This window comes from Camelus bactrianus, chromosome 17, assembly GCF_048773025.1.
Source record: "Camelus bactrianus isolate YW-2024 breed Bactrian camel chromosome 17, ASM4877302v1, whole genome shotgun sequence".
Taxonomy (NCBI): Eukaryota; Metazoa; Chordata; class Mammalia; order Artiodactyla; family Camelidae; genus Camelus; species Camelus bactrianus.
The window spans coordinates 45,322,582-46,357,391 of record NC_133555.1 but is presented as its reverse complement, the minus strand read 5'-3'; the positions used below and the strand labels follow the sequence as shown (position 1 = coordinate 46,357,391).

At 43.6% G+C, this 1,034,810-nt stretch overlaps 6 protein-coding genes, 2 long non-coding RNA genes, 3 other non-coding genes and 2 pseudogenes across 27 annotated transcripts in view; 6 read left to right on the top strand and 7 right to left on the bottom strand.

Moving 5' to 3' along the window:
• Positions 1-49,637: 49,637 nt before the first annotated feature.
• LOC123618251 (U6 spliceosomal RNA) lies at positions 49,638-49,743 on the bottom strand. The gene has a single exon (XR_006726670.1). It is a non-coding gene; the product is annotated as a U6 spliceosomal RNA (small nuclear RNA).
• A 41,561-nt stretch (positions 49,744-91,304) lies between these two features.
• On the top strand, positions 91,305-329,260 carry LOC141573715 (uncharacterized). The gene is made up of 3 exons (XR_012499731.1): positions 91,305-91,566; positions 301,074-301,135; positions 328,711-329,260. It is a non-coding gene; the product is annotated as an uncharacterized LOC141573715 (long non-coding RNA).
• A 7,507-nt stretch (positions 329,261-336,767) lies between these two features.
• Positions 336,768-419,559, top strand: STT3B (STT3 oligosaccharyltransferase complex catalytic subunit B). Its single transcript, XM_074345357.1, has 16 exons — positions 336,768-337,886; positions 375,364-375,472; positions 378,683-378,970; positions 391,037-391,102; positions 392,704-392,803; positions 400,575-400,673; positions 402,104-402,250; positions 402,923-402,971; positions 404,376-404,530; positions 406,523-406,734; positions 408,183-408,370; positions 409,068-409,239; positions 410,117-410,290; positions 412,630-412,743; positions 414,735-414,947; positions 417,933-419,559. The coding sequence occupies exons 1-16, from the start codon at positions 337,573-337,575 to the stop codon at positions 418,011-418,013; spliced, it is 2,481 nt and encodes an 826-aa protein (XP_074201458.1). The 5' UTR covers positions 336,768-337,572; the 3' UTR covers positions 418,014-419,559.
• Positions 344,059-344,173, bottom strand: LOC123618257 (U2 spliceosomal RNA; annotated as a pseudogene).
• Positions 419,560-431,793: 12,234 nt separating the features above from the next.
• On the bottom strand, positions 431,794-781,882 carry OSBPL10 (oxysterol binding protein like 10). 5 transcript variants are annotated; one of them, XM_074345352.1, is made up of 14 exons: positions 780,515-781,882; positions 729,937-730,050; positions 703,036-703,259; positions 609,348-609,523; positions 606,574-606,653; positions 563,409-563,600; positions 499,982-500,192; positions 489,438-489,592; positions 458,752-458,901; positions 450,476-450,953; positions 439,402-439,588; positions 437,658-437,840; positions 435,272-435,425; positions 431,794-433,030 (listed from the first exon to the last, which is right to left on the bottom strand). In XM_074345352.1, exons 4-14 carry the CDS (start codon positions 609,361-609,363, stop codon positions 432,986-432,988), a joined length of 1,851 nt encoding a protein of 616 aa, XP_074201453.1. In that variant the 5' UTR covers positions 609,364-609,523; positions 703,036-703,259; positions 729,937-730,050; positions 780,515-781,882; the 3' UTR covers positions 431,794-432,985. The 5 variants fall into 5 exon arrangements, with proteins under 5 accessions (XP_074201453.1, XP_074201454.1, XP_074201450.1 ...); XM_074345353.1 differs by lacking the exon at positions 729,937-730,050; XM_074345349.1 differs by lacking the exons at positions 703,036-703,259; positions 729,937-730,050; positions 780,515-781,882 and adding an exon at positions 699,354-700,192.
• Positions 489,786-489,925, bottom strand: LOC123618258 (U4 spliceosomal RNA). The gene has a single exon (XR_006726675.1). It is a non-coding gene; the product is annotated as a U4 spliceosomal RNA (small nuclear RNA).
• A 144-nt stretch (positions 781,883-782,026) lies between the features above and the next one.
• Positions 782,027-829,707, top strand: GPD1L (glycerol-3-phosphate dehydrogenase 1 like). 2 transcript variants are annotated; one of them, XM_074345355.1, is made up of 8 exons: positions 782,027-782,229; positions 794,102-794,279; positions 805,441-805,581; positions 807,223-807,361; positions 815,182-815,294; positions 820,800-821,033; positions 821,288-821,394; positions 826,895-829,707. In XM_074345355.1, exons 1-8 carry the CDS (start codon positions 782,183-782,185, stop codon positions 826,989-826,991), a joined length of 1,056 nt encoding a protein of 351 aa, XP_074201456.1. In that variant the 5' UTR covers positions 782,027-782,182; the 3' UTR covers positions 826,992-829,707. The 2 variants fall into 2 exon arrangements, with proteins under 2 accessions (XP_074201456.1, XP_074201455.1); XM_074345354.1 differs by having other exon boundaries at positions 782,145-782,289.
• Positions 794,299-805,434, top strand: LOC123618238 (cytochrome c oxidase subunit 6C-like; annotated as a pseudogene).
• Positions 829,708-843,961: 14,254 nt separating the features above from the next.
• On the bottom strand, positions 843,962-844,034 carry TRNAI-AAU (transfer RNA isoleucine (anticodon AAU)). The gene has a single exon. It is a non-coding gene; the product is annotated as a tRNA-Ile (tRNA).
• Positions 844,035-889,510: 45,476 nt separating this feature from the next.
• Positions 889,511-957,325, top strand: CMTM8 (CKLF like MARVEL transmembrane domain containing 8). 2 transcript variants are annotated; one of them, XM_010959653.3, is made up of 4 exons: positions 889,511-889,657; positions 950,149-950,322; positions 954,596-954,712; positions 956,903-957,325. In XM_010959653.3, exons 1-4 carry the CDS (start codon positions 889,511-889,513, stop codon positions 956,984-956,986), a joined length of 522 nt encoding a protein of 173 aa, XP_010957955.1. In that variant the 3' UTR covers positions 956,987-957,325. The 2 variants fall into 2 exon arrangements, with proteins under 2 accessions (XP_010957955.1, XP_074201457.1); XM_074345356.1 differs by lacking the exon at positions 889,511-889,657 and adding an exon at positions 917,808-921,246.
• A 12,450-nt stretch (positions 957,326-969,775) lies between these two features.
• On the top strand, positions 969,776-1,014,531 carry CMTM7 (CKLF like MARVEL transmembrane domain containing 7). 2 transcript variants are annotated; one of them, XM_074345348.1, is made up of 5 exons: positions 969,776-970,108; positions 1,007,015-1,007,188; positions 1,009,781-1,009,879; positions 1,012,220-1,012,301; positions 1,013,984-1,014,531. In XM_074345348.1, exons 1-5 carry the CDS (start codon positions 969,950-969,952, stop codon positions 1,013,995-1,013,997), a joined length of 528 nt encoding a protein of 175 aa, XP_074201449.1. In that variant the 5' UTR covers positions 969,776-969,949; the 3' UTR covers positions 1,013,998-1,014,531. The 2 variants fall into 2 exon arrangements, with proteins under 2 accessions (XP_074201449.1, XP_074201448.1); XM_074345347.1 differs by lacking the exon at positions 1,009,781-1,009,879 and having other exon boundaries at positions 969,817-970,108.
• On the bottom strand, positions 1,004,017-1,021,065 carry LOC105072639 (uncharacterized). Of its 9 annotated transcripts, none has more exons than XR_012500121.1 (5): positions 1,020,197-1,021,065; positions 1,013,324-1,019,705; positions 1,006,677-1,012,499; positions 1,006,324-1,006,487; positions 1,004,017-1,005,352 (listed from the first exon to the last, which is right to left on the bottom strand). It is a non-coding gene; the product is annotated as an uncharacterized LOC105072639 (long non-coding RNA). The 9 variants fall into 9 exon arrangements; XR_012500125.1 differs by lacking the exon at positions 1,020,197-1,021,065 and having other exon boundaries at positions 1,013,324-1,013,565; positions 1,014,868-1,018,168; XR_012500127.1 differs by lacking the exon at positions 1,020,197-1,021,065 and having other exon boundaries at positions 1,013,324-1,013,445; positions 1,014,868-1,018,168.
• A 6,697-nt stretch (positions 1,021,066-1,027,762) lies between these two features.
• Positions 1,027,763-1,034,810, bottom strand: part of CMTM6 (CKLF like MARVEL transmembrane domain containing 6) — a 19,906-nt gene continuing 12,858 nt past the window's right edge. Inside the window, exons 3-4 of one of the 2 annotated variants that reach the window (XM_010959655.3) lie at positions 1,033,146-1,033,244; positions 1,027,763-1,030,570 (exon numbers count right to left, since the gene is read on the bottom strand). In XM_010959655.3, coding sequence (XP_010957957.2) covers positions 1,030,433-1,030,570; positions 1,033,146-1,033,244 — 237 coding nt within the window. In that variant the 3' untranslated portion in view covers positions 1,027,763-1,030,432. The remainder of the gene's footprint in view (positions 1,030,571-1,033,145; positions 1,033,245-1,034,810) is intronic. The other variant, XM_045520136.2, reaches the window with a different exon arrangement.

Genomic DNA, 1,034,810 nt, shown 5'->3' with positions numbered 1-1,034,810 from the left:
TAGAATGAGTTTGGGAGTATTCCCTCCTCTTCAGTCTTTTGGAATGGTTTGAGAAGGATCAGTATGAGTTCTTCTTTGTGTGTTTGATGGAACTCCCCAGTGAAGCCATCTGGTCCAGGACTTTTGTTTGCAGGGAGGTTTTTTATTGCTGATTCTGTTTCACTTCTAGTGATTGGTCTGTTCAAATGATCTATTTCTTCTTGATTCAGTTTTGGTGGACTGTAGGTTTCTAGAAACTTGTTCATTTCTTCTAGGTTGTCCAATTTATTGCCATTTAGTTGTTCATAGTATTCTCTTATGATTTTTTTATATTTCAGTCATGTTGGTTGGAATGCCTCCATTTTCATTTCCTACTTTGTTTATTTGTGTCCTCTCTCTTTTCTTCTTGGTGAGCCTGGCCAAAGGTTTGTCAATGTTGTTTACCCTTTCAAAAAGCCAGTTCTTGGTTCAATTGACTTTTCTATTTTTCTTAAACCTTGTTTTATTTATTTCCTCCCTGATCTCTATTATTTCTTTCCTTCTGCTGACTTTAGGTTTTGTTTGTTCTTCTTTTATAATTCTTTTAGGTGGTAGGTTAGGTTGTTTATTTGAGATTGTTCTTGCTTTTTGAGGAAGGCCTGTATCACTATGAACATCCCCTTGGGACTGCTTTTGCTGCATCCCATAGATTTTGTGTGGTTCTATCTTCAGTGTTATTTGTCTCAAAGTAGTACTTTATTTCTTCTTTGATTTCATTGTTGTCCCATTGTTTATTTTAGTATCATGGCGTTCAGTCTCCATGCAGTCATTTTTTTCTCATTTTTCTGTGGTTGATTTCTAGTTTCATACTGTTGTGGTCAGAAAAGATGCTTGAAATAATTTCTATCCTCTTAAATTTGTTGAAGCTTCTTTTGTGCCTGAGTATGTGGTCTATCCTAGAGAATGTTCCATGAGCACTTGAAAAGAATGTATATTCTGTTTTGGGAGGGTGTAATGTCCTAAAAATATGAACCAAGTCCAACTGTTCTATTTTATCATTTAGTATCTCTGTTGACTTATTTATTTTCTGTCTGGAAGACCTGTCCAATGATGTTAGTGGAATGTTAATGTCTCCTATTAGTGTGTTCCCATCAATTTCCCCCTTTATGCCTGTTAGCATTTGTTTTATATATTTAGGTGCCCCTATATTGGGTGCATACATGTTAAAGAGTATAATACCCTCATCTTATATTGCTCCTTTAATCACTATACTGTCCTGTATCTTTCTTTATGGCCTTTGTTTTAAAGTCTATTGTGTCTGATGTGAGTATTGCTACTCCTGCTTTCTTGTCATTTCCATCTGCATGAAATATATTTTTCCATCCTCTCACTTATAATCTATGTGTGTCCTTCTCCCTACAGTGGGTCTCTTGTAGGCATCATATTGTAGGCTCTTGTTTATTAGCCAATCTGCCACTCTATGTCTTTTGATTTGAGCATTTAGTCCATTGACATTTTCAGTAATTATTGATAGATATGTGTTTATTGCCATTTTGAACTTTGTTTTCCAGTTGTTTTGGTATGTCTTCTTTGTTCCTTTCTTTTCCTTTTTGTTTTTCTTCTTGTGATTTGATAATTTTCTTTTGTATTAGCTTGATTTCCTTTTGGTTTTTGTGACTCTATTGTATGATTTTATTTCAAACATTTTTAAGTTTCACTATCATATTCATAATTATACACATTTCCAAATAGCATTTTTAAATTTTTTTAATCTGTAGGGGTAGGGATTGGCTTTATTTATTTATTTATTTATTTATTTAATGGAGGTACTGGGGATTGAACCCAGGACCTCATGCATGCTAGGCATGCACTCTACCACTGAGCTATACTCTCCCTCTCCAAATAGTTGTGATTCTCTTTTCTATAAAGATTCATAAATATCTCAAATGTTCTTACTGTTTCATTAATCATTTTCACATGGACAGTATCACACTTGGGATAATGCAGCATTCAAGGTTTCCCTATGAAAACATCCAAGCACTGTCATTCTTCCTGCTCTTTGATCTTCCCAAACAAAATCTCTCAGTTTAAAATATCCTCAAAATATCCTATTTCCTCCCTTTTTCTGGTTTTCCCTTCCACACACAGAGAGGTTGTCTCCAGGAAAGGGAAATGGGGGCCAGGGAACAAGGGTAGGAGTGAAACTGACTTTTCACTTGTGGTTTTCTATTGATTATGAAACCTTTCACAGCTTAAAGCAAGACAAACCTATTATCTCTCATCAGAAGTCTGGGTTGGATTGACTGGTTTCTCCACTCTGTGCTCTACGAGGCTGAAATCAAGATGTCAGCAGGGTTCATTCCTTACTGGAGGTTCTGGCCTTTTGCTTTTTGGCTCCTTCTGGGTGTTGGCTGAAGTCAGTTGCTTGTAGTTGTAGGACTGAAGTCCCATTGTCCTTGCTGACTGTCAGCAGGGGCTGGTCTTGGAGTCTCCAGGCTGCCTGCTTTGCACATTGTGCCTGGAGCAACAGCGAGTGAGTCTCACTCACACTTGGAAACTCCTCTGCCTTCCTCTTCTGCTGCGCATTTCTGTCACCAGCTGAGAAACTTCTCTGTGTTTAAGGGCTCGTCTGATTAGATTGGGCCCACCTAGAGAATCCAGGATGCTCTCCCTGTCTTAAAGTTCATAAACTGAATTCTATCTGAAAGTCACTTTTTGCTGTAGAAATATTCACTGGACCCAAGGACTGGAGCTGGACATCTTTGGGAGGGGGCGTTATCTGAGCTACCACATCACTCTACGTTATCCTTTACATTTTGAATTTATAATCTCTATGATGTTTATGTATCATCTTTTCCAAAAAAATGAATTAAAATAATAGAAAAGCACATACAGAATAACCACACGGCAACATTTGTGGAAGTTGTAGTGTATTTGTAGAGTGCTTACAAAGTGCGAGGCTCTGTTAAAAGTGCTGTAGTTGTATGACCTAAGTTAATCATTACAACATTGTCATCTAGATTTTACAAATGAGGAAACTAAGGCCCAGAGGGGTTAAGTGTTTGCTTCATGCTGCACAGCAAGTGTGTGGCAGAGTGTAGCACACACAGAGGTAGCTGGCACATGAGACCCTGCTTCTAGCCACCGCACGGCACTGCCTATCATGTCCCTGTTCTCTTCCCCCTCTTACACGGATTTCCGTAGGGGAATAAATGGCCGATGGAAGTGACTTAAAGTGCAGTATGTCTTATTAGAGCTTGGGGAAACTTCCTGGTTCTAACAGATTAGCACCGCTGACAGTCACTTCCCTCCTGCTCATCCAGGTAGGAGAGAGCTGGAGGCCACCCCTGGAGCCAGTGTGCTGGGGTGGACGAAGGCTAGTGAGAGAGAGGCACTGGGTGAAATTTTTAGATATGCAGGCTACACCCCGTCCCCTGCTCCAGGCCTGCTTCAGACGTGTGTCTTACCCAAGAGGCCACTGAGATGCTGCCTGACGCTCCTCTGAGGCCTTCTGCTCCAGACCACTGCTGAGCAGACGGGAGGCGCCACTGTACCTAAGACAAGAAGGGAATCCCAAACCTACATCTGCATTCAGTTAGCAGATGGGGGCCGGGGCCGGGAACAGGGCCATCTACACTCCTGCCTCACATGCGCACTTCAGGCATCCTGTCTTTCTTCACTCGGATCTTTCCTTTGGTAATCACATAGTTTTCTCCTTGTAAATGTACGTGCTATATAGGAGGTGACGCTCTATTTTGCCAAGTATACAAGGATTTCAGGCTCATTGAAAAAATTATGCAGGTGAGCAAAGACAAGAAATCGTTACATATCTCTCCACCAGCCGAGAACCCCTGCAATAAGTTGGTGTGTGTGCTTCCAGATGTGTGTGTGCATACGTGTGTCTGTTGTGAGAGAGAAAAAGAGGAAAGGGGCAAAGAGAGAGAATAAATCAATTCCCTTTTTTTAAAAAAGTAGACTCATTGCATGTAGTTTTAACGCCCTTTTATTTACAACTGTTATTTCTGTGAACATTTTTATCTTGTTCTCTTGATAGACAAACTTCTACAATGAAACTCTTTTGCAATTCAAAAATTTTTTTCAATATTTTAAAATACTTAAAAAATAATTTTAATACATATTCATTGAAGAAAAATTAGAAAATATAGACACACAAAATAAAATTGTAATTTCACCACGTGCAGACAACTAACGTTAACATTTCTACTTTGGTTGTTACTGAATACACGCCATTCTAGTCCTCCTCCAAAGTTAAACACTACTGCCAAGACTTTGCTGGACAAGATTTTGCTAGACGGGCAACTGCAAACATAATGGAAGCCAAGCTTTGCTCACATCCCTGATTACTTCCTAAAGACTAAGTTCTAGAAGATGTCCTTTGTCAAAGGACATGTACGTTTTCAAGGCCATTGATCAATATCATCTAATTGACTTCTGGGAGAAGCAGCAGGGTGTGCTAGCTTTTCCCAGGTCCCCTGACCAATCTTGGGTGGAATAATTTTCTTAAGTCTTTGAGGAGCATCATTTAAAGCATTTTCAATTCTGAGGCAGCACAGAGCTGTGTGGGGTCTTGGTCTGGGAGCCCAAGTTCTACCAGCTTCTCTGGCATACTGTTTTAATCACATCCCAGCCAACCACGAGGGTCAGATGTGGTTTCATGCAGGAAAAATCATGGAAAATACACACTTTCCCAAGGAGAAAATTATGCAATTACCAAAGAAAAGACCTGGGTGAAGAATGAACTAGGATGCCCTGTGAGTGATTTCTAGAGGGAAATAGAGTCGTCTTTGCTTTGATTTCATTTTCTAAAGAAAACGAACCCAATGCCAAGAAATCCACTTACAGCTTTAAGACTGTGGTGTCAAATACCAACTTACGAAACCCGAATCAGCTTGGACACTCCTTTGGTGAACACATGGAGCAGAGAAATAGAAACACAGGAACCCCATCCTCTCCTCCCTTACTTTGCTCATCAAAAGACAAAGCACCTGCTCAGGTGGTGTGTCTTTTAAGAAGTTCTTCTGTCTCTTTTGGATCTTGTTTCAGCCAAACGGCATATGATCTGCCACATGGAACTCAGTCCAGCGAAGGGACTGGCCCCTTTCTAGCAATTGTCTGAGAATTTCTACTTCAGCCACTAAATCTCCAGTTTTAACCGACTTGCAAATCCCTGCAGCCTTCAGCAATGAGCAATCAGTGGGGTCTAATGGAAGCAGCGATTGTGTCTGTGACCCCAGAAGCCCTCCCTCCACCAGCTAGTGCTTGGAAACCCCGGGGTCTCATTGTCTCCCGTTAAAACATCACCACTGCCAGATAAGATACCTGAACCAAGAAGGAACCGGCGCCCAGGCGCTGGGAGGACTGCTAACTCAGGGCTAGCGGATGCTGTCTGTGTCCCTCAGATGGAGCTTTTGGAAGAGAAATAATTACCCGGGAAACACGTGTATTCTGTTCCTCAGCATCATCAGACGCCTGGCTTCACCAGAGACTTTTCTCCTGGCCGCTCGGTAATGACAGTCCTAGCCATCCGATAGTGCCCGCATCTGAGGGTAATTGATTCCTTGGCTAACTTGGTGCCAGGAGCTATTCTGAGGTGACATTTACCCAGAGCTGTTAGTTTAACCCCAGCACTTCAACTTTTTTGGCACTGCCAAAAGCTGCCACCTCACCCAGCAAAAACCCCAGTGGCCTTACTTGGGGTGCCCAGCAGAGGTCAGGGTTGGACGTTACAGCAAGTGAACTAGATCAACTCTTTTTTTTTTTTTTTTTAAAGGTTTGGTGGGGGGGGTGGTAATTAGGTTTATGTATGTATGTATTTTTAATGGAGGTGCTGGGGGCTGAACCCAGGACTCATGCATGCTAAGCACACACTCTACCTCTGAGCTATACCCTCTCCCTACATCAACTCTTAACCGTGGCCCGTAAAACTCACTTACTCTGAACATCTGCATGTTAAAAACCACATACCATGTAAAGAATTGTTTTCTTTTGTAAGATAAATCTAGGAAAGAATATCACAAAAGTTACTGCTTTATATTGTGGATTTAAGAAAAAAAACCAATTTCTGCGTTTTAAAGTGTTGAGGTACAAGGGAGAGGACAGGGGAGGCAGAATTTGCCTTTAGAAAATGAGATCTTCCTCCCTAGACTGCTAGCACAGGGTTTCTAAGACACTTTGTTGAAAATAAATTCTCTCTATGGAAATAGGAATCAAATTCTAACCAATTTCCACTTTTTAAAAAGTCATATTTATGCTGTAATTAAACCCAACAGAAAAGACCACAGGCAATTCTTCTGTAGGGTCAAACACAGCATACCTGCCAACACTTTAGCATCTCCCATGCGGGCTTCTCCGAACAGCGGGAAATGTTCCGTTCTGTCACAGTGCTGCCCTCCTGTGCTTTGCCACGCAAGCATCTTTCACCCGCATCGTTTTTCAGGGCTTATTTTTTCTCTCTTGCAAAAAAGAAACTGTATCTACCTGTGCCTCCATCTACAAAGATTCCTCCCACAGTGTGTTATTGTTAAAGAAAGTCCTTAATCAAGCAAACAAGCTAGAGCCTGGGATTCCTGCATGGCTTTTTAGTGTGGGTGTGTAGTCTGTTAAACACACGCTGAGGGGCACTGACCTGTCTCTGCTCCAAAGAAAGGCAGGAGGGCCGGGAATTTATGTCATAAGTGGTCCTTATGCAATAACTAGGAACATGAAAACCTAAGGTTAAGGTAACATGGACAATAATTCAGACTTCCTCATTGGGATCAGGCTGGAGATGCCCTCCATAGGGTTTGGCTTGAAATCTTACGCCTGCTGGGTTTTAACCTGTTTCCATGATCTATTGCTGCAGAACAAACTACCCCAAATTCAGTCATTTATTGTTGTGGGAAAAAGTACCCCCAACTTCAGTTATCTATGACACAACAAACTCTCCCAAAGACCAGTGTCCTGTGAAGAGTAAAAAAAAAAAAACAAACAAAAAAAACAAAAACACCTTAAACAAATCAGCTCTCATCCTGGGGACAAAATTTTGTCATTGCCATCAAACAACGTGGGTTGCAAATCTGGTTTCGAAATCTGGTTGCTGTATTTTCTTTGTTTAAGGTTTTTGTATTTTGGGGGGAGTAATTCGATTTATTTATTTGTTTTAATGGAGGTACTGTGGATTGAACCCAGGACCTCGTGCACGCTAAGCACATGCTCTACTTCTGAGGTACACCCTCCCCCCAACCCCACCCCGGTTGCTGTATTTTTAAGTCTAGGGATGGAGCGGCTCCCTGCACATGTCTTGGCTGAATAAGAGTCACAAATATGTACTCTCCCCAGTTAGAAAAGGCAACTCCAGTTGCCACGTATGCTTCGCCTTGTAGCACACAGCACAGAGAATGTGGCTCCTGAATCCCACTAGGGTTTTAGAGCCACAGTAATACCTAGCTTTCTCTTCCTGAGGGACAAAAAACAATCTTGGTGACATCACTGAGTTGGAAAAAACATGTCTTCCAGTACCATTTTTTAAATGTCTAGGGTGAAATCTGCCTATTAAATTCCACAGTCTAGAAGGTTATTTCAGAGTATGAAATATCAGCAGACACTTTTCCTGGCTAATTCCGCAATAAATAGGACTCTGTATTTTCCCTTTTTTCTTCTTGCTGAGTCTGTTCATCTTTACATGATACAGAGGAGAGTTATAACTTTATTATATTTCCTTGTTAAACTTTATCCTTATTTCTCATTCTCAATTTCATTCCTATAATCACTGACTTTTATTCTGTAAAAATTTGTTTTTTAATTAGCAAGATAGAGATCACTGTAATATAAAATACGTGCCAACATAGAACTAGGTTTGGCCTCCTCGCGGGTGGATGCCAAGCGTGGAGAAGACAATTTGCTCCTAGTTCAAGGGATCTCATCCCAGAAACAGGAGCCTCCTTTTTCACGGGAAGCAGCAGTCCTGAAATACTGAATTCTGGCAATGCATTTCCCCTTCCCCCCAGGAATTTTAACATCCATGAAATGAAGGTATGTCATAATTATCACAGTTTCATTGGCTTTTTTCTTTCATAGCAGTACATAAAATAATGGGACACCTTAAAACTGTCTTGGTTCAGGTGAAATGTGTCACTCCACACCAGACTTCACAGTAAATGCAAGCATGTGAACGCAAAGAGAAAACCTGAATTTCCACTCTGTTGTAGCCCCTTTTGGACACTTCCAGAAGCAAACAGCTACACCCAAAACTTGGCGTGCTGTTTTGCAGCTCATTGTCTGCAGATACGACCTCTCACCTGCTGCAGTTTCAGGCATGCTGACCATCCTTAGAATGAGCCCTGAAAGAGATGCGTGCTAGGTATGAAGGTGGTCCTTTATGGTGATAAATACTGCAGTTCCCCAGCTGGCATTTGGTTGGGTTCCTCCGACACATTTCCATTTCACAGAAACTGCTGTTGGGTTTTTAATGCTTATCTAAGGGCTCCAAGACAGAAGTGTAAGAATTCTCAGACTTCAGTGAAAATGATCTTCAGCATTTGTTAAATGTGTTAATCCAGAGCCCCACCCCACTGGCTCTCTTCTTCCCATGATCTGTCTCCTGCCCTCCATGTGAACACCTTGCATCCCAAGACCTGGGGCATATGGTCTGGCTTCCAAACATGCTCCTTCAGTAAAAAGGAACTGAGGCCTATAATCATTTACCTAAAGTAGTGAAGGGTCAAGGACATTTGGGTCGATCAACACTGATTTATCTGCCGAATAATTTTCATTTCAACAGCCACGTGGAATCCGCCTCTTACAGGAAACGTGGGACGCCCGCCCAGGTCAACACTGTGCCTGTCCTCTGCCCCCCACCTCCTCTCCGTTTAACAGATGGTACAGACAGTGGGCGTCCCAGACTGAATAGTGGCTCCCAAGATGCCCACATCCTAGTCCCTAGATGGTGACTTTGTTACCAACCAAGATCAAAGGTGTGATTAGGATCTTGAAAAGGGGAGAGTAGCCTGGGTTATCCAGGTGAGCCCAATGTAAGCTGAGGGGCCTTATGAGAGGGAGGGAGGGAGATGGCTCAGAGTCAGAGGGAGAAGGGGTGGGCACTGTGCCCCAGGGTTTGAAGATGGAAGGAGGAATACTAGAAGCTAGAAAAGGCAAGAAAATGAATTTTCCCCCCGAACCTCTGTAAGGAACCAAGGTTGCTGACATCTTGGTTTTAGACCATCCAAGCCTGCAAGATAACACACATGTGCTGTTTAAACCACTGAGGTTGTGATACTTTTAGCAGCCATGGACAATGAATGCAGTGGGGTTTTAAATGATCCTTCTCACTACAGAGCTTAGAATTCTCTGAACAAACAGAGGCAGGAGGCCTTACAGGGAGCCTGAGAACCAGGACACTGATTGTTCCTGTTTCTCAAAAGCAGATGGGATTAATCAACTGTGACTTTGATTCTTAACAAATGCCAAGGCCTCTGGGCTCCACCGGGGAGATCAGCTGCGTTGTGCACCCAAACAGAAGCGACCCCACGGGCCTGCCAGACTCCTCTTAAAACTCATTTGTGTGTGAAAGCATGCTTGCTTGATCCTGGGAAAGGTGTACGTTTCTGGTAGCATTGAGAGGAAAGCTTATCCACCAGTGTCTCTGAGAAGAGAAAAGAAGGTGTGCCCCGATACTCACTACTGTATATAAATTAGATAAACAGCAAGGTCCTCCTGTAGAGCATGGGGAACCATGTTCAATATCTTGTAATGGCCTATAGTGGAAAAGAATGTGAAAAGGAATATAGGTATGTATATCTGAATCACTCTGCTGTACACCAGAAATTAACACATTGTAAATCGACTATACTCCAAAAAAAAAAAAAAAAAAGAGGTGTGCCCCTTAATCTCTGCCCTACAAGAATGAGAGATACTGATCAGTCTCCCAGGGGCTCTGAAAGGGATGCTTTCTGGACTGCAGGCCCTGCCCTTTGTGATCCATGCATTGTCCTCTCTCTTGCCCTTTTCCCCTTTCCTTGACTCATCCACCCTGTAAGGTCATCCTCCACCAATTCTGAAGCTTTGGACTCCTTTGGATGACTTTACCACCAGGAAGAGGATGGAGACGTTGGGGCGAGGTGCCAGCCAGCGTCTGCTGTCTCTCAGCCCCACCACCCCCTCTCCAGCTGCTTCTGTACTGCCAGGGCTCAGGGCCTGCATCTACACCTCCCAGACCCACGTTCCACTTGGCTTTCTGTCTGACACTACCAATGGGAGACACGGACAGAAGTTCAGGAGAAGCCGTTTTCCTGTAAATTCGGTTGTGCTTCTGCAGAGGCTGTGGGAGAAGTGAGCAAGGGCACGCGCCTGGGTTTCTGCCAGCGTGGCCCCGACAGTAACACGTGGTGAGCTCTGAGCAGCATTTTTCCCCTCTTCACTCTTTCCAGTCTGGAGGTGGCAGCCACGTCCTTCCTTCAGGAAATCTTCCCTCCCACTTCTCCCCCAGCTCTCCCAACCCCTGACAACCAACTCCCTCCTTCAAAATCTAGATCGTTTATATTCCCAATTAGGTGTGAAAAACCCGCATCTTTCACTTTCATTAGCAAGGGACAGAGTCAGTGAAACCCTGTACCTTCCTTCAATATCTTGGGTTTTTCAGATTCCATTTTGTTGGGATCAAAAGAATCAAAGTAGAGACTTGCCCAGAAAAAGGAGGCGGCTTAAACTGGGCATGTGTGACAAACAAACCAGGTTAGAAGCCAATGTTTTTTCTTCAATACTGTTTTTTTTTTAAATATATTTTTATTGAAGTACAGTCAGTTTACAATGTTGTGTCAGTTTCTGGTGTACAGCATAAAACTTCTGTCATACAGGAAAATACATACATTCATTCTCATATTCTTCACCATAAGTTACTACAAGATATTGAATATGGTTCCCTGTGCTATACAGAAGAAACTTCTTGTTTATATATTTTATATACAGTAGTTAATATCTGAAAATCTCAAACTCCCAATTTATTCCTTCCCACCCCCTTTCCCGCTCTGGTAACCATAAGTTTGTTTTTTATGTCTGTGAGTCTGTTTCTGTTTTGTAAATTAGTTCATTTGTCTTATTTTTTTTCCCAGATTCCACATACAAGTGATATCATATGGTTTTTTTTTTCTTTTTCTGGCTTACTGCACTTAGAATGACAATCTCCAGGTCCATCCATGTTGCTGAAAATGGCATGATTTTATTAGTTTTTATGGCTGAGTAGTATTCCATTATATAAATATACCACAGCTTCTTTATCCAGTCATCTGTCGATGGACATTTAGATTGTTTCCATGTCTTGACTATTGTAAATACTGCTGCTATGAACATTGGGGTGCATGTATCTTTTTGAATTAAAGTTCCTTCTGGATGTATGCCCACGAGTAGATTGCTAGATCATATGGTAAGTCTATTTTTTAGTTTTTTGAGGAATCTCCATCCTGTTTTCCATAGTGGCTACACCAAACTGCATTCCCACCAGCAGTGTAGGAGGGTTCCCTTTTCTCCACACCCTCTCCAGCATTTATCGTTTGTGGACTTTTGAATGATGGCGATTCCGACTGGTGTGAGGTGATACCTCATTGTATTCTTTGATACTCTTAGTTTTCGTTTGGTTTGGTTTAACTGCACAGACCCTCCGGGGGTCACTCCAGCCCGGCCCCCAGGGGACTATCTGGAGTGTGAGCTGCCTCACCTGCAGGGAAGATTAAACCCATCAGTTCTCTTCAAGGGTTATAAACTCCCAGGCAACTTTAACTGACTCTCCAACAGGCTTCTGAAGAAGAGTTGCAGGTGCGAGCCTTTAGAACAAAAATGCCCTGAAGTTGAGGGAAGGCAGAGAGAAAAGTTTTGGAACCTGGTTCTCTGATTACAATTCTTACTGGATCCGACTGTGACATGACCTTCAGAAAGGGATGGCCAGTACTTCACTTCTGCCTCCTGTATTTTATGCAATCTCTCTTTGGCGAGCTCTAACCAATGAAGCAGAGAGGGAAAGGATTCTAGGAAATTTACCCAGCTAAACCGCACTGATAGTAGAACAATCCAGACATGGAGGCCTAGCTTTTTGTTTTTGATTTTTGTAATTATCACCGGAATTATACATGATTTTACTTTTGTCTTTTTGCTTGGTTGTGTTTTTTCAATTTCTTTGCACTGAACACTTTGTAATAAGAAAAACCTTAATTTAAAAAAATTTTTTTAATTTCTTTACTTTGTTTTGGGGGGGTTATTTATTTATTTTTAATGGAGGTACTGAGGATTGAACCCAGGACCTCATGCATGCCAAGCACACACTCTACCACTGAGTTATACCCTCCCCATTGTTTAATTTTTAAATTTTTAATTAAAAAATTTTTTTACTATTTCATAAATTTATATTGGTTTTTCTTTGGTGTTTTAGAAAATTTATTTAATTTGAATGTTCTCTTTTTACTGAAGTATAGTCAGTTACAGTGCATCAATTTCTGGAGTACAGCATAATGTCCCAGTCATACGTATCTATATTCGTTTTTCATACACTTTTTCATTAAAGATTATTCCAAGATATTGAATATAGTTCCCTGTGCTACACAGAAGAAATTTGTTTTTTATCTATTTTTATATATAGTAGTTAATATTTGCAAATCTCAAACTCCCAAATTTATCCCTTCCCACCCCATTTCCCCTGATAACCATAGGACGATTGACTATGTCTAAAATCTAACTGCACATCAGCTTAGTTAAGTTGTGGGATCATGCACTGGAGTAATAAGAATAGCCCTCCTTTAAGGCCTAACCATTGGGAAACTCCAAAGAAGGTATTGTTATCCCACAGATAAGGAAATGGGGGCTTTGGTTACACACCTGACATCTGATGGTTGTAGGATTCAAATAGAAGTTCTGGCTTTTTCCATGATGCTATAGGTAGTAGCCAAAGCTGTAATCACAGGGGATTGTGCCAAAGACCAGGGTCAGTGAGGGCAGCTCTGGGTCCAAAGGCTGTGGTAAACTGAGGGGTAGTGTCAGCAGATGCGGGCCCCAGGGATGTTCTAAACCAGGAGCTGAGGCAAAGAAACCTGCAGGGGAGAATTAAAATCAAGGTGGTGTTCCTGCATCGCAAGACTCAACATAGCAAAGATGTCAGTTTCCCCTGAATTGATTTATAGGTTTAATGTAAATCTTATTAACATCCCAGTGTGGTTTTTAATAGACATAGACAAGCTTATTCAAAAATTCACGTGGGAACACACAGGATTTAAAATAACTAAAATATTTTGGAAATAAAAGAGAATAAAGTGGGAGTAACCACGTTGCCTGATGTTAAGACTTATTACATAGCTGCCATCATCAGACAGCATGGCGAATGGAGCAGAATAGGGAGAACCTAGTTATAGACCCACACGTATGTGCCTTGCTGATTTTTCCTTTTTTAAAATTGTTTTATAATTCTTATTTTTTTACTGAAGTGTTGCTGATTTACCATGTTAGTTTCACGTGTACAGCAAAGTGATTCAATTACCTATACATACATATAGACATTTTTTTTCAGATTCTTTTCCATTACAGTTCATTACAAGAAACTCAATATAGTTCCCTGTGCTGTATAGTAGGTCCTTGTTGCCTAATTGACTTTTGACAAAGTTGCAAAAGCAATCCAACTGGGCAAAAAAAGCCTCTTCAACAAATGGTACCACCACAACTGGGCAAAACCAAGCAACCAACCAACCCCCAACCTAAACCTCCTTTGTTGCAGAAAAGTGTGTTACAGCTCAGTTGTGACAGCAACCTGGATCCGGGCGAGAGACAAAGCAGCACTCATAGACTTGGAGAACTCAGGTTTATTACGCCAGCAGGCCCAGAACAGTTAACACTTCAAGCTCTGGACCCTGTCTGTAGGTTTACACAGGCCTTTTATAGGCTGCCAGTTTTACACTTTGCAACATCATCTGCAAATAAAGTACAATGGAAGTTGACCAACCAGGAACAAGGTTTGTAGAAATAGACCAATCAGGAGTGAGCTCCATGCAAATGAAGTACTACAAATGGGCCAATCAGAAGTTAGAGAGGTAGACCAATCAGAAGTGAGAGTAATAACCAATCAGGGGTGAGAGTAATAACCAATCAGGAATAAAGGAAATAACCAATCAGAAGTGAGCTCAGGGAACCAATAGAATTCTAGGTGTAAGTTAGCCACTTTAGAGGCAAAACGTGAGATAAAGTCTCTGGGCCAGGGAACCGGCTGGTGCTAGGAGGAGAGCAGCAGCCCTGCCTAGGGGTCCTGCCGGTCCTTCTATGGGGCTTCCCGCCTCACTATCTTATACAAAAATTAGCTCAAAGTGTGTCACAGACTCAAATGTAAAACTAACATTTCTAGAAAAAAAAAGCATAGGAGGAAACGTTTAGGACTGGGGCTCATGAAGAGTTCTTTGGGTGCCAAGGAGGGACTGGTCACCAAAACACAATCCACAAAAGAAAAAATGGATAAATTGGACACCATTAAAATGAAAGACTTTTGCTCCATTAAGAGGCTATGTGAAGACAAGTATTTACAAGCCACGTATCTGGCAAAGAATTTGTATGTAAAATACAGAAAGAACTCTTAAAACTCAACAGTAAAAATTAAACAAACAATCCAATTAGAGAATGAGCAGCAGATGTGAACAGACATTTTGCTGGAGACTCTACAGATGGCAAGTGAGCGTATGAAAAGATATTAAATATCATTAGCTATAAGGGAAATGCAAATCCACCGTGAAATATAACAACTACACACCTATCAGAGTGATAAAAATAAAAACAATAGTAATAGCAGCAAATGCTGGCAAGGGTGTGGAGAAACTGGATCACTTATGTATCTGGGGAAGTATAAAAACGGGTACAGCCACTCTAGAAAAAAACTTCGCAATTTTTTATAAAACTACACCTACGCTGACTCTGCAACCCAGAAGTGCATTCCTGGGCATTCATCCCAGAGAAGTGAAAACTGATATTCACAAAAAAACCTATGCGTGAATGTTCACAGCAGCTTTATTTTCTATAGCCCCAAACTGAAAACAATCCAAAAGTGCATCCGCGGGTGAATGGGTAAATGCACCATGGCACTTCTGCACCTTGGATGCTACTCAGCAATGAAAGGGAACCAACTGTGGTTACACACATCTCAGATGGCTCGCAAGTGAATTCTGCTGGGTGAAAAGAGTCAGTCTCAAGGCTGCACTACAAGATTTCCTTTACAAGACATTCTTTTTTAAAAACGTTTTTGAAGTATAGTCAGTTTACAACGTTGTGTCAGTTGCTGGTGTACAGCATAATGCTTCAGTCATACATATGCATACATGTATTCCTTTTAATACTCTTTTTCATTATATGTTACTACAAGATATTGAATATAGTTCCCTGTGCTCTACAGTATAAACTTGTTGTCTATCTACTTTATATATATTAGTATCTGCAAATCTTGAACTCCCAATTTATCCCTTCCCACCTCCTTCCCCCATAACCTTTTGGTAACCGTAAGTTTGTTTTCTATGTCTGTGAGTCTGTTTCTGTTTTGTAAATAAGTTCATTTGTTTTTTTGTTTGTTTGTTTAGATTCCACATATAAGTGATACCATTTGGTATTTTTCTTTCTCTTTCTGGCTTACTTCACTTAGAATGACAATCTCCAGGTCCATCCATGTTTCTGCAAATGGCATTATTTTATTCTTTTCTATGGCTGAGTAGTATTCCATTGTATAAATATACCACATCTTCTTTATCCAGTCGTCTGTCGATGGACATTTAGGTTGCTTGCATGTCTTGGCCATTGTACATAGTGTTGCTGTGAACGTTGGGGTGTAGGTATCTTTTCGAATTAAAGTTCCCTCTGGATATATGCCCAGGAGTGGGATTGCTCGATCACAGAGTAAGTCTATTTTTAGTTTTCTGAGGAATCTCCATACTGTTTTCCATAACAGCTGCACCGAACTACATTCCCACCAGCAGTGTAGGAGGGTTCCCTTTTCTCCACACCCTCTCCAGCATTTATCATTTGTGGGCTTTTGAATGATGGCCATTCTGACTGGTGTGAGGTGATGCCTCACTGTAGTTTTGATTTGCATTTCTCTGATAATTAGCGATGTTGAGCATTTTTTTCATGTGCCTATTAGCCATTTGTATGTCTTTAGTGGCGAATTGCTTGTTTAGGTCTTCTGCTCATTTTGGATTGGGTTGTTTACTTTTTTATTTATTATTTATTTTTATATTATTAAGATGTATGAGCTGTTTATTCTGGAAATTAAGCCCTTGTCAGTCTCATCTTTTGCAAATATTTTCTCCCATTTCACAGGTTGTCTTTTTGTTTTACTTATGGTTTCCTTTGCTGTGCAAAATCTTATTAGCTTAATTAGGTCCCTTGTGTTTATTTTTACTTTTATTTCTATTGCCTGGGTAGACATTGGTGTGATTTATGTCAGAGAATGTTTTGCCTATATTTTCTTCTAGGAGGTTTATAGTGTCTTGTCTTATGTTTAAGTCTTTAAGCCATTTTGAGTTTATTTTTGTGTGTGGAGTGAGGGAGTGTTCTAGCTTCATTGATTTACATGCTGCTGTCCAGTTTTCCCAACACCATTTGCTGAAAAGCCTGTCTTTTCTCCATTGTATATTCTTGCCTCCTTTGTTGAAGATTAACTGACCAGTCTGTAGGTTTATTTCTGGGCTCTCTATTCTGTTCCATTGATCCATATGTCTGTTTTTGTACCAGTACCATGCTGTTTTTACAAAATACTCTTGAAATGAAAAAAATCCTAGAGCTAGAGACCAGGTTAGTGGTTGCCAGAGGGCAGGAGGGAGAGCGTTGGCTGTGGCTATAAAAGGGTAGCATGAGAAATCATATGGTGGAACTTCTGTATCTTGACTATGTTTCTGGCTGCACAAGTCTACATATATGAAAATTGCACAGAATCAAATACATGTACTTGTACACCCACACTGAGAATGTGTAAAACTGGTGAAGTCTGCGTGGGTTTGGTAGAGTATATCAATGTCAGATTCCTGGTTGTGATATGTACTATAGTTATGCAACCTGTTACCACTGTGGGGAGTGAGTTAAGGCTATACGGGGTATCTCTTTAATATAATTTCTTACATGTGAACCTATAATTACCTCAAATCATAGCATTGAAAATTCAAGTGAGCAACCTCTGCAATCCAGAGAGGACCCTAGCCAGGAGCTGGTGTAAAGCCAGCTGTCACCTATTCCCCAGCATAGGAAAGGCCAGCTCCACTGGCCTTAAGTCCCATGTTCTCTCCATGTGACGCTGTCTCTAAGTGACCTCCAGCTCCTGCATCCTAAGGACTGGACCACAGTATCTGACACAATGGGTCCGTGAAGGCTTCCTGGATGAATGGGCTTTTTTTCCGATGTCCATTTTCTTTGAGGTCCCTCCAATGGCTTTACTCTGTTACAAGTATTTTTCACTACTATTGCCTTATTATCACTATTATTTTAACATGAATAAACTATAAAGCCAGATCTCAAAGGGAGGGAAAAGGGGAGTGCAACTTGCCAATGAATTAACAGCTGAATTCCCAACATTCCTAGCTAATAGTTCAAAGACCAGACCCAAAGTTGGCAGTATAAACAGAGGAGAATAATGATGAAGAAAGCAGTGACCATAACATGGGTAGAGCATGTCCTAGAACAGAATTTGGGGCACCTCTTCGTTGGAGCAGAACAAAAAGTTTTATTTTCGTTTATTTACTTTCCAAAACAGAATGAAGACTTCTGAGGTCAGGACGATATAATTTCTCTGAGTCACTATGGTAAAACAAAACTTGGCAATTGTTTGGCATAAAAGTTCAAGGACTTCTTTTCCCATTTGTCATTCAGAATAGAAGTTAATCATAAAAATAGCTATTTGAGAATAGCCCAAACACACAAACAAGGATTCTCCGGCGTCCTTCCAAGGTCTTAGAGCGGTTCCTAGGTAGCGGGCCAGATTTTCTTCTTCGGTCTCCAAAGGAGCAAATCAGTTGATTTTGACACAAATCTTTCCTCCTCCTCTCTCTCGAGAGTGCCATTTGGAAGGATTCAACATTTAATGGCGTTCACTCATGGTGTTAATCTACTTTCTTATATGGCTACGCAGATAACCAACCAAGACCAAAAAAAAAAAACGAATGAAGAAAAAGAATGAAATCAAAGATTGGGCTCATACTGGGTATCTCATTTGAGGCTAGAGTTGAGTGCCACGTCTGTAAAATAGCAAAGATTTTACATCCTGAGGAAGTTACATCCTGAGGAGATAAGAAAGATCACCGGGAAGATTATGCCAAGCCATGAGTAACTTCCTAAATGATCCACCCTAATTTACGGGGCTGTGTTAAGTATTTCAGCACAGACTCCGGCACAGAGAGGGTGCTTACTGACTGTGAACTGTGGTTGCCATCATCATCATGATTATTATTCTGACCATCCCTGTTTGGGAGTGAGGAGTGCACCCTTGGCTAGCCTCATTGCCTCCTTGCTAATTCTAATTCCAGGATATCAGGGCTGGAATGAGATCTCACAATGGTGGAGTTTTATCATCAACCCCTGACCTCCTCTCTTGCTATTGGAGGAACAAACGAAGCTTTCATGGTCCCCAACCAAGGGCTGATAAGACATTATCACTTCCCCTTGCAGAGTCCCATGTATTTGGCAGGTTGGGGCAACAGCCTCAGGACCCCCATGTCTAGGTCTGTCAGCCAAGCACATTAGCCTGCACTCATGCCCTTGGTGCATTCTGTCATAGTGAAGTGGCTAATGGTATATCCTGACCTTTGGCATCTCTAGAAATTATTTCCTTACATGGCTAATATGGCGGCTGCCTGACTTACAACAACATGCCTTGTTTTGCTTAATGGGGAAGTGTCATCATTTCTGACTCTCAAATCCGCAGGGAGCAGTGCTGACTTTGGCCCAGTAGCCAGAGAAACTGCTCAAAACAGTTTATACCCAGTCAGAGCAGATGCTATGATCCATTATTTTGGACCACTATCAGCTCTACCCAGAGCCCAGTGTAGCCACCATCCCTTGCCAGATACGTCTCTATCACACAGTGTCAAATTGGAGGCCAGGCACAGCTTTTATTGACACTGCCTTCTGGAATGTTCCCACTTACCAATATGTTTGATTCTTAGAAACATGATTTAGTTTATCCCAACAAAATCCTACAACATCAAATGTGAGCAGAGGGCTTGAGATTAGGGTTTAAATGGCTCATTTCTCGTTCACTTGGCTACTGCTGAATGGATAATTCTGAAAAATTTATTATAGAAATCCGTATTTTTTTGACAGTTGGGTTGTCATACCTACCACACTCCCTGCTCTATCTTATCCAAGATCATTATTTCAATGACTACCCCTAGGCTATTAATTCCCAAGACTGGATCAAGCTCAGATTTCAAACTGAATCTAAACCAGAATATGCAGCAAATATGCTAGGTATGAACTGGTCAGGGAAAGAAGAAATGGAAATGTTGATAGACATGAAGGTACTCAGTACCAGTGGTCAGAAAAACACACATCAAAATGAGATGTGATTTTAAAAAATTAATCAAGTGATAAAAATTTGTGAAAGGGTCAAGGTCCAAGCCCCATGTTCCTTAATTGTTCCTGAAGCTATTAAGCCATGAATTACACTCTAGAGATTTAGTAGAAGGTCCTAGAAGAGATGGAAATAACGTGCAATGTCTCTCCATGGAGTATGTCCACAGGGCAAGCATATGCTGGGGAGAGGGTCAGGCAAGGGATATTTAGGACACAATCTTTGACTTTAAGGACCTTGGAACTGGGACAACCGGACAAACAGACCAAACAACTAGCAAACATTGAAGGTGGAGATTTGTGATCTGCACTAACTTGTAAAAGGGAAGGTTCATGGAACAGACGTGGCATTAGATGAAAAAATCAAAGACGTCTTCTTGAAGGATGGGCTACTTGAATTGAATCTTAAGTAAAGTTCATGTAAAACTTTGGAGAACGGAGGTGAGGTGCTGAAGGATGGGCTCCTAGGTTGTCACGAGGAGAGAGGTGGGCTGAGTAAAGCACACGTGGGAAGCAGCAAGAACAAAAGCTGGGTAAGCATGGAGGCCCTTGAGAGGAAATGGAGAATAAGGGTTTTCAGCTGGTTGTGAACCCTCACAAAAGCCCAGAAATCTGGACGCCAGGGAAAAAGCATTGAGCAAACATTTGATCTCAGTGAAGATCTGTTGGCCATCTACGTGTTTTCTGGGTTCCAGGGAGACAGAGATGACTGGGAGGACTTGGCCCCACCCTGAAGGCATTTGCAGGTTATAAGTGGAGTCTTTGGTGAGGTGGGCAGGACTACACAGAGGCCACGGAGAAGTAAGAAACTTCCAGCACAAAGGCAGAGGCAGAATCAAACCCAAGATAAGGGTATGCTTAGCAGCTCTTTGGGGGGACACTGGGGTGTTTGCAACCCAACCGTTTCAGCTTTGGAGCTTCGACTGAATTTTTGAGACAAGAGAAATTAAGGTTGCCAGATGTAGCAAGTAATTTATTTTCAGCAGAAATATGTCCTGTGCAAAATTCATTGTTACCAGAGATTCGGTTTAACTGAGCATCCTGTACTTTGGCAACCCTAGGAAAAGACCTATTTAACATCCTGTTACATTTTTAATAGCTCATTTCCTATGGAAAAGTCAGTCCAAGTTGGGAAGTCCAGCTGGGTGATCTGCACAGGGCAGGGCCAGCTTTGGTTTGAGTGTATGCGTGTGATAAGTACTTGAAAAAGGCCCTCCACTCCACAACCATTGAATATCACACGGAAAATATCCCATTTCAGCAAATTCCCTTACAGAGGAGGACACTATATACTGAAGCTTTCTAACTCCTATTAAGGGTTCTTAGCTATAGGATTATTTTCTGACCCAAACATCGAGAACTGAGCATTATAAAGAATAATCTCTGCCACCTTTGCTTATTCTGGACATTGCTCATAAGTGTCATTTATTCTTGATGATTGATGTAGTTGGTTGTGTCCTGTTTTTGTTTCCAGAGGAAAGCAGATAAGGGAAGTGAATTTTTCCCCCATTTTACTGTTTTGGCGTCAGAGATCCCAGCTGATCGACATGTCCTGTCTCCAACGTCCCTACTAAGCAACACCTACTTAGCCCCGCAGTAGCTTGCCAAAGCAAAGCAAAATAAAACAAAATCAACAAAAATTCCAGAAGATTGAGGAAGATGTGGAGGAGAAGGACCAGAGGGTGTTTGCGAGGGGCCTTTGACGCCAATTCCATTCTCCCAGTGGATTCAAGAAATTCTGCTGCTGCTGCTGCTTTTACTACAGAGAGATTTGACTTCAGCTCTGTTTTGTTACTAACTCGTGAAAAATGGGGATGTAATTTCTAGCCTCGTAACTTGTGTCATAAAATTCCATAGTCACAAAGCCATTTGGATCCTGGGACGTTTGTAAGAATTTTTGCATGTGTGTGGCTGAAATACATAATAAATGCCCAAAGGTATGGTTTAACTCAGGAAAATGCAAATCATAATAAAAGAATACACAGAGGACACATGGCACGGAAAGGCATCTCTTGGTGACAAGCAACAGATATCCTTTAAGAAAGCTCAGTGAAAAGGGGACTTTACAGGTGATTTGCAGGAGGTATCACTTTTGCAGAAGGAAAGCTTTGAGAAGCTCCTCTCTCCTTCCCTCTCTCCCTCCACCTCCCTCCCTCTCCTCCCTTTCTCCCTCCTCTCTTCCCTCTTACTAGCAAGTGGGCGCGTGCACACAAACACACACACACACACACACACACACACACACACAAACTACTCTGTACCACTGCACCCATTCCAGAATGAAGTCAGCACCGTAGTTTGTTTACAGGACCTTCTGAGTCTGCACTTGTGGCCGAACAACTAGAATGTTGGTATGTTGAGTTCAACCTTCCGTGAAGGAGACTTCACTTTAATGAAGTGTCCATCAGCGGGATGTGGGCAGGGCCCCAGGGCTCCCTGTCTCCTCGCCAGGGCTCTGGGCATAGGCACGGGCAGAGATTTGGACAGAACAGCCAAATCGAGTGACATGATGATTCAGGTATTTTCTCTTGCTGCTTTTCCTTGAATTGCTCTTGACCTGAATAAGGGGCTGTTGTGGTGGCCTGATTTTTATGAACTTCTGTATTTTTTTTATCAAGTTCTAAATTCACTGAGAAAATCCTTCAGAACAGTTGGCTTTGTACAATGGTTTGTTTCGTTCTGCTTTGTATGATGGGTTTTGTAGTTTAGATTCCCGCTGACATGAATTTGTACCTTAGACAATACTGGGATGATGGAGGTACTATCTCTAAGGTCATTTAAACAATGTCTAAGTCAGTCTTGAATTTTCAAGACCATCATTTTATCTAAACTGTAGACCCAAATTTTCTTCAGCTGACCACTTTCTGAAGGCATGGAGGGAGGGAAATGTGTATTTTCTGATTATTCTTGCACTTGTCCCAGCCAGAAGGCACAATGTCACTGATATCAGGATGATGAGGGGTCCTTCAGGGAGTACCTTAGACTAGCCATGAGACAATCATTCTGGTTGCCACCAATATCTTTTTTTTAATGTTGTTTTTTTTTTTTTTTTAATTCTTATTTTTTTCATTGAAGTGTAGTTGATTTAGAATTTTAGTTTCAGGTTTACAGTAAAGCGATTCAGTTATACATATTTTTTTTCAGTTTCTTTTTCACTACAGCTTATTACAAGATATTGAATATAGCTCCCTGTGCTGTACGCCAGGTCCTGGTTATGTGTTATATACACAGGAAAGCAGGTCTGACTTAACGGCGATTCCGTTACACACCTGAGACCCCTATCAGCCTTTAAAGGCTCCTTCTCACCATGATAAGCTAAGACAGCACTTGATGCAACTTGGCCTTCAGTGGGAAAAGGGGGGACTCCCTTCAGATTAAACTTGCTCATCAAGGGCTTGAGGCTTAACAAAGGGCACTTCACTGGGTAATTGGTTACAGCGATTGAGTTTTCTAGAGAGAATTTGGGGGCCTTCCCCCCAGTTGTATTGTGCACTGTTTGAGGATGAGGGTAGACAAAGAGGAAGTGGGAGATGGCCCTTTTGGGCTCCCAGTTAGCTGTTCATTTACACTGGTTATCTCTGCCTCTGGATGCTCCTACATCATTATCAGTGAGATAGTAGAGAGAACAAAAATAGCTTTCTATTTTCTGCACCCCATTCTCCTTGAGATCTTGCATCTTCATTTAAAAGCAATCAGGTAGGCAGGGGAAGGGATTGGAAAAAAGGATGGCTTTTAATAGCTTTTGAGATCAAGATCCCAGCTTCCTCCTTAAAGGCTGGCCCACATTTCTGTGACATCCAATGTGGTATTTTCAGTTCCACCTTGTGTGTTTTAAGATGTTTGCAACTTTTCAGATTAAAAATGCCTGAAAGAAAGACAGCAGGGTATATGAAGTTGGCATAAATGAGAGAGAATGTTCTTGAAGATCCACCAGAGTCAGAGGGTGTGGAGAAAAGGGAACCCTTCTATACTGTTGGTGGGAATGTAAATTGGTGCAGCCACTATGGAGAACAGTACAGAGATTCTTTAAAAAATAAAATGAGTTGCCATATGATCCAGCAATCTGACTCCTGGTCATATATCTGGAGGGAACTCTAATTTGAAAAGATACATGCACCCCAGTATTCAGAGTAGCACTATATACAATAGCTAAGACATGGAAGCAACCTAAATGGCCATCAACAGATGACTGGATAAAGAAATTGTGATATATATATAGTGGAATATTACTCAGCCATAAAAAGGATGAAATAATGCCATTTGGTGTGAAATGGATGGACCTAGAGATTATCATACTAAGTGAAGTAAGTCAAAGACAAATATATGATATCACTTACACGTGGAATCTAAAAAAAAGACAGAAATAGACTCACAGACATAGAAAACAAACTTATGGTTACCAAAGAGGGGAAGGTGGGGAGAGGAATAAGTTGGAGATTTGGATTAACAGATACACACTACTGTGCATAAAATAAATAAACAACAAGGACCTACTGTAGAGCACATGGAACTGTATTCAATATCTTGTAATAACTTACAATGGAAAAGAATCTGAAAAAGAATATATACATATATGTATAACTGAATCACTTTTCTGTACACCTAAATCATTGTAAATCAACTATACTTCAATAATAATAATAATAATAATAATAATAATAATAATAATAATAATAATAATAATAATAATAATAGATCCATCCAGGTCATTCTGTCAGTGGCAATGTGGCTGGCCACCAACACTGGTCTTGGGTCTCAGGCTACAAAATCTAGGGTAGAGTATCCTCTATAAACAGCGTCTACAGGAAGCAGGCTGCCCACTTGGAAGTGCTGGGTGGTTATTTGTTTGATTCTAACCCCTTCCCCTTCCCCTTCCAAGAAGCCTTAGGTTGGGTGGATGCCATGGTGCTGAGATCTCAATCTGGAGGGAAGCCAGTCAGGCTCATCTAGGGCAGTCAGGTGTTACACCCCCGGAAGTCTGTGCAGACACCAAATCCAGAGGCGCAGAGGGCATTGCCTAGAGAGCTGGGACGGCAGGGATCTCGGAGAGCTAGCGTTAGGGCTCAGCATTTAAGTGCCATGTGAGAGCATTCTAGGCCAAGGGTGCTCAGTGGCCGGGTCCCAGTAATGTCAGCCAGTCCCTCCTGGCAGCAAATAGGCTGTTGGGGGGCAGGGGGAGGGCTGTGGTGCCTGCCCTGAAGAGTACCTAAGAAGCTTCCAGAGTTCCCTCTGCAGGGACGGCCTGGCCCTCCTCCACACTGCCCCCTCGTTGAGTGGGAACCGGTGCTCCCAGGACCAAGCAGAGGCTCACTGGCAGTTAACAGAGTAATTTTTCTCCCTGATACGGATGAGGCTCTGTATTGGGAAGATAGGAATTTGAGCTGGAATATGCCCCAGGGAGAAACTTCAAGTTAAAATCTAAATGTCACAAGATTTAGCATCTGAATGCAAAGAGCCGAAAACAAAAGAAAACAAAACCAAACCAAAAAACCCCAAGATCTACATCACTCTGTGTTCAAAAGAGTCATTTGCACCCATTTGCACCCATGGTTCTTGTTTTACGAGTTCCTTGACATGCTTCTTTAACAGAGCAATTGCTTTGTGCTGTGTTTCAGGGAAATTCCTGCAGGGCATGCCCCAAAAAGGATGCACTTCAAAAGATATGCCATCTCCCTGGACTTGCAAAACCCTGTGCCTCTGACTTTCTCCTTCCCAGGTCAGTATCCCACTGTTTGCAGGATGCTGCCTGACGCCTGCCTGTCTTAAGCCCCAGAAGAGAACCATCTGTTGAGCTGTGGGATGTTCTCATCCACGAGCTGGGCCTGGTTATGCTGGCTGGGGCGTGCTGTTGCGTGTGGAATTTTTAATTGGTGGGAGCTCAGCTTATGTTCTGAGTTAAAGACGCTCGTCTGCCTGTGGCCAGTTGCAGCCTGTGCTTCTGGGGCTTCCCTCCTGGGTGAGACTTGAAATATTTGGGATGTTATTTGTTCAGACAACCTCGCATCCCTTTAAAGGGCTCGTTCTCTTTTATCATTCAGTCTTCAGAGGCAGAAATGGGTGTGTGTGTGTATTCGGTTTTTGTTTTTAAGATTTTGTTTGTTTGTTTGCATGGGTGGAGGTAATTAGGTTTTTTTCTTTATTTTTAATGGAGGCACTGGGGATTGAACCCAGGTCCTCGTGCATGCTAGGCACGTGCTCTACCACTGAGCTACACCCTCCCCACTGTGTATGTATTTGTTCTCTGTTTTGGAATGTCTCATACCAAAAGCATTTTCCACTTTCTCAATAGGAATTTTCTCTTTGTCCAGAAGGAGAAGGAACTTGTAGAGAACACACTTTGTATTTGAGTTTGTTGGGGTTTTTTTAATGGCCTGCTTAATTATGCTTTGAAAGTTGTGTTTGGCGTAACATATTTGTCATTTAAAACTTGTGAGGAGAGAATCATTTTGAATTTAACCCAGCATCAGTGATACTGTGAAGGAAAAACCGGGCTGGTCTAACAAGATAACTCACAGGTCTAGGAATGTGAAGGAGAGGCTGGGCTGGGCTAACAAGATAACTCACAAGTCTAAGTATTGGAATACTGATCTGAGTTCTGCTGGACTAACTTGTAAATCTAAGTTAATTAGTGTTGGTTTGCTGTTTATGTTTTTTTGCTAGCCAGCTGGATTTTCAAAGATACATATCTGGCTTTGGAATGTTGGTTTACTGCCTCCCCACCTCCACTTTTGTGATGATAATGCTGCTAAAGCTGTTCCATGCCTATTGGCCGAATCCCCCAAGCTTGTACTTTACCCTATAAAACCTCATGCACACGTCTTGGAGGTGCTCAGAGCTTCGGAGCAGAAGCCCCTCTGAGCCCACCCGCGTAATACATCTGAGTACTCCAACCCTCCGAGTGGTGCTTGTTTCTTGACTGGCCTGTCGTTTCCGTAACAATACCTCCTCTGGAATATTTCAATTTAATGGATTTGAGTTGCATAAAAGCTCTGGCTTCTAGGGAAAATGGCTAAAAGGATGATGGAGGTGGTTCAGGGGAGAAACCCATTGTCGGAGGCGGATGAGTCGTGTGGGTTCACGCCACAGCTGCTGAGAAATTCTCATTTCCTTCTAGTTCTGCGTGGAGCACAGGGACTTTATTGCAGGAGCTGGGAGACAGGGAATATTGTCAAAATGAACCAGCATGGAAGGCTGAGCAAGCCAACTGGATGGGACAGTCCTAGACATTAGCAGTTTCTTTTTCTAAGGTAATTAAAGTCTGCTGCAGAAGAAAAATGCTAAGAATCTTAACATGGGATGAGGCTGAAAGTTCTGGAGGTTTTAGCTGCAAGAGATTGGGATGGAGTCATACTCCATACTGGTGACATGAACTCGCGTGCTCTGACTTCCTGACTGTGCTTCTGAAACATTCCTCTGTGTGCATGCGTGTGTGCACGTTTCTATTTGGATGTGTGTAATGCTCACGGACATGCTCTCACTGCATGCTCTACATATTGTGGAAGCTGAATTTCCCAAAAACTTTTCCCTCGTAATTTGCATTTTCATCAACTTTCCATTGACCTTACTGTGTAGGTCAAAGCATCACTTAGGTGTTCCTGACATCTTTTCAGAACCCTGCTTGGAGGATTAACAATTTTGAGGGTGTGTGCATAATGATACAGAGTTCTAAATAATAAATTGAAAGATAGTTTAGAGCTCTTCTTACAGGCATCTGTGTTAACTTCCCATTACAAATTAAAATATCCATCTTGATGCCAGTTTAATTTTTCCAAAGCACCTGTTCCAAAAAGCAGTGTCCCTTTTACATAATCAAAGTGGCAGCCCTTTGAAAATATTTCACTTTACTGGAAAGTCAGTTATGTTCCAGAATAAACTTCCTCCGTGGAGCAGGGAAGTAGGTTTCTCCTGCGTAATCGGGGAAAATTAATACCCAGACAAAACCCCCGGGTGACATATACGGAGCTCACACACAGATCTCTTTTCCTTTCTCTTTTGTTATTACTTTTTTTTTTTTTAAATTCACAGTGAGTCCCTTTGGTTTTCTTCTCACATTTTACAAAAGTCTTGGTAGAAGCAGAGGTGTGATCAGTTAAGAACTATTGAATTCTGAAAAAAACGACTGCAAAGCTTCTGTCTTAAATCACCCACAGAATCAGAGCGGGTTCCATCACAGCCCCCAGGACGCGGCAGCTTGTTCACGCCATCTGTTTTCTTCCACACGGGCTGCCTGTTTCGTAAATAATTCCGGTAGGGTGGTTGCATGGCGTCTTAGAGGTTCACTAACTTTTCTACCAGGCCAACTACCATCAGGCGTTTAATGATGTGGATGTCTCTGAAGACGGACTTCAGCACAGACTAAAACAAGAGAATTTCAGTTTACAATGACTGTGCCATTTTCTAGGCAGGAAAAACCGGTGTTTCTTTAAAATAAGAATATTTGTGAGGCCTGTCAGAAGAAGTGGAAAGATTTCTCTTCCTTCTTGGTTTCCTTTTAACTACCTCCATAAAACAAAGGAATTGCCAGAAACCTTTGGATGAAAAGAACTGCTAAATTGAAGTTACTGACCTTCTTTCCTTTTCCATTCAAAGATCACCTCTACCGCCTTGGACGGATGTCAGGAGAGAGATTTTTGCCTTCCAGGAGCCTTAGAGAATTATAATTATCTGTCTCCATGTATATACTCTCCTTTGAGTACATTAAAATGCTGTAAGATGCAAAACAAAGTATATGTACTTGACTACTTTTCAAACATAGGCTCGTTGGAGACATGATGGGTAAGTTCAGGGCTGTGTGGCAGGGGAGGTGTGATTTAACTAAATTTCCAAGCAGTTCTCAGATTCAGTGGTGCTGTCACTTGCACCATCTAAGACACAGCTATGAACATCATTTCTACGGGCTGACTGCCAAATATCTTCCACTGTCTATTTCTGCTTCTGTCCTGCACTCAGGCAGTTTGTCATCCTTTAACGCCCTCCTCCTCAAAGGCAGAAGGGCCTGGAGGGCAGAGGGAGCTTGGCATTTTGGAGCAAACAAAAATGGTTTTGCTGTGGTCTGTGTTTCGGATTGGGAAGTGGGGAGGTGTGGGTGGGAACAAGCAGGAAATCATGGAGAGTCACTTCAACCATGCACCTGAGTTTGGATTTGATCCTAAGGACAAGCAGGAGCCAGTGAGCATTCATCTTGTATCCTGCATCTTTACAGAATTCATTGATGAGCTCTGGGAGTTTTCTGGTGGCACCGTTAGGATTTTCTATGTATAGTACGTTATCTGCAAACAGATACACACTACTGTGTATAAAATAGATAAACAAGATGGACCTGCTGTAGAGCACAGGGAACTATATTCAGTATCTTGTAATAAGCTATAATGGAAAAGAATCTGACAAAGAATATATATATATATAAAACTGAATCACGTTGCTGTATACCTGATTGAACTTATAAAAAGTTGAACTATACTTGAACTTAAAAAAAGGAAAAAAGATGTTGAAATTAAGTAGCAATAGCTACACTATCTGTGGTTTGTAATACAAGTTTTAAAAACTCATCTTAATACATGATTTACTCAAGATTCCAAGAAATGGTTCAATTTAAAAAAAAAAAAATCAGGCTTTAAAAAAAAAAAAAAAGAATTCCAGAGTTCCTTGAGCTCACTGGTGTTTCTTCAATCTGGATTTTCATTTTGTGGAAATCCTGCTGGGTCCTGGCCATTTCACATGGTGACTTTGCAGTTCACGGCAGTGACTGACAGCTTCGCAAACCAGGGCTGATGTCTGACAGACAGTTCCCTGTCTCTGCTAAGTGCTGGATCTGTAGTTGTGCACAACTTTGCAAACCCCAGCATGGGGACTGCGCTCAGGCCCCTCAGTCTTTGCCCGACTCTCTTCCTGCTCTTATCTAAGTTCTGAATGGCCCTTCCTGCAGCATTTTCTGGACAGAGCATTGGAGTGCAGGTGAAACTCCAGGCTCAGTGAGCAGCCTTGATTTGAATGAGCTGTGCTTTGGAATCAGGGCTGGGTTGCTTTGAGGGTGGCCACCCTGAACCTTCCTTCCACAGAGATCTGTCTGCTCCTCTCCCAGGGAAAACAGAGTCATTTTGGTGTCCATGACGATGTTCCTTCTGATGCTTTCCGTCTAATTCCTAATGGGCCATGTCATCACTCACAACTGGCCTTCAATTATGAGCTCTTCAAGCCAGAGAAGAACTAAAAGACAGGCAAGATTTTTAGATTAACCTGCCCTAGTTCTTGGTGAATTCTTGTGAATTAGGGCTAATGTCATAAATTGAAATTCTATTTTTTTAAATTTTATGTTATTGAGTTATAGTCATTTACAATGTTGTGTCAGTTTCCAGTGTAGAGCACAATTTTTCAGTTATACAGGAACATAAATATATTCATTGTCGCATACTTTTTCACCATGAGCTACCGCAAGATCTTGTATATATTTCCCTGTGCTGTACAGTATAATCTTGTTTATCTATTCTGCATATGCCTGTCAGTATCTACAAATTTCGAACTCCCAGTCTGTCCCTTCCCACCCTCCTCCCCGCTGGCAACCACAAGTTTGTGTTCTATGTCTATGAGTCTGTTTCTGTTTTGTATTTATGTTCATTTGTCTTTTTCTTTTTTCTTAGATCCCACATATGAGTGATCTCATACCATATTTTTCTTTCTCTTTCTGGCTTACTTCACTTAGAATGACATTCTCCAGGGACATCAATCCAGGGTTAAGGATACAAACCTGTTTCCTCATTGACAAATGCCTGTATTATTCATTCATCAGATGGTTACTAACTGCCTGCTCTGTTCTGGGCACTCTTGTAAGGGGACTCTCATCTTTCATGTTCTGATGGGTAGGATCTTCTGCCTGTGATTAGGACCAAGTGTTTTGGGGAAGGAATTAAAGTCCTGTTTACTGAGCACCTCCCATAGTCTGCACTAGATCATCTCTCGGCTGGCCAAGAACCCACTGAGGTGATAGTATGATGCCATTTTGACAGAGCTGGAAACTGAGGCTTAGACATATGACATAACTTGCCAGCAAATGGCAGGACTGGATTTGAACCCTTGTTTGTCTTCAAAGTTCATCATCTTTCCACTAGTTGAGCTGCTGGAGGAGAAAAGCAGAAATAGAGACATCAGTTTTCAAAGCCTAAGATTATTTTCTTGTGCAATTGTATTTAACATGGGAAGCCATTTCCTCCTTTATCCCACATAAAGGTCACTCTTGGGGTTATTTTCTTAGCAGGGAGGCTGCATGTGAGGTGACAAACTAGCTAAAAATTGCTTAGTTAAGAGGGTAAACCTGAGGACCTCCCGCACAGGCTAGAGCCAACTGGAGGGCCCTGAGCTACCTTGAAAAGCTGCTGGAATGTGAATCTTCATTCAGTCCATACTCACGCTCCCATCCACTTTAAACCGGTAATAAGGAGTTGATGTTCAACACGATGTCAACAGAAGAAGGGAGGCACCGTCTTGGGTTGAAGGCTTCCAGGGTCACCTTGGCCGGGTCATCCGCTGAATCCTCACGCACACCCTGCAAAGCCAAGGTGAAGAGCCTGATGGGGAGGGGGACGTAGGAACTTGCCCCAGGAGGAGAAAATTCCAGATTTGAACGCAGGTGTGCCTGGCTCCAAAATCTTTGCTTTTACCACTCTGTTTCAGTAATCAAGAGGAGATTTAAAGAATTGTTTGGGTTAGATGTTGCTAGAAGCAGACCTCCTACTCCACCTCCTGGGCTTTGCTGTTTTGTCTTTAATATCCAAGGGATGCCAGTTTGAACTTCAGAAGCTGACAATAGCTATACACAGCCTACATGAATTTCCTTACTGGATGTTGCAACGTCCTGTAGGTCTTTCCCCAGTAACTTCAACACTGACAACGTCAGAAGGTGGAAGGAGCTGCATGTGTATGCAAGAGGCTCGCTTGGAGCCAGGGGTCTCCGGTGCATCCTTGGGCAAGACCCTCAACTTCTTTTGGGCAAAGTCCTGTTTGTTTGTTTGTTTGTTTTAACATTTTTTATTGAGTTATACTCATTTTACAATGTTGTGTCAAATTCCAGTGTAGAGCACAGTTTTTCAGTTATACACGAACGTACATACATTCATTGTCACATTCTATTTCGCTTTGAGCAACCACAGGATCCTATATATATTTCCCTGTGCTACACAATACAATCTTGTTTATCTATTCTACATTTTGAAATCCCAGTCCCTTTCCATCCCCCATCCCCCTGGCAACCACAAGTTTGTATTCTATGTCTATGAGTCTGTTTCTGTTATGTATTTGGGGGGGGGGGGGTTGTTGTTGTTTTTTTTAGATTCCACATATGAGCAATTTCATATGGTATTTTTCTTTCTCTTTCTGGCTTACTTCACTTAGAATGACATTCTCCAGTAACGTCCATGTTGCTGCAAATGGCGTTATGTTGTTGGTTTTTATGGCTGAATAGTATTCCATTGTATAAATATACCACATCTTCTTTATCCAGTCATCTGCTGATGGACATTTAGGCTGTTTCCATGTCTTGGCTATTGTAAATAGTGCTGCTATGAACATTGGGGTGCAAGTATCATCCTGAAGTAGGGTTCCTTCTGGATATATGACCAGGAGTGGGATTCCTGGGTCATAGGGTAAGTCTATTCCTAGTCTTTTGAGGAATCTCCATACTGTTTTCCACAGTGGCTGCACCAAACTGCATTCCCACCAGCAGTGTAGGACGGTTCCCTTTTCTCCATAGCCTCTCCAGCATTTGTCATTTGTGGACTTTTGAATGATGGACATTCTGACTGGTGTGAGGTGATACCTCATCGTAGTTTTGATTTGCATTTCTCTGATAATTAGTAATATTGAGCATTTTTTCACGTGCCTATTGATCATTTGTATTTCTTCTTGGAGAATTGCTTGTTTAGGTCTTCTGCCCATTTTTGGATTGGGTTGTTTGTTTTTTTCTTATTAAATAATGTGAGCTGTTTATATATTCTGGAGATCAAGCCTTTGTCAGTTTCATTTGCAAAAATTTTCTCCCATTCCATAGGTTGTCTTTTTGTTTCACTTGTGGTTTCCTTTGCTGTGCAGAAGCTTGTAATTTTCATTAGATCCCATTTCTTTTTCCTTGCTTTTATTTCTATTGCTTGGTTCCTAACTCTTAACTCTTTGGGCAGAGTCTTAACTCTTAGAGTCTTTGCATTTTAAGTGGAGACAAGACTACATACTGTATTCATTCACTTGTTCAATCACCCACTCACTCAGTTGTTCCTACGCCGGGCACTGTTCTAGCTTTGGGGGTTCTGAGGGTAAACAAGACAGTATGCTGTGCTCAAGGAGTACACCTTCTAGTGCAGAGACTGACCGCGAACAACACACCAATACGTGGCTAAGGTAGTTTGAAGTTCCATAGAAGAAAAGCAAAAACAGGGTCATAGTACAGAGAGGGATGGTGTGGGGTGGAAAAGGAGAACGTTCTAGATTGGGTGTCCAGAGAAGGTTCCCTGCAGAGATCACGTGTGAACTGTGACCATAATTGGAGAGGGAACCACTGGAGGGAAGGGCACCTGGGGAAGAAGAGAACAAGGGAAGAGTGCTGGGAGCAAAAGGAAGACCTTGGATACTGAGGTCAGGGTCCAGGGACATGGTGTGTGTGAACTTACTTTGTGTATTTCAAATAATTATGCAAAGACTGCCTATTAGATTTAATTCTCTTATCCCCACTCACCTTTCCCTGCTTCCTTCCTTCTTTCTTTCCTTCCATTTCTCTTATACCAGTGCTATAAATATACCACAGCTTCTTTATCCAGTCATCTGTCAATGGACATTTGGGTTGTTTCCATGTCTTGGCTATTATAAATAGTGCTGCTTTGAACATTGGGGTGCAGATGTCTTTTTGAATTAGAGTTCTCTCCAGAATATGCCCAGGAGTAGAATGCTGGATCATAAGGTAAGTCTATTTTTAGTTTTTTAAGTAAGTCTATTTTTAGTTTTTTGAGGAATCTGCATACTGTTTTCCACAGTGTCTACACTAAACCACATTCCCATCAGCAGTGTAGGAGGGTTGCCTTTTCTCCACAGCCTCTCCAGCATTTGTTGTTTGTGGACTTTTGAATGATGGCCATTCTGACTGGTGTGAGGTGATACCTCATTGTACTTTTGATTTGCATTTCTCTGCTAATTAGTAACATTTAGGCTTTTATCAGGTGCCTATTGGCCATTTGTATGTCTTCATTGGAGGATTGCTTGTTTAGGTCTTCTGTGCATTTTTGGATTGGGTTTTTTTTTTTTTCTTATTCAGCTGTATGAGCTGTTTATATATTCTGAAAATTAAACCTTTGTCAGCCACATCATTTACAAATATTTTCCCCCATTCTGTAAGTTGTCATTTTGTTTTACTTATGGTTTCCTTTGCTGTGCAAAAGCTTATAAGTTTAATTAGGCCCAATTTGTTTATTTTTGCTTTTATTTCTATCACCTGTGTAGACTGCCCTAGGAGAACTTTGCTAAGATTAATGTGTCAAAATGTTTTGCCTATATTTTCTTCTAGGAGGTTTATTGTATCTTGTCTTATGTTTAAGTCTTTAAGCTATTTTGAGTTTATTTTTGTGTGTGGAGTGAGGGAGTGTTCTAGCTTCATTGATCTACATGCTGCTGTCCAGTTTTCCCAACACCATCTGCTGAAGAGACTGTCTTTCCTCCATTGTACATTCTTGCCTCCTTTGTCAAAAATTAGTTGAGCAATTAAGTCTGTGGGTTTATTTCTGGGCTCTCTATTCTGTTCCATTGATCCATGTTCTGCTTTTGTGCCGATACCATGCTGTTTTGATTCCTGTAGCTCTGTAGTTTGTCTGGAGTCTGGGAGGGTTATTCCTCCAGCTTTGTTCTTTTTCTTCAGTAATGCTTTAGCGATTCTGGGTCTTTCATGATTCCATAGATTTAAGGATTATTGGTTCTAGTTCTCTGAAAAATGTCCTGGGCAATTTGATAGGAATCGCATTAAATCTGTAGATCCTGCATCTGTTTTATCTAGCTATCCATCAAGGTATCGTACAAGTAAGCAGCACTTTATTTCAATGGGGCCTGGGGTTCAAGAGGACACCCTAGGTACCCTTGTGAGCGAATAATATTCTGAGCCTCAGTGTGTTCTCTGATTTCCACAGATCCTCCAAACTCTGAGAGACAGAGGCCTGGAGGCCGAGGTGAAGAGTCAGTCACCCTTAGTTTTTGCTGATACTGTTGCAGAAGGAAACAGCCCAGTTAGCCGAGAGCCAGGGCAGCCCTGGGGGGGATTTCCTACAGACCCTAGACAGGCAGGCATTTTCTACGTGGTCTCAGTTCCTTTTACTGAGTTTGAAATGCCAGGGGGATGTGTCCAACAAAGACATAATCCTTGCCGAGGTGAATTTCAAGCTGACTCAAAAAGGCTTGAACAATAATGGCAGACTCTTAAATGGGGAAGGGACAAGCTTATTCAAGCGATCAGCGTGAGCTTGGACTCCCTCTCCTGCACCATAACACTTACACACTGGACAGTAGGGGCCCTGCACCATCTGGATGTGGAACCAGTAAATCCGAATGTCCTGTTCCCAAGGGCAATCACGTTTGCCAAGGGTGACCCCGCCGTTTTTCTGATACCCCGAGCTGTGCAGAGAGTGTTTAGCCATTTGGGAGGTCTCGGTTTCTGCTAAAAAACAAAACCGAAAATCAGAGACTCTTCCTTCTCAGGCCAGAAGACAACAGTCTTCTCATTTTGTCTTCATTTTCCAAACAGCTGAAAATGAAGCAGAAATTGTTTGGAAGACTTAACTGGTGGAGTGTTCCTCCAGGCAGGGAAATGGCATTGCTGGGGCTCTTTTGGACAGCCACTTCAGTTTGGCAGACATAAGCTCATGATCCTTTTCTTGGAGACTTTTCTTGCCCTGTGACTTAAAAAATAACAACAACAACACTTGGAAATGTAAAGATTTGAAAAGAGCCCAGCGGTCGATGAAGGGGATTGTATCTTACCATTCAGTTTCAGGCTCCACGGGAACTGCAAGTTCCCCCAGCCAGAACTGTTTCCAGCAGAGGGTCCCCACATTCACGGCAGTTTGAAGCAGAGTGGCTAACAGCTGTGTACTGCAGAGTCACACAGGCCCAGGGCTCAATTTTAACCCTGCCACTTCCTAGCTGGCCTAAGTCACTTCGCCTCGAAATCTCTATTCCTCGTGTTTACAATCGGGTGTCAATGGCTCTTATGAAAGCTCCTTGTTAAGCTTCAGAGGAGATGCTACACCCGGTGTGTGTGTGGGGGGGGTGCAGTCAGCACAGTGCCTGGGATGCAGGATACTTTCAGTTAAAGCCAGATGCCACCATCACAGCTAGTTATCGTTTCACATCCAGGGACCTGTTACTAAGTCCGTCCTCTGCTGACACCGTTGCTGCTTGCGATTATTGGGTTGCTTCTCTGCTGTTGATTGCTCCATTTCCCTCCATCCATCAGACAACCAGTATGTGGATTTGTTTGTTTGTTTGTTTGATTTGATGCAGTAAGAAGCTCATAGCCCTGTTGCACCGGCTGCTACGGTAGACACAGAAAATAGACTAAAAATAGCAGAAGAGAATTTATACTTATTGAAGATTCACAAAGGGCTTTACCTCCTTCACCTGACTGAATTGTTAGATGGGAGAGAATGCACATGAGGCAAATACGGCAGGTTCTAGACTAAAAGATGCTACAACATCTGAGCTGGAAGGGCTGTAGCTGAACATGCCAGGCAAGTTTGGCTGCCTTGTCTGTGTCCTCTTGCTTAAGGTCGTGGATCCACAACCACTACTGAACGAGCAATGGGAAATGTGCCCCCAGGAGCCACAGCAGGCTCGGCCAGTGGTAGATCCTTGACCCAACTAGGAACGAGTTAACTCTCTTTATTATTTTAGAAGTTAGGACTCTAGTTGATTGGAGCTGGATGTTTGACTTAGGAGGCAGTGAAGAGCCAGGGCTGTATGCTAGTATCCTAGGATTGTGTAATAAATTATATTGCAAGTTTATCAGAAGGAAACAGTACCCACTTATGAGCCTGTGATGCTGGAGGTCAGACGTTCAGGCCCCCCAGGGCTGGATTCTTCCAAGGCTCTCAGTCCTACAGGGCTGGAGTTGTGTTGCTTGACTGCGTTCCTCTTGGAGGCTCAGAAGGAGAATTGACATCCAAGCTCTTCTGGGCTGTCAACCAAATTTAGTGTTTTCAACAGCTGTAGAATTCTTGTTTCCCTGCTGGCTGTGGACAGGATGCTGGCTGCAAGTCTTGCCCCACAGCCCCTCCATCTCCAGGGCCAGCCCTGGAAGAGGCCTCTTGTGCGTAATCCTTCTCACGCCTCTGCACTTTTTCTCAGAAAGAGCCCCGGCATGTTGAAGTTTCACCTGATTATGTCAGGCCCACCTGCATGTCCCTTTTCTTCTTAGAGTCAACTGTGCTGTGTAACATCACCTAATCATGGGGGTGACATCCAGGGTTGGTCCAGGAATCATGGCTGATTTTCAGGAGCCCTCTGGTCTCAGCAGAGCACATAAGACAGGAAGTACCGTCAGATGTTAAGAGAAATCCCACGCAAAGCCTACATCCACTCATTTACCAACTTTATGTACCCCCAAAGTCTTCATGCAGTGTTGGCCCAGCCCTGACCGGCGGTTTCTGAGAGCGGATGCCAAACAAGTGCACCCCTGAAGCCCAGTCTCTACTGACCCGACTCCACCTTCTGTCCATGGTTGGCTGAACAGCTGGACCTACCAATCCCTAGTCCAGAATTGGAATTTGGGATATGTAGCAACTAGTGAGTGATGTAGAGAGAAGTCCAATGGGAGAAAGACAGGGAGAGAAGGGACGGTGCCTCAGTCCTGACGGCTCACCAGTTCCTGTGTCCGGCCACCTGCCCCTGGCCGCCAACCATGGGTCTTGAATATTTTTGAGTCCTAATAAGTGCCATCCCTGCCCCCCCCCCTTTTTTTTTTGGCTAATGCTGGCTTGAGACATCTTCTGTCATTTACTTTAAAAAGTGTGCAGAGAACACCCAGTTTTCCCTTTATCCCTCTTTATAGTCTCTATTTTAAAAAATTAAATTTATGAATTTAAATAAATGTAATTAAGGATGCCAGATACAAAGTTAACAGACACCTCTCCTATTGAGAGAAAATATTTGCCATGTCTAAACTGACAAGCGACAAGTTCTAGAATATATAAAACGTTTCAAAAAATCAGCAGGGAAAAACCCAACATGCCAATAGAAAAGGAGGCAGGAGGAGCAGGCGATTTATTAAAGAGGGGAACCCAAATGGCTAAGAAGCCTGTGAAGAATACACAAGCACGTTCCTAATCAAGACAATAATAGTGAAATAGTAATGACTTATCATTTGACAGACTAATTTTTGTCACATCAATTTCCTTTTTTCCCACAAATACGCTGGCTAAAAAACACCCCGACTCAGTGGCTGAAACCAGAGTCAGGTCTTCTCGCTGGCGCATCTGTGTGTTGATGAGGGGTTGGGTGGTCTAAGCCTTGCTCAGGTGAGCTTGGCTTGAAGCTGCGGGCTGGGTCCAGGTGTTCTCCACGTGTCTTTCGTCCTCCTTGGACCAGTGAGCTACCTGACCCATGTTCTTCTCATGGCTGCAGAGTATGAAGAGGGTCAGAAGACGTGACGCCTCCTAAGATCTGTGCTTGGAACTGTTGCGACGCACCCGACTCCCCAGGGGCCAGAGGAGGTCACGTGACTGAGTCCAACGCCAGTGGGCGGAAAATGGACTCTGCCTTTCTTGGAGAAACTGCAGGATTGGCTACCGTTTCTCTAATGGAGAATTGGAAATAATAATAGTGCAACATGCTTATTTGTATATGCTGTGGCTGATAAGGCCAGGTTGGAATGACGGACCATCACAAGTGTGTAAGAGCACGTGTGGAGGAGGCGTCCATGCTGTGTGCCCTGTGACTTCCCGTTGGACGACTTGTGACTCCCAGTCGTGAAAATCGCTACCCTTCCCTTTCAGCCAGATTGGCTGGCCGGTCCCCTCCTCAGGCACAGGTGGTCAAGAACACAGGGTCAAGGGGCAGTCCCACTAGTGGGAGGCCATCACAGAGCTTTCTGTGGCTTAGGAGGGCGGGCTTGAATGAGAGCCCCTACATTTGGAGCATCATTTCAGTTTCAGAAACCTTGCCTTCACCTGCTGAGGACACTGTAACCGAAAAAGGACCCGCGAGAGGGAGACGAAAACCGTCCCCAGTGCCCGCGGAAGCCACTTAGTCAAATGGGCTTGAACGAGATGTGTCATCTCACGGTGCGGAGGTCCACGGGCAGGATGGGGCCGGGGGTGGGGGTGGGGGCAGTTCTCGGGGTCCACACGTCCCTCTGGGCTCTGCTGCTCTGTCAAGGTGACTCTAGTTCTGTTACAAGACAGCTGTCAGTGGCAACTGCGATAATGGCGTCTCTATGGAGGGGGAAGGGAGAGGTACCCGGAGCTGAGGCAGGGAGCAGAGGAGACCATGGAGGAGAGGCAAGAGGGGAGACACAGTAAAGACCAGGGGGACCTTAGACTGAGTTGGAGACTTTTCTGGACTTAGAAGGAAGAGGACAAACACTTCAGAACATCAGCCTTGCACGTGTAGGACACTGCCAGCAAGAGAAATGGGAAACAACCTCTGAAAGGAGTTTAGCTTTGCGTTGTAAATACCCCCTCCTTCAGTGTTTTCCTGAAAGACTCTAAGTTACGATTTGCATTGATTTTTCAGTTATTTCAGTTGCCGGAGGAGGACAGGTACTCAAGGTTGGTTTGCTCAGCACTTCTTCTGCCATTCTCTGTTAAAGAAAGCTTAACTGTATAATTTATCACCAACAAGCAGGACACTTGAGGCTGGAAGGGGACCCTCTTAGTGACCATGCTAGGACTGCCATGTAAACCATCCCAGACGAGCTAGGACATGATTTATTCCAACACGAGGCATACAGTTGTAGTTCGGAATGCCGCTATAATAGTGAACAGCGAGATGCTCCAGCTCCCAGCCTCCCGGGCACTTGCTTGGCCAGGTTTCACACTTCTGGTCCACGAGATGGAGGCAGAAATCCCTGAAGAGGACTTGCCTCCCTAAGCAAATCAGCACTAGGGGCAGACTACAGCTTCTGTCCCGTTTCTCCTGCTTGGACTCTGTACGTGTTGCCTGGAGAGGCATGAGCCATTGCACGAACATCAGGATGAAAACCAAGTGCCAAGAGGGTGACGAGAAAGATGGGAGGACACAGGGTACTGGTGATTTCATGGACGTGACGCACAGGCCTGGCCGGCTTACCTCCAGACCTCCCATCACAGGGAGAAATGAACGCTAACTGGTTCAAGCCAATCTAGTAAGGTTTCTGTCCCTCATACCAATTCAATTCTGCTGATACATGGACTGGGGTTGTTTTTTGTTTGTTTGTTAGTTTGTTTTTAACATCAGCTTACATTAAGATGGAGCTGTAAGGTAAGGAGATTCATGTGGCAAACACATTAGTGCCTTCTCTGTTGTAAAGTGCAATGTAAATGTATCGGATGGGAAGACAGTCTAAATCTTTCTTTGCAATTGTGTTTTATGAAATTATGGACATTTTCAAACAGACACAAAAGTAGACAGAACAGTAGACTGAGCCCCCAGATACCTGTAACTGAAATTCAACCGTTATTGTTTTATTATTATTGTGGGTTTGTTTTTTTTAAGCAAGTTATAAATGGACTCATCCTCTATTTTATCCACTCCTGGAGAAGCAAAAGGGGGAATTTTAAGTCATTTGCCAAGGTAACGAGGAACTCTCATCAGAAATGAGAGTTTGATTCACAGACTTTTGACTCTGGGTAATGCCGGGCAGTGTAGAATCTCTGCTAAAAGCGTGCACGCAAGTGAACACTTTGACATGATCTGCCCTGGAAATCCTCGCAGTCATTGCTAGGCATGTGATCTTAGACACCCAACTCAACCTCTCTGAGGTCTCAGTTTACTCATTTGTGGAGTGGAGAGAAAGTCACCTCACAGGGAATTTGTGAGAGTTAAACAAGATAGCAATTATAACGTTCTTTGTACCGTAATTGATGTACATAATTGCTCTGTAGCTGGTCTCAGTTGCTGTCATCATTAACTCAGTGTTAACTTGCATGGGTCTCTTCTGGTATCTCCTAGGCCAGGAGGTGAGCAGGGAGGGCTCTAGAATGGCTAGAAGTGGGGAGGCATCTGATTCCCTAAGCCTCCAAGAAACGATACGTCATTCAGCGCCACGGGCTGACCGTCCTGACTCCACTTTCCGTATAAGGAGACTAAGTTGCTTCTGCCGAATACAGAGAGGTGGTCCCTAGCAGTGAAGTTGGAGAGCTGCCTGCAGGTGCGTCTGTTCCAGGGTCCAGAGGCTGCTCGGTTTGCTGTAGTGATGAGTGCCTGGGAGGGGGGGGGGTGCTGATTTCTCAGATCAGAAAGAAAGTTTCTGGATCCCAAAAAGAAATCCTTTGGTTTTGGAGATTTAGACGTATTTAATCGAAGCCATTTTGTGGTTTTGAGATTCTCACACAGACTAGAAGTCAGAAATGCTCAAATTCAATCTGCCAGAGCTCTTTGGTTATCAAATCTCACTTGGAGTTATTTTCACTGGGTTCTGGGGACTGAGATCGCGTCTCCCGTTCATGGTAAGGGGGAGAGAAGGAAGGGCCACAGAGACCCCATGTGTGTCGGAACAGCAGCCCTGCCTTAACGCCAAGGCAGTTTTCCATGGATGGGAGAGTATCATGGGTGTGGCCCCCTGGAAACAGACTGGGACGGGAGTTTGGCTGCATGTTAGAGATGTGCTCTTGGGAGAGGGAGCGAGGGAAGCGGGCTGAAGAAGGAAAAGGTGTGGAGACTTTGCCCGGGTCTCATCTGGCGTCTGCCTGCTGCCTGGCCCCATGGGCAGCTCTGGACTGTGACGTGCGCCTCCGAGTAGAGCCCATTTTGAGGCAAGAGGACTGGCCTTTCGTACCCCCCAGTTCAGCCAGCTCATGACTTTGGGGTGTCCCCAGTTGGGAGGGGAAGGTATGCTCTCTCCTGGGGGCTCCCTTCTGTCTGAGGGCACTTCTCCAGAGAAGGGGGCGGCTGGGAGCCATTGACAGCTGTCTTCCCCAGCAGCTGGGGGACAGGTGCACCAGCCTAATACTCAGAGGCCCCCACGGACGATGTCTCATTTGAAGTCAGCTTTGTGCCTCTTCACGCTGCTTGAATTGAGAATTTATTTGGAACAGAGGGGTTAACACCTCTAAAGAGGATGTTCATTCTCAAACTTGACTATAGAGTCATGCTCTCTTAACAGGGGCAAGTTTTGGGGGGGGACAGTATAGCTCAGTGGTAGAGCGCATGCTTAGCATGCAGGAGGTCCTGGGTTCAATCCCCAGTACGTCCTCTAAAAATAAATAAGTGAACCTAATTATTTCCCCTCAAAAAAAAAAAAAAAAAAAAAGAGGAGCAAGTTTTCTTAGCTTCCAACATTGGTTTTAGTTGTTTTTATTATAACTTTACTGAAATATACATAAATCGAATCATTTCAATAAACTTCTCAGGCTTACATTTCTTAAAAATGCATGAAATCAAAAGAAATTACAAATTAATTTTTTAAAGTTTAAGACCATTAAAAATCAAATTGACACTATAAATCCAGTGGGATGGATGAGGCTGTCTTGCTGAAACTAAATCGCTGTTTCCAGATAAACTTGTGGCTGTGCAGTCACATGGTCCTGTGTTTCATGAGGCCTGTGTCACGGGACACGGGGCAAAGGACCAGCCTCCCTCTGTTACAGAACGTCTGCAGAGCCCTATGTTGTGGAGATCATGAAGTTCCAACCTTTACTTGGCCAGAGGGAATTATTTAGCATTTAAATCCACGCAGTTGGTCTCCACTCTTGTCATTAGCCCGCAGTAATCAAAGACATACATCTTGGCGCCACTGTGATCATGAACGAAAATGCAAGCACAGGCATCTAAATGCCTCGGCCGCCCTCAGCAAGTAAAGCGTCCATAACATACTGACACAGCTTTACCCAGATGAAGGTATAATGTTCTCAGTTCATTTAAAGAACGCTTTTGGAGCACTTAGGCCCCCCAGAGACCATCTGCACATCATTTGGTATGGAACAGTAGCTCTTCCCCACCTATGAAAGCACCACTCTGACTCCTGCTGGTCGGGACAAGAAGTTGGACATGAGGAAGGACAGCAAGTTGGAGACCCATTGACAATCTGCAAGGCCCCCAGGTGTGCCCTGTGTCCCAGGTCTCACTCCAGCGTTGAGGATTTAACTTAATGATGGTGTCCCTGACCACCTGGTGGTTCAGCCCCTCTCGGACACGAACCGCTGACTGAACACAGTGAAAACCGCAGGGAGCCATGAGCCCCTGCTTAGCACAGGAAGCGGGTTGGGACCCCAGGGTTACTGGTGTGTCCTGGGAGGTTGTGAGCATCACCAGGGTGCCTGCAGGCTGTTCCAGCTGGGGGAGCTCAGGGGCCAGAGGGCTCACACCGCTGCCAAGGAAAGTTCCCGGCTTCCCTGCCTCCTTGTGCTTCCTTACCACACACCCCATTCCCTGTGGCCGTCTGAGCACCCCCTGAGCTGAGGGCTTCATGAAGACAGATAGGAAAGGTAGAAGTTACTCTGCTGTCATGGCTTGGGTGAAGTCTGCTCCCAAATTCAGGAACGAGAGCCGTGTTGAATCAGAGACCAGCGTGAGCCACGGTGGGATAAGACCCTTGGGGGAGAGGGCAGCCATTAAAATGCACTCTTTCAACACAGAGGTCAAAGCACAAAGGAAACCAGGTGGGCAGCTGCAGGTTCCCCCTCTTCCAGATCACCCCCCAATTTAACATTGGGGAAAAAAGCATTCAGAGAGGGTGACTTGCTCAAAGTCTCACTCATTTACTGAATAAATGTTTAGCGATCAGGGTCCACTAAAGGCTGGACACTCTTCCATGTACCGGATATGCAGGGGACAGTCGTGGACCCCCTGGGAGATGGAGGTGAGTGGACGGAAGCTGCTGATGCAGTGAGATCGGTGCCCGGTGAGGAAGGCCACACAGGAGGGTCACCTAACCTAGCCGGGCAGCCAGAGGGACCTCCCTGGAGGATGCGCTAGCAAATCCCCCAGTGAATGCAGGCATCCTGTTCTGTTTCTGTGCTGGCCGCACTACCCAAAGCTCGGGAGGGATTTTGGGGCCAGGGGCTCCGTGCTTCCCAGGAGTAAATGAGCAGCGAGAGATCCCAGGAGAAAACTCGACGTTCTTTCCAGGTCACTGACTGAAAGAAGGAAGCTACTGGAAACTCTCAGCCAGTTTCTCCTACATCAATTCATTGCACTGCACACCATCACCCAACGCTTCCTAGGCTTCTCTCGATAAGACTCTGTAACTCTCAGTTTTCCTCCATATAAATCCAACCCTCTGCTGACTTTTATGGCTGAGATCAGCCCACATCTCTCACCTCACAGCTCCCAGCAGGCCCCTTCCATTCATCCCAATCAGAGGTGTTAAAACAGTCCTACCTGATCTCTAACATCTGTTTGGAAATGACTGAATCTACGTGGTGAGATGTAAAGTATGTGAGAAAAGCCTTGCTACTCAAAGTGTGGTCCTTGGGCCAGTAGCATCAATATCACCGGGGAGTTTGTTAAAAATTGCAAAATCCTAGACCTCAGCTCAGACGTCCTGAGTAAGACTTGAAGTCCAACAAGAATCTCTGGTGATTCTTGTGCACATTGAAATAATGTTTAATGTTCTAAAGAGCTAGTGTAAGTTGAATTCAGTTCTCAATGACATGCAGGCAGTCTATAGTAGATTTATTTGTAAGATAGCATCTCATTGATCACTTTTCTTGTCTAAAATTTTTTAAAAATCCAAATTTCAAAAAATCCTAAACTTATATTTATAAAGTTTTTGATTGTTGCTGATTGACAGTTACACCATTTTGGTAATCAATTTGAGTAATACTGGCATTATTATCACCTTCTTAAAGCCTGCTCAAGATTCATAAAATAAATTTTAAAATCAGCAGCTGAACAGAAATATGTTCCCAATGCAAAAACATAAATGCGTTATAAAATGTGTAGAAAATTATAAATGTATTAAAAAATAAATTCTCAATACACATTAACAGATTAAAATGAATAAACAGTATTATTCCAAAACACATTACATGAGAAAGAATAAGTGATAACCATGAAAAAATCTTAACATGTAATTTACTCTTTGTAAAAAAAAAAAATGGAAAAGCTAAATCTGCAAATGAAATAAAGACACTATGTGTTAATACCATAGTTGGGGAATTGTGAGCACATCTTTGCACAAGTTTTTTTAGCTCCTAAAAAGACTCTTATGTGTTCTTATCAGGAAATATGAAAAAGAAGACTCTTTATCATCAAGTAAATAACTTTATAATTGTATCTCTTGTTTGAGGGAAACTCTTTGAACAACTTTCAAGAACTAAAGTCACATAAACATATATGTCTGTGTCTGTGTATTTAAATAAATATGTACATGCACATGTATACATAGAGAGAGAGAGAGAGCTATAGAGCTGTGGTTTTTGGCTCAAAGAAAGCATTTCAGGTTTATCTATGTCTTCTTTGATTTTATCTTGTACTCCTGATACTCCAAGCAGGGTTACCTGTTCCAGTTTCAGAACTGTCAGATTTATACACCACTTGTTTGGAAAGCCTTTTAACTAGGTTAAGAATTATTCTTGCAGATGAATGACTTTATCAACCGTCATTTTCTTCCTCTTCTTGAGCATTCTGGAGTTTCGAAAAATGCTTTTAAATAAGAAAGCTTTGTTCAACACAAAATTTGAATGCAGCAGAGAACTCTCTAAGAATGCAATCAATATTCAAATAATTGTCCTATTTATTAAAATTTTAAATGAATGGTGTTACATTAGTAAAAATGCCTGGATTTTTAGTAGCATCTATCAGAGCACCAAATTACTAAAACCAGTCATGACTGTCATGATTAGCAATATTAACACATTAGGAAGAGGTCATTGTCAACAAACCTATTGAAATAGGAAGGCAAGAGATCGCTGAAAAAAATGACATCATGGGAACTCCTTTCCCCAGCTTTTCCTGTGCCAAAATTTTCCATTCATTCACATTGAATTAGAATAAATTTTTGAGACAAATCACTCTAATTTTGAATTCAAGGCTAAGATGCCCAGAGCAATGACATATGCTTGTGCTCACTGCAGGGAAATCTGCTAGGAAAAATCATTTATCTTCCATCCAAACTTCATTGATTTATATTTTAACCCGCTTCAACAAGACACTAGTACCTGCAGAAACCAAACATATGTTAAATGTTTTTTAACACAAGAAATGTTTACAAAAGCTTACATTTGTGTTCCTTTCCTGTACTCTTGTGATTATCTTGGTATTTTTATGGAGTCTAATGGTTTTCCGGAAATGAAACCTCATCACATTTACCTGTAGGAAATAGAAGCTTGAATTATAATGATACGACTTGCCACCTGCCTTCTTCCAAGATCAAATTCAACTGCAGATTGGAGGTCTTGTGAGTCACCAGTGTAACGGGGTCCTGATACACACCTCGACTGTCCTTGTCATAAAGTTACCGTGAAACCCTTGGAGTGACTAGGAAAAGTCTGTCCGCCCTGGGAACCTTTCTTCCAGGCTCTGCTGGTCCCTCTGTGTCCCACGCGGGGATGATTGGAGGCAGAGAGCTAAAGGCCTCACTCTGGACACCACACTGCCTGGTTCTGAAACCCGTCTCTGCTGCTCTGTCTCTGCGTGGCTTTGGGCAAGTTCATGCGCCCTCTGGGTCTCTGCTCACCTGTCAAATGAGGAGGACCACTGCTGCACCTCCCTCCCAGGATCAGGGTGCAGATTAAAGGGGTGCACACACGCACTCACAGCAGTGCAGAGCACATGCCATGAGCTTTGCCCAGGAAACAGGGTGCAGAATCTCATTTTCTTGGGACCTTACAGCCCTCATTTCCTCTTCTTAACTCTCCCAAGATGATTAACTCTCCCGCTTTGGTATTTGCCCTTAGACTCTTTCTCTGATATACAACCAACATTTTTGATTGGTTTTGGATTTTGTAAGCCAAAATCTGAAAACCATTTTAACCCTTTAAGGGAATTTCCACCCTAAAGACATTAGATCCCTTCCTTGAGGCAATTCTAAAAGACCCCTTCCCCTAGGACAAGGGCAGTGAGGAAAAGAAGGAACAATACTGATGGAAAAAAAGATCAATTAGTATCTCCCCCTCCCCCCAAAAAACAAAACACCATCCAAAATAAAATAAACAGTAGAATAAGAATCCTTATTTCCTATTTTGGGAAAGCCGTTGACCAAAAAAGGAGTAGCAAAGGCATTGGAAACCCAACGCCTATTGTAAAACAATTGTAGTAAATGATAAATGTAAATATTAATTAATCTTGTAAGTAATTGTAGATGTTAATTAATATTGTCACCTTGGACTTTAAGAACTTGTATGTCTGTATGAGAGAGGGTAAGTTTTTTGTTCTTGCTTTTTTTTTAATCACAGTCTTTTTTTTTAATATATTTCAGTCGTGTATCTTGCCATTTTTCTAATGGTATCTCATCAGTGGGCTCATAGGATTGGGAGAAAAATGAGATAATGTCATTAGAGTGAATCAGGGACTTGACTAAGGTTAAGTAAGAGATGTCAAGTGATGCTGCATTTTCCTCAAAAGAAATGAAGATGCTAATGTTTCACGATAGGAAAATTGAGACATTTCTGGCAACTAATGAGATGTGTCACCAAATGTGTACTTACTGTTCAGGCGTCTGTTTTATGTTTTCACTCAACATTTATATTTTGCCAGTTCAGGCCTCTGGTGAGTGTTAACCTCATTTCTACTTTCTTTTGACCCAAACACCAGTAGAGCCACCATTTTATTCCATCTTACAAACGCTTTGGGCAATTATAATTCCAAGACAGTTTAGTGTTTTCTAACTGGAGCACTGACACCTGGAGAATATGTGTCTTCTGGTCTAATAAGATGGTGAGAAGCTGCGAGCCAGCTCACATGAGGGTGTATTCACTCTGAGTGTCATCATGGGGTCACCCTGGAAGCCATCGGTGTTCGTCCCTGAATGGTAGAAAGTTACAGAGTGGATCCAAGAGACCCAGGTTGTGGCTTCACATCCACCTCAAATTCCCTCACTTCTCTGGCTTCAGTTCCTTCATTTATCCAGTGATGAGGTTGGCTCAGGTCAGGGGTCAGAGATACAAACACCCACCCAGGCAGGACAGGTGACATAAACGTAAACATGTCCATTACTGGGTGTCACAGCATCACACACACACACACACACACACACCCCGTTCTCTTCCCACGCATAAAAACGACTGTGTTGGAATTTCAGTCTCTCACGGATCATTCATCTTTTCATTGGCGTTCTTTCCACACATCAGTCATGGTTCTTCTCGTGGTTTGTTTTCCTAATGGCAGATAAAGTTGTATTCTTTTCCTGCAGACACACTTTGTTGGCATATTAAACCCAGAAATCTTTATGTTCTAGAAAAGTGTCTCTGGCTTACAATTTTTTTTTTTTTTTTGAAACATGTAGCTCTTTGTTTCTTTTTACTGTTTTTGAAAAAGACGTGGATGTGATGAGACATTTTTGTTTCTCGTTTGATCCACAACAGTAAAAGCAACAGTTGTGGGATCGTCCCTGTTAGTTGACCCTCAGCCTCAGGATGGGGAGTAATGGACAGCATGTGCCCTGGGAAGGGACACCTTCCTTCCTTCTCTGCTGCAGGCAGCCGCCCCTTAGCACCATTTGACTGTTGGCCTCTGAGAACATGAGTCCAGGAAGGATGTGTCTTCCGAAGTTTTTCATTCCCTGATTATTTTACACAAAATTTGCCTGAACTTTAGATGTTGGCAACTCAATTTGAATTTAAAAAAGTATCAGTAATAGCAACACTTAATAGTCAATGGCTCAGGCCAAGCATGAGAAAATTATAAATCAGATGCCCACAGAGGTTTGAGATTTTGCGGCCAAATCATCTTAACATTCCTTTTCGCCCAGAACTTTTTTAGTAAGCAAATATTTATATACCCATTACTACGCTCTGGGCACACTTGAAATCACTTTATGTGTCCTAGTTCATTTAGTCAGCGACCTTATGAAGTAACAGCTATTGTTATCTTCATCCTGCAGATGAAGAACTGAGGCACAGAGCAGTTGAGTGACTTGCTCAATGTCACAGAGCAACTAAGTGAGAGAGCCAGAATTCCAACAAGGGCCTGCAGGCCCCAGAGCGCAGAATTCTCTTCCTTCATTCACGTAAATTTATATTTCCTATTAAAAAAAAAAAAAACTGTCTCCTTAACAAACATTTCGTTTATAAAATGCTGTTGACAATGAGCATATTTATTTGGACTTGTGGGGCGCTGGAAGTTTTGAATATTTTTATGTTGTATGTGGGGGAAAACATGGAGTTCTTAGGCGGCTGAAGATCTGCACGGGTCAGATCAATACCCTGCCTACAGTAGGAGGACCGACAGACTGAGATGCTGGTTGAGCCAATCAGATCTTGTATGTAAATAAGTCGCTGCCCTTTGATTGGCTACTGAGGATCCTCAGAGGAAGTGATTAATGCTTTGCTTTGCTGGCTGCCTCCCTACCCGGAGAATGATCATGCAGATGGAAATCCCACCATATATTTAAGCAATCTGTCACAGCAAAGAGCTTTCCATAGCTTTTTGGTTAAGGAGGGTTTTGAATGTCTGTAGGAGCCATAGATGGGCTGACTTTTTATTTCAGCAAATATAAAGATGTATTATCCCTTGAGGTTTCTTATTAACCTCAGTTTCACCTCCGTTAATATTTACTCTGCGGGTCAATAAATCTTGATACTCACTTCAACAGAAGCCAATATCTTCAGATTATGAGTTATTAATCTTGGCCAAACTGAAAAATTGTGTGACTGTTTTTCTTTGGCTACGGAAAACGAGGACTTGTGGGGTTTCCTTTTTCTCCAGGCTCTCTTCAAAGGGAAAGTTGATTTTTAACTGAATCTTCAAACACCTTTTCAGATTTCGTGTTTGGAGTTGAGGGTATGAGTCTTTTTTTTTTTTTTTTAAACATGGAACGCTTCACAAATTTGCATGTCATCCTTGTGCAGGAGCCACATTAATCTTCTCTGTCTTGTTCTGATTTTAGTATGGGTGCTAAGAAGCAAGCATGAGAGTATGTCTTAACACGAGTTTTGGAAAGGTCTCCATCCCACTGAAAGCACTGCGGAGAGGCAGGGGTTGAACAAATCTTATTTAAACCCTCCTGTGAAATACCATGATTTTATGGTGTAACTAAGAGAGGGCTGTCGCCAAATTACTGCTGCCCATCTTTGTGTTACTTACTGACGTTGCCTGATTTGAGTCACAACAGCATCACGCACTTCTAGATCCTGGCAGCAAGATGCTGTGTAGGACAGTTGCATCTGGCCCATCTCAGGATAAAAAACAGCAAGTGTGAAAAGACATAGGTGAGCGATTTGCTTTCCAACAGCATGAACGCAGGGCATGAAGTATGCAACAGAAGCAATTAGTGTGCTATTTCAAAGGAGTCGCTCCAGTCCTGTAATCTGTAATGACAGAGAAAGTCAAGACAAAAGCAGATGAACAAATCTCAGGAGAAGTTAGAGGTCATCTTACCTGATGGCTGGTGGTTGCCGCTCAGGGGGATGGGAAAATGTGGCACTCAGAAATAGCTGTGTAGAGGGGGAAGGGTCTTTGCAAAAGCTGATTTAAGGGAAACATTGTCTTGGAGGGTAGGGAAACCAGGAAGTAAGAGTGCAATTTGCTAACTGTGATGAGGGGAGTGGTAGACAAAACCCCAAGAACCCTGTTTCTCAAAGTGTGGTCCCCGGAACAGCAGCGTCAGCATCACCCAGAAACTGGTTAGAAACGAAAGTTACCCTCCCCAATCCCAGAGCTATTGAATCAGAAACTCTGGGGATGGGGCTCAGCAAAACTTGGTGGAAGGAGCTTTCCAGCTGATTGTAAAACACACACAAGTTTGAGAACCCTGCGCTCGGACCCAGACTTTTCAACCTGATCTGTGCACTGCAATTCCTTGGGGACTTTCCAAAATAATGATGCTGGGATTTTAGCCCCAGAGGTTCTGGTTTAATTGGTCTGAGGTGTGGCCTGGACGTCAGGATATTTTATAGCTTCCTAGATGATTTTACCATTAACATACAGCCAGAGGAGTTACTCCAGGGCAAGTTCCAATCCTAAATTACTTTTTCAGATCGAATTCTCTCTGTTTGTGTCAAATATTTTATAATGCTTCCTTCACAATCCTGAAATGAAATTTATATGAATATTATTACTTATGCACATATTTTTAAACTGAAGTATCAAGGAGAAATAACAGAAAAGTGATTTATTATAATATGCATTTAGGGCATTTTAATTCGTGAGTCTGACGACACTTACAGGAAAGCGAGCAGATGCTCCCGTTGCATTATTATAAGTGTGACAGTTGCAGATGCAGACTGACCCTGGTGTGTTGAATTGGCAACTCAAAAACCAAACCATGGGGGGGTGACATTATTGCAGGCGCCATGATTTTCTGAAAAGAAGAACAGATCTTGGTAAAGTTTCTAACAAAATAACTGTCAGTTTTCTATGTCTCTGAGCCCTTGTTCAAAGCGTGGAAGGACTTGGAAGGAGCAGTGATTTACTGTAGAGAATGTCATGGTTCCTGGTTAAGTTCCTCCCCCAGGACTGAAGAACATATTTCCCCAGCTGCTGGGAGTGCTGATGGCTGATGGCCTTTGTCGGATAGACCTCTTTGGGACTTGCCCTCGGTTGAAGGAGCTGCCTTGCCCAAGATCTCTCCAAGATCATTCCCCTCTATTTAGGCACAGACTTCATTCAATGGCTGGTCAATTCTGGGTTCTAAGTGGGGCAGCTTTCCTGCCTTAATGCAGGACTGCTCTGAAGGACCACCAAGGCTGTAGACCTCCCTGTCGGATTGGCTGGGACCTTTGGGTCAAATGCATTGCAGCCCAACTTCTCTCCAGCCTAAGCCTGCTCCCCTCGGTGCCCCAGGGGTGTTGATTCTGAGAACCCTCGGCAATAAACTTCCTGCTGCAGAGCCAACACAGAGCCTGCTTCCATGGGAACCGACAGTAATATTGTTGTTAGGGAGGGAAAACCTGAGTCCTTTACTGTCAACTGGGTTACACTTAGTTAAAAGATTCTCGTTCCATAATTTATCCCATGAGATTAGCTTCATTGAGACAGACAGGGACGAAACTGGAATTGCATTTGGCAGAGTGACTTTTGGGAGGACAAAAGCAGGCAGGTAGAGGAGATAAGGCTGTGGTCCTGAAGGAACAGACTTGGCACTGGAGTTGTCTGTGCTCAGAACAAATCCCCTTGTAGAGATGCCACTAAATTCAGAGGCAGGGTAGCCTCAAGCAAAGATGTAAATTAGGCAACATTCCTTTTATTTTTCCCCAGTGCTTTTTTTTCTCTCCCTGGAGTCTGTAATTATGAGAACCTACTCCCTGGAAAAGATCTGATAAGCCATTTACCCCTTCGTGTGAATCTAAGTCAACAGTTTTGTTTTGGCTCTTCCAGAGATGTTTGCATCTTAAGTATTTTTATGGAATGAAGAGTGTGATCCTTTGTTAAAAGGAGTTTCTAAAAACTGTCCCTACATAGAAGAATTGGGGATGGGGAGAGAGAAACTTTCTGCTTCCTATTCACTCAAAATCAGTTCTCACTGGGGAGTTTTTTAGGTCACAAAAGAGTGAGAATGGGGAACCCTAGCAGGAAAGTCTATGAGCTCTTTGTGGACGAATCACTCATGAATTTTATTTCCCCATTGCCTTGGAATTTGATGTGTAGAATTACAAAGAAAGCCCCATAGTTTTGGTTTTAAAGTACATTTGAAAATCCTCAGTAGTCTGGACACATTGTTAGAATCATGGGTTTGTTTTTTGAAAAGATATTACAAAGATGTGAAAAACATCCATAAATTTTATTTATTTGTAAAGCCTTTACCAAAAGATGTACAGTCTTGGCCCAGTAATTTTGTATCTCTAGCCCATAATTCCTTTTCCATGAAACAGATCATTATTCAGATTCCTCTTGTGAGATTATTTCTCATCGTGATCTTCAGTCGTCTTAAAGAAACAGAAGGAGACATGAAAAAGTGGAAGCAATGAGAACACCTTTAGGAAGTCTCCGTAAAGGACGCCATCCTCTGACAGCCCCGTCGCTCACTCATGCATTCATTCATTCATTCATCCCACAGACACTGTTCATGCTGTGCTAGGTCTGGGCCTCCGTCCAGGAGCAGGACAGATAAAGAGGCACTAGTTTGTGACCTTAAGTAATTGCAGTGGAGCAACATCTTTCTTGATCTGCTGACCCTCGGGGCAAGACTTTATTCACTGCTCACGTTAGTTGTGTCCTTGGCCATGAATCAGCTATGACTGTGTCTTGTGCGGCCTGTGTGAAAGTCCCCTGCATGCTGCTGGCCAGGGTGTTGTCTGCAGAAGGTATTGACTGTGCACATTTAAACAACACCTCGACGGATCATTAATACCAGGTACAGTTACCAAAAGGACACCCTCGAGAACTTCTTCCCTTAGTAATATGAGGCAAGACCTTTCCTGCCTTTCCTGAAAGCAAATGGCTGGTTTTCTTTTCACCTCTCTTTTTTTTTTTTTTATGACTTTTTTTTAAACTGAAGTAGAGTTGATTTACAATGTTGTGTTAATTTCTGATTACAGCATAGTGAGTCATTTATATATATATATGTATATATTCCTTTTCATATTCTTTTTCATGACAGGTTATTACAAGCTACTGAATATAATTCCCTGTGTTATACAGTAGGACCTTGTTGTTTATCCATTTTATATATAGTAGTGTGTATCTTCAAATCTCAAACTCCCAATTTATCCCTCCCCACTCCCTTTCCCCTCTGATAACTACAAGTTTGTTTTCTTTTCTTTTCTTTTTTAATATTTTTTATTGAGTTACAGTCATTTTACAATGCTGTGTCAAATTCCAGTGTAGAGCACAATTCTTCAGTTATACATGAACATACATATATTCATTGTCACATTTTTTTTTCACTGTGACTACAAGTTTGTTTTCTATTTTAACTCTCTTTTTAAATTCTTTCAATTTGGTTAACCTTTCTGAACCATAAACTCAGTATTTTCTAATGAAATGATGTGAAATCCCAACATTAAGACATCATGATTTGCTGAGAATGTTCTTTATCAATAAAGTGATTTAATACAGCTGTTATTAAATGTAGTAGTTCTGTGATCTGGATAAGGCCATATGGTTAGTAGATGTAACTTGTAGTCCCACACAGCAAAGTTCCCTTGCTGGCCTCCTAGGTGGTATCACCTCTCTGGGCCTTAGTTTCCTTATCTGTAAAATGGGTCGGTTTGTGGTTTGAAAAAACAGCAAGTGGGACTCTAGTCTCTGGCTGCTCCTTATGGAGCAACTAGCACCTCCTGGGAAAGTGAATCTGGAGTCACAGTTTTCCCCAGAGTCCAGAGCAGAGATCAGAAACCATGGCCCTAGGGCTGAAACTGGCTCACCACCTGTTTTCAAAAAGTTTTTCCAAAACACAGCCACACCCATTTTGAAAATGTTGCCTCTGTCTGCTTTCACTCCACACAGGCAGAGTCCAGTAGCAGCAACAGAGACTGAACATTGGAAGTATTTACTACCTGGACTTTTCCAGAAAAAGTTCTCAGCCCCAGATCTAGAGCAAGGGTCTCCAAAGTGGGAGACCATGCCTCCTAAGAAGACAGGAAGAATGTGTTTAACTAGAACTTCCATGAATGTGCATTTTTTAATCTCAACCTTTCTAATTTCTATATGTGCCTTATAATGTACCTAATATTTTAGTTCAGGAAATATATACATTATTTATGTCAATTAATATACAGATATGAGAACATATTATCAAAAGCTTTTATTAGTACAGAAGGCATGATCACAAAGTCTTGGAGGCCACTAGTAAAGAGAGACATGAATATTCTAGCAGTGGGGTATAGCTCAGTGTTAGAGCACATGTTTAGTATGCACGAGGTCCTGGGTTCAATCCCCAGTACCTCCATTTTAAAAAAAGAGAGAGAGATGCATGTTACAAACAAAATACATGAATGTACCTCCTAAAATGATAGCAAGTACACATTGTGACCACAGGCGACACTTTCTGTCAGCAACAATGATCAGAGAACTTTAGGAAGAAATCTGTATTTTTGATAGTTTGAAAATGCACATCTTCCATTCATATCTTAGAACAGGACTTCTCAAGCTACCTTTGTGAAAAAACAGGGGTTTTTATTGTTGTTGTTAATTTCCGAACCATCGCAAACCCATATTTTTGTAAACACGATAAAAATGAATTACCAGAAAAATAAAATAAAAGATGAAAAAGACAGTCCCCATTTTTTAATTATTAGATTTAACGAGTGTACAATTACTGTGTCATATGGCTACAAAAGTCTGTAAATAGTTACCTTCAATGATCTCTTTGCAGAGTAGTAACAAAAATGTTTGGTTCACACTTAGAGTAGCTGTGGTGTTAGAGGAACTGAGGGCTTCCAGTAATAGTCAGGGATCTGGAATTGCTCCCAAATCATCATTTCTGGGGCAGCAGCTTTCTTGAAATGGGTGGTTCTGGCAGCTGAATATTGATACATAAATATTTTGAATTGAAAGCAAAATTTCTGAAGTCCACAGGGTTGATTTAATTTAAATCACATTTCTTGACCTACTTACAAAGGCAGAAAGATGAGGAAGGCTTTTCCTTGCCCTCCTGGAGCCTAAATTCAAATAGGAGAGTGTTTTCAAACTTTTTTTTGGGCAGAAATCCTAATGTTAGAAATACATTTTAAAGAATAGGAAAGCAAACATATGTATGTCTATGCGTGACTGGGACATGATGCTGTACACCAGAAATTGACACCAATAACTGACTATACTCGAATTAAAAAGAAAAAAAGAAAAAAAAGATTTGTGGAACGACTGAGTTTTTAAAGGATAGAGTTGATTTTTTAAAAGTTATTCTCTTGATTTATCTTAAATAATAGTGCCACTTTAAGTCAAAAAAAAAAAAAACACAAGAAACACATTTTATATCATGATCCACTACATGGCTGTATATATGAAATGAAAGTCTCATTAAAATAAACATTTGCCTCTATTTTACATAATTCACTTCATGTTTTCTATTGTATTCACATTTATATTTTTTTTCTATCCTGTTCTATTTCCAGTCTATTCTTTTTCATATTTTTAGGATTATGATTGTGAAACACTGATGATTTCATGCCCCATTCATGAAGAGCTACCCTCAGTCTGAAAACTCTGACATGGGGGCAACTGGCAAGTGCAGCGATGCTTCTAGTTTAAGGAAGAACGTGCCCGCGACAGAAATTTTAACTAAAATCCCACCAAATGCCAAAGGAAGTTGAGAACGCACTTGGTTGCAGAATTTGGATAACAAAAGGTCAAGAAAGTCCTGGTGGCAGAGAAGCATTTAAAATGGGCCTCGAAGGGAAAGGAAAGCTTGCGGGCAGGGACCTCCTCTCCCCAGAGGATTACTTGTGACGCTGGGAAAAGAAAACCAGCAGTTTGATTTGCCGAGTAACAGCTATTTGACAAGAGTTGCTCTGTTGTAAAAGAGCTGTCTTGTTGAATCATGGAAAGGGAAATGAGAATCACCGAGTGGCCGCAGTTTCTGGGACAGATGCATTATTAGAAGCATCTGATAATTAAAAACTCAGGTCTCGTAAGACATCCTGGTCCAGGATGGCAGGCATTTTGATTTACCAGCTGAAGGGATGGCTCCATATGGCGGTATTGTAAACACAGTTTATGGCCCATACTGTCCCCATCTGTGCGGAAGGAACCCTCCTGTGTCTCCCCCTGACTCACACACCCTACCTCACTCCACAGCACTTCCACACCGGCCATGTGGGTTTTCCCCGCACCATGCAACCCTCTGCGACCCCAGGTGGGTGTCCTACCAGTCAGTTCAATTCTGACACTAGCTGGAGTTAGTATAGAGCCCACAGGTTAGGGGCTCAGTCCCCCAAGACCCCCTCTCCCGCCTCAGATGCCAGTTGCAGGTCCCATGTTGTCACCTGTGCTTCTGATCGACCGGCTGCCAATCACAGGTTCCCACGACTTCTTCCTCAGGGTCTGTCATTTGCTAGAACAGCTCACAGAATTCAGGGCAATGCGTACTTACATTGACTGGTTTATTATATAATAAAGGATGTGATGAAGGGTATAGGTGATCAGCCAGACAAAGAGATGTGTGGGGTGAATCTGGTGGGGCCCTGAGCACAGGAGCTTCTGTCCCCAGGGACTTGGGGTGCACCAGCCTCCTGGCACAGGTGTGTATTCAGCCCACCCGGAGGCACTCCAAAGCTCATACTTTTGGAATTTTTATGGAGGCTTCCTCAGGGAGGCCTCTTCAACCAGTGATTCAATCTCCAGTCCCTGTCTTCTTCCCGGAGGATGGGGGATGGGGCTGAAAGCTCCGAGCTTCTAATCATGGCTTCGTCTTTCTGGCCATCAGCCCCTATGCTGAAGCCATCCAGGAGCCCTCCAGGAGTCACCTCACTGGGACAAAAGACTCTCCTACCCAGAAAATGCCAAGGATTTTAGGAGCTCTGTGTTAGGAACAAGGAGCATAGACCAATATATGTATGTGTATATATATATACACATTCTTTATTATCTCATACCATCCTTTGAAACACTGTTTCCTTGCATTTTATATGAAGGAACTAGCATTTAAAAAATTCACACACACATTGAGATTTTAATAATGTTTTAAAATTCAAGCCTACAGAAAGGAAACTTGTTTCATAAGCATTCACCTGAAGACATTAAAAAGAGCTTTAGTCTGACTTTTGTGTGTGTGTGTGTATATATATATATACATATACAATAAAATATATATATTTTATTGAAGTATAGTCAGTTTACAATGTTGTGCCCATTTCTGGTGCACAGCACAATGCTTCAGTCATAAATGAACATACATATATTCATTTTCATATTCTTTTTCACCATAAGTTACTACAGGATATTGAATATAGTTTCCTGTGCTATATAGTATGAACTTGTTGTTTCTACATTTTATACATAGTAGTTAGTTTCTGCAAATCTTGAACTCCCAATTTATCCCTTCCGACTCCCTTCCCCCCTGGTAACCATAAGTTTGTTTTCTATGTCTGTGAGTCTATTTCTGTTTTGTAAATAAGTTCATTTGTCTTTTTTATTTTCAGATTCCCCATATGAGTGATATCATATGGTACTTTTCTTTCTCTTTCTGGCTCACTTCACTTAGAATGATGATTTCTAGGTCCATTCATGTTGCTGCAAATGGCATTACTTTATTCTTTTTTATGGCTGTGTAGTATTCCATTGTATAACTATACCACAACTCCTTTATCTAGTCCTCTGTCAATGGACATTTGGTTGTTTCCATGCTTTCCGAGCAGATCACACTTGGTCTCCTCTGATCCCTATTCTCCCCTTTTCTCTCGAAGTAGTAGAAGCCCTGATATTTTAGCTTGACATTTTGTTGCTGAAAATAAAGGCAGTATTTCCCAGCCTGCCTTGCAGCTAGAGGTGGCCATAAGACCCAGTTTTGGCCAGTGGGATGTGAGTAGTAATGGTATGTGCAGTTTTCAGGTTGGGTCCATCTTTCTCCCTTCCTCCATCTTGTTGTTTGGCTCATGGCCAGGGAAGTGGGCTATTTTGATTCATTCAGGAAAAGGAAATATCATGGGAATGTTGGAGCAGGAAGAAGGAAGCAGCCTGGGTACCACAATGACACCCTGTATCAGAGCAGTAGCGCCTCCCTCAGTCTGTCACATGGAAGAGAAACAGCTTCAATGGTTTTGATTAAACCACTGCTATCTGGGGTCACTAGAACATGCACCCTATATTCTCCTCAATGAAACACTCACTTCTTCAAAGGGCAAAAAAAAAAAAAAAAAAAAAAAAATACCAAGGGCACGTGCCAGGGGCAGCATGACTCAGAGAAAAAAAAAAAAGGGCACAGACTTTGGTTTGGCATCAAAACCTGAATTTGAATTCCAGCCTCTCCATCTTCCAGCTGTATGACTCTGGCAAAGTGATTTAAATGCTCTCATACTCAATATTTACATATAAACAGCATAAAACAAAGCAGAGGTGAAATCTCTAGCACACAGGCTTCTGTGACATGAAATGAGGTCATGAGTAGGACGTCCTGCCACCAAGTAGGCACCTAGTAACTATCAGGTCTTTCCTCTCTGTCTTCGTATACTCAACTACTCGGAAGGCTGGTGGTGATTTCAAACTCAATGTGTCCAAACTGAGCTTCTGTCTCCCCACAAATTTGTTCCAGACCCGGGTTTCAGACATTCACTACGACCCACTGTGGTCTGAGTCACCTCGACAGCCTAACTGCTAAGAATCTCATAAATAAAGTCATAGTCACATGGGCTATTTAGATGTTTACCAATTAGATGTGAAAGAATTTTTTACATTAAGAATGGTTTTTAGTTCAATTGTTTCTCTATAAATCTGGGTATCTGAGAATTGTGCACCACAGTTTTGCCTTAGAATTTAATTTATAACAGTTTGCAAATGCTCTGTTCTGCTGAAACACAAGTGGACGCTAAAGTGAAATGGATTTTTATCGCGTTCTTGGCACACCCTACACTTTGTAAATTAAGGAGTCTGCTTTTCAGTTTTGTTTTACAGAAAGGAATTGTTTGCAGCTGTCTTCTACAGCACTTATCTGCCTTCTGGAAGCTCCACTGTGATGCTTTTAAAAATGAAACTGGCGGGAGGAAAGGGGCAGATTCTGCCTTCTGCCATTTATCCAACCTGAAGAGATTTCTAAGAGGCATTCCTTTGTGACCAGAATGGAACTTTAGTTATCTCTCTCTCCTTTTATTCATGTCTTTTTACTCCAGAAAGTGGAGCAATGCTGGCTAGGTCATATCACCTCAGGAGCCTCCACCATGGAGCAAGTGAATTTAAACCACCTCTTAAATAAATCGCCAACGTCTACTTACTTTCTTTGGCAAGAGTCAGCTCCTAATGCCACTCATTGGGGCTACCCTACATAATTCATCTAAGGCACCCAGAAGTTTAAATCATCACTTTCCAGTTTTGGTAATTTTCTCCTCATCATAAATCAGTTGTTTTCTCATTTACCTTCCCATCGCGAAAGACACATGTTTCTGTGGTCATTGATGAAGTTAATTTCTAGGATGGAACTTGAAGCATCAGGGCACCTAATTATCTGGAAGAGGTGGAAGATGGTGGAATAAAGAGCAATGCTAGAGTCGATTCCGAGGGGCCCTCCCAGGAGGCTACAACAGTTTGGCAGCAAAAAGACACCACCACCATCTCCTCTACATGTCTGAGAGCTTCGGCTGCCTTTCCTGATCACGTTCTGCACACAACTCCACATAACCTTTTGCTTCCTCTTAGAAATACCTCTTAACATAAAAGAACAGAATTACCCACAATCAGATGCGGGCAAAAGAGCAGGGACCCTGGACTCAAGCAGATCTGCACGCATGTCTAGGTCTTGGGCGAGATCAGCTCTCCCTTCTGAGTCTCAATTTTCTAACCTTCAGTTTAGAACGATGGTAACCAATTCAGCGCTACTCTCAGGATAAAGATTATGATACCTATCAAGTTGCTAGGGCACAGTAGGTTTGCAGCAGACATTAATGACCTCCGTAGATATGAGTATTTTTAGGTAGAAGTGTTCTATTCCAGAAACATTGCAAGAGTAAACCTCAGAATGGTTCAAATTAGGGACTGTGTCATCCTATAAGAGTATGTGAATGACATATGTACAGTTTGAAGAACAATGACAAAATCAACAAGGACAGTGTGTATTCGTGTGTCTGGCTTCTTTCACTCAACAGAATGTTTAATGATATCGATCCATATTGTTGAGTGTATCACTCAAGTCACCTGTTGAGTGTTCCTTGAGGAAGTATTTCAGATACTTACATTGATTTAGCTTTATCATTGATAGAGGTGACTGAATGCATTTTTACTGACTTAACTGTCTCAGTTAATACTTGTCATACTTGCGAAATGAAGAACAGACATAGGGACACACTTGTCCTCTGTTCCTTTCTCTACCCCTTTGACACCACGTTTATTCCTCTTGGCAAAACTTTCATAACGTTAAACGTTGATAATGTACCCCTCCACCTTCACCTTCCAAGACAGGAGATCTTACGACTAGTCTTGCTGTAGCATAATGGGAGAACCAGTGTCTTGACAGAAGGCAGTCACTTTATGGTGAAGCAGCTTTCCTGCTGGAAGAATATGAATTTGCCCTCTTTGGGGTATCTTCCTGCTTTGGCAAAGCTTTTCTGAGCAGGGACAATAGAAATGCATGTGGGGTCTGAGTGCAAGAAGGCAAGAGCTGTGCGCAAAAAGGTTGGCATTTCATTGTTTTCTTCCTTTTTTCCAAATCTTTTCAAGCGCTGCCCAGACGTTGTCACTATAGAACCAGGTGGTTTTGTTTGCTTCTGAATGGATGATTAATTTCTTTACCATAACAATAGGTATCATGGTTCTAAAAGTCAAACGGTGCTACCGCAATGTTTATCATGAAAAACAGCAGTCACCTACGTTACCACTCTCTGCCCAGAGGCCCCACTCCCCGAAGGCAACTGGTCTTAATTCCTTTTTTGCTCTTTCTTCTCATATTTACCTCCATTTTTCTAAATCTTATGCTTAAACGGCTATTTTTAACATCATTCATTTTATATTTCACATACACTTCCTATCCTTCCCTCCCCCATCCTTCTAATATATCACAATTTCTGGTTGTACATTAATGTTTTGCATTATTATAGCTTTGTAAATATTGTTCATACACTAGCTGGAATTGTCCTGTATTATATATCCTCTTTCATACAAATTTTTAGCTTTTTTTTTTTAAAAAGGAGATAATAGCTCCTTTATGAATTTGTGACTTGTAACATATTATGGATATGAACTAATTTTCTCTGCCAGAAACAAGAGCTCTCTCAGGATGCGCATATTCATCAGTTATAATGTCTTTGCTTAATTCCACGTATCCTGGGACCCTTCACTCTCCTGCAGTCTTGACTGGTCGCTCCCCACGCCTGTTGCAAAGCTGATGCTCAGAGACAGCCCCTTTTTATTAGCCTGAGAATTTCCTTTACTAACCTACCACATTGGATCCAGCTCACGTCTTCCCCTTTCTTTGTTGACTGCGTCCTACTGGAATGATACAGATCTTAATAGAGAATGTCTTCTACTGATTTTCTGGGGAAGAATGAATGGGAAGTGAACATTTTGAGTCACTTCATGTTAAAATGGCTATTCTAGCCTCACCTTTGATTGATCGTTTTGCTGGGTCCAGAATTCTAGGTTGAATATAATTTTCCCTCAGATTATGTAAGACATTTTTTCTTTGAATTTATCTTCCATCTTTTACTGTTGCTTTGGGAAGCTTTGCTTTTTATTTTCTTCCTGGAAATTTCATCTTGTCTTTCTGATGTTCTGGTATTTCATAATAATGTACCTTGTGTACATTTTTCTTCTTTATTTTATGGAACATTCAGTGAGCACTTTCAAATGGAAATATATATCCTTCAGAAGGAAAAAAACTTCTAATTATTTTTTAACCCATCTCAATTTTCTCTAGTATCTCTTTCTCAAACATTATTAGGATATTAAGCTTTCTGGACTAATTTTCTATTTTCCTGATCTTTTCTACTCTTCTATCTCTTCATCTTTTTTGCTTTTATTTTATGTGAGATTTCTTCAACTGTATCTTTCAGTTCACTCCCCCTTTGGCGGGGGGGCTACCATATTTTAAATTTCAAACAGTTCTTATTTTTTGTTCATTTCTTTTGTTCTTTCTCTATTGATAGGTGAAACATCTTCTAACTTTCTGAAAATACTGTTTTTTTGAGGCCTTCTTCTTTTACTAGCCTATCAACCCTATTTCTTTCCAACTGCTTTATTCAGTGGGCATGTGTATGTGTGTTTATGCATCTGTCTGAGACTGCTGTCTGCCAGAAATCCGTTCTCTCCTTTATTCATAAAACAGGTTTACTCAGGACAGGTATGTACCTTGCTGAAACACTGCACTTATCACTCTCCCTGGTAATTAGATATAGGAGGATGTTCTGGCCAATGAAACACAAGTAGAAATGTTTGGAGGGCTACTGGGAAGCTGCCTAGAGAGAGCTGACTCAACTGGGAGGTTTGCTTTTTCTGTCCTTCTGCTCTTTTCCTCCTACTGCTTGGAATTGGACATGATGGCTGGAGCTCTAGTAACCATCTTGGAACATGAGGTTAGTTGAGGTCAGAAGCTAGATGCTAGCTTGGTGAAGACACAGAAGGAGCCTGTGTCTCTGATGACTCTGTACCACCACATCCATCGTGGAATGCCTACTTTCAGACTTCTTTCACCCAAAAGTGACATTAATTCCTCTCATATGTAAAATACTATTTTTGGCCAGCTGTTAACACGCAGCCAATCCAGTTTCAGTCTTTGATGTTGGGAGCTTTTCACACATATCAGGTGATCTTCAGAGATCTAGTCATATTTTAAATGAAGTACTAAATAGCTGATTGAAAGCTCTGCATATGTGAATAAGTCTTGTCAAATATCTGTGTTTCACTAATGCCAAATCAGGAAGTAAACTGGCCTTTTCAATGAGGAACTGTTTCCCTTAGGCTAGTCTATTTTTGCCGGAAGTATTTCCAGGCACCTGCCTAGTGTTGATAAGCCTGCATACTAGGATATAGTAAGCAAGGGAAGGAAAAAGAATGGGGATCTGCCTGTTACTTATGTAGAGATTTCCTTAATCCTGCTTCCAATATAGTGCCTCACTATACAGGAACTGGGGCCACCCTTGTTCAATTTCTTCAAAACTTCCATCTCTTTGTTGGGTAAGAGAATCCTTGTCATTTAGCAGCTGAAGGTACAGAGAGGGGATCCGGGAGTCCAGCTGTTCCTTATGTAGACTGTAGCTCAACCTTCTGCTTTCTGCCCTGCTCTTCTGCTGGTAGCTTCGATTTCTGAGTGTTTCTGGCTTCCACAATCTGAATCTCTTTGTGTGTTACTGGCACCTTTCTCTGTAGACCTTCAGCATTCTTGCTTCTCTGTTCTGCTGAGTCACTTTCCACCTGTCTATCATTCTCCATCTTCTTCTGACACTGTCTTTCCTATTTTCTTTGTCTGTGTGCAGATCTCCCTCTTTTTAATCATCGATAGTGATCTGGCCATACAGACACTGTCGATGTTGTTTTGTGGAAGAATGCTGTCTTCTTGAAACATTTTATCAGACATTTGTCAACACGGAATCTGACCTGCTACCTTCTAGCTGTCAGTCTTGTGGGATCTTTCTTCAGCTGTGGTACACTTGTTACTTATTATTCAAAAGCCCTCAGCGCCAGGTTTCCCTGTGCCATACTCCTTCGCTGGACAATGTCAAATAAGATAGGGACCAGGGACTTAATGGCTAACACTCTTCAATCCAGAAAAGATCCCATTTTCTTTGCTTAAGCTGTAGTCTCATTGCTCAGCCTGAGCATCTGGTCCTGAGGTCCATGTGTCTGTGGACACCTTTTCCACTCCCCTGGCCCCTTCTGTTCTTCCAGCTCCTCAGTTCTTGCTTGTGTTGAAGTGCAAGGATGTCCCAAGGGTTCCCTGGGACGGGGTGTGGGGCCACTTCCTGCTTTACCCCCCATCCCTGATGTGGGTGTGTTTAATGAAGTTCGTCAACCTTGATGACTCCTTAGCCACCATGAATCCACCAGTAAAGGCATCACACTGGATGCTTGGATTCCCTGTGAGACTTGCAGACTGGTTTAAACAGAGGGAAAGAAACCACAAAAATTAATCTTATTTAGACTTTCTCCTCTTCTTTCTTTTTTGGATTCAGCTGGGCCCTTCAGGGTGTCGTGTGTCTGCCTCTCAGTCTTCTCCCCTCATATCCTTCCTCCTTCCATCTACTACCTTATTTTCTAATGGCTTATCCCATTTTAGCAACACTATTCCCTAGGAGATGTTTCGTAGTACAAAGGCTATGTTCTTCCAGGCAGCTGCTCCTTAGGAACCACAAATTCTTTCCTGTCTCTACAAACTTGACTCTTGCAGACAGGAAGAATTTTTCTGCCACTGGAGGATCCTATCCATTCAACACATCGACTGCTGGCTTTCTTCATGTTGGTATCTTTCTTCAACTTTGAAGGGCAGTGCTGGGAGAGAACCATCCCCCTTCACAGTGGGAGAAGGTGGTGGGTAACTGTGTCCGTTACTGTGACACAAACCCCAAGTGATGGCCATACAGCAGCCACGACTTCCGCAGCGCACAGGTCCACCTGCGGGCTGAGGGCCAGCTGTCTCGGTTGGGCTTGGCTGGGGGTGGCTCTCCTCCAGGAGTTTCTCCTCCTTCTCCTGGGACATAAGCATGTCCTTCTTTCTCACGGCTATGACAGAAAAACATTACGGCAAGCCCAACAATGCAAATACTTTTCGTGTTATTCGGTGCATCGTGTCTGCTAATGTCCCCCTGACCAAGGCGTGTCATGTGGTCACATGCAGAAACAAGATACGTGGATGTACAACCTACCTACCAAAATGCAGAGGGAGAAGCAGAGCTGGTATTCAAGTCTGACTTAACTACTGCCAGAAGCCGTGTTCTTGCCACCACACCACTGACGGCAATTCATTTTGAGTTTTTACAAGCAAGATAAGGTGGAAGAAAAGACAGCTTAATAGACCTCAGCAAAAATTTAACAGCCTTGTCTGAAACCCCTAAACTCATTACTAGTGGCTTAAGTGCTAAGAAAGTTAAAAAGTGACAGGAGAAAAAAGCCAAAGTTCCCACTCTTCCTTCCGTCTCCCACCCCAATCTACAAAGACGGCACTTGCTAAAATTTTGTTTAATTATCCAGGAGTTTGATGGGAGAGAATGTTTCATAATTTATAAGTCAATTCTTGTTTAGCCAAATTAGGTCTTTAATTCTTGCATATTATAGCAACTATAAAATACAATTACATGTTACATAGGAAACAAACCCATAAAACAAAATGAACCGATCGATATAGCTCATTCCCCATAGAATTCTGTCTGGTATTTTAATGAGCCAAACTCCAAAACTAAGAATCAATATCCATTAAGATTCTTTTAGAAAGGAATGGTGGCCCCCTCTTGTCACTACAAGTATTATCAACAGAAAGTTTCCTTTAGCTTGCATCTCTAAGGCTGCAGCAGCAGCCCCCGGCAGTCGTGCTGGGTTTGTCTCATTACAGCGACATTTGCTACTACAAATAATTTAGTAGGTGCACATTTATCTATGTCAGAACCTTTCACTTTGATAGAGAGAAACGAGGGAGTTGGTGGAAAGGCAGGCTCAGGTCTCTGACTCACAAAATCGGGGCCTCCCAGGGGTGCCGTGAGAGCCGTGTGAGCCCGTAGGCACAGATCCAGCAGTAAGTCCGGGAAATCGGGTATATGGCCACTCTGCCCTGGGGTGAGTTAGATTTTTATGCCAAGTGGACTCGGAGAGCAGGGTGTTTTAGTTGGAAAACAACAGCAAAGCTTCAGGTATCAAATTATGGTACGGGACTGGTTCTGATCATAAAGAAGTTAATTTTTGCATCCTGACTTTGCAGACACCCTAGAGGTTAATGGCTTTTCTGAGTCTCTCCAGGCCTTGCTGTAATCATGTTCTCTGCTTACCAGTTTTCCGGTTCTCCTTTCTCCTTGATGTGGGGCGACAGTCTCATAGCTACCTTAATTTGATCATTTAAACCATCAAGGAGCACCTGCTGGGGTTTTGCTCAGTGCCTGGTCCCATGTCCCACACTGGCATCCAGACAAGGGCCAGACCTCTCCAGCCCTGGCAACCCAGTGGGGACATAGCCAACGTAGTCATGGAGACAGGGCCTCAGGGACGGCTACCCCAGTGGCACAGAGAAGGTGACATGCAAACGAGGAAATGCTTTCCGTAGAGCTTAGATCAAAACTGCTCAAAGGTTTCTGACAGGTCCCCAGGGAATGCCAGCGTGGGCATCCCTGTGCGCATGTCTTAGGTCATCTGGAATCCCGTCTGCCACGGCTGGCCTGGAGCTGCAGGCCTGGGAGGCCGAGGCTGGAGGAGGGGGAGTGAGGCTCGGGGCACTGGACATCCCGGGGTGGACGCAGACGTGCTCAGCTCACTGGGAGGCTCAGGAGAGAAGCCCAGTGCGGGTAGAACCTCCGGTGCTCTTGGGGAGAAACCCAGCCCAGTTTTCTCCTTAACAGAAGGGGCCAGATACTATCTTTTAAATTAATTAATTTATTTATTTGTTTGCTTATGTATTGTCTGGTGTACAGCACAATGTTTCAGTCATACATATACATACATATATTCATTTTCGTATTATTTTTCATTATAAGTTCCTACAAGATATTGAATACAATTCCCTGTGCTGTACAGTCGGACCTTGTTGTTTATCTATTTTATGTCTAGTAGTATCTGCTGTAGAACTCCAAACTTACCCCTTCCCACCCCCTTTACGCCTTGGTAACCGTAAATGTGTTCTCTATGTCTGTTAAGTCTATTTCTGTTTTGTAAATAAGTTCATTTGTGTCTATTTTTTTTTAGATTCCGCATATAAGTGATATCATATGGTATTTTTCTTTCTCTTTCTGGCTTACTTCACTTAGAATGATAATCTCTAGGTCCATCCATGTTGCTGTAAGAGGAATTATTTCGTTCCTTTTTATGGCTGAGTAGTATTCCATTGTGTATATATGTATATATACCACATCTTCTTTAACCAATCATCCGTCGATGGACGTTTAGGTTGCGTCCATGTCTTGGCTGTTGTAAATAGTGCTGCTGTGAACATTGGGGTGCAGGTGTCTTTTTAAATTAGAGTTCCCTCTGGATATATGCCCAGGAGTGGGATTGCTGGATCATATGGTAAATTTATTTTTAGTCTTTTGAGGAATCTCCATACTGTTTTCCATAATAGCCACACCAGACTATATTCCCACCAGCAGTGTAGGAGGGCTCCCTTTTCTCCACACCCTCTCCAGCATGTATCATTTGTGGACTTTTGAATGGTGGCCATCCTGACTGGTGTAAGGTGACACCTCATTATGGTTTTGATCTGCATCTCTCTGATAACTAGCCATACTGAGCATCTTTTCATGTGCCTGTCAGTCATCTGTGCATGGAGACCGTATAATTTATCACCCAAATCAAACACTCTTGAGAATCAAAGAAGGAGCTCTTAGTGATTGAACTGTGAACATGTACCACAAACAATGTTCATTAACCATGACTGTCCTGAGGAAACTGGGTATATGGTCACTCTGCCCTGGGGTGAGTTAGATTTTTATGCCAGTGGCCTTTCATCACTTACTTGGAAAGGAAGCAGTGTATAAAAATAGTGAGATTCAATTTGTTCTCAAATAAAACATGCCCAATTCCCAGGAAAGCTAATAAAATGCAGAGTCTTAGTCCTCAACACCAGAGGTCCAGATGCAACATGTCTGAGATGGTACCAAGAAGTATGCATGTTAACAAACTTCCCACATGATGGTCTGAGGTTCACATCTTGAGAACACTGTGCGTGTCAGGGTTGGGTGTGGACAGGAGCCTTTTCATTCCTGGCTGTTTGTCACCTTGGGAACATCACCTTTCTGGTCCTTAACTTCCTCCACTATCACATGGACTTAGTATTAACCTCACAGAGGATTCTGTGGCTTTAGAATAACCAGAAAGTAATTAACACAAAGCTTAGTACATGACAAGCACTCACTCAATGGTAGCTATTATAGTATGTTGAAATACTTGAGATGGCCGTTTTTGTAGTTCAAAAATGTTGAGTAGCAGTGATTTCATAGGGTTCAATCTAATAATCGAGAAGAAACTACTCTGAAGGCTTCCGGAAGCTTGCGTCACTGGGGATTTACCCTTGTGTGTTTAAGTAGGTGGTGCACACAGCAAGTTCTTTGATGGAGGCAAAGGGAGCTACAAACTGTAAAGTGTTCTCCTAACATAGCCCGCTGGACTGATGTAGGGCCCCATTTCTCTAACTGTTGTGTGCACACAAACGACCTGGAGCTCTCGTTAGAGTGCAGATTCAAACTCCAGGGTCGGGCCTGAACGTCTGCAATTCTAACACACGCCCAAGTAATGCTGATGCAGATGTCACTGGTCCAGGGAACTGACTTTGAGGGGCAAGGATACAGGAAGCTTAAAGTACATCAGTTTTTAAAGCTGTCCCCAAGGGTCCTGACTCTCCAGGGAATAAAAATGAAGTGCTTCTCTTCCTGAACGGAATGATATGAATGAGCATCTCCGGGGCCTCATGGTGCCCTTAAGTTAATGCCTTTTTGGAAAGTATTTTTAGTAAAATTACTGTGGATTTATCTTAACACAAATCCAGGAATCTGAATATATCCATATTCTGATAGATGAAGCCTTCCTTTTTCAAGAGGATTTATTTTTTTTTCTTATTACTATGCAGAGAAGCATGGAAGTTTAGAGCTTAAGTGCATTTATTCATTCATCAAACTTTTTTTAGCATCAACTGTGTGCTCTGAATTCTGACAGGTTTGAGGCTAAAGAGAGAAAATCAGAAAGGGACCTCAGAGAAGGTTCCAGAGCTAGTTAAGACGCTGCTAGGACCAGATCACAGAATTCCTGGCCCACAGTGTTTCTTCTTTCCCACCAGGCCATGCTGCAACAGTGACAACGATACGGCAATTACTCTATGGCAGGGTTTTATATATATATACACATATATGTGTATATATACACACATTTCTATTGAAGTATAGTCAGTTTACAATGTTGTGCCCATTTCTGGTGCACAGCACAATGCTTCAGTCATCTAGGAACATACATATATTCGTTTTCATGTTCTTTTTCACCATAAGTTACTACAAGACGTTGAATATAAGCGTTTTGAAAATAAAATTCTGCAAGCGCAAATTATATTTTTCCCATCCTTTTTCACTGTGTGCATTGGATAAATGCTCTATCATAGAAAGAAATGGCCCGGAGATATGTAATTTTTCCTTTGTGGAATCAGTTTTCCCAACTATAAGAAGAGAAATTGGTTTAGACCATTTCTAAGGCCATTTCCCACTACAACATTCTATAATTCAAAGCAGGGATGAGGGTTTTAGTCTTAATCTATATCCCTTTGAACCTCTGGGCCACTTTTTCACTCGGGATTTCATTCTGTTTTCCCCACTCACCCATAACAGCACCATTCTCTCTCTAGGAAAGTGAAAATCAAGAGGTGAAGGATAAGAGATGCCACAGGCTAGTTGTGTGGGTCCAGAGAGGTTTTGAGCTGAAGCCATGAATCATACTCCCCTCCAACTGAACTGTATCTAAATGTTGATTTAAATTCATGTATCTGCTCCTCGATCAATGTGCTCTGCAACTGAGGGGTCTGGCACACCGGCCCCACCATCAACAGTGGAGAAGGACCAGCTCCTCATGGCAGCTCATGGTGGACTCCCAGGCATGGTGACTTGGGGTGGCCCATGTCTATGAGTACAGTATGGGACTGCTGGCTTATTAGCTGAATGGTGTCATTCCTGGTCTCTGAAAGATCACTACCATTCTATCTGTTCTACCCATTTTTCCACCCCGACATGAGATGAAGTATGCCCTTGGCTCACTGACTTGCCACAAGAGTCAGCCAACGCCCTTGTCCAGGAAGGCCCAGGATGACGTTGCCTTTATTGATTCAGACCTGCATTTGCCCATCACCAGCTTAATCTCAACTGCTTGTCCCTGTCATTTTATCTAAAGGTACCTGACTTTCCCGGTAGCCTACATGGACAGAGAGATGCATACATAGACACACAGATAACACAGACAGATAAACGTAGTATGCTGTGGTTTCTCTTCTTGGCGCCAAGCCCAATCTGACAAAGACCCTCACCGGGACTGCAGGAGACATGCTGTGGCTCCTTGGTGCTGGGTGGCTCATTAGACATGGATTTTATTTTATTTTATTTTTCAGACATGGGTTTTAATTATGAAATGAATCTTCTCAAGACCATGCAGTGGAGGAGGGGGAGGGTATAGCTCAGTGGCAGAGCACATGCTTAGCATGCACAAGGTCCTGGGTTCAATCCCTAGTACCTTGGTTAAAAAATAAACAAACAAACAAACAAACCTAATTACCTCCCTCCCCCCACCCTCAAAAGAGACAAAACAAACAATCAAAACCATGTAGTGAGCTGACCTGGAAGGCCAGGGAGCTGTGATTCCCTGTCCGGGTGTCATCCCAGCCTGAAGCTGTTAGGCAGGGACTTTCGTTCATTAGAACTTAACAGAGCGCAGAAAAATACTTACTCTGTCAAGACTCGTGTAGCACCCAGCAGTGCATGGGTAGCACTTTTGGTCTATAAACGCCATCAGTTACCACGGAACTCCTGGTCCCGCAAGAATGAATAGTCTTGGCTTTAGAAAGCGCTTCAGTCTCACACTAATCCAAATCCTCCAGAGTGGAGGGTGTAGCTCAGTGGTAGAGCGCATGCTTAGCATGCACGAGGTCCTGGGTTCAATCCCTAGTGCCTCCATTAAAAAAAAAAATTAAATAAATAAACCTAATTACCTCCCTCCACCTAAAAAAAAAAAAATCCAAATGCTCTGGACGATGCTTAAGTATTCCTGTCTACATCATGTTCAAAGCCAGGCTGACCTCTTTCCAGCCGTCCCTCTGCCCCCTCCGGCACCCCCAGTACCCCAGCTGGCACAGGAAACACACTCATCACTCCAGGGTGTGTTTTTACTGCTCAGATCACTTCTGCCTCCCTTCACCCACTTCCCAAACCTTTACCATCTTTTGTTTGTTTGAGAGGGCAGGTAATTATATTTGTTTACCTATTTACCTTAATGGAGGCACTGGGGATTAAACCCAGGAACTTGTGCGTGCTAAGCACCCTGCCCCCATCTCTGAACCTTTAGATCCAGGTCTCCTTTGCTTATATTGATTCGTTCTTTTCTGGCTCAAAATCCTGTTCCCAGCCCCCAACTTGCATGTCCATTTCCAGCCTCTGCTCAATTTGGTAAACCTACTAATCTTACTATGGGCAGCCAGGCCTCATGCTCTCTACATTTTTTTAAAAGTTTTACCTTTTAGCTTTGCCCAGTACTCTGGCCTTTCTGGTTCTTATGACGACTTCCTGTTCTAGTCACTGGCCGCTAACTTGGTACCCATAGTAGGTTTCTGGATACACTCAGCCAGAGGGATCGGACACCTTACCGTGTCAGTCCCTGAAAAGGTTCTGACCACCTGTGCTTAATACAGTCACAGAAGATTCACTCTACCTTAAGAAAATCCATCACCTTTAAAAAACATCTTCCTTTATTGAAGGAAAATCTGTCTCCATTTTACTTTCTTTACCCACAATCTGACCTAGGTTCACCCTCTGTCCACCTAGAGACATTCTGGCCCCTCACCCCGACCCCAAACATTCTGGGGTGGATGCGGCAGGTTGGATTTTTACAAAAACGGCTGCAACAGCATGTCTGGTCCAAGAAGCTCTTCCAGTCCTTCCCCTTTCTTTTCAGGAGTGGAGCCTAGGTCACGTCCCCTTGAAAGTGGGCAGGCCTTTGTGGCGGACTTGACAGTCCGGGTGCAGCGGAAGTCACACCGCGTGGCCTGCGCACAGCTACAGGCCTCCCCCTCAATTGGACTTGAACCTCTGGAGCCCTGAGCCACCACATAGCAGAGTCGCACTGCTCAGAAGCCGCCACGCCGAGGAGACCATGTGAAGATACCACCTAGAGTGAGAGGAAGGTGCCGAGGGGCCCGGCTCGCTCTCTTCCCAACTCAGGCGCCGGACAAGGGAGCAGAGGTGCTTCAGAGATGACTGCGGGCCCTGCCGCCACATGACTGCAACCACTTTATTGACCCAGACTAAGACTCCCCCAGGTAAGCCCAGCCAGGTCCCAGAACTACTGTTCCAAGCCAGTGCCTTGGGGTGGTTTGTTACCCGGCGACAGATAACCAGGCAGCAGACAGCATGAAACTTCTTTCCAGCCGAGGTCAGTCTTTCAGCAGACAGTTCCTAAGCACCTACTGGGATGGGCGAAATCACCTGCTGCTCTAACTGGGCCTCATAGGATGTGCTTGTCTGCTCTCCAGCCTGACCAGAGACACCGTGTTTTGGACACAGGCTCATTTTGGCTGATGCGCCCCTAAAGCAGGGCGACCAGAGCTCGACCCCAGACCCAGCACTTTGTTGACGACCAGCCCAGACAGTTTGGGTTCCTAAGCTACACTCGCACAGCGGGGGCTCCACTTCCATCCCAGCTCTGATGCGCGCTGGCTGTGTGACTCCAGGCAAGTCACTGGACCACTCTGGATCCCATCTAGGAAGTGAGGCTGTTAGCGCTCACATAGAAAGGGCAGTGTGACTATTAAACATGAGATACTGTCTGTACAGTTCCTGGCAAGATGCCTCACCATAGTAAACGCTTACTCAGTGGTAGACCCGGTCACTGTTTTCATCCTCTCTTCTGGAAAATAATGGTTTCAGTGTACCCTAAAATCAGGTTAGCAGATCAGACTGAATTTGGCACCTACTTAGATTTTTGAATCCTATGGAATTTATTTTATTTATTTATTTTAATTATTTTTTTAAATTGAGATACAGTCCGTTACAATGTGTCAGTTTCTAGTGTAAGCACAATGTCCCAGTCATGCATATACTTACATATATTCATTTTCATATTTTTTCATTAAAGGTTATTATAAGCTATTGAACATAGTTCCCTGTGCTATACAGAAGAAACTTGTTTTTTTAATCTATTTTTATATATAGTAGCTAACATTTGCAAATCTCAAACTGCCAAATTTATCCCTTCCCACCCCCTTTACCTGGTAACTATAAGATTGTTTACTATGTCTAGGAGTCTGTTTCTGTCTTGTAGATGAGTTCATACTGTCCTTTTTTTTCTTCTTCTTCTTCTTCTTTTTTTTAGATTCCACATATGATAGATATCATATGGTATTATTTTTCTTTTTCTGGCTTATTTCACTTAGAATGATGATCTCTAGGTCCATCCATGTTGCTGCAAATGGCATTATTTTATTCTTTTTTATGGCTGAGTAGTATTCCATTATGTAAATATACCTCAGTTTCTTTATCCAGTCATCTGTCGATGGACATTTAGGTTGCTTCCCTATGGAATTTATAGTAAGAGAAAATCTTTAGGTCAGTGCTTCTCAAACCAGGAGAGGACATTGACAACATTGGGAGGGAAGGGTCCCATTCACCTGTATCTGACAAGTGCCCTTAAGGGAACTGGGTCTGTGGTAAGTCTTTCCCTCACATGTTGTTGTATCGCCACAGGCTCTGGCCTTTTCCTCATCTTGACTTTGCTGGTTAGTTGTCTGATAATAAGCACCCTTAAATTTCAGCCTGCCAATGCTGGTTTTTGTTACAGCATGTCAAGATGTCTTTAGATAATGATTCTGTCATCAAACATATTCAGAGATAGTCCTTTGGGCTTTATGTTGCCTGTCAGTTTGACCATCATGCCTTGTCTGTCTTCATCTGTCACCAACAAGGAGCAGGGTTTCCCCTAGACTCTACTGAAGAGCTGCCCCAGCCCGACGTGGGCTCCTCCTGGGGACAGACGTTGAACCAGTCCTAAACCCACCTCGCTGTGCTTTTTCCTGAGCCCTAATGCCCGCCTTCTTTACAAAGATCACAAGGGACTTTGACAGATGCTCTGTTGGATGCAGGGGGCTTATATCTGCAGGATCTCCAACAGGCCTGGCAAGAAGTCATCATATGACATCACTTATACATGGAATCTGAAAAATCCCACACACACAGATGAACTCATCTACAAAACAGAAACAGACTCATAGACATAGAAAACAAACTTATGGTCACCAGCGGGCCAAGGCGGTGGGAAGGGATAAATTGGGAGTTTGGGGTTTGCTGATGCTAACTACTATATATAAAATGGATACACAACAAGTTTATACTGTACAGCACAGGGAACTGTATTCAATACCTTGTAGTAGTGTATAATGAAAAAGAACATATATGGACAACTGAATCATGATGCTGTACACCAGAAATTAACACAGCATTTGATATCAGCTATACTTCAATTAAAAAATGGATGTGATGGTAAAATTTATGTTATATGTATTTTACCACAATAAAAAAAATGGGGAAAAAAAAGCTATGATATAAAGGGAAAGGTCTCCAGCAGCCCACCCTTAGTGGGGTTTGATGATCTCAGCTTTCTTTTTCTTTTTGTTCTTTTTTGTTTTTAATTGAACTTTCACCACTTTAATAATATGTCCTAGAATCTTACCTGGTATCGACGTTGGAATCACCAGGACACGGAACCTCCTCATTTTGAGGAGTCACTGGATGAGAAGCTTCCCCCCCCGAACATCTCTCCCCGCTTCCTTCCGTCCGCCTTTCTTCTCTCTTCCTCCCTCCCTCTCTCTTCTCGCTCACTTCTTCTCCCTCTCTCTTTCTTTCCTGGCTTATCTATTTATTTACAACCTTGAATTTGGAAATTTTTATTTTTCTGTTTGTTTTATTTTTTAGTATATATATATATTTTTATTGAAGTACAGTCAGTTTATAATGTTGTGTCAATTTCTGGTGCACAGCACAATGCTTCAGTCATACAGGATCATACATATATTCGTTTTCATATTCTTTTTCACCATAAGTTACTACAAGATGTTGAATATAGTTCCCTGTGCTGTACAGAAGAAACTTGTTGTTTATCTATTTTATATATATTAGTTAGTATCTGCAAATCTCGAACTTCCAATTTATCCCTTCCCACCCCCTTCTGCCCAGGTAACCATAAGTTTGTTTTTTATGTCTGTGAGTCTGTTTCTGTTTTGTAATTAAGTTCATTTATCTTTGTTTTGTTTTTTTTTTTAAGATTCCACATATAAGTGATCTCATGTGTTATTTTTCTTTCTCTTTCTGGCTTACTTCACTTAGAATGATGATCTCCAGGTCCACCCGTGTTGCTGCAAATGGCATTATTTTATTATTTTTTAAGGCTGTAGAAAATTTTAAACAAATAGAAAAACAGAGAAACTAGTGGAATAAACCCCAACCTTCCCATCACCAGTTTCAAGGCTTATTTCCCTGCCCCCCTGGCTTTCGCTCCCCTCTACGCCCTCCCCCAACCATCACGGGATTGCTTTGAACAATCTCAGATTGTTTCCTTGTAGATATTTCAGTATGTATGTCTAAAAACAGGGTTTTTTTTTAAAAAAAAAAATCATTTGCAGTTGAAAAATAATTCCTTAACATCATCAAATATCCAGTTAGTAGTAAAACTTTCTAGATTGTCTCATAACTGTTTTTTTTTTACACTGTGTTTGAATCAGTGTCCTAACAAGGTCCTTACATCGCATTGGGCCAATGTATCTCTTAACTCTCTCAATAGACTTCGAAGTCTCCATTCTTGTTTTTCTTCTGCATCAATTTTGTTGAAGAAATCAGGTCATTTGTTCTGTAGAATTTCTCAGACTCTGGGTTTTGTGTACCTCATGGGTGTCTAATGTGTTCCTCTGTTCCCCCATACTTCCTCAAACTGGTAGTTAGATTTAAAGGTCTGCTCTGATTCAAGTATGATTTTTGGTGAGGCTATTCCATAGACAGTGTTGGGCACTTATTTTTTTACACCCAAGGCACATAACACCCGGTTGTCTTTCTTTACATAATGTTAGTGATCTCTAAGGGTGTTTTCTCCATTTTGAAAACCTGAACTGTATTTTCTGTGTGCATATTTATATTAAAATTTATATTGATATAGCGCATGCCCCTAGATCTCTGAATGCCCTCTGACCACAACTTAGGGTTTTACTTTCAGGTTGTCTCAGATCCCTGAATAGAATTTGACTGTATCAGGACCTTAGATCATATTGGAGGAACCCAGCTAAGGGCTCTATTTCCTTGCTACTCAAAGTGTGGTCCGCAGACAAGCCACATTGGTATCACCTAGGAGTTTGTTAGAACTGCAGAATCTCCAGCCCCACTCAGCACTTCTTTTTTTTTAAAATTTTTAAGTTGAAGTACAGTCAGTTATAATGTATCAATTTCTAGTGTACTGCATTATGTCCCAGTCATGCATATACATACATCTATTCTTTTTCATTAAAGGTTATTACAAAATATTGAACATAGTTCCCTGTGCTGTACAGAAGAATCTTTCTTCAATCTATTTTTATACATAGTGGCTAATATTTGCAAATTCCAAACTCCCAAATTTATCCCTTCCCATCCCCTTTCCCTCCTTAACCATAAAATTGTTAACTATGTCTGCGAGTCTGTTTCTGTTTTGTAGGTGAGTTCATAGTGTCCTTTTATCTTTTTTCTTTTTCTTTAGATTCCACATATGAGTGCTATCATATGGTATTTTTCTTTCTCTCTCTGGCTTACTTCACTTGGAATGACGATCTCTAGGTCCATCCATGTTGCTGCAAATGGCATTATTTTATTATTTTTATATGGCTGCAACTCAGCACTTCTTAATCAGAATCTGCCTTTTAATAAGATTGTAGGTGATTTGTAGACACACTAACAGTTAAGACACTATACACTAGTCCACCAGACCCCTCCCCACACATGCTAGACAAAAATCTGAGTTCTTGAGGCTTCTGGAATCCCTGGTAGATTCCAGTGTGTGAGTGGGACCCACATTCTATTTCAGCATAACCTGACTACCTACAGACTGGAAAGTCTATCAGTTGTCTCATTCATGTTCCCCTTTTCCTCCTTAAAACTCCTCCTGTTAGTTGCCACTTCTTCTTGGGTAGGACAATCAGAGCCCAAGAAGTCTCAAAATTCTGAACGCTTTCAGAAATAAAGATGCCCGTGAAATAGCTTTTCACATCATCAGTTTGGTCCAGAGGAGAAACTATCAAACTGTGTCAGATGTGTATTCCGGTCCAGCCTTTGCCCTTCACGGTGTGATTTTTAAGATCGTCATGTAAGTCTTGGGTCCAAATGTTTATACACATCTATAGAAGGAGGGGTTGATCTAAGCACCTTTTAAAGCCTCTGTGTTATGTGTGATGACTTTCAGACAGGCGGCAGCAGCAGGAGATGCCAGCAGGCAGACTGGAGAGCCAGGTTGCTGGTCCGGCCACTTGCCGGCTGCATGTCTTTGGGCAAACTGTGTAATACTGCGTGCCTGCTCTCGGTGGGGGAGATGCGGATAAAGTTCACGCCTACCTCACGTGGCTGTTAAGAGAATTAAGTGGACTGTTACTTATTAAGTAGTTAGAACCCTACCAACCCACAGGAGGTGCTAGATGAATATTTCTTAATTTGTTTTCCAGTAGTGGATTCTTCGATCATTTATTTGGGCATCTTTTCTCTGGTTCCTGTCTACTCAGGAGCCAGTGCAGAGGGGCGAGTCATAAGTATGAGCTATCAAGACACATCTTCACCTACAAGCACTGAATGAGGCGCTAGAGGGCGTGAGGTCCTGGGGAGCAAGCCCGGCCTGGCGTCTGTGCTCGGGGAGCCCACCCAGCACACGAGGCAGCTGCCAGGGGAACACCGCACCTTGTCTCCACCTGGTCCCTGTTTCCCGATCTCATGACCCCCACGTGCCCTCGGGAATATTCACTGACGTCTGGTGTTTAGATCCTCTGTTTATGACATGTTTTGCACCTGGATCTGGTCTGGTTTCTAGTGCATTCTGAGCTCTGTCTTGTAGAAGCTCCAGCGTTAACTCCAGAGCCGCAGACTTGGAGCCCACGGTCACTCAGCTGGCACACAGCCTGGACTCCCCAGCCCTCGGTGTGGGGGAGGGACAGTTTTCAGGCTTCCTACCAAGAACAAGATGAATTCTGAGATGGTATGTCAGTTACCTATTTGCATTAAAAAAAAAAAAAAAAACACCAAATTTAGGCTTAAGACAACAATCATTTGTTTAACTCATGATTCTATGAGTCAACAATTTAGCTGAGACTGAGCTGGGGAGTTGTGGTCTTGGCAGGGCTCCTTCCTGCCCCATGACGAACTGCGGCCAGGTGGCTGCTTTGCCAATGTTGGCTGGGAGAACCCAGTTCGTGTGCCTCGGGTCCACATGGTCTCTCATGCTCCAGGAGGTCAGCTTGGGCATGTTTACATGGTAAAGTCAGGGGCCAAAGAAGTGAGTGGAGGAGTGTGAGGTCCTTACAGCCCAGGCTCAGAACCAGCAGTGTCACTTCCACCACGTTTTATTGGTCAAAGCCAGATGCATAACGCAAGGGAGGCGAAATAAACTTTATTTCTTGGCAGGAGGAGCTGCAAAGCCACAAACCAAGGGAGAAGGAAAGGGTGGCACCATTCTGGCAAACGACATCCCATAAATGGTTCATGTGGATTCCTACCTGAGGACCAGTGTCTGGGAGTAAATTCTCCTTGTGGCGTCCTACTGCCTCTGTCTGCATCTAAGTAAATAACCTGTCAGCCGACAAGTGACCAATCACTCTGAGAATGAATCACTTGAGAGGGGAAAGTGTTCTGAAATTTAGTATCTGCAGAACCGAGCCGAAAAGTTTCTGAAGCCGAGGTTTTAAAGCTGAAATTTCTTATCCTTGCCTTTCAAGGAGACCAGAGAAGGCTTAGAGGAGAGATGCAAGCCACGTCTCTCTGCATTGATCTTTGAATAATTTTAAGTCAGTCACAGGGACTCCATATGATAGGTCCCCAGGCAGCCCACCTTCCTTTGTGTGTTATTTCCTTCTAACATAACACGCTTGTCAAAGAAGCACAGTATTACAGAGAAATGGCTGTGGGAATGCATGCAAAAGAGCGTTTCCTATTTTGATGCACCAGGAGTCAAAGTGAACATCAGACAAGCCATTTAATTTTGAAACCAACTCTAGTGAAGCTTGTTTCATCACTGTTAAAAATTCAGTTGCCCTCCTTCTGAAAGTGACTTCTCCATCTAATGTTTTCCCCCTACTGACTGTATGGGGTATCTGAGTGGAGCACATGCACTGTGACCTGGGACACGCTCTTATCAGGGTGTTGGGGGACTGATTCCGCCCAAGAGCCTTGCTACTGCTGTATTTTCTTTACGATGGTCCATTCGATGCCTCCGTTCCTGATTGAGTGCAATGATCATTTTATTCCTTTTTATTTCAACGCGGTGGGAAATTGTGCAAATTATGCATCTTCCTTCTTTCCTGTTCCACTCCCACCCCCACTGTAACAAGCAGGCAGAGGTCATTCTGGGGGTAACTTTTACTTTACTTCTACAAGAAAAGGTCATCACAGGTTGACTCATTTTCGCAGATCTTTAAAGCCATGTATTGATCTAAGTTGATAGGTGTCTCTCTTGAGGACCCAGACTGCTATCCTGTGTGTCTTGTGGACGTGAAGATGTACAGAACCTCCTTAGGGCTGAAGCACAGGGTGACGGTTAGCAGTCTAGCTTGGGCGGCTGAAGGCCTGATTTCGAATCCCAGTGCTGCTGTGTACAAGCCGTGTGAGCTTGGCGAGGCCCTTTGCATCTCTACCTTATAAGGCCACAGGGATCCTATCTACTCACTGGCTGACTGTGGTGATGGCTGAGAAGACGCCCCCATGCAGTCATTTCTTTCGTGGTGGTGCCAATAGTGGTGTAGTCGTTCGTTCTGTTTTAGAGTGAGCTCACTGGCTGCAACAGAGGCTCAGCCAGAGGCTGGCCAACGTCTGGTCTACTCAATGCACATTTATTAAGCACCTACAAAATACTGTCTTCTGCATCCAGGAATCTCATTGTGAGGAAAGCAGGCTCTAAAAAGGCTCAAGACATGGAAGGGAGGGAGGGAGGGAGGAGAAAGTTGATTTCAGGAGTAATTCATCATTTCCCATGATTCTTCACTTTCTAAATTGATTTTCTCCAGAGGTCCCTGAAGCTGATCTCTTATACAGCTGAAATTTTTAAAAAAATTTATTAAAATGTAAAAAGAAGAAAATCAGAACTGTCACTCTTGGGGCCAGTGACTTCTTTTGCCTCAAATTGAAAACTATTTACAGACTTTAAGAACAACTTTAGAAAAAGAGATTGAAAGGACACAACCTATTTAAATATCTTTACAAAAAAATCTTCAAAGAACTCACACATTTAGAGAACTTTCCATTTTTGAGGTTTAGGTATTTTGCATTCCATAGTCACTTTATTAGCTAGGAGTCTATCGGAAGCCAGACAAGGAAAGTTTAATGTGAAAAATTATTAACAGGGAATTGGCTAAGAGGAGGGGGAATAAAGAACTCTTAAGGATACCCTAGGGCTGGGGGGAGTGGGTGATACCAAGGAGGCAACAAACTTGAGAAGGGTGTGTTCTTCCCAAGGCTGGGATTCAGAGCTTGTTGGCAAAGGTGTGGTTGAAGCCCACTGGATGATGGAGAATTTGCTGTGTTGTGTCCAAAGTCAGTGGGCTGAGGCTGAGGCTGGCAGGCAGAGAACCACCTGGGATGCCAATGAAAGTCACCAGGAAGCTTCCCAGAGGGGTGAGGGGTGGATGCCGTTGCCTTTCTGGAAAGCACAGCTGGGACATCCGATGGAGTCGCTAGAAGGGTTTTGAGAAGCTCCCTAAAACCATGGTGGGATACTGTTTATTCCTTGGGAAGAATCTGGCATCGGAAAACGACCAGGAAATGAGCTGGGTACCCCTGAGAACTCATTAGCTGCCCTTAGAAGTGCGGCTGTACACCCCACGATCAGGTGACTCTTGCTGCCAGCTCTGGGGACATGGCCACAAAAAGCCACCCACTTGGCAGAAGCACCACCAGGGCGAGAGGGGGCACACCAGAGCTGGGACGAGAACACCCCTTCCTTCTCCAGTGTTCCCTCAGCGCCCTCGACTGACAAGACTTAACATCATCCTGGCTGTCAAAGGAAAGTAGCTGTAAGGTCCACCTCCCGACCATGAAGCAGGCAAAAAGGGTGATCCTGGAACTGAGGGCAACACGCTATTGGTAATCGGCGCAGCCATGTGAGCGGGAGAAGAAATAATTGGAAAATTCAGCACCATTTGTTTTCTTTTCCAAAAAAGAAAGGATAGGTTTATACAAAGATACTATATCTTTATCTTCCTATATTTCCAAAAAGATTTCTCGGAAACTGCTTATAACAGTTCTATAACTTTAATAAAGAATTCTCATGAAATGATAAAACTGTGAATGCTAGTGCAGAGTGCCATTCAAACCATGTGGGCATTAATGTATTAGAGTTATTTCTATGATTTTACCTATGATTTACTTGTATATATTAGGTAAGCTGTGCATTTAAGCAAATGATGGCAATTGGGTTTTTTAGACTTTCTGAACTGCAGCAAAATATTACTTTCAGAAACACAGTTCTAATTTTTAGAAAGGGGATGTGAAGAGCTCAAAAGTTACCTCAGTGCAGCAACAGGTCCTGAAAGGCTTGTTCCGTTTCATTCAGTTCAACAGATATTTATTACCCAGTTGTCCTGACGCTAATTCCCCAGACGTGAGCCAGGGATTGACGGAGGAAGTGCTCCCAGTGAGGACCTGGGAGGGAGTGAGAAAGCAGGACAGGAAAAAGGAGGAGTTCACACAGAGGTGTGATCTCAGGGGAGCACCCAGAGGGCAGCTCTTGCTCTGGACCACTAGTCACACCTTGAAGTTGTTACTTTGTCGTGGAAGCTCCTGTCCCTCTGCTCATGTGCTCACACTCAGGTATAAATTAGACCCATTGAAGTCCATGGTTTGGCCCTACCTGACCATTCCCATGTCAACCTGATCCCTCGCTATTTTATTTTTCCAAGAAGAAAATGAAATGTTAATTACTCTCGTCTCTCCGTCCAGAACTCACAAATAGGCGGAACTTCTCTCCTGTACACCGTGAAAGGATTCAAACACCGTGCTGACTTTTTCCCCTGTGGTCAAAACAGAAACTCGTTTGCTTTGCTCTCAAATTTATTTGGAAAGGATGTTGTTACAGCGATGCTCTGTGAATTATTACAGCTAACTTTTCCGAGCGCCTGTGTCCAGAGGCATAATTGAAATCCCAAAATGAACTCCATTGATTAGAAAAAAGAGGTTTCAGCTTGTTCTTAAAATTAATGCTGCTTTCTGCTTTTATTCTCTCTCTCTCTGCCTTTAGTAAGTAAGCAGGGCTTAACGAATGGCATTTTTTTTTTTTTTAGTTATTTATAAAACATAATAACTAAAAGAGTAAAGATGTGGTCACCAAATTGCCCCTGGTACCTGTTTCCCTCCTCCCTTCCTCTTATCACAGCGCCTGTACTTGGATGATGTGTTTCATCAGGCAGGAGAGTCCCCATATGTTCCATGGCACCAGCAATCGCTTGTGACCTCCCAGGGAAAATTTAGTGGCATCAGGCTCTAGTAGCCACTTCTGCTCCTGGAGTATCATTATTTTTACAAATTGTGCATCATTATGCTTTTACGAGAGGGCTATTATATGTTGTAAATAGCACAGGCCCAGAAGCGGTTGCCCCGTGGGTCCCAGCGAGGGCACCGCCAGCTGCACCCACAGGAGATTGGAGAGAAAACTAGCTCTTCATCTGAAACACACACACTCGGCTGGTAAAGGGCAGGTGCGGGTCACGCTGGGAGGCTGAGGTCAGGGTGGACAAAGCACCTGTTTGGAAGCCAGGCAGGAGTTATTTAGCTCCCAGCATATTCCTGAACTTCTCTGTACTTCAATTTCTTAAGATTTAAAAGGGAGATGCTATTCCTGCCTCATGGGGATACGAAGTGTTGGAGCTGCTTTGGAAACCAGTCTGGAAGCATCTATTGAAATTAAAAAAAAAAAAAAAAAAAAAGCACACGTATCCTTCAAACCAGAAACCGCACTTCCGGAATCTATGCTGTAGAAATAAAAGGACATGTGTGTACTTGGGTGTTTGGACAGCATTATTTCCAGCACCCACAAAATGCTCTGGGGAACAGATGAATGAAATGGAACACCCACACCCTGGAATATGGTGCGCCCTCAGGATGAACGAGTGAGAGTTTGTCATGCAGATATTTTCATAAGGTTTGCTTGAAGAAGAAAAATAAAATACAGAAAGGGGTGACTAGTGCAGGTCATTCTATACATTTTAAGAGCCTTCCATATGTGTGTTATGTATGTGTAGGAATGTGCATGTGTTTTTATAATTGACATGAGTATAGAAACAAAAGGTGGAAATGGAAATTGAGGACACACGATCATAAAATAATGAAGTAAGGAATTAAGAAAAAGGGAGAAAGAAAAGACCACACTAAAAAGTGCTGTGATCTGTTATGGGCTGAATTCTGCACCCCACCACCGCCATTTCATATGTTGAAGCCTCAACCTCCAGTACCTAAAATGTGACTGTCTTTGGAGATAGGGCCTCTCAAGAGGTCCCTGAGGTTAAATGAGGAAATGGGGGTGGGCCCCCATCGAGTGTTACTGGTGTGCTTATGAGAAGAGAAAGTCAGAACGCAGACATGCCCAGAAGGAAGACCATTTCACACTGGGTGGACACGACCACCTATAAGCCTAGGAGAGTGGTCTCAGAAGGAACCAACCCTGCCGACACCTTGGTTTCACAGACACAGAGAAAACTAAGCAAAATGAGGAGACAGAGGAATTTGTTTCAGTGGAAAGAATGAGAGAAAAACCCTGAAAAAACAACTAATGAAACAGAAATAATTTGGCTAGGTAAAGAGTTCAAGGCATTGTTAATAAGAATGCTAACAGAATTAGGAAAAAGCATAGATGAACACGGTAAGAATTTTAGCAAGAAACTAGAAAAAGTGAAAAAGAGCCCGTCAGGACTGAAGAATACAATAGCTGACATGAAGAGCACACTAGAAGGAGTGAACAGCAGTCTAGGGGATACAGAAGGACGCACACGTGATCTGGAAGACAGAGCTGTGGAAATCATGCAATCAGGAAAGCAAAAAGAAAAACACATTGAAAAAATGAAAATGGTTTAAGGGACCTCAGGGACAACACCAAACATACCAACGTTCACATTACAGGGGTCCCAGAAAGAGGAGAGAGAGAGAAACAGGTCAAAAATGTACTTAATGAAAGTATGGCTAAAGACTTCCCAAACCTAAAAAAGGAAACAAATATCCACATACAGAAAGCACAGAGAGTTCCAAACAAGATGAACCCAAACAAACCCACACCCAGACATATAATTAAAATGGCAGAAGTTAAAGAGTGAATTCTAAAGCCAGCAAGAGAAAAACAATGAGTCATATACGAAGGAACCCCCACGAGGCACTTAGCTGACTTCTCTGTGGAAGCTTTGCAGGCCAGACGGAGTGACACGGTATATTTAAAAAACTAAAAGGGAAAAAATCTGCAACCTAGGATAGTCTACCCAGCAAGGTTATCACTTAGATAGGAGAGAGAACAAACTTCTCAGACAAGCAAAGACTGAAAGTTCATCGATACTGAACCCACCCTAAAAGAAATGCTAAAGGGTCTTCTCTAAGGGGACAAGAAGTAAGGATCTATGGCAAAGGGGAAATCCCACTAGGAGAAGCTACGTGTCAGCCACTTAAGTAAGCCTGTATGAAGATTAAAAGACAAATGCAAAGTCAACTATAACTTCCATAAACAGTAAAGGCATAAACATAAAAATACTTAATATGACGTCGAGACACAAAATGTGGGGGAGGGATTCAGAATGGGTACGAGCTTAAATGACGGCCAGTTTTAAACAAGTAGGTATAGCGATAGGTCAACATATGTGAACCCCGTGGCAGCTACCGATCAAAAACCTACAACAGGTATGCAAACACAGGAGAGAAAGGAACCCAGCCTCCCACTACAGAAAATCAGCAGACAAGGGAAAAAACTAAAAGAAGAAGAACACAGTGGAGAACTGTACAAGCAACCAGAAAACAAGTAACAGACTGGCAATAAATACATACCTGTCCATAATCACTTCAAGTGTCAATGTACTAAACACTCCAATCAAAAGACAGAGGGTGACTGATTGGACTTTTTTGTTTTTTTTAAAGAAATTCCTAGTCTTGATTTGTCTTGTTAAGAGTTCTTTAGAGAGATTTTCCATCTTCAGGTTGAAGTATCTGCTTTGTTTTATTTTCTATTTTTGCTTATTCCTAGTTTTATGACAATATGATCAGAGGATGCTGTTCAGAGCAGCATTTATTTATAAGCAAAATTTATAAAATTTTCTATTTTATAAAATTCATCATGGCTTATTTATAAAATAACATGTCCATTTTTCTGCATGTACATGACCAGGTGTGGTTTCAATGATCAGGGTAGGAAGCCTGATAAATCTCCGTTAATATTAGGCGTTTTAAGATCACCCTGACTTACGTCTGTCCAGTTGATGCTGTGTATTTTGTTAGGTGTACTTGTGGGGGTTTTCCCCTAGGTGGCTTATTTTTGCTTTTAAAAAATTTCTTTCTTGGTATTTAGAAAGGGTTTGTATTTTTGTCCTCGTATTTACCTAAGTATTAATACCTTTTCTACATTCTTATTTTCCCTTTTCCTTACTCAGCCTTCTACTGTTTGATTTGTCATCTTTAAGTGATATCCTCACTTATTGCCTACGTGATCATTAGCGTGCTCATTCTGCTTTCCTTTTTCCCCTCCCTTCTTGTCTTATGTTTCACTTGTGCTGTTTCAACTTTATCAACACAAAACATTTACAAACTGCCTCCCACCCTTACCATTCATGTGTTTTTGTCTCAGATCTATGGATATATATGTCTAAGTGTGCTGATGAAGACATAACATATATACACATATAGTCAACATTTTGACATTTTCCCAAACTTGTCCATCCTCTTGAGCACCTTGAGATTTCTCAAGAACTTGTGAATATGGTATTCCTTAAGTCCCTGCATGTTTACATTTGTTTTTAATTTGACTTGATTCTAAAAGTCTACCTGAATTAGGAAAAAAAAATCTTTGATTCACAATTTCTTTCTTGAAGTTTCAAGAAAATGTTGCTCCAGTTTCTTTCACTTCACACGTTGCTGTTGAGAAGCATGATACAATCCTGACTGAGACTTTATCCTCAACTGGTGATGCAGTCGTTTTACTGAGAGGCTCAGGTTATTTTTTCTTGATCTCTTAAAGTCTAAAACTTATTCTAAGTTGTGGTTTGGAGTTGACAGTCCTGAGCACATGGTGGACCTTTTCAGTATGTGAGTTCCAGAATGTTTTGTTCTCCTTGAGTGTTTTCTTGGATTAGACTCTTAAACATCAGTTAGAGCCATTGTTCTGTTTCCCTCCTTCGTGAATTCCACTTAGTCTTAGTCCAAGAATACTTACACTTGTTCTCAGATCCTTTGTTTCACTTTCTTTATATTAACTTTTTATTTTCTCAAAGTTTCTTAATTTATTTTTAAAATTTTATTATTATTTTTACTTATCTAGGGGAAAAGGTAATTAGGCTTATTGATTGATTTATTTTATTAGAGGTACTGGGAATCGAACCCAGGACCTCGTGCATGCTAGGCACGTGCTCTACCACTGAGTTATTCCCTCCCTCCTTTTAAGCTATACTCTCCACACGCCCCCCCACCTTAACTTATTTTTAGTCAAGTTTGATTTTCCCCTGGGGCTGCAATTTAATCTCTGATACAGTTTTTATTTTTATTTAAATTATTTCCTAAGTCTGATTGTCTGTTTCACATATTCCTATTTTCTGCCCATTCTCCTTTAGATTTCTTATTTGAGGTGCCCTTGTGTATCTGTAAATAGTTGTTAATAGCACACGATATGTTATGTATAGTTTTATTCCGCTATTCCTCTACTAATTTACATCAATTGTTTCCCATTTTCATTGTTCGTGTATAATAACTATATGGAGGTTGCCTGTGTTCTGTTTTTAAATGTCTTAGATTTAACAGGATGATCATTTTAAAATGTAGCAGACAGGGGTTTGAATGACTCAATTGTTTTCTTAGTTTAAGGGCGCCCTCTTCTGTCGGGGCAGTGAAGTGCATGTTCTTTAATATGTGGCATCTTCAGGGGAGGACGATGTGATGCAGGCCCTGAGTCTGTTAACACTCATTTTTTCCAGTAGGGTGCTTTGTCACCTCCAGCACCATGTGCTTTAAGACTTCACCTTCAGATTCTCCCATAGGTTGGTATTGGGAGACAGTTAATTTGTTATCTGCAAGGGATCTGCACTGGAACCCTGAAACATTCTCCAGATTAGGGAGCATTGTACCTCTATAATACTGGGGCCAGCAGTTTTTGGCAGGAAAATGCTAACTCTCCCCAGCTTCCTTCGTTTTCCAGAAATTTCTGTGCCAACCGTCTTTTGCATGGCTTACAGCAACAGTCACAAAGGCAAATGCATATAAAGACCTGATGGAAATTTAAATAAACTGAGCTGGGGGGAGACTGTGACACTTATCACGTGCAAGGCACTGCTTTATGTATATCAGCTCCTTGCTAGCCGCAGTTTTACAAGACAGGCGTAATTAGTGTCCCGATTTCTCAGATGAGGAAATTGAGACATAGAGACGTTCGTGCAGAGACAACTTTCCTGTATAAAGGAAGCAGCGGCCACTCACTGTAACAGGCAGGAATCTGGGTCATGATCATGTATTTTTTAAGAACGTGAAATCTGAATTTAATGTGAACTCTCTCAATTAAGGGACAGAAAAAAAAAAAAACAACCTGGCAAGTATTTAGAAATCATAGCTAAAAACACCATGCAGGCCAAAGAAAGCACCTCTGTAGGCCAGCTATGACTTCAGACAGCCCGTTGGCAACCTCAGGTCAATGGCTCTGGAAGCCTGATAAGCAGCAAAGCTCAAATGGTTTTAATCAAAAATACAGAGAATGCTGGTAAGTTAACGTGAATCCCCTCTGATTGGAGAAGAACCGAAGGTGGCCCACTAGGACACTGCGTTTCCTCCTCAGGAGGCCCTGGGACAGTTCTGGGGAAAGTCAGGTAAAAGTTGCCCAGGAAATCTCCCCAGAACGCAAGCTTCTTTTGCATTTTGCACACAGGAGCCCAGCCACTTGGCCCCTCCTTTTCAATTACCCTGCTTTGCACTGAGTTGCCAGGAGGATCTCATTTCACCTCCAATCATTTTTTCCGACACTTTTATTTAGGAAAACAAATAACCATCCCTTGAGCGGAGGACCAGGCTGAAATTGTGGAACCATGACCCAATCGGAAGAAAATGTTTGGTTTACTGTGCCCATTTCTTACAGTTCTTGGTTTTTTAAAAAGATTTTTATTTATTTGTTAATTTTTTATTAAAGTATAGTCAGTTTACAATGTTGTGTCAATTTCTGGTGTATAGCAGAATGTTTCAGTCATACATACACATACATATAGTTGTTTTCATATTCCTTTTCATTGTAGGTTACTACAAGATATTGAGTATAGTTCCCTGTGCTCTACAGAAGAAACTTACTGTTTATCTATTTTACATATGGTAGTCAGTATCTGCAAATCTCAGACTCCCAATTTATCCCTTCCCATCCCCTTGGCCCCTGATAACCATAAGTTTGTTTTCTGTGTCTGTGAGTCTGTTTCTGTTTTGTAGATAAGTAGATAAGTTCACTTGTGTCTTTCTTCTCTTTTCGGTTTTTGGGTTTTTTCACTTCTTGTTTTTTATAATGTCGGGTTAGAAACCAACATACACGGCGATGGCTGGCTATAAATACACCCCCGAATGACTTCATGTCCCAGAAAGTTAGTTCCTGCATATCCACACCGTGTCTCTTTTCAAAGGGCTTTCCTCCAAAGAAAACACCAGTAGCAATTAAGGCAGACAAATAACTAATTTGGGTGAAAACAGCGTGAGAGTCAAAGGTTTTTTATAAGCAAAAGTTGTTTTTAAAATCATCACAATTAGCTCTAATTGGCAGCCCTTTCTCTTCTGTCTGTGGACTCCTGTGAGGGCCTCTTGAGACCTCATGGCCACCGTGACCCTCCCATGAGTGAGCAGAGCTGGGAACAAAGCCAAGCCAGCCCGTAGACGGTCCCACAGCACAGCAGTTCTGGGATTGTGGTCCTTGTGCCTCCTGACACCACAGTTCCTTGGGAAGAGGAGGGTCTTGCTTGAGACGCCGAGTTTGGGGCCCCCACCTCAGACCAACCACGTTCTAATCTCTGCAGTCTCAGCCGTGAAATTTGGCATTTTAACAAGCTACCCCAGGTGATTTGTGGGCAGACTATAACCAGAACCCTATGACAGAAGGCATGGAATAGAAACAATAAATGTTCGCATTCTTGTGCATGTGGGCTAAGCATGCCTCCAGCCATATCTATCAGTCAACAAAAGATGTTGCAACCATCAAGCCTGCAGCCACTGCAGCTGCCCCCAACTGTGCACCCTGAGGGGACGCGGGATGGAGAAAACAGGGCACTGGTCCTAGAGAGCTAAGGTGCACATCAAAGGAATTTCAATAAGCCCAGACTCTTGCATCTTCCTATACAAAGAAGCGCAAAATTCATTAACTTCAGATGTCTGGTTTTCTTTAATTTACAGGAATCTTTCAATGTTCCAACTATCTGGTTTTTACTGCAAAACCCCATATATCCTGGCTCCTCCCTTACCTCTTTGGAGCAGTCCCTCAGCGCTCTCTGAGAGGCTGCCTCCTGGGCTTAAGTCCTCAGTTAGTCCCCGAACAAAACATACTTCTCAGCTTTAAGGTTGTGCTTTTTTTTTTTTTCCAGTCTGTATGCATTTCTTATGTGTTAGGCACTGGAAGTGCCTTCTGGAGGCCAACTCGCTACTCCCCACCAGCCACTTGTGAGTAGGTCCAATGATCCTTACTTTCCAGAAGAGGACACAGAGACCCAGAGACACCGCATACATTTCCCCAGATCACACAGCGGGTTAGAGGCAGAGATGAGAGCCGGACGCAGGCACTTTGGTTTCAGAAGCCACTCTTCCCACTGTCATTCCACGGCCCTGCTCACACAGTGGCCCTGAGGTGCTGGTTTAAGACGCAGGTTCTGGACCCTGTCACCCAGAGATTCTGATTCGGGGGATCTTGGGGAAGCGCCGCCCGCCTGCTGGGTCTGAACAAGTCTCGGGGGAGCACTCCTGCTTCCCATGCGCCCCTTCCAATGCGAGGTTTTCCTGAGACGGTCCTTGAAGTCGGCTTCCTCCCGCGATCCCTCAGAAACTAACAGGCGTGTGGTCCCTCCCTCCGTCCCAGACGCTGGTCTCACTGGAGCACCCCAGAGCCCCTTCTCCCTTGTATGGTCAGCCTGGCTTTTTTCACCAGGCCCTTCCCTCTCCCTGAAAATATGCTTAAGTCCTACAACTGAGCAGGACCCTGTGGGGCCTTCCAGGGTCAGACCCCTCCCCACCCCATCATCTGCTGTAGCTCCTCTCTGAAGGACCCAGATAAAAGTATCTCATGCATATGTCCTGAGTTTTTCCGATGCTAAAAAAAACCACCTCCAAAGGGAAGAAATGAACTACCGGATGTCCGTGAGCACATGGCCCCAGGCTTTCTGGCGCCCAGGGATTATAGTGTTCATCGGCCTGTTACGTCATCACCAACCAATCAGACAACTGTGCAGAGCTGACCACGCCCCCTGTGACCCCCTCCCTCACCTGCATTTAATTAGGCTTTGCTGATACCCTTCAGGGAACTCGAGTTTTTTTTTGGCGGGAGCTCCACCCACCCCCCGCCCCCAACCCTCCCCCAACCCCCCTACCCCAGCTCTTCGCTCCACCCTGTGGTAAACCTCACTCTGCCCCAAACTTCGAGGTTTCGGTGTGTTTGGCCTCACAGTGCGTCGGGCACGGACTTGCCTCCGCTAACAGTTTTGGTCAAGCGGGTCCCAGAGTCTGTGCCCGGGGCGGGTCGACCTCGGCCCGGGCCCCTCCCCCGGGTGGCAGCAGCGGCCGGGGCTCACTTCGCTCAGGGCGTCTCGGAGGGCCCTCCCCGAAAGGCGCAGGCCGTCCCGGCGCGAGGCTGTTTGGAGCCAGAACCTTCCAGAGCTGCGTCCACACGCCAGGTCGCCTGAGGGTGAGTGACCCCAGCCCCCGCGGGCTGGGAATTCTCTCCGCTGTCGGGGCCTGCCCGCACGGGGAGGGGGCCGCTCTGGGCTCAGGGCCGGCCGCTCCGCGTCCTGTTTGGAGCTCTCCAGGCCCAGCTGTTTGGGGGCCCCGGTCTAGGAGTACCGGCGGAATTTTTAGACGACGTCTCTTCAGGTTTGCCGTCTGTGCGACCGGAGCTGCTTTGCGGCTTGTGCTTCTGTGGGCCTGGTTTTGGGGTGAGCCACGCGGCTTGCGCAGGAGGGAAAATCCCGCCCGCTCCTTCCCGGCGGCTTCCCCGGCGGGGCCGGCGCCACGCTGGGTCCGGCCTCCTTCCGGAGCTGGGCTCTGCGTTTGGAGGCCTCCGTCTGGGCGTGGGAGTGGAATTTGGGGGCTACACCTAGTTAAAGCTTTGTTTGTGGGACCGTGTTTGTTGTTTGTACGTGTGTCAGAACTGGCACTGACCGGTTGAGATGTCTCTGAGTAACAGGGTCACGTGTGAGGACACCAGGGTGTCCTTCCTTGTTGGTTGGCCTCGCCCGGGGCAGAGCCTTGGTCGGGACTTTCCCTCGTCCAGCCTCCTCTCTGATGGGCGCTGGTTGGGGTTCTCCCCTTTTGGGCTGGCGGGGCTTTGGTTGGGAATCTCGCTGTGGGGGCTAGGGAACTGTGACCCTGAGAGACGGCTTTCAGTTGTTTGCTTGGTATTTGGTAACATCAGCTGTGAATAATTGTGTGGATGATCAGAGCTCTGTTCCATCTTATATACAGTCCTCCCAGAGTGTATTTTGCAAAACCGGGAGATCTTCAGCTATGCTGCCTTAAATGAAAGAAAATGGTATTTTTTACTGTAACAAGATGTGAGCTCAGGGCTCCCTGAAATCTGGAGAACAGTGGCCCTAATGGCTCTGCTATTGTATCAAAGTGGGCCTTTTGCAATTTGGCTTTTATCTTAGGGGGGTGTGTGTGTGTGTGTGTCTTGGTACCTGAGTCCAAATCCTGTTCTCTCTTCCTACTTTTGCTGAAAGTGAGGCATGTGAATGTGAGCAAATTATATATATATATAATTGTCTGTTACTGTTATTTCTTTAAACTGAAGTGCACATTTAGGAACTGGGGGAAAAAATCCCTGAAAATAGCCAAGATGCTTGGGTTTTGTATAAACCCTTAAAGGAGGGATTTACACTTCTCTCCCTGAGTCTTTGGGATGTAAGTGACCTGCCTGGGCTCTCGAGGAAAAAGTTTTTTGTTTTTTAAACTCAGGCAGAAAAACTGTGAGATCTCTGGTTCAGTCTTTCTTTATGTAAAAACAAAATGTAAAAGAGCTCTATTTAATTGACTCTAAAAGTAAGCACTTTACAAATTACATACTTCTAAGTATAAAAGAAGCTAGACTACACATTTCAGGCTGATGTGCGCTAGGAAATATTCAACATTAAATTAGTATCTGATATGAAAGGTAGTTTAAGTTTGTTGGCATAATCAACCCAGACATATCTTTTACTGTGCTTAGGTTTACTGAAGGTCAATAGGTTCTTGTTGTTTCTGTTGTAGAGTTTGTTAGAAAGAAAAAAAATTCAGTGAGTTTGGTATGATAAAATTCTTATAAGTAAATTAAATGCAAATAACATAAGAGCTTTTGATTGAATGCTTTGAAAATACTTGTTTCAGGAATGTCTGCTTAAAATTGATCTCTCCATACTTAGTAACCTGAAATTTTAGAGTTGTGTTAGCTTAAATTAAATGATGGAAGTTTGTTGACTAGCTAGGTCATTTCTGAACAAAATGAGATATTGGAACATTATTTACTGAACATTGGCTTCCCTTTACAGAGCAACTAAAGGTGTTTAGGACTATTATTAAGTATGTTTGGTATCACACTGAGATATTTTCTACAAAAAGCACATTTTTAGAAATTATTGGTATTTATGTTTACCAGTCTGCAGAATGCTAATGTAAAAGACAGTTCATCATTGCTTACTTCTTGGTTTTCACTAGAAATTAAAGTCTTTAAGAACTGAGGATTCTAATTTAAGTATGTCATTAAAGCTACTAAAAATAATAAAGGAAACCTTTAAGTATACAGTAAGAAAGAAGGTTATACGTTTTGAGTTTAAAAATATATGTATTTTTGTCCTAAAGCTGGTTATTTCTAAATGAAAAAAATGAGGGACAAACGAATACGAATACAGAAAATTGCGGAAAGATTGTAGAAGGGCAGCCCTGAGAAAAGGGGCTTTGTGCGTAGTGGGGCTGGGATCAGATGACACTTAAGTAGGTAGGTGGATTTTGTTATTGTAAGTAGGCTGGTGCAGGACTAGACTTGGTTCCGCTCTGTTATGAGAACAAGTTCACTTCCTTGTGATAACAGATGCTTCTGATAACAGACTGTGTGAAACTTTCTGATGTTGTTCACAAACTTCCTATAAAATTCTAAAGTTCTTTTGGCTTCAGCTAACTTTGGGGTGCTTCCGAGGACCCCTGAGACATCTCAGAGAAAAATATTAAACTCCGATTGGTTGGCATGTTAAATTACACAGCATTGTCAAAAGAGTGATATGCTTCCTCAGATTATTTGTTACAGATAAATGTTATTAGTAGAGATATTCTGGAAACTATAAGGTTTCTGAAATTTAGATCCGTCCTGGTATACTGCTGTCAGTCATAATTCTAGTTGTTCTGGTCATAATTCTAGTTCCAGTCTAGTTAGCTTACATGTTGTATGCCACAGCGACTTGATTAAGCTTCTTTGTCAAAAATATTGTAACCAGATCTTTAATCTTGCATTTTTAAGTCTTCTGTTATTTATGGATAGTTAAACTGATGCTTTGCAAAACTGCTCCATCTTCAATAAGATTTATGAAAAGACTTTTTGAGAAGTACAGATTTCTTGTAAGTCATACTGCTGACCTGGGTAAGATATTTAAAAAGTGTAATGAAAAGCCTGATTTTGTAAAACTATTAGTAAAAAGGATTAATTACATAGAATTGAGTAAACTGGTGAATATGGTTGTAATTTTTTGGTTTTGTCTGAAATATTACTGAGCCTTAATCTGTGTTTTTTAAATTGAACTGTTTACCAGATGTCTCCCTATCAATATTGAAAGTTATTCTTTCGCTTCAAACGACACTGTTGCCCACACCGTTTGGGATATAAAGAGAATTCTCTAATGAAGTTGTCACAGAGTAAAACCATCATGACGGATAACAGTGCTGGCTCTATAACAAGTCTGTTGCTAAAAACACTTGTACAGTGCTTGTGTCACAATTGGGTATAAGTGATAAGATGTATGGCTTATGAATTGTTTCCCCATTGACATACCTCTGAGCCTGTTCACGATATCTGGTTAGTTTTTCCCCCACCCGGATAACTAGGCAAATATAAAGGAGGCCCAGCACCGAGGGACATGATCTGACCCTGGGGCAGGAGCCATCACCCAGCATGGAGGGACGGATATTCTGATCATCAATGCTTTCTACTGAAAGATTTGCAGTGCAGTCAAAAGGGGAAATGATGGAGAAATCTGCACATATTGAGGTAAAGGGAAGTCATTCTGGCTTATACATAACTTTATGACCAAAGTAACCTATTTTATGTTCCTTTGGACATGCATCTGCTTTGGTCTTGAGGAAGGGAAGGCATATGAAAGTCAAAATGGAGTAGCTGTGGTTCAGACATTCAAGGTAAAACTAGGTGGCCCAGCAGGGCGGGGCATGATTTCAGACACGTTTCTGTATTGTTGGGAACTCAGATTTTCTGAGCTGTGTCCTACTCAGGAGACCACCAACCATTCTCAAAGCAGTGTCTGCTGGCAGCTGCAACCTTATGACTTCAAGGTCCCTCTTGTAAATACTAAATTTTTAGACAATAAAATTGCTTTAGATTGGATGTTAGCGGGGAAAAAAGGAGATGTGAAATAGCCAATAGCTCCTATTATATTTATTTATATGTTTGTTTGTTTGTTTGTTTATGTAAATACCACATCAGAAGTTCAGACCTACTTAAATAAAGGTAGACAACTGGCTACCTGGCTATAATACTCCCCCGAAGTGCCAGGTCCAGGCTGGTGTTTAGGCTTATTCTCCTGAATTCCTCAGGGAATGAGAATGAGGTCTATTTTGCCTAAGATGTTCTGGTTGTCACTCCTCCAACTACTTCTGCTTGGGTCTGTTGGCACCAAAAGGGTGGACTAGAGGACTGGGATCTTGATCATACAAGACTCAGATCTAGGAGTTGAAACTCAGGAATATTTTCAATTTGGTGTCCATCCCCTGAACTGAAGTAGAACTAAAGTATACCCCATTTCAGCAGGAAGTAGCCAGAGCGGCCATTGCCCCATTCCCTGAAAGATTTGGGGAAAGATGAAACAGGATTGGAGGTTGAAACCAAGTGTCTCTAAAACCAGGTTCCTCTGCCAAGTTTGTGATTAATCTCTTTGTCCAAAACATTATTCCCTTTCTTGTTCGACACCTGTTCTTAAGATTGAGGACAATCAAAGAAAAGGCGGGGGGATTGTAACTGAGCAGGACCCTCTGAGGCCTTCCCGGGACAAACCCTCCCCCCATACCCTCTGTTATAGCTTAAGCCAAATTATTAATTCTCGTGCTGTTGTCCTGCTTGAGATCAGTTTGCTGAGTTTTCCACACCCAGCCATGTCAGTTGGATTAAACTGCATGCATCTGTTTGCCAACTGGATTATTGCTGGTGAAACTGGGTAGTTGCTCATTTATGAGAAATACAGGATCCAATACTCTGGTTCTGACTACAGCATGACATTTTAGAAAAGTGATATTGTCTAAGAGTGATATTGACCATTGACGACACCCAGTGTGACTTTTCTTTCTGCACTAATCTTGAAGGAAAGTTTTCAAATGCATTTATCAAACAATTGACAAGAAGTTCCTTCTTGTTCCATTTGTAAAGCTTCAGTTTTGTACTTCATTGTATATATTTTTTTGTTGTTAACTTTTAGAGGGAAATGTCTCACCTCCTCCCCCCTTTTTAAAAATTGAAGTATTGTTGGTTTATAATATTGTGTTAGTTTCAGGTGTACAGCAAAGTGATTCATAAAAATACACACATACCCCACACACATATATATTCTTTTTTAGATTCTTTTCCATTACGGTTTCCTACAAGATATTGAATATAGTTCCCTGTGCTATACAGTAGGACCTTGTTGTTTATCTATTTTATATATAGTGGTTTGTGTCTGCTAATCGCAAACTCCCAGTTTATCCCTCCTTCCCTGCCCCTTTCAAACCCTTTGGTAGCCATAAAGTTTATTTTCTATGTCTGAGTCTGTTTCTATTTTGTAAATAAGTTAATTTGTATCATTTTTTAGATTCCACATATAAATGGTATTATATTATATTTGTCTTTCTCTGTCTGATTAGTTCACTTAGTATGATCATCCCTAGGTCCATCTGTGTTGCTGCAAGTGGTCATTTTATTCTTTTTTATGGCTGAGTAGTATTCCATGGTATAAATATACCACAACTTCTTTATCCAGTCATCTGCTGATGGACGTTTAGGATGTTTCCATGTCTTGGCTACTGTATATAGTGCTGCTGTGAACTTTGGGGTGCGTGTATCTTTTTGACTTAGGGTTTTCATCTTTTCCAAGCATATGCCCAGGAGTGTGATTGCTGGTTCATACCGTAGCTCCGTTTTCAGTTTTTTAAGGAACCTCCATTCTGCTCTCGTACCTCATTATCTTTTAAAGTCTGTATTGGAGGGGGCAGGGTAGAGTGGGTACTTAGCATGCAGGAGGTCCTGGGCTCATTCCCTAGTGCCCCCACTAAGAAAGAAAGAAGGAAAGAAGGGAAGAAAAGTCTGTATCAAAGAAAGTGGGGCACTATTCTTGCCTGAGGGAAGGTGTAGTTTCCATGATTTGGGCAGGTGTTTATGACTATATATTTTACAGAATCCAAATTAACTCACTTCTATGACGACTCACCCAGTAAACTGGATTTTTCTATTTAAAGTTTTTTGGGCTGAAAACAGCACTCGACTTATTTCTCCATTGATTTGGCTTACTCTCTGCCTGGTGGGACAAGGTGGATGGTTGCTGCTGGGGGGCCCAGTGCGACGTGTCGGGCCTGGAGGGAGCTTCTTGGATGGGGAGGCAGGGAGCTGACAGCAGTGAGAGTCTCCCTGGGCAGCAGTTGGAGCTGCGGTGTGTTCTAATGAATAGTCTCCACGTCTCTGAGGTCTCAGCTTCCAAGCCACTTCCTCAAAGAAGCCTTTTCTGACGCCCCCAGACTGCGTGTCTCTGTTCTGTGTTTCACAGTTCCCTGTACCCCTCCTTAGACAGTTCTGATCACATTTCCAGGTGTTCATCCCCTTGCTCCGTAGACTGGGAGCTCTGCGTCGAGTGGGACTGGCGTCTGACGAATTCACGTCTAGTTCACAGCACTCACCTCTCAGTGGTGTGTGGGCTGGAGGGGGAGCCCACCACTCAGCCCTCGCATCCTCCAAGGTGTTCATTTTTGCATTGCACGAGGCCGCCTGTGTGGCGTGGCTTTAAGGAAATGCTACACGTTACCCATAGGCTTTTCTCTCAGGGCTCTTCCAGGTTTCCTTGTAAACACGCTTAAGCTGATAAAACTGCAAGTCTTCTCCTGTCTCATGGGAGGGATTTACTGAAGATTCCATGGGAGCTCGTTTGTTTGAGCAGGTTATCCTCTGTGTACACCTGCTCAGGCCTGGGTGGGAGGCACTTCATTGCCTGGCAGGTAAGTACATTCCACCTTTAGTCAGTCTACAGCCCAGGAGGGTTGGTAAATTCTGGCTGAGTTTAGAAATCAGTGGTAAAGGAAGTGGTAATGTAGGGCAAGCAGCTCAAATCTGGGAAATCACATTTTCCCTCCCACATTCAACTCTTGACAAAAGGGGCTCAGATCTGGAATAACAGGATTTCTGTTTTTAATCGTGTTTTCCCGTGGAATTAGCATGGTCTGCAGCAGAATAATTTGGGGAACTTCCATTTCTGTCTCTTTGGGGCTGAAATGAGACTAATGAAAATAAATTGTGACTCACAGAAAGTCTGTAGATACAGATAATTGCTTTAAAAACCTCAGGATTCCTTCACCCTCCTCGCCCCTGTTAAGTGCCTTCCTCTCTGGGGACCAGAGGATCCCTTTCGTGCCTGCAAGGGCACTGATGTATTACAGCCACTCTGGTTCCCACCCCCGGTCTTTACACATCACACAGCTGCCTTCTCCCATCTGTATTTTACGATTTCTACTGGTGAATTTTTGGAGAGAAAAGGTCGTAGTATGGTGTGGGGAGTAATTATAGTTTCCAGTTCCCCATCTCCATCTCCTTCTAAGGGGCTGAAGAAAGAGCTAAGAGCTTTCTGATGGCTGAGATGGGGAACTCGTGGGTGCTCTTGGAAGCTGTGGGACAAAGACCAGCTGTGCAAATGGAAATGAGCCCAACCACCACATGGAACCCCTGGAAGACACATGGAGAGGAAGACCATCCCAGGAGCTTAGAGGGTGTCTGCTCGTCATTGGCGTTTCCCAGGATTTCATGTCAGACACTGTGGAATGAAATGCAGAGCTAATTTTAGAAGTTACTATTCTTCAATCAGTTAAGTCAGGAAGTTATTTAATCCCCTACCTAAAACAATTTTCTAGGCTTCCTGTTTCAGTCACTTAGCCGTGATGAGCAGGCAGGGAAACTGCATCCTGGACGCGGGGGGTGATACCTGCTGTGAGCATCCGTCTGCTTCGTGGGGAAATCTGGCCGGGGCTGTGGCTGCGAGGAGCAGGACACACAGCTGCCCTGGCTGTCCGCTTGCTTCTTTGGTGTACTCTTTAATTTCATATTTCATATACTAATTAATTAATAATGAATTAATTGGAGCCTGTTAATTTCTTTCTTTTTATTGAAGCATAGTCAGTTTACAAGGTTGTGTTAATTTCTGGTGCACAGCATAGTGATTCAGTTTTATACACATATATTCCTTTTCATGTTCTATTTCGTTATGGGTTATTACAAGATATTGAATATAGTTCCCTGTGCTACACAGGAGGACTTTGTTGTTTATCTGTTTTATATATAGTAGTGTGTATGTGCAAATTCTGAACTCCTGATTTATCCCTTCTTACCCTCCTTCCTGCCTGTTAACCATACATTTGTTTTCTATGTCAGTGAGTCTGTTCCTGTTTTATAATTAAGTTCATTTGTGTCATTTTTTTTTAGATTCCACCTATAAGTGATATAAGATATTTGTCTTTCTCTGTCTGACTCACTTTGCTTAGTATGATCACCTCTAGGTCCATCCATGTTGCTGCAAATGGCATTATTTTATTCTTATTTTCATGGCTGAGTAGTATTGCATTGTATAAATACACCACAACTTCTTTACTTAGTCATCTTTCGATGGATCTTGGCTACTGTAAATAGTGCTGCTATGAACACTGGGGTGCATGTATCTTTTCAAACTAGAGTTTCCTCCAGATATATGCCCAAGAATGGGACTGCTGCGTCATAGGGTAAATCTATTTTTTGTTTTTAAGGAATCTCCGTACTGTCCTCCACAGTGGCTGCACCAAACTGCATTCCCACCAGCAAGCAGTGCAAGAGGGTTCCCTTTTCAGACTATCAATTTCTTGTGGAGATGATTTTTATGCCAAACTCTTTATTTTGGTCTCTAGAGACCAGATGACTTTGATGGTATTGCTGTTTGTTGTAGATTGTGTTATTGTTGAAAATATCAATTGTCCCTCCCTGTGGTGTCTTTCCTGCCGTACAGAGGATTGCATCTCCCTGCCCTGATGTGCACAAGGGTGGCCGTGAGTCTTGCTTTGTCCCAAGAAACCTGAGTGAGTGTAATGTGAGACTCCAAGCAGAAGATCTCAGGGCTCCCAGGGCACTTCCCTCCAGCCACAAACCAACCGGGTCAAAGCCTGAGTCTCAGGGCGAAGCTGGCTGGGCAGAGCACCGTGGCAGGTCTGAGATAGCCATGCAGCAGGAGCAAGAAAGAGGATGCTGAAACTGGGGGTCACACTGGCACGACAGCCTCTCCTGATTGACACAGCAGTGAAACTATTTGGGGCCTAATCCATGAAAATCATTTTTGCCCACCCTTCCTTCTTTGATTTCTTCTTTTGGAAAGCAAGTCTCATTATCTTGGGAAGGACACTTGCAGCTCAACAGACAGGCTTGGGAGGAAGCCATGACGTTGCTGGCTGAAAATTGAGGCTTCCCGTAGGGATATACTCCAGGTAGTTTCTGGAAGAGCTGGACAGCAGGAGGTTGCTCCATGCGGGCTGAGACCATGCCAGTCTTCCTCATCGCCAGGTCTCTGGTCCTTACCAGTGTGCCTTGCCTGGACTCACGGGCTCAAAGATTGAAAGACTATTTATTGAATGGCTGCTGAGTGATTGAATAAACAGGAAATCAGTCATCTCTATACTAATAGGAGGTGCAGAACAGTTTGGATTTAAAAAATTACAGGCACACCTCGGAAATATTGTGGGCTTGGTTCCAGACATCACAATATCACATAATGTGAGTCACGGGAAGTTTTTGGTTTCCCAGTGTGTATAAAAGTTATGTTTACACAGTACTGTAGTCTGTTAAGTGTGCAACAGCATTATGTCTTTAAAAATAAAGTACATACCTTGATTTAAAAATTCTTTTTGCTAAAAAAAATGCTAACCAAGATTTGAGCCTTCAGTGAGTCGTAATCTTTTTGCAGTAGTAACATCAGAGATCACTAATCACAGATCATCGTAACAAATCCAGTCATAATAATAATGAAAAGTTTGAAATACTGCAAGAATTACCAAATGTGACACAGAGACAGGTGGTGAGCCAAAAAAGCTGTTGGAAAAATAGTGTGATAGACGTTTGGCGCAGGGTGGCCACAAACCTTCAGCTTGTTAAAAAAAAAATGCAATCTCTGGGAAGCATAATAAATCACAGATTGAACCCAAGACCTCATGCATGCTAGGCATACATTCTACCACTGAACTATAACCTCCCCCTTCCCTGCATTTTGATAGAGAAATATTTTTCTCTCTAGCTTGATTATAAGATTATGATGAGTGTCAGTAACTCATGGTCAGCCTCAGTTTCCAGGGGCCAAAAGAAGTGGCCAACACTAGAAGGGTGTTAACCAGGGGGAAGAGTGCACGTCCCAGCAAAGGAGGCAGGTGTCTCCCAACTCCTTCTGAGGGCTGCCATGTTGGAATATGGGCCCACTTTTCCAAGAGCATCCGAAGTTTTAGGAGAAGCTGGCGATCTGGATTTTGACTTTGGATTTCCCACTTTAAAAATGTTGGCACCTAAAAAAACAACACAAAGCTCAGGGCAGGCCCAGCAGTGCAACTTGGCAGGGCAGCCTTGACCCTACACCGCGCCGCAACCTTGAACTTGGTCTGTTTTTACAAGTACGCATCTGGGATGCGAGCTCTGGACATTGAGATTGTATTTGAATAGCTGTGTGTGATTTCTAGAAAACACCTGGAGGAAGGACGGATGACAGTGTCCACTGGCCCTAACCGCAGGTCAGTGGCTCGTCACCCAAGCCTCCTCGAGCGTAGCAGGAGGCTGCTGGACGACCCTTTGGGGTCTCTCCTCCATTCTGGGTGATGTCCTTTAACTCTGAGTATTTCTAGATTAAATTGGAGACTTGGGTACTAAATTACATGTTCAAAGGGTCCTTGCTGAAATGGAAAGTTTTGCTTTTGTGCAAGCAAGTTTGTTTCTTGTTTCTTTCTTTCAATCACGTTAAAAATGTCCGGTCTCCTCCAGGGGAAAAGATGAAGGCCCAGACAAAGACACAGAGGGTTTGGAGTCCTAGGACGAGGAAGTTCTGGAAGAGGAGAGAAAGAAAGTCCTGTGTTCCAGGGTGGCAGAGGTGTGTGTGTGCCACAGCCGTGGCTGCTGCTAGAAGACGTCTCTGATCTTTGAGATGTACCCAAATGATGGAGTTTAAAGAGGAGGACAGTTTACTGGAACAATTTTCTTCTATTTTGGAAATTTCCCTTACTTAAAAATCTACCTCCTGAAGATAGGAGGCAGGCATCACCTTCCTGGTCTTAACAGCTGGTCTCTAGACCAGTGACCTAGGCTCTGGGCGATGGACTTCTTCTGTTTGTCCCCCCAGATCTGCTTTCCACCCCTCCCTATGTGCTCTGTCCGCCAGGAGGCTTATCTGCCTGGATTATATCACCAAGCTTTCCTTGCCTCTGGCTTCCAGTTGGGTTTAGCCTGTGGGAGGAAGGAGCAGGGGATTAGACAGTGGAAGCAGAGAGCAGTGGGACATTGATTCCCCCAGCTCCATCTGTACAGAAACTGTTCTGACTGCTGCTACTGTCCCAGGAAGAGAGAGTAGACATAGCAGAGTGTCATACAGTTAACTAATGACCTCGCCGACCTGGCAGAGAACACACATGAGAAACTGCATGGAAACCAGGTGTGTGGATACAGCGGACAGATAGTCAACATCTTGTGGGATGACTGGTGATTTTTAGGGCTGCTCATAGCTGTTGTGGTCACTGCAGTCTGGCCTTCCAACTAGTGCTACTGAAAGCACCACTAGCTGTGACAACTTCCAGGGATGGAGAAAAGCTTAGCATCCTTTTGGTACATGAAGGCTGCTCTCGGTAAATTCCGCCAAAGCGCTGGGGGGAGAGGGGACAAACAACAACAAAACGAAACAAAAACTATTCACTCTCTCTACTGCCCTCCAGGAAGGGCTCCTTCCCCAGCCTTTCAGTTCTAGACACAGTAATGGTTTCCCATGTTGTTGGCCCTTAGGTGTGTCACCATCCCTTCCCACCTCGTTTGAGCAGTCCTCTTAGTAAACACTCTGCAATATCCTTCTGAATGTGCCATCTCTTTCCTGCCTGGACCCCCATGGATCTAGGGCAGATCAATCAAACGTGTCTTTGCCAAACTTTGATCCAGAAGCTGGTAACAGAAGAAGGCTGGGATGGTGTGATGGTTAATTTTTTGTGTCAGCTTAGCTGGGCCAAGGCACCCAGATATTTCGTCAAAGATCATCTGGGAGTTTCTGTGAGGGTGTTTTTGGATGAGATTAAGACTTAAATCAGTGGACTTTGAATAAAGTAGATTTCCCTCCCCAGTGTGGGTGAGCCTCATCTAATCAGCTGAAGGCTGTTCAAATAAACCTCCCTCAGGCAAGAGGGAATTCTACCAGGAGTCTGACTTGAACTGCAACTCTTCCCTGCCAGCTTATCCAGTCAGATTTTGGCTGCACCAAGCCACCATAACCCCATGAGCCAAGTTCTTAAAATAAATCTCTCTTTCATATATACAGCTGACCCTGAAAAATATGGAGGTTAGGGGCACTGACCCCCACCATGCAGTCAAAAATTCATGTATAACTTTACAATCAGCCCTCCTGTATCTGTGGTTCTGCATCCACAGATTCAACCAACCACGCATCATGTAGTACCATAGTGAGTATTTGCTGGGAGAAAAATCTTCATATAACTGAACCCATGCAGTTCCAACCTGTGGTGTTCAAGGGTCAGCTCTCTCCATCACCTGTGGGTTCTGTTTCTCTGGACACCCCGTGAAATAATGCAGTAGGTGAACTTGCTCTCTTTCTTTGGCAATGAAGGATGTGAAGTTGAATTCCTGGCATGGATGTGGCAATGGTTCAAGCTGCGTAATTACTGCCTGGTGGCAGCGGTAATGGTAACCGTTTTCTAATCAGACTAGTTCTGCAGTGTGGATTTGGGAACTCTTCCCGGGAGCTCATCTTAAGCCTGGGTCTCCAGCTGCTTGTGATCTGTGACATCCTTTGAATATTCTCCTTTTGCTTATTCAATTGGAGTCCAGCTTCTGGTGCTTACAACCATTCACCATGGCAGAAGCAAGGACTAAGTACAGTTGGAGAAAGGTCAGTTCATAAAAAAAGAAAAAGTTTTGTTTTTGTTTGTTGACATAAGGAATACTTATCAAATATAGTTTCATGGTGTTCAAATAATTCATTTTTCTTACAATAAACAATAAACATACTGTCATTCAGTGGTACTGTTATTTCTTCTTTTGGAGCGTGATATGCTTTTCCAAACTGGCACAGATAATAAACCCCTCAAGCATATTGTATCATTCCCTCATTTAATTTCGTGTCTGAATGGCCCTGTGATCTTGATTCAGCATGAAGAAGCAAATTTGACTGTGTTTGCAAGCAAGCATTCTAAGACGCTGTGTGCGTGTTGGTCCGTCTTCCTTTTTCTCCTCTTTATATAAACATGAAGTTGAGCTTACAGTTTCTGTGATATTTGTGGAAGGATTAATTTCTCCAAAACAGAAGATTTAAAAATCTGCCTAAGGAATAGTTCTACTTGCTTTATAATGCAACCAATTTTTTTTCTGATGTAATAACATTTTGACTTTTTGGTTTTCATAGGAATGCAGGGAAGGAGAAAATTTGTGAGAAAACACTGGTTTTCCTTTTGTTATTTGGATTAATAAACCGATGGCTCTATCCCTAAATTGAGTATCTTTTGTACAATATCCATCTAAGTGTAACAATTTTTTGGTATATATATATGTTTTTTTTTCCAAGAGCAGTTTTAGGTTCACAGCAAAATTGAGTGGAAAGCACAGAGTTCCCATACACCCCCTGCCCCCACCAGAGGCACAACCTCCCCCACTGTCAACACCCTCTGCAAGAGCAATACCTCTGTTACAGCTGATGAACCGGCACTGACACACCCTCCTCACCTAGGACTGGAGTCTACTTTAGGGTTTGCTCTTTGTGTTGGAATGTTCTATGGGTTTTGAGAAATGTATAATGGCGTGTGTCCACTATTATAGTATTATACCAAATAGTTTCACTGTCCTAAAAATCCTATATTCTGTGCCTGTTCATCCCCCACCCTTCCAAGCCCCTGGCAACCACTGAGCTATATATACCATCTCCAGGGTTTTGCCTTTTCCAGAATGTCATACAGTTGGAATCATAGAGTATATTGCCTTTTCAGATTGGCTTCTTTCACTTAGTGACATGCCTCTGTGTTTCCTCCTCTTTTCATGGTATGATAGCTCATTTCTTTTTAGTGCTGAATAATATTACACTGTACAGATGTACCCCAGTTTATTCATTCATCTGTTGAAAAACATCAATTTAGAACAGTTTCTAAAAGATGGCACAAGATCCACATTCGATTTAATAGCTGTGTATATCATGTTAAGGCAAACAGCAGTTAAGAGCAAGACTGGAGCAGAAATTAAACACACTGATCCAAAACCAAACCTATAGGATGCAGCAAAAGCATTTCTAAGTGGGAAGTCTACAGTAATACAAACTTAACCTCGGGTAACAAGAAAAATGTCAAAGAAAGAATCTAAACTTACCCCTAAAGGAGCTAAAAAAAAAAAAAGAACACACAAAACCCAAAGTTAGTGGAAGGAAAGGAATCATAAAGATCAGAGCAGAAATAAATGAAATAGAGACTAAAAAAACAATTGAAAAGTTCAAAGAAACTAAGAGCTGGTTCTTTGTAAAGATAAACAAAATTGATAACGCTTTAGCCAGAATCTTGAAGAAAAAAAGAAAAAGAAAATAAAAACCATATGATCATCTCAATAGATGCAGAAAGAGGGCCCAATCAGAAATGAAGTGAAATCAGAAATGAAAAAAGAGAAGTTACACCTGACACCACAGAGATACACAAAGGATCATAAGAGATTACTGTGAACAACTATATGCCAATGAAGTGGAAAACCTAGAAGAAATGGACAAATTCCTAGAAATGTGTAATTTCCCAAGACTGAACCAGTAATAAAGAGAAAATATTAACTGACCAATTACCAGTAATGAAATTGATCAGTAATAATAATTTTAAAAAGAAACTTCCAACAGAACAGCCCAGGGCCAGATGGCTTCACAGGTGAATTCTACCAAACATTTAGAGACGACTTGACGCATATCTTTCTCAAACAGTTCCAAAAACTTGCAGAGGAAGGAACATTCCTGAACTCATTCTATGAGGCCAGCATCTCCCTGATACCAAAACCAGACAAAGATACTGCTAAAAAAGAAAACTATAGACCAATATCACTGATGAACATAGATGTAAAAAAAACTCAACAAAATATTAGCAAACCAAATCCAACAATGCATTAGGAGGATCATACCCCATGATCAAGTGGGATTTATCCCAGGGATGCAAGGATATTTCAATATCTGCAAATTGATCAATGTGACACACCACATTAACTGAAGAATAAAAACCATATGATCATCTCAATAGATGCAGAAAAAGCTTTTGACAATAGATGAAGACAAAAATTCATCATCTGTTTATTACAAAAACTCTCCAGAGAGTGGGCATAGAGGGAACATACCTGAACATAATAAAGGCCATATATGACAAATCCATAGCTAATATCATACCCAAGGTGAAAAGCTTAAAGCATTTCCTCTCAGATCAGGAGCGAGACAAGGATGCCCACTATCACCACTTGTATTCAACATACTATTGGAGGTCCTAGCCACATAATCAGATGAGAAAAAGAAATAAAAGGAATCCAAATTAGAAAAGAAGAAGTAAAACTGTCACTGTTTGCAGATGACATGATACTGTACATAGGAAATGCTAAAGATGCTACCAAAACATTACTAGCGCTCATCAATGAATTCGGTAAAGTTGCTGAATATGAAATTAATATACAGAAAGCAGTTGCATTTCTATACAGTAACAAAGAACTATAAGAAAGAAATTAGGGAAATGATCACATTTACAGTTGCATCAAAAAAGAATGAAATACATTGGAATTAACCTACCTGAGGAAAAAGACCTATACTTGGAAAACTATAAGACACCGATGAAGGAAATTGAAGATGACACAAAAAGGTGGAAAGGTATCCTGTGTTCATGAACTGGAAGAATTAATATTGTTAAAGTGACCACACCACCTAAGGCAGTCTACAGATTCAATGCAATCCCTATCAAAACACCAACGGCATTTTTCACAGAACTAGAAAGATAATTTTAAAATTTGTATGGAAACACAAGAGATCCTGAATAGCCAAAACAATCTTGAGAAAGAACTGAGTTGGAGGAATCACACTTGCTGACTTCAGACAATACTGCAGAGCTGCAGTATCAAAACTCTATGGTACTGGCACAAAAACAGATACACAGATCAATGGAACAGAATAGAAAGCCCAGAAATAAACCCATACCCTTGTGGTCAATTAATCTATGACAAAGTAGGTAATAATATACAGTAGGGAAAAGAGTCTCTTCAGTATATGGTGCAGGAAAAACTGGACAGCTACCTGTAAAAAAATGAAGTTAGAACATTTTCTAATACCATATACAAAAATAAACTCAATATGGATTAAAGACCTAAATGTAAGGCCAGAAACTATAAAACTCCTAGAAGAGAATGTAGATAGAACAATCTTTGACATAAATCATAGCAATAATTTTTTGGATCTCTCTCCTAAAACAAAAGAAATCAAAGCAAAATTGAACAAGTGGGACCTAATTAAACTTAAAAGCTTTTGCACAACAAAGGAAACCATTGACAAAACAAAAATACAACCTACTGAATGGGAGGAAATATTTGGAAATGATATAACTGGTAAGAGGACAATATCCAAAATATATAAATAGCTCAGACAACTCAATGTCAAAAAAAAAGTCAACCTGATTAAAAAAATAGGCAGAAGACCTGAATAGACATTTTTCCAAAGAAGACATATAAATAGCAAACAGGCACATGAGAAAATGCTCAACATGGTTAATCATCAGAGAAATGCGAATTAAAACCACAATGAGGTATCACCTCACACCTGTCAGAATGGCCATTATCAAAAAGTTCACAAATAACAAATGTTGATGAGAATGTAGAGAAAAGAGAACCCTTGTACACCGTTGATGGGAGTGCAAATTGGTGCAGCCACTTTGGAAGTTTCTCAAATACTAAAAATATAACTACCATATGATCCAGCAATTCTACTCCTGTGTATATATCCAAAAAAACCCCCAAAATATGAATTTACAAAGATGCCTGCACTTCAGTGCTTATAGCAGCACTATACACAATAGCCAAGATTTGGAAGCAACCTAAGTGTACATCAACAGATGACTGGATAAAGAAGATGTGGTATCGATATACAATGGAATACAACTCAGCCATAAAAAAGAATGAAATTTTGCCATTTGCAGCAACACAGATGGACTTGGAGGGAATTATGCTAAGTGAAACACGTCAGACCGAAAAAGACAAATACTGTATGATATCACTTGTATGTGGGATCTAAAAATTACAACAAACTAGTGAGTATAACCAAAAAGAAACAGACTCACAGATGTAGAGAATGAACTTGTAGTTACCATTGGAGAGGGGGAAGGGGAGCCAGATTCCAGACCCAGATGTGGTAGTGGCCCACCATCACTTGCATTGCTCTGTACTGTCAGAGGAGGTGGCGGTGCCAGCTCAGATGAAAAATGTGTGGACACAGATAGACAGCAGTTCCCCCCATCCACAGTTTCACTTCCGTGGTTTCATTTACCTGTGATTAACCATGGTCCAAAAATATTAAATGAAAAATTCCAAAAACAAACAATTCATAAATTTTAAATGGTGTGCTGTTCGGAGTCATGTGATGAAACCTCGCACCGTCCAGCCTGGGGCGTGAATCATCACTCTGTCCAGCACGTCCCACCTGTTGGTCGCTTAGCAGCCCCTGTTACCAGACCGGCTGTATTGATATCTCAGTGCTTGTGTTCGAGTAACCCTTGTTTTACTTAATATGACCCCAGAGTGCGAGAGTAGTGAAGCCGGCAGTCTGAATAGTCTCTTACTGCACCTCATTTATAAAGTAAATTTGTCATAGGTCTGTATGATAAGGAAAACATAGTCAAAAAAAAGAGAAAGGTTTGGTTTTATCTGTGACTTTGGCCTCCATCAGGGGCTTTGCAACGTATGCCCCATGGATAAAGGGGAACTACTGCACTCTGATTGAAAGACCAATAAAATCACATTGCAGCAGGGCATGGATACAGGGGAAGATGCAGAATTTGGCCTGTTTTTGGCAATCTGTCTATGCACAGATATCCCCTTAGGTATTTTCAAGAAAAGGAGGTTTGCTATAAAATGCACATTTCTAGATATTGTAGCATAGAACTTGACCTAGATGCTCCGTTTCCGTCTCTCTGTCTTGCTAACGTTATGTCTTTTTCTGTCACATCTGCCTAGACCTCCGGTACTAATTTTGGAGTGAGAATCTGTTGGGTCAGTTCTGTCACAGATCACCCACCAAACTGTAGCTTGACTACCGAGTTCCCACCGTATCCCCTCGGCACTCACTGGTCCAGTAACTGCCAACACTGGGCTGCTCTCCGTATCTGCAGTTCTCTGCCTGAGGACTTTCTCTTGACACAAGCTGGTGGGGCATTCTGGTGGTGCTAAGGAATTGTCCTCAATCAGTGGCAGATGAGAATTGATGGAATTGGCAGATTGTTTGCCTCAATGGTACCAGTCCTTTGACCCTCTCATAATCCACACCCCTTGCCCTGTGACTCTGCGGTTTCTCTCCCTAAAGAGATGGTGCCTATTTCCCCAGCACTTGAACCTGGGCTTTGTGTGTTGTCATTGGTCCATAAGATGTTAGCAGGCTTGCTACAAGCAGAGGCTTGAGAAAGCTTTTGTGCCTTTCTGCTTTCTCCCCTACTCTCATGTGATTGCCAGGAGAATGTGGCCGGGCTAGCCTGTCAGAGGATGAGCTGCAGGGCAGCCAAGGCCTCTGTAGAACAGCTGAGAGTCAGATGACCCTGGGCATGTGAGAGGGAGCCCAGCTAAGATCGGCAGAGCCAGCCAGCCAGCCCACAGCTGGGCTTCAGATGCCTGAGTGGGCTTAGCTGAGATCAGAAGCACCTGCCCAGCTGACCTGCAGATGCGTGAGCAGAATAAATGGTTGTTATTTTAAGCTACTAAACTCTCCTTGAACCACCAGCCTGGAGGCTGCAGGATTCAGGCAGGAAAGGTTAGGTCCTTGACTTCTTCGGCAAGAGATAGGCTTGGGCATTAGGCATTGTTGAGAAAGGGGATTTTCCTAAATTCCTTTAGTTATTTTTGTAGTGTAGCAAATGGCAGCCTTCCTAGAGTTTCTCTTATTTAATAAAGAAAAAATATTGTATCCCCATTAAGCCTTGGCCATGAGGCTGGAGTTGGGAAGATGAATATGACACAGAAGAAAGCTTGTCCCTTCTGCTGAGATGGTTCAAAGGCAAAGAGGAGGCAGACAGAGGCAGACAAGGGAGCTCCTAGGACATGTGGGTCTTGATATTCTTGCTCATGAAGGTGAGGCTCATCATTAGAGGAGACCGTGTAGGTCTGAGGACACCGCTGTCATTGCCATGGAGACACTTGAGTCCCCTACTCTGTACACCCAAATGCCATTTTGAAAAGAAATGTTCAAACATGTGTGTTGGGGATGTGTGTATGTGGGGCTGGGGAAAGCTGTAAATAAGAGAGGCTGAGCAGGATATTGGTGACTTCCGGGAAAGGGAGGGTTGTGAGCAGGCAAGGACATGTGAGGGATTTCCAGGGAGGCAACACTTTTCTATTTGTTGACTGGGTGCTTTTCATAAGAGGCATTCATGCCCGTCTTTAACATGCTGTCATGGTTGCAAAGTAGCTGCTGCAGCTCATGGGACATGTCCACACCCCACACAGGATAAAGCTGAATCTTCTGAAGGGCTTTCCTGGAGGTGATAGCCATTAAATCCCGTTTATATCTCATTGACCAGGACTGAGCCACGTGGCCATAACTAGTTGCAAGAGAAGATAGAGAGGTTAGAATTACTGGGGATGGAACCCAGGACCTCATGCCTGCTAAGCACACCTTCTACCGCTGACCTATACCCTCCCACTGAGAGGTTAGTATTTTTAAGCAGACACACCATCAACCTAAAAACCCAGGATTCTATTAGTCAGAAAGAAGGTGTGAACAGATTTTGGGTCGGTATGTAAGTTACAGTAATGCTGGATGCTTTCATAAGGAAACTCCCAAAGTTCAGTGACTTAACACAATAGAATTTTATTTTTTAGGTCACTGAAAGTCCAGTGTGAATATTCCTGGTCAGTGGGCAGCTTTCCATCTTGTTGATCTGCTGTGCTCTAGGGTGCTGGAATCCCCTTCATTTATTAAGCAGATGGGAAGACAGAATAGTGAAAGTACACAGCATCTTAGCCAAGAAATGACACATCACTTCTGCCCACATTCTGTTGGTGAGGATGAGCCACGTGGCTCCATCTAGAAGCAGGTGGTTCTGGGGAGATGTAGTCGCTGCCTGGGCCACTGCTTCTACTGACAACTCTATACCTGGAAAAGAACACAACACTTTTTCTCAGTGTATTCTTTTTATTTGCCTAGATTGTGTTGACTGGATAATTTTTTTTGAAGAAACTTTTTATTGTAGTACACAATCAGAGAAATGCATCATAAATGTATAACCCAAGGCAATTGTTTTTTTTCCCTTTTTCTTCCAGTTTTATTGAGACATCATTGGCATGCAACACTGTAAGTTTAAGGTGTGCAGCTAATGATTTAACTTACCTGCATCATGAGATGATTATCACTAAGTTTAGTGAACATCCATCATCTCATACAGATACAAAACTGAAAAATAGAAAAAAATTGTTCCTTGTGATGAAAACTCTTAGGATTTCCTCTTTTAACAACTTTCATGTATAAGATACAGCCGGGTTCACTGCACTTATCATGTTGTACATGACATCCCTGGTACTTATTTATTTTATGACTGGAAATCTGTGCCTTTGACCACTCTCATCCAGTTCTCCCTCTCTCACCCCTCCACCTCTGGTAACCACAAATCTGATCTCTCTTTCTATGAGTTTGCTTGTTTGTTTGTTTGTTTGCTTGTTTGTGAAGTGTAAGTGACCTATGGCACTATGTTAGTTCCTGGTACACAACAGAGTGATTCAAAATTTCTATACATTTCAAAATGATCGCCATGGTAAGTCAAGTTGCCATCAGTGCAGTGCATTTTCACAAACTTAATACACCTCTGTGACCAGCTCCAGGTCCCGAAACAGAAGATAACCAGAACTGCAGAAGCCCCTTCGGAGAGGATACATTTTTGATGCACAGTTAGCTGTTGCCATAGTAGACAGTCAGCGGTCTCTGGCACAGTCACAAACAGCAGGAAATTTATATTTTCAATTTAACTATGTTGCTTATTAAGTACGGTTATCCATCACCAGCGCGGTCTGGTTGCTGAGTTCTGATAGGAGTTTACGCGAACAGCTCCCTGTGCAACTGGCCACGGGTCAGGGCACTGCTGGGTCCTGATTGGCTGAATTTCTCGTGGTCTGTTGATATTCACAAGGGTGCAGGAAATGGAAACCACCCCTGAGGATCAGCAGTGCTGTGAGTCTTTTCAGCTTTGCCTGGTACATGAGTGTTCTAAGTAACTACTGATGGGATTCACCGTAATGGCTCCTAAAAAGGAAATGCCCCAAACAAAACATTTCTCCTTAAAATACAGCTGAAATCGTGGGGAACTTTGTATTGTAGAGTGTATAGAAATGCAAATGAGGTAGGCAAATATACAGGAGCTGGTCGTGTGTTTCACATGCTTGTGTTAGTCTGCTCGGGTGTTTATCATGCTTGTGTTTTAAGGCATAGTTTTAACAAGATCCTCCTGCTTGCAGTGCTGGGTGGGTGCCATTTGTTGCTTTGGCTGGAGTCGCCTTGGAGCACACACGCAGACACCATTCCCAGCGCTGCCACGTCGTGACGGGGTAGCCACAGAGCAGTGACCGCAGCCTTCTTCCTTTTCCTCACAGAGGTGACCTGTGGTACTTAATTCCCCCTTCAAACCTGAATCACAGTTTTAAAGGCTTTGTGTCCCCATGGACTCGTCCCACAGGCACCAGAGTGAGAAGCAGCCCCTCCCTCCCTCACGCCTGCCTCACCAACCTCCTTTGTCGTTTGCCCAGTTACGAGCCCTGGCCTTGGCATCAGAAAGATCTAGGCTGACTAACTGGCCTTGCCACTTTTAAGCTCCTTTCACTTGAGCAAATGACCTAATCACTCCTAGTTTCCTTTCCTCCCCTAGGTTTGCTCACCTGAGATAGTGGATCCTATATTTAGTTCAGACCTTGGCTGGGGTCACACTAGACATTGCTCTCTTCTTTTAAAAAAAAAATCTTTTAAATGAAATATAGTTGATTTACAATATTGTGTTAGTTTCTGGCGTACAGCAAAGTGATTCAGTTATACATATACATATATTCTTTCTCATTATGGTTTATTACAGGATATTGAGTATAGTTCCCTGTGCTACACAGTAAGACCTTGTTGTTTATTTATTTTATATGTAGTAGTGTGTATTGGCTAATCCCAAACTCCTAGTATATCCCTTTCCCCTTTGGTAAGCATTAGTTTGTTTTCAATGTCTGTGAGTCTGTTTCTTTGGTAAATAAGCTCATTTGTTTGACACTTCTCTTTGATAGTTGGATGAAATTATCCTGAACCCTGCTTAATAGTTTGTGGAAAGTTCAATACCCCATCTTAGGATCTCTGGCCCTTGCGCCACCCTGTGCGCACACGCCACCCCGGTGCCCTTCACCCTGGAGCTTTTGTGTGGTAGGCTGTGCTAAAGGTTTGGGAGGCAGAGACAGTCTCATTTCATTCCTAGAGACACGAAACGTTGAATATTCGACATCCCTGTACTTAGAAAAAGCTTTGCCCATTTCGCAACCTCAGGTTCCAGCTGCTATCAAAATTACTTGGCAAGACCCTTTGTATGGTTGTGTACTTTGTGCACTGCACGAGAGAATCTGGCCAAGGGAGGTGAGTGAGGGTAAAACCCAGCCTGTGGTCTGCTTGTCAAGCTGTGAGCCTTACTGAAGGGCTGTGTCTCCTCAGAGGTGGTCCTTTTCTCTAATTACCCACCCGGATGGGACACTGATGGAAACGTCACACAGGCACCAGGTTGTTTGGTCCTTTTACTCTCTCCTCTCCCCTTCTTCTCCTTCCTGCTCTTCATATCCAAGGAGAAATAAAACAAATTCTATGAGTTCATCTTCCTTTAGTCTAAACCCTTGGGGCTACATGTTTGTTTTTTGAATTTGGACGTTTTCAGAGTGAGAAAGGTACGCGTAGCCTGTATTAGGTAACAGCTCCAGCAGGGTCTGGGAAAAAGCACTCTCTAATTAAACACATTAATATTTCCTGGCAAAAGGCATGTATATTCACACCAAGTGGGAGGGATAAAGACTATAAATAGTTGAGTCTTGCCACCAAGTGAGTTCAGGTCAGGTCAGATTTTTGCTGCCATTGAATTTTGAAAAAACTTTCAGCTTTCAGAGTCTTTGGGTTTCAGAATAAGGAGTTATGGACATGAATTGTCTTATGCAGAGCCACTGGGGTCTCCCTAGTTCCTGTGCACAAACTCAGCTCAGGGCCATCTCCTGCCCTGTCCAAAACTGTGCTGTAGATGTAAAATGAACTCTTGGTGTAGGTTTTGAGACGTGTGGGTCCCAAACTTTGCTGCCTGTAGGAGTCATCTGAGGAGCTTTTAAAAATTCTGGTGTCCAGGGTGTACTGCAGACCAATTAAATCAGAATGTTTGGGGGATGGGAGCCACTTTGTAAAGCTCTCTAGGTGATCCCAACGTGAAGCAAAGTCTGGGAACCTCTGGCTTTGGTGCAAAGGTGAGATCGTCGGGAAGAATGCGGGGGTCTGTCTCCAAATCACAGGGAGGCCAAAGCTGAGGCAGAGACAAGGGACCGCAAAGCCGCTTCCTGCCTCTGCTCTGCAGTCTTGAGGGGCGTGAGGAGTTGGAGGAGCCACCACCAGCCTGCTGCCCTAGGGCTGGGTGCCTGGGCCCTGGGGTGGGGCAGGAAGCCACAGTAACACATTTGGCCTCAGTAAGACTGACGGTTGAGTGGGAACCATCTAGGAGAACCTGCTGAGTCTCCTTGCCACTCTGGCTTCCATCTGATTTCAGGGTCCATTCAGCATCTGATCCTTGAGATTCGTCTGTTATTATCGTCTTTATTATCTTACTTTTAAATTTATTATAATTTTTTTAATGGCGGTCCTGGGGACTGAACCCGGGACCTCATGCTTGCTAAGCACACGCTCCACCCCTGAGCTCCACCCTTCCCTCTGGTTGTTAGTCTCTGCACTAGGACACTCGGCCTGGAGGGTGGACTTGGGCTTCCCCCTGTTACTCGAGCCAACTTAATAGCAGGATTTCTACTCATCCTTGTCCCACTTTGGATTCCTCACACTCCTCACCCTACTTGGTCTGATTTTGGCCCCACGGTCTCCATTTGCCTGGCATCCTGGAAGCCCCCCTGAAAGTTAGAAAGCAGGTAGCTATGAGTGGTCAAAATCATCCAGTTGCTGAAAGCCAGACCAGCAGTTAGGGGTGAGGACAAAGCTCAAGATACATAGTGCAGGAAGAAGCAGTGGAAGAGATGCCTGATGGAGTCTGAACTGTTCAGTGGACAGTCCCTTCCTCTGCACCCCTCTTTCCCACCTGCCGATGCTGGGCTTGGCTGCATGACTTTCTTTGGCCAGTAGAACGAGACTGGTATGATATGAACAGAGACCTTAAATGGACTGTATTACTGGGCAATCTGCTGTGAGGCAAGCACACCTGGACTCCACTGCTGGCGAGCCTAGGGCCTGGGATGGAGGGGCATGTGGAGCAGACCCCAGCCCAACCCACAGCTCGGGCCCAGCCAGCCAACCAGGAGCCGAGGGTGAACCATCCCAGAGAACTGGGAGTGACAAAAGTGCATGTTTGTTGTTGTAGCTACTGAGAATGGGGTACTTTTGTTATGTGGCACCATCATGGCAATAGCTGATTGATACTGAGAGAGATCAGGGGAGCATTCGAAGGTCATTCCTGTCTCAGCAAGGACGAAGGGCCAGTCCTAGAGCATCACGAGCCTGGAGCTGGCAGGAAGAAGCAGGTGAGCCGCACTGAGATGGTGATCCATCAGCCCTGGGTGGGGGTGGGAGGAGGGCAGAGGACAGATGCTGACAGTTTCACATTCAGAATTTGTTTTAAGTGATAATGAGTCTGGGTAGGCCACAACTCACCAGCTCCTTTTTATAAAAGAGTTAAATATCTTGTCCCAAACCACAGCAAGCAGACACGCTAGACCAAAAACCAATCAAGGTCAGTCACTTCTCCAAAAATGTGAATCCCTGTATTGTACACCTGTCACTTATACAATATTGTGCACCAACTATACTTCTAAAAAAAAAAAAAACCCAACCAAACACAAAACAAAAAATATCACTATACCACGGTAATACAGTGTACCATACGATGCAATCAGTGTCACAAAAGACTTGCTGTAAATGGTGCTAACTTCACTGGGCTGTTTTTCAAATTTTTCAGGTCTCATTTCTACAGAAGTCAATAAAGGATTTGATGACAAAAAAAAAAAACAAAACAAAACAGTCAGTCACTTTTCAGAAATACTCCCCCCATGGACTGTCCTCAGTCTTTCTAGTGCTGTTTTAGAGAGTCAGAGGATGACCTGAAGGGTGGTTGTGACTCTTATGTTTGTCTTTATGGAAAGCCTTGGCCTCAGGCACAAGAACAAAGAGTAAAAAGATATTTAAATCAAACAGAACCTCACAGGCCCTCCAATCCTGTTCCTTTTTTTTTTTTTCTTCTTAAAAAAAAAAGTGGTCTTGGTTCAGACTCTTGGAAAAGAGATGCAGTATTGTTTAATTCAACATTAAAATACTGAATAAGCAAATGAAACTTTTTCTAATCAAATTCTACTCCATCACATAGTGCAGTGAAGGGTAATTTGGACTGTACAAGATGTAGGCATCAGTGAATAAGAGGATTTTCATGACCAAAGAAGTCAGGGACATGTTAGGTTAAACAACAATGAACAGCTTTCTTTACTGCGGGACTTTTCAGAGCCTTTGCTGAGCCAATGGACGTTTTAAGTCTCTAGAAGAAAACATCTCCCAAGTTTAGTTGAAAATGAACCCCCCCCACTCCACCTCCCACCATCTCTCGAAAGTACTTTAGGAGATGTTGTGTTAGATAAATGTCTGGGCTTGTCATCATCTCTTCTGTGATTTTCAAGATTACTCTTGGAGAAATGACAATGGTGGGTATCCTCCTGGAAGGGAGACCCTGGTCAGCCTCTGCAGGGTGTCCTAAATCTGCAGCCATCGAGGCCCATGTAACTCTCTCTTCTCTTTCCTGGGACTACTCTTTAGAATGCATGCAACGCAGCTGGCAAGCTTGTTACTGTCTAGCTATTTATAAGTATGTAAATATTTCATCACTGCTGCCTTCCTCTGCACAGTGCAGGCTGCCTTATGAAGGTGTTTGTACTGACAGAGCTCAGATCCACCAGCACCCCCCCCCCAAATCTGTCACTGTCTTTCTCCTGGAATTTAATTGGCAAGAGTGATGCGTCGGGCTGTATTTGTTAGCCTTTAGGGAGGAACCCTTTCTCCAAGGGTTTGGGGTCCCAGTGTCTGATTTTTTCCTGTGGTTGATGAGAGGGGCTCCTGAGCTGAAGCCCTCTGAGCAGGGCCACGTCCCCAGATCTCAGCCCAGAGGAGCTTTAGGATTCGGGTTGGTTCTCGTACACGGCACATCAGAGGCTGGTCCCTCACACCAGTTCTTCTTTCATCACTAAGGCGGTGTTCTTTCTTCTGTTTCAAAGACAGGAAGGCTTGCTGGGTCTTATTGGAAGGTGAGGTAAAGAGAAAAATGGCAGGAAAAGAATTTTTCCCAGCAAAAACTGGATATTTTCCAAGATAAAAGCGACACCAATTTTTTTTTTTTTTTTTTTTTTTGGTCTGTGCATCTTTCATTCATAGCTGTGTGGAGTCAGGCTTGATAATTCCAGGTACTTAGCACTTGGTGGCACATGTCAGGACCCAGGAGCTTAGACACAAGAATTCCAAGTTGATTTGCTAGAAAATAATGAAGAAAAAAAGATGGCTTGCCTAAAAAAGAGAGAGAGTTCTGAAGAATATGCTGATATCAGATCTTTACTGTGCTCTAGAACTTTCCATGACTTGGGACTGTAACATCATTTGTGTTGATACAAATCCAATCTGTAGACCACATTTTGCATTTAGTTTGCTTTGCTTTAAAGTTGCAGGTAGTTGTGTGGAATTTGGCATTTTGAGCTTTGGTTTAATACCAAAAATTCCCATTGAACCCCTGTAATAATAGATTTTTGGAAGGGGAATTACCCTGCGCCTTGGAATCATATGAAACTACCACACATGCCCACAGACAAGCCCACTTCCTCTGCTAATATTCCTTGATATCTCAAGGAATCCTCACAGCAGCTTTGGCTCTTTTAATCTGTGCAAGAGACCCATTTTCTGCTTGTCACCATGTTTAATTGTGGCAGGTAGCTTCCCTGCCAATGTCCTGAATAACCGTTGAACTTAACTTTGATTTGCATTGTCCTCACTTTTCCATTTATTAGCAAGCATATTGGCTCTGCCAGAGTCGTGTAATTATCTTAGTGTCTGCCAGATTAGGGCATATGGTGTATTATTTTGGGAAAGCAAACAATGCTCCCATTTGGAGCAGTATCCGGGCAGTCTGAACATGCCTTAGAAAAGGTTTCCGTATAAATTAATTTTCCCTCTCAACTGTGTAACGACAGTGTATTAATTTTTTGCTCTTTGAGGCATGCAGACTTAACTTGGAAAGGATTTTATAATGGTCTCCCATGATACTATTGGTTCGGCAATTTGAATATCTTAGCCCGAAGTTTTTTGGTGGTTGTCATTTTTTTAAAAGAAAGCAAGCTGACAATCTGGTGTGCCTCTTAGAAAAAAGCAACAACATTGGGCTCAAAGAGAAACCAGAGGGTTGTCAGATGCTTTCCACCACTTTTAGAACATCGACTGCTGTGCCTGAGAAGGGGAGACCGTGCATCAGAGGTAAAGACTTCAAAGCATCCACTGGTGGCTCCAGCTGGATCTCTCCTGTGGAATCTGACTGGAGTCCTGCCGCTAGATCCCTGGTCAGCACTTTGGAAACTCAGGGATAAGTCCTGAAGATACCTCAACCTGGAAAAAATGGCCATGGACAATATTCTTCGTTGACTGCAGTGCTATGGTACAAGAAGACTGCGTCCCTAAAGGTAACCAGCCCTCAAAGTAGACCTGCTTCTGCAGGTTTTCTTGTTAGGGCATAAGGAACCCTTAGTTCATGCAGAGTAGATAACTCTGAGGACGCCCAGCCTCACACTCTGTGCTTCCCAGCTCCCACCATCACACCTCCTAAGAGTCACAGAGCAGTGATGCTCAAACTCTGGCTTGTGTCAGAGTCACCCAGAGGGCTTTCAGAGACATCCCTTGGCCCCAGTCCTGGAGCTTCTGATTCTGTGGTCTGGACGGGGGTCAAGAATTGGCGCTTCTGCCAAACTCACAGGTGGCTTCTGGTCTGGGGGCCACCCAAAGGGAACCATTGGTGTAAGTGTGCAGACTCTGAAGATGAATTGCTTGAGTTCAAGTATAGGAAGTCATCAGTTTTTCCATGTACCATGTTAACAGAAATGCAGACACCCCAGGCCTGTGTTCTTGGTATTGTGCGCGATGAGGACTCCCTGGGGCCTTCAGCTTCTCTGTGCTTCAGTTTCCTCACCGAGAATGAAAATAGTAACAGCTGCCTAATACAGCTGTCGGAGGGGTTAAATGAGACAATACTTGAAAAGTACATGAAACAGCATCTGACACACAGTAAATACAACAAATGAGTAGCCATTATTACAATATTATTATTATGCATAATTCACTTAGAATTACACGATTTTAGACTCTGAAGGGACCTTAGAGATAATGTAGTCGAACTCTTCATTTCACCCCCTTTCTTTAGGAAAGGGAACAGTCACAGAGGAGTGGAATGACCCGCTGAACGTTCTGTGAAGAGCTAAAAGATACGGCTGGTGCCAGAATGCTCCTGCCTTAATTCTTAATTCAGTACTTTTCCTGAAGCATCGTGTTGATTACCCTACTTCTGGAGATTTGTTCACAAATGCTCATTCAGTTTACATTAAGGATGTTTTGATCTCGTTCAGCTCATTTTAAGATCAGAGAGACCTGGGAAGTACAGGCACAATGTCATCATAAGAACTTAATCTGGTGTCTGGCTTGAGAACAAGCTCTCTGCACTCCATCCATCACTTCATGTCGCAGGGACCCCAGGATACATGTTTGGTAGAAAGCTTCTGCAGTTCACTCTTGCACGCTATCCTTCCGAAGGCTGTTCCCTCCGTCTGCTCAGAAATGGTGATTTTATTTTTGTTTTACAACTGATTGGGCTTGCATGGGGCAAAAGTCACTGGCCCTAAAGAAAGATAGGAAAGGATAACTCATTCCTCCTTTGACTCATAGGAAGTAGATTCTTCAGAATAGTTCCTCACTTTACTGTCGGACCCTGACCTCCTCCTCTGGGTATTCGCATTGGCATCCAGGGAAAGCCTTGACCTGTCTGCTCATTCCCTCAACAGACAGTGATGGAGCACCTACCATGTGCCAGCTCCTGTTGGACAGTGGAAAGACCTTTGGAATTTTGCCTGCAGGCAGTTCTGGGCTTGATTTATCTCATTCTTGGCTCCACTTACTTCTCCTCTTCCTGGTCATCCCAGGACCACCTGCCATTAGGCACTAGGCCAGCATTACCAGGTCCTGGTAGTAGGTACTCAGTAAATAACTGTTGAAAGAATGAGCGAAAGATGGAAAATCCCTGCAAGGGAAAGCCTGGATTCCCACTCTGGGTCAGGCCCCTGGTCCCATCTTCCCGACTTTGAAGGCTTCGGGAGGAATTTGATATTATTCATAAACTCCACTCCCACCTCCTCACTACAACACCAAAAAAAAATATCGGCTTTAGTTTATTTTGAATGACTGACCCCAAGGACTGCTCTGACCGTTTAGGAATGACTGGGTTGTTTGCCAGTGGACCTTTTCCACCTATGGTTTATAACACGTACTGATTCATTTTAAAGACTGAGCAAATCACTGGGGCCGGCCAGGAGGCTGAACTCACGAACGTCAGGCTTCTTGAAAATGAGTTTGTGTCAGATATTTGAACCACTAGAGTAATAGCCAACAACTGTACACCTGCGTCTGGGGGCCTGGGTGACAGCTTCACGGAAGCATTATCAGGCTCTGGGTATTTGGGGATAGGGGCTGGGAGAGCGGCTGGGTCCAGCTCTGCAAGTTGTCATCACTCAGAGCCTTGGGCTGTGGATGACATCAGCTGGGCATGAGTGACTCCTTAAAAAGAAGGAAGAGCCTCTCTCCAGATAACCATCGGTGGCCTGTTGTTAGTTGCTGCCAGTTGGTTCAGCTGACTGGTTGCCTGTTTCCCTGTAGAGAGACTTCTGAAGTGACTCTGGTTGCGACTTATGTCTGTTTTTTGAAAATGACATGTTTTGTTTTCGAACAGCAGAGATTTACAGGAAAGTTACAAAGATAGAGAAAGTTCCATACACCCCACACCCAGCTTCCCCCACTTCATCTTACATGACATGGGGCACCTGTCGCAGCTGAGGAGCCAACGGCAGTCACCACTGCCCACAAGGCTCCATACTTTATTCAGATCTCCTTCGTTTTCCCATGTCCTTCTTCTGTCCCAGGACCCCATCCAGGACACCACACTACATTTGGTTGTCACGTCTCCTTAAGCTCCTCTAGGCTGTGACAGTTCTCAGACATTGGCCGTTCCTTGATCGGAGGAGGACTGGTCAGGTTCTTTGTAGGATGTGCCTCAATTTGGGTTTATCTGATGTCTTTCTCATGGTTAGACTAGGGGTGTGGCTTTTAGGGGAGGAAAACCACAGGGGTAAACTGCTCTTCTCGTGGTATTTAAAGGGGCACATCTTCAAGATGTCTTATCACTGATGATCTTAACCTTGGTCACTTGGCCAAGGCAGTGCTGACCAGTTTCTCCTCCATGGAGTCACTTTTTTCTCCCTTGACACACTCTACTCCTTGGCATCAAGTCGCTGAATGCAGCCCACGCTCAGTGGGTGGGGAGTTAAGTTTTGTTTCCTTAAAATAGGAGTAACTACACAAAATTTTGGAATTTTCTGTACGGAAGATCGCCTTTTCTGCCCCATTTGTTTACTTATTCAGTACTTTGTATCAGAATGGTCTCATGGATGTTTATTTTACACTTTGAATTTTAATTCAATGCTACATTATTTATTCTGTTTCTCAAATTCTCCCAACTTTTGCCCCTGGGAGTCCTTCCAGGTCGGCTCATAGGTCCCTCTAACATAGTTAGAATTTTTTTTTAGCACTTTCTTACTTTCCCATGCTGTAAGATGCTCCAGGGTCATCTTGTCTATTTCCTGCCCTAGTCCTAGAATCAACTGTGTCTCCAAGGAGCTCTGGTTTCTTTTATTGGAAAATGATATTAGAAACCAAGATTTTTGTACCGGGTGACTTGATGATACTTTTACTAGAGAGTCAGCTGGGGAAGAACAAGTTGATCACCTGTGCAGTTAATTAACAGTCCTACAGGGCTATTCCAAGATTGGACAAAGTCAACAAAAATTACTTTAGCGCACACAAGGAATGGCTTCTCTTTAAGAGTAAGCTTTTGGGATATTAGGGTGGAGGTTAGTTACTTGTTTGGTGTCATAGGAAAAGTCCTTGTTTTTGAATTTATTAAAAATCCTTGAATTGTAAATTTAATGGGTGAATCTTATTACATCTCAGAAAACATGTTTACAAAAAAAAAAAAAAAAGAAGAAGAAGAAGAAGAAAGAAAGATAAGGAAGAGGGAAAAGTCTATGGCTCCCAGAACCTCTGGGGCTGTGGGCTGAGCTCTCAGAAGTACTTGGTGGAAAAGTTTTAAGAGCACAGCTGTAAAATAACTTGGGGGTGCCTAGTCCCTGCAACTTGGAAGAACCTAACTAAGCAAGAAGTATTTTGTTTACTGCAAGAAGAGCATAATTTATTTAAAGTAATTATGCATTCTATTCAACAGATTCTGAGATCCATTTTCAGTACATTCTCATGAAGGAACTGGTGATAAATCTAGACTAAGAGAGTGATCTGTCTTCTGAAAGGGGCTGGAGCAGTGCTTTTCAAACTTCCATGTGCATGGAATCACCTGGGTGGGGGGTGCTTGCTAACAGGCAGATTCAGATTAAGCAGGTCCAGGGCTGCCACCTGAGATCCTGCATTTTAACACGCTCCAGAGTGATGCTCGTGCTGTTAGTCTGTGGAACACGCTTTGAGTAGCAAAGGGCTAGAGCACAGTTTTCAAGGGTTACAGGATTTGCACACAGATGGAGATGGATTCAAATCTGGATTCTGCTACTCCCTTGCAGTGAGATTTTGTACAAGTTGCTTGAGGTTCTGGTGCCTCGGTTTCATCGTGTGCAAAGTGAGACTAATAATAGTGCTAGCTACAAGGCTGTTATGAGGATTAAATGCACATAAAGCACTAAAAACAGTCCTGGGCACACCGAGTGCTCAACATAGTTGTCACCATTATTCTTACTATTCCAAGCCTGACCATCATCCTCTTCTCTTTGTTTCTTTTGACCTTCTGCTTCATGGGGGACACTTTGCTTTGTCTTAGTTTGATATTAGATGATTTTATTTCTCCTTTCTTTTCTCTTTCTAATATCAAAGCCTGTATTTATTAAAGTTCATGGAAAGTTGTCCATGTTTGTTTACTTGCTTTTGAAATGTTCACTTAAGTACCCACTGTTGGCTTCAGAGGCTTGCTTTCCTCCCATATTATCGGCAAAACATCTGGCCCTAAACTATTCCTTACCCAGAAACGGCTTTTATCTGGTGGGATCTCAAGCTCTTCCAGGCTCTGGGCTGTGCAGTAGTGAAGAGTTTCTCAGCTGTTCTCCCCTTTTTTGAGAAGAATCATTTCCTGATTAAAGTTTGAGCTGAAAATGGACTTTTCCCTTTGTTGAGCAAAAAAAAAAAAAAAAAAAAAAATCCTGGAAGTCAAGACAATTCCTGTAAAACAACATTAAACATCTTCCCAACTCTACCGCCTGCCCCACCTCTGTCAGTTCAGAGAATATCCTTGCTTAATAATTTCATTTTCAATGATGCCTTGCACGTAAGTGCATTTGTGTAGAGAGACCAACACTTCTCTTTTGTTTTGTTTTGAGGGGGAAGGTAATTAGGTCTGTTTATTTATTTTTTGATGGCAGTACTGGACATTGAACCCAGGATCTCATGCATGCTAAGCACGTGCTCTACCACTGAGCTGTACCCTCCCCACCACCCCCAGCACATTTGTTTTGATGGAATTGTTTCACCAAGCGCCATCTTGCATATGTTTCCAGGTCACTTAAAGAGTTGATTTTTAAATAGTTTTGCTTTCTATAAGATATTTAGTTGGACTATATTGTACCATCTCTAAGGTGTTGGGGTGGGGTATGTTTTATTTAGAAGTACCCACAAGAGGCTAGGCCACCACAAGAAACAAAAGGAGGTGTATCTCCACTTCACACTGGTGCCAGAACTTGAGGAAATCCAAACTCGGAATTCAAAATCCTGGGCTGTGCTGCAGAAATCCCTGTCGTGTTATTTTAGATTACAGAATGATTAACTCACGCGTTAGTAAAAGTACTGCTAGGGGATATTTTTCAAAAATTCATTTCATTGAGGTGTCATTAATGTATCTTAAATGCACGCATTTGAAGTATACAAGTCATGAAGTCTTGACAAATGTGTGCACCGTGTAATCCACTACAGTCAAGATGTAAAACGTTTCTACCAAGACTGGGGGATTCTTCATCCTGATAAATTCCTCTGGTAGGGGAAGGTGAATCGGGCTCTCCTAAAAGGAGAAGGGAAGTCATCTTTGGAAGGACCAACGGAGATGGTGTCATCACCCAGAAGAGGCTGTGCTGGTAGAGGGCCGCGGGAGCGGGAAGTGAGCTGGGAGCTGGAGTTTTCCCTGAGAAGGTCCCCAGTGGAGACTTCTTTTTTTTCTATTTGACTCTAAGTCATGTTTAGTATTCCGTGTTGTGTCACCAAGTCTTTTACAAAGGCACGGACTCAGTAGTGTTGGCAGGTGTCAAGGGGCAGGTAGCAGACATGTTGGCTGAGGCCAGCAAAGCAGAGGCTACACCCCATCTAAGATGAGCCAGGGCCTCGGAGGTCCTGGAATGACTGGGCACAAAGAAATGAAGGCTGGGAGACGGAGAAGATGGCGGAGTAGAAGGACGCTCGCAGGTCACCCTCTCCCACAAATACACCAAGACCCACATCTACAGACCCACTCAGCCAACCAGAGCACCTGTGGAACTCCGACAGAACATCGCCCTCTTCAAAAGATAAAGACGCCAAAAATCTGGTAGGAGAAAAGGAAAAAAGAAAGAACAAAAGGCAAAGCAGCGCGGGACGGGTCCCGCGGGGAGGGAGCGGCAAAGGAGGACTGGCGCTCGCTCGCTGGGTCTCCCCTCTCCAACTGAGAGGCCAGCGGGACGGAGGGGGAGCCTCCGAGGCTCGGATCTGTACAGAGCAGCCCTTGACTAACAGAACTAAGTTAAACGGGCACAGAGCGTCCCCCCGACACCCAGCCTGAGACGCGGGCCGGCAGCCGCGGACAGGGCCAGGCTGCACAAGCCGGGCGGAGGACGGAAGTGGCTGCACGGAGGCAGCCCCGGGGGAACGCAAGGGGCTGCACGCGTGGCTGTGGGTGCACAGGGCAGAACAACCTGAGCCCTCCATAAAACAGCAAGGTTGATGTGCTCTCGGGGGAAGGGTGCACACCCCCATCTCTGAAAACGCGCTGAAAGTTCTCGGGGGAAGAGAGGCGGGGCTCAGGCACAGCCGCCATATCCTCCGCGCTTAGCACCCAGGCGGGGGCGGGGGCGAAAACTGCATCCGCACCGAAGGGCTTAGCAGCCTCAAAGGCCAGACTGAGACTGGCCTGCAGCCCGGGGCAGATAGGATCCTTCCATACTGGTCCCTCAGAGAACTTGCTCCACAAAGAAACAAGGAGCTGGGTTTTGGCTCGGAGCAGGGACAGGGCTGTCCCTCGCTCTTGCCCGAGCCCACCCGCGGAGCGCCGACCAGGGCGGAGCGCGCAGCCGCACAGAGAGCGGAGCTACCGGCCGCCTTTCCGGCAGGAACACAGCCCCTGACCGAGGTGCTGGGAGGGGACACGACCCGCCCTCTTACCCGGCCAGTCTGCAACATCTGACTGCGGCATCCGGAGGGGCAGCGACCCGCCCGCCCACAGCAGAGAGCTGCACCTGACCCAGTGTTAGGAGGAGGCGCGATCTGCTTGTCGACAGGTGCTGGGAGCAGCACAGAAGAGGACGCCAACGGAGGGCCTCTGAAAACAGCAAGCTGAGCTTCCAAAACAGGACGAAGACAGAAAGACTTCACATTAAAAGCACACAGACTCCAGGAGAACACCGACAAACCTCCCCCCCCCTTTTTTTTTAAATCTGTTTTTACCTGTTCTATTTTGTATTACTCTCTTAATCTTTACTTCTTAATTCATTTCTATTTCTCTTGGGTTTTGATGTCCTGCTATTGATTAGACACAGGTTTCAAATACATCTATTCATCTCCCCCCCCCCTTTTTTTGTAAAGGTTTTAAAAGGACGTCTCAACCCGATTAATACTCTGCTTCAACTCGCTCTTCTATTATTCATTATACAGTTTTCAAACCCTCTTTCTCCCTTCTTTTAAAATTCTTTCTCTCTCTCTCTTATTTTTTTTTCTTTTTTTCCTAAGTTCTATTCCTAAATAGGCATCAGATAGATAAAATCCTTAAGGACCAAAATAAACAACTGATACTCCATAAACCACAGTGCCAAAGAGATATGAGCAAGATGAAGAAGCAGAAAAACCTTTCCCAATTAAAAGAACAAGAGAAATCCCCTGAAAGAAAGATCAACGAAATAGACATCAATAGCCTACTAGATCAAGATTTCAAAAAAGGAGTGATTGAATTGCTGAAGGAATTAAAAGAGATAGTGTTTAGAGATATAAAATATGTCAAAAATGAAATTGAGGCTATAAAGAAGAGCCAAGTAGAATGGGTAAACTCATTGACAGAGATGAGGAATGATCTAATAGCTGTGCAAACCGACTAGATAATGCAGAGGAACAAATTAGTGATCTAGAAGACAGGGCAATAGAAAGCACCCATTCAGAAGAACTACAAGAGAAGCAAATAAAAAATAATGAAAATAGCATAAGGGACCTATGGGATAATATAAAGCGTCCCAATCTTCGCATAATAGGGGTCCCAGAAGGAGAATAAAGATCAAAGGGGATTGAAAAGGTTTTTGAAGAAATCATGACTGAAAACTTCCCAAACTTAAAGAAGGAATCAGATATCCAAGTACAGGAAGCTCAGAGGGTCCCAAACAGGAAGAACCCAAATAGACCCACACCAAGACATATCATAATCAAGATGGCCAGAGTCAAGGATAAAGAAATGATTCTAAAGGCAGCAAGAGAAAAGCAAAGAGTAAGTTACAAGGGAACCCCCATAAGGCTCTCAGCTGATTTCTCTACACAAACACTACAGGCCAGAAGGGAGTGGCAAGATATATCAAAGCCCTGAATGAAAAAAAGATGCAGCCTAGGATCCTTTATCCAGCAAGGCTATCCTTGAGGATAGAAGGAGAAATAAAGAGTTTCACAGACAAAAAAAAAGCTGCAGGAGTTTAGCAACACTAAATCCATGCTAAAAGAAATATTGAAAGGGCTATTCTAAATAGAAAAGCAGCAGGATGGTACAGAAATGAGAAACGCACAACTGGAAAGGTGATAACTCATGAATTACAAATAAAGTAAACATGAAATTATAAAAGAAGACATACAAATCACTGAGAGTGGGAGAGGGAGGCAGGGAAATATAGAATATTTTTTTTCTTTCTTTTTAAAATTTTTTTGACAGTAGGATGGGTTTGAGATCATGTTACTATCAGTTTAATAAAAACACTTATAGTAATGGGTTGACAGATTTACAAAAAAGGGTAACCACAAGCCAAAAATTCACAAAGGAGTCACAAAAATTAAATAAAATCCATGATAATACAAAGGAAAATTACCAAACCACAAAAGGAAGAAGAAAGGAACAAAGAGAATATACCAATTCAACTGCAAAGATAAGTTCAAAATGGCAATAAACACACATCTATCATTAATTACTGTAAATGTTAATGGACTAAATGCTCCAGTCAAAAGACACAGAGTGGCAGACTGGATAATAAAGCAAGAACCTTCAATATGCTGCATACAAGAGACCCACTTTAGGGAGAAGGACACATATAGATTGAGAGTGAAAGGATGGAAAAGGATATTCCATGCAAATGGAAAAGCCAAAAAAGCAGGTGTTGCAGTACTGATTTCAGACAAAATAGACTTTAAAACAAAGGCCATAAAGAAAGATAAAGAAGGACATTTTATAATGATTAAAGGAGTGATACAAGATGAAGATATTACACTCGTTAACATATATGCACCCAATATAGGAGCACCTAAGTACATACAAGAATTACTAACAGAGATAAAGGGGGATATTGATGGGAATACAATCATAGTTGGAGATTTTAACACTGCATTAACATCACTAGACAGATCTTCCAGACAGAAAATAAACAAGGCAACAGAGAAATTAAATACTACAATAGAAAAACTAGATTTGGTGGATATTTTCAGAGCATTACACCCCCAAAAAATAGGATATACATTCTTTTCAAGTGCACATGGAACATTTTCCAGGATCGATCATGTACTTGGGCACAAAAGAAACCTCAACAATTTTAAGAAGATAGAAATTATCTCAAGCATCTTTACTGACCACAATGCCATGAAACTGGAAATCAACAACAGAGAAACAAAGGAGAAAAAAAGGAAAGCATGGAGATTAAACAATATGTTATTGAAAAAACAATGGATCAATGAGGAAATCAAAGCTGAAATTAAAAAATACCTTGAGACAAATGATAATGAAAGCACAACCACTCAAAACCTATGGGACACAGCAAAGGCAGTGCTAAGAGGGAAGTTTACAGCGATACAGGCCTTCCTCAAAAAAGAAGAACAATCTCAAATAAACAATTTAACCCACCACCTGAATGAATTAGAAAAAGAAGAACAAAAAGCCCCAAAAAGCAGCAGAAGGAAGGAAATAATAAAGATCAGAGAGGAATTAAATACAATAGAGATTAACAAGACCATAGAAAAAATCAACCAAACCAAAAGCTGGTTTTTTGAACAAGTAAATAAAATCGACAAACCTCTGGCCAAACTCACAAAGAAGAAAAAAGAGAGAGCACAAATTAGCAAAATAAGAAAGGAAAATGGAGAAATTACAACAAACAGAAATACAGAATATCATACGAGAATATTATGAAAAACTATATGGAACCAAACTGGATAACCTAGAGGAGATGGACAAGTTTCTGGAAACATACTGCCCACCAAAACTGAATCAAGAAGAATCTGAACACTTGAACAATCCGATCACTAGAAAGGAAATAGAAATAGCAATTAAAAACCTCCCTACAAATAAAAGTCCAGGACCGGACGGCTTCACCGGGGAATTCTACCAAACATACAAAGAAGAACTCATACCAGTCCTTCTCAAACTCTTCCAGACGATTGAAAAGGAGGGAATACTCCCAAACTCATTCTATGAAGCCACCTTCACCCTGATACCAAAACCAGGCAAAGACACTACAAAAAAAGAGAATTATAGGCCAATATCACTGATGAACATAGACGCCAAAATCCTCACCAAAATTTTAGCAAATAGAATCCAACAACACATAAAAAAGATTATACATCATGACCAAGTGGGATTTATCCCAGGGACACAAGTCTGGTTCAACATACGCAAATCAATCAGTGTAATACATCACATCAACAAGAGAAAGGACAAAAACCACATGATCATCTCAATCGATGCAGAAAAAGCATTTGATAAAATTCAACACCCATTTATGATAAAAACTCTCGCCAAAGTGGGTATAGAGGGAACATATCTCAACATAATAAAAGCTATATATGACAGACCTACAGCCAGCATAGTACTCAACGGTGAAAAACTCAAAAGCTTCCCACTAAAATCTGGGACAAGACAAGGATGCCCACTATCACCACTCCTATTCAACATAGTCCTGGAAGTCCTAGCCACAGCAGTCAGGCAAGAGAAAGAAATAAAAGGGATCCAAATTGGAAAAGAAGAGGTAAAAGTGTCATTATATGCTGATGACATGTTACTATATATAGAAAACCCTAAAAGGTCCACACAAAAGCTACTAGAGCTGATTGAAGAATTCAGCAAGGTAGCAGGTTACAAAATTAACGTTCAAAAATCAGTTGCATTTCTTTACACTAATGATAAATCAACAGAAGAAGAAAGTAAAGAAACAATCCCCTTTAAAATAGCACCCAAAGTAATAAAATATCTGGGAATAAATCTAACCAAGGAGGTGAAAGTATTATACACAGAAAACTATAAACCATTGATGAAGGAAATTAAAGAAGACTTAAAAAATGGAAAGATATTCCATGCTCTTGAATTGGAAGAATCAATATTGTTAAAATGGTCACACTGCCCAAGGCAATCTACAGATTTAATGCAATCCCTATCCAATTACCCAGGACATATTTCACAGAACTAGAAAAAATCATAATAAAATTCATATGGAACCATCAAAGACCTAGAATTGCCAAAGCATTACTGAAGAGAAAGAAAGAGGCTGGAGGAATAACTCTCCCAGACTTCAGACAATACTATAGAGCTACAGTCATCAAGACAGCATGGTATTGGTACCAAAACAGACATATAGACCAATGGAACAGAATAGAGAGCCCAGAAATGAACCCACAAACTTTTGGTCAACTAATCTTCGACAAAGGAGGCAAGAATATACAATGGAATAAAGATAATCTCTTCAGCAAATGGTGTTGGGAAAACTGGACAGCAGCATGTAAAACAATGAAGCTAGAACACTCCCTTACACCATATACAAAAATCAACTCAAAATGGATTAAAGACTTAAACATAAGACAAGATACAATAAACCTCCTAGAGGAAAACATAGGCAAAACATTATCTGACATACATTTAAAAAATTTTCTCCTAGAAGAAATAAAAGCAAGAATAAACAAATGGGATCTAATGAAACTTACAAGCTTCTGCACAGCAAAGGAAACCAGAAATAAAACAAGAAGAAAACCTACGGAATGGGAGAAAATTTTTGCAAGTGAAACCGACAAAGGCTTGATCTCCAGAATACATAAGCAGCTCATACGACTCAATAAGAAAAAAATAAACAACCCAATCCAAAAATGGGCAGAAGACCTAAACAAGCAATTTTCCAAGGAAGACATACAAATGATCAAAAGGCACATGAAAAAATGCTCCATATCACTAATTATCAGAGAAATGCAAATCAAAACTACAATGAGGTATCACCTCACACCAGTCAGAATGGCCATCATTCAAAAATCCACAAATGACAAATGCTGGAGAGGCTGTGGAGAAAGGGGAACCCTCCTACACTGCTGGTGGGAATGCAGTTTGGCACAGCTATTGTGGAAAACAGTGTGGAGATTCCTCAAAAGACTAGGAATAGACTTACCGTATGACCCAGGAATCCCACTCCTGGGCTTGTATCCAGAAGGAACCCTACTTCAGGATGACACCTGCACCCCAATGTTCATAGCAGCACTATTTACAATAGCCAAAACATGGAAACAGCCTAAATGTCCATCAACAGGTGACTGGATAAAGAAGAAGTGGTATATTTATACAATGGAATACTACTCAGCCATAAAAACCGACAACATAATGCCATTTGCAGCAACATGGATGCTCCTGGAGAATGTCATTCTAAGTGAAGTAAGCCAGAAAGAGAAAGAAAAATACCATATGAGATCGCTCATATGTCGAATCTAAAAAACAAAAACAAAAACAAACAAACAAAAACAAAGCATAAATAAAGGACAGAAATAGACTCACAGACAGAGAATACAGACTTGTGGTTACCAGGGGGGTGGAGGGTGGGGAGGGATAGACTGGGATTTCAAAATTGTAGAATAGACTACACTGTATAGCACAGGGAAATATACACAAAATGTTATGATAATTCACAGAGAAAAAAATGTGACAATGAGTGTGTATATGTCCATGAATAACTGAAAAATTGTGCTGAACACTGGAATTTGACACAACATTGTAAAATGATTATAAATCAATAAAAAATGTTAAAGAAAAAAAAAAAAAGAAATGAAGGCTGAAGATGGTGGAAGGGGAGCGTGTGATGAAAACAGCAGCTGCAGCTTAGACTGACTCAGAAGCAGATGTGAGATCCATGGAGGAAACCCTTAAAATAGGGTTGTCAGATTTAGCGAATACAAATACAGGATGCCCAGTTAAATCTGAATTTCAGATAAACACTGAATGATTTCAGGATAAGTAAGTCCCATGCAATATTTGGGACGTATTCATCCTAAAAAAAAAAAAAAAGTTGTTCTTTATCTGAAATTCAAGTTTAATTGGTCACCTTGTATTTTATCTCAAAATCTTACCTTAAAAGAAAGACCAACAACTGGGTTGCAGTGTTAACCATTTAATCGAAATGATTAAAAGTGAAATATGAAAAATAAGAACCCACATCGTGGGGAGGTTTGAATAAAGAGTGATGTGTGTTTGTATTTATACACACACTAAAATGAGCAAAGAGAATTAAAACTGAGAGACCACCATGTATTTTTGGACTTGAACTTGAAGTGAACTTGATGTTTTATTTACTTGATTTGAATCTGTTTTCTAGGGAATTAAGTATGTTTTTGATTTTTAGTCCCAAACTGATTTAGTCTTTAAGAGTCTGAGTGGGTTATGGTTTCCTTAGAGACTCTTTTGAATTGGGCACCATTTCAACAAGAACAATTTTGGATCTGTGACATTTGTTGTTAGAGAGTGGGTTACAGAAGCCAATCACCTTTCTTTCTTTCTTTCTTTCTTTCTTCCTTGTATTGGTTTATTTGTTTGTCAGCTGGTTTGTTTATTTTAGTATTGCACCTTATTTTATTTTATTATTATTGAAGTATATTTGCTTTACAGTGTTGTATTAGTTTCAGGTGTGCAGCATAGTGATTCAGAATTTTAACAGATTATACTGTTAAAAGTTATTACATTATAATGGTTATAATTCCTTGTGCTGTACCACATAATCTTGTTCGTCTATTTTATACATAATAGTTTGTATCTCTTAAATCTTCTACCCTGATCTTGCCCCTCCCCCTTTCCTCTATATCTGTGAGTCTGTTTCAATTTTGCTGTATACATTTGTTTGTTTTATTTTTTAGATTCCACATTTAAGTGATACCATAAAATATTTGTCTTTCTCTGATATATTTCACTAAGCATAATACTCTCTAGGTCCATCTACATTGCTGAAAACACCAGAATTTCATTCTTTTTTACGGCTGAGTAATAGTCCATTGTATATCCATTCATCTGTGGACACTTAGGTTGCTTCCATATCTTGACTATTGTAAATAGTGCTGCTATGAATATTAGGGTATATATATCTTTTTGAATTAGTATTTTCATTTTTTTGTACATATATACTTAGGAGTAGACTTGCTGGATCAAATGGTAGTGCTATTTTAAGTTTTTTGAGGAACGAACCTTCATGCTGTTTTCCAGTGTCTGCACCAATTTACATCCCCACCAACAGCGTACAAGGGTTCCTTTTTTCCACATCCTCTTCAGCATTTGATAGTTGTAGACATGTTGATAGCCATTCTGAGAGGTGTGAAGTGATATCTCTTTGTTGTTTTGACCGTATTTCTCTAATAATTAATGATGTTGAGCATCTTTTCATGTGCCATTAGGATTCTCTATATAAAGTGTCATGTCATCCACAAATAGTGACAGTTTTACTTCTTACTTCTTCCCTTCCAATCTGTATGCTTTTAATTTTTTTTTTTCTTGTCTGATGGTTAAAGTGGGCATCCTTGTCTTGTTCCTGAATTTAAACGAAAGGCCTTCAGTTTTTCACTGTTGGGTAAGATGTTAGCCATGGGTTTGTCACAAACGGCATTTATTATGTTGTGATATGTCACCTCTTTACCCACTTTCAGAGGTTTTTTTAATCATGAATGGATTTTGAATTTTGTCAAATGCTTTTTGTGCATTTATTGAGATGATTATGGGTTTTTATCCTTCCTTTTGTTAATGTGTATCACATTGATTGATTTGCATATATTGAACCATCCTTGTATCTCTGGAATAAATCCACCTTGATCACAGTGTATGATCTTTTTATACATTGTTGGGTTTGGTTTGCCAATGATCTTTCTTACTTCTTCCTCACAGTTAAAAAGTTATTTACAGCAACGTTTAAATGCATATAGTAAAAACACTTATAAAACAAGTGACTCTCTGCTCAACCCGTTTTCATTCCCTACCTCCAATCCCCAGAAATAACCACTTCCAATCCTTTTCAGAAATTATTTCTGATATGTAATTCCACATGTCAAATAATAGTCTTATGTTTTTATCTTTTCACATTATTTTTTGATTTCCTGCTGGGCAGTTGAGAGTTTTACTGTCTTATACCCCTCTCCACAGTCCTCTTTCCACTTTTCTTTGGCATATACCCAATCTTTCCCAATTTTTGGTTCAAGCAAGAGAAGGTGTTTACATCATTTCAATGTATAAACATCATTCACCACTGAGAAATACAGTTTATTAGTATGGTTGCATTTTTATACAATTTTTGTTTTTCTTGGAGTTAATAGTTGCCTCTGCTTTTCATTTTTTATTTTTTAAATTGAGGTCTAACTGACAGAACATTATATTAATTTCAGATAGTTAACATAATGATTTGATGTTTGCATATACTGGGAAATGATCACCACAGTAAGTCCAGTTAACATCATCCTCATACATAGTTACAAAATATTATTGTGTGTGATGAGGACGTTTAACATGTACTCTCTTAGCAACTTTCGAATATGCAACACAGTATTATTAACTATATTAACCACGCTGTACATGACATCCTGGGACTTATTTACTTTATAACTGGAAGTGTCGACCTTTTGACTCTGTTCACCCACCTCACTCACCTCCTACCCCTCTGCCTCTGGCCACCACAGTTGCCTGTTTTTAGTTCTGATTGGCTTTCTATAGACTTCTGTTTTTCCCCAAATGCTCTCATTGATCTGTTAAAAGTAGCTATATATATATTCCAAATGACCAAACACATCAAATAATCTATCTGTTCCATTTGTTTTCCACTCATATCTCCCACAGCCATCTACATTCCTGTTCCATCTGACATGGTTGATCTCCGCAGGCCCCTGCACTGCTGTCAGTTCAAGTCTTCCCTTCACAGTCTGCTTGTGAACTCCCTTCACTGTTTCCTTCTCTTGAAGAAGAAAAAAATGTGTTCTAAATCTCACATCTTCCTCGTTCTTTTAGTAGCTTAGCTCCCCATGAAAAGGGTGCATGAGAATTTGAACATTTCATGCTTGCAAATGTCTGTATTTTCTCCTTGTGATTGACTGGTGGTTGGACTTAGGATAGGATTTTGGATTAAGAATAATGACCCTCAGAAATGTGGAGGCATTTAGTGTTGCCATTCTTGTTTCCAATATTTGTATGTGACGTATTTTCTCACTCTGAAAGCGTTCAGAGTCTTCACTTGTCCCAGATGTTCTGATTTTTCATGAGGACTTTGGTTGAGTCTCTAATAACATAGAGGTAATAATTCTTTGTATTTGTCACTGAGAGACCTAGAGACTCACAGCATCGGTCACAGGCTATCTTCTTGTCCTAGGACTTTGGTCATTTTACCCATCCCCTTCCTCTGTCATTTCTTTCTGGATTCATATTGATCAGATATTAGACTTCCTGGACTGATTATTTAATTTTGTTTTATTTTTCCTCCTATTTACAATTTTCCTTGGAAAATTGTTCAACTTTCTGGATAAGTTCTTTTCTTCCAGGGTAGGTTCCTCAAATTTATTATTTAACCTTTCTGTCAAGCATTTAATTTTTATTGGATTTTAAATGATAGCCCTTTATTGTGCTTTGATTGACACTTTTTACTAGCATCTTATGTTTCACAATGGAAATATCCTCTCTTGGGCTTCAAAAGATACACACTATAGAGTTTTCAAACTTTTCTTCTCCATTTATTGTCTCTGTTTCCTTTGGATCCTCCTTTTTTGTTTGTTTGTTTTTGTGTCTTTCACGCCAGAAAGCTGCTGACTGGTGATCTCTGACTTCCCTATATAATTGAGAGTAAAGCACCTGAAATCTGTATGTTGTGGGGAAGGGGTCTTTCCACTGGTGGGCTTCATCTGAAGATGGTGAGGCAATAAGGGGTATTTTTATTGCCTGACGAGTTCTCGTGAGTGTTGTTCAGCTACCCTGTAGAAGACCCTCCAGCTTTCAGATGGACTGGGTGAAGGGACAGTTAGTTGCTTGGCTACTGTCATTTTGGGGAGATGGAAGAAGACAGAGGAGGTTCCTTTAGTTCAGTAAGTGAGTTTTAATTGCTCTGTTTTCAGTCCATCTCTATTCCTCTACTGTCTCCCCTCCCCCTCTATCTGTTCTTTGGGTCAATGTAATCTTTTACTCTTCTACTGGCATTGCAGTGGGACCTAGCAAGAGAAGAGAGAAGACCATGGAGGATCATCTGTCTTCATTTAGAAATCTAAGACAGCTACATCTCACCAACAATCTTTATCAATCACGTCCCCTTGATTTCCATCTAAACAGACTGTGTTGACTTTAAGGAGTGGAAAGTGTTACTCTCCTTTCCAACCAGACTCTGAGCTGAGCAGCATCTTGCTCTGTACAGGACCCTGTGCTTTTGAATTCCCACACCTTAGGTCATCCTTTGCTTGCTGTGGGCTTATTTTAATGGATAGAAAGAAATAGGTGTACCTGGAAACAGCTCAAAATGGAGGTGCTGGGAGGTGGGCTGATGAAAGACATGCGAACACGATTAAATGTTCGAAGTCCCACTGAGTGCTAAATAGAGATTCTTTGACATTGTGTCCTTTAATCAAGTTAAAAACATTCTGTCGAAGTGAGTCTGTGCCTTCGTCTTTAGGAAGTAGGGTAGCATTTGAAGTGTGGTTGTGGAAGAGTGGAATGCATCCAGGAATCCATGAAGCAGCCACCAGTCCATTATCACCCGTAATGGACCCGAATACAAAGAATTTGATTGAAGTCCTTTGGACATCTGTGATTTGTAAATCTATTTGTGATAGTTAATGACAGTCCCTGGTTATCAGACTATTCCTAGTCCTCCCCAGGGAGAAGAGAGATTTCTTAAGGATGCCTTGATGTATAATTAGGTGGGAATGCAGTTATATTTCTCTTTGAAGGTTCTGAGGATAATCCTCTAGCTTGCCAGCTGACCTTATTATAAAGCTATTATGCTTATGGAAACTGGTGGAGCTTTTATGATCTCCTATGAGTGTGGAGAGAGCAATGAATGGGAAAATATTCCATCAGATCAGTGCAGCAGTTTTGGAATGCCTGATTAGGCAGGAGAAAAAATTATTGTCTACTGTATGCTAGGCATTGTGCTAGAATTTAAATGCATTCTCATTATTTCAGTCTTTGGAAGAATTCCATAAAGTGGGTGCTGTGATTATAGACATTCTACAGAGGAGAATACTGAGATCCCATGAGGAGTAAGTGGTGGAAACAGGCATTTCAGCGAGGCTGTGTAGTGGATGAAACAGGTACCCTTCCAGTCTTCTAGAATCTGGTTTTGCTGTGTGTGTGTGTGTGTGTGTGTGTGTGTCTGTGTGTGTGTGTGTGTGTGTGTGTCTGTGTCTGTGTGTGTGTGCGTGTGTGCTTTTGCTTTCATTAGTTACTACCTGCAGCTCTTTATCAGAGGTCTGCACTCAGGATAGTGGAGCCTACTTTTCCCAGGCGGCCTTCAGCCAACACCTGTCAGGTGTGAGACTCTGAAAGCTCAGCTTCTGATCTCAACTTGGGACAGCCGTGATGTATTGTTACACAATCTTCCCCCAGAGTGGCCTCCAGGGACTACTAGGCTGAAGCTCCCAACTTTAGAACTCTGCCCAACCTTCTCTTGTCTTGCCTCCCCACCCTTTCTTACTGGTTTCTTCTGGGTGCACTTCCTTCTTAAGTCCCTTGTACCATGAGTCCTTGTCTTGGGTTCTACTTCTAGAAAACTTGACCTATGACAGAATAACTCTGTGCATGTGGGGCTGGGTGGACAGAAAATACACTCATGGTTACCGGGGGGAGGGATAAAGTAGGAGTTTGGGATTAGTAGATACAAACTACTATGTATAAAACAGATAACAGGTCCCACTGTAGAGCACAGGGAACTATATTCAATAGCTTGTAATAGCCTATAATGAAAAAAGAATATATGTATGTATAACTGAATAACGATGCTGTACTCCAGAAACCAACACAACATTGTAAATCAACTACACTTCAATTAAAAAAAGAAGAAGAAAGAGATTTAAAAAAGAGAGAGCGACAACCTCACGCCAACTGTCCTCACACTGACTTATAGCAGCCTCATCACACATGCACCAGAAATTCACACATTTACCCTGGTCTTTAGACTCCACATGATCCAGATTCAACTTGCTGCTCCAGCTGCCTCTCCTGCCATAACCCCCTCACTTTTGCAGGCACATGGCCTTTCTGCTCCTTGGATGCACCAAGCTCTTTACCACCCCAGGGTCTTCACACTTATTCTTTCTCATCATTTTGGTCTCAGTTCAAAGGACACGACCTTAGAAAAATCTCCCCAGACCCCTCTCTCTAACATAACAGCCAAGTCCCGTATCATTAAAAAATCCCCTTCTTCCACTTGATTTTCTTTCCAGCATTTATTATCTCATGATATTGCCATGTTCATTTGTTCCTTTACTTGCTCAGTGTGTCTTCTTCATGAACATGTTCCTTCTGTGAGACCGGGGACCATGTCGTGTTGTGCACGACTCGTCCCTCATGCCCGGGTCAGTGCCTGGCTCGTGCTGTGCTCCGTCAAGGTGTGTGGTGAGCTGAGCAGGCTGCCTGCAGGGAAGGGCAACGTAGCATCCTCTTCTACGCCTTGTGCACTCTCTCCTCTCCGTGATGTTGCGTGTCGAGAACGTCAGATTCCTGAAGGTGCAAACAGAAATGTCCGATCTCTCTCTCTGCACATGCAGCAAGGGGCAGCACATTACAGGGTATGGACAACCCGGATGGCCAACTGGTGTGCTCATGGCATTTGGTTTGTGTTTGTGCAAGTCTGTGTTGCCCTTTCAGAGACTTGATTCTAGAATTTCTGACTCAAAGCTTCTCTGCGGGTCTGGGACCCTCTCCTTCTTCTCCCTGCCCGCAGGGTGTTTTTAATTCACTCTGTCCCTCTGGCACACGGAAAGGCTACCTCCCTTCCCCCATCCGCACCCCAGCCCCTGCCTCCCAAGACCGGCTCCAATAACCTTTCCACATTGCCAGGTATATATTTTGGTTTGAAAGTGACAAGCCTCCCCTTGGACGCTTGAACGGCCTAAATATAGACCAGCTTGCCTGATGTGCTCTTGTTCATAGCTCATAGTTCATACTGCTTGTAGAGCAGTAGCCTGATCACACGACTGCGTGCGCAAAGATGATCACATTCGCCGCTCTATGCCTGCTTCACCAGTTTATTGTACTGTATTGTATTGCATTGTATTGTATTTTTGGTGGCTTAAAATAACAGAACCAACAGAACTGTATTCTCTCACTGCAGAGAATAAGTTAGAAGCCTAGAGACCAGAAGTCTGATATCATGATGTCAGCAGGGCCATGCAGACAAGGGGAGGCTCCTCCCTCGCCTCCGCCTTGCTGCTGGTGCCAGCAACGCTTGCTGTTCTTTGGCATGTTGAGGGACGCTCCAACCTCTGCCGGCATCACCACCTTCGGGTGTGTCTTGGTGTTGCTGTGGCTTCCTGTGGCCTTCCTTTTTCTATTTCTTTTTTTTTTTTTTCCATTTTTCATTTTTTATACAATTTTAAGGGGTAAACTCCATTTACAATTATTACAAAATATAGGGCCTATTCCCCATGTTGTACAATACATCCTTGAGCCCATCTTACACCCAGTGGTTTGCACCTACCCCCCCACCCCAAGTCGCCTCACCACCCCCTACTGGTGACCACTAGCTTGTTCTCTGTATCTCTGAGGCGCTGCTGTTTTAGTTTTTGTATTCACTAGTTTGTTGTAGTTTTGGATTCCACCTATACGTGATATCCTACAGTATTAGTCTTTCTCTGTCTGACTTATTTCACTCAGCATAATGACCTCCAATAAAGTGAGAGACCGCAAACCCATAAAACAATTCTTGGCTGACCCCGCGCAACTCTTGTGTGCACGTGTTTCTGACATTCTGCAGGAGTTTCCAGTTACTTTCTTTCTGTTTATCAATGTCATTGTTTCACAGTTGGTGTGTTTATGCCATCAGGTCCTTTTCTTTCCCTTCTGGAGAATTTATGGGGGGATTTACATGAGACCTGGGTAGTCACGGGTCAAACAGGATGCAGGACAGTCTAGAGGAGAAGGGGCCAAGTTCCAGGGCCTCGCCTGCACACAGCGAGGAAGGAAGGAGGACGTGGAGCCGTAAACACAGGTACTGCAGGCCCAGCTGTCAAGCCAACGGTGGGACCACGAGGAAACAGAGCTTGCTGTGAAGCTAAGACTGGAACAGGGCGCTGTCCACATCAGGAAAAGGAAAACAGGCAGAAAGGGGGAAATGTATCCCTGAGGACTCTGGGAAACGGGCAGCACGTCATGCCTGGCATTCACTGAGGTAGCCGACCACGCGTCCACGGGGCTCCCCGGTGTGTACTGGGCACTTACCTCGTCCCACCTGGCTGGTGCCCGTTGCTTGTGAGTTAGGCTTTGTATCTGGCTCACTGGCTCCCCCCAGAGGTGCTGGCAGCTGAACCATTTTTGCAGCTGAAAGAGTTTCTCTAACAGACAGCCTTCTCAGCCTTCTAAGTCCCTTCCGCTGGTCTCAGATCCCGAGTCAGCGGGCTGGGGCAGAAGTGAGAGGAGGGGGTGTGATGTTGTGGCCCCCAACCCCGTCAGGTAGGAGTGGACTGGTCACCGGATGGCAGGGTGCGCAGGGGCCCTGTCTATGTTGGTAAATTCTGGCAAGAGCTCAGGTAAGTCTTGGGCAGGAAAGTTTACATCCTGAGGTCCCTTGAGCCTTTCCATACATAGATAGCAACAGGTACTCTTTGATAGCAGGGCTGTCCACAGGAAGGCTGTTATGAGAGCTTTTGGTGGCTTTTTCCTACTATTTCCTCTTGCTTTTCATCTTCTCGGCATACAGAGGAGTTAAACCTCCTGGTCCCCTTGTGGCTGCGGGAACCATGTGGCTTCTTTCTGGCCAGTGACCCGAGATGGGAGGTCATGCGTGTGTCTTCTGAGCTGCAGGCGTGAGACCTTCCCAAACGCTCTTTTCAGCTCCACCACCAGCATCCAGCAACCCTGGGATCAGTGGTTGCTTTCTCAGCCTGGATCCTGGGGGGAAGAGAGTTGGGGAGCAGCTCCTCACCTCTCCTCCCATCTGACCTGTGATGTGCAGGGAATATGAATGGGAAACAACTTTGTTGTTAAGCAGCTGCTAAGATTTTGGATTGTTACCCAAGCAGCATCTAACCTGTACTTTGTTAACAGGGACAGTATCACTTCCAAGGGGGTGGAAATTGGGATGGGAGGAAATATATAGTCTACACATCCTGTAAATAAACAAATATATAAAGTATCTGTGGCACTGAACTTTCATTGAGGGGATTAAAGAAAAAATGTCTAAAAAAGACTCCTTGGGGAAGTGATAATAAAGAATAGTTTGAGAAAACCGATCTGGCTTATCCTGGATGCTATAGTGATGAATAACATAGTCTTGTGCTCGCTACGGCAGCACATATACTATGAATAACATGGTCTTTTTTGAATTGAAGTATAGTTTATTTATAATATTGTGTTAGTTTCAGGTGTGCAGCAGAGTGATTCAGTTACACTTTTTTTTCAGATTCTTTTTTATTATAGGTTGTTACAAGATAATTGAATATAGTTCTCGGGCTATACAGTAAATCCTTGTTGCTATCCTACTTTATATATAGCAGTGTGTATCTGTTAATCCCATACTCCTAACTTATCCCTCTTCCCCCTCCCTTTCCCTTTGGTAGCCATAAATTTGTTTTCTATGTCTATGAGTCTGTTTCTGTTTTGTATATAGATTCATTTGTATTATTTTTAGATTCCACGTATATGTGATATCATGTGGTATTTGTCTTTCTCTGACTTACTTCACTTAGTATGATCATCTCTAGGTCCACCCATGTTGCTGCAAATGTCATTCTTTCATTCTTTTTTATGGCTGAGTAGTATTCCACTGTGTGTGTGTATGTGTATATATATACCACATCTCACTAAGCCAGTCATCTGTTGATGGGTACTTGGGTTGTTGCCAGGTCTTGGCTGTTGTAAACAGATGAAGCATGGAGTCTTTGTCTTTCCCTGCCCCTCTCTTTATCCCTTTTCTCCCTTCTGTCTTAGCTCAAGAACACTTTTGGCTTACAAGTGCCAAGATGAATATATGTTTAAAAATTCTTAGGACAAGCCTATTCTTAAATTTTCTGTTTCTTTATCCCCATAAGTATTTCTGAATGTTCCAGGCATACTCTTGATTTTTGGTTTGGAGAAATACGTTCCATTTACCCCAGGGCCTTTGTGGTCCCTTGACTTGCCTTGAATTGAAGGGTTCTTAAAGTTTTCTTAATGTTCTTTTGTGGAGGATGAGGAAAGGACAGTCAGGGTCAGCTTGTGTCTGGGGAGTTGCCTTGAGGAATAGTGAAGGAAAAAGCACATTTAACTTTTTGGTTAAGAGATTGAGAGTGTTGGCGCTTAGAGTATAAAGTAAATCAGCTAACTTTTTCTGTCATTAAGACCTGGCTAACGAATGATTTTGAGTTGAGGGAGGAAATCCAACACAACTCTGTCAGTGAACAGGGGAGGCAGGTGTCCATGGGGCACTACTGAGCAAAATATCTCCCAACTGGAGGACATTGTCTCCTGCAGGATAAACCAAGTAGGCCAAGTATAAACGAGCCCCTGTGACTTGAAGCTATTAAATGATGCAGTGAAAAGTAAGACTCACTTCTGGGAAAATGTTCTGGAGGTGAGCCAGGGCCCAGATGGACAGAGGAGTGGTGGGGACCTAGCCAGAGTGTGGTGGTGAGCGTCTGCTTGTTCAATTGATGCTTTCAGACTTGAGGTGACCCCTTTGGCTTATAATCATAGTTTAGTAAATTTTTATTAAGTGAATGTACGCATGAGGGACTACCTGTCATCAACCACAGTGACTCCCAGGGAAATCAGCTGGGCAGTGAGGATGTCCATCCTGGAAGAAAGGGTGAAGCAACACTTGGGGGAATGGTACCCTGTGCCCCTTTCTTTTCCCCTCTCTTTGTCCACTGTCCCAGTAAGTAGGCATCTTTTCTTTCATAACCTGCCTGGTGTTGAACAGTCTCCATGGCTGGCAACCTCTTTAGCCAAATTTGGGAACCCCTCTATTCTTCATCCTGCTATTCAACCAATCTTGGCTACTCCAAGTGTGATCTGTGGGTCAGCAAATCAGCCTCACCTGAGAGCTGGTTAGAAATGCCAGTCTCAGGCCCGGCCCAGGCCCACTGAATCAGAATCTGCCTTTTATCAAGGTCCCCAGGCCACTGATGTGCAGATCAGTATTTGAGAGGCTCTGCTGTACATGGTTATAAAGATAACGTATCGCCTCTTGTAAGGAATAAAACCATAAGAGAAAAGAAAGACTGTGTAAAGAAGTAATTACTCACATCTATGATCTAGAAAGGAAAGCATTGTGTGGGGGGATGCCCCAGAGACCCCTACACCCCCCACCTAGTGAACCAGTCACTGGCACCCCTTCCTTTGGGGAACAGACTGTCCCTGTTGGGTGTGGTGTTCATAATGCTGTCTGAGTTGGGAAGAGAGCTGGCTTGTGTCCTTGTGACAACAAGACAGTTACGAAGAGGATTTGCCCTTTTCTCGATTTTAAATCCACTGCTGCACAACTGTTGTGCTTGAAAAGCTTGAAGACAAATATAATAGAATCTTTCTTAAGAATATGGAACCATCAAAGACCTAGAATTGCCAAAGCATTACTGAAGAGAAAGAAAGAGGCTGGAGGAATAACTCTCCCAGACTTCAGACAATACTACAGAGCTACAGTTATCAAGACAGCATGGTATTGGTACAAAAAAACAGACATATAGACCAAAGGAGCAGAATAGAGAGCCCAGAAATGAGCCCACAAACTTTTGGTCAACTAATCTTCGACAAAGGAGGCAAGAATATACAATGGAATAAAGATAATCTCTTCAGCAAATGGTGTTGGGAAAACTGGACAGCAGCATGTAAAACAATGAAGCTAGAACACTCCCTTACACCATATACAAAAATCAACTCAAAATGGATCAAAGACTTAAACATAAGACAAGATACGGTAAACCTCCTAGAGGAAAACATAGGCAGAACATTATCTGACATACATTTCAAAAATTTTCTCCTAGAAGAAATAAAAGCAAGAATAAACAAATGGGATCTAATGAAACTTACAAGCTTCTGCACAGCAAAGGAAACCATAAGTAAAACAAGAAGAAAACCTACGGAATGGGAGAAAATTTTTGCAAATGAAACCGACAAAGGCTTGCTATCCAGAATATATAAGCAGCTCATACAACTCAATAAGAAAAAAAAAAAAACCCAATCCAAAAATGGGCAGAAGACCTAAACAAGCAATTCTCCAAGGAAGACATACTAATGATCAAAAGGCACGTGAAAAAATGCTCAATATCACTAATTATCAGAGAAATGCAAATCAAAACTACAATGAGGTATCACCTCACACCAGTCAGAATGGCCGTCATTCAAAAATCCACAAATGACAAATGCTGGAGAGGCTGTGGAGAAAGGGGAACCCTCCTACACTGCTGGTGGGAATGCAGTTTGGCTCAGCCATTGTGGAAAACAGTGTGGAGATTCCTCAAAAGACTAGGAATAGACTTACCGTATGACCCAGGAATCCCACTCCTGGGCTTGTATCCAGAAGGAAATCTACTTCAGGATGACACCTGCACCCCAATGTTCATAGCAGCACTATTTACAATAGCCAAAACATGGAAACAGCCTAAATGTCCATCAACAGGTGACTGGATAAAGAAGAAGTGGTATATTTATACAATGGAATACTACTCAGCCATAAAAACCGACTACATAATGCCATTTGCAGCAACATGGATGCTCCTGGAGAATGTCATTCTAAGTGAAGTAAGCCAGAAAGAGAAAGAAAAATACCATATGAGATCGCTCATATGTGGAATCTAAACAAACAAAAACAAAAACAAAGAAACAAACAAGAACAAAGTGTAAATACAGGACAGAAATAGACTCATAGACAGAGAATACAGACTTGTGGTTGCCAGGGGGGCGGAGGGTGGGAAGGGATAGACTGGGATTTCAAAATTGTAGAATAGATAAACAAGATTATACTGTATAGCACAGGGAAATGTACACAAAATGTTATGGTAGCTCACAGAGAAAAAAATATGACAATGAGTGTGTATATGTCCATGTATGACTGAAAAATTGTGCTGAACACTGGAGTTTGACACAACATTGTAAAATGATTATAAATCAATAAAAAATGTTAAAAAAAAAAAAGAATTAAAGGCTCCTTAGTATAAAGACATAAAGATATCTATTTTATTTGGAATCCAGTTATGTTCAGAACATTTCCTTAACGGAACAGTTTATTGCTCACCTGAGCACAAGGACTGTTCAGGTACCAGGTGTCTCCTTGCAGGAATTTATAAATGCTCAGTGTGAACATGTGAAATGTGATGCTTTACAGTGTGATCGTTCTCAAACTTGACCGTGTATCAGAATCTTCCGCAGAGCTCGCTGAACACAGGCTACTGGCTCCATCCCCAGAGTTTCTGATTCAGTAAGTCAAAGCGGGGCCCAAGATTTTGCATTTCTAGCAGTTCCCGTGATGCTGGTGTTGCTGGTCTCAGTCATACTTTGGGAACCACTATCATAGAGAAACTTCTTCAAAAATACTGGGCCCGTCTCATTGAAGTGGGTGATTTATGTTTAGCCTTTGGTTTGATTTCATGTACATTGTGACATTACTGTTTGTTATTGCATCTTCAGCCCAGGAATTCAGATTTCTCTTGGGAAGAATCTGAGAGAGGCTGTAAGTTGTCCCTCAAAATCTCTCTGATATTTCGCTGGGCACCTGCATGTCCCAGCCTTCTTACACCTGGGTGTGGCCATGTGACTAAGCTGCAGTGAGCTGTATGTGGGCAGGGGGGATTTGTGCCACGTCTAGGTTGTGCTCTCCGAGGGAAAGGACATCTTCCATTCTTTCTCCTTCTTGCTGCCCTGAACGTGGACACAGTGGGGACCATTTTGGACCAAGAGGAAGAGCCAACCAGATCTGCTAGACTAAGAACGCAGAAGGAGCCTGGGTGCCTGGCACAGTGGAGCTCCCACACTACCCAGTATGCTAGTGGCTGAATGGTTAGGCTCAAAGTAATCACCTTTCTAACTGAGGCCACTGCTATTTTGAGTCTATGATACAGAAACCCACCTGACATTCTGACCGATGCCAGAGGATAGAGTGACTAATCTACTAACCAGAAAGAGCCTCTGAAGACTTTTTCAGAATACAGAACCATGAGAGAGTTTGCTGCAAGAGCAGCAGGGAGAACTTACTCTTTGTTTTGCGGGGTTTTTCATTTTTATGTGATCAGAAGGAAAAATACCTGCCCACTTGACAAAAAAATAATTGTGAAAAAGGTTGGATGAAGCTGATAGAGGTAAAAGATCTTAAGAGGCTTAATGTTAATCCAGATCAGATCTCACAGAAATAGGATCTATGCACAACGTGTCTATTATTTACATTCTTTTCAGGCCAAGAGCGATGCTTAGAGGATGAACCTATAGGACTTTCAAAGGAGGGAAATACAGTCTTAGTGTACCTTGACTTGAGGGAAAAATTGAAATAAAGTCTTTCATGATAGCTTTGTGGATAAAATAGAAAAAATGAGGGTTGGAGTTCACTGTGGATAGGCAGAATTGTGTCTGATCAGCCATACTTTAAAAGTTGACCCATGCTGCTGTTCTAACTAAATATATGATTCATGTTTGACTTTAAAGCACAGAAAAACCAACTGGCAGTGGCTTAAGCCATAAAGATGGTTATTTCTCATTACAAGAACTCTAGCAGTAAGCATAACAGGCTGATTCAGAAGTTCCTTTGTCTTAATATTGCCTCTGCTTGCATGCTTGGTCACCTCATAGTCACAAGATGGCTGCTGTGGCTCCAGGCATAACACATTCAAAGGTAGAAGTAATGGAGTAATCAGTGTTAAGAGAGCACATCTTAGATTGACCTTGCTTTTTTTTTTTAGTGGTAGCGAAATATTTCCCCATGTTCCTTCCTCCTTGTACATGTCCCTTTATGTCTCACTAGCCACCACTAGCTACAGGGAAACTGGCATATTGGGTTTCTGGCTTTTCTTGGCTGATATAATGGAAAGTGAGCAAGGAATAAGAAAGTTGAGAGAAGTGGCTATTGGATAAGTTGACCGATTATGGCTGCCACACCAGGAAGGAGGACCTGGGGGTACTTGTAGGGTTTTGCGGTGCTAGCACAAATGGAGCATTTATTAACAACTTGAAGAAGTCATAATTACAGCCTTTTTAAACGATGCCTGGTGAGAACAGAATTAGTATCTCGGATGACAGAATTCAATTTCAAAATTTATATTTTTCCCCAAAGATAAAATCTTTACATATAGATGAAACATACAGTACCTCAGCACCGAGGCACATGTGGCTTGACATCAGTCAATGTGGAAAAAGCCTTTGGGGTTTAAGTTGGTCGCTGATTTCAATATGAGTAATTGAGAAAAAGCAGCTGACAAAATTCACACAAATGAAAATACACAAATTGTAACTTAGTTAACAGAAAATCTTTGTCCTTTTTTTGTGATTTTATCTTTACTTCTGTAACTCATTTATTCATTCATTCAGGATAGCTTCACTGAATGTATTCTGCAGGCAGGGCACAGCGCCAGGTGCGGGACAAACAGCAATGTGAAAAAGTAGAAAACACCTAAATATATAGAGTCGGTTAATTAGAAAGAGTGATAAATCCCACAAAAATAAGAAGTCGAAGAGACTAAACTGAGCAAACGGAGGTTCAGACTCGACCCTGGGGACGCAGGCGCTTGCTGTGAGGAAGTGGTAATTCTGCTGACACAGAGAGGATGAGAAAAGTGGGTCAAGCAGGTTCACAGGGAGAAAGCAGGTACCGGCAGAGAGAACGCGCTTCTGAAGGTGCTGACGCGGCGAAGAGCGGGGAGCTGGAGGAAATGCTAGTCCTGTGTGGTTTTGAGTGGAACCGGGAGGGGGCGTGGGAGGCGGACGGCGTCCAGAGAGGAGGCTGCAGAATCGTGCAAAGACTGGCTGCGTGGGCCACACTAGGACATCAGTCTTTATTCCAACAGCATCAGAATGCATTACTCTGCCCCGTGGAGATCCCCCTGGCTGGTGTGCACAGGATGAGCAGGAGGGCGCAGAAAGGATGCAGAGAAACTGCTTCATAATGTATTGCCCTTTCAGACACAGGAATGCTGGCAGCTTGGACTTGGGAGAGGAGGGGAGGGGAGAGCAGATATTTAGGATTTGGAGATGGAGCAGTTGTGAGGTGAGGGAGAGGGAGGTTTCCAGACTGACTCCTTCTTGTTCTGACTTTTGAGATTGAGCGGAGGGATCTCCAGGCACTGAGAAAGGACAGTGGAGGGAGAAGGGTGGGAGGGAGGGTTCAGGTCAGTTTGGGACACACTGAGGGGTAGGATCCTGTGAGCCAGAGGGGCTCTCTCAGCCTACGACAGCTGGATTTACAGGCCTGGAGCTCTGAAGAAAGAAAGTCTGGCCAGGAATCAAATGTGTGGCCATCTGCTTAGAGACAGTGAGGAACCAGGGCGTGGATGAGGCTGTCCAGGTAGGGCGCACATGGAGGGAATCAAAGCAGACCTCTGGCCAAGCCTTGAGGAGCCAACATTCAAGTCTGCGATGAGGAGGAAGACCTGCAAGTTATTACCCAACCAAACTTGGGTCCTCTCGCCCACGCACAGTCAAGCCAATTACTGACACCAGGTTGTAGTAAAGGAAAGTGCAGAGTTTACTGCAGGTGCAGACAAGGAGAAGGGGGAGGGGGCTGGCTCGAGCTCTAAAATCCCAAACTCTCCAAAGGGTTTCTGCAAAGCCTGTTTAAAAGCCAGCTGAGGGAGAGGGGTTGCAGGGTGTGTGATCAGCTCATGCACGATTCTCTGATTGGTTGGCTGATGTCAAGGTCTCAGGGCAGTGTCACAGGGGTTAACCCTATCAATCGTTAGGCGCCAGTAGGTCTGGGGGCTCATGATTATCAAGCAGTTAATTTCTTCCATTTGGTGGTGTTTCAGGAAGTGGGCATCAGATCCTCTTATCTGGATGCTTCAGGAGCTACAGCACAGGACATGGGAAGGCCCCATCGGGTCCTGCTCAGTGACAAAATTACGCAGAAGCTTGGGGTGTCAGGAGGCAGGAGGAGGCCAGCAGCATTTGGCATCTCTGAAGAGGAGCGCGCTGCCTGGAAGGCAGGGGCAGCACTATTGATGCATTTATTGGACCTGCGTGAAGTTTGGTGGATGTATAGACTTGAAAGCCTCCCCATTCCCTGCTCTCCATCTGAAATTGAAATGTAGTCTTCCACTTTGGGTTTACTTAATAATGTTTAAAATCCCCTCTTCTCAACATTTAAATTATGTGGGTTTGCCCTTTGAGCTGTCTCACTTTGTAAACCACTCAGCCTAAATTACTTCTGGGTGATGATTTTTTCCCCCCTTGGTGAGCCGGTGGCCCAGAATAGTTGAGGAAGTTCCCAACCCTCAATGCTGGAGGTTTGCATTTCAAAAGACCCTTCAGCAGCCGGCCAGACGCACTGCAGGTTTGCAGTCAGCCTGTCTTTTCACTTCCTCTGGCAGAGGAGCAGCCAGGCAGCTTGAGAAAGGAGCAGGAGGACGGGGTGTTGACCTCGAGTTGGCCCCGCTCCACTCTGCATTTCAAAGCAGATTAGGAGACACTTTGAACAAGCCCTCACTGCTGTCAGGTGTCTCTCCCAGCGCCTCAGGTGGAACGGGAGATGAGCGCCATGAATTGTTAATGCTGATCCAAACGGGGCTCTCAGTAATTCCTGCTCCGTCTCTTCTCTGGGTGAACATCACCTTCTGCACAAGGGCAAAAGGCAGTCCTTAAAGGGAAGCCCAGAAGTGATCACTGACAAATTAGAGAGAAGAGAAATTCAAGTTTGTTCTTTTTTTAGGTCACGACTTTTTCATACTTAATAGGTATATGTAAATCTTGCCTGATACTTTCCCTGCCTTCCAGCAGCTGGAGATGATTTCTTATGAAGCAGTTGATGTGGGATCATTAATCATTTTAGTTGCTGTGCTCAAGTAACAGCATTTGGGAAGTGTAGAATTGTGTGTCCTAAAGCACTATTTTTTTTAAGTTGAAAGTATCTTAGAAGTTGCAGAAGCACCTATCTGTCTTTTTTAATTTTTATTTTTTATTGAAATACGGTTGTGTAGTAGGGAAGAACAAAGCTGGCTCCATGTTAGACCTATTCCTTTGGCTCTAACCCTGTGCTCTGTTGCCTGTGCTGAGTCATGCTTGTTCTGGACCTTTTGTAAAAGAATGTCACCTAGAGCCTGAAATACACAAGACAGTCCATTCTCAAGGTTCTGACCTTTAAGGGTAGAACACATTTCCATTCATATAGACTTAAATGTTGAAGAGAGAATAACATCTTTCTCATTGGAGGTTTACAGGAACATCATGACCTGACCTAGGTAGACAGCAGCAAGAACAAAGGATTCCTACACCAAGCAGTTTGCCACAACCAACCACACCTCTTCCCCTTTTTAGTATAAAAGGAGCCTGCATTCTGACTTGGGGAGGTTGGTTCTCCATGATGTTAGTCTCCCATCTTCTCAACCTGCTGGCTTTCCGAATAAAGTCATTATTCCTTGCCCCAACACCTCATCTCCTGATTTATTGGCCTGTCATGCAGTGAGCAGAACGAGTTTGGATTCAGTAACAGTTGGTTTTATAATATTGTGTTAGTTTATGGCGATTCAGTTACACACACACACACATATTCTTTATCAAATTATTTTCCATTATAGGCTATTACAAGATACTGAATATAATTCCCTGTGCTATACAGTAGGACCTTGTTGTTTATCTATTTTATATATACTAGCATATATGTGTTAATCCCAAACTCCTAATTTATCCCTCCCTGCCTTCTGCCTTTGGTAACCGTAAGTTTGTTCTCTATGTCTGTAAGTCTGTTTCTGTTTTGTAAGTGAGTTCATTTGTGTCCCTTTTTTAGATTCCACATATAAGTGATATCATGTGATATTTGTCTTTCTCTCTCTGACTTACTTCACTCAGTATGATCATCTCTCGGTCCAACCATGTTGCTGCAAATGGCACTGTTTTATCCTAAAGCACTTTAAACACATATGCACACACGTGGAGAGAGAACTATGGCTTACTACACTTCTTTTTTTTCAAGTACTTACTTTGTGTCATTGACGTTCTATAAATTCTGCCCCTCTTCCTGCCAGGCCCACTGCCAGCTTTTTGGACATGTGCTGTTTCTTCCCTCTGCAGACCCCTGCCTTCGCCCCTTCCTTGCTAAGTGCATTCTCTCCAAGTCCAGTGACACCTGGCAGTGAAAGAAGGAATAATCAACTGCAGCTGAGAAATATTCCCCAGCGATCTTTGTAATACTGAAATTTCAGCCTCGTGTCAGGGAGAGAAATGAACAGATTGCTCACAGGAAGAAGTTCCCATTTTCCAATCCAAAAAAATGTAAACAGAGTATACAGGAAAGGATTAGGAAAAAAGAGAGGTAATAAGGCTTTTTTAATTTTATCAGCGCAGGAATCCAAAGTCATGGGGCTTATAAGGACCTTCAGGGGTCATTTAGTTCAGTGGGGACCTGAATTATTTTAGACAGGTGGTTGTCTATTTCTGACTTTAAATGGCCTCCAGGGGAAAATTCCATCACTTCCCTCAGTAACCAGTTCCAGGCCATAATAATGGTGATGGAAATGAGGGTGGTTTACCCTGAGAGGGCTCCGGCGTGACTGCCAGTTAATGAAGAGCCGATGGGCAGGACCGCGCTGTTCACATCTGGGGTTTTCTAAGTTTATCCCTCTTTTCTAACCCTCTCATGTTAACCTTCGTTTTACAACCTGGACAGTCCAAAGGCTCCCTCTTCCTGGCTCCGAACCCAGTCCTCTTGCTGTATTTTAAACTAGTTTCTTTCTGTTTGGGCCTTAGGGGAGAGGAGGTGAGCTGGCCCCCTCCTGCTCTGGGCTACCTTTCATGGACTAAGAAATTGGAATTGCTGTTTCAGATCTGTCTGCAGTTCGTTCTTCACTGCTTACTCAGTAGGACTGGCATTGGTAACGGAAATCAGGACAAAGAATTAAGGCAGAGCTGCTCATGATCTTGCCACATCGATGGCTCAGACATTCCATTTTTTTAGGGGGATAGATAATTAGGTTTATCTGTTTGTTTTTAGAGGAGGTGCTGGGGATGGAACCCAGGCCCTTGTGCATGCTAAGCACGTACTCTACCACTGAGCTGTACCCACCCCTAAGTATTTCTTTTTTTAGGGGCTTCCTTCTAGTACTGGTCCATACATCTACATAGTTTTTCTCAGATATACCTTAATGTTCTGTTTTTAAAAATTTAACATCGTATGTTCAGCCTTTGCCTTTTACTCAGAACCATTTTACAAATCAGCGCACACAAGTCCAGCATTGGTTTTCCATAACATACATCACCATTCTCTTCGTCTTGGGCATTTAAATAATTCCCAAGTTTTAAAAACAAAATAAAGAAGCTGGTGTCTGAGCAAGTAGAAGTCTCCAGCCATCCCCAAAGCTGGCAGCTGGGCAGAAAGGGGCGAATCACAGTAGGGTCTCTGGGGTCTACCTGAGGTTCAGACTCCAAGCTCTGCAGGAGGCAAAGCCCTGATCTTTCCCCAAAACAGTTAAACCAAATCTCACTCCCAAACTCAGCTCGACTGTAGGTTAGACGGACTCACCATTGTGCCTTCTACCCTGGCCCCACCAGCCAACCCTCAAATTTCAGCAAAATAAAAGGAAAATGTTAAAAGGAACCAAGTGGAAATGCTACAACTGAAAATATGTATCAGAATTGATTTTTGTAATTGAGTTGATAGACCTAACAGCAGGCAAGGATCAGGGAACATGGAAACAGGTGAATGGAGGTTATACAAGCAGAAAAGAATGAGGATATAAGAATGAAAGCTCAGAAAGAACATCTGAGACCTGTGAGCTAATGTAAGTACAGTAGGAGTCCTGAGAAGAGATGAGAGAGGGAAGGGGGCAGAAAAAATAACTGAAGAGATAATGGATGCAAGTTCCTCCAGCTGATGATACGTAAGTACCCACAGGTCCAAGAACCTCAGTGAACCCCAAGCAGAATAAATTCAAAATAAACCCTAGGCAAACAGAGTCAACTTCCAAAAAACAAGGATAAAGAGGAAACTGTAAAATTAGCCTGAAGAAGACGTATTACTTACAGAATAATGGCAGAATTCTCACCAGAGATAATATATGTAATGTGTAACTTACTTACATGTATTCTTTAAAACACACATACTTGTACTCTTTAAAAGGCTATTGGCCATTTAAAATAGCAATAGAGATGTATTAGGGGTTATAACATATGCAGAAGTCATTCTGTGACTACAAGAGCACAAAGGCTAGGAGAGGGGCTAAATACAATCAGGCTGTCATACGTTTCCTAAGTTATTTGTAAGATAGTTTCACGTTATTTTACTGTGAGAGCTAAAGATTCATATTTTAATCTCTAGATCAATCACAAAAAATAACACAAAGTATATTTTAAATTTAAAAATTAAAATTAAATCTAAATTAAAAAAATTTTTTTAATCTAAATTTTATCCAAAGTATATTTTAAATATAAATTGGAATACCAAAACAATAAAAGCAAAACAAAGCTTGATTATCCCAAAAGAAAGCAGGAAATTAGGAAGAGGAAAAAAGGAGAAATAAAGGAAATAGGCAAAAAAATACCAAGATGGTACCTTAAATCCTGCCGTATCAATAGTGACATTGAATGCAAATGGACTAAATGTTCCATACAAAAGGGAAAGAATTTCAGATTATATAAAAAAGCAAGATCCAATTATATGCTGTTTATGTGAGGCAAACTATAAAAAAAGATAGGTTGAATTTATGACAAAGGAGTCAAGAATACACAGTGGGGAAAGGACAGTCTCTTCAGTAAATGTTTTTGGGAGAACCAGACAGCTGCATACAAAAGAATGAAACTGGATGACTGTCTTACACTATACACAAAAACTAACTCGAAACGGATGGAAGACAATTGTAAAACCTGAAAGCGTAAAACTTCTAGAAGAAAACATAGGCGGTAAACTCCTTGACATTGGCCTTGGCTATGATTTTTTGGATTTGACACCAAAAGCAAAGGCAACAAAAGCAAAAACCAGCAAGTAGGACTTTATCAAACTACAAAGAGTCTCGGCAGTAAAGAAAACCATCAACAAAAGCTGCTGAATGGGAATAACTATTTACAAATCATATACCTGATAAAGAGTTAATACCCAAAATACAGAGAACTCATACAACTCAATAGCAAAAGAGCAAGACAATATGATTTTAAAAGGGCAGAGGATCTGAATAGACATTTTTCCAAAGAAGACATACAGGTGGCCAACAGACACATGAAAAGATGCTCAACATCACTAATTATCAGGGAAATGCAAATCAAAGCCACAATGAGATATCACCTCACACCTGTTAGAATGGCTACCATCAAAAGACAAGAAGTAACAAGTGTTGGTGAGGATGTGGAGGAAAGAGAACCCTTGTGCACTGTCGGTGGGAATGTAAGTTAGTGCAGTCACTATGGAAACAGTATGGTGGTTTCTCAAAAAAAATTAAAAATAGACTACCACATGTTCCAGCAACTCCACTTCTGGGTATTTTACCTGAAGAAAATGAAAACACTAACTAGAAAAAAATTTAGGCACCCCCACGTTCACTGCAGCATCATTTGCAATAGGCAAGATATGAAAACAGCCTAAGTGCCCATGCATAGATGAATGGATAAAGGTGTCATATATACGCACACAATGGAATATTACTGAGCCATAAGGAAGAATGAAATTTTGTTACTTTGCCATTTGCAGCAACATGGATGAAACTTGAGGGCATTATGCTAAATGAAATAAGTCAAACAGAGACAAATACTGTATGATACCACTTTTATGTGGAATCTAAACAAAAAACCAAAAAAAACAAAAAACCAAGTTTGCAGATTCAGAGAATAGATTAGTTGTTGCCAGAGGTTGAGGGCAAGGCCTGGATGGTGGATAAAGTGGATGAAGAGACTCAGAAGGTACAAACTTCTAGCTATAAAATAAATAAGTCATGGGGATGTAATTAAAAAATAAAAAGACCAACTGATGGTGGGCAAAGTAAGCTGGTTTGGTTTTATTAATATCGGAAAAATAGACCTCAGGATAAGGAATACTACCAGAGACAAAGAGGGAAAGCTCGTAATGGTGATGAAAGGGTCAAGTCCTCAGTGAGAATGATGACCATAAGTGTGTGCGCATCTAGTGACATAGACGAATCTGCCATCATGTAGGGTATTGGAAATTGGTTGTTTTTTTTTTAACTTTTGGGGAGGAGTAATTAGGTTTTTTAATTTATCTATTTTTTTTAAAGGAGGTGCTGGGGATTGAACCCAGGACCTCATGCATGCTAAGCATACGCCCTGCCACTGAGCTACACCCTCCCCCCTTGAAAATTCTTGTAAGGTCTTTATACTCCCAACTCACACACAACTTTGCACTCCCTTGACGTCCTTCCTTCCACGTATGGACGTTCCAGTACTGACCAAAGCCTCTGGGCCTTTTGCAGGCAGGGTCACGCCTCTGGAGCTACGAGAGAGGTCGGAGTTTGTCCCATGACCTGAGCAGGTGAGCCCTTTACTGCAGGGCTTCTTGCTGGGCGTCCACCCTGGCAGGGGTCCCACGTGTGGAAAGATGTGGACACTCAGACCTCCCAGCCACCAGGTGGGGCCTGTTCCTCAGCCGTGACGAGCCTACTATTTCCCCCAGTGACCATGACTTCTTGGTGTGACGTGATGTGGAACATATGGGAAAGCTCTGTTTTGTCATTTTGTCCCCCCCCACCCCATGCCTTTCCACTGCTGGTCTGTTCCTGTTGCCGTGCACTGGCTTGTGTTCTGCGCAGAGCATTCTATGGGGCCCCCTGTCGTCTGTGGGGCCAGTGGGGCCCTGACAACCTGAGGCTGTTCTGTATCATAGAGGGGCTGGTGACGGCTGCAAACGTCACCCCGGGCCATCCTGGAAATGCCGTGTAGGGCTGAGGGCACCCTGTGAGTCCCAGTCCGGGACTTGGTGGTGCTACCCATTACCTGGGAGACGGTGGTATGGGCTTTCCTGTAGACAAAACCAACTGTTAAATGCAGGTAGAAAGAGCTGGGCCTAACTTTTTCTGCCCTAGATAAAGAACAGATAACATTTCTGAGCTCAGGACTGTTAAAGAGATTATGAAGCTCTGGAGTCCTTTTGGAAAGAAGTCAGCCTTGAGACCAAGTTATCAGAAGTGCTGAGCCCCGAGGCAAATAATAAAAAAACTGAAAAGGTTCCTTCCTGGGGTTAAAACAGAAACTTGTCAGTAAAAGAACAGAGGGGAGAGAGACCTGCAAGTCCAGGACGAGAGCTGGTGAGGGGCATCTCGGGGATGCTCAGTCACTGGAAGGTGCGTCAGGAGCCGGTCAGGCCCAGGTGGCCTGTGGTGATGTCAGGGGATTGAAGGACAGCTGAGGAAAGGGTGGGTGTGCATGCTGTCTCCAGGAATGCAGAACACTGCTTTCACAAGAGGCAGAAATGCAGAAAGAGGGAAAAACTCAATGAACACAATGAACAGGAAAGAAAAAAAAAAGGTTGCCAACGTTGGTGTCTGATCCCTTGACTTCCTTCAAAATTATTGAGGATCCCAAAAGGGTTTTGTTTATGTGGGTTATGGCCGTTGGTATTTACTGTCTCAGAAATTAAGATGGAGAAATTTTAAGAATAGTATTTATTCATTATTGTATTCATCATAATTAATGATACAATAATATGTTATTTATTTAATATTTTAAACTCCTAACATTTAAAAATAAGTAACACATTTTAATGAAAAATTGCCAAATTTTTTTCCCCCAAAATAACAAAAAATTAGTGAGAAAAGACTGGTGTTGTTATACAGATTTGTAAATATTTTTTAAAGTCTGACTTAGCAGGGGATAGCTGGGTCCTTCTATCTGCTTCTGCATTCAACACGTTGCTGTGTATCGGTATAATTCAGACATGTGAAGGAAACTCTGTCTTACACAAATATGTAGTTGGGAAAGGGAGGAGTACGTTACTAGCCTCTGTAAGTAATTGTGGATATTCTTCGTTACTATACGAAAACGTGATGATTGTTTATTAAAGAGTAGTTATAACGTGGACTCTGAAATCACATCAGTGAAATTTCCATACCCTGCTACATTAGAATTCATTTTTCTAACTTGTCTTTTAAACAGATCTTTTCCCTGTGTATGATTTTGTAATATCACGTGTTGACCACTTGAAAAAATACTGGTTTACTGAGTCATTAAAATCTTCCAAATGTTGACATATTTCATTATAAAATATAAAAATATTATGTTGATTAATAACACCACTAATGAAATCAGAAAGGTTTTAAATAAGTATTGGGAAGTCATCAAGCTCGTGATGACTACTACAACATTTTCCAAAATTCTAACATTCACTTGAAAACTTGAATTTTGTCTTTGGCCAAAAATACCATCAGTTGTTTACCTTCAAGTGACAGCCTTGCTTTGCTTACGTTCAAGAAAACGTCTGCCTAAATCCCTAAATGTGTATAGTTTGTCAGCTTTCCTTTCAAATGAATGGAGTGTCCTAGGAAAAAGTGGCTCCTTCAGCTGGCAACTCAGTCAACTGCACACATGCTTCCCCTCCAGATAATCATCACACTCAGTATGAAGCAGACGTGTTCCCGTTTTGTTGTTCAAGATACTAGGACAACACACATTGAGGAGTCAAGTTTTAATAAAATGAGTAGGGTGTTTTCCTGCTTCACCAAGAATATTCTGAAGTGGAGATGCTTTTGTTTTCTTTTGTTTTTTTGGGTTTTTTTGTCTTTTTTTTCTTTTTTAGCTGAGATTACAAGGTGATGAAGAATGCTTTGGCTACTAGCACAGTTTGATGCCTCTCTGCTGTGATTCATATTAAAATGTCCCCAGGTTTGCTCATCATTGTAGTTTGTTTTTGTTTTTGTTCTTGCTTTTGTTTTTGCACTGTCCATACAAATGTCAACTATGAAAAAGGGAATAATGTCTTGGTATTATTATGAAAATAGTTTTGACCTCACAGATCCCCTAAAAGAGTCTTGGAGCCCCCCCTTCCACAGACCACATTTTGAGAACCACTGCTCTAAAGTACAGATGGAAAAAGTTCTACATGAGGAGGAATGTCAGATCAAAACTCTGACTAAATGTCCATTAAAGATGGCAGATTTGGCTGGTGTCCTTGGAAAAGGTAGTATCAATGAAGTTCACCAGGAAAAGGATATGAGAGAATGGACAATTGGATGCCACTTAGATGATCAGTCAACATGACCTTCGAGGAAACTGATTGATGCTGTCAAGCTAAATGCTTCCTTATATACCTTTCAAGTGGGAAGTTAACCAAATATATATTTAATTAGATGGAGAGGATAAAACAATCACTTACATGTTATATTGCCACTGTCCAGGCAAGCAAGCAAAACTGCATCGCTGGAATCAGAAAATGCAAAGATTAAGTGAGGTTCAAGAGCTTCAATGTAAAATTAAAGACTGAGCTGTGTCAAGACAAGGATAAGCAATCTCCCAGGAAATTATCCTGTAGAGGGACAAGCAAGATTTAAACACTGAGGAGAAAAGTTTTAAAACAGATAAAAACATGAGCCATGCCATGAAGATCTGGATTCCAAAACAAAACAACCAGACCAAACCAAGAAACAAGCCCACACTCTAGAAGAAGAAATGGAAGGACTTACTTGTCTTTTAAAAATCTAGCTCATTGCGCTTGGTTACAGAAAATGCACATGGAAGACCCAAATCACTGCATAAGATACAAATTTTGAGATTTCAGAAAAAGATCCACAAGACCTTGATAAGTAGAGAAGTACAGAGAGTTTGGACTTTCAGAAGGAGACACTCTGGAAGGCTAACTCAGCCCTAGGAAACTCATGCCTTGGCAGTGGGTTTCGGGCCAGGATCATGAGGAAATGCCCTCAGTGGGTAGACGTTCTTCAAGTAGAGAATTTGGCAGAAGTCCAGGAGAACTAGGGAATCCTGTGGGTCATTAGATCATCAAGACAGACTGGGATGGGTTAGGAATTCTGGGTTCAACGTTGCGCTGCTTCACCAGATGTCACCAGGTATCATGGCCATGAGACCTAGAACCCAGGATGATAGATCGTCCACCAGGCCATCTATACCTTGGTCCACCTCTTCCTTCCTGTGTACAGGAAGGTTTCCCTTTCTGCTTCAGACACTGGTCAGCTTTCTGCACCAGCAAGATTTATGAGTTTTCATGGGCCTTCTTTTGAGAGAGCAATTGGTCCACACCTTACAAAATGACTTCTAAAAGGACTCATCCTGAAGATGCTTTTGATCCATTTCCACCACTAGAAGGCGGGGCTGGTGCGGGCCCTTTTCTTCAAAGCCAGCATCCAGTTGAAGATTCCATGCTGGGAAGGGCCCCACGTAGTATTCATGGGAGGGCACCCCATCTAGCTCCTTGTCCTCCAATAAACCTGTGCAAAGCCCCGAGATTACTTCCCACAGGGGCTTCTCCTGGCCCTTCACCCTCCAGTCGTGTTGAGGAACATCTACCCACCGAGGGCACTTCCTTGTGATCCTGACCCAAGACCCACTGCCAAGACATGAGTTTCCGAGGGCTGAGTCAGCCTTCCAGAGTGTCTGCTTCTGAAAGTCCAAATCAGGGCAATTATCTTAACAATGTTTCTGTCACTCTTCTAAAGACATTTTGAATTCTTTTTTCCATTTATCAGCTGTTGTTTAAGTGATTGTACATTTGTTCAAATTGAAGCTTGATGGAATTACAATTCTTAGGGTAGTATTTTGTAAGTAGTGGAGCTGTTTTATAAATTAGAATCCCATGAATGAATTACTTCCATTTTATTGTACTCTCTAGGTGGTAGAAGATTTGATTTTGATTTGATTAACCAGTCCACCATAATATAAGGTATAATAGGCATTTTCCATGAGCAGCTACACACATTCAAAACTTCAAAGGCTGTTTTTCTCTGCCAAGAACTAGGTTTTCTATTACAGCATTGAGGGAAATTTGAGGGTCGCTTGAGGTTTCCTGTAATTTCCGTTGGTGTTAAGAAGTAGTAAATAAATGGAGTGGTGTCAGAGAATGCCTTTCTGTTTCAGAGCTGCAGCTTGGGTGAAGGATGCATGGAGGCTCTGGGGGCTCTTACTAGGAAGGCCCTCTTTGGAGAGAGCTGAAGTTTTCTCAGAAGGTTTCTACTGTTTCTCCCCATTCACACCCCCCCACATTAGGTCAAGGGAGGGGCTTCTCAGTAGAACTGGAGGCATGTCCTGTGTCTGAGAACACAGAGGCTGGTGTCTGGTTCGCACCTAGACAGATCTAGACAAGTGAGAGACTGGTTACAGCTTCCCCTGAGGTGAGACAGTAACTGGAGCAAGGGGCACTGTCCGCTGTCTTCAGAACAACAGTGGTCCTTGAAAGGTAACTGGGCTTGGGTGGAATTTAAAGCATCCTGCCAGAGAGGTCTGCCCTTGCCAAGTGGTAACCCAAAAGCAAGAGTCTGTGCTTTACTGGAACAACAGAGTGAGAAGACCCCATGTGAGGAGTTCCCCTACAAAAAGGACTAAAGAGAAAGGGCCACTAGTATTTAGGTGTCTGCCCCCCACAGGGCCCTGACCCCACATTTACATCAGTCAGGCAGGACTTTTCACCACCCACCTTACCTTTCCTCTCTTCTCCTGCCCCCATCTTGAGCAGGGAAAAGGGATAGGAAGTGAAACAGAAAATTTAAAAATGCTCCCCCCACCTCTCCTGCCTCCCCACCTACAATTGCAGGTTTCTAAGCTCAGATCAGACCAAGAGTTTTAAATTAAATGAGACTAAAGTTTTAATTCAGATTTTATTAAGCATTTTAATACCCTCCAAGGAGACTGTTATTTATTTTTAATACATTAAAGTGATTGAAAGGGCTGTAGAATCAGCCCCAAATATCTAGTAGAGACACAGAAATGCTAAGAAAGGGAAGATATTTCAGTATTTTACTCCCACCTGGCTTGGATGGTTAGACAAACTTATTATGACAGTAAAGCGCATCTTTGGGCATGGACCTTTCTTCTTCTTTGGAGTAGTTTCCTGACAACAAATGCCCAGATGTAGAATAATTGGTCAGAGTTTACGAACATCATTACAGCTTCAGATAAGCAGTACTAAACTGACAACCGATAAATTTACCAACATAAACTGCTGCTGGCAACGTAGGAGAAAATCAATTTCATGCCAAATTTCATTGTACCATTGTCACCCTTGAGAAGAGATGTCCCAAGTCAGGGTAACAATAATACACTGTAGAAAGTAGGACAAGTGCTTAGAACTCCTAGTTTTCTCTCTGCACCTATGACTGTATATTTAGGGAAAAACTACAAATATTTATACAGATTTTGTTTTGCAAAAACAAAAATATGTTTATACAGTACATATTATATCCACTTTGTGGTTAGTATTTCCCCATATCAGTATACAAAGTTCTGTCTTACTCTGTTGATCGATGTCTCCATTTCTTTTGACAAAACAACGATGTATGTTAAAAATTAAATGTTAGGGGAAAAGTCACATTAAATTTCTCATAACTAATTAATTGATTTTTACAAACACTGTAGTCTTTTTCCCCTTCTTGCCTCTTTCCTTTCTTCCTTTCTAATTGCATTCTATATTATTTCTTAATTTTCAGGGTCCTGTGTTGTGCTGGGCCACACTCACTCATTTAATATATAGATGCTGTATGTACAGGTGTGAGTGAAACAAACACAGCATCTGGCTTCTGGAGGAGTTTCTACCCTAATGGAGTTCTCTTTCACTTTCTACTTTGCCTTCCCCAAATGCACATTATATCCTAGATAGTTTGCCAGAACTTTGGCTACTAATGTGCCTGGTAGCCAACAAAAAATGAGAACTTTAAGCAGATGCATAAGTTACAATTGCTGAGGAGATGCACTGCTATTCACAGTTTGGGGGATAGAATTTTTCCTGTGGGTCTTCCTGGAAGAGATCCTTTATGATGCAGAGAACCACATCCTCGACATTATCTCATTAGTCAGCACAAACTGAATTTCACAGTACTGTTTTCTATTATGCTTTTCTAATGCCAAACACAATTCAGGAAAATAAGTTCTCTAAGGAGTACAGAGCCTGTGGAATGGGCATACGGCCTTCTGACTTAGTCCATTGTTGTAATTTAGAGGTCTAGAGTCTAGAATTCAGACACGAGAAGAATCTATAGACCACATATGTTTCATGAAATGTTGTATCAGTAATATCTTGTGCAACAGAACTTTCTATAAGAACAGAATAACGGGGAGTTTACTTCATGCTGAGTGTGCTAATTTACAGCACAAGAGGGTACTTTAATAGGTTCTGCACTGTGTCAAACATTGTGCTCAGAATGGGGTGTAGAGAGAGGAATCAGACACATCCCTACCTCACAATGCTCACGGTCTCCAAGGGAACCAGGATTTGCACACAGACAGCTGTTAGAAGAGATGTCCAATGTCAGGGGTCATGAAAAGAGTTCAGATAAAGGGCAGTTCATTCATTCAACAAATATTTATATAACTTCTAGTATTTGCCAGACACTGTACTAAGTGTTGATGATACAAGTTGCCTAACACAAGATATCTTACCAGCAAAATTTTCGAAAATGAAAAAAAAAAAAAAGCCATTTATAAAAGTATCAAATACCCATTAGTAAAACTAACAAAAGATGGGGAAGATTGTACAAACATTGCAGAGAGAAATTTTAAAGAGATATAAATAAGTGGAAGGATATACAATGTTCATGGATTGTGTCACATGACCCTTTCCTTTTGTGGCCACAACTGACTGGGCTGGGATGGAGCCCTGGTCTGGAATCTGAGCTGATTTAATTATCTGGAGAATTTGAACTAAATACCACAGAGACAGGAGTGGAAGTCGGTTACTTAATGGTCTCCAATATCTCACCTCTTAAATAAGTGAAATAAGTATCCACAACCTTGTGTCATTCCCACCCTTTGAATCTTGGCTCTAACCAAAATCATGAAGCAGAAATGATGCCGTGGTAGTTTTACTGCAATGACCATGTGTTCATGTCTATAATTAGAAAAGACATTAAAAAGTAAAGTGGAGCTAATGGCATCATGGGGTTGATATGAAAATTAAATGAGCTTCTGTTCATGAAGGGCCTTGCCTGGTACTTGCTACCTGCCTGAACTTACTAGGGGCATAATACATGTGATTGTATTCCCAGGTAAATACTTTGAGACTGATGACTTTCTGAAATTTTCTTCAGGTGGTGATGGTTATTGAATGCCCAAATCCCTGAGCCTAAATGTGGTTATGTGCACAATGGCTGATCAGGAACTGGATGGCATCTGTGGTCCCAGAGGTGAAATGCAAAAAAAGAAAGGAAGAGGGAGGGAGAGGGAGAGGGAGAGGGAACGAGAGAGGGAGAGGAAGATAAGAAAGAAAGAAAGAGAGAAAGGAAGAAAGAACAGCTCATAAGAAAATCAGGTCAGAGCCTGAGTGTATAAACATGATGAACAAACTGAGCTGACTGGCTTATAGCACACGAGTCAACTCACAATCAACATCCAAGGCTGCTCTTTGCCTCCCTGGCCACCATGTGAGGGAACAAGGTCTTGCCTTTCTTAAGAGCCACCTGTGGAACCAGAGCTCAGCGATTTCATCCCGGTGTGTACCTTCTCCCCCTTGGCAGAGTTGTGTCCTTTGTGATAGTAGGATAGTAGGATGTCACGTACACATGTTATGTGATATGTGGTATATCGCTGAGCTCGCTGAGTCAGACAGTGTTCTAACTACCTTGTGTGTGCCAGCCTGTTTCACCCTCCCAATCTCCCTCTCGAGATGGGTACTATTAACATTCTCATTTATAGGTGAGGAAACTGAGTGAGGAAAGATTAAATCATTTTACTTCAAACAACTAGTTAGTAGCAAGAGTTTGGATTTGACTCAGGCACCAAGAACTGTGTTTTTAACCACAATGCTAACGGGGTTAACTATAGGATGAGAAATCTCAGGGTACAAACCCTTTTGGTTTCACACATCACAGGTACCCAGAAAACAGTCACAGCACCCAGCTTCGTTAAGCTCAGACCACTGAAAAGAACTGTGTCTGAGAACCTCTCCTCCCCTTCACCTTGCGGCGTTTCTCTGATTTCTAGCAGGTGAGGATCACAGATGTCTTGGGCCATTTTCCCGGCCTATCTTCGGGCCCAAATTTGCTCTTTTAGGCAGTTTCCTGGGCCCTAAGATGGGCTCTATCCTTTCAAGTTCCTTCACTTGAACGCTTCCCTCCCCTAATTTCTCTTCCTGGGGGTCCAACGAGGGTAACTTCCACAGACTTCTCTCTGTAGTCGAACGTTAGTGTTTACACTATCCATGTTCAGTTTATATAAAATGACTCTTGTCATCTACTCTTGAAGAAATGGGCTATTTGTCACACACCATGTACCACAGTTTTATTTTTCTTACTGCCTGCTCTTGATGGGACATTTATTTATAACAGAAAGTGGACTTTTATTTTTAATCTAGGAGTGTTAATTATTTTTATTTATTTGTTTGCTTAATTTTTAATGGAGGTACTAGGAATTGAATCCAGGACCTCGTGCATGCTAAGTACGTACTCTACCACTGAGCTATACCCACTATCACCCCCATGGACCTCTTTTAAAACACTGACATCTGAAGACTTGCACTAAATTTTCTCCAAACTCAGGCTTCTTGGTGTGATCTGGAGTTTTCCGTATGCCTTGATAAGTTCAGTTCCATGCAGGCAGAGTTTGGGCACGAAAAAAAGAGACGCTCTTCCTCATACATTAGGCAAATAAGTATTTTCCTAACACGTTTGTTCACATAATCGAACCTAATCTCAAAATCCCTGAGCTGTATTCTGAGATCCCTGATGACTTAAACTTTGATGGAGTGAGAAATTAATCAATTTCTGCCTTGAAGGTTTCTGTTAGTGCTACCAGATTAAGGGGCCTCAGTGAAGCTTCTGATTGATAAATAGCAGCAGCAAGCAGCAAGCAGCAAGCCACAGCCACCTGCAGTGGGACTGTGAGCCTTCGGAGAGCGCGAGGGCTGGTGGGGTCGGTATTGGCACGTCTGCTCCTAATTTCAGGAAAGGAGGTGATTTGTAGGCAGGCGTCTTAGGTTAGGTATATGTGACTGATGGGGGTGGAAACTTTTCAGGAATAACATGTCAGGAAGTGGAGGAAGGGGATGGTTAAGGGGATGAATGGAGCCAGGCAGGGGTCTCAGGAAAAAGTCTTACTTGGCTTTGGTCCAGGGGCCTCTGGACCATAAACAGTGCCACAGGGTTGCCTCACCTTGAAGATATGGCCTTGGCTTTTTTTTTTTTTTTTAAATTCCTTATTAGTTACCTGCCACTGTCCCCCTCCTTTGTGGGTGCTATCCATCCCTAGGCATCTCCTGTCCAGCTGACTATCTTCAGCCAAGGACACTTCCCGACAAAGGTTGCTCAGGTAACTGGGGCCTGTGCAGCAGCTGGGGGATGGGCACACTGGCCAGTGAAGGGTGTGGGCTGGTTTAGCCCAGGTCAGGGCCCACTTCCTTCTCACTGTCCTCACACAGTGGAGAGAGAGGGAGGCTCTCTGGTGTCTCTCCTCTAAGGGCAGTAATCCCAGCGCCAGGGTCCCACCCTCACGACCTCATTTAACCTAATTACCTCCCAAGGTCTTGCCACTAATGACATGGCATTGAGGTTTATGCTTCAACATAGGAATTGGGTGAGGGACACATTCCATCCACAGTGGCAGGAATAAATGAGAAAGGAAAGAGTTGTCACCAGTGAGTGTGTGCTCCTGCCCCCAGGGTGTCACTGTGTCGCACAGCCACATTAAGCTGCAAAAGTGGCTGAGAAAACGAGTGTTTGGCATTTCTAGCCTCAACAGTAGAGGCAGGCAAGGAGCCAGGAGGTTGAAATCAGAACCTGGGCCAGATACCCTTCTGCTACTGAGCCTTTGTGAGCACTACTTCCTGAGGAGTTGTTTGTGGATGGCTAAGTGCAGGCAGTGTGCTAGTTTCCCTCAGAAGGAGCGAGATGAGTGAATGCGCTCTGGCAAGCTTGCAGGGGGGAAACAGATCAGTAGGTCAACATCGATTCAACGTGACAAAGGCTGTGCGAGAGGCAGGGCTTGGCCACACTGTCCTGTACAGCAGGAGACACAGAGGATGGACTCGGCCAGCTGGCCTGAGAGAGGCAATTGGTTTAACACCTGTTGGGACTGCAGGTGAGAAATAGTCAGGAACTGAAGATGATCCCTCACTGTGCAGATGTGGAGACTGGCTGATGGTTGGACAAGTTAAACTGGGCACGCGGGGTCTAAGGAGCTCTTCTGGGCATTGACAGGGGCTGTCCAGAATGCAGCTGGAAAACGGATGCTTGACATCAGTTCGTCTCTCACTCTGGGTCAAGGCTACGAGCCAAGCTCCCTTAACTCCAGCAACAAGCCTGGCCACAATTACATCATCCCCATTTTACAGGGGAGGAAACTGAGGCTTAGAAAGCTTAACCAACTCATCTAAGGTTACACAGCCGATAAGTGATGGCACCCAGATGGGAGTCCAGATAGTCTGATTCTGGTCTCTGCTCTCAACGCTGGATTAATTCAGCAAATATCTCCTGAGCATCTTTGTTGTGTCAGGCAGGGACCCAGGGTATAAGACAGACAAGATTTCTGTCTCCATGGGGCTTATATTTTAGTGTAAATAAAAATATAATATTGCATAATAAGTAAATCTCATAACAAACATAATAAAATAAGGGCTTGTTACATACATAAGCATTTTATGAGTCACAGGCAGTAATAATGTCACTATGAAATAACAAGGCTTTAATTTTAGTGGTGTTGCCACTGTCACTGTCCCACACCGCGTCATGGTGGGAGGGGGACCTGGTGCCAGGTTGAGGTCATAAATGACCCGTCCTGGGGCCGACTGCTGTGATGCGACACCTGGGGGAGCTGTATTTCCAGAAGGAAAAGCCTGGCTGGATGGGGCTGGTTTTGATCAGAGCTTTGTCTTGAGAAGTTCAGAGACACGTGTACATGTTCAACCAAGTCATGGGGGGACACCAGGGCAGGACAGGCAAAGCCTGACCTCCAAGGTCAGACACCATAAAATGGCAGATCTGGAACAAACTCAGGTGTTTTCTCTGAAATCTAGCAGGCAGCTGAAGACACGCAGTGTGGTTCCGAGTTAGTCTGAAACCGTCTACATCTTTCTGTTTTCTTTCCAACCTCAGGGTCGCGGTCAGAGTCAGGGCTTCATGTGGGAGACTCTGTTTTGTTAATCGCATAAGGTTGGATCTCATTTTAGACTTTCGAAAGCGAGGCTGTAGCCTCATATCATACATTTCATTAAACAGGGGTGGGACGTCTTTTGGTTGAAGAAAAGGAATGACTAAACTACTGTATATCCAAAGAAAAAGGACACAATTACAGAGGCCTATGCCTGTAACACATTGTTTTTAGGGATCAGGTTTATTCGGGAGATTAAGGATATGATTTAAATCATGTGTAGATCTTCCTATCGAAACAGGACCAAGCAGAAGAAGAAAGGAGACAAGAGGGAAAACAGCTGATGAAGGTGGAAAAGGGGGAGATTTCTTTAGCAGAATGACTGAGATTTCAGCGCCCAGTCTAGGCAGATGTGAGATGGGAAATGAGATCAGACTCCCTGAGGAACGGACGGGAAAGGACGTGCGTCTCACCACCTCTTCCTAGTGGACGGACGCTGTACAGCTGCTCTGCGATCAGTCAGTCCCTGATCCCAGGGAGGAGACGGGACCAATTTCCCCGGGCGTCCTTGCCTTAAGGAAACAATTGAGGGGTGTCTTTATAAGGCTGCAGACAGGTCTTCTCTCATAAGAATAATTGTGGGGGAGGGTATGGCTCAAGTGGTAGAGCACGTGCTTAGCATACACAAGGTGCTGGGTTCAATCCCCAGTGCCTCCACTAAAGTAACTAAATAGACCTAATTACCTTCCCCCACCCCCACCCCCCCAAAAAAGAGAAAAAAATAATGGGGTGAGCTCCCCTTGAGGACTGAGACAGCTGTGCACAGTATTGAGAGAGATGTGATTGAGGAGGCCTGAGAAGCCAAGATAAAACACCCAAGGCATCGAGTCGTGAACTGGAAACCGGTACCATTATGATAGATGGGGAGGTAGGACTTGCCTGGAGCCAGAGGGAACCTGCCAGGGAAATTTATGGAATTAGCATCCCCCCAAGCAAAGGCAAAGGGCAAATAAGACCTACTCCCGGGAGCCAGGAGAGATAATAATAAATGAGGCCCATCTTGAGTTGGCTACTGATCGAAGATCATGCCCCCAGAGTAAGACTGAACACCTCAGGAAAGTGAAGATAGGTAAGGTTTGTTTGAAAATTGTACGCCTGGAAATCTCTTTACTCCCTGACTTGGTATCAGATACTCTGGGGAACCCTGAAAGACAAACTCTAGAGGAGTGAATTAGAAAGACGAATGTCTGGGCCAGCGAAGCAAGACGAAAGCAAACAGAAAGAAAGCGTCAGGCCAGCAGGCAGGTGTCGTCCAGTTCTCCAGGCGGGAGCCTGGGGTCCTTTAAGAAGCAGGTTAAACTGAGGACATCTCCGCTGTGGCTTCTGATGGGAATAGAGGGCTCGGAACACCAGAGGCACCACACTCAAGCAGAAAGCAGATGCAGCAGAAGGAAATGTGAAAGGCCCAGAACTTTGAAAAGCAGAAGAAAGGCAGGGTCTCAAGGAACGTACAACAGAGGATGTACTTACCAGGCCCCTGGGCACAGCCTGCAGAGCCGTCCCCGAGGAACATTCTGGAGATGCTGAGAGTGAAGCTGGCAGAACTCACTGAGGTTGTGGGAATAAACAGAGACCACCCAAATGAGGAAGAACAGAGGCTATTTCCAGAGTGTGCTATAGCAGGGGGTCCACCGTCATCCCTTGTGTTTGCCAGAAGTTGACAGGCAAGCAGGGGCTGGGGGAGTTTTATAGTGAAGCATAGGGAAGGCTTCAAGTGTGCCCTGATTGGAGGTTATTGGCTTCAAGCATGCAGCCTGCAGGTTGACGGCACAGGCAATCTGGAAGTAGGCTAACCAGAAGTGGGGCGTCTTACATGCCTGATGTGGGGGTCATAGTGGGCTTTCTCTGGTTGGCCCTGAGGTAGAACTGGGAGGAAAAATGTAAGAAGCTGGCAGGTGTGGACCACGCCGTGACTGTCTGAGCTGACTGCTGCGGAGGCTGTGGTTTGGCTTCCTGGACTCGTTGTTTGCATAAGTTATGGGTCAGGGTTCTATTTTCATCTATTGTCTGGCCGTTGTCTGTTTGTATATTTGGTCCCTCAAGAGTGAAACTGCTGCAGAGAGCAGGGTTCATGGAGCTGCACGTCTCCACAGCAGGAAACCCGTGGCTTGGGCTGTAACTGGCCGGCCACAAAAAAATGTAGAAGTGGTGTGCTCACCAGGAACTCCTCCGTGCATCACCGCCGTACCAGGGACAAAAGATTCAGAGGGGAAAGGAAAAGATGAGGTCTGGAATATGCAAGAAGGGAAAAATAAGACCTGGTGATTGGCAGTGTCACCAGGGCAAATTTCTGGTTTGCCACTTTCCAAGAAGACAGTGAGAATAGCTGGATTCCATCCCCTCCAGAAAAAGACAGGGTCCTAATTCACCTCTTGATGTGTGCTAGTGCCCACTTGATCGTAGGGCCACAGGTCATGAGGTCTGGACAACTGGTGTAGCGTGACTGGCATTCAAGCAAGGCTGAGACCAAGAGGATTTTTTTTCAAGCTACTTGATCCTCAGATGACCCTGGGGCTGTCCTATGTACTTTTATTAAAATAGTAAAGATTAGACTAACTCTTGGTTTCTGAGCATGTCAGTATGGAGGGGGTAACTTATTCAGGGTAGAGGGTTTGCTTGTATTTCCTAAATCTTGGGATGTGCCACTGATACTGTGATATGATTAACCCTCGAGATTCTTGACGTAGGGAATGTGTAGAGGAGGAGGGTTCCATTAATGCAGCTTTGGGGTCTGGAAGGAGCTGCTCCCATCGCTGTGGACAACAACCCCGGCTGAGTCTGCTGACCGAGCTCTGACTTGAGTGGAGCAGAGTCCTCTGACTGAGACTCAGCAGAGAAATAAGCTCAGGGAATTTTGATTTGGGGACTTCAATCCCTTTGAACTCTTACCAGAGAACTTTGTGTTTAAGTCTTTTGGCCTTTAACGTTATTTTGAGAATTTAATAGTAGGAGGGTGGTCGTGTCCAAATTTGGAGCAGCATTATATTGTTGATCTCCTAGTAGAGTTATTATACTGTCATTCAATCTTATATTTTCTGGCGATTTCTACTGGGCAGCATGGCTGAGCATAAAATAAATGGGAAGGTTTTTGTTCTTTGTTTTTTTGGAGGGAACTTTCAGCCTAGAACATCAGGAATTTGGAATGGTTATTTTATTTAACTTACTGTCATTTTCTGTTGCAAAGCTTTTTCAGGGTAAAAGCTAAACTGTGTCCCAGTGGTTCTAGAATATTATACAAGGGAGAGGTGTCTGGGCAGAGGAGTATTTTCATGCAGGTGACAAGAGAACGCACCTGAGGTCTCCTGACATCACTGCAGGAGAGACTGCCCGAGGGATTGAACTAAGTGTGCTGCGTCTGGAAATGTTAGCTTGGAACAAATAAGAAGCAAGAAGGCTTTCTTGGCAGTTTTGTTTTGGGAATACTCAGGGTTGACCAGGTTGTCAGTCCTCCCCCAGTTAATCAGTCAGTGGTCTTAGGTTGGGATCCTCCAAAAGCAGGCCTTGAGACATGGGTTTGGGTGCATGTGGTTTTTTGGGGGAATCACATAAGGGAGTGGGGCAGTGAGATGGGAAAGCAGAAAATCTAACAAAGGGAGCGTTCAGAGTCGGGGCTACTGTGGGCAGGAGGGGCTCGGTCTGCAGGCGAGGCTCTGAAATAGAGACAGAGTGCACCTCCTGACTGTCCCACTGACAGGTGAGGACCCAGGGACCCACCCACCAACCTCTCTTCCTCAGTTGTGGGGAGTTGCTCCTGGTCGTCATCTTCTTGGCATACTGGCCAACTATGCTTCTGTGGCCAGAGAAACACAGGGGTCTGAGACGGAAAGCCATCACTGTGAATGGGAACTCTCCTCTTGAGTTGGTGGGGTCTCCAGGGTGGGCCAAAGGGATAGGGGAGGACGCCCACGGAATCCATGCAAGTCCAACCCTTCCCCCCAAATCTAATAGTCTTTTCTATAATTCAACAGGCTGATTCAGACATTCGTTTGGAAGGAAAAAAATGCAGTAGAAAAGACAAGAAACTTTCAAAACACAAAACAATGAAGGTGGCCTGTCCACCAAATATAAAACCATATTATGAAGCTGTACCAGGTAGAGCAGTGGAATTTTGGTAGGAAATAGAAAACTGCTCAATGGAACACAGTAAAGGAAACCTAGAAACAGATTAGTCTATGTAACAGCATTTACTATATGATCATTTCGAATCTACGGGGGAAATGGCCTATTTAATACGTGATATTGGCACAACTTACCGTCCACCTGGGGAAAAAGTAAGCTACATTCATAGTTCACACCATAACCAAAATAGTTCCAGGTGAATTAAAAAGCCAAATATAAGTAAGTAACCAACCAAACATCCAATATAAACCTGAAAGTGTCAAAGGGAAAGATTGGTAAATTGGACAAAATTAAACACAAAAACTTCTTTACATAAAAAGACACAGTGAAGTTTTAAAAAGTGAGTCATATATAGGGAAGAAATACTTGAAATGGAAAATAGAAAAAGAAGAATTAATATCTGGGATAGATAAAGAATTTTACCTTGGTAAGAAAAAAAGACAAGCAACTCAAAAGAACAGGCAACTCACAAGGTTAAGAAATACAAGTGCCCAATAAGCATGCTCCACTGTGCTAGGAGTCAGGAAAATGCAGGGAAAGAAAGGGAGAGAGAGGGAGCCCTTCCTTCATTTCTCTTATTTAATTGGTTGTTATCAATCCGTTTAATTATTGCAAGTGTTGTGAAGCTGAGAGAAAAGATATTTTCTTTGCACGTTGGTGCACATATAATTAGGGAAAACTTTTTTTTTGTAAAGCAATAAGGCAGTATCTGCTACTTCAATAATTTCACATACCATTTGACTAGCAATTCCATTTCTGGACATTTATCCTGGTGAAAAATCTGACTTCTGCGCACAAAGGGACATAATGCATGAGATTGCTTATTGGAGCATTGCTAATAACAATGAAAACTGGAAACAATCTAGAAACACCCATTCCTGTAGAATGGCTTATAAATAGCAACATCTCTGTGTGTACATATGTATACATATGTATTCATTTTAACTGCATGCTACTTAGAAGTTAAAATGAATGTGGTAAATCTGTAAGAACTGACTAAAGCTTAGTGAAAGAGCAAGTGGTAGAATAATACGTTTAATATTCACTCCCAGGGCATATATTTTCTATATATTCATAATATGTACATCAACACATGGAAAATATTCAGTTATAGTCACCAAAACGTGGGTAGCGAGGGAAAAGAGATTACTCTAAATGGGATGAATTTTTTACAGTGAAAGTTGACACGTGTACTACTTGAGTAATTAAATTAATCATTTCAAATATTTTGTTTTAGAGTTAAAAATATTGCCATATTTATTTTGAAGGTATTTATACTTGATATGTGGAGAGTCACATAGACCTGGATTCAGATTCCATTTTTGCCATTTAATTATTTCTGTGCTTTTCAATGACTACCGAAGCTCTCTGGGGCTGCTTTCTTATTTGCATGATAGGGAAGTATCACCTACCTCACTCACAGGGTTGTTGAGAATTAAATGAGAAAAATCACGTAAAGCACCCCAAACTTTTGGCACATTATAGCTGCTCAATAAACATTAGTTCTCTTTCCCTCTTAGGTCACTGCTCCGCCAAAGACAAAAACGAAGCATTTCATACTCTTCCAACAGTGAGGTCCTTGTTTGGAGAACTTTGCTGTAATGATTTCAAATATGTCCATTCATTCAATATTGTCTTACATGTAACCAGGTACCACTTATCATCAATTTGGGCATTGCCCTGAGTGCTTGATAACAGTTTTGACAAAAGGGAAGTTGATAATGATCAATATAATTTATCACATTTCTACGTGATAGGAGCAGAAGTCCTGTGTGTGGTATTGTGGGGAGAGGAAAAGGGTGGAAATAAATACTAGAAACACTCCTTGTCCAGTTGCAGCTTACAGTTTAATCAGGAAACCAAGATGTGCACTAAAAAGAACTACCAAGTAAGATGCAGACAGATGGTGGCACAAAGCCTGCAAGCCAGATAAGGTAGGAGATAATGATCTATTTATGCTGACAGTCAAGATAAATGCACAGATTTGAAAAGCTTATTGCTGTATTTATAGTAAGAATGTGGCTGAAGATGTTGATTACATTAGCTTCCCTTTTATAAGAACTTGAGGGAGAAATTTTGTCTTTAATATTTTTTCAGGAATAGTTGTGCTTCTCCTAAGCCACTAAGAAATTACAGGCTCAGGAAATCTGGTAACTCAATGACTCCTAATGCTGGTCTTCAGTCTGTTGTAAGCCTAGAAAAAATTGACAACAAAAAAGACATGTTTGTGTGTGTGTGCATTTAGAGTTTTTTTCTGGGATACAGTCATCATACATTGCATCGTGTGTTTATTGATGGATAAGGTATTCTTTGTAAGGCCATGGATGTTGTTGCTGGCACAAGTTTTGAGAGCATGGAAGGTGAGTCCATTTTGATGATAAATGTCTGTGACAGTGGACACGTTGGTCTTCCCTCCATGATGGAGACAGTCCAATGAAACTAGCCTACTGTCAGGTTCCTGGCTGGTTCCTCTAGGGACTGGTGCCACTGGATGTAACGGAATGTTTTCCCTCTTGCTGCAGTCTTTCTCTTTTCATAGATCATAATGTATCTAGGTGTGGATCTCTCTGAATTTATCCAACCAGGACTTCATTAGTCTTCTTGAATGTGTAGATAGATGTATGCTTTTCATCAAATTTGGGAAGTTTTTAGCCGTCATTTCTTCAATTTTTTTCTGCCCCTTGTCTTTCTTTTCTCCTTATGGAATGGGATCCCATTATGCATCTCTTGGTATGTTTAATGATGTCTCACAGATCTCTGAGGCTCTGTTCACTTTTCTTCATTTTTTTTCTTTCTCTTTCTCAAACTGGATCATATCAATGGACTTATCCTCACGTTCACTTAGTATTTTTTCAGCTAGCTCAAATTTGCCTTTGAGATCCTCTAGTGACATGTTTATTTCAGTTGTTGAACTTTTTTTCCTTCCAGTTTTATTGAGGCATAATTGACATACAGCACTGTATAATTTCAAGGTGTAAAGCATAATGATATGACTTACATGCATCATGAAATGATCACCACAATAAGTTTAGCGAACATCCATCATCTCATACAGATGCAAAATAAAGAACTAGAAAATTTTTTTCCTTGTGATGAGAACTCTTAGATGAGAACTCTTGTGATGAGAACTCTTAGGATTTATTTTGTTAATAATTTTCATATATAACATGCAGCAGGGTTAATTATATTTATCATGTTATACATTACATGCTAGTACTTATTTATCTTATAACTAAAAGTTTGTACCTGTTGACTGCCTTCATCCTATTCCCCCTTCTCCCACCCCCACCCCCAATTGATAACCACAAATCTGATCTTTTTTATATGAGTTTGTTTGTTTTTGAAGTATAATTGTCCTGCAACACCATGTTAGTTCCTGGTCCACGATATAGTGATTCAATCTTTCTATACATTTCCAAACAATACAATAAGTCTAGTTACTACCTGTCATCATACAAAGATGTTACATAATTATTGACTATATTCCCCACATTGTACATTTTATACCCATGACCTTATTTTGCCACTGGAAGTTTGTACCTCTTAATCTCCCCCACCTATTTCCCTCCTCCCCCTGCCCCCCTCTCCTCTGGCAACCACCTGTTCTCTGTGTCTCTGACTCTGTTTCTGTTTTGCTATGTTTGTAATTTGTTTTGTTTTTTAGATTTCACATATAAGTGAAATCAAACAATATTTATCTCTCTCTATCTGACTTATTTCACTTAGCATAATACCCTCTAGGTCCAACCACATTGTCACAAATGGCTAGATTTCATTCTTTTATATGGCTGAGTAACATTCCATTGTATGTACATTTGCATGTGTGTGTGTGTATGTATATATATATATATATATAGACACCTCCCCTTTATGCATTCATCTATTCATGGGCACTTATGTTGCTTCCATATCTTGGCTATTGTAAATAATGCCTCAATAAACATAGAGGTGCATGTATCTTTTTGAATTAGTGTTTTTGTTTTCAATTATTGAACTTAATTTTAGATTTCTATTTTTTTTTTAATAATTTTTATTTGTTTATTAGTACTCTCTGTTTGGAGATGTTCTTCTCATGCTTTCCTTTAGGTCTTTACACAAAATTTCCTTTCATTCTTTGAACATACTTTTAAAAGCTGAGCTAAAGTCTTGTTTAGTAAGCCCAACGCCAGGGTCCCACAAGGGCCATTTTTAGGGACTGGGTTTTTCCCCTCCTTTGTAGGGCCATTACTTGTCTCTTTGCATGTCTTGTAATTTTGATCTGTTGTTGAAACTAGACATTTAAAATAGTCTGTGGCAACTCTGGACACCCAAGTTTCCTCTCCCCCAGGGTTTATGCTTGTTGCTGTTTGTCCTTGTTGCCATTGTTGCAGATGCTATTTGTTTGTTTAGTGACTTTCCTGAACTAATTTGGTAAAATCTGTATTCTCTGCCACATGTGGCCTCTGAAAGCTCTTCTTTGTTGGCTTAGAGGTCAGTTCATGATTGCTCAGAGACTTCCCTCACAGCTTTGAACCAACAAGCCTCCAGCCTCTGCAGAGGAACTCTGTGTGCATGGTGGAGCACCCCATCAGTGTGCAGCTTTGCTTTAACCTTCTTTTCCTGCTTGGGCAGAGCCCCAAGGTGAGCCAGAGCTGGGAGCTTAGGGCCTCCTCCGCATTTCTCTGGCCTTGTGCACATCCCTGGGCATGCACAGAGCCCTGTGCATATGTGTGGCCTTCCAGACTCCCAGGGATGTGTCAGAGATCTTCAAAGATCTTCATGGACTTTGCTTTTCCTTTTAAGTTTCTTTTCAGCTTTTTGTTTGTCCCAACTGTTACTGCCATGTCAGGCAAGTGCAATATTAAACAATTGCTGCTGATTGTTTATGATAAATACCCTGGAAGAAAAGGCTGTCCACTCTGAGTAAGCGCTAAGGCAAGTCACATAAAGACCTGCTCGTGAGAGTGTCCAGGGAACTGCCAGAGAGGTCGAATAATAACAATTCTCTGGAGTGGTTTGGGGAAGGTTAAGCCTGTCTGTTTCCTCCAGTGGCTGCTAGGCTGCTGGTTTTCACTTTGACTGTGGAACTGTGGTTTTCAAGGCTACTATGAAGCTGGGGAGAGGAGAGGATCAGAATAGAGCAAGTTAAAAAGACACAAACCTGGCTGTTCTTACCAGGATTCAGTTCTCTTCCTCTAGTTAACACTCCTTGGATTGTTGCAAGCCTTTTGTTAATTTCCAGAGTTTTAGAAAAGTTGATTTTTACAATTTTGCTGATATTCTCATTGCTTTCCTGGAGTCGCAGATCTTCAGGGGTCCTTCACCCACGGTTCCTGCTGACATCCCTCTTATGTGCGGTATCTTTGATTCTGCTTCTGGAACAGTTGCTGGAATGTAATGCTAGTAACTCTTCCTCAAACTTTTTGTCACCAGTGTCCCAGGCACTTTTTTTCTGATTTCCGATCTATGTGGGTAAACCATTTGTCATTGCCCACGAATCAGGGTAGATCCATCCCTCTCACCATCTCTTTATCCAGACAAAGTGTGTAATCAGAGGTACTACTCGAAGTTTTGCCCAGGAAACGATTCCTCAGTATTTTTTTCACAGGTACTTCAGAGTGAATAGTAATATTTCCTTTTGGCTTATGCCAAAGTTATTGTATAGGCAATCAATAAACCAGATCCAAGTTTCATCTTCCTCAGTCAGATGGTCGCAGGAAAGTTCTATGAGGCTGCAGGCACAGTCTGAGGGATAAATGACAGTGCAGCAAGACTGACTGCTTTGGGAGCCCAAGCCAGTGCAACGTGCTTGTGCTTTCATGACCTGGTTAAGCCCGATCATGGATAAACCACTTCCATTTGATGATGGATTTCTGCTGTGCATACGCACCTTCATGGTTGGTGGGTCAGATAATGATGGGAAAGTCAGACAACCTGGTCACTTGATTTCCCCCGGTTAGATGTTCAGCCTCTACTAGGGCACAGTAGTGGGCCAAAAAAATACTCCAAATTAGAATAATTATCAACAGAAGAAGACATGGCGTTACTCTAAATTCTATAGGTCTGCCCTCTAATTCACCTGTTGGGGTTTACCAGAAGGTCCATTAAGCATCTCTGCCACAGCATCCTGGGTACTGTTGTCACTGCTGGACTGTGAGCTCCAAGCGGACATACGGTTTGCATTGCAGCCTGGATTTGTTGTACAGCCTTCTCTTACTCTGAGCCCCAGTCATTACTGGCAACTTAGTTTGTGATTTGATAAATGGTGTAGATTGCCTCCAAAATCCAAACATTTACTGTGCCTTCTCTTAGTGGTGGGTTATACAAAGTACCGCAGTTTGTCTCTCACTTTAAAGGGAACGCGTCACCCTGCTCCAGGCCACTGCACCCCTAGGAACGTCACTTAAGAGGCAGGCCCCTGGCTCAGTGGGGTTTATCTTTCACCCTCTGGCATGCTTGTGTCTTACTAAGGCTCTTCCTGAATCAAATTTAGTGTTACGTTCTAGATTCAACTGGTGAGACAGCACCGTGTAGGAGACCAGCATGTTAGCCTGGGATGTCTGGGTGGTCAAGTTCCCTCAAACTACACAATGAGCAGAGAGTTAATATAAACCAGAAAACATACACTGCCATACACATGTACCAGCTCCTGCGCTTTTCTCACCCACGTGTAAATTTTATATGGATGGATAAATTTTTTTGAGTAAGTCACATAGGTGAATAGCACAGAATTTAAAATGTACAATAGTATTTACAGGCAAAAGTGCATTTCCTTCTTACGCCATGCCCTCATCACTTAATTCTCCTCTCTAGGGACAACCACTATTTCCAATTCTTGTCTGCCTATTAACAATGTCTTAAGGAATAAAAATACACACACATATGTAAGTATATGTTTATATGTCATTATATGTTTGCATAGTTTCTATATATATACATACACCAGTATACATACATATGTATCTTTGTAATACAAATAATAGCATTTTAACGTTCTGCACTTTGTTTTTCATTTAACACCACATCCTGCAGCACTATATACGATAGCTCAGACATGGAAGCAACCTAAATGTCCATCGATAGATGACTGGATAAAGAAGCTGTGGTGTATACACAGTGGGATACTACTCAGCTATAAAAAGAATAAAATAATGCCATTTGCAGCAACATGGATGGACCTAGAGAAATCATACTGAGATTATCATACTGAGTGAAGTAAGCCAGAAAGAGAAAGAAAAATACCATATGATACCACTTATATGTGATATCTTTAAAAAAAGGACACAAATAATCTTATTTACAAAACAGAAACAGTCTCACAGACATTTAAAAAAAAAAAAAAACTATGGTTACCAGGGAGGAATGAGGGTAGGGAGGAATAAATTGAGAGTTTCAGATTTGCAGATACTAACTACCATGTTTAAAATAGTTAAACAACAAGGACCTACTGTACAGCACAGGGAACTATAGTCAGTATCTTGTAATAGCCTATATTGAAAAAGAATATGACAAGGAATATATATGTATGTGTAACTGAATCACTGTGCTGAACACCAGAAACTAACACAACATTGTAAATCAACTATACTTCAATTAAACAAAAAAACACATTTTGGAGATCATTCTACATCAGATCTTGTAGAGTTTTTTAAAATAATGGATGAAAAGTATCTATTCTGTGGATATGCTTTACTTTACTTAACCATCTCCTGATTGATTTAGATTACTTATTTCTTTGCTATTAAGAGCAATGCTGAAATGAATATCCTTTGTATATGGGTTTGTACATATATATGCTTATATCTACAGGGTAAATTCCTGCAAGTTCATTTATTTTTAGTTTAGTTTGACTCTTACTGAATATGTAAAATCCTGTGCACATAAAGGATTATATCTACAGGGTGAATTCCTGCAAGTTCACTGATTTATTCCAAATGTAATTTCAGCTCACATTGCATATTCAAACCTCATTAAAATCTTTTTTGTAACATTAAGAGGTACGAATAAATAAGTAAAATAAATGAAAAGAATAAGATCAGTGACGTTCCTAATTACATATGTATATATGCTTAGATATTACTTCTGTAATATCTGCTGAACTATATTTGTGCCTGTTTCCAATAAAGTTACCTTACCACAAGGTTCACAAAGAAAAGTAACCTGGTAACATGTTTGCAGCACGTTAAACAATTGAAGAAGTAGCTAGAGGTGTCTTTCATTCACCCTGTAGCTCTGTCCTCCACCTGTTCTGCCTTACCCTGTGGTCTGGGAGGCCGACCCACATGGTCTACACCAGGGTTGGCAAACAATGGCCTGTGGGCCAAATCTGGTCAGGTCCATTTGTTTACGTCTTGTCTCTGGCTATTTTTATGCTACACCTGTAGGTCTGAGTGTTTGTGACAGAGACCATCTGGCTCTTTACAGGAAATGTTTGCCACCCCCAGGGGTCTGCACCACTGTTTCCTTTGCCTTCTTGGTTCCAGCTGGGCTCCATCCTAGAGAGCAGGGCAGGAGGCCGAAGGGGAGGAGGACAGGTGAGGGGAAGGGACTTCGATCCTTTAGTCACCTCCTTCGTTGCCTCTGTTTTGGGGCTGAAAGTCTCAGGTCCTCGCAGGGCCCCTCTCTAATCAGCCGCCCCTGCCTCTGGGTTCTGGTTGTCACCCCATCCTACACCTTCAGGACCCAGGATGACACCCCCCCTGCGGTCACTAGCCCCGGGGCCCTGCCCTGTCCCTCGTGGTTCCCTGACCCTTGTCCTATATTTATGTCAATAGCCCTTTATTGAACTCTCCTTCATTTCTCTGAATTCAAGGATAACTTCTGCTCCTGCTGGAACTCTGGCACAGATTCCAATACCCTGTGTACAGATAGACAGACAGATTCTGTGATCCTAATTTTACCAAAAAAAAAAAAAAAAACCTGAAAATATTTAAAAAATGGTAACAGTGGCTGTCTGTGCATAGTGTGATTATCAGAGACTTGTGTTACATTCTTCGTGCTTTTCATGAATCTGTATGGTGAAGATATGTTACTTTCATGCTAAGGAAAAAGTTAAATAAATAATATAATCAAGAACAAAAGCCCAGAATCTTTGGCTTATATTTAGTTAACTGGGCCAAACCCAGCTATGTCCTAAAACTCAGTAACCAGTGTGGCCTTTTCCTGGAGAACAGCGCAGAGAATGGAGAGGAAACTGCCTGTAGAGTCAGCAAGCTCGTCCTGTCACTCATGCTTTGGTTCTGAAAACAGACAGGAGACCCACACAGACACAGTTACGTACATGTGCCTGTTCACACACACACACACACATCACCTACATACACCACACACCCACCATACACATATACGCACACACCACACACACACTGTACACATGTATAGACACACCACACACACCACACACATATATATACACACATACACTACACATACATACCACATACAGACACATCATAGACTTATATACACATACCACTCACACACACACCACACTTATATATACACACACACCACACACATATTTATACATACTACACACACACCACACACACACACACCACATACACACACACCACACACATACACACCGAGAGTGGAAAACTGAATACACACATACATGAATATTGAGTCAGAAAAGAGTCTTCAAGGCCCAGCAGGGGTGCCTGATAAAGCCCTCGGTCAAGAGCCCCTCGGTCAGGAGGTCTCCGTGGAGGCACCTGAACAGGGATGCTCCCCTGTGTCAGCACAGGGCCAGCTGGAGTCCTCACCAGCAGCGCATACATACGCTACATCTTCTTTATCCAGCCGTCTGTCAATGGACACAGGTTTCTTCCTTCCACGTTTTGGCTGTTGTAAATAGTGCTGCTATGAACATTGGGGTCCATGTGTCTTTTCAAATTAGAATTTGCTCCGGATATATGCCCAGGAGTGGGATGGCTGGACCATGGGGTAACTTCTATTTTTAGTTTTTTAAAGAATCTCCATACTGTCCTCCATAGTGGCTGCACCATTTTACGTTCTCACCAGCAGTGTAGGAAGGTTCCCTTTACTCCACACCCTCTCCAGCAGTTAATCATTTGTGGACTTTTGAACGATGGCCATGTAGAGTCTTTTCTGGTGGCAGAGGTCATTCTGTAACTACTGCACTTACTAAGTTCTGCACCGAATAGAAAATAAGCAAGAATATGCAAATAAGAAAACTCTGTTGCCCTTATTTTGGTTTTTTTCCTAATCTAATGCTTTGGTTGGAATTTGATTCTCATTTTATTTTTTAAGAACAAATGCATTTATCCTTTCCACAGTGGCTCCGGGATGCTCATAACTGCAGAGAATGAGCTTCTGGGACATGTAACCTCCCTAGGAGAATGCATTTTGCTAAAAGCTTGTACAGTGCAGAGAAAGAATGGTGACAAGAACTTGGGCAGAGAAAATGCTGATGACAGACAGAGGACCAGAGGCCAAAGGAAATTGAAGGAAAGCGAGAGAAGGAAATGAGAGAGAGAAATTAGGGCACTGAGAATATCCATGTGTGTCCCCACGGAAAGCAAAATGCCGCAAGTTTCTAGGACGGAATCTAACCACAAAAAGTGCTGAGTCATAGCCTTCTTTCTAGGGATGAGCATCCATGTGGACAGAAGGCGAGGGTGGCCCCGAAGAGAGGGTGACCGAGGAGACTGTGATACATCACGTGCTGGCCATATGCTCCTTGGAGGACGTGGAGAAAAGCTTAAATTTGGGTGGGGTGTTAGGTTAAATATCACTGAAGGTCTGTTTCAACTTTAATTCCAGCTATGATTCCTGACAACTTGACATTTTCAAGAATTTGCTTAAGAGTTCCTTTAATCTCCACCACCGCCCCTTCCCCAGTTGTGTTTCAATGACCCCTCCCCCCAACCCTTTTTTCTAGCTCCCTCTCCAAACCAAAAGTATACACTTTTTGAGGGTATGGACTGCTGATTTCATTTTGTTTATATTTCCCATTGTTTCAGGTTCTGAATTAGACACATATTTAGCTTTTAATAATTTTCTCTTACGCGATTGTGACTGCTCAGAGCCATTCTTTTTTCTACTATTTGTAGAGCTTTCCTGCTAACACAGAACATGCATTTCTAGAAAGTGTCAAGAGGAGGGTTTAATTTAGCAAATATTGTGCAAGCTAAGACGAGGCTTCAAGGAACCCTGAATCTAGTAGAGGGGATAAAACGCAGCACCCAATACTCATTCAACTTAGGAAGGTAGCAAAGCCAAGCTAGAGAACAAAATGAAGAGGCAAAGAAAAAAACAGAATTTGATTTTTCCGAAAGATAAAGCAGTGAAATAGTGATCCTCCAACTTCATTCACACTTAAACTTATGTGATGCTTAACTCATATATTTTTATCGGTTTTTTGTTTACACTTGGGGAACATCACTCCTTTTCCAAGTTTAGGACATTTAAAAGTCCTTTTCTGGCCATAGTTGTAAGGCACTGGGTTTTGTGTCATCGTCATCTGAATTGCAAAGCCCCTTACAGTTTGCATAGTGTTTCCATATACATCCCTCATTTCAGTACAGTTTTGTGAGAAACGCAGGTGGCATCTCTATGTCGCAGATAATAGAGCTGAGTCTTAGATGAGATGAATTCCTAGTAACTGGTGAAGACTATGCAGCTTTTTAAGATCAGACACTCAGGCAAGGACCAAGTGTGGTCCAAGGGAAGATCCAGAGATACCCGAAAGATGCCACAGAGAGAGAGGTGTGTTGGAGGCAAACTTTAAGGAACAGCCAAGGTTTCAAAAGGGGAAGGTGGGAAGAAGGTCTTGTCGTGTCAGGATAATCACATTGGCGTGAAGTTAAAGGGCTTGTTCGGGGCACAGCGTGTCGCCCGGTTGGCTCACAGTTCAGTGAAAATGTGGGAAAAAATTAACGACAGGAACTAGCAATGACTATCATCACACCTTTCAAAGTTACAGTCCAGTAGCTCTGGCTGAGCTATCTTTGGGCAGGTGGCAAGCCTCTCGCCTTGGGCCAGGGATGTAGGTTAAGAAAGAAGGGCAGGCAGAAGTGGTTGGTGGGGAAAGATCTAGCTCTGTTTTGTAATGAACATGAAGAGCCATACCCCATCCTGGCTCTCCAATTCTCTTTTCCTTTCTGTTTTCACTCTAGCATCCCCTGCCCCTGACCAGGATTTCTTTTGGTTCGGCATCTTCCTCGTGGTTTTAGAATTCTCTCTGCTTCTTTTGTTGTAAAGCTCTGTTAGTGATTCTCAATACATTAGAAGAAAATCACACCACACTGTGATAAGAGTGGTAGAAGCATCTGAATCCATGGCAAGGCTGGCTTTCTTTGATGGGATCATACTGAATGGAGCAATAAGACTAGACTCTGAATCAGATCAGTTCCCTTGGCCTTTCCCCATAAGTCAAAATCAAGTAGGCTGATGATTCTGTACACAGGTTTAGAGATAAATCAATCAAGGAAATATACCAGTAGCTTCTGCTCTTCCATCTGGTTGCTTAAAATGAAGGCATTTACCCACCATCACTCATCCATCCATTCATCCATCCATCCATCCATTCATGCAAGCGTTCTTTGGTTCAATGGAAAGTCATTGGGAAACTTCAGTATCTCAGAAGCACTCTTAAGGACCATACAGTCTAGTTCTCAGACTCGGCTGCCTTTGAGATGCATTGTCAACAACCAGATCTAGGATCTGAGCCCCTTACGGATGAGACAGGGATGACATGTTGCCTTAAGACCCAGTTTTCCCATCCAGTTTCTGTGTTAACTAGTACATAAGACAGAGTGTCTACCCGGGCGCCCACTGCCTCCAGCTTCCCTCCCCAGACTCACCATCTCCGTCCAAGACTGGAGCTTGTCCTGAGCTCAGGGCACTTTCCCCAGTACCTGCCTTGCCCTGGTTTGGAGTTCAAGAGCCAGGTCCTTCCCTCACTGGCTCTGTGCTCCCCGGATGTTCTCACTGTGCCTTGCTCCTAAGTTGTGACAACCACTTTCCTGTCCACAATCTATCACCAAGCTCTGTTAAGCAAAACGGCCCTCATAAAGTGAGAACCATGAAATAAAAATGTGTAATGTAGTAAATGGATAAACTTGCACTCCATTTCTCAAAGTGGGCTGTCAAGCCAAAGAAAATTCAAGTCCTTGAAAGGCATCATTAAGGAATATCATTCTCAGCCTTGTTATAGGTACCCATTCTCTGAATCAAAATTGATGACGTCTTTCGTGGTTTGGCTCCTTCCTTATTTTAGAAACCTCAAACCTTTGAATTACCTCAAGGAGACTGCCTGGAAGGGACTATAATTCCTTTCTTGGGGTGACCTGTCAGGATCAGACATTCATGAACAGAGCCTGACGCTGTTGAAAAAGATTCACGAAAAAGGAAGCAATGATAGCTGGGAGGACTTCCAAGCTTTTGCTTCTTAAAGAGCCACCGGTATAGATCGCTCCAGTCAGCAAGGCTAACAAATCATCCCCAGGGATGGTTAGGGGAGACTTTAGAATCTGACCGCTGACTCTGACTACGAGATTAAACTCTTCCCTAAAGTCCCAGCGTCAAGCACCTCTATCCTCCCTTGTGGAAAAGAAACTTCCAGGTGGTCCAACGCAGCCCGGATGAAACAAACAGGAAGCTTTTCAATTTAATTTTTTTGCAAGCCTTTTTACTGATCTTTGCTTACCAAGAAGAAGAAAAACTATGTTGTTTCCTTACTTGTCCATCTGAACCATCTAAGAGTGAGCTGGACAAATACAAATACAGGTGGTGGAGGAGTTAGTGTTTTCCTGCTAACATGAAAGGACCTTTTCCTCTGGTGTCTGCATTCGCTTTCATCCCCACGTGGTGTTTTCCACACAGCGGCCAGAGTGCACCGTTTAAAACTGGAGTCCGATCAGGCTCCACCTCTGCTCAGAACCCTCTGGAGGTTCTCTGTCTCCCTTGGAGTAAAATCCACAGTCCTGACAACCTCCTCAGCTCCCGACCTCACCTTGTCTCTGGTTGCTTTTTGCCTCTCCTGTCCACAGTTACCAGCTTCCCTGACGGTCTATCCTCAACGCTTAGCCAAGGTTGTCCCAAGAAGACATGTTGTTGAAACATGTCCCTTCTCTATTTAACATCCTCCACTGGCTGGAATCTTTATCAGACAAACATCTATGAGATCTCACTCTTCCACCCATCTAAGAATTTTCTCTTCCGTACCCTGCTTTGTTGGTTTTTTTGTGTGCGTGTGGAATTTATCACCAACAAATACACTGTATACTTAATTGTTTATATGCTTTTTTTTGCTATCTTCTCATACTTACATGGAAGCTCCATGAGCTCAGAGATATTGTGTCTAGTTTGTTGTATCTCTAAGTGCCTAGAACAATGGCAGGGACCTAATATTTGACTCAAAAAAAAAAAAATACCAGAAACATGTGAGTAATATACATTCAGGTTTTCCTGGCAGGCAACTAATTCTTCAGTGGGAAGACAAAGAGCAAAGTAGCGTTCTCTTTTCATGCTATCCTTTTTTTCCAGTTGATTCTGTTTTATTTTTAAATGTGCAGTTGTGTCTTCTGATCTACTGATACTTTGCCTCCTCCTTGACATCAATCGTATATCTTACTCATATTTTGATCTCGTACTTTGTCCTGAGAATGAGCATGACATTGGTGATGGAGAACATCCTGCTTCGGTCCCAACTTCCAGGAAGGTGCCTCTCGTGCAGGATTTCTCCACCGTGACACTGTTGACATTTGGGGATGGATAATCCTTACTTCTGAGGATGCCTGGTGCATTGTGGGATGGGTAGCAGTGTCCCTGCCCTCTACCTACCAGATATTAGTAACATCCTACCAGCTGTGACAACCAAAAATGTCTCTAGGCGTCGCCAAGGGTCCCCTGGAGACAAAATCGCCCAGACTGAAGAAGCACTGCTCTAATGTGTCAGTGTTAAATTCATTGTTTTTAGGCCAGATTTTCTTGTGTCAGAGAGTGATAGTCTTACCCCTTGTGGGAGGAAAAATTAATATTTCTGGAAAGCATTTTGGCACTAAGTACCAAAGGCTTAAAAAATGTTTCTTCCCTTTGACCCAATTATTTATTCTCTTGTGATTTATCCTAAGAAAATAATCAAAGGCTTGGACAAAGATTTATGTTCAGAGATGTCTGTTGCTGCATTATTTATGAGTGTGAAAGAACTGAAAACAAGCTAACTGTCCAATAATAGCTATGGCTCAAGAAATTATAATATATAATAGGATGGGAGAATGATCCAATTTTTTTCTATCAAAAATTTTGCTTCTGAAGAATATTTAATGGCATAGAATAAGTCATATATTTATTACATATGTAATATATAGAAAAGGTAATACCTTAGGATGAATAGATACATGACATCTTATGTATAATGATCTTAAACTCCCAATACAGGCATATTCATACATACACACATACACACACACATGCAGAACATATAATCCCAAATTGGTCAAAAGGAGCAAGGAAAGAGAAGCACCAATGGTAGCTTTGCTAAGATTACATTCTCATCTTTACATGGCCCAGAGAGGTGAGGACTTGGGGCATCTGTAGTGAAGATCATATGGCTTTCATTAAGCATAAGATCATGAAGCAATGTGGCCCTGAATTTATGACCTGTCACAGGCTGGATCTACTTAAACACCAAACCTTATCTCTTCAAGTAAGTGTTCTCAACTTTGGAGAAGCAACTAGGAATTATTGGCCTTGTTGGTGTTCCTGTTGACTCCGCAAATCCAACTTGTCAGAATTGAACCATCTGTTAAAAATGATATGGTAAAATCAACCTCTCTAGGAAACACATAGACACAATTTTTAATTTTTCTGTACAACTTTCTGCAACAATAAGATGGAATAAAAATCTTGTTATAACTATATGCCATAAGTACACCCCTTTGGCTACGTGGCCTTTTCCTAAGAGACCTATGGTAACAGCACTAGTATTCAGCTAGTGAATTTTTTTTTCTTCATGTGTGTAGAAGCTACTACATGCAGTAAGACCTTTTCTTTTCTTTTTCAAATGTGCTCTTTAGTTACAGAGAAGGTATTTCAGGATGGACAAGGATGCAGTACCTTTATCCAGGATAAGTTTGTTTTGTAATAAAAGCCTTTGCCCATGGTCTCTTTATTTGCCTTATTATTATGGGGAATTTACCAGGACACCATTTTCCTTTCCTCCCCATCCATCTCCTGTCAGTCATATGACATGGCCACACCCTTTGGGGATTTGACATGTACCAGATTAAGTTAACAGAAGGGGATTTTTACAGTGCAACTCAAAGCCAGGAGGATATAGATATTCTCATACTATAGTGGCCCTCATCTCTCATAGACATCGTGGTAAGAAGTGATCACTCTTTTTTTTCCTTCTAGTTTTATTGAGGTATAATTGACATACAGCACTGTATCAGTGTTTAAGGTGTCCAGCATCATGATTGGACTTACATACATCATGAAATGATCGCCACAGTAAGTTTAGTGAACATCCGTCATGTCATAGATACACAATTAAATAGGAAAAAATAATTTTTCTTTGTGATGAGAATGCTTAGGGTTTACTCTCTTTAACAATGTGTATATGTAACACACGGCAGTGTTATATGTATACATATATATATAGCAACCCAGATGCTTTATATATACATACAAAGCTTTATATATACCTATTTATACATTATATATAGCATATATATAGCCTTTATATATTATACATATATATATATGGCATGAATAAGAAATAAACTTCTGCTGGGTTAAGATTGTGGGATTGTTTGTTACCCAGTGTAACCAGTCACACCCTGACTCGCATAAACATTGTCCATACATTATTAAATACTATTATAATTTCATACTTCCTACCATCTATGAGTCATCATTAGTAGCCTTGTTACGGTAGATGAGAAGACTGTGGCACAGAGGGGTTAGGTGACTTTTCCAAGGTCACATCATTGGTAAGTGGAGGAGCTGAGTCAAGCATTCCCATCCAGGGAGCAGTCTCCAAATCTAACTGTTCAACAGTCCATGTCAACAAGAATGGGGCAGTGGGATGAAGGCACCTAGGACTTGGCGGTGATGGTGGGTGGAACCTTGAGGACCAGCTCAGTGTGGGGTGGCTTTTTACACTCTGCTGCCGTGTTTGGTTTTATTTCATTGCTTTGTCCTTTCCGTTACAAGCTTAGAAGAGGAGAGAGTCTGGAAGTGTCCCTAAATCTGCTTTTGACATTTTGTATTTTATGCCCGTGAAATTGTGGAGATTTCGAATTGTTGGTTGCTTTTTCAGAATAAATAAAGAAGTTATACTCCAAGGGATTTCTGCAAGCCACATGGAAAGTCTTTGATGATGTCCTGGCATTGGAGGAAATAAGCTTCCAAATGAATAAATAGCTATTGCATGTGACAGAGCAGAATTTAAATGGCAACAAGGAGGCACCAGGAATAGTGTATTCAGGTCTCTCCTGGCCCTTGTAATCCTTTGAATATTTAATTGGATTTTCCTTTAAGCATCTTTTATTGTCTCCTGCAGCTTGAATGGGAGGCAAACTCATCAAGTATATTCATGAATTGTGGCTTCAGTAGAGGGTTTGGAGTCTGGCTGAGGAAAAGCATCTGGGGAGGCTCTGAGGAGGAAGGCAGTGTGAGCAGTTGGTTCCAGCAGCTTGTGCATCTCCCAGGCGTCAGGATACCCCTTCCCTGAGCCCTCCTGGCACTGAGGTCTGTCCAAGTCATCCTGTATCAAAGGACGTAGTGACTGCTCACACCCGCTCCCCTCTCGGTCCTTTATCTGCCTCCAAGTTACTCATAGCTCCACATGGACACATTCTATATTTGACACTTTGATACGCTCTCTGGGGTAGAGCCCCGTATGTAGAAAATGATGACAGTTTATTAATTATGGCTGATCAGGAAGTGGGGCTTTGTTGCAAAGGAGGATTGGAAATGCTGTATCCACCTCTGTGATGTCCTCTGAGAGCATTTTCTGTAGCAAAGAATTGTCAGCCATCACCACCCTAGAAAGCAACTAGAAAAGCCCATTGCTCAAAGAAAGCTAAGTGTATTCAACGAACTGCAGTTAAGGAGAACACTGCCTTGACAGAGTCATAGTCATAGTCATATCTCAGAAGGGGAAGTCAGGGAGGGCCTTTATTGGGCTTAGGACCAGGGCTGGATGATTTTAAGGAGAGTCTTACAAGGCAGAGAACTAATTGGTATTGGAGGTTATGACATATTATTTTATGTATTATAGAGGTAAAGGTTTTGAGGTGTGCATATTGGTTTAAAATAGAATTAATCTCTTCCACTGTTTCACAGTCTTATCTCTTAGGTGAAAGTATTTCCTAGATCAAGAAGCTAAATTTTTTTGCCTGGTTCCAGAATTATTAAGCACTGAGGGAAAAAATTATGTTTGTGTATAAATATTCCTCAGTGAAGTTGATAAGGGAAAAGATGGAACACTCAGTCCCGGAACTATTTAGCACAAAGCCGGGACGGTTTATTGGTTTCAGTTGTCAGGATAGACAGAGAACCTGGCAGGTCTTTGGGAGCGTCTGTAATCCCAGCCATTAGCATATGGCTAATGTCTTTTCACTAAACCGTCTCACAGTGAGGATTTGCACCATCCACATGGTGCTGATCATGAGAGTCTGACCTGAATTATGTAAATCCACTGGGGTTGAGCGAAGGTAATGATAGAATCCTCTGGCAGAGAAGACTTAGTTTTCTGCTTTTCACAATTACTGGAGTTTTCACGGTGTAAATGAAGCCAGCATCTTTCAATGGACAAGGTAGTCTTTTTTGTTTCTGGTCAATCAGAAATAATTTGACACTTGCATTTGTGGTAGTTCCTTTTTAAAATGGGTCGACCCTACATTGTTATCTAAATGGTTCTTACCAGAATGGTGGTGTGTCCCATTCTGGTTTGGATTGCTCCCCAGTGTGGAGTAAAGAATTCCTGCTCGTGGGACTAGCCAAGACGGTGGGGCTGTAGGACGCCTAGCTCACCCTCTGCCACGAATGCAGCAAAAGCTACACCTGCATACGGAACAAATCACACAGGATACCTACTGAACTTTAGCTAAATATCTCTTATGTCGGAAATACAAGGAAATCCTCGCAAAACTGGTAAACAGCACGTTTACATCGTATAGCATAGGCAACTACGTTCAATATCTTATAGTAACCTGTAATGAAAAAGAATATGAAAAGGAATATATGTATGTATATGTATGACTGAAGCATGATTGCTGTACACCATAAATTGACACAACATTGTAAACTGACTAAAACACACACACACACACACACACACGATTTCCTGCTCCTCACATGTAAAGGAGCAAAAGACCTTTATCCTAGAGAGCACAGTGACTATAGTGGAGTATTTTGCTTATTTGACCCATTAGCCATTGCATCCTAGCCCAAAGATGGCATAAAAACGAAGCTTGAAATTATTTGTTTAAAGGTTAATAATTTTATGCACTAGTGATTTGTGAAATGCCGGGAGAATTGAACTGAACAATAAGAAAACATTCCTGTGCCTGTAGTAAGATAAATTATACAGTCAGCATCTGGAATTTAAATGATATGCTTTCCTCTTTGGATGCAAATAACAGTTAATGGTGACAAGGGCATAGCAATCCTAATGTAATTTCCCCTCTGGAAAGATGCCTTGAAAATGATGAAGCTATTTTCAGTTCCAAAGATGACTTAAAAGAATTAAGTTAAAGGGCTACCAAAAACAAAGCAAAACAAACTCAAAGAGAATTAATATGTTTTCTTTGAAAAAGCAACTCCTTGTTCCGTCTCTGTCGGCTCCTATGTTTCCTTAGGAATATCAGCTTTTTCTCTGCACAATAAATAAAATCATCATCCTCACCATTTTGTCATTTGTTGAGTTAACTGCTGTGGGATGGGCACTGTGCTAGACTCTTTAATTGCATACCCGCCCTGATCCTATCCACAACCCAAGAAACAAGTATTATTACTCCATCTTACAGATAATAAATCTGAAGATCAGAGAGATTGTTACTTTCATAGCATATTATATCTCTCAAAGACTCATGAGTCTTTGAACGTTAGAAACAAAATGCAACTCAGAAACCAGCCTGGTTTACCGGTGAGGAAACTGAAGCATGGACAGGGGGAAGGTCTTGAAGCAGAATCTTATTGTGGGTTGCACATTGTGGTGGCCGTTGCGATGGGGTGGTCACCATCCACTCCAGGTCAGTGTTGGTAATGCCTTCCTCCTCACCCATTATTGATTCAAGGAAGGATGATTATGGCCAGTGAAGTGTGAGGGTTTAAGTGTGCCACAGGGATTTGAGGAACAATTCCACCCATCCTTCAAGAACAGGGAGAGAACATAGCTGTCTCCTCATTAGCCCAAGAAGGATGCCAACCCAAGGAGGATGGAATGAAGCAGTGGGAAGTACCTGTATTCTCAATGACCTGGTCGGACCTCTGATTCAACTACATGTGAAGCTCATCTTTCCTCTAGACTCTCTAGTTGTATCAAAGCTCTATATAGTTGTATAGTTTTAATAAGTACATACTTATAATAAATTTCCTCACTACTTATTTCAGTTTAAGTCCACATTTCTACTTGCTGCTGGAAGGATGTAAACATTTAACTTGGAGTTACCTATCTCCCTCTCTGACTCTGCTCTCTAAATCTCTGTGTGTAATACACATCTCAAACTCAATGAACTCGAGGAGGAGAAAAGAAAAGTATTTTATATAAGCTTATAACAAAGAATTTGATAAATTAAGAACACAGTGTATAGATACAGAATAAGATATGTATAAACTCAGAGGGCAGTGGGCACAGTAGATGAAGTTCCAGAGCGGAAGGTTGTTGGTGATGGTTCTTAGATATTAATTTTGAACACAGTCTTGAGAGTGGGAGTGAATCAGTATTAACAGACTAGAGTTTCACATTAAAAAGGTAAGCTTCTAGGGTCATAGTCATTTTTATAATTTGACTTGAGTAAGTGAATTACCAGAGGGTGGAGCTTTGTGCATCTGCAGGCAAGACAGTTTTGAGAGATTTAGACTTGGCCCACTGGTTTATATGTAGAAGTCTGAGAAATGTAGAGACATGATACACTAATTGGCTTCTTCCTCCTTCCCCAAATATGGCCTTTTTAAACCAAAATGAAGTCTTTGTTTCAGTTCTGCGTAGAATATTGAATTCTTCTCACATATTGTGCCCCCTCTCACTTCCTTCCCAAAAGGTTAGGAGTTTCCCACTGGAACAAGCATCCCTGCTCACTTCCACCGGATTAGGAATCCAGGCGCACGTGAGCTCAGGACGCTGGGCTGACTCTTTGGTGGGCCACTTAGCCATGTGCTCGCCCATAGCTCAGTCTGGCTTTTCACGTTCTTGAAATCATGGCCTGAGGAACAAAGAGGACGGTGTAGACCATATTCGAGTTCAGAACCATCAGCGCCCCTCCCTCGGGGAGGAGCAACGTTCCTAGTCTGCGGGCCTCCGGCATGCCCAGGTGATTTGCTTTGGTCAGGAGAATGTGAGTGGAATGATGTGGTCACTTCCAGACGGAAGCTTTGAGGGCCGACATGGGAGTTCCCACGTTTATGTTCCCTTGCCTCCAAGATCATGGAAATGGAAATTGAGATGGGGTCTCAACGCTTGGGTTCCTGAGTGAAGGCTGTGGGCCAGCCCACATTTAACAGGCTGTCTGAGTAGAAAAGGTCTTCATTGTTTTAAGCCATGGGGATTCTGACATTACCTGTTAACTGCAGCAAACCTAGCAAATCCTGACTGATACCGGGACAGGCAGAAGGTGTGCAGTTATGCAACGTGGCTATCACCACTCTCTGGAAATGACTTACAGGAGGCACATACTGTAAATATGGCCAGTGTTTTAGAGATTGTCTACAGTTTTGAAAGGAAAGATAAAAGAAAAGATGTGAAACAGATGTTAGCCCCGAGGGAAAAACCTGAAAGACTGACTGAGTGGGAACATAGTTCAGTCATAGGAGAAGTTAAGTTACAGCTGGTGTACATCTTGGTCCATGGGTTTTGAAGTTGCACCTACAGCATCTGCAGGTGAAAATTTCTAATTAGACTCAGGCAGGTGCTCTGAGTCCTCTGTGGCCACAGCAAACCGACATGTGAAGACAAGATCTTGGCACCTGTTCCCTTTAATTTCTCTTAGAAGATTCCTATTTTTATTTCTGGCATTTCTTTTCCCTCATGGGAAACTTTAATGCTAAATATACGTACTTCACATACACAAATACTAGGTTAATGTCACCCAATGCTCACTCTTATATAAAAGGGCTGATTTAGTCTTAAATATTTGGGGTCAACAATTTTCGAAACCTAGCCTCCTTTGCAGAGCACCTTCTAGACACTGTAGACTTCTGTAGACGCTGTGATTTTTCTCCTTAGTAAGTCGCTTAACTTTTAAGGCTCCAGTTCGCAGGTAAGCGAAATGAGAATCATACTACCTGTCCCACCACATTACAATTTTGGTGATAGTCATTATAAATGGTAAATTCTACACGCACGATTATTATTTTCTGTGAACTGGGTGGTAAGTTACCTCCACTATTACCATTTCTATAGCACTTGCTCTTTCAAAGCTAATTAACAGCCATTATTTGTTAAATTGTCACAGCAAAATGCTCTTTGCCGTGGTTAACGGTAGAGGTCTGGTGGAGAATATCTGCAATTCTGCTTTTTCTCTTCCTTCTCCCTCTTTCCTACTCCTTTATTTCCTCCTTGCTGTCTTCTAAGAATCCTGGTTCTGTGCCTTCTATTATGAGCAGGATTAGTGCTGGAAAAGAGGCATGGAATTTGAAAGCAGGTCAAATTCCTTTAAGTGGAAAAGGGTAAGACTGGCAGGGGCAGCCTGAGAAGATGAGGGAACCAGCAGGAGCTGGAGGAGTGGAGAGAGGAAGAGAGAGAGGGGGAAAAGGAAACAGGGAAGGGAAATAGGGGCCGTGATGGAGGGAAATGAATAACATTTTTTGGAAGTTCTTCTGTGTTGTGCTGTGTAAATCCCTAGTCTCCAGCTTCTCAAGAGATGTTTCAAAATTCAGTGTGTCTAGTTCTAAAAAAAAAAAAAAAATGTGCTGTTGGTATTTTTATTCTTATCCCATTCCATTACATATATAGATTAGTTTTAGGAGAATTGACAGTCTTCCCATACAAAAACAGAGTGTGCATATTCATGCCTTCAACTTTTCTTCTTACTTACCTAAGTTTAAGCTTCCTTCGGCACAGTTTGCCTATTTTTTTGTTGATTTGAATCAATTCCGTCCGTATTTATTTCTAGATATTTTTGTTGTTGTTGTTGCTCTTGTAAAGGGTGTTTATTTTCTTCTATGATATTTTCTAACAGCTTGCTGTCTTTATACAGGAATGCTGTCTATGTTTTATGTTAGACACTCAACCACCATTATTGAAATCATTATTTGGTTGATTCTCTTAGGCTTTTTAGGTATCCAATCATATTATCTGCAGATAATGGTAATTTTATTTCCTCCTTTCTAATTTCTTTTACTTTTAATTTTGTTCTCTTGGGGAATTGCTTTGGCTAGTCCCTCTGTAATGATGTTAAATAATGTGGTGTCAGTGGATGTCATCAACCTGTTCCCAACTTTATTGACAATATTTGTAGTGTTTCTCTCATGCTGCCTGTTGGATTGAGATGTACATCTGTCAGTAGCTATGTTTATCTCTATCTCCACTGCTAAGGAAATAGTCCTCTGTTTCTGTGGAAATTAGCATAATCAACTTGTCCCTCTTGCCTGGGTTTTTCCTTGGTTTTAGCACTGAAAGTGGAGCATCCTCGAAAACTCCTTGTTTCCAGACAAATCACAGTGATTGGTCACTTGAGCTAAAATCAAGAATGGATGTGAATCTTATCATTTGTCAGCATCTATGTGGACATCTCACAATTTTTTGAGTTGAGTGATTGACATGATTAATTGTTTATATGTTTTATAATATAAAGCTGTCTTTTCCCCATTGGCATGAACTCCAATTAATCATATTATATTAGTTCTCCAGCTGATGGCTGCATTCTATTTGCTGGTATTTTTGCTAATAACTTAAGTTAGGTATTTTTGTCAAGTCATAAGTGAGATCAGTCTGCGGTTATCTTTCTTAGATTATCTTTGCTGGATTTAGGTATCAATGTTGTGGTGACTTCACAAAGAGAATCTGGAATCTTTATTTCTTTTTCTGTATTCTGCAACAATGTCCATAACATTGGCTTTCCTATCCCTTAAAGGTTTTGTAAGTTTTCCCTGTAAAACCATCTGGACTTGGTGTTTTTGTGATGAGTAGTTATTTGACCAGTTTTCCCTAGTTCCACCCCACCCCAACAAGAACCCAGCAGAGATGGGGAAAGAGAACACCGCCCAGTCTGCCCCTCCCAGGGCTGCCACGACATCCCTTGTGAGAAGTTTGGATGTGGAGATACCCCTTCCCAGGGTGAAATCCCTTGGAGGCTCTTCCTGGCTCTCAGGTTTCAGCTCACACACTGTCAGGTTTCCCGGGTTGCCCTGATCTGGCCCTGGCTCAGCCGTGAGCTTAGTCTCCAGCTCCCGCTCACCAGAAGGCTTGAACTGGGACCCCTTGCACACTCTGCTCCTCCTGCCTGGAATATCCTCCCCTACTTCTTCGTACAGCTTATTCCCATTTGTATCAGTTATTTCTACTGCTGTGTAACAATTTAAACATAAATGATAAACATAAAATAATAAAAACATAAAATAATAAACATTTATTATGAATAGTTTCTGAGGGTCTGGGATCTGGAAGCAGCCCAGCTGAGGAACTCCAGCTCAGGTTCTCCAAGGTTGCAGTCAAGTTGTCGGCTAAGTGTTCTCAAGGCTCAACTGAAACCAGAAGATTGCTTCTGAGCTCACTCACGTGGTGGCCACAAGGGCTCCATCCCTTGCTGGCTGTTGACCTGAGGCCTGAATTCCTTCCACCTGGGCTGCTTCACTGTCCTCAGGACATGGCATCTGGCTCCCCCAGAGTGAGAGAGCCCAGAAGATGAGAGAGTGGCTGAGTGAGAGCCTGGGGGTGGGAGCCAGAGGTGGAAGCTATATTGTTGGTCAACAAGCCAACTCTGAGGAGCCTAAACAAGCTCGTAAATACAAGGTGGGGTCATCTGCGAGGCTGTGACCATGCTAATTGTCTTTTAAGTTCAGCCCAAGACCCCCTTGTGGGGGAACTTTCCTGATGTTCTCAGTCTGACGTCTCTCCACCCCGGCACCACCTGAGCACCGTCCCCACTTTGGGATGTGGCACACAGGACCACCCCTGGTGAGTTACCTGCCTGCCACTGCAGCTGGGCACCACAAAGAACTGTGCCTTCCAGGGGTGACTTTCCCCTCTCTCTGCAGGTCCATGTACATTATATTAATACCCAAAATTTGATGTAAAACAATGACACTGTATTCATTTAGCAGGAGTCACACGAAAGTGATGGCAAGCTAACATTTATGGAGAATTCATTATAAGTCAGTTACTATATTAAGGGTGAAACACATCATCTCATTCAATACTCGAAATACCCCTACTAGGAGGCTGGAACTGCTTTATCTTTATTTGAGGAAACTAAGGTATTTATCCACGACCCTGCTCTCAGGCAGTATTCTGTACTGTCCCGTGGACTTTAGTCCATCCTATTCAAATTAGAATTTAAGAAGAATTTTTGAATGGATTGTTTTTCCCCGAAACACAGTCCTAAGAAGATTCAGATAGAGACGTAGATGGCAAAGTCAGAAAATGGGACAAAGGATCTTTCTAGGGGCTAAATCTCTATATGGAACCGATCTTGACCCTTTGCATCTCTTAATAGTATTTAATTAAGTATTTTCTGAACTGGTCCCAGATTCCCAGCCTTGTCTGTGTTTTTGCCAAATACAAAACCTTGAAAGGACCCCCACCCTTCTCTCCTTGGGTCTCCACTGATTCTCTCCTCCTTCACCGACTGCTAATTCCTTCTTTCCCGACCACGTTCCTGTCTCTCCTGCAGATTCTCACTGCAGACAGAAGGCAAAGACAAAAGCAAGTGGAAGTTCCCAGCCGCAGAAGGGAAAACACTGCTAGTGTCTGCCGTGGGAATGACGTTAAATACCCGTCCTAGAAGCACAGGGGCTGAGACGGCGCCTCCCCGCCAGGATCCCTGAGGCGCCTACAGCTCCATCACTGGGGCTTTTAGGAGTGAGGCCCAGTGTAGGAGCCAGTGGATCGCCTGCGTTCACCGCACATTCACAGGGATGGGCGCTGCTTGTCCTCAGCTTGTATCCAGTTCCTCCAGCACCTCAGGCTACTGTGCCTTTGTTCATGTGGTACCCTCTACCTGGAACGTGCCTCCCACCCCGTCTTTCTTAGAACCTGCATTTATTAGCCTTCTTGGTGCCGAGCGCCTTGCAGCCACTATCTATGATCAGTGGAAGAGCTCTTTGACAATGACGATATCACACTTGGGTTTTGGAATGTTCCCAGCTGCTAAATGGGGAACATTGCAAATCTGTCACCTTCTTGCCGCCTCTGCCGCTGCGACCCAATTCTAAGCCACCGTCATGAACCACCACAGTCACCTTCCAATCAGTCTCCCCACCTGTACTGTGCTCATGGTGCAAAGAATGACCTTCTCAAAACCTAACTGGATTATATCACATCAAAGGCCCCTCAACATACTTGGGACTAAATCCAAACACTTCCTCGGCTTACAAGGCTCCGTGCTTTCTAGCTCCTGCTGATTTGCCAATTTCACTATTTCTTTGGTAACTAAGGCTATGGAACAAATTACCCTTAAACGTAGAAGCTTAAGGCAATGACAGTAATTATTTTGCTCACAAATATGCAATTTGAGCAGGGCTTGGTGGACATAGCCCATTTCTGCTTTTCTTGGCATTAGCTTGGCATTAAGTTGCAGGCCGGGGGCTGGAATCACCTCAAGTCCTGTCCAGTCTCATGCCTGGCAGTCGATGACAACTGACAGCTGACACCTTAGCTGGTGCAGTTGGCCTCCGCATGTTGCCTGAGCTCTCTGACTACGTGGCAGCTGGATCCAAGAGCCAATGTCCGGAGAGAGAGAGTCAAGTAGATGTCATACTGCCTTTTCCAACTCAGCTTTGGAAATAAGACACACTCACATCCACTACACTGTGTTAGGTAGTCACAGGGGCTTGCCCAGGTCCCAGGTGGCGTAGCCCCATATCTTGATGGTGTGTGACAAGGTTCCAAAAAAGAAAGCATATGGGATTGAAAATATTACTGTGGTCATTTTTGAAAAATAGACTGCTTCACTCATCTTCAACAGTGTCCCACCAGCTCAATAGATTCCATGTGTGACGTTCTTTGTATGATGTTAAATGGTTTTTGAAGGGACAGGCGAGGTGGTCTGAGTGTTTGTGTCCCCTCTCCACCCTCCCCCCCAGTTCACGTGCTGAAAACCTAACACCCAATGTGATGGTCTGGCAGTGGGGCCTCTGGGAGGCAGAGCCCTCATGAGTGGGATTTGTGGCCTTATAAAAGAGACCCCAGAGAAATCCCTCACCCTTCGAATGAGGATCCAAGGAGAAGTTTGTGACTCAGAAGAGGGCCCTCACTCACACAAGCTGGCACCTGGCTCTCAGACTTCCCAGCATCTAGAGCTGTGAGAAAGAAAATCCCATGACTTTGAATCTACTCAGGCTGTGGGGTTGGGTTTATGCCAGTCGGAATGGACTGAGGCAGCGCGCGAAGCCGTTGTAACAACCCTGCGCATTCAGCGTCGTCATCCCCATTTAGAGAGTTAGGAAGTGGCAGAACAGGGGTTTTAAAGAGTTTTACTTGTCTCCAATCATTGCTCCCAATATTCTAGTTCAAATCTCGCTGCTCCCTTTCCCACTAACATCTTGAACAGATTCCAGAACTTTACAGCCAGCAATGGTTAGTGAAACCGTCTGTTTCAGCAATGACCACCCGGTCTTCTTTGTGTTTGAAACCCCAACCTCATATCCACTGTTAAGACGTCCCCTTGTCTGCCTTCACCCCCAGCCCAGCTAAAGCAGTAGACCGGGGCATGGGGCGCTCCGTCCCCCCTCCTCTCTCCCCTTTCAGTTCTGGGAGCCTCTGTGTTTGCCCCTAGGCAGAGGGGCCGGGGAAGTGGCCGCGGGTGCTTTATTCGCTGGCTGCCACGATGGTGGGAGGTGCCCCCCATCGTCCTCTGGTCCCAGGTGATGTAGGTAGACAGTGAGCAGATTCTCCTGGGACGCTGGTCACCTCTGTCCCGGCTCCTGACAAGGAGTCCTCAGAGAGAGCGGCTGTGTCTTCTTTTTTCAATACCTCCAGAAGTTTGTACCCTAATCCTCTCCAGAGGGGTTGTGGTCTTGGCTGGCTGCAAGCTGCCACACAGCCTCCTGGCTTCTGTCTCCTTTTCTCACCTCTGTCACGTGTGTGTGAAGTCACAGAAACTCCCGCAGCCCCTTCCATGCCCTCCCATGGTCTTGAGGAACTGGGATGGGATGGACATCGCTCCCACGTTGTTTCCAGACCCACCACACCAACTCCCTACTTTTTACACTGGTTGCCAACCTAAGAACACTCCGGGCAAGAAGGCTCCGGTCACTGTGCTCATCTCCGGGGCAGACTGCCCGTGTCACCCAGGAGCCGCTCCCTCCCCGTACCCTGGCCAGGAGGGCCCCCAGGCTTGGCGTGTGGGTTTCTGCAGCACAGTGGGCGTCCAGCCATGGAGTGAGGGGTGCACCTGCTGCCCCACTTCCCACTGCGGGGTCCTCAGGGGTCCTCACTTGACTTGGGTGGAAGGGGAGTCAGTTCAGTGGCCTTGTAGTGAATCCCAACAACTTCCCTGCTCTCTTTAGAATTTTCCCATGGAGTTCTTATTCCCTCTCTCTCTAGCCTTCTCCTGGATCTCAACTCTGGGACAGTAGGAAGCTTCCCACTCAGCACCCGGTCATGGTCACAAGACAGCTGTGGTTGCCTTATTCAAAGTCCACATTGTTCATTGTAGGGCACCTCTTTCACCAACCACTGAAGAAAAGCAGGCTTCACTCTGTGTAGACACACTCAGGTCATGTACCCACGGGATCCAATCACTGTGGGGGCTGCAGAAATGTCACAGGCTGATTGGCTCACCCCCCATCTGGGGGTGGGATCATTCCCACCTGAACGGCTGGGCTATGAGTTCCTAGAGGCAGCATGAACTGAATGTGGAAGAGGGGTTTGCAGGTCCTCCTTGGTGTTTCTGGAGCATCCAAACCACAGTACTTAAGACATTTACTGAAAAACCTTTCTGGTCCATCTTTCCTATAAGACTAGAAGCTCATTGAGGGCAGAGGCCAAGGCTGTTTGACCCATCACTGTATGTGTCCCCATGCTTAACCTCATGCCCAGCACGTAGCAGACATTTCATTAAATGCTCAGTAAGCTGAATTCAAGTAACAAGAAGCAAACTGGCAGCACCCAGGATTTCTGCTCTGCCTTTTCTCCAAGATTAATGGGCTCCCTTTACATGCAGAGGCAACGCCTGCTTTTCAACCTGACACATTTTTCTTCTCTCTTTCTTTGCTATTTCCTAATGGACCCCTCGGCGTTACTTCTTGCCTTCTTGGTCCCTTTGTTCTGCAGTCTTTGGTCTGTGTGATGGTTTGTACCCACAGTTGGCGGAGCCTTGCCGGGATCTGTGTAAGGAGGCCCAGCTCTGTAACATCTGTTTCTGGGAATGTTCTGCATTTTAATTGCATCGTAAAAGCGGAGGCGTCCTGTACTGAGTTACCTTTGGGGGATCTGGTGTGGAGTACTATTGATTTATTTATAATTCATAGCCTACTCACTTCTGAAAAGAAAAAAGAAAAAAAAAACTTAAAGCTGCTGCTGAACAATGAGACATACTCGCCAGGAAAACAGTTCTGGTCCTGGATTTTAATTCCAGGTGCTTCTAACTCACTGTGTGACCTTGAGCAACTCATTTGACCTTCTCGGGCTTCGGTTTTTCTCCCCTGAGGGATGGAGTGCTCAGTGTGCTGGGGTGGAGGGAGGTTTCTGTCTAGAACCACAGTCTACGATTCTGTGAGTCCAGTTGGGTCAGAAACCTTGTTTGAGCTGCATAATTACCAGAGAGTAAACGACAGAAAAGGACTGTGAAAACACAGTAGGAGAGCTTGCTTATGTATGAAAAGGAAACTTTTTAGCTATTCTGCATTGTGGCGTGTTTGTACTGATTGACAGAATCTTCAGGAACCCACTAAATGCTGGCATTAAGAGTATTGCTAGCAGGGAGGAGGGTATAGCTCAGTGGTATAGCATGTGCTTAGCATGTACAAGGTCCTGGGTTCAATCCCCAGTACCTCCTCTGAAAAAAATAAATAAATAAACCTAATTACCTACCCCCTGCCAAAATAAAATAATTAAATAATGTAATAAATAAGTATTTTGGAAAAAATAAAAAATAAATTAAAAAATAGTATTGCTAGCACATGTCAGGCCTGGAACCCCGTGAATATGATTCAACTCTATTATTTTCCTCTCCGCTTTTGTTTTTAATCATGATAACACACCCCAGGTAGATTAAAGACACTGTAATAACTCCCTCTAGCACAGACGCATGCTGGCACCCGCGTCATCACGGATAGCTGAGAGCATCCGGGCCGTGTCAGTGATCACGCAGCGAGAAGGCCGACTTAGCTTCTAAAGCAAAGTTATGACAATAATTTCCCTCAATTGCAGTCTAGTCTCCTGTGATTTGTGCTCAAGGGTACTTCAGTTGGATTGATTTCCACCAGTTGGAACATCTTACTACAGCTGAGGGCCCAAAATGAAACTCACTCTAGTTTGCTATTAGAAACCAAAATGTATTTGGTATCCAGAGTGACCAAGGGCTTTGTCTCCAGGTTTGAGGAGAGCCGGGGGCAGGGTGGGTGAAGAGTGACCTGACATTGCACGGCCCGTTACCTGGCACAAGAAATCTCCTGGGGTGTTCGTAACTTTTCTCTGTGACTTGCAGCCTTCCCATGCATAATTTTTTAATTTCTTCCAACGGGAAATCAGCAATGACCATTATGACGAGAAAAAAGCTGACAGGAACATTTGTCTGTAAGAAATCCCTATAAGTAGGTAGGTTAGTCAGGATTCAGCCGTGTTCCTGTTTTTAGTTGAAGATCAGCATCCTTCCAAACATCTCTTCCACAAATTTCCGTGTGCTCTTTCTTGCCCAACGTTTGCAAAATCTATTTTAATCCACGACTAAATCAAAAGGGATCTCCCACACTGTTCCCAGGCTCCCCGCATCCCTGGCAGGCAAAGGTCATGCACCAAATGCAGACGGTCCCTTGGCACCAGGCTTCTGGCATCGCTCAGCGGGATCGTGGGTGACCAACTGAGCTGCTCTAAGCCAGCATCTGCTGGCTGTTTCCTTTCCCCCCTTTTTATTTTATAGCAGAGAAAACAGATGCCAAAGTGGATTTGTATTTATGAATCTTTTGTCAGTTGTCAGGATTCTGTTCCTGTTCATCTGAAGTTGTATAAATTCATCCGGAAAGTTAAGCTCTTAGAGGTAGTTTTATTCCCTTGAATCCACTGTAAAGGATTTGCAAAAGAGGGGAAAAAGAATTATGGCACGTAACGGGAAACAACACACTGATGGAGACATGGAGCTAGGCAGGACGTATATTTTAAGAAGAATTTTCTGAAGAGGAGTCTATCATGGCGGTGTGGTAAAGCGGATACTCCGTCATAGAAGTTCTAGGCTGTAAAATCAAGATGCCTATTTTTTCCTCCTTTAAAAAATACTCTATTCAGGATATAAAATCATAAGCATTTGTCTTAATAGCGCTAGCTGATGAGAAAACTTAACAAACAATCTTTTTAAAGTCTAACTTACTGCCTGTGGCAGTGAGAGTGAGGAGGAAGGCAGGTGGAGAAAACAAATATTTTCTCAAGTCCTGTGTCGGATGCTCTGGCTTTTTTATATTGATGGAGAAGAGGACAAGGAGAGATGGCAGAAGCTGTGTATGGGGCAGTCCGGGCTGGGTTACGCTAGGGTAACAAAGGACCCGTCATCTCAGTGGCTGAACAACTGAGCTGTCTCTCTTGTCTGTACTGCAGGACCGTGGGGTGACCATGGCTCTGTGCCATACCATCCTCATCTCAGGACTCAGGTTGATGAGGTCACTTCTCTCTGGGACGTTGCTGGTTGTGGAGGAAGAAGAGAAAAAGGATATGGTGAACTTCATACTGGGGCTTAAAACTTTTGTCCAGAAGTGACACCTTTCACTTCTGTTCACATTCCATTGGTCAAAGCAAATCATTTGGCCATCCCCAAGATAACAGGACGCACACTCTTCAGCAGAGAGTGTCTGGAAAGGGGGAACAATTCGATAGTCCATGAGTGACCTTGAGAGTGACCTCCCAGGACCTGAAGAGTGGGGAGTATCCTCGACTCTGGCTGTTGCACTTTGAAGCCTGGTCTGTGTTTGTGCCAAGATTGTGCTCGAATGGGCTGCTCCCCACCAAGGACTTGTCTGGCAGGGATACTAAGGCTGACCTACCCCGGGAGGCAGAGGACTCCTCTGTTGGCAGATGAGGCTCAAGGATTCCCAGGCAGCCTTGCCAAGCCCAGTGGCCTCGGATGCTTCCATTCAAACTCCTCTCCCGCTCCCTTACACGGGGTCACACTGGCTCCATGATCTGATCCTCTCCCTGCCGTCTCTGGCTCACTCCTGATTTCCTTTCACACACACGTTTGCCTGTCAAGTCCTTGTATGTTCACTGCCTTCTGGGCAGAGTCCGTCACAGAATATTCCCCCGGAGGAAGAAGAAACAAAGTCGAGGGGCTGATGAGTCTCTGGAGTTGTGTGAATCACTTGCACTTACAAATACCGGTGGGCGCCTGGAATCACGTCTCTCTTGTGAGGGGCAACAGGCTGTATGCACTGTCAGGACACGTCTAATTGTAGACACAGATGCTCGGATTCCATGCTGAATCGGTAGGCCAGAGTGCCTGTCCTGCTTGGAGTCCTTCTCAGGGACATGCCCCCCCACCCCACCCCCAACTAGGGAGGCAGCTCTCACAGCCGCGTGCTGCAGCTCGTCCTCCCATCTCTGCCTGAAGACGCCGAGGCCCGAGGCCCAGACTCCAGAGCGGGCAGCAGCGGGCGGTCAGCAGTCTGTGTGGGGGTGTGGGAGAGCTCTGCCAATGCAGGCAATGGTGACTGAGGGGTCAATCAGTTCTCCTGGGATGTGAACTGGGACCTGTTTTAGACTCTGAGAGGGGAACATAGGTGTCGGAGGTTTATTCAGGAGGTGCGACGGTTAATCTGAGGTGTCAACTTGGCTGGCCTGACAGATGCCCGGGTAGCTGGTAAAACGTTATTGCTGAGCATGTCTGTGAGAGTATTTCTGGATCAAACATCCTGATCAAATTAGCATCTGATTCCGGAGACTCAGTCCAGAGAGCCACCCTCACTTGTGGGAGTGGGCCTCGTCCAGCGGCCTGCAGGAACAGAAAGGCAGAGGAAGGGCCAACTCTCTCTCTCTCTGCTTGAGTTAGGATGTCCATTTTCTCCTGCCGTTAGACATCAGCGTGCCTAGTTCTCAGGTTTTTGGACTCTGGGACTTAAACCTGCAGTCCCCTGGTTCTCAAGCCTTTGTCATTATACCACAGGCTTTCTTGGTTGTCCAGTTTACAGATGGCAGATTGTGGAATTTCTCAGCCTCCATAGCTGAGTGAACCAATTCCTGTAATAAATCTCCTATCTGTCTTTCTGTCTGTCTGTCTGTCTATATATCTATCTATCCTATAGGTTCTGACTCTCTAGAGAACCCCAGCTAATACCAGAGGTGATTCCAGGAATCACACGTCAAGACCATGATGGGAAAACGGGACATGTAGGAGGAAAAAATGACTAGACTTAGAGTGGTTACCACCGTGGGCAGCTGGACGTCACCCCTACTGGGGATCCTTTGAGAAACCATGGAGGACTCATGGATGTTTTCCCCCTGGAGGCCATGAAAGCAGGACACCTACTCATTCAGGGAGCGCCTGTCACAATAAGTCATCAGCCCATCACAATGAGTCACAATAACTCCATCCGTTGAGAGTTATTACTGTTATTACTTCCAGGACATTAACTCCTTTACGCTTCTGGGTTGAACCTGCCACAGCTGAGCAGGCGCTCACGGTTCAAGTTCAAGTCAGAAGATGCTTGAACCGGGCAGCTCTCCGCCTGCTGGAAACCCCTCCAGAAACAGGAGCAGAATTGAAAAGACGCAGAAGAACATGAAGCAGAAAATGCCAAGAAGCTGACAGCACGAGCAAGAAGGAGCTGTGAGGTGGAAGAAGACACAAGGAGAGGAAGCATCCACACCGGGTGGCTGGTCAGGTCCCTGGTTGATTGCAGGAAGCCAGCTGCACGGCAGCGAGGGAGGAGTGGCCTCTGCTGGGGACACTGACCCTGATTTTCTTCTACATCTCCTACCTTGCAAGGCAAGGTCAGTGCTTTTTAGTAGATAAAGTCTCCCTGTGGCCCTTGCATTACACTGACTAGAGATTAAAGTCCCTGGTTCCAGGGGTGAGATAGAATTAGCAGTGGGTCTCTCCTCTAAATGAATGGATTTTCATGGAGAGTCTCAGGTCAAACAGGTGAAACACAAGGAAGCATTAAGGCTACCTTCTGGGCTTCTGAGACAGGATGGGGAAGGAAGAAGAAGGCCCCTTGCTCAAAAAGGGGGTTCAAGGTTATGGTTTCCCCACAGGCCTGCTCTGGTGCCGCAGCGTGAGGCTCACTGGTACACAGGCTGGGGGTCCTCCACGGCCTGGGGTCCTCCCTTTGTGAAGAGGGGGAAGCGGCCCTTCCTCAGTGCGTCTCAGCAGGTGCAGAGGCAGCACTGTGTCCCTGGGTGTCCTACTTCTTTGGCTGCCCTGAGAGTTGGCTGTCGGGTCCTTGCTATCTCTGGGACCAGGTGCGGGTAGGTCTCACTCTTATCAAGGATGGCTGGCACTCAGGACCCAAACATCCTGTGCCCATGTAAGCCACTGATCCTTTTAAAATGCTGAGCTAAAATCCAGCCATGTTCCTATATTTTAAATGTAAAATCAGTCCCTAAATGTGAATAGTTACATTATTGTCAACACGCGATAGTCAGCTTTATATTTAAGGTCTTTAAACCTCAGTGACTTTAAGGGAAATTTAGGGGACTAAAGAAAGTCTTGTTCCAAAGTGGTATTTGTTTGGCAGGGGTAGGAGTTGCTCAGGACCCCCTGAAGATGAATACAATGATAACATCTTACAAGCTTTATCTCCCATCCCATCCTTTCTTGGCTACTAGTGCACCATGACACCATGAAAACATTCCAGCCTTCTCCTGTCTCTTCTCTTCCTACGTCAGAATGCACCTGTGCAGTGTTCTACTCCCATGTGATCTAAGGTGCGCGAGGCTGGGTGGGGCTTACGATGCTGAGAGACTGGCCTTTGCATGCAGAACCTTTGAGGCTACTGCCTATTGCAGGTTGCGTTCTTGGGGAAGCAGATGCTGAGATGAATTTTGGAAGCAAAAAAAATGTATGCAGGAGTAACAGCTGTGAAAACAAAAGAGTACGAAGCAGGATTGCACAGCGGGAGCTGTCAGACCATGGTGTAGACTGGTAAAGCCTCTGCCAGCTCCGTGGAGAACTCCAGAGCAAATATGGCCCTGTCAACTGAAATAAATTGCACAGCCTGTAAGTTGAGAGTTATGTTTTACTCGGCGGGCATTCTGAGGACTCGAGCCCAGGAGGCAGCCTCTCAGATCCCTCTAAGAGACTGTTCGGCCAAGGCAAGGGAGGGGCCAGGATATACAGGAGTTTTTGCAACGAAGACCAGGTAGTGGGAACATCAAAAGATGACTGTTAATTAAAGAAAACCAGGGGGGAGGGTATAGCTCAAGTGGTAGAGCGCATGCTTAGTTAGCATGCATGAGGTCCTGGGCTCAATCTCCAGTACTTCCACTAAAAATAAACCTAATTACCTCCTCCTCCCCTCCAAAAAATAATAATAATTAAAATAATAAATAAGATTTTTTTTTTAAATAAAATAAGGAAAACCAGATATCTCAAGTTAAGGAATTTAGCACTTTTCTATGTGTGGGAAGGTGCAAAGGTCTGAGCTCATTGACATCATTCCTTTGGTGTGCACCTGGCTGTCTAGGGCCAGTGTCCTGTTCTTCCACATCCTGAGTTCCCTCTGCTCACCTCGGAGATGGCAGTATCAGCTGATAACACAATGGCCACAGCACCCTTTGATTACTGATATGGCTGGCAATACTTTTCATTCACACCCTTTATAGGGTCCCATGCTGGGCCGAAGTGGATCCTATTCCACTGTCCTGCTCGGTCTTTGGCTGGGACCACCCTAAGAAGAGCGTGACCTTGGCTTGAAAGTGGAGGCAGACTTTAAAAACCTTAAGACCTGAGGCTGTCAGTGGCCCACACTCTTTCCTAGAGAGGGATCTGAGTGGTGCATCTCTGTGTCTGCTAAACTGACGTGACCAAAGGAAAGACTGTGTAATACCGAAATTTTAAGGCCTGTGGTGAGGGGAACTCTTCAGTGTTTATAAATGTTTATTTGGGACTGACTTTGTGCTGGGTGTATTCACAAAGCACCCGTCTTCTAACACATTGGACAAAAGAGGAAAAAAGACGAAAAAGGCAAAAGAGATGATTTTTTTGTTGCTCTCTTCCCCACTTCTGGTTGTCTTTTGTTTGGTTGTCCTGCTTGGCAGAATATTTAAGTCCTACGTATCTTTCAAGGCGCCAGATCAGGATTATCATGGTGACAAAATATTTGAATTGGGACTCTCCCAGAAAATCAGGGATTTATTTGAAAGCCTGTACCTTCAAGTCACCAATGCTGGCCAGCCTTGTGGCTTTTCTCTAGCTAGAAGAACCGGTTTGGATTGACATTCATCTGGTTTATGTTCCTGGACACAATGACTGCAATAACCTCCATCAGGTCCTAGTTTCATGCTCCCATGAACCCTCTGTGATTTTCCTGGGTCAGGGCTCCACATGTTTAAAAAGAAATTCCCTATTTGATCTTGACATGTACTGACATCTCTTTCCTTCCCCTGTAGTAAAGGAAGATTCAGAGTGGAGTTTCTTTTTAACAAGTTTCATCTTTAAAAAAAAAAAATTATTTCTTCTCTGCATCTTTTCTTCTGTGGCATTTTTTCCAAAGACAGCTACAGCAATCTCTCCCATTCTCCACACTCTTCAAGAATCTCACCCCTCTCCCCCCAAGAACAGAGCTTAATTCCCATCCCTTTGAATCTGGGGGGCTTGTAGCTTCTTTCCTCCATGGAAGGCCGCAGAAAGGAAGCTCGGTGACTTCTGAGGCTATGAGGTAAGCCTGTGTGGCTTCGTGGTGCTGTTGGGGTGCTCATACCTGGAAGCCAGCCCCCTTGCTGTGGGGGAGCCCAGCGTCCTCTAGAGAGGCTCCCATGGGGAGGCACTGGGGTCTTGGCCCACAGCCCGCAGTTCCGCCCCAGCCTGCCAGTCCGAGCAGTGAGCTATCTCCCACAGAACCCTTCTGGCCGCAGTCAGACTGCTCAGGCTGCGGCCACAGGAGACAGATACGCTCTCCTCAGTGCACGCTGCACAGATCGGAGATGTGAGCAAAATAAGTGATTGTTGCTGTTTGGAGCCATGTTTAAGGATGGTTTGCTACCGAGTCATAACCAGAACAGCTTCACTTTATGGCCTCCTCGAAGATAGCTTATTTCTGCCTCTGTCGTGACCGATGGGCTGGTAGTCCTACTCTGTTATACTGGGCAGTGAGCTCAGAGAAAGATGACTCGCAAATCAATTTCTAAAGGATTGTGATGTAGACTCTCCAAAAACACTGCTTTTTCATAGTGGTGGTGGCTGCGGATTCTTCCATGGATGGTTCTGGAGTTTGTAATGTTCCTCTGGTCATTGTCACTGACGGGTGAATCTTCACAGCAAGACATGGGAGAGCTACACATTTACAGTGAGGACCAGTGGCCTCTTTCACGACGCTTCTTTTCTAAGGACCTCTGAAAGTGAGGACTCCTCACTTTTATCTTCCCTAGATTTCTGTGTAGCACTGACTTCTAGGAACTCTCCTCTCATCTTTCCTTACTCCAGGATTTCCCAAACCATGCTCTGCAGAACCCTGTTCCCTAGAGCTTTAACAGGTTTTCCAAAGAGAGGCAAATTAGTTTGAGAAACACAACATCCATTATCATTCTCTTAGAAATGGGTGACGTTCATTCACATCTAAGCATCTTGCCATGAAGAAACTGGATTCAATCATTTGTTCATTCAAACAGTATTAATTGAGCACCTATTCGGATCCAGGCTTTGTTGTGCAGGCGCTGGATGTATAGGGTCACCCTCCCCTGAAAAAGCTGGTAGGCAGCTAATGTATAATTATACATTGTAATGACTGCTAGGAGGAGAAGGAATTTTTGGCCACAAAAGAGAATAGGGGGGAGTCTCCATTAGCGTGAGCGACAGGAAAAGCGTCTTCGAGAAAAGGACATTTCAGCTGAGACTTAATGAAAGAGTTGGGACTGGCCAGTTGAAGAGTGTTAGGCAGGGGGAAGAAAAGCACATGTAAAGGGCCAAGAAGCAGGAAAGATGTTGGCAACGTGAACAACGCAGACAACAGAGGTACTGTGGAAAGGCTGATGGGAGTGGAGGAGAACAGAGGGTTGAGGGGTTAACCAGGCTTTTCCAAATTGTAGTGGATGAAAGCAGAGAGGGCTGCCTGAAAGAAGGGGGAGCCAAGATGCTGTTGACCATATGTTTGCAATTGCACAGAATGGCAGACAGGCTGGCGAGGCCACGTCAAAATTCATGGTGTGTACACATGAGATTCTGATGCTGTTGGTCTGGGGTTGAACTTGGGACTGAAATTGTGCTAAACTCCCTGGCAATGCCAGTGCTGCTGATCCCAGGACTAAAAAGTGAGACGTAAGGGCATGAATGACCTCCCTCAGGACCACGCCTTCAGTTCTCTCTTCTCTTCCAACGCCTGGGTGCCCAGTGCACGCCCCAGGTCGTCCAGGAGAGAAACCATTTAGCTATCCCACCCTTCTGAGAAATGACTGAATCTTTTCATGTTCAAATATCATCTTATTTATCCTAATCTTACTCGTCTCCAGCTCCAAGTCCAATTGGTGACCAAAGTTCTAAAATTTCTTTTGTAACACTTTAGCTAATTTTAGCTGTGGTAATTAAACTGCACACTCTACAGCGCAGATAGCAGAGCTTTGTAGAGGTGGTGATGGTACAAAGACCCCGGGGACGTTGCCTGGAATTTTTCCTGCTTTTTCATAGTGGTGGTGGCTGGCGATTCTTCCATGGATGGTTCCTTGTAGTGTTCCTCTGGCAGTCCTCACTGACGGGTGGATCTTCACAGCCAGACTTGGGAGGGTTGCACAGCTGTGATGAGAACCAGTAGGCTCTCCCTGTGCTGCTTTCCTAAGGACCTCTGTAAGTGGGGACTCCTGTGTTTTGTCTTGCCCTACCTCGAGTAAATATTAGGATGCGAGGTCATCTTAGAGCAATGGACAGTCTGGTTCACAGCGTGCCCAGGATGAACGTTCCCTAAATGAAGGGAGGAGGGGGGCCTGTGTCCCTCCACATTCAGCCTTTAGCAGGCCTGGCCCCTGAACTACGGAAATGGCTGAGTTTCCTTTCCCTATCTGTTAGTCTTTCTTGCTTCAGTTTCCAGCTCACCTCCTGCAGGAAACATGTTCAGACAAGGCGGGTGGTGTGGGCTTGTGTTCTAATGTGTCTCTCATGACACTCATCTTCCTTTGCTTTGGTTTACTTTGAATTGTCTGGGGTCCTGGGTTTTGGGGTGCAGAGGCCCTCCTTTGCTCAATGAGGTGGAATGTATAACATGTCTTTTGTGCCCAAAAACTGGGCTGAAAGAAACCCATTGTCAGACATCACAGAGCAAGTTAAGCTCAGAACAGAGAGCTTTCCCTGGTCTTGTTCATGGATTTATCACTGTTCTGATATTTATCCAAACGCCATATGCGTTCTTGGGCATCTGTTGACTGGCTGTCAATTTCCCGAGGCAGCTTTGCAAAGTGAGGTGGGGATACTCATAGACATGTATTTGATTATTTGGGAAGGTATATAGATGAATAGATTTGATTTTAGGGGTTCCATGTTTATTTTCATGAATTCAGGCAAAACCACAACTAACCTGTGAAACCTATGATTTCAGAGATTCTTTGTCTCAGCATATGGCCAGGTTACGAAAATGATTGCTATAAAGTCATCTTAAAGACTCATAATAAGCAAATAATAGTACAGACTGTGAAGGAGGAATTATGAAGGTGACGTGCAAATTATGAAAGCGCTAAGGAATTCAACACTTAACACTTAAAAGTGAAACCCTTCTCAAGAGAACCACTCTTTGATGGAGCGGGTTTATTTATTTAACACACATTTATTAAGAAGAATATGGCATGGCTTTTGCCCTTGAGGGGCTAACAACAAAAACAGATTCATAAACATATAATCACAAAACAAAAATACCAGCTAACATTTACTGGGAACTAGTCATCCCTGAGCACGTTGCATGTAAATTGTTCATTTTCACGAGAATGTTCAAAGGTAGATCTGACTTTTTATATCCATTTTACAGATGGGGAAAGAGTAAAAGAAAGATCAGGTAACTTGTCTGTGGGTAGTTGCCCAGTGGACAGTGGCAGAGCCAGGATCTGAACCCAGGCCGTGTGGCTTCAGAGCCCTGGTAGCGCTGTGTACACAGGAACTTGAGAGGACAGCAGACGGAGTGACAGCCTGGGAGAGTCACAGAAGGTCTGTTTGGGGAGGGGAGCGCTCAGAGGATGCTATGAAGCAAGGACAATAGATGTGGAGGCAGGGAGATGGGATAATGTGGATTGAGTTTGGGAAATGGTACAAGCAGTTCAGTGTGTAGCTGGAGTTTAGGACAAGTACTAGAATGAGTGGAAAATGAGTTTAAACTTTGAAGGCCCGTGTGGTAAAAGGACTCGGGTTGCTAAGTGTCTTGGTCAGGTTTTTTAGAAGCAGACCCTGAGCTGTGGGTCTGGATGCCCAATGGTGTTTTGAGCAAATGTGCCAAGGAGGCACCAGCGAGGAGGGGAGGATGGAGGGCGGGGAGGGATAAGAGGCCAGGCAACTGTGTGATCTCAGGCAGAGCGGAGCTCAGGCCGGCCCTGCAGCAAGCTCCAGGGGCGAGGGCGCTCTGCCCCCAGCTGTCCTGAGCACGGCCCCACACCCAGCAGTCCTGGGTTAAAGGCCAACGGTAGGGGCACACAGATTCTCGGGCACTTTCAACTTTCTGTGCATGTGAGCAAAGTGGACCCCAGTAGACTGAGGGCAGTCTGTTAAAACAGACCTTCTGGTGCTACCTTCTGGGGGGGGAGATTGCTGAAGGCAGGAGCATAAAGTGGTCCAAATGGATCTGATCTGAAGGGACGTGGTGGGTAGGAGGACACTGGAGTTTTCTGCTAGAATGAGGGAGTTTGAAATGAAAAGGTGTGTTTCTGGAAAAGCCACGTCAAGGGCAAGGGGACTTTGACACGATTTTATCCATCTGCTAGAGCTCACCCACCTGCCACCTGTAACCCTTTTTTGGAGTAGAACCTATACTTTTGCACCAATGGCCTTCGATTGTGTCCTCCCTCTCACTAAAATATTCTCTACTTTGTATTTAAGAGGCTGAAAACTTTTTATGAATTTAAATGAATTCCTGCAAGACAGTTGATAGACCAAAAAAAGAAAAAATCTGTTATTGTGTCACTTACCAAAAACTCGATGAAAAGTGTGAAGAACAGGACAATCATAGAGGTGGTTCCACAACGCAGGGTTAAGGTTGTCTTCCCAACTGCTTGTTTCATCTATTTAATTTTTTTTTCAATTTATTATTTGTTTCCAGGGGATAAACTTGGTTCACATTATCAGCCAGGAGCCCTTTCTTTGCTTGTTGAAAAGTAGAATCATAAAGATGCAAAGTGCTTTCTTTAGGGGAGAGGACTCAGCCCTCATCTCGAATGACACAGTCCATCTGTTGGAGCCTAGTGTCTAAGTCTTTCCTCTTCTTATTGTCCATAAGCTAGTTGTGTGTTTCTGATTTTTTAAATAATAAAATGTTGGAACAAAAGTAATTTCTACATAGGTGAATAAAATATGTGACATCTAGCAAAACAAAAAAAGGAATTAAAATGTTAAAAATTAGATGTAGTTCTATTGAATCAGAGTTTAGACTTGAACATCAAGAAAAGATGATGTGATGCATAAATACTCTAGGTTTACAGGTGCTGCTGGGACTTGACCCAGTTCTGCTAAGACAAAACTGATTGGAGGTGGGGAGGATGTAGCTCAAGTGGTAGAGCGTGTGCTTAGCATGGACAAGGTCCTGGGTTCAACCCCCAGGACTCCCTCTAAACATAATCAAATAAATAAACCTAATTACTTCCCCCACCAAAAAAAAGTTAATTGATTAATTAACTGATTTAATTTTAAAAACTGATTTAAAATTCTGGATTATCATCTTAAATATAGACAGTTTGAGCCAAACTTAAATCTGGACGGATCGCTAAAGGGAAATATTTCAAATAATTTTATCAAGTTTAATATGTGTTAGCAATTCAAAGTTTCAGTCTAGGATAACTCCAAACTAAATCTAGGCCCTTTGTCAAGGCCAATGCTATCCCACAGGAATATAAAAGGAGCCACATGTAATTTAAAATTTTCTAGTGGTCATGTTTAAACAAAGTAAGAAGAAACAGGGGAAATTAATTTTAGTAAGATTTACTTTAAACCAGTATACCTCAAATATTGTAATTTCAAAAAGGTCAACAATAAAATAAGTTGTTGATGAGGTATTTTACAATTTGTACATGAAGTCTTTGAAATCCAGTGTGTATTTTATACCCACAGCATATCCAAATTTCTAGTGGCTACTGTATTGAACAGTACAGGGCCAAGCAAATTAAAAAGCATGTCTCCATGGCATCATACGCCAATTTAACTCCTGCAAATTCAAATGCATGAACTTCTCCCCCATCCCCCAAGAAAAGGGGAAAAGTCCTGTATGTAGTGTGAACTATTCAGTCTGCACTCTGTTCTGTGAATTTCTATCTTGGACTCAGTGTACCATCACAGAGGCCAACCTGCTCTCTCCTACCTGGCCTGAGTCCCCACCTGCGTCTTATAACATGCACCTCTCGCTACACTGAGTGTGTTTCTGGTGTTGGAAGGTACACATTGTTTCTTACAGTAGAACCTCTAACACAAGCCAGCTGCTTCATTGGCGCTTATGTGAAGAAATAGTCATGGGTCCCATTGCTGGAGGAAAACCTGCCTGTGATGGGCTCAGGGAGAGGTACCAGTGTGTTGGTTTCCAATATGGAGCATATCAATATGGCTGCAGCAAATCTAGCCATCAAGATGCAAGGGAGAAGGGGGAGGGTATAGCTCAGGGGTACAGTGCATGCTTAACATGCACGAGGTCCTAGGTTCAGTCCCCAGTACCTCTATTAAAAATAAGTTTGTTTGTTTATTTATTTATTTAATTTATTTTTACAGATGCAAGAGAGAAAGAATCCCATACTTTACAGGCAATTTGATAGATTTTCAGGGTAATAATGACTTTGTGAGTTTCACCTTAGGGACAGGATAAACTGCAGCAAAGCTGTTAGTCCAATGTAGTAAAATGGGCCATTCATTGCACAGCCATTTATTGAACCCCTGTGATGTGCTGGACGCAGTCTCCTACCTCCGCCAACTCCCACTTCGCAGACGCGCAGGACTTTCCTGCTGCCTGCGGGCACATCACCAGCTGGTGGATGGTACTGCACTCGGGCCTGCCTTGGCTGCTCAGTTATCCCTGTGCTCATCATCTTCTTCCTCAGGCCTTTTCCTTAACTCAGACTTAGCCTCTCCTGCCTCTTTCCGTCTGAACCCTGCTACCTTCCTGCTGCACCGCCACTGGCTCTTTTGATGAAGAATTGGTCCCCCAGTTGCTAATCCATGTGTCTCTGGGGTGGGGCTAGTGGTGACAGCACACGTGTGGACGAACAGGACTCCCTCTTCAAAGAAAAGACTCTGAGAGCAAGAATGAAGCTGGACAGCTCTTGAAATGGTTTCAGAATTGCCCTGCAATGAGATGACAGGGGTCACACAGCCGGGTCTTACTGCGGGCAGCTGGTTGGTGCACGTATGCAATGAAGCTTAGGTCCTCTTGGCAACTCAGCTTGGTTTTAATAGCAGCTCTTCCAGTAGATTTGGCTTTCTCCCATTTTCCTTCAGCTTCCTGCTGATTCTCCCTCAACATGTGGCATCTCAGACAGGGTTCACCTGGAAAAAGATCCTTTACCTTTTCAGACTATTTCCTTTCAAAGGCACTAAGATAATAATTTGTGATGTCTTTAACAGAGTTTAAATGAATGAATAAACAAATTTAGCTTTTCTGTTCTTAGGAAGTTTATATTTTGGGCTGTAAAGTAGGATTTTTATAGTTTTGTGGACTTAGGTAAAAGAAGATGTGTATCAAAGCTAATACAGATTTCAGTTTTATGTATTAAAAATAGAAAATTTGTAATCTATTCATCAAGGCAGGAAATTAAAATGGTGTCTTTTTCCTTATAAAAATGGACAGTCGTTTTACTTTTTAGTAGAGACAAAATGAATAAAATCACCTTTTAACATAACAGAAATTTTCATTATTTGCCCCCAAATGTGGTGCTTGTGATCGCTCACTTGGCGCTACAGTGAAGTTACTTTTGGTTAGTGACTGAATGTGGTTGTGAGAACTCTCCTTTCCCACTTAGATTCTAAGTTCTCAAGGTCTAAGTTCTCTAAGTTTCTGTAATTCTTGACAACTAGTACATAGTAGGTCTATAGTATATATGTTACACCAACACATAACTTTGGGTTTGTCAGGCCCCAAGAAGTGTAATTTGCCAAAATAAGAAGGCTTGGTGATCTGATTCCTTAAATCCATGTAAGAGGGGAAGGGAGGGGCCGATGTCTAGTGAGCACCTACTATGTGCTGGACGTTCTGATAGTTGTTGTCACATCACACTGTATCTGTGGTATTAGCTTAGACTCTATGGTGTTATCTGTGTAGACTAAACTCCCTTTTCCCTTTAAGAATAGAGGCCAGGGATGGGGAGGGCACAGCTCAGTGGTAGAACACATGCTTAGCATGCACAAGGTCCTGGGTTCAATCCCCAGTATTTCCACTAAAAAAAAAATAAATAAATAAATAAAATAATAATAATAATAATAATAATTTAAAAAAATAAAATTTAGAAAAAAAAAATAGAGGACAGACCAGATCCTGTCACCACTAAGCCTGTTACAAGGGGAAACCACAAAGTATTTCCAGGTCCGTGTTAGTGGTTGCTTTATTTCAAGAACTTTCCAGGACAGAGAATGACCTTGCATTGTTCTAATGGGATTAGCCTTGGAATAGTTTCTTGGTTTCGGTCCAAGTCCTCCTGGCTAACTTCAGAGTCACTTTTGGCCCCGGCACAGTGAGGAAAAGCTCCGTCCCAGAAGTTCAGGTCAGGGTCATGAACCCACTTCTTTCTAATTATGTTCCAGGGTAAAATTATCCAGAGATTGCCTTCTGTTGTTAAAAAAAACTACTGTCAAATCCAGCCCAAGTAACCTTAGACAGCTTACCTGATCTCTATGCAAATGTAAATTCTCATATCTGACTCATAGGCTGAGAATGAAAGGAGCTTCTGTACAAGCAAATGGCTGGCAGACTGTATCAGTTATCCGTTGCCCTGGTAATGCTTTGGGACAAATGACACGAACCCTCAGGGCCACGTAACAATACGTGTTTATTGCTCTTGGGTTTGGTTCTGCTAGATGGTTCTGCTGATCTAGGCTGGGCTTGCTCATGTGTCCGTGGCTGGTCTAGCTGCCAGCCGGCTGATCTAGGCTGAGACAGACCATGCACCTCCCGAGTTCTCTGTCAGGCCCGCCGGGCACATTCCCACGGTGGTGGCAGAGGTACGAGAGAACAAGCCCCCTGAGCATGCCCACTGCACGTCTCGGTGTGTGATGCATCTGCTAACATCCCACAGGCTGACAAAGGGGGCACACGACTGAGTCTGGCCTCAAAGAGTAAGACGGGTCACCTGCCAGTGTGGGGAGGGCACAGCCAGATGGGGAAAGGCTTGGATACGAGGAGGAGGGGAGACCTGGGATGTTTTGTGATACACCCCTAGTAGGCACTGAGTGGTGTAAGGAGCAACTCAGATTTTGGGCTGTCCAGCATCTTAACGTCTTTCCCACGGTTGGGATATCCCCCACCTTGGTCTTGGTGAGAGGCAGGCCCCATCTCCTCCCAAGGAGGCAGAAAAAAATACCTGAGCTGCTTGCTTTCCCAGTACTTCAGTGCTTTCAGTGTACAAACCCACCATCTAGTCCCAACTCTCCTGATAGACTTGCCTGGACCCTGAATCTGGAGCCAGGACGCAAAGACACCTGGAGATTCCACTCAGGGGGCAGTGGGAGGGACGGAGACCTTGCACAGCTTTAGGGCACAAGCGGCAGAGGTGCTAGTGGTAGTTTCCTGTGAGTGGCACTGCAATTGCATCAGTGTGTCCCCCCCTGGTCTCAGGCCCTTGGTCATGTGGTCTCGCAGTGCCCTCACTAACGAGGCAGCGTCTCTGTCCCTACTCCATACAGCGAGGCTTGTCTTGTGACTTGCTTGACCCATCCGGCGATATGTGGCCAGCTCTGAGCCTAGGACCTCAAGAGACATCACGTGCCTTTGCAATTCCCTGCTCCTCTGCTGTCACCAGGAGAAGATGCCCGGTCTGGACACGTGGAGCAAGCAGAGTCCTCCCAGTCACCCCGGGCGAGGCCAGCCTAGAAAAACTACTATCTATCCATTTGGAGTTGGAGTCTCAGGAGTGGTCCAGTCAGGATCCCAGAGCTGCCCACCAGCCTGAGTGACCCCAGACACGCGAGGGACGCACACTTGTCATTATCCCTCACCGTGTGTCTCTGATTGCTGGTTGGACAGCATTATTGTAGAAACAGCTAAGGACACACGTGCCCACTGCTAGACGGCGTAGTGGGACTTCGAGGGGGCCAGGCTGCCCAGCATCAATTTGTTGCTGCCCGTTCTCAGAGCTGGGTCCTCCAGAAGTCTTGGCAATTATGCAAGTTACCCAGTGTCTTGCCAGCAAATGCCCTTTGCACTTACTTCAAGCCAGGGCCAGTGTCTGTTTCCCACAATTAGGAACTCTGTCTGGTACCGTGTGCTGGGATAGCGCTAGCTCTTACTCCTATTCTCCTTCTTTTTTTTTTTTTTTTTTAGTAGAGGTACTGGGGATTGAACCCAGGACCTCGTGCATGCTGAGCATGCGTTCTACCCCTGAGCTACACCTCCTCCCACTATCCTCCCATTTCTGCCTCCCTTTGAACAGGCCCTTCTCTTCCTGAACGCGTTTCATTCCTGAATTAAACAGCGTCTGACGCTCTGTCTTCCTGACTAATTGGGAAGTGGAGTTCCTCCTTGTATCCTCTCTTCTTCCTGTGCCAGCATCCTCCCGGCCTCCCTCGTCCCTGTCTTCCACCCTGCTCAGGGCAATGGCGAAGCTCCAGCCACTGCTCTCCCCCAGCTGACTCAGCTGTTGGGTATTTGCAGAATGAGCAGTGTTTGTTCACGTCTGTTACAGAGAGTGCATGTGCGGTAGACACATGGTGTTGATCTAACTGATTTTTTTTGTATCACGTAGACGTGCACTTGGTTCAGGTGAATAGATCCACGTTTGATGACAAGGTGTAATTCAGATACTGGACAGAGACAGGCAGTTGGTGGCCAATCGAATTTGCTTCCGAGGAGACTGCCTGAACTGAGCCGTGTCATTCGAATCTGAGAAATGTTTCAGAACCACTGACATATTGAAAAGTGTGAGGACCTTGGCGCCGAAGGGCTGCGTTTGCATCCCGGCTCTGTGCCCTGGGAAGATTATGTAGCCTCTCCAAGTTCTAGTTCCTTGAGCTCCAAAATGGGGACACACACCAATACTGTCCTTGTTCATTGGTCAGAGTTGTTGGGACAATCAGAAGAAACACTGCTCACAAGCATGCTGTGTAAACTGTACACACCTGTGAGAGAGCAAGGGACAATGATGGATGCGGCCTGTCGGGCTCTCTTGACCCTAGGTTCAGTTTTTTAGGGCGAGTGAATGTCTGCGTGGGCCCTTTCTCCGTGTGGCCAGTTGATTCTTCCGCTTTGGGTGTGATACTTACAACTGCAGCTGTGACTGGGACCTGATCTCCAGACCTGACTTCTTAGTGCTTTTCCACCGCTTCCGATGACTAATCTCCCTGCTGGCCAGTTGTGCAGGGGAAGCAGAGAGAGTGTTCCCCCCGGAGCCTAGAGGGTGGGAGAAGGGGGTGTGCAGCCCTGCCACTTCAGGGTTGACATTGTAAAGTCATGGTCTGTCCCTAATAGAAAAGGTTTGGGGTTAGCATCCGGCAGAGTCTGGGGAGAAAACCAGCCTGTCATTTCTGGCAAGACCCCTTAGATGACCAGGCTCCTCCTGCAGAAATGAAGGGTTTAGTCCTGCAGCAGCAGGGGGTGCAGTTGGCAGGCAGCCTCCTCTGACATTGCCTCTGTGGAAGAGGGCCACCTTGCCAAGGGCATTCTCGGGGTAGCCCGCATCTAACGACTGATCAACACGAGGTCTGAAAGCCTGGCCCCTTCTTCTCTATCTGCCGTGGCTCTGCAGGGCCAGCCCAGCCCTGGAACTCTCCGTGGAGGTGGGCGAGACTTTCGTTTAAAGTTTCATTTTCATTGCAGCCCCACCTCTCCCCCTGCACACTTCTGTTTCATTCCTTTCCCTTCCTTGGGTGCCACCGCGTGCGCACCTTGGTGAACATCCCACGGGCTCTCCACGGCAGAGGCTGCTCCCTGGAGACCCACCATAGCCTCACTAAGTTATGGGGCACCCACATGATGCAGTGCCATGGAGCTGTCTCAAAGAATGGAGCCTGACACAGAAAGATCTCCAAAATATTTGAAAGTGCACATGCAGACCCGTGTCAAAGCTTCTGTGTAAAAAGGAGGAAAGAAAAGAACACGCTTGGGTACATACACAGAGACTGCCCCAGGAAGGAACCTTATGAAATTGCTGTGAGTCGCCTGCAGGGGGCGGAGAACTAGGTGTCTACAGGATAGGGTTATATATTCCTTTACCTGACACATTACCAATTGTGTGAGCATATTGCTTTTCAAGAAATAAAGAAAAATTTAAACTTTTTAAAAAGTTTTAAGTACCAATGGAGATATGTGGAACATACTATCAGGATGCCAGGTAGATCTGCACATTATAAGACATCTGATGGGGACAACTGGTGTCAGACTAGTAACTTCTAATTCCTTAGAATCCCGTGCTTCTCTGACAATGACAGGTGACATGAGAGGATGCTTGAATGCCTTTCAAATTGAGTTCTGTGATTCAATGGTTTTTAAGAAATTGAAGGAGCAGAGGTTTGTGTATATTTGCATGAAGAGGGAAACCTTTAAAAATTAAGTGCAAGGAGTGTGCCCAGTAACTGTCTGGTCCACAGTGAAAGATGGTTAATTTCTGCATGTCTTCATGGTGCCAAGGGAGGCAGGCCTGCTTCCCTTTGCCAGTGGGTGTGGTGCAGCCTGCTAGCTGCTCAGGTACCGCCCTGCCTCTTTAAGTCACACGGAGGCAAGTAAATTTAGCACCACAAGTGGGAGGCTTCTGAATAATTAAAGATTTTCCCTTTGTTTTCTTGATCTATACCTTTCTGTGAGCACACCAGCTATTTTGTTAGCCTCCTGCTGTGGAAAACAGGCAACTTTGTGACTCTGGCAACTGTCAAAGAGCTCAGAATGAAAAAAAAAAAAAAACTTAGCAAAGATTTATTAGGTGATTTATCTCGGTTTTTAATAACCCAGGGAAGAAATGTGATGAGCCAAGGAGCGGCACTGGGAAAAACAAACCAAGTCCAGAGACAAAAATAACCCACAGAAAAGATGCTTGCCTGCGGCAAACAGGATGCCAGGGTGAGGCGCCAGCCCAGGCTCCTGTGGGAGACTGGGCCTCCCCCAGCGGAGGTTCCCAAGCTAAGTCTGGGGAGACGCCCCTCTTGAGCAGGACCAGACCTGGGAGAGGCCCAGTCGACCCGCAGAGCACACCCCAGCCAGATGCACCAGAATGCAGCTGCAGCTGGACTTCTGGGTACCACAGTCACTTCCACTCTCTTGCACACAGTTTTGGTGACTTCTGTGCAGTGGGTTTGCTGGGGTTCTCCCTCCCAATCTGAAAGGCTGAGTTTATGCACAAGTCGACCTTAACACTTTCCCATTTTAGCTCCTCAGCTTTCCGGGAAAGGCCGTGGTGGGGCCGCTCCTCCAGGGAAGGGTGGCCCCCTTTGTTTCCAGGTCCCTAGGCCACCTCCAGGGTCAGCAGGAGTCAGGAGTATCTGCTGTACACTTGGGATGGTTCCCAATGAGGGACTCGTCCTTGCCTCAGTCAGATGTAAAGATTCCAGCTTCCCAAGTTCCGATGCCATCGAGAAGGGCATTTCCTAGAGAGGCCTGGTGGTCCAGCTGCACCCAAGCCCTGCCTCTGGCCCTGTCCCTGAATTTCAGGGTGACAGTGAATCTGCTTCTTGCCGGACTACGTCTTCCACAGGACTAAGTACATTGACCTCCACCCCACACCCTAAACATTTTTTAAATTGTGGTAAGATGTATACAACATGAAAGTAACCTTTTAACCATTTTTAAGTGTGCAGTCCATCACCTACACGCATGTTACTGTGCAGCCACCACCACCATCCAGAACTCTTCACCTTCCCAAACTGAGATTCCGTGTCCTTTAAACACTAACTCCCTGCCCCTCCCCTCAGCCCCGGCAACCACCTTTCTACTTTCTTCTGTGAATTGGACGACTCTGGGTGCCTTACATGAGTGGGATAATACGATATTATCCTTTTGTAACTGGCTCACTTCACTTAGCACGATGTTTGCAAGGTTCATCCTTGCGGTCACCTGTCCCACCTCCACCCGCTCTGTCGTTTTTGTTCCCGCACATCCCCCGCAGGCTCTGTGCTCTCCCCTCCCCTCCCCCAGTTTCCCTACTCCCTCACCCCTCCACCCCTTGGCCCCTGTACTCGCTGGGACTCTCATTCGGATCCTTAAACTAGTCACAGAATGTGGCCTCCATCTTCTGCCAGACACTTCAGCCTGAGTGGGGCCCCCAGATCAGTCTTTAAAAATGGTACCTTTGCTCTGGAGAAAAGGGAACCCTCCTCCACTGCTGGTGGGAATGCAGTTTGGTGCAGCCACTATAGAGAACAGTATGGAGATTTCTTAAGAAACTAAAAATAGACTTACCATATGATCCAGCAGTCCTACTCCTGGGCATATATCTGGAGGGCACCTTAATTGGAAAAGATACATGCACCCCGGTGTTCATAGCAGCACTGTTTACAATAGCCAAGTCATGGAAACAACCTAAATGTCCATTGACAGACAACTGAAGAAGATGTATATTTATACAATGGAATACTACTCAGCCATTAAAAAGAATAAAATAATGCTATTTGCAGCAACATGGATGGACCTAGAGATGATCACACTAAGTGAAGTCAGTCAGGCAGAGAAAGACAAATACCATGTGATATCACTTATATGTGGAATCTAAAAAAAATGACACAAATGGATTTATTTGTATAAACAAAACAAAAAGAGACTCACAGTCATAGAAAACAAACTATGGTTACCAAAGTGGGGAGGGATAAATTAGGAGTTTGGGATTAACGATACACACTACTATATATAAAATAGATAAACAACAAAGACCTACTATATAGCACAGGGAACTGTATTCACTATCTTGTAATAACCTATAGTGGAAAAGAATCTGAAAAAGAATATATGTATATATAATATAACTGAATCACTGTGCTGTACACCTGAAACTAACACAACATTGTAAATCAACAATACTTCAAAAAAAAATATAAGTAAAATAGAAATGGTACCTGTGCAAGCATTGATTTTAAGGTTGCATCCTGATAGGAGCTCTGATAAGATTATCAAGAAAGAAGAGAAGAAGCAGTAAGACCAAGAGTCTAGGCGAAGAGAGAGGAAGGGACTCAATGGGCCGCCTCCTGACTTAACAGAAACCTGGTGCCCTTGGAAGCCCCCATGCCGCACAGCCTTTCCGGGGGTGGGGGTGGGGTGCTCCCCTCCCCCAGGCGGTTCCCGTCCCTCCTTTGGGGACTGTCCAGGGTTCCTGCATATGGAACAGCAGAGCCGGAGCGGTGGGGCGGCAGGGCCTCGCAAACACAAGTGCTTCCTGAATCTATCTGTGAAAACAGCAAGAGGGATTGGGAGCCGCAGAAGCCGGCCTCGTTCCCCCAGAAGGGGGCGCACTAAAAAACCCTATTAAAATGAGTAGCTCTTTAATCTCTTCATTTTCTTCCTGACATGTCTGGAAACCCGTGGGTGGAAGCTAAACGGAATTTTCGCCAGTCCCCACCGGTGTTAATCAGCTGCGCGGACTGGGAGATACTGTGATCCAGAGCCGGCTCCGGTTAGCAATGACCCAGTTTTCATGGGAGAGTCAGACTCTGACTTCGCTGCTATTGTACTTAGCGTGATTGGCCATTATTTCTAAGCAAAGGGAGCTGCGGGCGGCCTCCGTGTGGGATTACTCTGGCTGGTCTGTCTGCCGCTAACATTCCGTCCTTCCTTTCACCAGGTCACTCACCAGCTCACTTGTGATGGGTTAATCGGACACGTACAGACACCTAGGTTCCTTCCTCCGTGATTCACCCCACAGTCTCTTGCAGGCAGTTGGTTTTTTTATTTGCATTCTCAGTCTTAGCTACCAGGTAATGAAATACTGTGATTGTAGTCGAAGTAGCTGAGTTTGATGCCAGTGTTTATAGGGCGTCCCTGTTCTCCTTGTGTTTTAGGGTGTGTGTGTGTCCGCGGTGGGCAGTGGATGGGAGGCCGGTTTTTCCATACCTTTCCTCCCAGATAAAGGCTGCACCAGAACAGAACTTCCAATAAACAAACAAACAAACAAACCAAATTACCTCCTGTTGGGCCAACTGACATCCTTCAAAGTCTAACGACCCCCACTCCTGGGCTCTCAGATGTCTGCCTGTGATCCCTCAACAGATAGAATACATTCTTTACCGGTCATGTTTCTCCTGACAAACTAATAGCCCTAGGTAATGCCTAATCTCACAATAGCTCAGGCTGGCTTATTTCAGCTCAACAGACAGCAGAGTCATAAACCCCACTGCCCTTCATGGACCCTAAACCTCTTACCTCACCTACAGCCTATAGATTCGTGCACAAGCCGATCAGGCACCTTGTGACCCGACCTTATTAGACACCCCAACAACTGGCCCTCGGGGCTCACACAGGCATCCCCTGTCTATGTGGCTTGCTGTGGTCTATGACAGTGCACCCTAATATACTCCTTTGTAGTCCCATACTTGATCTCTGATAAATTCTTTTACCAACCCACACATCACCATGTCATCAATGAGCCACAGAGTTGTGTCCCCCCGCAAAAAAGAAAAATAAATAAATAAAATAGTCAAAGAACTTGACAGAATAGTTGCTGACTTCTAGGGTGTCCTGCAAGGCCATCTCGACCATCTGCACCATGCTCCCTGCTCAACCCGCTTCCCCACTTCCCCTCTGGGAAAGGAATGCTTCGGTCTCCCTTCCCCTTGGTTGTCTCTCTCCATAAAGAAGCCCTCATTACCCGGAAACATTCCCTTTTGCCTCACTTAGCTCCTCGATGCAGTGGTCCAGCCCTTATTCTTCCTGTCTCCATCCGAGGTGGAGAAAAGCCAGCCATCACCCTCAGTGGATTTACTCAGCCCCCATCCCCTTAGACAATGAACACTGTTGTGTTTCCCTTTCTTCGTGTCTTCTCCAAGCTTACCAAAAGGCCAGTTTCTTTACTGCAGATTGGCACCCTTTGCCCACACCTGCCTGTGAGATCTAATCAGTTAAATACTCCGGCTTGTGTTTGCCAAGCCTCCCCGAGGAGGAGCAAGTTGTGTTAGTAATCCTTTAATTCAGGGGTCGGGAGCAGATCTGCTCTGAAGGAATGGGGATGGCACAGGTTAGGGGATACAAGTGAATGAGAGGGGAGGGAGGGTTTGAGAGCGCAGGGTCTGAAGGTGGGCTGCCTGGTGGGAATTCCAGCTCCGCCACGTGCTAGCTGGGGGACCTTGAGTAAGGCCTTTTCTATAAAGCAGGATTGTAACAGAACCTCCTTCTTCGAGTTTTGTAATCGGGCTATAGATTACACCACGTGCATGACTTAACACAGCGCCTGGGATATGGGACACTTAATTAATGTTGGCTATTATTGTCATTATCCTCATCAGCATTATGTCTCACTCTCTGGGCGGTGAGCTGCCCGAGGACAGGGACCAGGGTTGCCTGAGCATCAGAGGACTCAGCAAGTGTTTGCTGAATGAGCAAACAGAGGTTACTTGGTGTCGGCCTTTCCTTTCAGCCTCTTCTTTTAGGACTAGTTCTTGAGGTTTCCTTTCATTTTTATTTTCTTCCAGTCTTAAAGATAATAAAGTAATAAGTGTAATTTTGGAAAGAAAGTAAGATAAAATACGCACAATCTCGCCAAACTAATCATCTTTCTCAAGTTTTTTCTATTTCTATCTGGCCTTTCTTATAGTAGATTATCCTTCAAAAATATTTACTCTCTAGCCTCCACTTCCGTGGGGAGACGTGTACTTTCCTGTTCAAGTGATGTTGGACTTGGCCCTGTGACTTGCTTTGGTACCGTGGGGTGTGAAGTGTGCTTTCTTAGCCCTTTATTTTGCTGAGCCATATGATTTACTTTGACAGTAGGATGTTTAATGTGAGCAGAGGCTTCAAATGTATGTGTGCAACTGGTACTTGCCCTCCTGTACCACTGTCATTGTCACAAGAAGAGCTTTGCTCAGCTGACATTGCCCTTCAGCCTGGGCCCCAGGATGAGTATGTGTGGAGCAGATCCACATCCATTCTGCATCAGGGATGCAAGCCCAGTTGTTGTTTGTTACGCAGCACTAACTGACTGATACACTTAGAAAACATGACCATAACTTATACCCAGGAACACCTGGAACATAATACATTTTGTATTTTACTTTATTCATTATGTAGCATACAATATCTGGGTTTCTCTCAGTTGCCATACAGTTTTTTCTAATTTATTTATGTATTTATTTTACAGTGTATTTTTTAAATTGAAGTACAGTTGATGTACAATATTATATGTTACAGATATACAATATAGTGATTCACAAATTTTTTAAGGTTATACTCCATTAATAGTTATTATAAAATACTGGCTGTATTCCCCATGTTGTACAGCACATCCTTGTAGCTCATTTTATACCTGATAGTTTGTACCTCTTAATCCTCCACCTCCGTCTTGCCCCCCTCCATCTTCCCTCTCTCCACTGGTAACCACTAGTTCCTTCTCTATATCTGTGAGTCTGTTTCTTTTCCATTATATTCACTAGTTTGTTCTATTTTTTTAGATTCCACATGTAAGTGATGTCTTACAGAATTTGTCTTTCTGTGACTTCTTTCACTTAGCATAATGCCCTCCAAGTCCATCCACACTGTACACCAGAAACTAATACAACGTTTTAAATCAACTGTACTTCAAGTAAAAAGCAAACAAACAACCAATCCATTTAAAATATGGGCAAAAGAACTGAACAGACATTTCTCCAAAAGAGGAAACGCAGATGGCCCACAGGAACATGAAAAATTGCTCAGCATCACTAATATCAGGGAAATGCAAATCAGAATCACAATGAGACATCATCTCACAGCTGTCAGAATGGCCATCATCAAAAAAAACACAAATAATAAATGCTGACAAGGATGTGGAGAAAAGGGAACCTTTGTACACTATTGGTGGAAATGCAAATTGGTACAGTCACTATGGAAAACAGTATAGATGTTTCTCAAAAACCTAAAACTAAAACCACCATATGACCCAGCAGCTCCACTCCTGGGCATACGTCAGAGGAAAAAAAAAAGTTAATTCAAAAAGATACACATACCCAATATTAACAGCAACACTATTTATAATCGCTAAGATGTGGAAACATCCTACATGCACATCAATAGATGAATGGAAGAAGAAGATGCAGCATATGTATGTAATGGAATACAACTCACCCATAAGAAAGAAGATATTTTGTCATTTGCGGCCTTCATTCACTTTTTTTTTTCACTTCAAAAACCAGAATTTTATAACTGGCATAAACATTTCCACTGCATCAAAAACAACAAAATACCTCAAAATAAACTTAACTATGGAGATTACCTATTCTCTGAAAACTGTAATACACTGATGAAGGAAATTGAAGATGATACAAAGAAATGGAAAGATATCGTGTGCTCTTGGATTGGAAGAATCAACATTACCAAAATGGCCACACTACCCAAAGCAATCTACAGATCCAACACAACCCCTGCCAAAATATTCATGACATTTTTCACAGAACTAGAACAAGCAATTCCAAAATTTATATGGAACCATAGAAGACCCTGAATTGCCAAAGCAATCTTCTGTAGGTCTATTTTTTTTCTCTCTCTCTCTCTTTCTTCTTTTTGTTCTCTTTTCTTGTGGTTTGACGACTAGAGAAGTTCCTTTAACATTTGTTGTAAAGCTGGTTTGGTGGTGCTTCTTTTAGCTTTTGTTTATCTGTGAAGCTTTTGATTTCTCCATCAAATCTGAATGAGAGCCTTGCTGGAGAGAGTATTCTTGGTGGTAAGTTTTCCCCTTTCATCACTTTAAATATATCAGGCCACTCCCTTCTGGCCTGTAGAGTTTCTGCCAAAAAATCAGCTGATAACCTTATGGGAGTTCCTTTGTATGTTATTTGTTGCTTTTCTCTTGATAATTTTAATATTTTCTCCTTATCCTTAATTGTTGTCAATTTGATTACTATCTGCCTTGGTGTGTTCCTCTTTGGGTTGATCCTGTGTGGAACTCTCTGAGCTTCCTGGACTTGGGTGACTGTTTCCTTTCCCAAGATGGGGAAATTTCCAATTATTATCTCTACAAAAATTTCCTCAGATCCTTTCTCTATGCTCTTTCTGGGACCCCTATAATGTGAATATTAGAGCGCTCCACGTTGTCCCAGAGTTCTCTTAAACTATCCCTGTTTCTTTTCATTCTTTTTCCTGTTCTGCAGTAGTGATTTCCACTAATCTGCCTTCTAGCTCATTGATCCGTTCTTCTGCCTCATTTAGTCTATTCTTGGTTCCTTCTAGTATGTTATTTATTTCAGTGATTTTATTCTTCAGCTCTGGGTATTCTTTATATTTTCCAACTCTTTGCTAAAGACTTCGCTCTGTGCATCTATGTTCCTCTTGAGTTCTCTGAACATCTTTGCCATCGTTACTCTTAACTTTTTCTCTGATAAATTGCCTGCCTCCTCATCACTTATTTCTTCTGGGATTTTATCTTGTGCCTTGTCCTGGAATATATTCCTCTGCCGCCTCATCTTGTCTGTCTTTCTCTTTGTATTTTTAGGTAGGTTAGTTATGTTTCTCGACCTTGGAGAGGTGGCCTTCAGTGGGAGACATCCTGTGTGTCCCAGCAGTACACTCCTCTCTCGTCACCCAAGGGCCAGGGTAGGGCTGGTCCCAGGGTAGAGTCTGGCCTGTGTTTGTGGATTCTTTCCACAGGCTTCGGGATTGCTTTTTTCTTATTTCTGGTATCTGCCCCCTGGTGGATGGGGCTGGACTAGAGGCTTATGCAGGTTTCCTGGCAGGAGGAGCTGATGCCTGCCCACTGCTGGGTGAAGCTTGGTCCTGGACCTCTGGTGGGTAGGGCTGTGTCTAGAGGCATTTGTGGCTCAGGAAGTCTGCTGATGGGTGGGGCTGTGCTCCCACCCAGTATGTTGTTTGGCCTGAGGCTTCCCTGCAGGCTGTTGGGTGGGGCTAGTTCTTAGTGCTAATGATCCAGTAAAGATGTCAGCTTCCAGGAAAGCTCATGTAGATTAACACTCCCAGAATGCCTGCCACCAGCTTTTATGTCCCCTGGGTGAGCTGCAGCTGTCCCCTACATCCCCAGGAGACCTTCCAAAACCAGCAGGCAGTCCTGGCCCACGTTCCTATGAATTCACTGCCTCTGCCCTTAGACCTGGTGCACATGAGATTCTGTGTACGCTTCCCAAGAGAATGGAATCTCTGTTCTCCCCAGTCCCTTGGGGCTGCTGGAGCCAAGCCCCCCTGGCCTTCAAAACCAGATGTCCTGGGGTCTCCTCCTCCTCCCAATGCTGGGACCCCGGGCTGGGGAGCCTGACGTGGGGCTTAGCGCTCTCACTCCTGTGGGAGGGCCTCTGTGACTTAATTATCCTTCAGTTTGAGGGTCGCCCACCCGGGGGGTATGGGGCCCCATTATATTGTGAGCACGCCCCTCCTACTGTCCCACTGTGGTTCCCTCTTTATGTTTCCAGTTGCAGAAGATCTTCTTTGCTATGTTCCAGCAATTTTTTTTTTTTTTGATGGTTGTTTCGCAGTCAGTGGTATTTTAGCTGTAGTTGCAAGGAGAGGCGAGCTCATGGTCCCAGCACTGCGTGATCTTGACCGGAAATCTCTCAGGACTTTCTCCTCATGATCTGTCTTAAGTTACCATAGAGTTTCAATAATTTTCAACCAGCAGCATAACACTTTATCAAATTTGTCTAGGAAAGAAATAAAATAGTAATGTTGGAGAATTCACATGTGTCAGGGATGGTGTCTTGTGTACATTTAACCCTTTCAACCATTCTAAGGAGGTGAGCCCATCCAGCATCTCAAAGCTAGACATGGTGTGATATATGTTGAAGAACAGGGACTCTGGAGCCAGACTGCCTGGGTTTGAATCCTAGCTCTGCCACTTCTTAGCTGTGTGACCTTGGGAAAATCACTCAACTTCTCAGTTTCCTCACCGGTAAGGATGATCTTAGTAATAGGACCTACCTCACAGAGTTGCAGTTGTGAAATGTTAATGAGTTAAAATATACCTACACGTTTAGACTAATGCTCAGCCTACAGAATTTGTGTCTGGTATTATAGTTGAAGAAACTGAATTTCGGAGAGGCTAAGAGCTTGCTTAGGGTCATACAGTTAGTAAATTATAGTCAGTCAACTGTGTTACCTAGCTGGGGTACTAAAGAGTCCTACATATTGAGCAAGTGTTTGGATTTTCAGGTTTGTTTGTTTGTTTTCCCTGAAAATTAGAAAATGAAGTTGCACAGAAAAATGAGCTGCTGCCTTGGCAGATGTTGATGATGAGCCGTTAAGCGCTGTCCTGTCCAGGGAGGAATAGGCTCTTGGCTAATGGACGTGGGGTCTTAAGGGTCCACTGTCAAGTCCAGAGAGAGAGAAACTAGGCTTCAGGGAGTTGAATACTTGGCTCAGAGGCACATGGTGGCAAGAGGCAGCGAAAGAGCAACCTGGGTTTTCTGACTCCAGCCCCAGGGATTCTGCACGGCACCAGGCTGTTTCTCTAAAACCAGTCATTGTTCATTGAAAGGCAGAGGGAGTGAGCCACTGAAGATTAATTTGCTGTGTAGCAGGGTGACCCACTTAAACGTGAGCGGGGATTTTGTTTTTCACGGCTCTAGCAAGAAACACTAAAAGGTTCCCTTGCTTGTGTTTGGGTTAGAGATTGAAGCATGCGGAAAGGAAGTTAGTCCTTCCCCCATCGTGAATAAAGAGGCGTCTGTCTCCCCTGGACTCTCAAAGGAGGTCTGGTCCCTCCTCATATGGTAGGTTCCCTATTGTTTTGAAAACAGAAAGCCAGCCATGCTCACATTCCAAGGTCAAAGAGGTGAAGCTGCCCACGGGGTTCTTTGCTTGGAGGGTCTGACTCCTTCAATCACCAGCCCCATGTCCTACCAAACAGAAGGGGAGTGGACTCAGCCTTTCACAGGTGCAGTTTTGGAAAGGGAGGCAAGGATGCCAGGTGTGTGGCAAAGGATCCTTAAGGGAAGAAAATGGAATAAACAGTGCTTCTGATTAGCAAGCCTTGGGCTCCTGAACCCATTTCTGACTTGGTTCTCCTGGCAGGAGCCATGGTAGGAATGGCCCGGACAGGGGGGAAAGGGTCAAAGACCTGAGCACTACGTGAAAGGAGCTGGACCTGCGGTAGAGAGAGTGGCGGCATCTTCCCTCACGAGACCCTGGCTGCTGGGCTCGGAGCTGGACTGAGCCTGGGGTTGGCACCATCACCAGTGGTCCGGAAGCACCTGTTGGCCCTGGAGCATCAAGAGGCCATGGTGAGAAGCAAAGACAGCAGGACCAGTAGATGGCCAGGCAGACCCCTGTGCTCTCCCAGTCAGTGGGGAAGCTGGGCTGACCCTTTTCTTGCAAGGTTTGTGATTTCAAGGTTTGAGTTTCATTGAATAGTTCCGGAGGAGGCAAGTTTCCCCGAGGCAAGACAATCAGCATCACTTCCAAGATGGCCGTGGGGACGGGGCAGGGCAGCAAAAGCTGGGGCCTCTTTTAATTCGACTGGAAGACATAAGAAAGATGGGAACGTCTTTGTCCTTGAGTGTTGTGACACTCCCCAAACCAGTTATTCATAGCTCCTAGGAGTCACTTAAGAGAGACGTTGGCAACATCCTTGGTTTTCAAAAGGAGAAAATCAAGCGTGCATTCTTCTGATTGACCCATAGTGTTTCCGCAACACCCCCAGGAGAGCAATGGCCGCGGCAAAGGATATGAAATTTTAAGTGTGAATCACTTTTATATTCAGACAAAAACTACCAAACATTGTTCATACTGGAAAAAAAAAACCACATTTGCAGAATATTTAATGACATGGAAAAAATGTTCCCAATGTGTACCCAACAGAAAAGTAAATTCATTACCAGGACGCTCAGCGTGATTCCTTTTGCAACACTATGTAGGTAGATCTCTGCAGAGAAAAAAGGTCTGAAAAGATGTATTCCAACACGCTCGCTGTGCTTGTTTTTCGTTTGATGCAATAACGGGTGGTTTTTATTTCTCCATTCTGCGTGTCTGCACTGTTGGAATATTTGTATGATAAACGGGTATTGCTTTTGTCATGAGAAAAAAGTGCCACCTAGGTTTTTATTTTTTAAAACCGAGAGTAAATCTAAACAACAACAACAAAAAACCCGGCCGCCTTGGTGTTCAGGATGGCGGAGGTAGGAGACACCTTTCATCTGATGAGGGCGTCGACGTCAGGGCTGGAGGATCGTGACTCAGAGCCAGTGGAAATGTGGCCTGCGGAACAAGTTTCAAACAGGAAAGTGCTTGTGGGTGACCTCCGAGGTCAGCTGCGGAGATTACTGGATTCCACAAAGACAGAAAGAGGAGGCCAAAGGGCGTGGGATAGGGTTGTTGGTGGGGCGGGCGTGTCCCAGTTTAAACAAAGTGACTTTGATGTGCTTCCCGGTGGGCTGGGACAGACCGCACAGCCCTGCTTTCTCCTGCAGGCCCTTGGGAGTTAGAAACATCCATCCCCAAAGGGACCGTCCATCAGCTTTGCATCAACTGCAGAGGAAAGATTTACGGGTAATTTTCCCCTCCCAGTACAGAGGTGTGATTTTGCTTTTTTTTCCCTCTTTCCCACACTGTGAATAGAAATGCTTTGTTTTTCTCTCATTCCCCAGTGATGTTCATAATGACTTTTATAGACACATACTGATGTTCGGTGCTTACACTGTGCTTCCCTCACATCTATCAGGAGAGCAGGGCGGGTGGACCTGCCGTTCCCCACTCTGAGATGGTGTGGGGTCCCTAAGGCGCAGAGTTCTGGGCTGCACTGGAGATATGCTGGTCCTGAGCCCCTGCAGAGCACACAGCCCCTCCTCCCAGCCTCAGCCCAGACGGCCCCAGGGGGGGTGGACTGTGTGGGGAGGGAGGGAATCCATCCCGGCGCCCCTACTTCGGATCAGTTAGCTAAGGGAGCACCTTGGGAGGGGTTGGGTGCTCATATTAAGGCCACCCCTCTTGAAAGCCCTTTTATTAAGACAGCAGGGCTGTGGGGCCAAGAGCTTGAGCTGGAGTCGAACGTGTGTTGGTTCAGATCCACACTCTGCCTTAGACTGCTTGTGTGATCTTAGAAAATTTAGTGAGTTTCCCAAGACTTAACTTTTTTATTTAACTCACTTATATGTTTATTGTGTGTCTCCCTGACCACGAGAAGGTGAGCACCTCAAAGGCAGAAATTGTATCTGTTTTGTTCTTGGATGAATTCTAAATATCTGCAACTCTTCTTGGCACATAGTAGGTGTTCAGTAAATATTTGTCGAAACAATGAATGCTATCAACATAGCATCAGGCCATACTCTTTTGCCTTCAGGGTTTTCCAGACATGGGTGGTACCGGCCTAAGTGCCTCCCCATGTCAGAAGACCCAGATGAGGCTCTCCAGGGGCATCTCCGTAAAGCCCTTTTCACTCTTTTTTTATTTTTTTTTTCATTGAACTGTAGTTGATTTACAATGTTAGTTTACAGTGTACAGCAAAATGATTCAATTATACATATAAATATATATATATATTTTTTTTTTCTTTTCAGATTCTTTTCCATTATATAAGAAATTGAATGGAGTTCCCTGTGCTGTACAGCAGGTCCTGGTTGTACATCTATTTTATATATAGTAGTGTGTGACACTTAATTTTGACACCCGTAAACCAGAGATGACCTTCTTGCGATGGAAACTGTATATAGAAAGCTGAAAGGAGAGGCTTGTCTGTGTTTGGGCTGAGGTCAGTGCCACCTACTCCGGCATCCCAGAGTGACGTGGCAGCCAGGCCACCTAAGCAGGACGGGTGAGGTGGTGCAAGCCGTACCCGAGTACCTGCCGGGAGGGAGCGCTTAGGTGTGTGGAGCATGGTGGAGAAGGCTGGCCAACAGCTCTGAGCAGATGGCTGATGTCTGCCTCCTGTGGGCGATTCAGGCCACATGGGAAGAAGGAGCAGACTGAAGGCCACCTGGGGAGGGGCAGTGGGGAGAGAAAGAGAGGGTCTGTGTGGAGTGGCTGCTGAAAGCCTTGGGGGACGTGCAGGAGCCAGTGGGAGGAGGCACAGCTCAGGTAAGGGAAAAACAGGTGAAGAATCTGCTGATGGGCTGGGGTGGGACGGAGGGCAAGTGGCATCTCTGAGGAACCCAGGAACTTTCCCCCAGGAGAGAAACAGTCTTTTATTTATTTAATGGAGGTGCTGGGGATTGAACCCATGACCTCATGCATGCTGAGCACACACTACCACTGAGCTGTACCCTACCCATCGATGAAAACAGTCTTAAACATCTTCCATGGTGTGGAAACTGACGCACCATCGGGTCGCTGCCTGCCAGGTTAAGATTTTTCCTGGACCTGACCTCTCCTTCCTCTCCCTCCCACACCAACTGCAGAGCAGCAGGAGGCCACCCGGAGTGAGAAGGCTGGAAGAGCAGGGCTGGGAGAACCGGGAGAAAGGCGGCCGCAGCCCCTGACCGCAGCCCCTGCATGGAGAGCCTTGGGCCTGCAGCAGCCTGGCGGGACAGGGAGAGGGATTTGGCTCTGAGATGACCTTGAAACTTTTATCATTATTACCTGAGAGGCCACACAGGATGGAAGTTAGTCTGTTTTGTGGCCGAAAGTGATGAAGGACTTTTTACTATGTGAAAATGGCCACAAATATCATGGAGTAAGTTTCCTTCAAGGGACAGGATGGGTCAGCCCCAAAGAGTGGCTCGAAGGTGAAAGACTTGGAAGAGTCAGGGTTGCTAGAAAAACAGAACTGATAGGATGTATGTATGTATGTATCTATCTATCTATCTCTGTATCTCTATCTATCTATCTAGAAAGAGAGATTTTAGAATAAATTGGCTTACATGCTTATGATTGTGGAGGCTGCCAAGTCCAAAATATCCAGAGTGGGCAGGCAGGCTGGAGACCCAGGGAAGAGCTAATGTCACAGTTCAAGTCTGAAGGAAGTCTGCTGGCAGAATTGCCTCTTGCTCTGGAGAGGCCCGTCTTTTGTTCTAGGCAAACCTTCAACTGATTAGATGCGGCCCACCCACATTATGAAGGGAAATTTGCTTTACTCAAATTCCACCAATTTAAAGGTTAATCTCATCCTAAAACACCCTTAGGGAACACATCCAGAATATTGTTTTACCAAATCGCTGGGTGCCGTGGCCCTGTAAAATTAACCATCACACCCACTCTGAGTCTTGTATGTCCATACTATTTCCTTAGGCTACATTTATGGACATGAAATCCCATAAGATACATACTAGAATATGTTTGCATGAAATGATATGATTTTAAAATAAATTGCCATAAAATAAAAATAACAGCTAAAAAAATAATTAAATAAATAAATAAAAATTAAAAATAAAATAAATTGCCAAATGACCTTCCAGAAGTTGTTTCCAAACAATTTTTAATTTTACTGTACTGCTTGAGAATGCATGCTTTTATAATTCTCCATACTCTAGTGACCTTTTAGATATTATCTTTTTAAAAAATCATTTTATTGTTGTTGTTCTTCTAGTGCAACATTAGCAGAATATAAACTCCAAGAGAAAAGTGACTTTTTTCGCCTTTAACAAAGGCACTGGGGATCGAACCCAGGTCCTCGTGCATGCCACGTACTTGTTCTATCTACCACTGAGCTATCCCTCGCCCCCGATATTATCTTTATGAACATTAGGTATTATATTTTTAAGAATAGAGTTTGCTGATGTGATGGGTAAAAAATGAAATCGCATTGTTTGAATTGGCATGAGCAGTTTTGATTCTTGTGCAATTTAACATTTACTAGCATGTTTACGGACCATTTGTATTTCTCCCTTGGCTCTTGACCTCTTCATGGTTTTCAATTTTTCTCTTAGCCTCCTCCCTCAGATCAGTTAAATTTAACTCTGTGTTTTAACCTGCACCAGTCTTCAACAGGAGAGGCAACATTCCAAATCGCACAGATTTCCAGCTCAGGGAAAGGACAGCCTGGGGAAGTCTGCACTTACTTTTCCCACAGGGGAATCAGCATCTCTGCACATTCCTCTCCCACTGGACCCTTTTCAGGTTGAACAAAACAATGGTAGGTCTAAGAAATAAATAGTCAAGGACAGAAGTCTCTCAAGAAAAAAAGCAGAACCCGTAAGGGAAAAATGCCACTTTTACCCACAGGTCTTCTAAAAAGAAAACTGAGCTGCGTGCAGGATGGGCTTGCCTTATTGCAAGGTGGTCCCAGGAGCAAAAAGAGGGCAGGTGGTCATTCTGCAGCCAGGGCAGGACCCCAGGGACAGTGGCTCCTGCCTTTTAGGAGTGAGTTATTTTTATCACCCCGAGGCACCAAGAAACAATTCTAGCATTGTCAACAGCATTTTCAGGTCCTGGCCCAACATTTTTAGAGAAAGGTCTTAAATTATTTTGTCATCAAATCAAGCCCAGTTCTGTCTCTCAGCAGAGGATTAAAAAATCTATGTGGCCACAGAGCTTTTCAGAAGAGACCCAGGGTTTACAGAATCTTGTAAAACAAAATGTCGGTTCCTCTCACCATTTCTTACCTTCAGAGTATTTCTGAGGCTTATGTAATGGAAGGTCAGGAAGATAAAAAGTACCTCACTGTCTTCCCTTGGTACAGTCCACACAGTATGAGGGGGTGGGTTGGGTGAAGCCACAATTTGCTTCTTGTTTTACCTTTGTCCCCTCAAAGTCTTGAGCAGCTCTTTGAGTTATTGAAGGTGCCAAATCTCTCAAAATTCTCCCAGCCCAACATAGATGACAACTTCGGTGTCACCAGTACTCTCTAATAAGCTAAGACTGCAAGAAAGAAAGAAACCAGAATCCTTGGTGTTTTGTGCCTTGGCTATTTTAAAAGCTTTTTGGAGCCTGTTTCTGCAAGCTCTGTTTCCAGAAAATAATTAGCAGCAAATGGAAACGCTGCAAGAAAGCCTGGGGGACACTGGACCATTTCCACAGACCATTCACTGGAGCCAGCATCTTGTACCAGTTCCATGTTCCTGGTTGGCTCCTGGTTGGGTGCTTGGAAGGGATAAAATGGGAATTTGGCTCTCCTGCAGGTAGGAAAAGGAGAGTCCTGTCCAGTATATGATGGAGGGGGCAGTAGGAGAGTTCTGTGATCTCACCACAGCCATGCACTCTCAGATGCCCCCAGGGCCACACTCTAGCAGGTCAGACAGTCTGGTGAATGTCTTTGGTGGATCAGGCTTTCATAACACATGTCCTAGACTAGGGGGCTTAAACAACAGAAATGCATTTTCTCACTGTTTTGGAAGCTGGAAGTCCGAGATCCGGGTGCCGGCGTGGCTGGGTTCCTGCAAGAGCCCTCTTCTTGGTTGGTAGATGTCTGTCTTCTCACTGTGTCCTCATTGGCAGAGAGAGAGAGAGAGAGAGAGAGAGAGAGAGAGAGAGAGAGATCGAGATCTATCGCGAGTGTCTCCCCTTATAAGGTCTCTAATCCCATCCTGGGGCCCCACCCTCATGACCTCATCAAAACCTGATTACCCTCCTAAGATCCCATCTCCAAACACCAATACACTGGGGGTTAGGGCTTCATTATGAATTCAGCATGAACTTTGGGGGGAGAGGCGGATACAGTTCAGTCCACAGCAGTGAAGCTGATGGAAACAGCATGGAGGTCCTGGCGTAGGTCTCCTCTGAGGGCCTCCTCCTCCTCCTGTCTTTTCCCTGTTTCCCGCCATCCTCTGGTGCCTCTGTGTGTGGTGCAGGACGTCTCTCAGGGCAGACACTCCCTGGCACCTTGCCAGCTGAGATGAGGCGCTGCAGCTGTTTTTACGGGACTTCCGAACTTTCCTCGTTGTGACAGTGATGCTGGCTGTGTCTCTGTGACTTGTTAGTATTTCTTTAGGGTTCCTTGCGGCCTTGAACCAAGTGGAGCACTCTGGTGAGCAAGAAGGAAAAATCCCCCAGCCTGCCTGGGAACCACTGGACCAGGAGTGGACAAACTTTTTTTTTTTCTGGCAAGTGGTCAAGTGATACATAGTCACGGTTTTGTGGGCCACATGGTCTCTGTCATAACCAAACAGCAACTCTGCCATCACACCAGGAAAGCAGCCACAGACAACACACAAATGAGTGAGTTGTGGCTGTTTTCCAACAAAACATTATTTACGAAAAACAGGCCATCGGCCAGTCTGGCCCCTGAATCCCTCTCACTCTCTTTCCTGCTTACTCTTTTCCCCCTTCTCTTTTCCAGCACTGACCCATGACATATCTTTCTGATCGCCTTCATTGCCTTTGTCCTCATGACTAGTTTCCTTGTCACTGTCTTTAGAACCTCCACCTCTTCCGCTGATGGTTAGTTTGGACGGTCACCGATCTGAGGAGTGCTGGGCTGTGAGCTGGCCCCTGGTCTGGGGGAGACACAGGCCAATCAGACAGGAGAGGATGACTTGGATAGCCTTCTGTCTGCTTTGGACGATGGCAGGAACTTGGATGCCCTTTTCAGTGCATCCCACCCCAGGGGAGCATCTGGGGACCCCAGATCAATGGCCATCAGTCTAATCCTGGTTGCCAGGCACCTGTAACTATGGTAATCCACCAGGCGTCTCAATTCAGATCTTGATTGTATGAATCTCTTGGAGAGGAAGAAGCAGGCAGGTTGCTAACAAGCTGATTTACTCGCTGAACAAGATGAACCGTGGCTGCTGGACATCTCAAGCCTAGAAAGACAGATAGCCTTCCTCCACACGTCAGCTGTGCTCCCGGTGGGCATGCTGAATGCTGAGCCTCCCGACAGGCGCTCCTTCTTCCACGGTGAATTTCCTCCCTTCCATCGCTAGGCTAGCTCGAGGGACCTAGCCACTAGGTCCTGTGTACCTGGACGGCTCCCCCTACTCCCACCTCTGCCTGCCATGGGCATGATATTTAATCTCAGTCCATCAGAGAGGGCAATCCTTCTAAAACAAAATAGATCTTGATCTCTGCCCAGGATCCTGCGGTGGCTTCCCAGAGCAGAAGCCAAGGTTTTGACAAATGCCTGCAAGGCTCCAGATGGTCGGAGCCCCGCTCCCTCCCCTTCCTCGTCCAGCCTCGTCTTCTGCTGTTCCCCTTGCCCCAGCTCCACCATCGCCTCTTCCCCATGGTACACGGACTCTTCAGTCAAGTCCCTTCCACCCTCTGCACTGCTTGTCCTTGGCTACTGTCAGGTCTCTGCTCCAGTATCACCTTATCAGGGAAGCTTCCTAACTCCTGTATCTGTCCCTCCCTCCACCTGCCACTCTGGTTTATCTTTCTCCAGAGCACTTAGACTAACATACTATATACTATACATTTTTCCTTATATATCTGTGTATTATCTCTCTTCCCCACTAGAATGCAAAACGCCATGAGGGCAGGGATGCAGTCTCCTTGATTCAATATTTTGTCCCCAGGGCCTTGAACGATATTTGGTACATAACAGATCCATATGTGTTTGTATTTCAGTGGATGAATGAACGGGTGACTGAATGACTAACTTGTGGATTTTCCCTGTGTTTCCAAAGTTCATGTCTTCATAAATGATCCACATGCACAGATATACCCATTTTGGGGTCGATGTAAAGCAGTTAGGACCATGGAAAACTATTAGAACCATCACTTCTGGTGAGGGAGACAGAATAAATGAAGTCCTGTCCAAAAAGGATCTACTTTTGTTTGACGACTGTAAATCTCAGGAGTAAGTTTCTTTCTCACGTTGTGCTTTTCTGCATTGCACTATATTTTGCCTTAATTCTTTGCTCACAGAAATGAGTAAGATACTTGTTAAATATTCGTAGGGAGTGAGCTGGGTTAGCCTTTCCCAAAGTGTGTTTCATGGAACATTAAATCCAGAGAGTTGTTCTGTGGTTGAAGGGTACTCTTAACATGTCAGTTTAGAAAGCCTCAAATCACAGTAGCTAATAATTACAAAAGCTAACACTGATCCGTTGTTACTGTATCAGCCTCTGTGCCACACATATGACAAGTGTCGCTCTTTCATTCTGTTCACCCCCACCAAGTTGTAACACACGTTACGGTACTAAAGGCTCTGAGAAATCCTGTACCAAAGAAACCGGTTCACGTGTCTTTAACCCAGCCTTTCCCAAACTTATGTGCTTATAGAATCACTTATCTTTCACCACTCTGGGGATGTTTATTAACACCTCCTGGATCTGTTGTTCTGCAAAACACAAATTGGAAAATGCCATTCTAGATAAGGGAATTAAAGAGAAAAGCAAAATTATGGCAAAACAGATTATTGCAAGAAACTCTAAGCATTGGCCTTTAGGGTTTTTTAAATTATGATAGCTATCTGCTGGATGCCAGGAGATAAGAAGGGGTACCATGTTCTTTGGCCCAGTGGCATTATCTCCCTTTAATTGTCCAAGAAAATAAAATTGTGTTTCTAAGGCTCAATTTGTATCTAAGGAGAACTTTTCCATGGGACGGATTCTCTGGTTTTACTAATCTAAACTCTATCCATTTAAAAAACTTTGGTTTGGGTAATCAGGAAGGGATCCTTAACACGTTCAGGTTGGATAAAAACTCTTGTCACTTTAGAATGGAAATTACATCATTTGAAAGTAAGTTGAAGAAGTGTTTGTGTGAAAACGTGTGTGTGCATGTGTGCGGCTGTGCATGTGCATGTGTGCTGTTAGAGCTTTTTCTGGTCACGGAGTGTGGTCTGGCTCAGGATGACACTGATCGGGGACCAGAAGGACTCCTGGCCCAGTTCTGTAACCGCTGGGCATTAGCAGTGGGGACGCTGGCTCCGATGGAGACTGGCGTTGGGCAGACCACCCTCCTCTGTCTTCATCAAAGAAATAAACGTCTTTTCTTGGGAGTCAAATGTTGAGCATGGGCAGGGGGCTGAGAATGGAGATTAAAAGAAGAAATTGTTTCTTAAAGGACAAAAACAAAAACAAAAACAAAACCCTGAGATTCGGTCTTACCTTCTTGTCTATTAGAAAAGGCGGTCTCATGTCTGGCAAAATCTGCATTTCTGTGTAAGTCTATTCTTCCCAAACTAAGTTTCCCTTAATAGAGTTTTATGCTCAGACTTAATGATTCTTGCAATGATAATCTGTCACGCTGATCCTATGGTGGTAATATGTTATTCGAGTTTCCTTGAGAAAGCACCTGCTTTCTTGCTCTGACTGGGACATGAAGCATTCAGAGGCAGATAAAAAAGTAAAATAAAAAAGATGAGGTACAAATTAGAAACCTAACACCATTTAACTCTTTCAAAAAGCCAGTGGAGTGGGGAAATGCTTCTGCGCTCCTATTTCCTCAGATACTTTCATCTTTCCTTTAAAAAGAAAAGGAAGTGACTTACAGGTCATGGGGGGAGAAGTCTGAGCAGGAGTATCAAGTCTGAAACCACAGGGACCTCATCATCACTGTACGTGACGTGGCGTGGAGCACAGAGAGCCTCGTGCCGCATGGGGACTCGGGAGGTGTTGAGAGAGGGAATAGAGGAATGAGTGAATGGCCAGTTATTCAGGATGTGTGCTTCTACTTCAGAGAACCTGGTGCACTGCACAAAGGAGTTCAGGATGGGAGCGAGGGAAAGGGCATAAGATCGGAAACACATACACAGACCCTACTGTGTGCCAGGCAGCCTCCTAAATGTTTTGTGTGTTTGGACTCATTCAATCTTCACAACAGCCATAGGAGGCAGCGTTTATTATTATCCTCGTTTACAGATGAGGACGTGGAAGCGTAGATAATTGGTGACTTGCCCAGGAAGACCCAGCCGGGGCTGGAGCCAGGCTGATCCCCCGTGGGCAGGCTCCTGAGTCTGCACGCCTAACCCCTGAGCCGCGCTTCCTCAGAAATAAGGCAAGGTCAATGGCAAGGGCAAGGCTCAGAGGCCAGACCAGCTCTCCCATCCACTTAACCTCGCTGAGCCTTGATTTTCCCATTTACAGGACAAGGACATGATCTGTTCCTGTGTCATGGGGCCATTGTGATTATTTAATGAAATAAACGCTAATGCTAAATGCTTAGTAGCATGGGCATCTGGAAAGCCTCCAATGGCTGTAAGCGTCTAAAATAATGTGAGCCTGGGAAGAAATCTGGACCACTTTTGTGCAGCACTGTAGAAGGGAAAAGGAAAATCTATTTAGAGCATCGCTGTTTAACGGTGCACTGTGATAACGGGGAAGTTCTGTATCTGCACCGTACAATACGGTGACTGCGCACGGAGACTGAATGCCTGACACGTGACTAGCGCTCCAGAAGCACTGATTTTTAATTTTATTTAATTGTAATTCATTTAAATTTCAATAGCCAGCGCCAGTTCCCTGGGCTGGGGGTGGGGGTGGAGGAGCAGATGGGACAGGAGAGGGTCACGAGGGATGAGGAGAGCTTGGGTGTGAGGGGTGCGCTCCGTCCCCAGACGTGCTGCTGGCTCCGTTGGGGTGTGCGTTTCCAGTTGTCCACTTCCTGTGCAGTTTGCTGTGTGTCAATCGTATTTCAGTCAGGCTGTTAAACAACAAAACAGACCAGTCCAGGATAAACCCAGTTTAGTCATGGCTTCCAACACTGGTTTTCAAACGGGGTTTTGAGGGGAGCCCTGGAGTTCCCAGGGCTTCTGGAGCTGAAGGCTGAGGGGAGGGGAAGGGGGTGCAGTTTGGTGGAACTCTGCCTCCAACTCCGGTTCCACCAGATGAGGTATCGGCTGACCTCGATGTCCGGGGCAATTCCCCTGGAGCAGTGGGCTCCAGAGGCCGGGCCCAGGCTGTGGGAAGGGCAGCTGCAGGGAGTAGGGGAGGGCACAGGAGGGGCATGGCTGGGGGTGCTCTCCAACCTGCCCGGGAACCACCTGTCAGCATCACGTCCTACCACAGACGAACTCCTCTAGGGAGTGGAAGAGGGAGACCCTGAACACCACGGTCCACACTCTCCTTGACAGCAAACCTTATAACAACAGGGACACAGACAGAGCCGCAGTAGGAGTCACATGATGTAACCAAGAGTTTCTTCTATTGCAATGCATCCGGGGATGTGGGAAAATGCAGACTCCCAGCCCCCTCCCTGGGACTCTGATTCTGGGGCTCTCCAGGCCCCTGGCTGAGCCCAGGGGCGATGTCAGGAGAAAGCTGGTGGAGTGAGCAGGCTGTGAATTCAAAGTCCCCAGCTTCCAGTGCCAGCTCCCTGGCTGGGTGACCTCAGGCAAGTTACTTATTCGGAGCCCTGAGAACCTCATCTACAGTAGATCGCTCTGGGTTGGATGGTGTTATGGGCTGAATTGTGAGCCCCCATCATTCATATTTTGAAGCCCTAACCCCTAGTCCGTCAGAAGGTAACCATTTTCGGAGATAAAATCTTTAAAGAGGTAATTAAGTTAAAATCAGGTCAAATGAAGGGGAGGTCCTAATCCAATATGAGTGGTGTCCTTATAGGAAGAGGAGACTAGGATAGACTTGTGCACGCCCAGAGGAAGGGCCGCCGGGGGCCACAGCGAGCAGGTGGCCATTTCCAAACCAAGGAGAGAGGCCTCAGAAGACACCAACCGTGCCGGCGTCTTGATCTTAGATGTCTCCCCTCCAGAATTGAGAAAAGCGAATTTTTTTGGTTTAAGCCACAGTCTGTGGATTCCATTACAGCAGCCCTGGCAAATTAATGCAAACAGGGAGAAGCACTGTGTGTGGTACGCAGCACACGCTCAAGCCCAGCGAACAGGAGCTGTCACTGCTGTCAGTGCCGATCGTCTGGCAAAAATATCCAGGACTCCACAAACACTTGGCACTGGGGCGACAGGTCGTCCTGGCTGGCGCAGGGCTGCTTTCCTGCAGAAAGCCTTTTCCGACTGCGCCCTGCAGGCTGGAGCGGCTGTGTGGCTGGCAGGGCGTGTGGTGCTGGCTTTGGCACCTGTCCCCTGGGTTGCACAGGTGAGGCTGCTCAGTTTGTCCTGGCAGGTGTCACATGGTGCATGAACCTGTCATGTGGTTGTGGCACCGTGGAAGGCTAGCGTCCAGGGGAGCGGTGACTGTATGGGAAGAGCTTTCACAAAATAGAAGCACGCCAATCAGGAGCCTGGGTGTTGAGCTTCTAAAAGGCACACACAGCTTCTGGGGGAACTGAGGTGGCAAACCAGCAGAAGCAGCAGGGGGAGGAATGGGACGTGTTTGTGACCTCAGATCGCTCTGGGGAGGGGTCCATGGGTGTTTCGCGAAGCTTTCTTTTCCCCTTCCCATCTGTCCACTGGGCTCCTACGGTGTCCACCACGGAGACTCAGCTCACTGTGTTCAGTTGCTGGTTCACCGTCTCGCTTACTGAACCTGTAAGAACAGGGATTTTCTGATATCCATCTCTGTCTCTTTGGTGAGTGCTGAGTGGATTCTGGGCGAGTTGAGGCTCTGAACATGGCACTCGTTCGCTCTGCTTGGCCAGCACTTGTAAGGCATCCATTCCAAGCCAGGCATATTCTTGCACCTTCAAAACAGTAACTCACCTCACTTAATTCTTTAACCGTCCCCTTTGAATTACACGGAGAGGGTAAGCACTTGCCCAGGGCCTTACACCTCGTAAGAAGGAAGATTCAGACCCAGGCTGCCTGGCTCAGAATCCAGCCAAAGAACATGCTCTCACCACTATAGGAGTAGTGACCCCTTTTGGTAGACCCTTCCTTCCAAATCAAGGATTGTTAAACTTCTGTGTACCTCCTGCATCCTCGTGATGCCTATGAACTTTTTCTCTGAAGAATACTTTTAAATGCATAAAAAATAAAATGCATAGGATTACAAAATAAACAGATTATAATGAAATGCAGCTATTAAAATATTAAAACTATCCTAATGTGTTAATTGTGTCATGATAAAGTATATGCCTCCTTATTGACACATGAAATGATGAGAGCTAGCAGTGGGCCTGACACCTGTTGTAATTCCCAGTCATCAGTGATACTTGGAGAGATCATAAAGTGAAATTCAAAGATATGCAATAGCAATAAAGTGTTGTTAAAGAGATCTGAGATTTCTACTGGGGACAAAAATTTAGATACTGCCCCTACTGCCGTGGTTTGTTGTTTGCATTCATGATAGGAGGGAATGAAACTTTTCGGTTAGAAGTAGGTGAAAACAAAGATGTATATTGTTTTCATCATCCCAGCCCATGGGCCCCCTGAATTCAAGAATTCCATGTGGACCCAGGTCAAGGATCCCTGTTCTAAAAGCTCTAAGTGTGGACCACCAGCTTTGGCATCTTCTGGAAGCTTCCTGAAGTGCAGAATCTCAACGCCTACCCCAGGCCCATGTGTCAGAATCTGCATTTCAGTGAAATCTTTGAGGAATCTACGTGCACGCAGAAATTTGAGAAGCAGCGCAAAATATATGTGTGCTGAGGTCAGAGCAGCAAAGAGCTGTGCCCTGAGACAGGACTGAAAAAGTCTGAATGCAGATTGGTTTTCATCCTCCTCTCTACCTTTTATAGCCACTTTCCTAGGACAGAGGATGATTTAACTGATTGGTGACATTGGGACAATGGCCACTGCTGGCGAATGGAGCTTCTATGGGCTCCCTTCTGACCAGCCCTTGGGGAAGGCGGTTCTTATCCTCTATACATGCCCCCTCCGGGTCATGGGAGGACTGAAAGCTCCTCCCCCTTGGAGAGGGGAAGTCAGCAGTTGTCCCCAGTTCTACCTGTGGGTCACAGCAGTACCCTCAAGGGAAAGAATATCTTGAACCACAGACCCAGGTCCGGTTCTCCCATCTGGCTTTCCCGGAACAGAAACAGGATTTTAATTTTCTTCTCAGTGCTATTTCTTAATCAGTTCAGAACCTTCAAAAGAAGGATCTGATTGATTAGTCCCCTCAAACTCCAGCAAAACTGGCTGTTAGAAAACTCAGAGGCAAATGTGCAAAACCGTAAGAAGGCGTTTTTGTAATCATTTCGTTCCTGAATCATTTCTCTGGCTCTCCTCTTGTTTTTCCCTTTTATTTTCCTCTTCCTTTGAATTTACGTTCTCTTTTTGTTCTGTTACCTTGTTCCATTTTCTCTATCCTTGTAAGCCTCTTTAAATCACTTCTAGAATAAGATAGGGCACAGATGTATAAATAAAGATGCAAATATGGAGAGAAGTGAAGATCCAAGTCTTCGAGACAGAGGCTGAGCCCACGCAGGGCCATCTCACCCCTCAACCGCAGGGGATCCCAGTCTCGTTGTTTGTGCACATTGTGATTTGTGGGCACAAAAATAGACCACAAAGCAAGAATGGAGTCAGGCAACAGGGGGTTGTAATCCAGGACTCTCAGCAAATTTAGTCTCTCTGGACTACTTGGTAATGTGTTACTGAAAAAGATGAAGTTTCCGGTAACCAAGGGCATCTGGGGTAGGCTGTTCATTTGTAAAACTCCTTAAAATGTTCTAAAAATGTTCTATACTCTTCGGATATGTGGATGAATGGAGGTGGCCTCCCTGTTCACTTAGCTGGAGCGCCCCGTGATTTGAAAGCCAGGGACTGAAGCATTGCATGCGCCTGGGGCTGGGCCCTTCTGCTGAATGGGTCCAGATGCTTCCTGCCACACCAGGGATCTCTCTCTGGCCCTCAGGCCCCGTAAGAGCCAGCTTTACCTGCCTTCCACCCAATGCTCCCCACTGTCCCTAGGCTCCAGCCACACGGGCTGGTCTTTGATTCCTCGAATAGTCCAAACGCCTTCCATCCTCAGGGTCTCTGCGTATCCTTTCCCCTTTGCCTGGAACACCCTTCCCAGCGGTGTTCCTTTACCAGGCCAGGGCCCACATTATCCTTCAGAACTTGACTCAGTTGTCATCCTCTCTGAGAAGCCTGTGCTGACTCTCATCCCATCCGGTCAAGGCCCCTGGAACACCCTTCACAGCCCTTACTGTGGTTTTAGTGAATAACTCATCATTTCTTTAGTGTTGTTTTCCCTACGGACTACCAGCTCCTGAGGACACGGGCTGCCCTTGTCTTGTTTACCACAACTTTGTGGCCTGCCAGGCCAGCCACGCCTGGCCCAGAGCAGAGGTCATTGAATAATTCGCTGGATGAGTCAGTGGACAAATGAGAAACAGATCCACAGAGATGACCGAAGCATTGGAAAGTATACTGAATGGGGAAAATGTAAATGTGAAAGGGAGTATATTTACAGCATTTTAAAAAGCGAAGGGACAGCTCACATAACTCAATAACAAAAAAACAAACAACTCAATCCGAAAATGGGCAGAATACCTAAACAGACATTTCTTCAATGAAGACACACAGATGGCCAACAGGCACGTGAAAAAAATGCTAACTATCACTAATTATCAGAGAAATGCAAATCAAAACTACAATGAGATATCACCTCACACCAGTCAGAATGGCCATCATTAAAAAGTCAACAAATAATAAATGCTGGAGAGGGTGTGGAGAAAAGGGAACCCTCCTACACTGCTGGTGGGAATGCAAATTGGTGCAGTCACTATGGAAAACAGTACCTTTAAAAATGAAAAACAGACTTACCATATGATCCAGCAATCCCACTCCTGGGCGTATACCTGGAGGAAACTTCAATTTGAAAAGATTTATGCACCTCAATGTTCATAGCAGCACCGTTCACGATAGTCAAGACATGGAAGCAACCTAAATGTCCATTGACAGATGAATGGATAAAGAAGTTATGGTGTATATATACAATGGAATACTACTCAGCTGTAACAAAGAATAAAATAAGGCCATTTGCAGCAACATGGTTGGACCTAGAGATTATCATATTAAGTGAAGTCAGATAGAGAAACACAAATAACATATAATATCACTTACGTGTGGAATCTAAAAAAAAAGTATACAAGTGAACTTATTCACAGCACAGAAATAGACTCACAGAGGTAGAAAACAAACTTACGGTTACCAGGGGGAAAGAGGGTGGGAAGGGATAAATTGGGAGTTTTATATTAACAGATACTCACAGCTGTATATAAAACAGATAAACAACAGGGTCCTACTGTAGAGCACAGGGAACTATATTCAATAGCTTGCAGTGACCTATAATGGAAAAGAATATGAAAAAGAACAGATATATGTGTATGTGTAATTGACTCACTATGCTGTACACCAGAAACTAACAGAACACTTTAGATCAACTAGACTTCAATTAAAAGAAAAGAGAGAGAAGGGAGAAGATGAGTTCTACTCATTTCCTGAACACGTGGAGAGGCCGTTGTACGTGAGCCAGACCAGTCGTGGGGCTCACCGTGGGAAATAGCAGCTCTCTTATTTTCAGGGAAAGCCCAGTGACAGAAAATACGTTAAAATGGCAGAAGATGAAGAAAATTTAGACATAAAGAAATTTCTGAATCTCAGGGATAATGAAATTTGAACAAAAAGGGCAAGAGATCCTCGTGGTGAGGGGCCAGACCTGGGTTCAAATTCTGGCTTTACTACTTACTAGCTCTGTGTCCTTGGGCAAATTACCTAACTTCTCTGTGTGTTGCTGAAAAAAAAAAAAAAGATGGAAATAATGTTGGCCCACCTCATAGGCAGGGTGAATAGGTAATTTATTCCTTAAACCCAGGCACTTTTGAGAGTCAAGAGGGGAAGTTCTGTTAGTAATTTCGCTGGGATAACAGAAATAAACTGGGACTCCACCCATCACCTACAGAGATGTGGTCATTCTACCCATAAAGTGTTTAAAGGATTAAATAAATTAATACATGTAACTCAGTGAGAGGCGTGTCCGCACACAGTTAGAGCTCAATAACATCTAGCTATTACTGTTAAGGAGCAATACAGTCTTCTGGAGACTGGGAACAGGTGGACAGTTGGTTCTCTGGGACCAAATTTGTACCTTGGGGTGCACCAGGATTTAATTGCTTGAGGTTTTTTATACTTCCTTTCTTTCTAATCTTGAAAAAAAATTGAAGGGTCCTTAGAAAAGTGTACACACAACCAGTGCATAGCTCACTGAATTACTGCAAAGTGAACACGCCCAGTGCCCACCCAGGAATCACCACCCAGATCGAGAAACCAAATCTCGCAGAATTTCCGAGCCCCTGGCACACCCCCTTCCCACTCACCAATCCACTGTGTCTGCCCCAGGGGTGACTGCGTTCCTGACTCCTAGCTCGCAGATGAGTTTTTTCTGGTTTTGAAATAGGCACAAATGGACGTTATGAGATGTGTGCCTTTGTGTCTGGATTCTTTAGCTCAACTCCTGGTTAAGGTGGTTCATGCATGTTGCCGAATCAGGTCAGAATCTATTTAATCTGCTGCTGTCTACTGTTCCATTGTGTGAATACACCACCATTTATTTATCTGTTCTGCTACTGATGGATATTTGGGTAACTTCCAATTCCTGGCTTTTATGAAAAACACTGCTGTGTCCATCTAACCTTTTGGGATGTGTGGCATGTGTTGTGTTGGTGCGTGCATACCCGAAGGCGGACCTGCCGAGTTCTAGGGGTGCCAATGTCCACCTTCAGTAGGTCCTGCGAGCAGCTTCCCAAGGTGTCTGGACCACTTGCCCTCCCGCCAGGACGTCTGGGGATTCTGGTTCCTCCCCATCCTCGCCACCGTTAGGCGTTGCTGATCTTTTTGATTGGAGCTATTCTGAAGGTTACCTCGTTCCGGGTTTTTAAAAAATTGCTTATGGAGTCTACCTAACTATAAAAACAACAAGCACAGACTGTCTAGTAAGTTCCAGACCCCGAGCCAGGGGCTTCGTAGAGACGACTTTGTTTTCCATCCATGCATGAACCCTGCACATGTGAGGACCAGAGAAACTAAGGAACTTAATGGAGGCTGCAGAGATTCTAAGGGGTGATGCCCTGGACTCCTTGGGTCCACCTGGGATGCAAGTGTGCTCTTTTGATTTCTTTGCTGACACCACGGAGGTCAAGATGAAGGAGGAAAATGTAAGCCTCAGCAGGGCGGGAAGGACCCTCTGGACCCAGCTGTGCCCTTGCAGCTGCTTGTGTGGTCCATTCCCAGGACAAGTGGGGTTGGGGGAATTCGAATGTTCTCTTCGTCTCACCACAGGGTGCTGTGTGTACTTCCCTCCCCCAAGCCATTAGAGACCATCCTTTGCTCCCCAGGGACAAGCACTTCAAGGGTTCTGAGCCAGAGAGCTGGAACGGACACCCTGTTCTGGCCACAAGGAAGATCAGAAAAGGGTGCTCGGTTCTCCTGCTTCTTTTGTGAAAGAGGATCAGTCCTTGGTTGAGGGGCTGTCATTGCGTCACTCCCCACTGGAGGGGGGACAACTTGTGTTCTCCTTTAGCCCAGAAAGGTGTGCCCTCATTCCCTGTCCTCCCAGCAGAGGGTCCTGTCATTGTCACCCAAGCCTCGGAGGGCTGTGATACTGACTCCAGGGTGCGACCACTCCCAGAGGTTTTCTGAGATGCCCCACTCGCCTCCCTCCCTCCTCTGTCTCCAGTCGGGACCTCTTTACCACCACCTACCCCCTGTCCACCACGGTGACCTTCTGACTGTTCCCCGAGTACACTGTGCTCAGGGCTGGCGGGGCTGCAGCTCAGTCCTTGGTGGCTTGTCCCCAACCCCCTCACTGCCACCGCCCCTCCGGAAGCCTTGAGAATGAGATGCATCATTAATCCAGACCTGAGTCAAAACAAACATACAGGTACTGAAACTACCAAAACAAACAAACACCTTAATGAGTTAGTTACACGGCTAACACTTTTGTAGCCACTGCCGCGGTTAAGAAATAAAGCCCATCTGATCACCCCAGAGGCTCCCACATGCCCTGGCCCATCACCACCCCGACCTCGTGCCCCCAGAACTGTCTCATTTCCCCGTTGTACGGTGATCAGATGACTTTATGTAATTGTATCACAAAAGGGGTCACCCCTGGACCGCTGGCAGGTTTTCCTTTTGGAGGGAGGTACAGCTGTGCACCAGGTGTTAATCCAGAGCCCGGAGGGTGAAACGAGGGTCCTCCAGCCCCTCTCTCCTTCCTTCTCGCCCCTCACCTTTGGCGTCCCCCTTTCCTAATTCTGCTTGCATCCCACGTGCTGTCTGTCAGCTCCTCTCCTCCCACAGCCGCCTGCCTGGGGTTCTCTGGTTTCCCCTTTTGGCTGCCTTGTTCCTTCTTGGGAGCAGCCCTTGAAAATCCTGGTGAGAGTAGCTCTCCGTCCCATTCTTCATGCCTCCTGCCTCTGCACTCATTTAGAGTAACTTGTTTCCTCTTTGACTCTGGAAAACGCCTTCCAGCCTTCAAGACCTAGATTGAAGGTCACTTCAGTGAACGCTTCCCGAACTCCCTCCACAGACTCATTTAACTTTCTTCTGTGTCCTCAGAGCATATCTTAGATGGCTTCGTTACGAAGGCCCCTGACGACGTGGCAGCGCTTTGCTCCAGGGTGGGACTTCTTGGTTGGCAGGCTCACACGGTGCTGGGCATACAAGGGGTGATCAGTTAATGGCTCTCGAATGAACAGAGACTATAAAGCCCTGTGCAAATTGTCCGTAATAAAGAGACTGTATGGAGCGAGAGCTCACAAAAATAATAAATTGGGAGTGGGCAGAAGCAAGCATATTTTTAGCTGCAGTTGTCATGTAACAAACCCCAGGATGTGTGAAAACTACAATCAGAGAAAATGGGCTGAGGGGACTCTGTGTAGACACCAAAGGAGATAAAATAATGCTCTAAGAGCACAAGTCTTAAGTAGAGAGAATCATTTCGTGCTTTATTTAAATGACATTTTATAGTTCAGGATAATCTTTAAAATATGTCAACCACTTTTTTTTAAAAACAATTACTGTAATATGTGCATAATGGTTAACAAGTGTTCAAGCAGTAGAAAGGGTGTGCAAGGAAAAGAAAAAGGGTTTCTTTCCCACTTCACCCTTCAACCACTTGTCTAGTTTTCTAGAATCTTTTAAAGGAAATTCCCAGGTCCTTTCTTAGAGAATTATAAAGCACTTCAAACAGCTACCCCGCAGTAAGGAGGGTGTTTCAGAGAGCGCTTTGGCATCAGGCAGATCTGGGTTCTAATCCACTACTTCTTCCCTGTTTGACCCACCAGAGGCAAAGTTCCTCCAGACTCGTGAGCTAAACTTCGATTTCTCTGCCTTGGAGCCTTGGGAGTGATGATAGTTGACCTTCCCTTCCCCAGGCCCTTTTTTCTTGGTCTTGCTGTTGTTTAATCTCTTGAATCATTGGATCGAAAGTCAGAAAACTTGGGTCTTGTCCTTTTCAGTCACTAAGTCTTTTTATGTGATCTTGGGTGGGACCCCCCCCCCCCATGGGACTCCCCCAACCCCCAACCCCCTCTCTGTGTGACCTCGAGCAGCCCCCCAGCCCCCTGGGTCTGAGCTTCTTAATCTGAAAATAGTGGCTTGTACTAGATGGCTCCTTCCTGCTCCAGAGTCCTCTGGCTCTGCGGGTGGGTGATGTCATGGGCTTCACGAAGCCACTCCCAGTCCGGTTTTTGTTTTTCTTAGAGCTGGAACTTAACATTCACCCCAGGCTCTAAAATCCGTCTCAGAAACTGGGATGGTTAACTCTTCCTTGCCTCCAAAGTCTGCATGGAATGAATGAATGAACGCCGGAAGCTCTTTGAACTCTCCATTGTGGGAGAAGGGTGATACCAAGAGAAACCGTTGCTTATTATTATTTTTAGAAGTAGCTTAAAGGGAGATCAGATTGCACTGTCAGCCGAAGGCCTGCAGCGATCTGCTGAAACCGGAGCTTTCTTCTCTCAGCTAGCCTGCCTGTTGGTTTCACATCTTGAGAGCTCCCAGGAAGGAATGGCTCTGTGGCTCAGGATGACAGCAGAAAAGAAAACGAGTGGCCCTTCCAGAATATTTATGGGTCACCTTAGTTCCCCAGAACGCACAAGGAGGAAGGGGGGTCATGTTGCAAAAAGACACGTTTAAATCAATACTTGGGGTATTTTTTTGCAGGGCTCAGAGTGATTTAGGTTTTTTAAATATATGTAGTGCCGTATTTCTAGCGCACTGGGAGATACAGAATCCACTCGGTTCTTTGATGCCAGAATGCTAAATCACAGAGCAGTAACAGAGATGCGAAGCGGGCATTAAGCAAAAAAAACAAGCAGGCAGAGAGGAACCCTTCTGAAGTGTCATAACCTATTTCAGTCTTCTAAATGAAACTGCGTTTTCCCGTTGAGCCTGAGATGCAGTTTCCCGTCTCTAGCTGATAGGAGCCCTTCTGGTGGGTGGGGAGGGGGAACAGGCGTGGGGAGGTGGGGGGAGAGGCGGGGGAGGAATGAGCGTCGGGAGGATTGGGGAGAATGGTGCGTTTTAGTAAATCTTGTGCAGCGTGAAGTTGGAAATAAAGCTGGCTCATCTTAAGCCACATCAAACTTGTTTCAAGGGACTTCTGCAAGCACTCCACAAAAAAGGAACTCCAAAAAGCCCATAAGCTTACGAAACGGCGCATAACATAATTAGACCCCTGGGATAGGGAAACTTAAACCACAAAAGCTGCTCCTGCACACGCATCAGAGTGGCTCAGATTAAAAGGACTGACCACACCAAGTGTCGGGGAGGACGTGGAGCTCCTGGAACTCTCATCCATGCGGTAGGAGTGCACACTGGTAAAGCGACTTTGTACAGACAGTCTTGGAACAGCGCCCGGAGGTATAGTAAAGCTGAGCGTAGGCTTTTCCTATAACCTAAGCAATTCCACTAAAAGGCGTATAAAACTGTTCATATCATCTTTATTCTTAACAGCCCAGACGGGAAGCAGCCCAAACGCCCATTCACAGCATAACAGAGAAATAAATCGTGGTGCATTTACACACTACGCAGACATGGGAAAGGACAAACTACTGCTGTGTGCAGCAGCCAGTAGAATGTTGAGAAAATTAAGCCAGATTCAGAAGAGCATTTATTGTGTGATTCCAGTATCTGAAGTTCAAAAATAAACAAAGTTAACCTATGGCGATTAGGAATAAGACCAGTGGTTACTTTTGGGAATGGTGCTGGTCGGCAGGGGCACGAGGGACCTTCTGGAGTGTTGGAAATGACCTGTGTCTCCATGCAAGTGGTGGTTACTCAGGTGTACGCCTACGTAAAGGTTTATCAGGTTTTACACCTGACGTTTGTGCTCTTTACTATGTCAATCAAAAGTGGGGGCGGGAGTCAAACCCATTTGGCTTTAAATTGCTGCAGCTTAGACCCTACTGATGTTTTCTGGGAAAAGGAGCCTTGCCCGTATGGTCCCTTTATACCGTGAGCATTGGACGCTGGGGAACTATTTAGTTTCACCTCCAAATCCACGGTGTCTTGGCATGTGACATGCTCACTGAATAACCTTCCTAAGTATTTCGGCCCTGGAGTCTGCTTTTAATGGTCACCCAGGCTGAGGTGAAATTAATGACTTTCATTTTATTTTATTTTTTATTGAAGTGTGGTTGATTTACAGTGTTGGTTTCAGGTGTACAACAAAGCAATTCAGTTATGCATGTACATACACATATGTATTTTCTTTTCAGATTCTTTTCCATTCTGTTATTACAAGATATTGAATATAGTTCCCTGTGCCCTACAGGAGGTCCTTGTTGTTTATCTACTTTATGTATAGTAGTGTGTATCTGTTAATCCCAAAGTCCTAATTTATCCCTCGACCGCCCTTTCCCCTTTGGTAACCATAGATTGTTTTCTACGTCTATTTTGACATGTGCCTTCCTTTAAGAAAATAAGTCGCTTTATTTCTCAAGGTGTGTTCCTTCTAAGGGCCTCCAGAGAAGGGTAGAGCAACTCAATGAGTTCTTGGTCTTATAAATAATATATAAAATAAGATCAAGGGTTACGACCACCCTTCCACTGAAGGCGATGTTTTATATTAGAAACGTAGACTTTAGAATCAAACAAATTAGGGGCAGACTCCTCCTAGCTCTGCCCCTCCCAGCTTTGTAGCTCAGGTCAGTATCTTGCTTTTCGGTCTAGAATGAGGTCAATGATATTTACTTTGTAGGCTCGTGACATGGATGAAAATTCTAATTTTAGGAAGGCAGTTGGCCAAGCGCCTAGTACCTGTAGGTGCCCAACCAATGTGAATTCTCTCTCCTGTTGTCTTCTTGTCCGTAGTCAGCACCCGTGTGCTAGACGGCATGACTGAATTTCCGGGAAGTGGTGCTTCTTTGCTGTCTCACTGTTCACCTCCCAATTGTCTCCCCAAAGTTCAGACTCTCCCACTGTGAACTTGGACTCATTATCTTGCCTGTGTAACAGAGAAAACAGCTCCCAAATGCTGTCTGAGAATTAGCAAAACCCATAACGGAGGAGAAAGAACCCCTTCAAGGTTATGATGAGGGTAAGGAGATCTGAAGGTAAACCTGCCTCTCCCTAACTCTACACACATGCCCTCAGGACTTTTCTGTCTGTCCACTTTGTAAGTTACCCCAAATCATTTATTGGACACTTTGGGGAGCAGTCTGTGGACTAAAATCAAAGACACAGAATGTGCCCCAAATCCATCATGATGAAAAGATTTAAATCTACACTTATGCCAACTGAACTTCAAAATTCTTTCCCCATGACTTCCTCCGACCTCCCCAAATATCCATAGGAGGTTGTTCAAATGAAATCAGGTAGAAGAAATGGTCTATTCCTTTAATTCGAGGGGAAAAGGAAACATTGAGCCGTAGGTGATAATGAGGTCAATCGTCCTGAGTTTGGACGCTTTCCTTCTAACGAAGGTCAAAGAAGTTGAGTTACGGAGACAGAAGAAAATGAGAATCTCATGTTCATGGCTGTGGAGGATAACCCAGGTCCTCCTGGGCCCAAAGGTGAAAGGAAAAAAGAAAACATGACAGCTTGTGAAGGTGGTTGAGCAATGTGACATTCTTCTCAGCTTTTATATTCGTAACTCCTGCCAAACTTTTTTCTTAGCCAATAATTGCATATACACAAACATTCCCCAAATTCCTCCCTACAGAAGATGTGATCTGCTATGTGCTCTATAAAACAAGCCAGCATCCCATGGGCAAGGGCGTTTGGGCATCCTTCTTAGAGGCCGACATGTACACCCATGCAATAAAGAAATTCTCTGTGTTGCTCAACTGGTCTTTCTCCAAATGATTTGAATCCTGGAGTCCTATTTTGTTTCAAGAGTAATGGGCCAGGGAGTACAATGTGGAAAGTGTTGGCATAGACACATGCTGTCAGTGACTTAAATTTAACACGAAGAAGACTTTTTTCCCCACAAACGTCACTATTGTACTTGGATTTCTAGAGCTTTTATGAAACCCATTCAATTAAAATTATGAACTAGTCCAATTTAGATCCAATTATATTGTCTCTACAACTTAAAGTCTAGCATCAATTCCATATGAAACCTATTATTTTACCCCCTCTATTCATTTCGATTAAATCTAATATTCAAAATTCAATTATGTAAATAAAGTGAGGTGGTATTTTCCAATCTCGTTTCCATTTAGAAGTATTCTCTTATTAGCACAAGCTCTTAATGCCTGTTTCACATGTTTAAATCCATGTCAGTGGACACACACTTGTTCCGGAACATATATTTCCCCTCATCCTGATTTCTCAATTGAGAGTTCCACTGTGGAACCCGTGACAGAGAAAGAGGACCAGGGCTTTAGAGTCAGAGTGATAGGTTTGAAGTTAAGCTCTGAGCCAAGTTATTCTAACTCTCTTAGTCTCAATTTTTCCCATCTTTAAAATCTGGATACTAGAACTTACCTTAAACAGTTGTAGTAGGGATCCAGTGAGATTCTCTCTCTCTCTCTCTCTCCATCAAATAGTTTGACACGGTCCTCCAGGGCACCTGTGTAATTACTTTATAAATGGTTTCACTCCCCTCTCAAGCTGGAGTTGATGACCTTCAGAAATTCATTCCTCTCACCCTAATTAGCTAACACCTAACTCACACTTTGAATTGAGGTTTGTTTGCTGTACGAACAGCCATTACTGAGTACAGACCGGCATGATATGTAACTGACAAAGAGTCGCTTCGATTTGTGTCCTGCCCTTAATTTTTTTTTTTTTTTAACAATTCTGTGGCTATAATTTTTAAGAGTCATCCTGGTCCTGGAGTTGGAGGTTAACACTGAATGTCGTGTTTCTCTACTGCAGGCAGGTTGCCTGATCATGTTCATCTAGGGCTGTTGTTTTCTCTCCATCTCTGGTGTGAGGATGCAGCTGAAACCTGATTCGTTTCAGTTTTCTGATGAGAAAATGAAAATCGGAGGGAAGTGAAAAAACACAGACTTCACACTTCAACTGGTAACGTGCTGCCTAGAAGAACACCGCTGTTCATCGGGAACCTGCTCTGTCTGCTCCTCTTTTCAGGGGGAGCTTCAGACTGCACCAGTGGCTTGGGTACCAAGGAACTGGCTTGCACTAAGCTTTCAGTAGTGAATCAGAGTCCAGCTGGGTTCTTTGCTTCCCCCTATAAATTGGGGAGGACTAAACACACGCATGTTCTGTAGAGCATTTGACTCAAAACCTTTAAAGGGAAAGGGAGAGTAAGTGAAGTGTGTGTGTGTGTGTGTGTGTGTCTGTATGTCTGTGCATCTGTAAGTGTGGTTGAGACGGGGAGGATGTATGCACCTGTAAATGCATGTATTAATGAGACCCTAGGAAGCAGTGGAATTTGGAATCCCTGAAAAGGATAAGCATTTGGTTAAAAAAAAAAAAAAAAAAGACTAAATCCATGATTTTAGCCCTTTTAGAGCTTTTTTTTTTTTTTTGGTGAAATAGTTTTAATTAGTTTTGAAATCATTGTTCTTCTGTTTGTTTTGTCTGGTCTTTAAGGCATTGAAAGCTTTCAGAAGAATCAGCCACATTCCATTGGTAATTGCAGTATAACTCTTCTGTGGGAATTGAATTAATCAAACTTGTAATCAATGACTAAATGCTTCAGAATGAAAGGCTTTCAAAACGTCCTCTATGTAGTCTGTGAGTCATAGGAACTGAGCAGTAAACAGAGCGCAAACACTGGTGCGTGCTCCTTCCCACACACAAAAGCCCCATGGCCGTGAAAGAGAGAGCCTGATACACTTTCAATTCCTGGAGTTATTACGCTTTGTCTCCCTGAATAAGATAAGGCGGTTGAGCCAATAATAATTAGGCATCTACGTGTAAGGAGTGGGTCTTAGGGGCTGACGAGTCCTTGAGAAACAAGTCTCGCTTGGGCATAGGAGCCGTGGGGGCAGTGCACAGGAGTGCTGCCTGTGTGAGTGATGGGTTGCCAGAATAACCTCCTTAGCAGGACAGCACCCGGCCACATGCCAAGAAGCGTCATTAAGTTTGTCTCCAAGGTCCACTCCCTCCAACCCAAACTGTGAGACTCCCTCCCTTGTGTCTGGGGGTGGAAATTACAGATGGAGAGCGGGGAGCACCTTTAGTTCTTCCTTACTTGGTCTCTACATCCAGTGAGTAGGACTCATTTCCCTTCCTAAAGGGCTGGCGTCCAGAAGGTGACCATTGCGTCCCCCATGGCAGGGCTCAGGGGAACCAGGGATGCTGTTTCCCGGGCCCTGAGCGTCTCTGGCCAACTCTGAGGTGACCTGAATCACACATCCCCGCATGCCAGGAGAAGGGACTCTACGAAATCCATAAGGAACATCTAAACATCTCAGAGGAGTCCACCAGCTCTGAAAGTAATTTAAGACACTGCTCGTCAAACTTTTTGCTGAGAAGATGCAGAAACATTCCAACTGAACCAAGGCGACAGTTGACAGCCCGTCTGTAGGAAGCATGACTAGGGAGGGACTGTAACTAGAAAAGCTTAAACATCATCGTTTCTACTGTCCTTCTTGAGAAGCAGGCATGCTCTCGGGGTTGGTGTGAGCTCCACAGCTCCTCCTGTTTTCTTGTGGAGTAGAACCCTCCAGTCTTATAGACAGAGCAGGATGGCGTTTTTGCAATGGGTGTATTTGCACTTCAGGAATCCCCAGGTGCTTCTCGTTAGCCTCCCCCAATACACCCAAATCAATAGCATCCTTTGCTGCCAGAGGAAGCTGGATACAGCGTAGAACAAAGATATCATAGTTATCTTGGACTTTGAGGGTTTCGAGAGTCTGTGGCTGTAAAAATAGTCTGAAAGCCAAGTTGATTTTTGATTTGTGGGAACTAGGCACTTGAGATGAAGGGACTTTCATGCTGAGTCTCCAAGGAGGCACAGCTTGAAATAAGTTTGGTTTGAGCTGGAGGACTCAGATCTGAGAATTTACACTGGAGTATGAAAGGATACGGGGTAGGGGATTCAGAGAATCTTTCCCTCCTGAAAAGAGGTCCAGATGCTAGGATGTGGTAGGGAGGAGGAAGGTGAGGAAGAGGTAGGTTGAAGACAGTGTTTCTGGCGGGGGGTGGGAGCCCTGAGAGCGAGGTGGGTGTGATATACACCCACTGCTGCCGATCTCTGGGTACCACAAGCCTGCTCACACCTCTGTAAGCAGCTCCTTCATTAAAATTTATTCACCCAGGTGTTGAACAGTGTTTCCTGCTATGGCCCAGATGGCTCCAAGGTGTCACCTGGAGCTCTGGGAAGAATTCAATCCAGGGGAGCAAAAGGAAGGCCTATGCCTGTGACGTGGGATGGACACTGCCCAAGTCTAGGTCTCCGTGAATGTCTCTGAGAGTTGTGTCTCCCCACCCATCTCTGAAATGGTGCAGTGCCCAACTTGCACAACCGTCCATAACAACCTTGGGCAAACAGAAGTAGTAGCTGAGGAGGGCTTCTGAGATCAATACTGGAAAAGATTAGGAACAGATGTTTTTTGTCCACCATGCCAATCTGATTGGGTCACCTCTGCCCCTTACATCTCCCAGTGCTCCCCAGTATTACTGAGATGAAGAAAACCCCTTCAAATGCCCCAAGAGACTGTGCTGGCTCTGTCCCTACCTGACTCCCTGCTCTCATTTTGCATCACGTTGTCTCTGTGTTAGCCCCACGTGCCTTCTTGGAGTCCTTTGAACGCATCGTGTACTGTCCCACCTCAGGACTTTCGCATTGTCTGTTTCCTTGGTCTAGATGCCTCACCTCTCCTCTCCTCACCCACCACTTTCTACTCTTCCTTCAGATCTTAGCTCAAGGCTCACTTCCTCGAGACAGTCCTCTCAGAGCTCCCTGAGCAGGCTGCACCCCCGGCAGGCACCCTCCTGGCACCGCGTACCTCCCCTTCATAGAACCGCTCAGGATTGTACATTTGCCTCTGTGGTTCTTGGAAAAATGTGCTAACGTGTTAGATGCTTCCTTTGTGCTGGGCCCTCTTTTAAGGCCAAATTAACTCGTTTGATCTTCACAGTGCCGGGGAGAGCTTGACACTGCTGTCACCTACCCCTGTTTCATAGAGGAGGAAACAGGCACAGAGAGAGGTCATGGGGGCCACACCTCTTCTGTTTGCCCTTGAAGACCCACGAGTCTAGCCCATAACAGAGCAAATGATCACTATTTCTCTGTTACTTGAATAAAAGATGTTTGAGGTGAATCAGAGCACTAGGCATTTGTGCCAGACAGGGAGGAGGTGTGGGAGCAGGGGGAGGGTGAGAGACAGATTGGGAAGAACAGGACGAAAGAGCCGTGAATAACACAAGAAAAGGCACATACCTTTCATTAGCTTTGAGCGTGGTGATGGGCTTGTGAATTTTGGGGGGGGGGGAGGAGGTAATTAGGCTTATTTATTTATGCATTTGTTTAATGGAGGTGCTGGGTATGGAACCCAGGACCTCGTGCAGGCTAAGCACACATTCTACCACCACGCTGTACCCTTCCGCTCTGTGAGTTTCAGGGTCTCCACTGAATGCATGACAGATGTTAGAGGAGAGGGTCACTGGTGGTGACTGGTAAGATTCCAGGAAAGTAAGCCCCAGGTGGCTGCCAGCAACCCCACCCTCATGGAACAGGGCACCTGGGGAAAAATGTTCTGGGGTCACAATCAGCCCTCATTTCTTCCAGTTCATTTTAATCTTTGTCTACGAAATAACACTTCCCCAAAGCATAGAATTGGAATCTTGCAGCCCAAGGGCACATGTCACAAGGAAAGACATGTCACCAATGCTTTCTTTCCAGAGGGAGAGGACCAGGTAAGCTTCCATGAATTCTTGAGAACCTTGGTTCATTTCCGACCCATTGAGGATAACAAAAAGAGAAAAAGAACAAAGATGTGAATGGACCAGAACCACTCAACAGCCGAAGCCACAAACTGCACTTGGCTTTTCCACTGTATGACCTGGATCAAGATGACCAGCTCTCCGGGGATGAGCTGTGCCTGGGGCTGTGCGTGACGGCGGCAGTGACGGTCTCAGGCGAGCAGCTGAGCAGCATCACAGACAGACCACCCAGGAGGCTGATCGGGGTGGGGACAGCCTCCGTCTTTCACAGAATTTGTTAAGGTTTGGGAGAAGATGGATGGAGACCAGAAAACCAGCATCCAATTTCTTCACTAAGGGACTGAGACCAAACTGTTCCTTGCTGTCTAGTATTTAAGGACCGGCACGTGAAAGCCCCCCGTCCGCCCCTCCCACCTCCACCCCGTCATTTCCCTCTTCCCAAAGCACCACTGCTGTTGCACAGCAACCCCAAACGTCTGTCCGTTCTGTCAGCACAGACCTGCCTTTGGTGTATAAACAGGGCATTACAGACTGGTACGTACACACACCCCCCCAGAAGTGAATGTATACAGAAGATCTATACCTTCACCTTGACTCCAGGGGAAAATGAGGCTTCAGAGAACCCAGTTTTGATGAGGTTTGCTAGGCAACAGGAAGCCAGGACTACATAATCAGTCACTAAAGGGCAGCCTTTCTCTGGGAATCACCCGCTGCCTTTGAAGGCGTGGTCTTCCGTGGAGCTGAGTTTCCTGAGCTGCCTCAGGTTGTGAGCATAAAGGGGGTGGAATGGGCGCCCAGACTCAGTAACACGGGTGATTTTTCTGTTGGTGTCCCAGGGAGAGCACTGGCTGAGGGATCCTAGGACCAACTGCTGTCCTTGCCTTTAACCTGCCCCGTGAGATTGACAGAGGACCCCAGTGTCCACATTTGGGAGATGAAGGGGCGAGAATGATGGCTCCACTGTTAAGTGTCCGTGACCCTTGATCTGACAGCATGTGTTGGGGGGTGACCCCGTGGGCAGAGGGGGCGGGGAGGAGACGGGGGTGCTGCGGCGGAGGGTCCTGCAGACCGGAGACCGTCTGACCATTCACCTGCTCTGAGGGTCTGTAAATGGATCCGGTGACGGCAGTAAGCCTAACAGTTTAATACGCCAACTACGCAGTGCATTTTAGCTCCTTGGCAAATTCAGCAACTCTCCTGGGAAGCTTGGCTGTCACTTCTGGCTGTTGTTCCTGCCTGGGAAATTATGAACAGTAGCAGGCAGGCAGTCTCTCTTCATAAACCTATTGGCTGATCAGCGCCTGATACCAGGAGGGAGAAATGACCTGAAAGCCCCGGCTCTGTGATCATCTACAGCTGGCAGCACTGCAAAGGGAGCATTTCCCATTGTGGAGAAGACTTGCTTCTCTATCGGTGCAGATGACCCACCCTTGTGAGAACGCTTTCCTCGCAGGGAGCTCTCAGGCCTCACAACGTCCCATCCTGGGTCTGCTCCCATTCCTCGTGGGAGGAGAAGGAAAAACAGGGTGCATCTCTTATTTCGTGGACGGGAGGACGAAAACAGTGGGGACCACGACTTTGCCCAAGGTCATACTGCTAACCAGCACTGAGACTGGGTCTGCGAACCTAGTCCTTTTTGTCATCACTTCTAAAATACTGTGTTTAGCGTGAGCCTTGCTTGGTCTCCATTTTGCTCCTTTTTAACAGCTCTGCCGGTGGACTGGCTGCTTGTTGGTTGTGCTAGAGCGTCTTTATTGAGGTCAAGGTCAGCCCGCCAAACTGCAAGGTGATCCCTCTGATGGAACACCAGCTCCAGAATGTGTCTTAGCTCAGCAGCACTGATGATAACTAAGGACCGCACAGCCTTTCCCATGGGCCAGTAATCCTCACAGACACCCTACGAGGCAGGTGCTAGCATTACTACTGTCGTGCAGATGAGGAAACCGAGAACCGAGAGGTCGAGTAACCTACCCAAGGTCACATCCACAGTGGTCCAAGTATGGTATAGGCTAAACAGGAGCCGTGTTCCCCGATCCCCGTTCTTTCCACGACCCTGGTCTAGAGTTGACCCAAAGAGAAATTTGCTTGGGATTTGCAAGACGGAAGTGACACAGCAGCCTTGATTCTTTGAAGGCGGCGGGGAGAGGTAGATGCAGAGATGCCGCCAGCAGACGTAAGCTCTTCCTCTCACCTCCCTTCTCCGTGTCCAGTTCCTTCCTGTGGCCCCAGCTGACCAACAGCGGCCCAAATACCATGCCCAGATGCAGGAAGAGCCTTCACTGACCTTCCCACTCCACTAGAGGGAACTGCCGGGCTTCTGATTCCCCGCAGGCTCTGGCGGCTCCAGGCCAGTGCTTCAGGGCGGCTGCTTCGTGACTTTTCTCTGCTCCCCGACTCCCCTTCATCGACCTTACAGCTCTCCGGCTCTTCCCGCAGTTGTACAAGTTCCTGGTGCTCACCAGTCCTTCCATTCGCAATGCCCGTGATGCCCAGAGTGGTTCTAGCTCCTAGACGGAACCCTGGCTGGTGCACTTGGCTGATAAAAGACGGAGGTGGGACTTGAACCCACCAACTCCAACGCCCAGCTGATAACATCCTGTACAGTAATTGGGAATGAGAAAATGCAAATTCTGCCATCCGACCTTTCCAATTATATACAGTGAATTATAGCAATTTATGTAACAATCACAGCTTTAATCTCTCAGTGAAACTTTTCTTTTTCCTTTTCCTTTTCATGATTTCTGTCCCACTCACCATGTGGATAAAATGATTCCCAGAAGCCTTCAAAAATCAACAAGGGGGGAGGGGGTAGCTCAGTGGTAGAGAGCATGCTTAGCATATGCAAGGTCCTGGGTTCAATCCCCAGCACCTCCTCTAAAAATATAAATAAATAAATAAACCTAATTATCTCTCCCTGCAAAAACAACAACAACAACAACAACAAGCTTGCCTTATTTTGGTGAACATTATCATACAGCAGGGTTCCTCAGCTGCACCTCTACTGACAGCTGGGGCCAAGTGATGCGTTGTTTGGGGACTACCCTGTGCATTGTAGGCTGTGTAGCAGCAGCCCAGGATTCCACCTGAGAGATGCCAGTCTCATCCCCACTTATGACCATCAAAAATGTCTCCAGGCATTGCCTCGTGACTCCAGGGGAGGTAAAATCACCCCCAGGTGAGAACCACTAGGAACGGCAGCAAGTCCCACGGGCGCACAGGACAAGCACCTAGAATCGGGAGTCTCTGAAGACCTCTCCTCCTCCGTGTCGATGATAACCTCCCCGGACACCCCTTCCTAGGGGCAGACGGCTCATTTCATTCTGAGCCCGCTCCTCCTCCCTTCTCCACGCTCCCCCCGGGGGCCTGTGCCCACTGCCCGGCGCCACGGCCATCACCTCCCCAGACACCGCGCTCACCTCCCATCCAGTCTCCCTCTTCTCCCCGCCCGCCTTCTCCCATCCACTCTCTGCACAGAGGAACGCAGACACAGTTAATTCATGAAAACATGCACAGAAGCTACATTCACCAACTTCAGGGCAGAGATTGTTGTCTCAGGGATGAGAAGCAAGGCAGGAGTGGGCTTAGCTGGGTTAAGACCTATCTGCTTAAAAGGAAGAAAGAGAAGTGAATTGTAACAAATGTCAACATCTGTTCAATCTGAGTGGTGTGTGAGGGTGGCCTTTCCCATTATTTTCTGAGCTGTTTATATTTTAAAGAAAAGGGAAGGATGTGTTGAAGAACTATGACTAGCAATGTATTAAAGCTGTAGCTTTATCTTTCAGAGAATAGACAGATAGTCATTTCAAATCCTGCAGACACTTTGCATCCAAAGATTACAATGCCCCTCCTCGTGAAATAAACAAATCCCAACTTGGCTTGGCAGTCTATCTCTTTTTCCTCCCTACGATCAAGCTGCTTCAGGATAGAAGCCTGCGGGTTGGGGGGGGGTAGGTGCTCCCAGCTTGCTTCTCTCTGCCTGTTCGCCCTCCCCGCCCCCCTTCGGTCCCAGTGACGTGGGTGTGGGGAGAAGACGCAGAGCAGTGAGCTAGTTCTCATTCCATCATGACAGATTCATGAAGTTTGCTTTCTCTCATGGGGACCTCTTTTTGTGGGCTCTGTAGGGTTTGGGGGGGAGGTAATTGTCTTCTGGGGGTCCCTTGAGTCTGATTAGTTGCACTTCTATACCAGGTGGTCCCGAGATTTCTCCTTCAGTTGAAGGGCATCAAGGGGTAAACTCCAGCTTCTTCCTGCAGTGTCCCTGTGCCTCCCAGGTAGCCGCAGGGGGTGGGATCTAAGACACCCTGGTCACTCTCTCTCTGGTGACATCAGACATCTACTCACCCCAGGGTTCTTCCAGGGGGCACATGTGACTCCCCCCGGTGAAACTGAACGCTGAACCAAGGGCAGCAGCTTGTCCTGGCTTTCTGTGTCTCCTCCCACAGCAATTCCAGTGCCCATCCTTGGAGGTCTCCACTGGGTAGGGGTTCTTCCTACTTTTCCTGTCAACTTTCTCCACTCCTCCAGCCCCTCTGATTTTTATCTTCCTGAATTTAATTACTTACCTCCAAATCTCAAAGAATGAGTGAAGCAGGAAAAGGAGAGTGGTGGCCAGAGTTATATTGTACTTCCATCTGCTACTTGTGGCTGCCCATCTCTGTCTCTACCTCTTGGTCTATCAATTCCTTAATTTTACTTATCCCAACATTGACTGAGCACTTTCAACATAGAGTGCCGTGTGTCTGGTTCTGAGCGAAGCTTATTACATGCGTTATCTAATTTCATAGACAAAGACACTGACGCTCAGAAAGGTTAAGCAACTTGGCCAAAGTTACGCAGTTGGGGGAGTGGCAAGCTTGGTCAAGTTCATGGTCCATGCTCTTAACTCCTACACGTCCCTACCTTCCAAGATTGGTGATGTAGCTAAATATTTGGTGGTGTCTCGGGTGAGTGAGGGGTACAGTGGGCTAGAAGAGAAAGTATCCTGCAGCCTGATGTCTCAAACCATAAACCCTGCTTCAAACAGGTACCCATTTTCAAGTTCACATTTTGCAGCCCTATCTTGCCCATGTCACACATTTGGGGGGATACATCTAGAAAAGTCAGGGCTGACAAAGTAAGCACACACACGCTTGTGATCACACAGTCCCATCAGCTCCTGTGACTGGTTCCAGTCTGTTTGGTGTGTGCTAGAATCGTGATTTTAGGAATGCATTAATTTCCCAGGGCTGCTACAGCAAATTACTGTAAACTTGATAGCTTAAAATAAAAGAATTTATTCTCTCACAGTTTTGGAAGCCAGAATCAAGTTGTCAGTGGCAGGGAGGGGGACTGCTCCATCCAGGGGCTCTAAGGGAGACTCCTTCCTGGCCTCAACCAGCTATTGGTGTCTCCTGTATTCCTTGGCTTACAGCAGCAAATCTCCAGTCTCTGCTTCTATCTTCACATGGCCTTCTTCCTTGTATGTTTCAGCATCAGTTCCCCTTTTCTTCTCTTATAAGGACTTCTCATTGGATTTAGTGCCCCCTGTAGCCCCTGGACAATCTCGTCTTGAAATTCTTACCTTTATTATGTCTGCAAAGATCCTTATTCCAAATAAGGACACAGCTTAGGTTCCGGGGGGTGTACATTTTGGAGGCCCCTATTCAACTCATTATGGCAGGCTAATGGCACGAGGCAAGTGTCACAGCTCACCTCCTCGGTTTCTACAACTGTGTGATGTCACACCTGCTCTTCGCTCTTCCACACACAATTTATAAGGATGGATGAGAGACTCGGGGAGGCTGTGTGCTTCTGGAAGCCCAAACATTCAGATGGCGTTAAGCTGCTCTGATTCCTTCAGCAGTAGCCGTCTGTCAGTAAATAAAAGTCGAGATGCTTTACAGAACTCATGTGTCTTTTGAAGCACTCACATCCTTGGCGAGAAACTCGCAAAATGGGAAGACTGGGCTCAGTAAGTGTGAAGGAGCTGCGTCTCTTCAAGGGAGAGCCAGCGTGCACCTTTCAGAGAGTAGTAGTAGTATAGAAAGATAAGAATCCATAGCAACTAAGTGAAAATTCTTCACTGCTAATGTGCCCATCCTGGGCACTTGCTCCATTTCCCAGACAGTTTCATGAGAAACTCTCCCTCTGGATTGCCTGAAAAGAATCAATATCACCGGATAAATCACCACCACTGCGCCTGCTCCGACGGGGCTGGGAGGGCTGCCCAGTGACGTGGCCGTCCAGCCTAATGAGGACCTCTCATGGGTTTGTTCACCTTTCCCTTGGCCAAGTTCATCTCTCACTTCTTTGGACAGGTGAGCCCTGAAGTCTCAGCTCCATCAGCTGGCCACAACTTAGTCAATAGGATCAATTTAATTTTCCATTTCCCAGAAAGTGGCATAGATGTCTGTCGAGCATTTGTCTTTTGACATTTCAGTGCACTCAGTTTAGCTCTGTGAACGTGTTCTCCCTAACAGCTCAGCGTGGAGCCCTGTGTCTGCACTGAGCAGTCGGGGGGTCCTTCCTCCCGGGACCACGGTCCAAGCAGGATCCCACCCAGCAGGTACTCAGAGGTGAGCAGGGCGTCCACCCACAGAGACGCACAGCTCCACGGCAATGCACCAGGACAGCAATTAATCATTCCTTATTGAAAAAATTATGAATGTTTCTGGTAAAAAAAAATACATATATATAGGTAGGAAAAAGAAAAATAAAGATGGTGTATAATCCCACAGCACAGAAGTAACCTCTTTTCTTTTAATTGAAGTATATATTCATTTACAATGTATCAGTTTCTGGTGTACAGCTCAATGTCCCAGTCTTGCATATACATACATATATTCATTTTCATATTCTTTTTCATTAGTTTATTACAAAATATTGAATATAGTTCCCTGTGCTATACAGAAAAAAATGTTTTTTATCTATTTTTATACATAGTGGTTAACTTCTACAAATCTCAAACTCCCAAATTTATTTCTTCCCACTCCCTTTCCCCTAGTAACCATAAGATTATTTACTATGTCTGCAAGTCTATTTCTGTTTTGTAGATGAATTCATTAGTGTCCTCTTTTTTTAGAGTTCACATATGAGTGATATCATATAGTATTTTTCTTTCTCCTTCTGGCTTACTTTACTTAGAATGACAATCTCCAGGTCCATCCATGTTGCTGCAAATGGTATTATTTTATTCTTTTTTTTAATCACTGAGTAGTATTCCACTGCATAAACATACCACAACCAGAAGTAACCTTTTTTAACGTTTGGTCTTTGTCCACATCTCTGTGTATCTTTGTACCTCTGACTTCGCCTGTTTCTGCACCTTTATCTGAACCTGGATTCACGTCATGCTTTTATCCATCCATATTTTCACAACAAGACCATCCCCTAACGTGCACATGCATCTTGTTTTATGATCTATGTGTTCATCTGACAGTGTGTTGTAAACCTATTTCAATGTCGTTTAGTATAATTCATAATTTTTAATAGCTATATATTATTCTATTGTATGGATGGAGTTCAGTATTTAACAGGTCTCTCATTACTCTGAACTTCATAATTTTATAGATAAACCTGTGCCTGAAGCCATAATTTTATTCTTAGGGAAAAAAAAAACAAAATTGCAGTATCAGGGTCAAAATGAGGGGGCGTGTCTAGAGGTTTTGCCTCCCAGGAGCCTTGGGGAGAATGGAGGGAAGAGGAGAGGCATGACGTTGGACTTGGGGCTTCAGGGAGGAGCGGGCAGGGTAAGGCAGGGCAGTGGGTGCAGAGGGAGTGGGGTGGGGAAGGGCAGGTTCAGGGAGCAGCGCCGCAGTGCTGGACCTCAGGGATGCTCGGGGCTGGTGGAGAGGTCCGAGGCGAGGGGTGCAGGCGAGGCAGCACATCACCCTTCCGGGAAGGGGCATGCGTACTCCGGGCATATCTGAGGGTCCAGGGCTTTTGTTTCCAAGTGCACACCCCCTGTTCCTCCCTCGCAGGCTGAGGTTCAACCCCTTCCCTCTCCCTTGGGTAGACAGGACTTTCCCTGCATCCCCCAACTCCTTTGAGAATCCCTGTGTAACTAGAGGCGTGACTAATTGGCCCTGCTGCCCAGTAGTCCTTGTCAGAGGTGGGAGGCAGCCACTGAATGTTCGCAGGCGGACAAGGGACAGACGCTGACTGGGTGCCCCCAGCGCTCATTCCAGTGTCATCTACACAGGGCTTCTCCAACCAGCTGGGGTGAGGGAACACCTTTTTTTTTTTTTTTTCCTAGTGTATTACAGACCAATATTTTAGAAAATATAATTAAAATGAGTTACTCAAAAAAGCAAATGAAAACTGAATAAAATTCAAACACAAGTTTTTAAATAGAAGTTTCAACAGAGATGAAATAGCTCTGCCAGTTGCTAAAAGTTTCAAATGCCTCTCTCGATTTCTGGTCTTACCTCGTCACTGACCTGTAAACAACACTGCACGGATGCTGGTCTCCAGGAGGGACAGGTCCACAGCGAACCCATCAGAGGGGCCAAGACCAAGGAGCAGGCTGCTGGCGGTACAGCAGATACTGCTGGAGACAGAACTTGAGGGCGCCCTGCAGGCAGGGGCAGGGCTGTGAAAAGGAGGGGTGTTCGGTCTTGCTTCAGTTTTGTTTTATGATTAGAAAACACTATTGGGGTCGGGGAGGGGATAGTCAATGGCAGAGCACGTACTTAGCATGCAGGAGGTCCTGGGTTCAATCCCCAGTACCTCTATTAAAAAAAAAGAAAAGAAAAGAAAAAAGTGCTATTCAGTTATTTTTTGTTTGTTTTCTATTATGTGCTACAGTTTTTCTTCTGCTTTTATTTTCCCCAACCATTTGGAAGGTAAATATTCTGTTTTTTTAGCACTGCACGTGGTTTTCATTAAGTGTATCAACAATATTGGGCACATATATTTCTCCAAACATCAAAGGAAAAAAAAAAATGAACCACTGTGTTTTGACTTCTTCTTCTTTAAAATGAGAACGTTTAGACATTTTAACTTCCTCCCACCCTCTATTTTTCACTTTTTGACTTTGGCTACTATGAGGTTTATACCGAGATTTTTATTATTTATAGACTCTTATTTTGTGGCTTATACATTTCACTTGATGATTACTTTTGATAGTTTGTAACCGTATCTAGAACACTTACTTGGACAGAGCTCTGTGGGTTACTGAGATCGGTGTTTACTATTGGTGCTTTTCTGTCAAAGCTTTTTTCCTTTATCAAGTTTTTTATTTTGAATCACCTCTTGGGATGACTGATGAAAGCATTAAGTAAAATTTCAGCAATAACTCATAGTGTGTGTGATATACAAAGAAAAGCAGCCCCTGACCTCCTGGAGCCAGCTGGCACCACAGCAGGACTTCACTGCTCTCCTGGTGGATGTAAACGGTTTCACAGAGCATCAGTATCAGACCCAGCTACTCTGTGACTGTGGCAGATCAAGACAAAGACAAGACCACTTCACGATCTCGTCTGAACACAGACCAGACATGACCATCGTCCAAGCCACAAAATGACCAAATATCTCCACAGACTGGCTAATACAACTGACTGCTGCTTCCTAGCCAATTACAGCATTAGCCTTGGTCTAGTCTTGTCTCCTTCTAGATAAGACTTACTAAGATGCCCAACTGCCGCTCCTGAGAGCTTCGATCCAGAGCAAAGCCCAGCATCCCCAAATCACTTAACACAAGCCAAACCCTATCACAAGTCCTTTCCGATACCCCCTTACTGAGACACCTCAGGGTTTTCAATGCTGGGTTCACTTTCACTGAAATGGGTAATAAATCCAGCTTGCTCAGATGTATTCCTGGTGGTCTTTGGTGGGAAGGCATTGAGTATAGAGTGACTGCATTGATGGCCCCACTAACTGGCCTCCTTGCGTCCGCCTCCTTTGTACCTCCTTCAGTCCAGTCATTTTGCAGTTCTCTCCTATCTGGCTCAGTCACGTGACTTGCTTTGACTCATACCACGGTAGCAAACTTGATGCCAGCAGAGGCTGGGAAGCACACGTGTATCTGCTCTCTCTTTCAACCCCACTACCCCCATGAGATGGAGGATGAGAAATGTGGAGATCAGTCAGGTGTACCCAGCTGTCTGGCCAACGCTGCAGACATGGGAGGGAGCCTAGTTCAGATCAGCAGAACTCCCCAGCCAATCCATAATCTTGTGAACAAAAATAAATGTTTGTTGTTATATTTCATTGAGGTTTTGTGCTTGTCTGTTTCACAGCATCATTGTAGCAACAGATAACAGGTACAGTTGACCATCTAAGACTGTATTTCTGCTGACAGTCTGGTTGGTAAAGAATTATTGGGTCATATATTTTGCTTCAAAACTTTATAGATTGTCTTCATTGGCTTTTATTGTTAAGGTTTGATTTTTCTTTGTGGTTATGTTGTTGTGATATTTTTTCTTGTTATCACCAATTATTGGTAAGCTGGATTGTGCATCTCCATTCTGTTTATCAATTTCTTCTTCATCTTTTTAATCTTTCATTGCATTTTTCATTTTCTTGAACTCTTTCCTTTTTTCCATCAGCTCCGCGTTTTCATTTGAGGACAAAATTCAACATCTTTTACATCTTCTTTCAACTCTTGTTTTATAGGTTCTGTGACATCTTACATTATATTATGTGTAATAACTCTTTTTCAAACATATGCTATTTTCAGGGAAACACGTTCCTTTTCCAGTGATGCAGAACTTTTAAATTGTGAGTGTGTATATTATTCCTGGAATTTTCAAGCAAATGGGCACATGAGTTCTTCCTCATCCATTATCTTCCACATATGATGAACAAAGGATACAGAGTTGTCCTGTCTGATACAGTAACCACCAGCTTCCTGTGGTTATTGAACACGTGAAATATATCTAGCTCAAGTTTAAATGTGCTATAAGTATAAAATATACACGATTTCAAAGCCATAGTACCAAAAAAGGAATGCAAAAGTATCTCATTAATATTTAAAAACATTAATTACATGTTGAAATGATAATATTTTGGATATATTAAAATATTCTAATATAATTAATTCCAATGGTTTCCTTTGCATTTTAAGTGTGACTACTAGAAAGTTTTAAATTATTTACATGGTAGGCATCATATTTCTAATAGACAATGGCGTAAAAATCCATGGTTATTTCAGAAAGCCGTTTTCTGATAAGCACTCACTCTGTGTCTCTGGCAGGAGAATGCACAGGGGAGGTTTGTAGAAACCTCTGCTCACCTTTTTCCTGTCTACTGTTGCCACTTTGCATTATAGATGATGCCACAGAAATGCCAAGGATCATAAGAAACTACTGTGAACAATTATACACCAACAAATTGGACAACCTACAAAAAAATGGATAGATTCCTAGAAATAGACAACCTATCAAGACTGAATCATGAAGAAATGGAAAATCTGAACAAATTGATAGTAGGAAGGAGATTGAACTAGTCATCAAAAACCTCCCAACGAACAAAAAGTCCAAGACCAGACAGCTCCACTGGCGAATTCTACCAAACATTTAAGGAAGAATTAATATGAATCCTTCACAAACTATTCCAAAAAACAGAAAAGGAGGGAACACATCAAAACTCATTTCACGGGGCCAACATCACCCTGATGCCAAATCCAGACAAAGACACTACAAGAAAATAAAATTACAGGCCAATATCCCTGATGAATATAGATGCAAAAACCCTCAATAAAGTATTAGCAGGCAGACTTCAACAATACATTAAAAGGATCCCACACTATGATCAAGTGGGATCTATCTCAGGGGTAGAAGGATGGTATCTTTTCCATTTTTTCCCAAAGATCAAAGCAAGTGAAGGCTACCAATAGACTTTTACCTAAACCTGTTGTATCTTTTAAATGTTGCTGTGTAGCAAACTCCTGGGAAACTTAGTAACTAACGTCTGACCACAAGCGTTTATTTCTCATACGACAGAAGATTAGCTTGCGGCTCTGGTCTAGGCTGGATGTGGATGGGGCACCTTAGCTGGGGCCTCAGTTCCGCATCTCACGTCCTCTAGCTGGCCAGCCTGGATGTGATCTCATGGCAGTGGTAGAGGAGCACGAAGTGAGAGCAGGCCCCTTCTTACAGGCACTGTCCAAGGTTCTGCTTATATCACACGTGCTGACATCCCATTGGCCAAAGCAAGTCACACAGCAAGCCCTGACTCCGAGGGCAGGGACTCTACGAAATTATAAGGCAAAGAGACTGGATTCAGAAAGAGATGAGGAACAGGGGCTAATTTCCCATTGTGGTTAGAGGGAATTCCTCCACAAGTTTGGAGAAGTACTGATTTGGCTAGTTTCCAGTGACCTTTCAGTCTGGCCTCAGTGGGAAGGCAGGGGGGGTGCTGTCGTGACTTAAAAGTCCATCGCTGGGTTTATACAGAAGTACATTTTTAGGTCCCCCTTAAACTGATTTTGGAGCAAGCTATATCTTTACATAATTAATAGACAGTAATAATAATAATTACTGTAGTTATTACATAATTAATAATTAATAATATTCCATTCTCATTTTAGATAAATGTTGCAAGAAATTTCCTTGTGATTGTTAAGCTAGTAAAGATTTTTTTACTATTATTTTATCATCATTATTATCATTAAATTTTATTATTATTATTCATCTTGTAGAAAAGCAGCATTTCATGTGTCACTGTGGCCAAAAAGGAAACTGGAATTGTTCAGGTAGCATCTATTTGCCCATGCAGGGATGAGCTGGTGCCTTTGGAACAAGGGTAAGAGTTTCTTATTGGAGCAGCCAGCTGGCTAGAAGGAAATGTTCAGGCCAAATGTTTGCTTTCAGCCAGTCTGTTTGACCATATTGAGGAGGGGTTACCAGCTAAAACATTTGCTGTCGATTGTGGAGGATGATGTGAACCGTGGAATAGTTTTCCTTGGAACCAGGCAGAAAGGATTTGTATCCCAGCTTTGCAACTCAGTAGCTGGGTAATACTGAGCAAGTTCTTTCTCCTCAGAGAGCCTCCTTTCCTTACTAAAAGGGAGGCCAATGAACTTCCACCCAACCAGGTAGCTGGAAGGACGATGCAAGAGAACAAGGCAGCTGGCCGGAGATGCGCTCAGGAGCGGGCACTAGGTTCCCCTGTGTCCAGGTGGGGCTGTTTATGGGAGACCTCCACTGCTCCAATTCTGTCTTTAGTTGACAGAGAGAGTCATTCAGAGCAGCTGAAATACTTTCTAGTTGCACCTTTTACTTGTTTGTTTGAACATTATTCATACATTCTTTTTTCCACTCATTCATTCATTCAACAAACATGCATTCATTGTTGGTCAGGTTTCCCTGGAGCAGACACCGAGTTGGAGTCCAAGGAGCCAAGTATTTGCTAGGGACCCACATCGGTGGAGGAAGCAGGGCTGGGCAGGGAAAGAGGATCCACCATGATGTGGACAAACAGGAAGCTGCTGCGGGAAGCCAGAGCAGATGTCACCTCTGGAGTTTTCCCACAGGTATGTGTGGCCCAAATGGCTGCGCCTTGCTACCCCTGCCTGCTCATTCATGGGACAAAGGCTGCTGGGGAAGAGCATGTCCTTAGGTGACGGAAGGTACAGTTGAAGCAGCTTCTAAGGATCCTGGTGGCTGAAGGCTGTGCCGCTGACAGTCCCTGCTGAGGGAAGCAGGTCCCTCCTTGAAGGGCATCTGGGTGGCTTGTCTTCACGTCCACCGTCAGTGGCTGCTGTGGGCGGATCCATCCCCAGATGTGGGGTCGCTGTGCCGAACATAGAGGACAAGTTCCCTTGTCCCATGCAGCTTCCAGCCGGGGCTGCTTTTGAGAATTTTCAGTTGTCTCTACATTTCAAAAAAAAAAAATCATCTTTAGATAGATTGCCTTACCACAAAGGTGGGAGAAGAGACTGAAGTTCTTAGTTATTATTCAGGAGAGGAAGAAGGCAGCCAGTGTCCCTGTTTATAGTAACACAGATTCTGGGCTGCATCGAAGCCTCTCCCATTAGCTCCCTGCTGGTTTCAGCAGCTGAACGAAGACTGAGCGTCTGTCTTGTGCCAGGCACGGTGTTAGGTGGGAGGAGTGCAGTGATGAACAGTACGCAGCCCTGCAGGGGGTGTAGACATGGACGAGAACCTCGGCGTGAGACAAGAAGCTGTGAGGGAGTGATGTCAAGAGCACACTGAAGACACTCAGAGGGAGCCCAGCATCCCCTGGCCAGCGGGGTCAGAAGAAGCATCTTGAGCTGAGACTGGAAGAAAGAAGTCAGCCAGATGAACAAGTTCTCTGCCCTTAAATAATTTCCCTCTGTTTCATGGAAAAAGAGGCCAAGTCAGAAATCATAAGCATTTATAGAAAGTCATCACACCAAGAGAACCCAGGGTATTTAATGGGACAAATGGACTTTTATGGCCCCTCTCAAGGAGATGTTTGCCTTCATTTTAAGCCTTGAAAGCTTAAAAGGTTTTCCTGTGGGACCAGAAAGCCATAGCCTGGATGGTGTTGGTTCTTTGTAATGATTTCACTCTGCGTGTGGAACAGCAGTCATACCTCTATGAGGCCATCTACAAAGAAGGAAATCCGCACACTGCAGAATCTTCTGGGGTGCAGTCACTTGATTTAATTTCACTTCTCCGATGTTTCTCCTGACCAACAGCACAGTGGAGTCCTGAAAGGGGCTGGAGGCAGGCACGGGAGGGTAAATGTGTGAGCCTCGAATGCCGCCCCCCCACCCCGCAAAGCTTCCCCTCAGCCTGCATCCCTCAGTTCCCTTGACTCTTGGGTCACAAATATTAGGATTTGGAAAATTGGGGGTCTTAATAGCAGCATGTTAGAGAGAGGCCACGTTTCTCCCTCTACATTTTAGAAATGGTCCTCAAGACCCATGTGCTGAGGCTTATTTGCTAATAGAAAAGCTGGAAAACTTCAAAGGCAAAAGGCCTGTTTGCAGACCTGACACGTATCAGACTGCCACCCGGCTTCTCTGAAATTTCTCCATCGGTTAGTAGGGTTTCTGTACCAATGGCTCCAATGTCGGGGGAGAGGGAGCAAGTGTGTGGAGGGAGGTGAGATGCCCACATGTCAGGCCTAATTATACCTCCACCACGTACTGAGAATCTGCCTGGGGTGTGCCGTGTCATGTGTGCCCTGAAATCTGCTGAGTTCATCTTTCCCCCAAGGCTCCAGAGAAACTGGACCCCCATCTTTATTTCTCATGGTTTAGGAAGTCCATGCTCTCCCCCAGGTTCTACCCCTTCCTATGGCTTCACGTCTCTCCTGGTCATCTCTGATTCCTATTTCTGGCTTTGGCTGACTCCTTATTTTCTGCTTATATTCTTCATCAGTGTCCACCCAAGTGAAAGTCAATGGCTGTTTCTCCTTGAGTATCTTTCTCTCCATATTTCCCCAGATCCCCACCTATTAACTGTGTGGTTTGCTTTAAGTGGAGAGTTGTCATGGGAGAGCCAGTATCAATAATATTGGATTTCTCTGTTCTTGAATGAGAGCCTTAGCCATTTCTGCTGCTGGAGTTCCAGACACCCCACCACAGCATAAGGTGCACCTTTCTCTTTCATTGGTCTCCAGACCCCTTTTCTTTCTCTTCTGCTCACCTGCTTTTGCCACCCAAGATTATATATATGCAATAATCTATTGCTTATTATGAGCCAGGCATGCTGAAATACACAGAGGCTCTGTAACTTGGCTAAGGTCATGCAGTTAGTAAGAGCCGAGCCACCATGAGAATCTAGGTGTAGGATGCAGACTCAAATGTGTACCAGAATCACCTGGGCATCTTATTACAATGCAGATTCAGATTCTAAGGCTCGAGGGGTGGGGCCTGAAAGCCTGCATCTCTAACAAGCTCCCGGGTGGTGCCCACACTGCTCCGTAGTCCTACTCTCAGTAACAGGACCTAGAGAGCACCGCCAACTTTTCTGTTTCTCCTGTTTAAACCAGCTGGGGCTTTGCAACGCGGCTCAATTTCTCATGTGATCTCTGAACTTTTTCTTCCTGAGCAAAATGGGCTTGGGAGGGGGCACTCTCGCCCAAAGGGCCAGGACTCCTACAAGGTCAGAGATACCATCTAACGTTAATGCAATTAACCAACGAAAAAGCAATCATGACTCAGATCTAAAAAACACGGTTCCCTTCAGAAGGGGTAGAAGAGATGGATGTGGGTGGTTTAATGCTGAAAGGCAGGACGTTTGATGTTGAATGGTGACAGCAGATGTTTAAAGTTCTGCCCTTTTGTGCCTTACGTGGTCCATTTGGTGAGAAATCCACGTTGGCCATCCCCAAGCTTCTGTGAAATGCGAACTGCGAGGGGCACTTTAAAGAGCTTCTTACAGTTGCATATCTTTCCACAGAAGCTCTTTTACTGAAGGCAGTTTCTTCCACAGTGATTTTTATTTTTCTTTAAATTTTTCTCAGTAGTGGTTCTGCATTTTGATGTTCGAACACACTGAAGCTCTGTGTCTGATTAGCGCTTGGGAAAACCACTTATCACTGAAGCCTGCATCTGCTGGGGAGAAGGGCAGGGCCACACTGGGCAGGATGGGCAGGGCTTGGACTGCCACCTCGCCCCTGAAGCACTTTCATTGCAGGAATGGGCAGACTTCTGACTTCCTCACAAAAGCAGCCAGCGTTGAGTGCATTGGACCCTACGTGGAATACTTAATTACAGAGGAAAGTTACGGGTTTTAGCTGACAGAAGAATCTAATCAATATTGCTTATTCCAAACTCTAATTTACTTGTCTTACAACTCATTAAATTTGAAATATTATTGATTTTCAAGTAGACGGCTTAGAGGATAAATAAATACATCTTATCTTGGGGATCTTGGTTTGAGTTTGATCAGTGGACCTGCAGGCAAGAAGGCTCAGATCTCTTCATTAGGCAGCGTTTGCAAAATAACCGCACCAGGTATACTCCAGTGATGCAAGTAATTTGCCAGGACCCTGAATTTCCTAATAGCTCATGCAGGATGGACTATTTTCCTGTTTCTGAGGAGGGTCTCTTGAAAGCAGGGGTACAGTGAGTTGTAGAACTTGGAGACACCCTTCTTAAGAACGTGCACGTTGGGGGGCGGATATAGCTCAATTGGTAGAGTGCATGCTTAGCATTCACGAAGTCCTGGGTTCAATTCCCAGCACCTCCATTAAGTAAATAAATAAACCTAATTACCTCCTGCCTCAAAAAAAAAAAAAAGTATATGTCTCTGAAATGTAATTTCTTTGTATTCCACAAATCAAAAGATGCTAGGAAACTTCTTCTTCTTTTGCACTAGACACTATCTTGCTACGTTTTCAGCAACCTACTCTGTCTTTTCCCTTCAACAGTCTGGACCAGAGTCTGTTCTCATGGTGTGGAAGCAATCCTCCGATGAAAGGTCTCAGACACAGCCTTCTGCACAGGCTGGACTCCCACAAGCCAAAAGGCACTGTTAACCATTGTGTCCTGTCCACATGCTGATGGTGATGGGTGAATTGATGTGAGGGCAGTGATGTTCAGATGAATTACATTTCTGCTGATTTTCACTCTCTGAGGTGGCATTTTTTTTTAAATTGAAGTATAGTCAGTTATGATGTGTCAATTTCTGGTATACAGCACAATGTTGCAATCATGCATATTCATACACAGATTCGTTTTCATATTCTTTTTCTAATCTATTTTTATATACAGTGGCTAACATTTGTAAATCTCAAACTCCCAAATTTATCCCTTCCCACCCCCTTTCCCCGGTAACTATAAGATTGTTTACTATGTCTGCGAGTCTGTTTCTGTTTTGTAGATGAGTTCATAGTGTCCTTATTCTTTCTTTTTTTTTAGATTCCACATATGAGTGATATCATATGGTATTTTTCTTTCTCTTTCTGGCTTCTTCACTTAGAATGATAATCTCTAGGTCTATCCATGTTGCTACAAATGGCATTATTTTATTCTTTTTTATGGCTGAGTACTATTCCATTGTATAAATATACCATGGCTTCTTTGTCCAGTCATCTGTTGATGGACATTTAGGTTGCTTCCATGTCTTGGCTTTTGTAAATAGTGCTGCTGTGAACATTGGGGTGCATGTATATTTTCAAATTAGAGTTCCCTCCAAATATATATCCAGAATTGAGATTGCTAGATCATATGGTAAGTCTATTTTTAGTCTTTTGAGGAATCTCCGTAAGGTTTTCCATAATGGCTGCGCCAAACTGCATTCCCACCAGCAGTGTGGGAGGGCTCCCTTTTCTCCATACCTTCCCCAGCATTTGTCATTTGTGGACTTCTGCATGATGGTCATTCTGACTGGTGTGAGGTGATATGAGGTGGCGTTTTTAAATTGGAACTTTTCAAATAGATGCCTATTGACATGATTCAGAAATCTAAAATTATCAAAAGGCACCCCGTGAAAAATGTTCATCCCCTCATTTTGTTTTCTTATCTGTCTCCCTCCCTCCCCTCCTAATAGGAAACTATCATTTTTAGTTTCTGTTGGATCGTGCTAGAGTTTACTTATGTGTATCTAAGCACTTACAAATACAAATTCTTATTTTTTTTCCTATTTTCATGAAAGGTAGCATGTTATAGACACTGTTCTGAATCTTTTTATTTTATTTTTTATTTTTTTCAACTTAGCAGGTTATTAGGAAGGTTTTTCACATGGACACATAGGAAATATCTCATTTTAAAAAAAGAGCTGGGCAGCTTTCCATCATGTGTATACACTGTAATTTATCTAATCAGTGCCCTGTTAATGGACATTTGGATCCTTTCAGATATTTTGCTATTACAAACGCCACTGCGGTGACTAATCCTGCACGCAGGTGTAAGAATGCAAAATAACTTTGTGTGTAAAATGCTTTGCTATTGTGGTGGTGTGTGTGCTGGAGAGCTGGATCAAAGGGTACATGACAGCTTTGCCAAATTGCCCTCCCTAGTGTTTTGCCCATTTGCCCTCCCCCGGCAACATCTGGGATCTGCAGCTAGCAGTTTTAATCCCCCTTGGCAAGTACTTACATTTCTAGGTGAGAAACTCTAGTCAGGGTTGCAAAAAACAGAGCGCAGTTAACTTAAGGCAGGAAGAGTTTATTGGAATTGGTTGGAAAACTGGAGCACAGGCTTTGAGGACACCGGGGAGGAAGGACAGCAAGGTCTTGCCTTGGGAGCAGCCTCAGGAGAGCTGCGGCCCCCAGGGACCCCCACCCCCAGCTCTCCCCTCCCTGTCCTGCACACTGGCCCTAATTCAGCCCCCATAGGGCTTTAATGGGTTGGGAAGGAGGGTGGGGAGGTCTGCAAATCTCTCTCTGTAAGAAGGGTATTCAGATATCAGGCGGCCAAAACAATGTCCACCATGAAGACTGACCCACCTCTTCATCTTCCTGACAATCAGGGTGCATCCAAAGGTATCTGCTTGGATTATTCAGGTTTTAGGATCTGTGTTTCAAAGCTCTTCCAGCTTTAGGATCTGAGTTGGACCGAGCATCCGCACTGCATCCAAGAGGGGTTAATGCATCATTTTAGGACACACATACTTTAGGACACACATACTAAAGAATAGCATGTACTTGGCCAAGGATTTGGAGCCAGGAACTCTTCCATCTCTTTCCATATCAGCTCTCCTGATTGGCGACTCCGCCTCAGAAGAGCCACTCTTCTTAAGCCTGCTGGCTCATCCCCGAAGCCGGGATAATAATATTGACCTACCTTCCAGGTTGGTGCAGGGGTTCATTAATTGCTGGGTAAAGAATTCTGAAAATACTTTAGACGCCCCCCTCCCAACACACACCTTTGTCTCCAGATCTGTTTCCCCTCCAGCACTCCTGCCACGTGTGGTGTAATTTGGGAACAGATGAGGGATTGGGGCACAGACATGACTTCTTTGGCATATTAAGAGACAGCGAGCCCGCGCCAACGTGGAGGGAAGGTCGTTGGCAGTTAGCAACCACTGTGAAGGTTTCCGTGACACCACTGCCTCGGCTCTAGCGATCAGGATCACGAAAGCACAGATGCCCAAGTCCTAATTGCTTTCCCTGGTTGTCACCTTCGTACATAAATAAATTAGCCGCCCAGTCCTTGACACTGATGGTATGAATGGCTCGCCATGAGCAGCTGTTACAGACCGTCTCTGATTAATCACACGCTCCTTCCCTGGCATCGCACTTAAGGTGGAATTCCTGCTCCCGTCTAGCCGCTCAGGAGAAGTCAGCCCCACAGAGTGCATCTGTGCACGTGATGGGGAGGGAGAAAGTTAGACCCTTATCGTCTTTATAATTATAACAAGAATATTTTCATATTGCATTAAAGTTTACAAAGCATCTTCACATCTGTGATCTCCACGGAGCCTCAGTAATACTTCGAGACAGGCAAAGGTGATCCTTTCTACTTAGTGATATACAACAACCCGCATCTGGAGAAGGGCCCAGACCTAAGATTATACAGCCGGAAAATGAAACCTTTAGCTTGACCAGCCTAGCACTCTCTGTATTTTAACACTCTCTTTCTTTAAGTGATAAGTAACCATCTCTAGTGCTCGCCTTTGAGACTGAATGAAATCCACTCAAAACTGTCATCATATGCAATCCCTCCGTGATTACGTGCTCTCTCATATACCACGTACTGTGCTCAACGCATGACGGGCAGAAGGGCATCTAATCCCCACTCTGCTGGGTAGGTGTCTTTGTCCCACTTAAGAGAAGTGAGCTAAACCAAGGCTCAGAGAAGTTAATAACTTGCCCAAGGACACAGAGACGGTCCAAGCATTCTACTGCAGTTCAATACTGCCAACTGCAAAGACGCCAGGTGCTGAGAGCCAGTGAGAGCCCTGCACAGGGCAGGGGACCAGCTTTTCACAGCTGAATAGAGAAAAGCGGAAGGTGCCTCTGGCCTCCAGCATCATGGGCTGTTCCCCTCCAGTTTACCTCATCCATCAACCGAGAGTCTGTTTCTATCATTTGAATAGGAGAGCTGTAGGCTCCAGGGGTGGAGGCAGCCTGGGGTGATGGAGGGGTTTACAGGTGTCCAGTGGGACACGCGGGGTATAGGCACTCAGGCTCCCGCCTTGGTCCTACTCCTTGCCGCCTGAAGTGTCCCCTCCCACCTCACGTCCCCTGGGAGGCAGGCACACCTGGGAGCTGGCCTCGCCTCCTCAAATTGTCACCTGTGGTTCCAAATGTGGCTGGGTGGGCTGCTCAGAACCTGATTTCTGTTCCACTCCTTCCAACAGCATCTGGCTTCGCACACATCCTATGTCTTAAGTCCGTGCTTTCTGGCCCAGGGCTCCTCTGAGGCTGGGGTGCTGGGTGCTCAGCAGGCTCATGCCTCTTGGGTCAGGGGTGGGCAGGTTGCACCCTCCCTTTCCGTGGAAGCTCACTCTGGGGGAGGGGGTATTCTCCAGAAATCTGTGTCCGTGAGCCCTTGCTGCCCACAGTCAACCACAGGCCTTGTTTTGCCTTTTTTTCTCTTTTCCTGCACCAGCCTCCTCTGCTTCCCGGGATCACCTTAAAAATAACTGCCTGCACCCAAATTCTCATCTCAGGTTATACTTTTGGGGAGAACCCAAACTAGGAAAAGCCTTCAGGGCATTATTCACATACATTTTCTTCTAAGCTGGGTGGAAAAATCATGTGGTAATTAGGTTCTAGATTTGAATTCTGACTCCTGTGTGACTGTGGGCAAGCTGTCTGACTTCACTGAGCTTCCTTTTTTTTTTTTTTTCCACTTGTGAAAGGAGAATTGAAATCATACCTCCCTGACAGGGTAAATTTCTGTGTGTATTAAATGCATGAAGCAGTGTCTGGTATTCAGTAAGTGCCCAATAGTTGTCTGTTGTTGGTCCAGTGACTTACAGTGGTGGTTACAAACACAGCTTTGGAAGTAGGAGAGATCTGTTATCATCCAGACTCATTCACTTGATGTCCAGTGACCTTTAGCAAATTTCTGTACTTTGTCAACCTCGGTTTCCTTATGTATAGCAGACTAAAGAGACTGCCCACCTCCTGGAGCGGTAAGAGTTAATTAATAACTGTGGGAGGAACTAACTCGTAGCCCAGTGTATGATAGTGGATGCTCAGTACAATACAGCCGTGTTGCTGACCCCTCCTGGTCCCCAGCTGGATGTAATGACGTCCCCCTTGAATTCTTTCGACACCTCCATGTGCACCCTCTAACGGGAGGTCTGTGCATGTCCCTGGCCTCCCTCCCAAGGCTACATCCTTCTTAAGGGACACTCGTAAGGAGTCATTCCCCCTGAATCATCTGCTAGTGAACCTTCACACGCAGGCAAGGTGATCTGAGAGGATCATATTAGAGTCAGAAGACTTTCTGGAAGTGACCTAGTGCAGCTTCCTCAGTGCTGGGGAGGCTGTGGTTCCCGGGCTCAGTAGACGTTAACTGAAGACAGTTCACTGGTGAGTGATGTTCCCCTGACCGAGCAGGAGGAAGGCTCACGAGAAGCAGGGAGAGGGACCTCAGTGAAGCAGCCTTTCGCGGGGAGAGCCACGGGGTTAAATTGTGGAAGGGGGCTCTTTATCCAGTGGTTTTGGTGAAAGGCAGATCCTCTTTCCAGGAGGCACTTTTCATTGGTGGGACTGTCAGCCTGGCCATGGCTTTCCCTGAAAAAGATTCAGGGTATCCTGGGGGGCAGGATGGGGGCCTCCCTGGCTGCTGGGCGTGGGGCCCCGGGGCTGTGAGTGAGGGGTCAAGGGTCTGGGAAGCTCTCCTTGACCTTCTTTCCCTCAAGTTCCCTGTGTGACTGCATCCTCAGCATCAAGCAGGAAGGGACACTGTGCCCCACAGGGAAGGGGGAGGACAGAGAGCAGAGGGCTCTCTGGAGAAGAGCTCAGGCATCTCCTCAGGGCTGGCGAGGGGAGCTGGCTTCTTCCCTCCCTGCCCCTGAGGGCTGACCGGCAGCCCAGACTGGCCAGAGCTTGTGGCCAGAGGGTCTGCCCTGATTTGCCTCCTAGGTTCCTAGGGTGATCAGTTCCTCTGACTCTTTCCTGTACCTCCATCCCCTCCAGAACCCCCTCCCAGTTACACCTTCTGTGTGGTTTCAGAAGGAGAGAGGATGGTAGGGGATGGAACCAGAGGTGGTTTCTCCATGCTGGAGATCGTGGTGGTTGGGGCACCACCTTCCAGCTTGGGGGCAGACTGGGGTCTTTGGTGGAGGAGCGGCTGAGAACTGCTACCTCTGCATGTGATGGAAACAGAGAGCTGGATGGGGTTGGCGGGTCATCTCACCCCAACACCCATGCAGTCAGTGTAGGATTCCACTTAGTGGGTTTTTTGGACAGTGACCAGAGGCTCACTCCCTCCAGAGACAATCCCGCCCACATTTTCTACACTGGCCTCAGCCCAGCTCCCAGGGGACTAAACTCTCTTCGTTCTCTTCTTACGGTCCAGTCACTCTTCAGCTTCCCTTAGTGCATTTTCCTCTGATTCCCTTTGACACGTTGCTGTTTCTGGATCTCTGTTCTTGGCCTTCTTTCCTTCTCACTGACTTTATCTGCCTCGTCCAAATCCGTGACCTCCAGGTCTGCAGTGCCAGTCCTGGTTTCTTTTCCCTCTGCCTCCAGACTAGGCATGGCCGAAACAGTGCATTATTCTGTTCCCTAAACTGTCCCTCCTTCTGAATTTCCTAGTTGGTGAATAGAATCCCCTTTCCCCCAGTTTTCCCTAGCCCCAAAGCTGGTCAAACACATGCGTGCACACACACACGCACACTCCCCTGCACCTCCACAAACACATGTCACCAGATGTGCTGGTTAAGTTCCTCCAGATCCGTTCCCCTCTTGTCCTCCCTGCCTAGTGCCCTTGCAGGCTGGCTTCTGAAACCACATCACCCAGGACCTCTGGTTGTGGGTTGGGTTCAGCCGACAGGAGGTCCTGAGAGGAGGCAGAAGTTGATGTGTTGATTCCTCCTGCTCCCTCCCTGCCGGGCTGTCTCCTGTTGTTCACCAGCCCTCCCCCGTGGGTTCAGTTCTTTCTAAGTTCCCAAAAACCACTGCTTCCTTTTGTCCTTTCAAATCTGGGGTGGGAGGAGCTTCCTGCTTTGGTCAGTCCTGGGGCGTGACTGTCCCCTTTGGTGAGTGTGACCCTGCCCACGCCTCTGTGCGTGGGCCCTTCAGTAAACCCTCTCCAGCTCTATCCGTAAGCAGACTGGATGTTTCTGCTGGTCCTGCCACTGCTGTCTCTTTTATATTTCTCAGATCTAACCTGGACAATTGAAGATGCTGGTTTTCTGAAGGCAGGCCACCAGCAGTTCCAGACAATGTCTCTGGCCACAGTCCTCACTCCTGCTTCTGACCTGACTCTCTAGCAGCCTGATGTGGAAATTCTGTCCTCTACCTTGATTTTGTTTCCTGCCTCGGGCAAGTGGCTCTCTGGAATTTCCAGGCTTCAAGATTCTTCCTTGGTGTCCACACCCACTCCTTCTTGTGGATGCCTGCGTTGCCTGCAATGTACACAGTATGGAATGTGTGTCATCAAGACGGGCTTTGGGAGTGTGCGGCCATCTCAGAAGGGCCCTGTCCTTGGTCTGAGTCTCTGCTGTCACTGTCTTGATGTTATTGATAATTTTTGAACAAAGCCCCACATTTCCATTTGGCGCTGAGCCCTGTGAATTTATGCAGCCGTTCAGGTAGACCAGACTCTGCAGCTGATTGAGGCCGTGTGTGGACGTGGCAACAGATGACTCTGAATCACACCCAGAGAGAACGTCTCCCTTTCAGTTATCTTTCAATCCTTCTGATTACCTCAGGGAAAAGGTTTTATTTTGGCACCTGGATGTCTTTAATAGCTCCCCTGCCGTTTGCTAATTCTCTTCTCAGATTCTGGGCCTCAGATTCTGGACTTTGAATGGGCCACATTATAACATCACTTTGTTTTCATAGTTATCTTCTGTTTATGCAAAGTGATACTACTTTTCTGTTTATGAAACTAATGTAACATTTCCTTTAAAATGAATTTAAGTAAAAATGACAGGTCAGTTAAAGCCCAGATGTTAAGTAAATAGGCATAGAAGTAGCATTTGGGAGGGAGAGTATAGCTCAGTGGTAGAGCACATACTTAGCGTGCATGAGGTCCTGGGTTCAATCCCCAGTACCTCCTCCAAGAATAAATAAATAAACCTAATTACATTCCCTTCCACCCCCCAAAAAAAGAGAAAGTTTAAAAAAAAAGAGGCATCTGGACAGAACAACAATTTCTTTTCTTATTCTTTTCTTAGTGGAGGTACTGGGAATTGAACCCAGGATCTCGTGTGTGCTAAGCATGCACCTTACCACTGAGCTATTTCCCTCCCCCAAGATATAACAACAATTTTTAAGACTATGAGAATAACTGAAGTTTGGGAAACTCTACAGTAAGATATAAACCATCCTTCCTTCTACCTGCATCTCCCCAGAAGTCAATCCCAAGTCCTGTCTGCCCTTGCAGGTGCCAGGAAAGGGTTGTGCTGGGAAACCGATGAGCTTTTGTTTGTTGGCATCACCCAAACCAAGCCTGAACCCTGACAAATAAGTGGAGATAGAGGGCTGCTGGGGACACCACCCTCCAAGGGTGGCCTCAGCAGAAGGCACGGGTTTCTCTGTAAACCTGTAAGCGGAACTCCTGGACCGTAAGCTTGGCGTTTCGGGGCTCAGCTGTCAAGGACGTGAGCCAGGGGTAGCCAGAAGTGGCCAGTTTCCCAGCAGCCCGTTCTGGGAGGTTGTGCTTGAAGGACCCACCTGAGTTAGTGATGCACATTGAGTCTGCACACTCTTTCATCCCCGCTTACGACACGTGAGGTGGAAAACTCTCCCTGCTGGCGACGTTCTTCAATCTTGTTACGCCCATCCTTGGTTTCATCGGCTAGCATTGAAAGAGGAAGCTCGTTAAACTAAGCTGTTATGCGTGTGGTTTTCGAGGTTGGCACAATAGACAGTTCTCAAGAAGGAAGATCTGCAAATGGACAGAAAAGCATTGCTACTAACGACATACACACTTTGAGGGAAAAAAGAAGAAAAAGAAAAATCCCGCGACACAAGGCGCCTCTGAGGGGATTTTGCAGTAGTGGACTCGTGATCTCACCGTCCCTCTGACCACTGTCGGGAGGCGTGGAGTGATTCCATCACCTTGGGGAAGAGAGTTGGGGGCAAGTTCCTGGGTCCACTTCCATGGTGTGTTTGGGACCCACGGATGTGGTCTAACTTCATCCTGTTCCCCACAGTGTCTGCGTGAGTCAAGTCAATGAGGGTTCCATCTGTCTACACCTGAATGCTCAGCTCAGAGAACCCAAAACAGGAATCCGAGGGCAGGGGAAAGTTAACAGTAATATTGATGATAATGATATAGTATGAGGTCTCCTTTCCAGGAACGGTGCAGACACCTTGTGTCAGTCATCTTCCGCTGGCTCTCGCAGCTAATTTGCAAGGTGGGTACAGTCCCCGCCTTACAGGGAGCCAGTCCTTTGCTCGTTAGCTCTAATTCCCATTTCCTGCCCTTCCCTTCTCTTGCTGGGCTTTGTATTCCGGCGAACTACATTTCCCAGGCCCCCTTGCCAATAACCCTCCGTTGGCTTCAGCCAGTAGGAGGCACTGATGTGAAACTGGGGGTGAGAATCTGGGTTTTCTCCCTCGCCCTCTGCCCCGCCTCGAGCGGCATTCTTTGCACGGTTGTAACCCCTTCGGCTCTGTAGGACACCTCCAGCTCCAGGGCTTTGATCAATCTCATCCCTTCCTCCCTGGTCCTCCACCTGCAGGGCGTGGCCACTTCCTGGGCTGGTAATCTCTGCGTTGCCTCACTGTGTCATTTTTCCTCCTGAGCTCTCATAATTTCTTGGACAACCAAGTCCCTGTGTGAATCCCCTTCACCTCCCTCCCCACCATTTGAATGGCCTGGGCTGGTTTTGGATTTCCTGGCTGGCAGAGGTTAGTCAACTTTTTTCTATAAAGAGCCAGATAGGACATTTTTTAAATTGAAGTACAGTCAGTTTACACTATTACGTTAGTTTCTGGTGTTACGGCATTATGTTTCAGTCATACATGTACATACGTATATTCCTTTTCATATTCTTTTTCATTATAAGTTACTAGAAGATATTGAATATAGTTCCCAGAAAAAGTTTGTTGTGTGTCTCTTTCATATGTAGTAGTTAGTATCTGCAAATCCCGAACTCCCAATTAATCCCTTCCCACCCCCTTTTCCTCCAGTAACCCCCATTACATTTCTTGAAGTAGCAATAGTGAAACACAGGCTCAAAGAGTCATAAGGATCCTTTCCTCTGGGGTTTTGGGCCCTGAAACCCCAGCTCTGAGCAGCCCTGCCTCACGTCCCCTCTCACCCAGCTTTACTCATCATGGAACCCTCCATTTTGAAACTGTTAGCCTCTCAGGTCCTCCCACCAAAAGCATTTTTCTCTCTCTCTAGGTTTTCTACAGGTAAAAAGAAATGCATAACCTTTCCCCAACCTCTCAGATTTTTAAACTCAATTTCATTTAATGCCAACACCACACGTGATTAAAAACCTCCAACAGTGCCATTGTGACAAGTGGGTGGACAAGAACAGGGATTGGCAATGGTATTTATTGGGCAGAATTCAATAAAATTTCTTGAAACCAGATCAGCAAAATACTGTTGGGCTATCTGAGGAGGCACTGGAAGAGCCTTCAGGGCATGACCTCCATTCTCTAGACTACACTGTGCTCACTCCATTCACAAGCACATGTAAGTCTTATGTTTGACAAACAGAGGAGGGATAAGTGGGCCAAAGGAATAGGACAGAGAGCCTAAAACAGGCACATGTCTAGAGGGACCCTCAATGTGTAACGGAGGTGGTCCCTCATAGCAGTAGAGAAAACAATCATTGAATAAACGGTGCTGGGACAGTTGGCTGTTCATATAGAAAATCTGAAATTGAACACCTACCTTATAACACATGTGATAAATTCCTAGTGGATTAAAAATTCAAATGTGAAAGGCAAAACGCTCAAACTTGTAGAAGACAGTGTCTTTATGATCCAGGGATTAGAAGAGCAGAAAGATTTCTAGAGGCACAAAAAGTACGAACTTTACAGGATAACATTGATTGGTAAACTGGACTGTTAAAATTATGAGCTTTTATTCATCAAATGACACCTTTAAAGAAAGAGAAAAGGCAAGCCACAAATTGAGACTTAAGTTTCTGTAATAAGGTAACCAACAAAGTATTAGTATCTGGAAAATGAAAAGAGCCCCTGTGAATGGTCAAGAAAGCAAAAAACAAAAACAAAAACAAAAAACCCCCCAAAAAACCAAAACCAAAACCAAAACCAAAACAAACAAAAACCCCACAATTGTTAAATGGATGAAGATTATGAACACGTACCTCTCTAAATATAACCAACAAATATGACTCGGTCAATAAACATAAAAAGATGGTCTTTGTTAGTTATCAGGAAAACGTACATTATAACAACGAGGTCCACGTTGGATTGGAAAATAACTAAAAGGCTAAACCTAAAATAACTAAAAAGTCTGATACCAAGTGTTGGAGACGATATGGGTCAACAGGAATGAGAATTCACTGCTAACAGGAGGAAGCAAGTCGGCATTCCCTGGTGGGACTGAAGATGTACACAGTCTACGTATGACTCATCGACTTCACTCCTCGGTGCAGATCTCAGATAAGCTTCTGAAAATAATAACCTGAAACTGTAAGCACTTCCTAGGTTACCAAGCACTGCTCTTGGCATATGTAGTCTACAAGCTAGTTTTAATCCATTTTTTGTAGGCATTATCAACTCTACTTTTCACAGAGGTTTAGTGATCCTTCTAAGGTCACGTAACTGGTGAGTGGTATTGACATGCCCCCGTGTAGAGTTCCCCTTCTCCTGGCAGCAGCCCCCACTCGTGTCTGGGGATTCTAGTCCTCCAGTCCTATGGGGTCTGCATGAGGCTCCATCCAGACTTGGTCAGTCACCGACAGTGGCTCCTAGGCCTGTCCATTCAGAGTGAACATAAGGACAACTGCAAAGTTTCTAGAGCTTTCATGCCTGGGAGAAGATGAGACCACAGCTCACAGAAGCCACCATGTAGAATCTGAGAAAAAAGCAGAAGGTAGAGTTGAGGGATGGGAAGAAATTAAGACTTAATGTCATAATTTACAGCTCAGAGAGATCTAAGGCCAGATTTACTCCTGAACATTTAAGTTACTTAAGCAATAAACTCCCTTTTCACTCAAGTGATTGAGTGAAACGTACAAGCCAAAGAATTCTAGACCAAACAAGGACAACGATAAAAGCAGAGCCCAGGGGCCCCAGCATCCACTGTTCCTTCTGTAGCTCCACTGAGCAAGATGTGGCTGGTGAGCCAACAAGAAAAAATGGAAACAGTATTTTGCTTTCACTCAGGCAAGAATCTTTGGAGGTTTTCCCCCCCAGCCTATTAAGCCACAAAAATATTTTTGTCTCTTATTTTTATGGGTATATATCTAGTTTGTATCGTATCCAATTCAAGGTCAACGACTTCATAACTGAGGTAGTTTCTTTCTCAAAAATTCCCCTTAACAGAGTCAAGGACAACGTTCTATAATTATAGATAAACTCATCCAAGCTACCGGTTGTATTTAAAGATGAGCAAAGTGAGGATATCTGTTAAATTATTATCATGAAAGGACTGTAGGCTATTTACTTCAACAGGAATGAAGTATGTTGACACTCAGATAAAAGAATCAACCATACAGAGCCCTAAACGACATTTCCTCTCCCCCCAGGAGAGTGGGAGTTGTCAGAGCTGTCACGGGATGTCCTTGTCTTCTGACAGAGGCGGACTACACCCGGAGAGGGGGTCCACCTCGCCAGCTGGACTCGTTGAACTGAAGCTGAGGGGCTCTGGAAACCGTGCCCATACCTGCAAGACCATGACACCCAAGCTTAGTCTGACAAGTGTGAATGTACTTAGGAGGGCACTGCAGCAGGGGACTGAAAGCAGGACAGCACAGGAGTTCCAGAACAGTGATCACCAACGCAGATGGTGAAAGCCATCGCAGTCAGAACAAACAGGTCGGGTTACCAAAGGATGAACGCGAGATATCAGCACAACTGCCGAAATTGCAGAACACTCAGAGCGGGTCCTCAGAGTCCCCACTGCTTGTTCACCTCCCTCCAGGGTCTCCAGGCTTCCCTCCTCCCTCTCCCCGCAGCCCCACAGTAAGGCACTCGACTCAGATAGTCCCTCTCTTCCAGGGCTTAAAGCTCCATAATTAAGTCTATCTTTCTTTCCATCTCACTCACCAAAATTTCCATTTCCTCAAAGAATCCTGAACCTTGGAGCCACACAGTGCTAGGTTAGAAGCCAAGCCGTGCCACTTCCAGAGGAACAAAGCTGGGCCAGTTAGCTCTCAGTCCTAAGTCTCAGTTTCCTCATCTGAAAATATGAGAATAATCGTAGCCCTGAATTCCAAGAGCTGTTGAGGGGATTCACTGAGATAAAACCTGTAATGCATTACCCAGTGAACGGTCTGCAGGAAAAGCCCAAGAAACATCAGTCATTCTTATTATGGCTACTAGCAATAATAATAGTAATAAAGATAAGGATGATAAATAGGTCTCCCCATCCCATGGAAGTTGGTCTATTTTTGAAAAGGAGTTTAATTGCTGGGTGACAATTTTTTTGGAAGTACTCATTCACCATTTGCAAGACCCTCAATTTCTTTTGGGCAATGTCCTAACTCTTAACTCTGGGCAAAGTCTTAACTCTTAGAGTCTTTGCATTTTAAGTGGAGACAAGACTACGTACTGTATTCATTCAGTTGTTCAATCATCCACTCACTCAGTTGTTCCTACGCCGGGCACTGTTCTTGCTTTGGGGGTTCTGAGGGTGAACAAGACAGTATTCTGTGCTCAAGGAGTACACCTTCTAGAGCGGAGACTTAGCCACCAATACGTGGCTAAGATAGTTTGAAGTTCCATAAAAGCAAAAACAGGGTCATAGACAGAGAGGAATGGTGTGGGGTGGAAGAGGAGAATGTTCTAGATTGGGTGTCCAGAGAAGGTTCCCTGCAGAGATCACGTGTGGACTGTGACCATAACTAGAGAGGGAACCACTGGAGGGAAGGGCACCTGGGGAAGAAGAGAACAAGGGAAGAGTGTTGGGGAGCAAAAGGAAGACCTTGGATACTGAGGTCAGGGTCCAGGGACACGGTGTGTGTGAACTTACTTTGTGCATTTCAAATAATTATGCAGACTGTCTATTAGATTTAATTCTCTTACCCCGACTCACCTTTCCCTGCTTCCTTCCTCCATTCCTTCCTTCCTTCTTTCCTTCCATGTCTCTTATACCAGTGCTATAAATATACCAGGTTCTTTATCCAGTCATCTGTCAATGGACACTTAGGCTGTTTCCATGTCTTGGCTATGATGTATAGTGCTGCTATGAACACTGGGGTGCAAGTGTCTTTTTGAATTAGGATTCCTTCTGTATATATGCCCAGGAGCAGGATTCCTGGGTCATATGGAAAGTCTATTCCTAGTCTTTTGAGGAATCTCCATACTGTTTTCTACAGTGGCTGCACCAAACTGCATTCCTACCAGCAGTGTAGGAGGGTTCCCTTTTCTCCACAGCCTCTCCAGCATTTATCATTTGTGGACTTTTGAATGATGGCCATTTTGACTGGTGTGAGGTGACACCTAATTGTAGTTTTGATTTGTATTTCTCTGATAGAGATATTGAGCATTTTTTCATGTGCCTATTGGCCATTTATATGCTTTCGTTGGAGAACTGCTTGTTTAGTTCTAATAAAAGACTCAAAGGTCACACAGTATCCATTTTCTCCTTCCTCACAGTAGTAGAACCCCTGAGTTTTAGCTAGAAATCCAGCCACCCAAGAAGAAACTACATTTCCTAGACTCCCTTGTAGCCAAGTGTGGCCATGTGATGGACTTAGACCAGTGGGAGCTGGGCAACTTCCGTCTCCTAAAAGATTGACCTGGACACTCTTCCCCCTTGCCCTGGGCTAGACCGCCAGTGTGGAAGTGAGGCGGCATCAGCCGTAAGGACATTCGAGAAGATTACAGGGCAATAAGAAGGAAGGCACCAGGGTCTCTGAATGTCCTTTACAGCAAAGCCACCCTTCCAGCCCAAGCGAGCTCATTCTAGACCATTTCTTAGGAGATAAATACGCTGATTTACTGAAGCCAGTATAGTTACACAGCTTTGTTCCAGCAGCCTTCCTCTCCTCACCCACTCCCTCTCCTTCCGTTGTCAGTCTTCCTTTGTTCTTCCTCAGGTTTCAGGGATGAGAGGTCCTTCCTTCACTGCACAAAGTACTGCCTGAAACCCTAACACAGCTGCTTGGGAGCACTGTGGCCTTGGGCAAGTTCCTTGCCTTCGCTGAACCTAATCTGCAAAAAATAATAGTTGGAAGGATTTGTCAAAAGGTGAGAGTACAGGTTCATCCACCTCGTATTTTATGACTTAACTTACACAACCAGTCTCCGGCCTATTTTCCTCCAGTGCGTACTCAAGTCCATTACCCCACACTCCATCAATGGCCTCCCCGTTGCCCTTAGGAAAGAATCCAAGTTTGCAAAAAAAGTTTACAAAGCCCCAGATGATTGGGCTCCAGTGTCACCTACAGGCACAGCCAGGAGTGCTGTTGTTGAGTTGGGAAAAGACCCCCCAGAAATCAGGCCTGTAATTCTAACTTTAAGGCCTCGCGCTCTAAGTTTCCTGCAGCTCAGCTAACCTGAGGGGTGGGCAGTGGAGGGGTTACGACCAGAGGAATCACAGCTGGGTTTAAACACTGTCTCTACCATTTCCTGGTGTGACCTCTGGCAAAGGACTTGACCTCCCTGTAAAATGGGTATAACCTACTACTCACCTCAAGTGACGTATTCAGGGCCACACACAGTGAGCATCCCATCCCATGTCCCATGTCCTTAATGGTGGTCCGCCTGGGACACAGAGGGAGACCTAAGCCCACTCCCAGCGCATCCAGGGAGAGGTTACGTGGTGCGAACAGCCAGATCCAGCATCCTTGCGCCGTGTCATCAGCTCTGGATCCCTCTCTACCAGTATGCCCCCAGGAACCATATGCAAGTTGACTCTGGCTTTTGGTGTTCTCTCTTGGAACCCTCAGGCATAAAAATCCCTCGTGTAAAACACCCAAAGCCCAGCTATATTGTCATGCATTAATTAAAACCACAAGCCAGCAACCAAAAAGTAATTTTTAATTAGCATTTTACTGCAGTTTCTCTCAAGGAACACCAAAGAGGGAACACAGAAGAACTTGTTAGAAATTCTCTCTTCTATTTCATTCATTTCCAATTCATTTCCAAACCCTGTGGCTGTCCCAAAGACTCAGCCTTCTCTCTAAAGCAGACATGCACTCGTGTGTGCACGCACACAGACACACACACACACACACACACACAGAGCCCACCAGAGGTACCCCAGAGCCAGCTTGAAAGCACCAATTGTTAAATTTTCAGGAATTTTGTCAGCTGGTTGTTAAACATGGCCATTATTAAAAAATCAAATCATATAAACTTACAACAAAATTAATTATAAACAAGTGATAAATATGCAACACTCAGAGGAAAAACAAAAGGAGTGAACATACAGCAACGTGAGTGAACCTCAAAATAGTTATGCTGAAGCCAGAGAAAAGGAGGGTACACACTGTGGGATTCCAGTTACAGAAAATGAATCCCTAGTGAGAGAAACAGAATCAGCGGTCACCTGAGGGCAGGGCTGGGGAGCAGTAGAAGAGAGAGGTCACCAAGGGGCACCAGTGATGTAAATGCTCATCATCTTGACTGTGGTGGGAGTTTCATAAGTGTGTACAAACGTCAAAATTTATCCAACTGTACACTTCAAGTATGTGTGATTTCCTGTGTGTCAATTGTACCTCAAGAAAGCTGTTAAATGAACACTCAAAATCCATCACTCTCTAAATCTTTACTATCTATATACTCTTTTAAAAAAAATTTTTATTGAAGTGTAGTTGATTTACAATGTTAGTTTCAGGTGTACAGCAAAGTGATTCAGTTATACATGTACGTATATCTTGGAGGGGCATTCTTTTCCATTATATGTTATAACAAGAAATTGAATATAGTTCCCTGTGCTGTACAGTAGGTCCTCGTTGTTTATCTGTTTTATATATAGCTGTGTGTATCTGTTAATCCCAAAGTCCTGATTTATCCTTTCAGTAACCACAGTTTGTTTTCTATGTCCGAGAGTCTGTTTTGGCTCATAAATAGAATTTGTATAATTTTTTTTAAGATGAATGGATAAAAAAGTTGTGGTATATATATATATATATATATATATATATATATATATACACACACACACACACACACACACACACACACACACACACACACACAAGTGAATACTACTCAGCCATGAAAAAGAATGAAATGATGCCATTTGCAGCAACATGGAGGGATCTAGAGATGATCATACTAAATGAAGTAAGTCAGACAGAGAAAGACACAGATCATATGATACTGCTTATATGTGGAATCTAAAAAAGAAAGATACAAATTCTATAAACTCTTAAGGTTTCTTTACACTCAGGATCTGTAACGGAGGATCTGTACTACACAGTGGTGCTGTGGGCATCTCTTCCCAATTCCGTTTTCAGTGGCTTCATGTAGGTTGCTTGAAATTGGCCATGGTGGGAGTGTTTGCACCATAGAAGTCAACAAATACTATAAACCAGAGCTTGGTTTTTTGTTTTCTGGGTTGTCAAGAGTTGAGCAAGTCACGGAGAAAATGCTAGTAATATAGATTCAATTTAAAATTGTGTCCTGCCTTGTGCTGGAAACAGCCCACCAAATTAAGAAAATATTCTTTTGACATTCAAAAACTATTATCCAATTACACAAAAAAAAGGCACTCACTCACATCATTGATGAATGTGTAAAGTTAAACATATGCTTCATTGTTCCACTTTCCTGTATCTACCTTGTTAACATAAATGAAAATATTAACCAACGTTTACATTAGAACTATATTCATTTATCAATTGCAATGAATATGAGTTCAGCAAGAATCAATGGGAGCATTCTGTGAGCATCAGTTGCTTACAAAAATTTGTAATAAAGAATATTACATATTTTATTATTTGTAAATTGTGTGCTACACAATAAGATCTATAGTAAACATGTATGTATGTGTACACACACATACACACACACACACACACACAGAGTTTTGTTTTGTTTTTCAGAAACCCTGTATTAAACATTTACCAGGGCGATGTCACTGTGATGTCACTGCGATATTGTTTGCAAGACAACTACTCCATTTCATGGTGTCCCCTGTCCTTTCTTCACTTTAAGTCTTTATTTTTTTTTTAACATTTTTTATTGATTTATAATCATTTTACAATGTTGTGTCAAATTCCAGTGTTCAGCACAATTTTTCAGTTATTCATGGACATATACACACTCATTGTCACATTTTTTTCTCTGTGAGTTATCATAACATTTTGTGTATATTTCCCTGTGCTATACAGTGTAGTCTATTCTACAATTTTGAAATCCCAGTCTATCCCTTCCCACCCTCCACCCCCCTGGTAACCACAAGTCTGTATTCTCTGTCTGTGAGTCTATTTCTGTCCTTTATTTACGCTTTGTTTTTGTTTGTTTGTTTTTGTTTTTGTTTTTTAGATTCCACATATGAGCGATCTCATATGGTATTTTTCTTTCTCTTTCTGGCTTACTTCACTTAGAATGACATTCTCCAGGAGCATCCATGTTGCTGCAAATGGCATTATGTTGTCGGTTTTTATGGCTGAGTAGTATTCCATTGTATAAATATACCACCTCTTCTTTATCCAGTCACCTGTTGATGGACATTTAGGCTGTTTCCATGTTTTGGCTATTGTAAATAGTGCTGCTATGAACATTGGGGTGCAGGTGTCATCCTGAAGTAGATTTCCTTCTGGATACAAGCCCAGGAGTGGGATTCCTGGGTCATATGGTAAGTCTATTCCTAGTCTTTTGAGGAATCTCCACACTGTTTTCCATAGTGGCTGCACCAAACTGCATTCCCACCAGCAGTGTAGGAGGGTTCCCCTTTCTCCACAGCCTCTCCAGCATTTGTCATTTGTGGATTTTTGAATGATGGCCATTCTGACTGGTGTGAGGTGATACCTCATTGTAGTTTTGATTTGCATTTCTCTGATAATTAGTGATATGGAGCATTTTTTCATGTGCCTTTTGATCATTAGTATGTCTTCCTTGGAGAATTGCTTGTTTAGGTCTTCTGCCCATTTTTGGATTGGGTTGTTTATTTTTTTCTTATTGAGTCGTATGAGCTGCTTATATATTCTGGAGATCAAGCCTTTGTCGGTTTCACTTGCAAAAATTTTCTCCCATTCCGTAGGTTTTCTTCTTGTTTTATTTCTGGTTTCCTTTGCTGTGCAGAAGCTTGTAAGTTTCATTAGGTCCCATTTGTTTATTCTTGCTTTTATTTCTTCTAGGAGAAAATTTTTGAAATGTATGTCAGATAATGTTTTGCCTATGTTTTCCTCTAGGAGGTTTATTGTATCTTGTCTTATGTTTAAGTGTTTAATCCATTTTGAGTTGATTTTTGTATATGGTGTAAGGGAGTGTTCTAGCTTCATTGTTTTACATGCTGCTGTCCAGTTTTCCCAACACCATTTGCTGAAGAGACTGTCTTTGTTCCAATGTATATTCTTGCCTCCTTTGTCAAAGATGAGTTGACCAAAAGTTTGTGGGTTCATTTCTGGGCTCTCTATTCTGTTCCATTGGTCTGTATGTCTGTTTTGGTACCAATACCATGCTGTCTTGATGACTGTAGCTCTATAGTATTGTCTGAAGTCTGGGAGAGTTATTCCTCCAGCCTCTTTCTTTCTCTTCAGTAATTAAGTCTTTATTTTGTAGTTCTCTGATTGAGGAGTTTTATTGTTTTTCTTTTTTATTTTGTTTGTTGAATTTTCCCAATTTCAGAAAATAAGAAAGGAAAACTTGAGACTGACCAGATGAGCAAGAACCCTTCCTCCCCACCTGTCTCTGCTAGACCCCTGAGCAGCTTCCTGGGCTTTCCCTCCAGCTTACCCTCCACATTCCCTCCAGGCATCTCTTATAAACCCCAGCGTGGCCATCCTGACAGTCAGCTCCTCAGGCAGGTCTGCATGGCCCAGACCCCACCTGTCCCCAGGTCCTCTGCGGCTGCCAGGCTGAACCTGGTCCCTGTGCTCTTGTGCCTCAGGGCCTTGGCTCCTGCCCCAGACCCTTCCTTTTTCATGCCTGGACAGCTTCTACTCCACCCACAGCTGGCAACCTGGCCTTGAAACAGAGGTGACAGATCCACTGCACAATCCGCCAGAGTTTCAGAAGTGCTCGTGGTTCCCAGCATCCCTGCAGAGACCGCCTGGGGATCACTGCCTTCCGGAACACTTGCTTACACCTCCCCCGTCTCCCGAGACCCGGTTAGAAGCCCTTCTGTAGCCTCTCCCAGCAGACCTCCTGGATACTCAGCATGTGTGATTGATCTATCGGCCTGCTGACTTGTCTGTCTGCCCACTGAACTGTAAGCAGCTTATAGTCGGGGGCTCTGTCAGGATCACTTTTGTATCCCAGCTTCCAGCACTTTTCTGATACGTAGTAGGCGTTTGATAAACGCTAGCTGAATGACTGAATGAAAGTCCTGTGGTCTCTGGGTGGTTAGAAGGCACCAGTTGGCGGAAGGGAATGGAAATGCTCTCTCTCGGGGTGGTTGTGTACATTTGGACAGGTTGTGTTCTTTACAGCTTTAGGAAGGCATGATTTATGTCACGTGTCTGTGAATGGCACCCCCACAGACCACCCAGGAAGCCCCTCCCCATCTCCAGACTATCATTCCCTGAGGGCGGGGACCCTGCCTTCCCAGCTTCAGTCCTGCCTGTGAAGGGGCAAAACCCACAAAGGGACCAGCAAGACCTTCCAGGCAAGGCCATTGCCTTCCCGCTTTTGTGATTCTGTAAAAGGGCTTGCTTCTAGGAAAACAAAACTTACCCCTAAAATTCCACTCGGTCCCAAAAGCTCACTCCTGATTGATCCATTTCTAATACCTCATTTGCATATGGCACAAACTTAGTCAAAACCTAAAACCCTATAAAAGCCTGAGTAAATCTACAGACAGGGTCCAGAGCTTGGATTGTTAACTCCTCTGGGCCCGCGGCGTAATAAACCTGAGTTCTCCAGCCCTCCGAGTGTCGCTTGGTCTCTCGAGGGGATTCAGGTTTCTGTAACACCTGTAGCACCTAGCAAAGGGCTCCAAGTTTGGTAGGTTCAGCTGGCCGTTCGAGGAATGAATACCAATGTTCAAGGGATTTCTTCCTAGAGCCGTAGTCACCGAAGGATGGCCCTTCTTCACATTAAGGATATTTTCATCTTTAGAGCTATGATGAATAGTGAAAACTGATGTCCTTTACTCCCTGCAGGGCACAGAATTGACTGAAATACCTGTTGTGAGCCAGGCACGCGGGACGCTGAGGAGACAGTGGTGAGTAAAAAACAAAGGTACTGCCCTCAGGAAGCAGACCAGCCAAGGAAGTGTATCATCCGATGTCAGGTAGCAGGAAATGGCAGTGAGAGGACACAGGGGGAGCGGAGAGCAATTTTAGGGCAGGCCGTACGCAGGCCGTGAGGAAGTGACACGTGCTGGGACCTGGGTACCAGGGCACTGAGCAGGCGGCCGGCAGAGCCAGCGGAGGGGCCTGAATGTGGGGATGAACTTGATGTGCCTGGAGTAGAACTGGAGGGCCAGCAGGAGCGAGCGGGAAATGGCAGAGGAAAAATACCACAAAACCCTTGCATTCTGGCCTCCTCTTTCTAGGCTCCACGAAGCTCTTCAGTTAACAATCAGTTTGGTTTTTTTAAAAAGCCACTCCTTACCTCTGGCTACAAGCTTACATCACCATTTAAGATATTGGGGTTTGTTTGTTTGTTTGTTCTACATTTATATATTCCAAGCCTATCTTCGTGATATGAAACCCTGGATAATTTTTTTAAACACTATCATTTCTTCAAGCAGTACAAGCTTTCTTTTTTTTCTAAAGAACTGTTTGTGGAGGTGACTTCTCCATGTGTCTGCTGCTGTCCACGACAAGTCAGATTTTTTTGCTAATTGTAATTTCAGAAATGGCCTTTTCCTGACCTTACCCCAATTTCTAAGCACCTTCTGTGTGTTGGCTATTGGCAGGGTGACCATAAAGCAAGAGGGCTTAGGCAAGAGGCAAACAAGTTTCAACATGGAAAATAAAAGTGGGCTGAAATTTGCTTGTCTTTGCTTCTCTAAGCATGTGATGCAGCAAAAATAATTTAGCATTGCTCCTTACAAGGAGAGCCTGGTTAAAGATGAGCACCTTTCATCCTAATGGGGGTTCCTTTTGTTCCTTGTTAATCAAGTCAAATTTGACCGAAGCATTTCTTCTCTTCTTCTAGAAGGTACTTGTGTGCAGAGTATTATATTGAAGGCTCTATTGTCCTCTGGAAAATAAATTCCTACACAGTTTTTTTCCTACCACAGAATGCTGAGCAGTTGGGTGATATGAAATCATTCATGATCGGATGGGTTATGCTGAGAATATTCTTTACTCTGTATGGACCAAGTCATGACAGTGGAAAAACCCAAGTCAATTTCACTTGATCCCATGGTATTATTTCTCTCTCCCTCACACCACAGTCCCAGAAAATGACTGTTCATTTGACAGGTTGAAACAATGGCCACATAAGATTAGAGCTTCTGAAGTATCAAGGATAAAGAGTGCTCAAAGACCTTGTAAACAGTGGTTAAAGTGCTAAGTAGTCTTTCATAAAACCTTGAGACAGGTGATAAAGCTATGAGTGTTCCTCTCCGTTCCCAGCCCAATCCATGTAGAAAATATGCAGTTCAGAATTTGGGAGAGAGGGGAGGGAAGAAAGGTGTACATATTTTGAAAAAGTTCCCCAGAATCTGACAAATACATGTATATGTATGTATACGTATAACTGAATAGCTTTGCTGTACACCTGAAACTAACATTATAATCAACTGTGCTTCAATAAAGCATAAGAATTTTTAAAAAAAGAAAACAGAAAAAAAAAATACATACTGAAAAGAAAAAAGGAAAAGCTCCCCAGATTTCACGGTGATTCTCCTGCTCAGTCATTTTTCTCCTCCTCCTCCTTTTTAGTTCCTCTGTTCTGTGGCTGTACTTCTGCAATTTTTTATCCCCTGCCTCAAAATTTGAGGAGGTATTGTTTTTCCCCTCATTCTTCTTCTGCCCGTTTCATTATTTTCCTCAATACCTCTTTGCTTTCCTTTTATTCCTTCTCTCCCAGCTGATCGTAATACAGAATTCAAGTGTATTTTAAAATAGTTACTGTATCTCTGAAATTAAGTTTATGTTCCCCATGCTTCATGGTAAAATCAGAGTTTGGAGGAGGAGAAAGGAACCAACATTTATTAAACACTTCAGTGCCAGCCCTTCTGCCAGGTGCTCCAAGGACATAAATTCACGCAATCACTTTAACAACATCGGTAGATTAGATTATTATTCAGAAGTGTTCACTCCCTCCCCCTGACTTTCCTGGGAAGTGTAGGCTTCCTGCTCCAAAGATGTGGAGTTTGCCTGTACAACTTTCTTTGGTCCCCACTGGGCAGGGTGTCCTTCCCCTCCCCTTGGCCTTGGCCTCAGTCATGTGACCAGCTTTGGCCAATCAGGTGTCAGGAGCTGAGATGCAAGCAGAGATTTGAAACAGGGAAACACGTTCTCAGGCAGCCCCCTGATCCCCCGAGGAAAATGAAGCTCTCGGAGAACAAAACCACTCCAACCCAGAGTAGCCAACTCCCAGCTGACCCCTGTGCTCCATGGACCCAGGACCTAAACAAAGATGTGTTGTATTATGCCACTAAGATTTTGAGGCTCATATCACACAGCAATAGCTAACCAATGCACTGTCCTAGAGTTAGTAAACAGCAGTGACCCTCTTTAACCAAAATGGGAGCAGAATGAGAAACAAGCCCGTAGTCACCCAGCTAGTCTGCTGCAGAGCCAGGGTGCGCATGAAAGTCTGTCTGGTCTAAACTCCGATGCAGGTCTCTTCTTTAACCTTTATAGTCCTCTTTCCATAAAACGAACAAAATACATTTTATTTTTACTTTCGCATGTCTTGGTTGATTTTTTAATGAGGTCATTCGCCCTCCCTAGAAAGTGTCTTCTTTCCCTGGCCCAGAAATTTGACTTCCTAGAAACACATTTCTCCGTGTGTGTGTGTGTGTGTGTGTGTGTGTGTGTGTGTGTGTGTGTATTCTCATTGTGGCCCACTGATGACAGGAATAAAAAAACCTAATAACTGGTTATTCCAAAGATGGCATTTTGATGTATACGTAATTTGTTTTTAAGCTCAGAACTGATCAGATATGAGGAGCAAGTGCCAGTGTGTGATGAGTAATCGCTTCCTCCCTGCCTCTAGCCTGGAGGCCCCGAGCACAATAAAACAGGAGTATTCCGAGTGCGGGGCCCTGATAGCGCCAGCCCCAGTGCTCGGCAGGAACTGGTGGCGTTACTGCTGAGTCACTTGTCATTACTTTTCGCACCTGAGAGTACAGAAGAGAAAAAGAGTGAGGAAACAGGACAAATACAGGGCTCGGTATTTGTAAAAGGCCTGAAGACCCCTCTGGCTATTAGAGATTGATCAGCTTAATGTCAATATCTGCCAGGGTACTGGAAAAAAGTAGTTAGTCCATTTGCAGTGATGCTGTAGTCAACTCAGAAGTCAACCCTCTGGCCAGCCGAAAGGGTTTCCGCTTTGCCAGCTTAACCCTGGATGGTGAGTCTTTAAGTATCACCAATGATGGATGCAAAGTTGACAGGGAATGCTGGCTTTTTTGTCAGTCCATCTTTGGGATACGATTCTGAGTTTCTCAGCCTGGGCACTACTGTCATTTTGGTCCAGATGAGCCTTTGTTAGCAAGGCTGCCCAACGTATCGGTGATGTTTAGGAACAGCCTACCCTGGCCTCCACCCACCAGACGTCAGTGTCTCCAGGCACTGCCAAATGCCCTCTGGGGCTCTAGAAATAGGCCCTGGCTGAGAACCACTGGGGCACATAAATGCTTCCTCTAATCGCATTTCTTTGGTAAAACAAACTGTAATGCGATCTGCTCTCCCTCAGATTGCCAGCCTCTGAGCGTGCTCTTGCAGGCCTGCGCACAGCGATCTCACGCAGACTGTCAGCTCTCCAAGCCCCACAGTCTCGCCCAGTTCCTTCTGGGAATCAGCCCGGCTGCCCCACGAGCGTTCCCACCGAGGGCTCCACTTCCATCACCACGCGGTGCCCGCCATCCTTGCCTCCTCTGCCCCAGCCCTCCTCTCCCTGGTCCCAGGTGTCTGCCACCCGGTAAGCCATTTGAGGACGTGCCCCCACCCGCCGCAGCAGCGCTGACCGTGTCCGTGAGGATGTCCACGCTGCCTGCAGGAGCGCTTAGAGACGCCAGCCCTGGAGACGGCAGACTAATACCACCTTCCCTAGAGGCTTCACGGCACCAGAACCACCGGGCTCCCCATCGGAGGGCCTCCGTGCACCGGGCTGCTTCACCTGGACAGCTCAGATCTGTCAGGAAAAGAATGCTTTGCACACAATGGTTCTCAAACCGTTAGATCAGCACTTCTCAAATTTACTGTGCAAAAAGAACTTGTTAAAATGCAGAGTCTGATTCAGGAGATCTGGGGTGAGGCCTGAGAGTCTGCATTTCTTACCAGCCCCCAGGTGAGGCTAGGCCTGGACTCCACTTTGAGCAGCGAGGATGCAGTCGGCATCACCTGGGGTGCAGGTTCCTAGGCCTGCCCATCAGAGATTCTGATTCAGAGGGTCTAAGTGGAACCCAAGCATGCATGTTTTCAACAACTTTCCCCAGCTAGTTCAGCATCCACACTTTGAGAACCACCTCACTGCTGCCGCCTTTATCTTTATCAGACTGAGAAACGTGTTCCCAAGGGCTCCCAATCCAGGGAGCTACAGAGCTGATTCCACAGGATTGTTCTCTTCCTGGTTATAAACTCTCTCCCTACAGGCAAATCACCTAATGCAAATACCTCTCTGATGGTGCACTGGGTCATCAGAACTACCCAGACAAGCCCCAGCCTCCAGCAGCTATCTTACGTTAGATGCCAGCCTGCTGGGCCCCCAGCAGCCTGGAAGGGAAGACAGTTTGGATCTCCTTCCAGGCTGCAGTCCAGGGAGAGCCTTTCAAGTAGAAGGCACAGCCATTAGCCCATCTAGAAAGTGTGGACTGGAATCAGCCGGCTAGAAATGCTGAGCTGGAAGGTCAGGGGTCTTGTGACCTTGGGCCACAGCACTGCCTGTCCGTTGAGTCATTCCCCCAGACACAGGAGGCTGGAGATGTCTACCCCTCTACTGCCTTGGAGTTTCAAGGCAGAATCCATCTTTTGCATATTCACGCAAGGCAGAGTGTTTGGGAGAGAAGCTTCCAGGTTAAAATCCATGGAGGGCTCCCTCCCGTGCATTCACCAACAGAATTCCCTCTCGGTACCCTTTTCCCCTCAAGAATCACACTTTTGCGTCAAAACAGACACGAGACGTGTCCAGTGAAAAAAAGAATACTTCCAGCCAAAGGGAAATAAAGAAAGAGGCTCTACATTTCAAGACAGAATTGAGCAGTTTATATGATCCACTATTTTAAAGGGATCCCAGGATTGACAACAGAAGTCGGTGTGACCCGGCTGAATGCATCACTTCCTCTCTCCCTCACAAGGAAAAGGAGGTGTCCTCACTCCCCAGTTGTTGATAAAGACATGGAGTTCACAGAATATGAAGGAAGAGGAAAGAAATCCAGGTTCCTGACCCAGGGAGCTGCCCTCTCAGCCCTGTGCTGCTTCCACTGAAACGCCCACCTTATTTAAGCCACTGTTATTTGGGGTCTTTCTATGACAGTAGCTGAAACCTACAAACTAATCTTAACCGGATTCCATGTCCCAAACAACGCGAATAACTATAGCACTTAAATACCATAATTTAGGAGATTTCACATTTTTCTGAGGGGTCTTCCTTAACGGCACATTTGCATGTGAATTTAAAAGATGAACAGTCACCGCTTTGACCTCCGGCGCTTTTCTAAGGCCACCCCCACCCACCCCTGTCCCATTACCCGCTAACACCGTAATGCATCGATCAGACACTTCAGTAAGGACAGTATATGAAGTAATGTCCTGACAGATTTGGCAGGATCAAGCTAAATCCACCCAAGAAGAAGAAAACATTTTCTATTTTCATAATAGACTTTTGAAGAAACCTATCATATTACTCTTTCTTTATGGAAACCCATATTGCAAAGGATGAGCTGCTAAGCCAAAGCAGATCAATACATACGCCACGTGGTTCACCTCAATTCCAGTTTTCTCCGGTTCTGACTTCAAAATCGATATCCATCTCATTGCATACTCTTTTTATAAGAAGAAATGATCAACATTTTACACTTCAGGTTATAATCCAATCTCCCGATCTCTTAAGAAATATGGATACAGTGACCAGATACCCCAGATCTTCCTGGGTCAACCAGATTTCAAATGTTTTTCAGTCACCATCTTTGGGTCCTGGTCTAGGGTAGACCCTCGTGTCCAAGAATGCATTCTTATTTTTCCCCTTTAAGATAAAGAAATACAGGTTCCCTCAGTCTGAAAATCTGCTACCTCACACTTTTTCTGGAATAAATTTGATTCAGATAACCTGAATCCTTCCTGAATCTTCTCTTGCTTCCAATTCTGCTTTCCCTTCTAATTCTCAAGGGCCTTCGTCCATTTTTACTATGTCACATTTCTCTTATTTGACTTAAGCATTATTCCGATAGTTGCTTGCTTTGCTATATGCACCTTTGTTTGCATCTATCTTGCCTAGACTGTGAACTCTTTGAAAACAGAGACCACATGGCATTAGCTTTTGTAGCTTCATGCCTACACAGCATATGTTCAATAATCATATGTTTTAAACTAACAAAAATAAGTGAATGTGGTTTTGCTCATCGTTAAGTACAGAAGTGGGGTTTCTGCCACTATGGAGAAAGTTGGGTCTATCTAGGATGGATGACCCAGGCCACATGAGTGGCTTTGTGTGCATCAGAGGTGGCAAGGGAGTCATGCTGCTGGGGGAGGTGAAAAGGAGCCAACAACAAACACGACCTTCTTCCAATTTTGTCTGGGGTATGTTGTGTCCACAGCAATTACAGAGAGCTCAATTTAACAGCAAGAAGGGAGGTCAAGGGCCAAGGGCAGACATAGTGGAATTAGAAATTAAATCAATTCTGAAGCTAAAGAATGAAGAATAAATGCTCGGCTGGCACACTCCAAGAACGTCCTCAAGAAAAATAAGCTCCATTAATTTAAAGGACCAGAAATGTGGTTCAAAAGAGAAATTGTTTCCCCGCTCTATAAAAAGCTAACTGCTAGACACTCTTGTTGGCTGATGATGTGAGATGCGCCCGTGGAATACAGCTCTTTTCAGGGTAAGCGTTTTCCTGGGGCTTACACCAGGGAACTGGGACCTTGAAATGGAATCCTCGACAAATTAAATCAGGCAAAATTTCTAGGGGACTCACATAGACTCATTTTTATTTTTATCCTCTAGCAGAGGCGACCCGGAGGAAGAGGAAATTCTCTCCCATGATGTGAGAGAGAGCTTGGATCCGGGCCCCCCAGTCACTTCCTTCCACCTCCATCAAGCTGAGTTCATCTCCTACCAAGCAGACAAAACTCACCCCTCCCAAAAGTTAGATTTCTCCAGAATTTAAGAGAGGTCTTCAGTTTGCCTCTGCGTTGACTTATCTGAGAAATCCGGATGTTCCTCCCCTAAGTTCCGATTTTTGATCTGTGATTTTTATTTTAGCCTCGGTTGACAAAAGATAGTACATCCTTCCTTGGCATCCTGCAACCCCCAGCTTAGTCACCAGAAGCAGATGGCTAGAAATGTGTGATCGAACTTTTTTCTTACGATTTTTTTTTTTTAACCAAGTCAATATATCAATACAAGAAAACAGGCAGTCTGGTAGTCTAAAACAATAAGCATCACAAAAACCTCCTAGGTTTGAAGTGAAAACGTTGCTCTTGTGTATTCCCTTCACCTCTAAACACCCAGCTGCTCCGCGCAGGCTGTAAAAGGCCCCCGTCCTTTGTTCACAGTGTTCATTAACTCAGGGCATAACCGTTTCCCATCCTGCTCTCATATGAGCCACCGGCACTTCACCCTGGCAGTTTGATGAGCACAGGGTTATAGATTGGGGCTTTGCGACTCAATGTGCAGCCACTGCTGTGTTCCCTTTTCCTTTAAAGAAACTAGGATCAGCTACCCGTGATGGTCCAGGTTCTTCCTGATGCCCACACCCACTCAGCTTAATTAAGTCCTCTGTTGATATAAATAAGGTTTCGGTTTAACTGAGCTCAGCAAAAGGAAAAGTGTGCTGGTTAAAGTTCTTTAGTTGCAAACAAGAGAAACACAATCAGATGAGCTCCAGCTCACAAAGGAGGGGGCTTTGTCATGAGATGACGCAGAGTCTCAAAGGTCCAGAGGAACAAGACACAGGGTCTCAGGAGAGAAGGGGCCTGGCAGTGATGAAACTCACGGGACATGGTCAGCAAAGGCGTCTTCTGCATCCTTTCCTCAAACTAGCTTTGTCTCTCCTGCCTTGCCGGCTCAGCCCCAAGGCCCCAGGAGACTGGCAAGTTCAGAGCTGATATCCAGCTCTGGTCCAGGTGGTCAGAGCCAGACATGGGCTCACACGGAGTAACCCTGGTGGCCGGAGAACCTCGTGGTCATCCCTGGGAACACGGGGAGTTGCAGTCTCACTGGTTGACCAAACATCTCCTAAAGAGTTCACCAAGGAATATCATCTTTAAAAAAAAAAATACCAAAATATGTAAACACTCTGTGACCCCACAGAAGGTGTGTGGTAGCAAGTTGGGCAATTGGGATGAAAAATGAGGAATGATTTAGGTCAGCATTTTGCATCATTCTGCAAAGGAATAGCCACCCTTGCCAGCCTGTAGGGAAAATAGTGGGGATTCTAGACAGCTTTCTACTTCCTCTTGAACCTTATTTTCATAATGTAAATGGATTTACTATTTAACTAGAAATGTTGCGGCTTCTCCACCATGTCACATAAATCCCTATTTGAATAGAAATACCAAAAATCCATTTAAAGCCAGACAGATATGACTTAGGAAAGTACGTTGTTGGATTTGTATCTCCTTCAGACTTCAAAGAATTGATTGATGCACGATCAACGTATCTCAGTTTGTAAGTCTAGTAAAGGTCATGTATTTAAGATTTTTTCTCCCCAGTGGTTCATTTCTTTATTTACATCCTTTTCTCTCCAAACAGTCGGTTTTGAACTCATAGCCTTAAGGCAGGGACACGCCCCTGTGGAGAGCCGAAATAATGTCCTTTTCCTGCTGTGGGTTTCCAAAGTCCTGGGCCTTGTTTTGAGGGATGAGAGGACAGACCATCCTCAGCAGAGACAGAGGAACTCCAAGGTCGAGAACAGGGTTGAGATGGGAGGAGGTCACTGAGTAGATTGGGGTTTCCTTAGGCTTGGACAGTTCTTCTCGGTTGGCTGAAAGGGAGAAATCGGGGGGACAAATTAAATATTTAGAAAACAGCCAAGACCTCAAGATTGTGGCTTTTTCCTAGTAAGGGGCCCCAGCAGGCAGTAGACTTGAGATAGCTTTGCAGGACCAAGGGATGGATACCTGATCTCTGTTGCCCGTGTGAACGGAGCTGGCAGCGCCACCCGGGCTGCAATCCCTGCGGGCCCTGCCCCAGGCGGAGACCTGGGAGAGTCACATGCGTCTAGGCAGGCAGAGCTGTGGTCATTCCTGGCCTCACAAAGCCCACCGTAGCACAGAAGCAGCTGAATGATTCTCACGCAGCAAAACAGAGTAGCAAACCGCAGGCATGACATCTCAGCGGTCATTTGCAGGGATTGGCGTCTTTTTTTAAAATTTTTCTTGAAGTAGAGTTGATTTACAATGTTGTGTTAGTTTCTGGTGTGCAGCTAAGTGTTTCAGTTATTCATATAATGTTCTTTTTCATTATAGGTTATAACAAGCTATTGAATATAGTTCCCTGTGCTACACAGTAGGATTTCGTTGTTTATCTATTCTGTATATAGTAGTGTGTATCTGCCAATCCCAAACTCCTTATTTATCCCTCGGAGAGTGTGAAGAAAAGAGAACCCTCCTCCACTGTTCCACTGTTGGTGAGAATGTAATTTGGTGCAGCAACTCTGGAAAACAGTATGGAGATTCATTAAAAAACTAAAAATAGACTTACCATATGATCCAGAAATCCCACTTCTGGGCATATATCCGGAAAAGATGAAAACTCTAATTTGAAAAGATTCATACACTTCCATGTTCATAGCAGCCCTGCTTATAATAGCCAAGACGTGGAAGCAACCTAAATTTCCATTGACAGATGACTGGATAAATAAATTGTGATATACATATACATATATGTATGTATACCACATGTATACATGCACACACACACACACCGTGGAATACTACTCAGCCATAAAAAGAATGAAATAATGCCATTTGCAGCAATGTGGATGGATCTAGAGATTATCATACTAAGTGAGCTAGGTCAGACAGAGAAAATCAAGTATCAAATGATATCACTTATGCATAGAATCTTTAAAAAATGACACCAATGAACTTATTTACAAAACAGAGACAGACTCACAGACATAGAAAACAAACTATAGTTTCCAAAAGGGATTCATTTCTGAGACAGAAGAATGATGAACATTTCAGTGGGTGTTTGTGCAGGAATGACTCAAAGACCAGATGCTCTCCAGATGTGGGTTTTTGGGTTTTGTGTGGTTTGGGGGGGGCGGTAATTCGATTTATTTGTTTATTTATTTTTAGAGGAGGTACTGGGGATTGAACATGGGACCTCATGCATGCTAAGCATGTGCCCCACCACTTGAGCTATAGCCTCCCCCACCAGATGTGTTTTGATAACACATAAACCCCCAGGATTTAGCTACAATCATGAAAAAAGATGGAGACAGATAGTTCTGAATTAAAGGAGGTCAAGTTTCAGCCACTCAGCTTAATGGGGGCTCAAAATACAATGAAGTTGCATTGGAGGAAATAAAGTTGTAGTTCATGCACACTTGGATTTCTGAACTGAGATGCACATTCACTAAATAAATACATAGAAAAACAAGAAAACATAAGACACAATTTCAGCAGACCTCCTAGAATGTCATTCAATGTCTTTCGGGATAATGGTAGATTTTCTTACTATGCAGCAAGTATCACTTTCTCTTCCTCACCTCTCTGGAACTCCTCTGGCCCACTGATGATGGGCGTGGATAACGGAATGCTGGTGGAGATGATGCAAGTAGAGGCAGAGACACTTCCAAATCTTACTTACAGAGTTTGGCTTGATCACTTGGGCTTTTGCCCTTCATTATGAAAAAAGCATGCCCCAGATAGCATTTGATGCACAGAGCGGAGCGGAATCTAAGCCCAAGGCACAGTCATCCCTGCTGCCCCCCAACCCCTGAATGAATAATAGATGTTGTGATAAGCCGCTGAGATCTTTGGCATGTTTGTTATACGGTTTATTACAGTAATAGCTGCCTGATACATGTGCAAAGTGTAGCCCTTGGAGATCAGCACCTGCTCTGATGGCACAACAAAATCTTAAGTGCTTATGTGCTCAGAAATAGGTGTCCACTGATTCCTTCTCTAACATTCTGCCATATGGCTACTAGAGTGGTTGTCAATGATTTATTTTACCCAGTTTCTCTCTTTTCTTTGGGGAAATTAACCGTCTTTCTCTTGAAGGTCTGTTTCCTTCTCTCCTGTGCAAACCATGGGGACTGTCAACCACAGTACCTAGCCCTCCTGGCGACTCTGATTTGTCCAGTGATGGTTATGTGACCCAAGCAGGACCAGTCAGAGACTTTCCCTAAAATATTTCAGTGTTGCAGGAGGCCATGTACTCTCTCCCTGCATTGAGATGCCTGTCGACAATTAGCAAGAATAAAGCCCACACTCAGAGGGAAACAAGCGTACGAGACAAAGACAGTAATTTCTGGTTGGGATCAGTTCTTGCTTCTCATCCTACCTAACCACATCCCCAGTCTTCATGGCTGTGTTAGCCAATCAATTCCCCCCTTTTGCCTACAAGTTCAGGTTGGGTTTTTGTCCCTTGAAACCAAGAATGTGACAAATAATTTTCCGCTTTTGCTTCTACTGCTGCGGCCGCTGTCAAGTGAGTCTTCTCTTCCCGTGACGGCTCCCACACTGAGAGCCGTCTCTTGTTACCTCTCTGTCTCCACGCAGCCCTCCTCTGGCTGTGTGTCTGTGCATGTGTGTCATACGCCAACATCCTCAAGGAAGCCAGCCATGAACCAGGAAAGATCCAGGCCACCTGGAACTGTGCTGACCTTTGGCCATCTTTCAACCTGGCTCCCATTGCTACTCCAATCAGGTGAGCCTGGATGGTGGTGGTGCATGGTACAAAGCATGATGCCTCATGTGGAAAGGACTCTGCAGAAAGGGACTGTGGGCTCTGAGGCTAACCAGAAAGGAACACCATAACCAGCCAGTATCTTTCTTGGCCTGACCTCTTGTTGCTGCTCTGGTTGATCCCGGTCTATTGTACAGACAAATGGGGGGTTAACTGGAAATAAAAGAAGAAATAGGTTTCTAGTTAGAGGATGATATAGAATAGGGGACATTTTTGGAGAAGAATTGGTTGCAAGTTCCAACAATGCAACAGAGAAGAAAAGCTCCTTTTTAGTCTCCAGTGCTCCCCTTTCTGAGATCTTCCTGGTAACGAATTCTCCCTTTGATAGTTCTTGCTTTTAATAGTTGCTCCTAAATAAAAAATAAAAGGTTGGAGGTCAGATCATTCACTCATTTGATAAAAAATTAGTGAGTTTAGTATTGAAGCACAATTCACTTTGGTTTCTTTTTTTTTTTTAACTCTTTCCAAATTTGTTAGTGATTATTCAACTAGTTATATCTTTTCTTCCTCCAATTTTTTGTATTGAAAAATGCCAAACTCACAGAAAATTTGCAAAGATAATCAAACACACACCTAGGTTCACTTTCCCTTAGGTTCACCAATTAACTTTATTCCAAATATTCCAATTCTTGACTGGAATATTACTGTATCAGACTGGGTCATAAAAATTTTAAAGATGGAGGGAGGAGGGTATAGGTCAGTGGTAGAGCATGTGCTTAGCATTCATGAGGTCCTGGGTTCAATCCCCAGTACCTCTGTATAAATATATACATATATATATACACACACATATATATGTATATATAGATATATATATAATGACCCCCCTCCCAAAAAGTAAATAAAAGTTAAAAAATTAAAAAAGACAAAGCAAATGCCCCAGAGGAGTCCAAAATCCAGTCCCTGGTTTCCAAACAGCAAAAGCAGCTCTGGTAGTGGACTGCATCAGGGATTTCTGATTCAGCTGGTCTGTGGTGGAGCCCAAGGAACCGAATTAATAAGAAACTCAGCAGGTGACCCTGCTGTAAAGCCGGGCTTGAGACCACTGACATAGCAGAAGAGAGAACGAACAAAGGGAGAGGAGCAGTCTGAGCAGCTGAAGTAAAGACTGAAAATGTGCCGTAGGAACGGAGGATGGAGCAAGGCTGGAAGGTTCGGGTGGGGCGAATTAGTGGGCTCATGGAACTTTCTCAAAGGCCTGGTTCCAGAAACCCCTGCCTGTCCACTCTCGCAACCTCCTCCTGCAGTAAGTGTAATCACGGCTGTGTGCTGGGTCCTTAAATTCCCACAGCTCTTGCAAATTTCACGACGATTGAGCATGAGACTTTCTTCTTTGTTGAAAGGGGTTAATATGCTTCCCTGTTCATTTCACGGGTCGTGGTGTATGAATCAAAGGAAAGAAAACTTTTGAACATCCTTTATTATCTGGCAAGAGACTTATACACACAGAGTAATTATTATCCCCCTTAGTCAGTGCATTTTCATGTTCACAGCATCCACAGAGTCTGGGACTGCCTTCCCTACAGCAGCTCTCTCACTGAACGTGTGAAAAAAGCACAGAGTTCGTGCAAAGTTTGTATTCACCTGCCTTTGGATGGTGCTGGCAACTAAGAGTCATGCCATAAACTTTTTTTTTTTTTGCTTCTTTGTTTGGATTTTTTTTTTTTTTTTTTGCTTCTTTGTGGGTTTTTTGTTTGTTCGTTTTGTGGGGAGGTACCGGGGATTGAACCCAGGACCTCATGCATGCCAAGTACATGCTCTACCACTGAGCTATACCCTCCCCCCACCATAAATTCTATTGACTAATTAATTGATAGGCTTTTCCCAATCACATTAATCTTCCCTGAGGATGAAATGGAGTTGTCTGACATATTTCTGGTCTTAAGACCATTTCCCCCACTGAATATATGATCTCACAATAACAAGGAGCTGTTGATTCTCTCTCCAAAGAGATACAAAACCACCCTGAGGGGCACAGGCTGAGATGAGGTGCCTGAAATCTCCTTCTCCACCTGTCGAGGGCTAGAGCTCCTTGTAAAACCATTGATTTGCGCGTCCGATCATCTCCACCCGCTTTGGTTCCTAGTCCAAGTCCTTCCGTGCGAATAGAATCATCTGACCCGGTCCGGTTATTTTCTTGATCTGGGCAAGCTCTTCCTGGTGATGGTTACTGCTGTCTGTGTCTTGCCCCACAGCGTTTCAGAGTGAACCTGCCATCAAGAAGCCTGCGTGGGATCTCTAACTGCTTTGCTTGGCTTTCTTTGTTTCTCGTAAAGCGTCCTCAGAAGGGGGCACACACATGGGAAGCCTGCTGTGCGTGATTAAGAGATAATTGGGGTTGTCTCGGCACTTACTGCTGCTATACCATTAGCTTATTTGCAAGGGATGCCTAACTGTGGTTGGGATGAAGAAAGGATACGGTTTGAAGGATGAAATGTGTGAGAATCTGAAAGAGCACTTCACCGTGTTTCACTAAGATATGCTGCCTTCTAGCTTGATGTTTTAAAATGAAGCTTGACGCTTAAAACTGAAGCTGACTTGCTTGGGTTTCCAGGAGCCATAATCACGTATTTTGTCCTACTGTGTACAGCCTGGAAGATTCTTTTTATACCATAACTTTCCTCCCTCCGAGGTGTGTAATGTAATCTTTGGGCAACTGGCTATGATTAAGTGCCTTCTAGGACAGTGAATAATGATTCTCAATGAATTTTGGAGCAAGCCTATTCAATTTCATTAACATTAGCGAGATGAAGAAATTGTCTGGTATTACCCTGGTGTGACTTTTCACTGTTCTACTATGTGATGAATGCTAGTGAGTTATTTATGGGAAAAGTTCCTAAAGCAATATGCTGAAAACATTATTCCTCTCACTGAATGGTGGGTGGATAATAAGTCAAAGAATAAAGGTCACAATTGGGGAAGTTGCTTAGTTAAATTATGCACCTAATTCTTGTTTGATGGTTATTTTCTCCACTGAATTCTCTGCCATTTATTATGTTTGGATTGGGCTCCTTCCAAAAAGGTTTATAAAGGTCTCCAGCCAGTTCTAAATGTTAAGACCAGGCTGTGCATGTAAGTAAATACCCGCCACGTGCATTTGGTGAGACTGCGCTGCTGTCAAAGGAACCGTGCAGAGGTCTTGCAACCACTCCTCCTAGGCTCTTGACGTGAGTCAAAAAAATGTGAAAAACTGACAAGCTATCTGAGAAGAAACTCCATTTGCATGGAACACAGTTGTATAAACTTATCCCCTAATGGGATTCATCTGAGAAAGACATTGTATTCTTTTAGCTTCTAGAAATGTCTAAGAGGGAGCTAACCACACTTACCTTTGAATTAAAAACAAAAAAAGGTAGAGCTATATTTGTTCTTTTGCAATAATGATACCTTTGACTATGTATGGTATTGGCTACCCGAAGTGGCATAATCTTAGAGTTGTCACTATTATCAAATATTTATCAGGTCCTCCTTCATCACGTGCATAGACTGTAGAGATTTATAGAGTTGATAAGTAACAGCTAGTGTTCTCAGTCGTTTGCAGTCTAAAGACAGGGGTGATTGAGAAGAACATAAAAGACACTAGTCTCTCTTTTTTTAATTGAAGTACAGTCAGTTACAATGTGTCAATTTCTGGTGTCCAGCAGAATGTCCCAGTCATATATATATATACATACATATATTTGTTTTCATATTCTTTTTCATTATAGGTTACTACAAGATATTGAGTATCATTTCCTGTGCTGTACAGTAAGACCTTGTTTTTTTATCTATTTTATATACAGTAGTTAGTATCTGCAAATCTCGAACTCCCAATTTATCCCTTCCCACCCGTTTACCCCCCATAACCATAAGTTTGTTTTCTACGTCCCCGAGAAAGACACTGTTCTCTTGAAGCTAGGAACGGCCTGATCTGTCCTGTAGTTCTCACCTCTCACTGTCCTTTTGGAGTCTCCTAATGGTGTTCTCCCAAAAGCCAGTCCCCGAGACAAGAATTGGCGTACATGTAGCTTATTTGGGAGACGGTCACAGGAAGCACAGAGAGAGTAGGGAAGTAAGACAGGAAAGGGAGGAATACAACGAAGGGTGTGCTGATTAGCAGGTTGCTGCCGAGGGCAGCAGGGTCTCAGTCCTACTGGGTCCATGATCGGCTGCCTAGAGCGCATCTCGGAATTGTCTCTTCTCCCAAAAGATGAAGAAATGTGGCTCTTTATCCTCTAACTCCTGTCCCTACATGGTTGAGGGTTGCTCCTGAGGCATGCGTCTCAAGCACGTGGGCATCCTCTTCACCCTGGCAGAGAGATGCAGGAGAGGGGAAACTGCTTTGCAAAAAAAGGCATTCTCTGCAGAAGCAGCAGGTGACATCTGTTGGGGGCCAGGGGGAGGTGAGGGGGCATTTAGAGCATCTGCTACATCTCCTTTTTCCACTTGGGTAAAAGTCCTTGCCCAAATCCATCATCAGAATACCTAGGTTTCAAAACAATTTGACCACTATTTAAAGGCACCATGTACTTCTCTTATACTAAAAATTAAGTAGTGTCTACTTTGGTCTTGAATCCTGATTTTGAATAGCCTAGAAATTAGCAGCCATATTTGGATTATTTTTTATCACAAGTTGAAGTACATTGGCATTTTTTCTCACTGGCATTTTTTTTCCAATACAGCGATGGGTACCTAAGAAAAGAAATTGCCATCTTATATAAGAAGACAATTATCTCAAAAGAATCCAAGTGAAATCTGTGCTAACCAAAATAGTAGATACTTCAATGTCACCAGGCAATTGCGTATTATATTTCTGAGGTTATATCCATGCCAAAAAATGTTTCAATCAAACTCTATTTTAAAGGACTGACTTCAATAAAATCTATTTTTGAAGATGGTCTTCACATTTGAAGATTCCCCCCATTTGTAAAAGGTTGTGTGGGTGACCTCAAGGTACAGGGCATTTTCAGAGGGCAGAGACAAGTTGGCACTGGGGCAAAACCAGCAAACAGGCACAGCGTCACACACTTCTGGAAACGAGGCAGGGCAAACCCGTACAAAGTACATAAGTACAAGCCAAGATTGTGGTCTTTTACAGACACCTGAAAGACTGTTACAGAACGGCCATCATTCAAAAGTCCACAAATGATACATGCTGGAGTGGGTGTGGCAAAAAGGGAACCCTCCTCCACTGCTGATGGGAATGCAGTTTCATGTAGCCATTGTGGAAAACAGTGCAGAGATTCCTCAAAAAACTAAAATTAGGCTTAGCATATGACCCAGCAATCCCCACTCCTGGGCATATATCCAGAGGAAACCTTAAGTTAAAAAGACACCTGACCCCAGTGTGTATAGCAGCACTATTTACAATAGCCAAGACATGGAAACAACCTAAATGTCCATCGACAGATGACAGGATAAAGAAGTTGTGGTATATTTATACAGTGGAATACTACTCAGCAATAAAAAATAATGAAATAATGCCATTTGCAGCAACATGGATGGACCTGGAGACTGTCATTCTAAGTGAAGTAAGCCAGAAAGAGAAAGAAAAACGCCATGTGATACCACTTATATGTGGAATCTGAAAAAAAAAAAAAAGATAAATGAACTTATTTGCAAAACAGAAACAGACTCACAGACATAGAAAACAAACTTATGGTTACCAGGGAAGTAAGGTGTGAAGAGGGTGTGAAGGGATAAAGTGGGAGTTTGAAATTTGCAGATACTGACTAATATATATAAAATACATAAACAAGTTTATACTGTATAGCACAGGGAAATATATTCAATATATTGTAGCTTATGGTGAAAAGAATATGAAAATGAATATATGTATATTCATGTATGACTGAAGCACTGTGCTGTACACCAGAAATTGACACAACATTGTAAACTGACTATACCTCAATTTAAATAAGAGAAATTGGAAAAAAGAAAAAGAAAAGAAAGGAAAGACCATTAAGAGTCAGGACATGTGAAAGAGGCAGAAGGGAAAATGGGCAAATCGGGACAATGCTGGGCTTTTTTTTTTCTTTTTAATTTTTTTATTGAAGTACCATTGATTTACAGTGTTATGTTAGCAAAGTGATACATACATACTCAGATATATATATATATTTTTTTCAGATTCTTTTTCATTAAATGCTGTTTTAACACATAGGCTTCCATGCTGAAATGGAGAAATTTGAGGAGCGTTAGAGAGGTGGATTCTTGTATGTATGTATATGCAAGACTGGGACATTGTGCTAAACACCAGAAATTGACACACTGTAACTGATGGTACTTCAGTTTTCTTAAAAAGTGGATTCCTTATAAAAGTGTGGGCAGGACTAGGGAAACCACAATGGATAGCGTAGTATTGGGACAGCAGGGAGGAGGTGCAGAGACTGAAGGGGCAGAGAGTAAGGGAAGTTACAGAGATCAGAGAGGAGAGGGCCCCCTGGCAGGAGCAGTGTCAGGATGCCAGGGAAAAAAACACCCCGACCTCCCTGCCTATGCTCGCCGCTGGACCCCAACTAGAAGCTGGAGGGCAGGGACCCCGTGGATGTCACTTCAGCCAGCCACCAGGAGCAGAGGGCAGGTAGAGAGAGGGTCTGGAATACAAGGGGCGATATGTGCCACCAGTGGGTGAGAGGACCTTGCTTCATTCATATCCAAGCTAGACAAGAGAGGTCCCCAGCCCTGGCGTGGCCTGAACTGTCCTAACACCGATTTGAGAGGAAGGTAGTAGAAGTTTGCCGTCTCATTAGGAGTAAGGTGTTCCCACAACATCGGGCGCGAGGGAGAGGATCCTCAGTCACCACGGTGGCAGAGACTCGAAAACGTCCGGATCCCGTTTATAATCCTAAAGAGGATGTGTAGCTCCCAGAGTCGCATTGATTTGTGACAGACTCACAGAGGAGAGTCCCCCTGGTCATAAATTAGCAGCATCCCCGTCTTCCCACCCTGCACACCTGGACTTTGCAGAATTCGACCTTGTGCTTCTGAAGCTTTAGGGGTCTCCACGGTGCTCCCAGGTATGATTGCACCCGGGCGGGTAGCCGGCGCCTGTCACGCCCTCGGGGAAACGAATGATGCTCTGAATGTGGCTCTGCCGCAGGTTAAACCCTTTTTTTAAAGACGTGTAAGTGAAGGGCACCTAGAGTTCTCGCGCTTCTGGAACCTGGCCTCAGGGCCGCATCAGCGCCGGTGGGGGGAAGGTGGGCGGGGGTGGCCTCGGGCGGGCTCTCTCGTCCGTGTGATCCGTAGCAACCGTCCTGGCCGTGGCCTCGGAAGAGTCCTGCGCGCTCGCGCAGGTGATGCGAGGCCTCGGAGAGCCGGTGAAACCAGGCCTGTGACGGCAATTTCCCTTGCTTGAGAGCAACTCTCCGTGAGATCAGAAACTGAGCACTCCTTTCTCCTCCGCCATATGGTGCTGCGGTATCATTTAAATTCAAAAAGCCCAATTTCAGAGCCTGAGGATTGCAGTTGGTAGACACTTCTAATCACTTTGCGGATGTAAGTAGGTACAGAGACGCATAATAATTTAAGTGCAAGCTATGCTTTCAGAATCTGACAGGAAAACCTCCAAATCTAATGCTTTGTATCTTTTGCTTCAAAGGAGAGACCCGGGCCGGGGGTGGGGGTGGGGGAAGATGCCAAGAGGACAGGCTGGGCAAATTGATACAAATAGCAAAGTTACTTAAAATAAAAATAAAGCTGAACTGCTGACCAACTGTTTGGAATCTCTTAAAATGAGATCTATTATGGTAGGGTTCGGGGATCAAAAGAAAGAAAACCGTGAAGCTCTAATTCCCACAGATACGGTTAACGTTAATAAAAATCATAACCAAGAAAGAGGAGGTGGTTGTGCAGCCAAGCAATCTGACGGAGTTTTCACTGAAGAGCAGAATTCCAAGAAGCATTTGCTACAGATAAAATAAATATACCGAGAATAGGTAGAGCTGAGAATTCCAGCTTATGAGTTTTAGTAGAGATTTACAAGCCAACATATTTTTAAATCTTTAATCAAATCCCAAAAGGCAGGTTCTAAGAGACACGAACAGTTCCCTCTCCTTTAGACTGAAAGGAAATAGAGCATGGAGATACATTATTTGGCCATTAGGAGATCCGAGGGAAAGCTCAGTTGCCATTCTGAGCAACTGAGAGGGGAATGGAGAACTTGAGAGGACAAAAGAATAGAGATGATCTCATATGCTCTTTGGGAGAATCCTTCTTTCTGTACCAATCAAACATTTTTCAGTTTAAAAAAAAAAAAAGAAGAATGAGAAGGAAGGGAGGGAGGAAGGAAGGAAGGGAGGAAGGAAGGTTGGTTATCAGCTTAAGTAGCAGGGGTAGTTTGGCTTCAGGTGCAGCTTGATCCAGAGGTTCAATGTCACCATTGGGACAAGATTGATTTATTTTCATCTTTCAATGCTGCTCCTTCAGGACAGGCTCTGTTCTCAGTCAGGCTCTCCTTTGGTGGGGAGAAAAGCAGAGAAAGCACGTTGTCCTCCCATAGCTGTCCTCTCTTTATGCCCTTGTAATGAAACCTCTAACCTGCAGCTGGGCACACAGCCTCCCGAGATAATTTCCATGCCTCTATTGCAGTTAAGCATAGTAGTGTGACTTAAGTTCTGGCCAATGAGATACAAGTAGAAGTGTCATAAGCAATTTCCAGAAAGTGTCCTTGGAGGATCCCTCTTCAGCCCCTCCTCCTGCCTACAGCCTGGAAGCTCAGGCAGCCGTCTGGGACCATCAGTAAAGCCATGTTATCAAGGACGACAGAGCAAGAGACAAAGAAACCACTCTCGGACGACCTTGGAGCCACCACACAGCCCTGACTTGCTTACCTCGGACTTCAATCATGTAGGAAAAAAATGCATTTCTATGTTGTTTAAATGATTGTAAATTTGAGGTCTCTGTCTCTTAGCAAAACCTAATATTAAGAAACACACATAGAATGCATGCCAGGGTTCCAGGGATATAAATCCCATGAGGCACCTCATAGCGTAGGATGCCTGTCTCTTCCTCAAATGCCCTCAGAGGCATTGCCTCTCAGTATCTGGGTGGCTCTGATTGGGTCACAAGCCAATCCCTGAGCCAGGGACTGTGACCCAGGGCTCTGACAGGTTTAGCAGCTGGAGCTGGGGGTGCAGTTCTCTCCACCTGAATCACACACCCTGAGAGTCAGCGAGGTTTCCCGGAGGGGAACCCATAAATGCTCACAACACTACCCAAGGCAGAATTTTCCCCGTAATGTTCTGATTTCTACCAAAGATGTTATCATTCTTCTAGGCTCACAACCTTTGGCACCTAACCCATGACTCCTTGATGTGGTCTCTTGTGCTGGCAATGTCTCTTCTCCACAGTCTCTCAGGAAACGAAAACAAAGGGACAGATACAAGAGACACGTGACTCTTCAATAGTGTAATGTTTGCAGGGAGGGTAAACAGGATGGATGTGCCCACAATTTTCTGAGAAAAATATTTTAATAACTTAAAAACGTAACAGTTAAAAGTATGCAAATCAATCAAAGAGCAACTCAGTAGTCTTCAAAAGTGTCAAGGATGCAAAGGCCAAGAGGACCGAGTGACTGTCACAGATTAGAGGAGAGTGCGGGGACATGAACACTGCGGAGGACAGGGTCCAGGTGGACAGTCATAGTCCCCAACCCCTGGTGGTCATGCCCTGTGTAACCCCCTCCGCAGACTGTTTTTAAGCAACAGAACCTGCAATGGCCATGGGCTGTCATTTCTGTGATTATGTGATGTTATATAAGACTCTGTGTTGCCAGCAGACCCGCTCAAGACACGGTTCAAGTAAGTTGCCACTCAGGAAACCCATCCACAGGCTGAGAGTCGTCTCCAGCCTCCAGCCGGCAAGAAGCCAGGGCCCTCAATCCCACAGTCTCAAAGGAATGAATTCTGCCAACACCTGAGTGAGCTTGGAAGCAGATTCTTCCCCACTGAGCCTCCAAGTGAGACTGCAGCCCACTGACACCTGGACCGCAGACTCATGAGACCCTGAGCAGAGGATCCAGGGAAGCTGAGCCAGAACTTCTGACCCACAGAACCCAAAGACAGAGAAAACAGACTTCATTTTTATAGGCTATTGTTTGGAAAGTAAAGAGCTCAACCTGGAACTACCAGCATAAGAAAAACAAGGGGGCCCAATGTGAAAGGAAGAAAGAAAAAGGAAGAGAAGGAAGGAAGAAAAAGAAAGAAAGAAAAAGAAAAGAAAGAGAAGGAAGAGAAGGAAGGAAGGAAGGAAGGAAGGAAGGAAGGAAGGAAGGAAGGGAGAAAGGGTTCATATTTATAGGCTATTGGCTATTGTCTGGAAAGTAAATAGCTCAACCTGGACCCAAACAAAACTAGAATAAGTAAACGTGCCATTGACTTGGTGAAAATGTACTATAACTGGTTGAGAGGGGCATAAATATTCATTGACTACAGTCCTTACATTTATCCTGGTCTGTAGAGTCAAAAGCCTCTTAAACTTACTGAGCCCTCTCAGGGCTGTTTCTTGCTGCCTACCCTGAGCATTATGAATTCCCCTGTAAATCTTAAAGTCAACAATATTGGGTCAGTGTCTACGGTCTAATCTCTGCTTATAGGCTCTGCCTTTCAGATGCTTATTTACTTCTCTGAAATTATAAAACCTTCTTTTCAAGCAGAGAAGGAACAAGGCATTCCCTAGTACTAACGCAGAGGCACAAAACCATAATTATGTGTAGAGTATGAAATAAATCTCTTTTATTTAACAGACATAAAGATGAATAGAAGAAAATAGAGGAGAACTACATTAAGGCTCTTATACTCATAGAAATTACTATTAACTGTTCATTACTTTTGTTAAATCATGTACATGGAAGGAGATTTGAATGTCTTATTTCAAAATTAACTTACTTTTTAAAAGTAAATTTTAAAGCGCATTCAGAGGCGGAAGTGTTTTTCTTATCTCCATGGCAGAGTGAGCTGGCAAACACATGGGCTTCAGGAGAGCTCTCGATTTAGAGAAGAAAACTTGAATTCAAACAGAAATGCATTTACTTTGAAGGTGAATGCTCCAGAGTTGTTGATACACCTGAACGAGATTTCCTCCTCACAGAGGTTTGGATGAGTTCTCAAGGTTGAAATGAAAGCGGGTTGGGTGCATCCGGGAGATGCTGGCAGCTGGAAGATAGCTGCCCTGGCAGGTGGGGCAAACTCCTGGTAGGTGGTTTTCAGTCTCACACCCCTGGTGGAGTGAGTGAAGAGGAAGTTGTGCTCGTGCATCCCGTGCAGAGCCGCTGAGAACTCACAATCCCCACAGAGACTCTCTGGAAAAGAAGGAATAAAAGTTCAAGCAGTCCTGGGCTTTTCAAGAATGTTCTCCAGCCCCAGGAGCCAAGGAGAGATTGAACATATTTCTTGTGTGTGTATATGTGTGAAATGAGAGTAAGTTAAATAAAATCTAAACTTTTTTCTTTTTTAAAAATTATTTTTATAATTGAAGTACAGTCAGTTACAATGTGTCAGTTGCTGACACACAGCACAGTGTCCCAGTCATGCATACACATACATATTAAAATCTAAGTGTTTAGTCTAGTTTTACTTTTTTATAAGGGGGGAGGTAATTAGGTTTATTTATTTACTTATTTAAATGGAGGTACTGGGGACTGAACCCAGGACCTCGTGGCATGCTAACCACATGCTCTGAGCTATACCCTCCCCACCCAGTTTTACTTCCTGATTCATGAATATCCAAAACCCTGTCTAAATACATCATACTGTGTATAGGATACACAAGGAGGGATTATCAAGATTGAATTTCATGTGTGGCTTGCGAACATCTGGCTGCTTTACATTCTGTTCTTTGCACCCACACTCCCTTGCGTCTGCCACTGCAGACCCCGCAGCTCGACCATTTGCAACTGACCGTGACCTTTGAGTTGTTTTTCCAATAGTGGTTCGAGGTTTGCACTGTTATTCCCTTTCCTGTGGTTGCCTTTGTGACCCAGGGCACACGTTTGCAAAATCTCTGGCTGAAGTTAGACCCTACAGCTGGGAAACAGTTTTTCTCAGTGAAAAGCTAAGTGGCTCGATGATAATAAGCACGAGATTTATTGAGCCCTCACCGTCTTAAGCGCTGTCCTCATGCTTTGCTTCAATGAACTCATTTAATCCTGACAACCCTATTACGTAGACTTTATTATTAATACCAGTATTATTCTCTTTAACAGATGCACAAAACTGATACACAGAGAGGTTGAATAATTCACCCCAGGGCACGCAGCATGTAAAAAGAGCCAAGATACAAACTCAGGAAGTCTGGTTCTAAGACCCATGCTCTCTATCTCTACACTGCTACCACCTCTGTGTTTTTTCTACATTTACTATAAGGGAATCCTTTAACAGCTGATACTTTAGTGGGGAGGGTATAGCTCAGTGGTAGAGCACGTGCTTAGCATGCATGGGGTCCTGGGTTCAATCCCCAGTGCCTCCATTTAAAAAATTTAAATAAAATAAATAAATAAACTTAATTACACCCCCCGTCCAAAGAAAGAAAAGAATTAAAAAGGAAAAAAAAATTAGAAATGACAACTGTTACTTTAAAACAATGAAATAAAAGATTGCAAGACAAATGTTCTCGCCAGACCCAGAAGGAATTAGGGTCTAATGGGCAGACTACCTATTTTATAGACAGGAAGGTCTCGGATTGTCTACGTAGCTGTGATGTTTGCCGCTCACTAGATAACCAAGTATTCCCCTGCACGTCCTAGGCCCCCTGGTAATAGTGAAAGCCATGTGACTAGTTCTGACACTGGATGTGAGTGGAAGGGATGCAGGCTACTTCTGGATTGAAAACTTAAATTCTTCAGTTCAGTGTGTGACCATCCAGGTCTCTGTTCGTCTCCATGGTGATGGGGAAAGCCATTTGGTCCAGATGCTGCAGCTAAACAGTGGTAAAGCCCCAGTCAGCCAGGTCTGTGAGTAATCATATGGAGAAGAGCTCCTCACAAGCCCACTGGGATGTGAACCATGAGTGAGAATAAACCTCAGTTGTGGGGGTGGGGTGGGGTGGGGTAGGGTATAGCATAGCTCAGTGATAGAGCACATGCTTAGCATGCACAAGGTCCTGGGTTCAATCCCCAGTACCTCCACTGAAAAAAAAATTTTTTTAAACCTTAATTGTGTTAAGCCACTGGAGTTAGGACTAATTTGTTTCTGATATTATCTGACTGATCCAGTCCACAAGGTTTACCAGGTTTTCTAAGTGTTCGGCTTCTCTGAGCCTCGTTTCCTTATTTTTAAAATACGAACACTAATGCTTTCTTGGCAGAGTTGACGTGAGAAGTAGATGAGGGTTCTTGGTATGCTTGGCAAGTAGGAGATGTTCAATAATAAGTAGCTATTGTAATTGTTCAGTGTCGCGCTGCATAAAAGTGACGGAAAAGCTCAAGTGATGTAGTGTATAAAGAACGTGATGGATGGAGGTGTGGCCACGATGGTGGAGGAGGGGAGCCCCTGAGCCGATCTCCTCGCGTGGACATGCCAAATTACAGCTATCTACAGAGCAACTGTCTACAAGAATGACCTGAAGGCTAGCAGAAAGGATTTTCCACAACTGAAGATAAAAAGAAGGAACCACAAGGAGATGTGTAGGAAGGGCCGAGATGTAGTCTAGTCAAGACCCACATCCCCAGGTGGGTGGCCCACAGACAGCCGGACAATCACAGCTGCAGAGGTCCTCCCCAACGAGCAAGGGGTCTGAGCCCCAGCTTGGGCTCCCCAGCCCAGGGTCCTGCACCAGGAAGATGACCCCCCAGAAAGTCAGGCTTTGAGTACCAGAAGGCTTGCATAGGGAGGGCTGGAGGGCTAGGGGGAAAGACTCTACTCTTTTTTTTTTAATTGAAGTATAATCAGTTTACAGTGTTGTGTCAATTTCTGGTGTACAGCATCATATTTCAGTCATACATATACATATACATATATATTCCTTTTCATATTCTTTTTTATTATAAGTTAAAAGATATTGAATAGAGTTGCCTGTGCTATAGAGTATAAACTTGTTGTTTATCTATTTTTTATATATATATATATAAAATATATATATATTGGTTAGTATCTGCAAATCTCAAAATCCCAAGTTACCCTTTCCCACCAGCTTCCTCCCTGGTACTGTAAGTTTGTTTTCTATATCTATGAATCTATTTCTGTTTTGTAAATAAGTTTATTTGTCTTTCTTTTTTTTTAGATTCCACATATAAGTGATATTACGTGGTATTTTTCTTTCTCTTTCTGGCTTACTTCACTTAGAATGATGATCTCTAGGTCCATCCATGTTGCTGTAAATGGCATTATTTTATTCTTTTTTATGGCCAAGTAGTATTCCATTGAATAAATATACTACAACTTCTTTATCCAGTCATCTGATGATGGATTTTTAGGTTGTTTCCATGTCTTGGCTATTGTAAATAGTGCTGCTGTGAACATTAGGGTGCATGTATCTTTTTAAATTAGAATTCCCTCTGGATATACGCCCAGGAATGGGACTGCTGGATCACAGGGAAAATATTTTTAGTTTTTTGAGGAATCTCCATACTGTTTTCCAGACTCTACTTTTAAAGGTTGCAGACAAAATCTCACATGCTCTGAGTCCCAGCACAGAGGCAATAATTTGAATGGAGCTGGGTCAGACCTATTTGCTGATCTTGAAGAGCCTCCCAGAGAGGCCGAAGGCAACTGGGACTCCCTCTGGGGACACAGATGCTGGTGGTAGCCATTTGGGGGAGCTCATTATTCCACGAGGACACTGGTGCTGGCAAGCACCATTTTTGGATTCCTCCCTGTAGCCTATTAGCACCAGACACTTACAAGCCCACCAGCAGGCTGGCACCAACCCTGGGCCTCCCTGCCCCAGCAGCAAGCTACCCTAGGACCCAGACATACCCACAGAGGGCTGGCAGCCACTACACAAGGCAGGCAGGGCCTGGCAGCCAACTGGGTTAGGGACCAGCCCCACCTACCAGTGCACTCATAGTAGTCAGCCCCGCACAACAATTTTTCCAAATGACAAGTTTACAACCAGAATAAATTTTTTTTTCTCGTTTAGACAAAGCCTTGCATATAAGGCAAGCAAACATTCTTCACAGGAGACATATATTATGCTTAAGAAATACAGAACTTTTTAATTAGTACTGTGTTTCCTTATCTTAAAGGAATGCATACAGCTTACTGAAATTTATTCTCACTTTTGGTTCATAAATTTGTTGCATGGAATTATTTAAAGTACAGTTTACAAACTATATTCTAATAACCGGATAGAGTGGATTATAGATTGGATTCTTGTTTTCAATGTGTCACTCTCCTGTGATAGGATTACACACCCATGTTCTTTGCTGTGAGACTTTGCAATGATTCCCAGGCTAGTTGGGGTGGTATGTGTATACAGCCCCACCCGACTGATGTTGGACTTGGCCATAGGACTTATTTTAGTTACTGAAATATTAGCAGGAGTTACACTAGCAGTGGATGTAAATGTATTTGCATGGTTTGGCTTGGTTCTTGAGCTTTTGCCATTTGCCCTGAACAGAGCAGATCCGAACAGCAGCTGGGTCCAAGGAAGCTGAAGAGACCATGGAGGAGATATCAACCCTCCCCATACCTGAAGCTAAGCCCACCTGATCCTCAGCTGAGCCCAGTGAGAGCACAGAATATTCACAGGCCCAAGAGTGAAAATAAATGCCTGTAATGGTAAGTCATGGAGCTGTTTGTTATACAGCCTTGTTGTCTGTAGCTGACTAGTACAACCCCAAATGATTATTTAAAAGTAATGCTCAAAATAACATGTTTTACTTCAAGTGTTAGGGTGTTCAATATTATTTCTGGTCATCTGTATTATCTGGGGAATCTAAAACATATTATATAATAAAAATGTATTACCTTTGTAACACAACACTGAGTGTGGTAAATTGGAAGGCATTCTAAAGACACCAGAAATCATTGGAATTGGGTTCCAGTGCTGGCTTGGCCATTAAGAAGTTATGTGTCTTTCACAAGTCACTTAGCCTTCCTGGACCTCCTGGGTCATCTATAAAATGAGGCCTGAACTAGATTCTCTGCAACCAGAAATGTTCTAGTTGTGGCCTGCAAATTCATTCAAAGTACCTATACAAAAATTAAATGTAATATTTTTGTTATACACTGATAGATTTTAGAATACAGGTAAAGTAAGAAATTAAAGCATGAGAATTTCTGGTTACTTTCAATGTTCCTGTGTTTCTTAAATAAATGGGATATATGTGTTAGCAAGTTGCTTAGATTTAGTCTGGTCAACTCTTATAAGCTTAAGATCCTGTAATTTCAAAATTTTTTGCAAATACGCTAGAGCGGGGAAAGTCACTTAAAGAAAAATGTATTGATCACCCAGGTTGTGCTCAACTCTGGATTCCATAACAGAAACCCACAAACTTGGTTGTTAAAACAACAGCAATTTATCTTCTCACAGTTCTGGAGACTGGAAATCTAAGATCAGGGTGATAGGTTGGTTTCTGGTGAGATGTCTCGCCATGGGTGGCAGAAGGCTGCTTTCTCTGTGTGTCCTCATGTGGCCTTCCCTCTGAGCACAAAGGAGAGAGAGAGAGAGAGAGAGAGACATTTCTAATGTCTCTTCCTCTTTTTATAAGGACACTAGTTCATATTGGATTAGGGCCCCACCTTTATGACCTCATTTAACTTTAATTACCTCCTTAAAGGTCCTATTTCCAAATACACATTGGGGGATTAGGGCTTCAACATATGAATTTGGGGGGCGAGGGACAAAATTCAATCCATACCGACATATATAGTGGAACGAAAATTTAGTAGAAAGAGCACAGATTCTACATTTAAACATGCAAGGTTGAGGATTAGAACCTGCTACCTTCTGGAGTGTCTCTAAGTTGTTTTCCACAGCAGGATGTCTAAGGGGCAATAAAACCCAAGGAAATCTTTTGTTTTCCACCATGCTCCGTCTTTCTACAAGGAGAAAAAATCCTTGGCTTTAACGGCGGTGAACCGCTATTACTTTGCCAAAGGTGTCAAGTCACCCGTCTTGGAGCACTGGGGCCATTTCTTCAGGCTAAGTTCTGACAGGCAAGGTCCACACTGTATAAGATACAACAGCACTTCGGCCCCATCCAATTCCTGCATGCTCACTTGGGTCAAAGGTGTTTCTTCAAAATTCCATGTACACACTCAGGTTATCCATAACAGACCGCATTCCTGGCCCTCCCACATGGACCAAAGATGGAGCCCTGGACCTTCTCAGCATCTTGGCAAACAGGCAGTGTCACTGTGTTGGGAACAAAACTGCTGAACATCAGTCTCACGATGACATTCTTCTACCAATGCCTTCACCTTTAGCATCACACCTCTCTGCACTCAGGTCTTTTTTTTTTTTTTTTTTTTTTTTTTTTTTCTAGCTGTATCCTTGGGCTTCTTCCCTTTCCTTGACCTCTCACTCCCTTACCCATTTCTCCTGAGGGCAGTTCCTTAGTAAATCATCCAAAAGTTCATCTCAGGGACTGCGTCCGGGGAAACTGACCTAAGACAGGTGTGCAAAGGTTTCATGAGAAGCAGAAGAATGTTCAAGAAAGGGGCAGTAAGCAGAAGCCCCAAAGCAAGAGGAGCCTTTGAGAACCAGAGCAGTGAGTGAGTTGGAGGGGGAAGTCAGGAAAGGCAGTCACAATGGGAACCAAGACAGAACAGTGGCGTCAGCATATGCGTAGCAGAGGGCAGTATAGGTCGCTGCTGACCACAAGGAAGAGGACAGGTCATGCTATCGGCTTAGCAGAGTTTCATTGAGACACCAGGATTGCTGTGCATCCCCAAAAAAACTTATTGTTTTCTGTGAGGTCTGGCCATGCAGCTGCAGAGATGTCTTCCTGTCTCTCTTTTATTCCTCTGTGCATCCTTGAATCCCATTACCCAGTAACCCAAATATATCTCTGCCCTTTGAAAACTGAAAGAGCCTAGGAAACCCACATGGTCAGAAGCAAAATTAACACCCCAGTCGTAAATGCATTTACAACACAGTAAATGTTAAGAATATTTTTACAATTAATATGTCCCTTCAGCTCCTTTTAATTTTGTTTTTTATTATCAAAATTGTAATGTAGTTTTCAATTTTATAACTTTCAGCTAATGTGCCTTCCATTCTTCATTATGTCGCTAATTTAATAACCAACAAAAATCTCTTCTAATTCCTTAGTAAATGAGTTTGTTTTATGTAGTTATTAAGTGCAATACATTTCTTCAGCATAATATTTATTATACCTGACTTTAAAATTAAATATTTGAGATTGTGAATGGTTTATAATAAAAAATAAGTGGGGAAATTTTTAAAAAATGAATATATCAATTCTGAGACTCAATGTATATTAAATTCTCCCGTGAAGCAAGAGAAAGTCCCTATTTCAAGTTTCCTATTTTCCTGACACGAGTGGAGTGAAATAATAGCATCTTCATATTTTATAGACTTCTTTGAACTTCACTCTGACATCTTTTATGTAAGAATATAATTTAATAAATTCTTTTACAAACTTAAGGCAGTTATTGATTCTGTGATCACATGGATTAATATACCCCCCAAACCCTCCGATGTACAGGATAGGTGATAGCATTCATTACATTGGATGACGTGATTGTAACTGAAATACACAGAAAGAACATATTATTTACTAAAGTAACCTATTCACTCGTCTGCTCCTAAGGCTCTCAGGTAGAGGTGGACAGTTTAGTTACATATCAGAAAGGCACAAGCCTTCATGACGTTCAAACAAAGTGAAATCACCACCTTTCTATAAAGGGAGGCATTTGCGATTAGTTACTTTATCTTCAGAAAATTTCTACCTGAATTTCTCAACGCACCATAAAAACCCCTTTACTTCAGAGGTACTTTTAGGAAGTACGCGATCTAGAATTGATCATCTAGGCGATATGCTAAATTGAACAGTGGAAGAGTTTTGGTTTTCGTTGGAACAGATTCGCATGAATTCAATATAGATGACCTCGTTTTCTGAGCAACCAGTAAATAAAACTCTGCATGTTAATGGTTTCCATAATCCTGGAACATACGACTCCAGTAATTATGCTTAAAGATCCAAAATCAGTGATGGCAGTTCTGCCTCATTGAGGATGTGAAAAGATTGTCTTAAATATAAAATCAAGCCTTACTCATAAAGGAAAGGAAAATTAAAACTACCAGTTTGTACCTCACTTATTGGCAAAAAGCCAACTGTTTTCTTAACACGTGCTGTTGATGAACCTTGGGAAACTGGTCTCTCACACATTGTGAGGATGCAAATGATACAAGCCCATATGAAGGACAGTTGATCTATTGAAATTACAAATATACCAAACTTCACTTCCGGTAATTTCTCCAACCACCATACCGGCACTTGGGAAAAATTATTTCTTTTTTAAGTCGATTCATTTCATCCTTGTAGTAGCCCAAGACTGGAAACAGCTCAAATGTCCATCAGTGGGTTATTGATTAAATTAATACGGTACATCCATCCTGTGGACTATCATGCAGCCATAAAAGTGAGTGAAAATTTCCTCTATGAGCTGTTGTGAAAAGATCTTGAAGATAAATATTCAGAAAAAAAATGAAGATTGACAGAAGTATGCAGAGCATGTAAAATGGGTGGAAAAATAAGAAAACGTGTTGATATGTGTTTGCATTTTCATAAAGAATGTTGAAAGGATACAAAAGGAAATAAAAGTGATTACCTACAGGAAGGAGAAGAGGGAAGGAATTTGGCTTCAGGACAAATGGAGGCAGAGTCTACACGTGACTGTATTACCTCTGTACAGCATTAAACAATAAAAGTAATAATAATAAATCAAGCACTGAAGTTTGCCTCATTTCAGGGATAAGGAATACTCTAGTTGAGGAGCTGGCAAACTACAGCCTGCAGACCAAACCTAACACCTGTTTTGACAAATGAGGTTTTATTGGAGCACAGCCACTTCACTGGTTTTTGTCATAGTGTTTCTCACTCTCTTAGCCAAGGCATTTGGTCCGGAACTGGCACACGATCTAAGTCAGGCTAATCAGACCTGCTAAAACACAATTTCAGGATTTGTGAAAGTTAAAGTTTTCAAAGTCTGCTTCCCTGGTCCTGACCTTCAGGCAGCAGCTTTCCTGAAGACCAGACATGTCTAAGGAAGTGAAGCTGGAACCCCGGAGCTATACAAAGTCTATGTGATCTCGCGGGAGGGTAGTGTGTTCTTGTCCGTGACCTAAGAGAAAGTCGGTTAAAGTAATTTCTGGCAAAACTTTTGTTTTCCTTAAAAAATGGCAACATATCGTGATTGACACTTCCCCTTCTCCTGACATTCTGCTGCAGATGCTGATATGATGTCTGGAGCTTCAGCTGCTATCTTACAATAGTGAGGCAAACTGTCAAAAGAATGAAAACCAGCACACTAAGGGAACTGAATGTTTATTACTGGGTTCAAGTGGTATAACGTAGTGTGTTGGTTTTGTCCTCTCTGGTCTTCCAACATTCATATTAAATCTTTTATTCCTGAAGCCTGGAAGACCAGAGGGAACAAAGATCAGGAAAGCTGCTGCCTGAAGGTCAGGACCAGGGAAGCAGACTTTGAAAACTTTAACCGAAAGGACTGAAGCAGGTAGTTCTCAAAAGCTCCCTTCTGCTCTCACCAGCATACTCTTCATGCTGCTGTCAAGTATTTTTTTCCATCAACCAAGTCTGATCATTTTATTGTTGTTCAAAATGCTTTAGTGGCTCCCAGCTGCTTAAAAGTTAACATCTAAACTCTTTAACCAGGCAGACGAATCCTTGATAATATGGTTCTTATCTCCCTTTCAGCCTTGTCTTTCCAACGCACCCTCGTTGATACTGAACTTTGTGTATTACTTCCAAGGACTTCCTTGTTCCCATTTGGAATCCTCATCCCTCTTCCTGGTGTGTCTGGTGAATTCCCACTCACCCCTCAAGTTTCCGTTTCAGCTCAAACCCTCCCTCCCCTTGGAAGCCCGGAGGTACACCTGGGCCCACTGTCTGATTTGCTCCCAGTGTCCCATCTCTATCTGCTTACCATACTCCACTGCTGTGTTTCATTGTTTAACTCCTCAGAGATCTGAACTCAGGAAGCACTTGGTAAGCAACTAGCAGGATCAAGAAGTTAAGTACGGAGAGGCAAAATAGCACACTCAAGCTTCACGCACAAACTGGAAACCCTTTTTCTACATTGGTGGGCTGGAAACAGAGAATTAACCAGGTTGTGGTTTATTTTTATGGGTTCCTTAGTGGTGCCTCTGTAATGCGTGCCTCACAGAAGTAACCTCTGAAATCGCAGATGTTGGCACAGGGAGACTGAGAGGATCTCGTACTAGTCCCTTCTCCAATGTGCCTTCCACATTGCATGCCGGTAAGCGTTTCAAAAGACACAGCTGAGCGTCTCTCTCACTCCATCTCACTCACACCACATCCTGCTTAAAATCCTTTATGCCTCCATATTAGACTCTGGTTAAAACAAAACAAAAACCACCTCTTAACACGGCCTCACTATCTGGCCATTTCTTCAACTCCTATCCTACGTTGTCCCGCTGCTGTTACTGGTTCTTTTCTGGGTTCCTGGTGCTTGCCTCCCCAGCCCCACTGCAGGGCCTCTGCATGTGCTTCTCTACCTGGATAATTCTTTCCATTCTTCTTCTCCTGGTCCATTCATCCTCACCCCCGGTTCTCAGCCCTAGTGCTGCTTCCTGAGGGCAGCATTCTCATCCTGCAGAGATCAGATCTCCTGTGTCTCTCTTCCACAGTGTTGGTCACCTCCCAGTTTTGGTACCTAGTAATGTGATGGGTTAGTCAATGTCCATCTCCCTGGGGCTGGAGCCACATCCCTCATATTCCCTACTGCATCCCATGGTCCACATGGTGCTTGGCATAATGGAGGAGCTCAATAAACACCTACTGGATGAGTCCCTGAGTGGGAGAGTGGAGACCAAGAAAAACAGGTTTTCCTGCTGCTTTCACCCTACTCTTCACTTGCATATGTTCCTTAACAATTCTTGTAAGTACTTCCAGATATACGGTCTTATTTTATATTAACAATTGACATGAAGAGTAGAAAGGGCAACCCAGGCAGGTGACTTGTGCAATGTTACATGGCTAATAAGCAAGTGTGGGGCTAGAACCAAGCTTTGTCACTTTTCAGACCAGGATTCTGGCCATTAAACCACCAAAAAGGAAGCAAAAGAAGATAATGTACAACTTATTACTAGGGAGCGTCTACACAAAAGACAATAAAATAGAAATATCCAAATAAATTAAAATTAAAATGTACAATAAATTCTCTTTCAGGCTGGCAGAACTTGGGTTCATGGAACACAGGCACAAATACTCCTGAGTCCTGGCATTTCAGCACATAAGGCCTGGGCTATGAGAAAGAGCATGTCACCTTTCTGGTATAACAGAGCTCAGTTAATATTCTATCATAATTCTCATTAAAATTTAGATGTTCAAGAAATGTTGGCTATTAAATCGTTAGTGGGAAGGTCTATTTTTGGAAACCGTTTCATCCTTTCCTTAATGAGACTATTTATTTATTTTTGTAAGGAAACGAAGAAAAAAAAAGGTAATTGGTAATTACTTAGCTGGTTGAGTAGCTGGATCCAGTTTCGAAAAGCAACCTCAAACTAAGTATACTTGTTCATTTATCTGACATTTTGAAAAGAAATTTAAGCACAATTTCTGAACGTGTTTACATTTTGGAAATGTGTTAAATTTTTAAGTGACTTAAGAAAATAATTGGATGCCTTTACAATATGAGGGGAATACATGCTTTTACGTTCAGATGTCATTTACCTAGTAACATGGACAATTAATTTACACGAAAAGTTAATTAAATATTTACCGAGTGTTGATTACACTGACAGCTCCGTGCCCCTCCTGGGGCTTATACCAGAGCAATGGAGTCCCTTTTATTTAAACTCGTTTTGCCTTGAGCTTAGTCTACCAGGTAGCACTTTCTTTCCGGGGCCAGGGGCGTCGGGGAAGGGGGAGGAAGGTATAAAAATACAACCTAAACGTGTAAAAAACTTGTGTACAGGGATCTGCAGTCTGCTATCACTGAAGAGAGAATTGGGTAACCGCTGAAACTCCACAGAAAGTTAAATAGTTTCACTTGTGTGTTGGAATGTATGCAACCGTTAACGAGTTCCTGCACGTGCCCACATCTCCAGCGAACAAACGTGATCTCTGCAATCAGGAAAGTATAAGAAGTGAAAAAAGCGACAGCCGCACTTCGCTGGCTCCCACTAGGTCTTTCCCGAGCTAAGGGCTTGTTTGCCGCTCCTCCGCGAGTTTTCAGCGCCGGCAACCTCGTCCTCGCTCGCGTCCTCGGAGGCAGGACGCCGGGTGCAGCCCGCGGGGCGGATCGTGGCGGCGCCGCGGGCGGCTCACTCGCTGCGCCGGGTGCGCGGCGCCCCGGGCGGCCAGCCCCGCCCGCTGGACCCACGCGTCGAGCACTAACTAGGGCAGCGCGCCTGCGCGCCCCGTCACGTGGCGGGCGCTCCGCGCAAAACGGGTTAAAAGTCACGACCGTGGAGAGCCGCGAGCGCCCGGCCGGTCAGCGCGGCGCTCTCCGCTTTTCCGGGACCGACCCTGATGGAGGCCGCCCCGCTATTCCTGACCTCTCCGCCCGGCTCAGCTCCTGCAAAGCTCAGAGCCGCCCGGCACCCCTACCCGGCCGCCAACACAGGCGCGCGAAACCGCGTCTTTCAACTGACAATGAAGCCGTAGCCGCGCAGCACGGCAGCTCCGGGCGAATGCGCGCGAGGCCGGGAGGGGGAGGGGAGAACGGTTGGGCCAAGCCCCGCCCCAGCTCGCGCCCCTATTGGCCGGCACCGCGGTTCTGGGCACGCCCCCTAACGGACCTGTCGCATTGTGACAGGCGGAAGGGCCAGTTCCTGTTGGGTCGGGGGCGGAGTCAGGGGTAGCCTGCGCTCCGCCCGGGCTCCAGGGGGCTCCTCCTCCCGCTCCTCACGGCGGGGCGGGCGGCGGGTGTGAGGGGAATGTCATTGCTGCTCCGAGCCGTGGTGCCGCCTCCGTCTGCTCCTCTTTCTCTGGCGCCCTCGTCCCGTCGGCTCTCGCCGCTGCCGCAGCTGCACCGGGGATACGGATGGCTAGAGGGGCGCAGGGGCCATCCGAGTTGAGAGAGCCGCGGTCGCGGCCGCTGCTGAGGCGGAGACTCCCCGCCGCCGCCTCCACCCCCTGTCCCCCGGCCTCGCGGCGCTGAGGGCGGGCGCGCGCGGCGCTCTTGCCTCCTCCTCCTCTTTCTTCCTCCTCCTCCTCCTCCTCCTCCTCCGGGTCCCCGCCCAGCACCCCTCGCACCAGGCGGCGGCGGCGGCGGCGCGGAGCGAGACCCGCCGCCGGGGCACAACATGGCGGAGCCCTCGGCCCCGGAGAGCAAGCACAAGTCGTCCCTGAACTCGTCCCCGTGGAGCGGCCTCATGGCCCTGGGGAACAGCCGGCACGGCCACCACGGGCCCGGGGCCCAGTGCGCGCACAAGGCGGCGGGCGGCGTGGCGCCTCCGAAGCCGGCCCCCGCGGGGCTGTCCGGGGGGCTGTCGCAGCCGGCCGGCTGGCAGTCGCTGCTCTCCTTCACCATCCTCTTCCTGGCCTGGCTCGCCGGCTTTAGCTCGCGCCTCTTCGCCGTCATCCGCTTCGAAAGCATCATCCACGAGTTCGACCCGTGGTGAGTGCCCGCCGCCCCTCCCCCGCCGCGGCCCGCGGCCCCGGGCCGGCGCCTCCCCCGCCGCTCCGCCCGCACCGGCCGCGCCCCCGCCGGTGGGCGAAGTTCCCCGGAGCGGCCGGGGCGCGGCGTCGGGGGCCCGAGCGGGACCTTGACCCTGGCCCGGCGAGCCTGACGACTCCCGGGAGGGCGGACGGAGCCCTCGCGGCCGGCTCGTCTCGCGGAGTCGGGACCGGCCACGCCGGGCGCCAGACGGCGGACTCCCCGCCTCCCCGCCCGCGGCTCTCGCCTTTCATCTTGGCGGGCGCGTTTCTGGCCGGTTGGGACGGGATCGCGCTGGGGTTGCCCCGTTGCAGTGGAGGGGAGTCCAGATGTGCGGGAGCCGTGTGTGCTCAGCCTCGCAGTTTCACGCGTTTATCATTTCTCGGCTCTCGGACGGGAAGGGAAAAAGCCAGTGAGTGAGGTGTAGGAAGAAAGGAAATAATATCACTGAAAGTGACCTGAAAGCTAGGGGTTGTTGTTTATTTAACGTTAGAGATTTTCAGAGTGGCTTTTTTCGAGGCCCGTAAGAGCACTCAGTACCTCACTGGTCCGCAATTATCTTGGATTGCTTTTTAGAGCAAGATCAGTACTCTGTTAGCCAAACTGTCACCCTCAGTGCGCTCTGCACAATATCCGAAAGCATTGCTTTAGTTCTTTTATTGGTCTCTGCAGGAAGGTTTGTGGATGAGAACAAGCAATACCATAGTGACGAGGAGCCCCAGATTATAATACAGAAGTTGCACGTGGTATCAGGGACTGACCTGGATGTTTTAGGAAATTACCCCCACGAAGAGTACTAGTTAATTGAGACACTAGACTGGTCTGTGAATTATTTAGATAGGAAGACCGCTTTAATTTTTATTCCCCCGGCTTGCGCAACCTGAGTTAAGTATTTTTGGTTTTAACCCAAGTCTGTGCTTTTTAAACTTAATTCATCTTGACCTACCTGCCTTGAGTTAATCTTCCTCCTTTATAATTAGACCCAACTAAACTTGAGGGTATTTGTTTTATCGTTTGAAATGCAGAGAGAAAATGTTCTTAAGAGTTACTAAATATGTGGATAATAAATATCTGGGGGAGTGAGTTACCTGTATATGAAAATACCAGTTGAAGTTGTGTTATGGATAGAAAAATTGGTCGTCTCTTGAACACCAGAGGGTCACACTCTTGGAGAATCCAGTGTAGGTAGACAGTTAACTGTAACATTCTTCTATGAAATGTTTTAATTCCATTTTAGATGTTTGATTTTTTTCAAAAATAACTTTTTGTGTTACTTGGAATTAAGAAAATAAAGTATTGTGAAGCCTTATGAACTAGATAGAGTATGCTTTGTCTTAGCTTTGAAACACATAAGCAAATTAAATAAAAATGAAATTGGAACCAGAAAACGAAAACTGCTAGCTTTTTACTGAACAACGCGAAAAGAGAAAGTTCTGTTTTTTCAGATTACAACAGCAGAAGTGCATGGTTGTCCAAACATTACGGGTAACAAAAATTGTGAATAATATTTCCGGAGAAGGCCGGATAATGTTCAGTAGTAACATTAAGGCTGAAATTAAGAATTGCAGAAAAATTCACGATGGAATGAGATGACTGATATTTTCCCCTTATTTTGAAGGAAGTTTAGATATCTGCATCAAGTCAGCCAAAGATTATTACTGAATTTGAAGATTATAGATTTACCTAGTTGCTTCACAGTGGGTTTTTTTATATGACAAAGAATTAAAAGTTGATTTCTTCTCTAGTTTCAAGAATATGCTTGAAGACATAACCCTTTTTTATTCACATGAAAATTTGTTTTTTCTATGTATAAAAACATTTCAGAAACATCCTTTAATCGAATACATAACTTTGAATTTTAATTCAGATACACTAGTCTAAAGGTATATAAACCTTTTTAGTCTTAAAGACTTAATATAGTTGTTCTCCTTACTGATAGTTTTAATATTTATGTTTTATTATACTCTGGGTTAAGTGTTTATGTTCATAATGTTAGATAATTCTGATTAGTAGTAAATAGCCTTGTATAATAAAGGAATTATCCTTATCCCTTATTGTGAATGGAGATTTGGCAATATAAATCTAATGTCTAAGTATAATTCTGGTTCTTAATGAGAGAATTTTCAGTCCAAAAAAAAAATCCTTTGCTCACTTACGTTTTTCTTTTCATATCTTTTGAAGATCTCAGGTAGTTAGGCATCTTATTCTTACAATCCATTCTTGTTGAAAAAATTTTAGAAGGGGGTTAAGTGTAGATTGCCTGTCATTACCTTGGATTTTAAAAGTGGTTTTCGTACTAACACTTTGATCCTACAAACAGTCTAGTGTTACAACATCTTGAGAGTCTCTCAGATCACTGTTTTAACCTATGGTGGTGATATGAACCTTTCATATTATTTAAATGTTCCTGTCAGGTTCTGTATCCACAAACCAATTTATTCTGGCCTTTTCTTCATATCTCTTACAGGCTTCACTTCTGAAGTCTTTTAGAGGAAAGTTTATTTTCTCTATGAGTTATTTCTATAAACGTTAACAGTACTAATGTAAGATTCTAGCCAGCTGCCAAAGGTGACTCATTGTCACAAAGTTATACTTGTTTTTTAACTTTGTCACTCAAGTGATTCTATAAACCTTACCACTTGTTATAAGGGGTGGTGTATGATGCTGAATAATATTTATTGAATTTTAAAGTACACTGCAGTTTTTTAGAACTTAGTGTTTTTGGTAATGATCTCACCACTTTAGTAATTTCCTCCCTTATCAGTTGAGTGAATCAGACAAGAGGAACACAGTTTGAGAATATGTTGTCTGTACTTGGCAAACATTTGGTTGACCAACTAGTTTAACAGCACCTAATTTTATTGTCTTTTTATCTGGAGCAGAGTGTAGTTTCTACTTATTTTTGTTGTAACTGTTACTACTTTTATATTAACCAGGTGCTTTTTCCATAATCATCTTGTTAAATTGTGGTAGCTTTTCCCACGGAGGCAGGCAGGAGGAGTTGCCCGTTTCCCTGCGTGCACAGGTGTAGTGGATTCCGCCTGGAGTGGGTCCTGGAAGAATTCTGAGCCTCGAGTTAGCTGTAAAGGGGCAGCAGATCCCTTTTTGCAGGGCAGAAAGCTGCAGTTTAGAGTTGAAACTTGGAATGCCGTTTGTCACAGAAACTATGGTATAAACAGGTTTACTAGTACAAACATGTTTTCAGAGGAGTGATAACCCTTTGAAACATAAGCTAGTGTAAATTGGGGACTACTTCTTGTACTTTGAGGTCTCCATGTTTTTCTTCACTTTGCAGATGACAGAAAGGCTATTGACCTCAGTTCTGAAGAAGGCAAAATGGGTAACAAAACCAGTTTTAGAACAGAAACATCCCTAAGTCTTAAAAAGTCACTTTGTGGAGTCATTAGCAACAGCAATCCAGATGCACTTCAGAACACTGAATACTGTCACTGATTTCAGTGTAATTTAAATTTTTCTAGCCTTGAGCTCTTGAGGTCATTCTAAGTCGTGGGAACACTTGAGGGCGGAGGGGCGGGGGCGGTGCAGGGAGTGCTTTGAGCTGCTGGATTGGATGATGGGATTGAACCTGCCCTCATCTGGGTAAGTGGTGGCACCTGTGGGTAGTTAAATCATGGGTTTCATGAGGCGTGCGATAAGCCCTGGGAAGTTGGAATCTGTCAGCAATGACTGGAACTTTTCCTTTTGGGTACTCACATACTGAGGGCTAACTTGGTTAAGACTGCACACCCCTTATACCATAAGTAGTTTGTATAAAAACAGCATTGCTCGTAGAGAAACTCAGAATAAGGAATTGGCCCAGCTGTTACAAATGTGGGGAAATTTACTAGTCTGTAATTTGTCTCTGATTTTTTTGCTCTCAGTAAGTTTTGGGTGGTTTGGGATGTAGAAGAATGTTAAAAATTCTCTGCATTGTAATATTTTATTATGCATCAGTGCATATGTGCTCTCAGAAATAATGGAAAGATGATGTTCTCGAGTGATTGAATCATATTTTTTCCCCTCAATTTGTTTTCTTTGAAAACTTACTGCTATTAGAGATAATCCTGCAATTTACCTGAATTATAAAGCATATCTGTATATTGCTGAATTGGTATGTTATGAAAAATTTCAAGCACACAGAAAAGTTGAAAAAATTGTATAGTGAACACTCACACTGAACCATCTAGATTCTACAGTTAATAGTTACTTCATTTGCTTTATCATATCTTTCTGTCTGTTACTGCTTGTTAAGTCCTGCTTGCAGATACTGCTGGTGCACTGTCCACTGTAATGTGAAGAATGTTGTCTTTGTTCCTCAACTCTGTGATAAAGAGGATCTCTTATTTCTGGATAGCATTTATTTTCTGTAATACTGGAACATAATGATTATAGATACTTACATGACCTCCTCAGTTGGACTGCGTATTAGACTCAGATTCAGTCATTCTAGGGTTTCTTTAAGTAACTCACCTGAGTACATAAGTCAGAGCATTAGCCCAAGTCCGGTAAATGACTTGACTTTGAATCTGATGTCTCAGGAGGAGAAACTCTGAAGTTGTTGGAAAGGTGTTGATGTTGATTTTATTAGGGTTAGTTTAATGTGGAACACCTGAACTTTTGAGTTATCCGAAGCCTTTTATTGGTCAGCCTGTTGCTTACCCGGTCTTATTCATGCTCGCTCTTTTCCACGTTTTATCCAGATGTAATGGTTAACTTAATTTTATGTATGTTTGCAAAAGTGGCTTCTGTCAGTCCTTACAACAAATAGGGAAGAAGGAAAACATTTTCAAATAATATAGGACCCACAGCTCTAATATGAGCCAAATTAACACTGTTGAAAGGGAAAAACTACGAATGGTAAACGTGCTCCTCCATCTTCACTCCTTTAGTTGCTTTACCTTATTCTGGTGGACATTTTTGTTTTTAAACTACTCTTTTCTGGGAAGGCTTCTGTGCCCCTACTTTACCTACTTCTGACTATGAATAATTTCTAGGGATTTAAAAATTGATAGAAAGTGGCAATACCGTTAAGATTTTTTTTTAAGTGTCAGGTGAGGGTAAGGCTTGGAAAAAATAGGAGCAGCTGCTAGATGCTCTTGTATTTTAGGTAAATGGAGGTTAGCTGGCATTTGTAGACTTGCCAGGAAGCCTAACTATTTGGAATTTTATTTCTTTGGAAAAGTGCTTTCATAGTTTTAAATGAAAGACACTTTAACATATTTTGGGATATAACCTGTATGTAAGCTGGTGAATGTCTTTATGGTGGTCAGGTTTGTACCATTTTTAGAAAAACTTTCTAGAAAATTGTGACTGGTACACTTAAGCTGACCGTGACTTCTTTCTCTAGAACTTAGTATTACAGGATAATTTTAATATATGTTCTAAAAAGTAGTAGATGCTTAGTTTTTACATTATCTTATAATTTGATAACAGATTTTAGAATTGAAGAGATAAGGTGACATCTTTTATTTCTGTAGATAAAAGGTATTTCAATTCAGGATTCCTCTCAGAGGAAATCTATATCCTTTTTATTGCACCCTCTGCCTCCAAGGCAGGCTTAAATGAAAGTGGCCTCCATTTAATTTATGTTTTTTAATCAGCTGCCCTGACTTAAGTCTTAACATGTTGGCCTATCAGAATGCCTGAGCACAGTCCCTGCTCTTGCTAATTACCCTCCCTAGTTGGATGATGGCTAATTACTTTGCTGCTTTTGATGTAGGGAAGAGAGAAGAGTTGATGATGGCTTAAAGTTTTTAAACCTGGATGACTAGCGAATTTTCAGAGTGGGGCTTTTAAGCGAAGAGCTAAATGAGAGGAAAAGATGATTGAATCCAAGTGAATGTTGTTTTCATTGAGAGTTGTCTGTAAAAAGTTCAGAGTAATGAGGTTAGAAATATTAAGCCATTCCAATTAAGGGAATTATGGGGTGGAAGCTAAACTCTCAGAGTAGACTCCGGATTCTGTAGCATAAAGGACTTTTAGAGTAGGTGTTGGCTGGCTTGTCTTGTTTTCTGAGCAAGGAAGCTGACCACCAGAGGGGTGAAGTACCTTCTCTAAGACGGTACAGTTGTGGCTTGGCTAGATTCTTTTCTGTTTGCTTCCCACCTCTATTTGCGTTAGAGGAAGTTTTTTGAGAAGTTGTTGGAAAATTATTTCAGATGATGAGGGAAAGTTAGTTTCTACCATTCACTTCCAACTGATGAGAACAGATACTACACTTGATCTTAGCCAAAAGGCCTAGAAGTGATACCATTCACCTTAAATTGACCGTATGGGAGATGTTGGCAGTTCAGGTTTAGCTATATGGAAACAGCTTTTGTGTGAAATTTGACTTCTTTAGAACTAGTGACTTAAAACACCGGCGTCAGTTATCTATAATTTCCAGGAGTTAACAGTGTCCACAGTCTAACTTTTCACTTATTTTTTGACTTTCTGTCTTAATTTGTATCCCAAGAGAAATATTATTGCAAAAAGACATAAAGAAATTTTATGTTTCCATTAGTAGTGATGATTTGTTGATAACCAAGTCAGTAATGTTTCTTTTGGGGTTTCCTTTTAATTTCTTTTTCATGCCTTGCAGGTTTATTAGCTATTCTCGGGTAGTTAAAGATTTTTCTTCACACTCTGGGTATTCTTTTCTTTAGTGATATCTAGCAATCTCTCCAGCCTACAGATGTCTTAAATTATTGGACTCCTCTCTCACTCCATAGACAGATGGATAGATAATATTACAGCATATACTGTTCTCTATACTCTTAAAAATTAAAATCCATTGATCTTGAATTTATAAAGTTCCAGTGTATGCATAGCTTAAATTATTATTTGTTGCTGGCCAGATGAATGGCGTTAGTGAAGAGTCATGACTGGAAACTCACTTGTGACCACCATGCTTATTTTTTTAAAAAATTGAGATACAATTTTTACCTCCAATGTACGTATTTGATATTAGTACTCATTTTGAAAGATCACCAGGGTAAGTCTGTAGTTAACATCCATCTCCTTACATAGTTAGCAAAAATTTTTTTTCTTGTGATGAGAACTTTTTAGATCTATTCTCTTAGCAGTTCATACCTATTCTTAAAACACCAGTAACTCCTGTAGATTATACCCTGTTTAAGAAAGTTTTATTATTTTTTAATATTGTATTTTTAAATTTTAATTTTTTTATTGAAGTACAGTTACAATGTGTCAGTCTCTGGTGTACAGCACAATGTCCCAGTCATGCATGTACATACATATATTCATTAAGGAAGTTTTATTATGAAACTAAATTATACCATCTTCTGTAATCCACAGGGAAACTAATGGAGTACAGAACCATTGAAAGGCGGCACTCTTAAAGTTTTTGAGATATTATTCGAAAATGTCTTAAATATTTACATAATCAAGAGAAAAGATATGTGTTCTACAAAAGCTTTTTTTTAATCAATGAGAAGATGTTCAGTTTCAGTGTTTTAAAAAACTTTTATGGTGAAATATACATTCTGAAAAGTATATAAACCCAGTGTATAGTGTAATGACTAATTATAAAGTAAACACCCATGTGACCATTACCCAGATCATCAAGAACATCGCCACTGCCTCAGAAGTCTTGGTGTGCACTTTCTCAGTCTGTCCCTTCTCCACCACACACTTTTATAGTTAATTACATCCTTTCATTTTATCATTGGTGATTCAATTATGTGTCCATTCCTAAATAATAAAATTTAGTTTTTCCTCTTTTAAAACTTTAGAAGAGTACACTTGTGACTTTTGTGTCTTGCTTTTTTTTCCTCATCATTGTTTTTAAGATTCATCTTCATTGATCAAAGGGTCATTGTGAGTACAAAATTATTGAGACTACATAGAAGAGGCAGAGGATGAGATATCACTGTTTTTCAAGAGACAAATGATCATCAAATAATCAGATAAATCCAAGATTACTAGATTTTAAACTATGGCTTTTGCCAACTGTTGTTCATTTTAAAGTATACATATTAAAATTTACACAAGGAAAGGAGTTGCTGTAGTTCTTGAAAGAAGGAAGGAAAGAGAATGGTGAAAGGGGATCTGAAACTGTAGGGATTTAGTAAAACACTAAGAATGGACTGTGTAGATACCATGGACTCTTGAACAGCCTTTTTTTCTCTTAACGTTGTTGTTCATGTTGCTTTCGTCTTCCAGTCCTCCATTGCTACCACTTAATATTCTTTCCTTATATTATTATGACCTGGGTTCTTGGACTTTTTAACCAACAGAATTGATAAGAAGCCAGATGAGGAATTCAGGCAAGGCTTTATTGCTGCAACACAAGGGAGCAAAAACTAGTAACAGGTTCCCTTGCTTGCTCCTGGAGTTGGGGAAGCGAGCTTGGTCCCTTAAGTGGGGTGAGGGTAGGGGAGCATATGGTGGGTCGAGCCTGAGGGGTGACTTAGGTGGTCTCTCCACCTCCTTGATGGTGCTGTGTGCAGGCATCATGTGCAGTAACCTGCTTTTGCTCCCAGCACCTTAGAGGTGGCAGTTGGGTTTTGGCCTTTTTGTATCTTGTTGCTCATAGTTTTCCCCAACTGTGCATGTATGCATTTATTTTTAGTCCCTTATAGTTTCTTTGTATCCTGTTGCTCAAGGAGCCTGTGTGCAGGTGCAAGCACTGCAGTAAATGGTCCCAGGTCCCAGCCTGTCTCAATATCTTTATTTCTTTTATTGATTTAATAGTTGTCTTGGTCTTCAGGAAGAATAGGAGAGGTGTAACAGTAGGATCCTTTCAGAAACTCTAAAGGGGATAAAAAGGTTTTTGGAGAATGGTAAAGAAAAGGTGGTGGATATTTATGCAGGAACTTGGTATCTATTGGGGTGTGAGAATTGCTCATTGTGTTAGCAAGTGATTTAAGGATACTATTGGAAATGTGATTCCAGCTTACAAACTTTCAATTAGAAAGCAGTTCTTGAGTGAAACAGTAAATATGAATGCTTTTAATGCATTTCTATTTATCCATCAGAATTTGATCAAATTTGATGGTATTTTTCTGCTGTGCATAAGTGTGGAACCATGCTACTTGAATGGATAACAGTTGATTGTTTTGTGAACATATAAAGGACTATATCATTAATTTGTTATTAATCAGAAAAGAATTTAAATCTAGGACTTTCTTTCTTTAAACTCAATTTAGTCAACTTAAAATTTAAATCAAGTATCATAAAGAAGACATACTTATTACTCTTCCTTTCCCAAATCCCATGTAATACATACCAGAGAGAAACTTTGAATTAGGCTTTATTTGAATAATGGTCCAACATAATGACGTAAGCTATTTTGACACCTCTAGTATTCCTCTTATGTGAATTCTCCAGGGAAGTAGGGATAATTTTCTGAAATGGATTCACTGTTAGGAAACATGCCCAGCATACTTCTTTCAGAAATAACAATCCAATATAGCTTACCGCTTTATGTGAGAGGTATAGGTACAAGTTTTATTAATCCCAGTATAAAGCAGACATACTTCAGTTAAATTTTGTTTGACTGTTCATTTAACTAAATAGGCCAGAGCCATTTTGAAGAAGATTTTAATACCTGTAATGTAAAAACACTCAAGGAGACTTAAGTTGCTTTTTGCCTAAATTGGCAAGACAGTTATGGTGCCATGGTGCTCATTTCCCCCTCTAATTAATAATAATAACAACAACAACTTATTGTTACTATTATTATAAACAAACAAGATTCTTCAGAGTAAGAACATCATTTCTAATCTTCCTAGAATATCTACACTGTATTAGGAACATAATGTTCAATTCTATGTTTTGGTGATGATAGTAATAATACAGAAAGTGCTTACTGTGTGATGCCTTGATAAACCTTGGATTTCACTGTGATGTCAGTAGAATCACATGTAGTTGAGATATTGTGATTTATAATAAATATGTATATGATCTTGATTCCCTAAAACCGTTGGAATTTCCTAGAAGTTGAGAGTTGAAGGTGTCTTCTGTTATGTTAATGAGTGACTTTTGGAAAGCCTCTGGGTAACCTAAGATGGGAGATGGTTGCAGGTGGAGCCAACCCTGTGATTAGAGATTTGGAGCTTTCAGTCCCACCCCCTGACTTCTGGGGAGGCAGGAGGGGTTGGGGTGGTGATTTAATCACCAGAGAACCACCAGTGGCCAGTAATTCAGTTATGCCCATGGAGTGTATTAATGGAGTTGCCATAAAAACCTGACAATCAGTTTGGAGAGCTTCTAGGTTGGTAACTTGTGGAGATTCAGGGAAAGTGGTGAGTTCAGAGAGGGTAGAAAGCTCTGCACCCCTTCCACAGAGCTTTTGCTATGCATCTCTTCCATCTGGCTGTTTGTGAGTTCTATCCTTTTACAATAAACTGGTGATCTAGCAAATAAGAAATTTCTCTGACTTCTGTGAGCCACTCTAGTATATTCATGGAACCCAAGGAGGGAGTCATTGCACCTTTCATGTATAGCTAGTTGGTTAGAATCACATGACAACCTGGACTTGTGATTGGCATCTGAAGTTGATGGGGTGCCCAGTCTTGCAGAATACTGAGCCCTTAACCTGTGGGATCTGATGTTCTCTCCAGGTATATAGGGTCAGTTGAATTGTAGGATACCCAGGTGGTGTGGAAAAACACCCCCAGGTCTCTCTCATGCCCTAGAATTGCTGGTGAACCTTTTGGTAGTGAACGTGATAATCTCACTGTAAATAAAGGTGTCATTTTAATCTTATAGAAGAGGGAAAGAGTTGATGAAGAAAGGATATGATTAATGCTTATTGAAGTAATTTATGTGAGCATCAGTGATTGCCATCCACTATTGAGAGATGACTAGTTGGGTGAATGGATACCTTAGGAAGAACATAAAGGGAAGGAGATGTTAGTTACACAGATATTTCTTCTGAGAGTTCTGTCTGAAGTTTTAACTTACTAGTTAAAGAACATCGAATAAGAAAAGACAGACTAGTTAATATCAAAAATATGAAAAAAGTTTCAATGCTGTTAACTTTTGAGATGATAAATGTAGAAAGGTATCAGCAATAGAGGTAAAATTCATAAGCTGGCATTTTGTTTGAACTTGAGAAGTATCTTGATGTGGAAGAATAGAAACGATCATTGTATACACAGGAATTAGTTAGAATATACTAAGTTCATACAAATGATGAGTTTGGGTGGGGTTAGATTAATGATCCATTTGGTTTCTTGGCTCCTAATTTAACTTTATGACTATAGATAATTAATATGGAAATGAAGCAACACTTTAGGAAGCCACAGCTCTGACTGATCTCATTTAAACTCTACCATAAGAGGTTAAATGATACTAAATAAAAGTACTCATTAGGGATGAAATAAGTTGCTTGTCTCCATTAAAGTGTCTGCAGTGGAAGTAGTTTTGTCTTTGTCTAATCTCAGGGAGGGTCTTTGACTACTGTAGATCTTAAGAGTTAAGTAAACCAATATATAAAGTCTTTATCTTCTTTTACTATGGATTGAACTCTAACAAAATGACTGATTAGCTCTTTAATTATACTGTTACTCCATGTGATAATAGCAGTATTCCTGTGAGTCCTAAAACTGATGTGCTGTAATGATCTCACAACATGTTTTTGCTTAAAAATGATGTGTGCTTTTTTAACCTTTATCCATCAGTTCCTTTAAAAAAAAAAACCTGTAATAGTGAGGAGGGTTTGTTGAATATATTGACAATTAAAATGTTGCATTCATTCTTAAATTTAAAAATGTAATAAACTTGTTTCATGGAAGTCTGATTTCAATCCTAATATTTTAACTTAGCTGTAGCTAAAGAAATCGTTTATTTTAATATGCTAAGCAGCTTTCTGGCATCTGAAAGGAACAGTATAATGAAACACCGCAGCAGATAAAATAAATGTAATCTTAAAACTATAAAGGCCAGTCATTTCTTCAAAGTAGAAAAATGAACTTGAGGAGCAACTAAAATCTTTTTAAACAATATTTTTTGAAGGTTGCTAAAATGAGTCAGTCACTTCATTAGAAAGGGGGATCTTTTCTCCTGTTTAAGATACTTTATTTGGGTTGTTAAAATGATAAATGAAGTGTTCGATACAAACAGCATTTAAAGCAAAAAAAGTTTTTTCCTTCTGAAATAATCATTTTAGATTTTTTGAAAGTTTGTGTAATAAGTAGTGGATGTCATAGTTGGTGGATGTCGTAGTTGATGGATGTGAATTGCCACATAATGTCATAAAACTTTGTAAATCAAACTATGAGAATGCAACTTGCATATAAAATAGTGTATGTACCCATATACATAGTTAAGAACATATTGATAAACCCCTGTGATACCCCTACCCAAATGCAGAACTGGAACATTATCAATTTCACATTTATCCATGTTCTTTCTCTAACCTATCTTCCTGGTTTTCCTCTTAGCTCTAGGAAACCATTATCCTGAGTTTTGTTAAGCATTTCCTTTGTCATATTTAAAAAAAAAAAACAGCTCATGTATGTATTGCTAGACAATATTTTGAAAAAAAAGACAATATTTTGCAAAGTTTGCTTTGTTTGGAGCTTTAAAAAGATAATGTCATCATATATATAAGCTTTTCTGCCTTGAATTTATACATTTTCTATTTGAACATTTGGGTTTTCTACTTTTTGCTTTTATGAATAACCCTACTATGAACAGTAAAAACTATGCTCTCTGATGCATATGTGCACGTGTTTGCTAGAGTGTATACCTGGGAATTTTGTCATAATGTTTCAGTTATTTATAAAAATATACCATCCAAACTTAGTGACAAGGCAGCATTTCCTTATTTCACAATGTTGACTGGGAGGTTCCTCTGCTTCCTGATATGAGCTGTGGGGCTGGGATGATTTCAGTCATCTGGAGACTCAGCTGGGGGGTTTGGCTACTTGGTGTATGTGGCTGCTAGGGCTGCCTCACAGCATGGCAGCTGGGTTCTGAGAAAGAGCTTTCTGAGGGAGGGGACGTTTCCAGGCCAGCCTCTTTCTGAGTCAAGAGAGAAGATGCACCCACAGACAAACACAGTTGTTTCGAGCCTTCTTTAGAGATTGGTGGCCACGGTGTATTTATCATTATTATCTCCTGTGAAATATCTGTTTATGTCTTTGGTTTGTTTGTTTGTTTTAAATTGAGTGGCTTTGTATTTTGGTTGTGGCGGGGAGGTGATACTAAGTCTAGGTTAGATTTGTTGCAAATCTTACTGCATTTTGTGGCTTATTGGTCCTTAAGCAATTCTGTAAGATAAATATTTCATTAGCCCTATTTTACAGATGAGAAGGGTCTGTACTGCTTAGTATATTAAGAGAGTGGGCCTTGAAGTCAGACAGCCTCAGGGGTATTTTTGGTATAGAGACTAGCATATACACTTATGTACAGTTATGCAATGGCATGATGCTTCCAGCAGTCTGCTCCTTACAAGTATTTTTTTATTCTTTTATGGTCAATTACGTTTTAGGTAAAGTGCGACTTGTTATGAGGAAACCAAGGCCTCAGAGTGACGGATCTAGAACCAGTGCATTCAGCTCCAGGTTCTCGCTAGTCTTACCCGCTCCCCCAGTCCTCAAGTTTTTTTCCTCTAAATTATTCTGTTGGATCCGTCAGTCAGAATCTGCCAGCACATTTCAGACATTTGTGTTTTTGGTAGCCAGACTAGGTCTGCTCCCAGTCCTCCTACTTAGAGGGGATGCTGGGGTTCTCGGAACACAGTAGAAAGAAATTGGCTGACATTTGAGACGTCAAATCTCAATTTCTTCTTGACTGACTCTACTTCCAAACTTTGTCATGGAAATTAAGATTAAGTGTTGTGGTCAGCATTTTTTTTTTAATTATGATAGAAGCTACAGAGTCCCAAGTAATATTCAGATACTTGCCATATGTACTTCAAAAAGAACACTGTAGGCAGGCATCAAGTGGTGCTGAGTTGCTTGAAAACTGAAAATGCCACAGAGCAATTCTGAATTCCACAATGCAAGACTTTGCATAAATTGAAGCAGCTTTCTCTCATGCCTGAACAAATGCAAAATACACAGAAATAAATGGACACTTTTTACCAACCCTCAAGTTGGGAAAATTGTTCTTTGTTACACTGTAGTTTCTGACCATGACAATTCTGCATGTAGAAGACAGACGCCTCAGTACAGGTTTCCAGTGTAAAAGCCGTGCTGAGGGCAGCAGGCTTAATTTCATGTCACTTCAGATTTCTTGGGTCCAAGATGCAAAGGCAGAAATGAAAATGATAATAGTGCTTGTGCTTACTGGAGGGATTCTTTGACATACAGTGGGATACAGAGCATCTTTGAACTTTGACTCACAAACGTTTTCCACCAGTGATACCAGCCTTTGCATGACTGAGCCTCTTGTTCATTTTAATTTTTTCCAGCCCCATATTCTTTCACTTCCAGTGTCCTGCGTGAGAATTAGTTACTCTTCTCAGGAAGTAAACGGCAGTATGACATATTTGCTGTAATGTTACTATGATAAAAGTATAGGTGTCAGGTAATTTGGCAAAAAGTGCAAAGCTAGATTCCACCAGGTTGAGAATAGTACAACGCCATTTGTCAAAAAGAGGGAAAAGATTAAATCTGTTTAAAATTCAGTAAATGCATTTGTAACATTTGTAATTCTCAGAATAAACATGTTTTAAAACAGAGTATGCTAATCTCTCAGGAGTTTAGTACATGCTATTAGTTTATAGAAATTAATAAAACTACTTTAGATATGTGAAGGATACTAAAGCTTGCTTATTGTTCACTATTTCCTATCACCTCTTCTTCGACCCCAAAATGTGGATTAAAAGGGAAGAGAAAATTGAATCATTCTCTTTTGATTCTTTCTTAGTTCTTTGAGTATATTTGCTCACACTTTCTGTTTGCAAATGAGATGACTAAAGCTAGGTAAATTGGATCCCTTTTTTCCCCTCTGGATTATAGAATGAACTTTATACCTAGAAGAGAACATATAAATTATTTGTTGGAGTGCTTGCCAAATTGTGTTCTGCAGAACACATATCCCAGGAATTGTAGTTCACAGCTAAATAATCTGTGATAATTTAAATTTACCCAAACTGCATACCCCATCCACTTATTTACAATACATACTAGTATGCTAAAAAATGAGGAGTTCTTGAACAAAATACTAATTTAATTTAACATAGTGTTTACATAATTTAGGAAACACTGTAGGTTTTTTTTTTTTTTTAATTACTGTTCCCTTGAATGCAGTTCAAAAAGACTAATTCAGTTGCTTTATTTGGTAGATGAGGAACCTGAGACCTAATGATACTGATTTTCTCAGTCATAGAGCTACAGCTAGAACTGCCAGCCTCCCAGGTTTGGAATCGTTCCATCTTTCTTCTTTTGTTTGAATTACTGTGTTGTGGACATCAAGTATATCCACATTATCATGGAAGCACATCTATTTTTTCATAGCTAAACAAGTGAGTATCTATCTGCTCATTCATACCATCCACCTAATTTGTCTTGGTGACTGAGTATTTTGACACTCAGCTCTTCAGCTTAATAATTTGTCAGATTTTAACACTATATGATGGTTTATGAGTATGCCTCTTCTTAAGTCTTAAAATTTAAGATGTCCAGAGAAGGCCTGTATACATTGCTTATTTTGAGTAATTGTTTTATGTTACCTCTTGATGTTACTTTCTCCTGAATGTTGTTCACTCTCATTTTGAACATATAGTTGACCAAAACCCCTTTTGGTTCTTAAATCTCAGCAAATTGGGGGTCATGGGATATTATTACTATAGATAATGCTTCTTAGTTGGAAATCTTATTTCTATAATATATGAATATGTCTTGGCTTAAATATATTATACTGCATATTTATAAAGCAAATGCTTATTAGCTGGAAATCTCATAGTATACTACAGTATGTTATATAATATTAATATTGACATTATATAATTATCTAATAACAAATAAACATAAATATAACATGTTTATATAGATAACATTTGTTGGCAATTGTGATTCTGTGGTATATGAACATGTGCCTGACTAAAATGTGTACGTGTGTGTGCTTTGTAGGAAGAAAGAAAACATGCAGTCGTTTGCACCTGTCTCTTTTGTGTGGAGTCTATTGGCTTTAGCTGAGCAAAAAGTATTACTGGATAGTTTTAATTTATCAAATACACTATTTTATATGTGATTTTAGAATTCTTTTTCAGATTGTTCTTGAATGGCATTAAAACATTTATATCATCTTCTTATTTTGATATGATTTTTTGGTGCCAGCCTGTCATCATTGTTTCTTTTCTTCCCCAGTTAGTTTATTAAGTGCCCTTGATAAAGCAGAACATACTCCTTTTTCAAATGGATATTTATGAAAATTGGTAGCTGTCACTGACAGTTAAGGCAGAAGTTAAGAGACAGAACTAAAATATGGACATGTGTTTGAAAGTAGTGTCTTATGTTCTTATGAGAGCTAATATCTTTTTGATTTGTAATGCATCTCACCTTCAGTGGGAAGGTACAGGGAAGCTCTGCAGACACGTTCAGCTTTTGAACAACCCTTGGTTTTCCCAAGTGTTGCTCGGGAGTAGAGAAACAGGTAGCTTGTCTACCTGATAAATACAGCATTCTCTCTGCTTCTGGGAGGTCTTGAATCAAAATGACCCACCCATCAGTTGTAAGAGCCAGGGAGGTTAGTGGGAGAAGTCTTACGACCCAGTTGCAACTGCTCGTACATGAATGTACGTGGTGGTCTGATGGTGTGGTAGTAGTGGTCAGTCTGTATTTGTTGGTCTTTTCAAACTTTAGAATTGACCTAGTAATAAAATAGGGGGGAAAATGACTTCTTTATTCAATACCACTAGTAAAAATTGGAAATTTTATTGTTTTGCTGTTACTTAAATACTGATAGGAATCTCTAATCATATTAGGCTTGAAACTATCTTCACATATGAATTTCCATAGTTTGTTATAAAGTTGGTTGTGTGTTTATTAGTATGATTATGTAGACAGTGTTCACATGTATCATGTGGTAGAAATGGATTTAGGTTGTCAGTGTTAGTAGTCTTAGTAAACTGGCAGTTTTCCCCTCTCATGTGCACTTAGCATGTCAGTCTGGCATGCTCGTTTTCCATCCTGCCACTAGATGGCAGGGATAATAAAAGGTGCATTGAAATGCCAACTTTAGGTGGTGGCCTTAGCTGCTTTGTACTTTTCCTTTGCTTTGATTGTTTTCTGTTCCCATTAGTCCTGAACTCCAGGTGTGTATAGAGTCTCCTAACTAGGAGGTTTTCCGTAGATCTGGTACCTTACGTAGCCTGCGAGCTCCTCATGACGAGGTAAAGGAGAAGAGAAGGAGCAGAAGAGCTCTAATCCTGGGTGTAATCATCAGTGTTCTAACACCTTGGTTTTCACTTCTGTTTTTAATACGTATGTGGAATTCTGTTCCTTTCCTTTATTTCCTGATTTTCTTATGCTTACAGTGCCAGCCATAATTGGTCATTTCTGGTGGTGGCACTAGGCGCCTTCTCATTTACCAGGAGATACACGTTAACCCAGCCAACATTGTAAAATCTTACACTTCACTTTGTAAACAAACTGTTAGAGCTACAGTTGACTATGTGAGTCTTTTCACAGAATGAATTATTTTTGTAAGAGCTTGCCTGTTGACAGCCTTTGAAGGCTAGAGTGGTGGACAGTCTGGGGTGGTGAGATGTAGCTTCTATGATTATGTTACATTGTATAAGATTCTGTCCTGCTATCAGACTCACACCAGAGGCTCTCCTGTGGCCTTAGGAAGTAGGAAGCAGGTGTGCTGGAGAAGCCCATGTGGCAAGGAACTGCAGGCAGCCTCAGCCTTTATGAGGTTGCAACCAACAGCCAGCAGGAAACCAGGGTCCTCAAGGAAATGAATTCTGCCAGCAACCACAGGGAGCTTGGAAGTGAATTCTTTCCCTGTTTGAGTCCAGATGAGAACCCAACCCTGGTAACACCTTGATTGCAGCCTTGTGAGACCCTCAGCAGGGGATCCAGTTAAGCTGTGTCTTGGAGGCCTGACCCATGAAAACGTGGTGTAATGAGTGTGTGTTGTTTAAGCCATTAAGTTTGTTGTAATTTGTTACACAGCAATAGAAAATGAATACAGATATCCTTGATAAACCTTTCCCATCTCTGTTACCTGTTTGCCAGGTGCTGTGGATATAACGGTATGAACCCAGATAGGCATGATTCTAGTCTAGTAGGGGAGACAGGCTTGAAACAGTTAAGAATAACAAATGCAGTGAAGGCACGTGATACTGCACGAGCATCTAACAGGCTTAATGAACTGCAGGTATCTCTTCAGGGCTTACTCAGCGTTTTCAAATACTCTTCCTAGGTTGCACTCTCTCCCCTCCCTCACCCTCGTTCTTTTTTTCTTTTTCTTTTTCTTTTTTTTAGCACATTCTTGCCATCACAAAACTTGGTCTGGTTTTATTTCCTATTAACATTAACATTAACATTTATTTCCTATTAACTATCCATTAGAACAAGAATGTGCAGCCATACTAATTATTATCTCAACTGGAAACAACCTGTATGTGTTTTCAGAGAATGAGTTGTAGTAGTCATAAAATGGAATACTGCTTAGGAAGAGAAAAGAAACAAACTGCTACTGCATGAAATAAATCCCCAAAACATTATGTTGAGTAGAAGAAGCCAGACACCTGTAGAAAGTAAAATCTATATAAAATCTGAGAACAAATGAAGTTAATCTATGATGAAAGAACTCAGAAATTGGGAGGGGGAAATGACTGAAAAGGTGATGTGGGAACTTTCTGTAGTGATGATTTGGGGCAATAGTTACGGTTGATGGTGTGTATAAAATTGTCAAAGCTCTTTGAATCAAATATATAGCATCAGTATATTTTAATGCATATGTTATACTTCCAATTTTAAAAATAAAAAAAAGTCAGATGTCCTTTGATATCCTATGTGTTTTCTTCTCTAATTGTATTTGCTTGTTGACTATCCCTCCTGCAAGATTGTCACATTGTCAGCTTCATGAGGTCAGGGACCACGTGTGCCTCTGGTTCTTAGTTAGAATTGTGTACCTGTATGCATAATGCCCAGGCTTATTGGCTCCGAGTGAAAAATTACTTGTGAGCTACAATTTATTCATAAGTTGATACCCATATATCATGGTTGCATTTTCAAGAAAAATATTTGCATTATTTCAGAATCTTGTATTCAGTGTTCTTTATGTAGCTTCTAGTTTTTTCCTTTCTAGGATGCACAAAAGACATCTGTTTAAGTGTTGGTAGAGTAATCTCGCTCCAACTACAGCTTTGCCAGCCACAGTTTGAGATAGCACAGTGCTATATTTATATACCAAAATTTTAAATCAGATCTTTTTTTATAAATGTGAGTTTATTTTATTCCTCTTAAACAAATGAAAACTAAATATTTATTCTGTTTTCTCCTGAATCTCTTTCTGCCATCTCTCCCTAATTTTTTGAGATGGGGCAAAGAAAGGAGACACTGTTGTTTTACTTTTTTGATACAAAAAGCCCTTAAGCACCACAGTTATTTTAAAAAGAATCTGATGATTACGTAGCACTTTGCCTATATGGTGCTATGCCTTCTGGTCGTGGTGTTACTTTTTTCTGTGATGAAACTATTAATAATAAATTTTAAGTGACTTACTGGTTGAGTCAGAAACTTGAAAAATAAGTATATTCTCCACTTCCCAAAACCAGTAGATCACAGGTGTGGTTTTTCTGAACTATTAAAGATACAGTAGGTTTTTCAGTGCTGGAAAGAAATGCTTTTCTATTGTGACTTCTATGTTGGGAGACTTCTAAAAAGAAATTCAAAATTCTGCAGAAATTTTGTGCACATACTTCTGGAGAGAGAGTCCATGTTTTCATCAGATCCTTGGAGACCCCCACCCAGACGATGAAAAACTCTGCCTCTCCTCCCATTTTCTCGGAGGGTTTTTTTCATTGCCAGCTGATGGTTTTGCCAGCTTTTTAGAAATATAACCAGCTCTTATTTGGCAAGAAATTGAGTGTTTACCTGTACTGAGCACTGTGAAAGTGTAATAGTTGATATGTCTGTTGGTTTTTTTTGTTGTTGTTTTTATTGTTTCTCTGACCTTTTTGGTCACACAACTAAACCATAATTACTGGGCTCTAACAGACTGTCCTCTTCTGAGTTCCAGACCGTCCCAGACACAGGTGTAAGAATGATGAAAAAGAAATAATACTTCTTCAGGAAACCTGATTTTTTATTATGGAATCTTTGGTCAGAAATACTTGGTCTGAATTATAATACAAGTTCTGTGGGGGCAAATACATACTTCTTGGCACATATTTAGAAATGTCAAAATCTGAAACTGTGTGGCTGCATGCAGATTCTGTCACTTGTTAACTTACTCTGCCCTGACTCTCCTATTTCTGATTTTGTTGTTCTTATCCTTGAGGTGGTACCTAGCTATAATAATTTATAAAAAGATAAAATGGCATGATTCTTGCAAAAAAAATAATTATTAGAGTAAGCACCATCTATTAAGAAAATTCATTTGGAATTGCTGCATTTTGATATGTGTTCTATTTAAGTTTAAAAATCATTGTCATTTTGATTATACTTTCAATCAAAATTTAATTTGATTGTGGAAATGACATTTTTTATCCTTCCTTTAGAGAGATATTACTCATGCCTCTCTTACTTGTCTTTGCTGGGAAATGAAGTCATTTAAACTCATAGGGCCTTATGACCTACATTTTGGTGTGTTTTTATCTAGCCTTGAATTTTTTGATCTATACCTCTCTTGCCTTTTATCTGTGTTATCTTTATTATATATTTTGTGGGAAAAGAAGGTGATAAATTAAGATATCTTATATCTTAGAATTTGTAAAAGCATTGATTTCTCCTGCCCCCCTCCCCATAGGCTTCGATTGCATATCTAACTACAGGAGAGCAGATGCTTTTAGTACTAATGGTCCCTTCAACATTCAAGTCACTAAGCAGATACTGCATGATAACTGTGCCAGGCTCTGTACCAAGTGTTTGGAATATATATATGGGGTCTCTGTTGTAATAGAGCTTATTTTCTGGCAAGCAAAATGTAAACAAATAAGAAAATTAGATGATTTTAGATAGTGATAAAAGCTATGAAAAAACAAAGTAATACGCTGGCTAGTGTCTGGGATGTGGCTGTGGGGCTGCCACTATAGATACAGAAATGACAGAGGCCCTTTGAGGGCACATTTGAGCTGAGACCAGAAAGGCAAGGAGTAAGCTAGCTCTGTGAAGAACTGAATTAAGAGCATTTTTCCAGGCAGGAACAGGTTTGGCATGCTGAGGGGAAGTAAGGCCCCTGTGGCCAGGATTTAGTGAGAAAGGTGGTGGGGCTAGGACGGGGCCAGGATGGGGCCAGATCAAGTGCTGAGGTTGGTAACTGGAAGTTAAACCCTTACTCAAACTAATGGAAACAAGTAAGTAGACAGAAATTGATGGGCTGTAGGAGATGGTTTTCATTTCCGTGTGCAGTACTGAATGGTTTTGTGAGGGATACAGAGGACTGAGGAAAGGCTTTTAGCATTGACTATAGGGAGTGTTCACACAATGAAAATTTAATTAAACTAGTTACACTATTTTTATTGCCTTCTACCTGAGTAGCGTATTTCTACAGAAAGAACAGTTTACCTTAGAGTGGGAGTTAAAACATTTTACACAATTTGTAACTTCACAGTAACATTAAATCAACTTACTTGGGATATTCATGCATGGAAAAAAAGTTTTAAAATTAGGTTATATATAAAATGTTCAGAAACGCTGTTATTCAAATAAAAATGTTGGTAGATGATTATCATCATAATTAATAACGAAGGTTGTATTCACTTATGATGTTACTATTTACTTAATGGTGGAGCCTAAATTAATGCTATTTGATATGTTGGTTTGAAAGAGGTAAAAGGCAAAGTGCAAGATCCAGCAGAGGTATAAAGGAGGGAGGCTGAAAGGACAGGTAAGGCTTAGGAGGGAGGTGTCTTTGAGTTAGGTCCTGAAAGGTAAGCGTGAAGGGATATGGAGGAGGATTTGCTGTTCGGGAAGCAAGAACGGCTAGTGCAAAGCTACGAAGTGTGGAAAAGCACGCATAGTGTATGTTTGTGAGGTGAGAAAGAGGTAGGGTGGAGATGGGGGGCGGGGAATCTTAAAAACAGGACTTTATCATATAGGTTTGGGGAAACAGTGAAGGATTGGTATAGTTAGTAGTTGATTTTAGAATTGTGTGGAGGGTGGATTGGGAGGAAGGAAGTCGGTAAAGAGGCAAGTGAAATAGTCTAGATAGAATATGAAGAGGACTTTGGGGGGAATTGAAGAGCTGGATTTAGGGAGGAGATGATTCCCAGATACCCCTGTGATAATGGTAACTTTTTAAACTAAGAAAGAGAGCAGCTTTACTAGAGGAGAGCAGAGTAAATAAAGAGTTCAGTTGTAGGTATGTTGAGCATGATGTGCCTCTGGGGACATCTCAGTAGCTCTTCTGGTTGGCTGTTCAATATGAGCATTTAGAACTTAGAAAAAGGAATTATGTACTTAGGAATCATACAAGGGAGTCAAAGTTCAGGGAATGGACGAGGGAAAGAGGAGAGGTAGCAGTGATAAAAGAGCAATGAAGCCGAGCCTTGACATCGGTATTTGGAGCGTAGTGACTGAGAAAGTCTATGTGTGTGGTATGCAAAGACTTTCACCCAAGGGGTTTAGGGGAATGGACACTTGAAAGAGAATCAGTTTTCTGAGTCTTAGTTTTCTTTATGTTCTTTTCTTAAAATTGAGGTCCAGGCATTATACTGATTCCCTTTCTCCATCTCTCATTGCACAGCCATCCATCTCCCATTTTGTGTAGGGAAACCATACCGTTCAGCTGTCCCTGTATGTTGCCCTGAGGTATAAAAACCTCCAGGGTTCCAAATGAAGGCACAGTTCACAATGTGGTGTGGAAATACTGACCTTTCTCTCAAAGAGAGCAAGCTAGAGATCTGTTACAGAACTCTGATTCTTCGTGAGAATCTGAGTTTTCAGAAATTGATTTGCTGGATCATAATCTAAAGAGATTGATTTAGCAAAATTATCTCGAAAGTACTGACTAATACATATCCTGAGATATTTGTGAGGGTAGATCTAAAAAAGTATATTAAGACTATCCTGTGAATTCTAAAGCATGAAATAGAGCAGAAAAGTCAGTATTAAGTGAGAAGAGAAAAAAATGGACAGAGGTCAGTTTCAGGAACAGAAATTACAGTACAATCCTTGAGATGCTTGTCTTTGGTGAGGGGTGTCCCATTTGGAATGTTGATGTTCAAATGGTTTCCCTTAGAACAGAGCCAAGTCTCTATATAGCTTAGCATAGATTTTCTTACTCTAGTAAGGCTGATCATGGTTAAACAAGATTCTTTAGGAAGCAGTGTAGAACTCTGAAATTAGCAAAATAGATCTTTTCCATAAAGCCAGTATCTTTTCTAGAGGACAGTGCTTCTTGTGTTTTCACACTACAGTTTTTGCTACTATATTTGAAGAAACAGGAGAAGTCTCTTTCTCTTAGGGAAGACCTAGGCTGATGCGAGAGAAAAGAGACCAATTGGAATAGTTAATAGAAATATGAAATGGAGAAGGTGAGCTTCCCTTGTTTCATGTAGGGTGGAGACTATTTTTCGACGGTGTAATACATTGCTTGAATAATTGAAGGGTGAAAGTCAAAAGGAGCTAAAATTACCCACACCTACACATTTTTGGCATTTTTTTTCCTCCAAAAGAGAGGGAGAATGACTTCTTAAGTCAGACTAAATGTCTCACATAGACTTCATTTCTGAAAAGGGTATATGAATACTTTTCTCGCTTGTCAGTAACCAGACTATTTAAAGATTTAAGGAAAAATGAGATAAAGAGTAAAATGTGGTTTTTAAATTCGTTAAAGAGAAACAACCACACTTGAAATTCCTGTGGCATTAGAAAATACTCAGTAATAGGAGAAAGAGGAAGAGATTTAGAGTGAACTGTTGAACTTTTAAGCATCATAAGTAGTTTGTTCAAATAAAAATACTGGTAGATGATTATCATGATAATTAATAACGAAGGTTGTATATACCTCTTGGAAGATGTTGCAGTAATGGGGGGTAGAAACAAGCCTGTCTTGCATTCCTTCTTTTTATGAGAACTGAGACTGCTTTCTATCAGATACGTTTTTGATCCATGTATAACAGGTATATTATGAAAGTGAACTGACATTTTTAGTTCAAATAGAAATTCCTAGTTCCCTCTTGTATATCTCATAAACAGAGTTTTTAAAACATGAAGGAAAAATTCTGTGTGAGGAAAAAACACTTCCCTATCCTTTCTCCTTTCTTTTTGATACATTGAATATGCAAATGATAGGAGACATTACTTTGATGTTATCATGAGGCATTCTGCCAAAGTAGTTCTTTAACATTTATGTGGCAAGATTGATGGGAAGACAGGTTGGGATAAAACAGACCTGTATTGGGTAGAAGTGGAAGAAGGGATTGCAAGTCTTTTTTGAAAAGGAGGTTTACCCAGGTTTACATATAATGAGAAATAAACCTTGAAGAAGTGAAGATTAGAAATTATAGTTTAGTAGCAAGACTCACAGTGGTGATTGAATGGGTTAATATTTGAAGTATAAGAAAGGTGCCAAGACGGGAGAAATTTGAGGCAGAGATGGGGACCACTTGCTTTGTATCTCCTTTGTGAGAGTAATACTTGTCGGAGGATTTGGTAAAACGTTTTATAGATTATGTGTGATGCTTATAAGGTGGTATAGTGATGGTTATTATTGGTCATGTAGTATTAATGGGGTTTTCTGGCTATGATTTTTCTTTCTTTGCCTAGCCTTTTCAGGTTTTTTTTTTCTTTTTTAATTAAAACTTGCTCATTGTTTTAAAAATCAAAGAATGAGGCATGATCTATTAAGAGCTTGTTATGTATTCTGCTAGGATTTCTTCAGAGGGTACATAGTCTTTGAACTTTTTCTGTAAATATACATGCACACACACATAACCTTTCAGTTTTTGGCACAGATAGGATCATACTATAGAGACTAATGATTTTTCTTCATTTACAAAATAGCATGACATATATGTTACCTGTTAGTGCTATTCACCAATATCTTGTTTTCTTCTCTTCTCAGGACATGGGTGGGACCATGTGACTAGTACTGGGCCACTGAATTGAGAGTATAAATGATGTGTATTTCTTTCCAGCTGATTATTTGTTGTGTTTGGTCTTGCAAAGTTCTCTTCTCTTTGGCACAATGATTGTAGCATTCAAGGTGGTGGCTGTTCTGCCCATGATTATTTAAAATGTGTAATATCTGTACCAAAAAGTTGAAATCTGAAATGGACTTTTCTGTCCTTTTGTTTCCAAAGTAACTTAAGAAAAGGCTAAAGCTTTAAGGTTCAAAGTTGCATCTTCACATGTCTTAAGAGAACTGTGCTACTGGTTTTGCTTATGTAATTTTAAACATATGTCAGTGTTTTTCAAACACTTGTTTTAGCTCTTGAACCCTTTCTTCAAATGAGAGTTCACACAGGAGCCTAATGTATAAAGAGATGAGTGTGGATTAAGTGGGATGGCACCGTAATCCCTTCAAAAGTGAATATCCCACTCTCTTCAAAGTGTATTCCAGACTCCTGTCAGAAAGGTAGTCCCAGAGGGGTTCTTTGGACTCTCTGAGGTACGGGGAACTGTTTGAAATCCACTTTTAAGGTTCATGTGCCCAGAAGGTGATGCAAATTATTAGAGGCATTTATTATTCTCTTGCTGTTTGGAATCATCTTGTGATCGTGCTCAAGAATGTGGGTATGAACCAAAGCTGCTTATTAGTTCAATCCCATCTTGACCACTTAATGGCTGAATGGTTTTGGATAAGTGACTTAACATTTTTGTACCTTAGTCTAGTCATCTATGTATTGGGTGTAGTATCCTACCTCAAAGTTATTTTTTGGGTTGTGGGTTTTTTTGTTGTTGTTGTTTTGTTTTTGGTGATGATTAAGTGAAAACCATTCTTATCACAGTACCTGACAGTTGTTAAAAGCAATTTTTTAAAAAGAGTAACTGTAAATAAATAGTGCTGAGCAATGCACCTGTTTACCCATCCCCTTGGACACCTTTCTCTTCCTTATACACGCTAAACTCTCCTATCTCGAGGTCTTTGCACTTGCTGGTTTCTTTACCTAGGGACAGCTCTTCCCGCCTCTTTGAATGGCTGGCTTCTCCCATCCTGGAAGGTCTCACAGATGTTAGAAGGCTTCATGTATACTTCGCTTAAAGTAGTCTTTACCTCTTACTCCTTCCTTGCCTTCTTTCCATTTCACTCTTTTATTTCATCCTTTTGGTATCTTCCAAGGCTTTTGTTTCAACCTACAATTACCTGGTTTGTGTTTACTATACTTAAGCTCCAGGAAAGCAGAGACTGCCTGTCGTTTTCACTGCTGTTCCCAGACCTAATAGAAACCTGGTACACAGTAGTTGCTTAGAACTAAAAAAAAAAAAAAAAAAAAAAAAAAAATTAAATTAAAAATTATTACCTTTTAAAAATGTAAACCATACTAGTGTTCAATGTAGAATAGCTATCCTTAGAGGCATATATTATTATAATGTCTTGACAGATGAGTTTTTGGGAGGCTTTGAAAGACGTGCTATCAAGTTGACATATGTTCTCTATCCTTAGGAGACAGCTCTGAACTCTCACTTGGGGTCCATGTATCCTTATTTCTGGTAGAAACTTACGTTTAGTTAACCTGGTACTTCAGCGCAAAGCAAATGAGAATACTGGGGTTACTGAGGGCGTCGGCCTTCGGGGGACAGTGTTGAGACGTGGGGGTGCTTGGTTCAGCGCTCTCCCACCTCCCTCCCTTCACCCCACCTTTCTCCTCTACTCCCCTTTGCTGCTTACACTGACTGTTCTTTATCACCATCGTTGACCAAAATTGCTTGCCTCTCCTTTGTTTCCTCTTTTCTGTTTCTGATTGATTCTTCTGTTTCTTAGGTTTTATTTGCAAAGGCTAAGCTAAACTAGACTCGTGTTGTCTTACAGAAATTAGGGTTGTGAACTGTGCATTTGTGGGGTGTGGGACATGTTTGCCTGCCATCCCGTCTGTGTTTATCTTGCTCTTTCATTGCCAAAAGCATTCTTTCTCTGTTGTTTTTTGGTTACTTCCCAATTTGAATCTATTTCTGTAAAGCCTGGTTTCTAAATTTTTGAGGTTTTCTCTGTGTTCATCTTAAAGTGTGTTAACCTTGGATCTGTATAAGAATGCAGCATAGAAATGAAAAGGGTAGGAGGTATTACAGCAGGCACTTATTTGAGACAGTCATTTTAATACCAGTGTTATGAAAAAGTGACATAGCCCCTGGAAAGTGTCAAGTAGCAAACTTTGGCTAACAGTTTAATTATATTTATATGCATTTGGTAGATTTAGAGAAGTAATGGTTTAGGGAAAAGGAGGACAGAACTGGCCCTTGGGAGACTTGCTTGTGTTTTACCTTTAACACTGCCTTTAGCCCATGTCTTTGGGCTAGAACTTCTTTTTTACTTCCTTAGCTATAAATTGTGACCTTTATTTCTCAACTTCTCTAGCTCACATTCTACACATACCATATGTTATGTTTCAAAAGCTAGTCACAGAGGCCTTAGGTGCCTTCAGGTTGGTCACAGCTTTAAAGCTAAGAATGTACTGTTCTTCTCCTTAGTTTATTCTTACATATTTTCCAATTTTATTTTTTTGATACAATGCCATATTTTTTATAGAGAACTGGAAACGTTAATGAAACGTACAAAGCCCGTTCCCACCTCAAAAGTTTCCTCTTGAAGATGGAAAAGGTTTTGGTTAAATTTAAGACTGAGGTATAAAACTTTTTTAACCTTTAAGATTAAGGGTGTATTGTGGTATTTTGTTTCAGTACATAATCATGAGCTTTTGTTGTTTTGAATGTACATTAGGTGTTTGACTATAAAGAAAGATGAACTAACACACCGAAAACCAAGCATTACCAAGTGGTTAGGTCTCCAACAAGATCTGTAGAAGGAAAATGCAGAGGCAGCACCTTCCCTCCATGTTCACGAGGGCAGCCCTAGTTTACAAATGGGTTGGTACTTAGTGTCTGTTTTCCTAAGGAAACAATATGGTATAAATTTAAGCCAGTTTGTAAAGTTGCTATTTAAGCTGTAATGTTTGGAATACAAGTGTTGTACTGATAACTCTGCTAGAACCCAAGAAGTAGAACCATTTTCCATACATGGACTTCCATCATGTAATCTCATCTTACTGCTTTAGGAGGTAGTTTCTTCTCCCTAAATTAAGCACGTAAACTTGTCTTAGGTTTTGAAGGGTTCCCTGGGATGAAGAAGAATTAAACTAAGGCTATTCACGAGGATTTAAAAAAAAAAAGTCTGGGTTTTTTTTTTTTTTTTTTAAGTGGACCAGGGAAGGGAGGATGGAGCATTAGAGAAGACTTCTTCAAGAATGAATCACTGGTTTGAGGGGATTGCATAAAGAATAAAATGTATGGCTGTGGTGGCTTTCTATGTAGATGGAATAAATTGCTAAGAAAGACCAGGCTAAAATTCATTCCTCAATAAGAAAGTGAAGTAAAAGATTGATTAGATACATTCTTTTTTTGATTATTTACTGTAGTGGAGAAGAGTAGTTGTGTGGTCAATTTATATTGATTTTGGACTTTTTCCCCCTAGTTATTAACTCCCCCTTCCATTCTTTTTTTTTAATCGAGATGTAATTACCATGTAACAATGTCGTTTTAGATGGACAACGTAATGATTTCATATGTGTATATATTATGAAATGATTACCACAGTAAGTTTAATTAATTAACATTCATTACCACACCTAGTTACAGATTACTTTTTCTTGTGATGAGAACTTTTAAGATTTAAACAACTTTCAAATATATAATACAGTATTGTTAACTCATCCCCAGGATTTATTTATCTTATAACTGGGAGTTTGAACCTTTTGACTACCTCCACCCATCCCCCCCCAATCCTTCTCTGACAACCAGCCGTCCCTTCTCTGAGTTTTGTGGGGTTTTTCAGAGTCCATATAAATGAGATCAGACAGTATTTGTCTTTCTCTCTGACTTATTTCACTTACTGTAATGCTCTCAAGGTCCATCCTTGATGTCACAAATGGCAGGATTCCTTCCTTTTTGGGGGCTGAATAATGTGTGTGAGTGTGTACACACCATTTTCTTTATTCATTTGTCAGTGGACACTCAGTTTGTCCCCATGTCTTGGCCATGCTGCAACAAACATGGGCATGTGGATAATTCTTTGAGATAGTGATTTCATTTCTTTTGGATTAGTATCCAGAAGTGGAATTGCTGGATCATATGGTTGTACTATTTTTAATTTTTTGAGGAACTTCCCTTCTGTCTTCTATAGTGGCTGCACCAATTTACATTCCACCAACAGTGTGCGAGGGTTGCCTTTTCTCCACGTTCTTGCCAACACTTACTTCTTGTCTTTTTAATAATAGCCTTTCTGACAGGTATGAGGTGGTATGTCATTGTGGTTTTGATTTGCATTTCCCTAGTGATTAGGGTGTTGAACATCTTTTCATGCACCTGTTGCTATTAGTATGTCTTCTTTGGAAAAATGTATAATTAGTTTGGATTGGGTTTTTAATACTTCAACTGAGGTTTCCTGGGAATTCATATAAAAGAAAATAACTAGACAGTACTTGTAGTATACACATAGTAACAACTGAATCTGTAGCACAGTGTTATAAATTTAGATTTGTGTGCTTCTGGTTCAGTGTATATACACACATGTATATATAAAATAATTTTTGTATGTGTGTGTATGTATAGTTATTCAATCTTGAATTAAAATTTTCTGCTAGGCTTCAAACTTCCATATCATTTAATTGAACAATACCTTTAACAGCAAGGAAAGCGTTATAAAAAAATGACTTGTGTTTGACAGTTACATCTTGAGTCAAATTTTTTACAATTTTGTTAACCAAAACAAAATATCAAAATGAATTTGATGATGTGGTTAGTGTCATTGCAACTATACTATATAACCTCGAGTTTAAGATTCTGTGTTCACTGAACCTAGTTGTTCTTATTGATTGACTTACTAATAAATGTTATAAATTTGGGCTTAAGTATCTTTTAAAAGATACTTTTATCTATCCTCTTTATGTTTTATGAAGATTTTATTTGAATAAAGTTTCCAAGCCTTTAAAGTTTGAAGTGCAGTAGTTTATTCCATTTTGAAATTTCATATTGCATATCTTAATTATGACAATTAAATTTCTTTACTTTGAATGAAATTAATGTATTTTCTACTAATTGAAAAGATTGGCATTTATAAGGGATGATAATGGGTTAGAATGAGGTGGGGACAAAATATTACCTCTTATAACAGGGCTTTAAAAACTTGAAATTTGTAGTCTTTGAGACATCTCTGTTTTTAACATAGTGTCAGGGATGTTGATTTTCAAATTTAAAGTCTAAAGGAATCTAGTGATAAACGATTAGAATTAGTATGCATTTGCAATTTTCTGGTTATAAAGTCAGTGTGAAAAAATCAAGAGATACCTGTCTGTGTGTCAAGCAGAATTTTTTTTAAATAAATGAAGGTAACATTAAAAATGAGAATAAATCTAAGCAAAGATGTGTAAGACCGCTAAGGTGAAATTATACATTTTCTGGAGAGACATTAAAGAAGACCTAAATGAAGGAGATGAACTATATTTATGGGTTGGATGAGTCAGTATTGTAAAGTTGTTAATTCTCCCTGAATTAACATGTGGAGTAAATGGACTTTTCAATCAAAACCCCGCATGATTTTTTTTGGGGTGAACTTGACAAGCTTATTTAAAAATGTATGTGGTTATGCAAAAGGACAAAATCAAAGGCATAGTTTTACAATGTTCTGCCAGATATCAGGATTTTATTTAAAGCTCTAATTTAAAAGTTTGCATATTATCAGTGCAAGAATAGATGTAGAGACCACTCGAACAGAATAGAATCCAGAAACAGACCCACCCATTAATGAACCCTAGTGTATGATAGAGGTGAAACTGTACAGCAGTTTGGAAACAGTTACTTATACAGAGGAAATAAAGTTGAACCCCTATTTCTCACATGAAATAATTGATTCCAGGTGTATTAAGCACCTAAATAAGTAAGTTTGAACTGTAAATTGTCATGAAGAAGAAAATCTTTATGGCCTTGGGGCAGTTTAAAAAAAAGCTTTTTTAACCAGAAAAAAGCAATAACCCATAGCACAAACTTGATAAATTAGGTTTATGTCAAGAATTTTCTGTTCTTTAAAAAATACCATTATGAGTGAAGAGAAGATACATAATGAGAACAGTTTATAACTCATATAACCGACAAAAAATAATATAAAGAACTGAGTTGAATTAACTAGAAAAAGATGCAAAGTACTTCAGCACATACTTAAGAGGAAATTTCATGGACAGTTAATGTATGAGAAGTGTTCAGCCTCAGAAGGCATCATGGAAATGCAAATCAAAACTATAAGGAGATGTCGACACAGTTACTGTAGTCAGAGAGTTCATTTAGCTATCAGACGGGGCTGATTAGTAGAGTGGTAGTGAGTGGTATGTTTATGGGAGAGGATAGGGGTGGGGTGGGTACTGTATTATGAGCCTAAAAGGAAAAGAGTGACTGACCGCTGTTACATTGGAAGTGCCCAGTGAAGTAGGAGTGTGCCGCCCTTCCTTACAGTCCTGTTGTTTTACCTCCAGGAGATAGGAGGGGAAACCCATAAGGGCATTTGGAAAACCATTCCTAGTGGTAGGTTGGAAACTGGGCCAGAAAATAAGATAGAAAAATGAACGGCAAGCAGGAGGAAATTAACTGAAAATAAAAGAAAATGGGTATATAAGAATGAGTTGTGGGAGCCTTGCATACTAGGATTGACTTGACCCTGGGGATAAAATAGAACTAAATACATTCTACATCCATTTATGTTTAGTTTTTAGACACTTCAGGTTTTCTATAGAATCTTCTTAATGAGCTTGCTTGTTTAACTCTTTCTGCCTTCAGGCTTGGATCTCAGGAAGTATGGTTAAATTGGTTTTAGTCTGTAACTTCGGGGGTACCATTTAAAATTGACATTGGGAAGCTGTCTAGATTGTACTTCATTTCCATTTTAAAACATTTATGAAATCAATTATTCATTCAACAAATATTCGAGGGCTCCTGTGTAGCAGGTGCTGTGCTAGGTGCTTCCCTCATGGGAGTATTTATCTAGTGAGGTAAATATTAATCAGGTAAACTAATGTGCAATTGCATTTGTGTCAAGTGCTAGGAAGAAAAAAGTACATTGAACCTTTTCTGTTAGAACAGCATCCCTTAGAAACATGCTGGAGTTTGAAGGATGAGTTATTTAGGCTAAGAGGGGATATCAGTGATCCAGGGAAAGGGAATTGGCAGTCTGAAGATCCTGAGTTAGGAGGGGAAAGGTGAGCCTGGAGGACTGAAAGATGGGTATGTGGAAAGAAGGGAGATAGAGATGTGAGATGAGACTCGGTTATGTCAGAGCTAGAGCATATGTGGCTGTGGTTTTGTTACATGAAGTCTCCTTTCCTTTAATTTTAAGAGATGAAGGCCTTGAACAAGTTGAGCGGAGGGTTGCTATATGATCACATTTGCATTTTGAAAGCATGTTCTTTGTTGAGACATGGTAACAGATTGGGGAATTAGGTGGGCAAAATGGATGTAGTGGGAGGATTAGGGACTACTGTAGTCTGGTTAGGAAATGACAGCGTGGATCACAGTGCTAGTATCAGAGGAGGAAAAGTGTGGACAATTGCTAGAAAACACTAAAAGCAGACACAGTGTATTTATTTTACGGGTGGATAGGTGGTGTCTGATCATGACTTTAGTTGAATATTTGAGTTTGAGATGTCTTTGTGATGCTCAAGGGGGAAAAAAAACCCCACACCATGTAGACAGGGAGATAACATTAACAAATTGCGGGTATGACTGACATCTCTTGAGGATGAGTTAGAGTTAACGAGAGGGTCCTGGGTAGAGGAGGCTGCCTATACAGAAATCAGAGAAGAGGACTGGAAATGTGGGGTAAAAATCAGGAGATTGTTGTAGTTATAAAAGCCAAAGGAGGAGAATGATTCAACAAAGAGGGAGAGGTCAAGAATTATGTAAAATTAAAAGTAAAAAATATCACTCAGAATAACTTTGATTATGAAGTTAGAATCCCATGTTTCTTAGTTTTCAAAACAATAATCCCTTGGAGTCCCTTTTTTTTTTTTTAAGTGAAAAATTACGTTTGAAATGTAAAACTTTGATTCTTGCTAAAATACAAGGGCTTCTGTCATTGAAATATTTTCATGAGTTTTAAGGATGTTACTTTTCCTGTTGTGCTTTGAAGGGTGATTCTCTACCTCTTATAGTTTGTAATTTTTGTTTATGAGCTTATTTGAGTCTCGAGTTATTTTTGGTTTTTGCTTTTACTGTTAATACAAGGTTTTGGACCTTTGTTTCAGTGTTAACTTCTTGACTTGGAGATTCCTCATAAATTTAGACTATCGTGCATGGTGCAAAGGTTAAGAGTTTACCTTTTTTTATGGGAGTCTTCTCTTGGGAAGAGAAACTTTGCCACTTCCATGCTGGTGTGTATGTTTTTTTTTGTTTTTGTTTTTTTTTTTAATCTCTGAAAGGACAGTCTTTCCAAGGTCCCACCTTTAAGTACAATAAATACTTGTTTCTAGCATTTGGGAATTTCCCTTTTAAAATTAGCTCTGATACTTAATTATTCTTGGAGGGTGCTAGGATTTCTAGCATTAGCTTACTTTTCCCTGTTACTGGAAAACAAACTTGTTTTACTTTAAATTCTGATTTTAGAATCCTTTACCCTAAGTCAGAAATTTGGGTATATTTTTCCATTGTCTTTATAGCATTTAGTGATTCCAACTGATTGATGCTCTTTTGGAGAAAATCTGTTTATTTTCTATGAATGATTATAAATTGCACTTTATCCTTAGCATTTTGAAATTTATTGAGGTGTGTATGAAGTTTTCTGTGTTTTTCCCTAACGTCTCTGGGGCATAGTGATTCTTTTTTAAAGATAAATGTAAAAACTGGATTTACCTTTAGATTTCTTTATTTTTCATATAACTTTTTTTCCAGCTTTATTTAGATACAACTGATGAATAAAGTTGTATGTATTTAATGTGTGCTGCCTGATTTGAGATATACATACATATTGTGAAATGATTGCCACAATTTAATTAACATATCCGTCACCTCACATAGTTCCTTTCATGTGTGAGAGAACTCTTAAGATTTCACCTCCTCAGCAAATTTCAAGTACACAATACAGTATTACTAACTACAGCCACCTTGCTGATCCTTAGAACTGATTCATATTATAACTGAAGTTTGTACCCTTTGACCTACCTCTCCCCATTTGTCCTGTCCCTTATACCCTGGCAGCCACCATTCTACTGTTTCTGAGTTAAACTTTTTTAAAGCTCACATATAAGTGATACCATATAGTATTTTTCTTTCTGGTTTATTTCACTTAGCATAAATGCCTTCCAGGCTCATACATGTTGTTAAAAATCACAAGTGGCAAGATTTCCTTCTGTTCTGTGGCTGAATAATATTCCATTATATATATATATAACTACATTTTCTTTATCCATTTCTCTGTCAGCAGACACTTAGGTTTTCTTGGCTATTATGAGTAATGCTGTAGTGAACATGGAAATCCTGGTATCTCTTCTATGACTTTTTCTCCTTTGGATATACAGTTGACCCTTGAACATCACAGGTTTGAACTACATGGGTCTACTTATACATGGATTTTTTTCAGTAATAAATACATTCCGCAGTTGATTGAATCCACAGATGCAGAGGAACTGCAGATGTGGAGGAACCAAGTATATGGAGGGCTGACTATGAGTCATGTGCAGATTTTCGATTGTGCAGAGGGCTGACACCCCTAACGCCCACATTGTTCAAGGGCCTCCTGTATGCCCAGAAATAGGATCATACGATAGTTCTATTTTTAAATTTTTTAAGGAATCTCCACACTGTTTTCCACAATGGCTGTGTAAATTTACATTCCCACCAACACTGTACTAGGGCTTCCCTTTTCTCCACATCCTTGATTTGTTACCTATTGTCTTTTTGGTAATAGCCATCCTAACAGGTGTGAGGTGTAGCTCATTGTGGTTTTGATTTGCATTTCTCTAATGATTAGTGATGTTGAGCACCTTTTCATGCACCTGTTGGCCATGTATATATCTCTAGGAAAATGTCTTCAGGTTCTTTGACCCTTTTTTAATCAGATTTTTGTGGGTATTTTTTGTTTTAGCTATTAAGTGTGAATTCCTTATATGTTTTAGATATTAATTTCTTACTAGATACATAGTTTGCGAGCATTTTCTCTCGTTCTATAGGTTGCCTTTTCATATTGTTTATTCTTTGCTGTGCACAAGCATTTTAGTTTTGATATAGTCCCACTTGTTTGTTTTTATTTTTGTTGCCTTTGCTTTTCCTGCTTGTTTTTGGTGTCATATCCCCAAAAATCATTGCCAAGGCCAAGGTCAAGGAGATTTTTCTGTTTTTCTCTAGGAGTTTTATGGTTTCAGACTCACATTTAAGTCAGTAATCCATTTTGAGTTAATTTTTGTGTGTGGTCTAAGATAAGGGTCCAGTTTCATCCTTTTTTATGTAGTATCAGTTTTCTGACACCATTTGTTGAAGAGACTGTTCTTTCCTCATTTGTTCTTGGTGCCTTTGTCAAAGGTTAGTTGACTGTAAAAGTGGGGTTTTATTTCTAGGCTCTGTATTCTGTTCCATGATCTGTCTTTTTATGCAGGTATTATACTATAGCTTTGTATCAGCGAGTGTGATGCCTTCAGTTTTGTTCTTCTTTCTCAAGATTACTTTGCCTCTTCAGGATTTGGGGGGGTTCTGTATGAATTTTGGGGTTATTTTTCTATTTTTGTGGAAAATGCCATTGGAAGTTTTATAAGGATTGCATTGACTGTAGATTGCTTTGGGTGATATGGACATTTTAACAATATTACTTTCTCTAGTCCATGAGCATGGAATGTCTTCCCATTTGTTTGTGTCTTTTTTCATCGGTGTCTTAATTTTCAGTTTACAGACCTTTCACCTCCTTAGTTAAATTTATTCCTAAATATTTTATTGATTTTGATACTGTTGTAAATTGGATTACTTTCTTAATTTCTCTTTCAGATAGTTCATAGTTAGTGTATAGAAATGCAACTGACTTTGTAATGTTGATTTTTGTATCCTTCAACTGCATTAGTGAAGTCTGGAGTTTACTGTATATAAGATCATGTCATCTGCAAACAGTTTTAATTCTTCCTTCCCTATTTGGATGCCTTTTATTTCTTGTCTAATTGCTCAGGCTAGGACCTCAGTATTGTTTTGAATAGAAGGGTGAGAGTGGGCATCCTTGTTTTGCTTCTAATCTTAGACAAAAAGCTTTCAACTTTCCACCACTGAGTATGATGCTAGCTGTGGGCTTGTCATATATGGCTTTTACCATGTTGAGGTACATTTCTCCTGTACCTAATTTTTTAGTTTTTGTTATGACAGGATGTTGAATTTTGTCAAATGCCTTTTCTGCTTCTGTTGAGATGATCATATGATTTTTATCCTTCATTCTGTTAATGATGTACCAAATTTATTAATTTTTGTATTTTGAACCATCCTTGACTCCCATGGATAAATTTCAGTTAATTATGGTGTATGATCCTTTTAATGTGCTGTTGAATTAGATTTGCTAGTATTTTCTTGAGGATTTTTGCATCTTTGTTCATCAGGGACACTGGTCTGTGATTTTCTTTTCTTGTTGTGTCCTTGTTTGACTTGAGTATCAAGGTAATGCTGGCCTTGTAAATGATTTTGGAATTGTTTCTTTAATTTTTTGGAAAAGTTTGAGAAGGGTTGGCATTAATTCAATAGCCTCTGAGTACTTTAGAGACATTATATTGTGTATTTATCATTGCCACCTGTGCCCCAAGCAATGGCCAGATGTTAATTTGAGCATTACTAATTTATTATTATTATTTTTTTTTTTTTTAGATTACACATATGAGTGATCTTATATGGTATTTTTCTTTCTCTTTCTGGCTTACTTCACTTAGAATGACATTCTCCAGATATTATTATTATTATTAATTTGAGTTTTGTAGACTTGTGTTTTGTGGGGCATGTTTTTGTTTTTAATTATATTAGAGGTATAAGCTTACTTCTTGGAAAATAATCTGTTACTCAGAGTTGAGGAAAATTATTATAAAAGATGTATTTACATAGCCATAGAGTTAATGTAAAGACATTTGTATTTATAATATTAGAAAGATATAGCTATTTCTTCCTAGTAAGCAAAGCTTTATAACATTTCTTCTTTTTCCTGTTTTCTCTAGGTTTAACTATAGATCAACACATCATCTTGCGTCCCATGGGTTCTATGAATTTTTAAATTGGTTTGATGAAAGAGCATGGTATCCACTAGGAAGAATAGTAGGTGGTACTGTAAGTATATTTGCAACTACTTATGTTAACCTTAAAATCTTTCAGTTATTTGAGTAAATCATTAATCACTAAGGTAATGGCGATTCTTGAAAGCTTTGTATAGTTACCGAATACATTTTTCTGTGCCTGATTATCTAGTATTTAGTTTTCTACACCTCTTTTCTTGACACTCTTCTTCTCACCCCTCCACCTGTTTTTGGCTTATCTCATACTAGCCGCTACTTCTGTCAAGGAGGCTAGGAGGAGGATCTCTTGTCACAGTATTAAGTTCAGGTTATTTGTGTTTCTGTTTTGTTCTATAGTAACTTTATAGAAAAAAAAAACTGGGGGAAGGAAATAGAAATGTAGAAGAGTCAGGTAATTCTAATTTTCCAGGTCCCAAATCTGTTTTAAATTACTCCAGGTAATTGAATGTTGATCACAGTTCATGGGGGATTATAATGTCCGGAAGATGACATAAGGGAAGATGTTTTCAGGATTTGGGATGTAAGAAGAATATTGAAGAGAAAGTGAAAGACGAGATACCTATTGGGGAAATATGTTTAGTATTTTTTTCTTGATCAATTTTGGCAGAGATTTATCAATTTTAGATTTCTTAACCCAAAGAAACTTTGACTTTGTTGATTATCTCTATTAAATAATGGTCTTTTGTTGTGTTAATTTCAGTTTATTTCCTCCTCCTTTCTTGAGTTTTTTTTGATGTTTTTATCTGACTTCCTGATAGTTGTTCAATAATTTTCAACTTTTCTTTGTTACTATTCACTTTTGAAGCTATAGTTTTCCAAATAATCTTTGTTTTAGCTATATTTCATAAGTTTTGATATAGAATATTTTCATTATCATTCAAGTGAAAATGTATTTTAGTTTCCCCTGATTCGTGGGTCACTTAGGATTATGTTTAACTTTTAAACATAAGAGATTTTCCTGGTTATCTTTTTTTGCTTTATACTTCAAATATATTGTGATTAGAAAATAAATTCTGTGATTTTAATCCTTTGAACTTTATTGAGACTTGATTTGTGGCCCAAGATACAGCCAAATTTTATAAATGTTCCCTTTATGTTTGGAAGGAATGTTTTCCATGGTAGTAGGATGTTGTGTTTATAATCTGGGGCATCCTCTTATCTTCAGTGTAAATAGATAAAGATACCAGGAGAATAGTCATGATGGTCTCCAGGGTGGATTAGAATGGTATTGAATGGTGAGAGATGTGGGAGATGGGTTTATCTACACTGTTTGTGGTGTGAATACTGTCATAGATGCCGAATTGTGTTAATTTTTGATAGTATAGTATGTTTCCTGGTGTGTTTACAACTTTTTATCTTGAATTCATAATCAGTGAAAGTTTGTTTTCTGAGACTCCGGTGTCCTGGTATCTGGGACCATCCTTAGAATAATCTTTCTCATTTGCCTTTGCTGGATCCCTTAGAGGTTTCATTGCTTCTAGGACACTTTTTAGAGGTTATTTCTCAGCTTGAGGTTTTTTATACCTGAAGTTGATATAAATGTGGAACCCATATTCACCCATGTGATGAATGAGTTTATTTCTTGTTTTGTTTCAATTCAAAGCTTTGAAAGTAAGGTGAAGGTTCCTTACTGCTTCCCTTGATGGATGGGTAGAATTTGTCTAGTCTAATTTCATAAACAGGGCCTGGCTTTGTGCCAGGAGTTAGGCCTTTTCTTTGACCCCTGTGTTAAATGATAGCCACTCACCCCCCCAACCTTAAGTACCTAAGGAGGGGGGGGTGTATCAGGCCTCGAGTGTTTTGTTTTTGTTGTTTTCTGTTTTTGCACTCCCATGGTATCAGTACCTAGTTTGAATGTCTTCTTTGTGTTTGGAACCTGGAGGACTTCCTTCCTTTTGACTTTAAATAGGCCTTTTGTTACTGGGTGGTTTTGTTTATTTGTTTGTTTAAGGTTTTTTGGTCCTTTCATCCTATAATCCTATGTATTTTGTCTGTATTTTGTATGCCAGTTCAGTCTGCCATATTTAGAGATATTTTCAAATTCATTTCCATTTTCTTTGAATATTGCTAACAGTCATACAGTGGGACCTGTATATGAAATAGAATAAAATTTTAATGTTTAAAAATGATGATGATTGCCACGCTTTTTTCCCCCTTCTTTATCCAGCTCTCCTTCCATGAATTCAGCAGATACTGAGATCCATTCTGTGCCAGTTGTCCTTCTCTGGATATGGGGAAATGTTTCTTACTGTTCTGGAGCTTATATCTTGTGAGGGTGTTTAGTTAATAGACAATAAGTAAGTGAGTAAAATAAATAGAATGTGAAATGGTGTTAAGTGCTATGGAGAAGAAGCAAGGGGGCGGGTTAAGGAGCACGGGTAGTTTGCAGTTTTAAGTAGTGTGGCTAGGAAAGGAAATTTATAACATGCTTTGTGGTTTCAGTGATGGAGAAAGAACAGAATCTTCTAGGATTTAGATAAGGATGGAAATGTAAATACACGTTTTAATCACTGACTGAGCATTAATGGCTACGGCTAATGTCCTGTGTATTGTTCTCTGAATCCTCTTAATGTTTCATGTTGCTCTCTTAGAGGGAGGGTGAGGAACGCTGGCCTATTCTAGTTTATTACTTCCTTTCCACCCTAAATATTTTAAGAAGTATAAAAACATTTAACCTTCCAGGAATCTCAAAATGTTTGAATTTACCAGCTAACAAGTGCTTCTTCTCCCAGCTAGAGTTGTTTGTTCACTTTCCAAACCTTGGCTTGGAAAGGAGGGAAGAATCATTTATAAATAGCACTTGGATAATATTGCACATAACTTTTTTTTATCTTCTGTCCTTTTCCTCAATCCCTTAAACACAAGTAGGGGCAAAACTGGAGCATGTTAAAACCCCAAATTTAGGAATATGTTAGATTAGGACCGTATTTTATAGTGAAAAGGTAGTGGGATCAGTAAGAAAGTTACCTAGCTTTCCATTGTTGAACCTCTTCACTTTTAATCAGTCATTCATTCTCATCTTTCTTCATTTACTTAAATATGTATCTCTACACGTAAGAGCTTTATATTTGTATCCAATCCAAAAGAACATTTAACTTTGTAGTGTGCGAAAAAGGCAAACTGTTTTGAGAGCTTATTCTCAAACTTACTATAAACAATATGTAATAATAAAGAAAAGAATTATGTTCGTTTTTTCAGCTACTTCATTTTATATGTAATTAAATTTTCCGTTTTTTCTTCTTAGGTTTACCCAGGGCTGATGATAACAGCCGGCCTTATCCATTGGATTTTAAATACATTGAACATAACAGTTCACATAAGAGATGTGTGTGTGTTCCTTGCACCCACTTTCAGCGGCCTTACATCTATATCCACTTTCCTGCTTACCAGAGAACTTTGGAACCAAGGAGCGGGACTTTTAGCTGCTTGTTTTATTGCTATTGTACCAGGCTACATTTCTCGGTCAGTAGCTGGATCCTTTGATAACGAAGGCATTGCTATTTTTGCACTTCAGTTCACATATTACCTGTGGGTAAGTAACACTTAACGTTTTGCGGTCGTTAATACAAATGAACTTTCTGCTGAAATGCTGTTGTACAGCATTCGTCTTTTATCAGTTATAGTTGCATACAGAGAAATCAGTTACTGTTCATAATGCATAAGTCATAGCTCCAATAAGGAGGCTGTCAGAAAATAAAGTATTGATTTTGTTTCTTTTTTGGAGTGGAAGATGAGTCAGAAATACTTAGGAAAATTGAAATGTGGTTCAGTGGCTTAGGATTTTGAATTCTGCTTATGAATCTTGCATTATTTTGCTGTTGCCAGGTTATTTCTTCCTTCCCAATTTTTGTACCTTCTATTTCCTTTTCTTGACTTACTATATTAGTACTTTCAATACGATGTTGAAAAGGAGTGATGAGAGGAGACATCCTTGCCTTATTTCTTCTCTTAGTGGGAAAGCTTTGAGTTTCTCACTATTAAATGTGATGTTAGCTATAGATTTTTTTGGTAGGTAATATATATCAAGTTGAGAAAGTTCCACCCTATATAGTTTGCTGAGGCATTTTATCATGAATGCATGTTGGATTTTGTCAAATGCTTTTTCTGTATTTATTGGTACACAGTTAACCCTTGAACAACATGAGTTTGAACTGTGCGGGTCCACTTACACATGGATGTTTTTCAGTAAATACATACTACGGTCCATAGGATCCAAGGCTTGTCGAATCTACAGGTGTAGAACTGCACATTATGCAGGGCCTACTGTTAAGTTACATGTAGACTTTTGATGGGGGGGTGCCCCAACCCCTGCCTGGTTCAAGGGTCAAATGTAGTTACATGATCTTTTTCCTTTGACCTTTGGATGTGATTAATTACATTAATTAATTTTCAAAAGTTGGACCAATGTTTCTTACTTGGGATAAATCTCATTTGGTCATGTGATATATAATTACAACACTTTGCTGGATTTGATTTCCTGATATCTTATTGAGGATTTTTGCATCTGTGTTAGAGAGATGGTGGTCTGTAGTTCTCTTGTGATGTCTTTGGTTTTGGTATTAGGACAGTGCTGGCCTTGTAGAATGAGTTAGGAAGTACTGCCTCTGCTCCTGTTTTCTGAAAGAGATTGTAGAGAATTGCTTTTTTTTTTTTTCTTTTTTACTGTTTGGTGGAATTCATCAGTGAATCCAGCTTGGTCTGGTGCTTTCTGTTTTGGAAGATTATTAATTATTGATTGATTCTATTTCTTTAGTAGATAGAGGCCTTATTCAGATTGTCTGTTTCTTCTTGTTTGAATGTTGGCATATTTTATATTTTATCTTTCAAGGAATTGGTCCATTTCATTTAGGTTATCAAATTTGTGGATAGAGTTTTTCATTGCACTCCTTTATTATCCTTTTAATAAATGTCCATGACATCTGTAGTGATTTCCTTCTTTCATTTCCAGTGTTAGTATTTGTGTCTTTTTTTCTTGGTTAGCCTTGGCTAGAGGCTTAACGATTTTTATTGAGCTTTCAAAGAACCAGTTTTTGGTTTCATTGATTTTTCTGTATAAATTTCCTGTTTTTACTTTCATTGATTTCTGCCCTAATTCTTACTTCTTTTCTCCTGCTCCCTTTGCATTTAAATTGCCCTTCTTTTTCTATTTTCCTAAAGTGGAAACTTCATTGTTTTAAATCTGTCTTTTTCTATTATACGTATTCATTGCTGTAAATTTCCCTGTGAGCACTGCTTTCTGGGCATCCCACTCATTGTGATAAGTTGTGTTTTCATTTTTCAAGTTAACAGTATTGTAAAATTTCTCTTGAGGTTTTTTTATTTGACCCATGTATTTACTTAAATGTATACCCCCCATATTTTTTGAGATTTTGAGATTTTCTAGTTATTTTTCTATAATTGATATTTATTTGAATTCCATTGTGGGCTAAGAGTACACATTATATGATTTTTATTGTTTTAATTTGTTAAGATGTGTTTAAGGCCCAAGTGTGGCTTATCTTGGTGAATGTTCCCTGTAGGCTTAAGAAGAATATGTATTCTGCTGTTACTCGAATGAAGTCATCTTTAGATGTCTGTTACATTCAGTATCCAGTTGATTGATGGTGTTGTTGAGTTCAACTATGTCCTTACTGATTTTCTACGTGCTGGATCCATCCATTTCTGAGAGAGGGGTTTTTAAGTCTCCAGTTACGATAGTGGATTCATGCATTTACCCTTGCAGTTCCGTCAGTTATGTCCTCATGTAGTTTGACGCTCTCTCTTAGGCACATATAATTTAAGGATTGTTATGTCTTTGAGAATTAATTCAGTGCCCTTCTTTATCTCTGAAAATGTTCCTTGCTTTGAAGTTGGCTCTGTCTGAAATTAATATTGCTACTCTTGCATTTTTTTGATTAGTGTTAGCATGATATATCTTTTTTGCCATCTGTTTCAGTCTGTTTGTATCTTCATATGTCAAGTGGGTTTCTTGTAGACAACATATAGTAGGGTCGTGGTTTTTGATCCACCCTGAAAATTTGTATTTTAATTGGTGCATTTAGACCATTGATGATCAAAGTGATTATTGATTATTAGCTGGATTAATATTTATCATGTGTGTTACTATTTTCTATTTGGCACCCTAATTCTTTATTTTATTTTTGTTCTTTACTCTCTTTCTGCCTTCTGTGGTTCTAATTGAGCATTTTATGTAATTGTCTTCTTGCCTTTTCTGGCGTATCAGTTATTATGCTTTTTTTAAAAAACTATTTTTAGTCATTGCCATAGTTTGCAGTGTATGTTTATAGCTAACCCAAGTCCCCATTCAAAGAATACTATATAGGCATACCTCGTTGTATTGCACTTCACAGATAACTGCACTTCTACAAATTAAAGGTTTGTGGCTTCCCTGCATCAAGCAAGTCTATCAGCGCCGTTTATCCAGTAGTATCTGCTCACTTCATGTCTTTGTCACATTTGGTATTTATCACAGTATTTCAGACTTGTAAATGATTGTATTTGCTGTGGTGATCTGTGATCAATGATCTTTGATGTTACTATTGCAAAAAGATAACAACTCCCTAAAGGCTCAGATAATGGTTAGCATTTTTTAGTGATATAGTATGTTGTTTTTTCAGACATAATGTACTCTTAATACACTACAGTTCAGTGTACACGTAGCTTTTAGGTACTCTGGGAAACAAACTCGTGTGACTTCCTTTACTGTAATACTCTCTTCATTGTAGTGATCTGGAACCAAACCCACAATTTCTGTACCACTTCAAGGATAGTGTGAGGACCTTCTAGTAACAAAATAATCCTAATTCTTCCCTCTTATCCCTTGTGTCACTACTTCTTTCATTTCACTTATATAGAAGCATATGTAACAGAATACATTGTTGGTTTTATTATTTTCAACAGACTTACCTGTTAGATCAATTAAGAATAAGAAAACTAAAAGTTTTAAATTTACCTTTACTTATTCTGTCTTCGATGGTCTTCCTTTATGTAGATCTAAGATTCTGATCTATGTTATTTTCCTTTTTGCTAAAGAACTTTTAGCACTTAGTACAAGGCAAATCTACTGTCAAACTCCCTCGGTTTTTGTTTGAGAATGTCTTCATTTCTCCTTTAATTTTGAAGGATAATTTCACAGAGCACAAAATTCTAGATTAGTGGGGTTTTGTTTCTCTCAATACTTTAAATATTTCACTCTGTTCTCCTCCTGCTTGCATGATTCTGAGTAGAAGTCCTGTAATTCTTACCCTGATCCTTCTACAGGCAAGCTGTCTTCTCCTCTGGCTTCTTTCAGGATTTTTCTTTATCTTTGATTTTCTGTAGTTTGAAAAAGATATGCCTAGGTATAGTTGGCTATTTTGGTGTTTATTGCTTAGTGTTTGAGCTTTCTGCATCTATAGTTTGGTGTGGTGTTTGACTTTATTTGGGGAATTGTCAGTCATTATTGTTTTGAATATTCTGTTTCTTTCTCTTCTCTCCTAGTATTTCCATTGTGTGTAAGTCACAATTTTTTTGTTGTTCCACAGTCCTTGGATATTCTATTGTATGTTTTCCAGTCTTTGCTCTCTTTGCTTTTGGAGATTTCTGTTGATACAGCCTGTAATTCAGAGATGCTTCCTCAGCCATGGCCAGTATTAATCAGCACATCAGAGGCTTTCGTAAGATTTTCAGTCCTCTGCTTACATTGCCCGTTTGTCTTGCATGCTGTCTTCTTTTTCCATTGGAACCTCTAGCATATTAATCCTAGTTTTAAATTCCTGGTCTGATCATTTCAGCATCCCCACCTTTTGGTATCCCTCGCAGTATTTTCTTCATAGCTAGACATGATACACTAGGTAAAATTAATTGCTGTAAATAAAAGCGATAGTAATTGCTAGTAATATGGAGGTAAGGTATAGTCCTGTGATTAGGTCTGAGCCTTTTAGGACATTGGACTGTGAACTTTACAAGTGTTTCTTTTTTTCCCTCCCTGTTTTGGTAGGAGAGGCTGGCTAGAGCTGCCTGGAGTTGTGTACTTCCCTTCCTCAGGTCACCTGGGCTCTGCTAACACCCCAGCCCCGCAGCCTAGGCTCTGGTAGATAGTTCCTCCTGAGGGTGGGCCTCGTTGAGAACAGGATGCTTTGGCATTTTCAGAATGGTTCCTGTTCCCTCCCTGTGCCAGAAGCAACAAAGGGATTTTTTCCCCCCTGTATTTACTGTGAGAATCTGGTCAAGATCCTGGAGGCAAATAAAACATAGTTGTGGGTGCCTCCACAGGACCAGCCCATCCTGGAGCTTTTAGGTGTCCATGCTGAGTGTCCAGCCATTCCTTCAGGTTCTGCTATCCACCTCCCTGCCCCCAGCTGTCTGCACCACTGACTCCTGCGCACGCGTCACTCCGTTGTTGAGGGCAGCAATTGTCCTGTGTCATTCCCTCACTTGTAGATCCAGGAAGAGTTGCTGCTTTTTCAAGTCTCTTCAGCTTTTTGCTTATTAGACTGAGTGGTGCCTTACATGTGGAACCAGAAACCAGAATTCTATTGCCAGGTTATTTAAACTTAGTTGAAGTTTTATTACAGGGAAAAGGGTACTATTTAGTACTGTCTTCAAGTTAAACTTTGCATATATTTGTTTGTTTATTGTTTTAGCCTATGCTCATACTATTTCAATGTTGGAAATTGCCCAAAATTTTTATGTATGAACACTGTTTTACATGTTACCTGTATTTTTAGGTAGCTAATTGAATTGCAGTAATGTTTTAATTATTTTACATCTTTTAAAGCTCCTTAGCTTGTGGATGTTTATGCTTCGTCAAGGAATTCCAGAGAAGAATTGTTGTAGTCAGTCCCTATAGACAGTTGCTTGATCTTGAGTTTGAGAGAGAAGAAAGAACAGCAGCCGTGGAGATGAAGGTGCTGACAAACAGTAGGGCACCGCTAATGCTGCTGTATTTACCCAAAAGTGTTTTCAAACAGCTGAGGAAAAAACCTTATGATTTGGAACATCTTTGAGATCATTTAACTAACACACAATATATCTTTTAAATTATTCTTTTTTTTTTTTTTAAATACGGGGGAGGTAATTAGGTTTATTTATTTCTCTATTTACTTTGATGGAGGTGCTGGGGATTGAACCCAGGACCTCGTGCATGCTAAGCAGGCACTCTGCCACTGAGCTATACCCTCCCCCTCAATAATATTTAAATTATATGTTAAATATATATCTTGACAATATATATGGATGGATGGATAGATCTTGACAATATAATGCCAAGTGGAAAAATAAAAGTTGAAGTAATTTTACATATAGTAAAATTACATATGGTAATTTTAAATATTACAACCCGTGTGTATTGTTTGTTTATACCTATCTATGATGAAAGTATAAAAATACGGCATGTATCCATCATATATACCAACTTCATAATAGCGGTTATTCCAGAGTATAGGTGAGTGATATTGAGGAAACAGGTATGAAGGGAGGTTCAACTATGTCAAAAAGAAATTTTTTAGTAAAATCATCCAAAGTAAATATGGTATTATATTTGCATTTGGGAGTCTAGATGGCTTTTATTTTCTATTCTTCTGTATGTTTGAAACATTTTGTAATAAATTTAAAAATAATGTATTCTATATGTTGGAAATTTAGAAACAGAAAACTAATGTAAATAAACCATTACCCTGGTATTACTACCATTTGCATTTTGTCATATTTTTAGAAGTTTTTTGTGAAACACAGAAATGATATTGTGTATGTAGTTTTGTATTCTTTATTTTCTTTTTACATATTATGAGTAGGAGTGCCTTAACTGGCATGTTAATTACCATTCAGTGTTTAAAAAAATTAACTTGAATGTATTGAGACAAAATTCATGTAACATAAATTCACTATTTTAACCATTTTGAAGTGAACAATTCAGTGGGTTTTATTATCTTCTGTTTACTCACAGAACATTTCATCATCCCCCAAAGAAACTTTGTACCTCCCAATTCCTCCCTTCCTACTTAGCTTAATTTCTGTTTGAAGACTTACCTATTCTGGTAAATAAAACCTACATAAAAAATGTCACCTTTTATGTACGGACACTGAGTTATTTTCATGTGTTGATTGTTATGAATAATGATGCAAACAACACTGTGTACAAGTTTTTGTGTGGACATTCTTCAAGACCTTGCTTTCAGTTCTTTTGAGTACATACCCAGAAATGAAATTGGCAGATCATAAGGTAATTCTATTTTTAATTTTTTGAGGAACCACCATACAGTTTTCTGTAGCAGCTGTACTGTTTTACATTCCCATGAACAGTACACAGGGTTCTGATTTCTTCACATCCACACCAGCACTTGTTTGTTTTGGGTAGTAAGCTGTCTTAATATATTTAAGATGGTATCTGATTATAGTTTTGATTTTCATTTCATGAATGATCAGTGATGTTAGGCATCTTTTTTTGTAGTTATTGGCCATTTGTATATCTTTGGAGAAATGTTTACTCAAGTCCCTTGCTCCTTTTTTTTTTTTTAAAGCTTAATTTTTTTTTCTTTTGGGCCAGGAGGGAGGTAATTAGGTTTATTATTTATTTTTAGGAGAGGTACTGGGGATTGAACCCAGGACCTCGTGCATGGCAAGCGGGCAGTCTTCCACTTGAGCTGTACCCTCCCTTCCTTGCTAAGTTTTGAATTGGATTGTTTGGGTTTTTTGTTGATGCGTTTTAGGAGTTCTCAGTATATTGTCAATATTAATCCTTTATGAGATATATGATTTGCAGATGTTTTCTCCTGTTCTATGGATTGCCTTTTTTACTCTGTTGATATTGTCTTTTAATTCACAAAATTTTAAGTTTTTTCATCAAGTCAAATTTGTCTGCTTTTTCTTTTGTTGCTATGCCATATCTACTGTCATGAAACTTTTGCCCTGTGTTTTCTTCTAAGTGTTTTATAGTTTTAGGTCTTCCATTTAGGTCTATTTGAGTTTTTGTATGTGCTGTTAGGTAAGACTCCAACTTACTATTTTGCACATTAATGTCCAGTTTCCCCAGCACCATTTGTTGAAGAGACTGTCCTTTCTCCATTGAAAGGACTTGGCAACCTTGTTGAGAATCATTTGACCATATATGCAAAGGTTTATTTCTGGGTTCTTTATTTGGTTCCATTGGTCTATATGTATGTTTTCATGCCACCACCGCACTGTTTTGATTATTGCAGCTTTGTAGTAAGTTTTAAAATTGGAAAGTTTTTATTTTCCAGCTTTCTTGTTCTTTTGGGGGATTCTTTAGGGTATCAGGGGTCCCTTGAGGTTCCATATGAATTTTAGGATGGGGTTTTTACTTCTGCAAAAAAAAAAAAATTGGATTTTGATATTGGATTGCAAAATGTGACTGTAGATCAGTTTGGATAGTATTGTCATCTCCCAGTCCATCAGTGACCATAGGATGTTTCCATTTATTCATATTTTCTTTATTGTCAGCAGTATTTTATAATTTTCATTGTACAAGTCTTTTACTTCATTAACTTGTAAGTTGTCAGTGTTTTATTTTTGATGCTATTATAATTGCATTTTTTTTGGTAATTTCCTTTCTGGATTGTTCATTATTAGTGTATAGAAATGCAACTGTGTTGTCTTTGTATCTTGCTATTTTGCTGAATTCATTTACTGGCTCTAAAAGTTTTTTTGTGTGTGGAATCTAGGCCTTTCTACGTATGATATCGTACCTGCAAGCAGTGGTGATTTTGCTGCTTCCTTTCCAATTTGGATGCCTTTTATTCTTACTCAGTTGGCTCTGGCTAGAACTTCAAGTACTGTGTTGAACAGAGGTAGTGAAAGTGGGCGTCCTTGCCTTGTTCCTGACTGTTGAGGAAGAACTTCCATCTTCCACCACTGAATACATTTGCTGTGGGTTTTTCATACATGGCTTCTGTTGATTAACATGTGATACATGTTATTTAAGTATGTAACATTTTTATATTTTATGTTAGTATGTAGTATTTTATATATTGTTATTTATCTATTTTTATACACATTTCTTAGTTGGATGAAGGTGTTTCTCTAATAGACCCCTCAAGAAAGGCACATGAGTACAATACTCCTCAAGTTCTTGCATGTTTAAATCTTTCTGTAGCCTCATACTTGAGAGTTCGGCTAGATAAAAAGGTCTAGGTCATTTGTTCTTTATTTGAATTCTTGACGTTGTTGTACTACCATCATTTTATTTGCTTGTTACTGTCAAGAACCTAATTTAATGTGTTTCATAAGAAATGTGAGCTTTTTTTCTGAAGTAATAGTGAGTTTTTTCCCTATAGATCGAAGTCTAATAAATTTCCTAGGTATGTCCCCAAGTTGACCCTTCTGGTAATAGTGACCTCTTCGAACATGTTGACTGACATTTTTTATTTCTGGAAAGTTGTCTATGATTATAGTTTCAAATATTAGTTTGTTTCTCTGTTCTGTTTTTCTTGAATCTTTTTCCTCTTTGAATTCCGGCTCTATCACTAGGGATTGTATAAACCTCCCCCATATCTATTTCATCAACTGTAAAACAGAAGTCGTAATAGTGCTTACCTCATATGGTTTAAGTAAGTTAATGCTTGTAAAGGTATAGAACATTGTAGGAACACAGAAAGTGATGAATGCATGTTTTTTATTGCTTCTGTTGGTACCAGCACCAAAAACAGAGCTAATGCAGATAAAATAGTACTTACAACAATGTTTATTACCATGTTGCCTCCTGTAGTTTTTTTTTTTCTTCTGTGCCTTTGTAGTCAGTCCTCTCCTTAACTCATTTTACTGGCAACCACAGATCTGCTTTCTGTCTTTATATCTTTGGATGTTTCTTTTCCAGAAAACCATATTATAGAAACAGGTAGTATGGGGTGACCCTTTGTGTCTGACTTGACTTCACTTAGTATATTATTTTTGAGAGTCATCTGTGTTGTCACATGTTTTAGTAGGTAGTTACATGTTCCTGCTGATTAATTCTGTTGTGTGGATGTTCTATACTTTGTTTTCTGGCTTTTGGCAATTACAAGTAAAGAGGCTATAAATATGTGCTTGCAGTTCTTCATATGGATGTACATTAGTCTTCCTCCTGCATAAATGCCTAGGCATGGGGTTGCTGCCTTTATAACAAGTACATGTTTAATTTTATAAAAAGCTGCCAAATGGTTTTCCAAAGTGATTGTCGTTTTGCATTCCCTCCACCAAAGTAGGAAGAGTTGCATTTATTTACTTTGTTGTATCACTAGCACATAGTTTGTTCATGTTTTTAAAATTTAGCCATTCTAATAGGTATATAGAAGTCTCTCGTGGTTTTAACTTGCTTTTCTTTAGTGAGTAGTTTTGATTATCTTTTCGTGTGCTTATATCCTGAAGCTACTCTTCTGTGGTGAAATGTCTGTTGAAACCTTTTGCCCGTGTTTTGGTTTGGTGGTTTGGTTTTTTATTACTGAATTATGAGTTCACTGTATATTCTGGAAGTAAGTCCTTTGTCAGATATTTTACATTCTCTCCCAGTCTGTGGCTTGTCTTTTAATTATTTTAACAATATCTAAGAAATTTTTAATTTTGATGAAGTCCAATTTATCATGTTTTTCTTTTACGAATCTTTCTTTTGGTGTGTCATCCAAGAAATCTTTGCCTACTCCAAAGTCACATTTTCTCATGTGTTTACTTCTAGAAATTTTAGAAAATTCAGATTTTGCATTAAGGTATGTTATCCATTTCACGTTGATTGTGGTCTGTGGTACAAGAAAAGGGCTGAGGTTCTCTTTTACGGGAATGTTGATGTCCCATTGTTCGAAAATCATTGTTGAAATGACTCTCCTTTCTCTGCTGAATTACTCAACTTGGCAGCCTTGTCAGAATAGGTTGCTAGACGTGTGGGTCTGTTTTGGCATTCTTCTGTTTTATTGAGATCTCTGTGTATGTCCTTAGACAGTACACCATGTTGTCTTGAAATCAGGAAGCATGGGTGATTTAACTTGTTCTCTTTTTTGGAATTACTTTGGCTCTTCTTAATCCTTTGCTTCATGTAAATTTTAGAATTGGCTTATCAACATCTACCCAAGCCAGCTGAGATTTTTATGAGAAGTACCTTAAATCTATAGACAGTTTGGGTAGAGTTGTTATCTTAATATGAAGTCTTCTGATCCATGAATGTGGTCTGTCTTTTCATTATTTAGGTCTTCATTTATTTCTCTCAGTTTCTACTTTGATTTTTCTAGATTATTAAGTTAGTCATTTGAGATCATCTCTTCTAATACAAGCACATAAAGGTATAGGTTACCCTCAAGCACTATTTTAGCTGCACTGCACAAACTTTTTTGAAAAATAATTTGCGTATCATAAAATTCACCCTTTTGAAGTGTACAGTTTGGTGGCTTTTATAATTATGAATAAAGTTGTAAAATGATTACTGCCTTGGAATCTCACTTTTAAATTTTTCAATATTTTAATAAACTCCCTTCCCTATTCACACTTAAGAATAGGACCCCCCTTGTTATTTTACCACAGGTAAACCTTAGCCCTTCTTTCAAAATCAGCGTGGTTTCGGGGAGGAGAGCAGAGTGTATTTTGTCATACATGTATACTAAAATATTGCATGCAAAGCAGTGTTTCATAGTCTAATAGAAGTCAGTCTCATACATCTCTTAAGTGGTGGGTGTCACCTGTGTTTGTTTTAGTGTGCTAATAGAAGCCCATTTTAAAAGTAAAGAATTCCATGAAATAAGCTCTATAAAATACTGTTAAGTTTGAATTTCCTATCAGTACATGGAGGTAACTCTCGTAATACAGAATTGCTTGTAATGGGATTTACGTCTGTCATTTCTTTAGTACACTCACTGGATTCATCTTAAACATGACCCTTTGCTCTTGGCATAAGTATTTAGAGCTTCTGTTTCTAAAATTTTAAATTCTGTTTTCTGAAGACGCTAATATATTTTGCTTTTACAGACGAACATATTGGGAATTATTTCTTGATTAGTTTTTTAAGACAATAGAGATTTGTCAACTTTCTGAACCTTCACTTACTGCAAATTGTCTTTCCAGTTCAGAATAATTGAGAGTTTTACTGATATATCATTAGGTCTTCTAGAAATTATTTTAAGAATATAAATTTATTGACAATATTGATCGTGGTATCTGAAAATTTCTAGATGATTATAAATTTTCAAAAATGGATACTCAGAATTATATATGAGTTATAGATGATCACATTCAAATGAAGAAAAGCTGCAGATTAAAGCGTTATGTCTAAGTAAACCAGTTATATAAAAATGTCGATTAACTGAACACATTGATTCTTAAAAATCTCAACTTGTTGATATTAATCATTTTAAGATAGAAAATACAACAAATGGAAAAATATAATGTGTTCCTTTTGAGATGATTCGTTTTACTAAAGACTACACAACTACAAAAAAAGAGCTGTTCCTAAAATGCCTGGCTACTCTTCAGGGTTATAAATGTGTGTATTAAGTGGATTCAAAAATCTGTGTAACCTCAGAACTTTTTTTTTAAATAATCTTCACTTTTTGTAATACAAGTTTACTAAACATTTACCATTTTTTCATTCAGCAAGAACATTTATAAACATTTTTATTATATCAGATGCTTGTTTGTTTTTTAGGTAAAATCTGTAAAAACTGGGTCAGTGTTTTGGACGATGTGCTGCTGCTTGTCATATTTCTATATGGTAAGATTTCCTATTTGAAGCCCCCTGAGGTCTAACAGGTGTGTGGCAGCTGGACCGACTCCTGCTCCCCGTCATTCCCTTCTCAGCCTGGGCTGCTTCTCCACTCCCTTTCTCCTGCCGTCTTCACCAGCTTAACTTTTGTGAAACGTATTCTTTAATTACTGCCCCTCCCTTTCCTTGTATGGACTTTGCTTTAGTGGGGAGGGCTATACTCAACCCCTCAAATAGAATATTTGCAGCAAGTGAAACAAAAAATTTTCAAATGACAGCTCTTCCCAAATAATGGTCACGTTCTCTAGGTTAACCTGTAAACAACTTACGTAATTTTTAAACAGATTACTTAAGATCGGGGTCCAGTGTTACCTCTTGAATCTCCTGCATTTCTTTTCCACAGCACAGCCTTTTTAGTAGTCTTGTGCTGAAAATTAATGATAAGCTTAGGTAACTGTGTTTTGCTTTTTAAACAGACATCATGGGATTTGTGCATCCAGATGATCCGTGCCCCTTTTAAAGCAGTTGAAGGTTAGGGCACATGCTGTGCAGTTGTACGCAGTAACAGCAAACCCTTCTCTTTCAAGTTTAGACCTAAATTTTGGGAAGAACCAGAAGTCCTCCAGTTAGGCCTGAAGTTCAGAGTAATGTTTTTGGTGAAAAATAGCATGTTACTGAAGCAGTAAAACTGATGTTCTTACGTGAATTGTAAACTGAAGACACTTTCTTATAAGTGGTTCTGAGATATTTTAGACAGGGGCAGCATTGTTAGAATACGTGTGTTAGCACACAGTCTCCTAAGGTGACTGTTGGCACACATGGTTCTTTAAAGCTTTTAGTTATTAGAGCACATGGAAGAACTTTGGTCTTGACAGACCTTTTGTGTATTACTGAGTGTACTTAAAAAGTAATAAATTCTATTGGTAAATTCTATTGGTTTGGAATAAACATAATCTTTAGAGTCTTTATTGACTCAGACTAGAACATACCTGATTTTCTGATAATAGAATTACAACTTTGTGATACAGGCTAAACGTTAAAGTGGGATCTTGATTTGTAATCCATTGGTAGGAAGTAATTTATACCTTAAATAACACCTTTTATTTTGAGGCTCTCGAGGCATATCCAGATCATCTGAGTATTCCTTTTAGTGGAGTTGACGGATGCTAATATCCATTGTTCTTATTCTCAGTGAAGTTTCTTGCAATGTGTTTATCATCAAAAATGGGGGGAGTAAAAGCTTTTTTTTCTTTTAAAAATTTGTGATGTATATTCTTAAAGTGTGTGTCTCCATGACAGTCTTTTCATTGCCAATTCACAAATTATAATGTTCTCAATGTTCTTGATAAGTTTAATTTGACCATTTCTCCAGTGAATGTAGAAAAGCATATAGGATTTATGGGATTGTATTAATTTTAATTATCAATAAAAATAAGGGAATAGGTTATTTGCAGGTTATATAAATCCATTTTTAGGTATCTCTCAGAATTGCACAAAATAATCCTAGTGTTTATATTTGTTTATTATGTTTAGATTAACATGAAAAAAACTTAACCTATTTTAAAAAGCAAATATGTAAATGATTTAACTTAGAATTTCTTTACTCATAGGTCTCCGCTTGGGGTGGTTATGTGTTTATTATCAACCTTATTCCACTACATGTATTTGTGTTGTTACTAATGCAGAGATACAGCAAGAGAGTCTATATAGGTAAGTGGTTTGATTTTGATATTTGTCAGCTTCTAAGAGGTGTTTCATATACATTCTTTTCATTGAACAGACGTTTCTGTTTTGGCCAGTACTACCCTTGAGGAGGTGAAAATAATTTTACATTTATTTTGCATTTTGTATTAATAAGAAGGGTCAGGCGTTTTTACCTAAGTTGTTAGCAACTTTCCTTTGACGAGTTTTTTTTGTTTCATTTGTAGAAATTAGTGTAGATTTGTCAACCATTTTTTCTTTAAATTTAGGGGAATGGACATTCACATATACACGTTATTCAGATTCATCTTAATGTCAGAGATGGAGCATTCTTTATGGTTTAATAAACTTTTGAAAGTTCTTTCTGTATAATATACAACAGATTGTCTTTACTCCATTTGGGCTAGTATAATAAAACCCCACAGACTGAGTAGTTTATAAACGACAGAAATGTATTTTCTCACAGTTTTGGAGGCTAGAAAGTCCAAGATCAAGGCACCAGAATGGTCACATTCTTATGTGGGCACCTTTCCTGGTTCATAGCTGGTACCTTTTTTATCCCCACATGGTGGAAGGGATGAGCAAGCTCTCTGGGGCCTCTTTTAAAAGGATGCTGATGCCTGAAGCCCTCGTTACCTCATCGCCGCCCGAAGGCCTCCTCCTAATACCATTTCCTAGGGCATTAGGTTTTCTACAGTATGAATTTGAGGGAGATGCAGACGTTCAGATCACAGCATAGACTGAGTCTTTTCTCTGCAAAATTTTAATTTGCTCTACAAGTTTTAAAACACATCTTTTGAGTAAGATGCTTAACAATAGGTGGTGTCTCAAATGTTAGAGCTCATTTTCCATGCTAGAGACAGAGCTTTTATAGGTTCAATTAATCAGAGAGAAGTTGTGATCTGAAATCAGTATTTTAGTAAAGTAATACAATTTCATTATAATAATGTTGTTGGAAAGCAGTAACAGAAAGACACGAAGCTTATTTACTTGATTAAAAAACAGTAGTTTGGCAGTTTCTCAAAAACTTGAATCATAGAGTTACCACATGACCTACAATTAGACTCCTAGTTACGTACTCTAGAGAATCGAAAATGTATATTTACACAAAAACTTACGTTAACAGCTGCATTCACTATTCATAATAGCCAGAAAGTGAAGACAGCCCGATGTCCATCAGCTGACGAGTGGATGAAGTGTGGTATGTGCACACAGTGGAGCATTATTCAGCAATAAAAAGGAAGGAAGTTCTGATGCATACTGTATCGTGAGCCTTGAAAACATTATGCCAGACATAGAAGGACATATGTTGTAGGATTCTTTCTGTATGAAATATCCAGAGCAGGCAAATCCATAAAGGCAGCAAGCAGATAGGAGACAAAAGGCAGATTTAATGATCGCCAGGGGTTTGGGGAGTAGAGGGACTGTTAATGAGTGTAGGGTTCCTTTTGGGGGTGAGGAAATGTTCTGGAATTAGAGGTGATAGTGCTATCCACAACTTTGTGAATTTAATAAAAATAAATAAATTCAGTGGTGCATTTTAAAAGGGCAGATGTTTTCAGTGTTGATTATATCAATTAAAACCAAAAATTTGTAGTATATAAATTACACTTATAGCCATTTCAGCATACTTTATAACAATCACCACTGAAATAGCACGTATGTATACATCAAGTTCATATACACCACAAACTCTCCTAACTTCTTGTATTTTAACTCATTTAATCTTCATAATCACACTGTGAGGATAGATAGTGTTACTACCCTCATGTTAGGGATGAGGAAACAAGAGAAGACATAATCTGCTCAAGATCGTGTAGCTAATAATAGAGCTGATGCCTGAACTTAGATGTTTTGGCTCCATAGCCCATGATGCAAAAAGTTACTGTAACTTGTATGCCTGCCACATAAACAGATCCCTTACTGTTGAAATACAGCAGCCTCTTTAACCTGAAAACACTGTAAATAATCATTGGGATCCAGAAAAGAAGATGACAGATTAAACAGTAGCTCTTGGCTTTTTGTTTTGAAACTGTTACAAGGGGAAAAAAAATTTTAAGTTAATTGATTATGGGGAGGAACTAAGAGTTTCTTTGTTTAATTTTAAAAATTTGGGGTCCGGATGATGTTAGGGAGAAGATTGAAGGATAGACTTTTGTGAAATGCCCCTGAATCAGGCAGAAGAAGAACTAAAGGAGAGTCACAAGTGGCTGGATAAATCCACTGTTAAAGAGGTCAAATGGGAGTATTTTCTTCCTAAAATTTAAAACATGAACAGTGACCAGCTCCTTGAGTGTTAGCACTAAGATCTAGGAAGTTGACCATAGAGGGAAGACTTGCAGTTGGTGAGTAGATCTGTCTCGTCACTTTAGAAAAGCATACAGTTAATACTACTTTGGTTGGCTTTTGAGAAAATAAGAACTATTAGACCTTTTCAGAGAGTAGAAAAATAAAACGGGTTAGGGATGCTGTGGATGTGTATGCAGGCAGATCAGTAAATATCCTATATAATTTTGTAGTGTACAGATTGTCCACCCCACCCTCCTTGTTTCTGTTTAGTTACCAAGGGGCACCATCTAATACTTTTAAATTATATTTCTCTGTTGTTTCTTTCTGCGATACTATCCTTGATTTCATTTTAGGTATCAGTATGAAATATGTTTGCTATTTTTAAAAGTTGCAATTAAGTGTCTCTCCACTCAAGTGTTTTGAAAAGTCACTTCTTGCTGCTTTTACAAATAGAGCTTATAAAATTCTCTGCATAGTTTATGATGAGCAAAATTCCCTACGTAGTTTATAATGAGCAGCGTCCTTGAAGAATAAAAATTCTTTTTCTCATTATGCATATCTGTTAAGTTAGTCATTCTGTTTTCTCTCTACTGGTCAAGAAGAATCCTTGAGGTTTTTGTTTGTTTGTTTTGGGGGAGGGGGTTATAAGCTTTAATTCATGTAAGTTTCTTACTATTTTTCACCCTGCTTACTTACCAAGGTTCACAGTAATCAAATGGTAACATATCTTTATTAATCAAAGGCTTCAACAGTCTTACATGCCTTTAATCATATTTATTAATAATAAAGCAAAATTGAATTTAAAGTATTTTCTTACTATGCTGAGTACTATTTTGGCTGAGAGAGAAAGGGGTTGGCAAAGGAATATGAACCGGGAGATAAAGCAAACAGCAGCTTAGAAATCCTAAAGTGGATCACAGTTAACGGAAATACGATACTCACACAACTTTTTCTAACCTTATGTAAGTAGAAGGAAGTACAGCAGTCATTGAAAAGCACGAAGGGTCCCGTCAGCATAAATTATGATACTTTGTCAGGAACAGAGAAGGTACTTAAAGGTTAGCTTGGGGAACAGCAGAAGCTCCTTGAAAACAAAATTTCTATGGAACTCAAATCAGATGTTTTATTTTATAGAACAGTTGATCTGTGCACCTTAAGTCAATGACAGTGGTTTATTTCTTCTCTGTATCAGTCTGGTCCCACCCCTTACCCTTGGTGGAGGGAAAATAAGTAAGAGTGAGACGTTTAGGTTCCACTCCTGGAGAGTACTCAGACAATAATCAAACAGAACAACAGACCTTGTGTATGACTTCCTAATGGTAATTTTTGGGGAATTCTGTCACATGGGAAGTGAGAGGTGCAGTAGTGAGTGCCAGTAACTGTACTTCCACAGGATGGCAGTGTGGTAACGTTTTCATGATGTAATAAGTGATTTACAACATTGTTGGTGTTGTCCACTTTCTCAGAGCTCACTACTTTGGTGGAAAGCTTTCTTCTTCTGGTTTAAAAGGTAGGAAAAGTCAGTTAATGTGGATGGGTAGAAGGTTGTAAGAGATGTGGGAGTAGTTTGGTCAAGTTTCATCGAGCGTTCGTAGGAAGAATTGGTGGAGAATGAGTGATACGTGTTCGTGTTGTTGAGGTCTCCTGGGAACGTGAGGGACTGTGCAGGTGGTGCCGACCGCCCCCTCGGTGCTCTCGTCAGCAAGGGGAACTCTCTCGCTCTGACTTCCCATGGAGCAGGGCTTTTCCACCAGTGTCACAGGTACTTGCTTCCTTGTATTGTGGTTATGTGCGTACATCTCTGGTTTTCTCAATTAGGTATCCAACTCTTAGAGGATAGGACTGATCTTAATAAGATTTTATATTTTTAGCATGTCTTGACCATAATAGACAAAAAACTTAATATTTGAATGAATTAATTAAAGAGATGCTATGGTACAGAGACTGGAGAAAAACATGTTTCCACTTTGCAGTGGAGATTGTGTTTATTTTTAAGAACTGAGAGTTACTTCACTATTTCTTAATGCTCAAGCATATCTACCTCTTTTCTGTGTTTTAAAGCATGGGTTTGTAAATGGGACTTAAGTTGAGGTATGGAGATGTGTATCTAATGTTACAGGCTCAGGGAGAAGGGCAGTATTAAGCAAGATGGATCTGTGATATTTTACGTTTTGTATTACTTGGCAGGCGATCCTGAATGTAATAGTGTTAAAAAACAAAATTCAGCGGTGTAAACTTTTAAATGTCTAATTGGCTTTATTAACGATTCATGAATTGGGGGGGGCATCGCATCTAGCAAGTAGAAAGGAGCCCAGAGGGCTGGACAAGGGGAGAGGCTCTTAAAGGCAAGACAAGGAGTTCTTAAATAGAATTTCAGACTTAGGTTACCTACCTGTTGGGGGTGGAGAGGATCTGTGTGGCAGATTACCGTGTCTTTCTTGGGGTGGGGATAGAAAGAATTAGCTCATTGGTGCTGGCCAAAAAATTCCACACAGACGGGTTAGGACTACATTCCAGGGTTGGGGGGGGGGGGTTAGCTGCAGTTCGGGTTAGGCATTAAGTCCTGATTTTAGCACCAAGTGACTCTGTTTTGAGCCTGTCATTTCTTTTTACCTGTGTAAAGGTTCATCTGTGTGTAGAGAGTACCGTGAGAGAAGAGCTACTATCCCTCGTGTAAACATCTCAGTATCAGCGATCAAAACAGGGGAGGTGCGAATCTAGTCCTCTTAAGAGAAAAGAGTTATCTTTGGATTATTGCGTATGTCACATTTATCAGCTTTCATGTCATTGGTCCATATTAGTAGGTATAAATGAGGTTTATTTGGATAGAGGAATATTCTTAGGTAAAATATTGTTGAGAACTTGTCTGTTTGTTCAGCTATGTTTGACAGTAACCTGTATTTACAAAGTAATGTTTAAAAATCAAAGTCCCACCTGACCTTTTTTGTGTCTCCTGAGATTGAATTTCTTTTTCTTAAACTCATTTCCATCACTCTTTATATTAACTTGAACTTTTGCACATCTACTTATGTATAAAGTGTTTTCTTCTTTACTAATGACCATAAATGTCTCAGCAAAATTGCATAAAACTACTGAAATGAGAATATTCTTCTTCAAGAATAATCTTCTCATTTTGAATATGCCTGGAAATGAACTTGAGCAAATTCCTGAGAGGGAAGCTTCATTGAGCTTCCGAGCAAGTGATGGAATATGATGTGGGTACCCACCATGTATGTGTGTTTGTCCACACTGCCTCCACGTGATTATTTCTGGAAAATATGACTTAATGGGAAGTAAACAGGCTAGAAACTTTCACTCTTTCCTGGTTTTGTTTTTGTTTTTTTAAATAATGTATTATCTTTACAATTAAGAACAAACCATGGAGACAGATGCAGATTTGTTTGCCTCGCACTGGAATAGAGGGAATGGGGACAACTGCTTAATGAGTGAGTGTTGGGTTTTCTTTGGGGGTGATGAAGATGTTTGAGGACTCCAGTCCTCAGTCCTCCAGAGAGGCAGTGGCTGCACAGCGCTGTGAATGTACCAACTGCCCTGCCCTTAAATTGTTTACTTTAAAATGATTGTATGTGACTTTGACCTCAGGTTTTTAAAAGAGACTTCACTTATTTGTTCAACGTGTGCCATTTTTCACCTCTAATCCAAATTCTGTGGCAGTGTTTCAACAGTCAGTGTTCATTTGTGTTTATAGGAAAGAAATCCAGCCTCAGAGGTGACTGGAGTGTTTGGACGTAACTAGGCTTAACTATAATTAAAATACGTAAATGACATAAGGCTTTCTCAGGCTTGGCCGTTCTAATTGTGCCTTTGTGTGTTCAGTATTTGTCTGGGGTTTAATTTCTCGGCTCTAGGTGTCTAAAAGGCCTGTTGATTGTGGAATCTTAGCTTGTTGTCATTGGAGGGGGCTCTACAAATCTCGTACAAATCCCTCATTCCGTAGTGAGGAAACCAACTTTGTTGTTAAGTAGTGGTTTGAGATCATGTAATGACCTTGTTACCATTTTTTCTCTAATTCTGCCCCTGCAAGTCTTTGAGCGCCTATAAACGCTGGTTTGTAAAAGAAATGTGTTGATATTAGAAAACCCATTAAAGAAATCGGTTGACAGTTCAAATATATGTGACATAGAATTCTTACTTACATTTACTTAACTTTTTACTGTATTTGTATTCAAGTATCTCATTGAGGGTAATTCTATACCAACATTAATATGCCTGGAAAGTCCGTCATTGGATGGGTTACTTCTCCAGCCTTCTCTCAGCAACCAGGTCTCTGTTAGCTTGAGGTCATCAGAAACTTTATTCACATATGTTGGTCCTTCCTGTTAAATTTACTTGTGCTTCTTACTGTTTTCTAATACGGAGGTCATCTCTCATCAGACAGCCTGAAAGGCGACTTAACAGTTGAATCATTAGCCCATAATTTACCTTCTGTAGATGGGCTTCTTTTAAAAGCAAATAAGCACTCTTCCTCAGCAGAGCCGGGTGAAGCTGCACCGTGTGTCACACACGGGTGCGTTGCGGTGACAGTGTTCATGCAGTCTTTTTCCTCATAGAGCATTTCATGTGTCAACAGCTAAGTAATGACTGTGCTTCACACAGTCATGTGAATAAGCTTTATAAATGGGATGGTTTTCACATTAACTTATTTCAGATGAGATTTAACTTCATTTCAAAATGATTTTTGTTTACAGTGATTCCACGTAGTTTCTCCATAATCAACTTGTCTGTTAGTGATCTGTGAACACCTAAATGCAAAAACAAACCTGTTATACAAATTGTAACCCCTCCCCAATTTGCCTGTACATTTAGGTTGATGTGAGTCAAGAATACTGTAGTATATTCAATGCCAAGAGCAAGCGAATTTTCTTTATTAGACCCCAGTAAATTCAGTGACTGACCTGTTCTATGGCTTGACTTCTGTGTACTTTGTTCTTTAATCACAGAAAACTTAGTGGACGGACATAAGGTTTTTTTTCCTAACTGGTTAAGCACTGTACAGAAAGTGTTAGGAGACTGAAAGGGGTGTGACGACTTGAGAGCTTTTGAGACGATAGCAGCCATTACATGTGATGATAAGTATTCATTGGGTCATGCAGGCTTTGGATTAATGCCAATAGGAATGGTGTTTACTTATTGGATTTATATATTTATTACATGGCTTCCTGGGTCACATCAATAATTATGAATGACAGACTGAAAAAAAAAACCTGATTCCGTTTTGGGGAGAGGAAAACAACACCCGTCTCCTAAGCTGCTCTGGATATTTTGTTAAAAAAAAAAAGTAGTGAAAGTGGCAGAAAGAATTTCATGGCTTATAATGTATGATTAACCATCAAATATGTTTCAAATAGATTCTATTCTTAAAATAAGTTTAGCTAAAACATTGCTAAAAGCACATGCTGTGTGTATATTTATGTTTGGAGTACTTAATGGTGGTAGTAAATTGCCCTTGTTTCCTGTTTTGTCTCTGTAGCATATAGCACTTTCTATATTGTGGGCTTAATATTATCCATGCAGATACCCTTTGTGGGATTCCAGCCGATCAGAACAAGTGAACACATGGCAGCTGCAGGTATGAAACATACTTATTTTCTTGCTTCTAAAGAATGTATGGATGTATGACTGGCCAGCCTTCAAGTAAATGAAGGGTTCTTTGGGGGTTTTGTTGTTGTTAATTTTCACACTGGTTCTAAACATCACCACTATAAAATATGACTATCATGGAGTTTATTGAGACTTTCTGATACTGTGTTCCTAAAAGTGCCTGTCTTCCCAGCCACTGCTGTTGTGAAAAGGCAAAACACTCCTTTTTGCAAACACTAAAAAACATTTGCTTTGTATAACCAAATATTAAATAGTGTATCTGTACACTGAGTTCTCATGTCACCAGATTTAGATGGAGCATTTCATTTTTATGTTCCTTACATCTCACTAAAATATTGTGTCTGTAGCTACTAACTGGAATTAATGGCTTTTATATTGATTATAAAGTCATGTAATTCCTCTCCCTAAAGCAGAGAACTTTGCCATTATTAATCTGGGTCCAAATAACAAGATATAAAGGGAGATATGCAAATAAAACTTTATCAGAGATTCTCCACACAAGGCCCGTGACATATAGGAAATCCATGGGTGGTTATTTTGTTGGTAACATTTTATAAAAATCGGTATATTTAACTTTGATATTCTGTAGCCTTTATCACCACATTCTCAGTGAAAATCTTGAACCATCACCCTCCCCCCAAAAAGTTAAGAACCTACACCATATAGCAATTTAAAATCTGTGAAATAGTTTTACTTACATATTTAATTTGACTTTTATAAAATTAGCAAGTAGTAATCTGAGAGAGAAATGTATACTCAGTTTTTAGTATATAATTGTGTATAACAGTGTCTTTGTAGATTTACAGTCACCGGAGTCTTTATGCATATCTGTTACTACATTTCCCAAATTCTAAATCTTTGATAATACTTATTTAACCACTCTAAAATGAACTTTTAAAAATAACCCTTACTACTACGTTTTCTTAAAGAAAAAGCAGTATTCTAAGTGAATTAGGGTTCTCATTGTCCCACAACTGTAAACAATAACTGTATATCAGGAGTCTTCTGATCCAGGTCATTTGTGTTCTTAAGTAAATCTGAGGATTATTTTTTAATGTTATTTCTTTATTTTCTTTTTTTCCTAGAAAACATATTACTAAAATATGGGACAAAGGGTGGAATTTAATGTACTAAATAGTCTCCAGTTATTGAAATGAGATGTTTCTTCCCCGGTCCATATACGGGGAGTCTGGTTATTTTGGGAAAAAAATGTGTAACAGAATTTTTTAGATGTGTTAATTGGTTACCTGTCATCTGACAAAGGAAATGTCAGGTCAGATGACAAGTCTCTGAGTGAGCGTTGCAGGGTCTTCTAAGACGGCCTTCCAGATTAGCGTTCCTCAACGTCCTTGAAAAAGCGCCTTGTTGATTACTTACGCGAACCTTCTCTGTAACCAGGCGTCTTTGCGCTGCTGCAAGCCTATGCCTTCTTGCAGTATCTGAGAGACCGCTTAACAAAGCAGGAGTTCCAGACCCTGTTCTTCCTGGGAGTCTCGCTAGCTGCCGGCGCTGTGTTCCTCAGTGTCATCTACTTGACTTACACAGGTGGGTGTTACCACCTGTAGGGTGTGCGGCTTGTTGCTAGGTCTTGCAGAAGCTAACTCCTTTACACATTTTGTACCTGTGCCGCGTATCCTGGTAGGTCAGATACTGCGGTTGTATTCTCTACAAGCTGTGAAAATAATAGTCAATGGTTCTAAAATCCGAATGGCACTACAAATTTTGGGGGTTTTTTGACAGTAAATTCTTTTTAAAGGTATTCCGTCTGTCAGATTAATGTACCAGCCTTGCTCATAAAATCATGAATTACTTGACAGAAGTAAAAGACGTTTAAAATCATCTTTGTGATTTATCTAAATTTGGCTTACTGAACACCTCTCTCTTTTTAAAATTCTCTAATGCTATCTTAATGTCTTCACTTTAGTTGACTAGTAAAATAGAAGTTTAAGAGACAGTTGGAAAACTCTCTACAGTTTTATTTATCAACTTGTTACATTTCTCTGGAAGTGTAATGTCCATGGATTTTTTTTTATTTGAGCTCTAACCTTATTTTATCTGACTGCCAGCTGTGTGAAATATGTTGTTACCTGTAACAGAAAACTGAAATTCTTTTGGTATTGGCTTAAAGTTATCCATAATAAACAGTAAACATAAAGCCAATAAAATAAACAAAAACAATGAAAAGGCATTAATTTCCTCTACATTTTTCCTTCCAAGGTTACATTGCACCATGGAGTGGAAGGTTTTACTCATTGTGGGACACTGGGTAAGCGCCGATAAGTTATTTGACTTCGTGTTACTTAAAATACTCTTTTTTCCCCTGTTCTTTATTGTCAGTATCTCTGAATACTTGTGCAACACTTCTGAAGTATCTAGCTACATACTAGTTTAGTAAATGTATTTTGTCTTTGTTATTATACCTGTTTGGAATATACCTTTAGTGTGATATGTTAAGTTACATATTTCTGTTCTGCATGGGCAGATAAAAAAATTTTGTTTATTAAAACATTTCAGGCAATGTTTGTCCCACTTTAATGATTGATTTTTGTTTTTACCAGTGTATTCAGAGTTTCCATCTCTCAGTAATACTTCATTTTTAATCGTTAAGGATAGATGCTGTGTTATAAACCTATCTGCCATAGATATGAAGAAAAATTTAACTTTGTTTCTGATACCATGTTATCTAAATTTCTTGATCTTTTTAATCTATAAAATAGACTAGAGAATATTGGTTGGGCTTCTAAGAGTGCTATTATAAAATGAATGAATAAAAAAATTTTAGTAAAAATAATCAGACAGCTAGTTCAGTAAGACTTCTTATCTCTAAAAATGTTTTCCTAAGGATAAGAAGAGGTTCGCTGATAATTTACCTCTCTGCTCTGCCCTTGCTATTCTGTCTTCTTTGTTACTCCCCATGGGGCTCATTAGAAAACCTGCCACGACTTACTGAACAGGACTGCCTTTTAATGTGATACCAAACAGACTGCTGCCCAGGTCTTCTAGGGGCATGAGCAGATATGTGTGAATGACTGACACTGACATTTACATATATAATTCAAGAGAGCAGCCTGCAGATCACCGGAGAGTTTAAGGGAAACCCTGGGTGTAGACAATTACTCTGATTAGGTTAATATCCTGGGTTAAATGTTTTGTCGCTCATACCTACTCTTGCTTTCAAACTTTGACCACTTTGGAATCTCAGGGCATTTCCAGAAAAATTTGTCCTGTCCTTTCCACTTCCCTCACCAGCCTGTATGCCATCTCCTCGTTAAGAAAGGTGCTGTGGCAATATATCTTTTCGGATAAGGTATTTCTGCTACTAATAAGTCCAAAAGGTAATGGAACTCATTTATGCAATCTTAGGAAGAGCTAAGTTAAACTGCAAAACAGATTCCTATTTGAGCAAAGATTTTTGTGTTAGAAGTCAGAGCCAACATTTCTATAACCAGCCTTAGATAGTTCTCCCAATTTTAGGAACGGCCTGTTGGTTTAGTTTGATCAACAGGTACCAGATTTATTTCCAATACAGCAGGTTACACTGGAATATACTTTTAAGCAAGAAGCGGGTAGGGAATAGGAACCATATCTGCAGTCAAAGAAAATGTATTCACCTGAAAGGAGTTCCTGTTTTATCATTTAATTTTAAATAACGTTAACTTTTTAATACCAGGTATGCAAAAATACACATTCCCATCATCGCATCAGTGTCTGAGCATCAGCCTACGACTTGGGTGTCTTTCTTCTTTGATCTACATATTCTCGTGTGTACCTTCCCAGCAGGCCTGTGGTTCTGCATTAAAAACATCAACGATGAAAGAGTATTTGGTAAGAGAGTGTTAGTAAATACTTTGATTTATTTATTTTTGTTAATGAGATTATTGCTTCACTTTAAAGTTTTGTTTTGTATACATCAAGATAAACTTCCCATCCTTAATTTCCATAAGTGCTTAACCACAAAAAATTCAGTGAATTTGTATTAAATATACTCTAATTAAACTTTTAATTTTGGGCTAGTATATAAATTTCTCATTCAGTTTATTATGTTTTCTGAGAGGTTAATATAATCATAGTCTGTGACTGAGAATGGAAATTGTGACTGTTGACCTTGTAGACTTGGCTTCATTTTCTTGGTCAGATCTGATTAAGTAGGAAGAAATGTGGAGGGACGTCCATCCAAATTTCAGTGCAAAGTACATTTTGTAATAGAGTAAGAATCGCCTTTAAGTAAACACTCTCTTTACTGACAGATTTGTGTAATTTCCAGCTAACAAGATTTAGAAATACAAACTATTTTAAAGCCAGTGTTTAGAATCTGACACTCAAAATATAAATGGACAGAATAAGCAGATAGCAAAGATTTTTACATACGTTAGTCATCACAGGAAGCAGGCCGTGGCTATTTTGCATATGATAAAACCTGAAACTAAAAAAGTCTCTGTAGTATCCACGGGTCACACAAGCAAATAATTCTTACGTGTATGGGGCCTGGACCATGAGCGATGCTCAAAAGTTACTGTTCCAGAGTGAAGTCGGGAGAGAGAGAGCAGTGTCTGTGTAAGTTGTAACCAAAGGATGGCACTTGCTTATTCTTCCCTAGTCTGTGTAGGTCAGCGGGCTCTGGACAAGGCCCTGGTTACTATAATATCATTAGTGTAAACACACTGCCCACTCATGACTTGGCGTTCCCAGTCCTAGGTCACACCCCCGAGAAGTGAACGTGTGGGTCCAGTAGCAGACATGTTTAAGAATGTACAGAGCAACTTTATCCATAATAGACCCTAATTAGAAACAGTCCAGAGGTTATCAGCAGTCGAATAAAGAGATTTTTACGTATTTGTGCAGGAGAACACAACACAACAGTTCGTAAAAGCATGGGTAAATAAACGAAGCCAGTACAGAAGAGAACCTTCTTATTTCATTTCTGTGAAGTTTAAGAAGGAAGACAAAATTCATACTTTAAAAGTGCAAATAGTGATACTTTTTTAAAAGGTGGGAGAGCAGGTACTTGACTGGGAAGAGGCACGGGGGACCCTTCTGAGAAGGTGTATGAATGTTGTGTGTTCCGTACAGGTGGTTATTACATAGGTGTGCGCATATATACAAATTCATCGGGATAAACAACATGGTATAATAGGTAAATGACATGGTATGATGAATGTATTTTTCAGTCAGGTAAAAAATATTAATTATTCAAATGAGATCCGTGCTCAGATGACCCACTGACTTTGTGAAGTCATATAGCCTTTAGCCAGAAATGTCAGAGCCGTTCCCCTGTGGTGAACACATTGTCTGGATAGCTTTGACTGTTGGAAATTACTTCCAAAAAAATTTTTTAAGTCTCTTGGCAATAACTTGTCCGAGTTCCTTCTTTGGTTAATAAATTGTATTCTTCTCATCCCGTTCTTACTTCAAAGCAGGCTTTATGCCAGATATTGGCACAAGTTTTTCATAGACTTTGTTTCTATAAACTTACTGTGTCTAATAATGTATCACCAAATATGTTTTCAATTCTGTCGATTATGGCTTTTTTTAATACATGATGCTATTGACAAATAATGAATTGTCTCGTTCCCTATAATAATGACAATTAAATTTGAATCATACATTTCTCTAAACGGTTGTTATGCAGTGTTTGGTCAACATTACAGGTTCTAAATATGATTTTTCAATTGGCTGGTATTATCAACTTAAAAACAATTAGCTCTTTTATGAGACGTTTGCTGTTTTTAGGTTTCTTTGTAACAGTGGTTGTAAGTGTTGGGTTGGGTGTCCTGTGACCTCTCTTCTTCCGGAGTGCTGAGAGCCTTGTCTTTGCAGTCGCTCTGTACGCCATCAGTGCTGTCTACTTTGCCGGCGTGATGGTGCGGCTGATGCTGACCCTGACCCCGGTCGTCTGCATGCTGTCTGCAATCGCCTTCTCCAACGTTTTTGAGCACTATTTGGGGGATGACATGAAAAGGGAAAACCCACCTGTGGAGGACAGCAGTGATGAGGATGACAAGAGAAACCCAGGAAATTTGTATGATAAGGTGGGAAATATAAAGTAAGGCCTTCAAAATCTTAAATAGGTGCTTTATTTTGCAGTCACAGGAAGAATTCTGCATACTAAACAATGTGATTAAAAAAGAATTTAGACAAACTGTGACATTTCTAGTTGGTCTGTACCGTGTGCCTCAAATTTTGAATCCTTGTTGGTCTTTTAGCTCAGAATAACAAAACAGAATGTAATCAGAGAATGTAATCACCTTTTTGGTCAGGTTTTATGTAAAACACATCTCTGAGAGCAGAAAGCTGCTGCTCTACTGAGTTCCATCAAATTGAGCCCTGCGTACCCTTCTGAGACCACGAACACAGTGCTTGTCCTTGAGGTCCATATTCAGTGTAAACGTTTAAAATATTTGGTTGATTGAACAGTGAAATGAAGGGAATAAAGTGCCTTAAAAAACCTCTAGTTCGTTAGCAGTAGGTGGCCGGCCAGTGTAATGTGATTCACGTAACTTCTCAGGTAACAGCAGGCTTGTATTCGGTGCAGGTGTGGAAGAGACTGGTAAGAATTAGAGAGCTCGTCTTGGATGCCGTGGTGAACTGTACTATATTCACTAGGGTTTTAAATACCAGAAAGCAATGAAACTTATCAATATGCGTATTGACTTTGAGATTCTTTCCTCACTATTAATAGATCCAATATAATTCATACAGATTAGCATATATACCTGCTTTTGTGTTTATGGTTATTATGGGTTTGTTTGTTTTGTGTGTGGTTTCTTAATGACTCGGTTCTGTCCTGGGTTTTGGTGAGATTTTTTTTTTTGGGTTCTTTTCAGAAATGTAGTTTTAATTTTAACAAGTATTGGTGTGGGGTTTAGAAATTGGAAAACTGATTCTGATAATGCAGTTTTTTTCTTTTCTAAAGTCTTACTTGGTCTGGAATATAGTTAGACGTTGCTGTTTTCAGGATGTGGAATTCAGATTTTATTAAGAAAAGTTTGACAGGATGAGACCATTTGGTTGTCCCCTTTGTATTTACATGAAACATAAGAACAGTTGGGTTTGAAGGCAGCTTCTTCCTGGCGATATTTTGCTCTGCAGTCAGCTCTGGGATTGAGTATAGTTCCAGGAAGCCTCCTCATTCACATTTGACTTTAGAATCTACCTTGATAACTTTATTTTTTTTAAGTATTTTTCTCGGGGGGAGGCAATTAGATTTATTTATTTTTTAACGGAGGTGCTGGGGATGGAACCCCAGGACCCTGTGCATGCTAGGCACGTGCTCTACCACTGAGCTATACCCTCCCCCCTTACCTTGATAACTTTAGACAACAACGTATCACCCACGCAAGAATTCCTGATGGTTACACATTTTCCTTCTGAAGGACTTAAATTGACAGATAACATTCTCCCAACTTCTCCCCTTTGAGTGTCGTACTGAAAGCAAGTCAAATGAGGAGTGTGTCTAGTTGGTGTTTCGTATCTTCAGGCAGGTAAAGTGAGGAAGCACGTAACGGAGCAGGAGAAGACTGAAGAGGGCCTGGGCCCCAACATAAAGAGCATCGTCACCATGCTGATGCTCATGCTGCTGATGATGTTCGCGGTCCACTGCACCTGGGTCACCAGCAACGCCTACTCCAGCCCGAGCGTCGTCCTGGCCTCTTACAACCATGATGGGTGAGAATACAGATTGCCTACGAAAGGATTCACACCTGCCCTTCTTTCTGGTCTCTGCAGATAGGGCTGAGAGATGTTGGAGAGGCTCAGCATTTGAATCTACCGTGCTTTTCTTGTGACCCTCCCCCGCCATCCCCTTGGTGGAGGTCGGCAGCGATCACTGCAGTGCATACTTTCTTCCAGAATATCTGTGAATGCACACTGTACACATTAGTGTGTCTCATCCTTGGACACCAGCACCACCATTACCCGGAAACCTGTTAGGAATGCCAATTCTTGATCCCACGTAAGCACACTGAGTGAGAGACATGGGGGAGACCCACAGCCTGCGGTTCAACACACCCTCCTCAGTGGTTCCGACGCAGCTACAGTTAAAGAGCAGCTGGCTTGCACACCACCTCCCCACGTTCCCACGCAGCTCTGCTCCACTTGGGTGATTGTTAGACTCCACTCCAGAACTAGAAAATCAGGATTTGCTCTTTTGCAAGATAGCCTGGTGATTTGTATGCGTATTAAAGTTTAAGAAGCACTAGTCTAGCTCCTTCCTCGTTTTGTTTTGTTTTCTCCCTTCCATGGAGGCTTTTAACTGCCATCCTTAAAATGTGAGATTTTCCAGTGGCTTGGCACTTCAGGATTTTAAGTTACCGTCTTCGCATTTGTGAGGTCTCATTTAAAAGAATGTTGTGATTCTTTCCAGCACCAGGAACATCTTAGATGATTTTAGAGAAGCGTACTTTTGGCTAAGGCAGAACACAGATGAACACGCCCGCGTGATGTCCTGGTGGGACTATGGCTACCAGATAGCAGGGATGGCGAATAGGACCACGCTGGTGGACAACAACACCTGGAACAACAGCCACATAGCACTGGTAAGGGCCCGCCTGGCGCGGCTGTCCGCTCCGCGGCGTCAGGCCTCGCCTGAGGCGAAGCAGGGAAGTGCAGGGGAGAGTGCTCCCTGCTTGCTGAATCCTCAAGGTGCTTCTTTATACGTTTATTCAATACAGCGGCTTCAAGGTATGCTTATTTATTTTGTTTTTAAGAAAAGAAAGTATCATTCAGAATCACAGGCTGATTTGTGGCAGCTCTTGTGATCTATTTAGCTCACTGGAGAATTAGGCAGAGTCTGAAGCTTAAAGTATTGTAGTTGACTTGTATTTTCCATTTCATACATTAAGAAAATTATTTGCAGATCTGTAAAGCAAATGCACTGTGTTATATGGGCATGAAAATTATGTTCACTCTAGTATTAAATAACTAATTCATGGTAATTAAGATAATTACCTCTCTGTTCTTTAAAGATTTTAAGTAGATAACAGTTGGGTGTTAGCCAGACGAGTTCTGTTTGTGTGGGTGTCGTAGCTGATCATAAGCTGTTTGGTGGACTGAAGAGGATAATGTATTTGTGCTGGCTGGCTGGACGGTCATCCCACCCTGAGGTTTTGAGAAAGTCTCCTTTTAAGCTTGTCTGCTTTCATATAAAAATATTAATTTCATGAAACCTAATTATTAGCAAAATATTAGAACATGTATTCTGATTTTGACGTTTCTGCTATAATTGGTTATAGTAAGTGAGGTACTTATGAATCTCAGTAATTGTTGACTTCAGAGCAAATCATTTCTACAAAAAGAACTCCATGTAAATCAAACTCTTGAGATTCATTCCATCTTAAGTAAAAGTGTGCATTTACTTTTATTTTTAGTATATTGTGGGACTAAGTAGCACATTCTCATTTTTTTATTCTGTAGGTGGGAAAAGCTATGTCTTCCAATGAATCAGCAGCCTATAAAATCATGAGGAGCCTGGATGTAGATTACGTGTTGGTCATTTTTGGAGGGGTTATTGGCTATTCTGGTGACGACATCAACAAGTTCCTCTGGATGGTCAGGATAGCTGAAGGGGAGCACCCAAAGGACATTCGGGTAAGACTCCAGGTCACTCCAGGTGTGTCCCAGTTGCTAATTGCATCCCACTTGTGTCCATCGTCCTGTCCCCCAAATTGGTCCCTCGCTCTGACTTCACTAGTTATGAGGTGCTGTAACCATTCTCCCTGCCGTCACGCTTTTTACCCTAATGCCTGCTGCTTCCATCCTCCCCTGCACAGCAGTCCCTTGTCAGGACTCTTGCTTTTCTTCCTTCACAGCCTCTCTCTTCTGCCCTTTGTTTCCATTTTCATTGCTTCCACTCTGGCACTGACCCTTGTGCTCAGAAACCTGACATAGGACAGTAGCCGTGAAATTATGATCTTTGCCTAGTCTTGTCTCTCCCAGTCTGACATGATGCTGATCATGTTACTTACAGCTTTTTTAAAGGCCTTCATGGGTTTAAGGGAAAGGGCCTTGAAACCAGACAGACATGAGTTAGAAATAAACCCCTGCCACTGCCAGCTCGGTGCTGTGAGCAGGTTATTTCCAGCCAGCCAGTCAGCACGAGGTCCTGTTCTAGGTTCTAGTGTTGTAGAGAGCAGCGAAGAAGGCCCTTTCAGATCATCACTAGTGGGGACGCCAGGAATAATTCATTTGTGGTGCTGTTGTCAGAATTTATAGCAGACACAGGAAGCCTCCGCCCAGTGGCTGGTGTGAAGCAATCTCTGTGATGAGGCAGTGCTGTCCGGTCCAGGCTCTCCAGCTCAGAGCGCAGCTGGTGACACTTCACTGTCCTTGCTGGCCTCTTGTCCCTCTGTCACCTTTCCCGCTCCGTCAGTCCCCTCTGGCCTGTGAAACTTGTGTTGGGGTTTCTTTTCTTGAATCATGCGACACGTGTGTTTATGCTCTCTTCTTCTTGGGCTACCTTCCCTACCTCAGATCTGCCCCTCTCCAGAGCCCTGCTCTGAGCACCCGGGTCTCTCCTTCCAGCCTGTTTTGTGGGTAAACGCTGTCCTTTCTCCCCCACCCAGCTTTGGGCGCACAGAGGACGGGCGCCCCGCACTGCGGTGGACGCGATGAAGGCACGGGGTGAGAGGAGGGTTCAGGGCGGGTCCGCAGTGAGACGCCATCTGGGAGGGTGTAGGGGTGTGTTTTCTGTGATGGGGAAGGTGCCAGATTTCCTGTTTAAATGTAAAGGCTGTGGCTTTTTCCCTTAATTCTGATTAATCAACATTATTTCCTTGTATTAAGTGGATCTTAATTTAATCTCCCTAGGATGTAATTTTCATTTGTGGATTTGCTTTAGCTTTATTAAAATTGTAACATGATAGATCCAGATACATCCTTTGAACATTTATATAGAGAAAAATCCTCAATTTCTATGCTTTGTGAATAGGTAATTTACACAGTCACAGTGTTGAAAACTAAAAGCGTAAAGGGATATGCAGTGAGAGTTTATCCTCCCCCCCCCCCCATGAAAAAGAAAAAAGCCATAGGAATCATGTAGAATTTTCTCATGGTTCTTACTGAAGCAGGTAACTCGTAGCAAAATGTACACCCTGTTCGTGCTTTTCTCGCTTCACGATACACTGTGGGGATCTTCCCACGTTACAGATGGGGCCCTCCTTCGTTCCTGTTTTACACCTGCAGTGTGTCCATGGTGTGTGTGCTCCATGACTTCCTTAGCTTGTCCCTATTAATGGACACTGAAGTTGTTTCGGTTTTTTAATCTCAAACAGCGTGTCACAGTTAAATTCCTACACGTGTCACTTGGCACGCCTGTACGTGTCTCTGTTGGATAGATTCCTAGACAGGGAGTTTATCTGCAGTGTCAGGTTGGCCCTCTTAGAGGTTATTTGATAAATGACCACAGGCGATCCCTGAACATTCCCCTCCCAACTAAAGAACTGATTTAAAGTTCATGTGGGAAGAATAAAGAATAAATTTAGGAAAACTCTGAAAAGGAGTAATGGTGGGGGAAGGGGGGAACAGTTGGAGAGAGCCAGCTTACCTGGTATTAAATCATGGAGTTGGTACCGTATTTTAAAAATGATTGAGGTTTTATTGCAACATGGTTTAAAATCTGGTAGGATTAGTGGCCCTTCCTCACTCCAGCAGACTATTCTTTATGTTTTCTTGGACACTTCTGTTGATTTTGTATAAACGATTTCTAGACTGAGCTTTAAAAAACACCCTTAACAGTTTTGTGGGGTTTTTAGATCACATTAAATTTATAAATTCACCCCCTAATACTATATTTTTTAGAGATGTAACTAAATGCGGCTTTATGAAGATACCTCGAAAGCTGGTTCTTGTGGGGAAATTAAAAGAGGAGCCTATAGTTTTGAATGTGTTTTATTAAACTGACACAGAAACTTCTGGATTCTTTCCTGCAGGAAAGTGACTATTTCACCCCACAAGGAGAATTCCGTGTAGACAAAGCAGGATCTCCCACTTTGTTGAATTGCCTTATGTATAAAATGTCATACTACAGGTTTGGAGAAATGCAGGTTCGTTACATCAATTTTCCTATAATCTTTATTCAAAGGAATGTTTTTTAAGTAGTCTCGTGTGACTCCGAAAAACAGGATGATGATGTTTTTGTTGCGCTGTTAAGAAAAGTGTGCTCATCTAGATTTTTTTCTACGTTAAATTTAATTTCTGAAGCTTATATGTGAAGAATGAGGAGATATTTTTTAGATCAAAGATTTCTTTCCAAAATGTTAATTAACGTAAGCTCAGCTCCAGCCTTTGCTTGCCTGACTTCATGCTTGTGGAGACGCTGTTCACCGGGGAGAGGTCTTCAGCTAGAAAACCGCATGATTTTAAGTAGCTGCTTCACTGCCCGACAGGGGAAAGGCTGAAATTGCAAGAGCTGAGTTATTTAATCACTTCAGATACTCACCCCACCCTGTTCTCCATTACCACGCACAGCTAGGACTCTCTGGGTCAGAGTTTTCTAGAAAATTAGAATGATGTACTAAAGATGAAGAGTGGACAGAATGAGTGAATGTGCCAAGCGCAACTGTGGCAAAAAAGGGCAGACGGCGGGCTGTGGCAGCCCCGGGCGCTAGGTCTGGCCCTGCCGGGCCCCGGAGCCCTGGGACAAGGTGCACTCTCTCCGGGCTTGCCCCGTCTTGTCTGCGCACAGGGGGGCTGGGCTGAGGCTGCGGAGTTTCTTCGTAGCTCTCGGGTTGACGACTACAAGCCCGGGTCACACCTTCGAACCCGGATTTCACGGAAAACTGCCCGGTTCCCTACTGCTTTCTGGTTGATACCAGAAGGCAGAGGGAAAACTGCTTGTTTAGTTCTATACACATACCAGGGATTGAGCTAATGTTTCAGCATTATTCACCTGAAATTACTCAGCAGGCGGCTTTTAAAGTGTAGACTGATTTTACTACCAGATTTCGGGTTTTGTTTGTGTTTTGATTTCTTACGAAGGTCCCCACCTGGTCTCTAGACTCATGCTGAAAAAGAAGCACTTAAGCCATAATAATCAGCTACCTCAGAAAAGGGGGCAAAGGCTAGCTCCTCTGTTCACTAATGACAACACTGGAGGACCTTTTTTCTCCGTCCTTTTAAGTTCACCAAGAGCTCTGAGCCACGCGTGTAGCGTGTGGGTCTTTTCTGCTCCGGAGCGGTGTGTAAGACGTGAAGTGTGACTGGTGCCTCGTGCAGACAGCGCACTAGCGAGGTGTTCCCTCCTTGGAGCAGGTTTGGCTTTGGTTCTATTTTTAGGTTGAATTCTCTTACATTCTGGGTGTCGACGCACGCCGAGTCTGAGAATTTCTTAAAATCTGCACCGCCCCACCCCCAGTCTTTTCTCCTTTCCCTCCTGCTCCCTCTGCCCGTGGTTTGGCTTTTACAGCGGCCTTTCTGGTCCCACTCTCGGGGGTTAGTGACACTGCTGAGAGGAATGACATAAAGCCACCGTGTGGCTTACGTCCTGGTGGAGGGAGGATACGGCGGATTTGAAAATAAATAAAACCTTGAGCAACAAACACTATAGAGTGAAAGAATAAGGAATCAATGAAGGAGACTTGCCAACCATCAATCTTAATAGACCGTTTCCCTGAAGGGATGGTATTTGGGCTGAGACCAGAGGGTAGGGAGGCAGCCACGCAGAAGAGCTGAGTGGAGAACTCGGAGGCTAGACAGACTAGATGGTGCAGAAAAGAGGGCCCTCTGTGTGTTCTCCCTGAAGGGCTGTAAGAAGGGCCTTAATGGATTTCGTGTTGCTGTTTTGGTTTGTTTTAACGCCTGCAGGCTGCTCATCCACTCTGAGGGTCCATGAGACCCAGGTCTGATGTGTTTAGCTTCTCTGCCTGATTGCCTCCTATCTAGTTAGCAGTGTGTGAGAGCTGTTACAATGCATTGCTCTGATTTGTTTTCCTAGTTTAAAGGGAGAAAGTTTTACTCTGGTGGTAACATTCACTACCTTCCAATACTGAACGTGTCCCGGTGTGGTTAATGTCCAGCACTCATGTCACTTTTGCAGCTGGATTTCCGTACACCCCCAGGTTTTGATCGGACACGTAATGCTGAGATTGGAAACAAGGACATTAAATTCAAGCATTTGGAGGAGGCCTTTACATCGGAACACTGGCTTGTAAGGATATATAAAGTGAAAGCCCCTGACAACAGGGAGACGCTAGACCACAAACCTCGAGTGACCAACATTTTCCCAAAACAGAAGTATTTGTCAAAGAAGGTGAGTGCCAGATGAAGTCGTGTCGGTGAAAGGATAACTGGCGATTCGTTGCTTTGTGTGAAAAATAATTACTGAAAATTCAAAAAAATGTTCATTTGCCAGACGTGTAAAGACTAGGGGTCATATGCAATGTGAGCATCAAGCTAGCCTGCCAGGGCGTCCCTTCCACACCGAGCGCGGCAGGCACCCAGGCAGCGCAAGTTTCTGGATGGTGGTTGGGAGGGAAGTGTGGTTGTCAGTGAACCAGGCTGAGACCTTCCAGGGCATTCTCCCTCTAGTCATTGCCACCCCCATTAGTAAGGCTTGTTTGTGAACTGAGATGTCCATGGCCATCAGCTTCTGAACATTTGTGAAGGTAAAGATGCCAAACGCTGACGTAATAACAGTGTGATTCCGTCGTCATCTCTTGGTCAAAGCAAGTTTATAGAGCGTTTCCATCTTCCGTTCTTATGGAGATGTTACTGTATTATTCATTGAATAATAATTAAGCTTGAGTTTTTTGAGTCCTGAATCCAAAAAAAAACATCATTTATCTTAGATAATTGTCTTTAAATGTTAAATTGTCGTGACACAGCTTGTAGGCAGGAGTTATGATGATGAGTCTGTTGCAGTCCTTTTGTAATAAATATTTAATAAGATATGAAATATTCTATTGGAGGTCACTGTTGCTCACTTAAGCCAAGTAGATCTCATCTTTGCTATAAAAAGGACTAAAATTGAGTATTTATATGGTTTGCCTTTTGAGGGAAATGGGAAATAGCAGTCAGATGAAATATTAAGATATTTTAAGGTACTACCCTTATAATACTAATTTTTATTAGACTGACCAGTCTTTTTTAAAAGTTTTTTTAAAGTTAATTTTTTATTTTTTAATTTTTTTTGAGGGGGTAGGTAATTAGGTTCATTTAATTGTTTTTAGAGGAGATACTAGGGGCTGAAACCGGGACCTTGTGCGTGCACTTGAACCATGTCCTCCCCAACACTGACTTCAGTCTTAGGTCTTGAAGATGCTTAGGTTTACATTACTTGGCTCAGTTCAGTCACTGAAGGAATTGTCTTATTCCTTTGTATCGCTTAAAATATACTTCAAATATATTCAGAATTTAGAGTATTTCAATTTGTACTCTAAAAGTGCTGAATAGTAACGTATGATATGTAGGTAGAAACTCGAAATGAATACTTTCTGTGCCAGAAATAGATGACCGTATCTCGACTGCTGTATTTAAACATGTCCCATGGGGCTGACACTATCTTCGCCACGTCAGCTCGCTGACCAGTCTCCGTAAAATGGCAGATCACGTGACCTGGGTTCTCATGGGCGAGTGGTAGGGAGAACTGGTGTCACGTCAGTGCCGATGAGCAAATCAAGGCAGTCACTCCTAAAACCAGTTCAGATTTTCCTGTTTTTTTGAAAAACAAGGCCATTGAACTTGCTAACTGATGATAGTGAGTTTTCTTAATCTGACTTCTTTTGCCTTCCCATCATCTGCCCCAAATGAATAAGTGAATGGATAAATAACAATCAGTCTGTCTTAGGTGCCCCAACACAGATCCTAGCAGCCAGCCACGTGGATCTTGAATTTCTGGTTTCTGTGTTGATAGCCTCCGTTCTGCGCTAGCAAGAATGCTTTTTATTTGGTTTGCTTTCTTACCCCCAGCCTGGATCTGACTGTTTGGGGTGGAGGGAATACGTGAGTACAGCTGTCGTCCCGGGAGCTTTCCCGCCCTGAGATGCCAGTGTGGCCACGGCTCTGGGCCTGGTGGCCAGTGGTCACTGCTCCCAGAGAGGAACGCCCTAGGGCCTCCTCGCGCCCTGGGCGCTTCACAGGGCCACCCAGGACAGGTTTCAAGTGAGAAATCTGTAGGTAATGATGATAAGCCAACCAACTCCTGACCTGGTTGGAATTTTTACAAATTGTGACCTCTGAAATTTTTTACTTTTTGCCCTCATAAAATAAGTTAATAATTAAGGCAACATATATTGTGGACAAGTTAGTGGTAGAGAATTTTTTGTAACCTTAAGAAGGATTGCATCTTGCCTTGTATTTTTGTCCCTGTTAGAAAAAAGGAAACCTCCTCAAGGGTTACATTTAAATGTGAGACTTGAATTGAGGGGTCAGCCTCTTGAGTCTCCAGCCTCTGCTAACCCAGTGCTTCAAAGGTGCATTAGTTGATTTGTTTCCCCCCAATTTTGCTTTTTCAGTATCTGCGAATATATCAGATTGTTAGACACGTGTGCCTTTATGACTTATCTTGTAAGATTCTAAAATAGCAAACCTTTCTGCAGTAATCACTGCTGCCACAATGGTAGTAATTTGTTTCCTGTGTCACAAAACATCAGTCGACAGGGTTTTAGTGGGATCCTGAAACGTTAAGAAAAACGTCTTTTTAAAGATGTATGAAGCTCAAGGAATGTCTCAGGATTTTTCTTGGTGTTTGGTTTTTGCTCTGTAATATTTAAGTGCTCATTTTTCTGCTTGAATTGGAGAATGTGCCAAGTAGTTTTCTCTCTTCATTTCTATAGATAGTTGTAATCATCCGCCGTTTGTACAGATGAGAAAACTGGGGCTCCAGAAATTACTAAGTTACCTTGTATTTCTGACACAGCTAATTCTGGGGGGCTGGCCCGGGAGCACCGAGATCATTTTCTGAACCATTAGCCTAGTTACATATTGCCGTGCTTGGGAATGGGAGTAATTGTTACAGTTAAGCATTTAGTGGTTGGGCGGAGATGGGGGTTCCTCCGCCTGGCGGTGAGGGGTATGTGACATGCACTGGGGGAGCGCTCTGGTGCACCCTTCACCTGGAAGCTGAGGGCAGACAGCGCAGAGCAGTCAGCGGCGGCACGGGCTGCCCGGGTCCAGCCGTAGGGGGAGCCTCAGGGGTTATGAAGACCGTCTTCACTGTGCAGTAAAACCATGTGTGTATCCATACTTTTAATCCTTAAGGAACCTGCACTAACACTGTGTTCTGTTTTCTTTTTAGACTGCGAAAAGGAAGCGTGGCTACATTAAAAATAAACTAGTTTTTAAGAAAGGCAAGAAAATATCTAAGAAGACTGTTTAAACACACTGTTCTGGTCCCGAACCTGAAGCAGTTGTCCTTGTGGGAGCCGGTCTTTGCCTTTAGCTCATGTCGTGTTTCACAGCAGCAGGGGTACAGAACCATCACTGGTCCAGGCTTATGTACAAAACTTTCTGGCAATGCCTGATTTAAAAAAAAATAAAGTTGGCTTATTGAGAACAGCTGTTTTCGATTTGTAATGTGAAGCAAGACAGAGCACTGCTGTGAATGTCCAACAGCAGATTTTTTTTTTTTATTGGTACATATTATCCTTCAAATCTGAGAATTTGGACTAATTGCACCAAAGAACCCTCTAATTTGGTCCCTGGCACATGCACAATGTTTTCGTTCTTTTACAAGGCCTGCATTTCATTTGAATTACCCAGGTAGCAATATGCAAAACACAAATGGCAAGATGCGATGCAAGCTCCTTGAACCAGTAAGCTAGAACAGGCCTGAGAAAAGGTATTAGAAAAACAGCGACACTTCTTGAACTGTATTTATTTTCATGTTTCTCCAGCACGAAGACTGTTTCATCAAATGTACGTTTTCTGTTGCTCACTGTTGGCTCTGAGAGGAAGAAGCTGCTGTTTCAGAGATGGACCTCTCACTAACTGATTCAGATAGGTTTGTTGTTGTTGTTTTTTTATGTTGAAACATTATTGCTGCTGTTAGCATTGTTTCACCAGGTACTTACAGAGCAGATCTCATACGTTGTTCATTCAAGGGCTAAATTTATATCCTTTGGGAACCATGCGGCTGCACAGAACGTTGCTCACGGGTCGGGGCTGGCTGTCTTAGTGCGGAGGTCAGCACCGTGCTTACACGCAGAAGGAGGAAACCCTTAAAGCGGACAGGTGTCCGGAGTTCATTTTGTGTGACTCCTCAAAGTGACAAAGGATTTGTAAACTTTGCCTGGATTTCTCCCATTTTTATAAGTTTTCATCCATGACAGTGATTTTGGCCTCTGTTCCACATTTTGTGAATCCCTTAAGCATTTGATGAAACACTCTTTAATGCTATATGCATTTTCTTACTTTTATTAAAAATGTGACAGTTGTCAAAAAAATGCACTAAAATGTAAATGGAGATTGAACATGTTCACTTTCCAGCTTATAGGCAACTTTATATAGACTTGAAAATTTTCTCCTGTTTAGTGAAAGAGAAAGGGGTTTTCCCGCCACAGGATATAACTTTTTTTTATATAAACAAGCATAACTTACACCACTGCTTTCGGTGGGAAAGTGCAGAATAGTATGTACCTTTTATGAGGAAAAGTGTAATTTACAATATTCAGTGAGAATGTTACTGCTGATTTTCTTTTCCAAAGTGTAGAATATTGATTTATAGAATTCATTTTTGACCCAGATGATGGTTCTTTTACAGACCAATAAAATAGTTAAACATTTTCACAAATAAGGTGTAACTGAATCTGAATTTCTGATACCTTGTCATTTGGGGGATTTTATTTTACTTTGTCGCTTTAAAATTCAATGCAGAGAAGTTGTTGACTGTAGGGGAAATAAAGTTAATTCAACTTTTGTGTTAATTGTTGTCTTTTACTAATCTTTTATTTTTGGGAGAAGTTACAGAGCACTGAACACACGCGTCTTTCCTGTTGGCTTTTACAGAGGTTTTACAGGCCAGCCGGACAGGTGCTGGGCCGGGCCAGCTTGTCCTGCTCTTCTGTTCTCCCCTTTCATCCCGGAGTGAAAACTGCATTTTTGACTTTTTATGGGTGAGTGAGGGGGAGACACGTAACAGAAGAGGAATTTCCTCTCCAGGGAGCTGGGGCTAGGACACTAACAGAAGCCCTGCCCGCAGAGTTCTGGCATCTAATCAGCCAGGTCTTGTGTCATTTTCTCGCGGGGAGCAGGCATGACCTCTGACCTTTTTCAGGTTCAGGGAGCACCACTTCGGTTCAGTGGGTTGCCTCAGTAAAGACTTTACTGTAACCGCACTTCTGGTTTTAGAAAAGTGAAATTGTAGACAATAAAGCAGCTTTTGTTTTTGTTCCGCGTCTTAGGAGTGAACAAGGTGAGTGCTTTGTGGTATAAATAAGGCGGTGAGGCAGCGAGGCCAAAGGTAAGTTCGTTTTTCAGACGTGCCTTGTTACCCACTTGAGTTTGCATCTGTAGGCTTCTGCTTCATTCAGTCCCTAGGCCACGGCCAGAGGCCTGGACACCTAAAGGCGCCCTGTGCGGGGTGTGGTTTCCGTGGCTGGCGGGGGGGGGGGGGTCATAGGACCAGGAGATCTGGAGCTGCTGCCCTTTATTTCTAAATTGTGGTAAAATACATAACAAAATGTACCACCGTAACCGTTTTTGAAAGTACTGCTCAGTGGTGGTGAGCACTTTGACGTCGTCGTGCCCACGTCTCCAGCACGTCCTCGTCTGCAGAGCAGCTGCTTGTCGCCGTGGGTCCCGTCGGGTCCCGTGGTCCTCGGCTCAGGTGGGCGGAGTCGCCTGTCTGAAGTGGCCGCGCTGAGCCTTGTGGCGGTGCCCGCGGCACACGGCTGTACAGCTCAGCAAGGTAGCACGAGGCGGGCGGCCCCTGTGTCGTGTGCAGCACAGCCCAGCGCAGGGTAGCAGCGCTGCCGGTGCTCCAGAAGCTTCCTCACGACCCCACCCAGTCCCTGGCCTGGCCCACGTGCCCCTCCCCAAGCTGATCGGTCTCCTAGCTTTCACATAATTACTGTTTCTCTAAACATACTGTTTAATTGCAACTATTATTTGAACAGTATAAATGGAATCAGTATTTTTTTTTATCTAGAAGCTTTTGCTCAGTTTTTATGAGATTCAGAATGTTGCGTACAGCTCTAAGTTTATTTTCATTGATGTATAGTATTCCCCCGTGTGTGTGTGTGTGGATGGATATTACGAGGATGTTACAAATAAATAAGGTACAGGAATAGTCTTACAGCTCTCTTGGAGCCTGTATGTGCACATTTTTGTGGGTATTCCCTAATAAAGGAGAGTTACTGGGTTCTTGCTGCTCCCACATCCTAATTGGCCCTTTTTAATGCTTTTTACTTGTGCCTTCTGGTGGGAGTAATGGTTTCTCCTTGTGTTTACTTCACCATTTCCAGGTTACTCGTGAGGCGGGTCATTTGGAAATCCCCTTTTTATACAGTTTCAGGTTTTGTGTTGATTTGTTGCTGTTGTATTAGAAGTTCTTCGTGCAGCCTGTGTACAGGCTCTTTACAATTTGTGCTGCGAGCTGCCTAGGAATTCATTACTTAGTGCAGTTACTTTTCAGTCTCGTGTGTGCCTGCAGCTTTCTGTGCCCTGCTTAACCTGAGGTGGAAAGAGTCTCTTGCATTCTTTTCCAGGAAATTTATTGTTTTATCTTTTATACTTAGCTTTGCAGTCCGCCTGGAATTCATTTGTTGAGTACAGTGTGACTTGCTGGTTTTTGTTTCTAGGTTGGTTAGATTTCTGGGTTGGTGTTTTTCGTATGTGTATCTAATTGTGCACCATTTATTGAAAAGACCATGCCTCTCCTACGGCTCTGCGGGGCTCCTTTGGCAGTAAGTCCACATACGAATCTCCTGGACTGTACGCTGTATTCCGCTGAGTTCTTACCTCTGTGTACTGACTGAGAGATGGTAATGTAAGTCCCCCGTCCCCGCCTTCTTAAACACCACTGGGCTGTTTCTGGCCCTTTGCTGCTTCATGTAAATTTTAGAACCAGGTCATTAAGTAACACCAAAAAGAAAAAGAAAAAGCTTGTTGGGCTTTTGATTAGGCACTGAAACTAGAACTTAATGTAGGGAAAACAGTTGAGTCTTCTATGAATGTGGCATATCCTTCATTTATGTAGGTCTGGGTCATCTTTAATTTCTGTATTATACTTTTATTCTTAATTGAAGTATAGTCAGTGTACAGTGTGTCAGTTTCTGGTGTACAGCATCACGTTTCAGTCATGCATATACATATATATGTTCATATTCTTTTTCATTATCAGTTACAGGATACTGAATATAGCTCCCTGTGCTATAAAGAAATCTGTTGTTTATTTTATATATACTAGTTAATATTTGCAAATCTTGAACTCCTAGTTTATCCCTTCCCACCCCCTTTCCAGTAACCATATTATTTTCTATGTGAGTCTGTTTGTAGATGAGTTTTTAAGTGTCATCCTTTTTTTTTTTTTAGATTCCACATATGAGTGATATCATATAGTATTTTTCTTTCTCTTTCTGGCTTACTTCACTTAGAATGACAAGGATCTCCAAGTCCATCCATGTTGCTGCAAATGGCATTATTTTATTCTTTTTATGGCTGAGTAGTATTCCATTGTATAAGTATACCACATCTTTATCCAGTCATCTGTCGATGGACATTTAGGTTGCTTCCACGTCTTGGCTATTGTAAACAGTGCTGCTATGAACATTGGGGTGCATGTGTCTTCTCAAATTAGAGCTCCCTCCAGATATATGCCCAGGAGTGGGATTGCTGGATCATAAGGTAAGTCTATTTTTAGTTTTTGAGGAATCTCCATACTGTTTTCCATAACGGCTGCACTAAACTACATTCGTACCAGCAGTGTTGGGGGGGGGGGTCCCTTTTCTCCACACCCTCTCCAGCATTTATCATTTGTGGACTTTTGAATTATGGCCATGCTGACAATAACTCATTGTATTTTTGATCTGCATTTCTCTGATACTTAATGAGCATTTTTTTTCATGTGCTTATTGGCTATTTGTATGTCTTCATAGAAGAATTGCTTGTTTAGGTCTTCTGCCCATTTCTGGATTGGGTTTTTTTTGTTATTAAGTTGTATGAGCTGTTTATATATCTGGAAATTAAGCCTTTGTTGGTCTCATTCATTTGCAAATTATTTCTCCCATTCTATAGGCTGTTGTTTTGTTTTGCTTATGGTTTCCTGTGCTGTGCAAAAGCTAATATAAGTTTATTTAGGCCCTATTTATTTTTGCTTTTATTTCCACTGCCTGGGTAGACTACCCTAGGAGAACATGACTAAGATTTATGTCAGAATGTTTTGCCTGTTTCCTTCTAGGAGGTTTATAGTGTCGTGTCTTACATTGTTTTTAAGCCATTTTGATGCATGGAGTGAGGGAGCATTCTGACTTCGTTGATTTACACGCAGCTGTCCAGTTTTCCCAACACCACTTGCTGAAAAGACTTTTCTCCATTGTATGTTCTTGCCTCCTTCGTCAAAATATATTACAGTTTTTAAATAGCTCTTGCACATTTTCAGAAGTTTTATTTCAGGGTATATTTATTTTTGATAAATACTGTCTTAGAACTTTTTTCAGTTGTCGGTATATAAAATGTTTGCTTTTGAATGTTGCAGTTGTACTTAGCAAACTGTTAAAACTCATTGGGTAAGTGCATTTTTCCAGTAATTTGTCCATTTTATCTAAATTTTCAAATAGATTAATATAAAATTGTTGCTAATGTCATTTAATGGTTGTCTGTGGATTCTGCAGTGACCGCCTTTCCTTCCTCAGTTTGGCTTTCTTCTTGCGTCCCCATTCATCTCCCCTCTCCCCCTCATTACCTTGTGTCTCATTTTCCTTCAGTTTTTGCTTATGGCTTTATTGACATTTTCTACACTATGTATTTATTTCATTAACTTTTGTTGATTTATTTTTGTGTTCTTTTCACTTTTTAGTGCGTTGATTTCTTCTCCTAATATGTAACTTTAAGTTCATAAATTTACACCCCCCCGACAATGTCTCATTCTCAAAAGTTTTGATGCAAAGTGTCCTTGAGTTTAATGCATATTTTAATTTCTGTTGTACTTCCTTCTTTGAACTGTGGGTTATTTAGATGTACCTTTCTTGATTTTCAAATATACTGGTTTGCTAGTTAACCTTTTATTGTCAGTTTCTACCTTAATTGCATTGTCGTCACATACTCTAATTTTAATCCTTCGAAGATGTTTGAAATTTGCTCTGTGGTCCAACATACACAGTGTGTGTGTAAAAATCTTACTGAAGCTTGTTATTTGCTGAGAAGGATGTATTGAAATTGTGCACTGTTACAGGTTTGCCTGTTCTCTTTGAACTATTAACTTTCTTTAGAATTTGTTTGAACACAGATTATTAGGTGGATATACATTTGGAACGTTTATCGGTAAATTGAACTTTTGATTTTTTGTAAATAGACTATTTTCCGCGGGGCTTCTTGTTGAAGCCTGTTTCTGATTGCTAGCAGTTAATATCAGCTTGCTTAGGATGTTTGCATGATGTTTCTTTTCATCCTCTGAATCTATCCTACTTGGAATTTGTTGGGACTTTTAACTTTGAGCTTGTTGGTGTTCATCAGTTTTTTAAGTTTCCAGTCCTCTCTCTGAATATTGCCTCTGCCCCATTCTTTTCGCTGCTCTCCTTCTGATCAACTCCAGATAAACAGAACTAAGCCGCCTTTGTTGGCGCGCGCGCGCTCGCCTCCCCATTCTGTGTTTTCTCCTGACTCACTTAGTTCTTACCAGTTCTGGCTAATCTAGTATTGAACTTATCCATTGAGTTCTTCTTACTGTTTTTCAATTCTGAAATTTCTCTTACTGCAAATCTTTTCTTTTTGTGGTTACAGCTGACCCACTGGTTCTGTCTTTTATTTAGAGTAGTGAGCATAGTTATTTTAACTGCGTCTGATTAATGCACTGACTGGAGCTCATGTTTGTGTGTGCATGCGTCCTGCTGCTGGGTACGTGCAGTCTTACCCCCTCACGTGTGGGGCAGGGGGTTCTGTGTTCTGGGCGCATAATGAGAAATTGTACAAGTTTTGGCCTAGGGTACTTTCTTCTGTAGAGGATTTTGTTTCAGCTAGGCATCCAGTGACACTGGCAAGCCAGAGTCACATTAATCCAATTTCAGGGATGAGGTGTGGTACCCAGAGCCAGCCTGCCCTTCCTGTGAGGGCTGGTTCATTATTTCCAGGCCGACACCCTGCGGGGACCTCGGCCGTGCAGACTTCAGTCCTGACATTTGTCCTCCTGGTTCCACAGACACTGAAATTGCTGCTCAGCATCTGCCACCTCCCGTGGCCTCCAGTGCCACACTTCTCTCAGGATGTCCGTCCTGTCCTGGATTCTGGTGCTGAAGACTATCTTGATTCTGTGACAAGTGTTGTTTCTCGTCCAGCTTTTTGACTTGCCCTTAGCCGGGCCTCTGGTCCACTGCTATCACAAGTAGAATACTGAATGTTAGAACCAATTCTCGGTGGTCCTTTGGATCCTAAACACATAGCATTTATGTCTTCACTCTGTCTTGCTGTGTAAATAGCTAGACATTGGCAATCCAAGTTTTGTGCCTCCCAGAGACCGTCACAATCTCTTAATATTTTATTCACTTAGAGAAAATGGGACATTCTTGGAGAGTTGTTTTATTTTTCTCTTAAAAAGATCCTGGAGGCGTCTGGATTAGAGTACCTAGTGTCTGCGTGTGTTGACTTGGGCTTCAGTGAAAGCTGGAGCTCATAATGAGATGGAATGGAAACACTGAACGGCAGCCTGGCCGCGTGTGACAGCAGCGTGCTGTCTGAGCAACTCGGACGAGCCAGGGGTGCAACAGCACCTGGTCTGACAAAATGAGATGAACGGTAAGGAGTCAGAGCTCGGGCCTGTATCCTGCTGAAGGAAACATTTAAATGTTTTTAATACGTACTCTCATACATATTTTTAATGTTTTCTGACAAGACACTGTAGAAGGAGGCGCTCGTCACACTTGGCCCCTCCCTTCCCCGAGGACTGTGGAGAGGAAGCCTGTCCCTGAGCAGACCGCCCATGTTGTATCTTTGGTCTGCGCAGACCTTTCACTTGTTAGGTCTGTAATCTGTTAATTTTTGTAAATGGCTTGAGGTGTCCTATTCAGTTGTGCCAACACCCTTTGTTGAAGTGACTATTATTTCTCCCATTTCATTGGCCTTTGTAGAAAACAAACTGCCCAGAATTCTGTTTCACCGAGCTACGTGTGTCCTGTCTGATAATCTGATGTCAGGACTTACTGAGAAGCTACAGGTAACGTGTGTTATCCACCTTTGTTCAGCGCCCTTTTACCGTGCACCCCGGGACCGCAGGCGTGGGGCATATGAGGAGGTGTTGTCACCAAGCCTGCAACTGACAGAGGATTAGTATCCAGAATCTGCAAAGAACTCTTAGGTAAAAAACAGATGACTTTGATTAGCCCTTAACAGAAGAAAAAATCCAAATGGCAAATCTATGAAAAGGAACAGACCCACCAGGTTAGCGAAAATGTGCAAGTGAGAGGATGTGCAAAAACAAACTCGTACGTTGCTGGTGGAACTGAAAATTGCTCAGCACCAGCTGATGCAGCTGAAGGTACAGACCCCGTGTCCCAGCGGCCCTGCTCCTGGTCTGTCCTGATGGCTGTGTGATTGTACACTAGGACAGCCCTGAAGGGAAAAGCATGAACTGCGTCTCTAAGGAATAACAGTGACGATCTTAAAAACAATTTGAGTTAAAAAGCCAGACCAGAGGCTATAACATGACTCCATTTACGTACAGTTCAGAAACAGGCAGAATATAGCTCAGGGGCGTATACACAGCATTGCAGCCATAAAGCAAACCAGGACATGGGTAACTTCGTGGGGCTGGGAGAATAATGGGGGATTTGAGCAGGAACAGGTTACGTGAGGAGGTTCTGAAGTGATGGAGTCTGTTTCTCAAGTGGAATTCTGGTTACTTTTGTCTGTTTGATGGTTTAAAATAATTCCTGGCGCTGTACACTTGATTTCTGTGCTGTGCTTGTGTTATGACATGAAGGCGAGGGTGCAGACTAGGAAGCTCCAGACCCTTCTCATTCCTTCACGGAAACATTTTTAAAAAGCAACAAATGAGAGACTGGCTACTGTAACTTGATAGGGGCTCTGGGAAAACGTCAGCCGTCTACAGCAACTGAACCACGCACTGCTCAATCAGAAGTTCACGTTAGAGATGGTGGGAAACCTCACGGCGTTCTATTCCCCTCTGCCCCGCCTCTCCAGTGTGCCAGGGTTGGGAGAAGGCAGCGGCCCAGCCCCCAGCGGCCTCCCTTCAGAGCAGAACTCACTTGCCGCGCTCTGTTGTGCCTGGGGCTGCCCGAGGGGAAAACGGCCCTTTTGCCTCATTTGTGAGTCTCAGGGAAAAGTGGCTGATAGCTCAGAGCTCAGGCCGGGGAAGGCTGCGGAACAAGGAGCCACTGCTTGTAAAAGCTGCAGGTAGACTACAGACCTGGAGGTGCCTGTGCAGGAAGCTATGGGAAAAGGAACAAACCAATACCTAAGGGCCTGAGAAGCCGGGGGAAATGCTCTGAAAAATTTACACGTGAAAACAGTTACGTATGGGAGGGGGCTCAGAAACGGCGCACAGGCCCGGAAAAGAGGAACTTAAGCCTCGGACATCCTGCAGGTCAGTGAGGGTCTTCCCCGGGGTGCAGCAGTTTGAAAATGCTGGGGGAGAGGGTGATTTTTTCAAATGCCCAGTTTTCAACAGAATATCACCACCAGGCGTACAAGGAAGCAGAAGAGCACGGCCCATCCAGAGGAAGAAAACCGCAGAAGTTGTCCTTGAGAAACAGGCATCAGCTGTGTTAGACAAAGACTGTAAACCAGCTGCCTTAAATATGCTCAGGGAAATAAAATCAGAATTTCAACTATGATAGAAATTATCTTTAGAAAAAACTCAAATTTTGGAGCTGAAAAAAAGTAATGGGAAAGTTGAGTAGAGCGATCTTAACAACACTCGTACAGGGAAGTTGTGCACATGAGTCAGGTGAAGTTGTTAGGTCTCAGGAGCCAAAACCACAGAAATGGGAAAAGAGCTCTGAGGACACCATTAAATGGACCAACACACATTGTGGGAATCACAGAAGGAAGAAAGGGGCAGTGAGATTTGAAGAATTAATGGCAGAAAGCTTCCCAGATTTGAGGAGAGACATCTCCACACATGCCCAGCGTGTTACACCCAAAGGAACCCACTGACCCCGGAGACACGTTAGCATCACACTGCTGAAACCGAAAGCTTTAAGACAATCTTGAAAGCAACAAAGGTGACTTTTCACATGAAAGCCACCTTCAGTCCAACTATCAGTGGATTTCTTAGAAATTTTAAGGCCATGAGTGCACTTTAAATGTATAATTCCTACTGCCTCATGGCCTTAAAGTAAAACCTGGAAACCAAGAATTCTGTACCTTCAACACTGCTTTTCAAAGAGAAATTAAGAGCTTTCCAGATAAACAGCAGCTGAGAGAGTCCATTACCACTACACACCCTACAAGAAAGTCATTCTTTAAACTGAATTAAAAGGCTTTAGACAGTAACTCAAAGGTATAAAGTATAAATACATGGAGAAATATGAAAATCAGTATTATAATTTTATAGCTTGGTTTAGAAGACAGATAAGTATAAACCTCTCTCAGTGCACACACAATATATTAAAATGTAATTTGTGACATCAGTAACAAAGCGGTGAAGCTGCAGAGGATTAGTTTTTGGATGTGACTGAAGTTGGTATCATGTAAGATAGATTTGTTTATAAACTTTAGGATGTTACGTGTAGTCCCTCTAATAACCAAAAATGAAGGAAGAATATCGAGGAAAGACAAGAAGGGCGTCAAATGCATCACTACAAAAATTTAAATACAAAGGGAGACAACAATGGAGGAAATGAGGGACAATGAAGCTGTAACACATACAGAAAATGAGGAACAAAATGGCAAAAGTCAGTCCTTATCAGTAATTACTTTAAATGTAAATAGATTAAATTCCCCCACCAAAAGACATCAATTGATGGAATGGATTTAAAAACAAGATCCAACGATGTGCTCTCTACAAGAGACTCGCTTTAGATCTAAGATCACACGTACATGCAAAGTAAAGGAATGGGGGAAATGTTTCATGCAAATAGTAACCAAAGAGTTAATGCTAGTATCAGGCAAAGTGAACTTTAAGCCAAAAACTGAGAAGACATAAGGACATGACATACTGATAACCCACTAAGCATATGTAACTATTATACAAGCACCAAACATCAGAGCTCTAAGGTGTACGAAGTACACGTGCACAAAACTGAAGGGTCGGTGGGTCTACAACAGTAGGAGACTTCAGTACCCAGTGTCAACAGTGGATAAAACAGCCAGACAGGATCAGACAGGAGACCGATGGCTGAACACCACTGAGGCCAAGTGCACTGATCGTGCCATCAAACCGGATACACAGTCTCCAGGACAGACCGTATGTTAGCCCACAAAACGAGCCAATAAATTTTAAAAGTGAAATCATACCAGGTATCTTTTCCAATCACAGCTCAATTAAAGTAGAAATCAACAGTGGGAGGAAAACTGGCAAATTCATGAACATGTGGAAATTAGACACTTAACCAACGGGTCAAAGAAGAAAGCACAAGAGAAATTAGAATGTATCTTGAGACAACTGAAAATAAAAACAAACCAACCAAGATGTATGGATGCTGTGAATGCTTACATTTGTAAAGCTCTCAAATCAACCTTTGAACCTTAAACAAAACTACACCCACAGCTAGCAGAAGGAAGGAAATAAACGAGGAGCAGAGAGACAAAACAGAGCAACCAGACAGAGCCTCCCACTTCCTGATGTAAAAACCTTACTGCAAAGGTGATCACAACTGGTACAGGCATAAAGTCAGACACAGACCAGCGGAGCAGAATAGAGCCCAGCAAGGAGCCCTGGCAGAGGTGGTCGGATTATGTTTGGTAAGGGAGCCGAGGTAGCCATTCAACAGGGGAAAAGAATCTTCAACAAGTGGTCTTAGGAAAACAGGATATCCATATGCAAGGTAACAATATTGGATCCTTATCTGACATCGTTTACAAAAATTAAATAGATTGAAAACCTAAAGATAAGAGCTAAAACTATGAAACTCTTAGAAGAAAACGGGAAAATCTCCCTGACATTAGATTTGGCAGTAAGTCACTGCATATAAAAACACAAGCACAAGGCATTACAAAGAACTGGACATCAAAATTAAGTACTTTTGTACATCAAAGGACACTATAAAGAGAGTGAAAAGGTAACTCACAGAATGGGAGAAAACACTTACAAATCATATTTGATAAAGGATTAATATCTAGATTATGTAAATAACTCCTACAACTCAACACATAAAAGCCACCCAATGAGAAAAGGAGCAAGGATCTGAATAAAGAAGATACACAAATGGCCAATAAACACATAAGATACTCAGCATCACCATCTTTCGGGAGGTGCACATTAAAGCCACAATGAGCGAGCGCTTCAAACCCACTGGGATGATTGTTATTAAAAACAAAGGTAACAAGTGCTGAGAAGGATGTGGAGATTCAAACCCCTGGGCCTTGCTGGTGGCACTGCAAAATTATGTAGTCACTGGAAAACAGTATGGCAGGTCCTCAAAAAACCAACCGTACTTTTCATATGACACAGCACTTGCAGTTGTGTGTGTGTGTCCCCAAAAGACGGAAACCACCCAAATGTTCATTGAGAGTAAACATAACGTGGTGCACATGCATATAATGGAGTATTATTCAGCCTTAAAAGGAAGGAAATTCTGATGGTCTGAACACATTATGAAGTGAAATAATCCAGACACAAAAGGACAAGTGTAGTATGATTCCACTTTTACGAGGTGCTCAGAGTTAGTCAAATCCATAAAAACACAAAGCCGAATGCGGGCGCTAAAGGTCGCAGAGGAGGGCGTGGAGGGGGAGTCACTGTCTAGTGGGCACAGAGCTGGAGACTAGGAAGATGAAAACTTTATGGAGATGAACGGTTGTTACGGCAACACAATGATGTGAAAGCAGTTAATGCCATTGACCTGTGCGCTCTTAAATGGTTAAAATAATAAATTTTATGATACACGTATCTTTTACCATAATAAAAGAATTACTCCATAAAACGAAATGTGAACTCAGCCAAAGAGAGTAAGAAAATGAGCAAATAGAGCAACTCAGCAACATGGACTGACCTATAAACAAAATAAAAGCTCAAATAAACTATATTATGCCATTAGTACACAGCCCAAAATGGGCAAAACCAAGCATGCTCTTTAGAAATACACAGTATGGTCCCCGCCCCCCCAAAAAAGCCAAGATGGTAATAACTCCAGAAGACCGGACAGTGTCACCACTGGGGTCAAGGAGGGGACATAGAATTTTGTATGGGCACAAAGGTAGCTTTTAAGGTACAAACTCAGGTTTCTTAAGCAGTGGGTAGGTACATGGGTGTTTGTTCTTAGAACTGCAATGTTTTATGTAAACCTTTTCTATGTGGTATTTCACAATTTTTCAAAAGGCAAAATGAATCCCCCAGCCCAACCCCAACAAAAGAAAGTGACCCTTCTCCATTTTTAACTCCCCAGATGGTTTATCCTCTGGTGTAAGACTGGAAAAATCTAAAAACACCGCAGTGCTTACTTACCAGTCTCCTCACTGAGGACTTTCTTCTCAGAATAGCATCCATTCTGCTTTCTCTCAGAAACAAAACGGTTCCACACACTGTTCTCAAAGATGTTGTTAAGACTGTGACGCAGAACAGGCCCACGTTATGATTTGACCCAGTAAGTCACTTCTCTCAGAACAAAACCCTTCACTGGACACGAGCTAAACATTCTTATGACCTTGTCAGAAAATATCCATACTGTTTCTGTGGTAGGTTATTTAATGTGTTTAAAACACTGTTTTGATGAAAATACGATTGCTGTTCACACTGAATTAACATTACCTAACCAATAAAATTCGAGTTCATTCAGAGCCACCAATGCCAACAGGACTTTGGAATCCCTAAAAATAAAACACACACACAGATAAGTATAGTGTTTAATCGAAATAAATTTGTCTAATATCTACAAAGTGTGAACAGTTGGTCTTAAGAAAGCAGACAAAAGGCACAAAATCAGTATTACTAGAGAGAAGCATTCATGCTACTGAATTTCATAAATATTCTCACTAGAGTGGCACAGTAAAAAATAAATTAAGCAGTGAGCAAAAATCAAATACTTCACTTTTCCCTTGCTTTATATTCTAGTCATGTCTTGACCTCATTTGTAAAGGCTGAGGACTGAGATTCAACTGAAACCATGGAGCACTTATGCAGGCTTTACGTATGTACGTTTTTTAATCACAGTGGTTTTCTCGCAGTTGGGGCCAACAAGAGAGCTACATTTGAAAAAAAAAAAAATCCACAGGAAATTCTTTCCTGTTTCCCCAAACTAAACTCAAGAGTGAGGCCGTGGTTCTGCAGGTGTGTGTACGCATGCGTGTATTTATTTCTAAAGCCCTTTTTCCATCATAAAAGTAGTGAAGTCGCCATATGACTCGTTTTCTGCCATGAAAGCAGCTTCTGAAAAATTTATGACGAATGCTTTGAATATGAGAAACTGCCAGAGGCGCTGAGACAGGTAGACGGGCGGAAAATTCCAAGGCAGGCCTGGCTCGAGGTTCTCCCAGAGGTGCCCCATCCAGCGGGAAGCGGCGGCTTCTCGCCCCGAGGATGGACAGACGGGTGTTACCGTCGGGAGGGGAGCGGCACTCCCAACGGCAACTGCAACGACGGCCACCTTCACTTCTACCAGGGACACCGGGGGCAGGGCCAACTCACCTTTGTTTTGACGAGAGTTAACAAAGGAGAACACCTTTGTGAGTGCAAAACATTTTTGGCAAAGTGAAAAATAGAAAACTTCAAACCTCATTGATAAAAAGGAGCCCAGGATGACCCACTTCGAGATCGGTAGGTGCCGTATTTACACGTGTATAACGCCCAACGGACAGTGCGCGCATGTGCGCACACCGGCCCCAAGTGGCTCTTGGCATAAATAAGTTCAATCCCACAGGAGAGTCTGGGGTGCCTTTTTCACAGCACCTCATTTCTCCCTCAGGTACCATTTCTTGGATGAGAGCAAGAGGTCTCAGTGAAGACCAGCAGCGCCTCGATACTGTACCACTTTAATTCCTACAAAAACATGGCTATCTCTGAAAGCGCTGCGCCTCCGCCGGTCAGTGCGCCTTCCACAGGGGGTTGAAGTAGACCCAGCCGTCACCCTGTAGGAGAGAGGAGGGGACACTGTCACACGGAGGCCTCGGCGAGGCAAGGGAGAAGCGAGGGAACCCCGCCTCTGCTCGGGGAGGAGCTAGGACCGCCCAGAGCAGGGCTCGTGACCATCTGTCCGGGGCCACCACCAGCCTGTGTTTCTGCCTCGCGCCCCAGGTCTCAGCGCCAAGCCAAGCTGGGGGGCTTGCGACCCTCCTCAGCCTGGCTGCTCTTGGCAGGCAGCCCACATGAGCTTCACTTCTTGGCCTTTCGGGAGGAAACCCCACAAAATGACCAAAATAACAAAAGACGGGAGTGGGGTGGGGCTTTGTTGGTTTACATGAAGGAAAGATTCGCTGGCCAAAAGAGCCCTTTAAAACCACAGCAGGACAGAAGGAAAAAGAGGGTTAGCTGGATGAACAGACAGGGAGGGAAAAGAGCAAGGACCGAATAGGAGGAATGTGCCACCAGTGACTGACAGCCCCCGAGCCTGGAGGGGAGCGCCCCACAAAGGGCACACACACGGCGCAGTCACCACGACATCAGCACACACGGGAGATGACACTAATCCGGCACCAGTCGGAAAAAGGCAAGGATCACAATGGTCCGCGAGCTGGTGCTGGCTGGAGGGATACGCTGGACGTGAGAGTCCTGACGCTGGGGCGTGGGGAGGGGTGGGGAGGGTTACTCTTTACATAACCTCAAGCCTCCTAAACAGGCTGGCTTTTATTCCACCGCGGGGGGAAACTGTTTTCTGGTCATCATCCTTTTGTTTATCAACATACAACTTTCCAGGCAAACTAGTTAGAGAAACTAGGCCCACCCCCACAGGGACCCCTGAGGGGTCCCGGGATGGTTAATGTAACGCGTCTACTTCACTGGCCGTGGGGTCCCCAGATTAAACACTCTGAGTGAGTACACGCGTGTGTGTGTTCTCAGACGAACTGGTGGCTGCAGTAAAGCAGGTCTCCCTCCCCGGGGTGGGAGGGCCCCCTCCCATCTGCTGAGGGCCTGAAAAGAACAAAACGCGTTGGAAGGAGGAAAGTGCCCTTTACTTCCTGCCTCACTGCTGAGCTCACACCTCATCCCATCTTCTGTCCCGGAACGGGACTCACACCGTTGGCTCCCCGGGGTCTCGGGCCCTCTGACTGGTACTGAATTGCACCAATGGCTTTCCTGGGGCTCCAGGTGCAGACCGCAGGTCCTGTGGCTTTCTGGCCTCCACAATCTTCGTAATAAATCCCTATACATTTCCATCTCCTATTGATTCTGTGCTGTTTCCCTCGGGAACCCTGACAAATAGAGTCACTTCACCCAGGCAAGGCTTCCAGGTAGGGACCGCACTCAGAGTCTCCCCAGGCAGGCTTCCCGTCTGAACCGGCATCCGACCCTGACGTCTCCGGTCGGCCCGGAGCCCCAGTTCCTGCCTCTGAGGACAGAGCAGCCGCTTCCTGCTCCCCACCAGAAGCCCACCTCCAGCCTTCCCGCTCTCCCCGCAGCCCTTGCTACACGGTACCCTTCCCAGGAAGCAGCAAAGTCAGACACCAGCAGCGCCCGGGCGCGGCAAGCCCAGGCGTATTTAAACTGGCTCTCAGTGTTTACATTTTTAACAATCCCTGGACACCATGTGAATATCCAGTGCCTCATAAAAATTCAGATTTCTGGCTTCTCGGGAAGGACTGGGCAAACAGTGCGTGATGGCCTGGAGGTTGGTGGCACCCACCCCTTCAGATGCGGACTCTCCCACCTGCCCCGTCCTCATCAAGCTGTTTCTCCCACTGACGCTGCCAGCCTCCGAGGGCCTTCAAAACTGAGGCTCCAATACACTCGCTGTTTCCAGTTCAGTTCTCAACTCGCCCCACTGCTCCACAAACAACTTCAAGAGCGTAAGTAGATGGGGGGGGGGGGCAGTTGTGGGAACGGGTTTCCGCCTCCCAACGCCACGCCCAGCAGCAGCACGTGAGGCGGGGACCCATGTGGGCCCCCCGGGGCCTCCATCCCCTTCGCCCACAGGAGCTGGAAGGTTCCAGCCCAGCCAGGGGTGGAGATGGGCCATGAGGGGCTTCACGACTAACTTATTGCTAAAGATGGAGCAGCAGGGCTGTGATGTTTCTCTGACCAGGATGCCGTTCAGCTCCGCGGCCCCACTCCTGGCCTCGCAGCGGGCGCCCGGGACCGCCGGCACAGCTGGAGCCGGGGCGCGCCACCCAAGCTTCCTGGGCCCACCCGCCGCCCCGCCGAGGCCGCGGTACCTCCTGGATGAAGTACTTGGGCTGCCAGGGCGCCCGGAGGTTCTCCCGCTTCCGCTCCTCCACGCGCTGCTTCTCCTCCAGGCGCCGCTTCTGCTCGGTGGCCGCATCAATGTCCCCCAGCCGCAGGCAGCGGGTCACCTCCCGCCAGAGGTTCCTGGGGGTGCGAGAGGGGGACAGTCAGGCGGGGACCCGGGCTGAGGCTGCGGTCCTGGGCGAGGAGGGGCCCAGGCCCTGGAGCAGGATCTGCACCCAGACCTGAACCCCCCACTCTTCCGGCCCTGACCAGCTCGCCCTCCTGGGCTCGGAGCGTCTCGGGACCAGTTCAGTGACGACAGCAGCAGACGCTTACCCGGCAGTTAGCATGTTTCTAAGCATTTACATATGGATTAGCTCAGCTGATCATCACAACACCCCAATGATAGATGCAATATTTTCATCCCATTTTAAAGGAGAGAAAATCAAGATCCACATGAGATGAAGTGACCTGCCCAAGGTCAGCAGGCTGATGGACACGGACAGCGGCCGCTCTCCCAGAGGGAGCCTGGCACTAGGAGTTACAGACACTGTGGGATGCATCACCTCCCACTGTCTACACATTCACTCATTCACCACTGGAGAAGGCAGCCCAGATGGGCCCCTGCCTGCCCTACCTGCCCAGCAACCTCCCTCATCAAGAATCCCCGGGGCCACCTCTGAGTCACACCCCCCTGTGCTAGAGGCTGGGGACAGGCACTGAGGTGGAACAGAACACTTCCTCACTTCCATGCATCAGGACAAGCCCAGGTCCCACACAGAGGGAACCATCTGACTTCTCAGCAGCGAGCACTCCCTTCCTGGCTTTGCAGACATGTGGCCGGGGGGTGAGTAGACGCTGCTCATTAAATCCCAGGCCAGGGAGCCCCAGGCAGAGTGCCCAGCCGGTCCAGGACCACAGCCCTCCTGGGGGATCTGAGTCCAGGAACTGACCAGGGCCAGGCTCCAGCTGCAGGCCCAGCCTGTCCGCCACCCAGCACCCCACCACGCAGAGGCCCAAGGAGAGTGGCACCCTGGCTCTGGCTTACAGCTGGAGAAACTTCTGGGAAAGGGTAGAAAGCCAGGTCCCACAGCCTCACAGTCCCTGCTGTTTCTACTGCACCCTGACAGCTGACTTGGGAAGGGAAAGGACCAGCTAGAACAAGCCAGGGAGGTGGGGGAGGAGACAGTGTACCAACCCTACAACAAGGTTTCCAGGACCCTGCTGCCCCGTGTTTCTTAAACTCAGTTATAAAGCTATAAAGTTATAAAGTTACAAACTCTTCTTATAATAGCAAACCCTCTTACAGCATGGTCCATCATTTCATGTTAATCCTCCTACATCATCTTTCCAAACAGCAGCATGCTCTGAGTAAGAGCCAGGGCCAGCTTTCCGTCCAGGGTCAGACAGTGAACGTCTGAGGCTCTACTGGACAGTCTCGGTGGCAACTGTTAATCTGTCACTGTAGCAGGAGGCCGGCCACAGGCAGCGCACCCACGAACCCGCATGGCCGTGCTCCCACAGAACTTCTCACACATCAGCCCGAGGCTAGATATGGCCTGTGGCCCACAGCTGGCTGACCTGGATTAAAACATGTAAACGGCACATTCCAAGAACGTTCTGCTTCTGCACCTGGGTCCGCATCAGAGGTTACAGTCTGTTCACATGGTTCAGCGGGTCCTACATCACCCACTTACAATCGTTCCCCAATCGCTGCACTTAGATGGGGGACTGTTCCTTTCTTTTGTTGTTTAGTTTTCTTTTCTAAAAAAATACCCAATTTCCATATTTGAAACCTTTTCTGAATTGAAGAATTCTCCCTTAGACTAGATTCTCAGCAGTGGAGTACAAGATTCAGCTGCTGGCTGCTCACCACCCACCAGAAGCACATGGGGCACGGACTGTCGCTGTTACCACGCCCTTGCCGGCACTGAACTTTTTTAAAAAATTATGCTGCTAATCTGGTAAGAAAAGAAAAAGGATCTTCACTGCATGGTTCTCTCTGTGCTTAACTTTCCAATTAAGCAACAGGCCAGCAGAGCTGACAAACATCAAAGTCCGCTCACTGCGGGCTCCACCCTGTGACTGCAGAACAACTAGACTGAAAACCACCAAGGAGCTACTCCTTAGTGACACACAGGGACCCCCAAGGATCTAAAGAGATTCCTGGCGCACTTCCATTAGCTGAACTTTTTCTATTATTTTTTTAATTGAGGTCCTGGGGATTAAGCCCCGGACTTCATGCCCTCTAAGCACAGTACCACCGAGCTCCACCCGCCCCCCCCTTAGCTGAGCTCTCAAAGCCCCCCCATCCCTCGGGTCAAAGGCTGAGGACTATGGAGCTTGGAGACGCGCACAGGGCCTGGTTCCCACCTGGACTCCATGGGGCCCTGCTTCTCCAGGGGGCGGATCTTCTTGGGGTACACCGGCAGCGCGGTCGTGTCGATGACCTTGGTCTCGCCGTTGTTGTACGTGAACTCCAAGGTCCCGTTCCACTCCCCGTGGGCTTTGCACACGATGGTGTTGGTCGGGTTGTGTTTCACTTCTGCTGTGACCCTAAATTAACCAACAGTCGAATGAACATCTTTGCCAGGTTATCAGAGCTGAGGCTGACTTCACAAGGTCTACACACATAGGGGGAGAGTCTAGCGCAGTGGGAGAGCGTGTGCTTAGCATGTGTGAGGTTCTGGACTCAATTCCTGTACCTCCATTAAAAAAAAGGGGGGGTACACAACACACATTTAGAGATTTTTTTTCTGTGGGGTTTTTTTTTCCCCCTTTTGCTCAGAGGCTAGCTTTTATGTGATCTCATATCCTTGAGCAGAGAAAGGAAGCACTGTTGGGAAAACTGGTGAGCTTTGAATAAAGCCTGTAGATTAGTTAGCAGTAATGCAGCAATGCTAATCTCTTGGTTTTGACAGGATGTTATTATTGGGGTAGAAATCACACAGGTCAGGAAAAACAAAATATACCCTTCGCCTCCCCCAGACAGCATCTAATTCTGCTACAGTTCAACCACCAAAAGAGTGTAAAAGACTTTTTCAGTCATTGAACAAGGTCCGTCTCCTTCAGCCCGGCTTTCCAGAGCCCTGGTGGAGACCTGTGACCTCACGCCTCACTTGCGCCCGGCCCGAGGGGGGTCTGGTCTCAGCCCTGGGCGAGCAGATCTAGGAGCTGCTGCAAAGCAGCAGCAGAAACAGGAAGTGTAGGAGTCCAGCTCCTCTTTTTCCTAATGGCTGTGCTCAGGATGAGTTTGGAATTTTCAAACACAGGCTTGGAAGCCTTCCCAAGCCCAAACACAGCCACAGGTCCTGGAGGACTAGACCCAGGCTCACAGGTGACATCAGGAACCCTCCTGGCTGCATGCACCACACGGGTGTCAGTGAGACGCTGGGGCAGGCTGAACAGCGGGCTCTCCTGGAGGGAAACACCTGGTCAGCATCTGTCAATTTCTGTGGGGCGGGCCCCCCACCCCACCGCGGGGGCTTGCTCCCACCGCGGAGGCACGAGGGACCGCAGAGCTGGGGAGAAATGCACACGATCAGCCCTTGTGAGCCAGGGCGTCCGGCTCCAAAACGGCCACAGAGGTGCCCACTTTCCAGGGGACACTCCAACACCCCCTGTGAAAGCCACACAGGAAAGCTCTCCAAGAAAAGGAGCAAAGATGAGAGCTGGCTTATCAGAGATCTGCTCCACGGGGGGTTTATAAGTGGAACCATTCATGCGTCCCTCAAACAGCGGGCCTCTCCCTTCAGTTTCTTAGCATCTGCTTCTCAGCTTCTAAATTGAAAGAATTGGTTCTGCTCTCACAGAAGATGCAGGATGCTGAGCACCCAGAGCGCAGTGCACCCATGAGGGCCGGCTGTGCCCTCAGGAGGGAGAGCTCACAATAACCACAGATGCCCTTTACTCTTGGGGGCATGTTCTGCCAACACATCACCAGCGATGCCACTGTACAGTGTAGACACAGCCACATGAGACGCGTCCTCGGAAAAAGATCTGTTAACTTTCTCTTGATTTTCAACTCATGCCGTGACTGGAACCCGATCTTCTGCTGGAGAGAAGAAACCCGGAGCAGAAATAAGACAGAGAAGGAGACTGCCCGGCCGCCTCCTACCTGTGGACCTTCCCCCCGTAGAAGGGCTTCGTGTGGAATATCACTGCTGCTGAGTACCCGGTCTTGGCACAGCTGATGCTGACTTTTCCTCCAAGCTCCACCCAGGGGATGGTGAGGATGGACCGGGCGTAGGCGCTGGGCAGGGTGAACACGTACTCCTCCCCGTGCTCCAGGAGCCGCAGCACACCTCCGGGGAGAGAGGACAGCAGTTAGGCACACACACAAAGGAAGGGCGGCGGGGACCAGGAGACACGGCCATGACAGACCAAACATGCTCCCACAACAGACGTCACACCTCCCACCTCTGCAAAGTTCTGGCCACCCGCCTGCCATTCATCTGTTCATCGCATCTCTACTGTGTGGGAGCCACTGAGAACACAAGGGGAACCAGACAGACCCACTCTCTGCCCTCAAGGAGCAGAACAGAAAGATGGGCATTAATGAATCACCAAGCAAACAAAATTGTAATCGTGAGGAGGGAGGGCCAGGTGCCTGGGGACCCAGGAGCAGCTGACTAGGAGAGGTTCCCTGAGGAAGGGACAGGCAAGCTGGATAAGAGGTGAGTAAGTGAAGAAGGGAGGGAAAGTATTCATGCAGGGGAAGTGCCTGTGCAAAGGCCCTGTGGCAGGAAGGAGCCCGATGAGCACGAGGGGCTGAGCAAAGGGATCCATGCAGAAGGGGAGGTGGCAGGTATCAGTGGGGAGGCTGCCGGATCCACTGGGGCCAGACCTTTAAACTTGGGAAAAGCACACTTTTATCCTGAGAGCCACAGAAACAAAATCAAAAGTTCTCAGAAAGTCGGTAAAACCAGACTGGACAGCTGTGGTCACAACCCAGGGGAAGCCACCCGCCCCTTGATCAGGGGTTCCCTACCCCAGGATCCAAGCACTAGGCTTGGAGAGGTCTGATCCCCCTGAAACAAAGCAGAATTTCATGCGTTTGTCTCTTTTTCTTGGGACAAGGGCCACTGCTTTTATCAAGTTCTCAAAGGCCGACGTGACCACCCGCAAAGGCACCATCTCCCAGGGCTGCTATATAGTCCCTGCACTAAAATCCAGCCCTTGCTCCAGCTCTTCTGGTCAGGCACCCACGGGGCCAGCATTTCAAGTCACTCTGGGGCCCATACAGGCTGGCAGAGGCCAGGGGACCAGGGCCCTGCCCTCTGAGGTTTGCTCTGAGCAAGCAAACCAAACCTTTGCCCAGACATGCAACCAGGGCTGTTAGTGACACCCCCGCCCTGGGCTTCCAGCTTTCTCTGCGAAGAGTGAGGGGCGGGTTCCGTGCACCCACAAGGACCCTTTTCTGGGTGCCAGGCATTTCTGGGGGCTTCGCAGGCACTGTCCCTTTAAGCGTCACAACTACCCAACAGGGCACTGGTTATCATCCTTTTTACATAAGGATGAGGCACAGGAAACTCAGAGAGCTGAAGTAACTTGGCCAGTCGGTGCTTCTGTCTCAGGCTAGACAAGCATCTAAGTCAGGAGAGCGGGAGTGTCCCGGGCAGAGGACACGTTGCATGTGTTCCTGTTATCCTGGAAGCTGGCCTGGGAGCCTGGGGACAGATGGGACAACACTGCACAGAGGAGTCACCAACGCTGTTTCTGAAGCCACTGTGAAGATGTGTTCCAGTGTAATTCCATTTACCCTCGAATTGCCCAGGAGCCACAGTTTACAGACACACTAGGCTTGTCCGGAACCAGCCACCTCACTCGCAGTCAAGTCCTGCAATGTCAGTCCTGCTGACCCACAGCAGGGGTGTGAGCCCCAGCGGACTGGCTCGCTGTGTCCAGGGGTCTTGCTCTCCCCCAATGTGGCGGGGCGCTCACACACTTGGGCCCAGGCCAGACCTAAGACCCACCCCCCACAAGAAAAAGCCAACCCAGAGGTCACCCATAATCCCTTGGGCAGGACTGGGAGGGGTATCACAGCGACATTTAACTCTGTCTCTCCCCCAACCAGGGGTATAATGAACACCCACAACATGCACGCACGCTGGCAGGACTCCACTGCACCAAGTACCCCAAACGTCACCGCACCTTGACTCCTCCCCACTCCCTGGACCTGCCAGAGCCCTCACAGTCAGATTAAACCATCTCCCTCAAAGCCAAGCCTTCAGCCCCCGCTCTCTCTGACACCTGGCCCTCCTCCCAGGCTCAGGGAACAGAGCTGCTCCCGGTGACCCTGGAGGTCTGGTCCCAGGATACCGATAAGGGAGGATCTGAGTCTGAGAGAATTTGGCACTGATCTGTCGGTTCGTACGGCTTCTAATCAGGACCTTTGGAGAAGAAAGGCCAAGTCTGGAACACTGTTTCCTTAGTTAAGTGGGTAAGAAGACAGCAAAGGGAGGAGGGTAGAGCTCAGTGGTAGAGTGCGTGCTTAGCATGCACAAGGTCCTGGGTTCAAACCCTGGTACCTCCATCAAAAAACATAAACAAGTAAACCTACTACCTCTCCCCAACCCCTTAAAAAAAGGTTTACTTAAAAAAAAAAAAAAGAAGACAGCGACGCAGGTGGGAAGTTGCTGCCAATGGCAAACCGGTTTAACACCCACAGACCACAGGAACAGGAAGTGAAAGTTGAAGAGAGAGGCCACCTGACTTCCCTCCCTGTCCCTGCGTGCCAGCGCACTCTCATCCTCTCAGAGCTGTGGCAGCTGCAGAGGCCCTAAGAACCCACAGAGGAGCTGTCCCTCAGTCTCCCCGCCCCCCAGGGCCCAGAGAAGGCGGCTCTCCATGCCCCCATCCCTGACCCCTGTGCTACTGGACCATGTGGCAATAGAATCCTCCCAGGTGGCCCACGTGTCCCGACAGCACCACCTCACCCCGATGTCTACGCTGTCCCCCTCTGTGATCAACCCTCCAGCCTTTCATTGGCAGTACCTTGGGGACCCGTGCCCACCTGAACATCCTGCCAGCGGCCTCTCCTTGCAGACAGGATTGCAGACAGGACCACACAAGAGCCATGAGGGCCACGTGCCGAGACTTCCTGGTCTCATCCACAAATATAAACCGTGTGAGGCAGGGTTACACAACTGACAGTTTTTTAGAACATATTTACAGGGAACACATGCCACAGTTTTTTGAAAGACCTAGACGAAATCTTAGAGGACCATTCCATGTCCTCCGTCACTTGCCAGCCTGGTGACCTGAACTTGTCTGCACCTCAGATGCCTTGTCCAAGATGCAGGGATAATGGTACCTGAGCCTCACGGGGCTGTGGTTAAGGATGTAAAGGCGATACTGAACTCAGCTAAACACATATGGCCCCATACACTGCCCGAGCCCCGAAGTTTCTATCCTAATCACTCCTCACTCTCTGATAGGTGAATTCTGAGCAGCAGTGTTTCCACTTGGGAACAAAGAAGAAATGACAGTCTGGTGGTGGGGTATGCACCTCGGGGATGAGGGGGCAGGTGGGAGACATCCTCCTCCCGCTCACTTTCAGAAAAACCTCTTCCAACATCCAGAAGGACAACAAGCATAAGAAAAGGTGCTTAATTTCGCTAATTATCAGAGAAATGCAATCAAAACTACAATGAGGCATCACCTCACACAGTCAGAATGGCCATCATTTAAAAAGTCCATAAATGATAAATACTGAAGAGGCTGTGGAGAAAAGGGAACCCTCCTACACTGCTGGTGGGGATGCAGTTTGGTGCAGCCACCATGGAGGACAGTATGGAGGTTCCTCAAAAAACTAAAAGTAGACTTACCATATGATCCAGCAATCCCACTCCTGGGCATATATCCAGAGGGAACTCTAATTTGAAAAGACACCTGCACCCCAATGTTCATAGCAGCCCTATTTACAATAGCCAAGACATGGAAGCAACCTAAATGTCCGTCGACAGATGACTGGATAAAGAAGCTGTGGTATATTTATACAATGGAATACTATTCAGCAATAAAAAAAGAATAATGCCATTTGCAGCAACATGGATGGACCTAGAGATTATCATATAAAGTCAAGCCAGTCAGACAGAGAAAGACAAATATCATATGATGTCACTTAGATGTGGATTCTTAAAAAAAAAAAAAGATATAAATTTATTTACAAACCAGAAATAGACCTACAGACATAGAAAACTGTGGTTACCAGTGGGGAAAAGGGAGGGAGGGATAGATTAGAAGTTTGGGATTAACAGAGACACACTACTATATACAAAATAGATAAACAGCAAGGACCTACTATATAGCACAGGGAACTGTATTCAATATCTTGTAATGAGCTGTAATGGAAAAGAAACAGAAAATACATATGTATGTATAAGTATAAATGACTTGCTTTGCTGTACACCTGAAACTAACATTATAAATCAACACACATCAATTAAAAAAAAAAAGAATTTAAAAAAGAGACAAAGAAAAAAAAAAAAAAAAAGAACTCTTCCAAACAAAGGTGAAATTTCCCGCAAGTCCACAGAAATTGGAAAGCAAGCCCGAAAGAAGGCTAATTGGAAGGCACTGGCGAGACTACATTCCTGGCTCTCTGAAAATCCATAAATATGCCCTCACTCATTAAATCACCGGAAATTATGATTTCTCAGGACGAACTGTTTTTTTCAGGGTTGCATAAAAAGTCTATGCCTAATATGAATAAAAGACTATATTAAAGCCAGACTTGCAACTGGGATCACACACGAAAGCTCCCTTTTAATTAGCCGGAGAGCAGGGAGAAGCTGAGAAATGCCAACTGATCAATACTTCCAGGTCACAGTCAGTCCCCAGGCTGGGAGATTTTCACTTTAAATCCCACAGATTGATTTAATCAATACACACAGAGCCAAGCATTAAGATCTCCAAAGTGATACATTTAAAACATTTTAAGGAACCAAAATACGCCAACAGGACGTTGACCGTGGAAAGAAAGCAACTCTGGGGAACTGGTCTGCGGGCTGGGCAGCAGGGACACTCGTGGGCAGACAGATGTGTCACTGCTCTTACTAGAACCGCCCACCCTCAAGACCCACTTCAGAGGCTGTGCCATTTGCTGGGCACTGTCCTGCAGGCTGGGGGGGAAGGGGTCTCGAGAACAGCTGGGCGAGCTCGTCTCCCCCACAGTGCAGGTGGGTGCTGAGTGGGGCCTTTGCCTCCTTCCTGGGGTGGTGGGGGACATCCTCATGGGGCTGGCTACACAGGGTCACATTCAAGCCTCTGAGCATCAAAGCAAGGACCACAAGGGGAGGGAAGGCCATCTCAGTGTGGCAACCTGGGAGAATTCAAGGTAAGATGCAGCACCTGAGAAGAGCATTTTATTGTAGCCACATATGCCACAGCCTAAGGGCAATCATTTAAAAGACAAGCCCACGTACGTACGTACAAAACTTCAAGTGGATGTGTGTGTGTAGGTTCAATCCCCAGTACCTCACTTAAAAAAATAAATAAACCTAATTACCCACCCCTACGAAAAAAAAAAAAACCAACCAACCACAACCTCTCTACTTCTCACTCTGCCACTGGGCTCCTCCCTGCAAGTCTGTTCAGGCGGCAGCCACGGGGAAGCTGCTAAAATCACTCCCACCCTCCACTGATGCTCCTCTCACTCAGAGTAAAGGCCCGAGTCCTCCCAAGTCCCCAGATCCCCAGGATCTGGCCCCTTCTCCGCCCTGGGCTCCAGCCACACTGGCCTCCTGCCTCAGGGCACTTGGACTTGCTGTTATTTCGTCTGGAGCAGACCAGCCACATGGCTGCTCCCTCCCCTCCTTCCAGCCTTCCCTCAAACGCTCCACCCTCGCTGAGGTCGTCCCAATGACAACTGCAGCCCCAACCCCGCCCGGCCAGCGCCCACTCTCGGGTCCAGCTGCCTTGTCTCCTTCGCTCCAACTTCACCACCTCACTGCGGACCGCGGGAAGCCCTCTTCCTGTTCTCCATCTGACTCACCCGGTAGGACGCCGGCCCCCGAGGGCAGGGCTCCCTGTCCCGGTCACTGCCTGGTCTATGGAACAACACTGCTCACTTCCCAGATGGAGGATGAACAGTTACAGACCCACGGACCTGCCGCGGCTCCTGGCCATACGGGATGGATGAGGAAGTCAGCACATCTAAAGCGGCATCTCTATGCGCACACGCGGGTGTCTGCTCACCCGGGTGTCGGTACCATCGCAAGGTGGGAACGGCCTCAACGCACCACCTCTCCAACAAACAAGCCTGTGTCATCTTCAAATAACACATTACATGGGAAATTGAGACTAAATAACGAAAGCAGACAGAATGAGACGAAGCTCCTGAGTACCGATTTGAGGCTTTAAATGAAGGGGAAGATTTTACCAGAACAAATCTCAGGGTGTTAGGTCAAAATCAAGATTTGGGGAGGGGGGTATAGAGCTCAGTGGTAGAGCTTTAGCAAGCACAAGGTCCTCGGTTGAATTCCCAGTATCTCCATTAGAAATATATATATTAAACAAATTTAAATTTAAATTTAAATTTAAAAAGTATTTTTAAAAACCAAGATGAACGTCACTCTCGGTCCCCACTGCAAACCAAGTGCACACATCAGAGCAAACGTAAACCTCCCGCGTGGGGTCCTTAGCGACCTTGCAGGAGTCTCCCAGCCTTGAGCAGAAGGGCTCCTGAGGCAGGCAGACTGAGCTTCCCGCTCCCAGTGCTCCCGAGTCCATGGCCTTGCTGGAACCTGCCTGTGGCTTTGACCCAAACGGCGCCTCCTCGCAGGGGCAGCTCCTGCCGGGGCTTCTGGGGAGGAGTCTGAGGGGAAGATCAGAATAGAGGCCTGAGAAAAAAGCCCCATTCTCACACTCTACCCCTGCTCTGCAGTAGCACAGCTGAGTCAAGTTCACCTCCTCAGCTTTGGGGAGACAGGCCTCAATGCCCTGGCTATGCCTCCGGGGGGACCCTGACGTCCCTGGCCAGCCATCACCTCACCTGCCCCCCTCCATCTGCTACTCACCCCCCAACTCTAGATTCAAGGGCTTGTGGCCTCCTGGGACTCCTAGATCTTCGATTCTGACTTCTCATCCAGTGATCAGACGTGAGTTGATGACAGAAGGTCCCTGCCCCAAAAAGCAGCCAGCCCCTTCCTGCAGCCTCTGTCCCTGGTCATGATGAGGGGAGGATAGACACTGTGCAGTGTCACACAGGTGCCCTTGCACAAGGTGCCCGCCTCAGGTCCTTGTCTGTAAAGTAAGGGGCAGCTGGACTCATCAAAGGTCCGCTGAGCATTTGGAAGCAACCGAAGCCTTTTGGAAATGAAGTCTTACACGGAAGCTCAAGGTTAACAGGTCAGTGGTGCACACACTGCTCACTCCCTACGCCCACCTCGCGGCTGAGCCCCCCTCTGCTGGAGACCCTGGGGCTTGAGAGATGGATAAACCCTCTTGCGCTACAAGATTCAATGGTCAGGCTGTCACTGATAACAACTCCTCCTTAAGAAGAAAGACCCTTCTGACACCACTCTCCCTTTTTACGACAGCCGTGCAAGCTCGGCCAACTCATCCAGTCTGGGGGTCTTCCTGACTGCAAAGTGGTGGCGGTGTTTATTTCCACAGAAGAGCTTATAAAGGGGGGCATACTGATCATTACTGCTGTGGCTTATTTACTGAGGAACGTGTCCATTGACACACACAACCCACCCCCTTCTGAATCACAGAGAAAAGCTAAAACGGGGTGACTCGAGGTCACCCTGGTGACAGTGAGTCCCTGGCCTCCTTCACAAATGGATGAATCTCCATCTGGTGAATTTCTTGACCTGACCGTTGAGAGGAAGGTGCAATCAGTGCAGCATCAGCTGGCTTCACCTTGAAACGGTGGTGCCTGGCAGAACCCACGAAGGCCCGACACTGGTATGGGCTCACCGCGGGTTCTGGAGGGTGAGCGTTTCAGAGCACAGACTTGCATCCCAGAGACAGGCCGGAGGGGCGGAACCCACGAGCGGTTTTGTCCCTCAACAGCACAGCAGCCCTGAAGCAAGTGAGGCAGAGCGGTCTGCACTTAGCATCCCCCATTTCTGTCCTCCTCCTCCCCCTTGACTTGATTTCCATCGGATTTTCCCTCATGCCATCCACTGACAGCCCTTGTCAAGGTCACCAAAGAGCTTCATGGTCCCAAATCTCAATTCTCAGTTCTCATCTTCTCAGACTCACCCACATCCTTTAATTCAGTTATCACCCCTCTCCTCCTTGAAACCCCTTCTTCACTCAGCTTGCAGAAAACATTCCATCTCTTCCTCCTCCATCTCCCTGGCTGGCGCGCCTCATCTTCTGGACCTCTTAGTGCTGGAGGCTGCAGGGATCGGAGCTCACTCAGCGATCTCCTTAGTCCCCAGGCCTTAAATGACAAGTTTTAAACTCGGCCGGGACCTCCGCCCAGAACTCCAGGCTGGGTGCACATCGTCTGCTCCAGCTTTCCTCTTGAACGGCTGACCCCCAACACAGCCTCAGCTCCTGGCTCTCCCTCCAGACCAATCCCCTCTCAGCCTCCCCACCTCAGTTAACAGCTACTCCATCTTCTAGCTGCTCAGGTCAAAAGCCTGGTGTCACCTGTCTCACATCCGACCCAGAGGTATCCAGTGAGGGGCTGATATCCAAAATATACAAAGAACTCCTACAACTCAACATCAAACAAACAACCGGATTCAAAAATAGGCAGAGGACCTGAAAAGACATTTTTTCCAAAGAAGACACGCAGATGCAGCAGGCACGTGAAAAGACGCTCAACCTAACTAACCATCAGGGAAATGCCAATCAAAACCACATGAAATATCGTCTCACACCTGTCAGAATGCCCATCATCAAAGAGACAATGTGTTGGTGAGGATGTGGAGAAACACCCTCGTGCACTGTTGGTGGGAATGCAAATTGGTGCAGCCTCTATGAAGGACAGAATGGAGGTTCCTCCAAAAATTTAAAATAGAACTACCATATGACCCAGCAATTCCACTCCTGGGTATTTATGCAAAGAAAATGAAAACACTAATTAAAAGAGATATATGCACTCCTGTGTTCATTGCAGCATTATTTACAATGGCAGAGATATGGAAGCAACCTAAGCGTCCACCTACAGATGACTGGATGAAGACGATGTGGTATATACACACCGGGGAATTAGTCAGACATTAGAAAAAAAGAAGAATGAAATTCTGCCATTTGTGACAATACAGATGGACCTAGCGGGTATTGAGCTTAGTGAAATTAGTCAGAAAAAGACAAATACTGTTATGATTTCACTTATATGCGGAATCCAAAAAACAAAACAGAAACAGAGTCATAGATTCAGAGAACAAACACTGGTTGCCAGATGGGAGGAGAGAAATAGTTTAGGGAGATTAAGGGGTACAGACGTCCAGTTGCAAAATAAATGAGTCGAAGGTATGAAACGTACAATGTGGGGAATACAGCCAATGATTATGTAATATCATTAAAAAAAAAAAAAAGAAGCCTTGGTGTCACCTTTCTCTTCTACTCCACATCTGATCTGAAGGCAAATCAAATCCCGCTGGCCCTCCCTACTTCAGAATACTTCCAGATTCCTACCACGTGTTACCTCTCCCACCATCTCTACCCTGGTCCAAGCCACCATTATCTCGTGCCTGAGTTGTCATAGCCTCCTAAAACTGGTCTCCTTGCCACCCCCTTCCTCCTCTGATGGTCTATTTTCAACAAGCAGCTGGAAGGATCTCGCTAAGTTGTAAGTCAGATCATGGTACTCTTCTGCTCAAAACCCTCAGTGGCTTCGCAGCTCACTTGGCGTGAAAGCTAATACCCCTGGCAGTGACCCCCAAGGCCCCACGTGATCCAGCCAGTCACCCCTCTGACCTCATCAGCTCCCTCCCCACCTTCCTGCTCCGGCCACGCCGGGACCCCTGCCTCTGGCCTCTGCCTCATTCTCTCCACTGGACACACTCCCATGTCCTCTGCTCAGATGCCACCTTCTCAGTGAGGCCTTCCCAGCAGCCACCCCATCCCATCCCAAAGCCCCACAGCCCTCCTCCCCGCTATTCCCACGTCCCCACCTGCCTGTTTTCTCCATAGAATTAATACCTTCCAATGCACCACATAACTCTGTTTCCCCACGAGAAGCAGCAGCTTCATGAAGACAGTGATTGTTTTGTCTGTTTAGCTCATGCAAGCTCCCATCACTCCTAAGACAACGGCGGGCATCTAGTAGACACTTGATCAAAGTGTGACTCGTACCTCTTGGGGAGTGATGGAAATGTTAGCTATCTTGACTGCAGTGGTTGTTTCATGGGTGTATATACATCTATCAAAATTCATCAAACTGTACATCTGAAATACATGTGGTTTACTGTACAGGAACCATCCATACCACACTAAAGGTGCTAAAAAAAAAGTGTGCCAAGTCAGTGAAAGATGTTCTCAGCTCACAGGGTTTTGGAAGGGCTTCAGGTAGTCAAGTACCTCTTGAAACTGAAAGCAAAATTTTGCACTGGATTTTTTTTCCTGAGAAGAGAATCCATAGCCAGAATCTCAAAGGGGTTTATGACTCAAAAGAAACTGAGGAACCACTAACACAGCTGCCTGAATTTAACAAGGATGATGAGCGTTTTCTTCAAACAATGACAAACTTCACTCACAGCCATTTGCTAACACAGGAACGTGTAACCCACAAGAGGTGTGATCATACTGCGTTCTTGCTTCAGAATCTCAAGCACAGCATCCAGAGATTTGCCTCGGGAATTCTGACAAGCAGGTTTTGAATAGGGGGGCACGATTCTCCTCATTGCCTGTGAGCAGGAACACCAGTGAGAGTGAATAAACAAAAATGTGTCTGCACAGACTGGAGGTCAACTCCAATATTCATACGGAGCCGGAAATAAAAGTATAAGGAAGGTGGCTCCCTCACGTGAGTAGCCAGTGATGCCCTACGTGGGCAGCCTGACAGACAGACAGCTGCCTCCCATCCAGCCCGACTCCTCGGCCTCATTGGGAAGCGACCAGGACCCGGTCCCCAAATAGCAAAACCCATCCCCACTTCCCACCCACTCACCATCAATTCCATAACAAAATAAAAACAGAGAACACACACCGATCCTCAGTCACCCACCAGGTCCACCAAGGCCCCCTGGGGAGAGCCCAACGCCCTCCACCCTGATGTGGCTTACCTTCCCCGATCATAGACACGCCCACGGACATGCCCATGAACTTGCTCTTGGTCCACACATGAGTGTTGACGCACAGTCTCTTCTCCTTGCACTCACAGTAGAAGCAGGAGATCGGGGGGTGATGGGACACCTGCTCCGCCACGAACCTCAGTTTGTAGTTTTTTGAAGGCTCGTCGGCCAGCGGGTGTTCGTGGCCAGCAGGGGCGTGGGGAGCTGTCCTCCTGGGCTTGACCCTGTCCTTGGGGACCTCCCAGGAGCAGTGAAACGTCTCGCCGATGATGGGGTTGTAGGGCTTCTTGGCCAGGGCGCCCTTGCGGCCCTCGTGGAAGGCGGTGAGATAATACTCCACGAAGCAAATGACCCTCTCCTGCGGTGTGGCCCCTGCGGTCACGGCCAGCAGCAGGTCTGGGTGTGCCATGAAGTCGGCATACATCTCCAGCAAGGACCGCCGCTCCAGGATGAACGTGGGAAGCACCACCTGCACCCGGGGGAGACAGAGCCAGACAGGAACCCCTGTGAGTCCATGAAAAAGCTGAAGAGGGACAGTCAAGGCTCCCACCTGCCCCCGTCCAGCAAGTTCCTAATGGCTTACAGTGGGGATGGCTCCTTTGGACTCGGGCCCAAGTGATAAATCAGGGGAAACAGCATCGAGGAAACTGGAAGCGGCAGCAGGGGTGGCATTGACGCCAACCCAGCTTCGCGGACGAGACTGTTCTGAGTCATGTTCTTCCTGCTCGTCTGGGCTAGAACATCACCCGAGTAACTCGCAGCCCTCTCTTCTACGCCCCGTGATTTAGAGACGGCAATACAACAGCATGGAAGGGCTATTTCGTACAATTCCGGACATCAGGCACAGCCAAGGGGGATGCTCAGTGTGTCCCCACAAACTCAGACACTGGGGTTCATTAGTGCTCCAACAAAGCGGTCCAGGTAGACCAGGAAGCAGCACCAAGAGCATCTATTTGGAGGTCTCTGTATAAACCCCAACATGATCACAGCAGGGAAGGAGGGTGGAAAAGGCCTGGCCCAGGTCTCTGGGAGGCAAGGCCAGCTGGCGGCCACCATCCACAGTGCTGCCGTGGAGAAGAGGGGCCACTGGGGAGTCCGGCCCATAGGATGGGAGAGAAGAAATGGGCAGAAGGTACAAGGAAGTAGGCTGGTGCTACATACAGAATCTTCTGGTGAATGGACTGGCCCCAGGGCCATCCCTTGGGGTGTGATTGGCCCCATTACTGAGGATGTGAGTCTAGTCCCACAGAAGTGCCCCCACAGACACACATGCTCCCTCCTACCTTGTCTAAATGAGAAACAGCTCCTCAGCTCCAGGGCAACCTGCTCTGTGAGGCCTTTTCTGACAGCTCCCGCTCTGGAGCTAGACTACCCACCCTCCCTCACTGCACGCATCACACACCCCCATGGTTGTACCTACAGGGCTCATTCTACTCTGATCAATGCTATAAAGAACATTATTGGAACAATCTGGGGAAATTTTACTACAGGCAAGAAATAGTATTGCATCAATGTTTACAGTGTATTTACAGTAGCCAGTGTATGTACAGTAGCTAAGACATGAAAGCAACCTAAATGTCCATCAACAAATGACTAGATAAAGATGATGATATATATGTATATATGTATACCTATCTCACACACACACACACAATGGAATACTATTCAGCCATAAAAAAGAATGAAATGTCATTTTTAGCAACATGGATGGATCTAGAGATCAGATTAAGTTAAGTAAGTCAAAGATAAATATATGATATCACTTATACATGGAATCTAAAAAAGTGACACAAATGGACAAAACAGTGTTTCTATGAGTCTGTTTGACTCACAGACAAGGAAAACAAACTTATGGTTACCAGATGCATAAGGTGGGGTGCAGAGATAAACTGGGAGTTCAAGATTTGCAGATACTAACTACTATATACAAAATAGACAAACAACAAGGTCCTACTGCATAGCACAGGGAACTATAGTCAACATGTATGTATAACTAAATCACTGTGCTATACACCTGAAACTAATACAACATTTTAAATCAACTATACTTCAATTGAAAAAATTATATAAAAATGTCCCCAGTGTGACAAGTGTATTGTGTACGAGAATGTCCTTGTTGTCAGGAGGTCCTCACTGATGGATGCCGGGGAGAAGTATCTCGTGTGCAGTGTCCTCCGAGATGGTTCATTAAAATACAAACACCTAGATACACGTGCATGTATCCCAGCGGGGCTGCAGACAGAGAGGAGAGAGAGATGGGAAGAGGCAGTGGAGAGGGAGAGAGTGGGAAAGAGGGAAGAAGAGAGAAAAATGCAAAGTGGCAAAATGTTAATGACGGGCCAATAAAGGGGAAGGTGTGGGAGTTCTCTGTACTGTTCTTGCAACCCTACTGTCAACAGGAAAATAGAGAGTTAGAGGAAAAAGGGAAAAAAAGCCTCTACCATGGATGCAATACCTGAGAACTTATCCCTTTTCAAAGACAACCCTCTTGAGACTAAAGACATAGGGACCGTGGTCTCACAGCCACAGCAGGCCCAACCCTCCTGGCAGACATTCTATACTTGACAGCGACGCTGTGGCTTTGTCAGAGCCGGGCAAAGTCGACTTCCCAAAGATGCAGGGAACAGGCTGGGAGCGGGATGATTGCCTCCCCTTTCATCTCATGTTGGTGTCTGTGCAGAACACCAGATCCACGCCTTTCAGACCCAGCACCCTGACCACTCTGGGCAAGACATCATAATCTTCTTTTTGTTTTAAATTGAAGGACAGTTGATTAACAACATTTTGTTAGTTTCTGGCGTACAGCACAGTGATTCAGCTATGCATATATATTCTTTTTCATGTTTTTTTATTATAGGTTATTACAAGATATTAACTAAAGTTCCCTGTGCTTTACAGTAGGACCTTGTTTATCTATTTTATATATAGTGGTTTGCATCTGCAAATCTCAAGCTCCTAATTTATCCCTTCCCCTGCCTTACCCCTTTGGTAACCACAGGTTTGTTTTCTATGTCTGTGAGTCTGTTTCTGGTTTGTATATAAGTTCATTTGTGTCATTTTTTTTTCAGATTCCACATATAAGTGATATCACATGGCATTTGGTTTTCTCTGACTTACTTCACTTAGTATGATCATCTCTAGGTCCATCAACGTTGCTGCAAATGGCATTATTTAATTCTTTTTTATGGCTGAGTAGTATTTCATTACACGCACACACACTGGGGAAGTTTAACACTGATGCAATACTATTTCTTACATGCCCATATATATATCACAACTTCTCTACCCAGTCATCTGTCAGTGAACACTTAGCTTGCTATTGTGAACAGTGCTGCTATGAACACTGGGGTGCCCGTATCTTTTTGAATTAGAGTTTTCTCCAGATATATGCCCAAGAGTGGGACTGATGGATCATGTGGTAACTCTATTTTCAGTTTTTAAGAATCTCCATACTGTTATCATAGTGGCTGCACATACTTCTCATTAAAGTAGATTGTCTCTCTCTCATATGATTTCCTTGCTTTTTTTTTTTTTGGTCCCTTTGCAAATAAATCACTTAATCATCTGTTTCTTGAGCAGAGGACACTGAAGACACAGAGTCAAGAAGTGGTGAGGACTAGTTGCACTGACTGCCTCCAACAGAGAGGTGAGCGATGGCCCAGCTACTCAGACTGATAGCATCCAAATGGCTGAAATCACCACTGCAGATTTATCGTGCCGTCAATAAAGGCTGCCTTTTCTGCCATTAACACAATTAAGATAATGAACTCCTTTGTGGAAAGGTAAAAAAAGAGAAGATCTGCTCTTGGCACTCAGAGAACAATTAGTTGCATTTCAAGTTGCATCAATCTAGAAGTAAATAACTAATCTGCAGGTTGGGCTCTTAGAACTTGGAAGTAATCCATCATCCACAGAGAAAGTCAAAGGGCCCCAGAAAGAGCGACAGTCAGACCTTCTCCACAGCAGGGAGCACGGCCTCTGCAAAGGAAGGTCCAGGCAGGTGCAATTTCTCCAAGGAAACATCAGTTAACTTAATAAACTTGAGAATCATCCACATAATACTCTGTCCTTAGTACGGAAAAACCCAATCAGTGCAAACAAGCAAGGAAGGGAGGCCGTACCACCCACCAAGACTGATCTACATAACCCCGCAAGGAAACCGAAGGAAGTACACAAATCCAGCGTACAAAAGGGAGGGTACCCGATTCACACGCCAAAGGGTTCTCTACTTAGCCGACAGGATGCCCCCCTGGGTTTCCTGAAAGCGCCAGCTCCCTTCACACTCATTTCACGGTACTTGGGACAGAGCAAAAGGCATTACTGTGACTTTCGTGGGATGGAAAGAGTTTGAGATTACTTTTCCTTTTCCAAGAAGAAATTTACTATATACAGAGAGATGCACATATAAGTGACATCATATATTTGTCTCTCTCCGTCTGACTTACTTCACTTAGTATCATCATCTCTAGGTCCATCCATGTTGCTGCAAACAGCACTCTTTTTTTAACTGATGTACAGTCAGTTACACTGTGTCAGTTTCTGGTGTACAGTATCATGTTTCAGTCATCCATATACATACATATATATTCCTTTTCATATTTTTTTATTATAGATTACTACAAGATATTGACTAGAGTGTCCCATGGCAAATGGCATTATTTCATTCTTTAAATGATACAAGTGAACTTATTTACAAAACAGAAATAGACTCACAGACATAGGAAACAAATTATGGTTACCAAAGGGGGAGGCGGGGAGGGATAAATTAGAAGTTTGGGATTTGCAGATACAAACTACTATATATAAAACATGTGACAAGGATCTACTGTTTAGCACAGGGAACTATATTCAATGTCTGGTAATAACCCATAAGAGAAAAGTATCTGAAAATGAATATATATACACACACATAATATACATACACACATGTATAACTGAATCACAATCCTGCACACCAGAAACTGACACAATATTGTACATCAGCTATACTTCAATAAAAAAATGAGAGAGAGGTATCTGTTGGAATCAACTTGCACGCTGCCCCAAGGTCCCAGACCTCGGCCTGCAGGAGACTCAGATGCTGTGAGCCACCCTGGTCCAGCACCTCCCTCCAAGATGCAGCACCTCTGCTGTAAAAGGGGAAGGAGGAACACCCACCCCCGGGGTTTTTGTGAGGACTGAGGGAGAGTGTGAAATTGGCCCTTGTCTGCTGAGCACACAGCAAGCGCTCACCGTCCACCAGCTGCGGCAGGAATCAGGATCCGCACGCTCATCCAGAGGCCAGAGAAAAACAAGGACAGCGGAGGTTAGACACCAACACGTCACATGAGATTTCAGTGACGAAGCTGAAGATGAAAAGCGAGTTTTCTGACGACCAGCACAGCCCCCAGGCCCCTCCTGATGCTTCCATAAATCATCCGTTATCAGAAAAACAGGAGAAATCATTGTATGAAACAAGAAGCGTGTCATAAGAATGGATGAAATGTTCCAAACCTAAACCCTTCACAGCACTTGAGCCGGGCGTGGCTCTGGGCTCAGCATCTCATCAATGGGAGGGGGGAGGGGAGGCACGACACTCCCATTTCACAGATGAGAAAACTGATGCCCAGGGAGGTTGTGTAAGTCACAGAGGCGAAGGAAGCAGAGAGCTCTAGTGAAGCCGTTCTGCTCAGTCAAGGCCAAGCCTGCGGTCTCATCCTCTGTCAGCGGAACTCTCCTGGAAGGACAGAGCTGGGGAAAGCCCAGGTGACACACCTGCCCCCTCATGACACAGACAGGCTTGCAGAAGCCAGGTTACAACTGGGTCTTCTAACAGAAGGCAAACATCTCAGGAGAGGCAGCAGGCTTTGGTTGACGGCATGTTAAAACAAGAGTTGGAGAGAAGAGCTGACGGCATCAGGAAAGGGCAGTGGAGCGATACCTGGGGGAGGGGAGACTCCAAACACCCCCAGCACAGGATGCTGGGTTAGGCTGGTGACCCGTGACTGCCTCAGGATCGGCCACCTCCGCAAAGATGGGGCCACACACTGGTTTCAGGGAGAGACCAGAGCTTCAACCTTGAATCCAGGAAGGTTCCCCCGTCCTGGGTGCCCGCTTGACAGGCCAAGTGCGTCTCCTGCCAGTTCAGCACAAGCTTAACTGGATGACACGGGCAAGAGTCAAGAGGTAAGGAGACGTAATTTCATCAACATACTGACGATGGAGGGCCAAAAAAGCCCAGAAACTGCACCAGACAATGAAGGGTCTCCCTTCCTCACAAGAATTGCTGCTCATCAGATTTCCCCTGGGTTCTTGAGTAACAGCCTCTCCCCAGTAAATAAGCTAATAAATGGTAGATGGGAAAAGTTTTCCTTTCTGAGAGCTGACTGTTGGAGAAACACAACATGAGCTCTTTTAGGAAGAGGCACTGTTCTTGTGATTCCCATATTTTAAAACAGGAGAAAGCCATGTCTCTGAGACCCGTGCCCAGCCACGACACAGTCCCCTCGGGGTTTTGTTGGGTTTCTCCACATCTGACCTGGAGGACTTCAGTTACTTAGCCTCTCCCCTGTATCGCTCAGATTCTGCATCAGTGTGTTACAAATTTAAAAAATATGACCCATGATGAGAATGCTTTCTACGTGGTGACCCAGTGACGTGGGTCACAGGACTCAGAAGTTTCACGTGCCGCAAGCTCTGGTCCTTTCTATATATTTTATTTCACTTCTGAGAAATGATCATTTGACCTACTTGACTGGTTTCACAACCTACAAAATGGGCCAGAACCCGGAGTCTGGGACCGTGATTCGGGGTCACCCTAGTGACGTCACCACCCGCGTCCCCCCACCAGGTTTTCACTCCAGCTCCATCTGGGTGGTCTGCACAACCCACAGAAATCAGAGAGAAGCAGCTTTTTGAAAGGCAAGGACTTAAATGATTCCTCTAGCAAAGAGGATGCCAAGCACACAGTCAGAAATCTGAAATTAAGGGAAGGCTGAGGATGTCAGCTTGGCGTGCAGAGCTGGGCAGATCCAAGCAGAGGGCAGGGGAGGGCAGAGAAAGGGACCTTTCCAGGTCAGGCTCCTTGGTGGGGCCCACAGTCCCGTGGAAAATGGTGCAGCCCTGGGCAAGTCAGACATGATCGCCGTCAAACCGTAAAAACCTCACCAAGAAAAGGCTCTTCTTTCACCTGTGAGGCTCCGAGTTGGCACCTTCATCTTCAAAGACCCTCTCACGCCCGACCCCTCCCTCCTCTTCTCTGGCTTCCAGCCCAGGCCGAGGTGAGCTCAAGGGACCCAGACCCTCCCCTGCAGCAGCACAAGCCCACTACCCTCAAGGCTGCGCCTTCACTGGTTCTAACTACTTTGAGGAGGTCGGTGTTGTGCTGGCCAGCCTTCCAAATCCAAAGCTTCCATTCCTGGCATCCCCTCCCCACTGGTCACGTCTCCCCCTCCTGGGCAGCTGCCCCTCCACCAGCACACGACACAGCACAGTCAGGACGAGAATACGACGCACCTTCTCCGAGCTCAGCACCGGCCCTGGTCTCTGCACACAGCCCCCCACTCTCACGCCGCCCTCCCAGGGAGCCAAGTCCAGGCACCATCCACCGCTGCACAGTGCCCCTCACGACCCCGCACACCTCTCAGCTGCACACAAAGTGCCTTTCTCTCTCGCCTCCCAAATAAAGCCACTACCAGAGGTGGGGGAGGACCTCCACAGGCCATCAACTGGCCATCAGTGGTGAGGATACCGGGTTCTCCGGACGAGGCTCCCCAGGACGGGCGCAGCACCAACAAGAGATAACTGTGCATCTACTGCCCAGAGGCTGTTTCTCCCCAGGTGGGCAGTGAGGCCCGGGCCCCCAGTGAGCCACCCACAGCCGGCAGCCAGAGGAGGTGGCCTCAGTCCTGCCCCCACCCTTCCTCCCTCCCATCTTCTCTCCATGGCCAATGCACCACGTCTCTCTCTCTAGGTCCGCTTTAACCCCCTTTAGGGCACAGCAGGAGACACAGGAATCCCACTGGAATTTGCCTTATCATCTGGCGGGCTTTTCCAGCCCCAGAGAGTAGTAGCGTTGATCCAGAGAATCAAATCCAAGGCTCACACATCACGCACTGAGGATGAGGGTTTCCGTCAAACATCCTCTCAAACGATCCCCAGGACGAACACGTCTGACTGCAGCTCTGACCCTCCCCAATCACACAGCGCAGAGACTGTGCGACGCAGGCCTGGAGATAGAGACGCCACCCAGACAACCGGCCACAAGCCCAGGGGACGCGCCCACCTACCTTGGTCAAATCCATGCCAAGTTTGAGCTGGGAGATGAGGTGGAGGATTACACTGCGCTGATCTTCCATGACTCCCAGTTCTGTCTCTTCCGGGTCTTCAGGGTCACTTTTCTCATCTTCGGACAAAACCAATTCAGGACCTGAGTTTGGCTAAAACAAGACCATCAGTAGAAAATCAACAGCTGGTCCCACAGGACTGAGAAGCACAGCCCAGGAAGAGCTTCCCTGGAAACCGGCCCTCTTGGCAGTGGGACAGAAGACCACCCTTTCGGGGGCCAGGGCACCTTTACTGCTGCATGTGTCCTCTCATCCCCCCATCACTTCCTCTTACTGAACCTTCTGGCCTAAAAGGAGGTCCCCGACAAGTTTCCTGCCCTCTAAGACACTAACTGTAATACACGGGCATGAGCCCCCTTCATCTTGACTGCTCCCCAACAACATTCTCTCATCAACTCACACAACCCAGAACATGATCCTAATGTAAATTTCTGTTCATAAGCAAAAGTCAGATGCCCCTGGGAATGACTGAAATTACCTCATTTATGAGAGAATTTACTCTGAAATTATTTCTGCTCCTGTCAATTAATATCTCTACAGCAAGTGTTGGGGGAAAAAAGCTGAGGGTTGGCATTAATTTAGAGAAGGAGAGGGAGAAAACAATGAAAATTGAAAGAGAAACAAATTTTATAGTAATGCTAAGCTTCACCCTGGCCCACAGACCCTGCTTTCCTTGATGCAAGTTTCATTAGTCCACTGGCTGGACTGCAATTTCCAAATTACATAGAAAACAGGCAAGTTAATAAAATGGGCAAGGTGATCGCTGGGCACAGAATTTTCTAATACCCAAGGACCAAGAGTTCTGGCTACAACGTAAAGCTGTCCCCGAGACTGTTGAAAAGAATCCTCCTACTCCACCACTCCTCAATTACCTGTGTTCTAATGGTACTTACTAGACACGTAAGCATGGAGACCAAACAAAACATTATGTAATTGTTTCTAATGATTGTTGAACAGGCCAGGCATAATGAACTTAAGATACAGAAACACAGGAGCTCAAACATTTTAATATAAAAGCATACAGACTTGCCCAAATACCCATGCAAAAACTCATGATTTTAAACCTCAGGAGACAGCACCATCTCACTTCATCTACTTCTAATACACAGACAAAAGTTACTTAGCGATCAAGGTGTTCACAGTTGTCCAGCCTCACATCACATGCTGGCCCTTGCCACCGCTCTGAAGAAACAGGGCGGTCTGCCCCCAGGGATCACATTTTTAAAATTTCAATTGAAACAGACATTTTTCCCATAGACATATTTCTCAAAGTATTCTCAATCCACAGGGCTTTCCAGCAGCCACGAGTCAAGTTTTCATCGAGTGCCTGGTTCTTGAGACTCATGGTAACATGTCTGATGTGACTCACTGGAAAGTCGCTTTGCTCGATAAACTTGAATAACTGAGGACCCGACCCCCAGCATGTTTCCGAGGAGACTAGCCATGGGCCTATGGGACACCCTGATTCCACACTGGGCAGTTGCGGAGAAAGGGACAGGAGCCCAACACCTGCTGTCAGAGCTTGGGGGCCCCGCCTCTCCTCCGGCGGCATCTCCTGTGCAGCAGTGCCCAGGGCAGCCAAGGCCATTGTGGCCATGCATCCACGTGGCTGAAGCTGGAAGAGCAGGCCGCCCTCCTTTCTCCTTCCCCCTCCTCTGGATTTCAGGCGAGTTTTAAAGGGTGGCTGTCTCCGTTCACTGTGAGTGCATTTCCAGTCAGAAGCCCTCCCCTCAATGCCAGGGTGCTGCCCTTACTACCTGCCTTACAGTGACCTAGTGGGCGGTCACCTGGATTAGCAGACGTCCCCTCAACCAGCAGCAGCAGGGGAGGAGAGGGCAAAGCTAAGGCATCTTGTGTTGGGAGGGAAGAGGACAACGGAAAACAGATCATGCTGCCATGATACACCCAAGGCAGGGGCAGGTGTAGGCTCAAAGTCCTTACACATCTTAACCAGAAAGGGAACTCCATCTTGAGCACAATTGTTCCTGCTTGAAATTAGCTGTTCTCACCAAGTACAGATTGGAAACTAAACCAATCAGTAGCTTGAGCAAGCTTTATGAAGCAAAGACTTCTCCCTTCTGAAAGTACGATTTTCCCATCTGCCCACTAGCCAAAGCACAGGGACTCTCCATCCCTCCGCCCACTGCCACACTCACTAGGACTTGCTGCAGACCACACCTCCCCCTGCCGTCTGCCCTCCTTGGAAACTACACCCAGCTCGTCCCTGACTTCTGGGAGCCAGGAAGCCTTCGGCGAGATCCTGCCACGTGACACGAAGAACACGCACTAACGTGCATACAGTCCTCTCCAGCTCTTCCCACTGCGATCAACCTCACATTCCCTGTGTCTGATGCAGCTGCGCAGGGACACTGGCTCCAGCAGAGAGCTCAGCCTGGTGCACAGGCCCCAGGAGCTCACTCCAGGTCGACTGAAAGCCCTCAAGTCCTGCCAAGGGAGGAAGGGCCTCGAGGAGCCCGACACACATCCCTCACTGGCAAGATCCTTAGCCAACTGTGCCCTAAGCTTAGACCAGGATCCGGCAATACTTCTGTCTCCTACAGTTTGGGACTAACAGACACACATTACTATATATCAAATAGATAACAAGGACCTACTGCAGTGCACAGCAAACTACATTCAATTTCTTGTAATGAGCTGTAATGGAAAAGAAACTGAAAATATACATACGTACGTATGTATATGTATAAGTGAATCACTTTGCGGTACATCTGAAACTAACATTGTAAATCCACTACACTTCAATGAAAAATAAGAATTAAAAAAAATTGTTGTCTCCTGCAGCTTCTGAGAACTTGCAAAAATTCCAACTCGAAGTGAAGAAGCAAGGCTAAGGGGGAGGGTACAGCTCAGTGGCAGAGCGCCTGCTTAGCATGCACGAGGTCCTGGGTTCCATTACCTCTCCTACCAAAAATAAACAAACAAAAAAAGACAATGTAAAATAAATAAACGTATATATTTTTAAAAGAATCAAGGTTTTTTGTTTTTTTTTTAAAAAGCTGATTCTACTCATGTCGTCAGTGAATGTCTTAGAGGGCACCGCCTCCCACCCAAGTGGGAACTCAGTGCATCTGCAAAAAGGTGAGACCACCCTCTGGTGTGGGTCCAAAATAGGGGCTTGTGGATGGAGAGCTAGGAGGACCCGACAGGGCACATCCTTCTGGAAGAGGTCCACTGGCCATGTAAACACCAGCCTGTTGGCATCCACTAAGCACCCGCTGTTACCAGGGACTGTAAGCAACAGAGAATTTGAAGAGCCAGGCTTTGATGGAGTTTTAAAGGCAGAGAAGTTCCCTTTAAGGCGATAGGTCTGCAGATTCTGCTGCTCTGATGTGAAATCCAAAGCAACAGGAACGGTCACTGAATCGAAGCCTATTCGACACAGTCAGGCCCATGTGCCATCACACACGTTCATCCTCCCACTCACCCAGTTCCACTACTTTCCTGGGTGCCCCCACGTGCCCGCACCTTCCAGTCCCAATGGATTTCTGCCTGTAAAGTGGTGACAGGTGTCTCAAGGTGGCAGAATGGTGTTTCTCCACCTCAGAAGAGAACTGACAATAAGAACTGCATTTATACTGCTGAGCAAGACTGAAGCAAGATGCATCTTCAAATCCCCCCATTCCCCAGGGAGCTCTACAAATGGGCCAACCTGGCCATAAAAATGTACACACCCTTGAAGATGAAATGGAATTAGTATGTATTTTAAAGAGAAGCAGGCTTTGGGAAAATGGGGTTTTTAATAAAACCAGAAATTACAACTCAATATTTCTACCACGTGAGCACTGCAGGGCATGTGGGTGCTACACAAATCCAGTGACTCAGACCTGTTAGCAAAAGGAGAAATGGACAGGTCAAATTGATGGATGGGAAAAGGCCACCCTCAGAGGTGCCCCCTGGTGGCTCAACAGTGACCTGGGCCCTAGAGCAAGAATTCTTAACCTGGGCCATGGGGACACTCCCTCCTTAAGGTACCTACCACTACCCTTGACGCATCATATACAAATTGTGAGTCTGGGCATTTTACAGAGAGAGGACCCTGCTCTCCTTGGATTCTTAGAAGGGGCGTCTGCCCCCAGGCTGACCTCAGGCCTCTCAAGGTGCAAAGGGTCTGATATCATGTAAAAGAGATGGGCTGGAAGATGGTCCATCAGGGTGGGAAGATGGTCGCAGCCGCTGGAGATGTCCAGCCTCACTGCAGATCCCCCAGTTCTCCTCTGCTAGGGAGAATTCCCTGCACTGAGGGCCAAAGCCAGAGCAACACCACGACTTGTGTTTGGTTTACATGGGGTCGGCAGTCTTGTCGAGGGGGACGTCAGGGTAGGGGAAACACTCAACTTTGCTTTCAGCTCTTCTTTTTAACAAAAATCTTATTTTTTATTTTAATTTTTTTGTTTTTGTTTTCCTTAATTTTTTTATTAATTTTTGTTTGCTTGGGTTTTTTTGTTTGCAGGGGGAGATAATGAGGGTTATTTATTTAATGGAGGTTCAGGGGATGGAACCCAGGACCTCGTGCATGCTAAGCACGCACTCTACCACTGAGCTATACTCTCCCCCCTTTAACAGCAATCTTAATTCTTCAATACAAATGCAAATTCCAAGCCAGACGGAAATTCCGATCTATTTTATTCAACACACACATGTAATTTAAATACAGTCTGAGTCAGTTCCAGGAAAAACCTGGAAACAGACATTTATCTTGAATCCATTCAACTCCCTGTCACAGGCCTCATTCCACCCCACGTTCCCAATACTCCCCTTCCCAGACCTCAGTCTATTAACCCTTCCTCCGATGGTATATATCGAACCCATCTGCCTTTCCTCACCAGGACCTCTGCTTTCTTAACGAAGACCCAGCCCTCAGAGAGCCAGGGCCAATATAAGCAGTTAGATCTGCAAACGTCCTCTTGAACCTAGTGTCTTAACACACAGGGCTGAATCCGCAGACTCAAGACATTAGAGCAAGGCCTGCATGGTAGCAGGACCCAGCCTCCAAAGAAGCCTGTTCACTACTGGACGGGGAGCACCTCCGCACAGAGCCCCCCAGCCACAGACACGCCGGTGTGAGGGGGCTCCTCCAGCAAGGATCAGGGTGGGCTCCTACGGCCACCCGTGCCCAAGTCAACAAGCATCCTGGAACAGCGATTCTTAACCAGACAACGTCTTCAACAGAAAAATGTAACCCACTGAGCTCAAGTGAGCTGCAGCTCTGCTGCACATCCATCCAACCGAGGACAAGAAACAAAGCCAGCTAGAGGATGAGTAGCAAGTTCTCTTTCAGAAGCAAGCACACCGCAAGTCAATCATTGTTGAAGCCTAGCATCTCTCCCCAGACCTGTTAGCTTGGCGTGGAGGCACAGGTGGGCTGAGCCCTACCTACCAAAGAAACTTGGTACTGATGGAAAACCCAAACACAGTCTAGACGATTGTCCTTACATGAAAAGGGGGAAACCAGCCATGTCAAAAAACTGTCTGGTATTTTGAGGGCCACTCAATGGTAGGCAGTGGGGGAGAAGACCCAGGGGACCACCCTCAAATGAGAGAAACGTCTTGATCACAGCAGCAGGCAGAGGAGGAACCAGGAAAAGACATGTCCTCCTATGGGGAGCACTTCCCTACACAGAAGCCGCGATGACACACAGTAACGACCACCTGGGGGGCTGCGAGTCAAGGGAGGTGGGACTGCCAGAAAATGAGAGGTTCTGGAAAAACAAGAAGGTGAAGTTCAAACAGGGATAGAGGCTGAGGGACAAGAGAGACTGGGAGGGCAAGTCCATGGGGACAGACCCAGGAGACAACTGAAGAAATGCAGTGAATCTCGGAAGACAAGCAAGGGGGTCTGAGTGTCTAAAGGGTACACGTGCTTAGGGACCCAGAACCAAACTAATTTTTTTTGGCTCTAATCATAATGGGGTTACTGTTGTTGACATTTATGGAATCCATAAAACCAAGGATTTAGTCCCTTTTATCCCTAATCATTTTTGCAATTCAGTATTTACAGCAGAATTGACCCAAATGATCACAACCATCATCAGGTCCTCACAGTGCACCTTCACATCAGGGACAGTTTACATCTGAAGCAGCCCCTGCCGGCCAGCCCAAGGTCATGAGATCCAGCACAGCTGGACTCGAGGGCCCAGTTCAATTTGGCTCAACAGAGCCAGCGGCCCACAAAGATGGCTGGCCATCCAGCAGTTTCCACCAGTCATTCTGCCCCTCCTTCCCTGATGAGAAGTGTATACCCCGCGACCATTGAGGGCACCACCCTCACTGCACACGCTCGGAATGAACATTCCCCGAGGACAGACCCAGACCCAGACCCAGACGTGACGTCTGTCAAACAGATGTGCAGCCGCTGCTCCAAGGACCTACTGTTCTCCCCACACTTGGTGCAGACGGTGTCTCTCCTCCAGAAGAGTCTCTCCTGTGGCTGTCTCTAAGTCCCCAGAAGTCAGCCATCCTTGCTCAGTGGGAGGTCTCTCAGTGGACTGGACGGACATTTGTCTTTGGCCGGAAGTCATGCCAGAGGGATGCCATCAGGCACCTGTCTTCAGACGGTGTCTGGTCCAGCTGGTGCCCTCGGCCCTGATGCAGGGCAGCTGGTGGAGGCTCCTCACATGAACTGTCCTTGCTGTGGGGCCACGTCCGAGCCAGGCGACCAGCTGTGCCTCCAGGGCCACGCTATATCCAGGGGACCTTATCTTGCCATCTGGAGGGAGATACGACGAGGCCACAGTCGGGGGCAGCCCGACGGAGAAGCTGGCTCTTATCCTCGACAGGTTCAAGCACACGCATGTCCACACAATAGGCTGGCCCCAGCTGCCATTCTGGGGGACGCTGAGCTGGCTGCCACTGACATCACAATCCTTCTGCCGCCTCCCAGGGGCCGCGCTGGCCTTCTTGCTCTAACCACACATACACACACATTTACCACACTTGGCTCTCACAGACTGGAAGGACAGGTGCTCTTCCTGAGCAAAGGGGCCGACCTGCAGAAAGGTTAATTTTAAATAAAACACACCCTGGAAGGTAGAAGGAAGTTGCTTCTGGGGAGAGAAAGCAGGGTGCAGGGGTGGGGGATGGCATTCGTCATCAGCCAGGATAATCAGAAGCAATGACACCGAGAGGATTCAAAAGGTGTTCCTTTCAAGACATCAGAAGGAAGCATTCACAGGCAGGAACCTCGCCAGTCCTTTTTCCAAAGTCTGTGTCTCTGCTTGGAAACCATTTTAAATGAAAGCAAAAAAGGAAGGGATTGACAAGGAGCAAAGAAAACCTAACGGAAGTACAGCAAAGGAAAAGGAAGCAGCAGCAGCCAATGAAGGAGGAGGTGCTTCTTTTGCAGCTGTGGTTTTGAAGCATCCGCACTCTCAGGACTGCACGGGCATGCGGGAACCGGGCCGCCACTCACATGGTCAAGTTCCGTCCGCACCCCCGGGTATAGGGACTACAGGGCAGGGCGCAAACTCAGTGGGTGGGCTCCATGCCAGCGCTGGTCCAGGGCTTTATGACCTTGTCTCCATCAGCCAAGTCCAGCCCTCCCCAACCCAACCCAGCACTAAATCCGCAGCCGGACCGAGGGCTCAGCGAAGCTCATTGGGGTGGAGGGACAAGCTCACCAGGAGAAGAAAGAGGCGTCCCCACAGCTCTGCGAGGCAGCCAAGCATCACAGGAGAGCTGAGCTGTGGCTGCAGAGAGAAAGCCCTGGACGGAAGTCCCGAATCTGCCACCTTCCACCTGGCAGGCTGTCCCGTCGTCTGTGATGGGGAGATGTCCCACCCACCCTGGGAGGGCTGCTGAAAGGCCCAGGGAAGACAGGCCATGGGGAGTGGGTGCAGAGGGAACACAGAGCTGATGGCCACTGAGTACACCCCCACGGGCCCACCACGTACCCGGTGGCTGTTTGCTAGAAGCCACTGCTGAAGCTCCCCTGCTTGTCCCCTTCCCCGCCCAGCAGTGCCCACCCTGGGAAACGAAAGGATGTCACCCATGCTCCATCCCGGCCTCTCCCCAGCAATGAGGACACCAGGGCTCTGGGGCTGCAAAGGCCCAGGCCCCCAAAGTCATGGCCCTGACCACAAAGCAGCATCGCTCCCGGACCTGGGGCCACACCCAAGAGGAGTCATAGAAACTCCCACAGCCCAAATCTCAGCCTAGGGTCACGCACAGCTACCGGGACCACATGGGACAAGGCCGCCAGGGCAGTGAATCAGAGAGTCCGAGCCGCCCACCAGCCCCAGGAGATCCCGTGGTCTGCATGAGCGACAGGAGCAGTGGTCCTGCTGCCCAAAGAGACCTAAGCTCTCCAGATGGCCCAGGAAAGATAGGGAATAAACACCTTCAAGATCCAGCCTTCCCGGCCTTGGGTAAGAGGAAAGGCAGTGGTTAAGTCATAAAAGACACCCCTTAGGGTGGACTAAATGGTAAGCGGGCACCAGGCCTAAATAAGCTACCTTCACCCCAGCCATCTCGGGCCCGCGTGATGAGCAAAGCTCCCCAGGAGATACTGAAGACAGAAGGAGGCTTAAGACGTGGGCTCTGGTTCGTCCAGCTGGATGGGCGGAAGGAGCTTTCTTTCTCCAGCCCTGGGTGAGACTGCTAAGTTTCAACTCATCGTTCAAGACCGAGTTCAGGCACATTTCACAGGGCCGAGGTGGCGCCTCTGTTCTAACAAGGAGCCCCAAGCACCTTGTCCGCGCCCAACCTGGCACTTACCCAACCGTGTTGACTGCACGGCTCCCTGCTTTCCCGTTCAAGCAGGAATGTCCGCTCTCTGCAGGCAGAGGAGCCCTGATCATTCAGGACGGCTACTTGGGGTGCTGGGTTGACAGGGACTGGAAGCCACCTCCGGGATTCAGGAGGAAGGATGCTGGGATCAATTAGCCAAGACCACTCAAAGCTCAGAGGGCAGCACGGTGGCCGCTCAGGGCCAGCTCACCGACATCAGAGCTCCGTGATGACTGGAAGCCTGTCTCACTCAGGGGTTCATTTCTAGAAGTTCGACACAAGGCTACTTTTTTTTTTTAAGCTTAAACAGATACTTTATTGACGTATTTAGAAAAGTAAAACTACAAAGGGAGAGGTCTGCGTCCCTAACAACCCCTGGCAAGCTACAGAGGCCGGAAAAAGTTACACATACACATTATTACACGTGTCCTCACATGCTCTGAAAAATCTAAGAAGCAAAGCAAAGTAAGGCCTCAACAGTGACAGGCGTTAGACATGGAGATGTGGCAAGGAGAGACAAGGCTGCTTTTACAACAGGTGCTCAGGAAAAAATATTTTTAAAGGACTGAATGAATAAAATTGAAGAAAAATCGAGAAATAAACATTGGGAAAACAGGAGCAGGCACAAACAAAATCCAGGTTTAAAATGAAAAGGCCAGCCAGTCACAAAAGACCACATATAACAGGATTCTACTTATGTGAGGTGCCCAGAACAGGCCAACCTATAAAGACAAAAAGTAGACGAGTGGCCAGCAGGAGCTGGGAGGATGCTGGTATGGGGGTGACAGCCCAAAGGTAAGGCTTTTCTGAGGAGATGAAAATACCCTAAGGCTAACTGTGGTGACAACAGCGCGTCCCTGGGAGCATCTGAAAACCCCTGGGCTGGCACACTTTAAATGGGTGAGTTAACACGGCACATGAATTACATCTCAATAAAGCTGTTATTTTAAAATTGAAATAAAAAATAAATAAAGACACTGGCTGCCAAGTCAAACAAGGCCAGAAGGACACTGACAAGAGAGGCTAGTGCGGAGTCGGACTCTGGGCCGCGTCTCACCGAGAGCAGTGGTGAGGTCAGAAAGGAGGGGCCCTTCCAGCAGGAGTGGAGTGATAGTGAGGGAGGTTTAGCTGAGCCCAGCCAGTATGTAACTTTGACTTTATGCCTAGACTTACTCCCAGAGTCCATCTGATTGATGCCATGGCTTTAAACCATTTATATGAGGTGACTTCTAAATTTACAGCTCAAGGTCAGCCTTCTCTCCTGAACTCCAGCTTTTGTGAGTCCAACTGCCTATCTGCAACCCCTGCACCAAACCCCTAACCCAAGCCATGTGTGGTAGGCAGGACTACAGACTCCCAGACATGTCCCCGTCCTAATCCCTGGGACCTGCGACTAAGGTTACTTTACATAATAAAGAAGCTTTAAAGAAGTGATTATGACCTTGAAACAGGGAGGGTACCCTGGTTATCCAGATGAATCCCTAACATTCAAGACTTTTTCCTGGCTGATGTCAGAAGGAGATGGACCTACGGAAGCTGGTCAGAGAGATGCAACGTTGCTGGCTTTGAAGATGGACAAAGGGGCCACAGGCCAAAGAGAGCAGGCAGCCTCCAAAAGCTGGAAAAGGCTAGGAAACTGATTCTCCCTGGAGCCCCCTGGAAGAAGCCTGATGTTAGCCCAGTGAGACCTGTGGTCAGGCTTCTGACCCACAGAACTACAAGATGATCAGCCTGCGACAATCTGTTACAGCAGCAGTAGAAAATTAACGCACTACCTAATACACACGTCACATTTAATGTGTCCAAAACAGACCTTTCGACTCACTCCTCCTTTCAACTGACCCTCCATTTCAGGAAATGACAGCTTCATTTTTCCAGTCACTCAGACAAAACCTTGGCACCATCCCTGACTCCACATCCCACCCACGTCCCACCCACATCACATCCCCCAGAAAACCCTGCTAATTATACCTGGAATCCAATTGCTCCTCACAACCTCCACCCCCTGGCACAAGACACTGTCGTCTCCCACTTAACGACCACAACACGTTCCCTGCCTGTCTCCCGTGCCCCCTCCTCTATGGCCTGTGTCTCCTCACAGCAGCCAGGCAGCCTCTTAAGTCATAAAGCAGATCATATAACTCCTACGCTCAAAGCCCTCCCCCCTCCCTTCTGAATTAATTTCAAAGTCCCTCCTGGGGCCCACGAGGCCCAATGTGATCTTGCCCAATATTTCTCTCACCTTCCTTTCCACCACACCCCCTCCCTTCACCCACCTCAGGCCCCACGAGCCACCTTCTGTTCCTCAAACACACAAAGTACACGCCTACCTCAGGGCCTTTGCACCTGCTCTTACCTTCTTCCTCCCCCTGGATTCGTGCATGGCTTCCTCCCTCCACTCAGATCTCTACTCAAGTATCACCAGATTGGGCGGCTTCCTGGCCGTCCCACCCCCACCACCCTCATCACTGCCACTCCCCTGCACTGATCACGCAGTCAGTCGTATCATACACTGATTTATTGCATCTCCCCACCACGGAAGGTCAGCTCACAAGAACCAGGCTGTGCTTTGCTCACTGCTGTGCCTCTTCCCACAAACGCAGTACCTGCCACTGACATGCTACTGGAAGGAGGAAATGAGGTCAACACTTGGCTTTTCCCTTTGGAAGTGAGGAACTACTGAAGATTATAACCCAGGCCCTGAGAGGATGGCCTGCTAGTTAAGCTACAGCGTGACTGTCACAGGGGTGGTGGGGGCTGAGCACCATTCTGGGAGCCTACTGCAACAGTGGTCCAGCCGGAGGGAGACTGGCGTGCACTGGGTGTGGCAGTGAAGGTCCCACGCCCACCCCCTCTTCCTCTGTTCCATCCACAGACACATCAGGCTCTGTGTGAGGCAGAGGAGGGGAACAGGCGGCGTAGGACGCAGCCTCGGTGCCCCTGAAACCCACAGCCTTGCTGCGCAGACAGCAGTTGATTTGGGTTCCCATTTGTGGGGTCAACCGTGAGCTATCACGGGAGCCCAGGGAGCAGTGGGACATGGCGGGCAGTTAAAAAGAAAAAAACAAGAGCTGGAAGCAGCAGGTGGAGCTGGCAGTGGCACCGGCCACGTGCCTGCACATGGAATCAGTCCAGGAGACTCAGATGGCAGGCAGCATTGTATTTCAAGAAGACCCAGTCCCATCCCCCCTCCCTGCCCTCAGATCTACATGCACCTTGAGGGGCACCACCAGCACCCTGCCTTCTCTGTTTGGCCCCCAACCTCTTCATCACCCAGGCCTGAGGTCTGCAGGTTCACGGCCACCTCCCCAGCACCCACCACTCACAATCTCCCCTTCCTCATCTCTGCATCACCTGCTGGGCCTCGGGCACATCTCGTACGATCCCAACACTCCCCAGACTGTCATCTGCCCTGGACCTCTCATCTCATGCCGTTTTGTGTTGCATCACTAGAACATTCTCCCAGAACACCCGCTTCTCTGTTCAGTCTTCGATCCCATCCCACTGCCCAGAGAAAATGGTCCGCTCACTCAGCCCAACTCAGCTTTCCTCACCCGGACCCCTCTCCTCTCATCCTCTCCTGGAAAGCTCCGTCACCAGCCCAGAGTGGCCACAGCACAGTCACGTGACTCTCTGGACTTGCTCAGCCCGGCACGGTAGCCACTCGCCACAAGTAGCTATTTACGGTAATGAAAACTAAATCCAAGGCAACACTCAGGTCCAGGGGCCCTAGCCACACTGTACAGACTCAGCGGTCGCAGGTGGCTAGCGGCTGCCACGCTGGTCAGTTTGCAAAGAAAATCCTCTCATCCCTGCAGCAAGTTCTACTGCCGGCACTTTCCACCCTCTGCACGTCCCCCTGCCTCGTGTCTCCGCCTCCCACAATGTGTCGCTTCCCGGCAGAAAGAGCTCCGTGCCCCAGTGTGGGCTCTGATGCTCCCAGGGCAGGAGGAGTCCCTCCGTCCCTAAAGCCCCACGTATCAGCTTCACCAGGTCCCTCCCAGGTGACTGCCACTCCTATCTTTTCTTAACTTTCTGGTACTATAAAGCTCAGTGAGAAGAGATCATTTTAAAAATTTAAAATTCCTCCTGAACACAAAAGAACAACCTCAGGAACAAAGAGATGAAAGAATGAGGTATCGGGGGTGGGGGGTCACCGACAGTAATAAAATGATTTTGTATGTAAAAACTTAAAGGAATTCTACTGCCTATGATTTGCTTCTATCAAAACCACTGATGCCCATCAAGAACAGAATTCTGGCTTTCTGTATCCACAGTCTTACTGATTTATGCTTTGTGCTGCGTGATGGATTTCCTCTGATTCTGCAGATGGTAACTGCCTCTATTCACACAGTAAACACAATGAGACTGAAGTCGATGGTACCACCCTGGTGGTTCTTTCAGACTTTATACTTGATGTCACCAATTGCCAGACTGTCTTGCTTTTTATAAATTATGCACAGTCATGGGCTTGAACTCTAAGGCAGGGACAGGAAAAAAAAAAAAAAAGAGATAAAAAGCAATGAGGGTAGGCAGAGCAGCAGCGGGGAGCAGCTCTGAATCAGGCCTGCTTAAGGCATGGTCCCTGACCCACGGCCGCAGCATCACTGGGAACCTGGCAGAAATGCTAAGTCTGTACCCCATCCCGGACCCTCCAGGTCAGGAGTTCCGGGCACAGGGGGCCCAGACCTGTGTTACGTTTGGGTTTTGATGTTTATTTTTTGACTGAAGTAGAATTTATATGTGGTGCAATGTACAGTCCTGAGTGCATAGTCATGACAAATGTATCACTTCATATCCAATTAAGTTTTTTTTTTTTTACCATCTTAACTATTTTTAAGTGTACAGTTCAATGGTGGTAACTATATTCACACTGTTCTGCGACAGATTCCTAAAACATTTTCATCTTGCAAAACTGAAACTCTGTACCCAGTGAGCAGCTTTCCATTTCCTCCCTGCTGTGGAACCTGTGTGTTACGAAGCCCTGGCTAACTCCGATGCACGCAAGCCCTTGAGACAAAGTGCGGCCCCAGTGATCACAGGCCATGGGGGCTCCCAGGAACAGCCCGGAAAAGTCAGAGGCCTGGCACCCAGGAAAGATCATAGCAAGAGAGGTGTCACCGGCTCCTCCTGATTCTCCAAACCCAGTCCTGAGTGCCCAGTGTGTACCTGGGATCCAAACATGGACAAATAGACAACTTTTCTAAAAATCTTGTGTAGGTACGAGAGAAAGAAGGAAACTGTACTTCTCAACATTAGATCAGGTTCTGGACATTTCACCTGATGGCCCTAAAACAGACTCAGAAAGCTATAAACTTTGACTGGAAGAGGGCGACTGTATCTTCATCAGTGACCACATCCAGCAGTCACTTGATTCTGACTTGGAATTCTATCTGTTCACTTGAATCATTTATGCCTCTCACTGGGAAATTCCTGACTGATTCTCCCCAGTGGAAATTTGGGGAGGGGACGATACCACAAAGGAAATAACCAGTGGCACTGCAAACCACAGGAGAGTTTTGATTTACAAGTTATTAAAAGCAAAAAGCATTTACTGTTCTTTGCAGGCAAAGAGGGACTACATCATGAATAATGGAAAAGGCAAGCCCATTAAGAACTGTTCTGCAGATAATGCTCTCTCTGGGCCACACAGACCATACATGCGTGCTCAGAGGACTCCTGTGTGCCAAGCATGTATCAACACACAACAGATGCATCCCAGCCTTCCAGGACCAAATCAGGGAAATTCATGCCATTTCACTTCAAGGGGGCAGAGTTTCTGGATTACTATCTCCAAACTCTCAAAAGACCCAATGATTTAGTACCACAAGAAGACCAAAGGGGAAGGGACAGCTCAGTGGCAGTGTGTGCTTAGCATGCATGAGGTCCTGGGTTCAATTCCCAGTACCTCCATTAAATAAGTAAGTAAAGACCTAACCACCTACCCTACCCCTCTCCAAAAAATAAAGATTAATTTAAAAAAAAGAAGAAGAAAAGAAAGAGTTAGGAATTTCAGAAACAACCCAAAGCTTGGACTGTTTTAGATTTTTCAGTTTTCTTTAAAAGGTTCTGGTTTATGTCTATCATGTCCTGATTTCTGTAAAAACTAACAAACTGAGGGAAAAGCATCTGGGGGAAAACAGGCTCTACCTAGTGTTTTATATATATTAAAAAAGAAAAGAAAGAAACCAAAAACAAAAGCACCACAGCTCTTAATTTCACAACGAGAAAGCCCCAATAAGCCTCCATTAAAGCTACAACCTCTAAATCCCACTCAATACATTTTGGCTCAAAGCGCTGGCATTTTCTCTGATTTTAATTTGCATTATGTGCAACCATTTTTCTAGCCACTACAATAACGGATGTTAAAAGAAGGTTTCCCTGTACTTTTATTCAAGCGGGAAGTGATCCTAGGGATCTCAGAGGGTAATTCGCAATTCATATTTTTTTCATATTATTCCACTGTCATAAAATCCAAATGAGGCTCACTATGTCTCCTACTTTAAAAACTGCCACAGGGCGGGGGTGGGGAGAGGGGGGAGAGGGGAGGGTATAGCTCAGTGGTAGAGCATAGGCTTAGCATGCACAAGGTCCTGGGTTCAATCCCCAGAACTTCCACCAAAATAAATACTACTTAATAAGTAAATAAACCTAATTACTTCTCCCCAGAAATCTTAAATAAATTCTTAAAAATTGAAGTACATCTCTTTTTAAAAATAAAAACCATCACAGTATCATACTCGGCTTTGCCCCACTCTCAAGTGCTCCATTCAACGAAAGCTTCAAGGGGAAACTTGTGACACCGCTGTCATCATCCTCAGGTAATGGGCACGCTGGGCGGGGAGCACCATTAATCATCCAAACTGTGGGACTATCATATCTAGCACAAAAAGAGCACAGTGAATTTTACAGTGTAAATGACTCAGGTAGGACCTAGGCTCTTTTAAAGGTTTTTTTTTTCCCCTAAGATCATGCTGATGCACAGGACTTCCATTTCTCCAGCATAATATAACCCTATGATGACTCTGGAAGCTAGGTTTTCTGTCACTTGGGTAGACATTTGACAAATGTGCTTTTCATAAACAAGCCTTCAGCCCATTCATAAAGTATGATCATGAAACACATCCCTCATGTGAGCTTAAAAATACCCCATGGTAGGTGAAACTGATATTTAACTGGATACTGTATTTTATCATGCTATAATCCTATAATCCAATGTCTTTAGAACTAAAAAAAAAAAAAAAAAAAAAAAAAAAAAAAAAAAGCTTAACTTCTAATATTAAGTGCTTCATTTCTGAGAAATAAAACTATCGGTTTTTTTTTTTTTCCAATTTCTAAGTATCCTGAATAAAACCTCCTTAAAAACCTGCAACATTGGACCCTGGATGGAGACAGAGGGTCCAAACCAGAACCAACGGAGAACAAGTTGCCACACATGTTGACATCTGTCTCGGAGCGTAAGTGGGCCCAGGGAGGACGGGTGTGGGGAGAACCAACGCTCTCAAGGAGAGGGTGCTTGAGTCTCGCTGGACAAGGTTTCAGGTAAGGATAAGTGTACATATTGGTTCATGTCCACTGCCATCGTGCGGGACCTCCCTGTACAACAGCCACCACAACCACAGCAACACAGTGGCATGTCCAGGGGCAGGCCTGGACCACAACACACACAATTCTGGGGCCTCCTCTGAAGTGAACACTGAGTTGAAAGGGTGTAAGTGACTTCCAAGCCGATTCAAGCCAAGAGATCCCTTATGGGGAAAGATTTTAGTGGTGACTGTAACAGCGACCGTGGTCATCACTTCTTACCTCCAAAAGTACACCCAGGAAGTGGACAAAATATTCCACCCCCCACTATGAAGAACTAATTGGCTTAATATAAAAAGAATTCTTTATTTTTAATGGAGGTACTGGGGATTGAACCTATGACCTCATGCATGCTGAGCACATGCCCTACCACTGAGCTATACCCACCCCCACAAAAGAATTCTTATACAACATTCATTAGAAAGTCCAACTGAATTGGAAAACGTGCAAAGGCTGTGAACAAGACATTCAAAACAAGAAACACAAATGGCAAATAAATATGTGAAACCTATTTTCAACTTCCTTCATAATTATAAAAATAGAAATTAAACAAGATACCATTTTTCTTAAAAAAAAAAAAAAAAAAAGCAACACTGGTAAGAAAATAGGACCTTGCTAGTCATTCCTAATGGCAAAAAAACACACCAAAAACAAGAAAATAGCAGCCCTCACACATGGCTGTGGGAGTATTGGCTCGGTCTTGGAGGGCAATTTGGTAATACTTTGCAAAATTTTAAATTCCCACGTGTGTTGGCTGAATTCCACTCAAATTCCACAGCTTGACAGTTTCCCTGTATAAGATATATCTGCGTAAGTGTGCAAAATATGGGTAGAGCACTATTTGCAAAAGAAAACCGGACAATTGTAGAGTCTGGTTAAATAAATGACTGGTTAAATACACTAAGTGCACGATCCCATGAATTATGACGTGTTCCCAGAGCTGAATGCTTTGCAGCTGTTAAAAGGAACGCAAACAATCTCTATACACTGACAAGGGAAGGAACCTAAGGTACACTGTTAAATTTAAAATTAAAGAGCCACATTATAATGTGATTCCATTGTTGTAAAACTTTTTACAGTATATATATTCACTACACAAACAGACCCTCAGAGGAGACACAGCCACTCCCTGTAGGAGGAAGCACTGGAAGGGAAAGTAGAAACAGTGGACTTGTACTTCCAACTTCCTACAAATCCTAGGCTGCATTTTTATGCAACAATTCTGTTGTTTCACTATAATTTTTCAAGTCCTCCTCCTCCCACTGCCACGTATGAACCACATGCACCGTCAAAGATGACTTCTCAGTCCATGTGTAGCTTAATTCTCAGGCTCCTGGGAGCTGTGAGAGGGGGTGGAGGGCTGAGGCGCAGGGGCAGGCTGGGGAAAGCAGGTTGGGGAAAGTTTCACAGCGTGCAAACAGCCAAGCCAGTTACTCCTCCCCGCAACCCACTCAGCTGAGCCGACTGCTTTCCTCAAAGGGAGCAATTCTATCGAATGGCTCTCTTTCAAGCCAGAAGTCGATCCCAGTTTGATTTCCATGGTATATCCAATGTACCTGGTGATGGCCGACCAACTCACCTACTGTGGGAGGCTGAATAACGGACAGAAAATGCCCAGTCCTAATCCCCTGGACAGGGACTATGGCACGTTACAAGGCAACGGGGCATTAGGGTGCTAATTAGCTGATCTTCAAAAAGGGAGATCGTCCCAGATTTTCTGGGTGGCCCTAACATAACCACAGGGGTCCTTAAAAATCAAAGAGGGAGGCAGAAGAGAGAAGCCAGAGGGACACGGGACTGTGGAACCAGAGTCAAAGATATACAGTGTTCCTGGCCCTCAAGATGGACGAAGGGGCTACAAGCTAAAAAATGCAGGCAGCCTCTAGAAGCTGGAAAAGCCACAGAAATGGGTTCTCCTCTAGAGCCTCCAGGATAAAACACAGTCCCGTCAACACCCGGATTTTAGCCCCGAGACCTGTGTAAGACTTCAAACATACAGAACTGTAAGATGATAAATTTGTGTTTCCTTAAGCTGTAACAAATTTGTGGCCATTTGTTACAGCAGCAATAGGAGGCTAATACGACCTTCCTACTATTTCCTTTATTTCTCTACACTCCACACTGCCCTTGGTGGGCAAAGCTGGGGTATGCTGTGAAAATCAGCCCACCTGGGCAGTCTGTCTTAGAGATGTCCGGCCACCTGGGCTCACCCTGCCAACTGGCTGGCTGATTTTAGGGCTTCCTTGGAGAGAAGCCAGGCAAGACACCTGCAGTACAGCACAACTGCCTTCGTGATTCTTAAATTCTAAAACCTTAAATCCAGCTACATCTGGAGAAACCATATTTGAAAAAGTCAGGAACGGAAGCCCTTTGTAAATCATGCCCCATCATATAAATAAAGACCTTTGTCATCATGTACACCTGGACTACCCTTTTGGAAGATGACAAAAGAGATGTGCATCTCACTAAAGAAACCAGAATAGCAGAACAACAAATACTCAAAGGGGTTTCTCAATGTCATATCTACAAACAGGGACAAGGTAGGCAGGTCCAAGGACTGAATTCGAATAAGGACTGACCTAGACTCCTGAGTACTCACTTTGTGGCCGGCACTGAGTGGAACACTGACAATACACCTTCTCATCTAAGCCTCATGGCATTTCCATCAGAAAATTACCACGATCACTGTTACCATTAATAATTCACATGCCAACGTTCTCACAGACAGTAAGTAAAGAGCTGGGGTCCATTGTGCGTCAGCCTGCACAACGGGGACCTCAGAGACGCATCATGCTGATCCCCCATCAAGGGACGGCTTAAACTGACATCTACCCTCGACCAAAATGTCCAAGAGAAGAGAGAGTATTGGCTTCATTCCTATGATGGGGGAATGCCAGCACTTAATGGTGCCTCTCCAAAATACCCCTTCGACTCTGAAACACGTTTTTACTCCTCTCAACAGCCACAGTATCTATAAAATAATTAAAAAAGACTGAGAGATCCCGTTGTATCATATGTTCTACCGATGCCTTCTTCAAGACATCTGTGTGCAAAAAAACAAACAAACAAACAAAAACACCTGCTTTTGTGAGATGAGCACTGTGATGCCATAAAGGCTTCCTGCTAAGGTTCAGGAGGTACCCACCACGACACCTGTCCTCCCTTCTGCACTCGTCTGGTCAAGAACCACTGACCTCACAGGGCAACCCCTACAACGGGCGGGTATCTTCTCACCATGGGAAGAGCTAGGTGAAATCCCCTTCTAAATAAAGTTCTCAGCTCTAAAATCTCATTGTAATGAAACATAAAGGGGGCCTTTCTCTTGCTTGCATTTCTTTTCTCATTTCAGTACATGAACTCGGTTTCAGTCTAGGATGAGAAAAACTTCACTTTCCCCAAAGGAGTTGTTTTCTCCCTGAATTACATAATATGTTTCTTTTTTTAGGACAGAACTACAAGCTGGCCCTACATTTTAGTGTACCAGCCACTGAAAAGATATTTGGAATCTGAAACACATTTTCCAAAAAATAATGTCATTCATGGAGTGGTTCCTTTTCCAGAATAACCCATCAAGCTCTTTCAAACTCCTAAGGTGAAATAAATACTAAATATGTGCTATAAGAAGACCTGATACTCTTGCAAAGTTACTTTAAATGTAAGTACAAAACAGCAGGGGAGGGTACAGCTCAGTGGTAGAATGCATGCTTAGCATGCATGAGGACCTGGGTTCAATCCCCAGTACCTCCATTAAAATAAATAAACAAATCTGATTACCTCTCCACCAAAAAAAAAAAAAAATTAGAAAAGAAGTAACTACAAAACAGTAAAGTTCCATACATTTCTTATTCTCTTTAAAGGAAAGCAATTCTGATGAGATCAAGAAAAATGTGAATAGAGATTCGGGGCCATGTGAAGAACATTTCCATGGTTTTAAGAACTGATACACTGTTCTCCATTCGCTTTAATTTCATTTCCAAAAAAAGTTATGGTTTCCTTTTCCTCCAAATGGCTATATTTCTGCCACTCTCCTTACACTTATTTGTGATGAGATCATCTGCTGGGATTATTACCATGGCCGATAAAGGCAGCCACGTGTGATGTACGGACAGCCCAGTGTCTGCTGAGCTGGCTGCAGACAGTGAATGGCAGAGAGAGGGGGCAGGACTTTGGGGGAGTGACAGCTATGAAATGTCATCAGAGGAGGAAAAAGATGGTGGTGACAGGGTGTTACATGACACCTGACTGCACCTGTCACTTCACAAAGCCCACCAGCTTGGCCCCTGCTGCTCTAATATCTGCGGGGCAGGAAAAGCTTTGGTCCCTGGGTGACTGGGGGCAGGATGCATGGCCAAGCAGCTCCTGGTAAAGTATGTTCAAGTGTCCGAGGCTTGGCTAAGTCCTACATCCAGCGGGAGTGAAATCGCCCCCCAGAACTTAGCCAATTCCTCAGTTCTCATCTCTCCCCACCTCCTTCCCACCCACACACCATCTACCTTCCCTATCACCGTGACCAAAAATTTTAAAATGTATAATTACATGTATATCCCCCATATACCCCCCCGAGGAAGCCCCTGCCCAGCACCATAATCTATCTACAAAACTCAATTCACTTCACAAAAGTGATAGGAGCATAAGGGGCAAAGCCCGAAGGGTATGGTAGAAAAGATTCTCCTCTTTTCTTCTGTAACATCCTTCCCGCAGATCATCACTCTCCGAGCACTGACTTTTCATCTTAGGAAAGTGAGCATCATCGGAGGCAGCATATACGTCACCTGGACAAGAGTTAACCATCGTGGGCAAATAAAAATGTGAGCCAGACAGATGGTGAAAAGCTCGTTTCTACTGGTCTAATTTCATGGGCTGGGCAGGCAGGGGGGAAAGCGGAGGGAACTCTGAAAGCTGGACTCACCTTTATAGGAAGTGAATAAATACCCCCAACCCATAGAATACTGAAAAGTATCATACCACTTCACTACAATCTCTTCAACTCTTCGCCTCTGGTTCAGATCTGACTTTCTCCCTTCGTGGCCACAGGACTGATAGGAAGGCAAAGAGGAGGAGGAGGAAAAGGAGGAAGAAGAGGAGAAAGAGGAGAAGGATGAGGGGGAGGAGGACAGGGGGGGAACCCATACAACACGCTGCAGTGTTTTAAGCCCTTTTCATTCACCAGTTTCAAAGCGCTTAATCCTTTGGGAATGAGTGCGGGATAGAAGAGATTTTTCCACTTGGAGCTGATATTTTTCATATGGCTCCAGCTCCCAAGTGGCAAGTCCAAGGTGGCTATGTCCCAACACTGGTGGGTGTTTATGTCACAAAGCCACACTGGCCTGGGGGGAGGGGAGGGGTGGGAGGCAACACAGTGACCCTCCCTAAGGCTCCCTGCAGACTAGCCTGTTCCAGTGTTGAATCCACAGGAAGCCCCAGACACATCCTCCCGGCCCCTGAGAAGGGATCGGAGACCTCCCACTCTACTCCACCTCTCTCTCATAAAAGCAATACCAGCCAAGAAAACAAAACTTCCCGTTATCATCCATGAAAAGGGAGAGAGGAAGGAAGGAAAGGGAATGAAGGGAGACACTAGTCTTTGGAAAAGTAGCTTGAACTGAAACGAGGCCCCCAAAGCTGCACAGGGAGCTATACCACCATGCCCTGTATTTGGAGAGCTCGCTAACACAGCCAGAAACCAAGTCCAAGCAGCCCTTGAAAAATTCTCACAGGGCTTAGGTTTGCGTGCGATGGTTACATTTGCTGCCAATTTGTTAAGAGAAGGAAGGGGGGCAGAAAAATGCTTTTTTGGGCAGAAAGGAGCTCTCAGCCACTAGAAGCACAACCATCACATCCTATCAGAGCACTGCAGAAATACCTCTCCAGGTTCCACGCATCTCAACCGCCACTGGCCACAGGCAGACTCGCAGCCACAGACCACCAGCAGCTAGGCAGTGTGGGCAAACCAGCCTGGAAACGTCACTTGGCTAAAAACCCTTTTCTCCCGCTTCTAATCTCAAGATATAAAAAAAAATTACAACTATTGTGAAAAATAAAAGCCTGGCGTGAATAAGCTGAGTGTCTTAGCTCAGGCTAACAAAACCCCCTGGACTGGGTGGGTTTAAACACCAGGAGTTTGTTTTCTCACAGTTCTAGAGGCTGGAAGTCCAAGATCGGGTGGGGGCGGGGGCCAGCAGGGTTGGGTTCTGGTAAAGGCTCTCTTCCTGGTTTACAGACCAGGAGAGAGGTCTGTGTCCTCACAGAGACGAGATGGAGTGAGAGAGACATCTCTGCCTCTTCCTCCTCCTATAAGATTATGGTCCTATTGGACTAGGGCCCCAGCCTTATGACCTCATTTAACCTCAACTGCCTCCTAAGGACCCCAACTCCTAGATGCAGTCCTACTGGGGGTTCAACATATGAATTTGCTGAACTAAGGAGTCCTCCCTTCAGTGTCCAGCAGACAGTCGCTCAATGCATGTTTGATGAATGAACAAACAACTGAGCAGATGAATAATTCCTACCTTACTATACCGCGACCAGAGCAGACTTACAAGGGAGCAGTATATTTTGAAGCACAAGCAACAAACTCGATCCTTCTGATTTCTAATCAGTGCTGAGGGTCTGGTGGCTCCAGGGCGTATACCCTATGTTTGCACAATGGATGGACTATTTTCCCTCCAGGCCAACAGCCAGAAGGGAAGAAGCAAAAACCCACAAGATCAAGCCAGTGCTCATTCCTACAATGTCAGGACCTAAATGGAATGTCCTCAGCAGATTACCTAAAAAGGTTATAATCGAGGGGAGGGTACAGCTCAGTGGTAGTGTGTGCTTAGTGTGCATGAGGTCCTGGGTTCAATTCCCGGTACCTCCCTTAAATAAACATTGTTTAAAAAAACAATTATTAAAATAAAACAAAATGATTATAATAAGAATGCCACACATAAGTGGCACCATCTAGTACCTGCTGGACGAAGGTCAAGGCTAGTGACTAGAAAGGGACCAATTAGTGACAGAGCCTCTGACTAGAGAGGTCCAGGACAATGGCCGTTAGTGACTCTTGTCACAGCAGCATATGTAACTCATACGCCACTCAACAGGTTAGACATCTCCTGCTGGGTGTCCAGAAGCTGCAGGGAAGAGCAGGGACAGAGATGAGAACAGGGAGGAGCACGCCCTCTAGTGACGAACAGACAGATCTCATCATTCACAGTCATTCATTCATCAGACACCTGCAGAGCATCTATGATGCCCATGGTTACCTTCCTAAATATTCTGGAGTCTTCAAAGAGTAATCAGAGATGAGGTCTACCCTCATTGGCCTATATGGAACAGTTGAGCTCGAAAAGCCTCACAGAAGCTGAAGGTTAGCACTGCAGGAAAAAGGTCTGCCTGGGGCAGGTTTGGGGGTCCAGCAACACTATCTGTCACTACCAACGGCCTTTCCCCTCTTCTCCCCTTGCTAGCAGGAATCCAGTTTGGGGCTAGGACTCGAGACCCCCCCGACTCAGCACGTCCTTCCTTGGCCATCAAGGCTGACCCATGACTACTCTAAAGCAGTCATGGTACCCAGTTACCCGCAACGAGTTAGAGCTGGGGGTGGGGTGGGGGAGGATCCAGTCTGGCTATAACAGGAGAAGTGTACTGGCGGCTCCCCCACACACACAGAGTCTTAGGAAGAGCTCTCATGTCACCCCATATTCTAAAGGGATGTGGTGAGCATGTGATGCTCGAGACTGTAGCTGTCATGCTGCCACCACGAAGTAACAAGCATGAGGATAAAAAGCCAATAGCCGAATATAAGTATATATATGCATGACTAGGACAGACACCAGAAATTGACACATTGTAACTAACTGTAATTCAATTTTAAAAATGTAATTTTTAAAAAAGCCAACAGCAAGAAGAATGGAAGAGACCTGTTGTTTTTTAATTTTTTTTTAAGAGGAAAGTCATACATTTTTTGGCATGATTAAAAAACACATGAGGAACGGGATAGAGAGGGATAAATTAGGAGTTCAGAATTTGTAGATATACATTACTGTACATAATATAAACACAAACATATTGCACAACTATATGCAATACCTTGTAATGATCATAATGAAAGAGTAGGAAAAGGAAATATATATATATGTAAATCACTATGCTATACATCAGAAATCGGCATAACATTATAAATCAACTACTTCAATTAAAAAAAGGACAACCACATGAAGTCTCCCCCCTTAACAAATGTGTAAGTGTGCACTACAGTAGTGTTAACTACATGCACACTGTTGTACAGCAGGTCTCTAGAACAAGTCATCCTGCACAATTGAAACGTTACAGTCACCAACTAGCAGCTCCCCCTCCCCCTTCCCACCACCCTGGCAACCACCATCCTACTTTGTTTCTATGAGTTTGACAACTTGAGATAATTTGTATAAGTGAAATCTCCTGGTATTTGTCCTTCTGTAACTGGCTTATTTCACTCAGTATCATGTTCTAAAGGTTCATCCATGTAGCAGCATACGACAGCATGTCCTTCACTCTAAAGAATGAATAATCCATCATATAATATATAATATTACATACTATATAATCATATAATATGTAATACGACATTTCCTACTAAGCAACCACCTGGGATTCAACTTTGTGGGGTTATCGCAGAACTCAATAAAGTGATTTTCCATTGTAATAAGTAAGTGTTAGCCATCTCACTCCTTGGTCAAACAGCTGACAACCAACAAATAAGTATCAAATATTTCAAACGAATCCATAAGATTGAAAATTTGTGTCAAAAGAATTATCCAAAGGACTAAATCTGCATGTTACCTTATCTCCAAAAATCTATCAGCATCCCATGCCTGACTTAGGCTCAATCAACATCTACCTATATGCTGCAGTACTGTGCTGACGAAGAATAAAGATGATAAAAATGGGGTGAGGAGATTAGACAGACTGCCCAGGCTTTAAGATGAAGGCCAGAGGATTTCAAAACTGACAGCTTTGTATGTTGTTAAATGGTTCAAAAGTTCAGCGCTAAAACGGCAATTCATCCAAGAGCGAGGAAATCCTTCTCGAGGCAAAATTCAGCTAAATCTTTTATGTATCTATCTTTCCTTTATCGTAAAACAGTTTCCTCCCTTGGGGAAGGGGGATTAGGACGTGATTACTTGAAAATTAAATTCTGCAACTAGCTAACCAAAGTCCCTCTTATATGCTGATCTAGGCCTCAGTACTCAGTACTCAAGGACGTTATGCGGAGTCTTTCTGAATCTGCTAGATTTGGGGGGGTGTAGGGCATGTGATCTCCTGATGGTATTGTTGCCACTGCAATTCCGACAATTAACCAGGCAAAGTCTTCTACTGAAACAGTCAACCTGGCATTGATCGGAGCTGAGTGTGCTCCTGAGACCCAGCTCCATGAACCCCTGCTGAGGGTGCTAGTGGAGGGGTTCACACGACTCACTTTCCATCTCCTCCCTCTGGGCACCCAGTATTTGCCCCCAGTGATTCACGCAATATTATTTTTAAATGCCCCCTCTTTTCTGTTTTACCTGTGGGAGATTTGAGGAAGTTTTTAAAGCTTACAAATGATCCTCACTAGGTGAGTGGATAAACAAAGTCTGACTCCAAAGGACACCAATCACCAGTAAGAACTACCAATCAACCTAATGACACAGGTGAATCTCCAAGGCTGCTAAACAGAGTCAGACTCTGCCTACAATGGCATAATTCCACGTAAAGGGATTCTGGGAAAGATAAAACTACATGGACAGAAAACAGATCAGCGATTGCCAAGGGCTGGGGGGGGGGGTGTTAAACAGAAGGGAATCATGGAAAGTGATGGAACTCATTCAACAAAGTACAGAAGTGATAAATTACATTTTAAAGGGGCAGAACATATTATTTCTGAATTATACCTCAGTAAACCTGACTTTGAAGACAAATTAAGGTTTCTGTCCCTCAGATACATCCTCCAGAAAGGTAGGTATACATGGTGACCCATGAGAGGTCACACAGGATGGTCCCCACGTCACCCTCAGCTCTCTCATTCCCACAGCCCCACCAGTCTGGACCTGGTGCCGGAAACAGAAGCCACTCCAGGTATTTCAATCAGAAAGGGAATTAGGTGCTCACAGAATCACTGGTCTGGAGGAATAAAACTCTCCCTTAGATTTTAGTTTTAAATTTCTTGGTTTTTTTAAATAATTTTTTTGGTGGGGGGGGATTAGGTTTATTTATTTACTTACTTATTTATTTAATGGAGGTACTGGGGATTGAACCCAGGACCTCATGCATGCTAAGCACACACTCTACCACTGAGCTATACTGCCCCACCCTCAGATTTAACACAGGAGCACATCATTGCAGGCAGCCTTGATCCAAGTGTCTAGAAGATACCACGGCTCCTGCCACCACAGTCTCTCACGCCAACCCAGTGGGGACTGAGACCCTAGGACAGTGACTCTGGTCACAACAAATGCCTCCAACACTCACATCTGCCAGCAGCACCAGCAGAAGGAATCTGGTCTCCAGCTCCCAAACCTCACACAAGCACACTGATAAAACTGTCATGCATCTAGGGACGTCGCCTTGGGAAAGCCTGGGATGTCCAGTTGAGCTGTTAGGATTCCAATCCAGACAGTTGGCGGAGGTCCAGAGAGCCGGCCCACTGTCCCTCTGTCCTGAAGCAAGGCCTTCTTCAACAACAAAAGCACAAAAAAAACCTTTTCCAGTCTAAACTTGCATTTCAAACAGTGGTAAGAGTTGAAATATTGGTCTACCAACAGGGAAAACCAAGAGCTTAACTCATTTCATTATGGGAGAATATCTCATTTTCACATTTAGTTAGTTCCAGCCCCAACAGAATATAATTCTGAGATCACTGCTTTTGATAACAGAGCCAACCACAATTCTCTTCTAACTTGTGTGTTAAAAACATGCTGGTCTTTGAGTTCTACTCTTTGGGGAATTAAACAGATTAAGCTTGAAAATGCATTCATTTTCCAGACATCTGTATGTTATTTCATGGTAAGCAAGAACCAGGGGAGGGGAGTGTGATACTGTGATTTATGACAAGAAATGTATATTTGCTTTTTGTCCCCATTTCTGGCACAGAGGTCAGAATTTCCTCTGTGGAAATTCTGGAATTAGGCCTAAGAGTTGAGAGAGATAAAGGTGTATTTTGTCTTGTTAATGAGTGGCTTTAGGAAAGCCCCTTGGTCACCTAAGGATGGGAGACAGTGGAGCCAACCCTGTGATTAGAGGGTTGGAGCTTTCAGTCCCAGTCCCTGACCTCTGGGGAGGGGAGAGGGGCTGGAGGTTAAATCACCAGTGGCCAAGAATGTAGTCAGTCATGCCTCTGTAATGAAGCCTCCATAAAACCCCAGAGGCACAGGGTTTAGAGAACTTTTGGGTGGTGAATAGGTGGAAGTGGGGGGAGAGTGATGGGTTCAGAGAGGTCATGGAGGCTCCCGCCCCCTCCCACAGACCCTGCCCTGGGCATCAATTCCATCTGCTCTTGAATTACGTCTTTTTGTAATAAACTGGTACATTTTGCTCTAGGTTCTATGAGCCACTCTAGCAAATTCACCAAACCTGAAGAGGAGGTCATGGGAACCCCTAGTCCACAGCTGGATGACTCGGAAGCATGGGTGACAACCTGGATTCGTGGTTGGTACCTGAAGTTGGCAGGGGCTTGGCGGGGCAGTCCTTAACCCGTGGGATCTGATGACATCTCCAGGTAGACAGTATCAGAATTGAGTTAAATTGTAGGACACCCAGTCTGTGTCCAATGAGAAACAGATTGATTGCTTGATGCTATTTAAAAAAAAATACACACACCAGACTGAGGTACCTTTTATACCCCCAATTTATGCTCCTAAAGACCTAACATAATCAAAACAATAAACCCGAAGAAAACAGTTTATTCAGCTAAAGTACCACAATCCTTAGTCTCCCAATGATCACTCACAGAGTAACTGTATTCTCTACATCAAAAGGGACAAGGAAACTTCTCTTGAGGAATTTTTAGCCTTTTGGAATTTCACTTCACTCCTTCTTGGGTTATGTCTCCAAATTGTAAAAAGGAGGAAAGGAAACATTTTCCTTTTTCTGAAAGGAAAACTACTGTGTGGCTACTGCTAGTTTCTTCAAATCCTTGACAAAGGGAAAAAATGTGACAAAGCACAACGGCCTAAAATAAAGAAATTCCAACCAACACTAGCTATTGGGCTGCGAGAATCATCTACCAGAGTTGTCAGTGGAAAAAATGAGGGAATTTTTTGCAAAAGAACTCTAATCCTTCCTTCTCAGAAAACCATCATGCACCCTCACACCCCAGAAGTCTCTCACTGCTCTAAGGGATTTCCAGACAGTATCTTCTTTTATCTTTTTTTTTTAAGTTTCCTTTTTTCAATTCTCTTTTTATGGGGGGGAGGTGGGTAATTAGATTTATTTATTTATATATGTATTTTTAATGGAGGTGCTGGGTATTGAACTCAGGACCTCGTGCATGCTAAGCATGTGCTCTACCACCGAGATGTACCTTCCTCCCAGACATTATCTTCTAATTCTCTGACAAAGGGAGTAAGAGCCAAAATGACAACCAGAAATTAATGACTGTTCCTAACTTAAGAGGGAAAAAAAAGCTCTCCCTAGTTCTTCTCCTTCAAGGTATTTTTTAAGAAGTTGAACTTGGGAGCTAGTTATTTCTCATAGACAATTATATACTATCTTCTGCCAATGCTACTAATCAGCAAAGCAAAGTGGGCAACAATTTTCTATAAAAAGAACAGATCTGGGCTCTCAAACTTTAGGGTTAAAGGAAGCACGTGAGGGAAAAGTGAAAGAAACACTACGAAGGACTCAGAATGGGGACGCTCGCCAGTCCAAATGATAAACTGATTAGGTTACAGCTCCTGTTAGGTTTTGCCCGTTACTGTACTGGGAGGAAGGAGGAGCTAAACAATTATCTCTAAAGATCTAATAACTTCTTCTTTAATTTCTCTCCAGAGCAAGATATATTAATATATCTTAATATATATATTAATATATATAAGCATGTATATTATGGCGTGAACTCCCATAGGTCCCCTTCCAAGGGGATGGTAGGGACTGTATTGTTAACCCCTTAGCAGGGAAGCACCCATCCTCAAATGTCACCCCCCCAGTCTTTCCAAACAGCTAGGTGACAACAAGGCTCCGACCTCTCCCAGTCACCAAATTACCTTCCAATGCACAAACACATCAGCTCCAAGTGTTTTCCACCTGAAACTCCGTGTACAGGTGAGGCAAATGCACTTCAAAATCTCACCTCCCCTGTGGTTTCATACCCTGCAAAGGCACCTTAGAGATGCTAACGGAATACCTGCAGGGGGCTGATCCTGCCTCTATAAGACCCAAACCACCAAGGCACCATCAGAGCCTATAATCCCGTAAAGCTTGGGGAACAATTTCAATGGATCATCAAGACCATTTGATGGAAGAAGCTGCCTTGGGGCTTTCAACCTTACGAAATAGATTTGGGGGTGTTCTACAGTTTCCAAGCTAAAGCAATTTCAATGGAAATTCAAGAACAACCTATGGCGAAAGGAGGTCCCAGCCCGGTTCACGAGATCATGTCACCAGGACACGTGCATCAAAAGAGAAAACACAAACATCTACGCGTGACACAAGGGGAAACTGACAAGAGGCAGGCAGCACCTGCTTCCCTCCAGCTGCCACTCGGAGGCACGGCTAGTCAAGGAGCATCGTGCGGGCAGATGACGGGCTCCACGGAGCCGGCAGGGGCCTGGCTGGCCACTAAGGTCTGCGGGGCCGCTCCTCCCTGGTACCCGCAGCCTGGACCTGGGCTGCAGGGCACCGCCTAGGGGGAGAGTCCCAGCCACTGCCCCCGGGCCTAGCCCGGCTCCGCAGCATGCAGGAATCGAGCGTGTGAGGCAGGAGCTGAGGTGAGCACAACCACACGGAGAAGCCATCATCCAGGGGATATATTGTAACTGCTCCCATCGCCTCAACAGGCATCACGGTTAACGGCTGTGTTCCAATTTCTCCCCCTTGACGTTACAGTGACTCCCATTTCAGGGAAAGAGGAGACGCCCCGTGGGGAGGATCACAGTCTGCCCACGGCAGCTGCCAGGCACAGGACCAGAAGTGCCCGGCGAGCGCAGAGCTGATTTTGTCTCTCCGGGCAATGCTTCCGCTTCACAGTGTGAGTCTCCTCTTAAAACCAAGAGAGGAGCAAGTTACAAATATAATTCCTCTATTTCCAAACAAGCGCCAACACAAGCCGCGGCAGTGCGAGGAGAGGACGGCGAGCTTACCTCCGGCTCCGGCGGGAAGGTCTGTTCGTCCTCAGAGGAGTTTGGTAAAATGGCCCAGGTTATGTTGGAACTGGCGGATGGCAAAGAGCCAAGTGTCCCATTTTTCAGCTGCTCTGTGGAATGTGACTTGGGCCCGTGCCATCCCAGGATGCTTTCTGAAATAAAGACCTAGAATGATGCCAAGTATTTTCCAAATTACACATTTAGAGCTCAAGAAATCTCCGTATCTCACTGTGGAAGGAGCCTGACCTGAAGGGGACCCAATTTTCAGGAGACCGTGCTGGATTTAAGTGGAACTTGATCTGAAGGGCATACCAAGTGTAGATTCAGATCATCTGTTTATTTTTCTCTCTGTGGAGACTGTCACAAGCTGCCAATGCTGACTATATTTCAAGTCATCGTGGCAGGGCATTGGGAAAAGTTTTCAAGTAACAATAATTGCACCTCAGATAAACCTCACTGGCTACAATACTGACATGAGCAAAACCAGATCACCTACTTATAAACTAATTTCTGCATCGCAGCCATATCCAAACCACCAAAGGCTGTCTCTCCCTGTCCTTGGACAGATAGAATTCACTTTTTCCCAAGGTCCTATTTTTTTAAATGGGTTTTTTTACTTTTGAACTTTTGAAGAATACTTTTAAATATTTATAATAAAAAACAAAGGTTGAACTTTCTCAGCTACAGGCTGCTCAAAAAGCAGTCTGAATGTCAGCTGACACAATGACCACAGTGGAGAAAAGACGCCTGTAGTGTGACCACATGACACTGCCCCATCATTAGAGGTGGCCAGGGTGGCCAGCGTCAGGAAGTCCCACCACTAAGGATGGATGTGGTCATGCCATTCTAGCAAAAACACTTTGGGGTCACCAGATTAGTGTTCATAAAGCATCTTTCTGATCTTCTTTCAATGCTTAGGGAGAAAAAAAAAGACTTGCTACCTCTCCTGTTGATTTTTTAAGAATCATGGATTATGACAGAAGAGTTGTATATGCTTACTAAGTGGGGCAGGAGTCATCGGAAGTAGATGGCAATGCTGCCAATGGAGTCAGAACAGGTCTCAAACTCAGCTGAGTCTGGAGAGTTTGTTCTCAACCTAAGAGTAGGAGTGAGTGATGAAGAAAAGGTCGGCTCCAGAGCAGACCACCTCGCATGAGCTAGAACTCAGCTCCCCTTCTGCATCTCAGATATTCCATCCATAAGTAATCACAGCCCTCAGCCTTTTCACTGGATTTACTCCAAGGAAGAGCTACAGGTATCCCTAACTTTTAACACCTGGAGGAATATTTTGTTGATGGAAATGAAGTAACAGAGGCAGGTGAGAGGGCTGTGGACGTGCCTGTGAGTGTTGGGTAGCCTCTGCATTCTTACCCAACCCAAGCATATGCTATGCAAAACTTTTTTTTTTTTTTTAATGCCAAGTGTTAGAGCACAGAAATCTGCTGCTTAGAAGCCTCAAGTGGCTCCTCCTTGCAACCGGAACACAGTCTGAAGGCCTGGCTTTTAGCTGCCCAGTTCTCTCCCTGGGACTGACGAGGTTCCAGCTAGGCTGTGTGTTTTTCCATTCCTCAAACACACGAGAGCCTTTGTGAGGGCTGTTTCCCTGCTCAGACCACCATCCTCCGGTTCCTCTACACAAGGGAGGGGGTTTCCCCTGAAAATCCAGGGGTCAGTTCAAACGTAACGTGCTCAGAGAGGCCCCTGGGGACCTGGCTGGCCAAAGCAGCACTGCCAAGGCACTCGTCACACCGGTTTATTCCTACAGCTCTTACACCATCTGAACTCACTGTGTTTATCTGTTCACTGTCTGCTCTACTCTTCCCTCTAGAAAGTCAGCTCCTTGAAAACAGGGATAATACTGCCTTTGTTCAGCGCTCCGTCCCTAAAACTAGAACACAGTCTAGGAGGGTGTGCTCATTAAAGCTGTGCCGAACGAATGAAGGACCATTGGGACTTTCAGAGATGGTGAATTTCAAGAAAAGTGTACGTAGAACAGTGGTTGCGAGGGGCAGGGGGATCAGGTGTGGGGAGTGATTGTTTAATGAATTCAGTTCTGCAAGATGAAAAGAGTTCTAGAGACTGATCGCACAATAATATGAATGTATTCAACACTACCAAGTTGTATACTTAAACGTGGTTGGGATGGCAAACTTTCTGTATTTTACCACACTTTTTTTTTCAATGGCAAAAACAGGCATTCAAATACCACTCTTTGATGTCATTTTTAAAAAGGTAAAAACTCACAACACTAGTCAGAGGCTGAGGGATGAGCTGAGGACAGACTTGGGAAGAAACCCCATAAATAATAAGGCAGATGGACTGGGACTAAGAAAACCAACCCAGGGCTCAGGACCCTAGAATCTGCCGTAAGAAAGGAGGAAGGATACTTCTTACCTGTCCTGCTGACCAAATCCTGCTCAGAGACTTAAAGTTGGATTCCGATCTTAAATCTGTCTCATAAATGAAGGAGTGGTACTTTTTAAAATTTTTTATTGTATTACACAAGTAGTAAATGTTCTCTAGAGTAATTAGGAAGCCTTAAAAAGCAATAGGGGGAAAATGAAATCTGCTCTCCCAGGCAATCAGGACAGAGTTCCCTCCATCACTCCCACACATCAACTCTGTCCCTCCCTCCCCTGCATATACCGTCATTCAGAGATAATAACCAGGAGACAATGGGGCAGGAAGCAGAGTCTGGCCTGGCTGGGATACACAGCATCCTCAGATAGACACAGACCAGGTCCAGGTGGGGAAGAGTGAAAGTGGCAGTGCATGCTGGGAAATGTAGTTTTCCATAGACTCTATGGATGCAAACAATCTGTGAGTGAGGACAGGGTAGAACCCATCTCAGACCAGTCCAGCTCCTCTAATCACCGACCACCAGTTTGGGAACCTGCACAGACCTGTCTCGGGTAAGGATGAAGGAGGAAAATTCTAACCTAGACTGAATGAAAAGGATTGTATAGCGCTTAGGAAAAGAAACAGTATCCTCAGAAAGATACTCCGAAGGCTGAGAGGAACAATAATCCCTGAAATTTAACATAACATAATCTAACATAAGGTGTCAGAGAAAACAGCAGGCAAGCTGCACCCTCACAACAGTACAAAATAAAGTAGCCTCTATGAAAGCAGAACAGAGAGCAGAAGAAAACAGGCAGAGGTGTAGAAGGAGATGGAAGACAACAGAGGAGATATATGACAGAGACCCTAAAGGATACTGATCAGATCAACAGAACAGGAACAGTAAACAATGACAGAAGTAAACACCGCCTAAGATGGAGAGAGTGGGGATCCTGCTGAAACAGCACATTCTAGCAACATCAGTGGGAAATGACTCACATCTAGACACAGCTTGGCCATCCTTTCTTAGGCTTTTTATTACTGAAATCTCAAACACACGCAAAAATAGAATATTATAGCAGGAGGAGTATAGCTCAGTGGTAGAGCACATGGTTAGCAAGCACAAGGTCCTGAGTTCAATCCCCAGGACCTCCACTTAAAAAAAAAAATTGAGTAGTATAATGAATGCCTCACTCATGAAGCTTGGCAACATTTTCGACTAAGAAAAACCGGGAGAAAAATTTTCCAATCATTTAGGCAGAAAAGTTAGACTTGGCTTAAAGGGAGAAAAAAAGAAAATCAAGCTAGTCTTGGATTTTGCTACCACACTAAATGTCAGAAGAAGGTGAAGAGATGAAGAGAAGAATGCAAATGAAAGTCTACAGATTTGGGGGTGGGTGCGGGGCTGGTGGACTATGCTTGTCTTCAGGCAAATTATCTTTCCTCTGAAAAAGAATCAGCCTGTACTAAGCTCCTGCTGTGTGTCAGGGACTACCAGATGCAGTTGACGTGTGTTAACTCATCTAATCCTAATGACAACCCGTGAGGTAGGTCCTACTATTGTATGTCCACTTGACAGATTAAGAAAGGGAGGCACAAACAGCCAGCAAGTTTAAGCGGTAAAGATTAAAACTTGGGGAGGTGGGGGCAGTAATAGCTCAGTGGGAGAGCACATGCTTAGAATGCACGGGGTCCTCCTGGGTCCCATCCCAATACCACCATTAAAAATTGGTTTTAAATTTAAAAAGAAATAAATATTAAAAAAAAATTTAAAAGAAAAGAAAACCCAGGCCACCTGGTTCCAGAGCCCAGACCCTTAAAACTCTACTCTGTACACCTTCTCAGCTGCACTGCAGAGACTCAGAAAATAGTCTACCTTCTGGGGGAAAAGAACGACTTGAGGACATACTCCGATATATGAAGAAAAGAGGCAAGAGGCAGAATGAGGAACTCAAGACTGGTGAAGACCTATAAAAGGGAGGTAAAAAGACACCTGTCTCAGGGGAAAATTTAAAGAGGCACTGAGACACTCAGTAATCAAGATCAGTGATATGTTCACATAATATTTTTACATTAAAATTAATGCCCCCAAAACATGTCTTAAGGGCCTCAGTCTCACTTGCCTCACTTGATCTTCAAATTGTCAAATCCTGTCTTTCTTTAAGATTTTAATGTTTTGTTCATCCTGGATTTTTTGGCATTAATTTTGGTTTAAAAATATTGCATTAAAATATCATTTATCTTAGCGGGGGAGGGTACAGCTCAGTGGTAGAGCACATGCTTAGCATGCATGGGGTCCTGAGTTAATCCCCAATATCTCCATTAGAATAAATAAATGAATAAATAAATAAACAAACACCTAATTACCTCCCCTTCCCCCCAATTTTTTTTTGATTTTTTAAAGGAAGAAATACTTTTTAAAAAACCCCAAACAACAACAAAAAAACCCACATCGTTCATCTTAATTACTTCGGCACCCTTAAAAGTGTGTTCATGGTAAATGCCTCATTCACCTCACCCTGTCCCAGCCCGGGAACTGAATTTAAATACTTTTTGTAAACATGATTATACAACTGAGTATTAAGTCAAAATTATTTTGGAGATATTTAATCATTATCACACATTAAGTGTTAACTTACTATTAAAATACAAATAACAATAGCCCCCGCTATGACATTACCGAAAGTCGGGAAGTATATCAGAGAAACAAAGGAAAATGGAGTATTCTTCATCACTAAAGGAGTCAAAAAGTAGTGTGTCATTCTAGGGGAGGGTATAGCTCAGTGGTAGAGTGTGTGCCTAGCATGCACGGGGTCCTGGGTTTAATTCCCAGTGCCTCCATTAAAAAGAATTAAGAGAAATAAATAAACCTGATTACCTACCCTCCTCCAAAAAAAAGAAGGTAGTATGTCATTCTTGACTCTGATGATTAGAAAAATACAAGTTAAAAATGCGGATGAAGAATATATACTAGAATTTATACACTTTTCCCCAAAACACTGAAGAAACATAAAGGAAACACAACTTGTGTAGCAAAATAAGAGAAATAAGAAAAGCAGCATAGAGGCATGAAAACAAAACACATAATGGAGACTAACAGGCAAACACCAGAGTAAAGCAAGAAAATAAATGGACTGCAGTCCTCATTTGAAAGATAGATTCTCAAGACTGTCATAAAACAAAAAGCAAAGCTAAACCTATTTCATCAATCCGAAGACACATCAACATTCACATGTTAGCATCTCTGAAATTGGAGTTCATCTCACTATCAATGGCATGTGAGGGTTTAACTGGCAGCTTTTCCTTCATGGCACAAAGCATAGTGGTGTGTTTTCCTACTGATGTGTTTGATGGCTGAGAAAATGTGCCGCACCTCTAGAAAGTGACTCAGAAGGTCTAAAGGAAAAAGATGATCCCAAACATCCAGGAAATACAAATGAAAAGAAGATGGGGATCAAATATTACCGCGTGGCTGCCGCCTGCGGTGAATTGAGGAGCGGGACGTCAATCACCTTTCACTCCCTAGTCCACCCTAACGCGCGTGAGCGGGGAGACCACCAGAGGTGGTCCAGCAGAGAGCATAGGCGGGTAAAGAATGGGGGTATCCACCAGATGGCAAACCCAGTCCTGAAATCAGGCTTTGACACACATCTGCGTCTCCTCACACAACTCGCCCTGGTAGATATAAGAGCCCAGAGAAGAAGGGAAAGAAACTATGAACCAACCAGAAGAAGAAGGAAAGCTACCGAAGATTTAACCGTGGACGTAAAGGTTTGACTATGAAATTGTCTTAATCTGTCTTTGGCCTCCCCGTTTACCCCTTCCTTGAGTGCCGAGAGCCACCGTGCCCGGGCCTCCCAGGCTCAGTAAACCTGAAGTTCTCCCCAAAGGGACTGACATTCACAAGCCTGGGGAAAATATGAAGCATGTTTACAATGCAAAGCTGGGATGTTAGTATCTAACTGCTTTCTTGAGGGAAAAGTGGCCACTCAAACAATCTGTTTAGACAGTTGTTTAAAAAAAAAAATCCACCCACATGAAATACTCTGCAATGCCAGCTTTTCTCTTTACCCAAATGCTCTTTACTGAAGGAATCCTCACATTCCTCTCTTGGCTTTTAATCACAAAGTCAGGGAAGGTGACACACACAGGATGCGTTTCACCAGGAGCAGCGCGTGCCAGGAAAGAAGGCAGAAGAGATAGGAAAGCAAAGGGACAGTGAGTGGGGAAAAGAGGTGAGTGCCGGGAGTCTGAAGATGTCTCTGGAAAACAAGTGAAGCCCAGCAGAAGAAAAACGGTCACTGGCAGGAAAAGCCAAGGCAAGTCCCTGCAAAATAATCTGGCCCCTATTTGACCAAACCCCAAAATGAGATGAACCAATGCACCTGGCTGCTTAACTGACAATCCCTACAAATCCAGAAGGAAAACATTACTGGAAGGGCAGGTGAAGAAAAGCTCATTAAGTCCTGTTCTAGTCCTCCTCTCCTCAATTACACGTGTGTCCCTCTCTGCCCTGACTCATGCCCGAGGGCATGGGTGTCGTCCACTGCAATTTCCCGAGGCTCGAGTGGCAGCTCCGACCCCAGTGTTCTTTCCTGACATGCCCTGCATCCATCATTTGTGGGCACCCAGCTCTGCCCAAGCTGGTCTGGTCACAGGTGTCTGCGCTGACTCTGAACCACGCTCCCTGTATCAAGGCTGCAAGTGAGGAACCACCCAGGACATGAGACATCAGTACCCTGCCCCTCAGACCATGTTAAGGGTCCAGAACCCGCCTCCAGCCCAGACTCCCAAGCAGCCCAGCCCTCTCCAGCTCTGGTGCAGCCCTACCTGCCTCTCCATGTAGAGTCTGAGACGCACATCCAGACTTGGGAAACCAGATCCCCACCTGCCTGCCCCATCGATCATGGCCTCCATTGACATGTTGGGGCGGATTTAGTCACCAGGACGGAGGAGGACTGCGTAACACGAGTTGATCAAAAAGCCAAGTTACTTTATTCATTTTAGCTACAAACCTCTCTGTACACAGAAGTTAACTGAAGCATTTCAGCCCAGTACATCTTAGAGATAACCTCGGAGACAGGTCTAGGAGCCCGAAATGCGTAGGTGGGAGCAGAGGAACACTCAAATGATTCTGGACCTCCGCCCAATTGCTTGAATGTGGCTTCGGGGAGCAACACCTGCAGACAGAGGTTCCAAAGCCGACACGTTCCCCGGAAGAGACAACAAAAAGCTACAGAGGACGAGATGCTGCAAGACCACAAATTAATTTTTGACTCAGAAAAGGGGAAGAAGGAAAAAAGTCAGCGCAGGGGTCAGAAAGCAAAGAGACTTCGAGAACAATGCACACGGATATCAGCTGTGCTGGGGGGTCTGCGCCTCCCTGCCCCTAAATATCTAAAGGAAACCCTGACAGAGGTTTGCACTGATGAGATTTTGATTTCCATCAACCCAGCCTGGCACTCCTTGGACAGAACTGTTATGTTTTTATCAGCAGGAGTGAGGCTGCTATAGCCACTGTCAACCTGGAGAGCCCTGAGGCTCTAAACAAATGCATTTTGTGGTGACACCCCCAGGGTCACCCTCTTCTCTTATGCTGCCAGCTTGAGCTTTTGGAATTCTGTTTTAACTGCAGACAACTATGATGCTTTGGATGCAGGAAGTCATTCTTTTTTTTTTTTTTTTTTTTGGCCCAATGTGTGGCATAGATTTAAAAGACACAGGCAGAATGGTTTAAAACCTAAGGGGCTAAAAAAGAAAAAAAAACCTAAGGGGCTGTGTTATATGGAATATAACTTTTAAAAGGGTTAAGAAGACAAGGAAACAAAATAAACCTTGTGAGGCCTCAGGCTCTCTATTCTCCAACCTTCAGCCAAGTTCCTTGGTAAAACGGACCAAAAGGAAGGCAGGATGGACAAACGGGGCTGGGGTGGGGAGACAGGCATGGAAGATATACAGGAGGTCGCTCAGTGGGTGCCGTAATGTCCGGAGACACTGCTCGGTCTCCCCTCCCCACAGAGAGTCCCCATTTCAACCTGCCACATCTGAAATTCCATCTGAGCTTTGTCCCTCCAGACCCTGGAAAACACCAGAGACACAATGAAAATTTGGGGAAAAAATTCGAAATTTGCTGGAAACCAGCTCTGAAAAAAGATATAAGGGAATACTTTCAGGAATAAGAAAATGGTTCAAGTTTATATCTGCCGGTGAAAGATTCTTGGGATGAGCCCATTTGGTCGCAGAAGCTAGAAGCATGATCCAGTGTGAGAGGGATCACAGGAAACTTGAAAAGCATCCAGCCTAACTGATTTGTGCCCAAGCCCCAACGGGCTCACTGAGGCTCAATCCAGACCAGGAAAAGTCAGGGGGCTCAGAATCAGAGTCCCATTTCCAACTGGAGAAGGAAGAGGGAAGTGAAAACCAGCTTGGGTGTCTTCCTCTGTGCCTGAACACACACATTTCTTCCAGCATGCATCCTGCACCTGAACTTTATTTTGTTATAAAAAAACATCAATAGAACAATTGGCAAAATTTAGTAACATCTGCAGATGAGGAATAGGACTGTATTTATGTTAATTTACTGATTTTGACCACTGTGCTGTTATTACAAAGGAAAGTGTGCTTTTTTAATGAAATATACACTGAGGTACAAAAAGGTAAAGATATATCAAGTCTGACTGAACCTTACTCTTAAGTGGCTAGATTTTATACTATACTTATATTTAGAAAGAGGATATAAAGCAAATGTCATAAAATGTTCACATTTGGATAACTGGAAGATACATGAGAATTTTTCATACTATTCATGCAACTTTTCTGTAAGTCTCAAATTGTTCCCCAATAAAGTAAAGAAGAAAATAAAACTTGGCCTGAGAAAATGATGATGTGAGCAGGACAGTGTTCCTGGCCCCAGTCTGGAGGGCCCAGGACCTGCCGGGGGGTCTGTTCTGAATGAAGAACCCCAGACATCTGTCACAGAGGGAAGACCCACCTCTGGTCTTGACTTTGCCATAGCTGGGCTGCCTCAGGCAGGTCACTTAACTGCTATGAGCCTCAGCATCTCATCCAAATGATGGGCATAATATCTACTTGGTGATGATTTCAGAAAATGTGTAGCAGAAGCCAAACACTGATAGCCTTGGAGCGTAGTAAATGATGCTGGGTATTACAGAAGAAAACCCAAATTACCCACGGACAATCTCCTCTGGGAAACCAACATCCCTCTCTTAACCCTGGTGAAAAGGGGGAAGCATGGAACAGACTCTCATTCATAGCCCCGCTTTACTCTCCATCGCCCAAACTGCCTCGTTCCCCCTTAATTAACTGAACCTCGGGCAACAGAGCTCAATGAGGCTTCTCCTCAGCTCTTAATTCTAATGCTGTATCATTATATACGACATGACCAATCTCAAGCTATTTTCACCTTTATCATTTAATTTAATCCTCACTAATATCTTTGTATCTGCTTATCGATTAAACCCTCCTTCAAAAGGATCCAGGCATCATAAGGGAGTTTGTTATTATCTCTAGCTTCTTGATAAACAACTAGAAATGCTTCTCCTGTGCATTCCAGAGAAGCTCTGTGCGAAGAGGACGCCCACTGCAGCGAGGCGGGAGCAGGAGGCACCGGGCGTGTCCAGCACGAGAGGGTGCGCAGTAAAACGTGGGGGACACACACCACAGGCACGATTAGAAATAGTGGACTAGATGCTGCACAGTGATGGACCATAAAACACAACACTGGGTGCAAAATTCACAAATGGAACAGAATGTAGACTGTGATGCAGTGAGTCTAAAAGGAGTTCCACAGTATTCATGTAAACAGGCTAACCAGTTCAGAGGATGTTCTATTCTAATTGGTAAAATAGAAATAAAAATGTCCCCCCAAAAAGCAGGGGAGGGTATAGCTCACTGGTAGAGTGCATGCTTAATTAGTATGCATGAGGTCCTGGATTCAACCCCCAGTACCTCCAATTAAAAAAAAATTTTTTTATTTAAAAAAAAATATGTCCCAAGCTATGTGGGGAGAGAGGAAGGACTACATGGAGAAACACTTGGACAAAAGGAGATCTGATAGATAATGAACAAATGGGTGAATTTAAAGGAGGAAAGCAATGGCTGGCAGACAGGCAGACACACCCCTACCCCCGCCCCGCCAGCACTCATCTGCAGACCCAGGCAAGCCCCCTGGGAGGCCTTACCTGAGGGCCCTGGCCGGTGGCTGGGCTGGCCGACGTGGTGCATGCTCTGCTGGAGCAGGCTGAGACACTCCCCGAGGCAGCTGAGGGTAGCAGCAGAGGTAGCTTTCAGGAGCAGCAGGTCCTGGTCCAAGGCAGTGAGGGGGCCGGACCCTGGCAGAGACTCGATGGCGTGCACAAGGTTCTTCTGCTGTCCTTCCACCTGGTTCATCATCTATGAATGGGAAGACAGCGAGGAGGAGAGAGTCAGAAGTCCTCCCTGCGCCGGGTGGGAAGCCAGCACTGAGACCACATGGGTGGATGTGAGTGACAGGAGAGTGTAAGAGGAACCGTCATCACCTGAATGACAAGCATCGTGGAGGCGGCTCAGCGGGCATCTGGGGCACATCCATCCTCTGATGATGCAGACCCAAGTGAAATCCATCTGGGTCAACATACCCCCAGGCACACATCTGCCGCTCTGATCACAAGAGAATTTTAGAACTTTGGAGCTGGAAGGGACCACTGGGGCCATCTGGGTGTGTCATTCTACAGATCTCCCAAAGGTAACAAATAAATACACTAAAAGAAGAAGTCTTATAACCATCTTTAAGGTCCGTGGACTACGGAAGGTCATTGGAGACGGTGGCTGAGCATGGCTTGGCCTCAGAGCAAGGTTCATCCCTTGCCTTCCCTCCAGCTCCAATCCATCCCCAACTCCTTGACAGTCCTATTGGAAGTTCAGGAAATAGAAGTGAAATCTGGGGCTGGCATTTGGAGGCATGAGACCAGAATGAAGCCAGTGCCAGACGACTCCACCCCCAAAATGCTAGAACAGCACGTGACTTCCTTAACATCATGCACGGCGCTGGGAGGAGGAGAAAATCCTGGAAGTCCAGAGCCAGCCCTGCTCCAGCTGCAGCCATGACAAACCAATAACCCTGTGCTGGGGGCTAGCTTCAGTTCATAAGCTACAGACAAGCAGTCATCCAGCTGTATCTCTGAATGACAAATGGAGGAGAAAGAACTCAAGAACCAGACAAGGACTTTCCTGGTTATCTTTCAAAGTTCATCTCCCTCCTGTTTTACAGCTTATCTCACAAAACAAGATAATGCACCTACAATGTAAGGCTAGCAAATAAACAGTCGTGCTGAAGCACGGAGGAGCTAAAGCAGCCCGCCCAAGTCACAGGGTCACAGATCACAGGTCAGCACCAGAGGCAGGAACCAACTTCTGGTCTCCAGACACCGGGCCACTGCTTCTTAAGCTTCCCCCACAAAAGTCATCCTTAGATTGAACCAACAGCTCCTACTTTGTCACTGTCATCCCTGGAGGATCCTTGAATTACCATAATGATGCCACCAGCCAGGTAGAAGCAATAATTTTATAAGGACTGCTGGATGTGGACATAAAACTCATCCCATGCTTGGGCTAATTTTTCTGTTTTCTTTTGAAGACAAATATCTGCTATTTTCTACTATTCTGTGTAGTCACCTGCTTTAAAAAAACAAAAGCTCCTCTGTTGCAATCCTACTTACCAAAATAGGTGTCATTACTTCAAGAAGATTGTAAAATATCGACATTACTGCATACTCATCCTCTGGCCACGTGCATCATTTCTTGCAGATTACAGAGGTTACACTTTGCCATCTGGCTCCTAAAACAGTACTGGGAGCATGACTGGGGCACAATGAGAAGTCATTTCTCCTTTGATCTTTGCTGAAGAGCCACCTTCTCCAGAAAGCTTCGCAAACCATATAATTTTTTTAATGTATTTACTTTAATTGAAGTTGAGTTGGTTTACAATGTTGTGTTAATTTCTGGTGTACAGCACAGTGATTCAGTTATTCATATACATATATTCCTTTTCATGTTCTCTGTCATTGCAGGCTACAAGGTATTGACTATCATTCCCTGTGCTGTACAGCAGGACCTTGCTGAACCACATAATTTAAAACCGCACGTCCCGCCCAATCTTTGGCACTCCTGTCCTCCTTTACTGACTTACCTTTCCCCAGAGCATTTACCACCTGCCAACCCAACTTAAAATTTACTTGTTTCTTCTGCTCACTTGTGCTAGTGTGAAAGCAGGACCCAGGCTGTGTGTGCTGCTCACTGACGTATCCCAAGCCCAGTAAGCAGCTGTGGGATGAATGAACGAACCCACCGCTCGCCCTTCTCTCCCTGAGATGGAAGACACGAAGTCAACAGAAATCATTACACTCAGTACAACGTGGCTGAAGATTTAGTAGACAATAATACTTCCATTATCCGCCGAAGTTTGCCAAGAAATGGTTAAATGTAACACGGAAAAACAGAAAATGTGCACATGTTCTTTGACAACCAACTCTATGTAGAACTGCTAACATTTAGGGAGAAGTCGATTTCGAGCTATGTGTCGTAGTCAGCATTTCTGTAAATTTCTACCATAAAATCTGGTCTTAGAAAAATGTTGTGTTGAAAGGCAAGAAGAAAACATGATGAATCACATAATATGCTGTGTTCTTGACTATTATGAAGGATGCCATGATGCTTAAGAGAAAAGGTGAGTAAAATGAAACCATTAACTACGGAGTACAGTTGTTTTTAATCAACAGAAGGAATAAAATATTCCAATTATACAGTATAGGATAAATCCTAGTTATTCACAAGCATTAAATATTATGCAAATCTCAGGTAATAAAAACACAAAATTGACTCACAGAATCTCCTACTCTGTTACGACAGAGGCAGGGGCCAGAGACAGACCATACAGACTTGAAAAGCATGCAACAGTATGTATCGAGAGCCTGTTGTCAGCACCAGAGGCAGGTCGGCCTTCTAGAGGGGCCGTCTGAACCGGCAGTGGGTGGGCTTGACAGTTACGATGACTGCAGGACAGCTGGCCCTGAGTGGGAGGGGGTGGGGCTGCTACATGCCCCGCAAGTCAGGGCACAGTCCCACACGTGAACTCTCCTGCTCAAAATGCCAATAGCACCCCCAGTCGCCCTGTGCCAGAGACACATTGGTCATCAGGCACTGATGGGTTTCTGCATCTTTCTTGGTAAACTGAGAACCAAAAGTTAAGCAAGCCCGGCACAGCGCTTGATACACGGTAGACACCCAGAGATGCACTTTCTCCCCCTTTTCCATGGGATGCAAAACAGGACTCTAGCCTTTAAAAACACAATCGACGTCAACTCTCACTTTGTATCAGCTTCATCAGGCTGCAAAAGAAATGGAGCAAACCCTGAAAGTGATGCGGGGGCCCCAGCCTCCGTGCCTGCATCACAGTCATCACCGCACTGACGTTTCTGAGACTGGGAGGCACTAGTGGAGAGCCTTCAGCAGACTTGCGAAGAACCAATGTCGGCTGTCTTCACCACTGAGGTTACTGAAGGGCACACAGGAGAAGGTGAACATGGCGCCAGAAAGCTGTATGTGACAGAAACACCACTGACAAATTTCCAAAGCAGCTCCCTCCCTGTTGCAAGGTTCCCACAGGCACGTCAACACAAGAGCAAAGTGGAGCCATCGACCCTCCTGGCCTTTGAACAAGCTGAACCACTAATTACACCTAAGTTTCAAGTCAGCCCTGTAAACGCTTCTTCTGAAGCACAACATTAACTACATGTGGTGTTTTAAAACAAACAGAAAGGCACACATTTCATTTCTTGCTGGCAGAAACTGGCTTCCACAACTGGGGTATCACTATCTCGTAATACAGGTGCAAAATGGGAACCCACTGTGAAATGTCAGAGATCCACACCCTGAAATGTCAGCTCTGAGGCTGTGAAACAGACTAACTGTAGGTCAAGTCCCACTTCACAGGGAAGGAAAAAATTCTATCTCCCATTTCTCATTGCACAAACAATAGCATATACACTGCAAAATCAAAGCATAGGTTAATGCTAATAAAGTCAGTGGCTGCAGATTTTATGATTTTATTTCAGTGAAGCTGAAACCAAAGCTGAAGGCAAAGACCAAAACTCAATGACATCAGCTCAATAAGATGTGATCGGCTAAAGAGAGAACGGGAGAGGGCAGCAAAGGGGCAGGGGCTTCGCTCGCCCTGATCGCTTCAGACTGTTCTGAGCTGCAAACCTTGGTGCAGGTTCTGAGAGGCCTGGGAAAGGTCCAAACCTGACAGCCCAGACATCAGTGAACACCAGCTCCTCAACCATCCATCCATCCATCCGTCAATAACCAAAGCACCAGCATCAAGCACCTCGGGAGCACAGCCTTCTTATCCTGACGTCACCAAGGCTGCCTGCCTTGCTTGGCAGAGCCTCCTGGGCTCAGAGACTCTCCGGTGCCTTCAGTAACTCAATCTGTCCTGATGGAAGCAGACCAAACAATTTGATGCCACCTTCAAGGTGGCCTTGGTTTGGCCTGTCTCCTCAGCCTGGCGGGATTCCAGAGCCCCTCTAGGCCTCCCCTCTGGGTCAAGGATCAGTCCTTGGCTAACTCAGGCACTTTCTTCACCTGGGCTTAAAAGCCAGGCTTCCAAGATCTTAGAAACAAAACATACACTCTGTCACCCACCCCCTCCCTCACCCTGCCCCTACACACAGCTTACTGTCTCCATTAAAACAGATTTACTATTCCACTACTCTCATTAGCATCACTTTAATATTCCTGGAGACTCCCACCCCAGAAATGAATTGATAGCTCGTTACAGAAGCTTCCTGAAATACCCATTAACTCTTTAATGGAAAGCATCAGCATACAGCGCACATCCTAAGACTGGCTACCCGCCTTGCCTGCAAATCCTTGCCTTGGTGTTTCCACCAATCCTGAGCTGCTGTATCTTGTTTACCTAATCCTAACCAAGTCCCTGTAACATAAACCAAACTTCCAATTCTCAGCTTCTGGTGCTGCCCGCCCGGCTGGGAGATGCTGCCCTGCAGAGGTAGTATTTCCCTCACAGTGTGAACCATCAAGTCTCTGCCCTGTCAACAGATGGTGTTGTTGACATCTGGAGAGCTGACATTCCCATCTTTGCAGCCTTTCTCCAAATTTCTAGGTGTCAGGACCCAGGAAGCCCTGACCCCATGTAAACAATTTCTTCTTGCCGATATGCTTACCTGACTTTCAACCTTCAACCTGCACTTTCTGGGCTTTGTCTGTTGTTCCAGCTCATGGCACAACATCAGCCTGGAATGTTAACCTGACAAGACCTTCCTTGAGGCGGGATCCCGGGTCCCCCTGCAACCGCTGTCTGCACCTGCAAGCACATTCCTGTGTAGGCCAGTCCTCAACATCTTACGGACTCCCAGGCTGATCAGTGGAGTGGACAGAGAAAACCCCATCGAGTGGGCAGACCTTCAAATCCACACCTCTCCATAGGAGTAAGAGAGTGACAGTGGCAATAAGGAACAAAGATGGGGGTAGGGCATAGCTCAGTGGTGGAGCACATGCTTAGTATGCACAAAGTCCTGGGTTCCATCCCCAGTACCTCCATCAAATAAATAAGCCTAACTACCTCTTCTCTCAAAAGAAAAAAAAAAGAACAAAGATGAAAGGGAGGAAATGCAGCCCCTCTCCAATGAGGTGAGGCTCCTGGCTCCACAGATGAGCTTACAAACAAAGAGGAAGAACCAAGTGAAAAAACACAGGAAGAGAACAGAGAAACCAATGTAAGGGACAGATTCCTCTCCACCATACACCAAAGGAAACCGAAAAAGGGAAAAAGAAGGAGAGAGCTCAAAAAAAAGTTGACCATTATTAGGTCTTTGATGACCTGACCACAGGTGTCAGCAAGCTTCCGGAAAAAGCCAGAGAGCAAATATTTAAGGTGTTGCAGACCACTGGTCTCTAGGCAACCACTCAGCTCGGCCCCAGCAGCCTGTGGGCAGAGTCCCTGTGTGACCAGACGGGCGTGGCTGCGCTCCAATCAGAATCATGTTTGACTCACGCTGGTTTAGGGGTCAGATAATTCTTTTCTCATGCAGGCCGTGGTTTTATTGGTTCTTGGTATGACTGGTGAGTTTCAGTTGTATCCTGGACACTTTGGCTATCATGTTAGGAGATTCTAGGTCCTACCTGAATTTCTCCAGGAGGCAATCAAGTGTTTAGATTGCGCACACAAGCCCCAGCCTACTCTTTGGCCTTTCAATGACAATCTAATCTGAGAGCCTTTGTGGTGCTACTTTGATCAGCCTGGTTTATCTCCTGTCCTGGAGCTTCCAATGGTCCCTACTGGTCTGCCTGAGAGTCCAGGCCTTCGGGACAGGGGACAGGTGCTTGTTTTGGCCAGATCCCCCTTGCCTTCAGCTCTGGGCCGGGGAGGGGAGTCTCAGTCTTAAAGTCATTCTTAAGTCTTCACACAGAAAAGTCTGCTTTCCTTTCAAGGGTACGTAAGTGTAGACATCCTATTTCCGCTCCCAAGATGAACTCTGCTTCGTAAGCAGATCAAACTGGCCAGAGGGAAGGTTACTAAGCACCATCCACTGACCTTTTTGGTTACAGAATTTACAATTTCTTTTAGAAATTTGACAAGAGAGATACAGTAATCATTTTGGGATTTTTATCTACTTTTTGATTTATACCCACCTGTGGACTTCACGGGGTCATTACTAAGGCTGACTGTTACTAAATAACTTAAGCCCTGACTCCAGACCTCTCTGTCCACCCCCACCACTGGGCAGGAAGGCTAGTGGCATTTTCAGTTCAACATTCCTACACATGGCCTCCACCCTACGAGACGAGGTGGACAGAAATGAAAGAAAAGAGTGGTTGGAAGGCCAATCCGGAGATGAAGGACATCCATTCTGGTCCCTCCATTGTTTCAATATGAGAATGTGAGTCTCACCAAGAAGTCTCGTGCTATTTATACGCAAGCCCAGGCAAGATTCTGAACTGCTCACACACTACTCAAAAACACTTTCTGAAGATGTGGGGACGAATCCCCCCATTTCTCAAACATTGATTCTCTTCTGTCATATCTTCACTGTTGGCTTTTCCAGTCATTTCCTCACCACCTGAGACAGTAACTCCACACCATTCACATAGGAAATGCAAATTTTAGCTTTATAAACTCTCTCAAAGACAAACCCATACTGAAATGGTCAAGAACTGTGAGAACAGAGCATTCATGGCAAAAGGAGTCTATGGATGTCAAGTCTGCCTCCTCCATTTTACAGGCAGGAAATGTGGGTTCAGAGAGGCCGGGGCTCCGTGCTGAGGTAACACAGCTTCCCCTGTGGTGTCGGCCCTCGCTCTCGTCTCCAGAGGTCTCTCCACTATGAGGCGCCACCCAGGGTACCTCTTGCTCTTTCTTCCTCCTATTCAGGGGGTGAAATGCTCTTTCCTGCCTCAAAAAACAACTATGGTGAAGTTTCTTCCACCGTCCTTCACCCCAACCCTCCTCACCAGCTGGAGACAACTTGTTTTTGCTTTTTGGATTACAAAAGGCTGCTTCACTCCAGCACTCACCACCCCACACAGTAAATACAGTTAGAAAGAAGGAAGTAAAAATTACCTGATAACCTACTTCCTAGAGATAAGCCCTAACGTTCTGGTATTACTCTGACTCCCCTAATTTACACACAATCTTACTTAAAAAGATCTTCCCTAAATCACATCCAAGAAATAAAATACCAAGGAGTAAACCTGACCAAGGAGGTGAAAGACTTACACATGGAGAACTACAAAACATTGATTAAGGAAATTAAACACAACTTAAAGAAATGGAAAGATATCCCATGCTCTTGGATTGGAAGAATCACGATTGTTAAAATGGCCATACTGCCCAAGGCAATCTACAGATTTAATGCAACCCCCATTATATTACTCAGGACATTCGTCACAGAACTAGAACAAACTATCCTAAAATTTATATGGAATCACAAATGACCCAGAATTGCCAAAGCATTACTGAAGAAAAAAGAATGAAGCTGGAGGAATAACCCTCCCAGACTTCAGACAATACTACAGAGCTACAGTAATCAAAATAGCATGGTATTGGTACAAAAACAGACACATGGACTAATGGAACAGAAGAGAGAGTCCAGAAATGAACCCACAGACCTACAGTCAATTACTCTTTGACAAAGGAGGCAAGCTTATTCAATGGAGAAAAGACAGTCTCTTCAGCAAGTGGTGTTGGGAAAACTGGACAGCAGCATGTAAATCAATGAAGTTAGAACACTCCCTCACTCCATACACAAAAATAAACTCAAAATGGCTTAAAGCCTAAAAAGATTATCCCTTATACATAGTTGTATAAACTTCATCCCTTGGAATTCATCATCTCTTATGGCTGGGGGTTACTTCAAAATATTGTAGTTGTGGGGAACAGGGGGGATAAGTATGAAATGACACTGACTTTGGGGGATGCTGAAACTGTGTTGATGGTGATGTGGAGGTTTAATATGACCCTCTCCAATGCTTTTGTTTTAAATTTTTCAAAATCATAAAGGTTTTTTTTTAAATAGGGAGGAAATACATTATCATGGGTTGAACAGTGGTGTCCTTCCCAAATTCACATGTAGACATCCTAACTCGCAGCACCTCAGATGTGACCTGACTGGGAGATGGGCTCTTTACAGAGGTAACCAGGTTAAAACCTGGTCATTAGAGTGGACCCGAATCCAACACGACTGGTGTCCTTATAAAACAGGGAAAGTAGGACCCAGACATGCACAGAGGGCAGATGAGGGAAACGATGGGAGAAGACTGATTTACAAGCCAAGGAGAGAGACCCTGAATGGTCCCTCAGTGTCCTTAGAAGGCACCACCTGCAAATGCTTGGATTTGGGGTTTCTCACCTCCAGCACCGTGAGACCAAGTATCCAGTTTGTGGTACTCTGTTACCACAGCCCTGGAAAGCTAATACCCACATCACAGATGCCTTTCCTCATCAACAGACACAGACCTCATTTTAGAGGCTGCACTGCAGAAGAGGTCTACACTCCAAGGAAAGACAGCCCCAGCTCAGGAGCAAAAGCTCTCAAGTGCAATGTCACCATCACTTCTCATGGAATTTTTGCTAAAGGAAAACAGAGGTAGAGAATGTATTTTTAGAATTAGGTAGCAGAAGATGCCTACACAAAGGTTAAAAAGTATTATTTTTTCATTCTACGCCTTGGTATGGAATGTTAACATACTGGTAATGAGGGGTGCCAGGTATAAAAGGAATAATCTGTTTATCTTGTTCTCAAAGAAAATGTCACAGGATCAACAGAAGGACTATGAGTAGAAGGTCAGGAGTCAGGAAATAATCACCTTATTTACCACTCACTTATCTGAACCTCCTGCCGCCTCCTCACAAAGACACAGACGCGGCAGGATGCTAAACGTGGAAGAAGGCGCACCCACTTTCACCGGGCACGAGGCTGGCCTCGCCGGCTCCATGCCCACGGCCAGAGCTGCTGCAGCACCTCCGCCCACGGCCGGTTTTCAGTATAAATATTTCTTCTTCTTCTCCTTTTTTTTTTTTTTTTTTTTTTTGGTATAAAAGCAATACTTGTCACAGAAAATAAAATAAAATAGAAGAAAATACCCATAACACATCCCAAACCAGAGAAATAAATGTTAAAATTTTGGTATATATACTTAAAACATTTTTACGCACAAATATGTACTTTTACTTTTTATGAAAATGGCCGCACATCCTAATGCTGCTTTCTTATTCCACACACCACGACAATAAATCGTGACAGTACTATTTAGGCTACTGCAGATCATTTCGTCACATAAACGTGCCACAGTGTGTTGCCCAATTCCCCACGACTGGACCTTACGCTGAGGTCTAACTTTCTTCTCTGAGAAATTAGAATTCAACAAGCTTCTCTGCCGCTAGATCTTAGCATAAATTTGTAATGATTTTCTTTAACTCCTAGAAGAGGAATGACTGGACTTATGGGTATTTAACATTAATTTTTAAGGTTTTTGATAAATACTGCCAGCTCACCGGCGAAAAATTGTGTCAGTTTACATTCTCTCAGCCGTGTGTGAGCTGTCCTCTTTCTCTACACTCTCTAAAAATCTTTTGTCATTATCAGTTTCATAGACCAAAAATAAAAAACCCCAAAAAACAAAAGCCAGTGTTTTTTACTGTTTTGTTTTAATTCTCTGTACATGTGCCTGAATAATACAGGGTGGAAAAAAAAAAAAAAGCTAAGGCATTCCCAAACCCAGCAACAAGTAGTAAATACGCTACAGAGACCTAACGCACAGTGTAATGAGTACAGGCAATAATATTGTACTATAATCATCAAACTTGCCAAGTGACTAGAACTTCATCATTCCAACCACTAAAAAGAAAGGATTGTTTTATGTGACAGAGGTGCTCAACATCGCTACCACGGCAATCCTATCACACTGCAGAGGTGTACCCAATTAACACGTGGTACACTTTAAATTTACACGATGTTATATGTCAAATATACTTAACAAAAAAGAGATTTCCACATGCAGTCAAGAAAAGTCAAGCAAATAAGAGTCAAGGGAGTTCAGAGAGTATTTATCTCATCAGGGTGGACGCTGCAGTATTGGATGGTGGGATGGGCACTTGTGTAGGGTGGAGTACAAGATGGTTCCAGCAATGGAAGGAAAGCCCTGAGGAGAGGGAGAGGCAGGAGGACCAGGAGAATCAAGTGGACCCAGAAAGCATGAGAAGAAGCCACAGTTCTCTCCTGAAGGTCCCAGGGATGAGGAAATGATGGGAAGCACTGCCCAAGGTCCCTACCCCTTCCTCATGCCAGAGGGCGCAGTTCTACCTGGACCATGTCCAGCTGCCTGCTCTGTCCCCAGAACCCCAGATAAGGGATGGGCACTTGTCCACCTTTGCCAAGCTCACCCCAGGCCCTGCATCTGACTTTAACCCAGCGTCTAAGCTGAGGATGAAAGCAGAAAATTGGCTCTTTGCTCTCCCACAGCCCCCATGCCTGCTCACTCTCTTCACTTACTTCCAGCACAAAAGCCAGACCTGTCACAGCGTTGAGTGAGTAACAGAAGCTGGGCCATGTCACATCTGGGCCAAGGGGGAGCTCTCTAGCTCACACAAGTGTGGTCACACTCATCTCTCACCCTCCAGCTCTGCCCTGGTCACACGGCAGGGCGGATCATGTGAGTCTTGTTTTACACAACACCAGGGCCCAAATCATAATCCGGGCAAGCAGAGATGCCAGGACTATAGTCCAGTGTCCTGGATCCCAGCTTCTCTGCCCATCTACCCTGCTCCCAGGAGGCCAGCAGGATGGCACTGCTCTAGATGGTTCACAATCACGGTGCTGAGCGCACACACACTCATGCACATGCACACATGTGCACACACACACACACACTCACCCGGCATGCCCTTCTACCTAGAAGGAAGCAGATGCTTGGGAGCCAGCTGGCTCTGCCACCAGCCAATTCACCCCGAACTGAATGGGAACAAGTTAGACCACAAACGTCCTGGATAAAATCCCCAGGAAAGAAACTGTGATCCATAAACAAAGACGGGACAGTAAGAGGTAAGGATTTGTTCTGCAAATGGTGTGTTAAGTTTCACTCAAATCTGTAAGTTTCTCTCCGAAGTCCCCTCATTAGAAACTGCTTAATATATATCATGGAAGAAACAAAAAACTAAAATGCAGCTTTATCGGTTCACCCCAGAAGCCCTCTGGCAGAGCTACCAGTCTCAGCAAATGCTAGCTGGTGTATCAGGTTTTTCTCTCTTGCGGGATGGAACCTTACAAACCAAAGATCAATGAGTACGAAATCAAAGCGCTTTTTTGACTCTGCTTTATTCATATTCCACTTACATCTTGGCCTATCTCAAAGAACCTGTGAGTTTCTGTGATATCTAATCTCCATTTGGGGAAATTCTTTCATTTTAGGGGAGAAGATTGTTCTAAAAATTCCTGAAGCGAACGTGCTAACAGACATCTATATCTGACTTCAGGTTGGTAGCACATACTTATCTCCAACCGGGCCTTAGCTCTACTGACTGCTTGCCTGCTACTCTCTTTTAAAACTTATTGTTTCCAGTTCAAGTATCTACAATGCAAAGTAGCAGACAAGAATATGACAACATAGTTCTCTTTCCCAGCTAAAATTAACTTCACTCATACCAATTATTTTCAGAAAAGACATGCCTCTCCATAGGGCACTTGAAAGGGGGAAAAAATTGGACAAGAGCATCACGCCCTCAGGCAAGTCCTTTACAACATTTGAGTCTTGGCAAATGAAGCTCTGGAGAGACAAATGCATTTATCAGGAATCTGCTTCATTAATCTGAAAGGGAAAATTATGTTAAAGGACAAGACACCAGTAATTAATATTTATTGTAGCCTCACTGGGTAAATGACACTGTAGTCGCCATTTTACAGAAGAGAGAACACAATTCCTGCCCGAACTGCCTACAGTGTTAAGCCTCAAGGTGTTCCAACGTGAGCTGGAACAATGATCTACTTAATACACTGTGCTTTACCAAGGAGCTGACACCCTCCGCAGATGCCTGAGCCCAGTTCTACTGCTTCCTTCTCCATCCACTCTTCCTCATAACTCTGGCATCCACATTTTAAAAAAGTAAGTGTAAGAGTGTGGAGTCCATTCACATTCATAAACATGCAAAAGGAACTCATAATTATTTCCATACACGTCCATCTCCAAGGCCAGCCCACTGACTAAATCAACCAGTTAATCCACCATCACACTGTGTGAAGGGCCCACGAGATCTTACTCATCAAAGGACTCTATTCACAGGAGACGCCTGACAATGTCGGATGGATGAGGGAAGGAAGGAGGGATGGATGCATTCAGGCTAGTTCAAGGAGAAGAACAGAGGTGTCCAGCATCTACTACCAGACAGGACCACTCTCTCTGGCCTCCAGCGATGACACAATCTCCTGTCTCCCTTCCCTTCCATCTCTGTGGTCTCTGATTTCCACACCTTCCCTCTCTCCTCGCTCAAATGAAAACATCCTGCACTTGTACAAATCCCAGCAGAGCCACTGGACCCCAATCTACCCAATCTCACAGGTCTGGCTTTCAGTCTCTCCTAATTGAGACTTGAAAGAAAGTGAAGATGACTTCACTTCATGGTGGGTTGGATGCCTGCCCTGGTCCAGTCAGCTGATACCAGGGGTGTGGAAAACACTGTCATGTGATGTGTAGAGAATAGTGTCCTGTGATACGACAGCCCTATACATACAGACCTGTCCCTTCAGTACAGGGTCTCCCCTCCACCCACTTCTCTTTGACTGTGATTTTAGCTTGATACAGGGTTCTGACATTCATGGGATACAACGATGCAGGCTGTGTTCAATACTTTAGAAACTCACTGCCCAAGAAGATGTCTGTATCAGCTGGAACATCAGTCAACGCTTTTATCCAAAACAATTCACTGAAGGATGAGTTAGTTCCCTAAACTTAAAGCACATGGGATAGAACGCCAGGCTTGTGCAGATTCCTGTCAGAGGGTTCTAGAAGTATACTCATTCTTATAAATGCTTATGATAAACACTCGACTCGAACTGAGCCCAGACCCCCAGCTCTCTTCTGCTTGTGGTACCACCTCCTAATTCGAGGTCAGTAGGGTCCAACAGGTTAAAGGGGTGTAAGAGACAAGGGCTCATCCCCTGTCCTCTCAGCTCACACCTTTACCGATGATTCCCAACGTCTGGACGACATCCCAGTTAGCTGTGTCACCTATTTCCTTGTATCAAGTTCACAGGTCTAACACTTCCATTAACTCTGCGGGAATTAAAATCAGCACCAAGGAGCCCCGGATTTTCCTTCATTAACCAGGGCTCCCCCAAGAGCCCTCTGGGGTTGCCCTGATGCAGCTGTGATTAAAGCAGTTCTCTTTTTCAGAGGAATAAAGTGACCTCCCCTCACCTGAGAGGTAAAAAGATAATGTCTGGCCCTGGCAGTGACCTTGGAAAGTACAGGATCTGAAAACAGAACTACATGTCACCACGGCTTGTGTATCACGCCCCTCTCTGCCTTCCCGTGAATATCCTACCTACTTGAGCAACTCTGTATGGCTTGACTTTCTCCTGACTTTTTTCATCTTGCTGGAAACCCTCTCCTCCTCATCCCTCCTGGTCAAATCCTACTGGGGCTCCCAGGCCCAGTCCCAGTGCTTCTCCATGGGGCTCTGCTCATCTCCCCAGACAGAAGCCACAGCCACCACACCCCTAGCCCCTCCGAGACCCCCAGGTGCACTTGCCTTTCAAGTTCTCAAGGTCTGGGGAGTAGCCCCAGGCCAGGGTCCCCTTAACACCTGGCTGGGGACGCTAGGTCATCAATGAACCATTAAATGCATTCTCCAGCTTTGGGTCACTGCTTCAGTCTCCAGGTTGTTCTTTCCCAGTGAAAATGCTCAACATCAACGGTCACATTTGTGTCAGTACTTGGGGATGCCTAATTTGGGCTAATCTGAGCATTTAAAGTAGGAAAATGCATTTTCTCCTTCAGTTCAGAAAACCCTTGGAAATGACTGTCTCCCCTTAGGCCCACCTGTGTACTGTTACTTCACCAGCTTGAAACTAGCCTTGTAGAAAATGTATAACATAATATGAGCCACTCTTCCTGGTGTCTTCTCTGGCTTCCCAAATGCAACATAAACACTGGCTGTAATTCTTTCCACAACTACAGTGTAAATAACATATTTCACCCCAGGGACAAATTTGCTTTATTTTCACGTAAATTCAGCAGCCAGAAAAGGTTACACTCAACAGGTGGAAACAGTCATGTTCTGAGTGTACATGGTACACTCCACCCCATGCCAAGGCATCAAAAACAAACACCTACTTATCTAAAAAATGCAATTCCACTAGTAAAAGAAAAGTTAAAAATAACTGTTTCAAACTGAGATACATGCTAGATTTTAAGAGGGCTGTATTATCTTAGGAACAATTTCTTCAGCTTTCACATTGGATCATCTGAAGAACACTGCCCAGTTTTGCCCTCTCCGCTGCTGCTGACAAAGGGAGGACACCTCGGCCCAGCCCTGGGCCCTCCTGACAGGGGCTGCAGACCAAGTAAGCCCATGGGCCTACTGCGTGCCAAGCCCAACGGAGAGTGGAAAGGGGCTCCTTAGGGATGTTAAGGATGAAGAGAGAACACAAAACATGTATATATGAAACCATCAAAACAGTGTGAAATTATACTGTTATAGAGTAAGGGTTGAACAGACTAACAAGGTCCTGGGAAGGGTGAGGCCATTCAAGACCAAGGCCCCACAAGGCGAGAGGTTCCCAACCTTTCACACGAAGAAACCCCACCTCACTCAGCGTGGACTTCACTAACTTCCTCTAACTTGCCCACATAAGAAAACAAGAGTACCAGCAACCGTTCACCTAAATCCAGGCAAGAGCAAAGAAACAAAGATAATTGTTTGACTTCAGTTAGGGACCTTTAAATGGTGAAAAGAGCTCACAGACCCCCTGAGAAAGAAGGTTCTAGAACCCATGAACGCTAAGATGCTTTCTCCATGGGCTTCTCAGGAGGTCTGGTACCCACAGCATGTATTCATTGCCAGGGTTATTTATGCCTGCAATCATTTTCCTCTCAAGGAAAGGACTCTCAAAAGAGTCATCAGCTTTTATTAGATTCTCAAAGGGCCTTGTGGCCAACAGTAAATCAATCAACAAACAGACAAAACTAAAATCTGTAGGCCTACAGATGTCAGGCTAGGAACTCCTGGTACAGATGAGGGGAAGGTGCAGAGAGCACTCCCTGGGAGACGTTCCACACTCCCACTCCTGTCCTGAGAGGCCTCGTTCACACTTAAATTGAGGAAAAAATATCTTTTCCCTTGCATCCTAACTCCACAGCACTCCAACACCCCTTGTCACTCCATCAACAATTTTAAAGATTAAAGAGAAAATGCAACCACAACAGACCATAATTCTTAACCACGTATCCTGTGTGGTCAGTACTCCTTGGCAAACAGGTCTGTCTCTGCTTACAAAGCTGGTTTGAGAAACAGAAGTTGATCACCTGACACCTGCTGACTTATAACCTAGAGAAACTCGAGTGCCTGCAGGCACTGATCTGAGCTCAGGTCATACAAAGTTAATAGTAAATATTAATATACACATATGCAGCATATATAATATATACATTATATGTGCATAATATATAATATACACATAATAATATAATATATACAGAGTAATCTACACATAAAAATAATAAATAGAAAGTGGACAGTGCATATAAGTTCCTATCTAGTGAATCTGCTTATTGCTGGACAGAGTGCCTCCCTCCAAACCCCTCAACACCCCAATTCTGGGAAGCAGCAGAATTTAGGGTCTGAGAGCAAAGGCTCTGGACCACTTACTATGTGCGACCCTGGGCATGTTGTTTACGTTCTCTGAGCCTCAGTTTCCTCAGCTGTCAAATGGGCTCATAACAGTTCTCACGGCACAGACACGTGGAAGGAATGAATTCGTCGCAGCCATGAACCACTGAGAAATGTTCTGAATTCACAGCCAGTGTCATGCATGTGTTTGCTGCTGTTCCCACCCCAGCAACAACCACCACGACTGGTATCCCGCAGATTAAATGAGATTACATGTGAGGAGCTTAAAATGGTGATGGGCACGCAGGAAATGCTGATCAGATGCTAAGCAACAACAGTGTTGGTGAACACCGTGGAAAATAAACACAGATAGGGAATTTCTACCCTGTGGTTTTTAGCCAGACATCACGAAACGTGATTTAAGCGCATTACACTTCGCTTGCAGAATCAATGCCTTCCCTACTGCCGTCGCCTTTGCTGTTTTTAAAAATAACTTCACTAAAGCAATTGCAGTTGAGTCTCATTATTCATAGGTAGTTTTATAGTCCAAAAAGTCCCCGCGACACTTAATTAGGGAATGCTGGCCCAACACCGCTAAGGGAAATACAGTGTGAGAGTCCTGCGAGCCCGTGGTGACATTCTGGTCTACTGACAGGTTTGTCTGCCAAGATGCTTGTAAAACAAGCTTGTTTCATTAGCATCAAAACTCAGCTTTTCCATATAATTCTTTTCTTGTGGAGCACTTAACAAGGTTTAAGTCAATTCTCATTATTCACAGTAATTATGTTCTATCGAGTAACCATGAACAGTGTGTCAGCAAATGCTGGGCTGTTATTCCTAGGGCAAGTGTGCATGTGTGTGTACGCAGATATATCTCACAAGGATTACAATCTTAAGTGCTAAAGATAACTCAGTCTGGAAGATTTTATTTTTATTTTACGGAAGAGAAAATGAGGATCAGCATTGCAGGAATCACCCCTCCCGTCTCCATCCTCCGATCACCCCTACCTCAGCCCTAACAAGAGGGCAGAACACCGCCTTGTGGGACCTCAGCTGGGACAATTTGCCAGACGACAATTTTTTTGATGTTCTGCGTGTGTCTGCAGATGACAGCAAAACGCTGTATCAATTTTGGAGATGCACACAGATTTTAGCAAGTAGGAGAATTCACAAATATAGAACCCAGAATAATGAGGACCAACTACTAGGCTTCTAAATTACTGAAATATTTTGAAAGCCTAGAGAATTGACTATTTTTTTTTAATTCTCCCTCAATCTCCTGATCTTGAAGACCTGTCCAACTTACAAATTTAACATTTTTCACGCTGTACCATCTTTTTTTTTTTTTTTAAGACATTCCATGTCTTTTGTTTGTTGTTGTTTTTCTCTCTTTGTTTAAGTGGAGGGACTGTGGATTGAACCTAGGACTTCAGGGGTAGAGCCTGCACTTAGTATGCATTAACTATCCCCTCCCCCGTTACCAGCTGTTGAAATATGTGAGCCGGCCAGCACCAGGCGAGAAGGGTTTACCATTTTCCTGACCCTGCATAACATGACCAAAACTTTCTTTGCCTTTCAGCCCCACAACAATGCTGTCCATTATGCTTTTAAAAATTGGTTGTTGTCTCAGGAATCCACAAATTTAGCTGCTTTCCCATCTTTTCCATAGTTTCATCGCACACTACGGATGTTACTTCAGCACTTTCCAGACTGGCCTCACATATAGATCTGAGGATTTCCTCTTCCTTTTTTTTTTTTTTTTCCCAGATGTACCATATTTTTGCTAAGGTAACATTGAACTCACAGCCAACAGCACTATACCTGAACAAGTATACTATAATATATAATATGTAACTGTAGCTCTGAACACTATAATCCTGAACAAAGCTCATCGAGCACACCAATTTTCTCCATCGGGCACATCACAGCCTTCGTGCACTTAGAAACCCTTGACAGCACACTAGTGCTACGCTTGGGAGCCATTCAAAACAGCGAAATCATCGATAAAAGCACAAACATGCAAAAATGCAGCACAAAACAAGGCTATGGAAAGGACATGAGAAAGCTGCTGAAACATGAAGGCAGACTGCTGCCTTCCTTGAACTCAGCTGGGGACCGCATGTCAAGTGACTCAGAATTTTTCACAGCGTGCCTGTGAATGACCAGGAAACCATCCCGAGTCTTGATTCTCGGGTTACAGATACATTTCACCAAGTATGCAAAGGTGGCAAATTTGCTGATACAGAACCCATGAAAATGAGGCTCAACTACATATTTTTTAATTATTAAAGTAGTCCAAAAGCCTAGAGCTATCAAACTAATACAAATAAAATCAAAAAGGAGATGTACAGTGTTGGTGTGTATGTGTTTCCACAAAACCACCATGCTCTTTCCCTTTTGGTCAACTGTAGGCAGCTGATTACTGAGAGAAGAGACACTTCTTACTCAGTGGTATCTCCACTTCAACACAGACAGCTTAAGTTGATGCAATTATTGTAAAGTTCAGTGATGAAGAGTAAATTGGTACAATCTTCACCACTGCAGCTATTCAAGATCAGAAAAACAGGCTCCAAGATATGCCCATTCAGTTTTAAAGGTATTGATTACGATGTAGAATAAAGCTTCTCTAATATATTTTTGGGGGGCAAATAATTCTCTGGCAGCCTTTTCATACAACAGATTTTATTGGATTTCACAGTTCAGATCATTGTTTGCGTTGCTAAGTGATGTTCACCTATAGAGTCCACTTCCACAAATTTTAAGTGGTGTCATTTTCTTCAGAGGTCACACAGGCAATGGTTTTTAAAGCTATTTAAAGTTTCTGGGTAGGAAACCTGGGAACACATCTTCTTTAGTCCTGGCAGGCTGAACCTGGGTACCCTCCTAGGTGAGGAGGGCGGGAGTTGTGAATGAACCAATGAAACCCCTGCCCACGGAAGCTGATGTTCCGGTGCAGGAATATGGACCATAAGTAAATAAGCAAACATGTGGCATATCAGGTGTGACAAGTATTGTGGAGAAAAATAAGGCAGGGAAATAAAAGAGAAGGAAATTTTGTCATTTGCAACAACACGGATGGACTGGGAGGACATCATACTGAGTGAAGTAAGTCAGACAGAGAAAGACAAATACTGTAGGACATCACTTACATGGGGGATCTAAAAAAGACAACAAACTAGTGAATGTAACATAAAAGAAACAGATTCACAGATTCAGAGAACTAGTGGTTACCAGTGGGGACAGGGAAGAGGTGAGGAGTGAGATGGGGGTGGGGGATTAAGGGACACAAACTACTATGCATTAAATAAATAAACTACAGGGATATATAGTAAAACACAGGGAATATAGCCAATATTTTATAGTAATTATAGACGGAGTATAATCTTGAAAAATTGGGAATCACTATGCTGTACACCTGAAACATATAATATTGAAAAGCAACTGTACATTAAAAAAATTTTAATAAAATTAGTTGTAAAGCTGAAAAAAAATCAGACAGGGAGACGAGCAAGAGATGGGGGACAAGGAGTTGCAATTTTTCATAGGTGAGTAACCCAGGAAGGCCTCAGTGAAACAACCTTTAAGTAAACACCTCAAGGAAATAAGAGGAAGCCACACACAGAGCCAAAGGAAGGATGCTCTAGGAAGGAAGGTGTGGTGGGAAGTGCAAAGGCTCCGAGGTGCAAGCAGGCCTCAAAGGGCCAACAAACATCAAGGCTGGTGGGCCTCGAGTCAGGAGGGACAGAGACAGAGCAGGTTTCAAAGGGGCGAGGACGGGGCTGCATGTGGAGGGCCATCGGGACCGGCTGTAAGGTCTAGCTTCCACTCTGTGAGAGAAGGGGCATATTAGAGGATTGGTTTGTTTCCAGTGCACTTTTAAAATTCCAATATTTAGACAATTTCAAGGCAAAGAGCCCCACACACCCACCACCAAGATTGAACAACTGCTAACATTTTGCCATACTTGCTTGATCCGTGTATATGCACATGTCTGCACCTCCCACACACACGTGTTCTTTCTGAAATGTCCAAAATTAGGTTACAGGTATCTTATGTAATACTTACAGCACCTGACATGCTGCACGTTTGCTTGCTTACTTATGGTCCATCTTCCTGCACCGGATCATCAGCTCATGTGGGCAGGGGTTTCACTGGTTCATTTATGACTGCCCCCACCTTCACCTAAGAAAGTGCCCAGGGTCAGCCTGCCAAGACTGAAGAGGAAGTGTTCCCAGGTTTCCTCCCCAGAAACTTTAAACAGCCTTAAAAATCATTCAAATTACCAGTGACTCTCTTCACGGGGCTGGAACAAAACAATGTTAAAAATTTGTAATGGAAACACAAAAGACCCCAAATAGCCAACACAATCTTGAAAAAGAAGAATAGAGCTGAGGGAATCACACTCCCAGGCTTCTGACTATATTACAAAGCTACAGTAATCAAAACAGTATGATACTGGCACAAAAACAGACACATAGCTCAATGGAACAGGAAAGTGCAGAAATAAACCCACACACTTATGGTCAATTAATGTACAACAAAGGAGGCAAGAACATACAATGGAGAGAAGACAGTCTCTTCAGTAAGTGGTGCTGGGAAAATAGGACAGCTACATGTGAAAGACTGAAATTAGAATATCCTCTAACACCATATACAAAAATAAACTCAAGATGGATTAAAGACTTAAATATAAGACCAGATACTATAAGGAAGGTACTAGAGGAAAACATAGGCAGAACACTCTTAGACATAAATCACAGAAGTATATTTTTTGAACGAGCTCCTGGAGTAATGGAAATAAAAGCAAAAATAAACAAATGGGATCTAATTAAACTTGAAAGCTTTTGCACAGCTAAGGATACCATCATCAAAATGAAAAGACAACCTACAGAATGGAAGAAAATATTTGCAAATGATGTGACTGACAAGGGACTAATTTCCAAAATATACAAACAGCTCATACACCTTAATATCAAAAAAACCAGCAACCCAATCCAAAAATGGGCAGAAGACCTAAAAAAGCAATTCTCCAATGAAGACATACAAATGATCAACAGGCACATGAAAAAAATGCTCAACATCACTAATTGTTAGAGAAATGCAAATCAAAACTACAATGACATCTCACCTTACACCAGTCAGAATGGCTATCATTCAAAAGTCTACAAACAATAAATGCTGGAGAGGATGTGGAAAAAAGGGAACCCTCCTACACTGCTGGTGGGAATGTAGATTGGTGCAGCCACTATGGAAAACAGTATGGAGATTCCTCAAAAAACTAAAAACAGACTTACCCTATGATCCAGCAATCCCACTCCTGGGCATATAGCCTGAGAAAAATACAATTCAAAAAGACACATGCACCCCAATGTTCACAGCAGCACTATTTACAATAGCCAAGAGATGGAAACAACCCAAATGGCCATCAAGAGAAGACTGGATAAAGAAGAGTTTATATATATTTATACATACACACACACAATAGAATACTACTCAGCCATAAAAAAGAATAAAATAATGCCATTTGCAGTCACATGGATGGACCTGGAGATCGTCATTCTAAGTGAAGAAAGAGAATGAAAAATGCCACATGATATCATTCATATGTGGAATCTTTTTTTTTAAAAAAGGATACAAATGAACCATTTATTATTTATAACTCAGATTATTGATTTCTTGAATATATGTAAGCACATTTGACTGTCCTTTATGGTTAGATTACTGTATTCTGTTGATTCTTATTGTGTAGCTGGCTTTATTCCTTTGATAACCATGTGAATTTAAAAAGCTAAAGCTCTAAACTGTTCTTAGAAACACTGAACAGCACATACATGTAAATTTTTTAAAATATGTGCAGTATATTGTGTGTACATATTTACATGCAATATGCTGTATATGTGTAGTCAAACTGTAACCATTCTACCTAATAAAACTGAAAAATCAAAACAAAACAAAAAACTACAAGGTCCCCATCCACTTTTTCCTATTTGATGAGACAAGGCCTGTGGTCTCGCAAGAGGTCCCACATCCTGGATTTATCTGACTGTATTTTCTGTAAACCAGAAGGTAGTTCTAAAGGTCCACTTAGATTCGGATTGGGGAGCACGTCATAAGTGTTGCTGAGAATGTCATGTGACATCGTATCAGCAGGCACATTATGTCAGGCTGTCCCTCCATGAACACTCAGTGACACTAGGTGTGATCACTTGAATAAGATGGGAACTGCCAGCGGTTGCCTTCCTTGAACATTACAGTTCCACTTTCATAACGAGCAAGTCCTCTTTGGCATCTTACACGTGCACACACAGAACCCACGAATATCCGGTTCCCTGACACCCTGCACCTAACGGTTCTGGCATTCCTTAACTGTCTTTGATTAAATCTATTATCTCTTTGGGGATTACAAAACAGTGATTTTCTAACTCTCTCACGCTTTCTGCATTTATTAGTTGACATTCTCCCTCCCTGTCACCTGCCACTTGCATTTCTGCTCTCACCACAGACTCCTGGATTATCTTTTCATTTCAAATGTTATAAACCATCACCACTATTATCTTTTTGACATCCATCCACAAGCCTGTGAGCACTTCCTCTCAGGGACCACAGAGTATCCCAGGCTTATTCTGTCCCTTCCCTGCTCCAGGCTGAATCAGCCATTTCAGCATCAGCAGGTTCTGAATAAAGGAGAGACAAGATCTGACTTCTCAAAGGCTCACTCCAGCTGCTGGATGGAGAACAGTGCTGAGTAAGGATGGAAGCAGGGAGGCAGAAACAAGGCTCTTCTCACTGGCATCTGGGCGAGAAGCTGGTAACAGGGTCAGGGGGTCAGATTCTGGTTATATTTTGATGGAAGATACAATGGTATGTTCTTAAAATTCTGATGTGGCATGTGAGAAAGAACGGAATAAATGCCAAAGATTGGCCTCCAGGTTTGCAGTCTGGGCCACTGGAGGGATGGAGTTTCCATTTATTAACCTAGGTGGGGAGAGGGGCCAGTTGCTGTTCTTGTTGTTGGTGGGGCAGGGGGAAGGGATGTGGAAGAATTTCAAAAATTCAGTTTTGGATCCGTGAATGCAGTTACCTTGAGATACCGAGGAGACATCCAAGTGGAGGTGTAACCAGGCAGCCAGACAAGTGGTAGCAGAGACTGTGGTGGAAAAGATGACCAAGGGGACAACTGAAGACAGAGGAGAAATTCGAACATCTGAGAGGCTGAGATGTAAGAAGGAACCAGCAACAGAGACTAAGAGGAGTGAGCGAGCTGTGCAGTGGGAGGAAATCGGGACAGCGTGGTGTCCTGGGCGCTCGGGGTAGGGGGGTACAGGGTGGAGGGACAGTGTTTCAAGGAGGGCAGGACCTGCTGGATCCAGTTCCATTGACCGGCCAATGGAGCGAGGACCAGGAGCTGAGCATGAAGTCTACTGACCCAGAGATCACTGGAGATCCTGATGAGAACAGCTTCAGCGGGAATTGTGGAGGAAAAGGGCTTAATAGAAAAGGCGTAAGAAAGATGGAAAGCAATGAACAGAGATAGTTCTTTTGAGGAGTTGACTTAAAGGGGAGCAGAAAAATGACCCATCGCTGGAGAGAGCATGTGGGGTCAAGAGAGAGATTTCTAAGATGGAAAAAGTTCTAGTGGGAAGGAAGCAGAGCAGAATGTCACCACAAAACATGTCACTTTGACACAAGGATTATTTTTAACTGAAAGCAATTAAGAAGCAGACAAAGGGTGGTGCGGAGGGATAAATTCGGAGTCTGAAATTTGCAGATACTACCAATCATATGTGAAATAGATAAACAACAAGGTCCTACTGTTTAGCACAGGGAACTACATTCAGTATCTCATAATGACCTATAATGCTAAAGAACATGAAAAGGAACGCACATATGTATAACTGAATCACTTTGCTATATGAAACTAACGTAACACTGTAATTCGACTATACTTCAATTAAAAAAAAAAGATGACAAGACACATTCTCTTCTTCTTCCTTTCTCCCAGGAAGGGCAAGGGGATTCCTAATCACAGATACTCTAGACTCATCAGCCTGACATGCACCAGAGGCATGGACAGAACAAACCTGACTCTCCCTTATCATCGATCAGTTTCCCCCACACGTTTATCTTTCCACAATATGCAGCCCTTAGAAGCTCAAAGTCCTTTTCCTTTGTCTGTCACTTTACTAAAAAATGTATTTTTCTTTTGTCAAGAGGCTAGACAAGCCCCCATCCTGACCACGTCTCTGCGTAACGAGTCATGGAGGACTCCTGTGTGCATGCAAGACACAGGCCTTCATCTGAATTTGTTGTTCTCTTGTTCATCTGTCTTTTGTTTGTCTAATTAACAGGTCTCCAGTCAGAGAATTTAGGAGGGGAGAAGAAAAAAGTAAGGTTTTCCTTTCTCACAGGAAAATCCAATGGACTGACATTCCAGGAGAAATATCTTCTAGAGCCTTGTCTAGAGCAGGCGAGAGGGGGCAGCACTTGAGTGCAGGAGCACAGGGATTAAACAGGCAAAGGCAGAGCAACAGAGCAGAGGCAGGTGGAGGAAAGGGACTGTTGGGGGTTCTCTCTTGGTTGCTTTCATTTCCTCAGGGAAACAAAAGTAAGCTCACCACTTATAAGCGAAGATAGGGAAGGAAGTGCTGGAGGGTCAGAGGGTTTAACAAAGGCTGGGAATTTGCCAGGTGAGTACAGCCGAGTGAGAAGGGTAAAGAAAGCGAGGGAGGGTGCAAGGGCTTGACACCTTGAGAGGCCACAGAATCTAAACAGATTAAGGAGGAGAAGGTGGAGGGAGTAACGGTAATTCACCAGTTCCAGCCTTCAAGGGATGAAGGAGGGAGGGGTAGGGTACAGTGTGGTGATGGCCTGAGATTCAAAGGTGGGTGCTTTAAAGGGAGAAGGACGGAGAATGATCTGGACATATCAGGGAAACAATGAGGTCACTTTATCTCTATGTCCTGCAGGGAGGGAAAGAGAGAACTAGGGCCAAGTAGGAGGGCTGCCAGGGAGAACTAGGTTCCAGATGGAGAAGAAGGTGAAGGAACCATTAACAGATCAGGTTGAGGATATCAGAAATGATGCTTGATGAGGGACTGACTCTCAAAAAGCACAACGAGAAGGTTTTAGAAGTGGGGAATGGGATCAGAAGAGATGGACAGAGTCACGTGGGGATGCAAGGCTGGGTGGATCTGGACTCCTGGGTGTGCTGTGACGCTGCCCCGTTCCAGGCTCAGGGGCATGACTGGATGAGAATCAGTCAATGGTCTCAATGACACTGGGAAAACCAAGTGTGAGGACCTGAGGTTGAGATCAATTATATGCACAGGTTAAGCAGTTACCCAAAAATCACACCACAAGATGCTCACCAGCATTAGCCACAAGGAAGTGCAAATCACAACCAGGATGAGACACCAGGTCACACCTGCTGGGGTGGCTATAATCACAACAGTGGAAAATAACAGATGCCGGTGAGGATGTGGAGAGATCAGAACTCTCATATATTGCTGGCAGGAAAGTAAAATCTTACAGTCATGGTAGAGAACAGCTGGGCAACTCCTCAAAAAGTTTAACATAGAACTACCATATGACCCAGAAATACCATAAACCCCAGTAACTGAAAACTGATACTCAAGGAAACCAAAAACAAAACAAAATGCATGTTCACCGCAGCACTGCTCACAACAGTCAAAGGTAGGAACAATTCAATCCTCAGCTTCTCCCCGACTTTTCCATCGGGTTGTTGGCTTTTCTTCACTGATTTCTAGGCGCTCCTTATACAATAGGGAAATAGGCCCTTACGATGAGATGAGATGCAATTATTTCCCCAGGTTGACTTTGCCTATTATTTTTGGTCAGGAGAAAGGTTTTTTTTGTTTTGTTTTTTTATGAAATAAAATTTGTGAGTCTCTTTTTGTTTCTTTGTTTTTTGCCTATAATTTTCTAAAGTCATGTTTTAAAAGGTCTTCCCCATCCCAAGGCCAAAAAGAATTCTTGTGTAATTTCTATTAAGTCCTTTAGTTTCATTGTTTGACTTGTTAAGTCTTGGCTCCATTTAAAATGCACACCGGCACACCTCCCAGGTAGCTCCCAGTTACTGCAAACTGGAGTATCCCAGGTGTGAGCAGCCTGGGTCTGACGAAGAGAGGAAGCTTTCGAAATCAAACAGACACAGACCTGAACGGACTCACCTCCTTACTGCCTGAGGCTTGAGGAAAACGATTTAAACCTACCAGTCCTCAATCTCTTCCTCCACAGCAGAGATAACTCTTACCTGTCTACTGGGTTTTCCTGGGTTTAAATGAGACAACTATGAAAACGCGTTTTGCCCGGATGCTCGTCATACAACAGGTGGTCAAGATACAGCTGGCTGTCTCCTCCTTTGTTCTTCATTTTCCTTAATCTGTTTGCCTTTCTGAGTAACTTACAGCTTATCAAAAGATGCAAATATCATGGAGAACGGAACTTGTCAATTTTATTTTCTAATCATTAAAAAAAAAGGAATTTAGGGGGTGGGTAATAGCTCGGTGGTAGACCATGTTTAGCATGCACTAGGTCCTGGGTTCAATCCTCAGTACCTCCATCTAAAAAAAAAGTGGGGGAAGGGATTTAATCAAGGCTAAAATCAGGCCTCGGGGCTATTTGTGGATTGATTTAACTACATCAAGTCTGATCCCTTTAACCATATTTATATAATAGTCTGAAAGATAATAATACATTAATATTGTATGTTCTTTGGGAATCCAATCAGGCCAGCCACATCAACCCTATTGACCAACAAGATGACAGATCAAAGACAGACCACCCACCCAAGTTCACTCACAGACTACATACCTCACACAGTGCACCTGGAAGTAACCTGAGATCTACATGCTACCGTGCAGTTTTAGAATAATTTCCAAAATGAAGATTTACAATGGCAAACAGCCTACATCTCCAACAACAGAATGAATATGATTTAAATAAATTATAGAGACTTTTGGTATTCTTAAGTAAATATATAAACAGAATATAATTTATTTAAAAATACATAAATAGCAATGAAAACTCTGATTTCATAAAACTGTTAACAAAAAAAAAGATTAGTTACATGGGACTGAGTAAACTGATGAATATGGTTATAATTTTTGGTTTTGTCTGAAATATTACTGGCTTTTAATCTGTGTTTCCCAGATACAAAGAAACCCTTCTCCTTAAGCTAATTATGACTCACAGCAATTTGATAAATTATACCGATGTAAGCAGACTTAGAACAGTTATCTTTTCTCTCTATCTGATCCCTCCAGAGACTGGAAACTCTTAGGTCCCCAGTGGTTCTATCAGATAAATTAGGAAAATCACCTCCTAACAGGTACAGGAAATCTCAAGGCATTTTGAGTACAAAAGAATTCACCTAAATCTGTAAGGCAAAAAACATACGACAAGCCCTTGATGTGGCTTTCCTGGCCTTAGAATACCTTATTAAAATTCTAGCCTGAAAGTCCTTATTAAAAGTTCCAAAACAGCCAATTTAAAAGAGCCTATATGATCAAATAATCAGACTTAACTTGTAAACAAATTAAATCTTGATTTGGCTATATTTTATAAAAATGAGAGAAAAAGATTATATTTTAGTGGATATTAAATTCTAGTTTTGTTGATTAAGGTCTGTATTTACTAAGGCTCACTTCTCAGATCATTCCTTGCTATTATGTTACATTGTTGCAAAGTTTAATTGAATTATTAAAAGGACACTCCAGGTTTGTTTCTGAAGCTCAGTCATCTATCCTTGGGTGACGGTCCGATGCCCCATCATCACCTGCAGCCAGGGGTTATACATACTGGAACAGACATGACTTAAAGAACTGTCTCCAACCTGAATGGAAGGACCCTTTATCAGGTACTCTTAACTAGACCATGCACAGTGAAAGCTAAAGGAAATTGACTTCTGGATTAATTTCCAATCAGAAAGAGCTCTTGCACTGGACTGGCCTATGGAGTAGTGCTCAACTTAAAACAATGCTCAAATGGAGAAGAAGCTACCAGGCCAGGATGAGAAGAAGACGACAGCTGAGGTAGACAGCTGACCCAAGACACCGGACCAGGCCTGTTTACCAATTACTTTGATAATTGCTCACACCTTTGATTATGAACTAATCCAACTGTTAGGTTTATGGCACATTACCTGTATCTTGTGCTTCTGTGTTACCTTGGTGGGTTTCCCTACTCCAAGGCTCTAACTAGATAATCCTCAGAAAATTTATTCTAAAAGAGAAATTATAGTTCTATTTAGGCCACTACTGACATTACAAGTTGGGAGATCTCACCTGGCCAATTAATAATACCTGCTCTGAGCCTGACCATAAATATGAATTTTCTTATAAGATCACCCAGGCTCAATCAAGACAACAAGCAAGATTTCCACCAAAGAATATAACCTCCTTCAATTATGGAAAGGACTTATATAGTTAACACCAGGGTATGGACATTTAAGTTTAAAGGCTCTCTTATGCTGGACAAATTAAACTATACTAAAGATAACCAACCTAAGAACACTATGAAATTTGGCTGTGAGTCTTACGAACAATGCCTGTATAACATCTTCCTTAAAGATAAGGATTGGTACAGAACAGACTAAGTCAGATGACCTGAGGATACACTGAGCTGCACCTAATGGAAGTTTTTCAATTAAATTCTTACTTATGACCTTACTAAAAAAATAAAATAAAAATAAAAATACATAAATAGAATTTAAATGGAAAATTATATTAAGTGAAAAAGACTATACGTCTTCCACCTACCACAAGGGTATAAGAAATGTATGAACAGTATCTCAGTAAATTGACAAAAACGAGAAAATGTTACAAAACCATTAAAATGGGGTTCTTTCCCTTTGATTTTCTGTCACGTTATTACAATTTTTTTCTCCCTGAGAAAAAGATGATTCTGGAATAAATTTCAAGGTTGTCTAAGGATCAGCCTATGACTAGATTTCAGAGATGTCAGCAGTCTAACCCTGGCAGAGTTACAGAAATTATTTTTCAGATCTTCAATGTGCACAAAAAAACACTGAAAGATGCTACTGCACCAAGCTTTATCCTATAAAAGGTTCACTTGCAGCAATGTTATTCAATAGAAGATAACTTTTACTGATGTGAAATAAATGTCAAAACAGGTATCAGAGCAAAGATAAAAAAGTGGTTTTCCTCAATTTTTAATTCCACTTACTCCTTTGCCTGGTTCCATCTGCTGGTGACAGGCATGCACATAATTCTTGACCTGTTTTTACAAATTTGGGGTGAGGTGGAAAAGGGAAGTTGGAAGAAAAAGGAACCTGAAAGATGAAAAACTGTAGATAATCCAAAAAGCATGCTATATGTAATCACTCATTTTGCCCCTTTCCTCTAACATTTAAGGAAGTAAAAAAGAAAAAAGACTTCATACGAAAATGTTTTATAGATGATACAAATGAACTTATTTATAAAACAGAAAAAGACTCACAGACATAGAAAACAAACTTATGGTTGCCAAAGGGGAAAGGGCAGGGGGATACATTAGGAGTTTAGGATTAACAGATACACACTACTATATATAATATAGATAAACAGCAAGTTTATACCATATAGCACAGGGAACTACATTTGATGTCTTGTAATAATCTATGATGGAAAAGAATCTGAAAAAGAATATGTAACTGAATCATTTTGCAGTACACCTGAAACAAACACAACACTGTTAATCAACTATACTTCAATTTTTTAAAATGGCCTTATAGAATTATAAAAACATAATATAGACATTGAAGAAAATTTGCAAAGTATAGACAATACATAGAGAAGAAAAGAAAATTCACATATAACCCCATGAAACCAGAGAAAAATCACGCTGGTGTATTTCCTTTCAGTATTTTTTAGTATATTTTTAAGTGAAATCTTGCCAGATGTCCTTTCACATCCTGGAAATTGTGTGGCCTGAAAGGTTCCATGCACAGATTCAACGGAAGGCACACAGGGGACAATGGGGGGGGGGGGGTGGACACCACCAAGAGGGCATTCTTCAGGTCTTATTTGAGTCTACCATGAGACAGTGATCTAGTCAGCCGTTGCTGGAAGAGAAATAGATTTTGAAGCCTTTCACCTGAACACAGCTTGGAAGTCTGAACTGCAGCCCCTCCCCACAGGCTACAGGGCAGAGAGGACTGAGCGGTGACAAGCCCTGCAAGGCAAGGAAAAGGGCGAGAACCTAGCATCTGCCTGTCGGAGGAGGAAGTGGGGCTGAGCTCAGAGCCAGGAGCACCACCACCAGGAGGGAGGCACACTGCCTCGGGAAGGGTGCTATGAGGGAAGGGGGCAAAGTCGGATGCCACCAGGATGTGGCTGAGGGTCAGGGGTTGGCAGCGTCACGGGAAACTGAGATGGGGCCATGTGGTGGGGGGACCGTCAGGCCCTGGCTGAATCAAGACCACAGGCTAGAAGGAACTAAGATATTTTCTGGAAAGTTCTCTCCTCTCTCCCAGAGTGGAGACTGAGGAGATGGCAGAGCTAGATACCAAAAATAGAGTACTGTTTCCTTGTAATCTGAGCTTAGGGTATCTAAATTTGCGACTCTTATATATATGTGCTGTATTCCTACACGCCATTCATGTTTTATTAAGTTGGAATCATGTACTACTGCTTTTCTTTCACTTCGTAATTATGACAATTTCACTACCATATTAAATACTTTTTAACAACGTGATCTTGAGGGCTCTCTGGTGACCCATCACACGGGTGTTCCTTACTTCAGCTAAGTGGAAATTACATAAAACTGGAAGCAACGCAATCACCAAAACAAAAGTTACAAATGATCAGAGCACTAAATGTGTGACATTTTTCAATCTCACAAGTAATGAAAGAAATCCAAATGAGCAGACCAATCAGATGCTTTCCTTAGTACACTGAGCAAGTTAGCAAGAAATTTTAAATATAAAACTCGAGGTTGGCAAGGGGTTCGGTGAACTGAGCAGTCAAATCGCTGGCCAAGGCTGTATATTAGGATGATTTTTCTCCGGGCTATTTGGCAATATGTTCCCAGAGCCTTTAAAAGAGCATTTGTGTGCAGCCGGCACTAATGAACCCCTGAGAGTGGAACGTGTCCTGAATTACCCTGAATAGTTAGAGGCTCAGCCACATACATACCACATGCATCAAATTCTTAGGTCTCCAAATCACAGATGTTAGGAGCCGCCATCTGCCAATCACTAAATACTGATGCAAGGCAAGGATTAAGGAGCCACGTGACGGGCTTGTGGCACTCCCTTCGCCACCTCCAGGCAGAGATGCCACTCAGATGCTCGCAGAGCCAAGAAGTTCCTCAGAACTGGGACCAGCCCCTGGGGTCTGACCTCAAAACTTGAACTTGAACTGAAGATGTGAAAGCCCCCAAGCAACCACTGCCACCTGGTGACCCTTGCAATAAACAGGACACACTCGCCCATGAGATGTGCCCCACACAGCAAGCAGTCTTTCTTGAGTGATAGGCTTACGTCATCCAAATCAGATCACCCAGCCCAGAAAGGAAAAATCTACCACATACGTGTCTGAAGGCCAGAAACATAGATCTGCTTGTTGGAACTCATTTTCACGTTATCCCCCAAACCTAGGTCATATGGTAGAGGGGTCTCTGGCTAGCTGGCAGAAGGAACTGGGTATGTGAGACTCATCAACAAGTTACCAAGCACAGGAGAGAAGGATGGAGAGGGGTCAAGTACGGTCCACTTGGATCATAAGAATAAATGTCACAGGGAAAAAAAAATATCTCTGTGACCTTTTTGCAAAACCAAACATTTTTGTTTTAAAATAGAAGTGTCATTTTTACATGGGAACAGCATGCTCTTCTAAAGGTTTGGCTCTTAAGCAAGGTGAAAAATCTTTTTGTTTAAAAACCGTAATGTATCTTTGCAAACCTCAGAGACTGGGATGACAGGCACAGTGACTTTTACAGAAAGAAGTAATGTGCAGGGCACCTTCTTCAGCTAAACACTCCCTTTTAGTGAAAGCTAGTCAGCATCTGAAGCGGGTGGGAGTCTCCAGGACAGAGTCAGAAAAGCAGGATTAACAGCAAATGGGAAGACACTTGCCCTGAGGTTCTGACACTTTCTGATGGCCTCATATCATCTGTGTGGCAGGGTAAATTCAGTCCTACACCCTGGAAGTAATTCACTGTACTTACATTCTAGGGTGCATTTATCCCACAGCCTTAGCCCAGGAAAAACCTGAGTTCTTTTTGTTTTTTTTAATTGAAGTATAGTTAATTTAAAATGTTAGTTTCAGGTGCACAGTGAAGTGATTCAATTATACATGTACATATATACATATACTTTCATTATAGTTTATTATAAGAAATTGAACATAGTTCCCTGTGCTATACAGTAGGTCCCTGTTGTTTACCTATTTTATATACAGTAGTGTGTATCTGTTAATCCCAAACTCTTAATTTATCCCTCCCCATCCTCTCCTCTCCTTTGGTAACCATAGTTTTTTTTTTCGATGTCCATGAGTCTGTTTCTAAAAATCTGAGTTCTTATTGGCTCGTAGAAGAAAGCATACTTCTTTTACTGAGCTTTGCTCAGTTGAGCTGTATTAAGGCTTTGCTGAGTTGAGCTGTATTAAGGCCAGTGTAAAGCAAACTCTATTATCTTTATGCCCTAAACAGCTAGATTCCACCAACTAAGAAAAACATCTCATTCTGTAATTAATTAAGATCTTAAAAGTACATAGTGCTTAAATGAAAAACTGGATTTCAAAGGCTGCTTTTACAAGGAGGAAACAAAGAGCATCCAGAACAAAAGAACCCCAGCTGAGGCCAACATTTACTGAGCTACCCAACATTTACAGAGTGGATACGGGAGCCGAGAGAGATTAAGTTGATCATCTGGAAACTCCAAGAACATTCCAGGAACAAGAAATCAGACACTATTTGTCATTTTCAATAAACATTCAGGAAAGGAAAAAAATCCTTATCAAGTTGTAAAATTGATCATTTCAATGAAGCTTTTGCAAGTTTCAAGAAAGCCAAAGGTGGCTTTCAAACATCCCAATTTAAGCATGTAGCAAGGTCGTTCCTTTCCCCCCAACGCAGCAGATGAGACCTTTCAAAGGCTTATAATTACCTCAAAATGAGACAACCACAGCAGCTTTTTTGCTTTGTCTTTGCGTGTGTGTGTGTGTCTGGGTGTACATGTCTGTGTGTTTTAAACTCTCAGCTATCCAGACACACTGGATGTTCCAGAAAGTAACAGGGACTGGCTCTGTCCCCAAGGACTCACACAATATGGATTTCCTGGAAGCTAAGCATGAAACAAGTCTTATATCCCCTTTGCTGCAGCTTCAAAGGGAGGAGAGAAAATATCTATCAACCTAGCCAACTTCACCAGCTCCCCAATTTCCCCCAGTCCTTCCTCCCGATTCACAAACCAACCAAAGGCAGCAGAAACACCTTCGCAACACCTCCATCACTTTCCGGGCCTGCCTCCCTCTCCAGATGGCATCTGAGCCTCCTGTGAACTCCGAGCCAGACAGGGAAAGCGCCTGTCACTTTCTCTCTGCTTAAAATAGCTACAATGGCAGCAACAGCCAGACACGGCAGCTTCTCTCGGCTTGGCTGAAGTTCTCGGTCCCACAATCAAGTACCTGTTCCTAGGACCACTAGAGGAAAAACTGACGTATGCAGAACATTCAAACATATGGAAAGGTTTTTTTTTTTTTTAATTTCTAAACTTAGACGTAATCTAATTAGCAATAAATGTCTCATAATATAGCTGATAACTGGTTACCTGTCAGGCTGTTAGTCTATGACACTATGTGGGTTTAAGGAGTGGAGGTCACATAGGAGAATTACACTAAGAAACCCCACACCCAGCACCAAATACACGTTCACTCTCTTTTTTTAATTGAAGTGTTGATTTACAAGGTTGTGTTAGTTTCTGGTGTACAACAAAGTGATTCAGTGATACATATATTCTTTTTCATATTATTTTCCAGTATAGATCATTACAAGATACTGAATAGAGCTGAATACAGTTCCCTGTGCTATACAGTAGGGCTTGTTATCTTTTTTATATATAGTAGTTTATATCTGCTAATCCCAAACTCCTAATGTATCCCTCTTCCTCTTTCCCCCATGGTAACCATAAGTATGTTTTCTGTGTCTGTGAATAAGTTCATTTGCGTCATTTTTTAAGATTCCACATATAAGTGATATCATATTTGTCTTTCTATGTCTGACTTACTTCACTCAGTATGATAATCTCTAGGTCCATCCATATTGCTGCAAATGGGCAAATTTCATTCCATTTTGGGTTTTTTTTTTCTGTCAATGAACATTTAGGCTGCTCCCATGTCTTAGCTATTATAAATAGTATGTTCCTCTTCTTGAAACAAGATGATCTCACAAATATGACTATTACTCGTTCTTAAAGAGCACATCTGTCAACAAAGGAGGCAAGGATATACAACAGAGAAAAGACAGGCTCTTCAGCAAGTGGTGGTAGGAAAACTGGACAGCAGCATGTAAATCAATGAAGTTAGAATGCTCCCTCACACCATACACAAAAATAAACTCAAAATGGCTTAAAGACTTAAATATAAGACAACACACTATAAACCTCCCAAAAGAAAACATAGGCAAAACATTCTCTGACATGACTTCTAGCAATGTTCTCCTAGGGCAGCATTCCCAGGCAATAGAAGTAAAAGCAAGAATAAACAAGTGGGACTTAATTAAACTTACAAGCTTTTGCACAGTAAAGGAAACCATAAGCAAAACCAAACGACAACCTACGGAATGGAAGAAAATATTTGCAAATGATACAGCTGACGAGGGCTTCATTTCCAGAATATATAAACAGCTCATACAATTTGATAACAACAACAACAAAAAAAAAAAACCCAAAAATGGGCAGGAGACCTAAAAAAGCAATTCTCCAATGAAGACATACAAATGGCCAATAGGAACATGAAAAAATGCTCAACATCGCTAATTATAAGAGAAATGCAAATCAGAACTGATGCAGGAAAACAAATGTGGAGCATGGGAAGGGCTGTGTCCCAGGCTTTGGTTGAGCCCCTGGGATGTGCCCCGCCAAGCGTGGGTCCTTGGCTTCACACAGGAAAGAATTCAAGAGTGAGCCACAGTTGAGTAAAGGTAGATTTATTCAGAGATACATTGAAAAGCAAGAGAAATACCATGATGTATGGGGGTTGGGTGCTCAGATTAAAAGTAGGTACACAATCCACAGACAGTGCGGGCTGTCTCCAAAGAGGGAGAGAGGCAACCACGAGGCGCTGTGTTGCTAGTTCTTATGGGCTTGGTGGCTTCATATGCTAGTAAGTGGAAGGACCAGTCTAAGTAGCCTGGGGAAGGGGCTGGGATTCCCAGGAAGTTGGCCATTTCCCACTCTTTGACCTTTTGTGGCTAGCCTTGGGGCTGCCGTGGTGCCTTTGGGCATGTTATTCATCATGTTAATATATTACAATGAGCATATAATAAAGCTCAAGATCTACTAGAAGTTAAATCTCTCATCATCCTGAGCCTCAAGGCCTCCTGGGGGTTGAACATTTCACCATTTTGATGTTAATTGCTGTAGCTTTCCTTGAATGACTGTGACCTGCCCCCTTCAATCCTGTCTCAAAACTACAGTGAGGTATCACCTCACACCAGTCAGAATGATCATCATTCAAAAGCCCACAAATGATAAATGCTGGAGAAGCTGTGGAGAAAAGGGAACCCTCCTACAATGTTGGTGGTAATGTGGTTTAGTACAGCCATAATGGAAAACAGTATGGAGATTCCTCAGAAAACTAAAAATAGACTACCCTATGATCCAGCAATCCCACTCCTGGGCATACATCTGGAGGGAACTCTGATTCAAAAAGATACATTCACCCCAATATTCATAGCAGCACTATATACAGTAGCCAAGACATGGAAGCAACCTAAATGTCCATCAACGAGATGACTGGATAAAGAAGATGTGGTATATTTATACAATGGAATAATATTCAGCCATAAAGAGAGTAAAATAATGCCATTTGCAGCCAACATGGATGGACCTAGAAACTATCATAATAAGTGAAGTAAATCAGACAGAGAAAGACAAATATCATATAGTATCACTTATACGGGGAATCTTTTTAAAATGGCAGAAATGAACTCATCTACAAAATAGACTCAGACACAGAAAACAAAATGACAAAGCTGTAATACAGAACAAATCTCACTCCATAATGGATCTGTTTCTTTCACTTTAACCTTTATCTTCTGTTGCTTTTGCCACAAGAATGTTGCCTGTAGCCTGGAATATACACGATAGCCTATTCTCAAGGCTCTGACCTTTAAAAGTAGAACACTTTTCTATTCATACAGAGCTCTAATGTTACAGAACAGAAAATAACATTTGTCTTGTTGACGGTTTACAGGAACATTGGAATAGAACTTACACGGACAGCTGCAAGAACAAAGGATTCCAAGAACAAAGAATTCCTACACCAAGAAGACTGCAACAACCAACCACACCCCCTCCTCTTTTCACTATAAAAGGAGCCTGCCTTCTGACTTGGGGAAGATGGTTCTCCAGGACGTTAATCTGCCATCTTCTCAGTCTGCTGGCCTTCCGAATAAAGTCACTATTCCTTGCCCCAACACCTCTTCTCTCAATTTATTGGCCTGTTGTGTGACAAACAGAATGAGTTTGATCTCAATAACAAGCACAGTGCTTGGTACGTGGTGAACACTCCAGAAAATGGAGGTAGAAACCATTGATCACCTTCCTACAACAGGTAAGAAGAGGAAAGGTCCAAGAACCGAAGCTGCCTGCTCCAAACCTCACGAATACCACACAGCAGCTCCAGAAACTTACAAGCCAAAGGCGCATTTTTAATACTCTCTGTCTGGGTTCAATTCAGCCAATCAAAGGTTAAAAAGGGCAAGAGTTTTGAACAGAAAATGATCTTAAGGGTTGTCTAGCTTCCCACATGAACTCGAATCACACTGATGATGGAGTCACAAAGTGGCTTCCTGATGCTATGACAGCTTACACAGTTTACTGTGATTAACTTGTTTTCTTGGAGTTCTTTCTGACTATTCTGCTTTCCTCCTTGCTATTGTTTAACTTGCTTGAATGATTACATGCTTAGCAACCTCAACCCTATGATTTATACCCCACCCTAAATAACCTGTATCCAAAATGCAGAAGCTACTTTCCCGAAAGAAGGTCACAGAACAATAACCCTGAAGGAGCAGCCAGAATCCTCCACGGGCCCCCCTGACACCAGAGGGATCAGACCAGATAACTCTAAGGCCACAGGCAGCAACCTACTTAACAGACCACCCAGAAGTGACACAAGATAAACTTTTGTAAAAGACTCACTGATACGCTCCAGCCTGTTTGCCTGTATAATCACCAAGCCCCAACCCCCAGATGGGCTCACAGTCTTCAAGGCACTAGCCTGCTGTGATTTGCCTTTGCTGGGCAAAGCAATAATCAGCTCTCTTCTTAGCTCCCAGAACTCTGCCTCCAAGTTTGAATTTGCTTTTCCGGGTGCAGAGGCTGATTTTTTGGCAACAATGACATGGCTTCAGGGGCCGCACACTCTTGTGTAGAAACCACAGCTGTTTCTAAAACGGGACGTCTCCCCACATTCTCTGCTGTACTTATAAATCCTCCCTTACAGTCCAGGTCCATAAACTCATGCTGGACTACCACCAGCAGGCAGCAACACCTCCCTTCCAGATGCTGTACCATGCCACCTCCATCGCATTCAGGTACAACTGAGGCTCGTCTCGGGATGAGGAGAGAAGCTCTAATAACAAGTCTCAGTAACCCATGGGCCATCAAAAGGGCGTGCATTCCAGCCCCACCTGGGCACACTAACAAAGAACTTCATTCAGCCCACAGACTCCAACTCCTGCTAACCCTTCTCCCTAAGAGATGTTTTCCTTCTCCATGCTTCCAACCAACCTTCTCTCACCGAAAGCAGATGAGTAAGCAAAACACCACCGCTTAAGGGGAAGAAACAATCCGCATGAAACCATCAAGACTATGGTGAGCAAAGGTGTTTAATGAGCCATATTTGGGGGCAAGTTAACATTCCTAGCTATACCTGAAATTGAATATGCTATAAAAACTTAACCGTGAGTTAAGTTTTATTATAAAAAGAAAACTGTACTGATAGTAGTTAAAGAGACAACGGAATTATGAGTCCATTAGAAGAAAAGGCGTTCTCAGAATTACTCTGTTGGTAATGTCCTTGGGCTTTCTCTCTGAAGTTTTTCTGAAATATGGCCAAAAAGGGAACTGTGTTTCAGGCTTTATTAACTTTCTTAGATTTTAATTCAGCTACAAAATAATCCTTCACTATTCCCCCCACTGAGGGGGGTGGAGGAAAGTTAACCTCTCCTATGTTCCCTTCTTCCCAAATAAAAATAAGACTGCTGACATTTGCAGAGGTCGGCTGTCTCCAAGGAGGCGGGAGGCGGGGGCTTAGGATCCCGCGATGCCAACCTTCGTATGGGTCCCTGGTGTTGAATGTCATGCATAAGGACCAGCAACCTTCCCGGACTATGGGATGGGACTGACTTTCCAGGTAGAACTAAACCGGTGCACACAGCGCTGCAGGGGTATCTCCACAGTACAGTGATGTGGCTGCTGTGGTCCCCAAGGATTGGAATTTTCCCACAGAGACCAGCTGCTGTGAGCACCACGTGCGTGGAGGAAGGACTGATGGACTCTGAAAGGTCAAACTTGGCTCCGTCTGAGAGGGTGGACTATAACCTCCTGCCACCCCCACCTCCAACAGCTCTACAGATTCTGGTTTCTCACCTGCCGGCTGACCAGGCGCTAAGCCACCTGTCACTTCTGAGCGTTTGCTATGAGGTTGTGTGCATCATGGGGTCCACTTCTCGGCAGAGACCTCCTGTAGCAGGATGAGGCCCATGGTGTCTCCCCCTGCAGGCTCGATACCACAGCCACATCCACACTGCAGGCAGGTCTGCCTCCTGAAAAGTCTTCCCCCAGGAGCAAACATAATCCCATTGCAAGGAAGGAAAAGGAGTGGCTTACAGACACACACTACTATGTACAGAACAGATGAGCAACAGGTCCTACTGTAGAACACAGGGGACTACAGTCAATATCTTGTAATAACCTATAAAAGAAAAGAATCTGAAAAAGAATATACATATATATATGGATAACTGAATCATGATGTTGTACACTAGGAACTAGCACAACCTTGCAAATCAACTACACTTCAATTAAAAAAAGAAGTGGAGCATCTTAGACACCTAAGAGCCATGAATGCCCTCACTGGTGTGTTATGCCAGGAGGTCCATGGGGCTGTGATCAGACTCTCACCCCCTCACCTTGTAAGAGCCTGGACAGTATTTGCTGACAGGTAACCAGGGGCAGGGCTGGAGGCACAGGGAACATTTCTCAAGCTGCTCTACAGAGACTTCTCTGAACTAGACAGAGACAGCAGAAGGGACTCTGGGACGAGGACTGCTACCACTCCCCTGGTCCCCTGGCATCCATTCCCCCTTCCTCCTCCCTGGGTTCCAGCAGGGCATTGCACTGCCCAGCTGGGGGCTGTATTATCCAGCCTCACTCACACTAGAGGAACAAGGTTTACATTCTCCATCTCACCAGTAAGTCAACTTGGAGCCCAGTCTGTTACTTTCCCATCTTCCCAGTAGCTGGTAAAAGGTAACAACTGGAGAGCCAGGTCTGACCCCGAATGGAAGCCTGGGCTGGTGATCGCAGAGCAACCGGCCAGCTCCACACTTACAACCTCTGGACCTGTTAGGAGAGAACAAACTTGGACCTCATTTAGACTGCGGTATTTGAGGTCTCTGTTACAGCCTCTAAGCCTGAGGTTGACTCTTCAAGGCTGCAAAGTGGATTTCCTAAAATCACACACGACTCAGTGAGAATCCCTCTGAGTAATTTCTTCAGAATCAGTGAGAGAACTCTGTAAACATCAGCCGCCTCTTGGATGTGACACTGTCATAGAAGAAGGCAATGAGAAAGCACATTCTGGTCCTCCAGGAGCAAACATAATCCCAAGCAGAGCTGCACTGGACCAATGACCAATCCCAGCCCTCCTTCTCCAAGAGGGGCACTGGCCTGAGGTCAGCCCAAGAGCCTAAGCTTTTCCAGGGAGGGTCAGTGATATCCAGCCATCAAGGACCCCTCCACCACGCCCGTGACCCAAGGACAAAACAGAGGAACACTTCCTCCCATGTCACAGAGCCACGCTAAGTCCCTTGCAGAACCAGCATCCTCTGTAACCACCTTCCTCTGTAACCACCTTCCTCCAAACCAAAAGCAGCAGCCACGATCTCTTCATGTTTACTGAGCACAGACAGTGTTCAAACACCCTGTCAAGTGTTTCACACACATAATGGATTTTGAAAAACACGTTCTTCTGAAATAATCCTAACTTGCAGAAAAGTTGCAAAAACTGTAGTTTCTGTCTACTCTTCACCAAGCTTCCCCTACAGTTAACGCCTTACATAAAAGCAGCATGATGACCAGCACCAGAGAATCCACATTGATACACCGCTAGTACCTCAATCTTCACGCCTGTTTGCAGCTCACAGCTCTCTGCTAAGTCCTTTTCTTCTGGTCCAGGATGCAATCTGGGATCCCACACTGCATTCAGCCAGCAGCTCTCTTCACTTCCTCTAACCTGGGATGCTCTTGAAAAGTCCAGGCCAGTTATTTTCAAAATGTCCCTCTTGTTTTCTAGCGATTAGATTAAGTTTATACGCATTTTGGGCAGGAAAACCATAGACGTGCTGTTGTGCCTTAGTGCATTGTACCTGGGGGGATCTGATGCCACGATGTCTTATTACTGGTGATGTGAACCTTAGTCACGGCGGTGTCTGCTGGGTTACTCTGCGGTACAGTGCTACTTTCTCTTCGTAATTATTAAGTCTCTGATGAGGAGATACTTTTGAGATTATGCAAATCTCCTATTTCTTATCATACTTTCACTCAATAATTTTAGCATCTGTGGGTGGTTCTTGACGGCAACAATTATCACTGTGGTGTCTGCCTGGCAGTGATCTGCCATTTCTCATTCTTTCTACATTTATCAGTTGTAATTCTACTATAAGAAAGGGCTGTTTCCTCTCCCCAACTTGTTTGTTTATTCAATTATTTATTTAAAGCAGCATGAATCATAGATACCTATTTTATTCTGAAGGTTATAACCCAATACTATCAACATAACGGATTTTTGATCCTGATCCTTCTGGTATTATCCTCAATTCACAGGTTAGGAAAATGAAGCAGGAAGAGGTTAAAGGCCCTGCCCAAGGTTACTCAGCAAGTTGGGAGCAGAGATGCAAAGCCAGTATGACTGTGCGACAAGTTCAAGGTTCTGGGTTGTTGTCGTCGTTGTTTTAACTGAGGTACAGCTGATTTACAGTGTTGTGTTAGTTTCTTATGCACAGCACAGTGATTCAGTTATACACACACATATTCTTTTTCATTGTAAGTTATTACAAGATATTGAATGCAGTTCCCTGTGCTATACAGCCAAGTTCAAGTTCTTAATTAGCAAATGACCCAGCTTGTAGGGTAAACAAAGAGATGGCATTTTGATTAACAAAACAACAGAATGCTACCCACAAAATAGAAGGCAGATTTTAGGACAGAAGAGTAGGAGGAGGAAAAAAAGATACCTGAAGTTCTTCATGTAAAACAAGCAGAATTATTTACCCCCAAATTTCTTGTCATCTTCCCAGCAAGCATCCTGCCCCCACAGTGGACAGAAGGCCGCAGAGCCCACCAGAGGCACTTCATGAGGACTTAGGGCAATTCCACCGACACACAAAGTGCTGACCACCAACGGCAATAAACAGCAACATTAGTGATCTAAATGGGGCTTACAAAATTAAGCTGTTTCAGAGGTTATTCAAGTTTAGTAAGACTTCACTTTCCCAACTGCCTAATCTGCCTCAGCCTGCAATTTATCTGAGCTGTTTCAACGATCAAGGTTCTCACTTTGCGTGTCTACTCCGTGGGAATGAGGCAGGTTCTAATTCAAACAAGCCAACCACCCCCAGGGAAGCACCTCGCTGCCTAATGACTTTTCCATCCTCACTTTACTTCTGGTTTTCTACATCACTGATGAAATCCATAGTAATTATTGCTGTTGAGTCTAACACAGGTTCAGGGTCTGCCGAATCATCCTCAGCTTTAAGACATACCTTTCGCTCATGCTCTAAGTGCATGGGTTTCTATTTTCTTTAAAAATTAATTATCCAAGTGATTTCATGCAAGGTATTTCATTCTCCTCCTTTCAGTGGAAGTTTAAAACAAAATCCCCAATCTGCCAAGACCTTACAGACCTTAACCCTCTCTAGGAATTCGCTCGTGTCTCTCATCTCCTGGGTGCCCTTCCAGAAGCTCACAGTGCTAAACACAGAAGTGACTTGTTAGGAGCTCAAAGAAAAGTAATCCATGTGGCTGTAACTTGCCCTCGCATGTCACTTTCTCCCACTGTCACCAAGTGCTCAGTCCTAAGTGCTTTTAGCCCTGAAATCCGGGTGTCAAGGTGGGTATGGGGAACAGGAAGCAGCCAGGTGGCTGGAACCATGGGAAAGAGAGGGTGGAAATGGTCTGAGCAATGAGGTCAGTCACAGCCTAGGACCTGGTTGTATACAGCCTGGGGCCACAGATCCAATGTGGGGTTTTATTGTGGGCAGAGTGGGAACCCGTCACAGCTTTTTAGCAGTTACATGATCTGACATGGCCATGCAAAGAGTCACTCTGGCTGACGGCAGAAACAGGGAGAGTTAAAAGGCAAGCTGATGGTTGTTTGGGGTGGAGGTGCTGAGATATGATTTGGCTGAATTTAGAACCAAACTCCTTGAGGAAAGAAAAGGGCACTGAAGCCTCTGTAAGAAATAAGAAACTATTTTAAAATGGGAAACTAAGTATTAGAATACTGATGCCGGGCTGTGATGCAGTAATGCATTAATAACCTTATCTTTTAGCATAAAGAGCAACACACTAATTGAAAGAAGTCAGACAGAGGAAGACGACTACCACATGACTACACTTACATGTGGCTTCTAAAAAAAAGAAAAGAAAAAAAAACCACACCAAGCTTACTGTGTGACTGTTAGCATAGCTGACGCCATCTTGGACCCGTCCAGCTCCTACCGTCCTCCCACTGACCCTGCCCAGGACCATACTGTGTGATCAGTCACTTCTCTGTCGTCTGGGGCTTTGTAGTTAACAGTGTTTAATAGTCATCAGGATGCGGTGACCCCCATGCTGTGTGAGTCCCCAAACCATGAAGACCTTTGCTGACGTATTCCCGGTGCCCATAAGACTAGTCACCCATTCATAAATCTTGACTTAGGAACTCCTGTCCCATTCCCCAGCACCCATCCCCATGCCCCAAGTGAACTATGAAACCGTCCCACGGCCCCCAAGAGGTGCGGAGTGCAGCTGCTAGTGCTTCAGGGTCAATGTCCAGCTGATCCCATCCCACCCTGTGGGTCAGCTACCCTGTAACAACCTGGTCCATGGACTCGATGGAGATGCCTGCCTCGTTCTCCTGGCTCAAGATGCTTTCCCAGTTTGGTGGGCATTTCTTGTTCCCTCTGCCTCCAACACTCTTAGGTGCAAAGAACAGACTGGTGGTTGCTAAAGGTGGGTGGGTGGAGGAAATGAGTGAAGGGGGTCAAATGGTACAAACTTCCAGTCATAAAATAAGTAAGTCATGAAGATGTAATGCACAACACAGTGACCACAGTTAATAATACTATATGGCATATTTGAAAGTCACCCAAAGAGTAAATCTTTTAAGTTCTCATTATAGGGAAAAAAATTTTAACTATGGATGGTGACAGATGTTAACTAGATCATTTTGCAATAATTACAAATATCGAATCATTATGCTTCATATGATGTTCTAAGTCAATTATACCTCAATTTAAAAAGTGGAGGGGGAGGATTACACAGCATGAAGATAGTTTGATAGTTCTATCCTGATTTTGTCAAACAGGTAACCTATTACGATGACTCTTGTCTCACCCAAGCTTGGTCACCTGCAGGCTGGTGGATCCCTGGAAAGAAAAGAGCTGAGATTCCACACTCACCCTGCGAGATTAAAATCATTCCCATTTTACTCCTGTCTTCCCAGCAGGTCTGACAGGAGACTGGAGGAGGGAGGAGCCGGAAGAAGAGGCAAAAGCAGACATTGCACAGCCAGCAGGGAGAGAAAAGGGAACATAGAAGCCACCTGGGTCTGGAGCAACACAGGAGAGCTGGCGGCCAGGGGAGCCTGAGGGCCCTGCCTTGAGGTCCTGACAGGTGCGGGGCTTGCAGACTGTGATCCCAGAATGGAGCCAGTTGCCTTAGCAATGCTATCTCTATCCAGAGTGATAAATTACCCTGCTCTCTAACAAATTCAGTTCATTTCTTAAACAATCAGTATCATGGAAATAATAAGAAAACAAGCAAATACCAACCAGTGGACCGAGGGGCCAATCACTCTCTGGGTTCGCTGTGAAGTCCCCAGAGCCCTGGGGGGGGAACGCTGGAGACTGGGAAGGGGGCGGGTTCAGAAGAGAGCCAGTGTACCCAAAATTTCAAATTACATCAAAAGAAAAAAGACAGAGCTAATAGACACTTGAAACAATTCTAAATCCCTTTCTGACTGTCCTAACTAAATTCACATTATTCCCTAGCCCTCTCCTCGCTTTACTTCATAGAACCTGACATTTATTAATTATTTCATTTCTTTCTTGTCTATTCCACTAAACTGTGAGCTTCCTGACAGCAAAGGCTTTGTCTGTTTCATTTCCCACTGTATCCTCAGAACTAGAATCTTGCTGGGGAGACCTGCAGCAATATTCATCAGATGAGCAAATTAATATCTCTTCTAGATTTCTAAAAGCTTTTAATAAAGTAATGCATATATGTATTTTATGTATCTTACACATATATTACATAATGTATATTATATATAATACATGTAGATGTATTTCATGCTTAATGGGGAAACTAGAAGCATTTTCAACAAAATTGGAACTAAGGCAAAAATGATCACTATAACCACTATGATTTAAATTTGTTTGGACACACTAGCCAACACAACTATTAAAAGAAATCTGATAAAAATCGAAGAGGAAGTAAATGATCACTATTTGTAACAGAGAAGATTGAGAAAATTTACAGAGAAACTACAACCAACAATAAGAGAAGGTATATTTAGACTTCTGGGAATAAATTCAACCCACAGAAAACACTAGCCTCCCTATTTACAAGCCACTCAATCAAGCTGCCCAATCAGGTACAAAATATAATGGAAAAAAAATCTCATTGGCAGCAGCAATAAAAGGGACAAAATACTTAGCAATTAAAAGTAACATGTAGGCCCTCTGTGCTTTAGAATTCTCCTGAGGGACACAAAGAATGCTGGAGTGAGCTGAAAGATGTATCACCAAGCCCTTATTCTTGAAAAGGATATCATTAAGGTGTCAATTCTCAACAGATGTATAAATTTAATGTAATTGTAATTTTAAAATCTCATAAGGTAGTGGCAGCCGTGGAGTTTTTAAGAACCAAACAAGCTGACTCCAAGGTCCGTATGGAAACAATCAACCAGGAGTGGCTGAAATGAAGTGTGACTGAGGCATGCTGGCCCCACCAAATACTAGAGCATATTCTAAAGTGGCAGGACATAAAATATTACAGTTCTGGCACATTAACAGGCTGACAAATCAATGAGAAAGAAGAGAAAGACCAGACAGAGATCCAAACACTGAATTAATATGCAGTGTAGGTGGCATTGCCATGTCAGTGGGAAAAAGACGGACTATTTAAGAAATGGTGTTGGAACAACGAATATGCACGAGAAAATGCAGATGGATACTGCTCTCTTTACAACAAATAAATTCCAGATCAAACAAAAATTCAAATTAAAAAAAACCACAAATTTTTAAAATATTTAAAACATAAAAAGACAATGCTGGAAGTGTCCTAAAGCTGAATTGTGGCCATACTGCACAGCTACAGAAATTCACTAAAACTCACTCAACTGTAAACTAAAAATGAGTGAATTTTATGGTATGGAATATATCTCAATAAAGTTGTTCAAGGGGGGTAAGGGAGGGAGGAGAGATAAATTGGGAGTCTGGGATTTGAAGATACTACCTACTGCATATGAAATAGATAAACAACAAGATCCTACTATAGTGCACAGGGAACTATATTCAATAGCTTGTAATAACCTATAATGAAAAAGAATATTAAAAGGAATATGTATATATATGTAATGTATAACTGAAACATTATGCTGTACACCAGAAATTAACACAATATTGTAAGCTAACTCGACTTCAATAAAAAAACTTTTTTAATTAAGCTGTTTGAAAAATGAAACTATAAAATTTTTTAAAAACATGGATGCTTTTAAAATAATCGTGGCATCGAAAAGAACTTTTCCAATTATGTATGATACGGAACTCCAAATCCCTCAAGCAAAGATTGGTTATTTCACTATAGAAAAATCAAAAATTTTAACAGAGAATAAAACATCCCAAATTACTCAAAGGACAACTGACAAATTAGGAAAGGAAAATCTCCTTAATGTACAAACAATTCCTAGAAACCAATAAGATAAAGAAAATACCCTAGTAAACATATATGGGCAAAGCACATGAACTTCTCTTATAAATATGAAATGATGCTCAACCTCACTTAGAATAAGAGGAATTAAAATTCTGAGATGGTGTTTTCCTTCTAGCCAACTGCAAATGCCAAAGGTTTGATAACATAGTTAAGTTGACAAAGGTACAGAGAAACTGCCTCTCCCAAACATTGCTGGGGGTGGTGTAAATGGTTCCACCAAGCAAATCTCCATTCATGATCGTCATTTTTATTAAACAGCACTGGGCACAGATATTCCCTATAGTGTTGTCTATAAGAGCAAAAAATTAGAAACAGCCGAAATTGTTCTTTAGGAGTGTCAAGAGCTGAGCTGACAAGAAGGTCGACAAGGACAACCAGCCAAACTGAAAGTAACAATTAAGTCTTTATTTACTTACTGTGATAGTCCAGTCAGCCTCGGCATCTGTGGATTCAACCAATCGCGGATCATCAATAGCACAAGATGCACGATTGATTGAGGCCTCACATGCAGAACCCGCAAATACCAAGGACCCACCATGGGTCTTTAGCATCCACGGATTTTGTTATCCACAGCAGGTCCTGGAACCAATCCCCCGCTGATACAGAGGGGCTACTGTACAAGCAAGAGGCAGAACAGGGGAAAGGTGCCACTTTCCCCTACGGACCAGCACAAGGCGAGGGAGGGTCAGACCTATGGGTGTAGGTGGTAGGGGAGGAGAGCCTCTCGCTGCCAAAAAAGAGAAAGGGCTAAGAACGATAAAGTACTGAGGACTGAGAGCGATAAAAAGTGTCTTCAAGCCCCCTCCTCTCGCAAGGAGATGTCGGCAGAGGTGCCTGGGAAGGCAGATGAAAGCGGCCAGCCAACAATGCAGACACGCTGGCCCCAGTCCTGGACTGTAACCCTCCACACCGCGCATCCCATCTGGTCCCCGGAGAGCAGCTTTCCCCATAAGACCCGCCAGGTAAAGCCCTTGTTAACTGCCTGTGCACAGGCTCCAAAGGTCACACGTGGCATTTTGGCCAGAAGCAGATTCCTCAAAGAGAGGCATTTTAAAGTGTGACGGGGTTTTTCCATACAAAAGAGCACTGTGTCGACATCAAAAAGAAAAAGACAGTTCTTATATGTATCCATGAGGAGCCACTTTGAGGTGAAAGAAGCAAGGTTCATAACGGGATATAACAAGGACATAGCAATGTGTCTAACACACTTCAGCTGACGCTTTAAAAATAAGACTATTTAAAAAAAATAAGAATATACATATACACACAGGTACCTATAAACGTATGTGTGGACACACGTATAGGACACACAAGTAGCAGCAGCGGTTGCCTTTTGTCAGGACAGGAGGCTGGGAGAGAGGCGTCAGAAAGTCCTTTGTCAACATGTGGCCATCATCCATCTCTACAGACACACACGTCCCTTCTAAACCTGATCTCTTATGCACTTATTAACAATTCAAAACTCTTATCTGTCTACAAAAACAGAGTTAACACAGAAGTTATCTCTGAACAAAAGTAAATAACTGCCGATCTAAGTGGCCAGGTTGTGATAACCAACACAACTCCCCCTGGGAAGGGCTGGAGGGCACCTTCCCCCATTATCCAGATTCTGGTTCTTTTTTTTAACTTTATTCTCATGTTTACAGAATCAATATGGGTCATTGAAATGTCCCAGTTATATTCATACTATATTACACAGAAGAAATGATAAATATATATCCCTTTTTTTTTTAATGGAGGCACTGGGGATTGAACCCAGGACCTCGTGCATGCTAAGCGCACATTCTACCACTGAGCTCTACCCTCACCCCTGGTTCTCGAATTATATCTATCAATGCATTCCAAGCACAGACTTTAACACAACTGTCACAGCTCACAACTCGGTCTATAAATTCTTTTTAGACTCTCAAATGAAAGGTGCTGTGTAATTAGGAGGTATTACTGCTGTGATTTATGTGCCCAAATGTTAGTAAATTCTAAACAGCATGTCTTCCTGTGATAATTTCTCTGTCAGTGAGAAATCTTCACCTCACTTTCTCATCTCTTGAGCGTGAAGCGGATAGATGTTTATTCTGGGGATAGACTGGAACAGTTATACAACAGGCAAAAAAAAAATTTACCCAACAGCATGTCAGAAGGAAATTAATTTTATGTTGGACATACAAATTTACACTAAAATGATTTAAAGTTTTTTTCCTCCTCAAAAATAGGGCCTAAGTTTTTGTTTACTTTTAGGATTCTTTTTTCATCCCTGGTGGACAACCAGTGTAAACTGCATATGTTTTACGTGGAAATCTCTCCAATAAGGAATATATTCTATTAGGAATTTCTCTTTAAATAAAAACACAAAAATGTTTCTTTACAGACCTATTTTAAGACTCTTCTTGCACTGGGGAGAGTAATAACCAAAGAATGAAAATAAATGGAGGTGAATATAACCTTTGAAAAGAAATCACACCATGTCTTTTCATCATGACACCAAATTTTGATTTAAATACAACCAAGCAAAAGCAAATGGAAAAGAATCTGAAAATATGTATACATGTATGTATATGTAAAACTGAATCACTTGCTGTACACCTGAAACTAACATTGTAAATTGACTACATGTCAATGAAAGACAAGCATTAAAATAATAATAATAATAATAACAACAACCAAATGGTCTTTGGGCTGGTGACACAGCCTGGTGCCTTCATTTTGCAGGTGAGGGAAAAGGTCAAATGACTTATCCATGGGTCCCAGAGTGGCTCCCGGGCCCAGAACGCAGACCCACGCCCTCCCACGGGTGTCCACACTGTTCTGTAGCCTATGCCAGTTACTTATCCACATAGGCGTTTTTTTCCTCTGTAAAATGATCCATGGGACAAAATGTTAATAATATAAACCAAATAATATAAACCAATAATATAAATAATATAATATGGTTAATAATATAAACCACATAAACCAAATAATATAAACCAAAAGTGACAAGTTCCTGTGGTTGCCTTTAGCTCCAGATGTAACCTGGGAACTACACGTAAAATAAGGTACTAGATGCCCTGAGTACTAACCCTGCCCCGACGCAGTGTAGAAATGGAGGCCCGGTTTGTAGAAAGGAGCATGTATAAGTGACATCATGCACCTGGCTGAGAGACAGCTCCAGGGTGGGACTTTCACAGGCTCAAATTCTAGCACAGCTGCTTATCTGCAGGACCTAAGCACCTGGGCTGGCCCTCGAGGCCTCAGTGTCCTCATCTGCACAATGGGAATGAAACCCACTTCACCATGTCATGATTTCCAGAAGACACATGTTAGCATCTGGTAGGTATGAGCTCACTGCGGTAGCTATGCGTGTATATACTGAAACCAGCTGTCCAGGTGAAGAGTCAGGACCAAGGCGGACTGTCCTGAGCACACACGCTGGGCCGCCTCCCCATCTAAGGCTTCACCAAGCCAGACCCAGGATTTCCAAGAGCTGGGTCCTGCCAGCCATCCTGCCCTCAAAGCCTCCCCCACACCTCACTGCACAGAAAAGAACCCCAGGGGCAAGGCAACTTTCCCCCCGTGCCTGACAGACTCCACCTGGTACACGCCGACCCCAAGCAGCCCAACAGTGAGGTCAGGTGAGCTGCAGTTCCACACCAGGCCTTCCATGTTAAAAAAGAAACCCAAGAGCTTGGAGCACATATGGTCAACTCTTTGTACTAAATCGTCAACATCAAGTGAGAAATGGAAGAATAGCCTTCAAGTAGTGTGAACTTCACTTCATGGGAGTCTGTCCTGGGTTGGGCAGTGCTCCTCAAAATTCAGCCCACCAGAACCTCAGATGGTGACCTTATTTGCAGATAGGATCTTCACAGGTAAAATTAGTTAAGATGAGGTCATACTGGACTAGGGTGGACCCTGAGTCCAGTAACTAGTGGCCTTAGAAGATGGGGGGACAGACGCAGACACATGGAGAGAGACCATAGGATGAACTGTTAGGTAGTTAGATAAGTAGGGGCACAGGGCAGCTAAGGTGGAGGAGAGGGAGGATGGTCCGGAAGATGGCATTATGCCAGCCTCCCAGCATAAAGGAGCTTTACTTCCTCTAAATGAGTGCCAGATAGAACCCGACAGCTCCAACTGTGCAGCAGCGACAAGGACCTAACAGGACATGATCAAGTGCTCGTTGTAATACAATCAGCACTGCAGTTTAGGCCCCCAACATGGGTTGTTCTGTGTGCATCATGGGTAAGGACATGTGCAAATGGGACAAGCTGACTAAGCCCTCCGGGGGCAAGAGCCATCCATCAATCAAGAGACCACCTCTAAGCGAGGGTATAAGAGAAGGGGCAAAGACCATTGCTATCTGCCCTTGGATCAGCCCGCCTCCCGTTCTTGGAGGTGTACTTTCCCTTTGCTAATAAATCCTTTACAATCTTTCACTACACAATGATTCTTCTCCCATTTGAAACCTTATCTTTTGTGTAAAACAAGAACTGGGGTCTTTTCTCTTCCCCTTTTTGGGTCACAGAAGGAGCTAGAAGGGCTATGTCTACAAGCCAAGAATTGCTGGCAACCACCAGAAGCTTGGGGAGAGGCCTGGAACACACCCTCCCTCAGAGCCTGAGGGAAGAAGGAGCCAACCTGGCAGCCACCACGATTCCAGACTTCCAGCCTCCAGACATGTGAGAGAATAAATGTGCATTAAGTCGCCCACTTTGGGGGGCTTGGCTGTAGAAGCCCTAGGACACCTAATACAGGATCCAAAGTCTGGAAACAAAGGAACCAGAAAGGGACATAGAGCTATTTCAGCTACAATAATATATGTAAGACACACAGATGGCTTATTTGGTAGAATTAAAGGTGGTTTTTGCCACTGCTCCCGTTAAGGGGGTAAGGTCCCTGACCCCTCCCCCGAAATCTAGGTTCTGGGTTCTGTGAGCCCTGAAATACAGCAGGAGTGACAAAGCACCAATTTCAAGCCCAGGTTTCAAGAAACCAGCCAACTTCCACTTCCTGCTCCCAGGACACTTGCCCTGAGTCCTGAGCTGTTACAAAAGAAGTCTGAAGCCACCATGCTGGGTAGCCCTCAGCGAGAGGCCCTGAGAGGACACGAAGGGGGGGCAGTGCCCAGCCTGCCCACGAGGATTCCACAAGGAGCTCAGACATCTCAGCCTGAGGACCAGTCGTTCCATCACACCTGCCCACGCTGCCGATTCCCAAACGAAATAAATGACTGCTGCAGTTTCACACCATCAGGTTTGAAGATGCTCTGATACAGCAACAGGTAGTCAGGGCTGTTGATGATGTTCTACCTCTAATACCAAAGTAGAGGCAAAAGATGCTGCACCTTAAGGATGAATGAGAGAAAACTCAGACCAAAGCACAGGAAAATGATCACAGTCCTGGCAGGGGGCAAAGAAGTGGCTAAGGAAGGTGGTAGTTAAGTGAACTCCTGAAATTCACCTGCAAGTTTACCCCACCCAAGCACCCAGGGCGGTGGGAGAGGGGAAGGACCCCAGTGCCTTGCTCCTGCTGAAAACAGAACAGGATGATTGGGTTCTAAATGAGGAAGAATCCCTGCCTTATCCTGAAATGCTACTATGAGCCATGAGGGAAAAAAAACAATATCCTCTGCAGAAATCACCAAGAATAAGATCATAAAACACAAGTTTCAAGGGGGGCTTGAGTGCCCAAGGATGAACGTGGCTAACTTCCCTCCTTGTCAATAACCAAAAATATGTTATACTCTCAAAGCCGTAGGGCACTGATAGGAAGGCTCCTCGTATTAAATTGCCACCCAGGGTAAAACCAGACAGAAGTCCTTTATGCCACAGGACTGTGACATAAAATAATCTGCCACTTGGCTTCCTTCTGAATGCAATGCTTCAAAGGAGTCTGAACCATGAATTTTCCTGTGAGCCAGAGAGAGGCAGAGACAGAGGTTTGCTCACCATTTATATATCACTTTTTTTCAGCAATATCCTAATAATCCAGGGTTACTCTCCCTGGGGTCTTGGGAACTATGGAGCCCAGAGGGTGCAGGTCTGTGTGGAGGGACAGCCGCCCACACTGGCCTCACCTTCTGGTGAATTCCTTTAACTACTGTAGCACTGGATACTTCTCATGTTAGTGTAACCAACCACCTCGATTATCCAGTCCCTGGACGACAACCAGGGTGGATACATCATGTCACACCCACATCAGATGCCAGCAGCCTGGTCTGACTGGCTACAGTCACGCTCTGTGCACTTTGCAGAAACAGGGGACCTCAGGGCAGACACGCACAGGAAGACCACAGGGGGAACAGGACACGTCTAGGGCACTTGTGATGGTTAACTTTATGTGTCAAGTTGGCTGGGCCATGGTGCCCAAAGATTTGAACAAACATTATTCTGGATGTTTCTGTGAGGCTGTCTTGGGATGACATTAACACTTAAGTTGATGGATGCTGACCAAAGCAGATTGCTCTCGTAATGTGGATGGGTCTCATCTGATCAGCCAATGGCCCATGTAGAACAAGACTGACCTCCCCTGAGCAAGAGGCAATTCTGCCGGCAGACGGCCTTCAGACTGGACCTGTGGCACTGGCTCTTCCCTGGGTCTCTGGCCTGCCAGCCCGCTCTGCAGATTTTAGACATGCCAGCCTCCACAATCACAGGAACCAATTCCTTGAAATAAACCTCCCCCCACCACCCATACACACACACACACACACACACACACACACACACACACACACACACACACACACACACACACACACACACACACTCACCTGTTGGCTCTGCTTCCCTGGAGAATCCTGACTAATACAATGGTAACCTCTAGGAGTCCACCAGCTTGTGACTTAGCTGCTTACACTCTGCTGACAGCAGTGTTCCTCTGCTAACTGCTTCTCCACCACCTGGCGTCTGTGTGCTTCCCAATCACACTCTAAGGGCCGCTAATCTCCTTCTAGAGCTCCTACTTAAGACTACCTCAAAGCTGACAGATGAACTTATTTACCAAAGAGAAACAGACTCACAGACACTGAAAACAAACCTGTGGTTACCAGGGGGGAAAAGGGGAGAGTGGAGGGATAAATTGGAAGTTTGAGATTTTCAGATACTAACTGGTACATATAAAATAGATAAACAAGTTTCCACGTATAGCACAGGGAACTATATTCAATACCTTGTAATAGCCTATAATGAACAAGAATATATATAACTGAATCACTATGCTGTACATCAGAAATTAAAACATTGTAAATCGACTATACATCAATAAGTATACTTAGTGACGTAGAGATCACATCGAGTGAAGTAGTCAGAGAAAGACAAATGTCACACGATATCACTTACATGTGGAATCTAAAAAAAATGATACAAATCCTATTTAAAAACCAAAAACAGACTCACAGACATAGAAAACAAACTATGGTTACCAAAGGGGAAAGTGCGGGGAGGGATAAATTAGGGGTTGCAGATTAACACACACGTCACTATATATAAAATAGATATAAACAACAAGGACCTACTGTATAGCACAGGGAACTATTCAATTTCTTGTAATAACATATAATGGAAAAGAATCTGAAAAGAAAAATATATATATGTGTATGTACAACTGAATCACTTTGCTCTACATGCAACATTAACACTGTAAATCAACCACACTTCAATAAAAATTTCTTAATTAAAGTAAAGAAGAGAATAAACATTTAAAAACATTAAAGAAAAAAGGCCACCTCAAAGTACAATGGCCAGGCTAGAGGACAAGGCAGTGACAGCTGGTCTGAGAGCATTGTTCAGGATGGTAGAGTCACATGGCACAAAACTCAAGAGGCTAGTCATCATTAACCATTCAAATCCTTATTTTTTTTTAAATCACTAGAGATGAGGCTGGGGGTTGCTCAGAGACATCACATACACATGCATGAATCCTACTATGTCTTATATAGACTGATTACAGATTAATCAGAAAGATCTTGTGGTAGCTCACAGCAAAAAAGAATGTGACAATGAATATATGTATGTTCATGTATAACTGAAAAACTGTGCTCTACACTGGAAATTGACACAACATTGTAAACTGACTATAACTCATATTAAAAAAAAAAAGAAGAAGAAAGAAAAAAGAAATCCCTTACTTTGCACGACTCCTAGCATAGGAATTGACACCTGGGCCAGAATTAACCATTCATTACCTGTATGATCTCTTGTGGTGGCCTTTTTGATGTGCCAACTTGGCCTGATTCAATCAATCTGTCATCTAACTGTTTCTGCAACGTATGCTGTAGATGTGACTGAATTCATAATGAGTTGACATTAAGAGAGAATAACCCAGATAATCTGGGTGGCCTGGTTCAACTGAAAGGCCTCAAGGGCAGAGCTGAAGCTTCTCTAAAGAAATAATTTTGTGGGTAGCGCTCTACTTTGGCCAGTGCCTGAGAGCTGCTGTCTGCCAGTCTGATTTCGGACCTGTCTAGCAGGTCCCACAATTGCAATATAAGCCAATTCCTTGCAACACATCCCTTTATATCTCCTACTAGTTCTGTTTCTCTGGCTTCACCCTGGCTGATACACTTTTCTTTGCCTTGATGTCTTTATGCCTCAATTTCCCATCTGTAAAACAGACAACAGTATCTACCTCACGGGGCTGACCTGAGGATAAGACAGTAAAGCCGAGCACAGTACGTGGCACAGAATATGACGCTAACAAGTGTGAAATAGTACTGTTCGTGTAACAGTCTCTACTGTGATTAATGAATCCATGCCTTTTTATACACTTATGGGAGATTTTTTAAAATAATTATAAAATAAAGACATATTTGCTAAAATATAAGCAGATATAAAGTATATCAGGAACTAAGAAAATACCTTTGCATGTCTGGGGCAGAGTGGAAGGCAGCCACTGTAAACACATAATACAGTGGGGCTTTAGCTCTTCATTGCCTCTGATTTGGGGCCATAACTAGCCTAAAAATATGCTACAGGTCAGGAAACTCCTTCCTTACCAAATGCTTATAGCCAAATCTGCAGAGTAGTAGTTACCAATAGCTATGATTGCCTTTATGGAAAATCACTCATTTATTCACATTTTTACTAAGTACCTACTATGTGCTAGGTACAGTGCTAAAGGCTGAGAGATAAAGAGGTTTAAAAAAGTATCTCTGGGAGGGAGAGTATACAGCTCAGTGGTAGAGCACATGCTTAGCATGCACAAGGTCCTGGGTTCAATCCCCAGCACCTCCATTAAAAATAAATAATTATCTCCTCCCAAAATAAAAATAAATTGAATTTAAAAAAATTTTAATAAAGGGATTACTTACTAGGGGAGGGTATAGCTTCCTTCCATTTTAATTAATTAATTAATTTTTTAAAACCTAATTAAACCTCCCTCCAAAATAAATTTTTAAATTAAATAAAACACCTCTATATGGAGGGACAAGAGAGGTTAGACAATAAACTAGGAAACAAATAAATGCCTAATTTCCGAATGGAACAGAATAATGAAAGAAAAGAGCCCAGCAAGAGAATCGAGAGAGGAAGCTAGAGAAGGAACTTGGAAAAGCTGGGATACAGGTGGGGAAAGAGCAATTTGCATTACAAACAGCGAGGCAGAAATCTTTCAGCCAAGCAGCAGGATTCTCATGGTGAGGGGAGAGAACCGTGAGCTCCCCCAGCTTGTGAGCTCCCCCAGATTCCTGGGAGACCAGGCTGTGAGCCTTTCTGCGGTTAATTCTCCCCCCACACCGCCCCACCTTCCACCTGCCCCCCAGGGAGGTGGCTTGAAAGATGAAAAGTTGAGGGTTGATGGGGGAAATTATCTCCCTACTTTGCTTTTGCTGCTCTTCACCCGAGATGCTGTTAATGCCAAAATCCGACGACTCACAAATTGTGTTCTCAGAGGATCTCCGGGAGGTTCTAGGGACCACACAAATGTTTGTTTCAAACTGCACAGATACAGAAGCTGATAGAGATCACCATGGAGGTTGTAAATACTCAGTATTCCAAGTCAACTTGCTTCGCAATCAATAATTGCCCATTCCCCCTCCTAAAGTAACTCTGCAGTCCTAAAGCACTGTCTCCATACAGTAGGGATCTGTCACACTTTTGTTTGAAAATAATACTCTACTGCTTTGAAAAAATTGAAAATCATTGCAGTTAATGAATTCCACATTACAATTTTTGAAAACTGAAGTCTGAGGCTGACTTATTTTGAGAGATTGCAGATTGCCACTGGAATGCACGCTGGGGTTACTTGTCATCATTTATCCCAAAAGTACACAGGAGGATTAATTTAGGACATTTTAAAAAATAATCATTCTGTTCACACAAAGGATAAGTGCATTTTTTACCCTAAATGTGGTTTCCCTGGTGATGGGATGGCCTGTATTCAGTGCTGACAGGACTCACCACTACCTTAAAATTGATCAACTAATAAAAATTTGTTAGGGTGGTATCAGACAATTAGTGCTTCCACAGCAAAGGCTGTACATGAATTAAGGTTTCTAACCAGGCATTCGCTACCTCCGTGTGCACCAGGATCAAACCAAATATTCCCGAAAGGAGAATACTGAGTCAGTACCACTTATAAAGATTCACCATGGTTAAAGCATCTTCTCCTGTACGTGTACTAAAGCAAACACAGTGCGATGACATGAAGAAACATATACATACATACATTCACATAAACACACTCTCCTCCATATATTGTACTCTGTGAAAGGTTTATTCAAAACCCTATTAAAGGACACGGCCTCACGACAGTTTATCCACCCATTGTGTCCAGAGCAGCACACAGCCCTCTTTTCAAAAGGGTATGTGGCTGGAAGCAAACTGTTTAACAATAAAGAAAAGTTTAAGAGGAGGATAATTCCTATTTGTCAATAAATTATCATAGAAAGTATAATTAAATCTAAATTTATGCCTCATCCATACCCATCACAATTCAATAGCATGACCTTTTCCTTCATCAAGCTACAGGGTCCAAAGTCTCCCGACTGAATTAAGGGTATTTAAGTCTCAAATGTCACAACTGAAAGAAAGTATTCGGTCAAAGCCACTAGAACCTGGGCTCAACAAAGCTTATTTTGTTTCTCAAATATCTGCTATGCCCATATGTCTGTTGCCATATGTAGATTTAAAGAAAAAATTTAGTAGCAACTCTCTTTTGAGAATTTTCTTAACTCATATATAAGGAAGAAAATAGTTAAAACCCACTGTAGACCACAGATAGTCCCACACATACACACATATCTGCATATACACACAAACGTACACGCGCGCTCATGCCTGCGGACACTCAGATCACTTCAGTACTCGCTCCTGGGAAGCCGCAAGGAAGAATTAGGGAAGAAAAAACATGTGACTTTCCTGCTTTAGGCTCTTCAATTCATGAATGCAGGTGTGCACACACAGCACACACGTACAAACAGGTATTAGGGTTGTACTTTTTCAGAAAGCATCTAGCAAACAGGAGTTTTATAAAAATGACACTGTATCAGTACCAAGTGAACTCATGTCCATTTAAACAAATGTGAACCTCGATACAATCTGTTACAAAGCTGCTAAAAGGATAAAAGTTAGGCTGCAAGTTAGTGTCACGCACTTCATTCAAACACCACCCGCTTACACAGCTAGGGACTCACACTGATGCTTGTTATTGTTAATGGAGGCACTGGGAATTGAACCCAGCACCTGGTTCACGCTAAGTACACACTCTGCCACTGAGCTACACCCCACCCATCCCCTCAAACTGATTTTTTAAAACAGATTCTTATAAAGCCATTCCAGTGGCAGGTTCAGAGGCTCATACTGTCACTGAGCTTCCCAGGTCACACAGTCACTCAGGAACACACCCACCCGGTGCTGTCAGAGTCAGAGGAGACCATGTGAATACCCGGCTCAATCCTCAACCAATCACCATCCACTGGACACAGGGATCGAAGCAACCTTGAGGCCCCCGTGTTCCATTTCTAAAGCTTTCTAACTGCTAGAAATGGGTCCTTAAATCAATACATCCAACCAACATGTCCAGCAACTGTGCCAGGGCTAGAAAATGCAACGATGATTAAGACATGTCTTTCAGCATAAAACCCCAGAGCCTGGCACGTAATAGGTACTCAGTGAATAGCCGAGAATGGCTGGAGGCGTGGCTGAGTGAGCAAGCTCACTGTCTGGGGCCGTGCCGTCTAAGAGGAGTACAATGCAAGCCACAAGAGGGGGGCGCACACACAGTTTTAAACTTTCCAGTAGGAATGCTTAAAAAGGTTAAAAGGAACAGATGAAATGAATTTTAATATATTTAGAGTAACCTAACAGAAAAGATTTTCATTTCCACATGCAGTGAGTATGAAGGCATTATTAATGAAATGCTGTACCTTTTCTTGTACTGTCTTCAAAATCTGGTATGTATTTTATATTTAAAGTATATTTCACTTCAGGCTAGCACATTTCAAGAGGTCACTAGCCCCGTGTAAGTACTGGCAACCTGGGGGTGGGGGCACAAAAAGGATAGGATATTTCCATTGTGGCAGAAGGTTCTGTTTGTAAAGTTCCTCCCAAGAGAGGGAGGAAGTGCATGGTGGGAGGAAGAGTGCTGAGGGCAGGCAGCAAGGCCAGGGAGGCAGAGGTGGGCAGACTAGGGAAGGCTCCTTTGCTCGTTTGAAGAGTGTAAACTTTATCCCACAGACAGAAGGGAGTCAGGGTGAAACAATTAAAAACAAAAAATCAGTGGTAATCAGTGGTTTAAAAACACAGATTCAGAGGCTAGAATCAATCTATGACAAACACTCTTCCGTCCAAGATAAAATATTCAAAACAAGGGAAATGCAGTATGTTTTTCAATAAAGCTGAATTTAGTCAATGCAAATAAATGGACATTTACTTTAAGATTATACACTTTGGGGGCATTTAAAGGTGCTTTTATGAGATGGTGGTCACCACAGATTGTCACTGTGCTTTAAAATCATCCTTACTGGGAAAATTTTAAAATTTGCAACACTCAGTTCTCTGAAAATTCTATTTCTAAACTTGTTTGCAAGTAAAATTCAAAATTCTGGAACCACCCGTTTTGAACACTTCCTGGATTTTATTAAGACAGACGTAAGGGCCAACATGCGTACATTATTCTGTATTCTGATTTTCTTATTTTATATACACACGTCCATGTGGTAATGATTCTCACACGACTTCTACCTGAAAGCGCTATATAGTAATTCACATGTGAAGTGTCTTCCTGTCATTTAGTCATTCCCATGATGTATTGTGTTGAATCTATTACTTTACTGGTACAAATAGCTTTATTCAAATTAACTTTCCTCCTCTACCCCCAATTACATGGATTATTTCCTCAGACTATAGTTCCCAACAGGGAATTGATGGGTCAGTGGCAATGAGTAGCTCTGTTTTGTGCTTAGTTCTTCTTTTCTATCACCAGACTGCAGCAGAGAGACAACAGGCAGCCGATTATTTAACGCCATAACCTGTAATGGGCTCTGATGACTTCTGGTGATCTGGAAATAAAGTAGTCTTAATTTCCACCCTGTGGGCTGCTGATGGAAGATCCACCTGTTCTTTACAGTGACATCGCAACCCCCATTCTCTATACTCATGTCTCCTCGCCACTTCCAGAGAGGACTCTGGGTACTGACCTTGGGGATCTCAATTCTTTCTATGTTGGATGATAACCATTTAATCTTTTAAGCTGTCCCATTATCTTCACCCATGCAGTGGCATTCCATTTAATATTTATTCCCCTGCCTGTGGCTGGGCTATTTTTCTTTTACTCTTCAGATATTCAGGCACATGTGTCTTGTGTATGATGATTTTCTCTGCTGCTTCAGGGGCCATAAGTTTATCTTCTCTGTACAGTTGGGTTAAAAATGCTATTCCATTTTCTTCCAGTTATTTTTATAAATAAATACAATGGAATCCAAAAGCTGAGGCCTTTCTACTTGGAGATTAACAGACTTTTAAAACTGCAGAACTTTCTGGCATGAGTGAAATTTCCTCAGTCCCAAGGCAGACCTGCCCACATTACAAAACAGCCACCGGTCTCTCCAATCAGGAGAGATGAGAAGCAGGCTACCTGAGAATCAAAGCTCTTTCTTTAAAAAAATTTTCTTTTTTCTTGAAATGTAGTTGATTTACAATGTTAGTTTCAGGGGTACAGCAAAGTGAGAGAATCAAAACTTTCTACTCTTCCTTCAAGGTGTCCAGCTCCCTGCAATTCTTGACTGCCCATGTTTATACGTACGTCTCAACAAGCTCGCTTAAAATTAATTTTCAGCAAGAAAGGTCATCACAGCCAAAGGCAGTCACCTGAAGAGATACCTACTTGCTGCCCAGGAGTACAAAAACCAAACCAAAACAGCTATGAATGCGTGTCACCTAATTATTTTTCATATAATGAAATTCCATGAGAAGCTTCGATCATTTCCCACCAGAGATGGAAAATGAAGAGAAATTAATACAATAAGGAAAAAGGCAACACATATATAATTGTTTACAAAGTTTAGATTACACTACACAATTTTTACATATCTATATATGTAACTCATATAGCAGAAAAGAAACTCATGGAAAGGTGAACAGTGGTTATGTGAAGGAAGGTAGGATTATGGGTTATTCTCATCTTCTTTAGACTTCTTTTGCAATATCTACTTGCATTAATATACTTCATACAAGTAAACAGTTTTATCTTCACATACCTGATTCAATCCTCCTAAAAACTTGGATATTTTTTAAATGGACAAAGGGTGGAAAATGGCTCAGTGGTAAAGTGCATCCTTAGCATGCATGAGGTCCTAGGTTCAATCCCTAGTACCTCCACTGAAACAAATAATAATAACAAACAGCCGAATGATGTCAAAATGGAGAAATAAAAGATTCTGGCATTTTACTGAATCAAATGCTCCTAAAAATCAAGCCAAGTACCTCAACTTTAATTTCAGCCACTCCTCACTAAACACAAGAACCACCCCTCTCCCCCAACACTGCCTTTTCTTCCATATGTACCAGGGCTTCAAACAACACTTATAACAGTAAGTATTCTTATGAACTTGCTTTTTTTTTTAAAGGTCAAAGTCTCTAAAGTACTTGCAGAAAATATCTGCAATGAGGTTTCCATGAAAGCGACATTACAGTATTGTGGTTATGCTGTTTTTTTCCCCTATTAATTTAGATAAGGACTTTAAAAAGTCCTTATCTATTAAATACTGAAACATTTACTGGCAATGATAAAATATTTAAGATTTCCTTAAAATACTCCAGCCCCCCCCCAAAAAAAATGATGGGGAAAAATAGATGAAGTAAGAACAGAAGGTTGGCATTATTTAAGGTGGGTGATGGACACAATTATTCTATTCTACTGTATACATTCAAAGTTTTTCCATGATTCAGGTGTTTGAAAAGGTGCTAATGACAAGGTAAAAGCTGCATATCCATGAGCACGACAATCATCCCTCATATCATCCAATGTAGCAACAATAAACTCAGAGCCAAACACTTTTTTCACATCAGAGTGACTATTTCCAAGGGAGCATCTGACTGTATCTTTTCTTTATCAGGCAATAAAGAGTATACACGTGTGTAAACCTAGTCCAAAACGTCTTTCATATGCATCTACAGATTTCAGTCAGAAGAGTTCAGATGTTCTGTCTTGGGTCAGTATTAGAACAAGATAAGCCAGCTGACACAGCAGCTAAAAACTAAAGTAAGATGCGTGCTGATCCCAGCATCCTATTCAAGGAGCCCCGTTCTCCTGCCGACACAAAGGGCTGGCTCTTCTACTTTCCAAGAGGACACCCAGAGAAAAAGTCTCAGCACTCATCAGAAGTTAGAAAACCAAGACCATTTACTTTATGCGGTCTGTTCTCCGTAACAGTCACAAAGGGTAAGATCAATACTAAGGACCCGGGATCCCCAAACCGATGACTTCCCAGCGCATCCAAAGTAAAAACAAAACATCACCCCTCGACGTTCCAAAGGTGCTCACCGCTGAAGGGTTTTCCCGGGCATCCTCACAAGTGACCTCTCGTCTCCCTGAGGGGCTGGGTAAGACTCTTATTCTATTTCACGGATGCAGGAACTCAGGTTCAAAGCTTTAAGACCACAGTCTTCTGCCCCCGAGGGCAGCGTTGTTTTTTTCCCACTGTCCTACACCACCTGGGAGTGTGTCTGTGATGGTAAAAGGGAGTAAGCGCTTCACAGAGTGAAGCAGAAGAGGCAAAACCAGCTTTAGGTCCACTGCTTCCTGAGTCTGCAAACGCCCTCAGCTATTGCCTCATTGCCCACTTTTTGTCGTCTCCTCTTGCTGAGCATGGAGACACCTCAATGGACTGCCCTTCTGTCTCCCTCCGCCTTCCTATGGTGGTGCATCCTCTGCCTCCTGAGCTCTGGCAGAGGGCACGTAACAACTCACTTGACCTAAGACACAGAAATAATTACTGTTTGAAAGCCAAGTAGGGACTGTCATGCTGCATCTGGGAGGTTTACTTCCAGTCCTCTCTCTCTGCCAGCCTAGCTGGTACACAAGGAGAGAAGCCTGCACCCTCACCTCCCGTGGACCACTCGACCCAGTGGGGAACAAGGCCTACCTCTCTGACTTCGTGAAGCTGGCCGGAGTACTGACTCTTAGTTCGTCGGGCGGCCGCAGGAGACTTGTGATGCGTGATGGTGATGACACCGGGGGCTCCCGCGCCGAGGTGTCGCTGGCTACAGGGAGACGCAGAAGTGGGTGTCCCGTGGGGAAGCAAAGTGAGACTTCGGCTCCGGGCGCTCGGAGGAGTCTAGAACAAGCAACAGGTGTCAAAAGTCAACCACTGGCCTGCAGAGCACAACCAAGTGTTGGCTTCCATTTATTTCCCACCGCTTGGTCTTTACCCTCCGTCTTTAGAGGGATGCTGGCTTGGGGAGGTACGACAGTATTCCATGCCCAAATCCCACCCTCGCTCACTCCAGAGAGACTATCTCCAGTACCCCCACTTCTGGTCTCCTCGCCAGCAGTGTCTCCTGCCCCACACCACGGCTGTGAAGAGCTACTCCGAGGCCCCCAAAACCATGAGCTCCCGGTGCTGCTCTTCCTAATTGCCTCCTCCTCCCTCTGGCAAACTCAGAGCTCAGTGCTCTGTGTTGTGGAAAGCAGCTGGTCTGTCCCAGCCTCTCTACACTCTTATTCTCCTGTATCAAGGTTACATTCATTGTCCAGCTAAACTTTCAGAGATTTTTTCCAATTCATCTTTATATCCCCAAGACTTGTCACATAATGACTGTTTAACGTATTAAGTACCTACTAAATTATATGCTGCATGAGCAAATGAAGGTACTAAGTTATCCACCCATGGATCCCCACTGGTTAGTGCAGGGCTACTATTTCATCGTGTTGTAACATATCATCCAAATAACAACTGAGTCTATGATAAGGAGGGACCTCAACTTAGAGGAGATGAATTTTTCAATAACTGGTGTTGGAATAACTGGGCAGCCATCGGAGAAACAAAGTTGGATTTATCTCTCAGGTCACAGGCCCCACATGGATCAAAGACTAGGAAAAAACAAAAGAAAATGCACTAGAAGAAAACATATAGCCTTGGGGTAGAAAAGGCCTAACACCTGGAAATCCAAAAGCCATAAAATAAAAGCTCAACCAATTTGATTACCTAAACACTGAAAACTTCTGCACAGGAAACAAATTCTAAAAACCCACTCCCGCCACCAACAAAGCCAAATGATAAATTATGGAAAATATTTTCAATAGTTTCACAGAAAAAAAGGCTCATCATTCTAATTTATAAGTAGGAATATAATTCCTAGGAATTGATGAGAACAGCAAACTATTAAAACAGCAAAAGATATGAACTGACAGTTTACACACAAAAATAAACATAAGTGACCCTTAAACCATATGAAAACGTCCAATTGTACTCATGAGATAAATGTAAATTCAAACCACATTTAGATACCACCTTTTTTCACCCATCAGCAAAAATCCAGAAGTATGAGTACAGAGTCAGCTGACAGGACTATAGAGAGATGGGTTTGTGGGAGGGACGAGTAAGGTGGCAAAAACCCTGAGGAGGGCAACCTGGTAGTACCTGTCGCAGTCACAAATGCACCCACCTGTGACCCAGCAATGCTCTGTTGGGGAACGTGTCCTTCAATGCACCTGCACCCAGGTGAAATGGCGTAGGTACCCATCAGTCACCACAGCATGTTGAATGGCAAAGGATGGGAAATCACCCAAATGTCCATCAACACGGGACAGGTTAAGTAAGACACCACACCACTACATGGTGGCATGCTACCAGGATGTAAGAATAATGAGAAAGGTCTCCAGGGATTGGTCTGGAAAAAAAAAATCTCTATACCATACAGTTAAGTGAAAAAAGTAAGGTGTGTAACTGCTATACAGCATGCAAAGTTCTGTGTCGAAGGTGGAAAATGAGTATTTTTATAATTTGTTTAAAATTATCAGTTAAAAAAATACTCTAGAAGGATACTCTAGAAACCTAACATGGTACTTCTTCATGGAGAAGCCAGGAATGAGACAGTAAGAATAGGGAAGGAGATTTTTCACTGTGTAGTTTTTATCTTCTTTCATTTTAAGCCATGTGAATGGATTCTCTACCCAAATTTTTCTAAATTCTACATAAGTCTGCATTCTAAATGTTTCTATAGTTCATGTCAGCTTGAGAAAAGGCAGTTAGATGCTATGTCGGATTCATGCCAGCTTCTGTATTTCAGTCATCAAATATGTACTGAACACCTAGTAGGCACCAGGAAAAAGGTCTCATTTTGTGAAGTCAAGGAGAAATGGGAGATGTATGAGATCGTCTTTCATCAAAGATGCATGAGGATTTAAGAGTACAGACAGAGAGACAGCAGAACAGAGACAGACAGACAGACAGACAAACACACACACACAGCAAGGAAGTGCATGACAAGGTGCAAAGCTGGCAGTGCAGCCAGAAAACGCCAAAGTGCAGAAGAGAAAGCCCAAGGCATGCTGACTTCATCACAGGAGACTGTTCTGAGGGCAAAGGACATGAAGTCTGAGTAGAATCTGAGGAGACAGAGACTGGGATGGGGTACAAATCAGCCCAGACAGGACGCTCAAAGCAGTCTTAGCCTCCAGCCTTGGGCAACAGTCACAGCTCTGAAGTATTAAATGTGAATGACGTGCAATTTTACCAATCTCCAAGGGGTTGGGGAGCAGGGTGGGAGCCGGGGTAGAAATCAGAGTTTTGCATTACCTTGCAATAATACCATGGTAGCTTGTAAAGTTCTTTGGATTTGAATTTGGACAGAATCAGTAGGAATACAGATGAAGTCAGGAGCCAGTGTATTGCTTGTAAACAACCTCATATGTAGGTAAGCAGAAAAATCTATGGTCTAAGAATTACATAACCTTGATCACAATGACATACAATAATCATCTATTTTCAGCTTTAATCTTCTCACTTGGAGTGAAGAGGAGAAAAGAAGCTTGTCTTTAATACTTAAAAGAGGCAAATTTGTCTGAGCATTAGAGTCTACTGAAATGCATTTGATGGTTTGGGAGGCTTATTCCAACTCAAGAAAAAGCAGATTTTTCACTGGGCTTTGAAGCCAGACAGCCAGGTTCCTCCAACTCCCAGCTCTACCAGATTCTAGCTGTGTGACCTCACCTGAGTTATTTAAGCTTTCTTATTAAGCATCAATCTCCTAATCTTTAAAAAAGGAATACTAATCCTGACCCTTAAAAGCCATCATGAGGATTAAATTAGATCATGCCCATAAAATGCTCAGCATAGTGCCTGCCCTGCAAGAGCTGCGCGGCCAAAGTTTGTTTCTTTCCTTACACCACTTAAAACTCAATCGATGAAGGCCTTACTGATTTTTAAAATGTTAAGAAGTGGCTTAACACAAAATCATAAGCAGTCACTGACCAGGTCCTTATTTTCTACAGGATCAAAGTCTGTGATGAAGCCCAGGAACATAATTACTTATTGGAGAACCTGTATGGTCAGCAGTGAAATCGCACTGACTGTGAGGGAACAGCACTTCCAAGCTGAACTGAATGAGAACCCACCAGAAGTCAGGAAGACCTGCTATGACAACCGGCACCTTTGTCTGCAGGAGTATCACTGTAAACAGCAACAAACCAGGAACATCACCTCGGAGCCAGATAATTCTGCGGTGGAGGCCCAACCCCTGATCATTACTTAATGGCTGTCACAGGAATTCCCAAGCAGTAAAAATGAGTCGAAAACCTTTACTTTCCCATTGACTGCATGTTTCTCATGGTTTAATTCACATCTATGCCTCTTCTTAGGGTAAATGAGCAAAAAAGAGTCTCCTTCCTGGTAAACCCTATAGGTCATCAGGCACTGAGACAGAGGCAGAAGAGTCAGCAAACTGCAACCACTACAAATGAGCGGGCTCTTTCCAAAAGGCAGCCTGTCTAGAATTTCCAGGTTATGTTTAAAAATTGTGCTTAGACGGCATACACACTCCTTCTTGCTACTAATTTAACATAAAATATTATCAGAGTTTGAGGAACAACATGTCACGTTTTTGCTCCAAATACTGAATTCAACGGGGTGACTGGAAATGCCGAGTGTGCCATCTGTGGAAAATTCTGAGGCAAACGGGTAACTGCTCCTGTGCAGGAGTGAGATTCACCCTTTCTCTAGGAGAGTCACCCTCTGTGTCCCCAACCTCAGCGAGCAGGACTAAGGAAACAGGGTGCCTGCCTGACAAATGAAGTGATGCCAAAAAAGGGAACAGGTGGCAGGTAAGACACAGAGTGGAAGCTCAGGCAACCCACATGCAAACAGGCTTCATGATAATCACCAGCCTCTGGGTCTTTCCCTACTTTCTTCATTGGATCCCTAAATTTCCCAAGGTTTCGAGGAAAGCACATACTCTTTGTACGTACTAGCCAAAACTGGCAAGAAAGAAAGGCGTGATGGGAAAGGGAGAAGCAGCACTAGAAAGATTATTTCTGGCCAGGGGAAGCAAGCAATGAGCCAGAGAGAGTCTAGTTTGGGAAGCTTAGAGCAGAAACTACCTAGAGGCTTCCCTGTGTTCCCTAGAAGCTGTGGCCACGAGGATCATACCCCTACCTCTCCCTTGAATAGAAACTAATTGCTCTTATCTAAGTTTTAGGAGGAACGTACAAAGTAAAACAAACAAACATACATTTAAAAATTTTTCTCCTAGAAGAAATAAAAGCAAGAATAAACAAATGGGACCTAATGAAACTTACAAGCTTCTGCACAGCAAAGGAAACCAGAAATAAAACAAGAAGAAAACCTACGGAATGGGAGAAAATTTTTGCAAGTGAAACCGACAAAGGCTTGATCTCCAGAATATATAAGCAGGTCATACGACTCAATAAGAAAAAAATAAACAACCCAATCCAAAAATGGGCAGAAGACCTAAACAAGCAATTCTCCAAGGAAGACATACAAATGATCAAAAGGCACATGAAAAAATGCTCCATATCACTAATTATCAGAGAAATGCAAATCAAAACTACAATGAGGTATCACCTCACACCAGTCAGAATGGCTGTCATTCAAAAATCCACAAACGACAAATGCTGGAGAGGCTGTGGAGAAAGGGGAACCCTCCTACACTGCTGGTGGGAATGCAGTTTGGTGCAGCCACTAAGGAAAACAGTGTGGAGATTCCTCAAAAGACTAGGAATAGACTTACCATATGACCCAGGAATCCCACTCCTGGGCTTGTATCCAGAAGGAAATCTACTTCAGGATGACACCTGCACCCCAATGTTCATAGCAGCACTATTTACAATAGCCAAAACATGGAAACAGCCTAAATGTCCATCAACAGGTGACTGGATAAAGAAGAGGTGGTATATTTATACAATGGAATACTACTCAGCCATAAAAACCGACAACATAATGCCATTTGCAGCAACATGGATGCTCCTGGAGAATGTCATTCTAAGTGAAGTAAGCCAGAAAGAGAAAGAAAAATACCATATGAGATCGCTCATATGTGGAATCTAAAAAACAAAAACAAAAACAAACAAACAAACAAAAACAAAGCGTAAATAAAGGACAGAAATAGACTCACAGACAGAGAATACAGACTTGTGGTTACCAGGGGGGTGGAGGGTGAGAAGGGATAGACTGGGATTTCAAAATTGTAGAATAGACTACACTGTATAGCACAGGGAAATATACACAAAATGTTATGATAACTCACAGAGAAAAAAATGTGACAATGAGTGTGTATATGTCCATGAATAACTGAAAAATTGTGCTGAACACTGGAATTTGACACAACATTGTAAAATGATTATAAATCAATAAAAAATGTTAAAAAAAAAAAAAAAAAAAGAACTGGTTAGAACCAATGAGGTCCAAGATGGCGGAGGATTTGCCTTCCAGTAGACTGAGCCTCATTATAATTTCATTGAGCACATTAGCTGTTAAATGACACACCCACCAGCTCCATAACAGTTGACAGTTGCCATGACAACTGGAGAAGCCCATGCAAGAACTGAAAATGAGGGCTGCATCAGTTTCGGGTCCAAACCATACCCCTGTTCTTAGATAAATCATGAATACTCCTCTCACTCTTTCCAATTCCCTCCCTTTTACCTCGATCCTCATATATTTAGTGCCTCGACCTGAATTGGGTTGAGAAGTTTACTTGTGAACTAGGTTCCCACTTCTCTATTCTTTGGCCATTGAGTAAAGCTTGTGCTGCTCCAGTCTCAGCACTTGGTTTCATCATTGGCTGTGCAAATCTGAGCAGAAAAAGAACCACCCCAGCTAGGACCTGACCAATTTAGTAACTGCACTGTCCTACTGTCCAGGAGAGCAGCAAGAGGATCTAGCCCTACAAGATGGTGCTGGGGAGCGATGAAGACCACAGTTTCTCTAGTCAATGGCCTGGGTTGAAATCCACACTCTACCACTCATGAGTTGTGTGGTCGAGTAAAGTAACATGGTTTTTACTTTCTAAAATTTCAGTATTACCCACATCACTGGGTTGTTGGGGAATGACTTGAGAAGAGATGGGAAACGCACAAGCCAATAGCAAGCAAGCAAGCAATGTCATCATTATCACTCATAAATTAATAAAAATGAGGCCTTTCAGGCACTGTGTAGGTGAATGATTGTTAACTGGTCCCAGAGTCAAATGATTTAAAGGTTGTTTACATCCAAGAGCCTTCAGCAGACATAGCCTTGCCTCAACTTCCTAAAATTAAAAAAAAAGAAAGAAATTTAGAGTAATCATCCTAATTATTAAAAATAAGTTTGCTTCAGAGAAAAAGTACATTTAAAAGATGACTTCATATTTTTGAAAACCCATCTGTGGAAGAACACAAAGTGCCTGCAGATTACTCCAATGCTAAGGGTACCAGGAGCAAAGGATTAGTATCAATAAGTAATGGGCCACTCCCCATTAGGATTTTGGAATACAGACAAAACCCCAAATTGAAAATATCATCAGCTGGTCCTAAAAACTTCTTAAAACATGTATCAAAAATTTATCACTGGGTTTTCTGAAGCTGAAATTAAAAAGCTGCAAAGGAGTAAGGGGTGGGAGAAATATCTTAAATATACATTTGTGGCAACCACTTCTACTGTAGGAAGTTTTTCTGATCGGAAAAACTGCTGAGAGTCAATTATGACAGCCTTCAAATGACATTTAATTTTGGAACATATTTTCCTCACTTGCTTTAATTCTTTCACAGTGAAGGGAAAAAAGACACTCTATTTCAGAATAAAATAGCCCAGGGGAGACAGAAAAATCAAATCAGCCTGGTTATATATTTTGAAAAACAAATTCAACTAACTAAAATCATTTCATTACACTCCCTCTCTCTTCCTCTTAAAAAAAAAAAAAAGTGCCAGTTCTAAATATGTGAAAGCTAAGATAAAAATTATGGTTTATTCCTTTTTCCCCAAAAGTAAACATACCTCAAAAATCAACCAAAAAGGAAAAGCGTAACTATTTTTGAAATAGTACATTCAGGTCCTTAAAATTATTCAGAATTTTGTTTCCTGGCAGTCAGCATCTGAATAAAATGTGGACTGTTTTTAAAATGAATCTATTCCACTATTTAGCTATTTTTTTAATAGCTTCATATAAACCTCTTCTTTTGCCCTGCCTTTTTAAAAATTTTATTTATTTATTCATTTATTTTAAATAAGGGTACTGAGGATTGAACCCAAGACCTTGTCCATTCTAAGCATGCACTCTACCACTGAGCTATTTCCCTCCTCTCCTGCCCTGCTTTTTCTTTCTTTGTTTTTGCTTTTTAAGATTCTGTTACCTCAGCTTCAAACAGATGTAAAGTAGAAATAAGATTTTTTTTAAACTGGGAGATTTTCCAAGTTCATTCCCATGATTAACTTTTCAAAAGTATACTTAGCTCTCTCTCCTTTTCCAAATCAGGTGGCTCCTTACAGAAACAGGAGTTTCAACTTTAAGTTACCAAGCCTAGGAAATTTCTTCCATTGTCATTTGCAAATCTTAACACATCTTAAACATTTCCTGTTAACTTTATACTAGTATTCTCTTAAAATATACACATACAAATGCATGCAAACATGTGTGCAAAGGAAAAATAGTGGTTTTCTCCAGAGAGGCACTCTCTAGCTTGCTTCTAAACATATCATCCTGCACCCATGATTATACATGCAAATGATAGCTCTTTGAAAAATCAGAGCAAGCAAATGCATATATTTTCATTTTCTGTAAATAGATGGAAAGAAAACATGATGTTTTCAGCTTGCCTGTTCTCCCAACATTTTCAGCCCCCAAATAAATTCTGCTGACTCTTCTCTAACAGCTAATCCAACCGCTCCAGAATCCCCAACCCCATACTGTAGCCCAGACTCTGTCAAGGTCAAGCTGAAGGTCTCAAATGGGTGGAAAGCACTGGTCTCATGCACTTGCCCCCTACCACACACCATCCTTTTCTTCCCCATTTCTCCCAGCTTTTGTCATCTTCCAGATCCACCTAGAAGTGGTGATGTGCAATTTCAAAACCTTCCACACATCTACATCCTTGGCTTGGGACCTTGGGATTCCAAGTACCAAGAGATCCCTTTTCAATGCTTTATTCTGAAAGCAAGAAGATTCACTCTTTCTACTGTCCAAGCCCCACCCTCTCCATCATTCATGCTGTGGAACTCTAGAATTTTAGACCTAGATGAAACCTCAAGTCCAGTCCTCCCACTTTACAGATCCAAAAACTACAGCCTCAAAAAGTAAAATGAAATATACCAAAGGGCACCCCGAACTACAAGTCTCATTGAAGAATTAACTTTAAAAGCCTGATGCTTAGTGACTCAGCTCCTCTAGGTGGTCCTTCTCAAGTAAATGAAGACTTATTTAAAACAGTGTCTGACACAAGGCTGCCATTATTTGATAAAGGACAAAAGCTAATATTCATTATCCATTTTTATCTTTCCTCTCACCCACTCACCTATCACCATAAAAATATACATGCAACACCCCTTTGAAAGCAGGATAACTGTGTACTATAGTCCTTGTTGTTTGTAAATAACATGAAACAGACTTTTTGATGCTGATCGCCGTTTTAATAGGAAAACAATTCTGAAAACAAAGACTAGAAAGAAGTTCTCTTAGTTATGTCAGAGCTACTACCAAAAACCCAGAGCAACCACCACACTTAATATAGAAATTTTAGTTTCATTGCTTTTAGTTTTAGAAATAAGAAAAAGATTCCAATAGTATCACCATTTAACATAGTACTGGAGGCACTAACCACAGGAACGAAAGAAAGAGGTAGGATAGGAAGGAACAAAAATGTCACTGACTATAGATGGGATCATTTTACCACAAAATACCAAGAAAACTAATGGGTCCATCAAAGTAGCCAGATGTACGATAAACTTTAAAAAGTCAATAGCATTCCTCTATATCAATAATAACCAACTAGAAAATCTAGTAAAAATAAGATATTCACAATAACAATAAAAACTATGATGACTAGGTATTAATCCAATAAAGAATATATAAGACCTTTGTGGAGAAGATTTTTTTAATCTGTGAAAAGAAATCAATGAAGAATTGAGAAAATGGAGATACACATAAGACCAGGTTAATGAATGGGACACCCAAATACGGTAAAGATGTCAGGTCTCCCAAAATATTGTCTAATTATGCTAATAAAAATTCCAGTAGAATTTTTTGAGCAACTCAAATTTATTATAATACAGAAATAAAAGAATAAAGATTTGGGAAGGGCCAAGTTAATTTTGAAAAAGGAGAGGTCTAACCCTTCCACCAGACACAAGTACTAACCAAAAACAAAGCCACAATGATTATATGGTATTCACGCAGGAACAAGCAACTGGACGAAAAACTAGAGAAGAGAGTGTAAGAACCTGTTTAAGTATGTCTGAGAACTTGGTATACTACAGCATACAGTATACTACCAAGAGGCAGCACCGTAAACCAGTGGGGAGAATAAATGCTACTGAGGAAGCCAAAATATCACTGGCACTGTCCCTCATGGCACATACAGAGGGAAAAATCTAAATGTAAAAAGTAAAACTACAAGCTAACAGACACAAGATCGGAGAACAGCTATGGAACATGTAGAAAAGCATTTCTTAAACAAGACCAAGAGCACAAACCACAAGTCGAACAATTTGATGGATTTGACTACATTGCAAATAAGAGTTTCTATGCAACAAGGACACTGTAGGCAAAGATAACAAGTGTGTAGAGACTGGGAGAAGACAGATTAATGTCAGGAATACAAAAGGAGCTCCTATAAAAAGAAGTCAGAAAACACTGTAAAATATGGGCAAAGGATAAGAATAGGCAAAATACACAAAGAGAAGCACGAATGTCTAACAGTGTATCAAGATAATCAGAGAAATACAAATTAAAATACCTAGGAGATTCTACCAGGGAGGGTATAGCTCAGTGATAGAGTGTGTGCTTAGCATGCGTGAGGTCCTGGGTTCAAACCCTAGTATCTCCAATTAATAAGTAAAAAACCTAATTACCTCCCCACCTAAAAAATAAAAATAACTAAGAGATTCTACACTCACCAGATTTGCCAAAATTAAAGAGTATAACACCCCCAAATAATGGCAAAGATGGAAAGAAACTGGCACCCTCTGCATTGCTAGTGGGATGGTCAACTCATGCAGCCATTTTGGGAGCAACAGAACAGAATTTAGTGAAAATATATATGTGTGTTCCCTACAATCCCCAAGCTTTCTACCAGGCAGAGACTCAACAAATATGCTCCCAGTCACGTGTGTCTACAAGGAACATACAAGGACTTCACAGGTGATGAGGGTGGAGAAGTTTGAGGCAGTGTAGGTGAGTGTACGCTGAGTTTATATCAAAAAAAAGTTTTTTTAAAACACATAATTTAAGCTTTTCAGTTAAGAAAAGCTTAAAGTAGGGGTAGACTTACAGTAAGAGTTTATCTGAATAAAATGTAGACTCTTCATACACTAATACACACACGTCAGTCAGAAGAAATGCCTTACAGGTATGACAGCAACATCAGTAAGACTTAAAACCTGCTGCTGAGTTAGAAAAGTTTATAAAGAAAATGGTAAGAGCTGCAAGACAATACCACTTAGGTAAATTTAAAACATATAAGGCAAGCAAAGGCCCATATCACATCCAAGAATTGATGCTAACAGGGCCAAGGAGGATGGGAGCAGGGAAAAAAAGACAATTATAAGAAGGTGGGGTTTTTTTTTTATTTTATTTTTTTTAAGAGGAAGGCCTTGTTTGGACTGATGAGTTTGCCATGATCCAGTAATGATGGTTAAAACTTTAATTATATTTATAATAGTTAACACTTACATGATAGTCACTATGTGTTATCAAGTATTATGTATACACTTTCCATCATTTACTCCTCTTTATAATACTGAGTTAGATACTATAATTTCCATGTCAGAAATGAGGAAAATAAGGTAGAGAAAGATGCAGTATCTTTCCCCAGGTCACCCAGCTGATAAATAACGGAGCCAGGATTCAAGTCCACGCACCCTGGCTCCCTGGTCTGTGCTGTCACACTACCCTCGCTATAGTGAATCACTCATTCTCTTCAAGCGAGGTCCAAGAGTCACCACAACTCTTTAAAACTGTAACTGATCACTTAGTCAGCATTTTGGAGGGGAAAATTACTTTTCAATATCAAAGTCCCATACAGCATGTCAATTCTCAAATACTTGGACAATAAGCTCACTAAGGCTAAAAACACATCAATTTAAATGTTTTTAAAATCAATTACCCCAAATGATAGGGCTCTGTTTGATGCACAGTGCACCTACAGGTGTCAAAGATGAAACACAGGTCACGTTCCTTGTAGCCTTTACTGTGTTTTATCTACCAGTAGTCTGTCTATGCCTCCCCGTCCTCCCTAGACTGTGACTTCTCCCAGCCCAGAAACTGCGTCCAACCAGCCACTGGGTACCCTGTGTATCCTGATCCAGGGCCTCACTTTGCAAGTGCTATGAATGCAGCAAATGAGAGCAATGAATCCCCCCAACCTCAATTTTAACCACTGGTTACGGCATTGCTCCCCTGCCATAAACTTAATTTAAAAAATACCAACAATGGGATGGATGAGATCTAGCTCAGTGGTAGAGTGCCTCCCTAGCATGTGTGAGGTCCTGGGTTCAATCCCCAGTGCCTCCATTAAAATAAAAAAATAAATCCAATTACCCTCTTCTCCAAAAACATGTAAAAAAAAAATTTTTTTTAACAAACAAAGACTAGAAATTACAGACAATGGCCAGGCAAGTCAGAGCACCTGGCATGCCCAGAGCTAACTTGGGCACTTGGACTGATGAGCCAGTGAGAACAATGGGTTCCAATAAGCTTTTCTCCTCAGGGCCAGATTCAGGTATTCAATTATTATTATTTGCATACAATTTACATATGTCTACACAGCTTGCATCATCTCTACTGGGTAATTTTCATGGCAAAATTATATTACTGCTATCCTGCAAATGGGCATTTCATGATTTATTCCATCCTCTATTTCTTCTCATGTCTCCATATAATCGACCCAGAAGATATTTATGCCAGAAATGAATCAGAACAAAAGGAGCCTGAATGTCAAGGGATTCTACAAATGATCACCCCATAACATGGGGGAAAGGAGTTCTTATTTTATGTTTAAACTTCTGTCATCTATCAGTGGGTCAAACCAGCCATGGGGATGGAAAAGTCCAGTGCAATTCTACGACAGAACAATTCAAGAAGCAAATTTGATTTTCCTACAATCAATAACTAATCTCTGACAGAAGCACTCCAATCTCCTGAGAGGAGATCATTATCTCCTTCCCAAATGCTCAGGCACAAGAGTGTGAAGCTCAAAAGGACGCTCTTATTTGTGTTTCAGAATGTATCACACTAAAAAAAAAATTACATCATGCCACTGTCAACACGCCTCAGCTGCATGCAGAATCCTACAGGATCTGTGGAATAAATTCCAGATAACTTATTTTGAATCTGGTATTACTGACGATGTGCAGACGAAAATGAAAGATTTGCTAATAACTCAGGGAATCTGGGCAAATTAGCATCTTACTAAGTAACCCACGTGGATGGGGGTGTGACAGCCACAAAAAGCCACAGAAACCTTATAAGCCTATGCGTCAACAGGGAGATTTTCCTGAAACTACTGTATTTGACCAGAACCTTAGAAGCTATTAGTATCTGCCCCCCTCTTTCCTGCTACATTTCGGATACGCATGTAACACACAGGTATATAGGATACACCTATGTAACACTCCCAAAGTCTCCCTAAGTCACTTCTTACCAAAAAAGAAATGAACCAGAGGTTTATAAGCTTATGCTAAAACTAAGCTAGGCTGATTTTTAAAACACAAAGGAATGTAGATTGCCTGTGTGTCTAGGATTTTTAAGAATTCAGACACAGGACTTGACAAGTATACAAAGCAAACAAGATTTTTTTTTTTCTTTGCTTACAATTCATTTCTGGACCACAAAGGAAGAACCTCACTCACTCTCAGGTCTCTCAATTTTTACCAAAGAGTTTAAGACAGGGAGTCACTAGAAGTATAAGTGGTTTAAGCACGTGGCTCTATCATTCCAGTCACTGAAACCTGTAGGACCTGGCCCAGCAAATGAGTCTCTGGCAAAGCTGGAAAGCCCACAGGACTCCCAGTGGTGCTGGTAATTTCCACACAGAGAGTATGAGGACGGAGTCATTAGAAGCAACCCAAAAAAACGTTTAGACCACTTTATATGTGAGGATTTCTGCAATGCCCCATCTCAGGGTATCAGGTAGCAGAGTGGATGTTCTCAGTGTCCTCGGTTTAACCAGATAATTGGATTTCCCACCACTTTCCATTCCTTCCATGAACCCTCCTGCCTGAGGCACACCAGGTGCTGACTGCTCACGGCTCACAGCCTCTCTGGAGTGATGCCTGCACACTTCCACCCGGCCCACCGAGCTGGGTGTTGACCAAGAGCCAACTGCATTGGGTCCCTACTCTGTTTATGCTGCTATACATATTAGTTTAACTGTATAATTTAAAGAGTAAATTGACAAAATAAATACGAAAAATAATTCATACATATTATGAATTCTTTATGAAATCATGAAGTCTTTATGCAACTGAGCTGGATGACTTGGAAACTGTCAATAAAAGTAAGTTGCTAAAAACTGCCACTGAATTAGTTGTGGTCATGATAACTGCACAAGACTGGAAACTATTTCTAAAAATCTGGAAGGATTCTGTAATCAGTTTGCCCTCTTCTTTAAAGAAACCAAAACAGATTATAGGTTATGATTGCTAGCTTTAGCCAGATTTTTATTTTTCAGTGGAAGGACTGGGGGTGGAAACCAGGACCTCGTGCATGCTAAGCAAGTGCTATACCACTGAGCTATTACTGCCCCCACCTCCTCAGACAACTGTTTTTAATGAAGGGACAGTGTCTCCAGATCATCAGCTATTCTCCCAGAGTGTCAGCCCCGGAGTTAAGCCTTGTTCTCTAATGAGTGAGCGGCAAGACAGCAGTTTCCACAAATTCACTAGCACCAATTCTGGCTCAGCGACAGGCTCCTGGACTCACTCCAGGAGAGGTGGTATTGGCTAACAGGTATCTGTATCCAGGCGGGGCAGCTCTATGTTAATACACAGGGGACAGGGAGGAAGATGGCCTGATCCTCACGGGAAATGCAGATGCAAAGTTGTTGGGTGTTACAGAAATATGACAGCATCTCCTAGGACTCCAACCACTTCTGAGCTAGTATGTCACTGTTCCAACAGACCTGGGCCTCAGGAAGGAGCAAATTCAACCCTAGTCACTCCTGGCACGTGCCCCTCACTCCTCTTTGTCTCTAGAGACTATTACCTGTTGAGGGAAGTTTTGTCTTGCATTAAAATCTAGTTGGATTCCTACAGTTTTAACAGACCTATTGGTTGTAACAGATCAATGGGCCTAATTCCATCAAAATGAATAATGGAAGAGAAAAAAGAGGTTAAGGAGACTGCGACAAATACATGACCTTCACTTAGAAACTGGCTGAGAAACTCCCACTATGATCGGACACTATTAATCCTGGGTATTCTTGAAGCTTTGAGAGACAAAGCAGTAGTGGTCACCAAAAGAGAGATGGGGGGATGTGGAAATGACCTGTGCTGGACATGTGTGTGTCCTTACATCCTCCCAGCCCACCTTTCAACTTCACAATTGCTAAGGTAACCAGCGGAGCACAGATGTCAGTACCAGCCCCTGGCTGTGCTATTTACAACCTCCTACTTTCTGAGCTAGGGCTGTTCTTTGGGAGCCAATGCCAAAAGTCAAAGGGAACCGACTTTCATGAGCAGGTACAACACAGGTACAAGAGGAAACCTAGAAGTGCAAGAGAGAATTAATACCCCCACGGGGCAACCGTTGATCAGTGGGAGCTGGGAGCCTGTGGACAAGTAACACCATCTTCAGTCCCTGGGGTAGAGAATTCTGAAGCACATCTATATGGTCCCTACAAGGGTGACTGGTGGGACTCTGCTTTAATCATCCACAGCAGTAATGAGCACAGTAACACACCTTTTGGTTGCCTTTGTCAATTTCCACATTTCCCTCTGGCTGGTCTCGCTAACTCCACAATCATGCACCCAAGCCTTCATCTCTCCGGCTCTGCTTTCTGAGAGAACCTCCCTAAAACAGGCATGCATTGTTTCACAGGGTGCCAGACAGTAGCCAAAATGGTAACACTTGCTTTAATCTGTCATCAAATCTGGAATTTGTAGGTTCCTCTTCTTTTCGCTCCTGCCCGGATTTACTCTTATAGACTGAAGTTCCAGCTGGCGTGATGTCAAATTTCATTTCCTCCCCAAATCTTTCCAGAGCTATACTGAGGAACAGAGAGATAAATTTCCAGGCAAGGGCCCAATCTAGACACTGTAAATAGAACATAACTGATTAAAAAGTTCATGGCGGGTATTTCCAGGACACAAGCCCAGGGCAGTTGGGAGCTGAATGTTTAACAGCCCCACAGTCACCAGCAGCCCTAGACTGTCGATTCTGAGCCAAACAACAAAGGCAGCCCGTACTAGAGGCAATGACAGGGACTCCAGGATCTGGGGTATGGAGCTAAAATCTGTTGATGGGCAGAGCAGAAGACTGCTTCAACCCATGAGCAGTTGACAAGACCGATGAGATTTTGTCTTATATTTTACACCAGACATGTAAGGTGCTGAACTAGGATTTCTGTAACCAAGCACCAGTCACCCTCTATCGGGCAAAAGAGGCTCCATGTATTACCTTTGGGATTGTGACCAAAATCAATACAAAGCAGAGAAGTGCTTTGCAGGCAGCAAAATGCATGGGTTCCAACAGAGAACTGCCAACATCTAAGTGGGCTGCCTTAACCTATGTATTTTATAACCTAGGGAGGAGGAAGATTAATGCTTCACCCAGAAGAACTGCAAACAGGTAAACAAATATATGTACACATACACAAATATTCTTAGCAGTGCTATTCACGATGGCCACAAGGTAGAAACAACAAAACTGATGTCCATCAACTGATGAATGGACAAATTGTGGTATAAGCATACAGTGGAATATTATTCAGCCATACAAAGGAATGAAGCACTGATACATGGGACAATGTGGCTGAACCTAAAAAATATTATGCTAGATGAAAGAAGTCAGACACAAAAAGTCACAATTCCATTTATATGAAATATCCAAAAGAGGTAAAACCACAGAAACAGAAAGCAGATTGGCGGCTTCCAGGGGCTAGGAGGAGGGGAAAATGTGAAGTAAGTGCTCCAGGATTTCATTTTCAGGTGATGAAAATGTTCTGGAACAAGACAGAGGTGGTGCTAGCACTACACTGTGGATGTGCTAAATGTCACTGAATTGTCCACTTTAAAATGGTCATTTTAGGGAGGGGAGGGTATAGCTCAGTGGTAGAGCACATGCTTAGCACACACAAGGTCCTGGATTCAATCCCCAGTACCTTCATTAAAATAAATTAATTTAAAACCTAATTACCTCCCCCCCAAAAAATGGCCATTTGATTTGATTTCACTTCAGTTTTTTTAAAAAGGAAAAAAAAAGATTTATATGTTAAGAATCAGACAAGCCTCCACAGATAATTCCGTGTTCAGTCTGTATCTGTCTGCCTCTCCCACGTCTTCCTACTCATCCTGAAAGGGTTACTTTCCTTTTTTCCATGTATATGAAATTTAGTTTATAATAAGGCTGCCCTTATTTCCCCTTAATGCAGGCAAAACTGTATACGCAGGGCCACTGGATAAAAACTGGGAGGCATTTCTAAACAGCAGCTCGAATTTTCTTAGCAAAAGAGGAACTCAGTCCACCAATACAGGAGCAAAACATATTTGCCCAAAACCATCACAAATTGTTAACAGTGGTGGCTCTACTGTTGGGAGACCATGCTGTTCTTTCTTCTATTTTCCAGTCTTTCTTATATCCAATTACATTACTTTCATAATCAAAAAGCTAAACTAACAAATTAATTACATTATTGTGGAACTTCCTTCTAACACTGACTGGCTCACACACTGAGCAGAACTCAGTAGGAAGCAGGTCTCTCTGCCTTCACCCAGAGGGACGGCCAAGCCCAGGTTCCAGGCAGCACAGACACATTAAAAGGAAAAAAGGCAAACACAAATCACTCCCCCAAGTCCAGATCTGAAATTCTCTATCAGTCCAGGTGCCCCAGAAAGAGGGAGGCGTGGGTGAACTCATTCTTTTCAGAGATCCCCAAACCTCTGTCAGCACCGCAGGGGGCTCTCTTGGTCCCTGTGTTGCCCCCATGTAGAGTTTCCATGGCTCATCCGTGCATCACTTACTGACTTCGAGAGGGATCCTGCACTACTGAGGTCAGCGTACTGAGAAGATGAGACGTGTGCCTTGAAGAGGGCAAATCTGAGGCCACTGAACACAATGAAGAAACAGCTATTTTAAAAATCCTGCTTGGAACAATTCACCTAATGCTGGTGGCTAAATAAAAACATCCTGCTCTCATAACCTTCTTCAGGGCAAATCAAAAGGCTTTGCCCCAGTCACCCTTCTTTATTTTCTGCAGCTTTTGATACCATACTGAGCACTCTCATCTTTCACAGCTCCTGGGATGACAGACCATCCCAAGTCTCCTCCTGCATCTGAGCACACATCCTCCTTCTGACCCATGTCTTCTACTTATCCTCCACCACCCAGCTGGGGGGGGGGGGAGGATCCTGAGGTCCACTGGGCAGTTCTTTGCATGTACTTTTCTCTACAAAGGGCTTTTTTCCTCACTGTGTCTTCAAGGGTCACCTTTTCTCAGAGAATCACAAATGCTCACTGTCAACCCTCTAACTCCAGATTTCCAACAATCTATAAAATGCCTGTGCTTAAAGGAGCCCCTCAGTGTTCCATTTTCCCCTTTCTAATTACATCATCTGCCCACAGGTTGGCTTTTCCACGCCCAGCCCCACGCACAAGTCATCTTAATCCTCCCCATTCTCTTATTTCTCAGTATCTGGTAACCATTCCTGTCCAGAGTTCCCTCCTCAGAACCACTCCCTGCTGCCACCCCAATTCACCTCCATGCTGACCACCAAGGAAGTCCTCCAAACTGGTGGTCGGAATGTGGGTCTCCCCAACATGGAACTGTGCTCATTCTAAGATAACAAAACTGTGCCCAGTCAGGAGATCAGACATCTCTCAGAGGGAATTTAATTTGGAATACTGCTTATACAGAGGATGGAAGAGCAGAAAGAACAACCAGGGAGGGGTGAGGCATCCTAGAGGTTCATGACATCAGGAAACAATGACAACCTCTAGGGCTGGAGGGATCGACCATGGGGGTGGCATAGAAGCAGCATCCAAAGGGGCTGGACATGGTGGGCGGGATGTGGGGGGCGGGACACGCTCACCCCAAAGGAGGGAAAGGGGAAACCACAGCCACCATCCATGCTCCGCCCACACAGCTTCCACCCTGCCCCCGCCACTGACTGAACCTGCCTGGAAATGGGGCGCAAGGGGCCCCCTAAAGGCCTTCCTTACACACAGCTGAACAGGCAAATTTGCTCCACACGAAATTATCCAGGATGAGGGTTTAGGTGCCAAAACACCTGCCATAAAAGTTTGCTGTTTGTTTCTGAACGCAGCGTGGTTCTATAAACTCTGGCATAATTCTGTTATTTTTCTTCCAGGTCTGTTACCCTCTTGATGAACAGCCCACACTTTCTCAGGCACACATTTTGCTATTTGCTCTAACTGCAAGAATTTCACATTCCCCTCCAATCCCTTGTTCAAATATGGACATACGGCTGGTACAAGGTCATGGTTAGAAACACTGATTCTCATTCCAAACATGAAAATCCCAAGTTCCACTAGTCAGAGTCCAATTTGACTCAGTGACTTTTTTCTTCAGTTCTTTTTGAAACTCATGCTCTACCATTCTCAAATCTAACATTGTGTTTAAACAAAAAGAAACCCATGTCTTAAAGAACTAGGGAGGTGCCAACATGATGGAGTAGAGAGACTTCTAGCTCACCCTCTCCCACAAATACACCAAGAATTGCATCTACAAACCCAGTGAATCGCACAGAACACCTACTGAACTCTGGCAGAGTGTCTCTCACTTCAAAATACAGGAGGATTCTCACAAAATCCGATAAACAAGTTCACACTGTACAGCACAGGGAACTATATTCAATATCTTATAGTAACTTATGGTGAAAAAGAATATGAAAACAAATATATGTATGTCCATGTATGACTGAAGCATTGTGCTGTACACCAGAAACTGAAACATTATAAACTGACTATACTTTAATAAATATATACCAAAAAAAAAATACTAAAAAACAACTAGTTTCCATGACAAAGCCCATGCCTATAATTTTGCTTTTGCTCCAGAATACATGGGAGCAATCCCTGCCCCCTACATGCCCACTCACTGCTGTCACCTCTCTGTCCAGGTTTTAGTACTAACACAGGGACAGCTGAAGAGCATTTCTAGTCAAAAAGCCAAGAATACCAGGCCATGTAAAATGGTCTTCAACATTGCCTCCCAAATTAAAACTGAGTCGGATAAAAGGTACACCTTGTTTCCCTCTTTGTTTAATTACATCCATGATTATGACACAGACAGTCTATCACTTAGGAAAGGCTGTAAAACTGACTGACAGTGGTCTGAACTTTAAGTGCCTTTTAATTCCTTAGCAGGAAGTTCAGAGCTGGGTGGTCCCAGAGCTGATTTGGTGATTCTTTCCACCTTCCACTCAATCACACCCTGTGTAGTGGCTTTGGCCCAAAGGTGCCATCCCTCATGGTGACAAGCTGGCTGCCACTACTCCACATACTTAGTCATCACACGAGTATCCAGAGTAAGAAGGAAAGGAGATAAAACCAAGGGACTTTCTACTATAGCTTTCTCTTTTTACCAGAATCAAAATATTCCCTTTATGCCCCTAGGAGCCTCCTCCTTGTGCCCTACTAGTCAGGATGGGTCTCGTGACCATCTTCAGCTACAGGAGGGGCTGGTGAGTGGGTACCTGGCCAGCAGGAGCTCAGACAAAGCACAAGTCATCCCTGGGCCAGAGGCCATCAGCTGTGGAGCAAATCAGGGCTCCAGGGGCAAGAACAAAGAGGGACTGGCTACTGGGATGGCACCCAACAGCTCTTGTGACAGGCAGTCTCCCCACAATGACGTTTCTAGGCTGCTCTAGAGGAAGCGCCCACTTTGAGTACCTAACAGGAGGGCAGAACGCCTCTTCATTGCGCGTTCATGGCTACTCTTGGCTACCTCAAAGTCACCCAGGAAATAGTCAGGACTAAATAAGATGTAAATATTTATTCTCTCATTGTAATAGATGTGGGATATGACATTCATGCCCTGGACTCAACAAATGCCTCAGAAGTGAAGAAATGGAAAAACAAATGCACTACCTTCTTGTCTTCCAGAACATACAAAGGCAAATTCAGGGCACATGCCCAACTTCTGGTTCATTTTCACCATCTCAGAGAAAGTGAAAACAACTCCTAAGGCTGTCCAGCTCCATCTCTCTCAGTGATGAGAGAAGCATTTTTTTGACATCACATTTGTGACCTACCATATCTGCTCCCTAACTCAGGCCTTACTGACCCCAGGACGTTCTGGATCCTGAGACCTTTGGTCTTTCTCAGGCACAGAACCTCCATGCAAGCTGTTCCCTTTATCTGCCACCCTCCCCCCATGCCCATGCCAGCCCCTGTCTGCTCAATAAATGCCAACTCACTCATCCGGCTAGAATCACATCGTCACAATCTTCCCTGACCCTCCACAGAGAACTGGTAGGCCCCTCCCTTTGGGATTACACAACACTGGGTGTATATTTCAACTAGAAACATTTGTTCTGGGTTACAGTTCATTGCTATAGCCATCAAATCCCACACAAAACAGTCTCAAAACAGCAGCCACGTGGAATTTGTCTTCAGAACCCTGGTGCTATAATAGGGAAGAACATATTGGATCTGACCTCGTATTGGATCTGTTTCTCTTACTTCAACCTTGGTATTCCATTGCTTTCACTACAAGTGAAGACTGTTGCCTGTAGCCTGAAATATATAGGAGAGCCCATTCTCAAGGCTCTGACCTTTAAAGGTTTAACACTTTTCCATTCATATAGTGATTTTACAAAGTTGCAGAACAGAGAGCAACATCTGTCTCGTTGGAGGTGTGGACAGCTGCAAGAACAAAGAATTCCGACACCAAGAAGTCTACAACAACCAACCACACACCACCCCCCCCCCTTTTAGTATAAAAGAAGCCTGAATTCTAACTTGGGGAAGATGGTTCTTGGGACACTAGGCCACCATCATTTTAGTCTGCTGGTTTTCCAAATAAAGTAACTATTCCTTGCCTCAACAACTCATTTCTCGATTTACTGGCCTGTCATGTGGTAAGCAGCACAAGCTTGGACTCAGTAACGGGGCTGGGGAAAGTCTCTAGCATATACACAGCAGTACTCCAAAGAAGGGTTTGTTTGCTTCTTTCTTTGTTTTGTTTGTTGTTCTTACATTAAGAACACAACACTGACTGGAAGAAGTCCTTGAAATCTCTGTGTTCAGCTTCCCCCTTTTCTACAGTCTTTAACTGCTATGCAAAGGTTCAGTTCATAGGACGTTAAGACTGTAAAAACAGCCCCAATACTTGGCTGTTGCCAACAGGAGTTGGGGTCTATCTCCCCTCCTCCCAGATCTGCTTGGCCCTGTGACTTGCTCTCACCTATGAATGCAATGCTGTGCCAGTCCCACACCTAGGGTACAAGGGCACTTTTAAGCTTCTGTTCTTGCTACTTTGGGAACCCTGCCCAGCCACATGCAAATGGACCCAGGGTGGCCTGCTGGAGGATGAGAAACATGTAGTTCTTTGACCACCACCCTAACTGCCCAGCCAACAGCCAGCCAACCACCAGACATATGAGTGAGGCCATCTAGGAATACAAGGCCCAACCCACCCAGTAACTGACTGCAGACCCATAAACAAGCCCGAACGACATCAACTGAGCCCAGCTCAGACAAGAAGAAATGCCCAGCATAACTATAAGCTAAATAAATGGTTGTGGTTTTCAGACATTAAATTGTAAGCTGTTTACCTGTTACACAGCAATAGATAACTAGTATACAAGTTCTGAGGATGAGTTTACAACATTTAAAGCTGGATAGGATCTGAGACTATATTCTAGCCCAAATCTCTTTTTAATAGGAAAACTGAGGCCCAGAGAAGCTGAGTGATTAACTCCAAGCACACAGAGCCAAGACCAGGAGATCCCCTACTCTAGATCTCACTGGATTTACTGCGTCATACCATAGATAAACAAGGACTTTATCTACTTCAAGGGTCTATTATGCACCCCAAAAATGACCACCCAAGAGATTATTAAGAGAATCAGGATACATGCATTCCATTACACACCATGAAGCTAATTTGTTTTTTTCCCTTTTTAAAGTGGGGTTTTTTTTTTTAATTTTTAAATGGAGGTCATGAGGATTGAACCCAGGACCTCGTGCATGGTAAGCATGTTCTCTACCACTGAGCTATATCCTCCTCTTTTTTTTAAAGGCAGATTCTCTCTCACACACACACACACACACACAGGCGTGGAAAGAAGACTATCATGAAAAATACAAACAAAACAATACAAAAACTTTATAATATTCAAAACAATTTATAAAATATGGCCAGCCTCATGTCCCTGTCTTGTTGAAAACAGTGCCTAAAATGGTGACTTTGGGGGACGGGAACAGAATGGAGGGGCCAAGAGTGAGGGGGCAGCAAAGAGCTTCCAAAAATATAAAAGAGCAAATCAAAACTCTCCTTTATGTACACTATCGAATTAAAGTAAGTGTGAGGGAGAAACAGAGAGAAATGTTCTTCCTTCTCTTCCCACAAAAACACAGGGAGGTCCACAGCAGAGCATCCCCGGTGTACCCTCCCAGCACTCTGAGCACAAAAAACTGGCAATTATACTATTCATCATCATCATAATTATGATATTAATAGTTACTTTAATTAAGCCTCTCTAAAAGCAGTCATTTACTTATCTTGCAGTATCTCTGCAAAATGCACAGGGTAGGGGGTGGGCTCCACCTACTCTACAGAATATGAAACTTAGAATAAAACAGTGCCATTTGCAGCAACATGGATGGAACTAGAGATTACCATACTAAGTCAAGGAAGTCAGACAGAGAAAGACAAATACCATATGATATCAGTTATGTGTGGAATCTTAAAAAAATGAGACGAACTTATTTACAAAACAGAAACAGACTCAAAGACATAGAAAACAAACTTGTGGTTCAGGGTGGGGGTGGAGGAATAAAGTGGGAGTTCGGGATTTGCAGATGCGAACTACTATATATAAAACAGATCAACAGCAAGGTCTTACTGTACAGCACAGGGAACTATATTCAGTATCTTATAATAGCCTATAATAAAAAAGAATATGAAAATATATATGTGTATAACTGAATCACTACACTGTGCACCAGAAATTAACACGACATTGTAAACTGACTACATGTCAATTAAAAAAAAAAAAAAAAAGAGTATGAAACTTGGGTGCAAAAGAAAGCAAACAGCTCAAGGTCAAAGCCGATGGCAGAACTACCAAAACACTCCAGTCTCCCAACTCGGTCCTGAGCTGCACCCACTCGCTGGTGTGTCTGGGTATCGTTTGATACTTGAGATGATGAGAGGAAGCACTAACAATACAATGACTCGAGCTGGCTTCAAAAGCCAGCAAATCAAATCAGTTTTCTAAGGTCAGGAGCTAACGCTGCAGAACGTCTTCACAAAAGATGAGACAGGAGTTTGTTTTCTTATTTCAAAGACAACTCTAGGACTCTCCTATTTCAAAAATCAGATTCTCAACAGACATCCCTTGAAGTCCAGCTGTTCTGGACTGTGCATTCTCCTGGGGGAAAGACCACTTATGGCTTCAAAATGTGCAGAACTCCCGGTGCCCCAGGCGCCTATGACCATACCATCCCAGGGCAGAAGCACTTCTTCTTTGGTCGGAGAGACATGAAGGGGAGCCGTGAGTAAACGAGCCCCTCAACCCCACTCCCCAGTTCTCAGGACTCCACTTACCTTTGATCACCAGGGGTGGGGGAGCTGGCAAGACCCTCTCTCTGCCTCTGCCCACAGCCTGATGAGGCAGGAGGATGCACTGCTGTGGGTCCTCACAGTGGCTGAGTGGCTGCAGCCCATCCGGGGGTCCCCAGATCCCCTGGCCAGAACTCAGCCCAGCTCCCACACTGGCTGTCAAGCCTCGGCCTCCAGTGAACATTCTCTCCACCTCTCCTCCACCCATCAGTGCAGCACAGCACATATGCAGAAATAAAACTTCAGAAACACCCGATCACTTCTTCAACAGCAACACAGGCCAGGGGTGCCCCTAGGTCTTCTCAAATTTGTGCAGCCTCCTGGCAAAGGGGGTCCAAGGCTGCAAAGTATGGGGTCCCCTGCATTCCATGGCTGGGTCTGGGGACCTCCCTTCCATGGCTTGGTGCAGCAGGACTGCGAGCGCATTCTGGTTCCGCTGCTAAAATCTCTCAGTTACACTCTGCATCCCTCGTTGAGGGAGAAGCCCAGGAGACTCAAGTGGTGATGGATGGGCTGTCTCACCCCGGCAGGAGAAAGGGGCCTCCCCCAAGAGCAAAGGCTCAGCTGCACAGCAACCCCACTGGCCTGGCCACTCCCTGTCCCCTGAAGCACAATTTCCCAGCAGCTGCGGGTACAAAAGAGCATCACATGAAGAGGCAAACATGGGGGGCGGCTTCAGGTCTCACCTCTGTCCTGTCCTAGATCTGTGGCTATTTAACTTTCCTGATCATTTAACCTCTGTTTCCTCATTTGTGAAATGGAGACGATACCTACCTAACAGGATTATTGTGAGAATTACACAAGGCAGCAGTTCTCCACCAGGGGTAATTTTGCTTCCCTCCCTGGCTAAGAAGCATTTGCAGAGTCAGCAGAATTTAGGGGGTGTCACTGGGAGGAGGTGGCTACTAGCATCTAGTGGCAGTGGCCAGGGATGCTGCTGAGTGTTCTGTAATGCTCAGGACCATCCTCACAGCAGAGAATTCTATTATCCAGCCGAAGATGTCAACAATGCCGAGGCCGCAAACCCTGCTATCAGGTGATTTGTGCAGAAGGAACTCAGGAACTAGAGTGCACCATTTATCATTAGTATCATGAAAGGAGAACATGTTTTACTGGCATTTGAACAAACTATTTCCATTGGTCAAAAGGAGTTTCCTGTTGTTCTTGTTTTTCACCTCAATACATGATGAGGGTCTAGAAACAGAGCTTCTATGCTGTAAGCGGTAAAAGAGAGCAGCAGGGAGAGCGTACTGAACTCTGTAGGCAGTTTATAAATGCCCGCTGTCCAGTGCACAAAAGAACGTTTCAATCCAAAGAGGGATGCAAGTCTGCCAAGTAGCACAGCTGAAGAGGGATAAAAAGATGCCATTAAGAGAAGCTGCCAAGATGAATGAAAAATAAATATCCTAAGTACAGGTATCAGGCATCAGCAAATTTTTCCAGCTGCTGACCTGGCCAAGGAGGGTTCAGAGAGAAGAAAGATCTGGAAGGTGGATGCCAACCTCCTAATGGAACTCAGGGTTCCACTGAAAATGTCCCTGTATGTTAACTCCAGTGGGCTTCTTGACAACCTCTCCAGGTTGTTGAGGGTAGGTGTTGAGGAGTCCGCAGGGGGCTGTAAAAGCAGCTGAGAGTAGAAGGTGATAGGGATAAAGTTCGTGGTAAAGAAACAGGATCATCAAATCTGCAGCACGGTCAAGAGAGGTTGGGGGATGCAGGTGCCTGGCAGAACCAAAAACTCATCATCAGGGTCCGTCACCTTGAGGACACAACTCCAATAGGCAGGGGTAAGTGGATGGGTATCGATGGATACTGATGGGCAGATGGATGGATGGATGGATGGGACAGATTATCCAGCCCAAAACCAACTCCATGGCTACTAACCCACAACTGCTCCACTAACTTCCCAAATATTTTCGTTTTCCTGCACTGACATATTCATGATCTATTGCTTACGAGCTCTTTCTTCACTTCCTGGGCCGAGAAGTATCAATTTACTTCTTCCACATTTCAGAAGTGCCCCCATGTTCTGTTCCAAGGTACCAGAGACATATAGAGTCTCTGCTCACCTTCCCTGCCCGATCCCTGCATCAGGGGTCCCAGACATGGCAAGGCAGCCCCGTCCTCTGGCTTCCGAGTATCAGAGACCTGCGTTCAAAACTCAGCCCCTTCCCAGGTATGTGTGTAGTTATTTACAATCTCTCAGGGTTTTATTATTCTCGTTCTCTTATCAGGAAACTAAAACTACCTTGTAAGAGTCTCGGAAGGATTCAATGAAATAATGTCTATTAAAGTACTTACTTACCACTGTACCTAACATTTTGATAGCAACTGGCATAATAATTTTATATATTTATATAAAATATTTTTATTTTTGGTCATCAACAGCCTTCGTTCATATGTAAATTATATCTAAATAAAGGTGCTTTTAGAACATGAAAAGGAATCTATGTATGAGAAACATTATGCTGTACACCAGAAATTGACACAACACTGTAAACTGGACTATACTCCAGTTTTGTTTTGTTTTTTTTTTTAAAGATAAATGCCAAAGATACATATAGAAGGGGCTAGACAGGTCGTCAAATTCAGTCAGGGTAATTTATCACTGGCTTAGCCCACCTTCCTTTGTAAATCTCCATCTTCCATCACTTGTCCTCCCTGCTCTCCAAGGCCAAGTATTCTAACCAAGTCTCCACGTTAGTCTGACTGCAATGACCCTAAAACTTCTCTTTTCTCCAAAATCTCTTTAACTCTCAGAAAACCAAACCAATGAATTCCTTGGTGGTTAGTCTCAGCTAGATAATAGCAAGTAAATAAGTACTTTCCCTAAATATATAAATGATTTATAGGGTATTTCTCCCAAGGAATATTTGTATTTTTTTAAAAAATAGGACCTTGTTTTTAAAAATGTTAGGCTATACGTGATTTTTTAAAAACTTTTTACATGGAAATAATTGGAAACTTACAGAAAGTTGAAAAAAAAAAACTTTTATATACCCTTTACTTAGTTTCAGCAATTACCACTTTATCCCACGTTTTATCAGTTGTTCCCTCTCCTCTCCCTCCTTCACCCCTACAAACACACACACAAGTATAATCATAATATACATAAAAATTTTCCTGGGGGTGGGCATAGCTCAGTGGTAGAGCACATGCTTAGTATGCACAAGGTCCTGGGTTCAATCCCTAGTACCTCCATTAATAAATAAACTTATTTACTTCCCCCCACCAAAAAAATTTTTTTTCCTAAACCATTTGAGTGAAGTTACATGTTATCATGGCCTTTTGCCTTAGGTATTAACTACTGCAGTGGGTCTTTCCTAAAAACAAGGATATTTTCTTCCATAACCACAAAACAGTTATCAGCTACCCTTAGCTAACCCACGGTGCATAATCTAATTTTGCCAATACAAAGTCAAATCCAGTTCAAGGTCAGGTATTGTATTTAGTTGTCATGTCTCTAGTCATTTAATCTGATTTCCACAGCCTTCCTGATCTTTAAGACACTGGCATTTTTAAAGACTACAGAGTACATGGGATATATTTTTGAGTAGGGATATCTTAAAATCCTCAGTTGTTTTCTAGGATCCCTCTGGCTTTTTCTTCTAGAAACTATGGCTACCTGACCTAATACCTATCTGTTTGTTGACTGTCTCCCCTCCAAAAGCGTGAGCTCCACGTGGCCACTCTCCATGGAACCATTGTAACCCCAGAACCAGAACACCACAACACACACATTCAGTATTTGTTGAACACTCTTCCCAAGATGGCCTCCTTCTAAGCTTCTCTCCCTAAGTCAGCAAAACAGGGACCAGACCATCAACCACTGAGTCCAGCTTTATGCATGGATTCTCCCATCTTCAGCATCTTCATTCATACTTAACCTGCGATAATGTGTAGGAGATGTCCTCAGACAAAGGGTTGTCTATCCTGCCTCAAATCAAAACTTCTCCCAGAGGCCGATCAACATAAAACCACCCACCAATATTTTAGACAGAAACAGCAACTCCACCATTATTCTAGGACAGAGCTCTGTTTACATGCAGATGAATGCCAGAATACATTAGTTCAACTGAATCAAAACTGCACGCTTATTTTTCCCTAAAAAAATTTTTTTTCCTAATAATGTTTAATCTGAAGGCCCCCTTGACCTAAGGTCATCCTCCTTAGTAGCACTACTTTCCTCTCAGGAGAGGCAGGCAGCCTAATTTTAAAATTATGCTCAAGAAGGTATGCAAAATTGCTGCACTTTATTAAGACAATAAAAAACACCCTAAACTTTATCGTTTTAATAAAAGCTGTCCTTAAATTGTGTTTTATTTACTTAATTTGATGGTGTGTTTAGGAGGGTGATGTTTTACACGTAGTTTTAGTACCCAAAAGGTAATTGTGTGTGAACAATTCTAAAAGAAAAACGGCACTGAGCTTAAGACAACATGAAAGTCAAACTGCCCAGCAGCAGAAAATGGGAAGACAGAGCCAAGCAGAGTAAATCCTCAGATAAGCTTGTCCAACTCTACTTCCTGGTAGTTTATCAAGCTTAAACCCATAGTATTCGACTCCCCCAAAGACCTGCTACTGAAGGACACAGACAGGACCCTCGTGAGGCTCTGCTTCTAGCCTTGGGGTACCTCCTACTTCAAGGTCTCAATGGGAGATGCAGTTTATCTTGCTTTTTACCCAGCAATTTGAGGAAAGAAATACAACATTTTTAAGCTATTTGAATCTTTTGAGATTTCTAAAAACCTTTTCAGGTAGGAAGCATGAACCCCCTTCATCCTCCAGTGGAGAAGCTCTGCTCACAGAACCCCACACCCGGAGGGAGTCTGATGCTCATCAGCCAACCACCCTGACACTGAAAGCTTCAGCTGAGGAGGGGGCTACCCAAGATCATCCTCATCCCTCTGCAGTTCAAGTAAAGGGTTGGGATCAACAGATACAACTACTATGTATAAAACAGATAAACAATAAGGAACTTTTGTATAGCACAGTGAACTACATTCAATTTCTTGTCATAAGCTATAATGGAAAAGACTCAAAGTATGTGTGTGTGTGTATATATATGTATGGATAACTGGATCACTCTGCTGTACACCTGAAACTAACACTGTAAATCAACTACACTTTAATAAAAAAATTAAACTTTTTTAAAATAAAAACTTCAAATAAGGGGAGAAAAGGAGCACTTCCCCCAAAGAGCATTAAACTTTAAAAACTTCAAACCATATCAAATAAAATCAATTCAGAGAAACAAGAATAGAAGCCTAATCTGAATTGGCAGAAATCTGGAATTACTGAGTATCTTCAAGGGCATTTGGTTTTAAGACTTTCAAAGCGAGAACGTGAGGAGGCGCAGGTTAATCAGTGGCTGTCTGGTAAAGAGCTCCCGTCTGCAGATAAAGGACCAACTTCACAGTGGCCCAGGAGAGCACAGCAGTTAGCCAAATGGCCTCAGCTCTGCTTTTTAAGAAAATATTTTACAAATTTAAATTTTCACCATTTGAGTAACTACAACACATATTGGTCTAACATAAAATTTTCCAGTAGTATCAAAGGGTACATCTAAATCCCTAGTTTCTTTCAACCCTAAGTCCCCAGTTCCCTTCCCTCCCAGGGGCAGCCACTGTTACAAGCCCTTTGTGTGTCCTTCCGAAGACTGTGTGGGTTGTGTATCTCCACTTGCTCTGTTTTTTGTTTGTTTTGATTGGTTCATTGGTTCTACCATGGTACGCCTTCCCCATCCCTTTTACTTCCTTAAATTTTCCATCTATTTTAATGTTGCCTATTTAAAGAGGTAAAATATTTCTCTTCTGATTGTTTGACAGACTCATTTATCAGAACAAGCCCATGTCATGAACCCTGCGTACAGTCTCGGGCAGTCTGGTCCTGGCCATCTCCCAGGAGACCACCGCCTTGAGGCCCAATCCCCCTGGAAGCCCAACTCTTTATAGACGCTAACTCAGCGTCTGGTCCTACAGGAAGATCACAGCAGACATGATCTCACTGAATCCTCACCACAACCCACAGTTCAATCTTCCCATCAACAACCATTGTCATCCTCCCACTGTTAGCTTTTGAAGGTACCCCGTCCATAAAAACTAACCATCCTCACACCCTGGGCCACTCTCCCTTCTGAGACAGACCACATTCTGCCTATGGAATGTGTATCTCTCCAAATAAACCTGCTTTCACTTCAAAACAAAACAAAAAAACCCCAAAAACCTGTTGTTCCCATTTCATAGACGAGGCACTGAGGCTCAGAGAGTAACTTGTCCCAAGGGGCACTACACAGGACTGGTTTTGAACCAGTGGGACATTCACCCCACAGCCTCAGAAAGTGAGTTTGGAGCCACTCACCACAAAACCACACAATAGGAACAATGCCAAACTGGTTACGTCTGGATTATACGCACGAGGAATATAATCCTTTGGACAGTCTACCAAATTTTTTCAGGGAAGAGTCATTGCAAGCAGGTTTTGGAGGAGGTTTGGAGACTCTGCTCCTGAGTGACCCATCTTCAGGTAGAGCCTAGCTCTACAACCAAGTTCCCCGTCAACACAGATGTTCTAGCAGAGCTGGAAGCGTTCGTGTTACAAAAATAACTGATATTTGTGAAGTGCTTAATGTCATTTAATCCTAAAAACCATCCTGCATGGTTGATGCCACTATTTTGCCCAATTTACAGAGGTGAGAACTGACGTTAAAAAAGATTCAGTTACTCTAGCTTACAAGACGAGTTAGTCACTGTGAGTGGTCCAAGCACAGACAGAAACCAGGTCCTGTGACTCCAATCGCTACTCCTCCACTATACCTGATGCCAATTTGTTCTCAAAATGTTTGCTTATGTCAAAAAAGATGAGAAAAATGAAAAGACAAGCCACAGAATGGAAGTAAGTATTTGCTAATCATGTATCTGGTAAGTGTCTAGTATCCAGAATATATAAAGAATTCTCACAATTCAACAATTAAAAGTAAACAGATAAATAATGACGAAGGATTGAAGTAGACATTTTTCCAAAGAAGATATATGAATGGCTAATAAGCACATGAAGAGATGCCCAACATCATTAGTTACTAGGGAAATGCAGACCAAAACCACAATGAAATACAACTTCATACCCACTAGGATGGCTACAATAAAACACTGACAAGATCAAGTGTTGACGAGATGTAGTGAAACTGGAACCCACATACACTGGGAATGTAAAATGGTGCACCAGCTTTGGAAAAGAGTGTGACAGCTCTTCAAAAAATTAAACATAAGTTTGGTGCAGCCACTATGGAGAACAGTATGGAGATTCTTCAAAAAACTAAAAATAGACTTACCCTATGATCCAGCAATCTTACTCCCAGGCATATATCCAGAGGAGACTAATTCAAAAAGATATATGCACCTCAGTGTTCACAGCAGCATGATTTACAATAGCTAAGACATGGATAAGCCATCTAAATGTCCATTGACAGGTGACTGGATAAAGAAGTTGGTGTGGGGGGGGTGTGCGCGCGCGCGCGCATACACACACACAATGGAATACTACTCAGCTATAAAAAAAGAATGAAATAATACTATTTGCATCAACATGGATGAACCTGGAGATCGTCATTCTAAGTGAAGTAAGCCAGAAAGAGAAAGAAAAATACCATACAATATCACTTATATGTGTAATCTAAAAAAAAAAAAAAGACACAAATGAACTTATTTACAAAACAGAAACAGACACAGAAAACAAGCTTATGGTTACTGGTAGGGGGAAGGGGGTAGGAAGGGACAAATTGGGAGTTCAAGATTTGCAGATACATACTACTATATATAAAATAGATGAACAACAAGTTTATACTGTATAGCACAGAGAACTATATTCAGTATCTTGTAATAACCTATAATAAAAAAGAACATGAAAAGGAATATATGTATAGATATGTATGACTGAAACAGTATGCCAAACACCAGAAACTGACACAACATTGTAAACCAATTATACTTCAATTAAAAAAAAGGAAAAGAATTAAACAGAGTAACCACGTGACCTGGCAATTCCACTCCTACCCAAAAGAAACAAAAACATTTACACAAAAACTTACGCACAGATGTTCACAGCAGCATTATTCATAATAACCAAAAAGTGAAAACAAGCCAAATATCCATCAAGTGATGAATGGATTTAAAAATGTGACACATCCACACAGTGGAATATTATTCAGCCATAAAAAGGGAATGAGTACTGATTCCTGCTCCAACATGGAGGAAGCTCAAAAACATTATGCTGAGTGAAATAAGCCAGACACAAAAGACCCACATACCCAATGAAATGTCCAGAATAGGCCAATCTTTGGAGACAGTGGTTTGTGGTTGGCAGGGACTGGGAGAGAGGGTGGGTGGAGAAAGAATAATGACTGGTAATGGGCCCAGGGGGGTTTCTTTTAGGGGTGATAAAATATTCTGGGATGAGATAGTGATGATGGCTGCATAACTTGTGAATATGCTAAAAACCACGGAACGGTACACTTTTAAAGGGTAAATGTTATTGTGAATTACATCTCAAATCTTTTTTAAAGATGGCAGCCCTTGCTAGCTATGTGACCGTGAGCCAGAATATCACCTGTCCTCACCTATAAAATGCAGTAACACTGTACCTGCCTCCTACAGCTGTTAAGAGAAATACGTAAGATAATCTAAGAAGAGCACTTCTCTTAGCACCCACCACATACAAACATGTTGACAGATGTCATTATTATTTTCTTTTCCCCCAAATATGTTCCTTTTGACTTACGTTCTTTTCTCTTAGAAAAAAGACACATTTTGTTTGAAAGTTACTACTGATTGATTTCAGCTACAGGAAGCTCATCGCTATCCATACATAGAAAGAATCCTCAAATACTGGGTGTAATATAAAATACAATACTATTCAAGGAAAATTAAATTATGATAACTCAGATATAGTGTAGGGAACCCAAATCCAGTACCACCACCACTACGAATACTACCGTTCCTAATACACGTTAACAGGCAGGAGGGAGAAGAGGAAGCAGGGTGGACATTTATTCAGGGCCTCAGGTGCACTAAGTGCTTTGTACGCACCACGACTTGTCATGACAGTGGCAGGTATGGAAGAAGCAACTATGATTTCCTGCATTCCTGGGCGTTAAGGACACAGTCAACCCTGAAGGCTGATGTAAGCACAAGCACACGCACGCACACACGCACCATGAGAAGCACTGTAACACACTGAGTGCTGGTATAAATGGGAGCACAGAAGAGAGAAGGTCCACTCTGAGCAGGCAGATCAAGAAGGCATCAGAGAATTGTAGGAACCTTGAAGACCACGTGGGTATTTGCCACAGAAGATTGGAGAAGGAAAGGAATTCCTAGCCCAGGGAACAGCATGGAACCAGGAACATACACTATGTGCAGGGGGGAGCCACGTGTCTGGAACTTGGGGTGCCTGAGGGTGAGGATGCAGGGGAAGAAACCGGACCTGAAACATTTTGGGCGGCCTTCGCCAAGGCAAAAGCTCTGGACTTTGTGTCAGGAGGTGGGTGCTAGTGAAGTCGGTTTAAACCAAAGAGCAGCACCCTCAGCAACCCCTCCTTGCTCCTCTCTCTCCTCCCAAAAGCTCAAACTACTTTCCTTGACAAACAGCTGCATTGAGCACTCAGTGGAACATGACCACACGAGAACACCAGTTCCTGCCTTCAGATGAGGCAAGTCAGTGTCCCTTTGCACAGATGGGGCCACGGGAGAAGTGAGAGTGATCGGAACAGTCAATGCCAAGGCTGTGGGGTAGACCATAAGTCCTGACAGGAAGGATGCTATGGGAACAGGGAAGGAAGGATAGCAGGGTCTGGTGGGGGGCAAGGGTCACAGTCAACATTTTCAGATTTAAAAAAAGCAAAACACTGTCCACAGCACAAGAGGAGATCAAACTGGACATTGGTAAGTTCCTCCTTAGATACCATAAAGTCATAATTGAAACTTTATCAGCCCTTCTGTGACAATGGGAATGTCCTGTCCCTGTGCCATCCAATACTGCGGCCATCAGTCAAGCATGGCTACTGAAATGTGGCTAAGTGTGACTGAGAAACTGAATTTCAAATTTAATGTAATTTCAAACAATTTAAATTTCAATAGCCTCACATGACTTGAGGCCTCCATATTGCACCACACAGTTTTAGGACTGACCTCTTGTCCTATTCCCCCCATCTACTGTCCTTTAAATGTGTGGAACAGAGGGAGTCCAGGAGCCCTTCCCACTCTTTCATCATTCCATTACTTCTGAGCTGTTCCAAACTATTCTGAGGGGCCTCAAATTTGCTTAGTCATAAAAGAGAGGTGTTCAATGCCATTTGTCAGATTACTCCCCAAATGCTAACACGCACTCACTGAGGTACCCACAGTGACGCCTCCAGGTGAATAAAATGGAGTCATGTTTTGAGGAAAATCAGCCTACCTTTCTTCATTTTGTGCAGATAGTGGGATGCAGTGGGGCCGGGATTGGATGACATCTGAAGTCCCTTATTATAACCACATGGTTTCAGATTCTACAAATGCCACGGGGTTAGTCTCAGCAAGCAGGTGCTTCCTGTTGTGACACATCCTAGCCAAGATATCAAAGCACCCCTCCAGCGCCCTCTGGCTCACACCCCGGGGCAGCAGAAAGTCAGGACAGTTGTAGTCATTTGTCATTAGAAACCTCATCTCCTGGGAGAAATGAACAGCAGCTTCAAATCTCCTCACTCCTCACACAAGGCTGTGGATTTAACACACAGACAGAATTCCCCACTCATACCCTCCTCTCCCTGCAACAGACTAATCTTCTAATTCCCCAGAAATAGTGCACACATCCCCCACACCTCCCCAGATAAAGTCTCCAGATGTCCCCCAACAGGGTCCCCTACACCTGGCAATGTGGCTTCCAGGGGTAGAGTCGCCAGCCCACCTTCTCCTGTGCACTCGACGAAGCACAGAGCCCATGAGAGAGAAAGAAGTCACCCACAGAGCATGCTTTCCCGGGCCAAAGGGGCCAGGCCAGCTCATCACCCTTCAGCCTCCTTTCTCACCGTCTAATGGCCCTCATGGAACCCCTGCATCGCTGGGAAGGAGGAGGTAGACCAGATGTGGAGACAAAAGCAGGGGATGTGAGTTAGGAGCTGTATCACCAGTGCCAGCTGTCACAGGGGTGAGTGTAAGATGGATATTAGCTTCCTCGGGGCTGCAAGGGGAGAGAAGATGCCTCGTCCACTCCTGGGGCTGCCAGACCCCAGCCCCCACAGAGGAGATGGCGCTCTCCTACCATGAAGCCTCACATGAACTAAAAACCAACTATCATTCTAGGGGATGAAAAAAAAAGGAAAAAAGAAAAATACTTGTGATTTGGGCAGCTTCCAGCATGAATATTTATACAAACACTCCCTGAAAAGCAGCAGCCTTCAATGCTCATTCAAGACCTTCTAAGACTTATCATGAATTTAAAATCCTGTATGAGACAGTCGTATTCCTCCATGACCAAATCTGCATAAGACTGTACCTGAAATTTGCATTGTAACTTAGAATTACCTAGCAAAGACTAGGAGTCCTAAACACACACCAACCTGATCTAACCTCAGTGTCTTCAAACACTACACAGACAATATTCCCTGGGAACTACTGTCTTCCTAAGTGAATGTGGTCATCGGGGTTTGCTCAGGGTATCAGGTAGGAAACCGGATCCCTGGAGCCAGGCCTGTGAGCCCAGAAAAAGGATTTCCAATACAATGAATATTGCAAACTATTTCAAATGCCCCAAATACCTACTTTTCCTTACTTAGCTTCCCCAAAGATATAATTAAAAGAAAACTACATTTTTCCATGTTGTTAGGTGGGTCAACCAGCAGGAAAGACTTCCCTTGTTTCCTTAACTTCCTATCTGGATCTAAACAAGAGCAGGAGAGGAACAAGGGATGAGAAGTGATGGAGAAGGAACAGCAGGCAGCTGCCTGGAAGATAAAACAAAAGGGAGATCCTAGAAACGTTCCGAGACACAGGTTACAGATCTTACCCTCACACAGTCATTGTGAACAGAGAGTAGGGGCATGGCTAGAGCCTGGTCTCAGAGTCCATCCTCTGGAGAGGTGAACGTCTCATGAGAACAAACGTGTTTTCCGTGCACAATCGGAAAATACGGGAAGGATGGCCCCGCCACATGTCATCACGTGTTCTCCTATTTATCAACATAGAAAAGGGTCTGCAAGGATATACACCCAAATGTACATCAGGGACTAGGTCTAGGGCTGGGATTCAGGGTGATTTTTTTCCTTCTTTACACTTTCCTATCTTCTGAATGTTTTGCACTATGTATATGTAATAGCCACAATTTTACAAAGATAATGCTACTTCCATTAGAGAAAGAAAAAAAACACCTTCACAAGCTGTCAGCAGTCAACTCATACCAGAGTATGTTTGTGGTGGGGATGGGGATGCCAGTCAGAAGAGGCAGCTGAGCAGGAAGGGAAGCTCTGAGCCTCCCCAGCATTTGACCCCCACACCTACTCTCCCCTTCGTCTTGCTGGTTGGAGACTGGACTTCCCAAGGCAGTGATAATCAGTATCTCATGTCGCACACTCGTCCTTTAGGGCTGCAAGTCAGGTGAGGTGGTACTAAAACCCAATTAGCATCAGAACAGACTAGTGAATTTTGTATACAAGTCACCCCTACCAGTGAAGCCACCTTCCGTGTCTGGATGAAAAAAGTCAAAACAATATTTAAAATACAGTAAATTTTCATCAAAGTTAGCCTTTAAAAATTCTCATAATTGATCAGGACGAAAGCTAATAAAACTAAAATCTTCAAAACCTGAATGTCCTTTAAACGCTTTCTAATTATTTGACTATTGTCCTCATTATCCCACTTTGCACAGAGGTCAGAAGTAACCTGGAAACAGTGTTATTCCTAAATTCCTCCAACTCCCCACCCCACCCCAATACTGACTTCTGCTGATTGTAGATGACCCGGAGTTCTCTGCATGGCCTTAGGAAAGAATGGAGCCTATTCAAAAGCAGACACATGCCCACAAATGGATCAAAAGGCACACTTGTCTTCCTGGAGGAGTTTGTCAAAATACCCAGGACAGCCTAGATGCTGGACTCCAGGCAGCAGTCTTACTGAAGTCAGAGCTTTTCGGCTCAGCCCCCACCTCCTCCACGTGCCTCATGTCGGCAGCTGGCTTTCACCTGCATCATTCTGCTTGAGCCATCAGACAACCTTAGCAGGTAGTGGCTGTCACCATTTCCAAGATGAGGACAGAGGATCAGAAAGACTAAAAGTGACCCGTGCAGGTGTGCTCGACACACAGTGGGCAGAGAGGGGTTTCAGTAGAGGTCCCCTCACTCTGCACCCCACAGCATTTCTTCTAAACCAGAATGTCCTTGAAACACATATCTGCTTCATCCGCACACGCTGTGAATTCAAAATTTGTGGGCCCAAAATGCTTACCTTGCACAAAAAACTTACCTCCCCCCAAATAGGTACAAAAGGCCAACATTACTTCCAAGCAAACTCACTGAAGAAAATTTTGGAATCAGTATCAATTTAAAAGACTGGAGGGGTGGGTGGGTATAGCTCAGTGGTAGAGCACATGCTTAGCATGCACAAGGTCCTGGGTTCAATCCCCAGGACCTCCCTTAAAAAAATAAAAATAAAAGATCAGAGGAGGGTTCCCTTGACTGCATAAAAATTGCAGGCATTCTATTACAGAGCTGACCCTCCATGTACCAGGGGGTTAAGAACCATGATGAACCTTCCAATCAGCTTCTGCCAGGAAAGCAGGATGGTAGACGGCGCATTTGCAGCAACCCGGCCCGTCATCCAGCTCAGTCACTCATGAACTGCGTGTGTGACTTCAAGCCCATCGTTTCAGTTCAGTGGGCCTCAGTTTTCTAACTTGTAGAAGTGGAGATAAAACTGCCTACCTCATAGGACAGCTGGAAGAGTAACCGTTGACCCAGGGGAGGGTCACTCCCATATTAGGATGAACTATTACCTCCATCAATTGGCCAGTTCCTTTCTCATCCCCAGTGCTCATCATAGCTCTCATAACACCATTTCCTATCCTAGGAGTTTCCTAACACCTTGATAAAAACAATAGGACACTCACTCCTCATTTTTGATATTTTCAAAGTCAGACACAAGTAACATTCTCCTGAGGAAGGTGCCTTACAGCTCTCTCTGAACACTTCCCCAATCAATGCAATGCTCACTACTTCTCAAATTTTTTTCACTTCATTAAGAGTAGTGTGCTTGTTTTGTTATTGTTTGCCTTTTCAGGGAAAGTTGGCTTCCTACCCCACACCCTCACAACTAGGCCTCAGACAACACTAGAGGCCACAGAATGAACCTGTGTAACATCAAAAAAAAGGGGGGAGGATTCCCTGTTATTTGACAATTTCTGTCCATCTAGAAGCAGACTGTGTCCTAAAAGGGACCCCATCACCCATGGAGGGAAGAACAAGGCAGCCAGATTGATGTCTGTGGGTAAGAACGAGAAACCAGGAGATCTCAGTTCAAGTCTGCACCACCACTCTCCTGGCTGGAGCATCCTCATGTGTAAACCAAAGAGGGCTGGATTCATACCCAGACCTTCAGATTTCAAAGGCCAATGAAAATTGTTTTTGATCGCAAATTGACTCAGGAATTTTAAAGCTGAGAACCAATTTCAGAATTGGGGAGTTAACTGGGAATCACTTTTGATTTTTTCTGGAGATAAAAATATTAAAAAGTACCACACACTAAAGCAGCACAAGTTAAAAAGAATCAACCGCTGATACAACAGCATGGATGAAATTCAGAAGCATTATGCTAATTGAAGGAAACCTGATGTGAGAGGTTGTATAATTCCATTTTTAGAACATTCTACAAAGTGCAAAACTAGAGACGGAAAATTGATCAGCGGTTGCCAAGGGCTGTGCGGGATGGGGAGGGACTGACCATAAGAGGGTAACGAGGGAAACTTAGGGGATGGCAGAATTGTGATGGTGGTGATTTCAAGACTGTATACATTTGTCAAGACTCAATGAACTTCACACTTAAAAGAACTAAATTTTACTTTCTGTAAATTATAACTCAATAAACCTGAAATTTTTTTAAAGGCAACCGATTGATCAACAAATATCCTACCATCTTCTACAATAAAAAGACTGTTTTAACCCTCCAAAAGCAAGGCAATGTGATTTCTGAATCAAGGGCAGTGCTTTATATTGAATAAAGGTGTCTTTGGGAACAATTCCCTCCTTGTTTTTCTCATTTCACTGCTAGACTGGGGAAAACCTCATTAGAGGCTGACAGAGGCAGGTCTGGGTTTGGGAACCACTGGTCATCTTTTTTAAAGCCCTTTGTAGCTTCGGCATTCTATCTGGAAGTCAGTTATTCCGCAATTCTCACCAAGGTGAGTTGGAATGATAACCCTAATTCATCTGCCTAGTATTTGTTCCAGGAACACCGGATTTTAAACAAAACGCCTTTTAAAGGTAAGATTCCAAGCAGCTGGAAGGAGAATATTCTCTACAATCTACTGGGGAGGGATCTGCCGGCTGAGAGAGAATTAGAAAGACCACAGGGAGAAGGCTTAGCTTGGGTTCCTAACAACTTCGATGAAAATTCAGCAGCCATCCTACGGTTAACCGGGTATCAAGTTTATATGCACTTTAAGCCCGACTTAATTTTCACTGCTTACTTCTGCCTGAGCAGACTTGGACTTCTTAAGGATTCTGCTGAACAAGGCCTGTTCACAACTGAAAAATTATGATTCCCTAACTGATCACAGTTGCTATGCTGTAAATGAGTGATGGTAGCAGTCTCCTCTCCAGCTCTCAAATAAGGAATCCTACAGGCCCTAACTTCCAAAGTATTATTTCTTTGGTTAGAATATTAGTAGATTAATCTGTATTCTTGAAGCTACTCAGAGACTGCATCAGGAAATCAAACTTTCCTTCAGAGAATCTTCAAATTCTCCTAGTTCTACGACCACTAGGTACCTATCATTACCTTTCCCTGTCTCCAGGGATCCCTCAAAACAGCGATGCACTTAAAGTTGGTTTCCCTACTGCAATTTTCACACTGAGAATAAATTTCAGATGAATCAATGTTTTAAACGTGATAATTAAACTATAAATTCACTGGAAGAAAACTGAAGAAGGTTTTCATGATTTTGGAGCAGAGAAGCTCTTTCTAAACAAGACACAAATCAAAAACCGAAAATGAAAATATTCATAAATTTGACTACAAAAATTAAATATTCTACATAGCAAAAAAAATGGATTCAAAGTCAAAATACAAATGACTTACTAGGAGAAAATATATAAAGTACAAATGACAGGCAAAGGACAAAACATAATGAACACATACACAGCTAGTGCAAATCAAGGAGGAAAGGTGAAATCATAGAAAAATGAGTGAAGGATATAAACTTGCATTTCACATAAAAAACACACAAGTAGCCAATAAATATTTGAAAACATAGTCAGTCCCAGTTATGGTTTTAGAGTGAAACGAAAATAATGGGGAATCCATTTTTTATACGTGAGACTACCAAAAACTGAATGTTAATAAGACCCATGGTTAGTGAGAAGGAAAAAAACACCCCTACACAAAGAACTGATGGAAGTACAAAGCAGTGCAACTTTTTAAGATGACAACTGAGCAATGTCTGTGAAAGTTTAGAAGACATATTCTATGACCCAGTACTCCCCCACTGGTATAAATTCATACAGGGACACACCTAGAGGTACCAAAAGATACATGTACAAAGATGGTTACTATAGCATTACGTACAACAGCAACCAAATTAAGTCCACCAGTGAAGGACTTAACAAAGCACTGGCATCACTCCTTAGAACAGCCTCAGACCACCCTAAAAAGAGTGTAGTAGACCCATATGTCTAATAGGGAAAAACGTCCAAAATCTATTAATAAATGAAAACAAAAGGTAGAACAGTGAGCATGATAGGGTCCCATTTGTGTAGAGACACAGATACATGCACAAAAACATCCGTACTAACACAGCCTAAATGAGTTAGACTTATGCACCGGCACAGTTAAGAACCCTCATCTCCAGTGAGCACATACGGCAACAGGTGGCGATACATCCTTTGTATTTTATCCCCTTTGGTTCTATTTTATAAATAGTAAAAAGATACATTTAAAAGAAAAAATATTTTTATAGTGCCTTGCCTAGGTGTTTATAAGATACTAATGAAATGTCCAAAACTCCAACTAAAATTCCTAGAAAATAAGAGGCCAGATGAAAAAAGTCTTTAGAAGTGGACGCAGGGGGGTCCTACCTACAGTTACCCAGATCCTGCTGGGGCCAAATCAAGAGGGGCGTCATAGCAAGTCAAGGAGAAGAGGTCTTCAGAAAGGGAAAAAAAAAAAGGTGAATGAAATCATTGTGAAGAAATCATCTCAGTTGTCTTTAAGAGGCAGAACAGGGAGGAATAACTAACCAAGACGTGTCCCACGGCCCTGAGCAAGGCAGCAGAGGTCACAGCAAATAGAGTCCTAAGAAGTTTTAGGTGTGGGTCTTGCTGTCAGATACATGGAATACAGAAAAAGACTGCAATCAGATATTGTAACTAACTTCGAACAAATGATATAAAAGGGACAGCCCTTTGAACATTTTAACAAATATTTATTGCTCTGAATAAAGTCATTTTGCAAGTATTTCCTATATATTTTTAAAACTGAAGTATAGTTGGTTTATATATTGTGTTAGTTTCAGGCATACAACATAGTGGTTTGGGTTTTTTGCAGATTATATTCCATTATAGGTTATTACAAGATACTGGGTATACTGTGCAACGCAGTAAATCCTTGTCTCTTACCTATTTTATGTACAGTAGTTTGTCTGTTAATCTCATATCCCTAACTTGTCCCTCCCCCCACGCTCTCCCGTTTGGTAACCATAAATTTGTTTTCTATGTCTGTGCATCTGTTTCTGTTTTGTATATAGACTCATTTGTATTATTTTTCAGATTCCACATATAAGCAATAGCATACAGTATTTGACTTTCTCTGACTTGTTTATATTTTCATGACAGGAAAGCCTCTGAATAATTTATGAAAATGCCAACCTCCTACTTCCTATCACATCTGATCCAAGATCTCACAATGAATCCCGAGGCGAAAATAATTCATCCTTCGATGCCAAATGACCTGAGAACATTTTTACACACTTAGATGTGAAAGCTCCTTGCAGAGCGTTGAATCAATCAGGAGTCTCATTGTATTTAAGGCTCAGTGACAACAACCAGTCTTCAGGAACAAGGACCCTAACTGCTCTGCCACCACAATGAAACCATCAACTCAAGCTTCTCAGCAGAGCAATTACCAGCTGCCTAAATGGACAACACCGAAAAGCACTAGAAATCTTTCCAGGATCAGTTCCAATAAAGTGTCTGCCTGCCTCTTCACTCTACCTACAAGCGAATCCTCCCACTTTTCTCTCGGCTTTAAGCATAAATGTAGCAGGACGACGATGAATTCCTTGATGGTGGAGAACTTAAAAAGTAACATGGAAAGCAGCCTCCCCAGAGTCACAGATCACTGAGCTGCAGGGGAGCCACCCAAGCTGCCAACCGCCCCTACCTCCCCAGGGTTACTCACCTTAGGATTCATCTCCATGTGGTACTTGGCACACGCTCGAAGCTGAGTCACCCAGAACTGTTTCTCTTTTGCATCAGCAGCTGAAAGAGAGAAAGAAATGCTTGCAGCAATTGTGCCAAAACACATCCAACCTATTTCTACACCCACATCCAACCTATTTCTACGTCCCAGGTGGGGGCCTGGGCTGAAGGGTGGCAGAAGGAGGGAAAGGCAATTGCAGGTTGTACTTGCACCAAAAAACAGACGCCACTAAATCTCAACCCAAAAAAATCCCTCTTACACCACGTTAAAAACATATTCTGAAATGTCTGTTATAAGAAGAATTTGCCATGTTTTTTAACCTCTTCTGAAAAAGTCATTTCTACTTCCTTAAAAGGCAGCAAGGAAAAGAAAGCAGGAATATTTTTAAATGCCTCTATCACGTATGACTAATACGAGGATCAAAGTACAGTATTTCAGGGCCCTGGTTATCGACCAGAGCTGTACTGTGCAGTTACCAGCCTTCACAAAGTAAGTGTTCAGTTGAATTACCATTTTAATATGTGTTCTCAAGAATGCATCTTACGATTGGACAGAACGAGGTACCAAATGCTGCCTTAGAGATCCTCAAGTTTCCCTCAAAGAGACATTAAAGTACAAGTCACTGGTAGAGTCACAATCTTCCAAGTACATCCTCATTTCTCAAATATATATAATTATTTTCTTAAAAGATCATGGATACATAATAGGTTCTAATAAAATCTGAATGAATTTAATTACATAACTCACTGCATAAACATTTTAGTATTAACTGCATAAATGCTGACTATACAGAAACCAGAATGATTACCCTATTAATCTGTACTGTTTATAAAAATGGGCTTAAGTGCCATTTTTCAATTAAACCCAACTTCAGCTTGAACTTCAGGTGAGGAAATCTGGAGGTCTAGACCAGAAGACCAGGGCTCCACTTCCAAAGAAAAAGGATTTTTACAGAAATAAGAGCGTTTTTTCTTAGGAAGCTTGAAGAATTGCCCATTTATGGCAGTATCCAAGGCTCTGCACCAAAAACATTCCCCAAAACTGTGCATCCACTGACATCAAGATTCAACTCTACACGTAGTGAGATGCAAAAAGAGAAAACCAACGCCCAAGTCCTCGTGGGATGGGCCGAGGACCAGGCAGAAATAGGCCTTTATCCTGCCTTTACTGTAGTAAATTTAAGCTATATTTTGCCCCTGTGATTAGTTCATGCAGATAATAAAACTTTTATGTTTGCTATTAAAGCTATCCTCAAAAAAAAAACAAAAACCACCTTGGGGTTTAATAAGAATTACAACTAAAAAGCAAAATGAGGTAACTTGATGGTCAAATTGGTTGGACTGTTTCTCTGTACGGGTCAGTGTCATTTCATAAACCAGAGGCAGAGGAGGGGAAAGCGCTATTAAGTTTTTCGCCTGCTATTGTTTCTGCTCTGATAATTTATTAAGCACTAAACAGCAAAGCAAAACCAAGGACCGTATAAATCTAGGCAGCTGGGACACGAACCACATGAATCTCAAAAGAGACCATGAATCTTTCCACAGTTCCCCCTAAACTGAAGAACTTTCTCCAACTGTAGGCATTTTTATTTCATAGTTTTGGAGATTGTTTTATAGATCCTGAAATATGACTTGTATAGATAATAAAGGAGCCTCAGTTTAGCCTACACTTGGTAGGAAAGCTTGCAGAAATAACAGTGAAAACTGGACTCCGAGCTGGGGGAACGAGGCTCTCAGTCTGGCTTTGCAAAGTGACCCATCACTGTCAGTCCCCGGGTGGAGAAGAGATGAGGGCATAGTTGGAAGACTGTGACTGCTGTATTCAGCCCTTCCTTGGGCAAAGAAAAATGTTACGCAAGAGGCAGAATTATCAACCACACCCTCAACACTTAATACACACTACTTTCCTCAGACCTTACTAAACCTGACTGTGTGTGTGCATGCATGCAAACACGTGCATTTAGGATTTTGTTGTTTTGTTTCGTTATTTCGTGGGACGAAGACCGACAGTTTTTTCAGCAACGCACAGGTGTAAGAATGCTGGAAGAATGATCGAGCAGTCAGATGACACTGTTGCCGTCCAGTCTGGCACATCAGAAAACTTGTGTGATGGATGTGACTTGGGGGTGGCAGGACCTACCATTCTGGCCAAATGCTGGGCTCCCCGGAGACCCCTGCTCACTCAGGAGGATGCTAAGCAGACCTCAGTTTTCAAGAAGCAAAGAGAATGGGAGAAACAGGACAACAGTGGACAATAGGAAGTAACTCAACACCAGTTGGCTTCTCACCAGGTTCTGATGCCACAGGGGGTTATGTAAGTGAAAAGATCCTTTACTAAGAGCTGGTTCTAGAGAAACTTTAAGGGGAAGATATGATGATGCTTAAAAGGCCTGTTTTGTCCTCAAAGCCCAGCCCCTCCAGCATCAGATTAAGATTCACAGTACAAGGTCCAAGAAAATACACACTGAACTAATAATATGAATAATCTGCCCAAGTCCTAAGGCTCGGTTGGCTTTGCTATCAATCACCTTTCCTCTGTCCTTAATTCCTCAGTTAATTAGGACAAGCACTTCCTAATGTCAAACCTGTCTCCCCACCCCAGGGGCAGGAGAGGCAGTGTCTGTCACCAGAGTCCTCAAGCACAGCAAATTGTTAAAGGTGATTTCAAAAACAAAAAACAAACAATAGAGCCATCACCATGGTAACTGTGAACCCAGAAGGCCTGTCTGAAAAGTTCCCGGGAAGAGCACAGACCTCTCAGTTTGTACATCTCCCCGTTGGCAGAGTACACAACCAGCGTGTGGGGCGCCTCGTCACTCAGGGACACGATGGCTCCGGACAGAGACAGGGCCCCTCGAGGCTTCTGGTGCTTGCTTTGCTCGTTCACAAAATATTGCAGGATGCCAGCCTCGAAATCCAGCACAAAGTACCTGTGCGAAGAAACCACAGTGCATCAGTTTTCTCCCCCTGCCCACTCCTCCCAGCAGAGAAGAAAAGGAACATAATCCTTAAATTGACATCAAGGCTCCCAATCTGGAAAGCTGGAAACTAAAAATCCCTCCCAAGGGTCTTGGTAGGGAGAGAGCCCTGGATTCTTAAGTCTGAGTGGAGCTTGTCATAGGCATCCAGCACAAGGGCCAGGCCCATGCAGGATTTGGTGTGATGCCCACAAATGGCAAAGAAAGCAATGTATTGGGACTCACTCTGGAAACAGGCTCCATGTGACTTCCCAGGAACAGCTGTAATTCACACCCTGGAAGCAGTAAGGCAGGCCTGCAGGGGTTTGGAGTTTTTTTTGGGGGGGGGGGGTTCAAGGTATAGGCTTTTTTTTTTTTTTAAAGATAGTTCATAAGCTTAAGAAGTATTCTCTCCAGATTATAAAAGATTAGTTAAAATTGTTTAACAGGAGCTCCAGGACTCATCCACCCAGGGAATTGAAGGTGCTCACACAGCCCCCTGGACACCCTCCAGCGGGCCCTTCCATAGATGACTTTACACACAGAGGCAAGAATTCCCTCCGCTCTGGGAGGCCACAATGCATTGGACTGTACATCAGGTTAAACACAGGGTAACTGCTAGTAGCCTAAATCACTCAAAGAAATCTTGGTTGGTTAGCACCTGGCCTGTTTATACTCGCAATCCATCAGCAGGAAGTAGTCAAGACAACTCCCCCTTCCCCACCAGGATGGAGATGTCTTCGTCTGAGACTCGCATTCCCCGTGTGGCCCAGAGGCTCAGCACTGTCCCCACTGACTTTCCCAGCCTCTCACTTCCTGCTCTCCCCTCACTGGCTCACCAGGTGACCTCATACCACAGGGCCTTTGCCCATACTGTTCCCCCATCTAGAGCAGTTACGCAAAGTGATCATCTGCAAACTTACCAGTCCATAACATCAAAAATTTTTCCTGCAACTGGGCTCTGCAGCAACATCCAACTACATGGTCAGGGAATGCGCCTCATTAAAGAAAGAGTCCAGACACTGTCTGACACACAAGCCACATAACCAGCTATGAATCAACCACAGCGCAATTAAAGGGGGAAAAAAGCAAGTCTTTCACCAGTTTGAGAAGTACTGGCTAACTCCCCACCTAGAATACAGTTCCTTCCTCTTCTTGCATGTTAACTTCTCAGCCTACAGGAGGAACTCAGGTGCCATCAACTGGAGAAAGCTTCGTCTGACCAGATCGAATATCCATCTCACAAGCTCTTACCCTGAACTCGTCCCACACGGCCCTGGCCCCATCAAGAGTATATTTGCAGGACTGTCCAATTCAATGTCTGGTTTCCTCACTAGACTCCACTCTGTTTGGATGTGGAACTGCGTCCTCCCCCCAGGGCCTGACACTTCGCTGATACTCAATTAACATATCCAGTAAATGAACGAAGGGGGAAAACTACCAAATTCCAGGTTCCAATCAGAGCACCAAAGCAGCTACTCACAAAGGCACTACAAAATATGTCACATCTTTGAGGGATACACAGTGATGCTACCATGCATACTAACAACTCAGGCAGTTTTCACAATTTCGATTCCAGGTTGCATTATATTCTTTCAAAGATGTCAGACTTTTGCAAAGATGGGTTTTCAGCAAGTGCTGGGATAACAAGGAAACATCAATAGGGAACAGGAAGAGGGCAGCAATGCCACCAGGATTCTAAAGTTTAAGGAGCTACGTGGGGCCCCTAGGCATATGCATTCCATCTGTAAGTAACTGCAATTATTTAACAATAAGTTAGATATTTAGAATATTATGTAGAAATTATATTAATCAAATAAATTTTAATATATTAATAGAAATGACAGGTTAATTTAATAGAAATCTATTTTTATGTTTTTATTAATGTTTATATATTATCCATATATTTTCCAATCAATAAAAATAATTTTTTCATTTATTTTTTTTTTCAAATGGCTACTGAGTTATTAGGACAAATGTATATGAAGTTACTTGGGGCTAACCACTTCATAAATGAAACTGTAGGATTTTAAGCCCATTAAGCATCATGCACCAAGCAAGTTTCCAAACTTCCAACCTGATTCTCACAGTAATGTAACAGACAGACATCATGATCCCCCATTTTACTGGCAGTGAGCCTCAAACACAAAACCCAAGTCCTGCTTGTCTGCGTCCAAACCCACGCCTGGCTCACTCCAGCAATCACAAGCTCTCCTTCAATTCTCACGCAAGTCCTTCCTTGTCACTTTCTCCATGTCACCTCTCCCGTAGCCACTAGGTACTTTCTTCCCCAAGCCTTTCTGCTCCAGCAGAACTAGCAGAGCTGAAAGCCCCTTTGCTGAGCAACAGAGATCCCATCGCATCCCTCTCCCACAGGGCAGGGGCAGCCGGCTCATGACTCATTGGCACCTGACTACCCAGGTTTCCAGCCTCTAAAACTCCAATTCCTCTAAGAAACCTCCTACTTTAAGTCATTTTTAGCATTCCAAATATCCTTGCCAAAACTATTTATCTTTTTTACCCCTCTCCTTCTCTCCTATCTCTTGAGTCACTATAATAAAGTTATACTTCTGGCCTCCACAATTAGGGATAAATCAAGACAAAAAACACATGGAAAGGGACCATTCAAAGTGTGGTCCCTCACCCAGCTGTATCAACGTCACCTGGAGCTTCTTTGAAATGTAAATTCTTGGGTCCCACTCAAGACCTGCTGAACCAGAACCCCATGTGAGGGGCCCCAGGTGTTTCCAGGTGATTTTGAGGCAGCTCAAGTTTGAGAAGCAGAGGCCAAAACTAACAGCTCATCACCAGACCCCTGTCCTCTCCCAGGAGACACAGCCCGAACACATGGACCTGTTTTCCCTGCAGTGGGGTGTGGTCATTTGACTGAGCCTTTATCCAAAGGAATGTGAGAAGTAAGGCAGGCCAGGCCTATAACACATAATCAGACAGAAGCACATACACATACAGGTTGGAATGCAGACACCCTGCAGGGCAATTTGGGAGCCACACGGATGTGGCAAAGACACAAGAGGGAAGAAGCCTGGGTCCACGAATCACCACCTGGAAGAGAGCGCTGCTAAGAAACACCCACATCGTTTCTACACACATGAGAAAGAAGCTTCCATATGTTGGCCACTCAGACCTGTGGCAGCAGCCAGCCTGACAAATCTACCAAAAAAAGTTTTTTATATGTCTATTTTCATATCCTTCTACTTGAAATCTGTTTCTCCCTTCTGTGATGGGAAAACCAAATGCCTTCAGTGAGAGAACTGGGGTAATTTTGGAGCTGCCAGAGGTCAGATTATTCTAACGCTGATCCTGCCTTCTCTTGAGAAGTCAACGTTTTCAACCTGACCTATATTTAATGTCATTGTGGCTGCAGCTGTGCAAACACCGCTCCCGGCAAGTCAGAGCATTAAGAGCAACAATCCTTGTAAGCGAGGGAAGGAATCTTGGCTCCAACCACAGCACTTGGTGTCTACACCCGCCCCCCCATCCCTCAAACCCCCCTGGCAAAGCTGCGTCATCCCCCATCTATAAACACACCACCTTTACACAGCGAAAAGCAGAAAGGTAGTAAATAACCTGAATAGACTTCAAGGAAAAGGCATAAGGAACTTGCCCTCAACTTCCTCGATCTTCCCATCCACTCTATGCCATTGGGTGGAACGGAGAAAGGGCTTAACACCTTTCTCCTTACTGCTATACCAACTTATCCACCGCCCACCTGTCAGCATTCCTCCCTCCCAGAGGCAGCTTCACAAATGCATCCCATTCAAACCAACCACATATCCACAAAGGACATTATTAAGAAGCTGGTACCAAGAAATGAACTGAATGTTGGGTGGCTTTTTCTTTCCAATAAGGATGACAGAACAACCAACTGATGTCACATTATGCAGGAGACAGGACACAATTATTTTTCACATTACCTATTTCAAAATGACATCTTAATTCTAACCTCCTGCCTCAGATGGGGGAAAAAACATATTTCCACCACTTCCTAAAATAGTGTAAATGCAAATGCACAGGTTTGAATCACGTGCGCTAGGGAAAGTCATCAATAATTTACTCCCTTTCTAAAGACAGTTAAAAATTCTATCATATTTGAAAAGAAAATTCTATCATATTTGGAGGGGAGTGATGGGAGGATATCTGATTAAAAATTACAACAGATTAAACATAAAGTGTTCTTCCAAGATGGCCTCTAAAAGGTGAGGTAGCCTGTGTCACCCGCGGATAGCAATGTCCACAGAGCATTAAGAAGGCATTCCCTGTGGGTCACATCCTCCAGGAGGAAAGAAATTACATTTGGTTTCCCTTAGGGTCAGGGCTCTCACAGCTGCATCTGAAACTCGCAGGTTTCATTCTAAATTGGAAGAGTTCACCATCTACTAGGCTTCATTAAGCCAAGTGCAAATGCCAGATAAAATCCTGAAACATTCTTAAAAGTCTTTCCTTCTGGAGAAAAGATGAACCCAATTCCTAGTGTGTTCTTTTCCAATGAGTGTCTCGAGTTTTAGTGCGAGACTTGACTGATGTGTAAGTGAACTTAATTGTGTACGGAGAGACCATGCTATGTTAACATAATCGAACAGTGTCCTGGGAGAGAAAGAGAAGGAAGGGAGAGATCAAACAAACCCAAGAAAAGAGCCATCAGTCCTCAACCCGCCAGCTTCGCGGTAGCAGCCCGGCCCAGTTCCAAAGCTGGGAGCCGTGGCGAATGGCAGGTCTGTCTATGGCTGCCCTTTAAACAAACCCACTGTTTCGGGAACAACACACGATCACTCGCACTCACATACTGACATTCTTAAACTAACTCAAGTACTCACACGTGCACACAGTCACACTCACTTGCGCATGCGCGCGCGCACACAAAGCAACTGACCCTACCCATTATGCCTTCCAAGCTTTAGGTCCCTAAGGGTCTACACCTGTAGCCTGTTAGGTCCCACCTCCCCCCCACCCGCATGACGTTAGTTTCATTCAGTTTCAACTTTAGGATCTAAAAGCTGAAAATTAGACATTTTTACTTTAGGAGAGGGGAGGTCACCAACAGCCATCAGCCAAACCCCAGGAAGGAGCATAAAGATAAAGGGAAAAGATTGGAGAATGGGGAAATGGGGCGGGTAGCAGTTCATTAATGCCAAGAGGCAGAACTTACAAGCCAACTATAAAAGAATTACAAAGAGGGGGGAAAAATGCAGTGAAAAAAAAAAAAAAAGTTTTTTTGAAGAGGAATTTTGCTAGACAGGCTGCTCCTGACAAAAAGCTCAATCATTTCATCTAAACCTAAAAGTGAAAGTTAAAATAACAAGAGGAAAGGGCTGGAGAAGGGAGGTGATTATCAGCCCCCTGATGACTGAGCAGACACCCTTCATACCTGTGTTACCGTTTCCAGGGTGGAGTCAGAACCGCTCAGGTTCCCTGTGGGGCTCAGCGCCTCCCACCACGACCGGCAGGAGGCCCAGAGCCGCCGAGGCCCCACCACCACCCTCCACCTTTGAAAGGAACTGGGACCAAGCTCCCCCCGAACCTCCACCCCCAACCTGTGAAAGGAACTGGGACCAAGCTCCCCCCCAACACCCCCATCCCTTCCCCTCCCCCAGGGCAGGCGTCCTTCCCACTGGATCTGCCCCCCTTCCTAGGCCCGGTATCTTTTTACCCCCCCCAACAGTATTTGTTTATTTACCAAGAGAAACTACTCCTTAGCCCAAATAGTCACACTTCATAGTTGAGGAACCCAAGTCCGCGACAAAGTTCCATGGAACTCAACCCCGAGAAATCCTTTCCATTCCAAAGCCACTTTGCACTCTGAAAACTACCAGCCTTCTTCAATCGCCTCAGCATCTTTCAAGGAATCACAATTTCTGTAGAAACCTGCCGAGGCCAGGCCCTCTTGTCTTCCGAGAAGCTCCTGCTCGGACTGCTGGAACCCTCAGTGCTCTATCCGCGGACCGGGACAACAGGGACCTCGGTCTCCTGCCTCTGGCAGCCCCTTCAGCCCGGCGTCGCCCTCGGCCCGGCGTCCTCCTCAGCCCGGCGGCCCCCCTCAGCCCGGCGTCGCCCTCGGCCCGGCGTCCTCCTCAGCCCGGCGGCCCCCTCAGCCCGGCGGGCCCCCTCAGCTCAGCGGCCCCCTCAGCCCACCGACCACGCACCACAGGGGTAGGGAGCGCTCTTCCCGGCACGGACGCCAATTCCCCGGGTCTCTTCCCAGTTCCCCGGGTCTCTTCCCAGTTCCCTCCTGCCCACAACCCCGCGAAATACCACCAGATCCACACTCACCATGTTGCTAAAACTTCCACTCTACTGCTTACAGAAAATAAAACTCACTGGAAATCGGCATCGCGGAAGCATACGCAGTATGGGAGACGCAGTATGGGAGACGCAGTATGGGAGGCGCGGAGGGATATCAAGTCGCGGCTCAATTTTCCGAGGTTGACCTGCGTCTTGAGAACGACTATCACCTGATGATCATTTACTGACCAGCCTCATCTTCAGAGAGAAACACGTCAACGTCCTCCCAAAAGTGACTTCCGTGGAGCTGCCAGTCTCACATAAGAGAGTGTCTCTGATTCTCAACACCTTGGTCACCATGGTCTCCTCACCTCAGAAGGGTTCACAACTCAAAACCCTTAGGAGTTTCAGGCCTGGGGAGAAATCTTCCAGAATTTCTCTCACGCTAACCGAACTTCTGGTGAGGAAGACGCTGGATCCTGGCACCGGAACCTCACGACAAGGTTCCAAGGGACAGCCCCTAAAGCAGCCTAGAGCTTAGCCAAATGTTCAAGTCTGGCATCCTCTCAACTCAAGGAACCTGGTCCTGGCGAGAGAAATGCAGTGGCCTTCTTACATCTCTCAGCTACCTACCGGTCTGTCGTCAGAGCTTCCACGGCTGCCACCACTACCCTCAAACCACTAAGTTAGAGATTGCAGCAAACTCCAGAAGAAACTACATTGTAAGAGGGTCCGAAGGCACATCACCAAGTAGGGAATTAATCTACCCCGTGACATAAGGACTCGAGCCATTATGAAACACATCCAGGCATACAATACAAGTTCAACCTCGAATGTATCAGGGAAATGTCGTGTACCATGGCCTGTCTATAGCAGAACCACCATGCCGGCCTTCAGACGACTTAAAAATATATAAACTGAACCAATGATCAAAATAATTGCAAAATAATAATAATAATAATTGCTCATGTTTACAAAGCACTTTCTGTGTCACACATTGTATACTGCTGTATCATCTTACACCTCCCAGCGGTCCTAGGAAGTAGATGTGACCATATCTTCTTTCTACGAATGAGAACTTCCAGCACGGGAAGGCTAACAAGGTGCTCAAGATCTTCCAGAGAGGAAATGATGGGGCTAGATTTTAACCAGGCAATCAAACCCTATAGCCCACAGCTCTAAATCATTAAGACATTGTGTATTGACTTAAATAGTTTTCATTGCAAAGATGCAAAAACATAGAGTCAAAACTGACAGAAATATAAGAAAAATAAACAAAACATAACCAGATTGGGAGATTTTAGAATCCTCCTACAGCCCAGAGTTGGACAGATGCAGAAAACAAGTCAGAATATATAGTTTCCAAACAATATAATCCCAAGTTTTATATTTTAAGTTCTACAAATGATTACATACCCCAATGAAATATATCTTTTTTTCAAATGTGCATGGAACATGTTCCAAAATGTTGGCTTAAAAAAATCATCAAACATCAAAAAGTAGAAATGTTGTAGGTCACAATCTTTATAACTCATAGCAAAATAAACATCTTGCGTGTTAAAGACTTAAATTAAAAAAAAATAGTATTAGTTTTAATAATATAATTTTATAATTATATCATACATAACTTAATATGAGTATTAGGAGAAAATATGGGTGAATTTTTTTTAATTGAAGTACAGCTGATTTACAATAGTGTGTTAGTTTCAGGTGGGGGAAATATTTTTAAATTGTTAGAGTGGGAGGGCATTATGACAGGAGAGGCAAAACTAAAGAAAAGTACTGACAGGGATTTCTAAACTTAAAAAAACTCAAGTAAAAATTATCCATAAATAAAATTAAAAGACAACCAATAAAGTATAGTTTTTAAAAAGAATACTGAATCACTACACTGTATGCCAGAAATTGATACAACATTGTAAACTGACTATATTTCAATTAAATTTTTTTTAATTAAAAATACTGAAGTGTCTTACCTTCTAAAAAAAATAGTAACATTTGTTATAGTTTGGGTCAACTACTTCCTGCTTCTGAATCAGTTGGGAAGCTTGTTAAAAATGCAGATTCCTGACTCCCAATCCCACACTTAGAGAATTGGAATCTTTATGGATGAGATCAGGAAATCAGGAATTTGAATTTCAAAGTTTCCCTAAATCATCCTGAAGTATAAAAACTCGCACAAAATCGAGTCAGGATAAAACCTTACCGTGTTATTCATCACCCTGTTTTTCCTCCTGGTCTTTTAGGCTTTTCCCCCTAATCATTCACTCAGCAAACATCTGAATACCAGGAGCCCATGCAACCAAGCAGAATAGATTAAGTGTGAGCCAGCCTCATTTTGTCTTGGGCTGAAAAAGCCAAAGCCCAGCTCCTAAATCACAACAGCTCAGGAAGTGGGTATCTTGGCTCTGTCCCTTTGGAAGTGGTTTTGAGAAAGACTCAAAGAAACAGTACGCACGTCACCAGAGCTAGAGTTCCTGTGTAACTGGATCACCAACCAGTATCATGTGGGCGCTCACCCGGGGAAGAGCCGCCCAGGAGCCAGGCCCAGTGAAGACCCTGAAGATGAAGGGCCGCCAGCCCGAGTGGCTGCTGCCTCGGGTACCACCTGATAAAGCACCAGCATAAGCCAAAGTGAACTTGTAACACAAGATTTGATGCATGGTGCTTGGATGTGACCTATGATGCAATTCGATCTGCTTTTAAAGACCAAGTGATAAAACACCAGGAGCAAGAACAGAGAGCTCTGGAACACGAGTTAATACAGGCTCTCAGAATATTGCCGGTCACCTTCTGAACTCGTTAACTCTTAAGTTTCCAGGGCCATTAGGAGAGAACTTCAACTACAAAAGATGTAGACAAATCTTAATGCTCACAGTTCATTTGCATCCTTGCCACTGACCACACAGGAACTTACCTGGGAATCCTTGTGATGGGCCGAGCATCTGTTTCACACTATAAGCTTGAACATACACATCAAGTCACACTGGAAAGAATTCTGATCCTGCCTAAAGCCCGAGGGCAAAGATGGACAGGCAGCCCCAGCCTGGTACCCATGGAGATGGAGAGATGGGAAGCTGGCCTGTGGACACCAGTGAAGCAATGTGGACCAGAAGCAGGCCTCTAGGCTCAGCTTTTCCTCCAAGTATCCCACTGAGTCAGGCCCTAAACTCCACTGTCCCTGGATCAAAGAGTCCTTTGTTTTTCCCTAAGGGGTTACACAGCGCAGAGGAAAGAGGTGTGATTTGGTAGCAAAAGGCCTGACTAGACCTGAGGTTCTCAAACTTTTGCTGCATCAGATCACCTGGAAGCTCATTCAAACACAAGCGCCCGGGCCCCGCCCCCAGATTTAGGAGGCCTGGGGTGGAGCCAGAGAATTTGAGTTTCTAGCAAGTTCCCAGGTGATACTGATGCATCAGGTAGGACCACACTTGGAGAGCCACTGATTCTCACTTTGGTGATCTTGGCCATGGTACTTACCCACCCTGAGCCTTGATGCCCACATCTGCAAAAGCAAAAAGCCAGCTAATCATCTTTTGAACCATTCCACCATGGCTGTGCCTCAAGGTCTGTCTGGTTGTAAAACAAGAACTTCCAAAGGGACACCGTATTTCTAAATGCAGACAGTAAGTCAGACCCGATGCTCGTATTGCGTTGTATCAGCAGTTTAGTTACATGACGACAATGCCAACAACACAGAATTTAAAACAAGGGCCCGTATTTGCTCTGTTTTGGAGGTGCCATGGCAATATTATTTGACAAGATTCTCAACGTGGTCAGCTGTACAGGGTTCTGTGACAGGGATGAAGCATTGTGAATACCTTTACTCATTCTATGATTAAAGAAAAGAGAATCTGCCAACCAAATGACATTCTGGAAAAGGCACAGCTACAGAAACAATAAAAAGATCGTGGTTTCCAGGGGTTTGGGGAGAGGGAGGGAGGGAGGGAGGAATAGATGGAGCACAAGGGAATTTTAGGGCGATGAAATTATTCTGTACGATATTATAGTGGTGGCTACATGTCATTATGTATTTGTCAAAGCTCACAGAATGTACAACATCAAGAGTGAACCCTAATATAAACTATGGACTTTGGTTGATTAAAAAAAGAAAAAAGAGAATCTGTATAAGCCCAGCTTTTTAAAAAAGAAGTTAGCTTTGGTTCCAAAATTAAGTTTTATTTCCAAAAATTCACTCATTAAAAACAATTTTTTTTTTAACTGAGTACCTACAGTGCTAGGCACTCTATGCTAAATGTTCAAAATACATGTCACGGGGTGGGGAGGGGACAGACAACAAAGTCCCTGCTCTGATCAGGGTGTGGAAAAATGGTGCCAAAAGACAATAAAATATTTACGAAAATAAGTGCACTGCACAACTACAGCTGTGCTAAGTGTCTCATAGTCAGAAGAGAGTAGAATGTGACCTAGCTAGGGAGTTCCTGAGACAAAATGTCCATCAACGGGTAACTGGACAAACAAGAGTCCATATGATGGAATACTATTTAGCGAGAAAAAGAGCTTGATCCTGATTCATGCTACATGAGTGAACCTCAGAAATATTACACCACATGAAAGAGCCAGATGCAAAAAGATGACATACCGTGCATGAACGGGACATAGTGCTGTACACCAGAAACTGACACATTGTAACTGACGGTACCTCAATCAAAAATAAAAGATGACATATCATATGATTTCATTTATAGGAAATGTCCAGAAAAGGGAAATTTATAGAGACAAAAAGCAGACCAGACGCTGACTGGGGCTGCGGACAGGAGCAGGATTAACTACAAACAGGCTAGAGGGAATTATTCTGGTGATTGATAGGAATGTAAAACGGGATGGTGGTGAGAGTTGCACAACTATATACATTAACTAAAAATTATTGAATTGTACACTTACCATGGGTAAATTTTATGGCATGTAAATTATACCTTAATAAAGGTGTTTTTAAAACCTTCAGCAATCCTGGCAATAGACTAGATCAGGGTGTAGGTGGCAGAACGCCGCAGGAGTATTGATAATGAATGGGAATTCAGTTTCAGGACTGTCTGCATTTCAGATACCTTTAACACTTCCAAGCAGTATTGATTAGCAATTCGATGAATGGATATGGAACCCAGAGATGATCTGAGGTGGAGACATAAAGTTGAAATCATTCGAAAATAAGTAGCCATTGAGGCCAAAGGTACAGATATTGAACAGAGAATACAGGGAGGAGGAGGGAGGCAGGGAGGAGTGAGCCCCAGACCAAGACTTGAGGAATTCTAATATTAAAAAGGGAAAGGGATGGAACAAGACAGAGGGGTAGGAGGAAAACCAGAGTCCCAGAAAGAGAATGTTCACAAAGTCAGGAGTGATTAACTCCGTCAAGTGCTAACAAAAATACCAGTAAAATAAGAATTGAAACACATCCTCCTTTTTTGTGACCACACTGATCTATTTGCATATTTCAAGGTTCATGGACTCCCATGACCCTAACTTTATCGGTTCGCATTGATGCAGCAAGCTGAAAGGAGACAGGAAAGAATTTCTCTTATCTTCCAAACACGTACTAAGTCCACCAGCTGTTTCCCAGCACTCATGTTCCACTTTTACTGGGAACAGTGGAAAGATCATTGGGTTGAAACCAGGGGCTGCAACCTCAACTCTGGCATAGATTAACTCATGGTCTGAAATCAGGTGTAGCGGGGACAGCTGACTACCTTCCAAATGTCCATTCTCTCTCTCTCCAATCAAGAGAACTCCAATTTTTATCTGGCCCAATACACTATGCCGGAATATACCTCCCAACCTTCCTTTCAGCTAGATGTGGTTGTTTATAGCTAATGAATAATAATGATAGATTAGATTTTTTCCTCTTCTCTACCTGCCTTTTTGGAAGGTGGATGTGATGGCTGGAATGCCAACACTCGTTTTAGTCTTTGAGGACATGGACATACCCTGGGGCTGGAGAAGCAGAAAGTTAGAAGGAATATGAGTCTCCATAGAAATCTATGGAACCCCTAAACCAACCCTGAAAAGTTTAAGCAAAAGAAGCAAAAATGTGTAAGCAAAAATGCAACAGCAACTGGGAGTTCGAGATTTGCAGATACTGACTGGTATATATAAAATAGACAAACAAGTTTATACTTTATAGCACAGGGAAATATATTCAGTACCTTGTAGTAGCTTACGATGAAAAAGAATATGAAAATGAATATATGTATATTCATGTATGACTGAAGCTGTGTGCTGTACACCAGAAAATGACACAACATTGTAAACTGATTATCACTCAATAAAAAAAATTTTAAATAAATATTTAAATGTTAAAAAAAATACAAGAGCAAAAGCAACTAAGTATGAAACTACTACAATTATTTGGGGTAACCATAATACAGAACCAGGAAAAAGTAACATGGCTGAGGAGAAATCATATCACTGTATGAAATAAAAGTTACCACTCTTATAGATCTACACGGTGTTTCACAAAGCACTCAGAAATTAATTATGTGCTGGGAATAACTCAACATTACTGCTATATCCCCATTACACACAGAGACACACAGCATTAGAAATCATGCTTAGCATATCTCCATTTCTTATTTGTGATAATTAGGAAAAATGCCACATTAATTTCAAGAAACGCACACTCCAAGACCTATATGACAGATACGTGGATGAAGAGCTCACCATTGATCACAGGACTTTCAAAACACGGACTCCCTTTATTTCTTTTTCATTTGTTTTATTTTTAATTGACATGCAGTTGATTTACATTACATTAGTCCCTTGTGTACAACATAGTGATTCAAAAACTTTAAAGACACAGAGTTCCTTGAGATCCTCCCATGCTAGATCACCATCACATCTCATAGAGGATAAAATCGAGTCACTGCATCGTTTTTCAGACTTCACATAAAAACAATAAGTGCTCCTCAAGAGACTGTTTAGGATTATGTCCCTGGGGGATCAAGTGCTCTGGGTTCTAAGCATAAAGACCCCACATTCCAGAGGAATTCTGAGTCTAGTTCCGGACAAGAAGGAGAATCAGCACACCCTCTGGCTGCCTCCTCAGAATCCAGCCCTGGAGATGCCACAGAAAGAAACAGGACTGAGAGAGCAGGATGGAGAGCAGGATGAGTGGTTCCCAGCCACAGGGAGGGGCCGGTGAGAGTGAAGGGCCACTGCGGAGGGGGAGACACAAAGCAAGTCCTTTAACTGGGCTGCCCATGTGGCCATGACAGCCAGAGACACAGAAGGACCAGCGGGAAGGGCTTCGTGTTTTGGAGGCAGTGCCTGGTCCAGTGGGTCCCCAACAGGAACCAGTACAATGGGCCACTAGCTCCTGGCCCTTCATCCTTCCCACCTCAACACCCCTCCACCCCTCCATAGCCACGCAGAGCTAACAACACCTCCGGTCAAGTCCTGGGGAGGAAAGATGGGGAGTGAGGGGACCAGACTGCCCTTTGGTCCTGAGGGCAGCCTCCCCGACAGGAACCCCATCCAGGAGGACAGGCAATTAAGTGCCCGAGCATCTGCCACTCATCACCCAGGTGGAGAACAGGCCAGGCAGCTAAACACCACAGAGTAACAAGGTACATGCCAATGGTGAAAAGAACCAGATACCAGAGAAACACGTGTTCTATGCAAGGGAGAGAAGAGTGGAACAGTTCACACTGGCAGAAGCAGACCTCATGGGGGAAAAAAAACCTTGAATATTTTCAACAGCCTCCATGAACTATGAGGGTTAGCAAATGCGGAGTAGGAAGCAGCAGTTAGAACCAAAGGTGGAAAATACTGGATGTGAAGAACAAGCTTTGAAAAGGGGGCACTTAATGGATTGAGAGAAGTGCAGGATGAGGTGGAGGAGTGAACCGGTGAGCCAGAAGGTCACTCAAGGCACCCGCACCAAAGGCAATAGAACCAAATTTTTTAAACAGAAAAAAAATATGATAAAACAGAATTATCATGCTGGAGAGGGTGTGGAGAAAAGGGAATCCTCCTATTCTGCTGGTAGGAATGTAGTTTGGTGTAGCCGTTATAGAAAATAGTACAGAGATTCCTCAAAAAAACTAAAAATAGACTTACCATATGACCCAGCAATCCCACTCCTGGGCATATATCCAGAGGGAACCTTAATTCAAAAAGACACCTACACCCCGATGTTCATAGCAGCACTGTTTACCGTAGCCAAGAGATGGAAACAACCTAAATGTCCATCAACAGATGACTGGATAAAGAAGTTGTGGTATATTTATACAATGGAATACTACTCAGCCACAAAAAAGAATAGAATACAGCAACATGGATGGATCTGGAGAATGTCATTCCAAGTGAAGTAAGTCAGAAAGAGAAAGAAAAATACCACATGATATCACTTATATGTGGAATCCAAAAAAAAAAAAAAGACAAACTTATTTACAAAACAGAAACAGACTCACAGACATAGAAAACAAACTTATGGTTACCAGGGGGAGGAGGGTGGGAAGGGATAAGTTGGGAGTTCGAGATTTGTAGACACTAACTACTATATATAAACTAGATAAACAACAAGTTTATACCATATAGAACAGGGAAACATATTCAATATCTTGTAGTAACCTATGGTGAAGAAGAATATTAGAATGAATGTATGTATGTTCCTATGTGACTAAAGTATTGTGCTGTACACCAGAAACTGACACAGCATTAGAAACTGACTGTACTTCATTAAAAATATATATTAAAAAACAGAACTGTCAACATTCATCTCACACAGTGCCAGAGAGAAAAAAAATTTAATTTTTAAAGAAGAATAAAAGGAGAAGACTACATATTTAAAGAAATAAACAGCAAGGTCCTACCGTAGAGCACAGGGAATTATATTCAATACCTTGTAATAACCTATAAGGAAAAAGAATATGAAAAGGAATATATGTATATATATAGATATCTGAAGCACTTTGCTGTGCACCTGAAACTAACACAACATTGTAAATCAACTATACTTCAATAAATATATATATATATATATTTAAAGAAATAAAGACCAGGATTTGCCACCATTAAAAAGAGCTAACACTTCGGATTGAAAGAACTCACAGAGAGGCAAATGGTCAAATAAGAAAAAGCCACACTTGGATCTATTATAGTAAAATGTAAAATCAAAGTGAAAGAAAAAATCTTAATGCTTCCAGAGAGAACAATCAGAAAACTCATAAAGAAAAAACATCAGATTGACCTCAAAACATGGAGAGAATAATAGCTGTCAATCTTAAATGGTGTGTCCGGAGAAGTTCTTTAAGAAGAATGAAATCCCTTTACAAGGCATACAAAAACAGAGTTTACCACCCAGACACCAGCATGTAAGGAACTTTTAAAGTTCTTTAGGAAAAGAGAAACAATCCAAGATATCTGATCTGCAAAAAGAAATAATGAATAAATGAAATGAAAACATAGAGGTAAACCAAAACAATATTGTCTGCATAAAATAAAGAAGTCTAACTTATGGAATTTTTTAAAGGACAGAACTAAAATCATGAAACATATATGTAAGACAGGAAGGGATCACTGAAATTATTCACCTGGCTTTGAGAAGGGGATTAAAATCATTAAGCTTTTTTACTGACAAATTTTTATTTACTCATATTCTCACTGTCTAAAAATCAGCATTGTTAACATTTGGTTGAGCACAGTCTAACTTCCACGCATTCACATCTTTCCCCTAGAATGGGATCACAAAACATTCTTTTTCTTTTTAACTGAAGTATAGTACATAAATTATGCTCAATTGAAAGTAATTAGAAATATATATATAATTACATTAATATATATAATTCCCATGCTGTACAATATATTCTTCTTGCTTATCTATTTTATACACAGTAGTTTGTACCTCTCAATCCCATATTTCTATCTTGGCCCTCCCTTATCCCCTCTTCCCACTGGTAACCACTAGTTTGTGTTCTACAGAACACTATATCTGTGAGTCTATTTCTGTGTTGCTATACATTTGCTTTATTTTTTAGCTTCCACACATAGGTTATATCCTACAGTATTTGTTTTTCTCTGCCTGACTTATTTCTCTAAACATAATACTCTCTAGGTCCATCCACAAAGCTGCAAATGGCAGAATTTTATTCTTTTTTATGGCTGAGTAATATTTCATAATATTTATTATATACAATATCTCACAAATTCTTTATTCATCTGTTGATGGACACTTGGGTTGCTTCCATATCTTGGCTATTGTAAATAGTGCCCCTTTGAACACTGGGGTGCATATATCTTCTCAAATTCGTGTTTTCATTTTTTTTCTGGTTATATACCCAGGAGTGGATACAATCTTTAAACTTTTTTTTAATTGAAGTATAGTCAATTTACAATGTTGTGTTAAATTCTGGTGTAGATACAGATTCAGTTTTATATATGTGTGTGTGCGTGCACACGCGCGCATGTGTGTGTGTGTGTGTGTGTGTGTGTGTATTCCTTTTCTTGCTCTGCAGCCCTGCCCCTGCTGAAATCTCCATCTCCTGGACTCTTGACTTTGGCTACTATGAATAATTTCTTACTAGCCAATTTTTCTACTCAGCCCTGTTCTGACCACTCTCATCCAGAATGAATCCTACAATCACCAGCTCTCCCACCAGCAGAACAATCGAGCTGAAGAAGTGGGAAGTCATTTGGCTTTCTTTTATTATTTTTTTTTAATTGAAATACAGTCAGTTTACAATGTTGTGTCAATTTCTGGTGTACAGCATCATGTTTCAGTCATACATAGAAAAACATATTATCTGTTTTCATATATTCATTATAGTTTACTACAAGATATTGAATATACTTCCCTGTATAAAGACAAGGAAATAGGGGAGTCTCTTTCTTACCAGAGTCACACAGCTCATCGGCAGCAGAGATGGCCTGAGCCCAGGCAATCTGCCCCTAACCCCTGCTCTATCCTGCCTCTCTCAGAAAGACAAGAGCACACTCAATCTTCCACCTCAGGACAAGGCACCTCAACCTTAGAGGCTCTTCCAGGCAGAGGGTGGGAGAGAGCACTGGTCAGGAAATGTCAAACATTCAGACTGGAAACCAAAGTGGGGATGAGATGTCCATTAAAACCAGTGAACTCAGCTGCCCAGGAGTAATTCCTCCTCAAAGGAGTTTGCCAGCAGCTACCACCTAGGAGACAGGAAGGAGAGGAGAGAAAGGGGAAACTCCAAGAGGGCTGTCCAGAGAATTCTCCCAAGGGCTGATGAGTTTCCCGCCTGAGAGATCAGTACCCTGCCTCTTCCGGCCACCGTGGGCAGCTGGCCGGTTGGCTCGCCCTGGATCCTCCGCACCTGCTGTCATCCGCCCTCTCACACCCAGATTTGGCTTTATGGCTTGATTACCTTCCCCAGCACGGGATCCCCTGCCTCCCAGACCCGCAGGAAAGCGAACACTCAGCACCCAGTTGGATCTCAGGGCTGGGGAGACCTGGCAATGAGTCCCAGACAGCAATGCAGGAATAAGCCGAGATGATAAGCAAGCAGATCAGATCAGAGCAGGTCAGGATGCCACCAAGGGCCCTAGAGAAGCACACGCATTCCCAAAGCGAAATCCCGTATCCAGCACATCACTGAACTAAGCCGAAAGGGTCAAACATAAGAAAAATGCCGCCCAAAACAAGATTAAAAGCTCAACTGTCCCTCCAGCACACGCTCCAAAGCATCCAGGCAACAGGATGCACCACGACCACAACACCCAGTCCAAAGCAAAGCTGCCTGGAGGTCACCGGGGCTCCTGGAAGACGCGGCGCAGGCCGCTGTCCCAGGACACGTCACCCTGAGCAGAGGACTCAGAGGCCCAGGGTCCACACACCCCCACCCGCCACGGACTGGCTCTAAGGGAGCCTGGGTCAAAATCACTTCCAACCTGGTCTGACCTTGCCACGCTCTGCGCCTAGGGGAGGCCGCTGGTGTTTTGCCACTGAGCTCAAGTAAAGGTGGAACTTTCCCAATTTTCTGGGGGAAGAGCAGGTGTCAGTGAATGGACAGAAATCCCAGCTTTGAAGTTCTTATGGAAAGAATTTTTCTTAAACTAGAGGCAGCTATAAACACATCTATAGTGGCCACAAAACCAACATACCAGCAACAAAAAAGAATCAGGTAATAAAAGTATGTACCTCGCAGGACTTTCATGAGGATTAAATAAGTTATTATTTGTTGCAGATACTAACAACTATATATAAAACAGAAAAACAACAAGGTCTACTGTGTAGCACAGGGAACTAGATTCAATAGCCTGTAATAACTTTTAATGATAAAGAATATAAAAAGGAATACATATCTATAACTGAATCACTTTGTTCTACACCAGAAACTAACACAACACTGTAAATCAACTATATTTCAATTAAAAACAAAAAAGAAAAATGTTATTTGTAAAATGCTTAGAACAGTGTCTGGCACACAGCAAGCACTATATATATATACACACACATAAAATTATTTGTCAAATAACATATTAAGGAAATACTTAGCAGTTGCCCTTTTTAAAAAATCCTGTTTTTGCCAACACTGACAGCTTATTTTTTCCGGGGCATGTGTTTGTGGTCTCGTCCTGGATACACACGAGTTGTGACTCCCTACTCCTCAAGTCACGTGATGACAGCAAACTCAACGATGCATGAGAAGGCGTGGCATTCGACAAAGAACAGGGGGTCGAAGAGCCTGACGGCTGTTCACCTCAATAGTAAGATTAAGGCCTCATGAGAGAGGAAGATGGAGATTAATAAATATTAACTGAATCCCAAACATCAACTACAATGGTTTCCAAATCTGGTTGGAAATCTCCACCACGCCATCTCCAGAACAGGTATCTAAGCCTTCTTAGCAAGACCATCCAGCGTTCCTTGCCAAAAAGCTATCACTTGATTTGCTGTTCTGACTCTTCCCATCCCTCAGACAGCGGAAACAGGAGGACAGGAGTGCAATGATGTGGGTTCTCCACAGCTCGGGAAGAGGGCTGAATTTTGAGCACTGTTCAGCCTTATTAATCTCCTCTCCTATGGTGGCAACTTGAGTTTGCAGGGTCCCCCACTAAGCTGTCTGAGATTTCACAAAGGCACTGAAGACAGTGTGCTCAAAGACGTCAATATCAGAGGGCGCGATTTAGTTTGCTCTGGAGATTACTTGCCCCCCTCAATTTGCAACAGCAAGCAGAACAATCCACTTCACAAAAAGTTAGTCTCCTTTCATGTGGTTCTTCAGATTTCTCGTACCCTCCCTCCTCTACCACCTCTTAAATTCATTTTCATAAAATATATATGACCCACGACCTCCGACCACTCCCAGCCAGAATGAATTGCACTATCATCAGCTCTCCCACCAACAGAATGATGGAGCTGAAAAAGTGGGAAGTCATGTGGTTTCCTATTATTATTATTTTTTTGAAGTATAGTCGTTTATTATGTGTCAATTTCTGGTGTACAACATCATGTTTCAGTCATACATATACATACAGATTTTCCTTTTCACATTCTTTTTCACCATAAATTACTACAAGATACTGAATATAGTTCACTGTGCTATACAGAAGAAACTTGTTGTGTATCTATTTTATATATATTAGTATCTGCACATTCCGAACTCCCAATTTATCCCTTCCCACCCACTTCCCCCTGGAAATCATGTTTGTATTCTATGCCTGTGAATCTGTTTCTGTTTTGTAAATAAGTTCATTTGCGTCTTTTTTTTTTTTAGATTCCACATATGCGTGACATCATATGGCATTTTTCTTTCTGGCTTACCATGACCATCTCCAGGTCCATCCATGTTGCTGCAAACAGCTTTCTATTATTATCATCATCATCAAACACATGACTGTCTCTGCCACCTAACCTGGAAACTCCTTGGGGGCCACGTCACTTGATTAAGAACCCCATCCTACCTACAGAGGAGGCTCATACACGTTCCCTGATGGACCAGGTGTGAAGGTCAGTAAACAAAACGTGTCCCCTAATTACACTGTCTTCACTCAACTATTATCACCACCATCACAACCAGAACATAAAGCCAGAATATTCTCCATCCCCAAGGACATCTTTAGTGCTCTCTGAATACACCTCAGACTCCAACGCTAAGATGGGAAAGTTGGAAGTCACTGACTGCATCTTACCCGGTGTACTGATCCCTGATTAAAGACCAGCCAGCCAAGAAAATAATCAACCCCCAACCATTCGGGACCTAGTTCAACAATCTGGGGACCACCCTGAGACCCCAGTCCTCTCCCCACACTGGCCACTCCTCTTTGAACAGAAGAAAAGAGAACCAGGTCTGTCATTGAGGGCTGACCAGGAGCAGATGGGATTCAAGTTTCAGGGATAAAAGAAGCTGCACCTGATGGTGACAATGATGGTTTTAGGTCATCCCATGGCTAATGGAGAACTCACTGAAGTAAAACTTGACGTTGAAGAACCATCACTGAAATCATGGAAGCCAGCTTGCCTGCCAATCTCACTTCTGTAGATTTTCTGTCGAGAGAACTTTTATGCCTCTGGGAAGCAGAACATTTCCCCCAACTCTCTGGAGAAGGAGGGAAACCACACAGCCTGCCTCTGAATTACTGATGTCATAATTTATTGAAAGGTCTCCACTAGGTCATAGGTCACAGGTCACACCCCAGATGTAATGCCAGGTGCCCACTCAAGGCTCTGTGACTGGGGGTAAAAGCAACCTGGGGCCAGCGGTCCCTGAGCATCTGCTGTGCAAAGGCCCCGTGGCCCTGAACCCGACCAGCACCCAGCATCCAACACACTTATCTGATGACCTCACGTCATCATCTCAGAAAGCAGGGAGGAATTCTTCACTCCATTTTGCCCTTGAAACCCAAGGCCAGTAAATTTAAGTGACTTTCCTGTTGTCTCACAGCTAGTTTGTAGAGGGCCCAAGACTAGGACCAGGTATTTTTGAACTTTTGGCCTATAGTTTATTTCACTTAGGTTCCCTCCACTTACTCCCGCCTCATGGAGCTTACGTTCTAGTGCGAGGAGAGAAATTACAGACGTATAAACAAATACATTAAGAAAATATAAACAAATACTTTAGAATAAATGATCCAGTGTCAGAAAGTGAGAAAAGGCTGCCATTTGGAGCACTGTAACTTCACCTGGTCAGGTAGGCGTGTCTACACGAAGGATCTGAGCAGAGACCAGGAGGAAGAGGGTGAGGTGTCCCAGCTGCAGGAGACACTGTGTTCCGGGCAATAAATATGAAATCAGAGGTGGGGGCAGGCTGGGCACACAGGAAATCAGCAGGAGGAAGGCTGGTCTGGCTGGAGGGGTAGCCAGAAGCCAGATCACGCAGGGCCTTGCAGACTGCGGTAGGGACCTCAGACTTTATTCCGATATGAGAGGAGGCTTCTGGAGGGCTTTGACACTAGAGGATCACTCTAGAACCATGCTCAAGCAGGCAGTGGGAGAAGCAGGGAGGTCCATGAAGGTGATTGCAACGGTCCAGGCAAAGATTCATGCTGACAGATAGCACATAACATGTACAGGTAAGTCACCCAGACAGCTTTAACCTTTTTATTTTTTCTAGCACAGCTAAAAAAGCCACCCCCTTCTCATCCACCTACAGCCTGATAACCTGTTCCTCTGTCAGCTGACTCAGAGCCAGGGTGGCCAGCCTGGGACGAGGAAGCCAGGCGCTCTCACCGTGTAAATGGCCTACTTGCACTGGCTGTGGTTCACTGATGGGGATGAGGTTAAGGCAAGGACCGACGTTGACTTTCCATTATTTTAGGATGTTTGCTTGCCTCTAAACATTCTGTGATTCTCTGGATTGTGGCAATCAGTCCCCTGATAGAATGCTCCGTTTCCGCAGACCAGGGTATGTTCTAAGTACCGGAGGATACAGATCTCCAACAGAAGGTGGCAGCACCTTGAGGCAAAGAGATGGAAAGAGAAGTTGAGCAGCCCCTCTTCGGGCACTGCAAGCAGCTTGGCTGGACGTGGCTTTCAGTTCACTGGTGATTTGTAACCAACAGGAAGCCTGGAAATCACTTCTCCAGCAGTGTCCGTCAGAGAAAGGGGCCTGCCTAGTCAAGAACCACCCAATAATGTTGGCCTTTAGGTCACTGGAGGGAAGTATCACTTAGCTTAGAATGAGATCTCTTAAAAGAATAAAACCTTAAAACACAGTTGTATGGCTGTTAGCAGAACTGAGGCCATCCTGGGCCCAGCCAGCTCCTCCCATCCTCTCACTGTCCCGGCCCAGGACCTTACTATGCGGTAAGTTACTTCTCTGTCATCTCGGGCTTTGTAGTTAACAGACAGTGTTTAATAGTCATCAGGACACGGTGGCCCCCATGCTCTGTGAGTCCCCAAACCATGACCTTCACTGACGTATTCCCAGTGCCCACGAAACTAGTCACCCATTCATAAAACTTGACTAGGAACTCCTGTCCTGTTCCCCGGCACCCATCCCCATGCCCCAGGTGAACTATGAAACCGTCCCACGGCCCCCAGGAGGTGCGGAGTGCAGGTGCAAGTGCTTCGGGGTGGAGATTCAGCTGATCCCACCCCACCCTGTGGGTCAGTTACCCTGTAACAACCTGGTCCATGGACTCGATGGAGATGCCTGCCTCGTTCTCCTGGCTCCTTCCCACAAAACCTTCCCATAAAAATGCCCACTGAACTTTCCTCCATCCTCCACCAACAGCATTCATCAGGATTCTTAATGATAGTCATTCCTTTTCCTGTCTACAGCCCGAGCGGCGGGAAGCCCACCGAGAGGTCGATGAAGAAAGTAACCTGAGGGCTCACAGTCCGCGGTCAGGTCACAGGCCCTGGGCCCTGCTAGCCCCTCAAAGGTCCATTCCCACAACCTTTACACTGAAGAGATTCATCGTCTTCTCACCAAGGCCTCTAGTTTCTAACCAGTGTTTTCTACCAAAGGAAATAGATTGGCGTTTAGCAAGAATACCCACGTGATTTGGTTTCTGGTCTTGCACATTGTTTTGTGAGGCTGTTTCTGAGGCACCTGGAGATTAGTCCTGGGAGAAAGAGAACAAGCATAATGGAAAATAAAAGATGCTATTAACTTGATGACTCTTGTGGCCAGAGAAAGCTATGGCTGGTGCAGCTCAAGGTTAATAAAGGGGGGGGGGAGTCTCACTAAATTGCCTCCTCTCAGCAAATTATGTTATTAGCAAAAAAAATGCAAATGACATTCTTACAGTGACTCACTGACTCAGCAGAGCCACCCAGCAATTTCTGGTCAAACAGGTGCTGTGATTTCACAGACCCTCAGCATCCACATTAACTTGTCTTTCCAGGGCCATTCTGCACATACTGTGGGGGAACAAATGCTACTCTGCTGTCTGTGAACCTCACATCAATCTACCCGAATTGCTCCCACTCTGAGCAGCAGCTTCGAAACCAACCACCTAACATCTTTTCTAAAAAATTAAAAAATAAAAAATAAATCTGAGAAGTTAGAGGCACTGAAAAGCAAAGTCCAAGGAAACCAAGGAGCTGCTGCCCTGGAGATGGGAGGACAACCAGGGGCCTCCTCACCCCCTGGCCTTTCAACACATGGACCCTGGGCTCCAGGAGGGGACAAGGCAACTGCAGAATTGAGAGGCTTGAATTCCAGAAATGCTCCCCGTCTCTGTGGTTCTGGGCAGTCAGAACGTGTGCTGAATCAGACATGGTATTACTGAAATACTACTGGGTCTTCTGCAGCCGAATGTCACTTCCTTCAACTGAATCCGTAAGTCTCCCCAGCCTTACCGATATTTACAGCCTGCTTTAAACCTTCCACTCTAATTGAATCCACTTTGTGAATTAAAGGGCCCCAACCTCCTTTAGTCCAATTATTACGTAAACAAGCAGGCTCCCGTTATAAACATGGTCCAGAACAAAATGTTCTCCTTCATCGGAGAACATTGTTTCCAAGTCTGCCACACCTGGGCTATCTCTTTCATTCTCTCCATCACAATGGCACAGCCTTTCAGGACAGCAAAGCAGGGCAGCACCCACAGGGAACTCGGCTATGCCCGCCCGCTGGAGCCTTCTGTCTAGGGTGGAGCCATAAGGACACCCACAGCTGAGGGTGCTCAGGGCCAACGGCAGAGGCCCCGGAACAGGAGCTGCAAACTTCTTCTGGAAAAGACCAAAGAGTAAATATTTTAAGCTCAGTGGGCCACACAGTCTCTGCCTTAACTACGCAACTCTGCTGATGGAGACCAGAAGTACCCGCAGATGAATGTAAACTGGTGCCGCCGCTACAGAGAACAGTGTGGAGGTTCCATAAAAAACTAAAAATGGGCTTACTATATGATCCAGCCATCCCACTCCTGGGCATGTATTCAGAGAAAACTCTAAATCGAAAAGACATATGTACCCCAATGTTCATAGCAGCACTATCTACAATAGCCAAGACATGGAAGCAATCTAAATGTCCATTGACAGATGACTGGATAAAGAAGTTGTGGTACATATACATGATGGAATATTACTCAGCCATGAAAAAGAATGAAAAATGCTATTTGCAGCAATATGGAAGGATTTGGAGATTTTCATATTAAGTGAAGTATCTCAGGCAGAGAAAGACAAATATATGATATCACTTACATGTGGAATATAAAAATATGATACAAATGAATCTATTTACAAAACAGAAACAGACCCACAGACACAAAAAACCAACTTATGATTGCCAAAGTGAAAGTGGGGGGAGGGATAAATTAGGAATTTAGGATTAGCAGAACAGATAAACAACAAGGTCCTACTGTATAGCACAGGGAACTATGTTCAATGTCTTGTAATAATCTATAATGAAAAAGAATATAAAAAACAATATACATACATATGCATAACTGAATCACTTTGCTGTACATCAGAAACTAACACAATTATACTTCAATAATTTTTTTTAAAGTACCCATAGACGGTAGCAAACAAATAGACATGGCTGTGTCCCAAAAAAACTTCACTTACAAAAAAAGGTGGTAGGCTGGATCTGGATTTGGATTCCAGCTAATCTGGAAGCCACTGTTGCAGCTGACAGGAGCCGTGCTCTGAGCCTCTGCCACCTTTCCCAGGGCAGTAACTGCCAGCCTGATGGTCAAATCTCCATACATCCTTGTGGGAATGGAAACACTACTAGGCCTGGGGTAACACTTCCACCATTCCCACTATAATTTTCTTTTGCCTTATTTGGGACACAAAGTGACCTCAAGCAGGGAACATGCAAATGTTAGTCATTCTTCTTTTGTAAATAAAAGTATTTTATGGAAATAGTTGGCTTTGGTTGGCAGGCCTTGATTAAGAACAACTGTTTCAATTTATTAACACAGAACAGGTCCTGGAAGGTCAGGTTACCCGGAATTTCTCCACATCCTTGATGCAAATAAGCACTGATTAAAAATAGTACGATTTTTTAAATAATTTTATTGACTTATAGTCAGTTTACAATGTTGTGTCAGTTTCTGGTGTACAGCACAATTTTTCAGTCATACATGAATATACATGTATTCATTTCATATTCTTTTTCACCATGAGCTACTATAAGATCTTGAATATATTTCCTTGTGCAATATAGTATAATCCTGTTTATCTATTCTATATATACCTGTCAGAATCTACAAAGCTTGACAAAATAGTAAGTTTTATTTACAAAACAGAAACAGACTCACAGACATAGAAAACAAACTGATGGTTACCATGGGGGATGGGGTGGGAAGGGATAAATTAAGAGAGATTTGCAGATACTAAGTACTATAGATAAAATGGATAAACAACAAGTTTCCTCTGTACAGCACAGGGAACTATATTCAATATCTTGTGGTAACCTATGTGAAAAAGAATACGAAAACGAATATATGTATGTATATATATGACTGAAGCATGCTGTACATGAGCAATTGACACATTGTAACTGACTATACTTCCATTTAAAAAAATTACCGAAAAAAGGGTAAGTTTGGTTGCCAAACAGTGTGAATGTACTTAACGCCACAGAAATTCATGCTTAAAAATAGTTAGAATGATCAGTTTTATGGATATTTTACAACAATGAAACATTTTATATATATGTTTAGTTTTTAAAGGCAAAATACTGATAGCTACAGAAAAGATAGTGGAAAGCTGGGGGAAGAATTGGTTATCGAGGAGTTCCAAATGGCAGAAACAAGCAATGTTCTCTAAACTGTTGGAATTAAAAGGAAAGTGAAGGATCCCAAGACGCTCTGGCCCTCTTACAAGGCCAAAAATCAAGTTCATCATTAACTTTTTTTTAAATTGAAGTACAGTCAGTTACAATGTCTCAATTTCTTGGTATAGCCTCATGTCCCAGTATACATGTTTTCTTTATTGAAACCTTTGCGTATTTCAAGCACGTCTCCCTTGGATGCTAGAGTTTAAGTGAGCCCACCATATGCTATTTTACTGCTATGGAGACTCTCAATAAAGCTGTCACAGAATGACAGAACTTTGGAGCTGAAGCAAACACTACCCGGCAGATCTCAGCCTTTTCCCGCCACATCAGGCCTAACGGACGGTGGTCTCGGGCAGGATGACACGAGACCCACTCCCACAGTTTGCTTGCTCCATTTCCTTCTCTACTGCCCGAGGAAGTACTGAAGAATTCGAGCAAGAGCGGCATTATAAACGAATAACCTTGAATCCAGCCTAGATTTCTTTTTACGTAAATGATTTGCAAACTTGGCCACCTTGTCTGTGTGTGTGTCTACATACACACCCGAAACACCCACATATAAAATAGTGAGTGACAACTGATGTAAAACTCAATCTAACCAGAATTGTTTAGTACCATATGGGTTGATATTATCCTTGACTCTGTGCTTTTAATGTATACCAAGTAGATCAGGGGACTTAAGCAAGAGCCATGGAGTCCACATAGGACTTTGCAAACCAAGTCAGAAGGCCGACATGGCCTCATGAGTACTAAGTTTCTAAACACAAATAAACAGAAAAGCAAAATCACACAGGTCAGCCTCTCTGTGCATGCATTCATTCATTCAGGTGTCTTAGACCACAAGCTGGCTTAGAAAAACCTAGAAAACTGACTGAAGTTTAGGCACACAAAACTCTTTGAAGATTTTAGTTGTGACAGGCAGGAAGCGATCATTCAGCACCTAAGTGTGTAACATGCACTTCTGGGCCCCAGCGCTTGTCAAAATTTCTACCACCACAATCTAGGAGAATGGAAACATTATCATATTCTTGGAAAACCAAGAACTAAGCAAAGATTTGTCTGAGTCCATTGCGGCTGCTATAACAGAACACCACACACTGGAGGACTTATAAACAACAGACCTTCACTTCTCACAGCTCTGGAGGCTGGGAAGTCTGAGGTCAAGGTGCTGGTAGATTGGGTGTCTGGTGAGGGCCCATGTCCTGGTTCACAGACGGCTGTCTTTCTGCTGAGTCCCCACGTGGTGGGAGGGATGAGGGAGCCAAGTGGGGTCTCTTTTATAAGGGCGTTAACCCCACTCAGGGGGGCTCCACCCTCATTACCTCGTCACCCTACCAAAGACTCCATATTTTAACACCGTCACAGTGGGATTAGGCTTCAATCTATGGCAGGAGGGCAGGGGACACAAACATTCCCTCTACACCAAAATTATAACCATCTCTTCTTGTTGTTTTTAAGCCAGTCCTAAACCAAGCTCAGTTCCCAAAGTGTTCTGGGTATTGATAGGTGTTTGTGAATAAAAATGTGCTATCATCAGCTAAGTCTGAGAAACCAAGCCAAATGAGGCTGAACCGAGCACACGTTTCTCTACTGCATGACTCATCAGAGTCTATAAATATGCTTGGAAAGCCAGCAGGCAGTGTTTCCCAAACTTATAAACCACAGTAAGTGTTTTTGGAAATATGGGACTAGGGTTCCATGGAACTTGCTTTGGGAAACATCATAGAAAAAATATATCCAAGACGGGATTCTCATTTCCCAATATATGGGATTATTTGAGCCTGGCATTCTGGCCTTTAGTAACAAATTCTTCTAGTTTCCTAGAATGAGGCAGTTTAAATAGGAAGATTATTAAAATCTACCTGATCCACAAGAACTATGCCATCTAAGTGGTCACTACCCATGTGTGGCTATTTCAACTCAAACTGATTAAAATTAAATGAAATAAAAATTTACTTCCTCAATACCCACACATGACTCCTGACTAGCATACTGGACAGCGTACTTTTGGGTCACTTCCATCACTGTGGAAGATTCGATCAGACAGCACTGCGCTAGAATATAAAGTCCTGCGTTCAGGGAAGTGTCTGTTGTGTTTTCTACAATATCTGCATCTGCACCCAGCACAGTGCTTTGAAAACAGCATTTTTTACATAGTTGGTAAATGATAAATTATCATGAATAAGACCTGCCCTGCTCTGCAGTTACTCTAGCCCTTCTGTCTCTCCCTTACTCCCAATCCAGTCCTCACAATTCTCTGGTGACCAACCAGCAACATCCCCTCATTTGCGTGGGATTGCGGGCGGCAAGTAATTAGGTTTATTTATTTTTTATGGAGGCACTGGGAATTGAACCTAGGATCTCATGCATGCTAAGCACATGCTCTACCACTAAGCTGTACCCTCTCTCCTCTGCTCACTACTTTTAAAGACTGAAGTGGACATGTTCACAATCAGCTTTCCCCGCTAACATAAAAGCTGTATAAATCTGTGATTACTTCTCAGGCACCTGTTAATCTCCCTTCCTCTTTCCAATGAACCAAACCAACATCAGTGGGATTTCATATTCTTGTCAAAGAACCCAATGGTTGATTCACCTCCCCCCACCGGCTTTTCCTGGAAAATGGCCACTTTTCTCTCCTTTTGCATCTTTAACTTAACTCTTCTGTTTAATAAATGTTTTTATTGGAAGCCTCAACTCCTATTAAGAAATATGAATGTATGTGGTTAAATAGATCTCTTTCACTGTAATATTTAGATTTCAAGCAATCTACTTCAAGCCTCTACAAAAGCATGAATTCTGAACAAGGTGAGCTTTTGTTCTCCTTGTATGACTTCCCTTGAGCATATCAGTAATGTGACTCCAGGAACCCTGGCGAGGCAGCCTCCCTGTGGCCGGGGCTGCCCCACCGGCACCGGCAGTCTCAGCAGCCCTGGGAGGCAGGACAAGGACCTCAGAAGAGGAGTCAAAATTCAAGAGCATGACTCCACCTGGAGTCCCACTCAGATGAAGAAGTAAGTCGTCTTTATAGGGAAAAGCCATGACTGAGGTGGTTGCTATTTTGTGAAAAACTTGAAAGAATAAATCCTTGCTTTTTGATTGGAGAGAAAAATAAATAAACCCAAGAGCCCCCGTCAACGTACGTGATGGCTGGTTTAAGACACCTGGCTGCAGACAAGCCCACTCTACACAACTGGATTGCTCCCTAATCTCTGACCCTCCAGTCAATTCTGCTCATAACCCACCCCCCGTGGAGACCTGGAGCCCCTCGGACAGACAAACAGGTCCCAGATGCTGACAGGAACCAGTCAATTCATATGTCAAAACAGGCAATCTCGAAAGGACTACAAGTGAGCTCTTTTCTTCTTATAATCCAGTAGGATCACTGCCTTCTCTAGAAGACACAAAATAAGTCCAAAAATGATACGTAAATGCAAAGTCCACATCCTTAATGTTTGTGCTCATTTTGAGAAGACATAAATTCAGTCACTTTATGAACACTTCAAGGTGTCTGAAACATTTAAGAAAATCTGTTCTGCTAAATAAACATGTCTGATTTATTCATTATCTAAGAGTTGCTGAAATACTGAGGATGACTCTGCTCCTTGGTTTTGTTATCACCCTTAGTTAAAGGGATGGGGAGAAACTGGTTCTTTCCATTTGTGATTACAGTTTAAAATATTAAAGGATTCTGATTAAATTTGTAAGGTGCAAAAAGCCCTGAGAAATTTAATGTGCTATGTTTGGAAGTTAAGTGAAAGTTAATCAAATAGGTGAAACCATTTTTAACATAAAAATTACTAGTTTATAAGTAAAATAATCTCTGCAAAGTTGAGCTTGGGTTTACTAGTTTTTACATTTTACAATGTTAATAAACTGAATAATTGAAAAAGATATACAAATTATAACTAACTGTTAACGATCCTTTCCAGGCATGAAAGACATCCTTGGTAATTAAAAACACACTAACAATTCACTGAGCCATTCAGTTATCATTTTAAACTTCCTTTTGGGGCTTTTAAAAAATAGTCTTGGGGGAAGGTATAGCTCAGTGGCAGAGCACATGCTTATCATGTACAAGGTCCTAGGTTCAATCTCCAGCACCTCCATTAAAATAAATAAATAAACAAACAAATAAATAAATAAATCTAATTACCTCCCCTCCAAAAAACATAAATTAAAAATAAAGAATAGTAATTAATAAATGGCAAAGTTAAAAGACAGCAAGACGAGTCCCCTGGGAATTTAGTGAAGTCCTCTTAGGAGACATATGCAGGAGCTATTCTTCATCTACAGTGTTCGGAATGCAATTGCAAAATCACCTAAGGAAGGAAAAAAGTTAATGAGATGGTAAGATGTTCACTGTCAGCACCCCTGCCAACGGGACAGGAACCAACTGGAAGCAAGCAGGGCCGTCCTGGTACCACGGCCTCCAGGTGGGTGGCCAAACCTGTAAGGATGGAGGTAAGTCAGTGGGTGAAGCAGACTGGGTAAGACCATGGCAACAGGGCCACACACCCACCCCATTTTGTAAGGCCATGTGGGAGGCAGGCCCACGGCTGCCAGATCATCTAATTCTTCAGAAAATTTTGAACAGTGGTTTTTTGTGTGTTTATTTTCTTGGGGCTTTTTGTTTTCTGTTTTTTTTTATGGAAGTACTGGGGATGGAACCCAGGACCTTGTGCATGCTAAGCACATGCTCTACCACTGAGCTACACCCTCCCCCAGTGATGTTTTATATATTCAGATTGTTGAATGAAAGCATGTGATTTTTCAATCATGGTGACAAATGACTGAAAATATCTGTACAAGCAGGACAAATACAGAGCTGGATCACAAATGGTCCATCCAAGGCTCCTGAGCCACAGGAGGAAGCCACATTCCACAGCATCAGTCTCAAGCCTCAATCCCACCTGCCTGGCAATGCCAGCCCAATCACATTCAAGATCGAACACCCTGCACCTCCTGAGATGACTCCATTCCCTAACTCCAGGCCCTTGCTCAGACTGCACCTTCTATGGGGAACACCCTGCTCTGCCCAGCTGACAGGTCCACCTCTGTCTTAGGCTCTGTCCTCCTGCCCCCAGGGAGACTCAGTCCCTCCCTCCTTTGCCTCTGACTCAGACTACCACCAGGGCCTTTTTTACTGCAGGATCAATGTCAGTCCAACACATCAAACACATCAGAACAGCACTTGGCTGAGGAAAAGACCAGTCTGAAACTCACATCGTTTCAGTAGGGCTCCTTCATGGCAAATGACAGAAACCAATTTGAACTTGCTTGGGCAAACACAGGGGTGACTTACTCAGGAGTTCAAGGCATCTCACAGAAGCCAACGGAGGGGGCCAGGCCTTAGGAAGGTCCTGGAAGCAAAGACTGGAAATCCAGCCAACAGAGAGGAAGTGCTCTCTCTCTGGTTCTAATCTCTGTTCCTCCAGAGATGAAGATAACTGTTCCAGCTCCTGAGAGGGCACCTCGCAGAGTTCCAGCAACAGCCAGTCCTGACGGCCGCCTGTCTCTCCAATTCAAAATTTCCAAGGGAGGGAAATAAACTAGGGTCCATGGGAGGCAGTCCACAAAGAAGGAGGAACGGCTTCCAGAACGTGTCTCCAGTAAGGATTCTTGTCCTGCACTGGGGGAAAACAAGGCCATAGGACACAGGCAGGGCAGGGCTGCCCCCCAGACCAGGCTGTGCAGGAAGCCAGAACAATCACACTTTCTACTGAGGATAATGGTACCAATAGCACCGATGGCAGCATCAGAGGTGACGTTAAGGTAAGGCATCTGGCAAGCATAACTGTCCTTTCCTTTACCCTAAAGAGAGATCCACCTTCCCGTACGTCCCTGCGCAGCAGAATAATGACCGAGAGCTTGGAATGGCTGGTCATCCCCAGTGGATACTCACTTAAGAGATTCAATGTAAAGAATATTAAAAATGGAAGGAGGAAAAGGTAGAACTATAGAGAAAGCAAACAGATCAGTAGTTGCCAATGGTTTGGGAGGAAAAGGGGAGAAGTAAATAGGTGGATCATGGGGTACTTCAGGTTAGTGAAATGTTCTGTATGATACGATAATGGTGGGTATGACATGCATATGTCAAAGCCCATAGAATGCAGAGCACAAAGAGTGAACCTTGATTTACTCAGATTAAGAAAGAAAATCATAGGGGATGGGTATGGCTTAGTGGTAGAGCGCATGCTTACTATGTACAAGGTCCTGGGTTCAATTCCCAGTACCTCTATTAAGTAAATAGATAGATAAATAAACCTAATATCCCCCCCCCAAAAAAATAATAAAATTAAATAAAGAAGACAGAAGCCTTGAAAAAAGTTAGAAAGGAAGAAAGAAAGGAAGAAAGAATTCATTTAGGAAGTCAATGGATTTCAGGAAAGTATTCAGGCTATATTTGTAATATAGTAACTAACTATATTACAAATGTATGAACCAACCTCACTGAAGGGAGTGGGGAAGGGTGCTGACCTCAGTAACTTTGGAAATGAGCGGAGTTAATAAGACTAAAGGCAGAGGAAACTACACCTAGGCACTGGATTCTGCTTGATAAAGTTGTTCCCGTGTAAGTTAACAGTTCTGATACTGCCATACGTGTAAACTGGCACTGAACAATTAGGTAAACGGATGTCAGAAGGTATAAATAAGCCAAGTATCTCACTGCTGAAGTGGGGGTTTACAGATAACACAAGAGGAGGAGTCTAGAATGATCCATGCAGTGACAGGTTAGAGATGGAGATATCAGTACATTAAATATGAGTTAAACTCATGTATAGATACAGATGGTTACATGTGGAAATATATATGTATATATATGTACACACACATTTTTTTTTTTACCTTTGTCAGCTTAGAGGACCTAAAATAAATGGTACCCCAACAAGAAGTACACCTAGCACCAGGTCTTGGTTTCTAACAGAATTCTCCAATAAAAGGAACTGGGGCTCCTTGGAGAAGTGGCTGATTCTAGGACTGGGGCAGGAAATTCAGAAGAGGAGCCTGGAGGGTCTTGTAGTACCAGAAAGTAAGGAAGTGCTCAGAAACAACCAAAAAAAACGTCCACAATGATGGGGGCACGGTAAAGTGACACAGAAGCCAACGGAAAGAGCTTCCGATGGTCAACGCTGAAACAATTTTAGCAACAAAACAGATAAAGTAGTATTGGACCATAACCCAAAGTAGAAAGTAAATACTCCTCATTCCATACTGATACGAGTAAATGGTTAAATGGAGAATAACAGACAAATCTCCCACGCAGAAGAGTTTTAAATAAATGATGCAAATACTTCTCTCAAGGAAATGGAGCATACCCCCCACTCCTAAGTGTGGGCTGCATGCAGTGACTTCCTTCCAAAGAGCACAGTAGGAAAGGCCAAGGAGAGAGAGGCTTTGCAGTAGAGAAAGCTGACCATCGCTACTTCTAGGCAGGTAATTAAAGTAAACATCCATGGTTGTAAATCATGCAGCTACATGATGGAAATGGCTCTTTACCTCTGTGCTCCCTCTCAAAACCCGTAACCCCAGACTAATCATGAGAAAAACATCAAACAAATTCCAATACAGGGCATCCTACAGAACACTGACCAGCACTCCCCAAAACTGTCAACGTCATCAAAACAAACAAAAAAAAAAGCATAAGAAACTGTCACAATCAAGAGAAGCCTAAGGAGGCAAGACGAGCAAATATAATGTTGTGAGCACGGCGTGGCGGACTGGTGACTCGGGCTGGCAGAAGAATTACCAGAGACCGAGAAGAGTTTAGGAAAGTTTAATCGGTCTGCTGCTACAGGCAACAGCGGGCCACGCAGACAAGAGGTGCCTGCGAGAGCACCGGGGCCATCGTGCAGGGTCTTTTGATGGGAGGAGGGGGCGGTGCACAGAAGGAGTCAGGGGCTGCGTGATCAAATCGTGCACAGGACCCTGATTAGCTGTAAGATCTGTCAGGGACTTCTCTGAACGACAGGGCTTTGATAGGGGCAGGATACCTGTCCACCTAGGGTATTGTGAGCCAGGGTATCTCCTGGGGTGATGAGTTTTGTTAGGGTAAACACACATCAAGAGGTGGTTTTTTTTTTTTTCAATCCTGCAGAAATGTAGGTATGCAGAGGGTCCTGCAGGGGGGAGTTGGGGGGTAAGGTATCAATGGCTCCAGGCACACAGAGAGCCCAGGGGTGGGGGTTTTATGACTCCTGATGGTGCTAGCTGGCTCCACAAGTAATGCGGTGTCCTGGATGGGATTCTGGAACAGAAAAAGGACCTCAGATAAAAACTTAAGAAATCTGAATAAACTGTATACTTTAGTTAATAATATGGTGTCAATACTGGCTCATTAATTGTAACAAATGTACCACATTAATGTAGGATGTTAATGATGTAGGAGAAACTGTGGGGGCAGAGTGGGGAGTATGCAGGAACTCTCCATACTAGCTGCTTAATTTTTCTGTAAATCCAAAACTGCTCTAAAAAAAAAAACAAAGTCTATTAGTTTTTTCAAAGTGGGAGGAAAGAAAGGCAGACCAAGGATCGGGGGTGTCAGATTTCAGCGTGTACAAGTGACCTGGTCCCCTGGCCCAGATGGATTCATGTGCGGCTCCATCTTGCTGCAGTGGAATTCTGTCTTACAGACACACACACATCTAGGCAACACCTCCTTAACTCTGAGATGGAGTTACCAGCAATCAGCAACAAGAACTTTCTAGAGCACAAAATAGAAGCTATTTTTAAGGGATACCAGGAGTTTCCAGAAAAATTTCAAGCAACTGTTCACAGGGTATAAAAATCACTTGGGATTTTAAAGGAGCAAATATGAGATGAAGGCGTATGAACACTTCACAAAGAAAGAGCAGGGAGCGAGTCCAGAACCATGAAAGACTTAAAAACCATTCATTTATCTAAGCTGGTTTCCTAGGGTAACGACTCACTCTCTTTTTGCTGGAGAATCCTTGAAGGCAGGCAGCCAAATCCCACAAAAAGCTGAGCTGTCCAGACTGGAGGAGGAAAGGGGGCAGGAGGCCACCAATTCTGGTTAATTATCACTGTCTCTGGCTAACAGCGAGCTGTCCCTGGCCGTCTCTCCAAAGGTCCAGTTTCTACCCAACACCAGTGAGCAGCCTGACACGAATCAGAGTGCAAGTGTCACTTTGAAAGGCAGAAAACAAACAAACGTGGCCATTAAAACGAGACCAGAGAATTATGAGGAGAAAATGCAGTAGGCCCACCAAATACTACCTCTTTTTTCTCTTGTATTTTTAAAAGCTAAAAATACTCTATAACATACAAATCCACATAAAATAATACTTTCTAAAAAGGTTTTAAAAACTTGTAAGTGTGAAATATATTTGTCCTTTATGGCTGTGACTCTGAAGTTGAAAAAGAAGTTGCCAGACACGCTCCAAGGCCAAGAGGGCAGCGGTGTCACGGGCACCCAGGAATGGATCGAGCCCCGCCATGCACAGAGCCCGTCAGCGTATCCCCGGTGAGTTCAGTAACAGATCCAGTGAGAACACTCAAGACTTCCTGGAAGACAGAAAAGCCAAGTTCTAGAGCTTTATTGCTCTCCCAGGTAAAATCCTGGATAACACAATTTCTACCCTAAGACTGAAAACACAAGCGCCACTTGTAACAAAAACATGTACTAAAAACAGCATAATTTAGTCCATCTGTAAATGATCTTCACCAGAGTGGAGATGTGAAAAAATACTAGAGTGATTTAGTGATTTTATGAGAAAAGTTATCTTTCTCTCTAAAGGCCAGATAGTTACTTTAGGCATTGCAGGCATCCGTCACAACTATTCTCTGCCGCTGTAGCACTCAAACCGCGGGAGACAATAGTAAATGAATGGCTGTGGCTCTGTTTCAATAAAACTTTATTTACAACAAGCAACAGGCTAGATTTCACACACAGGATGTACTCTACCAACTACTGAATTAGATAATTCGATCTATTTCTCTCTCTTTCTCTCTCAAATAGTCACTATCCACTCAAATTTCAGTAACAAACCAAAACTTTTTTTCACACATAAGTCAGGAAGAAAATCAACATAAACCCTCTAAAAGTCTCCTTATTGCTTAAAGAAACTCCATCGAAAATCATGCAATTGTAAACAATACCGTAACAGGGAAGAACAAATCTGACTCCATATTGGATCTGTTTCTTTTGCTCTAACCCTGTGCTCTCTTGCCAGTGCTTAGTCATGCTGGTTCTGCACCTTTTGTAAAAGAATGTTGCCTAGAGCCTGAAATACACAGGACATTCTCAGAGCTCTGCCTCCCAGGCTTGGCCTTTAAAGGTGTAACACTTTTCCATTCATACAGAGATAAGAAGTTGCAGAACAGAGAATAACATTTGTCTTTTGGGGGGTTTAGAGGAACATTGTGACCAGACCTATGTGGTCAGCTGCAAGAACTAAGGATTCCTGCACCAAGAAGTTGCAACAACAAAACACACTCCCTCCCCTTTTAGTATAAACAAAGCCTGAATTCTAACTTGGGGGAGATGGTTCTTTGGGACTCTAGGCCACCATGTTCTCACTGAGCTGACTTTCTGAATAAAGTTGCAATTCCTTTCCCCAACACCTCATCTCTCGATTTACTGGCCTGTCATGGGGTGAGCAGTATAAGCTTGGACACAGTGACAGTACCTGGATGTAACCATGCAAAACCTGGCCAAGTATAACTTCTCAGGGAACTATTTTCCCTAAGAGGAAGTGTTTGGGAGGAGCACACACCATATGGATCAAACTGAAACTTCTCAAGGACCCAGAAAGCTTATCTTTCCTGTGGCTGTCTTCCTAACGCACTCCCTTATATAGAAGCTTTGAGATGGTTCCCAGAATGTCCAGAGAAACTCCACTCTTCATAATACAGCATACAAGAACCTTCAGGACCCTCCACGTCAGGTCCCCACTTCATCTCCAGCCATCCCCTACTTTTCTACCTTCAAACTACACTCTGACAACAACAGAGGACCCACTACACCTCAAATACATCATTGGCCCACCTGCTTTCAAGGTTCCAAGCCCTTACCAGAATGACCATGCAATTTATTGTTCAAACTAGGGCATCTTTGAGAGTAAAAGGAGTGCTATTAATAATTATACTGGTATGAGAAGCATAGCCCAAGGCAGACAGTAAGGTAGAATCATTGTTCATTATAACTTCTCTGTTGTGAAAGCCTTTACAAACTCATTCTGGTGAACTTCTATTCATCCCCAAGGCCCACATCAAATATCTCCCCTCCCGCCTTTTTTGTGTTTTGCTGACCTCTTGCTTGCAGCGGTAACTACTCCCTCATCTTCATATCTATTATACCCTTTATCACATAGTAATATATCTACTTATTCATCTATATATTTTCTTTGACGAATGTTTCCTCTGTACACTTGGCATTGCACTAGAACTGTCCTACAGTTAGTGCTCCACAAATGTTTGTTCATTTTCTTATAATAACGAAAACCATTCTTTGTACACCACAAACCAGCACTTCTCAACTGGGGGTAAATTTGCAACGTCTGAAAGCGTTTTTGGTTGCCATAACCAGGGTAGATACTACCAGGATCTAGTGAGTGGAGGTCAGGGATGCTGTTAAACATCCTATAACACACAGGACAGTTCCCACAACAAAGAACTATCCAGCCCCAAAAGCCAGTAGTGCTAAGGTTGACAAACCCTGGAATAAACTTAAAACTTCAGCTCACTTCCTCAGGAAGTTACTACAAGCTCTGGAGTACAGAAATAGAAAGTCATGAAGATTTTCAGGACACATGCCATAAACATAGTCAGAAAGCCAACACATTCAAGGATTTAGTGTAATATGAGGCCGGTAAAAATGGCACAGACATATTGTAAACATTCATGAATTGGCCTGAAGGATGGATACACAGTGATACTCAGAGTGCTTTGAAGGTGACTGTCAAGCAGAGTTTATTAATCCAACACATGCAGATGTAGAACATAGGCAGCAGGAGAAAAAAATAACACCTGAAATCTCCTCAACCACATGCAAAATTGAAGATGAAATAAAAGCTGCAAATTCGGGACCCTTCTTGAGTCACTGACATTTGGGATATAAAGCAGATGAAAACTGAATTATTTACAAAAGTTGAATCTGAAATTTCTTCTACCACCATCAGAACCAAAGGCACTATTATATGTCACAGAACTCCAGAATATTTAGAGGATATTTTCAACCACAGAATCTTATCAAATTAATTTCTACAGGAAAACCGGCCACCAAGTACTTAACTGCTTCCATTAGAACAAATCTTTTATGCCTATTAACAGAACTCTGCAGGGTGGGTAATAGCTCAGTGGTAGAACGTGTCCTTATTAGCATGCACAAGGTCCTGGGTTCTATCCCCGTATCTCCATTTTAAAAAAATTTATTAAAAATAAATATCCACATTTTATTTTAAAAAATAAATCTGCCTCTTCAATCCTTGTTTGGTCAGTTTTCCCAATAACTGAGTCTAAAACATACTGCATAGCTCTCTGCCTTCATAAACAGAACTATGTCAAATTGGCTTCTCCTGGAAGCCCAGGGTCATGTTAACTGCTTCAATATTGTACTAACATAACCCTCACAGCCTGTTGAAAAGGGACAGAAGGCTTGCCCTTCACTAAATGGCCCCCCATGGCCAGTTTTCTCCTGTTATAATCCTAGGGTCACCCATTAAGTTATAACTACCATTCCTGTTGCCTGTGCCCTCATCTCTAGCCTCTTCTAATTTAGCTTCCCTGGAAATCTTGTATGAAGTAATTAATCAGAAACACTTTACCTGGGTAAGAGGCCAAGTGAATGGATGATTGAAAAGTTCTTCCACTAATACTGGGCAAAGAGCTCTCTGTGTCTGTGAATTCTCACATCTATGGGCATCCATGCTGTGGAGTTCCTCTTATCCACCCCAACCCCTAAACCTTGCTCAAGAACAGGGAGGTAGCCACACAGGTAAGGAGTAAAAAGTGTCTTTTTCACTTTTTTTTTAAATTGAAGTATACTTGATTTACAATGTTGTGTCAGTTTCACGTGCACAGCAAAGTGATTCAGTTATACATATATATATTCTTTTTCAGATTCTCTTCCATTATGGGTTATTACAAGATATTAAATATAGCTCCCTGTGCTATACAGTGGGTCCTTGTTGTTTATCTATTTTATATATAGTAGTGTGTATCTGTTAATCCCAAACTTCCAATTTATCCCTCCCTACCCCCAGTAAGAAGTTTAGAAAGCCCCAAAACGATAGGTGGCATGATCAAAATGAGGAACAAAGAGGGAGAATAAATGAAACATGAACTGCAGTCGGTGAAATAGGGTTGTTAAACCCCTAAGGGATGAGATCAGGTTAGTTACACTTATAACAATCACCTTCTATCCTAAAGCACAAATACCTTTAAGAAAAATAACTGAGACTTGCAGATGTTATTTAAAACTCTACAGTAAATGAGCACTTAGGTCCTTACAAAACTTTGATTCAGAGGTATTGATTTTTTAAAACAGGCAACACATAACCAAAGCATCCTGTCCATTTGGCATCTGTCTTAACCTGCCTGGAAAAGACAACACTAATTGAGAGTTTCAGGAATGACTCATACGCCAAGGTGACTTTTAAAAGTTGATCTGCATGCTGCCAGATGATAATTATTGTGTGAGGCATCCCTCCCCAAGCCCCAATATTCTACTTTTGATTCAGATGACACACTAGCATCCAGCTCAGACTCGCACAAAAAAGAATGCCCAGAATGTACTCATGAACTCCATTTAGACTAGAAATTTAACTTGAAGGTACCAAAAGGTGTAGACAGAAGAAGGCAGAAATATAAAAATCACTTCTCAAAGTCAATCTATTATCAGGTCTGTGTTTATGAAATATTGGTAGCATTTTTAAAAAAGAGATGAATTGCACAGTAGCATCACAGAGACACCCAACTCTGAACTATCTCATTTACCTCCTTCATGTCCAGCTGGGATTAAAAAGAAACCTTTTAGATGACAGGGCATTCATCATTACTATAGGCACTGAAAACACATCCGATAATACCGACCATTCTTGGAAGAAAAAAAGATGGAAATACAGTTTTCTAGCATCATAAACTCAATCTCAGCATGAAAGCAAGCATCATGCCTAACAGAAATTCTAATCAGGTACAAAATAAAAATGTAATCTATCGTCTGTATTGTGTTTAACATGAACCTGGAGATTCCAATCAATGTAATTAGACAAGAAAAAGGTTTACTGAAACAAAATTAACAGAAAGTAGCTTTAATACAGAGAAAAATAACAAATTACAAAATATAATAGAATGGGGAGGAGAGTACAGCTCAGTGGTAGAGTACCTACTTAGCATGCACGAGGTCCTGGGTTCAATCCCCAGTCCCTCCATTAAAAAAATAAATAAATAAATCTAAAATTAAACCTAATTACCTCCCCCCCTAAAAAAATAAAAAATAATAAAATTTTTGAAATTAAAAAATATACATAATAGAAAAAAAGACTTCATTTACAATGACTACAGAATAAAAATTAAAGAGTCTAGCAATAAATCTAAAAGATATGTGCAAGACTTAATACAAAAAAAAAGTTTAAAACACTCCAAGGTACCACTAAAAAAGACTTAAATAAAAGCAAGACATATTATGTCTTAGGGATAAATTTCACATTATCACGATGTTAATTCTCCCAACGTTAATCTATAAACCTAACACGATTTCAGGAAATGTACTAGGAAATCTCTCTCTTTTTTTTTTTTGGTTGGGGGCGGTTGGCACTGAATGAGCACATTGTAAAATTCATATGGGAAAACCAACGGGAAGAATAACCAAGAAAATTCTGAAAATAAGTGTTAATAAAGAGAGAATATCCTTATAAAATATTCAAATAAACATATCATGAAGCGACAATTAAAACTGTGTAATCAGTATAAGCAGTGGGTTTGATGAGTGAAGAACAGAAAGTCCTTCAATCCAAAATGCATGTGAGAAATAAGATTATGATAGAAGTGGCATCTCAAGTTAATGAGGAAAACATGGTTTATTCAATAAATGGTGTAGGGACAACCAGGGAGCAATCTGAAATATAAATAAATAAAAAACCTGAATCCTTCTTTCTTATCTCATGTATATCATGTTAAACATCAGGAAAACATTAGGAGAAACTTTAAGTGAATCAAAAATTTAAACATGAGAAACTTAAAGTACCAAAGATATCTCACTTAGTTTCCTCTAATAAACCTGCAGTGGAAAGGGTTTTTCTAACTGTGGCATAAAGAGTCTGACTAATGCAGTTAACACAGAAATTAAAATTTCTGCATGATAAAAAAAAAAAAACCACACCACCAAAAACAAACCACAAAATGTGAAAAATATTTGCAACTCCTATCACAGGCAGTGGGCCAATTTTCCTAATATATAAACCGCCTACTAAAAAAAGACCAGTAAGTTAGTGGAAAAATGGTCACACGACCTAAAAATAGTTCACAGGTAAGGAAATATAAATACCTCTTCTACATATGAAAAAGGTTCAACTTTATTCACAATAAAGTAAATACAGATTAAAACTGAACTGAGAAATTATTTTCAAATCTGAGATTGTCAAGAATCCAAAAGTCTGGCAACATACCCTGTATTTATACGTGTGTGTGTGTGTGTGTGTGTGTGTGTATACACACACTCTCTCATCTTTTGTGGCTAGAAGTACACAATCTAAGCAATGTATATCATAAAATTAAAAATGCACATACCGCACACCCTCTGACTCAGCTGTTTCCAATAGCCACATTAACTCCGCATAAATAGTTACATATGTGAGAAATAATGTATGCACAGGTATTACAAGGTATATTCTTTGTAATAGCAAAAGACTGGAGCCACTCTAAACGAGCATCTGCAGGATGTGATGAACAAATTACAGTCTATCCATTTAGTGTACCTCCTCATAGCCTAACAAAAGGATGGAGCCTTTTTTCTATTGCTAGTAATGATTCTAAAAAATATTGTTAAGTAACAAAAAAAAGCGATTAGGTAGAATGAAAAGATGCTCACGTATAAGCATTAAGTATCACTAGAAGCAAACACAAGAAACTGGCAGCACTGGCGACTATCTCTGGGACAGGGGTTAGAGGGAGACAGTTTACACCACACCCGTTTGGATTACAATCCAGGGGAATGTAATATCTATTGAGAAATGAATTCAAATTTAACATTTTAAACATTAGTAACATTCAAAGCGCTCTCCACCCCAAACCCCCAACCACTTTATTAAGTTCTGTTCCCTCTCCAGAACATCTTTTATTATCCATCTCTTCCCCAACTCCATGGCCATAATCCAACTTCAGCCTCAGAGCCGGTCTCTGCATTCTGTATCTCCCCATTAAGAATGCACCCAACTCTATGTCTGTGAGTCTGTTTCCGTTTTGTATATAGATTCATTTGCATTCTTTTTTAGATTCCACATATAAGTGATAACATATAGTATTTGTCTTTCTCTGTCTCACTTCACTAAGCGTAATATTCTCTAGGTCCATTCATGTTGCTACAAATGGCAGAATTTCTTTCTTTTGATAGCTGAGTAATATTCCGTTATAAAGATACACCACATCTTCTTAAGCCAGTTGTCTGTTGATGGGCACTTGGGTGGTTTCCATGTCATGGCTATTGTAAACAGTGCTGCTATGAACACTGTGGTCCATGTATCTTTTCCAATTAAGAGTTTTCGGTTTTTCTGGAAATATGCCCAGTAATGGGATTGCTGGATCATATGATAGAACATTCTATCTTTAGTTTTTTAAGGAACCTCCATACTGTTTTCCATAGGGCTGCACCAATTTACATTCCCACCAACAGTATGTGGGGGGGGGTCCCTTTTCTCCATACTCTCTCCAGTATTTATTATTTGTAGACTTTTTGATGATAGCCACTCTGACAGGGAGGAGGTGTAAATTAGGAGTTTGGGATTAAGAGATACAAACTACTATACATAGACAAAAATAGTAAGCAAAATAAAATAGATAAGCAACAAGGATTTACTATATAGCACAAGGAATTATATTCAATAGCTTGTATAACCAAAATTGAACCTGAAAAAGATAGTAATAATAACTGAATCACTATGCTACACGCCTGAAACTAACACAATATTGTAAGTCAATTATACGTCAATGAAAAAATAAAAAAGAATGAACCTACATCCACCTCCAGATTCCTCTGTCTTTAAGGAGATCAGCTGGATGTGATGAAGCCCCTCTTCCATGGATCAGTGGATGCTGACTATCCACAGAAACCCACACTCCTCAACCTGGCACTCAGACCCAAGCTACCTTTCCAGCTTCGTCTCCTGAGAGTGTTTTGTGCTCATTTTTTGACTTTCCGATTATATCAGAAGTTTCTTAAAGGTCAATTATCATCTAATTCATCTTTTTATTTCCAAAAATTCTAAGCATGGAATCTTACACATGGAAGGTGCTCAAGAAATGTTCCTTGAATAATGAAGAAACAGCAATAAATATGAGATGTAACTAATGGAATTTAGGTATCTGATAATATTACAGCAAAAAAAAAATAGAATGAAAATTAAATGCATGGTCTTTCATTCAAACAGCGTGAGGAACAGGAAGTTTAAGAAAACCAAATACTGTACGGGGAACTATATTCAATACCTTGCAATGGCCTATAATGAAAAAGAATATGAAAATGACTATGTATGTGTGTGTGTGTGTGTATATATATATATATATACATATATATATATGTATATATATATATATATATATATATATATACATACATACATACATACATATGTATAACTGATCACAGTGCTGTACACCAGAAACTAACACATTGTAAATTGACTATACTGCAATTAAAAAAAAGAAAGAAAACCAAATACTTTATTTACCAGTAATAAAAGTTTATTCTAAATGATCCACTTTACTAGAGTTTTCAGCTCCAAACATATTCTCATTCCCAACTGCATCCTCATCTCCCAGTCTCCCCCCATCACTTAAGAACTTTCCTCACCTTCAAGACCACACTGCCTCAAATTCACTATCCGGAGCGATCTGACTTTGGTCATTTCAGATGGGACAGAAATGGCTTACGTCTACTGATGCTGCTGGTTCTGATAATGGCCTTAACAATGTAAGGGAAAAAATAACAATGTAACAGGTTATACAACTTATTTCATTGATCTGGGCTTCAGCTTCCCCATGATTTAAACTCAATAAATACTTCATCTTCCCAAACCAACAGGAAAATCTGTAAAGGATTTTAAATCGCCCATCATAAAAGTAAGTCCATCTTTTGAATTCTTATCTATCCCTTTTTCTTACACCTGGATACTGTTGTAGGACTCCACATGCTCCCAATATCATAAAAAAAGTATTTAACAACCATCATTTTAAAGATGTTTTAATTTTTCTCTTCTTCTTTTAAAAACTTTTCTCTTTGGTGTTTAGAAAAAAGTAGAGGATCATACTTTCATAAAAACAATATGTGAATTTTTTAAATAGTCACAAAATGTTGATTTTTTTAAAATCTGTGTTTTAAAATGTTCTTATTACAGGAAATAAGAGTATTATTGTTTCTTTTTTTCTCCTAGATTCCTCCCAGAATTACTGCAGGAGTTGTACTATAACTGATAACAACTGGCCTTTGATTTCTGGATAGGATGATGAAGGACCATGCAGACAAGTTAACGCACAGTTCCTAATTACAAGATTTTGAAACAATATCACTGTAAAGCTTTTAAAAGTTCTTTGTTCTAGGGCTTTGTGTCATGAAATCAGATCTGGTAGCAAGAAAAAAGAAAGGCCGAATGTAACCACTCTACCCATTTCAACACTTAAGCTGAAAAATCAATATAGGAAGTGACTGGAATGAATTTTTTAACCCCTCTAAACATCTATCCTTATTTGCAATTGTGAGCTCCACAACCATTAACTGATAGCACTGAGGGGAAGATTGAATTCGATATTGCACGTAAACCACTCAGCATTTCTGGACCACAGTGAGTGCTCAACACAAGTGGTTATTATTACTATTTGTGAAACAGTTGAACACTAGATGTAGAAAAAGCATCTGACAAAATTCAAACTCCACTCATAAAAAAAACTCTCAAAAACTGGGTACAGAAGGAACATAACAAAGGCCATACATGACAAGCCCACAGCTAACATCTTAACAGTGAAGAGCTAAAAGCTTTTCCTCTAAGATCATGAACAAGACAAGGGTGCCCACTCTCACCACTTTTGTTCAACACAGTATTGCAAGTCCTAGTCAGAGCAATTAGGTAAGAAAAAGAAATTTTAAAAGGCACCCAAATTGGAAAGGAAAAAATAAAACTGTCACTATTTGCAGATGGCATGACACCATATAGAGAAAATACTAAAGATGGCACACAAAAAAACTGTTAGGAGTAATAAAGAATTCAATAAAATTGCAGGATACAAAATCAATTTACAAAAATCTGTTGTGTTTCTGTACTAATAATGAACTATCAGAAAGAGAATTAAGAAAACAATCCCATTTACAACTGCATCAATAAGAACAAAACATCTAGGAATAAATATAACCTCAGAAGTGAAAACCTGTGCACTGAAAATTCTTAAACACTGATGAAGGAAAATGAAGAAGACGCAAATAAATGGAGCGATTTCTGTGCTCATGGAGTAGAAAAATTAATACTGTTAAAATATCCATACTACCCAAAGCACTCTACAGATTCAACACAGACTCAATCCCTATCCAAATTCCAACGGCATTTTTCACAGAAATGGAAAAGACAATTCTAAAATTGATATGGAATCACAAAAGACCCCAAATAGCCAAAGCAATCCTGAGAAAGAAGAACAAGGCTGGAGGAATCATGCTCTCTGATTTCCAACTGTACTACTAAGCTGTAATCATCAAAATAGTATGATACTGGCATTAAAAACAGACACACACCTCAGTGGAAAGCAGGGAGCCCAGAAATAAACCCATGCATATATGGTCAATTAATTTACAACAAAGAAGCCAAGATACACAATGGGGAAAAATCAGTCTCTTCAATAATGGTGTTGAGAAAACTCGACACGTAAAAAAAAATGAAGCTAGACTACTGTCTTACACCATACACAAAAATTAACTCAAAAATGGATGGAAGACCTGAATGTAAGACCTGAAACACAAAACAGGCAGTAAGCTTCTTGACTTTGGTCTTGACAGTGAGTTTTTGGATCTGACTTCAAAAGCAAAAGTAAACAAGTGGGACTGCATTAAATTAAAAAGCTTCTGCACAGCAAAGGAAACTAAAAACAAAATGAAAAGGCAACCTACTAGGTGGGAGAAAATATTTGCAAATCACATATCCGATAAGGGGCTAATATCCAAAATAGATAAAGAACTCATACAACTCAATAGCAAAAAATGAACTATCCAATTTAAAAATTAGCAAAGGACCTGAATAGACATTTTTCCAAAGAAGATATACAGATGGCCCACAGGTACATGAAAAGGCGCCCAACATCACTAGTCATCAGGGAAATGCCAATCAAATCCACAAAGAGCTATCACCTCACAGCTGTCAGAATGGCTAGTGTCCAAAAGACAAGAAATAACAAGTGTTGGCAAAGATGTGGAGAAAAGGAATCCTTTGTCCACTGCTGGTGGGAATGTAAACTGGTTCAGCCATTATGGAAAACATTATGAAAGTTGTTCAAAAAATTAAAAATATAACTACCATATGATCCAACAATTCCTCTTATGGGTATTTATCTGAAGAAGACAAAAACACCCATTTGAAGAGATAATATGTACCCCTATGTCCATTGCAGCAATATTTTGTTTTTTGCTGTTGTTTTGGGGGGGGCAATAATTGGGTTCATTTATTTATTTTAATGGAGGTACTGGGGATTGAACCCTGGACTTCATGCATGCTAAACGTGGGCTCTACCACTGAGCTATTACCGCCCCCACCTTTTTTTAACATGATACTTCTCAAACTTATTTGAACAAAAAAGTCCTTATTTCCTTTGAACAGCCTGTTGAAACACCATTCAGTTCAATAAATCTTGGGAAATACTGCTTTGGGACCTAAAAGAAGGAAAGAAAAAAAAATCTACTCTAATAAAAGAGTCTGTTTTCATACTTAGACAGGTAAAGGGACTATGTGGCATTTAAACAAAGGGTTCTGGAAATCAAATAAACAAAGCAATAACCAGGTCCTACAACCAGGATCTGAGGCGCTTTCATTTTTGTACATAGTCACAATTTCAGTGAGAAAAATCTCTTTCCCCTTTACGCCCTTATGGGCACTTCCTCTCCACCATCCCTCCAGAACTGTCCTTTCTTTATGTAACTTCCCGACTCAAACATTTCCATCTGGCCTGTAAACGTCCCTCCCAGAGTTTCTCCAAGGTGTCACTCATCCTTTGTTCACTTTCTCATGCTTTAAAATTACTTTCCTTTCTTCTCCCATTTCCTTATTATACTACCAAAACAATTTGGGGTTTAACATTCATTTACTAAGTCAGCCCTTCCTGTATAATTTTTACTCAATTTTTTCAACCACCATTCGTTGATAACTCGTGGAGGCTACTATTAATTAAATGCTGTTGTAGGTTCTGGTATTACTTCCAGGAAGAAATGTTCATATTTTTAAGAAAAAAATAGGGAAAGCAATCAAAACATAATTTTTCATTCTAATATTGAAGCTTTGGGAGGGGGGAACATTTATCATATCTAGTTCCATTAAAGTAGTCATTTCTTTTCATTCACTTTGATAGTTTTCAAAAAGGGATAGAAGCCTACATTTTTCTCATTTCCAAATACCATCAATTTCCACAGCACACATAGGTATTTCCTTGCCAAAAAAAATCCAATGCTTCTCTTTTTTGGAAGAGAGGTAAGAAAATGCCATCTTTTATTTCCTGAAGAAAAAAAAATTAAATAGGTCAAATATATAAAACTTTCATGAAAAAAGGCAACACTTCATTGAAGCCATCAAAGGAAAAGTGTGTTTAAACTCCCTAGTGGAAATCCATCCGCTCTAACAGGAAAGGCTGATTCACTGCCGACTTTAAAGAACCAGACATAACTTATTATGCCACTTTACAATGAATAGAACTCAACCCATGTGGTCTTTTTGTCCTTCTGATTTCTAGAGACAGGAAAAAAAAACACTTGAGAATAGTCACATCTCCAGGAGACAGGCCTCTAGAAAGTCAAAGGCCCATGTAACATTCATATGCCAGGAAAGGTCTTTCAGTGCCAACTCCTGGCTATTTGGATTCTCCATCCTCTTTAGAGGCTGCCATCACTCACAAAAGAGGAGACACGGCCAACTCGATCTGAGTCAGAAACTTGGACAGCATCACTTCTGCTCCAGCAGAGATTGCTTCCAGAGAAAAGACTGGATCCTCCCAACCACCGGGGGAGCTAGAGAACCACAGAGCTACTCACTCCCATCATGCCTCTCAGCCTCCAGACAAGCTCAAGTCCCTTCTTGGCCCCAACCATCCTTTCCCATAATCTTACACTCACATCCCCATCCTCCTACACCACTTTTCGACTACACCCCTTGGGACCAACTCTAACCCAACCTCTCTTCCTAACCTGGCCAAAACTGCAACTTCTGATGGAGACACGCTGAAGTCTTGTCTTACTCCCCAAAGCCAAAGTGCGAGTCCTCCATCCTTGGATCACACTTCCACCCACCTCTACCAGTCCTTCTCTCCCATTTTAGGAAATAGCTTGTCGCCTTGTCTTTCCTGAGACATCAAGCCCAGCCGTCATTCCCAATGTCCTTAGAATTCACCAAACGCACTGCCTCGTTGGTTCTTTGCCTCGTCCTGTAACTTTCTTCTCTGTGTTACTGCCTTTCTCTCAAAGATCCATCCTGGACCTTCCCGTCACCACTTAGAACCGCTCCCCCTCCAGCAGGCCCTCCAAACATCTCTCTCCACTCCTTTTCATCCTCTATTAACTCCTTCCCCTGTCTCTCACAGCTTCTCCCTCTACACCAACTCCTCCATTTCATCCGATGCTCCAATTTGCCTGCCCCGCTGTTTTCTACTTCTCTGAGTCCCTTATCTTCCCCTTTCTCCTCCATCCTCCATCAACTACCCACTGGCCAGCTATCTCAATCCCCGACACTCTCATATACCCACCCAACCAAATCCCACCCCAACCAAATCCCACCCCAGATTCTTCTCTGTATCACCACCTTTGCTTCTCTCCCCAGGACACTCAACACCAAGGAGAAAACCACACATCCACTAAAGCTGACATCATAATAGTCATGGTCTCCATTCTCAGGAGGTCCTCCAAGCTGCCCAGCACACCACTCAGTTCTTCTCCCGGTGCCTTCAAAGGCTATTTCAAACCTCCTCCACTTTACCCCAGCCTCAGAACCCACCACCTCCCCCTCCCCCTCCCCCACTCCACTCTCAGAAAGTGACCTCACCTCCTGCTGCACAGAGACTGAAGCAAGAATACCTTCAACTTCCTCCCCACCCCAAATTCTTCTTCCTCTGTGTGCCTCCTCCCTCCTACCCGAAGCCGACACGCAGCCCTACTCAGGACCCCGTCCACTCCCGACTCCCCAGGCACAGGATCCATTCTGTTAACTCTCTCTTAAGCCCTCAAACTCTCCTCTCCGCAAGCTCCCTCCCATCATCCTTGGAATGTGCCAAGACCACCATCTTGGAAAAAAAAATCCTGTTTCAAACCTGCAGCCTGCTCCAGCTATCATTCCTCTCTTCACAGCCAAGCTTCTTGAGACATCTCTCCCATCTTCTCTCCTATTCCATGAAGTCTGGCTTCGGTCCCCACACCTCCAAGGAAACTCACACCAGCAAGGACCTAGCTGCCAAACTCCACCAACACGTCTCAGCCCCCTCACTTATATCCTCCCTCAGCTTCCTGTGACCACACACACTCCTGCGTCTCCTCGTAGCCACTTTCTCTCCCCTGCCTCCATCACTGCTGCTCAAAATGTCAGTCTTCAACTCAGAGCAGGGTTTCTCAGCCTTGGCAATCCTGACATTTGGGCTGACATTTGACATTTGGATTCTCTGTTGTGGGGGCCATCCTGTGCCTCTGAAGCTGCGTAGCAGCATCCTGAGAGTCTACTTTCTAGCTAGCAGTCATGACCGCCAAACACGGCTCCAGACATCATCAGACTGGCATCACTCACATCTGAGAACCACTGGCTTAGAGGTTTACAACCAAAAAAATTTTTAAAGAAAATGAAATAAAATAGAAACTACCAGAGTATTATCTCCTAAGAAAGGATAAAGACCTTTCCTGAAACTTATATCTCCGTGTCTTGTTTGTATCTGTCTACGTGTGTACATGTGGAATATAAAATATTCCTCTCTGTGGGTCAGAGTCAGGACACTTTAAATCCTGCTGCCTTACATGTTGGTGGACCCAAGGTTCTGTCCTCGGCTCTCTCCCTTTTAAAATCATCCAAGGTGCACAAAAGCATTACACACACAACGAACACTCAAGTACTCAGCACCTGATCAAGAAAACAAAGCTTCATCGACCAGATGAAAAGACCCCCTGGGAGGCACCCCTCCCACACTCCTAGAGGAAACCACAACTCTAAGTTGGCATTTCCCCCGTTTTTATTATGTTTGGATGTAAGTCCTTAAATAATATATGATTTTGCTCAGTTTAGAGTGTTTTAGAAGAGCATCATGTTTTTATACACTCTTCTGCAACTTGCTTTTTTCCCTCCATGTTATGTTTGTGAGATTCACATATGTTTGTACCTGCTGTTTAAGTGTATTTTCACTGCTGTGCAGTATTCCACTGAATGACTACACTACAATTTACTCACTTACTCTTTTTTTTATTGAAGTATAGTCAGCTTATAATGTTGTGTCAATTTCTGGTGTACAGCATCATGTTTCAGTCATACATGTACATACATATATTCCTTTTCATATTCTTTTTCATTATAGGTATTGGATATAGTTCTCTGTGCTATACAGTGGAAACCTATTGTTTATTTTATATCTAGTAGTTAGTATCTGCAAATCCCAAAGTCCCAATTTATCCCTTCTCACCCCTCCCCCCACTTTCCAGTTACCATAAGTTTGTTTTCTATGTCTATGAGTCTGTTTCTATTTTGTAAATAAGTAGATTTGTGCCATTTTATTAAATTCCACATGTAGGCGATATCATGTGGTATTTTTCTCTTTCTGGCTTACTTCACTTAGAATGACGATCTCTAGGTCCATCCATGTCACTGCAAATGGCATTATTTCATTCTTTTTATGGCTGAGTAGTATTCCATTATATAAGTATACCACATTTTCTTTACCCAGTCATCTGTCAATGGACATTTAGGTTGCTTCCATGTCTTGGCTATTGTACATAGTGCTGCTATGAACATTGGGGTGCATGTGTCTTTTTGAATTAGAGTTTCCTTTGGATATATGCCCAGGAGTGGGATTGCTGGAACACATGGTAAGTCTATTTTTAGTTTTTTAAGGTTATTCACGTATTCTTTCTTCGGTTGATGGACACTTGGATGCTGATATTAACCTTTGTGTTCATGTATTCTGGTGCAAATGTGCAACAGCCCTACTTGGATTTGTGCTCGGGAGCCCTCCCCTAGAGTAGGTTCAGCATTGTTATTGCATAAAACAGACTGATTTCTGTGGAGGTTGTACTCATTTACATTCCCATCTGCAGGGGATGAACTGAGTCCCCACTGCTTCACATCCCTGCCATCTCATGTTGTTTAGAATTCTTTTCTTTTTGCCAGTCTACAGGGTATGGAATAGTGTGTTGTTATGGTTTAAACTGCATATGATGACGAGGAAGGTGGACAAAGCTCAATGTGTTTAATGGCTGTGAGCTTCCTCTTCTCTGAAGAGCCTCATCTTACCATCTGTCCATCTTCTATTAGATTGCTTTCTCCCTATATTTAGTAGTTCTTTCATGTACTCTAAAACCAAGTGCTACATCGGTGGTGATGGTCGTAATATCTTCTCCCCGTCTGGGGGTGGGGCTTCCTCCCCTCCCCAGTCATCTCCATTCCCATGGCCTCCTCTACCGTCTCCATGGTGACCACTGTCCGCTCCTTACCTGCTGGCCAGGTCGCTCTTCTGGCCTCTGATCCTGCCTGCAAGTAGCTCAAACTCGACTGTCCCAAACTAAACCTCTTACCATCACCCCCCAGCCCTGCACCTCCTGAATTCCCTGGCTCAGAGGAAACACTGCCATTCATTCTGCATCCAATGACCCTTTTTCTTCTCCTGTCTCCATCTTTGTCCATCACTCAGTCCTGTTCATTCAACTTCCTCATAAAGGGGATTTTCTTCACTGCTACCCACATCCAGAATTAAATTACCTTATCTCTGAACACTTTCATCTCTCAGCTGGACTGTACACCATGACCTCTCTGCTCTCAGCCCTTTGATTCCAATACATTCCTTAAAACACAGCCAATGTGAAAACAAATACATGTATGTTCATGTATGACTGAAGCATTGTGCTGTACACAAGAAACTGACACACACTGAAAACTGACTATACTTCAACAAATATATATACAAAAAAAGAATACAAAAACCCCCCAAAAACACAAAAACACAACCAGGCCTAGCAATCTCACTATTATTGACCCAAGACAAATGAAAATATACATTAAAAACAGACTTTTACAAATGTTTACAGCACCTTTATTCATCAAAGCCCAAAACTAAATACAACCCAACTGTCCAACAGAAGAGTGGATAAACAAACTGAGGTTCATCCATACGTCGGAGTACTGCTCAGCATAAAAAGGAGCTACTACTTATAAAGGCAATGGTGTGGATGAGCTTCAGATTATGTTGACTGAAAAAAGCCAGACACAACAGAGCACCTACTATGTGACACCATTTACATGAAATCCAAGAAAGACGTTAACTGGAGATAAAAGTCAGGAAGTGGCTGTAGGTGGGTAGGGATTGGGTGATTGAAGGGAAAAGACATGGAGGAACTTTCTGGGGTAATAAAAATGTTCTGTATCTGGTTTGGGGTTGGGGTAACATGAATGTATACAACTGTCAAAACTCATCAGCCTGGGGAGGGTAGAGCTCAGCGGTAGAGCACATGCTTAGTTAGCATGCACAAGGTTCAATCCCCAGGACCTTCATTAAAAAATAAATAAATAAACAAACCTAATTACCTACCCCCTCAAAAAAAAACCACAAAACCAAACAAAAAAATTAAAAAACAAAACAAAACAAAACTCATTACCCAAACTGGCCAACTAAAATCTGGCCATTTTCACTGTATAAAATTATACTATACACACACACACACACATACATACATATATATTACTTCAACTAGAGTAAGCTTGCTAAAATTAAAATCTGATCATTACTTCCCTGCTTAATTGTATTCTGAAAGCCCCGTGAACTCAAGACAAAGGCCTCTGGAATGTCACACCTACTCACTTCTCCAGTGTCCACTCTACCTTTCTTCCTCACCTTCCCTCATGGGCTACAGTGCCAGCAAATTGAAGTTCTGATATTTTCGCAAACAAATGATGCCCTCTTTCACCTGTAGCCACCCCGTTTTGACAAATCCACAACCCATGACATGGTTGACATCTAACCACTACTGTCTTTCAGACTAAAGACATGAGAGTCAAGACTCAGTGTGAAACAATAAATGCTCGAGAGGGTGTGGACAAAAGGGAACCCTCCTGTACTGCTGGTGGGAAATGTAGTTTGGTGCAGCCACTGTAGAAGACAGTACGGAGGTCCCTGAAAAAACTAACAACATAAAAATAATGTACCATATGGTACAACAGTCCATTGTATGGATATCATCCAGCAATCCCACTCCTGGACATATATCTGGAGAAATCTCTAATTTGAAAAGATACACACACTCCAGTGTTCATAGCAGTGCTATTTACAATAGTCAAGACATGGAAACAACCTAAATATCTATCAACAGATGACTCAATAAAGAAGTTGTGGGGGGGGGTGCATACATACATATATATATATATATGTATGTATACACACACACTTATATACACAATGGAATATTACTCAGCCATAAAAAAGAATGAAATAATGCCATTTGCAACAACATGGATGGACATAGAGATGATCATACTAGGTGAAGTAAGTCAGACAGAGAAAGACAAATATATATCACTTGCATATAGAATCTTAAAAATTGACACAAATGAACTTATTTACAATAGACTCACAACCTGCCTCCTTAGCACAGTAGGCAGAGTGTCAGTCTCATACAATAGACTCACAGACATAGAAAACAAACTTATGGTTACTAAAGGGGTAGGAGAGGGCTAAGTTAGGAGTTTGGGATTAGCAGATACAAACTACTATATATAAAACAGATAAACAACAAGGACCTACTGTATAGCACAGAGAAGTATATTCAATATCTTGTAATAACCTACAATGAAAAAGAATATGAAAAAGAACCTATATATAAATGTATAACTGAATCACTGTGCTGTATACCAGAAACTAACACAACATTGTAAATCAACTTTACTTCAATAAAAAAGACTCAGTGTGGATGTGACTTCCTCCAGGAAGGCTGTCCAATCCCCAACACTAAATTAGGAAACTCCCTTGGGCTCCTGCAACTCCCTGTGCTTACTGATACCACAACCCCTTCTTCTCTGAAATGTAGTGTCCATGCGTCTCACTAGGACATAAGCTGCCTGAGGACGGTGCCTGTGAGCTATTCCCCACTAGCTGTGCCAGGAATTGAGGGCGGGCAAGTACTCAGTTAACGTTGGTTCCAAGAGTGACAGAAATACTTCAAAAATGGTTTCTCCTCAAGCTAAACACAGAGGGATGGAAACTTACAATATCAATACTTAAGGAGAAATAACTTCAAAAGAAAAAAGCTAAATATTTTCTATTTAATATTTCAGTAATCACATAGACACAGGAGATTGCATTCTACTGTCTGCTGCAAACAACAAGGAAAAGTAAAACAGACTCAGCTAACTCTTACTCCAAAAGCTAAGATAAAAGGGAAACAGAAGTCACCTTGGGTAAATAAATAAGTCTCAGGAAAGGCATACTGAGCAGAGAAGATTCCTGAATGAATATAAAAGCGGCCACTTTTTGAGTTGATTTAAGGGGAGCGGAGAGTTAGTCCAACAAACGTCCGTGAACAGTGTAAATTCCAACAGAAGCAGCTAGGAGAAAAACGATGATCTGGAAATGTACCAAGAGCTCAAAAGCATCAAGTCTAGACACCTCAAACTCCCCTGAGAGGGCTCTGGCAGCTTGCCTACTGCCAAGATCCCTGCTGACCCCAATTTCTTACTTTCCACATTCATTTTTAGATGGATTGCTAAGAAGTCAGCTTTAAGGGAAGCAGCCTCAGCTGCCAGCCACCTTCCATGTCTCAGAAGGGCGCCGCCCACCTTTTGTAAGGGCGAGGAAACGCACTCCTGTTAAACTCCAAGTGAAATGAATTCCTTAAATATCCGGGAGTGGAGAACATAAGTAAAACTCTTGCTTTAGCACTTCTTGCTGCCAGATGAATTCCCAAAGCTAAAAAAAAAAAAAAAGTTCTGGCTGTATTTCTTCAAGGATTGTCTGATTTGCCAGAACACTTTTGAATATTCCAGAACTGCTGTTGGCTGCTGGGTGTCACCAAAGCTTCTCTTCCTTCCTTTTCCTCCCAGTCAAGAACCTAATGTGTGGCCCAATATTAAGAATAACACATTTCCCTTCATAAATTCTTTTAAACCCTCCCAGATGCCTCACGAAACCCTCCTGCTCAGTTATCAGTATCTGAGCCCAGCATCCAAAACCTTCCAAACAACACAGTTACAGCACAAGTGTATTTGTTTACTATGTCTTCAAGTTTGTTTTTATTTTGTAGATGAGTTCATAGTGTGCTTTTATTTGTCCTTTTGTGACTGGTTTATCTGACTTCGCACAGCATATTCATGGTTCATTCATCCTGTAGCAGGCATGAGAACTGCATCCTTTGCTAAGGTGAGTAACAGTCCATTGTATGGATACACCACATTTTGTTCATCCAGTCATCTGTTGATGGACACTTGGGTTATTTCTACTTTTTAGCTCTTGTGAACAATGCTGCCAGGACCACTGGAGTATAAGTATCTGTTTGAGCCCCTCTTTTCAATGATTTTGCGGATATACCTGGGAGTGGAACTGCTTGGTCATACAACACATAGTTTTGTTTTGTTCTGTTTTTAACTTAATAGCTGAAAAGAAAAAAAAAAACTTTTTTCCTCATTGGAAAAGCAACACATGTTCACTGTGGAAAGTTTGAAAAATAATTACACCACCTAAAGAAAACCACTGTTAATATTTTGGAATATGCCCTTAAAATCTTACTGTTTAGCTACACACATACACAGAGTGAGACGTACATGGACGTTTTGCCTGAATCCAGCTTTTTCCCACTTAGCGTCACCTCAAGAGCATTAACTCCACTGCCATTAAACGTGCTTCAGAAACATCATTTAATATCTGAATTATACATCGTCAGGTGGAGCATAACTTTCTCAACCACTCCCCTATTTGGGCTGTTCCCGATTTTGCATGGCTATAAATCACACAGCAGTGAACATCATGCATGATTTCTTGTGTACTTCTCTGATTGCCATTTTAGTAAGATACAGTACTACAAAGAGCATCACTGGGTCAAACCACGTGAAAACTCTTGAGGCTGTTGGTCTGTCTTCCATAATAGTCACACCAATCTGCCTCCCATGAGCAATGTTAAACGGCGTTTTTTACATTTTTTAAATGTAAAAATTTATAAATTATTAAAATAAAAAGTGTTACACAGTGCAATAAAAATACTACTTAAAATAAGAATAAAGTAAAATAATATGAAAGAACTGCTTCTAAACTGAAATCACTCAGTTAAAATTATTTTAACTTTTTTAACTTTCTGCCTACTCTGTACAAAGTATCAGGCTTCCTACTACCGACACAATTATGAGTAAGACACAGCCTCAACCATCACAGGCAGGGAGAGGGAGCTGCCGTGTGAGAAGTGCTGACAGAAGGCCAGGCAAAGTACAGTGGGAATAGCTGCCACCTGGGAGTGGCATGCGAGCCTTTATCAAAGGACACAGAACCTGCCCGGCTGAGGGGAGGGGACAGGAAGTGAGGGTACGAGATGGGGGATGACACAGGGGTGGGCACTGGGTAGCACTGCAGCAGAGCTTGGGTTTGACTTGAGGTCATGGGAGATCACCTAAGAGCATTAAGGACTGCACAGGCTTTGGGAAGAGCCCCACGGAGATGGTGTTGAAGCCAGTCTAGAAGCGGACTAGCTCAGGTCAGGGAGGCCCGTAAGTTGATGCCCGTGGGTGTCTAGGCCAGAGCAGGGAGCGTCTGAAAAAAGGGAAAGGGCGGGAAGAGCAGGGCAGAGGCATTTAGGGTTAAGTGGCTGGTTAGATATTGGAGAGAGAAGAAGACAGGAGTCACAAAATTTCTGGCTCCAACAACTCTGTGGATGTCAGAGCCATGGAGCCAAGACAAGAAATACAAGAAGAGTAGTAAGTGAGGAGGGAAGGTAAAGGGGGCAAGACAGAGAGGCCAGGACCCCATGTGCAGAGCACAACCAGCCTTCCCACGCACACCTGTTGACCCAGCCTGTCCCTGAGCACCTGGCACGGCACCAAAGCGTGAGACACCATCCTCCACCCAACTGTCCTGCCAACGGCCGCTCCAATGGCATCACTAGAGTGAGAAATCAGAGTGCTGTCTTTCTCACAATGGCAGGACCCTGTTTGGTCCACTGCATGCTTGTGGGTAGCTGTCCAAATGGCCAATGCTAGGTCCCCCCACCAACATCAGAAGTCACCTCCCAACCCTCTCAGCTTCTGCATCTGCCCCTCATGCATTATTCTGACAAGCACTGAGCAGGTACTGAGCAGGAGGTTGGTGGAAGTCTGAAGATGGGCAACAGTTGAAATCAGCCCTCAGCAGAACCTCACGGGGCAAAGAAGACTCAAGGAGACACTCCACATACAGAGCCAAGTGTGACAGGTCAGAGAGGAGAAACAGGCGATGAGTCTGCCTTGGGTGGTGTTCCCTAGAGTTAGTCATATGTGGGGGTTCCTGGGCAGATGGGTGCTCCAGGAAGTGTTCTCAAGAGAGACCTGTAAGAAAGCAAGGGAAGCCACAGGGGGAGGAAAAGATGGGGGTTGAGACCAGGCCAGCTGTGGTCTGACCCCACAGGGAGCCCGGGAGTCAGCTGAACTATGGCCTTGGTGCTGCCAGAGGCAAAGGGCTGGGTTTTACACCTCAGTCAGTGCTGTATGTCAGTCACGTGGTCTGGGCCAGCCCAGGGCAGAGGATGAGGTGCTTCCTCCCAGTCATTGCCTGGCTAGGGGGCTGCTACCTGGCAGGGCAGAATCTCCCAGTGAAGGACCCGGGAGAACTAACCGTGCTGTTGCCAAGTGTTGGGTGCACTGGCCCAGGAAACGGTTATCTGGGCAGGGCAGGAACAACACCCGCGACAGAATCCACCCCAGAAGTCCACAAGCACAACACACAGGTAGGAGAAAAGAGAAGGTTCATTCCTCATGATGAATCTTTCCACCTTTCCACCTCCCTGGAAACCGTCCAGATGGTTAACAAAGTCACCACCATCAGGTGGTTGAGCACTTTCTGGAAAGCCTTGAGCATGGAGTGGAACTTTACAACACAGACTGAAGGCTTCTCTCCCAGGGACTGGGTTTATGGTTCCCTGTTAGAAACAGCAGCCCACAGTCCCTGCCTTCTGCTCGGGTGCCCTCCAGCCTCAGAGTGAATTTCCTGACCGCACTGGAGCAATAAATGGGCAGTCATCCTCGGTCATATAACTGACAACATGCCTCCGGTTTTTATGGCGCTTTTTATGCTCACCTTATAAAGTTTCATGTTTTACTTTCCAGATTTCATTGTGTGCACGCAATGTGCCCCAGGAGTGTGGCTAAGCGCTTTTAATTTTTCAAAAAGTATTTCTCTGCCTCTCCTTTCCACTAAAGCATGGCTACAAAATGAGAAAAGTCCCCTCCAAACAAGATTTCTGTGCAGCACATATAATCTGGTCCAAGACATTCAAGCAGGAGTGAACTTAAGGAGAAGCCTTAAGGCTGAAACCCCCATCACCAACCTTCATGTATTTAGATGGCACACCTATGGCAATATAAAGCTGAATAATAAGTTCCAAAATGATGAGATTAACCTTGTAATAAAAAACTATCTGATTATCCAGGGCAGAGGGAGAAGGTATTTGGTAAGATGCCAGAGAAATTCTGAATCACCAACTGGAAATAAATGCTCCAATCAATTAACTCATTAGTTATGATTTACTCTCTAATTAAACTCACAGATCAAGTTTCTGACAAGACTAGAGCAGAGTTGGGTGTTGGGGAGGGATTCCAGGTTGGTTTCTTAACCAATGCAAACCTGCCTCAACTGTCTTTCCCAAAATGCACACGCTAACGACTTCATGAAGAAATGGACTAATCAACTGAAAAAACGGGTGACTGAAAGTTAAAACAGCAACAACCTGTCCTTACAGAGCACCCTGCATGTGCCCAGAACTGTGTAAGGAGCTGGGCATTTGCACTCCTCTCCCTTCTCATGAAAACACTGTGCAGTACGGGAGATACTAAAAGATATTAGATCTCTACCTCATGCCACAGATACAGAGGGCCAGACAAATTAAAGACAATTAAGAAAGGTAAACTGAAACTTTCAGCAGAAAATGAAGAATGTCTTTCTAGTGAACCATAAAAGAAAATACAGAGATCCTGTCACATTAAAATTAAGAACCTCTTAGGTGGGGGTGGGTATAGCTCAGTGGTAGAGTGTGTGCTTAGCATGTACAAAGCCCTGGGTTCAATCCCCAGTATCTCTATCAAAAATAAATAAGTAAATAAATAAACCTAATTACTTCCTTCTTTAAAAAAATAATAAAATAAGAACCTCTTGAGCTGAGATTGTCTGTAGATTGACCAGGTTTGGATCAGAGCTGGCAGCTAGGTTCTCAGTGAAAAATTTGAGCTGTCAGTTGTGCTATGGATGGACGTAGTGATCTGAGAATCAGCAATTTTTTAAAAGTGGGTCTCTGTAGGAAATTCTACTTATGTTTGCTTGTGTTGGCTTCCCAGGCATCTGAGATGAGACTGCCAGAAATGGTGACTGTTTCTGTCAGTGAATGGAGCAGCTATCAGCAGTGGGAAGCATAATAAAGTGTGAAAAATAAATAAGATTTTGTTTTTCAAGAGCATCATAAATAAGGTTAAAAGATAAGCTATAAATTAAGAGAAGATATTTCTGACACATACATCCAACAAAGGATAAGTATTCGGGATATATAAAGAACCTTCTATACCAATGTGAAAAAGATAAATAACCTATCAGATAGTGGAGCAAAAAGACACAAGCTGGAATTTCACAAAATAGGAAGAAAAAAATGACCCTTAAATGAAGAGCGGCTCTCTTTCTGATAATCATGGATATACAAATTAAAACACTAAGGAAATACTATTTATACCCAGTAGCTTAGCAAAATTAAGACCTCTAGAGGGAGAATATAGCTCAGTGGTAGAGTACGTGCTTAGCATGCACAAGGTCCTGGGTTCAACCCCCAGTACCTCTGTTTTAAAAAAAGAGTGGAGGGGGAGGGAGGAGGAGGAACGGAAGGGGGAAGAGTCGTCCTCGCCTAATCACAGACATAGAGAGTAAATTTATGGTCACCAGTGGCGAAAGGGGGTAGAGGAGGGATAAGTTAGTTGTTCTGAATTAGCAGATACAAACTACTATAAATAAAATAGATATGCAACAAGGTCCTACTGTAGAGCACAGGGAACTATATCCAGTATCTTGTAATAAACCAAAACAGGAAAGAATATGAAAAAGAATATATATATCACTTTGCTGCACACCAGAAACTAACACATTATAAGTCAATTATACTTCAATTAAAAGAAAAAAATTTTTATGTAATAAGTCTAACACTGCAAGATGTAGAACGATGGAACGTTTATACTCCACTGGTAGACATTAAGCTGGTACACTTACGTGGCATCATCCTACAAAGTTGAGCACTCAGATACCCTAAAACCCAAAACTCAACTTCCACATGTACATCACGGGGAGATTCTTGCGCACCTGCGCTGGGAGACATATGCGCATGCGCAGAGCGGCAGCATTGCTCCCAGGAGCAAAAATCACAGAAGATATCCCGTGACTTCTCTTATTTTTCTAACACAAATAGGACCTTGGTGCAAGTGAGAAACCATGCCTTGCTGCACAGTGGGTGGGTTGAGAAATCGTTTTATGATAAAAGTGATAAAGTAATCGGGCCCAGGTTTTCTCACTAGCTGTCAGCTTCAGACTCCTTTCCGGAGAGCCCCTGCTGGCTCTCTCACACTCCCAGGTACTCACTCGGCGGTATTTCCTCCTCAGAGAGCTCTTCGCCCACCGCGTCCAGAACTGGTGCCCCTCCACGGTGCTCCCCCACCCCCTAGGACTCCACGCCACGGTCCCATGTCCCCTTCCGGGCCCATGGCTCCCCGAGGGAGTGACCCACCAACGACCTCCAGCCACACGTGGCAGATGGAAAGCAACGAATGATGAAAAACCGAACGAAGGAGTGATCCATCCTGCGATGTGAAATCCATGCACATAAAGGGAGCAGAGGGGACGCGGGATAACGGGAAGGACATGGCCACAGCAATCAGACTGCCCCGTGTTCCCGTGTCCATTTCGATATCAGTCGGCTCGGCTGTAATAAGATCTTACTAAACCCCGCCTCACGTGATGCTTAGGATGCGCGGCGACACTGTGTGTGAAAACGCGTCCCGAAGTGATTTTAAACTGAGGCTGCACAGTGAATGGCACGAAGGGGTGTAAATTCTGGTTAAACTCGTCCAGGATGGGAAGTATTTTGTAAAACCTTTCCCAATATTTCTCAGATGCAAGGAGGTTCCAGAACCTCGGCGCTGGACAGAACAAAGAAGGAACTAGCAAGCAGCGAGCCTTGCTGAGTCCAAGCCTCCTCACCTTACTTAATAACCTACCCTACCTGCCTCCCTGTTACCACGCCGTGCAGTTCTCCTTCCACCCTTTCTTCTCCCCCTCAACCATCTCAGCCACCTTCCAAAAAGATCTACCTAACCTTTCAGATGTCATTATATGTAAATATGCTCCAAAGGGGTCTGTGTGTATGTGTGTGTGTGTGTGTCTGTGTGTGTGTGACAGAGAGATGGAGGAGGAGAAGGGAAGGAGGGACAGAGGAAGGAGCTGGGGACAGGAGGCAAAAAAGTGACTCGTTTTTTCCATCAGAGAATTTAGCAGCTTCAGGTGCTGACTAATTCATGAACAGAAAATCTAAATAGGCATTTGTTTCCAACTCCAATGCAACCAACTGAGACTATATTTCTAGCATGTACTCAGCATAACGAAATCCTCTGCAACAGAAATCACTAGGAGAAGGTGGCATTCATCCTTTTTTTTTAACCCTAAAACAATTAAATGTCGAAGATGCCCGCCCACTGGCCCTGTCACTCCTCCTGCACATAAATCCCCACTAACACTAGTCTCGAGAGGGAAGGGAAAGGGACTGGAGAGAGGGCATCCCGGCCACGATGCGGAGACTCAGAGAGACTGAGCCCCTTCAACTCTAATGAGCCTTTGGGCGCTGGTGACATCAGGACGAAAAGGAGAAAGAAGGAACAAACTCCAAGCTCCATAAGGAAGGCTCACAGTTCTTCCTTCTTCATGGAAGTGATTTTAAAGTTAGCCGTCTCCACAATTAAAAGGAATCAGTGCCGGTAAGACACGACCACACAGGTGAGTCTCAAAATGTTAGGCTGACTAGAGGAAGCCAGACAGTGAGAAGCACCTACTGCCTGGTTCCATTTATATGAAATGCCAGAATAGGCAAAACAAATCTATAGTTGGAAAAACAACAACAACAACAGGGTGGTGGCTACCTGTGATGGGGGGCGGGGCAGGGGCACTAGGGAGCTTTCTGGGGAGGTGGTGATGTTCTGTACCTTGACACGGCTCTAAGTAACAGGTGTATGCAATTGTCAAAGTTCAGCAAACACACACTTAAGATTCATGCATTTCACTGTGAAATTTTACATCAAGAGGAAAAACTGCAAATAAAGATCATTAATATTTGTTAATGACATGCATGCTAAAATATTTAAAGGGAAGTGTACTGATGTCAGCTATTCACTTTGAAATGTATAAAGAAATAAAATGGGTTGATGGACGGATAGATGGAAAGCTATGTGATAAAGCAAGTATAATAAAGCACTCATTGTAGAATCTGGATGATAGATATACGTGTGTTCCCTGTACCATTCTATCAACCTTCCTGTATGTTTGCAATTTTTCATAATAAAATGTTCAAGAAGCAGGGGGACAGTCTGGCATACAGGGGTTGGGAAAGGTAAGCTAATTGCTAAGAAAAAGCATAGAAGCTACTGTATCCCCTGGGGTTTACTGCAATTGTGAGCTACAGAAAAAGATGGCAAAGTTGAGCATAACAGAAGTAATTTTTGGACAACCACTATACATCAGAGGTGCAGGTTAGTCACCTGTCATCTGTTATCTACCATCGCAATCTCCCTGCAAGGCAGGCATATCACCATTTTACAGACAAGCAGACTGAAACTCAGAATGGAGTGTTAACTTACCTGTGGTCATCCAGCTGGAAACTGAAATTGGTTCTGCCAGCCTCAAAACTCCAGTACTACACATAAAAAGCACCGTGAGGCCAAGGTCAGGACCGTGCCAAGGGCACAGGCATGGTATAGCAGCTGCTCCCACCCAGCAGTGCCACCTGCCACACAGTGGGCAGCCATGCTCCTGGTAACACTGCTGACAGCTGCCCTGAATCTCAGTCACTGAATTTTCCCAATGGCCCCCATTAGCCTCCTACACTCAATCCTTCACCCTCTGCTCTTTTCACTGCAAGACCTACCCACCAAAGGTTTAGCCATCACATCTATGTATACACCCTTGGTCACAAATGCTGCAAAGTGGCTCACTCAGCACCATCCAACCGTCTTCAAGCCCACCCACCTTCCTGCTCTACCGAGGCTAAAAAGCTGGACACTCCCTTCACAGACTCCCTTGCAGCTAGATTCTTCCAAGCAGACACTCCCATGCAAGACTTGAAAGGCAGAGGAGAACAGCAGGAGGCAGCACTCACGTGCTGGGCGGTGAGAACTTTCAGCCAGACAGTGGGAGGCGTATCTGACGCTTGGAGCAGCTGCACAGAGGTTTCAGTGTTCTGCCTCTAGTGTCATAGGTACTGGCGCAGAAGTGAGTTAGAACCATCTTATGGTTGGGAATTGGTTGGAGATCAGCTGTGTCATTGCTGAACATGTAGCATCAAAGGTTTGTTCTTCCAGAAATACTATAAAACTGGCTAGTAAATCCCCTGCTGCTTAGACAGCATAAAAGGAATCTACTGTCTGCAATTAGGATCCTAACGGGCATGCTTCTTCTGAACAGCTCTGAAGGTATGAGTCTACAACTGCCTGCCAGACAATAAAACTCCCCAGTACAGGACATGAGCTTCCCACTCTCCATGCTGGAGGGAGGACAGGAGGAGTAGGGAGAACATATTAGTCTGTCAGCTTCTATGACTATACACACGGTCTTCAAGAAAACAAACCTAGAAGAGCCTTTCATGCATCCCAGGTAACAGGGACAAGAAAGCACATAAAAATGAGGGCCTTTCAAGGGCCCTTGCCTCAGGCCCTAGGGTGGGATTTGGAATAGAGCAGGTCAATCTCGGAGGCCACTTCGGGTCAGGATGATCTCATTCAAAAGCCACGCTGGCATATCGGTCTGGGGACAGCCTAATGACGTACGAAGGCATGATTTTTTTTTAACTATCACAACTTACACAGAAATAAATATTTTTGTTCCCTCCAACGAAATACCCTCAGAGGCTCCTGCTTTATTGTAATTACCCATAACCTTCATCTCAGTTGAGACAAATCCATCTGCTCTGAGCATGGTTATGAGATTGGGAAACAGCTGAAAGCAACTCAGAGTCATTTTTAGTCCAGAATGAGGTAAGACCACAGAGCAGGCAGATTTCTTTCCTGCTGCGGCTTATAACTTATTCTGAAGGTAATTTCAAAAGAGGAGCTTCAAAATAATTTGCACAATGGTAGCACTGTTGTAAAAAAGAATCCTGCCATTCTCGGATATGCATATTTGTGGGAATTCCTGTTTAGAAAAATACAGCTTTAGAATCACATATCGAGTGAGACTGAAGTGTGGTCATTTGTTTTCCTGGTTTATTGTGTGTGCACCAACCAAGAAGGAAGAAAAAATTTTACATCTGCTATGGTGTAGTCTTTGTGGCCGTTGGCAAGGGTGCAGTAAGTCTCACACCGCCGTGAAACCTGGGGACCACAAAGTTAGCTTAGAGCTAGAGGGTGCGTTTGGCACTGAAGAGCAGTTCACCTGATTTACTCTCATCCTGGCCTGACTTCTTCCAATAGTTAGCCCTCAGGCTACGGCTATTTTGCAGGGCTTAAGTAAAGAGTGAATTATAGTACTTTTAGTGAAAAAGTCAGAGAAAATGACACTGTTCCTCACAAATCAGTCCATTAAAAATACCCTCTCTGCCAAATCTCATGCACACCCTTTAGGCTTCACTAGATCAGTCAGCTATGTGGGTGCTTTCCGCTCTTAATACCAACTGGTCTGCACACACATCAAGGCTTTGCCAAAGTACACGTACAAAGGAACAGGACTCAAAAGAAACACACAAAAATGAGAAAAGAGCTGTATTAAAAACGGTGGAAAGGGGAGAGGGTATAGCTCAGTGGTTAGAGTGTGTTCAATCTCCAGTACCTCCATTTAAACAAATAAATAAACCCCCAAATTAAATAAATAAAGTATTTTTAAAATGTAAAAAAAAAAAAAAATTTAATAAAAACAGTGGTATTTGGGAACATTGTTTCCCAAAAGACGCCTTTATTTTTCTTCTGTCAACTGAAAAGTTATTGAAAAATAATACAAAAAGCATCTTGCCCACCACGGATGCTAAATCTCAACTGAGATGTTTATGTCCCAAGTACTGGATCCTCTCTCCTCCATCACCCACAGAAGCCAAGGGCGCTTCAGCCTTGTTTTCCCCCTCCAAAAAAACTCTAAACCAGAAGTCAGCAAACAACGGCCCTGAGCCAAATCCAGCCCACCATTTGCTTTTGTAAATAAAGTTTTATTGGCACACAGCCATGCCTGTTTGTTTACATAATGCTCATGGCTGCCTTCATGCTACAACAGCAGAGTCGAAACTACTCACAATCTGGCCCGTTACAGGAAAAGTTTGCCAACCCTAACACTTAACTAAAGAGGAAGATGCACTGCAGCACATGGAAAGCTCACTAGTGCCCCAAGGAAGGATGTATCCTCCAAAGGTCAAATGCCATCTCTAGGGAGGCAGGGGGTAGTCCAAAACAACAGGTCATCAAGAGAGGAGGAGTGTGCAAGAGGGACAAACATGCCACAGCCACCAACACAGCAAGGTCCAGGCTAGAACCGCTGCCAAGTAACTGAAGGATGTTCTGTCCTAAAGACCTGCTAGGAAGCATCAGTCCACAGGGAAAGTCCCAAGTGCTTAATGCAGTCTAATCAAAGTTAGCTAGGCACCTTGCAGAATTCAGAAGTGCGTCTCCTATTTTAGCAGCAACAGTGCACTAGCTACTGAGAGATTAGAAGCAGTCCTAAAGGCTGGTTCTTTATTCACAATTTGGAAAATAAAATAAAAGCAACTTCGGCTGCTGAAAGTACCACCAAACCCAGCTGTCTCCGCGATATAGTAGAGGAAATTAGCCACAGACTCAGAGATAAGATATCCCCAGCACAATCTTTTAATACCCCAGGAACACAGGGTTCAAGAAAAGCTCTCCATGCATTTTGAAGTTTTTCTCCATCACTCAAAACAGCTAATAAATAAACCAGAACATCAAATGAGTCTTGGGGCATTGGCCAGATATTAAGAAGCCAGTGGGTATTCTTTGCTGTATAACAAAACCACAGGGTGGAAAGACCACATTTAGCATCACTTTTCTGGAGTTTTTTCCAAATTGTCTTGAGGAGCAGGGATCAGGTTTCTTGTTCCTGCCACAAAGTCAGTGTAATTTTGAATTAAATGTCATCTCTTGGGGGCTGTTTCCACACCTATGAGATGAAGGTTGGGTAAGTTCATCTGAGGGCCTTCAGGGACTCGGAATAATGTTCTGGGAAGGAAAATGTCAGCCTCCCTTTTACTGTTGGCAATTTTTATTTATTTTGGCAAATGCTTCCAGAAAAAGGATAGAGGTAAAAATGTCAGGATTATTCCTGAGTTGTAACATGTGGTTGTGGGGCTACTGAAAATCAGGTTCTCTCAAATGCGGAGAATGAAAAGGTTGCCTGTCAGTGAAGAAAAACAGCCCGGGATCTGATCAGTTCTCCTAAACTCCCTGGCACAGAGAGGACCATCACAGCTGACTTCACCACGCTGATGTTTAAGAAATTACATACAAAAAAAGCCTCCATGAGCAAAACCAGCTCAAGACCCAGGGATCCTGCAAACTGGGAGTCTCAGAGGCCCCTTCCTGAACTTGTTTTTGGGTTTTGTCAACCTCCTAACTAAAGCATCCTCTCCCTGTTTCCCAGGACACCAGGGGTACCACATAAGGAAAGGCTGGCCCCTGACACATCCGGCTTGTCATTCAGACCCCCAGCAACACTCACCAAGTTTCAACAACATGATGGAACATGAAACAAATCAGAACCCTGCGTTCCATTCCCATGCAAGATAACAAGAGCATTTACATCCATTAGAACTGTAAACAGACCATGGAAATGAGACACAATAGGGGTATCAGTTTAAATATGTTGTTGGTCAAATTTCTAACTCGGATCCAATTGACCTAAATGACACAGCAAGGGCAAAATAGACACTGGAAGGTTGCAAGCTAGTTGACATAAAGCAGGCTCTCCCCAGCTTAAAACTAGCAGTTCCCGGGACGGAAGCATGGGAGTTACTCCTGCCCCTCTGTCTCCCCTTGCAAAGGCTCAGAGGCCAAACGAGCATCTTCCGGACTTCCTGGAAGCTGCCACAAGAGATAGTATGACCTGCCTCTCTCTCCCTCAAGGGGATCAGCCACATGTCATTCACACACACACACACACACACACACACACACACACACACACACACAAGTCAATCACCACCTGCTCTCTTTTTCCCCACAAACCATCCTTTTTAATCCTTAGCCCTCCTTGCAAAAGGAAAATACATTCCAAGGTCCAAAAAAACTCAAGCACAAAAGCTGCCTGAAAATTATAGTGTAAACCACCTTAACGTTCATGCATGCCAGGGGCCTCTTTCTGTTAAGGTTTAATCAAGAAGCCAGAGTTTTAGTTTTCTATTTGCCAGAGCTGTTTTATAGTCTGCACGTGGAACTCACCCCAAGAAGAATTACTTCTAAGGAGGTTTGTAATAAACCAAATTCTGAAGCTGTGCAAATCACATGTTGGTTCAACCACCAAATACTGAGGACCTACCAAGCCACCATGAACCCCAGGACTCCCTTCCTGGTATGACTGTGTCAGGAGCCACCAAACAAGAGGGTGTTGGAGCCCCAAGTTCCAGGGTCCGCACCAGCCAGGGAGCCAGGGAGGCTCCCGGAGAAAAGCGCTGAAGGTTAGCAGCCTGGAATTGTATCCCGGCAGGCAGACGCCACTCTATAACTTCAAGTGTAACAAGAAAGGCTGAGGGGAGGGGCAGGGTATGTGGGACCTCTGTAGTTCCACTTAATTTTGCCATGAGCCTAAAACTGCTCTAAAAGAGTCTATTTTCAAAGAGAGAGAGACTATTACAGATGTCTTTTGGTTTCTCTTTAGTCTTTTCCGAATTCTCCAAGAGTTTTTATAAGGAACATGAAATAATACCTTTATAACTAGAAAAAATAAGTCATAAAACAAGAGAATGACTCCCACCAAAGGAAGCATTGGTATTTGTATTAAAAAAGACACTCCTACCAGAAACTGACACATTGTAACTGACTGTATACTTCAATAAAAAAAATTTTTTAAATGCACAAAAGTCATAGAACTATACACTGAAAACAGGTACATTTGTCTGTTAATTATGCCTCCATAAGGTTAATTTAAAGTTTTTAAAAAAGCCTTAGTGCTCTTACATTTCACTTTAAATGGCATATATTACAGGGTATGTTGTACTCTTTTTAAAATTTTGTAATTAAAGTAGAGTTGATGTGCAATATTATATAAGTTACAGGTGTGCAATACAGTGAGTCACAATTTTTAAAGGTTATATACTTCATTTATGGTTGTTATAAAATATAAGACCCATGTTGTACAATATATCCTAGTAGCTTATTTTATACCCAATACTTTGCACCTCTCAACCCCCTACCCCTATGTTGCCCCTCCCTCCATGTGCGTTATAACCTTTAAAGTTAATTTGTGTAAACTAGCAGATGTTCCTGTTAAACGTGTTAAGTGTTCTTATTCAAAATAATTAAATTTAAGTAAGTGTTCAAATTTTGGTGCCACCAATTTTAGATTTGAGGTCCTGTAGCCTACTATCACTAAGGGTAACAATTATAATTCTGTCAATGGTTTGCTAAGCAAATGATAATAAAAGTTATTGTGTAATGGACACAAAGTTTCACTTTGGGAGGATAAAAAGTTGTAGGGACAGAGTATGGTTTCAGAACAGTGTGAGTGTACCTAATGCCACGGAACTGTAACTTAAAATGGTTAAAATGGCAAATTTTATGTTATGTATATTTCACCACAATGAAAGCAACTTTAGCATCCACCTACCTAAACACCGTTTTTTTGGAGATGGCATATTTTTTAAATGAGAACCAACACGGGGGGCATGTCCCTCTGGTGCCTTTTACCGGCAAGAAGTCTAAAATTAAGGTTTTGGTCTCTTCCATTACACTGATTGTAATGCAAGGTCCCTGAGACAAAACTTTTCCATTTGGTGACTTTTCATGAAATCCAGAGTCACAGAGAGGCGTGTCTGGGGAAGCACATCCAAATCCGTGCAAGGTCGACTCTGAAATCACTGCTGCTCTGGCTCCATTCATTGTAACAAATATTTATTGAGAGCCTACTAGAGCCAGGCACTGAGCCAGAACTGAGGGCTGACACCTGCTCTCCTGCATCTGGCAGTAAGATAACCTGCTTCAGTCAAACTACTTAAGGTGATTTCAAATATCATTACAGGAGACAGTGTGCCTTCTGTTTCTCGAAGGAGCCATGTGTTTTCTTGCTCCCTTATTATTATTTTTTTCTTTGTACTTTGAAATGATTCACACTTACAGAAGAGTTGCAAGAAGATTACCATGAACTCCTATGTATCCTTTCACCCACATTCAGCATTTACAGATGTTCCTGCCCTGCATTACCCTGGCTCTGGCTCTCCCCACTCCTCCCTGCCTTCCTTCCTTTCCTCCCCTCCATCCACACCCACCCACCTCCCTCCTCCTCCCCCCTCCTCCCCTTCCCTCTTCTTCTCTCTCTCTCTCTCTCTCTTTTTTTTTTTTTTTAATTTTTTTTGGGGGGAGGAGGAGGTAATTAGATTTTTATTTAATTTTAATGAAGGTACTTTTTACAAATTAATTTATTTTGAGGGGGCAGAGGTAATTAGGTTTTTACTTATTTATTTTTAATGGAGGTACGGAGGATTGAACCCAGGTGCTAGGCACGCAATCTACCACTGAGCTATACCTCCCCTCTCCCTCTCTCCTTATATACAGGATTTCTGGAACCACTAGAGAGGTGTAGAGATATCCTTTTGTTCCTAAATACTTCATTATGTACTTTCCAAGAACAGGAACATTCTCTTATATAACCACAGTGCAATTGTCAATTTCTGGCAGTTAACAATAGTGTTACCTAACACACAGTCCCTACTCAAACGTTGCCAGTTGTCCAAATGGTGGGAGAAGGGGTTGTACACAGGTCTTAAAATACTGATTTGAAATAGGCTCCCTCCTCAACCACCCATGGACTGACAGCCTCCGAGGAGACCTGGCTCACTTCCCACAGGACCTTTCCTAAAGGACTCCAGGCAGAAGGAAATTCTCCTTGTTTTATAACTTCTTCCTGTGTTATTCCATGAAGCTCTCAGACAGCAACAACAGCCTCACATTTAACCTGAATTCATGATATGATTTAGTCCTCTTTCGTTTTGTTTCCATCACTGAAAATCTCTGGATAAAAATATTTTACTGTAATAAAACTCAGAAGCTTCATCTTCCACCTCCTCTCAATTAGAAATTGTTCAAATCCCAGCAGCCCTTCTGCTCAGCACCTCTCTGAGCATCTTCCATTTAAAGCAATCTTTCTTAACCCTTTTTGTCATCATCAGTCCTCTAAGGAGCCTTTTCAGACAATTTTTTTCCTAGGCATCCCCCCAATTAAATAAATACAAGAGATAGACAGTCCATCTATTTATATGTACTCTTCTACATCTATGCTTTATACATTAAAAAGTAAGGCAATTTTACCACCACCGCTGCAAGAACCAATTTTTTATCCTCCCCTTCCCCCGCTGCCCCATATAGAATGCATGGTCTAAGGTCATTCACAGCTGGATTGGGGAGAAAAAGGAGAGAGATCAAAGAGTTACCTGCATGAGAATAGACCCCAGTCCAGCCCCAGGATGCTGGGGCTGGACGTCTAACCGAAGACTCAGAGCTCTGATTGGTCCCTCTTCTGCAGATGTGGTCTAGGGTCCACCCTAGCCCCACAACAGGCTCAAAACATGATGGAAGACTTTGCATATTCAAACCTAGAGTGGAAGTCTTAGGGGATCCAGGTAAATCGACCTCTTAAAAAGGGGGTAGATGAGCCTGGATTGACTAAAGGCTCCTTCCAAAGATCTATCTTCAATGACTCAGACTACTCAGTACTCTTAATGGGTGAGCTGTGGTCTCAGAACCTCTTTGGTGACCATTCATCCACTCATTAGAACCAACACATAGCTTTTTATATCAATCTTCACTTGAAGAGGTAACCAATATATTTACATTACGTCTGAATTGGAGTCAGCTAAGTTGTCTGAAAAAGCATCTCCAAGTGGCTCTAAAACTGATTTTTCAGGTATTTACCTAAGATAATGGCCGGTGCCAGGTAGTCGGGAGAGTACCTCATAAAACAAAGTTAACCCTGTCCAGTATTTTTGTGCTTTCCAAAAAAGGTGAACAGTACCAAGTTCTTGTAACTTGATGCAGATGCCATTCAGGAACATTAAATACAAAAATAAGGCACTCTGGGAAAGAACACAAATTCGAATACATACAACATTGTAAGCTGGGGTTGTACTTTCTTTCTAGACTACAGCTCCAAAATTACAAAATTAAAAAAAAAGAAATTTAAATAAATCAGGATGTAGAAGAATTGAAAACTGCATCAACAAACCAGGTCTAATTGACGTTTATAGAACAATTCTCCCAATGACAACAGAATACATACTCTTTTCAAGTCTACGTGGAACATTCACTAAGATAGAATATATCCAAGGTCATAAAACAACCCATAACAAAATTAAGGAACTAAAATAATACAAAGAATAGAAATGAGTCATAGAAAGATAACAGGAACATCTTCAAACACTTGGAAATTAACACACTTATAAATAATTCATAAGTCAAAGAGAAAGACTCAAAGGAAATTAGAAAATACTTTGAACTGAACTAAAACGAAAATACAACATATCAAAATTTGTGCAGGCAACTAAAGCAGTGCTTGGAGGGAAATTTATAGCATTAAATATTTACAGTAGAAAAAAAGAAATAATTTAATAATTTAAGGTTCTGCCTGAAGAAACTAGGAAGAGAAGAAGCTAAACATAAATAGCAGAAAGAAAGAATTAAAAAAGATTAGAGCAGAAGTAAAAAAAAAAATAAAAATAGAGAACAATAAAGATGATGGATAAAAACAATTTAGTAAGATCAATAAATTGATAAATCTCTAGCAAGACTGTCAAAGTATAAATTACGAATATTAGGAAAAGCAAAAAGGGAATATTACTATAGGCTTCAAAGATATTGAAAAGATAGTAACAATACAAGCAACTCTATACATCCTATAAAATCAGCAATTTATAAGAAATGGACCCGTTCCTCAAAAAAGATGAATTACCAAAACACGCTCAAGATGAAACAGATAATCTAAGTAGCTTTATAACTATTTTAAAGAATTGAATCTGTAGTTAAAAACCATTCCAAAAAAGAAATCTCCAGGCCAGATGGTTTCCCTGGTGATTTCTACCAAATATTTAAAGAAGAAATAGCACCAACTCTACACAAATTTCTTTCAGAAAATACAACGGGAGGGACACGTCCCAACTCATTTTAAGGCCGGCATTACCCTGATACTAAAACCAGACAAAGACAGTGTAAGACAAGAAAACAACAAACAAGTATCTTTCATAAACAGAAATGCAAAAGTCCTTGGCAAAATATTAGCAAATTGAATCCAGCAACAAAAAAAATAAATAATATATCATAACCAAGTGAAGTTTATCCTAGGATAGCAAGACTGGTTCAAAATTCAAAAAGCAATCCATGTAATCGGCCACATTAACAGTTGACAGCAGTGATCAGAAAAGGGCCAGACAGTAAACACTTCAGTCTTTGCTGGCCTCAAAGTCTCTGTTGCAACTACTCAACTTTGTCATTGTAAAGTGACAACAAACATAGGCAATATGTAAACAAACGGGCATGACTGTGTTTCAATAACACTTTCTTTACAAAAGCAGGGAGCAGACCCTTTCATAATAAAAACACTTGACAAACTAGGAATAGAAGGAAGCTACTTCAACATAACAAAGGCCATTTATGAAACGTCCACAGCTAACACCACACTCAAAGGCAGAAGACTGAAAACTTTTCCTAAGATCAGGAACAAGGCAAGGATGCCTGTTCTCACCCCTCCTATTCAACAGACTACGGAAGTCCTAGCTACAGCAGTTAGGCAAGAAAAAGAAAAGGCATCCAAATTAGAAAGGAAGAAGCAAAATTATCTCTGTTTGCAAATGACATGATCATATGTAGAGAAACCCCTAAAGACTCTACACACAAAAAAACCATCAGAGTTAATAAAGGAACTCAGCAAAGTCGCAGGATACAAAATCAACACCAAAAAATTCAGTTTTGTTTCTATACACTAAAAATGAACAATCCAAAAAGGAAATTAAGAAAATAATTCCATTTACAATAGCATCAAAAAGAATGAAATACCTAAGAATAAACCTAATCAACTATATTCAGTATCTTGAAATAACCTATAATGGAAAAGAATCTGAAGAATATATATATATAACATATATATTACACATATATAGCTGAATCACTTTGCTGCACACCTGAAACTAACACAATATTGTACATCAATTATGTCAATTAAACATTAAAATCAAATAATTAACATGAATCCAGTACTATGATCTGCAGACCATATATAAATTCTCCAACTGTCATTATAATGTCATTTACAGAAAAAAAATCAGAACACAAGTTACATTTAGTTATTACAAAATGTACAGTTTGTAATGTTACAAAGGAATTTACAGTTTCAAACTAGGAAACAAAGCAAAGCAAAAATAAAGAAGGAAACAAAACAAAAACCACTAAAAATACCAATATCTGCTACAACACTGGAAAGGAAAAGGAAGCCAGCTTTTAGATAAACAGAAATTCAGACAATTCCATGACACAAATAACTGCAATTTAGTCTCTTCCAAGTCAGGTCATGCTTTGCTTTTGTCCAAAAAAATGCCTTCACCCAGACTGAAACTTGGTATCACGGGCTCAGGTGTAGCCCTGTCTCTTTGATACACAGATTTTCTGAAATATCTTTATGACAATCCTGTAAAAATGACCTATCCTGTTATTCAATATGAGAAAAAATATGGAGTTTTGACTTTCAACACTATTTTCCTGAATTTAGCTGACTCCAAAGGAATCATGAAAACTGACATTTGACGAAAAAAAGTTTCAGTTACAGAAAACTCGAAATTAACTAAGTGACTATAATAATGGTACTTTTGCCAAGGTTTCACTGCAGGCTTCTCATAAAAGGAAAAAGGTGCACATTAGCCAGGCTAATGAAAATGACCCAAAGAGTTTTGGGGGTACAAAGAGTGACAAAGTAAGAAATGCTACATACATAATAAGCGTGCGGCAATGTTCTCTCAACAGCACTTGGCTGCCAGGGGAGGCGGGTGAGGTACGGCTCAGTGGTAGAGCGTATGGTTAGCATACACAAGGTCCTGGGTTCAATCCCCAGTACCTCCGTTTACAAAAAAAAAAAAAAGACAGCGCTTACAGCACAAACTGGCTTTTGTCCTGTTCAACTCTTTAGAGGCCAATCCACCACATGAGTCAGCTGGAACACGCACACAGAAGTCTGTGCTGTGCGGTCAGCCAAAGGGATCGGGAGGCCCATTTTTAAGGTATTAGTAATAGAGTGGAACTCAGCTACATCAGAATCCCAAAAGCCCAAGTGCATTCAAAACACGTGACCCCATTTCAGCCAAAGTCCACACGCTGAGCTTCATGAACTGCGAGGCCTGTCAATCAAGGTTCATCTCTTGGTGCTTCCAAACAGCCACAGGGCAAAAGGCCCCTCAGCCAGCCCTAGAAACCCAAGTGAAGAAAGGACTGTACAGCAAGGAGAGACGTGACCACAGACTGCAAGCAGCAGGAGGCAAGGCTTCAAAACTCTAAACACCCAGCCAGTTTCTGACCAGGAAGAAACCACCAAACATCAGCCACCCAGGGGAGGGCTTCAGAATCACTGACTCCAGCACAGGAGCCCCTTCTTTCGAAGGCCAGGGCTGGAGAGACAGCGAGTGCGGGATAAAACAGAGTAATGATTACCAGGCAATGGAATGAGCTACTGGTTTACCCTGGGGCAAAGCCCTCAGTGATCTCAGCTACACATGGAGGGTGCAGAAGATCTGCAAGTTGCTTCCAGGGTGGTGGAAAGAAAACACGCTCGGGAGTCAGACAAATCCTGGCTCCACCACTTACTAACTGTGCAACTTGGGTCGCTCCATACCTCAGTTTCATCATCTGTAAAATAGAGGTCCCACCTACATCAGTTAAGGTTAGACTTGGCTGTGAATGGTGGCTTAAAAACTAGGCTTATTCTCGCCATCATGGAACATTCCAGAAGATGGCAGCTCAGAATTTGTGAGGTGGCTCTGATCAACAAAGGCCTCAGAGGTTTCTTCTGTCTTGATGGCTTTCATCCCAGTCACCTAAAGGCTCAACACGACTGCTGGAATTCCAGCCATCATGCCTGTATTCCAGTTTTGGCCACATGTCTGTACTCTAAGAAGAAAGGAGGGAAAAAGGAAAGGTGGAAAGGTACAAAGATGATTCCAGGAAACAACTATGTGACACCTCTGTTTATATCTGGAATATAATCACATGGTCACATCTAGCTATGAAGCTGAATGAGAGGTGAGTATAGTTTTATTTGGACAACTGTATATCCAGCTCAAAACTGGGACTCTTGTGACTATAGAAGAAAGGGAGACTGGATAGACCTGTAACATCTCTCAACTCAGGTTAAGGATTAAATTGGATAATATATGTAAAGGGTCTGACACTCCCTGAGCAAACAAGTGTAATCCATCCCCTTCTGGTGACACAGACATTTTATGATTTGTGGTCTCGGCGGCTTGAGAGGTCCCTCATGAAGCAGGCTTTTCCAGCCTGGTCTGTCTTTCACCATCTAGTCTCTGGCCACAGCCCACATACAATCTGCATTCCAGCCTCACCAAACTATCTCCCTCCTTCCACACCTCCAACATTTGTACTCGCAGAGCCCTCTACCAGGGAAGCCCTCCCCAACTCCGGGCTGCATGATGAACAACTCATCAACGTCCTAGGTCCCCCCTCACCTGCCACGTTCCCGCTGTCCCCACGTGGTGCCAGTGCTCTCCCCAGGTGCTTCCTCTAAGGCAGCACCACCCTCCCGTATCATAAGAGCTCTCTCTGTGCTAGTCCCTGTTCTGAGTCCCTGTTTACACGCAGCTTTGAGGTTGACCCAAACAACCCTATGACACAAACACTATCACACCCCCATTTTATAGATGAAGAAACCGAGGCACAGAGAGGTTAAACAGCTGGCCCCAGGTCACACAGCGGAACCGGGATGCAAGCATAAGCTATTGGACCACAGAATCTGTGCTCTGAGCTTCCACCCTCAGCTGCCCTGACAGCTTGATGAAGGAGTCTGTGTGTCACTGCAGACCAGGGATGCACAAACCACAGCCCATAGGTAAATCCAGCCCACCACCTGATATTGTAAATGAAGTTTTGTGGGAACACAGACACACCCACTTGTTTCCAGTGGGAAAGCTGAGGAGTTGCCATGTAGACGGTGGAGCCCACAAAGCCAGCTATTAGCTGTCTGGCCCTTTACAGATAAAGCGTCCCCACCCCTGTTTCAGACTGTCAGCTCCTTCAGGCAGGGCCTGCGCTGTGTTCCTCTGTCTCCCAAGTCTCGCCTGGCAATGGACACACACACAAAAGGTGCTCAGCAAGCACGTGGGGTGCGAACATTCCGTCAGAGAGGAGTGTGTCTGGGGGCTGATGCTGCCGGCTCATGCACGACTTGGGAAGTTTCCCAGTTCTCCCTGGATCCTGCCAAATCACCAAAGGGCCCAGGAAAACCGTCGTGCTGGTCTTCACTCCTTGTTCACAGCCCACCACGGCTCCGACGGAGTGACCACTGCAGGACATGCCTGTCACCTAATCCACTCAACTCCCCTGAAGGAGGGGCTCACGCAGAGCCCCTAGTCCCACCCGCGTTCAGAGAACCTGGATTCCAGGGCTGCCTCGGCAATTTCCCACCTCTGCTCATAGTTCCTGGGCATGAGACTAGCACTGCAGATAAACATTTTAACACATCCTGGAAAAGAGATACTAAAAAGCTGATGCTGGAGGGTGGGGGTATAGCTCAGTGGTCGAGCGTGTGCTTGGCATGCACGAGGTCCTGGGTTCAATCCAGGGACCACGTTAAGGGAAAAAATAAAAAAGTAATGTTGGACAACAAGGACCTACTGTAGAGCACATGGAACTATACTCAATATCTTGCAATAATCTATAATGGAAAAGAATCTGAAAAGGAATATATATACGTATAGATGAGTCATTTTGCTGTACACCCGAAACTAACATAACATCAACTATACTCAGTAAACAAATTTTAAAAATAAAGATAAAAATAAAAACTAAAAATAAAAACTGAGGCTGGTCGCCTTTCAACTTGGTATATTTTCAAAATATTTATAGAAAGAGAACAAACCACAGAAAAACACAAATAGTCCTCTAAAAACTACCGCACAGCATAAAAAAGTTATTCCCGGCGCGAATGCCTTCTCTGACCTTCAAAGCACAGGCTTGTGTATCATGTTTCCTAATTGTAGCATTATTATTGATATCCTTGCGTCAAATAAAGGACACACAAATAGAGCCCTTTCTTTCTGGGATGTGACTATATTCAATCCAGTCTGGGTTATCAAAACCAAACTCTGGACGGTTTTCTTTTTAATTCTGTCTTGGCCGTGGTCCCAAATCCCATCAATCAGAAGCTACACAGAGGAAATGTGCAAAAAGCCTCCCACATTTCCAGCATAAGCATTTCAATCCTGCTTTCAGGACACAAAGGCCGGCATCTCTCCTTTCTTCTCAGGGTCCTCAAACAATTGTCCACTGGAGCAGACCCTGCCAGGCCACAGACTAAGCGGCCAAAGGGGACACATCTACTATGCAAACCAAACCATTTGTCACTTGGGGCATAGGGGGAGGAAGGGCAGAGAAATACCTGCCCATTGGCTATGGTCTGGTCTACAGTGACCACTGAACCAACCCAGGTTCCATGAGTCACCCACTGGTCTGCCTAAAATACCAGATCCCCAGCAAACAAACTACGAGTACCAAGCTCTGTGCGGGGCCTGGGGCCTGCGGGAGCTCGGAGCAACACCACAAGGCCAGCATCGTGTCACAGATGAGGAAATCAGGGCCCCAAGAGCTCAGTGACTTGCCAAGGTCGTGCAGCAAAATTGAGGCAAAGCTGGAAGGGCAACGAGGTCTAACCACGTCACCAGCCTGGGCTCCCGCAGGCTGCCCTCTAGAAGCAATGTGACTCCAGGAGAAGGAGGCAGTCCCTGCTTTCAAAAGCTCCCCAGGTGGCAATACAGAAGCTGGCGGGGACAGAGAGCCACCCAGTCACTTATACACTGATGGTGGGAGCGTGGAATGGTTCAGCAACCCTGGACAACCTTGGGAGGTTCTACACACACTATCCTAGGACTATGCAAGTCCAATCCTAGTATTGAACCAAATAAATGAAAGCACATGTCCACACAAAGATCTGTACACAAAAGCAGCTTTGTTTGTAACAGCCAAACCTGGAAACCTCCCAAACATCCACCTACAGGTAAATGGATAAACAAACTGTGGTATAGCCACAGAATGTACCACAACTCAACCACCAAAAAAACAGTGTCAACGACTCACAGGGCAGCAACAAGGAGGAATCTTAGAACATCCTGCTGAGCTAAACAAACCAGACTCCAAAGAGGAGATGCTGTACGCTCACATCTCCATGAAACCCCCAAACAGACAAAACAAATTCGTGGTGATAAAAATCAGAAACAGACTGCAGGGGAAGGGGAATGGACTGGAAAGAATCATGATGAAACTTCCTGGGAGGTGGAAATGTTCTGTACCTTTTGGAGCAGTGGTTACACAGTGTAAACAAGTATCAAAAATCAACCTCGGGGGAGGGTGTAGCTCAGTGGTAGAGCGCGTGCTTAGCATGCACAAGGTCCTGGGTTCAATCCCCAGTGCCTCCTCTAAAACTAAATAGATATAATTACCTCCCCCCACCCCAAAATAAAATAATTAAATAATACAATAATAAAAATAAATATATTTTTAAAAAATCAAACCAAACACCTAAGACCTGTGCTTTGTATTGCATGTTAATTATACCTTTAAGGAAAAAGTCCTTGGACTACGGAGTCATTCTTACGATAAAGTGGAAAATACAGATTACTACATGTATCCTTCCAAAAACTGCCAATAGTATTTAAAGAAACTCTGATTTGCTCACTAAAGGAAATTAAGTTTACTCATAGGCATTATTAACGATTTCCCTCACGTATTACCTACCTAACATTTTCCCAAGGGGGGCTGTCTCGCAGACAGAGATGAATGAGTCCACCAACCCTAACAAGCCCACTTAAGAGTCAGGACAGCGACCTGCACCCTTCCATGAAAGCAATGTCACCACGGCAACCAGTGAAGGGTAGGAAAGGTGGATGGGAAGGGAGCCGGAGAGTTTAAGAACCACCTTGCGGGGGAGGGTATAGCTCACTGTAATAGAAGACATGCTTAGCATGCACGAGGTCCTGGGTTCAATCCTCAGTACCTCCATTTCAAAAAAAAGAAAAAAAGAAGAAGAGGAAGAAGAATCACCTTAGAATTATGACAGTGTGTATGCCGTGCCCCCCACCCCCAAGATGTCTATGTCCTAATCCCTGGAACCTGTGAACGTTACCTTACCCAGCCAAGCTTTTCACATATGATAGATTGATTACATTAAGAATCTTGAGATGGAGGAATTATACTGGATTATCTGGGTGGGTCCTAAACGCATTCATAGGAGTCCTTCTAAGTGGGAGGCAGAGGGAGATTTGACACACCCAGAAGAGAAGGCAATTTATGAAGACAGAGGCAGAAACTGGAGTGATGCCTTTACAAGCCAAGGCATCTGGCAGCCACCAGAAGGTCGAAGAAGCAAGAATCAATTTTCCCTTAGAATATCCGGTGGGCGCACAGTCCTGCCAACACCTTGATTTCAACCCGGTGAAACTGATTTCAGACTTCTAGCCTCCAGAACTATGAGAAAATAAATTTCTGTTGTTTCAAGCTACCAAGTCTGTGGCCATTTTTTAGGGGGGAGGGGAGTTAGGTTTACTTATTTATTTGTTAGTTTTTTTAATGGCAGTGCTAGGGATTGAACCCAGGACCTCGTATATGCCAAGCACGAGCTCTACCACTGAGCTATACCCTCCCCGCCTGTGGTCATTTTTTTATAAGAGCCATAAGGAAACTAATGCAGACTGGAAGCCTTAAAGCTGTATGGCTTCTGTCACCTTTCCACATTCCCCCAATATCAACTGAAACTTCTAAGAAAATAACTTAATTAATTTCAAATTAATGATTTCGTTCCTCAAAAGAAAACACCAAAGAACATCTCATTACCATGCGGGGGGAGCAAAGATTTCCTAAACAGGACTCAAAAAGAACCAAACATACAGGGAAAAAATTTAAAATGTGACTACATTAAAATTAAGAATTTGTGTTTACAAAGACACTAGTAAAAGACAAACTGGCAAACCATAGAGTGAAAGAAGATATCTTTTCTCTCTGTATACGTAGTGCCTGTGCACACGTGTACACATACCCATCAATGAACTCACATCTAGAACACATAAAGAACTTCTACAGGTCAGTAAGAAGAAGACAGATACCCCAGTACAGAAGTGGGCAAAAGACTTAAATAGCATCTTACAAAACATGACCTCCACATGGCCAATAGATACATGAAAAGACGTGAAACTCCATTTGTCATCAGGGAAAGGCAAATCAAATGATACACCACGACACACCCACCAGATTGGCTAAAACGAAAACAAGAGACAATGTCAAGTGTGAGTGAGTATGTGGAGCACCTAGAACTCTCATACATCGCTGGTGGAGTATTAACAGATCCAACCACTTCAGAAAACTCTCCAGCAGTATCTAATAAGCTGGACATTTGCAATATCTCCACTCCCAGGTATCCACCCACAGAAATGCATACATATACTCCCCAAAACTATTTGTTCGGAAGGGCCAAAACCTAGGAAGAACTCAGATGTCAATCTATAATACATGTAAACATATTTAGTAAACTCACACAATGGAATACCAAATAGCAGTGGAAACAAACAGACCACGACTGTACACAGCAACATGGTGGGGCTCACAAACCTATTATTAAGAGAAAGAAGCCAGGCACAAAAGATCACACCCTGTACAATATGAAATTCAAACTAATCAAGGTACTGGAAGTTAGAATAGCGAAGCCCTCGAGGGGAATGACAGGAAGGGACAGGGTGAGGGGGCTTCTCTTTCCTGATCTCCGGGTGCTATGTGTATGAAAATTCATCTAACTATGTACACACATGAGTTGTGTACTTTTCTGAATGTCTGTTAGACGTCAAATTAACCCTCCAAAAATTCATCTATTCAGAGATTATGTGACAAGGTATGGGCAGCTTTTTTTCCCTCAATAACATTTTCAAACTGCAAAATGGATGCAAGTTCACCTTTGGGAAAAAAATAATAGAAGGACAAAAAGAGAAGAAAAGAAAACTCACCCACAACCCCACCAACTAAGGAAAATCATGGTAACCACTTGGTGTAAATATCCTCAAATACATGTATGTTTTAAAAAGTGGGGGAGAGTCTTCAAATGATAAATGCTGGAAAGGCTGTGGAGAAAAGGGAGCCCTCCTGCACTGCTGGTGGGAATGCAGTTTGGTGCAGCTATTATGGAAAACAGTATGGAGATTCCTTAAAAAACTAAAAATAGACTTACCATATGATCCAACAATTCCATTCCTGGGCATATATCCAGAAAAACTCTAATTCAAAAAGAGACATGCACTCCAATGTTCACAACAGCCCTATTTACAATAGCCAAGACATGGAAGTCACCTAAATGTCCATTAAGAGATGACTGGATAAAGAAGTTATGGTGTGTGTATGTGTAATGTCCCCTAAGACATACACACACACACACACACATATATATAATGGAATACTACTCAGCCATAAAAAAGAATGAAATAATGCTATTTGCAGCAACATGGATGAACTTAGAGATTATCATATTAAGTGAAGTAAGTCAGACAAAGACAAATATCATATGATATCACTTATATGTGGAATCTAAAAAAATAACACAGATGAACTTATTTACAAACCAGAAACAGACTCGTAGACATAGAAAACAAACTTATGGTTACTGGAGGGAAAGGGGTGGGAAGAGATAAATTAGGAGTCTGGGATTAGCAGATACAAGTCTGGGATTAGCAGATATGTATATAAAATAGAGAAACAACAAGGTCCTACTGTACAGCACAGTGTACTATTTCAATAACTTATAATAACCTATAATGGGAAAGAATCTGAAAAAGAATATATATATGTATGTATAACTAAATCACTCTGCTGTACACCAGAAACTAACAACATTGTAGGTCAACTAAACTTCAAAAGAAAAATAAATACATTTTTTAATTTAAAAAATAAAAAATAAAAAGGGAGGAGAGCAGATCTTGCAGGGAGTGGTTAACACAGCAGGTTATAACATATACTATATATCATGTATATTATAGTGTATATATATACCCATGTATATATACCCATATATATGTAATATGCATTTTGTAACCTAAACAACCACCCTTTATTATTATTGTCAGTGAAGCGATCCAGTGTCCCTAAATGATTTGAGAGCAGCCTTAGAACAACCTGACAACCCAGATGCCAAGATGTGCAAATCCTTGCAGAATAGGGGTAAGAATATTAAACCAGAGCAGTGATTTTCAACCCTGGTATCATCAATTACCTCTAAAACAACTGGAATAGTCAAAAAGCATTCATTTTAATTCAGTATGATTTTTAAACTTAATCTATGCCTCCACTGACTTTTCTAAATGGGCCCGGTGGCCCCAAAACCCTGGGAAATCATGGTTGGAGGCTGAACACTGTCTTCTCCAGGTACACTGTTACTGCAGATGAAGTCAAAAGAAAGCCCTGGACGTCTGTCTGGTCCCTAAAGGCCCACCCTGGGTGGGTTGTAATTTCCCCAAGGTGAGGGTGGGCGTGTCTTCTGTCCCATAAGAGAAAAACTAATGGTTGCAGGGAGCAGAGCAAACAATAAACATATTAACTCAAGGGCGAGGCTATGAGCAGGTAGAGAAGTAAGAATTACAACAGTCGCTAACACTGGCCAAAACAAAACTAGGCCCTGGTTTGATTTCCTCTCAGTCGTTCATTCCTTTTCTTAATCATTCAGTGATACTTACTGAACCCTTATTATACGCCACACTCTGCTCCAGACACTGGAGGTACAGCAGTGAACAAGACAGGCAAAATTATCCTCTGTCCTCAGGGCGCTTCCATCAAGCACAGAAAGTCCAAAGGGTGAAATACTGAGCACACTGGCAGGTGGTAAGTGTTAAGGGGAAAAGCAAGGAAGGGAGACAGAGGCTGGAGGAGGAAGTCAGTCACTTCCCATCGAGGTGAGTGTTTGGTTCCAGGGTTTATTTTGTCTGTTTGGGTCCTCTCTCTTTTCTTCTTGGTGAGCCTGGCCAGAGGTTTGTCAATTTTGTTTACTCTTTCAAAAAAGATAGCTCTTGGTTTGATTGAATTTTTAATCTCTATTTTATTTATTTCCTCCCTGATCTATATTAGACCTTTCCTTCTGCTGACTTTAGGTTCTGTTTGTTCTTCTTCTAATTCTCTTAGGTGATAGGGTAGGCTGTTAATTTGAGACTGCTCTTCATTTTTGAGGAAGGCCTGTATCACTATGAATTTCCCTCTCAGGACTGCTTTTGCTGCATCCCATAGATTTTGTGTGGTTGTACTTTCATTGTCATTTGTCTCAAGGTATTTTTTAATTTCTTCTTTGATTTCATCATTGACCCACTGGATTTTTCAGTAGCATGTTGTTTTGTCTCTATGCAATAATTTTTTTCTCATTTCTCTTTCTGTGGTTGATTTCTAGTTTCATGCTGTTGTGGTCAGAAAATATGCTTGAAATAAATTCTGTCCTCCTAAATTTGCTGTAGCTTGTTTGGTTCCAAGTTTTAAATGATCTCTCTCTCTCTCCTCAAAGAACTCATCATCTCCTCTCCAAAGAACTCTGCGATAATTATGTTAATGGAGTCCCAGAGTAATCACAGCATTAAAAAAAATAGACCAAGAATTTTATGGACCAGAAAGGGTCCATTTAAGAAGGGACAAACTGAAGATACAATAATGGTTCCCACTTCCCAGGAACCCACTACACGCTATTCTCAGTCCCTTACACACCAGTATCTTCATTTAATCCTCATACTGATCTAATGACAAGGGTAAGGGTAACACCATCTTTGACATTTAACAGATGGGAAAACGGAAGCCCAGGGCAATGAGGGAACAGGCCCAAGGTGACAGGTGTGCTAAATGCTGATGTCAGGGCTTGACCCAGAGTCCACAGTGCTCTTACTTTCCAAATAAATGTCCACTGGTCGCCCGAGGTTTTCTTTTGCCAACATTTGTCTTCCTTACCCTATTCAGGATTTGCCTTTCAGTGTTCTACTGAGTTCTCACACCCCCACCAGTCACCTAGAAAAGAATTAGAGGCTGGTTCCATATCTACAGTGTTTTCTTTTCTCCAAATACCAAAAACGGAATGGCAATGAAAACCCTCAAAGATTCAAATAGCACTTCCTAGAACTAATTAGAAATTATTTCCCCAAACACTTGAAGTTATGAGCAACCCCTAAGCAGTTCCATTTTGGCTTAAGACTAAAATTGGCCTTAGGGCAAATGAGAGTTCATATAGCCAATTTCTTACCAGGTATGAAACTCTCAAACTGAACACAGTCTGACTCCTGGTTGTCCCCCATCCTACCCACAAACCCATTCATCCCCTGTGACCCTCATCACCGTAGAGAACACCTCAACCTCCCAGCCTCTCAGCCTACAAACTCAAGAGTTATCCTTGACCCCTCTCTTCCTCTCACCTCCACAGCCAACCCATCAGAAATCTCTCCTCCCCACTCCAAATCTGTCCTTTTTCTCCATTTCCCTTGTCTCTGACATCCAAGCTCCCAGCATCTCTTGCCTGGACCACCACACTGAACTCCTAACTAGCCTCTCAACTTCCTGACCTGCTCCTCAAAACCTGCATCTCCACACAGTAGCCACAGTGGACTCTTTAAAGCCCAAATCAGACCATGTCACCTCCCTGCTTAAAATCCTTCTGCAAAACCAGAACAGTCTTCAATTCTTCCCCCAGCCAACAAGGAGCTGTGTGACCTGGCTCCGGCTGGTTTCCTCAAGCCCTGGGGCTCACTCTCCCCCTGGTTCACTCCATATGAAACCCAAAAGATGGGTGAAAAGACAGTTGCTCTATATTAAAATGTCAAGGGCAGTAAAGACAGGAGATCCACACAAATTATTTCCACAAACATGTACCTTTTAGTCATCATTTTTAAACTGTATTTTTAATCTATATACCACCTGCCCCTTTTTGAAATTTTGTTCATTTGTTTAGATGAATTTACACTTTAATGGCATCCTACAGGTCTATATCATGCTATCATGTCTGAAATATTTTCTTTAAGTAACTCTAATAATGAACTATAGAAACTCCCTAACGGGTATCAGCCCCATGCTCCAATGACGTCACACTCTTTCAACCAATGAATGCAAGCCAAGGAACCCTGACGTCCTCTCCTGAGTGTGTCCCACACGTGCCACGTTCCCTCTTGTGACCTTTTTTTAAGTCATTTAGCTTGCATTCTGGCCACACTGCCTTCCTTGAGGCATGGTGATGAGGGTGAGAGTACTACAAATAAATTAAAGCAGAATATAAAACTGAATATTAAAATATAAGTTTTACAGCAACTTGAGGACACTAGAATAAAAACTGTTAGTGAGGGACCAGTGTTAAGTCCTGGGGGCTGGTGAACGATGTTATCAACTACATGGCAGCCTAGGAACACGCACCAAGGACTTTCTGGTTGGAGATTTGTGCTTAACAGCAGGCAATTTGAACAGAACTGTCAAAGGGGCATGCCACGTAGCCCCCAAATGCAGGTAGCTTGACTCAGCTTACCTCCTTGCACCAAAGCATTTCCCTGGACTGAGGAGGGGTGGGCTCCTTCCACTCTTCAATCCTGAGACTCTTTCACTACTTGATGAGAAGGTGCCCAGGTGTTCTGGACCTTAGAGTAGCTCCACAGTAGCTGGAACAACACCTGGCATATAGCAGGCTCTCAATAAAATAGTCTCCGAATAAATAAATGGAGATATGAATGTATTTTCAAAGTTTCTATCTTTATCCCCCTCTCTCCTCCTCTTCACTGATTCAGATCTCCCTTTATAAGACCCCTTGGTGGTGGGGAAGGGTATAGTTCAATGGCAGAGCATGTGCTTAGCATGCATGAGGTCCTGGGTTCAATTCCAAGTCCCTCTGCTTAAGAAATAAATAAATAAGTAAACCTAATTACTTCCCCCCCCCAAAACAAACAAACAAAAAATTGCAAGATCCCTTGAGAAGGGAGAAGCGCAAAATCACAACCCTCATAGATTTTCTCCAGAACACTAACAGCCCCTCGGCCAAGGTTGAGAGATCACCGATGTGGGAAACAAACCCCCACACTGAGACGCTAACCATTAAAAAGAGACAATGCTTTTGGAGTCAGTGGTAGACTTCCAAACAGGTGAGTCTGCTGTGGTAAGAACAAACACTGGCAGCCAGCTATAAACCACAGCAAACAAACTCGACACAGATGAGACTTCAGCCGTGTACACAGCACATTTCACCTGTGTAACCTGCAATCACGTAGGTATTATCATGATATTGCTATTAATTTTGCCCCTTCTCTATCTGGCCTGCAACCTAAATACCCCAGTGGATTTAATTATACAAAAGCATGAGTTACTCCAATTCCTCCTAAATCCACTCCAAAGAACAAATCCTTTAATATACACTGCAGGTAAAAATACCATCCCCAAGTGAAATAACTGTAATCCAGGGTAACAGCTCTGCTGGCCTCATAAGCTTCTTGGAGGGGGGCTGGGGAGCATTAAAGGGAATTGTCCAAGACACAAAACAAATGTTATCACCAACCAGGCACCTCGAGGTGCCATTAACAAGACAATTACCAAGAACTGAAATCAGATTTAGTCATCTCCTCTCTCCTCCTACGCACCCTACCTATTCCCTTTCAGCTTTCAAGAAATTAAGGGGAAAAGGGAGAGGCAAAAGCAGACACTGGGGCTATTTTGAGAAATAGGATTCAAAAGTTCAGGCGCAACTTCCACTAACGTAGTACAGATCTCCAGGGAAACCCAGGTGACTCGGAAAGTTCTCTGTGGGTAACAAATCAGGTTCCACACTTCGGAAGTCATCCTCCCCCTGGCTGTTTCATGTAAGTCACTGCCTGCTGTTTCAGCTATAAACAATCTGAAACTTCCAATGGATCTACAGGCAGAGACTGTACTCTGCTCACCAGCAGAGATAAGCAGGAGTTCCCAGGGTGTGATTCAAATCTCACAAACATCCTTAAGAACGCAAGTCCTAAGAGCCAAGCGCTACTAAGGGCGACACACAAGATCTCCTCAACAACCTCTCCAAAAAGCCCCGTTCTCCTTGCATGGACATTTGCATTTCCCTCTGGCTTGTTTTTGAAAGACGAAGTTTAAAGATGTAAACAGCAGTACCCCATCTGCTCCTTTCAAGTCTTTCTCACGATCCTCACTATGGCAGTCCACACACTCCCGCGACCCCTTCCCTTGACACCCAGGCTTCCCAACTGTGAGAGCAGAGTGAGCAAGGAACTTCAAAAAACACTTAAAGGGGGGAAATCATAATAATTTAAATAGCGAACCACCCCGATCGAAAGGGGAGAGGGTGTTAACAAAAACAATTTTTTTTTAAACCCTAAACTTTCTTTGCAAAGATTGGAGGTTCAAAGCTCATCAGCTGAGCAAGGGGCTAGCACACGCACCGGAAGGCGCCGAGGATAAGGGGCTGGTTTCTGTTGGTGGTGGTGTTTTTAAACACCAAAGTTTTAAACGAACTACGTTATGGAGAGAATTGCTGTGATCGGACCAGATGTATTAAATTTTTCATCCAGGCAGGCAGCACGCCCCCCTCTGCCTCCCATCCTCAGCCATTCTTCAGGGGTGCGGGAAACCGCTAGAAGGCAGGGCCCGGGGACCAGTGCGCTCGCCGGCTGCTCCAGTCCCTGCAGGTGCCAGGGCTCTCGGTTCCCTCCCCGCCACTGCGATGCAGTCCTGGCGTGGGGTCGCGGCGCGCCTGGTCCTGGGCACCCCATCTGGAGGTGAGCAGGGATGCAGGAAGGGCCCCCGTGCCAAGGCGGCCCAGGTTCGCCGGCAGCACGATCGCGCACGTACACACACACTCACACCTAGCGGCGCGCAGGGAGGGGCGCGCGGCGGCGCGGGCAGCGGGCGCGTTACCTGTTCTGCCAGCCCTGGAGGAGGTTGGTGTATTTGCTGAGCACACCCTCGAGCGCCGGCTCCCGCCGCCGGCCGCCTCCCCCGCACGGGCTAGCGGCCACCGAGCCCGGGCTGCTGCGGCTGCCCCCGCCGCCGAACCCGGCGGTCGCCGACCGGCCGGAGACCCCATGGCCCGCCAGGGAGCAGGAGGGAGAGGAGCCCGCCGAGGTGGCGCGGCTGCTGCTGCGGCTGCTGCTGTTGCTGCCCCCGCCGCCGTCTGCGCCCTGGGCCGCCCTCTCCATGGTCCGTGCGCGCCCGGGACGCGGGTGCCCGCCGCGGTGGCGGCCCCGGCGCCGGGGCTCCTGGCGCGGCGGCGGCGGCTGCTGTAGCTCCAGGCGCCCGGGCCGCGCGTGGCTGCTCCAAATCCCAGGCAAATGCCTGACTCATACAGGAGGAAGAGGAGGAGGAGGCGAAGGAGAGCTGGGAAGGAAGCCAACGGGGCTGGATGCAGCTGCGGCCGCCCCTCCTCCAGCCCGGCCCCGGCCGGGCCCCTCCTTCCGCACTAGTTTCCCGGGCAAGTTCGGAGCGGGTGGCCGGTTCGGCGAGCCCTCCTCCGGTTCCACCTCCTCTTCTTTTCAGTCCCAGCGGCCGCTCAGGCCCGGGGGCTCTGGGCGCTCCCCGCGCGGATCCGCTGGGTGGGCACGCCTGGAATCCACACCCTGTCACCCCTCGCGCGCCTTCTGCCGCCCCCTCTCGGATCCGAAGGTGCGAAGGGGAATCTCCGGCGTCACTCTCCAGCCCCCACCCACCTCGGGACCTGGCGGGAGGGGCGGCCCCACCCACCGGGGCGGCCCCACCCACCCGGTCCACCCGGATATGGACCCGCCCAGCCTAACACTGGCTCACACGCACACGCCTCTCTGTCTTCCGCACCAAGCCTGAGCTCACGTGCACGGTCACCTGGACATGAACCTCACTGGCCGAGCCAAGGAACAGAGCAGGGAGGTCCCCCGGGTTGTCCTGCAGGTCCAGGAGGGCAGGGGAGGAGGTTCTCACAGGTAAGCTCGCCCGGGGCATTTTCACCCAACAACAGGGTTATAATACATGCACAGTGAACCCCAGGGCCAGGACCGGAGTGAGGCAGGAGGACTCTGGGGCTCCTTCAAGTGCCTCTGAAAATTGAGCGTCCTAGGTGCCGCACATACCTCGCCCTAATCCCCACCCTGATGGACACACAGAAACGCCAAGTCCAACCCTACCTGGTGTTACTGTGCAACAGCAAGCACCTGTGAAGCTCGGCCATGGGTAAGCCTGCACTGAAGGCAGGAGAAATCACACTTATAAACAGGGTGAAGTATTCTGTGCGTTGGCTGTAACTTCTGCCTCAACCCCCACCCCAAGGTACCCTGAGTTGCAGCTGGCTTTCTAAATCTGAAGTTGACTTGCTGAAATCTGGCAAAAGTAGACCGGTTGAACTCTCTCCACCCCACTCATGATTTTTGTGAATATAAATATCCAGTGCAATCTGGAAGTTTATAAAATTACCTAGAAAAATAGCTTTGAGGATCTCACCACTCTCCCCGCAACACACACACACACACACACACACACACACACACACACACACACGAAAACAAAAACAGAGATTAATAGGTGATCCCTTTCCAAAGGATCTACAAATCCATAAAGCAGATAAATAATTCAACAGCTTAAAAATTACTAAATGGAATAGAGTCAGCTCTCATGGGGACAATGCCCCAACCCTGACCCCTTTCTAGCTCTGTGTCCTTCCAGCAAGCCTTCAGAGGTGCCTGAGCTCTAGAAATTCTCATGGAGAAGCTTCTGGGCCTATGAGAGATGGTTGTGCCCTGAATAAATTACAATCCCAAGAACCCACACAGTGTAAAACAAAGAAAACTTCCCCCAAAGAGACTGCGTGGTAGAAAAGAACCAACTTTCAAGCCAGAAAGAGCTGAGTTCCAATCTATGACCTTGATCAAGTTACCTCTTTTAGCCTTAGCTTTCTCACTTGCAAAATGGGACTAAGCATGCTACTGGCCGTGATGAACTACATAAGAATGTTTATTTGTTCAGAATATTTACCGCCTCTTCCTATGGGAGGAATACCCTCCCTCCACATCAGCCTTCGGCTTGGGCACAGAACTCTTTTGGCCAATGGCATGTGAACAGATGTAATAACATACGCCACTTGCAAACATATGTCTAAGAGCTGTCCTGTGGTTCCACCATCTTTCTCTTCCCTCTACCAGGTGATCAGCCTGTCCCAGATCAAGGCTCTCCTTCAGTTTGGGTCTTGGAGTGAGAAGACAAGTGGCAGAGCTGAAGCCAGTTAGCCTTGGCCATGTCACATGCACAGGATGTTTGCCATAAGTCACTGAGATTTTAGGAATTATTTTGTACCACGGCATCACTTTGCCTAAGCCAGCTGACAGACCGGTCAGTACGTGAGTGTTCATGAAGTCCTCCATTGACATGAGGACTGGGAGGTGGGTGAACAATGAATGCCAGTCATTTTTTATTTTTTGTCTTTTAATGGAGGTACTGGGGATTGAACCCAGGACCTCCTGCATGCTAAGCACGTGCTCTACCACTGAGCTATTGCCCTCCTCTCCAAATGCAAGTCATCATGTGACCAAACAACAGCCCTCCTGGGGGGCTGCTACCTTATGATCTGGCTACAATCAGGGAGGTACCGTCACCTTATTTCATATTTTCAAACCTCTACTACCATCATTCCATCTGACCCAGTCCACACCAGTGACTAGATGAGCCAGAACAGCAAATTCTCACTTTGGTCTAAAAAACTGAGACCCTAGAGACAGTCCCATTGAAGGGAGGAGAGGCTAAATTGAAAGGAACAGCCAAGGCCAGTGTCCTAGTCTGTGCCGGCTGATGTAACAAGAGACCACAGACTGGGCACTGATAAACAATAGAAATTTACTTCTCACAGTTCTGTAGGCTAGAAGTCCAAGATCAGGGTGCCTGCTTGGTCAGGTTCTGGTGAGAGCCCTCCTCCAGGCTCACACTTTTCTTTGTCCTCACGTGGTAGAAGGGGCTTGGGAGTGCTATGGGGTCTCTTTTATAAGCACACTCACCTCACCCTCAAGAACTAAGCACCTCCCAAAAGTCCCACCTCCTAATACTGTCGCATTGGGCATCAGAATTTCAGTGTATGAACGGGGGGGGAGGGTGGCAGGGGACACAAGTGTTCAGACCACAGCAGCCAGGATGGCCCAAGAGCAAGCCAGCTGTATGGGAGTGGAAACAGCCAAGGAGGTACATCAGGAGCAACAGATGAGTGGAGCAGATGTGCTGAAAGACAGGCCACACCGCGACAGAGAGGGGAGTGCGTGCTAGAACCCAGGGCCTCTTGCATGCTAAGCAGGCACTCTACCACTGAGCTGTACTCTCCCCCTGCAGATTTCTCTTGGGAGAGGAAAATGTCTTATGTTAGAAAAACAACTTGAGAACAAAAGACACAATACGTTGGCAAAAATATTTGCAGAACATATACGCCCCCAATAAGGACTCATTTCCTTAACCTACCCAGATTGCAGAAATCATTAAGAAAAATACAAATGTAAGTAGAATGACTGGAAATCTAACACCCATCTTGGACCATGTGAAGGCTTTGGGAATGGAAGCCATCCCTGATTAGAACAGTAAGACAAACACACCAAACCTCTTAAAATAATGGGCAGAAACAGCAGCCCCCAGTAGGGGAATGATCACCCCAACGTCTCCACATGGACCTAGTGGTCTGGAGTTTCCAGGAGTTGCTTCTGGAGCCCCCTCATCTGGTTCGGAATATCATTCTTGCCAATGGCACTGGAGTCTTGGGAGGATGTTCGTGGACCAGCAAGGGTGGGGATCACTGATGCGGTCGGCCAGATGACGGGAATGAAGCTGCACACAGGTGGAGAGAAAACTCACAATCAGATCACCCTCTGTTTCAACTTGGCCCCCACTTGTGTTAGAAACAACTGGTCTAACGTGTTCTCCATCCCGAATAATAACAATAATACCTCACATTTATTGAGCCCTTACTATGTGCCAGATACTGTTCTAAGTGTTTTACACGTAGTAATTCATCTAATCCTTACAACAACCACATGAGCTGCGTACAATTCCTGTTCCTGTTTCACAGATGGAGGAAAAAGGAATCAAAGAAACATGAAGCAACTTCCCCCAGACTCTGCTGGAGCTAGAATTTGAACTCAGGCAATTGGACTACTGAGCCTGAGGCTTTTCCCTCCACATTATGCCACTTGCTTCATAATGGATCCAGTCTCCCTTCATCTACTGAATGAGACCACTGAAAGTACAGCTCAGTGCCTGGAATTCCATTTCCCGCTATACTTCTGTTCATTTACAAACTGATTCTCCCATCACCATTCTGAGAGCCACAGGCAGGAGCTTGGGCCCCGAGCATGCAGCCACAGGGCCTGCAAGCAGTTATACTCAGGCAATGTTAATTGTGTGATAAACGAAGCCCAATTTTACCGTGGAAGAGACAGAAACTCAGAAAGGAGGAGCTAATACTAAACCTGAACCCAGGTCTTCTGACACCAAATCCTGTGTTCTTGCAAATACAGCCTGCTGCCTGATCTTGGCTGCGGTGTGTACACACAACTTTACCACCACAGTTAGAGCATGGACAGTCCACCAGTCTATGAACAAGCAGCTCCATTAGGACCACCTGGAGGGTTACATCTAGGAGCATCAAATTACTACAAGGGTCACAGGCAACTTTGTAGCACAGCTGTATATAAACTAACATTTTTCCAAAATGGAAATTATGTCATTGTGTTGATTAATTGTATTTAAATGGATGCTCATTTTTAAAGATTCACATATGCAAAGGTACAATGTAGAAGGTGAAAGATATCTGTAATACCTCCCCAGAGGTAACCACTGTAATAATTTATATGTATATTTTTCCAGACACTTTTCTATGCAGAAATGTAGTTATATATTATCATATTCAAAAACAGGTTGAATTATGCTGTACACCAGAAACTGACACAACACTGTAAACTGACTATACTTCAATTAAAAAAAAAACCTCAAAAACAGGTTTATATGGGGGGTGGGGGCAGTAGATAAACTAGGAGTTTGGGATTTGCAGATACTAACCACTATATATAAAATAGATAAGCAACAAAGTCCTACTGTTTAGCACAGGGAACTACATTCAATATCTTGTAATAACCTATAATGATAAAGAAAATTAAAAAGAATATATATAAATAAATCAATATACTATACACCAGAAACTAACACATTGCAAGTCAACTATACTTCATTAAAAAAAAAAAAACAGGTTTATACTGTAAAATATATAATGATTTCTAAAGTGCTTTGTTGACTGAAGTACACAGCATCAACAGATCCTTTTAGAGCTACATCACCATTTGTAAGAGTTTCAGAGTCTTCCGCTATATATGTGCACCCCGATTTAATCAACCCACTACTAACAGACGCTTCAGTGTTTCAAACTTTTGCTATTCTCAAAAGTGTTCTTGTGGGAGAGGGTATAGCTCAGTGGTAGAGTGCATGCCTAGCATGCACAAAGTCCTGTGTTCAATCCTCAGTACCTCCATTAAAAAGATAAATAAACTTTAAAAACCTAATTACCCCCCCAAAATAAAACAAACAAAAAAGTATTCTTTAAATAACCTTGTGCATTAGTTAAATTGTTTCCTTAGAATAAAATACTGGAATTGTAATGACTGAGTCCACCTGCATGTTATCAATATGGCTCATGTATTGCAAAATTCTCCCAGAAAGTCTGCATCAATTTTCACTATACTGATTCTGTCTGTCTTCTCGCATGTTTGAGCAATTGCTGAATTGTCGAGGTTGGCCTTGGCTGAGACAGCTGGGCTTGCCCTCCTCCCCAGGGTCTCTCATCTTCCAGGAGCCTAGCCTTGTTCTCAGAAAGAGAAGGCATGCCAAGCCCCCTAGAACCTGGTCTGGGGACTGGAACAGGGTCACTCCTCCACATTTCAACAAAGGGTGCTGACTTTTCCAGATACCCAGGGAGGGGTCCCCCTGCCACTGTTCTGGGTTCCCATGGTAACTTAAAAGAAAACTTTAACAATGTCTGGAGCTCCTGAGGTCCTGCAGATGAAGGAGGAGGATGTCTTCAAATTCCTTGCAGCAGGAACTCACAGAAGCTCTTCTCCCACAGACTCTCAGACAGAAAGTGGAAAAAAGGTTGATGGAAAAGAAAGAGTTTCTTTAAAATGTGGGAGAAAAAGAAAGAAGGAAGGAAGGTAGGGAGAAAAAGAGCTGGACCAATTGGACATTCACACGCAAAAAAAACCTGAAAAACCCGTATCTCACACTTTATTCAAAAATTACTTAAAAATAGATCAAAAACTAAAAAGTGAAACCTAAAAATATTAACTTTTAGAAGAGAACATAGAAGAAATCTTTATGAACTGGGGTTAGGAAAAAAGAGCAAACACGGGTTACCTTTTGTGAAGAGGGAAGGTTAAGGGGAAGGTAGAACATGGCTCAGAGAGGAGTTGAGGACCATGGAGAACTAGTCCCAGGTCTTGAGATGCAATGAAGGGACTTGCGACCGGATTGCAATATGTCAACTGGATTTTAAATTGCCATGGACCACTGATTCCTTCCTGCCTCCTGTTTCCCCCTTTTTGAACAGGAATGCCTACAGCCCGTACCTGGTTACCACTGTCTGTTGAGAGCGGAGGGGACATATTACCTTTCTTCAGTTTCACAGGTCACAGGAACTCACTCAAGGAGCTGACCTTAAGGAGCTACACCTGAGGATCCTCCCCTCTCCTGGACTGGACTTACAGGACACAACTCTGGGCTTCAAGCTGGTGCAGTGATGGAGTGAGACTCTTGGGGGCCCTTGAGTGGATGACTGTGTTTACATGTAAGAGGGATATGAATTATTTGTGGCCAAAGGGTGGACTATTGTGGTTTCAAAGATCTGCCTACAGATTCTGTGATACTCTCTCAAGAGGTGGAGCTTAATTCCTCTCCCCTTGAGTGTGGAATGGACTTGGTGACATGCTTCTAACAAATGGAAAGAACATAGCTGAAGTGATGAGACATCATGGCCAAGGGTATACTATGAAAAGAAAATGGTTCCTGCCTTAGGTGAATGTTCTCTCTCCCACATCACTCGCACTAGGGAAGCCAGCCGCCATGTCATAAGGACACTCAGGCAGCCTACGGAGAGGAATTGAAGTATGCCAGCCACGATGTGACTCATCTTAGGAGCAGATTTTCAGAGGCCAGCTAACTGCCATATGAGTGACCTTGGAAGAAGCTCCTCCCAGGTCAGGCCTCAGGATGACTGCAGCCCTGACTGACAGCTTGACTGCAACCTCTCAAAGGACCCTAAGCCAGAAGCCCCCAGCTAAGCTGCTTCCAGGTTCCTGACCCTTAGAAACTGTGCAATAACAAATGTTTTTTTTTAAGCCACTAAACTTGGGATGTTTTTTACTCAGCAGTAGATTACTAATACAGGTGGCTAACCTTGAAACTTGTCATTTTGTGATTTTGGTCTCTTTGTTTCCTTCTCACTACCATTAACCAAATTTTCATATCCTGAAGATATGAACCAGAGAAAATAAAAGAATTCATGGCAGGTTAAAAAAAAAGTGTATCAGTGTGGTTGGCAAAAGCATAGACACATAATAAATTAGGAGTTTGGGATGAACAGTTACACATTACTATATATTCAGTAGATAAACAAAAGAGGCCTACTGTATAGCACAGGGAACTACATGTGATTTCTTATAATAAGCTAAAAGAAAAAAGAACCTGAAAAAGAATGTGTATGTATATATATGTATAACTGAATCACTTTGCTGTACACCTGAAACTAACATTGTAAATCAACTACAATTCAATAAAAAATAAATAAAATAAAATAAAAAATAAAAAATAAAATAAATAAAATAAAATAAAGCATAGACACATAGAAAAATGGAACAGAATAGAAAATCTAGAAATAGTTCCATACAACAGCCAATTGATTTTTGACAGACGTGCAAAGGCAATTCAGTGGAGCTTTCTTTATTAGTTTCCTGTTTTTGATATAAAATATGAGCACAAACTTAGTACCTTAGAACAACACAAATTTATTATAATTTGTTATCTAACACTTCTGGCAGTCAGAAATCCAAAATGGGTCTTACAGGCTAAAATCAAGATATTAGCAGGCAGGACTGTGTTTTCCTGAAGGCTAAGGGGAGACTCAGTTCTCTGACTTTTCTAGTGTCTAGGTGCACCTGCATTCCTTGGCTCATGGCCCCTTCCAGCAATGGCATCAACCCAGCCTCTGCTTCTGTCAGTTCATTCCCTTCTGACTCTTGACCTTCCTTGGTCCCTCTCATAAGCATCCTTATGATTACCTTGAGCCCACTTGGATGATCTTTTCAACAAATAATGCTGGAATAACTGGAAATCATATGCAAATATATATATATGAGCCTTACCTACACCTTATATAGAAATTAATTAGAAATGGATCATAAACCAAAATGTGAAAGGTAAAACTCTTCAACTTGAGGAAGAAAATATAGGAGAGATTTTTGTGAACTTAGATTAGGGAAATAGTTCTTAGATACCACAACAAAAGCACAATCTATTGTTAAAAATTAAAAATTTGACATTGTCAAAATTAAAAATTTGTTCTGCAAAGGCACTGATAAAAGAATGAAAAGACAAGCCGCAGACTGGGAAAAATATTTGTAAGTCACATATCTGACAAAGGACTTGCCTCCAGACTATGTAAAGAATTCTCAAAATGTAGAACTAAGAATATAAGCAGCCTTATATCTTAAATGGTGAAAGATTGAAATCAAGTAAGATATACAGATGGCAAATACGCACATGAAGAGATGCTCAACATCATTAGTAATTAGGGAAATGCAAATTAAAGCTACAATGATACACTACATACCTATTAGCATGAGTAAACACACACACACACACACACACAAATTAATGATACCAAGTGCTAGTGTTACCGAGTCTAAGCTGATACTCTGACTGCACAATAGGCCAATAAATCAAGAGACGAGTTGTTGGGACAAGGAATGGCAACTTTACTCAGAAAGGCAGCAGACCAAGAAGATAGGGGACTAGTGTCCCAAAGAACCATTTTACCCGAGTCAGAATTCAGGCTTCTTTTATACTAAAAGGGGAAGCGGTGTGGTTGGTTGTGGCAAACTTCTTAGTGTTGGAATCATTTGTTCTTGCCGCTGTCCCCATAGGTCCAGTTATGATGTTTCTGTATACCTCCAACAAGATAAATTTTATTCTCTGTTCTGCAACTTTTTATCTTTATATGAATGGGAAAATGTTACACCTTTAAAGGTCGGAGCCTTGAGAGTGGGCTATCTGTCTATTTCAGGCTCTAGGCAACATTTAGTGATTAACCTATAGCAAAAGCAGTAGAATAGAAAGGTTATAGTAAAAAGAACAGATCCAACATGGAGTCGGATTTGCTCTTCCCTATTGCATGAGTGAAGACTTGGAATAACTGGAACTCTTACACATTGCTGGTGAGAATGCAAACTAAGAAAGCCACTTTGGAGAACTCTATGGCAGTTTCTTCTAAAGTTAAACACACACTTTCCAAGTGAAATAAGAGAAAAGACAAGGACTGTATGATTTCACTCTTATGTGGAATATAAAAAACTAACAAAGAAACAGAACAAAATAAATGAACAAACGAAACCAAACCAAACGAACACATACACACAGAGAACAGAGTAGTGGTTACCACAGGGGGAGGGGTTGGTGGGGAGAGTGAAGTGGGTAAATGGGATCAACTGTATGGTGATGGATGGAAACCAAATGTTTGGTCATGAGCACACTGCAGGGCATACAGAGGTAGAAATACAATGTTGCACATATGAAGCTTATATAATGTTACAGATCAATGTTCCTTCAATTAAAAATAAATAAATGTGCAAATGAAAGAAGAAGAAGAAGAAAAGAAACACTAAATACAACCTAGTTATATCCCACTTCTGGATGTTTATCTAAATGTAATGAAAATCTATGTTCACAATAAAACCTGTATATGAACGTTTATTGCTGCTTTAGTCATAATCATCAAAATGTGGAAGCAACCCAAATATCCCTCTACTGGGGAATAAACTGAAAAGAATATGACACATTCATACAACGGACAACTATTCAGCAATAAAAGAGCAAACTATTGATCCCTGCAATAGCACAAGTGGATCTTGATGCATTATGCTAAGAGAAAGAAGCCAGGCTCAAACACATACTATATGACTCCATTTATATGACACTCTGGAAAAGGCAAAACTATAAGGACAGGGAACAGATCAGTGGTTGCTAAGAGGCAAGGGTGGGGCTAGGGCTGGACTACAAAGAGGTAGCTGGAGAGAATTTTTTGGAGGAAGGTGAGGTGATGGAACTGCTCTGCATCAAGATTGTGTGGTGGTTACAAAGGACTCTATGCACATGTCAAAACTCATAGACTGTCCACCAAAAAAGACTGAATTTTATTAAATGTAAAAATTTTTAATAAAGTTTTTAAAAGAGGAAGAAAAAGATATATGCGGTCAAATGACGAGTTACCCTTATGTTATGGAATGAGTTCTCTATGTCAAGGAGCAGAAGAATAAATGGATGGATGAAAGGATAGAAGGATGGGTGGATGGATGGATGGATGGATGGGTGGATGTCTACCTGCATGCTTATCATCTGCTCAAATCTATAGGTTTCCAGGTGATATTACTCAGGACTTTTAGGTAGGAGTGCAGTGTCTCTTATACACTACTCTCAGCTTATAGTACAGTGGGTGTCTGAGGATAAATGAGACCCCAAGTATGAAAATTCTTTATAAATTTGAAGTGTAATACAAATGCCAGCTATGTTACTGCTAAAAGAAGAAACAATCTAGATATTCATTCATTCTGCAACAATGCTGAGGCTCCTGAGAGGCCACAAAACAAATACTACAGGTTAAAAAATCCGTAGAAAGACAGTCTCCGTAGATGCAGCAATAGGCGGGTGGTGTGATGGATGGTGAAGGGCACGCAGCACAAAGCCACCACTAAGACCATTCATGACATGCCCCTTCCAACTCGCCACCCGACAGATACTCCACAGAGGGCTGAAAACACAGGATGAAGCCAAACCCAGCACTTTCTTGAAAAGGAAGACAAAAGTCCAGAAAGAGGAGGAAACTTTCCCAGGATCACACTGTGAGCTGGTGGTGGAACTGGAGCCCCAGTCTCATGGTAAATATTCTTCACTGGATTCCATTTCAACTCAGTTTTAAGTCATGTGCAAAGCAGTTATTCCAACTTCCCAGCAGCTGAGCCCTAATAGCAAAACTGGCAGGTTACTGAAAGAGGCAAAATAATCCAGAGACATAAAACAAGAAAAAAACAAAACAACAAGGACCTACTGTACAGCACAGGGAACTAGATGAAATTTCTTGTAATAACATATAATGGAAAAGAACCTGAATATATATATACATATATATATATACATATATATATATCTCTCTGAATTGCTTTGCTGTACACCTGAAACTAACACTGTAAATCAACTACACTTAAATAAAAAAAAATTATAATGAGAGAAAACAATGTAGCATTCCTATGAAGGAAAACATCTATCCAAGGAAATCTTTTAACTGAGAACTGTAACTTTCTTTTTGCTACAATCTGCTGGGAAGAATATGGTTCTCTTTGCTTTCCCATGCTAGAGAACAGTGACACCATGGTGGGTTATTTTATTTAGAGGGTTTCTCAACCTCTAAATACGAGCCATTCTCTGCCTCTACATTTAAGCCAACCTATGCTCTGATCTAAAGAACTTTTTAAAGATATAAATTTCCAAGGAAGAAAAGAGGTTGGTGAAGCTTAAGGCTTTTATCCACAGATCTAAGTATTGTTTTTCCCAAAGTCAGAAAAGACCACTCTACAGGAACTCTATAATGTATCCTCACACTCTTCAATCAAAGGAAAGAGAGAAATTCCAGGAAGAAGCTACTGCCAGGGGTCGATGTTTCTTTGGGGATTAAACCTAAGGTTGGAGTCAATTTCTGTAAATTGAAACTACTGAAGAGAGAAAACAAAATTGCCTGAAGCAAAAGATCAAAAAGCAGTAAATACAGAGATCCATGCTCCAGGCCAGAGAGTGCAGGATTTAAAAAAATAAATAAAAGCAAACAAACAAACAAACAAACAAACAAAAACTTGACAAGTATTTCTGGACAGGTAGAAAGCTTCCTGTTGTGAGAACTTCATTCCAGATAACAGTGAGGTTGTGAATGCTGGAGAACCAAAGCAAAATCAAAGGGCTTCTCCACTTCCCCCCGAGAAGGCTCCCCACTCACAATGGGATAGAACCAGAAGGGAGGAAATGATCCCGGAGATCCAATTTGATGCAAAGGTGGGTGCCTTTATTTATAGATATCGTGCCCTTTCTACAGCTGAATGGTTTACTTCCTGACAAGACACATTTAGGACCATCGTATGCTCGAATTTACTGGCAGACATTATGCAGTGAATTATCTCTGGCTATAAAAGCACACCCGATTTATGAGATAGCAAAGTCATTGGTATGACTATTACAACAGCAATAGGCAGTGTTTAAGTTCTAATAGTCTCCTTATGAGCATTTATGAACATCATTCATTTTTAGAGACAGAGAAGAGTTAGTGAATTGGCAGATGTCAGGCAGAAGAAGAATTTCTTACTTTGCTTTCCACATCAAATAGTCTGCATACAACAAATTTCATCAAGCAAACACTGTGCGAGGGAAGATGGGAAAGCTGTGGCTCAGGTGCCTTTGGGGGCCAGTGGACTTGAGTGGGCACTTGGTTCTGCCTCCTCCTTGTCGTGGGGGCAACTTTCTGAGCCACAGCTTTTTCATCAGAAAAATGTGGATGCCATTTTAAGGCTCAAATAAGGTATTTCACGTTGAGCTTTGTGAACAGTAAAGTGCTAAAAAATGAAAGGGAGTGTGGGTTATTGTTTCCCTTTCAGCATTCTCCACCCCACCCCCCAATGAAAAGGAAGCTAGGAGGAATGTTTCACCATCACGTTCTACTCCCCATCAGCACACCTCACCACGGATCAGACTGCCCATCAAATGAAAACCACTCACAAAACACTCCACGTGAGCGCTGAGTCAGTTGGTGTCTTGCCAGCAAGGAGGAATTGTTAACAGAATTTGAGCAGAGACTTGTCTCCAAGCATTGAGTTTATTTACAACTTAGAAAGGGAACTTCATAAGTATATTAATTTGGGATTGAATGGATTGAGATACTTCATTCTGTCATCAGAAGAACCCGAAAGCACATTCTAATCAATGTATCTGTCTCTTTCATTGGCTATTCTCTAAGAATTTTGATTTGTACATGACGAATATGGTCATTTGAATTTCCAGTTTTATAGTTGTTCTTTCCAATTGGCTACCCATTAATTCAGTCCATACTGGGAACCCTTTCCCTCTCTGGCTCTAGTCTCCAGTTCCTGATTGTTCCTTAATGGCACATATCTATTGGCTTTTCTATCCTTATAAGAGTTTTTTTCCCCCTTTGGTTTGATAGATCTGCACCATTATTGGAGTGTTTCCAACTATTACAGTTTTTTTTCAACTATTTTGGATAATTAAAACTTATTTTTCTAAAGAGAAGACCCATCAGCTTTGAGTAGTCGTTCACATTTTAGTATAAACGGATCTTTAACATCTACGTAACTACTTTGCATGCAAAAGAAAATGTAAGGTTGAGGAAGATGCACAGAAGAGAAGAAAGGAAGGGCGTAATCTGAAAAATTCAAGTCAGTCAGATGTGGATGATAATCTCCTGGAGAGAGGGCCCAATTTTGACTTCACTTGGTTCTGTTCTGCTGGCAGCAATGCTCTGGGACTTACAAGCTCCATCAACTCTCTCTCCTCTGCTCTCTGGATGGCACTATTTTAACCCCAGGGACAGGCTATACCTGGGCTGGGGTAAGCCACCTGGGGGTGTGGCACATAGCAAAAGTATCAGTTTTCTCTGCCTTGCCAGCCCCTTCTTCGTTAAAAAAAAAAAAAAATCATTAGCCATTCATATGTCTTGCTTTGAGATTCAGAAAATATGGCTGTCTCAACTATGCCCGGGTGTCAGGAATAGGATCTGACAGCTTTGCTGTTTCCAGGGCACGCCCACCACCTGGGAAAGGGAGACCCAGTGAGCACTCCGTTTTATAAAGGGTCGCTCCAAACTGACTCAAAGTAATTTTACTGCTATCACAGAACCAGCCCTGAAGACAGGGCATTCGTCAGTCCTGAAATGTTCTTGAGAGGCCTCTTCAAAACCAATCCCTTTTTGTTTTAAATATCTATAGCTGGGGCCACAGCCATTTCTCCAGGTCTGAGTCTCATAGTCTAATGATTCTCTCAGTGGGAGAGGCTATCTCCCTGTCAGAAATTTCAGCCTTCATTCCCCCTTCTTTAATTGCATCAGTTTATTCTATTCGAGGCTTTCTTCCTGTACCCTGTAAGTGGTTGTTCATTTTTCTGGGGTGCCAGCCTCCCTCTCTTTCCATATACTTTCCCTATGGCATGGTCATTCTGCTCAGACGAGTTAGCACTCAAGATAAAAGGGGAAAAAAAAATGAAGATCAGAGTCATGTCCAAGCTTATATTACAATAACATGCATACAAAACCAAAGGTCCATTCCAAATGGGATTTAGGATAAAACTGCCTCCGATTGGTTCTGCTACTTCACTGGCTATATGACCTCTCTGGGTTCCCTTATCTGAAACTGGGTGGCAGGTAAAGACCATCATACCTCTCCCGAGGGCCTCTGTGAGGACTGATATCTGTAAGGAGGCCAGTGCACTGGCTCGCATATAAAAGATAATGAATACGTCTATATGAGCGCATCGCTTATCTAACTCCCTCTCCAGGTATTTATACAACGTCTTCTGTGAAAAATCATGGCATTGTCCCCGGTACAGTGTGTCAGCCCATACCCTGCCTGTCGCTCCTTTCACCATTGTTAGCTGCCACCTGCAATGCCGTCTGACCAGTTTCATGTAGGTTACACTTCCATTTCCAACAGGCTGCCCTCTCTGCTCAGCACTGTCTCTCTTCTTCCTGGAACTGTTCCCTTCCTGACTCCAGCCAAGTGGATCCCATGGCAAATACCTTTTTCTTACATGGTCACAACTGAATATGCTGAGATGGGCAGCTCCCCAAACCAGACCATTCAGCGTCATCCCTGGAAATCCCTGGAACTAGAATTGAGGAAAGCCTGTCCTTCTTCCCTGGTGACAGCCTTGGGAAGGGAGGTCTGGGAGCCTTGGCAGTCCTGGCTGTGTTGACAAGGTCACAGGCAGGAACAGAGAATCAAACCAATAGGCAGAGTTGAGAGAGGGAGAGAAGGCACCCTGTGGCACTGGAGTCCTTGAGTAAAGGCACCCACAGTAGGGAGAGGGGATAGCTCAAGTGGTAGAGTGCATGCTTAGCATGCATGAGGTCCTGGGTTCAATCCCCAATACCTCCTCCAAAAAACAAACAAACAAGTAAACCTAATTACCTCCTCCCTTAAAAATAAAAAGCATTTAAAAATAAATAAATAAAATAAAATGGGCTGCCTACTTTAAAAAAAAAAAAAAGACATCCTCAGGTCCAGGTCTGCATCTGCACTTCCTGGAGTCTGGCTGTTCCACCCTTGCTTCCTGGCATGAGCTCCCCACTCTGTGCATGAGCTCCCCACTCTGCTTGAAACCAAGAGAAATCTAAGACGAGGGGCAGGCTTGTATGTGTCTGAAGGGAGTTACCCCTTCCGAACCCTTCCCTGGCCTGGCTGCTAAGGCTGGGCCCTGTACTGAACCCTGTGCCCTTGCTGCTCTGGTGCCACCATATGTCTCCTAACTCAGTCTGCCAATGAAACAATCATCACAGCCCTTTCCCAAGGGCCTCTGGCAGAATAAGCATTTTACACCTATTATTGCTCTTCATTATCCTAAATTAGTTTCAAAACGTAAAATCACAACTCAGGTACACATGTGAAATGAACACATATCAAAGGTTTTCTCCAACTCATTAATTAATAGGAAACCAGCAAGATGTTAAAACTGGTTCAGATAATAATCGGAATTACGGAGAGTTATATTCTCTTTCAGACAAAATTAGTTGGCATTGTCATGAACAGGAATCAGTTGCATGACTAGGAACAGGAAATATTACCATCAGTTTCCTCGACTTAATGTCTACCCTCAGAGGACGTTTAAGGAAAAAAAGCCTAGCCAACTGCAAGTCAGTTAAATGTGCACACCCCTATGGGGCCAGATGTCTCAGAACCTCCCTAGACAGTGGCCGGCTCTCCCCTGAAAGGACACCCGGTAACCTATTTTGTCCATTTCCAGCCCTTGGACAATCCTTACTGATAATTACAACAATCCTACAAGAGAGGGATTATTATACTCAATAAAACATCATTTTCATTTTAGAGATGAAGAAGCTGAGGCTCACAGAAGTAAGAAACTTGTTTTGTTCACATAATTAGCAAATGGCAGGTTGGGATTCAGATCTAAACCATCCGAGTTGGCCAGGGCCTAGGGACACTTCCTGGTTCATACTAGTCTATCTGGGGGGATGTGTCCTCACTCGTTCATTCACCCATTGGACAGACACTGCTTTCATCCTGTGCTCTAGGTGCTGAGATTAAGTGCTGTCTCAGCGTAATCAGCCCAAGTCCACTAGGCACAAAACTCAGCCTGGCAAAGTCAGGTTCACTGACATATTGCAGAGGGGCTGCACACAGGGGATCTCACCAGACCAAGGAAAAGAGAGTTACAGAGCTGGCGGGGAGGGTGGAGTTTAGGTGAACTGCAAATGAAGCAGGATACTGATGAGACTCAGAGCAAAGCAGGGCTGCGTGTAAAGGTATTATCATAAATCCTAGACTATGAAGTGGACCCAGGGGCCCGTTTCCTTGGAAACAACAAAGTTATGATAGCGTTAGAACGTCGTGTCCAGAAACCTCTCATCTGAAGCGTGGCACCAGAGTTGTAAGCTCTGCACCTGGGTTGTAACTGAAGATACTTCTCCATGTCATGACTTAGACGTGTGGGATGTGTCCTTTTTCAAAAAGATTTTTATCATAATTGACAGGTAACACTGTGTAAGTTTAAGGGACACAATGTGTTGATTTGATTCATTTACCTGTGCTGATCTTATTGCCACCCTACCCTTAGCTAACATCTCTACACATCACATAATTCTCATTTCTTTTTTTTTTTTTCTGGTGGATGTTTCATTCTTACTCGTGTAATTTTAGACAGCAAAGTTTCTGACAGTCCATGATTTTAGAGAAAAAATTTCTCAATGAGGAAGAAAGCAAAAGTCACTCCAAGGAGTGAGTTTTTACAGCTACAGTAAGCGTAGCCTTTATAGCTACAGTGTTCTTGAGAGAAATATTACTTATTGTTACCTTTGGACCTGATTTTCTCTGTGTCTTTCATTCCAGCCTGATGAGCAGCCAGGCTGATTTTAAAAGTCTGTGCTAATTTTTACTTTCTTGCGTTCCGATTGGGGCCACAGACGATCAGGTAATTACAACAATGGTGTTGGTGTAAAAGGGAATTTAATTTAGGGTTAGGTTAAGGAAGAGAGCCTGCAGAAGGCAGGCTCCCATCTGGGAAAAGCAGGACTTGGCCAGACGAAGGTAGGGAAGAGGGTTACTGCACATCAAGGACTTGGGCAAAGGCATAAGAGGGCAAATTGGAGGAACTGGTAGTGAAGATGAATCAACAGTATACCTAGTATTTGGGGAGGATGTGGAGAGGAAGCCCAGAACACAGTGAATTAGAATTTATACCAGACTCTCCTCCATCAAAGGGTGGCATGAGTGGTTGGTCACCTGGAGTGTGTGTTCCTTGTTCCAGGAAGAGATCTTCAAGTGGTCCTCCTATACACACACACACACACACACACACACACACACACACACACGTTAAAGGCATGCAGCCCACATGGGGCAGCCGAGATGGATCCCACGCAGGCTGCTGCTTCCTAAGGCACCTGGTTATTGAGCAAAGCTGACCCTCTCAGAGGAAGGAGAACCATTTGGCGGACTTTGCCCTGAACCACCCTATCCTATTTCCTGAGAACAACCAGGGGATCCAGGCTGGCCTCCAACCAATGCTGAGTTGCAGGGAAGGATTTTGAGACTTCAGAGACAAAACCGCCACAGAGACATTGGCGTCCAGGAGAGAAGTGGATTCAGCAATGGGAGGGATCATTCCAGGTCCTAGGAGGGAACAGAGCACCCACCGAAACCTGCTAGAACTCCTTCTCGTCTCTTCTTCACTGGCTGAACCCAAACAGAAGAGAGGGCTGTCTGGAGAGGTAGGTCTCCCAGGGCCCGGAGCGGGATGGAGAAGGGAGAAGGGAGAAGGGAGGGACTGGAAAGACAGAGTGGAAACTCCTAGCACAGGGGTTAATGCTGAGAGCCCTTTCTGTCCCACTCACCCTGGCATGGTGGTTGTTCTCTGCAAAACAGCTGAGCTTGGGAAAGTGAGATAAAGGAGTTGTTACTTACAGCAGAGCAAGTTGGGGCAGACCCAAGGACAGTGGAGCTGGTGTCTGCAACAGACCACTGCCTCAGGAGACGGGCACAAGAAAGCATTGTGAGTTACCTCCTTACCTAGTTTTAATTTTAACTATTTTATTTACAATCAATTATTTTTCAACTTCAAAAGCTAAAAAGAGTGACCATAGGGTGAGGGGAGGATATAGTTCAGTGGTAGAGTGCACACACGAGATCCTGGGTTCAACCCCCAGAATCTCCATTTTAAAAAAAAGTTTAAATAAATAATCTAGGGAGGAGGGTATAGCTCAAGTGGTAGAGTGTATGTTTAGCATGCACAAGGTCCTAGGTTCAATCCCTAATACCTCTACAAAAAATAAAATAAAGAAACCTAATTACACACACACCTAAATAAATAATTAAATAAATAACCTTATTACTCCCCCCCCAAGAAAAAAAAATCCTGAATAAATAGATAATAAAAAGAGTGACCATGGTTGTAGCCCTGTGTTAATGAAGCAGATCATACGAGTTGGAGTGGCAAGAGCTGAGGCTGGTGGCTGAGCAGAGCTGGAAGGACCTGAATGTCAGGTAGAGACTTTACCCCAAGGGCAGCGTGGGCCGGCGGCAGGGCCAGAAGCAGGGAGCAGAGCGGTTCCCTGGCCTGCCTTTGCTGGATTATTGCCGCAATAAGCAAATTCCCACCCGCTCATGTATACCACCAGGACAGGCTGTGCAATAATGCATCTTCTGCTGACTTTCCCACCCAGAGACAGAGGGCAGCTGGAGAGCACTGGGGACCCAGAGGAGCAGGCGATGAGCCAGTTATGGGAGACAGAAGATGAAGACCAAAAACTACCTGCCTTTCAACATTGAACCTTGAAAATCGGCAGCAGGAGAATTAGGAAATCTTGTTTTCTAAGCCCCACATTCTTTGGTCTTTCTGTTTCTAAGCTTTTGAGGAATGTATAAACTGGTTGCCAAAATCTTCTGTGTTTTCATTCGACAAAACTATTTATCACAGGCTCGTCTAGGCACCCAGAGAAAACGGTGAGGGAAACGTGGGTCCTCCCCAGACCCTCCCAGCCTCACAGAGTGACAGATACACCCACAACTGCTTGGAAGTGTGCTGGGGCCCTGGAACAATGCAGGGTGTGCTGTAGACCAAAAGAATTTTTAAAATTGGTTTTTGGAAAACAGGTGCAGAAACTGAGTTAATTACACTCCTCAGCTCACAGCTTCCTCCAGCATCAGTCTCCTGTTTTATTTTATTTTCTCCTTTTAGTTCCCACCCCTTTCCTCTCCCCTCCTCCTACGCGCCTGCTTGCTTGCTTGCTTGCTTGCTTGCTTGCTTTCTTTCTTTCTTTCTTTCTTTATTTTTATTTTTATTTTTATTTTTATTTTTTCTAGGCTCCTGCTTTAATGGCCTTGTTAGGTACTCCTTTTTTTTTTTTGGAGGGGGAGGTAATTAGGTTTTGCTTTTTTTTTTTCAGTGGAGGTCCCAGGGGTTGAACCCAGGACCTCATGCATGCTAGGCACGCACTCTACCACTGAGCTGTACCCTCCCCCCACAATAAGTAATCTTATATATTTGTTGGTATTCTTGTGAAAACATCCAGAAGTCGTATGATATGACACTAGGCATGTGCCCTAGATCTGAATCTGCTCCTTTCAGTCAACACTCTGGTTTTACGATCCGTCCACAATGCATGCATCCCTAGTTCACAGCACCTAACTGCAGGAAAGTATTCCGTAGGGTGATCTCTTCGGTAGTCTTTCTTCCATTCCCCTGCCGACAGAATCCTGGTTGCTCCACCTGGCCAATACCGCGTGAATGCTGAGATGAACACCCGTGGAAACCGGTCCATTCATGGGCTGACAGCACTCACTCACTCAGGAGTGGGCTGGCTGGGTCGTGGCGGGTGTGAAGCACCCCTGAGTGCTGGCACGCTGCTCTCCAGGGACTTGCACGTGGAGTCCGCAGACTCTCCAATGTTTGCCACCCCAGAGGCTGTAGAGTGGTCTCTCATTTTCTGTTGCATTGCTCGGTTACCTACTCAAGTTGAACAACGTTAGCCAGTTAGGTATCCCCTCTGTGCATTTTCCTTCTGGATTTGCTTTACAATCTAGATATTATTCCTGTGTCACTTTTTGATGATATAAAAATCTCCGTGTGAGCCATCTGTCACTTGTATCATATTTAAAATGAATTCTTAATTTTTATATACTATAATCCATTCACTTTTTAACCTCCTGGTTTGTGTTTTCTGGGTCTTGCTTAAGAAGTCCTTCAACCCCAGCCCCACCACAAAGATAACTCTCTCACATTTTCTTCTTTGAACTTTATACTTTTATCTTTTCATGGCCCCTTAGGGCCTCTGTAGTTCAACTTTAAAAACAAAGTAAGGTAGGGACACAATTTTATTTTTCTCCAGTCCTAAGGCATTATTTCCTTCTTCCCTTGATTTGTGGTGACAACTTTGTCATCTCTCAAGTTCTCCTGTACACAAAGGTTTGTTTCTAAGCTCTCTGTTCGGTCCCACTGGGCGAGTCTGTTTACCCACGATTACCACGCTGCTTTTGTTCCTGTGGCTCTGTTCTGTGTGTTAATACCCGGGAAGATGAGTCTTTCTTCTCCTGGCTTTTGTATTTCAAAATAAATCGAGCTATTTATGGATAGGTATTCTTCCTTAAATATTTTAGAGGAAGATGGTGGTATTTCTTAAAAAAAAAAATCCAATTGGAATACTGCTTGGATTGCACTGAATATATAGAGTACTAATTGGAAGGAAGTTAGCATCTTTATAACGTGAAATCATCCAGTCCAGTGTTGTGGACTGTCTCTTCATATATTCGCATCTTTTTCTATTTCATTTTTTATGGTTTTCAAATTTTCCCCAGAGAGGTTTTTGAGTACCTCTTTGATATCTTACTTCCTAGATATTTTTTGTACTTATGGAAGATATGTTTTCTAGTATATCTTGTGGCTGTTTATCGCTGGTATATGGAGTGAATGCTTTGAGTCCTGTAAGGTGGTCTTTTTTCCAGAGACCTTGCTAAACCCTTATAAATTCTGATGGTTGGTTTTATTGATTCTGTTGCATTTTCTACCCAATTGAGCACATCTTTTGCAAATGATGACAATTTTCTCTCTTCCTTATTATCCTTTTACCTTTTGGCTCTTTCTTACGTCTTTTCGCACTGGCTAGAGCCAGCAGTGCTGTGTCGAACAACAGTGGTGCTATCAGGCATCTTTGCCTTATTTTTGATTTTAAGAGAAGACACCTAACCTTCTTCCTTAGAGTAAGATGCTTTCTCTGGGCTTTGGAAGTAGAAACTCCAGTTGTTCACCATAATCCATCCTTCCTTTCTCCCACGGTATCTCAGCCCAGTTTCCCTAGAAATGGAACCTACGGTAAACATTTACATGCTAGCACTCTACTTGGGGGAGGAACAAACCCAGGGAAGCAAAAGTCAAGAAAATAAAAGCAGGAAGGGAGGGAAAGCAAACAAGGTGGCCACAGCTTCAAACAGCGCTGCTCAGACTCTGCAGCATGTCTCCAGAGACGCTGTGGGAAATGACTGAGTCCCAGATCGTCTGATATGGTTGAAAAGGGAGTCCTGTTTCTGCTGTTCCCGCCAGGTCCCAGCTCCCAGTGGTGGAGGTCAGCCCCTAAGGCCTTAACCTCCTTCATGTCTGGATTCAGCACTCATCCCAATCAGTAGCCCCGAGGAAACTTAGAGCCTCTGCAGTTGCAAGCTGGTCAGTGCAGGGACTCCTTGGACTGTGGGAGCAGCACTGCCGCCAAGCACGTATTCAAGAAATACCAGACTGGTGGGAATACAGTTTGGTGCAGCCATGGAAAACAGTATGGAGATTCCTCAAAAGACTAAAACTAGACTTCCCATATGACCCAGCTATCCCACTCCTGGGCATATATCCAGAGGGAACCCTAATTCAAAAAGACACCTGCACCCCAATGTTCATAGCAGCACTATTTACAATAGCCAAGACATGGAAACACCCTAAATGTCCATCGACAGATGACTGGATAAAGAAGTTGTGCTATATTTATACAATGGAATACTACTCAGCCATAAAAAATGACAGTATAATGCAATTTGCAGCAACATAGATGTCCTTGGAGAATGTAATTCTAACCAAAGTAAGCCAGAAAGAGAAAGAAAAATACCATATGATATCACTCATATGTAGAACCTAAAAAAAAAAAAGACAAATGAACTTATATATAAAACAGAAACAGACACACAGACATAGAATACAGACTTGTGGTTTCCAGGGGGAGGGGGATTAGAAGGGATAAACTTGGTGTTCGAGATTTGCAGATACTGACTGGTATATATAAAACAGATAAACAAGTTTATATTGTATAGCACAGGGAAATAAATTTAATATCTTGTAATAGCTCACAGTGAAAAAGAATATGAAGAAGAACATATGTATACTCATGTATGACTGAAGAATTGTGCTGTACACCAGAAATTGACACAACATTGTAAACTGACTATAATCCAATTAAAAAAAAAAAAGAAACACCAGAGGATGACTAATAGTGACCCACTAGCTCTTCTCCCCTGACCTCTAGGTCTCTGAGGCCCGAGGAATGGCCTAAGCTGTCACCAGGGACACCCTTGCAAGTGACTAAGGTAGGCACAGCCAAGCAGACCAGGGGTGCTGCATAAGGTCTGGGTACACATGGCAGCAGAGTCAGGGCTCGGCACATTTCCTAGACTTGTTTGCAGTTTGATGAGACCATGTGTATAAATCATCATCACTGGAATGTAAAAGGATGTGAGCCATTCTTGGTCTGGAAATTAAGACACTGGCCATGCCTCCTTCATGATGTCTTTTAACTGCTGTCATGAATCTGGTCATGGCAGCCACCTAGCTTCCACTAAAGACAATGGTAGCCCTGTGGGATGGCAGAACTATAACTCAGAAGAAACTTGGAACCTTGAATGATGACGTGGAGCTGAGCCAGCCCTCCCCCAGACCAGGGCTGCTCACAGCGAGATAGTTAAGTGAGGAAAAAATAAAGTGTTGGTTTAAGCCACTGTGTTTCACCTTTTTATTGTACCAGTTCACTGTACCCTAAGAAATATAATAGCCTTTATCAAGAAAATAAAATTACCATCTAGTCCTAATTTTCTGAGAGTTTCTATCGTAAGAGAAGTTTAATTGGATGAAACGCTTTTTCTATAGTGTGCTGATTTGTGCTATTTCTCATTTAGGATCAGTTGCATACAGAGGTTTTCTAATGTTGAAGCACCCCTGCATTACGTAGGTGTGTACACAGGTATGTTATGTGTCTGTGTAATTCACACATATATACACGTAATTATTGGTAGCTTTAGTTAACTACTATTTAATTTAGATTTCTGTGTCTATAGTTATAAAGTGAGGTAGGCTTTAAATGAGTCAGGGTCTAGTTGCACGTAAGAAATCACATAAGCAGAAAGGGTTTAAATACAGGGAATTGGGTGCCTATAAACTCACAGCAGGGATGGAGAGGCAGGCTCTAGGCTGGGCCTCCAAGAATGACTCTCAGAACAGAGCAGGGACACTGCTTCTGATGTTGGCGGTGCAGAGGAAGACCTGGGAGCTGGCCTGGAGGAGCCAGACCCCACCTGGAGCCAAGACCCACAGGCCAGGAAGCTGTCGCACCATCACAGCAGCCCCTCGACACCACGGAGCCGCTGACCGGTCACAAGAATGCAAACGCCAGACCCTGATGCTTCCAAAACTGTCTCTCAATGCTCAGAGCTAGCGGCTGGACTCCACAGCGCTGCCCCAGCGGCGACGTCTCCATGACCACACTGAGCAGACCGACAGAAAGAGCGTGGGGAAGATGGCATGCTCCACTCCCGGCACTTTAAGACTTCATTCGAGTGCCGCTAATTGTTGGCTTACACCAGGACCTTTAGCTGCAAAGGAGACTGAAAAGGGCTGTATTTCATTTTCTAGGCTTTGCAGTACGGGTGGGCTTGCTAGAAGAACGCTGGGATGGATAGAGTATCACCTGACCATTGTATTCTCCGTGACCAACTAGATTATGCCGCAACAACAGGGAACTCCCAAATCACAGTGGCTTAAAATAGCCAAGGCGTAGTTCTTACATATGCACCTGTCTATCACAGGTCCACAGGGAAGTGACTGCCCATGATGTTATCCAGAGACCCAGGCTGACTGAGCCAGTCACCTCCAGGCATTGCTGGTTGCCACGACACAGGTAAAGGGACACTAGAGGGTCTCAGACCAGCCATTACATGCACCAGCCTGGAAGCAACATACCATTTAAGCTCAACAATCATTGATCAGAACTTAGAGAAGCCCCACCCAGCCTCAAGCAGGCTAATACATTCAATCCTACTACTCACCCAGAAAGCTGGGAAATATTGGGTGAATATCACTTATAACGATCACAATTCTATCTACCCAGGCCTAGAAATGTCTTCTCTTCTATTCTCCTTATATAGATTTGAAATCAAGATTACACTAGGGGGAAGACGCAGCTCAAGTGGCAGAATGTGTGCTTAGCACACACAGGGTCCTGGGTTCAATCCCCAGCACTTCCTTCAAGAATAAATAAATAAAGATTATACTAGACTCAAAAGATGAGTCAAGTAGGTTTTCCTCTTTTTCTATTCTTTGGAACAACTTACATAAAGTAAGGATTATCTACTCCTTGAAAGACTGAAAGACATTCATAAAATCACCCTGGTCTGCAAATTTTAATGTGTATGGGAGATCTTTGAGATCCTTTTTCTCAAGATATTAGTAAGCTTGTTCAAGTTTCCTCTTTCTTCTCACATCAATTTTTACTTTTTATATGTTTATATATACAAGGTTTAACATTATTTTACTGTGTTTAATTCTCTATTATATCCAATTTCCTGGTTTTCACTTTGTAATTTGTTTGTTGGCATGTCTTCTCTCCTTTTCTCTTGCTTAGTCCTTCTAGAGGTTTGTCTATCTAATTATATTGACAAAACATTGATTATATTCAAACACTCTTTGGGGGCGTTGCTGTCATCCACTATTTTACTGGTTTTTGTCTTTTATTACTTCTGTCTTATTTTTAATATATTTACTCTGTTCTTTAAGTTGATTCTCGAGTTGAGTGGTCAGGTCATTTGGTTTTAGTCTTTATTGTTTGGTTTTACGATAAACATCTAAAGCTATAAATTCAAAGACACACATTTTGACATATAGCACCTGGAAGTCATTTGGGAAGCATAAAATACTCTGTTTTGACCTGATGAAATCTTTGTTTTATATGTGTACATCCTTTGCCTGTGACATTCCATGTCTTAGAATTTGTCCTACAAATATAACTGTACGAGTGAATAAAGATACATGTGCAAACTGCTCATTATAGCCCTTGTTTAGGATGGTGGAAACACCCTAACTGTCCACCAGTCAGGAAACTGTATCTGTTTCGTTGGCTGCTTTAATAAATTACCACAAGCTTGGTGGCTTAAAATAACATGTGTTTCTTCTTTCACAGTTCTGTAAGCCAGAAGTCTAAAACCAGTATCACTGGCCAAAACCAAGGTGTCAGCAGGGCCACACTTCCTCTGGAAGTTCTAAAGAGAGTCTGTCCCTTGTGTCTTCCAGCTCCTGATGGCTGCCAGCATCCCCTGGCTTATGGTCACGACGCTCCAACTTCTGTCTCTGTCTTCACACCACCTTCTCCTCTGTGTGTCTCATCCGTCTGCCTTTCTCTTAAAAGGACCCTTGTGATTCATTTAGGCCCTACCCAGATAATTCAGGATAGGCTCCCATCTCAAGATCCTTAATTTAATCACATCTGCAAACACATTTTTTCTTTCAAATAAGGTAATAACATTTACAGAGTCCACAGATTAGAACGTGGACGTTTTGGGGGGCCGTTATTCAGACTATGATTGGAACAATTAAATAAATCGTGCTGTATTCCTATGATGAAATATTTTGCCAACATTAAGAAGAATGAAGTGGAAGTATATATATTAATATGAAACTATGTCAAAGACGTACTGTTAAATATTAAAAAGTACTTTGCAGAATAGTAAGTACAGTATTCTCCTACACTATAATTTACATATATTAGATATGCGCTTACGTGTGTGTGCTTAAAATACACTTCTGAATACGTGCACAACAGTAGTAATAATTACCTCTTGAGAATGCAACTGGGGATGGATCAGGAAGATAAGAAAATTTACTCTTCCTTCATACTTTTCTATATTGTTTAGATTTTTTTTTAAATTGTGGATAGGTTATTTTTACCATCACTGTAAAGCGTTTTTATTATAAAATACTCTCTGGCCCATCTGCTTAAAGTGCCCCAGCCCTGCCGTGCAGAGCCTCTGTTTTCCCCAGCAGTCCTTTTCTGCATGAGAAGCAGAACAAAGGAATCATTTTCCAGTGCCCTCTGCAGGTCTGTAGTTGCCCTCCTGGGCTGCCTGTTGGTGAACCTGCAGTGATAAGTCATAATGGGGGAGGAGGAAGAAGCTGATGAATCAGCTTTCAGGGTGAGCAGACACACGAGCTATTCGATTCACCAGCACATAAACCTTCAACTCTGCATCCACCTCAGGCTACGTCTCTTACTAACTGGAGAATCTGGAGCAAGTGGCTTAACCTCTCAGACATCCTTATCTATAAAATGAGGAAACACCACCGTCTCTCTCTTAGGGCTACAGTGAAGATTAAATGAGACGCTGCATTTCCACCTGAAGTGCTTGGCATGAGCTGAGTTCTATCTGCCGAGGTACAAAAGAACACCTTGGTGAAATTCAAAGTGGTGAACAGTAGGGATGATACCATATATAAAATCAGATTTGAAACAGCCAGGTGCATTGCAATCAAGTGAGTCCTGCAGCACATGGGAATCCTGGGTTCCAGGATGGATGCCAGTCAGTCCCAGCCGTGGGACCCTCACACAAGCCCCTTCCCCTTTCTGGCTCCAAGTTTCATCAACAGGAAATTGAAAACTCTGAACTATAACCTGGAAGGTCCCCTCTGGCTCTCACATTCTATAATTTTGCAGAGTTGGACACAAAATTCATGATTGGCTTTGTCAGTCAAAGTGCTCCTGCAAGTATTTATAGAAAACACTCTATTACCTTGAGGATAAAAATTTGGATTTTTTTTATGACTGAATTAAAATTCCTATATTGAAGTCCTAATGCCCAGTGTGATTGTATTTGGTGATAGGGTCTGTAAACAGGCAGTTAACGTTAAATGAGGCCAAAATGCTGGGGCCCTTATCCAACAGGATTGGTGGCCTCCTAAGAAGAGGAAGAAGGGTGGCATTAGTAAAATGATGGAATAGGAAGTCCTAGTCCTTGTTTTCCCACAAAAAAACACTTTTCATGATTGAAAACTCTCAAAAAACTAGCAGTAGAAAGAATTTACCACAACATAATAAAGGCCATATATAAAAAGGCCACAGTTAACATCATACTCAGCAGTGAAAAACTAAAAGGTTTTCCTGTAAGATCAGGAATAAGGCAAAGATGCCCCTTCTCATCATTGCTATTCAAACAGTATTGGAAATGCTAGTCAGAGCAACTAAGCAAGGAAAAGAAATAAAGTTAACTATCCAAATCAGAAAGGAAGAGGTAGAATTATCTCTGATCACACGTGACATAATCTTATACATAGGAAACCCTAAAGATTCCACGAAAAAATCTGTTAGAACTAATAAAGGAATTCAATAAAGTGGCAACATACAAAATCAACATAAAAAATCACTTGTGTTTTTATATACCAACACTGAAGTATCCAAAAGAGAAATTAAGAAAACACTCCCAATTATAATACTTAGAAATAAACTTAATGAAGGAGATGAAAGAACTGTGTGAAAGTGATTAAAGAAGACACAAACAAATGGAAAGACATCCCACGCTCATGGCTTATAAAACTCAGTATTGTTAAAATGGCCACACTATCCAAAGTAACCTATAGTTTCAAAGCCATCCTCAACTAAATCCCGATGACATTTTTAATGGAAATACAAAAAAATAATCCTAACATTCATGTGGAACCACAAAAGGTCACAAATAGCCAAAGCAAACTCAAGAAAGAAGAACAAAGCTGGAGGCATCACATTTCCTGACTTCAAAATATAATACAAATCTATAGACATTTACAAGTATGGTACTGGCATGAAGACAAACTTACAGATCAATGGAACTGAACAAAAAGCCCAGAAATAAAAGACAATTATGTATGGTGAGCTGATCTTCAACAAGGGTGCCAAAAATACACAATGGGGAAAAGCTAGTCTCTTCAGCAAACAGTGCTGGGAGCACTGCATACCCACAGGCGAAAGAACACAACTGGACCCTTATGTAATCACCACACACAAAAATCAACTCAAAATGGATTAAAGACTCAAATGCAAGATCTGAAACTGTAAATCTCCTAAGAGGAAATGGGGAGAGAGGTTCTGGACATTGGTCTTGCCAATGATTTTTTTGGATTTGACAACAAAGCACAGGCAACAAAAGCAGAAACAGACAAGTGGGTCTACATCAAACTGAAAAGGTTCCACGCAGCAGAGGAAACCAACAACAAAATGAAAAGGCAACCTATAGAATGGGAGAAAATGTCTGCAAACCATATATCTGATAAGGGGTTTGTATGATATGATAGAATATTACACAGCCTTAAAAAAGAAGGAAATTCTGCTATATGCAACAACATGGAGGAACCTGTAGGCATTATGTTAAGTGAAATAAGCCAGTCACAAGAATAAATATTGCATGATTCCACTTACATGAGGAATCTAAAACAGTCAAACTCTTAGAGGCAGAGAGTAGAATGGTGGTTGCCCGGGGCTGAGGAGGAGGATAATGAGGAGTTTTTGTTTATCTATATACCTGTTGAACAATAACTTCTTGTTGTTTCTAGTGTAATTTTTGAAAGTCTCAGGTTTTAATTCTCCCAACAGTTCAGCTGAGGAGGCAGAATTAAAACAGCACAGTGTTGGGGGGAAGGATAAGTTAGGAGTTTGGGATTTGCAGATACTAACTACTATATATAAAATAGCTAAACAACAAGGTCCTTCTGTAGAGCACAGGGAACTATATTCAATGCCCTGTAATAACCCATAATGAGAAAGAACATAAAAAAGAATATATTTATATGTATAACTGAATCACTATGCTGTACACCAGAAATTAACACAACATTATAAGTTGATTATACTACTTTAATTAAAAAGTATTAAAAAATTTAAAAAAAATTTTTTTAAATAGCAGAGTAGAATGGTGCAGAGTTTGGAGTGACCTGGATGAGAATGAAACTGCTTACTACAAGAAGACCCTGCATCAGTTACTTATCCGTCTGTATCTGCGTATTCACACATCTAACTCACGGGGTCATTGAGGGGCTTAAATTAGGTAGGAGACTGTAAAGACCCGGCAACTCCATGGCACATGCTTGGTGGCTGTCACACTCCTCTGACAACGAAAAGTCATCACGGCTGCTCTCCTGGCAAACCTCATTATTTTGGAAATAATATTTTCTAATAAAATAGTTCCTAGACTAAATTCTTTAGCTCAGCAGCTTGCCCATTGGGAGATCTGAGCTTGCAGCGGAAGCTGGGAGGCGCGCTGATGATAGCATCCGTTTACTGAGTTCTGACTTGTGTGCCAAGCATGTTGAATTTTGCATGCATTGTTTCATGTAAGCTTCTAGAGACCCTGAGACAAAGATTATTATTATTCCCATTTTACAGATGAGAAAACTAATGCTCGGAAAAGTTAAATAGCTTTCCAAAGGTCCAACAACTAGAAACACCCGCTGTCTGACTCCAAAGATCACTTTCTTAGCTACTGTGCTGCACTGGTCTCAAAATACAATTACCTTTTACAGAACTACACTTTTTTCCCTATGCTAAGTATTTTATATTTTTAATTTCCACGACAACTCTGTAAGATCAGTACAAGATTGTATCACTGTTTTACAGAGAAGGAAACATGCTTAAATAACTTACCTAATGTGACTTAGCGAGTGGCAAAGCTGAGATTTGAATAGGTCTGTTTGAGTCCAAGGTCTTGGCTCCTTGACACCTTACTGCTTCCACACTGTGTTTAGACCGCACAGAGCCCTGGAAAGTGCACGAAAGTGGAATTCAAGAGACCTGGGTTTTCATCTTGGCTGTGTTACAGACAAGCGGTGTGACATCAGGTAAGTCATTTCACCTCCGAGCCTCCATTTTGCCACTTGTGAATAAAGAATTTAGATTTGATCACCTCTAATTCCTTTAGCGTTAATGTTCTATCACACCAGGTGAATTTTGAGCAATTATATTCATTGCATCTGTAAACTTAAAGAAATAAGTGATTATAGACTCCCAGAAGAAAACTAGAGTGGTTAAACCATTATAGTAAACAGTTTGAGCCCACTACTTAGGAAATCAGCTTTGCACACAGATTAGGGCCCCGGTAGGCAGATGGCCAGTGGGAGCAAAGATCTGATTGAGTGTCTGGGATCTTAGACAGGTGTTCATTCTCACTCTGCTTCAGCTTGCTTTTTTGTTGAGTAGAGAGCATTCATCTTTTTTTTTTTTTTAACAGTGGAGGTACGGGGGATTGAACCCAGAGCCTCATTTATGCTAAGCATGTGCTCTACCACTGAGCTATGCCCTCTCCACAAGTGGAGGGTGATATTCATGTCAAAAAGACTCCTTCAAGTATTAAAAAACAAAACAAAACAAAACAAGTGAGAAAGTAGATAGGAAACAACATTGGGAGAAAGTTAATAAAAATGCAAGACACTATCTTCAAAAAAATCTTTTTCATCCCTGGAACTGGATGGACATCAATGGCTGAATTTGGAGTTTGGTCCATTGTGCCCATTAAACACAACAAAAAAGAAAATAATGCTTCATGGTGATCACATTGGAAATAACTGAATATAAATCAGCAGAAATCAAAAGAAAACCACAATTTCAAAGAACTGAGTAGCGAAAAGTTGAGAAGAGGAAGAACTAAAATGAGTGGATATGAGGGGAAAAAAGGGGGAGTCCACAAGGGAGAAAAAGGGAAAGTGAAAGGGGAAGAGGAGTCGGGGAGAAATGGAAAAAAAGAGGAAGGAAAAAGTTAATTTTCACCCAGAGAGGGCCCATGCCACTCTTGATGGGGGGGTGGGGGTGGGGGGGCTGCTGTTGTGTAAACATCATCACGTTCCAATTTTAGAACATCACCCTTAAAATTCTCTTGAACTGAACCCCACAATTGAGCCCTCTAAAGTCCACAGTGGGTTGAGGAGCTGGGAGACAACCTTCAGCAATGTTTAAGTTGTTTTCCTCTTCAGCCACCAGGGGGTGGTACATTCCATTCAATTCAACAAGCATTTCGAGGTGACCTAGTGCAGGGTGCCCTAGAGGCACCACGAATAAGGCATCATTCTTTGTACACAAGTATATTTGATCATATATTTGCACAAATAATCATAGGTCAAGAGGAAATGTGCTATAGCACTGTATTTGAGCTAAGTCTTTAAGGCTAGGTGAAAACTCATAGTAAGTAGAGAATACGTGGTAGGAGGAATGTTCTGAGGAAAGGAGTATATTTGGAAAGAAAGATTGGTGACAAAGATCATGTAAGCTTTTGTTATAGAGCTGGAACAGAAAGTATTTTCTTAACTTGATGTTTTCAGTCATTCGACATCCACAGGCCACTTAATGGGCATGGGTCCCCTATGTAAATAACTGAACAGAAGTGAGTTATAAAAAAAATACTCAACACAATTTTTAAAATGCAATTATAAACATTGTTAAACGTGAAATTGTTTGCAATCTTTCATCACGTTATCTCTACTTGCCTCCCTGACCAATTATATATAGTTGGTTTGAATTATAGTCTGGTTCTTCATAAGTTAGTTTCCTTTCTTACCCTTAATTTCTACTTAACTAGAAAATATAAATCACAGTTACAGATCATTGGCTATGGTAGCAAGGGTCTCTGCTTCTACAATTGGTTCTAGATATTTGATCAAGCCTGGACCCCAAATTCCACTCACAGAGCCCATCACACTAACCGCCAGAAATCTCTATCTTTGAGGATACATTTGGCTCTGATAGTGGATTTTCATAGTTTGTTACAGCATTTGAATTTTATCTTTTGTTCTTTTTATTTTTTTTTTACTGCTTTATTGAGGTACACTTTATATACCATAAAATCCACCCATTGCAAGTATACAGTTCAGTGATTTTTAGTAAACTCACAAAATGGTATAATCATCACATTCAAATTGTAGAACACTCTTTCCCCCAATTCCCTTCAGCTCTTTTACAAACAATCCTCCCCCACCCCCCCGCCCCGACATCCAGCCCTAGGCAACCACTGATGTGCTTTCTGTCTCTCTAAATTTGTCTTTTCTGGACATTTATATAAATGGAATCATACTACATGTGGGTTTTTTTTTTGCATTTAGCTTTTTTTACTTAGCATAATGTTTTCAAGATTTATCCATTTTGTAGCATATATCAGTATATTTTTTTATTGCTGAATAGAATTCACCATATAATATACTACATTTTAACAATTCACTGATGGAAACTTGAATTGTTTCCAGTTTTGTAATAATGTAGCCAAAAATAACTGTGTACAAGTCTTTCATATAAACACACAGTTTATATGAAAGACAAATGTACTGGACAATTAAGGAGATGATATTAGGTTATTGCAACAGGGAAAACATTCGTTAATGAGAAACATCTCCAAGAAAAGGAAGGGGTCTGGGATCTTACTGAAGCAGATAAACAAGGGAGTCATCAGTGGGTCTTCTGAGAGTCTTGAGGAAGGCTGGAAAGAAATATGTGAGGGCAGTGTGGTCCTTTGCCATTAGTCTTTCTTGGAACACAGAAAGGTGGGGACATTTCTCGGTGTCACTGCTTTCCAGGAGTACAGGACACAGATAAAACTCAAATCATCAGTGAGGACATCTGTACTCATGTCTCTTGGATAGATTTCTAGGAGCAGAAGTGCTTAGTTTTCCAAAGTGGCTGCACCATTTTGCATTCCCAATAATAGTTTAGGAGGCTTCCAGTTTCTCCACATCCTCACCAATGCTCAGTAATGTGTTTCATTTGATTATGAAATTCTAGTGGATGTGAAGTGGTATCTCACCATGGTTTTAATTTGTATTTCCTTAATAATTAATGATATTGAGCACCTTTACATGTACTTAGCCAACTGTACGCATTTGGTGAAACGTGTCTTCAAATCTACTGCCCGTTTTTAAATTGGGTTTTAATTGGGTTTTATATTAGTGATTTGTAGGAGTTCTTTACATATTCTGTATATAAATCCTTTATCAGATGTATAATTTGCAAACATTTTCACCCTATCTGTTACTTGTCTTTTCATTTTCTTCACGATATTTTTAAACAGCAAAAGTTTTTAATTTTAATGAAGTTCAATTTATCCTTTTTCTTTTATTGCTGTGCTTTTGGGGTCCTAAGAACTCTGCCTAACTCAAGGTCACAACGATTTTTATCATATTTTCCTCAGGAAATTCTATAGTTTGGGCTCTTAAATGTAAATCTATGATGAATTTTGAGTTAATCTTTGCATATTATAAGGCAAGGATTTAGGTTTGTTTGCATATGGATACCTAGTTATACCAGCATCATTTTCTAAAAAGATGATCCTTTCCCGATTAAACCGTCTTAGAACCTCTTTCTGAAATCAATTTAACATAACGTAAGGGTTTATTTCTGCATCGTTGCTGTATATGCCTATCCTTACGCCCATACCTCAACTGGCATAATAAGATTTATGCACAGTGTCTTGATCACCAGAGCTTTAATGGCAAGTTTTGAGACTGAACACCATCATGCCAACTTTTCTTTTCGTTTTCAAACCTGTTCTGGCTTTGCAAAGCTATTTGTATTTCCATGTAAATTTTATGATCAGTTTAATTAATTTCTAACAAAAAATAGTCTGATGGGATTTGGGTAAGAATTGTGCTGAATTAAATCATTTTTGGGGATTGAGTCTTCCAATTCATGAGCATATAATGTCTATTTATTTATATTTTTTTAATTTCTCGCAGCAATATTTTTGTTTTCAATGTATATATCTGGCACTACTTTTGATAAATCTATTCCTAAGTATTTTGTTCTATTTGGTTCTGATATAAATTGAATTGGTTTCTTATTTTCCGTATTGTCCTAGCTAGAACCTACAGTACATCACTGAATAGAAGTGATGAGAGTAGGTCGTCTTGCCTTGTTAACGATTTTAGGAGGGAAGCATCTGGTCCTACACCTTTCAGACTGATATCAGCTAGAGGTTGTTTGTAGATGACCTTAATCAGATTGAGCAGTGTCCCTCCATCTGGTTTGCTGAGTATTTTTTTTTTTTAATCATGAATTAACACTGAAACAGACTCACAGACATAGAAAATAAACCTATGGTTACTGGGGGGTGGTGGGAAAGGGATAAATTGGGAGTTTGAGATTTGCAGATACTGATATATATAAAATAGATAAACAACAAGTTCATACTGTATAGCACAGGGAACTATATTCAATATCTTGTAGTAACTTATGATGAAAATGAATGTATGTATGTTCATGTATGACTGAAACATGATGCTGTACACCAGAAATAGACACAACATCGTAAACTGACTATACTCCAATAAATAAATATATATATACACACACACACAAAGGAATAAATAAATAAATAAATAAATAAATAAATAAATAAATAAATAAATAACAAAAGCAAAAAAAAAAAAAAAAAAAAGAATTAACTCTGGATTTTTCTGTATCTATGGAGATAACCATGTAGTCTTTTACTTTATTTGGCTTTATCAATATGGTATATTAAATTAATTGATGTTTGTATGTTAATTCAACTTTTCATTCCTGAGACACAGGGTATAGTCCTGGGAATAGATTTGGTCAGGGTGTATCCTTTGTTCTACATTGATGAATTTGATTTGATAGTGTTTTATTAAGAATTTTTGTGCCTATGTTCATGAGGAATTCTGATCTGTAATCCTCTTTTCTTGTGATGTCTTTGTCTAGCTTTGGTATCAGAGTAATGCTGCCCTCACATGTGGGGGCTCTTTGTTACCGTAGCCTAACTTACCCTAAGCTGACTGATACAGTTGCTAAAAGAATGATACAACTCTATATTTACAATCTCTGAGATATAGCATTAGGTGGTAAATGCATGTTACAGACTCTACGGCACATGGTGCGCTATCACTTTGTATAAGGAAAAACTAATCTATAAACTCATGTACATACGCGTAGCATATCTCTGGAAGTAAGGTTGCCTCTGTGAAAGAAAAGTGAGCCACTGGGGTAGTGGAAAGACTTCTTTTCCCTGGTTATCATTTCATACCTTTTGAATTTTGTACCATGTATGGGTGTTACACACGCGCGCGCGCACACACACACACACACACACACACAACATCCATACACTCTTATTTTACAAAAATATACTTATATTATAAGGAAGCATGGCCACAAACAAGATGAAGATTACAGAAACAAGCTTTGTCTGGGAAGCAGCTAAGCTGACCCACCACCTCTGACCATTGCTCCAGAAATACTTCTGATTACAGTCTGATTTGCCTTGGAGATCTGTCTATGGAGACAAGCTATGTTACCTGATCCCTTTTAGCTGTATGTTATTTATTTTTAAATGAATGAATGGATGGCCATGGTTCTGTACAGTATTGTATCTTTTCATCCTGGAAGTGTGCTCCTGAGAGGGGGTGCCGTCGTCAGGTGACTAGACGTTCAAGACAGACGACCTGAGCCCAGGTCATGGTGACCTCACCTGGGCCATCTTGTCCCCTGTGACCTTTCAGGTGGCCAGCTTCCCCCGCTCCTTCTGTGATATCTGATTTGCTGTGTATCCTTTCCTTCAAACAAAACACTTGCCATGGGGAACACTTGTATCTGCAGCTACCCAAGCATTTGCATTGTATTATATTGTTGTGTTGTATTACGTTGCATTGTGTTGTACTGTACTGCATTACTTTTTAATTAAAGTATCATATACCTACAGAAAAGTACCTAAGAAACAAGCTAAACACACCCAAGTAACCATATCGAGATCAAGAATCAATGCAACCAGCACTTCCAATGTCACCTTCCTGCTCCTTCAACCACTACTGCCCCGAGGGAGATACTATCCGTATTTCTAACACCATAGATTAGTTCTGCTGGTATTGGAACTTCTTACGAGTGTAATTACACAGAATGTACTGTTCCTGAGCTTCTTTCACTCAACCCTGTTAGACTGGTCCCTTCTAGTCCAGGTTGTAGTGGTACATTTGTTCTGATGGTTATGTGGTTTTCATGGAGTGGATACTCAACACTGATAATATCCATTCTGCTGTGATGTGCGTCTGGGAACTACAAACAGTGCTGCCATGAATATTCTAGCATGTCTTTTGATGAACGAATGTATGCACTTCCCTTAGGTCGACACCTTAAAGGCAGAATTGCTGGGTCACATGATGTGTGTATTTTCGGATGTAGCAGACACTGCTAAACAGTTTTCCAAAGTGGTTGTACCAACTTACACGCCCCGCAATGGACTTGATGTTGTCAGTCTTTTCTGTTTTATTCATCGGGGAGATAGGTAGTGGTATTATTGTATTGTGGTTTTAGTTTAACTCTGCAGACTTCCTATGTTAGGGTCATTTCCTGTAAGCCCTGCCTCCCCAGAGTGCGGAGGTCAGACCATCCCTGTCTTAGTGCCCCCGTGACTCAGGCTTCACCCATCAGACACACTCATGTAAGACTTCAGCTCCATGAGGGAAGCAACTGTGCAGAATCCACTGTGACAACACTCACAGAAACTTCGGATCTGCAGGGACAATGTGAAGCTTCAGGCGTCTACACCCCGGCATCACGGGTGGGAGCTGGGGTCTGCGGTCAGCAGAGATGGGTGGATGTGATGTTTACACTGGAGCAGGGTGTTGGGCATTGTTCCTCCCTACTCAGCCTCCAAGCCCAGCTCCTTGGCCCTCACTGTCAGAACCTTAATATTCTTTAAGGAGTTCCCTTTCTGCTCCATATAACTTCAATATAGAATGCAGGTTGATGTGATTACAGGGACGCCAAAAGGGACAGCCAAAGGCAATGCACGTGTCTGAAAGGCAGATCCCTTAGTGAGCATTACAGCAGGGTGCCTCTTACCACACACATCAGTGGTCCTGAGGGAAAACCTTTCCATCAATCAATATCTGCATTCCCTTCTGCCTAGTGAACAAAGATCGCTCTCGGGAAATGACCCGCCGCACTAACGTTCCCTTTATCTTAAAAGAGGGGCCTCCCAGCTGCATTTTGCAGGTGGTGAACAGCTTTTGCAATTTTTAGCCAAGACTGCTCTAAGCTGAGGAAGCAGGCACAGGATCGAAATCCCCAGAGCCCGCTTCACTTCCTCAGTAACACCCTCAATTCTGAGCCAGAGAGGCCGCAGTGGCGTCCACACAGGTGTGCGTCAGCCCCCAGGACAGGCTGGGGCCACACTCAGAGAGAGCGAACTCTGGGGACCTAGGACCCCAGCTTGAGTGGTAACAGCCATGGCCAGCTGAGGGGTCACGGATTAATAAAAAGATACATGAATGGATACTCTACGTTAGCTTCCAATAATTATGTATGCAAATTCTAGAGTACAGATTGAAAGGTACAGCCCACACTCATCCCGGCCGACTGAAGTCGGGGCACAAAGCAAGAGAGGAAGGGGGTTGGGGTGGTGAATAAAGGGGATGCTGGCCTCATCTACAATGTTTCACATTCGTTAATGAGAAGACTAGACACAAATGAGACAAATGTTAACAGCTATTAATTCTGATGTTGGAAATGGGAGTATTTGCTAAATTTTCCTTTCTCTTTTAGCTCAAAAAATCTAATAAAAACTGGAATGTGTTCAGATTTTAAGCAAGAGGCCTTCTGCTAAAAAATGGAGATGCCCCTCCAGACGTCACAGTTTAGCTTTTTCTCACAGCGAGACAAGACCTAGAGCTTGGTCCTCCTCGTTCTTTTCCGGAAGGGGCAGTGGAGAGGATGGACTAGCTGTGTTCAACCCTCTTGAAAAGAATTAGCCACTGGGTTCTGGAAGGGGTTCTAGAAGTCAGCTCAGCCGGTGAGTAAGGAAAATACGGAGAACTGCCCTCCCTGTGCACAACAGCCCTGCCACTTCAGCGGGTCCTCGCCTTAGCTGGTATCTTTCAACCCATCCCTCAGCCGGAGCTTCCGTGCTCATGCTCAGGAAGGACATACAGACGCTCTCATACACACGTTCTCACGTATGTGCTGTGGGGGGTCAACCTGGTCTTGATGTCAAATGTGTGTCAAACTGTGGGTCACAGTCAAAATCTGGGAGCCACTATACCAAGCAATAACATGGCCAAATCAGAACTCTTCTATTTCATTCACCTTCTTCTCTCTAAACCTCTAAAAATATTCCTCCCCCATTTTCTCCATCTCAGTAAATGGTACCACCATCCAACCCACTGGCTTAAACCAAAGACCAAAAGTGTGGGCTTTCTTCTCTTATTCTCCACGTCCCAGCCACCGGCTCCACAACAGATAACAGACTACACCTGCAGCACAAGTACCGGTTTGTAAAACTCATGTTTTGGACACAGACATACACATACACACCGACATACACACTGACACACATAATACGCACACTGAATTGCAATGTAAAATGTATTTCTTCCCTTTTCTTGAAGAGGGAGAATGTTACAAAGAGGTGGTTTTCATATTTTAGCCTCTTTGAGGAAGTGGGAAACATTGGCGCTCATACGTGCTTTCTTTTTTCATGTTCTTAAGTGTTTAGGAGCCTCTCCATCCTGTTGCCTTTCCTTTTCTACTACTAAGAAATCTGCTCCTTTTGTGGGAAATCACTGATGGAAGGTAGGAGGAAACAGAGGCCGTGGAAGGGATAGTACATTTCTAGCGTGCTGCTGCCTGACTGAGAGGTGTGAGGACCAATGAGAAGTCTGTTCTCTCCTCTGCATTTCCACAGCCCTCCATCTGGACCCCCTGGGACACCTCCCACTTTGGATCTTGTGTTGCAGTTACTGGAACACATGTTTTATCCTCTCTGATTAGCTATACCTTGGGTGGGGAAGGTTTCTTTTATATTTTACCTGTGTTCATCCCACCCCCACCCTGTTCCCCTACCAAAGAGCCTAGTAGAGTCCCTTAAAAAAACCTTTTGAGTGACTGCCTAATTCTAACTTCCTTCCCTCCTCCCCTTCTTCCCTCCCCTCCAGTCTTCCTTCCTTAGACAGCAGTACAACTGTGCTTTAGAAACTCTGCTTTCAGCTGGAATCAGGTATGAAAGGGGCAGGGCCTTCGGTTCAGAGAGCACCTTCCCTGACACCTGACATCATGGGTCTGGTAAACAGGCCTGCAGAGAATAAAAGTGCACCATGGGCACAAACAAGCTCAATGGAGCTCCAAGCTCATCAGCTTGGGCACGAGCAGAGTTTATCAAGTGTCCTTGCCGAAGGGGAGGGAAGAAATTTCTTTTTCTCATTTCCGTCGGGAAATTTCTCTTCCAATGAGTTTTGAATGACTCTAACCTCTAAGGTTATTTCCAACACTCACTCACAGATATGAGCCACGCCAGCTTAATCCAGGTCCTGCAGTCATGAATCAGTGTCACGTGCCTGCAGAGGTCACTGAGACACCTCACCACGCCAGTGCTTTCTCTTAGGGAGTTCAACTTGACTGCCAAGGACTCTAATACACATGGGAAGAGAGCCAATAAAAAATAAGGTGAAAATGCATCATTTCACTCTGAGACGCATCCACTCCCTAAAGGGGAAAATATCTGAGGTAGAGCCAGAGAAACCATATAGAGACATACTGTTTTTATTTGCAGATAATGGGACAGCGGGTTGTGATTACAGCTTCTTTATGTCTCACGTAGCTGCTAATGCAACTACCAGCAATCAACAAATAATTTCTAATGATAATAATAATGTTATATCTGAGAGCAATAAATCCTTGAACACTGCCCATTAAGAGTAGCCTGTAAACCATTTCCTGAAATTGCTTTCCAGCCAGTCTCAAACATGGCTCTATTAAACCATTAAATAAAACAGAAGAGGCTGTGTCATAAAATCAGAGTGAGGATTATAGCAGAGAAGGTTAGAGGCTAAATTTATAGTATCTAAACTTTCTTAAGGAAGCAAGGGATAAAATTTTACTAAGCACAACCCTCAAGTTGTATAAAATATTCTCTAGCTGAAATCACACTTTGTCCAGCAGTACTTTATCACAAGGGAGTGATAAGATGATATGAAGTATTTTAACAAGGAAATAGAAAGATTGAAAATAATCGAGGAGAACTAATGTGAACTTCACCTACAAAAAAAGTAAAATACTTGACAATTTTATAATTTCAGGGAGAGTGACTGGGTTTGTCCTATCTGAATATATCTTAAGCTCACAGGTGAAGCCAAGGTCGATGGTATTTAGAACCTTTTATTTTTATAAATTGAACATAATTTTTTAAAAAGATGTAATTTGGGCCAGAAACCAACTTCTTGCAAAAAAAAAAAAAAAAAAAAAAAGCTTCAGATTGTCTTCAATTATTTAATTGGAAAGGTTTTGAATAGAAAAGAATCTACAAAATTCTGATGTTAGTTAACTTTTAAAGGAATATTTGGAGACAGACTCAAGGGGGGAAAAAACTGATACAGGGAAAGCATATAAGTAAAAGCAAAGAATGAGAAATAGGAAATATAAGTGCAACAGAAGAATGAACCTGAAATCTTAGAATATTTCAAAACCCAATGCAGATATCAGAGAAAGACGCATCACTTAAAGAACTGCTCCTTGGAAATCTTAGGAGATCCACATATTTTGTTTTCAAGGAAGGAGAAGTTCCTTCTTTCATGACATCCCTCCCTCCCTGGAAAAACAGGTAAAGGAGAATAATTAAATTTTAGTGTCTTTAATTTGAAATGCCACCTAAACAGGACACTATTTCTTCTGTGAATATGAAAAGAAACAAGAATACAAGATTTACTATCTCCAATTTTATTGATCAGCTGACTCATATTATTAACTTTGTAAGAGTAGAGCATGTTAGCCTTCAACCCAATGGATATATGTTTCAGATTCTTGTTAACAGAACAGGAAAACTAATGGGAAAAATGACCTCTGACATACTCCCAAATGACCTTTCCATTAACAGAGAATTTCATAAAATAAGATTTGCTGTTTGTGGAGGTTCACTGAGTGAAAGTTCATGTCTTTCCTCAAGAATACCCCACGTACAAATTGGAAAACAAGCAGTAAACCTGTCACTGTTGGTGGATGACATGACACCATACACAGAAAATCCTAAAGATGCTACCAGAAAACTATTAGAGCTCATCAGTGAGTTCAGTAACATTGCAGGATACAAAATTAATACATAGAAATCAGTCGCATTTCTATACACTAACTACAAAATATCAGAAAAAGAAATTAAGGAAACAATCCCATTTACCATTGTATCAAAAAGAATAAAATACCTAGGAATAAACCTACCTAAGGAGGCAAAGGACCTGTACTCCGAAAACTGTAAGATGCTGAGGAAAGAAACTGAAGATGACACAAACAGATGGCAAGATATACTGTGTTCTTAGAATGGAAGAATTAGTTTTGTTAAAATGGCCATACTACCCAAAGCAATACACAGATTCAGTGCAAGCCCTATCAAATTACCAATCACAGTTTTCACAGAACTGGAATAAAAAATATTAAAATTTGTATGGAAACACAAAAGACCCTGAATAGCCAAAACAATCTTGAGAAAGAAGAACAGAGCTGGGGGAAACATGTATACTGATTTCAGACTATACTACAAAGCTATAATCCTCAAAAACAGTGTGGTACTCTCACAAAAACAGACACATAGGTCAATGGAACAGGATAGAAAGTCCAGAAATAAACCTGTGCATTTACGGTCAGTTAATATACAACAAAGGAGGCAGAAATATATAATGGAGAAAAGACAGTCTCTTTAGTAAGTGGTGTTGGGAACACTGGACAGCTCCCTGTAAAAGACTGAAATTAGAACATTCTCTGACACCATATACAAAAACAAAATCAAAATGGATTAAAGACCTAAATATAAAACAGGATACCATAAAACTCCTAGAGGAAAATATAGGCAGAACACTCTTTGACATGAGTTGCAGCAATATATTTTTCAAACCAGCTCCTAGAGTAATGGAAATAAAAGCACAAATAAACAAATGGGACCTAATTAAACTTAAAAACTTGCACAGCAAAGAAAACCATAAACAAAATGAAAAGACAACCTACAGAATAGGAGAAAATATTTGCAAATGACATGACCGACAAGGGACTAAGTTCCAAAATATACAAACAGCTCATACACTTAACATCAAACAAACAAACAAACCAAGCAACCCAATTAAAAAATGGGCAGAAGACCTAAATAGACATTTCTCCAAAGAAGACATCCAGATGGTCGAAAGGCACGTGAAAAGATGTTCATTATCACTAATTATTAGAGAGATGCAAATCAAAGCTACAATGAGGTATCACCTCACACCAGTCAGAACAGGCATCATTCAAAAGTCTACAAATGATAAATGCTGGAGAGGGTGTGGAGAAAGAAGACCCTCCTACACTGTTCGTGGCAGTGTAAATTGGTGCAGCCACTATAGGAACAGTACGGAGATTCCTTAAAAAACTAAAAAGAGACTTACCATATGATCTAGCAATCCCACTCCTGGGGATATATCCAGAGAAAACTATGATTTGAAAAGATACATGCACCCCAATGTTCACAGTAGCACTATTTATAATAGCCAAGACATGGAAACAACCTAAATATTCATCTACAGATGACCAGAAAGAAAAAAGAGGACACTAACAAACTCATCTACAAAGAAACACACTTGCAGGGAACTATATTCAGTATCTTGTACTAACCTGTAATGAAAAAGAAGATGAAAACATATATATATACATACACACACACACACACACACATACACACACACATATGTGTACACACACACACACACACATACACACACACATATGTGTGTACACACACACACACACACACACACACACACACTGGAATATTAGTCAGCCATAAAAAAGAATGAAATAATGCCATTTGCAGCAAAATGGATGGGCCTAGAGATTATTATATTAAGCAAAGTAAGTCAGACAAAGACAAATATCATATGATATCACTTATATGTGGAATCTAAAAAAAATAAAAATTTTATTTGCAAACCAGAAATAGACTCACATAAATCAAAAACAAATTATGGTTATCAGAGGGGAAGGGACGGAGGGAGATATTAGGAGTTCGGGATTAACAGATACACACTACTATATATACAATAGATAAACAACAAGGTCCTACTGTATAGCACAGGGGACTATATTCAACTTCTTGTAATAGGCTATAATGGAAAAGAACCTGAAAAAAATATATGTATATATGTATGTATGTATACGTACAACTGAATTGCTTTGCTGTACACCTGAAACTAGCAATATAAATCAACTATGCTTCAATAAAAAATAAAATAAAACAAAAAGAATATCCCATGTAACTTCTAGTAATAACAAAAAAAGTCTTCTGAGTTATAAATGGCTGTGGTCAGCAGTTATATTTAGGAGCTTGTCAAACCACAATTTGATGGATTTGCAAAAAAAAATGTACTTAGATTTTATAAGTCATGTGAACAGTTCTATTATTTCCAATAAAACAATTTGCAATGTACATTAAAGCTCAGTGGTTTTTTTCTGTAGAATCATTTTGGCCCAACTTGTCAAAATTTGAGGACCTTAAGGGCTGTTTCAATTACAAGAAGGCTTTTACATATCTGTATTAGTCTTGTAAGATTAATTTTCATCTTAACAGGAAATCTGATTTTTTTTAGTACCTAGATTTAATTAACTTGAACTTACATTATCCATTAGAATTTAAAACCTGGCAAACCATGGACACCAGTCCTGAGGTTAGAAATTTAATTATAAAATATCTGACACCTAAAAGGCACCTGATGAATACTCGTAAAGGGAGTGAACGGGGTGGAGAGGTACCTCCTTGCTAATAAAAGGTTATATAGTTCTGAATCACAGCCAATGAATGCTATATAAGAAAATACCTAAGAATATTCAGATTCACATTCATTGTCAGCTACAAGTGACATTAACCTCCACAGAGAGAGGACAAAACGGACAAGATTCCAATAAAGCCAGTCATTCTGTTCACGACAGGGGCTGTAGGACACTCAGCCCAGAGCGAGGAGATCAGCTGTCCTTAAGGCAGGACGGCAATAAGAGCCCTTGTCATTATGGGATTTCTTACTCTGTCTTTAGCAGAAAGAAAGAGGAGAGGTAAGGTGAGAAATGAAGAATTTGTATCACATGCACCCAAATGTTCATAGCAGCACTGTATACAGTAGCCAAGACATGGAAACAACCTAAATGTCCATCAACAGATGACTGGGTAAAGAAGTCGTAGTATATTTATACAATGCAATACTACTCAGCCATAAAAATAAGAATAAAATAATGCCATTTGCAGCACCATGGATGGATCTAGAGATTGTCATTCTAAGTGAAGTAATCCAGAAAGAGAAAGAAAAGTACCATATGATATCACTAATATGTAGAATCCAAAAAAAAAAAAAAAAAAAAAAAGCTAAAAAAGGCACTAATGAACTCACCTATAAAACAGAAATAGACTTGCAGACATAGTAAACAATCATGGTTACTGGGTGGGAAGGGATAAATTTGGGAGTTTGAGATTTACAAATGTTAGCCACTATACTATACATAAAAATAGATTTTAAAAAATAAGGTTTTCTGTATAGCACAGGGAACTATATTCAATATCTTGTAATAACATTTAATGAAAAAGAATCTGAAAACAAATATATGTATGTGCACGCATGACTGGGACACTGTGCTGTACACCAGACTGTACTTCAGTAAAAAAAGAAAAAGAATTTATATCAAACATACATACCTCTCCAAAAGTTCTGAGGCTTCCTCAAAGAAAAGTAGAAATCAATAATTAACGAGTCCAATCAGTCACCAGCTCTGAAACTGAAGAAAACTCAACACCAAGATTTCCCAAACTGAAGAGGGTGACACTCAGGACAGTGCCTTCTGAGGAGACAAGTCCGCGTACCGCTCTGGGTCCTCACTGTGGGACCCTCTAACTTGTCTCCAACATAGTGCTCACTATCCTACAAGCCTTCGGTTAAGCTTGGCCAAGATGCTGCTCACCAAGAGGGAAAAATTTCAGGCTCAGTTTGTGAATTCAGTATTGCTGAACTCACATTTATTTATCCTATGTCAGAGAGCTGTTAGGAGAGTCAGGCTTCATCAGTGCGTGGTGGGTCAATTTCAAACTATGAACACCCATAAAAATACCAAAATAAATATAGAGCATAGGGCTATTTCAGAGTCTAAGAAAAAGAATATATATATACAAACACACACACACACACACATATGTGTGGAACCCATGAAGAATTTTGGAACATGATTGCCGGATTTTCCTATTACTGAGGTTGTTTTACAAAAACAGCAGCAATCCACACTCAGACAGTCTCATCAGGTACACAGCCAGCCACCCCAGAGAGAACCTGGAGATGGGAAAGTGGAGAAGCAAGATATACCAGAAAGGTAGAAAGGCAGAAAAAAATGTATTAATTATGTATGATAAATGAAGTAAGTCAGACAAAGACAAGCATCATATGACGTCACTTATATGTGGAATCTAAAAAATGCTACAAATGAATCTATATACAAAAAGGAAAGTCTCACAGATATTGAAAATAAGCTTATGGTTACCAAAGGGGAATGGGGTGGGGTGGGTAGGGATAAATTAGGAGTTTGGGATTAGCAGATACACACTACTATATATAAAATAGATAAACAGCAAGAATTTACTGTATAGCATAGGGAACTATATTCAATATCTCATAATGAGCTATAATGGAAAAGAATCTAAAAAGAATATATACATATATATATGTGTATATATATATATAATTGAATCGCTTTGCTATACACCTGAAACTGACACAATATTGCAAATCAATTATAGTTCAACAAAGAGAATAAGAAAGAAAAAATATGTTAAAACAAAAACTCACAACAGACATGTCATCTGTAAAACAGGATCAGATACAGATGTTCTTTTTAATAAAAATATTGAGAAAAACAGTGTTTGGAAGAGCCCTTAAGAGAATATGCATTCATTCTACCCCTCAACCTTCTGGTAGGAAAAGAACTCAAGCTGTCTTCGTGGATTTAAAAAGCAAAAAATACGAGGCAAATTCATAGAGACAAAAACATAGAAGAGGTTAAAATTTTATGTTATAATAAAATTTACCATTTTTAAGTGTACAATCCAGTGGCATTAAGTACAATCACATGGTTGGGCAACCATCACCACCATCCATCTCCAGAACTTTTCCATCTTCCAAAACTGAAACTTTGTGCCCACTAAACACTCTCTCCTCATTCTCCTCTCCCCCAGCCTCTGGTAACTAGCCACCATTCTACCTTCTGTCTCTCTGAATTTGACTACTCTGAGTACCTCATTATGATAGATATATTTCACCATAATTTTAAAAAAATTTTAAGAAAAAAATCAACTTGCCACTCCTTTCCATTCCAATTGCACAGCCCTGACCAGGCCACCGTTTTGTCTCATGCAGACAGTGGCAGTAGGTTCATAACTAGTCTCCCTCCCTGTCTCTCCACTCTGACCTGGGACCCACTCAGCTCTCCACTTCCACTCAGAAATCATCAAAGGCTTCCTAATTCCTACACAATCAAACACAAAATCTCTGGATTGCTTCAAGCTTTCAATAGCCTCAAGTGCTACCGTGGGGTAAACCCCAGTGCCTCCCAACTTGGTAAGATGCTGCATCTAAAGCCTTAAACATGAGACACGAGAACCCGCCCAGAAGAAAACAGGCAAAACACTCTGACATACATCTCAGCCATGTTCTCCCAGGGCAACCTCCCCAGGCAATAGAAATAAAAGCAAAAATAAACAAACGGGACCTAATTAAACTTATAAGCTTTTGCAGAGCAAAGGAAACTATAAGCAAAACAAAATGACAATCTATGGAATGGGAGAAAATATTTGCAAGTGATACGACTGACAAAGGTTTAATTTCCAGAGCATACAAACAATAATTACAGTAACTTAATAACTAAAAAACAAACAACCCAATCCCAAAATGGGCAGAAGACCTAAACAAGCAACTCTCCAAAGAAGACATACAAATGGCCAATAGGCACATGAAAAAATGCTCCATATCACTACTTAACAGAGAAATGAAAATCAAAACCACAATGAGGTATCACCTCACACCATTTAGAACGGTCATTTGAAAGTCCACAAACAACAAATGCTGGAGAGGGTGTGGAGAAAAGGCAACCCTCCTACACTGCTGGTGGGAATGTAGTTTGGTGCAGCCACTGTGGAAGAGAGTATGAAGCTTCCTTAAAAAACTAAAAATACAGTTATCATATGATCCAGCAATCCCACTCTTAGGCCTATATACAGAGGAAGCTCTAATTTGAAAATATACATGCACCCCAATGTTCACAGCAGCACTATTTACAATAGCCAAGACATGGAAACATCCTAAATGTCCATCGACAGATGACAGACGACAGATAAAGAAGTTGTGCTATATATAAGGAATACTACTCAGCCATAAAATAGAATAAAATAATGCCATTTGCAGCAACATGGATGGGCCTGAAGATTGTCATACTAAGTGAAGCAAGCCAGAAAGAGAAAGAAAAATACCATGTGATATCATTTATATGTGGAATCTAAAAAAATGACACAAATGAACTTATTTACAAAACAGAAACAGACTCACAAACATAGAAAACAAACTTATGGTTACCGGAGTAGAAAGAGCTGGGAAGGGATAAGTTGGGAGTACAAGATTTGCAGATACTATTATACATAAAATAAAAAACAAGTTCCTACTGTACAGCACAAGGAACTATATTCAATATCTTGTAGTAACCTATAATGAAAAAGAACATGAAAAGGAATATACATATGTACACATGTATAACTGAATCACTATGCTGTACACCAGAAATTAACACACAATAAATCAACTATACTTCAACAAAAAAAGATGGAACAAAAAATGCTGTTCCTCAGAATGACAAATTAGGGAAGCAGAGACCCACAGCAGAGTCTAAAAGACGTCCCCACTAAACGCAGTGTTTGAACAGACGCGAATTGTAAAATGCATTCGTGAGGTTACCCACTGGGCTCTCGGAACCACAGACAGCCACACAGCAGGCCACCTATCCTCACTCTGAACAAACAGCTGGGCAAATGTCCAGATGTCGTACTAGATCAGGCAAGCTAACTTGATCTGAACTGGTCTAAACCAAAGCTGTGCCTCCCTGCCCAACTCTGCCCCCTGCTGGCGCCGGGCGCTCTCTCTCTCGCTCTCTCTCTCCCCCCTCTCTCTCTTTCTCCCTCTCTCTTTCTCTCTCTTTCTCCCTCTCTCTCTCTCTCTCTTCCTCCCTCTCTCTCTCTCTCTCTTTCTCCCTCTCTCTCTCTCTCTCTCTTTCTCCCTCTCTCTCTCTTTCTCCCTCTCTCTCTCTTTTTCCCTCTCTCTCTCTATTTCCGAGGCCATTCAGTGACAAGTACCATTCCTGAACCGGCCACTTCATCTTGGGAGGCGAGCATCCTCTCAAGCAGGACCCCCAGTAGTAAACGCTGGAGGAAGGGGTCTCCCATGCACCCCATCTGACAGAACGTACCCCCGGCTCACCAGGAGGGCTGGGCCTGACATGGGCACCTCAGTGAGACAGGTTAACAACAGTCTACTCACCTGCCCGGAGACCCTCTCCTCATTCACAGAGGAGAGAATGTGTGTATCCTGGAAAAGATTCTGCAGCTTTCACGGGAAAGGGAGCATCGTTCTGAGGACTCTGGGAAAAAAATACTGCTGAAAAAATGTTTTCATATAAGAGCAAAAAAACTGTTTATAAAATGTCTAAAAGCTATGGATTAATGCACCAGAGAAAAGGGAGTTGCCCTGAAAGAGAATTCCAGAGATTTGCAAACAGTCCTCCTGAGACTTTGGCAAAGTGTTGATGTCTGCCTGAATCTAGGGGAAACCACCAGAAAGGAGTAGGTGAACATTTCTGAAAAATCACAAGTACTGATACACGGATGGGCCTGAAAAACATGACGGTCAGTGAAAGAAACCAGGCACAAAAGACTGGATGTTACATGAGTCCGTTATGTGAAGTGTCCAGGAATAGCAAGTCTGTAGACACAACAAGCAGACCGGTCGTTGCCTGGGGCTGCAGGTGGGAATGAGGGCTGACTGCAAACAGCAGAGTGGTCCTCTTAGATGATGGGGATGTGCTAAAATGGACTGTGGTGATGCTTGCACAACTCAATATTTACTAAAAATCACTGAATTTACACTTAACTGTGCATGAATTTTATAGTAGCTAACTCAATATACAACTTATAACCCAATAAAGCTGTTCAGAAAAAAAAAATCCTAGACAAGAAAAATAAATAAATGGGGGGAGGGTATAGCTCAGTGGTAGAGGATGTGCTTAGCATGCACAAGATCCTGGGTTCAATCCCCCGAATAATCATTTAACAAAAAGTTAAAAAATAAAACAAAATAAAATAAATGGACAAAATCCCTTATCTAGATGTTAAAATGGGCTGAAAGATTACTGCAAGTAAACTACAAAGACAAAATTAAAAATTACTGACAAACTAAAAAAACAGTGAGATTAACATTAAAAAAAATTTAGGAGCTATTAAATAATTTAGAGAGAGCTTAACTTCAGAAAAATGTATTTTTTAAAAGGAAGAAAATGTCTTCCTGAAAAAAAGCAAGAAAAGAAAAGAGAAATTCTAAAGCAGATGCTAAGAGATAAACTGAGGCTTAGTAAAATTTTTGAGTTTATTTGAGCAGAAATCGATTCAAACCAGGCAGCATTCAATCTAGCAGATGGAAAGGAGCTCTGGGGAGCTACATAAAATGAAAGACTTTTTAAAAAATTGAAGTATAATTGACTTACAATATTATTTTAGTTTCAGATGTATAACATAGTGATTTGATATTTTCATATATTACAAAATGATCACCAAGATAAGTCTAGTTACCACCTGTTCCCGTACAAAGTTAGCACAGTGTTACTGACCATATTCCCCATGCTGTACATTACATCTCTGTGACTTACGTATTTTACAAGTGGGAGTTTGCACCTCTTCACCTCCCTCACCTGTGTCACTCACCCCCGCCACCCCCCTTCCCTTGGCAATCACCAGTTTGTTCTCTGGATCTATGTCTGTTTTCTGTTTTGTTATGTTTGTTCATTTGTTTTGGTTTTTTTAGATTCCACATATAAATGAGATCACACAGTATGTGTCTTTCTCTGCCTGACTTATTTCACTTTGCATAATACCTTCTAGGTCCATCCGCGTTGTTGCAAATGGCAAGATTTCATTCTTTTTTACCGCTGAGTAATAAAATGAAAGACTTTTGTAGCCAGAGGGAGCAGGAGGTTATACTGGGCAAAAAATCGGGTTGGTTATCACAGTTACTGTCCTTGAGGGGGTGGCAGGGGTCTGTTGGGTACATCACCTAATGGTGCAGATCAAGTTTCAGGTTCCACCTCTGGGAGAGCTGTAACTATAATGAAGTTAAGATTCTGTTTGGTATCATGGGGCTTAGTGTATGCGACTCCATTCTGGGCCTGTTGTTTTTAACAGAGGTATAAAACAAATAGATAGGATTTTTTTTTAACTTAAAGGAAAACAGAAAAAAAATACCACTTAATGTTAAGAGTGATTCGCTGTCTTTAAATTGATTACGTAGTTTTTATTTTCTCCTTACTCTTCCAAATTTCCTATAATAACACAGCTTTGATTATAAAATATGATTATATGTGTGGATGTTTATAAGGTAATTAATTGGAAATTTTCAATGAAATGGATGATCTCCTAGAAAATATAAACTACCCAGATCGTTTTAAGAAGAAATGACAAAAAAGGATAATTGAAAATAGTTCAAGTTTACAATTCAAAAGGCTCTTATTAGTATTATGCATTTCTTTCTTGTGTGTGTGTGCTGTGTGTACATGTTTGGATGACACTATCCAACAGTGAGTGGGAGGAATGCACCCTTCCCCACGCCCACCCACTTCTTGATGTGAGTCACCTGGCTGTGAGCACCCGCAGTCTAATGAGGGGAATGAATAAATGCACTGATGTCAGGTTGTTGCAGGTTCTTGGGGAAGCAGATGCTGAAATGGCATCAGACACGTGACTGATTTACTGGGAGTGACACTGGCAAAGGAGAAAAGAGGAAGAAGCAGGACTGGGCAGGGGGAGGTCTCAGACTGACTGTGAGGCAGACCCGATAACCTTTCTGCCTGTAGAGACATCTCTGCAGGATGGAAATGGCCAAGACCTCCTACCGCTGTCCTCTCTGGTCATTGCCCAGGGGATGACCCAGAAGAGGGATTCTCGACTCAAAAGCTGAGACAAGTATCCAGAATACATAAAGAACTCTTCCAACTCAACAACAAAAAGACAACTCAGTTTAAAAATGGGCAAAGAATTTGAATAGACGTTTCTCCAAAGAGATACAAATGACCAACAAACAAATGAAAATGACATTCAACATCACTAGTCATTCAGGGAAATGCAAATCAAAACCACAGTGAGACACCCCTTCCCCCCACTAGGATGGCTATGATCAAAACGACAAATAATAAATGCTGGTAAGGCTGTGGAAAAACTGGAAACCTTATACATTGCTGGTGGAAGCATAAAGTGGTGTTTAGCCAGTGTGGAAGACAGTTGCGTAGTTCCTCAGTAAGGTAAACATAAAATTACCATATGACCTTGAAATTGCGCTCCTAAGTTAACATACCCAAAAGAAATGAAAACAGGTGTTCAAACAAAAACTTATACACCAATGTTCATAGCAGCGCTGTTCACAACTGCCAAAGGATGAACCTTGCAAATATGCTAAGTGAAAGAAACCGGACACAAAAGTCCATATATTTCATTTACATGGAATATCTAGAGTAGGCAAATCCATAAAGACAGAGGTAGATTAGAAGTTGCCAGAAGCTGGGGAGAGGGGGCAAAAAGAGATTGACTGATTAATGGATATGAAGTTTCCTTTTGGGGCCATGAAATGCGCTGGACTTAGTGGTGATGGTTGCACAATATTGTGACTGTCCTAAATATCACTGATGATGAATTTTATATTATGTGTATTTTAAAATTGAAAAAAAAAAAGCCGAGACAGATTCTGAAGACACTAGAGGCAGCTTCCAGAGAGGCACGCTTCCCAGCGCTGGGCAGCCAGCGTGTGCCCCTGTGTCTGTCTGCCTCACCGGGTCTGTGATGGGAACTTTCTCGATATATGGGGTGATCACCCTTCTCCTTATTCACTCTTATCTCCAACCCAAGGAGCTGTCTTTTCCTCTGCACCGCCTCGGGGGAGGAATGATTCAGGAGAGTTCAGTCTTTAGCTTTCAGTTTGGAGAGGAGAGGTCCTTTGGGAATAAATACAGACGGTTTTGGAAGGAGGCATCAAATTCACACTCCCAGCTTCAGGGGTTAAGTGTTGGATTAGATCTTAAGGAATCCTGTGCTTGGGGTGGAAGAAAGGTAAGGGAGAGTGGTAAAAGTTACTTGCTGAAAGACCCTTATTTTTCAACGTTATTTGAAATAGTAATTCAGTGCAGTCTCTGCTTCAAATGTGCAGGGGAGGGAACCTGGGTTTTGAGGGCAAAGGGAGTGAGGGAGAGATTCCAGATAGATCTGGAGGTTCTGGAGGGGAAAGAGCCTGATTGTCACTTCCTATGTGGAGACCTCAGAGGTCTCCTATCTTATCAATGTCTCCCTGCAGCTGGCCTGGCACAGGAGTGGAACGCAGTAGGTAGACAGGATCCCAAGGAGCCTCGCAGAGTTCCCTGCAGCCCCAGGAGGTTCAGGACAGCAGCCAGCCTTCCTCCTGTGCCTGGTGAAGGGGGCAGTTTTAGATGAACTGGAGCTGTCCTCAAGAAGCCCAGCAGTAAGGGACGACACAGCAGACCCTGCTTGATTCACATCCCAGGAAACGCGGGTGCAGGCACATCTGGGCCGATGCCAGCCTGGATAGAAATGAGCCCTGACCCAGCTCCTTCCCCACTGTAGGCACCTCAGGGAAGGGAGGGTTGAGCTCAGGTGATCCAGGGTGACCAAGATTACCCAGAACTAGGTCTCCTTGCCCTGACGGGATTTCACAAAAGAAAAGGCAGATTGAATCATAGGAAAACAAAGTTCTCTTTCTTCTGTGATGTGTGGCCTCAGACAGGACACCTGCCACAAAGGCAGTAATGTTACCGAGCAAAAGAAGAGTTTGGAGCAGAGAAAGGTTTCTTGCAGGGCCAAGCAAGGAAGACTGGTGAGTTGCACTCGAAAAACCTGAAGTCCCCAGTGGTTTTGGGGGAAAAGTTTTTATAGGCAAAATTTAGGATGAGGGCTGCAAGGTATGTGACCTTCTTCTGATTGGTTTGAGGGGAGGTAACAGGGCATTGCCCCAGGAATCTTGTGCTCAGCCTCAAGTTACCACCCTCCCCCTGGGTGGGGGCCTTAGTCCCTGCAGAAGAACTCAAAGGTATTGTTACATCTGTTCCTTCAGGAGGAACCAGGACCCCGCCCCAAGGCTGCAGTATTGTTCCCTGACTGCTCCTCCTCTGTTTCTGCATCCTCTCCCTTCCTTGATTAGCAACTGTTTGAATCTGCCCTTTGGAACTCAGGGAAGGTCAAGGAGGCAGAATGAACCCCATCTCCTACAAAAGAGAAACAGGGAACAGAAAGGATTTGTACCAGAGAGAACCCCACAGGGTCCTGCTCTGTCTCAATAAGATTCTTCACGCCAGGGCCCCAGTCTACATTCATAGCCCGATTTCCTGCACTGTTTACTCCACACCTGAAATTCCAGCAACACAGACTGCCCAACGGCTGGAAGCACCCACGTGCTCTCTCAGCACTCCTGCGACAAGTGTTTAAATGGCCATCTGCCTCCCACTGAGAGGTGAGGCTGTCCCTTCCTGGTGAACCTGAGCCAGCTCAGCCTGGTGATAACCGATGGAACGTGGTGCAGGTGGTACCCCGTGACTTCCAAAGCGAGGGCTGACAATACCTTGCAGCTTCTGCCTGGTTCTCACTTTTGGAGCCCTGAGCCACCAGTTTAGAAATCTGACCATCCTGAGGCCGGCTGCCATGCTGTGAGTTAGAGAGGCCCCGTCAGTTATTCTGCTGACAGCCCCGGCCATGGTCACCCCCACTAGCCAGCATCAACTGCCAGGCACGTGAGTGATGATGCTTCCAGGCAATTCCAGCCCCCAGCTGTGGGGTCGCCTGCAGCCCTGAAGTCTTTCTAGTTGGGCAACCCGGATATTGTGGGGTGAAGTCAAATTGTCCCCATTGCACCCGGGCTGAATTCCTGACCCAGAGAGCCTGCGAGCATAATAAAATGATTGGTTTTGGCTACTAAGTTTTAGGGCAGCTTATTTTGCAGCAGTAGTTACCAGAACACATCCTTCTCCATTTTGAGGGGCCAAAGTCCTAGTCTTCCTTAAAAAGGCAGCAAAAGGCTCTCATCCCCTTTATGATCTCCCCTCCTCCTGCGACAGGAGGGAAGGGGGCAGGGCACAGCCATTAAGAGAATGACGCAACAATTAGCACCAAGATGGCAGAGAATTCAACTCCCAGTGGACCTGGAAGCCCAGGATGGCAGGAGATTTGACTTCCAGTGGGCCCTGAGCTTCATTATACGCTCATCATAATAATAACATGGTGAATGGCACTCCCACAGGTGCCATGCCAACTCCCAGGCTGGCCATAAAAGGTCAAAAAGTGGGCGGTGGCCCAGTTCCTGGGAATCTCAGCCCCTTCTCCAAAGTAATTGGAATAATCCTCCTGCTTGTTAGCACATGAAGTTACCAAGCGCACAAAAACTAACAACCAAAAAACAAAAAAATCTAACAACCCCCACTCCTTGTGGCCACTGTTTCTTCTGAGTGAGACAGCTCACACTCTTGTCTGTGGAGTGTGTATCTACTTTTACTTTAAACTGAGCACTCAACCCCCACACCTCATGGCCTCTTTCTGGCCTTCTGAGGTGGCCTACACTCTGTCTATGGAGTGCGCCTCTCTCTGAATAAATCTGCCTTCACTCTCCTGTGGCTCTCTCTTAAATTCTTTCCCGCATGAAGCCAAGGACCCTCACTTGGTGGGGCGCATCCCAGGGACTCTTCCGAGACCTGGGACAAGGCCATCCTCTCGCGCCGTCTCCCCGTATTGCTCCCAGCCCCCGGGTCAGACTCGATCTCGTGGTCAGGCTGCTGTGATGCTCAGTGGGGCACCGCCATCCCTCCCTCTCCCAGGCCAGCACGCAGTATGCCCTGCACTGAGTGGGGAGCCCTGCACATGGTAGCAACTCAAACATCATTTGTTGAAAGAATCTTATTCCTCAGCTTTCTTTGAAATAATTCAATGCAGCCTCTGTTGCCAAAATATCGGCCCCCATCCCTGACAAGCCAAATAACTCAGAGACCGGGTCTTGGAGCTTAGAAGAAAAGAGGCAGCTTTATTGCTTTGCTGGGCAAAGGGGCTCAAAAAACTGCTCAAAACCCTTTGCCCAGCAAAGCAATAAAGCTGCCTCTTTTCTTCTAAGCTCCAAGACCCGGTCTCTGAGTTATTTGGCTTGTCAGGGATGGGGGCCGATATTTCAGCAACAAATTCTTGGCACCCATCTTGTGGCTCAAACCACCCTCTTTTCTAAGAAGGGCATTAGGTTCCTCCTCACTGCCAGGCCAACAAGGCTCGAATGATTGCCACTCCGGGCTGATGGGAGGGACAACGGAGAACGCAGCCCAGCGGCTGCCAGGGCCTCCTTTTGCTCTGGGGATCCTTTCATCCCTTGCCCTTCTACCCGTCAACGGACTGCAGATGCCCAAACCCACTCCTTGGAGGAAGAAAAGACGGCTCTGTTTCTTCTGATGCGTCGCATCTGATCGGCAGGCCTAGAGTAAGTTCCCGGTGACGACTGAGGCCCCTTGATCTCGCTTTGGGAGTTCTCAAATTAGGTGCGGAACTCCCGTTTGCATCTGAAACAGGTACCCGTTTGTAAAAGAGAGCTCGGGCTGAGGGAACTTGGAAGCAAATAAGTTTGGAATTTGAATTTGTTTTAACCTGGCATTTGTAAGTTTGTGCTTCCATGTACTTACACAGGCCAGGTATTGCAATCTGAAATCTGCATTTGCATCTCGTATTTGAAATGAGTTGCTATGAGAGGCACACCGTCTATTCCATCCAATAGCTCATTGGGTAAGATCTTAAATGACTGGTCTAATTATAGTTAACTAAGAAAAAGTAAACAGAGTAAATAAAAGTAAAAGAGCAGCAGCCAAAAAAACCCAGGAGAATTACTGGAAACTGCCTTTCAGGTTTATAATGCTAGAGAAGAGAGAAACAGAAAATCAGTGAATGTTGTGATAACAACTCGCCCTGGAGCCTTTAGTAAACAGAAGCCCAGAGGCCAAAAGGGAGAAAAGAAAAAGCCAACTGTGACTGTTGATCAGTGTGTCTACTGTAAAGAGGAAGGACACTGGAAAAAAGGCTGCCCAAAACCAAAATTAAAAAAAAAGAGAGACAGAGAGAAGAACACCTTCCAGTGCAAAGGTCACCTAGAGCCTCAGGTACAACTGACAGTGGGGTCTCAACTAGTGGACTTTCTAACTTCTAAACTCCTGACTTCTTAACTTCTGTCCCAGTACCAGTGACTCAACTGCTGTTACGACCTATGGAATGCAAATTTTGAAAAAGAGGGAAAGTAATTTGGAACTTGGCTTGTCAGGGACAAATAGAAATCTTAGGTGCCTTCCATAAAAGTTAGTAAAAACATTTAACTATCTGGACAGGCAACTTTGATTTATTCCATCTGCCGGAAACCCAACTTAAATCCAACTTCTTGTAACTGATGAGACTTATATTGTTGTATCTGATTCACGGCTAAAATTTTGAAACGGGAACTATGAGGTCTATGTGTTCGTGTGTTTGTACGTTCTTATAGGTGTGTTGTAGATATGTGGCATTGCCAAAGTCAATTTGTAAAAGAGCTCTATTTAATGGCCTAAGGAAAATTAAATGCTTATATAAATACTCAGAAATATAAAAGAAACTGGCCAGAATGAAAATTGGGTTCATGTGATCTAAAAAATATTCAGTACTGAATTGATATCTGGTATCTAAAGCTAGCTTACTGGTTTAATTAATATAGACATGTCTCAAGATGCAATAATGTTAAGCATAAAACTTTTACTGTAGTTGGGTTTAACAGAAGTCCTACTGAAGGAGGATTAATAAAATGGCAGCACTTGGGCCAACAGGTTACTTATCCTTACGCTCGCCCTTAAAACGGGCAACTGACCTGACGGGTTGCTGCTCACGGTTGCAGGCCCATTGCTAAAACCGAAGCTATTGCTCTTGCTGTTTCTACTTTCTTCCAGTGATCAAAAGCTATAATCATGCTTGGTCTCTGAGTCATTCTCCAGGGAGAAGGTGACAGGACTTTAACCTTACAAAATAGCCTGAATTACCAAGAAGACCACACCTTGGGTGCTTATAAGATAAAGAGATGGAAAGAGTGACAACCGCTGGCCTCTATAGAACTGGTCGCCTGGAGGCATCATGACTCCATTCTAAGTCTTCTGATGAGAAAATGATTCGGTTGATTGTTATCGATGCTTTATTGTCTGAGCTATGGCTGCACAACCACCCCACCCCATCCCCAAGGTGGGTGCACAGTTTTGAAGGCACTAGCTTTTGCCTGGCAAAGCAGTAAAATTGCCTCTTTTCTTCTAAGCTCCAAGACCTTGTCTCTGGGTTATTTGGCTCGTCAGGGACGGGGGCCGATCTTTCGGCAACACTACAAGACCTTGTCATATCTGTTACAAATCTGTCAGCAAGAAAAAGAACTTGGTATAATGTTCTTATAAGTAACTTACATGCAAATGAGAAAGACCTTTGGGGTAAACTCTTTAGGAATGATCATTTCAGGAATGTCTACTCAAATGGTCTCCCCAGATATTTGGTAACTTGAAATTTTAGAGTTGTGCTAAATTAAGTTAAACGATGACAGTTTATTAAATAGCTAGGCCATTTTCAGACAAAATAAGATATCAAAACATTAATTGACTTCCACTTACAGAGAAACAAAAGGTATTTAGAAATACTAATAAATGTTTGGTGCCACCCTGAAATATTCTCTACTATTAAGGGAAACATCTCAGTATGTGAGGAAAGTAAAATGAGTGTGTAAAAGAAGGTATGAGGAATGGAATTATATTTTGTTAATGGAAAAAGAGTGACTTTGTCCTGAAGCTGGTTACTTCTGAGTGGAAGAGAAAATAAGGGTCAAAATAATATGAGTATAGAAAGCTGTGGAAGGTTTGTGGAAGAGGAACCCTGCGAAAAGAGTTTTGTGCATGGTCATGATTGGCCAAGTTTAGAATAAATTCAGCTGAGTAAATAAATCTTAGAAGTCAGCTGGTACAAGACTAGATTTAGTTCTCCATTTCTCTGTTAAGGGGACAAAGTTTTCTTAAAATGTTAATCTACCTTTAGTAATAGATTGTAAAATTTCTTTTACCCCTCAAGTGATCTGTTCTGCATCTACCTTTAAAATATTTTATTGTTAATAAATAAGTGTTGTCTCACAGTGACCTATGCTTTTATCTGACCAACTGTTTTGAAATTTTTTTAGCAAGCTTCCCAAATATCAAATTTTAATCAGAGTTCTTTTGACCTCCGGATAACTCTGGGATGCTTCAGAGGGCCCTGAAACATCCCCAAAAGAGATTTTAATCTAGTAAATTTCAATTGGTATGTTAGATTACATGGGAAGTATTGTCAAATGAATAATAAATCTTCTTAGGTTATATTGTAAGAGAAAATGTTATTAATATAGATATTCTAGAAATTATGTGGAATCCCTAAAAATCTGGTACGTCTGAAATGTTACTAGTCATAATTCTGGTTATTGTAACCAGGTTTCTTTATTGATTACAGTGTAACGAGGTGCTTAACCATGCTTTTAATACTTTTATCATTTATAGACAGTTATTGTTTTGTTCTGATGCCTTTGCAAAATGCTTTCTCTTCAAGGAGATTTACTGGTTTCTGATAAGTTTGAGATTATAGCACTGAACTGAACTGGGTAAGAAATTTTAAGTCTGATGGAGACTCATTTCATGAAACTGTTAACAAAAAGGATTAGTTACATGAGTAAACTGATGAATATGGTCATAATTTTTGGGTTTGTCTAAAATATTTCTGGCTTTTAATCTGTGTTTTCCAGATATAAAGAAACCCGTCTCCTTAAGCTAATTATGACTCACAGCAACTTGGTAAATTATACCTATGTGAGCAGACTTGGAACAGTTACCTTTTCTCTCTATCTGATCTCTCCAGAGGCTGGTAACTTCTAGGTCCCCAGTGGCTCTATCAGATAAATTAGGAAGATTACCTCCTAACAGGTATAGGAATCTCGAGGTATTTTGAGGAACTTGAACAGAAAAAAAATTTACCTAAATCTGTAAGGCAAAATCTGTGACAAGCCCTTAATGTGGCTTTCTTGGCCTTAGGAGATCTTATTAAAATTTCAGCTTGAATCTCCTTATAAAAAGTTCTGGCACAACCAATTTAAAAGAGCTTACATGATCAAACAACAAGACTTAGCTTGCAGACAAATTAATCTTGCTTTAGCTGTATTTGACAAAAATGAGGGTAACTTTAGAGAGAAAAAGATTATATTTCAGTGGATAGTAAATTCGAGTTTTGTTAATTGAGGTCTGTGTTTACCAGGACTCACTTCCCAGATCATTCCTTGCTGTTATGTTACATTGCTGAAAGGTTTAATTAAATTATTAAAAGGACACCCTAAGATTGTTCCTGAAGCTCAGTAATCCAGCCTTTAATGAAGATCAGATGCCCAATGACCTGCAACCAGGGGATTATACGTGCTGGAACAGTAAAGAAGTATCTCCAACCTGGATGGAAGGACCCTTTATCAGGTACTCTTCACTAGACCATGCACAGCAAAAGCTGAAGGAAACTGACTTTTGGATACATTTCCAGTCAGAAAGAGCCCCTGCAGGGGATTGGCCTATAGAGGACTGCGCACCTTAAAACAATGCTCAGATGGAGCTCAAGAGCTACCAGACCAGGATGAGAAGACGACATCTGAGGTAGACAGCTGACCCAAGACACTGGACCAGGCCTGTATACCAATTATTTTGATAACTGCTCACACCTTCACTTATGAACAGATGCAATTGTTAGGTTTATAGTCAGTTACCTCTATCTAGTACTTCTCTGTTACCTTGGAGGGTTTCCCCACTCCAAGGCTCTAACTAGATAGCCCTTAGAAAATTTATTCTAGAGAAAAAAGAAATTATAGTTCTATTTAGGCCCCTATCGATATTACAAGCTGGGAGCCCTCACCTGGCCAATTAATAATACCTGCTCTGAGCTGGGCCATAAATATGAATTTTCTTGTAAGATCACCCAGGCTCAATCAAGGCAACAAGCAAAATTTCAGCCAAAGAATATAACCTCCCTCAGTTATGGACTTATATGGTTAACAGCAGGGTATGGACATTTAAGCTTAAAGGCGCTGATGTTGGGAAAAATTAAACTATATTAAGGAAGACCAGCCTCATAACACTAGGAAATTTGGCTGGGTGCCCTGTGAACGATGCCTGTGCAACATCTTCCTTAAAGATAAGGATCAGTACAGAGCAGACTCAGTCAGGTGACCTGGGGATACACTGAGCCGCACCTAATGGGAAGTTCTCGGCTTAAATTCTTGCTTATGACCTTACTAATACTGCTAACGATATTATTTGTATCTTGCCTCTTTTACAAAATTGTTGTTTCTTGCATTGCCAAATGTGTGACTGAGCCTCTGATAAAATAATGACTAGGCAACTTGAAACAGTAGGCCAGACATATACTTCTGTATGAAACCCGTGATTGTAATAGTATGACTCTAGATATGGGAAGAAGCAACATGAGGAATATTCTCCTGGATCATAACAGGCTAGTAAGACAGGGGGGTCCAGAGACTTGTTGCTGCTGTTAATAAGGCCTAGTCTCATAATAGCACAGCGAGTGGTCTATCAGTGAAATCCTCGCCTGACCTAGGAATGAGCATTCCTAGCACCGTGGGACAAAATGGCCATGCCAAACCATGGTCAAATTTATGATCATGAGGGCACCCGCCATCTGCCTCTGCAAAGACTGGCTCATGTTGGCATTTGCCATCTACCTCTGCTTGGATTAAGTCATGAGCTGCTGCAACCGCTGACCTCCAACACACTCTGAAAGGAGTTCAGGCTGGAGATCAGGAATGAGGCTCTCTGTGCTCTGGGAAAATTGGCTGAACAGGCCTTCAGATAGTTAGATATTTTCAGGAGAAAATTTTATGAGCTCAAATTCTTGCATCTCCTCATATCTAGAAAAGCACTAAAAATCATTAATGGTGGCATCTGCTTTGGCCTCTAAGGAGAGAAATGCATTTGAAAATCAAAATGGAATAACTGTAGTTCAGACAGCCAAGGTAAAACTAGGTTACCATTGTAGATGGGACTTCAGGCAAGTTTCTGTATTGCTGAGGACTGGAGTTTTCTGAGCGGCATTAAATTGGGGACGTCACCAGCCATCCTCAAAGCAGCATCTGCTGGCAACTTGTAGCGGCAACCTCGTGGGTTTGAGTTCTCCTCCTGTAGTTACTGAGCTTCTGCCTGTTGTACTTTCATACCAGATGAATCCAGGAACATCACAACTGCCCTGGAGGACATGAAGCTACAAACACAAAATGTAAGGGATTCAGACGCTTATGCTCGAGAAGTTACATCTCAAGTCAATACCTGGTTTTCTGGCCTCTTTTCATGGGTGCCCCAAGGTCTCAGACCCATCCTTGTGGGGCTCCTCCATTTTCTGTTATCACTTCTGTTAACAAACGTTAGTACATATATAATATTTAGACTAACGGTTTTCTGTTGTCTAATGTGTGGAAAATGAACAACGAAAGCTCTTTCTGAACCCCCAGCCACATGACAAGATCAGGTTCATTCATTCCATTTCAAGGGCCACCAAACAACACCCCCATTCAGCAGGAAGCAGCCAGACGAACACGATGTCCGTCTCCCTATTTCCATAGAAACGGAATGAGAGAAACTGACAGTGGGGATTTTGAAGGAGAAATAATAAAATGGCCGCACTTAGGCTAAGAGGTTCTTGGCTTTATGCTTGCTGTTTGCTCTTAGAACAGTCAGCAAATGACTGATCAGTTACTCCTCACAGCCCCAGGCCCATTTAAAGCTGTTGATTTTACTGTTTCTACTTTATTCTGGTGATCAGAGTTATAATCATGCTTGGCTTCTGAGTTGTTCTCTAGGAAAAAGGTCACCGGACTGTAACTTTACAAAATAGCCTGAATTACCAAGAAGACCACACCTGGGGCACTTACAAGAAGAGGTGGAAAGGGCGACAGCCACTGGCCTCTGCAGAACTGGTCACCTGGAGGCACCATGACGCCACTTGGAGTCTTATGAAAAGTGAATAATTCTGTTGATTGTTACTGATGCCTCATTGTTTAAGCTATGTTTATATAATCATCAAGCCCCAACCCCAAGACGGGCTCCCAGTTTTGAAAGCCCTAGTCTGCTGTGAGTCTCTTTTGCCTGGCAAAGCAATTAAGCTGCCTCTTTTCTTCTAAGCTCCAAGACCTGGTCTCTGAGTTATTTGAGTAGTCAGGGATGGGGGCCAATATTTCGGTAAGACCTCTACTTGAAATTTGCAGGGAAGGGCACCTGATTTTGGCAAACTCAGCCTACCTCTGAATGAATGGATGGCTCCAGGGTTAACTCACTTGTGTCTTCCTCTCAAAATTAATTTGCAGTGTAAGATAACCTACAGTCTTTGGCCACAGAACGTTCCACCCCCCTTTGCAGGCAGTCTCAGTGGTTTGGGCTTCTCCTAGATGCTGGAAAACAACTGTGAGTTACTGAGGAAGCAGATTACACTAATGTCTATTGCAAAAGTCAATTTTCATAGCAGCTGTTAGGGTGATTATGATAAGAGTAGGCTGATAATCGGGTTTATGCTAACAGATCGATCTGTAAAAGAATGGCAGAGATGATTGGGAAAGAGCCTGCATGAGGGTGCAGAGGTGAACCTCTGTGTACCCAGCCCCGTCATTGGGAAGCAGAGACAAGGAAAAGGGAGGGAACGGCTGTACCCTTGGCTTCCCACCTGGGCAGGTTCCAGACGACAGCATTCAGCCTGCAGTCAGAACAGACAAGCACGTTTAAAGGCAGTCTCAGCCCCCACAGCCTGACAACTTTGTGAGCTCTCAGATTTCCCACACGGTCTTCCTAGAAGTGAAATGGGGGAAAGGGGATTGGCTAACAGGGAGGCTAAGCCTCCCTGACTCCTGGCTCCCCCATGGGGCTGACTCAGCAGCACTAAACAAAAATGCGAGCGGGACTTGTGTGGGCATCTACCAGGTGCGGGCAGAGGAGGTCTAAGAATAAATGTGATTATTCAACGTTTAAAAAAAAAAAACTAATACAACATTGTAAATCAACTATACTTCAATTAAAAAAAAAGTATCATATACAACTGAAAAATTGTGCTCTACACTGGAATTTGACACAACATTGTAAAATGACTATAACTCAATTAAAAGAAGCTTGAACAAAAAAGTAAAACACAAAAAGCAGCCCAGAATCTCAGTTCTACTGTTTGTCCTGAACCCACTTTCCTGTGGTTTCTTATTTCTTAGTTACAGTGCGGAATATTTTTGCATCACAAAAATGGGGTCAGCCTGTGAGAAAACACCGTTTGCTCTAAAAATAACTGACACTCAGCAAAATCTCCTGGGTGTAATGTACCCCACTGTGCCTTTTCCTTCTCCCCAGCCCCAGTGGCTTTCCCACCTTTAGACTCCGAGTTCTCCCTACCTTTCCTTATCAAAACAAACAAAAGATCAGAGATCACTATTTTCACCTTAAGTGAAATTCACGTACACCAATGTAGTAATGCTTTTTAGTTTCTAGGCTTCTGTCATCAGAAGACACTTTCTGCAAAACAAGTGGCTCCATTTCCTGTTAAACTAATATTGCTTCCATGCCAGGCAGATGGGAAAGGAATGAAGATGGGGGAACTGAAGGAGAGACATGAGAAGTCTTCCTTGTTCTGAACTGTCAACGCCCAAGACTGGCCCCAGCACTAAGCCAGCCCACCACCCATCCATGCATTCAGCAAACCAGTCACTCACCAGCCAGGAAATCTACATGATCTCCTGTGCTGCTCACAAGAATTGACTGGGGTGGGTTCTATGACTGTCCCCACTTTACAGATGTGGAAATTGAGGCACAGAGAGAGTTCAGTTAACACAGATGTACAGCTAATAAATGGAGGAACAGGGACATGCATGTAGGGGGTCTGACCCCACACCTTCTCCCCAACCACTGTGCATGGCAGCATCTATTGGGTTTCCCTTTCCTTTCCCTTCTCTTCAACTGCAGCCAAAATCAATGTTCCAAAAGGCAAATTTGGCCATGCCTCTCCCCAGGCTTAAAAAACACTTCAGCGGTTTCCCTGTGCCCTTGGCCAAGCCCAGACTTGTTGGTTTGACCAGATCCTGCTACCTCTCCCCTCCCCTGGAACATTCTCCTGCTTCTACTCTGTCCTCCAGACACACAGACCCCGCTCAGGTTCCTCAGATGAGCCTCACTAGGTCTGCCCTCCCAGACCTCCCACATCACCCTTCCCTCCTCTGCATCTCTCCGGTCCTGCGCATCCTCCAGAAGGCCTTTGTGGAGGAAGGAGCACACTGAAGACATCCTCCTTCTCCGTCCCCTGAGAACCCCAGACACCCCAGCCAGAGCAGTCACCACACCTGATTGTAAGTATTTCCTTAATACCTGTTTTCCAGACAAACTGCAAGTACCATGGGTGCAAGGACGGTCTCTGTCCTTGATCCACTGTATTTCCCGGACTCAGCCCTGGGCCAGGAACACAGTAGGAACACAACAGATATTTGTTACATAAGGGAAATCGTAAAGGAGTGATGGGATGAAGAAACGCTTTTTAAGATTAGAGTTACTTATCTATCACAATCAGTACCTGAGGGGAAGTCTTTTGGAGGGAAAACCCTGAGGTTCCCACAGCCTAAAACCCTTTAATGAATGCATCCTCTCTTTAGCTGTCAAGTTTTGCCTCCAGGACAACAGAGGGTGCAGGTGTTGTACGTGTTGCTGGATTTATCAACCTAGGGCACAAGTTAGCCTACTTAGGGAGCAGGTAGGCAGCTAGTTTGGGGGTTTTTTGAGGGGAAAAAAAAATCAATGACTTCTGGACGGAAGAGGCAAGAGAAAGTGGAGGAAGAGAAGGATGGAGAATCAATAGTGTGCGAACCTACTACGTGCCTGGCTGGGTACGGACTTGGAGAGGCCAAGGGAAGAGCTGGGGGAAGAAAGGGCAAGGAGCAGGAGTGACACTGGTGAGGACCTACAGCGTAAGGGGAGCCAGGGCAGAAATCTGGGTCGTGCCCCAGGGCAGCAGCTTTGGGCAGGAAAGAGCTCTCTGCAGGAGGCCCCTTTTGTCTCTTCCCTTAAACCAGGCACCCCCATGCCCTACTCCTCTCTGGCCCTAGATGCCGCCTTCCAGATCTTTTGATCACATGATACCCTGCCTAATCTGTTGGTTTCTTTCTGTAGATCAAAGAAGTAGAAATGGAGATTAAGTAATTAACAGATGACCAGATCTCCCTAGCTTCTCCTTCAGAACAAACTGAGCAAGACAGCGTCTAAAGAAAGATCAGAAGTCCACAAGCCTGACAGCCTATCTCAACGATTAAATGAGATTGCTTCCCTTTCTCCCTTTAAAAACTCTCCTGACTGAGCAGAGCAGAATCTTCGGTGATGGTTTTGGGGGGCACTGCGTCCACCATCTCCCCCCATGGCCAGCGTTCTGATTAAGAGCAACCCTCCTTCCAACCTACTGTGTCTCCCTCGGGGACTGACTTTTGAGCGGCGAGCAGCCGGACCTGAGTTAGGTAACACCGATACTGCGAATCAGAAACGGAGAAGGAGGCGATGAGATAAAGACCGAGGGACACTGGGCGTGCTGGGCGTCAGGATTCTAGACCAGCCTGACACCACCCTGCTGTGTGGCCCTGTCAGACCTCTTGGTCTCCCTGGGTCTCGGGCTCCCCATTTGCAAAATGAAAGATTTTCTTAGAGCAGGCAGATAGCTAGATATGAGCAGAGAAAGGCGGACACAGAGCAAATGGCAGGAATTGGGCAGAAAGGACGGGCACAAGCCAAATGCAGGAAACATACATAAGCACCAGGGGTCCCTGGGCAGAGAAAGAAAAGCAGGAATCTTTGGGTTGATAAGGGGCCACAACTTTGGCCTGGAGACCAACAAAGAAAGGTGAGAAAAGGCAGGAATTTCCAATGTCCGAATGTAACATTTTGCTCATTATGCCCTCATTTCAATAAAATTATCCTTGCAGGTCAGAGGTACCTATCATACACCGACGCCACGACGCTTCTGATCCAGACTAAATAAGGACAAAAATCCCTCCTCCCTTTGGGAAGGTGGAGTTGGGAAGATAATCAGGAATTACGACCCCAAGCCCTTCCCTCCTCAATGAATATTCTGCCCATTCATTTTACACCCGATGTAACTAACTTGCCCAAGAAACTCAGGGCAGCCACTCACCTGAGCTGCCTGCTCTCCCCTGAGAGTGTACTATCCATCCTTTAATAAATCCTAACTTTACTTATTTTAACCTCTAAGTCGTTTCTGAATTCTTTCTGGGGTGGGACAAAAACCTGGAACACTGGTTGGATCCACTGGCAACAGTTTCACAAAAATGATGCTTACCAAGAGTTCAGAACTTTGTAAATGCTGGTTGTTCAAAGGCAACACTTTTTTCAAAAGATCAAAATGAAAGACAAACTTAGATGAATTGAACACTTTCTTGGTCATGATCTCTGCCAAGCAGTGAACAGTGGGTAAGTAGTTAACTCTCTTACCAGGCTCTCTAACCTAATCTAAGGTATGTTTTTATCTGGTTCTAATTGTCCTGTAGGATCTCAATTGTGTCTTCAATTGCAATAGTGGATGTTTGTATAATAATACACATTGTCTTCAGGATTTAGAAAGTTCTTTTAGGCGGGTCCACACAAAAACTGAGCACAGATATGAGATCTTGTCCCAGGACACAGAACCGAAAAGGGGAGAGAGAAAGGCTGGGTGAGGCCTTCCTGCAGGAACCTGGGTTAGTGCTCACGTGGCCACAGCCACGTGTCACCACGTACTGACATCCAGTACTTCCTTTCTAGCAAAAGTCTTGTGCGTGTATCATGAACTTCCAGACAGGACAGGAGCATTTGTCAATTCTCAATCCTCAATCTCCTGTTTTTATTCCCCAGCATGTCGTGCAAATATTTAAAATTGAAAAATGAAGACCATCTGTTCAATGTTTACCAGCAGGCGAGAAGCAGGCGAGATAATCTTTTCAAATAAAGTCCTCCTTTTTCTGGTACTTTTTACCTTGAGCATGCAAATCCTGGAACTAGACATGTATTGTGGATAACCTCAGTTCACAGCAGTTTATGTGCTAAAAATATTTATATGTTCTCTGGTCTTGATGAGCACAATAGCGATCTTAAAAATCCTGGCAGTGTGATGTAATAAAACTTGAATTGTAGCCTTGAACATTTCTAGTTTTCATCCCATCTCTTGGTTGCTGAATCAACATGGGTTTGTTTCAAGAGCAGACTAGCAGAACACTTTGCTCCCTCTGGAGGAAGTGAGGAGGGACACTCATCAGAAGTATCTCACGAGAAGAGGTGGCCGCTGACTGTTTTTAGCACCGAGGGACTAGTTCCCCATTTAATCCTGCTTTGAGCGGGAAGCTGACAAGTCCAAATTCAGGGGTCTCAGCTCCACAGCTCAGGAATCCTGGGCCTTTAACATCAGAGAGTGACCAGCCTCAGGGTAAACAGACCAACAACAGAGGTCAAGAGTGGGGTCTTCAGTCAGATTAACCAGGGTTCCTACAGACTCATTATGTGCTACTAGAAAGACATGGGCAAGTCACCTGAGTTCTCATCACCCTGTCCCCTCCTCCATAAAGATCATTAACACAGCTGTGAAATAAAATTCCTATTTTATGGCAAGACAAGAAAAATTTAAACATAAAATATTTTTCTCTACCCTCTGACCTCTGTGCATTATGTACCTGTATGATACACAAACCTCCCCCACCGGCAGGAACACCTGTGCAACTGCAAAGAGCAACATTCTCCCAGCATCAACAAGACAACTCCTTAAGAGATAATAGTCCTTCTTGATCTTATGAGGGCTCACATGATCCACCAGGATGACCCTTAGATCTGAATTCAGTAAACCTTATTTGATGCGCAGCCCTGTGCCTCAAAGAACTTAGAAAACTGTGCCTTGATTTTTGAATGGGCTGAACAGTTCTCAGAGCTTTCCAAGATGCTCTTCTTGGGTTATAATCCTCAAATTTGGCTCGAATAAAATTTTCCATTTCTTTCTTATGAATGAATTTATGACGAATTTTTCGTTGACACAGCGTATCCCTTGGCACTGCTTTGAAGATCACACTCCTAGAGGATAAAGAACAAGAGATGTGTCTTGTTCACAGTTGTGTATTTGGCACCGAGCACTCTGCTTAACACCAAATAGATGTTCATGAAAAACTGTTCAATGAATGGTGAACGTAAAATGCTTAACACAGAGCCTACATCTTGGTGAATACTAACAGAAAATGTGTTGACTGAATGGTTCACATGAGTATGGGACTGGCTGAACACCTAGCCACCGGGGGTTGATGTGTATAAGGGCTCACTTGAGGTAAGAACTCTAAATGTCAGGTTAGCTGATTGGCAGCAAATGTGTTCTCTTCCCAGTAAAGCAGCCGACCTGGGAAAGCAAGGTGAGTGAAAATGTGCAAAAATGAGCCTATTCTCTTAGATTCAGTGTAAATATGAGAATGCAAATGGTCTGCCCCCTAACTCCCCCTACACAGCTTGGGCACTAAGGACGGAAACCACCAGCCCCCAACATGCTTCAGGGAGTCTGTGTTGATTTAACTTAAGTATTCTACCCCCCTCATTAGCATGACTTTACTATTCCAGAAGACTGCCCAGACAAAATGCGAAACTGTTGAGAACACGAAATTCCTGAAAGACCCAGCAACTCTTCAATGGAAATCATCAACAGATACTTTGCATGCTAAGATTCTTTGAATTCCTCACCCATCCTGGAGAGTTGCATGTAATCCTTGTCCGGTCCTCTTCAAAGTCACAAACCGAAAGCCCCGTTCCATTTCCACCTTGCCGTCCACTTGAAGCCACAGCCAAGCCCCGGCCAGGTAGCCTATGGCCAGCAACAGACCCTGCCTTGTCTTTTCAGTCAGTCCTGCTGGTACTGTTGGGGTGGTTGCATTGACAGATGAGTCATCGACTGTCAACACTACAAAAGCAGCCTTAAGGTGCCTGGTCCACCAGGGCTGGGACCCTCTAGCAGGACCCTAATAAACAGTCATCTAGGCTCAGCTCTGATCCCCACCCCCTTCTGAGGGGCTTATTCTGTCTCTGCCCAGCTCTCTCCCTGTGACTTCCCACAAATCTGATACTGCCTCTGGAAATTCACCCCAAGACTGGTTCCTCCTCCAGGAATCAGCTGACAAGGAAATCATCAGCCCAGTGTCCTTATCAGCTCTCTCTGAAGGCAGCTGCCCACAGAGCAGGATCTAAAATATCAGAGGCTTTCTCAGAAATCTCTTATTTTCTCTTTCAAGCATTTTGAATTCCCACCATGACCATCACCCTTTGGGACAAGAGATTCTGTATCTTATGAAACCAGGAAAAAGATGATATAATTGTTCCCTCCCTTGTGTTAAGGTCTGGTTACCCCTCTTCCAATGTAAGTGCTTTTATTTTTGGCAGCCGGGGGGTGGGGGTTAATTAGGTTTATTTATTTACTTTTAGAGGAGGTACTGTGGATTGAACCCCGGACCTCATGCATGCTAAGCATGTGCTCTACCACTCGAGCTGTACCCTCCCCACCATAAGTGCTTTTTGAAAGGAGAATATATATAAAGCCTGCTACCCTCTTTACAAACTCCTTACCCTAGATGAACCAAACAGGCACTTGAATCCCAGTTGGTTTGAAAATATTTTATTGTTGTTCTTTCGTTATAGAAATAATACATATTCATTATAGAAAATTTAGAAGACATAACTAAAGTTTTAAAAGGTCACCTGTTCTCTCCACCTCTGATTCTCAGTCTTTTTATGTGTATCATTCATTTGTGTTTCTGCTGGTACAAATTCTCTTTTCATGCCCTGTGTTCATTTTTCTACTAGAATATTCAGTCTTCTCTCTACTAAGTTATAAGAGTTCTTTATATATTAGGATATTCATCATTGTTCTGTTCCACATTTTATACAATTTCCTGAAGGTTAACAGGCAATGGAGCTGAAGGATCTGGACCCGATGGTAACAGAGGAAGGTACAGCTCGGGAACGGTCCACAGAGGTGGATCCTGGGGAGTGTTGGGGAACTAAGACCTGGGGAAAAGTAGGGAGAGAAAACATGGAGAAGGAAAACCCAAGACAAAGACTCAAGTCAGAGAAGGGCAACAAAAAGAGACCATATGCAGTGCAAGAGGGTATCTAAGGTGATAAGCCTGTCCAAAAGGATGGCGTGGAGTTCCTTTTGATTCGCCTAAATGGTGAGCAACTTTTCAACTTCCTCACTACTGCCTGGCGGGGAGAGGGGTAACCCTAAGACTAGATAAAGCAGCGAAGTCTGTTAAGTTCCTCTTCCAAACAGGCACATTTAGGCTCTCTGTGGCCCTCACACACTGTCAGAGGCTTCCTCCTCTATTCCAGACCCCTTAATGCTAATGCAGGAACGTCCCACCTGGAAGACCTCCAAGCTTCCTGTAAGCTCACAGGTTGGTGGAACTGCTTGGTACCTGTTTTCTGTTTGTCTTTTGTTTGGGGGGAGGAGGTAATTCGGTTTATTTATTTATTTATTTATTTATTTATTTATTTATTTATTTATTTTAATGGAGGTACTGGGGACTGAACCCAGGACCTCGTGCATGTTAAGCACATGCTCTACCCCTGAGCTATACCCTTCCCCTTGGTCCCTGTTTTAAAAAACAAAACGAATCAACAAGAAAATCTTGCTAAGTTTCAATTATCTTCAGACAGTCTGGTCTCCTGAATCCCGCCCTGGGCGCCTCCTGGATCTATTTATATCTCACTTTTCAGGATCATCGATGTAACAGTTGGAAGGAAAGTGACCACTTACAAAGAAGAGTTTACAATCCCTCCCTCTCCAACCCACGCACCAGCCAGAGACCTAAGCTCAAAAGACTGTCCTGTTTTACTCACTTCCTTCTTGCTCTATACCTAGCCCTTCTGGTTTCTGCTCTTGTAAGTAGATAAGGTAGGTGGTCCCTGGAGAAGGAGAACCAGGAATGGCTTTCTTGACACAAGAGAAGCCATTTTTGGCCAAAGCCATTTTGCGATCTAAGCCTGGCCGTAATGCTTGCCCTTGAACGGGTCTCAGCAATCCAAGACCTTAAGAGAACAAATGACTGTTATCAGGCAAGAAAAGTGACAACAGCAAAGATAATAAATCAGTTGTGATAAACTGGAAGTTTGAGATTTGCAGATACTAACTACTATATATAAAATGGATAAACAACAAGTTTCTATTGTATGGCACAGGGAACCATATTCAATATCCTGTACTAATCTACAATGAGAAAGGATATGAAAAGGAATATACGTATGTGTATGTACGACTGAAACATGATACTGTACACCAGATATTGACACAACATTGTAAACTGACTGTACTTCAATTTAAAAAAAAAAATCAGTTGTCAAATCCTACTTTTGTTTCAATGGTAAACATTAACCTGAAACACTTTCCTGGACTATTTTGCAGCATTTAAATCCCCCTTGGGACTCAACAACCAGATCAACTGTTGATCTCACCTAAGGGGTGAGAATGTTGAACTTTAAGTCTGACCCCTGTGGCTTCAATCAACTAAGCTTGGGCTCTGCGAACCTTTGCCCCAATTCTATGCTGAATTCTCCCCTCTTCAAGCCCCTTGATGAACATGCATGTTCCCTTAGTTTAAAATTTCCCAAATTTAGCTGCTGGGGGAGACACTGCCTTGGGAAAGAACCCCCAGCCCCACCCCACTCCCTGCCCCATGTTCTCCTTACTTGCTGCAAGTAATAAATCCTTCCTTCTCCTGATCTTTGGCTTGGTTCTGTCTTTTGGCTCCACACCCACCAAAAGGTAAACCCAGTTTTCGGGTAACACTCTGAGACCCACAGAGCTCAGACTGAACGGCACAGCTCCCCCTTTCCAGGCAAGAAAGTGCCATCAGCTTTCTCTTCCATTGGCAGTTAGTGGTCTTCCTTTCTCACATCCCATCCTTAAGTTTAAGTGATCATCTGGTTAACATAATTAATACCAAGGCATGAATAATGGTAGGCTTTCGTTTTCTTAGGTTTGTATTTATTTATTTTTATTAATGAGGGTATTGGGGACTGAACCCAGGACCTCATGCATGCTAAGCATGTGCTCCACCACAGAGCTATACCCTTCCCCTTCTTTTTCTCAGGAGTATTGGCATGGCAAAGGTTTTACCAACACATATTTTTCTGTAAATATACAACTGGTAGATCTGGATTTTTTTGGTGGGGAGGGCAGGCAAGGGGACAAGAAGGAAGGGAAACTCCTTATCTGTAGAATGAGCAGAAAAGAATAGAGTCCCTCCCCCAACCTACTGTCCCCCCTTCCCTGCAAATTACAGGTCAGTTCCCTGCCCGGGGTCACCTCTACACCACCCCCCTTGCAGCAGTGGTTATCCACACATACATTGTGATTACAAACCAGAGCAGAGATGTGGTTTTTCTCAGTTTTGTCTTCTCAGGGTCTCACATACACACGCTGAGGAAGTCATTATAAATATTTGTTAAATGAGTAAATGAACAAATGTGCTATGATATGTGTAAGTAAAAAATGTTGCCAGCCATATCAGTAAACAAAGGATGCTGCAGCCATCAAGTTGTCACTGCTGCCCCATCCCAGACAGTGAGCGGAGGGAACTCAGGATGCGGACAAGCAGGCAGCCCAGCCTCTGCAGCCACCCCCATCCGTGCTCCTTAAGGGGACTCAGGATGGGAAAGAATAGGACACTGGCCCTAGACAGCTAGGTACACATCAAAGAGATGATGTCAGTGAGCTCAGACCTTTGCACCTTCCCACACATAGAAAAGTGCTAAATTCCTTAACTTGAGATAGCTGGTTTTCTTTTATTAAGTCATCTTTTTAGATAAACAAGTTTCTTCTGTATAGTACAGGAAACTATATTCAGTATCTTGTGGTAACCTATAATGAAAAAGAATATGAAAAGGAATACATGTATTTATATGTATGACTGAAACATGAATCCCTGTTTACTATCACAGGACAGCTGAATTACAAAACTCAAGAAGTAGCAGAAAATCTTATTAACAATAAGAGAAACACAATGTAAAAATAAAAGGAGAATATTTTCACCTATTGGACTGGTGAAATCCCAAAAGTTTGGGAACATACTTCCCAAGGCTGTGGGGAAGTCAGCACCATCACACACTCTGGGAAGAGTATAAACTGGCCTAAGCTCTGTGGAGGACAATTTGGCCATACTTCACAAAATTATGAACGCATATACTCTGAACCAGCAATGTCACTTATGGGGATTTATCCTGGAGATATATTCACATGTGAGAAAAATAACATCTGAATATTCTCACTGCAGCCCTTTTTGTAAAGGAAATATTAGGGGAAATGCAAATGTCCACCTGCTTTTAAAAAAGAATAAAGATGGTCTCTCTACTCAAATGGCATGCTTAATTAAATATTTTATTTTTATTTTTTGCAGGGGGAGGTAATTAGGTTTACTGATTTATTTGTTTTATTGATGGAGGTACTGGGGATTGGACCCAGGACCTTGTACATGCTAGGTATGCACTCTACCACTGAGCTATCCCCACCCCCCTAGTTTCTTAAAAAAATATTTTCTTGAAGAAAAGCAAGGTGCAGAGCAGTGCATGTATATGAGGTGATCATCAGCATGGTTCACCAGCAGGTCTGGCTGAGTGCTGGGCACATGTACATAAGTCTGTACTTTCTGGCCCCCTTTAAATGGTCATGTCCACACGACATGCCTTGTTCAATGAATGGGAGCAGGAGGGACACGTTTCACCTCTGAGAAGAAGCCTTTAGGGACCCAGGAGCATCTGTCATATTCCCTGCCCCTTGTCATTGCAAGCAAGACACTCCAGATGGTAGACACTGCTGGTTTGCCACCCTGTGTGAGGAAAATGTGAAACCGCCTGGGATGGACATGGAGCGTGAGTGAGAAAGAAGCCCCTAATGTGCTTGGATTAACCTGTGCCGGGGCCCTAGCCCGGACCGAGACCCCCTGTCTCCACCACGGAGGCTCGTTTTCTGGTCGGGTTTGCACAGCCAATAACAAAATCGATGCTGTGACTGGGACAGCACAGGCTTTACTCAATGACCAAAGAATGGAGAAGTGGGAACCTAGGGTGCAAAACAACTTCTCAACCCAACTCGGGCAGAGACACCAAACGTATAGGAGGGTGGAGGTACAGGGAGGAATATCCATAAATTAGCTGAGAACCGGGGTGTGGTTTGGACCTAGAACTGATGCAACCCTCCTGTTCAGTCCTTGTATGGGCTTTTCTAGTTGTTGTCAGGACAACTGTCAACTGTCATGGTGGGGGTATAATTTAGCAGCTAATGCATTACAATGAGCAAATAATGAGGCTCAAGGTCCACTGGAAGTCAAATCCTCTGCCATCTTAGACCTACGAGGTTCTAACCGGTTCTTGTTTTTCACTCTTTGCAGCTTCCTCCTGAATCTTAGATAAGAATCATTGCTTTCTATTCAAGGGAGGGGCAGGGGTATGATTCTGGGGCAAAAGCCTCAGCAACGTGGTGATATTTCCTTTTATACAGGTACATACAGAAACCTAACAGTGGTTTCGCAAGGGAAGTGGATTGGGTAGGAGCTAGACAGATGGGAGACAGGAGAAGGAGAGATAACTCTTCACTGTGTATCTTTTTCTGTCTTATTTTAGAACCATACAAATGTTTTACCTATTCCCAAACTTAAAAAAGAAACAGCAGCATAAGAACATTGTTTAGACACATGGAAGTCAATACCAGATGAAGTAGCAAAAAGAGTTGAAAGCGGTTATTTCTAGGGAGTGGAAGCTAGGGAGGAAGGTTGTCACTTGCCATTTAGTAGTACTGACTATAATACACATTTTAAAACTATGTGTATACATTCCTTTGATTTTTAAAAATTAAGAGGAGAAAGCCATGGAGAGTGACAGTGGTATTATGAGGGCTCAGCTTTACTCAACTCTGTCTTGCATCGGGAAGTGACCTAAGAATGGAAGTTTCTGAATTCCTCCAAAGTGCCAATCCTTTACAAATTGAATCATATCTCTTAGGCTTGCAGATCATTTGTGGAAAACTACAACCAGTCTTGAATACTGCTGGGCATGAAATGGAACAGAAGGACTGGTATCTGATTTCATATTCTGGTAAAGAGGAAAACTAGCAAACTTCTGCTTTTGCCAAGAAAGGCAACTTCTGCCTCAAAACACTCCCATCCACCACCACTGCCCGTCCAGTGACCCAAGTCAGAACTCTGTAAATCACCCTCAAAGTTCCCCCCTCCTTCATCCCTTCAAATGCAACCAGAATGATCTTCTAAAGGACAAATATGACCACATCACTCATCAGCATAAACACTTCAATATTTCCCCTTTGCCTTCAAAATAAAAGTCAAAGCCCTGTAAGAGAGCCCCCCTTGCCTACCTGTCTGCCTCATCTGTCTTTACCTCTTGCTCTAGCCTCCAATTTACTAAACTCCCAGTTCTCAAAGGAACCAACGAGTATTTTCCTTTTGCCTCCAAGCCTGCATGCTGTTCTCCCTGCCTCGAACGCTCTTTCCCTTTTGATTCCTACTCATCCTTCAGTTCAGACATCCTTCTTCTAGAAATTCTTACCTAGCACCCCAGGCCCAGGTGAGTACCACTCCCATCTGTTCCCAGAGTCCCCGTCTCTATCAGAGCAACGTCAGGCTGTACTCTATGCAAGACACTTGTTTCTTTATCTGACCTGCTTTCTAGACTGAAAGCTTTGTCTCTTTTCTTCAACATTGTATCCTCAGCTCCTGGCCTACGGTAGGAGTTCAGCGTGGAATAAGCACACAAACAAGACTCAAATTTAGAACCAAGACCAGGTTAACATTTGACTTTTAATCAAGTAGAAACTGAATGAATATCTCTGCCTTTCTCTGTTAGGGTACAGTGCCGAGTCTGATAATTTTGTCTTCAAAACTCCCAAGTTCTCCAAGTGATCCAAGGTGGCTGGTACCCAGATGCAATCAGTTGCAATACCCAGTGCTTGGTTAAGAGTTGGTTCTTAAATAAAGGTAGGTTATAGCAGTATGATCTCTAAAAGAAATAACAGATCCTAATACCACCCGAATCTAAAGGGCTGGTGAAAAGGTACAACTGGTGGATAAACCTAGAGTGCAAACCTTTTTGATAATTTAATAAATTTTGGTATGAACAGATTACAATTGACACCAGCTACTATTAAGTGTCTGGAGGTCTAGTTAATTCTTTCAAGCTGCTAAATCTGCCTTTCATCTATTATGTCTCTTTTCCCCAAGGAAGTGAGATTAAAAAACCCATATAAGCTTCCAGAATGAGGCATTGTTTTCTTTGGCCAAAAATCTGTAATTTCTCATTAGACTGTCAATAGCAATATTGAAGGTGGGCAATTTCATTTGAAGCCTGTTGTAAGGATAGTACAGTGTGTAATTAAGAAGCTAAGGGGTGATATATGTACTGGAGAACAGAGTAGATAAAATGTTTCTCTAGGGCACCCAAGTTTGTCTTACCTGGAATTAGAGAAATGAATATAACCAACACCAGCTTGTGAAAACACTCTCAGTGCCACAGAGAAATGAGAAAAATAAGAACTTTGTGGTGAGAGTTTCCTAAAGAGCTTAATTTATTCTTTTCATTCTTCATTTTTAGTTTTCATTACATGCCTTTGATTTTCTGGCAATGACTGACACTTGTAATATGAAATCATGTTAGGCAGGGACATAGGTAACAGAATTATGTGCAGACACATGAAACTGGTAACAAGGTTCCCTAAAGGGAGGGATCTGGGGGCTGGAAAAGGGAGGGAGAGAATTTTACTATATACCTTTTCGATCCTTTTGGAGTTTGAATCATGTGAATGCATTAATTTTGCAATAAATGAATTGATTAAATTAAAGTGAATAAGATGAATTAAAATAAATTAAATAAAGTTGAAATAGGAAGAGAATATGGCAGTAAGTTTATGCCCTTACTTGGAAAATTTTTGAAGAATCGGTTAATTTTATGTCAGACTTCAAAACCAGTAAAACTGTTTTTAATCTATGAAATCCCAAGGTCTGGTAACTACTTCAAAATATTTTTTCAAGACGCCTAAATTAACTAAATGCCCCCTCACTCCAGCTAAAGAAGGCATGTGTGTCCCACAACTGGTAACATAGAAGCTGATCACTTGGTTAAAGGTGGAGCCGGCCAGTTTTCTCTACTGTGAAGTTACTCTTTTATCCCATGTAAGCAATTTCCGTGGAGACTTTGAGGCTCGGCAAATATCCTGTCCCTCATCAAATTCCACAACTATTGCAGCCCCCAATGATGACCGTGTAGTCCGTTTTTCCCTCTGTGCTTAGCTGGCATGCTACCACAAGGTAGAGCCCTCCCTCTGCTTGTTTATTTGTTTACTTACTTCTTTAAATCATCATAGACCAATGAATTTTTTTGATCCATGAATTTTTAATTTATTTCATTCAAAGGATTTAAGCCCATTACTGCTATTATTTACTTTAATGCTTCTGTTGACCCAGATTTGGCTAGTGGGAAATCCTTCTGTTTTTTTTTTTTTTAAACCATGGACCACAGGGCCCTACTAATTAGTCTGGCCTGACTGCACCTCTGACTGAAATTTTGTAGCTCTTCCTGTTCCTTAAACACATAGGCTATTTCCTGCCTCAAGGCCTTTGCACTGGCTGCTCCGGCTCTCTGGAGTGCTGGCTGCTTTGATTCATGCAGGAGTCCCTCCTCAGAGCCCTTATGACCCTCTCATCTAACTCAGGGGTAATCCTTCTCTCCCTCCATCACTCTCCCTCTCATTCTCTCTGCTGTGTTTGCAGCCTCTCCCTCTCTACTGGCTCCTTCCTGAGTATTTCAACGTGTTCTAGCCTTTTCCACATGATTTAAAGGAAACAAAAGCCCTACGGATTCTTCCCTTCCCCCTTCAGTTTTGCCTTCTCTGCCCATGTGCCCCTCGCCCTCATCTTCCGCTGACAGGCAGACTTTTAAAAGGTAGGGTCTACATTCTCTCAAGCACCACTTCTTGCCTTCCATTTACGCCTCCACCCACCACAAGCCGAGTTTATGCTCTGCCCCAAACTGAAACTGAAGCCTTCTCACTAGGCCCATCACCTACCAGGATGGTGGCTACCCATAGCAGACTTTTGTGTGGACTAGAAAAAGGAATCCCTCCTTCAAGACACTTGCATCCATCTGCCAGAATATGAGCCTCTCAAACATACCAAGCTGCAATGTCCACAATGTGCATGGTGCCCACTGGCATTGTGCAGTGTGCTACCTGTTCAACTGTACTTGAGGGCTCTACTGGCAGCCTTTGTTCCACTAGCTTGGAAGATTCACTCCAGTCTGATCATATCTGACCACTCTCAAACTCCCCTGCGACCACGCCTCCCTCTGGAAATGCAGCCTTCCTTTTGCAACCACACCACCACACTCTGCCTTCCTGCTCCTCCTTTCTTGCCCTTTCAACCTCCTTCTCTCTCTTTTTTAATTTATCTTATTTTATTTATTTATTATTGTATCATTTATTTTATTTCGGCAGGGGGCAGGTAATTAGGTTTATTTATTTTAGGAGAAAGTACTGGGGATTGAACCCAGGCCCTCCTGCATGCTAAGCATGCGCTCTACCACTTGAGCTATACCCTCCCCCTTCTTTGGCTCTTCTCTTAAATATTAAGTCCATTTCAGAGTCCTGCCCTGGTTTATTTTCCTTTGTTATTTGACCCATCTCTGTGACTGATTCCAATCACTTTTACTCAACAAACATTTACTGAGTGTCCACTCTGTGCCTGGCATTGTTCTAGGCACTGAGCCCTTGGAAGAGAATGGAGGAAAACGTTCCTAGAGCGAGAGGAAGGGAGACTCCCGTTATACAGGAAAGTTTGGCAGTGCCGTAACCATCGTCTCCTGCAATGCAGGAGAAAATTCTTGTTTCCCACAGAAAGTAAGAAGTGCACTTCATGAACTCGGTGATCTGGTTAGGGAGATTTCTGGGCTGAGTTTCTAAAGTGCCACCTGGCTTCTCCTGGCTGCCTGGTGAGTTTCTACCATGATAAACGCATACCCTAGTCATGGTGTCAAACACTGTCTCCACGCACCAAACCATAGACACCTAGTAGCATCTCCAAGTCCCTGAAGAGTCGGCCTTGTCACAACGAGACTGGCTAATGAGACTTGTCTTCCAGGATGCTCAACCCTCTTGGGGAAGATGACCCACAGGAGGCCAGCATCAGCACCACTGCCACCTTAGGCTGACCAGAGGGGGACTGGCAGGAGACCGGCTGTCTCAGCCCTGGCTTTCCTCACTCCTCTGTCCTGTGGCTTCTCCAATGCCCCAGGATTCTCATTAAATCGATACACAAACATGTTTATAATAGATGCAAAAGTATAAAGAATAACCAACTCTCCTCTCCACCATAACCACAATCCTGCATTTTGTGTTTCTTTCTTCCTTTACAGTTTTACTATGTATGTATCTCTCCCTAGTGATAGATGTGATTTTGCTTGTTTCTGAACTAACAGAAATGGGCCCTCCTGTATGCATCCCCTTGCATCTTGCTTTGTTTTCTCAACCTTCTGTCTCTGGGCTTCACCAATACGGTTTTCGTCTTATTTTTGTTTTTAAGCCAGCATTTTATTTTATTTGGGTTTTTCCTGTTTGTTTTGGTGTGGGGAGGGGAGGTAATTATGTTTCTTTATTTTTAGAGGAGGTACTCAGGGGATTCAACCCAGGACCCTGTGCATGCTAAGCATGCACTCTACCGCTTGACCTATGCCCTCCCACCTCGGTTTTTGTTTTAAAATTTGTAACTAGTCCATAAAATAAATGACTACTCACTATGTCCCTTCTGGCACAGTGCGTTGTGCATCTCAGGTTATGAGGATGCTGTGCGGGATGGGTCCACAGAACAGCCAGGCAGCTCATTTTCATGCAGGTGGGGTTGCAACATCAGGGAAAAGGAGTTTCATGCAAAGGCTTAACTGGAATCCATAACTTGGTGTAAATCTTGGCATGTTGACTCCTCAGATACATAAGTTCATTGTTTAATTGGACAAACTCACTTTGGAACACACAAGCAAGAGGGGAAAAAAAAACGACTAAAGCTTGGATAGTCCACCTTTTGCATCATTCCTGCTTTGGTATCTTTCCATTAGTGGAAAGAATTGAGAACAAACCACCAGAGTGGAGTGGAGAGCATGCTCTGTGTCCCCGACTCTCTCCAAGTAGTTCCTTGAGTAAACATCATAAGTAATATGGATAAATTCTTCATACAATGTATAAGGAAGACGACAACAACAACAGTTACTCCTCTGGGCATCAAACTAATAGGCCTAGGTACTACAGTATTTGTTTCCTCAGCCAGTCTCTGCTGGTATTTCAGTCCTCTGGTTCTCAGTCTTGAGTCCTTTTGCAATCCCTACTGGAAGTTTAAAAAATTCTGATGTTTGTATCCCATTCCGGGGAGATTCTGATGCAGTTGGTCTGGGGTGGTGCCCGGGGAGCGGGATGTTTGAAAGCTCCAGAGGAGGCTCTAATATGCAGCGGAGTTTGAGAACCACTGGTTCACACCACTTTGTCCTCCTCCCTCCCACAGGATGGAGGCTGGCGCCTGGTGGAAAGTGATGCTCAGAATGGATACACAACGTTTGGTTTCTTAGGAAGGAGGGAAGGGTGGTCTCAGAACCACAAACTTTCCTGGTGCCCCAGGGCGAAGACGATGAGGAGGCAAGTCCTGCCAAGGAAGTGAGTGAGGGCGGAGTCGCCCGCGTCCAGGTCTCTCTCCTGAATCTAACTAGAAAGTGTCCACCCTGATGCGCAGGTGCTGTCCGGCCAAGTCCCGAAGGCCTCAGAAGGTACATGTCCACCGCGAAGTTCAGCAGTGCCAGGGGGGTTCGCGTTTCCACAAGTGAGGCAGAGGCTGAGGAGGCGGGGGGCGGGGAGGGTCCTTCGAGCTCCAGCCCAAGTCTGGTGGACTTTGGAGTCAGCCTGCGATCCTCTCTTGGCTCCCAAATGCACCGCGGCAGCTCTTTCTGACAGGAGGGGCGGGAGGAGTAGGGGGCACTGGGGCGAACCGGGCTAGGCCTGCTCCGCGGGGAGTGTGGTGCTGCCTCCGGCGTCTGGAGCACGGGTCGCGGCGTAACCACCCCGGGCAGCGCGTGGCACGGCGGCAGCGGCCGTCCAGGGGGCGCGCACTACAAGTCCCGAAAGGCCTCGGGCAGGGCTGGGCGGCGCCCGAGCGGGTCCGAGAGGCAAGACGGCCCAGGCGTGCGCAGTGGCTCTCGGGAGTGGCGGGGCGGGCCCTCCCTGCTGTCAGCTGTGGCCGGGGGCGCCTGAGCTAGTGGGGGGGTCGCGGCCATTGGCGGAGAGGCGGGAGGGGCGGGGCCGCCGCGAGCCGCAGCGGCTTCAGGCGGAGCGGGCGGAGGCGGAGCGGGCGGAGGCGGGCGGTGGGCCGGCGAGGCGCGCGCCGGGCTGCAGCGTTCCGGCCTGCAGCGTTCCGGCCTGGCCATGGCAGCGGCGCCCCTGAAAGTGTGCATCGTGGGCTCGGGGAACTGGTGAGCGGCGGCGGGCTGGCAGCGCGGGCTCCGCCTCTGGAAAGCCCCTCTCCCGGGCGGGTGAGGGCGCGCGTCCCCGTCGCGGCGTGGGCACCGGGCACCGCGCGCGGGGAGGGGGGCGGGCGGCCTCGCGGCCCGGCTGGGCACCGCTCGCCGGGGGAGGCCGCGCTGAGGCACTGGCCCGGGAGGCCCTGGGCCCGCGTGCCCGCGGGGGCGGCGCGGAGAGAGAGTACTGCGCGCCCGCGGGCACCTGTCTGCGCTCGCGGCACCGCGCGGCGGGCGCACGGAAGCCACCTGCTCGCCACGCCTGGGGGTTTGCGCAACATTCTAAGGATGTTGTCCCTTCTCAGCAAGTCTCCTGGAGTTGTCCCTTCTCAGCAAGTCGACTCGCCAGCAAGTCGAGTTGAAGGAGGCTCAAGCCTTGCTGTGGTTTCGGTATGAGGAAACCGAGGCAGAGGGGTCTGAAGGGCGCTTGCTCTCCAGGCTGAGGGCGGAGTCGGTGCTGCCCTTCAAAGCGCGGGTCTGGCTCCGGCTTCTGCTACGTCCAGTATCTTAGTAACATATGGGGAAGAAAATCCAAGTTCCTACAGGCCTGGCTCCCACAGTAGCCCAGGGATGTTGGGAATTCTCCCTTGGGGTAATGTTTGTGAAGCTTCGAGTCTCCACTAGGCTCTATTTGACTTTATCGTTTATAAAGCACTTTGTGCACGGCACTCTTCTAAGCACGGCGCTCTTCTAAGCACTTTAAGTGTCAGCGCTTTTGGTTCCTTTCCTCAGACTTACACAGTGGGGATTATTTGGTGTGTTTCGGTAAATGAAGAGCGAAGTGGAGACGAGGAGGCAGAATATGGTATAGTCTCTGGTATTTTCCATCTTTTTTTAGGTTGCTGTGCACTTTTTCCCCCCACATCTGAAGAACTGGTATAGAATAGTTCTAAGCGATGTTCTGATGTTTTTCTGTGACTTGACACTCATCACAGTTCAGGCTTCTAGGAGTCCTGCAGCAGTTGGTACTAGTTACTTGGTCTCCCTCTTTAAAACTTGGACCAGAAACAACTACTGGAGGAAACCTTATCTGGTTCTCCACTTTTCCATCCCAGCCAGGCCAGGGGACCTCTCCTTGAGTCCCTGTTGCTGACATCTGTCACTGGAGGGTAATGATTGATTGATTGATTGATTGATGGAGGTACTGGGGATTAAACCCAGGACATCATGCATGCTAAGCATGTGGTAAGTTACTGATCTGGGTGCACTTCTCAGCAAGGTGATGATTTATTTGATTATCTGTTTCCACTCCTCCCCACCTAGCTCTTGAGAACATATGCTAAGTAAATACTAAGTGAAGACTAAAAATTAAATTTTTAGTGTAAAAATTAACTATATTTGATTCAGTAATATCTTCATGTTGTTTGAAGCCGGAAGGCACCAACCCCCCGCCCCCACCAAAACAAGTGAAACATTTCCCACCCACACTTTTCCCCCAGAGTGCCTGCTGGAGGAAAACCAGTGTTATCAGTGTCTTCTGGTCTTTCCAGAGCAATTCCATCAGATGCAAATGAATGTTTTCATATATTCTTTTACCTCTCTGCCCTACAGATATGCACTTTCTGTAAACTCCTTTTCTTCAATGAACAACAGAACGTTATGTACAACATTTAACGGAGTCAGTTCCAATCCACTGCAGAGTTTCATTTGGACTTTCTGCTTGACTTTGCCAGTTTTGATCCCAAGGTCACTTTGAGTGAGATGTCAGCTGCCTTGATGGCCATGAGGCTGGAAAAGCGCCCGTTTAGCACATGTTCTTTAACATTAGTTTCCTCTTCTGGAAGAGGACACAGAACCACAGATGAAAGCATCTCTTCCCTAGTTTGCAAGGTGCTGTAGAAGTAGCATGGCTTTGTCACGCTGGATTTGGGCCTGGAGCAAGAGTAGTGAAGTGACCCTCCTACTCCCTCCACTGGATTTGGCTGCCTTCCCACAGCTTCACTCTGTTGTGCTTGACTGTTTTTCTTGGCTCACTCCAGCCCAAGGAAATGGAGTAGAAATTGGCTAATGACACTGGAGCAGAGCAATTGAGAAATGTGCCGATGGTTTGGGCAGTCTGCCTGGCTCCCTTAATTACGGGGTCAGATGGGAACAGTTGTTGGCTTCCCTGCCACTGCCCTGGGTGTCGAGCCACACCAGTCCTAGAGAGAGGATCACGACCTCCCCAGAGAGATTCAGGAACTTACCTTAGGAACTTCACCTTCAGGCTGGAGATAGATAAAGACTTGGAAGATAAGTTCAGAAGGAACACAAAGTGGAATGAAATATGTCACGAGATTAGATGTTACCTTTTAAATACTGTTTCTTAAAATGTGATCCAAAGATCACTTGCATCAGGGTTAGCACTAAAGCAAGATTTGCTGAATCATATTCCCTGAGGGTAGGATAGATTTTTCTCCCAGAGACTTCAACCTTGTGCTAATTTTAAAACAGGTTACCAAAAGACAGACCTACCCTTCCAGTTCAGAAAAAGGAAGTTGCTTAAGCAGTGTTCATACTTGGGACTTTGAAGTAGCTCAGAATGCTTACGTAAATAAAGGTATTGTCACATCTATAACTAAAAGGTGACTCTAAGGCTCACACTGAGTATCTCTCCCATGTTAATGATCATCACTGGCTTTGCAGATACCTGAAGACTGAATCTAGCTGACTTGCCAGGGAGCTTCAGCCAGAAGGATATGCAAGGGAAAGTAAACAGTTGTGTGAGGATCCTGTCCCACCCTCTCGCACCTCCTTTCCTCTAGAAAGAGAGAGGAGGCTGAGAGGGACCTTCATACCTCCAGCTGAGCCCTGCTCTGCTGCCCTCAATTGAGGATGCAGGGAGGTGCGTCCTAATCCGCATGGCTTTTCATGGCCCCTGTGACTTATAAAAAACAACAGAAAGGGAAAAACAAAAGCTTCTTAGGTTCCTCCAAAAATGAAACAGAGTTTCTTCATCAGAACCTTGGGAAGATCACCCAGACACAGTGCACCAGGCAGTTCTAGGACTAAAACCTCAGGGTTGTATTTGCCGCCACGCTGCTGTACTAGGGAACCTAAGTCCAGAAACACCCCAGACCTCCTTTGGAAAGGGGGGCGCTCAGGATTCTATCCCCGTCCAGCGCTGGGTCCTTGAGCAAACTGCTTCTCCCCAAGAATCATTGCTTGTGATATCTTTACCTGCTGTCATAGGATCATGGTTAGAATTAAATGAGCTGATCGGGGACAGTGCAGAGTGACACACTCCATGTCAGCTAATAAAGATATGTTCTTTTTATTGGTTTGATCATCCTTCATCAGTACCATCATTAAGTCACAAAATGGACCTTTTCAAGGTTGGAGTTAATAAAGTAGTGTTGAAACCCAGATCCTTTAACTCCATTTTTCGTGTTTCTAGAAATTCTTACCATTTTTTAGTGAGAAGCATACTTTTACCTGAGAACAAATTCCATTGTCAAAAATATAGAGTCTTTTACCCTCCCAACGAAAGTCTAATATAACAATAGTCCACTTAAGAAAAATCAAATTGAAATGAGGTCTTGAAAATCATCCTGTCGAGTTTCCCTCCAAAGCAGGCAGCCTGTCTCTTGGAGACATGACATGGTTATAGTTTACTGTTTTTAAGGCATAATTTACTGATTTTAAAAGTAATCTAGTATATTAATTATTAGAAAGACCTTATATTTGAGAGAAAAATATGCCATCTCCAACGCCCACCCATTAGTCTCAGAGCAGTGCCAAGGTGAGCCCACTCTTTTCTAAGTCCCATTGGATACAAGTGCACTAAATCTCTGTTGTCAGGCCATGGGGTCCTCGCCATGCAGGTCTTTCTTCCCCTTACCCCTCACTTCCAGGCTTGGTGATAATCAGGAACTAAGCCAGAAGTCCTTCAGCTCCTTTAAGGTTATCCCAGTGGCATTTTGCCGTCATTCAGCTTTGGGGCTCAGTTCCTTCCACAGTTGGGCGCTGGGAACCGAATCAGTTATTTGTTGCTACCCAACCATCTCCCCTGAAACTTAGTGGCTTCAAGGAGCTGTCATTTATTAGCTCATGATTCTGGGGGTCAGCAGTTTGGGCTAAGCTGCTGGTCTAGACTGGGCTCACTCATAAGGCAGCGGTCAGGTGGTGAGATGGCTGGGACTCGTGCTCCCAGATGCCCCCTTTCACATGTGCGGCAGTGGGCGGGCTTCAGCCAGGATGACGGGGTGCCTGGCTAGAGCCTCTGGTTCTGCAGCAGGTGAGGTTGGGCTTCTCCGTCTGGCGGCTGAATTCCAACATCAAGAGAGAGCTCCTATAAGTACCTCACATAAGTGGAATCATAGAGTATTTGTCTTTTTTGTACCTGGCTTGTTTCACTTAGTATAACGTCCTCAAGGTTCAGCTGGGTTGTAGCACGTACCAAAGTTTCCTTCCTTTTTAAGGCTAAATGATGCTCCATCGTCTGTATACACCACATTTTGTTCATCGGTTCGGTCCATCAGTGGACACTTGGGTTGCTTCCACCTTTTGGCTATTGTGAATAATTCTGCCATGAACATGGATATACAAATATCTTCTTCAAGATCCTGCTTTCAATTTGGGTATATACTCAGAAGTGGAATTACTGGATCACAGGGTAATTCTATTTTTAGTTTTTTGAGGAACCCCTGTTTTATTTTCCATAGCAGTTAGACCATTTTACATTCCCACCAGCAGAGCACAAGGGTTCCAGTCTCTGTGCGTTCTCACTAACACTTGCTTTTTGTTTTGTTTTGTTTTAATTTAGTAGCCATCCTAACAGGTGTGAGGTGGTATGTGTTTTGTTAATTGCATGTGATTTTATGGCATGTACAGTTTTGCATCCTGTTTTTTGTTAAATGTAACATTCTATCTTAGGTTTTTCCTCTGCAGTTTGAATGTTGATAGACACAATGGCTTTTTTCATCTGCTTTCTCCCCCTCCTTTTTCTCTATGTGAAGTTGTTCACATTGATCTTTTTTCCTCTGTGGTTTCCATCTTTAATTTTAAACTTAGAAAGCTTCCCTATCTAGAAATCAAATAAACATTCACCAAGTTGAATCCTTTATTTTAAAATAACTTCACTTTTCACATTTTAATCTGATATTCTGGCATTGGATTATACTTTAAAAGCCCTTTAACTGCAAAGAATTACACAAAATGTTAACAGTGGTTCTCCTTGGATGGTGAGATTGTTTACAATTATTTTTTCATCTTTCATATATTGCTTTCATGTGTAAAAAAAAAAAAGTAGATGTTATTTAAACTAAAACTGACTACCCTTTTCCATTGGGTGAACAGGCAGGATCAGCTCTGGGCATGAAATGGGGGAGGATCTGGCTTGTGTATTTAATAACCCTTCATTATTCTCCCTAGAGTTTCTTCCTTGGTAAAAGAGGGATGGTCTGTAGGGTCTTTTCTGGGCCAGAAGGCTTCTGCACCACATGCAGTTTTGGGAGTTGACAGGTTCTAGCCTGACTTGATAAGCAGCCTGTTCCTTGGCTGATAAAACTATTAAACCTCTTTAGAAAGAAAGAGGTGAGAAGGCTGTGGACAGAGAGTGAATGCCAAAGGATTGGGGGAATGGGGGTATTGCCAAAGTAGAGGTTAGGACCTCCAGCAGGTGGACGTCCATCCAGCTGGGACCCAGGGAAGGAGAGCGGTGGTGAAGACATGGCCTGGGCTGAGTCTCTTCTCTTCTGCTGATCACCTGTGTGATCCCTGGGGTCACTTTCTTCACGTGAAAAATGGGGATCACAGTAGTACCTACCTCAGAGGGTTGCTGAGGCTTAAAGCGGATAATGTGGGTAAGGCATTTAAAATAGTACCGTGGTGGTAATCAGAATGGGACATATCAGTGTATCAGATCAACACGTTGTACCCCTTCAACTCAGACAATGTTATATGTCAACTACATGTCAATCAAAAAACAAAAAGCAAACAAACAGTGCCTGATACCTGGTAGTCAGCAGACTCCTACCCCTTTCTGTCTCCTGCCCCATCCTTGCCTCTTCCCCTTCCCTCCCCTCCTTTCTCTGTCCCCTCTCTGCCCCCAACCCCTCAGCTTGCACTTCTTCATGGTGTCCTCTCCCCTTCCCCCTCCTCTCCCTCTCCTGCAGGTGTGGGCTCCGGGTAAAAGCAGAGGACACTCTGCATGCCCCTCCTGTTCCTGCGCTTTTGCTCCACGGGCCCTTCCCTCTGCTTGGAAGGCCCCCCCACCCCGTTCCTCCAGGTAAGCCAGCTCAGCCTTCAGAGTCCAGAGTTCTGCCCTCGCTGCTGCACCTGGCCCCACCTCTCCCTGATGTCCACCAAGTGTCACTGTATCACCTGTGTAGCGTCTTTGGTCACCTTGGTACAGTTACATTTCTACGTGTGCTTCCTGGAGCAACATCAGTCTCTGTTTCCCAGCCTCCAGGAGAGCAGGGATTTGTCTTTTTTATTTTTTTTTAATTGAAGCATAGTTGATTTACAATGGTGTATTAGTTTTGGATGTACAGCAGTGATTCAATTATGCACGTATACATATGCACATACATACATACTCTTTTTCAGATTCTTTTCCATTATAGGTTATTACAAGATATTTAATAGGGAATTGTCTGCTTTATTGCCTGTATCCTCTGTGCCTGGCACAGTGTCTGCACGGCATAGGTGCTCAATGTGTATTCTCCACAAATGATTCTACTCTACCCTGCAGCAAATATAAATTAGCAGAAAGCGTGGGCTTTGGAACCAGATCTGGTTTTGAACTGTTGGCTCTAGATGGACAGCGGGACTTTGGATAACATTCATTCTCTCTGAGCCTGGACTTCCTCATCTGTAAAGTGGGGATAATGTCAAGTACCCAGTATGTACACAGCTGGCACTGGAACATGATTTCCCACCCAAGTCCCTTTTAAATTTCATATGTATAGCATTACTGAGGTTGTGGGCTAGCCTGTGTTTTGAGGCCCAAGGGCTAAGACAATTCACGATTTCATGGGAAATATGATGGGAAATGTGACTTGGTCTGTCTGTAAAGACCCAGGACTGGCTGTCAGCAGTCCCGAGTCCCCCTCCCAGTTCTGCCACTGCCTGGTTGAGGGACACAAGGTCAGAGTGACTGGGCCTTCTGTGTCAATCTGCCAGGTGGAGGTTTAGGTAGGATTAAACCTCCATTTGGCAGGCACTGCCCTTGTGGGGTTTGCTCTGCTCATTTGCCTATTATACTTTCTTTAAAAGTTGACTTTTGTGTTTTTGAGAGGGGAGGGTAATTAAGTTGTATGTATGTATGTATGTATTTAATAGAAGTTCTAGGGATTGAACCCAGGACCTTGTGCATGCCAAGCACCTGCTCTACCACTGAGCTAATACCTTCCCCCCTAAATTTTGTTTAAAGTCAACTTTTTAGGGAGAAAGGGGATAGCTCAGTGGTAGAGTGTGTGCATAGCATGTGTGAGGTCCTCAGTTCAATCCCCAGTACCTCCGCTAAATAGATAGATAGATACATAGATAGATAAATAACACCCCCTTCCCCCAACCAAAAAAAGAAAACGTTATATCCCCACTGCAGATACCATGAGCAGTAGATAACAACAGCCACCCGCAGAATGGAAACAACACAATGTCGTAAAATCCTCGTCAGATGCCCGATGATGCCCGTACCTGCCAAGGCCCTGAGTCAGGCCTGCTCATACTTTGTGAAGAAGGGAAATTCACACATGCTGGAGATGGGAGAACTCAGTAGTATCCAGAGGAGACATTCTGCACTCTCAGGGAGGCTGGGAGAGTGGAAAAGGGCGGCAGGGCAGCAGGTTTCCCCCACATGGGGAAACACCCGGCTCCTCATACACCTGTCATCCAGCAGAGGGATGAGCTCACAGGTGTAGAAGTGGCTGCTATGCCCTTGACCCAGCCGTGTGGCGATCCGTGCCTGGACGTATTTTTTGTTTTTGCTGGGGCGAGTGGGGTGGGATTAGATTTATTTATTCATTTATTTTTTTTAATGGAGACACTGGGGATTGAACCCTGGGACCTGGTGCAGGCTACACACGCACTCTACCACTGAGCTGTACTCTCCCCGTCATCATTGCTATTTGTAAGTGGACTCTGGTTACCTTAAAAATACACAAGTTCCTCCAAAACGCTCCCTTTGCTCTTTTTTTTTTAAACAATGTCCCTTTGTTCTTTGATCTTGTTCCTTCACGTTGGTCAGAGGTAGTTACACATAGATGACACACATTTCATACTATTTCAGAGCTACAAAGGACTTTTGGGTATGAATTATACTTTAAAAGCAAAACCCAAACAGCTTTATTGAGGTATAACTGATACACAGAAAACTCTGACATACTTGATCTTTGATGGGTTTGGAGTATGCATACAGCTGTGAAACCATCACCACGATAATAATAAACACCCATCACCTCCAGAAGTTTCCTCCTGCCCTCTCCCCCTCCCCTGTTTTTGGTGACAAGAATACTCAGTACCATGTTAGCTGTGGGCTTGGCATATAGAATATATGGCCTTTATCGTGTTACGGTGAATTTTCCTTTTGGGGTTTTAGAAACAACCCAGAAGACGGTGGACAGCAAAGAAGACATGGAAGTTGTACCGAAAGAGATTAAAACAAAACAAATTAAAGTGTTTTGACTTCTGATCTCCCCCCATCAAAAAAAAAAATGATTGTATAAGTTATTTAGAAAGAACAAGACTAGGCCTTAAGGCATTAGAATCTTTTTGCTCATCTAGATTTCTCCTTGAATTATTTCATGCCCCTTGCTTGCCCCCATCTCTTCTCCTGCCCCTATCCCTGAGTGGTAGATCCAACACCTAGGCCCACAATTACCTGGAGTCACCTCTAGTTGCCTCAGAGTTGCTGTGTCTGGTGTACCCTTAGCCTGCTGCAAAACCTCCCTTAACTCAGGGCTGAACATAGCAAGCCTGGGTCATTACTAATGGATCAGCTGGTTAGTTCCTGGCTTGGCCCAACTCACCCATGTGCCTGTGGTCAGCTGAGTTTTGGGCTCTTCCCAACCCTGATTTATGAAGCCCTTTTTGCTTCTCAGCAGAGGTATGATCTTCCTCAGCACCACTGTCATGTCTTCTCTCAGACCCCACCATGGTCCCCTCACCTGAACGGTGGGCAGGCCAGACTTCTGGATGAACTGGATGGCACCTGAGTCCCTTGTGTTGAAAATCCGTTGACATTTACCCTTCTAATGATGTGTCCTTCCATTTCCCTCCACCTCTTATCACACACAGAATTGTGAATTCCTTTTACCTTACACATCTCTCTCAAGTGGGCGGGAAGCTTTTGAGAGCAAAGAATGCTTCCAGCCCAAGGCATTCTAGGCAGTAGGTGCTATGCACACTGTTGATACCTGAGATAAAGGCATGAATGAGTGACTGAATGAAGTCATTGATGAAACCAGGAAGGAGGCAGAATGAGGTCCTGGTGACCTCACATGAGTAAATAATATAAGTGGAGTTTCCCTTACTTATTTTTGTTCTTTCGTTGTTCTTAACAGTTCCAATTTTTACTTAAAATTTCTTAGCTAACTCTTTTTAGTAGATACTGCAGGTTTCCCTCTGGTTACTAGTGCTTGGCTTCCCCAAGAAGCTGCAAAGGCAGAAGCAAGTGTTTTCCAGTAAGACCGTGGACCATGGGGAGCAGGCTCGTGTTCTAGTTTATTTTCCCACTTGATTTACTAGACTTGGATTCCTGGTGACTTGTAGATGGACCCTCGGTTTGCTCAATTCCCCAGAATCATACTTGCTCTGTTTTACTTTGTATGAGTTACTTAATGGCAGGGAAGCTTGTGAGCCCGAGCGGTTATGCCCTGTGAGCAGTGAGCAGCTATTTCCAAGATTAGAGTAAAGGTGATAGTAGTGGTGGGGAGATTCTTGACCTCTTTTCTACAAGATATTGGAGGGAGAATTGGATTAATGGATATTTAGCTAATAAACTGTCCCGCTGGCATAGAATAAGAACTTCACAGGTAAAAGCTCTGATGTTTACAGCTATTCCTTGGTGAAGGAGGAGAGCACCAAAGATCATTGGACGGAGTAGCTGTTTGGAACTCTGGCCGCGCATCAGTCCCAGGGGAGCTTTAATAACTGCTGCTGCCTGATCCCACTGCAGAGCTACCCATCGCATTGGTCTTGGGTGTGGCTTGGGACTCTGTCTCCTGGGTTATTCTAATCTGCAGCCAGAGTTGAGGACACCTGCTTAGTTTATCCATTCTATCTCAGGAAAGGGGGCATAATTCTAATATAGATTGTAATTATTTGGATTTTCCTGGTTGTTAAAGCACTGAGATCTACGTGCAGGGATGAGTTAGAGTTGGCTACAATACCAGCTTTATTGGAGAGTAAGGATAACTGTCCCCGATATGTTCCTCTGCATCAACTTGGTCTCCGCCCCTTTTCTGTTATCAGCTCTTACTCCCTCTCACAAATTGTGTTCCGAATAATCCTTAGAGAAAATAATGAATGCCCCGTCGCATGAATTCTTCAGGTGCTCTTTGCCATTCTTTCGTTTCTCCTCATACCAGGAAGATTGTCTAAGAAACTATTTCTCCAAAGTCCTACAAAAGAAGCTGATTGGCTCAGCCGGGATCGGGTACCACCCCTGGCCCAGTCAGTGGGCTGGTGGCCCACTGTGCACTCAGCACACCCGTGAGACCTGGCTGACCACGAACACCTCTGCCACGGGGTCCAGCCTCACATCCGTACCTCTTGTCCCAGGACTGGCCTTAACTAGTGTTAGCTAGTGTCTTCTCTCCCCCACAGTGGGGAAGCCTAGGGAGACTGATCATTACCAGAATATGTTTGGTGAATAGAGATGCAAAAAAAAGAGGGAGCTGCTGGGTGTCTGCTGGGGGGACCAAATGCTCATGCAGCTGGGCTCTGTGCCTTTGCTCTGTTCCTTTTCTGGAATCCACTCAGGTCTTGCCTGTCCTTTCTGTGTGCACCTGGGGCCTGCTGCAGTTAACCAGAACATGGTGTTGACGGAAATAAATGCACAGCCTAAAAGTTGAAAGTTATGTTTTATTTGGTGGACATTTCTGAGAACTCGAGCCTGGGATGACAGCCTCTCAGATTGCTCTGAGGGACTGCTCAAAAAAGGTAGGGAGGAGCTAGGATATATAGGAGTTTTACAACAAAGACCAGGTAGTTGGAACATTAAAAGATTACTTGTTAACTGAAGAAAAACAGACATCTCAAGTTAAAGAATTTACGGCTTTTCCCTGTATGGGAGGGAGCAAATATTTGGGCTCATCGAAATCATTCCTTTGAAAAGCACCTAACTATCTAGGGCCAGTATCCTGTCCTTTTTATTCTGAGTCCCCTCAGGGTGCACCACTGTGAGTGGCTGCAGTGGCTGGGCTACAGGCTTGTCTTCACTGGAGGGTGGCAGCAGCGGCTGATGACTTGATGGCTTCAGCATTTTTTGTTTACTGGAATGGTTTGCAGTATTTTTCACAAGGACTACGTTACATTATGGTAGCTACATTTTAACCTCCTTGATGGATTTGAAATATACCCTAGTTGCCTCTTGAAGTATTATTTTTATGCTGTCTTTCAGGTGGGTTTTTCTTCTGCCTGAATACTCCCTTCCAAGATAGACTGATGCTTAACTAGTTTCAAGGCGTGGTGCTTTTTGACGTTGTACCAAATTTCTGACCATGGGGTGGTATTTCCAGGAGAAAACTAAGTTTCAAATGGCTTGTGACTGATGTGACAATCACAGTCTTGAGTTATAAGCTCGGTGCTTGAATCAGAACACAAGCCTTCTGAATTATGATCTCAGGCTTTGCCTCTTCTGCCTAGGTGAGTCTCATTTTTCCCCCCACTGTTTCTCTTATAGGGGTTCAGCAGTTGCAAAAATAATTGGTGACAATGTCAAGAAACTTCAGAAGTTTGCCTCCACGGTCAAGATGTGGGTCTTTGAAGAAACGGTTAATGGGAGAAAACTGACAGACATCATAAATAATGACCATGAAAATGTAAAATACCTCCCTGGACACAAGTTGCCAGAAAATGTGGTAAGACTTTGGAATGAAAAGTACATTTGGTTAATTCTGAAAGTCACGCTCAGCTGAGTTAGCCCGAGGGACTTGGGGAGCTGGGGAAGCTTCTTTCCTCCTCTCCTGTTCCCTTCTCTACTGTGTCCTTTGCTTGGCTGGTTTTGGTTTTCCTGAAACTCTGAACGTGGGCTTTGTATGAATTTGCTACTGTCATCATAACAAGGTACAAGAGACCAGGTGGCTCAAATATAGAAGTTAATTTTCTCACAATTCTGAGGCTTCAAGTTGCCTGGAGAAGGACATTTTCTGCTACCCTTTGGGGTTCTTCTGGCTGGTCTAAGAATGACATTGACATGAGACAGATTAACAGGAGAAAATCAAACAAGTTTAATCACATGTGTACATGGGAGAGATCCAGGAAAACTGTATAACTCACCAAAATAACTGAAGCCCTCCCCTTAGGTATCATCCTCAGCTAAAGAGAAAGGGATGCTGAGGGCAGGGAGAGTCTGTTATGGGAAGTTACCAGGAAGAGCACAGTAAACACGGGGGAGGTTGTTATGCAGATTGTAGCCTTTCCCTTTTCCATTCATGAGAGTTTCTAGACATTTTAGGTGCTTTCCTCTTCCTGGTACTTGGAGGGAGACCCCCTTACAAATGGAGATTTTCCTTATCAAGGTGAATGTTTCTTACAAAAGGGCACCTCCTACTTGGGTTTTAGTTTTTCCCATGTCTGCTGTTTCTTAAAAAAATAACTAGCTTAAAATAATTAATGCACCACAAAGAGACATATTTTGAGGTGGCAAATTCTGCTCCCATACAAAGCCCAAGGTCAGGTTGTCAGCAGGGTTGGTGTCTTCTGAGGCTCTGTCCTTGACTTGTGGACGGCCACCTTCTCCCCATGTCTCTGGAAAGATTGGCCCCCACCCCGTCCCTGATGAGCCAGATAACTCAGAGACTGGGTCTTGGAGCTTAAGAAGAAAAGAGGCTGCTTTATTACTTTGCCAGGCAACGGGGACTCAGAGCAGGCTAGTGCCTTCAAAACTGAGCCCACTTTGGGGTTGGGGTGGGATGGTTATATGGCCATAGCTCAGACAATAAAGCATCGATAACAATCAACAGAATCATTTTCTCATCAGAAGACTTAGAATGGAGTCATGATGCCTCCAGGCGACCAATTCTGTAGGGGCCAGCTGTTGTCACTTTATCTCATAAACACTCAAGGTGCGGTCTTCTTGGTGTTTAGCCTACTTTGTAAAGTTACAGTTCTGTGCGCTTCTCAGAGACCAAGCATGATTATAGCTTTTGATTATCCCAAGTGCGGCCATTTTATTAATCCCCCTCCATCTCCACATGGTTTTCCTTCTATGTGTGTGTGTCCAAATCTCCTCTTCCTGTAGAGACACCAGTCATGCTGCATTTTAGGGCTCACTCTGATGACCTCGTTTTAACTTAATTACCTTGATATAAAGACTGTCTCCAAATCCATTCACTCTTTGAGGTACTGGGGTTAGGACTTTGACATAAGATTTTTGGGGGACACATTTCATCCCATAACAGCCATAACAGAACCTCCTTGGCATTCAGACTGCTGATCACCTCAAAGCTGGAAGTAACAGCTTTGCCTTTGCCTCATGTCCCTTGGTAAGTCCCAGTACACCTGTTGATGAAAAATTAATCAGCTGGTCTGAAAAGGAAATGGAAAATTTTATTTGAGCCAGACTGAGGATTATAACCAGGGAACAGCATCTCAGAAAGCTCTAAGAAGGGGTGGTATGGCTCAGTTGGTAGACTGCGTGCTTGGCAAGCATGAGGTCATGGGTTCAATCCGCAGTACCTCTATTATGTAAATTAAAAAAAAATAGATAAACCTAATTACCTCCCCCCAAAAGACAAAAAAACAAGTAAGAAAAGCTCTTAAGAATTGTTCTGCCCATTAGAAGTCAAAGCACAGTTACAGAAGTTTTTTTGAGACAGAGGGCTGTACATTGAATGCTGCATTATTGACAGTTTACAGAATCCGAATTTCTTAAGTACTGTACAATAAAATAACTAATTTATGGCAAGACAAGAAAAATTTAAACAAAAAATTCTTCTCTGCCTTTGGCCGCCTCTCCCCCTGCGGTGTCTTGTGTGTCTGCATTGTGTGTGGACCGAACCTCACCCATCGGCAGGACCACCTTCTCCACCATAAACAGCAGCATTCTAGCATCAAGACAAGCCCTTCAGGGCCATTTCTCCATCAGTCTGGAAGGACATTGTTGAGCTGTCAAGGAAGAACACCATGACTTCCTGTGCTTTGAGGAAACCTCAGATGCGAGGCCTTCCGGCCAAGTGTCTGCGATTTCATATTGTTGGCACATTGTATCCCTGGGAGCTGCAGTTTTCTGTAAGTTTTCTGTGGCTGAACCAAGAAGGAAGGTATATGAAGCTTTCTACAGAGATTATGATTCCATGAAAGATTTTGAGGCAATGAGGAAGGCTGCTATCTTTCAGAGTGCAGAGTGATCTTGGAACATAAAGAATTTCTCTGGGTTGAGTTCTGTGGAAGTTGTCACTGGTTACCTGCATTCTTGGACTATGAAACTGTGAACTGTGAATATCTGGGTGAAGGAGTAGTTTCTCTTGATCAATGAGCAATGAACAAGTACTGTGGGGAAAAAAAAAGACAACTCCTTCAAGATGACAAACATTCCTTCGCTGGGGAGACAGCTCAGCAGTATTGTGCCTGCAAGGTCCTGAGTTCAATCCCCAGTATCTCCATCAAAAATTTTAAAATAAATAAGTAAATAAATAAACAACTTAATTAGCCCCCCCAGTAAACAAAAAAAAAACATAAAAAAAAGATAACATTCTTTCTAGATCTTGTAGGCAGTCATGATTATCCGCCGTTTTGTGCTGTTGACACAAAATTAATCAGTTGATCTAAGAAAGAAACGGAAAGTTTTATTCAAGCCAAATTTCAGGATTATAACCCAGGAAAAGCTTCTCAGAAAGCTCTGAGAACTATTTCCCCCTGTTGGAAATCAAGGCACAGTTATATAAGTTTTTTGAGACAAAGGGCTGTACATCAAATGACATTTTTTAAAGCATTTTATTTATTATATTATTTAATTATTTTATTTTGGTGGAGGGGGAGGTAATTAGGTTTATTTATTTTTAGAGGGGGTACTGGGGATTGAACCGAGGACCTCATGCATGCTAAACATGCAGGCTACCAGTTGAGCTATACCCTCCTCCCCGCAAATGACGTATTGGCAGTTTACGTCGTCCAGACCTAAGGGTCATCCTGGTGGGTCATGTGACCCCTCACAAGATCAAGAAGGAAGGTTGTCTTTAAGGAGTTGTCTTGATGCTGGGAGAATGTTGCTCTTTATGGTTGAGCAGGTGTTCCTGCCAGTGGGGGAGGCTTGGTCAATGCAGAATGCAGATACACACCACATGGTCAGCCGGGAGAGGAGGCCGAGAGCAGAGAAGAATCTTTTATCTTTAAATTTTTCTTGTCTTGCCATAAAGTAGGAATTTTTATCTCACGCGCCTTTTCAAAATGTGTGGAATTCAGTCTGTCCCTATGACAGCTGATGCACTGGTCTGTAATTAAAATCAAGATCAAGACCTAAATTACAGAGGGAGATTGGAGAAAATAGAAAATTCTAAGACTGACAGTTTAAAATTCAAGCTGATTAGGTCTGAGAGGGGAAAATCTGGGTTATTGCCTGGCCTCATTCCAGTGGGGAAGAAATGAGCATGCGAGTGAAAATGGTGACCCTGCTGCCTGTGGGAGCTGCATTTACGAACTTCTGTTCCAAATGGGGTTATAGCTCAGTGATAGAGCACGTGCTTAGCATTCACGACGTTGTGGGTTCAATCCCCAGTACCTCCGTTAAATAAATAAATAAACCTCGTTACCTCCCCCCAACAAAATTTTTTAAATGAATAAAATAAAATTTAAGATAAATTTAAAATAAATAAATAAATGAATAAATTCCTTCAGATTCACTTGTGGGTGGCTTTCTGTAATAGTCTGTCTGAGAACAGACCACGTGGCTGCCCATCCCCTGCCGTCATGAGGCACTCATCATTCAGTGTTCACTCACCAGACCTTTGCGAGCAGGTGCCGCGGATGCAAAGCACAGCATTGGTTCTGGAGACAAAGAGGAATGAGGTCAGCGGGCCCAGCACGAGGGAGCCGGATCTGTAGGCTGAGAAATGTGAGGAAGTTTGGAGATGCGATGACCTTGCTCACTGAGGACTTCCCTTTGGCTTTGGTGACAGTGTTCTTTAGTGTCAAGCACTGTGCTAAGTAGTTTACAATTACCGTCTTCTTACTCGAAAACTTGGTGGGTGTCTAGCCAAAAGACTCAGCCAAGCCAAGGATTTATCGCTTGCAGCAAGTAAGGTTAGAACACTGAGGATCTTTCCCAAAGCAGTGTCTCCCCAGTAACAAAACTGGGGACCTTTTCAGCTAAGGGAACATGCGTGTTCCTGAAGGGGCTTGGGAGTGAGTCCGAGCTTTAGTTGTTTGAAGCCCCGAGGGTCAAAAAAGGCCAGCAACATAATTCCTTAGGTTCCAGTTGATCTGGTGGTGGAGCGCCCAAGGGGGATTTAAATTCTGCGGAACAGTTTAGGACAGTGCTGCAGGCTAGTGTTTACCACTAGACAGAACTGGGAGTCTTTCCAACCGACTTGTTATCTTTGCTGTTGTTACTTCACGTGCCTGGTAAGTTTGTCCTTTTGTTCCCTTAAGATCACTGATTTCTGAGACCTGTTCAAGGGCAAGCCTTGTGCCAGGTTAAGATCACAAAATGGCTTAGGCCAATAATGGCTTCTCTTACATCAAGAAAGCCATGCCTGGTTTTTTCCTCTGAGGACCCCCTACCCTATCTGATTTTAGTCTTATTTAATGTTCTCGGTAACCCTCTTAGGTTGATGCAATTAGTTTTCTTACGATGATGATTCTGATTTTATAGGGGAAGAAACCACAGCTCAGAGAGGTTAATGAACTTGCCCAAGGTCACAAAGCTAAAGGCTGGTGGACCCGTTCCTGAGTTCCTGAGCCTGCTGAGTTGGTGCCTTCTAGACAGTGATGACTGTGTCATGGCACTAAGGCCGGGCAGCGTTTCCCTGCAGTTACTTTTGGTGCTGTAGGCGGGGAGAGAAAGGATGCCTAGGGTTCTGAGCTTGGCAGTTAAGTTGCCCAAATATCTGATGGAAAAAGTAAAGGGGGCAGGGGTTCCCACTGCTCTGGAAGGCCTCTGAAATCATCTCTGATCCATGCTTGGTGCAGACGATTCCTCGGAGCTTCCCTAGTCAATTTTAGAGTATTTCATCACCTTAAAAAGAAACCTCATGCCCTTTAGCAGTCGCATCCTGTTTCCACCTATCCCCAGCCTAAACAACCGCTAATCTACCTTCTGTCTCTCTCGATTTGCCTGTTCTGGACGTTTCATACAAATCGCACCATACACTGCGTTGTCTTCTGTGACTGACTTCTCTCACCGAGCGTGATGTTTTTGAGGTTATCCATGTTGTAGCATGAGTCAGAACCTCACTGCTCTTTGTGGCTGACTCACATTCTGTTTTATGCATGTGCCGTATTTCGTTTATCCACTCATCGGTTGATGGACATTTGGGTTGTTTCTGCTCTTTGCTATTGCGAATGATATTACTGGGAACAGTCATATACCATGTTTTGTGTGAATGTGTTTTCTGTTCTTCTGACTGTTTACCTAGGGGGACAGTTGCTGGGTCTGATGGTAACTGTTTAACTTTTTGAGGAACCGCCAGACTGCTTTCCAAAGTGGCTGCACCCTTGTACGTTCCCACCAGCGGTGTGCGAGGGTTCCAGTTCCTCCACACCCTCACCAGCACCTGTTGTTATCTAACTTCTGGATCCTAGCCACTCTTGTGGGTGTGACGTCATGTCTCACTGTGGTTTTGATTTGCATTTGCCTGATGGTTAACAATGTTGACCATCTTGTCCCATGCTTATTGGACGTTTGTATCTCTTCTTTGGAGAAAGGTGTATTCAGATCCTTTGCCTGTTTAAAAAAATTGGGTTATTTGTCTTTTTATTATTGAGTTGTAAGAATTCTCTCTCTATATTAGATACAAATCCATTTTCAGGCATGTGATTCAGAAGGATATTGTCCCCTTCTGGGAGTTTGCGCTTTCTTGGTGGTGACCCCTCTTTTTTTTTTTTTATTTATTTTTTATTGAAGTGTAGTTGACTTACAATGTTAGTTTCAGGTGTACAGCCAAAGCAATTCAGTTGTACATATACATACATACATACATATATATTTTCATTTTCCATTATGGCTCATGACAAGAAATTGAATATATTTCCCTGTGCTATACCTTTGTTGTTATCTATTATATATACAGTAGTGTGTATCTGTTAATCCCAAACTCCTAATTTATCCCTCCTCCCCAACCCTTTTCCCCTTTGGTAACCATAGTTTTTTTTCCCCTGTGTCTATGATTCTATTTCCAAGTTGTAAATAAATTCATTTGTATCATGGTTTAGCTTTTTGGTTTTCGTTAGCGGATCAGCCTTCACTGGTATTCTCAGATTCCAGTGTTCCTCAGACTCGCTGGGAGAGCTTACCAGGAATCACTGGGTCCACCCCGAGAGTTTGGGATGCACTAGGTCTCCGCTGAGGCCCAGGCATTCGCATTTCTAACAGGTCCCCAGGTGATAGAGATGCTGTTGGTTCGGGAATCACACTGGGCATCACTGGTCTACATAATGAAATGATATTTCTGGCACAGTATTGAGGCAGCCTCACTTTCCACAGTGGCATGTTTCTGTCAGAATCATCAGACGGGGTGTGTATTTGAGGATCATTTTTCTGAATGCAGAACCAAGGGTGTGAATTTCACCTATGATCTGGGCCCAGATGGAGGTGAGGAGAACAGGAGGCAGCCACGGTATTTCTGAACCTCTGCTGTGGGCCAGCTGTCTTTTGCTATGTGTGCTTCTCATGCTGTTGTGTTTAATTACCTCAAGAATGTAGGGGAATGGCCCGTGGTGTCCAGTTAGCTAACTGGTGACAGAGCTGAGCCACGCTGCCCACACACTGAACTGACAGCTACTCCACAGCGAAACAAAGGAAACTTCAGGTTTGGCACATGGACTTTACTGGCTGTGTTTAAAATGAATTTACTTATTATTAGTTTTTCTTTCTTTCTTTCTTTCTTTCTTTCTTTCTTTCTTTCTTTCTTTCTTTCTTTCTTTCTCTCTTTCTTTCTCTCTTTCTTTCTCTCTTTCTTTCTCTCTTTCTTTCTCTCTTTCTCTCTTTCTTTCTTTTCTTTCTTTCTTTCTTTCTTTCTTTCTTTCCTTTTCCTTAACTTGGACCAAGAGCCCTGGATTCCTGAAAGTCTGGGCATCAAATGAACCAGCCCTGATGGCTTAGTTCTGATTTGATGATTTGTCCTCCCTGCCAGTGGAAGGCAAGCCCTGTTGTTCTGACTTGTCTTTCCCAACCCACTTCAGGATCTTTAATGGACACTCAGAAAGATTTTGGCAGGAGGCCTGTGAAATAGATCAGTGTTCCCAAAGCAGTGTCCTGATTTTGCTCAGAGATGGGATAGTGGCTTCGCTAAAGGTTTTATTCTGAAAGAGGCTGTTGCACCTGCTGTGTTAGTTGTGGAGAGCTCATTTTGATGCTGGGCAAGAGGAGTCGTGGTCTGTGAGTGGGCCGAGAGCACCGTACAAATGCAGCTTGTGTTACCTGCTGCTCCTGTGGGTTAAACCCTAAGCATTCAGCCAAGGACAATGGAATGACATCCGTAGGAGCTGAGTGAGCCCCGGTCGTATTGTCCTAGGGACCCGTCACCTCCAGCCAACTGCAGGTTGTCCTTTGATTTACTGAAGAAGGAAACAGAAGAGACAGGAAGGAATCCAGACCAGCTGGCAGTTTCCATGCAAATGTTTGGTAACAAGGGACCTAAGGATGGGCTGACTCCTTAAAAGTTAAGAATTTATAGGAGGCAGGTAGATTTTTCTGGTGAGTAATTCCTTTCAGTTATTTCATATCACTTTAGAGCTCTGTCGTTCGTATTACTTAGTTTGAAAGTGTTCTGTGAAGTAGCCGGTAGGAAAGGTGATTTTCATTCCCGTTCTGTGTACGGAGTGACTGTGGTCAGTGAAGATGTGTCCTTTGTCTGAGGTCCCACAGCTGGTCAGTTGTGGACGTGGGGCCCCAGTGTACATCTTCAACATCTTTTCTCTGGTTCTGGTGTCTTTTCCATCTCACTGTGTTGGGAAAAGCCCTGAAGGGATGGAAAGGGAGGATGTGTGTGGGCGGCCGGGAAGTGGATGGGAGAGGAGAAAAACAGCTCTGGAGAAGAAGCATTTGAATTAAAATTCAGGCTGCCAGGCTCCGTATGAGAAAGGGAGTCAGAGAGCAGAAGTCCCAGCCTAAGCAAGGCTAGTAACCCCAGGGGAGCAGGAGTGGGGCGTCAGAGTCAGAGTTCTTATGAAGGCTGCGGGGAGACTGTCTGGGACCACAGACAAATGTATAAGAGCTTAATGAGCTTTGACAGTAAGGGACAAACAGAGCAACTGCAAGTTGGCATTGGGGGTTAATGGGATCAAGTAAGAAACTGCTTTTTTGGAGGAGATAGAATCTCCAGATGTCAGGGAACTAATAGGCAGGTAGATACTTGGTGGTGAATCCTTGCTACAAAGCCTAGATTAGCAACCTGGACAAGCCCCTCTGAAGAGGAAGACAGGTTTCCCTCTGCCTTTGAGGGTGTGAAAAAAGAGAGATAAGTGCTAAACTCTGGGTTATGATCTCTGTGGGGAATGACTCTTTTTGTTGCCATTCAAATCAACTTAAGCTGATGTTTTGAGTCATATGACTAAAAATTCAGGTAGAGCTGGTTTCAGGTACAACCAGAACCAGTGGCTTAAATGATGTCAACAAGGCCCCATGTTTTCCTGTTTCTCTGCTCTGCCTTCATTCACATCAGAGCCCTTGGCAGGTCTCGGTTCTGCCCCTCACAATGTAAAATGGTTGCAGCTGTTCCAGACCTCGCACCATCATCCCATCCTGTTCCAGGAAAGACCCAGTAGCTGCTGCAGAAGAGTAAGGAAGCTGCTATTCCCCAGAAGCCCCAGCAAACATTGGCTTCCATTGTTTTCTGTGCCTATGAGCTCAAACAACTTAAGGACCATCCATGGGGCAGGGGAAGGGCTACCTCCAACCACATTGCATCGTTAAAATGGGGCAGCAGTAGCTTTTGAAACGAAACTGAGAGGTACTTTTGCTAGAAAGAAGGGGAATGGAGGCTGGGTGGTAAATTACAGAAGTCTTACCCACCAACCGAAGGGAGGAGGGGGTGCAATCATGCCAGGTAGAATTCCTTGGGGAATTCTCTGAGTGAGGGAGTAACTCTCAGCACATGTGTTAGTTAAGAGACTAGAGTAAGAGATAAGGAGAGACGTCATAGTGTGACTTAAAGAGCAAAGGTATTTATTTCCCTCTCACATGACAGTGGTCCAGCAGCTCTTTCACGCCATTATTCTTGGTCCCATGTTTCCTCACCATTTCTGTGCCATTTGCTAGCTCTGGGCTGTCAGTGAGCAGAAAGAAGGGGGAGGGAGTGTGTGGAGGAAACAGCCCCCTGTTTGAAGGCTCTGGGCCTTCAGTAGTGAGTGCTGGCCAGTCCCCAGCATGGTGACCAGTGACCAGAAAACAGAGAAGAAATTTTGTCGAAGAGTTGGCATCTCCACTACAGCTCCCGAACTAGATTTTCTGGGAGGCTTATCCATCCTGAATGATGTTCCCGTGGCAGATAGCACTTCCTCAGAGTGGAATCTTCATCCAGGTCCCTTCATTTTGGGAATCACCAGTGTTTAATGGGAACTAGGTCACTTACAGTTAGGTTAGGTTCAGGTACATATGACAGAAAACCAAAAATACAATGGCCTAAGCAAAGTGAATGTTTGCGCTTTGTTTTCTCTCACATAAAAGACATCCATCGTAATAATGATACATCATAGTGTTAGAGACTCTGTTCTGCCATCTCAGTATTTGGTTTCCTCCTCATACTCTAAGGTGATTGCCTGAGCTCCAGCCATCTCTTCACATTCACTCCGGTAAAAAGGAGGAAGAAAGACCTTCAAGGGCATTTACCGGAAGTCACATGCAACACTTCCACTTACACCTTACTGGTCAGCACTTAATTACACAGCTACAAGGATGGCTAGAAATACAGCCTTTTTCCCTGGAGTTAAGAGCCTCACCCCAAAGTATGGGGTTTCTCTTGCTGAGGAAGAAGCGGAGAACAGACATTGGGCAACAAGAGGCAGTCTGTACTAGAGACCTATGCCCCAGTGTCCTCACTAGATGTCCTCGCCTCTGCCTCTGTGTGTGTGTGTGTGTGTGTGTGTGTGTGTGTGTGTTTGTCCAGGTTAATCTTAAAAACCCATCTTCCTACTTACCTGAGAAAATAAATCATCATAATAGCTAATATGTTTCGCGTGCCTGTCAGGTGCCACTCACTGATCTGTAGCGTTTATTCTTCCCAACAGCTCTCTTTCAAAGTGCTTAAAGAAGGAGTGTGTAGTGTGGGACCACTGACAGAGGTGTGGGCAGAGTGGAGGGAACCAGAAGGGCTGGGTGAGGTGCCTGGAGATTAGCAACAGCAGGAAGCCATGGCCACCCCTGGAAGTGCAAGGGGATGGTTGAGTGTCACTCCACCGGTTCAACCAGTGCTTAGAGCCTCGAACTCAGCTGCCTCCTACCAGGTCAGGAGGTGGAGCTGTAGAAGGAAGCCAGGCCAGCAGCACGGCTGGAGTGGTCCCAGGAGGCTGATCGGCACCCTTAACTTCCCTGTCTCTCCTCGCACCTTGGAGCTCGCGATAGCGCCGCCCTTGGGCCGGACCCAAGAGCAGCCTCCCGGGGAAGACAGCCGGGCAAAGATGGGCAGAAAATGGACTGGGGGGTTGGCTGAGCAACAGTATGGTTATGACTCCCTTTTATGGGGAAGGGAACCGAGGCAGGGAGGGAGTAGGGCACTAGCTTGGCTAGTAAGCTGCAGAGATGTGCGTCCTGAGTGAGGAAGGCAGGGCACGCCGCGCTCTTGTCCTGATGGATGGTCTGCGCTTGCGCCGCTTGGACAGGCGCGTTTCGGCCCAGGAGTAACAGTTTCCCCCTCACCATTGCAGGTTGCTGTCTCGAACCTCGGGGAGGCGGTGCAGGATGCAGACCTGCTGGTGTTTGTCATCCCCCACCAGTTCATTCACAGGATCTGCGACGAGATCACCGGGAGAGTGCCTAAGGACGCGCTGGGCATCACCCTCATCAAGGTGCCGCGGCCCCTCGCTGCGCCGTGTTACTGGGAGCTTCCTTTCCTCTCCCTTTCATCTGTTGGAGGGAAGGAGCTGAAGGGAGGTTACGGCTGGTTTGGGTTTGTTTTCTTTCTTTTTTTCTTTTTCAATTTTTTTGGGAGGGTTATTGAGGTTTATTTATTTTTAGAGGAGGTACTGGGGATTGAACCCAGGACCTCATGCAAAGCATGTGCTCTACCACTTGAGCTATACCCTCCCCTTGGGTTTGTTTCTCAAATATGCCTGGAAGGTGATCAAAACCACGTCTCCCATGAGGCTGACTTAGCTCATATTGAGGAGAGGCTGCTTCCCCATGCAGGAGGTTCTCAGGGGTGAGGGTGAGAGGGTCCCCTGAGAAGCCTTCCCGCCAGAGAGACCCTTTTAGTCCAGTACGTGGGTCTGCGCCTGCGCTCTGGAAATCTCCCACGGTTTGCAATAGCTGCAAAATTAATCATCTTCGTTCCCACATCTGGGTTCATTCCCTAAAGAGGTTGTTTTTAACTGGAAGTCCACAAACCACCCCCAAAGCTCCACAGACAGAATTCAAGATGTTCATGGACTGAAATATGGGGGGGGGGCCTGCATTTTTATTAATTTTAACTCTGACTGAAACAGGCATTTCGTTCACTTAGGAATGTAGGCCACAAGCCAGAGTTTCATTAACAGTAGTATTAGCAGGACCTTGACCCCGTGGTCAGTAGGTATTTTTGTATCACTTTATGGTGGCTTCACATATCTCAGGGTATCATTTATGCTCATCACTACTTTGAAATTACTGTAATTATTAGACCTACCATGACATCTTTTAATAATTGCATTAATAAAACATATATATTACTTTGCCACAAATTTTTTTGGACATTCTGGTAACAATATTTCAATATAATTGTCTTACATATTTTCCTCTGTGCATATGGATTTTGAGAATGGGTCTGTAAACTTCACCACACTGCCAGGGGCGGGTCCAGGTCATAAGAAAGGTTTAGAACCCCCTGGACAGACTCTGTCCCAAAGTGTTCGTAGGTGAATGTTTATGAAGGCAAACAGCTGCAATGTCATTCAGCAGTAGGGTGGATGAATGAACAGTGGGGGAAAACTACACAGCCGTGAATGAGAGTGAACCCTAACATTCATGCAGCCACATGGGTAAATCTCTAACGTAATAATACAGTTCAAAGCAGCACGTTACAGGTGAACAGTACAGTTTCACTCATGGTTTTCAAAAATAGGCATACTGACATAACATTGTTTAGAGATAGTTTTATGTGGCAAATGAGCAAGAAAAGCAAGGGAGTAGGACATAAATCATTCAGGATGGGGGTCAGGGAACAGGGACAGGGAACAGTACTAAGAAGGGGGATGAATTTAGGGAGAGACACAGGGGACCTCAGTGTCTGTCATGTTCTGTTTCTTAACCTCGTGGTTACATGTTCATTTTCATCTGATTGTTACTCTTTAAATAGTACATAGACAGTATGAGTGTTTACCCTTGTAAACAAGAGAGGTTTTTCCAGTTGCGTGTGCCACCGGAGGTCTGAACCTGGATTACTTACAAAGCAACAATCTCCTGCCTCTTTCTTTGGTGGTTTGTTTCCCCCTGACTGGCTGCCGTCCCCGCAGGGCATTGACAAAGGTCCCGAGGGACTGAAGCTCATTTCCGACATCATCCGGGAGAAGATGGGTATTGACATCAGCGTGCTGATGGGCGCCAACATCGCCAACGAGGTGGCCGCCGGGAAGTTCTGCGAGACCACCATTGGTGAGCGCCCCCGGGGATGGGGCCTCGGGAACCTGGACGTTTGCTGTCTTAACATGTACATTTTCTGTAGTGGACTCTTCCCTGCCCCCTTAACATTTCTGGGGTGGATATTCAGTGGGGTGGGAATTTTATCTTAGGAGCCCATGCTGTGGGATTGGAGTGTTTCAACAGCCTCTGGAGTGAAGGAAAAGCCCAGGAGACCATGCTGACCCGCCGTGATCCAGCAATGACATCATTGAGGCTAAAACACAAGGGTGCTTGTACCAAGAAGCAGAGAATGGGGACATCCATGGTGGGGCTCCCCTGGCCATAGAAACCCAGCTTCTCGTTACTCACAAATGCCAGGACCTGGATCCTCACTGGATTCCAGTGAGATCTAAAAATTGGTGGGAACGATCCCCACTTTCAGGTGAGCAAGCCGAGGCTCAGAGAGGAAGTTACCTGTCCCCAGGGTCACAAAGCTAGAGAGCCTGGGCATGAACTTGGGTCCCCTGTTTCTTGAAATCTCTTTCTACTCTCGTACACTGGTGTGAGACTTCAGTTTCTTATAAAGAGGGCTTTGGAGTTCCCGTGTGCCTATGTAGCATGTTATAGGACTCAGAGAAGAGAAATATCGTTGTGTTTGCGGATGCTTTGCAAATGTCTGTCTGCTACTCCCAAACTTACTTCCACCCTTGTCAGACACACCAGCGATGTGAATTGCTTCTCCTTAGCAGCTCTGTTAAACGAAGCACTGAGAGAGGTCAGGCTCTTCTGAGTAAGTTAGGGTGAACAGGGAAGGGCGGCTCCTGGTTCTTATGCCTCAAATTAGGACATTTTTTACTTTTTTTTTTTCCTTTTCTTCTCCTTTACTTTTATTAAAAAAAGTTTTTTTTTTAATATGTCTGACATTTGCCTTTTTAACTGTTTAAGTGTACAATTTGGTGGCTTTAAATATATTGACATTGTGCAACCACTACCTTTATCCATTTCCAAAACTTTAATTACCCCCAGAGAAATTCTGTACCCAGCAAGCAATAACTGAGGATTCCTCCCTTCCCGCAGTCCCTGGGAGACACCACTCTACTTTGTGTCTGTCTGAATTTGCCTATTCTAGGTATTTCATATAAGTGGGCTCATACCGTATTTATCCTTTTCTGTCTGACTTATTTCACTTATAGTGTTTTCAGGTTTCATCCATGTAGCATGTAACAGAATGACATTCTTTTTTATGGCTGAATAGTATTTCATTGTATGGATGTGCTGCATTCTGTTTGTTCACCTATCTGTTGATGTGAGGTTGTTTCCATCTTTTCAGCTACTGTGAATAGTGCTGCTCTGCCCCTGGGTATGTAAATACCTGATTGAGTACCTGCTTTCAGTTCTTTGGGGTATATACCCAGAAATGAGATGGCTGGATTATACGGTCTTTCTGTGTTTAATTTTCTGAGGAACCGACAAACTGTCTTGCACACAGCCTTTTACATCCCCCGAAAGGTGTATGATTTTAAACTGTAAGCTTAGTCTACTCCAGCTCTTTAAGTATCAGAACCGTAGTTGTCTTTTTGAAGGTGCTTGTTGAATGTATGCATGCAGTAGTATGAGTCTCAATCAGCATCATTCCAGGATAGAAGTTCAGGTGGGTTGATTTAGCTTCCAGGGAAGAACTGTTAGTAACAGATTGATGAACACCTCTGTTCAGAGATGAAAGTCTGTATTTTCTCCAATAAATTAAGTTCCTATTGCCAAGTTTTCTCCTTCATTTATCTGTTTATTTATTTGTTTATCCCTTTAATGGAGGCACTAGAGATTGAACCCAGGACCTTGTGCCCACCAAGCACACACTCTACCACTGAGCTGTACCCCCACCCCTTCTCCTTAATTTTTAATTGTATGGATATTCCCTGATTACTGTGGAAAACAGAGATAATCAAAAGAAAACCTTTTAAAATTTCATTTAATTTTTATCTCTTCTGTTTTTGTAAATTGTGTCTGTAGCTGTTACGCCCTCTTTTATGATCGCTCCACTTACTTGGTGTGTAACAACCGACTTCCTAAGTCTGTCAGCTTACATCTTTATAGTTGCAGAGCATTCCGTTGACAATCCCGTGTATCTGGGCACTTAGATTTTTTTTTTTTTTTGAGAAATAATAATTTTGGAGAGGAGAGGTATCACAAATACTAAAAGGAAGAAAACAAAATGACCTATAATAACATGGCTCAGGTTGATATTTAAGAAGGCCATACAGACACAGGTAGGAAAATTCAAACAGCATGAGAAGGTGTAAAATTAGAAGTAAGATTAGAGTTTTCCATCTGTTCCTTCTTCCCAGAGGGAGTCACTGTTAGCATTTTCCAAGCATCCCTCCAGGAAAAAAACTGACACATGTGTATGACTAGCCTGTATACAGGTTTTATTCTTTCACAGTTCTTTCATTCATCTGTGATTTTAATGTAGCCTGTGAAATTGTTATGTAATTACTATTTTTTTTAATACTAACTAGTTGTTCCCACTCAGTCCTATTTGCTAATAGTCAATTTGCTAATCGGTTGGGAATGACTGGTCACCCGTTCATTCTGTAAGGCTGAGACTTCTCCAGTCCTTGGGTGAGACCTGTAGGTTTTGGCTATGATTTTTACTGGCCTCTGAGCCCTGTTGTAAGGAAATGCATTAGGCTTTTTTGGTTTGTAAGACAGACAAATGCACAGAAGTCACATCTCTTCACCTCTGGTTTCTGTTTACCCAGTGCTCCCACTGCCTTGTCTGTGGGTTGGACCATGGCTGGCAATTAAATTCAGTAAAACGTTGAAAGTAAGAACAGGAAAGTGACACTTGCTGAATTTTCTTACGTAACCTGACTTTGATCGTGAAGGAATATCAGACAAGCCCAAAGTAAGGGATGTGGTACAAAACAGCTGGCCAGTACTCTTCAAAAATGTCTGTGACGTGGACGAGGACGAAAGGCTAAGGGAGTGTCTAGTGCAGGATCCTGGGATGGATCCTGGTTGAGGAGGGGAGATTGCCATAAAGGCAACACTGAGGTGATGCGTGAGTTGGAGTAAGGGTTGTAGTTAGATAATTATATCAACATTAAAATTTCTGGACTCAGCGGGGTGGGTATAGCTTAGTGGTAGAGCATGTGCTTAGCTTGCATGAGGTCCTGGGTTCAATCCCCAGTAACTCTGTTAAATTAAAATAATAATTAATAAATAAGCCTAATCCTCCCCCCCCCCCCAAAAAAACCCACGAAACAACAAAAAAAATTCTGGATTCAGTCATTTCCCCTTGGTTATCCAGATCTCCTTTCTTGATGACATTAGCAGCCAACTCATTTTTAATTATGAGGGATTCACGGATCTTAGCCCTCTAGAGTCCTCTGTGGAGGAGGGAGAAAATGGCATTATTTTCAGCTCTGGAAAAATACCGCTGAGCACGGTGAACTACGGCGCCCCCTTGTGGTGAGAGCTCCCTTCCTTCTTGGGACTGACTGCACAGAGTCCCAGACTTCCACTCACCCACAAATACCGTTCAAAGCCTGTTCTGTGTCAGTCATGGTGCTAAATGTCAAGAATACATAAGCTCCTGTGTGGAAGGAGCTTCTAAGTACACAAATAGGGAACTGCAAACTGATGGGAGGGTTTTGAAGGAGTTTTACTCAGTAGGTTATCTCCAAAACATGGTGTAGCTGAGAACGGGGATTTTCCTGTTTTTTGATTAATATGGAGTCTGGGGAGCCCTTGCACACAGCTGTTGGGCATTACCTGTTCTGGACCAGATGCCCCAGGTCCCTGTGTGCGGCGTCACTGCTTATGACTGATAACGATAATATGGTTAGTGCTTCCTTATCCACGATTTAAAATAATAAAAGATAAAAATTTAAAAGGTGCATTTGAGAAAATGTAAGATTGCTGTCAGTCAAGCCCACCTCCCTAATGGACACCGTGTGGAATTTGCAGCCACCGAGGCATTGACAGACGCCACCTTGTATCAGTGGTAAATGGACACGTTCTCCCTGTCAGGTTGCTCCCAGGTGCCGACGGCTGGATGAAAGTGCCTCGGGTGGGGGCCTGTCTGTGACAGTTGTCAGCATCCCTCGTGTCGGAGGCCCGTGGTCAGGGACAGCAGAGAGAGACAGTAATGACATCCTGATGTGGGGCTGGGGCCGGTTTACCCAACCCAGGTGATGAAACAGTGCTGCTGGCCTGGAGGACTGTTTAGAAAAGGAAGGGGACAGTTTGCTCAAATGGACATACTTCTAGTATTTGGACAGAGGAGAACTCAGCTAAATAACTGATAACAGCACGGCCTGTAAAATAGAAAATGTGTTTCTATTTCTGAGGATCTAGTGTAGACATCTTAAATATTTTATGGAAAATTTCCTTAAACCAAACAAAATTAGGGAGAACAGTATCAGGACCCCACCGCCTGTCTTTAGTAATGAGTAGCTTCTAGCCAGTCTTATTTCATCTTTCCACTCTCTCCTGGGTCATTTTGACATTATATTACTTCTGGGTGTCGTTTTAGTTGTTGACAATTGTTTTTTTTTCTGCATCAGGAGACAATAGCTCTAATTGTGATGTTTGTTTGTTGCTTATCTTATCTTTTCTTGCCCCAGAGAGGAATATAGCACAGAGAGAGCCTGGGCCCAGGAGTCAGAGCACTGGGTTAGAATACAGGCTCTGCCTCCTACTAGCTGTGTGACCTAGGGCAACTCGGTAAACCTCTCTGGGCCTCCTGTCTATAACCAGGGAAAAATCAGGCATAAGCACGTTAAGTGTCAGCTGTCCTGTTGTTGTTACATAGGACCTTTGCAAGCTTGTTGTGACAAATAGGCTGTTTTCACACCTGATTCTTATTTAACCTCACTCCAGTCCTGATGGTGTCATCCTGTCTTACTCATGGGGAAGCCAAGGCTGGAGGAGGTTAAATCAGAGGTTTGCAGACTTGTCTGCCTATTGGAGTCACCAGGGGAGCTTCAAAAATTACTGATGCTTGCTCAAACCAGAGCTTATGGTTTAACTGGTCTGACTTACTTATTTATATTTGGAGGAGGTACTGGGGATTGAACCCAGGACCTCATGAGTGCTAAGCATGCATTCTACCACTTGAGCTATACCCTCCCCCCAATTGGTCTGGGATGTGGCTGGCCTTCCTTTTTTTTTTCATTTTTCTGTTTTACTAAGTAGAATTGTTACAGTTTGACTGCACATATATGATATATTGCATGTAAATACATATACACAATATACTGCACATATTTTTTAAATTTACATATATGTACTGTTCATTGTTTCTAGGAACGTTTAGAGCTTTAGCTTTTTAAACTTACGTAGTTATCAAAGGAATAAAGCCAACCACAAAATAAGAATTAATTTAAAAAGTTGCATTCACCCCACTATTAACGGCCACATTATTTATAATTGCCAAGATATGGAAGCATCCTAAGTGCACATCAATAGATGAATGGATAAAGAAGATGCAGCATATGTATATAATGGAATACAACTCACCCATAAGAAAGAAAGATATTTTGCCATTTGCAGCCCTTCATTCACATTTTTTTTTTTCACTCCCAAAACCAGAATTTTGTAACTGGCAGAAACAGTTCCATTGCATCAAAAAAAAAAAAAAAAACCAAAAACCAAAAATACCTAGAAATAAACTTAACCAAAGAGGTTACCTATGCTGTGAAAACTGTAAAACATTGATGAAGGAAATTGAAGATGATACAAAAAAATGGAAATGTGTTCTTGAATTGGAAGAATCAGCATTATCAAAATCGGCCTTCCGTGTTTTTAAAGATCACCAGGTGATTGTAACGTGCACCCAAGCGTGGGGGCAGACTCAGGAACTGAGAGGCAGGAAGGGCCCGAGGGCTGTGGTCCTCAGGGGGCTGTCTGCCGGCTCTGCTTGGCGACCACCATGTGGGCCCCAGGACTTTGCTGGCAGATTTTGTCATCCTGATCGTTGGAGCCCTCCCGGGGCTGAGTCCCCACCTTGTCCCCCACCCATCAGAGCAGCGTTCACATCAGGCTTAATGTGTAAAGTTTTATTTTTGTTTTGAACCAAAAGCCTCTAAACACAAAAAGTGTGAAAACTACTGAGCTTCTGTGTCCTTCCAGGCATGATCCCAAGGGAGGGGAAACAGTGGGAGCAAAAACAAGGATCCTTTGAGTGCACTTCTGTCTCCAGCAGTTTAGTCAGTGAACATATTTGTTGGTATTGCATCAGTTCTCTGATCCATAGTGATGCTCAGTAACAGACAGTCCCAGAATCTCAGTGGCATCCAAAGCAAGCCCAGCTCACAGGTCTGTGGGTCCCCTGGGGCGCTGGGGTGGCTGTGGTCCTTGCATCTCATCTTCCTGTGGGGCCCAACGGGCTGGCCAGGGTGTCTTCCTCTCACAGTGAAGGCAGAGGGACATGAGAACCAGCCCTACTCCTGCACATGTGGGCTTCAAGTCTGCAGTGTATCAAGTCTATTAATGTTCCCTTGACCACAGCAAGTCACAGGACTGAGCCCAAGGTCAGGGGATGGGGAAATTTGCCTCACCCACTGTGAGTCCTGGCACATGGTGTGGTCAAACCTGGCATTGGTAGGAAGGGAGGTATTCTCCCATGGAAACGAGAGGGTGACTGGTATTGATCAATAATATGTATGTTACAGATATAAACACAGAAATCGAGCTTATAAGTATCGATGGTAGCAAAAAGTCAGGGACAGTTTTAGATATCAAACAATAGAAAGATGCTTAGATAAAATGCAATGCATGTGCACAGTAGAATACAGACATTTAAAATAATGTAGAAAATACATCATTGAAAATTATTCATGCCATAAATGGGGGAAAGCAGATTTTGGACACATACATGTCATGTTCCCAATTTTGAGAAAACCTATGTATATTCCTATTTCAGTAAGTTAAAGCTGTATGCAAAGTGTTATGATCATCTCTGGTGGAATAATGGAATATTTTCATTTTCTATTTCTAGTCCTGTGAGTTTTCTAAAATTTCCTATAATGAACATATGTTACCTTTGTAATAAGAAAAAAAAGGTCATTTTAAACTGTGTTAGATGTGAAAATTAAGATTAGAGGCTGCCATGGACTTACCCTATAATCCAGCTGTCCCACTCCTGGGCACATATCCAGAGGGAACCTTAATTCAAAAACACACACACAGCCCAGTGTTCATAGCAGCACTATTTACAATAGCCAGCACGTGGAAACAACTTAAATGTCCATCAACAGATGACCGGATAAAGAAGTTGTGATATATTTATACGATGGAATACTACTCAGGCATAAAAAGAGTGAAATAATGCCATTTGCAGCAACATGGATGGACCTGGAGACTGTCATTCTAAGTGAAGTAAGCCAGAAAGAGAAAGAAAAATACCATATGATATCACTTATGTGTGGAATCTAAAAAAAAAAAAAAAAGACAAACATTTATAAAACAGAAACAGACTCACAGACACAAAACAAACTTACGGTTACCGGGGTGGGGTGGGGGAGGGAGTGGGAAGGGATAAATTGGGAGTTTGAGATTTGCAGATACTAACTACTATATATAAATTAGATAAACAGGTTTATACTGTATAGCACAGGGAACTATATTCAATATCTTGTAGTAACTTATGGTGAAGAAGAATATGAAAATGAATCTATGTATATTCATGTATGACTGAAGCATTATGCTGTGCATGAGAAATTGAGAAATTGACACAACACTGTAAACGGACTATACTTCAATAAAAAAATATATATTTAAAAAAAGAAAAAACTTAAAAAGGATTAGAGGAGCTGCTATTAATTTCCTTTTTTCTAACCTTTCCATAGGCAGCAAGATAATGGAGAATGGCCTACTCTTCAAAGAGCTTCTGCAGACTCCAAATTTTCGAATTACAGTGGTTGATGACGCAGACACCGTGGAACTTTGTGGTGCTCTGAAGGTAAAGCCAGCCTTGTTCTTGGTTAGCATTATGGCATCGGACCCCGGAGAATGGGCTCTGTGTTCCGTGCACTTACTTCAGGGAAGAATAGTGAATTGGCAGCCTTGTTTATCACTTCCTGCTTTGCCCTAGCCTCTCCCAGGGCGATTAGAGTTTCTCTCTCACTCCTGGTTTGTTTTTATTTGTAAATCTGGGGGAAGTGTGTTTTGTTCTTTGAGAAAGTGACAGCATTAACAATTGGAAAGCAAGGGGCGAACTTTGATGTGAGAGCCCAGTGTTCTATTAATTCACACATCTCTCCTACATATTACCTTGAGCAGGAAGAGGAATTTGGTCCTTCTGAATGATGCTACCCTATTGGCTTGCTGGTTTGGTTGGTTGTTCTTTTGGGGGGGGGCGGGAAAGAGTCTGCTGCTGAGGGAGATTTTCCTAAGAATAGCTTTATCTTTGCCTTTAAGGGAAAAGATCAGATTAAAGAAGCAGTTTCTATTGGCCAGTGGCTTGGGAGGGTTAAGGGAAGTTTCTGCACTTGGACTCAGGCTCCTGACTTGTTTCCTCTGCCTTGGAAAGTTGGTCCCTCTCTCTATCCTGACTGTGGGGAGCAGTCAGCAGGGAGCTGGGCTGCAACTTCGAATCCTTCTCCCCTTGGAATCAGCTGCCTTAGCTGCCATCTAAAAAAAAAAGGAGAAAGGAAGGAAAGGAGGGAAGGAAGGGCTGTAATGGAAAAGAATCTGGAAAATACATGTATTTGTGTGTGTGTGTGTGTGTGTAACTGAATCACTTTGCTTTACACCAGAAACTAACATTGTAAATCAACTATACTTCAATTAAAATATAAGAATTTTTAAAAAAGAAGAAGAAAGGACGGAGAAAGGGGGGACAATAGTGTTAGAGTGCGTGGTTAGCATGCATGAGGTCCTGGGTTCAATCCCCAGGACGTCTGTTAAAATAAACCGACCAACCAACCAACCTATGTCCACCCCCCTCCCCCCAAAAAAAGAAAACTGGAGGGAAGGAAGGAAAGAAAACAAAGAGCTTCAATGTGAATGCATAGCCCCTTTGAGTCACTTTTGAATCACGTCTTTTGTAGCAGAAGCTGCTTTTCAGGAATTTGAGGACCTAGGGATGGAAATGAAGTGATCTGGCCTTGGCCTCACTTTGTCAGATGAGAATCGCAAATATCGAAAAGAATGCGGGGGAGCCCAGCCCAAAGAGCACCTTCTCACTCTTTCTCCAAATTGCACATCTTTTTTTCTAGTCAGAATTTAAAATCACTTCCTAGATTTAATATCGTGTGTGTGCACGTGTGGTCATGTCCCCAGATGACAAGAATTTAAAAAATTGAAGCCAACCAGGGACTTGGGCTCCCAGGCATCCCGCATCCCTGCCGCATGCTGGCGGGTATTCTCACGTTGCACGCAGCCTGGTACAAGTTTAAGACACTGCCTTTGGTGGCATTGTTTGTTTTTGTTGGTTGAGATTTTTATGTGTTTTTAATAGTCCTTCATTAAACTAATGACCACTCGCCAGCAGGGCATTGGGAAGGCTAATTGCTCAGCACGGCCTGTGTGCTTCAGAGCCGTTTTTGAAGTGACTGGGTTATTCTGGGCAGTGGATGGAGAGGCTGTGAAAGCCTGCCGGGAACAAAGGTGCTGGAGGCGAAGAGAGATTTTACATTGAGGGCTCTGGAGAAGCTTCTGCTAACAGGGCCACACACTGGTCTTGTGTTTGAACTTAGCGTGGCTTTTCATTTCTGTTGGCAGGAAGCCTGCCAGTGGATTTGCGGGGGGAGTGGGGGGAGGCAGATAGGGGTTGAGGACCATTGATCATCCTTCCCCCGGCTTCCCTGTGAAACAGGAGCTGTCACCATCATTCCTGCCAGCCTGCATCAGAGCTGGGAGTTTTGAAAACTGAGAAACAGGCACTTTGGCAGTAATTGAGTCTAACAAAATCAGGCGATACAAAGAGTAAATGACTCAAACGTAGCACATATTAGCACAGTTAGCACGGTCAGAACGTGAACGCGGGCGTTAAGAATCAGTCTGGTGTTCTTCAGTGACTGTGCACGGCCTGACTTTTCCGGTCTGTGTCCAGGCAGTTGAATAACATGAAGCCTTTCCCTGTCAGAGCCTGCCAAACAAGGGCAAATGGGCATATGCCTCTTTGATTATGTAATTAATATTTTGTTTTCTTCCTGATTTTAATAGGTGGTGCAGGGGGGAGGGTATATCTCAGTGGCAGAGCACATGCTTAGCATGCACGAGGTCCTGGGTTCAATCCCCGGGACTTCCATCAAAAATAAATAAATAAAATAAATAAACCTAATTACCCCCCCCCAAAAAAGGTAGTGCACATTCACTGCATTTCACACAACAGAGAGGTGTAAAGAAGAAAGTGGACATGAGCGATAACCCCTACACCCTGAGATAACCGCCCTCTCTGCTTGTTGTGTACCCTTTTTAGTGAGTATATATGCAAGTGTACGGCCCCTTTCTAAGACAAAATCTAGATCTTACTGTTCAAGTAGTTTCTGTTGTACTTTTTTCACATTAACAACGTTTAGTAATCTTCTCCATGCTAGAAAATTTTAAAGGTACGGTTTTTTTGGTGCTCAGAAAATGAGAGCATTTGACTTACAAAAAAAGGGGTAAAAGAGAAAAAAGATTAACAACTCCCTACAAGGATAAAATAGAGAAGTCAAAGGAATTGTGCAAAATCATTTTGTACTAGTGCATCTTATGGCCTTAAAATGTCCTTCCCTTCTTAGCTGTGTAACTCTTAATCAGGAAGGATGTATTCTTTTTTAAATATCAACTTTAAGCGTGATTTGTGTGCATTAAACTGCATCCATTTAAAGTATGTAATACAATGGGTTTTAACAGTTGGGTATATACATCCTGAAAATCACTATACAGAGCATTTCCTTCACCAGAAAACAATTCTGTATGTCTCTTTGCAGTGCACCCTTGCCTCCCAAGCTAGCAGGCTCTCATCTGCTTTTGTTCACTATAGTTTGCATTTTCTAGAAATTTTACAATGGAGTTGTATAGTGTATACTTCTCTATGTCTGGCTTGGGTGTATTTTTGTTTTAATGTAAAATTTAACAGGCACTTCACATAGAAAAGTACAGAAATTAGAAGTGTACAGCTCAACTTATGTTATTTTTAGTAAATGCTTTATCAGGTAAGTTTCATTAACAGAGACCCAAAATAATAGTGGCTGAACAAGGAGGAAGTTTCTTTCTTATGTAAAAATCCTGACTCCAGATGACAACTCCATTCACAGAATTTTCAGGGACCTAGGCTCCTTCCAGCGCATGAGATCTTGTACTCATGTTCTAAGATGGTGACCAGAGCTCCAACCATCACATCTGCCTTCCAAGTCAGCAGGATCCAAAGACAAAAAAAAAAGGACAAAGGGCATGTGGCAGCTGTAAAAGGCAGGTTCTGGGGAGTCACAGTGTAACACTTTGGCTTCATCTCAATGGGCAGTACTTAACTGTACTGCAAGGGAGGTTGGGAATTTTTTCCCTCTGAATAGCCATATACTTGTATGAAAATCAGGGACTCCATGACTCTGGAAGAAGAGGGGAGTAGATTGGGAGATAAACCCATTACCTGAGCTGCAGATGCACAGCATTCCTTTGCAGGGTTGTCTGTGGTGAGGTTCACTGCCCTAATTGCTGGGAGTGTTGGTTCCCTCCAGGACTTTGGCTGTGATGAACCGTGCTGTGGGGCACAGCCTGGTGCCTAGTCTCTTGCCAGGGCTCCTGCTGGAGCCCATTAGCCATATGTGGCTATTTGCATTTACACTAAAATTAATTAAAACTTAGAAAAAACTAAAAATTCTGTTCCTAAGTCACAGTAGCCACATTTCAAAGACTCAGTAGCCATGTCTTTAGTGAGTCTCGGTGGCTACTGGCTCCTCTACTGTGTAAGCAGAACATTTATATCATTGCAGAAACTTCTGGCGGACGACTCTGCTCTAGCTCGGGCAGCTTCTTACCTGGGTTCTCAGCCTGGCTACCTTACACAGGGCCCGACCTGCAAACCACACGTGGTACCTTGCCCATACTTAACCTGCACTCCGCAGACGGTTTCTTCCTGGGTCAGACGCCCTGGGAACTGGCCTCAGAAAGAGTCAGATGGATTGTCAGACTTCTAGAAAATACTGACTTGGGTTTCAGCAGGGCCATTCTTCCTAGGTGGTGAAAGTGTTTGCATAACCTAGTCTTTTTGTGGGAGGATGAGAGGGAAAGAAATTGAGCCCCATCTAACCCGCCCCAATTCAGAATTGCACAGACCGCACTTCAGGGAGGATGAGTGCCTCCGAGTATTGCAGTCAGCCAGGAATTGGGGAAGGGCTTGAGCACGTCTCTCTTCTGAAAACCAGGGTATTTTTAGCTCCAGAATCGTTTAAAGCAGATTTAAATGCACAGTGGATAATGATAAATTTCACAGCTGAGCAGATCTCAGAGGACATCTGCTCAGATGCTATTCAAACACAGTCTGACAGGCTCAGTATGTTTATTTTTCTTTTGACAGTGATAAGTGGTGGAGCGAGAGAGTGAGGATTTCAAGATCTATCATAAAGAGATTAAATTGGGTCAGGGCCCAGGGCCCCACCAGGAGGGAGGCGTTTACTCTGTAGTGGTCCCCTGCCCCCTGATAGTGGGGAGGGTCAGACATGCGATGGAAATTCAGCTGGTCCCAACCTGGGTGCCCTCAGACCACAGGCATCCTCATCTGCCTCTTCTCTGAGTGCAGAGACACAGAAGGTCAGACACACTGCAGTGGAGCTCAAGGCTTATCCGTCCAGCTCCTGCTTGGATGCTCCCAGTGACAGAGCGCTCACTCCTTTGCCTCTGTCTTCTTCGTTGGGTGGGGTCCGCTCTTCTTGTGAGAAAGTTCTTATCTTGCTGAACTGGCCACTCTGTGCCTCCTGCTCACAGGCCTTGGGCAGCCTTGTGTGATCTGGTCCCCGGAGAGAACGAGGGAGCCGGGTTCAAAGCCCAGCTGTACTGGTCCTGATTGTGCAACCTTGGGTGAGCTACTTACCCTCTGTGTCTTGAGTTTCCTCTCTTCTTGCTGTGCACAGTAACAGGACCTGCCTTATATGAGTGTTGTGAGGATTAAGTGACTTAACATATGAAGCACTTTGAACAGTTCAATAAGGTTAACTGCTATTGTCATTTTTATTATTTTGCACCGTAAATTATATCCAAACAGTATGTGACTGGAGACTGCTATGTGCTGTTCTCTGGCTTGTGCCCGATCGCCCAGTGACCCCATGTCTGGGCCTTTTGTCCTTTGGAGAGAGAGATGGGAGCCTGTCCCCCCCCCCCCCTTTCTGTCTCTCTCTTTCGGGTACAGTAGCAGAATCCAGGGTCGTGCGGGAACCAGGGGAGTCAGCGTCCTTGCCTCGGTCTCTCCCCACCTCCCCGCAACCTTTTCCGCAGCAGGTGTGTGTGTGACGGCCCCCTGGGCTTCTTGTCTCCTCCGCAGAACATCGTGGCCGTGGGCGCCGGGTTCTGCGACGGCCTCCGCTGCGGCGACAACACCAAAGCGGCCGTCATCCGCCTGGGGCTCATGGAGATGATCGCCTTCGCCAGGATCTTCTGCAAGGGCCAGGTGTCCACCGCCACCTTCCTGGAGAGCTGCGGCGTGGCCGACCTGATCACCACATGCTACGGGGGCCGGAACCGCCGGGTGGCCGAGGCCTTTGCCAGGACCGGAAAGGTAGCCCCCGCCTGCCCTCCCCGCAGCCCCATCCCCCGCGAGGGCCTCCCGGGCCGGAGAGAGGCCGGCCTTTGCTGCCTGCGGGGGTGCTCCTGCTCTCACCTGTCTGCCTTCACTTAAAAGCCCTTCAGTTCTACGATGCCCCTTGAATGTCTTTATCTCTCCTTGGCCTGCAGCCCCCCTCCCACCCTTCCTCTTGAAATCGGTGGTCCTCCAGACTTTACAGGAGGCTGTATTCACCCTTTGTCTTTAAGACCATCGAAGAACTAGAGAAGGAGATGCTGAATGGGCAGAAGCTGCAGGGACCCCAGACTTCGGCCGAGGTGTACCGCATCCTCAAGCAGAAGGGGCTGCTCGACAAGTAAGTGTCCGTTGTCCGCGAGGCGGGAACGGCCGTCAGCCCCCCTCGCTCGGGACCACCGGCGCGGTGCGCGCCTGCGCGCAGCTGTTGGACGCGCGTGCGCAGAAAGCGCCTGGAGGCGTTCGGTCCCTGGCGCGGTGGGAAGTCTGGCAGGGAACACCCGCCCGCCCTGAAGAGGAGTCTCTACACCAAACACGACACGAGGGCGAAGGGTCAGTGCTGCGAGGCACCGTTCAGAATAGGAAGTTGGGGGTTCCGGCTGGTCCTGCAGGGTGTTTGGTGAAAGCTACACGTTATATGTTTTAAAATGGAAGGGAAAAAAAAAGAGATGATTTCGGTGTTTTAATAAAAAGATAAGTCTTGTTTATAAAAGGAAAAACAATTCATGGAAGAAGGAAGGACAAGTCACCCCAGGACTCTAGGACCAGGGCCCCCGGCCCTAGATATGTGTTGGGTATGGTGAGCAGCCTTGCCATCTCCCTGCCCTGCAGGTGTACCCATACGTCCTCTGCTGCCTGTCCAGGCCGGGCACGTGGTAAAGGCAGCTTGGGTCGGCTTGGTCTGCCTCCAGATGGACGGATGGAGCCCAGCCTCTGAGGCCGCTCCAGCCCCTCCTCCTGTTGGTTTGCTGGGCCTGTGTCTGTAATTACGATGCTGCTGCACCGCCCTGTAAATGCTTAGGCAGTGCAGCCCTAACTCTCCTGTAATGTCTGGGAGACGGGGAATTGGGGGCCTCCGGAATGAGGATAAGGGAGCTGGTCCCGAGCATGCACGTATCCACGCTGGGTGGTGGGTCGGGTCTGTGCAGACGCTGCTGGTCCCAAGCACGCATCTTCATCCCACTGGCACCAGCTCTCCTCCTTGTTCGTCTGGTTCCCTATTGAATGTTGGAAATGAGGGATGACAGGGCATTTGTCTTTCTTCTTTAATTTGCATTTTATTTTCCTGAGATGGCTTTCAAAGCCAGCCAGGCAGAAGTGGAAGTCATAAACAAGCCTCAGAGGAGAACTACCTTTAAATCGTGGTTAAAAGGAAAATGCCTCTGACACACATGGCTTTCCTTACATACTGACAGCAGACGGTGATGTTTGTGTATGGCTGGGGCTACTTTCATGACTTAACTCTTTATCGGGAATTTTTTTAAAGTCTTAAAAGAATACCTGGGTGTTTGATGATGGTAAGTGTCTCCTAGTCAGTTTTAAAGTGGCATCTGTGTGATACAGAGTTAGAATCCTAGGATCCTAATAGCTCGCCGATAGTGTGAGCTCCTGTCCTTTGACAGGATTCTATAAGTTGACCTGTTGGCCAGTGTGAATCTGTGTGCATCCTCTGACTGCCGGAGGATACAGGCTGGAGCGGGTGTTCTGGGATCAGTACTTGCCTGGGTTTTTGTTGGCTTTTTGGGGGAGGGGGTTGAGGTAATTAGGTTTATTATTTTTTTAATGGAGGTACTAGGGATTGAACCCAAGACTTTGTGCTAAGCACGCGCTCCACCACTGAGTTATACCCTCCCTCCTTGTTCCTGCCTGTTTTAAAAGCAGGTGTAACCAAGCCGGAGAAGCCCGGCTCTGGACGACACCTCCCCAGTCATTTTCTTTCTTTTAATTTGAAATTGAACAGACTGTGCCTGTGCTTTATGAGGTTGCTGCTGCATTGGGTTTGTGGGGTGGGACGGGTACACCCCTTCTCCTGGACTGAGTGCCGAGTCCTGTGGGTCTCTCCCCCACCGCCTCTTACCTTGATTTCTTTTCTATTCTAGCCATCCCCACTCTGGTCTTCCTCTCTTTCCTTCTCCCCTCCCTCTTATAGAAAGAGCAGTGAGCAGGGCAGTGACCTTGTAGCTCACTAGCTATGTTGTCTATTTTTAGCTGTTCTGTGCCCTGTTCTGCCTTTATCTGCAGAATCAAACTGGTAGACCGGATGGTTGCCCTCTACCCTGAGGATTCTCACTCAAAGGTCTCCTGCTCTTAGGAAATGGGGTTCATAGTCCCTGGGTTGGCATCTGAAGCAGCCCCTCTCAGCCTAGTACCAGCTTAGCTTCTGACAGCAGGTCCTGGGGCCCCTGCTGTAGCTGACAGGACCTCCCTTTGCCCCCACGTGCCTCCTTTGCAGAGTCTTGTGTGAGTCTGTCCTGCCACTGGCTCGCCTGGACACCCCCTCATCACCCTCGAGGCAGCCCACTGTGTCCTCAGAGAGCCTCTTCCATGTCCTCCAAAGGCAAATAACTCTCCCTGCTTCGAACTTACTGTTGAGACCAACTATCAGCACATTTTTTCTGTAAAGAATCACACAACAGGTATCTTTGTTGGTCACGTCCGGGTCTCTGTCCTGTATTCTTTGTTTCCTTTTACAGTCCTTTAAAACTGTGAGAATTGTTCTTAGCCTACAGGTCACAGGCCAGCCTTGCTGCTCAGAGCCTGGTCTGACACCCCCTGGTTTAGAGAACATTGCAGCTGATGTGCTGGGGACTTCCTACGCAAATGTACAATTTTACTTTTATTCTTCAAATTTGGTTGTGAGGGGGGCACATGCTTCTGGTAGAAAGAAATTAAAATCACACAAAAAGGCACCCAGGGAAAAAAGTGGGTCCTGATCTCCACCCCAAACGGAGGTGGCCTTCTCAGTGTTCAGTAAACTTTCCACACGGCCCTTTCCTTTGTGTGACGGGTGACGGCCTCCATCGTCTACTCTGTCCCTTTTCTTCATCATGGGACGTATTCTGAAGATCATTTTCTCATCTGCACCTCGAGGTCTCATTTAATGACTGGAACATTCCACTGTGTGGGAGAACCTCAGTTTGACTGACCCAGTCTTCTCTCGACAGAAGTGAAGGTTGTCCAGGTACTTCTGCTGTTTCAAAGTTTGCTTTATTTAGTTTCCTTATACGTGTGTCTTTATGACCCTGTGTGAGTGTTCAGGTGTCTGTGTTAGTTTGCTGGCGGCTGCCACAACAAAATACCACAGATCAAGGGGCTCACACAACAGAAATTTATTTCTCACAGTTCTGGAGGCCGGAAGTCCAAGATCAAGGGGTGGGCAGGCCGACTACTATGGAGGCCTGTCTTCTTGGCTTGTAAACGGTGGTCTTCTCTCTGTGTCTTGCCGTGGTCTTCCCTCTGGACATGCCTGAGTCCTAATCTCCTTTTCTTGTGAGGACATCAGCCATATTGATGAACACTTTGATTATCTCTTGAAGTGCCCTGTTTCCAGATACAGCCACATTCTTAGGTCCTGGGGCACTGGATGAATGTGGGGTTGGGGGCACATTCAGCCCCTGACAGTGTTAGGAGCTCCTTCGGGGCTGTGGCTTTATTTATAATACGGTACCTTCCTGTGCCACGTTGAAGCCTAACACATCCGCACCCTCAGTATCTGTTAGTGGGATTGCTCATTGATTGGTGCATGTCGATTTTTTAATGAAATTTTGTCTTTTGTCTTTCTTTCACTTCTGACCTCCCTTAAGGAGTTCCTCAAACTGATGTAATTGGCTTTGCAGCATTTTAAATGGTTAGAAGACAGCATTTAGATGGGCGTTATCGCCTAGCGGTTGAGTGGTGGCCCCTGAGGCAGAAACTGTGCCTTAATTTCCTCAAATTTATACAATGAGGATAATAATATTATCTACCTCATAGGGTGGTGCTTGTGAGAGTTAAACAAGTTACTTGTCCACAGAAATCCTCCCTTCCCCCAGCAGTCTGTATCTCTTGTTAGCATCCCATCTACGGAACACATTTGGAAATGCAGGTTGTGAAAGTTGGGAGAACTTTTGCTTATGTGAGCAACACCCAGTTAAAACGCATTGAACAACAGGGTTATTTTTCTCACGTAACAGAAGAGTCTGAAAGTGGACGTTAATGGTGTTGGCCCAGTGCCTCTGGGTTAGGAGCTTAGTGATCCTGTTGGCCTTTCCTCAAAGCCTCAGTATGGCTGCAGCAGCTCCAAGCATCACATACTCACACAACTGCACTAAGCAGCAGGGAGCAAGGGCAGTCTGGGGTAGCAGATTGTTCCTTCAGTGCTTCTTGAGGAGAGAAAGCTCCTCCCCAGAAACTCCCAGATGTATTATATCTTGCTGGCTAGAATGTGCTTCCTTTGCCAATTCTAGGTGAAAGAAAGACTGGGGAAGAGAGGCTATTTCCCACCTCAGTAAGGAGAGAAGGGGGTTGGGAAGGTCTTTGGGTGGCCACTCATCACCTGCCACCCTGCTTGAGGGACATACAAGTTGTTCTTAGGAACAGGAAAACTAAGCCATTGAAGGACAAAGGAAGAGGCTGAAATCTCCAGGCTCAAACTCCCATTCACAAGAATGCATTCAACAAACACTCACTGAGCACCTGCCTCTGCCATGCATTGTGCCAGGCCCCACCTACACAGAGGTGAACGAAACAGACTCAGGCCTTGTCCTCCTGGAGCTGACAGCCTGGGACCCAGTGGCCGTCATGTGGCTGCATTTATAAGCTGTCGTTTATGGCACACCTGTCATGTGCCAAGTGTTGTATTGTCCACCTTACATCTGAGTCCCTTAATACCACAGTCCTGAGTGTCCAGCCCCATTTTGCAGATGAGCAGCAGGTCAGAGGGCTTGTGAAACCTGCCCAGAGTTAACAGGCTGTGAAGTCGGATTGGAGCAAGTCTACCTGACTCTAAGAAACAAAAAAACATTCTGAACCTTGAGAAACCCACAATGACAGCCTGTCTTAAAGAGATACGACCCTTTAGTACTGTTTGCTGTTCTTAAATTGTCATAGGATGCTTAAGTAGATAATTTTCCAAATGGCGTTTATGATTCTTTAGATTCTTTCAGGCTCACTTTGGGCCGTGTGCATGTGTTGAAAAGCCTGATTGGAATTACTTAGTTGTTTCCTGAGTGATTTCTGCCATAAAAGATACTTACTGAGCCCGACGGACCCTGGGATGACACCATCTTTTCTTACAGTGGATTATTAGCCCACTCCTTCGTGCCCTCATCCATTTCAAACTTTCATTTATACCTGTGTTCACATCTTGGAAGAAAAGGCAAAATAAACCCAGCTTCCAACATGACATCAGTGCTCTGCTAATTGTGGGTCCCTACACGGATTCCTGCAGCATGTCCCAGGCCTGCATTACTTACGGTGCTGTGTGGGCTGCCTCGTCTTCATCCTCAAGTGATTCATCTTGCAGAAGCGAGAGCACCACCTCCTTGAGATTTAAAGTGTATTCTGCAGCCTTTTTAAAGAGTGACAGAACCTTGGACTCATTCCAGATTTGGCCAAGATTACCCTGTGACTTGTCTGTAGACAGCACACTCCCAGCAAGAAGGCAGAGGATGGTTCAGGCTGGACCAAGTTCTTACAGCCACCGTGCAGAGGCTGTCTGCAGACCAGATGATGAAGGAATGTGAGGTTAATCACTTTGTTTCCTGATAGGCACACACTCACATCTGCAGAAAGACTAGTTTGTTCTATGAGGTAGACCAGATGGCTTAACTTGTCTTTTCACATCTCCTCCCTCTGACCAGGTTTCCGTTGTTTACTGCGGTGTACCAGATTTGCTATGAAGGCAGGCCCGTCCAAGAGATGTTGTCTTGTCTCCAGAGCCATCCAGAGCATACATAACGTGAATCGTGCAGCATGTCAGGGAAAGGCCCGCCTTTCTGATCAGTCACTTGGATGCAAATGGAAACCGGGACTTGGCGACAAGACATTTGCTTGACTGTAATCCCATCCTGGATGTGTATGGACTTTTACAGGTTCATTTTTGAATTGAGAGGTGAAGTCCATTGGCTAAGAGGGTCCTGGGCAGCAACTCTACGCACATATGTGAACGTGTGAGTGTGTGTTCATTTCTTGTTCTGTGGATGTTTCTCTGAACCAAAATTAAAGACCCTTTTTAAAAATTCCTTTTGAAATTTTCCCACTGTGGTAGCTTGTAAGATTGAAACTATTGCAGCTAAAAGTTTGGGCGCTCATTCATCTGTATTTCTGTGAAGGATTTTTTTCCCCCTCATTCTCTTGAGGTTAAAATTGAACCAGCATAATTAACACAGTAGAGTGGAGGAGTGAGTGTGTTCAAAGATCAACATACTGTAACTTTTAAACACTATCTCAGAGCCAGCATAATTAACTACTTCGATTGTGGGTTGATCTTTTTTTTTTTAAGCAATTCTATATTTTTAATTAGGTGATCCACTTATATATAGTCCTCTCCCCGTGGTTTTCGGCAGTTTCAGCCTCTTTTCTCTTCATTAGCTACCAGAGTGTGCTTTTACGCAGCCTCAGCAGTGGCAGAAGACAGACAACTCCGCCAGGAGTTTCCTGCTGTGATTGGCACATTCTTCTGATTAACGGCACTTGTGTGATGCTTTTTGTCAGGTTGTGCAGATGCTTCCTGGAAGCCCCACAGGCACCCTGAAAGGAGGCTGCTCTACTTTTAAGATGCAGTCGCCTGGCGAGTAGGGGCCAATCCAGTGCCCCTCCCCCCACCAGGGTCCTGGGACGTCACTGGGCTGCTCTGACCTCCAGCTTATTGGTTGTAGCAGATGCCAGCACAGCCTTCCTGAGGGCATAGGCGGGTTTTCTGCAGCAGGGCTTTGTGTGGGTCCTTGTCTAGAAGGATGCCACTCCAAGGATGTCTCTTAGACTCTTGGAGTCTTCTTAGAAATGCAGGCTCCCAGGCCCCACCGCAGACCTACAAAGTGGGGATCTCGTATCTAAGCTTTGCCTTCCATGTGTTTCAATGCTCACTACAATTTGAGAACCACTACTTTAGAAAATTTACTTTAGAATGGCGTTTCCCAAACCAGGTTCCGTAGGAAACCAGTATCCTGGGATCCAGTGGTGGTTCCGGGTGTTCCCTGATGAGGCCCAGCGCGTTTGGGAAAAGCTGCGTCTCTACACCCTTCTCGAAGGAGTAGAATGTATGTTAGTGTGTTAGCAGAACCTGTTTATTTAACCCAGCAAGTCCCAGACATCATAAATTATGGAGATTTTGAGGGGCAAGGAAACTTGGCCAGAGTTTCCAAGGAACACTGTTCCTGGCTGGTGACAGCTCAGGTACACCCTTACTCTCTGCAGGAAATTAGGGTGAAGGACTCGCTGTGATATTGTTCTGAACTTTTACAGTTCAGGTCTGCCAGGAATCCCTGACAGAGCTTCAGGGCAACACTGTCAGGAACAACCAGGTAGATGTCAGCCTCGCTGAAACGCACATTGTATGGACTAAGTGCTTTTAATTTTAGAATTAGAATGGGGATGACTGTATCTTAAATGGGATTGGTTTCAGGATAGCATTACAGGTACCTTAGTAGCTAGCCCTTGGTAAGGGTTAAGGGATCCTATGAACATCACTTATATATTCAGATTTTCAGTCACTTTCAGATTTTTTTGACCTTTCTTATTTTCCAGCTTGGAACTTTTTCCCTTCTACACCTGAAATGATTGTAGAGTAGGTTTTGTGGGAATTTTAAAAACTCCCACACACAGAAGCGTAAGAAAGCACACGACATGCTACAAATTTCATTGATTTCAGTGCCACTGTTAAGTCAATCAATTTTTGCTTGTCTTGTAATTGATCTTTTTAAAAATTTGTACGTAGGAAACAAAGTGTTACTTTTAAAGACACGTAAAGGGCTGTAAGCTAACTGTGGTGTCTGTCAAGTGGGCTGATCGGATGTGAGGAATTAGGATTTTGTCTTTTGTGTTTTCTCATCCGCGTTTAGCTTCCTCTCTGGGTTTTAAACGTGAGTGCTTTTCCTTTACAAATGCCCTCTGCCCACTCTGAAGTCTCCTGTCGGTACCTCTTAAACATACTTACACTCTTCTGCACGTACAGAAAAAGGTAAATTTTATATAAGTTTGTGCTTTGCTAACTGTAGATATATTTATGACTCTACAAGTTCTCTATTTTTCTAGCCACCTGTGGTCCATCATTTATTTTAATTCACATTTCTTACTAATTATGGTCATAGGGGAGGGAGACATCTAGAAGAGAAGCTTAATTTATACTGTTGCAGCCAACCTGTGAATGTAAAACTACACTGTGGCCTTGCTAAAATCCAACCTACTATAATGTGGAACAAATATCTGTCTGGAAGTCCATCTGAGCATGTGGAATTGAGCTAAACTCCTGGTTTTTCATTTGACTCTTAGCTCTAACATGGCTCCATGGCACCGAGCCAAGGAACAGTGAGGTGCCACTGTATAAAGGAGTCTTTAGTTTTTCCGCGAGTTCTCATCGGGGAGCCTTTTACCTACACATGTACTATATTTGTTTACAGACTGTAGGTGGATATAACTTAAAAGCTTGGTTTAATAAAACATTTAATCCCCCAAACTTGTGCTGCTGATCCTATTTTTTTTAACCAACTTATTTAATAGTTTCATTTATTTAGGTCTGCTCTTTTTTTTTTTCTCTCTCCAAATTGTGTTGCGTTGACAACAATAAAAAGGCAAGTTTTAAAAGAGAGGCTTCGTCTCTGATGCGCTCTCAGACACGTCTGCTTCCGTTGGTCCGCGTTCCTTTCCACTGCTTGCTGATATTTTTATATAATCATAAGCGTAGGACGGAGACCTTCCAGTTCCAGCCTCCCAGGGGACCAACGTGAGGGAAATTCCCGGGAGCCTGCAACGGATGGGGGCTGACGGCCAGAGCAGTAAGCTCTGAGGTGGCTCTGCGGCTGCAGGGGAGGGAGTGGAAAAGGCCTCCATTATTACGTAGGGGTTTGGGTTGTAAAGTTTATGCTAAAACAAGAGCCCTCCGAGGACTACACTGTTCGGAGAAGAACGGGCTGAGAAATGCACAGGCAAGGAAGCTGGGCTCCAGGTGGAGGAACAGGTCTCTGCTGAAAATTTGTCATCATGCCAGCACCACAAACGGGCTGTGGGTTTGAATTTTCATATCTGGGAACCACAAGCCAAAAGTTAGCATATACATGGAACTTGGGCCAGTCATGCGAGTAGATAACTGGCAGAAACAAACAACAAAAGCACCTGCAGAAATCACTCTGGATCCAGGCTGTGTCAGCATCTCATAAATATGCACTTTCCATAAATACTCCCCACTTCTGAATATGCCTTTTAAAATTATAAAATAATTACAAGACAGTTCATGAGGAGTGAAAAGTCTACAGATTTTTTTAATGTCTTTAAACAGAAGAATTAGATGCCCAGAATTTCTGATATTGAATTAAGCAAAATGATAGATGCTTTGAAAGGTAATTTTAAAAATAGAGACCTAAACGGCGGATTACTGTATTAAGGACAAATTATGATGAAGAAAAATAACAACCAAGCATACTCAAAAACAAACCTATTAGAATGTCTCAAAATGAATGTAATTGAAATGACATCATTGGACAGATGAAAGAGATTTGACAGTACTGGAGATGGAATTAGCAAATTGGAAATAGATCTGAAGATATTAATAGAAAGTAGCAAAGAAAATATCTGAGAATTTAAGAGGTAAGTAGAGGATGTGGTAAGTTTCAATATACGTCTGATAGGAGTTCCAGAAGAAGGAAGGGGAAGAAGCAATTTCTGAAAAAATAGTCTGAAGTTTGTCCAAAATGAATTGTATGCCTTCAGTTTTGTTATTCTCCAAAATATATTTCCATTAAAATTTTAGTACATTCTCTTTATAACTTTATGGCTGCATATAGACTAAGTCAGTGGTGAACTTCTCTTTTTTTTTTTTTTTTTTTTGAGGAAATAAATCATATGGGAAAGTTATAAGGGATCTACTAATGGACTCAGGTCTGATTGATTTGAATACTGAAGTGAGCTGTGTTACCTTTGTTTACTTGCGGCAAGACGTGTTCTAGACCCTGCTTCATCATTTTAGTATCCGTTTAGTCATGTCAGCTAAGTCCTATTTGAAGTTTATCTTCCTCTTTGGTAAGTGGGAACGATGTTCATGCACTCTATGGCAAAGCTTAGTGTAAAGGTCTATGAAAAGCAGGGAATCTTAACTATTAGAGAAAAATACAGTACTAATAGCTGCTTGCGGCAGAGACAATAATACAATCACTCAATTGTTTAATTTTTTTTCCTGAGATACACACCTTCAACTACATTTCCCAGCCTCCCCTGCAGTTAGGTGATTAAATTTTGGCCAATGACATTGGGAAGCAAAAAAATGCCACTTCCTTGGGTTATGGTCTGTTTGAATCTTCACTCTTTTTTTCCTGTGTGCCGATTGGATCTCAATTTCCAGGCTGCCCTGGAAGCTGTGTGTTGGATCTTGAAAGCCTGGATTCCTCCATGACTATGTGGAGACATACCCCCCACCCTCAGTCCACACTAGACTGTGATAGGTGATAGGTAATCATTCAGTCATTATTACACCACTGAGATTTCAGTGTTGTTTATTACAGCAGCTAGCATACCTTACCCTAAGACATTGCTAAAAAGACCTTTGAGGAGATGGAACTTACAGAAATACCAAGAGATTTGGGAGACTTTGTGCATTGGTCACTACAGCATCCTGCTATCTATCAGGGCACCCCTTGTCTGGACAGAGGAGGCCGTGCTGGGATGTGAGTGAGGACACTTGGGAGCTTGTCTGTTCCTCTCCTCCCAGGACTAACTAGCTAAGTCCAGACTTTGTGGTTGTAATTGCCCCTTCTCCAGATGTAATGCCATCAAGATCCAGTATTTATACTAGAGTGTCCTTAAGATGTCGTCCTTCCAAAAGGCTTTTAATTAAAAATGTCACTAGACTTAGATAAGTCTACATGCCAGTTGTCAACTCTAAAAATCATGTCTAGCTGAAGCCAAGAGTGACTCTTCAGGTTCCCTTCAAAAACTAAGGAATGAAACATCTCTGAACTTCACACATTGTGAGTAAAATAGAGACTTTGGAACAAAGTCCCTCATCGCTGAACTTAATGTATCCTGTAACTTGTCAGGTTGGTGTGACTCAACTGGCTGCAAATGGCAATGCTTTTATGGTATGATAGAAGTGCTATTTGTGACTTTTTTGTTATTGCTCTTATTTTAAAAATTTTCAGTGGGTCCCAGTCACTTGGTTCAAAAATAAAGCCCATTTCCCAAGTAGCTACTATGACTAGTTTCTAACATGCTCTTCTAGAATTCGGTTTTACAAAAGCAGATACATATTTACTCCCTTCCCTGTTTTTTCTGCGCAAGATAGAGCTTACTACGTACATCTTGCTTTTTTCGGTTAACATTGTCTTGACCATCTTTCATATCGGTTTTTTTTTTTAACCTTTTTATTTTGAAATAATCGTAGATTCACAGGAAGTTGCAGAGGTAGTACCAAAAAATCTCACGTCCGCCCAATTTCCCTGATTATATCAACACCTACTTTTTAAAATTTTAAGTTAAAATAACAGTAAAAGCACTTTTAGCACTACTCTGGTGCTTCGTATATATGAATTTATTTAATCCTCAAAATGTATCATCCCATATACAGATGCGAAAACTAAGGCACAAAGATGTTAAAGAACTTGCCTAACTCACAGCGATTGTAGCTGATAAAAATCAGGATTTGAACTCAGGCAGTTTGCCTTCAGAGTTTGTGTTCCTTTAAGGCTGTGCTTCCTTCTTTGAGTAATGGCTATTCAGAGTTAAGCAAAATCAGTGATTGGAAGGGTGGAAGGTGCAATCCACTCTTAACAGTTCTTTCAGGGGGAAGGATATATAGCTCAAGTGGTAGAGCACTTGCTTAGCACCCAGGAGGTCCTGGGTTCAATCCCCAGTACCTCCTTCAGGCAGAAATCAATGAAGAAACCTAATGACCTCCATGTCAGAAAAACAATTCTTCCTGCAAAGTTGCATACATATACTGTGTACATACATCTATTAGATTTTAAAACAATACTGTTCTAAAACTTTCTTTTATAATATTAATATTAAAAAATATAGAACTCCCATATCCTTTAAATATCTGCATGCTTTACATGACTTCCATAATTTATTACCGACAAATACTTAGATTGTTTTCTCTAATTACAATAATTGTGGCAGTAAACATCCTACGTGTCTCTCTGCTCACTTATATAAGTAAATCTAGGGGATAAAGTCCTAGAAGTGGAGTGGCTGGCAAAAAGCTATGTGTTTAATATTTTAACAGACACTGCCAAATTAACCTTCAAAAGGATGGCAGCAACTTACGCTTCTGACCTCATTTTCTTTTCCTAATTACTTCTATAACCTCTATTAGGGATTCCTTTATAATCAGAGATCTAAATTGAACCAAAAAATCCAAGAAATGCGCAATTCAAAATGTATTGCTCTCTTGATAAACTGTCTTTATCCAGGATTTAGAAGTCTCTCATACCAGATTCACTATAAAAAGTAAAATTTTGTTAAGCAAAACTACAATTGTGTTAAAGCAGCCTTCTTACTAACACTTGTAATGGGGTGCTGAAAGCTTATTTAGGCATAGAATATGTCGTGTAACTGAAGTGAGATGTTTACAAAGAATGTTGAAAAAAGAAACATTAATAAAAATTTTTAAACACCACAAATTCACTGTTTGAGCAAAACCCCAGAAGGCTCTGGTAAAGAAACAGGCTGAAATGGATTAAAATGCCTGTGTCAGGAAATTCCCCGTTCCAGCAAACGATGACCCTCCTGTCCACTAGAGGTCACTGTTTGGGAACGACTTTGCTGAAGGCAGTTGGCAGCTTGCAAAAAATAGCTTCATTGTTCTGTGATTTTTTTTTTTTTTTTTTTTTTTTTTTTGGGTGAAGTGTTGAGAGAGCCACTTATTTACAAGCTAAGCTGAGTTTGTGCTGGGCTAGTGTCCAGTGTCTAGGTTTCGTTTTTGACTTTGTAACTCAAAACCAACCACTAGCCTTTGCGTACAGCAATTTTGCTTTGACTATGGCCTGCGTCCACTGGGACATGTGACTGGTTTGTTTTGCTTCTGAATTTCTTGCTCTTCCTGTATGTTGGACTCCCACTTACGTCTGACTTTGTCAAATGCCTGTCTTCTCCCTCTCATTCTGACACTGACATTCTGGGAAAAGCAAAAATACCTGCTCCCTGCTGCTTTTTCTCAGGAAAGACTCCAGGAACATATTGGGGGAAATACCTCTAGAAAGGATGGATCAACCTTCCATGCTTTAAAGAAGTTTCAGAGGGGAAGGTATAGCTCAAGTGGTAGAATACACATTTAGCATGCATGAGGTCCTGGGTTCAGTCCCCAGTACCTCCTCTAAAAATAAACAAACAAATAAACCTAATTACTTCCCCCCCCTTTCACTTTTTTAAAAATTAAAAAAAAATTTTTTTTTAGGTTCAAGGAGGGTGGAAAAAACTTCTCCACATCCTAATCTTCCCCTGGTTTGCCTGTTCATTACCCTTGGAGATCGTGTCATTTCCGTTTAGAGGCCATTTTATCAGGAAGCGAGTGAAATTTAAGCCACAACTCGTTTGTATAACAAGTCCTTTCTATAGCCCTGTACCTAACTTTGTTTTCTTAATTTGGATTCTTTTTCTTAAAGAGAAATCTCTAAGTTCTAAAAGCTTCTGGCCCCTTGAATCGAGTACACAGCCAAGTATCAAGACTCTGGAGTCAGATGGGGATTCACATTCTAGCCCTGTGGGGCTTTGGGCGAGTGACTTCACCTCTCGAGGCTTCGCTTTTCTTGTCTGTAGATGGTGTCAGTTTCCTTGAGTCAGAACACACGTATAATTTGCTCCTCACAGTGCCCTGAACACATCCAGGAACTGGGGAGGGAAAGACAAATCCATACTTGGTTTGAATTGCTTGGAGTCTTTGGTTGAGAGACATTCAGGCGGCAAGAGAACAGCGTGGATCACAGGTTACAGGGGATGAGCTCAGAGATGTTTGGATGGGGCCGCTGTGAGGTCGGTGAGTGCTAAGGGAGGTCTGTGAGGCCGGGAAGGGAGGGGAGGTGGCCCAGGACCCAGTACCTGCTAAACGGATAGGACTGAGGGGTTGAGGGTACATTGTCCACGTTTCATTGCTTCGAGGAATTTCTAAAGCTTACACCACATTCCTCAGGCTTTACTCACTCAAGGCCCCGCTCTCGTTTTCTTTCTGGCTTTACCTAGGTATAACTGACAAAGAAAATATTCTATATATTTAAAGTGTAAACGTGATTTTTTAATGGATGTATACATTGTGAAATTATTACTCCAATCAGGCTGATTCGGGGGGAGGGTACAGCTCAGTGGTAGAGCCCATGCTTAGCATGCACGAGGTCCTGGGTTCAATCCCCAGTACCTCTGTTAAACAAACAAACAAACAAGCAAACATAAAGAAACCAAAAAAAAGAAAAAAATCAGGCTTATGCATCACCTCACGTGGTTGCCTTTTTGTGATGGTGATGGTGAGAAAACTTAAGGTCTGTTCCCTTAGCATCTGTCTCACCTACACAGCATGGTATTATTAACTACTGTCACCATGCTCTACATTAAATCCTCAGAATGTATTTGTCTTATAACTGGACATTTGTACCCTTTGGCCAACATCTCCCCACTTCCCCACCCCACCCACCAGCCCCTGGCACCCACCATTCTACTGTCTGCTTTTATGAGTTCAGGTTTTCTGGATTCCACATATAAGTAAGGTCATACAGTATTTGTCTTTCTGTTTAGCTTATTTCCCTTGGCATGATGTCCTTCAGGTTCATCCATATTTCCTTTTTTTATGGCTGAATAGTATTCAGTTGTATGTATACCACATCTTCATCCCTTCACCCATTGGCGGAGCCCCAGGTTGCTTCCATTATCTTGGGTATTGTGGATTATGCTACTATAAACATGGGAGTACAGACATCTCTTTGAGATACTGATTTCATTTTCTTTGGATATATACCCAGAATTTGAATTGCTGGATCATATGGTAGCTCTATTTCTAATTTCTTTTTTTTAAAATATGTTTTTATTGAAGTACAGTCAGTTTACAATGCTGTGTCAGTCTCTGGTGTACAGCATAATACTTCAGTCACATAGGAACATATACATACATTTGTTCTCATATTCTTTTTCACCATAAGTTACTACAAGATAGTGACTATAGGTGCTATGGAGTATAAACTTGTTGTTTACCTATTTTTTATATATTAGTATCTGCAAATCTCGATCTCCCAATTTATCCCTTCTCAGCCCCTTCCCCCTCTGGTAACCATAAGTGCGTTCTCCATGTCTGTGAGTCTGTCTGTTTCTGTTTTGTAAATAAGTTAGTCTCTCTTTTTTTTTTTTTTTAGACTCCACATATAAGTGATATCATGTGGTATTTTTCTTTCTCTCTCTGGCTTACTTCACTTAGAATGACATTCTCCAGGTTATTTCTAATTTCTTGAGGAACCTCTGTGCTGGTTTCCTCCAGGCTGCACCAGTTCACATCCCACCAACGGTGTTCGAGGGCTCCCCTCTCCCCGCATCCTCACCAGCACTTGTTACTGCTTCTCTTTTGGTGACAACCATTCTGACAGGTGTGAGGTGGTGTCTTGTTGTACTTTTGATTTGCATTTCCCTGACGATTAGTGATGTTGAGCACCTTTTCATATACCTGGTGGGCCCCATTCTTATCTCATCCCACAGGCACCAAAAGCGTGAAAGCCACTGGGAGTCAGTTTAAATTCAATTATCGCAAATACCGAGAGTAATCACTGGAGGGCAGCACGGCACAAGGGTTATTCAACCAGCATCACTGATTCAACAGATCTGCGGGGGATATGTTCCGAGATCCCCAGTGGATGCCTGAAACAGCAGATAGAACCCTATATATGTTTTTTCCTATACCTACACACTGATAATAAAGTTAATGTAAAGTTAGGCACAGTAAGAGATTAAAGATAATAACCAATAATAAAACAGAACAATTATAACAATATCCTATAATAAAAGTTATGTGATTGTGGCCTCTCTCAAAATCTTATTGTACATATTTAATCCCTTTTCCATCTTGACTAAGCACTTAGCACACCCTGGTTGTAACTTTTGCAGTTGAGGTGGGACAGCAAAACTAACATTTCTCCTTCCTTCTTTGCAACTTCACAGATGGAATATTCGTTTTGACCGTCGATCTTAGCAATGATTTTTTTTTTTTCTGTCCTTGTGAAGTTGAGAACTTTTACCTTTTCACTTAAAGGAAGCACGTTACAGCTTCTCTCTGGCATCTCTGAATTGCCAGCATACCTACTCTTGCGCTTTGGGGCCACGATTAAGTAATATAAGGGCCACTTGAATGCAAGCCCTGCGATACCTCAACAGTCCACCTGGTAACCTAGATGGCTGCTAAGTGACTAAGGGGCAGGCAACGCTGGACAAAGGGGTGATTCACGTCTGGGGCAGGACAGGGCAGGACATGCGAGATTTCACGACACTACTCAGAATGACACGCCGTTTACAACTTAGGAATTATTTATTTCTGGAATTCTCCATTTAATATTTTCATACCACAGTTGACCTCAGGTAACTGGAATTGCAGAAAGTGAAACCACAGATAAGGGGCCACCACTGCACTTAATCAAGGGCATATCGTGCGCTCAGGGAAGCTTGTCACCAGGGCACTGATGTAGCCTGGGAAGTCAGGGTGGGCCTCCCTGAGGAGGTGACGTTTGAAGCATATATCAGGGCACAGTAAGACTAAAAAGGGGAGGGAGGTGTGTTCCGAGGCCCTGCGCTGGCAGAGGGCCTAGTTGAGTGAGAGGCTAAGAGAGTGAGTGACGTGTGGAGGTCATCAGGGTGAGAGCTAAGCTTCTAGAGTCTGCCAACATTCATTCACAGGCTACTCTGCCCTGTACTTACCCATAGCTTGCTCATTTGCAGGCAGGTGACATCAATCCACATTCACAAAGGCACAGAGGCATGGCTACCACCAGCCTTCCCTCAAGGCCCCTCGCCTTCCCAGAGCATCCTTTTCTCCACTGACCAGTATGTCCTGCCTTTCCTTCCAGGTGTAAGATCAAGTCTCTCTTCAAGTTGAATGTTACTGATCCTTCTGTGCACGGGCACCCTCCCCACTAAACTACCTCCCTGAGCCAAAGGTTGTGCTGATCCTTCAGTGTGTCCCCTTGACGGCCCAGAGCTGACATCTAGGGGACACTCTGATCCAGCTGGTTCCTGTCTTGCAAAGGTGTTGGTGACATGACACAAAGTCATGGCGATGCGGGAGATTTCCATCATGGCCCCAGTCCCTCAGCCCTCCCTGAACCCACCTTGGCCATGAGACTTCACAGACCCAGTCTGTTTTCCAGGTCCCACAGTCGGGGCTTGGACTATGACTTGCTTGGCCAATGCAACATGGCAGAAGTGATGGGGTGCCATGTCCAAGCCACGTACATATTTGCCAACTTGGCTTTATCCTCTTTTATTTTAATTGAAGTATAGTCAGTTTACAATGTTACATCAGTTTCTGGTGTACAGCATCATGTTTCAGTCATACATATACATACATATGTTCCTTTTCATATTCTTTTTCATTACAGGTTACTACAAGATATTGAATATAGTTCCCTGTGCTGTACAGTAGGACCTTGTTGTTTATCTATTTTATATATAGTAGTGTGTAACTGCTAATCTTGAATTTACCCCTTCCCCCGACTCCCCTCCCAGTGACCATAAGTTTGTTTTCTGTGTCTTTTAGTCTGTTTGTTTTGAGGGGGGAGGTAATTAGGCTTATTTATTTTTAGAGGAGGTACCAGGGATTGAACCAAGGACCTTGTGCTTGTTAGGCACGTGCTCTAGCACTTGAGCTATACGCTCCCCCTTCTATGGCTTTTAGTCTGTTTCTGTTTTGTAAATAAGTTCATTTGTCTAATTTTTTTAGATTCCACATGTAAGTGATATCATACAGTATTTTTCTTCTCTTTCTGGCTTACTTCACTTAGAATGACATTCTCCAGGTCCACCCATGTTGCTGCAAATGGCATTATTTTATTCTTTTTATATTCTCCTGTACTTTTGCACTCTTTAGTCTCATTTCTGGGAGATAATATAAATCATATTTTAAATATTTTATTACATACTGTCACTCGAATTTGTTTATTTTTAAATGGTAACTTTCTATTATATGCATAAACCTCAAGATAGTTATCCGTTTCCCTATTGATGGCATATAAGTTGTTGAAGTTTTTCTCTAATAAGGAAAATAATGGGAGGAGATCCCTGTGCATGCCTCCTGTGTACATGGGCGGGACTTTCTCATATGCAAAAGCAGCAAGTCATGGGAGATACACTCTTCAAATTTACTCAAATACTGCTAAATTGCTTTCCAAAGATTTTGGAACAGTCTACTTTCTCACCAGCAATACATGGGAATTCTCATTTCTCCACATTTAGCACAGCATGCACTAATTTTCACAGTTCTTTTGCCAGTCTGGTGGGTCTGAATTGGTATCTGGTTGATGTTTTAATGTTTATTTCCCTGATTTCCAAGGAGGTTGAGCCTCTTTCCTTTTTTTTTTTTTTTTTTTTTTTTAGTGATACCCTTATGTTTAGACCCCCTTTTGTTTGTATTTTGGTGGAGGGTAGTTAGGTTTATTTATTTACTTATGGCGGTACTGTGGACTGAACCCTGGACCTCGTGCATGCTAAGCACATGCTGTGCCACTGAGCTGTACCCCAACCCCCGCCAGCTTCTTTCCGTGTGTATATTGACCCTTCTGGTTTCCTTTTTGTGGATTGTCTGTGCACATCTTCTATTTTCCTATTGGGTTGTTTGCCTTTTTATAGTTTTTTTAATAGACCTGCTCCTACAGGTTTTTACATAATCTCTACATGACACATTCTGCACATCATATGCATAATATGTAAAGATAGCATATGAAGAACATAAGGTATATTGCATGTATAACACATTAAAATGTATGTTCTTTATGTTTGGCTGCTTATATGCACTGCAAAGATCATTCAATAATTTTTTAACAGCTTTTTGAGATATTCACACATCATAAAACTCAATCATTTAAAGTGTATAATTCAATGGGTTTTTTAGCCAATTTAAAAATATTTACATGACCTCCTAAAGAAACCCCATGCCTTTTAGCTAGCTCCCTTCCCCACCCCCGCAATCCCTCCAGCCCTAAGCAACCACTAATTTGCTTTCTGTCTCTATAAATATGCCAATTCTGGACATTTCATATAAATAGAATATTTAATACTTGGTCTTCTGTGACTGACTTCTTTCAGGTAGCATGATATTTTTCAGATTTATCCCTGTAATATGTGTCAGGACTTCGTCCCTTTTTTTTAAAAACATTTTTTTATTGAGTTATAGTCATTTTACAATGTTGTGTCAAATTCCAGTGTAGAGCACAATTTTTCAGTTATACATGAACATATATATATTCATTGTCGCATTTCTTTTTTTTCGCTGTGAGCAGGACTTTGTCCCTTTTTATGGGCAAATCATATTCCACTGTAGGGATATTTTTGTTTACTGATTCATTGGTTGAAGTAATGTTTTCTGAAAAGTGTAACCAAAATTGAACATTATTCTGATTTCTGCTCATCTGATCTGATTGCTTACCCCTATCCTCCTCCCTCCAAAGAAAAGAAAAGTTTTTTTGACCAAAATGAGGCGAAGGTTTATCACTGGCTTTGTTTGTACCGTATTGATGAGAATTCTTTGTCCAATCCCCATAATTAAAGAGGTGGCTCTCGGGACCCTCGTTCAGCCCTGGAGCAAAAGCATCCCTGTCCCCTGAAGCGCGTTAGAAATGCAGACTCTCAGCCTCCCCAGACTTTTGTTGGAATTAAACTCCACTTTCATGGGCTCCCCGGGTGAGTCGTATGCCCATTAAAGTTAGAAAAGCAATGTTTGCTACACCACTATTTCTTTTTTTTCCCTCCCTTTCTTTTTTTTAATTCTTATTTTTTATTGAAGTGTAGTCAGTATATAATGTTAGTTTCAGGTGTACAGCAAAGTGATTCAGTTTTATATATATACATATATGTTTTATCAGTTTGTTTTCCATTATGGCTCATTACAAGAAATTGAATACAGTTCCCTGTGCTATACAGTAGGCCCTTGTTTATCTATTTTTTATGTAGTAATGTGTCTCTGTTAATCCCAAACTCCTAGTGTAGCCCTCCCCTCCTCTCCCCCTGGTAACCACAGTTTGTTTCCTAAACCAATGTTTCTTACCTGGAAGGCTTTGCAACAACGATTTTCAGAGATTCAGATTCACTAGTCCCAGACTCCCAGGGTGACTCCACTGACCAGCTGGCCCAAGCAGCCCTGACACAGATATATCTTAGGAGCAATCTCAGATTTTTTTCTGTAAACCACTTTAATTTAGGAATATGTGTTCTACACATTTTAAGCCACACGGTTTACTGTTCCGTTTAGCAGAACTGACGGGAGGGCTCCTGGGAAAGGATCCACGTGTCCCTTTTCTAAGGAATTGGAGTGTGACGGCCAGTTCCGCCTTCTGCTCTCTGACCTCGCTCTCCGAGTGAGCATTCAAAGCTCTGCTGACAAAGATGGTCTGTTTCGCAGAAAACACAGCTGAAGCCCCTGCGAAGGACGTGCTGTCAATGATGTGCTAGTTTTTTCTCGGTCCATTTTCAGCATCCGGTGTACAAACTTGCTCTGCAAGGAACGTCTCCTGCTTTAAGCAGGGTTTACCCCTCAACGACTTCTTTCCTGCTTCTGCCCTCAGATGAAATACAATGAGGACAAACATCTTGGGTAGACCCCAGGATGTCTCTTTTTAAATAAACCCGATCCAGATCTGATCTTTGCTAAGGAAGCTGTGGCAGCAGCAAGCTGTCAAATCTATTTCCCTGCCTTCTTGTTTATGGATTTCCTGCCATGCACTGGCTCCCGAGAATGTGCAGTTTCGTGCCCTGTCCTGTCGTTGGGATCTCGTGGCTGCAGTAACCAGCTCACGGCTCCGAGAGGCAGTACAGCTCCACCTTGCATGTCCGTCAAAGTTTTCGCCATTTTATGGGGCGTGGTCTACATCCCCTTGTCACTTACAATCCCGCCCAATATCTGTCTTGGAGAGTGTCACAACAGTGTCGCCGCACTGGGGCTGAGGCCACTTTTCCGAGTTAAAGGAATCAGGAAGGAGGGTAGGGAAGGTACGTTTCTCCTGTGCATCCTGCCATTAGCCAGCTCACAGATCCATGCGCAAAGTCCTCGGAACTTTTCGTTCCATGATTTGCAGCCACCTCGGAGCGTGGGGTCGCTCTGACTTATTGAAAGGAGTGCACGCCCAAGAATCAAAGGCCCCGAGGTTCCTTAAATGCACACCCCGCGGGGCACTCACGGGTGTCGGGTGGCTTCTTGGGTTCTCTTCATGGATAGCTGAGTCGCTAAGCTGTTAACTTGATCTCCTTCTCTCATCCTGGGCCAAGGAACCCTGCTTTATTTTCCAGACACCGAGTGCTAAATCTCCTGTGTTCGTGACACTTTCCTGATTCCAACTCTGGGACATCCCCTATAACTTAAAGCAGACTCCTTGGAGGGTTTTAAACCAATAAAGAGTTCTCAAACCTGGGCAACACAAAGTGTGCGTCTCAGTTGGAGAGAGGACAGACCTCGGCTGACCCAGCATTTCAAAGCTCTCTCCACGGAACAGGTTCTGCATTAAGAGAAGCCAGGATAGCTTGCTTAGTGCCTAGTACCCGGGCCTCCCGGCGTCAGTCACTCCTGTTTTTGATCTTTGCGAAAGGTATTTGCTTAATTTGCTGGTCCGCTGCCTCTCTGATCGCATTGCAGGTCTGCGCCTGTGTGCATGTGTCCCTTGTAAATAACAGCCTGTTCTGTTCTTTCAGTCCGCCCTTGCTGACTCCCCAGTCTGCCCTTTTAATTTTTGAAAACTGGTTTCATTGTTTTCAATTAGGACTCTAATAAATAATTTAGTAGCCTGAGCCTGAGTCCCCGCCTCCCGGAGGTGGGAGCACGTGCGCCATGTTTATTGGCGATTTCCACCGAAGGGCGTTGAGCCGTTTGCAACGAGATTTGTTTTCCCACCACAACTCATGAGCATCTCTGATGTCTTTTGTAAACTCCAGCCAGCGTGCTTCTGCACCTGCTGCTCTAACAAGGGTTTGATGTGCACATAGTTCCTTTCACTTTAGTACTTTCTCTGCAGGAGCCTCTGTGTTCAGACACAGTTCAGAGAGCTGACTTCTCTGTTGGTTTCTGTAAGAGGACCTTCTGAAACAATAGCCTGGAGTGTGTGTGTGTGTGTGTGTGTTTGTGTGTGTGAGCGAGAGAGAGGTGGGGAAGGGAGGATGTGAAACAGTGCCCCATGAATTGATTTAATTTGCTCATTCTGCCTTAGTTTCTAGGTCTGTCTTTTCCTGTCCTCAACACACTACTCCAGCTTTCCCTCCCCTCTTGTTTCTCTCCTTCACTTCCCACCACTACATCCAGTCCCGCCCACCTTAACTAACCTTAATACACATTATATAGAATTCCACGAATTCTTCCATGTTAACTGAACTTAAGTTTTAGTGTGCTGTTATTACATTATAGCAGAATGGAAGAAATTCTTTTTTTCCTTAAAGAAAAGGAAGGGGTGGCAATGGAAATGCCACCTTCTTCCTCTCAGCTTTTAAAATGCCATATATATGGGGTTTTCTTTTTTCTTTTTGGGGGGGTAATTAAGTTTATTTTTTAGTTTTTGTTTTAATGGAGGGACTAGGGATTGAACCCAGGACCTCATGCATATTAAGCATGAGCTCTACCACTGAGCTATGCCCTCCCCCCATATATAAGGTTTTGTTGTCAAATTTTCAATCATCCTGTAAGATCCCACTTTTTTCATTTTACATTCAATCAAGAGCATTAGTAGTTTGAGATTAACAGACACAGTACTATACATAAAACAAAGGACAAGGACCTATTGTATAACACAGGGAAGTATATTCAAAATCTTATAATAAACTATAATGGAAAAGAATCTGAAAGAGTGTATATATGTATATGTGTAACCGAATCACTTTGCTGTGCACCTGAAATTAAAAATTAATACAACATTGTAAATCAACTAGACTTCTATAAAAAATTTTTTTTAAAAAAAGAATATTTCCCCAGAGTATTAAATATTCTTAAAAAATGCATTTAACTATTTGTAAGTTGATAACATTTTAGTGTTTGTTTCTTTTTAATTTTAGGATATACAACTTAATTATAACCATTGTTATATTGCAGGAACTAGAATTACAGGATTTAAAGGGCATATTTTAAAAGCTTCCAGTCATGTAGGCGGGCCAGGCTTACTGCCTATCCAGCTGGCTCAGCAATGTCTTGGAAAAATACATCTTTGCCCATTCATTAGGTGAGAACGATGTCTTGATATTTTAATGTGCATTGCATTGAATTGAAGACTCAGGGATAACAGCAGTAAGAGAAGGAAAGAAGTTTACTTGCAAGAAATGTGAGACACCCAGAAGGACCTGCTATTCAGATCAAAACCACAGCAGGTTATTAGAGCCAAACACGGCAAAATTACTGAGGTTCCTGAATTTACACTTGGTATGTTCATGACCAAAAACCTGCAATTTTCTTACAGAGCTACAATTTCTGCGAAGTTGTGGCCAGACTTCAGACAGCAGCATTGCAAAAGTCAGGGATAACGTTGTTTGCATTAAGTAGTCAGCACCTCACAGGCGATGCCCGGCATTCATTTATTTGGGGGGCTGGAATTAGGGCTGAAAGTGTTTATTCTCCCCTAATGGTGGGACTTGGAGGCACGATGTTGGTTTTGCTTCCACAAGACTTTGCATGTGTGGAAAGGATCGTGTGTTTCTTCTTTTGTAACTATATGTTTGTGTCTTGTGCCCTGTTTCATTTTATTGGAGTTTATCTTTTGTTTACTGGATTACTTCTGTTTACTTGCTATATATTAAAAATCCATTGTTATATATTGCAAAAAGAAATTGTCCTCTGTCACCTGACTTTTGATTTATTATATTTTTATCATAGCTAACACTTGTATTTTTATGTAGTCAAATCCATTGATTATTTCCTTTCTAATATATTTTGGTACCATGCTTAGAAAGTCTTTCCCAGCTCTTTCATTATTGCTTACAGGCAGCCACGGAATGGAAGAAAACATTTACAAATCACTTATCTAGATAAGGAGCCAATATACAGAATTTACAAAGAATTCCTATAACTCAACAATGAAAAACCAAACAACCTGGTTAAAAAGTGGGAAAAGGACTTGAAGAGACATTTCTCCAAAGCAGATATACAAATGGCCGATGAGCCATGAAAAGATGCTCAACATCACTAGTTATTACAGAGATGCAAATCGAAACCATGGTGGATACCACTTTCCATCCATTCGGATCGCTATTGAAAAAGAAAAAACAGGAAATAACAAGTGTTAGTGAGAACGTGCAGAAATTGGACCCCTTGTGCTCTGCTGGTGGGAATGTTAAATGGTGCAACTGCTTTGGAAAATAATACAGGGTTTCCTCAAAAAACTAAAAATAGAATTACCCCCTGATCCAGCCATTCCACTTCTGGGTATATGCCCGAATGAACTGAAAGCAGGTATCTGTACACCCCAAAGGTGGAAGCAACCCTATCGATGGATGAATGGATAAACAAAATGCAGTCTGTACATGCAAGAAATATTATTTAATTAATTAATTATTATTATTATTATTATTAATTATTATTAAATTAAATAATATTATTAAAAAGGAAGAAAATCCTGCCATTTGCAACAGCATAGATAAACCCTGAAGACACTATGCTACGTGAAATAAGCCAGAAATGAAAGGACACACACTGTACAATTCCACTTATACAGAGTACATTTAAGGTCCCTAGAGGAGTCACATTCAGGGGTAGAAAGCAGAATGGCAGTTGCCAGGGACTGAGAGGAGAAGGAAATGGGAAGCTGTTTAATGGATACAGGGTTTCAGGTTTGCGAGGTGAAAACATTCTCGAGATGGGTGGTGGTGATGGTTGCACAACAGTGCAAATGTGCTTAATGCCACTGAGCCCGTATACTAAAAAATGGCTAAAATGGTTTTATGTTACATATATTTTACAACAACTTTAAAAAAGATATTACTTATATTTTCTTTTCTTTCTTTTTTCTTTTTCGAAATTTTTTATTGAAGTGTAGTTGATTTACAATGTTAGTTTCAGGTGTACAGCAAAATGATTCAGTTACACATAAATATATTTTTTTCTTTTCAGATTATTTTCCATTATATGTTATTACAAAAAATGGAATATAGTTCCCCGTGCTGTATTTTCTTTTCATACTTTGTAATTGTGCTGCGGTTTTTTCAGGAACCATTCTGATGGCAAGTCCCATCCACTGTGCAAGCGTCACCCGGTGGTGGTGGGAGGGCGGTGGTTGGGGGCCTGGTGACAACTAAACCAAAGGTGAGGTAGCAACGGGGCAGACCCTGGGAGACAGCTGGGTGTGTTAGGCTCTTTGCTGCCAAGGTATACAAGTTTGCTTAGGATGACCACTGGTTCCAGTTTTGTTGTGTAACAGACTATCCCGAACTTTATGGATTAACCTTTTTATTCCATCACACAGTCTGTGGATTAGCCCTGTGGGCAGGGTTCGGGGCGAGCAATTCTTCTCCTCCTGGTGTTGACTGAGGTCACTCAGTGTTACTCAGCAGCGGGGATGGGTTTGTCTGGCGTATCCAACATGGCACCTTGGTGGGGCTGCCTGGAGGGCTGGGCTCAGCTGGGACTGTCAGTTGAAGAGCCTACACATGACCTATTCAAATAGTGCTTTCCGGGTAACCAGATTCTTTTTCTTGCCTGTTTTGGGAAGTGAGGAGTTTATTTATTTACTTGTTTTAATGGAGGTACTGGGGATTGAACCCAGGACCTCATGCATGCTAAGCACACGTTCTACCACTGAGCTATACCCTCCCCCCTGAGTTCTTACATGGTGGCTCAGGGCTCCCTGAGAGAAGGTCTCAAGAGAACCAGATGGAAACTGAATATCTTTTGACCTAGTGTTGGAAGTCACATCTTGCTACTTCTGCATTTTGTTGGCTACAACCTAAGGTCACCCCTAGACTCAAGGAGAGAGAAATTATAAACCACCTTCCATTGGGGAAGTGGTGGGGTCACATTGAGGGGAGCATTCGGGCTGGAGATACTGTTGTAGCCATCCTTAGAAAATCCAGTGTATCCCATTGTTAAGAGAAAGGGGATTTATTGTAAAACACAAAAGACTAGAAGTAGGAAAACCCCGAAATGGAGGCGGAACAGGACCAGCCGTAGTCGGTCTGACCTGCTGCATAATCTGCTTGCATCTCTCCCTTCTCAGTTTTCCTTAGTCTTCCTCAATTTCCTTTGACCTGTGCTCTCCTTCCAAGCCTCCCAACAGCCCCTCGCCCGTGACCTACCGTGGCCTCTCCTGCCTTTCTCAGTCTTCCCCCAGAGTGTCTTAGTTCAGGTTCCTGAGGCTCGGATTGGCTCAGCTCGGATTTCTCGGTAGCCCAGGGCTTAGTCGTGGGAGGGGCGGGTACAGGCTGGAAGTACTGTGAAAGAGAAGCTGGTATCAGATCACACTGCCTCCGGTTTTCACACCCGGCTGCACATCTGAATCACCTGGGCAGCTTTAAAAAAAAAAATCCTCTTGGCCTGGATTCTGATTTAATTGGTTTAGGGTTAGAGACTGAGCAGGGGTATTTTTTAGGTCCATGCATCTCCTACAGTCAGGTAACTCTGTGGTACCCTGGGAAGGACCAAGAGGTATGGACAGCAAGCTTGCCTGGGGAGTATCATTTCCCAGACCGGGAAAGAAAAACAGGCTTTTCTTGTTTTTGTCTTTGATCGTGTATTGTTTTTTGTTTGTTTGTTTGTTTGTTTTTTAACATTTTTTATTGATTTATAATCATTTTACAATGTTGTGTCAAATTCCAGTGTTCAGCACAATTTTTCAGTTATTCATGGACATATACACACTCATTGTCACATTTTTTTCTCTGTGAGTTATCATAACATTTTGTGTATATTTCCCTGTGCTATACAGTGTAGTCTATTCTACAATTTTGAAATCCCAGTCTATCCCTTCCCACCCTCCACCCCCCTGGTAACCACAAGTCTGTATTCTCTGTGAGTCTATTTCTGTCCTTTATTTACGCTTTGTTTTTGTTTGTTTGTTTTTGTTTTTGTTTTTTAGATTCCACATATGAGTGATTTCATATGGTATTTTTCTTTCTCTTTCTGGCTTACTTCACTTAGGATGACATTCTCCAGGAGCATCCATGTTGCTGCAAATGGCATTATGTTGTCGGTTTTTATGGCTGAGTAGTATTCCATTGTATAAATATACCACATCTTCTTTATCCAGTCACCTGTTGATGGACATTTAGGCTGTTTCCATGTTTTGACTATTGTAAATAGTGCTGCTATGAACATTGGGGTGCAGGTGTCATCCTGAAGTAGATTTCCTTCTGGATACAAGCCCAGGAGTGGGATTCCTGGGTCATATGGTAAGTCTATTCCTAGTCTTTTGAGGAATCTCCACACTGTTTTCCATAGTGGCTGCACCAAACTGCATTCCCACCAGCAGTGTAGGAGGGTTCCCCTTTCTCCACAGCCTCTCCAGCATTTGTCATTTGTGGATTTTTGAATGACGGCCATTCTGACTGGTGTAAGGTGATACCTCATTGTAGTTTTGATTTGCATTTCTCTGATAATTAGTGATATTGAGCATTTTCTCATGTGCTTTTTGATCATTTGTATGTCTTCCTTGGAGAATTGCTTGTTTAGGTCTTCTGCCCATTTTTGGATTGGGTTGTTTATTTTTTTCTTATTGAGTCGTATGAGCTGCTTATATATTCTGGAGATCAAGCCTTTGTCGGTTTCACTTGCAAAAATTTTCTCCCATTCCGTAGGTTTTCTTCTTTGATCGTGTATTGTTGCTCGTTTGTTTTTTTCACAAATGAAATCTCAAAAAATTTTTGTGAACTGGAAGGGACCTTAGAGACATTTACAGATATGGAATAGGACAACCAGTTCATCTGGGTTTGTCTGGAACTGTCCCAGTTTTAGCACCAAAAGACCCACCAAGTCCCAGGGAAATCCCTCAGTGCCAGGTAAACCAAGAAGGCTGGTCACCCTACATGGAAACCCATTAGCAATCCCTCCCCATTCTCCCTGGCTCCCAGTTGCTGCCAACCTCTTGTATCTGCTCTGTCTCTATGGATTCGCCTATCCTGGACATTTCATATAAATGGAATCCTGTAGTATGTGGCCTTTTGTATCTGTCTTATTTCATTTAGCATAGTTGTTTTTAAGGTTCATTCATGTTGTAGCATGTCTCAGTACGTCATTTCTTTTTATGGCTGAATAATATTCCATTGTATGGATAGACCACGTCATCAGTTGATGGACATTTGGGTTGTTGCCACTTTTTGGTTATTATTAATAATGCTGCTATAAACATTTATGTGCAGGTTTTTGTGTGGATATATGTTTTTAACTTTCTTCTATATACACCTAAGAGAGGAATTGCTGGGTCACATGGTAATGTTAACATTTTGAGGAACCGCCATTGCTGTTTTCCACAGCAGCTGCACCATTTTATGTTCCCACCAATAGTGCACAAAATTTCTGCCCTCCACATCCTTGCCAACACCTGTTATCATATTTTTTTTTATTATAGCCATTCTATTGGGTGTGAAGTGGTATCTCATTGAGGTTTTGATTTGAATTTCCTTGATGACTAATGATGTTGAGCATCTTTTCATATACTTATTGGCCATTTGTATATGTTCCTAGAGAAACTGAATTTAAACATGTAGGAAGTGCCTCTCCTGTACTGGCTCCAAGTAAGGTCCTAGGAGATAAAGATGAAATGGCGAGGTCCTGGCCTTCAAGGAGCACTCAGTCTGAGACAGAGGCAAGGAGTCAAAGAGGTGGACTTAAGAGTTAAGTCTTTGATGGACATCTCTACAAGGTGAGAGGGTCAGGCACAGGGAGGCTCAGAAAAGGCCCCGCCATGAACTTGACCCAAGAGCTGTGGCTGGGAGCAACCTGGCCATTATACCAAGGAAGTCACAAAAGTCCTTCAGAACTAGGGTGTCTGTATGTCCTGCTTTCCCCAGATCAATCCTGATTTACTCCTGTTATCCCAATTTAAGTATCTGTACCCCCCTTTACTGTCAGAATACCCATTTGATATTTACAGTGTTTCAAAATATTTTCCTAAGAGATTATTACAATTGCAAAGGGAAAAACAGTGATTTCATAGTAGAGAAATCTGGCAGACATGTAACCCCATGAATAACCAAGGTTACCATCATCACTAACGGGACAAAGAGATGTTATGTGCCTCCTGATATGATATGCAGAGAAAGACAACAATATTTTTGTGGTATTTTTGCCAAAAATACATAAACTGAATCTAATCACTTAGAAACATCAGACAAACACAAATTGAGGGCCATTCTGAAAAATAACTGGTCTATACTCTTGAAAGGCAAAAGGACTATTCTAGATTATAGAAGCCCAAAGAGAAATGACAACTCAGTGCAATGCATAGTACGGGGTGAGCTCCTGGGTGGAATAAAAGAACATTAGTGAGTCACGTGGTGAACTCTGAATAAAGTCAATGGGTTAGATAATAGTACTGTTAGTGTAGAATGTCCTGGGTGTGGAATGGATGGTAAATAATGTGACCTCCCTCTCTAGAACCCAAGGAGAACCCAGCTCTCTCCACTCCCAGCCTGTGGACCTCTTGCCATCAACCATCCCAGCTGGCCACTCAGCCCTTCCACCACTGAGGGGGCATCCAGATAAACAGGACCCCAGTCATGCCAGTGCCAACCTGGTCACCACTACACCTATGAGGTTCTTTGGCATCTAAATGACCGAATGCTTAAGGACTCAGCCAAGGAAACCACTGCTCTGCTTTTCTCAATAGTCAGAAGTAAGGTTCTCAAACAAAAAAGGAAAAGGAAAAGGAAAAAAAAAAAAAACAGTGAGAAGTTGGCTTTTTTGTAGTCATTTCAGCTTCCCTGCTGAGTGGCTGAGGGCTCCTTGGAGCTGATTTTCTGGCCACTGGTCCTTTATGACCTGCAGGCCAACTGATTCCTGCAGAAAGCCTGTTTTTACTTCCAACTACAGCGTCTCACCTGCTTTATGCCTCTTAAAATAAGGGAATCCTCTCAGGACCGAAGTAAAAAATGTGGACATTTTGGGCAGGCTAATAACTGGGCATTCCCTCAAACTGATATTATTTAAATATTTGCTAAATGGGAGTAGAAGGAACTGAGCTTCTGTTCATGCACAGGCGCAGGCAGTTCACTGCATACACCTCTGCTGGCCGGGGCGGGCAGTGGCCTGAACACATAGGGAAAAAAGCGGGGGAGGTATAGCTCAGTGGTAGAGCGCACGCTTAGTATGCACGAGGTCCTGGGTTCAGTCCCCAGTACATCCTCTAAAAATAAATAAACCTAATGACCTCCCCCCTAACAAAAAAATTTCCCTGTGTCTGTAGTCCCTGTCTTCCATTTTCTTTTAGGATTTTGCAGAATTAAGTTACTCATTCAGTTTATCGCTTACTATCAAGAGTGGACCATGCCTCACTCTTTTTTAAAAATTTTACTAATTTATTTTTTATTGAAATATAGTTGATTTACTCTCACTCTTTGTTTGTTTGTTTGTGTTTTTTGGGGCGGTGGTAATTAGGTTTATTTACTTATTTAACAGAGGCGCTGGGGATTGAACCCAGGACCTCATGCATGCTAAGCATGTGCTCTACCACTGAGCTATAACCTCTCCCCCACCTCCTTTAAGACACTAGAGGCTCCACGAGGCAGGGATTGGGTCTGCCGTGTCCTCTATGAGATCGCAGGGCCTGGCCAGAGAAAGGGCTCAATGCACAGTTAATGAAGGATAAAGAAATCCTCAGTTCCCCTCGGGGTGCACCGCTGGGGACACTTCAGTGGCTGATGGTTTGATGGGCAACAGTTGCTGTTTACTGGCATGACAGGCATCATTGCTTGTCCACCATCCTGAATATGGTCACACTGGCCACCAAGCTTAGGCCGTGATGTGGGACGAACTGGATAGGGATCTTCAAATACCCAGAGAGCAGTGGAAGATGTTGTGTCTTGGTCCAGAGTCCAGAACTGCACTCCTGGGTGAGGGAGGCGGGGTCCGAGGTTGCCCTGCTCATCTTCCCACAGGGATGACTGCTGGGCGACGGGAGGGGCACAGCCTTGCACGCGGTATGCTCTCTCCCACCGAAAAGCTTGAGAGGACCCCTCTACTGAGGGAAGGCTTTTGTTACCTCCCAAATAACGTGTACTAGGTTCTCTCAAATACAGAGAAAGATGAAGAAGAAAACAAAGATGGTCCTTAATCTACCACCTAGGAAACTACCAAAGGTGAAAAAGTACTGGAAAGTATTTGAAACTTTTTTTTTTTAATTCTGCTTGTTCCAGTTTACATTGGTAGTGGAAACGGAGGTGGTATTTTTAGCTGGAGCCAGATTGTCTTGAAGGAAGGTCTTGAATGTCTGCCCCGCAAACCTAGATTTTAACTCAGATGATCTTAAGCAGCTTTTTAAATTTTTGGTTTTTTAATTTTTTGTGGGGGAGGGAGTCACTTAGGTTTATTTTTTATTTTATTTATTTATTTATTTATTTATTTATTTATTTATTTATTTATTTATTTATTTATTTATTTATTTATTTAATGGAGGTACTGGGGACAGAACCCAGGACCTCGTGCATGCTAAGCACGCGCTCTACCACTGAGCTGTTACCCTCCCTCCTCAAGTGGCTTCTTGCATTTTGGGGCCAAAGCTGGCATTCACAAGCTGAAGGGTTCAGCAGAACAAGTTATTTTGAGAAACCTATGTGAGTCGCTGCCTGCCGCGAGGATCCTCTAACTTGAAACTTCACACCTCAGAGCAGAAACTTCCAGAAAGCAATGAATCCCATTTACTGCTAAGCCTGCCGGGTTTGTTTCTTTAAACATAAATCTCCACACCTTCCACCCAAACCTGCAGTTATATTGTCAGAATTAGGTCTATAAAGTAACACAAGTCCTCTCCTGGGGTTGTAACCAGAGAACCCATTTGTCAGAGCTCTGGCCTTGTTCCTGTCACCCTGTGGAGGAGGGGAGGAGCAGCCTCTATGAGCAAGCCCTGTGGGGACAGCTACTGATTTGTCCACTCATGATAGCATGCCTGCTGGCCTATGCCTGGCCCTTTCCCTGCCCCTAGCCCCATGCCTAGGGCCACCTGCTTTCAGCTCTCACCCCCTGGGCCACTGTGATTGGTAAGTCCCTGTCCCAAAATAGGCCAATAGCATTGTTCAATCTCTTACCGCTGTCATTGGCACAAAGATCTACCCCAAACTGGGCCAAAGGCAAGAGGGCATCCCTCTCAGATGACGGAGCTTAAGGTGGGAGCCTGAGACTCACAGAGGGCCACGCTGTCCCTGCCTGGGAGAAATCCACCAGAGGGAATGACGGCAACACAAGGTGTTTCCAAAAGGTGGCCCCGGTTATGTTTCTCATGGCGCATGCTTTTCCAGGACCTGGCCACGCTCCACTACAAGGAGGGGTTTATGACTCTCCCCAGCCCTTGAAACAGAATGGGCCTCTGTGATGGCCTCCGCTGATGGAGAGGACAGAGCCCTCCTATCTGACTCTGAGGCCGGCGCTTAAGAGGCAACACAGCTTAACCCCCTGACTCCCTCTCTCTGACGCTCTTGCACTTCGAATCCAGCTCTCACGCTCTCAGTAGCCACATGAAGAGACCCACACCTGGGGCCCTGAGCGCCAGCTGACCTCCCAGTCGACAGCACGATTGGGTTACCTTAGAAGCAGACCCTCCAGCCCTTAGTTGAGAGCCTTCCTTTCTCTGCCAACCCCTGTCCAGTGCAGATTCCTGAGCATAACAATCGATTTGTTGTTTTAAGTTACTACTTTTGGAGGTGGTGTGTTATATAACAATACACAATTGTTATACTCAGGAACACGGAGAGTCACAGTGGTTTTTGAGTTCCACTGTCTGTGACGTCTGCCAGCACCTTCTTGAGGTCATGAGAGCCTTGCAAAAATCCTCTTTTATCTGAGGTCATTGGGTTTCTGTCACTTGCTATTGAGAGAATCCTGATTAACACTGGTGGTCATGATTAAGGAAGGGTTCTGCTCAAATAAGAAAATTTCCTGGGGGAGGGTATAGCTCAGTGGTAGAGTGTGTGCTTGGCACACACAAGGTCCTGGGTTCAATCCCCAGCACCTCCATTAAATAAACAAAAAACAAACAAACTAAACTTAATGACCTCCATCCCTCCCCCAAAGTAAAAATAAATATATTAATTAAATAGTTGGGCCCAAAAAAAATTTTTTTAAAAGAAAATTTCCTGACACCTGCAGGTCTGGGTACACTGCCGAGACACTAACTTCTAGACTACTAAGTTTCAAGATGAATAAAATTGCTGCCACACCACCCTCACCTTAAAAAAAAATCTGTAATGACAGAATTGCCAACTTTAATTTTGTTACTTTAAACCCCTTTTAAATATTCAACTGCTGTCTACTTTTACTATTATCTTAGCTAAGAAAGGATATGTAAACATTCACAATGTAAGAAGGACACAATCTCAGAGTAAAGAAGAGGGCTTTAAATTGAATATATTTGGTGCCATGCAAAATTGACCACACTGACATTTTCTCCCCTTTTTACTGTGGCACAGTGAAAGGTTTATCATAGTCAGACACTGGTCCTTGACATCTGGATATTGGAAAGTTGGCTGGGTACTAAGGGGGGAGGGGAGCAAAGCTGAGAACAGCACGGTCTGCTCTCAAAGAACAAACGTTAAAGAACCCTGGGATGGTGGCTGAAGAGGTGGCTGACCTGGCTTGGCTGGCCCTTCCCAGCGGTGTTTTGTCCAGAGTTGTCCTTCTCCAGAGAGACCTGGATGTTAATGGGGACCTTGCTTCATGAAGCAGTACTGAATATAGTGTTTGGTATGCAGATTTGAGAACCAGAAGACAGCCAGGTGTAAATCTCAGTGTCAATCACTTGTTTTTTGTTTTGTTTTGTTTTGTTTTGTTTAAGTTGGGCAATTTACTTCTCAGTTTCCTTGACTGCTTTGCTTTTTTTTTTACTTTAAGTATTGTCAGTTTACAACGTTGTGTCAGTTTCTGGTGTACAGCATAATGCTTCAGTCATACATATACATATATATTCATTTTCATATTCTTTTTCATTATGGGTTACTATAAGATATTGAATATAGTTCCCTGTGTTATACAGAAGAAACTTTTTTATCTATTTTATGTATAGTAGTTAGTATCTGCAAATCTCAAACTCCATCTTATCCCTTCCCAATCCTTTCCCCACCTGGTAACCATAAGTTTGTTTTCTGTGTCTGTGAGTCTGTTTTTGTTTTGTAAATAAGTTTATTTGTATCTTCTTTTAAGATTCCACATATAAGTAATAACATATGGTATTTTTCTTTGTCTTTCTGGCTTACTTCACTTAGGATGACAATCTTTAGGTCCATCTATGTTGCTGCAAATGGCATTATTTTATTCTTTTTTATGGCTGAGTAGTATTCCATTGTGTAAATATACCATATCTTCTTTATCCAGTCATCTGTTGATGGACAGTTAGGTTACTTCCATGTCTGGACTGTTGTAAATAGTGCTGCTGTGAACACTCAGGTGCTTTTCAAATTAGAGCTTCCCCCGGATATATGCTCAAGAGTGGGATTGCTGGATCATATGGTAACTGTACTTCAGTTTTTTAAGGAATTTCCATTCTGTTTTCCTTAATGGCTGTACCAAATTACATTCTCACCAACAGTGTAGGAGGGTTCCCTTTTCTCCACACCCTCTCCAGCATTTATCATTTGTGGACTTTTGAATGATGGCCATGCTGACTGGTACCTCACTGTAGCTTTGATTTGCATTTCTCTGATAATTAGCAATATTGGGCATCTTGTCATGTGCCTATTGGCCATTTATATGTCTTCATTGGAGAACTGGCTATTAAATAGGAATGTCTTAGGTTGAATCTCCCAGAAATAGACCCTGAGACTAGGATTCATGGGGAAGTTATGTATCAGGAAGTGTTCCTAGAAGAAACCTGGTGGGGGAAGTATCCCGTGGGACAGGGGGAGGTCGGCTTGCTCCTGGCACGGCCACAGGGATGCAGGACTCCTGGGGAAGGTTTGCATGCATTTGCAAGCGGGCAGCCCGAGGGTGTGTTACACAAAGAACCCAAAGAGACTCAGGTGATGACTAGGGAGTGTGTGGGCAGGAAGTGGTAAAGAAATCCAAGGGGAGGCAGAACTCTGACAGCACCAAGTAGGAGATAAATGATAGTACTTACCACCTCATTTTGTTGTGCTTGGTTCTTGGTCACTAGGTGATTTAAAAAGCAGAAAGAGGAGAATAAGAAGTAAGAGGAAGAAGAATAGAAGGAGGCGAGAAGGGGGAGGGGAGATGGGGATGGTGGGGAGAAGGGGAGGAGGGGGGAGGAGGGGGAGGAGGTAAGATAAGGGGGAGGGGAGACTGGTGGAGGAAGGAGGCCACCTGGTGAGCGCTAATGCCCTGTGCGCTGTCCCGCTGTCCCGTAGAGGGAAGAGCGGAACTGGCGAGGCTCAGACCCGTTCCTCTACTCGTCATGGTCAAACACAAAGCTGAGAGCAAACTACTGAACAAAGAAGTTCCTACTGTACAGCACCGGGGACTATATTCACTATCTTGTAATAGACTATAATGAAAAAGAATATAAAAGGAATATATATGTGTGTAACTGAATCACTGTGCTGTACACTTGAAACTACCCCAACATTGTAAACCAACTCTATACTTCAATTAAGAAAAAAAGTTGGGGGAGGATGTAGCTCAAATGGTAGAGCACATGCTTAGCGTGAACAAGGTCCTGAGTTCAATCCCCAGTATGCTCTCTAAACATACAGAAATAAATAAACCTAATTACCTCCCCCTAATTAATAAAAATAAATTTTTTTGAAGTTGAGAGCAAACCACTGGGCCTAAATCAGGCCTCTTCTCCTCTTGAATCTTAAAGAGATTCAAATCCTTGCCCTTGGAGACAGGCTGTCACGTGCCCCAGGCCGGCCTTTCTGCAGTGCGGGCGAGTTCTCCCTCACTCGCCTAAGCACAGGACACAGCCAGTCACGTGAGGTGGGCACACCCCGCAGGGACAGCCTGACAGCAGAGGAAAGAAGGATGGGAAGACGTGAGGAGGCTGGAGGACAGCGGGGAGGTGCAGGAAAGGACTGTGTATCCGCTACTATTACTGCGTAACAGACCATGCCGAACACAGGGGCTTCCAACCACCATTATGTTGTGCTCGCGGAGTCCCCGAATCTGGGACTTGGAAAGGACTCGGTAGGGATGACTGGCCTCTGCTCTGCAGTGTCAGGGTCACGGCTTTGAAGTGTCCGTCAGCAAGTCAATAGTGGACCTTTGCTTAGTGCATCGTGTGCCACATTTCTTCCCCGCTTCACGCCACTGCACAGAACACGCTCTGGTGGAGACCTCCCTAGACTGAGTTCAACTCCTTCAGGAAACCTTGAGCCCAACTCAGAATCTGGGAGCGTGAGATCAGTCTGCTGCTGTGTTTCATCACACCCCGACCCGGTCCCAGCCAATAGCGTCTGATGAATTGGACAGAGCTGTGCCCTTTGGAGAGCACAAGGTTGGGCATCCATTTATTGCTTCTCAGCTCCAAAAGCACCCGTCAGTATCCGCCGTCTGATAGCCGCTCGTCTCGGCTAAGTCGAGCACGATGTTAATCAAGCTTGCCCTGTAGAGGGCGCCGGAGGACACTGCAGGAGGAGGCTCCCCTGCCTTTGCTGGGGTCCACCTGGGAGGCTGGATGGATTTGAGGACATCCGCCGCGCCTGCCCCAGCCCCCAGAACACGGGCCCTCTGTGACAGCCTGGCAGTAACCTTCCAGGGCTCTGTCAGCATGGAACCCAAAGCTCCCATGTAGCCTGTGTGCTCTGAAGGGCTGGGAGCAACTCCCTGCCCTGGGAGCAACTCCCACCACCCACCCAGGCCACTGCTCCCCTGACTGCCTTCCCAAGGGTGGCCTGTAGCTTCCCAGCAGCTGCAGACCAGTTTTGGCCTGGGGGCACCAGCAAACTCCTGTCCAGCCAGCTGACCCACACCTTCTCCCATGAGATCTGAACCCCTTCCAAGCTTGGCCTTTCTTGGGTACCCACCTCAGCCTGTGCCACAGAGTTTCCTTTTATCTTACAGTTGCTCTTTTATCATAGTTACTTTTTTTTTTAATTGAAGTACCGTCAGTTCCAATGTGTCAGTTTCTGATGTATAGCACAATGTCCCAATCATGCATATACATACATATATATTCATTTTCATATTCTTTTTCATTATGGGTTATTATAAGATACTAAATATAGTTCCCTGTGCTATACAGAAGAAATGTGTCTTTATTAAATCTATTTTTATGTAAATAGTGGCTAACATTTGCAAATCTCAAACTTCCAAATTTATATCATAGTTACTTCTTTATGTAAAACTTCCCATTTAACCTATTGTACGGCTCTGCCTCTTGGTTGGACCCACACTGCTACACACATGAATTACCGTTCATTTTTACAAAAGGAAGATATCAAGAAAAAGGGTACTCTGCTCTGATTAAGGGCCCAAAAAATATAATTGTAGTTTTCCAATAATAGGAAACTTTCTTGCCAGCAAATTTGTGTTAAGGGCTTTTAGTGGCAAATAGTTATTTTTAATGTGATCTCTTAGAGCCTGGATTCATCCCATAAATCATTGGCCTGAAAATGGACAAATCCAAATCACATTAGAAATAGAATATATCAAACAGAAACAGACTCACAGACATAGAAAACAAGCTTATGTTTGGGGGTGAAGGGCCAGGGGAAGGAGTTGGAAAGGGATAAATTGAGAGTTTGAGATTTGCAGATACACACTACTCTATATAAAATAGATAAACAAGTTTTTTGTGTATAGCACAGGGAACTATGTTCAATATCTTGTAACTTATACTGAAAAAGAATATGAAAAGGAATATAAGTGTGTATACGTATGACTGAAACATGATGCTGTACCCCAGAAATTGACACAACAATGTAAACTGACTATACTTAATTTAAAAAAATAGATTATATCAGTTAAGGATCTGTTTCGTATGACAAAAGTCAAAACAAAGCAAAACCAACCTCCCCCTCTCAAAAGCCCCCAGACCTCAAATTGCTTTATCAATAAATGGACTATATTGGCTCATGAAACCAATGTGTGCAAAGACTTCAGGAGCAGTGTGATTCAGGGCCCAAATGACGTCACCATGGAAACTCCCTCTGTTGTTAGATTTATTGTCATATTATACCAATTGCCCTCTCTCTGGCAGCTTCAGGCTCTCCTCTTTTATGGCTGAAAAATAGCCCCAGCAAACATCTTCCTGTCTGACTAGTTCCAATCAGATTATATTCCTCCCCCCACCCCCACCACCACCACCAAACTGGTGAAGTGGCCAAGATTGGTGACTTAAGCCAATCAGGGCTCAGCCCTAGACCTGAGGATAGGGTCAATTCCATCTAAACCACGTGGCTGAGAATGAGGAAAGAGCAGTTTCTCAAAGGAAATCCAGGGTAACGTTTTAAAGTGGGAATAAATGCTGAGCAGTTTTTTTTTTTTTTTAAAGAACAAGTGTTAAGTATAGAGAGAACTCTTAAGTGTGAAAATAACACAAAACAGAACAATCATACTCATTGGGGCAAAGAATTTGTGGAACTTTTTTTTGAGAAATAGATCTACCTTAAGGAAGGAAAAGTGAAACAGTAATGTGTAATATGAGAAAAACACTTCAGAATGCCAGCCTTGAAAATCCAGGAATCCAACATAGTAGCATTTTATTTTTTTTACTTATTTTTTTACATTTTTTTATTGAGTAATAGTCATTTTACAATGTTGTGTCAAATTCTAGTGTAGAGCACAATTTTTCAGTTATACATGAACATATGTATATTCATTGTCACATTTTTTTTTCGCTATGAGCTACCACAAGATCTTGTATATATTTCCCTGTGCTGTATAGTATAATCTTGTTTATCTATTCTGCATTTTAAAATCCCAGTCTGTCCCTTCCCACCCCCCGCCCCCTTGGCAACCACAAGTTTGTATTCTATGTCTATGAGTCTGTTTCTGTTTTGTATTTATGTTTTGGTTTTTTTTTTTTTTAGTTTCCTCATATGAGTGATCTCATATGGTATTTTTCTTTCTCTCTCTTTCTGGCTTACCAACATAGTAGCATTTTAAAAATGCATTGTGAAAAAGTAAATCATTTGCAAAGCCCCGCCAGCTGATTTGGTACCTTTGTGCCAAAAGGCATTCTTGATCCAACACACTTTACTGCCAACTGCCAGAAAATAGTTATATTTATCCAGGTCTAAAATGCTGACCATGTGAATGTTGCCTCAATCAGTGATGGCTTTTTTTGTTCAGTGCACAACTGGTACAGCCATATGCAGCCTACCTGTTCATTCAAATAGTTCAAAATACAAAGGGGCATGAATACTATGTCTCCTTCCCAGTCCTAGTTTCTCCCACTAGAGGCAGTATACCCAGAGAATCTGAGCTTCCTAACATATTTTCTTACTCCACTTCACCACTTGGGTTTGGAGAATACAGGGAGAGAAAAAGAGTGCTAGCTTCAAATCAGATAAACCGGCTTTGTCTCCAGTTAAAGGCAAGCTACAACTCATCCTTCTAACTGCATATCCAAGGGCACATTGCTAATGTTCTTCCAAGGGCACAACTTCTTTTATCTATTTGAAACATTTATAATCACTGATTACCATAGTGTCATTAATATATATTAATATGCAGGACATACTTCTAAACTGCAGTGTGAGTACCATTTTACATATGATAAAATTTCCATGCAGAAATTGCTACCTGCCCCCAGGACATTCAGAAATTCTTATCATAACCTTCACCAAATGTCCACTGGTTTCCAAGCTTAAATTTCCCATAAGGGACTATCTCATTCCTTTCCACTCTGCTGTAAAAATGAACTTTCTAAAGCACCAATAGAATTATGTCTTTCTCTTGCCTAAAATACTTCAATATTTTCCTACTCTTTTCAGGATAAAATCCATACCGCTTAACATAATTTTTAAAACTTAAAAATAAGATTTCCAAACAAATGCAGCACAAAAATGTTAAACTTTATTAAATCTGTTAATTAGTGAGGAAACAAATGAGAAAATAAATCTAATTTAAGGAACACTTGAGGGGGGAGGCTATAGCTCAAGTGGTAGAGCGCATGCTTAGCAAGTCCTGGGTTCAATCCTCAAGGTCTCTTCTAAAAATAAACCTAATGACCTACCCCCCCCACCAAAATAAAATAATACAATAATACAATAATAAATAAATAAAATATAAAAAATAAAGTGTTGAAAAAAGAAACACTTGAGGAATTGAGGTTTATATAGTCTTTTTTAAAAAAAGAAAGAATAAGTTTGGAAGTTAGCTACAAAGCTGGTTAGTGTCCTACAAGTCAATAACTGTAACCTTTGAGATTGTCTTTTCTGCCAGACAAATTATTTGCATCTGCTAACAGAGATCTGCTAATTTACATGGAACTTCAAAAAGTCTGAGTCCTTAATTAACAGTGACAAAATCACCCAATAGTTATAATCCTGCTAAACAATTACATACTGTTTGGGTGTGTTTCTTACCCAGTGTATGACATTTAATGCATACACAGTCACCCAGGTGGCCTTAGTTCCAAGTTTTCCACAATTTTTCCTAACATTCTGCGTTTTTCCTAATATGAACCTTGTGTACTGTACCAGGCTCATTTCCTGCCCCTTATTAGATCTTCCAGGAAAACAAGTTGGAGTGCAGTGCCTAGAACATGTTGTGATCACTCATGCCTTCCTTTTTTAACACAGGCTATTTTTTTAAATTGAAATACAGTCAATTACAAAGTGTCAATTTCTGGTGTACAGCACAGTGTCCCAGTCATGCATATACATACATACATTCCATATGTTCATTTTCATATTCTTTTGCATTACAGGTTATTGCAAGATATTGAACATAGTTCCCTGTGCTGTACAGAAGAAACTTTTTTTTTTAAACCTATTTTTATATATGGTGGCTATTTCTTCTTCTGAAACACCCTTCCTCTCTCTGCCCCATTCCTAGCCCTCCTCCACTTGGGTGACTTGGTTGACATTGGGTTAACTCTTGAAGATCAGCTTTGAAACTCAGTCAAGGCATCACCTGCTCTAAGACTTTCCTCCACACACCTACCCCACCCCACCTTCGTCCACCCTGGGTTAGGACCCAGCCTCATGTCACCTCATCCGCCTCTGCATCCTTTTACAAGAATGATAATGGTGACATTTACTGAGCTATCATTATGTACTGGGTAGCATGCCAAATGCTTTACTTAGATGATTTCATTTCATTCTCCCATCAGCCCCACAAAACAGGTACTATTAATAACCCCCATTGCTGGTGAGAAAATTGAGGCACAGAGAGCTTAAGGATCTGAGCCAAGGTCACACAGCTGATTGGTGGTCACATAATTCCACACCCGAGCAGTCTGACTCCAGAATGGAACATTCAGTGATCATCTGAACTGTACACAGCTGACCGCTTGCTTCTATCCAGATGATGAGATCTTAAAAGAAAGGCTCCCTTTCCTCTGTCCACTGGGCTTAGTTCTAACTAGGGGGTTGTTAATATTTGTTGACTGAATTCAAAAGCTGCTGCTGTGGGTAGACCTTATTTCACTGTGTTCTGTAATCATCCCTGATGGAGAGCAGTGGTGCTCCCTTGATGCCAACAGCCGAAGGTAGGATACCAGGATGAAGGACATTTCATGAACCATGAACCAGCATAAGTCTTCTTATGCACAGTGTCTATCTGACCAAGATCTCCCAGGGGTATACAGAAAAAAATGGAATTAAATTATGTCCCACCACAAATGCAGTTATTCTATGATTAGGGCAGAATGCTTTGCACAGTGCCTGGTAGTACAGTGAAATGTATTTTATTACAGACTGGGGTCAAGTGTTTTGTATTGAAAATATTTCCAAAATTATAACAAATGGGCAATTCCATAAAAACTATGAAAACCTGGGGAAAGGAAGGGTAGAGCTCAGTGGTAGAGTGTGTGCCTAGCATGCATGAGGTCCTGGATTCAATCCCCAGTGCCTCCATTAAAAAAAAAAAAACTACCAAAACTAGGCAAAATTAAACTATATTGAAGAAGGCAGGGAAGTGGTGACCTAGGGCAGAGGAATGAGCAGGTTCCTGGAAGGAGTTACAAGGAGACTTCTGGGGTGCTGGCAGTATTTCAGTTTCTGATTTGGGTGCTGTCATATAATGGCTTCTTCCATTTCTGGTGGTTCTGAAATTTATGTTTGGGGAATAATTTCAGCATGGGAATAAATTAATACATCAAAACTGCTATTTTTACTGCCCTGCTAAATAAAAGTGAGCTACTGAATTAAAACTGAATCATAACATGCATTTCCCCAAGTGTTCTAGATTTTTTTCATGAAGGATTAGATAGTTACTATAATTTCATGAAGTAGCATTTTTTTTTTTTTACAGTTTCTCAAAGCATCAGATTTGACCCAGTAAGGTACTAGAAAAAAACAGTCAACATTGACACATGGCAGTGCTTTAATCCGCAATTATCCTTGTAACTTGCACCATTCCTTTTTTTTTTAAAACATTTTTTATTGATTTATAATCATTTTACAATGTTGTGTCAAATTCTAGTGTTCAGCACAATTTTTCAGTCATACATGGACATATACACACTCATTGTCACATTTTTTCCTCTGTGATTCCCTGTGCTATACAGTATAATCTTGTTTATCTATTCTACAATTTTGAAATCTCAGTCTATCCCTTCCCAGCCTCTGCCCCCCTGAAGTAGCATTTTTTTTTATTTTTTCAGTATCAAAATATTTCGTTTTCCAGTCACAGCTAAGGCATACACTACAAATAATTTTATCTTTCCAGCTGTGATATTACTGAAATATTGAAAGTCAAAAATAGTAATTTTTGACTGCAGAGTGGATTCCGTTTTTTCCAAACTTTCGTTTTTCAGTAACTGATCTTATTCAATAAAAAGATACTGGGGTCATTTCTGTATTTGGAACACTCTCTGATTTTCTGTCACATCCAGATTCTTTGTTTTCCTCTGCCTGGGACATTGTTGTAATTCTATCATTTTTTTTTTCCCAGCACATGAATGGTCAGTTCCTGACTAGCTAATAGGTTCAAGCACAATTCAGTAAATAGCATGAAATCGTTAACACTGGGCTTAATCAATCTACCTCAATAGGAAATATCGGTCCTTTGGTGACTGGCTGTTAATCTGTCAGTAAACATTTCATGATAATCTATCATATGTGAGATCCTGTGCTAGGCACTGGGGACCCAAGACAAATGGGAAAAGGCAGGATTCCCTCTCCAAGGAACTCTCTGTGGGGAAACACCAGGACCCAGAGTGATCTGCACTAGAACTAGGGTGACCAGGTAATTTATCCTCAAGGTGGGACAGTTTTTTTTAAATTGAAGTATAGTTGATTTACAATGTTATGTTAGTTTCTGTGTACAACATAGTGATTCAGTTTTTGAAATATATATATATATATATATATATATATATATATATATATATATTCTTTTTCATTATAGGCTATTACAAGGTAGAATATAGTTCCCTATGTTATACAGTTAGAGCTTGTTGTTTATCTATTTTATGTATAAAAGTTTGTATCTGTTACCCAACTTCCTAATTTAGCCTTCCCTCCTCTTTCCCTTTTGGTAACCATAAGTTTGTTTTCTGTGTCTGTGAATCCTTTTCTGTTTTGTAAATAAATTCATTTGTATCATTTTTTAGAGTCCACATATAAGTGATATTATATGGTATTTGTCTTTGTCTGACTTACTTCACTTTGTGTGATCATCTGTAGGTCCACTCATGTTATTGCAAATGACATTATTTCATTGTTTTTTTTTTACAGCTGAGTAGTATTCCATTGTGTATATCACATCTGCTTTATCCAGTCCTCTGTCGATGGACATTTATGTTGTTTCCATGTCTTGACTATCGTAAATAGTGCTGCTATGAACATTGGGGTACATGTATCTTTTCAAATTAGAGTTTACTTCAGATATATGCCCAGGAGTGGGATTGCTGGATCATAGGGTAACTCTATTTTTAGTTTTTTAAGGAACCTCCATACTGTTTTCCATAGTGGCTGCACAAAATTACATTCAAGGTGGGACAGTTTTGAGTCAGAGAAGACACCATTAATATGACACCTAGACAAGACGTGTAAACTTAACACTGTCCCAGGTTCCAATGAAAGTTTATACAACATGTTACAGGAAGGAACAGTCTGGAAAAACAAAACAACTGAAATAAAAATTACCATCCATTTCAGATCCCCTGGTACTTCAAAGCTTTGTTTTGAAGAATCATGTGCAATTAAGTTGTTTAACTTGTGAAGATCCTTTATTCAAAAGACCATCGTATGAAAGGCATTTTTAATAGCAAGATTGCCCAACATAATTTTGAAAGTTGGGTGGACATTTGGATACATGGAGAATGTTAAAGATAATTTGTTCCTGGAAAAAGTATTCCATAGATATATTAATTTAATATCAGAGTTAATAAACCAGCTGTAATAGAGTAATTATTTGAAAGCTCCCACCCAAATCTTCCCTTTTTTCCTCTGCTATTCCCAGCACTCTTTAGAACTGCAATTCTAGTCACCGTAGATAATTATATATGCTGTCTGGCTTAAAGAGTAAATTAACTTTGCCTGTAGTTCCCCCAGAGATCTATATGAAAGACAACTCCATTTTATTCTTTTTTTTTTTTTCCAGAATGGCAATAAATAGTACAAGCTACTGATAAGAAACCACTCCTTGCTATGGTTTAAAGTGTCAGACTATCTGAAACCTACTTGCTTAGGTACTTCCAGCCCAAAAAGCAAAAGTTTTTCTGGAGGGACATGGAACCTGTGAAGTAAAATTTCTGCATTAGTCTTTAATGGCTGTGCCTTTGGAAAATATGTTTGTTTTCCCAAGTCAGCTGTGAGGCATGAGGTGGGTGTGTACAGAGGCCTTCAGCGCGAGCAAAGTCTTGTTTACCATCTGACAGGCTACTCCATGGGGGCCGGTTAGAAATTATATTTGCATGTGTACTGCAGATACCTGAGCAGTAGCTGCGGTGTGAAAAAAACACCCAGATACGTGTTACATGATATTTTGACAAATACGGTTTGTCCCCTGTCTGGATGCTGGAGAGAAGAGTATGGGGTTCAGGTCCTAGTTCTGCACACCAGCCAGTCCAGGTGGCACTCATGTGTGTGAAATGAGGGTGTGCAGCTGCATGGTCTCCAAGCCCCCTTCCCACCCAAAGTGTCCAAGCCCAGCCCACGGCCTTAAGGGATGTGTCACGTGGAGCAATTTTCCGATGCAAGCGATCTTCTTTTCAGACAAATTTTCAGGCTTAACTAGATAGCACAATGTGCCTGAGGGGTGGGGGAGGTGACAGAGGAAGCGATGCTGTTAACTGCTGTTTGGATCCGCAGGGCTCTGCCCCCTGCCTGTGGGTCCAGGGCTGGCCTTCTTTGGGATATTTAAAGGCATAAATATTCAGAGTCGTAACATAAGACCTCAGGAGTCACCTATGATAATGAGTCACAGGTCATAATGATTATCATTACTCCTGTAAGAAGGCAGACTCAGGTTTTGTGGGGTCAGAGGCTTTTACAGTTTTCAGGGCCCTTTTTAAGAAAGAGAATACGCAATTACAAATACCAGGGGGAGGGTATAGCTCAGTGGTAGAGCGCGTGCTTAGCAGGCACGAGGTCCTGGGTTCAGTCCCCAGTACCTCCATTAAAATAAGTAAATAAATAAACCTAGTTACCTCCCCCCATTTTTAAACAAACAAACAAACAATTACCAATACAAAATTAGGCAAGAAATGTAAAGGCATTTGGAGGGGCCCTAATAGAACCTTTGGAAGGGCCTGTGCCATTGAGGGGCTTGTAGCCTTGACCCTCATGGTGAGTCTACCTTGGATGTCTACGACCAGCAGCATCAGAATGTCGGCTCCAGAGTGCCAGGGATTTTAGTCTATTTCTTCACTCCGGGTCCCCCCAGTGCCCAGACCAGGGCTTGGCACATAGTAGCTTCTTACTATCTCCTTGTTGCACCAATGAACAAAGGGTGAAAATGATACCTGACTTTCCTACGTCCAGGAACCACGCTGCATACTTTACATGCGTGAACTCATTTGATACTTACAATGACGCTATAATCATAAATGTTATCGGTTGCTATTTGGTGGTAGGTGGTGGCTGTTCACAGGGCTTTCCAGTATTGATTAATGTCATTCCGACAATAGCACTAGAAGGCTGGTTCTCTTACTAAGAGCCTGAGTTTCCCAGATGAGAAATCCAAGGCACAGAGAGGTTAAGTTACTTGCCAGTTGTCACACAGCTACAAATGCCAGACCTGGGATTCAAAGCCAGGTGTTCTGGTTTCAGGATCTGTGCTTCTGGTTACACTCCTGTCTCCCAGATAAGGCTCAGAGAGATCCAGGGACCAGCAAGAGATAAAATCGGATGGCTTTTGTGCATGCCTGAAGTCAGTCCAAGTCCCTGGCATTTGGCTATGGAATGCAGTCCTTAGATACCACAAATATTGACTGCTCACTAGCAAGGGAGACGAATGTGTCTCAGTTTAGTCTCGATTGGAACACAGACTTCATTGAAACATATGAGAAAAGGAAGAACTGAGTTGAAGTCATACTGTAAACCTACTTGAAAAAGAGAGGGAAATGTTGGGGCATCTTTCTATTCGAAAGGCATTGATTTCCAAGTTCAGAGGGATTCGCCTTAATTACTGTCTCCCCTTCACCATTGCTTCCTGCTTTCAGCCCAGCCCCAGGCGCAGTCTGGTGAGAGAAACTTTTTTCCAAGTGAGGCTATTTGTCATATATAATATCTAAAAGGAGAGGGTAGAGCTCAAGTGGTAGAGTGCATGCTGAGTATGCATGAGGTCCTGGGTTCAATCCCCAGTACCTCCTCTAAGAATAAATAAATAAACCTAATTAGCTCCCCCCCAAAAAAACCAAAAACAAAGAAAGGAGATTCAGATATATTTAGGTGATGTCCCACTCCCTCCACCACCACCAAAAAATAAAAAAAACTTGCTCTCATGATATCAAGGAATTTGGATTCAAAGACGTACTTTTAAGGAGGATGATGGGGCCATCCCTTTGGGAGCACCATCCATTTCCTTGTATCCTTGGGAAAGTGATTTAATCTTTTGAGCCTTTCTGGTTTTCCCACTGAAAATTAAATCAAGACAGCAATGACTTCCGCAGCCCCTCTAGGTCTCCTCTCTACCCTTTGCCATCTTGCTCTGATACCAGGCTGTCCAGGAGGCTGCCGTCTTTAGCCAATAGGGAGCCCCAGCAGGAGGTTGGAGGGAGGAGGAGATGAGGTCCTTGCAAGGTTGGCACAGGCTGACGGCTTCAGCCTCGCCCCTCACACTGCCTCGCCTGTCCTCCCTCATCCAGGCCTAGAGCAGCAACAGCCCCCAACTGGTATTAACCCTGGGGTCCTCACCCTCCCACCCTTCTCACAACTTCCTAGATAGTCCCTTTACTAAACTTCTCAAATTCCCTGGACTGAAGAGTGCCAGCAGGGTCCCTGACTGATGCAGATTTCTTACCAAGTAGGATGTTGTGAGAATCAGGGAGAAAGCAACTTTGGAAGACTGTTCCCCCTACTGGCAGTTAGAGTGAGCCCTCTGGGCCTTGGGTGAGGCCAGGGAAAAGGTAGCGGGGATTGAGTGCACATCAGCCACAAGCCCCCACCTCCCGCAGACCAAATAAATCCCACCTGGGGCAGGTGAAGAGCAAAACCTTCAGGCGATGAATCAGTCTCAGGACTGAAACTGCTTACAAAGACCCCATTGGAAAGCCAGCTGTGTTGGTTATTAAACAACTCTGCCAGATCACAGCCCTGAGTGCTCGGCCTGCGGGTGAGAACTCCAGTGAAAGAATTCCTTGGGCATCTACTGCGTGCCAGGCACAAATCTCTCAGATTGTTCTTTTCTTTGCTTTTAATTTTTAAAATATTTTTTCATTCTTTATATATTTGTTTGATTATTTTATTTTTATGGAGGTTCTGGGGATGGAACCCAGGACCTCATGCATGCTAGGCATACACTCTGCCACTGAGCTACACCCCACCCTCTCTTAACATATTCTGGCTTCACACAAACCCAGTTAGACAGCAGGTACTATTATTAACACCCCCATTTTTCAGATGAGGGGCCTGACAGTGTAAGTAAAGCTTGCACAAGGTGAAAAAGCTGATGGTGACTGTGCTGGTTATCTACTGTGCTGTAGCAAACCATCCCAAAACTTAGTGATGGAAAACATGCTATCATGTCAAGGATTCCAAGAAGCAGGAATTCAGATGGGGCACCTCAGAGCTGACTTATTTTTGTTCAATAATAATAATGGGCTGCTGGGCTGGAATAATCTGAAAACATTCTCACTCACATGCCTGGCATCTGGGCTGAGACGACTCAGAGACTGGGCTCACCCAGGACAGCAGGCCGAGTGCCTCCCGTGCGCACGGCCTCTGCGTGTGGCTCGGCTCGGGCTCCCTCACATCCTGGAGGCCTCACGAGAGCTGAACTTCCTACGTGGCGGTTCAGGGCTTCCTACGTGGCGGTTCAGGAATAGGGCAGGAGGAGCGTAGCTTTAGAGGTCACGTGCCTCACTCCACCCACGTTCGAGGGTGGGGCATAGATGAGGGGAGACAGACCCCATATCTTTTTTTTTATTATTTAATTTTTAAAGTGGCAGTCTCTTTATTTATGTTTATTTTGTGCGGAGGGAGGTAATTAGGTTTATTTATTTATTAATGGAGGTACTGGGGACTGAACCCAGGACCTCTTGCATGCTAAGCATGTGCTCTACCACTGAGCTGTACCCTCTCCCTTCAGAACCCATATCTTGATGAGAGACGTATAAAGAATTTGCATCTATTTTTTTTATGTAGGGGAGGTAATTAGGTCTGTCTGTCTGTCTGTTTATGTATCTTAATGGAGTTACTGGGGATTGAACCCAGAACCTCATGCATGCGGAGCACATGCTCCACCGCTGGAGCTATACCCTCCCCTCTTGCAGCTATGTTTTTAAACCACCACCAGAGTGAAACGTGAATTTGACCCTAGTTAATGTCTCAGTGTAGCTAGTATTTTATTGAGAATGACCTTCAAATGCAATCCAGGGCCTGAGATGTGTACAGTCCTTTACACTTAACAAATCAATGGCCTTATTTGTAAAGACTGGATATTTCTATTTTTGTTGTACAGCTAAAGAAACGAAGGCAGCTCCTACCTTTTGTTGCCACCTAGAATTACACAAGTAAGGCTGTGCAGTTTCTTTGGGGTTAGAAGGCTTTGGTTCTGTGCGTGATGGACGGGAGATTGTTGCAGGATCTTCGGCCAAAATGCAAATAGCATTTGGCCTGAACAGTTACCTGTGCCCCCGACCCCCAAAGGACACGAGGAGGCAAAGACCGGCTGGCAAGCAGAAGGGGCTTGGGTGGTGAGGAAAAAAGGGTCAGGGGAGAGGAAGCACCGTTACCGAAAGACCTCCTATGAGCCTGCGCTTAGGCCAGGTGCTTTACTTACCTCATTTCACTGACTGCTTCTGGAGATGACCACCGCCTCCCCTCCCGTCCCGTCTCCTCTTCTCTTCTTTGACACTGCCACTCCTCCAGCGAGAGGTGCGGTCTGACTCCCCTACCTTGAACCTAGGTGGGTCCTCTGACTCACTAGCCACCAAAAGAAGGTGAAGATGATGCCGTGTGACCTCTGACGCTGGGTCACTGGGTCAGAAAAGGCTATAAGGCTTCTGCTTGGTTCCCTTGGGATGCTCACCGTGGGATAAGCCAGATGTCAGGTAACAAGTCCAGCTACCTTAGGACTGCCATGCTGGGTAAGTCACACACAGGACCCCCCCACTGCAGTAGTCCCAGTGGAGCCCTGCCTTCCAGCTGTCCCTGTCCCGCAAGATGCCAGACAAGACTGACACTGTCCTGGACGCTCTGGACCAGTCCATCCATCAGCTGAGTGATCTTGACAGACACTACAGGGACCAAAACAATCACCCAGCCAAGTCCTGCTCCAATTCTGACCCACAGAGTCTGTGAGATAGAATAAAAATGTGGTTGCTTTAAGCCACTGTGCTGGGGTAGTTTGTTACGCAGCAGTAGTAACCAGAACACATGCCTGTGTTTCCTGTGATCCTTATGGCAACCAGCAGGATAAGAAAACCAGGGGAGGGGAAGTTAAGGAGTTAACTGACACTGCTCCACTAATAGCTGGGGTTATAAACTGGATCTTTACAAGCAGGCAATGTCTGCTGTCACTTGCTACCTCCAGAGAGTGAGAAAGAACCTGGACAAGAGACTACAGAAGGTTAAGACACTTTCGATGCCTCCTTCATGCTTTTATCTGGCCAAGCTTGTCCCGAGATTATTAATTATGAAAGCGAACTCTTCTCCTCAAGGCTCTAGGGCTAGACTCCAGGACTCACCACTACAGCTCCAGCCTCAGAAGGGTCCGGTTTGTTTGTGGTACTTCCCTGTGTTTCATAAAGGACAGGAAGCAGCAGGAGAGTGTGGGAGGTTTATGTCACCAGTTGTGATGTTACTCTGGGGCACTGATCCAGGTCCCCTTTATTGTCCTCCCACGGACTCACTTCCCATCTCAGTTAATGGCAATTCCATCCTTCCTGATGCTCAGGCCAAGTACCCTGGCGTCTTTGTTAATTCTTCTTTTCTTGCACCCCCATCCATTCCATCAGCAAAGCCTTTGGCTTTATTTTCATATTCTTTTTCACCACAAGTTACTACAAGATATTGAATATAGTTCCCTGTGCTATACAGTATAAACTTGTTTATCTATTTTATATATAGCAGTTCATATCTGCAGATCTTGGACTCCCAGTTTATCTCTTCCCACTCCCTTCCCCTCCTGATAACCGTAAGTTTGTTTTCTACATCTGTGAGTTTGTTTCTGTTTTGTAAATAAGTCCATTTGTCTTTTTTTTTTTTCACACTCTACATATGAGTGATATCATAGGGTATTTTTCTTTCTCTTTCTGGCTTACTTCACTTAGAATGACAGTCTCCAGGTCCATCCATTTGCTGCAAATGGCAGTATTTTACTCTTTTTATGGCTGAGTAGTATTCCATTGTATAAATATACCACATCTTCTTTATCCAGTCATCTGTCCATGGACATTTAAGTTGCTTCCATGTCTTGGCTATTGTAAATAGTGCTGCTATGAACATTGGGTCACATGTTTCTTTTTGAATTAACGTTCCCTCTGGATATATACTTAGGAGTGGGATTGCTGGATCATATGGTAAGTCTATATTTAGTTTTTTGAGGAATCTCCATACTATTTTTCCATAACGGCTGCACCAAGCTCCATTCCCACCAGCAGTGTGGGAGGGTTCCCTTTTCTCCACAGCCTCTCCAGCATTTATTGCTTGTGGACTTTTGAATGATGGCCATTCTGACTGGTGTGAGGTGATACTTCATTGTAGTTTTGATTTGCATTTCTCTGATAATTAGCGATATTGAGCATCTTTTCATGTGCCTATTGGCCGTTTGTATGTGTTCATTGGAGAATTGCTTGTTTAGGTCTTTTGCATTTGGCTCTTTTTTGAAAATACATCCAGAATCCAATCACTTGCTGCCTCCAGGTGGTCTCACTGAGACCACCAGGTTCAGGCCGCCACTGTCGCTTACCTGGATTACTGCAGTCACCTCCTTACTGGTCTCCCTGCTGTCTGTTCCCTATAGTCTATTCTTAAGGACCATCTTAAAAACCCATATTTGAAAGTGCTCGTCCTCTGCTTGAAACATCCAGTGGCTTCCTCACCTCCCTTAGAAGAAATTCCAAGGTCCTCACCATGGTCTAGAAGACCCTTCAGGATCTGTCCCCAAGCCCTCTCTGACCTCACCCCCAGTGCTCTCCATCCTGCTTTTGCTCCTCTAGCCGCTGTGGCATCTTTCCGGCCCTGAGATGCCTTTCCCTGGGGCCTGTGCTATTCTCCCTGCCTGGAAGGCTCTCCCAGATCTTCCCTCCTGGGTCTTGGGATAGATGCTGCCATTTCCTGGCCACCCTAGATGAACAGCACACACCTCCCTTCCTCTTTTTATCTTTATCTTTCTACCTGGCATTTATCCCCACTTATGATTTATTTTCTGTCCCCCTCCTCTTGTACGGAAGTTCTATGAGGGAAGAGATTTTGTCTGTTTTGTTCACTGTTTTATCCGCGGCACCTAGCACAGTATTTGGTGTGTGATGGACACACAGGAGTTATCCAGGTTGTTGAATTGAGTCACAGACTCTTGAAAATCTGATGACAGCAGGGATCTTCTCAGGTAAATGCCCAGATGTACACAGTATTGCAGACAATCTCTGGGGGTTCCCAGGCCCCCAGAATCCATGCAGGTTAAAAATCTCTGCTTTAGAGTGACAGTTTAAATAAGCAGGAACTTTAAGTTTCAACTTAGTTGGATGCCTAGCTCTGGTTAGACTGTAGTTAGATTATTCATACATTGACTTAATATATATTCATTGAGTGACAACTGTGTGCCACATTCTGTGTGTAACCCTGGGGAAGAGATGCTTGACCTCAAGAGACTCGGTCCAGAATAAAGACTGCCAGGTAAATGCCTGTCTGTAATAAGGTCATTCCAATAGTAGAGTGATGCACATGGTCCAATGATGGCACGAGGGAGGCCATGAACTCTTTTAGGAAGAACTCACAAAGAAGGACAGGCTTGAATTGAGTCTTGCCGCGTGAGTAGGAGTTTGTCTAGCAGAGACGAGGGCAATCCAGTCAGAGGAACAAAAAGCACCACAGCATCTAGAAAGAGAAAGCTACACATTTGTTCTAAAAGTTCTACTTGAACAAAACTGTCTTAGCTTAGATTTTCCCCAGAAGCAGACACCAGACGAGGATTTGAGCACAAGTCGTTTATTTTGGGATCTGAAGGGAACAGGAGAAGAGAGGAAGTGATAGGGGTAGGGAAGGCAGCCAGGAAAGGGGGCATTGTTAAGTTAGCTACGGCCTCAGGGCACCTCAGCTGAGTCCCTCAGGAAGCTCTCGGAGTTGGCGTGGAACACATGCCACAGATTTCTCTAGACCCAGGGCGGTGGAAGCTGGGCTACGTATACACTGACTCCTCAGAGCCGCGTCCAGGGCTGCATCTTGCTTTTCCCTCACGTGGGTTTGGTCCCCAGTCCAGCGCCCCTTCACAGTATTGAGATAGGCTTCTCTTCCAACCAATCAAGATGGCAGAGGTGGGCTGATTCCCGACTCCCTGAGCCAATCAGGGACCAGCCGTGGGGCTGAGGGTGGAGTCAGACTCATTCTCCCTTTGCGGCCACCCCACAACGATGGAGGTGGTATGGTGGACGTTGGGGAGGCAAACGCAAAGTCCACCAAACCCACCCTGTCACACAGGAACTCACCCTTCAACTTCAAGACCAGGTTCAGGAAGATCGAAGGACCCGTGGCGTATTTTCTTAGTTCCAATTGGCTGCTGCTTGGCGCCAGATCTGGGGAGGTGACCCAGTTACCCGTTCATTCAGCCTTGTATCTCTACTCCGTTGTATTTCATCGATCACCAGTGCTGCAGACGGCTTCGCTTTAAGATGGCTTAGATTTAAGTTCTCTGGTTTTGAGTTTCAATATCAACTTCAACCCATTTTAGGAAACACGATTCTTTCCCAAGAAAAAGAAAAAGGAGGGAAGTGGGAAGATTGAAAGGTGACAGAAAAGCCCAGGATTGGGTTGATGACTGGCTTTCGGGGGGAGAGCACAGACCCTTTTCTGTGAGGCTGATCTGGAGACTAACAAAGCAAAGGGGTCCCCTCCCCCAGTGAAGGTCGCCGTATACCAAAGGACAATTGTTCGGCCGTGGTGTTCGATTATTTCCCTGCGATGCTGTCTGCCCTGCTTGATGGGCGCTGGCATGCTTTTCACTGTAACTGCTCAGAGCTGGGGCAAAGCATAAACTGAGCAGCCCAGAAGGCTGCGATCTTAGGCAAAATGGAAAATGTCCCTGAGTTGAGATGTCAGATCAATAAACAAACAAACAAACAAACAAACAAACTCTTCATCCTGTGCTGAGGAAAAGGAGGTGAATGTCAGGAAGCCTAATATGTATTCCCCCTTCCCCTGCCCTCAAACAGCAGCTTGGAGAGAACTCCAGGCTGACACCTAGGGGTGCAGCTCTGGAGAGGGAAGGAGTAGACAATTAGACACCAGGTTTCCAAATCAATCCTTGTAAGAGTTCAAGTCAGATCTTTAAATGCTGTATTTTTGCCTGGAGCTGTTTACCATCCTTAAGCCTAAATCAAACAGTGCAAATAGGGTAACTGCTTTCTTGGAATTCACCATTGTAATAGAGGTGGGATGTTTGGTACTGATTCCTCTGGTTGTTTTCTTGGGGGGGGGGGCAAGGAGAGAAGTGGGGTGGGGAGTTGGAAAGGGAAGACTCGTAAGGCCAGAGTTCTCAAATTTTGCTACCTATTTCAGTCTTCTGGGGAGCTCTTAAAAATCCCAATACCAAGACTGTACGTCAGACCAATTAAATCAGAATCCCCTGGGGAGTCTGGCCTCAGTAGTTTTTAATACTCCCCAAGTGACTGCAATGTGCAACTAGGTTTGAGAACCGGGGGCTTAAAGCAGTGCTTCTCAAATTCTAATGTGCACTGAAGCAAGCAGGATCTTGTTAAAACGCAGGGTCTAGTCCAGCAGGTCTGGGGTGGGGTGGGCCAACGTTCTGCAGTGCCCCTGCTGCTGCTGCTGGTCCAGGGACCACTCTTCCAGTAGCAAGATCTTCAGATGTTTCTTTAACATAAGCGGGGAATGGAGCCACTGACAAATCACAGAGCCAAGCAAGCGGCTTTTCAAACACACAGCTTCCTGCTAAAAACTTTTCTGAAAGGGTTCCTCTTTGCTGTGAAGATACATTGCAAACACCCTACTCTGACCTACAAAGAATCACCTGGGGAATTTTCCCCAAAACATTAATTCCAGGATTCCATATTCCATTCCATCCAGACCAATCACATCATAGTCTCTGACATGGGGATTGGACTTTGGTAGTTTTTTAAGTCTCCCGGAGTACTTTGATGTGCAGCTAGATTTGAGGACCCTTATGCTAAGTCGCCTGGCCTCTACTGTTTCCATGGGAATGGTCCTCCCCCAAAACCTACATGGCTGCAGTGCACCAGCCATTGTTGATTGGATGAGGGGGAAGGTAGAGGGCTTAAGCTACACCATTTGGGCCCCTTCTCTGGGAATTTGGGTGGGAGATGTAGGTTCCAGTGGGGTCTGTCTGCCCTTGTTAACTCAGAGATGTGGAGTAGAGAACTTTTGCCCATTTCCCCCAAGATAGACCAGGAACAGAGAAAGCTGGTCTCCTACAGGAAACAAGAGAAGAGGCAGGACAGTACTGAGGACATGGGGCTCTCCAGATCACCCATCTTGAGGGCTTCCATGGCCAGAATGAGAACCTCAGTGACCCCACCCTGTGGTGTCTCTAGAAGAGGGCCAGCTTCCTGGTTGGGGGCTTTATGTAACTGTCCCCTTCAACTCAAAAGAGTTGATGTGACCAACAAATCTTGAATAGCCAAACCTGATAGGAAAAACCTCTAAAATTCAAATTTAACACAGCACTTTTGTATTATCAGCAACTGACCTCCCTCCCCTTGGATCTCCCACCATTAAAATTCATGAAAAATGAGAAGACACTTTGCAAGTTTCAAAAATAAGGACTTCTAGTGTGCGTTGGTGGTATAGTGGTGAGCATAGCTGCCTTCCAAGGATAAGGACTTCTGGGTTCTCAGATTGGTTGTTTGTAGAGGAGTCATCAGCCTTGAATTTGTGCAGCTGGTTTCTAAATCTAAGCCCTCTGTTGACTTTGGAGATATAATCGTGTGTCATGTCTGTTTTCTTACCTACGTAATGGAACTAAGTTACAACAATCTGATCAGTTTGCTGTGAGGAGTAAGTAATTAAAGGGTTATGAATCATGACACAGATGTTGTAGAAATGCTTATGAATGAGTCATCTTTTCCCCAACTGTCACTGTAGAATAGTGGAAAAGAGGTCGTTGGAGAAGGTTTGTTGAAATCTCAGTCTCTCCACCTACCAGCTATGTAATCTTAGGCAAGTTACTTAACCACTCTGAGCCTCAGATTCCACATTCCAGATATAGGCTAACAATGCCTATTTGCAGAACTCCTGTGCGGAGTGAATGAAATAATGTGTGAAGACAGTGGGTATATAGGAGGTGCTCCAAGACGTGTTTCCCTTCCCTCTGCAACTTCTCTCTTGATCTAAGGTGGATTAGCTAGGTTATATTCTTACAGTTTTACTGTAACAAAGTCTACCCATCCTTAACCCTTCCTTGGCCCTCAGCATCCCACCACTGACTTCAGAGTTTACTCACCTCAGTAGTTCCTCTGTGGTGTTGGGTACCCAGGCTCCTTCCATCTTGTCCTGACATCTTTAACAGGCGGTTTCCATCTTGTAGTTTCAGATGACCATTTCCAGCCAGCAGGAAGGAGAGACAGGGCAATGGGGAGCAAGCCTCTCCCCTTTGAGGGCATGACCTGGAAGTTCTGCTCCCATTCCATTGGGCTGGATGTGAGCTAGAATGCAAGCTCTGGGGCCCCACTTTTTGGGCTGACTTCCCAGTTCTACCACTTACTATCTGTAGTCTTGGCCAAGTCAATTACTATCCTTGCACCTCTGTTTCCTAATAATTCATGGAGGGTTTTTTTTAATTGGAGTATCGTTGATTTACAATGTTGTGTTAGTTTCTGGTGTCCAACATAGTGAAACAGCTGTGTGTGTATATATATATATATATATATATAGTTTTTCATATTCTTTTTCATTATAGGTTACTACAAGCTATTGAATATAATTCCCTTGCTATACAGTAGGACTTTGTTGTTTATCTACTTTATACACAGTGTATATCTGTTAATCCCAAACTCCTAATTTATTCCTCCCCCCACTTCCTCTTTGGTAACCGTAAGTTTATTTTCTATGTCTGTGAGCCTCTTTCTGTTTTTGTAAATAAGTTCATTTGTGTCATTTTGTTAGAGTCCACATATAAGTGATATATGATATTTGTCTTTGTCTGACTTACTTCACCTAGTGTGATAATCTCTGGGTCCATCCCTGTTGCTGCAAATGGTATTCTTTCATTCTTTTTTATGGCTGAATAGTATTCCTTTGTATATGTACATGACAACTTCTTTATCCATTCATCTGTCAATGGACATTTAGGTTGCTTCTTCATGGCATTACTGTGAAAGTTAAGTGGGTTAATACATCTAAAGCACTTAGAGACTGTAAACTGTTATTACTGTTACTATTTGTTTAGCCACATGGCCACACCTCACTTTGAAGGGAGGCTGGGAAATGTGCTTAACTAGTTGGCTGTGTGTCCACCTAAAACTCTAAAGTTCTATTATTAAAGGAGGAAGGGGACAGGGGACATCCGAAGACAACGAGAGTCTGTCATGTAAGAATTGCTAAAATAAGTACTGGAAAAAAGACTGCTGGGGAGAGGTGATTGTAATCTCTAATTTAGGATGAAAAGTCCTCCATAAGCTCCTCCTCTTGTGATAGGTGGGTGTGATCCATTCCCAGAGATGGAGACAGTCATAAAAATGGCACTAATAACGTGGGAGGCTCTGTGCCCGCAGTCTCTGTGCCTGTTCCGGTCTGCTTAGGGGTCCCATGATACTCTGGTTTTATGAAAAGTATCACCTCTTTTTACCCTACTTTCTCCCCAGATCTGGTTGCATGCTTATCCAGGCACTAGGCTACGAGGCCCTGGTGAATTCCGCTTTCACTGGCAGTGAGTTTCTAATACATTCTGAGGCTCTCACAGGATCCCCCACTCTGAAAAGCACAGATCCCATGAAGCTAGTCCACCTGCTCCTTCTCCATCAACCCCAACCCCTGATGGTGCCTGGAGACCAAACTGGCTTTTCTGGTTACAGATTCACCAGGCTGAGGGTGGGGAGAAACCAGAGTGCAGTTTGTCATCCATTAATAAGCCTGATGCTAATATGACTTCGGCTTGTGCAAAGGAGGCTGAGGCCATGCTACCCAGGCTCAGAGCCTCTCCCCAGCCATCCGAGGCAAGCACGTGCTGGCCCAAAGGAGCAGTAACTTACCTGCGAGCAAAGTGGACTTGAACATGGGAATTAAAAGGCAAATACACAAGAGGGTGATTCTTGGCTTTATTAGCAGGCTATAGAATTTCTAGAGCAACCCCATAATGCATATGCCGGCAACTCTTCAAGAATGACTATTTAAATGGGTCCTTTTATACAAACGTGGTGTTTCATTGGTGCTTCTTGGACTCTTTGGACAAAGATGCTAGCCACCTTGAAATTTCTCAGCTCCACCATCTCTCCTCAGTCAAATAGTTAATCGTCTATAAACAAATCCTCCAATTAATTCTTTCTGTCTTTTTTTGGCGAGGGGGTGACAGGTTTATTCATTTATTTAATAGCGGTACCGGGGATTGAAGCCAGAACTTCGTGCATGTTACGCATGCGCTCTCCACTGAGCCGCACCCTCCCAGCTAATTAATTCTTTCTAAAGCAAAAGTACTCAGTAAGCAAACATCCACTCCCTAAATTGCTTGCTTAATGTGCTCCTCCCGGAGAGTCTTCTGGTGAGACACATGAAGTGTATAACAACCCTGCGTTTTATCTCTGCTGTCCAGTTTTTGCATGCGCTTCTGATTTCATTCGGGAAGATTCCTGGCGCTTCTTTGAGTTGTAGTCAGCTTTGAAAGGACAGGTCTTTGCGCATCCAGTACCTTGGGCAGAGGAATTCACACGTGGGTGCCTAATTAACGCTAATGAATAAAAAAGTGTTGGCAACAGGACTCTCAAATTCACCTCTGTTCCAAATTGTTCTAAGAGCCTAGAATTTTTTCAGTCTTGCCAAATAAAACCGGTAGGTTTTGACCCGCGGAACCTCCACCAGGTGCTATTAGCAAGCACAAGGTATTTTTAGCAGCCGCTGCCTTCCGATTTCTCACCACTCTTCCGAACTTCTAGGGCAGCTTCTCCAGTCTCAGCGGGTCTCCTCTCTGAATCCAAGGTCTATGCCGCTTGGGTTTCACTCTCAGACACAGTCCATTCGGGGGTTTCCGTCCATTTTTGATTGATGCCATCTGTTTCCTTGTTTGAATGTGATAAATGGGCCCTTGCGAGGCATGTTGGAGGAAAACTTGCCCTTCCTTCCACAAACCTCAGTGATTTTCCACTCTAGGACCTGCTGTGGGGGTCAGTTAAGCTGCCCAGGAGGGGGTTAACCGGTACCCACCCCCATCCTCAAGTTCTCTTGTTGGTCTTTGGTTTGGTAGAAATATTATTTGTATCTTCAATTTAATTTTTTACTGGCTAGTGAAAGTACTTGCAGGGAAGAAGGTATATAGCTCAGTGGTAGAGCCCATGCTTAGCATGCACAGGTCCTGGATTCAGTCCCCAGGACCTCCATTAAAAGTAAATAAATAAAAGTAATTGCAGAAAAAGTAAGAAAACCAAGAGAGCCTCAAGTACTTGACCTTGGCTTTATTCACCGTCTAAGAAGATGATACACACAAGTGTCCCTACATCTCTGTCTCAAACAGGAGAGGGTATGATACATGATCTTGAGCTTCATAAATGCTCATTGATGGAGTTTCTCCATATCTTCCCCTTTGTCAAGCACAGTTTAATGTTTATTGACCCAATGGGGAGGGAGCAGGGAGGGCCCATTGTTCTTTACCCTGGACTGCCAGGAAGGCTGAAACCCCCTTCCCGCCACATCTCTCAGCAAACACACTGGTCCAGTGCTTCCTGATGAGGGGGAAGGGTCGGTCGTGTCCCTCCTCTGGAATTTCCTCCTCTATCCTCTGATTCTTTGCTTAATTAACTTTAGCCCTTGAATACAAATTTCAGCTCCTTGAGGAAACTGTCCCTGGTCGCCAGGCTGACCATGCTGCCCTCCCCCTGTGCAGACTGACACTCGATCCCACCCATTGCTGGTTTACTGCTCTCTCTCCCCTCTTTTTCCTTTTTGTTGGGGGGAGGTGCTTAGGTTTATTTATTTAATTTTCTTTTTTTAAATGGAGGTACTGGGGATTGAACCCAGGACCTGGTACGTGCTAAGCATGAGCCCTACCACTTGAGCTATACCCTGCCCCTCCCTTGATGACACATTCATTAAGGGAAGGGACAGTGACATACGGAGCTATAGTCCAGTAATGCATGACATATTGTATATATTAGATAAATGTTTCTTGAGCCCTAAGAACTTTGGGGAGTCTGTCTTTTTCATTGAGAAGACCCTTAAGAAGATTTTACAAAAATCAATTAAAAAATAAAAAAAATTGAATTGGAGTTAAGGTAATTCTTGACATAAAATAGGTCAGTAATAAATTATTTGCTACTTAATTATTATTACATCTTCCAAACACCTACTTCTAAATAAGCTGATTCTTAACATCCCATCCTTAACCCTTCCTTGGCCCTCAGCATCCCACTACTGACTTCAGAGTTTACTCACCTCAGTAGTTCCTCCAGCTCCTCTGCTCTGAGTTGCCCCCTCTGCCTAGACTCTGCATCCTCCCAGGCCTCTAGAGGGCCTCCCAGAGCAAAGGAGGGGGTCTGAGAGGGCTGGGGAGGGAGAAGATAATGAATCAGATAGTGCCAACTGATGGTTTCTCAGATACGTCATTCAGCCCACAAAGGTACCCCATAGAGTATTTTAAAACAATGGACTCTTGTCAATATTTTAGAAATATTTATTATTATTTTTAATTGAAGTATAGTCAGTTTATGTGTCAAATTTCTGGTGTACAGCATCATGTTTCAGTCATACACACACACACACACACACACACATATGTTCCTTTTCATATTTTTTCATCATAGGTTACTATAAGATATTGGATATAATTGCCTGTGCTATACAGTAGAAACTTGTTTACCTGTCTTATATATAGTAGTCAGTATCTGCAAATCTCAAACTCCCATTTTATCCCTTCCCATCCCTTATCCCCTGCTAACTATGAGTTTGTTTTCTATGTCCGTGAGTCTGTTTCTGTTTTGTGAATAAATTCATTTGTGTCTTTTTTTTTAAAATTCCACATATAAGTGATATATGGTATTTTTCTTTGTCTTTCTGGCTTACTTCACTTCGTATGACATTCTCCAGGTCCATCCATGCTGCAGCAAATGGCGTTATTTTATTCTTTTTTATGGCTGAGTAGTATTCCATTGTATAAATATACCACAGCTTCTTTATCCAGTCATCTGTCAATGGACATTTAGGTTGTTTTCACGTTTTATAGTTGGCAATATTTTAAAACTGCAATTTCTAGAAATATCCAGAGTAAGGCCGAGAGTTTTGCATGGTAACAATTGGGTGGAGCAGAAACCCAGCTGGCCCTTTTAGAACATTTGTGCGCTTGTTCACCACAGACCCCACCACACTATTACATGCCCACAACAGGGTTTGAATGTTGGGACTGATTTCACTACATCCCCAGGTTCCCAAATGTTGCCTTATGGTAACAGGAAAGTGAAGTATTTCTGGTCCCCTGGTCTAAAACTAAAGCACAAAAATAAAGCATGACCCAGGAGATCATAGATTTCAAGAAAAATGGGAGTGAATGTATTCCTCTGTGTGAGTGAAGAACTTTATACAAAGTTAATATTTAAGCCCAAGTGTATCTGGTTCAGAAGACTACAATTCAAGAAGCCATTCCAAAACAAAACTGGCTGATGCACTTACTGGTCTTACCTTATCTGCCTAACCCCAGAGGATTTAAGACCTCTGGTCAAAACGGTAGAGCCTCTTGGAACCCAAACCCCAGACCCAGAGGCTCACTGGTGAATGGATTTGGGCCCCATGTCTGTCTGTTTTCAAACTGAGGACAGACCAGACTGACTGGTAGCTTTCAGGACTGAGTGGAAAGAATATTCTCTGGGGGAGGGTATAGCTCAGTGGTAGGGCGCATGGTTAGCATGCAGGAGGTCCCGAGTTCAATCCCCAGTACCTCCATTAAAAATAAATAAATAAAAACATCCCCCTCAAGACAAATTTTAAAAAGAATATTCTCACTTCTCAGTCAAGCTCCTGGTTACAAGATGCATTAATAGTAGAGGAGGGGAGTCAGGAAGTTCTGGGCTGGACAAACCACGAAATCAAATGTGTTTGGAGAATGTGAATTACATTTGGAATGAGAGAACTCTATCGATAATCAACCAAAAGTAATTATTTTTATTTTCTTAATTTTTGAAATAATTTCAGGCTAGCAAAAAAGTGGCTGAAAAAAATATTTCCTGTAAACTTGCACCCAGAATCTGCAAACATTAGCATTTTACATAACAAGGGTACCAAGACTGAAATCATGGAATTAACATTGAGATAATGCTGTTATCTAAGATATAAATTTATTCAGAATTCACCCCCTGCCTCACTAAGGTGCTTTTTCTAATGACCCAAGATTCCTCTAGGATTTCACCTTGGCACTCGGCTCCCAGGTCTCTTAAGCCTCTTTGAGTGTGGAACAGTTCCTCAGTGTTTCTCTGTCTTTCATGACCTTGAGACACTTAATAAAATGTCCTTTAATTTTGGTCTGTCTGTTCTTTTCTCACAGCTGAAGTCAGGTTATTCATTTTGGTAAGATGACCACAGAAGTGATGTTGCCTCCTTATTGATGCATCAAATCAGGAGGTGCAGGCTATCTGGTGAAGCTGACTTTGTCTGGTGGTGTCGAACAGTTTTCGGCACTGCAGAGTTACTTATGAATTCATCTGTGTTCAGACGAAGACAGCATCTTCTGGGGAGACACTCTGAGACAATGTAAATATCCTTTCCTGACATCCTGCTTTCACTAATTCTAACATCCACTGATGACTCTTGCCTGAAACTGCCATAATTAATTTTAAGCTAGAATAATAACGAAGAGAAATGTGTGATAGGTGAATCTATAAGAAGTTCTTTATAAATGAGAATGTACCTTGGTCCTCTTTTGGATAGCAGGTGCAAGTCACAGAGTGTCCACTGTTTAATTTAAAAAATTATTTATTTATTTTTTAATTGAAGTATAGTTGATATACAATGTCGTCTTAGTTTCTGATGTACAGTATGGTGATTCAGTTATACATACATATATATTCCTTGTCATATTCTTTTTCAATACAGGTTATGACAAGATACTGAATATAGTTCCCTGTGCTGTACAGTAGGACCTTGCTGTTTATTTTATATATAGTAGTTTGTATCTGCAAATCTCAAACTCCCAATTTACCCCTCCCCACCCCCTGCCCCACTCTGGTAACCACAATCTGTTTTCTATGTCTGTGGCAAGGGGTCCACTTTGAGTTACTGGTGAGCTCTGGGTCCTCATGGAATGGCCTGGGCTCCCTGGACTCTTGGCAGTGCTGTCTCATAGCTCACTGTTGGTCACATGGCCTCGGGGAAACCATATATCAGACTATATGAACCCTCAGCACTACACCCCACGCATGTACCTTCTTCCATGCAAACAGGGCTCCTTCGATTTCTCTGTATCTGTTTGTCTACGCCAGCTGGCACTTGTGGTGTCACTTGGCCAGTTCCTGTAGGCTGGGGTGATGTCTTACCTGTCCACCTTCTCCTCCATTTAACAGATTATATTACCTCCCACAAGGTCAGCTCAGACCTCTCAGCTCAGACTTCTGTTCTGCATGAAGTCCCAGAGGAGGGCAGGGCCTACCTTTTCTTTCTTCGATATTTCTCTGCACATAAGAATAACGTTTTTGGGGGGGTGGGAGTATAGCTCAGTGGTAGAGCACAAGCTTAACATGCACGAGGTCCTGGGTTCATCCATCCCCGGTACGTCCATTAAAAAAAATAAAAGAATAATGTCTGCGTCTCAGTGTTCATTCCATACCTCCTCTGGTGGGAAGGGAGATAAAGAAGGCTAATTCACAGTCCCTCAAGTAGTGGTAAAGATCTTGTAATAACCTATAATGGAAAAGAATATGAAAAAGTATATATATATATAAAACTGAATCACTTTGCTGTACACTTGAAACTAACATTACATTGTAAATTAACTATATTTCAATAAGAAAAAAAGGCTAAAAACAGAAGTGGTAAAGAGAGGTGCATAAAATTAATGAATTCTAAAGCAAAGGACAAGTTTTATGGAACTCTAGAGGAAATCACAGAAAAGATGGCTTTTGAAATGGGCTTTGAAAGATGGAGATTTTGCTCTGCAGGTGAAGGTTGGAGGCTTTCTAGGATGAGACAAGCTGGTTATGGGCATAAAGTAGTCACACCTAGAGACATGTGAAAATGCATTTGGGGTTTGAATGGGAGGCATTGCAAAGCAGCTGGGGAAGAGGCTGGAAGAGAGGGTTGTGCCACCTTCTAGTGACTTTTACACTGTGTACAGTGGGATGTGAGCCTAGGGTTTCAGGACAATAACCCTTGCAGGAAGACGAAGGGTGGACTGGGTAAATATGTCACTGGAGGGATGGACATCCAATCAGGAGTGGTCCCAGTAGAAGATGAGCACCTGAATTTGGGCAGCAGTTGGAAAGGAGCAGCCAATTTGTCAACAACCAGGGTACAATCGCCTCTTTGTGATTCTGAAATCTAAGAAGCTGAAAACCCAAAGTTTCTTCTCAAGTTTGCTGAAAATTGATTTGGTAGAAACACCTGACTTAACCTGGTGCAGAGCTATTTATTGTCTTTACCTATCCCACTTCATGGATTAAAAGCTAGCTACAACCCTTTTCTGCTCCTCATCCAGACTCGGTGTCTGTTTTCCCTCTGTCTGAATCTAGGCTGCCCTGATCACCGGCTTTGACCTATAGAATGTGGCGGAAATGATGCTGTACAGCTTTCAAGGCTGGGCCTTAAGGGATCTGCAGGCTTCTCCTTTTGCTCATCGTGTTCCGTGCTAGAAGCCTGTTACCATGTAGAAGTCCACCTGCTCTGCACTCGCCAGGCTGTGAGGAAGCCTCACGGAGAGAGGCTGGGGAGAGGGGCACTGAGGTGCCTGAGTGGGAGTGACAGCCTTTCAGACTTCCCAGGCCTGCCCAGCCACCCGCTGAAAGCAGCTGAATGAGTGACTCCAGCCCACACCACATGGAGCAGAAGACTCTACCCATCAAGCTCCGCCCAAATACCTGACCCACAGATTCATGAGTAAGTAAGATGGTTGTGATTTTACACCACTGATGTTTGGGAGCATTTATCACATTGCAGGAGAGAACCCAAACACACATTTCTGTCATTCATACATTTTCATTGCAGAAAACTAGTGCATGTGATTAAAGTACCACTCCAGACCTCACAGAGAGTGTTATATCATGTATGGTATATGTACATTTTACCTATCTAGAATATATGTATATTTTTAACGAAGGCACTGGAGATTGAACCCAGGACCTCATGCACGCCAAGAATGTGCTCTGCCACTGAGCTATACCCCCATTTTACCTTTCTTAAAAAAAAAAAAAAAAAAAAGTTTTGAAATCCATCTGGTCTCAGGGGTTTTCTGAGAAGGGGCTGTCCTTTGTCATACAGAAATAGAGTTGTCTAGACTTCCTTCCTGCCTTCCTGCCTTTGCTCAGTGTTCTGCGTGATGCCACACACTGCTTCTCCAGCCCTGTCACGTGTGTATCTCCTATTTCCGCAGCAGCACTGTCAGTTTCTCTAAACCAGTAGCTCTCAAACTTCAGTGTGTAGCAGAGTCTCCTGGAAGCTAGGAAGTCTCCTAGTTCAAACACAGCTTCCTGGTCCCGCGCCCCCATAGTCTTTCTGATTCAGTGGGTCTGGGGTGGGGCCTGAGAACTTGCATTTCTGAGAATTCCTAGGTGGTACTGACGCTGCGCGGCCGGGCACCGCACTTTGAGAACCACTGCTCTAGTGGAAAGTGCTATATTTTTAGTTCTATTTACCCACCAGCCCAAGATGCTTGGCAAATGCTCACGGATGGAATGTCTCTAAATCGTCCTCTTTGTAATGCTTTTGAAGCCTTAAGGTTTACTCCCTGAGGTCCTTGTCGACTGAAATAAATGCGCAGCCTAAAAGTTAAGAGTTATGTTTATTTGGCAGGAGGACTCAAGCCGGGATGACAGCCTCTCAGATGGTTCTGAGGAACTGCTCTGAAGAGATAGGGGAGGAGCTAGGATATATAGGAGCTTTACAACAAAGACCAGGTAGTTGGAACAATAAAAGATTACTTGTTATCTAAAGAAAACTAGGCATCTCAAGTTAAAGAATTTAGTGCTTTTCTATGTATGGGAGGAAGCAAACATTTGGGCTCACTGAATTCATTCCTTTGACAAGCACCTAGCTATCTAGGGCCAGTATCCTTTCCTTTCTTATTCTGAGTCCGCTCAGAGGGCACCATTGTGAGTGGCTGCAGAGGCTGGGCTGCAGGCCTGTCCCCATTGGAGGGTGGCGGCAGCCGCTGATGACTTGGTGTCAGCATTCTTTGTTTACTGATATGGTTGCAGTATTTTCACTCACATTGCAGTATTTTCGTTCACATCCTTCTAGGTAGGCCCTAGGCCTAATAGAAACAAATGCCTTGTTTTGTTTTATTAGATTGTAGTTTTTGCTTTCTTTTCAGCTCAGCTGATAGGACATCGTGAAAAAAAAGTCCCTTGTGACCTTTTTTTCAAACGTGTTTTGGAACAGATAAGAGAGAATGCCTTTGCTGTGACCCCAAAGCAACTCCCTATATGCGAAAAAGGATTATTTTCTTTCCTTTTGGTGGTTTCCGAATGAAATAGAACGTTTCTGGCCATCCTTTCACAAAAGAGGAGAGAGAGCCAGGAAGATGCTCTTGTTAGCAAGAGACCCATCTCTGCCTTCTCCAGATGGCACGGCCGAGGCCTAGAGAGGGTGGAGGTCCTCACAGGTGAGAAGTGGAAGTGCGGGTGTTGGGAGTTCGGGTTAGGCGGAGCCTTTAACAACCTGCCTCACTGTCTAGGGCTCCCCACTACCCAGGAAAGCACAGGCTGTTCGTCGGAAACTTCGGTTTGCACAACCCACCCCTTTCCAGCTTTCCCCCAACATTTCCTTCTGAGGGTGATTCATCATGACCAGGGACCCCAGATATCTCCCCGCTCCCATCCCCGGGCCAGGCGCCGGCACCGAGGCTCCGCGGATCCCCGCAATCAAGCCATTGCGAGCGCCTGGAAGCGCCAAGCCTTCAAAGCCAGAGATTAAGTTGGTTCCTCAAATTGTTCCCGACGGGAGGGGCAGGAAATCACGCCGGGCTTCGGCGGCGGCCGCAGCGGGAGGGGGAGAAGCTCAGGCCGGGCTGTCCTGGCGGCCTCGCATCGACCTCGGGTCTAAGGTCCGGCCGGGTCGTAATTCCAGCCGCTCTTTCGCCCCTTCGAGTCACCACCCCCAACCCCCGCCTCCATTCCCGGGGCCCCGGAGGCCTCGCTCTCCCCGGGGGCCCCGGAGCCCCAAGCCGCCCGCCGCCAGGTGGAAGGAGACAGGTTCGCAGCGGCCCGCCCGCGGGAGGCGGGGCCCGGAGAGGCCGGCGCCGTGCACGGTGCAGCCGGCGGCCGCGACCCCCGCCGGCTCCCCGGCAGCGCCGTCGCCCCGTCACCCGGCGCGCGCCCCCGCGCCCTCCCGGCCGCGCGCTCCCCGCAACAGGTGAAGCGGCCGCCGGCCCGCGGCGCCTCCTCAGGGCGGCCCCTCCCCGCCGGCCGCGCGCCCGCCCCTCTCCACGCCCCCTCCCCTCCACCCGGCCTCTGCCGCCTCCCTCGGCCGCCGGCGGCGTCCCCCTCGCCCGGTCTCCGGCTCCGGGGCCCCCGAGAGCCAGCGCACCGAAGAGCCGGGGGCGCCGCGCACTCGCCGGACACGCGCCGCGGCCAGACGGGCCCCCGCGGGCGCCCCCCGCGCGCTCCGCTCCCGGCGCCGCCGCGCTCCCCTCCCCCTCTGCCGGCCCCTGGGCTCAGGGCCGCGCGTCCAGCCCCGCCGCGCCGGGGGTCTCCGAGGCGGGGTCGGCCCAGCCCGGCCGAGGCGCGACGATGGAGGAGCCGCAGCGCGCCCGGTCGCACACCGTCACCACCACCGCCAGCTCCTTCGCCGAGAACTTCTCCACCACCAGCAGCAGCTTCGCCTACGACCGCGAGTTCCTCCGCACCCTGCCCGGGCTCCTCATCGTGGCGGAGATCGTGAGTGCCCGCGGGCGGGCGGACGGGGCAGGGGCTCAGGTGGACCCCGCGCCGTGCTCCTCACCTGGGAGCCGGCTCACACCCAGGGCGGGCTTCGAAGGAACCCTTTGCTCAGCCTCGCCTTCATCCCAAGGTGCAAAACTCAGAGACACCCCCTCTCTCTGAACGAGGTCCCATCACCTTGGGGTTTCTTAGGGGAGAGGGCGGTGGCTCTCGTCAAGTTGGGGAAACCCAACTTGCTGGATTCTCTCTGGGTCATGGCGTGTACTGGGAGCAGGATGCTTGGTGGACATTAAGTTTGTGTTAATGAGTGTCAGGGACACGTGATGCCTCCCTTACCTGATCTCCACATGGGTGGCTTTTTCCTAAAGAAAAGGTTTCGGAAGATCAGGGGAGAGGAGAAGACTTCTTTTTCCTAATTATCTCCTTGGTAGTAAAATTCAGGTGAATCAGGAAACGTTTACTGAATAAAATCTCAGGGTCTGAGGGCCAAAGGGTGTCCTCTCTGGTGCTGTGCACATCCTGATTTAGGCTCAGAACGTTCCTGGGAAGGAGGGCGGGCATGTGCATCCTCCTCTCCGTAGGAGAACACGGAGGCTGAGAGGTCAGCTGATTGCCCCTTAAGGCCCTTTGTGGCTGTGAAAGTTCCCTGGCCTTGTTAACAGCTAGAGGGTGGTCACTGGTCACTGTCTTCACCATGTGCCAGGGGCTCGTCAAGCCTTTTAGATGCCTTCATGCCCTCACATACCACACAAGAGCCCTAGCCTGAGACGGTAGCTTCAGTTATTATCCCATTTTATGTGTGAAGAACCTGAGGCATAGAGAAAGTAAGTCACATCTGTGGTGGAGATCGGATTCAAACCCAAGCCTGCCTGTCTCCAGGGCCCTGCTCTTAATGGCTAAAGGCAGCCCTTCCACCGTATCTCACATGCTTTTCATTTAAACATTTGTGGGATTGAAGTCTAGCTTATGAGGGGCCTAGAGCATGGAGCCATGATGGTGTAGAAATGACTGAGGACTCCAGTGGTTCCTCTGAGAAACGTTCAGCAAAAACCTGTGTCCAGCAAGTAGCTTACTTGCTCCTCCTGAGCCTCAGACCCCACCCCAGAGGGAAGGAATCAATCCCAGGTGGTTCCAGTGCACAGAAAGTTTGCAAAGGGTTGGCTTAGCCCATCCCCCAGCTGGTTCCCTCAGCTGGCATTGAGGACTTCAGGAGAGCCAATAAAAAGCTGGGGTATTGGAATCACCTTGCAGGGCCCGGCTTGTAGGAATTCAACAAATATTTGCTGTGTGAACGAAGGAGTTGGCAGGCTCCCCTGCTCCAGCAGGGCGAATGAAAGCTAAAATGACAGAGAGAGGGCTTCTCCCCTGGGAGATGTGGGTGTGGCCCAGGCGATGCCTCCCGTTTCAGATTTGTGATCTTTAAGTTCCATGGTCCACACTTTTTCTGAAAATAGGAAAATGAAAGAAAAATTGTAAATGGCCCACAATCCTATCGCTAGAAACAACCACTGTTGATATGTTGGCATGTATACTATTCGATTTCAATACATTTTTTGGAAAAAAATAAAAAGAAAAAACGTGTAAGAAAAATTATCCTTATTACTACTATAGTTGAGATTTTATTTTTGACCAAGCTCTATGTACATGTGTTTTAAAGAGTCTTACAGGGAGAAATAGCAGTTCCCCCACCATCTCCATACCTAGAGGTACCCACAGTCACTGATTCTACCTTAGTTGTTTAAAACTCCTCACAGGAAACTAAGAGACAACAGGTATCCTATCAAGGTCATCCTCATGACCAGCCACCTCTACCTGCCCTGCTCACCTGGGTGCAGCTGAGGGCCTGGAGTCTCCTGCACATAACCCTTTCCCTCTCTCCTGGGTTGGATCCCCTCCTCCCCATGACCAGTGTGTTCTCTGTCTTGACTTACTCCCATGGAGGGAACACCAGCCTCTGCTAGTTTCCTAAGAAAGGATGTGTGTGTAAACTGAGATTTGCATCTTTCGAAATGTCTTGATTCCACTGTTATACATAATGAATAGTTTGACTTCATAAAGAATGTTAGGTTGGAAATTGTTTTCCTTCAGAATTTTGAAAGTATTCCTCTATTAACGTCTAGCTATTCTGATTCTTTTTTTCTTTTATTAAAGTATAGTCAGTTTACAATGTTGTGTCAATTTCTGGTATACGGTATAATGCTTCAGTCATACATGAATATACATGTTTGTTTTCGTATTCTTTTTCACCATAAATTAGTACGAGATACTGAATATAATTCCCTGTGCTCTACAGTATGAACTTATTTATCTATTTTATGTATCTAGCTATTCTGATTTTGTTTTTTAATTCCAATTCTTGATTCTTTCCCCACCCCCGTCCTTTCTGGAAGCCTATAGAATTTTCTTTCTTCCCAGAGGTTTGTAATATCACAGTGACATGCCTTCATATGAATCCGTTTTCTTCCTGGTGGACCTGATGTGTTCTCTTAGTCAGGAAAACTCATGAATGTTTAAGATTTTTAAAAATTTGATCTTTATCCTTCCATATTCTCAGTTTTTTCCCTTTCATACTTTTTTTTTTTTAAATGGAGATACTGGGTATTGAACCCAGGACCTTGTGCGTGCTAAGCAGGTACTCTACCACTGAGCTATATCCCGACTCCTCCTTTTATACTTTTTTCCCTATGCACATATTTTGCTATAACTTTTCTCATGGATTTGTGACCTGCTATGTTTACTTACCATGAGCATTTTTCAGGGTCTTAGATCTCTTGCATAATACATGTGCAGTGTGTCTGTCGTACAGAAGTACTCTTTTTGATTTCTCCAGTCTTCTGTTTTAAAACAACACGTTTAAAATGAACATGTTTCTAGGTTTTACTAGGATAGCCAGGGCTGTAGCAATCTTCCTTTTTTGCCTCGTTGCACATTTGTTCAGTGACTTTCTTGAAGGAGAGTTCCTTAAAGTATAATTGTTGTGTCAAAGAGTACACAGATTTTACATATTCTGTTTTGATGCATATTGTGAAGTTATCTTTCCCCAAAGTTGTGTTAAACTGTCATCAGTAGTGTGAGCCTATTCAACAACAGATACTTTTCTTTACATTAGAAGAACTCTTAAAATCAAAAATGTTAAGGATCACCCTAAATGGTGTACTACTATGTTTTATTGATCCAAGATACTCTTTTGTTCATGTCTTACTATCTGAATCAGGGTGCAGCTTTACACTGGATGGTTTCTTACATGTGATGAAAAAATGGTACCACTGATTGTTTATCCAGGGGTGGGGGTGCCACATTTCACACTGTTGCGGTCCCAGCCCTGAGATTACGGTAGACCTTCCCCCAGAAGAATGTTAACTTTCTGCCTTGAAAAAAGCAAAATATTGAGACGAAGAATTACTAGGGACCTGACTTCCTGTGCTTGAACCTTGGGAAACTGAAATAATAGAGAACAAAATACAATGTTTCCCCAAATCTGTTGTCAAAATCCGTTGCCCTGGCTTTCTCACAGGGGTGAGGAGGAGTAGCCAGCTACTAAAACATTCCGGGCTGTGCCAGCGTAACATCGTGTTGAAACCAAATTGTAGTTGTTTCCTTCCTTTTAAAGTTTTATAACAAGCTAGAAGCAATCCAGTGCTTGACCTGTGACTTGTAGGATGCCGTGATCTTGTAACAGTTATGAGTACTGGGAGAATAAAAGTGATTTGTCAGAAACTGAGTTAATTGCACCCTTCCTGTTGTTGGTGACTTCAACAAGAATTATATCATCCGTGTAATAGTGTTAGATCACCTTTCATTTACTTACTGTCATGAGCAAACTTAGTTGGGGAAGGAAGTTACTGAGAGTTGGAATCTAAATTATTCTATCCTGTTGAGTTCTTTTTAAAGAATAGTGAACATAGTTTCCACTTCACAAAAACAATACCTAGTCTTTGTCGAAAAATAAGAAAAATGCAGGTAAGGAAAAAAACCCAAAACCTAATTGTAGCTCCCACGGTGGTTCCTAACAGGTGTGGTACCACCCTGTGTCTGGGAGTGGGTAGACTTTTCAAAAAATTTTGGTTATTGTAATGCCTGAGATTTCTACTGGTGTTGAGTGCCCTGGGGGCCAGGGACAGTCCCCAACCATGGAGAATTGCTCCCCCAGCTTCCAGAAGCAGCACTGTTGAGGAACTCGGAGTGAGCCATTCCAGTGTTCCTGAAGTGGTTTTATATCACTTATCTGGAGTTTTTTTTTAAATGCAGTCACTTGTAAACTACTTTTGTTTACTGCTGTGCCTATCCGTGTTGGACATGTTCCGTCCATCCGGTGCACTCTCCACCCTGCTCTCCACCCCGATTCAGCTGACTTGCATGGACTGTTGCCAGGGTCCCCTCTGATGTCCCACTGGATTCTGATGTCCTCCTGGCCCCGAAAGGAGGCTGTAGGGTGAGAGGGGAGTAGAGGGGGTCCTCATTTCCTAGGATTCCTCGCTGCCGGGACTTAGGACCTTGGCTGAGTCCCCTCCACCCAGCTGTTTTCCCTGGCCCTGCTAACTCTTTCCCGGCTGTTACTGTTGCCGGGTACTGCACTGCCACTGAGGTTTTCCTGCACCCTGCTTTCTAAATAAGACCTTTATTAAACTCCACTCAGGTTACCCAATCTGAATATGCCAGTTTCCTGGGGAGACCTGATAAATTACCTTTCCTCATCAATGATTAATTTTCTATGGCATTCTTAATGGCCATCTAGTTTTCCATAAACATCCAGGCTCCTACTGATCTCCTTAGGTTTCTTTCTTTCCTGTAGCAGCGTAGTAACAAACATCCTTTAAACTATATGTTTCTGGATGTTCTCTAATGTTTTCTAAGGATGAGTACTTAGAATTGAATAAAAGGGTATATGCATTTCCTTTCAAGTCCTGTTTATTGAGGTATACAGTAAAATTTCCCCTTTTCGGTGTAGGGTTCAATGAGTTTTGGCATATGCATTTTTTAAAAGCAGGTTTATTGAGATATCATTAATAAAATATTGACCTTTTTAAAGTGTACAATTCAGGGATTTTTAGGGTAATCGTAGAATTGTACAACTTTCACCAATATCTATTTAGAACATTTCATCACAGCAAAAATAAACCTCATACCTGTTAACAGTCACTCCCTACTCTCTCCTGCCCTCAGCCCTCGGTAACCACTAATCTGCTTTCTGCACCTGTGGATTTGTCTGTTCTGGTCATTTCTTATGCAGGGAATCCGATAATAGCTGGCCCTTTCTGTCTGGCTTCTTTTACTTAGCATGTTTTCAAGGGTCATTCATGCTCTAGTGTGCCTCAGGACTTCATTCCTTTTATTGCCTAATAATATTTCATTGTATTTTATATGTAACATTTAGTTTGTTCATTCATATATATAACATTCATATATGTAACATTTAGTTTATCCATTCATCAACTGATGGACATGTGGATTATTTCCACATTTTGACTTGATGAATATGCTGCTGTGAACCTTCAGTACACGTGTTTGTGTGGACATATGTTTTCAGTTTTCTTGGGCATTTACCTAAGATAGGAATGGCTGGATCATATGATAACTCTTTGTTTAATATTTTGAGGCATTGCTAGACTGCTTCCAAAGTGGCTGCACTGATTTACAATCCCAACAGCAATACGAGTGTTCCAGTTTCTCCACATCCTCACCAAGACTTATTTTCTGTCTTCTTGATTCTCACCATCCTACAAGGTAGAAAGTGGTACTTCACTGTGGTTTTGGTTTGTAGTTCCATAGTGACTACTGATGTTGAGCACCTCTTGAGGGGCTTTATTGGTCATTTGTGTATCTCCTTTGAAGACATGTCTATTCAAATCCTTTGCCATTTAAAAAATTATGTTAATTTCTTTTATTTTTGGCTTGTAAGCATGCTTTTCATATTCTGGATACAGGTCCCTTATGAGATAAATGATTTGCAGATATTTTTCTTCCATTTTGTTTGTGTGGAGCATAAGTTTCTTAATTTGATAAAGTGCAGTTTATACATTTTTTTTTTCCTTTTGTTGCTTTTGATGTCATGTCTAAGAAGACTGCCTAATACAGGTCACAAGGATTGACTCCTGTTTTCATCTATAAGTTGTAAAGTTTTATATCTTATATTTAGATGTATGATTAATTTTGAGTTTATTTTTATGAAGAGTATAATGGAGTCTAACTTCATTCTTTTCCGTATGGCTATCTAATTATCCCAGCACTGTTTGTTGAAAAGACTGTTTTTTTCCCCATTGAACTGTCTTGGCACCCTTGTTGAAAATCGTTTATGTCCATAGGTATAAGGGTTTATTTCTGGATTCTCAGTTCTGTTCCATTAATCTGTATGTCTATCCTTAATGCCATTACCACACTGTCTTTATTACTGTAGCTTTGTAGAAAGTTTGAAATCAGAATTATGAGTCTGCAACTTTGTTCTTTTTTCAAAATTGTTTTGGCTGTTCCAGGTCCTTTGCACCTCCTGTCGTTTTAGAGTTAGCTTGCCAGAGTCTGCAAAAAGGGCAGCTAGGATTTCAGAATGGATTGTGTTGAATCTGTAGATCAATTTGGGGAATATTGCCATCTTAAAAAATTAAGTTTTCCAACTCATGAACATGAGATGCCTTTCCATTTATTTAGATCTTCTCTCATTTCTTTAACAGTGTTTTATAGTCTTCAGCATCCATGCCCTGCATTTCTTTTGTTGAATTTATTCCTAAGTGTTTTATTCTTTTTGCTTCTATTGAAGATGGAATTACTTTCTTAATTTCATTTTTCAGATTGTTCATTGCTAGGTCATAAAAAATCCAGTTGAGATCTGCATCCTTGACCTTGTATCCTACAACTTTGCTGACCTCATTTGTTAGTTCTAACAGCTTTGTGTGTGGTGGGGGGAGGGGTTCGGCTTTTGTGTTTTTAAGGCTTTTGATATTACTTGCCAAGTTGTACATGAAGGTTTATACCAATCTGTATTCCCTCTAGTGGTGTTTCAGAGTGTGACAGGGTTGTATTTGTAAATACTCAAACTTCTACTGTTTGCCAGTTTTCTTGGGGTGGGAGACATTCAAATTAATAAAAACCTATTTGGCACAGGCACCCACTAGTCAGAACATCAGCAAATACTTAGGTGAGCCCCGGACGTGTGAAAAAAAGCAGTGTTTTTATTTGTATTTCTGTGATTATTAAAGTTGAACATTTTATTTATTTTACATAATTTTTTTATTGAAGTATAGTCAGTTTATAATGTTGTGTCAATTTCTGGTATATAGCATAATGCTAAAGTTGAACGTTTTAAATATGCTTTTATTAGCCATTTATTTCTTCTTTTAGTAATTGCCTGTTTTTGCCCTCTACCCATTTAAGAAAAATGAGGTTTTTTCTTTTAAAAAAGTATTTTCAAGGGGGAGGGTATAGCTCGAGTGGTAGAGTGCTCACCTAGCATGCATGATGTCCTAGGTTTCATCCCCAGGACCTCCATGAAAAAAATAAATAAGTAAACTTAATTACCTCCCCCTATAAAAAAAAAGTTTTGAAGATAAAAAAGGGAGTGAAAACTTTAATGAAAATTACCTCTCCAGAGGGATATAAGATTGGTTTGGGGGCTATTTGAATAGAGAAGTTTGCTTTGTAACTCCTTATCTTTTTAATACGGTTTACACTTTTTATGAGAATATATTTATGCATTAATGTAATTAAAGAAACTTCAAGCAATGCATTCATTGTTTTAAAATAAATTTCAAATCATTTATATGTAGAGTGGAAACTGAATGTCTCTGCTAACCTACCTCCTTTACTCCACCCCTGGCCTCCCCCTGCCCTGGTGTGCTTACCATTCACATGTCTCCCAGACCTTTCTCTGTACGTGTGCGAATGCACACATGGTATAAGACATATGCATACATAAATGAGAGCATTATACATAATCTGCAACTTATTTTTCATTGGATAGTGTTTTGATACTGTTCCGTACTGCTTTTTTATTGACTTATGTTTCCTGTATGTCACAGGCATTGTCTCATCTGTCACTTGTTACTAGCATCATCCATGCCATTTTTCATCAAAGTAAGTTTCTCATTTGCATGAAATCTAGACTGTTATATTTATTTAGCCTTCTGGGGTTTCCTTTGCTTCAACATGGCTTCCCTAACCCCAGAATTATACAAATATTTGAAGAAAATATGGGGGATTTTATTTTTAAATGTTAAGAATATTTACCATCTAAAGCCAGTAGTTCTTTTTGTGTAGATGTGAGAATGTAATTTCACTTTTTTCCCCAAGTGGATGTCTAGCTGTCTTATCCTTAATCACATCATATTCCCACATATTGATCCTGTTGTGTTCTATTCCTGAGTCAATTCCAAATTGACTAGAGCTTTATCATGCATTTTAACATTCAACAGGGCAAGCCATACAACTTTTTCTATTTCTCTGCCATACTTGTATACTTAAGCTAACACTTAGAGGCGATTTTTAGAATCAGTGTTCCTTATGTTTCACTACAACTTTGACTGATGTTGCATTAAATTTATAAATTAATTTGAAGAGATGGCTTTATGATATTGAATCTTATCTCCTAGTAATATTGTATCTCTCTATTTATTTAAGGTCATTTTATGCTCTTGAAGTCCTAAGTTTTTTCCAAAAGAGTTTTGCATACTTATTACTACTTTGGATAAGTGGAATTTGTCAAAAATGAATTGGATTCATCGATTTCTGATTATTTGTGGTTTGGAAGAAAGTTGTTCATTTTCTTATTTTACTCGTTTAGCCATTTTATTTTAGTAATTAGTTCTAATGGTTTTATTATTTTGTGAGTAAATTATACTAATATCTGTGAATAAAGATGGTTTTCTTTTCCTTTTTATATTTACACTTTTCTTTTTTAAATGATTGCATAGGTTAGGACTGCCAGTGTAATGTTGAATGATTGGGATGTGGTGGGTATCCTTGGCTGGCTCATAACTTTAATTGGGGTGTTTCTAGTGCTTTCTGATAATACAGGTTTAACTGCAGGTTCTGGTAGATAATTGTATTGAGTTAAGGAAGGGAGGTTTAACTGTGTTCCCATTTTAATCAGGAATGATTGTTGAATTTAGAAGATAGGGTTTGGCTGGCGGGGAGGAGCCTTTTTAGTATTTGATCATACGGGTTTTGGTTTCTTTCAGTTTGCTGATGGAGTGAATTATAGTAAAGGATCTAATGTTGAATTATCCTTGTACTTATATAAAATAATCTCTACTTAGTTATAATGCATTCTTTCAATAAACTGTTGTATTTTCAAACTTTTTTAACTCTTGAATTTGATTTGTTAATATCACATCTAAGGGTTTTGTGTCTATTTCATATGTAAGACTAGCATTTTAGATCACTTTGCCTATGGTCTATTTGTCGGACTTTAATATTGCCACCCCAGCTTTTTTTTTTAGCTAGTATTTATCTGATACGTTCTTGTCCCTTTATTTTTTAAATGAAGTGACATACAGGAATATCTCAGAGATATTGTGATTCCAGATTACTGCAATAAAGCAAATATAAAAATAAAGCTAATCAAAGGAATTTTTTGGATCTCCCGAGTACATATAAAATTTATATTTACACTATACTGTAGGCTGTTAAGTGTGCAACAGCATTATGCCTAAAAAGACAATGTAGATACCTTAGATAAAGAAATACTTTATTACTAAAAAATGCTACCCATGACTTGAGCCTTTAGCAAGTCATAATCTTTTTGCTGGTGGAAGGTCTTGCCTGGATGTTGATGGCTACTGACTGTTCAGGGTTTGTTGGTTGCTGAAGGTTGGGGTGGCTGTGGCAATTTCATACAGTAAGACAGCAGTGAAGTTTGTTTCATCAATTGACTCTTCCTTTCATGAACAATTTGTCTGTAGCATGCAGTGCTGATTGATAGCATTTGACCCACAGTAGAACTTTCAAAACTGAGGTCAATCCTCTCAGACTCTGCTGCTGCTTTATCAGCTCAGTTTATGTAATATTCTAAATCCTCTGTTGTCATTTCAGTAATTGATCAAATTCACCGTCTTAGGTGGGCAGGGCTTGTGGTGCCCCCAAAACAATTACAGTAGTATTATCAGAGATCACTGATCTGATCACAGATCACCATAACAAATACACTAATGAAAAAGTTTGAACTATTGCCAGAAGTAACAAACGTGACAGCGACATGAAGTGAGCAAATGCTGTTAGAAAAATGGTGCCCAATAAGACTTGCTTGATGCAGGGTTGCCACAAATTTTCAATTTGCGGGAAAAAAAATTTTTTTTTGAAGAAATCTCTTCAAAGTGCATTAAAAGCAAAGTGCAATGAAATAAGGCATTACTATAAAATTAACTACTTTTAAAAGAACAATTGAATGGCATTTAGTACATTCAGAACATTATGCAATCACTTCTATCTAGTTCCAGAACTTCTTCATCTTCTCAAAGGAAACCCTAACTTTGTTTTCCTTTCTCTGTCATCTTGTTAAATCTTCTGTATTCATCATATAACTAGATTTTAGTTCTATACCCAGTCTGAGAGCTTACTTGTCTTTCAGTATAGAAATTTTAACACATTTATATTTTTTGTGACGACTTATTTAGAATTCTTAGTTTTCCTTATTTTTTTCTCTAGTGATTGAAAGTTATAAATTCTATCTTGATTTGGTTCAGAATTACTTTTCAAAATTTACCCAGGGTATTTAAACATTTTTCTAACTACCCGGAGAATTGATGTGTAACCACATACTTCTATCCAGAAGATAACACTGTCCTCCTTAGCTATTCCTCACCATGCACTTTTTTGTTAGACAATTTTATGGATTTTAAAGTAATCTTTATTGAGATACAATTCACATACTATACAGTTCACCCACTTAAAACATACAATTCAGTGGCTTTTAGAATATTCAGAGTTTGGAACTACTATCACAATCAATTTCAGAATATTTTCATCATCCCAGAAAGAAAACCCATACCCAGTAACAGCCTTTCTCCATTTTCCCACACTCTCTCTGAGGGTGTCCCTAATCTGCATTCTGTGTCTATAAAATTTGCCTATTTTGGACATTTCATATAACTGGAATCCCACAATATGTGATCTTTTGTGACTGGCTTATTTCACATAGCACATTGTTTTCAAGGTTCATCCACGTTGTGCCATGAATCAGTACTGCAGTTCTTTTTATTACCAAATGTTATTTCATAATGTGGCTGAACCACATTTTATCTATCCATTCATGAGTTCATGGACATTTGGGTTGTTTTCACCTTAGGTATTGGTAATACTGCTAAGAACAGTCATGTACAAGTCTGTGTGTGAACATATATTTTCATTTCTCTTGGATGTATTCCTAGGAGTGGAATTGCTGGATCGTATGATGATAACTCTACATTTAACTGTATGAGGAACTGCCAGACTGTTTTCCAAAGTGGATGCACCATTGTACAATCTCTGGACTACTTTTGAAAAGAATGATTTCTTAGGAATCATTTCTTGCTGGTTGTCTGAAGCTCTCCACCCATATTACCAAACAGCTCTTTTGACAACTACAAGTTTAAATTTTTTCATGCTGTTTTTTGCATGCCATTTTTCGTGTCATTTTCTTTGTGGTTAATTTTTTCACTTTCAAAATATCTCCTTGAGTAATTCTTTCAGAAAGGGTTTGAAGGTGTTGAACTTTTTGAATCATTGCACATCTAATAACATCTTTCTTTTACCTTTATTTTTGAATAATTTGGTTGATATAATTGTAGGTCTTAAAATTTCTTTTCATTAATCCTCAGAAGGTGTTGCTTCATTGCCTTTAGCATGTTGTTAATAAGAGACCTGATGGTCTGGTAGTCCCTGGTCGGGCCTGTTAGGTTCAGGCCCCCTCAGGCCTTGTGACTACCATTCCCACAGACTTAGCTGCAGTGCAAGCTTGCATGGATGGTGCCTTCCACAGTAACTTACCCATGAGAATCTAGAAAGATGGTATTGAAGGTGTAGCAAGAAATTGTAGATGGAATGTTATTGCTGTATCGAGGTGAAATGGCTCATGAAAGGCAGTTTTGCAACCATATGGGGTAATTATACTGGAGCTTCAGGTTGATGTGGGTGGAAGTAAAAGAAGGCTGTTAAGCCTCCACTGAGTTTCCTCAGTCCTGGTGCAGTCTGGGCAGGCAGAATGCCCTCACCCCTACCTGGGAGAAACCAGGAAGACCTGAAGCCCCCCTCTCAGGACAGCTGTAGCCCGATTCCCTGCTGAGAACGCGTCCTTTGCATCTGTTGTGGTAAACTGTGAGCTTTGCGGTGTTTAAGTCAGAGCTTGCTTCACCAGGCTTCCAACCCACTTGTCTGGGGAATCAGGTGCTCATCTCCTTTTTTTAAAATTTCATTTTATGTAGTCACAGTATTGTTTTTTTTTTAAATGTCCCTAGAAGCTTTTGGAATTTTCTCCCCCTCTTTGAGATCATGTTTTACCGCTGTGTGTCCAGAAGGGCATTTTTAAGTTTATCTTCCCCAAAACTCATTTGGCTCTTTACAACTAATATTCAAATCTGTGTTCAGTAAAAGGAAATACCTTGTATTTCCTGCATCAATTTTTTTTTCTGTTTTCTCCTTAAAAAAACAAAACAAACAAGCAAACTTCAACAGACGTTCCAGAAGAGATTAAACTGTCTCTAGTATCTCCTAACTTTCCTTGTATACTTTCCTTCTCTTTGTTCTTTTGCGGAGTTCTAGGGAAATAACACTTCCAGTCCACATTCAGGTTTTCAGCTGCATATGTGCTGCTTTTCAGTCCAATTGTTGAATCTTTATTTTAGGTTTGATAGCTTTCATTCCCCATATCTTGTCATTCTTTGTACTTTGTAGTCTGATTGCTTCTTTATTGAAACACTTTAAGAATCTTGGGTATACAGCTGACCCTTGAACACCATGAGTTTGAACCGCCTGGTTCAATTTACATGTGCATGGTTTTCTGTAGTAGATGCCACAGAACTACACCACCTGCAGTTGGCCAACTGTAGGTTATACTCGATTTTTCAACCACAGAGGGTCATCAGGGCTCCTAAGCCCTGCTGTTCAAAGGTCAACTGTGTTTACGCTTTTCTTTGTTTACAGAGAGACCACTTCTTCTGTCTTGAGTCTGTTGCTTCTCAATCATTGGCTGTTTCCCTCAGTCACTCGGTGATTCACACTTGTCCATTTGTAACTGTATGTGAGGTGGTTGGACTGTTAGCTCAGCTTAGGTGAGAATCCCTGTGCTGCAGGCAGTGAATGGTTTACATCAGATGCCCTGCGTCTAGTGGTTTTTTTGTGTTTCTTTTTTCTTTTTTTCCTGAGGAAGGGAAATATTAATGGGGTCGGAGGCGCATGGTGGGCAGTGAGGCTGCGTGGACTTTGCTGCGAGGTAGGAGACAGTTTGTTGAAGGATCTGGAAGTGTTGAAGCTTTATCTTGGGGACTTTTTCCAGAAGTAATTGCTGGAGGGGATGTGGAGAGAATGATTAACTTGGCAGGTTTCTAAGCCTTTAAAAGGTATCCCTTATCACTTTACCCTTGGCCATTCCTTTCCCCACTAATGCTGTTACCGCTGATCTTTGAATTTTTCTGAGCGTCTGCCTGGAAACTGCCCTTTCTGGTGGGCTGGGGCTGAAGACTGGAAGCCCCATTGCTAATCATTACCTTGTTCCCACATGCCCCCTGGGAGTCCCTCACTGAGACAGATCTCTGCTGCTGTTCTTTGCAGCTTTCAGCATTGCTGTGTATTTTTAAATTATTTGTGTGTGTGAAGTGGTTTTTGTTTTTTTGTGGGGTTTATTTTTTGGTGTTTTTTTTTGGTCATTTCAGTGGAATTTTAGGGAGGATGGAGAGAAAAACATACAGGTCTAGTCAGTTACCTTAAGAGAGAAGTTCAGCTGTTTTATTATTCACGTAAAGGCATTTTTCATGCATATCAGGAATATCAACCTCCTTTCTATGTTGCAAATATTCCTTCTAACTTGTCATGCCTTGATTTTATTTACACAATGTAAAGTTTGTCTTTAAATCTATCCGTCATACTTTTCCTTACATCAGGTTCATTAGAACAGTCTACATTCCTAATAAAACTGAATATAATTAATTATACATTAATATTTACCCTGTATTTTTCTTATAGTATTTTTGAATATCTAACCTTAATATTGAAATTTGTTTTAACATAGAGTCTAAAGTTGGGTTCTAGCTCTGTTTCCAGATATCTCCTCAGTTGTCCCAATATGATATATTGATAATCTGTAAATCTGTTTTCCATTCTCTAATCTGATTGCTTCCTTTTGTTCATTTCTTTAGTTTGTGTGTCTATGTGGTTTAGTTTTTCTTTTTTTCTTTTTTTTCGCAGGAGGGGGTGATTCAGTATATTTATTTAATTATTTTTTTAATGGAGGTACTGGGGATTGAACCCAGCACCTCGTGCATGCTAAGCACATGCTCTATCGCTGAGCTGTACCCTCCCCTCTGTCTGTCTGCTTGGGTTCAATTCTGTACTTTCTAGTCTGTTCCAGTCTTTGTTCCCATGTTTTAACATCTGTAGTTCTAGGGTACGTTTTAACAGCTGACAGGGTAAACCACCCCAGCCATAATCTTTAGAGTTTCTTGTTAAGTTGTACACTGCTGTGCCCCTCTCCTCTGTCAGATTGTGTTGGCTTTTGATTGGGTTATTATATAATGCCGATAAAAGAAATTTTCACATACTGAGGTATGGAGAAGTCATTCTGGCTTATACATGAGTTGACTTAAATTTTATGCTGAAACAGCCTGTTTGTGGCCTGTCAAACATCCATTGGACATCTGCTACAATTATTAAAGAAAAGGGCACATTGACTAGAAGTAAAGAATGTCCATGTTAAAAATGAAGATTAAATGCCCCTCTTCCTGGGATGCCAACGCTGGTCTTTCTTTGATGAGAAGAATTCCCAGACGCCAAGGCCGCACCGTACATGCTGGACGTGTATGTGCTGGTCTGTTTTTTGCAACCTTGAAGAAACGTACCCCTGAGTTGTTTCATGTTCTTTGTCCTGACGAGATATAAAACCGCTGAGAATCCTTCCCCTCCAGAGCAGTTTCTCAAAGTCATCTGGAAAGCCGGCTTTGGGGCTAGTCCTCAGTTTGGCCCAAATAAAACTCTTTTCTGTTCTTATTACTGATAGTTTCTTATTTTCATTGACATGATATAGATTAATTCATAATTAATTTTTGGAAAAAGGAGGATTTACACTACTTAACAGTTCCTGAGAAGAAAACGCCTCAGCTGTTCCCTTGTCTTCTGTTATATCTTATTCCTGATTCTTAAGCTCTCCAAGGTCTTCTCCAGTCTATAATTCTGTGAGTTTTACAGTGTTAATTAAGAATGCATGTATTATTTATTGATCAAATATGTGTTGAGCAGTGACTGTGTTCCAGAATCTTTGTCTAGCATTTAGACTCTAGTGGTGTAGGACCTTTCTATTTTTATTTAAAGAAATTATTTAGAGTAGGATGTAAGACATTAAAAGAAAAATATGCTTAGGAAGATATTGAAAGATAGTAAAAGAAAAAAACCTCAAATTTTCAAATTTGAGCAGAAATTCAAGAGGCATTTGTTCCTTGATGTCCTTTGGTCTTTTATTCATCTCAGAGACCGAAATCTAAATTTTAAACAGATGCAAAATACATATATTTCTTGTTTTGCTAAGATTTATGGCTAGAGTTATTCTCGGGAAGGTGGTCGTATTTTTCCTTAGATGATCATTACTGTTAATTTTCGTTGAAGAGTAAATGAGTTTTCACATTGATTATCTCACTTGATATGAAGCCAGCCCCAGGTTTGTGGGAATCCCTTCTTTATTCCCATTTCTAGTTGAGCATGATTTGAGGAAACAGCACCCAAGTTATACAAGAATGAGTCAACCACATCTTGTAGAACGCAGGGCAAAACACTTCCATCAGATCGGTTCCCCCTTGTCCACACCCACCGTGAAGTTCATGGAAACCAGTCCAGGGGACTCTCCCTTCCATGAGAGAGTGCTATATCCATTGTCTCGGTCAAGCAAGGTTCAGTTGCTGATGCCAACGTCCAAGCAGCAGGAGACGTATTATACATCATTAGATGGCTTCCAAAATTTTTGATAGTGCTGGAGGAGGCAGGCTTTTGGCCAGGCTTCCAGCCACACCACCCAGTCACAGCACGGAGCTGGCCTTTCACAGGAAGGCAGGGACGCAGGGTCTCCTCGCACAGTTGCTGGGTCTTGGGTCTCCACTGTGACACGTGGTCCCCAACTGGATGCCCCTTGATTTGTCTCTCAAAGCTCTGAAGACAGGGATGGGGCACTGGAATTTCAGGTCTAGCTGCCACAAAAAGCCAAATGCCTCCTCAGCTGAGTCTGCCAGCGGGAACGCATCAGCTGCCGAAGCACGTCTTCTGGCCCCGGGATGTTGTCTTTGGCTTCGAGTCCTGCGTGGGAAGCTGCATCACGAGTGGGACCTGAGGCTGTGGTCCGGCTTTCCAGCCCCCGCTGAGAGTGGGGCAGGCTGCAGGGGGGCAGAGTGGAGCCGAGACGAAGCACGTGCAGCACTTGCCGCAGCCCCCTTCGCTGGGTTCTACCAGGGTCACTGCGCTGGAGGAGGAGGACCACTGGTGATCTGTCGTGCTTCCAGAACATTCTAAGGACTTGCCCTTTTCCCATCTAGATGTGCATTTGATGTCCAGTTACGTAGCCTTGCACAGCGGACCTAAAATTTCCAGAATTTCCATCTATGATAAGAAGGGTGATGATGTCACAGGTTAGCAGGCAAAGTGAGCGTAAGTACATGGAAGCCCTGTCCCCGAGGGAAATTATTAGTTTATTTCTTGGGTAAATGTAGCTATCTTTATTTCTTCCCTTCTTCTCACAGTAGGTCCAGACTATAGATTAATCCCACTGGAACAGCGCTGCATTTGGAATGAGTAGTCAGATCTTAGCTTCTGATGAGTTTTCATGCACGCAGCAGTGAGCGTGAACGTAGAATTTAGCCTCTGCAGTGTGTGCCTGGGTTGGGGTTAGGAGCAGACTTTTAACTAAAGAAAGCTTAAAAGTTACACTGAGAGCCACAAAGACCTGCTCACTTTAACTTTCAACGTGACTAGTTCATTTAGACGGGAAATTTAGTAGAAAGATCTAGCCACAGTTATGAACGATGCCAGCTTTGTAGGTGCAGTGAAAGGATATCGATTTGTGTTCCTGTGTAGACTTTATTCAGAGATCTCAAAAGCCCACGGGGTGGGTCAGTTCTCCAGCAGTCTGAGTTTAATGTCCTGTTTCGGAAAACAAGCAACCTTGATTCTTATCTTGCATGACTTTCCTTCATCTGTCCAAAATCTAATTATAAGAAGTGCCACTTTCTGGGGGAAAAGTAATTCAGGGGAGGAAAGACATCTTCATTGTTGATTTATCTCCTGCCTTGTTTCCAGAAAGGACTTGAGGCAGGACAGACATCTTTAAATTGAGGGCTGCAACAAGAAATCTCTATCTGTCAAGGATTGGCAGGCATAAAAGGTGACTTTAGAAGAAGAAACGCTGTATCTGAAGCACTAAACCTTGAGCTGACTTGAAGGGGCATTCTTGGGTAAGAGTTTTTAGAGACAGAAAGCCGTTGTATTGCCTGACACCGTGTGGTCGTCAAGGGGAGAAAATGTGGAGGACTTGTCTGCTAATCTTCATCTTTTAGGGGTACTTTAGGGGGAAAAAAGTCTGTGTGCTTGGGAGCTGTGCCTTCTTCTGATTTCACAGGCCCAGAAGTGTCCTTCGAGATGGAGAAATTAGAGATTTGTAATAGCTGTATTTAATATTCTACTAGCTTATACTTTGGAAATTATGTCTAAGGTTCCTTTAACTGTGACATGAATTTTGAGTGGTTTTTTGGTTTTTTTTTCATTCATGTTTCACATCACCAGCTATGTTTGCTCTGCCCTGGGACGCTCCTGTTGGACTTTTTAACTTTCCTCGATGTGGATCAGGTTGATTTAGTGAGAGGTAGAAGACCAAAGCTCAGTTAACTGGGTCGCTCGTTAGTATCAGGCTGGTTTAGCTGCCGGCTGTGGAAGGAAGCTCAGGTGGGAGTTGAAACCCTGTGCTCTCCAGCTCCCCGGTACTTAAAATAAGGTCAGGCCGCCATCATTCAGTTGCTGGCTTGCATAACTGAGAAGTGGGAAAATGTCATCTGCAGATTTGCCTCATGCCCCTTGAACTCTTAAATTCCTTAAAACCCTTTTGTGTGAGATAGCATACAGTGCTAAAACCTGTGTACAATTTAAAGGATAATAAAACAAGTAACCAGCTGCTACCCACTCGGTTTAAGAAATAGAACATTATCTTAGAGGCCCCGGGTGTGCCCTGTCTGCTTCCCCAGAGGGAACCACTGTCCGGGCTTTGTATTATGTGAAGTTTGTATTCTGGTCATCGCTTGGCCTTGACTTATTTCGAACTTTACAAAATATAGAAGCACAGAATATTTTCTCCTGTGACTTGGTACTTTGATTCATCATTCAGTGTTTTCCATGTTGCTCCATGAGGTTGTTCACTAACTTTCACCATTGTACTGCGTTCCGTTATGTGAGGGTACTGTTACCTGCCTCATCTGTGCTGATGACCACCTGGGTTGCCAGGTTTTAGATGGATTACATTTTCCCTTTTGCATTTCTCATTTTTTTTCTTTCTCCTATCTGTTTGGAAGTGATGCTCTCTCTGCTCTTTTTGTTGATTCCCTAGCTGTTGTGACGTGCATGCTTCCTCTGTCACATAGACATTTTCACCCCCATGTCAGTATTCTTACCCTGCTCTTAAACAAAAACGAAGACCTCAGAACTCTGGCTCAGATGACATCCCTCACAACTGAAAATATGTCTAGCCGTTTAGTGCTGTGCTCTTTTCCACCTGCATGATGAGCATTCTTCCACTCGTTGTAGACAGTCAACAGTTTACTTTTACCCCCAGCCACATGGTTGCCTGACATCTTTGCTCACTGTTCCGTCTAACATCTCAGACCTCCCATCTGTTTGTGTTTTTCTGAAAATCTTTTTTTTCCTCATCCTTGAAAGATAATTAGACAGAATTCTAAACTGACAGTCATTTTTGTCTCAGTTCATTGAAGGTATCTTTCTTTTCTCTTGCTGGTTTCCATGGTTGCTGTCCAAGTTGGCAGTCAGATTGTAATGCCATTCCTTTTTAATTGAGCTGCTTTTGCCTTTAAAATTGCCTTTGCCTTTATATACAGCAACTCACTGTGACAGATGTAGCTGAGGATTTCTTTTTATTTATCCTTGGGTTTATTGGGGATTCTTGAATCCAATTACTGATCTTTCAACAATATTGGAAAATTCTCAGCCACTATTGAAATTCAGCCACTCTTGAAATGTCGAAAGTATTGCTTTTCTCATTTTATTTCGTCTCTTTCTGAAACTCTAATTAAATATGTATTAGATCCTCACATTGTCTGCCGTGTCTTTTAAAATTGGTAATTTCCAACTCTGTGTTCCTGGGCTGATATGACATATATATATTTATGTATCAATCTTACTGCTATATCTTCCACTTTAACAACTCTCTCTTTAGCTGTTAAATTCATACACTCAGATTTTAATTACAGTTCTTTCACGTTTCTAGAAATTCCTTTTCAGATCTACTGTCCTCATCGTTGTCTGCATAGACTCAGACCCAACCCAAATGAGAGACTAAACTGAAAGTCAGATTTTTCCCCCTTCTCCCAGTTGCCAAGATTGAGATAGCTGTTATTTTGCTGTGGCCTCTGGACAGAAGGTTTCTCATCCGCCCTCACATTGACGGGATGGCCTTCTAAGATCCCGGCTTTACATGTGGGTTTCCTGTTAGACTTTTCATTTTGGGCAGGCCCTTGGGTTTAATTATCTCCTACCATCTGGCGTCAAGAGGTAAGCTTGGCAAAGGATTGGAATAGAATTTTCTTAAAGAAAATATACAAAGAGCCAATAAGGATATGAAAAGATGCTCTTATATTATTAGTTTTTAGAAAAATGCAAATCAAAACCACAGTGAGACTCCAGTTCACACCCACTAGGATGTAGTTAAAAGGACAGACAAGAACAAGTATTGGCAAGAATGGGGAGAAACTGAGACCCTCACATCTTGCTGTTAGGATTGTAGAATGGTGCAGCCCCTTGGAAAATAATTTGGCAATTCCTGAAAATGAAAAACAAAGAAAGCATATTCCATTCCTAGATATATACCCCGAAGAAGGTAATGAAACATGTTTCCACACACAAAAAACTTCCATGAATGTTCACTGCAGCATTATTATAATTGCCAAAAGGTGGAAACCCAACCAGTGGATGACTGGACAAGCAAAACAGGGTATATCCATGAAAGTGAATATTATTTGGCAATAAAAAGGAATCAAGTACTGATGCAGGCTGCAACACAGACCATAGAAAGCATGATGATAAGTGAAAGAAGCCGGTCGCAAAAGATCACATATTGTGGGATTCCATCTATGTGAAGTGTCCAGAATAAGTAACTCCATAGAAGCAGGAAGTAGATTAGTGCTTGCCAGGGGCTGGGGGGCAGAGAAGAATCAGGAGTAGCCGCTGGTGGGTGTGGGGTTTCTTTTTGCGATGATGAAAATGTTCTGAAATTAGATGCTTGTGATGGTTGCACAGTTCTGTGACTATACTAAAAGTCACTGAATTGTATACATTAAAAAGGGGACTTTTATGGTATATGAATTAGACCAAAAAATTGTCTTAAAAAATGTGGAAGCTCAAGGTCCCCACGAAGGGTTAAAAACTCTCAGCATGAAAACTAGCTTTGGCGTTCCGACTACCCCCCAGGATTCCCGTTTTATTTCGTTTTAGGTCTCATAGGGTTCCTTCTTTTTGTGCCAGCTCAGCCACATGTTTTAAAATGTTCTGTAGTTAATCCATACTTGTTTCGTTTGGGAGGATACCCAGCCTGTCATATCACCAGAAATGAAAGGCAGAATCCCCTAAATTTAAAAAAAAAGTTCAAGTTGTTAAGGAAAGTGATGAGAATGAGAACCCCTGATCCATTCACAGGGATTTCTCATGTGAAGATCCTGCTTCATCCTTCCTCCCTGTCTGTCTACTTAATATTTTTATGGAACCGTTTAGTAGGCTGCAAACATCATGACCCCAAATACCCCAAATATTTTAGGATGCCTCTCCCAAGGGCAAGGATGTTCTCCTGTGTAACTGCAGTATAACAATCAAGTTTGTCAGATTTATCCTTGGTCCTGAGACAGCCCATACTCAGGTTTTACCAATTGTGCCTGTAGTGTTGTTTATATCAGCTTTTTCCCCCGATCAAGTTATAGTCCAGAATCTCACATTGCATTTAGTTGTCCTGTCTCCTGAGTGTCCTCTACCCGGAACAGTTCCTCAGGCTTTTTGTCGTCCATGACCGTGACAGTTTTGAAGAATCCAGGAGAGTCGTGTTGGGGAATGCTGCTTGAGCTGGGCTTGCCTGATGGTCCCCTGAACGCAGATTCAGGTCATCTGTTGTGGGAAGACGCCGGAAGCAGTGTGCGTTTCTCGTAGTGGGCTGCCAGTGTGTCTCGAGATGAGTGACTAACCTGAATCCCTTTCCTGAAAAGCAAAATATGGCGTATTTCTAAGCAGAGATGGTAACTGAATTTGGAGCCAAACAGATCTGGCTTTCAGGCTTGTCGCTGCTCCTGTGAGTTCTGTGATGGTAAGCAGAATATTTGACATTCTGAAGCCATCTGTAAAACACACCTAATAATACCTACTTCTTGAGATCATTGAAAAATGAAATGCAAGTCGTGTAAATTGTTTAGCACAGTGACGGCCACAGTACGAACACAGAACTGTTGTTTTGGGGCCAGGCGATGTTACCCTCGGGGCCTCCCTCTCCCTTGAGGGTATTGTTGGAATTACTCAGAACCGCAGTGTCTCTGTGTGAGGAGCCCAGCGGCCTCTGGTACACCTGTGTCAATTCGCAACAAGCCCATGTTCTCTTGGTCTTCTCTGCCTTCTTGCCCACCTTCTCCCCCCCTCGCTGTTCACACCGCCAGTGTCCGTAAGTAGCCTGCTTGCCCAAGTGTTGGATTGGTTTCAGGTGCCGACCAGAGATGGGGGCTGGAGCTCTTGGCGACTGCAAACTGACCTCCCACCCTATTCTAATTCTGTTTTGTCACCCCTTCCTCCCCGATTACGCACCCTCCTCACCTCCAAGTCCTCCTGCCTCTATTATGCAGGGAAACCCTCCCCAGCTCCTACCTCTAAACTTGTGTGTCTTAACCCAGAGAGGGCAGCACGGAACTAGGAACCAGCTCTGTATATAAATAGGAACGTCGTCTTTTATAATGTGATTTTTTTGTTCTGTTCGTGGCGCTACTCATTTGCAACAGTAATTACACTGCAGTAAGCTATTTCTCTTATCGTTACATCAGCTTGCAAAGACCTCACGTGGTCTGCACCTGTGTGAGTGAGACCTGGATGGTGTCACTGCCTCCAGGCGGTGATAGGAGTTGCCTCTGGCGAACCGTGGACCTTGGGTGGATGATTCACCTGAATTCCCGGGGAGGAGGGTCGCTCAGCTGAAGCTGCGTCACATAGGAGATTACCTTTAGGACCACTACCTGGGGTCCTGCCCCATGTGATGCTGCTTAGGTTGTCTTCCGTAGCCTGTCTGGGTGGCGGATCCTGCAGGATCATTGTTGGATGGGGCACCCTTGGTTTCTCATGCCGCCTCCCAGCTCCTTCTCCAAGGAGCCGTCCGTCTGGGTGAACTTGTTTGGTGAGGCTTCCAGACCTCTCGTACGAAACTGAGGGATGCCTTTTTCACCTTCTGTTTCTTGCGCAGATGGGTGACATTTCCATGATACTGTTGTCCATCCCTGTCTCATGAGAAATTCTTTAACCTTGAAAGGAAGGGGGAAGGGAGAGAGAGAAAGGGAAGCATTCATCCTGGAAAGGCTGCTGGTATCCAGGGGGGCCCTGCTGGGTGGGCTGCAGGCTGTGAGACCCCCTGGCGGCTGCTGACCTACAGGTGTGGGCAGCCGCGGCTCCAGGGGGCAGAGCTGTCCTGGCAGCTGCACTTGAGGGTGACAAGAGCTTGTCTGAACTTTCCTGTGTTGCCCAAACATGCAGGATTCTGAATATCTTGTCACTGTTCTCACCCTAAATTATGGTATTTGTTCTAATAAAAAGTCTTTGTTTCAGAGAAGCCTGTGGAACAGAGGTGAGACTGGCACTCAGACCAGTTTTGTTGAGAATCAGAATTCATTGTCAAAGGTGGGAGCGTATAGCTCAGTGGTAGAGCACGTGCTTAGCATGCATGAGGTCCTGGGTTCAATCCCTAGCACCTCCATTAAAACAATAAAATATAAATAAAAATAAATAAATCTAATTGCCTCCCCCCAAATTTTTTAAAATAAACTAAAAATTAAAAAAAAATTCATTGTCAATACGTAAAAGTCAGATATTACAAGAAAATACGGATTTCCACGTTCTCTTGGAAAACTGGAGACCGGCACAACAGTGGGCCACAATCCCTCAGGGCAGTGATCCTTCGGAACCAAAAGTGGCCACCTCTGACCGTAAGGGTGTGAGTCAAATGCGTGTTTGACTGTTGGGACAAAGACCAAGATAAGGGGCTTAAACCAGGCAGGAACTTGTTTTTCTCACATTGAGCAAGTCACAGCGCTGCTTGCCCAGAGCAGATGTGACGGCTCCAAAGTGCCAGAGACCCGGCTGCTTCTGTCTGGTTTTCTCTCTGTCCTCCACAGTGGGTTCCTGCTTGTGGTCCCAGTTGCTGCTTTGTTTCCCACCATCATGTCTGTTCCAGGCTCCAGGAGGAGGGGGAGTGGAGGATGCACCCCTTCAAGACTATCCTGGACCTTGCAGGTTTCATTTCTTGTCTGCTGCCTGGCATGTACTGGGGTAGCCACGTCTGGCTGCACATCAGGCTGGGAAATGTGTCCATCTGCACGGCCATGTGCATCGCTAAAACCCACTTCTTAATAGAGGAGGTGAGAGTGGGTCCTGTGGATAACTGGCGTTCTACACCGGGACAGGCCTCGTGTTCACCTTCTGCAGCCGTTCACCCTCTCCAGTCTTCTTATGACTGAGGCCACAAGTCATTGCTATTCATTGCCTTATCCCCAGTGTGTTTCACTTTTTCGCTTATTTACATTACCTGCTTGGTCCCAGTAGACATTCGAGGCTGCTCTCTCAGCTGTGCCCTGATAATTCCAGCACTTCTTCAGGCTTTTACACTGCTGTTGCCTCTCTTTAGAATTTCCTTCCCTTCCCAGATTGAGTTCTTTCTCCTTTGTCCCATCCTAATACACAAGCTGCTAATTCTACATGGTACCTTTATATACTTGATGCCTGACAAAGAACCTGGTACATAATAGACTAATGATCAGTACCATTTACTGGGTGTTCAGAGAAAGACACTTTCTAGAACTTTCATAAACATTTTTAATACATGTGAAACAGTGTATTAGTCATGGCCTTTCCAGTGGCAGAAGATGGAAACTTGACCCAGACCAACTTGAACAATAACAGAAAGGAGGAACATTTATTGGTTAATGTATCTGAGAAGTAGAAGTGTGGGTCTCCCTTCAGGTATGGCTGGATCCAGGAGCTCAGATGATAGCAGACTCAGTCCCTCTCCATCTCTTGGCCATGCTTTCTTTTGTGTAGACTTTGTTCTCAAGGAGGCTTCTTTGCATGGTGACAAAGATGCCACCCACAGTTTTATATTATTTTTATAGTTACTGATACCAGGGGGGAAGAAGGAACATGAATCTTTTTCTTCATAGAGGTAACAAAGTGCTGGAGGAAGTCTCTCATTGACCTGTCTTATGTCGTATGGCCATTCCTGGTCCAATCAGTATGGCCAAAGACATAGAGTACCTTGACTACACCTGGGTCATCTGTTCACCTCTGGTACCAGGGGTGGAGTCAACCCCACTCAAATTACATTGCAGAAAAAGTAGATCTCCAAGGATAGGGAAAATAGGCAAAAACATGTTCCACGTTTGGAACTACCCTTACCCCATTTTACAGATAAAGCAACTGAGGCTAAAAGAGGTTATTGTGACTTCAGGTCACAACCAGGAAGTGGAATAAGTGAGATTCAACCCAGATCTTTCTGACTCCAAATGGTTGGCTTTTAGTTTACTGCCTTCAGCTGTTTCTGGAGTGAATGATCCTGGAGCTTCTGTCTGTGTGTGGGGAGAACTCTGAGGTTTGATGCTCCTGTGTGTGGCATTCAGGATATGGAAATGTCTTAGGACCCCAGCCTGGAAGGATTCTGTGTAGAGGGACAGATGTAGCCATCAGCTCTGTTTTCCCTGGAATACATCTGGTGGCTCTACCTGAAAACACTCTCCTGGGCCAGCAAAAGAACTCACTTCACATTAATGAAAGTATGAGGAGTCAGGTAGCTGGATTCTCAAAACATTTCAGTTATTTTAGCAGATGCATTCTCATCCAAGGTGTTATTACCTGCAAGGGAGTGAAAACTGGCTCCTGGTGGGGAGGGCAAAAAAAAAATCTTACTCTTTTTATATAGAAGTGCATGTGTACCTATAGTGCGTAAATAGATACATGGTTTATCTGTGGTATTTTTAATATAGTTTTATTTAGCTACAATGTACATGCCATAAAATCCACCTGTTTTTAAGTGTGCAGTTCAGTGTTTTTTAGTAAATTTACAGTTTTTTTTTAATTGAAGTGTAGTTATTTTCAATATTGTGTTTCAGGTGTATAGCAAAGTGATTCAGTTATACATATATATTTATTTTAGATTATTTTCCATTATAGGTTATTACAAGATAGTGACTGTTGTTCCCTGTGCTCTACAGCAAATCCTTGTTGCTTATCTAGTTTATCTATAGTAGTCTGTATCTGTTAATTCTGTACTCCTAATTTATCGCTCCCCACACACACACCTTTCCCTTAGGTAAGTTTGTTTTCTATGTCTGTGAGTGTTGTTAAAAATTACATGAGGAAACTGTTCTGTGATGGAACCCTTCTTGGAAACAACAGCAAATTTCTCCTCAGGGTTACATGTGCCTCCGGTTGTCACTCTTTTTCTCTACTCCTCTTTGCAGCAAAACTTCTTGGAAACTTGTCTTTGTTTCCTGACTAATTCGTCTCCTCCCAATTGCTCTTATTAAAAATTGAATTATAATTGACATACAATGTCAGATTAGTTTCAGGCATGTAGCATACTGGCTCAGTATTTTATATGTTATGAAATGCTCACCGCAGTAAATGTAGCTACCATCTGCCACCGTACACAGTTATCACAATAGTACTGACTGTATTCCTGATGCTGTACATTACACCTGTGACTTACTTATTTTATAACTGGAACTTTATACTTCTTAATCCCCTTCACCTGTTTTGCCCGTCCCTCCTGGCAGCCACCAGTTTGTTCTCTAATCTCTGAGTATTTTTCTGTTTTGTTTGTTAGATTCTCCATAAGAGTGAAATCACGTGGCATTTGTCTTTCTGTGTCTAACTTACTTCACTTAGCATAATGCCCTAGATCGATCCATGTTGCCACAGAGGGCAAGATTTCATTCTTTTTATGACTGAATTATTCCTCTGTAAAAAACATACACACACATCTTCTTTATCCAGTCATCTGCTGGTGGACACTTAGGTTGTTTCCGTATCTTGGCTATTGTAAATAATGCTGTAATGAACATTGGGGTGCACATATCTTTTCAAATGAGTGTTTTCATTTTTCTTTGGATAAATACCCAGAATTGGAATTGCTTGACCATATGGTAATTATATTTTTAATTTTGGGAGGAACCTCCACACAATTTTCCATAGTGGCTGCACCAGTTTTTCATTCCTCCAACAGCACCACAAGGGTTTCCTTTCCTCAGCATCCTTGCCAGCACTTGTTATTTCTTGTCTTTTTGATGATCACCATTCTGACATGTGTGAGGTGGTATCTAATTGTGGTTTTGATTTGCATTTCCCTGATGATTAGTGATGTTGAACATCTTTTCATGTGCCTTTTGGTCTTCCATATGTCTTTGGAAAAATACCTATTTGGGTCTTCTGCCCATTTTTGAAATTGGGGTTTTTTTTTATGTTAAGTTGTATAAGTTCTTTGTATATTTTGGAGATCAACCCCTTATCAGATACATTGTTTGCAAATACCTTCTCCCATTCAGTAGGTTGCCCTTCCATGTTTTTGGTGGTTTCCTTTGCTGTGCAAAAGCTTTCTAGTTGACTGCAGTCCCGTTTTTTTTAAAAAAATACTTTTGCTTTTGTTATTCTTGCCTGAGGCGACATATCCAGACAAATACTAAGGCTGATGTCAAAGAGCTTTGTTGAGAGTTATCATAAATGGATGTTGAATTCTGTCAAATTCTTCTGCATCTACTGAGATGATTTTTATCCTTTGTTTTACTTATTAATTTTTTTTTAATTTTGGAGGGGAGGTAATTAGGTTTGTTTGTTTGTTTATTTATTTATATTTGGAGGAGGTACTGGGGATTGTACCCAGGACCTCATGCATGCTAATAAGCATGCACTCTACCACTTGAGCTATACCCTCTCCCCTCTTTCAATGTATTCTTGAATTTGGTTTATTGAGGATATATGCATCTGTGTTCATCAGGGATGGTGGCCTGTCATTTTCCCATTCCATTCACTCTTGAACCCACTCTAGCCCGCCTGCCCCTATCACACCCAGCCAGCTCTGGTCAGGGTCACCAGCGGCGACCACTCTGCCAAAGCCAGAGGTAAATTTTCAGTCCTCATCTTACTGAACCTGTGTGCTACAGACGCAGCTGACCACTCCCTTTTCCTTTGAATAGCTTCTTTTCTTGGCTTTGGGGTTACTATCCTAAATTTGTTCTCTCTTATCTCACACCGTTAGTTTATGGCCAGAAAACAATGCCCTGGCTACTGGGTGTGCCTTTGGTGTATTTTTAGAAACTCCATTTGTAATTATTCACTGGGTATTTTATTTGTAGCCCACTTCTTTCTAAAAGGCTTTGAAGAAGCTCCTAACCCCCACGCAGACATACACTTACATTGAACAAAACAGTAGTGGGACAATCTCTGGCTTGGGAGAACAGGAGGAAGCAGGTGGGTGAGCCCCTAGGGGTGAGGTGGGCCCCGGGGATCGCGTGCCTGGCGCTCTCTGCCACCCACGCCTGGATCTTGGGAGGTGGTCCACCCCCGCTGCTGCCCCACTTTGCTGGATCACTCCTCATTTTTTCCCTTTAGTGATCTCCCCGTGTTTTTGATTGAAAAATCTAAGTAACTGATTCTAGGTACTTGGATGGCAGGAATAAGTCAATAAATATTTTATTGAGTTAGTGAATGGCATACAGTTCTCCTTGCTGGAGAGGAAGAAGCCAGTCAGTTGTTTGTGGAAACCTTGATTTGTTTGCCGTTTTTCTGGCTCTCTTTGAGATTCACATAGGCAGTTATATCAGGAATGTTGAGAGTGGTGCCCCTTATCTCGCCCTCAGGTAAACTTGGGAAAAACTTCAGACCCAGGGTTTGTCTGGCCCTTCCTTGCGGAGGGAAAGTTGAAGGCCTGGCACTGCAGGGCAGGGAGGTTTGTAAGGGGGAAGGGGGCGTTTCAGAGTCCCCAACACACACAGTCTGGGCACATAGACTGTCACCTGACCTGAAGGAAACTAAGGACCCTTAGGGCATGTGCAGAACATCCCCTCAAAGTTACTGCTTCCAGGATAGAAGCCAGTATACATGCAGGTGGTGGTTTGGTTTGAAGTTATGTAATATAGTAGTAAGAAGCAGGGGCCTTGCATAGAATTACACATAAATATATACCAAAAAAAGTATATGCAAACATGGATGAATCCTTGTGATTTCTGTAGACTTGTTAAGTGTATTGTGCCTGTATCAGTGTCCTGGTTTTAATGAAGTATTATAGTTCTGTAAAATGCCACTGTTGGGAGAAGCTAGAGTAATGGATACAGAAGCCCTCTCTTGTACTATATTTGCAACTTCTAATGAGTCTGCAATTCAAAATAAAGGGTGTTTTTTTTGGTGGTGGTTGTTTTTTTTAAAGCAGGGACACTGACAACAGAGCTGACTTCAATCTCACTACCCTGTGCTGAGTGGTGACTCTTCTCTTAGCCCTTATCCCGACTGGTAACTACATCTTGTTCTTTGATTTTCTTCCCTTGGGAATATAAACTCCTGGAAAGCAGAAGCCTAGCCAGTGTAGTGAAACAATAAAAAGAAATAAGAAATATAAGGATTGGAGAGAAAGAAAAAAAAAAAGAAAAACTCATCATTCATCGACAAGAGCAAAGAAAAATCTAAGACAGTAGACAAATGATTAGCATTGTAGTGTTCAGCAAGGTTGCTCACCATATAAGATAATTACAAAAGTCATTTCCATTTCTGTACATAAGCAATAAACAGTTTGCAAATATAATTTTTAAAACTTACTACATATGACCTACATAGAACAAAATTCTGAACAAGAAAGCTGTAAATAAAGGCCACGGTTTCTCAACCCCCGTGCTGTTGACATCAGGGCCGGGTAGATCTGTGTCCTGGGGGCCGTCCTGGTCATACGCACCAGCTGCCGGCAGCACCCACCCACCTGACGATCAAAAACCTCTCCAGGCTTTATCAAATGCCTCCGGAGGCAAAAATGTCACAAAGCGGAAAACCACCTCTTTATGCAAGTAGAGGCAAATGTCTTTATTGCCCACCTTTTTCAACTTAAAAGTAGCAATCTCTATACCTGGCTCCTCTTCCTGAGATGTCTGTTTTTACTTTCCCATGTGTAGACATCCCCGCCACCCTGGGTCCGCAGGCCGGGCGTTCCTGGGCGGAGGCGCGGTGATGGGCTGAGCGGGTTCCCTCTCGCGGCCCGGCGCGCAGTCCGCTGCGGTTGAGCCGGGCTCAGTGCGGACGCTTGTTCGTGGTCATGCGTCCTAGGGCAGGTGTGTCTGGGATGGAGCCCCCGAAGTGGGCTTGCTGGGTCAAAGGTAGATACCTCTCATTTTGGTGGCTGTTGCCAGATTTCCCCTCCACGAGAGCCATGCCCGTCAGCAACGATAGGGAGGCCTGTTTCCCCGCGGCCTCACTAGTGCTGGCCTGAACTTTTGGATTCTTGCCGGTGCTCTGTAGGTGACCAGTGCCTTTTGTTTCCAAACAGACCAGCACTGCATTTATTTTAATCCTCTTACTCACCATGAAGGACGAGCTAAGTGGAACTCAGCCTGGTCTCCTTCCCCCGGGGCAGCTGGTGTCTTACACGCATGCGCTTTGCTCCTGCCGCGCCCTCCACCAGGAACACTTCCTCCTCACTTTGAGAGTTTTCATCCTCAGAGGTTGCCAGACACCATCCCTCCTGAGAAACTTTTCCTGATTCTGCTTTGCACCCCTTCCCCAGACGTTTCCTCCTCCTCCGCTTTCCCTGTGGCTTAACTACAGCTGGTTGGTGCTGTTGCCAGCTGTATAGCTGTCACGTTGCCCAGAGTCAGGCGGGCCCCCAGGGTTGGACCCATCTGGTTTTGAATTCCAGCTTTGCCACTTACTGTCTGCAGACTTTGGTCAGATTTCTCAACCTCTCTGAGCCTCAGTTTCCTACCTGCAAAGTGGGAACAACGCTTCCCGCTTATAAGACTGTAGAAAAGAGCAGGAAGAGAACCCACAGAAAGTGTGCAGAGGCAGGCAGGCATTTACTTAATATCGGCTCCCTGACAGCATCCACCCGTTTGTTTTCTCCAGTGTCTTCCACAGTAAATAAAGGTATCACATCTGTTCTTTAAAAAACAAAACTGTTTGTGTAAAGCAAATGGTAACTTAATTCAAAAGTATTTGCGCACCTGTTGTGTTCCAGGCATTGGTCTCAGAACTGAGGATTCAGAGTGGAGAGAGACCTTTGTAGCCTGCACTCAGCTGCAGTGACCCACAATTAGCAGAAGCAAATATCGATACATCTATTTTGTATCATCTCTGAAATCCTGGAGCCCCATCTTTTCTATTAATTGCTTCAAAAATTACTCATTTTTTTTATATTGCACTTTTAAGTTTCTTGGCAGCTGGAATGATGACTGCTCTTTTGAGAAACTGACTTCCTTGGAGCCTTGCATGATGCACGAAACCCAAACCGAAATCAGTTCACGTCTCCTGTCTGCTTACGTCCCTCTGCAGCTCCTTGTGGCCTTCAGGTGCCCTCCAGACTCCTGTGTGGCCTGGCACTGCCTTCCTTTCCAGCCTCGTCTGTTGCCTGGTGGTTTACATACCCCTGAGCCCCCCACACATCCCAGCTATTCTGGACCTTGACCTTATAGAATGCTCCATGGTCTCTCAGCTCTGCTTTCTTGCGCGTGCTGTTCCATTTGCCTGGAATAGTTTCCCATTTGCCTGGAATAGTTTCCTTGCCTCCCTCACCTGTCCATCATTCTTTTGGTCTTTGTTAGATGCAGCTTCCTTCAGGAAGCCGTCCTCCATCTCCCCCTCCCATCTCTTCAGACTGCATTGAAATTGCTGGTTTACTGTCTGGATCTCCCTCACTGCTTGTTCCCCGGGGAGGAGGGCCATCCCTGTCACCAGCGGTGAGTGCGGGACACCCTGACGGGTGGTGGGAGTGTGGAAAGGGCCGTGGACACGTGTTCTCGTGTGTTTTCATTCAGTCCAGCCCCGATGGAACCTGTTTTTCCCTTTGTGGGAATCCAGTTTCCCTTTGCCGCTCCCTGAGACAGGCAGCATGTTCTGCTTCTGGCCCCATGACTGGCCCGTTGACCCGGGAGAGATCACTCACGCTTCTGGAGCATTTATGAAATGACGTTCTGGGGCTGCAGGGTTGCTTAACTTTTGTGGGCTCTGTCGACATTGTTCCATGGGAATGGCACCCTTGGGGTTACAGTGTGCTGTGTTGCTTCAGATACTCCTCGTGGATTTGAGCTTCCATACGTCGGGCCCCCTGCCTTTCTCATCCAACTTTTTCTTGGGAAGAGCAGTGCCTGGTAAAACCACAGAGGGATAGGAGCCACGTGTGCACACCAGTGCTGCGTGCGTTTGTGTGTTGTTGATCCTTGGTCCAGCCAGTAGAGGGCAGCAGAGCAGTCCGCCTAATGTCCACCATTTCATTATTTTAATAATCTGTCCTGAGGATACCTTTTCGTTTATTCCCCATGTACTTGCTCTCAAAAGATGGTTGTTTTTCTGGGAGATTCATGTTGCAGCCACTGGGCAAAGAGAATAAATTTCCCTATGTCGTGTTAGTGTAAAAGTAGTGGGATTACACCATTTCCTCACCTTGAATGGACACAGTCTGGACCAGAACTTTTTTTTTTTTTTTGCAGGGGTTGGAGGGGAGTAATTAGGTATTTATTTATAGGAAGGTACTGGGGATTGAACTCAGGACCTGCTGCATGGTAAACATGTGGTCTACCACTGAGTTATACCCTCCCCCTGAACCAGAACTTTTAACCAGGCCATTCTCTTGGATGAACCCACATTTGTGACTGAAACTCAGCTTGCCGAGTAAACGATGACCTCACCCAGACAGCGCTGTCGCCAGTGTCCGCCCTGTCTGCTGCAGGGGTGGACGCTCCAGGCTGCTGTGTCTGTCTGAAATCCCAGCAGTGTCATGACAGCATCTTGTGCAAAATGGTGATGGTGAATGACAACAATTTCCTCTGTTATTCACCAGCCTTACCTGGAGGGACGTTTAGTTACCAGCTCGTGGTAGTTAAGGAAAAATAAAGTTCTTAAACTCAGAGGGCTTTGGCAGTTTAACTTCAAGGATTGTGTGTAGGAAAATAAGATCTGTATGTGGGAAGAACTTGGGGGAATAGTTCAGGTACTACTTTAAGGACTTGAAGTGTTTCTTTGGGAGGGACCCCTGGATAAGAACAACACTATAAAAGTCAAAGATGAGGAGGAACCCCAGGTTCCCTTGCTCATAGGCTCCCCACAAAATCTCTATAATCTCCTAACTAAAAACTGAATAGTGGAAGATCTAATATATGAGATGTTCAAAAGACAGGTGACATTTTCCTTTTGGAAATCTTTCCTTCTCTTAAAATTTTTTTCAGAACTGTTAGTCTGTTTCCAGGGAAGCCCTAGCTGGGAATTTTCCTTACATCCAGCTACTGCTTATAAAATGAAAACAGTCCTGGTGCTACATTTTATCTGTTCTCCCCTGTCAGCCAGCCCCTCATTACATTGCTAGTTTAAACCTGTCTTGGGTTCACTCCTCAGAGAGTCCTGTGTATCTCCATGGAGAAAAGTCTGTGGATCTGGGCACACAGAGTTAGAGAATGCATGGCGTCATTTCTAAATTTAAGTGTCTCTTCCTTGTTCCCTCCTTTTTGGAGAAGAGTTACTCTGTGTTTTGTACACATGTTGGAGCACTTCAGTTTACCCATAGCAATGTTTACCCATAGGAATGCCAGGATTCTGTCCAGCTTGGCTGTTTCTACATTACAGGTAGGGTTTTCTTCTTCAGGACTTACTGACCCAAGGGGAGAAAGACAGTAAACTGTTAAAAAGGCATTTTTAAGAAAAGTTTATCCAAAACCTAAAAATAAGACAAAAAGAGATTACTGAGTGCCCTTGCAGTATCCTACTAAGACGTTGTCTAACCAGCCTCCCAAAGATCATGTGATGTTCTAGGGCAGAAGTCAGCAATTTTTTCCTGTCAAGTGCCACATAGTAAATATCTTAGGCTTTGCAGGCTGTTTGGTCTCTGTGGTGACCACTGAACTCTGCTGTAACGTGAACGCAGCCATGAACGATGCATAAACAAATGCATTCAGCTGTGTCCCAATAAAACTTTATTTATGGGCATTGACATTGGAATTTGATGTGTCATAAAATATTTTTCTCTTGATTTTTTTTCAACCATTTAAAAATATAAAAGTCATTTTTCACCCACAGGCCCTGTGGAAGCAGGCTGATATTAGTAAGTTGCAAATGGTTTTTGTCCAGTTAAGATGAGAATGATTTCTCCCAGGTAGAAAAGGGCTATCAAGGGTGGGACATTAACGTGTTTTGTATCAAAGTTTCCAATCTATTCCAGCTTTCATTTTTTTCCCATGGATTTTTTTCCTCCACTTAGGTTTTTGTGCCCTCCTTTGGGTGCTGAAAATTTTGTAGCAAGGATAGACTCAAATTCCTTTTGGTAGAATTAAGAGTGGTCACTAATTCCTCATTTCCCCTTAAATAAGAATAGCGTAGTCTGTATTCAGAATCTAGATTTCCGGGTTTGACTTCTTCTATAAAGGATAAAATAATCATGTATAATAAAATAACGTATGAAAGATAAAAATGACCACTTTCAAGTGAACTCTCTACTTGGAACCAATAGTGGTGGAAAAGTACAAAAATGGAACTGTGTGCCTTTATTTGCTGTTCAGTCTCCCAGGCCAAGTACCTTTAACTGGACCTTTCTGTTCCCTACACCTTAGGGCCCCTTCTCTGTTCGAAGCTAGTTTTAAGTCCGAGAGCAGAGGTTTCCTGGGCTAAGAGAGGAGGAGATGAACTGAGCTTCAGAAAGGCAGGTTGGCATTCTGACAAGCCGGAACGTTGGTGAGAGAGATGGAAATAGACACCAAGGAATCAGAGGCCCTTTTGATAAAAGTGCACGCGTAGGTGCTTAAGGTTCCCTGCATATTTCAAGCCCAGAGAAGAGGTTATAGCCGATCTCAAAAGGCACTGGCCCTTAACCTTTTGGGGTGGTCAGGGGTCTGTTGAGAACCAGGGAGAGCTAAGCTCTCTCCCCTCATAGAGGTGCACACACACCAAGTTTTGCCTGAAACCTCAGGCTCGTTTGAGTCCCTGGGGAGAAGGAGATGGACTCACTAAAATGTGAACAAAGGGACCAGGGCGTTTGGTGTAGAAACTTGTCGCCTTTGAAGAAGGACCTGGTCTCAAGTTGTAATACCTAATTGGCCCTGTTAAACTATTAATTTTCTCTCTCTAACCCCAAACCCTTACAGACAACCACACGCCCAAATGGCCCACTCTCTCCTTTTCTCAACAAATTGTTCTTAGTCACCATTCCATGAACTCTCAGCTGAACGTCCCAATTGCAGAAGTCCAGAATCCAAAGTAAATACACTTAGATTGTAAATAAGTAATGTTTTTTTTTTAAAAGAAAAGTCTTCATTGTCTTATTGTAAGTTGCTGGTAGTCACTGCTTGCTGGGAAGTGGAGGCCTTTTGTAGCAAGATTTCTCGACGTTCTCCTGAGAGCAGTTGTGTTAACGTGTTAAACAAAGATTAATCTTTGCCAGGGATTCGTTTAATGCATGCCTAAATCTTCAAGGCCCTTATGAGAAATTTCTAGCATTTTTGAGAACTGATGCATCAAGACTTCTGATTTAACTCCCTCTTAATGTGGTGACAGAGTCAAAACATGATTGGATTCCAGGACTTTTTTTTAAGTCTTATGCTTGCAGACACTTACAGTAACTCAGGTTACTTATCTTCAGATTTGAGGCAGAAAATAATATTTCGTTCTTAATGCTTTTTCTTCCCTGTGTGATATATTTCTGAAACATTCTGGCTTGGTTACATGTTGATGGCAACGGATCTATACTTAGCTTTCTTTATCCCCCAACTTTAATTTTAAAAACTTCAAGTCTATTGGAAAACTGAAAGAACGATTCAGACTCCCTGAATTTTGTAGACTTCCTTCATTTAAATTTTCTTTTTTTTTTTAAATTTATTTATTTATTTTGGGGGTGGAGGTCATTAGGTTTATTTATTTACTTTAATGGAGGTACTGGGAATTGAACTCAAGACCTCATGCATGCTAAGCGTGCACTCCACCACTAAGCTATACCCTCCCCCCTTAAATTTTCTAATTAACGTTGTCACACTTTATTGCCCTGTGTAACTCTGTATATTTATTTTATTTTTTGTTCAATCACTATGAAGTCCTAAAGACTTCAGTATATATCTCCGAAGAACAGAGATACTCTCATACAATTGCAAGACTTTTTTTTTTTTCTTTAAATAGATTTATTTTATCTGTATTTTGAAGAGGGGGATGTAATTAGGTTTATTTATTTACTTATTTTTTAGTGGAGGGACTGGGGATTGAACCCAGGACCTCGTGCATGCTAAGCACGCACTCTACCACTGAGCTATACCTGTCCCACACAATAGCAAGACTTCTTATCCCACTGAAGAAATTTTGCATCACTTCAATACTATATAGTTCATGCAGCCCATATTCAAATTCCCAAAATGTCCTTTAATGTCCCAAGAATGTCCTTTCCCTCCAGCTTCTGTTCAAGGATCAGGTCAGGACTGACAAACTGCATTTGGTTGCCATGTCTCTCAGTCACCTTTAATCGACGAGCGTCCTCAGCCTTTTCTTGTTTTCGGACACTGACATTTTAGGAGTCCAGGCCGTTTTCTTCTGGAATGTTCCACAGCCCGGGTGTCTGTTTCCTCACGATGAGGTTCAGATTAGACAGCCTGGGCAGGAACACAAGCTGGTTGGTGCTGCTTTATTTCTGATCATGTCACATCCGGAGGCCGGTGATAACGGCTTGTTTCCATGGCAGGGATGCCAAGTTCTGTCGCTTGGTTACAGGGGTATCTGCCACGTCTTGTGCAACGGGGCCCCCATCTCTTGTAATGAGTCTGTGGGGGCCTATTTTGAGACCAGGTGAATGTACTTTTCCCCAGCAGCTCTTCATCCATTGATGTTCCGCTTAGTTGTTTGACTTGTTGGAGGTGACATAGGGGAAAAGGAGAAGTAAAAGGAAGGATGTTGAGTCAGATCTTTGCAGAACTAGCCCTGTTGCTCCTTTATTTGTATAATTGCAAGAAATGGGTGATGTGGGCACTGTGTAGTTTCCATAGTGTTACACTCAGTCTCTACGAACAAAAGAAGCTTAGTTTAGCTCTGTCTCCCCATAGAGAGACCTCCAAGGCAAATATTTGTCTGCAGTCAGTAGCCCGCAGTGATTACCGAAGGTCTGGGTGAGGTTACTGAGACGCCTGGTGTTTGCCCCTGCGGCGCCCACGAGACAAATGTGGCAGCGTCCTGTTAGCTTGGTCTCACGTTGGTTGTCATGTGTGCTGAAGGGGACAGAGCAGGGACGCCGGCTGCTGCAGCCCCGGATAGATAAACAGCCTCTGCAGTGTGATGGAGAAGTCAGTGGCGTCTATCGCTAGCTTAAAGAGACAGATTTAAACTTTGTAAGTAAAAGGTGTGACCAAAAACTTAGGAGTAGAAATATTTCCGCGTGGATGTGAAAACGCAAGTGGGATTTGTACTTCACCTTTCTGCTTAGGGTAGCGAACAAAGACATTCGTTTTGGGCTAGTGGATGAGAACCATCTGAGAAGGGAAAAGGCTGGCCATCTGAATCCTCCTTGAGAGGTATTCTGTAGATTGTGGTGTAAATGTGTCATCTCAGACATGGCTGGTTTCAAGCTGGTTCCAGTGTCATCTCAGAATCGGAGCTTTATGTAGCCCAATCTTTTGTGGCTGTGGTTCTCAGCCAAGGAGTGAGTTTGACCCACCGGGAACCTATAGCAATATCTGGAGACATTTTTGATTGTCACGACAGCACGGGTGCTATCGGCGTCTGCAGAGAAGAGGTGGGGGTGCTGCTAAAACATCCTACGGTGCACAGGACAGCCCCCTGCCCTTGCCACACACATACAGACTACCGCTAACAAAAAATACCAGGTCCAAAATGTCAGTCGTCCCAAGATGGGAAAGCTCCTTTTACAGGATAAAAGAGTCCTTTTTTTAAAAACATTTGTATTGAAGTATTGTCAATTTCAGTGTTTACAATGTTGTGTCAATTTCTGGTGTACAGCACAGTGATTCAGTTATAGATATATACGTATGTATATATGTTATATTTTCATGTTCTTTCTCATTATAGGCTATTACAAGGTATTGAATATAGTTCCCTGTGCTCCACAGTGGGACCCTGATGTTTATCTATTTTCTGTATAGTAGTCAGTTGATGAAAGAGTTCTTTTTCTTTTGTGTGTGTGTGTGTATGTGTATTTTTATTGAAGTATAGTCAGTTTGTCAATTTCTGGTGTACAGCACAGCGCTTAAGTCATACATGAACGTACATATACTTGTTTTCATATTTTTTTCACCACAAGTTACTACAAGATATTGAATATAGTTCCCTGTGCTGTACAGTATAAACTTGTTGTTTATTGGATTTTGTGAGAATCTTCCTGTATTTTGAAGCAAGAGACACTCCAGAGTTCAGTAGATGTTCTGTGTGATTCATTGGGTTTGTAGATGTAATTCTTGGTGTATTTGTGGGAGAGGGCGAGCTGGGAGTCTCTCTACTCTTGCATCTTGGCTCCCTTCTTCATGAAAGAGTTCTTTTATCAACAGATGTTTGCAGGATACGAGGCACTGGGTGTTCCAAGAAAATTAAGACTCTGCACTCAAAGTTGACCATCTCATCAGGGAGACAGACCGGTAGATAGTCACAATACTCTGGTAAAAGTGCTTTCTTGTTTTGCAAGCCACCTTAACTGTCTGAGAGGAGATGGTGCAGCAGGCTGTGGACAGGAGCGTCCTCTGAGCTGGGGCTCACTGCACACATCAGCATGGAGGGTTGCAAAACCACACTTTTCCCTTCATTTGTCATCGCCGACTGGAGCGAGGCCTCTTGCTGTTTACCTCCTTTCCCTCTATATCACTGGCATCCGTCCCTCGGGTTTAAATGTACGTCTTTGATTTTGCATGTTTTTTTTTCCATAAAATGTGTATTATTGACAAGTGTGGACATTGTCAGCACCATTGCATTTGCATAAATTACCTAATTCAGTTTCTTGTCTAATTTGCTCTATGATGTTAAAATCCATTCATTTTGCTGTACACCCATCTGCTCCATCGCTTCTAATTGCTGGATGGTACTCCTTGGAGTGTGTATCGGTTAGTTACACTTAGTGATAAAACACCGCAGACTTAGGGACTTAGTCACTCAGTTTTCATGAGTCTGTGTGATTGGCCGCCTGCCTTGGGTGATCTGTGCCTGGCTCTGCTCTTCTCAGCTGGTGTCCCTCATTCACCTGTGGTCTACTGGGGGCTGGGTAATTTAAGAGGACTTGGCTACATTGTTGTCATCCTCCATCAGGCTACCCCAAGCTTGGTCACATGGTGGCACGGCAGGAGTCCGAGAGAGAGGAAATGCACCAGGCCCAGGCTTGGAACTTGCACGTCGTCATTCCCACCATAGTCTGTTGGCTAAAACAAGTCACAAGTTCAACCCTGAATGAATGTGGGGAGAGAGCCTCTACCTGTTGAAGGAAGGAGCTGAAAAGTCACACTGCAAAGGGCGTGGTGATAGGGAGGTTTACTGGGGCTGTCAGTGCAGTTAGTCATGCAGAGTGTGCGTTCTTTCCCCTTTCACCTGTCTGGTCTCCCAGGGTCCGAGCTGCTTCCCACCCTGGATTCTTGAACATGTCACCTCATGGGCCTCTATGAAAAGGTGCGGGGTCTATTCCCAGGAGGAAGACTGCTGAGGCACAGCCTACGGCTGCACTCAGTTTGACTACAAAGAGTTGTTCTTCCAGATGCCTGCTGTGGTCCTCACCCCACCGGCAGTGCTCAGGGCTCCTGTGTTCCCTCACTGCAGCCAGCTTGTAACATCGTCCAACTTTTTAACGTTGACTGCATTAGCATGTGTAAAGTGATCCCGTACTCTCATGATTTGTCTTGCATTTCTCTGACAGCTGAGTTTGGACATTTCTTCCTCTGCCTATTAGCCTCCACTTCCAAGAGGTGGCTGAGTCCAGCTTTCCCAGACCAATTTCACCATTAGCCCTGTTTTCATGGGCTGACTCTGAGAACATGCTTTGAAAAATGTGACTTAGGAAGCAAGTGGCATTTGGGGCGGGGGGTCATTAGGTCTATTTATTTATTTATTATTCGTTTTTGTTTTTTTTTTTAATTTTTGAATGGAGGTACTTGAAATTAAACCCAGGACCTCATCATGCATGCTAAGCATGCGCTCTACCTTTGAGCTGCACCCTCCCCCCGAGTGGCATGTTTTTTGGCGGCTTATGGTGTTAGATATTAATTTGTAAATTACCTGGAGTTGACGATCTATACTTTATTCCTTTTACGAAAACCAAATGCCTTTCCCTTAAAAACAAAAAATGAATTAGCTCTCTTTTGAGAAACTTTTGACATTCCTTGAAATGACGAGACATCCTCTGGGAAGTTGTAAAGGTAATCACTGAAATCTAAAGTTTTACTTGATACACTGTCAGTGATTCCACATTTTTTACTTGCTGGGTCCATCCACTGGTTAAGCAGATTGGATGAGGTTTTGGTCATTGTCTTTTTTAAAAAAAATTCCTCTGTGATTAAGTCAGACTCTTCCAGATGCCTGGTGTTTGCAGGTTGGGTCTCCAGCCTTGACAGATGGGCAGCGTTTCAGAGCAGCTTAGAAGCCAGTTGACAGAAGGCATGACAAAAATGTGACCTTTATTGTTAGAAGGTCTGTGGCTGAATGTGTAGGGCCTTACGTGTAGACTTCGAATGTGCAGACTTCAAATCATCTGTGAGCTTCCTGAATCTGAAAGGAAAGCTGAATATAAAAGCGCCTGCTTGCTAGTTTTTGGTGTTTTTTTCCTGGACAGCAGCAGTTTTGACTGAGACTCAGAATGTATTTGAGGGGAATGATGTCTGGGGATGAGAGGGGAAAGGAGGGTTGAATGACTTGAGTCAAAAGCTAAATTTTTCAGTTCAGTTTTTCAAAACTAGCTGGTTATGTGGCAAGAGACCTCCTCGGTGCTAAGTTCAGTCCTTTTTTCCCCCCTGAGTCATGGAACATAGGAACTGCTGTGATTCTTATGTGAAACATTTTCCATTTATAAATATTTCAGGCCTCCACACTCAGCTCAAATCCAACCAGTTGTGAGTCCAGATTTGGACGTCTGTTTGCCAATATGGTAGATATTTCCCTCTGATAAGAGAGTGCTTTTGTGTATAATTGATTCCTGAAACTGCGGGACAAGCCAGTGTTTGAAAACTGAACAGCGGATGTACATGTTGCTAGGTGGGGAATGGCCTGGGGTGGAAATTTGCGGGTTTCCTAACTCTGGAGGGTGTTGTGCACAGACAGGCAGTGGAGGGAGGGGTGGGGGTCCCCTGACAGCCATTGTCTTGAGCTGCGTGACTCAGGACAGTTACTCAGCCTGGACCTCCCTCCTCGTCTGAACCAAGGTTGGTGACAGAACTGGCCCCCAGGCTGCACAAGGACTAAGTGTGCGGCTCCCTGGGAGTGCTCGATGCGCTGCCTGGCCCCTGGGAGCCGCTCAGTAAATGCTAGTTTGTTTGTTACGAAAACATTTAAAACGTAGATTAAACAGTATGTATGGACAGTTGTGATGTTTCTAAAGTAAACTCTTCACACAGAGTTGGTCCATCTCACCTGAAACGGCATTTTGGGAAAGAAACTTTCACGTTGGAGGAAAGACTTAACTGCTGGAGGGAAGGAGGCTAGAGATGGCTGTAGCTTTGCCTGGGTTTTATTTTTAAATTCAGTTAAATTAAATAAAGTAAATGGAAATCTAACCTTTCTGAAGTGCAGTCTAACAGCAGCAGGTATGGTAAGGACTCAGGAGCTACACTGCTGTATACATTTGCCCTGTGGTGAATCTGAATGCGTGCAAAACAATATTTGGACAAGATGATTCTTTGCAGCGCTGTTTGCAAAGCAGGAGATGGGAAGCGACCCAGAAAGGCCCACCCGCAGCGAACTAGCAGAGATTGTGTGCTCGGGAACGTTTCGTAGCAGCTTAATCAGAAGTAAGGAAGCTTTCTAAGTTCTTAGAAGAGATCTCCAAAATGCATTCAAGTCAGGACAGCAAGGCGGGCGGGAGAGTTGAGTCTAATTTTGGAAAGATGTGCAAGAAACTGATAACGACGTTCGCCTCTGGTGGGAGGGAGGGGAAGCTGTGGCCAGAGAGGTGCGCGAGGGGCCCCGTGACCAGGAGACTCCTCGCTGACATTTCCTTTTCTGAGCCGTGTCAGTGGATTGCTATTTGAGGAATTAAAATAATTAGCGGGAATTTCCACCCCAGCCTTCCTCTTTTGGTACAGGTGACAGCAGACTGTCACTGTAACAGGGCTGAGACCCTGGGAATTTCTCTCTGCGTTTCGGTCTCAGGAATGTGTGGCTGTATTTTTATTCTATTATGGGAAATGCCAAGCTGAGCATAACTGAGCATAATAAACTCCCACTGCCCGGCGCCAGTAATTCTTCCTTCATCGTCAATATTGCTTTGTGTGTATTCCTACCCATGCTTCCTCCAGGAAGATTTCAAAAGAAATGTCATTTCATCTGTAAGTATTTTAGTGAGTAGCCCTAAAAGATAGAAATTTTCTTTTAGTATTTTTTGAAAATAGTTATTTTTTAAAATAGAAAAAAAAAAACTTAAGTCAACTTCTCTCTACTCCCTGCCCTCCTCCCCACATACAGTCACAACACTGTCCCACTTGAAAATTGGCCGTGCTGGGGTAGTTTCTGAAGTGTTAATTCTCAGTCCATACGTTAAAGGTTTCACCACTTCATCACTTCACCTGGCTTTTTAGATGCTCTCCAGAGACTTCCTCCCAGCATTTCCTTCGTGGGAAGCTCGCTCTCAGTTGGACAGTCTAGTGACTTGCAGCCTGTGCACCTTGTCACCCGCATGAGTAGTTCCACTCTCCCGTTTAACACTCACTCTAATAAGCTAAGAAGGGTAAAAGGCAACAAGATATCCAGGTATTTGCACAAACTAGCTCTGCTGAGAAGGCAGAGCTGCCAAAACAAGCCTTGAAAAAAAACCACCCTTGGTGGAAACAGTGGTTTGTCAGCTGACGTCAGGACTCTTAACGTGAGAGGCTTTGGGGGTTGCAGAGTGGACTTAACAGTGGAGCCCCTGTGGCCGTCCTCCTGCGGGCGCGCTCTGTGCTGAGGGCTGTGGGGGGACGGGGCACCAGGAAACACGTCTGCTCCTGACTGGAGCTGCGAGTCTGTGTCTAAAAGGCTGCACTGACCGCAAACCGAGCCACTCCCTCAGAGCCTTAGTAAGTGTCCCTTGTGCATTTGAAACAGGATTGCATTTAAGAGGAATGAAGATGTATGTCCATGCACAAACTAGTACATGAATGTTCATAGCAGCATTATTCATAAAAGCCGAAAAGTGGAAACAACCCAAGTGTCCATCAGTGATACACAAACAGCATGCAGTGTGTGGTACAGTGGAATGTTACTCAGCCACTGGAGAGACGACATGTGACTGACACAGGCTACCACGGGGGCAGGGGGACCTTGACAGCATGGTGCCAGGTGAAGAAGCCAAACGCAAAGGGCTGTGTATTGCACGATTCCTATATGAAGTGCCCAGAATAGCAGGTCTGTAGACACAGTAGATGAGTGGTTGCTTTGTGTTGAGAGTGGTGATGGTGGCAGGAGATGGGGAGGGACCGCTCATGGGGAAGGGGTTTCTGTAGGGTGATGAAAATGTCCTGAAGTTACGGCGATGGTTGTACAGTTCTGTGAATACCTGAAAATCCGTTGAGTTGTACGCTTTATTTTTTTTTTTAAACCTTTAAAAATTTTTTTAATTTTTAAATTTTCTTTTGGTGGGGAGAGGTACTTTCATTTATTTGTTTTTAATGGAGGTACTGGGAATTGAACCAGGGCCTCGTGCGCGCTAAGCAGGCACTCTGCCATTGAGCTATACCCTCCCCCAGAGTTGTACACTTTAAATGGATGGGTTTTCTGGTGTGTAAATTACATCTCAATAAAGCTGTTATTTAAAAAATAGGGTTTGATTAACGTACTGAAGATGCACCTGAATCTCTTCCTTGGCATCTGTTTTTGGCTTCGTCCTGGACTTGGTGTGTGGTGCAGCCCTGGGGTTGAGATGTGGCGGATGAGATGAGGGAGGAAGCAGACGTGGTTTTCTCTCACCTTTGAAACTCCATGCAAACTTAGTCTCTCTTCCTATAAAAACCACTGGAAAACAGTAGTGACTTTATCGACCCTGTGATCTTCTTTTACTTCCAGTCCTTCTTTCGGGGTTAGGACAGTTGTTCCTTAAGCAGATAAACGGCTTCCTTCCTGCTCTACCTGCCGCCCCTCCAAACTTACTTTCAAGCATCGTTGTAATTCTTGGGCGACAGCCAGTGACTTTCCTTTTCTGGAGCTTTCCTGTGCCAGAAATTGCTTTGGTCTTGAGAAATCACTGCTGGTATTGGCTAAAGACAGGCTTTTTATTTATTTGACCCAACAGGGAGACAGGGTTTCGAAACAGCACCCCAGTCAGAGGTGTATTTTCCTGCTGGTCAAGGGGCCGTCGTGCCAGGGTGTTTCCCAGGGAGACGTGGTGCTGTTTAAACAACATCGGGGACCTGAGGGGGGCTCGGGTCGTGCACCAGCTTGTTCACTCGACAACCTGCTGAAAATAGAAAATTGTGGGGGAAAGAAAGAAAGAAAAAAAAAGAAAATTGTACGGGAGGCAGGGGAAGAATCCACAGCTGGCGAGAGTGCCTGTGCGCGAGTGTGTGTGTGTGTGTGTGTGTGTGTGTGTGTGTGTGTGTGTGTGTACTGAATCCGAGGGCCTCCCTCCCGGGCACATCCTGTCCTGCCATCTTCAGGGAAATGGTCTGGTGCAGGGCCTCATCGCTTACCTGGTTTCTTAAAATTACTTATTTATTTACTTTATTTTCTTGGGCGAGGGGGAGGCAATTAGGTTTATTTATTTATTTTAATAGAGGTACTGGGGGTTGAACCCGGGACCTTGTGCATGCTAAGCATGTGCTCTACCACTGAGCTACACCCTCCTTACTATCACCTGTCTATTTATTTATTTACCTATTTATTTATTCATTTTTATTGAAGTCTAATTGATTTACAATGCTGTGTTAGTTTCTGGTGTACAGCATAGTGATTCGGTGATACATACATATGTAGATACACACGCATATTCTTTTTCTCACCTGCTACTTAAATTCTGAAACAGACCGAGGGGTTCCTAGGTGTCACTACAGCAAAGAAGTTCCAGTAATAGAGATGCATTGTTATTGGCAGGCTTAATAAAACCTCCGTGGTCATCTGTTCTTCAGAGAAGAGTCTGGGCTGAGCCACGGGTAACACGCTTCTCCCAGAGGAGGGGAGGGGACTTGTCTCTTTTAGAGGCTCAGTGGAAGGAAAGTGTGAAAGTCAGTGTCCAGATTCAGTCTTGTTCCCATTGGCCTGGGCTTCCCAAGTTTTTTGACTGAAATATCCTCTGGGAATGAAGTCATTTTCTCAGGGAGCCGACTGAGGGTTAGGCCTGAGGCTGCCCAGGGAGAATTTTTTTTTCAAGCTTTATTTTTGATTTTTAAAATTCCTGTGAGCTGTCTTCTCCTCTGCAGTATTTCTGGGTTTGATTTTCGATGAAAAGGTAGTCTTAGTCCGTTTGGGCCGCTGTAACAGGATACAATAGACTTACAAGCAACAGGAATTTCTCTCACGGTCCTGGAGGTGGCAGGTCCAAGATCAAGGTGCTGGCGGGTTTGGTGTCTGGTGAGAACCCATAAACGACTGGCTTCTCACTGTGTCCTCACATGGCAGAAGGGAGCTTCCTGGTGTCCCTCTTATAAGGACCCTAACCCCGTTCAGGAGGGCTCCATCCTCATGACCTAATCATCCACTAAAGACCCTGCCTCGAGACACTATCACATTGAGGACTGGGTTTCAATGGATGAATTTGGATCAGGGAGTGGGAGGGGGTCACAGATATGCAGTTTGTAGCAGGTACTTAGTTATTTATCTGTGATGCACTTTCCCCTTAGCACCTCCCCAAATCTTTGGATAAAACTGATGCTAAAATAAAGAGGCTTCCCATATTCCAGCAGACTGCCGGGTCCTCCCTAAGATTACTCGTGTCGTATACGGTACTCCCTCTCATCCCTGGGGACTCATGAAGGAAGTCGCACGAGGGCAGTGGCTGGCTGTGACATGCAGTGTTGAGCACCTGAACCCACTGAGTGGAGGGGCGTTCCTCTCCTGGAAGCAGTGGTAGCCCATGGCATCAGCCAGGATGCAGACACTGAAATAAGCCAGAACCTTCTCGCAGGAATGCAGGTCTGCTCCCAAGGTGAAGCAGAGGCACCCAGGAGGTGTCAAAGGCAGGCTGGCAGGGCCCCGGGCCCGCTCTCTGCCACCATCCGCTGGCCACCAAGGCATCATTCCATTGAAACAGACCCTCCTGACGACTAGCCCACACTCGATAACATGACTGGTTCTCCCCACACAGCTGTTGCCAAAGGAGATTTTGAAGGTGTGCCGACTCTGAAACGCTGATGCCAGAAAAACCTGTTTCAAAAAGTGCCTCAGGTCCTATCACATCCACCTGGTGCATAAAATCTGAACTCCTTAACCTGCCGTCCCAAGCTCTCCCCAGTGTGGCTCCAACCACTCCTTCCCTCCACCTCTCTTGCTGCCAACCCTCTGGTCTTTGCCCACATCCTTGGAGCAGATAGGTGCCACGTCCCAGCCTCGCCCCTGCCTGGAGGGCAGCTACTTTCAGTGAGGTCCTGGCCTCTCTGAGCACCCAGAGTCATTTTTTTGCTCCCCCTGAGTGAATCTCTCAGCATTTCTTGGCACGATTGTACTTCCTTGGCCCTTATCATGGGCTGTGCTGCAGTGTTTTCTGTTTGTCTTATCTCCCTGGCTACACTTTCAAGGGAAAGTGCTATGTCTTTTTTCTTGCATGCACTGGCCTCATGCAAGCCCTGTCTCTGGTTGTCCTGGTGGCTGGTAACCTTAGTGACCCTCATTCAGCTGCTGGAAGGAGGAAAAAATGGAGTTTTATACACATGTGCTATAAATAGATACAATGCAGGAAAACTCAAGTTTACGTGGAAACTGAATACGAAGGTAATTATTCTCCCGAACAGGATTTTATGCATCCTCTTGTGAATAGCACTTATCTAAGGCTTTTAAAATAAATTTTGATTCACAGCAACTTGATAACGTCTTTTAGGAAAAAGGCTGGAGTGAAGTTTGAATTTGAGACTTCTATTCAACATAGTACTGGAAGTCCTAGCCAAATTAATTAGGCAAGAAGAAGTAAAAATCATCCACATAGGAAACAAGAAGTAAAATTATCTCTTTTCACAGTTGACATGATCTTGTATGTATTTTAGAGAAAACTCTAAAATATTCCACACACACACACACACACACAACCTGTAGAAAAAATAAATGGATTAAAGTCGCAGAATACAAAACCCACACACAAAACATAGTTGTATTTCTATACACTGACAATGAACAATCCAAAAAGGAAATTAGGAAACAATCCCATTTACAATAGCATTAAAAAGAATAAAATACTTAGGAATAAACCTAACCAGGGAGTCAGAGACTTGCACAATGAAAACTACAAAACACTGCTGAAACAAATTAAAGAAGACGCAAGTAAGCAGAAAGACATCTCGTGTTTATGGATTGGAAGACTTAGTATTGTTAAAATGTCCGTACTATGCAGAGCAATCGAAGATTCAGTGCAATCATATCAAAATGCCAATGGCATTTTTTTCAGAAGCAGGAAAAAAATTCTAAAATTCATACAGAATTTCAAAGGATCCTGACCATCCAAAAAAATTTTTTTAAGAAAAATAAAGCTGGAGGCTTCACACTTCCTGATTTCAAAACTTATTACAAAGTTGCAGTAATCAAAACAGTATGGTACTGGTTTAAAGACAGATGTCAAGCTGAGTGTCAGGTGCTGGTTACCAATCCCAAGGGAGCAGAGCATCTTGCCCTGGTCACCAATCTCAGGGCGGAGTCCAGACACCTCTGCCATTGCATCTTGGCGTTGGAGTTACCAAGAGAAACACAACAGGCTGGGACAGCGCTTCACCTACATGGAGAGGACACAGAGCAACGTCAGTTTCCGTAGTAGAGCTCGGTCCCTCCTCACTGGTAGCTCCTCCTGGCAGCCAGCACAGGGCAGTTGGTGCCTGTGAGCACCCCTCTTCTGCCACAGCAGAAAGACCTCAACCCTTCCTCTGTGGAGTCAGAAATACTGAAAACTGGGGGCATGCCCAAGGGCCTTTGTGAACATACTGAAGCTGAACAAAGGAACACTCGTTGCACCTGTAACGGGGAACGGTACCCCTACACAAGGTGATAAGCCCTGCACAGGCTCCCTGGGTTCTTTCTCTCTTGGTGAGGAAGTGTTCCAGGCTCGATGCCCATTCCTGTACAGCTGAATGGGGGTTGAAAGACTGTAGGAACGAGACTGCCTTCCCCAACAACACACGTGTAGCCCAGTGGGACAGAACAGAGAGCCCACAACCAACCCTCATGCGAAGAGTCAGATGACCTTCAACCAAGGTGCCGAGGCTGTACAATGGGGGGCGATGGTCTTTTCAGCAAATGGTGTTGGGAGACTTGGATATCCACATGCAAAAGAATGAAGTTGGACCCTTACCTTACATCATATACAAAAATGAGCTCAAAATGGAATAAAGACCCCAAGATAAAACCTGAACTATTGAACTCCGGGAAGACAGTGCAGGGGAAAACCCTTGTGACTTTGTATTTGGCTGTAATTTCCTGAATGTGACACTCAAAGCAAGACAACAAAAACCGAAATAGACAAATAGGACTACATCAAACTTAAAAATTTTTGCACAGCAGGGGAAACCATCTATAGAGTGAAAAGGTAATGGATAGAATGGAAGAAAATATTTGCAAGTCAAACATCTGATAAGGGGTTAAAATCCAGAATATATAAAGAACTCCTACAACTTAACAACAAGAAATCCAATTTTTAAATGGGCAAGAGACTTGAATAGACATTTCTCCAAAACAGGTAGAATGATAGCCAACAACAGGCACATGAAAAGACACTCACCATCACTAATCATTAGGGAAATGCAAATCAAAACCAAGTGGGTTGTCACCTCACACCCTTTAGGGTGGCCACTGTCAAAAGGACTTAAAATGACAAGTATTGGCGAGACTGTGGAGAAACTGGAACCCTTGGACATTGCCGGTAGGCATGTAAAATGCTCCAGCTGCTGTGGACAGAAATACAGAGCTGCCTCAAAAAATGAAAACTAGAATTAACATTTGTGTGATGCGTCTCTCCTTATGTGCCTCTCTGCTCCCACAGTGAGAGCACACATCTGCCTCACTGTCTGCTGGGCGGGGGGGCAAGAGCTCGGTTCCGCAGGGCTTTTGTGCCTGAAATGGAGGGAAGGAGGGGCCCACGTGGGTCTCTCGGGACACCCGTGGGTCTGTTCAGCGGGTGCCGGGCTGCGCCCTCTGCAGCAGCCCTTTTCTGGGATAGCTGGGACAGGTGGTCTCTTCCAGTAGAGGCCATTCTTCCTGCCTGACAGGTGTAGACAAGGAAGGCCCGAGCTGGTGTCTGGGCCTCAGGGACCCTCGCTGGCGGGTGGTCTCATGAGGTTTACGACTCCTACTAAACCAGCTTTCCTGATGAAAAGCCTGCATGAAAATGTGGAGGTTGAACTCACCCTGATACAGAGTTTGACATTCCTAAACTTGTTTCTAGGGGCCAGATGGTTATCCTTGTCCATTTCTGCAGCCGTGACCTCACTGACCATGGCCAGCGGACCCCTCTGAGCCTGGTCCGGCTCGTGCCACCAGGCAGAGGCTGATTGGGTCGAACACGTGTTGAAGGTTGCTGGGTGCCAGGTGTTTCCCGGACTGACAGTTATTATATGTTACTCCCCTAGATGTCCTTCTGTCCGAAACAAAAAGGCCTGGTGAGCACAGACCATGGAGTCAAGGATGGGCACAGCAGAGGGGTAAAGATCCCTAAGCCGCCAGGGTCTTTCCAGCTCCAGGGAAGCGAGTCCTGTCAGCTGAAGGATCAGAACTCTCAGTCAAAGACAAAGCGCAGCCTTGTTTCCTGCACTCGGAGGAGGATAAGCATCCTGAGGGCCCTTGGACCAAGGGACGGACAGACTGCAGAAGACAGCAGCCCGCACGGGGGGCTGCAGAGCCTCGCACCTCGGGTGCAGTGGCTTCCTGCCCACAACAGCGGGGCGAGCGCTGGGCGTCATTGATGGAAAGATGCAGCTCGTCACGCCTGCTTGGCTTTTATTTCAGTGCTTTTGAGATCGGCATTAAAGAGCGGCATGTGACTTCTGATTTTATACTGTTTACCCGTGTCTGAACCTCCTTGTCTGATCTCCTCCCTCCCTGCTGCCTCAAGGTGGGAGGACAGAGGGGGAGCCCCCTCCCGGGCCTGTGGGAGGCCTGTGATACAGCGGAGTCAGTGCACGTGAACGCTCGCTCATGTGCCGTGTTCCCTTGACCTCAGGTGGACCTGTGGGCAGTGCTGGGAGGTTCTGTAGCAGAAGGGAGTCCTCCGACCCGGCTTTGAGCCGTGGCTCTGCCGGCTGTGTGGACTGTGGTCTCGGACCTCTCCTTTCACTGGGGATCACGACGATTCCCCGCGTTCGGCTGTGTGTGCTCAGTGGGAGGAGGGTGTAACTGACAGTGCCTGAGACAGACACCGGTGCTGGTGCAGAGGCGGGACGGTGCCGTCCTGGTGGGATGGAGGGTCCCCCACATAGAGGAGATATGAAGATGCTGTTTTAGAGTGGCTCCCGTCCTCTGTTCCTTCCTCCTCCTCCTTCCTGTTACTTCCTTCCTGTAAGCCTTTTGTCTCTTCTGTTCCTTAAAAGGGGGCCCTTAGTCCTTCCCCTCTTTGCCTCCAATACCCCAGTGCTTCAAAACGGAAGGAAACCAGCATTCGGAAAACTTTGCCAGAAGAAGCAGGCAGGGCTGGGAGCCAGGCTGGCGTCTGGCCACAAAGGGCTCTCTCAGCTGTGGCCACAGAGGTGGCCTTTGGGTGCCGCCGAATCCAGTCCCTTCACTCAGAGTGTTGCTGCCACGCAGGTGGTTCTGTGTTCTTAAAGGCTCTAAGCTCTTGGATCAGGACTGGCTGCTACTTTGCCTCTTGCTGACCCAGGACCTTGAATCAAATGTTGTTCCTGATTCATGGAGAATATCGACATGGTGTCTGTTCTTTGTGTGGCCTGAGAAGCTCTTCCATCAGATCATTGTCATCCAAGATCCCTCGTTAGTCCCTGGTGTGGGGGGCTCCTGGGGTGGTGGAGGAAGGAAGGCAGGCCTTCTCCACTGGGGCTGCAGGACCCTCCCCCAGGGATGCCGTCAGCTGCTCCGGGTGGTCTGACTGTGTTGCTCTGGGGGCCACACACTTGGAGAAGCCAGGCTCGAGGGCAGAGGTTGGCCCATGACAGCCTGCCAGCCAGCCAGATCCAGCTGGCTGCCTGTTTCTGTGAATACAGTTTTCGTGAAACACAGTGACTCCTACCCTCGTGCACATTGTCTGTGGCCGCTTTCATCTGCGGTGGCAGAATTGAGTAGGTGTGACAGAGACCACATGGCCCACAAAGCCCGAAATATTACTACGTGGCCCTTTGCAGAAAACGTGTGCCAGTGTCCTTCTCTGCCCTGAGCCCAGTGGTTCTAAGTCCAGGAACAGATGCCACTTCCTTTGCCTGGCTAAACACTCAAGCACCTTTACTGCCAAGATGCCAGCTGTGCTAAGCGTTGAATCATGTTTCCTGGCAGAGAAGAACATGAGGCTAGTAGTCACTGCTGTTCACCTAGATCTGCAGACCCTGCAGCAACCGAGATGGTGCTGTGCCCCATCTTATGGAGGCACAGACTGGGGCTTAGAGGGGACAGAAAGTGACAAACCAAGGTCTTCTGTCCTCTTTACCTGCCACTCTGCCCCTGGGACACAAGCCCAAATTGGATGACCTTGGTGTATTAATCATCTATTACTGTCTAACAAGCTACCCCAAGCTTAACAGCTTGACATAGCAGTAAACATTTATGATCACTCCCAGTGTCTGTGGATCAGAACTTCAAGGTCAGCTTAGCCGGGCGGTCCTGGCTCAGGTATTTTCCTGAGGCCCATCTGGTGTTTTCTGGAGCTGCAGTCAGTTGAGGCCTGATGGAGCCTGGAGATCCACTTCCCAGTGGGCACTCGGTGGGCTGGCTGCTGGTGAGGCCTCCCCACAAGACTGTGTGAGTGTCCTCCCAGTGGGGCCGCTGATGTCCCCAGAGTAAGTGACCCATGGGCGAGACAGCCTTGAAGGTGCTGGGTCCTTTTTATGGCCTGACTTCCCAAGTACAGAGCGTCGTTTCTGCCACACTCCATTCATCAGCAGCAAGTCACTACGTTTGAGAAGTGTCTATATTCAAGAGATGTGTCAAAGAATTTGTAGGTATATTTTAAAACCAGCCCAGCCTGCAGGTTTCTATTCCATTGCCTGCTGGGATATTGGGATTCTGTGGATTCCCCAGTGCAGGCCTGCAGTTGATCGTAGGTGTCAGACTAGAGTCCCAGGCAAGAGCACGGTGAAGTCACAAACCTCCAGCATCACCGCAAGCTTTGCTCTGCTCTGCAGCACCCAAGGGTCTCCTGCGGTGGTCCTTGAGGAGGGATCAAGGAGGGCCAGGCGGAGACACCCACCCGCATGGCCTGTGTGGAAGTGGGAAGACAACCAAGAAAAAAGCGGCTGCCAGCCCTCCACTCCCATTTGAAAACTGCTTTCCTAACCCTGGCCTCCCCATTTCCCAGATGGGGAAGCAGAGGCCCAAAGGGGCACAGTTGCTTGTTGGAGAGAGCGGCAGGTATTAAGCACACTTGAGTAAAACCTTTGTAGCCGGCAAGGACTAAATTTGCTCTTTTAGGTCTTTGTGTGAGTGAACCCTGATCTCAGCCGGCCGACTGCATTTCCTGTCAGATCTGTTTCCAGGCAGCGTGTGGGTGTAATAGGTGAGCCCCAGACTGAGTTGAGGCTTCCACGTCCTGCCACCCCTGTGGAATATGCTTCCAGGGTAGGGACTCACCCCTGAGCAGGGACTGTAGTGCCTGAACCTCTCGTAAGCAGTGTTTGGTCCCCCTCTAGTGGATGAATGGAAGCGGTCGCCAGGTTGCTGAGCAGAAGCCGGACCTGGAGGGGACACAGCAGCTGGAGGGAGTCGTTGTCCTCTGGACGACTTCATTCCCTGCTGGTGCGGGGACGGGGACACACTCTTGTCCCAGCATCTCCTCTGGCTCAGGGTATTAATAATCTGTTTTATTTGAAGCAATGCAGGAGAAAAAAATAGAACTGCATGTGCATGTGTGTGTGTGTATTTCCTGGTGCAGAGTGTGATGGTCGACAGGATTGGCTAAACTTTTTCTTTAAAGACCAGGACAGGAAATCAAATAATGACCGATGACACAAATAAAATGACCTGAGACTAGACGTCTTTTCTGCCCTAACGCCAAGTAGCCCCTTGACTGAGCTTGTTGGCCTCCGCATCTCCTGGACGTCTCTCCCAGCACTAATGTCCTTCGGCTCTCACACGGCTACGGAGCAAGTCTTGACTTTGCGGGAGGATGCTGGCTGGAGACTGATCCCCAATGCCAGACCTCGGGTCAGCCTCTTCTGGATCTGAACTTCCATCTGATTTCTGTGTGTTGCATTGGAGCCTGTGGGAGACTCAGGTCACCAGATGGGGTGTCTGTCTCAGAGTCTTGACTCCCCCTCCACTGCCCAGATTCTGCCCGGCCAACTCCCATTCACCTCCTTAAAGCTCAGGCGGCCTCTCACCACCCAGATGCGGTTGGATCCTTGTGCTTTACATCCTTGTAGCGGCTGAGTTTCCTTTCACAGGACTAATCACAGTTCGTCGTCAAATATCCACTGATGGACCTTCTCCAGTGGCAGAGACAGTGTCTGTTCCCCCGTGTAATTGCACCACCACCGCGCAGTCAGCGAGGTTTTTGAATGATGAATGTTACCACGTGTGTGCGATGTTAAGTACATTAGGAGGAGACGGCTAGGCATGGTAATGTTTGGTTCCCTCCTTGCAGGACACGTTAAGAGTAAACCTGCAGTAGCCAGTTTCCAATGCCACTTTGTTGCAAGGAATTAACATGGTGAATGATTTAAAGCCCAATGAGGTATTTTGGAGACGTGCTGGACTCATACCTGGAACAACACAGCTCTCCTGGGCAAAGCTAGCTGGAAACAGCTGGTATGTTGCTCCCAGGGTAGCCTAGTTCACGGTCAGGAGTCACTGGTCTGTTTTCAAGGCTGACATACGGTGTTAGTGATGGTGCCCATGCTGGTTCCAGGCTGAAGCCAGAAATAAATCAGCCAACCAAGAGTGCCTACGGGGAGGGTATAGCTCAGTGGTAGAGCGCATGCCTAGCAGGCACGAGGTCCTGGGTTCAATCCCCGGTACCTCCTCTAAAAAAAGAAAGAAAGAAACCTAATTCCCCCCCCCCCAAATTAAAAACAAAACAGTTTAAAAAAAACACACATTAAAAAAATTTTTTAAAAAGAGTGCCTAGAAGAACCCCTGGCTTATAAGATGCTCAGTATATATATTTGACTTAACGAGACCCTTCCATAGCACCGTCTGGTCCCTCTTCTGAGCAGCGGAACAGCTGTCACACAGCTCAGAGGCTTCACAGGAGGGAGGGTCCTCACAGCAAGCTCAGTGTGTCCTTCTCTGTGATTTTTAAAACTCGAAGGCGTCTGTTTCCTTGGTCCACCAGACTTTGGAATAAGGGTGTGTACACGCAGAGGGCCCAGCGGGACAGTTGTCGTTGGCTCACTGGCAGCCTCAAGAGGTCACAACGTTGAGGGTTTGCAATGTTAAAAAACTTTCTTCCTGGAAATGCACAGATACCTGCTCCCATTCAGAGGAGGGACGCGCAATCTCGTTCCGCAAGGCGGGAGTCAGGTACTCAGCCCGCCGCACCGTGTCTGCTGCTTTCCCCCTCCTCCTTTAATTTGTTCAGGTCAATGTTCAGCATTTATTATCATCTCTTTAGATGTTAGAGTTGAGTGTTCTAGTGAACTGCTGTAGTTTCTTTTGGTTTTTACTGAAGTTCATAGCATATAATTTTACAAAATTTGCTCCTTTTTCTTTGTAGCTAATTGGTCTCGTATTTTTCCAATAGCCTCTCAGTCAAGTTTCCCACAAGCCAGATAGTCAGAGCTCTCGTTTCTATCTTGGGTGAATTTCTCCTTCACTTTCAAATCCCCTCTACCTTTCTGTTGGGTTGAATGTCTTGTTTCCTAGATCCTTCTTCTTCCTCTATCTTGGCTTCCTCCCTGATTGGGGGGTGGAGCAGATTCCCTGAGTCTCACTCACCAGGTTGAAAAGAAGGTAAAATGACCTAAGTCACGGTGACGATGGCCTTGGCCATGCCTGACTTTTGAGTCACTTGGCTCCCGTCTGGTGACCCTTCCGTGCCTGGAGCACCTGTCACGCCTGGATTTCCCCTCCTCCTGGGGGTTACCCTCCCCTCCCCCACGCCGTTCTCCTGTTGGTTTTCTCCATGGTTCCTCTTTTAAAGTTTATGCCCTCATTTTGGGGGGTCACACCCTTCAGTAGATTCTGAAAGTGAATGTGTGGAACGTTGCGTGTCTGAAAAAAAAATGTGTTTGCCTCTTGTTCCTCATTGATCATTTTCCTGCGTAATTTCTGGGTTCAAAATCATTTTCCAACGTGAAAGCATTTGCCGTTGTCTTCCAACATGCTTCCCGTTTGCTTTTAGGAAAGGTTAAGGCCATTCTTGTTTCTGGTCCTTGGTTTTTCCTTTAGTTATTTGAAGCATCTTCTCTTTGCACCTAATGTTCTGGGATTTCATGATGTACCTAGGTCAGGTATGCTTTCATCCACTGTATTTTGGGAAGGGACAAAATTAGATTCATGTGTTCATTTTGACATCTTTACCCAAAAGCCTAAAATACATGCTGAAGGTACAGGAGTCGGTACTGGGACAGATGCGTGGAACGGAAGATTCCAGAGTGTGACCCAATACATGAGAAGTCACCAGTCAGTGATAACAGATCCCTTGACCATCCTGCTAGAAAAAAATAAAATTGGGCTTTCTTCACCCCACATACAGAACTCAATTCCAGTTGGATTAAAGATTTAAGCATACATATAAAGCTGTAAGAAAATATAAGAGAATATTTTTTATGATCTTATGCTGAGGAAGCCCTTCCTAAACCCATAGGAATAGAGAGCTTTAAGAGTGAAAATTTTAGTTAACTATGTGAAAATTTGAAACTTCCATGTGGATTGAAGTTTAAAAAGCTGGATAGGAAACTGTTGCCACATATGTGGTCATTTAGCATCCCTGTTATGCAACGATTTATCGGTAAGAAAGTGATTTTTTAAGAAAAAACACCAGTAAACCCGGAAAGAACTAAATGTGGCTAATAAGCATCTGGAAAGATGCTCTTCCATCCTTACCACCGATCAGGAAAAGGCAAACTAAAACAAACAGGAAGGGTACTGCATATACATCGGCGGCTCTTACCGTGTGGTCCCTGGACCAGTAGCATCAGCGTCACCTGGGAACTTGTTAGAAACGCAGGGTCTCAGATCCCTTCCTAGACCTACTAATCACAGACTCTGGGGTGGAGCCCACCCACCTGTGGGCTGAGGAGCCCATCAGGTGATTCTGACGTTTGGGAACCGTTGCTGTGCAGCCAAGGGAGTGAACAAACGACATTCAGTGTCATGGATGAATCACAGGGTACTGAGGAAGAGAATCCAAACGAGAGAGTATGTCCTGTAGGAGTCTATGTCTATGAAGCCCCAAGCCAAGGGTGACAGGAAATCAGGAGGCTTGCTCCCCTTGAAGGAGGGAAGCGGTAGCCAGGAGTGAGTACGGAGCCCCCGGTGCTGGCCGGGTCCTGTTTCTTGATGAGGATGCTGACGACTCAGCTTGGTCCAGTTTGTGAAAATTCATTAAGCTGTTCGTTGGGATTTGCCACTTTTCTCTATGCTGTACTTGAGTAAAGCAGTGAAAAGCAAAACATTAGATCTCTCTTTTTTTTTAATCACATTTTTAATTATTTAAAACATGGGCATTGAGTGAGAGTGGAAGAGATGATTCAGCACACAGTTTTTTAAAAAATTATTTGCTACTATTATTTTTTTTTCATTGGAGGTACGGGGGATTGAACCCAGGACCTTGTGCATGCTAAGCACATGCTCTACCACTGAGCTATACCCTCCTCCTCCAGCACAAGGTTTTTGATGAGTAATTTGACAGTACTTCTAAAGCTTAAAATAAATTAGAAATTCCACCTGGAGGACTCTATCCTGGAATTCAGGTTTGCAGGGGTGAACGTTATATAAGGATGTTCCCTGGGCATTTTTGTGCAAACATACAGGAGACAACTTAAATTTCTCTCAATAGGGAGCTGTTTACATGAATTACGGAAAGCTGGACAACTAACTGTTAAGAAGGGCATAGATCTGGAAGGAGGTTCTCCGGGGTGTGGCTGACGGAGCAAAACAAGTTAGAGGCGCCGTGTACAGAGTGATCTGTATTCTTAAAGGAGAAAGAAGAGGGTTTGCAGGTGGTAGTTATAAATGCTAACGAAAGCAGTTAGGAAGGGTAGATACAAAATTTTTATATGGTTTCTCATGAGAATTTACAACTGGTGGACGGGGGTTGTAATTTCTTTGTATGCTTTATATATACTTTATATACTGCTGGGCTTATTTTTACCTGCATTTATCACTTTCAAAAAAATTTTTTTAATCTTAGTTTTATCATTCAAAAAAAGTGTTAGCCTAAAATAATGCTTATTGGTGAAAAAGCAAATAGTATTTTTGTAGTCTAAGCACATAAAGATCTAGAGTGTGTCTTACACACAGCACACACATACACACACACACACAAAGCAGGGGAGAGTAACGTTCTTGTAGAGTGATTTTCATCAGTGTTGGTTATAGTGAGAGACAAGAAGTTTGCTTCTGGATATATTTGTTACCTAGGAAATTCACTTGGGTAGAGCAATTCCTTTTGTGACAGTTCTTTTGCTGTGTTTGCTGGTGAGATGTTGGGTCAGGTATTCACTCCTGCTCTTTGAGAGGCAGCTCAGTCGACAGTTTCATCGCTGTGTGCACAGATGACCGCTGCTGGCACAGAGGTCTCTAGACAGTGGACTCCACTTGCTTTAATAATGGAAAGCATTTTCACATCCAGAGCCAGAGGTTGTTCTCTGAGCCTGTTTGTTAGCTGGACGCAAGCTTTTGCTGGAAGCGCTTACCCCGTTGTGCGCTCCTGGAGAGACACCCAGCAGTGCTGCTTCTCAAGGTCGTTTCCTGTGTGGATCATCTGCAAAGGGCCCTTCTGACCCTCCCAGTTTGAATCCAGAAGTCTCGGTGTTGTTTCCGACCCTGCCGTGCTGGCTTACGTCTGTTACCAGTCTTGCTGACCCCGCAGAATAGCGCACAGTGACGTGTGCAGACACCTGTCAGGTGTGGTGAGTTCTGGACCAAACCCCGTTGATGTGGGGCTTGCTGCTTTCTGGGATTTCATCCTGTTTTGTGCCTTTTCACTTTCAGTAAATTCTCTTGCCACAGATGTAAGGACGAAAATACATCTCCATTAAACATTTCTTTGGAATTCATAGACAACAGACATCACACAGATAAAAGCAGTCAGCATTCAGCTCCGAGGAGGGGAGGCAGCAGGATTTAGAGTCTGTTCCCTGCCCCCCGGCACAGACGTCCAGACCTCGACAGGGAGGTGTGGGCTCCTCGCAGCGAGTCGTTTGAAGGTCTCTTGGAAACCGGTCTGCGGGCTTCGTGATCTTCACAGCAAGTCTTCCTTCTTGGACAGGGGCCTGATGTCTTCTCCCCGCGGCGTCCACGTCTTCTGACCCCGCCTGGAGGGCCCTGGCTCCCCTGGACTGGATGGTTGTAAACTGAGCTTTTGAACTGTAGTTCAGCTCAGCCCTGTAACCTGTTCCCGGTTCACTGTTCCAGCTGAGAAAATGACACCTGATCCACTGGGGAGCCTTCTCGGAGACCTGGGGGTACTTCTGCTTTATCCTAATCTAATCTGTTAAATCCACTAAGGCCCTGTTTACTGAAATTTGCCTTGCGTTCACTGACTTCCCAGTATCCCCCACCACTGTACTGGTCTCAAACGCATCGTCTTCTTCCACGTGCATTATGACCACAGTCTCTGAACCTGTCTCCCCCCCACCTTCTGCCCTCTCCCCTCTGTGTCCCCGTTTACATAGTCTTTCAAAAACTTAACCTCATCTCATCATCCTCTTGCTCAAAACCCTCCCATAGCTCTTAGGATAAAGTGCAAAATCCTTAGGTGTCCTGGGCCCGCATACCTGAGCCTCCCCAAGCTCTCTGACATTTTGCACTAATGTCCTAACTTCCCCACTCAGCCCTCTGGCCACACTGTGCTCTCTGCCTGGGGTGTTGTCTTCCCGCCCATCTTGCTCTTAGTAGGTCTTCAGATTTTTCCTTAGCACGGCCTCCTCTGACACTTCCTGTCCCTGCCAGCGAGTTTACGCCTGCCTTAGGCCCTCCTCACGCCTTCTTTCCCTTCATAGCGTTTCCCACAGTTGCAGCTGTTCAGATGTTCCCCCCACGAGACTGGAAGTTGTGTCCGAGCGGGTCTGTTCAGTTCGTGCCCCGCTCTGCCCTCAGGGCCTGAGAGCAGGGGGGCCTGGCCCACTGCAGGTGCTCAGGTGTTAAACACTGAGGAATCAGCTTTGTGATTAGAGTTATTTCCGTGCCGTGTTCCACGGACCATGGAGAGAGCTGAGACAGGAATGAAATCATTTGCCCCAAGTCACACAGCAGCCAGAGCCCGTCCCGAACGTCTGATGCTGCCTCCTGGGGCTGTGGCTTAGATGCCAACTTTCCTGTGACTTAGGAGTAAGGTCCTCCCGGGCCCTGGCAGGTGCTGGGATGGGAGACGCATACCTCTCTGTGGCCTCCCTCCTGGAGGACCAGAGATGCCTGCAGTGGGGACCAGCGTGCTTCCTTCGGTCAGTGGAGATGCAGTTGGGCTTCAGGCTGGTCTTACTCTGCAGCGACAGTGAGGTCGGATGCCCGTCGCTGGAATAAATGTGCGACCTGAGTCAGAACGCCGTGTGCCCGTGTTTGGGCTGGGTCCTTTCTCGGCTCCTCTTGACAGCACTCTCTGGCCCTGTGTTACTTGCTGCCTGCGAGGGGGTGGCAGTGGCAGGTGGGGACTCCTCAGAGGTCACCCCTGGACAGCAGGTCAGCCCCGGGACCGCCTCAGGCGGACCTGCAGTCGTCTTCCCTCCACAGGTGCCGGCCCGTGAGCAGATTCCAGCCATGTAAGTGTGTTGTTTCGCCCTCTGTATTAGTGCTGACCTTGAAAAGTCAAGATTATTATGACTACACTTGGGTTTCTGTGTTCTCCTGGGGCGGTGGAGGCGCGCGGATGCTCCGCTCATCCATCTTTCCTCCGTGGCCTGCGAGTTTGCAGCCCCGTCACGCACGTCACATGTACGCGTGTATACCCAGGACAGTTGTAATGGACACTTTGTATAATTATTTTTTTCTCTGTCCCCACTTCCTCCTCCTTTATTCTCTTTTCCACCTCCTTTTTCTTTTCCACTGCCTCTCCCGTTTTACAGGTTCTGGGACTGCTGGTGTGGACACTTATCGCTGGAACTGAGTACTTCCGAGTCCCTGCATTTGGCTGGGTCATGTTTGTAGCCGTGTTCTACTGGGTCCTCACTGTCTTCTTCCTCATCATCTACATCACCATGACCTACACCAGGATTCCCCAGGTGCCCTGGACCACGGTGGTAAGGAAGCCAGAGTGTTCTTCCTGTCCATTGCCCACGGGGTAGGATGGATTCAGTCCTCCTCCAGTCAGTTCAGGATCGTTTGTCTGCCAACAAAGCAGAGGGAAAAACCAGGGAGAACCCAGCACAGCAGATAATCACTCTGTACCATTCAGTTGCCCCTCAGGAGTTTTACTGAACCCAGGACCCCGTGCGTGCTAAGCATGCGCTCTACCATTTGAGCTGTACCCTTCCCCCCAACTCTCACCTACCCAAGTATCTGTCTTAGTCTGCTTGGGTGCCGAAACAGGCTGTAGGCTGGGTTATTTAAATGATGGAGGTTTCTCGTGGTTCTAGAGGCTAGAAGTCTAAGATCAGGTGTCAGTGAGAGGGCCCTTCCAGGCTTGCAGACGCCTGTAATCTCGCTGTGTCCTGAGGTGGCAGAGAGAGAAAGAGAGGATGGGAGCTCTCTTTCCTCTCCTCCTGCAGGGGTGCTAATCCTCTCAGGGGGGCCTCACCTTCATGACCTCCTCTCACCCTGATTACCTCTCAAAGGCCGCATTTCCAAATGGCATCACATGGAGGGTTAGGGCTTCAACATCTGAATTTGGGGACGACATTCAGTCCATAATATTCTGGCTCCCCCAAATCATGCCCGTCTCACAGGCAAGATACATGAATTCCACCTCAACATCTCCTGAACTCTTAACTCATTCTGGCATCAGCTAACCTCTAAGGTATAAAGTCTCCTTTAAATGACATTAAAATCAGATAGGTGTGGGACTTGCGGTATAATTCATCCTGAGGCAGAGTTCCTCTCCAGCTAGGAACCTGTGAAATCAGACAAAGTGCAGGCTTTCAAACTACAGTGGTGGGACAGGGACAGGATGGACATTTCCCATTTCAAAAGGGAGAAATAGATAAGGAAGAGGTGATGGACAGGTTCCCAGCAAGCCCAAAAATGATACGGCGAATTCCACCTGTTCTAAAGCCCCCAGAGTAATCCTTTTTGGTTCAGTGCTCTGACCTCTAGGTCCCCTGGGGTGGCCCTGTCACCCCTGTATCACTGTAGGAGCAGGGGCCTCTGGGGCACTGGGTGGGGACATCCTGGCTCACAGAAACCAGAGAGGCAACCCCACCCTTTGAAACTGAGAAGGAACCAGCCTGCCCAATGGGCCTGTGATGGGAATGGCAGCCCTCATGATCTCCTTTGGGTGAGAGGTAAAGCGTATTCACAGCCAAATGGTTCTATGGTTCGGTCCTAGAGAACCCAAGAAGTTCAGCAGCCCTCCTTCGTTTTGGCCCATCCCCACCCCCTGGAGTTCAGACTGTCAGGGTTCCTCCTACTTGTGTAATCCTTTACCTGTTCCCGGCTTCTGCTGAGACAGTCAAGGAGACCTGTGTCTTACACCCACGATCTCTTTATCGAAAGGCTATTCAGCCACAGCCTTGGTATTCTTTTCAGAAGAGCTTTCTCATTTTCTGCCCTATGGCTAAGGTGTGAATTTTCCAAGCCTTCAAGTTCTGGTTCTCTTTTGCTTAACAATTCTTTCTTCAACTCATCTTTCTCCTTTTGCTTCCTGCAACAAGCTGTCGGGGGGACCAGACCCCTCCTTTGGCACTTTGCTTAAAAATCTCAGATAAATATTGTTTCATTGCTTGAAGTTCTGCTTTCCACAAACCACTGGAACATCTTTCAGCCAAGTTCTTTGCCACTCTGTAACAAGGATCACCTTTCCTACAGTTTCCAATAACATGGATTCTCATTTCCCTCTGAGACCTCAGTAGAACCGCCTTTCACATCCATATTTCTAGCACGTACCTCAGAACTCTCCTGCCTCTAGTCATTAGCCAGTTCCAAAGCCAGTTAGCTGTTTTGTCACAGCTGCATTGTACTTTGAGTTCCAAAATCGATACCCGGCTCTCCGTCCCAGATTCTGTGTCCATCAGGGTTTTCTAGAGAAGCAGCAGCAATAGGATGTGTACATATGTGAAGAGATTTACTGTAAGGAATTAGCTCATGTGATGATGGAGACTAAGTCCCGAGATCGGCAGTCCACAAGCCAGCGGCCCAGGGAGGCCGATGGTGTCGCCCCTAGGCCTGAGAACCAGGTGTGCTAATGCTGTAAGATTGAATCCAGAAGCCAGCAGGCTTGAGAGCCAAGAAGACCTGATGTTTTAGTTGAAGTCCAAAAGCAGGAAAAAAGACTGATGTCCCAGCTCAAAGCCGTCAGGCAGGAGGCATTTTCTCTTACTCAGCCTTTTTGTTCTCTTCAGGCCTTTAACTGATTAGATGAGGCCCACCACCCTAGGGAGGGCCACCTGCTTTACTCAGTCCACTGATTCAGATGGTACTGTCACCCAGAAACACCCTCACAGACACACCCAGAACCACTTCTGGCCATAAGTCAACCCATAAAATGAACCATCACAGCACCCTGGGACACATGCCGAAGTGGGAATGTGATGGAAGTTAACCCACTTTGGTATTTAGGGAAATAGATTGACCTACGCTTGCCTGTTTCCCGAAATACAAAAGTGAAGATTCTTCTTTGAGACTTTGAAGCACGGGGTGCAGGTTCTGAAAGTCAGCTCAGTCGAGGTTCCGTAACTACCAGGGCTTGTTGGTGTCTTGCCTCCTGGGCAGGCACTGGAAAGGGAACACTTGTTTGGATGTGGGAGCTGAGAAAGGCTGGCACCTTGAGGTAGCAGTTAGGTGGGAATGCAGGTGAGGGGTGATCACAGTGAGCTGGGGGAATTGAAGGAATGACATTATGGAGATGGAGGAATCTTAAAGTAGGTCTTGAGGAAGGGGCTGGAGAACTGAGATGAAGATGAGCTTGGCCAGGGTGACAGGGAGCACGTGGTTCAGTGCAGGAGCAAGCAGTGCCCTTACTTCCGCTTGGCCTGAGCCTCGATTCCCAGCTGTGTGATCTGGCCAGAGGTTGGCAGGCTTTCTGTGTCACAACCACTCAACTCTGCTTACAGCATGAGAACAGCCTTGGACAGTGAGTAAATGAATGACCGTGACTGTGTTCCACCAGAACTTTTTTCTCTAAAAACTGGCAATGGGTCAGACTCACTTTATAGTCACTTGTGTGACCTGTCTGGTCTCTTCATACATGTGAGTGTGCAACCCCTGACACGGAGGCTGACAGCCTTGCTTGATAAGGTTAAGGATTAAATGGTTCTGAAGGGACTCCAAGTCTTGGTCTCCTGACTGCTGCTGGGTTTTTTTTGTTTGTTTTTTTTTTTTGCTGACCTGTAGCCTAGACCATCTATTAGTCTCTCTCTCCTCTAAGCCTAAAACTCCCTTATTGATTTATTACACTAAGCATTTAAAAAAATTTTTTTTAGTGGAGGGACGAGATTGAACCCAGAACCTCTTGCTTGCTAAGTATGCGCTCTACCACTGAGCTATATACCCTTTTCCCCCCTGATTTTATTGCATTAAAATTGTTCAGATATTGCCTTTAGTGGTACTTTTTAAAAATTAACAGTGCTCCCTTCTGAAACTCCCTAGTTTTAAAATGCTCTGATCTGCATTTTCAGAATTTATCATCGTAAGGTGTGTCCCCATTTTATAGATGAGGAAACTGAGGTTTGGAGCTTCCTGACTTTGCACAGATTCACAAACAGCCAGGCCCTTGTCTCTCAACTTCCATCAGCATTTTTTCCTGACACCATCCTGCTCCAGGGATTCCTCTGCCCGAGTGACTTCGAATCTCTTCAGAACACTTTAATCCTTTATCTCATCAAGCAAAGCCAACAGCCTGTGTCAGGGGTTGCACGCTCACACGCATAAAGAGACAAGAAGGTCACGCATGTGAGTGTAAACTCAGAGTATTGAATTTTTGCCACCCAGACACACTATCTTCAACTACTGAAGAATGTTCTTCACAGTAAATAAGCTGGAAATGTGCTCCCAGGATTGCAAGATCTTCAGCTGTTGTTTTTTCCCTCCGTAAGAGAATCCAGAGACCTGGGTTTTTGTGTAAACTCTCCCAGTTTTAAGATGTTTACAGCCACCTTTTGAAAACTTCATTTGCTGCTGGCAGATGCAAAAGGTCAAAGGTGCCTGACTTCTGGTTGGGATGTTTTACTGGCTGGGCAACCTCCGAGCATCTGCGAGTTGAGTAAGCAGTGTTGACTGCACATCCCGAGGCGCTGATGAGCTGCCCTCTCACGGCCCTGCCCTCGGCCCTCCTCAGGGGTCCACAGGGGCCCCTTGCTGCAGCCCAGGTGCCCAGGCCTCCCCACGCTCCCTGAACACCCTGCCTCTCTGTCTCTCCAGGGTCTGTGCTTTAACGGCAGTGCCTTCGCCTTATACCTCTCAGCCGCAATCGTGGACGCGTCTTCTGTCTCCCTGGAGAGGGACAGTCACAACTTCAACAGCTGGGCGGCCTCGTCGGTGAGTGGGCCCTCCCATCCCCGTCCCACCCTCCACCAGCTGTGGGTTGGGGGAGGACCAGCCACACAAGGGCCACCTTGGCAGTGAACTTCCTGGTTTGAAAGGGACCTCCTGGCGTGTGGAGAGGTTGACAGACTCTGCTGGAGGGAAAGCCAGGCTGTGACAAAATAAGTATTTGAGGGAACAAAATAAACATTGGAAGCCTTCTAAGAATAATTTTTCTGCCTACCGCGTAGTTTGGAGGAGAGAGCAGCACTGTGACTCTGTTTGTTTGTTTAAGTAGAATTGTTTCTGCGCTGAGTATGCCTAGAAAGACAGTTCCGTCCAGGGACTGCAGTGGGACCCTGGGGAGTGTGGAATGAGGGGCTGCTACTCTTTGATTTACATGCTTCTCCACTGTTTGCATTTGAAAACCATGAGTGTGTATTTTTCTATTTTAAGAAACTAATTTTAAGTTTTTCTCTGAGACAGAATGTGCTAAAGTTAGTCTGTGGTGGTGGTTGCACAGCCCTGTGAAATACTGAAAAAAGGAGCCAAACACTTTAAATGGTTGAATTATGTGGCATATGAATCATAGCTCAATAAATGTTTTGAAAATGAATAGACGTACAAAAAACTGCATAATATTTAATGTGTAATTTTATAAATAACTAAGCAAAACATCAGTGTCACCTCCATCCTGATCAAGAAATAAAACATTTCTAGGATTCTGGGGGGAAAATATACTACTTAAATATACCTTGTAATGCAATCTAATAAAGCTTACAGGATATTAAAAAAAAAGTTTCTCTGAGAGTGGCCTTAAAATACCCCACCCGCAGTAGAAGTGTTAGGGGGAGGGGGCAGCTAGGAATGCCCATGTGGTAATACTAAGCTGGGGGTGAGACATTATATTCTTCACTTTTTTTCAAAATCTCTCTTTAAAGGTAAAGAGCATGGGTCCACATGAGATTAAAAATCAAAGGCTTTGGGTGGCGAGGGTACAGCTCAGTGGTAGAGCGCATGCTTAGCATGCACGAGGTCCTGGGTTCAATCTCCAGTACCACTACTTTAAATAAATAAGTGAATAAGTAAATAAATAAATCTAACCCCCCACCCCTCCCCCCACACACACCAAAATTTTTTAAAGGGACAAATAAATAAACCTTAAAAAAAAATCACAGGCTTTGACAGCACTTGGGCTCAAGTTAGCACACGGCAAGGACTGGCTGGCACTGGGCGGTGATTGGCCCAGGAGTGGTCCCGAATGTCCCCACTCTCCACTGACACCCACGTGGGCTCCTGGCCTCTGCCCATCCTCTCGGCATGTTTGTGTTAACGGACCCTGTGGTCCTCTGCGGCCAAGCCCATGTCTAACACTGCCTACTAGAAATGCATGTGCTTTTCTCAGGTGCACACCACCACACCCACCCCTTTGTGAACACCCCGGGGTTGTAGGAGTCATTCGACAGACTTTCCTGATACATTCCAAAAAAGGAAAACAGCAGAGCCAGAAATCATTTCAGAAGGAAGGTACTTGAACTGTTGCAGCAAAGTGTGTTACAGCTCAGTGTTAAAGCTCAGTGTTACAACTTAGCTGTGACAGCAACCTGGATCAGGGCTAGAGACCAGGCAGCACTCAGAGGGTTGGAGAACTCAGCTTTATTACACCAGTGGGCCCAGAGGAGTTAACACTCCAAGCTCTGGACCCCGTCTGTAGGTTTACACAGCCTTTTATAGGCTACCAGTCTAGACTTTGCAACATTGTGCAACATCATAAGCAAATAAGGTATAACAAAGATGACTAATTAGGAACAAGCTTTGTAGAAATGGACCAATCAGGAGTGAGAGAAGTGGACCAATTAGGAGTGAGAGAAATGGACCAATCAGGAGTTAGCCTAGGGAACCAATAGACTCTTAGGGGTAAGTTCCGCCTTCCTAGAAGTAAGCCATTTCAGAGTTTAAAAAGCGAGATACTGCTGTTGGGCCAGGGAACTGAATGGTGCTGGCAGGAGGGTAGCAGCCCTGCTTCAGGGTCCTGCCGTCATTTTCATGGGGCTTCCCACCTTAGAACCAATAAAGCAGTGTTAGGTGAGAAAGCTTGGAGTCATGGGATGCTGGGCGTGCGTTACTCAGTGGAAGTGAAATGATGGCTTTTGGTGATCAGAATGTGCCTTCAACCCCCCTTCTGGTATGCTTTCTTTTCTCCAGTTCTTTGCCTTCCTGGTCACCATCTGCTACGCTGGAAACACATATTTCAGTTTTGTAGCTTGGAGATCCAGGACCATACAGTGATTCACCATATGGAGAATTAAAAGAAGGAACAGAAAAGGAAGAATCTCACTGTAAAAACAGCTGTAGGTATAATGTATATTCCCAGAGAATTGTATTTAACTGATGTTTTTATGTACTTAGTTAAATTTACTCACGGTGGTTTGTTACAGTTAAACCACATTCTTATTTGCAAAGTGCTGTCGCTTATACTGAACTCTTAAACATCTTGTTGATGTCTTCATAGACCTTATTTTCTTAGGCAGTGTATAGATAAATTGCTAATACGAAGAATGCGTCGAATTTGTAAACCTAACTTTTGAAATGCCAGATTCTTTTTTGATTAAATGTTTCAGAATCTTGGGTCACGTTGTGTCTGATTGAAGCGAGGAGCCCTGTTGCTGAAGCCTGAGGCTGGGTGCTGCGGGGAATGCTTCATCCTCACAGGGCTGGCCAGGTGTGATACTGCCAGGAGACGCTTGTCCACAGCCCCCAGGCCTGGGTGATAGGGGAGACCTGCCTCCCCAGGTCCAGGGATCATCAGTGCCCACGATTCTCATGCTCACCAGTTGGTCCAGAAAGCATCTAAGGAGACACTAGCCTTGGAGCCCAGTAATGAGCTCGCCCCTGACTGCTGTGCTAGTGGTATTTTTTCTAACACACATTAAAATAAGTGCATAACCTTTAAAAAGACAAACACTTGCATGTTCTTTAAAATCATCTGTCTGACCACGGAGACATGGGTACCACATTTGGTGCAAAGTATCAGACCAAAAGGTCCCAGATCTCCAATCTCCAGCCCTAATGTTTTGTAATGTTGTTAGATACCATCAGACATTGGGAAGAACCCACTTGGCAAGGCACATGTGCGCTTAGAGGAAGCACTTTTAGGCAGGATGGTTCTTGCTGGTATGGCAGTGTATCTTTGGTGATTTTTCAACCTGAGCCTCTTTTGAAAAACAAAAAACCACAGAAACGTTAGTATAGTTGGCGACAGGATTTCAGCCTCACGCTGTGGATGTGGCCTTGCGGTTGCTGCTCTCCTGCGCTTGGGTGGCCGTGCTGTTTCTTTGTTGTTTGTTGTTTGTGTTGGTTTTCCTGTTGATCTGATTCTAATTCCTTATCCTGGCTCTGATTCCCCCTGTATAGGAGAGTCGGATTTCTTCAGTATTTGAAGGAAAGGATCCATGAAGAGTGTTCTTGGGTCCAAGGAGGAAGTGGGCGGGGACACCAGGTGTGAGAGGTGGCTGTGGGGTGTGGATGTGTGGGAACGGGTGGGCGTTGGGGGCTCCAGCGGCCTCTGAGTCTGACATTTAGCCATGAAGTTTCAGTCTCAGCAGCGCAGACCTGCGGGTGATCAGAGCTGCGCTCTTTCTGTAGCTGCATTTGCAGGCATCACCCAGAGAGCCTCTGACTCACTGATTTTTCCAAGAAGAGCTGAAATAACTAGTCAGGATTTTTGTGTGCTCTGCCTCTGTGTCCATCTCTCCCTCTCACGGTCCCAGAAGCGTATTCGTCTTCCACGTACCCTGTAGCTTTTTGAAGTACTTTCTTTTGCAGTCAAGTCTCCATAAAAGGCAGAAAACCTATAACCTAAGAGGTCTGTTTCTGGAAACAGTCATAAAGAAAGAAGCCTACTTTTATGTTCTTCTTTTCTGTGTGTGTGTGTGTGTGTGATTTATATAATCATGGCCACATTTATAGGAAGTAACTTCTGGGGTGAAAGGTTTCGTAAACTACTGTAAAATGCCCTCCAAATAGGCTACAACCATAGGCCTTCCCTGAACCAACAGCACCAAAGATACCTATTTCAAGAGAGCAATGATTCATTTGTGTCCAGGGGGACTTGCTGTCAGGTCTTTGTGTTTTTATTTGTGGCTTTTCAGTAGTGTGACCCTTTGTATTACCTTAAAAAAAACAACAAACCCCAAACAAAACCCAAAACATTTATTTTTAGCTGAAAGGAAATTATTATTTCTTCTTTTGAATACCGAGTTGGCTCATGAATAATTTTTAAGTGTGTGTTTCTAGACAACAGAATGCTTCTCTGTTGTTCAGCTAAAGCTATCAGTTTTAAACTGGGTTTACCTTTTCTTTTGTGAAAGAATTAAAAAACAAAGCCACATGCAGCACAGCCAGCGTAAGAAGAATAGGGTTCTAGGGTTGAAAAATATTATTGCAAGGATTGTAGTGAGTATCTTCTCTGCCATCTAAGCTCACTGTCTGCATTCACCTCTCAGCCCCTCCAAGACCATCACATTCTCTTGGATGGCGCTGGGTGGGTTTTTAATTTGATGTGTTTACCCGCTTGTGGCAAATCAATGAAATGCCTTAGGCATTTAATCTCTCCTTTGCAATTTCCAAATCATAGCCCGCAAAGATAAATGTTTAGCCAGTATTTTAAAACTGTAAGAAAATCTAGATGCAGGAATATTCACTGTCAGTTACTTTTGCACATTTTTAAATTGCTCCCTTCATAGAAATAGCCCCTCAGGGTACCAGCACACAAAAGATTTTAAATACACAAAATATCTCTGGATAGAGCAGAGACATTTAAAAGCACTAACCAAAGGTGCAGGCCTGGGTAGGAAATCAATTTGAAGTTCATATTTCTGTTCCCTAGACAATTACTAAATTGAAAAGATAGATTTTTTTTTTTCCACAGTGAAAAACAATCCAGGCATACAGGCAGACCTCGTTGCATTATGCTTCACTTTACGAAATGTCGCAGATAACGCGTTTTATATGATTTGAAGGTTTGTGGCGACCGGCATCAAGCAAGTCTCTCGGTGCCATTTTTCCAACAGCATTTACTCACTTCATGTCTCTGTGTCACATTTTGACAGTTCTCTCAGGATTTCAAACTTTTTCATGATTATTATGTTTGTTATAATGATCTGCAATCTGTGATCTTTAATGTTACTATTACTGTTTTGGGGTACAACAGACCACGCCCATAAAAGATGGTGAAATTAATCAACAAATGTTGTTGTATATTTTCTGGTTGCTCCACCCACTGGCTGTTCCCCCACCTGCCTCCCTCTCCCCAGGCCACTCTATTCCCTAAGACACAATAGCACTGAAATTAAGCCAGTTAGTAGCCCTACAATGGCCTCTTCAGTGTTCATGTGAAAGGAAGAGTTGCACGTCTCTCACTTTAAATCAAAAGCCAGATGTGATTGAGCTTAGGGAGGAAGGCATGTCAAAAGCAGAAATAGGCTGAAAGCTGGGCCTCTTGTGCTAGACAGCCAAGTTGTGAAAGCAAAGGAAACGTTCTTGTTCTTGAAGGAAATTAAAAGTGCTGCTCCAGCGAATAAACAAATGATAAAAAAGCAAAACAGCCTTATTGCTAAAATGCAGAAAGTTTGAGGGGTCGGGACAGAAAGAAGATCAAACCAGCCACAAGATTCCCTTGAGCCCCCCCCCCCCCCAAAAAAAAAAAAAGTATAATCCAGAGCCGGGTCCTAACTCTGCAATTCTGGGAAACCGAGAGAGGTGAGGAGGCTGCAGAAGAAAGTCTGAAGCCTGCAGAGGTTGGTTCACGAGGTTTAAGGAAAGAAGCCGTCCCCATAGCATCCAGGTTCAAGGAGAAGCAGGAAGTGCTGATGTAGGAGCTGCGGCAAGTTGTGCAGAAGATCTGGCTCAGGTCATTCATGAAGGCAGCCCCACTGAGCAACAGAACAGCCTTCTGTCAGAAGAGGATGCCATCTAGAATGGTCATAGCTGCAGAGGAGAAGTCAATGCCTCGCTTCAAAGGACAGGCTGACTCTTGTTAGGGGCTGGTGCAGCTGGTGACTTTAAGTGGAATCGGTGCTCACTTACCATTCCAAAAATCCTGGGGCCCTTGAGGGTGATGCTGAACCCACCCTGCCTGTGCTCTAAAAATGGGACAGGAAAGCCGGGCCAACAGCACTTCTGTTGACAACATGGTTTACTGAATATTTTAAGCCCACAGTTGAGACCTGCTGCTCAGAAAAGCAAGATTCCTTTCCAGATGTTACTGCTCATTGACAAGGCACCTGGTCACCCAAGAGCTCTGATGGAGATAGACAAGGAGATTTGTGCCATTTTCACGCCTGCTGACACAGCGTCGACTCTGCAGCCCGGGATGAAGGAGCCATTTCAGCTTATCATTTAAGAAATACATTTCGTAAGTCTACAGCTGCCCTAGGCAGTAATCTCGCTGATGGATCTGCACAAAATGAATTGAAAACCTCTGGAAAGGATCCACCACTCTAGATGTAATTAAGAACGTTTGGATTCATGGGAAGAGGTCAACAAATGAACAAGAGACAGGAGTCTGGAATGTTGATTCCAACCCTCCTGGATGACTTTGAGGGGTTCAGGACTTCAGTGGAGGAAGTCACTGCAGATGTGGCGGAAACAGCAAGAGAGCTAGAATTAGACATGGAGCCTGAAGATGGGACTGAATTGCTACCATCTCATGTGAAAACTTGAACAGAGGAGGAGCTGCTTCTTACGGATGAGGAAAGAAAGCGGTTTCTCGAGATGGAATCTACTCCTGGTGGAGAAGCTGTGAAGCTTGTTGAAATGACAACAGAGAACTTACAATATTACATAAACTTAGTGTTATAAAACAGCGGCAGAGTTTGAGAGGACTGACTCCAACTTTGAAAGAAGATCTGTGGATCGATGGTATCAAACAGCACTGCGTGCTGCAGAGAAATTGTTCGTCAGGGTCCATCAGTGCGGCAGACTTCACTGTTGTCCTATTTTAAGAAGTTGCCACAGCCACCCCAACCTTCAGCCACCACCACCCTGATCAGTCAGCAGCCATCAGCGTCCGGGCAGGACCTTCCAGCATCAGATGATTATGACTCACTGAAGGCTCAGGTGAGGGTTAGCATTTTTTCAGTGACAAAGGATTCTTTAATTAAGGTATATACATTGTCTTCTTAGACAAAATGCTGTTGTTGCACACTTAACAGACTACAATATAGTGTGAACATAACTTTTATATGCACAGGGGAACCAAAAAAATTCGTGTGACTGGCATTTAACATAGTGGTCTGGGACCAAACCCCCCCTATCTCCGAGGAATGCCTGTGCAAGGCTAGGGGCACGCGTGTGCACACTTACACTGAAAGGTGGCGGCCTGAGAAGCATTTGTGACCTTGGCCTCACATGCATGTCCTCCTGGCCACGTTCTGCTGCCAAAGTGAATTCTAAGCAGACAGCTGTAACGGAAGTTGAGTAACTAACGGTTCCAGTGTTGATGACATAGGATAATGAGGAAGGATAGAATATCTGTTGTCACAAGTTAACTTTGTAAGTCAACTTAGGTGTTTGGTGTATGTAAAAGAGAATCAGGTTTGAGGGAAAGTGCTTGGCAACACAGAGGTGATACTTTTTCAGAAACCAGGAAGGTGAGTGGCAAGAAAGCTGTTGATGGAGGAAACATTCCATTTGGAATGTGTGTTTTGAGAAAACTTTAATGTCACTGGCAGATTTTCTTTTCTAAAATGTTCAGAATAACCATTCATCCAGGACACCGCAGACCTTGTTGCTGCCTCCCCAGGGTCTCTTCTCCCTCCTCTCGTTTTCTGACTCCTCTGGTTTTTATTCCGTATCCGCCCCAGCCGCTCGCGGGGGAAGGCAGCGCCACCGTGACTCTCAGAATGCCGCCTGGGCTAAGCCCACCCCCGGCCACGGTGGCGGGTTCCGGCACGGGCCTGTGACCCAGGGCTTGCTGGGGACTTCTGGGAAAGGAGCGCTTCAAGAAGTATGTGGGGGCAGGAAGTTGTTGACAAATATCTTGTGACCACAAGGAAAGGCCAGTCTTGGGATGAGGGTGACTGCAAGAGCAAAGAGATGGAAAGAAACTTCTTGGTGATTATGTCACTGAGTCACTGAATCAGTTCAGCCCTGCAGGCTGCCAGGCTCTGGTCTTCACCATGACAGGAGTGGTTGTACCCACTTGGCTTAAGCTGGTTTCTGTTACTTACAGCAGTGTGCATCCTAACCAGTACACAGGACCTCCTGGCTAATGGCTTTCAAGCAAAGGCATAACGTCTTCGTTCTGGTTTCCTTTCTAGTAGGAGGTCACCACAGAGCCCTGGGTGGCTGGTCCTGACGATGGGGTAAGCCGGCTTTGGCACCACTGCCCGTTAGCAGTAGGAGGGCAGAGAGGGGAAAGTTCAAGAGTCGGCTTGACAGAGTGACTCAACCTCTCCGGGAGCTATTAAGGATGGTGCTCGCTGGGAAGATTCTAGAAAGAGAAAACACAGCGGGGAGGATAGTCCAGCAGAGGAGTTCTCATGACCTGACTCTGGTCACTGCACTGGGAGAGCCGAATGTGGAGGGGGAAACACGGAGAGGCTGGTCTCCAGCTGTTCCAACTTACCATGAGAACTCCGCCTCGAGTCTCAAAGACAGTCACCCTTGGGAGGGCGCTTCCCTCTCTGGAGGCAAGTTGGCCACTAAGTGCCAAAGAACATTGACCCAGGAGCCGGGGAGGGTGTAGCTCAAGTGGTAGAGCGCATGCTCGGCATTGCACGAGGTCCTGAGTTCAATCCTCAGTTCCTCCTCTAAACGTATGTAAATAAATAGATCTAATCCCCCCCCAAAAAACCCCAAAAAACAGATAAAGAAGAAAAGAAATACAAAGAACATTAACCCTGTAAGGGTGAGGATTAGGTCTGAAGTCCTGACAGTTAGGAAAAGAGCTTAGAAATCAAAGGTGGCACATTCTTTTCAAATTAAAACCACGAGATGCTACATCGCACCCTCTAGAATACCTAAAATTAAAAGACTGGCAAGACCAAGTGTGGGAGAGGTTATGGACTACCTGGAATTCTCATCCAGCTGTCTCATGGGACTGTCAAATAGTGCAATGATTTACACATCATTTGACCCAGCAATTTCATTCCTAGATATTTTACCCAAGAGAAATATGTCCACAAAATACTTATACAAGACTATCCTTAGCAGCTGTATTCATAATTGGCCCAAACTGGGAACAACCAAATGGTTACCACATGGTACAAATTGTGTATTCATACAATGGAATACTGCCCAGCAAACTCTAGACAGATACATGCAACAACGTGGATGAATCACCAAAAGAGTACATTGAATGAAAGAGGACACCAATACATATATTAAATATATATATATAAAATGTTTGTTTCAATTTATACGAAATTCAAGACGAGGCAAAACCAATCTATGGTGATCAGAAGCTGGTCAGTGGTTTTCTGGGGTTAGAAGTGGAAGGACTGGCTAGGAAGGTGCGTAGGGAAACGTTCTGAGGTGATAGAAGTACCCTACGTCTTGATTGTGCGGGTTGCACGTGCGTGTACATTTGTCAAAATTCACAAGCTGTTTACTTAAAATGGGTGCATTTTATTTTTATTTTGTGTAAATTATACCTCAATAAAGTTGATTCTAAAGGAAAAGAAAACTGGGGTATTTTTTTTAAATATTCACTCTTAAATCACATACTTTTTAATGTGATAGTCAAATCATTGATCATCTGTCTCCTGTCTGGTCTGTGACCTTTTGGAGAATTGGGGTGGTGGGTTCTCATCTTGATCTTCCTTGCAGAGCTCAGCACAGTGTGTGGAACGTAGTATGTGTTCATTTAACACCTGCCCCAGTGAAGTTACTGGGAAGTTAATGAAGGGTCCCAGAAGGGTTGAAGGATGAGCAAGTTAGAAGACAAAGTAGAGGAGGTAAACCAAGAGAGGGCAAGGCTGAGCGTGGCTGCGAAGCCAGTGCGGTGGGGATGTGTGACTACTGAGGGGATGCCGGAGGGGAGAGGCAGGCGAGGGGGGCTCCGAGAGTCACCGGGGACCCAGCACTGAGCAGCCAGGAGGGACCTGCAGGTGAAGAGCTGGGTCGGTGGACCCATTTATGGTGCTCGGAAAGAGATGGTCAGAAACCTGCTTATTTAAATAAGTGAGAGCTTCCAGGTGGCTCGTGAGCTGGTTACCTGGAGAATCACACAATGAGCTGATAGGTTTTTAGAACGTATAAATGACTAATTGCCTAACAACTTCCAGCTGTTTAATGATAATAGGCTTAGGCTGAACCATACAAAATTGCAAGTTTTTGACTTTGTGACCTACACACATAGCAGTTTCGTGTGATTACACCGACAACTTTATACGTGACAAGTGACTCTCACACAGGATGTCAGTTGATCCTCAGAAGCTCTTTGCCTTTGATAAGGCAGGTGTCCCCAGCCCCATTTAGCTGATGAGGACGACTGAGGCTTCGTTAAGTGGTCAGTGATTTGACCAGGGTCACACAGCGAGTAATTAGAATAGCTTGGGCTGACGTGGCAGTCTTCTGACTCCTGGCTGCTCGTGGACTGGAAGCATCTGTACTGAGAGGAAAGGATCCAGGTGAAGACTATATAGGGTGGAGGGCTGAAGTGGTACATTTCCAGAAATCTCTTTATGAAGAGATTTTTGAAGAGCCTTAAAAATGTTCGTTCCCGTGAACTTGCGGGGTGCCTCTCTCAGGAGTCGTGCACAAAGATGTTAATCCTGGTCTGATGTATAATAGGAAAAAAGAAAAGCTGGATCAGCCTAAAGCCCTAACAGTAGGGAAATGGCTCAGTAAGTAAATCCAATGAATGAGACTAGAAGTTAAGGCACCACAACCCAAGTTTATTCAGGATCAGAATTGATTGGCAGCCTCATTGAAGATTTAACTTTGTATTTTTAACACTTTTCTCAACCTATGCTTGAACTGTGGTTGCTAGACTGGTGATTAATTGATTCAGTTGTAACAACTGAAGATCAGTTGTTAAAGTGCTGTCTTTCTAAAAACATATAAGGGAGAAAAATATATTGTACAGACCAAAAAGAAAAAAAAAATGCTGCCACTAAAAACCGTTCGTGAGGAATTTTTAACAGGAAATGTTTATGGTATAACTTAGAAAACCAAACTCTGAAGGGTGGTGAGATCATGGGGTGGTTTTTATTTTCTTTGTTTTTTCTGAATTTCCCAGTTTTCTACAGTGAGCAAGTAATACATTCAAAATCAGGAAATGGCAGATATGTTAAAATAAGGCAGTGGTTTCAGCAGGTTGAAAAGAAACCAGGATCCTCACTATTAGTGGAAAAATTAACATCATAAAGCCCCCTTATAAAGGTGGGCAAGTGACCCGAGCACTTACGGGAAAACCATTCAGGGGACTGTACCCATTGCCTTGAAGGGAAGTGTAGTGATTTTGGCCATCATTTATCTCACCGATTAAAGATCTAATGGATAAAGAAGGAAAAAGAGCCTCTTCCTTTCCCCTTCCCTGATGACTTCATAGGAGTACTGATTCTGGTAGAAAACATTAGCACAAAAAACTAACTATTCCTTACATTTGTATGTTGTTTTATTACCTCTCTCTTAACATTTTGAGATTCATTTCTGTTTGAACCTTAAAAACGAGTGGTTTCAGCCCGTTTGACAAACAGAAACACTGAGGTCCAGACAACTTCCCCTGTGGGCAGACCAGAGTGCCCTCTCCTCATCCCAAAGGTCAGGCAAACAAAACCAGGACCTTTATGCAGACCGTTTCACTGCTGAAGGAGTTAGGGATCCTCCCCGTCACATCCCTTCTAAATGTACAGCCCTGAAGCGTGGGTCAACAATTCAAACACATGGGAAATTATCAGAAAATCAGAGAAGACTGAGGCCAGCTTCACTGCCTGATCCGTCAAATGTCACCATGCTCTCATCAGCCAACACCAAACCTTCTCTCCTTGTCCATCATTGGAGCAGATATTGGCGGGAGTCAGTCTGTGAAGCGACGTCCACCATCTGGTGGGTTTTTCAGAGACACATTGCAAGGGGAGGTAGGCAGGGACCACCTTTGCAGTTCAGCACCAAATTCTCAAAAGCAAGCAGGAACCAAGTACAAACAGCCTGAGCAGGGCAGTTAATATTAGCAATGTTTCACGTCCCTTGGTTGTGCACAGACCTCTCTCCTGGGGTATGTGAGGGACATGGGATGAGGCATATAAGCTGGACAAGGGTTATGAGCAAAGAGGGCAACTCTGAACCAAGGGCAGCCCTGAGGTTTTTTGCTTTTTTATTTCTTTGCTTGCTTGTTTTTTGCTGGATCCTGGTTCAGAATGCTGTTTGCACCTGTTTGCTGATGGCCCAACCTGCCAGGCGCAACCATCTTCCATCCCAACCTATTTCAGGGACCGCTAACATCTCCCGAATGCCTGACCACGTACCATCTCCTTCAGTCCTCCCAGCAGCACTGGGAGGTAAGCAGCGTCCACGCCCCACACCTTGCAGGTATGGAGATCCATGCTCCAAGGAATCTGGATTCCAAGACAGGTCTTCTAACTCTGAATCCAATTCTCTGCCACTCTGCTCCTTCCCTGACTCTCCAGATAGGTTTTCCTCTCATCACCCCCACCTCCAATTTTCAAAATAAATTCTGCTGTTTAAAACTGTGGTATTTGGTTGCAGCACCCCAAGCCGACTAACACCGTCAGAACCATTGGGAAACAGGTGCCCTTGTAAAGGGGTTGGATTGTTAGCTAGGAGGAAATATAAGCCTGTGCTCTATGCTGCCAGAGGTCATGAGAGGGCTGCCTGGCAGTAGAGCCAGCACAGAGGAGAGTGAAGCCAAGAGACAGAGGGCCTGACTGCCTGACTCCAGCAACTGGATCCAACAGTGCCTGAAAGATACCACAGCTGCATACCACAGTTACACCAGCCAAGGAATTCTTTCTGCTTTAGTTTCTGTCCCTTGCAACCAAAATCACTGTGACTAATACAGAGTCAATGGTCATTATTTTTTTTCATTATATCTGACCAGATATATCATCATAATCGTATTGGTATACATGAGTTGTGGTCAATGACATTCTAATGGAAGCCTTGGAACGTGCATTTCTTTAGGATAGATGAACAGAGAGGAACTTGGAAGTTCTTGAATTCTCACCAGCTAGTCAGAGACCAGTCACCTGGCTGGCTCCCCTTAGAGTGTGAAATCGTTAAAGGGGGCTGTGAAGTCTTTGCCTAAGCCCTTGCTCCCCAAGGGACAGCCCTTTACCCCAAGAAGGCATCAACCCATGTGAACATCTCTGGCTACTTGGCCATAGGTCTCGTGCATGGAGCCTCTTATCCGCCAGGCCAGCACACCACCTGATCACGATTACGGGGTCATGATAAACTGATTCACACAGAGTGGCCACCACCGGTGATTACTTCCTGCCTGGGCTGGGTGACACGCTGACCAACAGCACTCAGACAAACCCAGCCAAGTCTCAGCTCTAATGGACTCCAGAAATGACAGCGGTTCTCAGACTTCAACACACATCTCAATCACGTGGGAGGTGGAGGGACGACCTGTCAAGACACGGATTGCTGAGCCTCACCCCCAGAGTTTCTGATTCAGCAGCTCTGGGGCGGATGGGGGTGGGGCGCTAAGAATTTGCATTTCTCACAAGTTCCCAGGTGATGCCGATACTGCTGGTCTGGGGACCACACACTGAAAATCACCAATTTAGAAGATTGCTGAAGGGCCCCAGAAGGAGGGGGAATTAGCCAGTGCTGGGTTTCTCTCCTTCCCTGAAGCCTTCGCTTTAACAACGACCCCATGTCATCCCCATGGTGGGTTCCGAAGACTTGGAAAAAGTACAGAGGTGGAAATGTAAATCTACATGATACGCTATCCTAAGTTCATGCCTATGGCATCTGGAACTGCCTGCACGGCTGTCTCATTGTCACAGCAGCCCCTGGGTGCAGCTGTCTTTATTTTAGAGAGAAAGAAATGGAGTACCAGGCACTGTGACTGCTGTCTAAAGAGAAGACAGATATTGGAGGCAATTGGTTTTGGTCATGAAAAATTCAGATGTACACAGAAGTAGAGAAAATAGCATAATGAATCCCTAAAGTGCCTCAACTTTAGCAGTGATCGGTGCTCAAAATTGAGCGTTCATCAGAATCACCTGGGAGACTTGTCAAACCATAGGTTGCATGAGTATCTCCACATTCTAGAATTATTAAGCCCTTGCCACATTGATGACAGTCTTCTGAAGACGGGATAGTCCTGGCATCCAGTGATCTCATAGAGGTAGACTTTTTGGTTATCTCTAAATGTTTGGAGATATAACAAGTTTGGCCACCTAAACTCTAGTCAAAGAACACTGACAGCACCTCATTTCCAGTCCTGCTGGCACCTATCTTCATTTAAAAAGTAACTTAGAAGGCTTGCAACAGTATGTTACTGGGATAACAGTTTGACAGCTTAGTAGAGGTTAAGTCTATGCCTACTTTGTGACTCAGTAAAGTCACTCGTATGTATTTACCCCAGAGAAATGAGAGCTTATGCCCCCCCCATCTCACCAGAATGTTCACCGCAGCTTTATTGGGTATAACAGGATTAATCTCCATGTGTTGAGTGAAAGAAGGCAGACACAAATGAGATAGTCCGTGTTATTTCAAGTATGTCAAGCCCAAGAACAGGGAACACGAATCCATAGTGACAGAAAGTGGGAAAGGAGCCCGAGGGAACTTTGGGGGTATCGGCACGTTCTGTTGCTGTAGGTGGTGGGCACACAGGTGTACATTCACACACAGAACAGTTAATGGAGCTGAACACGGAAGGTTTGGGCATTTCGGTGTATGTGAGTTATCTTCACTCAAGTTCCCTTAGCACACATCCGCAGCTGCACCCACACCAAATCCCAGGAGGCTCGGACCCAGCTGTGCCCCGGCCTTGCCCACCTCGGAAAGGCCACGGTCCAGGGCGTCGGTTTCCCTCCTCCCTCCAGCCCAACTTCCGCGCCTGCCCGAGGGCGTGGGTTGCCGTCCCTTTCCGGAGCGCGCGGGCCGTCCCTCCCCAGCCGGGTCCCGCCGAGGCCGGGTGGGCGTCACCTGCGCAGCCCCTGGGCGCGTGCGCCCCGCCCCGGAACCCGCCCCCCGCGGCCCCACCCCGCCCCTCGGCATTTGGCCTTCGGCCTCGGCCGGAGGAGGCGGCCCGGGGGTAGGGGCCGCGCGATGTCGCACGGAGCCGGGCTCGTCCGCACCACGTGCAGCAGCGGCAGCGCCCCCGGACCCGGAGCCGGCGCTGGGCCGCCGGGCGGGAGCTCCTCCGAGGGGCTGCTGGACCCCTTCTACCCCCGCACCCAGGGGGCAATGCTGAAAGTGGCGCAGATGGTAAGAGAGGCCCGGGCGCGGGCCGGGGTCGCACGGGGTGGCCCCCGAGGGCAGGGTCGGGGTGGGGGGACGCGCCCGCGGCCGGAGCGTCGCACCCCGGGCGGGGACCGCGCCGCCCGGGTCAAGTTGGAGGGGGCTTCCTCGGGCGAGCTGCGCGTGCGGGCAGCCCCCGCGCTGGAACTCAGCCGCACCTGGCCTCCTCCCGCGGGCGCGCGCCGGGGTCCCAAGTTTTTCCAGCCGCTCGGCGGGCCCCGCCCGCCTGTGACCGAAACCACCGCCAAAGTTCCTTGGCGTCTTCCTTCCTCCTCTCCGGCCGCGCCGCCCCGGACCCGAGCAGCGGGTGAAGAGCGCCCGGGCGGCGGCCCTCAGGCAGCCGAACCCCACCTCCCCCCGCCGCCGCCGCCGCCGCCGCCTCTTCCCCCGAGCCCCGCGCCGCAGGGCTTCCTGCTCCCGGCGCAGCTGCGCCCGAGCGCGGGGTCTAAGGCCCGGCGTTCACGGTGGGAGAAAGCGCTAGGACCCTTGAGGCAGCCGTCCCGGGCCCTGCCCCTCAAGTTCCGAGGGAGGGCGGGGTCTCGGGGCTGCGGGACGGCGGGGGTCACTGAGGAAGGCCGGCTGGGGGGAGCCGGAGTCTCGGGAACGGGGGTCACTGTGGAGCCGGGCAGGACGAAGGCCTGGGCGCTGAGCGCGACCCGCGCTGCTGGGGCCTGCTTCCTGTTCCTCACTCTCTTCTCCCTTCCCATTTTTTAATTCCTTACAATTGTTAAATGTTCAACACCTTTCCCATTTGTTTGATATGTTTTGAAACTGGTCTGGGCTGTCTGTGACTCCACTTATTGTAATGTTTGCAGCCAGAATGGTAGAGGGGGGAAGTGGTAGATTTGAAAGGAGGTGTAGGGGAATGGATGTGGGTCCGGAACCGACTACCAATGCAAGCCGGCCCGGGCTGGACAAGGATTGATGCTGAGTGTGTAGAGGAGGCTCTGGTTTTCTGCTTGAGTCAGACCTTGGCGGGCAGGGGGCTGAGTTCCCTTTCCTCCAAGAAGAGCGTGTAGATGGACCAAAAATTAGGAAGTAGAGGCGTTATAGCTACTAACAACAGAAAAGAATCATGCTGAACAGTGTTGGTTTTGACCAAGGCTGTGTTGTGTTTTGTTTTGTTTTGTTTGGTACAGGCTACAAAGGGACCAGCCTATATCCCTATCCTTAAAAAAATGTGGGTGCAGGTGGGGGCAGGCCCTACCTGAGCATTGGAAGACATATCAGGAGCTGAATGAATTTGTTGGACAAAGGTCATGGAGAAGTCTCCATTTCAGCCTCCTAAACTAGCCTCTTACCTGTGGCCCTTGTGCCAAGTTGCAGGTGTCAGTGATGGACTTGTTGTTGCAAAGACTTGGAGAATTGCTTCTCCCTATGCCCAGAGGATTCTTACACCTTCTTCCTCCCTGGGTGCCCCCCTGCGGCTGCAGGCTGGCTTGAGCAGATCCCTGGGAGTGAAGTTGCCATGGCAGAATGGTTATATTACAACAGAGTGACTGTTCAGTCTGCTTGGGCCCCTTGTCCAACTCCTCCCCATTCTCCTCCTCCTCTTTTCTGGGGCATCTGCTTGGGCATTTGATGTACTCTTGGCCTCTTTGCTGGAAAATACTGGCCTAGCCAAGTTTTAACATTGGGAAGGGCAGAAGCAGCTAAAATAGTGTTGCCCTCTGGGCATTCTATTCATGAGTCTCTGATTTTGACCACTGATGTTTCATTTGCATCCTAAACAGGCTGCCCTTTTTGTCCTAAATGTCCCATAAAGCATCCTCAATGTCTGACCAGCGGACCTGTTACACACTACCTCGAGTCATTGAAAAGGCTGTTCCCTTGGAGAAGTTTCCTTTCTTTGGGTCTCGCCTGGGTCCCCCACTACCAGAAAATGAGAAAGTGAGAAAATGGGAAGAAAGTGAGTTTCTAAGAGAATGTTGGTACTTGATGTGTAATTTTAATGAATCCTTAAAATCGTGTGGCCCCTATGGTTTAGTTTCTTTGGCCTTTCTCTGTAAGAGACACAGTCACAGTGTAGGTCCTAAGGCACTGGGTTTTTTTTTCATCGTTGTTAATAGCTACGTTGTTTGAGCCCTCCTCTTGTTCTTAACGTGCTAGGAATTTTTGTGCTTCACTTTATTGTACTTCGAGGTACCACGTTTTTTACAAATTGAAGGTTTGTGGCAACCCTGCATTGAGCAAGTTGATTGGCGCCGTTTTTTCCCAACAGGATCTGCTCTCTTGGTGTCTCTGTCACATTTTGACAAGTTTGGCAATATTTAAAACTTTCTCACTATTATGTTTGTTATGGTGGTCTGTGACCAGTAGTTTTTGACGTTACTGCTACTGTGACTCGCTGGAGGCTCGGATGATGGTTACCATTTTTTAGCAATAAAGTATTTTTGAATTAAGGTGTGTATTTTGTTTTTTTAGACAATGCTATTGCACATTTAATAGTACAGTGTAAACATAACTTATATGCACTGGGAAACCAAAAAAATTGTGTCTTGCTTTAATGCAGTACTCACTGTATTGTGTCAACAAATGTTTTTAAGAATCCAGTGAACTAACATGTTTGACAAATGAGGAAGCTGGCTGCAAGTTTGAGCTACTAATGTCACACAGTGTCGGCAGCAGTGGGGCCATCCCAGGCCTGACTGGCCTCATGTCCCCAAAGGACCCCAGAGTTGCTGCTTGTTAATAGATCTGGGGAAATCAAAGCCATCGCGATAGACCACTTCACACCCACTAGGATGGTGCCAGTGCGAAAGACGTAATAACAAGCAGCAGGGATGTGGAGGGTGTGGTGCAGTCAGGACCCTCATACACTGGCCGTGGGGGTGTGAAAGGGTGTGCACCTCGGCATACAGTCTGGCAGTTCCTCAAACTGTTACACGTAAAGTTGACGTGTGATAGGCCAGTTCCACCCCTAGTTATATACCCCAGAGAGACGAAAACATGTCCACGCAAAAACTTAGACGTGAGGGCTCATAGCAGTGTTGTGCATAATAGTCACAAAGTGGAAGTCAACCAAATGTCCGTCAGCTGAGGATAGATAAGTAAAATGTTGTCCATCCATACAGTGGGATGTTATTCAGCAGAGAAAGGAATGAAGGACTGACACAGGCTACCACGGGGATGAACCCTGAAAACGTGATGCTTGGTGAAAGCAGCCAGACACAAAGGACCACACAGTGTGTGATTGCACTCGTGTGAAAAATCCAGAATAGGCAAATTTACAGCAACAGAAAGTGGATTAGTGGTTGCTTAGGGCTGGGGGGTTGGGGAAAAGGGGTCTCTTTTGGGGTAATAGAAATGTCCTGAAATTGATTGTGGTGATGGTTGCACAACTTGGAATGTACTAAAAACTGTTAGATTGTACGCTTCAGATGTGTGATTTGTATCTCAGTAAAGCTGTTAAGAAATAGAGGAAGAGTTGAGGGCGGGGCGAGAGGGGGGAAATACTCTGCATGAAGCAGCTGGGTGTGGGAGGGCCGAAGCTCCACTTCCAGAATTGCCCCTGGGGTCCCCCCAAGTCCACTGCTCGAGGAAGGAGTGTCCTTCTGGAAGCTCACAGAGTCTGAGCTGAAGAGCCGGGTCTCCGGGCATCACCCAAGGGGCCTGAGTAGGAGATGCTGCCCTGGGCTCTACAGGGCTCCAGAGGCCCTTGCCCAGGCTCCACCACCCCACCTCATCAGTTTGCTTGTTCGGCAGATGTTTAGGAGTGCCATGTTCCCCTCTGTTTCTGCAGAAACAGTTGGCTGTGACAAAGCCCTTGCCCTCTAGAAGTCTGTGGTTCTACTGTGGACACAGACAAGTCCCCCGGCTGCCTGGTCGGGGAGATGAAAGCTCTGTGGTTGCCCACATAAGGCAGGAAGGATGGAGGGAAGAGGAAGGTGACATCTGAGTTGACTCTGGAGAGATGGGTGGGGTGTGTTGGGTTGGGGGTGCCCTTTAAGGGGCCTTCACTCAGTATGCATGTTAAGTTGGAGGTGAGGGATGTGCTAGGGGTGGTGGAAGGAAGGAGAGGGAGCAAGATGGGAACTAATTGTGAGCAGTCCTTAACCTTCCCATCCCGACAGTTAGAAGGGTCTTTGGGATGCGCTCTCCTGCCAGAAAACTCAAGCACTGCCCCCAGACTCACGCGCCCCCTCGGGTTCCACTCAGCCAAGGTAGACTCACCGAGCGTCCGCTCTGTTCCTAGCGCTGTCCCAGCGGGCCGTGGGGAGCACAACACAGCCGTTAACAAGACAGATCCTTTCGGCAGAGGCTGTGACTTCTGCAGAAGCATCACATCGAAGGGGAATCAGCATGTAGTGTCATAAGCAGTAAAGATGGAAGTCTAAGTGTGTTCCAGAAGGTTCCTTTATTTACTGAGTAAATATGGAGCACCTATTTTATGCGACGCAGTGTGGAAAGAAGGATAAACTAGATGGTTCAGCCCCTGTTATGCTCTAATGGGGAAAGTAAACGTTAGTCAAATGACTATACATATAAAATTATAAACTGGGACAAAACCTGGGAAAGAGAGGGCCACAGTACCATAGAGAAGTAGCTAGGGGGTCTGCCCTGTCTGGGAGGTGAGAAAGGGATATGTGAAGGATGAGGGAACAGTGTTACCAGAAGGAAGAGCACAGACAGTGGCTCTGAGACCAGAGGAAGGAGTATTGACAGTGGTTGGAGGGGAGGGAACAAGGCTGGAAGAGGTGTGGATGAGTCTGGGGAAACAGGCAAAGATTAGACCTCCCCTCCAAGATCTGCCAGATCGTCTTGAGGATATGGTCCTTATCCTGAGATTATCATGGAAGCATCATGTCAGTATGAGCCCACCATTGAAGTGGTGGTTCTCACCCCGGGGCTGTACGGCTCCCTAGGGAGCATCTTAGAACTTTGTGGAAACTTTTTTTGGTTGTCACAAAGATTAGGATCATGTTTGCTAAACATGTTACACATTTCAATATAGTTAACAGGGCATTGCAAATACTTATTATCATAAAGAGATGTGTTGTCTGAAATAACGGCAGAAGGAGCCTGTCCAGGCTGAGTGGAACCTGAGTGGGTGTGCGAGTCTGGGGCAGTGCCTGAGTTTTCTGGCAGGAGAGAGCACCCTAAAGACGTTCTAGGAAGCTGGGGCAAGTATGGACTTCATGTGGGTGTTCACAGCCCAGACCCCTAATGGAACTAGGCTGTGGGGGATGGCAGCTTCTGATGGAACTGTGAGCAGACCTCTGAGTGGAGAACGAGCCAGCATCGTCCAGAATGGCCCACCCCTCTGTGTTCTGTTTTAGATCTCTCTGGAGAGGGGAGCACCGGTTTGGTTCCCAAGTGCAACCTGCACGCCCATGTCCTGTTTCCTGGCAGCTGAGAGTTAAGGGCAGCCAAGAACCTCCCTGTCAAGATTCTTTGACCCCAACCCAGGCCGTGATGGTATAGTGGTTAGTACTCTGTGTTGTGACCCCAACGCAGTCCTGATGCAAGAACAAGAAACTGCTGTCCCTCAGTGGTCAAACAAATACAAACAAGAAGACATAAGTTATGGGCTTTGTTCTCAATAACGGAAGTAATACTTGTTCATTGTAGAAACTTTGGGAAAGAGGAAGAAGAAAACAATCTCCCTCTCCCCTGAGATTAATATTGAAAGTAAAGTTTTATGCTATTTCATAGTAGATGTATATAACTTGCTGGTGTTGGTTTGATTTTGTTTTTACAAAAGTAGGATGGTACTATACAGTTTGTAAGATTTTTGTTTGTTTTTGCTTAATATGTGATGAATGAATGTCATTTAATGTTCATTTGCAGCTTGTTTTTTGGGGGAGGATTGCAATTAGATTTATTAATTTTTTTTAATGGAGGTACTGGGGATTGAACCCAGGACCTTGCACATGCTAGGCATTCACTCTACCACTGAGCTACACCCTCCCCTGCAGTTTGGTTTTTATAGGGTGTTTGTACCCAGTCGTGAATGTACCTTGGTCCCAATGTACCGTAGTCCATGTAACCTGCCCCCCTCCCCCTTTTAGTGGCTCAGGGGACTCCCAGGCCTGCCTTCTCGCAAACAAGGCTGTGATGAACTCCCTTGTGGTGAAGTCCTGGGGTACAAAGGCAGAGATACATCCTCAGCACCAACGGCCGCAACCTTTCACGGAGGAGTGGAGTGCTTCTCACCCATCTGAGTGTGGTGGCATTAAACAGCTGTCCAGACTTGTTAACATCTAGAAATTAATAGGTGTCCTGTTATCCAGAAATTTCAGGGAGTCAGATGTGATCGTAATAATTTAAGTCACAGTAGTATTTAGGAAAAGGAATGGTGGCTCGATGGGCTAGACAATTTTGTGATGCTTTTACGTGCTCTGGTATACTTGAAGGGTGACGGTACCACACGGGTGTGAGGCCTTCTTCATTCAGGCTGCAGAGCAGGTGGGTTCCTGCAAGAATTCCCCTCTAGGGCCCCCAAATAACCACCTGTCCCCAGACTGGGAACCCCTGGCCAGAGGAGATGGTACTGATGGGCAGTGTCCCGTGTGAGTCTGGACAGAAACCACAGCGGGTCCCAGAGACCCTCCAGGGCACTCCTAGGCCTCCCTGTGTGGGCATTGATTTCAGTTCTGTCAGGCAAGGCCTCCTCTCTGCTCCCTTCCTCCCAGTCCCTGTCCACCCACCCAGCGCTGGCGCTTCCTGCTCGGCTGCTGGCGTCCATCTGTTTCCTCCGCTGCCATCTGCCCGCCCTGCTGGCCCCTGGCGTGCTGCCGGGATCCTCCCTCTGACCTGCCGCCTGCCACACGCTCTCCTCCTTTGTCTCCAGTTTGGCTCAGGGTTCCCTAGCCTGCTGCTCACTCCCGGGCATTCCTCTCTGGGGTCCTTAGCAACTCCTGGCATCAGCAGCCTGGCTCAGGGCCTGGCACCGGCTACTGGTCCTCCAGCCCCGGGTCTTCCCGAGGGAGGAGCACTCGCTCTCCCCCAGCTCAGCCCCATCCCGCCCCCTCCCCACCCAGACTTCCCAGCCTCCTGCAGAGACAGCCTTTCACCTGGTTTGTGCTGTCATCAGCAGTGGCAGTGACAAGGCTCTTCCTTTGCCTGGGGCAGTCACACTTTTTTCTTTTCTTTTTTTTATTTTAGATAGGATAGATCGATTGATAAAGAGAGAAATTATCTGTAAGATGGTTTACACATTACCCACAGAAAGGATTGCAATGAAACTAAAAAGAAGAGCAGTACCATCCTCATTTTTAGAGATGGAGCAAGGCCGGTCCCTTCAGAAGGGAGTGGGAAGGGAGGGGCGGGGAGGAGGAGAAATTAAATGCCTTCAGGTACAGAGTAAACTGGACCTTCTGGGAAGCAGAGAGAGTTACTAAATACAGCATGGCCTACATAGCTTTTTACCCACTTCCACCTCTTAGATTTTCTTTGTTCCCCTAAGGAGGTAGCAGCCATGCTAATGCTGTTTATAAAGAAGTTTTTTTTTTTTAAGTTTTTTCTCTCAAATGATAAAAGTGGTACTTAATTTATAATAGCATTGAGTTCCTGTTAGGTGACATCCTCTGCCTCGTTCAGTCCTGATAGGTAGGTTCCACCCTTATCTGCATTTTACAGATAAGGGAACCAAAGGCACAAAGCCATGAAGAGTGAGTTTGGGGCTGGGTTTTGAGTCCAGGTCTTGAGCTCATAAAAGGACTATTTGAGGTCATTATTTTTCATTATCAGTATGCCATGGGTATTTTTCCATGCTGTTAAATTTGAAATTGATGCTGTGATAAGGACATCCGAGTCCATTACTTAGTTGTACCGTAATTTATCCATTTGGCTGCTCATTGGTGGGCAGGCGGGTAGCAGATCTGAAAGGAGGTGCTGTGAGATGTGTGACAGCAGGTGGTAAAGACATTTTCACCCTCTGCCAGAGATGAAATCAGCTGGAGTGGGGAAAACCCCTCCCTGGGGTATAGACCAGACAGCGTGTGTGGTAGTTCAGAGAGGATTTCCTGTGTTACTCACTGGGCGGCTGGAAGCCTTGAGGGTAAACTATTAGTCTTATCCTTGTGCTTAAGTCCTAAGTTCCTCCAGAGAGGAGAACTGAGGTTTGGTTGTTCACTGTATTATGTCAGGCAATTTTACATGCAGTTTCCCTGTGTTTAACCATTCGTGGCTCTATTAGTTATTTCTTTTCTCCTCCTTTTGGTTGAATGAAGGCCAGGAGGATTTGTAACTTGCCCAAGGTCCAGAAATTCCATTAAATTCTAGAGCCAGCATTTGAACTTAGGTGTGGCCAAGACCTAACCCCTTGCCACAAGGGGGTACTGTGTGGCAGACAGGCTCCCAGGCCAGCCCACTATGGCAGACACATTCTTGGGCGACCCCTAATGAGTCACAACCTTATATAACTCCAGCCTCATGAGTGTGGGTGGGACCTCTGACTGGTTCTAACCAACAGAATATAGCAAAGGTGATGGGGTGTCATTCCCATGGCTGTGATCTATGTCACAGTGAAAGGATGCTGCACATGTAATTAATGTTCCAGATCTGTCGATTCTGAGTTAAGAGGATGTTATGCCCAGGTGGGCCTGACCTAATCAGGCGATGGTCCTTAAAAGGGGTCCTGGGTTCTTCCCAAAGGGAAAGAGTCTCCTGCTGGCCCTGGAGAAGCAAACTGCCTTGCTGGGAGAGAGCCTGGCAGAGGGCCACATGGTAAGCATCTAGGTCTAGAAATCAGCCCTCAGCTGACAGCCAGCCAGAAAATAGGGACCTCAGTCCTACAGCTGCAATGACACATGAGCTTGGATGAGGACCCCCAAGCCTCAGATAAAACCCCAGACTGGCCAACATCTCGGCTGCAGCCTTGTGAGACCCTGACCAGCGGGAACTGTGAGATGGTGAATGAGTGTTGTGCTAAGCCCCTTTCTTTGTGGTGATCTGTCGTGCAGCTGTAGACATCTCATACACTCGCAGAAGCCTGTGCCTCCTGCATCAGGTCTGGTGCTCATGCTCCTGTTCAGCAAGAAAAGGCGGGGTCACAGAAGTGCAGGAGTTACGGTGGCCATTTTTATAATAACAGTTAACACAGTTTTTATCTGAGCTACTGTCACATGTCACTGAATTCCTGTGGGGTAAATCTGTTGGGTTCTTGCTCTGAACATGGTGCTGAATGCTTTATATGCAAGACCTCACTCATCATGACAACATCCCTAAGAGGTGTCCCAGTTCCCATCTTACAGATGAGGAAACTGCATGGGGAGTTTCTTTCCATCTTGGAAATAATTCCACATCCATTCAGAGTGTTCTCATTCTCTCTAACAGCTGCGTCATGTCCCAGAGGATGGATTTACGTTATTCACTTAACCAGTCCCCTGTCGACAGGTTGTTTCCATCTTTTGTTACCTCGTAGTGGCATAGTGGATACCCTTGTACCTAGTTCTGTGTGTGCACAAGAAGGAGGATTTCCTAAAAGTAGAATTCCTGGGCCAAATGTTGCCTGCTCTTGGAGATTTTTTATTTCTGTTCTGTAACTTCAAATTCTCAAACATCACCTTGTGATCTTCTCCCAGAGGGTTTCAGGAGTCTTCCGCATCCATTGTCACTGAGAGACTGTTCTTAGTGTTGAGTGTTCAGGGTTCCACTGCTCTAGTCTCCCACTTAACTTTAAGATGTTAAGAACCAGAAAAGTCTAGGGAATGAGAAGACCTGGGTGACCAGTGTTTTTCTTAGAATCTCCCAACATCCATCCCATGTTATGCTGAAGTCAGCTTCCCTAAAAGCAGAGCTGGACATGGCAGTTCTTGTGCAGCTGGTTTCTTGAGTGAGGGCAGCAGTCAAGGGCAGAAGGACTGGACAGTTGGGTTTCAGAAGTTTAGCCTCCGCCTGACCTCGCGGGGAGCTCGGAAAAGTGAGGTGCATCGCAGAGATGCTCCTGTTTTGAGGCAGTGAACCTGGGCTTTTATACCGGCGTTCATTGGCTCCAGACCGGAGAGGAGAGTAGATCAACCCCTGGGGACCTCTGAGCCAGACGGCTCCAGCACGCCGAGGGAGGTCATTAGCAGAAGGTTGCAGGTAGCTGGGGAGCTGGGATACAGATACACCGACCCGGTTAAAGGGACCCCCATGGGGCAGGGCACCAGTGGAATGCCTGCTTGTGTCTCTCAGGAGCCTTTGGAATTGCTTCTCATCTGCCTGATCACTGCCGAGGCTCTGAGCTGGTGCACTCTGGGGACATGCAATCCTGACGGCAGCCTCCTTCCACCTGCAAAGCTGGTGCATCAGTGTTCTTACCTGGGCGCCCCCTGGATCTGCGATGCCAGGCAGTGGCCTGACAGATCGCACAGGACTTCTGATGTTACTTTTTGGTGTCCACTTAACAGTTTTGTTATTTTTTTCAACTCCTATTTGAAACAAGGGGAGAGGAAAACAAATCAGTGTTTACTGAATGAAAAATAAAGTCAATACGGAGCAAAATTATTCCTGTAACCTTTTAGGGAAGAATTACAAGCAGTGTCATGGTGGTATAAACAATTTGACGTTTCTTTTTTTCACTCCTTGGAAGGACCTAATGAATTCAGAGATGGGGGCCTTATCGACACGTACTGTTGTGAGTTTCACTTGGAAAAGGTAAAAGAGGCACCACTGACCCTTGTACTGATAATGTGACTTGGCTTTACAAGGGTCCCCAAGTGTCACTGCTCTAGAGCCTGTGTCCTGTGTACTGGCTGCTGCTTTGGGCAGAGGAGAAACTGCAGAGTAACACGCATCCCCTGAACCCAGAGGGTGTCTGTCGCTGACAGTAAGTCTGCTGTCACAGTTCATGGTGACATCAGTCCTGTACAGGTGGAACTCGGAGAGATTGTGGGTTCAGTTCCAGACCACCTCAACAAAGTTGGTTTCACAGTAAAGTGAGACAGATTTTTCGGTTTCCCAGGGCATATAAAAGTCATGTTTACACTACACTGTAATCTATTAAGTGTGCGATAGCATTAGGTCTAAAAAAAGTACATACCTTACTTAAAAAATACTTTATTGCTAAAAAATGCTAATCATCCTTCAGCAAGGCATAATCTTTGCTGGTGGAGGGTCTTCCCTCAAAGTTGATGGCTGCTGACTGATCAGGGTGGTGGTGGCTCGGGGCTGGGGTGGCTGTGGCAGTTTCTTAAAACACAGCAGTGAACTTTGTCACATCAGTTGACTTTTTAATTTACTATTTTTTGTTAATTTATTTATTTAGTGGGGGAGAGGTAATCAGGGTTTTTTGGGTTTTTTTAGTGGAGGCACTGGGAATTGAACCCAGGACCTTGTGCCTGCTAAGCATGCGCTCTACCACTGAGCTATACCTCCCCCCTCAGTTGACTCTTCCTTTCACAAATTACTCTGAAGCATGCTGTGCTGTTTGACAGCATTTGACCCACAGAAGTTCTTTGAAAACTGGAGTCAGTCCTCTCAGACCCTGCCGCTGCTTTATCAATTAAGTTCACGTAATACTTTAAATCCTCTGTTGTCATTTCAACAAACTTCACAGCATCTTTACCTCCATCTCAAAAAACGGCTTTCTTTGTTTATCCATAAGAAGCAGCCCCTCATCCATCCATGTTTTCTCAGGAGATGGCAGCTGTTCAGTGCCATCTTCAGGCTCCACGTCTAATTCTGATTCACAGTCAGATGCAGAGCTCAGGGGAGGATTTAGCCCCCGTGCTCCATCTCCCAGGGTGCAGACCTGTTTCTGGCTGACAGCTGCGTAGCCACAGACATTTCCTGCAGCCTTGGGTTTCACAGTGGCCACGCAGCTGGTTCTCACCCCTGGAATGAGAGCAGAAGTGCTTTTTGTCACTTGCTGTGGGAGGCTTTTAATTAAGAGGCAAGATTTTCTTTCTTCTGTCAGCTGTATACTGAGGACTCCAAGGCCCTCTTTTTCATATTTAAATATAAGAAACAGAAACAAGCTCTAGAGACAGCCTGCTTCCCCGCTGGACCGCTCCCTGTCCTGCCTCTGAAGACCCTTCCCCAGCCATCCAGCGCCCCGAATCTAAACTGTCCCCCAACTCCACCCTGACCGCCCCATCACCCTGTCCTCTTCTGCTTTCTTCCCAGCGCTGCTTCAGCCGAAACCCCCTTGCTCACTTCTCTTTACTCGGTGGTGCTGGGTGTTCACCACCAGGACCCGAAGTGCGGAAGGGCAGTGACCTCCCTGTTGGGGTCCCCACAGGGTGCCTGGAATTTAGAAACCGCTCATGAGTTTTGTTTTTTTGGGTTTTTTTGGGTTTTTTTGACTGAATGAAAGAAGATTTTCTTTGCCAAAGCCTCTGGTAACAGCATTCCTTTTGGAAAAGTCCACCTGGGTGAAGTGCTTGAGAGACCAGGCTCTTCCTCAGAAGACCCAACAATGGTCATCACTGATAGTGGCGATGCTGTGTTGGGAGTGGCCCTAAGAGCACCAGGGGGGCCGGGGCAGGAACTTCAGGCCTGTAGGCCAGAGAGAGGAGCCCACAGGGAGACCTCTGATAGAGATGTGTCTCTTTCCACTGAAAAAAAAAAAAGCACAGCCTGTAAGTTGAGAGCTGTGTTTTACTAAGAGGACATTTCTGAGGACTCAAGCCCGGGAGGCAGCCTCTCAGATCGCTCTGAAAGACTGTTCCACAGAGGCAGGCGAGGAGCCGAGATACATCGAAGTTTTTGCAACAAAGTCATCAAAAGATGACTGTTAATGAAAGAAAACCAGGTATCTTAAGTTAAGGGATGTATCACTTTTCTGTGTATGGGAAGGTACAAAGGTCTGTGCTCATTGAAATCATTACTCTGACATGAACCTAGCTGTCTTGGGCCAGTGTCCAGTTGTCCAGGGCTTTCCCATCCTGAGTCCCTTCAGGGGACACCGTTGCGGGTGGCACTAGAGGCCGGGCTGTCTGCTTGTCTGCATCCCGAGTTCCCTCTGCTCACTGGAGGGGGTGGTGTGAGAGTGGAGGCTGGTGACTTGATGGCCACAGCATCCTTTGTTTACCGATGCGGCGGATAGTGTTTTTCATTCACAGATGCCGTTCTGCACTGCGTGTGAGCACCTTTCTTTTTTATTTAGTGGAGTTGACAGGTTTCCAGTGACTCACAGTCAAAACAGCGGGTTCGGATGCCAGGGTGCCAGGGTAGAGACACTCCAAAGGAGGAGAGACGTGTCTGCCAGCATGGCGGCTGTTGGAACAGGCTAACTTAAGGCAACCCCAGCAGGCGTGGAGTAGGAGCATCCCTGTTGGACTACAGGCTGCGGGAATGGACCACCAGGCGTGGTGAGCGCACTTTCGGATTTCTGTTTCTGGCTCAAGTGGTAAACCTTGGTGCGGCCCGAGGCAGGGCCATTTGCCCCGCAGAGGCTGTGCTTCACTTCATCAGGCGTCTGTTTAGAGCCTCCCTGTGCCCGCGGCACATCTGACCTTTCCCCCGTGGGCAGGAAGCCTGGGCACCGCGCAGGTGTCGTGTGTCAGCCCCCTGAGGCACCGCTGGGGGGGGCACTAATGTCAACTACATGAGGGCACGAATCTCTTATTGTTTAGAATTTTTATTTTATGCCCATGGAGTTCTTTTCGACTTTACTAAAAGGAGATTTTGATATACTCTTGTGAGTGCATTAAAAGGAAAATAGGTGAAGGAAAATAACTTGGTTAAGATATTCCTAAAACGGCCCTCCTCTTCTAAATTCCTTTTTCTTTTAAGGAATCCTTTTGTAAGTCTCTGCACACTTGTCTTCTCTTCCCCTCAGGAGCGTGAACAGTGCCACATTCCCTGACTAAAAGCCCCTGGTGCTGGGCCCAGAAGCGGGCATTTGACTTCCGCTTCTGGGAATGATGCTGAACATGCCTGTTTCGCTGTCTCAGCATCTCTCAGGGCTTCAAAGAGTGCTCCTCTCCGGTCTCTGAATTTCCTTCCCTGTGCTGACACCCCTTCCCAAGGTGGTGATTTTTTTTTTAATAATTAATTATTTTAAATGGAAGTATTCATGATTTACAATGTTGTGTTAGTCTCTAGTGTACAGCAGAGTGAGCCAATTATACGTGTATATATTCTTTTCCATATTTTTTATTATAGATTACTGCAAGATACTGAATATAGTTCCCTGTGCTGTATAGTAGGACCCTTTTGTTTATTTCATACTGGAAATCATATAGGCTCAAACTCATTCTTTTTTTTTCTTCTGTGTGTGATTAGTATTTTTTTTTTTCAACTTATTGGAGGCAGTGGGGATTGAACCAAGACCTTGTGCATGCTAAGCATGCGTTTTACCACTGAGCTCTACCCACCCTCCACCAAACATTCTTTAAAAAAAAGAAAGAAAATCTACATTTTCTTACTCCCTCTCCACATTTTATGATTCTGATGTCCTCTTTTACATCTTCTTGTTTATTCTTTTGCTGATCATTGTAGTTACCACATTTCCAAATGTGACTGTCTTTTTTCTTTAGCTTCTTGCTTTTCTATTTGGAGAAGGCTGTTCAGTATTTCTTCTAGGATAGTTTTAGTATTGCAATTTTCTTTTGGTTTTCGCTTGTCGGAGAAATTCTCTACCTCTCCTTCTAGTCTATGTGATCACCTTGCTGGGTAGCGTCTCCTAGGTTGCAGGTTCATTCCCAAGTTTGGATGCCGGCACGGGGCAGGCAGTGGTGCCTGCTCCACAGCTGCCATCTGGTCTGGCCGGCAGCAGTTTGTAGCTATGCCTCTGGCTGGAGAGGAGTGAAAATGTGAGGGAGGAGAATCTTTGAATCAGCGAAGTGTGGTCAGCGCAAGGGTGATGACACAGGAGGAGGCAGAGGATGCTGTGAGCATAGGGAGCAGGTGTCCTCCCCAGCCTGTGGTCAGACCTTCCTGGGGTAGGAACCTCTGGGCTGAGACCTGAGTGTGGGAAGGGGAGGCAGGAGGAGCATTCTAAAGGAGGGAACAGCCTGTGCAAAGGCATAGAGTGTGAAAAAATTTTTGATCCGTTCGCAAAATAGGCTCTTTGGTAGTGGTTCAGTATGGAAGCGCTGTTGACCCAGAAATGAGTTAGTCTCAGTTCTGTTAGGTTTTGACAATTTCCCCATCACTGTCGGCTGTCTCACGGAAACTGCTGGAGGAATGAATGATGCAGTGAGTGTGGTAATTTACCTGTTTCTTTGGGGTCTCCCACTGAAGATGTTTGATAGGTGTAGCCTTTTATTTTTATTGTTGCATATTGTAATTATGCTATTACACAGATATAATTTCAGCAACATTAATATAATTGGATCCAAAAATAAATAAAAAGCAAAATTTACCCACAGGCCCACCATGCCACAAATTCTACAGATGATCCGTTTTGGTTCTTGTCTAAGTGTATATATGAAGTTTGCACTGATTACACCCATGGATTCTGTTTCCTCTCATTTTTTAATTACCAAATTTAGTATTTAGTAACATGTCTCTGCTGCTGTGAAGTCTTCATAATTGTATATAATATGTACCATCATCTAAGTGGATATTCTTTACTTAACCATTCACTTTTGAGCACGTAGGTCGCTTCTGAGCTTTAAGCTACTATAAACGATGTTATAGTGAACATTTGCAGGAGTTTGCAAACGATAGCCCACTGTCCAAATCCAGCCTGCCACCTGGTTTTGTAAATAAAGTTTGATTGGAACATAGCAAAACCCATTCATTTCTGTGTTGCATAGGGCTCTTTCTACACTGCAGTGTCAGAGTTGAGTAGTTGTGATAGAGATTGTGTCATTCAGACCCTAATAAATTTACTATATGATCCTTTACCAAAATAATTTGCCAACCCCTTACTCCAGTTTGTAAGAGAGCGTTCTTCTTTTTTAAAATATATATATTTTTATTGAAGTATAATCAGTTTACAATGTTGTGTCAATTTCTGGTGTCCAGCACAATGCTTCAGTCATATAGGAACATACATATATTCGTTTTCAGATTCTTTTTCACCATAAATTACTACCAGATATTGAATATAGTTCCCTGTGCTATACAGTATAAACTTGTTTATTTTTTATATATTAGTATCTGCAAATCTCAAACTCCCAACTTATCCCTTCCCTCCACCTTCCCCTCCGGTAACCATAGGTTTGTTTTCTGTGTCTGTGAGTCTGTTTCTGTTTTGTAAATAAGTTCGTTTGTCTTTTTCTTTTTAAGATTCCACGTATGAGTGATATCATATGGTATTTTTCTTTCTCTTCCTGGCTTACTTAACTTAGAATGACACTCTCCAGGTCCATCCATGTTGCTACAAGTGTCATCATTTTATTCTTTTTATGGCTGAGTAGTATTCCATTGTATAAATATACTACAACTTCTTTATCCAGTCATCTGTTGATGGAGATTTAGGTTGTTTCCAAGTCTTGGCTATTGTATATAGTGCTGCTATGAATCTTGGTTCAGTTTTCATTCATTTTTTTTAATAGACTTTATTTTTTTAGAGCAGTTTCAGGTTTACAGAAGAATTGAGCAGAAAATAGAGTTCCCACATCGCCCTCCCCACCCACACATATATACTTCCCTACCCTCAACTTCCCTCATCAGTGTGACGTATTTGGTACAATCGGTGAACCAACATGGGCACATTATTATCAACCAAAGTCCATAGTTTACATCAGGGTTCACTCTTGATGTTGTACATTCTGTGGGCTTTGACAAATGCATAATGACACGTAGCCACCACTATAGCATCACACAGAATAATTTCATTGCCCTGAAAACCCCTTGTGCTCCATCTATTCCTCCCTCCCTCCCTCCCTCCCTCTCCCCAAACCCCTGGATACCACGATCTTTTTATTGTTTCTGTAGCTGTGCCTTTTCCAGAATGTCTTTTGGTTGGAATCGTACAGTTTGTAGCCTTTTCAGACTGGCTTCTTTCATTTAGTAATGTGTCTTTTAAGTTTCTTCTATGCCTTTCATGGCTTGATAGATTTTTTTTCTTTTACTGCACATATATTTTTAAATTTACATATATGCACTGTTCATTGTTTCTAAGAACATTTATAGCTTTAGCTTTTTAAACTTACATAGTTATCAAAGGAATAAAGCCAGCCACAAAATAAGAACTAACTCAAAAAGATACATACATTCTGCTATTAACAGCAACATTATTTATAATTGCCAAGATACGGAAGCATCCTAAGTGCACATCAGTAGTTGAGTATACACACACACACACACACACACATATGTGAATACAGCTCACCCACAAAAAAGAAGGATGTTTTGCCATTTGCGGCCCTTCATTCACTTTTTTTTTTTCACTTCAAAAACCATAATTTTATAACTAGCAGAGACATTTCCATTACATCAAAAACAACAAAATACCTAGAAATAAACTTAGCCAAGAAGGTTACCTATACTCTGAAAACCAAAATGACACAAAGAAGTGGAAAGATTTCTTGTGCTCTTGGATTGGAAGAATCAACACTATCAAAATGGCCACACTACCCAAAGCAATCGACAGATCCAATGCAACTCCCATCAAAATACTCGTGACATTCCTCACAGAACTAGGACAAACAATTCCACAATTTATAAGGAACCAAAAAAGACCCCAAACAGCCAAAGCAATCTTTTATAGGTCTCTTTTTTTTCTCTCTCTCTCTCTTTCTTTTTTTTTGTTCTCTTTTCTTATGATTTGATGACTAGAGAAGGTCCTTTAACATTTGTTGCAAAGCTGGTTTGGTGGTGCTAAAATCTTTTAGCTTTTGTTTATCTGTGAAGCTTTTGATTTCTCTATCAAGCCTGAAGGAGAGCCTTGCTGGATAGAGTATCTTGGTTGTAAGTTTTCCCCTTTCATCACTTTAAATATATTGTGCCACTCCCTTCTGGCCTGTAGAGTTTCTGCTGAAAAATCAGCTGGAAACCTTATGGGAGTTCCCTTGTATGTTACTTGCTGCTTTTCTCTTGATAATTTTAATATTTTCTCCTTATCCTTAATTGTTGTCAATTTGATGACTGTGCCTTGGTATGTTCCTCTTTGGGTTGATTCTGTGTGGAACTCTGCGCTTCCAGGATTTTGGTGACTGTTTCCTTTCCCAAGATGGGGAAGTTTTCAATGATTATCTCTCCAAAAATTTTCTCAGGTCCTTTCTCTCTCTTCTCTTTCTGGGACCCCTATAATGTGAATATTAGAGCACTTCATGTTGTTCCAGAGTTCTCTTAAACTATCCTCATTCCTTTTTATTCTTTTTCCTTTTTTCTGTTCTGAAATAATAATTTCCACCAGTCTGTCTTATAGCTCACTGATCCGTTCTTCTGCCTTGTTTAGTCTATTCTTGGTTCCTTCTAGTGTGTTACTCATTTCAGTGATTTTATTCTTCAACTCTGTTTGGGTATTCTTTATATTTTCCAGCTCTTTACTAAAAACTTCACTCTGCATCTATACTCCTCTTGAGTTCTCTGAGCATCTTCACCATCATTACTTTAAACTCTTTCTCAGATAAATTGCCTGTCTCCTCATCACTTATTTCTTCTTCTGAGATTTCATCTTGTGCCTTGTCCTGGGAGATACTCCTTTGCTGCCTCATATCGTCTATCATTCTCTGTTTGTGGATTCCTCCCACAGGCTTTGGGATTATTGTTTTCTTATTTCTAGTATCTGCCCCTGGTGGGTGAGGCTGGACTAGGGGTTTATGCAGGTTTCCTGGCAGGAGGAGCTGATGCCTGCCCACTGCTGGGCGGAGCCTGGTCCTGGACCTCTGGTGGGTAGGGCTGTGTCTAGAGGCCTTTGTGGCTCAGGAAGTCTGCTGATGGGTGGGGCTGTGCTCCCACCCTGTGTGTTGTTTGGCCTGAGGCTTCCCTACAGGCTGTTGAGTGGGGCCAGGTCTTGGTGCTAATGATCCAGTCAAGATGTCAGCCTCCAGGAAAGCTCATGTAGATTAACACTCCCAGAATGTCCGCCACCAGCTTTTATGTCCCCTGAGTGAGCTGCAGCTGTCCCCTACATCCCCAGGAGACCCTCCAAAACCAGCAGGCAGGTCTGGCCCAGGTTCCTTTGAAATCACTGCCTCTGCCCTTGGACCTGGTGCGCTTGAGTTTCCGTGTACGCTTCCCAAGAGAATGGAATCTCCGTTTCCCCCAGTCTGGGGAGGCTCCCAGAGCCAAGCCCCCCTGGCCTTCAAAACCAGATGTCCTGGGGTCTCCTCCTCCTCCCAATGCCGGGACCTGGGCTGGGGAGCCTGACGTGGGGCTTGGAGCTGTCACTCCTGTGGGAGGCCTCTGCGACTTAACAAATTTTCAGCTTGTGGGTGGCCCACCCGGGGGGTGTGGGACCCGATTATATCGCGAGCACGCCCCTCCTACCGTCCTGCTGTGCTTCCCTCTTTGTTTCCAGTTGCAGAAGATCTTTTTTGCTAGGTTCCAGTCTTTTTCGATGGTGGTTTAGCATTCAGTTGTGGTTTTGTTGTAGTCGCAAGGAGAGGGGAGCTCGTGGTCCTGCCGCTCTGCCATCTTGACCGGAACTCTGTTCCCAGTTTTCATTCTTAACTTGACATTGACTTGGACAGTTTTGCACCTTCTTTGTCGCTTCTCACGGTGACCCTTGAACACTGCGCTTGTAGCTCCTGTTTGGTGCAGATCTCTGCTCTTCCCTTCATCTTTGACGATTCTTAGAAAGGCTCCTTTTCTTACCTTCTTACTTTAGGAAGAGGTTAAGTACAAACTACTGAGGGAGTGAATGTTCACACCGCACCGACCATCTGCCCTGAACAGACACCCACTTTAAGTGGGTGATTTCTGTTCCTCAGGGCCAAGGGGAAAGGTGAAGAAAACCCAAGGCCCCACAGTGCGGGAAGGGTCCTCTCCACTGGGAGGAGGAGGGAGGCTGATGAAGTGGTGGCTTCTGTTTCGCGTCTGATTCACGTGCAGAAAGACTCCCTCCAGAAATTCAGTTAAGGAAGAGGAAATGGTGAGCCAAGAATGTTCTGAAAAGGGGCCTGCAGGTTGCTTACCATAATAGATTGTTCCCTGGACCCCATGAGGGTTTTATTTTGCATCTAACACATGTACAACATAACCATAAACAAAACAAAAAGACAGCCTGTGGACTGGGAGAAGATATTTGCAAACGATGTGACCAACAGGGGCTTGATGTCCAAAATATTCAAACAGCTCGTACAACTTAATATCAAACAAACAAACAACCCAATCAAAAAATGGGCAGTAGACCTAAATAGACATTCCTCCAAAGAAGACATACAGACGGCCAACAGACACGGAAAAGATGCTCAACATCACTAACTATTAGAGAAAAGCAAGTCAAAATTACAATGAGGCATCAACTCACATTGGTCAAAATGGCCATCATTTAAAAGTCTACAAATAATAAACGCTGGAGAGGTTCTGGAGAAAAGGAAACCCTCCAACACTGTTGATGAGAGTGTAAATGGGTGCAGCCACGATGGAGAACAGTGTGGCGATTCCTTAAAAAACTGAGAGGAGACTTACCCTGTGATCCAGCAGTCCCACTCCTGGGCACGTATCTGGAAAAAATGAAAAATCTAATTAGAAAAGACACATGCGCCCCAATATTCATAGCAGCACTATTTATAATAGCCAAGACATGAGAGCAACCTAAGTGTCCACTGACAAATGACTGGATAAATAACATGTGGTGTACATACACGATGGAATATTACTCAGCCATAGCAAAGAATGAAATGCCATTTGCAGCAACATGAATGGAACTAGAGATCATACCAAGTGAAGTAAGTCAGAGAAAGACAAACATATGATATCACTTATTTGTGGAATCTAAGAAAATGATACAGGTGAACTTATTAACAAAACAGAAACAAACTCACAGACATAGAAAACAATCCTATAGTTGCCAAGGGGAGAGGGATAAATTAGAAGTTTAGGATTAACAAATACACACTACTATATATAAAAAAGATAAATAACAGGGACCTACTGTCCAGCACAGGGAACTATATTCTATGTCTTGTAATAACATAATGGAAAAGAATCTGAAAAAAATGTGTATATGTGTGTGTGTGTGTGTGTGTATAAAACTGAATCTAGTGATCAGCACTGTATACCTGAAATTAAAACAATATTGTAAATCAACTCTACTTCAATTAAAAAAAACAGGTAAGCAAGTAATACATACCAGGCACTAGCTTGTTGCTTCTGGGACATTAACTGAGATGAGGGAACTCTCAAAGGGGGTGTTTGTCATCTCCACTTTCAGATGGGAACACTGGGAAGATAAGTAGCTTTTCCAGGTTGCATGGCTACTGAGAAGCAGTGAGATCTTGTGTAAGCCACCTAAACTCTCTGAGCCTCCGTGTCCTCGTCTGTGAGATGGGGATGCTGATGGGACCTGGTCCCGAGGTTGCTGTGCAGATGGGTCCTGTGTGAAACTCTTGAGTTCTGAGTGGGTGGTGGGTATTGCTCTGTTACCTCCTTTCAGTGTCTTAGATCAGGAATCAACTGGATCTGTTCTTAATATTCATAAGAGTCGTATTTTCTGCAAGGTCTTCATCCTCTTTCCCTTGACATGTCCCCCCTTGTTTCTGTGCGTCTGTGCTGGTCCTGTTGACAGGATGCCGACTGGCCCAGGTCAGTGTCTGCACGCGGGGAGAGCGGCCCTCATTCAGGGTGCTGCGGAGGGTTTATTTCGTGTGGCTCCCAGGTGGAGGGCAAGCGGTCTGAGCCAGGCCCGTGTTCTGGAAGACAGACCGTGGGGTGGGCTCTTGGCTCTGCTGCCCACCGGCTGAGGGAGCCTGGCTGAATCTCTGCGTCTCAGGTTTCTCTCCTGTGACGTAGGAGGACGCTTTTCAAGATCACTGTTGTTCTGGGCCTTATACGTGTGCAAGGACGCCCAGGGCTCAGAGAAGCCTGGGCACTGGGGTAGCACTGGGGCAGACGCACTGCGTGCCCGGGGCGGTGCCTTTCCTGCGTCCGCAGCTTTCGGGGAAGGTTTTTCTGTTCGAGAAATTCCAGGGCAGAATGTGAGAAAACCCTGTGGAAAAGCTACAGTGAGGTTTTTACAAAGGGTAGTGAGGGCTGGGGCCTCAGTTTCACCACACTTCACAGCCCTCCTCCACGATCTGACAGTATCATCAGACCATCTCACTGCAGGTTTTTTGGGGTTTTTTTTGTTTTTGTTTTTGTTTTCAGTTTCTTGGTTTTGGTTTTTTTTTTTTTTTTAAGTTTTTAATTTCTTTCTTTTTTTGGTAACAGCTTTGCTTGTTTTGGAGGGGGTAATTAGGTTTATTTATGTATTTATTTAATGGAGATACTAGAGATTGAACCTAGGACCTCGTGCATGCTAAGCAAATGCTCTACCACTGAGCTCTCCCCTCCAGCAGCTTTGTTGAGCTATATAATTCACATACCATACAGTTCATCCATTTAAAGTGCACAGTTCAATGATTTTTATTTTAGTGTATTCACAGAATATGTGCCACCATCACCACAACCAGTTTTTAAGAACTTTTAGGACACTTCTGTGCTTTTTGACAAGTGCATAGAGTGACCCTGTGACACAAAACAGGCCATCATCCCCTGAATTCCCCTCTCCCTCTCCCCACTTTGTAACCCCTTTGCTTTTCCATATAAATTTTAGAATCAGTTTGTCACTGTCTACCCAGAAAAGTCTGCTGGAATTTAATTGGGATTGTGTTGAGTCTGTAAATCAGTGTGGGGGGAACCGATGTGTTAACAGTGTTGCATCTTCCAGTCCATCGACACCTTAACTTCTCTCCTTTTGCTTAGGTCTTTGATTTCTTCCATTGGTATTTTGTAGTTTTCTGTAGATTCTTTTGGGATTTTCTACAGAAGTAATCACGTTATCTGCAAATAAAGACATTTTCTTTCTTCCTTTTCAATCTACGTGCCTTTTATTTCTTTTTCTTGTCGCACCCTCCGGAAGTTTGCAGCATAAAGAGTATGAGAGAAGACGTCCTTCTTTTTCCTTATCTTTGGGGGGAACGTGCAGCCTCTCACCACAAAGGATGCTGTTCACTGTAGGTTATTCTGTAGGTGCTTGTTACCAGGTTAGGGAATTCCCCCACTATCCTAGTTTGCTAAAAGTTTCTATCACGTATGGATGTTGAATTTCGTCAGATGCTTTTTCTGCATCAGTCAATCGGAATATTTTGATTTTCTTCTTTGGTCTGTTAATACGGTGCATACGCTGCTTTTCAGATGTTGAACCAGCCATGCATTCCTGGGAAAAACTTCCGTTAGTTTTTGAGCATGTGTGTTTTTTCTATAATGGTGGATTCAGTATGCCAGTATTCTGTTGAGGGTTTTGATAGCCTGGAAACAGTTTTTCTAGAAAGTCGTTAATGAGCCAGCCCACGTTCGAGCCTTCCCTCCGAGACATTCACAGACTAACAGCCGAGGGCGGGCGCTCCTGAATCCTTGTCTCCACACTCTTCCTGTGCTTGCTGCTCTTTCTGGCTTTACCTGTGTCTCACTTCTGCCCCCACGGTAGAAAAGCAGGACGTTGGGAAACTCAGTGCAGAAACAGGACGCGGGAAGAGGCATTTGAATCCAGCAGCTGGATTCAAGTTGCTTTGCCTCCACCTTACTTGAGGGCGCCTTACGGAGGTCCTGCTGAGGGCACGGCCCCGGGGAACGGTGTATTTGTGCTGCATTTAGCTGAGTGGTCCGGGTCCCTGTTAGCAGGTGCATGAGAGGAGGCTTTGTTTCGGATGAACTTTTTGTTCACGTGCTTGCACGTCTGTCGCCTCCCTTCTCCCTCCAGAGACACCTAGACCAGGGCAGAGGCGGGGCTTCTCTGTGAGGACTCAAAGACCCTCTGTCTCACCACCCGGTGACTTTTGCAACAGCCAGGAGGCCCTGGGGTGACCCTGCAGGCCGGCGAGGGGAGCGGCCAGCTTCCAGCCCTACTAGGTTATTTTTCACAAGTGAATGCCAAGGGGGTGGAGGACTTTCTGAAGGACAGTCTTTGTTTTCTCCTGGCACGCAGTTGACTGGAAGGTGAGAGAGCACAGGAGAATGAGGAAGGGGCTGCCTTTGGAAGTGGCGCCGCTGAACCTGGGGGCGCAGGTCACAGTAGCTGTAGCCAGGGAGGGAAGAGACAGGCAGGTGTCCCCCTGAGATGTCCCTGCAGCCTGGCCCTGGTGGGGCGCACATCCCCAGGAGGCAGTTCCTCAGGAGGGGTCCTCTTGGGGTGGGGAGAATCACTCCTTAGAACTGGCTCCAACAGTAGCTGGTGGCCTGCAGGACGGTGAGGCCTGACACTGTCTTTCAGCAGTGGCTTTGTGAGGGCAAGCGTTTGGACAGACGGACCTGCTAGCTTACTTTGAGCGTGTTGTGAGCGGTCTGAGGAATCTGAGGCCGCCTCCTGGCCGAACTAGCAGGGGGATTTTCCTCTTGACCCCCCAGGCCCTCCAGGTCCCTGCCACCTTCTGCCCCCCTCCCACCCGCCTCGCCACCCGAGCCTCTGGCTGGAGCCCTGACTCTGCTCTCCATCACTTGCAAGGACGGACTCCCAGCTGCCTCTCCCCCATCTCCAGTCTACCTGCCGCTCGGTGCGTGCTCCAGACCTGCCTGTGCGTCCTCCCTGCTCAGCGGCCTTCATGGGCTCCCCATTGCCCACTGTTCCATCTCCGTCCTCAGCCTGCCATGTGCGGGGCCCCAGCCCTCCCTGCCCCATCCACGGACGGAGGGTTTGCCTGCAGTGGAACAAGTCACTGGTCCCCAGACACACCCTGTGCTTTTCCACCCGTGCCCACCTGCAGGTTCCCTCTGCCAGACTCTTCTTCCTCCCTTCTCTGCGTTCATGCCCCCCTCCTGTGAGTCCACAAAGGAGCACACCTGCTCTGCACAGAGGACGCGCCTGGCCTCCCCCCTCCTCCAGCACCCTTCCTCACAGACAGTCCCTCCCTGGTGGTGTTCATCCCCTGTTGTCTTTTAAGGTCCCTGCGTCTGGGTCTGAAGCTCCTTCCCCTTTGGGACAGGGCCTGGGCCTAAGCTGTCCCAATGTTGTGCTGCGCTTAGAAGAACCACCATTTAAGTGCTACTCTGCGCGAAGAGCTTCTCAAACCTCATCCCGGGTTACTCTTCCCAGCACGCCTCTGCGGGAAGCTTGGGTACCTCCTGTTTGTTGAACATGTACTAGAGCACTACCAGCTGTCTCTGTTTTGCCCAAATCAGCTCATTTAGTCCTCGTATCTACTCTGTGGGGTAGGTTTTATTATTATCCCCATTTTAAAGATGAGGAAATGTAGGCCCAGGGAGGTTAACTGGCCCATTAGTAACTGTGTTTGTTGAGTGACTATTTGGCCGTGTTTTGACGCTCCTTTCAGCCTCATTCATTTTTTTTATTCAAAGAGAAATTTTTTTCTTTTATTATTGAGTTATAGTCAGTTTACAGTGTTGTGTCAATTTCTGGTGTACAGCACAATTTTTCAGTCATACATGAATATACATATATTCGTTTTCATATTTTTTCACCATGAGCTACTACAAGATCTTGAATATATTTCCCTGTGCTGTACAGTATAAAACTTGTTCATCTATTTTATATATACCTGTCAGTATCTGCAGATCTTGAACTCCCAGTCTGTCCCTTCCCACCCCCTCCCCCCTGGCAACAAGTTTGTATTCTATGTCTGTTTCTGTTTTATATTTTATTTATTTATTTATTTATTTATTTATTTATTTATTTTAGATTCCACATAAGAGTGATATCATATGGTATTTTTCTTTCTCTTCCTGGCTTACTTAGAATGACATTCTCCAGGGACATTTATGTTGATGCAAATGGCATTATGTTGTCATTTTTTATCAGCCTCACTCATTCCTATTGGAGGCCAGCCTCTGGCCCTCCTCCACTCCTCCCTGGGTACTACGTGATGATTTTGCATCCTTAACAACTGTGGTTTGCCATCAGTGACACATGCTTATCAGTCCTTCAGTGGCTCTTGTGTACTTGTTTTGTCAGTGTTTTTTTATCCCGGACTAATTTCTTTCTCCTCGGGCTGGCTGGCATTGGTTTGGCCTTGTGCTGCCTGGGTTTTTCATCAAGACATTCCACACCCACATTCTCAAATTCAGCACGCTTTTCTGGCACGTGTCCAGGGCTGGATGCCTGCCCCACAGCCTCTTCAAATATTTACTTCCCCAGGCTCTGGCTAAAGTACTGAGCGGCATAACTCTTCCTCCTGCGTCAAGGTTTCCTTAGGATTGTCTTTGGCAAAGTGGAAACCAGCGTAGCCTTGTGTCCCTAAGCAGGGCTGAGAGCGTGGTTTGTCCTCAATAAAGAATCGCTGGATACATAACTTTATCCTTCTTTCCACTTTAAAAACTAGGGTTGCCTGACTGGGAAACTGGGGACATTGTGAAAACAGATGCATCAGTTAGCTTTTGCCACATGACAAACAGTCATAAAATCTTGGTGGCATAAACAGTGAGTGTTTATTGCTCACGACTGCGGTCAGCGGGGGTTGGCTCTGCTAATCATGAACTAGGCTGGGCTTCCGTGTCTGGAGGTCGGCTTCTCATCGAATCCGGGCTGGGTTCAGCACTGTCCACATTCTGTCGTCCCCTGGGACCAGCAGCCCGGCAGCCTGAGTTGCGGAGAGGGATGGGAGGGGTGTGTCGTCACAAAGCACGCATCGGCGGTACACACTCACCAGACCCGGCACCTGCTTGTGTCAGGACTGACTTTAAAGAAAATCAGCATTAGGAGGTGGGTATAGCTCAGTGGTAGAGTGCATGCTTAGTGTGCGCACAAGGTCCTGGGTTCAGTCCCCGTACCTCCTTTAAAAATAATAACACAAAAATAAAGAAAATCAACAGGTAGGTATATTCAGTACGAGCATCTTCTTTTCAAAAGGAATCTTACCAGGAAGCATTAATCAGTGGTCCTCACCAGCTGAGCTGCTCAGGGTAGGGCCGCAAGGATACCTCCCCATTTCCCCTCTTAGATGCCGTGGCTTCTGGGAAGCCCAGGCCCAGAGCTTGCCGAAGCAGCCTCTGACTGTCCCTGGCGGTTTTCATGTTTCTCAGTCGAGCCCGGAGCCTCCAGGCCCAGCAGTTTTTGCCCCGTCAGAGCCTCTGTCGCAGACGATCTGAGAGGAGCGTCCTCTCTGTGGATGTGCTGAGGGACGGAGGCGGGGATTTAGCAAGCCATTCTCAACCACCCACCCCTGCGGCTTCGTTATGTAACAGAGTTCTCAGAGGCGACAGCTGCCTTTCAGCCGAGCTGAGCCTGCCCCAAGGGCCTCTTCTGAGGGGACGTGGCGAAGCCAGAGTCCCAGGTGCGGGACACAGATGCGATGGCTTTCACCTGGCCCTGCCACTGCCCTCTGAATGCATCTCAGCTTCCCTTTGCAAAGAATCAAAACATGAAACCCAGAACAGTTCATATGCAACTTTCATAACAGACCAAGCGGGACCTCTTTGTTTGTTTATGTGTCTGTTCCAACCACAGTGGTTGCATAGCAAATCGCCCCACTACTTAATGGCGGAAAGCAGCCTCTACTGGGGCTCACAAAACTGGGGCTCAGGAGTTTGGCCAGGACGCGGTGAAGAGGGCTTGTCTTTGCTCCAGGATGACTGGGCCGCAGCTGGGAAACTCTGAATGCTGGAGCCGGAATAAGCTAAAGGCTGACTTTGTCACAAGTCGCAGTTGATGCTGGCGAGTGACCGACAATCAGCTGGGGCTTTGGCCAGACACCTCCCCGTGGCCCCCGTGGCCTCCCTGGGTGATCTGTGGTGGGAGAGTCCCAGGGGTGAGCATCTGTAGACAGGGGGCCGGAGGGAAGTTGTGTCGGGGTCCTGACCCTGCCGTGGGGGTCTGTGGTGTCACTCCCATCATGTCCTAGGCGGCTGCCAAGCCCACCCAGTTCAAGGGCAGGGGAGATGCGTTCTCCTTGCTGAGAAACAGCAAGGTTCTGGAAGAACACTTGAGACTGGCGGTGTTGCTGTGGCCATGTTTGGGAGACGTGGTGCACCATCGGGGTGTCCGACGTTCTTTTTACCCTCACTACTGAGGCCGAGGGGAGCAGAGCACCTGGCTGCGGGAAGTTTAAGCCTCCTGTGCCGTCCGGTCCCACCCCATCTCCTCCCCCAGATCACGGAGTCCTCAGGGAAAGCTTTACAGCCCTACAGTTAGGGGTGGGGTGGGCGGGGGGGGGAATATATATATATACACATACATATGTATATATACACACATATATATACATATATATATAGCAGGAAGCAGCATACTGTGGTTAATAACCACATTCTGGAACCAGATGGAAAGACTGAATCCTGCTTCTGCACATACAGCTCTCCCGTGTCTCAGCTTCCTCATCTGTAGAAGGGGGGCAGTGGTACACTTACCTCCCTGGGTGGTTGTACTAATGTGACAGCCCTGTGCCTGGCAAGTGGGCCGTGCCCAGTGAACATTAGCTATGTGTAGAAATAATGATCAGCGGCATTATTTGAGTACTTTGTAAGAAGCTCATCACCCCAGCCAGGGCTGGAGACCTGCCCTGCTCCTACCAGTCCTGGAGAAGAGTCCTTGGCAGTTGCCCTCTTTTATTGTTACTTTATATGAGTAACAGGGAACCTCTGAGAAACACTGGCTCCTACTCCCAGTCAGACCCTGGTGTCACACAGGGGTCTTATCTGATTTTGTCCTATTTTCTAGGTCTTAGAACATAGATTGAATGCTTTTTTTAAAAAAATGATTCTATGTTTCCCCCCTTTCAAAATGAATATGCTGTGTTTCCTCAATTCTAAGAGCCTACTGACTGTAAGACCCACCACTGATTTTATAACCTGAGGAGTAGGGGTTGGGGACAGTAATGTGTAAATTACATTCCAGTCTCAACAACATTAAAATGTGTGTCGTGGGGAGTGCAGGTTAGATTGAAGGAAACACATTATGTTCATTAGAACCTAGAAATACAGAAAAACACATATGGGGAAGTTAGAAACTCTTGCAGTTAGGCTGAGTGTGTAATTTAGCAGGACACCTTTGAGAACGAGGGGGTCATCAGTTGGCCAGCCGGCCCGGAGCGTAAACTGGGATTATCTGACAAGCTAGAACCTCCCCTCCCCTAACTTCAACCCTCAGTGCAGACGAGCACTAACATGGCAACAAGGTGGAGACTTGGCTTCCATGTTTCCTCAGCTTGCACGTGGGTATATTTCCACACTGCGAATCTTTCTTGAGACCTTTTTTATCTTTATTATCCTGTGCTGACCGTCTTTCTGTGTGGTGGAAGCAAGATTGCTTAGAGCTTCAGGCACCGGCGGTGCCCCGTTCAGACACCAGCGCTCGCCTGCGCCAGACACTCCCCGAGGCTCGGTGCCAATACCTGCCCTGGTGGCTTCCGCGAACCTAGAACCTAATCGAACATAGAACCTAATCGCTGGGTCTGGCTGTGGTCGGAATGTGAACTGCTGTACTTTGGTTTACTGAAAGGAACCAAAAACCATTCTCTGCTCTTGGACGAAGCCCCAGGGCATCAGCCTGCCTGACTTGCTTATTAAATGGAACTGTTGCTTTTACAGTTTTTACAATAAAAGTAATAGTTTCTTTAAAAAAATTTTTTTGGGGGGGTAATTAGGTTTGTTTATTTTTTGTATTTTTATTGAAGTATGGTCAGTTTACAATGTGCCAATTTCTGGGGTACAGCATAATGCTTCAGTCATACATGAACATACATATATTCATTTTCATATTCTTTTTTGCCATGAGTTACAAGATATTGAATATAGGGTTCCCTGTGCAGTACAGTATGTACTTGTTGTTTACCTATTTTATATATAGTAGTATCTACAAATCCCAAAGTCCCAATTTATCCCTTCCCAGCCCTCTCCCTCACTGGTAACCGTAAGTTTCTTTTCTATGTCCATGAGACTGTCTCTGTTCTGTAAATAAATTTTTTTTTTTTAAGATTCCACATATGAGTGATATCATACAGTGTTTTTCTTTCTCTTTCTGGCTATTTATTTATTTTTAATGGAGGTACTGGGGATTGAACCCCAGACCTCGTGCATGCTAGGCACGCACTCTACCACTAAGTTATACCCTCCCCACCAAAAATAACACTTTCTTAATATCCACTTGTGCTTGCAAACCTCAGTTCATTTTCTCCTCCCCTCTCTCCTCTTTGTGGCTATTTGTTATTCCTCTGAGGTTATTAGGTGTTAGATTTTTAACGTTTTCATTATGGAAATTTTCAAATGTATACAAAAGTAAAGAGAACAGCACAGGGGACCCTTGCATACCCCTCACCCAGCTACAGCCATCACCCATTCATGCCCAGTCCTCCTTGAAATACATCCTCACCCCCTTAGACTCCCCGTATTATTTTTATTTTATTGAAGTATAGTCGATTTACAGTGTTGTTAATTTCTGGTGTACAGAAGTAGTGATTCAGTTATACATGCATACTCTCATATTTTTTTCAATTATAGGCCAGTACAAGATGTTGAATATAGTCTCTTGTGCTGTACAATAGGGCCTTGTGTATCTATTTTATATATACATCCCCATATGAAAATAAACAGCTTCTGTTGAGATATAGTGCACATACCATAAAAGCTACTAGTTTTAATAACAACTCAGTAAGCTGACAGAGTTGTGCAGCCATCGGTGTAATCCAAATTTTGGACGTGTCCATTACCCCCAGAAGACCTCTCGTGCCCAGGTACACCCACATTATTGTGAAGCAGCTCCCATCCCATGTTTTAACTCATCCACAGATATTTCAGGGTTGCCAGGCGCTACCTGCCTGTCGTGGTGGCATCTGCTAAGATACCCTCCACCCCCCGCCCACGTCCACCCCCAGTGCAAACGCCGGCGCTCAGTGCTGCGGCCTGCAACACGGGAGCCAAGGGCTGAGGGGCAGTGACTGCAGAGAAGAGTCCATTTTCACAGCGGTGCTGCGGAGAGTCCAGCTCTGCACACGTTACTAAAGGCCTCCTCTGTGCCGGGCACGGGGGATACAGCAGGGAATTCGTCAGGGGCCCTGCCGGGTGCTCACAGGTAAACTGTGCACAGTTAGGGACCCACCAGGCGGCAGCAGCCTCGGCTGGGCTGTGCGCTGAACAGCCAGCTTGTCTCGAACCACAGCATCGCTCTGGCCCGATCTGTGCGTGTGTTTGACACAGCTTTCCTGACGCCCCTTGCCTCTGGGGTTGAAGCCCACACTTGTTTCAGGTGCACAGGAGAAATGTTGAAGGGACTGGTCTCCTCCCGCGTGTGGAAGGTAGGACCCGGCCGTGGTGATGCTCTACCCACCTGTCTGTCCCGTCTGAGCTTGCGTGGGCCTGGCCCTGCTCAGTGCCAGGAACACGGGGCCAGGAACACGGGGGGCTTCAGGAATGGGCCGTAAAACTGCATTCATTTATTCACTCGTTCATTTATTCAGCAAATCCCTGTGTGGAACCCCTGTACCATTCAGGGTTCTGGGCACGGGGGAAACAACAGCGAGCAAAACAGATCGGAGCCCCCATCATCGCAGGGGGTTGCGTTCGGGGGTGATGGACGATAACCAACACACAGGTGAAATACAGAGCTTGCTGGGTGATGAGAAAGGCTCTGAAGCAGAATAAGGGGCGGGGGGAGGTGACTACGGATGATGAAATACTTATCTTTTTAAAAGCAGGGTGTAAAGTTATGTACAGAGTGTAATCCAGTCTTTGAAAAGGAAAAGTAATTCGTAAGTGCTCAAAACATCCATATGTGGAAAGAAATGCCCCCCAAATGCCAGGGGTGGTGGTGATCTCTAATGAGATGTGGGATTAGGGGTGACTTGTTTTCTTAAATAGGCACTTCCCTGAATTAATTTTTCTCTAATGAACAAGTATTGATGAGATAATTAGAGCAACCCTGTCATTTAGGCAGCTGATCTGGCATGGACCCCTTTTCCAACAGGCCCACCTTTCTGAGTTTGAGCCCCAGAGCCCTGCCCCCCAGGTGGAAGGAGTCTGAGTAAGGGCAGGGGTCCTTTTTATCATCCAGAGTCCCCCGGACTGTTCCGTGTTCGCTCCCTGTGGGAACCAGACAGAAGATTTGAGCCCTTGGCTGAAAACAGAGGCCAGGAGCCAGGAGTGGGGCCTGGAGAGGAACAAGCAGGTCTTGGGGGCAGGGCAGCGTGGTGGTGGGGAAGCAGGGATGCGCAGCCTCTCTCCGGGGGCCCAGTCGGCTTCTCAGTCCTGCTGTGTGACTTTGAGCAAGTCACTTAACCTCTCTGTGCCTCATTTTCCTTGTAAAAGGATGATAACAGTATTAACCTCCTAGGACGGTTGTAAGGATGAACTTGATTAAAAATCAAGCACTTAGCCCCTGGTTGGGTGTGGCCTTTGTGGAGCATCAAGTCAGGGAGGGCCAAGGTGACAGAAAGGAAATCCAAGAGACAGGTGGCAGCTGAGGATCCCACCAGACAGTGCCCCCACGACAGTGCATTGTCCAGGTCAAAGTGTCAGGTTGAGAACCCCGGGGTCAGAGGGAGCTGCAGCCAGTAAAGGGAAAGGGCAGATCTATATACCTGCCAAGACGTGTCATATCTACAAGACGTGTCAGAAAGAATGCTTTTTACATCTTATTATGTGATCTTTATAATACAAGAAAAGGGAACAAGTGAATCTGAAAAACGACTGATCCCTTATGGCACGTGGTGTCCATGAGGTGGCACAGGGCCACTTCCTGGTGGTGACCCGTGGGAGCCTCCCCAGGAGGCGGGGCACACCTCCCTGCACCCCAGGGCAGCACTCAGCCAACGCTGGAACATGCCAGACTCTCTGCCTGCTCGCCCAAGGCCAAGCAGTCCTTGATGGGCCCGCTTGCATCTCCAAATCCCGTTTCCCATCACTGACTTTTGAACGAGCCTGGCTTCAGCCCCTGAGTTCTTCCAGAAGGGCCTCTTAGGGTTGGTCTGGGGCCTCTTGGTGTTGCCTTTCATCCGTTACTTTCCCTGGCCCTCACTGAAACAGTGTTCCAAGGTCAGACTAGAAACCCTGCGAGCGGGTGGGGTGGGTGACCTGCTGGCACCCGGCCCCGGGCTCTCCAATAGAAAGTGTCCGGTGCCACCTTCAGCCAGACGCAGGCTCGCTCCGCGCCCGGACGTGAGAGGGTCAGGGACAGGTGTGCTGAGGGGCCCTCCCCAGGCGCAGGGGCCCCCGAGGCCCCCAGGGGTCATCTCCTAAGTCCACCTGAGACTTCAGAATTCTGAGTCTTCCTGGAGGGAGACCCACCAGGCCGAGGGGCACCTGGCCGTGCCCTTAGGACCAGCCTGTCTTGGCTCCAGAGTCTTCTCTGGGGACAGCCCTCTGTCTCAGGTGAAGTTCAGTTTGCTTTGTCTCCTGTGAACTGGAAACCCGTGGCCACTTTCACAAAAACCGTTTGTTCTTTCTAGCAAGAACTCTGAGAGAACAGAGTCAGGAAGGACACGGTTTTAGGGAAGGAGGTGGTTTCTAATCAGAGGTGAAGCCAGTGAGACTCAACAGGGCCACGGCGTTCCCGGGGCCTTGCTTTGCGCTGAGGGTTCTCAAAACATTGCTTTCCTTTTGCTGCTTCACAGCTGATGTACAGCAAAGTGATTCAGTTACATACATATATTCCTTTTCAGGTTCTTTTTCATTGTAGGCCATTACCAGATACTGAATACAGTTCCCTGTGCTCTACAGTAGGACCTTGCTGTTTATCTATTTTATACGTAGTAGTTTGTTACCTACAAATCCTGAACTCCCGATTTATCCCTCCACTCCCCCTCCCCGCCCTCCCCAGTAACTGTGTTTGTTTTCTAGGTCTGTGTGTCTGCTTCTGTTTTGTAAATAAGTTCATTTGTGTCATTGTTTTAGTTTCCGCATATACGTGATTTTCTTTATTTAAATATAGTCGGTTTACAGTGTTGTGTTAGTTTCTGGTGTGCAGCAGGGTGACTCAGTTCTGCATGTGTAGGTTCTTTTTCATTAAAGGCCATTACAAGGTATTGAATACAGTTCCCTGTGCTCTACAGTAGGACCTTGTTGTTTATTTTTAATATAGTAGTTAGTAGCAACATTACTTTTAAACTCCTGGTCATTTATGTTAGATACTTTATTTTCAACTAGCAAGACAGTTCATTGTAAAAGAAAAACCTGTATGAGAGGAGCTAGGAAGACATCCTGAGGGACAGGGTCGTCCTTCTGATGGTGAAGTCAGTCTAAACAGAACCGTATCTGTCTTCCAGAAGCCTCCAGCCTTCTTTGCTTCGGTTTCTCTGACCAGAACAGGGAGAGGTCCTGAGAGGGCTGGTGGGGCAGGGGGCGCCCCCACCCCAGGCCTTGTCTCTCATTGTCTTCCCATTGTCTTGTTCCTTTCTGGCTGCCCCCAAATCATTGATCTAGGTGATTCAGGGTCTCGAGCATCTGCGGAGGTTACCGCCTGGAAGAGTTCCTGGAAAGTGTTGAGTCAGTCAACTCTCTCTTTTCTAAGCGCTCTAGCTAAGATGCTGGCTAGCTAAAGAACCACTCCTCGGGCAAAAGGAAGCTTTCAGGAGCGTGTGCAAACACACACCACCCACTGTGTAAATGAGATTGTCCAAAATGGGGCTTTTCTAAAGAGCCACACATGGTGGGCGGCCCCAGGCCCAGTGCTCAAAATCCCGGAAGTCTTACTTCACGGCGGGCTCGAGCAGGGCACTCCGCCCCGGGGCGCGGAGGGGAAGGCCTGCCCAGGCCCCTTCTGTTGGTGGGGAAACTCCCAGTTGTCTGTGTCACCACCAGAAAGAGCAGACCCTGTCACAGATGAAGAGTTGTAAAAATTATTCTCATCTTTGCATTAAACGAGGTGCAAAATTACTTCTCTGCCTAGGAATCACACTGCATAATCCTGGGTTATTTGCATTTTAAGGCCGGCCTTGAATAAAAACCCCAGCATGTGGGTGTGAGGGGGTCAGTGCCAGGCCGGGGGACCCCTGGACTTCCCGGGGAGACGAGGCCTGGAAACCGGGCTGGTGAGGCAGCAGAGCTCTGACAGGCACCACACTCCTGAGTGGAGCACAGCCTCCCCTGGAGCTTGAAAACAGCCTCAAGGTGTGAATCGTTATATATATTACTGTGGCCAGCTGGAGAGGAACCGAAAAAATGGAAATACTCACGTTGCTCATTAGTAAAGGGAAACATGCAAATGTCGAGGGTCCCTCTGTCAGAGCCGCACTCCTGCTCTGATCTGTGGAGCAAAACACTGCACCTCGGCAGGCTTCAAGCTCAGAGTCCTCTCGCTGCTGTACCTGTTACCGAGGACCTTGGTGGAACGCGGGCAATGAGGGGCTTGAGGAAACAGAGCTTCAAAAAAAAAAAAAATTTAACAGTTAAATCTCTTTTTTAAAATTAAGTTTGCAGGGGAGGTAGTTAGGTTTATTTATTTTAATGGAGGTGCTGGGGATCGAACCCAGGACCTCATGCACGCTGAGCATGCACTCCACCACTGAGCTGTACCCTCCCCTAATCTCTTTTTTTTAATTGAAGTAGAGTTGATTTTACAATGCTGTGTTAGTTTCAGGTGGCAGTAAAGTGACTCAGTTATACATATATATATTCTTATATGTTTTTTCAGATTCTTTTCCATTATAGGCTATTACCAAGATGTTGAATAGAGTTCCCTAGGCTATATAGTTGGATCTTGTTGTTTATCTATTTTATACATAGTAGTGTGTATCTGTTAATCTCAGACTCCTAATTTCTCCCTCCTTTCCCCTTTAGTCACCATAATGTTTCTATGTCTGTGAGTCTATAGGAAATAGAGCACTTTTAGCACTGGCCACTTGAACCAGCATTAGATCCGTTTTGGGATGTGACCCTTGTTGTAGACTCACATTCTCTGTAGTAAGGTTTCTTGGCTGCAGCCCAGCAGTTTGAGGGCCACACGGGAGGCCAGACAGTCCTTTGTTACCGGAGCTGTCTTGTGCGCTGTCAGCCTCCCCCTGCAGCTGGGATGACCAGGAATGCCAAGTGTCCTGTAGGACACAAAATCAACACACCCCCCTCGGAGAATCACCGTTCTGTAGGGAAGAGGCAGTGTACAGTATCTGACCTTTGTCCTACATTAGTTGTGCTTTTAAAATAGACGCTAAGATTTTACATATGTCTACCACCTGCGTTTACTGGTTTATTCCGTGTAGGGTGAACAAACAAGACTATTCTCATGAGTGGCCTTCACAGACTCAGAATCTTCTCTCCCCTCATCCCATAGGTCTCCTACGTTCTAGTAATTTACCTGACCCGTTCACTCATTAATAGGTCGTTAATTCACTCACTCTGCACGTCCATTCATTCCTGCAGCAGTACACTCAGCAAGCTCCCGCCGCAGCCCAGTGGTGAGCGAGCAGCACCTCGTAACCAGCTGGTAGCACACCCGCCGTCCTCAGCTTGTCTGTGGTGAGTGAGGGTTACTGTCACCTGACGTGGAGGAACACGGTCCCTGGAGTCAGACAGACATAGGTTCAAACCCCACCTCCGCCGCCTACAAGCTGAGTCGCCTTGGGCGAATTATTGAGCCTGTGAGCCTCGGTTTCTCCAAAGGAATGTGGGGGTGATTCCATCGACTGGCCGAGTGCTGGGAAGCCTCGGTGAGATGGTATATATCAGGCATCAGTGAACAGTAACTCACTCTCTGCCAGCGGGTAGGCTGTACACGTGAATCGCCATCTTGTGCGGGTCAAAAACAGTCAAATGTTGGCAGCTCCCTAGAGTTCAGCCTACTCTGCAAGCCTGAGGTCCAGTGTCACACGGACTCTGAGGTCCAGCAGATAAGTGGCGAGGTCCTGCTTGTCATTTCCAGCATTCCTGCCGTGTCTGCATTCACCATGGCGCATTTCCCAAACTTGTCCTGCGGGAAATGGCACTCTGACGGCCTCGAGCCAGCTGGTGAGGAGTGACCTGGGTTGTTGTGGTCCCGCAGTTTCCTGTTGGTGGCTTGGGTCCCTGACGTCTGTGTCTGCGTCCCAGGTCTCGCTGCTGATCGCCTTCATCTGCGTGAGGAGCTCTGTGTGGACCAGCTACAGTGCCTACAGCTACTTTGAAGTGGTCACCGTCTGCAACCTGATAATGATCCTCGCCTTCTACCTGGTCCACCTCTTCCGCCTCTACCGCGCGCTCACCTGCATCAGCTGGCCCCTGTCGGTAAGGAGTCAGGTGCCAGCTGGGCCCCCGCGACCCTGCCCGCCCCCCTTTCACCATCCTCCGCTGCTTCAGCTCTGTGCTTCCCACCCTGCAGCGGACGTCCCGCTGGTTTCTAAAACTCACCTTCCAGCCTCTGTGCCTCTCACCCTGGTCTTACTGTCTCCTGCGTTAGAAAGTGGGCTGCGTGTGCGTGAGCTGGAGGAGGAGCGTGGAAGGGAGATGCGGGCGGTGGTCTACGCGGTTGTCCGCTAAGTAGACTGGGGGAGTCTGAGGAAAGATTTCAGAAGCTGCCAGAGCTTTTTCTTCCTACTATTTAAAAAAAGTTTTATGGGTATATAGTTCACGTGTCGTACAAGTACCCGTCTGAAGTGCCCAATTCGATGGATTCTAGTATAGTCCTGAGTTGTGCAACCCCCACCTCGGTCATTTGTAGAACCTTTTCGTCACCTCAAAGAGAAACCCTGTACCTGTTAACCTCCTGCGCCTCACCGCCTCCAGCCCCCAGCAACTACTGATCTACCTTGTCTTCATAACTTCTCTTACTCTGCATATTCCGTGTAATTTCATGTGAATGGAATCTTAACGTGCGGTCTTCTGTGACTAGCTTCTTTCACTTGGTGGAGTGTTGCCATGGTTTATCTGTGTTGTAGGTGTGTATCAGCTCACTTCTTTTTGCACTTAAGTAATATTCCAGTGAAAGGACACCCCACATTGTGCTCACTCATCCATCACTGATGGACCTTTGGGCTGTTGCCACCTTTTGACTATTACGAATCATGCTGCCATAAACATTCACGTACAAGTTCCTGGTAACCTTTTTGCTTTAAAATCTGTTTTGTCTGGTACTGGTTTAACCACTCTCTTTTGGTTGTTGTTTGAATGACTTATCTTTTCCATCTCTACTTTCAATCTATTTGAATCTTTGAATGTGTGTCGTGCATACAGTCTGACCTCTTTTTCTCTTTTTAATTGAAGTTTAGTCTGTTTACAATGTTGTTAATTTCTGGTGTACAGCATAGTGATTCAGTTGTGTGTATATATATATATATATATTCCTTTTCATATTCTTTTTCATTATAGGCCATTACAAGGTACTCAATATAGTTCTGTGTGCTCCACAGTAGGTCCTTTTTGTTTATTATATATATAGTAGTTAGTATCTGCTAATCTTAAACTCCCAATTTATCCCTCCACTCTCCCCAACCTTTGCCTTTTACATCGCCTGACAGCTTTGCTTCTTGATTGGATTGGGTTCTTTAATCATTCACATTTAACGTTATTACTCACTATATTATTTTGAGAGAAGTTTCTTTGGTGTTCCTGAGTCACAAGGCCCCTTTCAAAGTTATGGGACCTTTCTCCTTCTTTTGAGAACCAGCCCCTCTGGGCCCCTCTGATGCTGGTAATGAACAAGCAGAGGAGAAACGCTGGGGAGGGGAGCGGGGCGGCAGGGGGCGGTGAGTGGGGGCAGGCTAGGCGCACACACGTCCTGGCCCAGCACTGTTGGGCGTCTTCCATTCAGGACTCTCTCCTGTCAGTCATCCCCACCCCGTGGCACACTCCTCTTTCCTCGTGGGTGATAATCTTGGAGGCAGGGAACGTCCAGTTACTACTCAGCTCTTCAGTCAAAATCTCTGGTCTGCCTGGTGCAAGTCCTTTCTGGCCACTAAGGGGGAAACCAGGATCTTTGATTTTGCACAGCTCTAGGAGGAGCTGCAGCTTGAAGTTGGATGCTTTCCCCAAATTTCACAGCTGCCTGTCCTGATGGGCAGAACCTCAGGAAGGAATAACCTCTCAATTCTCATCAAAGACAACAGAAAATGAGCATGGTCGAAGCCCTGAGCCCCGGCTCTCCTCCGATCTGGTGTTGAACAGGGAGGAAGGAGGCGGTGAAGCCCTGTCTCGCTGCTGCGTGACACAGGCCCCGCTCATCCTGGCAGCAGATCCCAGTTTATGGTGGAGTGAGAATGGGCGGAAGGGGACGCCCGGTGGACCACAGGGAGGCAAAGGCCGAGCGGGCCCTTCCTGCAGAGGCCTCAGCCGTTTGGCCTGAGGGCACAGTGGCCCTAGGAGAGAAGAGACAGAGGGAGGAACGAGAACTCTGGCTCACAGAACAAGCAGACCCTCCAGGCAGCCACTGAAGCCAGGACATTGCTAACCCAGAACTTTCTGGGAAGCAGGAGTGAAGGCACACATCTCCATAAGGGGCTTTGCTTCTCAGAGCTGGAGCCCCCTTTAAACTCTGCAGCCTGGGCGTTGTGAGCAGCTTGTTTGGTTTTTAGTAGCTCTGGCCGGAGGTCAAGGTGCCACCGGCAGGCTGACCTCAGGAGTCGGGCAGTGCTTAGTGGGTCTCTCCTCCCTCGAGAAGCATCCTTTGTCTCTGTCGCCTCTCTTCCTGCCTGTCCCTCTCCTCTCTCGCTTGGCCTCACCCGGGCCAGCCCTCCTCCCTTGTCTGAGCTTCGCCGCTCATTGGGTGCTCCAGGGAGAAGAGGAAATGCCCCTCCCCTCCGTTCATCTCTCCTGATGCCTGGCTGCCCCTGGGAGCCAGGAGTGGAGCTTCCTACCCACTGCTCTGCTTTGTTTTGCCCCCAGGAACTCCTGCACTATTTAATCGGTACCCTGCTCCTCCTCATCGCGTCCATCGTGGCGGCCTCCAGAAGTTACAGCCATAGCGGACTGGTGGCTGGAGCGGTGAGGACACTCCCGGGGAGGCTTCAGGAGCGAATTCTTGTTCCCAGTGCTCGTTTTCTCCTCATGGGGCAGCAAAGGGCTTGTTCTCCAGGGTCTGTCTTTCTCAGAATCAGTACCCACCTTGATCGACCAGCAGCAGTTTCCAAAGAGCCTTGAACCGAGGGTGTCAGCAGGTGGGTCAGCAGGGCTGTTGGTAAACTAAAATGGCCCCGCGGTCCAGGCCTCTCTCACGGCCACTGCTAAAATCGAGGGGCAGGTAGGTTTGAATGGCTGCCTCAGCCCTGCGCAGAGAAAGGTTCTGAGGCCGCTTCTGGGCCCATGGGAGCAGCGCTGTCCTCAGCTTGTGGTACCTGCCGTGAGTCCCAACTGTGCCCTTGCTGACTTTTAACTGTATCGAGGCCAGGAAATGACACTTCTGTACCTCTTGGAGGTGAAAACTGATTCATCTGCTAGCCCGGAGAGAAGCAGCATGAAAGTGCACGAAAACACAGTGCTGTGGGGGCGCCCTCTGCTTACCGCGCAAGCGCTCGCAGATACACAGAAGCATCTGTACGTTATTTTTTAGATTTGTAGGTTCCTGTCATGCGATTTCTGATTTAGCTAATTGTGTTTGCAGTTTGGTAGCCTGTGGGCCAGAACTGATTTGCCTCACTGATGAGCAGGCAAAATTTTAAAAATGAGTTTTAAGAAATGGTCTCTTTGTGAGTCACTCCTGACCACATGGTACCAAAATTCTCTTGACTTTGGGCTGAGAGTGGGTTAGTGCATGGAGGGGGGCAGTGTGGAGGGGCAGCCTAACCTCTGGCCACTCATGCCCCTTAACGGCCTCCCCCCAGCCCCCGTCCCATCCCACCCTGGGCAGTCACCGGGAGGAGGGATGCTTGGCACCTGTAGGGTACCATGCGCCCCCTGCAGGCCGGCTCCGGGAAGTGGAGAGAGGTTTCAGGACCGCGTGGGGAGATTCCCAGTGGCCTTTATGATTCACATTGCACGTAATGGTGTTAGCCCTGGAATGCCAGCAAATCTCGTTTGTCACACAGCATCTCTGTGTCCTGGACCAAGTCTGGGCTGGGGGAGCCAGAGGGAATAGAAAGAGAAGCCCCTGGCTCATGATAAAGTGCCGACCTAGCTTAGGAGTCGAGGCCAAGGCACATGAAGCAGTGAACCACCAGGGCACTGGCGTCCCGGACAGCGCTGTGCAGCCCTGTGATAAACTGCTCAGCCATGCAGCGCAGACAGCTGGACCCCGGGATGGCCTACAATGTGCTGACTGTGCAGGACAGACAATGAGAGGCTGGGACGGGCTCTAACTAGCTGATTACGTGGTGCAGACAATTGGTGCAGTAGGAGCCAAGGCAGTGGCCAAGGCGGAGCTGCATGTGAAAACCCCACAGCCAGGCTTGAGAAGAAAACCAACCTTGGAAAATCCTGCCTTGTCCTGGCTGCTCCCGGTCTGCCGGACAGGGAGGGGCTCCTGGCTGTGCACCTGGCGAGTCTGACGACACGTGGGCAGCACGGAGTGGAGGTGGACTCAGACTCCGGAGTCACCCTCGCTGGCGCTGTGGCCTCAGGCTATGCAGTTGACCTCCTGTCCCTCATTTCTTCTGCTGTAAAAGGGGAGGGGGGCTCACAGCACCCACCTGGCAGAGCTGTGAGGGTGAACGGGAGGGCAGCTTAGAACACTGCCTGGTGCGGACACGGTCAGGCCTCAGGACCTCGCAGCAGCTGTAGCTGCTAATGACGCGTCAGGAAAGGCTGCCGAGGTCCCGGCGAGACACCAGAGTCCATGTCTGCTGCTCATCATTTGATGAGCCTCCCGGGAGGCCCTCTTTCTCACCTACAGAGGATGAGGCTGCGCTGGACTCGGTCCTCACAGCCTAGAGAGGAAAGGCGTGCCGCCTGAGCTCGCTCAGTCCAGTATTACCCAACTAGGTGCAAACCTAATACCCGCTCCCGAGGCCCAGCTCCTGGCTCTGATACAGCTGTGCAGCCCTTGTGGATGAAGTGCAGACAGGGCAGCCACGCCAAGGGAATGTTAAAATGTTAAGACCCCAAAAATAAAATGTACAGTTCCTCCTTTTTCTTTCCTATTTGCCCAGGATAAAGTCCAGGGCCTTGGCCCCAGCTCAGTAGTAAACTTAAACTCTAGAGAAGAGCCCCAGGGGGCCTGGCTGCGTCCCAGCTGGGGCCGGGGTGGGCCTCACCTGTGCACCTGAGCCAGGACAGGTGACCGGCTCAGATGAGGCCCCGGTCGGTGCAGGAACGGGCACAGACAGGAGCAGCGGGAAGGGCTGCCCGAGTGGCTGGCCTGGGCACCTCCTCTCCCCTCTCTCCATGCAGATCTTCGGGTTCCTGGCCACCTTCCTCTGTCTGGCGAGCGTGTGGCTGTCCTACAAGATTTCCTGTGTGACCCAGTCCACCGGTGAGTTGTGGTCTGACACATGACCTGTGAATGCTCCCTCTGCTCGGGAACAGGAGGGCAGGCTCCGGAGCTCAGCAGTGGGGACCGCCCTGCTGCAGGGGCCAGAACCCAGGCACCTCCACTCCAGGCCCGTGTCCACCGTGCCCACCACACCCGAGCATCTCGGTCTCTGTCAGTGAAGCGTTTCCTTTAAGCAAGCTTCCCAATGACAAGAATAAAATGCAGTGCATTTAGAAAATGGGAAATAAGAAAAAAAATCATTTTTTAGTAAAAACCATTATCACACTACCCAGAAATAGCACCTACTTTGGTGTCTGTCCCTCTAATATATACAGAGAGAGAGAGAGAGGTTTTTTTTTTTTTAAGTTATTTAATGGAGGTACTGGCGATTGAACCGAGGACCTCATGCATGCTAGGCAGGCGCTCTACCACTGAGCTACACCCTCCCCCCAAGATGTGGCCTTTATGAAAGGATCTGACTTCGTGTATTTATAACCTGCTCTCTGGTTCCTACCTAAACCCCCACCAGTCACTTTCATTACTTGAGGGCATCCTTCATGGCTCTGTGCTGTTGCACTGACTCCTTTGCATGTTGGTGCCATTTACCTAACTTGACTCCTATTTGGGGGCATTATGTTTGTTTTTTTGATTTAAAAAAAAAAATTCTTCCCGGGAGGAGGGTGTAGCTCAGTGGTAGAGCATGTGCTTAGCATGCACAAGGTCCTGGGTTCAATCCTCAGTACTGCCATTAAAATAAATAGGTAAACCTAACTACCTCCCCTCCAAAAAAACCAAAACATTCTTCCCTACTCAATAGTGCTGTAGTGAACATCCTTCTAAATATACCGCTATACTGCACTCGTAATTTTTTTTTTTAATCTTTAGAGTATTCCTAGAAATAGAATTGCTGAAAGTCAAACCAGCTATTTTGGTTCATTAACCTCTTTCTTTGATCCAGCCCTTCCTTTCTTCATTTTTGTTTTTTAAAAACAACATTAAAAATATCAAATTATATACATTACATTGTTTGAGCTGTCACAGCAGAGCTTCAATCTCCTAATAGTCTCACTGGCCAAAAGCAAACAACTCTGGGTGAAAGGAGCGTCACAGAGGACCACGGGTTGTCGGGTTCCACTCCGGGAAACTTCCAAAATAGACAAATCCACAGCGACAGAGTAGTTAAGTAGTTGCCTAGGGCTGAGAGGAGGCGGCGGCTGGCTGCTGATGGGTCAAGGGGGCTTCTTTGTGAAGTGATGAAAATGCTCTAAAATTGTGGTGAAGGTTACACAATTCTGTGACTATAGTGAAAACCATGGGACTGTACGCTTTCAGTGGGTGAACTGTATGGTCTGTGAATTATATCTCTATAAAGCCATTTAAGGAAAAAAAATGAATGATGAAAAATGAATGTGGAGGAAAGTTAGTAATGTCTAAAGGCGACAGATCTCTAAATGCTGGTGTAAATATATTAAAATTAGGGAGGAAGAGCCAAAAGAATCAGCTGAAGGGGTTAAAGTACCTCTGAGGAGCAAGCCTGGGTGGGGGAGGAATCCCCTAGGCACTGTTTCATTTATCATTTTTTTTAGGAATGTACTTAAAAGCACTAGACAGTCCCTGCGCGGGTTGAGGCGAGGCGGGCGCAGTTGCGGGCAGCCCTCCTGACTCTGCCCTTCCCTCCCCAGATGCTGCCGTCTGAGGACCCCACAGCCTCCCGGCGCTGCAGGAGGCCCCGCCGACAGGAGGGGCAGTAGAGTCCCCGGTCACGCTGTCCCTGCGCCCGAGTCCAGCCCAGGGTGGTGGGCGCAGGAGGGGCCCATCCTCCAGCTCCTAAGCTGGTCCAGCCTCTCTCCCCAGCCCTCCTCAGGTCCTCGGACACGACTCCTCCCCATCTGGGAAAGAAGAGCAGCCTCCAGGGAAATCAGGGTTCTCCCTCCTGCTTTCACTTTCAGACCGGCCTCAGGAACTCGTGACCACTTAAAATGGAGTGTTTTCCGAATCCTCCCATGTCAACTTTCCCAGCCCTCAAGGGGAGGGAAGCTGCCTTAAGTCTCTAAAAACACAACCATCTCCTAATGTAGCTAGCTCGGACATCTGGTCTTGACTGATACCCTCTCTTTTAAAGTGAGGCCCTAGGAAGCAGCCTGTCCCCAACAGGAGATCACACGAATCCTTTCCTGTTACCATTATGTATGTGTAGCTGTGTTTTTTAATAAAATGTTGACTTGGCGAATTGCAGAAGGATTTGTTACTAAACTAGAAGACGGCTGAAAAACCAGAGTGAAGTTGAAGGAGCCCACGGAACCCATGGGGAAGTGTTCAGTGCTGTCTGCACTCGTGTGCCCTCCTGGAGGTGAGAAGAATAAAGGATGCAGAAGGTACTGGCCTCTCAAGATTTGGGTATTTTCAGAGTAAACTGATATTAAAGGTGGTAGCTGGCACTGTCCACACAAGACTCAAAAGCAACACATGCAGCCTTAAAAAGAGAAGTTCTGACACATGCCACCATCAGGGATGTTAAGTGAAATGACCCAGATACAAAAGGACGAGTATGAGTGCCATGAGGTACCTGGAGTGATCAACCTGCAGAGACAGGGCAGAATGAGGGGTGCCAGGGTCTGGAGGGGGTTGGTGTTTACAGGGTAGTTTCCACTGGGGAAAATGAAGATGTTCTGGAGGTGGACAGTGGTGATGGTTGCGCAATATAAATGTAACTAATGCCACCCCACTATATACCTAAAAATTGTTAAAATGGTAAATTTTGTTACCTATATTTTGCTACACTTTAAAAAAGAAAAAAAGCAATGTAAATCCTACTGTCTAGGCCCTAAGCAGCTGAAACAGGAAGACAGAGGCCCAGTTACACCCACCCTGCAGCAGGCACAGCCCCGCAGAGGCCAGTGCGTGTTCCCACAGCGAAGCATCCTGGTGCTAGAGCACACAGGCTGTGGGAAGTGTGTCTCCTCTAAACCAGGCCGTCACTGGGGCTGTTCAACCAGGGCAGTGCTGTGAAAGCCAAACTCCCCACCACCCCAGCTCCCCGCACAGGGTGATGACCCGCCAAGCACCAGGCAGGACGAAGCCAAGATGTGAGAGGAGGGAAGACTGAACCCCTGGGGGGAAGACGGGAGTCAGGGCACAGGAGAGGAGCCCGCAGCGGGTCTGCCCACAGCATCCCCCACGAGCAGGCAGCTCCTGGGCAGCAGAGCCTCGGGGAGGAGGGTGGTGCTTTCCCTCGGGCAGGCCTCTGTACAGATGTTTCCTCACCACCCACAAGAAAAACTGCTGCTCCGAGAGGCTCTCTAACACAGCCTCGGTGTGGTTCTCTCTGCAGTGGGGTGGCAGCCAGCAGTAAGAGCACGGCCGCTTCCTCTGAGGGCCCACAAGGAAGCACATCTATCCTGAAGGACGGGCCGTGGAGCAGGGCAACCAGGGAGAAAACTGACAGCAAGTGTGGTTCTGGGGTTTGAGAACAGGGGCCCTGGCCTGTGACGACCACCACCCCAACCAGGGCCTCTGGGCAGGCAGGACATGGCAAGAGCTGGCCTGTGCCAGCTGGTTTCCTCCACAGGTGGCTGGCCCTGGTGTCTGCAGACAGGCCCCGAGAAGGAAACAAGTGTGCTCCTGAGGGAGGCCTCTCTTCCAGCCCTCAGCCTGGACCTCCAGCCACGATGCTGAAGTGACCCAGAGCTGGCCCCCTGCCTCTGTTACCACCTCCCAGGCCTCTTTCCTGGCAGAAAAAGCTAACTCCTGTTGCTGTGGAAACAGCCTCCTCAGCCCCACATCTTCCCTACCAGGGGGTGGTTTCTGAACTCTCACAGGTGCTTCAAGGGGCTCACATGTTGATTTTATGTGCAAAATACATTTGAACACCTAAAAATGCACACTGTTTTGTTATCAGGGGCAAAAGCTGATAGTAGAAACCCCTGGGCCAGCCTCGTGCAGCCCTCAGGGAAGGCTGGCCTTGCCCCTCAGCTGGTCCAAGAAGATGCTAGGAGAACTTTCCGTGACCTGGGTGAGCCAGGCTTCTCCATCTCCCACAGCCAAGACCAAGCAGCGGAATTAATGGAAGATGCAGCTACAGCCCCAAGGAGCTTCTTCCTCCAAATCGTGTGCATTTCAAATGAAACCCATTACTCTTAGAGACTGACTCAGAATAAGTAAATGTTATAAATGTAAATTAATAACATATTAATACCGCATTTCCTGTTTCAGATAATGGAATTTCATGTGTAATTTAGATTGAAAAAAAGGGGGATTTCACCCCTTAAAAAAAAAGATTAGGTGCCCCCTGAGATGAAGGGAGCTGCCAGGCCGCCCACTGGGCACCAAACAGATGGAAAGGGTGACCTGCCCAGGATGAAGGAGGTGGGACAGCCAGAGGGACTTCCTTAGGAAGACCTCGGTGAGCATACCTGGTGCCTCCAGACCTTATAAGGAGACTGGAGTGCCTGGTGGCCTGTTGGGGATTATTTTTTTAAAAAACCAAACCAACCATGATTAACTCTATATAGAGTTGTGCAAAATGGGGAATGAAATGCTATGGCATTAAATGCTCCGCTTGGCTCAGTTCTGAATAGTGGTAAGAGTCTCAGTAATGGGCACGCTGACTAGTGATATGCACAAAACTAAACAACAAAGAAAAACCCTCATTCCCCAGGCAGGGGGTGCACGCGGAGGGGCAGTGCTCTCCCCACAACCTTACTTGCCGTCGGTTTTCTCCCTGGTCCCCAGCTCTGTCCTTCAGGATAATGCGCTTCCTCGCAGGTCCTCAGGGGAAGGGGCAGTGCTGTTATTGCTGCCCGCTGCCCCACTGTAGAGAGAGCCACACCGAGGCTGTGTCCCAGCGCCTCTCCGAGCAGCAGTCTTTCCTGCGGATGGTGAGGAAACATCTGCTCGGTGGTGTCGCCAGAAGCCTGAAGGGACGGAGAGGAGTGGGAATCTGGATTTTTAGGCCAAACAAAGCTGTGTGGGGCTAGCTGCAGCCCTTGGGCCCTGGGTTTGCAACCCCGCTGGGCGGTGGTTCTCAGGCAGGCGCAGGAAGTCAGCTGCTTCCTCCTGATGGCCCGGGCGGGGCCCTCCTTGGGGAGCCAGGCCTCCAGCCCCAGCCGCGCTGCGGGGCGCCGCCACTTCTCCCTGCGGACTCGCCTTTCCTTCTGGGGAAACACGCGCCCGCAGCGCCACCTGCTGGTGGCGGCGGGGAGAGCCCCGCTGGGCCGAGTCCAGGGTTGGAGATCAGAAGCACCCCTGACACTTTTTATTTGGACCTCAGGCGCTCAGATTAATCATAATCCTCATCTCCGTGTTGGGAAAACTGGACAACCACATGTAAATCAATGAAGTAAGAACACTCCTTCACACCATACACAGAAATAAACTCTAAATGGCTTAAACACTAAATGTAAGACAAAACCCAGTAAACCTCCTAGAAGAAAAATAGGCAAAACATTCTCTGACATAAATCTCAGCAATGTTCTCCTAGGGCAGTCTCCCCAGGCAATAGAAATAAAAACAAAAATTAACAAATGGGTCCTAATTAAACTTAAAAGCTTTAACAGAATGGGATAAAATATTTGCAAATGATACGACTGACAAAGGCTTAATTTCCAGAATATATAAACAGCTCATACAACTTAATGACAAAAACAAACAACCCAATCCAAAAATGAGCAGACCTAAACTAGCAATTCTCCAGTGAAGACATACAAATGGCCAATAAGCACATGAAAAAATGCTCAATGTCACTAATTAACAGAGAAATGCAAATCAAAATGACAATGAGGTATCAACTCACACCACTCAGAATGGCTATCATTCAAAAGTCCACAAACGATAAATGCTGGAGAGGCTGTGGAGAAAAGGGACCCCTCCTACACTGTTGGTGGTAATGTAGTTTGGTATAGCCATTATAGAAAACAGTATGGAAATTCCTCAAAAAATGAAAAATAGACTTACCTTATGATCCAGCAACTCCACTCCTGGGCATATATACGTAGGGAACTCTAATTTGAAAAGATATATGCACCCCAATGTTCATAGCAGCACTATATACAATAGCCAAGACATGGAAGCAACCTAAATGTCCACTGACAGATGACTGGGTAAAGAAGATGTGGTGTATTTATACAATGGAATAGTACTCAGCCATAAGAAAGAATAAAATATGCCATTTGCAGCAATATAGATGGACCTGGAGGTTGTCATTCTAAGTGAAGTAAGCCAGAAAGAGAAAAATACCATATGAAATCACTTATATATGGAATCTTTAAAAATAAATAAATAAATGAACTTACTTACAGAATAGAAACAGACCCACAGACATAGTAAATAATCTTAATCTTATGGTTACCATGGTGAAAGAGGGTAGGAAGGAATAATTTGGGAGTTCGAGATTTGCAAATATTAACTAGTATATATAAAATAGATAAGCAACAAGTTTCTTCTGTACAGCACAAGGAACTATAGTCAATATCATGTAGTAACCTATAATGAAAAAGAATATATGTATGTATATATATGACTGAAACATTATGCTGTACACCAGAAATTGACACAACATTGTAAACTGTGTACACTTCAATTAAAAAAGAAAAATCCTCGGATCATGCTCTGATCCCTGTTCCCTGACATTGCCTCCATTTAACCCCACTAACGTGCTTCCCATCCCATCCCATCCCATCCTAGTTCTCCTCTCTTCTGAAATCTCCCATTCACCACACTTTTGTTTTTCTCATTACATAGTTGAACGTGTTGCTCGAGGCACTGCCTAGAAAGCACAAAAAAGGACGGCCATTATTTATAACTAAATGGGAAGGACCCCCCCCCCCCGGATGTAATCTTCTCACTATGCTGCTGTAACAGACACACCCCTTTTCAGGCAACACTTGGCATCCTCGTGGCCTCCCTTCCTCTTAACCCAGGTGGCGCTGTGGTGCCTACCTTGCTAGGGCTGTGAGCAGTGTCACTACAGGGCAACCGAAGAGCTGGACTGCAGACCTCACCGACAGCTCTTGACTGTCATGCCAGGAGGGCTTTCTTTGTGGACGTCGCCAGGGGACCCACTCAGCTCACCTGTGTGCCTGCCTCATGGGGCGACGCTGGCCAATGGGACACAGGAGTCAGTGGAGATGTATGCCTCTGGACCATCCCCTACAGGGCAGATGGTCCAGAGGCAGGCTTTACACAGCGTCTCCCAAGGACCGTGCCGTGGCACCGCGCAGACGATCACAGAGGTGGCCCACGCAGCAGCACGTTCTTGTACTGGATTTCCTCCTTCGCGAATTCACAGCCACACAGGTGGTTCAGCTGGATACGCAGGGGCCACACTAACAGCCTTACTCAGGGGTGGCCTTGGAGGACAGTAGTGAAGGGAGACGCCCCCAGTGGTCGGAGCTCTGTACCCAGCATCTGCCCATCCAAAGAAAATACACAGCCTCGAGTGAATGGCCAGGGAACGGGAAAGAGAAAGACCTGTAGGCCCCGAGAGGCAGGTGGGCAGAAAGCCACCAAGATTCTCAAATGAACAAGTCATCTGATGAAGAGGTGGCCCACCTCCCAAATAAAAATCCTGGGTAATGAGGCCTCTGAATTCCACGACAAAGGTCGCCCAGGAAATCCCCACACGGACGCCTGTATTTTATGATGAAGAGTCAGGCAACTGACAGCACTAAAGGGGCAGGCAGAGCAGACCAGCAGGGCTCTGAGGGGTACAGAACAGCAGACACAGAAACCTAGAGCCATTCCACAGCTCCTGCGGGGCAAAGACCTAGGTCAGCGCTGATTTCCACTCAGATGGATAAACTTACAGCAGAGTGACACAGAGGGACACGGATCAGGTGTGAGACTGGGTCTCCGAATTCACTCCCACCCAGGAGGAGGCCCTAAACACTCAAACTTACTAGGTACTGGCTGTAGATCTGTGGGTTGCTTGGTCTTGGCCTGGACTGTGCTTCGGGTTTCTTCTGCTCCCGGGACACACTGGCTGCATCTGCTGTTGGCGGCTCATGTCAGTCAGTCAGATACAGCATTGAGGGTAAAGCTTGCCAAACCTAACAATAGAAACAGCGCCTCTTCCTGGGTGAAGAAAAGGTATACAGTCTTCTCACCCGAGGTTTTGTACGACTGCGGGGGGTGTGGGGGAGGTTTCTTGGGAGATTCCAAGCTTCCTTAAAGTTGCACCTCGGTCAGGCCGATGGAAGCTGGAAGCTTTCCTGTGGGCCCTGGATGTTTGAACAGGAAGGTGGCCACGTTCGTTTCCAGTGTCCGACGTCACCGGAGTGGATGGATGTGCTGGCTCTTAATTTGCAGCCCGAGGTATTGCTAATACTTTATTTTTCAGATGGGGGTGGGGGGTGGACGCAATCAGCTTGCCTTCACCCGACGCAGCACACGGTACACTTATCGCCCTGAATTCTCCTGTGAGAGCATCAGTGGTGTGGACACACCTGGGACAATGGGACTCAGTGCACAGGCAGGCATGTCCGTGAGGGCTCCACAGAGGGAGCTGCGTTTGCAGCATCACACGCCACCCAAGCGCAGCCGATGACAGACAGATGGGCCCCTGACAAGGACAGACTCCAAGGGGCCTGCCTTCCAGTACCATCTTGGGAGCTGTTATCACAGCTCAGAAAGATCACAATCAATTAAGGACAAACTTTGTCGTAGTTACCAATTACCAAAAAAGTGGCCCCACACCAAAGCTGGCCGCTTGGTGTATGAGCTACTGGAAACAGTGCACCCCAAGCCTGGGAATCTTCCTACAGCCTCCACCCCAAGTCATCAGCCGTGTGGCCACATTTGAGTGAGAGCCCCAATAACCAGTCATCTTGGAAGCAGCATAGGCAGCAGTGAAAGACGCCATAGCCTTGAGCCTCCATCTCCTTCAGACCCAGAGGAACCACGGAGCAGCTGTGGGTTGACGGGGGCGGGGCTAGGGGTGAGGCTTTGGCAACAATAACTCTTTGGGTTCTTCCTGGCCTCCCAGCCTCCATCGGAGCTTTTGCATTGAAGAACTTCCTCCTGTGGGCATTACTGAACTCTAATCTAAACAGTCTCCAACTTGACATCCTGCAATTCTAAATTCCACAGAGCGGACAAGCTCTAGAAAGTCCTATCATGAAAATATTGGGGATATTCCAATTAAGGACCAAACTCGGTCCCTAAGCCGTCAACTAACTTCACAAACAGGTGGTTGCCCACCCTTTAGACAGAAATAACATCTTCCCCAATGGACTGCTGGTTTAATGAAGGTCTTACGTACAGAACGGGCCAGCTGGCAGGAGCCCCTGATGAAAGAGCTCACCCACCTCCACGGTGAGCAGATCCTCTGCGATCCAGGGATGGCAGATGGCTGAACGCCCGCAGCCAAGGACATGTGCGATGGGATGGACTTCACGTGGGACTTCTAGCCACCATCCAAGAATTTAACAAACAGTATCTGTATATGAGCTCATGGGCTGTCACCAGCTGTATTATCAGGTCTTTGGGCCACCCAGGACGGGACTAGTAAAGACATACCATATATTGGGAAGATAAAAGTAATTACAGACTCAATATTTATGTGCAACCACATCTAGAGAAAAGCACTGAGATAAACACATATGGAAAAGCTAACATGTGTGGCCACCATCTCTACTACGTATCAATGGACTGTGCTCAAAGCCACCATGGGTATGGAACCACCAGAAAGACTGAGATGCCCAATGAGAAATTATGGAAGTAGCTCTTCCCTGCAAAGATTTGTCTTATTCGCCAACTACATAGGACTCCTCCTCATGGATGACTCCTGCAGGGCCAGCTGCTCTGTCTTCATCTATTTACAACTTGCACAAGGTGACTACCTAGTCTGTCTACTGAGCTCCTAGGCACACAAGGGCTTTTGCACCTGCTTTGACTTCAACAGATAAATAGGTGGATGTTTCCTGTTGTTCAAATCTGTGTAGATAGAAAATTTGGACACTTTGTCCCAGATACTCTACGGCCAACCTCCTCTGCCCACTGTCTACCTACCATAGCAAAGTGGCAACTCCTGGGTCCAGAAAGGAGGACGATCTGGCCCCTCCCTAAGGGGTGATGACAGATCTCAACTGATCAGGAGTTAACATGTCCGACCCCAGAAGGAGGCCCGGGGAAGTGGGCCTTCCCCTACTCCCCTTTTACAAATACGGACAAGTCTCAGATGTATTTCCTCTCATCTTCCAGATCTCATCATGTCCAATAGGTCGCCCCCACCTAACCCAGCTGCAGGGCCCCAAGGGCCAGGGGTGAATTAAGACAAATTTGGATGGCGCTGGAGGTTCATTTGCTCCCTCATTTGGTTGCTCACTGGAGAGATGACTCAAAGGGTCTGGGTTAGCACAATGGAAAAACACAGATTCCAACCCCCGAAGAGCCCTCTTTCCTAAGGCCCTCCTCTAGAGAGCTTCCATTTTTAGAGTTGCCTGATTCCCTGTTGCTCCCACACGTACACGTGGAGCACTGTGGGGCAGGGCCCCTCTCTGCGGGTGGGCCGTTTCTGTCCAGCACAAACTACAGGCTAACAAAAGCTTAGGAACTGCACACATTCAGCTTCTAATCTGCTTGATTCCCCCTAAAAGGTCATACTTTTTATCTCTACCGAGAGGCACAGTGTCATATTAAATTGGAATCTTTCCTTATCAGGAGAGAACTTTAACAACCCATTCAGTGAAGGGACTCCCACGTAGATTCACACTTGGGTACAAATATTCTTGAATCCGAGGAGCCCATCAATGGGGGGCTACCACTCTTTACGGTGAGGGCATGTACTCAAGGAAGGAGCTACGTGGGTGGGATGTCAAGACAGGATAAAACAGAGGCCTGAGAAGCACGTACCCCTCGGGGCTTGTCCCTCTTGCCCCTTTATCACTGCCCTGAGAACACACTCGGGCCAGTCTGCTGGCAGGGTTTGAGAGACACAGGGAAGAGGACCAACCTCCCCTGGTGACGGGGAGCTGACCCAGAAACACGAGCTTCCAGCCAACAGCAAGCCTATGCCCAGACCACGAGTAAGCCCTACCAAGGACAGAAAAACCACGCGACCTAAACCATGACCCAGAGACTCATGAGCTGAACGCTTTGAAGTCACTGAACCTGGGGGTTACTTAGTATGATAGACACAGAGGCCCCAGGGTGGTTTAAATTTCAGAGTCTCCAACTCTACCTCCTGCTCCACAGAGGCTGGTTTTATGAAGAGCTGGCTTCCTCTCTGCTGCCCATGTAGATTTTAGGTTAAACCCAACGGGAGGATTTCAAGGGCAGGAGCAATGGGTTGCCACTGGTTTGTGCAGTGCCAATAGCAGGTTCCAACTGGCTTCTTTTTTTTCTTTTAGTGGAGGTACTGGGGACTGAACCCAGGACCTCGTGGGCACTAAGCACGTGCTCTACCACTGAGTTATCCCCTCTCTCTCTAACTGGCTTCTGGTGGAACAATCTTTTGGTAGATGTTAAATGCTCTGAAAATAGATGAGGGTCTCCAGAAGCTAGGCCAAGTGTACAGGAGGCCGAGTCAGAACTTAGGACCAAATAAAAAGGGCTGAGCTACTGGGAACCAGGAGTTATGAAACTCCAAATGATAGCAGCGACCAGTGTGAGAAAAATTTGGTAAATCCAATGAGGAGGAGAATTAGCAGCAAAACAATTTAGGATCTAAATACAGTAATCTGAAAGAAAATACAGTAAATGAAGTTAAAAATTCAATGGAGCTGCTATACAACAAATTAGAATTAAAAATTCAATGACGAAGTTAAATATGGCTTAAGAAAAAAATGAGTGTTTGAGGTTGCCATTCAGAAAGTAGCACAGAGAGAGAATGAATTAGAAATAGTAAAGTGAGAATAAATGAAATAGAGGCTGGACACCACACATCTAATGGGGACTCTAAACTAGGGGGAGAATACAGAAGGCTAATTTCAAAGTGAAAAACAAGTGAGAATTACAAAAAAGAAGTGAGTACTGAGGATAACTCTGACAAAAGATGTGCAAGACTTTTACGAAAACCATAAAGCGTTACTGAAAAACAACAGGACCTAAATCGTGGAGATTTAGTGTAGTTCATGACTGTGAAGTTCAATCACAAATCATTTTTCCCCAAATGAATCTATAAAGTCACTGCAATTCCAAGAAAAAAATCAACAAGGTTTTTCTTTTTTTTAAGGAACTTGCCAAATCCATCTTAAAAATTTATAGTAAAAAGTAAAGTACCTCTGTAACCTTCCTCTCTATTGTAAACCTAAAACTGCTCTAAAAAAATAGTCTAACATTATGCTGTACAACAGAAATTGACACACTGTAACTGACTATACTTCAATTTAAAAAGTCTTTAAAATTTAAAAAGTGCCAAAAATAAAGCCATTTTCAACTTGCCCTATCAGATATTAAGATTTTATCAAGACTATGGTATTAGCATAGGTGGAGAAAAACAGCCCAAGAAAGTCAGCAGCAGACTCAGGAATATTCATAAACTTGGTAGATGACAGAGGCAACGTTTTCTGTCAGAGGAGCAGAGTCACTGCCTGAAACAATAAATCAGAGGGTGTGACACATCACATGCAAAAATCAAGGCAGAATCGAGTACTTAAACGTAAGATGCAAATCTGTAAACATTTTAAAAAGTAAAACATCTCTGATCTTGAGGTAACCTCAAAAGCAAAGTTAAAATACAATTCACAGACTAGGAGAAGGTATTTCCAAGGCATGTTATAAAGGGTAATACCTATAATAAGCCAAGAACTCTCAAATAAGAAAAGCTCAATATATTTAAAAAAAAAAAAAAAAAAAAAAAAAGCAAAGGATATAAACAAACAAACCACAGATGTGTGGAAGCCTAAATGGTCAACAAACAAATGAAAAGCTGATCGGGCTCACCGGTAACACAGGGAATGTAAAACAAAATGAGGCCCGTTTCAGTCCCAGATCAGCCAAAATGACAAGACCAACTAAGGTTAAGTGCAAGACAAGAGTGGGGAAACCAGCACTCACACTGCTAATGCAACTATAAACAAAATTAGTTCCCCCACTTTGCAGACCCATTTGGAAATATTTAGCCATGATGAAACTGCATATACCCTCTGACCCAACGATTTGATTTCTAAGTACACTCTCAACACATTTGCACAAGACTTCCAAGAACGTTTGTTCAATGCAACACGGGTTAAAATGATCCAAAATTTAAAAAAATTTTTCCATCAACAGGGGAGTGATAAGTAAACTGTGGCATATACATAGGACAGTGGCATATACATAGGACAGAACACCAAACAGCAGTTAAAAGGAATGAATGAGAGTTATATGTATCAGATAAATTTCAAAATACTATTGATTGAAAAAAGCAAGCTATGAAAGGATACCTGTAACACAGATAGCACAAAATAATACAGCAGCACTCTTTACAATAGCCAAGACATGGAAACAATCTAAATGTTCATCAACAGTTGACTGGATAAAGAAGCTGTGGTATATTTACACGATGGAATACTACTCAGCCATAAAAAAGAATAAAATAATGCCATTTGCAGCGACATGCATGGATCTGGAGAATGTTATTCTAAGTGAAGTAAGCCAGAAAGAGAAAGAAAAATACCACATGATATCACTTATACATGGAATCTAAAAAAAAAATAAATAAAGACAAATGAACTTATGTACCAAATAGAAACAGACTCACAGACACAGAAAACAAACTTACGGTTACCAGGGGAGAAGAGGGTGGAAAGGGATAAATTGGGAGTTCGAGATTTGAAGATACTAACACATAAAAAATAGATAAACAAGTTTATATTGTACAGCACAGGGAACTATATTCAATCTTACAGTAACTTATGGTGAAAGAGAATATGAAAATGAATATATGTATGCTCCTATATGACTGAAGCATTGTGCTGTACACCAGAAATTGACACAACATTGTATACTGATTATACTTCAATAAAAATTTTTAAAAAAAGCAATCGGGTTTACCTTTGTAAAAGGAAAGAATAAAATTAGAGGTGGTAGTACTTTAAAAATATAACTTTCTTTTTTTAACAAAGGCCCTTAAAGCAAATGTGAAACAATATTGTATCTACTAAAGCTGGGTGGTATTTACAACAGGCATTATCCTCTGTACTTTCAGTGCCTGACATATTTCGAAAATTGAAAAGTAAAAGTAGCCAAATGCAAAGATATCAGGGAAAGAACAATACTTCCCAGCTCTTATTAAACCAATTTTCTGTGGTACACATTATTTGTAGAATTGTAACTCAGCGTAACACATAAAACAGTTTCTCTACTTTAAATTGTTTTGGGGTAGTCAGGCTGACAAAAATTTCTTCAAATAGGAATTTGATTTCTCCTAGCTGGGGCACATCCTCTACATGCTTATGACAGACACCCTGACCCACGGCCCCTCTCTCGCTAACAGAACCAATGCTGTTCACATATCAGACGGCTAAATGCTTCAAAGGGTTTTCACAAGCCAAGGAGAGGAATCTTGATTACTTTAAGCTGATCACAGCAATTCTAATCTTCATGGCAATGAAAGATCTAGAAATAGGCATTTGATGTCTTCTGGTAAGACAAGTAGGTGAAGTCCACCGAAGGGCTTCTGTGAAAAAGGAACACCTTGGAGAGATGCGGAATAAACATCCTCCTCTCTTCTGCCCTTCGGACAAGCAGACGATGCCTGGAGATGCCGCCACCACCTTGCTACACCCTTGAGGGTCAATCCAGAGGCCAAGAACTCACAGCAGCAGATGGACAGGCTGAGAAACATGGAAAGACACCACAGAGCCATGGAATTTACCAGTCGTGGAACCATCCTACCCAGACTTCTTGTGAAATAAACTTTCCTTACCATTTAAGACCCACTTGGGTAGGTTTCCTGCTCCATGCAGTTGACTGCATATTGATAAAATCGTGCTCTTTATCAAAGCAAAACACAAAACTCCGAAGAATGTACAGATTCCAGTGAGTTCTTGATGACTAACTGTAAAGACCTTGTTATTCTCATATGTCTGGAGGCAGGAATTTTGCAAACTACACAAATAGTTGGAGCTTTATCAGAATCACTCTAGTTTTGCCTCACATTTTCCCAATCACTGAATAGCCCAAATGAGAACGTGCCTATTTTGTTTTTAGCACTGGGAGCCACACCAAGAAATGGATTCGATTCCAAATTTGCTTCTTAGGAAGTATTTAAAGGCGTTTAGTCCGTAACATTTCTGTGTAACTCTTCACACGTGGCTACCAAAAATGTTGTCTGCGTGCATATTCCAACTTTTCCAACAAGAGGGACAGCCCACAGGTGGGCGCTGGACTTGCATCTTTTCTACCTGCGCCCTACACCGGGTAGATCCAAAGTCCAGAATTCTTCGTGGGGACTCTCCAAGGTCGGAGAGCCAACTCCTGGAACTCTGGAGGAAGCTTCTGTTTAAATGTCATGCTTTTGTAATAACTGAACCACCACAAAATTATGAAGAAAGTGGATTTATTTAAAAAGAAGACTACAAAATTTGACATTGAGAGAGATATAAAAGACCCACAGGATATATATAATTAATAAATACAAAAATGATTGGCTATAAACAATGTAAAAATACATTTCCCGGTCTCCAAACAGAACATAAGCATAGCAATTATAAAATTTTTCTACTATATGCACATTCCCCTTATAATTTTTAAGAACCAATTTAAACAGTTTATTTGTAAAATAACAAATTTACCATATCCATTGATTTAAAAAATTATTTTAAATTTGAGTTTTATATTGAGTTTGCCCTTTTCTATACATAACAGTGGCTTTGGTCCCAAGTTCTCCTTGAACTTTTTATTTACCACAAAGGTCTTTTTATTCCTAATTCCTTCTACAATAGAAGAGGGAGGCTAATCAGTCATGGATCCTGTAGAAAACAGTGTGAAGAAAGGTTCTAGAGGGGCCAGAAATACCGGTGAATGTATCTTGAAAAGGAGAGGATTGGGTGGCCAGCTAAGAGGTCCATTTCTGCACCAGTGAAACAAATGGAAGTGAAACCTCAGAACAAGCAGAGCTTAAGCTCAATGTCAACGTGCTGTGTCTGTGAGGCCAGCTGAGGGCAGTCTGCCAAACTCAACTAAGCCCAGTGCACAGGTGGGGTCCCTGAGGTGGCCCAGATGGTTTGCTGTGAATCCCAGCTGGGTGAAGATGGCACTTAAAATGACAATGGTATAGTTTGATATGAAATTCCAGAACTTTCCTACCATGAGCTGCTTATCTTTGAACCAGTCTTTATTCTTAGACCCAAGACCCAGGCTATTTCTCCTCTCTTAGACGGCACGCCCAGTAAGAGCAGCATCCATATGACTGGTTTCATTATCTCCCAAGCAGGTAGGGGTGGCATCACCACTAGCACTAGCATCCAAACTCTGACACAGATGGATAAGGTTCTGAGTCAGTAAGACAGAGCAGAAGCCATGTCTGGCCAGGATGACCCATCTTGGAGAACCCATTTAGCCATATTCACGCAGTTGAAACCCATCAACAACACGTAAACGGCAGATGAGAAATTTAAGAAGGATGGGATCATTTAACTGTCTCACTGAAAACACGATTCCACTTGTTCAGACAGAAAACCTAGCCCGCCTGGCCCGGGAGACTTCCACCAAAGTACTGAAGGACCTGATGCATGGGCTCACTGCCTTAACCCTAGAGTCTTGAGTCAGAAATCTAGCAGGAGAACAGGAAAAGCCTAGTTTGTGAACCACTTGGTCAGAAAGGTCACCCTCAAAGTGCCCTATCTGGCCGGCTCCAAGAGAGTCTGCCAGCAACAGATAATTCTCCCAAATGATCAGAACTGGTTATAAAGTGTCTCCTGAGAATGGTTTGACTACTCACTTCCCTTCCACCTCAATGGTATGAACCTCGGCAGGATTCTCTAGATATCCACTTTCTCAAGAAGGTCTCCTCCAAAGAGAAACCAGAGCAATGCCTACGTGGGAATAAGAACCCTAAAGACCTGACTGCACACTCTACGCAAGCACAAGGGCCCAAGATTCTGGACCACCTAAGAGACAACTGGCACCAAGGAAGAGGCAGAGCCACAGGCCCTCCTGGGCCAGATGCCAAAACCGTTCTGATACGGAGACAGGAAGGGGAGGCTCTCAAATGAAAGATCAAAGGTTAGGGCTTTAAAAAGAAGGTTGGTTCCCAAGAAAACACTGAACAGAACCTGCGAAGCTGTACTAATTTCAGTAGAAATGATCGTATAGCAAAAGGGAACAAACCACTGTCTTTTGTAGTATGAACTCATCTCTTCAGATGCTGAAGAAGTGGCTGAAGCCTGCTTTTACAACTGTTCTCACTGTATTTGCAAAAAGTTTATCTTTCTTTTCTTTGGTCTTTAGGCACAATACCAGTTTCTTCCATTTTTCTATGTCAAATTATATAAAGATTTTTTTAACCTGCTCTCAACAACCAAAGTGCAATTTAAACATGGGGTTGCTAACGTTGTTGCTTTTATAACATAAAGTATCAACATCTCCCACATATTTTACATTAGGCTAAAAATGGTCTAAGAGTTAATTATAATTATGCTAAAATGTTACAGTATAATTTTAAGGCTGAGTGAGATACAGTAAAGCCTGGGTATTATATCTGAAGGAAAAAAACCTAGACCAGCATTTAAAATATTGATCTTGTAAATACACATTTGATCTAATCATCAAAAGCAAAGTAAACAGTCATAGCTAAACAAATTTAAAAATGAAAAAAAAAAAAAGAATAGATGCACTTAATTAATCATGTGTTTCCACAGCTATAAAGCATAATTTGGAAGCCAAACCTAGTGACGATGACAGAATAATTTACCATCAATTGAGCTCTGTGATACTTAAGAAACAACTGCTCTCACCTCCAAAAAGCAAAACAAAACTTCATTTGACACAAGTTTCAACTATTATAAAAAAAAAAATTAAAAAACAAAAACAAAACCAAAAACCCTCTGGCCCAATTTGTGGTGACTGACACACTGTCTGATGAATACTGATCAAACCGCTTTCCTCTCCCAAAGAAGTGGTTTACCAACAACACAACTTACACACACGCTGCTGCCAGGCCCCAGGCACCGCACACTCACCGCCGTACGTGACACCTGTTCCCAGAGTCTTTAAGCATTAAGTGGTTCGGTGACGTGCTCGCTCCTGGGGGTAGCCTCAGGTTTCCTTGGCCGGCGCTCCTGGAGTTTTTTAAGGAGCATGATGATACATTCAAACAGGAACGTAAGACTTGCGAGAAATCCAAATACCTGAGGAGGGAAAAGGGGGCACAGGTTATACGGGGAATTCTGGAATATAATCTCACCTTTCCTACTTGGCTCTGATCGTGTTTCATATAAGCAAGATAATTCATCAATTTATCTTATACACAGCATTCTTAACTTTAGTGGCTAAAAAAATGTCAAGGTCATCAAAAATGGAAAGAAGCTACGACAACAACAAAAATCCAGAGTAATGGCCATTAGTCAAAGTCTCACAAAATACAAATGTCCTGTCTTGCATGTGTATGCATACGTGTCAGGTCCCAATCTATGAAACTAAGGTTAACAGATGAAAAACAAAATCCTATAACATGGTGCAAAACACAGGATTATTAGCAATGGGTAGACTGACCCACAGATAAGCTAAGGTTTGAAATACGTGAGTAGGCAGCTGAGCCTAGGTAAAAATGGAAAAGGTTAATAGCAAAAGAGAAATTCTATTCTGAGGATACTTTTACGTTAAATTACCTAAACAGTATTTCCCAGTTGGCTGTCACAGTGCAATGACACAGTGACATGACGCCACTACCTACTTCCTCTTCCTGAAACCACTTCCTCATTGTACTCTTCTAACATCTGATCAAACGTTCTGAGAATTCTGTCACGAGACAGAAGACCACGGTTCACATTTAGCTTCTTCACTAGCAAAACCCTTAAGGAAACAGAGGCCAAGAAGCGATCTGTAGGAAAAGAAAACCGATGTAGGTAATGGCTAACGTCTCTTCCAACCCTCAGACTACCTCTCCACGAACTGAAACATTTTGTCGTCTGCACAGTCTCTCACCCTTCACATCCAACCCCTCCACCCTGAAGAAGATGCATTCTGCCTCATTTCCCTGGACAGCAACCTGAGCTCCAAATCCATTCATTCACATGGATGTTCCCGAGACATCCAACCTAATGTTCATTATCAAGTCCATCCCCCCCCCACCAACCCAAGTCTCTTCTCCCCTCTGGAGTCTTTATTTTGGCTTGATGATGGCCTCTATCCCCTTATTTGATCAGCAAATATTTTCAACACTTTAAAGGCAGACCAGATGTCACCTTGTCTATGAAGCCATCTCTGATGACCTCAGAGAGCTCCAGTCCATACAGAGCCCTCCATGCCGTGCAACCCAGATCATCTACTAGCTCTTTTCCTCACATCAGTTTTTTAAAAAACAGACTCCCTCATTTAAGTCTGTATTTTTTCCTAATTTAAATAGTTGCAAAAGGTAATTTCCAGCATATTTTAAATACTGAGTTTTTAAACTACCAGTCACTTTTAATACGTCCAATGAAATCTAAATACTGTAACAATCTAACACATCATCTAATTTCAAACACATAAACAAGCTCTTTTTTAATAGCTGGGGATTTCAGGACATGCTTTTTCCCCCACCATGAACTCAACATTTCCTCACCTTCATTTCACTCTCAGCACAGGATTTTATAGTAATACATTTTTATATTAGAAATTATTTCACTCACCACCCATCACCCTATCATGTGCTTCTACAACAAAATATGATTATAAACCGAAATAGCATAAGGCTTTTTTCCCTCTTCAACTGGTTCCTGTATCCATGGCTAAATACTACTTATTGCTAGAATGAGTCAAGGTTCAGCATTAATTTTATTTCTGTGCTTTGCTTTTACACGTACAACTGTTAAGAAACCGTGTTTGCAAAAATAGGTAGATACAGCTATCCAAGTCTCTGAACTCCTTTTGAGTTGTTCTGTCACAAAAAGCAGTTTTAATGATCTATTGGCTGACAACTCAATTACAACTTCAACTTTGTTATGAACAAAGCATTAGTTGGAAACCAGCTGACTTGGAAGAGGACTTCCTAACCACCTGTTAGTTGTTCATGTTCACAATACTGGCTCCAATTCAAGCCCCTGACCCTTGACTTGCAATTCTGAAATCCAAAAAGCTACAAAAACTGTTCCATGATTTACCTGGCTCAAACTGACACAAGATAAAACTACTTACAGTCCTTACCTCTCTCTTTTACTGTGAACAGTCACATGCTTCAGAAACACTAATACGCTGGATTACAGGGGGCTACCCCAGGCCCTCTGAAGGTGTGTAATACAGGAGATATACATTATTACCTTTCTAAAATCCAGCATATTCTGAATTCTGAAAAAACGTGGTCCCTCAAGGATTTCAGATGAATACGTTTACCTCTCTCTCTCTTTCATAAGCTGAACTTTTGGATCATTTCTCCCGTCTACTCTCTACCCCTAAAATAGCACCTGATATGTAAGTGTGTTTCTGTTGAACTGAAAAGGGGAAGAATATAAGATAATAAAGTCAATTCTACCACTTCCATTAGCCATAACATGTTCATATGTGGAGTAAATGGATTTTTATTAACAAAACTAAGTCAAATTCTAAACACAGGTTCTAGGTTTTTAAGGCTATCATACTGATTTCCTTTCAGATCTTCTATTCAAAATTACACTAAAAAATAAGTCAAAAGACAAACTACTCTCCCTTATTGTATAATTTGTCAAGTACTTTCTAAATTCTCTATTTCTAAGGAAACAAATAGAAGCAAAGACAAAAGGTACTTACAACTGCAGAAATTTCAGCTGAGGTATTGTCATGTGAAAAAGTGAAAATGATGGATGCCAACAAAAACACAATTCCTGTTCCCAAAGTAATATAAAAATCCTATATATACACATAAAACAAAGGAGGAATACAGCACGGTTAGGCTGACTGAAAACAAATGTTTTAATTTTTAACTTTTAAAAAACTTTCGTGACTTACCTTTTTTTCCTTGACCCAAACTTACATAATTCAACTTCTAACTTTTTAATAAGCCTGGTATTTGATAAATACCCTGCAAAGGAACACTATCCACACTTTGAACAGGGCATATTCAGAAAGGACATCACAAGATAATCTTTTAATAAAAATAGTTCCCCATTATCACTTATATGTGGAATCTAAAAAATAAAATAAGTGAATGTACATAACAAAACAGAAACAGACTCAGACGGACAGGGAACAAACTAGTGGTTACCAGGGAGAGAGGCAAGATGGGTGAAGAGAACTAAGAGGTACAAACTATTATGTATAAAAAAAAATAAGCAACAAGAATATACTGTACAGCACAGGGAAATACAGCCAATATTTCAACCTAACTTTATGGAGTAAAATCTATAAAAACAATGACTTGCCCTGTTGTACACTTGAAACTAATTTTAAATCAGCTGTATTCCATTAAAAATAAATAAAATGAAATAAAAAGTTCCCCAAGAGGTTGTGCAAGTATGTGTTTATCCTTTTCTCTAGGACACATTAAGGTCATCAAACCCAAGGATTTCTTAAATCCCGTATTACTTCCAGCAAAGAAAAGCATTTTTCTTCCCTTAAAAAGTAAGCTATGCTAGGATATGGCCTCTCTGAGAGGACTTCGTTGCTTTTAAAGCACTTTGGAAAAGAGAGCCTCAAAAGGCCGACTCATCTTCAACTAAACAAAATTATGTCAACAATTTGTTTTTTAGACACTTAAGCTTTCTGGAATAACATGTTGCTTTCAATTGTTCCAAGTGGGTTATCCAATGTGAGCTTGTATGACAAGATTATCTCCTACACAAAAGCCCCTACATCTCATCATAATGTAGCGGAAGGCAATGAAATTCTTTGTGGGTTTCCGAGCGCTCTCCTGGGCAGTACCACACAGGGCTCTCTCTCATCATGCCAACTGAAAACATGCTTGACATACATACTTGATGCAGAGGAGAAACTGGAAAAATGACAGCCCAGCCACTCCAAAGTGTTTAAGTCTGGTATTTTGTATTGGAGGTTTCTGAAATACAATCTCCACTAAACCTAGTATCAATAAAACTACCCCAAACAGAATTCTTACGCTGTCAATAGTTCTTAACATTTATAAAAAACTTCACAGAGATTTTCTCTTTGCTTCTAAAAGAGGTGTTTCTCTGCAGTACTGTTTTTCTATTCCTTTGAATATGATTTCAAATCTATTACATACAGATATAAAACTCTCGCTACTAATATTTGGAGTACATTCAAGGAGGTATTTAAACAAGACAATCATTTTGAGACAGAATAACAGACTGTTTGGTAAACACAGGTTCCTGAGCCAGACTACCTGGGTTCACAAGGACTCTGAATTAGTTCCCTAACGTCTGTGTGCCTTTGTTCCCTCATCTGCAAAATGGGAGTAAGAATAATGTCGTCTTCACAGGTGATTCTAAAGATTAGAGT

Excerpts from the sequence above, each read along its gene's own strand:
- STT3B (XM_074345357.1), top strand. The coding sequence starts at position 337,573 with ATGGCGGAGCCCTCGGCCCCGGAGAGCAAGCACAAGTCGTCCCTGAAC. Across the intron at positions 337,887-375,363 it reads ATCCACGAGTTCGACCCGTG|GTTTAACTATAGATCAACAC; the intron begins GTGAGTGCCCGC and ends TGTTTTCTCTAG. Across the intron at positions 406,735-408,182 it reads CAGGAAATTTGTATGATAAG|GCAGGTAAAGTGAGGAAGCA; the intron begins GTGGGAAATATA and ends TCGTATCTTCAG.
- OSBPL10 (XM_074345349.1), bottom strand. The coding sequence starts at position 699,634 with ATGGAGAGGGCGGCCCAGGGCGCAGACGGCGGCGGGGGCAGCAACAGC. Across the intron at positions 609,524-699,353 it reads CTCCAGGGCTGGCAGAACAG|GTACTTTGTGCTGGATTTCG; the intron begins GTAACGCGCCCG and ends TTCTTCGCACAG. Across the intron at positions 439,589-450,475 it reads CGTGTCTATGATCGGGGAAG|GTGTGCTGCGGCTCCTGGAG; the intron begins GTAAGCCACATC and ends CTCTCCCCGGAG.
- GPD1L (XM_074345355.1), top strand. The coding sequence starts at position 782,183 with ATGGCAGCGGCGCCCCTGAAAGTGTGCATCGTGGGCTCGGGGAACTG. Across the intron at positions 782,230-794,101 it reads ATCGTGGGCTCGGGGAACTG|GGGTTCAGCAGTTGCAAAAA; the intron begins GTGAGCGGCGGC and ends TTTCTCTTATAG. Across the intron at positions 807,362-815,181 it reads GTTCTGCGAGACCACCATTG|GCAGCAAGATAATGGAGAAT; the intron begins GTGAGCGCCCCC and ends ACCTTTCCATAG.
- CMTM8 (XM_010959653.3), top strand. The coding sequence starts at position 889,511 with ATGGAGGAGCCGCAGCGCGCCCGGTCGCACACCGTCACCACCACCGCC. Across the intron at positions 889,658-950,148 it reads TCCTCATCGTGGCGGAGATC|GTTCTGGGACTGCTGGTGTG; the intron begins GTGAGTGCCCGC and ends CCCGTTTTACAG. Across the intron at positions 954,713-956,902 it reads ACAGCTGGGCGGCCTCGTCG|TTCTTTGCCTTCCTGGTCAC; the intron begins GTGAGTGGGCCC and ends TCTTTTCTCCAG.
- CMTM7 (XM_074345348.1), top strand. The coding sequence starts at position 969,950 with ATGTCGCACGGAGCCGGGCTCGTCCGCACCACGTGCAGCAGCGGCAGC. Across the intron at positions 970,109-1,007,014 it reads TGCTGAAAGTGGCGCAGATG|GTCTCGCTGCTGATCGCCTT; the intron begins GTAAGAGAGGCC and ends TCTGCGTCCCAG. Across the intron at positions 1,007,189-1,009,780 it reads GCATCAGCTGGCCCCTGTCG|GAACTCCTGCACTATTTAAT; the intron begins GTAAGGAGTCAG and ends TTTTGCCCCCAG.